General features: G+C 42.8%; 11 protein-coding genes across 30 annotated transcripts; 7 read left to right on the top strand and 4 right to left on the bottom strand.

Annotated features, from left to right (window-relative positions):
* The first annotated feature begins 11419 nt into the window (after positions 1–11419).
* Positions 11420–191030, top strand: SYT2 (synaptotagmin 2). Of its 4 annotated transcripts, none has more exons than XM_063144040.1 (10): positions 11420–11648; positions 91497–91533; positions 171081–171306; positions 171935–172095; positions 178926–179042; positions 181810–181977; positions 183602–183769; positions 184878–184995; positions 186547–186680; positions 188981–191030. In XM_063144040.1, the coding sequence occupies exons 3-10, from the start codon at positions 171102–171104 to the stop codon at positions 189185–189187; spliced, it is 1278 nt and encodes a 425-aa protein (XP_063000110.1). In that variant the 5' UTR covers positions 11420–11648; positions 91497–91533; positions 171081–171101; the 3' UTR covers positions 189188–191030. The 4 variants fall into 4 exon arrangements, with proteins under 4 accessions (XP_063000110.1, XP_063000084.1, XP_063000102.1 ...); XM_063144014.1 differs by having other exon boundaries at positions 178917–179042; XM_063144032.1 differs by lacking the exon at positions 91497–91533 and having other exon boundaries at positions 11613–11648; positions 178917–179042.
* Positions 191031–203288: 12258 nt separating this feature from the next.
* On the bottom strand, positions 203289–342979 carry PPP1R12B (protein phosphatase 1 regulatory subunit 12B). Of its 13 annotated transcripts, XM_063143930.1 has the most exons (26): positions 342651–342979; positions 320483–320613; positions 318129–318247; positions 309012–309171; positions 306282–306426; positions 302841–302915; positions 300828–300904; positions 299747–299892; positions 296289–296401; positions 293455–293655; positions 292464–292549; positions 290894–291019; positions 287348–287530; positions 285544–285729; positions 274483–274573; positions 273613–273810; positions 271164–271347; positions 270607–270719; positions 270014–270055; positions 224259–224275; positions 223640–223787; positions 222783–222887; positions 222471–222524; positions 220885–220935; positions 212647–212696; positions 209160–209245 (listed from the first exon to the last, which is right to left on the bottom strand). In XM_063143930.1, the coding sequence occupies exons 1-25, from the start codon at positions 342924–342926 to the stop codon at positions 212670–212672; spliced, it is 3054 nt and encodes a 1017-aa protein (XP_063000000.1). In that variant the 5' UTR covers positions 342927–342979; the 3' UTR covers positions 209160–209245; positions 212647–212669. The 13 variants fall into 13 exon arrangements, with proteins under 13 accessions (XP_062999984.1, XP_062999993.1, XP_063000042.1 ...); XM_063143914.1 differs by lacking the exon at positions 212647–212696 and having other exon boundaries at positions 203289–209245; XM_063143923.1 differs by lacking the exon at positions 212647–212696 and having other exon boundaries at positions 203289–209245; positions 292464–292546.
* TNNT2 (troponin T2, cardiac type) lies at positions 242477–554318 on the top strand. Of its 4 annotated transcripts, none has more exons than XM_063144052.1 (12): positions 531082–531108; positions 532149–532223; positions 533902–533934; positions 534558–534579; positions 539050–539110; positions 539230–539346; positions 540557–540634; positions 541428–541538; positions 542924–543033; positions 545377–545467; positions 550508–550548; positions 554000–554318. In XM_063144052.1, the coding sequence occupies exons 2-12, from the start codon at positions 532208–532210 to the stop codon at positions 554046–554048; spliced, it is 729 nt and encodes a 242-aa protein (XP_063000122.1). In that variant the 5' UTR covers positions 531082–531108; positions 532149–532207; the 3' UTR covers positions 554049–554318. The 4 variants fall into 4 exon arrangements, with proteins under 4 accessions (XP_063000148.1, XP_063000122.1, XP_063000130.1 ...); XM_063144060.1 differs by lacking the exon at positions 550508–550548 and adding an exon at positions 549181–549221; XM_063144069.1 differs by lacking the exon at positions 554000–554318 and adding an exon at positions 549181–549221 and having other exon boundaries at positions 550508–550553.
* Positions 350346–376873, top strand: CSRP1 (cysteine and glycine rich protein 1). Its single transcript, XM_063144090.1, has 6 exons — positions 350346–350567; positions 363805–363917; positions 371387–371555; positions 372602–372731; positions 374072–374165; positions 374900–376873. Exons 2-6 carry the CDS (start codon positions 363806–363808, stop codon positions 374974–374976), a joined length of 582 nt encoding a protein of 193 aa, XP_063000160.1. The 5' UTR covers positions 350346–350567; position 363805; the 3' UTR covers positions 374977–376873.
* PHLDA3 (pleckstrin homology like domain family A member 3) lies at positions 388527–394712 on the top strand. The gene is made up of 2 exons (XM_063119681.1): positions 388527–388898; positions 393556–394712. Exons 1-2 carry the CDS (start codon positions 388538–388540, stop codon positions 393702–393704), a joined length of 510 nt encoding a protein of 169 aa, XP_062975751.1. The 5' UTR covers positions 388527–388537; the 3' UTR covers positions 393705–394712.
* TNNI1 (troponin I1, slow skeletal type) lies at positions 431243–446140 on the top strand. Its single transcript, XM_063119667.1, has 8 exons — positions 431243–431312; positions 434555–434589; positions 438251–438292; positions 438595–438726; positions 440420–440509; positions 441214–441390; positions 442768–442878; positions 446048–446140. Exons 4-7 carry the CDS (start codon positions 438601–438603, stop codon positions 442873–442875), a joined length of 501 nt encoding a protein of 166 aa, XP_062975737.1. The 5' UTR covers positions 431243–431312; positions 434555–434589; positions 438251–438292; positions 438595–438600; the 3' UTR covers positions 442876–442878; positions 446048–446140.
* On the top strand, positions 471082–511516 carry LAD1 (ladinin 1). The gene is made up of 10 exons (XM_063143855.1): positions 471082–471315; positions 490662–490805; positions 494321–494921; positions 496242–496394; positions 498620–498663; positions 502271–502343; positions 504089–504220; positions 505517–505606; positions 507547–507621; positions 510235–511516. The coding sequence occupies exons 1-9, from the start codon at positions 471278–471280 to the stop codon at positions 507607–507609; spliced, it is 1338 nt and encodes a 445-aa protein (XP_062999925.1). The 5' UTR covers positions 471082–471277; the 3' UTR covers positions 507610–507621; positions 510235–511516.
* A 39350-nt stretch (positions 554319–593668) lies between the features above and the next one.
* On the bottom strand, positions 593669–651527 carry PKP1 (plakophilin 1). The gene is made up of 13 exons (XM_063144000.1): positions 651300–651527; positions 636080–636180; positions 621216–621649; positions 609144–609288; positions 607956–608163; positions 606298–606475; positions 602680–602794; positions 601019–601174; positions 598873–599049; positions 597825–597978; positions 596649–596835; positions 595163–595247; positions 593669–593800 (listed from the first exon to the last, which is right to left on the bottom strand). The coding sequence occupies exons 1-13, from the start codon at positions 651514–651516 to the stop codon at positions 593729–593731; spliced, it is 2229 nt and encodes a 742-aa protein (XP_063000070.1). The 5' UTR covers positions 651517–651527; the 3' UTR covers positions 593669–593728.
* Positions 651528–690337: 38810 nt separating this feature from the next.
* Positions 690338–747686, bottom strand: IGFN1 (immunoglobulin like and fibronectin type III domain containing 1). Its single transcript, XM_063140219.1, has 27 exons — positions 747595–747686; positions 731806–731875; positions 730744–730866; positions 730096–730235; positions 728416–728515; positions 724993–725040; positions 724786–724831; positions 723526–723703; positions 722932–723048; positions 722194–722365; positions 719412–719684; positions 718023–718539; positions 716167–717950; positions 714841–715947; positions 714019–714777; positions 713778–713902; positions 711566–711707; positions 710036–710332; positions 708842–709141; positions 707763–707936; positions 706179–706307; positions 705057–705359; positions 702030–702118; positions 701289–701484; positions 694000–694299; positions 691830–692156; positions 690338–690626 (listed from the first exon to the last, which is right to left on the bottom strand). The coding sequence occupies exons 2-27, from the start codon at positions 731822–731824 to the stop codon at positions 690613–690615; spliced, it is 7779 nt and encodes a 2592-aa protein (XP_062996289.1). The 5' UTR covers positions 731825–731875; positions 747595–747686; the 3' UTR covers positions 690338–690612.
* Positions 747687–752998: 5312 nt separating this feature from the next.
* Positions 752999–793583, bottom strand: LOC134394309 (uncharacterized). The gene is made up of 6 exons (XM_063119653.1): positions 793413–793583; positions 762722–762839; positions 758477–758536; positions 757664–757825; positions 756317–756401; positions 752999–754609 (listed from the first exon to the last, which is right to left on the bottom strand). The coding sequence occupies exons 1-6, from the start codon at positions 793571–793573 to the stop codon at positions 754353–754355; spliced, it is 843 nt and encodes a 280-aa protein (XP_062975723.1). The 5' UTR covers positions 793574–793583; the 3' UTR covers positions 752999–754352.
* A 1649-nt stretch (positions 793584–795232) lies between these two features.
* TMEM9 (transmembrane protein 9) lies at positions 795233–810204 on the top strand. 2 transcript variants are annotated; one of them, XM_063143835.1, is made up of 7 exons: positions 795233–795322; positions 797374–797452; positions 800756–800856; positions 802082–802173; positions 805131–805239; positions 806300–806431; positions 808157–810204. In XM_063143835.1, the coding sequence occupies exons 3-7, from the start codon at positions 800791–800793 to the stop codon at positions 808304–808306; spliced, it is 549 nt and encodes a 182-aa protein (XP_062999905.1). In that variant the 5' UTR covers positions 795233–795322; positions 797374–797452; positions 800756–800790; the 3' UTR covers positions 808307–810204. The 2 variants fall into 2 exon arrangements, with proteins under 2 accessions (XP_062999905.1, XP_062999911.1); XM_063143841.1 differs by lacking the exon at positions 797374–797452 and having other exon boundaries at positions 795285–795322.
* Positions 810205–831147: the final 20943 nt, after the last annotated feature.

Here is an 831147-nt window from a genome sequence, read left to right as displayed (position 1 = left end):
AACTATTATGCAACACAAATCATTATGTTATGTACCATAACACTGCTCAGTTATAGTGGTAGAGCTCTTGCATTGCATATAGAAGGTCCCAGATTCATAAGAACATAAGAAGGGCCATACTGGATCAGAACAAGACCCATCCTGTCCAGCCTTCTGTTCACGCAGAGGCCAACCCGCTGCCTCTGGGAAAACCACAAGCAGGATACGAGTGCAACAGCAGCACCCTCCTGCTCATGTTCCCCAGCAAGTGCTCATGTTCCTCAGCCTCTGGCACTGGAGGTAGCATATAGCCATCAGGACTAGTAGCCATTTATAGCCTTATCCACTATGAATTTGTCAACCCCCCCTTTTGAAGCCATCCAAGTTGATGGGCATAACCAATTTGTTCAATCCCCAGGCATCTCCAGGTAGGGCTAGGAAGGAATTCTGTGTGAAACCCTGCCAGTCAGTGTCAACAATACTGGGCTAGATGGACCAATGGCCTGACTCAGTTAAGGCAGCTTTCTATGAGCCATCCAAGCTCATTATAGCATAGCTCACTTCCTCTTACAAAATAACTGCTGGCCATTAGATTACTATGGAGTCCTTCTCTGTGACTCAGGCTGGTGGGGGGAATGACCCTGATTGTGATTAGAAGACATGGCCATCCCAGCTGACCTTCCTCAGAGACATCCCCCATCGATCACAGTTTTTGTTGTCCCAGTGACAGCAAAGAGCTGCCTCTGCACCCTTCCTTGACTGGAACCCCTGGAAGCTGGATGATGGATAGCCTTCTCCATCTCCATTTCTCCTTCTGGCCTCATGACTGACACCCTGAGATTGAGCAGCATTGCTCTCCAACTTCGCTTGCCCTCCCTCCACCTGGAATAATCAATAACAAGCTGCTTCAAAATTAAGGATCAGGGTGATGGCTGCTTCTTCCAGGCTCAGGGGCTCAGGATGACACCCTGAGCAGAGAAGAGGCAGATGCTCCTGGACCACTTTCTCCAAACCATGCATAATTTTATACACCACCACCATGTACCCCCTCACCGTTTCTCTAACCCTAAATGTTCCAAACATTGTAATCAATCAAATTTTATATCAATGTGGTTGCAACCCTAGTAGCAAACTCATTGACAGAGTGGGCATGATCCAAAGCCCCACATGTGCACAGGCTTCCCAGTCTCTTCCACAAAGAGGGAGGTATTTTGTATGCCCAGCTTGTCTCGTTTTATGCATGAAGTCTTGCTCATTGGAGCAAACAAAGAAGCCCACATAGTGAGGGCGCAGTTCCTTATATAAGTCTCTAAACTTGGGATGCTTCTCTAGTGAAAAATTGGGCAGAATGCTCATTGTGAAAGACATTTGAGCCCCTGGAAATGTTTTCCTATTGCCAGTGTGTTCATGGTTTCTCAGATCAGTCACTGTACCTAAGAAGAATTACATTTTCATTCTAGTCATTGTCTTCTTCAACTAGAATTAACAATTCCACTAGCAGCCAGGAATGTAAGCTGTCCATTCCTTTACTTCAATTGTCACAAACCAACCCCTTTCTCACTTATTTAAGTATAATGGTGGTGAAACTCAACCACTCTGAACAATAAGCTGATTGCTATGGGCTACTCTAGCCCTGTTTCAGTTTAATCTTACCAAGCAGTGAATTCAAAATATTTAGAATTTAGTCCAGAAATATTTAGAATCCATTGAATTAAGGCATTCAGGGTTGGATCCAGATTTATGCTGGATCAACTGTGATGGTAGAAGTAAACTTTCTCCTCATTCCTTGGCAGCCCTTCCAGACCCTGAAAATGCTACACAAAGCCCAGATTTGCATGATCATTGTGGGTTGCCGAATGTGCTGACCACTCTTTGGAATATTCAAGATATGGCAGGCAGTTGCTGTAGCATATAGTGTTGTGCAAACCCAGCAAGGGTGGCTTGTGTGAGGGTTAAACAACCCTCGCAAAACCCTAAAATTGCATAATCCTATAACCCTTGCATAAGCCACAAGTTTGTACAACACGATAAGCCATGGCAATTACCTCCTGCAGCCTGAATATTCAAAATGGCCACCGGCATGTGCTTCAACTATCATGAGAATTGGCCCAGAGAGTCATGAGATCCTGTTGAATGGGCTGGGCTGGCCTGGCCTATGATGTGGGAGGGAGGGGGATACCCAAAATTGGGTGGAGGGTTCTCTTGAGGAAGGCAGTTCCTGGATCCAACCTCACAACATTTGCTAGTTCACCTCATTTCTAGAACTACACAATACTTCTGTGACAAAACATGAAAGACATTTGTTAAGAACTGCAAGAGATTACCAGGGGAAGGGGAGAACAGAAAGCAAAATACAAAATGTTAAATTACAAAATGCTGTATTCACTGATAATTCATATCAGGGGAAGGCAACCTGGTGTCCTCCAGATGTTTTGGACACCACTTCCATAAACTCTGGCCCTTGGCTATGCTGCCTGGTTATGATGAGAACTGTAGTCCAAAACATTGGGAGGGTTCCAGGTTGTCTATCCCTGATTCAGACCTTAAATTTCTTACCACCACATTATCCCTTGCTGGTGCATGCACAAGGATGTGACTCTCTATTCCATAGTAGAAGCCAGGACTGTAGACTCAGAGCCCTTTAGGAGGGAAAAGCTGAAATCATGGTGATCTTCACTTTGTGAACTATGCAGAGTTGCACTGGATTGCCATGGATCACCATGCAATATCAATATCAAGACTCCCGCCATGTCAATTGCCATCTTATATTGGAATATGGCAGTGTAAGGCTTTTACTCGAGTTCTACCAGACTGATTTTGCTCAAGATCTACCAGATTGATTTTGTTTTAAACCAAATCTTGAGCAGTGTAAACATGCAGAAACAGTATGTTTCTGTGCCCTGGCCAGGAGCCTAAGGCAGTTGGGGAACTACAGTTCCCATGTAGCTTCACACCACACAGGCAGGCAGGGAGAACAACACAAAGATGGGGATGGAGGGAGAGCCTTCGGCCTTGCAAATCAAGCCTGTTCTTGGAGTGGTCATATTGGCCGCAGGGATGGGGGTGAAGGTGGTGGCAAATGCTCTGAGGTTGTGGCCCTAGGAAAAACTGGTTTTGAACATGTGGGGAAAGAGAGAGGGAGGTGGGCTTGTGTCCTGTGAAGAAGAAGTGAATGTCGTTCAGGGGCAACAAGGGTGAAGCAGCAAGGGCCAAAAGTCCTCAGCTGCGTTGAAGGAAAGTAACTCACACACAGCTTCTGGACTGACATAGCGGGAGTCAAGGAACAATATGATTCGCCCTCAGACTATTAGCGCCCATGGCGACATTGGCCTTATGCTAGCATAAGTAGAACCAAGCTTTTCTTTTCTTCATACTACAATGTCAAGACAACACAGGGAGCAACAAACATACTGGGGGAGAATGGTTGTACCTCCCAAACAGATGCCGTTGCCATTATGACTGCCAGATTGCATCAGATCAAGTTGTGCTTTGCTGGCTTTGTTTGTTTGTTCCATGCTAACACTCTCTGTGCAGCAAGGAGCCCCTTCTGTTCAGCCTGAAGGATGTTCCTCTGCAGCCCCTCACCCAAGCCCTTCCCCCAACCTGGTGTCCTCCAGAGGTGTTGGACTGCAACTCCTACAATTCCCCAGCCTAGCTGTCTGGGTGATTACAGGGCCTGGCTGGCGGGGTATTATAGGTTTTGTAGTCCAACACCTCTGGAGAATACCAAATTGGGGGAGGCTGCCCTGGCCCAAGAAGCTGCAATCTTAATCCACAGAATTTCCCCAATGAGACATTGACCACATAGTCAGTGGCTGTCCTGGTTCCCATTCCTCTCTATTTAATTATTGTCCTTGATTCCTTGGAAAAGTAGTGGGCCTTCTCCTCCCCTTTCTAATTACAAACCTCCTGTTCCTCCTCCATGTTTCACTGGAAACCCTTCCATGCTTCAGTTTGGAAATGCCTCGGCATTGCAACAAATCACCAAATACCCAAATGGATGGAATAGGAGCTATAAGGAGGCAGACTGCTGGTTTGTAAGGCTCCAGTCCTAAGCTCCCCTTGATATCAATGAGACTTCTAAGTAGACATGCATAGGATTCCACAATTAGTTTCCAGATGAAGTATAAAGTGTTGGTTATTACCTTTAAAGCCCTACATGGTTTGGGTCCAGGTTACCTGCGGGATCGCCTTCTCCTGTACAATCCACCCCGCACACTCAGGTTAGGGTGACCATATGACAAGGAGCACAGGGCTCCTGTATCTTTAACAGTTGCATAGAAAAGGGAATCTCAGCAGGTGTCATTTGTATATATGGAGAACCTGGTGAAATTCCCTCTTCATCACCACAGTTAAAGCTGCAGGATCTATACTAGAGTGACCAGATTTAAAGGAGGGCAGGGCACCTGCAGCTTTAACTGTTGTGATGTAAAGGGAATTTCACCAGGTGCTGCATGCATACAAATGATACCTGCTGAAATTCCCTTTTCAATACAACTGTAAGATACAGTAGCCCTGTCCTCCTTTTCATATGGTCACCCTAACTCAGAAGAAGTTACTCCAGTCAACAAAAACAAGGATGACAACCATTACCCAGAGGACCTTTTCTTCTGCTGCTCCCAGATTGTGGAATGGCCTGCCGGGAGAGATTTGTCAACTTAACAGGCTTCCGGAATTTAAGAAAGCCATAAAGACTGATCTTTTCTGGCAGGCCTAAGCCAGTTGAATTTTAAGATGCCTTTTAATAATGTGCTGCTTTTAATAATATATTAGTTTTATATGCTTTAATCAATTACATGTATTTTATGGTGTTTGCATTTGTGTTGTACCCCGCCTCGATCCAGAGGGAGAGGCAGGTAACAAATTGTTGTTGTTGTTGTTGTTGTTATTGGCCTTAGTTATGGGGAATTTCCGATCTCATCATGATCTTATTCTCTGTTGAATCCTAATAGTTAGAGGGTGACAGAGAGATGGCACTAGAACAGATTGGTTTCTAACCAGCAGGAAGGAGTAGGAGACGAGCGTGCAGTTGATCATTAATTGCTGGTTTGTTTCTTTGCTTACTTCACTCACTTCCCCCTCAACTCTCCCTCTCTCTTCATCTTTTCCTTTATTCTTTCTCTCTTTTGTTCTCCCCCCTTTCCCCCCCCTAAATTGAGTTTTTCTACTTATTTTGATTATATATTTTTGTCGTGTGCTTGAAGATATGAATGATGAATGGAAGGGTCTACTTAAAAACAACAACATAGTTTTTAATTGGTTGGATTTTTTCATAGTGAATTTGAAACGGCTGTATTTAAGGGAAGGAGGAAGGCAAAAGCGGGGAATTAAACAGGGATTAAAATGTATACATATGATAAGTTGTTAAACACATTATTTTATTGATTGACAAGTATATACTAATATTAATAAAATGTACATTTAAAGAAGTAGATAACCATAGAAGGAACGTCTCTGCTTTCAACAGAGCAGTAATGTTTGTGTGCACACAGCAGAAACAGTATTTCCCTTGCACATTCAGCAGCCTGGTTCACACAGAGCCGGGATATCAGCAATTCACACAGAAGGAGCACAACTCTCAGCCTTGTGCCTCTTTCCCCACTCCACATTTAGCCTTTAATGAGAGCTGAGGCATAGGCACATAATTTATGTATCCATCATATTTTTATCCCATCCTTCTTCCAAGGAGTTCAAGGCAAAACTCCCTCTCCCCTGTGTCATCATCACAACAACCCTGTGAAGCAGGTTAGGCCGAGAGATAATGACTGGCTCAAGCTGACCCAGTGAGCTTCATGGTGGTGTGGAGTTTTAAATCTCCTTAGTCCTAGGCATGCCACAACCCAGCCTTCCCCAAACCTGGTCCCTCCAGATGTTTTGCTCTATGATTTCCATCAGCCCCAGTCAGTATGACCCATAATCAGAGGCGATAGGGGTTGTAATCTATAAACCTGATGGTAAGGCCTGTCTCTCTCTTTTTGATTGATGTAAGCCCCTTTGGAAGACAATAATTGTCTGAAAAGCAGGACAAACATGCAGCAAATATATAAAGTAAATAAAAATAAATAGTCCAATGCATCCGGAGGGCACCAGCTTGGGGAAGGCTGACAAACCATCACACAGCACTGACTCACCTGGCTTATGCATGGGTCTGTATCTTGTTGCCCTCTGTTTGTTTTGGACCACAACTCTCATGATTTCTGAATTGGAGCTGATGGGAGTTCTAGTCCGAAATATCTGGAAGGCACCAGTTTGTGATTACGCCCTGCCTGTTAGATTTATTTATTTGTTTTATTTACAATATTTGTATGTTATGAAGAATACGGAAAGAATAAAAGAATAGCACCATGTTAAAATAATTACTCTTTTTTAAAAAACAACAACACAGAGTTCTGATAAAACCAATAAAACCGCAGCTTCCTGAAATAACAATGTTTTCAGGACATGCCAGAAGCAACACAATGTTAGCACCTGGCTGATTTCCAAAGGCAGGGAATTCCATAGGAAGGGGGCCACCCCACCGAAGGATTCCAGCCAGGCTACAGGTCCATGTGGAACCCCCCGGAGCATGCCCTCTGATGACCTCAGTGACTGAACAGATTGGTAAAGGAGAAGGTGCTCTCTTACCAAGCGTTTACATCCAACCTTTCCTCACAAAAAGCCCAGGTCAGCAAATAACCTACATAAAACACAACACAGCACACAAACACCATTAAAATCATAATTCTAAATCGCAAATATGTTTAGTTTTTTTAATGGTTTTTAATGCTTTATGTGTGTATGTTCTGTGTTTTAGAATTTTAAATTTTGTATACTCGTTTTTATCTCAATTTTAGAATTTCTGTAAACCGCCCAGAGAGCCCTGGCTATGGGGGCGGTATATAAGTGTAATAAATAAATAAATAAATAAATAAATAAAATAATACACTGAAACTATCAGCACAATTATCACCATCATCAACAACAAAATACAGCAATTTGCCTATACCCCCAAAACTTGCACAAATAAATGCATTTTTATCTAGTGCCTAAAAGATAGTGGTGGCCACAGTCCTTAAGGGCACCACTAGCAGAGCCCCTGAAGCCAATTTTAAATCCCAGGTCATTCAGTACTGAGTAAGATGGTTCTTCAAGTACTTGGACCCTGAGGCACTTTGGGCTTTATACACCAGTACTAACAACTTGAATTGCACTCAATACTTCACTGGCAACCTGTACAGAGATTTCAAAACTGGTGTGATATATATCCATTCTTTTTTTTACAGTTGACATTGCACAACTAGGGGGCCTACTCATTTATATTTTATTTATTTATTTATCTATTTATTGTATTTATTTCCTGCCTTTTTTCTTCCAAGGAATCCAAGGCAGCATATATAAACCTCCTCCTCTCCATTTTATCCTCACAACAACAACCCTGTGAGGGAGGTTGGGATGAGCATCTGTGACTGGTTCAAAGTCACCCAGTGAACTTCCATGGCTGAGTGGAGAGTAAAACTCAGATCTCCCAGCCCAACACTCCAACCACTATACCACACTGGCTTATTTGGGAAGGCCTACATGTATGCTCCAGTTTTCAGTAAGGCTATATACATGGTAGGGAAGTTCTCACATGCCTGGGGCTCACTCCCGTCCAGTGGATAATCTACACAACAAGACTCATTGTGAACTTGCCTTGAGTGACCACAAATGGAATGGGAACCAGCTTGTGTTGTTGTGAATGAGATGTAAGGTTTTTTTTAGGGGTCGGTGTGAATTGACATCAAAATGTGTTACATGTTGTACAACAATTTAAAACCACTGACAAAATGTTGATGAAATAATTTATAACTGAAAACTGATTTCTTAGAGTTTGGGCCAAATCCTAGAGCATGTAAGAGCAGCACTCACAGTGTAAATAGGTGTGAGGTAGAGGAATACAAGTTCATTCGCAGGTACTTCTTCTGACAAAGCATTTCAGCCTGCTGAAAGCTTAAATGAAAGAATCCAAAAAGGATCAGTAATAACAGCAGCCTAGTAAGAGGAAACACTGCTGAACTTTGAAATTCTAATTATTGTCCCTTAGTAAAGAACATAGACCTTTTAATTTATTCCATCAAACAATCTCACAGCATCATCAATCCCATTCTTTTCTTTCTTCTGTCCTCCCAATTTCTAGATGTTCAAGGGCTTATTAGAAATAAGACTCAGAAAAATGGCAGTGTGAGAATCTGTACAGAAATCTGTGTTGTACATCAAATTTGAGGGTTCAGTTATATTAGTTTTCCTAGTAAGTACATGCAAGGGAGTTCACTGTCAAGATGACTGTAGTAACACTTGCCACTGATTAGTTGAGCAAAAACAGAGTGGCCTGTTCCTCTCCCCAGTATAGAAAAAAGAACTTTTGGCTTAAACGACACTGGGGAATTTGCTGAGATAACAAGTAATATATTTCACATCTTGATAATTCCCCCAAACACTCCAGTTTGATTCCATCATTTGTATTTAACGGCTTCTTGCTATATGGGACAATGCTTATGCTGCCTGGAGATTTCTGCAGGGTAATGTGGCAAGGTACCTCTACACAAGATGCTGGCCCTCAAGAGCCATGTTCTGGAGCAATGTCTGCCTTGATATATATGTGTGTGTGTGTGTGTGTGTGTTTCCTTTTACTAAGCCTTTTAGCCAGATTGCTTCTGAGGTTTACTCAAACTCACCCAGCCCTTCCCTGCAGAAGGGTGAAACACTAATATCATTAAGCATACAACACTTATGCTTTGTTCTAGTTGGAGATTAGAACTAAATGTTTAAAGCAAGAACATTATGGAAAGGGTAGATTTCATCAGAAGCTGCTGCAGCTAGAACCAGGAACTCCATTTCTGGTTGCTGCTGCCCCATGGGGGATAGTCACAAAGCCACGGGACTATTCCCTGGACAGTAGTATTATATGGAAAGGAGGATGAGGGCTCCTGTATCTTTAACAGTAGCATAGTAAAAGGAATTTTAGCAGGTGTCATTTGTATGCATGTAGCACCTGGTGAAATCCTCTCTTCCTCACAACAGTTAAAGCAGCAGGAATCTTGTCCTCTTTTGTACCTGGTCAAGAGGGCAGGGATCCTGTATCTTTAATTGTTGTGATGAAGAGGGAATTTCATCAGGTGCTGCATGTATACAAATGACACCTGCTGAAATCCCCCTTTCTATGCAACTGTTAAAGATACAGGAGCCTTGTCCTCCTTTCCATATGGTCACCCTAGTGCAATAGGTACTTCCTAGGTTCTGGGATGTCTCCAGTCCTAGCTGCCCATTGGATATGCCTGATCTGCAAAGACTATAGTGACTTCCAAGGTCAGATTGGAACTTGCCTGGATAACAGCAGTATTCACTGCATGTAGTGCCTGGCAGTGCAATCCTATACATGTCTACTCAAAAGTAATCCCCATTGAGTTCACTGAGACCTATTCCCAAGTAAGTGTGTATAGGATTGCTGTCTTCACCTTCTAGTTCTTGGTTCCTGTCTGTGACTGCCTATGTCCCAGGGACACCTTTTGAGGAGACCTTTGAGATATTTGGTACCATGATGGTGTTCTGAGGAGTTCCTATCAGAAGTCATAGAAATGGAAAATAGGTAAAGTTGATAAGAGAGCAGGAGACCTTTGATGTCCCAGGGTGGTAGAATTAAAACACCCCCTACCATAGTTCAGGCTAGCATTTCCCAGGTATTTCATCAAGGAGAGTCATAAACAGAATTTTGTCCTAGATTAGGACCCACCTATCAGGTCTCAAAACAAAAGTTATGGCCATCAATCACTCTCACCAGACTGCCAAAACAGTCATTGCCAATTGCTTGGCAACAAAAATCCCATCACCTGTGGGGGAATCTCAATCTCACATGTGGGAATTGCTTGACTTAGGTGACCACAGGCAATTCACAAAATGCAAATCTTATTGCCCACTTCTACAGACTGCCTAAAACTTGTTCTCTGCCCATTGCCAAAACCAATTCAGCAAAATAACCATGGAAGGGCTTCATATAAAAAATGGGCTCATTTTCAGGTGTTGAGATTTTATAGGTAGTGGTTCTCAGAAAGATGTATTATTATTATTATTTATTTATTTATTTATTTATTTATTTATATAGCACCATCAATGTACATGGTGCTGTACAGAGTAGGGACAAGTGATCAATAACTGTTGATATTGAGCTATGTCAGAAGATGAGTCCTCTGGCAGCATAGAATATTCTCTTTTATCCTCAGATAAAACTCCTTTCACTGCCCTGAGCCCTTGGTATAAAGTGGGCAATAAAACAAAAGAAATACTCCAGGATTAACTCACAAAGGGTGATCCTCCTGGGGGGTGGGGAGGAAGCTGTAGTACATAGGAACAGATACAAAATACTCTCATGCCAATCTGTGTCACCATCCAGTTACCAAGCCCATGGATCAGGGCCTTACTGAGTAGCTTCATAGGGATTTCAACCAGTGAGAAGTTTTCTCTGGATAAGATTCAAAAATTCTTGAGTGATGGACAATTTTAGCACAGAATATGGTAGGCTCTCTCTCTCTCTCTCTCTCTCTCTCTCTCTCTCTCTCTCTCTCTCTCTCTTTCAGTAACCCATCCCTTGCATTTTATCCATGTGGATGGCTAGTTTTGGAGTGAAAAAGTTGTGAACCACTGGCATGCTCCACAAATGACATCGTCAGCACAATGCAGAAATTAAGAAAGACCCGGGTGCTATTTGCTGGTGCTTGGGAGAGGAATGTTACGGATGCATTATCTGCTCTGAGCTAAAGACTTACCAAGAGCTTGGCGCTGTATTATTATGCCAAGAGAAATGAGAGTCCTACCTATGTGCAATGCAATGGAATATTTCAATGGGAAATATGACGGGCCTATTCCTAATCGCAGCCCCCTCTCTGACCTTGAGTGGAGCTTAGACGATACCCTTGTTATGTTTCCTTCCCCTTAATTTACAGGTGTCGGTGCATAGGAGACTTCCGTCTGCTACCGCTGTCTGTGTTTTCTGAACAGCACTGCAAAGCCTCCCTTGCGTATCCATGCACGATCACTGTAAATCCCGTTTCCCCTCCTTGGGGGTATTGATATCTTCACTGCCTGCAATAAAGCAGTCACTAACACGCACACACCTCACGCAGGGCTCACACACAGTTTTCCCTCCGACCACGCTCGCCCTCCCGCGCCCCTCCTTCCCGCTGCCACTGCCACTGCAGCTGACTTAGCAGGCTTTTCCATTGATCCGGCAGGCTTCCCCCTTCTCGCTCGCCTGACTCAGACTGCAAAGCTCAGCAAGTCTCGATGCGGGCTCTTGGAAAGGAGTTGGGATGGAGGGGCGGGGCTGAAACCGCCCTCTGGGGTTGGCTAGTGAACTGCACCACCGAGGAGCCGAAGCAGGGCGGGGTGGGAGCGCGGGAGGGGGGGGGACCGCGAGCCCCCTTCTCAATTAATGCAGGCGCTTTATTCTGGTGAGCAGCCTCTCCGCCAATGAGGTGGGAGCTCTGCAGAAGACAGCGACGCACGGGAGCCCTGGAGGGGCGAGTGGGAAAAGCAACTGCAGCATTTGCAAGGACTGACCCGCCGGCTCCGAGTCTTCAGCCCTCCTCGGACAGTCCGTGCGCGCGTGCGCGGGTGTGAGTGTGCGCGCGCGCGTGTCTCCCCGCACCAGCAAGCGAGTAAGTTTCACTTTCCTCCTTGTTCTTTGCTTGCTTCTGTTTGCCCAGATGCCACTTTAGGGGTGGATCACAAACTAGGTTTCCCTTTCTCTCCGTCGGGGGGTCCCCTAAGCCTCAGCGGGGCTTTGAGACCAAAGGCTGGGACGGGGAGAGTGAGACATCACGCGAACCCAAAAGCAAGCGCCTCGCCTGGCTTCTCGTTCTCTGCAGCGGGTTAGTTAGCGGAAGAAGTGCCGGGGTCACGCCGACCCGAGCGGGGCTTTCACGGGAAGGAATCTGTCCTCAAGCAGCGAAGTAGAGCGTTCGCTGTCCGTGGTGCTGACTGGACGGTCTCCCGGTCTCGGTTTGCCGAGAGTGCTGAATGGACAGCTCCCGAGGTGTTGGGGGCTGCTGGGGCAGGATCGCGGAAGGGACACCCACCTTGGTGCATTCGGAATGAGAACACTGATCAGCGGTTCACTTCTGATTGGTGCAGAGCACAAGAAAGCGGGTTGTACTGTAGGAAGCAAGCCTCGGAGATGAGGAGGGGGCGCGGGGAGACTCCATCCGTCCGAGGTTGTTACAATCTGTTCAAGGCAGAGTGTCCCCAGCGCCTGACCTAGTGGGCAGACTGAAGATGTGGTCGAAGCTGCCAGCTCCCCTCTGTCCCATCAAGGTTAAAATCAAGACAGTTGCAGATCAGGCAAGCAAAGATACCAAAAGGGGATATTTTGCACATATAGCCACACACCTACGACCTGTCCTGTTTCAGGGTCGTGACAATACTGCAGTTTGGGTGTCAGGCATGCAATGGGTCTCTGTCACCTGGCTCTGCAGCACTTTGGCTTTAGATCCCACTAGTGTGCTCAGATATTGGTGCAATGTGTCCCCTGTGAATATATAGCATGCTTCTCTGGAGGGAGCACTTTACTAACTTTCCTGGCATAGGAAATGCATGGATCCAAAATTTAGATTTCAAATCCAATAGATGTGAGGTTTCAGGAAGGGCAAGAAACCCCTTTTGAAGTGGATTGGATCCATTAAATGGTGATTCAGTCTAAGAACATTTGGCGCCTTTGCATTTTTCTGATCTACACCTGTTTGCAATAGTTGAGGGAAGGAATCACACTCCCTAACATTGCTCAAAAGATATGCTGACTCAGCCCTCCCTGCCACTGTTTGGCAGGGTATGATGGCCCCCCAAAGGGAAGAATGGATTGTATTGGACACAGAACAATCCACTGCACCAAAAGCCAGATGCGTCAGTGTTCAAATATCTCCAATCATAGAGGAATCCAGGAAGGGAAAGGGGGAATTTGTGAAAAAGGAAACGGGTCACTGCATGTGACACAGTCTGAGGCAAGTAAACTAGGATGGGTTCTCTACCCAGGTGGAACTTGTCGAAAGTAACTTCTCAAGCAACCACTACCTCCGTTGTTACCTTCGGCAGGTTCAACCCAGTGTTGCACAGAAATATACGTATGGACCATGGTACTGAATTTCTCCATGTGCTTGTGTACACAGGTACACAACCACATGGAGAAAGGTTCACATGAAATGGGCAGTACACACAGTGAGACAGCACCCATCTCCATAACTGCATCTGTCTGGGACAGCACACCGAGGAATTGTGGGGATGGCTGCCAGCTCTCTGCATATACCACTCAGTTAATACAAATGGTTCTTCACACAGTCATTTACCTGTGCCCATGACTGCATAGAGAAATCCAGTAATGTGACATTCAGTGCAATTGGATCTTTGGATAAATGGACAGGGGAAGCTTGGAGTCACGTCTATAGCTTCTGTTTTGAAAAAAAATGCAACCCTTGGACTGCAGGATGAGAACTCTGGGGATGAATCTGCTGATTGTTTGCTGGATGGCTGGCACAGGGCAAGTCACTTTCCAAGCTCCCAGTCTATTATAGCTCTGGAGTGCTTACAAGATGAGATGGGAGATAACGATTTTCCAGCTCCTGAGTCATTAGCTCCGTCTGTTCCTGATAAGGCCTAGCTCACCCTTCTTACTGCAGTCTCCTCTTGGAACACACATACAGTCTCAGCCAGCTTGCTGTCATTGGCTCCAGACCTAGATGGCCTCATTAGATGGGTGTCTGGCTGCTTTGAACTCCAGAAGTACAGATCTGAGCAGCATTAGGCTCTTGCCAAGGCTCCTGGGAAACTTTCCTGATGCTGCCATTGGTTGTATCTTCATCTCTCTCTCTTTCCCCATACACTTTACTGCTATCTATAATGGGAGTGCAATGAATCAATGTGCCCTCTCTGGATGCTGTGATGCTCAGAGATTCTCAGTTATTAGGGAGTTCTGGCACCAGAAAAGCCCAGAGTAGATAAAACAAGAAAGAAAGCATTTTATGGAGCTGTCCTTGAAAGGACCTATACAACCATTTAGGTGTATAGTCCTATAGTCTTCTCCTAGACAATTTTTCATCCATTGCCTCTATAAGCAGTTCCTTATCCAAACATGAGTTTTTACCTAGGGGTGGGGGTGGGGTGAGCATTTTAGTATTGTTGTGTGCATGTGTGTGGAGGGGAGAGAAATCCTGAAGTATGGTATGATTGGTTATTTTCCTGTGAACATTGGAAAGCGGTCATGTGTGAAGCACCCTAAGTTTTATATGAGCATCAAGTCTGGTACAGATACTGAGGGTGGGGGAATACATGAGGATGGGAGGGGGTTTGATATGCATGCCCTTAATCCTCAGTGCTGGGTTTAGCTCCAGTTAATTTGTAGATGCATGAACCTGTATAGAATGATGAACACCATGAACTCTGTATACTGCAGGTGGTTCAGACACTTTGCAAGGAGTGTGTTTATCCTTGAGCCAGAGGTGCATATGTTTATAGCTGAGGAGATTTTGTAGTGTGGTGTGCATGTGCTTAGCTATATTTATGCTGGTCTCAGGAAATGCGCATGGGAGATTGTGAAATCGGTGCTTGGATTGCACTGTAGTACGTGCCAATGCACCCAGGATTTTCTGTATCCCATTGTCATTATATTCTTTATGTATCTGGAAAGGACCAATGCACAGGGGTATGCATTTGTGTATGCTATGCTAGGCTCAGTGCATGTTTGAGGACAGAGGAAATCATTGAAGAATGCCAATATTGGGGATGCATGAATGTAAAAGCATGTAAGGAAGAGGCAGCATCCTTGCGGTACGAATGTCGCACTGAGATTTTGAATATCAGGAGAGCTTCAATTCAGGTTCCAGACTAACCTTTCCTATAGAAGATGCCATGGCATCACAGTCCAGATGAAATATCCCTAGTATGGATGACTGTTGTGAGAAAAATTCTATCAACTTTCAGTAATCTCTGAAAGTAACTGGGAATTAATGACCAGTTTTGTGCTGCCTGCGTTGTTTCACTATATCCATCTCATTATATAGCAAGGGGATTAAGTTACCCAGATTTTGCTCCATTCCTTGACACCCCATTCCATCCCATCATCTTTGTAGAGCACCCAGAAAGCTGAAAGCAGTTGAAGGTCTTATGTTTTCTATAAGTAAGTACAGTATGTGTTAGTCAGTGTCCAGTGTGGCACCTGAACTGTGGCATTCCGGAAATTGGCAATATTTGAACAGGGCAAGGGAATTACCTCTGAAGATGAGATCCAATGACATCTAGGATAGGTATGTGGCTATTTTGAGCTTCTTTCCTCCAGCTGCCTCAGCTGGTCCTTTTCCCTCTGATGTTCTTTCTGCAGCAGTGTCCCATGTATGTCAGGCTGAATAAATCAGTGTTTACCAAGTCTATCACCTGTTGATAGCAAATATGTAACACCTGGCAGTGTGAATGACTTTCTTTGGAAGCTCAAAGCCTTCTGCAATATGGTCTTCCTCTTACTATTTCAGTGATCAACAGGGAAAATGAGGCATGGGAGCCAATAGTTATTTCCCAAAGGCTGCCTAACAAAGCAGTCCCTGGGAGAATCCTTCTTCCAATTTGTTCAGGCCACATCCTTGCAAGGGACAAAAGCAAATCAAATGGTCAAGGGTTGCCTCAGAGTGGGTAAATATCCCTGTCAGGAGTGCAAGGTGGTGTTATGCCACTGGAGAGGGCTGAAGTAGTCCCACAAGGAATGAGGCAAAACATTCCATTCCCTTCAGACCAAAATGCTGTAACACATTTTCTTGAAATATGTCTGCATGGCCCATGATATTAACAGCAACAGTCAGGGGATCAATAAGCATGCTATTACTCTAGGATGGAGAAAACCTACACTGAGCTACTTCCATTCAGTGAGCAGGCTCAATGCAGGAACTGGGCTGAGCACACTGGGAATCAAAAGGAACCTGGTTGGTTCCTCTGGGGGCACCTCTTTGCAACACACATACACATCTTTCACAGTTCAATGGTGTTAAACTCAAGCTCATTTATTTCAATGGGTTTAAGGTCAATTAACTCTGGGTTAGACTATGGTCATAGAGCTTCAAAGCAAAGCCAGGTCCTGATGTTGCAGCAGAAGCACAGCATGGGTCCTTGGTCCACTATAAGGCACCTGTCAACCTGGAGACATTAACTTTTAGCTTAGCCTTCCCCCACCTGATGCCCTCAAGAGGTTTTAGACTTCAACTCCCATCAGCCTTGGCCAACATGGCCAATCATTAGGAACCCAGGAGGTGCAGTCCAAAGCACCTGGAGAGCACCAGGTCACTGTTGGAAGAAAATGGGAAGAAAGAAGGAAGACTTTACATCTGTGTGAGTGATAAACATGTGGTAACATTCTGGCTTCAAAGTGTGAAAGTTCCAGGCTCAGTCAAGAGAACTGGGCTCAATGACTTTTGTCAAGCAGAAGGATCCAACTATTCAAGCTCATGGAGATGATAGTTTGGAGATGAGGCTTCATGTGTTTGTCTCCAAACAATCATCACAGTCCATGACAGACCTCTGCTAATGATTTGGTGTCTTTCACATTTCAAGAGCTGTAGTGGCAGGAGAAATGGAACAGAGTAGACAGATGACTATAGGCATAGAACTGGAGCAGTCTTGAGAGCACATGACAAATTTGGAACATAGGAAACTGGTCCATCTAGCCCTGTATCGTTGACATGGATTGCCAGTAGCTCTCCAGGGTTTCAGGGAGGGTTTCCCCCTTGGCCCTATCTGGAGAAGCCAGGGATTGAACCTAGGATGTTCTGCATGCAAAGCATGTGATCTAGCACTGAGCTCCCACCCTGCCTGCTTTGCATTGCTATGGGTGCCAATTTGAATCCCAATACAACCTCTGCCAAAGGGTCTAGGTGCACTGTACCTTTAGAGGGTTGGGCTATCAACATCATTAGCTAAATGGAGCATCCATGTTAGGTAGAGGCAGTATACCTCTGAATGCCAGACTTGGGATAAACAACTGTGTGTGTGTGTGTGTGTGTGTGTGTGTGTGTGTGTGTGTTTTACCTTTGTATCTTATTTGTGAATATCCCAGAGGCATCTGCGGCTGGATACTGTGGAGAAGAGGATGCTGCATTAGGCAAACTCTTGGTCTGATCCAGCAGAGCAATTCTTATGCTCTGGTTCACCTGCTGCACAAACCTTGCCTGTACATCTTATGTATTTCTCCTGCCAGGTGTTTTGATCCACAGGAATGCCTAATATCAAGGTGTAGCAGTGGGTGGGGGAACCTCAGGCCCAGGGGTGAAACCTAGCCCTCTTGAGATCCAAATGGAGCCCCTAAGTTCCCCCAGTGGCTCCACCCCTTTTCTCCACCCATCAAATTTGGTAGTTTCCTTGCTTTTATGCAGTTCTTTTCCCATTCGTAAAGGTTGAAATGCTTCCCCAAAGCCTTAGTTGGCAGTAAGAACTTTAAGCTAAAATACGCTGGTATTTTTGTTTTTGGCCCCACCCCTTTGCCTTTGGCCCACTCGCCACTGGAATCTGGCCCCTGAGAACTTCTCTGAAATTGAATTCAGTTTTTGGGCTGGAGGAGGTTTCCCAACCTTCATGTATCATGTAGCTTTGGGTGATGACAGTACACCTCCTGATTCCTGCTTTTGTACAGCTTCTTGGGACTGTATGAACCAGGGACCTGCATTCATCTTGAGAGACCCCAAAATCTTTGAATTCTAGACAGCAACCCCCCAACCTCCACAAAATCTTTCCATCACTGTCCAAACATTCCTATGAATGACATTCCTCATGAGTCCTGATCTGTGCCAGCTTACAAAAGCTCCTGAAGAACCATACTGTTTCCATAGTGGTCTGAGTATCTTCAAAATGTTAAAAGGGTGGGTCTCATGTAGCCTATTAAATGATGTTCTATTAGACATAGGCACCTATTCTGTTCCCCAAAACTTCTGGGAAATATTAGACATAGGCACCACCACATTCCTTGCTGCAATTTTTCTTCCTCTACCTGCACTGGAAATGGTGTGTATGGCAGGGGGTCAGCTGCCATCTGCTGCATCACGTCTCACCAGTCTACCTCATTTGCTGAGGTTGCTGCAGTCTTCATACTGCAATAAGAACCAGTGTCGCTTTTCACAATTCCTATGTGCAGTGTATTTTAATGTCAAATTCTCAAGCCTCGGAATGGCTAAGGTACAGAATGTCACTTCCCCAAGGTCACACAGTAAAGAAGTGGGGCAGCTTGGGAGGTGAGCTCCTGTTGCCTTGATCTTCTCATTGATTAGGAACAGCAAGAACAGCTCTCCATCAAAGCATTTTGTCTAACGCTCACTTAAGTGGCCTTCACAAATTGTGCTCAAAGCTTCCCTGGGTATCACCTAGGAGCAGCATTGTTCCCATAAATGGAAATCATTACTGGCAAAACATCGTAGTACTGTCGTCAGCTCAAAAGCTGCTTTACTTACTCAGGTTTGGAGACCACATAATATGAATCATTTAATCCAACCCTTTCATTGTAGAGAGCCAGGGCCGGTGCTACCATAGAGGCCACTCAGGCGGCCGCCTAGAGCGCCAAGGTAAGGGGGGATGCCAAACGCCACACCAGGAAGCTGCTCTTCCACAGCGGCTTCTGGCCGGGCACACTGTTCCAAAGCCCCCCCCCCCAGCTTCGTTTCGGCTGGGCAGGCGAGATGGTGCCCCGCGCCCAAGTACACTGGGGTGGGGGTGGGTGGGTGAAAGCAGCTCACCTGCCTAGGGCGCAAAATAGTCTGGCACCGGCCGTGTAGAGAGCCACCTAATTTGCCTGCATCAAGAGCAGTGAGGGTTCCAGTTGAAGTAGGGTGAAGCTGAGCAGAGATTATTAGCATTCACCCAATTCCATAGAATAGCCAAAGTAGCTACACCAGTACTCTGCAGTTCAAGGCAAGAAAGCCATTTTATTTATTTATTTATTTATTTATTTATTTATTTATTTATTTATTTCATTTATATCCCACCTTTTTTCCTCCAAGGAACCCAAGGCAGCATACATAATCCTCCTCCTCTCCATTTTATCCTCACAACAACAACCCTGTGAAGTAGGTTGGGCTGAGAGTCTGTGACTGGCCCAAAGTCACCCAGTGAGTTTCCATGGCCGAGTGGGGACTATTACCTGGATCTCCTGACTCCCAGACCAACACCTTAGCCACTACGCCACGCTGGCTCGCAACCTGTCAAGGGAATTCAACCTGCCTAGGGAAGAGCTGTGTCATAGCACCTGCTTTCCATGCAGAAGGTACCTGGTTCAATCCCCAGCATCTCCAGGTAGGGTAGGAAAAAATCTCCTGCATGAAACCCTGGAGAGGTGCTGCCAGTCAATGTCAACAATATTGAGCTAGATGGAACAAGGGCCTGATGCTATATAAGGCTGTTTCATATGTTCCTATCCTATCAGATAGATTGGTTTGTTTTCTCTCATTTATAAGGATACTACAATATATCATGACCATAATTATTGTTAGTGATGAGTGAGCGCCACACAGCTTGATTCAGGTCTGGCTTGGCAATTATAAGTTTGATCTGAGAACATTAAGGCTAGAGCAAAACACATGAATCAGCACCTTGGATAGCTCCTGTAGTGTTCAAACTGGTTATGACTAAAACCCAGAGAGGTTCACAACCCCACTGACCAAAGCCAACAGCCTCCATTGGTAATACCCCCTGGGAATGGTAGTTCCCACAACTAGCCATGTGACACAGAGCTGTATGGAAATTCAAACACTGCCCACTCCCAAAACAATCAGAACTGAACACATGAGAGGATTTTAGATCTGGATGGGGGTACAGTAACCATATGTTGGCAAAAAATGATCAAAAAGATTCCATTTACTCAAAGAGGGAACTTACTTGGTTGGGTGATTTGGTCACATGGTCTGCAGCCACCTGTGAGAGTTTCATTAAGTGGAAGAGGTTAGCATGAAAGGATGTCTGCATATGAGCCTGCACAGCAGCTGGCTTTGTAGTTCAGATAGGTTTTGCAGTGATCAACAAGAGTTTCAGTGAGAGCTGAGCATTGGTAAGAAACCACTTGGAGTCATGATAACAGACTTCTGTGCATGCATCTACAAAACAGCCCAGTCACCTTGAACACTGAGCATGCATGTGCAGAATCTCATTTTCCATTCCAAGCCAGCTGTCAACTCATAATACATTTGAGCATTCTGATTGGGGCAAATTAATATTCTGAACTTTGGCAGCAACTTTAATTTGCACCAATATCACTGGCTCCATGATGGCTGAAATACCAATCAGATGGTAAGTTATTGCTAAGCTGTTCCACCACGCCTCAGTCCACCTGTTCATCATCTGTATACACAGGTGCTCACAATGCTGCTATACCGGAGATGCTGATGGTGGGACTTGATGCCAGCATAGTACCAGTAAACCACAGTGTGCCAGGCTGACTCACTACACTGGCATACAAAGTCCTATTTTGCAGATGCAATGGTCGCTGTGCTTCAAACTACTACTTCGCTGGCATTGTAACATATAGGCTCAGGTTGGAAGGGATTCGGAGACAAAATGAGTTGTGTTAGAAGTCCCTGCTGCCTCTCAGTTTAGGGTGAGATCAGTTCAGCCCATTCCACTATGAGTTTTTCCAGAAATGAAATGGAAATAGATCCCAGATAACCCAAACATAGCTATCCTAGACCACTGATCCAAATAATATCAACCAGATGCAGGCAATCTTTGTGGGCCATGGGCACATTTGGCAATTTGAGAAATTTCCCTGGGCACCACCACAAAATGGCTGTTATGGGAGATGCCAGGAAAGGTGTCTAGGGGTGCAGTGCTGCCCATGAGCAACCTGTTGCCTACCCCTGTTTAGCACATTGTGCTTCCTAAAGTAATAATAATAATAATAATAATAATAATAATAATAATAATAATAATGCAAAGCATTTATATAATGTTTAAAGCCAGTTTCATACATTGTTTCAGTTACCAATACAACATCCTTACCAGGCAGACCAATATTATTATCCCCACATTATGGCTGCCCATAACAGAGAAGCTTACTTTATGATCAATACGCTAATCCTTCTCTTTATCCCTTTATGGATTGGTTTTGCCATACACTTACTTGTGTGACTCTCTTCTTGACTATGTTTAGCCACAGGTTCTCTAGTGAATTTGTGGCTAAGTTGAGATTGGAACCTGGAAAGGAAAATCCACCTTAACACCTCACACTCTTAGCTGCTACCATTACATCAGGCTCACTCTCAGCATGGCATTTGATGATGAATCCTAATAACTGAGTTATCACCATGACTAACTGCTGTGTCTCAGATGCAGTGGTTAATTTGTCTTCATGGCTTCTTTAATCTATAATGGGATTTTGATAACATCAAATGTCCTCAAGTAATGGACAAACTAAACTTGGTACAATTACCAGTTTATTAATAAAATCTTGGACGATAATCTAGATCACACACAGCTTGAATCGCCAGGGTACCTGTACCTCAACAGTAAAAACATTTGTCTCCAGAATACTTTGTCTCCCACCTATAATGCTTTGTAGCAGAAGTAGTTTTTCCTTTCAACTAACCAACATGTTTGCATGCCAAAGTACAGCTGGCCTGGATCCAGGGCTTTTGAACTGCAAGCCAACTTGGCCAACCTTCAATTCATTCAATTATGACTCAGCATTAAAAACACATACAATGTGGCCGGTAGACCCTTCATCTCCCACAGAGCAAGGAGACCAGATGTAGCTTCACTTTACTTACTTAGGCACACACACTGTATATGATGGCTGTAATTCTCCCTATGACACTGTTGTAAATTTCTTTTCAGATGTTTCTATTTCTATAATGTTTTGAGCCTTCACGACTCACAGAAAATAAAGTCTGAAGTATAGAGCAGCCTTCCCTAGCCTGGTGCACTCCAGCTGTGTTGGACTATGGGCATTTCTACATGATGCTCCAATCCCACACTTTTATCAAGGCTTTTTCTTCCAGATTTCTTGCAAGATTAAGATTGGCTTCTTTTCATGTGGTTTTACCCAGGGATTTTCTTTCTGGACAAATTCTATATGTTTCATTATGCCACCATTAGATGGAGCTGTGGTTTAGTCACAAATTATAGCAGGATTTCGGAAATATACTGGAAATTTATTGTGTTTCAAAGTGTGATGAAATCTCTTAATGCATTTTACCTGTTGAGAATAAAGCTGCTAAAATGGGCAGAAAGCATGGGAGGGGCCTAAATGTTGACAATGTTGTGGGTCATTTATGCAAAAAAATGTAAATAAGCCACAATAAAAGCCTTGTGTGGAGACACTCTACAACTTCCAGCACTGGACTAAACTGATCTCGCCTCAAACTGAGGGCGCCAGGTTGGCGGATGCTGCTCTAGAGTAGAATGCTTATTGTGGATTTGCTGATGGTGGGGACAGAAAAGAGGGAAAGCAGGGTTTCCCCCAAACTTCTCACCTTACACTCCAGTTGCCCTGCCTCCCAGAGTTCCTAAACTTATAAAAATGTCAATAAGAGCTGAAAGCACTTCTTTAAATTGCTATAAATTATCTATAAAAGGGCCTATATATGTTATACAAATATTATTTAAAATATTATATATTCAACTGCATTGATAGCACAACCATAGCATTAGCGTGAGTTGGCAGAGAAAAGAATGAAGCCACAGTGCAGCAATTTAAAAGAAAATCAAGTTTCCTTTAAAACAAACCAGAAACAGCACAGCATTTAAACAGAAAACAAAGAAAATGCTTCTAAATGGCAAAAAAGCATTTCAAGTAGAAAAATACAAGAATCTTTAGATGAATCCTTTCACTTTCTGACTTAGCTCTCTCTTTATAAATGATTGTACATAATGGTTATAATTTCTCTTTTCTGACATCGTTGTAAGTTTCTGCCTAGCAGGGTCACCAACACTTATATCAGGGGAGGTTGAACCTCAGGCCCATGGGCCAAATGTGGCCTGCCTGCCTGCAGTACCAATCTGGCCCCTGGGGATCCCCAGATGGCCACACCCTCTTCCCATGGCCACACCTTCTTTCCCCTGACTGCTAAATGTTTGTTGGTTTCCCAGCTTTTGAGCAGATTTCCCCCCATTCTAAAGGTGAAATCCTTTGCATGTTTAGATGGGGAAAAAGACCTACAATTCCCAACATGCCCCAGCCAGCATGGTTGGCTGAGGCATGCTGGGATTGTAAGCTTTTTTGTCTGTCTAAATTTGCATAGTATTGCACCCTAAAACGTTAAAATGCCTCTCCTGAGGTTTTACCTTTAAGCTAAAATGTGCTGGTAATTCGGGGGATTTGGCCTTTCGCATTCAGCCCCACCCACCATGGGAATGCAGCCACCAAGAGCGTTATTGAAATAGAATTTGGACCTTGGGCTGAAAGGTGTCCAATACCCTTAATTTACATGTTTCCAAGAATCTTTTTCAAAAAGTCTCAGGGGCTCTTCACATGAGTGAAATAAGGCACACTTGTGACTAGCTACTCATGGAGGTTTGTGGGTCTTTTGACAATGACGTCAACCTCTTGCATGTCTCCTGTGCCTTCCCCAGGTTATTCCATTCTAAAAAATATCCTGGATATCCTGGTTCTTCTGAAATATCATGGGATTTACTACCATGTACAGCTGAAATTGCACTGCAAAGCACCCACTAGAGGGTGCTTCCCATTCAAGGCTATGAAGACCAAATAGGGGGAATTTCCCTATTTGAGGGGGAATTTCCAGTTATAGGCCATGTGGTCACCCCTCTGTGCCCATGTAATGCAGCCTATTACAACTGCACAAGAAAAGCAGGAAGCAAAGCCCTGGTAAGACAACACAATTTTGCCTTAATCTAAAGAAGCCCTCCATGTTTGAGGACAGGGGCTATAGGGACATGTTAGTCCCAAAACAAAGAAACTGGAAGCTTACTCCATAGTCAGTCAGTCAGGGCCAACTGTACTCTCTCGAATTTTCCAGATCCTTCCCTTAATAGTCAAAGAGAGACGAGACGGCCAACCCCTTTTAGAACTGGACTGATCTAAACTGGATCTGGCTATGCCACACCAGGCTTATAATTGCTACTCAGAGATGCTGATGCCACTTTGAGGTCTCACCTCTTCATGCAAAGGAAGGCACATTTGAACCAACTGTTGAACAATTAATTAGACTGAGAAGAGATACAGGGGTGCTTCTCACCCTGGTATTTCTCTGGCAGAAATTAGGAAATTCCTGTAAAGCAAGGATGTTCAAAACCAAGCTGGCAGCACTTAACTAACAGAATGGAGAGTGATGTGGTGGAGGGTGGAAAGCTTCTGTTACTGATCCATAAAGGCAATTAAAACAGCCATACTGGCCAAAAGGCTGCTCATGAATGGGTTTGGGGGCAGGGCCAATGGTGTAGTGGAGCCAGGGCTTGCAGGAATGCAGTGCCGACACTTCTTTATTAGCAGGGATGCTGATGTCATCTGCCACCCCTCCCTTCCCCCAGACATCCTTCTGAGCTTAGCTGCAATCCTCCTAAAAACTGCTAGAAGTTGTTTATTGATATGGATCAAACATCACTGCCTGCATTTTTGAACTCTCCTTGGCAGCATGGCTAAGGGGGCTGCCATAAAGTGTGCCTGTAGTTCAACATTTACCACTCCACCACAGGGTGGCTGGCTTAAGAAACCTGGTGCTGGTCAGGTTGACTAGGGATGCTTCCAGATGGAAGACTCCTTGCATTACCAATCAAAATGCATTGTTGTTGTTATGTTTATATGTATCCCACCTTTTGTCCAATGCTTTCCCCACTCTTCTTCCTTAACAGATTTTTTTTCTGACAAGAAAAAAAAAAAAGTCAGGAGAAGTGATGGGAAACCACATGAGCACCATCAGATGAGTGTTTTATAGCATGCTCATTATTCAGCACTCACAGATTTTCACGGGTCCTTTTCACGAGCTCCTCCTCCTTCCACTCCTTCTGGTCCTTTTCCCATTAAAAGAAAAAAAAACCTGCAGAAAGTCTGATCTTTTCTCCTACAGCAAAATGAGCCACCACTTCCTGCTGTGTGCAGGAACATCAGCTGGATAAAAGTGCCCACTTCAATTGGCCATATGTTTTTTGTTTACTTCCTCTTTCTTCAGCATGTGAAGAAAGAGGAAGCTGTTCTTCCCTATTGTGAGACAATGGCATGAGGCAAAGTGATTGGAGGGAAACTCAATTCCTCCGCACCCCCGTCTGAAGAAGCTCAATGACATCTGGACCCCCTTTAAGATTCCATGAACAAGGCAGTGGAATTTCACACTAAAAGCCTCTGGAACTACTGTAAATTTCACAAATCTAGCCAGTCTGAAGCCATTTTCAGCACAACATTTTAAAGCTGTAACACACAAAAGCCAGTTTTGGGCTGTCCCAACACAATTTCCTTGGTCTTGCCTGAATGGCTTGAGAACTACAGTTTGGGCCTTAATTTTGCCATCTCTAAAAGGGAATTTACCATGATGTGATTTGGCCGGCTTACTTCCATGCTCAGAGCCTGAAGCAAGGTCAAGTGAAGGAAACATGTACAGATTTATTATTGCTTTTAAACTTGCATGGTATTCTCTTAGTTGCTGTTCTTCCCCCCAGTTCCTTATACTTGTCTGCTCTTATAAAGCTTTGTGTAGGCAGATCCTTTTCCACTCACCCAGATATGTAGGGTGACCATATGAAAAGGAGGACAGGGCTCCTGTATCTTTAACAGTTGCATAGAAAAGGGCATTTCAGCAGGTGTTGTTTATAAGCCTGCAGCACCTGTGAAATTACTTCTTCATCACAATAATTAAAGCTGCAGGAGCCCTGCCCTCTTAGCCAGATACAAAAGAAGTCAGGGCTCATGTAGCTTTAACTGTTATGATGAAGAGGGAAATTCACCAGGTGCTGCATGCCTACAAAAGACAGCTGCTGAAAAGCCCTTTTCTATGCAGCTGCTAAAGATACAGGAGCACTGTCCTCCTTTCCATGTGGTCACCCTAAGATATGTAGCCTGGCCACCCTAAAACTTGGGTTAAGGTCTGGACTCTTTAAAAAAAACACTGAAGAAAACTCTACCTGCATGAGCAAGTCAAAACAAAATGTGGCCCTTTCTACAGATGATGGAACGGAGAGCACAAATCGCCAGCTCCCCCATTTAAATCACTCTTGAAACCTGCAGTCTGACATTGCTCAGCCTTTTGCTGCAATGGATGCTGCAGTACTGAGCATGCCAGACGGACTACTCCCTGCTCATCTGTGCAGTTTACTGCTATGTTGGCACAAACACTTGAATCTGTCTGCTCCCATCTTCTTAGTTGAGCACTTCAGGGGAGTCATTCTCAGATGATGACTCAGTCCTTGCAAGAATAGTTTGGGCATGTTGAGAAAGCAACTGTGCTCCACAAGGAATGAGCCCTCATGGGATTGACAGAACTGTGAGCTAAGCTCCAAGGATTGTGTCACAATGGAAGAATTGTTTAATATGAAGACTGGCCACCCAGCAGATAGAAAGGGTTTCCCCAGCCCCTGCCTTCTATGGCTGGGTTCAGACAATCAATGTGGGTGTGATTACCCTAATTACCCATGCCTTATCGCAGGTTGACATATCATCCAAACCTAGGGTGACCACATGAAAAGGAGGACAGGGCTCCTGTATCTTTAACAGTTGCATAGAAAAGGGCATTTCAGCAGGTGTCATTTGTATATATGGAGAACCTGGTGAAATTACTTCTTCATCACAATAGTTAAAGCTGCAGGAGCCCTGCCCTCTTGGCCAGGTACAAAAGAAGTCAGGGCTCCTGTAGCTTTAACTGTTATGATGAAGAGGGAATTTCACCAGGTGCTACATGCCTACAAATGACAGCTGCTGAAAAGCCCTTTTCTATGCAACTGTTAAAGACACAGGAGCCCTGTTCTCTTTTCCATATGGTCATCCTATCCAAACCCAGTGCGTGGCATGGCTGTAGTGACTTTTCACCCATCCTGCAACTCCTAGTGCAAGCCATGGATTGTAGGGTGGGTTAAAAGTTACTATGCCTGCACAGCACCACGGGTTCAGATGCCAGGGCAACTTGTGACAGGGAATAGGTAATTAGGGTAATCTCAGACAAGCAACTGGCACATATAGGTGAGGGGGAAACAACCGACTCTGCATTGTTTTCCCTGCTGACCATCCAAACCCATTGTCTAAACTGGTTGTATTGTTACTTGCTTTGTTGAAGTAAAAAATCTTGATTTAGGTACCAAAGTAAAGACAACATTGACAAACATTTCACTTGATTTCAACTACCCTCTAAGAGATGGTAATCCAGTACCTGATTAAAACCTCCAGCTCTGTGTATCCATAGGGCTCACCCAGTTGCTAATCAAGAGTCATTGTATACTTTTCAAATGATAGGCCACAATCCTACACAGTGGTAAGTATGGTGGAGCCTCCTGGCTTCAGTGGGTTTAAGGATGTTTAACTGTGGCCCCGTTCAGACAACATGCTAAACCATGCTGCCTTTTGTGGTTAAGCAGCATGGTTTAGCATGTTGTCTGAACAGGGCCTATGTGTTGAATTGTGGGTAATATTGGTGTGGTGTAGTAATTAAGAGTATTGGTGTGGTGTAGTAATTAAGAGTAATTGAGTCTCTGATTCAAAACCCCACTCAGCCATCAAATTCACTGATTGATCTTGGACCAGTCACTGTTTCTGTCTCAGCCTAAGCTACCTCACAAAATTGTTGTGCGAGTAAAATGGGAGGGAAGGACCAATTATTCAGTGTGGAACCCCATATAAGAAAGGTGATGTATACTAAAACAAACAAACATTTTGAAGGTACTCTTCTGGTGGGCATACAGGTGTCAGGGTTGCAAGGTAACTGAATGTCTCCAATCTGGAAACATCTGTCTTTTCCTGAAGCACTGCGTGTGTGTGTGTGTGTGTGTGTGTGTGTGTGTGTGTATGTATGTGGTTATGCCTTCTAAGTGAGCACAGACTTTCCATTTCATAAATAGCCTTAGGACCATTTCATAAAACACAACCTCAACGCAAGGAAAGAATTCCACACGTATACCCTCTGCAATGGTTCACCTGGGGCTTCTTCATATAAGAAGATTATACATATTCATACACTCAATAAGCTTTTATACTTGGAATATATTCTATACATTATATAGAATAGCCAATGGAAAGATTCTGGGGGACAAAATCTACATCAGTTTACAGCAACAGGCTTACTTCAAATCCAGCTAATATGTATGCACACACATTGGGAAAGTTTCCACAGCTCTAGTTTTAGGCAGAAATGGGATCGGACTACCTCAGGGATTCTTTGCCATCCTTCCAGATGAACCTGCCTAGCTGTTAAGCATCGGAGGCTGGTGGCTCTGCTGTCAGTGGGGTGGTTGATCCACTCTGATTAGTCAGAACCAGTCAGAATTCTAAAAGAGCTGTCAGAAGCTATCTGAAGATGGAAGAATCTTCCTCGAAGGGCCGTTTTCAATTCCTCCCACCTTCGGAATTTAGGCTGGTGGGGACCCATGGGAGGGCCCTCGCTGGCAACACCATGGCCCTGGATCTTTCTGCCCTGGGAGGTTTCCCCCTTGACACCAAGCCTGGTGTACTTCCAGTACCAAGCGAAGACCTTCATATTACCTAGGGCTTTTAGTAGTTGTGTTTTTAATGGGTGTTTTAAGATGGCTTATATTGCTTCTCCTTTCCCATCCTGATGATTTGTTTTTAAATGTATTGTGCCTATTTTAAAATGATGACTTAACCACTTTAAGGTATTTATTTTTATATCTATTTCTTTTAAGTGTTTATTTTGATCTTGGCTTTTATTACTGTTAGCCACCTTGAGCACAATTTTCTTTTATGGAGGGAAAGGTGGGATGTAAATCAAATGAATAAACATTTCCCCAGCAGGCCAGGGTATACTTTTTTGTAATAAATAAGGGTGGAGCCCTATACCGAAGATTTGCCAGATGAGGGGCTGGTCTAGGGGTGGAGAACCTGTGGCCCTCCAAATGTTGTTAGATTACAACTCCCAGTATCCCTGGCCATTGGTCATGTTAGTTAGGGCTGATGGGAGTTGGCATCCAAGAACATCTGGAGGGCCTAAGGTCAGTTTGGTGACAGCACAGTGATGCTAGATGGAGAGAAATGAGGCATGATTCTGGTGTGCCTCTTTCACTACCAAAATATTATTGTATCTCACAGACATCAATGAACTGATGTTCACAGATCTTAACTTGCAGACAAGTTTTCAAATACACAGAAAAATAGTTTTAAAGCTTATTTAAAAGAGAGAGCACCAGAAACAACTAATATTTTTCTGTCCCACTTTAGAGTCTATATTCATCTCACAAATTGATTACAACAATAGAAATCTTGGAGTGTGCAGATACCAACAATAAAAGCCTTTTAGAAGCACCAAGACCGTGTGAAGACCTTTCCCTAGATGTAACCTGATTTAATGTATAGGGTATAGGATAATCATAGAAACCAGATGAATGCAATTGTGAGTTCAACCAATGACCTGGACCCCCTGAGCAACTCCTTAAGGATCTCCCACCACTTTAAGAGTCCCACCTTCTTTCCTTCATATTCCCTTCCTTCATATTCCCTTTCCCAATAACATGGGGTTTAGGCTGTAGACGTGGAGTGATTGATACACCAGAAACTTGGGGTTTAATACAATTGTTTATTTAGGGTGACCATATGAAAAGGAGGACAGGGCTCCTGTATCTTTAACAGTTGCATAGAAAAGGGAATTTCAGCAGGTGTCATTTGTGTATATGGGGAACCTGGGGAAATTTCCTCTTCATCACATCTTCCACAATTTATCTTTTCTGAAATAGGCCCAGGAAGCCTTGAAAGGAAAGAGGTTTGTATCAACCTTGTCCAACGCATTGGTCCAAGTTAGAATTTATAGCTATATATTCTTGAAGTTTGGATTAAGACTTCATATGCATGTTCAGATATTAACATTATTGTGCTCTTACAAATACTTTGGCCACTTTTAATTTTTTTAGTTGGAAAAAGTCATATCTTAACCGAAAGGCCTATTCCTTTTGAGTGTGTGTGTGTGTGGTGGTGGTGGTGGTGAGAAAGATGCAAATTGGCTACTAATAATATACAGGTTAGGTCCAGGATCTGCCTTCTGTGAGAGGAAAGGACCTTCTACTAGAGGAAGGGGTCTACTCATGAAAAGTCCGTCCACCCAAATATTGGGGATCCCCTCCACACCACAATTCACCTCCTTCAGCAGGGTCTCCTGTCTCCCTCTGTAGTATTTTCAGGGGCTGGAGGGACATGGGGTGGGGAAGTCCATTTTCACCAACACATTTGATCCATTGGAAATATGGATCCAACCCTACATCTTCAAGACCACATCTGTTCATAATATCAGTTTAATATGCATCCACAACATCACTGGCAGTAAAGTGCCCCATAACTCAGGGGAATGCCATTTGAATTAAAATGGGCTAATTTACCTGCTCCTTTTTTTCTGGGGGTGGGGGAATGGGGTAAGATGAACAACTGGTCATTGGTCCAATTCATACTAGTGCAGGGTGGGAGCTATTTCCTCATAGTCCTCCAGACCCACTTCAGTCCAGCAAGATCTGAAAGGACCCTTGTGGGTGGCTGAAGGACAAGGCTCCTTCCTATTGTCCTTTCCATATGAGCCAGGAAGGCTGCCATGGGAAACGATGGCATTATTTGCACAACTTGCACGGTTCCTCTCTACAGAATTATTGGGCCAGCATGGAACCAGGCTCTTTCAGGAACAGATGGGCTGTAGTGTCACTTATGAAGGCAGCCTAAGTTCAGCTGGGAGGAAAGGGAACCATGTTGACCAGAGGAAAATTGTTCTGATGCGCATTTTCACATGCATATCTGCCTTGATTAGTTTTCCGAGGGACTGTTGCACCTTTTCAACTTAGTGAATTGTGACCAGGGTAGATGTGCTTCCCAATTGTGCCATTATGAGTGGAACTGTGGGTTGAGAAATTGGAGGGGACAATTTCAGCAAACTTCTCCAGGGGGAGGAGAAATTCTCCAACCATTTCTCACAGATAGGCATCAGCATTGGCACCGGTTGTAAAACAGCTTCCCAACCCTCCAGGATTTTTGGGTTATTTTGCACTGCCACCACAAGAGGCAACAGCAACAGTTGTGTTGGCAGCCTGCCCCCCATCTTGCATTCTCCACAATGTCCCATATACCTAGCATCACTCCAGGCCATTGAGGGGAGGGAAAGCAGACACCCACCCCCCAAAAAAAAATTGTGAAGAAAATGCAGAGAAAATTTGGAAAAGTGTCCTTTTATTTCTAGGAAGTAAGAAAAGAAAAATCTCAGGAATTTCTTGGAAGTTTTCTTTCCCCATGAAAAGGGCTTCCTTTTTCTGCCTCATTCTCAGGGCAGTTAATGAAATATTTTAAATGTGTTTTGGTGGTGTTTTTGAACTTAACTAATCACTGTGAGGTGTCTGAGAGTACTGCCTATGTTTTTCTTTCTATTATACATCTCACCATTGCTCTACAGCCTCCCAGGCTGCCTGCACTTCCTGACCTGAAAAGGCCCTATGGAAGGAATACATAGAATCATAGAATAGCAGAGTTGGAAGGGGCCTACAAGGCCATCGAGTCCAACCCCCTGCTCAATGCAGGAATCCACCCTAAAGCATCCCTGACAGATGGTTGTCCAGCTGCCTCTTGAATGCCTCTAATGTGGGAGAGCCCACAACCTCTCTAGGTAACTGATTCCATTGTTGTACTGCTCTAACAGTCAGGAAGTTTTTCCTGATGTCCAGCTGGAATCTGGCTTCCTTTAACTTGAGCCCGTTATTCCGAGTCCTGCACTCTGGGAGGATTGAGAAGAGATCCTGGCCCTCCTCTGTGTGACAACCTTTTAAGTATTTGAAGAGTGCTATCATGTCTCCCCTCAATCTTCTCTTCTCCAGGTTAAACATGCCCAGTTCTTTCAGTCTCTCTTCATAGGGCTTTGTTTCCAGACCCCTGATCATCCTGGTTGCCCTCCTCTGAACACGCTCTAGCTTGTCTGCAACCTTCTTGAATTGTGGAGCCCAGAACTGGACGCAATAAGATGAGGCCTAACCAGGGCCGAATAGAGAGGAACCAGTACCTCACGTGATTTGGAAGCTATACTTCTATTAATGCAGCCCAAAAAGCATTTGCCTTTCTTGCAGCCATATTGCACTGTTGGCTCATATTCAGCTTGAGATCCTTCTCGTTTGTAATATTGCTGAGCCAAGTATCCCCCATCTTGTAACTGTGCATTTGGTTTATATTTCCTAAATGTAGAACTTTGCATTTATCCCTGTTAAATTTCATCCTGTTGTTTTCAGCCCAGCACTCCAGCCTATCAAGATCACTTTGAAGTTTGTTTCTGTCTTCCAGGGTATTAGCTATCCCACCCAATTTGGTGTCATCTGCAAATTTGATCAGCGTTCCCTGCACCTTCTCGTCCAAATCATTAATAAGAATGTTGAAGAACACTGGGCCCAGGACTGAGCCCTGCGGTACCCCACTCATTGCCTCTCCCCAGTTTGAGAAGGTTCCATTGATAAGTACTCTTTGAGTCCGATTCTGTAGCCAACTGTGAATCCACCTAATAGTTGTTCCATTTAGCCCACTTTTAGCTAGTTTGTTAATCAGAATATCATGGGGCACTTTGTCAAAAGCTTTGCTGAAGTCAAGATATATGACATCCACAGCATTCTCACAGTCCACAAGGGAGGTTACCCAATCAAAAAATGAGATCAAATTAGTCTGACAGGACTTGTTCCTGACAAATCCATGTTGGCTTCTAGTGATCACCGCATTGATTTCAAGGTGTTTACAGATTGACTTCTTTATAATCTGCTCCAGAATTTTCCCAGGGATGGATGTCAGACTGACTGGTCTGTAGTTCCCAGGTTCCTCCTTTTTGCCCTTTTTGAAGATAGGGACAACGTTAGCCCTCCTCCAGTCGTCCAGCACCTCACCCGTCTTCCATGATTTTGCAAAGACAAAGGTTCTGAGAGTTCTTCTGCTAGCTCCTTCATTACTCTAGGTTGCAGTTCATCGGGCCCTGGAGATTTGAACTCATTCAAGGAAATTAGGTGTTCTTTGACCATTTGTTTATCAATCTCAAACTGCAATCCTGCCCCCACACACATTAATGACTTCCCTGCTCAGAAAATGCGGGAAGCCAAGGGGGCTACAGACTGTCAGAGAGAGGATTGTACAATGAAAGACAGGACACTCACACACACGCCTCAGTCATCTCATAAGTAAAATAAGCCCAAGAACCCTGAATCGAACGCATGAGAATTTCTCTGAAATTTCTCCTCCTCTGAATTTCTTTTCAGAACCAATTTCTTTTCTATCAAGTTGAATGAGAATGGTTGAAATTTTCATGGGAGAAATTTTCGCCACGGCACTTGTGAAGAGCATGTGATGTGAACAGCTCTTAGGCCAGGACTCAGTGGTGGTCCCCACGTGTGCAAGCAGCACTCTTTCCTTGTAAGGGAAAGCAGCATGTGTGCTTGTGAGGCATCATCTGCCATAGGCCTCCTTTCTGTGGGTGGGAGATGCCTCTGGCTTCTAGCCTGTATGCTCATAGGTGTCCATTGTCTCCTCTTATATATCACATGAACGGGCCTGCGTGGAGCGCTGTTTTCTCCTGGCAAAACATCAGACACAAACTAGCCAGGATGTGAGAAATCCAAAGCTGTCTAAAGCAAAAGACCCCCCTGCGTTCCGACTAGCATTACAGGGCTAGGAGGAGCCAAACCCTCCGGGGAAACATCGGCTAGGATTGGACCGGAGCTTCTGATTTTAGGACGGCGAGGCCGCGGCTCCCAGCTGTGATCAGCCCTGGGGCTGGAATGGAACTGATGGCCAAACCCTGAGCAGTCCGCTTTTGCAGCAGCAGAGCAGCAGCAGGCTCCCGACAGAGCCGGGAGGGGAACGGAGCCCTGGCTGCTGAGCTGACTGCAGCTGCCGGCTCCGCAGCCCCTCGCTTTCTCCACTTGCTTCTGCAGTGCAGCTTGTCATTCACTCAGCAGGAAAGCCTCCCGTGGCACCGGAGAAGGGAGGGCGAGTTCAGGGAGAGGTGTGCGCGCGCGCGTGCGCGGGCCCGGGCAGTGGCGGGCGCGGGGCGGAGGATGACTCAGCGATGCGGAGTCCCAGGGAAATTGGCAACTGAACTGCCGCTCATTAAAACTGTGCCCAACCAATTCAGTGGACTGGATCGAGCGCGCGGCTCCGTGTCTCGTCTCCCTCTGTGAACGAGTGCAGGCGGGGAATGCCTCATACGCAATGCCCTATAAATGTTAATGGGAAAGCCCATTGCGTGGGAAGTGGGCACATTGTGAACATAATTCAGGAATTGCACTTGGCAGGATGGGAAGCGGGGGGATGGCTAAAGTCTTCCCTTATTAGCCTGGCTCGGAGAATGCTTTGTCCAACATTTTAGCCCACACGGGATGGTTAATGAAGTCTGAAGTGGAATGGATTTGAAGAGACAATTGTTCTCACTGGAACCAATCGTCTTCTTCCTCCTCCTCTCCTCTCCGCTCCCCAGGTAGTTTGGGCTTAGACTCCCCAGGGAATCATTTGTGCGTTGGAACCTAGCAGCAATATATTGCACCAATCTATCCCGGAGAAAAGCTTTTGCAGAGAAGATGTGAATAGAAACAAGCCTGCTTCTTATCAAAGAGTTGTGAAACCAATGGAAACTGCCTCCCGGTGGCATCCACGTCATGCAGTGAGCCATTTATGTGTACTGGGTAGCCATGTGGATTAGTCCACACTACGTGGTTTGTGGCCATGCTACCACAAGGTACCAGCTGGAATGTTCGGGGCTTGTGGCACCAGGATGGCAATAGCACCATGCAGTGGGGGGGGGGGGGACGGGACGGGGACATGAATGGCTCATTGCGTGGAAAGAAGCCATCATCTGGATGCAGTTTCAACTAACTAGCCTCACATGGCACATGCCTTGAAAAGCAATTTACATTTCTTTCGTCTTTCTGTATGGTACCAGGGAGATTCACATTTCTTCTATCTTTCTGTATGGTCTCGAATGGGAGATTCTAGCAGTGTTACCCCCTGTTTCAGCATAGAGGAAATAGACACTCTCTTTGTTTCAGTATAACTATTGCAGATGGCCAGAGGGTGGTATCACAGCTACTAGTTCACAAGGTGTCAGATGACACAAGGGCCCAATAGGATTTAACCTGGTTCAGTAACTCTGGACTGGCTCTTCAGTCTGGGCAGCTCATTGCTCAGGCTGAATTATCAAATTGCCCATTCATGCACGCCAACCTGCCCACTTCCTAACTCCTCTTTAGACTGACACTCTTATTCATCCTTGTCCAACCTGGATCATTGCAGAAATATTGGACTACAACACTCATTGGCCATGCTGCATGGAGCTGATGGGAGTTAAAGTCCAAAACCTTTGGGGGGTCAGCAGCTTGGGGTACACTGTTCTAATGAGCTAGTTCAGCCAGATAGCAGTGCAAGAAATACACTACAATGACATCTCTGATAGATGATGGCTATCTAATCTCTGCTTAAAAATCTCTAATGAAGGAGAGAGTCCACCACCTTCCAAGGCAGTCTGCTACTACTGAATAGCTTATATCGGGCCGATTCAAAGTGCTGGTATTAACATTTAAAGCCCTAAACAGCTTGGGGCCAGGCTATCTGAAGGAACACCTCCTCCCATAGTCATCCCCAGGGGTCCTTCTCTGTGAGCCCCTGCCAAAGGAAGTGAGGCAGGTGGCTACTAGGAGGAGGGCCTTCTCTGCTGTGGCACCCTGGCTGTGGAATGAGCTCCCTAAGGAGGTTCGCTTGGCACCTACATTATATGCTTTTAGACGCCAGGTGAAGACCTTCTTATTCTCCCAGCATTTTAACAGTCTATAAATAAATTTTAACTTGGTGTTTTAAATTAGTAATTTTGCATTGCTGCTGTTTTTATCTGGTTGAGCTTTTATATTGTATTTTATATTATGGTTTTATACTGTTGTTTTATACTTTGAATGTTTTTTTTTATTTTTGTGAACCACCCAGAGAGCTCTGGCTATTGGGTGGTATAGAAATATAATAAATAAATAAAGAAATAAATAAAATTATACAGACAGGAAGTTCTTCCTAATGTATGTCCGAAATCCTTTTTCTGGTCCTATACTCTGGAGTGTCTGAACACAATGGTGTCACACTATCTAAAGTAGGTTATTGTTCTTGGCATGGGAATAAGATGGAGGTTTCGCCCCTCTAATTGGGAGCAGGAGAATCTCATTATGAAAAGTGTCAAGTCAGTTTAGATTGAGCATCTTACTTTGTGTAACAACAACAACAACAACAACAACAACAACAATTAATTACATTTATATCCCACTTTTCTTCCCTCATGGAGCTCAAGGTGGTTACATCCGATTCCCAGGTCATCTCCCCTCCAAGAACTGACTAGAGCCAGTTCTGCTTCGCTTCCGAAAGTTGGCTGCCTCACATACCTTCAGACCATGCCCTGGGTTAGATGAGCTTGGCTTGGATAATGTTTTGTCTAAAACTTTAGCCCACATGAGTTCCTAATGTGGGCATTAACTGGACAATGTCTGAACTGTAATGGATTCACAGCCAAGTAGCGAGCCATTACCAAAGTAATGGGGAAAGAGTTGATCTTTCTCTTCTTAATCTCTGAACTCAGGCAGTAGCCCCAGAACTCAGTTCTCTTACTACCCTTCCCTTCTCTGTGCAAGTGCATTTGAAGTTCATTAGAAGGCAAAATGATGAGCAAAGGCAAAGAACACATTTGCCACATGGGATCCCATTGTTCTATAACCAGATGAGCTGATAACAAGAAATGATATTTTCTTGCTTTCTAGTTAAATTAGAAATGAGACTTTGTGACGGGTCTGTGAAATTTTTCAGAACATTGCAATAAGGCTTAATAAAAAATTTAAAGCAAAGAGATTTAGTGTAAAGGGGAGAGGAGAGAATGGTAGAACATCCATTTGCTGATTGCTTTGAAAATGCCTTTAAATGCTGTTTTCATTACAATGGAATGGAAATCTTCGCTTCATAGTATGTTTCAACTGCCAGGGAGAATCATTTCACCAGCATAAGCATAGATGTTTTTTGGATATCCTTCAAGCTTGTTGGTAGTTTTATTGTGCTCTGCAAAACTCATTGCAGTGAGTTGAGCAAAGCTGTTGAGAGGTATAAATCTCTGCATTCAATTTTGCCCAGAGAAGCGGTGTTTTGCAATAACTGAAAATCTAATCAAGTCCAGCAACAACTAAACATCACCTTGTTGGCTACTAGTATGAACGAAGGTAACTGAGCAAAAGCCCCAACTCTCAGAATAACGTGCAAGACCTGAACTGCTGAGGCTTCTTTTTTAAGGCCCAGAAAGTATTGAAGGTGACCATTTCTGTACAGAGGATGTGTGCACAGCTGCTGATTGTTTGGAGAGGAGCCTTATGGACTTAGGTGGGACACCAGCAGTCTGGGCTGCTTTAGGGACGCTGGGAAAGAAAGAGGGCTGCAGCAACCTTCCTGACCCAGTCTTCCCCAAGCAATCCCTGCTTATCCCTGCTCTCTCATTGTGGGAATTCAGAGATAAGCAAGGGATAGGAAGTGCCCCTATGCAGTGGAGGCTGGTGGCTCTGATTTAGGTGGAGTAGTAAATTCATTCTGGCTTTCATTCAAAACCAGCTGAAACTGTAATAGAACTGTTCAAGGTGCTGAACCCTATCCCCAAAATAGGTCAAGCCCCTTGGATAGCTCCTTTAGAGTTCTGGCTTGTTCTGACAGAAACCCAGATTGGATTTACAGGCTCACCAAAATCAGAGCCACCAGCCTTCACTGCAGCCATGGCAGCAGACACTTGGCAGGCTGCATGGAGCCCACGGGCAACACTTTTTGCACCTCTGTCTTACAGTGCGAATCATACATTGCGTTGCATGTGATCTGGATGTGGTCAGTTTCTGTCACTGGGCCTTTTCAGACAACACAATAAGCGATGGTTAGACCACTCACCCGTTTGCAGCAAATGGTTAGACAGCATGTTTAAACTGTGGTTATGTAGCCTCCATGGTTAGGAATGGTTCACATGACATGCTAAATCATGGTTCACGCAACACGTTAAGCCATAATATTTAGCTCAGAATGTTTAACCACCATGGCTTAACATGTCATCTGAACAGGGTCCTTGTAGCCCCATTTTAAAGGGAAATGTCACTATTGTTTCTAAAGACTGCATTTGCTTATTGTCAATTCACATAGCACGAGGCCTCCACAAACCCAGTAGGTGCACAAAGAGGTCTTATTAAAATGACGTTTTCTGTGAATATGTTGAAACTAATTGATGTTATTAATCAAAGAAAAGGTTGAGAGAAAATAAACACGTTACTGCAGCACTGGGAAGTATTTCATACTGAAAAGGAGAGAACCTCTTGTCTTTCCCCATTTTATGGAACTGTACTCGAATTTTATTTCATCATTATAGAACAGGATCAAATGATTTAAAACAACAACACACCCACACTTGCTAAAATGGAATAAAGCTGCTACTTCAAGAGGGATTGCTTTTATGATAAACACTGAAATGGAATCGCATGAGAGAAATCCAACCCTATAGCAAGGGCAGCTGGGCCAATGCAAAAACGGCATTTTCCCTAAAACGCCTCAGCTGGCTGAAACAGTACAGCCTGTAATTGCAATTGCCCTTTCCATCAGGGCTGTGAAGGCACATAAATAAACTTCGTGGTACGGAGATGTCCTTGAACGGCATGCCTCTCCGTGACTGTGGGGAGCACGTGAACCATGGAGGAAGCAGGAGAAGTTCCTGGGGAAAAACTGAGCAGCTGGCAGTAGTTACGATGATGGATGGCTGTGCAACCAAGATCCAGTTCTTATCTGCCCTATCAATCAGAGCCTATTGTTGGGTGCAATTAAGGTGATGGCGATACCTGGCCAGTGCTACTGCTGAAAGAGATACTCCCCATGCCACACTCTGCCTTCCAGATTGTTTGGATCCACTAAATGCATCATAAGGAAGGGACTATTTATGAAAAGCAAGCTTAAAATTATGAGTAGGCATTGGAAGAAGATGTGCAAATACTGTCACACCATAGCCTAGCTCTTAGCCTAGTACTCTGTGGGTACTAAAACACCAGAGTTAGGGTCACAGATGGGCTGGAGGTCAGGCACTGGATCAGGCAGGTGAGGAATAAAGGGCCAGAGGCAGAAGATTGGGTCAGCTGCCTCAGCTAGACCTAAGGTTTATCCCGGGATCATCCCCAAGGTCATCCTTGTTCATGTAAATGACACACAGGGAATCCTGGGAGCAGGCAGGGGGCCGAATCCAATTGCAGAAAAACTCTTAGGGGCAGCATTGCACTGGTGGGCGGGCCAAAAATCAAAGGGGAGGGGCTAAACATGCCAGGCATCTTGTAGTTTAAAGCTCTTGCTGGAACAAAGTATCAGAAGAAGCATTTCAACCTTTTGTGTGTGTGTGTGTGGGGGGGGGAATTGAATCGAAACTGAGAACCACCAAAGAATGGGTGGGGCCAGGGGAAGGGGGTGGGGCCATCTGCGGAAGCCTAGTTTGGCCAGATTAGAAATCCAGGAGGGCCAGATTTGGCCTCTGGGCCTGAGGTTGTGCACGCCTGCTTTACTAGCTATTCTAATGACCATATGGAAAGGAGGACCAGGCTCCTGTATCATTTAAGAGTTGCATAGAAAATGGAATTTCAGCAGGTGTCATTTGTATGCATGGAGCGCCTGGTGAAATTCCCTCTTCATCACAACAGGTAAAGCTGCAGGAGCCCTGTCCTCTTTTTCATATGGCCACCCTAAACGAGCGTTATGAGCCTGTGTACTGTGGGACCTGGCAACTGTGGGTAGAAATGGAAGAACAGAAGCAAATAATAGGGCAGGACAGTCCTGAGAATCCATTCAGAAGTTTGACCTTTCAGTCTCCTTTCTGCCAGGCTGTACCCCAAAAGAGCAAGTGTTGACTGGGGCCATAGCTAGACCTAAGGTTTATCCCTGGATCATCCAGGGGTCAAACCTGTTCATCTAGGTGACACACACGGGATCCAATGCTCAGGCAGGGGCGAACCCTGGATCATCCCAGGATAAACCTTAGGTCTAGTTGTGGCCTGGGATAGCATCCACAGCTGTGTACAAACCGAGAAGCCTATGATAATACTGTTGCCTCTTAGTCCTGCTCCCTCTTTTCAGGGGAGCCCCCTCTTCTCTAACAAACAACTGAATCCTGTTGGTTAATATTTACTCTCTAAATTGCCTGTATTATATTAGCCATTGTAAAATGTGGGATGGACGGATGGCATGTCTATGGTGCTGTCTGCCACTTCCCATGCGTTGTGGCTGATTACGATTTTGCAGACATCTGCTTCATTGAGCAACTGCTACAGGCACATTAATATCTCTGGCAGTATTGCTTGCTCCCCAGTCCACACATGGTGCCTAGTCAAGCAAGGTGGAGATGGAAATTTTTTAGACTTACTTATCCTCTGTTGGTTTTTTTTGCAGGGACTCTAGTCAAATAACATAATTCAAAATTGGCAGCAGGACCATGGCACAATGAGCAAGAGGGGTAAATATACAACCTCCAGCTTTTGTCAGATGGAAATTAGGGGCACAAAGAGTTTCTAGAAAGTTGGAGTAGTGAACTGGTTAGAGTGTTGAAGTAGGGCTGGGGGGACTTGGGCCATAGCTAGATCTAAGGTTTATCCCAGGATCATCCTGGGTTTGGCCCCGCCTGAGCGCTGGATGCCCTGTGTGGTACTTAGATGAACAGGTTTGACCCCAGGACAGTCCTGGGATAAACCTTAGGTCTACCTACAGCCTTGGTGTCAAATCTGCATGCTGCCGTGAAGTTCATGGGTTAGTCACCTTCTTTCAGCTTAACCTACCTCACAGGGTTGTTGTGTGCAAAAGAACCATGGATGCTTCCTTGAGCTCCTCAGAATAAAGGGATGATATAACTGTACTAAACAGAATATAAACAGTATGGTCCTCTGACTCATAGCATTGTCTACAAAATATATTTGATACATTAATTTCAGAATTCACATTTCTATACCGAGATGCTACTAATGTGTACATTTTTAATGGTGATGCAGCATCTTGCTTTCCAAACTTCCATGTTTTTAGAATCTGTTGCACAGAAGAAAAATTGCAAGATTCTTTTCTCAAGTAATACTTTTCTAATAGGGATAAGGCAAAACAGAGATAGTGCTTTGCTAGCCAAATAGGTACAGTTGTTAGCTACGTTTCAGTGCAGAAATTAATTTTGAATGGACAGTTCATATACACAGCAAGGTAACAAGTATTTTACCTTTGAAATCATCATATGGAAATGGTGTAGCATTCAGAAAACTGTCATTAGATGATAATGCTTTTACAGCTTTTAGGACTGCAAAATGAATTTCTAACCACCAGATGGAAGCAATGTGCATATACCAGATTTAATATAATTTTTCTTAGCAAGGTGTTTGTTTCAAACTGTGTTGGCCCCATAGGATGGTAGACATTCTGAAGAGTGAAATTAGGGCTGTCTACTGAAGCAGAAACTGACTTCCCTTCTGCCCATGCTATCTCCTGTCAGTGGTATACATGGATGTGACTGGTCTAGGAAACATGTCCACGTAAGAACATAATAAGAAGAGCCCTGCTGGATCAGACCAAAGGCTTATCTAGTGCAGCATCTGGTTCCCACAGGGGCAAACTAGGTTCCTGTGGGAAGCCCACTGAAGTCCCTTTGAAGTGCTCAAAATTGTACACATGGAAGGGAGACAGGAATATGTGCACCATGTCTTCCACCCCCACCCCCAATCTCATTATAATGAAGTAGAACGCTATGACCACGTTCAGCTATTCATGGTTAGAGTTTCTCTTCAGGCCTTCCCTGCCAACAGTGGGAGGTCAGGGGGGGAGGCGGCAGGGCCTGTGTCTGCAACCCCATCTCTCTTCCATGCTTGCTGTTTTTGAACCTCTGAACAGGGCTTTAGAGGCTTCATTCTATCCTCTGTATACTCCCTTATACCCTATGATCAGGTTGGCTTGTGCCATGTGAGGGTGGTTGGAAATTTGCTGCCTTTTAAATTGCTGTCAGATGTGGTGCAGCTTCCTCCTGACGAATGGTAGGTTCACCCTTGGGTGGAATACCACAGCTTATGGCGGGAAAGAGAAGAGTGGGAGAACAGGGCTGGGAGTGGGACAGCCGTCATGGGATGACTTTATTTTTATTTCTCTCCTCCCAGTTGCTCAGGAGCATGCGGGGGGTTATCATGGGATTGCTGGTTTTTTAAATACCAGCTTTACATACACTTCCACCAACTTTTCTGTTAATGTATGGAACCAATAGCTCAGGCAGATGCATCCATAGAATTTGCACAATTTATAAACTCTTATGAACCAGAGACGTCTGTCAGGTATCAGGCTCTACTCATGTCTCTCAGCCCCCAAGCAAAACAAGCATATTGTGACACATACTTGCATATATCAATAACATGGCCAGTCACTAACTGTGCTATGTGCGCATGGTGTGCTATGTATTTAATGCTGTCGTTCAGCTAAAGATCTGGCTGAATTGCCTTTGCTGGTGTCCCTGGAGAAGCAAAGTTTGCCATACATTTGTTCTTGACCAAGGAAATCGTAACTTTTCCCCCCAAATAAATTTCTGTTTATGGAATAATTCAGCAATTACATCTCGCAATGACATGTACAGCCAGCTGCAAGAGAGCTGCGTCTTGCCGAATTGCACTCAGTGACACCTTTGCTTTTGTTTCCCTCTGCAATAGATATACAATTCTCGTACAGCTCTAAACCCTGCAGGCCTTTGGTCTGATCCAACACAGCTCTTCTTATGTTCCAATGGAAATAGAATCCAAAGGTGTGACAGAAAAAGTGTGCCCAACTTCAGTCTTTCTCCCCTACTGGTTCACAGTCTAAGACAATAATACAGTATCCAAGACACAAAGAGATGGATGCAAAGGAACTGGGAAAAGGCTTGCTTTCACTAGAATATTGTCCGCCATGTGAAAAGGTATTCCTATAGGGCAGGGATGAACAAGTTGGAGCCCTTCAGATGTTTTGGCCTAGAACATCCCTCACCCCTCACTATTGGCTATGCTGGCCACCACTGTTATGGGGAAAGGAATCAAGCTTGCTGGTTTTTCCTCCTTCTTTATAGCAGATGACATGATGAAGGGCTAGTTGAACATTTCCATCCTGAAATGGTACAACTCTAAACTAGGGGTGTGTACGGACCCCCCCGCTCCGCCCCGCGGGCTGATCTGAAAATTTCAGATTGGCCCACTCCGCTCCACACCGCTCCGCCCATACTCCGCCCCTCTTTGTCATGGAGCTCCGGCTCCGAATCGGAGCTCCGCAGTGGAGGGGAGTGGTGCCAGGTAAGGCCGGGAGAGGAGGGGGGGTTACCGGGCCCTGCCGCCGTCGCCGCTCATGCGGCGACGGCGGCAGAGCCCGGTAAGGGACCAAGGGGGAGGGCTCCTTACCTGCCTCCGTCCGCGGTCCATCGGCATCTTCAATTGTGCCTGTGGTTCAGCCAGGAAGTCTGGGCCGCAAGTGCGGCCCAGACTTCCTGGTTGAACCGCGGGCTCAATTGAAGATCCCGACGGACTGTGGACGGAGGCAGGTAAGGGAGAGGAGGGGGGGCTACCACCGCATGGGCGACAGCGACAGCGGCAAGGCTTACCTTTCTGGCGGAGCTCCGGATCGAGGCGAAGGATCCGCCTTCACCTCGATCCTCTTCGCCATGCTCCGCCGGCCCCCCAATCCTCTTCACCTCCGCCTTAAGGGGAGGCGAAGCACCCCGCTCCGCTTCTAATTCGCCGGTCCGATTCGAAGCGGAGCACATCCCTACTCTAAACTATGCATATCTGTAAACATCAAACATTGCTGAGTCACAAAGTGGTATGGGGGATGGCGTTGCCTTGCTCATCCCTGCTCACTTCATAGGCAATTTCACAGGTAGGGTCCTATGGCAATAATCATCAGTCGGTTTGAATTGTTGGCAACATCTCTGGTAGGATTCCAAAATCTGTCAGACTAGTCGATGTATTATACAGACTGCTTGAACTTTCCTTTTTCTTTGGAACTGGTATAATAAGGCACCTATTTTTTAAAAGAACAGAACTAGTAAAAGGCTGGCTGGATTACTCTGTTCCAGATTGCCTTGTCTTTTGATCAGGATCCTGTTGAAATCCCTGTATTGGCTGGCTACATTTAGGGGATTCCCATGGTTTGCAGTCTAGAATGGTTTCAGTGATTTCCCGACGCAACTCCTGCTAATGTTTCCAATGCATGTGGGTTTTCCTAAAATGCCTGGAGCAGATGACTCAGTGAAGGGCAGTTCTCTTGAAGTGACGTCTTTGAAAAACAGCAATGAAGATGTTTAGATCTGTCCCTCTTGTATGCCTAGTTTGGTCTACCATAAATCTTCCCAACCTGGTGCCTTTCAGATGACGAGTTTGTCTACAAATTCCACCAGCACAGTCTTGGGTCATGGTGGGTGGGGATGGTGTGGGTTGTAGTCAAGCTGAGCGGTGATGATGTGGGATCTGGAGGGTGCCAGGGTGGAGAAGGCTGGTCTATCAACATCCAGCTTACTTGCTACAGACAGAGCAGTCTAATGGTAAAAAGAGAAGAAGTGGCAGAGAAATTACCACTTCCGATGCCTTGCCAGCTTTCTGCCAGCAGGGCAGAAAGGTGTATGGGGTGGGTGTGAAGCTGCATGCTTCCTTTGGTGCTGATAAGGAGGGGTGGGTTCAAATGGTTTTTTTCTTTCTTTTTAAACTTCCCCTTCCCATTGCTCTCAATGGGAGGGTAATAAACTATGCTAGCTCAAGAGCTGGCATTCCCCTTCTTTGGAATGGGGTGGGTGGAGAGGAAGGCTTTGAATACCAAGCAGTGGAGGCCAGGCTACGATTTTGGTGGGGCTGTGAATCCAAGTGTTTCAGTCAGAACCAGACAGAACTCTAAACGAACTAGTACCCAAGGTGCCAAACCAATTTGGGGCATAAGAGCATGACAGTGGAGAACCAGTTTATGGTGGATTTTCCTTCCCACCACTGCTCAGAGGAGGCTTGCATGAACGCACCTCCTTCTCTGTAGGTGGAGAGAGAATTCCTCTTTATCCTGTAGCCGTGATCAAGGGATGATAGGATTGCATCCTGAATTAAGGGATATTAATGAATGTAGATGTTCCTGTAGTGTCTGGCTCTTACTAATAGCACATAAATATGTGCATATCAGTTTGCACTGGCATCTTCGGGGGTGGGGGTGGGGAATTCAAACACAGTATTGGAATTCTGCCTTGACTGTGTGCTTTGTTGTTAATGGCAGTCATCTCCGAGAATGGGCTGCTACGCATACTGTGTTAGGAAATTGCTTAATAATTTTGCAGGGTCCCAGTAGACACCATATGCCTTGTAACATAGCAAGAAATCCTTTCCTAATGCCCTCTGCTGTGTGATATCCTATCATTGCTTCTGTGGCCATTAGGACTGTCATCAATTCTAGCAATATTAAGGCTTTCTATTCATGAGCTGTCATTGTGATTAGATCTATTATACAGGAAGACAAGTGTCATATTTCTCCTTGCCCCTACATTTAATATTCTAATTTTCCAGAGTACCAGCCAGGTGCCCTTCCATATTATAGAAATAGAAGCAATGTCAGAATTGTAGGCACAGACTTTCTGAACTTTTCATTAGGCACCTAGTCTACCTGTTACCCTGGGTGAGTCCTGAATTGCCTGGATTTTTATAAAGAACCCTGGACTAGGGATGAATTATACATTTTGCTGTTACTCACCCAATGGTAAACTCCAAGCATAAATATTATGCTGATGACAAAATAAAGTAATAGGACTAAAGAATTCAGTAACAATGTAACTATTTGATGAAAATGGTCCACATTTGATCCTTTACTGAACAAAGACATCTTTACTCATATAAATGTAAATTGTGCACCTATGACTTACTAGACATATTTTGGAAATGTTATAATACAATATATCGGCCCACAATATTTTTGTTGGCATTCCATCAGCTTTTCCACGTGTTCTGCACTTGCTGCCAACCCCCCATTTCATCCTTGACTTGGAGTGAATGCAGTCAACCAATTGTACCAAAATTGTAATGTACTGCTCTATGAATGAAACCACTTGCTAAGCTGTTTGTCTGTATTATCCTGCCATGTGTTGAGGAGGATCTTACCATTCCATTTCTGCTTCCTTGGATTTTTGATCTAGTTCAGAAATGTGGTAAGATTCTCCCTGCTGCAAGACAGGCCAAGTACAAATGAAAGACTTATCTGCAAGTACCTCTTCATATGGTTACCTGTGTTCACCCTTGGACTCACCTATGCCCTAGGGTTGGATACAGCCAACCTATTTGTGCTGGTGTCTCACCCTTTACTGAACCAGTGGAGAAAAAGTATCCTGCTCTGTCCCACTAGTAAAAAAGAGCCATGCAGGATTCTGTTGCTACTCTGACCTGTCTCTGCCGACATTCTGACTCCATCCCTCATTGACAGCCCTTTGCATGGTGCACAAAGGAGCACCCTAAGAAACACCCGGAGCAGGCAATTGCTGAGATGATTCCAGTTCTCTGGGCATCCTGGTTGCAAGAAAGAAGGAAGGCAGCAGGACCTTGGAGAGGACAGCAGGAGTCTGGTTGGAATGGATGAGGTCATCTAAAGATGATACACAAGGAAGTGGGAAACCAAGAGATGCAGGGACCATAAAAGCAGCTGGGGAAGCATGATAGTTCTGCTGTGGAGAGGAAAGGTGAGCCAAGCCAAGCCCCATGATCCACCCACATTGAAGAGGTTGATCTCACTGCTCTGGGGAGACATGTGCCTCACATATGGCCTATCTATGTCATATAAGGAAACTGGCACAGGAGAGAGCCAGTAGGAAGGGAGCACATCAGTGATTTTGCTCGAGTTGGGACACTTCATGCAATGCTGGGGCATGTGAACATGGCCCTATGAACAGTGGTGCAGTGGAGTCAGGTTCGTAGGGATGTTGTGGTAGCGTTTCTTTGTAACGGAGATGCTGATGTCATCCGCTGCCACCACCACTATCCCTCAGACCTCCCTCTGAGTTTAGCTGCAATCTTCACAGTAGCTGGGGGTGGGGGATAGATTTTCCAAGCAGCAATCTATTGCTCCATGTTGTAATGTGAAGTATTTTGGGCAGGAACGAAAAAGCTGCTTCTGGTGGAGATGAAAGTTTGGCTATGGGGACTGTCATGATGAGCACCTGTCACTAATCCACTTCCTATGAACTTCTTCCTCATCTGTCCTTGTCTTGGGCTATAAAATAGGTCAATGCCTTTCTAGTCCACCCTTCTAGTCTTCTGAAAGATTGCTCCATCAAATTTTCCAGCGGGTTTCCCTACATATAAACCCTGACAGTAATTTTCTAAATATACACATCCCCCCATCCTGTTGCAATTTGTCTGTGGCCTCTAGCTTTTTCATACAATGGTTGTCTTACATTTTAATACTCATGGCATTGCCCTATTTGAAGATTAAAGGGATAACAAATGTCCTTTTGGAGTTCCCCCCATTATAAACCACTCATACAGTACCAGCTGGATGCCTTGATGCAATTATTTCCTTGTAAACCTATTGCAGCCCATCTGTTGCTCCAGATGCTGTTTAGCCTGGCAGGTCTAGAAAAGGCCCTGAATAGCAAACTGGAACCATCAGCAACCACAAACATGAGCCACTAGCCATAGCATTTTTAAAACACACACACATGTGCCTCTTCTTTTCCATACCAGCATATTTTGAGAGGGGATAAGGCATCATATATAAAGGAAAAGGCCCAAACCCTATGCACTCTGTTCTTTAAGGCAAGGGTAAGGAACCCTTTTGGGGCTAAGGGCTCAATGGCCATTTGGGAAACCTGCATGTCTTCAGTGGCTGTGGCCATCCCACACTCTCACACACCATTCACACAGACATGTACACAGCATCCCCCCTCTTTCTTTCACACACACACACACACACAGAGCATATCTACACCAGGCGCTATCCCGGGGATCGGCCTGGGATCGTCCCTGTGCATCCACATGACGCACAGGGGATCCCAGGAGCAGGGAGGGATGATCCCTCCATTTCCCCAGGATATCACCATACCCTTTTTTCTCAGTTTTTCCTGCAGTCCCAGGACGATCCCGAGGACCACGGGTGGTGTGGCTGCCTGTCCTGACTTCTTCCCCGTGATTAGCAGAGGACATTGGAGGGAAGGAACCAGGCTCAGGAGAATCCAGGGCCATCGCTGGTTGGGTGGGGAGCGAGGTCGGGACTTTTTTCTTTTTTAAAAAGAACTTACTTTTGCACTGGAGTGAAAGTGTGCTCCAGGTCCTGTCTTTTTCAAAAAAAAAAAACAAAAAATGGTGGGCACGACATCCTCCTTCCTCCCTGGATATCGCATGCCTCATGTGAACACAGGGGGGGGATCTCGTGATCAGCATGTCGCAAGATCCTCCCCCCTCTCTCTTGGAACGCCGGGAGGTGTAGACATGCCCAGAGAGATCAGTTGAGGAGGGGGAGCATTTTCATCCTCATCATGTTATGTCAGGAAGGAAGATTTAAACCTCCCTACCCAGTGTCCCATGAAGAGTACGAAAATTGGGGGCCCTCCCCAGAAGGAAAGATCAGCTGCTGATTGGAGATAAGAGCTTTTCAGTGACAAAGGCTCCTTTTCTCAACACACAGCAGGGGGAAACTCTCATCTCCAATGAGCTGCTGATCAGAGGTAAGAGGTTTTCCCTGCCTGAGAGAAGGGGTGAGGAAAGAAGCTGGTGGGCTGGATGGAGAAGACCATAGACCGTATCTGCCCAAAGTCCTTGAGGTTTCCCATGCCAACTTAAAGGGACCAAAATCCATATAACATTGTGTTATCCTTTTTTCCTTTTTCCTTTTAAATAGCATTTGCAGAAAGACCCTAACCCTTAGCTACACAATTAGTGTAACATGTAGTTTGGTTCTGAGGAAGTAGTGATACTGGGTTACCTGCCTCTAAACCAAATATTCTACCCACCGAGCAAAACAGAACAGACTCATCATCAAGATTTAGAGTTGACACATTCCCCTAGGTTCAATTTAAACATGATGTCAGCATGTTAAAAAAAGCTCACCCCTGCAGCATTTCACAGAGCCAGCGTCTCATTTAAGAGTCCCCCCTCCCAACCTCTCTGTATTTAATAATGCAGCACCTGCCCAGGCCACAAATCCCTGGTGTGATCATGATGCACTCATATACTTGAGGTGACCCAGTTTAAAAGAAGAGACTGGTCATATAGAACTTTGCATGGGTCCATTTTCCTTACAATCCTATATTTAATACGAATACTAAGTATTTATATCGCATTAAGTACCTCTCACTACAGCCTTAATGTGGGAAACAAAAGCCTGCACCTCTAACCATGCAAGGTAGGACAGGCTGGAGGAAAGCCCTTGTTGTACCTTTCAGAAGTAGACAGATGCCACTGGCATATTAATAATATATCTTTTATATCCTGAATATGTGAGATTCCAGGCTTATGTCTCATATTTCCCAGAGCTTCCTTCAAACTCCTTAAAATTGCAGTAGAATGTATCCAATGTGGTGCAGCTTCCTGGGTATCTACTTCTAATCTCAGTCAGGGGCACATGGGATGATTTGAAACCCTCAGTGACCATACCAAGCCATATGGGACAGAAGGATCATAGCAGTTAGTTGGGTTGGGTGAGGAAGGAGCCGGTCAGACATGGGCTTCAGGACCTCAGAAAGCTCTAAGCCTGACACGTTGTTCTGGCTGGCTCCACACTAACCTCATACCAGCTGGTGCAGGCCCTGCTGTCCATGCCAGGCTCTTCCTTCCTTGGCTGAGGAATACTTCCTTAAAGAGCTCATATTTGTGGCTGGAGCCTGGCACTTCAGTGGTGCTCTCCTTGGCAGGCTGTCTCTGCACCTGAAGCTGGGTGTCTGCTGAGTGGATCTATAACAGGGTATAACAGTGAAAACAACCTTGTTCACCTAGGTTTTCCCTGGGCTGTAAGTAAGTTAATTATGCTGCTCCATTTTACTGCTCCTTAATTTTTTTTTACTGTAGTTGGAAGTGTTATTAATGCTGTGTTTTAATGTTGTGTATTTAATATTGTATTTTAATATTGTGAACCTCAGAGTTTTTATTAGATTCAGCAGTATATAAATGACACAAATAAATAAATAAATAAATAAATAAATAAGGCCCAGACTTTACCTCCTAGCTCAGCTTTTTCCAACCTGGTGCCTTCCAGATATGTTGAATTATAATTCCCAACATCCCTATCAATCATGGTAGCTATGATCCAACACATCTGGAGGGCACCAGATTGGGCAAGGCTGGGATAGGTTAACTTACCTCAAAGGGTTGTTGTGGTTATAAAATGGAATAACTTCATGTATGCCACCCTCAAATGGGAAACTATTCATTACGCTTATTGCATTAAAGTATTAATAATGTGATAGCTGAGAGTAAGAATGCACACCTTTTGAATGAGAACCTCATATCTATCTTTCTGCCATCACTAAGAATACGGAGCATGTCCCCAAGGACAAATTATTCTACTGGCTCTAGCAAGCTGCCAGTCAGATATATCTGTGTGAAATTCATCAGCTTCAATCTGATATCAGGGTCAAAGCCTGAATGTCTCCTAAGAGGTGCCTTTGGCAGTTGTACATTGCTGCCCCTAAAATTCAATCTACAAGTTTTACGGGTGTTCATGTTATTGATATATCTGCTCTAGATATTTAATAGTAAATGAGAGTTCATCTGTTAGTGATTATTAAATATTCAGGTTAGGCAGTGTGGAGATTAACGGTCAAAAATATTATACCAGGAGCCTGTAATGTGCAAATTAACCATTATAGAAGATAACAAAAATGTATATTTTATTATCCAAATGTCACTGGAGGTCTATGCAACCTTGCACAGAATTTTTATGAGTTAACCTCCTGCAATTAATAAAAAGGTCCCTTGAAGCCTTACACACTCTACATGGCTGATAAATTACTGTACACATGCAATTCCTAGTCCAGCATAAGGAAACACATGGTCAGTTTAGACCAAGTGTTTCTTGTATCTTAGAGGGTCTTCTAGGGTGACCTATTATGGATTACTAAAAGAGGGGAAATGAGGCACCAAAGAAAAATGAAAAGAAGACATGGAATTGGTTAAAAATTGCATATACTAATTTATATGCATAGATGCAACATTAGAAACAATTTAAACAGAAATACAGTATATCTCACCACTTTAATAGGGAAGACTGAACAGGTCACCTGTATTCCAGTTCAGTCTGCTGTTCTAGTGCTCACTGCTGATGGGCAACTTCAATGCACCTGTGCACCCTACTTAAGGCTTTTATCTTTAAACATGACTTGGATTGGGCAGCTCTTCAAATAGAGAATGTCTTCAAATATTTGGCATTGGTTAGACCTCATCTTGAGTACTGCATCCAGTTTGGGGCACTACACTTCAAGAAGGATGCAGACAAGCTGGAGGAGGTTCAGAGGAGGGCAATGAGGATGATCAGGAATCTGGAAACAAAGCCCTATGAGGAGAGGCTGAAAGAACTGGACATGTTTAGCCTTGAAAAGAGAAAACTGGGGGGAGGCATGATAGCACTCTTCAAGTACTTGAAAGGTTGTCAATGGCCTTAGCTAGACCTAAGGTTTATCCCGGGATTGTCCCAGGGTCACCCCTGCCTGCTCCCGGGATATCCTGTGTGTCATTTACATGAACAGGGATGACCCCAGGATGATCCCGGGATAAACCTTAGGTCTAGTTCTTTTCTCAGTCATCCCAGAGTGCAGGACATGGACTAGTGGGCTCAAGTTACAGGAAGCCAGATTCTGGCTTGACATCAGAAAACCTTCCTGACTGTTAGAGCAGTACAACAATGGAACCAATTACCTAGGAGCTGGTGGGCTCTCCCACACTAGAGGCATTGAAAAGGCAGCTGGACAGTCTCTGTCAGGTATGCTATAAGGTGGATTCCTGCATTGAGCAGGGGTTGGACTCAATGGCCTTATAGGCCCCTTCTAATTCTATGATTCTAGAGAACTAAAATCTGATGGTGGGATACACAGCTATCCTCCTCTCACCACTGAGTCACAAAAGGTAAATTGAGATCCACCAGTGAATAACAGTCCACTTCACACTAACTTTATGGGTGTTTCAAACATAGCAGCACAAACAGCTAAGGTGTTAGGGTCATGGATAGACACACAAAATATTTTAGGGATGTTTTGGATGACAGCTCCCAGGATTCCTGACCATTGGCCAAGGTGGCTGGGGCTGATGGGCACAGAAGTCCAAAACGTCTGGAGGTCACCAGTTTGGGAAAAGTTGATTTATGAGGTGGGGTTCATCAAGAAGTGAAATTTCCTATCACATCCCAGTGTATTAAGAGTGCATATCACCATGTCCTGAATGGTATTTTTGAGGACATTAAAAGAACTCTGCTGGATCAGACCAAAGACCTGTCTAGTCCAGCCTTCTGTTCCTAAAGTGGTCAACCTGAAGCTTCTGAGAATCCCACAAGCATGACATGAGCACAATAGCAACCTCTCACTCATGTTCCTGAGAAACTGATGTTCATAGGTACGCTACCTAATAATGGAGATAATCTTTAGACATCATGACTAGTAGACATTGATAGCCTTATCTTACATGAATATTTCTGACCCCCTAAAAAGCCAAGTATTGTAACCTTTCCCCATAGGGGAGTTGCTCTGCCCCTTGGTCATTTTGGTTGCCCTTTATGCCCTTTTCCTACTAAGGCAACAAATCTACAAATTTTGTCACGCAAACAATACTTTTATCACATAAATACTGAGGGCAAGATGCACCAATACCTCAGCAAAAATTGCCATATCAATTAACCCACAAAGCTGCTGTTTTAAAGTCAGGTAGCTGGTTTGTCTTCCTGTACTTTTGTGGGTATATAGCACAGAGATCATTTCCTTTTCAGCCTGTCTCTGAACACATACTCTGGACAGGAGCTCCAGATGATTTGCGTTCCATCCTGGATCAAGGAGCTGTCAAGAAAGCAGCCCTATGAGACAGGAGAGTGAGGCAAAGACAGCTTCACCTTGAGAATGTCGCAAGGAAGCAGCAGAGAGAACAGCTCCTGTCGGCCAGAGACAAAGCCACTGCGAAGAACTGCTGAGGCAAAAAGCGCTTTGCATGCATGTGTAGATCAGCTTTAAATATTCATCCAGGTAAATGGATTTACCTTAGCAACCTTAGATTTGAATTGAAAAGGTCTTTCAAATACAAGGTTTAAACGTTAGTGTATTTTTCATTTTTCAGGTGCAAAGATTGAGAAGTTTGAATTTGAATTCATGGGCTGTTCAGTGCAATATTACTTCTTTGTCCTTCTTTCAAATATCAGTTTGCATCTCTGTTTGGGGACCAATACGCCTGACACTGAGCAGCAATTCTGAAGGAAACTGACAATATCAAATAGTGTCTGGTGACCAAGACAGAAGGAAAGGAAAAGGGGGAGGCACCAAATACAAAGGAGGAGGAGGAGCCTAACACTAAAAATGGTTGCCTTAATAGGGAAATAGCAATCTTGGGTCCATGTGATAGAGGTTATTTCCAAAATGCAGCAAGCATTTTTAAAGACCATTTTTTTATCCAGTATCACTTTGAGGTTTTGTCTTCTTCTTTTTTTAAAGTCATATTTACTTTGGTGTAAATCACACTGAACTCAATGCATCTTACTTCTGAGTAGTTATGCTTAGGATTGTGCTGCTAGACAAGACTTTGGCTAGATCTACACTACTGCTTTATAGAGGTTTTTTTAAGTGCATTGATATCTGTTGGGACACAATCCACTTCCATTTACCTCCTTTTTATTCCACATTCATAATGATTTGACCCAAGGTGTAGATCATCCTTCATGCTAGAAGGAGTTGGATGCAGATTACATGAGGGCAGCGGTTCAGTCATTTCAGCAGGGCCAGACTTTGCACATCTTTTTAACACAGTACTAATTAGCACTATCGTTATGAACATCTGTAGATTCTTAAGGGTCGGTATGGTTAGGCACCCATTGAGCGCCCACCCCCAGCAGGGGCCCACTGTTCACTATTCCTCCTGTACGCCGTTGCAACTTGCTTGTTCACCTGTCTCTCACTCTTGAGTTGGAGTTGGTGAGAACGAAGAAAGGTAGATGCCACTGCTTACTTGCTAGTTGGCTCCCTGCCTGTCAAGCAAGCACGTGGTAGCCATGCTGAGGAGGAGGAGGAAGAGTAATAGCAGCTGGTGACAATGGCCTTGAGAAAGTGGACTTGCTGAGGGAGGGGACCCATTGAGAGTGCCTTGCCCAAGGGTCTGAAACTAAGTTCCCCTGTATCTGATCAGTGGGAGACTGCACTGGAACACTGGGTGGTGCTTTCACTTCCGTCATGGAAGAAAGGTAGGATTATAAATCAACAAAATGTTCTTAAAATGTACTCCTTTGTGCAATTTAATCTTGTATCTTGACATGATCCACACTCAAATCTTTTCCTTACCATCTATGGAACCTGAATAAGCACTTCTGCGGGATTAGCCACAATTGTCCCTTGGTGTGGAGCTCTTCACTAGTGCTAGATCTTTTAGAAATGGGGGTGTGTAGGATTAGAGTCATTTCTAGTTCTTCTTCTAGCTTGCAGAGGCTGCAGACAACTGAGGCCTAATGAAGGCTGGCAGGCTGAAGGACCTCAGAGGCTCCATCCCTTGAGATGCTAGCTGTAGCCTTTAAAGGGCCCATGGTTATTTCTGTAGCCTCATGCTCCTGCGTGCTACATGGCCTATGAGGGAGTGCTGAGGGTTCTCCCTGAAGTGGGGTGACCGGTGGCTCATCAGACTTTGAAGCCTCCTCAGGGTGCTGCTGGGGACATGACAGTTTTGCTGCAATAGCATTGTATGCCTATGAAGCTGCCGTATACTGAATCAAACCACTTTAGTGTGCCTCACGATTCCGGTTCTGTGTATGGCCAATGAAGCTGCTTTATATTGAATGGGACCATTGATCCATCTCACCCAGTATCATCTCCTCCCCATGTTCTCCAGCAGGTCTTGCTCAGCCATTTTAAGTAGTGATGCCAGGGATGGATCCTGGGACTTTGAGCCTGGGCCCTGCCACTGACCTACTGTCCCTCCCAAACAAACCATGGAACTGATCACCTCCAACCTGTAGTGGGAGCTGTAAAAGGAACTGGGTCTACATGATATAACTGATTCCAAGCAAAATGTAGGCCCTCATCCTGTGGTTGGCGCTGCAGGGTTTATCACTGAGCTACAAGTGCAGAATTGAGAAAATTTATTGGACGCCTAAGCACCTCCAACTAATTAGGTTTTTACTTAATTAGATTTGCTTCCTGATCGGTAGCAAAGCTGTGTACCTGTCTTGGAAATGAAGTGCTTATTAGTGCAAAGATCTGGAAATGCCAAGACCTGAATAATTTCCTTTTATTGATCTTAGATATGGGAATGGAATGTAAGGAAAGTGTTGTGAATGGAGCTGTCAATTAAGCTGGGACAGTGGTGATTGTGATTTAACATGTGGCTACTAGCTCTCACCTGGCTGGAAACAGCTCCCAGCATGATGTGCAGTAGGTAGGGTTGTACGGATTTGGTTAAATCTGTTCCGGCTGTGCTTTGCGGATGGTCAGGCATCTTTCGTTCTCTGGTCTGCTCATTGACAGAATCAGAATTTTTAAAAGTATATACAAGAATTTCGTTCCTGTTTTTAGGTATGCACAAAAAATGTCATTCCTGTTTTCAAATTTTTGCTAATGCGCACCCCCCAATTATTTTATTTTTTAAATAAAATAGTCCACAAGTCCATGGATCCATGCAACCCAGAAAAAGCTGGTTTACTACTCTGGACAACCATCTGTCAGGGATGCTTTAGGGTGGATTCCTGCATTAAGCAGGGGGTTGGACTCAATGGCCTTATAGGCCCCTTCCAACTCTACTGTGGAATGTCATATATCTTGACTTCAGCAAAGCTTTTGACAAAGTACCACATGACATTCTGATTAACAAACTAGCTAAAAGTGGGCTAGATGGAACAACTATTAGGTGGATCCACAGTTGGCTACAGAATCGGACTCAAAGAGTACTTATCAATGGAACCTTCTCAAACTGGGGAGAGGCAACGAGTGGGGTGCCGCAGGGCTCAGTCCTGGGCCCAGTGCTCTTCAACATTTTTATTAATGATTTGGACGAGGAGGTGCAGGGAACGCTGATCAAATTTGCAGATGACACAAAATTGGGTGGGATAGCTAATACCCTGGAAGACAGAAACAAACTTCAAAGTGATCTTGATAGGCTGGAGTGCTGGGCTGAAAACAACAGAATGAAATTTAATAGGGATAAATGCCAAGTTCTACATTTAGGGAATAGAAACCAAATGCACAATTACAAGATGGGGGACACTTGGCTCAGCAATACTACAAACGAGAAAGATCTTGGAATTGTTGTAGATCACAAGCTGAATATGAGCCAACAGTGCGATATGGCTGCAAAAAAGGCAAATGCTATTTTGGGCTGCATTAATAGAAGTATAGCTTCGAAATCACGTGAGGTACTGGTTCCTCTCTATTCGGCCCTGGTTAGGCCTCATCTAGAGTATTGTGTCCAGTTCTGGGCTCCACAATTCAAGAAGGACGCAGACAAGCTGGAGCGTGTTCAGAAGAGGGCAACCAGGATGATCAGAGGTCTAGAAACAAAGCCCTATGATGAGAGACTGAAAGAACTGGGCATGTTTAGCCTGGAGAAGAGAAGATTGAGGGGAGACATGATAGCACTCTTCAAATACTTAAAAGGTTGTCACACAAAGGAGGGCCAGGATCTCTTCTCGATCCTCCCAGAGTGCAGGACACGGAATAACGGGCTCAAGTTAAAGGAAGCCAGATTCCGGCTGGACATCAGGAAAAACTTCCTGACTGTTAGAGCAGTGCGACGGTGGAATCAGCTACCTAGAGAGGTTGTGGGCTCTCCCACACTAGAGGCATTCAAGAAGCAGCTGGACAACCATCTGTCAGGGATGCTTTAGGGTGGATTCCTGCATTGAGCAGGAGGTTGGACTCGATGGCCTTGTAGGCCCCTTCCAACTCTGCTATTCTATGATTCTATGATTCTACTATTCTATGATTCTACTCCAGAATCTGCAGGTCAATTTCATAGAAATCTGCACTCATTTGAATCCATAGCCAATTTTTCGAACATCCCTTCCAGTACAGATGGAGACACGGGCTCAACTATGCTGGAGTTCTCTTCCTGCCCTGCCCTCATCACAGCATAGCTGTTACAGGACTTTAGCAGGAATGGGGCAGAGTTTGAGTCATTTCTACCCCTTATATGTCACATGGGCCTCCTGCACTAAGAGGTCCTGTTTTTCAGAGTCCATCTACTCCACCTTACATGCCAGGATTTGAACTGGGTTTTAAATGCAGTGGGCTCAGCACCCACTGGACCTAATGTCAAGCTATGGCAAAGGATAGTGCTCAGGTATGGCCTTTTCCTTCTCACCTGCAGGGAGCTACATACAAGCTTTCAGCATTTTGTGAGGATATACTATCACTGACATAATGATATCACTTGTTTAGCAATCATACTAATTATCTTATTAGTATTCTCATCTGGTTTTGCTGATATTGCTTAAGTGATAGTTCAGGACTTCAGTGTGGAGGTGAATATGCTTTCTGCAGTGTATATAATTCAGCCTTTTGCATTTTTGGTGAATGCTTTTACGGTTATTGTCAGTGCTATTATTATTATTATTATTATTATTATTATTATTATTATTATTATTATTATCATCTCTTTCTCGCTCATGGCGGTTTTTCTAGACGGACATGACAGGCATTGCCAAGTCATGCTGACTTTTACAGATTCAGGAATCTCCTGACAATTGAGCATGTTTTAAGTATGACTGCTTTCTGGATGTTGGTGTGGATGTATTTTGGTAGGCCCAGTTTCTGAAGGTTTTCTGTATAGTTTTTTGTCTTGATGCCAGTGACTGATGTGATTAATGGAATAATTGTGACCTTTTTCTGTTGCCATAGTTCTTTGACTTCCATGGCCAGTGGTGTATATTTTTGTCTCTTTTCCTCTTCCTTTTCAACAACATTTTTGTCATTCGTATTGCTATATCGATGAGGTATGTGTGTTTTTCTTTTTTGTCTACGACTGTTGGTTGCAAGGTATTGTTTTGTCAGTATGAATTGTTCCGTCCCAGTATATGTTATGATCTGCATTTTCCATGTTTGTTGTTGTTGTTGTTGTTGTTGTTGTTGTTGTTGTTGTTGTTATTTACCCAGAAGATCAAATGGTTGACTTTCCTGACAGGCCATTTTAATGGTATCCTGAGAACTTGACTGATTCCTATCAGGACTTGAGCTTGTACTGGGTTTTGAACTGGTGGCCTTGGGAGTGAGGAATCCTGTGTTAGCACCCACACCCAGCTAATGAGCAAGTTTGACTTGGAATGTCACTGGACCTGCTTGCTGCTTTGTTTTGTGCAAGTCAGATCATTGGTCCATTTAGTATTGCTTGCCACATTGCCTGCTACTGCCAGCGACTCTCCAGGATTCAGACTGAAGTCTTTTTCAATCCTATCTGGAGTTGCTGAAGACTGGGACCGTTGACATACAAAGCTCTACCACTGAGCTATGGCCCAAAAATTATCTGTGCATGGTTATAAGAGGGTAGGAGGAAAATCCAGCATGCTAGTGTTGGGATTTCTACTGCAATGCACAAATCATTGATTACAGCAGGAGGCGGTATGCACAGAGCTGTGTGCAAGGATCTATAGACACTTACTTGTAGAACACATGGTTGATGCCATTTTGGGGGTGGGGGAGAAAGTGAACTAAATTTAGAAGGGGGAGCATTCAAAAAGTTTGAGAAACATTGCATTAAAATATGGATTAACCTAATTTCAGTTTGCCTCAAAAGCTCATCTACTGAGCCATTTCACCTAATATATTGAATTGCTTTGTATCCCTTGTTATTTTTCCTTGAATTGATATACTTAAGAGTACTGGAATATAATTCCAGTGGAACTTTCTACTAAGTAAGCATGCTTAGGATTTCCTCCCAGCAGAGCAATCCTACCTTCCTGGACTTTAGAGATTTGCAGCATGGCCACTGCTAGATCCAAAGCCATGCTGGACTTGAACTGAGCAGGAGAGAAGGCATCTATGTGTACAGAAGGGGGCTTTCCTTCTACCCCCTGTTCTTCTGTGTTTCTCCCCTACCAATTCTCCCTTCAATTGGTCTCAATGGGAGGGAAATTCAGTATGCCAGGGCTAGCATATTTTCCTCTGTTCCAGGGGCATCAGTGGAAGAAGAGTGCTTTGGATTCAGCAAATCTAAAGCCTTCCTCAAATCACTCCCACAGGGCTGTGTCTACTATGAGACAGGGTGTGACCCTTGCCTCAGGTGGTGGGATGGGAGGGGTGGCAGATTCCCCCATCTTCCTACTGAAGAGTCACCTATCACCACCACAATAAGTCACATTTTCTGGCTGTGTGACAGTGGCTGCCACCTGCCTGTCCACCACAGAGCACTGCCATTGCTTGGTGCATTGGCCACAGCAGGAAAGCAGAGGCCACGGATGTCTAGAGCATTCACCGGGCACAATGCCTTGTTCTGAGGGGACATTCTGCCACATGAAGCATTGTAGGTGCTCTATGATAGCACAGGTGGCCTCCATGACCACTTTGCCCACAATGCCTTACTCTGAAGAAGGACCACTCAGAGTGAGACATTCATGCTGCCACTGCCCCACCCCCCAACAATAAGCAGGAAGTAAGAGGATGCAGGTCCCCTCTCACCATGGGTAGTAGACCATATTGTGTTGGCTCTGCACCAACCCCCCCCCCCGCCCCAAACACCCTTCTCCACAATTGCTGCAACTAAGAAATGTTAGACTCTGGACTTGATGATCTTTTGGGTGGGCCCCCTTTATGGGTGTATTAATTCAAATTACTGTGCTTAGGGGCCCTCCTGCTCATTTCACTGTGTGGAGCCTTGGACTTCTGCCCCAAAGTCCTACCCTGACAGCACCACTGTTCTCTGTAGGCAGAGAGGGAGATGCACTCTGACCCATGGCCTCTGGAACACCCTTCCAGAGACCATAGAATTGCAGCCTAAATGCTGTATGATGATTCTTGCATTTTCCTATTGTGGGCAGGGCATTTTGGGGGCAGGGAGAGCATCTGTAAGAGTTAGATAAAGTGGATGTCTACTGTAAACAAATTTGGTTATTCATTTAGGCAAAGTCCTCTTCTTTTCACGAAGAACAATAGTACCAGGCAAACGTCACTGCTCCTGCCATAAATCTTCAGCTGGCGCCAAAAGTGCTGCAAGTTGAACAAAAAAGATGAATGAGCAGCTGTAAAATGCTGTTGAATAATAAACGTAGCGCAGGTCAAAAAATAATGCTTCCCTGGACCACAATAACGCCTGCGGGCAGAGTAGATAAAAACAAGTGGCCGGGGATTTTCTTTAGAGACCAACTTACACTAAGGTCTCATTCCACTAGTGATGCACTGAGATTCGACCATCGTCATTATTTGTTGCCTTTTACTGACTTTGTAATATGGCTGCATTCCATCCTGACCTTTTAGAGTTCCAACACTGGACAAAAATAAAAGAATGTTCATAACAAAATGAAACTTTTCCTTGGATCCAATTTTCAATTTTTTTTCCCCTGAATGAGCACCACTTGGTGAGATTTGGGGAAGGATTGACTCAAATGCTCACAGCTTGAGGTGGTACAGCCTTCTCCTAGGACTGTAACACTTCAGCATTCATGTGAGCTCTGCTGGACCAGAACAAAGGCTTGTTTTGAATGGTGGGCAGCTGGATACCTTTAGAAGCTCACAAGCTAGGAAATTTGTCCTCAGCATTTGGTGAGCAGAGGTATACTGGGTTTGTATATGGAGGTTCCATTTAGCTAGGATGACCATATGAAAAGGAGGACAGGGCTCCAGTATCTTTAACAGTTGCATAGAAAAGGGAATTTCAGCAGGAGTCATTTGTATATGAACCTGGTGAAATTCCCTCTTCATCACAGCAGTTAAAGCTGCAGGAGCTATACTAGAGTGAACGGATTTAAAAAGGGGCAGGGCATCTGCAGCTTTAACTGTTGTGATAAAGAGGAAATTTCACCAGGTTCTCCATATATACAAATGACACCTGCTGAACTTCCCTTTTCAATACAACTGTTAAAGATACAGGAGCCCTGTCCTCCTTTTCATATGGTCACCCTAATTTAGCTAACATAGCTAATGCCACTGATAGACCTATCTTTGCATTTACTTGATCCTTTTAAAAAGCAAGTGACCAGATACAAAAGAGTGCAGGGCTCCTGCAGCTTTACCTGTTGTGATGAAGGGGGAATTTCACCAGGTGCTGCATGCATTCAAATGACACCTGCTGAAATTCACTTTTCTGTACAACAATTAAAGATACAGCAGCCTGGTCCTCCTTTCCGTATGGTCACCCTACAGTTACACAGTTCCCAGCAGCATCCCACTAAATACAAGCCAAGCCCTCACAAATAGTTTTGGAGAAGGCAACGCAGCTCTTCCTGTCTCTACCAACTGGTTTGGTTACTAGTAGCTTACCAGTTTGACACTGACCTGAATGACATTGGGAAAGAAGGGGCAGCATTACCTTATTTTGCATGCCATCCAAACATGGTGGATGTGAAAATTATTAATGACTATGTGTATGCTACTGTAACTTCTTATCAAAGAGTGTAGTAATTAATTGCTATTTGAACTTCATTAATCTTGATCTATTACAGACAGTCTGTTTCCCACCCTTTCGTATTCAACAGCTTGAAGGAAGGCAGGAGGCAATCAGCCATTGCACTCAAGGATAATCCTTGTAAACTCTTGTGGGGCTTCATTTACCAAAGGGATCATACTTCTTCCTGAAAACAGGTGCCATGACCCTTTAGATGTGCACACATTGATCATGCTTTTCAGGTGCTCAAGCCCCTCACAGTATGAATCACAGGAGGGGGAGATTAGTACCACACTCATTGGCCCCATCCTTTCCATTGCTGGGGCTGGCCACCTTCCATGCATTGGGGGAGGAAGGATTAAAGCAGCATTCCAATTCGTGTGGAGAACCTATCCATGTAGTGCAGGCTCTGCTCTTCGGAACTTTGCCCTCCATGGGGGATGGCAGCAGGGATGTGATGGAGGGCATGGGACCAATGAACATGAGGCATGGACGCCTGAATAGGGCTATTGCAGAAATAGGCAACCTGGTGTCCTCCAGATGTTTTGGACTACAACCCAGGGGGGAGGGGGCTGTGAGGAGTCGACCTGGTTGGCCTTGCACCTGGCTTTCCTGGGTGCAAGCCACATGGCTGACACCTAGGAAAGTTGGGTGCACGGCCAACCCACTTGGGGGGGTTGTTGAATCTCACTTCAGCTTCAGTGCTGAGGCATGGTGGGCACCCCCACCCCAAAGCAAACCTAGTCAGAAAGGCCTCCTAGGTGAGTTGGGGGGAGATGTGCACAGCCCTAGTCTCATGTTGATGCTTTCTCTCTCACACACACTCCTCAATGGCACAGGGAAGGAAGTAGCTCCTACTACTGTGTCTTGGTCTTGTGAGACCCTATCTATCACGCTTGTAGGAGTGTGCTGATAGAGCTGCTTTTATAGCAGCCTTCCCCATCCCCAGACACTGTGGCCATGCTACCTGGGGATAGTGGGAGTTGTAGTCCAAGAGATTTTTAGGGCACCTGGTTTGGGAATGCAGTTCTAGAGTGACCAAGGGCTCAATTCTATGCATGTTTACACAGAAAAAATGCCCTAAAACTCCCAGCATGCCCATGCTGGCTTGCAATTATGGGAGTTGTAGTCCAATACTTCTGGAGGGCACCAGGTTTGGGAAGGCTGCAATACTTTGTTTGGAAGTGAAAATGGCAGATGGCTCTCTGGCCACACAGGGGCAGGGCAGACATAGCAGAACTGTCTATCTTTCTGGGGCATGATGGCCCCAGCAGCTACACAAGGATGCCATATTCTGACATGGTTCCTAGAGATGTGCCAGGGAAGCCATGTTGTGAATGTGTAGGGCCGACCAGGAGGACAATAAACAGGTTGATAATAACGATTTATTATGAAGCATTGCCATGACATGACACTCTGGTGGAGCGTATATTTTGCCCTTGTGAAACTATTACTACAGAAAAGCCTTGTTCATAGAACGGAAGCTTGACCTTGATTAAAGAGTCCTTGGAAAAGGAAAACAGGCCATTTCAAAGACAGATCTTGCCCGACTGCCCTTTGACATGGCTAATTTGGATTCTTGCATTTCTGGATAGGCATGTACATATGTGAAAAAGGATCAGAGTGGCTTTAAAAAAAAAAAAAAAAAGAGAGAGAGAGAGAGAGAGAGAGAGAGAGAGAGAGAGAGAGAGAGAGAGAGAGAGAGAGAGAGAGATTAGATTATTTCCTTAAAAGCAAACTTTCCAGCTCCTAGCCACAGCAGGCATCTATCAGATTCTTAAGTGATTTGAGTAAACAAAATACATCACAGCCTGTCAGGGAGTACACATTGCAGCCATTGGCTTGGTCTTTTAATTATCCAAACTGCAGGAACTACGGCAGAATCAATTCCAGGGCAAGGTAAAGAGGATCATGCTTATCTGTTTGGAATGTAATAATCAAACCAAAACATGAAGGACTAGATCCTTTGCTCCTACCAGTCTGAATAGCAACTTTGAAATCAATGCACTGATTTACAGTACTGAAGAATCTTATCCACACTGGGAGACTCGGAACAGAGGTGATGTGTGGGGAGAACACACCCACAGATAACATCATAGTGTGCCCTTTCCAAACCCACAACAAGGAACAGAATGTTTGATGGTGAATGATCCGTAGCAGTGCAAGTTAGTGCTATTGTTGCACAGATATATATATATTTTCCCAATGCAGAGAAAATACAAGAGAAGACATGGGAAAGGGGGTGGGGGTGGGACACGGGACCATGGTGATGTCATGTGGACAACTCCCCCCCACCCCCAGTAAAGTCCTACAAAAAAGCAAAGCTGAAGCACAAAAAGCCCTGTCTGGAAGAGCAGTAGTAAGGAAATGCTTGACCATTCAAGAATGGTCAATGTCATTGTTACAAGAATGGACCATGTCATTGGCCCCTCCCATGAGGTTACTGCACTCAGCAGCTTTCCAGAAGCAAGGTTGTAAAACTACAAGCTTATTGGCAACCCTTATTGGTCTACCCACCAATCTAGAGAAGCTAGATTGATGGGTAGACATGACAGGGCCTTTCCTGTAGCAGCACCCTGAATCTAGAACTTCCTCCTGTGGGATGGCTCCATCTCTACCAAATTTTAGATGAATAGTAAAAGTTGCACTGTTTCACCAGGACTTTAATGGATTGTCACATTGTTCTAACTTGTTTTAAATACTGTTTTGTCCTTGCTTTTATTCGGTTGTAATTTTATTGTATCACTGCATCATTGTTTTAAGTTGTACATCACTTTGAGAGCCCTGTAGGCAGGAAAGCCATTTATATATTTTCCCTGCTCCTTGTAAGGAACAATTCCTACTTTTCAGTGTGGAAAGCTCCAACATCTGAAGTATCCAGAGCCCTGTTGGCATGAGCCTGGTAGGGCAGCAGAGAACTGTTAGTTGAACTGTTTCTCTCTCATTGACATCAATGGGAGGGAAATGAATAATGCCAGTTACAGAGATTGTGTCATTCTCCCTCCATTCTAGGGACATGTCTGGAGACTGGGAGATCCAAAGCCTCTCCTGGCACTCCCAGGGAACACCTCCCTCAATTTGCCTATTCACCCCCACCCTCCCCAATGTAAGGGCTACGGAGGTTTACACAGGGGCTGGGAGGAGGGTTCCAAGATTGGACTTTCCCCTCCGAGGTTGGACCTCTCTCTCTCTGCCCTCAGAGGGGGAGATCCAATGGCCCCTGGGGAAACCATCCCAGGGCCAATAGGGTTGTACCACTAATATGTAATAATAAATATCTAATGAGAGTCTCGCCTGGCACCCACTTTGGGATCTTTTCAGCACAGGGCTATCTATACATGGGGAAAGTCCCGTGGTGGCTGCGGATCTGTGCTGCATCAGTTATACGATGCAGGTGGAGCTTCGCAGGGCTTTCCCGTGAAGCTGCGAATTGAAAAAGTTGAGGACTTACCCTGACATTTTCAATTGGAACAACATAAGTATTGCTCTTCCGCCATCTGATGTTGCTCCAGGGCCAATCCGGGGGCAGTGCCTGGTGGAAGGCGACTGGTGATTGGTCGCCTTCTGCCAGGAGGTGGGCAGGGGGCAGCTTTGGTATCCAGATGGCTGCCTGGAAACCCTGTGCTCTCTCCTCGGCATTGGGTTCACGCAACAACACCCCTGGAGAGGGAAAATGCAGGGTTTCAGAGGGGGCGGCCCTGCACTCTTTTGTATCTGGTCACTCTAGTATAGCTCCTGCAGTTTTATCTGTTGTGATGAAGAGGGAATTTCACCAGGTGCTGCATGCATACAAATGACACCTGCTGAAATTCCCCTTTCTATGCAACTGTTAAAGGTACAGGAGCCCTGACCTCCTTTTCATATGACCACCCTAGGCATATCATCATATACCTGTTGTCCATCTCTAGTTCATTCTCATCTGGAAATATCTTTTCAATTTTCAGATTCACATATCTGAAGTTGTGGTGCCTCTATGGGAAACTTTGTGTGTGTGTCTAAACGTGTGTGTGCGCATGCAAAAGATGCCCTATATTTCTGTCTATCTAAAGATATATGTGTAAAGTTCCTGACAGGAGGTGAAAGTAATGAGAAAAGTGGAAGACATTATACTTCGTGGAAACGTAATCCAGTTCCCTCTTTCACTTCATCTTGCTGAACTCTACCACCCACCTGCTTGGAAGTTTAATTTCTAATTGAGCCCAGCTTGGAATTCCATCATAGTCTCAAGATGGAGTTGATGAGAAAGCAACATCTCTCAACCATAATAATAAAATAATAAACTCATTGTTAATTGGAAATATCAGCGCTATCCAATGGCGGTGGTGGGATTCTCTTTGTTGGAGGGAGGGCAAAATAAGGAAGGGAAGAAATGCCAGGTGCCTTTTCAATCCCTCCCAAGGCGATTGACTGTTAATGAAAACCATTATTTTAAATGTGGTTTTGCACTAAGCACAGTCCCATTATGAAAGGCACCGTATGGATCCAGCAGGAGGCACAGAATCTCACAAGGTTGAAAAGTGATCCAGCAGTGGAAAGTTTGAGAGGGGGAAAAGACTCAAAATTAATATTAACATTTATTTTAATTTTTAATGCTCCCCTGTTACAAACAAAATAAAAAAATCTATCTCCAAACAGAAAAGCATCTTGTTAGGAGAAAAGGCCTAACTGCCTTCTTTGCTTGAGTTATATCCAGCAGGTCCTTTCCCATTTTCTCTGTAATATTTAGGCTGTGATTTGGACTGGTTTCTAAAATGGTAGTCAAGAAAAAGAAAAAAAACCTGGTTGATGGGACCTGCACCCCATCCCACCTGCACCCCCTCTAAATCTGCTCCAGAGGATCTCTCTGAAACAGTTTGGGATTTGGGAAGACTGTAGGAGTGAAGGGAAATCAATTCCACCAGCGATGTCCACTCTACTAGCAGAAAAACACCGTTGGATACAATCCCAAGGTTCTAGTTTGGCAGCCTTTCCAACATGCTACACTTCTACATGTAAGTAGGGCATTGTTGCTGTTTTTCCAGGGAGGTGGATGGGAGGGAACCTTATAAATATAATTATCTCTCCTGCACTAGGAAGGCTGCACCAGATCCAGGAGCTTTGACATCAGAACCATGTTTACCAGCATCAGGAGGTTTCCTAGTTAGTGAGCTATGAGATTAAGCTTTGATATGCTATCTCCCCTCCCCCCCCTCAAATTCCTGGTACTTAGAATAGTGGCCTTGACTGCCTGTCCTAGTGCTAAACAACTTGGGACCAGCATACCTAGCAGACTGTCTTCCCTTATAGACACCCGGATGACAACTACAATCCTCAGAGGAGGTCCTACTGGCCATTCCAAAATGAACGGACTGCCGCCATGAAAAACCTCGGCAGCAGCCCTTCTCGATAGTAACACCCACCCTCTGGAGGACCCTCCCTAATGTGGTTCGGGAGGCAGAAAACGTAACATCTTTTAAACGCCTCCTGAAAACATACTTTTTCACACAGGCTTTCCCTGGTTTTTAATTTAGCAGGGTTTTATATTGCCTTTTTAACTTTTAATGTTTAAAATTCATCTATTCTTGTTATATTTTATGGTTTTAATTGTGCACTGCCCAGAGAGCTTTGGATGATGGGCAGTATAAAAATGTAATAATAAATAAATAAATAAATTTTGCACCTGCCCTTCTAGCCCAGGAAGGGATGGGCAACTTGTAGTCCTCCAGGTATCTTGGCCAACAACCCTCAACATCCTTCACCATTGGCTATGCTGGCTAGGGCTGAGGTGAGTTGTAGGGCTAAACATCTGGAAGGCCACAAGTTGCCCACCCCTGCTCTGCCCTGCCAGAAAAGGGAAGGGTAAAAGTATTGGGGTTTGTGGGTACTGGGTGCCAGTGTTGGCGGCATTTGTGCAACATGCCATAGAGACTCAGTCTCCTGGGATGAAAACCAAACATGATATGAGATTATACAAATAGCAGCAAAAGGCCATTTATTTGTACCATCCCCAAGAGCTCAGCTACCATTATGACACTATAGTTGTCTGACTTTCCTCTCGGATTTATTTCATTTACTGCTTGTTGTGTTGCCTGTGTCTTTATATTAGATTCAGGACAATGAAGGCTCTAAGTGAGGTGGTAATTCAAGCAGCCCCTGTGAGCTACATAAAGCACATGGAGGTGAAGAGCACAGTTAATTCATAGCTGCTCTGGGAATCATTCATTTTCTCCATGGCAGCTGGAAAGCTACAGATAAGTTTGATTAACAAAAATACATGGGCTTGGTGTAGACATTTTCAGGTATTTCAGGAGAGGAGCTGTCCTGAGATTATAAAATGAGTCACATCTAAAGAAGAAAGATCACAGAAGTGGGCTGAGTATGTGTGTGTATCATTATGGATCGGACACCATTTCTCGGGTTGAATTTGATTTTGCAAAATTTGAAGCCTGAAATTATCTCCCTAGGCACAAGTGAAGTTGTTCCTGAAAGGTATTGCAAGATGGGTACAAAAGTTTACTTACTCTATGTTCTGTTCTAACTCCCAGCTTTGGGGAATCGAGATGGGAATTAGACCATCTTGATATATAGCACCTGCCTCTAATGAAGAATATGAAATGGTGACAATTTCCACAAGGGATATTTGTGCACTGTCTGCATGCAGAAGGCATACAGGTGTACTAAGAAAATACACTCCGGGAAAGAGGCTCTACCAGCGGTTATTCCGCACTTTCCCAACTAGAGGCCCTCCAGCTGTGCTGCAGTATAACTAGGGATGTGGAAGAAATCTTTTATTTATTTATTTATTTATTTATTACATTTTTATACCGCCCAATAGCCGAAGCTCTCTGGGCGGTTCACAAAAATTAAAACCACAATAAAACAACTAACAGGTTAAAAGCACAATTACAAAATACAGTATAAAAGCACAACCAGGATAAAACCACATAGCAAAATTGATATAAGATTAAAATACAGAGTTAAAACAGTAAGATTTAAATTTAGGTTAAAATTAAGTGTTAAAATATTGAGAGAATAAAAAGGTCTTCAGCTGGCGACGAAAGCAGTACAGTGTAGGTGCCAGGCAGACCTCTCTGGGGAGCTCATTCCACAACCGGGGTGCCACAGCAGAGAAAGCCCTCCTTTTAGTAGCCACCTGCCTCACTTCCTTTGGCAACTTCCTTTGGCAAATCTGCAACAGAATCAAATGTGTTCAGATGTCTATGTATCTGACCCGGATATTCCACAATGGACCACCTTTTCTCAAATTGCATGGATTTGGTGGACTTGCAGACCTTTTTTTTTTTTTCTTAGCAGAATTTTACACAAATTTAGTTGTAGAAAAATGAGTAAAATAAAAAATCATCAGCTGAAAATGCACATTTCCCCTATAGGCTGATGCAATAAAAAGCACATTTTGGGGGAAATTGCATATTTTGGGGGGATTTGTGCATTTCTGCAAGTCTGAATTTGCACAACTGTGTATTTGTGCAAATGCAAATTTGCACACATTTGGGAAATTTGGGGGGAGGGATCTGTTTCCACTAGTGAAAGGTACCTGACAGTCTGCAAAACACAGACAAAATTGATTTTACAAAATCTTTGCATTCCTAACTACAAACCCCTATTATCCCCAGCCACCACAGTGGCCATACTGGTTGGGTTTGATGGGAGTTGTAACACAACATATCTGGAGGGTGCTCAGTTGGAAAAACGTGTATGATTCTAACATTTGCTATCATGTAGCTTTTATTTATTTATTTATTTATTTATTACATTTTTATACCGCCCAATAGCCGAAGCTCTCTGGGCGGTTCACAAAAATTAAAACCATCATAAAACAACCAACAAGTTAAAAATACAAATACAAAATACAATATAAAAAGCACAACCAGGATAAAACAACGCAGCAAAATTAATATAAGGTTAAAATACAGAGTTAAAACAGTATAATTTAAATTTAAGTTAAAATTAAGTGTTAAAATACTGAGTGAATAAAAAGGTCTTCAGCTGGCGACGAAAGGAGTACAGTGTAGGCGCCAGGCGGACCTCTCTGGGGAGCTCATTCCACAACCGGGGTGCCACAGCGGAGAAAGCCCTCCTCCTAGTAGCCACCTGCCTCACTTCCTTTGGCAGGGGCTCACAGAGAAGGGCCCCTGTAGATGATCTTAAGGTCTGGGTAGGTACATATGGGAGGAGGCGTTCCTTCAAATAACCTGGCCCCAAACCGTTTAGGGCTTTAAATGTCAATACCAGCACTTTGAATCGGGCCCGGACCTGGACTGGCAGCCAATGAAGTTGTAAAAGGACTGGCGTAATGTGATCTCGCCAGCTTGGATCAAAAATCTTCATCTCTGTTTACATCACTTTCTCCATTTCTATGTTTTACTTTCTTCCAAGCTGCTCAGAGCTTGTGTAGGTTTTCACCATTTCTGAAGGTGAAAACCTACACAAAAAAATAGGTTCTCTGAGGGACTAAAGAACTTCGTGGAAGTCCTTGATAAACTGGCAGTTAGATCTACCACTGACAGGGTGGGGGGAACCACCTAGGAAACACACTGCCAAAGGAGCTGTTCCACCAACAAAGATACTGGCAGAATGTCTAAAATGGGACAGAATGATGAGCTCAAAATAGGAGAAGAGCACACTTGTGCCATATGCTATACCTCTTCAATCCTTGGGCACATGTCTATGACAACATAACTAGACACCAGCCCCAGACCTGCCACAAAGAATTTTCCTCCCACTGAATTTAATAGGAGGGGGGATTAAAATCCACCCCTACGTTGCTCACCATCCATCCCACATTGACAGAACAGAGCACAGGATACAGTGTAACTCAACACTCAATCATATCACACCAAGGCCACAGCTAGGCCTAAGGTTTATCCTGGGATCATCCAGGGTTCGCCCCTGCCTGAGCACTGGATCCCCTGTGTGTCACCTAGATGAACAGGTTTGACCCCTGGACGATCCAGGGATAAACCTTAGGTCTAGCTATGGCCCGACACGGATAAATAAAGCCCACATGGGGAGACCAGAATGCAATTGAAATGACGTATGCTATGGGGTGATAATCCTCTGGCCTCATGTTGTGCACTATAAGATCTCATCGGGGGGCGGGGTCACTTTGGTGATAGGAAACTATGGAGAAAGGGCACGTTGCACAAAAGGGAGCACTTTGCCCCAAACAGCCTGTGCCTAGAACCCTTATATAGACCTCATCTTGGGACTCCAGATGCAAATAACCAACAACTCCATTCTAACAACTGGGGGTGCCAGGGCAGATCACCTCACGCAGGTAATCAAGGGACTGATGCCAAGGATAACCCCTGTGACACTCCCCAAAGACTTGAGATGCGCACCAACACTGGAGACAAGATGAACTATTAAACAGGTTCATTTATTAAATAGATCGTTTTTACATAAAGAAATACCTGATATCTACTGTGGGGTTTTCAAAAGAATGCTTGCTGACACTTCTTACGACCCTGTTGCTAATATAAGCCTATTAGAGTGCAATCCTATGCATGGCTGGCTGGGGAATGCTGGGAGTTTTTTCTGTCTAAACATGCATAGCAATTCGCCCTTAATGACTTCTTTTACCTCAGGCCGAATTCCCTAAACCTCCAACCCAGCAAACACAGACACAATCGGATGGCCGATCCGTTGGGCTGTGGAGAATAGGGATGGGGATCCCCACAGCACTGTGGGCTGCACAGATTACCCCCATGTTTAACAGGCTGTCCAGATGTGTAATAGGGTAACATATTTGCTTTGGTGTTTTCAACAGCTGCCTGCTTCGGTTTTACTTGGCTGCTATAGGAAAAAACCCATTCAGTCCTCTTCATGAGTTCTTCCAAAACTGGAGACAGGGATGGCACTGCACATGAGTAGGGTGACCAACTGTCAGGATTTCCCCGGATTTGTCCTGGTTTTTGTTCTTTCCATGGTGTCAGGGGGGATTTTCTATAATTTTCAATAATGTCCTGGAATGACACACCTTCCCCTTTAAGGCTGCCATTAGCATAGCAGGAGAGAATGACATGCTTTCTTGAGGCACATCATTCCTCCACCCCGAGCTCCAATTGAGGTCTTAAAGGGGAAAGTGGGTCATTCGTGGACATTATAGAAAAGGCCCCAATTGGAGTGGATGGTGGTGGTGCAGAATGAAATCCTTTCCCCTCCTCCACTCCAATCGGGTTCTTTAAGGTGGTGGGGGAATAACATACTTTCTGCAGGACTCACAAAGCTGCTTCCCCACACACACACACTAGGTGTCCTCTTTTTTGGTTTCCCAAATATGGTCACCCTAGTACTATGACTGTTGTGGTTGTTTATTATGTTATAAAAAATAAAGAAATGGTTTTATATAAGTGTAAGTTCCTTTTTTAGTATTTAGTATATTATTATAGTAGTTGTGTGCCTTTGCTACTCATTGGTTGCTATCATTTACTTTTTGTGAACCGCCCAGAGAGCTTCGGCTGTTGGGCAGTATAAAAATGTAATAAATAAATAAATGTGACCGAGGCCACACCCCCTTGGGGGCCGGACATGTTGAGTTGGCACTGCCTTGGGGGTGGGCATGTTGGGGTGGCCACGCTTCCTAAGGGCGGCCATTTTGTCCTCCTTTTTGGTTTCCAAAATATGGTCACCCTACACATGAGGGACCCACCCCAATGGCCCTGGCCACTCAAATCCCTGACCTTGCTGTGCTGTGTAGCAAAGGCGTTTGACTTGTCTGTGCTTGAATGCGTACTGAACTCTCTATGCAATAAGGGCCCTGACCATGTGAAGAGGCCTACTCACATTCAAGGAAACACAAGTACTTAGAAGTCTACAGAATTATGCATGTTGTGGAGAGGGAGACATTTCCCCCTTGTCTCCCATAATCCTAGAACCCGGGGTTATCCCAGGAAGCTGATTGGTGGGAGATTCAGGACAGATAAAAGGAAGGACTTCTCCACGCAGTTCAACTGTGGAATTCATTACCACAAGATGCAGTGATGGCTACCAATTTGGGTGGCTATAAAAGGGGGTTAGATACATTTTTGGAGGAAAAGGTGATCAATGGCTACTACTTCTGATGGCTGTATGCTACCTTCAGTATTAGAGGCTGCATGCTTATATACACCAGCTACTGGGGAACATGGGCAGGAGGGTGCTCTTGCACACATGTCCTGCTTGTGGATTTCTCATGGGCAGCTGGTTTGCCACTGGGTGAACAGAATGCTAGATTTAATGGACCCTTGGTCTGATCCAGCTTGGTTGGTCTTATGTTTTTAAGTTCTTATGTTTAACTCCCCTGCAAACCTTGCTCAGGAGGGGACCTGGGGAGGGACCTGGGGACATTGGGGGCAGTACCAGTATGTGCAGCCCTGTCCCCAGTTTTAGTTCTCACTTATTCAGAAGAATGCATGAAGAGAGCTATGATCCCGTATTTATGGGAAAGGGGTGAGGGAGGGCTCACCACACTATTTCTTCTCCAGTTCTATTTACACTGACATAAAATATTTGGACAGTTTAATTTTAGGAGAAGACCATTGAGCTGTTCAAGAAATGACTAAACTGTTATTTGCCAGGAGAAGTACAGTCAGTGTAGAGAAGGCTGCTTCTTTTGCATTCAGGGTGGCCAAAGTATTTCAGAAATCCGAGACAGGCCATGCAATTAATTGTTGTTGTTGACCATATATGATGCTGCAGTTTATGGAACTGTCAATGTATTTATGAGTTACAATCTTGATAAATGAATGGTTTAAATACTAGGTACCAAGAACCTTCAGCCTGCTCCTGGATTGGCTGCAGGAGGCAGTGGCTATACTGACTACGAGTGATGGGAGTTGTGTTCCAACATATCTGGTGGGCACTGGCTTGGGGAAGGCTAAGATAGCATTACAAATATTTATTGACCCTGCTCTGATGACATGCTAAGCCATGGCGGTTAAGCATTTTGAGCTAAACTTATGGCTTAGTGTGTCATGTAAACCATTCCTCATCATGGTGACTACATAACCACGGTTTAAACACGCTCGCTAAACCTTTGCTGCAAAAGTGTTAGTAGCCTAACCATGGTTTAGTGTGAACAGGCCCAAAGTGTCATGTGCAAAGTCATGCCTGCCCTCATTGGATTTATTGTATAGTGGAAAACCCTTCTAGGGCTCCGTCAAAAGGAACTTGAAATTACAGCCTTGAAGCTGAAAGATAAGTTCTCAATCCCAAATGTTTGGTTATTCAGCAATGTTGAACTTGGTTATTTGTTCCAAGTTCCTTATTTGGACAAAATTTCAAGATAGAGCTTAATCATTTAACTAAATAAGAATCTAATGTTTAAGTGAACCTTCACTCGAACTAAACTTAGACTAAGAGCTACTCATATCATATGTCTCCATGAATGGGAGGAAGTCGCCTTCAAAACAAACAATTGCCACCAGTCAAGACAGTCATGTTTGTGTAATGACTCCTCAGATGACAATGACAAATAAGAAACCGGGGGTGGGGGTGTGCCCCACAATAAGCTTTGGGCCACTCCTCAAATCACCCACACCCAACAGTGCCCACTACAGGATTAAGTTGAGTGCTGTCTGCCCAAAGCTTTCTCTGTGTGCAGGGCACTATTCAAACACAGCAGACACCAATAATAATTGAACATTAGGTCCTGATGCAGTTTTACTGATTAAGCTCTCTTTTGACATTTCGCACAAATAAGTGTTAGAAACTGGGGACCAACTTCAGCATCATCTAGCCACTGTTGTTGAGTTCCACTGTTCCTCATTGGCTGAAGTCTGGCCTCCCTGCCTCTTTCTCTTCTTAATCTTACCTGGCTTCTCCACTGTATGGCTTCTCCTCATCATTTGCCTCCAGTGATCTTCTTCATTCCTTGACTTTCTTCACTTTTCTCCAACTCTACCAACTAAATCAGCTTTCCCTCCCTCTCCCTATTTCACAGCCCTTCATTCACCATGTCCTATGCTATGACTTTAAAGGAACAAGCAGTATTCATATACATACATGCCCAGAGGCACTCTGCTTCACCATTTCTATTGTTCCAAAACTGCCTTGGATGGCTCAAGAAGAACAGCAGTATTAGCAATTAATAATACAATAATAATTATGCCAGAAACAAATAGCCATAAGAAAAAAATCTTTTTTAAAACTCCAGCAACAATACCCTCCATGTTTTTAAAGAAACATACTCAATTTTTTTTTTAAAAAAAAAAGTCATTAAAGCAGCTTTAAACATAGTAAAGCCACAATCTCATGGAGTGCAGCAACTCCCATCCTTCTCTAGCAGCAGCCATTTGTCAATATTCCAGTCCAACTTATTGGCATGACCTTCAATACATCGTTCCTTCTGTGGTCAATACACTTGCTTCTGATATGAACGACCTCGCTTTGTCTGTCTTCCAGGCTTCCTTAGATGCCCATTCAGTGTTCAGATACTTATATAAGATAATCCTCCATGCATCTCAGAATGTGTGTATGAGGGGAGGGGGCGAGTTAGTGGCCTTTGGAAAAAAAAAAACCCATATCAAAATTTCTCTGTATGTGGAAAGCCAGTGCATCAGAGAGAAAAGGCCTTCCTATGACTATAACAGCACTCATGTTAATGCTGTTTCTAATGATGAATGCCCAGCCCTCTGCATTCCAGATATCCCTATGAAGGATCTTAATAATGCATATAGTTTAAAATTAAAGTGCCGAAACATATGCCTTTTGATTTAGTGTTGCAATTATGGAATGTTAGAAGTTATCCATAGTATATTTTAAATCTATCTATATATATTTGTTTAAGGAATTATGTTACTGGCAAAGTAAGCAAGAGGTGCAGAATATCAAACATGTATGTGCACAATATGGATGCAAGAGGAGCATGGGAGGGTTTTAAACCAGTATTGAGGACAACAGAGAGATATTGACTCACAGTTAAAGAAAGGTCTGATGCTTCGGCTCATTCCAGAGGTTCTAATAAATATGTGTAAGGAGAGAGGGTTACCACAGTCCTGTGCATGTTTGTTCAAACATCTGTGGAAGCAGCCCTGGCACAATCTGGACCCCTGATTTTCTAGGATTTCCCATCAGGAACACCTGAAGGACAGGAGTAAAATTCACTGCCTCCATCTTCTTCCCCTCCCCCTTGGACTGTATGAAAGGGGCTTCTCTTTCTCTGGATTCAAAACTAACTGCAAACTGTTCCTCTGCCTCCCCTTACTCCCACATTTTGAAGCCAGAATTTCATGGCTGTCAAGGAAAACATATCCAGTCGTTAAGGAATGGTAATGTTCTCTGGTCAAGTCCTTGACTTTCCATTGAGGAAATATCAACTGTTTTGATCCCATCTCTTAACAAAGGATGGTCACCCAGTAGCTGCAACAACATGTTTGGGCCCTCCAGGGATAGGCTGACCATATGGAAAGGAGGACAGGGCTTCTGTATCTTTAACAGTTGCATAGAAAAGGGAATTTCAGCAGGTGTCATTTGTATATATGGAGAACCTGGTGAAATTCCCTCTTCATCTCAACAGTTAAAGCTGCAGGTGCCCTGCCCTCTTTTAAATCTGTTCACTCTAGTATAGCTCCTGCACCTTTAGCTGTTGTGATGAAGAGGGAATTTCACCAGGTTCCCCATACATACAACTGACACCTGAGGGGGATCTACGCTACTGCTTTAAAGTGCTTTGAAAACATTTTGAAAACTGTATATGCGGTGTGTTCTGGGCCCCAACAGTTGTCAAAACTGTTATAAAGTGCTTTAAAGTGCTTTAAAGCAGTAGTGTAGATCCTGCCCTGCTGAAATTCTGTTTTCCTGATTATGCTCTATTTACGGTGAATTTAAAGTTTTCTTTATGGTCCAGAGCTTCCTGATCCCTGAGTTAGAGCAACTGACATAGGGCAAGAGAAGATTTCCCATCACTGAAATTAATTTCTTAATTGCAGTTAGATTGCTTCCTCACTCCAGTTTGGAAGAGTTAACACTGGCTTATTACTCTTACTGATGCCAGAATATTTGTGTTATCATCAACACTGGTCATTTGTGCTTATTTATAAATTGTCACTGTGCTTATTTTACATTTATTTAACCTTTAAGTAATTGTCACAGTCTGTACTATTTGCATTTCATTTCACTGCTTGTAAGTTCACAAACAATCAGTTGACTTAGGATAACTCTTCATACAGCTGATGAAGTGGTCTCTAGCCTGCAAATGTGCATGCCATAATAAACATTTTACACTTTAATCCTAGATGCACATATCTTGGAGTAAGTCTCATTCAGCTCCATGGGACTTAGTTCAGAGCAGGGTGACCATATGAAAAGGAGGACAGGGCTCCTGTATGCAGGGACAGTGCCAGACTATATTGCGCCCTAGGCAGGCGCGTTCTGAAGCCACCGCCCCGCTCGCTCGGGTTGAGGGGCGGGGCAGAAGCTTTGAAGCAGCGCACCTGGGTGCGCGTCGGGGCGAGAGCCAGGGCAAGGCAAGGCGCGACGACGACGATGCAGGGTGGGGCCGCCGCCGCCGCAGGCCGGCTCACCGACCCCCTCACAGCCACCGTCGGGAAGTGAGGAGCCGCAGCCGCTGCCGAGGCCGCCCCCCGCCCGACTGCCCCTGCTGTTACCCCCCACGGGCCGGTCAGCTGGGGAAAAAAATGAAGCCTCCGCCTCCAACCCCAGCATCCTGGCTTCGAAGGAGCCAGGACGCTGGGGTTGGGCGGACGCTGGGGCGGCGGCTTTGGAACAGCACACCTGGAAGCCGCTCTAGGAGAGCAGCTTCCGGGTACGCTGTTCGGTGCCCTTGTTTGCTTGGCGCTCTAGGCGGCCGCCTGAGTTGCCTCTATGGCAGCACTGGGCCTGCCTGTATGTTTAACAGTTGCACAGAAAAGCAAATTCCAGCAGGTGTCATCTGTATGCATGCAGCACCTGGTGAAATTTCATCACAACAGTTAAATTTGCAGGAGTCCTGCCCTCTTGGCCAGATACAAAAGAGGGCAGGACACCTGCTGAAATCCCCCTTTCTATGCAACTGTTAAAGATACAGGAGCCCTGTCCTCCATTTCATATGGTCACCTAGTTCTAAGTAGACATGCCTTGGATTGCACAATTAGTCTTTAAGGAACCACAAGAGTCTGTGGATCCACATACTAGAGCATATACCCAATTGAACTCTATGGGGCTTACTTCTGAGTAGACATGGATAGGATTGCATTATTTTTCTTTTTTAAGTTCAGAAAAGTTACTTGCAGTGAAGTCCTGTTGCATTTGATGTTTTCTCTCTTGCATTTCCTTCTTGACATTCTATTTGACTTTTTAGAATCTTTAGCTACTCATATGTTAATTATAGTGTACAGGCTTGAATTAAATCCTTTTAAAATAAATTCTTTAAGGCTGCAATCTCTTACCTTGGAATAATACAACTGGACCTGTATCTGAGTAAGCATGCTTAGGATTGTGCTGTTAGTCTCTCCAGCTAGTGTAAAGCATTGCCCTTCTTCCATTCTTTTGTCTCCTGCCTTCTAGAGTTTGAGAGTCTGCAGTCAGGAATGCATTCATTTTATTTTTTTACCCTAGTATATTTTAAGCACTTTATAAAATCAAATAATGGATTATGATGGCATATGGGAGACAACATGTCCCTGAAACTTTGAATTTTGTAATAAATTGGACCCTGGTGCTGGCAAAGTTATCTGTGGCTTTTTATTACCACTATAAACCCCACATAACTGCCTTTTGCAAGTGCATTCCCAGAAGAGTTGCCATCCATAAGTAGCCAAAGAAAGTAGGCTGAACAAGCACTAGCTCAGCAATTGCAGCCATCCCAGTGGACCCATTTGTTCTCTCAGTGACAGGTGTATCCATCAAACAGTGTGCTCTTCAGTGACCAGCACCCTGGGAAAAAGTAAGAGTTGGTGGAGAATAAGTGGGAAAGACAGGGGAAAGAATAAAGGAAAATCAGAGTGGAAGAAGAGCAATTGCAGAAGAATCCAAGGTTCTTCTCTTCTCTTTTCTCCATTTGTTAGTTCCCATTCTAACATTTGCCCAAAATATTTTCAGTTTAAGGAGAACTGTCAAGAGCTACAAGTCTCTCCTCTGTCTTGAACAGGCAATGTAACAAAATAAATCCTTCTGACAGAACATGAAAATCCTCAGCCGGTGGGTAAACACATCAGAAGACAAGTTACAAGCTTACAATTTGGACACACAAAGTAAGCCATTAATATCTGATTGTAACATCAAACAAACACACAGCAGCTATACAAGCATCAGAAGCAGCACATGTCAAGTATGCTTTAAGGTGGATTCCTGCTTTGAGCAGGGGGTTGGACTCGATGGCCTTATAGGCCCCTTCCAACTCTACTATTCTATGATTCAAGCAGTCTGGACTGCATCTTAAAACACTGGATTTCCTTCATGCCTAGATACTTGAAGGACTGCCTCCTCCCGCATGGATCTGTTCACCCGACGCATTCAACATCTGAGGCCCTGCTCTTTCTTTGGAAGTCCAGTTTTGGAAAACAAAAGCAGGGTCCTTTTGGTGACGGCACCCAAACTGTGGCATTCCATCTTCAGAGAGGCTCCGCCGGCACCCTGGTTCATGATTTCTAAACGCATTGTTAACACACACCATTTTATTTTGCCAGGAATTTAGTGTGTGCTGAATTATTCCATTTTATTTTATTTCCTCCATTGTGTTGTTTTGGTTTAATATGTTGACTCCTGTTTTAATGGGGCAATTAGTCTTTTTTATGCACTTAGACATTATTGCATTTGTTTGTTTTTAATTTTAAGTGCAAGCTTCTTTGGGAGTCCTTGTTAGGACCGAAAGGTGGGGTATAAATCTTTGAAAAATAAATAATAAATAGACATCTGGAATCTTAAACCGCAGTCCAAGAGCAAAAGTGACTTAAAATCTTATCTATCTATGTGCTACCCTAATACACCTTAAAATAAAAATGGTGTTATACAGAGAGCCCTTTCCATATAAACCTTGGTTCTCTGTTCTGTATAAGAACTAATGGTACAGCTGATAAGATTCAAGCAAGCATCATGCACGTTCTCTCCACTACATTGAAAATGCTTGTATTGTAATTTTTGGGGAAAGGAGGTGTGGGTGTTTGTTTATTTTTAACACTGCATTGCAGCACCTTGGAGTTTGCCCACCTTGGAGCTTACACACACACACACACACACACACACACACACACACACACACACACACCACATTTTGTAAACACAAAAGATGCCATGGGAGAATGAAAAATCCTTACAACAGGTGGCTTGAGACCCTCTTCCTATTGGTGTAGGTAAAATTATATAAAGTATACAATCTGATTAGTTCAACATCAACCCATCTCATTATACTTGGGGATATTATGCCCCAGCCCTCGAAGCCCTTTTGTTTGTTTCCTTCTTCTCCTGCCATGCACGCAGTCTACAGTTCTTCTTGCCCCTAGACTCGTTCCCTTTCTCTCTTCCCCCCACCTCCCTTCACAGCTGCCTGCCCAACTCAGCCCCGCCCTCCCATAGCAATTACATTTTTTAAAAAAGGTTCTATTGGTGCCAATTGAAGATTTTTTTCAAAAGACTAATTACCATGTAGAGGGGAATGGGGGGTGTCCCAGCATGCAGCAGGAGGGGCGGGAGGCCTTGGCAACAGACCAACCCTGACCTAGGTAGTTGTTTGTTCTAATGACTGACCATGCTGAAGTTTCTCTCCACGTGAAAATCAGGCGTCCCTATCATTTGGAGGGAGCCCTCCTTGTCTTTCATTGTGTGTGCAGAGGCTCTCTGAAAATTCTGTAAGGAACCCACGTAGGTCAGGGGTATAGTCTGCTGCCAACCCCACTTTTCCCACATTAAAAACCTGAAATGAGCTGAGGCAGAGAGGCAGAACACCTGAAATGGGATAGAGGCAGATGTCTGTCAGCTTAGCTAGCCTGGTATGGTTTGGGAGGGGAAGCAGTGAGGTCCAAGATCCCTTTCAAAATCTGAGACAGGAACAAAGGTTTTGCTGCCTGCTGCAAGAGTACTTGCTTCTACTATGCTCTGTTCATATATTTGCAAACGCAATCCCACACAAAGAAGTAATTCCTTTTGTTTGTCCTGGATCGTGTACCATTCCGCTTCATTACTGTCCCAAGCACTTTTCTCCCAGCTAGGCCCTGATCCAAGAGGGTTGGGAGAAAAGGGACAAAAGAAATGGAGGATGAAGAGGTGAGGCAGGGGAGGAAGGGTTCGTTTGTCAAAATAGGCCCCACTCCCTGTTTTATATGTAAACAGGGTAGACACATAAAGACCACATTCTGTTGTACTACTTTATTGCAGAGGAGGCTGGTGACTCTGATTTCAGTGGGACTGTGACTCCACTCTGATTTTCAGTCAGAACCAGCCAGAACTCTATGTACGGAACCAAACCAGCCCAGTAGTGGACAGAAACCTTTCCTAGCCCAGCTGCTATTGTTAGTTTAACTGGAGACACCAGGAAAGGAACTTGGGATCATCTGAATGCAAAATCTGTGCGGTTTCACTCTCTTGTGGCCTCTCCCTACATAAGAAATCACATGGTCTCTGTTGCTGTACACCATGGGTTCTCAACAAGGGGGGAATTCGCCCCCAGGGGGGAACTTTAAGGTTCCGGTGGGGGCGAATTGGGACCACTATTCAGCAAAGTATGATGTCCTGTAGATTATGTCTTCCTACACATGTTATTAAAAACATCCCAGAAAAGTGTCATGTTGTCTGCAAAAGCCAGGCCTTTGCTCTCTTTTCCCTCGAAATCCTAGAAGTTTCAATTTATTTATTTATTTATTTATTTATTTATTTATTTATTTATTACATTTTTATACTGCCCAATAGCCGAAGCTCTCTGGGCGGTTCACAAAAGCTTCCCATTTAAAGGGGCAACACAAAGCATGGGAGCTAAATAGTAAATTTATTTACTATAAATAGTTTTATAGTAAAACTCTACTATAAAAATAATCCAAATAAATGTATATGTACTAATATAGAAAATAAATAAAAAGATTTTCAATATTATATGCATATTATTTGGAATGCACCTTTTGAGTTAGACTATCTTGGGAAGGGGGGGATTATATTCTGAACAATGGTGAAAGGGGGGAATGGAGCAAAAAAGGTTGAGAACCACTGCTCTACACACACCCCATACATATTCTCTCAATTGCCCTTGACTTACAAATAGTATTATTTTATTTGCCTTCATCTCCACCTTGCTCTTCTTCTGATACAAAAGTGCCCGAAGGCTGCTTTGAAAAATGCAACTAAAGATCCTGACTTAGTCATGTCAGTACCTACTGCTACTGATGGATGAAAAGACTGAGATGCTGAGAAATCCTTTTTCTGGGCTAGAGGTAACTTTGATGTGCATAAAGCCCAGGTGTGCTTGAGGCTCCATAGCTGGATATGGCTTAATGATACTTCAATTGCATTTTCATCCCTGGATCCCAGACAGCTTTAGCTTTCATTCTGCCAAGCCATGAGCCCAACGTCAATGTGTGGGCTGCTGCTCTGACATTATGCAGGACAGGGAGGTTGTTCCATGAAGATGAAGAGGTGGAAGCACAAGCTTCTTACCTCAAGTGCTTCCATGAACCTCCAGCAGCAGCCATAGTTATCCATCTTCTCCCTATGATTAGCACATAAATTGCCTCCAGTGGCCTGAAACACTTCAATTATTCAGGGTTGTTTTAGCATCTGCTAAATAGTTAGTGCAGTTAAAAGAGAAGATGATCAAGGCAGCATAAACCTATCTATCAAAGGTCATGATGACCTCTCAGGCTTTGGTCTTGTTCTGTTCATGCCTCTGGCCAAATTCCTTTTGCCTTTGCCCTCTGCGGTCAACTCTGCATAGGGAATTGTGTGGCTCTCAGGTGCATCCCTTCATTGCACACTGCTGCAGTGCCGGCAAGCTGTACAGCACGTATGCATGGACTGCAGGGATCCCAGCCCTGCAGGGATAATATTATAATAATATTATGTATTATATTTTATTTGATGTTGTTCCCTGCCTTGATCCAGAGGGAGAGGTGGGTAATAAATAAATTATTATTACTATTATTATTATTATTATTATTATTATTATTATTATTATTATTAGAGACCTGTGGAGAATCTAATATTACTCAGTCCATGCATGGGTCAAAAGCACTGAATGGATGCAAAAAATGCCATGCAAGACCATACTTCGTGGCACTCATTAGTAATTCATAGTGTTGTTCTTCATGCATGTGGGCTGCCAACATGCATACAGTGGTGCCTGAATATATGAGGGAGGTAAGGAGGGAGAGTTTGTTCCTACTTGCCCTGCAAAGAAATGGCAGGTGGAGCATAGGTGTAGGCACAGCCTCCTAGAAAGCTGCACCTCCTCCAATAGTCCCAGGTTATTTCATAGATCTTACTTGTTTTCAACCCCATGTAATAATCAGGGGACATGTTATGACATGCAACTGAAAGCTTCACAGCCTGGTTCTCCTCATGTTTACACAGAGGTAAAATCCCTCTGTGTTCCGTCTGGCTTGCCTCTGCATAAGTGTGCATAGCATTGCAACCTTAGTCAATTAATTGCACTGATGAATCAATTAAATCTCGTTGCCCTGTTGAACAACAGCTCGCTAATGCATCATATTTTCTTCCCAGAGTACAGAGGTAGTCTGGAGCAGGAGTTTAGGGGGAAGGGGTGTTGTTTTTTGTTTTTGTTTGGTATCATTCATATTTTCTGTATTTATTAACAACACTGATTGATATCTCCAGAGCACTGCCTGAGCCACGGCTTTAATGTTTGTGCTACTACCTCTTAGATATTCTGGTGATGGATGGGATGGAATTGAGGTGGATGGGGGGGTTTATGCATTGAAATTAATAATAAATAAAGCAGAATGCTGTGCAGGAGGCCAGGGAGATTGTTGGTGTGTGTGCGCGCACACACACACACTGTACTGTATATGCTGAATGTGCTGTTCTTAGGCAAACTGGATACAGTAGAAGCTGCCAGGCTGATCAAGCATATTTCTAAAACCAAGGTGGCTGCTGACAGGGCAAGCCCAAGACGTTTTTCTACCTGAGGCAAAGGAGAAGATAATTCCTCCTCTCTCATTCTACATAGAGAAGCTAACTAGACTGAAAGTTCCGACACTGTTGACAGCACGGTGTCATCCACCCTACCTCAGCCTAGCGAGGGAGCTTTGGGGGCAAAGGGCACACCCTGTGGCACACCCAGCTCTGTCCTGCAACATCTTGCCATCGCTTGCTGCCCCCCACCTCAGCATTTGCCACCTGAGGTGACTGCCTCACTCTGCCTCAAGATAGGGCTGGCCCTGACCAAGCTGAGATCACATTGCAGTGAATGGTGGGAAGGAGAGTTCACAGATAAAATCTCTTGGATGAGCCAACTTAGATGCCATCGTTATAGCAGAAGCTGACAATGGAGTGTCCAGCAACTCTGCAAGTAGGGTTACACTAGATCAGTTTCAGTTGGTGAGTACCAAGGACGTGGACAAGCTGCTTGGATGAGTGAGGAAGACGACTTGCCCTCTTGAACCCTGTCCTTCATGGCTGGTCGTCCAGGGTGGAGATGCACTTAGAAAACAATTACAGCATATTATTAATGCATCTCTCAGAGAGGGGAGTTTTCCATCATACTTAAAAGAAGCTGTAGTATGGCCACTTTTTAAAAAGCCTGGACCCCCCTGGACCTTAATAATTACAGACCAGTATCAAATCTTCCATTTTTGGGCAAAGTGATCAAGAGTTGCCTTCCAACTCTAAGCAGTCTTGGATGATGCAGATTTTCTAGACCCATTTCAAACTGGGTTCAGAGCAGGATTCGGAGTTGAGACCACTATGGTTGCCTTAGCAGATGATCTATGCCTGAGCATTGACAGGGGGAGCGTGTCCCTGCTGGTACTTTTGGACCTCTCAGTGGCTTTCAATACCATCGACCATGGTATCCTTCTGGATAGCCTGAGGGGATTGGGAATCGGGGGCACTGTGCTTCAGTGGTTCCGGTCCTACCTCTCGGGCAGGTTCCAGATGGTGATGCTTGGGGATAGCTGCTCCTCAAAGAAGGAGCTGCCATGTGGTGTACCACAAGGTGCCATCCTTTCCCCAATGCTATTTAATATTTACATGAAACTGCTGGGAGAGATCATCCGGAGGCATGGGGTGGGGTGCTATCAGCATGCTGATGACACCCAAATATATTTCTCTATGCCTTCGACAACAGCGTCAGCTAAGGATAGTGTGTCTCCTCTGAATGAATGCTTAGAGGCAGTAATGGGCTGGATGAAGAAAAACAAACTGAAGCTGAATCCAGACAAGACGGAGGTGCTCGCTGTCAAAGGTCATAAACTGGGTTTAGAGGTGTGTCAACCAGTTCTGGATGGGTTTACACTCCCCCTGAAAGACTGTGGTCGCAGCTTGGGGGTGCTTCTGGATCCGTCACGCCAAATGACAGCCCAGATAGATGCAGGAGTGCCTATTATCAGCTTTGGCTGATACGCCAGCTGCGACCCTTCCTAGAGTTGGAAGACCTAAAGATGGTAGTGCACGCGCTGGTAACTTTGAGGCTCAACTTCTGCAATGCGCTCTACATAGGTTTCTGGACCTTTGTGCCTAGTCCAGAAACTTCAACTAGTTCAAAATATGGCAGCCAGGTTGGTCACCGGTACACCTAGGGGTGACCACATTATACCAGTCTTAAAATCTCTTCACTGGCTGCCAATTAGTTTCTGGGCGAAGTATAAAGTGTTGGTCATCACTTTTAAAGCCCTACATGGTTTGGGTCCAGGCTACCTGCGGGATTGCTTTCTCCCGTACAATCCGCCCCACACACTCAGGTCCCCTGGGAAGAAATTACTCCAGCCAACAAAAACAAGGCTGACAACTATTAACCCAGAGGACCTTTTCTTCTGCCTCTCCCAGTTTGTGGAATGGCTTGCCGGGATAGATTCGTCAACTTAACAGTCTTCCAGAATTTAAGAAAGCCATAAAGACTGATCTCTTCCACCAGGCCTACCCAGTTGAATTTTAAGATGCCTTTTTTAATGGTGTGCTGCTTTTAATGATGCACTGGTTTTAAATTAGTTGTATGTATGGTGTTTTTAATTGTGTTGTACCTCGCCTCGATCCAGAGGGAGAGGTGGGTAACAAATTATTATTATTATTATTATTATTATTATTATTATTATTATTATTATTATTATTTGGGGGAGTTAGCTTTGTCCCATGTGTAGGATTTCAGAAAGAGAAATAACAGTGTATTTTACATGAATCCTCCTATCCTAAAGATACTGTCTCGGAAGTTTGTGTTTATTTATTTATTTACGATATTTATGTACTGCTCCCCATCCAAAGATTTTAGAGCAGTGAACAACAAAAAGAATAAAAGCAAAATAAAAACCCACTATTAGTTTTGATGGAGTGTACATTCAAGGAAACATGCTTAGGAATACAGCCATATTTTAATTTCCTGTTTATGATTCAGTTTCAATTTGCTTAAAAAGTGCCTTACCTTCAAGTGACCACAGCGGTCCAGCAAGGTTGAACTACTTCTACAGGGGGCCCTTACCCCCCTAAAGTTACATAGAACAATTTCCTCTTGTTCTACATAAGATGGAAAGGTATTTGCAATTAAATTATAAGGAATTAACTAGAGGGTGCCAGTGTGAAGATGCAAAATTATTGGATATGGGCACCAAATTGCCATTCAGAGTCATGTTCATATGATCACAGTGTGGCCTTGGACAGCTTTTCTTTTCCTTTTCCTTTTATCCATTTTGCCTCTGGGTTGTCATCTTCTTTCTTTGTCCCTTTCCTTCCTAGAAGCTGTCTTATATGCCCAAATCACAGAAGCCACTAAGTCCTAGCTTCACCCATGATGGTAGCTTTGAATCAAATTCTTAGTTCTTTTTTTTAGTGCTTCTGACATGACTTGTCCCACCTTTCACAGGACAAATCCTGCAGACATTTCTTTCAAACGTTTCCCTAACCAGGTTGTGGAATTAGGCTTCAGTCACAACTAGGCATTCTGCTGCAAAAGTGTTCTGAAGCCAACAAAGAAGTTCATCAGACGAGCGTTTTATCACACGCTCGCTACTGCCCACTTACGGATGTGCGTGCGTCCTTTAGACAATGATGTCCACCTCTCACGCACCTCCCATTCCTTCCACTCGTTTTTCCATTGCAAAATAGACCCTTAAAAATCTGACTTTTTTTTTTAAAAAAAAGGTATGGTCTGCGATCTCCTGCTGTATGCAGGGAAAGCAGCACAATACAAACGGCCCCTGAAGGGGCCATGTGGTCTTTGTTTACTTCCTCTTTCCCATTGGGGAAGAAGAGGAAGAAAGGAGGGACAGAAGTGGGGGGCAGAGAAGCAACGGTAAGGAAACATGATTTCCCCCGTGTGATGATGCTGGGTGCAAAATATTTTAAATTATTTTCTAGATATCTTTTGCCTGTTTAGTTTGCATTTTGTTAAGTCTCTGAGATACATACTTGTGAGCATCCAGTTAGCCAGTCTGGTATAGTAGACAAAACACTGGATTTAGATTGAGGACATGTGGGTTCAAATTTCTGGTAAGTTATTGTGATCCTAGGCAAGTCATTATCTCTCAGTCTAATCTACCTTATAGGGTGTTTCTAAGGAGAAGTACATATATATATATATATATATATATATATATATATATATATATACACACACACACACACACACACACACAGATATATATATATATATATATATATATATATATATATATATGTTGTTTATTCGTTCAGTCGCTTCTGACTCTTCGTGACTTCATGGGCCAGCCCACGCCAGAGCTTTCTGTCGGCTGTCGCCACCCCTAGCTCCCCCAAGGTCAAGTCTGTCACCTCCAGAATATCATTCATCCATCTTGCCCTTGGTCGGCCCCTCTTGCTTTTGCCTTCCACTTTCCCTAGCATCAGCCTCTTCTCCAGGGTATCCTGTCTTCTCATTATGTGGCCAAAGTACTTCAGTTTTGCCTTTAATACCATTCCCTTAAGTGAGCAGTCTGGCTTTATTTCCTGGAGTATGGACTGGTTTGTTGTTCTTGCAGTCCAAGGCACTCTCAGAATTTTCCTCCATCACCACAGTTCAAAAGCATCTATCTTCCTTCGCTCAGCTTTCCTTATGGTCCAGCTCTCGCAGCCATAGGTTACTACGGGGAATACCATTGCTTTAACTATGCGGACCTTTGTTGTCAGTGTGGTGTCTCTGCTCTTAACTATTTTATCAAGATTTGTCATTGCTCTCCTCCCAAGAAGTAAACGTCTTCTGATTTCCTGGCTGCAGTCAGCGTCTGCAGTAATCTTTGTGCCAAGAAATACAAAGTCTGTCACTGCCTCCACGTTTTTCCCCTCTATTTGCCAGTTATCAGTCAAGCTGGTTGCCATAATCTTGGTTTTTTTGAGGTTTAACTGCAACCCAGCTTTTGCACTTTCTTCTTTCACCTTTGTCATAAGGCTCCTCAGCATCTCCTCGCTTTCAGCCATCAAAGTGGTGTCATCTGCATATCTGAGATTGTTAATGTTTCTTCCTGCGATTTTAACTCCAGCCATGTTTGTGTCTCTCCCAATTTAATTAGGTCATTTAATTAACATATTATCTGGTTGATTCCAATGTTATTGCATTAAACCTGAGTCCAGCTATCCAAAACCTTATGAACAGCGCAGTCCCACCCCCTTACTGTATTAGCTCATTTCTTTCTATATCTGACCCAGATTACTGCCTGCAGTTGGGGAATCAGGTTGCCTTTTATTGACCTGGAAACAAACTGAGTCAGCAGCTTTGTGTCTTCTTTCAGGCTCCTTAAAGCACTCTGAAACCTTGATCTCATACAGTACAACCCATTGTGCATTTTCCTCCAAATATTTTCAGCCCCCATTTCAGTTCTCTCTCTGTGTGTGACCCTTCCCATCCTACAGTAGCTTTTTGCGGCACTGCAAAATTCTATATGCCAATTTGCACACACTGGAGAGACGTGCCCTCATGCTTTCTAGTCAAGAATGAGCCCATTGGGACTTATATTGATAGTGTGTGCAGCAGGTGTAGATATTTTGCGTGCCTGTCACAGATACCTAGCTGGACATCAAACTTGTAGAGCCAATTACTGGAGCTGTACAGCAGTTCTGTCAGAAGCTGCAAGCCAAAGCAGTGTCCAAAGCCCACTTACTTGGTGTAATAAATAGGGAGTATTTACAAGTACAAGTGCAACTGTTTAAGCAGATTCATTAGAGGGCAATGCCCTCCCCTAAAATAATTGCCATACTGCTATGATGAAACAGTGTTCCACAATTTGAGTGGTTTCTAGATACCAGAGGGGCTGGCACTTAAAATATGGATCTACACATTAGAGCACCATAATTCATCTAAAATGGCAAAGAGTCATGTGGCATCTTAAAAACGAACAGATTTATTGTAGGTTATGTTTTGTGGACTCCAAACCTTCCTTGAACAAAGGAAGTTCAGAAGGAAGTTACAGTGTGGAAAAGCTGAACTGAAAGTTATTAAGAGGTTTTATTTTATCACATGTGGCTTAAATCAGGATAAAGGTATTAATTAGTTTACCAATGTCAGGGTGCCTGTGTTATCACTACCAACTGCTTTTGTGAATGGCCACTGTTAATAATGTAATTAAATTAAGAAATTAAAATAACAGAATCATCACTGCCTGTACTTTCTGCATTTCATTTCTCTCTTGTTTACAGTTCCCAGGGGTAGGGCTCAGGACAATACTTCACACATCCGATGAAAAGAACTGCAGTGCAATCTATTATGCATTTATAAATGTGTTAGTCTTTAAGGTGCCACAACACATTTTGTTGTTTTTCCAAACCACAGAAAAGAATTCACATTGATCTGTTGTCCATCTGTATGGTAGATGCCAGGGCCAAAGCAACACTGCTCAATATGATGAAGGATACAGTATAGGTGTAGTTTTCCCTGGCACATCTTTTTTTTGGGGGGGGGGAGCTTTTCCTCTGCCTCTGTTTTTGGGGCAAAAATAGGAGATATGCCCATGAAGATGGGACCATAAAGCTCTGCCTGTAATGGCATTTCTGTGAGATTTTGCACAATCAAAATAATGCTGCAGAAATGGTGGTTATTTAATCAAGACAGTAGCAAAACAATCAGCACATAGTTCAGAGGGAACCATGGGGGAGCAATCAGAAAAGCTCAGTCTGAACAAATGAGTACAAATCAACAACTGATTCATGCGGGGGAGGTAAAATTAAGTAAGAATGTGGCATGGCAATAGGTGAGAGTCTCATCCTTCAAGATACACCTTTTTTTAAAAGGATGCATTGTTCTTCTACACATGGGTTCTATTGTGGCTCAGTCTGCACTACAACAGATCACTTCACATGTGGTTCAGATCTACAACTCGGCTATTGTATTTGCTGATCCTATGTGTGAGTGTCCTGATATATGTTCACACCAAGAGAAACCTGCATATAGGAGCATTCATGGTATTATCTACACATAGACTTCCCTCAAATTCTTACACAGAAATGAGTGTCAAGAAGAAAACAAAAGTATTCCTTTGTTGCCAGCAAGAGTATGGTTCCGGGTTTGTTTACTGTAAATCTGAAATATGAAAAAGTGCATGGCATAGAGTTCATATGATATTTGGTGTATATTGTGCCAACACATTACAATAACACCAAAGCACATTTTAAAAGACTGGTCCAGGAAAATTGCCTTCATGGAGAATTACAAAGCCTGCATATAATAGATACTGTTGGACTTCAAAAATTCCTTGCCAATTGCACTGATCCAGCTGGATCACAGGTAAAGTCTATTTCTGCACCATTTCTATCTGTAGGTCCTGTTGATGCACTGCACTGCCTGTTGCAGTGAGGGCTGCACATAGCTGGGCATTGCTCTAGCTTGGGTTGCAGGATTCTACTAGGGTTCAGACCTTGAACTACGTCAGGGAAGCCAGACAAAAATAGATCAGCACCATGGAAAGTTCCAAGTGGTGCTGCTGGGTATGGAAGCCAGATAAAGTTTTCTGTGTATCACTTTAAAATGGAGCAGATCAAGACTGAGCCTTAAATAAGCGTTTGGCTTCCTTTAGGTTGTTTGGCTCCTCCTCCATTCTGACTGGGGCTTTGTTTCTTAAAGGGACATGGATGGTCCTAGCAGCCTCAATCTTCAACAATGTGAAAGTGGCTGTGGCATGCTAGTGCCCTCATGGCTAGAACTCAAAGTCTGAAGACAGCAAGGCCAGGTATCCTCCCTTAGATATAAAGGAGCCAGGAGCCAGAATCTTTCAGGAGAACTGGGTCCTGGGGAGGTGGAAGCCTTGTGATGTCTTTGCAAGACCGAATCCTCTTCCTGAACTGTTCACTCCAGAGCCTCTTCTTCAGCGGACAAGAGGTTTGGATCCTCTGCGAATGAGAGTTCAGGTCCTGGTTCATGACAATGTCCAGTGTCATATGTACACCATGCTATGATGGACCAATGTTACTGCTTCCATGGAAAGCACACTATTTTAAAAAGTGATTCATTTGGCTTCAGCTTTTACCAAACACTCTTTTAAATTGCATGTAGCTGTTTTGCTTGTGAACTTGGGAGCCGAAATAGACATTATTCTAATTCATTCATTAAAATTGTTGTTTACTTACAGCGCAAGTTGTGATCCAGGTCCTGAGAGCAGTCTGCTGGTGAGTACCTGCCCTTACCCAAGCATCTTGCTTTAAGTGTTAGTTGCTCCATTGCTGTGTGATTGCAGCAAATATGGTTGGAGAAATCTGTGGGGAGGCCACACTGATATGTCTACACTCCTTTATTGAACCTGTGGAAGAACCATATGAAAGAGGCCTTTTCTTCTGCCCCCAGCATAAGTATCTCATTATGAAAGTGAATACTCGTTAAAATACCATTCATAATTGAAAGCATATTTTCCTTAAACCTCGAGGCAGCACCGTTACCATATTCTGAAACTTCTTGGATTTAATTAGAAAGAAATCCTGCTTCCTTGAAAACTCATTAGGGCTAGAATGTGATGAGACAAGTTTCAAAACTAGTGACTTCATATTTTGTCCACTGAGGATTTATTGGGCTGGTTGGAGATGTCTGTGAGCAAGTGGACACTGGGGCTGGGAGTAGGAGAAGAATTAGGGGAAACTGTGTAAGTCAGTGTTTAAAAAAGGGAGGGTAACTGGTGGTCTATGACCTTTCAGTCTGGCCCATCCATCTCTCCTAAGCCCCGCCCCTCTCCTTGGCCCATCCCCACTCCATAGACCATTACTCTTGCTCTGCAGCAGTCCATAGTGCTTGCCTTTCCTGTGGGGGTTCCCCTGTTCCACATACCTCCTCTGGAGCCCCATTCCTCCTTCTAAAGCACCTGGGAAGCACTGGTGCCTTCCTGGCTGCTGCCTCTCTTCTTCCTCCTGCTTCCTTCCCAGGACATTAGCAGATGATTTAGGTAGCCTAGAGGCTTGCGGCTGGTGAGCTCACTAAACAGAGATGAACAGGAGCAGCAGTGACCTGGCCCCTGACTGCTTTCAATGCCGACAAGTGGCACAGAAGATGGAAAGAGATGAACATCAGGGACTCCTAACGTTGGGAGGATGTGGTGGTCCTGGGAGGCACAGGATACAGAAGGGGTTTTGTGCAGGGCGCACTGCTTTAAAGATTTAGAACATTTAAAATAGCTTTAGGAAATCCCAAAGGCTTCTTCTGTTTAACACATGTGATAAATTGGCCTTTCTGGTAGTAACATAGAGGCCCCTTGATTTTGGAGGATAGTGAGGATGAGTAGCAAACTGAGCTGCAGTGGTCGTAGAACGTGGCAGTAAAATCATTGCAGAAACAAATATTTATTTATTTATTGCATTTTTATACCGCCCAATAGCTGAACATGTATCAGTACCAGATCTCATCCTTGCTAATGTGACTCAGTCCAGTTCTGTGAATACCTTCAGGACTACACTGACTTCCTGATCCTAAACACATTTACAAGAAAGAAAGTTTCTGCCTTGTTGCCTCCTGCATGAAACTATCACAGAAGAAAAACCAGGAAGGGGCCTGTAGCAGATCAAGCCTCTTGACCTAGAAAAGTATGTTGTAGGCTGGTCTCATGCTGACACTGCCCCTGCGCCTGCCCTCATACAATGGAGCTGGGTTGTGCATGCATGCAATTGATCCCATAGCACAGTGCTGTGTGGACCTGCTTGTACTACCCTGGTATATGAGAACTCTGAGCCAAACTGCATATGTGTCACATTAAAATTCATGTAACTGTACCCTGCTACCCTGGAAGCCTGACAGCCTTTACTCACTCTCAGAGAGAGCTTCAGGTGGAAAGGACTGGAGGTGAAGAAGTGGCAAGAGGAAGTGGTGCTTAACCCTTTCCTTGCTTTGTGAGTTCCCATTTGAAATTGCCCCAAATGTCTCCCTCCTATCGAAGGCTTTTAAATGCATGTTTGCCAATCATCCTCTCCTAAAGTTCCTTCTCAAGAGAAAAGGGGCTGTTGTATTATTATTACGTTAATTAGTGTTTAACATGAAGTTTGGCCTTTAATCCCCTTAGTTAGCTCTGAACCCACCCTGCCCTGCCCTAGCTTACAAGTGCCCTGGAAAGGAAAGGTTTAATAGGAAAAAAGATTCCTAAAGAGGTAATAAGCAGAAGAAAGATGGAAAGAACAGCAGCAGGTGGGATGGGAAGAGAAAATTAAAAAAAGAAGATGAAGTTGTTGTGGTAGGAGCGGTTGAGAAGGGATGTGAGATACAAGTATTACTCAGAGTATTTCAAGGTTACGGTTGCCTGGCCACCTTTACTAGGTAAACCTGAGTCGGGAACAATACCAGTAGGGATAGAAACAACTTGGTGGAGGAATTTTCAGGTGAAAATCGTCTGGTTGGAAAGGCTCTTTCACCTGCAGCGTTCCTTCCTGAACACGCAGTGCGAAGAAGCAGAGGCCACTGAGCTAAACCTATATGCAGCATGGTAATGTACAATTTGGCCTTCAGCATGGGTGTGCTCCAGGAGAAAAAAGCAGCTGCCTTTCCAAGGAATACTTCTGACTTACCTAATTGTGCATTTTGGTGACAGTCAAGGAGCGCAGGAGGCTGCAAATCAGGGGGGATTCCACACGTCGTACTGAGGGCGCTTCCATGCGCCCCCAGTGCGCCCCCAAAGCGATCGTGTAGCTTGCCTGTTTGAAGAGACGAGGAAGAGGCTTCCTTGCCGCCACCGCCACCCACCCACCTCCTCGCCGGCCGGGTCGGAGAGCTCGGCGGAAGAAGGTGGGGTGGAGAGAAGGTGGGTGGGTGGCGGCGGCGGCAAGGACACCTCTTCCTCATATCTTCCAGGCAAGCTACACGATCGCTTTGGGGGCGCACTGGGGGCGCATGGAAGCGCCCTCAGTATGACGTGTAGAATCCCTCTAGATCTGCCCATTTTGTGGTTAGGGTCACAGTCTAAAAGGTTCAATAGAAAGGGAAAATACAGAGGCATATTGACAACAGCATGTCCACATTCACAGAGGAAAGCTGTAATCCTATGCACACTTTTGTGGGAATAAGCCCCATTGAACATAGTGGGACTTCCTTTCTAGGAAACATGCAAAAAGTTGAGTTGGAAACATGGGAAGAATTGGGAGTATTTGAACCCAAGTTTTGATAGTCAGCCCATAACTTTTATCCAAGAGCTCAACTTTCCAGTACAAGTAGAAACATTGCCATATACACCTTTCAAAGAGACTCTGGAAGTCACAGGTTAAGAACAGGATTTCTTCTTCTCCAAGTTACCTAGTCTGCTATATTCATAATTGTGATTTAGCTTCCCCCATTTCCCTGTTGAGGCAATTACACTAGACAAGATCATGCTTTTTCAATGAAGGATGCACACGCACACACACACGCACACACACACAGCAATCCAGTCATCTGCCTTTCTGCTTTCCCACCCGGATTCCAAGTTATATCCTAAATATTTCCTCTTCTCCTTTTTTATTGCCATCCTGTTGACTATTTGCAGATAGCTGTTTTATTCATCCTTTACTCATATTGTACAGGATGACATATCGCATATTTCTTTGTAACTTAATTATCTGAAATAAGACTGGATTCAGAGCCTGAGATTCCTCTCTGTTGCATTGCCTTTATCTAGACTTAGCACAATTTGGCTCATTAACTCTTGTTCCTTCTTAATGGCCATGTAGTGAAAATGGGATGAGCAAGCTGGCCTTCTCTGCTGGAGCCAGTGAGGGGAGCCATGATACTGGAGGGCAAGGGGAGGCTCATGAACACAATCTTGGGCACAGTTACTTGGGAGAAAAACTCTCTGAACACGTTTCAAAAGAGTTACATCTATGTAAAGATGCATAAAATCTGATTGCACAGGAGACAGGCCTTTTCTTTTCTTTTTTTGCTGGATGTAGCACTTCAATTCACGAGAAGAGACTATAGATATGGCTTACAGCAATAAACAGGAAAGGAGAGCAAACCTTTTCTGATAGTATAGATGGAAAGCATTTACACCATATATCAGGGGTCCCCAATCCTTTGGGACTGCTCGGCACATTTGAAATTCTGAGATTGTGTTATGAGTGCTCTTACAAAATGGCTGCCATGCAGGGATTGTCCATTCACAAAATGGCTGCCAATGGAGGGGATTGCCCCTTCACAAAATAGCTGCTATCGTGGGCCTGTCCCCAAACACCTGTTTTCCAGAAAGAAAATGAACTTGCCAAGGAACATAAGTACAAGGCAGAAGTGATGTCTGAGCTACAAAAAACAAAACCACAGTTTTGAACACAGAGTGTTCTGCTACAGCACAGCACCCATTTCCCAGAAGGCAAACAGATGAGCTGTGTAACAAGGCAAGGAAGGGTCTGGGACCCAAATGCCGAATCATATTCCCCCCCACACACAAAGTAGAACAAAATACCCATTTCACAAAAAGAAAACTACTGATGCTCAGAGAGACATTCACAGGGAAGACACCCACCCATACCACACAGCCACACCCAAAACCAAAACTCCAGACAACACACACAAAGACACAGACACCAGGCAAAATACACACCACTCAAAAAAAACCCAAAGCCATAATCTATATCTTGTGTCAAATTATTACCATCTCATCATTGTAGCGCTATATCCCTCTTGCACATTTATACCTTGTAGGACTCACAATGAGCATCATCAGATGAACATTTTATTACATGCTCGTTACTGGCCACTTACTGTTTTTCGCGGCACCTTTTGATGATACTATCCTCCTCCCGTGTGTCCACCACTCCTTCTGGCCTTCTTCCTGCAACAAATAAGACCCTAGTAAATCCGATTTGGGGGGGAAGTGAAACATTCTATCATTTCCTCCTGTGTGCAGGAAAAGCAACACAATAAAAAAACGCCCACTGAATGGGCCACATGGTCATTGTTTACTTCCTCTTTCTTCCCCCATGTGAAGAAAGAGAAAGTATTGTGGGACAGAAGTGGGGAGGAAAGTGACAGCAAGGAAACGTGATTCCCCCCTCCCCGGCTGATGATGTTCAATGACATTTGTTGTGGCATTTTGGATAATGTGGAATAAAAAGCAGGAAATAACACTATGAAAGTGGTACATGGAATGTGTAATGTGCCCCAAAACAGTTAACAGTGCACTTCAATACTGCTGTAAAGCAGTAGTGTAGATCTAGCTCAAGCAGATGTGCACACACCCCGGCAAAACAAACGTCAGCTGACACACCACATGCGCACATACACACTAGATAAGGAAAACACTCCCTTCTCTTCCCACCAACTCCATTTCTACACACACCCCACAAACACATCAGGATGCTTTTGACCACCCCATCTTTTCTGGTGGCTGCACAAACTTCAATACAAAACCGAACTGCAGCCAATCCCCCCATTTGCTATTTTCTAAGAATCCCTCTGGGGCCCATGTGGGTTCCAGAGGCATTCCTGGAACTAAAGGTGATGCATGTCAGCCCCCTAGTTAAAAACAACAACAACAGGTTTTCAATTTCACAAAATGTCTTTAAAAATCAATTTGATGGTTAGTGGGTTTAACCCTTTCCCCTCTGAATTAGGAGTTCCATGCCTGCAGTTTGCATTGGAAGGAAAGCTCCCATTGTTTCAGTGGGACCCTGCACTCAAAGGCAGAGCTACACAGTTAAGGTCTTGTGTCGCTTGTCCATCAGGCATGTAAAATGACCTCTAGGATTTTTTGAGTGAATGCACTGGTTGGCGCTCGATCCCTCCCTATTCAAAAATGTTGCCCTCCTCATAGTAGCCTTGTTTGTTTTCCTCTGCCTGTATTTGCACTTTTCAACACAAAGAGTCTGGGAAACCATTTGGCTTCCTGACAGTTCCAGCTTTTTGCTAGGCAGTGCTCTGATAAAACATGGTAGGCAGATGATCTTTCCCTACAGAAACAAACTCTAGATCATGACAAAGAAGGATTGTGTTCTCAGATTCTGCGGCAGCAACATATTAGTCCCTGGCACCATTTATTTATATTTATTAGCTCATCTATTTAAGACATAGCAAATGCAGGGAGGTTTGAAGTCTATCTCAGAAAAGGCACTCAGTCATTTTTAACAACCACACTCTAATTTCTCATGTAAATGCCATCAGTGTCTCACTGGGAACAGGGCAATGCAGAATATTATTAATTTCACATACCCTCTTGCATGAAGAGTCAGGACAATACGGAAAAGGAGGAAATGAATTAAGGCTGTATATATTTCTGGTACCCAAACACTAAGGTTGAACCTAATTAAAGATTTTTGATCAATGAATCATGAATTTTAGATGATCAATTGATTCATGTTTTGATTCCCTTTGCATAAATTTGCATGTGGGCAAAACCAATATTTCTGGAACAAGAAGCATTTTTTTAGATATGTCATTGCAGACATCATCACAGGAGCAGCAACAGTGCCTCTTTTAATAGTGTGCTTACCAGTTGCAACTTTTATAAGCACTGTTAAACATTATTTGGATATCTATACATCCAGTCTATATACACTTGCTGGCTGGTTAATTTGGGACACCTTTTTAATAAGTTAAAAGGTGTTTTTAAAAAAAACACCCCAAAACCCCACACAGATTAATCCAACGAATTGATTGTTTAAATGTTGCAGTCAGGATGTGCAGGAATGTCAAAGCAGCATCACCATTCAAAACTGTGATTTGTATAGCTTTGCTCTAGGAATTGGCTCATGTGTAGAGGTGAATGAGGCGACAGAATCTGGCTGCTTTGATCCAGAGCTTTTACGTTTCAGTCCCGAAAAGTAAATGTATCATGGATGGATTTGTTCCATTTCATGCACTAGATAAAGGTGGCTCTTATGTATATTTGTAAATTCCTTGGCTAAAATGTTGGGACCCTGTGGGTGGAAAAAATCTGCTTGAAAAATAGGATCAAGCTTATCCTACAGCCCTTTTTTGTCATATAAAGAAACATATGAAATAGATTTTAAATGGATTCATTCCTCCAGCGTTGTGTGTAATGACTAACAGGATTTGTTGCATGGAATGCAACACAAAAAAGGGAAGTTTCCATTTTAGTCTTTTATTCCTGTGCTTTGCATGATGCTCATTGCTGCAGTGGATTGCATTGGCTCCACCTGGGGGCTGTATATTGATTGAGGCTCTTGGGATGCAGGCAGGTTCCCTGGCTGGCTCTCTGGTTATCAACCTCTGTAACTGAAGGTGAGATTTCTCAGATGTGGTTCCGGGGGCTTTTGATGTAGCCGTTGAAGGCAGAAATTGGGGGAGAGGGAATAAAAGGAAGAAAAGAATCCGAGAAAAGGGGTAGGAAGAAGCTGGACATTAGGGCTGCAGTAGCAGAAAAAAAGAACAGCAGAACTATAGATGGGAAGGTTACACTTGTCCCAAGTTGCATTCTGAGGTCAACAGGAGCTGGGTTCTGCAGGGGCAAGCATGGCCCCTTGCATTCATTGGTGTGATCAAAAAGCCTTTGCCCGGCTCCACTGATTTCTTGTAGATAAAGAGAAGCAGACTCCAATTCGGAGGGAAATTGGTGGGTGGGTGGAACGCCTCTGTGGCCATCATGCATGTTATGTGGCCCAGCTAAAAACATCTAGCTTGAGCAGCCAATTTGAGGAAAGGAGCTTTTTAGCATTTGATCTTATTTTCCATTCACATAATGCAGGGGTGCAGAACCTTTTTCAACCTGAGGGCCGAATTCCGTTTCAGGGAAGCTCTCGGGGGCTGCTTTACAGGGGCAGGTGGATCCAAAGGCAAAGGGGTCGTGGTCAAAAGCAAAAGGGGTGGGGCCGGAATATAGATAGATAGGTAGATAGATAGATAAATACTAGCCTATTTTACTGTAAAGCTCTTACTACCAGTAACGAAGCTTTGGGAGAAGCATTCCAGCCTTTTAGAAACTGGAGTGGGGGACTACACAACAGCTAGGAAATCATCAAACAATTGGCAGTCAGGGGGCAAGGGGGTAGGATGGGGGGGGTAACAGTGTGTGGCTATATGCTTGAAATTCTGCCCTCCTGGCATAGCAGATGCTCAGGTGTCTGGGTTTGCGTGGATGTGGGAGGAGGAGGAGGCAGCCTTCTGGAATGGCTCTTTCTTTCCATGTGATGAAGCATCCTTCATTATTCCGGGATAACTTGGGAGGTGGCGGCAGCAGCAAGCACTTCTTTGATCACACAAAACCAGCCTGCCAGTACTCCATCCCAGGGTAACCGTATTATTCACCTGAACGCACTTTAGGGCTGTTTCTCACGCCTAGTCTGGACGTGGTTTGTATGAAAATTGAACTGACTGCAGCGTTGCTCGGAAAACCCCAGTGTCTGTGACAGATGGCAGTAATCCCAAGGATTCATAAATGGCAATAATTAGGGCTATTAATACTCCTCCATCTCATGGGGGGGGGGCTGCAAAGCTTTCCACATTAATTTTTGTACAGCAATATGACCTTTGAGGAGGAAATATGTCAGGAAAGGGCAAATGATTATTCATGCTGTTGCACATTTTGTCATAAATTTATCTCCAATGCTGGGCCTTGAAACGGTACCCATTGTGCGGCTTTTTAAACAACTAACTTTTATATGTATCACAAAGGCCTGGTTTATGTCCCACTGGGGCTACATCCACACTACTGCTTTATAGCAGCCTTGAAGCATACTGATAACTGTTGGGGCGCATTATTTCCTGGTTTTCATTCCACATTATCCAAAATACCACGACAAATGTCATTGTATGTCTTATGAGGTATAAATGTGCAAGAGGGATATAGCATTACCATGATGAGATTATAATGATTTGATACAAGGTACAGATCAGGCCCGGGTGGCTTGGAGTAGTGAGTGGCTTTGGACCATATTCTTTCCCTCTCCCCTTCTACTCCCCCCAACCCCCAGGGCTTGCCAGTGTCTAATTGCAGAATTCCACACAGGGGGGAGAGCTGTTGCTTTCACCTGCTGCTTTCTGGGATTGTGGAAGTGGAAGAGCTTGTGGCTCAGTTGAAGAACACCTGCTTTGCATGTAGAAGGCTGCAGGTTGAATCCTTGGCATCTCAGTGCTACGAGGCCTTGCCTGGAACCCTGGAGTGCCACTGTCAAACAGTGTTGACAATCCTGGGCTAGATGGATGAGAAGTCTTGAACTGGTGTAAGGCAGTTCTCTGTCCTTAGCTAGATGGGGCTTTATCCCAGGGCGATCCCCAGGACCATTCCTGTGCATCCACAAAACGCACAGGGGATCCTGGGATCAGGGAGGGATGATCCTTCCCTTGCCTCGGGATCTCGCCCTCCACTTTAGGCCTGGTTTGTCCATGGTCTCGGGCTGAGCCCGGGACTGCAGAAAGTGTGCCCAAGCATTGTGGTTTGTCCTGGCTCCTTGCAGTTCCTTGTGAGGAGCCAGGACCTGTGCATGGGGTGGGGATTTTTTTAAAAAGGACTTAACTTTTGTGCATGAGTGCTCTTGCGCTCCTATCTGTTTAAAAAAATGGTGGGCGCGACGCCTCTCCCTCTGAGGTCATCGCGTGCCATGTGTGAACAGAGGGGGAGATCTGGCAATAAAAATGTCACAGGATCTTCACCCCTCTGTCCCACTAGACCACTAGGTCTAGCTGAGGCCTCAGTGTTCCTATGCAACTGTCCGGTTGGCCAATGTCAGACCCACCGTACCCTTTGTCTGATCAGACAGGGCTCTTCTTACATATGCTTTTCTTTTACTATCCTTTTACGTTGACAAAAACAGAGCTAGGAATTGAAAATGCATGGGTTTATTCTTAAACCAGTATCAGAATGCAAGAGGTGCAATCAGCACCCTTGGGAAGCGCCTGGAGGGCCCCTAGCTTGGCTGACGACTGCCATCTGCCTGGGAGCGAGCCCTGCAGCATGGCAAAACAGGAGTTGGTGCTGGTATAATGGAAACAGTTAAAATTCAGACTAGTTAGCAAGGTGCAACATTTCCTGGAGGACAAAAGGAAAGCCAGCAACCATTTAGCAATCCATGCAGGATAGCAGGCGTGCTGGAAAGGATCAGAATTGTTTTGCTTTAGCAAAAACAGAAATATAAAGAAAGAAGCACCCTTAAGTGCAGCTTCCTGTCAAGTATCATCCCTGAGAGGCTCTTAGGACATCCGTGCGGTCCCTCCATAATCAGAGCAAGAAACGAGAAGTCATCTTCACAAGCAATTTAATCCATCTGTCAGTGGGGGAAATAAAAGACAATGCCAGTGTTTTCTAATTAGGAAGCTAACCACCTCCATAGTACAATAGGTCTAGGCTGGATGTGCCTTGCATATATCTGTTTCTATATCTTTATCCCTAAACAATCAGCTGGGTGATGAGACTGGAAGATCGTGTCACACAGCTCACTGCAGGCCTTGCACTCTGCTCACCACCTTGTCACCTCTCCTCTCGGAGCTATGTTGGCATTCCTCATTTACCTTCCTTGGAAAAACCCGTTACCATGCAGCAGCTGGTTTCCAATGTACGGTGTGATGTGCATAGCACAGCTCAGGTGGGGTGGGGGAATATCAATGAGAACAGGTGTGCTGTAATGGCATACTATAACTGTGTGAACCGTGCTCTGAGAAGTTCTTGGTTCAAACCTCCTTTCAGCTGACCTTAGGCAACTTCCCCTGCCATATGAGTATGATAACAATAACCTATCCCATAACCTATCCATGTAAGGAATACTGAAATAATGTATGTGAAGTGAACATTTGTAATGTGTTATATACATGTTGTTAATAGTCTTGCATGGCTCGGGACCACAATATCTGATGAAGCACCTCTCCTGGCATGAAACTACCCGTACACTACATTCATAATCTAAGGCTCTTCTCCAAGTGTCTCCTCCAAGGGAGGCTTGGAAGGCAGCAACAAGGGAGGGGGCCTTCTCAGTGGTGGCCCCCCAATTATGGAATGATCTCCCTCATGAGGCCCATCTGGTGCCAACATTATTACCTTTTCAGCAGCAGGTTAAGACTTTCTTCTGGTCCCAGGCATTTGGCAGAATAGGATGAGGTTTTAATCAGGTCTTGGACTTTTCTTGTTGTTGATAGTTTAAAATTGTTTTAGATATATGTGTGCCTCTGTGTGTGATGTCTGTTCATACGTTCATATGCCAATCATTTTTATAATTTTAAAGGTTTTAATCTTTGTAAACTTCCCAGAGGAGACCTTGGGCTATTGGGCAGTATAGAAATGTAATGAATGAATGAATATAACAGGAGCATCAGGTTTGACTCCAGGCCCCCTACTTAGGAAGAGGTGTGGAGCATGTTTTCGGTGGATTCAAATAGAACCCTATTACATTTCTGTGAAGAATATGTCGTTTGTTGATTCAACCAAGGAGCAGCATTACCTATGAGCAAACACAGATTCAGAAATTGGGCTGGGCTAACGTTTGATAGCCAAAATTCCTGTTCTTTCAAGGCTCATTTTTACAATGTCTTTCATGTCTCAATATGATTTAGGGGCCAGCTGTGATGAAGTTTATGAAATAGGTTTGTATGAACCCAAAGGTAAATTTCAGCATTGGCTAGCTGTTTACAACAAAAACAAAAACAACAATGGCTATAAACAGGGAGGCCAAAGAATTGTGATGCAGAAGGAATTTAGGACAGAAGAATATAATTGCCAAGGTTCCTGATTAATTTTGCTGGGAAACCTGGCCTATCATGGAAATATTATGAATACAATGTATTCATCTTACTGAATTGGACTCTTGATCCATTTTAGCAGGTGCTGTTTCCCCAGAATGCATTTACGCTCCAGGACTTTAGACACAGATCTTTCTTAATGCTTCCATTTAAGATCCCCCTTAACTGGAGGTGTTTGACGTTGTTCCTGTAATCTTCAGTGTTCAAAGCTTGTGCTCTGCTATGGAGCTACCTATGGCTCCTTATCTTATAGGGCTTAACATTCATTCATTTGCCTGAATGGGTAGAGAGTTGGGGCCATGCACCCTGGCCGTAACCCCTCAGTTCAGACCTTGCCATGTTGAATTGGCAAGGTCTGAGCAGAAGCTCTACTTGCGTTTGCTTGTATACAAGTAGAATGTATACAAGCCACACAACCAGGAATCCTGCCTTATCATGATTAAGAGGTATGGGGCCTACGAGCATGAAGATGTAGGGAGCCGTTTAAGCCCACATGTGTTCAAACTATTGAGTTTGGAAGATTGCAGCCAAGCTAATAGGCACCAAATATTCTGAGAGCTTTTCTACACTAGACATTTATTGTGTGCTCATCATTCCCCACTCATGGTTGTTTACAGATTCTTCAGATGATTTCATAACCCTCCAGTTTCACTTCTCTTTTTAAAGAGCACTTTCAGCAAGATTTATAAAAGTGAAAGACAGTTTTTTTTCCACTTGTGTATTTGTGCTATTCCACCATACCACAGTGACACCTAGAGGTTATGTATCAGGAAAGAAAACTGTCATGTAGTGCTCAAATATCAATTCTGCAACAAAACCAAAAGTAGATACAGCAGATTAACAGCATAGTGTAGGAAAGCCAGGAGGAAAAATTCTAATGCCACCCAGTCTCTGCAATAGTAGCCAAAGTCACATTTCACAGTTGCAACAACCATTTGTTTGCAATCAAGTTTGTTTCTGTAGGAAATATCCTTCAGTTGTGTCCAGACCACATTCTTGTTACATTTTACTTCCATCAACTCCCTTTCCTAATACTAATATTTGTACATTCCTCCATGCACACACGATTTCTTATTCTGGAAATAATGACATTAATAATAAATACTGAATTTGCACAGTGTCACTCATGCACACTAACATACCACAAACAAATTGATGCTGTATGGTGGGGAGGGCAGGAAGAGAATGAACTCGTACACATTTTTAAGTAGGAATTCCTAAGGCATGAATATTATGTTGTGCTAGTGGGGATCATGTGCCATTTTTCTATGCCTCATTTAGTACATAGAGTAAATAAAAATAGGCATAGAATTAAGGTTGCACCCACAAGTACAAGTGTAGATATTATTTTTCATTTTTACCCTATACAAGCAAAATAATATCATTCCTTTCCTTGGAGTTTTTTTTTACAGTAATATTAATGCAAGTGTGAACTTTCTCCCATTTTGCAAAAGACACAGAGAAGTTAACCTCAGAAGACTTATGAACTACAAGACTCTACTCCTGTAATTTGCTTCTTGTTAAATTTGTGGTATAGGTTCAAGAAAAAAAAAACTAATGCCAGGCTTGATAACAGAATCTGTGTCTCAGAGACGAAAGAGACCTTGGCTAGAATCAATTAGCGGGTTATGATCAAATCAATGGCAATTTGGAAGGGCCTCTCCTTCTGTAGTTGCACATCTCGAGCCAGGCGGTTTTATAGCATGCCGACCTTCCTTATAGCATTAGCTATATTTCTCCCCCTTATTGCATTATCAATTATTTTCAAAAATCAATTGAAATCAATTTTTCTGGTTGTGGGGGAGGATTAGAACAGGCTGTCCTATTTTCAGAATGCACTGATGACACGACTCCCAGGTATAACTCATTTGGATATTCCTGCCTGGTTGCTCACCATTTCCGGCATCTTCTCTAGTATTCTCAAACTGGATGGGAGTTATTGTTGCCCTGCACACAAAGTCTGTCGTTTTATTCTCATCTGGCCTCCTGTGTTCCTCTGCTGCAGTTGCAGCAAGCAAGAGAATCCAGGCAACCATGCTTTATGTTTACTCAGAAGAATTCCATTGTGTTCAATGATGCATAGTCTCAAATGTACATAGGATCACAGCCACGTAGTCCACGCCTATGCAAGTTTTCATGGAAATAAGAACACTGAGTTCAACAGGGGCTTACTCTCAAATGTATATAGGCTTGCAGCACACTTTCCACACTTCTTTGTGTTTGTGCATGTGTGTATGTGTGTGTGTGTGTGTTTGTTTGTTTGTTTGTCTGTGTGAAACCAACTATACCTTTCCTAGTCTACTTTTTATGAATTCTAAACCAAGGATTCTTGAAACAGGGTCTCTATAGGGAGTCACCACAAAGGAATTTACGCAAAAGCAAATGACATTTACTTAATACAATGGCTTTCCATTTAAGCACCATTACATATAGTACATAATAAATTAAAATGAATTCAGAACCAGATTTTAAGTCAGTCTTCCTTTTGCAGCTCTCTCTTTCCCTTGCAGTTTTGTCTGGTGCATTATTTTGCTGCTTTGTGAAGAGAGGTTGCATCTTTTCTTTACTCACTGCCTCTCCAGAATAACCTTTTTCACATGGAAAGGATAGTTTCAAGCCCTACTTCTAGGGGTTCAGGATGTAACAGAAAGAAATTTGTCATATACACTTTCTACTTTAGCCACCAACTCCTAATTGCATAGAGGATGGAATCTGCTTTCCTTTTTACTCCTCACTCCTTGACCATAATGGTGGGCACTCCACACTCTGATAAAATAGCTGCCATAGTAGGGGGTAAAATTGCCCAATCAAAAATGGTAACCATGACAGGCATGGCCAGTCACAAAACACACATTTCCTAGAAGGCAAATTGAAGAGACTAAGAGCATTTCTACATGAGGCTTCTATTGCATGCTCATAATTGATCACTCATGGAAATTTGTGGGTCCTTTACATGGCGTTGTCAACCTACAGAATGTTTCCCATGCTTTTTGAGCTTTATCCCACTTTTAAAAAGATCATAGATAAGCCAATAACAAATGTCAATGTGAGATATTGGTGGTGTGTAATGACGATGTTGTGCTATAATTCAGCCATTAGATGGCACTATATAATGAAACTAAATAGAACATTGCTGAGAAAGGAAGTTTTTAATTCAAATCACATGTCCACTCTGTAAAGAAGCCAATCATAATCTCACAAAGAAATTGGAAGTAGAAAGCTTTGGTAAGAATGCGAAATTTCAGCCAGGTGTGCTGAACTCCTAAAAGAGATGCGATTTATCCAAGAACCTAAGTACAAGGAAGTGGGGATGTCTCAGCTTCCAAACACAAAACCACTTTATTCAACCTAAATGCTGCAACACTTCACTTTGCAGCATATGAGCTTCCCTGGGGTGGGGTGGGGTGGGGAGGGAGAAATCGGGGGGGGGGGATCTTAAGAAATAAATAAAAACCAATGGGCATCACATTGGAGACTATATATATATATATATTACACACACACAAATTATATGACTAGAAGAGCCGTCCAATTGAAGCCAATGTTGGAAATCTATCCATGTCAGCAACTCTTAACAGAGTTCACATATTCATAATCCAATGCACTTCTGACCTGCAACTGCCCTCAATTGATTAGTTAAGGTGCTAATAATGAGTTGATAAAGTCATGGGAGACTTAGGTTCAAATTATCACTCAGCTGTGATGGTCACAGGATGACCTTGGCCAAGCCACAATCCCTCAGGGGACAACTGGAGTTATGATAAATTGGTGTATAGAAAAATGCTAGAAAATGGTAGGCAGCAACAGTCATGCCTTCTTCTAATGAAAGGCTGCGCCCAGATAAATATAATGGTTTCTCTTTTAGGATACCCATTACCTCTTTCTGATAAGCAGTTGTCCAACATGCATGTGCATGCATGCGCACCATGGACATGCCACTGCCCAGTCGTAGGGCATTATCACTCTGCTGAGATCTGCCATATAGAATTTTATACAGAAAAATGGGATATAAATATAATAAAATATTTAAAAAATAATGGTCTGCAGTTTTTAGTTTTGAAATATGAGCCATATTCCATGGCATGTGATGTAACATAGCTAAAGGTGCAATCCTATGCATATTTATACAGAAAAATCTTTTAATTACCAGCATGTCCAGGCTAGTATGGCTGCCTGATGAACACTGAGAGTTGTAGGACTTTTTCTGTCTAAACAGAAACCCTCCATCCCTCCCCCCTCCAATTAATTTTAAATAGTGTTCAACACAAGTCAACATCATGGGATGGTTTGAAATCCTAATATGTGCACTTACATGTGAGTAAGTGCCATTGAACATAGTCTGCCTTACTTCTGAGTAAATATGCTTAAAATTTCGCTGTAAAGGTCACAATTTCTGACCTGACAGCTGGCATCCTAACCCCAGATACGCAGACCATGATTATTATCCTTAAATTTTAATATATTTATATCCCACTTTTAAAAATAAAATGTAGTTATTTTAATAGCAAGAGAAAAGTGCTGTGTACATGCTCTGAAGCCTATTAGTCAATAGGAAGAACGCGCCAAAAAAACAAATCTGTTCCTGCCAGAAATCTCATATTACACTTGAAACCAGAGCTGCTGCTGCTGCTGTTGTTGTTATTATTATTATTGTGGTGGTGGATAATTTGAACCAATGAAATCTTAATAATAAAATAAGAACATTAAAAACACTAAAACCTTAAAACAACCACACAATTTAAAGGGTTAAATTAAAAAGAGGTGTCTTTGCACCCTTTCTAAGAACCAAGAGGGTGGAGGCCAATTTAAGGCACAGCCTTGGATTCTCTGGACCACAGCCTTTGCCCAACCGGGGGTGGGGTGGGAGGAAGGAAGTGCCAGCCCTACCATTAAGGTACACTGAGGGGCAGTGGAGGTTGGTGGCTCCGAGGTCAGTGGAGCGGTAAATCCGCTCTGGGTTTGAGTCAAAACTGGAAAGGATCCACCTAAGGTGCTGAAGGGTTAAGGGTTGGAGCAGATTCACAGCCCCACTGACCTCGGAGCTACCAGCCTCCGCTGCTGAGAGGCATCATGCAGCTCATCTTAGGGGTCATGAAAGGGCAGGGCAGCAAATGGTTAGTTAATTCAATTTATTTCTCTTGCATGCTTACTCGCACTTGTAGGGTGGTTTTCTGCCCCAGGTGCCAAAATAACTTGGCCCGTACTAGAGACCTTGACTGCGGGAGGGAAGGGGGCCTCTGAAGTCGCTCTTCAGGCCGCCAAAGGTCCGGAGCCGACCCTCCTGCCTCGCCCCCCACCCCTCATACCAACTTGGTTCTCTCCGACAGGGAGGGGCCGAGGAGAGGCCCGGAGGTGCGGCCCGCCGCGCCCTTGCTTTGCCCAGGAGGTCGCCTTTTGGATTCCTCCCCCCCCCCCGCGCGCTCCCCAGAGGTGCGGGCCGGGCCGGGTTGTATGCAGCCGGATGTGAGAAGCATGACAATTGCGAGCGGGGGAGAGCGAGCGAGGCGGAGCGCACGAGCGAGCGGGGCGCGCGGTGTGTTTGTACTACTGCAGAGAGGAGGAGGGAGGACCCGCCGCATCTGCTGCCTGGATGGGAGCTTTGCGAGGAGCCCAAGTTCTGCGGCGTCCAGGCTGGCGGTGAGAGCGAGAGGCAGCGCCCAGCGACTCCGTCCCCCTCGCCCGGTAAGGCGGCAGCGTCGGCTCCTCGTGGCTTGGGGTGGAGACCCCGCGAGGGGGACGGAGGGAGGCAGGCAGGCAGGGAGGGAATCCCCCAGCAGGAGTGCAGCAGACCGCAAGCGCGTGGCTCGCTCGCTCGCTCGCTCGCCCGCGCTCTCCGCGTCCGCCGCGCCTGCACCGGTCCCCGGCTCGGGGGAACTCCCGAGGGCGAGGCGAGGGGTTTAGCTACCCGGCGTGGCTAATGGGCGCGCGGTTGGCCCGCCGGCCCGCCCGGGAAATCCGGTGGGAGGGAAGGGGCCGGCCTGGGCCCGGCGTCCCTGGGTGTGCGGCAGGCTCTGCGGCGAAAGTTTGCAGAGGGCGGCCCGCGCTGCAGAAGCTGGAGGCGCCTCCCCGGCAGGGCGAAGCAGACCGCCCCCCTTCCGTATCCTAGACTAGCAAGACGTCATTGGAGAGCGAGCGAGCGAGCAGTTATGGCTGAGTTCCCAAAAGGGGTTGGCGTGGTGGGGGGAGGGCTCAGTCCTGGGACATAATGAAAACGAAGCATGTCTCTGAGTACGTGCAGAGTGCAGGTCCTTTCCACCGCCGTTCATCTGCATTAAGAGACTGGCGCTTTTTCAACGGCCCGAGCCACTCTGGCGCCTCGTCTCTCTTGAGAAATGAAGAGGTGTGGAGTTGAGGGTGGAAACTCTGCAGCGCAAACAGACGAGGTGGGGGCAGTGGAGGCTAGTGGCTCCAATTTCGGTGGCGTTATGATTCCATTCTCTAAGATCAGCATCTTGGAAGGCTCTTTTAGAGTTCTGGCTGGTTCTGCCAAAACCCGCTTAAATCGGAGCCACCAGCCTCCACTGGTGGAGGGACACAACAATTAGGCAAATTTCTGCCTTTAATTGCATTTGCCAACTTCAGTGGTTTATTTCTAAAGGAGAAATGCTTTGTCTTTATAACTTTCAAGCCTTTGCAATGGTTGCTTGGGAATGGTGGTGTTGCTCAAATGCATTTCACATGTTGGAGGATTTAGCCCCAAGGTCCTGACTGGACTAGTTGGGTTGTTATCCGAGGAAAGCTTGCTGCTGCTGAAGTGCTGACTAGGACCTTGAGGTGCTATTTTGATTCAGCAGAAGAATGCTGAGATCCCTGATGGCCAAATTCTTTGACAAAAAGAATGTTTGGGGGCTCTTACATAATGAGACTTTGGGTTTGTTTTAATGGGATGCATAGGATTCTTTCTGTGGGGAACTTTTTCCAGATGCCAGCCCTGACCCAGTACTAGCAGCACAGTTCTAGTTCTCTCTCTCTCTCTCTCCCCCCACCCCCAAGCAATGGATGGGCAAACAGCCTTGCTGCAGAGGAAAGGTAGCAGCCATGTTGCAATAGACCAGCTGTATAAGAGTGTGTTTAATACAGAAGGCATGTGAAGGGATGATGCACTCCAATACCTGGGAGAGGAATTCATAGCCTAGAACTATCTTTTTTAAAAAAGAAGGATGGGAAGAAAACTCACAAGAAAAACTGAATTTTAGCAGAGACAAGGATATCCTCTTGATGTTTTTATTGTCTCCTTTTTAAAAGCCTTTGTGAATGTCCCCACAGAGTGGGAACGCTACATTAGGAAGAACCCATCCTCTGAAGACCATCAGGGTGTGATAAAAGTAATCCATTTTGTAAAAGTTTACAAAATGTCATTGATGTGAGGTAGGAAAGGAGTTATATGCCACTAATGATGTTACAGACACTAGCCAATAGGTGCCCATGAGCAGTTGGGGGATCACATTCCTCACAGCGGTGTCATGGCACTTTTGTGGTAGAAAAGAAAGGTAAGAGAGAAACCTAGAGAGAGTTTTTTTTTCCTTCTTAGAAAATTAAAAGTGAATCCCTTAATAAAGGTGGGTCCTGGGTCTGGAAAAACTGAAGAGTGCTGCTCTACACTATAGGCAAGGCTGAGCCAGTATCTGCATTAAATCATCTTCCATTGGGCCTGTTAGTTATCCTTGTTTTCCCTAAATGCTCCATCTTGAGCAGTGGTGAGTTAAAGCTGAAGCTGCTAGCCTACTGCTGTTACTCCAAAGGGGATGAAGTACCCTGGAGATATTGCTGTTCATGGGAACATGCTCTGAGTTTATGGTGCACATCCTTTGCATAGATATGTTCCATCATAGCTTTCTGCACCAGTGGAAGCTGCCAATAGCATCTTCGCTCCAAGGTCTCAAAATGCTGTGTAAAGGTTAACCAGTTGAGGTTTGCCAGCATCTAATTCCCCATTGTCAAGAGAAAAGGCCAAGAAACACTGCCAAGTTCAGCAGTGTTTTGAAAATTTATGGGTTTTGTAGCTAAACTGTGATTTCACATTAGACCTAGAAATAATTCTTGATTTAAACTTTATTGAAATGATTATCGGCTTAGAACAGGGTTTAGGGCACCTGTTAGTCTGCAAGCTTTGCTGAGTGACTAATGTGAAAACTACAACTAGCTTTGATTGGCTTAGGGAACAAACGGGAAGCAATTTGACAGCAGGATTGGGTTACTTGCATCACATTATTATTATTATTACCGAGATAAGTGTGCCTAAGCCCCTTGACCTCAGATGGGACTTAATCTTGACTACAACTTTGTGAAAGAACCTAGTTTAGGATAGGGCAGCCTTTCCTAATCTGGGGTCTTCTAGGTGTGTTGGGACTGCAACTCCCATAACTCCCAGCCAACACATCTGAGGATGCCAAATTGAGGGAGGCTGGGGTAGGGTGCTGGATTGTTGAGGTAAATTTCAGGAGGTGAAATGATCAACAGTTCTGCCAAATATATGGAGAAATGAAAAGGTCTTCAGAAGAGGGTGGAAAACCATCAAGGGTTCCCCCTTTATAGAGTACTAAAGAGAAAGGCCTCTCTCACATCCCAACCAAGCACAACTCATATGTAAGAGGGATGTAGAGGAGAGCTTCTCTGGCAGATTTTTACATGTGGCCAGCTCATATGTAGGAAGATTCAAGCTACGCTTTCCTGGGAGTAAGCTTAATTGAACACAGTGGGGCTTGTTTTCAGTAAATATACAAATGTTATGAAACTGATCTATTGCACTGCTGCTGTTATTACCCAGTTTGGCTAACTTTACCAGTGTCTGTTCTGATTTCCTGAAACACCATTCCCTGAAATTCACCATCTGTCAGCATGAAAAACAGGGAAGCTTTTTCAAATTAGCAGTTTCAGCAAGCAGAATTGGGCCAATGTGGCTAAGATTCTCTCCAAAGTCATGCTTAATTATGGGAAATCCAAAGTTTTAGTCTATCCTCTTGACTCATGTACCCCTTAGTATTTCTCCTGCAACTTCTCTGGGTCCCTCTGCAATTTTATCCTAATGGGAAAACTAATACGTAGAGGTAATGAATTGTGAGCCTTAGCATCTTTGGAGGGTTTCTTGCTTTGAAAGCATGGTATAATTGTACTACATGCATAAAATGAAAAATATACCCATGGTTCCACGGCTCATTGGCTGAGTGACCATGGATGGGCAAATCATTTGTGTCTTGTGCACCTTCTGCAACATGGCAACCTTCCCCCAACCCGATGCCCACCAGATGGTTTGGACTGCGTCTGTCATCATCTCTGACCTTTGGCCATTCTGGCTGGGGCTCATAAGTATTGTAGCTTGGGGAAAGCTGGATAATACCTTTGTCCCAGGAGATTGAGAGCTGAATTAATTAGGAAGTGCTCTGGAGCAGGGACTACTAGCAATTAAAAAAAAACTTTTCTGAAGGTCAGGAATGCTGGACATGGCCTCTCTTTACATAAGTTATGTAAATGAAATGGAGGGTCTTAGAAAACTGCATTAATGCCAGCTGTGCCACTCACCAAAGCATCTGTGGCCTGTGCATTTATTCATGAAGGTGAAATGAACCTTCATGAAGTTGTCTTCTTTAACAGAAAGATTAACTCAGAACTGAGGGCACCTGCTTGTGCTTACTTTGACTTCTAGCCTTTTCTCCTCTGTCCCTTCCAGACCAGAAACAAATACATGACTTCAAAGTCAAATAATGATGATGCCGGTAATAAAACTCCCAATTTTTTTAGGAGGAAAGGGAGCAAGTAGCCTCATATGAAGATTCCAATTTTCTCATTCATCTTTGACGAAGGCAGAGCCCACTCACCCATCCAGCCCCTGCTCATGGCTTGAAATAATTTCTTTTTTCATGATAGCAAGCAGCTGTCTTTTTTCATGGTTGCATGGAGTAGCCCTGTCCCTTTCCTCTGCCTCTCTCTGCAGGAAGGGGATCCTAGGCCAATTAGGATATCTCTCCCCCACCACACACACACAACACACATGGAGGAGCTCTATGCAGAGACATAGGACCCTACACACAGCTTCTGAATGTTCTTCTGACAGGACTATGGGCCTGCACAATGTCCCCCTGTAGCCCTATCTCATGTTCTTGGCCTGCATGAGAGGGTTTGAGTGACCCCCGCTTACGTAGAAATGCCATTATGTTGCACTACATTAGGATCAGTGGTGTAGCAGTACGTTTTGAAGTGAAGGCGCTCATTGTGACAGTCTATATAGCTATGCCCCCCACCTGCCCAGGAGAGCCCAAAATGCAGGGACCTGTGTTGATCCATATCAACAAAGCATTTCTAGCAGTTTTCCTCTCCAGAAGGAGCAGGTCTTTTGTATAGCCAATGGGTCTTAACTGGCCATTCAAGACTAAGTTACTCCCAAAGACCTTACAGTAGGGGACAATGTATTGTGGCTTGGAAAATTCATTTCTCCTCAGCTTCTGTGAGGTTTGCAGCTAAGCTCAGAGGGAAAAGGGAAGATTGGGCCGCAGATGATGTCAGCATCCCTGCTATTAAAACAAGTGCAGGTGCTCTGTCCCCGTGAGACCTGGCTCCGCTATGCTGCTGATTAGCAAGCATGCTAACAAGAGTCACCAGGGGCTATATCAGCACCAGCCAAATGGACAGCTCCTCTATCCTAGGACACTGAACGAAGGGACCTCAAAAGTCAACAAGAAGCAATGCATTGAGGACCAAAGTGTTCTGAATCAGGCTTCTTCTTTGGGGGCAACTTCTAACACGTACACATTATTCACTTAACATATTGGTGTAAAAACAGCTCTGTGAGCATTCATGTATTTAACGCTGCAAAACATTTGTAAAAGTCAGCATAAAATAATATTAGCAAAGCCTATAAAATGGGTCAGAGTGAGTAGTACAGAAGTTGTCATAATGTGAAAGAAACATTAGGTAAGATGTAGTCTTATTTCATTTAAGGATCACCAGCACTATAATATAAACAAATTTATAGCAAACTATATAACATTAGTGTCAAACCCACACCATAATTTAAAACCAGGTGCTCATTTTCATGCAGATTGTTAGACACCGAAACCTCATTCCTTGAAAAACATTCCTTGAAAAACCTATGTGTCTTATTTTGAAAGATAAACTACAATACTGAGTTTGTTAGGGCCATTCATACCCTAGATTTAGGTCACATTTTAGCTAACAACATACATCTGGGATAGTTTTTAATGTCATCTAACGAAGTGGCTTATAAGACTGAACCCAAAGGAAACTTATGTAGGGTGAAGAGCCAAAAGGTACATTGCCCTATTGAGATGAATAACTGCTTCTCGCTCTATCCAACTCGCCTGTTTCTCAAACTTGAATAGGTGTATCTGAGATTCATCCAATCGAGAGAATATAAAGGCTTTAAAGGACAGACCCCACTCAATGATACCGGTGTAAATTTTCACCAAGTGTTTTGGGCTTCACGCATTAAAGTATATGGGTAGTGGTCACTGAAACCTCTCTCAAGTCAGACAATACAATTTGCTAACACATTGAGTGCATGGAGCATAACTAGAAGAACACATGGTTTATGGGATATAAATGTTCAGTTGTCAGCATAGCTCAATGGCAGAATGCCTCACTGACATGTGGAAGTGCCCATGTTCAACCCCAGCACCACCACCTAAAGCTGTAGTCCAGAACCTTTTTCAGCCCTAGGGCTGAATCCAGTTTTGGAGCACCTGGGGGTGAGGGCACATTCCAGTGGTGGGCTATGTGAAGGCAAAAGGGGTGTAGCAAAAATACAAAGGAATGCCAGCATATTTTAGCTTAAAGCTCTTACTGCCAGTAACAAAGCCCTAGGAGAGGCATTTAAATCTTTTAGAACTGGGGGTGGGGGGAAACTTCACCAAAGCCAGAAAACCACCAAATGATCAGTGGTTGGGGAAAAGGGGGTTGGGCCAGCAGAAGAGGGCATGGCCATTTGAGGAACTCTGGAGTGCTGGACTGGGACTCCAGGAGGGCCAGATTTGGCTCCGAGGCCTGTGGTGCTGCACCCTGACTAAAAGGGTCTTTCTCAACTAGCAGGCCTCGGAAAGACCACTGGCAGTTGGAGTAGTCTTCGAAGGACCAGTGATTTGACTCAGTGTAAGGCAACTTCACACATCCATTTCTGATTAAAGGTCCTTATGTCAAAGGGTTGACCTTGACCTTGACCCGGAGAACTGCTTTTTCCCATACTGATTGCCCCGATTGCCAGCAGCAGTTGGGTTCAACGGCATTTGATTTAATGTCCATTTTTTGCTTGACTGGTATAACACAGCTTAGAGCAGGATAGGGCAGACTTCAGGCTTACTAGATCTACTTTTTAGTAGAACCGCAAGGTTCACCAAGATTTCCATTTGGGCGAGACTTCCAGTTTCTGAAGGAAATGGCATTTTTTCCTAATAGCTTTCTTGACACTGCTTGTTAACAGTACTGGCGACCTCTTGGACCTGGTGCTACCCTTCCTGACCTGCAGTATACATTCTAGTTGAACTTCTATTATTGTCATGTTGAGTAAGCACCAAGCATTCTGGAGAGAGTTGATCCTACTGACTTTCTCATTCCACGTTTGTTTTTACCAGTTCCCTCATTTTAGAGCAGTTTCCTCTTTTGAAGTCAAATATGATTGTGTTGGACTTCCTTGGCAATTTTCCAGTTGCATATAAATTAAATTTGCTTGCACTGTGGTCACTGTTTCCAGTTGGTTCAACAACACTTGCATCTCACACTAGGACCTGGGACCACTTAGATTTACATCAATCATTGATTTCCTCCCCTCTGTTTGCTTCTGAGATAACTATTCTAGGGCACAGTTCTTTAGGGGGCACAGTCATTTAGGGTATTGAGAAATTTTACCTCTTTGTCATTATTGGAACGTGCATTTCCAGTGTATGTGAGGATAATTGCAACACTTCGTCTTTTGGAAGTTTTCTCCTTCCATAAAACTAGAACTCATGAAGCTGAATGGTGGGAGGTTCAAGAAAGATAAAAGGAAGTACTTCTTCAAACAGTGCATATTTAAACCATGGAATTCTCTGCCACCAGATGGCCACCAACTTGGATGTCTTTAAAAGGGATTTGATAAATACATAGAGGATAAGGTTATCAATGATTGCTAGTCATGGAGGCCATGTATAACCTCCAGTGTCAGAGGCAGTATGCCTGTATATCAGTTGCTGGAGAACATTAGCTTGTGGCGAGGGGTGTTTTTGTTGCATACATGTCCTGCTTATGGGCTTCCCACAGGCAACTGGTTGGCCACCATGTGAACAGATTGCTGCACTAGATGAGTCTGCTTCAACATGGCTCTTATTTTCTTATGGATGCAACGTTTTCCATCTCAACATCACCCTGAGTGTTCTATAGTCTGGAAGATGGTAGCATGACCTCAGTACTAAATTTCTTTTGGAGCCTGTTACTGTCACCCAGAATGATTCTGTGGAGGATTCTGCCCATATAAGGTTTATAGTTAGTTTGACCCTATGCTCTCTTTGACATGCAGAGTGACATCACTCCAAATGACCTTCCAAGTGCTTCAGATATATTTTGTATGGAGATGATGGGATTCAGTGGTTCTCTCAATTCCATCAGGTTTCCATTATGCCCAATATATCTATGATCTTCTTTAAAACTAAACGCTCCAGTTCTGTCATCTTGGCTCAGAGGCTTTCTGCATTAGCATAGAAACATCTATACATGTTATCCCTCTTCAGACGTCTCTGGCCTGTGCATTTCCCCCTGTAGTCTTTTGGCGTCTTTGACAGGCTATCATGCTTCACTGTATGCTCATGGCCTATTTCCACCCTGTCTCCATTTGGAGCCTGTCACTTTTGTACAGGCCATGCTTGTGCCGGAATGTCCCCCAGTGTCTAATGACTCTAAATCACTCCTCCTTACAGCATGCGTTGAGACATCTCAGTTCCATCTATCTAAGCTGGCCCTGCATGTAGAACAGGTAGCATTTCAAAGAAAGCTCTCTGGGAAGTGCTGGATTTCACCTTCCTAGTTAGCAACCTAAATTGGGCTTCCAGGAGCTCATGTTCCAGGGCATTTCCTCACTTCATTGGTGCCAATGTGCACCACAACAGCTGACTCCAGCCCAGCCTTATCTTCCAGGCTATCTAGAAGACGTGTAATATCTGCAACATTTGCACAAGACAAGCAATTCATCATGTGGTCTACGCAAGCCTCCCAGGCCATGGTGGCAAATCCCCAGTTTAAGAGATTATTTGTATCATTCCCCAAAGGATAGGCTCCTTTTAAAAGATCATTTCCCTGAGACCCCCATTCTCCATGACTGCAGAGGAGCTGTAACCCTGGGATTGGGCTGCTGCTATCACATTTCCAAAGGTCTCATCCATATCTTTCTCAGCTTCTCCATGTCAGAAATGTTGGCTTCAAGGGAATAAACATGTTGTTTGAGGGACAGGAGCTCATTGCACTGAGCATTCTTCCCTGTCTTCTGTTTAGGAGGTAGATAGTCATAAGTGTGACACTCAGTGCAATCACTTTCACACTCCAATTCATAACATTAGCGAAAGATTCAAAATTGGGAAGAACTGCATGCATCAGCCTCCCCAACCTGGAGCTCTCCAGATAGGTTTGACTGCAAGTCCCATCCTCAATCATGGTTGCACATCATCTGGAAGTGCAATGAGGAGTCACTTCTGCATCTGCTTTTTGTTGCTTCTTTCTTAGAACATACGAAACAGGTCTTAGTTATCACATAGGACTGTTTTGTCTCTATTTGTGTGTGAATGACTTACCCTCCTTCCAGATTGGATCACTTGTTTACAGATGGAAGTAATACAAGCTGAAAGATCTGTGACTTTCCCCCAGATAAATGATTTGCTGACTTGGGAGGAAAGGACCTTGTCTGGAGAGCTTCAAGGACTAACCATAAATTTATGACTTGGGAGTTACGTTATAGTTGTACAGTAATGCGGTTATTTTTATGGCAGATTCAACACTTGCTTTGTTTATAACTATCTGAATATAAAGTCAGATCATTTGCAAATTCAAGGACTTAAATTTTTCCTCCTGTGTACATTCAAAGAATGTAGTCTTACAGCTACAATCTGCTCTGGATTTAAGCTGAGTTTAGGCTGTTATCCTATACCTACTTACCTAGGAGTAAGCCACATTGAATTCAGTGGAACTTACTTCTGAGTAGATAACATGGTCCTGTATGAATGTGATGCTAACAATATTGTTCTCAAGGTAAGTTCTATTGAATCAACAGGGGGTGGTTCCAAGTAAATGTGTTCAGAGATGCTGTTGCCATTGACTGAACCGGCACACCAGAAAAAGGGAATATAATACATCATCTTGCTCCATGCCCTTTTCTCCCACCACAATGTAACTCAGACAAAACCTGCCTTTGCAGTCTGAGTCAGGTGTTGGAGAGGGTTTCTGGGCCTACTTCAGAATGCTGATCTTAACTAGGGATATATGAGAATTTTGTTTCTGTTTACAAATCATGTGAATATATCCTGCTCTTAGGGCACAGTTCTATGCATATTTAGACAGAAAAAGTATGGCTGGCTGGTGCATGCTGGGAATGGTAGGACTTTTTCCTGTCCAGATATATGTAGGATTGCATCCTTAATGGCTTAAGACCAGGTATTCTGATGGACTGCCTTCAACCATGCAATCTAGCCTATATGCTACAAACTACTTTAAGCTTCCTTGTTGAATGCTCACCGTTAAAAACAGTAAGGTTTGCATGCACTAGAGATTGGGCCTTTTTGGTGATTGCCCTGAGTCCTTGGAATTCCTTTTTGCTATAGTATTTAGGCTATCTTTGCTCTTCAAGTCTGCCATTGAATGATATCATAACTTATGTCGGAAGAGCAGCTTCATAAAGTAATTTGAGACAACTGTTCTGATATGATTACCTCTAAATTGTACCTTGTGTCTCGCTTCTTTTTGCATGTTACTGTGGGAGGGGTGGAGCCCTAAAAAGTAGCTTTAAAATGCAAGAAAGCTATAAATAAATGAATAAATAAATTAAATAAACGGAATTCATAGTGTAGTACCTTGTATGATTATATGGTTGTAGTTGAGATTATATCCCTTTTAGGAAATAATGATGCTGTTATTGTTTATCACTTGTAAAGCATCTAAAAAGTGCTGGACAGAGATTAAAAGATAAGACAGTTCCTGCCTGCAGGCTTAAAATGTAATAGAGATGATATAAAAAGAAAAGGGAATGGAAAGTGGAAGAGGAAAGAGATCAATGCAATTGGCGAATTCTGGCCTCCGCAGGCTCAACACCCTGACTGATCTTGAAAAAACAAAATAGTGTGCTCCCCCTGCACACCCACCCACCTTGTGCTTCTCATTGTTTACTATCAAAAGTGAACAAAAATGAACACTCCCTATGTGCTCAGGAGTTCTAATGAAAATTTATACACCTCTTGATCACAGCTTCTGTGTTTCAGCCAGATGGTCAAATGGAACACCAAGTTGAAACCAACATAAGATATATGTATTTTGGTCTGCTGGTTTTACTTGTAATTGCTATTTTTATTGATTCTTACTGTTTTATTGTTATTGTTTCTTTTATTATGTATAGGTTCCAGCCTTAAAGCTAGTCTAAAATATAATATTTTAATTAAATAAAGTCCTGTATTTAGTTACAGCATATCAAAGGTGGAAGTATAAGATGGGAGAAACATGGGTTGAAAAAGATCTAGGTTTCCTGGTTGAGCAGCTGCTAAAAAGTTTATGTAGTTTTAGGCTTCATTAACAGAAGCTTGGTGTCCAGAACATGAGAAGAAGTAGTTCCATTCTATTTCACATTGGTCAGACCACATCTGGAGTACTGTGGCCAGTTCTGCATGCCACATTGATAAACTGGAGCGTATCAAGAAGAGGGTGATCCAAAATGGTGAGTATCTAGAAATCAAAGCTTATGAGGAACAGTTGAAAGAGCTGGGTATGTTTGTTTAGCCAGAGAAGCCAGAAGAAGAGAAGATAAAGGGGAGATATCACTGCTGTCTTCCACTATCTGAAAGGTTGTCATGCAGAATATGGATTGGACCATTCTTCGTTGTTCCAGAGGGGAGAATTAGATCTAAAAGCAAAGGAATAGCAAGGAAGCAAAGATTAAGAGACACATCCTAACGATAATAGCACTTTGACAGTGGAACAGACCACCTCAGGAGGTAGTTGGCTGCCCTTCACTTGGGGTACTTAAGCAAAGGGTGGTATTCACGCAGCATCTGTCAGAAATGCTGTACTTGCAGGATTCTAGCACTGAGCAAGGGTTTGACTAGATGACCTCCAGGATCCCTTCCACCTTAAAAAATTGTATGATCTATAAGTAATAAATAGAGTCAGTGTGGTGTAGCGGCTAGAGTGCTGGACTGAGAGTTGGGAGATCTGTCTTCTAGTCCCCACTCCGCCATGGAAGCTCACTGGGTGACTTTGGGCCAGTCACAGTCTCTCAGCCCAACCTACCTCACAGGGTTGTTGTTGTGAAGATAAAATGGAGAGAAGGAGGATTATGTACAATGCCTTGGGTTCCCTGGAGGAATAAAGGTGGGATATAAATGCAACAAATAAATAAATAAAAATAAATAATATATAGTTTGGGAATATGGAGAATAAAACAAACAAATGAAGGAAGTGAAATATGACCTTTTATTTAATTACCTGGTGAAATTCACCATGCTCTATCAATATATTGCTGCTCACTATGGGGGACTGCAATCCTTAGCTGTGGTGTTGTGCCTTTCGTAAAATTGGGTACAGGTTTGACAAGTGTAAGTTAGTCTACAGTTACAGTATTGCATGCTTTTGAACTCCATGCCCCCTCACCAGGCAAAGATATCCAGAGCAAACAAACAAACAAACAGGTTGGTGTTATTTACCCAGGTTGATGAATACCTAATGGAATCTTCTGCTCAAGCTGTGGGAACATTTTAGATGGGTGAAGATAAAATTCAAATAAATGCAAAAAAGTGGCCAAGGGGTGAAAAATGGCCAGCCCTTCTGCTATTTCATTGTCAATCATATTCCAAAGAGTCCTATATTAATCTATCATTAAAGTAGAGGGGAGTCACCGCCCCATTCTTCCATCCATTCTTGGAAGAAACAGCATTCTTCTAATACTACTTGTGTAGACCAAGGCATTGATAAAGTATATAATGTGGGGAGTGGTAACTAATCTGTGTGTGGAAAAATGCCTCCCAAAGCCAAAAAGACACATGGGAAACAAAAGATTTGTTTGCTATGCTTTTAATGCCAGAACTTTCAAGATAGTCCATTGATTGCTTGACTTTTATTTTTATTTTGCTTTGAGGGTGGCGACTCTGTAGTTTATAAAAACAAGAATTAATCAGCGAAGCAGTAGGTGCATAGAAAACGTATGGCGCCAGGTTGTATCCTTTTCCTAGTGCATGTTATCTGGAGAGATGGAGTCTGTATGAAGGAAGTACATCTTGTGTGTGTGTGTGTGTGGGACAAGCAGTAGAGATTGACTCGCTGGAGAGACTGAAAGGTCATTTTTCCACCTGGAGTATTGCACTGCAGAGAACAGGCTGGAGCCTCTAAGCCGGCTATGGTTGCTGTTTTTGTATTTAGGTGTCTTCTTTAATGGCTACATTTAAATTGGCCTAAGTGTTAATCAGTGTATTCTAACAAACAGAACATCATGGTATGGAAAGAGAGCAAGCGGTGGGTTGCTGTCCCTGGAACATCAATCCAGTTCCAGGGACAGCAAGTCCAGGTCGATGGCAAACTTTGCAGGATTGTTTCTAGATGGGAGGCTGATCAGGATCAGAGTTACATTGGAGATGATCCAGGAGAAGGTTTGGCAGGAAAAATCTAGGAAAGTAAACGGAAACAGAAGCAGACCGCAAGACAAGACAGAAGAGAAAATCAGGAGCAGGTGCAAGTAGCATGTCAAGCAGATGAAAAGTTAGGGAATCTGTTAGGCAGGCTCAGATATAGGGGGAATATTTTTCTCTGGAAAAGTAAGATCAACAATGGCAGAGAACCACTGTTGACCGTCTGCCAGCTGCCCCTTCCCCTTTGTCATCTTTTGGGGCTGGAGCCTATCAGACTAGAGAATAGCTTGGATGGTGGAGAGCACATGCTTTGTATGCAGAAATACTCAGTTCAGTTCCTGGTACCGTGAGTTTAAAAGGGATCAAAGACCCCGGAGAACTGCTCTCAGTCAGAGTAGACAGAGTAGACACCATCATTCTGACTCATAAGGCACAGGGCCAGCCCAAGACATTTTGCCACCAGAGGCAAAGGACACTTCAGAATCCAATATAAACTTCTCCTGTTGACCTTCAAAGCTTTTCACGGTCTAGCTCCTTCCTATCTCTCCTCTCTCATCTCACACTATTGCCCCGCTCGTGCTCTTCGTATCGGGGTAATTGCTTACCCAAAAATATAGCAGAGTGCGAAATAGCAGCAGCGTAGAGTCTGGAAATGGTTTCAGCTTGAATTTAGGAATAAAAAGAAGCACTCACGGTCTTTGGTCAGTAAGAAGCTTTACTGACACTAAATAAATTACTTACAGAATAAATGGTCATATATACAGTCCTTTCACAGTACAGCAACAACGTAGCAGTATAACATCAGCAGTAAGTTCCAGCAGTAAGTTCCAGCAGTAAGTTCCAGCAGTAAGTTCCAGCAGTAAGTTCCAGCAGTAAGTTCCAGCAGTAAGTTCCAGCAGTAAGAAGCCATACAACATGGACTTCTTAAATACACTTTTCTCCTTGGCCCAATTAACCAATAGTCTCTTCATCTTGTACATCTCGTACCGCACGTAGGCCAGGGAAGAATCTGCTTCATACTGGACTTCTCCTGGCAGAGACAATCTGGCCAAGGACATCTTTTTAACTCTTTAGAGTCCTTTTCCTTCTGTGGGTAAAAACCTAACCACAACACCCTTTCATTTTTAACTACAGAAAAAATACAATTTACATTTCATTACATTTCACCTGTAAGAAATCAACTTTACATGTTTACAACAATCCCAACATTGTGTACATTTCTCTGTGTGTTACATTTCCCAGAGACTTATTTATATGTAAGTTTTTCTTTTCTTCTTCTTCCAAGCACTGTTGAAAAACTTTGTGCTTTGGGGCGTTGAACTACTTTGCAATCTTCCAATTTGCAAACTTTCAGCAATTTTAAAACTTTCTGCTTCTGGCTTTTTAGGTAATTTCCTTTGGAAACTTTTCTACCTCTACACCAAGGTAACACCTAACTTTTCCCAGAGACTTCAGTTTCAACCCTTCCTGCAGCTTTGGGCTGAGTTTTCTTGAATGTGGTCTTGGGAACTCCCTGCCACCAGTAGACGAACCACTAGCTCCACAATCATGTACTCTTTTGCTTGCCCCTTTGCATACAGACACGTGTGTTTGAAAACACCCCCTTTCAGTTTTCGCTGCCTGAAAACACTTTTCTTGCTCTTGTTCAGACAATTTCAACACATCACTGTAACTCTCAGGTTCAGACTTCACACAACAAACACTGAATTCATCTGAATACTTTAAAGGTGGAATTCCTTTGTTTTTTCTTTGTGAACGACGAGGTACACTGGAAATTTCTTCCTCCCTTTCATTTCCCTCCTCCCTTCCACTTTTGGGAGTGGAAACACTCTTCTCAGAGATGTGAGGGCTCTGAGAAGTTAACCCCTGAGTTACTGTTTTCTCCTGGTTGTTCACGGTTTCTAACAGAACTTGGGAACCTTGAATCCTGTCCCAACCTGCCTCCTGAAAAGTAGCAGACCTAGAAACAACCACCTTCCCATGACTTAGGGAAAAACGCCAAGATTTGGATTGCATGCCAGAATAACCCACAAAACGTAATTTCACAGACTTGGTTTCACCTTTAGATCTTTTGGACTTTGGGATATGCACGTATGCCCAAGACCCCCATGTTCTCAAGTGAGACAAATCTGGCTTTGAACCAAAAAGTAAACAGTAAGGCGAACTGCCTGTAACCCTGCTCCAGGTTCTATTACACAGATAGTTTGCGGTTAAAAATGCTTCTCCCCACAAATCTTGCTCAGCGTTTGCATCAGCCATGAGAGAATCTTTCTTCATTTGAAGTACTCCAATTCTTCTCTCAATTGACCCATTTTGAAAAGGAGTTTGGGGATCTATTAACCTGTGTGTGATTCCTGTTTTCCTAAACCACTCACAGAACCTTCCAGAAACAAACTCACCCCCACGGTCCGACTGCACAGAAATAATGGGCTTGTTAAAGAACTTTTCCGCCCAAGTTTTCCAATCCCTAAAAGTTTCAAAAGCTTCTGATTTTCGCTTCAGTAAATAACACCAACTAAAGCGTGTGTAATCATCCAGAATTACAAGCACGTAACTGGATCCCCCTTGTGTAGGCGTGAATGGCCCTACCAAGTCAATAAACACCAGTTCAAAAGGCTTTTGTGACACCCTGTCACTTTTCCTGCAGATGTTCTGCACCCGGGATTTGGTCTGATGACAGATTGAACAATCCAAGAAATTTTTACAGTTTCGCAAGCTTAACCCTGTACACACTTGAGGCATGTGACTTAACACTTTAAAACTTGCATGACCTAAACGCCTGTGCAACTCATGAACACAATTTTTATGGTCTGGCACGTTACCAGTTTGTGCCACCCTTTCTTTACCTGCACCCATGTAAAACAGTCCATTTTTAACATGTCCCAGTGCCACATTTTGTCCATCCTTAATCACTTGGCACTCATCCTTCTGAAACGTAACAACGTATCCTTCAGACGTTAGAGCACTAACAGAAAGGAGACAAAAATCTAAATCTGGAACATACAGAACCTGTTCACACTCCTTTTGCAGACATGGAACGTAGCAACAGCCAATTCCTTCCACCCTCGACGTTCGTCCATCTGCAAGCGTGATTGACTTCACCTTGCTTGGTTCCAACTTCCGAAACGCCTCTGGATTATTAGAAATTGTTCTGGACGACGCAGAATCAATCAGCCAAACCTCTTGGGCCTCGTTACACCTCACTGTGGCTGAAACAAATGCATTCGAGCATTCCTTCTCCTCTCCAGCCTGTGTAACTCCCTTCTTCCTCTTTTTACAGAAGCGTTTGATATGACCCGGCTGTTTGCAAAAATAACACTTTCTTACTGCAACTGCGGTTCTCTCCACATTGTTGTCTTGGAAACACTTATCTCTCTGCATTCTTTCTCTGCTGCCAAGGGCTGACTGCTTAACCCTTTCCTGGCAGTTTTCCTCCTTCCTGGAAAGACGCCGTTTCTCTTCTTGGAGCAAACGACCCGTCAAATAATGAAGAGTGAGTTCATCAGTCTTCATACTTTCCAGACTGGTTGTCAGAATGTCCCAGCTTTGAGGCAACGACCCCAAAATCAGGTAGCACTTATGCTCTTCCGTAAAAACGATTCCGACCTCCTGCAACTGGACAAATAGAGATCTCACCTGTTGGAGATGATTTGCCAAACTTCCAGCCTCCTCCAACTTTAACCGATACAGCTCTCTGGTGAGGCTCAGCCGTGTGCTTGCCGACGCACGCACATAAATCTGTCTCAGCGCATTCCAGCTGTCTCTTGCCGTCTCATCTCTGTTGATATGGACAATTTGCGAGTCCTCCATACTCAAGACAATGTTTGCTTTGGCCCTTTCATTCTGCTCTTCCCACACTTGTGCTTCTTGAGCAGTCTGACCAACCGGCCTCGGGACACTCACGACGTTCCAACATCTGTCCCGCTTCAAAAACATTTCCATCTTGAATGACCACGTTAAGTAATTTCTCTCATTCAGCCGTTCCACCGGAATACTGGATGCCATCTGAACCTGGGCCATCCTCACCGGCTGGGCTGGAGCGCGACTCACACTGGATACAGACCCGTCTGAGCTCGATGAACTGCCTGAGCTCGACTCCGTCTTTCCCTCCAGCGTTCCTTTGCTCTCAAGCTTTCCAGCAACCAAAAATTATGCCTTCCAGACTTTCTCTGGGCCCATAACCTATCGGGGTAATTGCTTACCCAAAAATATAGCAGAGTGCGAAATAGCAGCAGCGTAGAGTCTGGAAATGGTTTCAGCTTGAATTTAGGAATAAAAAGAAGCACTCACGGTCTTTGGTCAGTAAGAAGCTTTACTGACACTAAATAAATTACTTACAGAATAAATGGTCATATATACAGTCCTTTCACAGTACAGCAACAACGTAGCAGTATAACATCAGCAGTAAGTTCCAGCAGTAAGTTCCAGCAGTAAGTTCCAGCAGTAAGTTCCAGCAGTAAGTTCCAGCAGTAAGTTCCAGCAGTAAGAAGCCATACAACATGGACTTCTTAAATACACTTTTCTCCTTGGCCCAATTAACCAATAGTCTCTTCATCTTGTACATCTCGTACCGCACGTAGGCCAGGGAAGAATCTGCTTCATACTGGACTTCTCCTGGCAGAGACAATCTGGCCAAGGACATCTTTTTAACTCTTTAGAGTCCTTTTCCTTCTGTGGGTAAAAACCTAACCACAACACTTCGCTCATCTGATGCCATGTTTCTCGCCTGCCCAAGGGTCTCTACTTCCCTTGCTGGGCTTCGTCCATTTTCTTCTGCTGCCCCTTACGCATGGAACACTCTTCCAGAACATTTGAGATCTACAAGTTCAATTGCAGCTTTTAAAGCTCAGCTAAAAACCTTTCTCTTTCCTAAAGCTTTTAAAACTTGATGTTGCTTGGACTTTATACTGTTAGTTTTACCCTACCCTGTGCCTGTTTGCATTCTCTTCCCCTCCTTATTGTTTTACCATGATTTAATTAGAATGTAAGCCTATGTGGCAGTGTCTTGCTATTTACTGTTTTACTCTGTACAGCACCATGTACATTGATGGTGCTATATAAATAAATAATAAATAATAATAATGGAGCCCCCTCCCATTCCAAAAGCCAACTGGGTTGGCCATTGAATCTTACTTGCTTCAACACTAGCAATGGGACAGCATCTTCCTCCCCACCGGAAGATAGCAGGCTAGTTTGAGGAGTGCAGGTCAGGCTGCATAACACACAGCTCTCTCCTCCAATGCCTTGCTGCTGCCTACCAGCATCTGCCACCTGAGATGATAGCCTCACTCTGCCTAATGGTAGGGCTGGCTCTGATCAGGCAACTTCCTATGAACCTACAAGACCACTTTGAATACATGCTTTTAATCCAAGTGTGGCAGGGCAGGGTTGGAGTCCTGTCTCCAAAAGGCACTATGAAAGAATTCTAGCTGTATGCCTGAATAGAATGCTAGAAACATTGATTTTTCAGGTACTCTGTGTGTTAACACACAGCCATGTTGTGATGAGGAAAATCTGTTTGCTGCAGGGGGGATGTAAACAGCTCTTGATATTTTTCCCTTTTGACCTGTGTCTGTCAAGTAGAAATGGTTCCTCCTGCTTAGGATTGCTTGTCTGCCCCAAATTAATGGTTCATCAAGTTCAGAGTCCTTCTTTGACATGTAAACACCATTACCTGAATCTCCTGCTGGGCGCAACCTGCACTGTAGTTTCCTGCCTATCCTGGCATCAGTTCTCCCATACCTATGTGAATATCTGTGAGAAATTAGTTTTTTGTCTTTGGGTTTGAAATTGAAATTCTTAATTTACTCTAGGGGGGGGGCTTGGAGTTGTTTAGAAATGATGTCACCTGTCTTCCCTTGAGGGAGTTTTGTCATTCCTATAGAGGTGTTTCAGAACAAATTTGCATTTGACATCTTTGTGGCTGAGCTGGAATGTCACTGGCAGTTGCACTCTGTTCTTGGACTGTTCTTATTTCCTGAATCCTACTTAATTATGAGACTGTGACTGGCTTCAGATGACACGATAACCAATGGTGGGTTAAATAATCAATGGCGGTTTAAATAGTCAACGGTTGGTTATTGTGTTGTCTGTCAGGACTTTTTCACAACTCGGTTGGTTATTTGGCCAAAATAACAATGCAAAAAACCAACACTGTGCAGACTTGATTAACTGAACAACCATTGGTTGGCCACAGTGTGAACTGTGGTCTGATCCAGCGTGGCAGATCTTATGTTCTTATGTTCATTGGTTATCATGTCACGTGTCGGGCACCGTTGACTATTTTGTCATGCACAGTTGATTATTTTTGGCAACTACAGAGTCCCCTGGCAAGAGTGACCAAAGTGGCAGCTGCTGCTGTAGTCCAGCTTGCAGAACTCACAATGGCTGATGGGATATCAGCGGGAGGACTTGGGGGGGGGAAGACGGGGGGGAATGTGTCAATGAAGCACAGCATTGACTAATAGTCATCTCAACGCTTGCCTTAATCCACACCACGGTTGATTATAATCATGTCGTGTGGGGAGTGCCCCCTCAATAATCAACAGTGGATTTGACTATTAACACACCATTGCTTATTGTGTTGTCTGAACGCAGCCTGTGACTCCTCAGTGTGCATCATCTAGCCTTGACATTTTGTAAGCTGGTTAGTACTTTAGCTACATTGCATTTACTTTCTTTGACATATTTACTCTTAATACTGTGCCTATGTTTAGTAAAATATATAATTTGTTTGAAGTATTTCTGATGTTTTGCCTGGTGATTCCAGATATGTCCTGCACCTTCTACTTTGTTTATTTTGTTCATGGCATGTATTAATCTCCTTTCAGATACAAAGGCACCCAAGGCAATGTAGAATTTCTGAAAAATCAACTAGCTAAAAACAATAGAAGAGTTTTTTTAAAAAAATATCAAAACATCCAGCACCACACATATAAACACTTCAGTTTAAATTGCCTGAGCCTTTGCCTGAATGCTAACAACAGGGTGTTAGCATATAGGACATCCCAGGGCAGCTTGTTCTAAAACTGTGATGCCACCAGTGAGAAATCTGTGTCCTGAGTCTCATGGGATTTTAAAACAGGCAACAAAGGGACCTGAAGCAGGTCTTCCCCCATCACATCCCCCCAAAATTGGGTAGGCTCATATGGATGGCTTTAAAATAGTTAAGCCGTTCATACTGCTATTCATGTGTTACCAAGTTACAGGGTAAGCTGAGGAATTTGATAATCTCAAGGCCCAATAACGTAAAAGAGAAACCGATTGACGTATTTTTTCCCGTGTATAACGTAAGGTTGTGCCTCCCTTGTCTACTGAATATTAAGGGGATTGTCATGGAGAGATATGCAGAAGTTGAGATTGATTCATGCTTTGTTCACTTATTCCCATCGTGTAATCAACCTGAGGGCCTCAGTTTGGGAAGAGGGAGTTCATCCCCAAATGAGCCCTAGACACATCACAAACACATTCTCCTAGAAGTTTAGCACACAGCTGTCAGTGCAGGAAGAACAACCTCCATCAAAAAAAAGAAAAAAAAAAGATAATATGTGGCGTGGCAAGTTATGTGCTCACACTTCTCCTTCCATTTTGTGAGTTGCACAGCCCATAATTCCCCACATGTGTCATATGTGGGGGAGAGCTAGTGTGGTGTAGTGGTTAGAGCGTTGGACTGGGACTTGGGAAATCCAGGTTCTAGTCCCCGCTCGGCCATGAAGCTCACTGGGTGACTTTCGGCCAGTCACTGACTCTCAGCCTAATTTACTTCATAGAGTTGTTGTGAGGATAAAATGGAGAGGAGGATCATGTAAGCTGCCTTGGTTTCCATGTGAGAAGAAAAAAATGCAGAATATAAATTAAATAATAAATAAATAAATACGCAAAGGTGGAAGCTCCATTCAGGCTTGTAGGATTGAAGTGGACTGAGTAAGAGCTCTTGAGATTCCCTTCACACCCTCCCTGATCTGGAAATTCTGAAAGAGGAAGGAAAGATTTATCTGATTTTGAGAATATTTCAGGTTTGCGCATGGAATAATGTAACTAAAAAATGAACATGTGCTAGTCACACTTCAGAAGGCTGGTTGCCTAATTATGCAAAATGCTCGTCGATTTCTTTGGATGTCTCTTTCCCATTTTTGAAAATAAAAAGGGTGTTTGCTTTAATCTGGAGTTACAGACATGTCATTCAGTTCATTTGGCACCAAAATGGAACACTCCATCCTGGAGTTCTGGTAATGGGCTACCACATGTCCCTTTGGCATACGGATTTCTTCTTCTTTTTCTTTTTTTACCCATTTATCAGTGGAGGATGAAAGATGAAAGATCATCTCATTCACTGTACCAGCAAGTGGTACTGTCAGCAGGGGGAAGTAAAAAAATAAATGCATGCATAAAATTAGATATTAAAACCACTCTTAGAAGAAGGGGACTTTCTATAAAAGATGTGTAGTCCTTCTAATTTAACGATGCTTAGCGATTCAGTATGATTTATGCTCTAGACAATATACTGTGTATTCCCAAATGTATCTTTAGCATTGTTGGCACCTGACATTTATCTGTATTCTGGCTCCACAAACATCTTTCTGTTCTTCAATCTGATACAAAACCTTTTATTCAAATACTTATGCACAGGGTAAAGAGCTTGACCAATACACATTCGTAGTGAATGGGGTAATAATAATTTGCAAAAAGCAATGAAAGCTGTGTTGTTCCATATGAAAAATGCCAAAATCCACAGACAGGCAATCCTTTTATTACGAGCAATCAAAATGTCAGAAAATCGTGAGTAAGCCTTTGAGTTTTCCAGAATGTTAAGCAAAGCCTGTGGTATGAGGAAGAGAAAAAAGCTGGCTTGATGTTGTAGTCACAAAGTTTACATTCAGTTGCAGTCATGAAATGGAGTGTAAGAGATTGCAGATTTACAGAGCAATCCTATGGTCCCTGGGAGGATGTCCAAGGGACCATAGGATGGTGCAGATATCATTCTGCCCCCCAAACTGTGACCTTGGAGAGATGGGAGAATCTGAACATGGATTCCCTCCCCTCCCCTGCATCTGCTGCAGAAAGTTCTGTGGTGGCTCTCCAAGGTCACAGCAGTAATCTTGGAAAAGGATGGAAAGGGGGTGGGGGAAGAGTGGTGATGGTTGGGGTGGAGGAGGGGAGAAATGTGGGTTCACTGGATCAACAAGCCTTTTTGAAAGATAAAAACAGCTAGACATGCTCAGAGGCTTAATATTGGAGGAGTGGGAGGCTGTAAAAGCCTCCATCCTCCTGCCCTGTCTGGCTCTTGCTGCCAGGGCATTGGATAGGCGGACGTCTCTGAGATTGGAGTCCTTCCTTTACCAAAAGTACATGTTAAAATGATGTCTTTTCTAAAATCAAAATGAATGGGAGCTGATCATAACCCGAAGGAGAATGCATTTCAAGTGGGCTTCCACAAGCAAAGGTATCCTCAAAAGTGGTTCCTTAGACAGCCAAACCCTAAGCCATTTAGTGCCTTAAAAGTTAAAATCAACAGCTTGTATTGAACCCAGAAAACCAATTTTAACCAGTGCAGATCTTTCACTATTGGAGTATATATGATCGTGATATCATGCACCAGTTAGCAGCCTAGCTGCTACATTTTGCACCCATTGAAGCTTCTGGATGTTCTTCAAGAGTAGCCTTACACAGAGTGCATGGCAATAGTTTAAATGTGATGTGACCAAGGCATGGATAACTTGCCAAATCAGGCAAGTTATTGAGCCACCCTATCCCTATCTCCTCTTGCAATCTGCCATACCTTCACCCTAGGTTAGACACTGACAAAGGCCTCTCCTGATCATAGGGAGCAGGCAGGATAGTATGGGAGGAGGCAATCCCTCAGGTATCCTGGACTTAAGCCCTAGGTGGCAATCCTATGAGGATGGTCACCAGCCTCCCAAATCGGATCTTACGGAGTATCCAATGAAGGGCAGCTGGAAGGTGAAGGTAATCTTCATCTCTGCTCTCAAGCCAACCTGCATTTTTACTAGACAGGTGGTTTTGCCCGTCTGGCAGTGGTGCTTTGGAGGTGGAGGGAAGGAGGTTGGGGGTGGCCATAGGAAAAGTTGTATGGCTGCAGCTAAGAGACTCAGCACAGAGACTTAGCCAGAATGGTACTGGCTACGAGGGGGAGAGGAGAGTGTGGTTTCTGTGCTCTATGGTCAGAGCTCTGTTTCTAACCTTGGAGCCCAGAAACTGAATAATTCTTTATCTCCATCCACACCCTTGATGATGTCAGAAGAACATAGGATTGCTCTCTTAGGGCTTCAGACATAATCATCAACTCCTTGAATTGTGCCCAGAAGCAAATTGCCAACCAGTGCAGACATTGCAGGATTGGTATAACATGATTCTATAGTGGGAGTGCACCCATTAACATCCTTGATGCTGCATTCTGGTCCAAATGAAGCTTCCAAAGTCTCTCATATAGGGCACATTGCAGTAATTAAGGGTGGGTGATGTTCACTAGGATTCTTTGAATATGGTCTTCCCTCTTATCTTCATTCCTGATTCCCATTTGCATTTGTGATCGCTGCTCCCTTTATGCGAATGGGAAACTTGCACAAATCAAGCAGTGACTGAATGGGAGATTTGCACAAGTCTCCTGAAATTTGCACAAATTCCTTAAGTGGGTCTGAATCAGTCTACTGAGAAAATTTGTGCAAATCGAATTGGGAATCAGGAACAAGTTGAATGCGAGCACGTGTCTGACGATTTGCAAACATTTCCAGTGGGCACCGTCACATTCAGGGCTTCGAACAGGGTGTGCCTGCATGTTTTGTGAGCAAAACAAAATTCTCATACATCCCTAGCAGTAATACATATGATATAACTAAGGCAGGTGTTACCATAGCCAGGCCTGATGCCCCCAGAAATGGGTGCAACTGCCAAGTTGGGCAATGGCACTGCTGGCCACTGTTGCCATATTGTCATATAGATGTAAAGCCAAATCCACGAACACTCCCAAACTGCGGACCTGATTTCTCAAGAGGAGTATTGCCCTATCCGAAACAGGTTGAATCATTTATTGCAGAGTCTCCTTCCTAGCCAGGAGCACATCTTTCTTGAACTTCAGTTTGTTAGCCCTCATTGGCCTGGTTCAGACAACATGCTAAACCATGCTGCTTAACCACAAAATGGTTAACGGAATGCATTCCATTAACCATTTTGTGGTTAAGTAGCATGGTTTAGCGTGTTATCTGAATGGGGCCATTGTGGTTTAGCATTGTTTGAAATTTGTGCGATTTCCTGCTCCATGTTTTAATTGTAGCACTGTGGTGTTTAGTCTCCTGTCTATTTCAAAAAGATTTTTTTTTAAAAAATCATAGTTGTATGTTTTGCTGCATTCAGATTGTATTTCATTGAAATTGGTAATGTTGTTTTTTTTATCTTGCTTGCCACCCAGAGAACTATTGTTATAGAGCATCTTATAAATTGAATATATAAATTAGGAATTACTCCAGAGTTGGCATATAGTGTACTGGTTGATAATAACACTGAGACTGCTTTAGAGTGTCAAAAGTTCTGGTTACCGCACCTTAAAAAGGATGTGATCGAGTTGGAGAAGGACCAGAAAAGGGCAGCAAAATGATCCAGGGGCTGGAGCAATACCCTATGAGGAAATATCTTTTAGCTTAGAGTGTATAAAATTATGGACGATGTGAATAATACTAGATGCCAACTTCATTTCGTGAAGCTGAATGATGAGATATTCAGGGCAGATGAAAGGAAGTATTTCTCCATAACATATAGTTAAACTATGCTAGCCCAAGATATAATGATGGCATTCAGCCAACTAGGACAAGTTTAGAAGGGGATTAGACTGATTCATGGAGGAGGATGCTATTAATGAGATATGAGTCATGATGTCTGTATCTACCAGTATCAGAGGCAGTTGCTGGGGACCATGACCAGGAAGATGCTGTTATATTCAAGTCCTACTTGTGGTCTTTCCATAAGTGTCTTGTTGCCCACTGTGGGCAATGCTTGGAGACTTTTGGTCTCCAGCAGGGCTCTTCTTAAGTGGTTCATCTACATTTCTTCTCAACATCATTATAAGGTAGCTCTGTATTATTATCCCCATATTACTGCTGAGAATCTGAGGCTGAAAGGGAGTGGCCACTATACTACACTAGCTGTAAGATTCTGGCGGTCTCTGGTTTTGGTCTCGCCTCTTCCATGAACTCACTGGCCTGGTTCACATGATCGCAGGGTGGTTAACAAACCTGGCTTGTTAACTACCTTGCACATGCCAGTCATGTGCTGGCTGGATTTGCTTAATTACCCTTCCTGGCATGGCTTGTTGTGTCATCTGAACCTAGTGAGGGTGACTTGTTGGAGTGAGTAATAAACCACCCAAAACCTACACCAACAACTTACCTTGGCTGGGTTCGCACAATATGACCAGCTCTGGTGTCCCCCGCCGTAGCATGCCCCTACTGTGACACACTCCCTGCTATGGCTTGCTTTTTAAAAATGGTGTCTGGTACCTGATGACAAGCCCAGCAGGTAAATTAACCCATGTTGGTTTGCTGTTATATGCAAACCAGGTCATTATGGGGGCAATAACACTAACCTATCTTAGAGGGCTGTAATAAAGATTACTGAGATACATGTATTTTGAAACACTCAAACACAGCATGTCTTTAAGGCCTGAATTACCATTTCATAACATTGATGCCATAGATTCAAGCATTTCTTTCTCATTAATCCACCTAAGTTGAGGCATGAACACCCAGTGAAAAACTAATAGAGGCTTTCTCTTGGTTCTGCTTTGGAGACTAAGCTTGTCTTAATGACAAAAGATCACCATTGACTTCGATGTTTACATATGACTAAGCCCAACAGGCCTGCTCCTGATTAAGACTCCAGGTTGTCCTGCAATGTAAATCCGTGTTATTCATAACAATCAGTAACATTAATGGAAGTTCCTTGCTATTCACGACTATCATTTGGGGGAAGGAGGGGTGAAAGGAAAGGCACAAGGAATTCTGTGTCAACTCGTTTAAAAGCCAATGGGTATCAGGTCTGTTTGGGGCGATTGCAAATGAAACTTTTGTTTTTTTTAATTCAGTGTTTTTCTATTTCCTTTTTCTATCGAATGGAGCCCCCTACAGGCTGCCATAACAATTGTTCTTATTTATTTATTTATTTATTTATTGCATTTCTATACCGCCCAATAGCCGAAGCTCTTATAAGAGGTACATGCTGGTTCTCCTCCTGCCGCCCCCTCCATCCCTGCTTTTAATGAAGCCAACTTGGCATTATAACGGAACACGGTTGTGGTTTGGCATGGTGCCCCCTTGGCAACTGAAAGCTGTTTGGAAGAGGAAACTACCTTAACAGGTGCACACTGGCATAGACCTGCAGGGCCAGTCCAGCTGACTGCGCTGTAAGAGAGCTCTCCAAACAGATTGCTTTTGCCTTGTGCTGCATAGGATAATGCCTAGGATTATCATAGCTTGGTTGCCCTTGGCAGGCCTACTGTTAACTGAGGGTCTAGTTCTTGCAGGAGAACGGCAAGGTGAATATGGACACTGCAGTATAAAAGATAGAGCCATACACTTGCTTGGCTATGTCTCAATATGAAACCATACTATGGGGCTATGGGCATGAGCCTCAGGCACATGCACACACACACCCCCGCTCCCCTTTCCTCCTCCTTTGTGCATGGCATAATTCCTTCCTGTTTTGTGGGTCATTACATCTGAACAGGCAAACTGTGGTTTGTGCTTCGCCCTGCGAACGATGATTGTGTAAACGAGGCTGATCCTGGCTTGCTGGGCAAGCAGATGGTTATTATGATGTAACAGCAAACTTTGGTTTGCCACAAAGGAAGAAGAAAGAGAAGGAACCACTGTGCATGAGGGGAGAAGGGATAGGGAGAAACTCATTAATTTTTTCTTTGTAGTTTTGGTGTTAATGTCTGAACATTGTTTTGCTGCCTTGAAAAAAAATTGCTGCTACTCAGTAAGGATTTGGCAGCTTTCAGTTACCAGTATTTGGGACTTGGTTATGATTATTTAAAAAATGTTTCATAGGAAAATGTGCGTCGTCTTTGTTCATCACGCCAGTACTTGCACCATGTCCTCAGGGGTCCATCCCAAGGGTGAGATTTTGTAGTGCATTATGCTGTGTGTGCTCTTTTTGAGATTGGATTGTAGCCCTGCTCTCAAGTGGGAGATAGGAAAGGGTCTCAGTAGGCCAAAGGCAAAACAATGCATATTATGGAGGCTGGTTTTACTTAGATGCAGTGTTCATTGAATCCTTGGGAGCCGTACTTCCCCAAACATAAGGAAGCTTTTTTCCTTTGCATGGATAACTGGGCAGCAGCATTCTGTTACCATAGACTTGTAACCTGATTCTCAGTCCCCTTTCTTAAAGCAGATATTTGTGACCATAAATTTTGTGTCAACATCTAAATGAGTTGACCTTTTCAGTGGTCTTTGTAGAACTGTCTTGTGAATGTTTCAGCCATTGTCCATGCTGTTTATGACTTAACATGGCCTGGTACAACCCACTGTTGGGTTTATTTATTTTTTAAGGATATGTGAAATTATAATCTGGAGATCTGGTGAAATCATTGCACACACATCTCCCTGAGGAGTCAACTCACATTCACTTGAACATATAAACTTGGTTGTGAGAAACCACCCTCAATGAAGACTCCATTGTTTGCATTCTGACACACACTCTCTATGCACAGCAACTCAGTCTCTGTGCTGTGCTGGATTGTGCATCTAAGGCAGGAACAGTTGTCTTGTGTAGAAGTGGAAGGGTTGAACAGCCAATGTGTGCAGCTAATGCACTGTTAGGAGCTGTGCAATGAAAGGCAAATAACAGGGTGGGGTGGGGGAATCCACAGCGGAACTGAAATTCAGAAAGCGGTGACCTTGAACCTAGTGACTTAAAAGTAGCTATTTAAAGTTTACCAAGCGGACTACCTAAGCTATTTATAAGCATGCAAAACGAGTCTAATGAATTTGAATCCGAGATGCAAAAGCCAAAGCACAAAATGTTTCCACTCCCTAAAGTCAAAGAGTGCTCCTCCTGGAATGCTACTTGGTGTAGTGCTACAATTGTTTATATTTATTTAGTGCCAACACTGTGCTTAATGCTGGTTTAGCTTGACCACAGGCAGACCTCGCCTGCTGCTTCTGCCCTGCTGGTCATGCACACACATCTACTGTGTGTGTTTTGTAGTGGAAAGGGACCACCTGAAGTTCTCAAACACATCTTTGATTCTGAAATTGTAGCTCATCCCTTGGGCTCCATCCCCCTCTTCCTAAAGAAGCGAAGAGACAGACAAAGCTGCCCTCTAAGTATTAGAATCACGTGCAGTGAAAATGAAGGCTTTGGAAAGGGATCAGTTTATAAAGTAGGAAAGCTTTGAATAAAAGAACCTTCATGTCCACCGATGTCATTTTTCTGACCTTCTGTCATCCATTTCCATTCCTGACATAGTGAGAGCTTGTGCTGGGTTACAGGGTCAGGCAGTGCTTTTCCTATTCACTTGTCAATGCTTTTTTTGTGATTCTGGGTTATCTGAGGAAATACCATGTTTCATTGCCTTATACATGTTATTTAGGAAATTCTTTTTCTGCCTCTGTTCATTATTTTTGTGGGGTGGGTTGTACCTCTAGGGCATGTCCCCATGGTTGATGTCTCTGCTCCATGGGAAGGCAGGTCCCTGTTCTTGGACATCTCCACGCCAAAAATAGGAAGACTGCTGTGTGTTGGTCCTCCAAGTGTTCCCATCAAGCAGTGTGCATGGCTTGTGTAGGAGACACTGATCAGAGTCAACACATCACGACATCCAATGGCAAAGATCTGCTCTTGTTTGAGATCACCTCTAGCTTGTGGTCATCTGTTGGGTAGCTGGTAGAATGCAATAATGGCTTCATTGGGTTATTGTGTTTTGTTTGCCATTTCAAAAAATGGAACAAATTCTAGAAAATATCGACCAATCTTTGCCTTATTTCATTCTATGCTTTAAATACTACCAGCAGCATGTTCTTTTGAAGGCAGTGCTTCAAAAACCTGCAAGGCCTGTTTGTATCTGAGATGAGAGCACAACAAAATAAGTGGATGTTACCCTATGAGTGATGATGGACCTTTGGCACCATGTTCTACTGTCTCATAAAGAATTTTCTGCCTTGAAGCCTCATATATCATGTAGGGGTTTCATGTAATGGAAGTGCCCTCAATGGCAAATTATCCCATTACAACTAGATTAATATATTGCTCTGTAGCTAGAGCATATAAATAAAGGATATTAGTGTATTACTTTTCATCTTTCCACAAAAGACAACTGTAAACAAGCTCTTTTTGCACATTTCAGTACAGCATAGTCCAGAACATGAATAATTCTGTGCAGGGCTTTGGAGCAATCTAATTTATTGCTAGTTTAGATTGGGTCATATTGGTGTGTACCACTATGGGGCAAGCACTCCATGGATCTTTAACTGCTGATTGTTCCCCCATCTAAAGGAGACTTAAGGTATTGAATCACGCCAAGTAGCAATGGTATTTTTGAGTAGATTATATTTTCATTTGGAGTTAGTTTTTATGTGCGTGGAGAGTTTTGAGGTGGGGAGGAGTGTTTGTTGCGTTGCCTGAGTTGGCAGCAGAAGTTGGAAAATCTCTCCTGAATGTTGATAAGCAAAGAGCGTTGAAATTGAGTCCCTCAGCAGGTAAAGTATTAATAATGCGTCTGCACACTGCACTCCCATGTTTGAAACTACTTCTCGTCTTTAATCACCAAAAGCTTCTCATCTGTTAGAGCTGGTGTCTTGATTTCATTGTTATGTTGAATACACCAACTAAATCTGGGTCAAACCTTGCAGAACTAATTTATATGTCAGTGCTTAATTGCTGTCTAAGCAGGAAAAGGATTGCACTCTTAGGCCTGGTTCAGATGTAATGCTAAGCTATGATTTTGCAGTATGGGAATTAGTAGCTGTGAGCCTTTTTATGCAAGGAAAGACATTTTAATGATTCCATTTGTGGTTTGGAAAAGATGGTAGTTTCTTGTTACATCCACATACAGTAAACTGGAGTTTGTTCAAGCCAGTTTGTTCACAAACCAGGATGTTAAACCATGGATTGACTGAACTGACCATGATTTGAGCAAACCACAGTTCCCCATATGTAATGGGAAACTGTGATTTGTTTGAAGCTGTAAATGGAAGGTTCAGATTTCTTCCACTTCACATGTGAAGTGGGAGCAGAGACTTGCCTGTACTCTAATATTAAATCATGGATACTGCATTCCCAGTATGTCTGAACCAGACCTTAATTTTCAAACCAAAACTAACCACAAAAGTTTTACAAGCTCTAAAATCTCTGTCTTCAAACCCCATTTTGACAAACGTATTAAGAACCAGCATTGTATAGGCAGGTTAAAAAGACTTGTACATTGTTGACTCTGCTAAGACTAGAGACTTATTCACATACCCATTTTTAATGTAAAAAGGTAAAGCCACCACCAGTTGATATGGTGGCTCAGTCATATCTCCAAATGTACATTAAATGTGCAATTCTTCACTTCCTGGTTCTACCCATATTTCTAGTCTTTTGCAGAGTGTGGCAACCACTGTTGCAGCACTTTCAAGATTATTTGTGATGCCAGGAATCTGTCAGGTGTTCTCCACATCACAATCATTTGTTTCTATTTCAAGCTGGTACTGAATCTCAATTTGAAGTGATATTCGTAATGTTCATCCCCAATGTGAAAAGCCAGTCACTGTTTGCTATACTCATCTTGAGTATTGTGTCCAGTTCTGGGCACCACACCAAGAAGGATGCAGACAAGCTGGAAGTGGTTCAGAGGAGGGCAACAAGGATGATCTGGGAACAAAGCCCTATGAGAAGAGACTGAAAGAACTGGGCATGTTTAGCCTGGAGAAGAGAAGATTGAGGGGAGACATGATAGTACTCTTCAAATACTTGAAAGGTTGTCACATAGAAGAGAGCCAGGATTTCTTCTTGGTCATCCCAGAGTGCAGGACACGGAATAATGGGCTCAAGTTACAGGAAGCCAGATTCCAGCTGGACATCAGGAAAAACTTCCTGACTGTTAGAGCAGTACGGCAATGGAACCAATTACCTAGGGAGGTCGTGGGCTCTCCCACGCTAGAGGCATTCAAGAGGCAGCTGGACAGCCATCTGTCAGTTGTGCTTTTTAAGGTGGATTCCTGCATTGAGCAGAGGGTTGGACTAGATGGCCTTATAGGCCCCTTCCAATTCTACTATTCTATGTTTCTATATGTTACATCTTGAACATGTAGCCAGGACCCCACCTTTCCCCCCTCATTTGTAGCAGGGGCTGTCCTGGATTCTCCTATTTATTTATTTATTTATTTATTTTAAATATTAAATGGCAATAACAACAACAATCATATGAAGAGAAGGCCAAGGTAAAATAATATGTTTTCAAGGCCTTCTTAAAAGCCTGCAATGATGAAGCATGGTGGACCTCTGATGGGAGCTTTTTCCAAAGTGTGGGACCACTGCAGAGAAGGCCCTCTCAGGTGTGATCAGTTCTCTTGGGTGGGCAAATGAGAAGAGTTTCTCTTTCTGATCTTAAAGTATGGGCAGGCTGATATGGATGAAGGAAGTCCTTCAAGTAACTTGATCCCAAACAATTTAAGGCTTTAAAGCTCAAAATCAGCACTTTAAATTGGGCTCAGAAACACACTGGTAACCACTGCAGCTGGTGCAGTATAGGCATTAGATGATCGAATCGCCTCACCCCTACCAACATTTGGGTAGCTGCATTCTGCACCAGCTGAAATTTCTGAACCATCTTCAAAGGAAGCTCCACATACAGCACATCACAGTATTCCATCCTGGAAATCAGTAGTGCATGGATAACTGAGGCAAGGGCTGTCCTCTCCAGACAGGGCTATAGCTAGCATACCAGCCTAAGCTAGTAAAACACGCTCCTGGTTACCACAGCCCCTGGGCTTCCCCAGTTAGCTCAGAGTCCAGGAAGACTCCTGAACTGCATACTTAGCCCTTTAGGGGGAGTGCAACCCCATCTAAGACCAGTTGTATAGCTCTATCCAAAATAGTTGGTTTCCCAACCCACAGTTCCTCCGCCTTGTCTAGATTAAGTTTCAACTTGTTCACCATCATCCATCCCAAAACAGCTCCAGGCTCTGGTTCAAGAGTTCCACAGCCTCCCTGGGATGTGTAGATGGAAACGAGAGGTAGAGCTGAGTATCATTTGCATACTGATGACACTTCAGCCCAAACTCCTGATGACCCCCCCCAACAGTTTCATGTAGATGTTATTAAGCATGGGGGGTCAAGACAGCACCTTGTGGCATCCCTCAGGCTACTGTCTGAACATCCCCAAACTGTATAGCTTTTGGACAAGGATCCTAAAATGTTCATGGCAGTGGTATCTCTTGCATTGGGTGCAGCAAAATATATAAGCAACAACCACCACTTATCTGAAAGTAAGCTTCATTAAACTCCATGGGACTTACTTTTGGGTAAGGATTGCACTGCAAGGGTATCTCAAATAGAACATAAATTGTCTCCTGCTCTCTCTGCTTCATCATGGCCTTTTCCTTCCACAAAGCCACCTTGTTTGGTCTACAAGTTGCCTGCCATAGGAGGGCCCTTGAATGAAATGGAAGTATGTTACTAGGAGGCACAATATAAATCTGGACGAAAAGGGTACAAATAAGTGAAAATGCATTTAACTTCAATTATTTTTATCTGTAGTTATTGCTCCATATCTATTTTTTCTAATATTTGTAAATGGTTGTTTGCCTCGCCAACTTTTTAAAAATGCTTTTGTATTGTTTAGGGCATTAGCTAATTTTCTTTGTCCTATAGTTAATTTATCCTCTGCTCCTCCTTTCTGATATTATGGGGTTCAGTAATAGATTTGGCAAATGTATGACTCTTCCAAAAGGTTGCTTCCTAGATTATTGGTGTCAGTTACAGGAGTGCTTCTACAAATCATCCCTCTGGCTAAAATGGAACATTTTAGGCCAGGGCTGTGTCCTGAAGGTAACTGATACAGCAACTTTCTGAAGCTAAGTAGGCCTAGATTTGGTCAGTGCCTGGATGGGTGACTCCCTGAGAAGCCATTGTATACTTCCTTGAGCTCTATTGACAAGCACTACATACATGAATATAATTAAATAAATCAACTTATTCTGTGATACAGCTTGTGTAATGCAGCATTAAATGGCCTGGTTAGATGTGAATTGTCTGGTGCTTTGTGATGTGCCCATCATCTGTTTCTCTTAATCATCTCAATGATTCCACAGTGCAAGTGGTTGTGGTAAGTCCTGTGCATTTGATTCTGTTCTTTTTGCATTCAAATCATTCTGCTGTTTAACTCCACTGAGTTCTGTAGCTAATATTGCAAACTTAAGACTCAGATCCTAGTATTGAGCTAAGTTGTTAAAAGGCTGCTTGAAGTGGCAAGTTATCTCAACAATCTTTTCATATGCATCAGGCATTATACACCCAACAGAAGATTTCTAACGTATCTTTGTTGAAGATGATGATAAAACAAAATGTGAAATCCCTGAGAAGTACCAGGTACCTGGGCATTATGGTCAGTAACAAGACACTTGGGTTAAGATACTGACATTTGTTAGATAAATTCAACCTCAGGACCAGCAGTAGACCAAGTGATTATGACTCATAGTGAGGAAGAGAAGAATGTGTGAAGAAACACATTGATTTATGTTCAGTTACCTCTGTGGGTGCTGTGACGATGTTTTAGCTAGTATGTCTTGATATATATCTATCCAAGTGAGCTTTTAGCCTTTAAGAAACACACAGACTGATAGCGTATTGGATCTTGCAAATATAGGGGCAGAAAAGGTCTATGATGCCTGCCTCTAAGAGCAGCAGTTTACATGATGGATAGGTTACTTGGTGAACAGAGCTACTTTTCTTGTGCACAGAATCCCTTTGGGTGAATTGGCCCAGCCTAATTTCTCATATTTGTGCTTCTGTCAATCCACACTCCATTCTTTAGTTCCATTGTTTTGTATCCTAACCAATAGATTTTTACCCTAATGATTCCCCTTTGGGGGAGGCATGCCAAATCCAAACTTAGATGAGGTGTTTGTAGTTCCATGATCTCAAGCAGCTGCCTGAGAGATTTAGGAACATAAGAAGAGCCCTGCTGGATCAGACCAAGGGTTCATCTAGTCCAGCATTCTGTTCATACAGTAGCCAATCAACTGTCCACCAGCACCCTCCCACCCATTCTCCCTAGCAACCAATGTATATAGGCTTACTGCCTCTGATACTGGAGGTAGCACAGAGCCATCAGGACTAGCAGCCATTAACAGCGTTCCTCTCCAGGAATTTTATGCAACCCCCGTTTTAAAGCCATCCAAACTGTTGGCCATCACTTACATCTTTTGGTAGAGAATTCCACAATTAAACTATGTGCTGTGCGAAGAAGCACTTTGGTTATTGGGCAGTATTAAAATGTAGTAAATAAAATAAATAATTATAAATGTGTGTTCGTTCCCAAGAAACACACCTGTTTGTTTTAAATGCTGTCTAAAGTTTTCAGCCAACCTCTTAAAATAAACACCCCAGAGTCTCATTATAGAACACATTCAAAATAACTATAACTTTTAAACATCAAACATACCAAGATTGAATCAGGGGTACTTATCTTGTTTAATAATATAATTCTAAGCATCAAGATTCTAATGCCTAGGATTCTACTCAGAAGTAAGTCCCATTGAGTTCTATAGGACATACACCTAAGTAAATTTGTATAGGATTACAGCTAATTGTGTTTTACTGCAAACTGCATTTTAAATCAGCAGTTAATGAATTAATAGCAGCAATTAATCAATGCTTGCTGTCCTAGTTCCCAGTTACTTTTGCATTTCTGTGCAACATGAGGTGTGATAATCGTGATGGATCAGAACTTTCTCCAGTGCTTAGAGACAAGAATCTGATTCAATCCCCTCTTAAATTTTAGACATGTGGAAAGAAGGATAGAATTTTTTAAAAAAGCAAAACAAAACACAGGAGTCTTTCCAGAAGGCGTCCCTTTGGGCTGCAGGGCGAAGACATAAATAAAAAGAACTCTGTTGACCTTTAGTGGAAGAAGATACGCAATTTTAGAGGAATGCATCTGTTTCACTTTTTAATTATGGGACCAGATTGAGTATCTTTTAGAACTAATGAGAATTAATGTGATCAAAATAGAGTTTTTTAGCAACTTATTGTTGCATATTATAGCTTTAGATCTTCTCTCTCACACACACACATGCATTCATCCCTAAATGTAGTGCTATTGATTCCCCTTCTCAATATTTCCCTGCCTGGTATGGGTTATCTCTCAGGGTGCTGTAAGGATAGGAAAGAATGTACTGCAGAATTAGTAATGTGCAGCTGCTTGGAGCATCTTAAAAGGAACAGAATCTTGTCTGGATCTCACAATGTGAAATTAGCTTCTTTTTTAGCAGCCTTCCATGCGGTATGAGCTTTTGGGCTTACTAGGATTACTAGGGTTAGATTTTATGCTGAGGACTTGCATACTAAAGAGCCAGGGACCTGGATAACAGAACAGATATTTCAATATTCTGAGCTTTAGGAAGGATATTCAAGCTGCTTGCGCATGGTAGGAAGGAAAGGCTCGATTGCTATATGGTCTTACAGGTGACCCTCGGTCTTCTTGGTTCATGGTATCAGAAAATCAGGATGCATTAAGAAAAAATGGTTTAGAGAGGATAGCTTAGCAGCTGACTCTCCTACAATCCTGATATAACTTATGCCCAGGGTGCCTAATTCTTTTCTTTTTTCCGCAAGAATTTTTATTTTATTTTGAAATAAAGTTAACAAAATAAAAGCAACAAAAAGAAGAACGTACCTAATAACTAATCACACCCATGAAAGAAGCAAAGGAATTCACAAATTATTAATCTTAGTCTATAACTGACATTTTGGGGGGAACTTTTACAATTTAATGGCCTAAGTGGGAGTACCTAATTCTAGGGGATAGTTGAAAGTCCATGTCCAATGTAGAGATTCCGAGATACTTGCTTGGCTCACTTAGGCCTTAGCTAGACCTAAGGTTTATCCTGGGATCATCCCAGGGTCATCCCTGCCTGCTCCCGGGATAACCTGTGTGTCATTTACATGAACAGGGATGACCCCGGGATAAACCTTAGGTCTAGCTAAGGCCTTAGCTTTTGAAATTGGGCAGAATTAAGCATGTTTGGACTGTGATGGCTGTACCATAGTCTAAACATGCCTCATGTATGTATTTAAACTTATTGGCCACTTACCCTTTAGAAAGCTCAGAGCAGCATGGACAGGGCTTCCCAGTGGTCTCCCATTTATGTCCTCGTCCATGACCATGCTTGCTTAGCTTTAGCATTGGGGGTTCTCAGACTTCTGGGCTTATACACTACAAGGAAGAGTGAGGATCCCCTTTGAGAGAGTTAATAAAGCTATTTTTCAAGCCCAATAAGCAAGAATCCTATATCTGAGCTGTTGTACAAGCAACAACAACAACAATGTACTTGCTGAAGTGTCACCTGCATGGCAGTTGCACTCTTCTTCCCACACAGCACAACCAGGGTTAGAAATGTTGTGAAATGAGCTCACTCATTTCCCTGACATCTGGCGCCTGGTTTGATACCAGTGTAGCCTCCAGGTTTCCAGTGTCGTAGCGTGCTTGCTGTGGGACCGAGGGAATTACGACTGCTTATTGCTGCATTTCAGTTCCTCCTGTTACTGCAAATTCTGTGGGCCCCTCCAGCGCAATGAATGATCTTTTTCATGGATGGCAAGCCAGTTAAGATCCTTTTGGTGTCATTAAACCTTGAACAAGCAAACATCAGCCCTGACTGCAGGAGAAAATTCAGAAATAATCTTTTGGTGTGTGACCTCCTTGGCAATGATAAATCACACTTGAGTAGGGTTTAGATATAATGGTTTTGTGTCCTCAAAAACAAAGGTTTCTGAATCCTGCAGAAGTAGGATGAACCTGGGTTCATAGTGCACTACAGGGCAAACCTTCAGGAGTCAACTTAAAGTGACTAATTCCCACTTCAACTTTGATAAAGTGATTGAGACTCATTAGGTGCCTTAGTTCAGCTCACTGCCTGTCAGTCAGGGGTGGAATAGATAACTTTTCCTTCTCTGCCTCTTCTTCACATTTCAGTGCATAGCAGATGTATCTTACTAGGCTGCCCACCTGGGGCCTGCTTTTGGTTGGGGCTGTCTTTGGATGTGGATTAAGAAATTATGAACAGATGGGTCACCACTTTCCCCAGTTCTTCCAACTAGATATGTCAAATAAGTGGTTAGATGAGAATTCATAAATGGTATGGGGAGTCTGTTTGCTGATGAGACTCAGCAGCTTTGTGTGAAACCCAAATGCTGTCTTGGAGCTCCTAAAAAACTGTTGCTATGTCTCGTCCTCCTCCATTGATGTTACTATTCAGAAGCATTCTCTACCCTGAGTAGGACAGCTTGTGGGGCTGAGCAGGCACTTCCCTAAGCATGGTCACCTACCCTTTTGAAATTAAAAGCATTCTCCAACTGTAACATGCAGACTGAACAATGCTGTGGTCTCTGCATGCACTTGATGGTGTTATCAAGATTCCTCCATGCAAAGCTGCAATTATGTTGTGCTTTAGCTGACTCCTGAAAACTTGGGGTGTCTTTCTGTGCTCTAAATGGCTGGACATTCTGCTGGTCAAGACACTGGTCTTGTTGAGAGCACTGATAATACATTGATCCTGAACTCATCTATCTGGAATCCTGGCTTTTGGTTAACCCCATCTTTGGCCCTGTGGGGCATTTTGTGACACCAAGGCAGGATCTATAATACTGCCTTAAAATGGTTTATAACAGTTTTGACAACTGTTGGGGACCATGACACACTCCAAACACTTTCCAAAGTGTTTTATCCTGCTTGGTGTAGATCTGGCCAATGCATGCACAGCGGTTGGATCTTAAGTAGGGTTGTCCATCACGGGGGTTTCCTGTTTGTTTTTGGCTCAACGGATCCCTGTAGCACCCCCAACTTCATGCACATTTGTGAGCTAACCAATGGGTCAGTTCCTGAAACATGGGAACTTTGCCATTATTATTTATATCCACGAGTCATGATTTGTGCAAAATTGCAGGTACAAATGTTTTAAAAGCGGAAAACCATGAGCTGGCCTGACTCAATCACGCCAGCTCAGGGATGTGTGAGCCAGAGTCTGGCGGGGTGGTGGTGGTGGTGGTGAAGCCGGCAAATGCTTGTTAATCTCTACCCTGCAGATGGTTTCTTAAGTGAACTACCCAGAGAGTTTCAGCTATGGGGTGGTATACAAATGCAATAAATAAATAAAAAAAATAAAATTCCTCTGACATCCCTATTTCAAGGTCTACAAATAACCTCTGCATCATATTTCGCTTGGATTTTTTTCTGCAGTATCAGTTCCTGCCCTTCTTTTCCAGTATTTGTTAATCAACCAGGGGACTGGATAGGGAGCAGGGGACTGGATAGCAGCTGCTGCTGGTCCTTCTTTAACTACCACTTGCCTGTGGTGAGGATGAGGGAGAAATAAGAAGATTGGTCTCCACTTTCCCTACCTCCCCACCAGTTAATGGCAAAGATCTGCTACGGTTCTTGCAGATGCTCAATGCCACTGCCCTGTGTATTGCTTTCATATTTTGGACTTTAAAAGTGCACCAGCCCTGAGTTGACCCCTTGTGGAATTCAAGCTGAATTTCAGGGTTAATCCAGTAAGACAGCCAGATTGCCTAAAATAAAAACACAAACCCTGTGAAATTCTTTTAAGTTCTATTCCCCATCCATTCTGGGCATCAATTCCCTGACTATCAAGTGGGGATAAAAATAGCACTGTCCTCCTTTGTAACTCCCCCCCCCACCTCTCTCTGTGTATGTGAAGGTTCACATTAGGAAAAGGAAACTTTCTCTGTGCAGCAAGTTCACTGAACTCCTTATAATCATGTTGGTGTGGGTATTGTTACTGATTCAATTGTCTGTGGTGGGGTCAGACATTTAAGAACATTAAGAACATTTTAGCTCCTAGCTAGGTCTCCTCAAAACATGCCCAAAGGTAGCTTATTACAAAGCCTAAGAGAAAGTAATTTAATTTATGTGACCAAATCAGAGCAACAGAGACGAGCTCTGTTGTAAGGCATGAAGCTTAAATGTACCTTTGCGTTATTTGTATCATGTGTGAATGTTGTTAATGTAGGGCAAAGAGCTGGTGTGGCATAATGGTGCACAGGGCAGTGTTTACTCAGAAGGAAGTCCTATTGACTTCAATGGAACTTCCTCCCAATATCAGATTATTGCCTAAGAAACTGAGCTGCAAATCAGGAAGTGCCAATTTAAATTTCACCCCTGCCAAGAACTCACTAGGTAGCCTTAGGCAAGTCCTTAGCTTCAGCACTCATTTACAGGATGATGGTGATGATGATACTGACCTGCCTTTCAAGGTTGTTATAACATTATGGTAAGGTAATATATGTGCAGCACTGTGGACAGTATCCAATAGCTGAGCTCCGCTGAACCTTTCCGTTGCGCAAGCAGTTGCTTTCGTAACCAGTTGCGCAAGCAGAAAGCACAACGTGTTGCGCAATGCGCAAATGTAAATTTAGTTTGATTTTTCTCTTGTGCATAGTTCAAAACCTAGTTTCCTCCAGGATATTGCCCTTTAAATTTTCAAAGCTACTATATACAATAATAATAATAATAATAATAATAATATAGGAAGCAGAGAAGTCAAAAATGTGCTGTAGACAATGCAAACTTTACATTCACGTTTCAGGCTGATTTAACTGATTTGCAAACTTCCACATGTGAAAACACCTTGTTTGTGAAACTTCACAGAAAGTGTCCTGCCATGTGCAAGTGTTCTTTCACATGGCACTATTCCTGAGGAGCAATTCACAAATAAGCTGAGAACAAGAATGGTGTCTTCAAAGGAGGGGGTGGTTCAAAAGAGTGAAGTGTTGCTTGAGGCTCCTCAAGGGAGTGGGAGAACAGTCAGAGGGGCTACTCTGGGATTCTCCATGAATTCCAGAAGATGGAGTGAGCTTGTAATTTCCCCGAGGGCAGTGGCTATGCCTGTGCCTGCAGCTGGACCTTCAGCATGGGAAAGCATGAAACGGGAATTGCTGAAGCACAGCCTCTGCAGTTAGGTAGCTGCAATAACTGCAGGGAGCTAAGTGTGTTTCTACATTTTCTTCCCCACCCTGCACTATGTAGCAGTGGCGTCCTGGGAGAGTCACAGCAGCTCCTATGACCTAAGTCAAAGAGGATTGGCTCCGCTGCTCCTGCTCTGGGATTGTTCTAAGCATCTGGTGGAATGAAAGTGCTGCAGTGAAAGGTGGCTTAGTGACTCAGCACTTTCTCTCTCTGCTTCTTCTCTGCTGCAGTATTAACTCTCTCTTTGCATGGTATGCAAGATAGCTGCTTCCTCTCTTCTCGGATGACAGCTGGTATGGGCCTGGCATAAACCATAAGAGGGCAGGACTGAGTAGTGTTAAACGTCCAGTTTGAATTGAACTAGCGCTAGTCGTAATGTCCTTAGAGAAGAGATGCTCGCTTTGCATTCATAGTTCCCATCTCCATTGTCTTTCACAGGACTATTGTACAAAGAATGTGCAGGTGTTACTAGGTCATCACGCACAGAGTGTGCAAATACCTTTCATCCAGTGAAGCACATCGGTTGTGGGGAAATTGCATTCTTCAACACTATAATCAAAATGTGCAGAAGTGTGAAAAAAATTGTTTTGTATTTTTTTGTGGGGAGAAGGAGAGATATGTTTGTATCATTATATTATTTTAGGCTTTTAACAACCTACCAGAGCAAATATTGCCTCTTACTGTGGAATGTGGTCCTTTGCCAACATATGGTATAAATCAGGATGAAATGTGGGCGTTAGCCAAAAGTGTTTGGTTGGTTTTGGGATTTACATATCACCAGAATTCTCTGACATTGACCAGAGATTTCCTTCAGATGTTAAGATCTGAATGGCTGGTTAATGTAAAGAGTTTCTGATGTTTACTATAACAATTTAGTATTGTAGTATAGTATGGTATTTACTATATCACTCCATGTGAGCATTGTAGGTAGATTTTTCTTCCTGTTTGTTTCAAAAACCTTTAAGAACAAAACCCTCTCCTATTGTATCACCCAAACATGGGAGTGCTTTAAAAGAAAACAGCACCAAATGGTAAACACAAGGAAAGCAAGACAATGGCAGCAATACTTTCCCAATCTGTGTGGCTTTGCTTTGAAGTAATTATTAATTTCAATTTCTGTTTTTCAAAGAATATTTCCTTTCTTAGAAATGGAAGGACCATAGCACAGTTGGAGCTAGAGTGACCAGATACAAAAGAGGCCAGGGCTACTGCAGCTTTAACTCTTGTGATGAGGGATTTTCACCAGGTGCTGCATGCATACAAATGACACCTGATGAAATTCCCTTTTCTATGCAACTTTTAAAGATACAGGATCCCTGTCCTCCTTTTCATATGGTCACCCTATGACCATGCCAGAAGGTGGTCTAATGGTCCAGCTGCATACAAGGCAGCTTTATGTGTCCTCCTGATTAGAGAGAGAGAAAACCACACACAGCTGCAAAAAGCTGCATGGCCATTTCACCATTTCCCTCATTCAAGCCTTCTAGCCCATCTGCCTTCACCCAGCCCACCCACCCAGCCCCATGGTAGCTGCTGCACTGCTCTTACTCTCAGCCACGTCATGTCCTTACACTGTGCACCTGTACACTGCTCTTACATGCTGGGATACATGCACATGCCTCTGATCATGGTAACCAGCTCTCAGCTTTCACTCTCCGCCTCAGGCTGAGGTGCACAAAGCTGGTTGGAGGCCCCTCTGACCAGCTCCTCTGACCAGTGTTTTCAACACACACATACACACACACCAGCTCTGGAATAACCTTTGGGAAACAGCGTCCTTGTTGGGTGCATATGGGATTCCTCACAATTCATTTTCAGAGGTGCAAATTCCTTCCCACCCTTATGAAAGTCAGAGGGGCTGGGGGTGCCTCCAACCAGCTTTGTGCAACTGGCCATCACTATACTGTGATGTATTGCAAACATGCCAAGCCGTGGTTCGGCTGCTAACCCTTTTGCAGCAAATGGTTAGTGAGCATGTTTAAACCGTGTTTATGTAGCCACCATGCTACGTCATGGTTCACACGTCACGCTAAGCCATAATGTTTAGCTGAAAATGCTTAACTGCCATGGCTTAGCATGTCATCTGAACAAGTCACTGATTTGCATAGTGCACCTCTGAAAACGGCCGGTGGTGAGGTGATAGCCCACCTGCCCCAGCTGTTTGGCAGGAGTGCAGTGTTTTCTCCTTATGCAAGACAATGGAGCAATGTTGGGCCTGTTCAGAAGACACCTTAAACCATGGCTTTAACCATGGTGGTTAAGCCAGAAAGCTGCTTTCTGGCTTAACCACTGTGGTTAAAGCCATGGTTTAAGGTGTCTTCTGAATGGGGCCATAGATAGGCAGGGGGGAGAGGGAGAGCCTGTTGGGTGCTGCGACATGGCCTCTTGGGTGCTCTAGCACCTGTGGGCACCGTGTTGGGGACACTAGATAATATATCATTCCCATGACTAGAACTGGAACATAAGTTGATGTCTTCCTTCACATAAAATCCCTCCTTGGCTACTATTTTTATTACAGGAATGATTTAGGGAAACACTTGAGTAAAAAAACACCAATGCACTAGGAAGCAACACTGTGAAGAGCTGAGAGCTTGTTCCGCCCTAGGGATCATAGCAGGTCAGAAGTTAAACAAGGTGAAATGTGTTATGCTACACTGATGTTCTCTTTGAGTGGAATTCAAGGTTTATGTTCTGGCAAGAGTACCTGCTGCTTTGGTTCTCATCAAGTACTCTAGGTCTGAGAGCAAATCAAGGCAGTGTGAAAATTTAAATCAGATTTACCACCCACCCCCTCTCTAATCGTCTAGGTCTTTTGGAAAGTTTAGGATATCTCTGCACTTTTGCGTATTGCAAACTCATGCTGTAAGTAGCTCCAAAGGTGCCTCCACATGACATCTTTGAGGACTGCAAAAGGCTTGGTATTTGCATACTGGGAACTGAGTGCTCGAGAAGCAGATAACACTGGTACGGTATGGTTGGGAAGGGCAGCAGGCATCTTGCTTATAGCATCGTTAGTCCTATGCACATTATACAGGTGATGTTGATCTTGCCATCTCTGCTGACTGTAGTATGGGGCTGGTGGTAGGAGGGCCCCCAGCGTGGAACAGATGCAGTCACTGGAACAGGAAGAGAGTGGGCTGGACTTGCACTGGAGGCACGTTCACCTCCTTTCCAAGCAAACATGCAGATGTACCTTAAGGAACTCCACTCTCCCAGTCTGAACTTCACCACTGTTAGAGACTACTTCGTTCACAGGGAAAACCCAGCTCAATGTCTTGTGCTCTTCCACAGGTCTTCATTCTGAATGTGGGTCCCATTGTTGCGGTTGTTAAAATACTCCATTAAACAGATAGGTGATGCCAACATGATTCTATCCTATCGCCTGAGAATTTGAATATGAGTAGAGTGTATGTATTCCAGCAACAAGTGCTATGCTGGAAATTTTATTTTTCCTAAATAAAACTGGGTTTGTAGGTGCTGAGACCCCACTACGGGCACTGGAAAGAACTGGTGAATTCCTGGATTGCTTACCAGCCCTGTTAACTGAACTTTAACACTTAGCGTATTGTCCGAACATCCACAGGGTGGCTTGTTAACCATGCAATGTGGCTTATTTTCTCGAACAAGCCAACTCGAGAACCTACGATTTGTTCCTGGAGTGTTCGGAGTGGCTAGCAAGCCACCCTACATGACTAACAAGCCACCTTGTGGACGTTCAGATAACAAGCTAACTGACGGTTCCACAAGCAGCACATGGTCCAGTCAATACTTTTTGTTTACTTTTCTTCCCATGATTTATTTTGTTTTCCTTACACATTGCTGTATATGGATTATGAACTCAGCGCAGAATGTATGTCCATCAGAAAAAAATAAAATAAAAAATAAAAGTAAAGTTGTTGAGAAGGTTTGTCTTAAAAGGAGAATAAATCTATTTTAAAATAGAGTGTTGTCAATTTCTGTGCCTCCCTCTGCTCTTCCCTCCCTTTCTCTCACATGCATTGGATGAACAAAAAGGACCATTAACAAAAGGACACATTTTTAAGAGGTAACCGTGGTAACGCACAACTAGGTGAAGTGTGGGAGATCTGTGATCAGAATCTCCTGCAATTAAAAATGAAAGAAACTTAATAGCCTTGGGAGGGGGACAGATGCAGATCAGGGATTCAGCACCAGGGAGGGGGAATATTAACTCTTTCCTCCATGTCATCTTAATTTAAATCACCCCTTTTCCTGCTGGTTATATAGGTAACCACTTGGCACTGGGATGTTTTCCTCTACGTGACAATTTAAATCAGGAAAATGGTTCAGGGAAAAAGACTAACCCCACTCTACCTTCCCAATCTGAACCCTCTCCCCCATTGTAACATTTTTTAAAAACTCAAGAGATTGTGATCACAGATCTCTAGCCGCATCGCTAGTTTGGCCTGTGGTCTATTACAATGCACACCTTGCCAGCACACATGGTTTTTCTTGGCCTGATCCAGACGTAATGCTCCCAGTCCAACAAACTATGGTGTGTTGCAGCAGAATGAGCAATGAGTTTGGGAAATCCCTGCTCTCCCCATTTCCCTCCCCTCCTCGTGCACGCCTGCCTTCAGAAGAGACTTCCTCAGATTCTCCGACATCCAAACCAGGAAACTCTGGTTTAAGTGGGCTCTACAAACCACAACCTGAAGGTGGGTGCATGAGTGGGGGGAAGGCACACTAAATCTCATCACTTGTTCCCACTCCATATTTTGTTGGATCACAACCGTTACTTCTCAATCAGCCAAAGAATCCCATGACATCTTAAAGACAAACAGATTTATTGCGGCATCAGCCTTCAGGGACTAGAGCCCACTTCATCAGAAGCATAAAGTGTTATCAGCACAAAGATTGTGCGTGTGTACATGCAAACACACATCTTTATGCATCTGACAAAGAGGGCAGTACTTCATGATGGGCTATAAATCTGTTAGCCTAAGATGCTAAATGACTATTGATAAATGGTCTGTACTCAACTATTGTCTCTCTGTTCCTTTTTACCTCTCTCTCTCTCTCTCTCTCTCTCTCTCTCTCTCTCTCTCTCTCTCTCTCTCTCTCTCGTGCATGCATGCATGCATGCATGCACACACAAACATGCACTCCTGTGTGCTATAACTCATTATTAAGGGTTTATCTGATAATTCTAACCCTAGGCTATGCTTATAGTTTCTTTCTTCTTGCAGAACTTGTGCTATATGTTTTTCACAAATGAGGGATGGATGAGTCACTATATTTGCGAGGGGATTTAAACACAAAGAAAAGGTTTACTCCAGGACTATAGATAGAAGTTGCATAGTCTTCATATAAAGTTTAGAAAATAAATTTGCATTGTAAAGGTCTCCTATGTAATCCCTGTTTAAAAAGAATGCATGAAAGCACATGCACCTTTTCAGAGGTACTCTTCATTTCAATGGTACTCACTCAGAATTCATTCACAATGAATTCCACCAGTGTTGTGTATGGCAGGACCACTTTCTATCAGCCTTGTTAAGTGTGCATTGATAAAACAATGAACAGATAAAACAATTTAGAATAAGAAATCACACCATTTTAGAAGAAGAAAAGATTTGTGCATGAATGACACTGTGAAAGAATTCATTTTTGAGGACAATGCTATTCGTAAAAATAAGCAGTCACAATAAGAAAGAGAATTGTGCAATTTTATTTTCATGCACTGAATTAGCACTGTGTCTAATTGACAATGTTGTTTGTAGTATGACTGCCAATTAAGTTTCTAGCTTTGTCCAGATATGCCGATTTCTATGTCAACATAAATTACTGTGTGTAATTCAAGTGTGATCTCGTGAGACACTGCAATAGATACTCTACAAAAACCCCACAAAGAATGCCTCTCATTCTGTAATTTATCAACGAAGGGAATGAGTATGTCAAACATAATTTGATTGTATCTTTGCCACAGGCTGTGTAGTCCTTGGCTGTGTTCACACAACATGCTAAAACACCCAGTATGGATTGCTGTTGAACTGTGGGTTATCCTTTTGTCTGAACACAGTGCGTTTTTCTTAGGGTGAGTTATCGTGTTGTCTGAATGCAGTGCTTTTTCCGCAGGGTGAGTTATTGTATTGTCAGAATGCCACATGCTTGGTTGTTAACCATGCAGAGTGGTTTGTTAACCACCCTGAGCAACCCAACAACAAGCCATGGATTCTTAAGCTGGCTTATTTGAGAAAAAGAAGCTACACTGCATGATTAACAAGCCACCCTGTGGAAAACATGGTGAGTTAGCATGTTGTGTGAACCCAGCACTTGTGGGTACTTTGATTTTCTCCTAGTGATTCAGTTCTGCTCAGTCAGTAATAAGTATTCTTCCACTTGTTAACTGAGCTGATCATTCTGCTCCTTTTTTTGAAGGCCTCTTGGTACTCCCTGGCATGGTATTAATCCTTATGGCAATTTATGAAGAGGAATTGGGTTAGATGTGTTTCCGATTCACATCCACACACACCAACACCACCATCCTGTACTGACTCCAGCTCTTGTTGCCTGTTGAAGCCAGAAGTGATAGCAAATTCATGATCAGGACAAGCAGCTCTGGTAGTACTGTGAAAATGTACCCAAATTTTGAAGGCTGCCCTGCCTTACAAGCTTTCCTGTGCTTGTACTAGCACACAAAACACAGGAAATCGTCATCCCTTAAAGGCATGAACTAGTTCTCTTAAAGCCATACCTTGGATGACTGGTAGGACATTCAAGACAGATGAAAGGAAGTATTCACACAGCACATAATAAACTATGGAATTTGTAACCACAAAATTTGGTGATGGCTGCCAATTTGGAACACTTTAAAAGGGGGTTAGATAAATTCCCAGAGGAGAAGGTTATCAATGGCTACTAGTCCTGTACTACCACTTGTAGCAGAGGCAGTGTGTCCTTTGTACAGTAGTTGCTGGGGAACATGCGTAAGAGGGTACTGTTGCACTCGTGTCCTGCTTGTGGGTTCCTGGTCGACAGCTGGTTGGCCACTGTGTGAACCGAGTGCTGGACTAGATGGATGGGCCCTTGGTCTGATCCAGCATGGCTCCTGTTACGTTCTTAATTTGCCTATATTAATTTTTCCTTTGTTTGAGGTTGGAAAATCTACATGTGAAACCAACCCCATGTTGAGATTGTGAACAACTTAATTGAAACTTGTTTGTAAGCCATCTTTTTACTATGTAAATAGCTTTGTTAGCTTTTTGTTGAGAAGTGGTATACACATATTCCAAATCAATAAAGAAAGAAATAATACTGGGTTCTCAAACATGGTGCCCATGGGCATCAGTGTGTCTGCAGATGCCTCTCTTGGTGCCCACCGGGCTCCCTGCCCCTCCTGATTTTTATTTAAGTTTTTAACATTAAAAAAATAATAATACTGGGAAGCTGCCATGCTGTAAAGCAATGCTGCCATCCAGCACCATTTTGATTTTGGTTCAAAAGATTGGCTTTGTGTTTTGCCACTGATACCCCACCTCTGCCTTGTACTCAGGTTCTTGTACAAGTTACTTTCTTTTAATCTCACCACCTTGCCTTCTGGGAAATGAGTGTTTTGTGATTGGACATGCCCACCACGGCAGGCATTTTATAAATGGGCAAGCCCACCCCCATGGCAGTCATTTTGTGAGAGTGCCCATAATATTCTCTGAAAACTCCAAATGTGGCTACTGATCCAAAAAGAAAAGTTTACTTCTCCTAGCTGAGAAGAGAACTTGACATTTGCTTTTTAAATGATCGCAACAGAAATGCTGATATGATTAACATGTCCCCAAAAGTTTGTGTGCAGCAAAAAGGCTATAGTCATTCCAATTGTCAAAGGCACCTATAAACCCAATTTGTACAATTAACTAACCCACAGTTTGTTAAACTGTGGCTTATTTGGGAATGTGCAGGAGTGAGTGAGTGTGCTGGCTCCTGACTGTTCACCTGTTTCCACTCCCCTTAACAACCTGGGAAAGCTTTGTGATGTTCAGACCTGGAACTTCGGGTTGCTGATTGAGAAACAACTCAAGAGTTTTAATGAAGGACAAACCCTGGGTCTGGGTTGTTTTCCCCTCAGCAATCCAGAACTCTGTGGACATCACAAAGCACAAACCTGGGTTCTTGAGCAAACTGGAAGTAAGCAAGTGGGAGACAGCACACTTGCTCACTCCTGAGCACGGCCCAACAATTATGCACTGCTTAATTGTGCGATCTGGGTCATACTGCTCTGCTCCTGCTCACTTTTTTTCTTGTCCAAGACTATTTGGGGAGAAGCAGTTCAATATCTTAGCAATTTTTAAATGGCACATTTTATTTCCTTCCGATGTTATTAATCACCCTGCTTTCTCTTTCTTCTCCAAAGAATATCTAAAAGCCCTTTCCAGTTCTCCAGTTAACCCCAGTGGCAGGCACTGTTAATTCATTTACCACGCTTGCCGTCCTTATCTTTCTCTTACAATTCTCTTAACTGACTTGACAGTTTCCTCTTGAGTGCCCTACATTTTTTGCCTTTTGGAGCTCAGTTATTTGGAGGCCACTTGCAAAAATTTTGACGGAGTTGCTGTTTCTAGGCAGAGATACTGAGAAAGTCTTGTTCAGCTACTGGATTGTAGTTTCTAATTCCTTGGTGAGTGAAAAAGAAAAGATATCTGTGTCCTGCCATGGTGTATGTGTGAGAGAAAGAAATCCAAAATCTACAGTAGGACGATATGTTTATCAGGACCAACCAAAATATCACAAAAGAGTAAGAAAGCTTTCCAAGGGTGGGGGGAGAGGAAGCCGAGAAAGCCTTCATGGCGTTAAAGTTATAAAGTTTGCCCTTATAATAGTCCAGCTGGAAGCAGGTAGCTAGTCACTGTCTATATGCAGGGAAAGCCCCGCGGTGGCTGCAGATCTGCGCTGTGTCAGTTATATGATGCAGCCGCAGCTTCACACCCACCACAGGGCTTTTCTGCGAAGCTGTGCATTGAAAAAGTCAGGGACTTACCCTGTCTTTTCTGGTGGGAGCGAGGTCATCTCGGGTCTTCCACCATCTGACGTCGCTCTGGGGCCAATCACCGGATTCTATGTTAATCCTAGCTCCCTCCATAAATGCGCAGAGATGGATTAATGCAAAGTCAGAGATGTGTGTGTGTCTTTATTGGGTAAATAGTTTGAGGGGGGAAATTTTAAAAAAATCATAACAAATCAATGGATGAAAGGATCTCATTCAAAGTTGGCATGCCTAAAGCCCTATCTAAAAGCTACCATGGTGCCAAGTTTCATCCTTTTATCTTTAAAAATGAAGGAGCTGTAAGCATATGTCCATTGCATTGGCTGATGGGTCTGAGATTTTCCACAGTTGCCTACAAAGTTGATGATTGTTTCATTGGGACTTTGGCTGGGAAGAACGGGTGCAGTGATCCTATGTTGTTAAGTGTTATTAATTGGGATTGGGAGAGGGGGGATAAAATAACTGGGGTGTGGAGCATGAAAACAGGTGATGCGCCGAGATCTTTAAACACCAAAGAAGGGGTAGAGGGGGCAGACCTGGCGATGCTTTTCAAACAAGGCATGGGGGAAAGAGTGTGTGAAAGTTGGGAAGCTGGCTTGACGTTAAACAAAGAGGTGGTGAAGAAAGTTATCCCTGTGCTGTCAGGAGGACTCCATGCCTGGCTTAAAGTCCTCCTTGCTCCACCTTCCAGCACTTCCCAAACACTTTTGGGGACTTCTGCACTATAAGGAAGTCCTGCCTGTGACTCCCCAAACTTTAACCATTGTGATCACTCCAATGTTGGGAATGCTCTGTATGAATAAATAAATCAGGTCCCGAGTGGAGGCACCCATGTCCATCACCCGACAAAAACAATGAACTGGAGGGGGAAGGAGAAGGGGTGAGATGGGACGGGAGCAATAGTGGGAGAGCAAACAAGTGAAAAGAGAGTCCCCCTGGTATAGTGATGATTGTGAAAGTGACCAGCGCTTGCCGCGCTAATGAAACGGAGGTCAAAATCACGGGTGCACTCCAGGGGGGAAAGAAGTAGGTGTAATGGAGCTCCTGACCTCTGTCTGATTATGCAGCAGTGTGAAAGTACTCTGGGCATGTTCTTTCAATACTCTTCACCAAACAGCAAGTACGAGAGTTTTTGTTGAAGTGCTCAGATAGTTTCCCATTGTAGTCCTACCCTCTTAAACAGAAGATTAATCCAATTTGTGAAAGAGCAATTGACTCTGGGTTGGGGAAATGGTTCTTGCAGTTTTCAGCCTACAGTGTTGAGCAAAGGGGGCTAGTTTGGATCTACTGCTTCATATAAACGTTTTGTTGTTCTGAAAACCAGAGCAGCGCAGTGTGGCTCCTCTAGAGTCAGTGGCCTTGGAATTGCACCCAGGTCTTTCCATGCTGCACTTTGCCCTGTGTTGTACTCTTTTGCAACAGGAACGGGCTGGGGCAACCTCCAGTTCTTTAGTCACTACAGTGGAAAAGGCAGGAAAATTGTATAGGATCTAGTCCTTTTTTTATTCCCAAAGGAGGACATAGGATGGTTTTACTTTAATAGTATAGTTTTAAACCTTAAAATGCTACTTGCCCAACTTAAATCAGCCATACACACCACCTATGGGGGTTTGCCTCGCAACGTCGTCTTTGCCTGCACTCAAGACTGCCATTGCCGCCGCCGCCGCCACGTTCAGGCATCGTCGACTCTGTACTTGGGTGTTTTACAGTTGTGTAATTTAAGCAGTCAAAATGGTGATTTGCCTATTGGCGTCGCTTCCCCAACTTGAGTCCAATAGCGGCTGAAGAGCGTCTGGTAGCATGTGATGCTGTTCTGTTTTGCATCAACAGATTGGGCCTGATGGATAGGTGCTCACCTCCCTCCCTCCTCCCCCCTGCACTTCTTTTATAGCCCTAAGAAGCTGTCATTTAGGTTGAAGCATGGATGTTAAATAGCCCCCCCCCCGATTGATGGAGGCTTGTATTTTATTGTGTTGCAATGGGGAAGAAACAGAAAGCGAGAGATTGACTGAGTCATTAGCCATGCAATCGCCAGATTGGCTTTTGCAGAGATCTGCCTCTCCTTCTCCACCCCTCCCATCTCCCCAACCTCCTCTGCTCTCAAATGTTAAATGATTACAGAGGGGGGAAAGAATCCATTACACTTGGTCTATTGAGGCATTTGCACACCAGTTGCTGGCTGGCGTCTACTGGCATTAATCAGTTAGAGATGTCAGAGAGCAACAGCAAGACGCTGCCCACCAGCGCTCTCATTGTTTACCAGTCAGCCATAAATATTGACTCATAAATATGCAGGACTCCTCTTATGTGGAAGAGAGAAATGACAAGTCCCGGAGATGGGGGGATTTGAGAATGGGGCGGAATCTGAATTTTGCAGACTGCAAGGAATGCCACGAAGGCAGGGTCCAGTTCTTATCAAATGGGGGTGCAACGGGAGTGGGTGAAATTTGAAGCTCAGCATGAACAGGCAGGTGGGAGACACTGAATCCTTTCAATCCTCCCAGAGTGCAGGACACGGAATAACGGGCTCAAGTTACAGGAAGCCAGATTCCGGCTGGACATCAGGAAAAACTTCCTGACTGTTAGAGCAGTATGACAATGGAACCAGTTACCTAGGGAGGTTGTGGGCTCTCCCACACTAAAGGCACAGATGGACAACCATCTGTCAGGTATGCTTTAAGGTGGATTCCTACATTGAGCAGGGAGGGTTAGACTCGATGGCCTTATAGGCCCCTTCCAACTCTACTATTCTATGATTCCTCCACTCCCCCCAAATGCAGCACATAAACTTTTTCATAGATGGGGGGATCCTAGTTGGTAGGAGGGCACAGCTCACTTGTGCCCCCCCCCCCATGCTGCACTTTACGTTGCGCCTCACCTTGCTCAAGCAATAAATTGCATTGCAGGAAATACTTCCCCAGTTCGAAATATGATGGTCTGTTATGCCCCAAGCATCAAAGCTAAAAACATTTTCTAAAACATTTTTTAAAAAACAAGCTTTCTAATTTAGTAAAGTGTGCCCTGCATTTTCAATTTGTTCTGAATTCTTCAGCGGTAGCTGATCCCTTCCAGTATCTAATCCAACTGTTGCCTTCTCTGATGCTTGAGAGGAAAGGAAGAAAAGAGAAGTCTCAGAACCTTAAAGGAAGAATCCGCCTTGACTTCTCCTAAGCAACACATTAGCAGTTGCCATGAAATACACTTTGAAATGCATCCACTTCATTTTAATGACCAATTAGGTTTTTTGGAGGGAAGTGGCAAGCTTTGGGGTGTCTATACAGTCTATTAACCCCGTATTGGCTGTGTAGTGGTGTTGCGTTGTTTAAATGATACAGCTGCCAACTCGCAGCCACATCAGGATCCCCCCCCTCCAAAAAACTGTGGGTTTCCAGCATGCCAATTTACAGCAACTTTTACCTTTGCCCCGGGTTATCCATGGGCGTTGTGAAAAAGCTCCAATCTGAGAGAAAGGCTGTCTTTTGTTGGGGTGGGAAAGCATGGGAACACAGGGCAGAGGGCAGAGACAGCCTTTTCCGATGGGATAGCCCAGGCTCCCACCTGCCCCTGCCTAGCTATATCGGTTTAGGCTTGCAGCAGCAATGCTTAGGGCTTTTTTCTTTTTTCGTTTGGTTTTTAACAATTTTATTATTTTCTACAAAGAGCAAAGAAAAAAAAGGAGGAAAAGAAAAAAGAGAAAAAAACATTACAAAACATCACATACTTAACTAATAATATGATACACTGCGTCTAGTAAAAACACATATACAAAACATATAAAACCATATTCCATTTGAGGCAATCTTCATGTCAGACACATAGGCTGTCAATTACTTCCCTTTAGCCAGTCCAGTGTTATGTAAAGACCACAGATTATATATAGAAACCTCAAACAAACACATCATTCTTTTGCAACTCTTGTATGTACTCTATCCGAGGTTTCCAGTCCAAAACAAATGAGGTTGTTGATTTTTCTCTTACATTGTGGGCTTTTGATTTGATGCCCTTCCAAGGAATCCCATAAGGTGAGTTAGAGCTGCCATGTTGCCAGTTTTTTAACCTGGTCTGTGGTTGCACCAATGCATTTGTGGGCAATGTGACATTCATACATCTTAAATGAAGGAATATGTACAACTGAAAAACAGTCCCTGTTTTAGGCTGCAGTACTAAATCACTGAATCCTAGAACTGTCAATTTGGAAGGGACCACAAGGATCATCTAGTCCAACCCTCTGCAATGTGCAGAGTAAGCCCCATTGAACTTAGTGGGACTTTCCTCTGAGTAACCATGCATAGGATTGGACTATTAAAACCCCACTCTGCTGACAGGCTTGGAGGCGCGCTGGTCCGAATCAAGCACAGAAGCTTTGATTGTCAAGCTACGCACTCTTAGTGGGGCAGCTATGAGTAGCCTGGAGAAAGGCAGCTGCAACATTGCCAGGAAAAGGAATGGCACAGAAGGTGAGGAAAATAAATTAGCAAAGGAATACGGTCCAGAACGAAAGATCCATTTGGCAGCCCAGCGCACAGAGAACATGTAGCATTTCTAGAACTGAATTGCCAGGCTTCTGGGTTGCCTACGTTTTTATAGGCAGGAGCTGGAAATACAATACCTTGGATTTCAGTCCTTGAATGACTCCAGCAGAGCCTGCAATATTCTTTCAGTTGGGTAACAGAACAAGGTGTGGATATAGACTCCTGCTGGGAGTGGTGTGTGTGTGTGTGTGTGTGTGTGTGTGTGTGTGTGTGTGTGTGTGTATATGAAGGTGAAGGGAGGGGTTCCTCCTGCTGCAGTGCAGTGGGTAGGGAAAGAGGAAAGCAAGATTTTTGCTTGCCTACTGCCTGCGGGGAGACTTGATGCATGCTTGACGAAGAGTCTTGTATAGAGTTACCATATCTCCACACTCCATCTCCCGCCCACATACACAAACAAATTGAGGGTCTAATTTGTATATTATTCAGCTCTTGGTATGTTTTCTACCAATTGCTTTGCATTTTCCCTGGCACGTTAGCACAGAGGTGTGGAAAAGGAGCAACTGGAAGGATCACAGAATCATAGAATAGCAAAGTTGAAAGGGGCCTACAAGGCCATCTAGTCCAATCCCCTGCTCCATGCAGGAAACCACCTTAAAGCATCCCTGACAGGTGGTTGTCCAGCTGCCTCTAGAAGGCCTCTAATGTGGGAGAGTCCACCACCTCCCTAGGTTATTGGTTCCATTGTCGTACTGCTCTAACAGTCAGGAAGTTTTTTCTGATGTCCAGCCAGAAACTGGCTTCCTGTAACTTGAGCCCATTCGTCTGTTTCCTGCACTTGCTCATGTCCCTTCCCTCCATTCTACCTGCCTTTCTTCTCCAAGAGCACAGCAGAGCATGTTAAGGAGAGTTGTGGCAAGCTGCTGTTCCAGACCATACCTACTTCTGCTGCTCCGGCAGTGCATGCCTTGGCATCTGCTCTTCAACAAGGTGGAAGGAGAAATTCCATGGATGAGGAGGAACACCTTATTTTTCTTCCAGATCTCAAACTCTTGACAGCTGTAAAGTAAAAACAAAGTGCCCCCTCCAGAGAAGTAACAGGATGATGCAGCTACAAAAGAAGTTGGTTGTAGCCAAGCTCACTAGCACCCTCTTTGCCTCAGTTGCTAAAATCTCAGGTGACTACCCCTAAATGCTACTTCCAATACTGCAGTACAAAAATGCTGCACTCCAGCTTTCCCCAAACTGATGCCGTCCAGGCAGTCTGAACTACAACCCCAATCATCAGGTTAGGGAAGGCTCTGTAGACTTGTCCCAATGTCCATGTACATCCTTGTATACAACTGGGGATAAGCCCCAAATGCTGAGAGGGGGCAAGAAAGGGACGTGGTGCAAGTGTTTGCACATTTGGGGAGCTGTGCCACCCCACCCACCCCAGTGTGCCTCTACCAGGATCCTGGCATGGTGGTGACACTCCACAGCAGGCTTTGTTGCAGGTCCATTCAACTGGTCTTTGGTGCAATTTTTCTTCAAATATGTCCCCTTCCTAATCAAGAGTGACAATGCCACTATTGCAAGGCAGAAAGGGGTGGGGTGAAGAGACACCAAAGCAGCAGCTGATAGTGGCTGGTAACATCAGCCAACAGACATGGAAATGGTTAGTCCCCTTTCACACCAAAAATTTTCACTGGAGAATGTTCGGCTGAGCCCTACACGCAGGTGAAGGTGGTGCATCTCTCAAGCAATATCCTGCCAGCAATTCCAAGAGGAAAGGTGAGGAAATCCTTTGTAAAGGCTTCAAAGCCCCTCAAGCAAATTTCTTCTGCAGGGACCTCAGTTTAAGGGGCCTGCACATGTTAATGGGGACCAGAATACATATTGCATTTCTCTGATAAATGAAACACTTGGAGGTGCAACAGTTCCCATGAAGACATGGTATTAAGAAGCTTTGCCCTTTGGATCAACTCCCTGCAGCCAATAATGCCCCACAGCAAATTTGCCAAGTTCATCACATCTGTCGAATTGCCTTGCCTCATTTCCTGGGTCACAGTCCATATCTTTATAGCAGGGCTAGGCAACTTGCTCTTATATTTATTTATTTATTTAGCACCAACAATGTACTTGGTGCTGTACAAGATATACAAATAAAACAGCAATACCCTGCCTAGAGGCTTACAATCTAAAATCACATTAAAACATATGAAGGGGGGGAAGAGGTTCACAAAGCAGAAATAAGAGAAAAATCATAGTAATAAGAACAGTAAATCAAGCTAAAATACCAAAAGCTATTGAAAACAAATGAGTTTTCAAATGCGTTTTAAAATCTACAATGGAACTTGTGGTACTTAGTTGCTCTGGAAGATTATTCCAAGCAAACGGGGCAGCCAGAGAGGATGGGAGAAGCCGGGCAAGAGAGATAGAGACTCTTGGGTGGGAGAGTAACATAACATTTGAAGAACGGAGGGTACGAGGGGGATGGTAGAGTGAAATGAGAGAGGAAAGATAAGAAGGTGCAAGACCATGACACGCTTTGAATGTCAGCAAAAGAAGCTTATACTGAATTCTATATGGGATTGGAAGCCAATGAAAAGATTTCATCAAAGGAGAAACTTGGTCAAAACGACGAGCCAAGAAAATAATTTTGGCTGCAGAATAGTGAAGAGAGACCAAAGAGGACAGATGAGCATAAGGAAGACCAGTCAAAAGAAGATTACAAAAGTCTGATGGGAGTTGCCCTGCTGCAACTCCCATCAGCCCCAGCCAATTGTCAGGAATTATGGGAACTGCCAGGAATTATGTGAAATTGTAGTCCAAAACACCTGGAGGGCATCTCCAGTATACCAACTTGGGCTCATAGCACTAGCAGTTTCCTTTTAGCTGGGCTGTTGTGCCTTTAAAAACTGCCTGCTGGGTTTTCAGCTGCTATACGGACAAATAAGGGCCAACCTACATATTATGCTAATCCTGTACCTCAGTCTGATAGTTTTACTTACTCTGCATGGCCCTGAATGAGATTGAGACCACCACACTCCAGAAGGGCAAGTTTAAACCTTTCTCCCTCGCCCATTTCCCCCATCGCCAAATCCTCCATGAACTCAATTGAGACTTTTTCTTTTTTAAAATCTCCCCATGGGGATGTATGTGAAGCTTTGAGGAATATAGGGGGGGGGAGTTTCCCAGAATGCAATGATACTCATATCAATCATATCTTACCTAAGAGTAAAAGGAAAAATAACCCTCAGCTACATGCTTTACAAACATGCAGTTTGGCTCTCTCCTAGCCCTGAGTAGGACCTGAGTTGCTGTCTGCCATCTCCTCCCAAGCCACACCACAGCTACCCTAGGCAGGCTGGCTATGGTGGAAGTCACCAGGTACCACAGCATGCCGAGATGGGTGAGGAAGCATTCCCTTCCCAAAAGAAAGGCATTCCAAACAAGCTCAGATACAGTGAACCCTCAGTGCAAGATTTTTTTAATATAGAAAAGATGCTAGTCCTGTCCTCATTTCAGAATGTGCCCATGTCCATAACACTTTATGGGCCAGTCTGCACGTCACAACCCAGAAGTTGTTGGGCACAAATGAAAGCAAGCGAGCATGCTGTCTCTGCTGCATCATTATTTCTTCTTTCAATTAACAACCTATGCTCATCCCATTCATAACTTATTAGTGTGACGTTCAAACTGGACACATTTAAACCATGATTTCTTGTTGAGTTAACTCTGGGTTGTTTGACCCAACCAACCTAGTGTGTCTGGGTTCAGAAGCGGAAGTGAGAAGTACATCAGAGCCAGTGTGATCCTTTACTCTGACTAGATTTCAGCATTACGTGCAAACCAAATCTATAGTTCGGAAAGATCCTTAGTGTATTTGACATTTTGGTCTGCAAATAGTAAAAGTTACTTTGATAACCTTGTGGCTATATGGAGAAATGTTATGCATTCACCTTTGTATTACCAGTTGCAGAGTTTGATGTTAAAGATCAGGATTTCATATACATCATGTTCAGACTGTCAGAAATCAGTGTGCTTTACAGTTCATATTAACTGAAGTCAATATTTAGTTAGTATTCAATTAAAGCTAAATTTGAAAGGAGTAAAGCTGAGAAGGTCTCAAGTTAAGATTGAGGCAAGCAGTTGAACAAATTTTATCTGTAGGTGAGTGGTGACTGACCTGGAATAGATGAGAGAAGCAGAAAGTGATGTAGATATAAACTTCAGGAATATGGTATGTCCTTCTCCCACACTGACAGCTCAGGAAAATGAGGATCTTGGGGGAAGAGGGAAACCATCCCTTAGACCAGTGTCGGAGAATGAGTGCCATCCAGTCATTGTTGAACTCCAACTTCCATCAACACCATCCAACATGGTCAATGCCATGCTGTCTTAGAATCTTCTCAGTTGAATTAATACCTGTTCATGTTGGCCATGCAAACTTAACTTGTTAGAAGTTAAAATTTAAGTTGTTAGAAATAACTAATGTTCAAAATCTTTTAAATGGGAATAGAGTTGAAGAAGTTGGCAATGCCGTTACAGAAACAATTGAATTCAATTTCAAGACACCAAAGACCAGGATGAAAAATTGCATATGAACAAGACATTTGAAGAAAGATGCAACACACACACACACACACACACATATAATATTATATCTTTATTATTATTAATAATAATAACATTTATATACTGCCCCATAGCCGAAGTTCTCTGGGTGGTTTACAACAATTAAAACGAACATTTAAGAAAACAGAAATACAAAATTTTAAACCTGTAAAAACATAAAAACAGATAACATACAATTTTAGGTATAAGTCAGAAGCCTCAAAACCAAAATGGGAAAATTAGAACAATTGGTACTAAAAGAGAACATAGTTTAAAAAAGGCATATGAGAAACCTGGTAGAACAATGAGTGTTACATGCTGCACATTGAATAAAAACAAATCCCAAGGTCACTTGTATACTGCCATAAACTGAACTGGCGGCAACTACCCAGGAAAGACATGTTGGGGTAGTACATAGATAGCTCAGAGAAAGCTACCCATGTGTAGTGGCTGTGAAAAAAGCAAACTCCATACTAAGGAGTATTCTAAAAGGGACTGAAACTAAAATAAACAAGCAATATCATAAATCTATGGTGTGGATCCTTTTGAATCATTGAGTAGAGATTGTATTGCCATATATATAATGTTATTGCAGAACTTGAAAAGATACAGAATTCCACATATTTATGCCTGGTGAATCTGGTTCCAGTTCCAATTTGGTCAATAAACTCTTTGTTCCAAGCCTGCATCTCTCACGTCTCCTCTGTCATTGTCTTCATTAGTAATGAAAGTATTATGGGCTGACACTCTGATGTTCAGGATACTTAGCCTCCACTTGCAAGGCAGCCTTCCTATTTCGTGACTAGAACAAATTCTTCATAGCACTTTTCTGTTTGGCATCCAATCCAAGAACTCCCAGCGCGGGTATCTGACCCTGCTTGACTGCCTAGCTCTCATATTTCACTGCACTGATCTGCCATGAGTGCCTCTTTTTAAAAGCAAGCTCACATTCTTAACTTAGGGCTTTTTGTGACTGAGATTAGAATCCTGGGTCCTGGGTATGTGGGAGATATCATGATTTTATATCTTAATACAGCCATATGACAAGTTCTTGTAATATAGACAAACACAATTGATTCTCTTCCCTCTCATTGAAATCTTTGAGTTGTGTTGTTTCTGTTTTATTTTGAGGAGACACTGAGATAGGCTTAGTTTAGGCGATTTACACTGAATGATTTGAACAACGTGAAGCAGAGGGAAGACTGAATGTAGCAGTCAAGTCTCTCAGGGCAAAACAAGGCAAGCAAGTCCTTTTGCTTTTATGATTGATTTTCTCTTCTTGCCAGTTCCTAGCCTCTCCCAAGGTCTGAAAGTGGGTCTCTTCATTTCATAGAAAATCATTGGGCTGACAGATTGCGATTTTGCCTAATGCTGAGAACAGAAATTCACAGCCAAGTGGAGAATTTGAGCCTAGCCCTCCCATGTTCAAAACCAGAATACTGCCTACTGCGCCATTATATGGAGGCCTCCAGGTATGAGAGAGATTAGAGCAGATGGTAGTCATACTTTGGCATACATCCTGTCCTTACATCTCTCTCTCTCTCCTTATATTCTTGCCAAGGTTACTGCAGGCAGGGCAACATTCATCCCCAACTTTTTTATTTTCTGACAGCCTAACGTGCTGTGTTATGCAATACCATCCCAATACCACCACCACCGCCACCCTTCTTGTGGTGACAAGTTGGCAGTGGTAAGAAGAAATCATATGCATAATGCAAGAACTCATCTGGTATGCCTAGTTGTGTGTGTTCTTTCTTAAAGGATGGTTTCTGGGGTTTTGGAACATTTTGTCTCAAAGAAAGCAGGCTTTAATTGAACTATCACAATCACTGGAATCACTTTTCCCTTAAGGAAGGATTAGACATTGTGTTAGCTTTATTTATTTATTGTCATACATTTATATACCGTTTAATGATTTATTTATTTTTTACCAAAACAACGTACAATACATTTTTCACACTTTCTCAAAATACGAAAACCTTGGGTCATCCCATGAAGCTGATTGGTGGGAGATTCAAGGCAGATAAAAGGAAGGACTTCTTCACACAGTGCATAGTTAAACTATGGAATTTGCTACCACAAGATGTAGTGATGGCCACCAATTTGGATGGTTTTAAAGGCTCCTGGAGGAGAAGATTACTACTCTTGATGGCTATTAGTCTTGATGGCTATGTGCTACCTAAGAGGCAGTAAGCCTAAGTACACCAGTTGCTGGGGAACATAGGCAGGATGGTACTGTTGCACTCATGTCCTGCTTGACATGATCCTGGTCAGCAGCTGATTGGCAACTGTGTGAACAGAACACTAGACTAGATAGACCCTTGGTCTGATCCAGCATGGCTCCTCTTATGTTCTTCTAATAAAAATCTTCCATTTATGAGCATTATTTTGGGATTTTGACTCTTCTTTTTAGCTTCCTATTTTTAGTGCTGCCCTGTCTTTATTCTGCTCCCATCTGGAAGATTTCTTCAGTTCTGCTAAAGGCCAATTTACACCTCCCATATTTTACATGTTGGTAGGTGGCAAATCTACCACATGTCCACTTTTTGGGGTGTGTGGTGACTTTGATATATCTGACATTTGTGGGGACAATGACTCGGTGCCTTCTTGTTTGGCAACTTTTTCAAGGTTTTCCACAAGATGGTGAACTAGGATTTCACTACATAAAATGGATTATATTAATCAGCTTTGTTTGGGGGAATTTGACCATGTAGTACTCGTTCTCCATATTTCCACATTTGAGCTAATCGCTCATAGGGGAATCATAGAGTCTGAATGGTAAATATCTTTGCATGGGATGTACCAGTCACATGGTAAAGCAAAAAATGCCCACAAGTGGGTGCCTTCTTTCTTACAAGAGATAATATATGAAATTATGGATTATGCACTAAAGACCAGAGTGTTCTTTGCCAGGTCTACACTTGATCACTGGCACAGAAGGGAATTTAAGATTAACAGCCTGTGTGAAAATTCAATATCTGGCTCTTTTATCTCCTAGTAGCAAAGATGGAGGACCAGACTGAAACAGTGGGGGGAAATATATCAGTTGGTCAATTCATGCTCTATGGCTTGAAATTTCATAACTTGAAAACCCATCTCAATCAGTCTCTCCACATAGGAATTTCATAACTCCTCATTTGGGTTTCTCTGAATTTTACATCTCAAACAATATTATTCCTCATTTACAGAAAACCAGATTATCCCATTTGGGCCTAAACTAGCTCTGAGAGTGGCATAGTTGTGGCTTTGGGGCAGATCTACATTAATGTTCTTACTTCTAATCAAAGCCATGTATTACACAGGGTATGAGTGGCTTTGATTAAAAGAATGGAAAGGTATACAGGTGAGAGGTACCAAGCCCTTGTTTGCCCCACTGCTTATGTCCCCAGCTCCCCTCCCTCAGAATTTTTGTTTTGTTTTTGTTCCAGTGGGCTCACGTTCTGTATTAGAGCCCAGCTGAAAGATAAACGACATTGCAGGACAGACTTCTGGATGATTAGCCATGGCTGTGCACCACCTTTGCTCTTTAACCTGGACTCCCACCTCCTGTTTCATACTTAATTAGGCCAAACCCACATATAAAGACACAGATCGGCCACCATTACATGTAGCTTAAGACTTGATGACATTTTCTATGATGAATTGGAGGTAGAAATACAAAAGGGTAGTATCCAATGTTAGTCCAACATAAAGTATACCCATTGAAATGGATGGGACTTCGGTTAGTCATGACTAATTAAAGTCTCATTCATTTCAATAGCTTTACCCTACAAAGGGCTAACATTAAGATTTCTCAACCAGTCCATGGCCTGCCTGATTCTACACCACCACCACCACCTATCGAGTTTTCATCATTAGACACTCTGCATCAAGAAAGAAGCAGAACATTCCTTTAGAGAGTGTTGTGAGATAGCAGTAGGGCTATGATTGGCGTTGTCACCTGTTTTTAAAAATGAACTGGAAAAGCAAATGTCCTCAGTATTAAGTGAATTAGAGTAGTTCTATGCTGTTACTATCAATGTTCCTACATTTTCAGAGAACCTGAAGAGCAGTCAAGATGGGGTTTAGCTTCTTCAAGAAACATCCCAAGCCGGAAGCTATAATAGCTGCTACCACGAGTAATCCACTGCCCCCTACCACAACGGTAGCCCCAGTAGTGTCAACGGACAATGGAACAGAGTCTTCAGGTCCAATGGAGAACAAGGAAGATATTTTTGCCAAGTTTAAAGAAAAGTTCATGAATGAAGTGAAGAAGATTCCCTGTAAGTAGCTCACATCTGCTATCCTATCTTGGAAATATCAGGAAATGATATAGTACTCTGGTCTGCTTCTCCCATCACTACCATTTCTAAACCTGCTCATATCTGTAAAATGCAAAGGGTTGGCCTAGGACTAAGTCTGTGTGGGCTGCCTTCATTGTTCCATATCCATCAGCCATAAGGATACTAATTACTTATGGGCTTTTAATTACTTGCTGGGGACCACAAAAAGGAGGATGCTGTGGCACTCGTGGGTTTGGCCATCATGGATTAAAAAAACAACTTCCAACCGATGGTTTATTGTGACATCCAAAGCCAGTCAGAATGGAAATATTCCCTAAAGCAAGAGTAGACAACCTTCCAAATGCTTTGAATTATAACTTTTGTAAGACGCAGCCAGTATGGCCAGTGGTCAGGGGATTATGGAAATTGTCCAAAATACCTAGAGGATACCAGGTTGCATACCAGTGTTTTAAATAAATGCATAAATCTCCTAGGAGGTGTGTAATTTTACCTGTGGCTTCATTCCCACCACCACCTCCACCACCACCAGTGCAGTAACTTCCTTATTATTGTCAGCATATAGTGATCACTGTGTCATGGATGTGTTTTGGATTCATTTCTGTTTCAGTGCCTCCCTGGGCCCTGATCGCCATTGCTGTAGTAGCTGGGCTGCTCATTCTCACCTGCTGCTTTTGCATCTGCAAGAAATGCTGCTGCAAGAAGAAGAAGAACAAGAAGGACAAAAAGGGAATGAAAAATGCTATGAACATGAAAGACATGAAAGGCCAGGTGAAAATATGCCCCTTGGGAAAGATCAAGTGTGATGCTGCAGTTGGCATGATTCGAAGAGTATTTGCTTTAACACCAGCTGAAGATTGGTTATTTAAGAATGCATGAGAAAGAGTTCAGTTCTTCATATGCAGAAACTACATGTCAGTCCCACTCAAGTAGGACCAGGAGTGAGATTTGACCTAGGTCCTCCAATGCTTGCAGCATCAACCCTATTAGTCAAGGCAGTATGTATGTCAGCCTCATCCTAAACCTGTTTATTTTGAAGCAAATCTTATTTAAGTTTCGCCTTAGTAAGTATGCTTACAATTGGAGTTTTAGCTTGAAACAGGCAGTAGTCTTTAAGGGGAAAAAAAGTTCTGCAACTTTCAGCATTCCCCAACCAGCATGGCTGGCTGGAAAATGCTGGGAATTGTAGGACTTCTTATGTCTAAGCATGCATAGAATTGTGTCTTAAGATTTAGATGTGGTATGATAGAGATGTAATCTCCTGTGGCTCCACATTCTTTTCTTTGGGCCACCATATTCTCTGGCCAAATGGCTTTTGCTATTTTTAAAGCACAACAAAAGCACATAAAGAGAGACAGCAGGGATATAAGCATGCACAGCTCATACAATAACGTCCCCAGCATGCCACCTTTAAATTCTGAAAATACATTTCGTTGGATCCATATTTAAGCTGGATCAACTGATCTGGAGAAAGCGGACTTCCCTTCCTTATCATGAGAATTCTACACAGAGAGTCAGGATACCTTGCTGAATGGGCTGAGCTGCAGTGTGTGGGAGGGGGCTTCCCCAAAAATCAGTCAGAGGGACCTTCCACAAGTGAAACCCTTCCTCCCATGGAAGGTTCCTTCCTCTCACAAAAGTTCTGTTCCTCTCGCAAGTGGTCCCTCCCTCTTGTGTAAGTCACACCGTGGATCCGAGCCAACATATATCTTCAGCCTGATTTCCACTCAGGCCAATGTAATTAATTCCAGGCCTTAACCAATTAGGTAGGGCATCATTTCACATCCAGGTGATTAAACATCAGCCCCAACCAGCATGGGCAATGGTCAGGAATGCTAAGAATTGCCATCCAAAACATCCGGAGGGCACCTGATTGAGGTAGAATATATCATATTGTAATACTGTGATAGGACTTATGCACATCTAATATATTTAGAAAGCTGACAGCTTTCAGAAAGCACACCAGACCAGCTATCCAGTCTTTCTGCTCACACAAACAATACACGCATGGTCATGTGGGTGGGTATGTCTGTGATGGACAGAGTCTCTGTTGTATCTTCCAGCTTTTTTATAACAAAACCACAACAAAGCATTAAAGGAAATTAAAAGCCACAAAAAGCACTAGAGAATCTGTATGGGAGGTGCTCCCAGGAAGCAATATGCAGAAGACAGTTTGTAAATCCCAACTCATAAAAATGTCTCGTTCAGCATCCTACATGATGCCACCATCTCACCAATTGCATGGTGTGTGTTGTTTTTTGCTCCTCTGGGCTTCATAGTTTCTTGTGCTGGCAGCTATCAAACTACCTTAGCAGCAGATCCCATTAGCAATTAAGCCAGTCATGCTCTGGATGGTTTGATGAACTTTAAATTCTTCTCATATCAGGACCTTTTGATTTGGTAACTTGGGCAGCAGGCTGAGGAAAGGGAGATTTATAGCCCACTTTGCTAGAAGTAAACCGCCCAGAGAGCTCCGGCTATTGGGCGGTATAGAAATGTAATAAATAAATAAATAAATAAGCATTTCTTGGTGTATGTGCTAATGAAGCTGTTTGCATGAAGTGCTCTAAGGAAGCACAGCCCAGGGCTGTCTAGTCATCCAGAACCCTCAGTTGTGTGCAGAGATACCACAGGGAATTCTGGTAGAGCACCTCCCCCTTTTCCCTTTTCACAAAGTTTTCCCTGTGATGCTCAGCTTTTGCAGTAGAAATTGGACAAGTTAATTTAGAAGTAGAGAATTGGAATTCTGCTTGGTGCGCAATCTGAAATGCAAGATGTAGCTGTAACATCCCTGACAGATGGAAAGCCTCTGTTGAAATATCCCTAGCGAAAAAGAACCCATCACCACCCCCACCCCAGGCAGCGTCTCCCACTGTTGAACAGCTCTAATCACTAGAGTGTTTCTTCTAACGCTTAGACAAAATCTGCTTCCTTGCAATTTCTACCTATTGGTTCTAGTCATGTCCTCTAGAGTGAACCACAGCTCTTTGGATATTTGAAGACCACTATCATATCTCCCCTTCGTCTTCTCTTCTCTAGGCTAAACATACCCTGGATGTATCTTTTTAGAAACATTGAAAAATGTCAACTTTTGGTGCAGAGTGTTAAGTTCCATGAAGAACAGCACCAACATTGGTAGTGAGACCCAGAAGCTGTATAAAAAGTCAAGATCAGGAATCAGTAAGACAACATTCCTTCCCTTTCCTAATTAACTAATTAACATTCCTAATTAACTAATCAGGAATAGGGGTGCAATCCTATGCATGTTTAGACAGAAAAAAGTCCTAAAACTCACAGTATGCCCCAGCCAGCATAATTTCATCACTTCATCCAAAGGGTTCAAGATAATATACATAGGGGTTATCCCATTTTATTCCTATGACCATCATGTTAGAAAATTAAGGTTGAGCAACTCCACTTGAAAGACAGGTTACAATGTTTGGATCTTTTTTTGTTTAGAAAAAGGGTGAGTAAGGAGGGACAGGATACAGGTGTATAAAAGTAGACACAGTGTGGAGAAAGTGGAAAGGGAGAAGATTTTATCCCTTTCTCATAACTCTAGAACCCAGAGTCATTTAGGGCACATCCTAGCATATTTAGACAGAAAGAAGTCCTACAAAGCTGGGAGTTTATTTATTTATTTATTACATTTTTATACCGCCCAATAACCGAAGCTCTCTGGGCGGTTCACAAAAATTAAACCATAATAAAACAACCAACAGTCTAAAAACACAAATACATAATACAGTAGAAAAAGCGCAACCAGGATAAAACCACGCAGCAGAAATTGATATAAGATTAAAATACAGAATTAGAACAGTAAAATTTAAATTTAAGTTAAAATTGTTAAAATACTGAGTGAATAAAAAAGTCTTCAGCTGGCGACGAAAGCAGTACAGTGTAGGCGCCAGGCGGACCTCTCTGGGGAGCTCATTCCACAACTGGGGTGCCACAGCGGAGAAAGCCCTCCTCCTAGTAGACACCTGCCTCACTTCCTTTGGCAGGGGCTCACGGAGAAGCGCTCCTGTAGATGATCTTAAGGTCTGGGCAGGTACATATGGGAGGAGGTGTTCCTTCAAATAACCTGGTCCCAAACCGTTTAGGGCTTTGAATGTCAATACCAGCACTTTGAGTTGTAGGACTTTTTTCTGTTTAAGCATGCATAGGGTTACGCCCTAAAAGAAGGACCGCAGTCAGTGACAGTGCACTTGCTATGCATGCCAAGGTCCCTGGTTCAACCTTTGGCATCTCCCCCTTTTTTTAAAAAAAGGTTAAGGATAAGGAGAACTACAGCTGTGCCAGATAGACAAAGAGTTTGCCTTCATGGAGCTTCCTGTGTTCCTAACCATTGAGACCATCCAGTGGTATCGCATGCCATGTAGAGTCCCCATTCCAAACATAAGCATTCATTGAAAGAATGACATCCTTGCTACTAGCCTGGTTCCTGGCCCACTTAAGACATTTTGAAGGGGTCTTAGGAAGTTTGAGTGACTCCTGGTGCTTTGGGGCATCATGAGAAGAGGGGAGTTGTGAGTTCTTCTGATTTGGGGGCAGAATATGCATCTACCCACACCTTTCACTTCACACAAGACCAGGAAATGCTTCCTTAGCTTAGCCACCAGTCCACAAATCCAACACTCTTCCTTACTCACGGCAAGGCAACTGTGTCCTTCCCGCTTGCTTCTTTATTGTGTAGCTTCCCTATTACTTTATATCACTTTGCACAGTTGAAAGCCAAGTAGCCAGATGCCTTTATGGGGGAGGGGGCTGAGATTTACATGGCCCTTTCCATATTACTAATACATACTCCAATTTGAGACTGTATTCAGTGTTTAGGGAAGCTATAGCCTGTGAAGAGGCCTTCGGATTGCATTAAATCAGGGTTTCCCATTACCTTGCAATCAAATGTTTGTGCAAACATTAATTGCAATATTCAGGGTCTTCAACTCAAGCAAATGTTTGTGCAAACATCAATTGCAATATTCAGGATCTTCAGACAGAAAACATATTACTAGATGCATCAGTAATTAACACGTACGAACCTCTGAGACTTGCTTTCTCAGCAAACAGAAGAACCAGTCTAAGGCTAGCATCTAAAAGGCACAGTGTTATGGAATGAACACGATCGTGAAATCTACATTGAGTCTCCAGGCATGATGAGACCTATTCACGGACTAGATGATACAAGCATATGATTTCCCTACACGTGATAGCCCATTGCCAGGCTAGACCTTGCACAAATGGACAGATGTTGTCCCCTGTCATTGTGTAGAGCCCTGTCTATGTTGACCTCAGGGGCTGTGCATTGGCCAATTTAGCCAAAGAAAGAGTGCCAATATGGGAAGAGGCAGTATTAGGAATTGTGCCCTCCCTGTAGATCACATCCTCTTAACCAGGCCATAACAACAGCCATGTGTCTCTTCTTTGCACTTCAGTTGTTGGGTTTGTTTTTTCTTGTCCTTTCTAAAAGGCCCTTTCTGGTAGCAAACACCCATATGCTCTCCACTAGTTAGTGATTTGTACAGAAAGTCACGTTTCCTTTTTCTTTCCCTCTCTCCCCCTATGTATTTCCGTGCTTTTTGGCATCCAGAGAAACACAGGTCTAGTAATTCCCTTCTGTTATTTTTGTGAGACAATTTACTTTTAAATGGGAAGATGAAATTGGCTGGTTTAAATAGACAGTGTGGCTAGCTGCCTATTTTTGCACCTTCTAAGCAAAATGAAAATTGGAGCAAGACATAGTGGTGTCTCAGGCCAAACTATACATGATGTTAAATGCACTTTTTTTTAAAGCATGTTTAAGCTTACTTGAAAGGAAAAGCAGTGTGAGAACTCTGTTCATACTGTGCTACCTGTCCAGTTCAGGGCCCCATACAAACAGCACCTGTAGGGGCAAATTGCATCCAGGAGCGCGGTTTTTGGCAAGGCCCCAATCTGGATCAGTAGCGTGATCTGGACTGGGCCCCCACACAGCTGCTTTTCCTTCAGAAAGCATACTCTTTCTGCAACATGTCATTGGGCATTCAACATCTATTTCTTGTAACTGGCATCTTTCTAAATCAGCCCTTCCCATGTATAATGTGCCTTTGAAGGTGTGGAATCTGCAGTTTCTCAGGAGCACTGAGTGTTGTTGATGATTTGTGCAGTTTTTTGTCTCTATAATGCCCTTCTCTTCCTTCTCTGTGCTCTCGTTGTCCCCCTTCTGTGTTGTTCTGTCTCCACCTTTTCTGACTAACCCGGATATCAACTCACGGTAGGTCCTAACGCAAACACCACAAGGGAAGAGGGTTTAATCTAATATACTCCCAGAGGTTCTGTACTGAGACTTTGTTTAGATGATGGTATTAAACCTGACATTGGACTTGAATTGGGGAAGGCAAACAAAATTTTCTTTGAATTCTGATTTAAGGGAGATTAAATTTTAAGTTAATTTCTCCCAAAAGTATCCAGTTAGAAATGAGGTCGAGTCCAAACTCAGTTTTATGCTAATTTAAGTGGATAAAGTCTTTGCTGGCTAACCAATATCGCATCTAAAAACAAGCACAAGTGAGTTTGTTAGTGGATGAGTTTCTTCAGTCAAGTTGACATGGGCTAACATATGGCAAATGAAACCTTGAATTCCCATGTATTCATGGCCTGCCCGTGTTTGTCAGACATCGCTGGGAAAGGAGCCAATTTTGAGAACTTGTGCTTATAGCTCTTTAACCAAATTTGATAACATTTAATTTTAAAAACTTGAGTAACAACTATGAATGTTCACCATTGGGCCGGTGGGAGGGATGCATGAATGAGTGTTCAGATCTCGGTTGTTTTAAGCAAGGTGAGAAAAAGAACATTGGATCTAGCTGAGGTCTGTGTTTCTTTTAATAGCCACCAATCCCTTTCGTGAATAGTATTTGCTACCTCCTTATAGCCACTGAACATCCAGAGTGCTCACCCTGCTGTGTGGCTACCCCATCTCCCATAGCCCTCCTTGCCAGAGATTGGTGTCCTTCATTAACAAATCCATTAGACCAGTCCCATGGCTATACTGGTCCCTATGGACATTCTCAGGTTCACAGTTTCCAGTTCGATTAAAAGTCCAATCTTTGTATTCCCAAAGCTTAGGCATTAAGCCTTTGTGCTGAACAGATTGTTCTTTCCTTAGTCATAGAATCATAGAATAGCAGAGTTGGAAGGGGCCTACAAGGCCATCAAGTCCAACCCCCTGCTCAGTGCAGGAATCGTAGCACTGTGTTCCACCTATACCTTTCACAAAGTCTTCCATCCAGTAAACAGAGGGGAAGATAGTTGTTCCTCTGCACTGGTGTTGTGCATATGGGAGGAAAAACTGGCCACACGTCTTAGAGACCACTATACAATTAGGAGTAAAATCCTAAAGAGGACCCCCAGGCTCTCTTCCCTTTTTCATCTGCCCCCTGGAGACCTGTTTTCCCACTCTTGAAGTCACATTTTCTGAATGTTATGCACATGCAATTGTGTGCTAAGGTAAGACTATGGAAGAAAGTGTGTGTGTGTATGTGTGAAGGGAAAGTAGGCTCTCAGTATGTGGTGTCACTTTGGAGAATGTCGTGGTCCTGCTTCTCTTTCAGGACAAACAGGATGATGATGATGATGAAGAGGGTGGAGAAGAGGGTGGAGAGGAGGAAGAGGAGAAAGAGCCAGAAAACCTGGGCAAGCTGCAGTTCTCCCTGGACTATGATTTCCAAGCTAACCAGGTAATGTGCACGTCTGAATAGGCAAGACGAGAGTTCTGGGAGAAACGTCATCTTAAACCCTTACTACCACAGGACTCAACCTGATGACAGAAGCTCATTCCTGCCCATTCTGGGAAACTACAAAAGCTTTGGAGGTGGACGCTCAGCACTTAGAGCAATGGCCTTGCTCTAAAAACACTACATTTTCAAGAAAGAGGCCCTGGTGTTACCATCAGGCCTTGGCTAGATGCAGGAGAGAAGTGCTGAAAAGGGCGACTAAGATGATCAAGAGGATGGAGCATGTTCCCTATGAGGAAAGGTTGCAACAGCTGGGATTGTTTAGGTTGGGGTGAAAAGGAAGTAAAAAAATAGCCAAAGGCGAGGGTGGAACTAGCAGCTTCTGCAGACAACTGCACTAACGTTATAAAGCCCTGAGGAAGAACGCAACCGCGTTCGAAATGCGTAGGCACCTGGCACTTTAATAAAACTTTTACTAATCATATTATTGTAGAAGATTACTTGGTTCCACCCTTGCCTTTGGCTATTTTTACTCCCCTATGAGGTTTTCCTTGCTTTTGCACTTGGGGTGAAAAGGAGCCTAAAGGGAGACATGATAGAGGTGTACAAAATTCCTGAATTGAGTAGGGGGTTAGACTCGATGGCCTTATAGGCCCCTTCCAACTCTACCGTTGTGTAATTCTATGAATTATGCATGGTGTCAAGAACATAGATAGGGAGACATTTTTCTCCTTCTCCTATAATACTTGAACCCGGGGTGATCCCATGAAGCTGATTGGTGGGAGATCCAGGACAAATGAAAGGAAGGACTTCTTCACACAGCACATAGTTAAACTATGGGATTCACTACCACAAGATGTGGTGATGGCCACCCATTTGGATGGTTTTAAAAGAGGATAAGTTCCTGGAGGAGAAGGCTATCAATGGCTACTAGTCCTGATGTCTATGAGCTACCTCCAGTAGCAGAGGCAGTAAGCCTATGTACACCAGTCACTCGTGTCATGCCTGTGGGTTCCTGGTCAACAGCTGGTTGGCCACTCTGAACAGAATGCTGATCCAGCATGGCTCTTCTTGCATTCTTATGCCAGGCCTCAGATGGTCTTAGACAGGCCTCAGACCAAAGTCCAAATGGTTTGAGACAGAAGAATTGGCAGAGACAGTGGGACAAGGTGATCGGACTGAGGAACTAAGTCTAGAGTAACCATTATATAGAGCTAGCCAGGCCCCCGTTGGATGCTCAGGCCACATGGTCTGACCACATAGATGAGTTGCTGTACCCTCGCTGGCCATTATAAGAATGGTGCTGCAGCACAGGAAAGATCAGTGCCAGTAACTCCTTTAGCCCTGCAAGCTGTCTCAGAAGTATGGGGTGATAGGTGCCTGATCCCTTCTTGAGTCCCTGGTTCAAGTCCCCAAGTTTTTCTGGGGTTAGCATATCCAGTTTGTTCAGTCACTGTGTACAAATTGCTATCCACGCCCAGCAATTTTTAGTATAACTTAACAGCTGTACACAATTATAAGGAAAGGAAAAGGATGTAAATTTAAGCTAAATCCAATCAAATTGTCATGATTGCCAAACATTTTCCATTCGTTTTCCATTATGCCCAAATTGACAAGCCATGGTTTTATTTATTTATTTATTTATTACATTTCTATACCGCCCAATAGCCGGAGCTCTCTGGGCGGTTCACAAAAATTAAAACCATTCAAAATATAAAACAACAGTTTAAAACCATAATATAAAATACAATGTAAAAGCTCAACCAGATAAAAACAGCAGCAATGCAAAATTACAAATTTAAAACCATGTTATTTAAAATTTATAGATTGTTAAAATGTTGGGAGAATAAAAAGGTCTTCACCTGGCGTCTAAAAGCATATAATGTAGGTGCCAAGCGAACCTCCTTAGGGAGCTCATTCCACAGCCGGGGTGCCACAGCAGAGAAGGCCCTCCTCCTGGTGGCCACCTGCCTCACTTCCTTTGGCCATCACTCTGCCTCTGGAGCTGCCATGCCATAGAGATGAAAGTGCTGAGCATCAGGAAAATAGAATCACACAATGGTCTGGTTCACACTTCATAAGAAGCCACTGTGAGTGAATTTCCCTGGGCCACTCCAGAGTAGGCCAGTGAGTGAAATGATCATGTAAACCATGGCTTGTCTGTGGCCAGGTTCAGAAGACACCTTAAACCATGGCCTTAAGCACAGTGAATAAGGCAAAAAAAAAAAGGCTTATTCACCGTCCTTAAAGCTATAGTTTAAGGTGTCTTCTGAACAGGGCCTGTAAACTGAGCTTCATACAAACCTTTGTTTTGCATATACTCTGAACTAAGCCACTGTCTATGCAATTACTTATAATTATGTTTATATCCCACCTTTCCTCCAAGGAGCTCAAGGCAACATGCTGGTTCACACGCACACACAGACACACACACCATGTATCCTCACAACAGTCTTGTGAGGTAGGTTAGGCTGAGAGGTGGTGGCTAGGTCACTGAGTAAGTGTCACAGCTGAGTACAGATTTGGGTCTCTCTACTCCCAGTCTAAGCACTACACCACAGAGTTAATGATACATGTAGAGATGGCGTGGCTGGGTATGTGAGGAATAAGAAACAGGCCCTGTAGCAGAAGAGGAAGAAGCAGAGAGTGTCTAGCAGCAGCAGAAAGAAGATGGAAAGTGGACCTGACCAGACTTCTGTCCCCACCCACCTAACTGATTGGCATGTTGCATTTCAAAGCTTCCTGATAGCTGTCTTCCCCTCCTTGACAGCTCACAGTAGGAATCCTCCAAGCGGCTGAGCTCCCAGCCCTGGACATGGGTGGCACTTCAGACCCTTACGTCAAAGTCTTCATACTTCCAGACAAGAAGAAGAAGTATGAGACCAAAGTGCAAAAGAAGACCCTCAACCCAACCTACAATGAGACTTTTGTCTTCAAGGTAAGACTTCTCTTGGCCTAGGTGTTCTCTGCAGCTGATAGGTCACGGTGGTAAGTCTCTGAAAATGTCAGCTCTCTTGTTGTGCTTCCACAGTAGCAGTGTCTATACTTCATTCTGCCAGAATACAATTGATGATGCACATATTACATTATCAGCCACCAACTCCCATCAGCTCTAGCCAGCATGGCCAATGGTCAGAGTTAAGAACATCTGGTAGTTGAAGAACATCTGCAGGGCCACAGGTTCACCACCCCTGCTCAGGGGTAATAAACAACTCCAAGTTCATTTCCAGTATGGAGAGAGTAGCTGTTAAAAATAAATATCCAGATATTCAGTAGTCTAGAATTCTGACCACACTCTGTGTTTGTCTCCTGCATTGTAAACTTTTATATCCTATTATTAAGCCAATTCTCAATGCACTTATTCATTATATTAGAGCAGTAATTTGATTTGGAGTGTGCTGCTGGGTTTTTAAAGTATAGTTTCTGTTTTATTCAAAGTATTTTTATTCCATCTTTCCATTAAAAAATGCCCAAGGCACTTCACAGTCTAAACATATTACATATGTAATATGTTACATATGTAACTTATTAAAGCCAATAATAAAATACAAAACAAGCAATAAAAGAGAAAAGAGTCAGCAGATGAAGCCACAATGGAGACAGCCATCCTTCTGCCACCGCCTCCCCCAAGGATGCCCCTGAGTAGGACACCTCAACGTCACATAGTATTGTGCATTCTGTGCCAGGAATGTGGCTGGGCTGTTCAACGCAGCCAAGCTGCTCCTAGAAGAAGTCGCAAGGCTTTTTTCCATAGGGAAAGAAACCAACCCACCCTCAACCACTTCATCTTTAAAGGTAAGACAGCACCCCTGAAAATCCTTAGAATTTCACCTGCTCTGCCAAGGTTAATCCAAACTTTAGCAGGCATGTTCAGCCTCCGCAAACAAATGAAAATTCTTGGGCCAAAGATGCCAGGTCAGCACTTGTATCAGGATGGGTCTGTTCAGATGACACTTCAGGCTCTGTGGTTAGCGAAACTATGGTTCTCTGGAGTTCGCACTAACCACAGGCCGTGCGTGTCACACAAAAGACCACTAACCCTGCTGCAGACGGTCCGACTGGTTAGTGAGAGAGCAGGATTTAGAAAAATGCATTGCACAAGACACCTTAAACTTAGCTGCTTGACCAAAACCCTTAACCAGCAGGACTTCAGGTGTCTTCTGAACAGGCCCAATGGCTAAATTGGCTAAATTTACAGAAATGCTTTAAAGAAGAAATAGTCCTAATTCTAGATTTTTATCTCTATTGGTGGAAAAGTGGCGCTCTGTTTTTTGTTTCAAGCTAATGAAACCAGAATGTCCATTTAGAAACACTGGCTTTGTCAGCATTGAATCGTTTGTTTTGTGGCTCTCTTGGTTTGTTTTTATACTGTTTTCAATTTTTCTCCTCTGCATTTAATTTTTGTTTGTTTTTAGGTTTTTGTTGTTACTAAATAAAAAAAGTTTCACCTTACCTAATTTTCATAAAAATCTCACAAGACTGTTCCAACAGCATTTTAGGTAGTTCCTTTGAATTTGCCAGTGCTGCAGAAGTTGTTGAACAATTATCCTACTCTGTAACAGATTCCCTATCAGGAGCTTGGTGGAAAGACCTTGGTGATGGCCATCTACGACTTTGACCGCTTCTCCAAGCATGACATCATTGGGGAAGTCAAAGTGCCCATGAACACTGTGGACTTGGGGCAGCCCATTGAAGAATGGAGGGACCTTGAGAGTGCAGAAAAAGAGGAGGTAAGAAGGGGAGGCAGGTGTTTCTGTCTTCTTTTTTTGGTCTCGGCTGTACAAATATGATACTGATACCAAGAGCTTCTCTACACATAGGAAAGATCCTGCATCCTTACTGGGTTTTTTTTGTCTTCCGCAGTCTTTCCACCTTGAAAACTTGCCTTCTCAGAAAGGCTCCATTGTGTTTAATGAGACAGTGCCATCTAGTGGCGGAATTATAGTGTAATGCCGACTTTACACACTGGGGAGATACCACAATATCCTAGATAACACAAAATTGCCTCTGATCTTTTTAAAAGCAAGATTAATGGGGGATAGTGCAGAGACATCCTGGACGTTGACATTGTGTAATTGACCTGCAAAATTCCTTCAGTGGCCACTGAGTGTCCTATGGCCTTTGGCAACAGCTGGCATTGCAAACATACAATGTTGAAGGCAAAGATCCTTGTGGGCTGAGCTGCCTTCTATGAAGAATAGGGAAATATTTCATCTAACCAGACTGTCCCCTGACCCTTTTGATGCGAGAGAATTTGCCACTGTCACCACCAAAAAGTCAGAATTCTAGTCTAAAACCCAGTTCCCTTCTGCCTCATTCGCAGGATGAGCCCTTGGATTTAAAATCCAGCGTTGATAAATCTGTGGTGACTTGATGAATGCCCATTTCTAAATTAGTGCTTCCTTTTCAGAAAATAGATTATTAAGTTTCCTCACTTTAGTGGTTTTCTCCATCCTGCCTTAAGCTATTGATACACATAATGTCTAAAGAGACTTCAATGTACAGTGAACTCACTGTCAGCAGTCTCTGGCAGTACTTGATTTGTGGGCATGCTAGACCAGTCTTCCCCAACTGGGCACCCTCCAGATGTGTTGGACTACAACTGCCATCACCCAATTTCTGACTGGGGATGATGGGTATTGTAGTCCAACACATGTGGAGGGTGCCCAGTTGGGAAAGGCTGTGCTAGATACTCATATGAAAAGAAAGACAATGGCATGTTCACAGAATGTTATGAAGAGTGTGGTTATGTTATGCATGTCTTCATCTTAGATTCAGAACATTTAAGACGCAGAGTAGAATTCCTGAGTTTATTGCTCTCCCTGTTTCCTTCAACAGCCAGAGAAATTGGGTGACATCTGTATTTCATTACGATATGTGCCCACGGCTGGAAAACTCACTGTCTGTATCTTGGAGGCCAAGAACTTGAAAAAGATGGATGTCGGGGGACTTTCAGGTGAGTGCAGGACAGCTGCATATCCACCAGATGGCACCTCTGAGCCAGTACAGAAGTCAGAAGCATTCACAGGGTCTTCTTTCTCATACACACTGAGACATAAAGCAGTTCTTGCTTTAGTTGCTTTGTAATGAAGGAAGTATAGCCTAGTATGGCTGGGATGTTCATTCTCATTACAAATGTTCCTCCTCTGCATTCTAAGATTGAGTCAGGTTCAGTTATGAAAATGTTCTCAATCGTCGATGCACAGTCTGTGCTTCAGAGCCCTCAGGGATTCTGTCCCCCGAGTCATTATTGGTGTCTCCTTGGATTTTAGTTGCTGCCCTGAGCATGAGCATTTCCTCTGTTTTCCACTTTCTTGTCTCAGAGAGGTGATGGAAATCCTGAACAGTGTCTGTAGGAGATTTCGGGATGGGTAAACAAGCTGAAGCTTCATCTAGATAAAGCCGAAGTACTGTTGACGGGGGAGGTAGTTGATCAGGATAGTGGTTTGCAATAGGGCTCTGCACCCACCCCGATACACTTCGGAGGCCGGTTTGGAGCCCTGAAGCAGCCCTGATTCTGTTCGGGGGTGCTTTGGGGGTTGTCCGACCCACCGAGGGATGCTCCGAACTGCAGAGGTGCCCCGAAGCTTCAGAGCCAATTGGCTTCGGCTTCAGGGCGCCTTGGGCTTTGCCTGAACTGCCTTGGAACTGAGCCAAGGTGAGCCGAATCAGCCCGCCTCAGCTTGGATTTGGGGCCTCAGCCCGAGGCGCTGCACAGCCCTAGTTTGCAACCAGTTTGGGGTAGGGCTGTGGTTCCACCTGGATAGTCAGGTATGCAGCCTGGGGGTTCTCGTGGACTATCTATGGAGATGCAGGTGGCATCGTTAGCTAGGTGGTGCGTTATCTAGGGAAAGCAGAGCTTTACTCAGTTACACAAATTCTGGTTTGATTCAGACTAGATTTCTGTAACACGGTTTCTGAAGGGTTGCCTTTGAAGACAGTTCAGAAACTTGAACTGGTACAGAGTGCAGTTTGCTTGCAGAGGCCAAGCATTCTGAAACCGTGTGTGAGCAACACTGCACTGGGAAGTGGTTAGTGTGAGGCAGCTGCTCCCAGGATTGTGGCAGTTTAATCTAGGGCACCATCATAACCCATCCACCAAAAAAGGGAGGGGTTGTACTGACATAGCTGAAACCTCTGCAGCTGGGTGGAAAGTTGCTTCAAGCTACTGCCTGTACAGTACTGACCATTGTAGCTTCTGTCTCAGTGGCAGCCACATCACTGGGGAAGTATGGATCCTGTGCTGCTTGTGGCTTGCAGTTGCACCCCCTTTAAAACAAAGGCACATGGCCTGAAGGTAGCCATGTTAGTCTGTGCAGCAAAAACAAGAAAGAGGCTGCTCTGAACTATTATTTGGGACCACAGAGCAAACATTAATGGCGCCTTTGTCCGTTCTTTCCTTCTGCGCATCCTAGCTGTTCTTCCTTGAGGTCTCTCTTCCCTGTATCCTTGTCTTTGAATATGTGTTGGTGCCTGCAAAATCTGAACTGCTTGGTCTTCATTTCAGATCCCTATGTGAAGATTCACCTCCTGCAGAATGGCAAGAGACTCAAGAAGAAGAAGACCACTGTCAAGAAGAAGACCCTGAACCCCTACTTCAACGAATCCTTCAGCTTTGAGATTCCCTTTGAGCAGATACAGGTTCACATGCTTCTCACTTAGGGAAATTTGTGGGAGGGTGATGCAAAGGGTTCCCAGGTCACATGGCTCATCAGTGGGGTGATGAAGTTCTCTGCCTGCCTGGACCAATCATTCTTTGAGACAGAGAAGTCCTCAAGGGAATGCATGACAGAAGAAGAGCAAGCTTTGCATTGCATTCTAAAGAGCACATGCAGTATTTTATTTATTTCATTTCAATTCCACCTTTCTACAAGGAGCTCAAAGCATCATACATGTTTCTCCTCCCCAACTCTCCATTTTATCCTTACAACAGCCCTGTGAGATTCAGTAGGCTGAGAGGTGTTGACTTGCCCAAGGTCATAGACTGAGCATAATGGTTTTAAAATAGGGATGTGAACCTGGGATTCTGGTGACCCAGTTGAGGAAAGATCCAGGAAAATCTTTACCAATGGATTTTGCTGAATGATACACTGGCTTGTTGTTGTTGTTGTTGTTGTTGTTGTTGTTGTTGTTGTTGTTACTACCCCATAGCTGAAGCTCTCTAGGCAGTTTACAAAGATTAAAAACATAGTATATATAGTTTAAAATCCATTTACATAAAACACACAGACAATACATACAGAGACAACATATATCTAAAATAACTTTGAGCAATCAACCATAACCAAAAGACAAATCCAGGACCTCATTAAACTCATCATATGCTGACAAATGCTTGAGAAAAGAGCAAGGTCTTAACCTGGTGCTGAAAACATAATGTTGGCACCAGGCGGGCTTCATCAGGGAGATCATTCCATAATTGGGGGGCCACCATCGAGAAGGTCCTCTTCCTTGCTGCTGCCTCCTGATCCTTCCTTGGAGGAGGACCTTATATGCTGAGCAGAGGCTCTGTGGATGCTGCTAAATGTGTACTAGCAAGTCACTACATATAATTTATGCAAGTTGTTATACGGTAATAGGAGACTATATCATTAGTAATAGTTGAAAAGTAAGAAGCATCCTTTTTTTAGATAATATACACATGTGTTGGAGAAGCAGGGCCGGCCCTAGCATGAACAGTAAGTGGCAGAATATGGGAAGAGCAGTGAATTGTGCCGTTCCGCCCCCCCCCCCCCCAAAGGGTCTGCCGCAGCCAGCAGGACCAAAAAGCAGCCACGCACTCACCCACTCGCCTCCCATGTCACTCGCCTGCTCATGCCCACCCCACCCACTTAGCTTACTTCTTCTTGGGCACGTATGTATGCACGGCTTGCCAGTGCACCACCTGACAGGGAGCTGCCTAACACCTGCAAGGTCACCGAAGACTGAGCCTACACAGAAGCAGCCTTCCCCAAGTCTGACTGGGAATTATAGGAATTGCAGTCAGACACATCTCAAGGGCCCCAGGTTGGGGAAGTCTGTTTTAGATAATGCACATGTGTGTGATAGAAGGCATCATAACGGAGTTGCCTTCCTATGTGAGCATTTTTATGATTACCTCTATTAAAAATAATACTTTAAAAGAAAGAAAGAAATCAGTTGCTCAGTGGATTAGGGGGCACCCTTTTAGTTGATTACAACTAAATTAATCTAACCAGTTAATTGATGTGAACATTCCAGCCCTTGTCATCATACATCATCTTTGTATTCATTCATATTCTTGTAAATGATTTTTGTATGTGAATAGGCCTCTCTGTAATTTAGTCTCACCTTGGCAAGCATCCCTTGTTGGACTCAAAATGAAGTACATCACCCATCAGGATTGTATGATGAATTACAGGAAGTAGATTTTCAATCAATTCCTCCCCCGCCCCCCTGGCAATGACTGTCTGTTCTTTGCCCAGGATTTGCCCAAGGACAATCCTGTTGCCCTTAAAACCAGAGATGTGGAAGCAAGGAACTAACATATTCCTCCTTTCACAGCAGAAATCTATTTAAGCCCAAATGAGTCAGTGGTGTCAAAAAATAAAGAATTGGCTTCTCTAAGTAGTTTTACACTGAAAAATTAAACTATGTATGTATTTAATTATTTAATTTATTATATTTTTAATCTGCCCAATAACAAGCGTTTTCTGGGCAGAATACAAACAGTTAAAAGAATAAAATTCAATACGAATGAATATTTAAAAGAACAAAACAGTACAAAATGGCAACCATCAGAGGAAGAGATAGATATAAAGATATATAAGAAGAGCCGTAAAAATCAACTGAGATCCACTTTCCTGCAATAGGACCTAATAGGCATTGCAATAGATCTTTAGTAATAATAATAATAATAATAATAATAATAATAATAATAATAAATCTCTCTCTCTTTCTCTCGCTTCTTGCTTCCCCTCCAGAAAGTGCAAGTTGTGATTACTGTGCTGGATTATGATAAGCTGGGAAAGAATGAAGCCATTGGCAAAGTATTTGTCGGCAACAACTCCAGTGGCACAGAGCTCAGGCACTGGTCCGACATGTTGGCTAACCCACGCCGCCCCATTGCCCAGTGGCATTCCCTGAAGCCTGAAGAAGAGGTGGACGCAGCTCTTGGGAAAAACAAATAGGCATCCCCATTCCCCAGCATCACCTACTGAACATTCAAAGTGATCCAGAGCTATCAATACCTCAGTTAGGCAACGTTTGGTTTCTGTTCCGTTCCATTTTCTAAGCTGCAATACCCTCCCTTTGATGGCGGTAGAGAGATTCCGGATGAACTCAAGAGCATCCCGGGGGGAAAAGGTGTAAAGACGCAGTTGTTCCTTTCGCATTCCTCAGAGTAGTTTGTCGGCTGCATGTTCCATCATCTCTCCATGTTGTTCTCTTCAAGCGCAAAGCAAGCTTTTCTCTCGGGTTTCCCCCGAGACCACCATGAATAGCAGCACAAAACAGCTTTGCTTTTACTCGCTTTGGGATTTTCTTCCTCAAAATTGGACCTTTGAATATTGTGCTAGGATCATACCAGAGCCTGACAATGTGAGTTGACCAGATACACTGTGCTTGCTTTGAAAAATAGCAAGGTGCGTGAAGTGGTGCTCTTGTGAACCATTGCAGCAGCGTCACACTTTGGATTTGGCGGCCTTTGGCGGCCTTTGGCCATTAGCCATCTAGCAGAGAGGACAAGGAGCAACTCTGGCACTGGGACATCTCCGATTATGTGGATAACTGGTGGATTAATCCTCTGGGGTGAGAGGAGTGCAGTTTGGGGCATAGGTATTGCCTAATGCTAATTGCCGTGTAACATCTAGGTAATGCAGTGGGTCTTCTGCTTCCTGTAGTTTTCCGTTTTTGATTAGAACAATGGAGTGGTACTAGAAGATAATTGGGAGCATCATAGCTGCACTTCTAGCTGTAAGCTTCCACTCTTCTGTCCAGGTGCAGGTCAGAGTCCTAAATATTATTTGGTTTTCGTTTATTTAAAGAACAGCATCATGGGTTATTTATGCAAATAGCCAAGCTGAGCAGGCTGACCTTTCATGTGAACGTTTATAAAAAGCTGCGGCAAGAACCTTCATGCAGCCTTGCAACCCTGAAACAAAACCCAGCAGCCTGAGGCTGATTTGCATACACTTCCCATCATGCCTTGCACTGCCATTTTTCTTTCGAGGACACAACAACGTAAGCTCGTTCTAGTTGGATTTTGTATGGCACTCGGAACTGAAAGTGTATGGGAGGAACTGACTGCGAGGGAGGTTCACATGTTTCTCTAACCCTCTGAGGGTCAAGATCTGCTGGATAGGAGGAGGGGAAAGAAGAAACAGGCCGGTTTGCCCAGTGGGCCACAGGGTGCTTTGTTAATCTCAGATTAAGCATCTAGTTTCTTGGTTAGCAGAGCTGGAGAATTCAGAGAAAATGGAAGCTTCCAGTTGGGGTCTCCTCCCCGCACTTCAATGCCACGCTTAACTAAGACTTAGGGCAAGAGGTTCGAGAGCGAGGGAATCCATTCCAATCAAAGGACCAAAGATGCAGCCGCAGCTCCTGCTCTGTATACAGCCACTGTCTAGCTGCCAAACACATGTATGGTTTCTTTGCTGATCCCAGAGGGATAAGCCATATTTCCTACCTAGCGTTTGCACTGATCACTGAAGGGCCTGTCTGCTTCATACGTTGGTCCAGCTATCAATGTCGTGGACATCCTGGCTCCCTGTTCAGATGGTTATTGGCAGAAGGAGGCAAATGGGGTAGGTGGGGAAAGGATGTAGCTGCTGGCAGCATCCTTCTGCCTCTGTTTTCCTGATTGACCATCTGTTCCCTTCGATTCGAATCCATCATTTCAAGTATACAGCAGTAAATTTGGGTCTGATGCTTTTGGGTTTAGTTCTTTTTTATTCCATTTAGTCACCGTGGTGGATTGGAACACTGGGCCAGCTTACGTACAGGGGCTTCTTTTCTGCTTCTGCATTTAGTATGGATTTAGTTGGGAATTATGGCTAACAGTCCAGGGTGGGGGCTTCTTCCCAGGAGACCGAGAAAGGTCCAGGTAGTGATAGAGCAGTTTCATAGCGTGTCAGCAGCCTTTTGCTGTCACTGCCTTGGGTTAGGCTGGCAGGACAGGCACTGGGCTACAGAAATTCTCCAGATGGTAGTCAGGTCTGCAAAACACATTTCTTTGGTTGGAGGGAGAGAAACTGTTTCCAGTCATGAGGATGGAGGAACTCCAGCCGTACTCAAGTTGCAAATTCAAAGAGTGACTAAAAAGCCTCAAACAATTGTGCTGTTGGGGAAAACTTCTTCCTTGGGCAACAAAATTTCTTGTGGGACCTCCTTTGTTGGCTTATCTTGGACCTGATCAGGGCAGATCTTTCTTTGACCATTTTTTTTTTTCATATTTTGGCTGCCCAGCCAAATAGTGCCCTATATTTTTGTTTTTATAGGAACAGAATTAGATAAAACAGACATTTAAAGCAGAGAGGGAGAGAAAGAATCCAGCATGCAAGACAAATTCAGCCTTGTGCTTCGCACCTTGTCTGGCAATAACATCTGCCCTCTGGCCATCTCTGGCCAAAACCCTTTAAAAGGATGTCAGCTGCTCGGATTGTATGCTGGCCCTTTGCCCCCTGAAAGGTATGTTGACCTAGAAAACAGCTTGGCTAGGCACCACACTGTTGGGTGTTGCATGCTGCCTACTCACGGAGTGGAACTATACATTCAGAGAGCTGCTCCTTTCTTGCCTGGCCTAGGGCTGAAAGTAAGAAAACTCCGGAGCCATGCTCTCTGAGGTCACTCTGTGTTTGGGGCTGTACCATCCAGATTGCAGGTGACTGAAAGCCCCTCCAAACCAAACGAAGATCCTGCCATGTAGAGAACTCACGTGTCATCCTTCTTGACATCTACTTTTCTATGTGGACAATTTCGCTCTCTCACCCGGAGCATCATTCCACTGGGCAAATTTCCACCTGCATAGCCCAGAATGCAACCCTCAGAAATGGGTCATTTCTGCCCGAACAGGCCACTGCAAGCAGAGTCATCCCAGGATCGTTCACGTATGGAATTATACTGGTTTTGTCCTAGTTGTTAAATGTAGCACTTCAGGCTAATGCTGCCCTGGCTTTGGCCTCTGCTCCTTTCTCCTCCTCCCATCAAATCACTGTAGAGCTAGAGAGAGAGAGCCATTGCCAGCTGCTTAAATGCTTTTCAGGTGGTAAAATAATCTCTCGATAGGATCCAAAAAGAAGGGGAGGGACTCTTTAAAGGCCTTCTACATGTCCCTTTCCTGGATTAATCAAATCTCAGCAGCTGTAATTGCCTATGCACTCTGCACATAGTTGGTGAAATGCTATCTGTGGGTTGTGGTCGTAGTCCCATGAGGGAGTCCTGGAACTCCAGAGACCTGGACTGATTTCTTAATGAAACCTACAGGGGCTTAGGCATAAGTGTCTATGCTTCAACGGGAAAATCAGATTCACTGCAACATCTCTGTAAAGATAGCTTTGGTGCTGGGTTCCTCTTAAGGGTAGATTAAATTTATTCCCAATTCCTTTATTGTGCCTCTCTTAGCTTTTAATGCTGCCACTGGCAAGGATATAAGGTCTTAAGGTGTAATTACAGAAGGGTGTCCTTGTGGAGTTATGAAACTGTGCATGAGGTTGTTTTTTTAAAAGCTAGACCTGGCACCATCACCAATCACATGCCATCAGAACATCATTGCTGTAGTGTCAGGGAGTTCCAATGACAGAGGGGAGAATCACAGGTCTTTCCGCATAGAGCAAAACATTGCACCAGCATATCTGGTGCCTTTGCTGGTTGTGAAGGCATGGTGGCGTCATGGGTTCTTCAACCCTCAAAGAGTCTCATATGGTTCTTAACAAAATCTGCAGTGCCTCATTTTCTTAGACAATGAAGAGCACTTGAATGCATGCAAGGGGGTGCGTTAGTGCCTGTGTGGATGCGCGCGTGTAGAATTCCTAGTCTTTGAGGGCATCTATAATTTGGATAACGGTTGACAGACAGATTCGTTTTGTTTTGTTTTGTTTTTGCTATGGTGAATTTACAGTGCTGATTTTATCTTCACAGGTTATGCTCCTATTGCTCCTTCTGCCTTCAATTCTGGCTGCAGAGTCCTTTATCAGCAGCTATAGAACCTGGAATCAATTCTCTTTTAGACCCAACACTATTTGGGTGGAATGCTTCTCTTTGAGCTGTAAAATTTTTTCCAGAGGGATAGCCATAATAGTCTCTTGCAGCAAATACAAGAGTATCTTGTGGCACCTTCAATTTATTTATTTATTTATTTATTTATTTATTTATTTATTTATTGCGTTTCTTAGCTGCCATTAAAGACTGGAAGACTTAAAGAGTAATTAATGTGTAACTGTGTGATGTGATCTAAATCACACCCTTCTTAAACTTCACAAATTTCACTGCCTTCCTTGGATTGGTAATTTGTATTAAAAAGCAGTGGGTTAAACACTTCTTAATTCACACACAACCCCACCCCCCAAAATAAAACCCAGAATCTCAATTGACAAATACGCATTGACTCCAAAATCCATAAACTAATTGTATTAGTACACACTTTGGGTTAGTGTTCCTGCTCATATTGTTATTTCACATTTGCCTGTAAGGTGAGATCTACAGGACTAGTGGACATTAGAAAGAAATCCTGAAATCAGTGTCCACGATCCACCAGTAGTCAGGTGTAGCAGCTGGTAGTTCTAGATGTGGATGCACAATGAAATTAGCATCAAAGGATGCATCAATCCAGCTCGAGAACGCTCAAATGAGCATTGCAATGTAGATGGGGATATGCCTCTATACTAGTGGTGAGTGGAAGGCTTCTTAAGTGCACGGATGACTCTACCTGGATTGGAACAAATATATTGGGGGATTCTGGATTTTTAATGGATCACACTGCAAAACAGTGACATCACCACACAAAACGGGATTCTGTTTCTGTTCCTGCTGCTGACAACCCAGGGTGTCCTCTTCAAAACCAATGATGTGAAAGTATTAGCACTAAGAACCAAGTCAGAACACACAGTCATTTAACGAATGGTGTCTCCAACTTGTGCGACGTAAAATGGGGAGCTGTAACTTGAATACAAAATATTAATGTATTTTGGTTTAGCTTCTTTTTCTTAGAAAGGGGGAGAAAAAAGTCAACCAACTCAAGCCATCTGAGCCTCATCCAAATCCCATCATTTGTGTGTACTTATATATAAAATGATATAGAAATCTATTAACATAAATAAAACCCTCTTGTAAACAATGCATGATGACTAGCCAGTATGTAAGTAGCAGCATGCAAAAAAAAAGCAGAACCCATGTGCCACGTGTGTCATTGCCCCATTTTCTAGAATACAGTCAGGCTACAGAGTTATTTTTAAAATGTGGTGTGAATGAATTTATTTTACCTAATGAGATAGAGAGGGTGGGTGGGTGGGACGTAAAAAAATTGAGAGAGAGTGAGAGTGGTCGTAACACTGTAAGATTATTTTAAATAAAAAAGTAATAATTTTTTAAATAAAAAGGCAATGAAGCATGACTGATCCATTAAAATGAAAATAGGGGTGGGGGAGGGCAAGGGGAATACAACACCAACAATATGGCAGTGGATGTCATCAATGTCTTGTAATCTATATTTGCAAAACTGTAACTCGTTGCATTTTTACCACATCCAGGTAGCAGCAACATTGCAGCTTCAATGTTCCGTGTCGTGTTGAAGCATTTCACTGTTGAAGCAAATTTAGAAGCCATATTAGATCACAGGCTGCCAGGATCCTGAAATTGGGATTGGCTGACAGGTGATCTTCAGTCTCTCTCCTCCCCCCTCGCTAACATCTTCCCGCCCCTTGTCTTCGTCTATCTTGCTGTCCATGTCTTATGTTATTCCCGGGGATGTTTGTGGGTGACAGAGCTAGTTTGCCTCAGAGGCCTTGCTTTGGTCTTGACCTCTGAAGGGAGAGCCTTCAGGGACCTCGCAAATCTGGCTGTGAACAGCATTGCTCTGAAGCCTTTTTTTTAAAAAAAAAAAACCTGCCCTCAGGGCTGGTGTCAATCTATGGCATGCTCAGGGAGATGCCAGGACCAAAGTGCCCAGGCAGGATCTACCTGTGCTGATAGTGCTTCTGGCTCTTCCCTCCCCCCCTCCCCTGCTTGGCTATGGGCTTATCTGGTGCCCAACAGAGCCTTGCTCATGGGCATTTGGGGAAACTTAAATGGCAAGTGACTTTTCCAAGCTGAGCAGCTGCCCTCGCCATGTAAGTGTGTGTGTGTGTGTGTGTAGAGAACTGCTGAGGGGGGCGATACCCCACAGCAGATGCAAGCCAAGGAAAGGTTTGAGGTTTGCTGGCTTGCGGCTGATGGGAGGAGAGGGCGGTAGCTGGATTAAAAGGAGGGTTGGGGCGGAGTGTGCATGTCACACTTTTAGCTCCTGATTGGAAGGCTCCAGCATGAGCACAACTGCATTCCAGAAGGAGCAGCTGCAGAGGACGTAGCCTCACGGTATGGTGGCCGAGGTGATGCAAACAAGCTAGATTACAAAAAGCCACAGAAAGGCTTCAGAGGTTTGATATTCAGGGGCAGGGTGGGGTCTCCGCTCCCTATGCCCCCAATTTTTATCTGTCACTCACAAACTCCCCAAATCATCCGAGTTTGCTCTCAAGTCCGGGTCCCTCTGCACCTTCCCCACTTCCGTTGCAGCCTGAGCCCTGCAAGGCTGACCTTCAACCCCCACCCTGCAGGAAGCTGCTTTTAATGCCCCCTCCCCTCCCCTCGTGTGGACTCTGTTTCTGTCTTTATTGTTAAATGGTTTTTTTTGTAACAATATGCGTCTCCTTATTAAAGAAACTCGCTGAAAGACCCGGCTGTTCTTTGCATTCCCATTATTTACCAAGATGCAGGCTCCTTGCTACACACTCTTCTTGGACCTTGGAATGTAGATCAAGGGACTAGATGCAAAGGGATACAAGCCTCCTTTAATCGTTTCAAAGAAGAAGTTTGGGGAGGTGCAGCTGAGCCCACATGGGTAAGAAAATATGCAGTGGTGGAGATTGCCCTCCAAACACATCTTTTAAAAGACACACGAACCTGCAAAGAGCCATGCTGAATCAGGCCAAGGGTCCATCTAGTCCAGCATTCTGTTCACACAGTGGCCAACCAGCTGTCAGCCAGAGAACCGCAAGCATGACACAGGTGCAACAGCACCCTACTGTCCATGTTCCCCAGCAACTGGTGTACTGCCTCTGCTAGTGCAGGTAGCACATACCGTAGCTATCAGGACTAGTAGCCATTGATAGCCTTCTCCTCTGGGAATATATCCAATCCCCTTTTAGAACCATCCAAATTGGTGGCCATCACTCCATCTTGTAGTGAATTCCATAGTTTAACAATGCACTGTGTGAAGAAGAAGGAAAGGATCCCAGCCCCCCTTTGTGTCTAGTCATACTAGAGGAGATCTCATGGATTTCCTGATCTAATTCCTACCATTTAGACCAGAATCCTGTTTCAGAAACTACACAGTCAGCTGCCTACCCAACCCTTTTCCTGAAAACACCCACAAAGGGGGATCCCACAAGCCTCTGCTCATGGCTACCCTATTACATTTCTAAAGTGCTTGATTTAAAGTTAAGACTAATCCAGCTGTTGCAGCAAAATGGGGGGGGGGGAAGGCAGGAGGGAAAGCACTTTGGCTGTGTGCACTGGTGCACTGTAGTGGCCAGGAAGTCCCAGTTAGGAAATCCCAGTTCAAATCTACCCACAGCCATTAATCCATTTGGCCTCTCATGCAATATGTTGATAAGAATATGGGCCTACCTTACAGGGCAGTTGTAAGGATTATTGAGTTGATATAAAGTACTTTGAATATTCTGAAGAACTATCTAAATACAAAGTACTAGTTTTAGAGACAGGCATAAATGCCTCAGTAAGGCTGTAAACTTGCCACATCTGACCTACAGGTCTATCAATGTCACTCTTTCTTTCTTTTGTACACAGTTACAGCTAGGGATGCTGGATTTCTAAGAATCCAACCTGTGGAATCCACGGTGAACTGGCCTTACTTAGGTTGTGCAGAGTCCGTGGACTTTTGGAACCTTTTTTAAAAAAAATTGCCTGAAGTTTTTGCAATTCGTAGGAAAATACACAAGTTTCTGCTGACACATATGCCATCCTGGAAAATATACACAGAGGTTGAATGGAATGGGGGACAGTATGCTAAATGTTATTTACTAACGCATTACGTAAATTGTTGCGAACACTTTTATGGAAGTTTTTGCATATTTTTCCACATAACAATCCATCTGTGAACAGATGCCAGAACAAGTGACACCACGCAATCCAGAAAACACACATGGGCAAATGTCACAAAATCCAGACATCTTTAGTTATGGCGCCTTGAAAGTACAAATCCACAAAAAGCACACAGTAGCTGTGAAGGGCACGTTAATGGATTGAGCACATCTTCCAACTATTCAGGAGGGGTAGTGAGGAAAGGATCAGACAATTGCTTTCCATTATTTTAAAATACATGTACAAATGTATCTTTCCCAATGACAATGACCCTTAAAAATTTGGCACTGACGTACAAAACTCAGGCAGATTGCCGCAGATCTGAATCAAACTCAGGAAGGAGCTTCTACTGAGGTCAAAGCCACAGGAACTATCTGCTGTACCTTGAGTACAAGGGAGAATGATGCTCATTGGTTGTGAGAGACCCAGATTCATGGTAGCACTCAGCAATGAAGATCACTGCAAAACCTTGGCCAAATCACTGTATCTCAGGTTAACCTTTATAGGGTTGCAGTAAAAGTAACCTCTTTCACTATTGGGATCTTTGTGGGAGGGGAATGTATGCTTAGGTTATTTATGCTGCAATCATATAAACCCACATGTTACTTCTGAGTAGACATGCATAGGATTACACTAGAAGTGGATGTTCCCTGATGGCAACATCAGAGGACTAGTGTCTTATTTATATAAACAAGTCTGTCTAAAGACACAACAAAGCCATACGATACTATCTTTATACACACACACACACACACACACACACACACACACACACACACACACACACACAGGATTTGTCTTCATAAATTCACATGCAAGTACATTTTTGAAGAATTATTTGAAGATGTTTTTTTCTCATGTTCAGAGGCTAATTTCCATTTGTTCTCTACTTAGCAGTGGAAGCTTGTGGCTCCAACGTCAGTGGAGCAGAGAATCTGGTCCGGGTTTTAATCAGAACTCTAAAGGAGGTATCCAACCTTTGGATAACTCCTTTAGACTTTGACTGGTTCTGATTGAAACCTGGAGCACATTCACCACCCCACTGATGGAGCCACAAGCCCCCACTGCTATTTGGTGCCCTGCCTCCTGACGCACAGCTCAGTACTTTTGTCAGACTACAGTATATGCATGTTGGAGCCATTTGGCCTTTGGACTTCTGTGGTCCCTCACCATACTTGAGGGAGCCCAGAAACTGGACTTTACCCAAGGTCAAGAGCTGGGTGTGCTTTGCGCACAGAAACCTGGATGCTGAGAGCAAATATTCTTTCGTGTTTAGGTCCCAAAAGGGAATACTGAAACAAGGTTTAAAACTCACAAGTCAACAACAGACATTCCTTTATTTTGAAGCTCATGTTCACTACAGCCATCAGTTCAACAGTTATCTTCCCAGTGTCAGTGAACATATATCCCAAGCTTCCATTTCACCCATGAGTGTTTCTGGGCACAGTGAGCTTTGTCTAAAGTCAGAGGATTTTAGATCCAGCTATGATGAAGGAGATGCTGTTGTTAGGCATGAGCTGATAGTGATTGCTGAAATGTTTCTAAAAGGAGTGAGCCACTCATCATATAGGACCTGATGGGCCTGCCTTTTCTCTAATTATCCATAATTCGCTCTTTCATCCAAACTGGGAAACTATGGTTAACTGTTTCATGGCAAGCCAGGATCATAAACCAACATAAATCATGATTTAAGATTCTGGCTTGTTCCAAAGCTGGTAATCATCATTTCCCAGATCAGAGACTGTGGTTATTCATGGCAGGAGTGAAGGAGCTGTATATGTCACAAATTGAGTGTGTTTACAAGCAACAGAAAAACATGGTCAACTCACAGAACTCCTATAACAATAAGGCTCAGCTGGTTCATAAGGTAATACAGGACCAGGACAAGGAAGGGTTTCTTTGCTGGTCCCAGGCACTCCGTCCTCCCCATCTGGATTTGGGCCTGAAAGTCCCAGGAAAAAGGTGGATGTATGGAGGGTATGCTGGAAGCAAGAAGAATTTGTGACGCTGCACAACACCATCACTGATCACAAGTCATGTGTATTAAGGCATCAATTTCTATTGTGACGTGGGGCGGCAGCATAGGATTGTTTGGTTTACGGACTCCAAGGTCGGAGGCTGGGATGAGTAGAAGCTGTGTAAGGCAGCTTCCCCAGTCTCCTCCCCTCCCCCTGCCACTCTCTCCCCCTCACAGTGCGGAGAGAATTGCACTGGCTACCTCTTCACACTTGTAAACCTGAGCATGGAGACGGGGAAAAGGGGGTAGGGAGGGGAGGAGACTAGAAAGCTACTTTATCCCGCTTCCTATACTGGTCCCAACCTTTTCCCCTCCTGTTCCAAGCTGCTCTGGCTAGACAGGTAAAATTGCCCATCTAGCAAAAACATAGAGCAGCTGGAGCATAGAAGTGAGGATTGTCTCCATGCTCTGGATGCCCTGCATTAGGATACTCTGCAGCCTCCAACTTCGGAGGCTTCTGACTATCGCCCCAGGATTGTTGTGCCCTCAGTATTTCTTTAGCTTCATTGCCAATAATGTCATATTCCACCCTCAACTATGGGAGGCACAGTGAGAGAGTTTCTAGCAGTTATAACAGCTTGTAGAGATTTGCTGGAGATTTCCCAATAGATATTCCTCCTCCTCCTCCAGCTTGTTCTAAATGAAAACAGTTCAGGGAGTTCTCACCTTTGTTATTTTGATTTCCTTAGTCAGTGGAGAATAATTCCCCCAAACCAGGTTTAATCAAAAAACAAATCATTTCTTTTCAAAACACAGAATTTATTTAGACCATTACTTTCTTCAGGGCACTACTCTTAACCCAAGTGCAACTTAGAGCTTCTAAACTCCCCCCACTGACCACACAGTAAATACAAAGGTCCAATTCAAAGGCTCTGTGTTTGGCTTCATTGAGCTGGAAACTCCATCAAATTCATCCAAAATATTCTCTTGGCTCCAAACAGATATCAACCAGGTAGGTGAACAAATACTTTGTCTAGCAAAAATACTAGACAAAGCAACTCTTCAGCTTCTCTTAACAAGGCTCTCTTCATCTCCCATCTCTTCTCCCACACAAAGTCCAAGACTTTCTGGAGGAGGCTTTTGTCCAGTTATTTTAAAAAGTTGTTGCTGAGCTTAGAATGGGAGAATACACAATTCACAGAAAGTAGATGAGAAAAACCCTTATTTGCACCTTCAGGAGTCTTTAAGAAGATAAAAAACCTGGGAAAAGAGAAAATGCCCCCCCCCGTGTGTGTGTGTGTGTGCGCGCGCATGTTTAGCAACATACATCATACAAAATGCTTGTGATTTATAGCTAAAGGTCATACAAGTTATGTCCCTCTTTGGCACAGTCCAGGTGTCCAAAAATCCATCCCAAACTCTTTCACATTTTCCAAATTTACTTCCCTCAGCTCTGAGACTACTTGTGTTAAAATTTCTTCAATTCAGTTCTCATGGTTTTGTAGGTACCTCCATTTCCAGTGTCTGAGGATGCTTAGCAACTTAAAATGCTCTTGTCAATCCTGTTGTCTGGTTCTGTGTATGGATCTATGTCCTGAAATTTGTATGAGGTGTGAAGATTCCTGTTCACCCTGATGCAAACCCCAAAGAGAACCACTGTTGGGCAGGACCATATCAGGTGAGTCCCATGAGCCTCTGACTGAGGATCCACTACTCCAGCAGTTATCAGTTGTGGTTATACTAAGTAAGGGTCCAATACCCTGAAGTAACCACTTTTGCTGCATAAGGCTCAGCCTTATATCCATTGGCAAACTCTATTGTGGCTAATGCAGAGTTCCACTGAACTCTTCTAATATTCATGTTTTGCTCCAAGTTCCATTTGGATCTGACTAAATTTGGAAGGGCCCCAGTGCAACTGTTCCGAGAGAAGTTGCTAAACAATTCTTCCACTGGAAATGCTGCCATGCAGCTGTGAGTGGAAGCCTAAATTCTTCTTGTAGTGTCTGGAAGGATGAAAATGGGATGTTATCAGCTGACTGGAGTATTCCCCACCAGGCTACTTCACAGTGTAAGCTCAGCATGAACCATGGGTCAAATTTGAGTTTGTTGGCCAATGAGAACCAGGAGCTCTTTCACATCCATCGCTGTGGGAGTAGATTTTATTCAAGGACTGAGATGTTTTGATTCAAGAGAAGCCCATCCATCTAAGGGTTCCAGCAGGGCCAAAGTGCTGTAAAAAGTGCTCCAAAAAGTATAAAAAGAACACACAACACAAGGAGCTATCCTTTTGGATTAGCTATTCCCAGCGTGTTCCTTGTAAATCAGCTTGGTAAGGCTAATATTAACTTCTTATTGATACTAATATTGTTTTTGCTATATTTTGAAGCCTTGACTTAAGATAAATTTCAATGTATCATGTGTATGAATTCTAACAATCCTATGATCCCAGAGATGCTCACCAAGGACCATAGGATTGCTCTTAGTGGATCATTCCTGAGGTAGAATATCAGAGGGGAATTTTTGTAGAGTTTATACTTCAGAGGAGTCTTGAAAACAGGGCTCAGTCTAATTTTGATAAATCCAGGTAACCTGCTAATAAATCTAAATTGTATTTCAAATCCTTTAACATTGCACTAGCTATATAGACCACCCACCAAGCCACGATGGGCTAGGGTGATCATGGAAACCAGGTCAGCATTTCTCATTAAAAGCTTAATCCCTGTGTGTTTTATGAAGCTTAGCTGCCTTCCACCACAGGATATGCTTGCTTGCCTGCCTGCAGGGAATTGCTAATTAGGCAAAGAAGAAAGTCAACCATAATGAAAATGAAGCTGTGATCTGCACTTTTATTAGTCTAAGAGTGGGTATTTGTTCGGCATCCAAGCTTAAGATCTGTCCCCTAAGCTTTGGCAGCTTGGTGTATAGAAACACACACTGCACTGGGATGAGGTCAGTGAAGGAAGTGCTTGGCCTGTACTTACAGGCAGCATTGATTCAAGTTTAGATATAGGCTGAGATCCAATAGACTGAGTAGGAGCACCTTGCCCACACTCTTCTGAAAGCAGTTCCTGCTCTGACAAGCCATCCTTTAGGATGCTTCAGGGATGGCCTCCAATGCACCACCCTGTTAAGGAGTAGCTGCTTTACAGCATTTCACTTAGTGGGCAAGCCTATTTATTATTACATTTATAGTCCACCTTATTTCCTCTTTCAAGGAACTCAAAGTGGCTTACGTGGCCTTCTTCCTCCCCATTTGTATCCTCACAAAAGCCTGTGAGGTAGATTAGGTTGAGAGTCAAGTGATCTTCACGGTCGAGTCGGGACTAGAACTTGGATCTTTCAAGTCCATTCCTGCACTCTACCACTACACCATACTGGCTCATTTCTTTCCCTTCTTGCAGACAAATGCCTTGATAAAGTCAACAGGGAAGTCCAGAAAGTAGGTGTAGTATATGCATGCTCATTAGAGATTCCATGTTCACAAGAAATTGGGGGATTGGACTTGAGGCAATTGTGTACAGATATCCAAGAACTAGGAGCAGAAATTCCGGTATTCACATCTTAAAAGCAAGTTACAGATAGATACATTTGTCTATTATTTGCCCTTCATAAGGAAGCCATGTCTCCTTACCACAATTTAAAAGCCAATTTAAAAGCTGAACTTCCCAATGACACGTACATCAGGTAAATGTTAAGTTAAGAAAAGCCACAGGTTCTACTGTGGCTTCACTCCTCACGTAATTTTATCCAGACTCTCATGTGTTTCTCTTATTTCCAACCAATGCTTAAGGTTTCCCATTTGACTAAGATCATGGAACCTGAAATCAAAGGGCTCTGCAGGGAGCAAACATTCAGATGAAGAGGTGGGGAAAATGTTTAATTCCCTAAAATACCCACCAGAAGCGGTTTCTTCACTAAAAAAAAAGAAATCACCTGTTAAAGCATGGTGAGAATATGCCTCTGCTATTTACAACAGACTCAGACAGACTTAAAGCACTTATTTTATTCATTTATAAATACTGTTGTGTTTACAAGCATCATAGATGTGAATATTATTCCCAAACTTTCAAACATATAATACTTAGAATACTATATAACAATCAGGAAAACAAAAATCATTCATCTCAGAGTTTGAAAGGCCACTCAAAAAGTTGCATAAAAATACATTCTTTTCCATCACTCACAGGCTAGTCTTTTATCCAAGTACTGTATTTACAAAGATCTGTAAAACTCTCCTTAAAACAGGTAAGTACAGAATACTTGCACATGGGAAGTTAGCGAGCCAACAGCAGAACACCACCATCGCTTTTCCAGGAGTTAGCATTTGCAGAGAGGACCTGTTATATTAGACTCCTCAACAGCACAAGCTAAAGAGGGGTAGGGTGGGGGAAGCACAACAGATCTCGTGGCAAGGGCTTTGGCCCTGCTGTTGCTCAAGAGGTTTTAGCGAGAACACCCTGAAAGTTACATTCACCAAGGGTCCAAGTTGCCCCAGGAAAGGACAGGATATTTGTCAGGGGAAAGACACTGGCCCTGGGAGCTGGGTTGATTTCACCTGCGAGCTGCTATGGAGTGATCTTGGTAGAAAAACCCACAAAAAGCCACAACCCCCTTTCTTGGAACATGCTGCCTCTAGCCGAATCACGCAAAAAGATTTCAAACATGAAGGTGATCCAAACACAAATAATTCAATAAAAAGTCTCTAGGGTGGGTGGGTTTGAAAACTTGAAATTAATGTGTAGTCGCCTTTTGAAAGAGGCCCCTACTTTGCATTCTTAATATCTCTAAAGGGAGGTCTACATCCACCAAGTGCTGGGCTTCAAATTCAGGAGCTGCCCTGCTCATCAGGTGGGCTAATAAGGCAGTGGACCAAGTAGAATGGCGAAAACAAAGATAAAAGCATGCTGAAAAGGAACCTACACCAAAACCAGTAGCAAAAATACAGAAGGGCAATATAAAAGCTGCAGCAATGTGAGTGCAAAGTGAGGAATGGAGATGCCTGTCAACTGACTCACTTGCGGGAAGTCCTACAAAAATATCACTTTCAAGTACTAATAAACACCCAACTACAGGATTCAGACAATCTTCCAGACATGTACTGACATCTTTCCAATTCTGAAAAAATACCATAAGCCCCTGACATCTGGAGGGCAATCTGGCCCCAGATCCGAAATGACTCACCACCCCTGGGTTATGGTGTTAAGCAAACATGATACAACAGAAATCTTTTCAAGTGTATTTTTATTTCAGCACTGATTTCTTTTCATAGGGTTGGATCCAGACAATCATTCTTAGTCAATGGGGCTTAAGCTGATCACAACTAACTTAAATCACATCAATTTCAATGATCTATACTAAGTATGTCAAAGTCTGGACACAACCTATTGACAGCAAGTCCCAGGCCTTAGCTACCTTTCATCTACTGAATAGGTGGGAGCTGGGAGAGAAAGAGACTGAAGTCATAATGTATCAGGTATAAGTGGGGAAAAGGTCTACATTTTGCTCTCTGCCATTTACACTCACACATTAAGCTGACTAACCTGGGAATTCATTAGAGACCACTGTGGCACAATACATTTTAAGCTAAATGTTTCGCATTGTCTCATCAGTTCAGCCAGGAACAGACCTTCCCTTCCCTCAATGAAAAGCAAATGTTAAGTCTCTTCACTACTCAAGCACAGCCAGGGGGTTGCATATAACTTATTTCCAGTGATTTGATTTATTGGCAAATAGAATTTCACCTTACTCCATGGGAAAAAGAGTTTTAACTGAACATCCAAGACTGGGTTACATCTACAGGCCTTAAAAGAAAGGAAGTGCTATGGTATCAATAACTATGTTATCAGATTACAATAGGCTGGCTTCCAATAATCAAAATTAAGTCCATGTGGAGTGAAAAACATTAACCAATCTGAAATTAGCTTATTTGACAGAATGCAGTGCATTCATAAACTCTGCATTCCTGGAGGTAAGCTGCTCCCTGACTGGTTGAAACACACCTGGTCAGGTCTCTTGCTTCATCAGTTAATTCCCTCTGTTAAACAGTAAATCAATATGGATATGGAGAGCATATACTACCATACTGTACAACATCAATTGTCACTAAATACCGATGAAGTCAAGTCCACTTGCTCTTGCAGCTATATCTCTGCACCCCATCTGAAATGGTTTTCCATTCACTGTTAAGTTTTTTCTCATATAATAACAGTGGCTCATCCATCTTACTAAAATGCATCAGAGTCCCTCTTAACACAAGCCAAGCAACCACAAAACAATCTCACCAGACTTCACACTTATTTGCACTTGTTTCCTCAACTTAGTCCTTTTTGCACACCTCTAGTTTCATCAGAAACCTTGCTTTGACCAACAAGTTGTCCACCGAAAACCTTACCTTCATCATTGGCAAGTAATGAAACCCATGTCCTGTTTCTTTCCTACTCTAAGCTATGCTTCTTAAGTCAAAGAAGTTACATAGGAACTTCGACACAGATGTGGAAGAAGTTAAGACCATAGGCATGTAAGTACATCTTGTGATGTACATTTAGCTGTGAAAGCTTTTGCGAGTTAGAAAGTAGTAAGGCAGAACGGTCCATTTCCTATTTTAAAGGAAAACCTACCTGGGCCCACAAGCTTGAAAGCCCTGTTTCACATTGCAGAATAAACTTTCAATGTTTCATCCACATAATTTGAAATTTATGCAGAGAATGTCCTAGCAAACTGCACAATTATAACGTTATATAAAAGCCTTCCGAACTCTAAAATCTACCAATACGAAACAATCACCATTCATTAGTAGTAATATTTTCTCTCCAGATTTGCTTAAAAACAGGCATGAATCTGCTTATGAGCAGGTACTCATGAATTCTTCAGGAAAGTTTGCTCCATCTGTTAAAAATCATATCGATTAAGTCATTCACCAAGATATAAACAGGACTTTTGCCTATATATTCAACCCATTTGCTTAAGCCATGATTAAACCAAGAAGTTTCTAGTTAAGCATAGTTTCCTGATCAACGTGAATCAGTTTTGGAACAAGGCAGAAACTTAAACCAACTTCAATCTGTGACTTAAGATTATGTCTTGTTCTGAAGTTGATAACCATAGTTTTTCAGTTGAGTCGAAATTGGAAACTATAGTTAGCAATTTCCTAGTTTGATCATGCCATGTACGAAGGGGAGGTTTGAAAGGGCTACATACGTGGACAAAATGTTTATTGATATCTCAGCTTATTAAGCCAAGGTCTGACCACCTGAATCAGGCCAGTGTTTACTACAGTGCTGGGATAAAAATGGGGTTCAAGTGATTGATTCGGAGGCCTTGAGGTCTTCTTAAAGAAGACAAACTTAAATATTAAAATAAGAAAGTACTATCAGAATGCATACCTTGCTGCCCAGAATATCAAGATGCTGAACACCTTGCTGCTGCATTCATCTCAATGACCTTCATGAAATAATCTGATTTACCTTTTTTCCATAGTGCTACATTTTAGCCAGTGTTTTGCCTTGTCAACAATATTAATTTGTTCACACAATTTTCAGCTTAAACAGAATTCAAGTTTATGTATCAAATTCCAATGTTAAAAGTCTTGACTTTCTATGGCACCATTCTTCATGCTATATCAGCTATCATAATCTTTTGTCATTAAGGTTGTGTACATTAAAACTGTGAGTTTTGTTTAACCTGCTAGACTCCAGGGAAGAAGTGGCAATAGCAGAATGCAGGAATTACTACAAAGTGGATTATAAGCACTAGAGAGATCAGCACATACATTAGCCCCCTCTCTGAACAGTAGGAGATGCTTTATGATTCCACAGTAGGGAAAGCAATCCTCACCCACCCTACCCTGGTCCAGCCTAGGTCTGAAACAAATTGGACAGTAAGAGAAGTGTCAAAAGATACCAAACATATATATAAAAATGTGGATTTCAAAAAGCAATGAACAACAGTAAAGAATGTGGAATTGTATCAAATAATATTTTGATCCATCCTGAATCCTGACTATCTGATGTTCCAAAGAGGATACAGAATATCAGCAGCCCCCCTTCGGAAAAAAGGGGGAAAGGCAATGGTATGTGAAGAACTCAGGATCTACTTCCCTTTGCTCAAGGTTGGCAAGTAAAAATCTGTTCACCCTTCTATAATTTGAAACCTTTGTACAGAAGCAAGCACCTTAATTGGTTAACTCAGAAGTCATAATCATTGGTTCTTAACAGAATTCCATTTAGTTCTTCACAGCTGGTGGGAATGAAGGGAATACATACACATGGAAAGGGAAAAGCTAAAATATGAAGGAAAGCCACCCATGGAGTCAAACTTGGATCATGCATTTTGCCACACTAAGCAATGCTGAGAGAAATACCTGTATTGCTCATTTTACCTATTAATCTCATACCCCAAAGGTCCCTTTCTAACCAGTCAGGACTAACTAAAGCTAGAGCAAAGCTGCAGCTTCACAAAATTGTTACCATGCTTTGGAAGAAAAAGAACACAATGAAAACAGAGACCAAGCCCATTGGCAAGGTGTCATAATATTGGCAAGAAACCTTCTTAATAGGTTCCGCAGATGAAATCTGGTTCTTTGTAGAGGAACACAGTGTCTGAAGCAGTTACATTCTGAGAATCCATAAAAGTTAATTCATTCGTTTCCAGTATGCACATAGCAGATTCTGTTGTTGATGTCCTCATTAGATGCTGACTCATCCATATTTTGCTACTGTATTAAGCATTATGCAGTACTTTTGTCAAGGCTTCCCACAAGATCAAGGGTCATCATCTTCCACTGGGATAAGCACATCTATTCATCAACCTTCCTTTGCTTTACAAATTGAGAATACTCTCATCTTCAATTGATTTTGCATCCATTTGAAAATGATCAGAAATATGACTTGTTTGCCCAGGTAGTTTGCAGGGCCTTTCATGCAATTTTGTCATTTCACAGAAAATTGAGTCGCCTTGCTAATAAAAAGTTATGTTCGTCTCTTGTGCAGAGAGATACCTGCATGAATATTTTATACAACTGGAAATTCAATAAGCAATCTTTGCTGGTTAGCTGTCTTGCCCCTAGACTTCTTGAAAGGTCAAGAGGAAAAAGTGATAGCCAAGAATGCAGAGGTTATAAGACCACATTATTACTAAACAGTACCAGAGAAGGCAACCATGGAAGGGAACAGCAGGAAGCATCTTGGTGTGAGTGTGCAAAAGTGAAGCAAAACAGAATGGGAAACCACTGATTGGCCCCCAAAATTAAATTAGATTTAAAATTTTACATTAAATAACCAGTCAACTACTGAGACATGTGGAGAACATGACTCTCCAAGCTAAGTAACCGTTGTCAGACTCCCAGAGAAATAAGTTACTGTGGTTTCCACAGGCTGCAGACTTCCAAATTCCAGAAGGGAGATTGACAAATCCTCAATGATAATTCCCAGTTTCACTCCCTATTCCTACTTCAAGACAGTATCTTAAGACACGTTGGGTCAATGTCATACAGTCACTTCTATATCATTTAGTACAGTAGATGCTTCTTTATGTCAGATTATGATGGACGGATATGGGACTTACAGCAGATAGGTTGGGCACCTATGACGGTGCCAACTCAGTCTTTGTCCCTCTGAATGAGTTATTTCAACATTCCAAAAATAATAACATGTGGTGGGGTATGCTGTGTTTGGGGCAGGATAAGCACTGTGCAATATGGGAATAGCCAGCAAGGTGCAAAGAGCTGTGTGTGTGGCCAACTGATCCATGTCTGAAATGCCAGCAGTTCTTTCAACTGGAAGATCAGAAGTAGGTGGCAAGGTTGGCAGTTTGTGCACAGGAATCTCCTCTTTATGCCCAGCCTATGCTCAATATACTACTTCGACAGTTTACTGATGACCCGGATAAGTGCTCCATTTTCATCTTTCAGCCGCTGATTGTCTGACTTCAGCTCTGTCAAAACCTGTTTAAAGACAAGATAATGCATCAAAACACATCAGTATTGATTGTCCCCAAATTCCTTTGCAGTCATGTTGGGGGGAGAAACACATTGCCACCCACATAGCAGCAATCTGGTATTCATACAAAATTATTTTCGCTTTGAAGCAGCCAAGCCATGCCAATAAGGAAACATATGCTGTATATTTGCCATACTCAGCCCACATGGAATTAACCTTTCAATGCTCACATATACAGAGTAGCACCTACTCAATTGAGTAAGGTAGGTTACACTTTACACTCATTAACATGTAAATATACCTGCGAGTACTATTAGGCATGAGTAAATTTTGGAGAACAATTGTAATCTAGTACAACATGAAAAGCTTACTACCCTGGACAATAGTACTTGCACTCTTTTGCTTTCCTTCAATTTAGGAAATGCACTTTGTTACATTCTGCTTTAAAACACATGAATAAATCCCATGCAAGAGAGATTGTTCACTTCTAAAACTTGAAGGCAAATTGTATAGTGCTAGAAAACTTATGGTAGATGTACACACCACACTTATCATATGTAGTGTCACGATTATGAACCAATAGTCAGGTTAGATAGGATTTCTGTTATGTCTTATGTGTATTTATTAGTATAACTTTCAACACATGACATTTTGTTCAAGAACCTGATATTGCTGTGTAAATTATTCAAATCCATCCTTAAAATGCACCAAAGAAACATCTATGTGCCCCACGCCCCGAAGTCTAAAAAGTGGGAGTTTATGTGGATGGATTTGCTTTTGAAAGTGTTGTTTGATAATATCTTGCCAATAGTTTCTCCCATCGATAGCAGGTTCCCAATGCATTGTGTGTTCAGCAAAGAGAGATTAAAGTGGTAGTGGGTTATTCAAGCAACACTCAAATTTGCATATTCGGTTTCCACAAAGAGAAGACAAGGCTCTGTCAAGGTGGATGCAGTGATATCAGAGATTCATGGTTTCACCATGAGTTGCACACCAATGTGTGACCAGAAACAGGCACAGGATGAGTCCTGCAACAATAGTCAGAAACTTTCTAAATGCTTCAATTAACACTGAAAAAGAGTACAGCCATTCTTTTAGTTTTAAAATAGTTAAGTGGGATAGAGAGGTGAGATTATTAAGGAAATGTAAGATTGTAAAATCAAGCTGTTTTATGAGTCCAATGGCATTCTTTAGTAATTTCTTGGAAACACATGGGTCCAAACAGAAGAGCTGACTGGTCAAATTAACACAGCTCCTGTAATTCTAAGCAGTGGACAAGAAAAGGAAAGATGGTTTAAGAATGGCACACAATACATCTGGAGCTTGTTTCCCCAAAACATTTATGCAAATTCACTAGTTGATTTCCCTTTCAATGAATTCTCATTAAACAAAAACAATGAAAACATATTTATTGGGGGATGAATTATCCATAATAGTGCTTCCATTAATACCTAGAGGTGCACTGTTCTTCACAGTGCAAAGATATATGCCAGGGAAATGTAGTTAACACCATTGCGAGCTAGAAGACAAGGCATTTGAATGATGTATCTCTGCAAAGCTACTAAAGTCATTTGTTTAGCATCAGCAAAGAAATGTGGTCCCTTAGTGTCCTCTTAGCCAAATTAACTGCAACATAAGGCAGGGAGTGAGGGAAACAAATCAAAGGAACTACACCTTCACTGGAGTGTTGCTTCAGTGAATCAAGTCCTTAAAAATATGATACTTTGGAGCATTGGATTACAACTGTTAAATTTACTAAGCATAACATACCTCGGTAAAAGGCACCAACCACATAAAGCAAACACTATGTGTTAACTAACAACCTTTGGGAAGGGTCAAAACATCAGAAAATAGGTTAATGCTTCATTAAAATTGTCCATGCATCTTCAAATCTTTCATCATGTGAGGAAGTACTCCTGGTTCCTTAAATGTTCATTAGGGAGACCAAAAACATCTAATGCAACCTTAAGCACAGGCACATTAGGAAGCTGCCATATACTGAGTCAGACCATTGGTCCATCTAGCCCAGTACTGTCAACACTGACTGGCAGCAGCTCTCCAGGTTTTCAGGCAGGATTCATTCCTAGTCCTACCTGGAGATGCCAGGAATTAAATCTGGGAGCTTTTGCATGCAGAGCATGTACTCTACCACACTGAACTATGCCACTCTCGGCTACTATATCCCTTAAATATTTATATATTAATATTTATTTATGATATTCTTTGGAAGATATTGAGTAGACCTTTATCTAATTTAGTGTGCAGGAAGTTATCACCAACTGCTAGCCCAAAGAATGCTAACTGGAGCCTGCTGCAATAATATGTAAAATCATCATTAAGATAATGCACAAATTTATCCAGTTTTAGACCAATCTACAACAGGGTATCCTCAGCTCTTGACACTCATATCCTCGAGGAAGCTGTCTAGTCCTTTTACTTAAAAAACAAAATGAAACAGCTGTACTAATGCTTATAATTAAGTTTGCTGATGCAGGTCATAGGCTAATGATAAATTTTAAGAAAAAGATGGCATTCATTTGGTTTGAATTATCTGTGGAATCTTTAATTTGTTACCATCAAAATTTAGTATTGGGGCTAAATAGTTAAAAAAAACACCACATTTCATGCATTTTATAGATATCTATAAAACTAAGTCGCTTAGTTGAGACTTCCCTAACCTATCAATGCAAATAGCTAGTCTCTTAATATTTCCATGAATTTGCTTAGCAATGCAATTGAGCTTGATTGATGATTAGGTCAGGAGCTTGGATGGCATATTTTATGATATAAACACTGGCGTGAAAAAGAGTATACTATATTATAGCGGTATAAGAATTTCATATTTTAAGATTTTACAACACTTGATTGAGAAAGCCATCATGATAACCTCTTACTGTTTTGTATAACCAATTTGCTCCTATATATCAAATTTGCATCTATCTATGAAAACAATTCAGCTATTGCCCCTCACACACATACATGATGGCTTGGATCTTTATAGTTAGTTTCTCTCAGCAGCTCACAAAACACAGCTAGAATACAATCAACCTCTGCACTGAATTCAGCAACAAGACTGTGGTTTTTTAAGACAGTTGAACTGCATCACTAGTAACTCATACCAGATATGCCATAAAATCAATCAATAAGTACTCATCCCATATGACTCAATTCTGGTCACTTACATACTTTTAGGTAATAGTAATGATATCCTCTGATGTTCAGAACTGCATTATTCTTGTAATCCCTTTTTAACACTTACAACGACAAGAGAGCTGAATTTCTGCATATTTGTTCTACCTCTTTCATTCACCCCTTTTCCAATAAAATCTTAAAAAACTCTGAATAAAGTCATCATTAGGCTGGAGATCATTCTCTGATACAGAACCCATATGGGGAAAATGCATACCTGAAGAGAAGTGACTGCATAAATCAAGAACTGTACCTCCAAGACTGTACCTTGTAGGAATTAGAAACGTAAAGTTTATAACCGATAGCATGTGAATAGGAAGCTACTTGCTTACTGCTACTTGAGTGTCACACGTCTTATCTGACAGTGTTAGGAAGGACGTAGAAAGGGTAGTGGACAGCTTGGACAGACAATAAGAGCAAAGACCTGCCTGAAAGAGTGGAAGGAGAGGTGAGATCAACTGGAGGGGGAGATGCTATAGCTCTTCTGATTCTGGGGGCTCAGCGGACTGCGAAAGCCTGGCTACAACCCGGGTCAAAGCCCTGTTTTCGGCCAGCAGCTGCTCATTCATCTGCCTCAAAGTGTGAATCTGTTTGAGCTGGTGAAGGTTCTGCAAAGTGAGACATGGAGGAGACAGACAAAAGACAAAACAGAGAATATAAAACAGCACAGAAACGTGAATTCAATCAGCAAGCAAGAAAAAGAGAGAGCAGCAATGAGAGGTGGAGAGCAGTGGAAGCACGGAAGAAGCTGGACAACACAGGAAGCATTAGAAAGACTGGAAGGAAACCAGAGGCGCCGTTCGTTCTCTTAAGGCTGGAACCTACTCAAATTTCAAATGTAATGATGAAAACTATCATTATGAAGTGAAACATTATTGTTCTCTTGTGGAATGTGTTAAAACTTCATTATGCCTAAACTTCAGTGGCCCTGTTCAGAAGGCACCTTAAACCTTGTCTTTAACCATGGTGGTTAAGCCAGAAAGCTGGGTCATGTTCAGAAGACACCTTAAACCATGGCTTTAATGATGGTGAATAAGGCAAAAAGCCTTATTCACTGTGGTTAAAGTCGTGGTTTAAGGTGTCTTCTGAACATGGCTCGGCTTTCTGGCTTAACCACCATGGTTAAAGACATGGTTTAAGGTGTTTTCTGAACAGGGCCATTACGTGTTAAACTTTATTATGTGGTGCTATGTACAGGATTGGCACATCAGGGCAATCCTGTACATAGCACCACATCCCTTTCCAATTTGACAGATGACTAACGCTGGGCTGAAGAAAACAGACAGAGTGGTTAGATATCCATGTAAATCTCTTCATATGTCTGACATCTTGGCGAAAGCGACATTTGTATATATAGTAAATGGGGATATTGTAGCAGCTGAAGTAGACTGCTTTAAAAGGTGCACACCTAATAACCTCACTGTTCTGCATTCTACAACACGCAGTAGCATTTGCAGTGGAAAGGTAAATTATGTCTGCCGAGGAGGTTAGCGATGATCTGAAGTCTTCCATAGTTACACAGCCTCTTTCAGCATGAGGGCTGAATTCCATTCTAGAGCATTCGGGGGCTGGATTACAGTGGTGGGCAGGACCAAAGGCAAAAGGGGTGGGATCAAAACATAAAACCAGCATATTTTAGCTTAAAGCTCTTACTGCCATTAACTAAAGCTTCGGAGAGGGGAAAGAACTGCACAAAAGTCAGGAACCCACCAAACAATCGGTGCCTGGGGGAAAGGGGTGGAGCCTGGGGAGGTGGGCGTAGCCATCTGGGAAACCCCAAGGGACCCCACTGGGAACTCGGGTGGATCAGATGTGGCCCCCAGCCTGAGGTTCAGCACCCCTGCTGTAAACGTACTAGTGCTTTATGCTGCTTTTAGCTCAGTCAGCAGTTCACACATGAAACCCCATTTATATTCTAACTTTAAAAGCACAAAACATCCCTCTAAATATAAACACATACTGATTCATGTATGTGCATATGGATATAATACACAACCAGAAAATGGTTGGCATGCCTTGTTTTAAGTGGTTCAAACCATTTTAGGACATGTAAGAGTACCAGGGCACTTTTAGCAAATAAGTATACAGACACTTAATGCAACACAATGGGCAAGATATAACTGAGGATAAACTTTCTAGGGAATATTTAGCTGGAATAATCTAAATAATGGAAGAATAATCTTGGAAGCACTGACTGTAGTTATAATCTATTAGAAATTCTATCACTGAACAATTGAGCCTTTAGCCCTAAAATACAAAACATTATGTTCTTGTGATAACAACTTGCAAGAAAGACAAATATGAATCCAACAGAAGAGGTGTTGCTTCCTGGGGTGATGGTGGTCAGAACAACCTATAATTTCTTACAGAAGCAACTGACTTCCAAAACAGAAAAAAAAATATTTGTAAAATTGTGTTCTGTTCAAGCCTTCTCTTCTTCATTGTTTTTGCAGATTCAAACGTATTGACTAAATCCAGGCTCCAGATAAAAAAACCACAACCCTCTATAATATTCTAGCTAAACCTATTTATGGATACAGCTTACTTAGTTGTGAGCTATGAGCTTGCTTTTTTTTAAAAAAAAAAAAAAAGCAGAGAATACTAAGCCCATGTAACTGATAAACAAATCTAGTAAAAGTGCACAACACGAATAAGAGAGGGTAGTGAATTTCAGGCTATTTGTGAACACTTTGGGGCCAATATCCCTGTTCCTTCTCCTTATCCTATCTATGTATGCTTGATTGTGAAGAGGAACTAATAAGCTGATATGCCTGGCTTGCGCTGCATTAATTTAGGTGTTCAGTAGCTCATGATAATTATGCTCCATAAGAGTGGGCATCCAAAAGGCCAGCAGATCCAGACAAGAATACTGGGTGCTCCATCACAGGTTTAACTACGGAAAATAACCGATAACATCCCACTTGTCAATAATTTAAAAGGCTTAATTGCTGAACATTCCAGCTGATTCAGTTTATATAGCTGAGCGGTGTCTCTGCTAAGCCAAGAGGCACCATGATCAAGCAGTCCTGGGAGCCTAGCAGCACGGCCTGAGTTAAGTGTCAAGCTCAGCTTTCCCTGCCTTCTTAAAAGTGAGCCGCTGACAGCAACCGGGGCGGGGGCGGCGGGGAGTTGCTGCACAGAAGGACAAAAATGTGCATTCAGAAGGAAGTTTCTGGAGAAGAAATAAGTCAAAATGCAACAAAAGCACAGGAAAGATTGAGGTTGGGGGCATGCATATTTGCTTTGCTAACTCAAGGTGCCTTTGCCTATAAAAAGAAGCTACAGACAGATAAGGTATATGATGCATGAAATGGAGGTCATTCAAGAGAAGCAGACATGCGGAAAATGGCCTGCATTATTCTCACTCACTCTCTCTTTCACACACTCACTTACTTGACAGACAACTAAAGGATACTGTATTTATTTTAAAAAATCTATTTCAACAGGGAAATGATAAATAATATCTACCAAGGATTTTCATGATTTCACCACCTTGCATATATTAGTACTGGTGATTTAAAAATACTGCCATAGAAATGGTTTCCAAAGCTATATACTTTATGTTCGTAGTTACTGTATATTAGTTACACATATTACAGCAGCACTGCTCTTCTTCCACTCCGATACAAGTGATGTTTTAAAAGCAATTTTTGCTAGTCACACTATTCTTCACAACAAAGAAGAGCTGTAGGTATCTTGTGTAGCTGAATTCTGTGTTCTCCTCATTCTAATGCTGCAGCTTTCAACAAGATAGTGCTGAGTTTGTTCCTTTGCATTCCTATTTTAATTCTTTAGCAGGTCACATATAAATAATTACATTTTAACATGAGAGACAATGGTGCATTGCTGGTCCAGATGATGCAGCTCCTCCTCCCCTGCAACTGGACTATAATTTCAGCTATTGGAATTTCTTTCTTTCTTTTAAAGAGATAAACTGAGATCTAAATGGAGCTTGACTTCAAAGAATGATCATACTCAGTAAAACATCTGAAACTTTTTAAAAGGGCACTAGGAAATTAGAACCATCCCCAGCGAGACGGGAAACGGCTTTCATCACTACCATGGTTGCAGGGGCTTCAACAGCTCCTGTCCTTGAAGCAGAAACAGTTCTTGGTTTTGAGAGCAATAAGCACCAGGGGGCGAACAAAAAGAAGAACAAAGACACATTCTGGGAACAGGAACATTTGCGTTATCGGATAAACCAAAACAGTACTGCAAAGTCAGCTTAATATTTTCAGTTCACAAGGGCAGTACAATATTTTGCCTCTGCATTAACCTGAAATTGTAATAGCGGGAAAATAGTTCATCAAAGCAGTTGTGCAGAAAGAGAAACAGCAAACCAAAGGGCAAATTATTGCTCCAATCAAATATGAAGCAGTATTTCTAGAGATTTCAAAAGGACTGAAAGTCCAATGGGGTAGCAAGAAAACCAGCAGCTTGACAATTGCCTCATATACTTACTGTTCCATCAATGGACCCCACTAACTTCAAACAATATTCTGGAGTCAGGAAGTATAGATAGTTTCCCCCAAAGCTGTCATGAGATGGAAAAATCACACCTCATAACTTAAGCTCTGCACAGAAAATAATGTTCACCTCAGAACCTGCTGTGTTGGCTCAGATCGAGGGTTGCCTTCAGCTCAGTGGCTTGGGTTAAGTTCACCCCTCACCTTGAATACAAGGCAGAAGGTTGCCTTACCTCATTTTCCCAAGCCTTGAATGTCTTCCCCACTGATTACAATGGGAAAATCAACACATGCTTTCCCCTCACAGGACTAAATGAAACCTGAAGGCATAGTACATTGATGGTGCTATATAAATAAATAAATAAATAAATAAATAAATAAATAAATAAATAAATAAATAAATAATAATAATAATAGTATCCCTTTGGAGGGTGGGAAGCCTGCCAAATGTCAGACAAATTGGCGTTGGGGTTTTCTGCTAAGCACATTTAATATTGGAAGGGTTTTTTAAGGGTATGATGCCCTTCCCTGTAGTTTTGTTGGCAATTTGCATGTCCATAGAGGTGCTCCTATATAGGTTTCCTGCAAAATTTCAGAAGAACAGGTGCCATTGTTAGGGCATATACTCAGTTTTGTCATCTCTTTCAATCTCTCTCTCCCTCCATTTCTTCTATCTTTTTTGTTTTCTCACACACATGTTGTCAGCGCCCAAGTGGAGTCTGCCTATCCAAGAGGTGGGGAAAAGTGGTTAGGGGACCAAGGGGGAGGTCCTGCATTCCCTGGATGCTGACACATGGGACACCTCAGCCCATTCCCAAAACTAACTGGCTTCCTTGCACTCAAGAACAGAGGAATGAATATATATATATCTGCTCAATTTGCATCAATGTCACACAAACTGCGAAACTGATCAGGATGGAAGTGGGCAGAGGCAGGCCTTGCATGCTCAGCATTCCAAGCAAGCCCTGATCTACCCATCAGTCCTGGCCTAAGAGGAGGGTTGGCAGAGAAAGGATAATGAATACACCTTTACAAGCAGGCACTAGCACCTGATCAGAGAAGCAAACAGAGAGGTGGGTGGGCATTTCCGGAACAGAGGGAGAAGTGAAGACAGGAGCAAGGCATGTACCTCTATCAGGCAAAGCTCCAGATCAGTGCAAGGGCGCTGTGCTGGGAGAGAGTGCTTTCTCCAAGTTAAAGGTTGATATTCTGCACTGACAGAACAGCAGCAGAAGCAGGAAGAGGTGGAACTGTGTGTAATCTGTAGGCCTGGCATGAGGCAGATAGCAGACCAGGTGTCAGTATATGACATGCTGGGGCATTTGCTGGACTCCTTACACAGCTCATGAGGGTGGGTGCCTTCCCTTCCCTGCATAGCACCCACTGCCACTTGTGCCTCCTGATAGTAAGCCTGCTTGCAGGATTACCTGGTGCTGATGGCCCTGTAAGAAGCGCGTGGCCCACGTGTGAGTGCAGGTGTCCCACTCCTTGCCTGGCGGCAGCATTTAACATGGCTGGGGGGGGGAAGGCTAAGCACTTGCCCAATTACAGTGCTGTTGCTACTGGCTAAGCTCACTCACTCATTAGCATGAGGGAGAAGGAGAGGCTGGCGGCTGCTGCTGGGGGACACTGGTGCAGCAGAGGAAGCACTACAGGCAATCGTCCCAGGGTCCTCCAAAATCTGGAGCCAGGTTTAGCAGAGAAAGATGCAGCAACAAACTGAAGCAGCAGCTTTGCCAGACACAGCTGCCCACTCAGCATTGAGGCACGGTGCTGGAGCAGCAAAGAGTTCCAAGGTAAGAGTTGAGATGTTGCAATGAAGAAATGTAGATACTGAAAATTGAAATAGTAATAAAAAACTGAATGAGAGGAGGGAGATGGGGGGGGGGCGCTGGACGCATCAGGAATGCAAGGGTAGCACGCACTCAGTTGGGGTTGGGAATTCTTTCTAATACTTATTATTATTATTATTTATTTATTTATTTATTTATTTATATAGCACCATCAATGTGCATGGTGCTGTACAGAGTAAAACAGTAAATAGCAAGGCCCTGCCGCATAGGCTTACAATCTAATAAAATCATAGTAAAACAATAAGGAGGGGAAGAGAATGCCAACAGGCACAGGGTAGGGTAAGCAGGCACAGGGTAGGGTAAAACTAACAGTGTAAAGTCCACACAACATCAAGTTTTAAAAGCTTTAGGAAAAAGAAAAGTTTTTAGTTGAGCTTTAAAAGCTGCGATTGAACTTGTAGTTCTCAAATGTTCTGGAAGAGCGTTCCAGGCGTAAGGGGCAGCAGAAGAGAATGGAGAACCCTGATACAGTTATTTCTTGATTGGAAGATAGAGCTGTCAGTCACAGAACAAGCCAACTGTCCCCTCCTCTGAGCTTGTCATTTTCTATGTACGGAGAGATTGGGGGAGCTTACAAAATGTTTCAAACTAGTAACACACACATACACACACACACACACACACACACACACACACACACACACACACACAAAGCTTTCTCAAGGCTCCAAAGCTGCAGAGCCAGCCTGCTTCACCTCAGATCTGAGCCACCACGGATTCTGAGGTGAACACACAGCCCTATTCATGACTTCCTTGCACAACTGTCAGCTGTAAATATTTAGTTGTACAGTGCTTCAGAGTAAAGAGAAACTGTGCACCAAAAGTAAATTCAATGTAACATTTGACAGGAATAATTCTGGGAGTAATTCTATTACTGACAGATTGGTAACAAAGCAAGTGAGCCTAAGCTATATTCACAGTATATTATTCCCATAAGTACATTTTAATATGTACCAATCCTACAAATGCATAAATGCTGTGTACAGACACCTGAAAAAACCTTGATTGTCTGCAGCTTCCTAGCAAATGTACAGGCAATTGATAAAACATTTATTAGCAACTTTTCTATCTAAAAGATACCCACAATCATAAGCGCAGGAATCTGTTAATATGAAGTTGACCTAAGCTATGCTGCAATCCAATATCCATTTACAAGTGAGGAAGCCCTGGTAAATCAATGGGACTTACTTCTGAGTAGACATGTATAGAATTGCACTGTCTGGGTTTACATTCACTTTACACCTTGTCCTTATGGCTGGTACACCAAGAAATAACTGCTGTTTACAACTGTACAAGTATCTAAGTAGTGGCTGAAGTGAAGTCACTAAGGGTGCAATATTAAACACGTTTAGACAGAAAAAAATGTCCTACAATTCCCAACATTCCCCAGCAATCCATGCTGGTTGGAGAATGCTGGGAGTTGCAGGACTTATTTCAGTCTAAACATGCATAGGATTGTGCTCTAAAGCCGAAACGAAGTTCTGCATTCTCAGAGGCCACTCTATATTGCAATCAGCAGGCTAGATAAACTGATCCTACTCCTCAGGCCACATAGATGAATTCTTCCCCAAGGGCTTCATAATAAAAGAAGCACCAGCTAAGAGTGAGGGCTTCACAGTTATGGAGCATGTGCATTTAGGTACATCAAAGGCACTGTACACAAAATCCAAAAGAGAAATGCAACATGGAAGAGAGGAATGTTTTTCTTACAAGTGGGAGAACCTTTCCTTACAGGCAAAGTTTCGGGCAAGCTTTTTTAGAATACCAATTCAAATTTTATAGGGCCAACAGCCCAACAGCCCTGTACTAAGTTATAGCAAGCATCTACTGGAGTCCAGAGCAGCCGACCTTAAGTGTAACACAGGCACAGATAACAACTATATTCTTGTAAAAATAAATGTTGAAGAACAAGAGAGCACAAAGTTCTGAGAAGAAGTTTTAGAAAATGCTTCCCTAAAGTAGGGCATGCGTGAACAGCAGTGGCGTGCGTGAACAAGCTATGTTAAAATATTCATCCAACAACAAGGTGCTCATTATGATTGACTCTGTTTTTACATGACAATTTGGAAAGATACCACTATGCACTGGGGATGGGGACGGGGGGACGGGACAGGGGAAGTTAGGAGGTTTTCATACCTTCATCTCTTCCTCCATTTCGGAGAGCTTCCGTTCAAGGGCTCGTTTCTCCTGTTGAGAGAACAGTATTTTCACAATGATAGTCTTTGTGCAATATGGGAAAATTCAGTCATCGTAGCCATTTTAATGAGGAAAACTGTATCACAGATAGTATTAATAGGACAGGGGGTTCTCAAATACAACATAGACTTACACTAAAAACAAAGAATGGCAAACCTCTCTTCCTTTTGTGCATGCACAACTTTCTTTCACACATGCACCCACCTATCCCACTGTCCAGTCTTATTTCCACCCCCCTCTCTTGCTTCTCACAGCCCAGACTTCTACATGGACCCTGTGGCAGCCTCCTCCCAGCTCTCCTGCTTGTTACTCCCTCCACCCCCAGCTGCCTAGTGAGACCCCGTCAGCTCTCCTCACTTCACTGACAGTCCGTTTTCTCACTGACCATCAGAAGCCAGCAGCATCACTGCAAAGGACCCAATTGTTGACCCCAGGTGAAGAGATCGACTGGAGCTCAATTTATGGAGGACAGGTATAGCAATGGATTTTAGTCATGATGGCTAATGGAACCTCCATATACAGAGACAGTGTGTCACTGAATACCAGTTGCTGGGGAAACAACAGTGAGGGCGGGAGGAATTGCCTTCGAGGCTTGCTTGTGGGCTTCTTGGAAGTTTCTGGTTGGCCACTGTGGGGTTCAGAAGGCTGGATTAGATGGACCTGTGGTTTTATCCAGCAGGGCTGCTCTTAGGTTCTCATTCATGCCACACTCTTTGACTGGGCATTGTGAAGGCTCCAAGTGTCCCATTAACAATGATAACTCCAGACTCTGTTGTACCTCTCACCACATTTCTTACAAACATCTGTTGTCTCTATTTTATAAAATACATTGTAAGAGGTGTGTATACATATGCAACGCTTTCAGCAAAAACAAGTGAATGATAAAATCAAAAGGGAAACAAGACAACAGGATTGAAAATACAACTGTACTAATTCAAAGAACAGTAGTTTGAGGACACTATGATCTTATACACTGATAAATCCTAGAAGAAACAGCTTTGTTATTGGATAAAGAGGATTCAGTAGGACAAATGTAACCTCTTTACATATTAAACTTGTTACTTGTTTCACATTTAGATCGAAAGTATGCTGGAGTATTATTTTTTTAGCTGTCACCTTCAAAAGAAACTCTTTCAAACTAAGCCATTGGAATATAATGAATCAGTGTTGTGTTGCAGAGTATTTTAATAATTTATAGCCTTGATGGCAGGGAATATGGGAGATTTAGTCCAACACATCTGGAGAGTGCCAGGTTGGGGAAGGCATTAACTGCTATAAGACTGCTATAGAAATTACTAGGACAGTAATTTCTAGCCCACATGTATAGTGAGTTATCAAATTGTAGAACTTCTGTAATATGCTGATAAACAAGTCAGAGAAGCCAGACAGATCAGGAATCGGGTGTTACCCAAGCATACATAAAGTAGGAACAGAATAAGTTTTCTGTCATGGTATTCTTCTTTCAAAATTAGTATGAGCGCTAAAGCAATATAAGCAAGTAGGCACTGAAAAGCAGAAACACATACCCTTTTTTCCATCTCAAGCATACTCGAACGGTCAGAGGTTTTTTCTTGCTTCTGCTATTGAAATAATAATAAAAACATTGTTAGAACAGTAGGGAATAATACAAAGACATTATTTTCAAAGGCAAATATTTATTAAGAAACAATGTGGCATATCATGACTGTCCAAAATGCTTCTATTTCTTTTTTATCATTGTTGGTCTGAGAATCACCGAAGCTCCTCAGATGCTATCAACTCCCTACTGCCAGGCCCATTAGTCATTTTATGCTTCCTGGCAGCATTTTCACTACAGCCGTTGCTTTCGGGGTCTTCACCTGTGCTATTTTGTCCATTTTTGACTTGATATCGGAGAGCTCCACCTGGGCATCTTGCAGTTTTGATTTCAACTTCTGATTCTCAGTCAGGGCACCCTCATAGAGCTGAACAGAGAAAGACAAATGGAGTTAGCCTTCAGAATCAGATAAGATTTCATATACTGAAACATCAACAGTCATGTAATGGAGAATGATAGCTGTCCAATCTCCTACTGTCAGACTCTGGAGACTGGCAGATTTTATTGCAGCTATATTAACTACCAAATCTGTATCATCGGGTAACTTCTACTTCCAATTTTAGAAGAGAAGGCTAAAAACAACAACACTACATAAAAATCCACATGCAAACCCCTGTACCTTATATACCTGTCGAATTCTGAAACAAAGGAAGGTTATGAGGTATTCTCAATGAAGAGGTGAGTAATGGTAGACAGGCTGCCCTAAAAGCAGCTTAACCACCACTACTGATATCCCCCCTATTTGGCAGAGATTCATGGAAGACCTGCAGCATTCCCAGACACATCCTTTCAGTTCATTTGCACGGAATTGTGTTAAAGATAGTGATCTGCCGAAGGCAACTCAGGAAGAGAGAAATGCACCAATTTAAGGTCCTGATGAATACATCCACTTCTCATTTAACAGGTTTATTTGGACTGCAATGATTGACAGATGCCTAGTTGTCCTTGAACAGGCTCTTTGGTTGGGATTATGCTGCCTTGGTTTTTAATGTATCTATTTAATTTTTTATCATCTGCTTCTTCTCCAATCAGCTACACCTGAAATTGCTGCTTATTAATTTACTGAGAGAGAAGGGAGGGATAAAGAAAGAAGGGCTCAGGTCTTTGTCAGTGACCCACTCTTTTATAATCTTTGCTACTGTCATCCTCGGTTCTGCTGCTAAGGGCAGCCAGACGATTCTCTCTTCTGGTGTAGGCGCTGCTGCGGCCTGTCGGTCGATCACCGTAGGTGTCGCTGGTGCCAGTGCTTGAACTTGCTGCATCTAACCTGGAGTCAAAACACAGCACAAAACAGCAGTTTCACTCACTCTTAGACCACTGATAAACTTAAGTTGTAATGTTTGTGTGACCTCAGGGGGAAAAAATAGAAGCAGATTATTATTTGTAACAATTCCACCATTGTGACCCCATCCGCACCCCTCCCCTCCCCACCGCAAAGTACTGTTCTTTATGCAGGAAGATGGGAAGGAAAGAAATTCTCCATTCAAACTTACAGAAAACAAGCATTTATCTCCTTCCGCTACTCACTATTCATACAATTTGTTCCTGGGATGGGAAAAGGAGTTCAGATTATAGGACGATGATTTATTATATCACTTACAGTCTCGAAACAGGTTATCAGGAGTCTGGGTCCTAAATTCATAAGCACTTAAGAGAAAAGTGCTATTCATTCAAGCTGCGGGGAAGAAACATATAGAAATGCATGCTTTAACAAAAACATGAATTCTGAAGATCTTACCTGGAAAGTCTTTCATGCTATAAAAGGGAAACAAAAGAAGACAAGGTTAGCAACAAAAAATACCAGTCTTAACATTCTATTAAACTGCAGCCACTGAAGTCTGACAATTGTTAAAATTAATGACAAGTTATTGTACCATGACACCAGCAGGGTAGCATGACTGTACCTTGTCTGTACGCTCATTGACCCATTTTAAATATATGGCAAAATTTTAAAGAGTAAGAGTCAAATACCCGTTATAGGCATACCTACGCAATCATCATAAGTCTTTTCTGCATATTTATACTGTGAATTGATGTTTACAATTGATTTATATCAGTTTGGTTGAAAAATTTCATTAGAACATAGGTTTCAAAGAAAGTTTACCAGGATTTTTCTTATTTGATTTACACCCATAGCCATAATGAATGTTTTAATGTGAGCCACTCTGAGATTTTTTTTTTTTAAAAAAAGTAAACGATACAAAAATCTTTAAAATAAATACATAAGTAATATTGTGAGCTGTGCTAGAACTGGGAAAATTGACTGATTTAGACATGTCCTTAACATGCAACTTAACATGCAACAAAAGTCTGAATTAAAAAGGCAACAATCTCTTTAGGAAGGCTTCAAATTAAATCAATAAACTTAATATTAATCTTAAATTATCTATCACATTTTGAAGTGGAAATGTAGCTAGTTCTTATGTATTCATACTCATCTTTGAGGCAGGCTATATATATTTTTTCTGATTTGCATCTGAGAAAATTGATGCTGAGATACAACTTGTCCAAATTTTTCTCATGAGTGTGACTTAAAAAGAAATTTGAACCAGATATCCCAAGATCAGAATCAACACATTATTCAAGGTAACACTGGCTTTTAGGATCATAATTTAGAAGCAAAATCTAGTTCTACAGGAATTTCTAAAGATTAGACGTATTTTGGCTAGCAAATTGTTTCCCAGATCTCAAATGATGTTCTTATTTGAACGGTTCCAACAAGTTCTGCTTCCTAGAATTCCTTGTTGCAGTACAGAAACCTGACTCCTATTATATATCTTTTGGTCCAAAGATTCATTTTTCTCCATTTCCTTTGACAGAAAACTGTAGAACAAATTATCAATGCAAGCTTATGTCAAAATTCGTTTGAGCACATTACATACTCCTGTGCTAAATTTATGGAGATAATCCACTTAATTTTAAGATTAGCAAGTATTACAGCCTAAATATTTATATTCTAGAACATTGAGAAAGTACTCAAACAGGAAACCTCTTCAAAGAAGAGCCGCAGAAGAAACAGGGAAGTGAACACTGGAAATACAAATATACTAATTAAGTTCCCTTGCCAATTTATGGAAAAGAAAAAAAAAACTGCAGGTTTTGTTGAGGCAAGTTTCACTCAAGCGTACCACCTATTCAAAATTCAAAGGTGGGAAAGATGAACCACTTCTAGCAAAATAATAATGGAACCTGAAGTCTCCACGACAGGATCTACCACAGACAAGATAGGGAGTCTTATGTCCAGTTTGACATCACTGAAAACACCGTGCGCATTAAATGGCCGTACACTGTACCAGTTTAGGCATGCTGGATGTAGAGGAAAGAGGCATAACCCCAGCAAAAAGAATGTAATCATTTTTTTAAGTCAAAAGGTGTAATTCTAACCACACTTTCTTCGACGTGCGTTCCACTAAAGCAGTGGGACTTGATGCATTGTTGAGTTACCCAACTGAATAAAAACTTAACAAGTTACAGGAAGTAATTTGACATTTCAGATGTTGCTCATTGGAAAGTTTAGACCTTTTCCAGTACTTGGAATCCTTGGATATGCTTGGATTGCTTGTATCCCACATAAACCAAGATTGCATGATTAAGTTTATTTAAACCGTGGCTGAAACAAGAATGAACTTTCTGTGTGCAGCTGTGTTATGAATTGATTTAGAAAGAAAATCCAGCCCTTGACATTACTGCAGCTGTTGGTAATGGCTGCATTTTAATTAAAGTTCCAAAGCAGTTTGCATCATAAGCCCAGCACAACTGGCTACAATCTTCCTTTGGAAGAACAGAGAGAGAAATGATTGGCAAATACTTTTCCCTTAAGATGAAAAAGAAAAGAAAAGAACTCCTTTCCTACTCCTTGAAGAAACTTACAGTTAATAAATCCTAACAAGAACAACTGGATGAATATCACCTTATAAAAGCAAAAAGTATGAAAAGCAACAACTGAACACAGAGTACGTAGAAAGTGCTGCAGAAATACTCGATTCACCAGGTACACTTAAAGTGAATTTTAGAAATCAGGATCAGATTTTTCTGAGTCCAGTGATCAGTGTGAAGCTGCTGTCACTTAGGCTGTGCAATCTCAAGTATCAAAACAGGATCAAGATAAAAAAACTATTAAGGCTACAACTGCAATGATCCATCAACCCACTAAAATATTTGATCAACTGAAAAGGTACCTCTGAATTATTCAGATTAAATTACTGTTAATACATGTACTTAAGCCCTGGCGTACACATAGGTTGTGCCTGGTGTGCCCAGGCACACTCTAATGTCTGGGGCTGCCTCTGCTTTCTTGCACCCCTCACCCCATGATCGAATTGGGGCTTTTAAGGATGGGAAGAGTGATTTCCACTACATTCCCCACCCCGCCCTTCCCAGGAAGGTCAATAATTCTATTTGTAGGACAGGGCTGGAGCCACAGCCACCAGCCCGCTCGCTCGCTCAGTCAACCAGCCACTCTCTCCCTTGCTGCCCCCATGCTCTTTCCTTCCAGACAGCTCTTGCTTTATGTCCCAGCCACACGCGAAGCTCACAAGAGCTAGCTGGACCTCTCGTGTTAGTGAGAGCAACAGTGGCTGTGCAAGCAGTGGCAAACCTGAGAGAGAGAGAGAGAGAGAGAGAGAGAGAGAGAGAGATGCTGTGTGTCTTCTCTTCTCCCTCCTTCCTCTGCCGCAGGCCAGAAGGACTGGGAGAAAAAAAATGGAAAAAGTTTGCAAGAATTGCAGTGCCCTCAGGCCTTTCCTGGATGAAGAGGATTCTTCAAGGTCTTTCTGCATCCAGCTTCAGGTTTGCAGGAGTGCTAAAACAATGCCCCAGCTTATTTTAGGTAAATATGATGCCCCCTTTTTCAAGTAAATATGATTTTCCTAGATATGGTGTGTGTGTATCTTGTTGTTTATTCGTTCAGTCATTTCCGACTCTTCGTGACTTCATGGACCAGCCCACGCCAGAGCTTTCTGTCGGCTGTCGCCACCCCTAGCTCCCCCAAGGTCAAGTCTGTCACCTCCAGAACATTCATCCATCTTGCCCTTGGTCGGCCCCTCTTCCTTTTGCCTTCCACTTTCCCTAGCATCAGCCTCTTCTCCAGGGTATCCTGTCTTCTCATTATGTGGCCAAAGTACTTCAGTTTTGCCTTTAATACCATTCCCTCAAATGAGCAGTCTGGCTTTATTTCCTGGAGTATGGACTGGTTTGATCTTCGTGCAGTCCAAGGCACTCTCAGAATTTTCCTCCAACACCACAGTTCAAAAGCATCTATCTTCCTTTGCTCAGCTTTCCTTATGGTCCAGCTCTCGCAGCCATAGGTTACTACGGGGAATACCATTGCTTTAACTATGCGGACCTTTGTTGTCAGTGTGGTGTCTCTGCTCTTAACTATTTTATCAAGATTTGTCATTGCTCTCCTCCCAAGAAGTAAACGTCTTCTGATTTCCTGGCTGCAGTCAGCGTCTGCAGTAATCTTTGCGCCCAGAAATACAAAGTCTGTCACTGCCTCCACGTTTTCTCCCTCTATTTGCCAGTTATCAATGAAGCTGGTTGCCATAATCTTGGTTTTTTTTTTGAGATTTAACTGCAACCCAGCTTTTGCACTTTCTTCTTTCACCCACCTTAAAAACAGAGTTGCAGCACAATCCTAAGTATGTCTACTCAGAAGTAAGCCCCACTGAGAACAATAGGACTTACTCTGAGGTAAATGTGCATAGACAGGAGGAGGGGATAAAGATGAAGCCATTGCAGAAATAGAATAGACAACTGTGGGCTTTTTAACTCACAGTTAAACACTATATTAAGTACAGCAATGATTAGTGTCCCTAAACATACATAGAGTGCCTCTCCTTCAGTGATGCATAACTGCATTTCAGTTCCAATCAAATAATCACAACAGTAAAGTAGCTAGGTTTTCCATGGGAAAGCTTTGTACATGGTGACAGATACTTATTTTAAATTTTAATTAATACGTACATTATCCTTTCCTATAACAAAATGGTGCATACTCCTAAGTAAGTGTGTTCAGCATCACTTACTTAGCAGAGGGAAATCCTATTTTATTCCTTTAGTTATGCTAGTGTGACATGAGTTAAAGACACAATCTTATGCATGTTTAGACAGAAAAGAATCCTACAACTCCAAGAATCCCCTAGCCAGTGTGGCTGGTTGGAGCATGCAGAAAGCTGCATGACTTTTAACACCAAAACATGCATAGGATTGCACCTTAAGTGGGTTTAAAATGTGAAACTTGGCACATGTGTGGAATCCTTAAAAAAAAACCCACTATTACTCTAGTATCAGGAATGTAGCAGTTGTGCAGTGTGGAAAGTATACTGTGCTTTTCTCTCCTCCGCTCCAATCAGGGCCTTAGGTGCACATCCTAATGAAATGAGCAGTGCTCGCCTTTGTTAATAAGAACTGCAGATGTCAAAGGGCAATCTTATTCCCTCTTGTATGTGTGAGAGAAAAGGAAACACCTCTTTTAAGATGATGCCTGCTATAAAGTATACATCCATCATCTATAAAGCAAAGAAAGTATGTTTTTCTTTTTAGAGTGCAATCCTTTGCATGTTTAGACAGAAAAAAAGTCCTATAACTCCCAGCATTCCCCAGCCAGCCATGGGGAATGCTGGGAGTTGTAAGTCTCTTTCTGTCTAAATAGGATTACACCCTTAATCAATCAATTAACATTTATATGATTAACCAACTTTTTTTTAAGAGGTAAGAGCTCTCAAATTAAAGAGGCATTAGAGAATCACAGGAGCACATTTCAAAGACTCCAGTAGATAGGAGCATTGAAAACATGGGTTGCTCGGCTGTTGGAAACTACTCAACAACAATAAAGGAAGGTAACTTAAGAATCAGGATTTAAGAATGGCAAGCATGCACCACCAATACAAAATTACATGTGTGTGTGTCCTGAAACTTCTTTGAGAACAATTGGCATTTGAAGACAATAAGGGGGACCCAATTTGTGAGAGTAAAAAAGAGGAGCAAAGAACTATTTACAGATATTAGTCACCCTTACTTTTTCATGCAATGAATTCATTACTGGAAGGGGAGGGGAATGGGTTCCAAGAAGAAGAAGAAACACCTCTGAGTCCCAAATGATTGATTTATGGAGAGAGGGGAAGTGGACTTTCATGAAGCTCCCTCAAAGACCAATTCCCATAAAGCTGTCCCAGGGATAAGAAAGGCCAACCATTCCAGTTTACCTCCAAGATGCCCATTGGAGTGAGGAGGAAAATGGGATCCAAAACAATATACCAAAGGGGTGCACTTTTCTAAGCCTAGTCCCACCCACCCCTCTTACAGACCCTATGATCATTTTGGAGCCAGGGAAGGGCTAGCCTGCCCTTGCTTGCCAATTTGGGTAGGAAGGAGATGGGGAAAGAAAGAAATTTAATGGCTCCTTGTACTGGCTAAGAAGGAAGTGAAGAATGTTCACTTCCTCTCTGCCATGAGCTCAGGAGCAGCATCTGAATGCTACCTTCTGGCACTAGGGATATTCCCCATAGGTGTAAGGAAAGCATATAGGTATAGCTCTTGTATGGGGTTGTTTTTGGGCTGGTGGTGGCACATGTAGTTCCACTGACTCCTGAGATATCTGAATATAGGCATCCTATGTAACAAATATTGAGAGCATCTCTTTACTGTTGGAGGGGCAACCTTTTAAAAGATGCTAAATTAGAGCATAGGGAAGTGGCAACACACATATTTCTTTGTGCATCCTTCTACAACGAAACCTCCGAGGCCAGATGCATGAAAAAGAAGAGCCCCAGCTCCCGAACACTGGAAGATGTTGATTGTATGTTTATATTTTGTCTCCTGCAGGGAAAGCAGCAGTATGACCCAAAGAGAGGAAACAGTTTAAATAGCAACAACTACAGCCAACCCACAAAGGGGTATTTAAAAGCCCCAGAGAGAATTTCAACAAAGTGGGCTTGGCTGATCCAACTTTGAGCCTGTGGCAGCAAAAGTTGCAATGAAAAGAGGCAAATAAAACCAAGTTGCTACATATTTTTTTCTTTAACAGTGCTCACTCCATTTCTGTTTTTAATAAAGACAAACAGGGCTACGTATCGAAAATTATTCTCTGAAGTTGGACAACAAAAGGATTGTAAAGAGCCAGGAAAAACATACAGTTTTGATTGTAGATATGTGTAAGATTATGGAACATTAGATTCTTATTTTTAAAACTCAAAAGCTTCTGCAGATGGCATAAGTGTAATTAAAACCATGTTCCTTAAAGAACGTTTTTACGACAATGCAATTTTGAAAGGCGGAGCCAGAGCATGAACAGCCGAAGTCTCTCTTGCCAAAAAAGAAACGGGCTTAATTGGCTTCAATTACTTTCTTCTGTGGCCAACACTTGACCCCAAAAAGGAAGGAAAGGGGGGGGGATGTTTCCTAATATTTATGGCTTTTGTTAAAAAAAAGAAGAAGTTTCACAAACATTTCTGCTCCCCTGCAACAGGCTGAGTTAAAAGAAGAGAGGGTTAGTTTACATTGTGTAGCAAAATATTTGGCACTGTTATGTACCAAATAGTGTCACCAATATTAGTAGGGCTGTACTGAATTTTCAGAGATGGATGTTTAGGGCACAAAATATGTCTAGGATGGTGCTGGTGACATATTTACTGAACCCTTTTCCAATAGTTTTTAAAGAAGTGCCCCCCCCCCACTGGGTGCGTAATTCAAACCAATTGAGGATTGCGGAAGCCATGTGATGACATTATAGTCCCCCGCAGCCAGAATAAGTTGTGCAGTGAAATGAAGTCCTTGCAGTGCACTCACACTGAATGGACAGGGAAAGACAGAACTCACTGGCCCACTACTGAAGCTATTGACTGGGTTTGCACGACATGACAACCCACCACAGTCAGACAGCCGTGGTGGGTTCTCATGTTGTCTGAATCTGGTGGCACTTTCCGTAGGGCAGCTTAATTTTGGTAAACAAGCCACACTGAGGAACCATGGTTTGTTGTAGAGTTGTTCATACCCATGTTTGGTTGTCTGAACCTGGAAGACTGGTTTTATCAGGGATTATTTATTTATTTATAAAGCACCATCAATGTTCATGGTGCTGTACAGGATAAAACACAAGAAGACAATCTGCCATATAGCTTACAATCTAAAATCACAGTAACAGACAGGGGAAGGAGGGGAAAAACCGATCGTCCAGAGAGCTGCTTGGCAAGAGTGACAAAGAACACTGATGCTCTTTGCCTCTTCACCTGTGCCACCTCCAGCCTCCTCTGCCAGTAACTGCCCCTCCACTGATGTCCAAACAGCACTTCGGAGGGACTATCACTTCCCATTCTTTCTCAAGTGCACAAGAGCACAGATTTGCCTGACAGATATGTGTAGCCTTACCTTGTCAATTTCCTTGTATGTTACAGCTGTCAAAGGGAACACCCAAGTGGAGTAGTAGGCAACATACAAGGAAACTGACAAGGTCAGGCTGCATATAGGCTAATTTCTGCACAGTTGAGAAAGACTGGGGACTCCCCCCACTTTTTGTAGTTCTTTTTTCAGAGCAGTTGTTGCTTCAGTTACTGCGATTCAGTAGACTTGCACAAATCTTCCCAACAGTTTAAAGAAAACCTTTAGAAGATGGCTGCATGCACCACAGAGAATGGAGCCACATGGAGATGTGTTTGTGTGTGTAATTGCTCCTGGTGTAGTTGCTCCGTTAGCTCCAACCTGTTCGGGCACCCTCAAAGTTTCTTTCTTTTTCAAATATTTGCACAAATAAAACAGCTTGTAAGTAAATAGAAGGGAAATTAGCACAAATTTAGAGGCTTGGCAATAAATGGAGGGGGAATGTGGGCAACTGCAGTAAAGGCTCCAAAAAGCAGCCAAGAAAAGCAGGGTTTCTGGACTTGCTGGAGACTTGGGGAAGTGTTGAATGCTAAGTGTGAGATACTACCCCTGTTTTGGTGCACCTACTTTGCCCGCCTTTCCCTTTTACGGTGCTTTCTTATTGCGCAAATAGGCTTCTCCTTTCTCTAAGTAATATTTCCACCAGGTCCTTTTCAACTGTTGTGAACTGTTTAAATGTTGTGAACCGCCCAGAGAGCTTCGGCTGTGGGGCGGTATATAAATGTAATTAAATAAATAAATAATAAATAAACTGTCTGCAAATTAGCCTATAAACAGTCTCATCTTGTCGATTTCCTTGTATGTTGCCTACCCTTATGATAGCTGAACATACAAGGAAATTGACATGGCAAGACTGCACATATTGATCAGGTGAAAGTGGATTCTTGTACAATTGTACACTGATGGTGCTATATAAATAAATGAATAAATTAATTAATAATAATAATAATAATAATAATAATAATAATAATAATTGTGAAAGGACATAACCCACGCCACCAAACATGTCAATACTCCCAAAGCACTGTCAAAAAAGGGGGGAAAGGATGGTGAATGAAAAGGGGCAGTGATCAAAGCAGGGATGGGCCTGGTTGAGACAAAACAGGTTCTGTAACGAAGGTGCATGGGAATATGCCACAGCTGGCTAGAGGAAGGAGGGGGAGAACAAACCATAGCAACCCGATAGCCTGTTTGGTGTACCGTGGGTTGTTCAGCAACCAATCAACTGACCATGGCTTATTTGCAGGGTGGCTTAGCATGATGTGTGAACTCGCCCATAGAGTCAATGCTTCTTCATTGGCCTAAATGGCCCTTTCCAATTTTATGATTCCTTGTCTTGTCCTGCTCGCTGATGTATAAAGAAAATGCCAGCAGAATGCAGCGAGACAAGAAATCTCATCCAATTAAAGAGAATTGATGCACGGAAGAAGGCTTCAGTGTACTTATCACTTATTGGATGAAGAGCAGCAGCTTAAGGTGGATACACATACAGGTGAGATACCATCAGTCCTCGCTGCACTACTTTCAATGGGATGTACATCCACAGCTGCAGAAAATGGATGTGGATCCTAAGGATGTATAGATTTTGTAAAATCTGTTCTCTCGCTGTTTCGTGGATTGTCAGGTGTCTTTTGCTCCATTGTCCACTCACTGACGGAATTGGATTTTTTCCAATTTCCCAAATTTATACAAGTTCGCACGTGTGCACATTCACACTTCCAAAATGCACAAATCCCCCAAATGTGCAAATCCTAGCAAAATATGCATTTTTTTACACTTCAACCTATGAGAGAAATGCACATTTTTGACTGGCGTTTTTTTTTATTCTACTTATTTTTCTATTTATTTATTTAGAATATTTATATACCGCTCCCCATTGAAAAATTTCGGAGTGGTGTAAATGAAAATAAAAACAGAATAAAACACTTAAAACAAATTTTAAAAGAGACTCAAGGCTGCATATTAAGGAAAGGCTTCTTGGAATAAAGATGTTTTCAGGAGGCGCCGAAAGGAGTACAAGGTTGGAGCCTGCCTGACTTCCAGGGGCAGGGAATTCCATAGGAGGGGAGCCATCACATTGAAGGCTTTTCCCCTGGTGGAATCCAATCGGAGGATGGATCTATGTGGAACCACCAGGAGCAGACCCTCGGATGACCAGTTGGTAGGGGAGAAGGAGCTCTCTCAGGTATCCTGGTCCCAAGTTGTTTAGGGCTTTGTACACAAGTACAAGAACCTTAAACCTGGCCCAGTAGTGAATAGGCAGCCAGTGCAGTTCCCTCAGCAGAGGAGTTACATGCTGGAAAGAGGCAGCTCCAGACAACAGCCGAGCTGCAGTATTCTGCACTAGCTCCAGCTTCCGGAGCAGCTTCAAGGGCATCCCCACATACAGCGTGTTGCAGTAATCCAATCTTGAGGTTACCAATGCCTGTACCACCGTGGCCAGGCTACCCTGTCCAAGAGAGGCCATAGTTGGCGAACCAATCGAAGATGGGCTCTCCCACACTAGAGGCACTCAAAAGGCAGCTGGACAACCATCTGTCAGGGATGCTTTAGGGTGGATTCCTGCATTGAGCAGGGGGCTGGACTCGATGGCCTTGTAGGCCCCTTCCAACTCTGCTAGTCTATGATTCTATGATGGTATCTATGATGGTAAAACTCCGAACCATGGTGGCTACTTGAGCCTCCAACAACAGAAATGGGTTCTATGACTAAATTCTATGACTAAATTTGCATAAAATTCTGGACAGTAAAATAAAATAAAATGCAAGTCCACAGAATTCACGTCACCCAGAAAAAAGCTGGTCCACTGTGGAATCCGCAGATTAGATTTATACAAATCCAAACTTATTTGATTCTGTTGTGGATTTCTCCCAACATCCCTAGCAGGTGTACACATCCTCTAGAAAGGAAACCATGATGAGGATAGACAGCATCTTGTTTTAATGCGTAACTAATGTAAGGTGCTATTCCTCTCCCAAAAAGTGACAGATGCACTTAGGAGGATCAACTAACTTTCTGAGGTTTCATTGCCCGCCTGTGAAATATGACAACACAGGGAGCACTAGCCCAGCTAATTCTGTAATTCCAAACAATTTTATGCCCTTTTGCCTTACTGAAAAGTCACCCAAAGTGCTGGTGTGTGTTCCTTTGAGGATGCAAAAATGTTTGTCAGGCTTGACCCACACTTTCAGCTCAACTCTACACCTAAAAGTAGTAATTTAAAAGATTCTACATGCATATTTGCAGCTGTTTTTTCCCTGTTCTAATGCAAAAGATTCATGTGTATCTCAAATTTAATTTAATGTTGGAAAGTAAACTTAATGGGTCTTTTCAGGCAACCATTTTAGAAAAGCTTTCTTAAGTTTTAAAAACAAAAACAAAGCTGTTTTTAGAGCCCATCCCCCCCCTCAGTTGTACGCAACACTCACTGAGGTCAGCAAGTTATTTGCCAAAACAACACATGCCTTAAACTAACAAGCTTGTTCCGGACTGAGCAACTGATTCAAAACCTCTTGTAAAATGCCATGTTACAAATGGATTGAAATCTATAGCAGCTTTTCTACAATAGGCTGTCATCATGGGGCAAAGGTGAACCAGTGGCAGCAAAGACGGGATGGGAAACATAAGGGAAGGGGTGTGTGTGTCATGCACTTATTTATTTATTGCATTTTTATACCGCCCAATAGCTGAAGCTCCCTGGGCAGTTCACAAACTATATAATTTAAAGATATATAATTATAATTGCCTCTCAGACCATGAATTGTGTTGTCTCAGACAAGAATGACATTTTACCCGAACTGATTTACAGGCCATGGATTTTAGTTACTCAGGAGCTGAAAAGCAGAGTTTAAGTATTCATGAATGGACAGGAAGATATTTTTTATGAGTTGTTAAGAAGCTGGTGGCATAACTTATCATTATATCTCCATGAAACCTTATTGTCTCTCTGCTGGGGAAGGGGTTGTTGGCTACAGCTTATGCTGTGCTCTACAAGCAGTAAAATACAGAGCATACCCTGCCCTGTAATTACAGACAATAATAGACAGAACACTTCATTTCATATACAGCCAACTGATACTACTTGTTATTTTTCTCTTTTAAACCCAATGCTTGAAAAACTAGTAAATGCTGGTTAAACCACAATAATGCCCATTCAGATAATGATTACTGGGAATCACAACAGCTATTTTGGGTTAGAATTACTGCTAAGGGTTGGAGATCTGACAGAGGGCTGGGAAATTAAGGAGTTAGAGAGCGACAGCAACACAATTCAGTTTATTTGTCTTAATACAAGCAATTCCAGTCCTATTTTTGTGATTAATACCTGAATAACTCCAGTAAATCTAATATGAAGTATAGTTTTCAGGAGCTATAAATCAAGGGATTAAACAGGAAAATCCCTGTTTTTTGTTGGAATATAATATTAAAGGATCAGTCATTATGAATGGTGTTTTATGGTATGCACAGTAAAAACCATGCACATTTAATCAGAAAGATGTTCTGAAATTTGAACTGGTATCTACATCTGATTAACAGGTGGTTCCAATCTTAAATAGGTCTGAAGCTTTGTAGTATTGCTAGACTTTATTACTTTGGGCCTATGCCTCAGTTTCCCAGTTGCATCTGTGCAGCTGCACTTCATTGCCACAAACCTAAGGACATAAAGGTCTGCATAATGCATTTAACTCAATAAAGGCCAAAACTCAGAAACTTAGTTTTCTTGAATACTTTAAAGATGTTATTGGTCAAACATTCCACCTAGCAATAAAAGGTAAAAAACCATGAGAAATGTAATTTCAAGAGGATATTAAAAGCAGGCACCCTTCACCCTAGAAGGTGGAGGGCTTCTCTTCAGAATGTTGTGAGAGGGTGTTATGGGGCTGCATTTTCTTTTCTTCCACTTACTTCAGATATACCTTTTTCAAATATAGGAATGCAAGGTATTTATGGAAAATTACTGAGGAGGATGAACTATTGTTGTAGTTCAGTGGTTTAACTGAGGTAATTTCTCTTAGATCGTTCCTTTAAGGCCATGAGTTCAAATCTCACCCTTTGCCATGCTAGAGGCCATATTTCACAACTTTACAAGAAACTGCTCATAGAGCCATGCACATCATGAAAATCGGGCCTCTACTTTTGAAGGTATGCAGTGTTGGCAGATGGAAACTGCAGCACCCACTGTACCCAGGTTCCTTCAAGTCTGGATCAACACACACTGAGGCCTTTGCTAGACCTAAGGTTTATCCTGGGATTGTCTCTGCCTGCTCCCTGGATCCCCTGTGTGTCATTTACATGAACAGGGATGACCCCGGGACAATCCTGGGATAAACCTTAGGTCTAGCTAAGGCCTAAGATGAAAAGGAAGAGAAGTCTCAGTTAATGAAGTCCAGTTTTTCCATGCATTTCGTTCTTGTACAATTGGGTGTTATCCTCCTTCTATAGAGTTGGTTTTTTATCCTCCTTCTACGACTCAAACATACAAAATGATAACTTACACGTAATTTTACTGAAAAATAAGAGCCAATTAAGACTCAGTGTTAACAGTTTGCAATCCAAAAATTTAGCTACTCATTAACAGTGCTTTATGGTGCTTTGGCCCTCCAGTAAACAGCTGTGCAGCATGCTGGAAATGACTGTCAGATATATCTAGTGGATGACTTGAAGGTTAATAGTTGTTCTTTGGCTCAGTGTAGAAAGTCAATGCTTTGATGTCTCTGAAGGTCTAGGCCTGGCTTCTATCAAGCACTACTATAGTTGTTGGTGGCGGGAATTGTTCTCTTAAAATGACTGAAGGATGAAAGCCACAAGGAAAAGGCCATCTGTATCATATATTCGTAAGAACTGTGTGGACAGACCAGATTTCTAGAGTAAACTATTATCTTACAGTAAAGGTGTATCCATGCTAGCACCCAAAGAGATAGTGAGCTGTATGATTGAAGTGCCAGAGCAGGGGTGTTGAACCTCAGGCTGTGGGCCAAATCCAGCTATAACCCCGTTTTCCAGGCCCCACCCCCTTTCCTCTGACTTCCCATCTTTGGTACTTTTCCAGGTTTTGCAGATTTTTTTCCATTCTCCTAAAGCTTAGTTACTGGCAGTAAGAACTTTAAACTACAATCTGCTGGTATTGTTGGTATTTTGACCCTGCCACGTTTGGCATTGGCCCCACCCACTACTGGAATAAGGTCCCTGAGGGCTTCATCAAAATTGACTTTGGCCATCGGGCTCCTGTTCTAGAGGGTTTCATGTAAAAAAAAAAGTCACAGTTCTGGAGGATTTAGGCAGCTGTTGATCAGGATATCGCTTCATTTCCCCTTTATTATTCCAGTGGCAGCTTACATATCCAAGAAGAAGGCAGAATGGCATGACCAGGAGCAATACAAGTACTCCTCACTGGTGACCTGAGAATCTTGTTACTTTCCTGGTTTTTGCAGTCAGCCATCTAAGAAATGGATTGTTAGACATTGCATTCAGCACATACGCCTCTGAATACCAGTTGCTGGGAAACAATGGACTGTTGAACTCATGTCTTGCTTACGGACTTCACATGGGCATCTGGTTGACTACTGTGGAAAACAAAATGCTGCACTAGATAGGTTTTTGGTCTGGTCCAGCAGGGTTGTTCTTATGTACATATCATGGTAAGTTTAATATGGTCTTTATTACATTGTAGAGTGAGTAAAATGACTTTTTTAACAACAACAATAATAAATCAGGTCACAGGACAGAAACAAGGCATATAATCTCACTGGTTACACAAAGGGGTTCCAGGAAGGTCAGAGGTAACTGATCTTAATATAATGTAAAATACTAGCATTATTGCATTATTTGAAAGAGTGGCATTTGCTGTAAGAGACATTTCAATATATGGCATCAAGACAATATTGGGGGGGAAAATCAATTAGTAATTCAGAAACCTAGAAGAGACAACTTCCTTTAACTTTATCCCAATGGGGACAGCATAAATGTCACTGTGTATGGTTAGTGTTCTATAGCAATTTTCAGGATATGCAGCATCTTTGAATTCTTACAGTGCAATCCTATGCACATCTACTCAGAAGTAAGTCCCATGAAGTTGAATAGAAATTACTTCCAGATAAGCATGTATAGGATTGTAGCCTTAATCTGTTTAATATAAAGGAAGCTATTAGGTAATTACAGATTTAAAAGGTCTACATTAAAATGAACTTAAATAAAATGACAAGAAAACATATTAAGTATAAACAATTATTTCAATTTTTTGTTAATACAACATATAAAATTATACAGAAACAGCATGTTGCAAACACATATAGTGACGATTCTGGTTTCCCAATACGTTTTTCTAATACAGTTGTAATGCACTAGGTTATACAGATACATATTTTATTGTAGCTGTTTTTAATCTCTAAGTTACCTTAAATCTATTTTGCTTCTTTGTTGACTTTGGTTTATAGAATCATAGAATAGTAGAGTTGGAAGGGACCTGCAAGGCCATCGAGTCCAACCCCCTGCTCAATGCAGGAATCCACCTTAAAGCATACCTAACAGATGATCGTCCAGCTGCCTCTTGAATGCCTCTAGTGTGGGAGAGTCCACCACCTCCCTAGGTAATTGGTTCCATTGTTGTACTGTTCTAACAGTCAAGAAGTTTTTTCTGATGTTCAGCCAGAATCTGGCTTCTTGTAACTTGGGCCCATTATTCCATGTTCTGCACTCTGTGATGATCGAGAAGAGTTCCTGGCCCTCCTCTGTGTACAACCTTTAAAGTATTTGCAAATTGCTATCATGTCTCCCCTCAATCTTCTCTTCTCCAGGCTAAACATGCCCAGTTCTTTCAGTCTCTCCTCATAGGGCTTTGTTTCCGGACCCCTGAGCATCCTCGTTGCCCTCTTCTGAACATGCTCCTGCTTGTCTGCATCTTTCTTGAAGTGTGGTGCCCAGAATTGGACGCAACACTCAAGATGAGGCCTAACCACTGCCGAATAGAGGGGAACCAGTACCTCGTGGGATTTGGAAGCCATATTTCTATTAATGCAGCCCAAAATAGCATTTGCTTTTTTTTTTTTGCAGCCACATCACACTGTTGGCTCATATTCAGCTTGTGATCTACAACTATTCCAAGATCCTTCTCGCTTGCAGTATTGCTGAGCCAAATATCTTGTAACTGTGCAGTTGGTTTCTTTTTCCTAGGTGTAGAACTTGGCATTTATCCCTATTAAATTTCATTCTGTTGTTTTCAGCCTAGTGCTCCAGCCTATCAAGATCACTTTAAAGTTTGTTTCTGTCTCTCAGGGTATTAGCTATCCCAACCAATTTTGTGTCATTTGCAAATTTGATAAGCAATCCCTGCACCTCCTTGTCCAAATCATTAATAAAAATGTTGAACAGCAATAGGCCCAGGACTGAGCCCTGCAATACCCTGCTGGTTACCTCCCCCAACGCCGTTTGAGAAGGTACCATCGATAAGCACTCTTTGAGCCAACTGTAGATTCACCTAATAGTTGTTTCATCTAGCCCACTTTTGGCTAGTTTGTTAATCATAATGTCATGGGGCAAGCATAATGTTTGCTGAAGTCAAGATATATTGTGTCCACAGCATTCCCACAGTCCACAAGGGAGGTTACCCAATAAAAAAATAGATCAGATTAGTCTGACAGGATTTGTTCTTGACAAATCTGTGCTGGCTTCTAGTAATCACTGCATTGTTTTCAAGGTGATTACAGATTGACTTCTTTATAATGTGCTCCAAAATTTTCCCAGGGATGGATGTCAGACTGACTGGTCTGTAGTCCCCAGGTTCCTCCTTTTTCCCCTTTTTGAAGATAGGGACAATGTTAGCCCTCCTACATGGAAGACGGCACCTCACCGGTCTTCCATGATTTTGCAAAGATAATAGACAGGATAGGACTTTCATTGTTAATTGTTGTTTTTAATATAAAGATAAGCCACCTAGTAGAAACGTTTTCTAAATCTTGAGGGCAAAATAGAAAAATAATTATCCAGGATCTAGAGGGATCTGCCTGCAAGTTTTATACATGTATCTGATTTCTGTCCCCACCATGACCCCAATCCCTCAGTTGCTGGAATTTCAAAGTTTAAAAAGCAGGTTTGGGATTCACAGCTGTTCAGAGTTCTAGGGAGGGAGAATCATGTGCATGCATTGACATTATTTTCCCTTTAAAACATTTTTGAATTATGGGAAATTCAAAGAGCCATTTGTGCTCTTGCCCATGGGGGCACTTTCTGGAAAGGAAACTGGAAAAACAGAATGTGCATATAACTCACCGGATTCCAACCATTACGTTTCAAGGTTTAAAAAGTACACTAAACAGTACTTTTACTGGGCAGCAACTAATATCTAGTCTGACATCTTGGTGCTGGCTACTAACAGATACTTAACTAAGTTATTTATCTGTGTGATCCAGTCTGGCCTGCCACTGCTGACTGGCAATGTGCAAACGATTTGAATCCTATTCATGAAATTTACTTTCAGGGTTTTATTGTCCTCTTAATACTGTATTACACACAATGAATTGGGATTGCTAGATCTATTTACTTCCTAAGGTTTTAATGGCTGTAGTCCAATCAAATGCACATAACTGCTTGCACCTTTAGCCCTGCTAGACTGTAAGTAGCCAAAATCAAGATCTAAATTTTCTTCCACAAAACTGGTGTTCTGCGGCTGTCAAGACAGATGGTGGGCCCCATGTTGGAACCCCCAACCATACATGCTTTGGAGGCATAATATAAGGATGCCTCACCTTGTATCTCTTCTTGGATCTGGTGATATTCTCAGTCCTACTCACCTGGCCTTGAGAGGTGTTAAAATGGAATAAGGCTTCCTACAAACATAAGTCCCAGAGGCAGAGAATTTGGCTTGCTCTCTTCCCTCGGTGCCTATCAGCATATTTTGGGTACTGGTTCTTGATAGGTTACTGCTCCTTCTCAAGCATCCACTCCCAATCTGTGCCCTTTTCTCTCCTTTGCCTACCCTACTTTCCCTTGAAGATGATTGGTGGGAGATTCAGGATAGATAAAAGGAAGTATTTCTTCACACAGTACATAGCTAAACTATGGAAATTGCTATCACAACATGTAATCATGGCCACTAATTTGGATGGCTTTAAAAGAGTAATAGACAGATTCATGGAGGATAAGACTATTAATGGCTATAAGCTACCTCGAGTATCAGAAGCAGCGTGCCTACATAACCAGTTGCTGGGGATCACACCCAAGAGGGTGTTATTGCACTCATGTCCTACTTGTTGGCCACTGTGTGAACTGAATCCTGGACTAGATTTACCTAGGTCTGAGCCAACATGGCTCTTCTTATGTTCTTACCATCCCAAAGCTTAGATCTGCAAGACTCAGACCCTATGTAGCCTTCTATTCATGTAATCACTTGTAGAAGAAATAAAGTGGCCACTAGTCTAACATACCATTGAAAGAACAGACTATCCATCCACCATCCCCATACAGTCACAGAGAGCAGATGCACAGCAAAGATATGCCATACAGCGTATGATTCCAGCAAACAAAACGTTACACACCCACCCACCCACACCCACACCCTATATCAGAGCAACTGCCTAATCTGAACTGGAAGAAATTTCCTACCCAACTCCAAACATAGTAGTCAGAACACGAACAAAACCCATTCTGCACAAGCAATAACTTCATGCAAACATTGTCTAACAGAGACCGACTCCCTCTTATGTGAAAACCCAAACTGCATGCTGGAAAATATATGGAAGCTGAACCAGCTTCAGAATGCGCACAATTAACTTCTATCACAGGTTTATTTTGTGGTGCTGCAAAGTGATTTCAGTTGAGAATTGGAGCACCCAAGTGGATGAACCTTGGTCCTATATACATTGGCCTTCTATGCACATACAAAGAACATGCGTGGAGACAGAGGCATACTTTCTGAAATGAAATTGTGCTTGTACACGACAGGAAATGGAAAGCTATCAAACTAGAGAGAGAAAGGTGTGTATTGCTGAAGGAAGCCCGATTAACTTGTTTACTGTTTCAGTATAACAAGAGCTCTCCAGAGTGTGTGAGAGTGATTTAATTGCTTAACAATGGAGCCTAATAAGCAGCTTAATTGACAGGCAAAGAAAATTGCCTCATTAAGCAATCAACTGCACAGAAAGTAGTCTACATATATGGTTCCTTTACATAGTTGTAACTCAGTGTTCTTCAAACTGGTAGGTTTCTCAGTACTATTAAAATGGATGAGTGAGGTTACAAATCCCTGACAGCTACAGGCGTAAATACCTCAAAAAGAAAGTGAGAAGGGATGGGGCCTGCAGAAGCCAGGAGGGAGAACTATTGTGAGGGCTGGGGGAGCTGGATGGAGGAGGTGAAGGAGGACAGGAGTGTGTTGCAGTGCAGAGGATGAATAAGCTAAGAAGGTGTCCCCAATGATGGTAATTTAAAGGAGAAGATACTAGCTGGGTATATGAGCGTCTTAGTTAATTAGTGGTGTTACTAAGGTGCAGTATGACAACTTAAAAAATCCCCTTAAAATTATCTGCCTCCAACCCCAACATTTTCTTCAGAATGGAAGTTCTCAACCAAGTGTAGCTAAAACTGTTCTTCATGACTCCAAATGAAAGAAAATGCTCTGTAATTACTGATAGTCTCCCTCAAAATAACCCAGTCTCTAAATACTAAGTAATAAGTACATGCATGTTGCAGCACGGTAAAATAAGTACTGGGTATTATGCTTAGTTACCTCTGGGATGCATTGCAGAGCTGTTACTAAATTATGAGACATGGCTACACCTCAATTGTCTTGACTTGAAGGAACTAAAACTACACAGGAAGTTGCTATCACAGGAATACCTGCTAAGAGTTTTTCAAGTAGTGAAGAAACATTAAGTTCACAGGCAGAGCAGTCCTGAGGTTCTGGAGGAGGGATTCATGGAGGAGGAACTGCCACTTCCTATGTCTTGCCAACTTGCGCAGTCCAACCAGAATGAACAGCTTTTACCTCTCCCCCTTTTATTGTTATCTATTTTTTGTAAAAAAAAAATCTTCCTCCCATTGACTCCAGTGGGAGGAAAATTCACCATGCCACCTACTTGGCTTGAGTAGTTTTTCCTCTTTTCAGGATCCTGCTGGGGGAACGAGGGGGCCTTGGATCCAGTGGATCCAAAAACACTCTTGATCCACCCCTGACACATCCCTTTTTTCTGTCTACCATGATGGGAACAGAGGCAGAGATTTGTGTGGCCAAAAAAGGAGGCTTTCAGTAGCAGACCTTCCTCTCCATTGGCCAAGAGGGAGGTCCACAATATTGCAATGTCCCTGGGATGGCTTCCCAGAAACCACGGCACTACAGTCATAGTGTTTTGTACTAAAAATTAATTTCCTGCACTTAAGTCTGCAGACAAACTAAAACTATTCTGCTTTAAAAAGGAAGTGAAATCTAAATAAGAAGTGCACACGATAGGAAATTCACCAGTTTCTCTAGTTCATCATTCACTGTTGGACGATGGCAAGTGGAATCCCATAGCTGGTTCTTTATACTTTTGCTGAGTGCATATATGCCAAGAAATGTAGTAAAACTTGACTAAATTGATCAGAATACATTCATTACAGCTGCTTCAGCCTACTATACCCATTTCCTATACCTTCTCACACATAATAATATAATATTAATATCAGAGGTAAGTTTGTGTGTGATTTCTAATGGTCACAGCTACATAGCAAAGTCTGAATCATTTCAGTGTGCCCAATGTGATCAAAAATGGAAAGAGAAGTAATGTTTAGATTGACTCATAACTGCTTTTCTAGTGCTCGAGACAGAAATAGCAGTGATTCAGGAAAACTCCTTTATAATGCATGCTTGCAAATTGGAATTCTTGACATTTAGAAAAATAATGTGAGATAAAACAACGGCCATCTTAACATCATAAGTATTTCTCACAAAGAGGCTATTTTCTGGACCTTTAAAGTAGTATAGTAGTACATTCCATCAGTATTTTACAGCCAAGACAGATGTCAAACTTCAAAAAGCTAGCAATATTTAAGTACATGACATGTGAGAAACATACAGCAGCTTAACAAGCTGTTCAGGTTTTGCCTCATTTCCATTTCAAAGCCTATGCTCTACTAAGAGTATCCAGCAAATGTGGTTCCTAATCATTGTGAAGAAACAGGAAGCAAACACAAGTGATTTGCTTTCAATCCTTCAAACAGTAACTACAGCCAAGATTAGAAGAGTTTGCATTTCTATACTGTTGAAGTTTCCTTCTACAAGAGAGCTTTGTCAGGGCTTTATTTTACATTGACACCTTCAGAAGAGAAATGAGCGGTACACCAAGACTAAAGTGGGTAAAGGCACATGTAATCTGCAGTCATAATCAGCCCTCAGCAAGTTGCAATATAACACAGAAATTAAAAGGCTGCTTACTCTGAGTGTCTTTGCAATCGGGGAAGGAGACGATGGGGGAGAATCAGACTGAGACTTTCTGTTTCGAGTAAACTCCTTACTCCTGGTATACAAGGACGACATGGCCCATTCAGGGTGGTGGCAAGGCAACAGGTCACCTCTCAGTAGCAACAAGATCCAACTCTTCACTTCTGTCTCACTATGTGCAGCTGGGTGGTGCCTTCTAAAGTAAGAAGAAACTAGTTTGACAATTATAGTATTTCAACCGATGTTCAAAGTTATAAGTTTCTAGGCACCCGGCTGACAACTGCAGAAAGAAATGTCACAGGGGTCTGTACTCCATAATGCTTTAATCATGACCAGAAAGAGACCAAGGAGTTTCTGTTAGCACTGCAGAGAGCTAGAGAGGGCCACCTTCAAATCAGAAACCTGTCCTTAGGTCTTCCAAAAGATGTCCTGACATTCAGAGATTTCATACAGCGAAGAGTATTTCCAGACAACGAAGAGGGTGAGAAATGAGATCACAAATAAAAATAAAAATAAAAAAATGGCAAAGCCAAAGATTACTTGTTTGTCCAACTAAGAAGAGATTTTAGTCAAGAGCATTTTTAATCCACAGCCTTGCTGAGGCAGATCTTCGTTGCTGCAGCTGAGCTGCATCATTAGTGAGAAAGTACTAATAAGGAACAAATGTTGCTTCAGAAATGGGCAGTCCAGATGAAGCTGTGTTTTGTTCCATCCTCCAAGTTAGGAACGCCTTCACACACTTCTATCTTCCCTCCCCTCTTGCTATTTTGTGACATTCCAAATCCTTACTTGCTCAGTAAGGAATGCTGGAGAGAGGCCAAAGGCATAGATTCGCTTTCAACTTGGGATTTGGGCTGCTACTTGAAGGAGAAAGAAAGCTTGACAGTTCCAAAAGCCTAGAGGCTTCAAGGTGGAGGTCAAAGTAGAAATCAGTACGCTTGCGAGGTCTATGTTCCAGTCATTTTGTAGGTGGTTATAACAAGGGCTGCTCCTTTTACAAGGCTTTTTGATATTGTAGAGCACCATTAAGCAGCCCAAATCCATGGAATGAAAAGTGAAAATCCCTTAAAAGTAGAAGCAATTAAAGCTTATTAAAACTGAACATGTTGCAAAACAGATACACATGACCAAGGGCCAAAGGCAAACTCCCCTTTAAAACTTTCACCAGTGGCGGCTTACTTGTGCTGCATCTAACAAGTATCCTAAAAACATAAATAGTACAAATTGTAATGCTAATTCACTTTTGTATAAACATTTACTCATTTGGTTTGGGTGTCATATATTTTACTAAAGTCATGCGCACACAAGCTGTGCACTGACTTTAAATGACATCACTTGAAGGAGAATCCAACAGAATTGAAAAGGGGTCCAGAAACCCCTAAATAAGTAAAAATGAAGTACAAAATTAAAATAAAGGAGAACAAACTAATTGGTTTTGCTTTTTTAAATCCTAAAGGACCTCTGAGTCTAACAGCTGAGAAAGAGCAAACCTCAAAATGTTAACATTGTAATTACTGTGTATATAGCAAATTCCAACTACATAATTCCTCTGACAGTGGTTGGAGGCAGAGCTGCTCTCAGTCTCTATGAGACTTTCAGGCAATTATTGTGTATAAGGGATATTAATAAAGATGCTTGATGGAAAGATTTGAAAGACAGATGTTGATCAACAATAAAAACATACTAATTACTGTGTCTTTTTTGGTACAAATGTTTGGCTCTGCATTCCAACAATTTATTAGAATTTAGTTTGTGTGACTCAAAGAAAGGTGTACTATCACCAATTTGAGTTTTAAACATTGTTTAGATTCAAATTTCAAATCAGTGGGTTGGATCTTTATTCATACTTAGGATAAATTGACTAACTTCAGTCCCATTGATTTCAATTGGTCTACTCTAAATTTGAATCCGAATCTAGTAAGTTTCAAAGTGGGAACAATTTTTTTTAAGGCAAAGGATGTGTGTGAATAAAGCTAAAGACGTGTGTGCGAATAAAGTGAAGCAGACAACTACTAAGATTTCATTTTGCCAAATCTGATTAAGAAACTAGAAAAGCAACTACTATCATATATACTCAGAATTTCTGCCAATGAATGTCGAGTCAGTTGAAAGAAGAGGAAGCAACGGTAGGTATGTTAAAATCCTACTTTTGGGGGGAAAGCTGCTTGCAATCAGTTGGAATCTGGGAGAAAGAAAAGTTATGCTTGCACTTTCACCATCTGCTACTTCAGTGGATCAATTTGCACAATAGTTCCCATATCTCAGGACAATGCATATTTCCAGGTCTATTGCATTTCTGCTTTTCCCTCTGTTATTGTTTGTGTTTTCTGAACAATAAAGAGCAAATCAAAGTAGCCTACCATGTATCATGACAAATGTAGTATCAAAACAGAAAAGAACTTCAAGGTAGACCACCTTAATGTCAAGGTGGAGTTAATGATCTCCAAATTACATGCACACACTTCTTTTTCCTAACAGTATGTCAATATACCAAGAACAATGGAGTGATTCATAATCAGCAGTGGCAAGAAGGAGCTGGGGTGCGGTAGCGGGGAGAAAAGTTCTGCATTTAAAGACGAAGTACAGCTAATGGATGCAAAACATAGGACATATTGAGCCTTGGAGCCTATGTTCAGTTTTAGGTAACTGCATTTGTTAATTAAAGACCAAACATTCTAATAGTTAAAGATTTGGACAGGAAGGAACTATAAAGTATAATTTGTCTATCAATCCAGAATTTCACCAGCTTTGTGATGTCCACCCTTGTAAAACTTCATAAACCCTCCCTTTCACTGAATATATCCATTCAACCACTACAGCTATAAACTTTCCCCCAACCAATTTATGAACCAACCCCCAGTTTTATAGTTCTGTGCCATTTTTTTTCTACTCTTCCAGTCTCAATGGACCAGTTCTCATGGTATGACAGTGTATTGTGAGTTAATTTACCTGTTGAGGAGCTGCGGTGTGTGCCAATTGCCGTTATGAATATGCAGCCCCCAACTAAGACTTATCGGGGTTGTTGTGTTATGCGAACCAGGCTAGTAAGGGTTATTTGGGGATTAAACAAACCTTGCATTAACTCATGATGGGTTGTTGTATCATGCAAACCAAGTCAATGCCACTTTACCACAACATGAAGTAACTAGTTCTACAACATCCCAGCACTCGCAATCCTCCTCCTTCCTTTCTGTGATCCTCAGTGGGGAATGTCACAATGACTTTGAGAAACGTGAATGCTGGGACTATGAATAAGGCTATTTACAAATAAGGCATAATAATAAGCCCCCAAGCCCTCAGGAGATTATTCCCTCCCAACTTGAGGAATCATAAATTAAGCCAATGAGAACATAAGCAGGAGGGGAAGAAGTAAGTTATAAGGAAGATATATAGCTATTTAAAGGAACATTCTTCTTATTATTATTATTTATTTATATAGCACCATCAATGTACATGGTGCTGTACAGAGTAAAACAGTAAATAGCAAGACCCTGCTGCATAGGCTTACATTCTAATAAAATCATAATAAAACAATAAGGAGGGGAAGAGGGGAAGAGAATGCACCAAACAGGCACAGGGTAGGGTAAAACTAGCAGTATAGATTCTCACCAGAAACTATTGTTAATTTGTTATATTTATATCCCATTTTTTGACTGGAGCCTCCAAAGCAGCTGACAACTAGAGATGGGCGATCTATCTGAAGCTTGCCTCAGATTAACTCAGAAATAATCCAAGGTCCAATCTGAGGGGTTTTTTTTTGGGGGGGGGAATACACCCCATTAGGAGATTCACATCTCTCAGTGTATCAGAGCACAGAGAGGAGGGAGGGAAGCAAAAATCCTTCCTCTTTCCCCCTCATAGTTCACCTCTGGCACTGATTAATGTTAAGAAGATCACAGAGGGAGTGGTTTTGAGGAGCAAGATATTGGTAGGAAAGGCAGCCAAATTGGGTGTTGGGAGCTGGAGATTCTTCACTGGCTTGGATTGCATTCCAAACCAGAAAAAAAACCCAATCAGGAATGTAAGAGCCCCCCTCCACAAAAAACTTAGAGATGACCTGAAAACAAAAATGGATACATATAGGAAATGGAAGGAAGGCCATGCTACAAAAAAAGAGTACAGACAGGTAGCACAGAAGTGCCAAAATGGCGTCAGGAAGGCTAAAGCTCAGAATGAGCTGAGACTAGTGAGGGATAAAGCAATAAAAAGTCTTTCTTCAGATATGTGAACAGTAAAAGACTTCAAATCTTCAGAGGCTGATGAACTGCATCCTAGAGTAATGAAGTAGCTAGCAGAAGAACTCTCAGAACCACTGTCTATTATCTTTGCAAAATTATGGAAGACGGGTGAGGTGCTGGACGACTGGAGGCGGGCTAACGTTGTCCCTATCTTCAAAAAGGGGAAAAAGGAGGAACCTAGGAACTACAGACCAGTCAGTCTGACATCCATCCCTGAGAAATTTTTGGAGCAGATTATAAAGAAGTCAATCTGTAAGCACCTTGAAAACAATGCAGTGATTACTAGAAGCTAGCATGGAATTGTCAAGAACAAATCCTGTCAGACTAATCTGACCTCATTTTTTGATCAGGTCACCTCCCTTGTGGACTGTGCTGTGGACATAATAGATCTTGACTTCAGCAAAGCTTTTGACAAAGTGCCCCATGTTATTCTGATTAATAAACTAGCTAAAAGTGGGCTAGATGGAACAACTATTAGGTGGATCCACAGTTGGATACAGAATCAGATTCAAAGAGTGCTTATCAATGGTACCTTCTCAAATTGTGGGGGAGGTAACGAGTGGGGTACCACAGGGCTCAGTCCTGAGCCCAATACATTCCTGCATTGAGCAGGGGGTTGGACTTGATGGCCTTATAGGCCCCTTCCAACTCTACTATTCTATGATTCTACCTCCCAATAAAGATGGGCTTTTAAGAATTCCTGAAGTTAGTTTCTGAGTGTTTCTTCAGACATCTGAGTCAGCATTACTATGCACAACAGTTACAGAGCACAACAGGAGAAGGCATATGATAGTGTCTTCACATGCCTCTTCCTCTCCTGGTTCTCTCCACCATGGAACTTGGGTCATTCATGGCCAGCGTGTGTGGCAATGGTGTTGGGTCAAGGTAAGCCAGTCTACCTGAAATAGGGCAGACTTGTAATTCTGCCCATACCAGTCTTCTATGTCAAGAAATCCATAGCATATGGTTAAGATGTGCAATTCAGGTTAGTTCACCTGCCAATCTTAATCATTTCCCCCTCTATGTCCGAACAGTCATTCCAGTTATCTCTGGGAGTTGAGCTACTTAACCCTCTCATATTATTTCCTTTTCCATAGTTTTAAAACACATAATTACCCCTTAAAATGACTCCCACTTCCCAGCTATTGTCTTATCTCCTGTGCATGAACAACTTTTTATCTCCTTCATTTTAGCACCCATCTTTACTCCACTAAAAATTACCAGGGAAGAATCTTATAACCAAATCCATTCTGTTTTCATTCTACTATACAGTGTACAATACTTTATATTTCAAGGACTCAAGACATTCCCCTACCCTTACTTCACCAATCTACACACAGCATCATATTGTGCCTATGATGAGTCATTAGATACCATATGCAACTAGAATGCTTCCATGCAAGCGAGTGAGTGGGCTGGTGAAGGGACCCTTCTTTGCAGGTCCATTTGGTTTCTGCGGTAGCTCTGGAAAAAAGGAAGCCCCTTCTTCTGTGATCAACACAGAAAACAAGCACACTGGTAGAGGATTGCCCTGCCCTTCTTCCATCAGTCTACTCGATAGAAGGCATTTTTTAAAACTAGCCTGCTAAGAGGCATTTCCACACAGGCTCTAGATCAGGGGGCTTCCCTTCCTCTAAAGTCAGCACAGAAGCACAGACTTCTAGCTTCTTAGCAGGCTAATAATTTTTTTTTTGGGGGGGGAGATACTGATGACTTTTGTGGGCTTATTTAGAGAGCTCTTTTAATATTCAACTTTGTACTCCCTTTCTCCAGTTTCTGTCATTCTTCTCTGAACAGTTTAGATCTGTCACTGAGAGAGCTACTTGAAATTATAATAGCATACATGCTATAGCTCAAGAAGGCACTTCAATAAACTTTGGTGCTAACTGCCAGAGAGCAATCCCACAGGCACATGATGATTCCTGTTGGCATATGGATGGTTAAGTGCTATTTTATTTATTTATTTATTTATTTATTTATTTATTACATTTCTATACCGCCCAATAGCCGGAGCTCTCTGGGCAGTTCACAAAAAATAAAACCATTCAAAGTATAAAACAACAGTATAAAACCATAATATAAAATACAGTATAAAAGCTCAACCAGATAAAAACAGCAGCAATGCAAAATTACAAATTTAAAACACCATGTTAAAATGTATTTATAGATTGTTAAAATGTTGGGAGAATAAAAAGTGCTAGATATTCCATTATACAAATACCATCAATTCTCAAACATGGCAAAATCCTTAAGGTAAAAATCTTTGCATGATCTGAATTAATTTGTGGTTGCCGTCCAATTTACCCAGAACAACGGTAAATGAAATACATTTGGCTGCAAATGCAATCTCAATACTGAAAAAAAACTTTGGTAGTAAAAATAAAGTTAAATGTTTAGCTCCCATCATATTATTATGCCTGGCTTGCTATTTAATTTTGGAAATGCCGTGGTGAAATGTAGGGGGAAATGGTCTAATATTCAGAGTAAGATCCCATGGCACTGCTATTTGCTGACAATATAAATTGTAATTCCTTTGAGGGGCTCTGATATTACCTTTTCATCATATTATTGGAAACTGGCAGAAGAACCATTATAAAGTTTTGAATCCCAAACATGCTTATTGTGCTCCTTTAAATTTTTCACAACCTTTTATACATGGAGGATGCCCTCCCTGCCCTGCTTCTAGGTTATATGCTGGCAGCTGCCATGCTGATGCCACAGAATGGGACAGTCTCAGTCTGACACAGACCATCTTAACGCATGTGCAAGTTGAGATGTGCACATGTAGTTTAAGCATGTGCAAAGGTTTTCATCTGTGGGTTAGCTGCCTGACTTTGAAATCTCTGGGAGAATCACACCAGTATACTTCACTGGACAAGGAGAAGGAGGATTTAATGCAGACTCCAAGGCCATCAATCAGACAGAATGGAAAGACAGCTCGTTTCCCGCTTCACAGATCAATATAAAAAGCAATTTTTAAAACAAGTCATATTAGACGCAGCCCAACATCAAGTGATTCAGCATTTCAACTGGAGGATCATTCCCTCGATTTCTGAAGTTCAGGGATGAGGATGGATTCTTACGTAGCCAAAATGACATCGGTCACATACAAGAGAGAGGTACTAGTAGGGTCTGAGGAAGCAATGTTTCGCAGAAGTACAAAACCCTAAGGAAAGGAAGAGCCAAAAACAAAACAAAACAGCCCAACAAGGACTGAGCATGCTCAGAGTGCTAAGAAATACTAGTTGACTGATGGAGGAAGGAAAAGTAGAATACCAGGAAGGAAGGGGGATGGAATGGAGCATCTTAGAAGAGGGCTGGCTGGAATCCTGAACAAGAGCACTCCACACTGCAATACTTTGTTGCAGGTTCTGCTTTTAATCTATTGTTCAACTTTTACTGTTATAAGCAGGATCCTGTTATGATTACAGGAATGATGCCTTTGAAACGGCTTATTTCTTATGTATGATAGCCAAGATCATGCCCTTTAAATGAAGGACTGTAAAAACATTTCTGGGGAGGTGGGGAGAGACGGCTTGGCACTAGACTGTGTTTAACATGATGTAAAAACATTGCAGCAATTTCCCATAAAAGGAAGACAAGACAAGCCTTTTGCCTACTATGTACTGAGTGCTGATCCCATCACCAAGCAGCAGGTTTTCAAGTCCTGGAAAAAACAGACTGGAGTAAAAGATTCCTTGCAGCAATGCAACCCTTAGGAATTCACCTGTCAGTTCAAAGGTCCTCCTTGCTCAACCGCCGTACAATGGATTTTAAATTAAAGGCAATCATCTTTAATAATAGCCTTGTGGCATAAAATATGGAGCCTATGAATTCATATGTGTTACTACAAAATTAGTGTACCATATATTTCTCAAAAACAGACTAAGACCATAGCTCTCTCTCTCAGTGTATCCATAACACTGGTAAGAAAAACAAAAGATGGTAACTTAGAGGAACAACATGCTTTCATTCATCCTCCATAAGTCACGCACTTGGCACATGCAGGAGTTTAATCACATTTAAAGACGGTAACTTTTAGAAACAGCCAGTTTCATTTAAATATGAGTTGCTGAAGAGGAACAGAATGTACATGAACTAAAAACAGTGATCACTTTAGAGGACTAAGAAAGTGGATACATTCCTCAGCTTCCTAGGCTTGAAGCCAAGAAATGGACTCCAGAGGACCCATACACCATCCAAACGCTATCACATGCAGAGTCTGGAGAAAAATATGTAAATTATTTCAAAGTTTGATCACTTTATCAAAGTGATAGCCAAAGACCATGAATGCAGTTTACTGAAAATATCCCTAATGAGCAGAGCAATCCTATAATCCTTAGAGAGCGTCCCAGAGACCATAGGACTTCTGGATTCCCCTTGCTGAAGCCATAGAAACAGACCCGCCGCAGAAATAACCACAGTGCCTGCTTTCCAAGGTCACAAAAGCAGCCTCGGAGGATTTCAGAGAGGAAAAAAGGGGGCCTTCTAGTGGGTGGGAAGAGGAGAGGCCTGGTTATGAATATTTCTATGGCCTCTCTGTCCTATGGTCTCCTCTCAAAGGCCCATCCAGAGATAAAAAATTAAAAAGGACAGAGAGGTGAAAATTGCTTCCTTTGCTCCTCCTGCCCTGTCAGCAGCAGACTGGCAGGGCATAAGATATTCGGAAGCCTCTGAGATTGGAAGCTTCTGTTTAGCAGGTGTCAACCTTATAGCGCTGCGCCCAAAGAGAACATTTTACAGTATTCATGACATTAGACAAAACAAGATCTGGAACCAAAGTAGGTGCTCCTGAAAGTCAAAAATTAGAAAACGCTCTCCCAAACTGCATTTTTACCACTCTTCAGTTCATGAGTGGTACATATATCTGTAGGTGTCAGAATTGCTTTTTTAAAAAGCAGTTTCACTTAGCTGAAGGCATGTTATCCATGCAGAGAAAGTATCCAGCTCTTTCTATTTTTTCATGTTAAGTACAGCTCACGCAAATAAGGCAGGTTAAAAACAATTAATACAATAAAATGTTAAAAACACACACCACCCAACACACTTTGAAAAATAAAGTCACAATAATAAAAATCTAAAATCTAGAATGACTGGGAGAAGAGAAATGCCTATAAACAGGGGGTTTCTCTTTTGCAGACACCCACCTAACTTCATTTGGCAGGTGGCCTCCAAAGAGGATCTAAGGTTCCGGGCTGTAATTAACACTATAGAATCATAGAATCGCAGAGTTGGAAGGGGCCTACAAGGCCATCGAGTCCAACCCCCTGCTCAATGCAGGAATCCACCCTAAAGCATACCTGACAGGTGGTTGTCCTGCTGCCTCTTGAATGCCTCAAGTGTGGGAGAGCCCACAACCTCCCTAGGTAACTGATTCCATTGTCGTACTGCTCTAACAGTCAGGAAGTTTTTCCTGATGTCCATCTGGAATCTGGCTTCCTTTAACTTGAGCCTGTTATTCCATGTCCTGCACTCTGGGAGGATTGAGAAGAGATCCTGGCCCTCCTCTGTGTGACAACCGTTTAAGTATTTGAAGAGTGCTATCATGTCTCCCCTCAATCTTCTCTTCTCCAGGCTAAACATGCCCACTAATCCAACCAAGACAAATGGGAGCAAGGCTAACCTTCACTAACATCAATCGAGTTAACCATACTTCCACGTAGTTGCTTGTGGTACACCTGTGGAAGGCAACTGCATTCTCAGCAGCTGAGATGACCTTCTCTTGTAGATTATATTTGCCTTGATTAAGTAATGGGCTTGGCGAGCTGAACTGCACTAAGACCCCTTGAATACATGTGAGGTGACTGCATCACCACACTGGCCCTGTTCAGAAGACACCTTAAATTACGGTGGTTAAGGCTTTTTATTATGCTGGAGGGTTCAAGGTGTTGTGTGCGGTGCGTTTTGCTAAACCCTGGTCACGTTCTAACCCCAGTAGGACCATCTGCAGCAAGGTTAGTGTCTCTAACCGTGGCTTAAAGTGTTGTGTGCGACAGCACGGCTTGTGGTTAGTGCTAACTCCAGAGAACCACAATTTCGCTAACTGCAGTCCCTGAAGTGTTGTCTAGACAGGCCCACTGTGTCCCTGGGGCCTGAAAGAAGCCAAGAAGGGCTTGGCCAGAGTGAGTGCATGGTAGTCTAAATCCAGTAATCATAATGTGGTTACTAGATCCATGACAGCTCTGCAGAACTACTGTACACAATCCTCTTCTAATTTCTTTGAAGCACAAAGGTACCAGTACTGCAGTGGGGTGTGTGTGTGGAGGGAGTATTCATGTACATTCTTGGATGCGTTGAAGACTGGAATGTGCCTAATATTAATTTCTATTAAAATCTGGAATTGTGGCTGAATCTCAATCTTCTTCCAAATTATTAACTGATTCATATTAACTTTATAAACAGCAGATGTTGTTTTTCCATCCTCAGTAGGGCAGCCCATGTCCTACCTGAGTTTTCCATGCTATTTTACAAAGCTTCACTCATTTCCCCTTCATTTCTGTGCTAATGACAAAAGTTATTTTGTACCATTCAACAGAACTGATTCATTACATAACACCTCCTTACTGGTATCTGCTCAACAATCACCCAATTAACTGCATCTTCCTACTCTAGGACCACAAAGCCAAGTGAAGAAATGCAAACAAGGAGACAAAATTACAGAGAAGAGTAAGAAAGACTTAATAGGGTAATACACCTAATAGCCAGGTGCTAACTTCATCTTTAGTGTCTTTCAATAGTATTATTAGAGCATAAACATACATTTACAAATGCTTTTTTGCACTTGCATTTACAAATAGAATGGCTGTATCACAAAAGGTTTTTCAGAATTAATATAAGAACATAAGAAGAGCCATGCTGGATCAGAGCAAGGGTCCATCTAGTCCAGCATTCTGTTCACACAGTAGACCAGGAACCTACAAGCAGGACACAAATGTAACAGCACCCTCCTACCCATGTTCCCCAGTGACTGCTATACATAGGCATATTGCCTCTGCTATTGCAGGTAGCACAGAGCTCTCAGGGGTAAGTAGCCATTGATAGCCTTCTCCTCCAGGAATTTGTCTACCCCCCTTTTAAAGCCATCCAAATTGGTGGTCATCACTAAATCTTGCGGTAGCTAATTCCATGGTTTAACTATCCACTGGGTGAAGAAGTACTTCGTTTAATCTGTCCTGAATCTCCCACCAATCACCTTCATGGGATGATCCTATCCACATTCTCCCTATCCACATTCTCCACACCACGTATCATTTTGTACACCTCTAACAGGTCTCCCCTTATCCTCCTTTTTTCCAAGTTAAACAATTCTAGCTTTTGTAGGGAGATGCTCCAGCCCCTTGATCACTTTAGATGGTCCTTGTTTTTGCACTTTTTCCAGCTCTATAATATCTTTCGCGTGCCGTGTGGTGACCAGAACTGTACGAAGTATTCTAAGTATGGTCGCATCATAATTTTGTACAAAGGCAGTATGATACTGGCAGTTTTATTCTCAGTTCCTTTTCCAATAATGCCTAACATGTCTGCCTTTCTATCTCTCCTTTTTTTTACAGGAGCCACACAGCAGGTAGACATTTTCATTGAACTGTCCACTGGAACACCAAGATCTCTTTCTTGGTTGGTCACCACTAACTCAGATTCCATCAGGTTATACCTGAAGGTTGTTGTTGTTTATTCGTTCAGTCGTTTCCGACTCTTCGTGACTTCATGGACCAGCCCACGCCAGAGCTTTCTGTCGGCCGTCGCCACCCCCAGCTTCCCCAAGGTCAAGTCTGTCACCTCCAGAATATCATCCATCCATCTTGCCCTTGGTCGGCCCCTCTTCCTTTTGCCTTCCACTTTCCCTAGCATCAGCCTCTTCTCCAGGGTATCCTGTCTTCTCATTATGTGGCCATAGTACTTCAGTTTTGCCTTTAATACCATTCCCTCAAGTGAGCAGTCTGGCTTTATTTCCTGGAGTATGGACTGGTTTGATCTTCTTGCAGTCCACGGCACTCTCAGAATTTTCCTCCAACACCACAGTTCAAAAGCATCTATCTTCCTTCGCTCAGCTTTCCTTATGGTCCAGCTCTCGCAGCCATAGGTTACTACGGGGAATACCATTGCTTTAACTATGTGGACCTTTGTTGTCAGTGTGGTGTCTCTGCTCTTAACTATTTTATCAAGATTAAATATGACTCTTCTTCCACACTTGAAAAATTTATTTGGAACTTCAAAAAGTCTAAGTGAGCGCAGGAAGGACTTATCCCCTGAGTCAAAGCAAGACACACACAAACCATCCCTGCGAGGTGGGCAGGGGAGGAGGGAGGGAAAGCAGGCAGGCAGCAGACATTTCTGGGGGCACAAGGAAGTGCGGCAAGGATGGCTTGTTTCTTTCTAAGCCAGCAGTAACGCATTGCAAACCAACCCTGCGAGGCGGGCGCAAGGAGTGAGCAAAGGATGGGTTGTTTCTTTCTAAGCCAGCAATAACACATTGCAAACCAACCCTGCAAGGCGGGCGCAAGGAGTGAGCCAAGGATGGCTTGTTTCTTTCTAAGCCAGCAGTAACACATTGCAAACCAACCCTGCGAGGGGGGCGCAAGGAGTGAGCCAAGGATGGCTTGTTTCTTCCTAAGCCAGCAGTAACACATTGCAAACCAACCCTGCGAGGCGGGCGCAAGGAGTAATCCAAGGATGGCTTGTTTCTTTCTAAGCCAGCAGTAACGCATTGCAAACCATCCCTGCGAGGCGGTCACAGAGGAGGAGGACAGGCGGGCAGAGAGCCAGGCAGAGATACACCATAGATCTAGTATGGGGGAGTCAGTTCCGGCAGATGCCCCACCACAGCAGCACCCCGGGGGGAAGACAGGCAAGCAGGCAGGCAGGCAGGCAGGCAGGCAGGCAGGCAGGCAGGCAGCAGACATTTCTGGGGGCACAAGGAAGTGAGCCAAGGATAGTTTCAAAGCCAGTAATGCAAACCATCCCTGTGAGGCGGGAGCAGCACAGAGAGATGCCTTTTCTTTTGCATCCCATAACTAGGAGGCTAGGAGGATAAGAGTAAAGCTTTGTGATCCTTGCTTCAGAGTTGATTGACTGCACTGTGATCACAGCCATTATTAAACAACAACAACAACAATAGTAATGTTAATAATAGCAGTACTAATTAATATTAATAGCAATAATAACAACAACAACAACAATAAGGAGTTGAACCACAATGAAAGCCTGCCTGACTTCAATGAAGAGGAAAAGCCAGGAGAGCTTGGGCTATGGGGTGTAAATATAAAATGGAATAAATAAATAAATAAATAAATAAACAAAGGAGGGGTGGAATTAAAAGCAGCAGTGTTGCTGAATAAACAAGAAGAATTTTTTTAAAAAAAGGCTATGTCTGTCTTTTACCAGTAAGAGGAAAGTGGACGTGCCCAGGGGGAGGGGGATATGCCAATTTTTGACTGGCCCTAAGTAAGTACCAGTCTTTAAGAAGCTACCTGTCACTTCAACTCATGAGAGGCATTAGCTTCTCCAGTCTCTCCACTGGGTTACTTTTTGGAGGGCTCTGATGACCCTCCAAGGGCAGGAGTGCACTGGGCACGTCCACATGCCCTAGGGGACCTCATCCCCTTGCACCACATCTATTCAGTTGTTCACCAAAGTTAGGGTGGGTAGCAGTGCTGTGTTTCCTATCTGTTATTTATTTGCTTAGTATATGATTTCAGGTTGTGTTTGTGCATTTGGTGGGGCTACTGTTTTAAAAAACACTGGGAAAAGTCCGTTCACAGACTAAGAGAAGTTTCCCAGTATCCCAAGTCCCGTTTTGCCTATCCCCTCCTCCAACTTTGGGATTGGAGGATGCTTCATCAGGTGATCATGACTGGGAGTTGAATCTGCCTCTCAGCACTTTTTTACCCTATTTTTTAAAAAATTATAGCAAGCGAACCGCACCACACAGAGTGCTGAGAGTAGGCTCAAAATGACCCCCAGCCACGACTCTCTTAAGCACACGAAATTTCAGAAAGATAGCTTTAAAAACAACACAGTTATCCCCTAATGTTTTCCGCAATGCAATCCTATGGGCGAAATTATTCAAAATGGCGGGCGGATCGCTCCGCGAAAAGAGAAGCGCTTCGCCTATGGCCGCTTCTCTTCGCCATGCTTCTCCAGGACCCCGGTTCGCTTCTACTCCGCCTCTGTGCAAGGCGGAGCAGGCCAATTCGCTCCTGATTCTTCGCTCCGAGGAGAAGCGGAGCACATCCCTAATAGATAGAGCACAGAAATATTCACTGAAATATTGGTGGATGCCAATCTACGAATCAAAATAAACTTGTCTTTGTAGTAGCAAGAAAAATATTATTTAAATGTTACATTGTGTTGTTTCTCTTCTCTTCTTGGAACACTACGTAAATATGGTCAGGGCAAATTAGTGGGTTCATAGAGACCTAGCCAATAGTACACTATCAACCCAGGAATTTATTTATACATTATGAAGTACAGGTATGACAGACCCATGGTTTTGCTGCCTCAGCCACAGAGGCCTAGGTCTCTCTTTCTTTCTCTCTCAAAAATATATAGTTTATAGAGCTGAAGCAGCATAGGGCCTGATTCAAAGTGCTGGTATTAATATTTAAAGCCCTAAACGGCTTGGGGCGAAGTTATCTGAAGGAACGCCTCCTCCCATATGTACCTGCCCAGACCCTAAGGTCATCCTCAGGGGTCCTTCTCCATGAGTCCCTGCCAAAGGAAGTGAGGCAGATGGCTACCAGGAGGAGGGCTTTCTCTGCTATGGCACCCCGGCTGTAGAATGAGCTCCCTAAGGAAGTTCGCCTGGCACCTACACTATATTCTTTCAGATGCCTTTTTATTCTCTCAGTATTTTAACAGTCTATAAATTAATTTTAACTTTGCTGTTTAAAATTTGTATTTAAAATTTGTATTTCTGCACTGCTGCTGATTTTATCCTGGTTGTGCTTTTATATTGATATTTTGAAAGGTTTAAATTTTTGTGAACTGCCCAAAGAGCTTCGGCTATTGGGTGGTATAAAAATGCAATAAATAAATAAATAAATAGCAGAATTCCATATATGACATGGAATTCACACACTTCAAATCTAAGCTTTGCTGCAACAGAAGACCAGAGGGTCTTCCCACTCCCACATAGCAATCTTAAGTGTTTTCCATGCATTGTGTCAACCCATGCCATGACTCTACAAGATAGGACAGTATTATTACCCCCAGAATACAGATGGGAGCCAAGAAAAAGTAGCTTCTCTATAGCCAATTAGTGAGTTCATGGCTGAACTCAGATTCGAACTGGGGATTTCTTTACTCAGACCATCTGCTATTTGGCTGTGTGAAAGGGAACATTTTCAGTGGGCCAAGTCTAATAAGCTGCAATGCAAGGTACTAGCATTTGCACCTACACATTATTTCATTAGCTTTTGCCACTCCCAGCCAAGATACTGTATCCTTGTTCCCAGTTTCCACCCTCTATTCTTGGCTGTGGTACAACCAGCAGACTCTGCATACCTTCTCCAGTCTGCCCACTCTGCAGCTCTGGGGCACTCCCTCTCTTTCTTCTTCCTACTCAATTTTTTTCCTGCAGCAACTCCTCCTTCTCCAGTTCCAGCGCTTTCTTCTGTATATTCAGTAGCTACTGATTCCACCCCTGAACTCTAGCCTAATTAACTTTTTCTTAGCTTCTCTTACACTGGTCTTTAAATGCCTACTGCTGTTTCTGGACCTTGACTCCTCCTCTCTCAAGTCTCAGTGTGTTGCCACGGGGGGGGGGGGTTCCTTTGCTTCTGGCAACCCTTCCTCCACCTACTGACAATGACTCAAGTCCTTAATGGACTTACTAGTTTTAAAAGATCCTTTCCAGGGTAGCCATATGCAAAAGGTCACCGGGCTCCTGCACTTTTAGTAGCTTTGTAGAAGTGGCAATTTCAGCAGGTGCAGCTTGTCATGCAAGCTAGACAGGCTGAAATTCCCTTCTGTACCCACCTAGTAAAGGTACGGGAGCCCGTCCTCTTTGCCATTTGACCACCCTAATCCTTTCAGAACTTGTTATCTAGAAACATACCTCAGAGACTTAAAAATAACCAAATCTGATAGAAATAATTAACTCTTCAAATTAAATGTACATGCAGGTTACCACTAAATAGGTAACTTACTAATTTACTGAAATAACACAAAGGGTTCTTGCCTCTCAAGTAGGCTTCACAACTGCACCTTCAGGAAGAAATAAGTTTGTGGCACAGAGCTCTCTTTTTATCTCTCTGTCTGCCACCGATTACAAGTGGTTAACTCCAAACAGCTGACTCTTTAAAACAAACCCAAGGAAACCTACACCAACCTCTCTCCCTCTCTCTCCCCCCCCCCGTTTTCCTCATCTGTCTTCCTATTATTCTTTGTCTCTTGTCCAACCTCGTTTTTTCCCACCGCACCCCAATCACTCTCAGATCAGATAACTTCCAACCATATTGCCTCCCTTTTGCTCTGTTCCCAAAGCTCCTCACTTTCTTGGCTGTTTATGACATCTGGCAAGCTGACCTGTCTTTCAGTATTTTGTTCTACGGGTAAGCTACTCTCTTACCATTTATCTTGCCCAGAACAGCATTCCCTAACCATGTACCCTCCAGTTGTGTTGGACTGCAACTCCCATCATCCCCCAGCCAGCATGTATATGATGCTGCTGCCTCCACTTCTTAAAGAAAGCATCCACCATGCTGACTGTAGCTGCTTCTCTTACTAAAAGGAGTTGTGCTTTTCTTAATGTCTGCAACCAAACCAGTAACTTGATAATCAGCAATCCTTAAATAGTATTCAAAAGCAGCCCTACCTCCCCCAATTCTCTGTGTATTTGCCCTATGCCAACTGTGCCTATCCACTCCTGAATATGGCTTTGTTCACATTAAAAATATTACAAAGTATAATCATGTAGTCTTTGAAGGGATGTGACTAATCAAAGAGCAAACATGTGCCAAACTTCTGCAGATCACCTGAACAGTAATACAAACAAGTTGTAATGTTATTCATTGCTTGACAAAAATTGGGCAGTGAAGCAAAAAAAGGTTCTTTCAACTCTGTTGGGTGGATATTTACAACCTACTGGTAAACTATTATTTCCATCTACTCTGGATTCCTTGGGAAAAGTTGAGGTTCTGCATTTTATTTAAATTGCTTTGTGAAGTTTTTACTTTAAAAAAAATCTGATAAAAATAATAATAATGTACATTTTGAACTGAGAGATCAAGTTGAGTTTTCACTTTTACATCATGTGCATTTGAGAAAGTTCTCAATAACGCAATTATAGGAAGCAATTTTACCATATTCATGTACGAATTTGTAGCATATACATGTCAAATGTCCTAAATAATTCAGAGTAGAGTGAAATAAGCTTGCTCAAATTCCTTAAAATAGCTTATCACAGAATACTAGAGTTGGAAGGGGCCTATAAGGCCATTGAGTCCAACCTCCCGTTGAATGCGGGAATCCACCTTAAAGCATCCTTGACAGATGGCTGTCCGGCTGCCTCTTCAAGGTCTCTACTGTGGGAGAACCCATGACCTCCCTAGGTAATTGGTTCCATTGTCATAGAATCACAGAATAGTAGAGTTGGAAGGAGCCTATAAGGCCAATGAGTCCAACCCTTATTAAGTCCAACAACTTATTAGATTGTAAGCCTATGCGGCAGGGTCTTGCTATTTACTGTGTTATCTGTACAGCACCATGTACATTGATGGTGCTATATAAATAAATAATAATAATAATAATAATAATAATAATAATAATAATAATAATAACCCCCTGCTCAATGCAGGAATCCACCTTAAAGCATACCTGACAGGTGGTTGACCAGCTGCCTCTTCAAGGTCTTTACTGTGGGAGAACCCATGACCTCTCTAGATAACGGGTTCCATTGTCGTACTGCTCTAATAGTCAGGAAGTTTTTCTTGATGTTCAGTCGGAATCTAGCTTCCTGTAACTTGAGCCCAATATTCTGAGTCCTGCACTCTGGGATGATCGAGAAGAGATCCTGGCCCTCCTCTGTGTGACAACCTTTCAAGTATTTGAAGAGTGCTATCATGTCTCTCCTCAATCTTCTTTTCTCCAGGCTAAATATGCCCAGTTGTTTCAGTCTCTCTTCATAGGGCTTTGTTTCCAGACCCCTGATCATCCTTGTTGCCATCCTCTGAACACACTCCTGCTTGTCTGCATCCTTCTTGAAGTGTGGTGTCTAGAACTGGACGCAATACTCAAGATGAGGCCTAACCAGGGCCGAATAGAGGGGAATCAGTACCTCGCGTGATTTGGAATCTGCAGTACTGCTCTTACAGTCAGGAAGTTTTTCCTGATGCCCAGCCGGAATCTGACTTCCTGTAACTTGAGCCCATTATTCCGTGTCTTGCACATCAGGTTTGTAAATAACTGCTTATGGTAAGAATTGCTTCCAGGAGGCAAAACAGGGAAGCTGGTACAGTTGAAGAAAGTTGGTTTTCCCCCTCTCTCTGGGCTGTTGACACCTCACAAAAAACTAGAATGGGTATGTCAGCACAGATTAGTTTTTTAAAAAAGAACTAATAGTTTATTTGCAAGGTTCCTTATCAGGAAACATAATCCTTGATCAAGTTGACTCAAAATTCTATGTAAGTTAATTCAGTGATTGGTAATGAAACTCATATTCTTCATAAAAATCAGCTGCCATATGCAGAACCACTATAGGAGTCTCAGGATATTAGTCTTACAGATTACAAAATCCACAACATAAAACCATGGCTTGAAGTGTTTTTTTCTTAATTAGGGTTAATCTAATTAAATAGTTTTAATTAGGGTATTAAAAAATAAATTGATGAAAACCATAGTTAAAGGATTTTCCACACCTTTTTCTTTGGAAGTTAACAAGCAGGTCTTGTTAGCATCTCCTGGGGAAGGAATTAGCTCAGCAAATTAAGCCACAGGTTTACTGAATATTTAGGATCATAACCAGGGTTAAGACAAACCATAGCCCTCTTCAGGCATTCAGCCTCAATGTCTGAAGGTACAATGTGTGTAGAGGGCTGGGGGTGCATGTGCCCCCCCTAATGTCCCCACAAGCACACACCCCGTTCCATTCCTGACCCTTACCCGTTGAGCTGAAGATCTGAAGGGAGATTCTGTGCTCCCTGATCATGCAGAGGCTTCTAAGGACGTTCAGCTGCACATGCTTAGATTCAGCCTTCAGATCTTCAGTAGGGACTTCAAGATCCTTCAGACTCACAGGAGTTGGTGTGTGTGCCACACATTGTGCTCTCCCACATTGTCTGAATGCCTGAATATGGCTCATGTTTAGTGCTAAGCTATGATTAAACTTTATGTCTACACCAGTCTGAGGAATGACTCTACAGAGCAAAGCAACATTCCCCTCTGAAATACTATACTCATTTAGAAAACATAGGTTTCTTAACCTGTGATTTCCCCTTTTCAAATGAAAAGAAAAACAAGCATATCATCTGAAGGTCATATATAATTTCATTATTCCCCTTAAAGTAATTTTTTTAAAAGGATAAACAATTTCCCCCTCAAACATAATTGCAGTTTATTTTCCGAAGACATAAAAAAAGCAAATACTCAGAATGGTCTGAAACCCCTCATTTCTAGAAGACAGACCATTCTGTCTTCACCATAGGTTTGTGAATACTGAATGCTTTGAAGTACTCAGAATTGCCTACTGCCCAAGAACATAAACAGTGATACAGAGGTTATTAGAACTGGGTCAGACATTGGCTTGAATGTTTTAGGTAGAGAAGGTTAGTCTGACTTCCAAGAATATTTCTGGAAATATTAACTGGACTGTCTTTCTGTCCTGCCCCCTGGCCACACACCCACATTTGTTTGGGCTTTCATCCATATCCAACAATCAAAAAACCAGGATAGGATTACTGTCATTGAACCCTTTCATGACTTTAGCTTATAAATTTATGCATAGACAGCAATAAACACAAACATAATCCTATTTTACATGTCATACTTGTGAACCCACACAGATGCTTTAAACAGAATTAGCCAGATGTCACTTTGCTTTATATTTGGCTTTAAACATTTATCAATTTTAGGCTCAGTATCAGGATGATGTTAAAATAGCATGATAGACATCTTTTTTCTTTTCTTTTTCTTTTTACACACATGGCTTTGGTTCCAGATTTCCTCATGCTCAGAGTAGACCCACAGAAATAAATCTTAATTTAAATCATGACTAAAGTAAGTGCCATTGATTTCAAGAGACTCCTCTAAGTATGACTAAACCTGGATCCAATCCATTCAGCTTAAGCTTTGTTGAGCTATGAAATATATTCATGTATAGCAACATGAAATAAAGCTGGAAAACAATCTGTACCAAAATTCTAACTCAGAGTATCCCTAGCATTCTGGCCAATTATGAGATAAAAAACTATGGTACATTTAAATATACAAATACTGTTCAGGACTGCTATAAATCAACAACTTAAAAGAATTTTCTGTCATTTATGCCCTCACTTCTTATTAGTCTGATACCCTGCCAACTGTGTGTACTACAGCGAAACAGACCTGCACTCTGCTTGTAAGTGCTCTTTGATTACCAAAGGGTTCTTGATTATGAAGCCAATATTTCAAAGGCATGTCCCCACGTTTATTCATAATTGAGGGCCTTATCTAAAAAATGCCTTCCCTCCCACACTGCTATGGACATATGCCAAGATGCAAGCTTTCCCAGTGTTATACTGTGCTAGAAAACAAGACAAAATGGAAAATGTTACTTCTAGGCAATGCTCTGTATTCCCAAAAAAGGAATTGTCCATCACAAGCCAGGCTATTTACAGAAATAATTAAAAGCATAATATGTTACTGCTTACTATAAACAGCCTTTCTTCTACATTAGCCTGCTAGAAGCTCACCTACATGCAAGCTCCACTGCCTCAAAGCAACATGCAACAGCCTCCAATTGGAGCATACCTCACCATATTAGGTAGTTATGATCCCAGAAAACTAAAAGCTCTCCAAGGCAAACTAAAACCTAATAAAGACATTGCTCTTATAGAGCAATGAACTTTCTGATGGCAATGCAGAGAAATGAGAAGAAGGGATCATGATAGATTGGCAGGAGCAGAAAACTAGGGTTGGGTGGGGAGAGTTAGTTCTGCCAGGCCGTTAAATGTGCAAAGCGAACAAAAGGTACAACCTTTTCACCACAAAGGAAGTGTTAATACAAACAAAATCAGTACTGCAGAAAAGTTAGCATTGTGATTTCACTGGGCTCCTAAAAAGAACTACACGAACATTAACATGCTGAAGACCATAAACTTGTCAAAGAACGGCTGATGCAGGAATCCACCCTAAAGCATCCCATGTGTCAAGGATGCTTTAGGGTGGATTCCTGCATTGAGCAGGGGGTTGGACTCGATGGCCTTGTAGGCCCCTTCCAACTCTGCTATTCTATGATTCTATGATCAGCATCCTGATTGAGTGTCGCAGGCCAGGTGAATTTCAACTCCAGAGGGTCTCCAAATGCTTCTGGTTTTTGTTTAAATTTCTAACTCACCATTTAGTCCTACATTTTTAATTTTGCCTATCCTCATATCAGAACTACTGCTTAAATTATCTAATTTTGAACATCTTTAGCAATTGAAATAATACACTAATAAGGATCAAAAATATTTCCACTCCATTTTGCAGGAATTCTCCATCATCAAAATAGAGGGGGCAGGAGTGAAGAGGATTTTGCAGTGGGAGACATTTTTTCAGCTCCCAGTTCAGCTCAGGTCTAGATGGATTGAATTGATCATGCAGGGATTTACTACAGGATATTTCAAAGTCATTTATAGCCCTAGAATTCTACATTATTACCAACCATCATGAATGAGAATACTATAACACCCTCCCCCACTTCAGAACATATCCACTCTTCATTCCCAATGAAAAGCTATCACAATCACTTGTACTTCTAGGACCCATCTTTACATGGGAATGTATTTCTAGCACAATTACAATTCACACTTAAAATGATACCGGAACAAATAAACTCATTTAACTACTACAGTATTCTAAGCATCTACTTCCCTGACAGTGCAATCTTATACATAGCTACTCAGAAGGAAGTCTCAATGAATTCAGTGGGAGCTACTTCCAGATCCTATTGTCTTGCGAGAACCTCATAGCTTAGGTTAGCAGCGCTATGACCTCAGAAGTCCCTCCCCTTGTCCCCTCGCAGCTGCCACAGAAAGATCAGCACCAGCTGCTTTCCCAGGTCGCAAAAGTGGGTTGGAGAGGTCAGAAAGGGGTGTTCCACTGGGTGGGCAGGGGACAAGAGAAGCCAGGACATGATATTTCCTATGGTCCTTCCAGCCCGACACACCCCTGCCAGAACACCTCCTTTAGACAGGCTCAGAGGCCCATCTAGAGAAAACAAAACAAAACAGCAGGAGTACAGAGCAGCAAAAATTGCCTGGCAGGGCACTAGACACATGAAAGCCTTCTGTTCAGAAGCTTCTGTTTAACAAGGGCACAACACATGGGATTGCACCCTAAATCATGTATTCATTGCCTTTAAAGAAGTAAATGTAAACTGTGTAGAAATTAAGTTGAGATGAAGAACATTTTCCACATTTCTAGGAATTAGGGCTGTCAGATTTAAATGATCTTTAGTGAATCTAGCTTTTAACTGATTAAATTTTATGAAAATCTCAATGTAATACTTGTATCACAAAAGAAACCGAGGTAGCTTGTGCTAATGCCTTCTATTTGTATGTTTCTGCTAGTATATACAATTCCGTGTAAAGTTAACACAACCTCAGCCTATGGCAAAAATATTACCACTACTGGGGATGGGTAGTGGGGTGGGAATGAAACCCAACACAAATTAGTCTACCATTTTTGTCTTCTTTATCTTAGTAGTAAAACTGAACAACTTCAGGAAACTTATTTGAAAGATGAAAAGCTAAATTATTATGATTTGTTTCACAAGAAGCATTTTCCAGTCTAAATTAAGGATCCCAAAATACTCTTAAGAGGTAGGTTTCATATGAAAACATTAGATGTCACTTCAGACTTGGACCGCTGCGGAACATGCTCCCTCTAGTGGCAACTCTGCTATATGACTTGACCATTCAAATCATGTCCCTCCTATGGAATTCCCTAGCTCTGGAGGTCAGGCAGGCGCCAACCTTGCGCCTCCTGAAAAAGTCATTATTCCAGGAAGGCTTTCCTTAATGACCAGCCACAGCTCACTGTACATTTTGCTTCTTTTAAAATCTATTTTAAAGTGTTTTATTCTGTTTTTATTTTATTTTATCCTGTACACCGCTCCGAAATTTTGAATGGGGAGCAGTATATAAATATTGTCAATAAAATAAATAAATAAAATTCATGCCGTAAAATATAATATCGTATCAAGGTCATATTTGGCTGAGCAAAAACCACTTATCTGATTTCACATGTGTTTTCGTAAGTGTCTACACTCACACACACATGAAAAAAAAAATACCCTTCTGTGTTTGGCATTTGTTATAAATCCAATTATTTTTATGCTGTTCATAGCAATATCTGCCACCTCTCTTGCCAGTGATGTTATGATGCTAAGTCTGATGCAATGCCATCATGGATGCTCATGAACAAAATCATGCCTAGGACCACAGCCAATTGGATTAAGGTCCGTGTATTCAAAAGACAGCAAGAGCTGTGAGGGCAAGGGAAAAGGGAAAGTGATGCCAAGCGCCAGCAGCCAAGGAAACAAACGGCTGCAGGCAGCAGCATTCCACAATGCGAATGTTTGACAAAATGTGTGGCTTTCTTTTTGAAAGTATTTCTTTTTGTTTCATCGCAACACATGTCAAAAGTAGATAATAACAATCCTAATCAAAATTGAAGTGAGATTTGTGTTTACTCTTTGATATTTTCATGATCTAAGAAAAGGTAGAATTATCTACTTGATAACAAGTGAAAAAAGCTAAATCTTTTAAATGTCAATCAGACCAGATCTTTCACAGTTGAAGGTATAAACAAGAGGTAAATTGTCCACTCAAATCTAACAACTAAGCAATGAACAAGTCCATCTGGAACTTTTAGCTGCCGTTAAGGTGTTACCATGATACGAATGATTTGGGCAAAAAATCCCAAGCTTGTTACACATGATATTCTGATACAAATACCTGGGTACAGTAAACTAGTCTTTTCTATAGCTGTTGTCCAAGAAAACATTACATTAAATAATAAAAAAAATGAAACACATTGATCACATGCCAAGTTCAGACTGCTACAGTCCAATAAACAATAAAGAAAGCTACTGAATTTCTAATTGAGCATTGTCATTTCTAGGTATGTAGCCTGATTCAGGCAGAAGAGGAAAAAAAATTCTAAGGTGCATTTGGCGTGACAATCACTCAAATATACAGCATTCAAAAATGCAAGTGAATTGAGAACAATCCTACAACCAAAGGTTCATTTGAAAAAACAGGTGAATGTATAAACTTTGGATCCTCTACTTACCCTATCCTCCTTTGCTTCTTCAGTACCATCCATTTCCTCATCCTAGGAAATAAAAAAAAAGATACAAAATTAAATGATACCATGAAGATTTCAAATAAACTCTGGTTCCCCATTATACTGATAGTAAGAAAAGTTTAGTTAACTGGAGGAAGAACTTTGCAGAAGATCCCTGTAAGGATCCTATTATATATTTAAGAATTGGTCCCAGCAAAGCAACCTAAATCACTGCAAGGAACAGACTGGTTTTTGAAAAAGTGGTTTTTGAAATACTTTCCAGGCTCTTGTAAACTGATTAGTTATTGATATATAATTAAGTGTGCTGTTTGCTATCATGCTATTTTTTTAATGGGTGTTGTACATTATGCGTGATAGTTGAATTTTTGAAATTTATTCATGAATTTTGAATTCTCAGACATTATAAATAGTATAGGGATTTTATTCTCAATTTTACACAAATAAGGTGTTTGGTTTTCGCTTTAGGGTTATGTCATGCCACACACCCTATCAACTGGCAGCTGCAATTTTCTTGTTCCAATAGACCAGGCCTTAATCTTTAGTCCTCATCCCCAGTCTCCAGAAATAGCATTACTTACTTCCTGTGTAAAGAAAGAAATTCCTGTGCCTCTTCTTCTCTCTTTCGGTCGTCGCCTCTCCCTAATTGACTGCTTGTTTGAAGTTTTGTCATCCAGATCCTGATCTCCATATTCTGTATAAAAAAAATATAGCTTTAGCTAAAAAGAGCCAGGGGAATTAGTTTATCAAAACCATGGAAGCAAGATGGCTGTATATTGTTCAGCCCTAAACACCTAATGATCTATATTTAACATTTTAATTCCAAACGATCAAATCAGTGGGACTTCCAAGTAGTTGATTTACTCTAAAATATGATGTAGAGTTATTAGCTCAAAGAAAAATTCAGCAGAGATTACCATAAGTTTTCCAGAAGGGTCTCTGATTCCTAGGGATGTTCTTTCACTCCTTTACTGATTCACACTTAGAAGTTTCAAGATTCAATGTTCCAAATATATTGCAATAAAGCAATGTATCTCTTGCATGAGAGACAGGGGTATGAAGTAATAAATCTGCTACTTGTAATGGGACACTGACTCAAGAGATTTGTACAATATAGTCTGTTTACAACAGTAAATACCATTTTTCTCCATGTCGTTGGTAGATGTACTTTGAAAGTCTGCTGGGCTCACTGCATCAGAAGATACACATCTACTTGTCCTGGGCAGTTGAGAACTTGAATAAAGGTAAGGAGCTAATGAAGGAGAGACGGGACTTGTGGGTTTGTCTTCATGTGCTGAGCACCTCAATCGACGACCAACAGACTAGAAGACAAACATGAGGATAATCTTGGTTAGTAAGATCATTGTTAGCAAGAGCATATAAATTACAACTAGCAAGGAATTAGAGACAGTGCATCTCGAACCTATTCCATCAACATAGTAAACCAGATATACAAATTAAGTTTATTATATCCATCCTAATCAGAATGGAAAAGGCAAGAATCAGCACATGGATTAGTAGTGAGAGGCTACTCGTGCTATAATAATGAAAATGTGAAAACCGGACTAAAATCTAGCTCACTTTAAAATAATGATTTCAGAGAGAGAGGAAGCTAGAGAGAAAATGTAGATCTGTGACCCAGGGTGATCCCATTTCCCCACACTGCAACATGTTTGTTTGTTTTTACAATCACCTCACAGTGAAAATCTAAATGCCTGTGAGCATTTCGACTGCAGAAAATTCAGCAAACCCAATCTGACCCATGTCTAACTAGCATTAGGACTGCAGTCTGAATACGATTCAAACCATTTAAAAGCCTAGAATCCATGCACATCTCCAAAGTGGCCATTAAAATTACCTTGTGGTTAAAACCAAGAGAAAGACTCTGGTCAAAGAATGGATAGTAGGAAATATCTTCTCAGATGTGTGGACAGAGATGAAAATCAAATATCTAGATCCAAATCTAAATAAATTTAGGGGCAAAAACATCCTAATGTCACATATACACTGTTGGGAACACAGCTGAAGGTGACTGACCAGGAAGGGGAGCTTGGGGGTTGTGGTGGATAGCTCAATAAAAACATCGACTGAGTGTGTTCATCGACTGTGAAAAATGTGAGGTTCCATATTGGGGATCATTAAGAAACAATATAAAATAGTTTTATACAAATATATGGTACAACCACACATGGAATAGTGTGTACAGTTCGATTCACTGTACCTAAAAAAAAGGGGGTATTAGAGAGCAGAAAAGGGGAAATTAGTGTCATCCAATGAGTCTGAATTGTGGGAGATTCAGGACAGATAAAAGGAAGTACTTCTTCATACACAGATAAAAGGAAGTACTTCTGCCTACAATGCATATTTAAACTGTGGATTTTTTACCATAAGATGCAGTGATGGCTGCCAAGCTGGATGGTTTTAAAGGGAGGGTTAGACAAATTCATGGAGGATAAGGTTATAAATGGCTATTAGTCAGGATATCTATGTATTACCTCCATTGTCAGAGGCAGTATGCCCCTCAACACCAGAGGGGTATCCATGATAGTCTTTAAAGTGGCACAAGACCCTTGGTTATTTCTGCTGTAACAGACTAAGGGCACATTCCTATGGGTTGTGCCCTTGTTAGATAGAAGCCTCTGATCTCAGAGACTTCTGTGTATCCAACGCCCTGCCAGGCTACTGTCGTCCAGGGCAGGAGGAGCAAATGAGGCGATTTTTGCCTCTCCATCCTCCTTCTCTCCCCACCTTTTCTTCTAGATGGGCCTCTGCGGGGGATGGAGCTGGAGAGGCCATAGGAAACATTGTATCTTGAACTCTCCTCCTCACAGAACGCCCCCTTAAAGATCTCTCTGAAATCCTCTGAGGCCACTTTTGTGACCTTGTAAAGAAACCAGGAACATTTTTCCCCATGGTGGCTGTGAAGGGGAGCAAGAATCAGATTCCGGATTCCCCCTTCTGAGGTTGAAGCAATGTCTACAGCCTCACAGGGGCTCCAAAGCCTTGGAGGAACTCTGAAGAATCATACAGACCCTGGGATGCTCTTCCAGGACCATAGGATTGCTCTCTAACACATTTATTATGGCATAACCTTTCTTTCTCAGTACCAGTGGCTGAAGAACACTTTGGTCTGATCCAGCAAAGCTCTTCTTAGGTTCTTACATAATTACCATCCCTCATACCCTGTGCAGAAGGCATTTAAATGGCATTTACCAAGGTCTGACATCCTCACATGCCCTTCAGATTTTAAATGAAATGATAACACAGGTAATTCAGGATTCCTCTGACTATTTACATTCAGAATATTTGAAAAGAACATATATCCATTCTGAACAGCACTGCAGTTCTCTCATTAGGCTTCGTTTTCCTAAAAGGTTTTTGCAACTGGGGCAATCATCTAAACAGTGAAGTGGGAATCAAAGCATTATCTAAAAATGAAGATGTTCATGTAGATCCAAAGTGAATCCAATACTATTTCTCCTAATAACATAGGACAACAGGTGGGAAATTCATAACATAAAAAACTACACCTTCTTAAGCTATAACTAATGTTGAAAGAAGTTGTTACTACAAACGGTTTTGTTCACCTCTTCATCCACGTTTCTACTCCATCGTGAACGGCTCTCTCTGGGTTCCCTTGTTGTAGTGTCTTCCTGTCTTTCACTGTCCTCCTCAGTTGCTTCAATTCTTTCTGATTTTTCACTTGGCTGTTCCTGAGTCTGCCGCTCTGTCCGAGATCGGCTGAAGGTTCTCTCTGCCTCCTGAAGATCTGTAAGTGTTACACCCTAAGAAATGGAAGAAAGCTCTATCTATTATACCTGTGTTTCTTATCATTACACCTCCACTAAATCCATGGTCCACCACAGATTAGGTTACCCTTTCCACAATAATCAAGCATGACAATGTCCAATTTTTAAGTAAAGGTCAGACCCTGTAAACTTAAAGTTAGCAATTATGGCTTTAATATATCATTCAGCTAGTAAGGCTTAAACAAAGAATTTCTTTAAAAGAAGAAAGAAGTGTTAAATACAAATTCACAGCAATCAATATTTGGTGATGTTATTTTACAGCTGATTCCAGTTTTTCCTTCCAAAGCACATTATAGTGCAATATCCATGTAGATTTTGCTTCTCAAGGACACACATTTCTTGTTTATTTATCCATGAAGAAAAAATGATTTATTATAGTTAGTTCTTAACAGCTATAATTTAAACTCCCATATGAACAACATGTAATTAATTCCTCCTCCCCCCTTTTCTGGAGATTTACAGAGATTGAATGTGGACATCTTTCGAAGTAATACTTTATCCAAAATGGACATTCAATGATCAAGAATAAGTGCGAATTTCTTCAGCCAAAAATGAGTAGAGATGTCCCCACAAGGCAGATGAAATAATTTGAGTTAAAGAAGGTACAACCACCATTTCAACAGGTTTTCAAGGGTTATTGTTCCTCACCTGAGTAGACCTGCGAGTTTGGCGAGCTTGCCTGGAGCGTGCCTTTCTTAGAGACTCTGCTTCTTCATCCCGTACAGGAGTCAGATATGACCTAAATGAAAGAGACAAAATATATATTTTAAAATCAGGCAAGTACAAGCTTATGGCTTTTGCTCAGTAATAAAAATATTTGATCACCAACTTTTATTCCTCACATATGGGGAGGAAACCTGGTAGCTTTAGTACTAATATAGTAACTCATGTAACATTGCCTTAGAGTGATTTCAAGATGGCTACCATTTTATGTCAGCTCTTTTGATAACTATGTATCTTTGTCTGCTTTTAATGCAGAAAACAGAACAAAAAAGGAACGAAAGTGTTGAATTCCTACCTACAGCTGGAAGGAATTACTGAGCATACTAAAATTTTAAGGAGGAATAATCGACATGTAGTTCTACCCCTACAAGGGTAGCACTGGTATAATTAAGTGACTTAGCAGAGGTTCAATGCCTTTCAAGTTGCTTCTTTTGAAAGGGACAGATCAGACAAAAATAATCTCTCTCTTAATACAGGTGTACATTAACCTGTTTGAAGCTGAAAATGCACTTAGAAATCAGTTGACAAAAGCTTCAAGCCTGCTAAAATACCGTTTTAGGACTATAGTTTTTGGAATCTAGGAAATATTTGAGTCATTGGTGTTATCTTGCAAGCATGAGAGAGGGACAGCAATTTGCCATTGGCTTGCAAGCTGCCCACAAGCTTTAGGAAGACAACACAAGCAGTACTGACTAGAGCTTCCAAATTCCATCCACTGGACAGATGCATCTTTTAAGCAAGAGAAGACAAAACACTATTCATGTGAGTAAAGAATAACATTTCTAGCTACACATAAAAGGGATATACAAGGTCCTTCTCTCTGAATTAATCAGTTCACATTTATCTGTCACCTTAAATATATATTTAAGCATAAATTAGGATTAAATCACTGAACATAGTTTAACTGACAGTATTTCTACATCTGGCAAGCAGACACAACAGGAAAAGTGTCAGATCCTACAAGTACTTTAGATGAGAAATAGGGAAAAATATTATCCAAAAATGCTGAAACACTCTAAAACTGTAGACACTAAAACTGCAGACACTAAGAAATTTAAGGGACTATGTGTACTGTAAATTCCTTAAAACGGCTGGTTTTAACAGATCATCTGCAAATATTCTTACAAATAGTTCTGGCAGTCCTGAAAAGTATTATTTATTTATTTATTTATTTATTTAAAATATTTATATCCTGCCCTATATCACTAAGATCTCAGGGCAGCGTACAGATAAAAACATACAGTATAAAACAGTAAATATACACAGTTAAAAACAAATTAAACCATAACGTGTTCATCTTGAACACCTTTTGTTTCAAGATGTGTTTCATACGTGGGTTATGATGTTGTTACAAGTCATGAATGGAAAAAGCTTATTAAGAAATTCTAGTATGGAACTTATCTGAATACTCAACAATTACATCCATAGGAACCTTCTTCAGATTGGTATTTATAATAGCATCTTCTTCTATCTGTGCTTAGCTCCCTCGTCTTCTGAAATGGCCCAGTAGTACAGCCATAGATTTTTTGGACATTCTGATGAATACTATTCGTGATTGCATATAAATTCTCATGTATCTTCTAATTATTCAGATTTATTTTGTATTTGCATTTTACAAGAGAATTAGATCAAACATGTATTTGGATTTAAAATGTATTTGAATCAGAAATGCATCAAATGGTCACTATAAAAAAAAACACAAACCCTTATACGTGCGGGGTATATTAGAGCAAATCACAACCGGAAATCAAGCCAAATCTATTATTCTCAAAGTTAACGCCACAATGACATTCTGATGTTTGCCATCCTTAGATCCTACTCCTGTGTATCTTGAATTGCAAAGAGATAAAAAATAAGCAAGCCCATGTGCTTGAATCTCTGCATCTGAACCCCCTTTGCTTAAGTCCTCGCTCCTGCTTCTTAACTCAAACCTCAAGAGCCATTGCTTGTCTGCACCTAACAGAGAACCGTGGGTCTACTCACCATAATACTACTGGCCTACTGATTCTCCCTTAACAGGTTAAGAAAGCAAAGGAAAGATTTTATTCTGTTTCAGTTGTAGCCAACTGTGTTAATCAAGATCCCCCTGCCCCAATGATCAGGGACAACCACAATAACCATAGTTATTACCATAACTAGACACATAGTGCTGGTAATACAGAGTTGACCTAACAGAGTTTTCTTTCAGATGACCCAGCCTAGGTGTAAGTGCTATATCTGGTTTCTCTTAGGTGAAATGGGCTACAGTTCTTGGATTATTTGTGTGTGTGTGTGTGTTACCTTTACAGCACAACTTTTACCTCACTTGCCTAAGGAATCTAAATATATTTGATCTGCACCCACATTTCTGGAGTGCATCTGCTCTTTGTTGGACATGCTGTGGTCTGGATTCCATAAGCACATATAGGAGGGGCTAGTAGGTGAGTGCCCCTCCAATGACTACATTTTTTTAACCCTTCCTATATAACTTGGGAGGGGTTAATAAAGGAGTATAGATCAGAACATTAACAACAAGTAATTAAAGCTGAGTAAACATCTTGAAGCTAAAGGAATGTCTGATTAAAGACTTAATCTCCATAATATGTTGCGACATTGTATGACACAAGCTTAAGATTTGAAATCTCTTCCTACCCACAATAGCACTGTGGCCATATCCAATTTTGGAGGCATCCACTGCCTTTTTTTTCTCTGCATCAACTGAGTTCAGTTATGAATGAGTCCTATTATTTGTTAAGCACCTGTAAGATTTAGGTACTTCACAATGGTGACTCAAAGCAGCCTGGAAAACAAATGGTTTTGTATACTGGGAACATCTACCAAGTATACATTCCAGACAAAGTTGGTGTTAATGAAGGCCTAAACAGAAGTAAAACTACTCTGCAGCTACATAAAATTCAGATGACGACAATAAACAATTACATTTAAGAAAGAATATTAGGCCTGAAGCATTACACAAATGATGCAGCAACAACATAAGAAGAACCCTGCTGGATCAAGTCAAAGGCCTCTATAATCCAGCATTCTGTTCACACATTGGCCAACCGGCTGCCTGTGAGAAACCCACAAGTATAACATGATTGCAATAGCACTCGTATCCTCAGCAACCGATATTGAGTGGCATACTGCTTCTGATAAAGGAGGAAATATATATCCATCAGGACAATAGCCACCATGAATCTATCTAACCCCCCTTTAAAGCCATCCAAGAAGGTGGCAATCAGTACATCTTGAGGCAGCAAATTCCATAGTTCAACTATGCAATATATGAAAAAGTACTTTGTTTCATCTGTCTGGAATTCTTCACAAATCAGCTTCATTAAACGATGCAGATTCTGCATTAGGACACAGGCTATCCACAACATGCATAAATTGTACAGTATATATCACTTACTCGCCTTTTATCTAAGCTAAAGAGACCCAAACACTGTAAACTTTCCTCATAGGGGAGTTGCTCTAGGCCCATGATAATTTTGGTCGCTGTTTTCTGTAATACAGACTAATGGCACTTAGAGGATTTTCAGAGTGTCAGGCGCAACTGGCGTGCACAAACTACAGAGGGGCAGTGCTGGTCTTCACAAAACAGACCAGGGACTAGAAGGAGCAGCGTGGATGACATAAACTGCAACAGCAAAATCCTGACACTAGTAGTGGTACTTTTGCCCAACTCTTGTTTAGCACTTCTGAAGGCAATAAATGGCTCAGATCCAATTAGCCAGGCTGCATTATAGTAGTACTGGATGAGTGGATATATGCAAGACTTGAGAACATTCTCTCTCAAATTCAAAAGCATGTATGCTAGCTTAGAGTGCAACAACACAACCCATACCAACTGCATATTACATACATTTTTAAAAATTCTGGTTTTTTTTATTGCAACCCATCATGGGAGTGCTTCCTGTTGAAGACATGGCATATACATTCATTACTGAATATATTTTATCATCATTATCATCTAAGAAGTCAGTAAGGTATTTCTGCTATTTTCAGGGCAAATATAAACATTTTGGAATATGCAAACACATTTGTGTTAGGTGAAATCTCAGTTTATATTATAGCTGACAATGGGACACTCTTCCAAAGTGAAGAGAAGTAACAGCATGCAACCCATGAAGTAGCAGTCATATCCATACGTCAGAAGGGTAAAGTATTTCCTCCATATCCTCACTTTCATAAGAGAGTTATTGTAATTTGAAAAAGATTTGCTGATTCATTGCTTAGAGAGCAAGAAATCTGGTCCTCTACAGAGAAGTGATCATACAGACAACATCACTGCCCTCCCCCCATGTACCCCCCAAAAAGTTAGGAAGTACTCCAACCCCTTAGAAATTAAAAGCAGGACAGCAAGCGATCTGCCGCCACCTTGTGGAGTGAAAAGATGTGGAACTTCCATATTTTTTCAAAGGACAAAGGCTAGCCACAATAAGCTTCAATTGTTAGACACCTATTTGTTTTATATTTCACTCAACTTTTAATACATTTACTACATGTATTGTGCATTAAACAATTTAAATGAAAAATCTACAGAGTTTTACTAAAATTACAACTGAAAGAATAGAAGAAAGTTAGAGATGAAAGCCCACCCAGACTACTTTATTCCCAACTCAATCCATCAAGAGACATGAAGGATAAGACAGTTTATTTGGATTATCTATTCATTTACTATAAAAATCTTCTTAAGGCACAGAATACTGCTAAGAATACACAGTTAAAGATTGTCAAGTACCTATCCTAAACCAAAGTTAGCAAGCACACAAATTCAATTCATTCAGTTAGTATTGAGAGGAAAGAGCAGAATCAAATGTAAACACTAAAAAACAAAACAAAAAAACAGGCAATTTAACTAGATGTTTCAGTCATTTTGCTGCATGCAAACTGTAACTGTAAGACATTCCCAACATATTAACTTGTTGTCTTTGGTATTTCTCTTAATTTCCTACATAAGCCAAGCGTCTACAAGTGCTTATCACGTCTAGTTAGCTGCCAATCTACTTCAATCTGCCCACCTTCCAGTTTTTTCACTTAGCAAAAATTGTAGCACTGAACTCCCACCTTGAACTTCTTCAGAACGTCTGCCCAGGAGGTGAAACTTTTGCTAGTACACCTGCTCAGTTGCTGCACAGGAAGCCAGGTTTTCAACAATAACACACAACTCCTCACCCTGACCTCTTGCACATAAAAATGCAGCCTGATGTCTGATAAAGCCACCGCAACGCTTCCTCTTCCGAACATGGAAAATCAAATAGCAGGCAGAATTCCTGCCCCTCCTACATCATCACACCAGCATTGGCAGCTCTTTTAATAAAAGGACAACTTTATCGTAAAGAGATTAACTACAAACGCATGGCTGATAAGCGCGTTCAGTAGCAGGTGTTGGATGACTGCTTGCTTCTTTAAGTGTGTGAAGGCCCTTGCTGTCTTCTCCCAACACAGCACCAAGTATGTAGCAGGGAGGGGGACACTGACCCCTTGTTCCAGGAAGACAATACCTTAAGTACTCTATTCATGCAGGAATAAAAATATTCATGCTCCAGGAAATGAAACGCTTCAATCTGAAATAAATCCAAACTTGTTGATCGAAGGCAGGGCTAGAAATACATCCATCCATACAAAGAGATCTGGGAGTTTTGATTTTACTGTTCCGTTGGCCTTTTTTTTTTTCTCACTTAAAGCAGGAGTAGGCAACCTTTTGGGGCCTGTGAGCACAACTGGAAATTTAAGAAATTGTCATAGGCACCACCACAAAATGGGTGCGCTGCCGATGAAAGCATTAGTCTGCAGCTACCTGACATCTTCATTTCCTAAGAAGGTGTTTGAACCCCACATGTAGTTCAGAGGCATTCATGGAAATAAAAGATGGGAAAAGCTAGAGCCCCTCACTTTACTTTGAAGCAATCCCAGCTGCCAGTAGGGTTTTGGTATTTTTTCTAAGTAGGGGAGGTAGAGCTCCAAGGAAGGTGCCTGAAGGCACAATGGTGCCAATGGGTACCATACTGCCTGCCCTTAACTTACAGGGTGCTATGGCATGCTTTAGGATGCTTTTAGGATGTTTTTTAGGATGCTTTAACAATCTATGTTTTTAATCAGTATTTTATGTATTTCATACTTATTGAGGGCAAGAAATTTATTCTTACGGCGGGTTGTTGTTGTTGTTGTTGTTATTATGGTATAAACTCATAACTGTACCAAGCAACAGGCTTTTCAAATATGTCTAAGAATAAAAGCATGCACACACTTCTAAGAGCAATAACTGAATCCGGCAGCCTTGACATAGAGCCTACACAGTATTTTAACAAAGCTCAGGTTATGGTTTATTTGAAGGGAGTTCACCATTCTCTTCAGCCAAAAGAGTAGATTACAAAGATCCATAATAATCTCTGTCCTCAACCTTACAGCCTAAAAGACATGACGAAAAAGGAAAACAGAAGAGGAAAAAAGCAAGACCAGGCACTAGTTCATAGTTCCAGTTTAAAAATGGGAAATTTGCTCTAGAATTGGCTACATTAAGAATTATAAATAAAGTGTCTCAGAAGACATTTTCTTAATGCTTTCGGGACATTTTTTTGCCATATTTATCTACTGCAATCAAACATTAATAGCACCATAAACTATGTACGGCACTCTTCAAAAGTCAAAGATTTGATTCTTATCCCAAAGATTGTATGAACTGGAGAAATGAACAAGATTGTGACAGTCAGGCAGCAAAATAAAGAGTTCAAAGTAAAGATAAAGGAACAGCACTGAAAGACCAGAAGTTGTTTGTGCCGCATGTTAGCTTCCTGACTAGGCTGGACAAGGGAAAAAGCCAAGTTCTAGGAAGATAAGCTATTTAATTCAAATAACTAGATGCAGTAAGTCTGAAGGTTAAATCCCATATGTGACTTTTCTCCATCCAAAATGATTTTATTTCATACTAACTTTCTTTTTTCTTTTCTTTTTTCCTAGTGGGGAGAAGCCATGGCTAAAAGCAGCCTACTTAATGGAATAATTCAGGGAAGTCTAGACTCCAGAAAATAGTTACTCATTGAAGAGCTACTAGTAAAACCCAGATAAGCTGGGCAGTCAGTAAGAATTTGTACAAGATTGTCCAGCCTCAAACATGAGTCATATTCCTAAGATACTACTGTTTGGTCACCATGGGCCTGATTTAACCCTTCATCAGGTTATGCTGAAAGGGAAAAAATACAGCTCTCTAAAAGAGCATAAAAAATCCCAGCCCCCATCTCCACACACATTAAGACTAGAGGCCCAACACCAATGTTTGGCTGGTGAATTCCAGTGTACATATTCCTCTGCACAACTCCTAATCAATAAAGTGGAGAATTTATCTTCCCTCCCACTCCCTCCCACTCCAAATCTCATCAATTTCTTTCCCACAGTCCTTATCTCTCCCATACATGCTATCTGTCTTGTGCCAGTTCCATCGCTTTCCCATGCCTACGGCCTGTCTATCTCCACCCCCAGGCTCTCATACTTTTTCTATGGCTCTCTTCCTCCTATCATCCCAAGCTGCCACATGTGCTACTCATGGGGAGGTATCACCACCATATTATCATGCTACTTGTCCTCTAGATGTGGAAAAAGGCATTTCTTTTTACAATTAAAAAAGTAAATGGTCAAATATGTAAGTAAGGGTATCTAAGACATATGTATGTGTGACCTTTTAAACCAAGGCTCTAATGGCTGTGTTCGGACATCACAATAGTCAACCCTTTGGGAATAGTCCACTCCATGGTTGAGCATTAGCATGTTGCGCTGAACGCAACATGCGAATGCTCAACCATGGTGCACATGGAGCCCACAGAGTTGACTATTCGTCTCTCCCTACCCACTGAATGGTGACGCTGGTTCCCGTTTACCATATTGGGGATGCTGCCATTCTGTGGGGAGGGGAGAGAGGAGAGACACTGCTTGTTGCTGCGGCAATGACTACGGCACGTCTTTTGCTGCTGCTATCACAGCAAGGAAGCAGGGGAGCGATATCCTCTCCTTGATATGGTAGCGGCCACTGTAGCAAGAAGCAGCGGACGTGTCTCTTCCAATAATAGGAAAGGAGATCGGTCCGCTACCTCCTTTCCTGGTGGGGCCATAGCAACAAGGGAGGTGGTAGCTACAGCAAAAAGGCCGAACCCTCGTTGCTATAGCCACCCCCTCCCTAATTGCTATGGCCACACCGAGGAAGGAGGTATCCCCTGTCAGGGGATGGTATCCCTCTGCAATTTCTCCTTCCCCATTTGTTGCTATGCTGAGGCAGATGTTGTCAGGAGAGTCTTTTCTGATAACTTCCCCCTGCCCTTGGCATAGTAACAAATTGTGTTCACCACGAAGTGGTGGCAGCCAGCGACAGGGGACATTAGGAGCCACTGCTGCTCTCAAGCAGTAGCAGGTGTTCCTAGCGTCCCCCGTACCCAGCACTTTCCCTCTGTAGCAGAGGAAAAGGACATATATGTCCGTGGGAACACATGGGGTGCTGTGCAGCGCCCCACCCAGGGACAGCACAATTGGTATTTCCCCTCCCTATAGAGCCACGCTGGGCAAGAGTGGCAAGGGTTTCTGCTGCTCTTGCCTCGTGATTCTGTAAGCATGGGAAATAATCAATGGAGTCTGCCACACAACGCAATAATCAATGGTTGTGCAGATAATCAACTCTGCACACTGTTGATTATTTGCGTTGGTTATTTCTTGAAAATAACCAACTGTGGCATGGTTTTCTCCTGACAAACAACAGAATAGTCAACGGTGGACTATTTAGTGTACCGTGGACTATTTAATCAACTGTTGACAAAGATTTATGACCTTATCCCATTAGGCAACTTAATCATTTCTGCAATTTGCAAAACAAGTAATATTTTAAACCATATGACTACAAATCTGGAAATCATGTCTCAAATGTTTTTAGTTACTGTTTTTAATACAAAGAGTGAATAAACAGTGGCAAGGTCAAGACAGAGTGCTTCTGCATAGGATGGAAATGAACGTATTTCACTCACTAAGACAGCAAAGAATGCAAAGAAAGTTTTAAGACAGCTGACTCAGCACAACACTGAAATAATGCTGCAGAATAATTCAGGGTAAAGGAACATGCATTAGTAATCAACTAAGCCTACAGTTAATCCCCAAACTTCCATGGTTCAGCAGAAGATGATGGCAGTCTCCATTCAAAAACTATTCTGAAATTAGACACTTAGAATCATGGTGTAAGTCAAGTGTTATCTGAGGCCCACTTTGTACATTACCAGAACTACAAAGGAGTCATTTCCTGCTGGTATAGTCCTAAACTGCTTCACTAATGCCTGCATGAGAAGCCACACTGGATGAGCAAATGGCATCCTTTTGGGAGGGACCACTCATGTGGTTCCTCCATTCAGATGTTACTGGATGCAGTGAAGGACTGGATCACACTGAAGCAGCTCCCACACATTGTCGGAAAGAATGAATCAGGACTGAATAGGAGCTTGTCCATAGGAGCTTTAGATGTTTGTATAAAGGTATCACACATGTAAGGTACTTGTTCAAAGGCTGCATCTCCCAGATTTCCTTCAACAAGACTAAGAAGAGAGAATAAATCAGTCAGTTATAGCCTCTACGTCAGTGAAGCAGCAGCCTTTTGAAGAGAAGGACATTCCAGCTGGCTTACTCCCTCCTCCCTAAATCTAGCAATGCATTTCAGTTTTAATCTAGTAGCTTCAAATAGGCAAGTTGAGGCTGCCTGTTATGGAGGCATCTTAATGATCTAATATTAGTCTGGGAGTTTATGTTGTTGTTGCTAAGAGCAACTTGAAGGTTTGGGAACACTGAATTAGATGAATGTGCTATTGTGACAGCTGCCATTAAGTGCTGAAAGCCCATATTGTGATATCTGGCAGTTGCCTGCCATTTTCCATTTTAAACTATCTGGCTCCCTTTCAAAAAATCAGTAGTTTCCCAACTAGGTTATATACATTTCTCAGAATCCAGTTTAAATCCAAAAATTGGTCACCATTTAAATAGCATCTGCTTTAATCTCATTTGAAAGTGAGATGATCTCAACAGAGCTTAATCACCAGGTTGGGGTGGGGGAGAAAAAAGCCTGTGTTCATTATTTTGAAGCCCACTGCAATTCCCATTGCCCTCACTGCCCCACAGAATACCAGGCATCTATCATACACCATATTACTGAGGAGATTATTAATCCATAAAGCACGTCCTTTTACGTAGTCGTGGTAATTTCAAAACATGTGGGCAAAAATAATGTATACTTCAATAGTTGTAAACCGCCCAGAGAGCTTCAGCTATGGGGTGGTATATAAATGTAATAAATAAAATAAATAAATAAATAAATAAATAGTAACAGATAAGCATAGTACTGTAGAAAATTTCAGCAACTGCTTGCGATGGCATTTTCATGGAATCTATCATTCTAAAACATTCTAACACAACCAGACTGAGCAGAATCCCAAGGCTTTGTTATACAAATGAAGATGGCTAATATCCTAGAGAAGGTATGTGTTCAAAAGAAGACAACTGATAGCGGAAGCATAAAAACATTCCTACACTTTCCCCCAAGTTTTTGCATGAAATACACAGAGATAAGAAAAAAGGCACACACACACACACGGAAAGCTTATCCAAGCTACAAACAGTGGTTGGGACCCATTTTCCACAAACAAAAGTCATATTTTGACTGCAAATGCCAAATCTACAAAATCTTCCATACAGTAATGGATGAATACGCCCATCTCAAGTATTTTCAAATGAATAGTATGAGTTCCACTAAAAGTAAATTCGCTGAAATATATTTGTAACATGTCTTTGCCCACAGATAGTGCTCTGGCTCTACAGAACTGTCTGATCAGGTTCTAGGAGAAAATGAAGTAGTAAACGGGGGAAAGTTTTTTTATCTATTGTTAAAGCAATGTGAAGGTAAATGGAAAGATTTGCTGGTCAGCAGACTGGGCCACAGGCATATACACAGGTATACACAGAATAACTACCAAGAGGCTTCCTAACCTTCTGCGATCCTTGGCATCACCAGCAGAGGTCTCTGTTCCAGTCAATGAATTGGAGTTGGCAGTTGTAACACCGTTGGCACTACTGGGAACAGTGAGATTTGTTATGGCACTTAACGGAATGCTAGAAGAGTTGCCCTCTGTGCTCTTCTCTACAGTAGAGTCAGTTGGTTGCCGGTAAGGGGATCTGAAAAATATAAAACAGGCTTGTGCATAATTGTAATGCATCCGAGGGTGGAGGGCAGGGAGAATGTGAAACAAATAAGTTAAATCATTAAAGAAGTTATTGCATAAAATTTAAGTCTGATCCCCTACCAGCCTGTGTGGCTGCTGTGCTCATTAGGTCCTGGTAGAGGTTCAATTCATTGTGGTTCAGAAAAGGGCCTTTAGTGTTGCAGCGCCCACTCTCTGGAATGCCCTACCACTACAAAATTGGCAGGCGTCATACTTTTCCCAGCTGGTGATCCCAGGAAGATAAAGGCTCAGTTCAGACAACACATTTCTCAATGGTGGTTTTAGAACTCCATGGTGGGGGTTTTACAACATCATTGAGAAATGTGTTGTTTGGCAGGGAAACTTCATGCAACGGTGGAATTTTTAGGGAAAACACTCCACGCAGAATATCCATGCTGCGCAGAGGAGAGTTCCTGTACAACTGTTGTGTTGCGTGTTGTGTGGCGGGCTCCATGAAGTTTTCGGTTGCGTTGAATTGACTTTTTCCACTGGCTACAGAGTTCCATGGCAAGAGTGGCGAAAGGAGCAAGGAGTGCCGCTCTCAGAGAACAGCTAGGATTGTTTTGCAGCAATGGCTGATGGGATACCATCAGGAGGACCAGGGGAGGAGAGAGGGCAGAGGAACTGTCAATCAAACATCGCAATGGATTTTACTCAACTCCATGGTAGTTCACTGTCACACAACGGTGGAGTTAGAACATGTTGTGTGGGGAGTACCTCCTAAAAACTCAACCATTGAGTGGAGTTTTCATACTGCATTGACTAATGTGTTGTCTGAACTGAGCCAAAGACTTGTTTTTGTACATCGCTTAGAAATTTCTTGCATATAAGCAATTTATAAATATTGTTAAAATAATTAAGTCTGCAACAATTATTCGTTTTCTGTACATAAAGCAACACTGACAAAGTATGCAATGAAGCTGGGTTAGAACAGGGGTGGGGAAACTGTGGCCTTCCAGATAGTGTTGATTCCCATCAGCAACAGCCAGCATGGTCAAGATTGATGTTCAACATCTTCTGGAGGACCAGAGGTTCTCCACCCCTGGGTTAGTATTATAGAGGTATCAGTAAAGATTAAAATGTAGTCTCTATGAAACAGCTGGCTGTTCTGAAAGTTACTGGCATGTTTAAGGGAGTTTACAAATAAGCAAGAGTGAGGGGGTTAAATATTTATGTAATATACAAATTCAGAGCCCAAAGAATCAGATGTAATTGGTTTGTGTGCTTTGCACTTATCTCTATCATGGCCAAGAAATTACCTAAAAAAAAAAAGACACACACATGGTTCAGCACTCTAATCAGATAAACTAGCACCATATGGCATTTAAAAATGACATGGCCCTTCTTTCTAGCCAGAATATTTTACGAATTCTCTTTTAAACTGCCCAAAGAGCTTCAGCTAATAGGCAGTTTTGTTGTTTAATGTAATAAATAAATAATAGCAGTACCTGTTGGGAAGAACTTTCAGACCAATTTATCACATAATAAAGAATCACTGCCTAGACACCAAACTTAATGGGCTCTTTTATGAACCCTCTTCAGTGGTATCTAGACATATTATAAACCCTTACCTGGTATAATGTCGGACTGGTGCTGTAGTGTTAGAACTGACAGATGAGGGGCGAGAGGCAAGCTGCCACTCTGTGCCCAATGAGGTAGATGAACCAAGGGAAGTGAGTGAGGTAGTAGAAGATGCATTGCGATTGGCTGAAATATAGGGACTGCTGAGGTCACTACTTCTACCAAATGAAGCACTGTAAGACAGCAGAAAATCACTTTCTTCAGAGAAGCTCTAAAGTATTGTTGCAAACCAGCACAGGGCCCTGGTTAGATGCTGAGAGAATATTTATGTATCAGCAAAATGAAAGCAGTCTTGTCAAGAAATGCAGTCTGGACTGTCAAAATTCCCTAGGCTAAGTCAAATGAGCAAGGTCAAAGAAACATCAGAGATAAAGAAATAGGATCAAAGAACAGAAAAATGGAAATAGGAACTTGGTTGTGCGTACTATATTCATGCCAAGGTATTCTATTAGGACACAGAACAGAATGAAAGAGTCCAGACTGAGAAGGAAAAGCCAGAAATATCCAAGTGAAGAGAAAGCTAGCTAAAGTCAAGCTTGAGGAAGAATGAAAAAGTGTACAGGCACAGGCAAAAGAGTCATCACTAACTTCTGTTACGCCTGGGGGCGGGGGGAAACTAATTTTAAACAAAAACATGTATGTAGTCTTTTCAAAGAGATTATGGGCCATAAACCCCACTACCTTGCAATAAGTCTTTTACATACAGATAAGATAGATCACTGAATCCAACATAGATGACTATTTTTTTAAATTCTAATTTATTACATTCAGAATTGCCAGATTCACTATTCAGGTTCATAATGAACCATAATTTATAATGGAATGAAAGGAATTCATAATAAACCATAATTGTCCACCTGACATTTTATACTGTATACAGTATAATGATATTTAATGTTTGATGAAAGAGGCTTTTAACCATTTGCATTAACCAATAAATTATACATTTTAAAAATTCACATCCGTGTTGTTCTACCATCTTGCTTAAAAAGAATAAGGATTCCAGGATTTCAGAAGAGTGCTGAAGGAAAAACTGAAAGCCTGTTCCCAGAGTCAAGCAAATGGCACTTTGATTAACCATAAACCAAGTCTGTATCAATCCAAGAACGTGGAGCGAAGCAATGCATTTCCTAGAAGCTAACTATTGCAGGAATACTCCCTCACTAAGAGGCAGCCTATGTGACATGTTCCTATAGTGCTTCTGAAAAATGCTCTGACATGGGAAGCTTTTCAAGCAATAGAACTGAAAAGATTAAATCAAATTTGTAGTCAGATTTTGAAGTGTTTTGTGGACAGGTGTGGATGAACTGATTTGTTAATGGATTTTAAATATGTTAGAACTACAAGGATAATGTAACTAGAAAGTATCTGAAGATCCTCTAGACCAACACACTCCATTAATTTAAAGCATGACACACAGGGATAGGAAACTCCTTACAGATTACCGGACAGAGATGGGACAAAGAAGAAAGGTCAGGTCTAGAGGTGTATGCCAATCTTGGAGCCAAAGGTGTGTCAATGTTTTGGCTATAAGTGGGATGAGACTGTCAGTGGAATAACCTGGGCTCAACCTATTTACTAGACATAGACCCTGTTCAGACAACATGCTATGCTATGGAGGTTAAGCATTTTGAGCTAAACATTCTGGCTAAGTATGTCCTAAGCATGACTCAGAGTGTCATGTGAATCACTCTTAACCATGGTGGTTGTGTGCTATCTCCCACATTCGAGGCAGTAAGCCTGTGTGCACCAGCTGCTGGGGCACCATGTCCTGCTTGTTCATCCCTGGCCGATGGCTGGTTGGCCACTGTGCAAACAGAGTGCTGGACTAGATGGACCCTTGGTCTGATCCAGCAGGGCTCTTCTTATGTTCTTATGGTGGCTACATAACTGTGGTTTAAACACGCTCGGTAACCATTTGCTGAAAAAGGGTTGGCAGCCTAACCATGGCTTATCATGTTGTCCGAACAGGCCCATACAATATGAGGTAGATTACACCAGTAGCATAACAAGAAGTAGGTGACAACAGGCTATCATCATCTATGGTCAGAGAACTTCTACATGGTGTCAAAAATGGCAAACCGTTAAGTTCAATTTTGCTAGTTTTTGCTGGCATATCAGGCAAAAATCTATTTACTAATCCTATAGACAGTCCTTCAGACATTAACTGAAAGCTCTACTCAAATTCATGGGATCTAATTTAGCATAATAGAAATGCAGTTGTTCAAAGACGACCTCAAGTTCCAGTCCCTTTGGAATGCAGAACTAGCCTTGTGTAACTTTGGATCCCTATTGTATTGTTTGCACAGAGTATTCAAAAACTAGTCACACTGCTCACTACATACATTGCACCTCATAATTTGGGCAAACAATGGATGTTCTGGGTCATCAATTGCACAAAAGACATAAAGCTCAGGATGAGATTAGCAGCAGCAACAACAGCACATGCTTCTAGTCACAATATCTGAATAGGCCAACCATAGTAACTGTGGCAATTCGTTAATACCAAAAGAGAGAGAAACAATTCCTATTGGAAACAATATAAAGGTCAGAAAAAGAAGGAAAACATATAATCATTTTCTACTGAAAGAGGTATAAACTTTCTGCTGAAATAAATAAAAAATATGATTGTATATGAACATGGTTTGCATATTCTCTTTCTTGATCTTTACAATATTTCAAAGCAATTCCTATAAGCACATGGTGCAAATTTGGAAATCATACCCACACAGGATTTTCAATAACCTAAATAGTAAATGTTATCTTAAGTATCCAGATATATCATGGTTTCTACAACAGGACCGCCAACCTCCACTAAGTCTCTATGTATAACAGGGATGGGGAACCTACAACCACCCGATGTGATCCCCAGGGATTCCCTAGCCAGCCTGCAAGCTTCTTCTGCTCTTATCTCTGATCGGTGATTGGAAATAACGGGGTACTTAAAGCTATTAAACTTTAAATACTCTGCATAGTGTTGAGCCTTGCATTGCAGGCATGAAAGTTGTTACAGTGGAGCTCACTCCTGGGTCACTTGTTTAGAATTGAGCTGTGCTTTTCAGCCCTGAAAGCAGTTGCATTGAAGCTTATTCCTGAGTAGACATCCATAGAACTGATCTGTGTTGTCTATACGTGATGGGAAAATGTCGAAATTGTTAAGAATTACATCTGTCCCTGGTCTCTCCCCATGTCCTTAGCCTGCCACTGCTGGAATGCACCCCTCTAAGACTCTTCCCTAATTGGAATTCAGGCCCTGAGTCACCATCCTTGAAATAAAGTGACACTTTCTGCTGCTTCGCACAAAATACCTTTCCTACACAGGATATAATTTCTCCACATGGGAAAGAAAGCAGTGAATATACTGACATATGCAATTTCATCTCTTTCAGCACATGCACACAGAAGCAAGACTTACCAAATCACATCCTTCTGTCCTCCCTGATTTTCATGGTAGTCACATCAGTCACAGGTTTCAGTTTTAGGTGTTGGCTGTTCTGTCATCCCCCCGCAAGAGCAGAGTCTTTGATATGACTCACCTTTTCATGTAGGTAGATACATAGGTGGAAGGTGCACCGCTTGCAGGGGCTTCATTTCCCTTTGGTTCATCCCTCCACGGTTGCCGGCTGTAAGGACCGCTCCGTACCAAATTAACAGCAGACTCTCTATAAAGACAAGTTTGGAGGGTGGAGAAAGGATCTAAACTGAAATCTGTTCAGACATGTTTCTTATATATTGATAAACTTTCACAGCCAAGTCACATCCTATTACTAGTCACACTGAATATTAAGGAATGTGTCAGTCAATAGCAAAATAGAGTTCAGACTGAAATACAGTTCTACGTTCTGAACTAGTTCTATGCCCAAATACATGTGAAATACCAAGGTTATCAACAAGCTACCGCTGGGAGACAACATGGCAGAATGCAAAGGTCCGTACAGCCTTTCTATGGCAAAGAATATATGCTTACATTAATTTCAAAATGTACAGAAAATATCATCTTGCTCAGGAACTGGATCTATGCGCTCTAGATCAGAAAACAAAATGTCTATTACATTTAAGGATTGAAGTATGAATAAAAAGAATGGTGGTAATAGGAGATTCAATCAAATTTGAAGAACAGGGCTATTTGTAACAGATCGTGTGTGTGTGTGTGTATGTGTGTGAGAGAGAGAGAGAGAGAGAGAGAGAGAGAGAGAGAGAGAGAGAGAGACTGTATATTCCTGCTACATCACCAACCTTTCCTGCAAAGACTCCCGGGATAGAGTTATGCCACAAAGGTCCTTGGGCTATGTGCCAGGAGGGGGCTAGAAGATTAAGCCACGGCAAGCCTGCTCAGCTGTCGGGAGTAACATGGGCGAACAACCAGCCTACCATGCTTATTTTCAGCATGGCTTATTGTGACATCCAAAATGGCTCTCTATCTATCTATCTATCTCTTTAAATCTTCTCCCTCCCCCTCCCACTGGAGTACTCTCTCTCTCTCTCTCTCTCTCTCGAGCGCGAGAGCACAAGTTGGGGAAGAGGATTAAAAGATTGTTAGATAACAGTGAACTTTAATAATGTATGAATATAGCTGCACATTATACTAACCCTTTCAACTAGTGCAAGACAGTTCCTATTCTCCATATTTAAAATTTACTGTTATTCATCTTTCTCTACAATCAAGATGTTGTGTTATTCCTACAACTAAGATTGATTCCCAAGAAACATGTGGAAGGGGAAAAACACACAGTGATACTAAGGAAAAATCAAATAGCTTCACCTCTTCTGATTACTGTTTTTAAGGAGGAAAAAAAGGCAGCCAAGCCTTACAAGTAATGGAACTGTGTTGCTAAATAATTTGCTGCTTAGTTTAAACAGGTGTTTGGGAGGAGAGCTGAGGATACATTCAGCATACAATTCTTCTTTAATTCAAATATCTCTAACTGGATTGATGAGCAAATTTATTGGGTGTAAGAGAGAGAGAGACTTTTCCAAAGATTCAATTCATGAATATTCACATCTATAAAAGCTAATCTTTGTAAACTGCCCAGAGAGCTTTGGCTATGGGGCAGTATATAAATGTAATAAATAATAGCAACAAGCCCCAAATTCAGAGGGTCTTACCGGTTTTCCTTTTCTTCTATGTCACCTGTACTGTTTAACCTTCGAGGGGCTATTGAAGCGAAATAGATTTTGTTGTCCTTGTCCTGCTAAAATAAAAACAAATTCCTTAATGATAGTGATTTTGTCAGTCAAAAATGCTAGTGGTACCTACACATATTCTGTTTTCAAGTACTTTGTAAATAGTAAATTTTGAGGAAACAGATAAGGATTATCCCTTCATCGTAACTCTTTCATTAGAAATTTTGTTCTCCTTGCTCCCTATAGGCCAGGACAAATGTGATGCTGCCAATCCATTAACCATGATTAAGGGAAACAGGCACCGTTTGAAATTGTGCACTCCGTTTCTCTAGACCCTCCACACTCACTCAAATCTCCCCAGTTCCTCTCCATGCCTTGCAGGATCTAAAGCTAGTTTCAAAATCATAACTAAGAGTGAACCTTGATTAGCACTGACTAAGGTCAAGGTCAACCCTGATGTAATCCTAGGCTGGAAATGTGCTTGCAAGAGAGGAGAGGGGAAGGAATGTGCAGCCATGGAATCCATTCCCTTAACCATAGTTGGAATCAGGATGCCAGACCTGATCAACCCTCAGTGTGATCCAGCAGCACTCTTGTTATGTTCTCTTTTTAATGTCAGGATATAAATGGAGGATAAGGTTATCGATGGCTACTAGTCACAATGGCTATATGTTACCTCCAATAGCGAAGGCAGTATGCCTCTGTATACCAGTTGCTGGGGAACACAGATGGGAGGGTGCTGTTGCACTCATGTCCTACTTGTAGACTTCCCAGAGGCAGCTGGCCGGCCACTGGACTAGACAGACCTTTGGTCTGATTCAGTATGGCCATTCTGATGTACTTGTTTTGCCTCAAAGCTACTGAGTACAGCACCAGAAATAAAAACCTGCTTTAACATAAATGAGCTAGAAAGGGCGTTAACACAATAGGAAGCCATGCATTTCGAAGTGAGGGAAGCCTGACTATTCTGCACCTTCTCTTTGTTGTCTAATAGTGCAGAAATCCGAGGGGTTGAGGAGGAGCGATAGATGGAGTCACCCTTTTCTCTCAGCGTGTCACGAGGAACACTGCCTTCACTAAGCGTGTTTTGGCTGCTGGTTTTTCGCAGGCTCAGCCTCCACGAGGAGGGAGATTCATCCTTTTGCTCTTCAGACTTGTTGAGCAATGGGGCAAACTGTGAAAGAGTAATGAAGAAGGGTTGGAGCTATTTCAAGAGAACTGAACACCCAAATAATTTTACTACTCTGAGAATAACATACAATCCAAAATAACTGCAACTGTAAAACATTTTAAAAATCACACATTAAAGATAATAGCACTAAAATATATGGTATCGCTTTTACCAATATTATCAAAAGTGCATTACTCAAAGAGCTAGGTCTACATATTACAAATGACAGAAAAACATTATAGCCTTCTAAAACACATCTCTGAACACATGAATTATTTTATAGTTATGCAATTACAAAATTTCTTCAGATGCAACCCTGATAATTTATGAAAATTCAACCCATTTTGTTTCAGGACTGAGATCCCCCACCCCTCAGACATTCAAAGCAGCTATAATACAAAAACAAATGTTAAAACACGTGCAGAGAAAAACTCTCATGAATGGCTAGCATCTCACAAAAGCAAATGTTTAAATATTCAGCCACCAAAACTATCCAAACAGATTGGTCAGAGATACCAGATTAACCCCACATACTGGCCACTGTTTAACTATTGGCATGATGAAATCCACAGGCAGTATCCAATATTTCTGCTATTGCACCTGTGGGACCCTTCTGCAAGTTCCATCCACTTCCAGAAATGAATGTTTCTGCTTATTTCCAGTTTAAGAATCACCAGCTCCCCATTGCACTAGCAGTGAATCCCACTGGTGGGCAGATGTAGGATACTGCCCCATTAATCCACTGGAATTTCTGACTTAGGGGTCATTTTTTGTTTAATAGCTTCTTAGGCTGCAAACCTAAGAGCAAGGCCCAATTCATTCAATGGAACTTACTGTTGTGTACACATGTAATGGATTGCACTAATAGTGCTTTAATTTCTGACCCGAAACTCAGTGAGCTGGTAAAATGCCAAATCTGAAGTTACATAACCTGTGATGGCCTTTGTAGTACATACAGCGCTGCCAATTGCATTGCTGTTACATCATGCAGAGGATTATTAACCATCTTCTATACAAAGACTTGACTACAAAAACTCATCCACATCCTTGAGCTGCAGGTGGGCCTCATCCTTCCCCCAGCACATAAGCTGTTTTGTTCCAGGCCGTACAGAAGGAGATGAGAGAGAGAGCTGGGCCATTCCACTGGCCCTGCTGAAAATTTCCCTCATGAAGGTTCCTCCTTCCTCAACTGTTATCACCAGAGCCACAAGCCCTTCAAGAAGTGTTAATTCTCCCCCTCTTCCATTTGCACCCCTTTTTCCTGGTGTCCTCTTTTTAGATTGTAAGCTTTTCATATAATTGAATATTTGTAAGTCATTTCGGGAACCTTTTTAGCTGAGGAACGGCATAAAAATATGTCAAATAAAGAAATAAACAATGCAATCACTTCTTTTGAACAGAAAATATGAACAAAACAAAACAACAAAAACCGCTCCTCCTGGATTCATAATTCAAAACAGGCAAAAATATTTTCAGTGCAGAAATTCAGGATTTTTGCTAAGCAATATATATTATATTACTATGATGTTTCTAACATTAATTGAAGTGTGCATTTCATTTCTTAGTATGAAACAAGGGGAATATACATATTGTCCTAAATTATTCTCCAACCTAAAGAGGTAAAATTCTGCAGATTCATTGCACAGCAAAATACCGATCTCAAATCAATTTTGGATACATCCCCCTTTAAACAAAAACCTATTCTTTTTTTAAAAAAAAATAATTTAAAATGGTGTTTCATTCTTCATATGTTTTAATATTGTATTTTTATTCTTTTTAATTTTATTGTTCACCACTCTGGAATCTGTTTAGGCATGGGATGGTGTATAAATGTTGTAAATAAATAAATAGTGTGTTGGATTCAGACTTAAACATAGAGTATGACTACTGAAATCAGTGGGACTTTCTCATGACTAACTTAACTCCCATTGATTTCAATGAGTGTAGTCTAAGTATGATTAGTCTGAATTCAACCCACACTGAGGTATGATAACAGCCATGGGGTAAATTAAGATTCCTACCATTGCATTGTTTAGTAAATTAAATCTTAACATCCAAAAATCTTTTACCCCCTGAAGAGATATCCTCAGCTGGCAGAGTATGTGCATGTCTACGCGCGCACACACACACACACACACACACACACACACACACACGGGGAAAATACAAACAATGGGGCAAAACAGCCATGAAATGCAAGATATACAGTCTGACAATTCTGCAGAAAGCTAAATATACACACTAGTATACAAGATAAGCATATATAATAGACAATTCTCCTAGCTTTGCATTGTTAAATAACATCAGTAGGATGACAGGAAACCATTGTCTCAATTCAAGCCTAAATAAACAGAATCAAACTTCTTCATGAGCTCCAATTCAGCCTTTCATGCTGGACTCTCCCGTTGAAGTTCCATTGTTGAAGAATGGCAACTTTCAGATCAACTTGAAGATCTTAACATCTATGCATTTTAAATATGCTGCTCAATATTAAGAGATACCTAGTCGAATCCTTTGAAAATCAATTTGGAAGTAATATACAGTGAATTTAATAGTATTTACTCCCAAGAACGTTTGTAGAGAATTGCATCCTTAAATTCAAAGCGTGTTATTACTTTAGGTCAATCTCAACTTACTTTCCTGGCAGGAGCCGTAGTGAAAGAGTTATGCTCTGGTGGCGGCACTTGTTCTGTGATGAGAATTCTGGGTTCATGGTTGGAATGGTTGGCAATGGGCTCTTCCTCTCTCTCTAGAAAGACAGAAAAAAAAGAAGGGGACAAAATAGTTGTGAATATTCTACTACAGTCTTAGATTTACCAGGACAATGTGCTCCTGTCATTAAAGCCTTAGTTTATTTGATCTGCTAAAATTAAAAGCCACTGCACATTTGGTTTAAGCACAAAAGAACATTAAGTAAATGCATAAAAAGTCACTTTACCAAAGCCTGATCGAAGGTCACCAGCTAGAATGGAATATTTGTAGAAGACCTACTGATTAGCAATATTTCCCCTAACATTATTTCAGTACAGGCTGTAAAAGTTAACCTGTGGCAGTCTTTCACTGAAAAGGTTAGAGCTGTTAATCAGTTTTAATACATCCCTGCAAACCTCTCTCAATTTAGGCAATGAGTGATTTTCACAAATAATTGTTTTTCCTATGTCTAAATCAAGAGAGCCTCATTTTTACTTTAGAAGTATAATTTTCAGGTGGTTGTGAGAGTTACTCCAAATTCTGAACTGAATGGAAAATGGAATTTAGCTTCCCTTCAATCCATTTTGGATTAGACCTTTATCGCTGCAAACAAGTGATCTACCTACATTGATTTACTGGCTTGCCATATACCGTTAGATGAAACATAGCAATTAAGGGGAAGAAATAGAACTATTGTATTTTGTATTTGTGTTTTTAAATTGTTGGTTGTTTTTATGCTCTGCATGGTTTTAATTTTTGTGAACCGCCCAGAGAGCTTCGGCCATTGGGAGGTATAAAAATGTAATAAATAAATAAATAAATAAATTTGGATAGTCTCCACGCTTAAGGAACAAGTGAAACACAGATTTCTCTAACAAGAATAATCACATCTGGACAATTCTGCCTACTTGCCTACACTGCATAATACCTAAGATGGTTGACAGCAATAAAAACCCCATGGCTTGAGGCTCCTTGTTTTATCCCAGTTCATGACAGTAGACGATATTTTATTTTAAGCTAGATAAGGCAACACTACTGTATCTGCTTTGATGAGTAATTTCTGCTTCAGAGGGAGCTATTAATAGCACAAAGTACTGGTCTAATTCTGTATTGCAGCAATAAACGCTGGGAAATACATTCTGTTTTTAGAGAGTAATATCTCCCAGTTTGTAACCATGCCTGCAATGCAGAAAAATATGCAAGGCAGATCCATACATAAAGCCTTTTCATTTTCTGGACAGCAGTCACTCACTCTTATATGACAAGCTACTTTGGAAGTTTAGAAACAGCCTATGAATGGACTGGTTTTGGAGTAAATTAAAACACACTGCTGCACACAATCCCTTACACTTCTGTAAAGGGATATGCTAGATAATGGCACTGAGAGAAAGGTGAGGAGTAACTAATAACCCCTTCCAATTGCCTTTCCATTTCAATACATTTGGGACTACAATGTACCACACCCTTTAGTGTTAAAGCATAAACACATTGTCAAGATACAGTTAGCTAACAGCTGGGTTTTAAAGTTTCCCCTATTAATGTTTTTGTCTGTTCTATAATCTTCAGTGCACTTATCTGTAAGTAACCCTATGAAGCAGCAGAAGATCGTCCTGTTGTCAATCATCACTTGTGGTACATGTCCTGTGGTACACGCACTTTTCCTATGAAATGTCAAGTTCTCCATTTGATCCCTACCTCTACTTATCTTAGAAATATAGCTAAAGCATTTCCAAAACACAGTTTTAAAAAAACAGGAGTATCAACATAATCTTGATTAATTGTTGATTACTTTGCCTTGATTTGTTATTTTCATTTCCTGTTTGTGGCTGAGAGTTGGAGTTATGGTTACACCATAGCAAAAGAGGGAAAAGGTGGAGGTGGTTGTGTTGCTTGTCAGCAAACCAATAAGTGCTCACTGCACGTTTACAGCCCTTCTAGGCAACACTCACAAATTGTAATCATGCTGCTACGGTATGACACCAAGAAAGTGCACAATCACTGAGATGCTTGGATCCCCTTTAAATAATGAACAACAACTGAACATCTGTAGCAGTATAAAGTGATCATCTGGAAAGCACCTAAGACAAATGGCAGAACAACCCTTTGGGAGGTCCACAGTAAAGCCAGGAAATCCACATTTTAAAAACATCACTTCCTAACAAGCTGAAGCACTCTCACACCCTCCTCTTTCCAATAATTTTTTGTTACCTTATAAAAATTAGACCTCAAGAGGCTGTATGTGTGGAACAAATATTTCCTCTAGCATACTTCAATGGCATATGCCTTCAAAATTCCGTATAATTTAGGGGGTTGTCTCAGATTTCGCTCCTCCAAAGCAGAATCTGAACCCACCAGAAACTTCATTAGCAATTCAGTTTGGGAGGGACACAGAGTTCCAGACAGTGAGTCTTCAAACACTGATGCATTTCTCCCCAAGCACTCCAGACAAGGAAAACACCAGGGAAGCAGGGTGGGGGGAGAAAGAGTTTGGGTTGTGGTTTTGTGATTGACAGCTCTAGCTTCTAATCATAGTGGTTTTATCATGGCTCTTCATTCCCAGTGCTTTGGGGCAGGACACTGAAGTAATATATTGCAGGACTGCTTCCGTTTAGGTGCTGTTTGCTTCTTGTGTGGAGTCTGTAGGACCAGGGACGGTGTAGCCTTTGGCTGCCCCTGTCTATGATGTATGTCATTTTCATACAATTTGTTTTTTTCATACAAGAGGGGGGAGAAACAAATCACTCCCTTCCTGCCCCCCTCAATTTGAAGACTCTCCTTCCACAAAGAAGCTGCATCTTCCAAAATTTTGCCAATTTCTTAGCTACAGCTGCCTCTATGTTGCATGTCATTTTAATAACAATTGCCCACAAAGAATATGGTGAGAGAAGCACATCCTTTTTTAGAAATGCATAAACTGTTATTGCTTAAAAAAACCCTGAGCTGATTCATCTGATAGTTTGATTTGATCCCCTCAGAAGGGGCAACGATGGCAGAAATTTTCATCCAATTGTGCCACAATACAAAGGCATCAAACGCAAAAAATCGGTACCTATTTGTCTGTAATGGCACGGTTTGTATAAGTAAAGAACACTTTCAGAATAAAAACTCTGAAGACACCCCCACCCAATAGCGCAAAGACAACGGGACATGCTCAGTAGCAATAAAATGCTGAATGACAGAGATTGGGGGGCGGGGGAGAGACGGATAACCAGGGGATGCTGCAACATTGCGTTGCCAGTCCCACCTGCGTTATTGGCCATCAATTTTCAATATCTCTATGGACTGTCATATACTTTGAGCCTGAATAAAGCTTTTAAAGATACTCAGGAGGAATATTGTGACCTCATAAATTTCCTAGCCCTTTACGATTCAACAAAGCAAAAATCTCAATTCTATATATTACCTGCCTCTTTTTCAGTATCTGACTCTGAAGCTTCGTCTTCCTCAGCTTCTTCCTCTTCCTCAGAGCTGGAGCTACTGGACTCTTTGTTTTCCTCTTCTCTTTGTAGGGATTTCAGAGTATCTGTCTCATAAAGAATCTTCTCTTTGCTGAGTCAAAAATATTTGAGAGGTACTCAACATAATGGTACAGCAAGTTAACTAAACAGTGTGCTTAAGAGTCTGACAATAACCCAGTTCACACAATTGTGAACTGTTGCACATGATGGCAAGTGCCAGGCGTGATTTGCATAATCACCACCCATCTGCAGCTTGTCATGTTGTCTGAACCCAGGCAGCATGATTTGTGGGACAGTCAAATAACTCATAGGCTGTTGCATGGTTATTTGAGAGTTCTTTAACCATCCAAGCCATGTCACCTGGGTTCAGATGACATGATAAGCTGCAGCCAGGCAGTGAATTGTGTCACAGTGGTTGTTTTGATCATGTGAACCAACCTTTAGTAAAGATGCTACTTCTTAAGAGTAATGTGAGGAACTCAACCCTTTATTATTATAATACACTAGCCCTGATCCAGTATCAGAAGCTTATAACTGTACAAATGTAATAGGGTAGGAAGGGGGGAAGCCTTGTTTTTTTCTTAGTTTTCTAATTCCAGTCATTTTTCTTGGACATGTCAGTGGAGTAGTGAAATGGACTAGACCACATTAAAAACAGCTCCTGAAGGACGAGCACATACTCTTCAATAAAAGAGGAATTTAAAAAATACAACATAACTGTCCCACAGCTGCAAAACTTATTGATAACCTATCCTGTTTCATGTCATGCCCATTACTTCTCCTTTAGAAGCTCAAGGTAAGTCACATTTCCTTTCTCCCCTTCAATGCGCAAACCAAATCCTGTAAGACAGCACTTCCCCCAACATGGTGCCCTCCAGATGTTTTAGACAACAACTCTGAGCATTCCTGACCATTGGCCATGATAGTTGGGGCTGATGTTAAAGTCCAAAACATATGGAGGACACTGGGTAGAGGAAGACTACTGCAAGACAACCACACCATGTCCCTGTGGACTGAGAATCTTACTTTTTGAAGAGTCCGCTTTGAAGTTTCCCATTCATATCAGAATCAATTAGCTTGTTTCTTGTCTCCTCACTACGCAGCTGTCAAAAACATAAGTGGAAAGCCATTTTAAAGAACTACTAATAGCTCTAGGTAGATAATTTTCATCACCAGCTATGTTAAAATAAGATTCACACAAATGGCAGAACTGCATCTTGTTTGACTACTTAGCTCTTCCTTAAGGTAATGGGAGTCTATGACCAGGAACCCATAAGACATTTGTTCACAAACCAAAGAGCCACATGTGGTTGACATCCATCCACTTACCCGGAAACTATTGGCAATGACTAGAAGAGCTATCTTGACTGTGAACCAGGCAGATAAAGGGCACTTTCTAGAAACAAATGTGGTGCCCCATTTCCACCAATATAGAAATGGTAGAGTTGGAAAGCTTCAGTTACAAAACTGTGACATTATTTGGTAAAGTCACTCAGGAATACTGAAAGGGGAGAGGAGGGAGGGCATATGCTAAAAAAGCCAAGCAATAAAAAATAAACTATTAATATATACCCAGACTGGTCCCAGGTTTTTTTTTTCCTTCAAGCTGATGCATTGCCAATTTCCCAATTCAAAATCTGTGTTCCCAATTCAGACAACTAAATAATAAGCAAGGCTGAATATTTTAAAAATGACAACACGTTGTTGCAAAACAAGGCTAGCTGGTTACACAGACCTACTCTGCAGACCTGTCAAATTTTATTCAAAATTTGATCAACTTTATTGGAGGTTATTAACTTTTTCTGACAATTAATAAACTCAGAGGACAGTAAGTAAGGAGAACCTGGAGTGAGAGCTAAGATTTACTCAAATGTCTTTTCCCCTAAGACTTCTTCTGACTAATTTTCCTCTACCTCCCCACTTTACGATTGCCTGCCATCCTTGAATGTTAAGCCTATGGGCACGATCTATCGAAATATCAATCATTTAAAGAAATAACCATTTTTATAGAGTTAGTGTAGACAGATGTTGGATCAACCTCTGTGATAACTTAGAGCTGAATGACATTCAGTTAATTATTGAGATATATAATCTGTCTTTGCCCTTCAATATATAAGTACTACCCAATACACAGGGCAGTTGCAAGATAGTTAAATAGGAAGATAACAAGGGAAAGAGATTGAAACCTCTCTATTCCTCATATTGGTTACTAACAAGGCACTCATGAAGATTTATAGGTAGATTGCCATTCTGTTAGAACAAACTGCACTGGTTCTTGCATGTCAAAGTTCGTTCAGTAGTTAGTTCATTAATTACAATAGTCTGAATATGAGACAAACATGGAGAGAGAAAATTGGTCCAACACATGATACCCTATCAAAGCAAGAATTTTTTTTTTTAAGAAAAAGGTACAGAATAAGTGCAGGCTTCCTGTAACCATTGGTGTAAAGGATACTTAACACATATATTTAAGCCTATACACACTTACCCAGGAGTAAATCCAAATGAACTCAGTTGGCTTTCTTTTGAACAGACATGCATAGGATTGCACTATTAGCAGCTCTAAAAGGCATCTTTAGTTCATTATTTTAAAATAGCATACCTTATTATAAAGCCTTACAATTCTACATTAAGTATGTACTGTCTTTCACTGCACAGCATGCCTACCTTTGCTGAACTGTAATACAGCTCATCGCTACAACTTATTTTTTAAGCATCTATTATTTAGCAACAACTTCATTGGTGAGTTTGGACAGCTTAGCACAATGGCCTGGATCGTATACGTCCTTCTGTGAACAGAAGTGACTTTCCATTCCTCCCCCTTCCTAAATTCCACTTCCAGGACATTTTCAGTAGTTATGGAGTTATTGCATTTCTACATTATGTATTATTTAGGAATTCTACTTGTGAGATATTTAATTAAACACCTCAGAAGGAACTATCAGAAGACTGGCATTTAGTTTCATTCCACTAATTGAGGAAGCGTAACAAGGATGTCCATGAGTATCGGCTAGTTAAAAGGAACAGCAAGGAACTCACCATATTCTGTTTCTTCTGCAGCATCTCTAAATGTTCCACCAGACCCTCATCAGCAACATCAAATGGTGTCTGACCCTGATGGCACATGCAATGAGAAAAGAAAGGAGCTATACAGGATGGGATCTCATTAGCATGAAAAGAACATTCTTTATGTGTATATATACTAAACTTGCAACACTTTCTGTTCCAGTATTTGGCAAAACTGAAAAGCAGCCTCATTGTTTGCCCACAATTTTCCCTAGAAAACTGTAGGCAAACATTCTTCCCTTGTCTATTTCATTTTTATTAGCTGCCAAGTTTACACGTGTTTTGCTATATGAATTAATTATTTTCATAAGATGGGTCAACTAAAAATATGGAGCTGGAGAAAAAATATGGGATTTATCACATCAGTAGAAAAATATCTGAAAGTAACTTGCAACGTTAATTTTTACACCAAGAATTTTGGTACCAAAGCTTTCTTGTATCTGGGTGAGCCACAGCAGATGCAATACTAATCCCCCTTTTCAGTTGCCAATCCCTCTTTGCCATTTACGAATAGACTTAACCATGATTAAGGATTATGCCTGTACTAACCTTAAACATAGTTAAGATAATGCTAACCAGACTTAATTAGGGTTTGCAAGTCCACTTAAAAAACACCTGTTAGCAATAACCATGGTTAAGGCTGGTGAAGACAAAATCCTTAACTGTGGTTTTAAGTCCATTGGGGGACAGGCAGAGAAAGTTTGCTTAAGATACGAAAGGGGTTGGGGGAGAGAATGCATGACCTTGTGGTCTTCTCTTGATCTCTCAAATACAGTCAAAACTTCATGAGCAGCTCTATCAAAAATTACAGCAAGATCAAACAGGATCAATAGCATATAACTACCTCTACCAATCTCTATGTGAAGTGTCTATCAGCAAAAATTACAAGCGTAGCCTTAGAGCGATGGCCAAGTCAAAAGCCAGTATAGTATAAATGTAAGAAACGTCAACATTCAAGCACATGTGAATCTTCTGGACAAGTGCTCCCAGAAATGAGAAGATAGGAAAAAAGTAGTGACTTGCTGGGGAGGAAGCTGTGACACAGTCTGCCCTGTTATAAACGGCTTTCTCCGCTGTAGCACCCCGGTTGTGGAATGAGCTCCCCAGAGAGGTCCGCCTGGCGCCTACACTGTACTCCTTTCGTCACCAGCTGAAGACCTTTTTATTCTCTCAGTATTTTAACACTTAATTTTAACCTAAATTTAAATTTTACTGTTTTAACTCTGTATTTTAATTTTATATCAATTTTGCTGCATGGTTTTTATCCTGGTTGTGCTTTTTATACTGTATTTTGTATTTGTGCTTTTAACCTGTTGGTTGTTTTATTATGGTTTTCATTTTTGTGAACCGCCCAGAGAGCTTCGGCCATTGGGCGGTATAAAAATGTAACAAATAAATAAATAAATAAAATGTCAGTAGTAAGCCAGTTAAGGACCCAGTTTCTCTCAGCAAACTTGGTGAGCCAAAATGAACTGTGTAGTTGATGGCTTACGTATTTTCCAAGCAAGCCTTTTCACAGTAATGGAAAATACTGACTGAAATACAAGACAGCTCAGACACCCTGAAGTCAAACTGAATATGAGCAATTTTATCTGCAAATTAAAGAGGTCCATAGCAACATGCTGGACTGTAAACCTCATTGCGCCATCCCCAAAACTAAAACACTAAGCTGCTTCCTATACATAATAAGTAATCAGTGGGACCATAAAGTACCAGGGCTAGTTCAAAGGATAAGTACACATTTTTAATAATGTATTAGTTTATATGTGTTTAATCAGTTTTATGTATTTTATAGTATTTTTGTATTCAATGTTGTTTCCTGCCTCGATCCAGAGGGAGAGGCAGTTAATAAATAAATTATTATCATCATCATCATCATCATCGGTAACTATACTGTTTGTGTACCCTCAATCTCTATTAGTATACTACCTACTATGCTGTAATAGATTTTCTATTTTGGATGCATCAGGTAATAGAAACAACTGACAACCTAAATATGTCCCTACAGATCACCACTATTCACACAGAATTGATGCCACATTAAACATTCAGACTGAATCATCAGGGCAAGTATAAGCCCAAATGCCTTGTCCCATCAGATCTTCAAAATACAAGGCTCTTTGCAAATGAAGCCATACATTTATTTGTTACAGTGGTTAAATTCCTCATAAAATAGATTTTTCTAGGCATTGTATAGTTCAACGTAAACTTATAAAATAATATAAAAATGAATAGATGATGTTTCATGAACCATTCCTCAAAAGCCAAGATAAGAACTACTGTTTGGCCTAAACTCATCCCCATTCCTACATATCTCATGGCAGGCATTTGCCTGGGCTGATGTCCCCAAGGATTTTCTATTTCTTTCTTGCCACATTTCTCCACGCCCACAATGGTTTCTTATCTCAGTCTCCATCCCCACCCCAACCAAAAAACAATGCCCCTGAGAAATATTCTTCAAGAGACCTGTAAATCCCTGGAGGTATTATTGAAAGCTAAAAAAAAATCCTTTCAAACAGCTCAGATGTGATTTCAGCCTACATGTAGCTATATAAAAATGATGCCACTGCCTCTCATGCAGAAGAATCCTTTTACTATTCCAAAACCTTGCACTAAAGCCATAAAAGTCCATAACCTTTCTACTCTGTAACCCCAGTGCCTGCATGTAAATAAGTACTAGGCATCAACACTGAAGGAGAACACTGAAAAGGCCCCCAGGTCCACCTTCAGGAAGTCTATCCTCTTTTACCCACCCTTGAGAACTGCCGAATGAATTCAAAACAGCAGTGGAGTTTCCTAGAGATCTGCAATGAGACCCATGTCTTCTTTTCCCCACTTGGTGATTCCTAGAAGAGGCTGCAAATCTAGATGTCATATATTAGGAGAAATAGAGCGGTGATGGTATGTTCATGTCGTTACATAGAAGCTCAGCCATAGCAGTTTTCTGTACATGTGTAGTTTGTATCTTGTATTTTCATTGGCATCGCCCTGGCACCTTGGCTAAATAATTCATTTTGTTCAGAGAAAGGCAGAAAGAGTACGAGACTTGCAAGCTACCAGGAACAAAGAACCAGAGAACAAGGGACCAGAGAACCATGCCAACCAGGATGTGAAATCCTTCATATCACCCTTACTCAGAACCAAGATAATATAACTATTTTCTTCTCTTCCTCCTTTTATTACTCTGAACGTTATCATTTCTATCCCCTTGAGCTTGTACAGCCTTCCAAACTCTGTCTTGCCATTTCCAAAGCACCATCCCCATGACTAAAGGTAAGCCACAGGGAACAAATACACATTTGCAATTTAACAGCATGTTTGGCTTGCCAAAGGACATGACTGAGATTTCTAAGAGAAAGCTGTCCTCATCTCTGGGATTTCTTGTGTTATTTTACTTGTCTAAGGCTCACTAACCAGCTTGTTCCTGATGTCCATATCACAGAGTGCTTCAGCCAAAATAGAGCAAGCTTCCTTCACTCCCCAGTGTGCAGCAGCATGGAGTGGAGTCCAGCCATCATTGTCTTGGATGTTCACATCAAAGCCAGCTTGGATCAAGAGCCTAAAGAAAAACAAAGCAAGCAAAAATGGCAGCATTCAGCCTTGCAGGTTTCCAGCCATTGCAAGCAAGTGTGCAGTGGCTTTGTGAAAAAAGCTTACCCTGTGACAGAGACTAGCGTGGTAAAGCAGATAGCTCAAGGTGGTGAAAAAGAGTCAAATTTAAGATAAAAGTTTGAAACAGCTTCTACATGATGCAAGTGGTAATTGTGACTAGATCCTAAGAAAGTCCAGGAACTAGATGAATCTGAGTCAACAGAGAGCACAGATAATATTCTAGAGAACTGCTTTAGATAGGTAGAAGCAAACCTATGGATAAAAAGCAGTGTCTGCAGCAATGACATTCTCCAGTGCATTAATTTCTGAGCATATAAATTAAAAACCATCATTGCACAACGTACAATTTAGCCTTATACTATAGGTCCATCTAGACTAGTACTCTAACTGCAATTCAGCCCTTAGCCTTGAGACCTAAGGTTCTTTTGACTGAAAAGGCAAGGAATCAAACCCTTTCTGCATGTGCTTTACATCTGAGTTCATTCCTCTTGAAAAGTGAATCCCTTCTTAGCATAACAGCTAGAATATTATCTGCATATTGTTTACTTTTCAAAATTTCCCCTTACTTCATCTGATAAAATATGAAACAATGGCATCCATTTATTTATTTTTTCCTACAATGTTTTCCACGTGTTGAAATGGGATGGTGGCGGCGGCGTGTGTGTGTGTGTGTGTGTGTGTGTGACTTAAGGCTATACAACATTCCTGACAGAAGAGAAGGGCTAGAGAAGTGAACACAATGCTGAACTCTAAATGCCAGTTAAGGCTGCTTTCCTACTGCTATCCAGCCCGGGGCTATCATTCCTACCTATGGCTTTTGCACCCGCATACGACTGTGGTTATGAAGATAGCACAATATGTTGACTCTTGTATCATAACAGCTGATCAGTTCCAAAATGCTCAGCTCATAGGAGAAATTAATGTTCTGTGAATGCTTTGGATAGATTTCAAAGCAGGAAAGTGATAAACAAAGAATTGTTCAAAATAATAGTCTAAAATTATACAGCAGGTCTGTGCTTTGCCTGAGAAGTGCCACTTCTCTGCTTTCAACTCCTTAGGTTGGATCCAGATTTAAGCTGTAATCCAATACACACTTACCTGGGAGGACATCCCACTGGATTCAACATATAGGACATGTAATTGCACTGTATGTTAGTTGAACTCAATTCCTATTGATGTCAATGGGAACTAAGTCAAGTCATTCTTAACTTGCTGCAATTATTTCAATAGAATTTAAGTTTAGCTAAGTTACTCTGGATCCAATTCATTGTTTTAAATAATTAGAGCTTGGCTTTAACAATTGACACTTTCATACATTAGTGCAGTTTCTCTTAATAAGAAACATATCAGGCCAGATTCCAAAGATAGTTTGATTTTTTTTTGTACCAACGTTGTCACTGTAAATTTGATGGGACCATAAAGGCACAGGATCCCACCCGAGTCTAAAACATGTGACTACACCTGACAAATAGAAAACATAAATAATACAATCGTTAAGATTTCTACAGGGAGCTCCCCAAGCACAGAAAGCAAGCATACAAATTCTTATTAAAAAGAGTCTGCTAGCAATGTTCTGCTGGCCAAAGAAGAGCACTTAACTAAAAACAGGAGTGTAATGTTAATTAAAGCTGTACAAACATGGGTTCTTTCTGCTGTTCTGGTCAACAGTAAGTGAAGGCCTGCCCTGGAAGAGTAGCATAAAGCAGGCAAATGGTACAATCAAATGCACTCATATTTTCTCACTGGTTGATAAACTAGGCAAACCCCATACTCACACACTCAAAAGCAATGCTGATATAGCGGCTAAGCCTCTACCCTGCAATTATGGCCCTACCCTGCAATTACTATGCTTGGAGCATCTAGCTTAGCCATTAGGCTTCTGCCAAAAAATAAATTAGGAGAAAAGCTATTCATTATCCCAGCACTGCTATTAGATTGCATGTTCCTTACTTTAGCTGCAGGCAATAAATCGTAACAAAAAGAAAAAGGTGCCAAACTTTTAGAAAATCCTGGAGGCCTTCTTTTAATAAACAGGTATAGAAATCAATGTTTGAAATAATAGTATCTGCTCCATCTTTACAGCGCTGGCCACAGAAGGTGGAGTGGTCAGGGATTTGCAAGGGCCCAAGGATAGTCAAAGACTCACTACCCAACAGCATCATTATCCCTCTTTCCTTGGAGAAACCAACACATCATGTGAATTTTCCGTGCACACAGGCTGCCTCTTGCAGGTAATGGGGGCTCACCAAAGATGGTAGGCCTGTATCTTGCAACTGGCACCTCATCCTAACCTGGTGGTAATAAGGATATGCTATAGAATAGATAGCTTCAGCTATTGGGCAGTACAGAAATAAATGAAGAATAGAATAGAATACCATTTTACAGTGGGATTTAACATAAATGTTGCAAGGCCACCACCCCTGAACTCCAGTCCTTGAAAACCCCAGTCAGAAACCTGTAGGAATGCTGTAGTTTTCTCTCTCCAACATGAAGGTCGAAGAGGCATAGCAAATAATGAAAATGGATCAGTACCTCATCACCTCAGAGTAACCCTTGGCTGCAGCTACATGGAGAGCAGTAGCACCAGTTCGGGGCTGCTTTCTATCTTCAATTTTCCTCCTGTTTAGCCATTGCCGTGCATCCTGCAGCATCTGTTGCTCTTCTGCTTTCCTTGCCTGATCAATATCCAGTCCTGGAGAAACAGACTACAAGTGTAAAAAAGCACCAAAGAACAGAAATGATACTGAAAAGTGGATGCAATGCAAGTGGTCAAAAAAAGAAGCATAAATGACTAGTAGGCCTCCCCCATTGTTTATAATTCCCCTGAATTCCCCTAAGACAAGTAGTGAACCGATCTGTACACTTGGGCTGTTTGTGTCCAGAAGCTAAGCTATATATTCTCCCAAGGTGGCTATATTTTTGAGAGATAAAGCTACTCATGCAGACATGTCCTATTCGTGCCTAATGACACATCCAACTTAATTCCATCGGGCATACTCCAATGATTACAAAATCAAAGGAGGTGAGCTAGGGAAGAATAACATTAATTGGATTATTCTTCAATGCTGAGAGGGTGCTGTGGGGGTGGGAGGTGCCCATAGATTGTATGCAACCAATTAAATCAACGCTAGTAAAGCCTGAATTTCAAGAACTAATATGGGGTGAGATAAGCCTATTAGAATTCCCACTAGACCAGAACTCACAGGTTTCCTTAACCAGGAAATTAGACTTACTTTTTTCCAACATGACAAGAATGTAATGCAAGAACCCTTCTAGCTAAACCAAGGGTCTGTCTACTTCAACAGTTTTCCACAGTGGCAAGCAGTATGTTTCCAATAAGCCCACAAGCAGAACATGAAAGCATCAGGTCTCCCCCATTGTTTGATCTCAGAAACTGTTATTCAGAGGAAATCCCCTTTTAAAACCACTTAAATCAATTTCATGTTAAGGATGCACTGTATGAAGAATTAATTTCATAGAATCATAGAATTGCAGAGTTGGAAGGGGCCTACAAGGCCATCGAGTCCAACCCCTGCTCAATGCAGGAATCCACCCTAAAGCATCCCTGACAGATGGTTGTCCAGCTGCCTCTTGAATGCCTCTAATGTGGGAGAGCCCACAACCTCCCTAGGTAACTGATTCCACCGTCGCACTGCTCTAACAGTCAGGAGGTTTTTCCTGATGTTCAGCTGGAATATGCAGGTTGCTTACCTGTAACTGTAGTTCTTCGAGTGGTCATCTATGCATTCACACATATGGGCTTTGCGCCTGCGCAGAGACCAGACCGGAACCTACTATAGCTGAGTGGAACGTTTTTGGCGGGAACCCCTCCCCCCACGCTACCGCGCATGTCCATGGGGTTCCCGCCCTTACCTCAGTTTACAGGAGTCCGACGTTGTGCCCCCATAAACATGAGTGTAAATAAGTAAAGTACATTCCACAATAAAACAGTGTCATTTATAAGTCTCACACCACCAAGTGGGGATGGTGGGTGGGTTGTGTGAATGCATAGATGACCACTCGAAGAACTACAGTTACAGGTAAGCAACCTGCATTTCTTCTTCGTGGTCTCTATGCATCACACATATGGGCGAGTAGCAAGCTGACATACCTTTGGAGGTGGGTTGGTGCATCATCTGAAGATCTCTGAAAGCACTGTCCTCCCAAATGAGCAGTCCTGCCTCGCACGGGTGTCCAAACTGTAGTGCTTGACAAACGTGGATGGAGTGGACCACGTTGCGGCTCTACAGACGTCTGCCAAGGGAACACCTCTGGTGAAGGCCACCGATGTTGAAACAGCTCTGGTGGAATGAGCCGTCACAGGTTTCACTAACTCTAATTTAGAAATAGAGTAGGCCAATTCTATTGTCTCCACTATCCAGCGTGATAGTCGTTGGCAGGAGACAGGGAGTCCCTTAGAAGGCTCACCATAACAAATAAACAGTTGCTTTGTTTTTCTAAATGTCTCTGTCCTGTCTTTATAAAAAGCAAGAGCCCTTCTCACATCGAGAGTATGCAAGGAAGACTCAAGAGGTGAAGTTGGATTAGGAAAGAAAGCAGGCAAAGTAATATGCTGAGACAGATGAAAAGTTGACACTACCTTAGGTAGGAAGGCTGGGTCTGTGCGTAGCACAACCTTGTCCTTATGAAAGATAGTGTATGGAACATCTATCCTAAGAGCTTTAAGCTCACTTGCCCGTCTTGCCGATGTAATGGCTACTAGAAAGACAGTCTTTAAAGTAAGTAGCCTAAGGTCTGTCGACGCCATGGGCTCAAAGGGCTTGCGTGTCAGTGCTTGCAGCACAACTGACAGGCTCCATGGCGGCACGATACTTTTCACAGTCGGTATCGTGTTCTTCAGACCTCTTAGAAATTTCTTCGTTGTTGGATGGGTAAAAGGTGTAAAACCATCCACACCCCGGTGAAAAGATGTAATCGCAGCAAGGTGAACCCTGATGGATGCGAGCTTAAGTCCCTGCTGGAAAAGTGTCAATAAATAATTGAGGATGAAAGATAAGTGGCAAGATTCTGGTGTTTGATCTTGTACTGAAGCAAAGTTCCGAAATCTTTGCCACTTTGCTGCATAAGTTTTCCTAGTGGAAGGCTTTAGTGCTGCCAATATAATGTGATCCACAGTCAAAGTTCTAGTTGCAGAGGAGGAGTTGTTGTTATCCTCCATGCAGTCATCTTGAGGGTCGACAGATCTGCGTGTCGAACCCTGCCCTGGTGTCGAGACAGTAGCTTCGGTGTCGACGGGAGCCTGATGTAATCCCCTCTCGATAACCGAAGAGCGTGTGAGAACCACGTCTGTCGAGGCCACCACGGCGTGATCAGGATGCAATCGGAGTTGTCCATCTGGATCTTGGCTATCACTCTTGTCAACAGTGGAAAGGGAGGAAACATGTACAGGAGATTTCCTCTCCAAGTTCTGGTGAAAGCGTCTCCTAGAGAGCGCTTTCCTCTTCCTGCCCTGCTGCAAAACTTGGCGCAGACTGCGTTGTCCTCGGTAGCGAAGACATCGACAACAGGGCGGCCCCAGTACCGAAAAAGGCTTTCCCGCACTTCGACGTCGAGCTCCCACTCGTGGTCGACATGGAAGGATCTGCTGAGAGAGTCCGCAAAGACGTTCTCCTTGCCGGCTACATGGATCGCCGTCAGGTAAGTCCTTCTCTTTATGCACCAGTTCCATATCCTGAGTGCAGACCGGTTCAGAGGGTGTGATCTTGTTCCACCCTGCCTGTTGATGTATGCCACCACGGTAGTATTGTCCGTCGCGATCAAGACATTCTTGCCCTCGATCAACTGTGCAAATGCTCTTATTGCATTTTCTACAGCCATGAGTTCGAGATGATTGATGTGCTGTTCTCTCTGGGCTCGAGGCCAACGACCTTGAGCAGTAAGGGAGTTGCAATGAGCTCCCCATCCTTCTAAAGATGCATCCGTCGTGATCGTTACCGAAGGCGCCTGTTGTTGGAATGGAACGCCTTCGAGAAGAGTCGACATCGAGAACCACCATTTCAGCGATGCCCTGACTTGCTTCGGTAACGAAAGGTAAGTTCGTCGAGCATTGAGCCTGAGATCGAAAGTCCTTAAGAACCAGGCCTGCAATACCCTCATTCTGAGTCTTGCAAACCTGATGACTGCCGTAGTGGCTGCCATCAGGCCTAATAGTCTCTGGACTGTCCAAGCCGATACCTTCCGGCGGCTCTCGGTGTCGATGGCTAACTGCTGCAAAGTGTTCGCCCTGGTTGAAGGTAAGTATGCTCTTCCGTCTCGAGAGGATAGGGTTACTCCTATGAAGTCCAACCTCTGCTGTGGGGTCAAAATGGACTTTTCGTGATTCACCCAAAGCCCCAACGAGTCCAATAGGTTGAGGGTGGTTAGTATGTCCGTTTGAAGCGTCTCGCTGTTGTCTGCTACTAGGAGCCAATCGTCCAGGTATGGATAAACGTAAATGCCTTTCTGCCTTAGGTGGGCGCACACCACCGCCATGACTTTGGTGAAGACCCTCGGCGCCGTGGCCAACCCGAACGGAAGAACGGTGAATTGGTACTGGGATGTACCGATCGAAAACCGAAGGTAAGCTTGATGCGACTTCCTGATGGAGATATGGAAGTACGCATCCTTCAGATCCACCACTGCGAACCAAACTCCTTTTTGTAGAAGCTGTAGAATTGAAGCAACCGTTGTCATACGGAACTTCCTCGGGGTGATGAACTTGTTCAGTTGTCTTAAGTCCATGATCGGTCGAAGACCTCCATCTTTCTTCGGGACCGTGAAGTAACGAGAGAAAAATCCCTGATTGAGTTCCTCTGCGGGTACGGGAGAGATGGCTCCCTTCGATAGCAAGGTCTGTACCTCGAGCAGCAGAGGAGGGGATGGAGCCGTTACTTCCACGCCGGAAAAAGGAGGAAGGGCATCGAACTCGATGGCATAGCCCGAGTTGATGATAGTGAGCACCCAGGAGTCTGTTGTTATTGACTCCCATAGATGGTAATGGGGTGCTAGGCGGTTCGCAAAAGGGGGTGGATCTGGGGCCGAAGAGTCAAACACGCTGCTTTTTAGAAAAGTCAGGTTGCCTCTTATCTTGTTGATATCGGCCCTGGTATGGCCTCTTCCTTTGCGACTGCTGCTGTTGCTGCCGAAGTTGAGGCTGGTACTGAGGCCGGTATTGCTGGTGCTGTTGCATTGGCGGTCTCATCCATCTCTTTGGCCTGTACTGCGGTGGAGGAGCAGTGAATCCCATCTTTTTAGCCGTTGTTCTGGCTTTGTAGATGGAATCCAGTGTTTCATCGGTGTTAGAGTGAAAAAGTCCCTCGCCATCGAATGGCATACTTTCTATCCTCCACTTGGTCTCATGGCTCAAATTAGCCGATCTGAGCCACGCGTGTCTCCTTAAAGATATTGCGCCCATCATGGACTTCGAGTGGCAGTCCACTTGGTGTCGAGCCGTGGATAACTGCTGCCTGGCGATGGCTGAAGCCTCATTTTGAAATACCCTCGCCAGTTCCTTCTTGTCCTCCGGGAGGTGTTCGCATAATGAACCCATCTTTTCCCATAGGAAAAGCTGGTACCTCGCCATCGTCGCTTCGTATGATGACGCTCTAATGCCTAAGGAAGAAGAGGAGTAAATCCTTCTGCCAGTCTGGTCTAATTTCCTCCCTTCCCTATCCACCGGTGCCGAATGTGCCTTTTGAGATTGTCCTTGGGCTGACTCAACCACTATGGAGTTAGGCTTTGGATGTTGAACCAAAAATTTTGCGCCTTCCTCCTGGACTCGATAAAGAGTCTCTAATCTTTTAGATGTAGCCTGAGTCACAGCAGGTGTCTTCCAAGACTCTTGAGCAGTTTGCTTCAATGCATGTGGAATGGGGATAGCCAGTCTTTGATTGGTAGTAGTTTGGAACACATCATAAATGGGATCCACAACCGATTCATCCGTTTGTTGGATATCTAGTCCCAATGCCTGTGACATCCTAAGCATATGGTCAGAGAACCTGACCATATCGTCCGACGGAGAGGAAGGGTCGTTATCGTGGACCTCATCCTCCGGCGAGGGCATCGTTGGAGTTGCAGACACCCTCGATTCCGAGTCTGACGGGTAGTCTTGCTCAGGAGAAGACATCGTAACCACTTGCAACTGAAGTTGGTCTGTTGGTACCGTGGGAACTGCCTCGGTCGATGCCGAAGGTTGCATACGGTGTCGAGGAGTAGACACCCTCGATGCCTGATGGTCAGGCGATGCAGGTGGTAATCGGCACATCCTTGTTACAGGTGGCGGTTGGGCGTAGTAGCCTTCCCGGGGACTCTCTCGATCCGGAAGGTAGTGTTGGGGACGGTATCGCTCCCATTCGTAGTCTTCGTATCCCAAGTGAGGATCGGAGTATCTGGAAGCTCCATCCCATTCACGGCGAGATGTAAGTCTTGGCGACGGTTGTATTGGGATTAATCCCTGCAACGTCTGAGGTCTTGTAGGCTGTTGGAAAGAGGCCGCTGACGCAGAATCTCTTATTTCGCCCTCCGAAAGGCTGAGCGAGCGCGTCGGTACCGTGGCCATCGGTACCGACTGAGATCTCGATGCCGAGGGAGGCCTCGACATCGAAGCGATCGGAGCAATGGGAGGAGTAGAATGACTCCTAACCGCCTCAGGCGCTCGAGGAGACGCTAGGGTGGATCTCTCAGCGTCCCTCTTTTTCTTCTTCTTCTTCTTCTTCTCCAGCTCAGAAGAAGGCTTAGGAGTTCTGGCTTTCTTTGAAATCTTCTTTGCCATAGAACTCGTCAAAGACCGGCCAGGTGTGAGGGGTATCTGTGCCCTATGAACTCTGGCTTGCACCTCAGTGCTGCGGTCTGCTGGTTTGTCGGTAACGGACTTACGAATTGCCGTTTTTTCAGTAACGGACTTACCAACTGCCGTTTTTTCCATACTGGGAGCCTCAGTAGCCTTGAGAGCTTTTTCCCACAATATAGAGCGAAGTCTGTCGGCTCTATGCTTCCTAGTTTGTTTTGTAAACGACATACAGTGGTGGCAGGCTTCCACCACGTGTCCTTCTCCCAAACAAACGAGACAAAGGGAGTGCCCGTCCGTCGGAGGAAGTTTCGCTCCACACCGTACACACTTCCTAAACGGGGCTTTCGCTGCCATACGGGCCTCAGGCGACCGAAGTCGCTGAGAGAAAACTATCTACAATTAAAATTTTTTTTTTTTTTTTTTTTTATAGATAAGAAAGAAGTAAGAAGAATTAGGAAAGATTGAAGAATGAACAGGTTTAAAGAAAGATTAAGTAAGTTAACTAGAAGAACGCTAGAGGTTCGGTTAGCTGGTCTATGCACAACGGCGGACGACGAAGAACTGAGGTAAGGGCGGGAACCCCATGGACATGCGCGGTAGCGTGGGGGGAGGGGTTCCCGCCAAAAACGTTCCACTCAGCTATAGTAGGTTCCGGTCTGGTCTCTGCGCAGGCGCAAAGCCCATATGTGTGATGCATAGAGACCACGAAGAAGAACTGGCTTCCTTTAACTTGAGCCCGCTATTCCATGTCCTGCACTCTGGGATGATCGAGAAGAGATCCTGGCCCTCCTCTGTGTGACAACCTTTTAAGTATTTAAAGAGTGCTATCATGTCTCCCCTCAATCTTCTCTTCTCCAGTCCAGAGGCCAATTTGGCCAGCCAGGCCAGCTCATCCAGTCTCTGAGGCCTTAGGCAAAGCCTCGCCCCTGAAGCTTAGTGAGAAGGGAAATCCCAGCTGCTATCTCTTCCCCATTAGCTTTGCCCAATCTGCATCCCACCCCCCAAATCAGAGAAAGCATGAGGTGGGCAAAGCCACCCTGACTGAAGGGTGGCTTCCCTTCAGCTGCAGCAAAGCCAGATCTCCCACCAAGGCCCTGGCTAGAGGAGCCTCCAGCCAGCTCCTCAGTCAAGGAAGCGTTGCCCGCGCCCCATAGCCTCCCCAAAAGGAGAAAGTGCAGGGTGGGCAAAATGGTCTGTGACCAAAATGCCAGCTGGGGAAGCTGCAGCCTGGCCTGAGAAGGGGGTCAGCCCCCCCCTCAAAATATGTGTCCTACCCCTCCCCTACAGAATTTTAATTGGGCTTGGTTGCTGTTGGAAAGGGATGAGTAGATATTAGACTGTTGAAGCTTGGAATATTATACACTGTGTATCATATCTATCTATCTATCTATCTACCTATTTATCTATCAAAATATAGGTGAACAACACTCCTTCCTTAAGACTAAGATTGCTTTTTGAGGCTAGAGAGAAGCCATCTAGCACTTTGGTTAAGTCTGTCATAGTCACACTGTTAATCGGGCTCATTTTGTCTAAGGCCTGAAAGAGCTCCACAGAAAAGTAAGCAAGCTTATAAATGAGCTGGATGAAAGCTCAACCTTGTATTTTTCACACCCAAGTTTTCTTGAGTCATTTGGAATTACAAACAAGGTTTGCTAGAACATTTCAAAGCACACGAGTGTATTGTAGAAATCCACTCACTGCCGCTGAGAGGTACAAGCACTCTAAAATTAACCCTGGACTAACTTCTATATGCAGTCTTCTACAATACCAGCACCAGCAATCAAGCTTTACAAGTAGGCAGAGCTGAATTGGCTTTGTTTCCAAGGGAACACACTAACACATTCAGAAAGGACTGCACTTTCCACAGCAGCTCCCTGTGTGGCTTCTAGGCAACCTTCCACATTCCCTATATTGTAAGTGGCCAATCACTATATTGTCAAAATCAAATAAAGAAAACACCCTAGATACAGTGTCCATGGACCAGCCAGTCTCACAAAATTAACCTTGCAGTTACAAAGAGTACCGGAATCAACACATCAGTCCTTCTATATAACAAACTTAGCTTGTCCTCTTCATAGGATATTCAGAACGCCTTTACAGAAAGATTGAGCTGGTAAAGTTGCAACAGTGCCAAAAATAAGCAGTAACAGCAGAGAGGGAGGGGTGATAATAATATGACAATTTAAAGCCTTGTAAGTACTCAAAAGAGGAGGTACTGTTGTGTCAGTGCAAAAGCTCTGTTAGGCTAATTTCATACATAAAGGGCCACTATACAAGTAATTCTACATAGATCATGTGCATGTTTATACACACACACAAGGTTGCTCTGCTGGTGAGGCCCATTGGCAATTGCCAGCCAAAAAAATGTAGTGACTAGTACTGCAACCATGTTTTACATTTAGCACAGACTAAAACCCAAGACAAAGACAAAAGCAAAGGCAACAGAAGCAGGGAATGCAACCAATGTACAATGGGATGGATGATAATTTTAATGTTTTTAGAACTTTTGTCTTTCTTTGTTTATGTTACATTTATAAAATGAGTTAACTGTACGTCATGCCATACATTGCTATTCCTAAGATCTCACTACAGAAGTGAAATTCCATTCTCTTTTTCTTAGTATATATTTTTCTTTAAAACACCAAAAAGACCAAAGGGTATATACACACATATTTGCCCTGCCTTGTACTCTAAGACAGCCTGTCAATAACAAGATGCCTGGTCACCACTGGCAACTAGAAACTGCCCCCAGGTGAATAAGTAGTTCACCTGAGACCCTAATTCACAGCCCATTCCCAAGCATCAGTGTGACCATCTAAAAGTAAAAATCGATTCAACATGAAAAAAAAAATCTGGCCTACCTTGTTTCTTTACTTGTTCCAAGAGCAAATCCTTCATGGCTGCTTCCTCTGCAAGGTCAGATGGGACTTCACCTTCACTGTTCACAGCAGCTACGTTGGCCCCATGACCTATCAAGTACCTACGTGAATGAGAGCCAAATGATACTAGGCTTTAGCACAAGGACAGGATATCTGGCTTTGTGCCATCAAATAGTCACTCTTCCATCACTGAGGTTAGAATTTGTGCAGCTTCTGATAGTGATCTGTCTGATCACAAAATTGGCCCAGGCATATAGTTGCAACAGTTAGTTTACTCAGCCAATTAATACATCATTCTTTAAGAAACTTTAATATTTCTATAATCTTTTGGAAATAACCAGATTCTGTTTTCTCCATTTTAATATATTTTTGATTGTTTACTTTCTTGCTCTGTATGCATGTTTCATGTAGCCTTTCTGTGCAGAAACATTCAAACAGCTAAACTAATATTCCTAGTTTGGCTACTTCTCATACATTCTCTTTCAAAACAACTCATAGAACAGCAGAGTTGGAAGGGGCCTACAAGGACATCGAGTCCAAACCCCTGCTCAATGCAGGAATCCACCCTAAAGCATACCTGACAGATGGTTGTCCATTCTGTTCTAGTGTAGGGCAAATTGTTATCTAACAGTGCAATGCAATCTTAGGCATGTCTACTCAGAAGTAATTCCCATAGTGTTCAATGGGACTTACTTGCAGGTAAGTGTGTACGGGATTTCAGCATAAGTTAATTTCCTAGTTAATTACCCTAAATCTCTGAAATGTGCATTCTTCACTTTGAATACGAAAGTAATAACAAACTGCACAAAATCTTTGAGACTACAGAGTCCAATTTTGCCCTAAAAGAAACTAAGAAGAGAGAAATGATACACAAACCACTTGTTTTCTTAGGGTAGCGTCAAAATGCAGACAAAGCCTTTATTAATTATCACTAGATATGGACCTGATGCAGTCCTATTTTCAGAAACATAGCTCATCCAGAACACTGAAGTGCCCACAGTTCTGCAACTCCATCTATTCTACTTTTTCTTGTGTTGAATATCTGAACAGATCGACACAGCAGGTATCATTGCACTGCATCGCAACACAGCCAAAATGATCAGCCTTCAACTATGGAGCTATTAATTTCCATAAACTTGCTTCCAAAGGGGCATTACTTTGGAATGTGCTCCTCTTACTAACATGTTCCTCTTACTAAAAGTTTGGAACAATCAGGACTTATAGAAACAGACTTGCATCAAGAAGCCTCTTCACTGCCCACTACTTTATGCAATAACACTCTTCAAGTCCATATGGTAGCTTTTGGTCTAAATACACCAAAAGATACCACTTACAGGGTTGCTCCAAGGACCGGCCTGTGCGCTAATAAGGGCAGTATCCAGGGGAGTGCATTCTGGTGTGACCTGCTGATTCTGTTGTGCAAGTGATACCCACCACTTGCATAATGGAGATTTAACACTTCCTAGAGGAAGACCTGAAATGAACGGAAATGCTCATTTATGGATCAGGACAGGCTGGTGGAGCTCCGTTATGCAAGCTCCGCTGACCTGCCTCGTTACAGAAAAGAGCGCCAAATCTCCATTCCACAAGCAACACAAGCATTCCACAAGCAACACTTGCAAAAGAGAATTGGCAGGGAGTAAGCATCCCGGGGGATACAATGTCAAAACCTAAAAAAAAATACTGATCCATCCTAGGTTCAGATTACTACTCTAGAGTAAATCCTCCATACTTGTGTCAGAGTGACTGAAAATATGTCAAAATCCAAAGATGTAAAGACCACAATATTAAAGTCATGTTCCTTTAGTATTAGCAATACTGGGTAGTATTCAATTGTGCTCCAGTGCTAGCACTAATGAAGTGCTAGTGTAAACCAATGTTTGTGCAATGTAACTAGCACTTGCCAGGACTTTTGGAAAAAGTGGCTATTTGCTGCCAGAATCTGACAGCAAATCACTGCTTTTTCCCATTGCCCTAGCAAGCACTAGTTACATTGTACAGGCATTGTTTTACACTAATGCTTCATTAATGAATCATTGATTAATTCACTGCAGCACAATTGGATACTATTCACTGTAACAGGTTTAGACTTCTTTTCTTTTACAACAGAGACTCAGAGGGGCTCAGCCATTAGTTCCATTGCTGCTAGCTAACATTTCATAGGGTTTATACAAAAGGAAATATGCACACATTTCAGCCACTGTGGCTACAGTTCACTTAGGCACTTGATTGGGTATGTCATTTTAAATTAATAGTTACCAAATGGCACCCCTCTCTGTAAAGGAGATAAGTGATATATTATTTCCAGTATCCACATCACACTGAAACTCACTCACTCTGCTATGTTCAGATAGCCACAAGATGCAACCGCATGAAGTGGGGTCCAGCCCTCGTTATCTTGCTGATTTACATTGGCTCCATATTCTACCAGAAACTTTACCATGTCCAGGTTCTCATCTATACAGGCCTTGGGGGAAAGAAGGGAAGCAGGGAAGGAAGAGAGAGACCAGGGTGTTAAAATTAGCACACTATTATCATTTTCAGTTTTAACAGCTGTAAATGATACCGGGGGCTTCACTCCCATACTGAGCCTGCCTGTGTTTCAGCTCCCTCTGACATCTTCATAAAATTTTACCTTACCTTCCTCACCAATCCCCCAAGAGCTGGGGGGCTGAACACAACGTAAAGTGATCTTTTGGTATTCGTGTTAGGAATGGCATCAAATTCCATGGAGCAGGGCAAGGTTTGGAACATGCTGTTCCAGGAAAGCTTCAATGAAAGAGATTGTGTCAAGGCACTCAATGGAATGGCATGTGGTGAGAATGAAAGCAGTGAATCCCAATGATGATTTCAAAGAAATTGTGAGTCAAACATTTTTTTAAAAAAAATGCACACATGAGATTTATTCTTGTATATGAAGCCACAGAAAAAGTTGAAATTCGAACTGAGAATTTACCATGAGACTCATCCATATTTATTATTGTCTAAAGAGTATCTTCTTACTTAACTGACTAAGCTCAACTTATTTTTATCAGTTGTCTGAGCTTTGCAGTGCTGAATGTGCAGAAATCTGTTTGTCCTGGGCACATCACCATTATTTTGAATCTAAGTCTATACCAAATTCCTTATTAAAGGCATATTTTACTCCACAAATATATATATATATATATATATATATATATATATATATATATATATGCATGCTGCATGACTGACAGATTTCTAACAAAAGCCAAAATAACGTGATTCTCAGGTACCATGATTATATAGTGTGATTGATGGCATTTCAACTGAAACTTATCCTGAAACTGAATTCAGACAAAATATTACACTTCTAATGCCTATGGGCTGAAAAGAAAAAAAAGTGGGTTGGATCCAAAAGTACCCTTCTGTGAGTAGAAAAGCAGTAAATTGTTGCATAAGAGAAGTAAACTAAAATCTAGAGATGTTCTTTCACAAGTCCTTGTGCAGCCGTTTATGCAATATTGTTACCTTAACCCCCTCTATTTCCATACCTTTAACTGTTTATTATTTAACTCTCTAACTAAGGCTTACTCTTTTTCAAAGCAAACCCCAAGGCCAAAGTTCCTTATTGTAAACCAAACCCAACCCTGAAGCATGCCTAATTTCTCCAACCATTAGGGTTTGCATCAAAATCGGAAAATTTCTAAAACATGTGCCTCCCTTCACTCCTCACAACACACCTAATATCTAAAGGCATCACATGTACATGCTTCTACCTGGATCATGCTTCACATTTTGCATACTGTGACAGATATTTTGTTGTGTGCAGCTTTATGCTGGTGCTTGCACAATGGTTGACAGGGCAGAATCAATTAGGAAGACTCCATGCTTCCACTTATTTGTATTTGTTTTTGTTTGTTTATTGTATTTATATGGCTGCCCATCAACATGTGTTATATCCAACCTAAACAACGAAGAGTCTTGTAGTACCTTAAAGAGTAACAAATTTATTCTGGGATAAACTTTCATGGATTAAAGTCCACTTCATCAGTCACTCATGCTAATCTCCCTTTGAAGTTGACAGTGACTTTAAGGTCAGTGAAAGTGTATCCTGGGAGGCTGAAGGATGCTCCCACTATTTTTTAAATATTCCCATTTCTGATGTCCATGTGTTCTTTTCTGAAGAGGCTGACTTATTTGCCCTATGTAGAATGCAGAAGCGCTCTGCTGACATAAAATGGCATATATCATAAAGGAAGATGAGCAAGTGAATGAACACTTCATGATGTGGGTGACATGATTAGGCCCTGTAATAGTGTTGCCAAAGTAGGTATAGGGACAGAACAGGTATCTGTGTTTGTTGCAGGGTTAGGTCCTCATGTTTGCATTCTTTTGTGGCTTGTTGTAGCTGTTTTAGGTTGGGGAGGGCATCTGTAAGCAAGTACAGACCTACCACCCAAGGTCGGAGAGAGAGAAGAGTCATGATCTAGGTTGGGCTGTAGATCACTGATGATACATTTGAGCCATTTCAGCTGGAATCTACAGGTTTCCTTTTCTAGGTCTGTCCTGGAGTAAATTAATCCTGGTTACCAATCTGGCCTTCTCCAGCTATTCCACCCCCCCCCCCCACATACAAACACACTTCACTGAGTGTGTATTATAGTTTAAGAAATGCTTACTGTACTTCCTTAAGTTGTGAATCTCAATCCAAAGAGTTGTATCATAGGACTTGGCTGAAGACAATGGATTTTGTACTGGGCGGATGCTGGAAGCATATGGGTAGTAGTCAGTAGGTTTCTGATACAAGGCTGTGTACAAGCAGTGCTTATAGGTACATTATATAGTTCCACGGTAGTGTTGAGAAAGTGAATCTGTTGCATATATTGGTCTAGCGTGAGATTGATGCCGGGGTGAAAGTTATTAAATCCTGGTGGAACTCCTCAAGTACCTCCTGTCCATGAGTCTCTTATTTATGACATCACACAATTTCACATTACACAACCCATATTTTTATTGGTAGCAGAACTAACCAGGAATGAAGTATTAACTAAAAATGCAAAACTGAATCAAATCTGAAATCCTCCTCTTATTAACAATTGTGGTGCCAAGTGAATTAGTGTCAATGTAAGCATTGGATATGCAGACAGGGTACTATGCCATGTCCAGCAATCATTAACAAACTTAAAAAAGTGTTTTGGACAATGCTGGCCAATATTTTCCACAAAAAAAGATAATAGGAGATATAAAGCTATTTAGAAGCCCACTGTTCTAATCAGTTATAATCAGTTACAGACAGATCAATATTTGACCTAAATTGGTGATTCTTAAATGGTAGTTCGGCTTGTTCTATAGGGACCACCCACATGTTACCAACTTACATCCACCATAAGGGTGGATGCTTAAAAAGTTTCTGATCTAGTGAACATAGCAGCAGTATTTATTTTTTTGCAAGAAAGCTACCAAGGAGGTGACCCATCTACACACATAACTGGCAGTTTTTAAAGACTCAAGCACATCAGCGAGCACTTAACAGATAAGGCTTTTTTCAGATTAAGTGTTCACACCTAAACTAAAAGATTTTCTAAAAAATGGCTTGCCTCTTTAACCTCAATTTCTTTTATCTTTTTCATTTCAGGGACCACAAATGGTTTCCAGACCATAGTTTATAAACCACTGAACTAAAAATGTGTATGTTTTTAGTGTTTAATTAATGTTTATACATGTTGACTTCAACAAAGTACTGTTAGAGGAATGCATGAAAGTTAAGCTACTTATGAAATATGGAACTATGAGATAATAAGATAGAGTAAGCCTTACATTTCAAAATAAAATCCTGAGATACTCAACTTTATCATTTGTGGTTTATTACACTTGTGTCAACATCTAGTTGCTGAAAAATATAAAAGTATTCAGCAAAGCAATCAAACCCATGAAGGAACTGAAACCTAAAACCCCAAAATTATTATGGAAATTGGTTTCAAGCACCCTTCAGAAAGCCTGGGGGAACACTTCAAAAGGGATCTGTAAAGCTAGCTAAACACCCTTATCATTCCTTACCATTATTATTCTGTACATCCATAGAATATGTAGTTTCATTTACACCCCAAATCAAATTTGGGCAACCTGAGAACCAACATCATCAACTCCCAAGTTCTATGTGGACTTCACATTTATACCAAACCCTTTCCCCAAGCAGCTCACAACGGAATACATGGAAAGGGTTACCCCATTTTATCTTCAGATCAATGCTTGAGGTCAGTTAGAGGGAGAAACTTGATTTTCCCTTCCCCCTCCCAGTCTTTCCAAATTCTAGTTTATCCATGGAACTTCATGGCCTGAACGGGGATTCAAACTCCATGGTCCATGCCCAAGGTTCGCGCTTTCATGCTAGCTCTTTAAATGGCATAAGAGGTCAATGTTTGTAAAATTCCAGTTTCAGCACTAAATTTCAAAAACGCACTATATCCAACTTTCTGAAAGAGTGTAACACAGAGGGTGCTGTGGGAGCTGTTTCTCTGTGGTGTGAAATATATATGCAGGGCTGAACACATGGGTCACCTTCTAATGTCTAGAGGTGGGATGATGATCATGTGGGAAGACTGACATGACTGGATCCACACCTGCATTTCCAATATTCACACACACACCATTAGTAGCATAGGATCATGCCATAGGGAAGTGGCTCTCAAGCCACTCTGGACCAGATAAGAATGAGGCCAACATTTAATTCTGTTTCATTCAAGAAGGTAGCAGTTTTATTTTGTCAGTATGAATGTAACGTGGGCAAAGATCCCCATCACATAAAGGCAAGCCTCCAGACAGCTGAACAGTGTCAGGGTTAATAGTGTCTGGGAGCAGACACATGAGTTCAAAGAACGAGAGAATAAAATGCCCAAAATAGCCTTGCAACTGTCACCACTAGCAATTGTCAGCATCGGAAGGTATGCCCTTGCCTTCATACCCCATGATCAGAGCTTACCACTCAGAACATTCATCAGAAGTGACACTGCCAGAAAACGTTCAGGTAAATCTCCAAACACCAATGGGGGGGGGGGTTCAGTTGCCAGCAATTCTGTCAATCTAGGCAACTCCCCCTGTTTTTTCAGGAGATAGTCAGGACTTGCCTCAAACATTTCCCAGATTTCCTTGTTGAACACCAGCACAGTCAAAGGTTATATCACTATTGACACATCAGTCTTAGCCATCTTGCACCCATTCTTTCAAAAGCTTCCCATTAGTCATTCTCCATATTGCCTCCCTCTGCCAATGACTGGTCATTTATTACACCACTCAAACTGAAGATTTCTCCCACCTTAAAATGATAATCACATACTACAGAGACATACAGATAGATTATGGCTCTATCATTGGTCTTATAACCTTGGATTAAAATGCTACGGGCAACGATACTACCATTCGATGTCATGGTACTGCTCCCAACACAACATTTACTTTGCACTCAAACCTCATCATTTTCAGCTTTATCAGTACAGTGAGGGCAGCCTGTTCAATATTGCAGACATTTCCCCCCAATCTAAATGTTTGCTTTTGCATGTTCAAACTTCACCCAAACTATATACCTTATAAAAGTAAAAGCTAGAATTCTCACAAGACCTTGCATTCTGGTCAAAGATTTGGGATCTACCTACCGGTAAATCTACTTTAGTAAGTTAGAATTACATGGTATAATTTATAGCCAGTTCTATGCAACCTACTCCAGTGAGTTTGCCTGACTAAACTTATAAGGAAACTGAAGGAATCTATTGTCAGGCAGAGGTGGACACCAACGGGGTGTTGCCTGCCCCAATGAGTCCAGCCACTAGTGTGCAGGTCACGTTCTCCCCTCCACTCAACTGTGTCCCGAGACTGCACAGAGTTTACTTTTGTTGATAGAACTCTATGGGAGCCATTTAGAATTGAACACCAGCCCCTACTCCTACTTTGTGCTTTCTTTAAAACATTTTTTTTAAAAAAATCATCGCAACAAAACTTAGAAACTGACATCTATCTGCGAGATATGGAAACTAGTTTACTAGGGCCTGGTTTGAGCAATCATTGTCATCCAAACACAACATTTACTTTGCGCTCAAACATTATCATGGCTTATTGAGGGAGAAACAACCCTCAAATCCTCAAAACTAGGGGGGTGCTCCGCTCCGTTATGGATCCCCAGATCCAAAGCGGAGTGAGCCGATCCAGACCTCCAAAGCCCGGTTCTGGATCAGATTGGGGGAGGTTTGAATCGGCTTGAAGCGATTTGGAATGGTCCAAAGTGATTCAGACCATTCTGAAGCTTCGGAGCTTACCTGGCTCCCCTGTTCGCTGCCATCGCGGTCCGTGCAGCGACGGCGACAGAGCCAGGTAAGTGGGGAAGGGGGGCTTACCTGGGTCCATTGAGGTCCGGGCGGTGCCCGGACCGCAACAGATGCAGGTAAGCCCCCCTCCCCCCCACTTACCAGGCTCCGTTGTGGTCTGGGCGGCGGCTTCAACTGTGGCCCAGGCCGCAGTTGAAGCTGCCGCCTGGACCGCGATGGACGCAGGTAAGCCCCCTCCCCCGCCCCCTTACCTGGCTCCGCTGCTGTCGCTGGAAAGACTATAGCGCTGCTGGTGCCAGGTAAGCCCCCTACCCCTACTTATCTGGCTCGGTCGCAGTCCAGTGGGAGGCTTCAACTGCAGCCCAGGCCTCAGGATGGAAACAGGCTCCTGCGCCGCAGTCTATGTGGTGGCGGATGGAGGAGCCAGGTAAGGGGAGAGGGGGGCTTATTCGGCCCCCATTTTGTCCCCCCCTTCCCCACTTACCTGCCTCTTCCGTCCACCGCGGAGGCAAGTAAGTGGGGAAGGGGGGGCAAAATGGGGGCCGAATATCGATTCGGACCTCCAGATCTCATTCTGGATCTGGTTCTGATCGGGGGAGGTTCGGATCGACCCAAACTGGTTTGGGCCCGATCCGGAAGGTCCAGATCGGGTTCCAAAGCGGTTCAGGTAGGGGGTGCACAGCCCTACTCAAAACAGACCATCAGTTATTTGAGGGTTGTTTCCCCCTCCAACAAGCCATTCCCTCTGGATATGGATGACATGACAAGCCAGGCGGATAATTAGGCAAAAGGCTACTGGCATGCACTTTGGCGTATACAAACCACCATGGGTTGTTTAGGCCACAATAATCCTGTGAATCAGGTCTGTGTGACATGTAAAGTACACATTGGAACTTAGGTGATGCAGCACATTGCTATACTCTTCCAATTAAGAATTATCTCTGTAAGGTCCCTATCACTGGAAGCCAGACAACCTATTTCCAGAGTGTTTTCAGTCAATTCATTGGCTGGAAATTTCTAGTATATATTGACGGCTGTAAAATGTAATAATAATACAGATTAATAATAAAATTCCCTCTGATGGAAATTACTATAGACTTCACTTGTTATCCAAAGCAAACAAAGCCTTCCAGAAAATATCTAGGTGCACATGAGGATGAACAGATTTCCCTAAGCAAAACTATAATATCTTTAAACTGTGAGTACCTGGTAATAAAACAAGATCATAGTGTTTTCTCTAGGTTAATTGGAAAAACAGAATGGAAGTGAAGTATGAATATTGTCTTATTAGTTTTAGTGATGTCAGAAATATTGTCAGAGGTCAGTCAGAAATATTGTGCAGAACTGTTTATTAGCATCCAGTTTAACAGTAATTTCACATTCCAACAAAAAATCAGTATTTCACATTGATTGTAAAGACAGAAAAATTTAACTCGCCCATCTTACTAGCAGTTTATGTAAATGCCTCCTTCCTGCAGTGAACTTCTCATTAAATATTTTCCCAGGTATTGTGGGATCATTTCTACTATTTGCCACTTCCGTATCCTTTAATCTTCTGTCTCTGCTGCTGAGCCAATATAACTGCTACATAACATTCTCCCCAACTGACAACAGGCCCTGCAGTTGTTGGCATCATGCGGTGCAAGAATACTGCAGAATACAAAAGGTTTTATCATGAGATTCTTTCTAGGTACAACATAAACTTAGAAGTAGACTTTTTATGTGCAGGAAGCTGCTTCAATCTTAATGCATAGAACAAGTGTTCAGCTGAAAACTGGTGGAGGTGGAAAAAAACAAGCTATAATGCAAGTCTGGAGGACAAAGACAGTGCAGATGATAACAATGGGAGGCTGGGAAACCACACTGTAAAGTTATCAGAAGCGAGGGAATAACCCATAAAGTAGTAGAGATTTTAAGTTGCTAATACTTTTATTGTTGGTAGTTTTATTTACTGCATTAATTTGTTTAGTTTTATTGTTGTTTTAATGTTTCTTTTTGTTTTATTGTGAGAGCCAGTCTGGTAATATTTATATTGAGAGGCAGCTTTAAAAATATACGCTCCAACCTTCCCCTCTGGTAGAAGCTTAGTAGCCTTCTCCATAACCAAATATATGCATGCATTTTACTTCACATATTTCACAAGGTTTAGACAGATAGTAGACTACAGTCCACCACAGGCCAATTTCTAATGGACCACTTATGCCTGCTGGATTCTGGAAATCATGTAAAGAATGTGGGGCTACACAGACTGCTGTTTCATCCAGAAAAATGATTCTTATGTTTTTAAGCAAGGCTGTAAACTCAGGATCTTTCACAGGTTACTTAAGCTTTAACTTTGCCTTCCTCAATCTGGTATTCCCCAGGTGTTCTGGACTATAACTTCCATCATTCCTGACCATTGGCCATGCTGGCTGGGGATGATGGGAGTTGGAAGTAAAAAAGCATCTGGAGGGCACCAGGTTGGGGGTGGCTGTCTTAATTGTTGAGATCCCCTCTCCCAATTTAACACATTAATGGACCACAACAGTTCCACTAAAATGGAAAGAGTCTTGACAACTGAAGTCACACTATTATAACATACTAGACTTGAAAGTAGACAGGAATAAACACTTCTATGCACCATTATGTTTGACAGATTAGTACCTGACAACCAGTACAATCCTCTCTATGTTTACTCAGAAATGAGTCCCACTGGGTTCAAAGGGGATTACACCCGTGTTAAGACTGGTAAAACTGTCACAGATCTAGAATTGTAAAGGGATGAGAACAACATGGCCGGGTGTGTGCCTGTTTGTGTTTTGTTAGGCCCACTGCCAAAACTAGCAAGGGAAAGCCAGTCCCCCCCCCACACACACACACTTTTTTTCTTTTAAACAAACCAACAACTCTTTACCAAACCTGAATACAGATTTTGAACTGGGCTCTGCCCTGGATTCACTTTCTCCCCTGGATTCACTATAGGCTCCATTAATGAGTTTTACTCATTTGTTAGGAGAAAGCACACACACATGATAAAGATTCAAGACTTAGGACATGCACTGAAAACGACTTCCATAATATGCAGTCATCTCCCCATTCCCACCCAACTATTCAACAGAAATAAGAGTCTTCAGCTATTGATTTAGTGATTTCTCTTCATTTACTGGGAAGAGATAAGTCAGTACCATTATGTGCTCCCTGCCATCTGTTCGTTCCTTTGCGTTTCATATCTCTAGTAATTTCGAAGCCTACATGTTTGATTTCTCCTCCTGCCTATCTCCTTAAAAGAGCAATGAGACAATTTTGAAATTGTGTCACTAGTGAACTTTAGAACTGACATTCAAGTAAGATTGACAGTGGAGTCCACATAGGTTATTGTGAGGCACTGTGCTGACTCATGCCTACTCACTGCACCTGTTACCTCTCATATGTGGGAGGTACTCTCTGCAGCCACAAAAGACTAGGGTTTATGTTTAGACAAGGATTAAGTCAAATTATGCTCAATCTAGAAGCACCACAAAAAGTAGCACACAGTGTTTCTAACACATGTCTACATGGCTCTTCAGTTTCTTGGGTGTGGGGTGTGGGTAGAATATCCCTTTTCAGGGATACTGGGGATATGTATGCCAAGCAAGATATTGCACTATGAAAGTATATGGTATATATGGTATGTGTCAATGGGCCCCAACAGTTGTCAGTGCACTTCAATACCGCTATAAAGCAGTAGTGTGGCTCCTGCCTTTTATATACCACTTACATATCGCTTTCATAGTGCTGTGTCCTGTTTGGTGTAGATTAGGCCTGGGAGTACCTTAAGAACTCTCCAGATATCAGAATGCAGACAGCAGCCTTTCAGAATGTTAGTAGCTTTTCTGTGTCACCACAAAAGTTTTTGAAAGAAAAGCTCAAAAGATACATCAACGTTGTATCACAAAATAATAACAACATTATACTGTCATTACAGCAATGCATTGCTAGCATCAGCCACATCTAGCCACATAGGCAAGCCATAAGAAGTTAGTTCTTTCCTCTAGGAAACTAGAACACATATTGCCTCGAAAAGATAGGTCTACAACTCTGATCCCAAACACATTTAAGCTGAATATCAATATTTCAGTGGAACACACTCACAAGTGGACCTAATGTCATCTTCCAAGCTTCCAAATACTTAACAAGCCTAATATAGGTAAAGTCCTGTTGAATTCAGTGTGACTTTTAAGAAAACATGTTTAGATAACTCTGTTAAGGGCACTGACTCAAAATACAATAGGATTCTACCAAACAACATTAACATTAATTTATATATAATCCATACAAGAAAATTATATGCATGAAGGTGATATAATAAAGAACTAGGGCTACTCAATGCAGAAAATAAAAGATCAAATGTAAAACAAAAAACATGGATTCTTACTAAGATTCAGTAACTTGAATAGCTCTTTAGGAAGCCATATGACCAGCTTTTTAAATATATATATAATCCAATCCACTGCTCCACATTTCATGACCCACTTCATATACCCAACTCCCTAAATCCAGGGTCAGTGGTAAAGCAGCTGCTTTGCATGCAGAAGCCCCCAAGTTCTTGAGATAGTGCTGGAAAAACTCCTTCCTGAAACCCTGGAGTACTGCTGCGAGTCAGTGTTGATAGTATGAGTGAGACCATTTGGCGAGATAGGTCAAATGGTCTCTCAATATAAGGCAGCTTCCTATGGTTATTCTGCCCTAGTCAAGGCAAATTCAATCAGCATGCCATTGGACATAGGAGCCAGTGTGGTGTAGTGGCTAGAGTGTCAGACTGGGAGTCGGGAGATCCGGGTTCTAGTCCCCACTCAGCCATGGAAACCCACTGGGTGACTTTGCGCCAGTCACAGACTCTCAGCCCAACCTACCTCACAGGGTTGTTGTTGTGAGGATAAAGTGGAGAGGAAGATTATGTATGCCGCCTTGGGTTCCTTGCAGGAAAAAAGGTGGGATATAAATGCAATAATAAATTTTATATATGCTTAATGGATCACAGGTTAGCAGGAGCTCTCGCTTGCTGAGAAAAAATATGTACTTTCTAAATCTTATTAACTAACCATGTATTTATTGGTTACTTTAAATCTGTTTTAAATAGAAGAAATGTAAGCAGCATTATAGCATTGCATGCCATGGCACTCTGCATTCACAAGGGGGGAGAGGTGAGGTATTTCAGAACACAGGAGTTGAGAGACATGTTCTTTACCTCTGCACAACTGAGTACACTGCGTACCATGTCTGCACTTCTCAGGGAACTTGGAGGGGGTTGTTTTCACTTTGTGACAGGTGTGAAGGACAGACCAACCATGCCCATTTCCAAGGACCCTTGCATGGGCAAAGCATATTGGGGGAGGTCTTTTACCTCCCTTTGCAGGAGGCTTTGAAGAAAGCCAGAAGTAATGTGACTCTCATTTGTTGCTAACTTATGTATTTAGCACCAGCACTGTGTGTGGTACTTTATAAGTCACAAGAGGATTGATTCCAACCTCAAATTGGTGGAGGGAAAGGGAGTAGAAGAAGAGAAAGGAAACGAAGGCTGGTGCTCACTTCTTGACTTCAGATCTCTGTTTTGTCAGGGGATGTTAAGTAAAACAGATACTTAGAACAAAAAGATTACAATTTGTACTTGCTGACCTCTGACATTAATCAGTAGGTGGGCTTCTTGCCAGTTATGCATAGCAGCATGAGAACTCTGGATATATGCAAATACCTTCCTCCTGCCCAGACCTAAACGCATCACGTCTTCCAAAGAACACCCTGAATTGGCCTGGTGAGGGAAAACTCCACTACCAGTAAACACATTAGCTCCCATTAAAGGTTGCAACCTCCACTCAAAACATGCAAACAGAACACATTTTTGCCTTACACTCATCATCCATAGAGGGGGGAAAGACAATCCCACTAGCATTATGGTACCCTTCTCCTCTTTGATCTTGGGAAAACCCTCCTTCAGATAACTGACCCTTCAAAACCAACCTACAATTAGAATGCAGAGTTGTCCCCAAGGAGCCCAATACCAAATATGGAAAGGGGAGAGTAGTGTGCACGAGACATGTACATGCAAAAAAGGAACACAGATATTGCCTCTTCTAGAGTAGAGGAAAATGGTTACTCCGTCTGTGATTTTGAAAAGGCCAATTTTGAGGACAACTCAGGCTGTTCCAGCCCTTCTCTGGTTAGGTCTACTCCTCTTCTTATCCTTCTTAATTTTACTGTTTTAGTTTCGGTTTAGTTAGGGATCCACAGGGAATGCATGGCTTGGTAGTACTTGTGATCCCCCTTCAAGCCTTTCCCAGAGAAAGTGCTGGTAAAGAGACTTCAGAGGGCTCCACTTGTTCCCTGGCCTGAACCAGTTGTGACTAGTACCTACTATCCTCCTATGTCGACATTTGGCACTAGGCTGTAAGTGTAACATCTCCAAGGCATGCTGCAACTCTTAAAGACCTCCCAAAAATATATGTTTCTTCTGCACATGTGAACATTACACATATGGATGTGGACATGTGGTAACACAGAAGAAACAGGAAATAATAGATTGTTATTTCAGTTATATGTACTTCGGCTTAGGGAATGAGAACTAGGGAGCTGTGCCAAATGCTTCAGGAAATGCCTCAGGGCTCTCGCTTTGCATCATATGATATGGAAGGTCACGAGACATGCACTCCTCTGGACGTCCTCCAAAGCGCGACACAATTTGAGAGACAGATCCCACCATTCTCCCCACACTGAGCATTCAGGGAAGGGGTCATCAGAGGCCAAAATTAATGGCTGGCTACCAAATCAACTACTGCCTCCACATAAAATTAAACTGTTAATTGGAAGAGAAAATGTGCACTTGCTCACCTGTAGAACAAGAAGTGTAGAAAGTACCTAACTGCCTTCCTATTCACAAAAAGATTTAATCTCGTAAGTGACCAGAAAGATTAAAATGTTGTCACCTGGGACTGCTCCAACTTTATAGTTAGGACCTATTAGTCTTTACCTGACATGGCAAAACATCCTTTACTTTGTTAAGGGACAATAGAGATTGATTTTGAAATCATTCAATAAGTCACTTGTGATATCTTTGTAGATCAAATTAAAGTTCAAAGGCAATGCAAAGAAACAACAGTATCTGCTTGGAAGACTAAAGTGAACAAGTTATTAATAGAAGCCTGTTTTTCATATGGTCCGGAAATGGATTGTGAGCAGTTGCTGTGTCAGATCAATTCAGTAGTTCAGAGTATCTATGAGCCAAGTTTAGTCTGGACCTGAAACAACAATGACACATAAAAGACTAATAGCAGGTGATCATTCTTCATTCAGAAGATTTCACAAATTCTGATGACGAATGCTAGAAAAGCAAAAGGTAGAGGTTACCCATAAATGGCCCACTGCAAGGTTATTTCACTGTTTTTAAGCAATGATTTCATACATTAAGATTGCCTATCAGTTACTAAAAATTAAATCCTTTACAAGTGGGGAAAAGTGATTATGTCCAAGATGTCACATTTTACCACTAAGCAGAACAATTACATTTATTTAGTAACAGTCTGCAATCATTTCTCTTCAAAGTAACAATTCTTGGTTCACATGTCATCATTCTAAAGAGGTACGCTATGGGTAGATCAGATCCAGCTGCGCCCCTTCTTAGAGTCGGAAGACCTAAAGACAGTAGTGCACACGCTGGTAACGTCGAGGCTCGAGTTCTGCAATGTGCTCTACATAGGGCTACCTTTGTGCCTAGTCCAGAAACTTCAATTAGTCCAAAATATGGCAGCCAGGTTGGTCACCGGTACACCTAGGGGTGACCACATTACACCAGTTTTAAAATCTCTTCACTGGCTGCCAATTAGTTTCTGGGTGAAATATAAAGTGTTGATTATTACCTTTAAAGGCCTACATGGTTTGGGTCCAGGTTACCTGTGGGATCACCTTCTCCCATACAATCTGCCCCACACACTCAGGTCCTGTGGGAAGAATCTACTTCAGTCAACCAAAACTAGGCTGACAGGTATTACCCAGAGGATCATTCCCAGACTGTGGAATGGCCTGCCGGAGGAGATTCGTCAACTTGACAGTCTTTTAGCATTTAAAAAAGCAATAAAGACTGATCTATTCTGGCAAGGCCTATCCAGTGAAATTTTAGAATGTTTTTAGAATGTTTTAAGGATGTTTTAATCATGTATACTATGTTTTTAATCAGTTTTGTGTTTTATATTCACTGTTGTTCCCTGCCTTGATCCAAGTGGAGAGGCAAGTAAGAAATAAATTATTATTATTATTATTATTATTATTATTATTATTATTATTATTCCCCTTTTTTAGAATAGTGAGGAATGGTAGGGGCTAACTTCAGCAGTCAGAACAGGCAACAGCAACCAGCAGCAGACATCTTTTTAAAAGCCATAGTTCCTCATTTCCACAGGCACCTGTTGCCTAGTCAAGGGAGATTAGCTATTACCAGAGCAATGAAGGAACTACTATTTTAAAATACAGCTACAATTTTTAAGGACGAACTGTTGAAATAGCCCAGTAGGGATACCATCTTCTGTTACTCTCCCCTTTCAAAAGTGCAACATAAGGCAACTGTATGCAAGTCAATAAGAACATAAAAAGAACTGTGCTGGATCAAACCAAACGCCTATCTAGTCCAGCATTCTGTTTGCACAGTGGCCAACCAAATGCCAATGGGAAGCCCACAAGCAGGACACGAGAGCAATAGCATTTGTGTTCCCAGCAATTGACATACAAAGATATACTGCCCCTGATACTGGAATTAAGATATAGCCATCGTTACTAAGTAAACCACTGATAGACTTATTCTTCAAGAATTTGTCTAATAATGCTCTTTAAAGTTGTCCAAACTTAAGCCATTAATACCCTTTCTGACAGAAAATTCCATAGTTTAATTATGTGCTGTATGAAAGAGTACTTCCTTTTATCTGTCCTGAATGTCCCCCATTCCACTTCATTGGATGCCCACAAGTTCTAGTATCATGAGATAGAGAAAAATGTCTCCCTATCCACTTTCTCCAGACCATGCATAATTTTATACACCTCTATCAGGTCCCTCCTTACTCACCTTTTTTCTAATTTAAAAAGCCCTCAATGTTGTAATGATCCCTCATACAGGAATTGCTTCAGCCCTTGGATCATTTTGGTTGCCCTTTTCTGCACCTTTTAACAACTCTACAATAACATTTTTGAGGTGGGTAAACAGAACTGTACATAGTATTCCAAGTATGGTCACACTATAGATTTATTTTATTGATATTGCCAGTTTTGATTCCTTTTCTAATTATGCTCAATATCAAATGACACACTGGACTGACATTTTCATCCAGCTATCCAGCACAACCCCAAAATCTCAGTGAAGCCTCCCCTGCTTCCTGATATGATTATGGATAAGAAGTTGATCCCTCCCTTTCTCAGAATTCCCAAAAGACAGAGTCAAACCCATTTCTACTGCAAACTTGCATACAGAAGTTAAACACTGGAAGTGGCCCTTTCTGGCCAGAGTAGCTGAATGTTTTATCAAATCACTGCCATCCACTGCCTAAGCACAGTTTAGAGCAGTGGTTCCCAAAGTGGGAGGTACTGCCCCCTTGGGGGCAGTGGGATTGCATAGGGGGGCGATAAGAGGCAAGGGGGCAGCAGGGAGCGCTAAGAGGCAAAGGGGCGGCAGAGGGCGCTCAGGGTGGTCTTTTCCATACCAGGAGTTTTGATTACAGAAGGAAATTTCTGTTTGCTATCCTGCACTATGGAGAGTGGTTCAGAAGCTCCTGGTTGCATTTCCAACATCATATTTGGTGGAATGTGGTTTTAGTGTGGTCTGCCTACTTCTCTCCAAGCAAAGACATTGACTCCAGATTACTAAACGTGGTGATTTAAGTCTCATGTTAAGTGACTTTAAACCAGACATTGGGAAACTGGTATCACTTCATCAAGCCCATCCATCACATTAAGAATTTACAGAATAGTGAGTTACTAAACGTGATATCTAATATTCTTGCTAAATGACTATCAGACTTTGAAAAGATGATATCATTGGATCAAGTTCATCAATAATGTTTAATTGAATAAACTAAAAGAATGTGATTGGATTTTGAATAAATATTCAATTAATTGTTACTATTTTGAATTTTATTGTTATTATCTTCCTTAGTGGGTCGTTGAAAACGATATTCTGAATAATGATTTTCACAGTGTAGGGTAGGGGGCAGTGGGCATGAGTTTGTGGAACCAAGGTGGCGGTTACCTGAAAAAGTTTGGGAACCACTGGTTTAGAGAAATCACAATAGCAGAATAGTTATTCCAAACCTGTGATGCAAAGCCGCCTAATTTCTATCTTACAACTCTCAATAGGCGCAGAGCAGTAGCAACATGAAAAACACAGTCCTATGGTTGTTTCTTGAGAAATAACTCCCACTAAATACTCTAGTAATTTTGTCTATAATTTTAGCCTTAGGGCACAATTCTATGCATGTTTAGAGGGGAAATGCATACTGGTTGGGGAATGCTGGAAGTTGTAGGACTTCTCTCTCTCTCTCTAAACATGCACAGGATTGTGCCCTAAAAGATGTCACCTTAAAGGAAAAGCCAGAGAGAACAAATCCAATATTTAACTGGACAAACTGTAGAACAGTTGAGAATTCCTAAATCAACTAGGAAAACAATAGTGAAGTATTAAGGTGAGGAGGGGAAAAAGGTAAATGACAATACATACAACCAAGCTCTGATAAAGTGACAACTGAGACTGAGAGATGGACAAAAATGCATCTTCAGTGGTAATAGCTTCTAGATTGTTGTAAAGTGTCAGAATTTTTTTAATTGTTTTGTTAAGCTGGAAAGGGCATCCCATATCAAGTATTCAATAGAAGGCAGAATAGTGAAGATTTCTTGCAGCCTGATACTATGCATATTTACTGGAAAGCAAAGCCCACTAAATTCAATGAGACTTACTTCCAAGTAAGCATGCCTATGACTGCAGCTTTAGTATATCTTGACTAGTACAAGCCATGTCAAAGCAAGAGGCTATCATATACCTTTAAGAGAGAAAAGAGGTAACCTACATCACAGAAGTGAGAGGGACTATGGAAGGGACCATAGCTCAATGGCAGACAATGCTTTCCATGCAGAAGGACCCAAATTCAATTCCAGTCTTCTCCAGGTACAGCTAGTAAGGAATCCTTCCTGAAACTCTGGAGAGCCACTACCTGTCTACTACATAATTAGATGGACCAATTATCTGACTTAGTATAAGGCTGCCTAATAGGTACCATAAATAATGCCATAAGGTCTTTACAAGAAGTTAAAACAATTATTTAACTCTTAGAACAAAAACACTTGGAAACAATTTTGATAAGATTTAAAAAACAAAAATTCATGTTCGCATGTAAAATGAACAGCAACGTTCATTGAACAACATGCTGATGCATGATCACTGTAAAACAGGTAACCTGAAGGTTCATAAGGCATGTTTGTATGCTGTTTGCTCCAACTGAGTTTACCATGAGTCAAGCTTAGGTTTCACCTGATATATTAACATGTTTGTGCATAAACATCAGTTAATCAGACAAGCAACAATGAAATTAGTGAATAATCTAACTTTCGCAGTTTGTTTATCATTGCTAAAATTTTAACTTGTCCAAACTAAGCTTCACCTGAGTATGATATTGACTTAACTTGCACATCTTGATGAAAGGAGAAAATCCTTCCTGCTCATGCTTTGACCCCAGTGACTAATTCTTTACACAAAATACTTATTTGCAACAGCAACAACCCATTAGGTCAACTATAGTTTGTTGTACACTGTTAATCTAACCCCCCACCCCTACTAGCTTGATTTTGACTGCTATTTCAAATCAAACACCACCACAATTCAGGAAGTCATTAGGGTGAAGTTTTCCCATCTGTTAACTAATCTTTAAAGCGTTTCTCATTAAATGAAACAAATCTTCCAACTAAAATACCAGAAAGCACTGTAACTGGAAGGTTAAAGAAGACTTTGTATTTATATAGCATAATTTAAGTGTTCAACATGTTTTACATAATAATCTTTAATCATAATAATCTTTATCATAATAATCTCAATAATATTTACAGCTACCCTGTAAGGTGGGCCAGTATTAAATAAACTAAAGATTAAAGTGTTTAATTTCTTAAGTGGTATTTTCAACTGAGATGTTGGAGCAGAGAACAAAACTCAAGGACTAACATTTTAAACCCTAAACTCTTAAGTCATTGACCAGGAAAAGCATTATAAGCTATCAGTAGAATTGAACACCAAGCAGTATAAAAGCAAGTGCAGAGCCTAGGAAAATAAAAAGTGCAGAGCCTAGGAAAATAAAAATGATGCAGTTTTGTCTGGCACCAAAACTGCATCAAGGTAGGCATCAGGTGAGTTCCCTGGGGAGAGCATTACACAGTTAGGGTACCACCAGCATGTAGGCCCATTCCCCATAACCACTCACTACATCTCAGAGGTGCCCATAAAGAGCTTCTATGAATGATCTTGGTGTACAGGCAGGCACATGTGGAGACAAGTATCCTTTAGGTAACACTGGTCTAAGCCAAGAAGGCTTTTAAAGGTCAAAACCATTACTTTGAGCATGGAAACAAACTAGGAGCTCTTAGATCCTCAAAACATTTTCTTTAATCTTATAAGAATTTTCTGCTTGTTTTAGAAAGTCTTCAGAAGTGGCACTGAATAATTTACATCTAATTGTAGCATAAACATTTCGGGACACATCATTCACCATATAGCATTTAAGATTGGGCCTGCCAAGTATCAATACCAGTAACAGAGAGCACCTAGCAGTAGAGCTGGTAGTATGAACGTCTTGTACTCGGCCTGTTGTGGAGATCATCCCAGTGAGAATGAGGAGAACAAAGAGCACCATGATTTTGGGGGTTTGTGCAAATGATTTCCATCTGATTTTGACTTCAGAGAGGGATCAACAATAAAACCACTCAGTGCAACCATTAGGACCATGGAACAGAGCATGTTCTATGCTACCAAGCCAAGTAGAATGGAATAGATAGTCCAGGTTTTTTTTACTGAAATGGAATGGAGTGATTTCCAGTGTGCTCAAGATTGCACTGGCTTGGCGTCTACCTCAGTGGGATCACACTGCAAGAATGAAGCTGCGGAGATGGACATCATCATTCCAACAGTTACTTTGACCAACTGGTGCAACATTTTATCGGCAGCCCACTGGAATTATTAAAGGCTGAAAATCACATCTTGAGCTTTCTGATATTATGGAGGTGATCTGTGACAAGATGTGACAGTTGTTCATGTGCAACAACACACAAACTTTGTTTACATGTCCCATTCTCTTCCAAACCTGGTGTGTCAGGGAGCAAAATCAGTCGTTTTCCCAACAGCATGCATCACCCCCTTGTTTTCAATTGCGCTGTGTTTAACTCATTTGGAGACCGTAGTTTTAGTCCCAGGATTACCAAGGTGCTACCAAATGTGATGTCCAGAGAGAATGTCACATGCACACAAGGCCTTAAACAGATCAGATGCTTTATGAGGCAAACTGCATCATTCTTAAATGAAGAATTCACCGCTTGAATTCTATAATTATTGGCAAGCACAACACTTAGCATTGGGTTAGAAGTCAGGTCTCTCATTAATTATTATTATTATTATTATGGCTGCAAATATATGCTTCAAGGGGTGTGGGCAATGACTTAGAAGCTATAGTGGATAGTAAGTGAGTAAGATTTTCATTCCCTGCATGATTCCTTGTGTTTCCCCATGTCTAAGACTATGCACAAATATTTGCAGATATGCTTATCCTGCATAATGTATGTCTACATTACTGAAAGATCATTTATGCTCTTTAACATTTATTAAGCTTACATTAAAAAAACACCACAAATTAATGTCAGCTTGTCACCTGTCTTCTTTCAACATTCAATAAACTTTCCCCCCACCATTTCAGAGAAATTCTAGCTTCATAAGAAAATATCAAGACATTGTGTTCAATTTGCATACAATAGCAAACAAATGAACACAGTTACTTTGAGATACCTGGTTCACATATAACAAAACCCACCATGGGTGAATTTCCCCACTATGTTTTTTGTTGCGGCCTCCACTGCCATTTTGAATATCCAAGCCGTGGCAGGGGTGTGCGGTAGCTTGTCGTTACATGTGAACCTGGCAAGGGTGGGTTGTTGGGGTGGTTGATAAGCCACCAAGAACCCATGGCAATTTTAGGTTGTGGGTGGCTTGTCAACCACACCAATAACCCACCCAAAATGGCATCTGCCACTGCAACAAGAAGCCCACGGTGAAATTCACCCACAGTGGCTTCTCATTACATACAAACCGGGCCAATATCAGTTTAAATGACAACAGATTCAAATATGTGTTATCAGATGTTTTCCAGTCTAAAGTGTCTTCTCTGCTCTATTACAAAGAACAACATGACAAAGGAACCATAAAAGAGATGACTGCATTTGGATGCTTTTGTCATGTTAGGAGGAGCCTCTTGAGGATGCTTTTGGTGCACACTATGAATTCTATTAATAGAAATCTGTGTTGCTCATCTTAGACCCTGGCACCTTGTGCTCTCTGTAAAGGTTGCCAAGAGAAAGAGTTTTGAAAGTCAAAAGTATCACAGCAACTCCTATACAGGACACATTAAGGCAGTAGATAAGACAATATTGAGCTTTCCACTATTGGAGAAGCCTCATAAATGAACAAAGAACAATCATAACTTCATAAGACTTCAATACTTTAGAAGCACATCAGTATGTCAAGCTGAAACCATTTCTGAATATTCAGCTTTTTTAGAAGTTTCTTATTTTGCAATATTAACTTCCAAACCAGTGTTTTATTTAAGAATTCCAAAGAGTCGTGTAAGTGAAGGAACAGAAAAAACTAAAAACCCTCTATAAATAGCTCTGACAGATTTTTTTTTTTAATGAAGCGTATTTCATTAGAAGTGATGGCTCCTCCTATAGGTCCAGACCGATCAAGTTACTTAAAATCAAAGAAAATGTACCATTTAAAGTGTACCATTTAAAGTGTAAAGTTTAAACTTCAGACCACACTTAACAAACTAGTCTGACTTTGGCCTGGTCTGCAAAAAAACAAACAAAAACGAACAAAAAACCCCACTAATCTGTTTTCTCCATATTTTCCATCCTTTGGGGGGATGAAAGAGGAGGCAGGGTAGGTTTAAATTAGAATAACTAAATTTACTTCTATGGGCTTATCTTCCCTCTGGGAATTCATAGTGAGAGAACACATAAATGTTATTTGTTAGTAACAAATGACAAAAAGCATGTGGTTTGTACGACAGTGCGGGGAGAAGTATGAATACTCAATTTGGGTGGAAACTGCTATCTGGATAAGAAAACTCCTACTGACATAAATAAATGGCAAGGGCATGGTCATGATAGGATGCAAGCCGTTAGAGTTGCAGTGGAAAGAAGGACAATGCTCATAATGTAGCCACAGGAACATTATATATGTTCACTGAGACAAGGTTTTGGAGACTCAGCTCAAGGAGAGTAAGGGAAAAACAAGCTGATTTCAAGTTCCACTGACGATGTCCAAAATCTGATGCATTACCCTCACTGTGCATCTGATCATCCATAGGTCAAGCAAGACATTACTTGTTCACAATCCCACAGGGTACAGCAACTGCCAGGGATGTGTCTGTATGGTGCTGTCAGTTCACCTAGGTTACTTCTCAGGGATAGGCAGAGGGGGGAAACCTCTTCAAAATGGGGTGGGGGAGAAAAGAAAGATCCTGCAGAATATGAGTCATGCCATGGATCCTTGGTGCAATCCTGTGCACACTGCTGACTAGGAGAGTCAGCATCAATCCCCACAGGGAATATTACTCCATCTGTGCGTGGGTCGATCATTGGGAGTAGGGGGACACACACACAAGAGAAACAGAGTAGGAGGAAGAGGGGCGAGAGAGTGAGGGAGAGAGAAATGCAAAAGCTGAAAGAGAACTATAATCTATCTACAAGCCGTCTTTACCCTAAGCAAAAGAAAACGCCTGGGCGATTTTGTCATCAATCCTTCTGCAAGGATCAGTGCCGAGAAGGTTCGGGGGCGGAAGCTAGGAAGGAGAGGGGAGGAAAACAGGGTTGCCTATTCTCACGACCTCTCTCCCATTCTCTGCCGCTCAACCCAATGGGGCAGGGGGCGTTAGGGATCCTGGGGGAGAGTGTGGGGCAGGCGGGCAGGTGCTCCTTCCCGGGGTACCTGGTGCAGCGCCGTCAGCCCGTCCACGTTGGCCGTGTTGAGGCGGGCTCCGCGGGCCAGCAGGCGCTTCACCTCGTCGGTGTCGCCGCTGGAGCAGGCGGCCAGGAAGACGGCGCCGTCCTCGAAGCGAACGCGGGCCCCGCCACGGTGCCGGCTCCGGGCGGGAGTCACCGGCTCCAGCTCGGTCAAGGAGCCCTTCCAGCGCTTCAGCTGCTCCGCCCGCCGGAGCCTCGCCGACTCGGCCCGCTTCACCCCCAAGTGCCCCGGCTCCGACATGGTGGCAGCGGCGGCTCTGGAGGACGACGACACCCGTCCGAGCCCCTCAGTAGCAGGAGCCGCACCGACCACCACAGCCCGGAGGAGAGCGCAATGGCCCTGCCGCCATCTTTACAACTCCCCGCGTCCCCCCTCCCTCTCCTGAGGAACTGCGGCGCGGGCGCAGACAGGCAGCTTAAAGCATCATGGGAAAGGTAGTTCGAAGGGGCTGCCAGGAGGCACCCTTGGGGCGGGTCCACAGCTGCCAGCTTACATTTTCTGGCTAGGGATAGAATAGGAAAGACTCATGAAGGAAGGGAGCGGCGCGTTACCGTTAGCCCTGGAACTCTTGAAACACGTTGTTGTTGTTAACATCAGTATGTCCAGACAATACTTTCCTCGGCCCTATGTAATCACAGCCTATCCACCCACCCATACATTTGGAGAAGGCGGCTACCCAAGAAAATGGTATGACTTCTACTTGTCACAACTAGATTGGGACCAGAAGTCCATCTCTGCCATCTCAGTGCACAGCATTAACCAAATCACATCTTGTTCAGCCCAATTCTCCATTTTTAAAATGGGAATAGCAGCTGTTCAATGTGGTGCCCTTGAGCACCACTGTATAAATTATAAGCAAGCAGCACTAAAAAAATAACCAGTGCAGAAGGAGGGGGTAATAGAGAGAGCTTCAGCTATGGGGTGGTATATAAATGCAATAAATAAATAAATCTTCTTTTAAGGGTTAAGAGAAGAATGCATGTTTCTGCAATATGGTTTTCAGTATACTGGGATGTCCAGAGCTGGTTAAAATGTTGTTTCCATGCTGATCTTACCTCATCAGCTCCATCTTGTGGGCGTTTTAGTTCTTAGCATTTCAGGTATTCATTTGAGATTTTAATAATTTGTCAGATCAATAAGTGTCACACAATACAGTTCTAACTGTGCTTTACTTAAATTACCTGTTACCATTCATAGGAGGAAAATATTTTAGAATCACTGTAAATATATTGCAGCCATTAGAAAGGCAAACAAATGTTACAATGGCATAGCTACCTACAATTGTATTGTCCTTGTGGCAGAGCAGTCTCTAGTCTGAGTTGATTTTGATGTTATGGAATAGTCTGTGAAGGAAAGGGAAAGTGGCCAGTTTGACTGGGATGAAAACATTTCCCACAGGCTCTGTGGACTATGTGGACGGGCTGAGGACTGGAACGCTCAGAGAGCTTCGGCTATTGGGCGGTATAAAAATGTAATAAATAAATAAATAAAATCAATAAACGCTAAGGAAGTGGAACAGAGTTGCAGCAGAGTGAGATAAAGGACCCTGATGGAAGGGTACGTGGAGGAGATGGAGGCCTGAAGAAAAGGTGAACAAGGAAGATAGAGAGTTGAAGAAAGGAAAAATAATAAAAAGAGAGGGTGCAGGAAGTACTTCTATAGGGCCCAGAGAGATGAGAGACTGTATGCCTGGGGTCTCTGTGTGGTACCCATGAGCACTACTGTAGCTGTAGACAAGTCCCACCAGTCCCAAGGGATATTGTTTTTAAATAAAAATAAAAATTACAAAACCTTTTAAGAAAATTACTCTTGGTGACTGGGTGCAATGTAGAGTGAAGTGCAGGCCTCCATCCACCATCTTTTTTCCCCAGAATGCCTCTGAGCCCACAGAGGAAATTATTTATGAAATCAATATGGCAGGTGGCCACTCTTCTCTCTGCAGTGTGCCCAACCACCCAAAGTTAAAAGAAAGAGGGGAAAGAATGAGGAAACATGGTAAGTGGTACTGAAGAGTTTTAGGAGCAGTGGAGGAACTGTTTATACAATTTGTTTCTGATGATGATTGGATAGCTGAGTAAAGAGCCCAGGTGAATTCCAAACTCATGGCTCCAAGTGACTGCATAAGTCACCTATCTCCAATATCCTTGAACTCATCAAGACATAGATCAAATTTATGATAGGAACAGATAACATGATTTTCATAGTTTTACTAATAAGAGCTACACTATAAAGCTTTCTCTCTGATATAAGTTTTAACGGAGTTTTCATGAACCAGCCCTTGAATAGTGACCGTAAGGGAGAGGAGTCTGGCCCAGCGGCCCTACAATCTCCAAGCCCACCAAAAATGAATCCAAGGTGAAAGAACTCACAGATATCCTCAAGGAAAGGAATGTATTTCCAGATTCTGAATAAAGATGAATACAAATTGGAGATATAGATCTTTCTAGTAAGGAATCTGATATCATACACAGGATAAGCCCTGAGCACCTTAGCTTGCCGGGGGGTGGGGGGTTTTTGCAGTGGGGGGGGTGTTGGTTGAGCAATTGTTAGGTGTCCAACAGGATGTAATGGCTCACTTCAGCATTGCCCATTGTTGGAACAACATTTGGTGCTGTCCCTGGTGCTGCTGATCCTACTTCTCAGTTTTGCCAACTGCTATCCAGCTACCTAATTCCATCTCTTTGACACCTGAACTCACTATGTATTGCCAACTGCTCACTGTTCATAGTCTGTCCTTGTGGGGCTTTGTCTGGCGTTATGCATGCTTAAAGCTGTTTAAGCTTTAGATTTTTTTAGTTTTAAATTGTCATTGCAATACTGCTGCTTCACATTTGTATTTTATTGTATTGTTTAAATGTTGTATTTATATACCTTTGTGAGCTGCTTTGGAGGCCTTAAACTATAATATAGAGACATCAACACGTGGCTGGGGTATGCTGGGAGTTGTATGACTGTTTTCTGTCTAAACATGCATAGGATTGCACCCTAAATAATAATATACTTCAAGTACTGGGTATAATAGCGCATTTTAAACACCAGGGGGCAGCTGCACCCTTGAGACTTGTCCAAACGTAGAAGCCAAAAAAACAACAGCTGTATCACCATGCATTCTCCCTTCTCTGAATTAATCTTTTGGAGGAAAATGCAACATGTTACTTTCTTCAACTAAATAACACTTGAGAATTGAAATAAATGTTTCTTTATTTCTATACCTATTTTTGTATCACTCTTTTCTTTTACTCAAGTCTGTTAACAAAATAAACAGCATCAGTAAATATAAACAACTTTAAAACTCATAAAAATCCATAAACCAAAAGTTAACTCATTAGCTGCAGCACTTAAAAAACTCAGTCTCTTTTAAAACATCAAGAAAATGTAAGAGATCAATATACACAATACTTCCCAGGTGGAAGAATAATGCCCTTCCTACAGTGTAACTTTATACATGTTTATTCAGCAGTATCCCCCAGTGAGTTCAATGAGGCTTATTCCAAAGTAAGTAAGTATGGGATTGCAGTCTCAGAGGCTTAACCTTTTGGCCAACTTTCCTGACAGTCCATCCTTCATATCAGAAGTATACACACTACCAGACACAAACACAGGGAGAAGGAGTGTGTGCTCAGATCTGGATTTTTCATTTGTTTATTTGAAAAATGAAGAATCACCTCATATTCCATTGTCATTGAGTGTGGCTTTCACCAAGAGCAACAGTAAGTATAAATAACTTTAAAACCCATAGCAGCAAGGCTTCACATAAAAAGAGGGAACATAATCAATGGAAATGCCATAAGTCCTGCCGGAGGCTACAATGAACGCGGGTGTGTGTGTTTATGTGTGTGTGTTTAGAATCAGAAAATTAGGCTTCCTCTCCTTGCCACTATATTAAAATCTTCCCTGATACAACTCTGTGGCTATACAGGTAATTCTCTCCTCAGCCTTGCAGAACCTCTGAGGCTGACAGTTACTAGAAACATTTGTAAGAAGCTGTCATCTGTGATCTTTAATCATATGGTGGTTTGTTTAATAAACAAGCAATTTATTAAACACGTGACTCACAAATTTCCTGTTGGCATTTGGGGACAATGTTCAGTGGGAGAATATATAATCTCAGTGGAACTTGTGCATCTCCATCTGGGAGAGGTAGACAAAGTCCTTCACTGGAAGTTGCAAAGAAAGCTGAAACTGAGAATGTAACACATTACTCAAGCAAACTGCCAGCACTTTTCCCAAAAGGATATCAGCCCTGCTGGCAGTTCTCAAGAACACCTCATGTCAAGCGGATTATCATAAAGCTGGATGAGGTTCAGAAAAGAGCAAGCAAATGGTTTATAAAATGAAGTCACACACAGAGGGCAGGAGGGAGCTGCTTACTTGATTTACAACACCACAGTCAACTGCCACCTATGAGAATTAATGAATACCAGTTTAAATAAAAGTTGGTTCATATCTGCTTCTCATATATTGCTTTTGTCATTGTTTGACGTTGCAGCTAGTCACACTTCCATCATGTGACTGATCCCTTTGAGCTCAAACCAGTTTCTACAAATCTGTATTAAATCTGTGATTGCACTGGATCTTGACACTTGATCATTTTAATTATTTTCTTTACACAAATAATTTATCTGTAAAATATCTCAGCAAAACAGAATAGTAAGCTCATCACTTAAGGGTGTCATGGTTGAATGTGGCTATTGAACTTAGGTCATTTTAGCATTCCTGAGCAAAATAGTATTCTATACTTTACCACTAGCCTAAAGTGGGGGAAAATTGAGACCTAATTATTTTATGGAGTGGTGAATTTGTGGATAATTCAGGATTTCCCCAGGGAAAGGGATGATGGTAGGGCAAACTAGACTATTTCAGCTGAAGATAGTTTGATCAGACTTGGAAGTGGAGTAGGAATCATTTTTCAGTGTTTCACACTGAGACTGCTAACCACAGCAAGACACTTAAAAATGCACCCTAGAAACCATACCTAATTTATATCTGTACACACACATTGATGTTCAACAAGCCAATATTGCTAATTCACAACAGAATCCTATGCATTCATACCCAAAAGTCCAACTGAATTCCATGGGACTTACTCTCAAGTAAGTGTGCATAAGATTGCAGCATTAATCATTTTTAACAAAACATTATTTGTATATTCCTTATCACCTCTTGCCTGTTATATGTTACTGTCAATGTGTCTGAGATGTTCTTTAATCAACAACATGCCACCCATCACTATCAGTATCAATCTAGGAAACATTTCCAGACTGAATATTTTCACCTAAAGTTCTACATTTTGTTCAAAGTATTTTTTTTTCATTGTAAGATTATTTTATTTGAAATTTTACTACATATGTGTAAGATTGGGGTTATAAAAGTTTGTTGACACAGCACAGAGAAGGAAGCTTTTGGGGGGTATAGAATGGGTTTAAATGGCTCTACAAGTGATAGGGTAATGCTTTAACATTAAGGGGGTAAGTAGGCATACACACATAGAACACTGTATCAAGGTTTAGATAACACCTAATGGAAAAGATTTGGAAATAAGATTTGAGGTTGCTCAAAGACGTTACTCATTGTTTTAATAAATGTTTTAAAGCTATAACAGTTTCATTAAAGTTTGTGAGTCTGAGTGAAGTAAGTCATTCTGGGTGTCTATCGCCAGAACTTCCTTACACCTACTATAGTGGGGAATTTAAGGACTACTGATGCAAGGTACTGCAGGAACCTCACTCTTCCAAGCAGCCTATGTTCAGTGCCCCTTAAAAGACACCTGAAAAATCCCCTTACATCATGCACTTTCAGATTGGTAAGGGAAACAGGAAAGCACAATTCATACTTAACTGAGACTAAGTCCCACAGTGGGACTTTCTTAGGTGTAAATATGCATAGAAATGCACTGTAAGACTCTCCTTCATACCTTCACATGTATCAGTGTTCCAAAGGGGTGTGTGTGTGTGCGTGTGTGTTGAGACAAAAAGACAACTGTTTGTGACACAGATGTCAGTGCCTTCAACAGCTGAGTGGCAAAACAAAATTAATGTAGTGAAGTATTTTCCAGCATGGGAATGCAGTGAGCAATAGATATAGATATAAAGTCACTTCCAGTTGAATTTCTGACTGTCATGGAGCTGCTAAAAACAAAATAGCTTTGTCGGGGTCCAAAATTGGCAATCCTACCACTGAATCAGCAAACAACCTTATGGCATTACTATGGCCAAATGATAGCACAAACTCCAGAGTATGCCTAACAGAATTGCATCCTCTAGCCAAGACAGATGACTTCCACTCTGAAGTCCTCCATAGACATGAGACCCTGAGTACATTGAGTTTCCAGATGGTTATTGAAATGCATCAAAGTAAGGGAGATTTCTTGTTAACTTCCAGATGGGTGTAATGTGTTCAGTTGGACAGTTCAGTAATTTTAGATTTTGGATTTAAGGAGCATTTCCTATGCATGTGGAATTGTTGTAGATCACAAGCTGAATATGAGCCAACAGTGCGATATGGCTGCAAGAAAGGCCAATGCTATTTTGGGCTGCATTAATAGAAGTATAGCTTCCAAATCACGTGAGGAACTGGTTCCTCTCTATTCGGCCCTGGTTAGGCCTCATCTAGAGTATTGCGTCCAGTTCTGGGCTCCACAATTCAAGAAGGACGCAGACAAGCTGGAGCGTGTTCAGAAGAGGGCAACCAGGATGATCAGAGGTCTAGAAACAAAGCCCTATGAAGAGAGACTGAAAGAACTGGGCATGTTTAGCCTGGAGAAGAGAAGATTGAGGGGAGACATGATAGCACTCTTCAAATACTTAAAAGGTTGTCACACACAGGAGGGCCAGGATCTCTTCTCGATCCTCCCAGAGTGCAGGACACGGAATAACGGGCTCAAGTTAAAGGAAGCCAGATTCCAGCTGGACATCAGGAAAAACTTCCTGACTGTTAGAGCAGTGCGACGGTGGAATCAGCTACCTAGGGAGGTTGTGGGCTCTCCCACACTAGAGGCCTTCAAGAGGCAGCTGGACAACCATCTGTCAGGGATGCTTTAGGGTGGATTCCTGCATTGAGCACGGGGTTGGACTCGATGGCCTTGTAGGCCCCTTCCAACTCTGCTATTCTATGATTCTATGTTTAGACAAAAAACAAAACAAAAAATAGTCATACAACTCCCAGCATTCTCCAGCGTTGGGAGTTGTATGACTGTTGTTGTTTTTGTCTAAACAAGCCTAAGATTTCGCCCTTAATGGTCTTATAGTCCCTTGCCTCTTTAGGTGACCATGTGTGTTACTTCTCTTACTTCAACATGGGTTAAGCCAGCCCTGCTGCCTTGTGAGGAGGGACCTTGGATCTCTGCCCCAAAGTCCACCCTGCCCTGTAAAGTCTACAACAGCAAAAACCCGCGAAGAGTTTCGTAGACACCAGACCGCCCAACAGAGCCGTTTAAAGCGCCCAAAAGAGCCTGGCTTGTGTGGCGGGAGGCAACTTCTGCCCAGCCCGGAGATGCTCTTTGGGTGGACAGCGCGGCCTCATGACCGGCCGGCCTGCTTGCGCGCCCGCCCCGGTTGTTTTTTTCCTCAGGAAACATGACATCAGCCCTTTTGTGGTGCTGAGTGCAAAAATAAAAAAAAAATAAAAAGGGGGAAGAAAAGCGAGCGAGGGCGAGCCAAACCCGCCCTCACTTACTGTTCTCTTTGAGCTGGCTGGCTGTAGTTCAGGAACACGCCTTCTGCCGAAGTGAACACAATAACAGGCGCCCTCGAGAGACTTGGGCCAGGCCAGCTCTGGTGGGAGCGAGCGAGAGAGAGGACGCCGCAGCTAGCAGAAGCAGAGGGGAGGGGCAGCAGCAGCGGCAGCAGCAGCAGCAGCGGCAGGAGCGGCAGCAGGAGCCAGGTAAGCGCCGCACCTTTCGCGCCTTTCCTCCTTTTCCATCAAGCTCTTTCCTGGCCAGCTGGAACTCCTTGGGAACGCAGGGTTGGGAACATCCCTCTGCCGCCGCTGCTGTAATGCAGCGTGACCCAGGAAAGTTCCTGTTTGGAGGGGCGCCATGACTTGTCCGTTTTCCATGGCTGGCCCTTGTTAAGTTTTAAAAGAATAATGCCTCTGAAGCAGTTAGTTCTGTGACACGAGTATACAGTTCCCGATGCAGGTATAATCTCTTGTAGCACGCTTGTTCCTCCAGAACACTCAGGCAAGCCTGATGCTGTGCCTGATCTAGTAGGTTTTTATCGAAAACTTGCTGGTTTAGCCATTGGGCAAACATCTCACAGCGCCGGTCGGTAACTTATGACTCTCCAAATGTTGTTGGACTCCAACTCCTATCAGACCCAACCAGCATGGGCAATGGTAAGGGGAACTGCAGTCCAACAGCCATCCAGAGATTCCGCACTCCTGTCTTAAAGTTTTTAGTGTCACTACTTTTTTGGAGTAAGGAGGCATAGGAGAAAGCTTTGCTTGGGCACCTCTAACTTTTCTTTTCCCTAAAGCTTTTAAAACTTGATGTTACTCGGACTTTAGACTGTTAGTTATACTGTTAGTTTTTCCCTACCCTGTGCCTGTTTGCCCTACCCAGTGCCTGTTTGCATTCTCTCCCCCTCCTTATTGCTTTACTATGACTTTATAAGAATGTAAGCCTATGCGGCAGGGTCTTGCTATTTACTGTTTTACCCTGTACAGCACCATGTACATTGATGGTGCTATATAAATAAATTAATAATAATAATAAGAAGTCTTCTTGATACTGCTGGATAATAATCCAACAATCTCAGTGGGAGTGGCTGTCCTAAAGACCTGTGGAGGTGTTTCTTTCTTGGCTGATAAACCTTTTGTGGCCCACTTTTTCCATGCTTAGAAAATTTAGTGCGTTCTGGGTGTGTGGGTGTGCTTCTAATCTGCTGTTTGATGTAGGAAATCCAGAGCTCCCCAGCTGATAGCTGTCTAGCCTCTGTTTGAGGAGCCTTCCCCCCACTCCATCCCACCCTGGGCGATTGGTTCCACTGTCAAATTGTTCTCACCTTTAAGACATTTCTCTTAACATTCAACCAAAATCTACCCTCCTGAAACTTAAACATATCTTAAAAGTACAGTGGCCAGAACAGGATACAGTATTCCATCAGAGTTCTACTAGTTGGTGTTATTCTAACAGAGTGGCAGGATGCAATATTTAGTGTGGAACACTAGCTGTGCTAATTTGCTATACATATAGAAACAGTCTGATGAAATCTTGTTGGCATGAAGTGTTCATCTCTAGAGTAGTATATTAATTAAGTGCCCGATTTGCATAACAGAATGAATGTTTGTGTTCTTTTATAAATGCCCTAAGGTTATTGCCTTTTCAGCTGTAATTATAAACTTTATTCAATTATAGTTGCCTCCTGAGTGACTAGAATTTTCAAACCTAGTTGAAGGTGGAGTGGAACATTTCTCATTGAAGTGCTTGGTAAAACCCCTTTACTTTAATGGAGTTAAATTATATATTTTATGTGGGAAAGGAGCATGGATTCGGGGGGGGGGGGGGAGGACACAAACATGTGGGGGTGTATTATTATTTTTTGCAATATACACTGTTTTGTTTTTATTTTAAATAAAAGGATCTATTTTAATAAGAACAACCCCCTAGCATAAATTGTATTTTGCACTTGATTGCAGCAAATATGCAGATCCTATTTCCAATATAACTTGAGTTTTATAGTTTATCCTAACCCTCAACTTCAGTTTTGGTGATATTTATATTTATTCATTTCATTACATATCTTAAGGCAAATGTTCCCATTTTAACAAGGAGCTGAGGCTAAGTGATAGTTGCCAATGATTGGAAGTTGGAACTAGCTCAGTACACCTAGAAGGGTGTTGATCCTTGCTATAATGGCAGTAAATGCATGGAATTCCAAAGCGGGTGTTGGAAATCCTCTTATCTGCCCCCACCAAGGAAAAGTCAACTAGCATTGAAGCCTGTTGTGGAAAGGGTTTAGACAAACCATAGAATGAGGTGTGCCACTGCTGAATGGAATTATCATCTTGCTTTATCTAGTTGCAATACCTCTTTACTTAAGAATTTGACTGCTGTTTAGTACTAAAGAATGTCCATTTATGGTAAAGTATGCTATTACTCAACAGCCCGATAATTACATCACTGTCTGTGTTCCTTCCCTAGTAGACCAAGCTTAGAACCTTTCTGGCCACAATTGACTATAATCACTAAGGTTGTCATAACAACCACAGAAAATCTTTTTGAGCTTGCTTTAAAGCTTTTTCTTTTTGTCCACTGAGTGATTTGGTTCTCAGTCCCTTTGTCTGGAACAGTTGGACAGTGTAGAGAGGCTGCTCCAAGCCACATTGAAAGACTATATAAACCCAGTTAAAATGCCTCTCTGGTCATTGGGTCACCCATTTGCTCTCTTTCAGCATCAGTTTCCCATCTGTAACCAGAAAAGGTGTTTACTTCTCTGGAGCTGCTAATTCTGGGTCCTCAAAAGGATACTTTGGGCCCACTTCCAACCTTTTTCTCCCTTTGTCATGAATGTGAATGAGCTTTGCAGTGTTGTCAGTTTTGTTGTAATTTACATACAAGGAGGTTTGAGCAATTTTCTTACAGAAGCCCACTGTGACACACTAGGAGGTTATTTCCCCTACATTGGCCTATATTATCTGGTCTTCGTTTTCCCAGTTCTAACTTAACTTTTGCATAAGCCACACTGAATCCCATTAATGCTAATGGGACTAAACTGGGGTAAATCCAATTACTTTAGCTTGGTTATGGATAGGGATGTTTAATCCCTTGTTTTATGTAGATGGTATTTACTGGGCCATCCTCTCCTTCTGTTAAGCTTAAATGTTTGTAATTTACTGCTTCATCAAGTATTTCCCTTCTATATTAATGCTGCTAGCTTAACATGGGGCTGTGCTGATTTCACCTGCAGCTGACCTGAGGATTTTGCTCTTTCAATATATAATGTCAGCCCCACATCTGACATTAAATTGTAGCTGTGGTTTGATGATGTTGCCTGAATGAAAATGAGCAAATTCACCTGCTTTACTTTCTAGAAAGGGAAACAAAGGAAGAAAGAATGTGTGTGTGTGTGAATGCAAAAGAAAGCAGGGCCTTTTTTGTGTCCTACTCAGATTCAATACTACTGATTTTCAGTGAATGAACTGAACAGGAAACTGACACACAATGGGCAGCTATGTAAATACTGTTCTGCATTATGATAACAAGTGGGCAAGCAGTTTCAGGGGAACGGGTGGAACTAAAATAGATGTCAATCCATGTATTCTGACTTAAGTGGGATTTGCAGATGAATAATCATCAAGCCTCCATCCTGATGTGCAAAATACAAGACAGCAATGCCTTCGAGTGGTTCTCCAGTAACTTAAGCAAGGACACAGGGTCCACCTTGTTAATATGTTACTGCAATTTGCCTTCACTCTTTTTCCTTCCATGCTTGCAGTAATATACTGTAGTAGCTGAAGTGCTCTGGGTATATGCTGTAGAGGCAAGGGTATTACTAAGTAGAGGACAGAGATCTGCTGGGAGACAACCTGTTGATCTGCAGAATACTTAAGGAATGGAGGGAGGATCTAACAACACTAGTAGTGTCTCATACATCTGATACACAAGGTCACATCCTTGTACTTCGGTTTAAATAATCCAGAACTTATACACATAGGAATATAGCCTTATACGGAGTCAGACTGTCAGTCCATCTAGCCCAGTATTGTCTAGGCAATGACTCTCCAAGGTTTCAAGGAGTTTATCCTCCCTTACAGGGAGATGCCAGGAATTGAACCTGGAGCCTTCTGAATGCAAAACGTGTATCTACCTCTGAGCTATGCTTCCTCCCATCTTCAGATTTGTACTGGTACTATTAAAGTCTTCATGTTGCCTATACAGCTACATTGAAGTAATAGATGAAAGGCTTGCTCTATTATCACCCTAGCATGTTAGGGAGCACCTGTAAACTCAGTATGAACAAATAAACATCTTTTTTTGCATACAGAAGGCCCCAGGTTCAAATCCTAGCACAACCAGGTAAAGCATCTCTGATAGCTGGACAAGAAAAGGAAAAGTGAGCTTTTATTTATTTTATAAATAAATAAAATAAATAATTGATGGGTAAACAAGTGAACCAATAGGCCCTCCATCATCCTGATTTGCAAAATACAAGACTGCAAGGTTTTTGGATGTTTCTCCAATACTCTTAGATCTTGGAAAGTCATGGTTAGTCAGAACTGACAATACTGAACCAGATGGATGGATCAGCTACTGATTACTTAAGGTGGCTTCATATGATCAACAGGATAATTGATTGCATTAACCCAGTGGTTCTCAACCTGGGGCACTCCAGATGTGTTGGACTGCATCTCCCAGAATGCCCCAGCCAGCAGAGCTGGCTGGGGCATTCTGGGAGTTGTAGTCCAACACATCTGGAGCGCCCCAGGTTGAGAAAGGCTGCATTAACCGATCTTGAACATGCTCCCTTAGTAGCACTGGTAAATTCCCAGTGGTCTCAGCCACTGAATGTTCTATCCTATCGTGCTTTCACAAGTCCTTTTTTCATAGATCAGAATGAATTGCTTCCAAATGGCAATAAAATATACAGAAAGCTGCTGCTGTCCACTTTTTAATTATGTGTTCTGGTTATTTTTGCATGCATTTAATATAGCTATGGGAAACAGAAACGCTGATATTGAAATAATAGTCATATAATATAATTAATTTTGTCACATGTAAAGACAGTCTAAGCCTATTCCTTATATAGTGTGGGAAAACAGAAGTATTCATAATCTTACATAGCGTGGACAGATCAAATTTCCGGTTTGTAGACAATATCGATTCAACAACTGTTCATTGTCTAACAATTTTATTTCCCTACCATTCTACCACTTTTGATGCCTTGAGCTTTACTCACAGATGGAATTTTAAAGGAAACAGTTTGACCATCAGATTAAACTCTAGAAAAATGAACCGAGTTGTTTGTTTGCTTAAGCTGATTCCTTTTCAGAGCAAAATATTTGATCTTCATGTTTGATTAATGAATGGAAAGTTCTTGCTGCTATTGTTTCCCTTGCGTGGTTATACTTTCTTATTGCACTGAGACATTGAAAATATCTTCAGGTGTTTTCCATTTGTCAGTTACTGGAAAATTGTAATTACATCCATAGACGGTATTCAATACTGCAGCTGCTCCCCTGATATTTTTGTTGCACCAGTGGGACCCACTGTTAGCGCTTCCTAAAGCAGCCCCAGAAATCAGTGGAAATACTTATTTCTGGAATGGGATAGGTGACTCACCCTTCTGCAAGCTCCGCTGATCTGCTCTGGGCCAGAAATAAGGGTTTCTGCTCATTTTCGTTTGCTTCAGGATCTACTAGCTTCCCATTGTATTAGCAGAGGCTCTGCTAGCATGTGGGGAGCATTGGATACTGCCCTAAATATTGAGTGTCTTGTAGACTTTCTCTCTTTATAAAGTGCTGAGAATTACATACAAGCCTCAGTACCACATGGAACTATGTCAATGAAAACATTTTGAAAAATACAATATGTACCTGCCTAAAGCTCTTTATGTAAATACTAGCAAATATTTTTCACCAAACAAATATTTGGTCCTTTCAAAGCCGAGAGTATCAATTATCTACTTAGAAGAGGGATAATCTATCCACCCCTTCCCCTTCAGGAAGCAGGGTTGTGTAGATTTAGCTCATACATCTCTCTTAATTAGGTGATTAGTGCTTTTAAGAAGAGGATAGCTATTGAACAGTGAAGTGTGTGCAGCTGCCCATACACTGATACAGACATATATATTTCGGGGTTATGGCTTAGGGCTTTAGGTCAAAAAATTTGATTGAATCCTCAGTGATTAAATGAGTTGGTCTAAGTGTCTCCGTTGTTTCATTTGAAGGTGTGCTTACACAAGAGTTGTTCTCCCCCACCCCTTACATCTTCCAGTCTTTCACTTGTTTGGAAGGGTTCAGTCAACAATTTCTGTTAAACGGAGAATTGCTGGAAGCCTGGAATTCTTGAACAATAATGTGCTTTGAGTATTTAATATCAATGCCTGCTGAAAATGTTTCACATACAGGGTCATCAAACTAATTTATCTCCCACTTCAACAGACAAGAGTTTCATTTATGTTCATATCCCTTTCTTGGGGAGCCTGAAGCAAATAAAGCCATAGCTTGATCACAGCTAAGTAAGCAGAACAAAATCACATGGCAGCTTCCTCCCCAGGCCCTCTCCCAGCAGCTGATGGTAGATGAACACTTTCCCCTGCTGCACCATGAGAAAGGGAGCCTTTGCCAGTAAACAGACAGAAGAAAGCTCTTCTCTCCAATCAGCTGCTGATCTGAAAGAAAAGCTTTTCCTTGCTGGGAAAACAGGTAGGGTCTTGGGAAGAAGCTGGTGGGTTGGATGAAGAAACCTCATGGGCCATATCCAGCCCACAACCTGGAGATTCTCCATCCCTGATTTAAAAGGTTTTGGTTAGCAGAACTGGGCTAGACTTCCGCTTGAAAGCCTGCAAAGCAGCTGCCAGCCAAAATAGGCAAAATGGACTAAATAGTCTAACTGTGTAATGTGGTCACATGAGTCATTCTAGTTAATAACTTGTTTAAGTATATACAACTTTTAAGAATAATTAGGCTCTGATCCCCAGATTGTGCTACTGGGTTAACTTGATTTCAGCATCTCTCTGGCAGAGTGTTTAGCAAATCAGACCATTTTTAAGACACTTCAATTATTAGCTTATTTCATCTCCGCTCCCCCTATGAAGATACTCTGATTCAGTAGTAATCAGAACCATAGTTGTTATCCAGTGATGAAGTACCTACAAATAAATTCAAAGCAACATGAAGATCAGGAAATGAGGTTGGACAGATCCAAATAAAGTTACATTATTAGACATCCTGTCTAGTTCAAGGTGATTCCAAAAGAGTCTTGTCACTAGGAATCCTTCAATTTACATGTCACAATTCCAACTCCACACATTCAATTTGTCTTCATATTCATTTATAACATTAGTCCACAGACTACTGGTATCTTTGTATATCAAGGTTTCTGTAGATAATCAAGCTAGATTTGGTATGTGCAGCTTCAACTTGGGATAATTAAGGCCTTTGAGCCTTGCATCAGCTTGGAGTATACTGTATTTTGTGCATGCAAATCACAGATTCATACATTCTCCTCTCCATAATTAGTGGTGGTGAGTAGGCGAAGCAAATGTTCTTGGATTCTACATCAGGAATTTCTGATACATAACAAGTATCTTACTTGGCTCATCATGGTCTGTCATAACCCAGGCATCTTGTCCAAGTGTAATCCTGCCAAAACAGGCTAACACAGGTCACAAATTACATAGTTCCAAGACTTTACCTTTTATTCTAGAACCATGAAGTTGCTTCTAAAAGTAAAAATAAAATAAAATCAGATGAAATACTCAATCAAATTGTGAAAGGAACTTGTAATATTTATCCAGCCAGCAGTAAATTTCCAATTTCTTGGGTACCCTTCCAAGAGGGCACACTTGTCCACTTGCAATACACACACACACACACACACACACACACACTCAAGAGGGTGCAGGGAAATACAAGAGAAACAAAACTGAACATGTTATTGAAATCCTCAGCCACGTATAGGTTCTCTTCTCCCTCTGGGATGCTGAAGAGAGCTCCTGTTGCTGCTAATGCCATCTTACTAATACCAGGCCTCAGGCTCTCCGCATGATGGCTGGGCTGACTTAGAAATTCTGCCCTTCCCCCACCACCACCACAACTGATGACATGAAAGCAGCTTCAGTAGGGTTCCACAAACATAATTTTTTAATAGACACCTTAAAGTTGCCAGGAAATGCTCCAGGTTTTTAATCAGCTGCAAGACCAGTCTTGAATCCAGCTTGTCAGGAGAGAAGATGCACATGCTGAAATTTCCTCTTCCATACTGCTGTTAAGGGCTATGCCCTTTCTTGTATATCTTATCTTCCTGAGTCTGGAACAAACAGAGATTATGTCCTGTCTGTGCTACCTGCAGCAGTTGGACTAATTTCACCTATGCTTTAGTTACCATTGTATATGTGAAATATAATCTTCTTTAGGCACACTCCCTTCTATTGAAAGCCAGAGTTGGCCTCCTTCCTGTTGGGCTCCTGCCCCAGCAGAAAGAAATGAGAGACTCCAATCCACATCTCCTTTTAAGGCAATCCAAGGTTCCCAGCTGGAATGACTTGGCTGAGAGGGAGGGGTGCAGAACACAGAAAGCTAGTACCCAACATACGTTGAACTGAGGCGGGAAGCCTGTGGTGAGATAGACAACTGAGGTAAATATTTAAACAGAGGTGGGGCCATTCTGACCACAAAACTGCTGCTTTTTCTAAGTTGTCACAAAATCTCCCATCCAGTCCATGCTGTTCATTTTAATGTGAAATTTTCTCACATGAATGAACTGCTCAAGCAAACCTGAAGTTTCCAACAGTAACAACAGCAGCATGTAGTTCAGCCGGTTTGCAGCTCTGTACTCAGTGGGCAGGCCTATGAGCCAGTACAGGCAATTCTGCTTGTCTGTGATCTGAAAATAACTTCAAAATTAGGCTGATAGAATGCCAAGGAGGATGGGGCTCCTATACTTTGAATCCTCCTTCTTGTGTAGGAATAGGGAACACTGCATGGAATCCCCTTGTTTACACAACTATTTGCACTACAGGAGCCCTGTCCTCTTGTGCACCTGGTCACTTACTCAAAATCTGCCTTGCTTGTACACAGTGCTGCCCATGATTATTTATTTATTTATTACATTTCTATACCGCCCAATAGCCGAAGCTCTCTGGGCGGTTCACAAAAATTAAAACCATAATAAAACAACCAACAGGTTAAAAACACAAATACAAAATACAGTAAAAAAAAGCACAACCAGGATAAAACAATGCAGCAAAATTGATATAAGATTAAAATACAGAGTTAGAACAGTAAAATTTAAATTTAAGTTAAAATTAAGTGTTAAAATACTGAGAGAATAAAAAGGTCTTCAGCTGGCGACGAAAGCAGTACAGTGTAGGCACCAGGCGGACCTCTCTGGGGAGCTCATTCCACAGCCAGGGTGCCACAGTGGAGAAAGCCCTCCTTCTAGTAGCCACCTGCCTCACTTCCTTCAGCAGGGGCTCACGGAGAAGGACCCATGTAGATGATCTTAAGGTCTGGGCAGGTACATATGGGAGGAGGCGTTCCTTCAAATAACCTGGCCCCAAACCGTTTAGGGCTTTGAATGTCAATACCCGCACTTTGAATCCCGCCCGGACCTGGACTGGCAGCAAATGAAGTTGTAAAAGGACTGGCGTAATGTGATCTTGCTGGCCAGTCCCTGTTAGTAGGCGGGCTGCCCTGTTTTGTACCAGCTGAAGTTTCTGGACCATTTTCAAAGGCAGCCCCACTCTTTTGTTTGTTTTGGAATAATGTCACCTTGAACAATTTCACAATATGTCCACCTTTTCCTAGTAGGGCAGAACAGTGAATTTTCTGTCTTATGCAGTTGCTAAGGGTCTATGGATTGATCACTTAGCATTCTTTTTTTTCCCCTTCACAATTTTATCTGCAACTCCCATGTGGACCCCAACCCTCCTACAAAGTCACTGTTTGACTGTGACATTTCATCTCCCTCTCTGCTTTGCCTGGCATCCTGTGACACAATTTATGCAAGGAAATTTGAAAGCAAGTTACATAGTCTGGAGCTTGATCAAATTGGAAAGGCATTTCATTTTTGTCAAGTCCAAAGTATTGTACCTGATAGGCAAATTGCTCAAGTTGATCTGTAACTTTTTTCTTGTGTTCTGATGTCCCTGCTGCAAATTTTAATTTCTGAAAAAGTCAAGCATTTTCTAAAACTATACAATAAATGGGCAGAAAGGGGAGGAATTGGGCCCAGTCATATTAACTAGACATGACATAAGAGCCCCATGCTCAGTGTCTTCCATATTTTTAGCCCAGGGTAGAATAGACTAACAGTCCAGGACTCAGAGCCCTCAGAGACTGATAGCATCATCAAACAAGCATTTTATCACATGCTCATTACTGCCCACTCACACAATTTTTCGCAGGTCCTTTTGACAACGCTGTCCACCTCCCATGTGTCTCCCATTCCTTCTGGCCTTCTTTCCATCACAAAATAGACCCCAGTAAATCTGAGTGGGAAGGGGGGAGAAATGGGCCACTATTTCTTGTGCAGGAAAAGTGGCACAATAAAAACGTTCACTGAATGGGCCACATGGTCATTGTTTACTTCCTCTTTCTTCCCCTGTGTAAAGAAAGAGGAAGTATTGTGGGACAGAAGTGGGGGTGAGGAAGGAAGCAATGGTAAGGAAACATGATTCCCCCCATCTGATGATGCTCTGAGACTTCCAGTGGCAGCAGCTCTGAGGAATCAGAACCACTTCCTGACCCTTGCAAGTGGGGCCCTCTACTGCAAATCAGTCACGCTACCCACTTGATACCCTGGAGGTGGTGCTGCCCTCTTACTTCAAGGAGGGAACCTCAGATAAATCCTCACTCCACAAACCCTCACCACCCAAAGAAACTAGTAATCATACAGAAGGGAACCAGCTCTTAATCAAACACACAGAGAGAGAGAGAGAGAGAGAGAGAGATGCAACACTTCAAAGAGGTGGAGATACCAGAAGATCTTACCTGGGCTGGCTATAAAACCCTGACAGTTGTTCTAAGTCAGTGCTGGGGAAAATGTCTTTACCTTTGCTGCAGGGTTCTCTGTACGAGGCTGAGCCCACAGTCACTGAGTGTCAAAACAGACATTACTTTAAATCCATATCTAGCAGCTATGTTCCCCCCTCCATTTGTATTCTAGAGTAGATGTAGGTGGCCTGATCCGAATCTTAAAGACCCCCCTTCCTTCCATGTTAGAGTCCCAATCTGTATTGGGAAATAGTGCAGTGGTGGAGACAGCTTTGTTTGAATTTTCTGTCTTATGCAGCTGTTAAGTGTCCAAGAGCTCTGCCAGGAAAAACACAATGCTGCTTGACACATCTAACTCTAAATATTGTGATTCAGATTAAGCTACTTCATTTTCCCAATAGGTAGAAAGAAAGAAAGAAATGATTACTTATGATTTTCCAAACAAAACACAACATACTAAAGCTATGGTAAAATAAGCTCTCTCAAAATGTGTGAGCTGGAGGTTAAGTTTATGAGATCTCCTGCACTCTCTCTAGAGGAATGAATCATACCAATTGGGCCTCTGGCTGGAACTTGCTCTCGTTTACCTTGCTTGTTTAGGTATATGTCAAGAGTGGGTTGCACACTGTTCCACCAAGTGTAGAGGATCATTGGCGTGACATGAGTCAGAGCTGCAGTTCTGAATTTTCGATGTCCAGTTAGAGAGGCTGAGGAAATATTATGCATCTGATGAGTATGTCAACTTCACTTTTAGCCTGTTCAAGAGAAAAGGCCTGTGCTCTCAAACTATGCATGGCCTTGCTATATTCCTTGTTTGTTCCCCCACCCTCCCCTTTGGCTCCATGTATTCTAGCACACCCTTCTGTTTCATTACTTCTGCCCCTTTTATGAATTGGTAGATTATGTGTATGTTGAATACCGATGTATTCATTTCAGCAGTATTGGATTCTTGAATTTGTGGCCCAGGGATCTCCAAAATAATGCCCATGAACCCCTCTCTTGGTGCCTGCCAAACTCCCTGCCCCTCCTGATTTATCTTTTTTTTTGGGGGGGGGGATAATTGATAGACTGGCATGCTGCAAAGCAAAGGGCTGCCCACCAATGCCATCTTTATTTGGGCTCAAAACAATGGTTTTGAATTTTGCAGCTCAGTTTCCACGTCTGTCTTGTACTTCAGTCCTTGGGCAAATTACTTTTCTTCTTGTGTCACCAGTTTGCCATCTGAAAAATCAGTATTTTATGACTGACCATGGCAGCCATTTTATGAATGGGCAAGCCATCCCCATGGCAGCCATTTTTTAAGAGTACCAATGATACTCTTCTGAAAATTCCAAACATGCTCACCCGACTCGGGGACATACTAAAAGGAACACTGCATAGATTCATTACTCGTGTTGCGAACGTGTTGAATTCAATCTAGCCTCATAAATTTCGGGGCACTTGGCTTTGATGAAGATGATCCTTGCGACATCCAAAGCTAAGAAAGAAGCCAGTTTATTCTGCAGAAAGCTTATTCACATGAAATGCTTTACCTTAGACACCTACTGCATAACATGAACCCCAGGTAATTGTTATATGCCCACGGAGCATCTGTATTGGGCAGTAAATAATTAAATAAATTTCTGATATGCCACATGAATATGGTTGCCAGGTTGCAACTCTGAGTTTTGCATTTTAAATCCCTGATGACGCAGCAAGAGGCAACTGCAGCTTCTCTCACCCTGTCCCTGACCCTGTTCCATTTGTTTGCCCTCCTTTACTTGTTGTGCAGTACCTGGAGTCCTGCTTGGAAGGACTGGATGCCTTGCATGTGGCATTTCTTATATCTAACCATTCATTTCCTCTCTCCTCCATATCTTGGAATAGAAATGGATGAAGTGTGATGCTAATGTGACCCCAAATCGCCTCAATGCATACCTGCAGCCTACTAAAGTCAACAGTTCTATAATACACATATCTCTCCCTATCATAGATAAGGGATATTGATATGTTGCCAGCTCAAAGAAGGGCCACCCAAATGAAACGTGTGTTGCAAGCTAATATTTGATCTTCTTACTCCTGTGCTTATCTTTGCAAATGGGTACTGCTAATGTGCACAGATCAGTGCAGGAACAAAGATGGACATGCAGTGCAGGAACAAAGATGGACATCGAGCAAACCAAAGCAGAAGAAAATGTGAGCCAGTGGGTGCAAACAGCATGAGCTGTTGTTGGTCTCCAGACACCTGGCCTACACTTAAGGATACAAGCAGGGATTTGAGCCTTGTTTTGTTTTGTTTTTCAAACTAGATTGTATCTAGATAATAAAACGTACACACTATTATCTTTTCCCAGATTCTTGTAGGATGATTTATATGCTTGCCAATTGGTGCTAAAGTTCAATGTACGTCCTCTGCCCTCTCCACACTTCTTAAAATCTGTCTTCAGGCAGTTACATTGTTTCTTTATCTCCCCTTTTACAGGATGCCAAACTGGGGTGGAGGAAAAAAGTGTGGCGTATGCCAGAAAACGGTGTACTTTGCAGAGGAAGTGCAGTGTGAAGGCAACAGTTTCCACAAATCCTGCTTCTTGTGCAGTGAGTATAGCAGCCCAAGCAAGGGTGCCCCAGCTTTCCTGTTCACAGGGATCTGCCCCAGCTTACTTACTCTTGTCACTATGGTAAATAAACTCTGATATTCCATCTGCTGCTTGTGGAGAACAAATTGAAATTTGGCTTTCCTGCCGCAGAACTAACGAGCAACCTAGCTCTTGCTTCTCTCTCCTTCCAGTAAGAGAGAAGAGAGGAAGTAAAACAGGTGAAAGCTTTGCAGAGGTTTTTGTTGAGCACACTCTCCTAAAGATTTTGGGAAATGTTTGCAGTTTTACATTTCTTCTTGGGAGAAAGACACCCCAACACAAAGTCCAAAGCACCTTACAAATCCTTAAAATATCTAACTTCTGAATTCCAGGATTCATCATTTCTTAAGACATCTGGGCTATAGCAGAAGGAATAGGATTATCCACACTGATAAATATAATTTGAATCTTCTGTAGGCAACAACTCATGTTCATAGTCTTTCACCATGCAGTGAGTTGAAAAATATTTGCACCAGTTTCCAGAGGGGTAGCCATGTTAGCCTGTTGCAGCAACAACAATACTGTCTTATGTCACCTTAAAATTAAGGCATAGGCTTTCGTGGACTACTGACCACTTTATCAGATGCATGAAATATTTCCTAAGTTAACAGATACGTACACATAAACGGATACCATAATAAGTGTATTAGCGTTTAAGATGCTAAAAGACCCTTAGATACATTTGTACCTAATTAAGTTAACACTTGTCATTAAGACCTATCTGTTGACTGTGTGTTTGTATAATATGCCTAACTAAAAGGCACACTTGTAAACAGCATTAGTTTATGCCCATGTTCACTTGAGTTATAAAGTATTTATTTATTTATTTATTTATTTCATTTCTATACCTCCCAATAGCCAAACTTCTCTGGGTGGTTTAGAAAATTAAGACAATTCAAAGTATAAAACAACAGTATAAAACCATAATATAAAAATAATATAATATACTTCACTTGTTAAAGTGGTCATGTAAAGAACATGCAAGGATTAACTACTGATGTTTCTTGTTTACTTTCTACCCATGCTGAGAAGAACAATATTGCCTATCTCATATTCCCTTGCATTGAGTGAGAGAGTACGGAGGCTGTACCATATTGAAAGGGTTTTCCACTCAAGCATTTCTCCCCAGCAGTATAATAGAGAGCTAGTGTGGTGTAGTGGCAAAAGCTACAATCATAAACACCCTTAGTAGGGAGTAACTCCCACTGAACTCAGCGGCCCTAATTTCTGAGTAAATATGCTTAGGATTAGGCTGTTAAGTGACTGAGCTATAAATCAGGATGTCCCTGGTTTAAATCTTGCCTCTGCCATGAACTCACTGACCTGGTTCAGATGTAACGAGAAGCCACTGTGGATGAATTTCCCCATGGGGCTTTTCATTGCAGTGGCTGCCACCGTTTTGAAGATTTGGGGCGCAGTGGGAGCGAACCACACCTTCAAGTTACGTGTGAACCCAGCAAGAGTGGGTTGTTGGGATGGTTGACAAGCCACTGCAAACTCAGCCCATGTTTTAGTGTTGCTACCGGGCCACTTGGGCAAACCATTCTCTCTGAGCTTCAATCCCTGCATCTGTAGTACAGGGGATAATAATAGTTACCACAAAGGGCTGTTGTAAGGATTACAACTAGGTAATGCATGTGAAGCACTTTGAACACTTGAAAACACTTTACAAATGTTAGTTGTATTGTTTGTGCTGTATTGCTTGTGCTGTTTTTTAAACATCACAGGAGGAACAGCAGTGTAGCATAAATGCATCCCAAGCTAAGTAGATAAGCATATGAAATCTGTGTAGATCTGATTCTGTAAACCACCCAGAGAGCCCTGGCTATGGGAGCCGTATATAAGTGTAATAAATAAATAAATATAAATTTGTGTCCTCTATCTAGTGTACCTTACTTGTTTTAAATACATGTTTTGCATTGCCTATGTGATAAGAGAATCACTGAGTAAAATAGCTGAAAACCCTGAGTCACAAATTAGACAGTTGCACTTTACAAATTTCACATCCAAAGTATGCAAATAGCAAATTCATTTCAATCCTGATCATAGCTAAATCCAGATTCCCACTAATTATCCTGCAGTCAGACTCATAAAAAGAACAATAATGGCAAGACATATCAATAAATATTTTCTATTCCATCACATCATATAAGAAGGATCAAATGCTTAGGACTGCAACCCTACTGTAAGTATTTTTACTCAGATGTATGTCTGAGTTCAATGGGATTTACTCCCCTGCGTGGTTAGGATTGCTCCCTAAATAATTTTAGAACCTATGTATTGATCTTTGAAAACAAATACATTTGTAGTTCTAAATATTTTCCCCATATATATGTGCATATGTCATGTGCTTTAGAAGATTCTTATGATAGCTTCATATTGGCTTGTTCTCTTTAGATATTATTGTGACTCCACTCCAGTCTAATTAACAGTGAATCCATAGCCAGACTTTTAAATTTGATATGTTCAGAGGCCCTGACTGTTGAAGCTGAGAATCAAGCATACAGTCTTTTTAGCCAACTGGTATTTAGTTTAGTGTTTTGTTTTAAAATGAAAAGCTTTTTGTTCTTGTGCCATTTCATACTTCACCCAGCATTTGTTTATATTCATACTAATGCTGATTTTGTCTTTGTTTATACAGTAGGGGTCTGCTGACCTCTTGTCTCTGTGTTCTGCCTCTGAGAATCACATATATACTAAGGCTTGCTTTGGTTTTGAATAAGCTAAACAATAGCTAGTGAGAGGAAATACATCTAATGGTTTATGTTGACCTGCTAATCTCTCAAAGCATTGAAGGAACTGCCCTCCTTATTGGGGGAACTATGCTAGAGTAACAGCTGTTCTGTACCTTCACAGCTGGAAGCCCTGTTTTTTTACTGCAGACATGGACATCTGAAACAAAATTGCATTGCTGTCTTAATGCATTTGAAGTGTTTAATCTGTACCAGCTTCTGGTACCTGGGTCTACATTAACCCATTTAGATATTCACTAAGGAACAAAGTAGACATGCCCAGGGCAACATCATCTATTGTTCATCTGCCTGGTCTAATTTTTACAACAAAATGGACCAGGCTGGAGGGAAAAGTGCCTGAGCAGCAAAGCATGGTGCAGTAACTGGAGCATGGTGCAAGCACTGATGTGCATGCTTTTAAAGTCATTTATACTACAGAGGTACATATTGCTCCTAAGAGTAATTTCATTTCATTTACTTCATTTCTAAAACACCCCAAGCCAAAGCTCTTTGGATGTTTCACAAAAATTAAAAACCATTAAAATACATCATACAAATTACAAAACCATTTATATAAATGCATATAAACAGACAGCACACACCTGTTTCCAGGCTGAATGGGTCTGTGAGTGCATAATAATTTGATTGTTCCTAGGCTCAGGTAACCACAAGGCCCAAGATCACACCATATACATCAGCGAGCCAAGGACTGTATTGAAGGGCTGCTAACCCACAAAGAATGAGCAGTATTATTAACCATGCTACAAGTGTGAAGCAAGATGGGATGGAATACATTTCTTGTGTCATTTATTTATGGAACCTTTACACCACTTTTCTATTAAAAATATACAAAGTGATGTGAAGTAATCCTAATTAAACAAACAATAAAGAATATCAAAATGCAGCAGATCAACATTTTTTTAAAAAAAAATCCACCCCGTTCATCAAGAGAACTTGGCAAAACAAGAAGGTCTTAACTAAACCCCTAAACAGAAAGGGATATAGCTCCTTGCTCCCAATTAACCTTGAACTGCTCAGAATGAGATTCAGGCTCTGACCTCTGTGTGGACAGATAAATTTCCTAAACGTATCAACTTCCCTGGGCAGTTATGGGAACACACCAGTAATGAATTGGTTCATGTTTCACTGATTACAACAGAGAGCAACATAGTTAATCAGTGACTCAACTGTAGGAAATAGAAGTGTAAATAAGTGGTGGGTTTGGAGTATGTCAAAACAAACATCAAATTAATCTTGAAATATGTGGATACGCTAAACAGCTGTCCTTGCCAAACAAAACAAAAATCTAGACCTTTAAAGATTTCCTCAGCTCGTAGATATGGATTCTTTGCTTTATAAAATTAAGGCTGAAGACCTGGTTTCATAGTAATAGATTAGCATTTTAGCAAAGAATGTGGCAATGGCCTCTGAAAGATGAGGGCAATACTGGAATGAAAGGAAGACACATTAGCAGGAAGATATCCAGAAATATCAAACAAAATATTTTTGATAAACGAGCCTCCTTGCGATGGCTATGAAGGCCTAGCTCTTTGAAATGGCACTGCTGAAATGGTAGTGCTTTACAGAACATCTGTGCCATGCAAGCAGAAAACTCCATTCCATCCCAGGCTACAGTTACAGGAGGCGTCAGCTATTTCTGCTGGAAGTGTTTTCTAGCAATCCTCCTTTCATGGCTGCACATCTAGTTGCTCCACCTTCTGTTAATTCTCTGGATAGAGGGCTAAGCCTGACAGGGAAGAAAAGCACCATATTTGGTAATGAGGTTGGGAAATTCAGTCTGGGAGTCCCATATTTAGTTGCAAGGTATATAGAGGCTGCTGCTACTGTTGCTACTGTGGCATTCCTAGGGGAGTACTTGGTTTTGTTTTTGCATTCTTTAAGAGTAAGATAACTTACTTTGGGCAAAGAGACAAGCTCTTGCCTCCTGAGGCTGTATTACTTGACTACTGTTGGCAGTCACAGCAGTGTCTATCTTTTAAAGACACTACGGGACTCAAGGTTCTAATTTCTTCGTGGCTAGAAGGCACTTAAGATTAGACCACTCCTCTTGGCTCCTTAAATAATTGACCTCAACTCTGACCTCACTCCATCCTTGCCACCATCTGTCTTTCTCCCTTCCTCGTGCTTTGCAGTTCTGACTCTAGAATCCAAAGCAAGGGTTAAGAGAAGACACTAGGATGAATAAAGTTTGATTAGAATCGTATTTACAAAACAAATGTGCTTGTGTATAACAGTGATGCTTCCAGTTATGGATAACCCAGGCTCTTGTCTGGCAGAAACATCCTTTTTAGTCATGAGGTTAATAAGGTAGCATTCCTTCTTCTTCGTGGTCTCTGTGCATCACACAAGTATGGGCTCTGCGCCTATACTTGTGTGAATGCACAGATGACCACTCGAAGAACTACGGTTACAGGTAAGCAACCTGCATTTCTTCTTCGTGGTCTCTGTGCATCACACAAGTATAGGCGCAGAGCCCATACTTGTGTGAATGCACAGATGACCACTCGAAGAACTACGGTTACAGGTAAGCAACCTGCATTTTTTCTGTCACAACTCTATCTACAATTTCCATGTGGACCCTAACCTCCTACAAAGTCCATGTTTGACTGTGATCACTATCCTTTATCCCAGTTATTGTGACATTTCACCACCTTCCCTGCTTTACCTAGCATCCTGTGACACAGATTTATTTATGCATGGAAGTTTGTAAGCAAGATGCCTAGTCTGCAGCTTAATCAAATTGGAAAGACATTCCATTTTTATCGAGTCCAAAGTCTTTCACCTTGCTGGGCATTTGCTCAAGATGATCGGTAACATGTTTCTTTTTGTGTTCTGATTTCTGAAAAAAGTCAGTCATTGTCTAAAACTATACCATATATAGGAGGAACTTGGCCCAGTCATAATAAACTAGACATGACAAAGGAGATAGTTGTTCATTATTTTCTTTCACTAATTATTATGATGTTGTAATGTTGTATAATGTTTTAAAGTCGTAGTTTGTAAAAAAAGTTTCTGTGTTGAATTGTTGTGAACTGCCCAGAGAGCTTCGGCTATTGGGCAATATAGAAGTAAATAATAATAACAATAATAACAATTAATAGTAACAACAACAATAAATAAATAAGCCTCATATAGCTCCTTTTGAAGATTGGGTTTTGGTGACCTTAGCTTCCTTTACCATTTTCCCAGTCAAATTCCTCCCCACTCAAAAAACCTGCTATTAGTCCTAAGGGGGATGTCATGGCCCAAGACCAAGAGCCTCGGCAACTACTTCAAGGAGTCAGAAATAGATCCTGGATCCTCACAGATGGGGCCCTCCACGTATGATCACAACCCTGTCCAATCAATCTCTAGGAGGTGCTACTGCCTTTTGACTCTGCGAAGTAGACCCTGGACTCTTACATTGAGCAGGGAGGTCTGGGGGAGCATTCCCTAACCAGCTTCTCATTCCTCAGGACCTCACTACTCAGAAGAAGTCAACAACGATGGGAAAGGACACTGTCCCTTAAAAATAAATAAATCAGATGCAGAACTTGTGGAGGTGGAGCTCCCAGAAGGACGCTCCTTTGCTGGCTATAAGACCCTGTTAGTTGCTTTAGGCCAGCAGTGGGGTAACCTATCTTTACCTTAGCTGCAGGAGTGGTCCTGAACTCGCAGTCCCTGAAGGCTAAAACAGACATTAATTTAAAAATATACCTAGTAGCTATGTCTCCCCCCAATTTACTCAAGAGTAGGTGCAGTGAGACCAATCTGGATCACAAAGGCCTCTCTACCCCATTCACATTATACTCCCAATCTGGATCAGGTGCCCCACACCGACTTTAGAGGGAAAATGAAAAAAAGAAGAAAAAGTCAGAACGGCTAGATATGGATTTAAAGTAATGGCTGCTTTGGCCCTTAGTCAGCACCTGCAGTTCTGTCCAAGGTATTGAGCCTGCTCTATTCCCGTCCCAGTTCAGCTGCCATCACCTAATCCTGTGCCCCCTCAATTGAGCTCTTGCCTAGTAGCGATGACAGAATCTGCAGTGTAACAGAACAGAAACATTAGAGAAACGTAAGACCTGTAGCTCCAAAGCAGCTATGTGGAGCTGCTGGAAGAACATAAAGAACATGAGATCTCCCATGTCCTATCCAATCTGACCCTAATCTCTCTAGCTGGGTAGGCTACTTCCCTTGGGTTGAGGGCTGCGTTATGACTGTGGCTCGAACACTTGTACATACAGCCCATGCACTCACACACACAGTTGCACCCCTACACACAACCCACATGCACTTATACATGCTCTGCATAATCCTACTGCAAATCACTGTGGGCATTACTGCACTTTCAGTGGCAGTGGCGGGGTGACGGTGGTGGAGGGAACGCATGGGGACCACAGAAATAGCCCTGGAGGGTCACATCTGGCCTATGGCCCATGTGTTGCCCAGGCTTGCTCTAGTATTTAATGGTTACCCAGAAATCTTCTCCAGGTTGCCTGTTTTAAAAATAATTTCAAATGCTCTAAATCAAAAACAACAGTAAAGTCATCAAGCAAAAAAAAGATGTGTTATCTAGAGGACATCCAATTTTAAAGAAAGCAGATTGCAAATCCCTGCTTGTATCCATATTAATCCTAGATATTTACACTTGCAAATGACTTCTGATTTGTGTCTCTTCCCTCTCCCATTCTTGCAGTGGTTTGTAAAAAGAACTTGGACAGCACTACAGTAGCCGTGCATGGAGAAGAGATCTATTGCAAGTCATGCTATGGGAAGAAATATGGACCAAAAGGCTATGGATTTGGACAGGGAGCCGGGACCTTGAGCATGGACAAAGGGGAAGGACTGGGGATCAAACATGAAGAGTGAGTTGTAATTCTTTTTGCATGTTTGTAGCCAATGGGACCGTTTTCCTTGAAACAAATAGACAAGGATTTTATTTCCCACTTGCCCACAAAAGGGAACTGTCATTGGTGAAGTCTCTTGATAGAGAACAATAACAACAACAACAACGGCATGTATAGATAAAATCAAATTCAAACCAGAACAGGCTTCAAATCTCCCCTAGATTCCAAATGCAAGTTTGAGTAAAGCCCTAACTAGATATAGCTTTAGCAAATCTGTAAATATTAGAATGCAGGTCTTCAACACCACTGTGGAGTGGGGTTAATTTTTTTACACAGTTGAGTGATTGGTGGAAGATGGGTGCTGAATTCACATCCCTGGATGCTTTTGAACCTAATAACCCATTCCTTACAGTTGCATATTTTCCACTAGACGAGATCAGAGATGGGAAGTAAGTCTGGCTAGAAGACATGTGGCTGGGCGGAAGCATTTGGGGAGGCAAAAGTGTCAGGAGTTGGGCTACCATTCCATCTACTTAAGATCTTCTGTAATGCTGACAGAAGTTTAAGCTTAGATCTCTGCATAGTGTTCAACAGACCAACATAATCTCCAACCTATCCTGGGCCTCTAACACAAACAACAACTACTGAATAGCATGTGAATTTGGTGCAGGGCACCTTCTAAGGGCCAAGTTATCTTAACATAAAATGGCCAGTCATATCTTCCTCCAAAGTTCTAATCCTTGGCTGTTGTTGCGTTGAGTGTATGGCTGACATTTCATGGTGATATTTCATGCCTCAGCCAGCCAGGTTTCTATGATGCAAACAAGTTTAATGGTCTTGTACCATAATGCTCAGAATTGCTACTTCCAAATCACTGAGCTTGCATTCAACAGCCAAAACTGAAAGATCAGGAGCTTTCCTAGCCTATAACTTACCTGTCTCCCATGCCTTCCATAGTCACAACCTGAACTGGCTGTCCCAAATATTTTCCTCCTTTGCAGAGACTCTGTACATACACACATGTAGACATAGAATGACTTTTTTTCCCTGTATGGACTCCACAGAGCCCAGCCCCATCAGCCTACCAACAACCCCAATCCATCCAGGATGGCACAGAAGGTGGGCGGTGCTGATGGCTGTCCCCGCTGTGGACAGGCTGTGTATGCTGCTGAAAAGGTGGTTGGAGCTGGGAAGGTAAGAACCTGCTGTCGATGGATAGCAAGAGCTGAATGATGACACGCCAGCTTAGTTTCAGTCACACATTAATTTGGAAGCCAACTAAAAACTAGAATGTGATGGGAACCCACAGCTAATTGAGGCTTCCTGTTTTTGAATAAAACATTCACTTGACATGCATTATAATGTCCAAAGTGTGACAAATGCTTAAGCCCCAATCCTATGCATGTTTGGACTGAAAATAGTCCAACGCCTCCTAGCAATCCCCAGCCAGCCAATTGTAGGACTTTTTCTGTCTAAAAATGTGTAGGCTTGTACCCTTAGAGTAAATTTGCTACATTGATACTATAACCATGTAAGAAATCCATTGGATGTAAGGCGGCTCTGCTGGCTGTTCTACAATTGGTGTTTTAAAACAGCTTTCACTACTTAGCCTCTGTCAGATTAGAATAATATTAACACTAACTGATTGCAGCAAGAAGAGTGGCACAATTTTTCATATGCAAGAACCTAAATCATCAGATATATGTATTGAGAAGGTACTGTTTATGTGTGTGCCTGCACCCGCTCCCCAATGAACATTAAAATGTCAGAATCTCATGTGACTGGTGTATATTTACTGCAGATGTTCTCTGCACAGAATAAATTCTGCCAATTCAGTAAATCCATTCATGCTCACTTTTCTTTTATTCTGTTGTTAGAGTAGAATAATGCTATTTTGTTTTTCAAAGCATTTGGAATATTTCAGACCAAGCCAGTATTAGAAATGCTAATCTGAATGAATGGCCTACTGGTATTGCCATTGAGGACTGCCGCCCTTGACAATACGTAATGTAGGCTCAGTTCAGACAACATGTTAGTCAGCGCAGTGTGAAAACTTCACTCAATGGTTGAGTTTTTAGGAGGTACTCCCCACACAACATGTTCTAACTCCACCGTTGTGTGACTGTGGGATACTGTGGAGTTGTTTGAGTGACAGCTCCTCCACCCTCTCACCTTCCCCAGTCCTCCCGATGGTATCCCATCAGCCATTGCTGCAAAAAATAAATAAATCCTGGCAGCTTCCCTAGAGCGCAATGGAAAACTTCACGGAGCCTACCACACAACATGCAACATAGTGGTTTGCAGGAGCTCTCCTCTGCACAGCATGGATATTCTGCGTGGAGTGTTTTCCAAAAAATGCCACCGTTGTGTGGAGTTTTCCTGCTAGACAAGACATTTCTAAATGGTGGTATAAAAAACTCCACTGTGGAGTTCTAAAACCACCATTAAGACACATGTTGTCTGAACTGAGCCAAAGTGTTGCTGTGAATCCTCTTATATGCACTTCAATAACTTCCCTTTTGTGTTGTCCTCAGTCATGGCACAAAGCCTGTTTTCGATGTGCAAAATGTGGCAAAAGCTTAGAGTCCACTACTTTGGCTGATAAGGATGGTGAAATCTACTGCAAAGGTAAGAATTGCTATTTCAGGATTTCTTACTTCTGTTGGGTAACCAGTGACCTGGATTAGTTGCTCGTCAGTTGTTAGATGGATGCTAAGGCCTCTGCAAACACTATTGTCCTTCTTGGAGGGCTAAGATGCAAAATTGTTGCAAAAGGTGTAAGATGTTATTTATGTAATGGACAGTCACATAGGCATTCAGTAGAATATCAAGTAGGGAGCCTAGATCCCTCTTCTATTTTTGTAAATGTCTCTTGATTTGTAATGTGACTGTGGACTCAATTTGCCTACCTGTAGATAATTTCTAACAATAATTCTGCGTTTGGCACATCAAGGGTCAAGTTACATATGAAGCTGTCTCAGGTAGCATTTCCCTGCTGTTGCTGCTGCTGTTGTTTTTTACAAAATGCAGCCATGGAAAATGGGTACTGGTAGAGATGGGAAGAGCCTTTAGCCCTCTTGCTTCCAGTGGATTTTCTACTAAAATTATTTCTGTCACATTGCTGCAGATTGAAGGCTCTGCTACTGAATGTTGTAAAAAGAAAATGGTGGTGGGGCAGGGCAGGTTGGGTTGGGTTAGTACAATTACACACGATTGAGTATGTAGCCCTGTAGCAGGAAGTCTGACTTGGGTATAACTTTACTACTTTCTTAGCCTGTATAATTTGCTCAGTAAAGCCCTTAACTGACAGACTTATCTGTTTTAATTGCTGATTCTTTCTCCCTACCTCTCTTCTCTTGCAGGCTGCTATGCCAAGAATTTTGGACCCAAAGGCTTTGGCTTTGGGCAAGGAGCTGGAGCACTTGTCCATTCCCAGTGAAGAGCTAAACTGCTAGTGCTTTAAAGTCTCCTTTCCAGCACTAAATGCTTTGCCAATGCTGAGCTCATCCAAGCCAACTCTCACAAAGAACAATGCCATTTCACCAATTCTTGCAAATGTGTTAATCATACAGTAACAGAATCTGCTGCTTTCCAGTGTATCACTGGTTCACCTGCTAACTGGGCAGCCAACCATGGTCCTTTTCCATAGGTCCTTGAAATCCTTTGGAAACCCACTGTGGCTCACATTAGCAAAATGACCTCCTTTAATAAACATTAGTGCTTTCAGCTATAGTTAAAACTGTAGACAGCAGAGAGCATAGGTATCTCTGAATATAAAACAGTGTAATAATTTCCTCTAACACCTCTCTCCCGACAGGGTTAGAATAGAGATTTTTGAGGGAACAGGTCACATATTTTGTAAGATATCAAGTCTTAACAATTCATGTGCAAAATATCAAGGCTGATTGCAAAAGGCAAGGATGAAGAGTTAAAAACTAGGAAACAACTCAGATGCACAAATGGTATAGCAAAAGAAAGGGAAAGAGTGTGTAAACATGTATAATGTGTAAATAAACACATTCCTCGAGTTTTTAAGAGTAAATATGGACAGAAGTCTTAACACTAATAATTTCAAGCAGTTGTTACAATGTCAGTAGATTTATTACTAGTCAATATATTCAGCAGTGACCACTAGGGATGAGCAAATCTGCCAACTTTGGTTTCATTCTCTTTCTCATTTTCCCAACCTTGAGTTCATTTCAGCCCACAGTTACATTTTCTAATTTGATCACAAAATAGCCCATTATCATGTGCACTTCTAATACACACATTTTCTTCAGACTTTTCCTAATATGCACAATTTTTGCAGTTGATAGTTTCCTAATATTCATTATTGTGCATATTTGGCATAATATACACATTTTTGTTCCTTCTTGCTAGTTGTATCACAAGTGCAGATTTCAGCATACAACTGTATTCTGTTTTGCTTATAGGCTCAAGAGGTGAAAATCGGGCAAGCTCATATAAAAAATTTGGACTGAACAAATTTTCCTCCCATCCCTAGTGACCACTGATTTTTCATATATTTGGGGAAATTTGGTTCATATAAAAGAAATCATTCAGAGGTGATAATCATTCCAGGTGATATTGCTCAGCATTTCTGTCATTCCTAAAAGGTAAATGAATTTGAGACAACCAGAATATATAGCTTTCCTTGATTCTATCTTTCATTAGTTCTGTTACTTGCAGCAACTGGGAATATTGTAAACAGAGGGTCTAAAAATCCAATTTGCTGTTGCTTTATGTTGTCATCATTCCACTGTGTTGCTTGCCCCTTAAAGAAAGGAATTGCTTAATGAGATTGGTTTCAGTTCACTTTCTCTCTCTAGTGGCCCCGGTCATACCACAGAGAAATGTACAGGGGGAATTCCAACCACCAACGACATCAAAGAAGTGGTAGTTTTTATAAAATCCAGATATGGGACCCAAGGTTGACAGTCTCACTTCTTTCTTTTATGAAGCTCAGGAGAAGAATCTTGGTCCAAAATCTCAGCAGGCTTAGAACTTTTTAATAGAGAATCTAGTCTATATGTTTCCCAATTTAATATGGACCCGTCTTAAGCTAAATAGCCGTAGTGTGAGCTCAGTGCCCACATCCCTTCCTTTAGGATGCAACCTGAGTAATGTTTTTTCCTCTTTAGGTGATTAGCATGGAATTAGATTAAAATTCTGTGGTTCTTTACACATCTGTTGCAAGTATGCCTGAGAAACTAGAGCAGCACACATCTGTTATGAGAATGCCTCAAAACTAGAGCAGTAATGTTTTTACAATGTTTGTTACAAACAAGAGCTGTATTCAAAGAAGCTTGTGTATTCAATAAAGCGGTAAAAAAGAATCAGTGTCTTGTGACCAGCCATGAATCTGTTGACGTGGGAAAGACTATGCATCTGTACTATCTAGAGCAGGGGTGGAGAACCTTTTTCCTGTTAAGACCCACCTTCTCTAGGGGGTGATCTGACAGGGCCTGCATGCTGGTGGTAGGTGGGGCTGAAGATATTGGTGGGAAGGACAAGAGCAAAGAGTGGCTGGGCCCATGGCTGGGCTTGTTTGCTTGCTTTCTCCTTCCCTCTTCCTTCCCACCCAGCAGGCTGCTAGGAGAGGAACTGATAGCTCTTGCCAGTGAACTGAAGTGATTGCTTGCAGAGGGTTTTTGACAGTAGGCTGAGGGCTGCACCTCTGCTACAGGGAACCAGAATAGAAGTAATGCAGATCAAGAGAGATGTTTATCCTGCCACTGCTGGGAATCATGTGGGTCTACATTTTGAGCTCAGGAAGCAAGTTCTAACTGGCAAATCCAGTAAAATCAGTTTGGCCGACCCAGGAATTTTAGGCATGAATGATTTCAGAGGAGAGTTCATGGCTGTCAACAGGAGGAGCAAACCAACCTAAATGCAGGAGCCCTGTGTTTATGGAGCCCCTTTGCCTAAAACAATTCAAAGCTAAAAGGTGGACTTGTGCTTTCTTTAGGGTTTGGGTATGCTTCACGCACTGTCTCTGTTCCCAGTATGCATGGCAGGTGGAGCCAATGTGGGTTGGGTTTCGCCATCCACATCACACTTTGGGTTGTCATATGTCACATTCGCTTACACTTTAGATGTACTGCTTTCTTTGTTCTGAAGTCTCAAGGTGGATAACAACTTAAGCATAAGAATGGTTCATGCCACAGAGGAATCCAATGATTTCCTTTGTCTCACCACAGTCTATCCCTTTCAGCCTCTCACCCAGTGTAACCCCTTCTCCAGTTAACTTTTTCGCAAGCAGATACTCCTTCTGTAAAGGGTCTGTGGTTCCATTCCTTCAGTTATCACTTGATGGAGGTAATTCTAACCAATTTGGTTTTGGCGGGTGGGTGGGCTCCCTGGATTTGGAGTTCCAGATTTGTCTTGATTTGATGCTAAAGTGCTGAAGCAAGAAACAGAAGCTTCATGCAGGTTCACTGCAAGCAACAGGCTCCTACCCTGAGCGTGCTTTCTCTTGGTCTGTCTTACAAGCTGTGTACTTAAGATATCTGCTGACCTCTACTGGCAGTGCTCTGAATATTTTAGCATCAGAAAGTTTCCCACTGCAGGTATACAGGACTCCCTAGAATTCACAAATGTCAAGTCATAAAGCTTATGTGCCATATCTGCTATCAATATTTCCATATCAGGGAGAGAACTTTACAAATGTTGGCCTTAATGCTACTTTCTAGATAATTCTATGAACCCCATGCTGGCAGAGGTAGCAACCCACTGGTATGTGTGAAGTATGATAGTTATTTCAAGCCCCAGATGCACTTACATGCAGAACTCTTTGAAGCAGACCAATGAGATGGATCACTTCTCTAGGCAAGGTCTGTGCAACATGAGGCCAGTTGCAACCACATCCTTGGGGAAATTCCAAATACTGTTTTCAGTCCCAACACCCTAGGGAAGTGGCTAAGATCAAGTGTGTGCTATGGGGTGCAGAGAAAAAAGGAGGAACCCTATGTGAAGTGGACTGAGAAACGGAGGATTAACAGAAAGGGGAGTTCAGACACACCGGTAATGGTGCAGTGGTGTAGAGAGAAAACATAATGCGTGCCACAGAGAGAAAAAGGAGGTGAGCAAAGAATGCATTAAAAATAACACATTATTTGATGTGATCAACCTAGCAATGAGGCCCTCTTGGGTTAATAAAAATATAAAACCTTCTCAGGGTGATGGGGGTTGTTGACTCCAGCTGTAGGCTGCAGTATTATAAACAAAAGAATATTAGAAGAAAACCAACACTAGGAGTGAAATGCAAGTAGGGGTGGCAAGATGATTTAAATGGGATTACAGATCTAATTGCACTGACTGATTGAAAATTATTATTTATATTCCTTGATTTGTCATCTTTCTATAGAAAAAAATAGAATGGTCAAAGCAACCTCTACTTATACAAAATCACAGTAAAGACAAGCAAAAATGCAGGCTTTAAAAGTTATCTAGTCAGCAAATGACAGCCATAGTTAAAATCTGGTTATTGGTATCGTCTGGGATTTTCCTGCAGATTAATTCAACTTTTCTTGTGTAGAAAGTAGATCAAGTTTTATCCAGCAAAGTTCTTGAGCTAGTACTAACAGCCAATTATTATGGTGGTGGTAGTTTGGGAACCAAGTGAGTCAACACAGAACATGTGTTTGTTCCAGATCTTCCACTTGGTCCAATCACAATCCCCTCACTGTATCAAGCATTATTCATGGCATCCCTAGTTGACCATTCTCCTACAACCCACTGACAGACCCCAAGTCAGACCTCACTCAACTGGTTTAAAGGCTGGTTTCTTTCTCCTGGAGTAATTCTATTTATGTTTAAATGACTTTCACCTAATTCACCAAAGGAATCCACAAGTGAAATGAAAGGGGTTTCAACAGCAAGGCACTGAGGACCTAGATGTATGGCAGGGATGGTTAACATATGGCCCTCCAGATGTGAAGCCCACGTTCCCCACCACTGGTAAGATTCTAGTTTATAGTAGCAAATAAAATCCTGGGAATTAATACATATGTTTAAAATCATTCTCTTCAGAGCCAAAGCTTCCAAACCTTTGGTATTAAATACCTGTGAAGGGCCGTTTTAGGTTCCTCTGTTTTTTAATTCTCAGTTTTGTTCAGTGGTTTCACTTTGTCTTCAGGTACAATCCTATGTTTAGACAGACTAAAAGGATGGTTGACTGGGGAATGCTGGGAATTGTAGGACTTTTTGCTGTCTAAACATGCATAGGATGGTGCCCTTAAAGAGGCTGCTACTCCCAGAAGCCTTCAGCTACAGCTAATACTAGTAATGTAGAAAAATGAAAGACTTGAGCTTTTATTACTTTAGGGCAATTCCACACCATCCTCACCAGGTGGCTCTGTACAGCCATTCATTTTGGGCAAATTCCCTTCAGATTCTTCTAATGCCTTCAGTCCTAGACCGCTTGGAGTGACTTGGTTTGCTACTCTTCCATAACTAGTGATCTGTTCAAATCAATTTGTGACATTGATCTTTTGGCCTCTCAAGCATCACAACCCTTTAGAGTTCCCAGGCCCAGATTCTGACACGACCCTTAAAACTCTCAAGTTCTGTACAAGGTAGAATTTAATCAGGAGCATTTCCCAACATCATGGTGTTGCAATGCATTTAGTGGGCTTTTGACATCCCAAGTCCACAATTCAAGGCCTCTTCAAATTGCAAAAACTATATAATGATAATTGATGTCAATGCAGCAACCCCAACCACAGCTAATTGACCATCTAGATTCTACCCCAACTGCAAAGATGGGTCCCAGATGACCTGGCCATTAACTTTACTATAACTTCAGACTATAGGACAAACTAAGAAGTTGAAATTACCATTTGCAGCACTCTATTCTGTTAGATTTTATCTAGCTTTTTAAAAACGGAACTCAGCTGGTTTCTGGGCTAGCATCATTATGGCAACATTAACATTCACAGCTCTCTTATTACTATGGAAAATTCACATGCTCTGACTCACTCTCCAGCTTGCCCTGTAGCCTCAAGTGGTTCTTCTGGGTAGTTGCAGGATGTGCCTGTTTCTCAGGTTCTGTAGCTATGGCCCTTCTTCCAAGCTTCTTAAGTTAAGAATTAAAATACCTTCTCAAAGATATGTGACTCCTTCAGGAGTGCACAGACAGCAATGAATGAAGTAAAATCATAAGAATTTCTACCTTGAAAATTATGGCTTTAAAAAAAGAAGGGGGCAGAAACAGACTAAATCAGAAGAGGAGGCCTAAAGTGAAAGTAGGATAATCATGTGACATGTTTGTGAGTTATGGCTACAAATTTGTTACCAGCACCTAGGGCACAGGTGTGGTGGGGGACCTTTCATGGAAATGGTTTATAAAGCACAAGTTCCTTCAGCAATTCTCTTTTCCCTCCAGACATTATAGCTCTGAAGGCCTAGGGGGGAAAAACAAGAACAATTAAGGGGAAAACATATTTTCCAGGTTTTTCTGAGGGCCATTTTTGTCCCCCACCCCCAAATTGAACAGATTTGGATTATGAAATATTTTCTTTTAGAATTTAACACAAAGTATTTATATATGGTTACAAAGCTTTTACCCCCCTCCCGAAATGTTTTCTAAAAGCTATGTAATAACACTTTTATAGAAAAACTAGAGATGCAAAATGTCTGGAAATAATTAAACTATAGGGGGAAATGGGTTTGTGTTGTTGTTTTTAAAAAAATCTTCTCTGCAAGATATCCAGCACAGTTATTTCTGGACATTTTACACCTCTTCCAGACACCCAGGAATATTAATTCACAGGATAACTTAATCTTATGCATGTATAGTCATACACAATTCCCACTGAGTGTTTTGGATTGCATTGTCAGAATGAACTGGAGTTCCAGTTCCTCAACATATGATCAGTGGAGGCTCTGATTTCGGTGGGGTTGTGAATCCATTCTGGGTTTAGTCAGAACAAGACAGAACTCTAAAGGAGTTATCCGAGGTGCTAACTCCTAACCCCAAAATAGGTGCAGCACCTTAGATATGGGGTTCATCTATATAAGAATATGTTAGTGTAATGTTTATTACTAGAGAGCTACCAGAGAGATTTTGCTCATTTTTGTTTTTAACTGAAGCTTGAGCAGTGCAGACTTGCAGAAAATGCTGAAACTTTAAAAAAGTTCAAAGCTTGAGCTTTAACAGCCAAACAGTATATACCCTGGCCAGGAACCTGAGACAGTCAGGAACTACAGCTCCCACGTAGCTTCGCACCATGCAGGCTCATCGGGAGAAAACCACAAGGGCAGGGACAGAGGGAGCCCTTAGGGTATTTTTAACACTGGTGTACTGGTCCCGATAAAGGCAAATTAGCCAATCTGCTCTCAGTGGCCATATTGGTGGCAGGGATTTCGGTGGAGGAAGAGGCAGCAAATACTTGGAGGCGGTGGAGGAAAAGAAGCGGCCCTAGGAAAAGTCAGGTTTTGAAATGTGGGGAAGGACGTGGGCTTGAGGCCTGAGGAGAAGACAAGAATGTTGTTCTGTTGCACTGAAGGCAAGTAACTGTGATACAGCTTCTGTAGGATTGACATAGCAGGAGTTAAGGAACAGTATGATTCACCCTCAGACTACCAGTACCCATGGCAACATGGACTTTACACTAGTTTTTAAAGAATATACAAGGGAGATTCAGCTCCATGTCGTGGGGATTTACACGAGAACAACTTTCTTGGGTCAGATCAATAATCATTCTAACCCAATAACCTGGGTGTATCTCTGTTTCGACAAGTTGAGGTTTTCCTCAGATACTCCTACAGATATCACGAGGTAAATATTTTACAATAACTGATAAGGTTGCAAAAAAACACTTCCTAAATAGGACAATAGCTAATAACATTACAGAAAATAATACTGGCAATTTTTAACACTGGTGTACTGGTCCTGATAAAGGAAAATTAGTCTTTATTAGTTGGTTGAGGGTGAGAAAACAAACCCATTCATAACATTGGGTCTTAATCTAGTTTTTGCTGGAGTTCTGTAGACATAACTGCTCTGGTTGTTGCTAAAGAGATTAGACATCACTGTCAAAGTTGTTGTTAGATAGACCAGCATAACTGATACAGTTGCTTTGAAACTCTGATGGATTGTGTACATCTGTAAACTAATTGGCACAATTGTACTTGTGAGTATTTCTATTATAAATTTGGCAACTACTTGGCTCAGTGTTATTTTGTAGGTCTCTTACACTAGGAGTGTTTATATTAATATGATTATTGGGGACTTTGTCCTTTTTGTTTTGATTGGACTATAACTCACACCATCCCCAGCCAGCATGACTATGGATAGTGGGTATTGTAGTCCAACACATCTGGAGGGCACCAGGTTGGGGAAGGCTAATCTACACCTTCATCCATGAGAAAAAGCATGCATTTGTTATTTTAAAAACTCTAGGTTAATTTTGCTGCTGCATGACATACTTAAATTCGTTGATGATTTCAAATTTTATGTTTATGTTAAAAGCCTATACTGGCCAAATCTGGAATGTCCCGCTTTTTAAATCTGAGGGGCAGAGAGGATGCTCCAGCTCTGAGTTGCTTCAGGGTGGTGGTGGTTCATCCAGGTATTCTGGGTAGCACCCAGAAGGTATGAGTCATTTCCCTTGAAGCTTCTAGAACTTGGGGGGATTTGAGAAGAAATGGCTTATCCAATATGGTGCCACCACAGTGCTTCACACAGCCTCCACACATCCCATGGGCCTGTGTTCTTCAACCGGTGGGTCGCAACCTAAAAGTGGGTCTTGAGATCAGTCCAGATGAGTTGCAGCAAAGTTGTTGCTACCACATTGGGCAATTGTGAAAGTGGGTCCCACGTTGCAGGTTGGGAATTTGAGGTGGGTCTCAGGTCTAGACCAGTTGAAGACCACTGCCATAGGCCACCAGTTGAACTTCCCTGGGCTTGTGTATATATTTAATTTCTCTCCCGTGGTCTATCCAGCATTCACTCGCGTCACCAACAAGAGGTCAAAAAAGTGATTTTCAGGGTAGTGTGTCACTCTAATCTGTGATTCCTAAATTCTATTCCTCTCTTAGGAGGATTCACATTCCAGGTTTCTAGGAAAGTATTTTGCATACCATGCCTCTATAAACTTAGAAACAAAACCTTACTGCAGCTACTATTTAGATAAGCTATCAGCAGAGACTCATCTTTGTTTTGTTCCTGTGTTACAAAACTGCATTGCAAAGATGGGATTAAATGCTAGTACTGTATCAGGCAGAGAAAGAGCTCCATCACACCAGCGATTCATCACACTCTCGCCATGCCTGGTATGTGTTTTTGCAGTGGGGTACTCACATGACATCATCCCTGTCCTGTACTCATTTTGCTTCTTCCTCTCCCTTTTCCATGTTGTTTTGGGGTGGGGAAAGTCTGTTTTCCCCCTCCATGCGCAATAAACCCATCCTCCCTCCCATGTATTGCTGTCCTATATAGTCCTAATTGCATGGTGGGGGCAGGAGGAGAGATTTATATGGAACTTCACAGAATTATTCCCCCCCTGGACAATTGAAAGAAGCGTCTACAACCAGAAGTTGAAAAGGGATGGTTGGGGGACATAACTCTTTACCCTCCAGCTTTCTTTCCAATAAAACACACACCATAATGCTACCTCCTCCCCGCCCCCCACCCAAACACACACACACACACACACACACACACACACAGGGAAAACAGCTCCCCCGCAAAGAGAAAAGCAGCAGAGTGAAAAGCAATCAGGTGATTTTGAGAGGGAATTGACTGGTGCAGAAAGGTTTATGCATCCTGTCCCCACCCACCTTTCCCTTGTTCTCAAGAGCAGCCTCCAGCTACTGCAAGTCATTAACAAATAAAACAGGGTGGTTACAGGGAATGGAACTGTATGATATATCCAGGTAAGCCCAGAGAGTCAGTGTGGATTGATGTCCATATGGGTACAAATAGAGTTCTTGGACATGCAGAAGTCAGTATTCACAGATCCAAGATTTGCTACTTCAGCCTTTTGGAGCGAGGAATACTGTCAATCTGCCCTTAGCTCCCACTCATATGTGTGTCTGGATGGGTGAGTAGGGCACTGCAGGATTTAGAAGAAGCCAAGCAAGCCATGCCTTAGGGCTTCATATTATAAGGGGGCTCTAAATATGTTGGAGATAACTATTATTATTATGTTATTATATTATTATTAATTATATTTATATACAGTCCCATAGCCAAAGCTCTCTGGGCGGTTTACAAAGATTAGAAACATTGAACAATTTAAAACCAATATACAAAATTTAAAACCATAAAAGCATAAAAACTGACTACATACCAACTATCCAGGGGTCAGTTAAAAAACTCAACATATGGTGTTAAATGCCTAGATGTAAGATAACTAAGGTGAAATCGCTTTGGCTTAACAATGTTGGAAAGTCTGGTGTGACTTACTGCAAAGTTGCCATATATAGAGAAAGCGTGGCAATGTAGCATTGAGTATTGGAGGCAATAAATGCAAACTAGAGCCAGTTTAGAAGTTAAAGTCAATGTACCTTATTAATGCTTTTGTACCCATCTTCAGAGAAGGCTGACTAATACTGTTTAACTATAAGCACCCCCTAATGCAGTTGGCACCCTTTCATTACCCTTTCTATTATAATGCAATATATGTTTTTCTCTTTATTTTTATGGCTAGGGGCTTCTGAATGTTAATATGGCTTAGAGCTTACCCTTTGCCCCATCTCCGCTCTGATGTTCTTAGTGTTTGTGTTAAACCCCACATGGGCTATGCAACCCCTCCCCCCAAGTTTTGCTGCAAAACCTTCCTAGTTGAAGTAGCTTTATGTGGAACAGCAGGTGGGGAACACATGGCCCTCCAGATGTTGTTGGACTACAACTCCCATCAGCCCTAGCCTGAATAGCCAAAGGAGTGGGGTGATGGGAATCCAATCACATCTAGAGAAACACAGGTTCCCCATCTCTGGCAAGACTCTGTAAAAGTCAGATCCATGAAATCAAAAACGGATCCACATGATTTCATATCATTTTTGAAGGAGACACCATTCAAACCACAGTCATATTACAGAGCACATCTGTCTCCAAATCACGGATTTGCTTCTTATTGGCATCACCATGGTACAAAAGCGTGATTCTGAGACACGGATCCTCATGGCTCTTCATAATTTTTACAAGCAAACCACAATCAAATCACCTGCCTCCATGGACTCCATAAAAATCACAGATTTGGCATTTGTAAGTGCTGCCACAGCACAAAAACAAGGATCTGAGACCCGGATCCTCATGATTTTATGATTTTAAAGGAAATACCCCCCCCCAAACCACAATTACATCACAGAGCACATCTGCCTTCACAGACTGAACCATGGAAATCATGAACCCACCACTCATTGGAGCCACCACAGTGCAAAATATGGATGCAAGGCATGGCTCCTCATGATTTTATATGGATTTTTTTTTAAAAAAAGGAACACCCCCTAAATCACAATCAAATCACAGAGCACCACTGCCTCCATGGAATGAACCATGAAAACCACATATCCGCCACTCATTGGTTCCATCATAGCTCAAAAACTTGGATCTAAGGCCCAGATCATCATAATTGTTACAGGCTAAATCCTCCAATACCCCATCCAATCTCAGACCACATCTTGCCTTCATGGACTCATCACAAATTTCACGGATTTGGCACTCATTGGTGCTGTGGCAGCACAAAAGCCTGGAACCAAGGCGAGGATTGACAAGGGTCCTCTGCATTTTGCCAGAAAAAAAAAATCCCCAAACCTCTATCCAAACACAGAACATATGCTTCCACAGACTGAACCATAAAAATCACAGATGTGCTGCTTTTTGGTGCTGAGACACAAGGCAAACATGGATCTGATGGAAAGAACCTCATTATTTATACAGGTACCTCGCCCACCTACCACGAGTGGCGAATCCATAATTTTCTTGTTTCAGCCCCCGGAGGCAGATGTGCTGTGAGATTTGATTGTGGTTTGGCTGATTTTCCATGGAAAACTAATGAGAACCCATGAGGATCTGTGCATCTGATCCAATTTTTTCTTTTGTGGCTGTGCCCACGAGTGGTGGATCTGTGACTTTTCTGATTCCGTGTGTGGAGGAAGATGTGCACTGTGATTGGATGATGTTTTGGACGATTTTCTGTGTAAAAAATCCTATGAAATTAGGGCTGTGCATGGACCCCCCCCCCAACCGCTTCATGGCCCGATCCGGAACTTCCGGATCGAGCCTGAACTGCTTTGGGTTGATCCGCGGAGCAAGATCCGGAGGGGTGGATCAAGATTTTGTCCCCCCTTCCCTACATACTTGCCTCTGTGGTGGACGGCAGAGGCAGGTAAGTGGGGAAGGGGGGACAAAATGGGGGCTGATGAGCTAAACTCCCCCTGCCCCCTTACCAGGCTCTGGCGTGGGCTTCAACTGAGGGCCAGGCCTCAATTGAAGCCCGCGACAGAGGCAGGTAAGCCCCCTCCCCCTTACCAGGCTCCGCCGCCACGGCCGCATGGACGGCGGTGGCAGCGGAGTCAGGTAAGCCAAACTCCCCCCCACCCCCTTACCTGTGTCCGTCATGGGCTTCAATTGAGGCCCCAGCTTGAAGCTGGAAGAAGAGGCCGCGCCCTCTTCCAGCTTGAAGCCGGGGCCTCAATTGAAGCCCATTACAGACACAGGTAAGCCCCCCTCCCCCTTACCTGGCTCCATCGCTATTGGTGCACTGCGCCATCGACAGCGGTGCCAGGTGTGTCCCCCCCCCACTTACCTGCGTCTGGAGCTCTGGATCGAGGCGAACCGCTTTGCCTCAATCTGCAGTTCCCCCAACCCGTCTCCGCATTTGGTGGAGGCAAAACAGGCCGCTCCTCTATTGCTTCTACGATCTGAAGTGCAGCCCTATATGAAATTATGAGGATCAGTGCCTTGTGTCCATGTTTTTGGGCTCTGACTGCACCAAGTGGTTGGTCCATTATTTTTGTGGTTCTAGTCCATGGAGGCAAATGAGCTCTCTGATTGGTGGCTGGCTTGGGGTATTTTGCTTGTACAGATGATGAGGAACCATATTCTTGCACCCAGGCGACTCTTACAAGTGCTTGGTCTTCATTTGTTAGGGTTCAGTCAGTCTGCGGAGGCAGATCATGCTCTGTGATGTGATGGTGCTTGGGGTATGTGTGTCCCTTTTTATATGGTATTTTATACCATGCTTTTATACTGTTTGTTTTATACTTTGAATGGTTTTAATTTTTGTGAACTGCCCAGAGAGCTACTGCTATTGGGCCATATAAAAATGCAATAAATAATTTTTCTTCCATCTCTGGCCTAGAAGATGCAGCAGTCTTGGCTTTTACACAGCTGCATCTGGCACATGGCTCGGTCCGCGGTGAAGTCCACCCTCCAGGGGGTCCCTCACACCCAAGGCGTTCAGGGAAAGCGCTTCCGTGGTGGGTTTCCCCCTTCTTCATCCCGTCCAAAACGTGGCTTTCAGCCCCCGCTTTGTGGGGAACACCCAAGCAGCCGAGCCCCTACCCGTTGCAGCTGCCTCAGCAGTGCACTGTGCCCGACGGCATGGGCTGCGTTCGTACGAGCGGGTCTTCCCCGCTGCTGCCTCCCCAGCAGCAGCTCCAGCCACTCAGCGAAGGAGCGACTCGCCTTGGTTGGGCCCGGCGGCCCCTCAGGCTCCCAACAGAGCCGGCCCGCGCCTGGGCGTGAGCGGTGTCTGGCAGGCAACGCTGGGGCGAGGCTCTGGCTGAGCAGGAAAGGAATGCGAGTGGGAAGAGGAAAGCGCGAGGCAGCGGCAGCGGCGGCGGGCATGTAGCGACATATCCCGCCAGCGGAGAGGCGAGGGCAGCCAGCCATCGCCGGGGCTCACGCGGCAGAGGGCGGGCCCTCGCTTTCGCCCTGGGAAGCCGGAGAAGGAAAGCACTGGCGGCAAAGCACGCGGCGGCGGCGGCGGCGGCTCCCACGGCCAGCGCATCCCTGGTGGTGGCCAGCCCGCGCGCCGCTCCTGGGCCCCATGGCGTCCGAGAAGGTGCTGCGGGAAGGGGTGCTGGAGAAGCGCAGCGGGGGCCTGCTGCAGCTCTGGAAGAAGAAGCGCTGCCTGCTGAGCGAGCGGGGGCTGCGCCTCTTCGAGGCCAGCAGCCGGGGCTCGACGCGCTGCAAGGAGATCGCCTTCGCGCACGTCAAGGCCGTCGAGTGCGTGGAGTGGAAGCAGCGGCACATCTACTTCACCGTGGTGACGGACGGCGGCGCCGAGATCGACTTCCGCTGCCCCCAGGAGGAGTCCGGCTGGAACGCCGACATCACCATGGCGCTGGTGCGCTTCAAGAACCAGCAGGCGGTGCAGATCGTGCGCGCCAGGCACAGCTGCAGGGCGGGTGAGCGCATGGGCATGGATGGAGGGGGCGGGCGGGCCGGTAGCACGCTGCATGGCACTAGGGAGCTTGATGGTCGTCGAGGGGGCGCACGCGCGGGAAGAGCCCACCCCTCTGTGCAGTCCCAACGAATCTGGGCTAGCTGTGGGAATACTGTTGGGGTGGGCCCACAGCAGAAGGATGCTTCACATGCACCGGGGCCCGAAATAGACATTATTTTAAATCTATGTCTAGCAGTTGCATCTCCCTCCCTCCATATTTACAGTACAGTAGGTGTAGCAGGCCCAATTTGGATATTAAGCCCCCCACCTGCCATGCTAGGGTCCTGATCCAGTTTGGCCGCATGCCCCTGCTGCACCTGCTCTAGAGTAATGGGGGTGGGGAGGGAGCTGCCAGGGACAGATTCAAAGTACTGTCCGGCTGTCTGCGTTTCAGTGCCTGTTTCTCCAATTGAGCAGATCTCAGGTAGCAGACCTGGGAAAGACGTCTGCCTGAAACAGGGCTGAGCTGGAGCTGCCAGCCGGCGCAGACAGCTTTGGGCTAGATGGGCTGATAGTCTGACTCAGCATAAGGTAGCTTCATGCGTTTATATAATATATGTCATTTCTCTGATTTCATGTTTGCGGTCATTAACCCATTAGCAGGCGTCAGCGGAGTGAAGGTATTAATCCTTCTTCCACTCCAGATATGGGACAGGGGAGCTAGAGAGCGTCAGGGGGTCACTAGCCATGAGTGCTCTTGAGAATGTGCTTTTGTTGTTCCTGAGAGAGTTTAGGCCAAACAGAGATTTGTGGCTGCAGGAAGAGTCTCCGCTAGTCATACTCTTCGTAGGAGAGAAGGCTCAAGATTTGTTGGTGCCTTAGGCAGAGAATCCAAATGGCACCATAACGTTAAGATAAGATTAGGTGAGGTGGCTGCCTGAGGCAGCAGATGCTGGGAGGTGGCAGCAAGGTGTTGCAGGAGAGAACTGTGTGCTGTACAGCCTGTCCTGTGCCCCCTAGGCTAGCCTGCTGCCTTCAGGTGTAGTGGAGGATGCTGTCCCATCATCTGTGTAGGAAGAAAATTTCAGGGGCCAATCCATCCAGCTCGTGTACATGGAGTGGGAAGAGGCACCACCTTATTCCTTGCCTCGGACAGCAAAATATTTTGGGTCAGGCCTGGGCACCCTTTGGCGATAAAAACATAATTATTGACTGCCCCCTAATGGACCCCAAAATCTACTATCTGAGACAACAAGGTAAGGCAGTCTAACAGTAGGACACACTGAATGTAGCTTAGCCCTGATCCTTCTGCTGACCCTTGCAGCGTGCAGATGAAATAGCTGCAGCATACATAGAAGTTGCCTCTTTTTGAGAGTGTCATCAGATGAGCGTTTTAACGCACGCTTGTTACTGGCCCGTCACGGTTTTTACACAGGTCCTTTTGATAACACCATCTGCCTCCCATGCGTCTCCTGCTCCTTCTGCTCTTATTTATTTATTTATTTATTACATTTTTATACCGCCCAATAGCCGAAGCTCTCTGGGCGGTTCACAAAAATTAAAACCATCATAAAATAACCAACAAGTTAAAAAACACAAATACAAAATACAATATAAAAAGCACAACCAGGATAAAACCATGCAGCAAAATTGATATAAAGTTAAAATACAGAGTTAAAACAGTATAATTTAAGTTAAAAATTAAGTGTTAAAATACTGAGTGAATAAAAAGGTCTTCAGCTGGCGATGAAAGGAGTACAGTGTAGGCACCAGGCGGACCTCTCTGGGGAGCTCATTCCACAACCGGGGTGCCACAGCGGAGAAAGCCCTCCTTCTAGTAGCCACCTGCCTCACTTCCTTTGGCAGGGGCTCATGGAGAAGGGCCCCTGTAGATGATCTTAAGGTCCGGGTAGGTACATATGGGAGGAGGCGTTCCTTCAAATAACCTGGCCCCAAACCGTTTAGGGCTTTAAATGTCAATACCAGCACTTTGAATTGGGCCCGGACCTGGACTGGCAGCCAATGAAGTTGTAAAAGGACTGGCGTAATGTGATCTCGCCAGCCAGTCCCTGTTAGTAAACGGGCTGCCCTGTTTTGTACCAGCTGAAGCTTCTGGACCGTTTTCAAAGGCAGCCCCACGTATAACGCATTGCAGTAATCCAAACGAGAGGTTATCAGAGCATGGATAACTGTAGCTAGGCTATCACTGTCCAGATAAGGGCACAGTTGGTATATCAGCCTAAGCTGATAAAAGGTGCTCTTTGCCACTGAGTTCACCTGTGCCTCCAGTGACAGTTCTGGATCGAAGAGCACCCCCAAACTATGGACCCGATCCTTTAGAGAGAGTGCAACCCCGTCCAGGACAGGGCAAACATCACCTCGCCGGACAAATGAACCACCCGCTAACAGTACCTCCGTCTTGTCTGGATTGAGTCTCAGTTTGCTCTATTTTCCACAACAAATAGTGCTCTATTTTCCACAACAAAATAAGACCCAGTAAATCTGATTTTTTTTGAGGCTGCCATTTCCTGCTGTGTGCAGGAAAAACAGCATGATAAAAACACCCACTGAATGGGCCACGTGGTCATTGCGGCTTTCTCTTTCTTTCCCATGTGAAGAAAGAGAAAGGTGCTCGTCCCTTTCGTGGGACGGAAAAACGATGGTAGGGAGACACAATTCCTTCCCTTTCTGAATGTCTCCATGCAGGAATACAAAATGTCTGAATGCTCTGAATGCCTGCTCTGAATGTCTCCATGCAGGAATACAAAATGATAAAGTGCTTTGCAACTTCTTCACTGCTGAGGTATCACGCTCTTTTTTATGACGTGGACCAAAGTTTTTTTTAAAAGTATTTTTTAAGTACCTGAATAGCATAGGGTATAATAAGTAATGGTAAAGGGAAAAACCCATCAATCAGTCTTCCCCAATCTGATGCCTTCCGGAAGTGTTGGACTATAATTCCCACCATCCCCCAGTCAGCTTAACCTTTGACCTTATTGGCTGAGGATGATGGGAGTTGCAGACAAACACATCTGGAGGGCAACAGATTGGGTGAAACTGCCATAGAATATTAGCCCTTAACTTGAACTGATGCCTCATGGTCCACAGACTGTGACTCATATTTCTCTTGCCACTTTATTGGCTGCTGCAGTATTTAAAATGATGGATTAAAAACTGCTGAAGAGAGATAGTTGAAGGGATAGTTACTGCATCTCTTTTTGCTTTGATGGCATTGCCTTTAAATAGGCATAGGAAGTGTTCCTCAAACACAGGGCTTTTCCCCTCACTCCTCAGCGCATTTAATTCCACCCACTTTTGTTCAAATTTAGTTTGCTGGCCTGACGGATCACTGAGGGCCAACTAGATATGATGGCACAGTTCCGTGTGTTTAAATATGGAATTGCCCCAATCAAGAAGAAAAGGGAACTCAACTGAAGGTCTGACTGCTCCCCTTCACTTCTCTTCCTGAGCCCCCTTTTTGTGTGTGTATGGGAGGGGGGAAGAGCCTGTATTCTTCACCTACACACCCCTTTAAACATCCCTCACCCCCCTCTTTCTTCGTGATTGGCACAATTCTGTGTTTAAACACCGGGATCTACCTCTGTCAGCCCTGAGCATTGTAAATATGGCATTCTCCGGTACTGTCCATCTCCCATAGGAAGAAATTGTTACTGCAGTCAAAGCTGTGGGTGACCCCCTCACCCCATCCCATCCACTGCAAATATCCTTGCCCGATTTCTGTTTTTATTTCCCTGGTCTAACTTCTCATGCTACAAATCCTCATCAGTCAGTGAGTGACTATGAGGTTATTGTTCAATACATGACCACACCAGTGAGTTGGGGATAGCTTGCGCCATCGATCAAGACTGATGGAATGATGGCTTTTTGCAGAACATATCTAGGGTGCCAGTGGACTTGTACAGCTGAAGGCGGCCCATAGTCCTATACAGTGGAGCTCCAATGTCAGTGAGCCGCTGAATCTGCTTCTGGTTTCAGCCAAAACTCTAAAGGAGCTGTCCAAGGTGCCTTGCACTTTAGACAGCTCTTTTAGAGTTTTGACTGGTTCTGACTAAAACCTGGAGCAGATTCACCTCCCCACTGATATCGGAGCCACCAGCCTCCACTGGTTCTATGGAAAAAACAACAGGGTACCATACCACCCATGTGGCTTGATCCACTAGCCCGACTTTGCTCTTGGGTAGCATTTAGCAGAGGTGCTTCCTTGTAGAGGGGCAGGGGCAGCACCCAACAGTAGCTCTTCCTTCCTTTCTGACTCACATATGGTCTTCTGCCAGGATGAGTTGAGAAGAGTTTAACAAAGGTGTATTTGTAATTAAAACTCCCATTGTAAGCTGCCGAACGGGCAGGAAACTCTCAAGAGAAATCTTTTTCCCCAACAACAAACCATAATCAATTAAGCATTGTTTTTTGTTTTATTTTTAAAAAAATAGTTTCTCAGTGTTGCAACAACTCTGTGAGAATTGGGTTGTATCCAGTGTTAGTCTAACTTAAGTCCCATTAATTTCAATAGGTCTGCTCTAAGTTGGACTAATATTGGATACAGCCCAGTATGAATTCTTTCTAGCATCACTGTCGGGTACCTGCAATAGCTTAGTCTCCTGTTCAGTTTGTCTTCAGTCTAACTCATGAGTTTTTCTTTCTCTCTTTTTCCTTTCTAGCATTTCAACAAGAGGCAGCTCCTGCCAGCCAGATTCTGGTGAATGGGTCAAAGGAACCAGGCCCTCAGCTCAACATAGAGAGAGTAGAAGAGTTGATGACTGTGAATTCAGCTGCCAATGGACAGAAGGCAATTTCCAGCTGCAACTGAATGTGGACCTCTTAGTTCTTTTCTGTGGCATCCTTGAAGGAAAATGAAGTCACGTCCAAAACACCAGCAAACATGGATCGCAAGTATAGCTAGAATGGGCTTCTGTTTTCCTACGGTGTCTTTGCTGTGATGCTCACCAGCTTTGGCCTCTTGGCAAGGTCTCCTACTAAAATGCTGTGGACAGATAGATTGCTTTTCTACCGTCAGTAGCCTTATCTATGGTGATGCACATGTATGGACCTTGTAGGATAGAGTCAAGACTTAGTAGCAGCAAATCTGACAAAAGAAAATAATTCTGTCATTTGGTATCCCACCAGCCTGGAGCTGGATAGGCATTGCTGGAATTAACTGAACCACAGGGATTGGGGAGGAGAAACTCCTTACTCAAGCTGAACATGCCAGCCACCATCTGATGACTTAGAAGCTGAAAGAGAGCATATCTCCTTGGTGAACTGAGTAGATGACCCGGAAGGAGCAACGGTGAGCCTTCCATAGTGATTTGAGAAGTCACATGTTACCAGGAAGGTGCCTGGAGGACTGAATGCAGAAACTGAATACAAATCTAAGCACCTTAAGAAGGAGCACATGTAGGATTTGCTGGGGGGAGGGGTGCAGTTCTGAGATGCCTTTAAATGAGCTGCCTCCTTGAGGCCCTTCTGCTCCGAACTACAGAACAAGGGGAGTACTGATTGAGCCACTGTCCTATCCTGACAGCCCATAGGTCCAGCTCAGTGAATCACACCTTTGCAACCTTCTGGATCCATTGCATTTGAAGCATTAGTTTGCAACATTGCAACCTTGTTCATCTATTGCATTAGATGCATTAGATACTGTTAGCAGGAGTGGGGATGTTGCAAGGATTCAAACAGGAGTGCTCAGAAAAGTGAGCACTCCTGTTTGAATGCACGCAAGCAAGAACAAAGTGAGCAGGGACCTGCTCATCTGTGAATGCCACTGCCACCTTCCTTGTCCCCTGCTCCAAAGCCTATTAATTGAGTTTAGGGCATAAGAAGGCAGCCACAGGAAGATGGACATTTCCTGTGCCCTGGCAAAGCATTGTTATCCATCAGGAATGAGATTGGGACCACCAGTCTCAGAATACCCACCAAGATGATGCTCCAGCTATTGGGCGGTATAGAAATGTAATAAATAAATAAATAAATAAATAATTTTTTGCTAGGGTACCCTTTGGAGGGTAGAGCAATGTGTGTACAGAGTACACTGCCCCCACTCCCAATATCTCTGCCCTCTTTGTTCCTGACCTTCTCATGTTGAGCAGAAAAGTATGAAGGAGTCTTCTATGCACATTCACTAGAATGCAAGTAGAAACCCAAGAACAGGGTTCCTGGTCACATGAAGGGCTCTGCTCACATTCAAGTGGATGCATTAGATGCTGTTAGCAGGATCACAGGTAGGGATGTTGCAAGGATTCGAACAGGAGTGCTCATCTGACCTTCCCACTCAACACAGGAAGGTGGGGAACAGAGATAGTGGGGCCGGCCCATGGGAATGTTGGAGTTGAGCCAGCACACAAAGCTGCATGCTCCCTACATGGATTGATGGTTCCTATTCAGACAAAACACCTGAATAGGGCTGATGTATCATAGAGTCTGAAGGTACCTCATCTAATCCAACCCCTTGTTGATGCATGAAATGCACTGCTATAATCGTTTATTAATAACATTTCAAGAAAACCAACAATGCACTCATTTGTCTTCCTTTAGAAAACTGCCTTTATCATTATTTCCTAGTTAGGCTCATTACACTGTAGCTTATAGGCTTGTGCCTGACTTTTTTTGATAGTATGTTCCCATTGCTATCAGAACTACATGATGAGTCAAGGTACATAAGATCACAAAGGGAATATTTGTCAAGACTGCCTATGGTAAAAGGATTGGCCAATAATAAAAACATGAGGGTGTTCTACACATTTAGATGTATATTGGTCAAAATAACCCACATCCCTATGCTGTGGGCAAGGAAGAACCTTAACATGGTAATAAATGAGTGGTATGTCCCTCTAATGCATCTTGCAATGCATCTCATTCAAGTATTCCATGAGGTTATGTGGGAGGAGAAGAGGGAATAATAAGAAGGGAATCTTATATAAATAGCTTTCTCTGTTCTGTTGTACCTTGTTGCAGTGTGGATCAGTGCAGTCCCATTCCTTAGACTATGGCTGGAGGACTTGTGACCTTCCAGATGTTGATGAACTACTACTCCCATCATGCCTTATTGTAGCCCACACTGGCTGGGGCTTATAAGAGTAGTAGTTCATCAACATGTGGAGGTCTGAAGGGTCTCTAAGCCTGCCTTAGATGATTGGCCTTCAGCTGGAGGATTGAGACCAGCAATGTGGTCATGCAATGACTTAAGATGGGTTCTACCATTTTAAAAAAAATAATGTTGACTCACAGAGAGATTAAATGCCAATATTAATAGTTGTGAACTCCTGCCTGACAAGCTCCACCTGCCAAAATGCCCTCTTTTACAAAACAGTTTTGTACAACTTTCCATCATAAAATAAGGAGCAAGATGGGGATATACAGTGAAAAATTAAAGGTGGGTCCCATGTTAACCTTATGTTGGGGTAAGGGTAAGTCCTGGATCTGAATATGTAGAAGACTATTGCAGTAAACAATTGGGTTCAGTTTATTGTTCACCACATGAAACTGAATTTGTTATAAAGGGACTGTAATGAAAAACACACTGGAATGTGGACATAATGAGGCCATGTGTTAAGAACCACGGTGGCCACAACATTTTTTGGTATTTTAGCAAAATGGGCTATAGTGGTCCATGAAAGCTGAAGCTTTTGAAATAAATTTAATTAGGCTTTAAGGTGCCATAATGGCCAAATATTTTTCTTTTTAAATAAACAACTGCAACAAACATGGCTCTGGACTTGAATTTTATAAATGGCCCAAGGTAGTGGTTTTAGAAATGTCTACCTGCAGAGAACTCTTTCGAGATTGCCAAGGAATCTTTGTGTGTCTGGAACACAGTCCATGTGCATTGACAAATATAGGGGTGGGTGGATTTCTAGAGTACACAATGTCTTTTACATGGTGATAGGACCAGGCCTATCAGGTTTTATAGTGTGGGAACTCAGGGTGTATGCTGGAACATGGCAAACATTCCCCTAAGGTTGAGTGCTATAGGGAGGACTCAGTGTGGGTGGCCATGCTGTCTTTCAGGAATGCTTGGTCATCATTCCTGATCTCATTGAGGAGCCACTGATGTGTTTTCAAATTGCCCAAGGGTTCCCAGAACCTGGTCTCAGTTTCTATCCCAAGCTGAATCCAAATAGTATGAAATAGCCTTCCTTGACCTAGTGCCCTGTTGGATTATAACTCTCATTCCCAACCAGGGCTAAACTGGCTGCTGGTGGTTGTTGATGAGACTTGTAATCCAACTCATCTGGAGAGTGCCAGGTTTGAAAAGGCTGGTATTAAAGGGTTGAGAAGGACAACTTGGAGATGTTCAAAGATCAAAGTGCTCAATAGTGTGATGATTCTCTTACACAAAACCAGAGTGGATTGAAAGATCTTAACATTTCATCCCTGCATAAAATAAAAAAGAGGGCTATGGCCACAGAAGCCATCTGCCTAGCAAGAGCTAGCATAGAAACCATGTAGGTTCTGTTTTAAGGGTTTATACAGTGCCTGTTCGGGAATAGCCCTCACAAGGTGGCATATTACAACAAGAGGAGATCCATTAAGGTCCATTTGAACGGTAAAACTGTAAGTATACTGTATTGTAAGGAAGAATGTAGTCTCAGGAATCAGCTGCATGAAAATGCCATTACAGAAAGGCAGTCTGAAAGAAACAAATTTTCTTGTCTTTTTTTTCACTGATTTATTTATTTATTTTAAAAATCACATAATACAATTACCACATAAGAAAAAAGAAACAAACAAGCATACATTGCTTATAATTCCAAGTTATACTTCTCTAGTTTTCCATAATCACATAACATATCATAAATGCTCCCCACCACCTTTTGGGATCTATTCTTGCTTCCAAAATCTCATTGTTTCTTCTGGTGGTGATTTTCCACCCCCCTTAGAGAATACATATTCTAGGAACTGTTTCCAAATTCCCTCAAATTCATTTACATTTGTTATACCTTTTCTTAACCTTATATTACATGTCAATTTGTCATTAATAGCTATATCCCATATTTCCTTATACCACTCTTCTATACAATAATTTCCCTGCACCTTCCAGTTCCTAGCTATAATTAACCTTGCTGCTGTCAACAAATTGGTTATCAATTCTTTAATCTCTTTATTACACTTTAAAGAAACAAATTTTCAAGGCACATTTAAAAGCTTGCACTGAATGATGGGGCGATGTGTTGTTCTGTAAAAGTTTGAATGTACCCCCTGGATTTCATGGCAGAAAGCTGACTAAACCAGAACCCAAAAAGTCCACCTATTTCCTGAAATCCCTAGAGGCTAGTTTTCTTTGTTGGGATCTGCGTGGTGGTTGTTATGCTACCAAAAGAAAGCTATTGGGGCTTGCCCTAATATAAAAAATTGTACTGAGGTCTGGATGCTTTTTTGTTGTTGTTCCTACATAATCAGTGGGGCTTAAGGTGTCTCTGTTCATGGAGATTTAATCAGGCAAATACTATCCTTCAGATAGCAGTGGAGGTACACTGCGAACAAAGCCTGGATATTGTGTCCAGTTTTTCATATGCGATACCTGGATTGGATAAAATGCCACACCCACTGGTGAGGGCTGGTGCAGAGAAGAACAAGAATAAAAGGGAATTCAATTGGAGTCCCCATCCAGTTGTAAGGATTGAATTTATTCTTATAATATGTTTGAATCCCAGTTAGCAAGGCCAGCTTCTCTATGTTCAGAGCACTGGGTCTGCCAAATAGCCCTCAATCTGATCCTACGCCTTGTGCTATTTTGGCCCTGAGCTTAACACATTCTGCTCTTTCAGCGTTCTTCATTCTCTGGGCTGTTGCCTGGGTTAATTTAAGACCAGAGAAAATGTAACTTACTAAGGTTAGCAAATGCATACGTTTCTGGGAGACAAAAAGATGCTTGGGCCCTGGATCAGGGAAGAGTCTCAGCCCCCTTCTGGCCGGCCTTTGTGTGTGTGAAGGGATCTAGCTCCTCTACTCCCATCTTCTGGGATCCCTGAGGCCTGCATAGATTCATCCCAAGTCTTCTGAAACCCAGTGGCCATTTCTACACCTACCTCCCCCCTGGAGATCATCCTGGGATCATCCTTGTGCATCCAAATGCCACACAGGGGATCCCGGGAGCAGGCAGGGACAATCCCTCCATTTGCCTGGGATAATCCTTAGGTGTAGAAAGGGCCAGCGTCACAGATTGTTTCTTTCTGCTGTGTTCCTATCTAGGGTATAGGAGATTAATATTTCCAACATACTATATGAACTACAAGGCTGTGGGGGTGGATGGTTCACACCACTTTTCTCTCTGCCTTCAGGGGCTTGCTTTTTTTTTTTTAATTAGAGCAATAAAGGGTAAAGTCATGGAGTCTCTTGCTAAAGTAAATAAACAGGAAATTAGTTTCTGGGTACATGGCTTTGCCTTCAAGCCAGCGCAAAGGGGATCTTCTATCCCTGTAACAGCTATGCTCTTAAATTATGGGTTTCCTCAACAAATGGAGTAGCACCTAGAAGCCTCAGATCTGAGATCTTGTGTGTGTGTGTGTGTGTGTGTGTGTTTGTGTAGAAAGCAGTTTCTGCCCTAAACAAAACCTAAAAATATAAATATGGAGATAAAAAATACTTGGAGTAATATCTTTTATAGGACATTTTAAAAGAAAGCAGACTGTTGATTAACACAGACCTTTTTTTTCCATCCAGTAGAAAACTGCCCTATTATGGAAAGTTTTATTTAATTTCAAGGAATGCATACTCCCACCTACATACTCCCAACAGGTATCTTATAGGACATCAATCATAATATTTTCCTTTGTTTGTCAATTTACTAATCCTGGTTCTTAAGGCTCTCTCAACAACCCGACCTCCCTGTTCTTCGTAGCTTAATTGCTTGTGTTATTTGTTGTGGCATTGTGCTTTTATGGGCCAGATCTGGCTTGATCGGATGTATGTAATAAATAATGCAAATTCTAGCTCATTAAAATCTAGATTGGTTCGTTTTTCAGGTGCCACAAAGCTCTTTGTTGTAATGTATGATGTGTGTGCTTGGGTTAATAACTCATTAGGTTGAATGGAAGCCACTGCCTTTGTCTTGGAACCAAAATATTCCAGTTTTATTTATCATTTGCTGCAGGGCTTCTGGGATTCTGCCCAAGGAAAACAAGGATAAACTTTTGCCTTCCTGAAGGAATCTCTCCCTCCACGCTCCCTCCCTCTTCTTCTTCCTCCTCATTGGAGCAATCAAGTGACTCAGCTGTCAGTCTGTAAATCTCTCACCCACGCAGACAGATGAACCTCTTCTCTTGCTGCCAGGCTCTTGGTTTTGTACCAAGTGCTGTTCCAGAAGCAAAAATTGACCATGTCCTCGCCCGTGTTGGAATGGGATCTTGTTCTCATTGAATGTAAGTTATATAAGGGCTTTGTGGTAGCAGAGAAAAGATGTCCCTGTGCACTGGAGGCACTCCAGTGGTGAGATTTAAACTGATGGCAGCCTTCTGTAGGAGAAATGGGTATCTTTGGCCCAGGAATGTGCCATAGTGATGTGTATGCAACTGGAAAGCAGCATAATCTTGCAGCCATTAGGAGCTGTAGTGGCTGGCACATGGAGTTGTTTGGGAAAGAAAAGCTGTTCTGTTTTGCCAAGAAAAAACACACCTCTGTCATTTTGCTCTTGAACTGTGAAGGATAAATCCTACTCACAGACCTTTATAGCTCTTGCACCAACTGCCTAAAAAAAAAGGGGGGGGAATGGTTGTGCAGTGGTTGTGTATGATCACCAGCTGGAGGAAATTGTGTTCAGATAAAGCAACGTTTTGGGGGATCTGAGCTGAGGCTGACTTTTTTCTAAACTGAACAGTGAACACACACTTGACACACAAAGCCGAAAAGGCTTAGCTATAGGCCTTGTTCAGGTGAAATGGGAAATTATGCTTTCTCACTGTGAGAACAAGCCATGGCATGCACTGGCCTCTTGAACTCTCCTCTCCTTCTCTTCGGAGGAGGAGTAATAAAGCCTCCACTTCCAACTTTAAAGAAACCAGAATTCCAGTGGCATCTATATTTGGGAAACTGCAGTTTGTTTAAGGCAGGGGTGGGCAACACGTAGCCCCCAGGCCACATGCACCCACTTTTTTTTTATTGTATGGCTCCCACTCACCACTCTTTTGCGGCCACATTTCCCACTAAAATTTGGTGGTACAGCAGCTAAAATGATGTCAATTTTGCTTGGAAACAAGGAGGGTGCTCCCCACATACCTCATTGTACAGCAAAATGGCAGGAGGTTTTGATGCCACCACTGCTGCATCATCCTAGCACTTGATTTTGCAAATCAAGACGTAAGGTGAGAAAGTTGTACAGACTATTCCTCCTGCACTACTCTGCCAGATACAGTGCAGATGAGTGGAGTGGAACCAGCAGAGATACGAAGAGGCGCAAGGCCCTGACGAGCCGGGTGGACCTTAAGACAGAAGCTTGCTTCAAGTGAAATTTGGGCCTGCAATTACAAAGTCATTGTCAGGTGAATCCCTGGCTTCACTAGGATGCCCAGCTGTTTTGGACAATGCTTCCATGAAGATCTTTCTTTGAACCAGGAGAAGATCTCACTCAGCCAGGCATTTGGTTTCCAATGGAACAAGTTATGAAGGTGATAGCCCTCCCCCCGTTCTATTTTTGTATTAAATATATCTTGCCCTTCCCAGTCCATCAAGGAGCATTCAAAGCATCTAGCAAGAATTCAATTCAAAATAACCATTTAAAGAAAACAGCAGCGAATAAAATAGTCATCACAATGCAGCACAGAAATCAGGTAGGAGGGAGCACTTGATCACTGCCCCAGTGTTGGTGGGGGTGGAGGAGATGTTCTCAGTGGGCCTCTTTCCCGACCATTGTCACCACTTACCAGTTGTTTGCCCTCACCCACCCAATCCATAAAGCCATAAGTAGATGAGGAGGCAAGTGGAGGTTGTTTCTTCTGCAACAGCAAAGTGCAGGAAAAGTAGCAGGGTCAGGAAGCTTTGAGGGCCAGCAGTGGGTCCACCTGCTGGAATGTAGACTGTCCCCTGACTTGACCAATGATACTGACCCTTCTGAAGCTGCCCCTGCAGACCAAAGGCCCTATGGAACAGTGCCATTTTGATCAATTTATTTAACATTTATATCCCACCTATTTTCCTCCAAGGAACCCAAGGCAGTGTACATAATCCTCTCTGTTATATCCTCCCACCAACAACCCTGTGTGGTAGACTGGGCTGAGCATCTGTGACTGTCTCAAAGTCACCCAGTGAGGTTCCATGGCCAAGTGGGGACTAGAACCCGAATCTCCTGACTTCCAGTCCAACATTGTAACCACTACATCACATTGGCTAATGAAGAAGAGGGCAATATGAAATTCTTGAGACAGCGAGTTCCAGAGCAGAGGTGCTACAACTGAGAAGGTCCTGACCCATGTCCCCAACTATTGTGCTTCAGTCATTGGTGGGACACAGAGCAGGGCCTCCCCAAAGTTCTGAATGCCCAGCCTGTCTGTACAAACTTATTTTGTCAGGATATGGCCACTGATAAATTTGTCTAATCTTTTAAAAAGCTAGTCTGATCTCAGCTAGTAGCTATTATTATCACATCCTGTTGTAATAAATTCCACGAGTTTACTTGTAGGTTGTGAGGGCTCAGAGCATGGGAACCATACAGGGCTGGCCCTACCATAAGCAGAGTGAAGCAGTCATCTCAAGCAGCAGATGCTGGGAGGTGGCAGCAAGGCATTGTTAGCATAGGTGCCTCCATTTTCTACAGGAAGCTGTGAAGTAGCCATTATACAGCAGGCAAAATGTCATGTATGCGAGAATGTCTCCTTGGATGTCTCCTTGTGTCTGTCTTATCTAATGAAAACATAGCCTCGGCTCCAGTGCTCCTGTGTCAAAGTTAACTTACTGTAACTTACTGTAAGGCAAAGGGATTGTTTAGCAAAAGATAAGAAGGCTCTAGTGTTACGTTCTGATTGGTTTATGCTGCAACTGGGCCCTGCCCCTTGCAGGCTTGAAATGCTGTGCTGAATTCCCAATGTCTTTGTCTGACTGCTCCCTTTGAAGAGACCAGACCTTGATTACTAATCAATAAAGCGCTTTTGAACCCTCTGTCGCTGGAAGTGTGGAGTCGTGCTTAGGGGCTGTTTGGATCTCGTCCCTGGGTGAAGAACATTGATCTAACAGCATTGGGGGACAGACCTGGGGGGCATCTATATGGTGCCACTTTACCTCCTGGTTCTTCCCAAAACCTGCAGCATCGCTGCTGCAAAGCAGCATCAATAGGGTTACATGGCAGGAGTGAATGAGGGTTATCCAGCCAGGAAAATTTGCAGTCTGTAATGGGCAGCAAATGTCGACTGACTGAAAATCACCAAAACCATTTTTTATTTGTTTTCTAGCATCTTTGCACAACATTGTAGCTCTGAAAGCCTGTAGCTGTGCATCTGTGCTGCTACAGTTCATCAAATTCTGTATTATACATAATAACTGTCCTTATTTTCATTCCAGAATGAGACTTTAAAGTTGCCGTGGCAGCCATTACTAAACCCCCACCTGGAGCCCACCCCCTGCCCTGTATTCTCGTGCCTACCCTTCACTGGGATCTGCCCCCTAAGTACGCCCACTCTCTTAATCTGAACTGAAGCCACCACTGACACACACACACAAAGAGCCATGGTGACATCAGAGCAATGTGAAAACTCACAGTAAAACAACATATTGAAAATGCACAGCTTTGCAGGGAATAGCACAATGTGGCTGCAAGTTGGTGGCTGCATCATATAAACAATGGGTGTATACATTGTTTATATGATGTAAACAATGTATACATCAGCCACGATGGTGTATACAGAGCTTATAGACAAGCCCCTAAGGGCTATCTACCCTGTTCCATGCCCCCTAAGTAAGCCTGCTGCCTTCAGGTGCAGTGAAGGATGCTGTCCCATCATCAGTGTTGAAGACAAGTTCATCTGCCAGTGTTTGATGAGATGGAAAGGAGCACCTTCTTGTTCTTCACCTCAGGCAGGTAAATGTCTTGGGCTGGACCTGGAAGCTTAACATTAGAACATCTGCAAGTCAATGTGAGAGAACCAGTGTGGTGTAGTGGCTAGAGTGTTGGACTGGAAGTCAGGAGATCCGGGTTCCAGTTCCCACTCGGCCATGAAAGCTCACTTGGTGACTTTGGGCCAGTCACAGGCTCTCAGCCCAACTTACCTCACGGGGTTGTTGTTGTTGTGAGGAGGATTATATATGCCACCTTGAGTTCCTTGGAGGAAAAAAGGTGGGATATAAATGCAATATAATCGGTAAATAAATAAATACATGCTGAGTTATAAAACCATCAGGGAAATGTTAGAACTTGCTGGTGATGATGAAACCATCAATAAATTATCCAAAGACTTGCTGTTTTTAGAACACATGGAACCAGGGAAAACTTCCAAAACAAAGGACATAATGTTATTATAGGAACACCAAAGTGGGGAGAGGAGCAACTGCAATAGTTGGCAAAATATTCCACATCTTAAATCGTTCTTCATTGTCATGACAGACTAGAGGAAGCAGTTAATCCAAAAGGAAGGATAGAAAGAAAGCTTTATTTACTTTTGAAAGACCATATAAACCTTGATTGTCATCTTTGGAACACCCATCTTCAAGGAGATTGCTGACTTCCAAAAACCACTCCTTATACATTTTACAGATTGTAAAAAAAGCATTTAACCTTCACCATGGTGAAACATTTGAGGGGTTTTCAGCTTAGTGCTTTGCATGCAGAAAGCCTCAGGTTCAATCGTTAATCTCCAGGCAGGGCTAGGAAAGAATTTTGCCTGAAACCCTGGAGAGCCGCTGCCAGTCAGGGTGGGCAATTCTAGGCCTGATGGACCAATGGTCTGACTTAGTGTAAGGCAGCTTCCTTGCTAACATCATTTGTATGTGGACTAATGAAAAAAGCAGCCTTAAAGTTTGCAACCTGTGCAGTTCAAGAAGCCTTAGAAATGAGAAACTATAGTAAGGGAGGCAGTGGTGGTGAAAATGTGAACAAAAGGAACCCAAAAGGCGACCACCGTAGAAACAAAATAAACCCAATGAATTAAATTGTCATTCAAAAAATTATACACACTTGTTTTTACTAAAATAACTATTTACAATCCAATGCTAATACAAGTCTACAAAAACTAATTACCACATCAGTGTAGCATTTCATTACATATCAATAGCATTCAGTTGTACTTAACAATCATTTCAAACCAAATTTTAAACAATCATTGCAGAAAATCTGACCCATGGACATCAAACACTTTAATCTAATCACAACAGTATATTAAGACCAAATTTAGTCAACAAGGTTCATGTTATTCCTTGTTTCAAAGTATCTTCTTCAAAAACGTTGGTCTTTGTACTCTGTAAAAAATAACAATTCCAAGTAAATACATTTGATTAGAGTTACTCCACAGCAACAACTCTAATTTAATTCTTATTCTTTTGGCTGGTTCACAAGATAAGAACACCGCGAATTGCTTTATTGAGATAACTTACCGCCAACAGGCAGTGGAAAGCTCACTGAGGCCACAGCTAGACCTAAGGTTTATCCTGGGATCATCCAGGGTTCGCCCCTGCCTGAGCACTTGATCCCCTGTGTGTCACCTAGATGAACAGGTTTGACCCCTGGACGATCCAGGGATAAACCTTAGGTCTAGCTATGGCCACAATCTCTCTTTATTAAGTTTTTCAAGGTGAGACCATCTTCCGGAATTATATCTACACGGTATACAAAAAGCTAATTAGCTATATTTTTCCTAAACAGGCAAAGGTCTGAAGAACGTTTTTGAAGAAGATACTTCGAAACAAGGAATAACATGAACCTTGTTGACTAAATTTGGTCTTAATATACTGTTGTGATTAGATTAAAGTGTTTGATGTCTATGGGTCGGATTTTCTGCAATGATTGTTTAAAATTTGGTTTGAAATGATTGTTAAGTACAATTGAATGCTATTGATATGTAATGAAATGCTACACTGATGTGGTAGTTAATTGTTGTAGACTTGTATTAGCATTGGATTGTAAATAGTTATTTTAGTAAAAACAAGTGTGTATAATTTTCTGAATGACAATTTAATTCATTGGGTTTATTTTGTTCCTACGGTGGTTGCCTTTTGGGTTCCTTTTGTTCACAAGAAGCCTTAGAAACTGTATTCTCACTTCCTCTGTATAGCCCTAAATGGCCTGAGCTGAAACAATGTATATTGAACTACATATCTCAAAAATGGTTTTCAGCTATATAGTTAGCATGTACCAACAGCGCAGTCACTTCTGCTCAAAAGGGAAGGAAAATCCTTATGATGCTTCCTCCTTTTAGGACACTTCCAGAGGGATGGCTGCTAGTGTTACTGTTCAAAAGGCATTGTGCAGCTATCCTGTCCTTCCCTCTTTAGTGGGTCTTTTTTGTGGCAAGCAAAAAGATGAAAGAAACATTGGGAAAACATAGGAAGGTTAGAAATTGAAGCTGTCATTTGAAACTCTGTAAAGTTCTGTGAATAACGCAGGGCGATTGTATGATAGCAGCCTCGTCTGCAAGCACCCTTTGTGCTGACAACGCATTACTCATGTGCTATGGATCTCCCTTACTTCCCCATTTTCAGTTGGTAGCCCTGATGCATTTGTACACACCTGTGCCAATATAACAACAATAGACATTTGATCAGATAGGGAGTGTCATATGATTCATCACAAGTGTACAATGCCATGGTTATACATTGTTTCCATTTTCCTGTATTATCCTTCCTGTGTAACAACAGAACAGCAAACAAGCACTCCCCTATTCAAACAACAGAAAAAAATACAATATCTCCATAAAGTATATTAAAAGAGTATACAAATAAAACCAGATGTCCAAAAATACTACAAGGATAAATGACATATACATTATTCAATATCCAAAGTACTTTAATGCTGTAGTTGTGGAAACAAGCAAGGTTACCCATGCTTGACTCTTTACATATGGTGAGCAGCTCTGGAACTGAAGTAAGGGGAAAAGAGTAGTAAAAACTCTGGGTGTTTGGCACGACTTTTTGGGATAGAAATTGGAGGAAATCTCACTTGACTAGAAAGCTGATTTTGCTTTGATATTTGAGACTTGCTGCAGCAAAGAAATTGGCAAAACTAGTACAAAAACCTTTGGCATAGATTCAGAGGCAATATGAGAATGTGGATTTTTTTGGCACTCACCAAGGGGATGTCATTTTCACACTTTTGGTGGTGGTAGAAAACTTGGGATTGTGGCACAAAAGAGCACAAAATTAGAACAAAACTTTGGCACAAGTTCAGAGGTGATATGAGAATGTGGATGTTTTGGCAGTCGCCATGCCCCACCAAGGATACGCCATTTTCAGAATTTTGGTGGTGGCACAAAACTGGCATGAGATACTAGTGTGTGTGGGGGGAATCCATAGTTAACTGAGCTGTGTTTCTACAAATCTCAAAACGTTGTTATCTAATTATGACAACTTACTTTGTTGGGTTATCCATGGCCAGATCTACACCAAGCCGGATATAACACTTTGAAAACGTTTTGAAAACTGTATATGGAGTTTGTCCTGGGCCTAAACAGTTGACACTACAGTTATAAACCATTACAAAGCAGTAGCGTAGCTCCTGCCCATGACAATACAGTGATGCTCTTTGTCAATCTGCTTCCATATGTCTGAGATGAATGCCAACGGTGACCCCTTGTGGTCAATTTGAATCCTACAGATTTACTAAGCAAAAATATATATACAATTATTACTGTCATAATTTTCAGTAGATACTGTGGACTGATAAGACATGGCAGGAAGGAATACATTTCGAAAACCATGACAACGTTCTTTTTGTCTTCTTTTTCTTTTCAGCACAATGAACTTTATGCCATTAGGCAAAATAATAATATTATGAATATAAGAATGCTGTTGCTGCTGCTGTTATTAGAATCAGTATTATTACTGCACTGTGAATGGCATTTTACAGAATAATATAAGCCAAAAGGATGATGGGATTTGTAGTCCAACACATCTGGAGGGCACCATGTTGGGGATGTGGTGTAGACAATATGGATGGACAAATGATCTGACTTGGTATAAGGGATCTTCCTATATTTCTAAGACTTTGGGCAGGATCCAGTGCTGGCAATCAGTCAAAGTCTAAATATTTTATTCATTATTGCAATTATATCCACCAACGAACCCAAGGCAGTGTACGTAATCCTCCTCCTCCTCTCCATTTTATCCTCACAACAACCACCCTGTGAAGTAGGTTGGGCTGAGAGTCTGTGACTGGCCCAAAGTCACCCAGTGGGTTTCCATGGCCGGGTGGGGACTAGAACCCAGATCTCCCAACTCCCAGTCCAACACCCTAGCCACTATACCACACCACACCTCATGCAGGAACAGCTGCTAGGGTGACAGGAAAGTAGCGCATGCTAGTGCAACCTGAGAAATTAGTTGAAATGACTGCTTCTGGGATAGAGGACAATTCAGCAGAGCTCCTTTCTGCGACTTCCACTGACTTGTCCCATTCGGAAAATGGTACTTTTGGTAGTTCCCCATTGCACAAGCTTCCCATTGTGCCAACAGTCATTCCTGCTTGTGAAGCGGCAGCATTGGATACTGCCCTTCGGTTTCTGATGGCCCTGAAAACTAAAGTCTTTCACCAAAGACTTCACAGAAGACTTTGCTTTGAGGAGGGCTTTGATGAATTGGCATGAACTACCTTTTGGTTGTTCTTTGGACAGTGGGCTGCTGAACACAAAGCAGCTGCCCTGCCACGGTCATGTGAACTGCCCAGACCTGCTGCCCTGACGGTCAGGCAATTTTACCTCCCTATTGCAAGTCATTTCCCCCCCCTTTTTTACTCCCTCCCCATGGGGGCGATGTTAGAAGTTCATGAATAAAAATGAGTTCGGGGGAATTTAAATCCTCCTCTCCCAGAGTGCCACAGTCCCAGTCCGAATGGTGGCCCATTCACGCTTACAGAAGAGTAGAAGCTATCTGTATGCTGCCCTGAGATCCCTGTGATATAAGGTGGGATATAAATGTTTTAATAAAATAAATAAATAAATAAATAAATAAATAAATAAATAAATAAATAAATAGCTCTACTATGCTTGTTTGGCCCTTAGTCACAGTCTTAGGATGGAATGTGGAAGAAGGTGACAGGCATTCAGATTACCCTCCACTAAGTGCTAGGATGGTTTCAGGTTGAGCATCGGACTGACCCTAACACTGCTGGGATGAAAAAGCATACATTTTTGTTATTTTATTACCTTTATATCCACTTTCCTTTCACACAACTGTGTAGTCTCTCATCCACACACTGATCAGACCCAAACCTGCTCTGCTTCAGCGATGTGGCTGACTCGTGTGCTACCAGACCAAGGCTGAGTCAACCTGGAGACAAATCCCAGGAATGAGCTTTTGTTTCTACAGTTCGTGGCTTTTTAAAGGCTCAATGGATGACTTACTCTGTGTGGAGAGGGAGAAATTCGGAGAAACTGATGGTGCTACTTATGCAAGAAGCAGTTGAACAGCATAGGCGTGAGCTTTCTAATACAGAAATTTGAAATTAATTCATCATTAATTAATCTTGTATTGAAAAACATATTTTTTTTTGGTGGGGTAGAAATATGTTCAAGAGGTTGCTGCCTGTCCCCTCCCCCCCAAAAAAATGCCACCTTAGGCAGAGCCTCAGCCTAACACATGGCAAGGCCACCCAGCCTAGCCTTTCAATGATCTACACAGCCATTAGTCTATAAATGCTAAACAGAGGCAGTCAGAGTGAACTAGGAGAACATCGGTATTCACTTGAGAGAGAGCCAGAGAGTTGTAACCCCTTGTGCCAGAGAAGGGCTGGGGACAGCCAAGTTCAAATCTCTGCTTGGCCATGAACCTCCTTTGGTGATTTTGGGCCAGTCTCGATCTCTCAAGCTAACCTACTTCATAAAAGGGAAGAGGAGCTCCTTGGAGAAAAGATGGGGTATATATGTAAATAAATAAATAACTGATCCAGGTCACCAAGTGGCCCAAGTGATTCTTGTGGGTCAGTTGCGCTCATAGGCTGACCAGCAGAGGTGCTGCTGACATTTCCTGTGGCTCAGCTCCCCATAACAGGAGTGGTTGCGAGGGGAAGGGAGCAGCAGTGGTGCTGTGGCTGGACCTTGGAGCTGAAGCCCAGGCCTCCCAAAGCTCCCCTAGGGAGTTGCAGGTGATGGGGGCAGTGACAGGCAGGCCTGGTGTCAGAATCAATTCAGGCTTGGGCATGCGGGGAACACCAGGTCTGGCACCGATCATCACAGCATCCTTTTGTTATTCTTATTCTTAAAAAACAAAAACAAAACATTTTATAGCTGTGGGTGGAAGGCCAAGTCTGTACATGGTTACAGAGGCTCATTTTATTATTTTCATTTTAAAAGATATTATCTTTTTCTTCAACAAAACAGGTCTCATTCCCAAGTAATTTTCCCCCCCTTTTAGCATCAGGACAGCAGAAGCAATCATCATTTTATTCTTGTAGTCATGATGGTGCCATGATCTAAGTGAGTTTAAAATGCAAACCTGCACAGGCTCAGAGTATTTCATTTTGTTTTAAATAGCATTGGCAGACTATGCGTTGTTTGCTCCTTTGCTCTAATATATCATGAGTGTAAAAGCAGTTTTAAAGCAGGAGATGAGAAGATAAATGTTAGTTGCGCAGTTCACAACTAAAGTAATGCACTGTCTAAGCCCCCACCCCTACAAAAGACTATTTGGTCCAGGGTCTAAAATTCAGGGACGGCCCTCCCATGAGACGGGGTGAAGCCCCTTCCTCAGGCGGTGGAGTGGGGTGTGTGTGTGGGGGCAAATTATGTTTCACTCCCCCATCCCTGCCAGGGGAACCCATCCCTGCCGCTTCCAATGGGGCCCCAGAGAGCCAAGCCAGTCACCCTCCTGCTATGGCATTTGCCACAGTGGAAGAGAGGGGCCAGCGGGGCTCTTTCTGGAGCAGCTGCTGTCTAGGCGATGCCAGTGGGGGCTTCAGAGAGCACGGTGGCAAATGCCGCAGCAAGAGAATGGCTGGCGGGGCTCTCTGGAGCAAGACCAAGGACAGATGGCTGCTCTCAGTCACCCACCCTCTGGCTTGTGCTGGGGATCCTATCAGTGAGAGCTGGAGCGTGAGTGGGCAGGCTCTCACAAGTGCCACACCGGCTGCATCCTCCAGCCGTGGGGCTCTCCAGATGTGGTAGTGGTAAAGAGAAGGGGGCATGATGGAGCAAGGGGGATGGGTGGGGGAGCATGTGATGAGGCAAGGGGAAGGAGGCATGATGAGGAAAAGGGGGGAAGGGAGTGGGGGCAGGATACAGTTAAGAGAAGGGGTGGGGGTGCAAGGAAGAGTTGTGTGGCAGTGATAGCAGCACAGTGTCCCCCTGCCTCAGGCAGCAGGAGAGCTTGCACCAGGGCTGCTAAAATGACCTAGTTGCACCAATGAAAGGGAGTGATAACCTACCCGGAAATTAGCATGCCAATTCAAGTCAGAGGGCAGGGAATCTGCTATAGATTGGAAGGCAATCTAATACCCAGAACTATCCATTATGGGCATGGATGAAGCTGGGGGAACTGCAATATAAGAAACAAAGCCTATTTACTCTTTTTGGCTGCCGGTCAAGAACAGTGCAGCTGTCTCTGTTGCTCGTGGATCAGAACACGATGTGCTCTAAAGAGGGACATTCCCTGGGCAGCGTCCCAACCGGCTCACTGTACAGATGCTCCATTAGCTGTTCTGCGCTGCCCTCTGGAGGCAGCCTGGGACTCCATTTCATTGCACCAATGTCACAAAGTGCAAGCAGAAGCCCTGGGTTGGTTTCTTGGTTTCTTAATTTGGCATGGCTAGTGCTTTGGCAAAAAGGATATGGCCAGCTGTGGCCATGGTCCCACGAGTGGCAGAGGGGGAAATTTAGGGGATTCAACTTTTTTAATTGTATCGTTTCAGGAAGGCTCCATCAGGGTTGATATTTGGCGAGGCAAAGATAACAAAAATGCAAGGGAGGATGGAAGAGGAAACGCAGGAACTAGGCCATTCATCTGTCTAGCTCAGTATTGTTTACTCTATATGAGGGATGGCAAAGAAAATTGCAACAGATTCAAATGATTGTGGACTTCTACGAATCTGACCTGCAGACGTGGGGCAGGATCCAACCGTGCTCTTACACAGGTGGCCAGGCCTGCTGTTCTCAGTGCATACGCGGCTGGCCATCCTTACTCTACACTGTTGGCAGCAGTTATCCAGGGTTTCAGGCAGGAGTACTTGCCAGCCTTATGTGGAAACATTGGGGATTAAAACAGGGGGACCTTTTGCATGCAAAGCATGGGCATGACCACTGACCTATAATCTGCTTCCTCTGAGTTTAGCAGAAATCCTGCAGTACCTGGGGAATGGCGGGGAGAATGAATTCTCTCAGCAACAATATTTAGTTGTGAGGCATCCCTGTTCTAATTCTAAGTATTTGGGGGTGTCTTGGCCTTTAATGGGCAATTAAGACTAAGGCTGTGCAGGGACACAAACACACCCCAACCCACTTCGGAGGCCGATTCAGAGCTTTTGCATTGGCCCTGATCCACCATCACCCCAATTCATGCCTGTTCTGACCCATTCGGTTGTGGATTTGAAGCATGATATGGACATCAGAAGTGAGATGGATGTTGTGGTTTCCTGAGCACCTGCCAAGCACCTGTGAGGCTGCCCCCACCCACCAGAGGGACTTACCTGACCCACCCATCTGCACCCGGCAGCTGTCCATCCTCTGTGAGAGCTACCATTTTAAAGGAAGATGGGGGCTCCGCTTTTCCCCATATCTAAAGTTGCAACTACAGTGCCATAAAGGGCCATTTTGGGAATCTGGACCCGAAGCAGTGCACAACCCTAATTAAGACCCATTAGCTTTACAAAAGACCTGCATCTGGTAGAGATGAGAACTGCTAGAATTGGTTTGTTGATATGGGTCAACACCTCTGCTGGTAGTTTTGGCCTCCCTTTGGAGGCCTGGCTAATGGTGACTGTCATGGTGAGCACCAGCACTACATCACTGCAGGTCTACAAGGAGAAGTGCGGGTGTTTTGGCAGCAGGCCGAGAACAATAGGTAGTATTAAACTGTGCCCCAGTACTAGTGCTAATGATGTTTCATTAGCATGAACAAACATTCACACAATGGGCAGTATCCAATTGGACAACAGTGCTAATGTAAATTGCATTGCACTAGTATAAGCGGCCTCTAGCAGAATGCCAACAGTGTTAGCTGGCAAAATAGGTTTTCTGGGGATCCTGTCATGCCAACTAACACTATTGGCATTGTGCCAGAGGTCCCTTCCCTTATGCTAGTGCAATAGAATTTACATTAGCACTCATGCCCAGTTGGATACGGCTCAATGTAACTAATGCTTGCTTGGGCAACGGGGGAAAGCTGTCATTTGCTGAAATTCAGCTGCAATTTGCCACTTTCCCCCATTGTCCTAGTAAGCGCGACTTAAATTGAGAGCATCCGTTAACGCTGCTGCTGTGTCATTAGCACTAGTGCTGGGCACAGTTGGATGCTACCCAAAACAGTGTTTCAAGTCAAGTAGAAGGATGGCACGGCTCTGCAGAGGTGTCTTAAAAGAGAAATGCATAGAGGATACATCTGTCAAAGGCTATGAGCCATGAAGGCCAAGTGGGGTCTCCGTGATTGAGACAGCATGTCACTGAACAAGATGTAGGGCCTACAGTGTGGGGAGGGTTTTACCTTTGTCCCCAATTTGTAAGCTTCCCAGAAGCATCTGGATGATCACTGATGCTGGACCAAACAGATGGCTGATCTGATTTCAGAGGATTCTTATTCCTTTCTAATGGATGGGAGCCAAGCCTAACTTGATAATTTCCTAATAGGAAAGGTAGAGTTAAGGTGAGTGGCCAAAACAGAAAAGGGGAAAAAAAAAGGGGGGGGAAGATTCCACCTTTAAAAGCCTCAAAATTCTAATGCTTATTAAAGTGACACCTGTTCAGGTAATAAAGTGAAACGTGGAATTCTTAATCTACATATTGAGTTCTACAAATATGGGAAATTTCAAACACATCTGACACAAATTGTCACAGATACAGCAAATTGAGACATTTGTACTATTTACTCCTAGCTGTGGCTCGGCAAATCATCTATTTCTTTCCAGTTCTGGGGATAATTACGGATGTACTTTATTTGGGCTTGTCAAGGAGGTGTGAAAATGGGTGAAATTCTGAGCAGCGGTTTAAAAGTTGCCGTGTTCCAATTGCTGGCAAAGTTGTATTAGGCATGCTCAGATTCACTCTGAAGCTGTAGTGCTACCAGTACTCCAGTCCCACTGCTCCTGTCAGCATTTTGACAGTGGGGGAGGGAGATGAGCAGAAAACTGTCGACTGAGGTAAGAGTGAAGTAATTTCAAAGGCTGAGGAAATCACACTTCTGTCACCTTCTGAAAACAGTCTTATTCCAGAAGCATTCCTTGACTGACAGCCACATTTTCTATTGGCATTCTGTGTTCTTTCATATAATAATGGTGTTTTCATTTTTGTATCTTTTGCTATTTTAATTCTAATGTTCACTGCTCGGAAATCCATTTCAGATATGGAGCAGTATTCAAATTTTGTAAATAAATAAATAAATAAATAAATAAATAATAAAAAGTAAAAACCTATGCTGGAATACTGTGCAGGCTTACTCAGAAGCAAGATATTCTGAACATATAGGGACATATCTATTCATTTGTACACGTCTGTTCATTTAATGAAATTCCTTTTTAGAATCCAAGGAAATTCAGTGATAAAAAAAAAGGCCAGGTTAAGATTAGAGTTAAAGCTATCTCATTTTGGCTCAAGCTCCACAATGCCAAGAAATCAGAAGAGGAGGCAATGTGACAAATTGTGCTTGCTTACAAGCAACAAACAGGGATGGGTCAACTCACAGGAGGATTCCTCTAGCAATACATTAAGGTTTAGATGCCTCATAAAGCTATACAGGACTAGGATAATGTGGTGCATCTTTGCTGATGCCAGGCACTCCATCATCCCTATCTGGATTTGGGCCTGAAAGCCCAAACGAAAGTATGCATGCCTGGAGGGTAAATTGTAAGCAAGCACAATTTGTGACATTGTAAAGATCATCCCTTTTCTCTCTCTTTCTGTCTGCCACCCCTTCTCTCTCCCCCCTCTCCTCTATCCTGCCCAGAATGCTGCCAGGGGAGGAACAGATCCCTCCTACCATCTTTGTCATCTTGCCAGATTTCATAACCAATCACTTGCATAGAGGTTTTGAAATTAGGATGGGGGCTGCAGGTTGCCCACCCCTGCTATATATTGATTTATTAAGTAGGGCTGTGTTCAGCTTCGTTTCGGGTCGTAGAAGCAGGAGCAGAGCGGCCCGATTCGCCTCCGTCAAAGGCGGATCCGAATCAGGTCAGGGGAGCTGTGGATCGAGGTGAAGTGGTTTGCCTCCATCCATGCTCCAAACACAGATAAGTGGGGGGAGGGGGCTCACCTGGTACCGCCGCTGTCCATGCAGCGATGGCGGCGGAGCCAGGTAAAGGGGCAGGGGAGAGGGGCGCTTACCTGTGTCTGTTGCGGTCCGGCGCAGGCTTCAACTGAGGCCCAGGCCTCAAAGCGGAAACAGGCGGCCTGCTTCCGCTTTGAGGCCTGGGCCTCAGTTGAAGCCTGGGCCTCAGTTGAAGCCTGCGCTGGAACGCGACGGAGGCAGGTAAGTGTGGGTGGGAGGGGGGCTTACCTGGCTCTGCCGCTGTTGCAGTCCATGCGGTGACAGCGGCAGAGTCAGGTAACGGGCAGGGGGAGGGGGACTTATTCGGACCCCATTTTGTCCCACCTTCCCCACTTACCTGCCTCTGCTGCCCGCTGCAGCAAAATCTCGATCCCCCCTCTAGATCTCGCTCCACAGAGCGGAGCGGGGGAGGGTCAGATTGACCTGAAGCGGTTCGGGACTGATCCGGAAGTTGTGGATCAGGCCACAAAGTGGTTCAGGGGGGTCTGTGCACAGCCCTATTATTAAGAAATGTTATAGTCCCAGGTATTTTTCGGCTGCAATTCTCCTTCTGACCACTGTATGTATGTGACAGCGCATGCCTGGGTGACGTGTCAGTTGATGCAGACCAATAGGGTGTGGGATAATGATGTGTAAGACCTGGATGTATATACGCTATTGTTTCGCTCCGGCACGGTGTGACCCTGATTTAGCAGCAATAGCGGCAGGAGGTCACCTTATTCTCGAGAATAAACTCTTTCAGCCCAACACTTCGCCTGTGATCTTTCTCAAGGGTACCAAAATTGGACTCTGTTGCACTTGGAACTGACATAATTTATGCAACACCCCCACCACACTCCCAATGGCTGCAGTGCTCCTGAGGAACTCTGTGCCCCATGCGCAGGTCCCGGCTCCTCGCAAGGAACTGTAAGGAACCGGGACAAACCACAATGCCTGGCCACACATTCCGCGGTCTCAGGTTCAGCCTAAACAACTGGGCCTAAAGGTGAGGGCGAGATCCCAGGGCAAGGGAGGCATCATCCCTCCTTGATCCCGGGATCTCCTGTGCATCATGTGAACACACAGGGATGATCCCGGAGATTGCCTCGGGATTTTGCCCTGTCTAGCTATGGCCCCTGTCTGTTTGTGGGCATGGAATGTGACATTTGATCCAGATAAAGACCAGGTCCAGGCAATATCCTCTCCTTGTTTAGAGTCTTACCTTGGAAATTTCTCTTCCTTCGACACAATGGAGTTTTCTGGCAGCAGCTGCTGTTGTCTGGGCTGCATTCCAGTCTCTCTTGACATTTGGAGCTGGCTGTGTAGCAGCAGCCTTTTTTGGCAGGAGCGAGGTGGGGGGGGGGGGAACGGACATATTCAAGGAATTATCTACAGAAAGCTATCTTTAAAGGCAACAATAGCTCAGCTGTTGTTTCTAAAGATGTCCCACACCGTACTCACTTTGGTAGCTATTACCTTTAGAAAGGTCAATGGGGCGGGATGGCGAAATGATCCCTTTGTTCAGGGAGGGCTGGGAATGGAGAGGACACAAGCATCTTCCTGGGCATAGGGGTGCTTCTGACATAGCTTTTTAAAGTCAGGCATCTTAAGATCTGACAGTGTGACCCCCTACGTTGACATGGATGCATTATTATTATTATTATTATTATTATTATTATTATTATTATTTATTGCATTTGTATACCGCCCCATAGCTGATGCTTTCTGGGTGGTTCACATAAGATAAAAACACTTAAAAACAATATAAAAAGGTTAAAAAACACAAAAAAGAAGCAAAATACACATACATTTAAAACCGCTATAACAACTTTAAAAACAATGAGCCAAAAAACAGACCCACAGCCGTTACATATTGCTAAATGCCTGGGAGAAGAGAAAACGTCTTGACCTGGCGCCGAAAAGATGACAATGTCAGCTGGGTTACACATGTCTCCTGTTCAAACCAAGGGCAGACATGCAGCAACATTCCAAAAACTGACGAAAAGAATGCAGCTCTTCTTCATAAAAGACTGTTTCATGCCCAATCCTTTACAAAGTTTTTAAGATGCAGAATTGATGATGATGATGATGATGATGATGATGATGATGATGAAATAAACACTTTCAGTTCCATGTTGTTTAAAGGACCTCAAAGGGTCATGCCTTGCTCTAGTATCTTTACAGTGTGGATTGTTGGCATGGAGTTTTGGTGCCTCCACCACGGTGTGTAAATGACAAAAGCCATTCTTGTCTCTGTTAAACTCTGGCTTCATGGCCTCATAATCTGGGCATACTCTGAGATGTTCCTGGTAATGGGTGCAAGCTAATATAGAGTGGGCAAAAGCAGCCCTGGATCAACCTTTAAGCAATATAAACACGTGCTTAGGGCACCAAGGGAAGGGGGCACCACAGAGTACTGGTACCATAGCTGTGGTCATCTAATTTTAAGGAATTCCAGATTCATAGAAAGGGCCTAGCAGCATATTCTAAGAGCGGCAAATTTTTATTGTTTGTGCTTTATTTTATTACACCCAATCATCCAGCTTTAGACTCTATGTGTCCCATGACCACATCTGACATCTGAGATAACTTTCTGACAAAATTTGTCTCAACATATACCTAGAGTTCAGTATGTTTCTGCATGAATTTCAGTGTTTTTATAAACATTATACATATATATGATCCATATTCTTTTGTGTGTGTGTGTTTTTATTTTTGTTTCTGTACTTTTCAGACCCCAAGATGAAATGTGTTCAATTAAGTCGTGCACAAAAGAGAAAAATTCAGCACTTATTGAGTCTTGCCGGCTAAGCAATGGAAGGGCCAAGGGGGCACCATTATTGGGCTGTGCTGAGGGCATTAGCTGGCCTTAATCTGGCCCTGGGCAGAAGTTACAGAGCTAGTTGCCAGTGGAAGGAAATGTCAGAACTCTATCTATAGTTTTCACTGTAGCTCAACTGCAGGGAAAGTATAACAGATCCAGAGCGGCTGTATGTCATGATTATTTCTAGTGGGTGGGTGTACTTGTGAATTGCTACTGCAAGATCTTATATTTCAGACTAATCACACCAGGAAATCTGACCACTGTATGTTGGGGAAACTTTTGTATGCCTTTTGCCTTCATGTGTGTTTTAAACAGCTGTAAGAGCTGGACCATAAGGAAAGCTGAGCGAAGGAAGATAGATGCTTTTGAACTGTGGTGTTGGAGGAAAATTCTGAGAGTGCCTTGGACTGCAAGAAGATCAAACCAGTCCATACTCCAGGAAATAAAGCCAGACTGCTCACTTGAGGGAATGGTATTAAAGGCAAAACTGAAGTACTTTGGCCAAATAATGAGAAGACAGGATACCCTGGAGAAGAGGCTGATGCTAGGGAAAGTGGAAGGCAAAAGGAAGAGGGGCTGACCAAGGGCAAGATGGATGGATGATATTCTGGAGGTGACAGACTTGACCTTGGGGGAGTTAGGGGTGGCGACAGCCGACAGAAAGCTCTGGCGTGGGCTGGTCCATGAAGTCACGAAGAGTCGGAAACGACTGAACGAATAAACAACAAAAAAGACTAGTATTATTTTGTCAGTTCAAACACATGAAGATTTCCATGGGACATTTTCTTTACTTGCCTACTCATCTGGAATTGGGATTTTTCTGACAATTAAAACTTTGTATCTTGGATAATTAAAAGAGAATATTTAACATTTTTCATTAAACGGAGATGCATCTATTTTTGGACGGTGGGGTCATCCATTTACTGAAAACAATGTGATATTATTATACAATTCTAGATAGAAGCAGAAAAAGGCTCTGTGATAACTGTGACATCAAGTTCTGAGCAAATACGAGCAACTTTCTCCGTGAAGTGCCTAGCAAATTTATTACATCAGAGGACCAAGAGTTCCAATTCTGGTTTCTCTGAGCCCGAGCCTGTTCCCAACAGGCTCTTCACCACTTGGAATAGTTCTGCTGGGCGGCATTTTGAAGATGAAATTGAGAAGGCATAATAAGATTTTTTTTTCCCATCCTCACTGCCGCATAATATGCACACTCTAGCTGTCATCTAGTCTGTTTCATTTCCCATAGATCTTCTGTAAACCAAGATGAGTTATGAGCTCCTTAGCACCAGAGTGGGTTCTTGGGAGAGATTGTATCGATGGCCTTTTCCATCTCACCATTCCATAGTGAGACCAAGGGCTCGACCAAATCACCAGCCCTCTCAGCCAGAAAATCCCCCAGAACATTCAGGAATCCTTCAGATTCCATAAATTTCCAGGAGTAGACCATCTTAATTGGTCCCCCACCCATGCAGGGTGGTTCTGCTACCGGCAATCAAATTTCACAAAGAAATAATCTGTCCGTGATAATGGGGTTGTTGAAAGCACCCTCAAAACCAGATCACCCCACCCCTCTGACCAACAGTAAAAAACAGATCTAGGGTATGTCATGCCACATGTATCAGGCCAATGATGTACAGCCCCATAGTTGTCATGGTAGCCATGAAGTCCTGGGCAGGTCCTGTCAGGACATCCTAAGCATGGATATTGAAGTCCCCCAAAACCATAGTCCTAGGGTTCTCCAACACCACCTCTGAAACCACCCTGGCCAGCTTGGGCAGGGAGATGTTGGACAGCAGTGGGTGGTACACCAGCAACATACCTGTTCTGTCTCTTTGGCCCAGCACAAGGTACAAGCCCTTAAAACTGGTACAAGGATGGATGGGCTTCTTTTTGAGAAAGATGGAATCCTTGTGAATGATGGCAACTCCACCCCCAGCTGTCTAATCTAGGTTAGTGCTGCACCGAGTACCCAGGTGGACAGAGCTGAGACAGATCCACTCCCCCCACCTCATCCACCCAGGTCTCAGTAATGCACACCAGGTCAGCCCTTTCATCCACAATCAAGTCATGGATAGTGATTGTTTTATTATGGACTGACCTGGCATTCAGATCAGAGGGTGGGCTGCTAGGGCAACCTGGATCTTGAGATATGGGGGAAAGACCAAAAGTTGGGATGGATTTCAAATATCTGTCCTGCCTTTCCCTTACCTGATGTGCCCAACCCCCAATGCCATATCTCCCTCTGCCAGAGATTACACCAATAGGGGCAACTCTTTCCTCCCCCCCTCCCCTGGGATTCACCAGGGCACATATACAAACAATAAAAATGAAAACAAAAGCCAGTACAATCAGACAGGTAAACCAGGCCAGTACAGCCTGGAACATCAAAAATAACAGTGACTGTACTGTTCTGTTAATGCTGGGGTAGTTTGTTGTGTATTCCATTTTAATAATATGTTTAGGTTTCTTGGTGTCTAATATCCTGAAATCCCACTGACTCTCAGACCTTTAGTTGAACATTGAAGGATCTCTTTCTCAAGAATCTATTACCTCTTTCATGGGAGTTTAGACTCATCTTTAATGTCCGTTTTATTGTTCTGTGAGGACACTAGGACTAATCTGAGATATGTCAGTGCTTGACTAGGAATGTTTTTTTGTAATAAATAATCTGGAAGATCTGGGGGGAAGTGGGAGCAGGGCGGGGACAACTAGTGGAAAGGTGCAATCACAAATGTCCAAAAACTAAGCTTGTTTTTCAGCTCAGCTCACTTCTGAGTCCTTGAGCTGATAAATCAATATTGGGTACTACTGAAAAATATATTAAGGCACAACACTTTTGCTCGCTGATGGGCAGTGGTTGTCGAGAAATCATATTTGTTAGGGATCACAAATCATATTAGTACATATAACAAGCATTGGTACAATGGCCTTCCCATACTTATGAAGTTGGAAGCAGGAGCAGGAATAGAACCGAGACCAAGCTATTTCATTGGAGAAACAGGAAGAGGGAGGGGGGAGAAGATGAAGCAGAGAGAAAATAGAGAGGGGATAAAAGGAGAGGCAGCAGTCACTAAATGAGGGTAGAATTTTAGTATACATCAATGAGGGCGATTTGTGGTCCTTCCAGTGTTGTTGGACTGCATCTTCCATTAGCACAGCCAGTGATGAGGAGTGATGGGAGTTGCAGTCCAACAACATCTGTAAGACAATACGTTGCCAATCCTTGGTCTACGTCAACCATCTTGTAAGGCAAGTGTTTTGATGCTTAATATTGTTTTGGAGTTGGGGGAGGGTGACTTTAAATTAAGATAGTGTCAACGACTTCCTGTCATTATGATAAGCTTCCATGGCAGCATTGTCATAGCATGCTGGATTTTTTCTTACAGGTCAACAGTTACATTTCTTTTTTGAAGGCAAGGGATGAGTGTGTGTGTGATGCTACACTCTGTTTCTTGTGAGAAATAGATTTCCATGTTAGAACCAGGAAGAAGAGTTAATGATTGATCAGGGAAAGTTTTTATCACCCAAGTGGGCATGTTTCAGTTAGCATTAATGGGCGTGTTCGGACAACATGCTAAGCCATGGTCAGGTTGCTAACTCTTTTGCAGCAAATGGTTAGTGAATGTGTTTAAACTGTGGTTATGTAGCCACCGTGGTTAGGAACATTTCACATGACACAATAAGTCATGGTTCACACGACATGCTAAGCCATAATGTTTAGCTCAAAATGTTTAGAATGTCATTTGAACAGAGTCAATGTTTGTTTAACCACAATTGAAGATTTGAACAGAATCGAGGCCTTCTCTAGAACAAGTTGAAGATATGAATCGTTCCATTGAGAGGGAGTTTTCTAGTCTCCCTGTTTGAGAAAACAAATGCACCCCATCATACAAGCACCTCTAAGCCATTATCTGATCTGGTTGACAGTGGCTCATCAGGCAACCTGATGCCTTTCAGATGTTTTGGACCCCCAGCTTAGAGTGTCAGACTAGGTGCAGGGAATGTCAGGTTCAAATCCTCATTCAGATAAACAAGGCTCACGGGCTGACATTGGGCCTGTCGCCATCTCTCAGCCTAACCTACAGGGTTATTATGAGGATAAAACAAGTAGGGAAGCGAATCACGTACACATCCCTGAGCTCCATGAAGGGTTAAAAATATATTAGCCATTGCAATGCTACATGAATATACTTGAGAGTAAGTCCCCTTACACTCTGTAGGGCTTACTTTTGAGTGGACATGTACAGCATTGCAATGTTAAATAAAGAAGAGATTCCTGTCAGCCCTGGACTTGCCTCATGGACACCATTCTGCTTGTTTTTATCATGTTCAGCCTGCATTTGCTCCCCTGAGCTTTGGGACAAATGCTCATGGCCTTGGCTGTTTTCCCAGGATGGATCCTGGCTAGAGCCACAAGGGACTGGAAACTTTAGCAAATATCAGTTCCCATATGTTTATGGACACAATTTGGTTCAAGCAGTACAGAAAGCTGGAATGTTTCCACATAAAGCGGCCTTCAGTGAACATATATTGTAACTGTTTCAAAGAATTGGTGCCTTTTGATATGTTAACTATACACCCTTTGAAGCATTTATTGTATAAAATATGCAAACCTGGGGCTGATGGCACACAACTCCCATCAACCCCAGGCAGAATGGTCAGGCCAATGGTCAGGAATGCCAAGAGTTGTAGTCAAAAACATCTGAAGCGCACCAGGCTGGGGAAAGTTGATGAGTCTTTTCTCTGTCCTGTCCCCCCCCCCCCCGAGCAATTCGTGGACCCTTCTTAATATCTGGACAAACAGGAATAGCTTTTCCCAGAGTAGGAAAGCCACCCATTGGATTTCTACAATCCTCATGCAACTGTTAAAGACACAGGCAAACCAGGCTGAATGTTTCAGTCCAAGCCTTGCCCATTTCTGCCTCTTCCATAAAAGGAGGAAACTTTTTAAAGTACACCTTTATGACCTTAAGTAGACTTTAAATCCCTCATTTGTTTTTGTTTTTCCATTTAGCTTTCATCCATAGATTTTTACAGGGAGCTGGTGGGCTTGGCATGAGGTGGTGGGCTCCAAAGATGGAGGGTTTCTTTCTAAACTTCCTCTAAGTACAAACGTTTGAGGAAATACTGCTCTCATTGCTCAGTGATAGTTCTGCTCCTGTACCTCCATTGCCTCTTTTCTCTACAAGGCCTTTCCCTCATTCCAGCCCACCTCCAAACTTCGAAGCTCAACAAAAGAGGGACCCTGACACTGGACCCTGATGTGTCAATGAGATGAGGATGAGCAATGCCTTTGTTTGCCTGTGTCCTTCTTCAGTGATCGATGGGTCCAACAGAACAGCAACTTAATCTTTGCTAACCCTGGCTCTTCCAAGCCTTGAAACCAATTTCTGGACAGGCACCAACAGCCCCACTAGCTGACATCAGGCCAAAAGCTAAGTGCAGAGAATCAACCAAGTGCTTGCCTTATAAAGGTTCCAGCAGAACTAATTACAGCTTAATAGCCCTGTGCAAGAATCGGGCTGGGAATTCACTTAAGAAACTAGTTCTTCTGCTCGCCCTGGCATGTTAATATAAAGAAGAAGAAGCTACGAAACTATAAATGCTTTGCACTTGAACAAACTGGTTGTAGGATTCTTACAGAATTAGGTACTTACACAGAGAGAGAGAGAGAGAGAAAGAGAGAGAGATTTTTTTAAAAAAAAAAGTATTTTAATTAAAGAGTGCCCATTAACACTTTGGGTTAGCATTTCATTTGCTTACTAATTGTTGGCTTCTCTTACATAGGCTTATATTTCATGGGACTGCAATTATGCTATCACCAAAAAAGAGGGCAAAAAGGGAATGCCAATTTGCATAAAACATGCATAGATGCAAATTTCAAAATAATAACTCTAATTTAAATAGAAATACAATTCATCTCACCATTGTGGGGAAGACTGCAACTAGGGCAGGATCTACACTACTGCTTATAATGGTTTATAATGGTTATTACAACTGTTCAGGCCCAGGACACATTACATATACCGTTTTCATAACGTTTTTACAGTGTTATATCCTGCTTGGTGTAGATCGGGCCTAGGTGACCTGCATGCCTGTGCAATCTCTGTCTCTCCCTTCTGATGGTTTTTAATCTTTAAACCAGATATGGACTGGACAGCCCTTCAAACAGAGGATACCATGAAACAGAGGATCGTCCTATGTAAAGTATGTTACATGGCCACCTTACTCTGCTCCTCTGCTTCTTGCAGCAGCCTGATAGAAGTTAAGCAGAAACCTTTCCCTCCTGGCATCAAGATAACGAGACGGTGAGAGCTGTATTGCTACATCTGTATGGCTCAAATCACATGTGACACTAGACCATCGCTAGACTATACAAGTGAGCTCAGGCTTCCTCCTCCTCTCATATGTTCCAATTCCTCTCCCCTTTTCACAGCAAACCATAATTTCCCATTACATGCAGTCCAACAAATTTGGGTTTATTCTTTCCTTCAAATCAGAACTGGAGACTACAGCTTGTTCATAGCTACATTTCTGGTTTGGAAGGCATATACAAACTGCAGTTTGTCGGTTCTGATGTAATGGCAAACTGTGGTTTGCCCCAAATGAAGAAGTGAAGGAGGGTGTGAAGGAAGGAGGGGAGGGCACAAGGGAGAGGAGGGAGTGTGTGAGCCCATCTTTCAGTCATGTAATGCCAAGCTGTGGTTTGGCATGCTGTCTGAACAGGTAGCTCTTAAAAATCTAGTAGCACCCTTTTGAGCCAGACACAGTATTGGGACAAACAGCTGGGACCTAATAGAGAGAGCTCACAGCCCTTTGTTCATCCTGGGCATGTGAGCGGGTTGCTGCTTAAAGGCCCTGGTTGGAGTGGATGAGGGGAAAGCATGTCATTCCCACCCCCCACCCCTACTGCTCCAATCGGGGCCTTTTCTACAATGTCCAGGGATGACACACTTTTGCCTTTAAGGCTCTGATTGGAGCTGGGTGGGTGGGGAAGAGCACACTTTCCCAGATGTTATAGAAAATTATAGAAAATGCCCCCTTACACCTGGGATAGAACAAAATCCCTGACAAATCTGGGGTATTTCTGATGGTTGGTCACCCTACTTTTATGTACTGCTGCCAAATTACAAAGAGTCTCCTAAGTGAACTCCTGCCCTGGGATAGTTTGATAACATCTGGGAAATCCCAGTAATGGACCAGATCTCATTTCAAATCAACGGAACCTCCGGTCCTACACATTTAGATAATTTCTCAGAAAAATGATTTCCATTCCTAAATTAGTTGACTCTGCTAAACTCTTGCAGTAAACCATCAACAAACTTTATATTTTTCCTATAAAATAGATCTCGATTGTATCATGTTGTGAGTAATCTAATGGTAGAGGAGGTTCAAATAATCCTTTCTTTGTAACTGATTCCTTCTCTTTGCACAGATGCCAAGACTCATCTGCGTAGGCAGCTCTTTTCTCTTTTCTCCCAGCATTTCTTCTTGCCCCTACCTGTTGTAAACGTACAGGTTTTTTTTCTTTGTATTCTTAACTACATAAAACTTTGGAAAACACTTTTTTAAAAACCAAGGAATTCTGTTGCTCTCCTACCTTGACTCTAGAATCTCCATTTTGTCCTGAGATGTAATCATAAAACCCTTCTGTCAAAATATTAGATTTTTCCCCTCAGGTGCAGTTGCTATTATGGTCTTTTCTAAGTAGAAAAGGGTTGTGCTCTTTGAAGCCACACCCTCAATGGGGTGGGGTTTAGAGCATCTTATGCAGAATCCCCAATCTGATGCCCTCTGGATGTGAGAGAGGATTATGGGAGTTGCAATCCAACACATCTGGTGGGCACTAGGTTTGGGAACGTTGGTCTAAGGTATCAAATGAGAAGAGGTGGGCACAAGCCAGCCGAACACCCATGCCTTCTTCTGAGGAAGCCCTCACCCACAACCTTAGGCTGACTGGTGCAATCCTAAGCAAACCTTCCTTGAAGTAAGACCCATTAAACACAGTGGACCTGTTCAAAAGACATCTTAAACCCCGCTGGTTAAGACTTTTGGTTAAGCAGCAGGGTTTAAGGTGTCTTGTGCAATGCATTTTGCTAAACTCTGCTCACTCACTAGCCACAGTTGGACTGTCTTCAGCAGCATTAGTGGTTCTAACCATGGCTTAAAGAGTTGTGTGTAACAGCATGGCTTATGGTTAGTGCTAACCCCCCAAAACCACAGTTTCGCTAATCAAAAAGCCTGAAGTGTCATCTGAACTGGCCCAGTGGGACTTACTTCCAAGTAAATGTACATAGGATTGCACTGCACATTAGTCGTAGTCAGGTCCCATTGAAATCAATTGGGGCAAATGAATTATGACCAAAGCCCCATTGATTTAAATGGAAACTAAATGCAGCTAACGTGGTTTGGAACCAATCCATTATGAGGTTGTGGTTTTTCAGTGGTAAGCAAAATGCTCATGCTTTAGAGGCACTGGAAGTAGCATTGCCATCTCTTGAAATAAAATAAAATGGTACCTGGGCAGAACTTCAGTGGTTTTTATTGGGGCTAGGGGTGAGGCCCAGCACTTTTTGGCAGGTCCAGGTCAGAGTCTAATGCAAAAGTTATTTATTTCCTAAGAGGTACCATTTGAAGCAAAGCAGAACAACAACAACAACAACAACAACAACAACAACATGCAAATGAAGAGGTGACTAGAGCCAGATGGCAGAACTGGAAACCAAACCATTGCTAAAATCCAACCATGCCAGATTTCATCTCTTTTCTGGTGGGCTAGCAAATGAACTTAGGGGTATGTATCACAGATAAAAACTGAGCTAGAAGATGAGTGTTAGGTGAAAGACATGAAGGGATCTTAATGCACCATATTCACTGCTGCTAGAGGAAAGTATTCCCAATAAGACAAGATTAGAGAAGTTCTACACAGTGTACCTTCCTGCAGAATTATGCTTTGGTGCCAAGTAGGATAAGGATTTGTCTAAGGACCTTTTGACATTGGTCATACCATGTTGTCATGGATCCCAAATCCTCAGAGGATCCCAAATTTCTGGGTTCTAAGAAAGTTGCAAGAGTTGGGGTAGGCAAATTAGAGCTCTAAGCCTAAGTGGGAATGATGGATGCTATGATTTGTAGGGAAATGGCTTGCAGAAAATAGAGCAGAGCTTAAAAATATCTCTCCTGAGAGATCATTCCTAAAGATGGCACTGGGAATGGGGAAATTCCTGAAATTGAAGCAAAAGGAAGCCCTGGGCAAGATTGTAGTAGGGCTACCACTTCTGCTAGTGTGGCTACCTAGGCAGCCAGAGCTGGGTAGTGAGGCTGTGGCAAAACCGTAGTGTTCTGTGGCTCAGAGTGATTTCAGAGAAGAGCTAGTGCCAATTAATGCAACCAGGGCAGCTGGGTTTATCATGCAAGTAGAGAGCAAGGTAATGGGTCATCAGAAGGCCACAGAACTATGGAGCACCAGGTTTACAGTATGGTGTCTTCCTTTGTGGGGGAGTCCAGGAACAACATGGTTTCAGCAAGTTATTTCAGCACAGTAGGAGCAGCTGGAATCACTGGAATACTGAGGCTTGAAGCCCAAGAGTTTTTATAGGTTTTGACAAAAGGATCAAAGGAAATAGTTCTAGGTCCACCTAAGACACAACAAACCAAAGAGGGGGAAATGGCTTTGAGCACTGTAGATGGATTCAACAGGACTAATATAAGGATGGACCCAAATCCAATTACAATCGTATTTCTCAGTGATTGCAATGCTCAAAGATGAGAATCCTCTGTCAGTCCCCAAGACTTAATGTCAGGTCACACGCTGGAGTTTGCAGGTCTGTGTCTGAGTGTGTTCAGATCTATTTCCTGAATATGATCCTTAAGCTAATTGTGAGGCATTTAGTTTGGTGCTGTTTGAAGAATTCATGTTTTTAAATCTCTTCCTGCTTATATGACCAGATGCACAAGATCCCATGACAACATCATTTGCTAAATGCATTCAGCACAAGATGCAAGTGCCATAAGCTCATCTTGATATCAGACACCGAGAAGAATGTCTTAAAGTGGGAACATCATGTCATACCAAACACAGGGATGAAACGGCTTCTCTGCTCCGGGCCAAGTAGATTGCCAAGAGTCTGGCTGAGCCAGTGAATCACTCTGTCTCTTCCTAACCTATGTCACAGGGTTGTTGCAAGGATAAATAGGGTAGACCATGACCACAGACATCACCCAGAGCTCTTTGGAGGAAGAATTGTATAAAAATGTAAGAAATGGCTTAGAATGAGCCATTCAGTTCATTGCACTCCTAGTTGCTGCTCATCCCATTGCTGGTGTTGTGGGACCCTGCTACGCCCATCACTCCTGTCACTCACTGCAATTGAACCTCCTGCCTGTATTCTCTGCCTGCACCATAATAGCAGCATGGATTAAAATGCCAGGCATTGTGATCGCTGGACTATAGTATTGTGTTCTCATAATGTCTGCTCTAAAAATACACAGGGAAACAGGTGCAAAGACAGCTCACTGGGTGTCCTCCATCCTCCCACCCCATTCAACCTCTTCAGAGAGAAAAGAGCGAGATCCCACAGAAGGGGCTGAGATTATGCTTAACAAAGGCTGCCTCCATCCATCAATATCGAGATCACTCTTAGCCACGGGTTTTCAATAGACTGAAGGTAAAGAAAGCTGTGGGACAGTTGACTTCTGAGCTCTCCTCTTCTCCATCTCAGCTCATCAACTGCTCTCATCAACCATGACCTATAGAATCATAGAATCATAGAATCATAGAATAGCAGAGTTGGAAGGGGCCTACAAGGCCATCGAGTCCAACCCCCTGCTCAATGCAGGAATCCACCCTAAAGCATCCCTGACAGATGCTTGTCCAGCTGCCTCTTGAAGGCCTCTAGTGTGGGAGAGCCCACAACTTCCCTAGGTAACTGATTCCACCGTCGCACTGCTCTAACAGTCAGGAAGTTTTTCCTGATGTCCAGCCGGAATCTGGCTTCCTTTAACTTGAGCCCGTTATTCCATGTCCTGCACTCTGGGAGGATCGAGCAGAGATCCTGGCCCTCCTCTGTGTGACAACCTTTTAAGTATTTGAAGAGTGCTATCATGTCTCCCCTCAATCTTCTCTTCTCCAGGCTAAACATGCCCAGTTCTTTCAGTCTCTCTTCATAGGGCTTTGTTTCTAGACCTCTGATCATCCTGGTTGCCCTCTTCTGAACACGCTCCTGCTATTAGTGTCCAGAGTTTTTATGCCTGCACCCTTCCTAATATTATCAGCCCAGATCTCTGCCCTGCCTATGAAGTTCTGCTTAAATGGAAGCAGGAGGGTTACCCTTTCAGCTGAGAAATGTTGCCGCATTAAAAATAAAATAAAATCTATGCATGCCATATTCTCAGTTGGCAAGGTCCTCTACACTAGTGTGGCCATTTGTCCTACTTTACTGGCAACAGTCCTCTGTTTGAAGGCATTCTTCATTTGAAGGGCTGCCCAATCTTGATGGGTCATCTCCCCCTTCCATGGAAGTAGCAGGGTAGGATTTTTGTGGTCTCCTTGTGGGCATCCTATGGGCCCACAAGGAGCAATGAGGATCCTTGTGGGCCCATCCTACACCATGAGTAGGATGATGAGGATGCAAATATGTGCCAACAAAATGTAGGAGTAAGTGTATCTTTTGTCATTTCACTGAAGCTGATCCATTTTGACCAGTACTTCTTGTTTTGAGATCTAGGTTTCTCTTTGATTATGTACATGAAAGTTGGCAACCTCTTTCAGCCACAGAACCAAATTCAGTTTCAGAAAAACTCTTCCAGTGGTGGGCAGGGGGCAAAGTCAAAGTGTGCAGGGCCAGAGGTAAAGGGGCGTAGGGGTGGGGGCCAAAAATATAAAACACAATGATTAGCATATTGTAGCTTAAAGCTCTTGCTTCCAGTTACTAAGCTCTAGGAAAGCCATTTCAACCTTGAAGATTGGGAGGAACAACTGCACAAAAGTTGCAAAAACAGCAAATGGTTGGTGGTTAGGGGGAAGGGAGTGGGGCCATCTGAGAAACCCAGGAGGGCTGGACTGAAACCCCAGGAGAGATGGAATTGACTCACAGGCCTGAGGTTCCCAACTTCTAGTGTATGTCTATAGCAGCCTTCCCCAACTTGGTGTTCTCCAGATGTTTTGGACTACAACTCCCAGCATTTCTTACTCTTGGCCATGCTGTGTTGGGCTGATGGGTGTTGAAGTTAAAATGGCCACTTATGAATCACCAAAAAAGAGGATAAATGAGGACAGTGATTTGCAACATTTACGTATGTTAACATATTTCTGGACGCCAATTTAGAAATAATTATTACAATTTAAATAAAAATACAGTAGATCTCACTGGACTGTGGAAGCCTGTGACCAGTTGACTGTGTGCACTCCTGTTCAGTCTGCTGTCCAGGTGATGGGCAACAGTTCTATAGCTTTAAACTGGACTTGGACTGGACAGCCCTTCCGAGAAGAGATGCTTCCAGAGGAGAGCTTCTGACAGCCCTTGAATGAGAGGACTGTCCTCTGTAAATGAGGCCACCTGGCCACCCTAGCTAGAGTCCAAAGTATCTGGAAGACACCAGGGCAGGATCTACACTACTGCTTTATAACAGTTTATAATAGTATTGACAACTGTTGCGGCCCGTGACACATTCCATATACCATTTTCAAAATGTTTTCAAAGGGTTATACCCTGCTTGGTGTAGATCTTGCTCAGTTGGGGAAGGTTGGTCTATAGAATCTATGTATGCTTTGCCCATCAGTAGGCATGTACTCAGAGTACAATGCACAAAGTACACAACATATGAGCAGTGTAATGTGTGAGTGCATAATATATACAAAGTGTGCACAATGCGGGTGTGTCATCTGCATGTGGACGTCGTCTCTTGCACTGTGAATGCGGGCATAGCCGAAGGGTGTCTCTATCTGTTCTATTTTTACTGACCAGTTGCAGTCTGGCTTCAATTTAATACTCCCATTCTTTCCTCATCCCCTCACAGTCTGAAAACTTCCATCCTCCAGCCATCACCTCTCTCCTGCCTGGACTGCACTAGGTAAGGTGCTTCATCAAAGAGTTAGCTTGGGACAATCCTGTACCAATGAACTGTGATGATTTATGACTTGGAGCAGGGAGAAAGGAATGATTGCTTTATTTTGCTCAAGGAAGATGAAGAGATCAGCTGGCTAAGTAGGGGCTGGATGGGGGCTGGATCCTGGCAACGGTCATTTACACTTGCAATGCCAGTGCCATGTAAGCACTAATGCGATGGTCGGCAAGCTGAGATGATTTTTTCGTTATATTATTATCCTGCACACCTTACTAGACAAATAGATTAGCAAGAAGCTTACGGGCAGGTTTTGGTTGTGAATCATTAGATCTGAAGAAAAATGTTCATCGAAATTCCATGGAGCAGATGGCCATAAACGGATCTGTAATGGAAAAGCCAACGTACAAGGTGGCTGAGTATATAACAGTAGGCAACAGGCTCTTGGGAAAATGGCATGTCTAAGAAATAAATAAATTGATTTTCTCCTGCATCAAATTCCAGGCCTACACTAGCTTTAGTGGTGCTATAATGATGTTAGTTCTTTTTGTATATCCATTTAATGTGAACACACACATCTATACTCGACAGTGAATTTATCTTCTCTGTGTTTTTGAGGATACTGACATTTTCTTAACTTTACAACATGGTGAAGCCAAACTAGTTTGGTGTTTCAGCACAGACCTTGAAGGGAATTTTGCTTTTGTCATGGGAATTTACCAGAAACTGAACTGAAGGAATTATTCCTTTCTGAATGCTGTCCACAGTGATACCCGGGGCATTAAGAGAATTCTTTTGAAAGAGCAAAAAGACCCAGTCCAGAATATTTCTTTTACAAATTCTATATCCTCTTTCGAATGGCATTCATGGGACTGGTATATTATTTGTGGAAAACATTAGTGCAATGAAGGACATAAAGATGAAGTGATTGAGGGAAAAACCAGGTACATATAAGCCCCCAAAGTGATATTCTTTCAGGCATTTAGAGACTTTTGCATTTGCACAAAACAAGTTTCACCTATAATTATTGTTGCAAAATCCTAATGTTGCCAACGCCTGCAACTATTTTGGAAATACTACAAGATCTGAAATTAATTTAAGCTCCAGTAATCAAAGGAATGCAGGAAAAGAATGAATTAAAATGAATTAACATTCACATTCCACTTGATTTAGTGTTTATTTAGGATGATTTCAATGAGACAACAACTTTACCCAAAGCCAATAAACCTATAGCTCAGCTTCAGGTCTTTTAGGACAAGTTCTTATATGGTACTTAACAAATTTCTTTGATTTCTACCTTGCCTGAATATATATACCCTATTTCTTCAATTCTAAGATGCACTTTTTCCCCCATATAAACATCTCTAAAAATGTGGTGCGTCTTAGAATTACTTTGATATAAATTTCACTTCTGAAATGCAAAGTTAACACTTGTCTGTTTATCACTTTGATTTTGCAGTATTTGATTCCTCCCAGGGAAGTTCCTAATGCCAAAAATATCAGCCAAAAGAAATATTTTTAAACTGTCAAACTGAGGGGCTGAAGGGGGTTGTAGACTTTGTATTTGGGAAGCAATTGAATTTTTGAGGTAAAGCAACTGTGAATTATTGACATGCATGGAATTATTCACCCTGTGGTCCACATTCTGTTCCTGCTCTTGTTTCTTAAATTGGGGCTGCCCTTCTATACATCTCATCTTTGCTTGCATATCTCTCTCTCTCTCTCTCTCTCCCTCCCTCTCTCTCTCTCTCTGGTAGCAGCAGTTCATAAAGTAAACAATAGAAGTGTGTTTGGCCATAAGAGACAGGCTTGGAGAGAGTAATGCTCCATCTTGATCTGAAGTCTGTATTTCCAGCAGATGCTATGCTGCCTTCTGCCTATGGCTTCTCCCCATCTTCCATGCATTTGGATAATTCAGCAAGGACCAGCACAGCAAATGTACTCTGAACAGACTTAGGAAAAGCCATCAGGGCTTATTAGATTTAGAGCTCAATCAGATGAGCATTTTGCTGGGCACTCCCAGATTTCTGTGGGTCCCTCTCACGACGTTGTCTGCCTCCCGCACGCCTCCTCCCCCTTCTAGCCTTCTTTGCACCACAACTCCACCCCCCAGTAAGTCTGACATATTTTTAAAGATGGAAGTTGCCACTATCTCCTGCTGTGTGCAGGAGAAGCAGCGCGATAAAAACGGCCCACTGAATGGGCCACGCGCACGTTGTTTACTTCCTTTTTCAAAAGAGGCAGTAACGGGGGACAGACGCAGGGGCAGAAAAGTGATGGTAAGCAAATGTGATTTTTCCCATGTGATGATGCTCCTAGTCTGTTTAAGCACCTTATGTGGGACAATTACAATTTCTTGGTATCTTTAGATAATGAACTTTTACTAGTAAGGAGGACTGGTAGAGCTACTAGGTCAAGAGTTGAGTCAAGCCATCTATGCAGTAGAAATGCTGTTCCATGGGTCACTATTTACAGAGAATGCAAAATCTGCTATTTAAAAGGCAGGAGTACCATCATATGTGCCATGAAATCATAAAACCTACAAAAAGTAATCTAAAAGGTGACCTCCACATATAATAGCATGAGGCAGATCAAGCTAGACAGATAGTTGACTTGCAACAGCCATGCTGTCCAATCCTATACATGTTTGTTCAGAAGTAAATTCCTTTGCAGATATAGGGTCACAGCCTTAGTGATATAAATCAGAGCAGGACATTCAGAGTGTATCTTTCATAAGCAAAGTTTGGTATAGATTAATTTCGGAAGGCTCCTGCACTGTATATGCATAGCTAGAATGCTTTACATCATGCAGTTAGATAATGGATCATTATTTATTTCTTTGGGACATACACACAGGCAGGATCTAGACTGCTGCTTTAAAATGGTTTATAACAATAGTGACAACTGTTGGGGCCCAGGACACACTTCCGATACAGTCTTCAAACCATTTTCAAAGTGTCATATCCTGCTTGGTGTAGATCTCTCCCCCCCACTTCCCCTTAGGCTTGGGGAGAAGAACAGCCATAATAAATGTTTGCTGTCATGACAATATTTTTTTAGTAGCTTGAGAGCTCCACTTTCACTAGTACTTGAAACTTCATTGCTGGGTTAATAGACACTGTTATTCCAGTCCTGCCTTTTCTAAATGTGGGGAGGCTGTTCATGTTATGCAGCAATGGTTTGCGTCAGTTTCTAAAAGTTGGGTTTGAGTTTCATTCCTTGATGCTGATTATCTTTCTTTCAATTTGTAGGCACCCCATTTGTTTGCGCAATGCCTGAACCGTAAGTAGGAGATCCGTCCCCCATCCCCACTTTTCTTTTTCTGAATTGCACTCCATTCAGTTCCAGTTCAGATGTCATCATCCTGTTTCTTGGATCCAGTGACTGAGCTTGGTCCCAGTGACCCCATGCATGGCATCTGGCACTTAAAGCAGAACTTGACGTGAGATGTGTCGATGGGGTTGCTGCTGAAAACGACAACTCCATGCTGATTCTGCCACCTCTGCCACCATAGCACACAATGGTTAGGTCAGGGAAAACCAAAATGGGGTAGGGGGGGTTAACCCCCCCATCAAACCCTCTGTGGGCCAAATGACGTCAAGAGGCATGGCCCATCCACTGACATTATTTGATCCAGTGGGGGCTGGTGCCCATTTGGGCTGGTGAGCAGACGACAGGCAGATGCTCAATATTCTACTGAGTTTGCCGGAGGACTACAGGAGAAGACCTCATATAGCACTTGGAATCAGTGGAACAAATGTACCTGGCTGTGGGGGGATCTCTCTGCCACGAGTGGGTGGTGGACAGGCAGGGGGTCACTGCCCCATTTGCCTCAAATATAGAGACACCTCTGATTTGGTCTCTGGTGAACACATGGGGTGGTAGCCCATATCTGTGGAATTCACCCCTAAGGAGGTACATATGGCCCCAACTTCAATGGCTCTCAAGCAGACCTTGAAGTCTTTTTTAAAAAATTGTTTAAAATTAATATGTATGGTGCTCTGTATCTTTTTAAACATCTGCATTTTTAATGTTCTAATGTTTTTAATTTGGATTGTAGTTTTTACTGATATATAATGATAAATAGTGTAGTATTTTTAATGTTTTTCATGTGAACCACCTTGGGAGGGTTTTGCCCTGAAAGGCAGCATACAACTCCAGAAATAAATAAATAAATAAATAAATAAATAAATAAAGCAGTAATGATAGACCAACTTTACTGAGAGCTTCTCTACACAAGCAATTTATTGCACACTCATGATTGGTCACTTACGGAAATTTGCAAGTGCTTTTCATGATGTTGCCAACCTCTGATGCCTCTCCCTCCATTTTCAAGTGGGAATCTGCCATTTTATAAAACCCCGTAAATACTATAATAAATCAAAATCTTGCAATAAAGCAGCGCTATCTGCTGGTGGTATAAATGAAACACATAGGAAGGAACCCTCAAATATAAGGAGTGGGAGTGTGTGCAGTGTGCTAATTGTTAAACCCACAAAGACTCTGGAACACAAAGCCCCGGTAAGGCTATGGGATTTTTGCTAATTGTGGACAAGCCCTGAAAAAGAAAATTTGCCCACTGGCACTGGTCTTCCTCTGCAATGGCTAGCCATTGAGGTTTACAATGGGCAATGCTGAGACCAAATAGTGTCCAGTGTGAACTGAACATTCCTCTGAATTCTCTGCAGTGTTCAGAGGTGGAAAGTATTCTCTGAAGATAGAAATGTCCAAAAAACAGCAACAACCACCCTTTGACACAACACTGTGTATCAGCTATCAATAACATGAAATTCAAAATACCATTGCATGTCAGATGCTGTCATATATCAATTGTCAGATATGAAATGTTGAATTCTGTTATCATTGGGTAAATACCAAATATCAAGAGACTGTATGAAGAATATTCAACAATGTTCACCAAAGGGAATTTTGAGGAAATTTTTGAGAGCAAATCTGTTTCAACTTCATAGAGCAGTTCCCAAAACCAGCCACTAGATGGCAAAGGAGAATATAGGCTTTCCATGTTTAGAGGCAGAGTTCTTCAACATGGGGATTTGGCAAAAGAATGTTTTCTTTTTCCTGCCCCACTGGGCTGGGGATAGCCAGTCCATCCCACCCTTTTGTTTCAGCGATGGCATCACCCACTCCTGGAAAACTGGGAACTCACCCATCAACAACCCACCCCTGATCCCACTTACAGATGTGGTGATGAAGTGGGAATTGCCTGGTTTGAGATCAGTTGTGAAAACGTTAACATTCAGGTCTGGGATTCAGTATCCAAAATACTCCTATTAGGGAAAGCCCAGTGAGTGTGTGATGTTTTCAATCACAGAGCAGCACAATTGCAGAGAAATCACTTTAACACTTTAAATCACATATTGGCCCCATTCAAACAACACGCACAACGCTGCTGCTTAACCACAAAATGGTTAATGTAATACATTGACCTTAATGCATTAACCGTTTTGTGGTCAAGCAGCATGGTTTAGAGTGTTGTCTAAACCAGGCCATCATCTAAATCGTCTAAATGTAAGCAAAATATACATTTCCCCAGATAGGGTTATAACACAGAGGTCTTGTGGTGTTGCATTTTCCCCTCTTGCTTCCCCAGAACTGATATGTACATATTTCTAGTACATATTAGCTTCCTCCTTCTGGAATTGTGGGCTCTATTATTATTGATAAATGGAGAATCCATGGAATCACACTCATCCATCATGCAGTAGATTAGATGAAGCATCTCACCATCCCCTTGGCACTTCTGCTAATCCAGGGGTGCAGAACCTCAGGCCTGTAGGCCAAATCCAGCCTGCCTCTCTGGTGGTTCCCAAATGTCCCCCTCCCCCCCAACCACTGATCAATTGGTGGCATCTGGGCTTCTGTGAAGTCCCCCCCACACACACATTCTAAAAGATTGGGATGATTCTCCTAAGACTTAGTTACTGGCAGTCAGAGCTTTAAGCTAAAATAGATCATGATGATGATGATGATGATGATGATTACTGGATTTTGCCCCTGCCCCTTTTGAGTATCCAAAATACTCCTATTAGGGAAAGCCCAGTGAGTGTGTGATGTTTTCGATCACAGAGCAGCACAATTGTAGAGAAATCCCAAATAACACTTTAAATCACATATTGACCCCATTCAAACAACATGCAAAACACCCCTGTGCTAATGAGACACAGAACGGTGTCCAGCGATGGGCAGCTGACAGGTCATGGTGCTGCAACTTCTCACTCTTGGTGGTAAGCTAACTAGGAGGGGACCATATGTGGTGGATGTCATTTTGCCAGGGGTGGCCTCACATCTGGAGCTAGCTCTGAGGTTGAAAAAGAAAGGTTGAGGGCCCAGATGCCTGGACAAGCCAGGAGACAAAGGAGAGCCTGCATCCTACAGGAGAAGCAACAGAAGCAGGGAAAAGGCCAGGAATATTCCATGAAATCTGGGCCAGGTTTGAGGTATGTGTGGATGAGCAGTTGCAGCCCAGCAAATCCAGTTAGCTAGCAGTAAGAATTCACGGAGGGGTTAAGAGTAGATGACAGGAATGGGATTTAGTGATCACAGTGTCTGGAAGTGACTAGTTGTAGTTTTTGTGGAGTGGGTCTTGTTGGTGCACAGCAAAACACAGTGTCATCTAAGGAGGCTAAGAAGGAGCTACCACAGATGTCCTCCCTGGGAGCAGTGGGTAGTACAGGTGGGGTGGAATGTCTTCATTTTTTCATAGTATATCAATTAATACATGTTACCATAATTAAATTTTGTTTTCCATACTCACTCTGTTCATTCTGTTTTCTCCAATCTTTATTCCTTCTTCAAAATGACCTTCTTCAGGGAGGTGAGCAATTTCTGGATTCGTTTTTCTTAAGAATTTTGCAATATGGCTCAGCAGTTGATTTTGTTTGTTTTTAAAATGGCTTTCTTGATTTTTTTTAATTTTTGCTCCATAGAGGAAATCCAAGATCACAGCCTCGCGCAAACTCCTTCTGAAGGTGAGTCAGGGTGTAATTCCAGCTCCTCTTGGACTTGTCTAAACAGAGACAATTGTGCGTTAGTTAAAATGAGTGACCTAGAATGTAGCTGTACAGAAAAAGCTCTTCCACGCAAATTTTGGGGATTATGTAGGATTTCTGCCTCATGCATTGTAGGAGATGCCTGTGAATTCTTTCCATAAAACTCTGGTGTAGCTGGCATCTTGGAAAATATGATGATGATAATGATGATTATGAAGATGACGATATTGTATCTCCTGTTGATGGATCCCATGCCTTTGAAATCCTTTGAACTCTTTCAGAGTTTGATGCTGGCTAAAGCCAAAGAACAATGGGAACAAGAGCAAGTGGACAAACAAGGAGAGAAGGAGAGATATTTAGCAGAGAGGGTCACACCTCTGCGGACCAGTGGACTTTCATTCGCCCAACTCCAGGTAGATTCATGTTTTGAGAAACAGAGCAAGAGTTTAGATGGCTTATGAAGATTTTGTTTAAGGATTATAAAGGTCTAATGAGCCATATTAGGAGGTTCAGTTCAATTCTCCAGCCAGTCTAATCCACAGACGCAGGAAAGAAGTCTAATCATACTTTTGAGAGGTTCTTGTCTAAACTTCTTGCTTCAAGGAGCCACCTGGATGGAAAAATACCAACACCCCTGCCACCACTTTGAGGGTTATATAAGAAAGGGGTGGCACACTGATGGCCTTAAGGTGGCCATTTAAATATTGCCACAAGAAATGCACCACCAAAAAAAGAGAGGATAAAAGTGGACACAATGTCACATAAAATTTGCATATACTAATTTATATCTATAGATGCAAATGTATAAATAAATAATACAATACTTATCGACATAGTGGGGAGACTGTGTCCAGGTGACCTGTGTACTTGCCTACTGAGTCTACTGTCAAAGTGCTACCTCTGAATGGGCAACTCCAAGGCCCCCCCGCCTTCTTTCCCTTCTTATGTTTTTGTGTTTGTTTATCATTAAACCAGACTTCTTCTTCTTCTTCTTCTTCTTCTTCTTCTTCTTCTTCTTCTTATTATTATTATTATTATTATTATTATTATTATTAATATAGCACCATCAGTGTACATGGTGCTGTACAGAGTAAAACAATAAAATAGCAAAACCCTGCCGCATAGGCGTACATTCTAATAGAATCATAATAAAACAATAAGAAGGGGAAGACTTGTACTGAACAGCCCTTCAAATTTAGGACTGTCTATTTAAAGTAGGACATATGGCCATTCTTGGTGGCCTGCAGGTTGGATCCAGCCCTGAGACCTGTCCATCTGACCATGGAAGGCCTTATCAAATCTCATGCAAGACTTGCAAACCATTTCATTTATGAACGAAAAAGCTATATTTCCAAGTTGTAAGAAACAGAGATACTCTATTACTACGTCTCTCTTATTGATTCTGTATGTAACTTATATGTAATATGTAAATACTGCATGTATTTGTAATGCCATGCCTGCGTGCTAGATGGAGCCAACTTGATTTGGGGGCCTGACCACTCACAAAGGGGTGCTGGTGGTTTGAATGGCAGCAATTCTGGGCTCCTGACCTCTGATTGAAGAGAAGAGTGGCTCCTAAGAGTACAAATGCCGGCTATTGCTGATGTAAGCTGTCAAGGTGTCTTCCTATTGCTCAGTTACCATATGTCAAGAAAAGGTCTGACAGACAGAATACCAGAAATAACCAGGGAAGGCTGGTGGCTCTGATGTCAGTGGGGCAGTGAATCCACTCTGGGTTTCACTCAGAACCAGTCAGAACTCTAAAGGAGCTATCCAAGGGGTTTCATACCTTGGATAGCTCCTTTAAAGTTCCGAATGAAACCCTGAGCAGATTCACTGCCCCACTGACATCAGAGCCACCAGCCTCCACTGGGAATAACACCTTGCCAATGCTTTTAGTGGGAAGCATTAACATTACTTTGTCATTAGCACAAGGGTATAGATCCCCCAACTCCCCCAAACTGATAAAAAGAAAGTTTCTCCATATTTTCTACAGAAAAAGGAAAATTAATAGGATTTATGATGAGACATAATCTAGCAAAACAGAGGGCCTAGATCACAATAATAGAAAACAGCCATTGACCACTTTCCTTTTGCACTGTATAGGATCTGTGCAGGGAGTTACATGAGAAGGTAGACGTTGTGGATGAGGAGAGATATGACATTGAAGCAAAATGCACCCATAACACACGGGAGGTAAGAAGAAGGCAAAATGATTCCTCCTTAAATTCTCAGATATTCACAGTAAATTTGTATTAATTGTTCTGTTCTCTGTTTGGGTTTGGGAACAGGTTCTTATGACAGTCAGGCCTGAGGTAACCGGGGTGGAGCAGACTCTTGTTTTAAGTTGTAAATAGGAGATTTCAGGACCTCTTGGAACTTCCATAAGAATTCTGGGACACTATTTCAAAAAGAAGGTTGAGGCTCCTCATGTGTTCTAGTTTCTAACTATGAGTTTTTCATCATACAGAAGACTGCTCCTGGTGTTCTCAAGTTTGACATGCCTATCAATTCTCTTGCTACAGCCCAGGAGCTGCTTATTCCTTTATTTATTTATTTATTTAACTTATTTATTTCATTTTATACCGCCCAATAACCGAAGCTCTCTGGGCAGTTCACAAATCAAGTGTGTGCAAATGGAAAAAAGGAGACTCCCTGTCAATTTTGAATTTTGTTTGAGTATGGCAAGAGGCAGCGACCGATCCAGGTGTAAAATTGCTCTCTGTACCCAGAATATCTTTGAGCACAAGGGCATTCCCAAGGCATTCCTTCCTGTGCTAGAGCAGGTTGGCTGCATTCATGTTAACTGCTTCTTGCTTAGAAATAACAAGAGCTCCCTCTTAACTTTGGCCCTTGTATGGCTTATTATATGATCTCATGTGGCGTATTATCTATTATAGATTAAAGATCTGAAGCTGAAGGTGCTTGACCTTCGGGGGAAATTCAAACGTCCTCCCTTGCGGCGTGTCCGTGTCTCCGCTGACGCCATGCTTCGAGCTCTGCTTGGCTCAAAGCACAAAGTTTCCATGGACCTGAGAGCTAACCTCAAGTCTGTGAAGAAGGAGGACACGGAAAAGGTCAGTCAGTGGAAGCCCCACACATCCTTCCTTTGCTCGGGGTCACATGTGATGTTCCTTTTTGCAGGAAAGTTTCTCTCTGTGTTGCACAGGGCAGCATGATGGATACCTTCCTATGGATTTTCCCTACCTTTTCTAATCTCAAGAGGGGCAAGTCATATTGCCAATACTTGCAGAAGTCACTACTAGAACAAAGATCATTCATCATGGGGAAATCATTTTTAACTGCATCCCATAAATAACATAATGAATCTAAAGAAACCCTAGTGCAGTTGATTTTCTTAGGAGGTAACGTCAATGCTTAGACCTCTATATGAAGATCTGTCCCTGGAATCTGTTTTGAATATCAGCTTTTCCAATATCATGATAAGGAAAGGAACCCACAACACCCATAGCCAGTTTTGCAAGGCTGCATAGGGAGGAAGCAGGCGGCTTAATGTTCTGGCTCTTTTTTTTTATTACTCATAAAGTCACTCAGACCTGAAAAATGTTAGCAGGGGGTAAATTCCTGAGAGGGAGCCGATCCAAAGACTTACCATGTATTCCTGTGCTTAAACAATGTCATTTAGATTTAGAAGATGCGTTGAATCTGACCCTCAAAGTATGGTATGGTTAGTACAGTGTGCTCTGCTCCCTGAGCACCAGTGAGGGCCTCTTTCTACAACCACCTAAACACGTGGCAGCTGTTGTTTTGCCAAGAGGCAAAGTTATTTTAAGGATTCAGAGGCAATAAACCCACAGGTGGATAGAATCTGAGATTTTATTCCATAGCAGGCAAAAAGATACAAGGAAATGCATAATACTGAGTAAGATAGCTTACTTCCCTGTTCAGTTGATGGCAACTCTAGGCAAACGGCAGTGGAAAGACCCCAGTCAAACGGCCAGCATGCAGCACTTCCTCGGTCCAGATCTGCAGCCAAGCTCCCTGTGAGCATATTTCTGGAGCTGCCTGGATTATTTGCTGGCTGGCCATGCCAGAGACCTTTGGCACATCTGGGGCATGTCTACACCATACGGTGTAGAGGGAGGGAAGTGGGATGATCCTGGACTTACATGCTTCTGGGATCATCACAGGGTGTCTAGATGCAGCGCACAACGTCTAGACAATTTTATTCACTGTTTTCTTTCTGGATTTTCAGATTTCACAAAGCAGTGCCCACCCACTTTCATTTTCACAGCAGCCATAAAGGCTAGAACTTTAGAATGAAAGCATACTTTTCACGATGCTGAAATCTGTGCACATACTGTCCTTTGGTGTTGATTGGAAGGGGTCACACAATACACACAGTCCCATCTCTGGTTGCAGGAGATGATCCTAAGTATATACTGTCCTCATGGTTTTAATGCAAGGTTTAACTTCCTGGTCTCCCTTCACAGGAGCGTCCCGTAGAAGTGGGTGATTGGCGTAAAAACGTAGAGGCCATGTCAGGAATGGAGGGCAGGAAGAAGATGTTTGATGCTGCCAAAACTCCGACAGGACAGTGAAAAGTACTGCATTTTCTTAATTTCTTCTGATCTTTTTAATCTCCTGTCCATATCAGTTTTGTTTATCACTGGAAATTGCCAAGTCCCATTGCAGTCATAATTCCTGAATGACACTTCCAGTATTAAGCTGAATGTATTCACATTGCCAATCCCAAGTAATTAGGACTTGCCCCACAGAGATGTGGGCATTCAGCAGCACCCTTTTCTACATCTATACGGTTTCAAGACCAATTATAACTTTCAGTGAAATACCAGAAATTTAGGCTATGTCTTTTTGTCTTAGCTTTGTCATTTGTACTGCCTACTTATATGAAACAGATTCAAAGCTATTTGGGGACACACTCTAGGGGCTCATCTACACCTGCAGCCCTTTGGGGAGTGGGGAGGGACGGACATGGAGTTTCCCACTTCCGGGATTGTCCCTCAGGGGCCACAAGCCAGCGAATTGTCCTGGAAGTAAAGGAGGATGTTCTGGAGTGCCATTTTTTTTTAAAGAGGAGACATTTGTGCAATTGTGCAGTTGCGCAGGCACGATCCTGCGCGAAGGTGAGATTTTTTAAAACACACACAACAAACTCGGTGCTGGAAAATGCCAAGTGCCATCCCAAAGATGGCAAAAATGCTCTCCCCCTCACCCCGATGCCCATGGGCTCCCCCTGCACAGTTCTGTGCCTGTTTCCTGAGCCCTGCTACTCGTGGGGAAGAGGGAGGACCCCAAGAGGGAGAGCCATGCCACCCACGGAGCTCGGGATGGTCCCAAGACACTGGGGAAAAAGCAGTCCTAGCTATCCCGGGAGAACTGAATGCTAGTCTCAGGTTCACCCAGGGATCATCTGTGCATCATTTGATGCATCATTTGGATGCACAGGGACAACCTCGTGACTACCCCAGGATAAATGGCAGGTGTAGATTAGGCCTAGGTTATCTACAGGGTGCATTGTGGCTTTGCATTTCATGCTAATTAAAAAGAAAATGAAGAAAACATCATAGCTTGGAAATAGGATTTATAACACCATGCCATTAGATATACAAGCCTGAGCATGTGAGTGCCCCATTAATCTGGCATCCAGGTGGCTGACTTGCTGGTACAGTTATGAACATACCAGTCAGGGCATTGCACCATAATCTCAGAGATAATGATGTGAAACAACATTTATTCGCTGAACATATATACTTGGGCTCAAATGTTTAATCCTTTCATGGGTTCTGCATGCCATTCAGAGGCAGAAACAGGGAGCCGAATCTCACCCAGCTGTGAGTAACAGCCAAAGTCTGCTTGATTTCTAATCGATTTTCTCCTGACTTCTGCAAAATTAGATTGCTACTGGTTATGGGCAGGGCTGCCCCTACCACTAGGAAGCATAAAGCAGTCACCTCAGGCAGCAGATGCTGGGAGGTGGCAGCAGGGTGTGTTGGAGGTGAAATGTGTGCCATGAGGCCTGCTCTACACTGTCTAAGTTGGTTAGCTTGATGCCTCCACATGCAATGGAGGCTGCTGTTCCAACATCAGTGTTGAAGACAGTCAGTCCGGTTGACTTCTATACATGGAATGGGAGGGGGCATCATCGTATTCTTTGGCCCAGACAGCAAAATGTCTTGGGCTGGTCCTGGTTATGGACTCTTACCTTAGAGACCCTACTAAAGGTTGTTGTTCAATTCAGGAACAGCAAACCCTGAAAAATCTTGTCATCAGTCCAACAGTATCTTCTCTTTATGCCAAATGGAGAATAATAACTGGATGGGATGCTTAGACTGTAGTTCTAGATTTGAAACCCAAGCATAGGGTTTGGGCAAGGGAAACCTAATGGGGCCCTGCAAAAGCACACCTGAATGCCATCATTCTCCTTATGTCTCATTGCCTCCCAAAGCCTTATTGTGAATGTGTGTCTTGCCTTTTGTAGAAAGGGATATGTAGATAGCCAACTTTTAGTTGAAAGGAAATAGTTCTTTCTCATGCAACGAAAACATAGTGACCCAGTCTGCATGATCACTGCTGCCTACAAGCCATGCTGAGCTGCAGTGCATGCTGGGTAAGGATGGTTTAACTCCTCTGCATCCTTTTCATGCTCTGCTCGCTGGACTCCCACCGGTCGCATGACCCAGTGGGTGTGTAAGGCATGCTGCCAGACGGCCCACGACCGCCAAGTGACATCTTGCATCTTTTTGTTTTTGTTCACGAGCCATAAGTTCTACAAAATCACGGCTGGGAATATTTAGAGAAATCAGGATTTGTGGGAAATTGCAAAACCATCCTAGAACAAGTCATGGGTTATGTGAGGATTGTTTAACCCTCGCACAACCCCCACTGCCTGGGGGTTGTGCGAACGACAAGCCATGGTTTGAATATTCAAAATGACCACCCACACACTTGGCACATGCTGAAGCCCACCATGGCTTAAATAAGGTGGGCTGTTTGATTGTGCAAACTGAGTGAGTGAATAAGGCTGCTGGTAGCTCAGCTGGGGAGTGAGAATTACTGTAATTCTGAACCAGCAGAAAACTGGTGGACAGAGAACTCTCCATAGCCACTGCTTTCTGCACTGCGGTACCACCTGGTTTCAGACCAGGGCAGGATCTACACTACTGTTTTATAATGGTTTATAAATGGTATTGACAACTATTGGGGCTTGTGGCACATTCCACACATCATTTTCAAGCCATTTTCAAAGTGTTACATCCTGCTTGGTGTAGATCTGGCCTAGATCATGCATTTGCCTACTCTGACAGCAGAATTTCTCTTCCTGCTGTGCCAAATTTGAAATGCTTGGGCTGAGTGCATGTATTCAGGCGATGTGTCCCTTGACCCCATCACTTGGCAATATGTTACATGTGCATCTTCACTGCACGGGCCTTTTTTTATATATAAACTCACAAGGCTACTGTTCTCTCCAGAAAAACCATGCATGAGCCTATTCTGGGGACATTTGCTCAAGCATCCGATCCTCTCATTCCAACCATGATAGGCTTTTTTTCTTTCTGTTTTTGCTTCTTGGATTATTTTCTTCTGCTGACCTAGTTGGATATTTTGTTATCCAATAACAACTCCTCCCAAATAAGGACTCCTTATTCTTGTCCAAGTCAGTGTCTGTTTTTATCAGTGCAGAACACTTCTAACAGACTAACTCCAATGCAATTAAACCATTTCTTTTTATTCTCTGATCATTTGTTTCAGGTTCTGCATGAAAAGGTGAAGACCCACAGTGCCTGCGTATATCTCTTTCCTTTCTTTTGCCCCTTGGAGCTCCCTCATCTTGCCACATCTCCCTGCATTAGCTGTAGAGTCACTGCATTTATGGAAACATTCACCCTCCTGCTAGCATGAGCCCATAGAATGACCACTGCAATTATCTTGCAAGGCAGCATTACCTCCCAGACCATGTCAGCTGTCCTGGAGGCATGCCAGTTCTGAAATGATGGGTGTATTAAGTACAAAGGGAAGATGCTTTACCATAGATGACCATCCTTCGTGAGTCCTTTGCTATACAGAAGGCCCGTACTGATGCTATAACTGACTGGCTGAATGCAGACCAGGACATTGCTAAGGAAGCGTTGGTGGCCTCCTCTTCTCAGCCAGGAAGTCCGTCAGCCCTCTCCATGCCACTTCTTCTGATCTGTACAGTTTGGGAGATGCAACCACTGTTTCTCTCTGTTCATTAAAAAAACAAAACACAAACAAACAAAAAACCAGCAGCATTGAGAACAAATATAGAGAATCTGTGTTTCTTTCTGATTTTCTTGAAGGCTCTGCGTCAGGGGCTTGGAACCTTTTTGAACCCAAGGGTGGAATTCCATTTTGGAGAAGCTCTTGGAGGCTGAATTCCAGATGGCAAAGGGGGTAGGGCCAAAATACTAGCAATACCAGCACACTTTAGGTTGAAGTTCTTACTGCCAGTAACTAAGTCATAATCACAACTTTAGTTGCAGCATTTTCAAGTTTTTAGAAGGGATTTCTACAAAAACTGAGAAACCACCCAATGACTGGTACTAGGGGGGAAAGGGGTAGGGCTAGAGGAAGGGGCATCACCTTCAGGGGAACCCAAAAGGCCAGATATGGCTGGATTTGACCCCCGGCACTGAGGTTCTGCATCCCTGCTCTACAAGATGGTGGGTGGATTGTGCTGCTGTTTGTGATAACATGAGATTTAATAGTGGTGGATAGTACATGAGCCATTACCTGCTCTTCCACCATTTCCATATTGCCTGTTCCAGTTCTCTTCACAACTCTATTAATTTGACACCAGCTTGCTTCTGTTTTGGCTTCAGCCTTATCTTCGCAGTGAGATGAATTCATGCCGAAAGTGGCATTTTGCAAGGACATATAAGAATCTGTGTTATACCAAATCATACCAATGGACGTTCTATCCCTACACAAGTAAGGGGTCTTTCCCAGACCTCTTATTTAGGAAACTTTAATTTGAGATATGTGGATTACATCTAGAACCTTATCCATGCATGCAAAGCATGTGCTTGTCAACTGAGCTGCGGCCCCTCCACAAGACTAAGAGTGGGGTGGGGTGGGAGACATAATTCAAGAGAGTTTCACTGGGAAGAGGGGAGCATGGCAGCAGAGGCACCTTTAAGTAGCTGCTGAGTTCACTTCTAGGAAGGGTTCCCCATACAATCATTGGAAGGGCACACGCTTTGTATCCAGAAGGTCCCAGGTTCAATCCGCAGCATACTCCAGGTAGAAAAGACCTCTACTGGAAACTCGAGAGAGCTGCTGCCATCAATGGAGACAATACTCCATTAGACCGGGGGAGTGGGGTCTACACTACTGCTTTAAAGCGCTTTAAAGCCCTTTATAACAGTTTTGACAACTGTTGGGGCCCAGGACACACTGCATATACAGTTTTCAAAACGTTTTCAAAGTGCTTTAAAGCGCTTTAAAAGCAGTAGTGTAGATCCCCCCCAGTGGTCTCACTTGGATTAAGGCATCTTCTTATGTTTAGACCACCTGGTCAGCCTCAGGTGAGGGAAGAAAGTGACTTAGCAGAAGAGAAACCAGTGTCATGCTCTTTCTATAGAAGGTGAAAAATACCAACAGAAATAACTAGGTGCAATGATATTCAAAACTGGGCATTTGTATCTTTTAAGGCCTCTGAGGAAGGCAGAGGTTCCACAGGTGCAGCTTCTCCCACTATAGAATTCTCCCACCTGGTCCTTTTGGAATATGGTCAGCATCCCATCATTATTTTCCATAACAGCTTTCTCCTGGGAGTTGTTCAGAAGAGCTCCCCACCACGCTACTGCTGTGAGAAAGGGAATCTTTGGGCTATATTTGTGAGGTGGAAGAAGGAGTGTGTGCGCATGTGCATGTGTGTGCATATGTTTAAGTGGTTATTGTGTAGTATGGCCATTCACATATCACCCAAAAAAGAGGTTGGAAGTTGACCATGTTGCATAAAATTTGTCTATGCTAATTTATATGTATAGATGCAAACCTGGAAAGAATTAGTATAATTTAAACAGAAATACAAATCTCACCAAAGTGGGGAGGACAGTGACCTGTGTGCCTGCTCAGTCTGCTGCCCAGATGTTAACTGTTTGGGGGCAACTTCAAGTCCCCAGCTGCTCTCCTTTCTTAGGGTTCTTTATTATTAAGCTGGGCTTGGACTCAGCAGCACTTCAAACAGAGGACTGTGCTCTGTAAATTAGCACAAGTGGCCACCCTATTGTTGCTTGACACATTAGCCAAAACAGGCAAGGTAACCACCAATTGAAAAAGATGTCCCTTGCCAATTATCTTTATCATCTGTGAATCGTACACTAAAATGTTCCCAGGTGGGCAGACAAGAAGACAGAAGATCAACTATCAAATTGTGTGCAACAGAATCCTCAAAGTAATGCCTAGTTTTCACTGAGGGGGAAAGCGCTTCAGACTGTGGGAAGGAGAGGTGCTTAAGCAGTTGAATACTCCTCCATACATGATGGATGGATGAATAAAAGATCAGTTTTCTTTGTGGAAGGATTTCTTTGAATGGGGAAGCTTTCAGTCATGTGGACCCCGCCCCCACTTACAGTCTGAAATAGTAAAGCCCAGACATATGGTTGTAAGCTGCCTTAGGAGGGCTTCTGCCCTGAAAGAAATGTTATAAATAAATAAATAAATAAATGAAGGTTAGTGAGAATGGTGCTATATAAATAAATAATAATAATAATAATAATAATAATAATAATAATAGTAGAATCAGGCCTGTATTAGGGATGATCCACGTAATTTTGCTGCCTGAGGTAAAGGACAGGACAGTGCCCCTCCCCCATTTCACATAGGCCATTGCTAGACCAGGCCTATATCCCAGGATTGTCCAAGGGTCATCCTTGTGCATCTAAATGACACACAGGGGGTCCCGGGAGCAGACAGGGACGACCCCTCCATTTGCCTTAGGTCTAGCTAAGGCCATAGAGAAGCCAGCTGGACTGGCAGATGAATCGTACATCAACATTAGTGATGGAACAGTGTCTTCCACCACTACACTGAATGGCAGCAGGCTAGTTTAGGGGTCACATGGCAAGCCTTGTGACACACACAGCTCTGTCCTCCAGCACCTCACCACCATTTCCCAGCTGCCAACGTCTACCTGAGATGGCCACCTCACACACACTCTTTTATTTAATCTCAGAATTTGGAAATAAATTAATTTACATCACTCTGACCACTTTATCTTTTATAAGCACCATAATTCAATCCATCTCCCTTCTGGGAGGGGACAATTTGCCCCCTCCTATTCATTGGCTTCGTCTCTGGCAGATACATTAGAGTTCTGGGCTTTGGCACCATTTGTCTGATGGTGTGTCATTCTAAAAAAATCATTTTAAATGGAAATACAATGGACAAAAAGGGGCAACTGTAATTTCAGTCATTATCAGCAGATGGCATCATTGTCTACATCACATGGGGAAGAAGGGTTCTATAATGTCTTTTTCTCATTGACTTAACACAGCACTTTTCAATCTGGTACCATCCTCCAGATGTTTTAGACAACCCCCAGCATTCCTGACCATTGGTGATGCTGTTTGGAGTTGATGGGATCTGTAATCCAAAACATCTGGAGGGCACCTGATTGGGAAAGGCTGACTTAAGATAAGCAATTTCCCAAGTGATGGCTTTATTATTATTATTATTTATTTATATAGCACCATCAATGTACATGGTGCTGTACAGAGTAAAACAGTAAATAGCAAGACTCTGCCGCATAGGCTTACAATCTAATAATGATTCACTGCTTTATGATCCACTGTCAAAATGTCTTGAACAATGCTGACAATCAAAAGAAGCTGTAGGGTCTTCTTTTGAGGGTCAGTGTCAGGGTTACTAAATTGTGATTTGTGCTGTAAATCTTATGGTTGGGGTAGGGGGCTTCTAGCTGAGAATTTCTGCACCTATGAAAAAGTGGAAGATATTTGTTTACCCAACCACTTCCACATGCATTACACACTGGACCCTTTTCTGATTTCAGGTTCTCATGCTATTCAGAGGCTGCTCAGGATGTTCTCCAGATCTTCCAAACCCGGAGTGGCCTTTCAGGGGTCATGAGAGGTTGCCATCAGAAGGGAAGCCTTCAAAAGACTTGAATTCATGGACAGTTCTGTACATGCCTGGAAACTCTGCCTGTACCTTTTTTTTATCCTATATACCGTGCAGAATTGTAGCCAGAGACGGTTCAAAGAAAACCCATTCCCCCCATGTTGGTAGCAGAAAGAGAAGCAAAATGCTTGACATAGGAAATCAGCAGTCAGATCTCCCTGTATAATTTTTAAACCAGCTGCCTGTGTTTGTGTGTGCACGTGCAGGGCAGCAATTGATTCTGGACAACAGGCAGTGTCAGAAGAAGGATTGCTTAACCCCTCCCCCATGCTGTTTTCCCAATCAACACCCCCACTTCATCTGCAATCAGTCCTATTGGGGAGAAAACACACTCTTGCCATGCCTGGGACTCACATGATGTCATCCTTGTCCTGCACCCATTTCAAACTTGGCATGGCTAAAGAGATGAAACTTGGGACCTTGAGAACTCTTAAGTAGAACTTTCAGCATGCCAAGTTTGAATAAGATAGGTTCATCCCTTGATTTTTTAGGAACCATTTCCCTGATACTCCACCAATGAGAAATTCTATCTGTTTGCATTTGTGGTTCCCTTACTCAAGAGTAAATCCCATTGATTTCAACTGTATTTACATCCAAGTCATACTAAAATCTGATGCATGCTTACCTTTGAGTTACCCATTGAACAGAGAAACTTACTTCTGAGTAAACACATATAGAATTGACTTTTCTGTGGTCACTCAGAAGTGTTTTCTTTAAGGGCCTTGCTAGACAGAGCTTTAGCCCGGTGCTTGCCCCTGTGCGTCCAGATGATGCACAGGAGATCCCGGGGTCAGGCAGGGGTGAAAACTCCCTGGGCGCCGGGTAAATGAAACCCCATTTAGCCCGGTTTTTCCCGCAGTCCCGGCCTCAGGTTGGTCTGAGGCCAGGACCGTGGGAGTGTAGACCGTTCTGCCGCTTTTCCCGGCTACTGCACCGACGTGCAAGTAGCCAGGAAAAGCAGTGGGTGGGCCACAGCGCTCCCGTCCCTTCCCCCTGATTCCCCCCCACAACCTCCCCTGGCCTCCGATCCCCCCCGTCCCCATGTCCATGTCTCAACCCCCCCCCCCCCGTCCCCACCTCCTGTGTTCTGCTGCTGTTCCCAGCCGGCGTTTCCAGTTGTTGCCACGTCCGGCCTGCAGGACATGGCGACAGCAGGCATCACAGGCCGGACATGGTGACAACAGGAAACGCTGGCTGGGGACAGTCGCAGTGGCAGCGGGACAGAGCAGCTGGGGACATCGGCGGCACGGTAGCGGCAGGACACAGGAGGTGGGGACGGGGGCATCGCAGGCCAGGGGAGGTTGGGGGGGGAAATCGGGGGATGGGGATGGGGGGACCCTTTTTTTAAAAAACAAAACAAAACACTTTACCTTTACTCTGTACAGCACCATGTACATTGATGGTGCTATATAAATAATAATAATAATAATAATAATAATAATAATAATAATAATAATAATAATAATAATGGTGGTGCGCTCCTGTGCACACCGGCCCCTTTAACAAAATAAATAAATAAAATAAAATATGGCGGACGCGACAGGGCTTCGTCGCGTCTGACATGTAGATAGGCACGACAGCCCGTGCTAATTGTAGCGCGGCCTCGCTGCACCTGAAGCACCGATTTTCAGGTAGGTCTAGCAAGGTCCGAAGTCTAAACCAGCAAACTGGAAAGAAATGCTCTGCAACCTATGCTTACTTCTGAGCTCTTACTTCAGTTTACTTAGATCGTGAAAGGGAGGAGTGCTTGCAGCACTTATGAAGCAGAGGTAAAAAATGTGAGGCAAACCAGGGGGGGAAAATAGCATAAACACAGTAAAATAGCAATAAAAACTACAACAAAACCAGCAACAACAAAAACAGCAATATCAGCGACAACAGTAGTCATATGAAGAGAAGGTCACGATAAAATAATAGGTTTTCAAGACCTTCTTAAATGTCTGCAATGACGTAGCGTGGCAGAGCATGTAAAGGTGCAAATTTAGAAATAACTATAGTTTAGCTAGAAATACAACGCATCTCACCATAGTAGAGAAGACTGACTAGGTGAACTGTGTGCATTGCTTAGTCTGCTGTTCAGGTGCTCACTGTGGATGGGAAACTTCAAGCCACCCTCTCCTTGTTCGCCCTTTTTATGGTTTTTTGACTTTACACCAGATTTGGACTGGGCACCTCTGCAAATAGTTGGAAACCCCCCTCCCCTGGGCTAACTGTCATCTTCACCCTGTGGGGAAGAAGAAGAAGCTGTTGATCTGCCCCTCCATTGGGAGATGAGGGGATGGAACAGGGCTTTCCCACCAGCCTGAACAGTCTCCTTAATTTCTTTTTATTTTCTCCCTCTTCCCTCCCCATCCCCTTTTCCTTATGTGTCATGTCTTTTTTAGAATGTAAGCCTGAGGGCAGGGACTGTCTTCTTTACTGATCAATTGTAGGCTGCTCCGAGAGCTTTTTTGGTTGAGGTGCAGGATAAAAATATTCTAAATAAATAAATAAATATAGGGGGCACCTTCAAAAGAGCACTGTCCTCTCTAAATCAGGACACCATTTCATATATGGTATTGACAACTATTCAGGCCCAGAACACATTTCATATACCGTTTTCAAACTTTCGTAGGTCTAAGGGTGGAGGAAACAGTAACTCCCCCCCATTATTGCTTCCCTAGTGCCCTGCCCTGAATTTAAGTTTTTTTTTTTAAAGAAAGGTATTGGGACATTGCTTATATCAAGTGTAGTTGGCCTCAATAGGTTTAAGTGTACAAGAACACAGTGTGTGATGAAGTAACACCTTTGCCTATGAAATCTCCAGTAAAAAAGAAAGTCCCGTCAAAAATAAATTGGCACAGCAGTTTCTAAAGTGTCATAGCAGTTTCTGTATCTTTGGGTGGGCCAGTAAAGCCATTCATTGTGACTCATCAGTTTTCCTGCTTCGCAGTTGTACTATGTCCTGGGGAAGGGAGGGAGCACTTACGTTCTGTTTAATCCTTCTGCTTCCACTATTATAATTCCTTTTAGTGAGAAAAGCTTCTTTTACCAAAGTGCATCATCTGTGCCTACAATGGGCCTTCCTTGGGAGAATGTTTGCTCTGATTTGATCCCAAGCAGTTTGTACCTCAAATGGATGCATTATTACCCAGCTGGGCATATTGCCACAAACCACAGCAGATCAGCACATTGCCTGCTGGGCTGCAGTTTACCAGTAACTTAAGTTCACTGAGTTCTTTGTGCATCATTGAAAAATGTGGTCATCTCATACAACAAGAATGCAGTTATAAGATGAGCCAATCACCATTGTAGTTACTACAGTTAGAGGGAAAGCTAGCTTGTTCCTCAGTCCTGTTTGAATCCACAACCCTAATTAACCATACTTGACAGTTTACTATTTATTATTACTACTACTAGTAGTAGTGCTGCTGTTATTCCATCAATTGCAGAGTGCTTTACAAAGTACAAGAGAATAGGTACCTGTCCTGAGGTTTTCAGAGAGTCAACTGAAGGGTCACAAGAAGTGAGAAGGAAATGGAGGTACAAGGAAACTTGAGAGAATATGCATTTATTATAAACAGTGATGTATCAGGGTATAATAGCAAAGAGGTGATTGTGGAGAACAAGACCAAGGAAGTCCTTGAAGGTTAATAAATAAATAATAAATAAATAAATACTATTCTATGATTTATTTATTGCATTTTTATACCGCTTAATAGCCGAAGCTCTCTGGGCGGTTCACAAAAATTAAAACTATTCAAAGTGTAAAGCAACAATATAAAAACATGATATAAAATACAATATAAAAACACAACCAGGATAAAATCAGCAGGATAAAATTTGTATTTAAAATACAAATTTTAAACAGCAAAGTTAAAATTAATTTATAGACTGTTAAAATACTGAGAGAATGTGTCATGGGCCCCAACAGCTGTCAATACCATTATAAACTGTTATAACGCATATAACACCAGTCTTAAAAGAATTGCACTGGCTGCCTATATGCTTCCAATTGGAATTCAAAGTGTTGGCAAGGTCATTCAATACCCTAAACGGCTTGGGACCCCGATACTTGAGGGAGTGCCTCTCCCTATATATGCCTTCCCAAGATTTGAGATCTGTTGGAGGAGCCCTTCTCCGCATCCCACCAATGTGAGACATCCACTTTGATGGGCTTTCTCTGTTGTGGCAGCCCGGCTGGCCCAACTGGTGCCAAGTTAAAACATGGCTTTTTATTAAAGCCCTCAAGGGCTAAATTCTCCATGGTTACACATAGTTTTAATTGATTTTAATTGATTTATTGCTTTTAAAAATTTTCTATTGGTTTTAATTTGTTAACAATTTAAAACATTTTTAGCTGTGTAAATTATCTATGTTTATATTGTTCTGATTTTATCTGTACGCTGCCCTGAGATCCCAGTGGTAATAGGGCGGGATACAAATGTTTTAATAAATAAAATAAATAATAAATAAAGCAGCAGTGTAGATCCTGCCTGTGCCTATCAGAGAAGTGTATAAGCGTTGTTTGGCCAGGTAGATGGCAGAAGGGAAGGAGAAACTCCCAGTGCTTTTGTTCTCCTCCAGAGGTCTCCAGCTGCACGAGAGCATGGATGGAAATAACAAATGAGCCAGGGCTGGAAATCAGAAAGGCGAATAGTTTGTGCTTGGGAGAGAAAGCAAGTGTACCTAGAGTGGAGGACAGAAATGAATTGGGGGGGGGGGAAACAATTCAGTCTAAGGAGCAGGCAGAAATGACAGAGGACCATGCTTCAGAGAAAGTCAGTGGATCAATGGACTGCAGGGGCTTGTCTTGATGAAAGGTTTGCCCCGGGGTGGTTTCATAGTGGTGGAAGGTCATCTACATGATGGCTCCTGAAGTCATCCAGGGGCAACTCCCCAAAACTCCGCAGCCCGGAGACCGCGGTCGTGTAGACCGGTCTGCCACTTCTCCCAGCTACCGCAATTACTTGCAAGTAGCTGGGAAAAGTGGTGGACGGGGCGCAGCGCTCCACAGGAGCACTGGGCCCATCGGAGCAGGGGGAGAGATTGGGGGAGGAGATCGCGGGGGGAAGCAGAGATTGCGGGGGGAAAGCGGAGGTCGCGGGGAGAAATCGAAGATCGTGTGTGTGGGGGAAATCGGAGATCGGGGGGGAAATCGGAGATTGGGTTGGGGAAATCGGGGGCAGGGGGGAGCGGGGAACCCTTTTTAAAAAACAACAACACTTACCTTTGTCGCTGGTGCGCTCCTGTGCACCCAGCCCTTTAAGACAAAAATAAAAAAATAAAAAATGGCAGATGTGACAGGGCTTCCCTGTAGCCTGTCGCGTCTGACGTGTAGACTGGGGCAATGGCCCGTGCTACTTGTAGCACAGGCTCGCCCCTCCTCCCACACGGATCACCAGGTAGGTCTAGCAACGGCCTAAGGTGCAAAGCCCTTGTTTTCCCATCCTGAGGTGTTAGTACTGTATGAATATGTTTGTTTGTTTTTTTAAAAAATGAGAACCTCCATGTCTCTGACAGTTTATCAGTAAACAGTCAAAGGGATAGGAAATTTGTGATATAGCCTGCAGGTTCCAAGTACTCCTCTTTAACCCACATGTGCAAATAAAAGAGCCAGTTTCCTTCACTATCGTGTTAGTATAGCCTGTAAAATTTACAAGTTGCCATAAAGCTCTAGTACCTCAGGGCAAAGTGTGGAGGGGCCTTTTCCCGAGTCATGTGATCTACCAGTTGTTAAGTAGTGACATGAATTTAATTTCACCCTTTCCTATGTGATACTCCTGGGCATTCTAATGTACCATGGATGTAGTTTCTATTGCTGATTTTTGATTGTGACAATTCTAGCTCAGAATTTCCTCTTAGTTATACATCCCAATACATTTGAGATGGCATGCAGAAAAAAAAATGTATGGAGGTGGGGTGTGGAAAAGGAGCTTTGAGATGGGATTTTGAAAAAAGCCATTTGTGCAAAGAACAAATGTAGAGGGAGGGTGCACAGGTGTAAAAATAATCCAGGGATTCAAACATACATATAAAAATAAAGAAATTTCTGATAAAGACAGTGGACTTGTTGGATAATGGCTGAGAAGTTCATCACATGTGTCCTGAACTATATGGTAGCATTTGTGCATTTTAATGAGGCGCAACAAGCTTTTGCACAAAGAAAAATGGAATGTATTTATTTAAGACATTTATAGACCATCCTTTGGTAAAACTACCAGGCCAGCATACATTAATAAATAAATCACAAACAAAACAAGATGTGGAACAAATCAAGAGGGCAATAAAAATTGTTTAAAAAACCAGCAGAGGACAAAAAAAAAAAGATATTAAAATTAGCTTACACTATGTGGTGGAATGCTTGGGTGAATCCTAAAAATGGTTGGTACTACAATGAAATCACAGAGGCAAAGTTCCTTGTGCAGAACATACCATGAGTAGGGCCCATGACCAAAAAGACCCTCTTTCTGGACACTATCCACTTAATTTCAGGTGGTGCTGGGACTCAGAGGAAGGTCTCAGTCCTCAGATGATGAACACAGAGTTTGGGCAAGTTCACAGAGTAGGACGTCATCGTTTAGATGGAATGCTGTGCTTGAAAACTACACTGGTTTCAGTTCAAAGTGATGGTGTTGGCTTTTAAAGCCCCAAATGACCTGGGGCTAGGATATCTCAAGGAGAACTTCCTCCTATATCCCCGCCATCATGTCTTCAGGTATGCTGAGAATTCATTATTATCTGTTCTCTCCACAAGAGTCGGTAGCAGCCCGTACGACTTTGGGCAATGAACAAATTGCAAAGATAGGAGTCAAGTTTATGTGACCTCCAGTTTTGCTTAGGTCAGAAGTACAACTTGTCTCAGCAAAAACAAAAAACCACCAAAAAACCACCAAAAAACCAAGTACGGCTCTTTTACATTGCTTTTTGCCAAGCTAAAGTACCAGAAACAGAGCAGAGATAAAGTTAAATATTACCTCCCTTCTGCCCCCCCAGGGAGCCAGCGGACGCCCTCATTGGAGCAGGTAAGTGGCTTGCTGATTAAACCTTGCCGCACATGCACAAACAAGGCAGTACCCAGAGAGCTCGATAAAAAGATCTGAGGGCAGATTCTGGCCTCACTTATTAAACACAGACACGCCACAGACTGATGCAACCTCTGCAGATTTACTCTGTATTTGCAGAGTTGCAGGTGGACTGTGTCCTCACCCAGAAAATCTTCCATAAAATTGAATTTCAGTGTTACGTCAGCTGTCCCACGCTAAAAGAGGTCATTGTCCTTGACACCAGCCATCAAGAGTCACCTATCTTCATCTCGCCATCAACACCCCTTAAAGAAACATTGTTTTGTCTGTTTTCCATATATTTATACATATATGGAAGTGCACTTCATATATGTATCATAAAGACTGATCTCTTCCGGCAGGCCTACCCAGTTGAATTTTAAGATGCTTTTTAATAATTTGCTGCTTTAAATAATGTATTAGTTTTAAATGTTTTAATTAGTTATATGTATTTTATTGTGTTTATATTTGTGTTGTACCCTGCCTCGATCCAGAGGGAGAGGCGTGTAACAAAAAAATAAATTTATTATTATTATTATTAATAATAATTTATTTAATTTTATTGCTAAAACAACACTAAATGTTATGTAGTTGCATCTGAGCATTTATGTACATTGAGTGTAGAATGCTGAAAAATGTTTGTGTGTTGTGGGGTGAGTAATCTTGAGATGAAGTCATGAAATATCTGGGTTCCTTGATCAAGAAGTAGCCAAGTTTAGCTTCTGCTAAAAAAACACCAGAGAGCAAAGAATACACATTTGGTGAGCGAGAAGCTAACAATCAAAGTCATTAAAAAAACCAAAAATTACTAAATCTTGTATAAGAATATGGTAGTGTAAGGCTTATTACTAGAGATCTACCAGATTGATTTTGGTCATGTTTGTTTTAAAATGCAGCTTGACCAGAGTACATGTGCAGAAAATTTTGTAACATAGAATCACAGAATAGTAGAGTTGGAAGGGGCCTATAAGGCCATCGAGTCCAACCCCCTGCTCAATGCAGGAATCCACCTTAAAGCATACCTGACAGAATAGAATCATAGAAGTTCAAAAAAGTTCAAAGCTCAAGCTTGAATAGCAATTAGTTTCTTCTGTGCTATACAGGCAGGCCAGGCCCTCTGCCAGTGGACAATCTTGCTCGGCCAGTCAGTGTACTGCAAAGGCAGGCCACGGACAAGCTGTGTGGTTAGGCTCTCAACAACACCAGCAGGCAGGGGGAAGGGGATGGAGGTGACAAATGGGGGGGGGGGGAGTTGAGAGAGGGGGAAGGGCCACACTGCATGCAAATTTTGGAGGGGGGATTCACTCTGCATGAGCCTCAATTGCATAATTCATGAGGCCCTCTGTGGTGAGGGGACTGAGGGGCAAAAAAGAGGGAAAGGAGCAGGACCACTAGCACCCATGGCGACCTGGGCTTCGCAATGAGGGAAAGGAGCAGGACCACTAGCACCCATGGCGACCTGGGCTTGTATAAAAAGCTGCAATGATTTTTGAGTACAGCAATCAAAAAGGTACAGCAATCATCGCCCCACACTCCACCACTTCCCTAAGTGGTAGGAAAATTCAGAGGCAACCTTTTACAGGGTGAGTTCCCATGTAAGTAGAGAATAATGGAAAAGTATGGCTTTTTGAAATATTTGTATATTTACAGATATAAAAGTTGAACAATGGTGGAGGGAAGCAGTCAGCTGTCCATCTGGACAAGGCTAGTTTCTAAGGCAACCTCCTACAATCTGGTGTTCTCCATATGTGGTGGACTGCAATTCCCATCAGCCCCAGGCAGCATGGCCAATGCTTATTGGAACTATGGGGATTGTAGTACAAAACATCTAGAGGGCACCAGGTTGGGGAAGGCTGCTTGAAAGCAACGGCATAAGCTTGGAGCCTCAAAGGCTGCTCCTTACCAAACGGTTGCAAACTTCAGACTTCTGTCTCCTCTGTTGGTTATATTCCAACTGACTAACAGTTTCTCTTTAGCCCTGAGCTATGTGTAGTGAACAGTGGGGTAGTAGACACCAGCCATCAAGAGTCACCTATCTTCATCGCGCCATCAACACCCCTTAAAGAAACATCTTTTGCAATTAGCACTTTGCACACCCATATAACAAGAACGTGTAAACATTGCACTTGCTCCAACCACAGCCTGTATAGGTAGGAAATAAAACCAGTGAGGAAGTCCTCGGATAGACCTTTCTGTTGATGTTACTAGCTGCAATTCTTTTGATGAGCAGGACTGTTTATTTATTTACTACATTTCTATATCAGCCAATAGTTGAAGCTCTCTGTGCCATTTCTTTCCCTGTAGTAGGCCATGAACCATTCAGAAAAGCTCCGCTGGACAACAGTGAGAAGATGCAATGGTGGTGGAAAAGAAGTCCCTTTTTGCCACCATCACCGCCACAGAGTAGGCTTAATAATGAGCTCTAACTTGTGTTTGGTCAGACTAAGCATGAGTTTCCCTCTTGCTTCATTGCCTTCAGCTCAGGTGTATACCAAGGAGCTGGCTGGGCTCTGCTCAGAGGGAAGAGGGTGCTTGGGCGTGATCAGGGCAACTACCAGGGTTATTTCTGCATTCCACAGAGTAACCTGGACTTCTACAGGAGTATCAGCCAAAATCTCTCATATGCATTGCTACTATGCTATTAGATTGTAAGCCTACGCGGCAGAGTCTTGCTATTTACTGTTTTACTCTGTACAGCACCATGTACATTGATGGTGCTATATAAATAATAATAATAATAATAATAATAATAATAATAATAATAATAATAATAATACTATGTTATTTTAGCAGATTTCTTAAAAGGTCTTCTTTCCACTAGATTCAACGTCTTCACTTCTCAACAATGCTCCAATATCTGAAAATGGTTGGTATGCATTTATCCATCCATGGAAAGTGTAAGTTTGATGCTTTTATTACCAAATGCTCACTAGGTTTTCAATGCTGCTGGACTAGGAGCACCTTAGCTCCGATTGTCTACCACGAAGGGAAAGGGAAAGTGTCGTAGATAATGTGTGCTATCTCACAAACCAAGCCATAAACCTTCACCTGCAACTGATTAACCTGAGGTTAGAGTAATTGCTGGTTGGGAAATATTGGGTGCTGATTGCTTTTTGGAAGGCAAGATTGGAAAATAAATCTGTCAAGGCAGCAGAATAAATGTAACTTGCTGGTGGGATATAAGGAGTATATTGTCTCCCTGAAGTGTGAGGCCATTAAAACTTTACTGCTCAGGTAAGTCGAGATGAGAGGCAGATGTTGGTACAGTCAGATCTACACTAAGCAGGATACAACACTTTAAAAATGGTTTGAAAACGGTATATGTAATGTGTCCTGGGCCTGAACAGTTGTCAAAACCATTATAAGCCATTATAAGCAGTAGTGCAGTTAACTATGGCCTTAGCTAGACCTAAGGTTTATCCCAGGATCGTCCTGGGGTCCTCCCTGTTCATGTAAATGACACATAGGGGATCCCAGGAGCAGGCAGGGACGACCCCAGGATGATCCCGGGATAAACCTTAGGTCTAGCTAAGGCCTAAATCTAGGATGATAGGGAAGCACCATGCCAGCTTGTAACCTTATGCTCACTGGGAAAATGAAAGTGAATGGGTGGGATTTGGACAACTGGTCAAAACTGGAGAAGGCTTTCTGAAGCTGATCTTATTGGTGGGAATTTACTTGAGTGTAAATTCCCACCAATATCAAACTACCAAAACACCAGGAATAACTGTAAAGCAGTCTCTGGGTAAGAGAGGCAGCTTGTCTCAGTATTCGGTGTCCATGCTAAGAAAAAATAGTAATGTCTCAATTTCTGCCTGATAACACAAACTGCTGTGAAAAACACAAAACACGTGTTGGCTTGGTGCAGGGAAGGCAATCATATCACGAAGAAACACAATGGATATGGAGACTTTCAGATCAACCTTGAATTCTTCCAGTTGTAAAGTGGGATTCCCAGTCTTATTGTAAGGATGCATTTTTAAAAAATGATGGTATAGCACTGTGTGTATGTGTGTGGGGGGGAAGCCCTTTGCTCTTTAATTGCATTCATTAAAAATATCGGCATGAAAATTTTGTTTGCCTTTGCTTCCTGCAGATTGACAGTGAACCTTCCATATTGCATACATATATTATGCATATATGCACTGTATATTTGTGTATTAGATTTGTATCCCACCCTTTCTCCAAAGTGCTCAGGAGACGAGCAGCATGCCCCCCTGCCCCCGCATCCTTTTATCCTTACAATAACCCTATGAAGTAGCTTAGGGTGAGAAATAGTGATGACTTCATGGCTGAGCAGCGATCTAGGCCTCAGTCTTCACACTCTCATAGCCAAGCTAGAGGAGATGCCATTCATGCAATTAACAATTGCATGAATGGTTGTTTTTTTAAAAAAAATCCTGCAAGTAGCAGGTATAGGAACAGCCTGATCCAAAATAGGACCATGGGCAGGGGGATTAACACCCCCTGTTCGTATAACCAGGGGGCTGTCTTCACAATTCTGAGTTGGCGCCACCTCCCTCCAGAATCTCACATTTTTCCTCTCCCACGGTGGAGTCAGGTAATCCCGATGCCGAGGAGAGAGCACAGGGGTTCAGGTGGCCATCTTGGTATCGGAGCCTCCCTCCCTCTTCCTGGTGGAAGGTGACCAATAGCTGACATTTAATACTTACATTGCTCCTATTTAAAAAGTTGGGGTAAGTCCCCAACTTTTACAAAACGCAACTTTGCTGGAAAGCCCCACGATGGCTGAGAAGCTGTGTCTGCATCGTATAGCTGATGCAGCACAGATCAGCAGTCACTGCAGGTCTTTCCCCGCATATAGACAGCCCCAAGGTCTTGATCCAGATTGCCCCTCTTCTCACACCTCTAATTAACTTTTTAAAAGCCATTTACACAAAACTAACTCTGTGAATGGCTTTGATTCAGCACTAATTGATCTCTACCACTAATGCAGCTGCCCCAGTGTAATATAATACAGATTTAGATGATGATGGTGACTATGACCAGTGCCACCTCCAAGTTTTGGGGGACACTTGGGCAAGACACCCACAGTGAATCTACCTTCTTGCCACCATTGTGCTAGCTGCTGTTGCTTGTCATCCTTTTTCTCATCATGGCTGCCACTTGGAAGCTTGGCCATTCTCTGAGCCAGAGCGAGAGGCAGGTGCAATAGCGAAGCAGAGGAGCAACTCCAAGGGGCTGTTGTTAATGGGCCCCCGCTACGGTGTGGGCCCTTGACAGGTGCCCATCCATGCCTAGCTTTGACACCAGCCCTGACACATTTATATTGCTCTTTAAAGTCTTCTTTATACACTATTATTGGTAATACACCATGAGCGAAAGCAAAGCTGACTGATACAACTTTCCTTATTTAATTGTTTAAATTTTGTATTACAGTTAATCTCTGAAGTGTAAAGCTTTTCATCCTTTACAAATGACAATGCTAACTATGGGTGTTCCTATAGTCCATATCAAATGCTTAATCCTTTTGAAAGATCAACTAAGCTCTTAACCTCAACAATGTCCTATTACAATGACTTCTTAAGATTAATGCTGCACTGGGTGTATAACCCAATGGTCTATTGTTTCACCACTTCAAATGGGGAGGCATGGGGCTTCTTCTTCTTCTTCTTCTTCCTCTTCCTCTTCCTCTTCCTCCTCCTTCTTCCTCCTCCTACTATTACTACTACTATTACTACTACCATGTCCTTTGTAAGTAGTAGGGTGACCACTCTGAAGGATTGTTTCGAATATCCTGCATTTTCTGTGCACATGAAAACTTGCTTAAGATGAGCAGATTACAGAGAAAAGGTGGTTAAAAATGGAAGAGAAGGACTCCTGACAGATTTATCATTTCAAAGGATAATTGCAGTCGGGAACCATTCATTAAAATAATGCTATGTTAACAGTCTGCATTCAACTGTCAAAAACAAGAAAATCTCCCTCCCTTTCCGCCTGCGGGACGGGAGATTGCTCGCAAACCAACCAGTCACTCAGGTTTATTGGATAAGAAAATTAAATGCAGGGAATAAAAACAAGGGAGGTGACAATGAGGATGGCGTCGCAAAAGGCAAATCTGCCTGGTTCACAGGAGCACCTGAGCCGGACCCCTTCAGTTGCACCTTTGTTGAGTGAGCACTTTGTGGAATGCTTGGCTATAGTGGATACTGCATACAGCTGAACGGAACATTTGGAAAAAGCCATATGACCAGGAAAGCCATGGTTCCCAGGAGATAAGGCAGTTCTCTGCTATGGGAAGTGCACCTGTGCACCTGCTGTTTGGGGAGCACTTGAGAAAATCCACAAACTCTGCCTCTGACTCCTCATAATTTTAGCCATATCATACTTCTCCCAGTAGTAATTTGAGCACTGAGGTGGACATTTCTCCCTTAACACCATCTAAAACGTGTATGGGCCAGCTCACAAGCAAGTCCCACTAGTCCATGCAAGATGAAGATGATGATGATGATGATGATGATGATGATAATGATGAAGATGTTGATGCATTTTTACCTTGCTCTGAGAAGAGCTTACAAAGATAAATTAAAATCTATGGGCCCTGCCTTTAGGCGTACAGTATAAAAGTCACTGCACTGGCTCAATTGGGCACTACTTTATTATTATTATTATTATTATTATTATTATTATTATTATTATTCTTCATCTTTTTTGTTTTTGTGGTAAATCTAACAAAACTAAACAAAAATGTGATAAGAAAAAAGAATGAGAAACCACAGGCACAGAAATATTGATATTCCATCATATACAACATTTTTTGGGGAAAAGAGGAGATTATATGTAACCTTCAAGAAAAGCAGAACCAATATCCATATCCATTCACAAGTGCTGTCCAATAGGACACTACTTTAATTTTGTATGCATCAAAATTGTGTACACCTCCCTCAAAGACCTTAGTGGAAAGCATAGCATGGACAATTCTGCTTCCTTGATCTCTTCTCCAGCATGTCTTTCAACTTTCCATCACCTACTAATCATAAGGATGAGAAAAACACATAGTTTTTTTAAAAAAAATTATGCTGTGATTCTCATACTGAGAACATTACAGGATTTTGTTGTAGTTAAATTTACAGATGTGTAGAATACCAATAGACTTACATTCTCAAAAAACTAACATTCTCTAAAAATATGGCATATGAAACTAGGCATCTCAATTGAGAGTTTATTGGGCTCATTTCCTTTCATTTAGAAGCATTTTATTTTGTGAAGTTTTAAAAAATTAGCTTGAATTGCAATTTAAATGTAAAAAAAAAATAAAAAATCCTGCAGAAGCATAAAGTAAATATTCGATTGACATCATAATTATAATTTAATGATAAACTTTTATTCAAACATGTACACATTCCAGCTCTGCTCATTAATATTATTTTTAAACATAACATTACTTCATTCATTTATTTATTGCATACCACCTAATAGCTGAAGCTCTTCCATTAATAATGGAAAGGAAATTAACAGAAATTTCATTTTAGAAGTACACTTTCCTTGCCATTGGTCTTTATCAAAATATTCTGCATGATGTATCCAAAAAACCTTTCAGAATCAAATGTGCAATTTCACCTTGTGCATTCAAAATGTAGTACACATTTATTCTATGCTGAAAATCTGAGTTGCCTTGCCTCACTGTGCATTCAGAATATGATTTCCCTAACCAGACTTGGACCTTCATCACAGGTGTTTGAAACATGGAGCATCATCACACAGGGGAAAATCGTGCTTGCTTACCATCGCTTCTCCACTCAGGTGTTTGTCCCACATTACTTCCTCTTTTGAAAGAGGAAGTAAACAACTTGCATGTGGCCCATTCAGTAGGCCGTTTTGATCATGATGCTTCTCCTGCACACTGCAGGAGATAGCGACAAATTACATCTTTCAAAATAAATAAATAAAAGTGCTTTTTTGTTGTGCAAAGGTGGCTAGAAGGGGCAGTAGGCATGAGGAAGACAGACAATATCATGAGAGGGACCCGCAAAATCCATGAGTGCCCAGTAATGAGCATGCAATAAAACACTTATCTGATGGAGCTCATGGATTGTCTGGAAGTCATCACAAGGTAAAGCCCACTGTCCATGGTACCATCCATAGCAGTGGTTTCCTAAATAAGAATTGAGACATTAGGACAGCCTTCCCCACTCTGGCAACCTCAAGATGTTTTGGACTGCAAGTCCCATCATTCCCAGCTAGCATAATTCCAAACCAGTCATCCCTGGTTAATCACTGTTCCTATTTTTGCCAAGGTGGGTGGCTTGTTAGATTATTGTTAGTGTGAGTTGCTACAGCTACCATCTCCTTAGAGACTCTACTAGTGCTCCTACTGAAAGATGTGAGATGGGAAACCACGAGGGAGAGGCCTTTTTTGGTAATGGCATGATGGTTATGGGATGGTGTTCCAAAAGCTGTTCACCTGGCATCTCTATGGTCTTTTTGGTGCCAGGTGAAGATGATTCTCTTCACCTCTCAGTTTTAAAACCTGTGTTTTGTTTCTTGTATTTTATGTTGCTTTTAATTTTATGGTATTTCATTTTATTTTGTATCTAAATTGTTTTTATGTTTAGTTATTATGAGCTGCCCAGGGAATGTTATGTTAGGGGTCGGCATATAAAAATTGTACATAAGCAAGCAAGCAAAGAAGCAAACAAACACATAAATAAACATTTTTTCAGGGTTCAATTCCCACCTCTGTGTATTGCCAAGGAAATGAAGAATGCATGTTAGTTGGTTGTTTAAATATTTAGAAACCACCTTTCTGTACCAAGTCCATCTAAAGTGGTGAACAAAATACAAGTATAACAATACACACACACTAATATATGCTAAGGTGATGCATGGCAACATGTAGCATGAAGGTTCTGAGATATGACAGGTTGGAGCTTCTATGCTATGGGAAGAACTTTGTATGAGGAAGGTTCTGAGCTATGAGAAGAACTTTGCGTGGCTAAGCAACCAGATATATACACACAGCTGGGAGGGGGGAGTGGCTGAGAGGGAGGGGAAGCAGTTGAGAGGGGAAAGCCTAGAAAGGAGGCTGGGCAGCTCACTGACATGCACGGGTTGGCAGGTAGGTGAGCGGGGGGAGCGGCTGGGGGGGAATGGAGTCCAATGGACTCCCAGTCAGCCTTGCAACTGGCTTTTCTGGGTGTCCATGGAAAAGCTGGAAAAGTATGATACTGAGCAATAAAGTACTAGCGTGCAGATGGTCTGTGCGAGTCAAGCTAGTATTATAATAAAACTTTAAAATAAAAAAATCCCAAATCCCACCAAACAATATATTAAAATATAAATTGATCCAGTATTCAAAAACAAAAGAAAAACAACATTATCTGAAACACCACAACATAAGGTAACAATAAAATGGCAGGATGACCAATAAAACACATCAGTTAAAGGCCACTTAAAGGAACGGGAGGGTTTTCAAAGCCTTTGAAAAATCCGCAACTGAACAGTGGCCCACCTCATGTTCCTTGGGAGAGAGTTCCATAAGCATACAATATGAAGAGCAGAATTTCAGCAATGGTTGGGAGCGTGGGGGCTCAGTCAGCGATCCTTGGCAATGAGCACAGTAGGCCTGTTACAAGCACTTCTCTGTCTTCAACTGAAAATGCTGGAGAGAGAGAATGTGGCACATTTGGTGGTGGGCACGTTCTGGATTCTCAGAGAGCTAAAACAAAACAAAAACCAGGAACGTGCCTTCCCCTTGGTGAGCTGCTCAGTAATGGCATTTAGGAATAATAATAATAATAATAATAATAATAATAATAATAATAATAATAATAATAATAATAAAATATTTCTTCCCTGCCTCTCCGTTTTGATCGAGAGAGCAGTACACACCACCCAAGAGCTACTTTTGCAGGGATGTAGAGGAAATGAGAGAGCACTTCAAGATAGTTTATTGCCTAAGCCCATTGTGATGCATTTCCTGGTGGAAAGAGCCTGTGGGAGGCAGGCGTGGCAATTGTACCTCCATTAGACCCATTGAAACCTAAATCCAAGTAAACTGATGCACTTAAACCTTTGGGGTGATGTCCAATGTCAGTGCTACTTAGATTAGATCTACCTAAATGAATTGGCGTTAAGTTTGACTAATATTGGATACAACCCTTTCCTTTTATTAAATCATTGCACTAACATGGAATTAGATTTCACATTCATTGTCAGTAATTCAGTTGCTTTTGAACTCATTGGCCAGAATACTGGGCAGGCTCCGTTTGATGTCTTGATGAGCAATTGGGCACAACTGTTCATACACTTCCCTTATAGCTCTGTGAATAAATGGGCAGGGATGAGGAGCTTCTGACCCATAGGCCAAATATGGTCAACCAGGCTGGTCCATCCAGTCTGTGGAGCATCGGGTGAGACCCCTCCCCATCCCTGAAGCCCTGCCCCTTCCTTAAACCCTATGCCCTCAGAAGAGAGAAGGGGCAGGTGAGCCCCTGAGCCATGGTTTTGAGGCTGCCTCTTCCCTTCCCTTCTCCACATAAGGATCCGATCACATGAGGGGCAGGACCTGGGTCCTGGCATCATTGAGAATCTGAGGAATCTGGCCTCCACACCCTAAAAAGTTTCCCAGACCTGGGCCAAGGACTAAAGGCACAATCCAATAACCTGCATTATCTGCACCACACTTCCTCCTAGATAAGTAGTTCAGTGTACAGAATAGATTGGCAACAAGGCAGAGGGCCTTTTCAGTGGTGCCCCCCCCAAATTATGGAATGATCTCCCTGATGAGGCTCGCCTGGCACCAACACTGTTATCTTTCAGGCACCAGGTCAAGACTTTTCTCTTCTCCCAGGCATTTAACAGCATTTAACAACACTAAGTTTGTTTGCTTTTAACGGACCCCAGAACTGTTGTTTTTAAATGGATACCATTTTTTTTAATACTGTTGTTTTTATGTTTCTGATGGTTTTAAATTTTGTATACTTTTTAATGTTCACTGTTTTTAACTTTTGTAAACCACCCAGAGAGCTTCGGCTATGGGGTAGTATATAAATTTAATAAATAAATAAATAAATAAATAAATAACCCCACAAGTAGAGAACTGTGTGCCTAAGAGAAGGACTACTTGCTTCGTGGTGTGCATAGGGGACTGACTTGATCAGCTTTATGCAGCCCAAGCCTATGCGTGTTTACTGAGAGGTATTTTTCAGATTTGTAGCCCACCTTTCCATTTTGTAATTAGGCATTCCAGGCAGCTGACACAGTGAAATAGAAACAAAAGCACAACTTAATAATAGCTAGTAACAATTTACTGAATTAATAAATACAACTTTTTTTTTTTAAAGTAAGCAACACAATGGGGCAGAAAATCATGAAAACTACAATGCAATTTCTGGAAGGAACAGAAACAAACAAAAACTATGCTGAAGGCAGGTGAAGGGGCCCTTGGAATACAGATGCCTGCAGAAAGTGCTGCAATATTAACAAAGAAGGGGGGCAAGCCAGAGTTCTTGGTGCAGGGAGTTCCACAAGTTTCTGCATTCTTCCACTGAGTTCAGATGAATTTACTGCTTAGCAAGTGTGTATAGGTTTGTTGCCTTGTTTGTTTGGTTAATGTTTCTTTAAGCTGAACACTGAAAGGAAGGATCTGTGCTGATCCTATGAAGAAAGCTCTGTGTTTGATCTTGGATGACTGTTTCACACATGCAAGCCATCACTGGGTATTGAAGTCACGGGGTGATGAATATGCATGTATAAATGCCCTTGAATTCTGTGCCTTTGAAGATAACCGCCCCGGTACAAATCCAGGGATTCAGCCCATGCTACAGAAGAGTAGTTGCTCTTCCTGACTTGGCTGAAGTCTTTGGCTTCATGTGCCATGTGGCACCTCCTGCCACACAAAGTGACTTGACCCCATTGAGAAGAGCAGTCAACACAAAGCTATTCTGCTGGTGCTGGGAAGAGTGGCTGTTCTTCCTGCTGCCAGCAGAATTCCTGCTGACAACATCCCCACTGTTATCTCCAATCTGAGACTGGAGATAACAGCTGAGATTCCCTCACTGGCCCACAAGGATTGTCAATGGGGATTCCCCTGTTGGGGATGCCCTCAGGGGAAGGGCTCTCCCAGGACTCCATCTCCTTGTGGAACCCCAGGAGGTTTTTCAGCTTGGATTGAAAAGCCCAGAAGGCTTGATTAGGTTCTGCATGTAGTTATATTTGACCAGTATTTATTTACTTTGCTCCTAAACCTGTCCTACAAGCAGCTTCAGTTCAGTGCACAATGTTCCGCCTTGTTTTCTTGCTTGTAACATGGGCTCAGGTGTTTGATGGGTGTTGAACAAGGAAGCTCTTGGTTTGCGTGGTGCAGCTAAGAAATATATTACCCCAGATTTACCCTTGGGGTGGGGGTGGGGGGCTTTAGATGGCTCCGTTTATTATTTTGGTTGTGAAGCATGCAACTAACATTTCTCTTCTTCCCCCATCTCCCTCATTCCATGCCTTTGCAGTCCTGATATCTCAGAGCTATAGCGACAGTGTTTGCCAATCTTGATTAAATAAATAAATAAATAAATCTGTGCACATGAGCAGATTTGCATTTTAAACTCACTTAAATCACCATACCTTCCTGACTATAGCAATTCAATGGATTTTGCTTCTGCTGCCCTGATACCCACATCTCTCGCTGCTCTTTAGGTGAGTGTGGTGGTGGGGGAGGAGGAAGGGGGCAGGACTGCAGGGCTCTGGACTTTGGCCCCAATATCCAGCCCTAACTGCTCCTCCTCTGGCCTTTTGAGTTCCCAAGTATTGCAGCTCCAGTAATTCGCTCCTTGGGAACCAGTCATTGCCCTAAATCACAGACGGTAGCGGTGATGGGAAAAAAAAAAAGGCATTGCCCAATTCCTTCGGAGCAGCAGCAACTCTAAGAGAAGCCCCCTCTCCAACCCGGAGCCCTCCAGATGTGTTGGACTAGAAATCCCATCCCCATTCCTTGGGATGATGGGAGTCACAGTCCAACACATCTGGAGGGCGCCAGCTTGGGGAGAGCTGTTTTAGATGGAGGGGCTTCATGCAGAAGCAAAAATACCCCCCTCTCCCTGCTGTTTTCGTCGTTGTTGAAATGGACATGAAAGTGACTAGGTTGCAAGTGGGCGCCTCTGATCAAGCGGGACACGGATGGCTTGACGGAGGGGGCCTCCTCCTCCTCCCTTCCTCCCCTCGCGCCGCCGCCGCCGCCTTCCTCTTGCTGCGCCTGCACAGCCGTGGAGAAACCAGAGGCAGAGACGGCGAGGCAGGAAAAACTGGTTCTGAGCAGGGAGTTGCCCCCGAAAATCCAGGGCGCCTTGGCCCGAGCGTGGAGCTGAATCCAAACCCTTCCCCAGGCCCGGGCAACCAAAGAATGGCTGTCTTTGTGCGCAGGCTGGGTCACGTCCCACCCTCGCAGGGTGCCTTTTGCAAGGTGCTGCTAATAGACAAATTACAGCTCGCAGCCTGTCAAGGTAGATAAGAGGCCATGTGATGCAGGCAGCCCGGCAGTAGACGGGTGGCACCGCAGGGTAAAGGTGCGCAGCGCAAGGGCAGAGGAGGAGGAAGAGGAGGAGGCAGGCGGGCAGGCAGGCGGGCGGGCCCAAGGAGCCGCGCGCTCGCAACGGGACTCGACGTTTCGCGGCGGGGCTGCTTCGCGCCGGATCGAACTTCTACCTTGATGCCCCGCGAAGTTTTCCAAGCGCCCTGAAGGAAAATAACACCACAACAATAATTAACCGTAGTACGAGAAACCGCCCGCCACCGCCGCAGCCAGGGAGCGGAGATCAGCATGTCTTTTAACCGAAAGAACTGGTCGGCGCTGTCCAGGTGGGTGCTGCTTTTCCCCTCCCGCTGGCGACCCCCTTCCACCCCAGCTCTCACCCCTGGGGCAGGAAAGAGGCGTCTTCTTGGACATCGCGTGCAGAAAAGCCTCCCCGCTAACGCGCGGGCCCCACCAGCGGTTTCGACGGCGATCCCTGATCACCGGTCATGCTGGCTGGAGCTAATGGGAGTTGTAGTCCAAAACATCCGGAGGGCACTAGGATGGGTCGCGCGTCCAGGGGTGGGATGGAGGGGGGGGGAGAACAGGCAATGCAAACGGGGGAGCGCTTCCCACCAGCCTGTGCGATCATGCCAGTGAGTGCGCGCCGGGGAGGGTGGGGGGTCGAGCCCTCTTTGCTCCCGGAGGGCAGCCGCACGTGTGGATGTCCGCAGAGGATGGTGTCTTGGTTCCTGGCGTGATTAGTGCACAGCGCGGTCCTTTTCACGCACCAAAGAGCGTCGGTGAGTGTTGTCTTCTCAACAGTCCTGGGAGGCTCAGTGCAACCTCCAGTATCCGAGGCAGTAAGCCTGTATGCATCAGTTGCTGGGGAGCATGGGTGAGGGGGTGCTGTTGCACCGGGTCCTGCTTATAGTTCCCTGATCAACAGCTGGTTGGCCACTGTGTGAACAGTGCTGGCCTAGATGGGCCCTTGGTCTGATCCAGCATGGCTCTTCTTACATTCCTATGAGGGAGAAGTTTGCCCTTCTTGGCAGGCTGAATCACAAAAGCAAGCATAAGAACATAAGACGAGCCATGCTGGATCAGGCCAAGGGCCCATCTAGTCTAGAATTCTGTTCACACAGGGGCCAGCCAGCTATCAATGGGAAACTGACAAGCAAGACATGAGTGCAAGGGCACCCTCCAGCCCCTGTTCCCCAGCAGCTGGCACCTAGGCATACTGCTTATGATTCTTGGGGGCGGCACATAGCCATCAGGACTAGTAGCCATTCATTTATCTGTGTACGGTGTGAAGAAGATGTACTTCCCCTTATTACACTTATCACTTGTTGATCACTCTCCACTGGATGATGGGGTTGTGAGAAGGGGTACCGTGGGAAAGCCTTGAGCTTGAAGTAGGGCTGCAATGTGGCATCGACTGGAAAGGTGATCCTATTATCTGGGACCAGAATGGTGGTTTGAAAAACTAGAACTTTATGAGGGATGGACAAGTCCTCTCCTAGGATGATACCTACTGAGAAAGTGTGTTCTCCCCCCCACACGCACATACATATCACATTGTAGAATGACTTTCCCACCTCATATGCAAGTTGATGATGCAGTTTTAAATGACTAGTCAATTCGTTAACCAACAGCACAATCCTATGCACATTCTATGCAGAGGTAAGCCCCATTGATTTCAATGGGTTTTTGCTTCCAGATAAGTGTGTATAGCAGCGTTCTCCAAGATGTGTGTTGTATTACAACTCCCATCACCCCGGCCATGCTGGGGAGGTTGCAGCTGATAACTCATGCAATGAATGAATGAAGCTTTCTCTATTTTTGTGACAGCCCTAGTTTGAAATGATTTGAGGAGATACAAAAGCTTTCTGTGTGATGGGATATCTCTGTCATGGCTCATTTGCCCATACAAGTCATCCAGTCAATGTTACAGGGGTGAGGTAATGCACATGCATGCTTGTCAAACAGTCCTTAATGTGAGAATTGATTCAACCGGGGTTTGAGGTGATAGCGGCAGTGTTCACATGTTCAACCCACCGCCTGATGCTAGAGCCAACAAGTGAACATCATTCTCATATGAACCAGGCTTTTTCTGGGGCTACACAGCAATTCCAAGTGGCCACAAATTTTTAGACGGTAGCAATTCTACTCTCATCCCCAGGAGGCCAAGGAATGCAACCAAAGCAATTCATCCAAGGACCACTTGCACCAGAACAGAGGATGCTGCTGGGGTGGGGCACACTCCTTAGGTCCCCTGTGACTGTTGCTCAGAGTGGCAAAATAGCCTTGCTGTTATTCCCATTTACAAATGGAGAACTGAATCAGAGAGATCACAACTTGCTCAGGGCCACCTAAGGCATATCTTCAAGGAAGGTTCTTCTGTCTTCAGCATTTTAGCAACGGGCTAGTTTCATGGGAGGACATCCCATCCCTAAGAAAATAACACATGGCATGATGGGACAACTCTTAGCCAATACCGCACTGTGGATTGTGCAGACAACATAAATTGTTCTGGCTCAGTCTTTGCCCTCTATGAGCGACATCACACAAAGGAAAATCGGGTTTGCTTACTGTCGCTTCTGTGCCCACGCGTTTGTCCCTCATTACTTCCTGTTTTGAAAGAGGAAATAAACAACAGGCACGTGGCCCATTCAGTGGGCTGTTTTGATCCCGCTGCTTCTCCTGCCGGGGTGTTTTTACTGGGGTGTTTTTTGTTGTGCAAAGAAGGCTAGAAGGAGCGGGAAACGCACGGGAGGCAGACGTCGTTAGAGGGACTTGCGAAAATCCATGAGTGCCCAGTAATGAACATGCAATAAAACACTCACCTGATGGAGCTTTTTGTTACAGAAATCAAATTCATGGAATGAGCAGATTTGATTCCTAAGGAAAGCACCTTACAGGCACACTCCTAGTTAGCTGATAAGTCAAATCAGAACGCGATTCTAGACTTTCTTGGGTTCAGTCCAGCAGTTGTATTCATTGGCCTTTGCGCTGGGCACGGCAGCACTCAGGAACCACTGTGGGAAGAAAATGCAACACAGGATCAACAAACAAACACCTTTTGTAGAAATCAGCAATTTTAAAGTAGTATTGAGTCCATTGATTGCAAGTCAGTTAATAATCTTGTTTTTAACTCTTCGGTTATTATAATGAACATGACATCATCTCATTGTATGTGGCAGGTTGGGATTATTTGAGGATGATTAGTCATTGATCTTGATTGACTACTACAAGGTGTCATCATGTATTTTTTAAGAAAATATCTTGTAATCTAAAGCAACCAATATACCTTGGGCTCCATCTATTCTGTTTTTCAAGCAGAATTTGGAAAAACAACAACAACATTTATTTCGAGCAGCTTTTAGTTGAGATGCTAGGTGGAGTTTCTACAGATTAAATTGTAGTTTTAAATCCCCCCACAACCCCCCTCCTCCTGTTTGGATTAATTTTATATTCCTGCAATGCTGGATTGTGAGCTGTTTTCAACTGCTTTTTTTTAGATGATTGTACTTTTATTGGAAGGAGATGTGGTAGTACTAGATACTTTAAATAAATAGATAAAATCGTTAAAATAAAAATAGGCAAGCAAAGGGTAACAATTAGACCAGTGGTGGGGAACCTCAGGCCCAGGGTCCAGATCCGGTCCTCCTGCGGTCTCCATTTGCCCTTTAAGGCTTTCACAGAGGGTCAGGCCCTGTTTTCCACAACAACAAATTATTTGGTGGTTTCCTGGTTTTGGCAGAGTTTTTTCCCCATTCTAAAAGGTTGAAATGCATCTCCTTAGGCTTAGTAACTGGCAAGAGCAGCTTTAAGCTAAAATAAGATGGTAGTTTTGGTCCTGCCTCCTTTTGTCCACCCACCACTGGAATGCAGCTCCTGAGAGCTTCTCCAAAATGGAATTTGGCTCTCAGGCTGAAAAAGGTTCCACATCCCTTGGATTAGACCACAGCCCATCTTTCAGCCCACCAGCTGCTCTTTTGTAGGATCAGCCCTGCTGGATCAGGGCAAAGGTCCATCTTGTCAGCTTTCTCCAACGTGATGCCCTCTGGATGTGTTAGACAACAACTCCCCTCAACATTGGCTGTGTTGGCTGGGGGATGAGGGGAGTTGTTGTCTAACACATCCAGAGGGCCCCAAGTTGGGGAAAGTCTATCTAGTTTAACATTTAACATCCTGTTTCCTCTATGAAGCTGCCTCCAGGGCACAAAGGCAAGAGACCCAGTAGTGTAATGGTAATTTTGGAAGTGCACAAGCTCATCATGATAGTCCCACTATACATGGCTCCAAGGAGAGTCCAAAAATTCAGGTAGCTGTGTTGTTCCATCTCAACAAAGCATTTCTGGGAATTTTCATCTGCAAGGAGCAGTCCTTTGTAAAGCTAGGGCATGTCTAGACCAGTGTTTATCCTGGGGATCATCCCGGGATCATCCTTGTGTATCCACATGTCACACAGGGGATCCCAGCAGCAGGGAGGGATGATCCCTCCATTTCCCCGGGATAACTGGGACCACTTTTAGCCCAGTTTTTCCCGTGGTCTTGGGATCATCCCGAGACTGTGGCAGGTGTGTGGGCTTCATCCTGCCTTCTCATGAGTAAACATGAAGAGGTGGGAAACAGGCACAGAGCTCTTCAGGTGCTCCATGTCCATCGGGGGGGGGGGAGTGGGATAGTTTTTACTTTTTAAACTTACTTTTTCATTGCAGCACACATGCATTCATCTTCTGTAAAAAGAAAAAGAAAAAGGCGGGCACGGCATCCCTCCTTCCTCCTGGGATGTCACACTTGCATGTGGACGAAGGGGAGGATCTCGCGAGCAGAATATCACAAGATCCTCCCCCCTCCCTCCCCTAATTGCCCATTCAAGACCAAACTGTCCCAACCAAGACATATTTAGCCTGGAAACATAATTTCTTTCAAGCTTCTTTGAGGATTGCAGCTAAGCTCAGAGGGAACAGCAAAGTCTGGTAGGGATGGACGGATTGTGCAAAATCCATGCTGGCTGTTTTGCAGATTGTCAGGTACTTTTGATCCACCTATCAACAGCATTGGATTTTTTTTCCAGTTTCTGAATTTGTGCAAATGCAAATTTGTGCAAATTTGCATGTGTGCAACCACGCAAATTCCTCCCATATAATGAAATTCACCCCAAATATGTATTTTCACTCTTTTGCCTATGGGGGAAAATGCATATCTTCAGCCTTTTAAATTTTTTTGCTTGTTTTCTTTGACAAAATTTGTGCAAAATTCTCAAAGGTTAGGAAAACAGTCTGTAAGTTTGCGGACTCCACCTGACAGAGGAAAAGCTGGTCCACTGAGGAATCCATGGGTCAGATTAATCAAATTCCAAACTCATTTGGTTCCATTGTGGATTTCTTCGACATCCCTAGTGGCAGATGATGTCAGCATCCCTGCTAATCAAAAAGTGCTGGCACTGCATCCCTGTGAGCCCTGGATGCACTATGGAACTGAACAGCCTTCACCCATTGTTGCTCCCCAACTGAACCCCTTACAGTTTCATATGTACTAGAAGACAATTTTCAGAGCCTTCCATCAATTCTATTATAACTCTGTTGGACCATGAAGTGATGGGGGATGCTCATCTCAGATACAAACTGTTCACAGCAATGTCAATGGCACCAAACACCCTGACAGCTATGATTAAAATCTAATTAAAAATCCATGTTTTTACATCAGTTGCTAAGGAAGTCATTACATGTTCCTAACAATTACAGTGATTAAGGCTTTCAGTCCTATTGAGATTGTATTAATTGTGTCATGAAAATGGATGGCACAAATCGCAGCCATATGGATCATAGTTTCCCACCCCCTGCTCTGTTTGTATTGTATTATTTCCCTCTCCCTGACTACAGTTCTTATTCCAGTTACAGGGGTAACTTAGGGCAGGATGTGAAATGAACCACATTACATATTTGATATGGGATTTCAGGTGTGATACCAGCTTATGAATACAGAAGAACCTGTTTTGCTTTAATATCCTGGGGAGTAAGGAATTTGCACATAGCAAAGGTGTGTCTTGCATAATAGTGTGGAATAAAGCTGATACAAACGGAGCATTGGAAAACATAAAGCTGGAGATCACACATACCCATGCCACAGCCCCATGCCACTGCTAAAATGTTCAGTGTTGGCAGAGGGAAAAAAGGCAATTTGCTTACAAAAATTGGTGGCAGACAGTTATGGAACACTACCATCACCGCATTTAGCTTGGTTGCAGGCTAAATTTGGCCACTGCAGCATTCTGTAGTGGTTCACCACTGAAAATCAGTAGCAAAAGACCCATTTTCTTTTTACAGCTGACCCAAAGAATTCCACTGGCACCCTATGGAGTGTGGCCCATGGGCATGGCCTCCGGACCTCCCAAAGTTGCCCACCCCTGTTATAGAGGTATCTTGGAGGGTGGAATAAGAGTAGCAACCAACCTGGCCATTAATAACCATTTAGACCTCTAAAGCCTGATGTAGATAATGGACAGAAAATTCCTGGTTCTGAATAGGTCAAGATGGGGAGAAATCGTCAGCTTTCAGTCATCTTCAGGAGAAACAGTTCTTCTCATGTTGTGCTTCTCACCTCTTTGGTCTAGTACATGGTGGCTTATTTGTTAAAGGTGTGGGAGAGAGGTCAACAGTGTCGTAGTGGAGCCAGGTCTCACAGGGATGCAGCACCAGCACTTTTTTGTTAGCAGGGATACTGACATCATCTGCCGCCCCCTTCAGAATTCCTGATTTCCTCTGAGGTTAGCTGCAATGCTCATGGTAGATGGGGAAAAAGAATTTCCCCTGCAACATTATATTGTTGTGAACTATTCCAGTTGTAATGCAAAGTATTTTGGGGTCTTGACTGGGCAATTAAGACTCCTAAATCTGGTTTGTTGATAGGGATCAACATAGCTGTCTGTAATTGTGGACTCTCTTTGGGGCATGGCTATGGGGACTTTCATGATGAGCACCTGAATTTCAAAAGTTCCACTACACTACTGGAGGTCAAGTGTAATTTGTTGTGGTTTTGACACAAGAATCACATGTGGCCAATCATACATAGTTATTACAATCCCACGAGAAATTGAGAGTAATGAATTGGACATTCCTCATTGGCCGTAAGTGAGGTATGAACAGACTTCCTCTGGATTTGTGACTTTTCACACTGCATTTGGTTTTTGAGCTTCAGTGAATACATTTACATCCTGAAAAGTGCTTTATAAGACCAATGGAATCATGCCATTCACAGAACCCATCTCCTGTAACTGAAAGATTGGTTTCATATGAATTATCAGGGCCACAAGCACAGAAAATGAAATTGCATGCAAAATCCAGTTATGTCTCAAATGTCAACTAGAATAATAATAATAATAATAATAATAATAATAATAATAATAATAATAATAATATAGTTAATAAGAATTGGCATAATCCATCCATGATTAAGTATTTTTAGGTTTTATTCAATGGCAGGGTGTTTAACTTGCCAGTCTTCAAAGGAGCTGAAATGTTTATATTTGGCTATATTGTAGCAAAGATATTAAAATATAATCTTTTTAATTCTTTTTGCCATATTTAGTCCTGTGTGCATGTTGTTCTTCCTGTAGGCCAAGAATGAGGGGAACGTGCCGCCTTTCAAATATTGCTGGACAACTTCCACCATCCCTGACCATTAACCATATTGTCTAGGGCCAATGGGAATTGGAGTCCAACATCATTTGGAAGGCTGCAGATTGTAGATACTCACAGAGGTCCAGTGTTCCCAGTTATGAATGGGTGAGAACATGAGTTGGAGGGTGGTCCAGTTTTGATTTCTACAGTCTTGAGACTGTGAAAGCATTTACCTTCTTCTTGCTACTCATCTCTTCTTGCTGCTCATCTATCACACCTGTTTTATGACATACTGAGAGTCATGATTGATGTGACAATATTAAGGTTGTTATCTGCTCATCTGTCCCAGAATTTCAGCTTCCCTGGAGTTCCACGCCTTCCTGTTGTTCCTTGATGTTGATGAAATGCCAAGCTGTGATGTAATGTGATGTTTCAATTAAGGGATGGCCTAGACCAGCCTTCCCCAATCTTGTGCCCTCCGGATGTGTTAGACTGGCTGGGGCATGCTGGGAGTTGTATTCTGGAGGGGATTCAGAAACTTGGGGAAAGCTGGCTTAGAACACAACACTTTCTGGAATTTTATAGTTACAGAGTATGTATTATGTGCATATCTGGTAGGGCAATAAATGTGGGGGTAAGTTAGAACCTTAGATGTAGCGCTGTAGTGAGTCGATATCAACAATCACTGGAGATTCTTCTGTCATAGAAAAAATATTTTCCAATTTTCTGATGCAACACCCAAGGGATATTTATTATTTATACTTTTACAAAGTGTTTTTATTTTAAACAAAATATGACAGGCTCAGGGGGTGGGGAATTAAGTTACAAGGAGAAGAGCTTACAGTCCACAAGGAAAGAATTGATTGATGGGAAGAGAAGGAGAATGTAGGTATAGACAAACTAACCGGTGTTTAAGGGGAGCAGCTGATCAGATGGCCTAGCTAGGTAAATGTCTGTTAAACTATCAGGATTGAGATTCTGTAAAATGATCACAGAGGGTGGTGGTTCTGGAACAAACTCCCCAATTGAGCAACAATGGAACTTACAGCACAAAAGTTACCTTGCCATCAGTGGGACATACATATCTATCTTCTCTGAATAGTGGGTTGGATCCAGATTGGCCATTCCATGAGCAGAAGCCCTCCTTCCATTTATGCAGAGCACCAGATCCAATGAAGGTGATCTTTGCCCATTTACCCTACAGCCCCTTCCATTGCTTCTCATGCTGCCGTGGAAGATCCCCCAGTCCTCCAGAACAGCTTTTCAGAGGCAGAGCGGATCTTCAGGGGGAAGGAAGAATCATGGAGATCGCCTTCCTGAGCACTACTTTGGATCCAACTCAGCATCCTTAAGAATAACCAGGAGACAGGGAGTTAGAGACTACAGAATTCACACAAATGAAATCTCAAATATTGCAGAGATTTGACCAGTCCTGAATAAAGCCTTCATTCTGTGATGAAGCCCCCCTCAAAATAGGCTCCCCAACCACAGCTGTAACATATAAAGGGCATCTCAGTCACTATGTGGTCTACTTAACAGAGGGGACTATTTCATCTCGGCTTCCTTCCTTTTTACATTTATCGTAAAGGAAAGAAGGAGCTGTGCATTGTCTGTTTTCAAAACAGGAAAGAGAGGAGATATTTTGGAAGACCAAGCCCTGTGTCTATTAACAAGAGCATCTTGTTTTCTTGCAAAATCTTGTTTTGACAAAAGGCGAAAACCAAGTTTTTCAACAGGAAAGCCCTTCCTTCAGTTCTTGCAAACCAATTCCAACTGCTGAAATGAAATCAGCAAATTGTTGGTTTCCGGTCCATTCATTTCCCATGTCAGTTACATCAGACTGGTAATATTCTGGTTTATTTCAGTTGGTGCACAAATGAGATGCTTAACACAAACTTGGAGTTGGGTCCTTACCAAGGGTCTCCCAGTCACCCTTGAGCCAAACCTTTCTGCTTAAAATGGTCTGGACATTTTTTAAAAGGTATAACTCTATGAAGCAATAGTACAACATTTTCAGACATTCAGTGAATTCAGTTATTCATGGAATCAGGATAGTGGGTTGTATCCCAGGTTAGTCTAACTTAAGTCCCACTCATTTCAATGAGTTTAAGTAGACATAACATTGAAATCCACCTAGTGTTTGCTGTCCCCATTCCCCACATAGGCATGAAGGTCTGAACAGAGACACTGCATGTTTATACATAAACTGTGCATACGCAGTCAAGAACTCTAGTTTTTGATTGAACTGAGATTTTACACATGTCCAAGTGTATAAGTGTGTAAGCTTTCTTCAGATGTTAGCAGGATGGAATATACTATAGATTCCATGTTAGTATGACAGTCCGTGACCTCGTTGCATGATCACCACAGCCCAACCTTGCTTATTTAAGCATGTTCATCTTGTGGCACCTGTGGATGCCAAGTTACTGATTTAAGCCATCCACCATGGCTTCTCATGTCATCCAAACCTGGCGAGGATGGCTTGTTGGGGTGGTTAATAAAGCTTCCTACAACAGGTGATGGCTTTTGGGTGGTTTATTAATCACTCCAACAAGCCAGTCTTGCTGGGTTCGGATGACACAAGAAGATGCGCCTAGTGAAGGGAATTAAGGAAATGAATCTGCGTGCACCTGGCACCCGCAGGGGTGGTTAACCAGTCACCGTGGCTTATTAACCACCCTCGTGTCATGCGAACCAGCCCTGTGTGTCAGGAAATGCTAGCCACTGCCCAATATGGAAAGCAGTGTCACTGCAGCTTCTCAGAGAAGAGGACACATCCCATCCTATGCTCCTTTGCAAAGCAGGAATAATTCTCTTGCACTGATTCCCTGGGTCCAGTCTGTACAGATGTCCAAAGGAAAAGGGCAAGATGAAGAGAATCTCTTGTGCCATCTCCTGTCACTGCTTGTTCAGTCATTAAGGGCTAGTAACAAGCAGTGGCCCAAGGAGGAGCTAAGGGTTTTCAGGGGTTGGTAGTGGAACCCCTGCTAAAGTGTGTGTCCCACTCTAAACTAAGTCCTGGAACTTTGCTAGTCAATACAGGGGCATAAACAACAGAGTGGTCAATTAAGCAGGCAAATGGTCAAACACAGGCAAGCAGTTAGATATGCGGGGTCAGACTTGTGATATGTGGATGTATGTACCTTTAAGAGGGGATACTACAAGACTAAAGCAGCAGTGATCAGAAGAGCAGGCAAAGGTCACAACACAGTGAGGCAATCAGATACATTGAACAGTCCAGAAGTGGAGTCAAGAAGGAGTCCAAGGATCAGTATCATGGAGCATCAACCACAGGGTAAGGTACAAGGCACTGGAGCTGCTGGAACAGTGATGTTTCCAACAGTGGCTAGGCAGATACTGGGGCCAGCTGCAGTATGTTAGAGTTCTCTGGTCAGAGCCCTTCTCATGAGGAGCCCCTTTCCTCTGAATAGACTTCTGCTGCAGCATGGCAGTTTCTCTGAGTTGACCCTGCCTCCTCTGGCGCTGACATTCCCTTGGTCTTGTAGGGTGCTCAGCCTCCTCTGAGGCAGCATTCCTGCCTTTCTGAGTGACTGGGAGCTCAACAGGCACCTCCATGGGCTCAAGGCCCTGCTGTGGTACAGGCCGTGGCAGGAATTGGGCGTCTTCTTCTAACTCTTCCCCCACAAAGAAGGATCCCAATGACAGCATGGGCCTTGGCAGCGGAAAGATTGTTTCCAAAGATATGGAAACTCCTCTTGTCATTCCCTGAGCTGTTGAGCAGCAAAGGGCAGGTTTTTGTTTTTGTTTTTTAAAAAATATATCTTCATGGCCCAGTTTTTCAGCAAAGCCACTTCTATTTAGTGGGCATCTGTCTTTCCCTCATTCCTGCCAACCATCGCTTATCACATATAAGATTAAATAACACTCAGAAGATCAAGTACTGTCTTAAAGCCAGTGGTGCATTTAGGGCCCTGCAACCCTGAGGGTTCCCGAAGAGAGTGGTGCCCTCACCACTCAGAGAGTGGTGGGTGATGAGGGCATCGAAGCAGCAGAAGCAATCTCCATTGAGTTCCTGTAGACATGCTGCTGCTATTATTTAAGTGAGTTTAAAATGCAAAACTGCACATGCTCAGAGTATTATTATTTTTTTAAAAAAATTAAGGTTGGCAAATAGTGTTGTTTGTTGTTCTAAGATTTCAGGAATGTAAAAGCAGTTTCAAAGGATGGAATGGTTGCTGGGGAAAAAGAATGCTTCACAACTGAAATAATACTCATGGCCATTTATAGGGCCTTCCCATAAAAACACAAAGTCCAGGGTCAAAAATTACCTAGCTGTACCACTGCGAGGCGAGATCTTCTTGGTTCAACACCCATTAAACACCTGAACCCCAGCAAGAAAACCCAGTGGAACAATGTGCACTGATCTGAAGCTGCTTGTAGTACAGGTTTATGAGCAAAGTAAATAAATACAGACCTGAAATGTAGTCCAGTCAAAGAACAATACATAAATACATAAATAAACTACATTGTTTAGCACAGGGTTGCTGAACTTAATCCAGCCTGCTGGGTTTTTCAATCCAAGCTGCAGAGCCTCCTGGGGTTCCTCCGAGGGCATCGCCAAATTTGGGCCAGTCAGGAAGCCAGGCTGTAATCTCCAGTCTCAGATCGGAGGTAACTGAGGATGTAGTTGGCAGAAATCCTGCTGGCAGCAGGAAGAAGAGCCGCTCTTCCCAGCACCAGCAGAGTAGCTTTGCTTTGCGCCCAAGAGAGTACCATGTGAAGCCAGGGATTTGGCCCACACCGTTGGCCTAATCTGGCCCACTCCTCTTCCCAATTTGGCCCACAGCCCCTCCCGGAGTTCCTCCATGATTAAAGTTGGGAGAAATTATTTTTTATTTTCTCCTTGTCTTGTCTCTTCTCACAGTTCCTACAGAACCATAGGCTGGGAATTGAGAATGAGAGATGGTAATTTGCCCAAGGCCAACAATGAGTCCCTTGAGCTTTTTGATCTTTGGACCACACAGGCTTATAGTATATTTGTTTATTGTGCAACTGTTTGCTTCTGATATTATAGATTTGCCAGTTTGTGTAGCTGACAGAAAGGGCTCATGTTTTTATTTCAATGCTACTTTTCTTTTGCAAGTAAAAAAAAATTGTAACAAAATTGGGAGAACTATCAAGCATTAACTCTCTGTGAGTAAATTAAAGCACCAAGATCATAAACCATCAAGAACTTGTCCTGCACAAACCCCACTGAAATGAATTGTGGATTGGGTCCTGCTTCTGCAAAGACACGCATCTCTGAGGTCACGTATAGAACTATGGTGGGAAACCTGTGGCCCTATGGCATTGTTGTTGTTGCTGCTATTGTTGTTTATTACATTTCTATACTGATTTCTATACATTTCTGTTCTATTACATTTCTAAAACAATTAAAAACAATATACAAAATTGAAAATAATGAAAACACAGTTTACATAAAAACATACATTTAAAACAACTATAGTCAACTATAAGCTGTCAACTGAACCTAAAAACAGATCTGGAACCAGTTAAGCTCAATTGACCTGTCGCCGAAAAGATAGCAATGTGGGCACTAGGCAGGCCTCTTCGGGAAGATCATTCCATAGTTGGGGGGGAGGCACTACAGAGAAGGCCCTCTCCCTTGTTGCTGTCTCCTGAGCCTTCCTCAGAATAGGCACCCAGAGAATGACCCAGAGAACCTACCTGTATACACTATGGTGTACGGGGTAGGTTCATGCTGGGAGAGGCGTTCCATCAGGTATTGCAGTCCCGAGCCATGTAAGGCTTTATCTATACAGCCTTCAGCATAACTTCATGCAACCCCCAGCCTGATTGCACTAGTCATCTGCAAGTTATCAGCCCTCTGGCAAGAGTGACTGTTGAGTGGGAATGAAAAGGGAAGGGGGGATGAGAGAGAGAGAGAGAGAGAGAGAGAGAGAGAGAGAGAGAGAGAAGGGGTGTCAGAAAGAGAGAGGTGGGAGAAGGGTATGACAGAAAAAGATGGTGGGTCTGTCCTGCCCACTTTGGGCTCTGGCCCTGCCCAGCACTGCTTTCAGCCTAACCCACCACTACTATGTGGTCTCTAAGAGATTACCTCTAAGGAATGTGGCCCTTGACAGAAAGGAAAGGTTTCCCACCCTGACATATATCAGATATACTTTGGATATTATTATTATTATTATTATTATTATTATTATTATTATTATTATTATTATTATTATTATTATTATTGGATCTAACAGAAATGGCCAAGTTCAAAAACTTGGCCACTTGCCCGGTGATTGATTTGTCTGAGTTCTGAAGTAATAGGGACATTAGAAAATCAGTTGGGTGAGCAGGAAAAGATTGTAAAATGGGGTTCAGAAGATCATTTCTAGCCCCTTGATAAAATCTACAGAACAGTGACACATGTGATATGGTTTCCACCTCGGTATTTTTACATGGACAGCATCTGTTGAGCAGTGGGATCTTTATTGTATGTGCCATCTAAAAGTTTAGAGGGATTAAGTACCCAAAGGGATTACCCTAATTACCCTTTGGGTAATTAATGTATTGCAGATCTTTGTGATATGCAACGCCTTTAAAATAATATCCTAGCCACCAGGTGATCACGTAACGAGAGGAATAGAAACATCTATTGGAGTACTCTCTCCAGCTAATTATTTTGAAATGGATGGAACAGAATTTAATGTTCATTTCCCATAGATGCTTTGCACCTATATTATACACACCATTTAGTTTCATTGTGAAAGGACAATTATTATTATTATTATTATTATTATTATTATTATTATTATTATTATTATTTATTTATTTATCATTCTTGTGCATGGAGTTAAAAAGCCCTCAATGAAAGATGCTGATGAATTGCATTCTTAGCGAGATATGTCAGCTAGCCAATTGTCAGAGTTGCCTATGGCTGCAGACTAACCTGACTATGGCTGGGTTCCCCCTTGAGCTAGTGTGCTTCAGTGGTGTCTTAGAGCTGACATTGCACATAGCAGAATGGCAAGTAGGGAGTATGAATCTCCTGGACTGAGGATTTGGCACACAAGTGGGCAGGGAGGAAGCAAAGCAAGTACTCCTATGCGTCAAATCTATCCAGGTCTAATAGCCAGGAAGACATAGTTAAGGCTGACCTTTTGGTGGTTTGGATCCTGGGGAATGGGGGTCAGGACATCATAGCCTGGGGATCCTTTCGGTCTGAAGCCCTGAGTAGCACCTTAAACGGGGCATCTGAGCACAGATTCAGACAACTTGTCTCTAATCCTGGCAGTTCCTGATTCTCTGCTGACATGGCCTACTGATGTCATTCTGGCATTTCAGCTTTTGTGTATCCACAATGTGACCTTGATGAACCCCCACCCTCAAGCTATCAGAACCCACCAGATTTAATGTAAGAATGCGGGGAGGGGAGATTTAAACCCTACAGAGTCGGCCCTACCACTGGGCAAAGTGAAGCCGTTGCTTCAGGTGGCAGATGCTGTGAGGTGTTGGAAAGGAGACCTGAGTGCCATGCAGCCTGCTCTGCACCTTCTGTGTGAGCCTGCTAGCTTAAGGTGCCGTGGAGAATGCTGTCCCATTGTCACTATTGAAGACAGCTTCATCTGCCAGTCTAATCGACTTTTGTACATGAGATGAGAGGACATCCCTTCTTGTTCTTTGCCTCAGTGTCTTCGACTGATCCTGAAGCCTTCCCACCCCCACCTTCCCACCCCCACCCTGAAGCTGCTTTCACTCCAGGAGGGAAGCTGCCATTGGCGCTCACATGACTTTACCAAGGCTACAAGATAGGTTTTGAATGGAGGTGCAATCCAATCTAGCTCCCTTTCCAATGGGTCACACTGACCGATTATTTAAACAAACTGGATTTGGGAGGAACTTAAAACATGTTGGGTCAGTGCCAAGGATGAAGATCATAATAATATTCTGCAAATACCAGGTATGTGGCCTGTGCATTATGTATAGGAAGTACCTCTGTGATCTGGATATATAGGCAGATGGCGGGGTGGGTGCATGGGAATCAGGCATACACTGAGGCTGTGACTTAGTAGGCACAGGGACAGGGACATTTGGTCTTTAGATGTGGACTCATGCCTGAATACATTTAGCATATTACTGCGTTTGCCTTTCCTACACCACCTTGGCGAGCCGCAAAACCCGGAGGCAGGAATTGCCTTTCTCCTCCCCATTCCCTCCTCCGGGAGCTGGGAGTGCACCATGTGGATCCAGGTCCGTACCATCGACGGTGCCCAGACCCAGACCCACCAAACCTGCATTTGACATGCAGGTTCAGCTGTATGGAGGGTGATAACAATGGAGTTTTAGAAGCTGCCTTATACTGCGACAGATCTTTGGTCTGTCTGCATTGACCGACAGCAGCTCTCTAGGATTTAAAATAGCCGTCTTTTTCAGCCTTGAGTAGAGATGCGAGGGTCTGGACCTGGAATCTTCTGCATGCAAGGTGTATGCCAGGGGTGCAGGAAGTCTACCCCACCAAGCCATTTCTAGCACCCAACCAGCACCACCCTCCATCTGCTATGGTGGTGGCACTCCTTGGGGCATGGCAGAGCTTGGAGATAAGGGAGGGAATTATTTTTTAATACCAACAAGAGAAACCTCAGGGATTTCCTTGTTGGAGCTAGCACTAATGCTAGCAAGGGAATCTCGTGGCGTGTGTGTTTGTTAGTGTCTATGGTGGTGCCTGGGCAGGATCTACGCTACTGCTTTAAAACAGTTTATAACAGGAGTGACAACTGTTGGGGCCAAGGATTTGGGAGGAACTTAAAACTGTTCAAACCATTTTCAAAGTGTCATTTCCTGCTTGGTGTAGAAATCCCATGTGCCCCTGGTGTATGCGCTACCAATAAATTGCAGCTCTTCTTCTTCTTCTTCTTCTTCTTCTTCTTCTTCTTCTTCTTCTTCTTCTTCTTCTTCTTCTTCTTCGAGGCCAGGTCACTTGAAATCTGGAATAAATGAGTTTTAGGCCATAGCTAGACGGGGCTTTATCCCGGGCTGATCCCTGGGATCATCCCTGTGTGTCCACATGATGCACAGGGGATCCCCGGATCAAGGAGGGATGATCCCTCCCTTGCCCTGGGATCTCGCCCTCCCCTTTGGCCCCATTTTTTTCGCCATCCCGGGCTGAGCTCAAGACCGCGGAACATGTGGCCGGGTGCCATGGGTTCACCTGGCTCTGCGCGATTCCTCATGAGGAGCTGGGAGCTGTGCATGGGGTACAGCGCTCCTCAGGAGCGCTGCGCCCATGGGGGTAGAGTAGGGTAGGGGGAGCGGGGAAAGTAATTTAAATTTCAAAAAGTACTTACCTTTTGCGCATGAGCGTTCATGCACTGCTGGCCCTTTAATCCCCCTCCCCAAAAATGGCAGGTGCGACACCTCTCCTTTTGAGGTTGTCACGCATTGCGTGTAAACAGAGGAAGGATTGTGCGTTAAACACAACGCGAGATCTTCCCTCCTCTGTCACGGGCTAACAGGTAGCTAAGGCCCCAGTTAACTGAAGTTCAGTGTGACATTTGGGCTCCACAGTGGCCAACCAGATGCCAATAGGAAGCCCACAGGAGGCCACGAGCACAATAGCAACTGTATGCCACAGCAACTGGCACACAGAGGCATACTCCCTCCCTCTGATACGAGAGGTGATATACAGCTATTGTGACAAGCAGCCAATCTGCAGGGCAGGATCTCCACTACTGCTTTAAAACGGTTTATAACAGTAGTGACAACTGTTAGGGCCCAGGACAGACTCCATATACAGTCTTCAAAACATTTTCAAGGTGTTATATTATATCCTGCTTGGTGTAGATCTGGCCCAGGAATTCGCCTAATCCCATTTAAAGCCATCCAAGCTGGCGGCCATCACAACATCTTGTGGTAATGAATTCCATAGCTTGACTACGTGCTAATACTGGTCTGTTACCTGCTGAATTTTGATTACTCATTCAGACTCCACACAGGTGTTGGCAACATAACAGGTTTATTACACACAGCTTGCTGGTGGGGCTTTGAAATACGCGCCTGTGGCAGGGTTTCTGTTTGTATCTGGTAACTTGGGCAGGGCTCTTGCAGCTTTAACTGTAGTGATGAAGAGGGGATTTCACCAGGTGCTGCATGCATACAAATGGCAACACCTGCTGAAATTAAGCTGAAAGTTAAAGATTCAGGAGCCCTGTCCTCCTTCCCATATGGTCACCCTGCAAAAGAAGTGCAGGCAATGAAGGCACAGGAGGGACAAACGAAGAATAAAGATTGCTGGAGCAGATGCTAGTAGGTTGGATCTAAAGCCCTAAGCCCTGTGGTCCAATCACAGTGTCACTGGCACAGCAGCAATTCAGTGGCGTGTGTGTTTTTAAACCAGGTCATTGTAGATGAGGGTGGGGCTGTCTTATTGTGATTTAAAAAACACCCAAGGGAAGGGTCTGTGTGAGTCATGAATGGCCCAAGCAGGTTGGTGCCGTTCCTCTGTTCACCGCTGGCTGTGGGCAAGGTGCTTGCTGCTCCAATAGGATTTAAAAGTTCAGTGCCAAAAGCTTCTACATGCTTTACTTCTTTATTTCTCTCGTCCCTCCAATCTTTTGTTATGCTTTCTCTCTCGTTCTCTCTCTCCCTGATTTGCATAGCGCTCTCTCTCTCTCTCTCTCTCTCTCTCTCTCTCTTAGTGGAAAACAACATGGCTTAACTTGTTTTTGGAAGTAAAAGTGCCGTGGTAATGATTAACCAGCACCCTGGGATAGCTACACACGCGAGTGGCAATGTTCATGCATGCCAGGAGGCTGGGCACCCCCCGTGCCACGGTCTAGAACTGGAGCCCTGTCAGTCAATGAGGGCCGTGTAGCTACTGAAATGTATTAACATCGGGGGGGGGGGGCTTTCACTCAGAGCATTTCATGGGTTTCAGTTGTGCTTCTTGGGGCAAATGGTGCCCACAGGCAACCTCCTCGGATCCCCCTGCCTCTCAGCAGCTGTCTGGAGAGCAGGGCTCCACCCACAACTGCTGCAGAATGTAGGAGGTGCGATGTTGCTCTGAGAAACGCTGTGCCACATCATATTGCTGAGTCTGTAGGACGGGCTTCCTACACCACTGTTTGTGTGTGAATGCACAAACAAGGAGATCAGGAAATGTTCACAGGCACACCTGTAGTATGTGGGATAGTAACACCTCAACATCCAGAAAACAGCCCAATGGGAGTGCACCCATCCACTAGAATCTGGCTTGGTTGCTTTGAGTAAGCAATTACTATCGTTAGGTTGTCCAGCAGGAATCGGGAGGCAAGAATTCAAGGTAAGGTGTTGATACATGAAGGAGAAGTGTCAGGTGGGCAGAACTGATCCTAAATCTGCTTTCCATCCTTACTTGGTTCTTTGGCGGCGATTGTTCCTTCAGCCGGTTTTGCAAGATTCCCACCATCCAAATGCAGGTCTTAGAATATATCCAAATATTCAGTCTTTCATGTAACTGCCCCACCTCAGAATGCAGAAAAGGTACATAGTAGATGAAACTACATATTTTTCACCTATGGGGGTCAGGTGAAATTCTTAAACCAAACTGGAGTAAGGTTACAATATTTTAAATATAGTTATTACTGTAACATACCCTCCAACATTGTGTACTTGTATTGGTCCTATTTTCACACCAAGGCTTTTAAGATATTTTAAAATAACAACAACAACAAAAACACAACAATCTGAGGGGAACATACAGGAGAATAAAAACATACACAAATTAAAACAGCTGCAACAATTATCCATTAAAATAAAGCCCTGTAAAACAACTAAACTGATGCATTAAACTGCCCATCATATGCCAGGGAATTGATTGGGATATTGGGAGAGGGGCACCACCACTGAAAAGGCCCTGTCTTGGGTCCCCAACCATCTTAACCTCAGATACTTGTGCAACCCAACGAAGTGCCTCAGAAGATGATGTCCATGTCACGCAGGCTCCGCACTGCAGTGGTCACCATAGTGTAATGAAAGAAATCTGTACTTATGGTTCCCTTTATTCCCGAGCCAGCATTTTAGTAAAACACATGTTTGTCTTTCTACCCTGCTTTCTCGGCTAGCCTGGCCCAGCAATGGAGTGCTGAGGATGAGGAAGAACAGGAGAGAGAGCGCAGGAGAAGACACAGACAGCTGAGTTCCTCGTCTGAAGTAAAGGTGGAAACCCCCAGCGCCGTACAGAATGCGACCAGTCGAGCACCCAATAGGTATATGTATGTGTGTTGGGGTGGGGTACATGTAAGGTTCTGCATGGCAGATTGAAGCTGTTTCTGGCTGTCATGGTGCTTGAACTCAATTCCATTGATTTTTGAAGACAGCTGAAGTATTTGTGTTTACTTTAATGGGCATTAGATCCATTCTTAGGAAGGTGGGTGTGGATTGCCTGGAATGAGAAAGTCTAGCTTGAATGCAAACTTTTCTTCCATGAACAGAGCATGAGCACATAACAGGGCTTTCCCTATCCCTATCATCTGCAGCCCCATTGGGCTTCCCCCACAACCTCCTGGGGGTTGGGGGACACTTCTTGGGAATGATGTGGGGTATAGTACAGAGGGCTGTAGATGGAGGGGGGGTATTGGAATGAAGGAGCAACTCACATTTGTGAGTAATTTGCAGATTTGGATGTATGAGAATTCCATTTCCTTTAGTAAATCACTCAGAAATGCCCCATTTGAAACCCTGAATAAAAGTGCATGTTTTCTAGAATTCCCAAACTTGTGTTTGCATTTGCAAAACTGACACTTTAAAAAATGCACAATTCTTAAAAAATTTAAAATGTGAGCGTTTTTTTTTAAATGTACACTTTAACAGTTCTCCTTTTCATGCTTTCAGCAATGGGAGAAAAGTGCACACTTTTGGAAAATGTATTTCTCCGTTTGAATGAACCCCCCCAAAATAGGTTGCAGATGAGAATGGGAGTGAGACAAACCGTGATCTGAAGTGAGGTTTAGGGAATTTTGACAAGTTTGTGGCTCCCTGCTTCTCCCATCCCTACTTGAAGAAGGGATCAGAAGTCATTGGGAGAGCACATGCTTTGCATGCACAAGGTTATTATTATTATTTATTTATTTATTTATTTATTTATTTATTTATTTATATAGCAGTAGTCACTGTCTGGTATCTCCAATAGAAAAGGATCAGGTAGCAGATACTGAGAAAAAGACCTGTGTCTGAGATCCTGGGCAATGGCTGCCAGGCAGAGTGAAGACAAATTGTCTGACTTAAGGGAAGGCAGCTTTCTATGTTGCATTCAGTTTTCACAACTAAGGGAGCAAACCTATGACCCATAGAAGTTGCCTGAGAAGTTGTCAGAGGGGGGATCTACACTACTGCTTTTAAAGCGCTTTAAAGCACTTTGAAAATGTTTTTAAAACTGTATATGCAGTGTGTCCTGGGCCCAAACAGTTGTCAAAACTTTTATAAAGCGCTTTAAAGCAGTAGTGTAGATTCCCCCCAGAGACAGCAGTTCAACCTTGGAAGGAGGAATCAGAGATCCACCATCCCACCCCCTGTCCCCTCAAAGCTGATGCAGAAAGGACCTTATCAGCTGGCCCCTGAGGTTAGAAAATTGACCTCAGAGAGGGGAAAAGGGGGCATTCTGGTAGATGGGGATGGGAGGAGACCCGAGAGGCCAGGATACAAGCTATCCTGAGGCTTCTCCAGCTTCCTCCCTTCCCCATCTGAAACACCATTGCTAGATGGGCGAAAAAGCCCACATAGCAAAAAATACAGGGTGGGAGGATGGGGAGGTGAAGTTTGCCTCTGCTTTTTTGCCACCCTGCACTGGATGATAGGATGCCTCTGAGTTCAGGGGCTTCTGATCATTGAGGGTGCGATCAATAGGACTGAACCCTAATTGCAGTATAGACTTTAGAGGATTTGGAACAAAGGCTGCTGAGCTGTTCTGGAATCTGGCTTCTACTATTTTAGATTGTGGGTGGATGAGTGAAAGAAAGAGGGAGAGAAAGGAAATGTGTCTGTTAATACAAGGCGGGACTATTATCAGGATTGTTTGTGATATGTGATTTCAGACAAAGAAAGGATTGTATATTGGGTGCTGAATTCACTATCTGAAAATCTTCATGGTTTAATTATTATTTTTAAAAGCTGATTTCTAGCCCTTATGCCTGTCAAGACAGATTTGAAACATAGGAAACTGCTCTACCAGGCCAGACTACTGGTTTATTTCATACACCTAGCCCCATATAACTAACTCTGGCTGTCAGTGGCTCTCCTGGGTTTGGGGGCAAAGAGACATTTTTCTCCCTCTCTCAAAATACTAGAACCAGGGGTCATCCCAAGAAGCTGATTGGTGGGAGATTCAGGACAAATAAAAGGAAGTACTTCTTCACACAGCGCATAGTTAAACTATGGAACTCACTACCATAAGATGTAGTGATGGCCACCAATTGGGATGGCTTTAAAAGGGGGGTGAATAAATTCCTGGAGGCAAAGGCTTTCAATAGCTACTAGCCTTGATGGTTGTGTGCTATCTCCAGTAATCAAGGCAGTAAATCTGTATGCAACAGTTGCTGGGGAGCATGGGCGGGAGGGTGCTGTTGCTCCTTGTCCTGTTTGTTCATCCCTGGCCAATGGCTGGTTGGCCTCTTGGTCTGATCCAGCATCAGGGCACTTCTTATGTTCTTCCCATTGCCAGATCCTTCATTAACTGCAGTTTCCAGGATAGAATCTAGGAGCTTCTGGATACAAAGCACGTACTATACCACTGAGTGGTGGTTCCTTCCCAGAATATGTGGATATTGCCTGGCAAAATCTTAGAAGCCAGATTCTCAGCAGTCAGGGTTACTTCTTTGACGTGCCCCACCCCTCCCCAGCAACTTAATGATCTTTTATCTCCATCAGAGTCCCACTTTCTTTCTTTTACCTCCCCCTTCCCAATAACATGGGGTTTAGGTTGTAGACACAGAGTGGGTGACACTCCAGACACTTTTATTTACAAGAAAATAAAAGTTGCAAAAATGCAAGTCCTTTATCCTAGCTGTATTCAGGCTTTTCCAGCTGCTGCTTCCTCGTGCACTCAACTTTTTCTGTTCTAGTCCTTTCTGTCTCTCTCTGGCCGGCTCTCTCTTCTCTCTCAACCACCCAGAGAGCTTTTTGTGAACCCCCCAGAGAGCTTCGGCTATTGAGCAGTATAAAAATGTAATCACTCAATCAATCAATCAATCCTCTTCCCCCCAAACAAAGGCCATAGCTAGACGGGTCGATATCCCAGGGCGATCCCCAGGATCATCCCTGTGTGTCCACATGATGCACAGGGGATCCCAGGAGCAGGGAGGGATGATCCCTCCCTTCCCCCAGGATCTTGCCCTACTCTTTGAGCCCACTTTTTCTATGGTTTCAGGCTGATCCCGAGACCATGGAACGTGTGTGCGGGCATCGCGGTTTGTCCTGGCTCCTCATGAAATTTATCTTAACCTGGTTTGGAAGTTCCATTATCTCTAAACGGGTATACAACTTGTGGTCCTTCAGATGTTTTGGCCTACTAACTTCCATCTGCCCTAGCCAGCACAGCCAATGATAAGGGTCCTTGGGAATTCTGCGCCAAATCATCTGGAGGGCCACAGGTTGTGTACAAGTTAATTTTAATCTGGTTGGCATATTCTGGCAGTCATACATTCCCTTGCTGTACAAAACCTAACACCGTAGTGCCCCCCAGTGACATTTCTAAGGTTCTAAAAGCTTTACTTCTCTTTCATTATAGGTTCAGGAGTCCTACAGAGGCCAAGCCATCAAAGCTGGTGACCTCAAAGCTGGAAAATGAGAGGAAACAAGTAGACATATTAAATAAGCAGGAAGACAGAAGGGTCAGGAAGCGAGTGGAGATGTTCAATAATGTGAAACAGGATAAGAAGGAGACATTGGATGCCAGAAAGTTGAAAAAGGAAGCTGTTGAAGAGAAAGTAAAGTCCCCTTCAGAGCCACCCCAGGAACAGAAGGATCCAATAGTGGAAAAATGTGAAGTGCTGGTTCAGCAAAAAGACCCTGCAAAAGAAAAGCATCAAAAGCTGGATCAGGAAAAGAAAGAGACGGCAGTGGAGAAACGTGAAAACTTGGATCAGGAAGTGAAGGACCCCAACACAGACAAAGATCAGGTCTTCATTGAGGAGCAGAAGTCCATGAATACTCATGAGTCTCAGAGGCTGTCTGCAGTCCAGAATGAGGTGGCTACGCAACAGCCTCAGCGCACGTCTTGGGAACGGAAAAGCATCAGCCGGCTCGAGGTGAAGATTCAGCCAAGAGCAAGGAACATCAGCTTCCATGAAGTTCCTCGTTCTGCAGCTACACCTGCCTCTGTGCCGCAGGTACTCAACCATGGTGTTTTAGTGGGAAGCAGCCCAGGGAGGTGATGATGATGATGTTGACGATTGATGATGATGATTTATTTCATTTTTATACTGCCCCATAGGCAAAGCTCTCTGGGTGGTTTACAATAATTTATACTAAAAATAGTCTAACAAATTTAACATAGGAAAATTAAAACAATGTAAAGCTAAAAACAATTTAAATAAATAATATTTTCCCGAATATAAGCTGTGCTTTGGGAATCAAGTTTAAACACAAGTTAAAGGCGGGATGAACTGAAGAGATGGGGTTATGTTGCACTCCAGTCTTCAAAGTTGGCAGCTTGCTTCACTCCGCAATGGAATCAGAGTAGGATATGGCAGGGACTGGCTGTGATGCTCGAGGATGGCTGAAGGGAGACTGACGGCGTAAGGAGAGCAACTAAAGGACTAAATGAGTCCAGTATTAGTAGACGTTCATCTGATTTGTTTATTTTATTTATTTGTGATATTTATATAAAGCCAACAAATAACATTATTCTTGGGGTGGCATATAGCATAGGTAGAATCCAACTAAAGTCCTACTTAGAGTAAACCCATTGAAATGAATGGGATTTAAGTTAGTCATGATGAAGTTAAGTCTCATTCATTTCAACCCTAAAGTAGGACTTTAGTTGGATCCTACCCAATATAATCAAATAACCATGGGGTGGTGGTGGTGGTGGTATGAACATTTCCAGAGAGGATCAAAGCAGGTAACTAACAAATAAACTGTGCATAGGGAGGTTCAGAACACTAAAAATGCAGGTTTTTAATTGAAAGTGGTTTGAAAACGGTATATGGAATGTGTCATGGGCCCCAATAGTTATCAATACCCTTATAAACCGTTATAAAGCAGTTGTGTAGATCCTGCCCAAGTTGCTGACCAATGACTTGCTTTGTTTTTTATTTTATTTTTTGCTTCTGCAATTGTGCCCAGAAGAGTTAAATAATGAGCGATATAATGAAACCTTTGGCAATATCATTTGTACTTTTACTCAGAAATTTCAGAAGTTATAACCCAACAAGGTCTGCCACATGTGCAGTGCAATCCTATACATCTCTACTCAGATGTATGTGCCACTGAGCTCAATGGGTTTTACTCCCAGATAAATTTGTATAGGATAATCTGTCAGACCTCTCAACGCTATTAAAAAAAAATCCATTTTACATTACTGGATCAGCCCAAGGCTCTTACCTCTCAATCCCTATCGTTCCTTGATTCATATTTGTCAATAATAATAATAATAATAATAATAATAATAATAATAATAATATATTTCTTACCCGCCTCTCCACTAGGCCACGGAAAGGAGCATTCCTAAAACAGAAGGTGAAGCTGTAAGCTGTCCCTCGCACCAAGACGGATCTGAGGCTCCCTTACTAATCTCTCACCCTGTGATTACCTACAGTAGCTCATTCAAACGGACCACTCCAAGGACAATCTCATTCCGGGTAAGCATTAAAGGTCAAGGGAGGAAAAGAACCCTGACTGAAAAAAGGCCAAGACCCTGTTTCACACTTTGCTCCCAGGGAGGAAGCTCAACATGAAAGGACTGTGGGACTAGCACTGTCCTTAATGTCCAAGGGTTGAACGTGGACATCTGCACAGGGGAAGGTTATAGGTTTATAGTTTTATGTGTGCACACTTCCACACAAGTGGAAATCCTGCACAGTCAGGGTTTGTGTTTCATGAAAGACTATGCACAGATAGCTCTAAGTGCATAGGCTTCCTCTATGGGCATGTCTATACCTACGGGTGTAGAGGGCTGGAGAGGGGGGCAATCCTGGACTTACCTACTTCCAGGATTGTCGCCCTGTGTCTACATGCGGCGCACAACATTCTGGCAGGAAGAGCTCCTCACGTGCCCTGTCTAGATCAGGCCTATGTAGATGTGGATGTTGTGTGTGTGTGTGTGTGTGTGTGTGTGTGTGTGAGTGTGAGGGGCCAGGATGACCATGGAGCCACATGGCATTGGAGGTGGCGGGACCAGTGTCCCATAAGTACAGGGCTCTCTTCATATGAGTAATGCATGAAGCAGGGCTGAGATCTTTCAGGTTAGGGAAATGGGAGCTTCTTCCTCAATCCATTTTCGGCCTCTGTGGGTTCAGCTCCTACTTTTCCGCACCTTTCAAATGAGCTAGCAAAGAGTCCATTTCAGATGAGCACTGAATTCCAGCCCAGATCTTCTCTTTAAAATTCATTCTAAGTGAGCCTTGTGATCGCACTGTGACGGCTTCCCTATATCCTGCCCACCTGCCTTCTGTGGCAGGCCCAGATAATGCTGGCTCTTTTGAAGCTTTGGTATCTCTGGAATCAACATTCTCATTCTCAGCACTTAGGCTGGGGGATTGCAACTGTTTTTCTGCGTGGGAGTTGCCAAATTTGATGCGGCAGTTGTTACTGCTAACTGTTATGCAAAAGGACATGTAGCTGGTCATGGAATTACCTCCCAGGACAGATCCAAACTGAGTAATGAGTTGGCATTCAAATGTACAGAGTTCTTTATAGAATTCTGCTGATGGCTTAGATTAAATACTACAAACATTCTTCCATAGGTTAGATCCATTTGTTTATTTTATTCAACTTATATATTCCTTTTGCCTCTACAGTATTAATCTCAAACAAAATATTAAACAAGTCATTTGGTTCACTTTACAAGAGATTTTCATTGCTTTTATTTCTGGATCAAAAATATATGCAGTGGCCATGAAAGTGTTGAGTTCCAGCTTGAAAATGCTTTGTTAGGAAACATAATGGTAAAAGAGCCATGCTGGATCAGGCCAAGGGTCCATCTAGTCCAGCACTCTGCTCACATAATGGCCAATGAGCTGCCCACAGGAAACCCACAAGCAGGACATGAGTGCAACAACACCTTCCCACCCATGCTCCCCAGCAATTGGTGCACATAAGCATACTGCCTCTGATACTGGAGGCAGCAGATAGCCATTAGGACTATCAGCCAGGAATTCCTTCAAGAATTTGTCTAACCGCCTTTTAAAACCATTCAAATTGGTGGTCATCACTATATCTTGTGGTAGTGAATTGCAACTGCGCACTGTGTGAAGAAATTCTTCTTTTTATCTGTACCAGGTCTAAAATGATCAAGGGGCTGGAGCATCTCCCGTATGAGGGAAGGTTACAACAGCTGGGATTTTTAGTTTGGAAAAAAAGGAGGAGAAGAGGAGACATGATAGAGGTGTACAAAATTATGCATGGTGTGGAGAATGTGGATACGGAGGCGTTTTCTCCCTGTGTCATCATGCTAAAATCCAGTGTGGTCATCCCATGAAGCTGATTGGTGGGAGATTCTGGTCAGCACATAATTAAACTATGGAATTCACTACCACAAGATGTGGTGATGGCCACCAATTTGGATGGCTTAAAAAGGGGGTTGGATAAATTCCTGGAGGCGAAGGCTATCAGTGGCCACTAGTCGTGATGGCTATGTGCTACATCCAGTATCAGAGGCAATAAGCCTATATACACCTGTTACTGGGGAACATGGGTGGGAGGGTCGACAGCTGGTTGGCCACTGTGTGCTGGACTAGATGTACCCTTGGTCTGATCCAGCATGGCTCTTCTTCTGTTCTTATAAAAGGTGCTGCTTTGACAGAGCTCAGCCCAATATTCAAAGTTCTTCCTTTCTGACAGAGAGCTCTGCTTTTCGTGTTTCTAGGTGGTCTCCAAGAAAGACAAAGAAGAAGATACATTAAGCAGAAGGTAAATGGCTATTAGAGAATATTTTCAGTGTATTGTTGCTCAGGGCATTTAACAGTTGTGCATATTTGGTTAGGTTTTTTTCCTTATGGATATTTCAAATATATTAGCAAGATTGTCGGCATTCTATGTAGGAAGCACTAGACCGGGGTGGGGAAAAGTAAGAACCTTTTCTGGCTCTACAGATTCCTGGGTGACTCAACTCGAAGGAAGCCCACTTCCCTCTCGTATCTTCACTAGCTTCTTGCTAACTAAGGGGACAATTGCAGTGACCTATGACTGCAAATTTGATTGGCAACAGAAAGTGAAAGTGTAGCATGGTTTTACTTTAGGAGGAGGTACAAATATCTCAAAACTATCTGCAAATAACTTCTGGATTTGTGGAAGTGGATTTGTTCTACTTGTTTCAGTGCCATAAATGAATTTTAGGGGCAGGAAAGTCTGTTTATAAAAGCTGCAATTCTCAAATTGGCCACTGGAGGCAGAATCTGCCAAAAATTGTGTCCCAAAGATGGTCTTTGTCTCTACCTTTAACACTACAGGACAAGAAATAGAAAGCAAACGAAGCCCTTGATTCGGTTAATTGGTGTTTAAAATTCAGGATGCAAATGTTTAAATTACCTAAAAAATTCTTACTTTCGCTTGCATGTTCAAAAACAGAGGCAGGAAAGGGGAACAATGCTTGTTTTCTGTTTCTACAACAGCAAGCTTCTGTAGAGGTGCCCTCCTTCTCCAAACCAACTTTATCAGTGCAAACAGATTGTAGATAATCTGCAAGTAGTATGAAAACAGTGTGTTGGAATCCAATTCAAATGGGGGATCCTGGGAAGGAAGACACTTTGTGGAATTGATTACTCAGAATCTAATCATGGTTTCAGAATGGGAATAACCAAAGTTGAATAACTTTGGTTTCAGTGTGAGAGTTAAGCATGTGCTTAAGTTCTCCAGTTGAATCCAATGCAGTTGAAATGAGTTTAAGTATGACGGGATTGTTGTTTCTGTCAATAAAATGTGATCGACCTTACATGGTAGTTTTGTGAATATAAACCATTTAAATATTAAGCAAGCTTAAACAGTTTAGACAGTATGATACAGAACTTGAAATCCTTGGGCACAGTACATCTCGGTTGCTTATTCATGGTATTTTCAAAGTGCTAAGCGAGTGAAAGGGAGTTCTTTTTAGAGATAGGGAAACAAAGAACATTATGGCAGCTTGCCAAAGTCATACATACAGTGAGCAATGATCAGAACATACATGGTCCACGGTCGTGAAAAGACTAGAGGTCAAACAAAAGGGAGATAGAAATGTCAAATTTCTTTTACTTTGCATTTCCTTGCAAAAATTGGACTTTAAAAAGTGCTTTCCTCAGCAATCCCAATTATAGATATACTTGAAGAAAAAAATAAAGATATGAAAGTCTGAAATTGGAAAGTTGATAACTTGATTGCCTTAAATCTCACTATCAAGATATTATTTGTTTGTTTATAAGTCTTAGAATCTGCTTAATTTAATAAAATCTCTAAGTGGTTTATGCAGCATTTTTAAAATGTTAAACTTCTCTCAGACTCAAATTTGGAGAGCAAAATGTGACACAGTTCAAAAATTTATATTCTGAAATTGTAAATTTGTGCAAAATTTTGTTTCAGTTTTACCACAGACTCCCCTGCAGCTCTGATTAAAACCCACTGAGCTTTCATGCAGTGGATGTTGTTAGCATCACTTGCTACTGAACCAAATCTTGGGAGGGATTCTTTTGTTTGGTTCATAGTCTTTCTTATTTGCACACGCTGGTAACTTCAAGGCTCGACTTCTGCAATCCTCTCTACATAGGGCTACCTTTGAGCCTAGTCTCGAAACTTCAACTAGTTCAAAATATGGCAGCCGGGCTGGTCACCGGTACACCTAGGCATGACCATATTACACCAGTTTTAAAATCTCTTCACTGGGTGCCAATTAGGGGTGTGCACGGACCCCCCGCTCCGCTTCACTTCCAGATCCGCGATTTGCGGATCAGGCCACTCCGCCCTGCCCCTGCTCCGCCTATGTCCACTCCGCTCCGCTTGGAGCTCCGGCTCCGGATCGGAGCGCCGTTTTCCCCCCCCCATAGGCTTGCATTAAGCTAAAAAAGTATACAACTTTTTTTCTGTTAAAGTTAGAAACCTCAAGTTTGGCACCATGACACCTCATGGAGGTATACACACGCACACCAAGACTCAAGGCAATCCCATCATCCTCTGATTTTTGGGGAATTTATGAAAACCGGGCACCCCATTCACACCCCTTTCCATAGCTCCATCAATTTGCACGTTAAAAATCTCAAACTCGCCACCATGATAGCTTGTCCAGGGATACATACACACGCCGAGACTCAAGGCAGTCCCATCATCCCCTGATTTTTGGGGAATTTATGAAAACCGGGCACCCCATTCACACCCCTTTCCATAGCTCCATCAATTTGCACGTTAAAAATCTCAAACTCGCCACCATGAAAGCTTATCCAGGGGTGCACATGCACGCCGAGACTCAAGGCAGTCCCATCATCCCCTGATTTTTGGGGAATTTATGAAAACCGGGCACCCCATTCACACCCCTTTCCATAGCTCCATCAATTTGCACTTTAGAAACCTCAAACTCGCCACCATGATAGCTTGTCCAGGGATACATACACACACCAAGACTCAAGGCAGTCCCAGCGGCAGAGCCCGGTAAAGGACCAAGGGAGAGGGGGACCTTACCTGCCTCCGTCCGTGGTCCGTCGCCGTCTTCAATTGAGCCCGCGGTTCCGCAAGTGGCCCAGACTTCCTGGTGGAACCGTGGGCTCAATTGAAGACGGCGACGGACCACGGACGGAGGCAGATAAGGGAGAGGAGGGCGGGGAGGGGGGTTACCGGGCCCTGCCGCCGTCACCGCATGGGCGACAGCGACAGCGGCAGGGCCCGGTAAACCCCACTTACCTTTCCGGCGGTGCTCCGGATCGAGGCAAAGGATCCACCTTCACCTCGATCCTCTTCGCCATGCTCCACCGGCCCCCCAAACCTCTTCGCCTCCGCCTTAAGGGCAGGCGAAGCCCCCCGCTCCGCTCCTGCTTCTCCGGTCCGATTAGAAGTGGAGCACATCCCTAGTGCCAATTAATTTCTCAGTGAAGTATAAAGTGTTGGTTATCACCTTTAAAGCCCTACATGGTTTGGGTCCAGGCTACCTGCAGGATCACCTTCTCCCATACAATCCGCCCTGCACACTCAGGTCCTCTGAGAAAAATCTACTGTACTTCATCTAGCAAAAACTAGATTAACAACTGTTACCCAGACTGTGGAATGGCCTGCCGGAGGAGACTCATCAACTTAACAGTCTACTAGCATTCAAGAAAGCTATCAAGACTGATCTCTTCTGGCAGGCCTATCCAGTGGAATTTTAAGATGTTTTTAGAATGTTTTAGGATGATTTTTAGGATGTTTTTAACAATGTATATTATGTTTTAATTCAGTTTTATGTGTTTTATCGCTTATTGTTGTTCCCTGCCTCGATAAAAATGGAGAGGCAGGTAAGAAATATTATTATTATTATTATTATTATTATTATTATTATTATTATTTGCATCTATTTCACTAGTACCAGCATGAGACTCCCAGTAAATGCTGCTAAACTTGAGGAGAGGCGGGAGAAATATGCATCCGCGGTGCAGGTAAATACGGTGACTAGTGGGGATGGTCCATGACATCATTAGCCAATGCCTTTAGATCGGAAGTGGGGAATTCTTTCAGTCTGAGGGCTGAATGAGCTCTGAGCAATCATGTCAGGAGATGCACACCGGAAGTGTGTGTGTGTATGTGTATATGTGTCTGTGTGCATGTGCTTACCCAAACCCCATTCACCCATGCGTGTGCACACACACCTCATTCATTGCCACGCCCTGAGCTGGCCTTGGTTTCCCCTTTAAGAACATAAGAAGAGCTGTGCTGGATCAAACCAAGGGTCCATCTAGTCCAGCACTCTGTTCACACAGTGGCCAACCAGCTGTCGACCAGGGACCCACAAGCGGGACACGGGTGAAACAGCATCTTCACACCCATGTTCCCCAGCAACATAGGCTTACCGCCTCTGAGGCCTTTGCTAGACCAGCGTTTATCCCAGGGCGAACCCTGGGATCGTCTCTGTACGTCCAGATGATGCACAGGGGATCCTGGGCTCAGGGAGGGATCAACCCTCCCTTGCCCTGGAAAAACGGGCACCAGTTTTAGTTCAATATTTTTCGTGGTCTCGGGCTGAGCCCGAGACCGTGAGCATGTGGTGCCTCTAACAAGCAGTTTTCCCGGCAATAGTGAGAAGCTGGGAGTCGTGGACGGGTGCAGTGCTCCCCAGGAGCACTACGCCCATCAGGGCCAGGGAAGGAGATCATGGATGGAGGGGAGATTGCGGACGGGGGGAGATCGCAGACAGGGGTGTTGGGAACATATATATATATATATATATATATATATATATATATATATATATATATATATATATAAACTTACCTTTGCACAGGAGCGCTCCTGCGCATCCGACCCATCCTGGAAAACAAATGGCGGGCGCGTGTAGACTAGGGCGAGACCCCATGATATTTGCATCGCAGGATCTCCCCTGGTCAGGCCTGGATTTACAGGTAGGTCTAGCAAAGGCCTGATACTGGAGGTTTCACTTAGCCTTCAGGACTAGTAGCCCTTGATAGCCTTCTCCTCCAGGAATTTATCCAACCCCCTTTTAAAGCCATTCAAATTGGTGGTCATCAACACTACATCTTGCCATAGCAAATTCCATAGTTTAACTCTGCGCTGTGTGAAGAAGTTTCTGCACTTCTCTGATAGGAAATATGACGGGCAAGTGCAGGGAACTGAGCTGCTTTCTAGAAGAGAACTGCTCAAAGTGGTGGCTTAGCTGGGAGCTGCTCTACCATCCCATTTCCCTTCTCTGAGGGAGAGGGGCTTCAGGCCAGGGCCTCACTGGAGGCCATCATGGGCCAGATGGGGAGGACAAGTGGGCCAGATTCAGCCTGCAGGCCAGAGGCTCCCCATCCCTGTCCTAGGTATTCAAAATACTTTTAGTTCCAAGTGAGTAATTACCAATCTCTTGAATGGTGTGAGAGGGTCTCTAGAACAGATACTCCCAGAAAGCTTTGGCTTGACATTTGGATCAAAAGACCAAGGAGTGAGGAATATGTGCATCCAAAATATAGCCTTAGGTAAGGGAGGAAGAAGGCATTCTATTTATAATGGGATCAGTATGTGAATATAAGCTAACCAAACATTTTGGGGAAAGGAAAGAGGAATACCCATTAAAAGGGAAGGGAGAAGCTTCTCTACCAGGGATTTTTAAAGAAGATAAAGCTCCTTCCCTCCCAGCTATGGAATTTAAGCTTCTCCTGTTGCCTGACTCTTTTCTCACCCCTAGAGAGCTGGGTCGATTAAATTGCCTCCATCTGCTCGGAGAAATTTCCAACTGGCCTCCGAGGGTGTGGCCAGCAAGCGCAGCATCTTCGAAACCAATATCAGGGCTGAGCCGACTACCACTCTTATCCGGAAGGTAAGGACTGAGCATAGGCAGAATCATAGAGTTGAAAGGGATGCTCAGCAGCTGAAATCCACAAAAGATCATGGGGAAAGTTTGGGCGGAGGAAGGTGGCACCTCCAGGCTGCAAGCCATCACATCACATTACAGACCTATTTAAGTGACCAGAGCCTGCCCTGCTGCAGTATGGTCACCAGACTCAAAACAAGGTCTTAGGGTGGCCATGTGTCCTGTTTTATAGAGGACAGTTGTCCATTTGAAGGGGTGTCAAAGGACAATTGCATTTGGAGACATCCTCTATTTGAAAGGCTGTACTGGCCAAGTCCAGCTAAATGATAAAGAACTATAAGAAGAGAAAGCAAGGACTTTAAAGTTGTCCATCTACAGTTAGTCCCTGGACAACAGACTGAGCACACAAGTCACCTGTTCACAGTCTTTGCTGTTATGGGGAGGTGTATTACATTTTGTTTTAAATCACATGCAGAACCTTCGGCTCGAGGTCCAAATCAGGCCCTCCAAAGGTCCCAATTTGACCTTCGTGAAGAACCCCAGATGATGATGCTTGCTTTCTCTGGCCTCATCCCATTTCCTGGATTTTATATGTCCCACCTCCCCCCAACCCATTCTAAAAGGTTGAAGTGCCTCTCCTAAGGTTCAGTTACTGGCAGTAAGAACTCTAAGCTAAAACAGGCTGGTAGTTTTGTTCCAAAAGAAGCATACTATGCTAATTACTATTATAGTAAAAAAAAAAAATTAAAAATTAAATTTTTAAGATATGCAAAATGTACGAAATACATCTTTTTGGTGATGCATTTCCTCTTTTCTTTTCAATGTGTCACTGGGAGCCTTCATATATCTTGAAATCTCTTGATGCAGCAGGAAACCAGGCAGGTGTGGGGTTTTCCGGCGCATTCCCTCCCTGGGCCTCTCACCCAGCCCTTCAAAGCTACATACCTATAATTCATCATGGCTCTAGGTCACAGGCTCTAGAATGAAGCCAGGAAGAGCCAAAGTGGACAGTTTTCTGGAAACAGAAAGTCCAAATGTATTCGAGATGTTCTGAAGTCATGTGGTTCTTTTGCCAAAAAGTTATCTGCTATTCTTGCCTCACCGTCCTGCAATGCCAGTAACTGAGTTTGCAGGAATTTTGCATTCTTTTTTGTCTGTTCCCTTTGAAAAGTTTCATATTTGCTAAAACAAAAAACATCGACCTGCCACACTGGTGTTAGAATGTTCCAACATAGAAGACAGTAATAGGGACTTGTTCGTTCCTCTCGCCAATGCTTTGCTCTCTTTCCCCTTGTGGTTTAGGAGAGTTTGAAGATCCCAGGGGGAGTCACGTCTCGCATCAATCTCTGGATCAGTCGAACGCAGGAGTCCAGCAAGGATGAAGGAGTCAAGGTATGATCCATCACTCTAAAACACTTTGTGTTTGACAACCTAGAGGCCTCAAATTGTTTGCACACCGCTGCTCTTATTGTTTCCTGCTTAGCTTAAGCCAGTAAACTATAGGGGTGTGACTATGGGCTTGTCTTCACAGTGCCACAGCGCCACTCCTTCCCCCTGAAACCCGCAGTATTGCTGCTGCTGGGTGGGGGTGGGAGATCTGCACGCCAGCAGGGAGCATGGGGTTCTCCAGCCATCTGGGTACTGGAGCAACCAACCCCACCCCGACTGCACCTGGCTTGACGCCAAAGCAAGGTCACACAGTAGGAGGGGAGTGGTGACCTTGCTCTGAAGAAAAAAGTTGGGGATAATTCCCTGACTTTTTTGTGGCTCAGCTTTAGGGAAAAGCCTGTGAATCAAAGCTGTATCATATAGCTAACACTGCGCTGATTTGCAGCCACCATGGGGCAAATCGTCTCTCTGATAGTGCTCATTTGGTTCATGAACTTGAGGGGCTTCTTCATTCTCACTTTTATTTATATTTATTTTATTTATTTATTAAACTTATATACCGCTCCCATAGCCAGGGCTCTCTGGGCGGTTTACAGAAATTCTGAAATTGAGGTAAAAACAAGTATACAAAATTTAAAACTCTAAAACACAGAACATACACTCACAAAGCATTAAAAACCGATTAAAAACTAAACATGTGGGTAATTAGGATGTGCCGCCATATGCCTGGGCAAAGAGGAAAGTCTTAACCTGGTGCCGGAAGGATAGCAGCGTTGGCGCCAGGCGAGCCTCATTTGGTATCGCCAAGAGGGCAGTTTACCACACTCAACCACACCTTGGAAGAGGGTGAGGGGTCACAGGACTGCACGGGCTAGCTCCACCCCCACTGCTGATGCATGCCACACCCACAAGCCACTCTCCTGATGCCTGTGATTGAAACACTTCCTTGCCACCCCATGCATTCATCTGACATAGGGAAGGCTCCTTGAGTGTGCTGGTGATAATGTCTTCACATGGGGATGGAGAAGATCGCTAAACACTTACTGATATACATGTGAAAAGTTCTTTTCCATTTCAGCTGAATGCGTGGACAGCAGGGAAGCATTTCTTCCATGGGCACAGTTGGGTACAGGGCCAAGGCATGCATCAGCAGCAAAGGCACAACTATCCCGTGACACCTGCAACACCCCCCTACTGCATTCTTTCAACATGTGGGTGGGATGGGTCACATTACCTCCCTAAGGATTCCTGCCTTAGGACAGATTAGTCCAAAGCTCTATTACCATTAGTCTCTTGTTTGTCTGTCATGGCCATTCCTGTCCATTCAAACCCTACCCTGCTCTTTGCTGTCTCCCACTGGAGGTGGAAAGTTGTTCAGAGGATCATCCTGGACACATCGCTCTGGAAACTGCACAACTGCCTCCTAGAGACAGTTTTACTCATGATGACATCAAAGGTTTCTCTGGAATGGAAAAAAGATCTATATGGTGATCTTACTGGAACGCTGTGGGTCTACATCAAGAATGGGGAACCTCTGGTGCTGGGGAGGTCCACATCAGGTCCACCAGATTCTCTCCCAGGTGCCCCCCTCCCACAGCAACTGTCTGGAATTCCCCATCTGAAAATCTCTTCTCTCTGATCAGAGATAAGACATTTTCCCTGTCCCTCCCCACTATCATATATTAAGGTATTTTAGAAGTCTGATTCCAGCATGGGGGCGGGGGAAAGGCATTTTCAGGACTTTGTGTTTGTGTTTGGGCAATCACTTTGGGATGTGGCCCCACCCTCTAGGCCCCCAATGTACTTACCCAAAGCCCATTCAGCCCTCAGGCCAAAAAAGGTGGCCCACCCTCACATCTTCCCAAGTCCTATCTCTAGCTCAGGTCAGCCGTGGTTCTCTAGGGGGACTTGTTTTTAAGAGCCTGTGGTTTGTCTTCCTCCAGGACATTCGGAGAATTGAGAACACACAGCAGAGTCAGTGGGGGAAACGGTCCAATGATTCCTGAAGGAAAACCAGGGTAAGGGCAAAAGGAGGTCAGTGAAGTCATGAAACGACTCTCCCCGTTTGCAATGATCAGAAAGCAAGCTCAGTTGAACTGGGTAGACTTCGGCATGTGTGCAAGCAATAATGCAATTGTTTCCAGCATGCTGGAACACAACTCAACTCCTGTTCAAAGTGCTACTACAATACTGCTTATAATGGATTGAGCAGCAGTAAGATACATATCTTACTGGGTTGGATATTTTAGGGAGCTATCCACTCAACCCATCTTCCCAACCTGAACGTTAATATTGGGGGTACAATGTTAGAGGGGCAAAACATGGATGCAGTGCAGTGAGCTGTAGTAGGTGCTGGTCGATGGAAGTAGGCATAGATTCCTCACATTTATCATTAACGTGAACTCATAACCACGTAAAATTGAAGAGATAGCTGGTACAGAAGAATTAATAATTGCACAATCAATATATCTTTGTGCAGCCAGTGTGGTGTTGTGGTTAGAGTGTCTGGGTAGGACCTTGGCGGCTCAGGTTTAAATCCCACTTTGGCAAATCACTTACCAGTTTCACATGTAATGCTAAGTTATGGTCTGTTTAACCTGCTTTGCATCAGCCGTTATAAACAACTTAGGAATTCCCTGTTCCTGGAATGTTTGATGTGACATGTAAACCCAGAACTCTGGGTTGTTGAGGGACAAACAGCCCAGAGTGTTAATCCAACAACAAGCCATGAGCTCAAACTCTGAGTTGTTTGTCCCTTAACAAGGTCCTAGCCAGACTTCCAGGTTTGCATGTTGCATCAAACAACCCAGGAATGGGGCATTTCTGGGCAATTGAGGAAAGTGGATGAAAAGTGGAAGTGTGCAGAAGGCTTGCTGCCATGTTGCCCTGACTAACTATAGGTTGTTTAACCTGGAGTTAGTCATTAAGCTGATCTGGTTCATACTAAGGCCTTTTCTACACCATACGGTGTGGGGCAGTCCCAGACATACCTGCCTCCAGGATTGTCCCAGGGTGTCTAAATGAAAGTGTGACATCCTGGATGGGAGGAGGGACGTCGCACGTGTCGCGCCCACCATTTTTTTTAAAGGAAAAGGAGCCAGAGCGCACCTGTGCTCCAGCAAAAGGTAGGTTTTTTTAAAAAAAGAAAAAAGGCCTTACCCTGCTCCCCACCCCACCCCCGATGGCCCTGGACTGCCCCTGGCCCGGCTCCTTTTCTCTGCTGACCCCCGCTACTTGCGGGGAGGAGGGAAGAAACTGGGACGGGCGCCCACACCTCCCGCAGTCTTGGGACGATCCCGAGACTGCAGGAAGTATTGGATTTTCCCAGGGGTTTTGTTTTTACCCGTGCCCATTTCCCCCTGCTCCTGGGAGTCCCTGTGCGTCATTTAGACACAAAGGGCTCAGCTGTGACCAGTCCAGACTATTGGGCTAGCATAGACACGGCCTAACTTACATCAGAGGACTGTTGTGAGTAGTGCTGTGCCAAATATTTCTCTCCTTTACTTTCAGCAATTCAATGAGGATGGAGGTGAAATAAAGAGTCATCCAAAAGAGTGGAAAGGGAGATAAATTTCAAAGAAATTTGTTACAAGGGACTGGGAGTTCAAGGCTTGCATTTACTTTATTAAGTGTCTGAGGAGACTTCAATCTATTTTTATTTTTATTTTTTACTTTTAAAAAGGCCCTCATGTGCTGGGATCATAGCAGGGCTCTTTTCAGAGAGATTTTTAGCCTCCAGCAGTCCCTGGAATATCCATGTGTTCATGTGACATCGCATATTCTCATGATTGTTCTAGGAACTGCTGCCAGGCTGAAAGCCTCTATGAAAAGAGCACAAACGGGGTTTAAGAGAGAAGAGCCCCATGATGTTGTGAGCGTGCAAAGGGTGTTTTAAAAGTAAAAAAAAAAAACAAATAGGTAGATAATCCCTCAGTCACCACATAAGGTCAATGAAACACCTTGCCCCACCCCCACTCTCGACCTAGAAATTTCTTCGAAATTTTCCTTCTCCCTGCAAAAGCAGAAGAAAAATTATGCCCCTCCCCCATTTTTTTGTGTGTGGGGGTTGCAGGGTGGGAAGAGTTTCTCAACAGTAGGGTGAAAGGTTTCCATACAGCACTAGGGCTGGATCTACACTATTGCTTTAAAGCGCTTTATAACAGTTTTACAGCACTTTAAAACAGTAGTGTAGATCCGGCCTAGGTTGTAAGGATCAAATGGGCTGGTGAGAGACGTATAATTTATGCTCCTTAAGGAACCCAAGGCGGCATACTCCTCCTCTCCGTTTTATCCTCACAACAACAACCCTGTGAGGTAGGTTGGGCTGAGAGTCTATGACTAGTCCAAGGTCACTCTGTGAGCTTCCATGGCCGAGTGAGGACTAGAAGCCACACCTCCCAACTCCCAGTCTAACCATGCTTTAAGGTGGATTCCTGCACTGAGCAGGGGGTTGGACCCTTCCAACTCTACTATTCTATGATAAGGCAGCCTGTTTGTGAGCTGTTGCTTAGGTAGGCCTAAGGCTCAGGCAGACCTTGAGTTTTCTACATTGAAATCCAGTGTCCGGTCCGGTCTTCTTTCCATCTTGGGGCAAACTCTCGAGTAGCCTAATGCTTCCTTGTATCTTTCAGATGTAACTGTACAAGCTGCTCTGAGGATGACCTCTCTCCATTTAAATCAAAGGACTGGACCACTTGAACTCCTTCTGCTTCCCTTGGTTTCAGACTATTCCCTGCACAAGCCATTTGCCTGGAAAACAGTATCTATCAGTCAAGCTGCCTATAGTGCCTTTTCATGGATGGGGTTTCTTGGTGACATAAAACAAAAAAATGAAAACAAAAAAATGGTTTCTGATTGGTGGATGGGAAAGATGACACTTATGACATAGAACCTGTATTTCCACAATTCACTTATGTCTCTTCCCCACTTTTTTAGCCCTCAAATACCAAAGCCTTAAGTTCTGCCATCAAGCCGAAGGCATGTAAAACATGTAGCCCGTCCACTGGATTGTGCTCCACCTATGCCTCTGTCATAATGGATATGCTAATAGGGTCCACCGTGTTGTACTTGCACTTAGCAGGACCAGCTACTGCAGAAAGCAAAGCAGGTGGGTTTGTCTGTCCTCAGTGATGTCATCAGATAGCCAGATCTTATTGGCTGCATGATGAGGTCACTGTGATGAAGAAGGTTGATTTAGAGGGGGGAAATTGTGCCAAACCTGCAACTGATCAGAACTATGAAGAGGATAACCAAGGAGAGCTGCCACTACCTGAAGCCCAGGAGTGGGGTGATGGGTGACCTGTGTGTGTGGGGAAAGGGTACAGGATGCTTGAATATGGGGGGGGGAGTGTCTCTCTGCAGCAACCCCCATGGGAAAAAAAGCTGCTAAAAAGTCCTCCTGAGACACTAACAAACTGTGTAACATGTGATGAGAATATTTTCTTTAAATATACCTTTCTGTTTCATCTCCGCCCTATTTATAACTAAGGCCACTGAAACCAATGGAACAATTGTATCATAAGTCCCATTGAGCTCATTAGGATTTATGCTGTGGACCTATGCATGTTCTAGTTAGAAGCAAGGCCCATTATTTATTATTGGGCCTTGCTTCTAACTAGACATTCATAAGTTTGCAGTGTAAATGCTATTGAGCTCAATGGGACTCACACCTAGGTAGATGTGTACAGGATCCCAGCCTAAGTCATGACTAATTTTAGCTGGGACAGGTCCATAGGTCCATGTGTGAATCCTACCTATAAGGTCATAATTCCTTGACTTAGAAGTCAAGCCAGTTTGAGCATAATATATTTTTAGTTTATTTGGCTAAAAACACCTAACTCTAGATTCAGTGGGTGGGTGTTTGGGTGGATTTGGTTCTCACTGTATTCCATAATAAATATCACTTTGGTTCAAGTACTTCTTGTTTCTGACTATTTTTTAGTTTATTCACTTTGGACATAACCAGAAACTTGCTAAATTAGATTGAAGATCCATCTAGCTGTTTTCCACCTATGGCTAGCCAGATGTTTCCAGGAAACTCATGAATACTAGGACAGGGAGGCAACTGCCCCATCCTGTTGTTCTTTAAGGGGCCTGTAATGGAACAAGCTGTTTCCCCCTATGCTATTTACCTGACATGGTTTAGTCCCACGGGTGTGGCACAGAAGCTTCCTTCAAAGCCGCCAAGCCTACCGTAAGGCTGCTCCATGGCAGTGTTGGGTGTGTTCACATTGGGTAACAGTGAGGCTCAAGAGATCTGTCCTGTCAGTCTGAACTGACTCTGCCCCTTAGAATAGCCTATCCCAACCTGGTACCCTCCAGCTGAGTTAGAGCTATACATCTCCCATCATACAAGTATGACACGACTTGCTGTCCAACAAATCTGGAGGGCTCCAAGTTGGGGAAGGCTGCCTTATAATGTGGTTCAGAAGGCTTGACCTGACAATATTCAGGGGCTTCTCAACAGATGACTCAATGTCAAAAATGTCCCCTGGAGGTTGAACATCTGGCAAACACTAGTAGAAGTTGAACAACTACTCAAGATGGTGGCTAGTGGGAAAATCTAAGTCAGAATTCCACTAACTAGTGGAAGAGCTGCACTCTCAGCAAATGCCCCATCTACATTTTAAAGATCAGCCGAGCTGATACAGAATACCAATGCTTTTCCTTCATGCGTAGGCATGCGCAGCACATTTCTTTAGGGTGTGCACCCAGGGATTTTTTGTTTTGTTTTAAAAGATGAACATTTATTGAATACTCAGTCATAAAGGACATTATTTTTATTCAGTTATTTATTGCCCTACTCTGCATTCAGCTTGCCTGACTGTGGGAAAGCCATTGCAGGTGGGGTGGGAACGAAGAGACATTCTTCAAGCTCCAGCAATGATGCTCTCTCAGAGTCAGCGGTTCTTTGGCACAGTGTCGGAGCAGCTGGAGGGCAGCCAGAGGGCCATTCCCACCTCTGGATCCCCCTCTAGATCCCTACTCAATGCCCTCTCAATTTGGCCCTTTTTGCTTGAGACATTAGGGTGTGCCTGGGCACACCTGGCACACCCCTTGCACATGCCTATGCCTCCAAGTTTCCTTCTAACTAATTTAATCCTAAAAATAGGGAATTAAGTTCTGGGCTCTAAGTACCAACAGCTGCCATGGTTCAATGTGCTAGAGCACCTGCTTTGCATGCAGAAGGTCCCAAGTTCAATCCCTGACAGCTCCAGGTAGGGATACTAGGAAAGAATCCTGCCTGAAATCCTGGAGAGCTGCTGCTGCCAACCAGTGTCAACAATAATGGGCTAGATGGGCCAATGGTCTGACTCAGTATAAGGCACTTCCTGCATACCACAAATTGGGGAAGACTGAGCAAACTCTACTTTTTCACTGCCAGCCCAATCGGATTGTTTTAAGCCTCCAATTTTATGATGGCTTCTCTATTATTATTATTATTATTATTATTATTATTATTATTATTATTATTATTATTATTATTATTATAATGTACCTTATCATTTAGCTCCGCCCTGTTGTCACGAGCCATCTGTCAAAGCAGCTGTGCAGACAGTAGGGGGCTCAGGGGCACTCCAATTAAAGGGACGGGGGCAGAGAGAACAAAGCTATGTGTCGAGGAGGCTCATTTGTTCGCCTTCTAGATTTCAACCCTGAGCTCTCTTAGGGCAAAAAACATTCCATATCAGAGTTCCAGGACACTTGAGAGTGACAGCTGGCTGGCTTGTGTCAGACTCTTAGGCACTTGTGTATCTCGGTTTTAAAATAGCCATTCTCTGAGGCCATACAATAGCAAGAGCTTATAAGGGCTCAGGGGTGGGGAAGCAAAGAGTTGCACAGGAGGCTTCGGTTGCCTGCTGCCAAAATAGCCGCAAAGCTTCGCATTCCAAGCTGTCCCTGCTGGCATCCCTCCAATCAGGCCTCTAGCCCCGGGGGTGGTGGGCTGGGGTGGAGTGCCCTTGTTAAAGCCTCTCTCTTTTAAGTTGCATTTCTCAGACACCACACTCATTTCCACGGAAAGGACTTTCCACCTGTTCTCTCTCTGCTCAAGAGGTAAGGCTCCAACCTTGGGTGACGTTCCTCATTCTTAAACTACCTTGATGAATATGTTATTCCCGAGAATAACCTCACAAATGAGATTATTTATAATCTTATTATTTATTGGAAATAAATATACCTGGAAACCCTGGAGGGAGAAGAGGGCATTGTTTGATATTAGCCAAAACATTCCCCCTCAAATTCTAAAGGGCTCCCTTTCTTCCAGTAGGGAAAATTCAGAGTCTTTCATTACTTCTTTCAAGCCACTGTTAGTTGGTTTGAATTACAATCTGATCTACATCCAGATTACTTTTTTAAGAAAAAAAAATCAGACTTGCATGCAAAATGTGCCATTGAAAGTTGGGATGTGGTGGGATGTTATGGAATGCAAAACAATACATTCATTAGTTCATGCATACAACACGTATGGGAATCAGAGGCTTAACTCAGGATAGAGCACTAGAACGGTGAAAACTGTTTTTGTCTAATGGCACATTTACAAATAATAGTCCTAAACTATGGTGGGTATTAGCTGTGGTAATTACTAGATCAGTGGGTTTTGTTTGTCTTATTTGCAGAACAGACAGCAGAAAGCAACTGTAATGGGATTCTTTAGAATCTTCAGAATATGTAGTACATATTATTCAGCGCACATGAGCTGAATATGAGCAGAATTGTAGCAGAAATGAATATCCACCCTCAGTTTTCCCTAAAGTCCTTTGCATAGAGCAAAAACATGCCAGATATGCTTTTTTAAACACTAAATTAAATGTTGTTTCTACAAAGAACTTTGGTAAACTCAATGGGAGTTCAGTTTAATTCCTGTTGAGGTCAATGAAATGTTACTTTTTTTCTGAGTAAATCTTGCAGTTGTTGTTTTCGGGGCAAATTCCATATTTCACTTGACTAAAATTGGCATGTTTAAATGCTTGTGAATTCAGAAGTTGTGTACTTAGGTTTTTAATTATTAAAATAGCTGGGTCCACAGTGAAACCTAAATTTTATGAAAACATTTCACAATAAGGATCCACCTAGTGCTCTTGTCTAGGAAATCTTCTTCCTAATCAACTTCTTTTTTATTTTATGTTGATGTTATATTTTTATATTTTGGAGTTTTAAACAAATTCTCTAGACTGCTCAAAGAAATTATTGTTAACGGGGTATAAAATGTTGATAATAATAATAATAATAATTCCTCATTGGTGGGAGAAAAAGCGCTTACACATATTCAAAGACACTGTCTTATATAATTACTTCATATGCTCCAATGAGCCATGGCAGTGATAGCAGAATACCTCAGAATGAGCCATGGAGATCCCTGTTTAATGTCAATCTGTGCTACAGGCTCCTTTTATAATCTTGTCTAAATAACTCCCTTGAATTCATGCTGACCTCTCTAGTCAATGTGGGGTATACAATGTTTTCTTTACATCCTGCTTCTATATTGTTCAACTTATCCTAGTCTTGGGGCTGGGAGTAATCCCTAACCATGTTTAAACAACCCAGCCTTCCAAACCATAATGTATGTGCTGTAAAGCCACAGTGGACTCCATTTTGTGGTGGAATGAAGTTCTCTATTTGGAATAGTCTCTCAAGTCATATACTGAAATCCAGTGGGTGTGTCCAATGTTTGCCCCTACTTAGAGTAGACCCATTGAAATTAATGGGACTTGTAATCATGCATCTACTCTGAGTAGGACTAACATTGGATACAGTCCCAGATATGCACAATACTCTTTCATTGGATGTTATTGTTAGCCCCCACTCCTCACACTCCTTATACCTCTCTAGTAGATTAGGTAGTGATAGGAAGGAATCAGCCTGAAGCCCTGGAGAGCTACTGCCAGTCAGTGTTGACAATACTAGGCTCGATGGACCAATGGTCTGACTCAATATAAGGCAGCTTCCTATGTTTCTATAGTAATTCTGTGAACTGAGGCAGTGGCATTCTTGATTCTTTTATCATACAGCTGTCATATGTGACTCAAATAATTAATGCTTTATGATACTCGGTCCAAAGCAGAGGAGAAATGGGGAGGTAGGGCAGAGAACAGAGGGCCTGACATGTGGCAGTCATTTGTAGAGCTGTGCAGAACCTTCTCACCAAACACCTCCCATTTCACTTAGTTTGGGGATTTGTTCCAAACTTGACATGAGCAGGCAGGCTTTGCTGAATGCTGCCTACTGAGACATAGGGATGTTTTTCAAGCAGCCAAAGGTGCCAGGCAAGGTCTGGGCAAGGCTCATGGTGATGGGTGGCACCTATAGCCTGGTAGGTGGTGGTGGTGGGGACGACGACTAGCTTTAAACATGAAACTCCTAGGGAGAATTAATAGTCTTTTCAAATTCAAGAAGGCTATAAAGACTGATCTCTTCCAGCAACCCTACCCAGATGAATTTTAAGATATTTGGCTGTTTTTTTAAAATATTGTATCAGTTTTTATGTTTTTAATCAGTTTTATGTATTTTATGGTATTTGTATCTAATGTTGTTCCCTGGCTCGATCCAGAGGGAGAGGCGGGTAATAAATTATTATTATTATTATTATTATTATTATTATTATTATTATTATTATTATTATTATTGCTCAGGGAGCAGCTACAGATTACACAGGCCTCTGGCTCCTATTTTAGAAAGCTGGAAATTAGGTTTGGGACCCAGGCTTAGTGAATTGTTCTTGGAAAGGAAGAGAAACAAGAGACTTCTTAATGACATGCTCTCATACCCATCACTCTCTGAGTCTTTTGTACACATAAGAATCCTTAGAGAGAAGCCTGAGTTTGTGTCAAGCAAAAGAAACAAAAATTGTGAAGGCAGAAAAGTGCATTTCTGGGAAGGCAAGGATCAAACCATCTTTAGTCTCAATCAAACATAAATGCACAAGAATGGTAAACTGTAAAGACGTCCTTAAACTTACAAGACACCCCACTGCAAGGTGAAATTCTTTGGTTATGATTCACAAACCCTTTGTTCCGTATTGCCACTGAAACATGCATTTAGTACCCAGAACATACTTAGAGGCACCCTTATGCCATAAGTTCCATGATGTCGTAGCAGAGCTCTCACTTTATAGCACACACACCATAATTTATTGATTTAAACTTTTTTCTCCATATTGATTGATAAGGAAGAAAAGCACTTGGAGTAAAGCCCCTTTCCTTGAAGTAGCCACAGGAGTCCAGGAATGGGGATGGGGGGGGGGATGTGACTTTTCTTGGGAAGGTGCACCTGCCAGCCTTGCTCCCCTCTGGCACTATGTTCAGCTATAACATGGATGTTCCCATATTTACATCTCAGCTCAATTGTAAACTCACTTTATGACAAGTGAAATGCACAAATGCACATGTATCACATTGGATTATGCATCATTCATAGCTAAAAGTGTGAATTGATTCCATTGAAAAGCATTGGGGATATTCTACCTGTGGTGTTTGAACCGTAACAGTGCACCCCCATGGGTGTGTTACCATTTGATGCTGCAGTGATCAGCTAATCGACTTGCATGTGTGAACAAGCACTTGTAGGCATGTCACTGTCTGTCAGGCCTTTGCAGATGTTGATGACCTTAAACGGAGGTGGCTTTTGTCAAGCAGCTGCTTTATCTCATTCATGGAATTTTATGTAGAGTCCAGACATCATCATCTTCAACTTGTGGCTCTCCCGTGTTTCCCCACTTCCACCCTTTTTCTTTCCCCACAAAAAATCTGTTGAAGAAGAAAAGAAGGAATAGGTACACTATTGATTGGTAGTGCTGGGAGACCTTCATCTGGAAGCACCCCGGAGCTGTATGCATGGATGGGGATCAGGACTGCATCTCCTGGTTCCATCCCAGATGCCACATGTCTCCAGCCTCTGAACATAGAGATGCAATGTCTGCCAAGGGGAAACCTACTACCTACATATACACGTGAAGCTGAATGTGTGTAGATTTGGATGCGATGAGGATCTCTGGATGATCAGGGTTCCTGATCACATGAAAACCTCTGCATGCTCAGCTGCTCATATGTTGGATTCTCTTTTATAGATGTTGTCCTCAACATGTGGATGTCTAGGAGGCTTGGTGCACAAAGTCAGGGTTTGGGCCAGGAGATGTCCGTACATTTAAACTATGCATAAACAGCAAGGTCTGTAAGGGCTTCAGCTTCATTGTAATGCGGTCTGCTTCACAGGGTTGTTGTGAGGATTGGTGAGATAATGCATGTAAAGCAAGCATCAAGTGTGTAGGGCTAAGGGGGAGGGAATGCAAGGACTATATTATTTCCCAACCTTTCTCTGCATTCATGAGTGCTAGAAAACACACACACACACACACACACACACACACACACACACACACACACACAGAGGCTACATTCAACCTTCTAGAAAATGAAGGGTAGAGCAAGTTCTCTACCCTAGTTATGACCTTGTTTCTCATGGCTTTAGCACAATGGCTGAACCACGAGTAAGTTCAAAGGATATGTCCCAGCCAAAGTTATGCACTCTTTGGTCCTCTTGATTGCAATGTGAGAGTTAAGCATGAGCTTAAATATCTCCCACAGAAACTAAAGGGACTGAAGAGTGCTTAACTTTGGCTGGACCATAGCTGATGCAATTTGTGTCTCTATTATCCCTCCCTGGGCTGGTTTTACATTCTGAAGTCCTCCCTCCTCACCTCCCGCTTGCTGTAGTTGCTATTTTCTAAAAACAAGGCTCCTGCTGGCATATTTATTTGGAAACCTTAGTAGTACCCCTGGAATACCTTAAGCAGGGGTAGGCAAACCGGTGCCCTCCAAGAGTTTTGGAATGCAGCCCCCATCAGCCCTCAACCAGCATGGGTGTTACAGTCCGAAACATCTGAAGGGCACCAGGTTGCCTATCCCTGACCTAAAGAATAGCCCTGAAGTTAGTTATTGAGTTCATTGTTTTTAGGAGATGGATCTTAAAAATAAACAATAATTTGTAACTCGACTGGTGATCACAATATGGAGAAAAATAGGATAGAAAAGACACACAAACACAAATCAAACTAACGATAAACTGCATTCTGCTAGGATATAGTAATGAAATCATGACTCTTGTTTTCCTTTTTAAAGATGGTGAAGGAAGAGAAGAGCAAAGGGTTTTATCCTTTAGAAAGGAGACATTGAAGAGAAGCAACAACAAACCCTTTTCTCCAGATTAATTAATTATTTATTTCCCTACTTCCATGACACCCTCAGAACATCTCTTCTCTTCCTTTAAAACAATCCTTTCTCATCGCTGTGTGTCCCCCCTGCCCTACTACACAACAGACAGCACTGCTTGCTCATAGTTATCAGGGCCGGCTAATCTGCCACCTATTTTAGGAGAAGTATGCTGCTAAGCCTCGGCTCCACTGCCATTATGTCAGCAAGTCAACGTGTTTAAAATCCAAGCCAAAATCAACAGCTCCCAGCTAGAAGTTCTGTCAGATAGGCATAGATGGTGCTGCTGTTTTCCTAAAAGCTTTGCCGTCCTGCTCCTCATCAATGTCTTTTCTGTCTCCAAAGATAGGATATGCAGCTCACTTGACTGATGATGGACAGGGTATTCTAGCAGTCGGGAACATAACACTTATGTGAACCAAAACTTTGAGAAATCCAGAAACCTTTTCAACCTCCAACCTCAATCCTTCCCTCCCTCACTCTGCCTCATGGTTGTTTGATCATGCACCAGTAGAGGCACTTTAGAAATGGCCATCAAAGCCAAAATGATGGTATTGTAGTAGATTCCTTATATGGCCATCACATCAGTAGCTAGGCAAAAGGTGTTACATGCTCAGAAAGGATGGATGGGGACCTGAAATTCTTTTAAGCTGCCATCATTTCAAGGAATCCAAAGCAGTGGGGCAGGACCTCTTGCAGTCCAAGAGTTGAATTCCATTTTGGAGATGCTCTCAGGGGCCACAAGCAAAAGGGACGGGCCAAACAGAAACAAAATACCACCACAATTTAGCTGAAACCTCTATTAAGCATTAGGAGAGGCATTTCACCCTTTTAAAATCAGGGGGAAACTGCTGGGCAGCCACCAAATAATGGGGGGAAGCAGGTGAGGCAAAGAGAAGGGGGAATCCTAGAGGGCCAGCTGTGACACACCCACACCCCAGGAAGGCCAGTTTTGAACCCTGGGCCTGAAGTTCTGCTCCCCTAATCCAGAGCAATTAAGGACCACAGTTCAAAATGTCATTAGTAGTACTTTATACTAAGGTTCTTTGGGAGAAACTCGGAGCAGTGAATGGTTTTATTCTCTTCAGGATTATTGCTACACATGGACAGGAGAGTCCAAGGAACATAGACACAAAGACCAAGACAGTCAAAACGGGACCAAGATGAAGCCATTTGCTTTTGCTTTTCCATCTTTGAGCAATTAGTTTGGATCACTGAGTATCTGCATATTTGACAAAGCAAAAGTGGGCACTAATTTGGGATGCCTTGTGTATCAATTGCCTAGCTTGAAACATACTTGGAACTTGATTTTCAAAAGTCTCAGTGTCTCTAGTTCTGGATCCACATGTCCATAGTGCACATTAACTCACTTATTTCCTTTTGGTGCACTGTTTGGCCTGCAAGGCAATTCCATCTGGTCATCTTGAGGCTTGACAGTCTGTTGTATTCAGATAAACATCCTGTGCTATTGAGCGTTATCAGATGGGGGGGGGGATCGTGGTTCTCTACCATCGCTTCTCCACCCCTGCTCTTATGCCATGATACTTCCTCTTTCTACGTGGAGAAGAAAGTAAACAACGACCACGCGGCCCATTCAGGGGCTGTTTTTATTGTGCTGCTTTTTCTGCACACAGCAGGAAATGGCAGCACACTTTGATTATTTTTTTTAAAAAAGTCAGCTTAAAAGGGGTCCATTTTGTGATGCAAAACAGACAAGAAGGAGTGGGAGGCATGCAGGAGGTGGACATCATTGTCTCAGGGATGCGCAAACATCTGTAAGTGAGCAGCAATGAGTGTGTGATAAAATGCTTGTCTGATGACGCTCTCTATTCAGTTGGATTCATTTGGAGACATCTAGGCAGGTGTAGTTTGATTTCTGATGTCCTGCTAAGCCCTCTCACATTTAAAAATATCTTTGGTAAACCTGTGGCTCAGGGGCTGTAGATCAATGGTAAAGCATCTGCTGTGCATGCAGAAGGTCCCAGGTTCAATCCCCGGCTTCCCCAGGTAGGGCTAGGAAAGAATCCTGCCTGAAACCTTGGAGAGCTGCTGCCAGTCAGTGTTGACAGTGATGGACCAATGGTCTGTCTCAGTGTAAGGCAGCTTCCTATGTTGCTATGTGCATGTAGCTGCAGCAATTATGGCTCCATCTTTTATTTTCTCCACATGAGAGATGCTGGGGATGGCAGAGCAGGTGTACAAAGAACAGTCACGAGAATTTTCCTTCCTCGCACAAGCCTCACCTTTGAACTAGGGAAGCAAGAACAACATCCTAAACGCACCTGATTCCTGAGATACCCAAATGTACAAGCAATTATTAATTCCTATGTTTATGTACAGAAGCAGTTGATTTAACATGCCTCTTGCTCAACCCTTCTTTCTTTGCATGAACAAGCACATGCAGTTTTGCTGAATGTTTGAGACGCATCAATTCTTGCTCATAAAAACATTTGGGATGAAAAGGGAGAGGAGCTTTCACATCTGCCTCTGCAGCACAGAGCAAAATGGGTAAAACCGCCAGATCTACACCAAACAGGATATGACACTTTGAAAACAGTTTGAAAACTGTGTATAGCATGAATCCTGGGCCCCAACAGTTGTCACTACTGTTATAAACCACTTTAAAACAATACTGTAGATCCTGCCCCAAGCTGAAATCTCATATGATGTGGCTGGGAAAGCTCCAGTGGAGGCTGGTGGCTCCACTGCCAGTGGGGTGGTGAATCTGCTCTGGGTTTCAGTCCAGACCAGTCATTTTTGTGAACTGCCCAGAGAGCTTTGGCTATTGGGTGGTATAAAAATGTAATAAATAAAATAATAAAAATAAACACTAAAGGAGCTGGAGGAGCAAGGCTGGATAGATCCTTTTGAGTTCTGACTAAAACTTGGAACGCATTCACCACCTCATTGACATCGGAGCCACCAGCCTCCACTGGAAAGCTCCTCCCATACAACTTTACCATTTAGCGTACAATGACCATCTCATGCAGGCCCTTCAGCTTTATTTGAAATGACTGAGCAAAAATGGCCTCTTCCATTATCCCTGTTATTTGCAGCCAGTGAAGTGTGAGGAAAGGATTTTTATTTTATGTTTTGCTAAATATTCATTGTGTGGGGGGAGGGGGAGGCATTTACAAGTCTTTGGAAAAGAAAATTCTCAGAAAAACTGAGCTTCAGCTGGCCTGATACTGAATGAAACTATATATTTTTGGTTCATAAGGGTGGCTGAGCAAAGTAATGATGTGATGAGAGAGGTGTTATGGAAGGCATGGTGGCCAAGCCCATCGCTTAAAAATTATTGGGTTGGTCCACAGTTGCACGCCAAATTCTCCATCCTAGAAACTGCATGCTGAATATTCTCTGGACATGTCCCCACCCCCACCCCAATTCTTCAGGTTTTTCAGAGAAAAGATTTTAGAAAAGTCTTTTCTGAGAAATGTGGCTCAATTCTATTTTCTTACATTGGACACAAGTTGTTGTATACATACAATATTTGCACTGAATCCTGGGCTATATTTCCCAAATGTTTTGGCTAGCAGAATACCAGCTTTTTTCACTGAAACATGGCTGAAATGACTTGTTTCATCTTTATGAAATATTTGAAATACTGAAAAAGAAATAGTTTTGGGGAGTTAGCATGCTTCAAAAGTCAAAACCACCTCTATGCAACACATCCCAATCTTTCCCCCTGGACATAATGGTTCTAGGTTTTGGGGGCCTCTAGGTAAGATGCTGTTAGTGGACCCCCCCTCCTCCTCACTACTGTCACTGTCCATTTCCTTGTCTCTCACTCTGGGAACAATCCACACCACCTCCCAGAGGAAGCAGACAGAAAATGCAAGTTATAGCTTCTGCTCTTCTTTCCTCTTACTGCTCACTTGTTCAGAGAGGGCAGGTGAAGAAGAAGTACCAACAAGTAGGAGAAGCAGCTGGGCCAGAAGACTCCAGGAATTGGCTGTGGGCCCTGTATTGGGGCATGAGCCTTGGCAGGTGCCTGATGATGCCTACCCCGAACTAGTTTGGCTCTATGTTCTAATGGAGGATTAGCATGTGACGCAGCCCATCCATGGACACAGCCGCAGTATTCTGGTAGGAATTGATGCGGTCATGTTGGCACTCTTCCAAGTTTTTGAGACTGCATGAATCACTGCCAGATCATTGGGTTTGTATCCATGGATGGGCTGGTCAAACATTACATCTTCTATAGCATGTCCGGCATGCATATGATGGATGACATGGATGTCAGCCCCTCAACACGTTGAAAATGTACATGTTTGCCATAGCTAAATATTCAAGTGCGTCCCTTTGAAACATATGCAGTAATCTCAAATTGCTTTATGGGGTGTTTTTGTAGACCCCACAGGAGCTGTTTGCATATACCTTTGCTATCATGAGCTATTTTACCATTTAATGTAAAGCATGCACAGCTATTTTGCTCTGACAAATATTGCAGGGCATGTATTACCATGATGCAGTGGAGTTTGGTGGGTCCGTGGGTCTGTAAATCCAACAGCGCACTTGCGCCGGAATAACAGAAAGACCAAAACAAAAACAAAAAATGGAAAAGCATTGGTTCCTGCCCAACAATCTTTCATTTGCTCCGCATTCTGTTCATGTAACACAGGATGCTTCACGTCCCCCCTCAGATAAGCTGCAGTGGCTGTGGTTGTGTGTAAACCTATCACGGCCAACTGGAAGCGGCAATGCTCTGATTTTTTCAGCGATTGCGATGCCAACGTGAATTCCAATCAGAACCAGTCAGAATTCTAAGGCAGCAGTCCAAGGTGCTGAACCCATTTTGGGGGTTGGTTTCAGCACCTGGGATAGCTCCTTTGGAGTTCTGACTGAAACCCAGAGTGGATTCATAGCCCCACTGACATTGAAGCCACCAAACTCCACTGCCATGATGCATTTCCTTCTGATTGCTGGATCTGTACTAAATCTGTGATGTGACTCACTTTGATCTGCTCGACATCTCTGATTTGAAAAAAAGAAAGAAAACACCAGCAACTTTAGGTGGCACTAAAAGCATGTCATGGCTATTTCATATAGGTGCCTGTGATGCCTAATTAAGCCTCAGTTTTTGGTGGATGTACTGCAACTTTTAAAGTCTCCCCTGTTTGTTTTTGTTTTGTTTTGATGGCAGGTAACTGAAAATGTCAGACACCGAAGAGATCATTGAGGAATATGAAGAGTAAGTATTGGGGACTGCTGAAATAGCTTTCGTTCTCTTCCAAATCCAGCAGCGTGGCAGGTGGGAACTCAGTGGCTTTTCTGTCACTCACAATGATAGGCGTGGCTGTACGGCTGCTCAGATATGCCATCCATGTGTTTCATCGGTCAGCTCCAACGATGAGAGGAATCACTCTGATCAACCTGGGCATTCATTAATAGGAAATCTTGCGCGAATGTGTCGATATCTAGGGAAGACGTTGTTTATAGTTGCTGTCCGAGCAAGAGCTTCAGCAAACCACCTTGATTTTCCATGTCCTTATTTTGAAACATGTATATAGGGCAAATAACGCTGTTTCCAGGGCTTATTTTTTGCAGCAGGGATTTGTTCTCAGTGGACCCCCACACTCTAAGGTTTCCTACCTTCTCCTCCTCCTAATCACTGGTTTCCTACCTCCTCCTCCTCCTCCTAATCACTACCGCCACTGTCCATTTGCTTGCCTTTCACACTGGGGCCAACCTGCACCACCAAAGAGGAATGGGGCTTGCAGGTTATAGCTTCTTCTCCTCATTCCTCTTGCTGCTTAGTTGCTCAGAGAGGGCAGGTGAAGAAGCAGCCACAACAAGGAGCAGGAGGAGCGGGAGCAGGAGCTCCAGGGATTGGCTGTGGGCCCCTTACTGGAGCATGGGTATTGGCAGATGCCTGATGATGCTGACCCCGAATTAGGGTGGCAATGTATCCTGATTTACAGTCTTCTCTCTGAAGGGCTGTCAGGAAAAAGCCCTCCATTTAAGGGGTCCTTTATTTGAAGGGCCAAACTGTCTAGTTCCAGTTTAATGGTAAAGAACCATCAGAAGAGAGAGAGAGAGAGACAGAGAGAGAGAGAGGAGCAGCCTTGAAATTGCTGATCAACAGTGAGCCCCTGGACAGCAGCCTGAGCAGGCACACAGTTCACCTGGTCACAGTCTCCCTGTGTACTGGGGAATATGGGTGAGGGTGGGAGGGTGCTGTTGCACCGTGTCCTGCTTGTGGGTTCCTGGTTGACAATTGGTTGGTCACTGTGTGAACAGAGTACTGGACTAGATGGACCCTTGGTCTGATCCAGCATGGCTCTTCTTATGTTCCCTCTCCCCACCTCCACCACTATAGTGAGATATACGGTATTTCTATTTAAATCATAGTTGTTATTTTTTAAACATGCACCTGTCCATATAAATCAGCATACACAAATTTGATGCAAATCTGTGTTCCCTTTGGTGATGGGTAAGTGGCCATCCTTCACCTGACTTTGGCCCTGGTAGCACATGCAGAAGGATTACCTGGCTGCTGGATCAGCGCAAAGGTCCATTTAGTTCAGCACACTGTCTCCAAGAGAGACCAGCCAAGTGCTCATGATGAATTCACAAGCTAGGCTTGATGGCTAAGGTGTTTGTGCCCAGAATCTGAATGAGGAATGCATTAATAACTATATTAACTACAGCAATCAAGGCTGGCATCAAGGGTAGGCATGGTCAGGCACCTGCTGGGGAACCAAACCTCAGCAGGGGCCCACTGACAAGAATCTCCTCGTCACCATTGCAACCTGCTTGTTCATTGACCTCTTGCTCTGCCCAGACAATGGTGAGAAGGTGGAGCAGTAGACGCCACTGCCTGCTCACTCAATGGCTCCCTGCCTGTCAAGCAAGCAAATGGTAGCAATGATGAGAAAGAGGATGAGAGTAGCACTGGTGGACAGCAATGGGACAAATTGTGGGTGCAGAGGGACTTGTCCCTTTGGCATGCATGCCTAGTATATATGTCCATTTAATGGTTCATAAAATAGTCACTCACTATATGGAACAAGTGAGTTAGCCAGAAATAATGGTACTTCTGAGGAATAATCATGTATAGTCTGAAGAATGGGGGCAGAGACTCTCTTGTGGTCTTTCTGAATAATGCCCCTTCTCTGAATATAAAGATTCAATTTTATTTATTATAGCTAATAGCCTAACATTTATGCATTTGTATAATATTGCTTTTTTGAAAAAGCCATTTGTGCTGGGGTCCACTCTATTAGCGTGGGCATCACTGTGGCTTGAAGACTTTGGATAGAGGAAGAATTAAATTAGGAACTGCACAGGAACCATAGAGCTATAAATGTCTTGGAGGGCATTGGCTGCTTGTGACTTGGCTATGTTTGCAACTCTAGGAATCCTTCATACCTTTTTGACACCCTGTTACTCCCCATCCCTCACACTTTCTCAGTTTCCCACACACCCACTACTCACTCATCAGCTTCTCACATAGTCTCATTTTTATCTCCAAAGGCTCACCCTACGGAGACTACTGAAAAATATTCTTTCAGAGCCTGCCTCATTCCTTCTGCTCAGGCAGTAGCCCTGCATTTTTATCAGCACCTGTTCCAGTTACTTGAGCTGCATCTCCAGCTGATGCAGAACATGAAGTCAGACATTAACTTGTCCAATAAGCCACATGCTACTCTTAAAGTGTTTCTTCAACCTCTCTCCCCACCCCCAAATAAAGTGGCCCTAAATTTACATGTCAGTTCATGTAAATATAGTCAGATTTCCAACTGCCACAAGCTTAGAGTTGAATCTTTTTTAAAAAAAGTCTAGCCAAAATCAGAAACAACCCTATCTGCTAGTGAACAGGAGCATTGCTGGGTATATCCTTAGAATGCCAGGCCCACAATGAAGGCCCACACTGATAGTGAACCACCCAGAGAGCTTCAGCTATGGGGCATTATATAAATGGAATAAATAAAATAAAATAAATAAATTTACTGAAAGGAGGTCCAAGTAGAAAATCAATCCATCGTTGTGACTGGCTCAGTTCACACAAGACTTTTCTTAAGAGTGGTGTAGCAACTCCACAGTGGAGTTGTTACACCACCATTGAGAAAAGTCTTGTGTGAACTGAGCCACTGACTCCAAATTATACAGAAATAATAGACTGAGGGCAAGGGAACATTGATGGTCTAATGAATCATGGAGGTCTAATACACATTCAGATGGTCTAATGCACCATAGAAGAAATTGTTCCGGCTTGGATTAGGGAAATATGAGGACAAAGATAGGAATGAGGAGAGTCATGGTGCACAACTGAAGAGCAAGTCTACATCCTACTATGTGGAAGGCTGTGAAAGCTTTCAGGTTGATATTGATCCCCTCTGCAGATCTGACATTCGAGATGCTCACTATCTGTGTGGTTCCACCAGGAGCATGGAGAGCTTCCACACCACCACTTCTACTTCCTGATAGTGATTTGTATTCTCTAAACTAATAGTGGGATCCATGTGAGATTTAGTACCCTCCAAACATTACAGTCATGTTAGGGTTCTGCAGACTCAGAGGCTGTTCCTAGCATCCTACTCATGATAACTATTACTTGTAGGAAAAGCCCTATGTACAAGGAGCAATGGAGTATAGAAAAAACATAGAAGCAAGAAGACTAGTTCAGGGAAAACCAACAAGAAGTTGTTCAGGCTTGTTCCTAGTTTTATCCTGGAATTGTTGGAGGAATGTTTGGGTAGTTAAGAGGAAAGGCACAGATGATCAAACAAAGCATTGGTACATGGATGGAGGATCTTGTGGACTAGGAGTTGCAATTACAGCTTTAAACCACAGTGAATGTTTGACTGTATAGGGAGCTATTTTGATAGCCCTAAAGGAGTGGTTGCCATCCTTGGGGATATTGTTGGACTACAATCCTCATGCTGGCTGGGGGAATGGAATCATAGAATAGTAGAGTTGGAAGGGGCCTATAAGGCCATGAAGTCCAACCCCCTGCTCAATGCAGGAATCCACCTTAAAGTATCCCTGACAAATGGTCATCCAGCTGCCTCTTGAATACCTCTAGTATGGAAGAGCCCACAACCTCTCTAGATCATTGGTGCCATTGTTTGTATTACTCTAGCAGTCAGGAAGTTTTTCCTGATGTCCAGCCAGAGTCTGGCTTCCTGTAACTCGAGCCCATTGCTCCATGTCCTGCGTTCTGGGAAGTTCGAGAAGAGATGAGCACGAGACCACGGAACGTGTGGCTGGGCGCTGTGGTTTGTCCCAGTTCCTCATGGGGTGGGGGGAGTGGGGAAATTAATTTTTTTTAAAAAATACTTACCTTCTGCACACGAGCACTCATGTGCTCCTTTCTCTTTTTTTAAAAAAGTGGCAGGTGCGACACCTCTCCCTCTGAGGTTGTTGGGCGCCGTGTGTGAACAGAGGGGGGATCTCACAATAAAAACATTGTGAGATCTTCACCCGTCTATCACGCAATAACAGGTAGGTCTAGCTAAGGCCAACATGGGAGATGGAGTCTGACTACTGCCTGTTCAGTGGGTGAGTGGTGGTGGGCAAAGTTCAGGCCCTTCCCAGCACCACCTTGACCAGCCAGAGAGTGACAGGTGATGAGGGCATTGAGGCAGCAGAATAAAATTCCATTTTATTCCTGTACTCATGACAGTGCTATGATTTAAGTGAGCTTAAAATGAAGAACTGTTTATGCTCAACAGTATTACTATTATTATTTTAGCTGGTATGGCAAACATTCTAACATATGGGGAATGTAGAAGCAGTTGTAAAGTGGGGAGGAGAAATGCTAGTTGTGTGCTTCACAACTGAAGTAATATGCAAGTCCTTCTAAAGGCCTCCTCCCCACCCATAAGACCATTAAGTCCAAGATCTAAAATTGCCTAGGCACTGAAGGCATACAAACAGACAGGCTTTTATAATGTGTGGCAAGCACTATTATTTATTTATTACTTTTCTACTGTCCAACAGCTGAAGCTCTCATGAATATGGCCTCTCTCTCTCTTTTTGTGTGTTTATCAATATCACAGTCACACAACAAAGAACACAGCGAATTCCCCACAAAACCACGGGGGGGGGGGGGAGAAGGGTAGCCCTTGGGGGATAAAAACCCACTATGTACAAAACCCCCTGCAAGGGGTGTCTGAAATTTGGTAGGCTTTATCCCCTCAGAAGAAATGGCCATGCCTGCACATTCCATCCAATTCTTCCCCATTTTTAAAGGCTATTAGAGACTTATGTAAACCGCCTAGAGAGCTTCGGCTATGGGGCGGTATATAAATTTGATAAATAAATATTGTCAATATTCTCTTTATTGTCAATGGAGAAGACACCAGAAGATGAAGTGAATCAAAGCTGAAGTATGATGTCATGCTGAGGCTCTGAGCTGAGAAGCACACACACCCCTTCACTCCATCAGAGGCAACAAGGCTGGTTTCCCAGGAACAGCCCTAACTAGCATCTTGTGCTGCCCACGAAGTGGGGCATTCTCCCTTGATAAAACAGGCCGTTCATTAGTGGTAGCATGAGGTGGTTTGTGAGGTACTAAGTAACCCAGGTGTTATATGAACTGCTGCCACCTGCTGGATAGAATCAGTTCAGCAAAAAAAAAAAAGAAAAAAACTGATTCCAGAACAAAGAAAGAATCTTGTGGCACCTTTAATAGGTTTATAAGCTTTTATTTTACAAGACTCTTCGTTGTTTCTGTGATAACAGATCAATATGGCCACTTATCTGGATGTTGATTCTAGTACTATACACACACACACACACACACACACACACATACATAGGCCATGAACCATGTTTTTTCTGTCTTAAATCATGTTGTTGTTTTGAAAGGTCTGATATTATTCTAACCTAGCTGTTTTCCGTTCTGCTTTATAGGGAACAGGAAGGTAAGAGAACAACAATGATCAAATTCAAGAGGTTTCCCAAATAATCATTGCAGCTCTGATTATACTCTCTCTTTCTCTCTCTTCCGGCATATTGCAGAAGACTGTGTCGAAGAAGGTAGGCTTCCATCATTACTACAAGAGTCAGAGTTGGGGATGGTGGTGTGTCTTACTGATTCATAATGCCACATGCTTTTGACAATTACCTCCCATGTCAATAACTATAGGTTACAGTATAGCTAGAGATAAGCTCATCATTTGATGAGGTGCATTCATTCATGCCACTGCCTTCTGAGCTGTGGTTGGTGGTGATGCGAGGGAGGGCCTTTTCTGTTGTAGCCTCCTACGTGTGGAACGCATGGCCACATGAGGTTAGGTTATCTCCTTCTTTGCCAGTGTTAACATTTCAAAACTCTTCTTTTCAAACAAGGGTTTGCTTTCTCTGCTATTCTCCTTCTCTTCTGTTACCCTGGCTCTCCTGTTATGTAATAGTGCCTGATATTATATTAGTGATTCTATTAGTGTTGCTGACATCTTAATGATTGCCAATTCTTGTTTTATTTTATTTTAACACAGCTGTGAAATAGCTTGATAAATAAAAATAAATTTCCTGAGGATGCCATTTTATGATAACAAAACCTAGATCTACACTACTGCTTTATAGCGGTATTGAAGTGCACTGATAACTGTTGGGGCACAATCCACATTCCATACTGCTTTCATAGTGTTATTTTCTGCTTTTTATTCCACATTCTTATGATTTGACAGAAAGTGAAGATATGTCCCAAAAGCTAACGGAACTCAAGATTGAATAAGTCGGTATTTACTTGTCATAACTTGTAAACCTTCAGATGTTGTTGGACTGCAACTCCCATCAATCCTAGCCAGCATAGCCAAGGATGAAGAAAATGGGACCAACAACATCTGGAGGGCAGAATATGCCCAAACGTGACAGAAACCATTATTTTCGAAACCAGAGTGGATTATTTCTATGCAAACCAGATTGAAACGGCTACATGAGGAAACCAGCCTTCCCATAGAATAAACTTTCTGCTGCTTGCATAGATTCACTAGAAGCTGTTCAATATGTCTTGCATTTTTTTTATCTGCATGCTTCCTCTTCTATATATTTGAATGAAGGCATAATTACTGATGTCTGATTGTATATGAATATGTGGATATTCTGGATATTCCAGGCTTGAATATCCAATTGTCTTTACTAATGCCTTGCTTCTTAAGTGCTTAGCACCTGAACACAGCTATATGCACAACTATGAAGCAAAGAATGAGAAACCCATGCTGTGTGTAGATGTTCTAGCTTGATACCACAGCTTACTGTGATCCCTTGCTAACCTTCTTTACTTATTCCCTTGCACCACCCCTGTTTGCCCTGGTTAAGAAGAGGAAGAATGGATAGAGGTGGAAGACGGTAGTAGAACATTTCTTTTTATTTACTTGTTGCTCTTTCATGCACTGGAAACATGTGCCTGTATGTACTGTGCATCAGTCACAGGGCAAAAACATACCCCCAAAACATCACCTGAATTGAGAGTGATTTTCTCTTCCTAGGGAATTCTGGGAATTGTAGTCCTGGGACTAGTTGTCAAGCATGGAATGGTTGTGGGGAGGAAAAAAATGTTAGTCGTGTCATTCACAACTGAAGTACCGTATTTCTTCGACTGTAAGATGCCATTGATTGTAACACACATACTAATTTCAGTACCACCACCATCAAAAAAGCTTTGATTCTAAGAATAATAATTGCACCTGCAATTCTAATACGCACCCCATTTTTAGAGATGTTTATATGGGGGGGAAGTGCATCTTAGAATCGAAGAAATACAGTAATACAAAAGGCAATCTAAAGGAGGCCCCCATAAAACCATTAGGTCCAACATCTAAAAATACTAATTTCACTGGTGACCCTGAGTTCCAGTTTTAATGGAGAGGGAGGAATATCTCCTGCTGTCCAACCATGCATAATATATATATTTTTTAAAAAAAACCTTACCATGGTTCCTTCTCCCTCAATTACCTTTTTTTACCTACAAAAAACCCTCAAATGCACTAGCTATGCCCTGTAGGGAAGGTGCTCTAACCCTCTGTACATTTTGTTTGCCCCTTTTGTCTTTGCTGCTCTTAACTCTTAGATTTTAACACTATTGAGTTTGGGAAGCTTCCACTTGGATGCACCCTGAGTAACCTGCCTCTATATTGAAGATGTGTCATGCTGAGGGCTGATGATGCTCATCTCAGATCCCTGCCAAGAATGTCATTAAATGCTATTAAATTGAACCAGAAAGCATTCCATTTAAGTCCTGAGTGATCCCTATTGTCATTTCACTGTATTCTAGGATTATGCTTCTTCTCTCTGTTGACCAACACCCCAATGGCTGAGGTTCATTGCCTTATATAGAACTTTTGTCAGCCTCAGAGGTCTTAATGCCTTCTCGCTGTTTTATTCCATAGAACAAGAAGACCAAGCAGAGGAAGAGAAAGAAAATGCAGAGGAAACCATAGCTGAAGACATGTATAGACATCCTGGTGAGCCAGATCAGTTTGATAGACACCTGGTAATGTTGTGCACTTTTGGGTGTGTGTGTGCAGAGATGGGTTAAAGTCTTAACCCTATATAATATATATGATTGTAAAATTCAACAACATTGTTCTGTACCAACTGCAATGGGGGAAAGTTGTATTTTTTTGGCGGGGGGGGGGGAAGGAATGAGTATAAAAAAGTAGAAATGAAAAAATATTGCTTTGTCACTGGTATGGTACCTAGGTTTCTTAGGCATGTAACAAATCTTATACCATGATGTCTTATACCTCTATGAGTCTATTTTCCTGCATTCTCCATCTTATTGTTCAATGTTTGTAAACCTCCCTCGGCTATGGGGCAGTATAAAAAATGCAATGCGTTATACATGGGGCTGCCTTTGAAAACGGTCCGGAAACTTCAGCTGGTACAAAACAGGGCAGCCCGCCTACTAACAGGGACTGGCTGGCGAGATCATATCATGCCAGTCCTTCTACAACTTCATTGGCTGTCAGTCCAGGTCCAGGCCCGATTCAAAGTGCTGGTATTAACATTCAAAGCCCTAAACGGTTTGGGGCTAGGTTATTTGAAGGAATGCCTCCTCCCATATGTGCCTGCCCAGACCTTAAGATCATCTACATGGGTCCTTCTCCGTGAGCCCCTGCTGATGGAAGTGAGGCAGGTGGCTACTAGGAGGAACGCTTTCTCTGCTATGGCACCCCGGTTGTGGAACGAGCTCCCCAGAGAGGTTCGCTTGGCACCTACATTGTTTTCTTTCCATCACCAGCTGAAGACCTTTTATTTTCTCAGTATTTTAACACCTAATTTAACTGAAATTTAAACTTTGCTGTTTTGATCTCATATTTTAACTTATATTAATTTTTGCTGTATGGTTTTATTCTGGTTGTGCTTTTTATATTGTATTTTGTATATGTGTTTTACATTTGTTGGTTGATTTTATGCTCTTCATGGTTTTAATTTTTGTGAACCACCCAGAGAGCTTCGGCTATTGGGTGGTATAAAAATGTAATAAAATAAATAAATAAATAAATAAATAATGACATTAAATCAGCATGGGCAGTAGAGGAACCATAAGAAAGCTATGGGAAGCTTTGCTGAATGAACAACCAACCTTTCACTTGGCAAAGAGTTCCCCAAATATCCCTTCCTCACTTGGTGCTGTATGGGAGAATATCACTGCTTTTGAGAACTGTCAGTACCTTGCCAATGTCAGCAGTCATCATTACACCCAAAGCAAATATGATTTTTCCAGTGGGAAAGGGGAAACAAGACATAATGTTTTCAAAAGAAATAAGAAGTATTAGGAAATGTTGTCAAAACCTGTGATGGTGCTGGTGGATTTTATCGGCTAAAGTTTCCTCCTTTGGTGCAGCTAAGTGCCCTGGTGTCTATAACATTGACATTGCATCATAATCTGTCTTGTAGATTCTGGTGTTATAAAAATTTAGGACAAGGGAGGCTGCTGACTCTGATCACTAAGCACCAGAATGACAGCAATGAGAACCTTCCCAGCAATGAGTGAGTGAACTATGAAGCATGCTAGGAATGATGTCAGGCACAGCTTAGAGGAAATAAAATGTATCAGCAGGGAGTGGGGATTCTTGATGCAACTTTGTCTGGGTGGTAGAACTCTAATCAAAATTCTTCACTCCTATTTCAAAATAGAACAAGAAGAGCAAGCTAAAGAACCAGAAGAAGGTAAGTGAAAAGGGGACTCTATGTGCAGCATGGCCACTGTAGAAGGAAACCACATTCCTTTTGGACTGAACCCCAGATCACATTCAGTGAAGTCTCTTGCATGAAAAGGTACAGAGGAAGATGAAAGGGAGACAGGGCCAGCACTACCGTTATGCAGAGTAAGGCAGATGCTGGAGGACAGCAGCTGTTCCTCTTTAGTCTCCCAGACTTTCCCCCTCAGCTGGAGGACAGAGCTGCCACACTATCAGTCCTGCACCCCATAAACTAGCCTGCAGTGCTCAGGTGCAGTGGAGGATGCTATCCCCTCACAAGTGTTGAAGTAAGGACTCATCTTGTCCTTTGCCTAGACAGCAAAATGTCTTGGGGCAGCTCTGGACATGAACATGGAAAAGGAAGCACAAACTATTTGATTGTCTCCAGAGATTAACAAAGAAAGATTTTTATTTTTAAAAAAAACCAACAACCTTGTACTTTAACTTGGCAACGCTACCCATAAAAAGTAGCATAGGGCTTAAGGGTGTCAGGGGGAATACAGAAAGTCCTATCTCTACCATTTATCTTAAAGGGGAACAGAGAACTATTTTTGTTTTATCTTCTTAAATGTTTCTTTTGGTTTCTTGCAGGAGAATCAAAACCCAGGCCAAAGTGAGTCTCTCTCTCTCTCTCTGTGTGTATATACACCTTAATTTTAATTTCTGGCAAATGATGCACTTACTGAGGTGGGAACTGAGGTGGGAACTGTCATAGAGAAGAGAAAAAATGGTAAGTGATTATAAAAAAGTGAAGAAAAATAAAGAGAGAAGTGCCCACACTCAACAATGGAATTGGCTTCTCCCTATTTGATTTTCAGCATAGTAATCCTATCACATTCTGATGGGTGCTATTTGAACCTGTGCAGTATTATGTGTGTGTGTTTTAAATAAAACTTTCTCTATTTATATCTCACCTTCCCCCTGAAGAACAGCACTTAGGGCAGCCTTTCTCAACCTGGGGCGCTCCAGATGTGTTGGACTACAACTCCCAGAATGCCCCAGCCAGCTCTGCTGGCTGGGGCATTCTGGGAGATGCAGTCCAACACATCTGGAGTGCCCCAGGTTGAGAACCTCTGACTTAGGGTGACTGACAATAATAAGATCAAGATTAAAACAATAATTTCATTAAAACATCACAATGCTAAATAAATTAAAAACACAGTTAAAAACACAAAAATAAAAATAAATGATGTGTCAGTGTGGTGTAGTGATTAGAGCAGCCCTTCCTTGACTTGGTGCCCTTCAGATAAAACAATAATTATTGCATGTTTTCTCAGAAAAACTCTGTGGGCTACATTTGGCTGTGAGTTATGATGATTTGCCCAAGGTCATCAAACGGTTGTTAAAGCAGAGGTGAAGAAGAGGGGTAGGATTTGATACATAATTTTTAGTTATTTTTAGAAAACTATACCCTCTTTTTCTTTATAAAATAAATCTTAAGGAGCTAGGAATCAAAGTCCCAGGTTCAAATGTGAGCTTAGCGGTGAAATCCCAAGATGGATGGTCCTAAATTCACTACGTCTTAGCCTCAGTGCATGACTTCTGTAATGTGAGGTGCAATATGGTCAAACAGTCCAGTTCCAGCCTTCTGTTCCCACTCTTGTTTTTCAGATCCCACTATCACTTAGGAACCAGCTGACCACAGGAAGTTCTCTTTGACCACTTCCTATTGCAAACACATCAGTAGGATGAGACCCACCCAAAGGTTCAGGGAAGAGCAGAGTGATGAGGTTCAGACATGGGGGGCTGGACTGGGGAGACATATATATCTGTCTCTGCAGTCCTGCTCTTCATATATGGCATGTTTGGACAGGGCTTTTCTACACGAGCCATTTATCATGCACACCTCGTTCTCTATCATGGCTGTTTACAGATTCTTTAGACAATGGCCTCCGCTAGTCCTATGGGTCTACTGCAATGGAGGGGTGAGGATCTCGTGATATTAAGATCGCTAGTTTGTCCCCCTCTGTTTACACATGGCGCGTGACATCCAGGAAGAAAGAGGACGTCACTCCTGCCATTTTGTTTTTTTAACGAAGGAGCGCATGAGCACTCGAGCGCCGAACTCTGAGGTGTGTTTTTTTTAAAAAAATCCCCATTCCCCCCCACCCCACCCCCAATGGCCACAGAGCTCCTGAGGAGCTCTGTGCCCCGTGCATGGTTCCCGGCTCCTTGCGGTTACTCACAAGGAGCCAGGACAAACTGTGACACGTGCCCACACATTCTGCGGTCTCAGGATCATCCTGAGACAGCAGAAAAAGTGTGCTTAAAGGGCAGGACAAGATCCCAGGGAAAGAGAGGGATCATCCCTCCCTGTTCCTGGGATCCCCTGTGTGTCATGTGGATGCACAGGGACGATCCCGTCTAGCTATGGCCAATGTCATGACACTCCAGTTCTGTGTTAAATGAGCACTTTCTGCAATTTTTAGAGTAGAGAAAATATGGCATTTAATTATGAAACTGCTTTTTTCACTGGTGCATGTGTGCTGTTCCTCTATACCACAGTGCCACCTAGATGTTATGTGGTGGAAAAGCAGGAAAGGAAACATAGTGTAGTGCTTGGATCTCAGTTCTGCAATGAAACTGAAAGTAGATACAGTGGATTAACAGCCAGTTAACAGCCTCCTGAAGAAAAGGTCTCAGAACTGCCTTTGGTGGCCACAATAATGGCTCTGATCTTACTTAAGCTTCTAAATTTTCAAAAGTGCTCAGTATAAAAAATATTACAGATATAACTAAAATGCAACAACCTGACAAAACACTCTAAATTTTGTAATTGTCTAAAATTGCAGTATAAAACCAAAGTAATAGTAAAAACCAGCAGGTGTCATTTGTATGCATGTAGCACCTGATGAAATTCCCTCTTCATCATAAGTTAAAGCTACAGGTGCCCTGCCCTCTTTTGTATCTGGTCACTCTAGTATAGCTCCTGCAGCTTTAAATGTTGTGATGAAGAGGGAATTTCACCAGGTGCTGCACGCATACAAATGACACCTGCTGAAATTCCCTTTCCATTACAACTGTTAAAGATACAGGAGCCTTGTCCTCCTTTCCATATGGTCACCCTAGTAATAGCACTCATACTGACCTGTCCCTGTTAACAATCTCGCAGCCCTGTTTTGGACCAGCATAAGTTTCCAGACTGTTTTATTAGGGCCCCGTCTACACACACTCTTCCGCCGAGCTCTCCAACCCAGGTGGCTCTTTTGCTGGCAGCAGGAGGAGGCCGGTGGGGAGTTGGGCTTGGCGGCAAGGACTCACCAGAGAAGCCGCCAAGCCCTGGGAACTTTTCGCCACCGCCGCCACCTCTTCCTCCGTCTCTTCTGACCAGGTAGCTACACTAGGAGTTTCGGGGCGCCTTGAAGCGCTTTCGGGGCGCCCCGAAGACTGTGTGTAGACGGGGCCTAGGTTTGTATTCCCCCTTCATGGAACAGCTCGGATTGGTCTCAACATATCTGTGAAGTAAACTAGGCTTAGAAAGAGTAAATCCCCCAAAGTCACCCAGAAAGCTGAGCAGTGAATCTCTCATAGCCACACACTGCCCAATAACCATGCAAATATCTCTAGCCTTGAACACTAGAAAGTAAAATGCAGAGATATTTTAGGATTCCTAAAGGAGATTCAGGAAAGATTTGTAGCATAGCTTACACTTCATCTACATTCACACTGCAGTTTCGACCTGGGAGTAAGCCCCATTGAACTCAATGGGAGTTACGTTGACTGGACATGTGTTGTTAGGCTCTAAACCTATGTGCACTTTCCTGGGTGTAGGTTCTATTGGTCATAATAGTATTGCTCTGTTCATAAACGTTTTTTAAAAAATTGAAATTCAGAGGAGTAAATGCATGATCCCTTTGTGTAGCACTAAATTATTTTAAAAACATTTCATTTAGTGCGCTTGCAAATGCAGAGACACTGCAAAGTGACATGGTGTACAAGCTCACAAACAGACATGGTGCTTTCTCAAGGATAATGTTCCTACTCTAGCATACCCAGATATGAAGTTATTACAGCTGCTCAGTGGCTCATATAAGGAAAATAAGACCACAGTGACAGGTGTGGCCATTGTAAAAGACTATGATGACATTCCATGTGGCGCCCTCAAACAAGCTATAAATTGTTCCTCTGGCTTGGAATTATATCCTCATTGACAACCAGTTTAAATCAAATGTGCACAGTGAGTTTTGAAATGAGCTAGCGTTGTTTTAGCTCCTTGCCAGGTTTTCATTATTACACATTTATCATTCCTCAGTATGAGCTCTTTTCTGTTTCACAGAAAGATCTCACTCACAGATGCTACAACTTCTTTTCTTTTTTCATTTAAAGCAATAGATAATAACCTTTTGATGACACTGTCTAGTTATTAGACCACTGGACACAGGGATAAATATAAGATGTTTTTTGTGTGTGTGTGCGTGTGTGTTTAAATCACCTTTAACAACCCCAGGCATTTATGAATTCATGATATTAGTATTACCGTCTCAGATTTATTTTTAAAGAATCCTTCCATTTATACCAACCTTGTTTACAAATAATAGCTGTTCCTGCCACAAAAAACAGGGGGTTTCATATGGCCTGGTCTAGACAAACATCTCGTGGTAAAACTGTTCCTGGACTATTCCATCTGGACTGTATGCTGGGGGATTGCATAACTAAATGCTTCCCCAAATTAAATAAATAAATAAATAAAACATCCCTGCACATAGAAGACTAGATGTTGGAGAAATAAGTTGTAGCCTAGCCTTCGTCTTGACACGCTGGTTTTCTGGGTGTATCTACCCCCCTTTCCCCCTCCGCAGGTGAGCATCCAATCAAAGCAATTCCCCACCTGTAGACTGAAGTGATAGCAGAAAGGAGACATTTTACAAGTGAAGCGTTTTCTGAATTGTCTTGGTCACAAACACAGATACAGACTCTCATTGAAAAAGTGGTGTTAAAGTGTGGATTCATTCAGGGGCTGCAGTGAGAAGAAAAATTATTTCAATAAACATTTAGGTTTATACAAAGATATGGGCTGAAACAGAAATCAAGTGTTGCAGTACCAATGAGTGATCCCTTTATTTATTTTCTCCTCTAATTTCAGGCTCTTCATGCCAAATCTGGTGCCACCAAAGATCCCTGATGGGGAGAGAGTAGATTTTGATGTAAGTATAACCACTGCCACTTCAACAAAACATTTTTTTTCTCCACCAGTACGTGTCTTTGTTTTTGACAGAAGGGTGTCAAATTTTGGGCGTGTCTTTTTTTTTTTTTTGCTTTGTAGGACATTCATCGAAAGAGAATGGAGAAAGATCTGAATGAGCTGCAAACCCTGATTGAGGCTCATTTTGAGAACAGGAAGAAGGAGGAGGAAGAGCTGATATTCCTCAAGGACAGAATTGTACGTCAAGGAATTCCGCACTTCTTATCTAAGCACGTTTAATGGATCCCTAGATAAGCTCCACTAACAGGGCTCAGTTCCCGTCCCCTAATCAGCTGGTATGCTGCTATTAGTAGTAATAGTTTTATTATTCTAAGACCAAGGGTCAAGGTCATGGCCAGTTTTACAACCATTAATGTTTATGGCCCAAAGACAATTGTCATGGCAGTTGTCCATAGACACCATGGAAAACTATTCAAAGAACCTTATGATTATGGTATTTAAATTTAGACTCCTAAGGCTGTAAACCTCCACTTAACTAGGGAGGAAAGGTTACTGGACATATGTCTGACTTAATGTGTATCTCAAAGTCATCGTTTATTTAGACATTGAGTTTTAGAAGAATGCCATCTGCTCCTTTCTTTGGCCTTGTGGCTCTACATGTTCCTCCCTACACAAGCAAATGCCCCCAAAATACTCTTTATTTTCAGTAAGAGTTTGGGAAATGGGAACTGAGAAACTATGGATGACCAGAGCTGGCTCTACCATTGGGCAAAATAAACAAAGTGCTGTAGGAAGCAAAATGTGTGCATCGTTAAAGAGGAAGCATATTGTCAAATACCTATGCCAGTTTATTCAGCAGTAGGTATCATTGTGTTCAGTAGGACTTATTCCCTGGTAAGTGTATGTAGAATTGTAGCCATAATACTCTATTTTTTACTGGGAGGCACCATTTGTAGGGTGACCATATGAAAAGGACGGCAGGGCTCCTGTAACTTTAACAGTTCCACAGAAAAGGGAGCTTCAGCAGGTGTCATTTGTATGCATGTAGCACCTGGTGAAATTCCCTCTTCATCACACCAGTTAAAGCTGCAGGAGCTCTGCCCTCTTTTGTATCTGGTCACTCTAGCACAGTTCCTGCAGCTTCATAGGGATGAAGAGGGAATTTCACCAGGCGCTGTGTGCATACAAATGACACCTGCTGAAATTCCCTTTTCAATACAACTGTTAAAGATACAGGAACCCTGTCCTCCTTTCCATATGGTCACCCTACCATTTGGATTTCCCTGCTCAGATGTCAAAATGTCTTAGTTCATCACTGTTGACAGCACAGGCATTTTAGCATCAACTCTGACTGCCTCAGGCCACGTTGTTTGTGTTTAGAGCAATGGGGACGTCCATCAGAGTATATCAGGCCTCCCCTGAACAGCGCTGGGCTTTCTTCCGACAGGAGCAGCGGCGAGCAGAACGAGCTGAGCAACAACGGATCCGTAGTGAGCGAGAGAAGGAACGCCAGGCCCGCTTGGCTGTGAGTATACCCCAAACCCCTTAAAGCGAATGTCCACTTCAAGACCTTTGAGAGTTCGAAAAGAAATGGTTCTGGCTGCCCCGGCCCCTCCATCTATATGGGGAACAAATTGTTCACTGACTTGCCTATGGAACAAACAAAACATTCCGCCAATCATGCACAGTGTAGGAATGTGTGATAGCTTTCCTTACTCTTATGTAACCATGTGTGGCCCAGATTCAAATCAGGAACACAGCACCTGGCGACGGTGAGAGAGAATGTTCTTCCCCACCCATTTTCCCTCCCCTGCGTAGGGGGTTAATAAAAAAGACAAAAGTTGCCGTTGCGATTAGCAAAGCACTAAGTTTGGTCTTAAGAATTATGCTCATGCAGTAAAAGCCCATAATCCTTGATCTGGGTGCTATTCCAGTCAACAGGAAGTCTTGGAAATGAGTGACATCAGTTGCATAGGCTTTATGTGCACAAGACCAAACCAGATTACAATTCGTCTGTTTATAGTGCAAACACAGCCGAACTGTACCATATTTTCTTATGTGTCCCCTGCCTCCAGGTGCAGAAAAAACCAAACCAAAGCAGGAAGAACTAATTTAGAACTGGCTAATCTTCCCTGCATACCGAATAGCATTGATGGATCCACCATAAATGCTGGAGTTCATAGCACCTGTATGCCATCCTTTCTGAATTGTGTTCATCCAGTCTCCTAAACAATGCAAAGTTTGGATTTGACCTTCCTGTAAATTGTTTTTATCTCTATGTCCATTCTGAAACACCTCGGTGGTTCTGTCCTTGGCAGGAAGAGAAAGCTCGGAAAGAGGAGGAGGAAGCTAGGAAGAGGGCTGAAGAGGATGCCAGGAAAAAGAAGGCATTCTCCAACATGCTTCATTTTGGAGGCTACCTACAGAAGGTATGTATTCATCCAATATACTAGGGTGGCCACTTAACACATCACAAAAAAAGAGGAAATGCATCACCAAAAAAGGATACAGAAATTTGCTTAAAGTTTCCATAGGCTTAACATGCATGTATAAATGCATGCTGAGAAAGAATTAATCTAATTTAAATAGAAATTTAATACATCTCACCTGAGATGACCTGTCTGCTCTGCTGCTCAGTCTTCTGTCCAGGCGCATCTCTCCTTTCTTAACACATTTTTTTTCATCTAAAAACCAGACTTGGACTGGACAAACCTTCAAATAAAGTACTATCTTCTGACAGCCTTTCAAATAGTAGACTGTCCTCTGTAAAGCAGGACACAATGATCCTATTCAGACAACATGTTAAGCTACGGTGGTTAAGCATTATAGCTTAGCATGTTATGCGAACAATGACTTAGCGTGTTGGGTGAACCATTCCTAAGCATGGTGGCTACATAACAATGTTTTAACCATGCTCACTAACCATTTGCTGCAAAAGGGTTAGCAGCCTAACCATGGCTTAGCGTGTTGTCTGAACAGGCCCATTGGGTAAAACCCAACAGAAAGCCTACTTAGAGTAGAACCATTGAAATGAATGGGAGTTAAGTTAGTCATGACTAAATTAAATCTCATTTATTTCAGTGGGTCTACTCTAAGTAGGACTAATGTTAGGTTTTACCCATGGTCACCTTAGTACATGCTGAAGCCCATGTCTGGGGGCAGAATTCCCCCTGTGTGGTTGTGTGGCAACTTTTCCTCTTGGAACGGCTGACTGATACGCTGAGAGCATATCAACACTTGAATAGCTCTTGGGAGCAATTTTAACCTTCATAGTTCATATGTACTACTTTCACCTTCCATATTCAGAGTTCATGCACCTGATGAAGTAGGCTTTTGTGTAGGAACATTCCTGCCCTGTTCAAGCTCCCATCAGTCTCTGAAGTGCCACAGCATACTTTGAACCAAACTACGTGTTTTGCAAATCACGTAGCATATAGCTGAGACCTGTCTTATTTTTTTTACTCTAGTTTGAATGTGTGCAGTCCTGATCTTGATTGGGACTGCCATGTTCCAGGTGGGTTGGGTTAACACTCCCCCCATGGGAGAGGTCAAAAAGGGGAGGAGTCTTTAAAAATGGTTGGGCTTCCCCTCCCAGACCATAATGGTCCTGATCTGAATCAAGGCCATGCATGCTTATACTGAAGTCAAAAATAGGACAAGCCTCAGTTACACACTACACAATTAGTGTAATATGTAATTTGGCCCTTTGTCATTTTGATTTGTGCATGAGTTCTTAAGCTCACCGTAGGCTGGAGGAGGAGGGATTTGGCTAAACTCGGACATAGTGATGCCACTCATGAACTGCTACCTTTAGACAGAGAAGAAAAGTGGGAAAAAACAAACGGAGCGGGAAAAGAAGAAAAAGATCCTCACCGAGCGTCGGAAACCTCTGAATATTGATCACTTGAATGAAGACAAATTGAGGTGAGAAGGGAGGCTAATAACTTGGTCAGCAGAAAGAGGCTCAAATGCCAGTAGGGAACCCTTTTCTTCATCACACCCAAGAAGTGGTAAAGAAAGAACAGGAGAAAAACACAGCCTTTTACTTACCATTTTGAAAGTTAGGTGTGATTTGTGGTCCCTCAGGGTGATGTTAAGTGCTGCTCTTTCCATTTAACACGCAAGGGGGTTGCTTTGTTTTCAAAATGCAAATAGCACCAGTTTGGGAGAATGGTGTTAATTAATGCAGTTCTGAAGAAATCCCCTCCTCTGCAGCTGGCGTATGCATTGGTGGTGGAATCCCCTGTTGGTGCCAGTGCCACCCTGTCTGACGATGCCATGGCACATCTTGTTCCCACTCTCCCACACACACATACAGTCAAAGGGAGGGGATTTGCAACAGATAGCCACTAGTAAGGTCCAGGGACTGATTGCAACAACCCACCAGAAATGCCCAAATGATGCAGAAATGAACAAGGGGAGCAGGTACAGGGCCTCACTCGAGAGCATTATTGGTAGTGCCTATGCCTTCATGTTCCTCAAACTAGAGGATGCACCTCTGCTGCACCTCCTGATCCATTCTGCTACAAATCCCATGATCTTTAAACCCCCTCTATATATGGTTGGATAACAGTAGGCTCCTGCTGCCCACAGCTGGATGCAGGAAGACCAGATAGAGGGAGATGAGATGGAAGGGGTCTGGATGCACAACAACAGCACCTTCCCTTGGTGCTTTTCTATAGACCAGCATTCTTCATTCTGGCATCCTCCAGGTGTTTTGGACTTCAGTGCGCATCAGCCCCAACCAGTCATCCAAAACATCTGGAGGGCACCAGGTTGGGGAAAGCTACCTATAGGCAGAGGCTTGGCAATCCTAGGTTATTGTAATCCTGTTCAAGCACATCTCCCATATTTTTATGACTGGAGTAATAGGGGGCAGAGATAGTAAGGAAGAAATGCACTGGAGGCATGATGGCCTGAACATACATACACAGAGCACCTAAAGCATTATAAGATTACCACAATTCCATGGTATCATAATGAAAATATGCATTGTATGGAATCTAATCCCCACATTCAAAGCTCTGTCTGCAAAGCTAGAAGAATAAGGCCTTCTCTACATGGTATAAGTTTGGGTTATATATCACATGGTAATATGTGGACACAGTGAGATGCCAAGTGTTTATTGCCATGATAACATCGGCCCAGGTTAGCTTGTAGTAATGTTCCCAATACTGCTTAGTTTATCAGTACTTAAACATGTAAGAACTGCTTCAAATATGTGCATGTGTACCCACCCACCACCCACCTTAAGCGATAGCAGAGGGTTTTATTTCCTAAATGGTTACATGTCAAGAAGGGTGATCATTGCTATATAATTGTAATAACAGCTCTTCATGCCATTATCATGCACCAGTCCCAAGAATGTACAGTATTACTAGCATTCAAGCTTTGGGAGACAGTCAGTTACACCACTAGAGGGTGCAATGAGAACACATAAACACACTGAGTTGGAGGCAGCAGGCAGGCAAACCTCAAGTAAATTTAAAAGATGGATTTATATTCCCTCAGTTTTATCTGGGTTGTTCCACACCTGCTGGAGAACCTAGTTCTGGCAAAGTGGCCAGCATTAGTATTTATGAGGTAGGTATATGCCAAAAAGTTTATTTAACAATACATAAAAGATAAATGACAAAGGGTTGAAGGCTGAGTTATTGGCAGTTGGGACTTTCAAGAACTTGAAGGATACTCTGGTTACTCTTCATAAAATCTATAAACAATCTATCTATCTATATACATATCCATATTCACAGGCTGAAACACACCCACAATACACCCACAACCAAAACCCAATATGCATACAAAAACATTTCCCCCCAAGGACTCAGGGCTTCTTTAGGTGAGCATTTTATCACACGCTCACAACTGGGCACTCATGGTTCTTCGCAGGACATTTTGAGGACAGAGCGATCCCTGCTGCACATCTCCCGCTCCATTTGCCAGTTTTCCCATTTTAAATAAGCCTAAGAAAATCCAAGTTTTAAAAAATAAGTCAGGATTTGTCAGGATTTGCTGCCATGTGCAGGGAAGTTGCGCTATAAAAGATGCTGTTCCCATTATTCAATTGGAGCCACATTGTCTCTTCACACTTCCCCATGTAATTTGAGCTCATCCTCAATGTGGAAGTGAAGCAGGAAGCAGAGCAATGGTACATGACGGTAGGGTACCACGATCCCCCTTCCCCGGTCTGAAGGAGCTCTAATAATAAACACTGTGCATGTAAACATTGGCTATCACCTTGACTGATTCTGCATGTTCTCACATCAGGGAAAAAGCCAAGGAACTGTGGCAGAGTATCCATGACCTGGAAGCTGAGAAATTTGACTTACAGGAAAAGTTCAAGAAGCAGAAATATGAGGTGAGTCCGAATGTCTGTTGGAATATCTGGTTCTCTTCATTGTTTGAGAGGGAGAGCAATGGTTCCTGAAGGCCGCTTCATTTGTCCTCAGTGACATTACAACAGGGACAAATCTGATTGGCTAATATTGTCATGTCATCATATATGAACCCTGATTGGCTGGGATCAGCCATGTGACTGATACGGGAAGCATGACACTCACAATCAATTAGTTTAATTTGACCTGAGAGACATCATCATGCCATTATGTCATGATGTCCCATTCGCTCCACAATCCCTGATTGGCTGGGATCACCCACACTACTGTTCTGTGGAAGAAGACCCAGTAATTATAAGCAGGGGTGGGAGTAGGAAGAGAAATAGCACTGAAGCAGAAGCACATTGAGGAGATCATGGTGATGAACAGGTATGGGTGGGGGGCTTTCTCATCATTAGGGATTTCCCAGGGGCAAAAACTCCTTCTGTGAAAGCACTGCTTCTACCCTGAAAACTGAACATTCAACACAACCCAAGTTGCATTCATGCATCATCTTCTTCTTTATTTTTATTACAAGGTAACTCCCTTCTTCCTCCCTGCTCAGAACAAGTACAGGCAGACAAGCATGGTTAATCTGACCTGTCTCACTTGAACCTGACTTTATCTCCATTTGGAACTGTCTTTATATGAGTGGAACCAGATACTTCTCTGCTTCAAACTGATGTAGTTTATGGGTGAAAAATCACCAGTCTAGGCTTGTGAAGGTTCAGGACCCCACAAATCATGCCTTAAACTACAACAGACGCTGTCAAAGCTGCCTCGGCCTGGTTCACTCTTCCACAAATATCTATACTATATTGTGGAGTCCATGTTTGTAGGACTCATTTGCTTTGTGATCACCTACCTGTGCAGTCATGGTTGCATCTAGTGAAATATTGCCACCGCCGCTTAATTAATCTGCACTAAACCGGGCATGAAATATAGCATCATCTACCTATTCCAATTTCTTATCCACTAACTAATCATAACATAAGCTAGGGCCAAGCTGGAAGTGAGAATTTTCAAATATTTGGCTTAAAATTTGTGAGGTGGGGGAAAGGGAGGCTGAAATTGGAGGGCACTTGGGGGGAAGGCAATTGCTTGGTAGTAGCAGCAGTATTTTTCTTTCTTGGATTGGTGTGTGTGTGTGTGTGTGTGTGTGTCTTTTCTTTAGTGGTAGTGGGACTCCTATTGGCAACTTTCAGATTTTTTAATTTATTTTTTAACCAGAATGCCCTTGACCTAGCATTGTTCTGGGGCAGTGCTAGAGAAATTGTGCTCCCCCATTTATTTTGTGACGGCCACCATTTTCTCCCAGAATGCCATACATTCTCCATCTCCCCCCCCCCAAAAAAAAAACTTGCAAAAATGCCCCCTCTTTGTTCTGCCTTTGAATTGGGGAGTAAAATGGCAGGTGGGTTGGGTTGGGGGACATTTGGCATGGCTCCAATATAAACCTCTAGATTTCATCAGCACATCTTAACCCTCCTCTGAGGGGCTCAAGCCCCTTCCAGACTAAGTGCTCAACTCTCAAAGGCAAGAAGAGACATTGCAAGAGGAAGCAGAGTTGTTCAGCCTGCTCTGTTAGAGAAGCCATTAGTCATGATGGCTGGGAATGATGGGAGTTCCAGTCCAACACATCAAGAAGGTGCCAGAATTGGGAGGGATGTTTTAGAGCTTGCAGCCAAAGCCTTTGGCTAGAACTCTCCCCTCCTCCACTAGTGTATCCTGCAAATAGCCTTTACAGGTAATGTTAGGGTGCTTCCTCCCACCCGCACTGCAGTCAGGTGACAATTCAAGCTTTCCTGAGTTCTAGTCTGCCCCCTATTTGCTATCTCTTGTGAGGTAGGCATTAGGTGTGTGCATAGTGGGTCTGCTGCACTCCAATGAGGTGATTCTCCACTCTGATTTCCAGAGCAACTTTGTCTCTTTATCTCATCAGATTACCCACCGAAGAACCATTCATTTTCGGATAACTGCCCTATTATAACCTATGAGAAACCAAAATGCTTACAACTCTGTCATTTTTAAAGGTAAAGAGATGAAACTTGGGGATGTAGCCATGCTAAGTTTGAAGCTGATCCCTTCATCCCTTGATTTTTAGGAAGTTTTTTTTAAAAAAAAAACAAATTCCCCCCTCAAACCATTCCTCCCACACACACACACATACTGTACATCCAAAACTATGCAGGACCTTTCATCCCTTACTTTGCTGATGCACAGCTGTGCATCTTTAGTTTATAAAAATAGAGATCTTCTGCGTTTCCTGACCGTTTGCACTAATGGGATAAAATGGGGGGATGCTCTCCCTATGATTGGTCAGACAAGAACAAACATAAATATAATACCTTTATTTTATTTTTAATTTTTTTCCAAAGCATATAAACTTTAGTCCTGTCTTCAATTGGCTTATGAGACTGTATGGATCTACACGGCCTGCCAGTCATCATCACTTCCTGGGACATTTACATGGAATGGTTTTCATTTCATTCTAGTTCAGACACAGCTCCCATAATTTAAACATATGGTATAAGTAGACACACATCGGGGACTTCGATTTTTGTAGGAGGTTAGTTTCTGAAAGTTCTGCAAGCTCTCTTGAGAGAAGATAAAGTGCATATGGGGAGTGGAACTTGGACACTTTCTTGCTCCACGAGCAAGCAAACGAATGAGTTCCAGGGCAGGGGGGAATGGGTTATATCATTTGCAATCCCTCCCCCTAAGAACTGTGATTGGAAGAGGGAGACAGGGAGGAGACTGTGGCTATTGATTAGCCACAGATGACAATCTCAAAACTACCCTCCCTCACCCCTCAGCGACAGTGTCTGCCTGATATGGAAGTGTTCAGTTAGTTGTCCATCAACATGAAGTGAGCCTTCATGTCGCCTAAAAAACCTTTGGGTACCTATGGATCTGTTCGGGGCTATGAACGATCTTCTAACTGCACCGTGGGTTTCTGACGGTTTTGAAGCCGCCCCCTACCACATTGCGATTTCGGAGATCTGTCAGACCCCTGGATTTTTGGTGTGGAGTGCACACTCCAGGAGGCATAGGATTCCAGTTGGCTCACTGCGCCATACCTTCCAATCCCCTTCTATATTAGATAAAGAACTAATTCCATACCTTAAAATGACCAAGGGCTTCTGTCTGAGATGCTGTTATCACTGATCAAATATATGGCCACAATACGGCTTTTATGCAGCTGGTAAATGTCATGTGCATTTTGTGATTTGCTCCCCTGCTTACTTTCAGGCCTTTCCATAACATACACCTATAACAAAATGTTGCTGTATGGAGCACTCATGTTCAGTATTCAAGCCAGCAGTGTCCTTTTCCAGGGGCTTCCCCCTTCTTAGAATTTTTATTTTCTAAATTTGAGTGGGGGCAGGGCTTCTGCAAACCTTGAGGTTCCTCCAAGTCTACTAATAACTCCCTCTCATGTATAGATGGTACCACTTTGGTTACATGAGGATCGGCACTCTAAGCATGAGTTTGCTACGAGTATATAGGATACACTCTATGATAACCTACAGTTCTGCTTCTCAATGTGCCTAATGATCCTTATTCAGCAAGGTGCTAAGTGTCTTTAGCTGCATATTGAAGTCTGATTTCTCAGGATCACCACTTCTTTCTGTTGACATTCCCTTTGCCAGGGCTTTGAGGTCTGTAATATTCTCCTTTCTCTAACCCTGACCAGATTTCCATACTCACTACACGCTGCGATGAATTAAGCAAGTAGTAAGTATGGCCTGTTCCCTGCAAACAGCAAAGTACAGTAATGAATGATCTACGGTGTGTGCAAAGGCCTGCTCTGAATATGGCCCAGTAAAGTTTGGATGCTCTCAGTATCTTCTCGAGGTGGCCTTTTGTTGTCTTGCATGCTTGTCCTGCTTGGCTTGCAATGCTTTCTAGAATCAAGATTCAGTTCACTGAGATCAACCAGTGACTACTCTTATCAGCCAGTCCTTGGAAAGGGGTAAGTATATTGGCAGTTCCTCTGGAATCTGGCTTCTGTACTTTGGATCTTTACACCAGAGAAGCAACAGTGAGTTGGCATCTTAAGCAAACAAAATTTAATTCCTAGCTACCCACATGGATTTGTGCTTTGGCTTCATACCTTTGTCGTACTCCTTTCCACATTTGTGGGAACTTTATGAGCAAGGCAAGCTTGAACAGAGAACAACACACAATGCTCAGGCTGCAGAATACTGCAGAAATGCTTCAAAAGGAGCATCAGGTCCAGGAACTGTGGATCTTTTATTTATTTATTGCATTTATAGCCCACCTTTTTTTTCCCTTCAAGAAACCCAAGGTGGCATGAATAATCCTCTCCATTTTTATCCTCACAACAACAACAACCCTCTGAGATAGGTTGGGCTGAGAGTTTATGACTGGCCCAAAGTCACCCAGTGAGCTTTCATGGCCATGTGGGGACTAGAAACTGGATCTTCCGACTCTCAGTCCTGCACTCTAGCCACTGCATCACAATGGGGTTTTTTTTTGCCACAGATGGCTCAGCTTTGCTTCCAAGTGCCTACTACTGCTATAGAAAAGAAGATATTTACAGAAGATTCTCTACTGGCCAAGATCACCATGGGATCACACTGGAGAAGCACCCTGAAAGATATACCCAAAGTCTTTCAGGGATGTGGGAAAGCAGGCTTAGCCTCAGTGCCTCCACCAACCAAGCCAGCTAGATGTAGAACTCTTCCACATGGAAAGAGTAGTTCATGACATGAAGAGCTACTCAAGAGTTAGGGTAGGGACTGAAGTAGGTGAATACAAACTGTTCTTTCTGGTTCCCAGTTCTGCAAATGGAAATTCCAACAATCCACCAGACACATTATTTACATCTACAATTGTGCTCCGCAGCCCTACTGGCTACAGTACTATGCATGGTTGATGTAGTCCATGCTCCATCTTCTTTCCTTGCACTACATGCTGTCGTGACAAAGTAGTTCTCCTCCATCCTACACAATGAAGTATTGCCATAAAGCTTCACCTCTTGTCTATTTCTCTTGCAGATTAATGTTCTACGGAACCGCATTAGTGATCATCAAAAGGTGTAAGTACTCAGGCCACGTAGTATCCCCTCCTGTTTCATGGCACCGAGCACTTCCAGTAGATCTTACACAATCACCTGTTTCTGTTATATGCACACCTCTTTTCCTCTTCCCTTCTGTGAAATGCCTGCCCATGGTGGAGTTTTCCAGATTCTTTTTGTGCTCTGCTTCCCTGCTTATATTTTTCTCTTTCTCCTTTCTCTTCTTCTTTGTTAGTGTCTGCCAGCTTTTTGCTCTTCATTTTTTCCCTTCGCTTTCTGCTCTAGCAATCCATGGCTAGCAAATGATGACCACACCCTATGCTTTGGAATTAAAGAGTCTTGGATCAAGCACATCTGACTATCCATGGAACTGATATGATTCGATCACTTACACACACACACACACACACACACACACACACCATCATCACTACTCTTCCTTCCTAATTTCAATTGGTCTTTGCTTTTTTGATGTCTTCTGACTATAATTTTTACACCCTTTATTTCCCCCTTCCTCTTCCCTAGGGTGGATCCACAATGGCTGTTCCATGAACAGAAGGGCTCCTTCCATTTATGGAATAAACTCAGCTCAGGGTCCTTGCTGGAGGAAGGTGGGTGGGGGTGGAAAGACAGTTTTCACTGAATCCCCACTGTGGTCCCTCATGTGGCCCTGGAACTGCCTCTCATGTGGCTCTGGAGAGTCCCTTGGTCCCCCAAAGAAATCTTTCAGGGGGCAGAGGTGGCTGCAGGGGGAAGGAGGGATCATCTCCCCACTCTCTCCACAATTAGCAGATTGATTTGGATCCTACCCAATTTTGTTCTCTCCCTTCGCAATTCATCTTTTAGAGTTTGCTTCTGCTCCCATGGATTTTTCACACGTGCTTCTTTCCTAGTTTTCCTTTTCCAGCCACACCTCACCAAGTTTGTTCTCAGTTCCTTTCTTCCTTTGCACACCTTTTGCATCCCCTTAGCAATAATCCTCTGAACTCTGTTGCCTCCTTATGGCCTTCAGCCTTCACCTTACTCACTCCTTCACAGCACTTCCCCTTCTAAGAATGCGTCTATAAACATTATGTTGGAAATGGCTTGCCACAGTAGAATTTTGCTGTGTAGCTGAGCTGTCTGGGTATCAACAAAGAGGCCTCCATTTCTCTCCTATGAACCTTGTAATCCAAGAACTGAGACTTTATAGAGCATCCAGCCTCTTTCTCCATGTGTCAGCACCTCTTCTATGAATCTGACTTCTCTGTTTGTATAAATTACTGGGTAACTGTCATGGATTTTCCATCATGTTTGCCCATTCTCCTCTATTCCTCTTGGCCACAACCTCCAGTTCAGAGATGGAAAACAAAGGCCCAGAGAAGTTAAAGAACTTGCACAGTGTCAAATATGTAGTTTGTGGCAGAGTAGGGCATGGACCATTGCCTGAACTGTTCTGATCACTATGTGGAGCATGCGTCGGCCCACTGATGTGACCAAGTGATGTAGCTATCTTGCCGAGTGGCTATGCGGCCGGTAGAATGGTTGCAAGGCACATCTCTTTAATCCAACAAGCCAGAAACAAATGGCAGCTTGCATTAGGAATGCCTCCTTTCCTAGAAACCTTTTAGGTACATCAAACCAAACCTGTTGGTTAGCCAGGAACTGTATGTGCTACTTATATCCTATTTCTTCTCTTGTTCCCACCTTATCTGCTTCAGGAAAGGGTGAGTAGCATGTTGTGCCCATTGGGATGTGGCGGTGTGCTGTGATGGCTTGGTGTTCAAGTAACTAGAGGAACTGGCTTTACATACCCACCCCAAATTAGGTCTTGAGTTTCTATATCAGGGTTGATTCAGGTGGATACCCTGCTACTTAAGTCACTAGATATGGCTGGATAGGGAGGGGCACTTTCTTTAACATTTGGGAGTTCAGGAAAGATTATATATTAAAAGCAATAATGCAAGATCTTGTCAATCATGTCTCAGACTATCAGCCTCTTCACATCTTACTTTTCGAAGTGTGCACATAGTATTAGGTGTACTAAAATCTAAGGTGTAAACATGGCAAACAGGTGTTTCAAAAATTTGTATCATACAGGCATGCTCACCAGTGAGCTGGGACTGTTTCGTATTGGGTTTATTATGGGGTGGCGAACTCACGTTTGCTGCTGTGCATCCTGTCTCTTAAGTTCCATGTCAGGGTTTCATGAACTAAGATTTTAAACAGCAAACGTCCCAAATCCTGGATGATCAGTAGGAAATAAAGCCAAACAGGACATGGAGGGAAGGACAGTTTGTTGAGGACAATAGATGAGGGAACAAAGGAAAGCAAAATTGAATACCAAAGGCCAAGGGTGATATGGGAAATCACTGCGTGCCTTTTCAGAACAGTAAATAAATAACATTCTTAAGCTGACAATGTGAGGTCCCAGATTTAGAAACAGCTGCTTTCCTTTCTGAGAAGCAACCAGACGCACTGCCAGTCACAGAGAGCTGGGAATTAGGCAAATATTTAGACATTGCCTGGCTGGCTCATCAATGATTTCAGCTGACACGGGAGCCTCAGTCAATATAAATCTGAGTGACATCACTGGCTTCACTGTCACTGTGTTCTTTCTCTGCAAAATGCTTTCCGACTAGCTCATTGGTGGCCAGCTTCCAAGGCAACCTCTCACTTTGTTTATGTAGCAGCCCAGGCCCCTTGAGGACTTGCTTGAATGAACGGTAATCCTGGGCCAGTGAAATGCTCACAGTTTAAAACTGCACGGACGGAAGCAAGGCTATAAGGAAGATCCAGAATTAGGAGGCTGAGGGTGGGTGACATGGTTGATTAGGGTACCAGATTCATGCATCTAACTTCAGCAGGTTGTGTTTTGGATGGAAATATCCAATGACTGAGAAAAGATGATCAATTTTTTAAAGAATGAAGTTGAGTTCCCCAACTCAACTGACAATTGGTTGTGGCCATCCCTTTACTCTCTGGCTAGTGAAGGATGATGTAGATCTACTGTACATACTTATACTGGCTTTATACTGATTTAACTCTCATGTCCTCCTCCAAAAACTGCAGCCCTTGGGGTTCCCTGGGGAGAAAGAATCACTTTTACATCAGTTTAAGTCTCTGGGATGGAGATGTTTAGGGTTCCATATCCTGGGCTTCTAGCTCATTATTTAATGTGTCAAAAGAAACATGACAATGTTTCATGATTTGCACCTTACACTCTTGCACTGCTGTTTACTCATTTGGACTGGACATCCCACACACTGCTGGCCACAGAAGCAAAGGAATCAGGTTGGGCTGTGACTGGACTCTGTGTGGGCGCTGTTGAATGGGTTCATCCAAGACCTAAAAGAATCCCTGATCAGAAGCACCCACGCAACCTTTGTTCAAAGCAAAAGCAGACCCTCTCATGCTCCTTCCCATCTGTCTTTTGCTTCGACCTCACCATCACCTGAAAAAAATGTATCTTCCTTCTTTGCTGCCCCAACAGTTCAAAGGCTGCCCGTGGAAAGCCTGTGGTTGGTGGACGATGGAAGTGAGAAGTCTTTCATGCCTAGCCTGTGGAGAAGGCAGAAGAGCATCTCCGTGCTTGGGCCAGCTCTTGATTCAACAACCTGGTCCACGTGGTCCAAAGGAAAACACTGACTGTTCTAGATTATTCAGATCAAGCCACCTTTCAAAGGCCTCACTTCATAGAATGACTGTGTGCAGCACTGTCACACATGGAGCAAACACACTGCTGTGTGGAGTTTACTGTGTCACCAAAGTTAAGAATACTGTGTCTGTAAATAAAGCAAATCATGCAGCAACACCTTCCTTCCTTCCTTCCTTCCTTCCTTCCTTCCTTCCTTCCTCCCCCCTCCCTTTCCTGTCCTTTTCCTTTTCCTTTCTGCCAGATCACATATTATGAATCGTTACTGGATAATTTTGCAATCCAGAGTAGAAAGGACAAAGGCTTTCCTTAAGCATCTGGCCCCTCACATATTGCTAAGGGTGAAATCCTATGCATGTGTGGACAGAAAAATGTCCTACAAGTCCCAGCATTCCCCAGCTAGCATGGATTTCTTTCTAGATTGCACCCTAAATGAACATAAGATGAAAAAGACATCCAAGCTTTGATGATGATGATTGAAAAAGCCTCTTAATTCTGCCAATGGGTCATGCCAGATGTACCAAATTTGAAGGGACACCCCAGATTTGAAAGCCACCTTTATTATGCCATCTATGGCACTTTACAGATGTGGCAAGTTTTAAAATTTATTTTTATTTAGTATTACATTTGTATTCCACCTTTTTTCCTCTTGCAAGGAGCCCAAGGTAGCTTACATGGTCCCTCCATTTTCCCCCTCACAACAAACCTGTGAGGTACATTAGACTGAGATTCAATGACTGGCCCAAGTCGCCCAGTGAGCTTCCATGGCCAAGTGGGGACCAGAACCCAGACCTCCAAAGTCCCAGTCCATCTGCCCCGCACTGACTCTCAGTTCCTGCCCCAAGAGGCTTACAGTCTAAAATAAAAAGGGGAAAGGAGGGAAATAGAGGCATTGGTAGGCAGGGGAAGGATATCTGATTATTTCAATTGCGCATACTTCAGCCTAGTTACAATAGGGTATAGGATAATGTGTTAGGTTTCAGTGAGGACAAGTAGCTTGAGGGACCAGGAAAGGGAAACATTGGCCCTTTCTACACCACCTGGCCTTCCGGGAGGGAGCAGGGAGGATCTCATGATATTCTGCTCACAAGATCCTCCCCCTGGATCCAAACGCACATGTGACATCCCAGGAGGAAGGAGGGATGTCGCGCCCGCCTTTTTAAAATAAATAAATAGGGGAGAAGAGTGCAATTGCGCTCCAAACAAAAATGTAAGTTTAAAACAAAACAAAACCTGACCCTGCTTTCCCCTGATGGGCACAGAATGCCCAAAGAGCTCCATGCCCCATGCCTGTTTCCCGCCTCCTTGTGTTTACTTGTGAGGAGGTGGGAAAAAGCAGGGGCAGGCACCTACACATCTCCCGCGGGCCCTGGATGGTCCTGAGACCGCAGAAAAAGCAGAAAACCTCCATTTCCCATTTTCCTGGGGTTTCTCTGGGGTTGTCTGTGGTTGACCCCAGGATCCCTGTGTGTCATTTGGATGCACAGGGATGACCCCGGGACAACCCCGGGGGAAAACAATGGTGTAGAAAGGGCCATCATGGACTCTAACTTGGCGCTGTGCCGAAAATTTCTCTTATGAAAATTTGGAGTAGCCTTTTTGGCTTCCCGCACTTCCTGTGCAGGGGAAGTCATCATTAATGTAGTCCTCCCATAGGGCCTTTTCAAATCAGGAAATGCAGGCAGTCTGGGAGATTATAGAGCAATTGTGAGATGTATAATAGGAAGAAAAATATAGGTAGTACATCCTTGTCTGATAGATGTATTATTATCTCTATATAAGTATTAAAGATTGGTTTTCCCAAAGTCCTCTAGAGAGCATAATTCATCCTCTTAACCATTTCGCTATGCCATATCATCAGTTCTTTACTATGTCAGTCTAGTAGTAGACAGACTATCAAAGTGCACAGGTTGTTCAACCCTAGAGCAGGAGAGACAGAGAGAGAGTTATCTCTTCCAGACCATACTCTGGAGAGAGGATATGCCTGTAAAGAATACAGACAGCAAGGGGAATGGCCAAAGATTCATGAATGAAACATCAAGATAATTTTTAGAAAATGGATTTGTCAGCCAGAGAACGTACTGCTCAGCCCTGATCATTCAATATGAAGAAAGGAAAAACCAGCAGACCAGTGCTATCCTCTACTGTTGCCTTCCTAACTGAACCAAAAACTTGGGGATGCAGAGGGAAAACTCCAGTGCTGTACATTTCTCTGACCTTGACACAGGGTGGCACCATGACATCCCTCTCTCTCTCATTCTCTCTCATGCCCTCACCCTGCTTTCCACTGTGCATGCTGGCAGCCACGCCAAGCTCATGGCATTGTCACCTGTCCGTTTTCTTTCTGCATCTCAACCCACTGGTGTAGCTGAATCAGCCCAGTCAGCGAGTGGAGAAGCGGGGAGCACCAGGCCTCAAAACGGCACTCTGCAGAACTTGTCGAACACTTCCTCCCCGTTTTCTACCGAGGCCTTCCTTTCTACTGTCCCCTCAAAGGGCCAAACCAAAGCCTTAGCTAGATCAGACTATATCCCGGGCTGATACCCGGGATAGCCCCTGTGCATCCAGATGCCTCACAGGGGATCCCGGGCTCAGGTAGGGATCAACCCTCCCTGGCCCCGGGATATAGCCTACCCCTTTAAGCCCTATTTTTCCCATGGTCTCGGGCTGAGCCAGAGACCGCGAGCGTGTAGCCCATTCCGCGGCCTTTCCTGGCTCCATGCAATTACTCATGCATAGCCGGGAGAAGCCGAGCCCATCGGGGACAGGGTGGGGGGAACAGGGAAATCAAATTAATTTAAAAAAAAAACCTTTACCTGAACGCACGAAGGGTCGTGTGCCTCGCCCCTTTAAAATTGAAAAAAAAAATGGCGGACATGACGGGTCTTTCCTTCAGCTCATCGCGTCTGACATCTAGACTAGGGTGACAGCTCATGATAGTTGCATCACAGGCTCTCCCCTCCTCCATCGTGGATTTTAAGGTAGGTCTAGCAAAGGCCCAAGATGTTAAAAGTGACATAAATGGGTTGAGTACAAGTTCTTTTCATTCACAACTGGAATGGTCTGGATCTGGAGGGCAGGGGCCTGCAAAAGGTTGTAAAAACAATATAAGGCATCCCGCTAAATCCACGTTAGGCTCATTGCTTAATGAGAGCAAACAGTTTCCTTGGAGAGCAACTATGCTTTCACTACAACCTTAAAAGAGCATCTGGCAGCTATACCATTTATTGGGGGTGATCATTCTAACATTCATAAAATTGAAAATGTTTCACCAATCTTCCTGAACTTTACATGTGCCAGAAAGAAATGTTGGTTTTACATACCCTGAACATTTCAAGAAGATTGGTGAAAGATTGAGGGAAGGAGGGGAGTTTAAAGTACAAAAGGAAAAAACCCTCTCTGAATCAAAATGGTTCTGATAATTTAGGCTGGCAATTTTTTTATCCACAAAATTTGGAGTATTCAGCCCCTTACCCATTAATCCAGTGATGGTCGCTTCCTCCTCCTTCATTGTAGTTGGTGGAATGGCTTTTCTTTTTTATTTAAATTCCCTTCAATTGATTTTTAATTAATATTTATTCATCCTATTAGAGTGAATACAGAGGCCTTCTTCAGGGATAGAGTGACATATGCTCAGTAGCATCGCTCTCCCCCCTCCCTTCTGCCTCAGATAGCTTAGAATGTTGAAAATAAAATGGCCGCCTGCTTCCTCTAGCACAGACATTTCCTTAGTGGAATCATCAGTGCCTTCTCAGAAGTTCCATTGAGTGTAATGGTCTTACTCCCAGGTAAGTGTGTAGGGGATTGTAGCCTTTTTAAAACTGCCTGGAACTTTGGAAGGGGGAGAGTGAGAAAAGTTACGGAGAATTTCATCTCCTTTCCAGCACAATAATGCTACAATCAACATGAAAGAAAAGCATTACCAATTTTTTTTTTTAAAAAAAAACAAAAACCTCTAAAAGATGGGAAAGCACTTGAGCCCCAAACAGTGCTCTTCTATTTTGTCATGGCTAGGACATGTAATTTTGTCAAGATTTAAGAGGTTGCCACTTGTTTTTTGACTGCCTGGGGTTGGTTGTAGTTAAGTAAGATCCCCCCCCCCATCCCCAGTGCTGAAAGCAAAGGGAAAGCTAATCTATCCTTTGCATCACTTCCATCCCATAGAAATAAAGCTTCCACCCACACTCTTCCTTTTGTAAAAGTCTGTAATCTAATGCTTGGGTGCAGGGTCCTCCTAGTTAAGAATGGGACACTTCTCTTGGTTTAGAATGCAATGCTAAGTTTTTAGTGTTGGTAGGGTGACCATATGAAAAGGAGGACCGGGCTCCTGTATCTTTAACAGTAATGTAGAAAAGGGAATTTCAGCAGGTGTCAATTGAAGAGGGTGAAATTCCCTCTTCATCACAACAGTTAAAGCTGCAGAAGCCCTGCCCTCTTTTGTGTCTATTTATTTATTTATTTATTTATTTATTTATTTATTTTATTACATTTATATACCGCCCCCCAGCCGAAGCTCTCTGGGCGGTTTACAACAATTAAAAATAGTAAACATTAAAAGTATACAAAAATTTAAAAAAACATAAAAACAGTATAAAAACAACAACAGTATCCATTTAAAACAACAATTCTGGGATCCATTAAAAACAAACTTAACGTTGTTAAATGCTGTTAAAATGCCTGGGAGAAGAGAAAGGTCTTGACCTGGCGCTGAAAAGATAACAATGTTGACGCCAGGCGAGCCTCATCGGGGAGATCATTCCACAGTCGGGGGGGGGGGGGCAACCACCGAGAAGGCCCTCTCCCTTGTTGCCATCCTCCGAGCTTCCCTTGGAGTAGGCACTCGGAGGAGGACCTTAGATGTTGAGCGCAGTGTACGGGTAGGTTCATGTCGGGAGAGGCGTTCCATCAGGTATTGTCGTCCCAAGCCATGTAGGGCTTTATAGGTTAAAACCAGCACCTTGAATTGGGCTCGGAAACATATAGGCAGCCAATGCAAGCGGGCCAGAATCGGTGTTATATGCTCAAATCTCCCTGTTCCAGCTATCAATCTGGTCGCCGCATTTTGCACAAGCTGCAGTTTCCGGACCGTCTTCAAAGGCTGCCCCATGTAGAGGGCGTTGCAGTAATCTAATTTGGAAGTTACCAAAGTATGGACAACTGAAGCTAGGTTTATCCCTGTCCAGATAGGGGCGTAGCTGGGCCACCAACCGAAGTTGGTAGAAAGCACTCTGTGCCACCGAGGCCACCTGTGCCTCAAGTGACAAAGATGGTTCTAGGAGAACCCCCAAGCTATGAACCTGCTCCTTCAGGGGGAGTGCAACCCCATCCAGAACCGGTTGAACACCCCCCATCCGATCAGAGGAACCACCCACCAGCAGCATCTCAGTCTTGTCTGGATTGAGTTTCAGTTTATTAGCCCTCATCCAGTCCACTGTCGCAGCCAAGCACCGGTTCAGCACATCCACAGCCACACCTGATGAGGATGAAAAGGAGCAGTAGAGCTGCATGTCATCAGCGTACTGATGACAGCACACTCCAAAACTCCGGATGACCGCACCCAACGGTTTCATGTACATGTTAAACAGCATGGGGGACAAGACCGACCCCTGTGGAACCCCATACCGAAGAGTCCACGGGGCCGAGCAATGTCCCCCAAGCACCACCTTCTGGAGCCGTCCTGCTAAGTACGAGCGGAACCACTGCAATGCAGTGCCCCCCCACTCCCAGCTCAGCCAGACGTTCCAGAAGGATACCATGGTCGATGATATCGAAAGCCGCTGAGAGATCAAGGAGAATCAACAGCGTTACACTCCCCCTGTCTTTCTCCCGACATAGGTCATCATACAGGGCGACCAAGGCAGTTTCTGTGCCAAAACCAGGCCTGAAACCCAACTGAAATGGATCCAGATAATCAGTCTCATCCAAGAGTGTCTGGAGCTGTCCCGCCACCACTCGCTCAAGGACCTTGTCCAGGAATGGAACATTTGCTACCGGCCTGTAATTACTAAGATTTTCCGGGTCCAAGGAAGTTTTCTTCAGGAGTGGTCTCACTACCGCCTCTTTCAGACGGTCTGGGACCACTCCCTCTCGTAGAGAGGCATTAATCACCTCCTTGGCCCAGCCGGCTGTTCCATCCCTACTAGCTTTTATTAGCCAAGAGGGGCAAGGATCCAGAGCAGAGGTGGTTGCACGGACCTGTCCAAGCACCTTGTCTAGTCATTCTACTATAGCTAGTGTAGCTTTAACTGTAGTGATGAAGAGGGAATTTCACCCTCTTCAATTGACACCTGCTGAAATTCCCTTTTCTATGCAACTGTTAAAGATACAGGAGCCCTGTCCTCCTTTTCATATGGTCACCCTAAGTGTTGGGCTAATCATGCATGCTTACTCAGAAGCAAGTCCTACCAATTTCAAAAGCACAAATAAAAAGGTGCTAACCTTAACCAGAAACAAACAATTTAAAGGGAAAAAGTTAAGGAGGAGAGGAGAAATGGAGGAGTGAGCAGGGGTCACCATCATAATAGCTGGAGGAGGAGACAAATTGTTACGGCCAGTGGGGAGAGAGGAGACAGCAGTGACAGGGTGTGGGGAGGGAGACAAGGAGAATGGGCACCATCATCACTGCCATCATCATCATTGGGGACGGGGAGGTAGGGGCAGGTGGGTGTCGCCACTCTCATTGCAGCCAGGATTGGGGAGAGAAAAGAGGGTGGCATGGGGAGGTCTTCTGCCACCCTGACCATTGCCATGATTACTGGAAAGGTTGGGGAATTTGAATCAGGTAAAGGAACCATACTGCACCTTTTAATGGTGACCCAAGACCCTCTTGTACAGGGAGGAGAGGTTAACATGTGAAAAAGCATTTCTCAAAAATGTGCCACTTTCTGGAGGAAGTGATGGGTAGAGAGCTGAAAAGGCACAGTTGCAACTGCTTTCATGCTAGCACACCAATACTAGAGAGGAGCCGAAAACTGCTTTACGTAGCAGTAATAAAGTCAGTCTAAGCAAGATAAAGATATATGACCATGGTGTACATAGGTGCCAAGAAACTGTTCCTTCCCCTAGAATTCATGAGAATTGCTGGGTCTTTGCATCCTCTCAGGATCAGGCCTGAACTTGAAGAGGCTGGGTGTGTGAGTTTTGATTGGCACAGTCCCATGGCTGACTATAAAGACAATGAGATGAAAATTCAGGAGGAGATTCCTAGAGGAGAGATAAGTACATATAAGGCTGCCTTATACTGAGTCAGACCATTGGTCCATCTAGCTCAATATTGTTGACTCTGACTGGCAGAGGCTCCCCAGGATTTCAGGCAGGATTCTTTCCTTGCCCTACCTGGAGAAGCGAGGGATTGAATATTAGACCTTCTGTATGCAGAGCATGTGCTCTGTCATACTGAGCTATGGCCCTTCTCTAGGATATCTGACTCCACTTGTACACACTGTTTATTTTGTTTACATTTTAAATTTTATTTATACCCTGCCTTTCCACCAAGGGAATAGCACTCAAGGCAGCTAACAATCATAAGAACCAATGTTTAAAATAATAAAAAAAAACATGGTTAAAACAATTATAAAACAAATTCATTAAAATTGGGTGACCATATGACAAGGAGGACAGGGCTCCTGTATCTTTAACAGTTTCATAGAAAAGGGAATTTCAGCAGGTGTCATTTGTATATATGGAGAACCTGGTGAAATTTCCTCTTCATCACAACAGTTAAAGCTGCAGGAGCTATACTAGAGTGACCAGATTTAAAAGAGGGCAGGGCACCTGCAGCTTTAACTGTTGTGATGAAGAGGGAATTTCACCAGGTTCCTCATATATACAAATGACTCCTGTTGAAATTCCCTTTTCAATACCACTGTTAAAGATACAGGAACCCTGTCCTCCTTTTCATATGGTCACCCTAATTAAAAACTCAATTAAAAAGCACAATAAAAGAATAAAAACACCACCCAAGCAACAGACCAGCTTACATGCCAAAGGCCTGCTTGATTAAAAACAAATTCATCTGCTGGTGAAAGACAGCAGAGAGGGATGAGACAGTGTGGTGGAGTGGTTAGAGTGTTCAACTGGGACATGAAGCTCACTGGATGACTTTGGGCCAGTCACTGATTCTCCGCCTAATCTACCTCACAGGGAAGTTGTGAGGATAAAATGGAGAGGAAGAGGATCATGTAAGCTGCCTTGGGTTCCTTGGAGGAAAGGGAAAAAGATGGGCTATAAATATAATAATTTTAAAAATCTGGCCTCCCTTGACAACAACTTCTAAAGCGTGGCAGCAGCCACTAAGGTATGGCAACAGCCTGCCAAATGCACTTCTGGTGGTGGTGGTAGTACTGAGAGAAGGGCTCCCAAAGATCTAAAACAGAAGACAGGCTTATATGGGAGAAGACAATCCTTCAGGTGGTCTGGTCCCACGCCATATAGGGCTTTACAAACCAGTGCTTTGAATTGTGCCAGAATCAATTTGGCAGCCAGGGAAGCTGTTGCAACATGGGAGTTATGTGCTCCCAGTAACTGGTTCCAGTTAACAGTCTGTCTGCAGTATTCTCGACCACCTTTCAAAGGCAGCCCCACATAGAATAGTCCAAACAGGATGTAACTAAGGCATGTGTGACACTGACAAAGATGCACCTTCAGCTCAATAGCAATGTGCAGGGGAAAGGGGGGGGGGAATCCCCCCAAACCAGAACAAGGCACCTCCCCTTGCCCCACACTTCAGGCCACCCCATTCATCAGGGTTCCCTAACCCTCTGTGTAGCATTTTTGAGAGGCTGCCATGAGGAGGAGGGGCAGGAAGTCCACTTCAGCCGGCCCAGTCAACTGTGCCTAAATCTGGATCCCATCCCAAATGAAATCACCAAGGTTAGTGGTTCCTTTATAATGAACGGGAGGCATGTTTTGTCTGCTCCTGAGCTGCCCAAATCAAATAAAACTACTCCTTCAGAGGAGGAGCCTTGAGAGCGCAGCTTGTTTCTCCAGGCTCCATCTGAGTCACATCTGCCTTTCCGTAAGGCTCTGCGGCCGATGACAAGAGATATCAGGAGATTGGTCTGTGTTGATCCTTTGTTTCAGTAGAAGGTGTGGTGTGAACTCCAGGCACAGACTTGAGGAGAGCCTGGGAATAGGTGTGGCGCCAGCCCAGTGCAGACTCCTCCTCCGAATGATGCATTCACAACTACAATTCTTTGAACTCATTAAAAAAGAAAACCTTTTAAATGGAAACTTCAGCCAGCAAAGGTCCCCCGGTATTGTGCTGCCCAGTATTCAAATTCTCAGGAAACGTTCTGTGCATGAATAAGGATGCACAGTGTATTCCTAGCAAGCCAAAGACATACACTTGTTCAAATCCAGATGCAACCAAAACACAGAGGCAGGGGGCAAATGCAGCATGTGCCCCTAAGCATAGGGAAAGGGTTACACACAGAGACATTCTGAATTAGTGCTGGGCCGAAACCTGCCCCCTATTTTTGTGAATTTTCTCTCCTCCTGCTAAAGAGGCTTTATTTGTTCTGCCTCTTTCGCATGGAGGGGGGGGGGAATTTGGAGAATTTTTCTCCTTCGGGACAGGTTTTCCACAAACCTTTTTAAAGTGTAGCTGGTTGCTGAGGACCCTTCTAACTATTTTAATTTAGGTTTTTTTTTTTAAAAAAAACAGCAACACCCCCTTCTTCCAGCATTTGGATGAGCCCAACAATTCTAAGTGAATGCCTATTAGAGACCAAGTGACCCCCCCCCCTCCAATAGGCATCCAATAAGCAATCCTGGTCTCCTGAAAATGCAGGGGTGTTTAAAAAAAAATAAAAAGAAAGAAAGAAGACCCCCTCAACAACTGACTATATTTAAAAAGGTATGTGGGAAACCTGTTCCCTTCCCCAAGGAGAAAATTCTCTGAAATTCTCACGTCTCCCAGCCCCTTTTGCCTGAGTTTTCATCCCATTCTCCCCCCCATGCCAAAAATGGAATGGTTGAAAATTTTGGCACAGCAGTATTCTGAATAAAATGAAACTAATACATCACAGGAGAAAAGTAGCCTTGCTCAGATTAATTTCTTTTCTTTGAGCAGGCATGGCTCTGTGGGCTGTTAATGTGCTGTATCTACTTTCAGTTTCATCGTAGAATTGAGATTGGAGCGCTATGCAAAAGTGTTTCCTTTCCTGCTTTTCTGCTACATAACCTCTAGGTGGCACTGTGGTATAGCAGAATAGCACAAATGCAGAAGTGAAAAAAGCATTTTCTTTGACTTTCAGAAGTACCATATTTTTCCTGCACTAAAAAATTCGGCAAAAGTGTTCTTTAAAAACAGACGAGAAACTGGAGAGTGATGTTTATGGGTTCTTTAGACAACTGTGACAAGTTCACAACAAATGCCTCATGTTGAAAAGTTCTGTATATTTTCATTGGAGATATCAATAGCACTATCCAATATAACCAGAGTGCATATGGGATTAGTGAAGGGAGGCGGGGAGGAGAAGAATTGCATTTAACAGCAAATTCCAATTGCAATGTAAGGCTTCCCTAAAATTTAAACAGTGACTTTTCATGCTTAAAACAGTACTCAGCACCATGCAGGCAAGACTGGCTTTGTATGTCAGGAACATACACACAGTCAAAGATAAAAATCAAAGAACTACACCATTACTCGCTCTTATTTCATTTAAACTGCATTTCAACACAGACAGATTGAGTAACATACATCATAGGCTGGATTACACTACAATGCAGAAAAGTCTTTTTAAAAGTTGTTTATTTCTTGTTATTAATTCCTTCTCTTTTGTAACTTCAGCACGCTCAATGGGCTCCTTCAGGCTGATTCATGCAACCACAAATCAGACTTGTTTTTCAGCCCATGCTGAATTTGTGAATTACTTTGCCAAGCGCACACATGGTTTGGTACTCCGGCGGCAATCTGTTTCAGACAACCCAGACAGCTCATTTGTGGGAATGCTGCTGTGCCTATCTGTGCTTCTACTGTGCATATGTCATGTAACAGAGTGCTCATGTGCTCTGTGCATATGTCATGTAACAGAGTGCTCACGTGCTCTTCCAATCCGTATGAACTTTCAGATATTCCTACAACCTGGGAACATAGTAGGCAGCAATAGGAGTGTGTCTGGTAATGGTTATCCATAATCCAGAGATTAAGAGTTGTCGACAGTCCATCTAACCTCACATCCTGTATCTGAGGGTGCTTCCAGGTGAGGCTTTTATCCTGTAATCATATTGCCTCTTTCACCAAATTTTAAAGGGAAGTCCAGACATTGGGCTCCTCTTAATAAGCAATTTATTGCACACTTGTGATTGTCCACTCATGGAAGTTTGCGGGTCCATTACATGGCATTGTGAATTACCAGGATGTCTCCCATGCTAGCCCCTGGAAATGCTCCTATTAAAAGAAGCACTTTTAATGTGGTAATATTTGGAAAAAAGCAAGATTTTCCACCACTAGATGGCACTGTCTCAATGGAAGTGAACAGAGGGGCAGTATTCAATTCAAACCATGTGGTTGCCCCTCTCTGTCCATGTAATTTAGCCCATAACTATTGCGCAAAAGAAGCAGGAAACCCTGGGTAAGTAATGCGATTTCCCCTCATTGTAGAAGCCTTAATTATTGCCTTCCACTTGTAACCCTCCCATGGTTTTCCATTGCTTCTTCCATCATTTTTCTTTCCATCACAAAATGCATTAAGGAGGAAAGGACCTCACAGCTGTGCAATGCCTTTTGATTGGTATAATTACTAGCTCTCCTCCTGGAAGCACCCAGAGTGACTGCTGTGTGTGACACACACAGAGATGCCTTCTTGAGTGTATAGTAGAGGAACCTGGTACCTATACAAGGAAAACCTTTCCTACAGATCATGAGGCTTGGATTTAATTTTGCTTTGTTTAAAGACTTTTCTGCCAGAGATTACAGATACGATTACGAGGCAATCATCCTTCTCACTCAGCTAGCACTTTTCATCTTCAAAGAACTTCAAAAACTCAAACCCATTGAAGCTGTCCCAGCATAAGTAGATGACTAAGAGTTGAGCTGAGTGGCACACCGGTTAAGTCTGCCTGCAATGTGCCCTTTGAAGTTTCTAATAAAAACTGTAGGGAAGGCATGGCCACCACTTGGACTGGTATGATGCTAAAACTCAGACTTTTCTTAGCTTCAGAACAGCTACCAGGCCAAAACCAATTAGCTGGCATACTTGATTAACATTGCAGCGGGGGGAAGTGGTGTGTTCAGGCAATGAATTCATGGCCCTGGAGAAAACTCATTCCATTGAAAATCCAATTCAGCCCTTGAGAAAGTCACATTTTCTTCAGGCTTAATGTAACAAACTGATGTTATAGCTTAACTTTGCCAAAGGGCTCTTCTTTGGAGGCAGCACACTGTTTGTAGACCCCATAAGGCGAAGCGTCATGTCCATCCCACAGATTGCTGTGGACCCACATGGCAGCAGTTCAACTTTCCTGGGTTTTAAAGATACCTGTTTGTTTCTAGCTTTGACGCATGTTCTATTCAAGGCAGATTTAGAGGATTCTACATCCAGTACTGATAAGCTGATTCATCACACTGCAGGTGTTAATTAATTTATCAATGCCAGGATGTTTACCAACAGTACTTTGTGAATGGTCACTTATTTACATATATCTAAGCTTACTACATGCTAACTTTTGTAAACCGCCCAGAAAGCTTCAGCCATGGGGCAGTATATAAATGTAATAAATCATCATCATCATCATTATCATCCTCATCCACTATGGGTTAACATGTTGTCTAAACACAGTGCCTTTTTCACTGAATGCATCAGAATGCAATGCATCTCCCACAGGTTGGCTAGTTAACTATGCAGTATGGTTTTTTGAACAAACCACCTTGAGAACTTGCTACTGCCAGTACTAAGTTGCTTAATGCTAAGTTAATCACAGTGCAGGTGTTAATTAACTTATCAATGCCAAGATGTTCATCAATGCTACTTTGTGAACAGTCAGTTATTTTCATATATCTAAGCTTTAATGTAATTATCACTGTTTGTATGTCTTGCATTTCATCAGTTGAGGCTGGTGGCTCCAATGTTAGTAGGGTGGTGAATCCACTCCGGGTTTCAGTCATAACTCTAAAGGCTCTAACCAAGGTGCAGAGCACTGCACTGTAGATCCACAGAATTTCATTCTCCCTTTAGCCTTGCAACTAGCATCCCCCCTTTCTTCCTATACCTATGTGTAGATACACCTGCCAACTCAGGATGATACTCCATATATCTGGTGAAGTGGGCTCTTGTCCACAAACACTTATGCTATCATCATGTGTTAGTCTTTTAAGGTTCCACAAGTCACAGTGTGTGGGGGTATCAAATGCTACCCATGCAGGACTCACCACTAGCACATTGGGAAGCTAGCACTTCATAAGGAAACCAGAAAGAGCAGAAGGGGGCAGGACAATGTTGCTCACAGAAGGGTGCTCTTCTAACCTGTCCCATTCCAGGAATAAGTGTTCCTACTAGGGGTGTGCACGGACCCCCCGCTCCGCTTCACTTGCAGATCCGCCATTTTCCGGATTGGGCCGCTCCGCCCCGCCCCCGCTCCACCCACTTCTGCTCTGCTCCGCCCGGAGCTCCAGATCCGGATCCGGAGCTCTGTTTCCCCCCCCCCCATAGGCTTGCATTGAAAGCTAAAAAATTATACAACTTTTTTTCTGTTCAAGTTAGAAACCTCATGTTTGGCACCATGACACCTCATGGGGATATACACATGCACGCCAAGTTTCAAAGCAATCCCATCATCCCCTGATTTTTGGGGAATTTTTGAAAATCGGGCACCCCACACACAACATCCCTGCGAGGTGGGCAGGGGAGGAGGGAGGGAAGGCAGGCAGGCATGCAGCTGGCATTTCTGGGGGCATAAGGAAGTGAGCCAAGGATAAGCCAGTAATGCATATAAAATGGAATAAATCAATCAATAAACAAAGGAGGGGTGGAATTAAAAGCAGCAGTGTTGCTCAATAAACAGCAAGAAGATTTTTTTAAAAAAGGCTATATCTGTCTTTTACCAGCAATAGGGGGACGTGCCCGGGGGAGGGGGAAGTAGCTGCCAGTTCAAGACAGCCACCAACAGCTCTGAGAAGAAGTAAAATGCTCACTTCAACTCATAACAGGCATTGCTCCACCACTGAAAAGTGAGCATTCACTTCAACTCATGATAGGCATTGCTCCACCGTTTTACTCTCTTTGGAAGGCTCTAATGGCCTTCCAGTGCAGGAGAGAGTGGGGGCACGTCCACGATGAGATGCCCTAGGGGAGCTCATCCCCTTGCACCACATCTATTCAGTTGTTCACCAAGGTTAGGGTGGGGAGCAGTGCTGTGTTTCTATCTCTTATTCTTGGCTTAGTATATGATTTCAGGTTGTGTTTGTGCATTTGGTGGGGCTACTGTGTTAAAAAACACGGGGAAAAGCCCGTTCAGATGAAGAAAGAGAAGTTTCCCAGAATCCCAAGTTACCCGTTTTGCCTATGCCCTCCTCCAACTTTGGGATCATCATGACCGGGAGCTGACTCTGCCCCTCAGCCCTTTGAAAAAGGTATTTTTCCCGCCGATTTTTTAAAAACTTCTAGCGCGCGACCCGTACGATGCAGAAAGTTGAGAGTAGTCTCAAAATGACCCCCATCCACGACTCTCTGTGCACAAGAATTTTCAGAATGATAGCTTAAACCCCCCCCCAGTTATCCCCGATTCTTTCCCTCAATGCAATCCTATGGGCGAAAAGCCGAAAACGCCGTTTGAGCCGTGCGGTTGACCCGATTTTCACAAAAATATAGCACGCGACCCAGACAACGCAGAGAGGTGAGAGTGGTCTCAAAATGACCCCCATCCACGACTCTCTGAGCACAAGAATTTCTAGAACGATAGCTTCAAAAACAACCTAGTTATGCGCGATTATTTGCCGCAATGCAATCCTATGGCGAAATGTTTTCAAGATGGCGACCGGAGCGCTCCGCCTGAACTAGGAGCTCCGAAAAATGGCCGCTTCTCTTCGCCTTGCTTCTAGGGGGTCCGCGGTCCGCTCCTACTCCGCCTCTGGGTAAGGCGGAGCAGGCCAATCCGCTACTGCTTCTACGCTCCTAATCGGAGCGGATCACACCCCTAGACTCATTTCCCAGTTGCTTTTGCATCACTGGCTCCTATTGCGCTAGTGGTAGGTCCCACGGGCACAACAGAACTAGCAGAGGCACAGTGACAGTATGGGATACTGCCCTTTGTTTTCTCCCCTGGGTCAATTTTTGTTTGAAAAACCCCATGGGGCCTTCTCCTTCTCCTTTCTGCAATGCTCTCCATTGGCTAGGAGAATAGAGCACCCCAAATGCAAAATTCAGTTGATTTCTTGCAATATTTACTGTCCCAGGCACTTTTTGTTTAAAGAAAGAAAACTAGAAACAGTAAGTGGCTGAAATTTGGGGACATTGTTTGAAATTGTGCAGGTGATAATATCCTAGAACAGTGGTTCCCAATTGGGGGTCCGCGGACTCCCCGGGGTCTGTGGAACCCACCCAGGGGGTCCGTGGCACCAGTCACATCTTACCTCTGCAAGGTCCACATTTTAATAAAAGAAAATACTTCTCCCATGCTCCATTTGCTTCTGCGGTGACGTCATACGCGAAAGCAGTAAACACAGTAAACGGAGGGGCTACTGCACATCCTAGGCGAGCTCCCCCACCCCCACCCCCCACCTTCAGCTAAATATGGCTTTGCTATGCCTCCAGGCCTGCCAACAGTACCTAATCTCTCAGTAGCGCTCTCCCGCTTTTTCTATGTAAATTTTCCTGCCCTTTTCCGCTCTCTCTAGGAGCTTTATCACACGTACCTGCTTCCCTTGGATTATCCCCATAGTGCTAAGGTTTCGCCGCTGTTGTTGTTTTGCTACCCCGCAACAGCAATCCTTTGCATACCAGAAAGTGAGTTGAAGGGGGCAAATGTAAAAAAAATCATAAAAAATCAACGGATGACCCAGTTCAATTCAAATTTGGTATGCTTAAAGTTCTCCCTAATATCTATTTATGTCCCAATTTTGGTGTCTTTATCTTTAAAGCTTACACATATGTAAGCATTTCTTTAAAATCCTCCTCCTGTGCCCGGCAGCGGCTCGGAAGATATGGCTTGGAAGTAGGGGCTAAATATGGCGAATCGTTTGGCTTAGTAAAATTAAATTCATCTTTATATTCCTAACTAAATCATTGTCATTTTTGCGTGGTAATATCACAAATATCAAAAAATTTATGGTCTGTTTTTTAGTATACCTAAAATCCTTTGCTTATTAGGGGCTACCCCTTATTTTCTCCAAAAAATTCCTTCGCACAGGTAACTACCATAGAGATAACAAAATTTTCAAAAGTAGGGGGTCCATGGCTTGGCATTTGAAAAACAAGGGGTCCACAGTACTTAGCTAATTGGGAACCACTGTCCTAGAAGGGCTATCTTAAAGGTCTGTCTAAATTCTCCAATGAAAAATGTAGGATTTTGTCTCATATTTGTTAAAAAAGGTTTAGCCTGCAATCGTATACACACTTATTTGGAAGTAAGTCCCATTAAACTCAGTGAACTCTTACTTCTTTATAGACATGTATAAGATTGAACTGTTCATTTTTTTTTTCTGACACTACATACATGGATTTCTTTTGGGACATTTTACTACCTGAGATACATTAGACTTTATCTTAGAGCAGTACAATATTCCCCCAAAGGCTATATAAGTTTCTTTGTCCCTGCATAATTAAATAAACTGCCATATTACCAGAACCTCAGTTTTGGGCAAACCTTTGCATGATACTAAAAGAAGTGAGTAATAACTTCCAATTTAATAAATGCGACCTACTGCTCATTGTTAGAAAGAACATCCATTTTTAAATATTTTCTTTTTCATTCTTTATTGTGATAATGCACCAGACTCAAAAGAGCCTCCAAAAATAAATGTGTCATTCTTTGTTCTCAGTTTCACCCATTAAAATTTGCCCTTACTCAATCAAAATGACTCCACACCAGTGTATCACTTAAGGCTACAACTCTATGCACACTTTCCCTGGAAGCAACTCTCATTGAACCCAGTGGGACTTACTTCAGAATAAACCTGTGTAGGATAGTGCTGTGAAACTTGTGACTTAGGGCTGAGTACTGTGTTCTAGACACTAACCTGTCTGGCTTCTAAAGCCTTTTGTATACATCACCGTTTCTCTGGGCAAACACAGCCCTGTCCATTCTCAGCCTATACTCACCCCTCCATTCATGAGTTACTCACTGTGAAAAATCTTGATAGACTGCTTGAGTAGTGGTTTCTCATAGTATACAGCTTCATCCACCCAGCTGGTAGAAGGAGCTATCTGCACAGTTATGTCCTATGTGGTTGAATTGAGGATTGTTTTTGTAAGCTTTTTTTTAAAAAAAACAGGGTTTAATTGAAATTGATTCCTATTTTGTTTTATTTATTTTACTCGACATATGAAGTCAAGAGGATGCTTTTAGGATGTTTTAAGGATGTTTTTAACAGTGTATGCTACACTTTTAATCAGTATTTTATGTATTTTATACTTGCTGTTGTTCCCCGCCTCGATCCAATCGGAGAGGCGGGTAAGAAATAAATTATGATGATGATGTTGTAAAGGAAACCACACTCAGCCCAACTGGCTGGTCACTGGATTTTGCACAGATCTAGGAATAATGCACACAGCTCTCAATTTTGAAAGGGTTAAGCCAACCTTTTATTGATACAGGCAGGTTACGAGGCAAGCATTACATCAGATTAACTACTAAAAATTGATACATAAACCCTGAACCCCAAGCTAGCAACTAAAACATGGTTACAGAATATACCTCACCACAGCCAGGTGCCCCTCAGCTCAGCCCACCGTCTGACTTTTAGAAGATACTTTTAAGGCCTCTGACTAGCTCACTCCCACCCCCTCCCTCCAGAAGGCCAGTTCCTCTTTCAAAGTTGCAAATTGCCCCAAGGTCACTGCTCTTGCCTCCACGGAGCCAGATGATGGCTTTCCTTCTACAAACAGGTGGGGAGATAAGCGGCCGATCTGCAATTCTATAACAGACAATGGACAAGAATACATTTTAAAAACAGTAATTCTGAGTATGCTTTAACCCCTTCCTTACAGATGTGTCCCTCCACCTGGTGTGTGCTCAAGGCAATATACAAATTAGATAAAATAACAATAGTAAAACACAATAAAATAGTAAGGCATTAAAGGTGAAGTCCTACAAGTCCCAGCATTCCCCACCAGTGGACGTTTTTTCTTTATAAACATGCTTAGGATTGCACCCTAAAACAATGAATTTAAAAAAAAGAGTAGAGATCTTCTTTATGATAAAATGGAGTGTGAACATTAAAACCCATTAAAAGTGCATTGGAACAATACCGTCTCCATACCCATCTGAAACATGGTAAAGGGAGGGGTTAAACCAATTGGGCTACTGCTACAGAAAAGACCCTGTCTCATGTACCTACCAACCTAATGTCTCTGAGAAGTGGGGCATAGAACAGAACTTCTGATGATGATTGTAACTTATGGGCAAGTTCATACAGGTGGAGGTGGCTTGTCAGATGCCCTGCCCCGAAGTTATTTAGGCCTTTCTAGGTAAATTCTAACATCTTGAATGGGGCTCAGAAAAAGATAAGAAGCCATTGAAGTTGATTCAAGACAGGTGTTATATGGTCTGTAAAATACATACTAGACAACAGTCTGGCTGTCACATTTTCCAGTAGATGTAGTTTCCGGACATTTTTCAAGGGCAACCACATGTAGAGCACATTACAATAATCTAGATAAGACATGATTAAGGCATGGATCAATGTAACCAGATCTGCCAACTCTAGGAGGGATGTTGCTGGTTGGTGTACCAGTTGAAACTGGGCAAAGGCACTCCTGGTCATTGCTGCCACTTGACCTTCCAGAAGCAGCAGTAGATCTAAGAACACCCCCAAGCAGTGAACCCAATCTTTCAGAGCGAGCACTACCCCTTCCAGAACAGGTTGTGCTCCCTCTTCCAGGTTGGTTTGTCTACTGACTAGCAAGACCTTTGAGTTGTCTGGATGGAGCTTGAGTTTACTCACCCACATCCAATCCCTCATTGTATCCAGGCAACAGTTCACTGCCTCCAGGCAACAGATGGACAACATCGGGAAATGGCCAAACATATTTTCATCCAATCATTCTCAGACTACTAGCACCCATGGCGACATGAACTTTACACTATTATTAATCAGGACAAGCCCATGGTTGCTATGGAAGCCAGGAATTCTTGAGTTGCTCCATGTCATGATCCATGTCATGAGGGGGGCTCGGAATGGTTGCTGAAATCCCCAACACAAGTTTTGGAGTAATCAACACTGCCCTCCCCAAGACCATCTCTACTAGCGCTGGCAGAGACACAATTGGACAATAGAATCCCAGTCCAGTCTTGCTTGGAGATTACCAGACACGGTACCTCAATATGGGGATGAATTTGCAATAGATCATTGAGACTCCACTTCTCTATCCATCAGATCTTGCCTGCTGCTAAAAGCTGATGGGCACAGTGGGCTCCAATCGACTCCTCCATCTTCACCAGGTTTCAGTCATACATGCCAGGTCAGCTTGTTCATCCAGGATCGTATTGTGGATCACACAGTTCCTCACAGTTATTGAACTGCAGCTTTTTATGGCCCAATGGGTTGGCACTAATAGCCAACAAACTGTCAGTTAAATGGAGAACCAAAAGGGGAACATACAGAAATAGAGAGCATCTGCATTGCATGTTTCCAATGAGAGGATGCATCCTCCAACCAAGTTTAAGAATTGCTGATCTTGAAGGTTAAGAATCATAGAATCATAGAATAGCAGAGTTGGAAGGGGCCTACAAGGCCATCGAGTCCAACCCCCTGCTCAATGCAGGAATCCACCCTAAAGCATCCCTGACAGATGGTTGTCCAGCTGCCTCTTGAATGCCTCTAGTGTGGGAGAGCCCACAACCTCCCTAGGTAGCTGATTCCACTGTCGCACTGCTCTAACAGTCAGGAAGTTTTTCCTGATGTCCAGCCGGAATCTGGCTTCCTTTAACTTGAGCCCGTTATTCCGTGTCCTGCACTCTGGGAGGATCGAGCAGAGATCCTGGCCCTCCTCTGTGTGACAACCTTTTAAGTATTTGAAGAGTGCTATCATGTCTCCCCTCAATCTTCTCTTCTCCAGGCTAAACATGCCCAGTTCTTTCAGTCTCTCTTCATAGGGCTTTGTTTCTAGACCTCTGATCATCCTGGTTGCCCTCTTCTGAACACGCTCCAGCTTGTCTGCGTCCTTCTTGAATTGTGGAGCCCAGAACTGGACGCAATACTCTAGATGAGGCCTAACCAGGGCCGAATAGAGAGGAACCAGTACCTCACGTGATTTGGAAGCTATACTTCTATTAATGCAGCCCAAAATAGCATTTGCCTTTCTTGCAGCCATATCGCACTGTTGGCTCATATTCAGCTTGTGATCTACAACAATTCCAAGATCTTTCTCATTTGTAGTATTGCTGAGCCAAGTGTCCCCCATCTTGTAACTGTGCATTTGGTTTCTATTCCCTAAATGTAGAACTTGGCATTTATCCCTATTAAATTTCATTCTGTTGTTTTCAGCCCAGCACTCCAGCCTATCAAGATCACTTTGAAGTTTGTTTCTGTCTTCCAGGGTATTAGCTATCCCACCCAATTTGGTGTCATCTGCAAATTTGATCAGCGTTCCCTGCACCTCCTCGTCCAAATCATTAATAAAAATGTTGAAGAGCACTGGGCCCAGGACTGAGCCCTGCGGCACCCCACTCGTTGCCTCTCCCCAGTTTGAGAAGGTTCCATTGATAAGTACTCTTTGAGTCCGATTCTGTAGCCAACTGTGGATCCACCTAATAGTTGTTCCATCTAGCCCACTTTTAGCTAGTTTGTTAATCAGAATGTCATGTGGTACTTTGTCAAAAGCTTTGCTGAAGTCAAGATATATGACATCCACAGCATTCCCACAGTCCACAAGGGAGGTTATCCTATCAAAAAATGAGATCAAATTAGTCTGACAGGATTTGTTCCTGACAAATCCATGTTGGCTTCTAGTAATCACTGCATTGATTTCAAGGTGTTTACAGATTGACTTCTTTATAATCTGCTCCAGAATTTTCCCAGGGATGGATGTCAGGCTGACTGGTCTGTAGTTCCCAGGTTCCTCCTTTTTGCCCTTTTTGAAGATAGGGACAACGTTAGCCCTCCTCCAGTCGTCCGGCACCTCACCCGTCTTCCATGATTTTGCAAAGATAATAGACAAAGGTTCTGAGAGTTCTTCCGCTAGCTCCTTCATTACTCTTGGATGCAGTTCATCGGGCCCTGGGGATTTGAACTCATTCAAGGAAATTAGGTGTTCTTTGACCATTTGTTTATCAATCTCAAACTGCAATCCTGCCCCCTCAACTTCTGCTTCACTTTTTCCAGGGGGGTCATAGATCCGCTTTTGGGAGAAGACCGAGGCAAAGTAGGAATTGAGCACTTCAGCCTTTTGTTTGTCGTCTGTTATCAATTTGCCATCCTCATTAAGCAGTTGAACCACCATTTCTTTCCTCTGTCTTTTACTACTCACGTATCTGAAGAAAGCCTTTTTATTGCTTTTAGCATCCCTCGCTAATCTCAGCTCATTCACAGCTTTAGCCTTCCTGACGCCATTTCGGCACTTCTGCGCCACTTGTCTGTACTCTTCTTTTGTAGCCTGGCCTTCCTTCCACTTCCTATATGTATCCCTTTTTGTTTTCAGTTCATCAATAAGCTTTTTGTGGAGCCACATTGGTTTCCTCTGTTGTCTTCTATCTTTTCTCCTTGTTGGAATTGTTTGTAACTGTGCCTTTAAAATTTCATTTTTTAGATACTCCCACCCATCCTGCACTCCTTTTCTTTTTAGGCTCCCTTGCCACGGGACCTTACTTATTATAGTTCTGAGTTTATTAAAATCAGCTTTCCTAAAATCCAGAGTACGTGTATGGCTACGCTCGACTTTTGTCTCCTTCATAATCAAGAATTCAAGTATGACGTGGTCACTTTCCCCCAGAGTTCCCGTAACTGCCACTTTATCCACTAAGTCATCCCTATTGGTCAATAACAAGTCAAGGATTGCTGACCCTCTAGTTCCTTCCACCACTTTCTGTAGGAGAAAGTTATCACCCATACATGTCAGGAATTTCTTGGAAGGGCTGCTTTTTTTTTTTTTTTTTTTTTTAATTTTTATTCATTTTCAACACTATATAAACATAGATAAACATTACCAAAATATAACTGAAACAAAACACAATAAGAAAAAAAAAACATCAAATATCTGCTGCATACATATTGAATGATTGTTGAGTACAAATATCAAAAACTATTACATATACCTTATCATACTACAACATCTTCGTTCTTAACATAAAAGTGCACCCCCCACCTCGGGATCATTCTTGAGTCCAAAATCTAATCGTTTCTTCTGCTGGTGGTTTCCCACTTCCCTTAGTAAACACAAACACTAGGAACTGTTTCCAAATTCCTTCGAACTCATTTATTTTAGTTACGCCTTTTCTCCACTTAATATTACATGTCAGTTTATCATTAATGGCTATATCCCATACTTCTTTGTACCATTCCTCAATAGAATATTCCCCTTGGACCTTCCAGTTCCTAGCTACCATCAGTCGTGCTGCAACCAACAAATTCGATATCAGCTCTATAGTTCCTTTTCCACACTTTATATCTTCAAATAGTGACAGCAATGCTATTTTTGGTGTTTGTTCTATTTTCATTCCCACTATTTCTTCAATTTCTGAGAACACCATCTTCCATAATCTTTGTACATATTTGCATTGCCACCACATATGTAAATACGTTCCTTTTTCCCCACAACCTCTCCAACAATTTGCTGAATGTTGATCACTTATCTTATTCAATCTAACCGGGGTTAGGTACCACCTCCATAGGATTTTAAAATAATTCTCCTTTATTCTTACTGATAAACTTCTCAACACTCTTTGTTTCCATAGTCCCTCCCAGCTCTGTCGCCCTATTTGTATCTTCAAATCTGATTCCCAAACCATTTTCTCTGTATTCTCTCTAAACTCCTTCTCTAACAATATTTTATATATTTCACTCATTAATCCTTTTGAAACTATACTCCCTCCTTTCCCTTCCTCCTTACTTACTACTAATTCTTCAAACCTCGTCATCTTTCTGCACATTCTATTATCTTTAATCCACTTTTTATTCCATTGCTCTAATTGACCATATTCTAACCAAGATAGCTTCTTCTCCTTTAACAAATTTTCCATATCCTCTCTTGTTTTAATATCTCTTACCCAATCCTTTAATCTTATTTTATTTTTCTCTTTTAATATTTTACATAATCTACCCTTTAGATCCTCTGGGAAATTCTTTAACATTATTATCGGTGCTAAGGGAGAGTTGCTCGGAAGCAGCTTCCCTTTAAATTTACTCCAAATTTCCCATTGAGTCCTCAGGAGTGGATTATCTATACTTCCAACCCACTTTCTTCCTCCGTCTTTAAAAAAAACATTCTCCAAATTCATCTCTACCTTATTTATGGTTTTTTCTTCCATCCAATATAAATCTCCTACTCCCATAATTGCTTCTACAACATGTCTTAATCTATTTGCTACGTAGTATAATTTTATGTTTGGGAGACCCATTCCCCCCTTTTTTTGGCTTAGGTACCAATTATTTTTATTCACTCTTGCTCTCTTTTCTCCATTACAATATTTATTAATAATATTTTGCCAACTTTTTATCTCGGTTTCTGATATTTTTATAGGTAACATTCTAAATACAAAATTAATTTTAGCTAATATCTTCATTTTTATTAAGGCTATTCTTCCGAACCAAGATAAATTTAATCTTTTATATTTCTCCAATTTCTCTAATACCTCTTTCTTTAACCTCGTTAAATTTTCCTTTTCAAGATTCTCTACATTTTTTGTAATTTTAATTCCCAAATATTTAATCTCATTCTTAACTTTCAATTCCATTCCCTTAAATTCCCCATCCTTTTCTTCCTTCTTGGTATAGTTAAACAACATCATCTCTGATTTAGACCAATTTATTTTTAACCCTGTAATTTCCTCAAATTCCCTCAACTGATATTTAATTCTTTCTAATTTTCTTAATGGATTCTTAATGGTCAATAAAGTGTCATCCGCAAACATGTTTAACTTTATTTCCCTTACCTCTCCAATTCCTTCTAACTCTTCATCCTCCCTTAGTGCCTTCGCCAAAACTTCCATAACCATTACAAAAAGGACCGGCGAGAGCGGACATCCTTGTCTTGTTCCTCTGGCTAGTCGTATCTTTTCAGTAAGTCCGTCATTTACCACCACTACCGCCGTATTTTGGGAATATAGCTGTTCTATTACATTTTTAAATTTATTTCCAAATCCCAATTTATCTATAATACTCTTTAGTGCCTGCCAGCTCACACAATCAAAAGCTTTAAAAATATCTAATGCCATAATACCTGCCTTAATATTTGCTTTTTTTATTACATTTATTACATTTAAAACTCTACCCACTAAATTATGCATATGCCTTCCTACCACAAACGGAAGGGCTGCTTTTGGCAGTAATGGTCTCCCACAGATATCAGGGTAATTGAAGTCCCCCATCACTACTACATCACACTTCCTTGAAACACTGGCAATTTGTTTCTCAAAAGTTTCGTCCTCGTCTTCTCCTTGATTGGGTGGTCGGTAGTAGACTCCTATTATCATATTCTTTTTATTCCTAGCCCCATTTATTTTAATCCAGACGCTCTCGACGGGGCTCCCAATCTCATCCGCCTGTATTTCTGTGCAGGGATAGGTATTTTTAACATATAGTGCAACTCCACCTCCCTTTCTATTTCTTCTGTTCTTTTTGAACAAGTTATATCCTTCAATTGCTATATTCCAGTCATGGGAGTCATCCCACCAAGTTTCAGTTATACCTATCAAGTCGTATTTGCCTTCATGTAATAAGAGTTCAAGTTCATTCTGTTTGTTTCCCATGCTCTGGGCATTAGTATATAGACATCGAAGAAATTGCTGAGGACAAGGGAAAGAGGCTTCAGAAAACTCTTGGCATTTCAGTGCTGGGGGTCAGGGGAGAGAAAGTGTCAGGGGGGGAGAGAGGGAGAGAGAGAGAGAGAGAGAGAGAAAGATGTGCTGAAGTATTTGTGCCATAGCAGTTTTGGTGCTTGTGCCATCTGACCATGTTTGGGTGAGCAGTGTCCCAATATAAGGGGTTGGAAGACAGGGCTTCATTATGCTGTGTCACTATGCTGACACAAGAACCTTATATTACCAGCTTTTTAAAGGTCTAATCCTGCATAAACAAACCCAGTCCAAGTGAAATGAAATAACGCTGACTTGGCAAATGCAAAAGCTCTCAGCCTGTCTTTGTGCCTTGCTTTCCCACATTCTGTTTGATTGAAGTGTAGCTGTGATTCACTCTGTATCTGTGCCAAGACCTGAGCTGAGTCCTCTTTATCCCTCCTTTTCCCATGCCAGGTAACCACAGTAAGAACATGAAAGTTTCTTCCACCAAGAGCTCCTACAGGACTGGTTTCTGGGACATAAACCCCACACGGGTGTGTCTTTTGTTCTGCAACACCCCACCCCATGATGTCATAGCTTTAGGGAGTAAAATAACAATCATCTGTTCCACCCAAGACAGTTTTTAACCCTTCTTTTGCTGCTAGTTCCTCCTTGTGTTAAGAGTTATTTCTCATAATTTTGAACCATTGAACCATCAGGATGAGAAGGAACATTAGTAGAACTGACTGCCTCAAAATAAAAATAAAAATAAAATAAAATGCAACTGAGAGCTCTCAGATGTTACATGGCAATTTTGGCTCAATCTGTAGGAATAACTCATCCTTGTGCAGCTTCTGTTTATTTCCACTTCTGCTTTCCCAGAACATCCCAATGGATTGCATCCATTGTTAGGGCATATAGTATCCTAGTCAGTTTGGCTAAAGAGATATGACTTCTCGGTTGTCAAAGGCTGAAATGATCTTGTTTATCTTATTAATAACACAAACCCCGAAGTTCTGCCATAGTAATTCCTACATATTATGCTGTATAAGATAAGCATGATTATAAACATAACTGTGATGTGCTTGTGTGAGCCAACTAACTCTCTACGGCCATGTACAGATATGAATCAATGCTCATTAAATGAATGTACTATATACCTCCAATGATAATGCATAACACATTTCTTCTTAGCATTAAGAATTCATTCATGGAAATTCACGAAGGTTAAAGCCCATGGAAACGTCAGGCTATCAGCAGTTAGGGGCTGTGTGGCCCATTTGCAGCTGACCAGGGCACCAGGGCCAGCATCAAGGTATGGCCGGGCACCTGCTGAGGGTCCACCATCCAGCAGGGGCCTACTAACAACAACCAGCTGGACTTGTTCCTCCACTTCACCATTGCATCCTGGTTGTTCACCTGCCTCTGCTCAGACAATGGAGGTGGTAAGAGGACACTGCTTACATGCTCATTGACTCTCTGCCTGAAAAGAACGCAAGTGGTAGCACTCATGACAAAGAGGATTGGGAACAACAGCAGCTGGTGACAATGGTGGTGAGAAGGTAGATTCACTGAAGGAGGGAGCCCATTGAGGGTGTCTTGCCCAAGGGTCCTTCAAGACCTTGAGTCAGCACTTCAGGGAAGCGTACTCCCTTGCCTTGGATCCACCTTCCCTTTAGAGTAAACTCTGTGGATTGAATCCAGATTTAAGCTGAATCAACAGTGCTGCTGGAAGTGGAGTTCCTCATCCCCACCCCCTGCTTTCCATGGCAGCTCCTCCAGCCCCCTGAAAATTCTAGACAGGGAGTCAGCAGATCTGCTGAATGGGGTGAGCTGTGGCATCGGGGTAGGGGGATCCCCCCAAAGTGGGTGGAGGAACCTTCCATAAGTAGAGCCCTTCCTCTCGCAGAAGGTCCATTCCTCTCATGGAAGACAGGTTCTGCATCCAACCGTGGGAGTGTATTTGCTGGGAATTCTATGGTGTGACCGTTCTGGTCACCAGACCTAAAAAAATGATATTATGGAGCTGGAAAAGGTCCAAAACAGGCAACTAAAATGATTAAGGGGCTGGAGCATCCCCCCTATGAGGAAAGGTTACATCAACTGGGATTGTTTAGCTTGGAAAAAAGGAGGCTAAGGGGACATGATAGAAGTGTACAAAATTATGCATGGTATGGAGAATGTGGATCGGGAGACATTTTTTTCCCTCTCTCAAAATACTAGAACCAGGGGACATCCCATGAAGCTGATTGGTGGGAGATCCAGGACAAATAAAAGGAAGTACTTCTTCACAGTGCATAGTTAAATTATGGAACTCACTACCACAAGATGTAGTGATGGCCACCAATTTGGATGGCTTTAAAAGGGGGTTGGATGATTTCCTGGAGATGAAAGCTATCAATGGCTACTAGCTCTGATGGCTATGTGCTATCTCTAGTTTCCAAGGCAATAAGCCTGTGTGCACCAGTTGCTGGGAAACATGGGTGGGAGGGTCCTGTTGCACCATGTCTTGCTTGTTGGTCCCTGGCCAAAGTCTGATTGGCCTCTGTGTCAACAGAGTGCTGGGCTAGATAGACCCTTGGTCTGATCCAGCAGGGCACTTCATATGTTCTTAATTGCTCTGTCATGTATGCTTGAGGGGTGAGAACATCAGCCTGCTCACTAAGCTGTCCGGGTAGGATATGATAATCACACCGTGGGGCATTTAATATCTCCCACAATACCAACATTATCTGCTAACATGTTTTCCAGCCCAAGTTTGGCAGTCTTAATCGACATGTCAGCAGTTCACAAAAATCCCAGCGCCGCCTTATTTACATAGCTGCCTCTAGGTTTTACTTTTTATATGGTAAACTGTTCCATATAGTTGTCCTGTTTGGTATTATGATACCTCAACCTAGGAGCATGCCTTAACCCCTAACAGTGCCTCAGCTCTAATGAAAGGGTTAGGGAAAGCCTCTCATAAACCAGCTACAAGTTACTTATGATTTATGGATAAAGAACACATCGAGCAGGACTGAGAAAGGAAGGGTGTTAGAAGTGATTCTCCATAGATGTCTCCTCTTACGACATTGCTAGAAGGAAAAAAAATGCATGTTTATCTCTATCTAATGTGTGCATTTTGCACTCAGATTATTTATTCCAGCTTTATAATATAATTTTTGAAGTTTTGCAACAATTTTGATTAAAGGAGCAATTTCTCCATTCTAAAATATCAGAATGTCAGTGTACTGCTACTTTGCTGAGAACCCACACTGAGCTATAAAATGTTTGCCTTTGGCTGTGTTGACAGTATTTAAAATTATGAAGTCACTTCATTTCAAATGTACAATAGCAGAATTTTGTAACTTCCCTTTGTAACTGATCTCTTACAATGCGACCGTAACACTGAATGACATACATAAACATAAATTAAAGGATTAAGTGTCTTTACTGCTGTTTCTGACAGTGCTTGACTAATGAATAAGATGGACAGCATTATCATTGCTGCACATGAAAGATCATTAGTATTTTGCTATTCATAAGAGAAAGGGGCGGGACAAGTTAATTATTAAACCCTCATGTTGAATTCCTTTTGGACAGAGCTTAGAATGAACAGATTACAAATTTAGGTGGTAAAAAATGTAATAAATAAATAAAATTATAATATGATTATCAAAGGGGTAGCCAATTTGAAATGAAAATACACTGGTCATGGCCATACTCCTTCCTCCAAGCATACATCATGGAGATGAATTTATGAAGAGGGCTTACGACTCCCTGTATCAACCCCCAAACCAACCCTGCTCTTCAAATCAGGGCTTGCTTCTTGCATTCCAACCATGCAGGATGTTCAAACTGTAGCTGCCAGAAGCCAGACCTTTCCAGTGATGGCCCAGAGGCTTTAGGAATGATCTCCCATCCATGGTCCGGGGCTATGTCTCCCTACCTGTCTTGTGAAAGAACTGAAGCATTTACTGACCGATCTTATAGGGATGCTGTGAAGATTAGCAGCAAGATCATGTAAGTGGAATGCTTTGAACACTTAAAAAAAAGGTCCTCCATTGGCTCTGCTAAGACGCCAGCTGCCTTTAGCTCTCCCTCAACTGGCACCTAGTGGAAGCCATTCCATTTCAGTACATCAGAGGAAGAGAAGGGAAGCAGGGCTTTTCCATCAGCTCTGCTGAGAAGCCAGTTGCCTTTGGCTCTTCTTGTCCCTCAGTTGTCACCTAGCAGCAGCCATTCCATCGGGTTACAAATGGTTTCCTGTTCCAGCCGTTTTTTGTAAGAACTTTGTAACTTTAAGAACTAGTGACATAGTTTGCTTCCCCACCCCCTCCTCCACCATTCCTAGCCCCCTTTTGTGTCATGTCTTTTGGACTGTAAGACTGAAGGAAGAGAGTGTATTGTTTTTAACTGATCTGTAAGATGTTTTGGGAGCTTTTCTGATGAAGAGCAGAATTAAAATAGGGTGACCATATGAAAAGGAGGACAGGGCTCCTGTATCTTTAATAGTTGCATAGGAAAGGGAATTTCAGCAGGTATCATTTGTATATATGCAGAACCTGGTGAAATTCCCTCTTCACCACAGCAGTTAAAGCTGCAGGAGCTATACTAGAGTGACCAGATTTAAAAGAGGGCAGGGCACCTGCAGCTTTAACTGTTGTGATGGAAATTTCACCAGGTTCCCCATATATACAAATGACATCTGCTGAAATTTCCTTTTCAATACAACTGTTAAGGATGCGGGAGCCCTGTCCTCCTTTTCGTATGGTCACCCAAATGAAAACATACTTTAGACAACAGATTCATGACTGATAACGTTTTTAAAAATATAAAGCTCACATATTCATTGATATAAAATGTGCCCTATGTTGAAAACAGGGTTACTCCTCAAGGAGTGATTATTGACCATCTTACTTCATATAACAACCCAAGACTTGCATACTTACTGTGTCCACATGCTGGGAAGTGATTTAAAACCTCTTTGTTCTGGAGCTAAAACTGACCAGCAATATCTGGTTAAGAGCTAAGCTCAAACTGTCATGGAAGAGAAGATCTGACTCTCTCTCTCCCCATCTTTTGCAGTCATGCCTTTTTATTTGGTACTACTTGCCACTGTTTATGAAAGAAGAAGAAGTGAGGGTTGGGGAGGGTGAACTAACTAGGTAATTTCTGTCTTCTGGTGTAGGATTTAAGTGACAGACTACTGTGGACTAGATAATAAGCAAATAAATCCCATAGGATTTGCAAATGTAATCCAGATATCAGCATGCTTCAATCTCAGCATTTGACTTTTACAGCCTGCCTTTGGTTTTTTGAGACTTCAATTTTGATCATGTGGCAATGATTGATGAATACAAATTCTAGAGCTTTCAAAGCAATTCTGTAAACAAAAACTAGACAAGTTGGAAAGCCAACAAAATAACCAACTTCCATCTCAGCCTTCAAAACAAAAAGTAAATAGTTTTAGTTGAGGAGGGGTATCACAGGAGTTCAGGTGAGTCAACTACACCATATTAGCAAACATTGTAATTTCTTCTCGCTTGCTATAGTGAGAAGCCTCAAAAAGCAGGAGATAGAAAAAAGATGCAATGCAGACTGATTATTTTGTACTAATCAACTGAACAGCTGGTTGAGCCAGTTCAATCAAGGTCTCTCAGCCCCTGGTCCAACACCTCTCTGCTTGATTAGAGTTGCCTCTGATTTGAAAAAATAATATCTGACACACTTTGCAGCATGCTCACACACTCACACCGCCCTCTGAAATTGTGACATCCTCATGGTATCTGCCTTGCCGCAACAGACGTGCAGCTGCAGGTTCCAAGCTTTGGTGTAGCGTCAGCTCAATTATCCCCTCCTGTCCTTGGAGTGAAACCAGATGCAATCTGGAGCAGAAGTGGGGCAGCCAATAAGAACAGAGGACTCTTCACGTCTACCTTTAATTTATGTTTTCATATGCAGTTGTTTCATCTGGTCATGTCTCCACAAGCAACTGGTGTCTGTAAGCCAGTTTGGTAAGAAGGAGAAGGAGAAAGAGATGGGGGGGGGGCGTTTCCAAAAGATGCCGATGCTACAGTTTCTTATCACAATGTATCTCAATCCCTTCCACCACTCCCTACTCAAATGAATATGCAAGGCTAACATTGACAAGTCTCTCTGTTCAAAACCTTTCCATTTTTGGAGTGGCTGCTGTCCCTTGCAGGAAAGAGAGTTTTAAAGGATGCTATTGATAGCAGCCATGGGTCTGGCAAAGCTGTGCTTAAAGTGTTGGCCTGGGGGAAATGAACGATCTCCTGTAATCAGCAGATCCAGCGTGTAACAGGACTGGGTTCCTGAAATGGGAGGCAGGTTCCTACAGTGCAACCCACAGAACAAGGTTTTATCTTTAAGTGCACTTATTCTGTGTGAGATGAGATTATCAGTGGCTGCTCCTGCCATTCCTCCCCTAGTTATTGTCTCTCCTCCCTTCCACTTGCAGTTGTGGGTGTTTGCTCTACTGCTGGGGGTGGACGAGGGCGGACAAAACGACAGGAGTAGGAATGGGCAGGAGCTACCTCATCTCTCACCTGATTCAGGAGTATTTAAAGATCTGGGCTCATTCTCTGGATAGCAACCCTTGGGCAAAAATCTTTAACAAGATAAAAGAAATTGCTAGCTTAGGTAAAAGGTGCTCAGGACCTGCCCATGATAGAGTGTTGCCTGAGGTACATGGACAGAAGACAACCAGACTAGCAGCTGAATCTGACTTCCAACTCTGATCATGGGGCAGCATCCTTCAACAGAACTGACCCGAGGGCTACAGCATAGCTTAAGAGGTGCATGGCAGGCCACATGGTGCACAGAACTCTGTCTTCTGACACCTCCTTGCCACTCCCTGCCTCCCAGCATCTGCTGCCTGAGGTATAGGCTACACTCTGCCTTGTGACAGGGCTGGCCCTGAAGAAACTTGCTATTCTCCATGAGCCCATAATTTAGTCCTCTCTTGACAGGTCCAAGAGAATACAGATCAGTTCCTTCATCTCTTTGAGAACACCCAATCTTAGCCAAAAGATTCACTTCATATCTTTTTTTTTTTCCCCATTCAAGGAACATCTGCCACTTTTTAGAAGATGGTCTTTTTTTGAGCTGCTTCACAAGGCTGGGAACTGAAGAATTAGAAGCTTTCCTTAAAAGTGTGTATTTTTGTTTGATGGGGCCCTTTCCTTGGAGACCTGAAAGTAAACCTCGCTTGGTTAATACTCCATCCTTATTTTGCCCTGTGTATCATCGGACCATGGGTCACTGCAGCCTGCTTGAGCTGTTTTGTCTTAGGCCTGGTTTACATTAGTTGCTGAACGAGGCAACTTCCCTTCTTTTTGTCCTATTTGTCATAGGAACAGGCTGTAAGTTGTATAGGAATCATAGAATCCCTGTGGGGTTTTCCTCTATGCTTACTTGAAAAGTGTTCTGTATTATGAGATACAAACACATTCATTCTGCCTTTCCTCATGGACTTAGCATGTGTACTATATACCTTTATGTGGGGCGTGGGTTGGGCTTTTGCTAAACACTGGATGCTATTTATATTAAAAAGGACTGTTGAAGGAGAATTATTCAAGCAAGTTGTATTACTTACCAATATATTCAGTGGCAGGCAGAAATAAAGAAACCACAAATAGCCAAAGTTAAAAGACCTTCCAGCACTTTATTGATTTCAGCTTTTCCAATGAAGCAAATGCACATACAGTACAGAAAAAACAATGGTGACATGGGATTCTTGTACATATATTTTACAGAATATTTTGTATAGCTCGGCATAGATGGATTAGTGGCATAGGTAGTACTAAAAAGGTAAGTAATCCAACAGAGGAATAAAGCTAGCAAAAGTTCATTTCTCGTTGTGCTCATGAGTCTTCTGAAATGATCCATTGGACATTCAGGACATCCTTTGGCTAGCATTTTACAAGGCATAAAACAAAGCAAATCCTGATTTAAAAAGCACCATGTACTTTTGCTAAGTTGAAGTCATAACTAGCTGTAGCATTTATTTACACGAGTCATATCCTAGGCAAACATCAGCCCCATATATCTTGCTTTTCATGTGGCAGGGCCAAAAGAAATGTGCAGCCCATTCTCCCAAATAATATTCCAGAACCACCCAATACACACTGGCAACTGATATGTACACTAGGTCTAGTATTCTTATCTGGATAATACGAGGTGAGAAGGTTGCACCAATGACATGGTCAGGGAACGTGAAGCATCACAGAACCTTTGACATAATCATTTCTCATGTATGTCTCTTCAAAACCAGTGGCTTCCTAAATAGTACAGCTCTACTGGTGTGGATGATGCCCTTACCATAGGCCCAACATTCATGGAACTGGTTTACCAAGGGGAAGCACAGATGATTGGTAGTTCTTGATTATTTGATCATTGACTAGTTGCACTAAAGCCTGCTATTAACTCAGTGAGTTAGAAGTAACTTTGGCATCACTACTGTTATGCCTAATACTTCTGACAACGTGACCAATCCAATCTATATATAGACACTCAATATTTATATGTAACAGTATGCCAACAGGACTAGTATTAGCTTATTAGTATAAAGCATCTAAAGCTAAATACTACCAGGGCCAACATGACCAGCAGCTCTTGTGGCTCCGGTGCCCTGGCATGGACACCTGCCCCAGGTCTAGGCCCCATTGAAAAAAACATTTTTCCACCATCTGGTGCACTGAATCAGCTCCAGGCACCACCTTTTAAAATTCCCACAATGCCATGGAGCGCTCACTGGGGACGTTGTGGGAAATGGAAAGGGCAGTGCTTAGATCCTATTCAGAGTGCTGCTGTTGCTGCTGTCTGTGGCTCTCACAGCCATGGACAACGGCCACTGAGGTGGGAGGGGGGCCAACAAAGGGGGAGTTTGCCTCATTTATTCTAGTAGCAATTTTGAGTGAGTAATCTCATTAAGAGCTAAGACAAACAAAAACTAGAAACCAGCTGCCATAAGATTTGGTTGGTTATTTCAAACCAATCTGTATATTTCGGCATTCTCCCCTTTTGCAGTCCCCGGCCATGTCCACCTCTCCTCTCCACCCCAGTCTCCATTTCCCTCTCAGACACTTTCCTCTCAACCTCTTCTCTCTTTATTCTGCATCATTATATCTTGCCATCTTTCTTTTCGCGGCCCCATTGCTTCCCAAAGTCTGTGCTTTCTCAGGCTCCTTCCAGTTGTTCCTAGGGAGGTTGTGGCCTCTCCCGCACTAGAGGCCTTCAAGAGGCAGCTGGACAAGCATCTGTCGCGGATGCTTTAGGGTGGATTCCTGCATTGAGCAGGGGGTTGGACTCCATGGCCTTGTAGGCCCCTTCCAACTCTGCTATTCTATGATTCTATGATTCTATGATTCCCTAGTTCCATGCCTTGTCTTTCACCATTTGCTCAGGATCTGTTTACTTAGGTCCACCGAAGAGGGGCAATTCTCACCACCCCAAGGAGCACCCTCCCAATCACCCTTCTACATTGATCAGGAAAGCCCCCCAACCTTCCAGAAAGGCTTTTCCAGGAGGCCCAAGAGGCCATGGTGGGGAAGAGGGGTGGGAGGGAAATGTTCCTTTTCTGAATCTTTATCCCTAAGCTTGAGTTAACTCTGGCCTAAAACAAACATTTCTTTAAACCTGTGTCTAGCCATTATGTATTCTCCTTCTTTTTTCTTTTTCTTTTTTACTCTATAGAGTAGGTGCAGGGGCCTGATCTGGATCTTAAAAACCATTAGGGACAAGCTTTCTGCACCTACTCTAGAGTAAAATAGGAGGAAAAGGTGTAGCTTCTGGACACAGATTTAAACTAACAACTGTTTGGGTCCTTAGTTTTCAAGATCTGGTCTTTTATTTTAAATTCCAACTAAACACCTGCCTAATATATTTCTAAGCAGCTTGCTTTCACAAAACCTACTTTCATCCCTGAATCAATTCTCATAATTTACCTGAACTATAGCTCCTCTAAAAATGACACATCAACCACAGGAAAATTACCATTGGAAAAAAATGTACAAAATGGGATGTCTATGAGGAGAGAAGAACAAAATGGTATTTGGAAAGCAAAGAGCAGGACTATTTTAATGGCTCAAGAAGAAACTGGTTGGTTTAGAAAAGAATAATAACCACTCCTTTTCTCCCAGGCCTCAGGTCAAAATGAAGTAAAGTAAATCTTATTACATAGCAAGCCTTTGAAATCGTCCAAAAATAAACAGCTCCATTTCATTGGTTTCTTGTTCAAAGTACTATAATTTCACAATGGTTCCTACTGACAACTTCTTATGAAAAGACTCTGGTTCTGCATTATGGAAAAGTAGATTATGTCCATTTATCTACTTTCTAAGTATATGAAGTTGACAGACTGGTTCAACTGACAGACTTATTAAAATCTGTCAGTTGAAAAAAATATTTAAAAAAAGCAAAGATAGCAACTTTGCTGAAGTAAGTTTTTCTTTTTTCTTTTCTTTTCTTTTCTAAGAGCCACACATAGCCTTGTGTAAAGCAACCTCGGTAAAGTATGACTTTGGGAGTTCCTGCCTTTCACACAATCTGTTACTAATATATAGTATAAAAATAAAGTTTTTTTAAAAAAAAAATTATCAAGAACTTATTAGGAGAAATTTCTCTGACATGATTTGCTTCTTGGCATTTAGAAACTAAGTGCCCTATAAGGAAAAAAATGCTTGGCGGTAATGTGGAATATGAAAGCAGAATTGATAAAGCAATGAGTGCAGAAGGAAACCCCTGATGTCAGCAAAGTTGAGACAAAAAAGCAAATAACCCCCCTTCAGCAATCTAAAACAAGAGCACTATGCTAAATATCTATGTATAATGACCACTGACAATGAAATAAACACATAGGGTGTTAGTAATGTTACACAATTTGTTGAAAATGAAAAGTAGTAAGCATACCACTGTGGATGTTTATTCAGAAGTAAGCCCAACTGTTTTCAAACGGGCTATCTCCCAGGTAACTGTGTTTAGGATTGCAGCCTTAGGCTGCCAGTTCTATGCACATCTGCATGGGAATAAACCCTACTGAACTCAGTGGGACTTCTTTTTAAGTAAACATACATTGGATTGCATTGTATATGTATAGTGCGATACATTTCTCTCTTGCTCTCATTCTCTTCCAGCCTTGTGTCCCCAGATGTTGTTGGACTGCAAGTCTCATCAGCCCAAACCAGCATGGCCAATGGTCTGGGCTGATGGGAGATGTAGTCTGACAGCATCTGGGGGACACAAGGTGGGAGAAGGATGCTCTGTACATTTGATGACTTAATATAGACACAAAAAGAGAAATAATGATTTGTGAAGCATTAAGTGGTTGTTAGGCACAACCTCCCTAAAAGACTTCTTAATACAGCAACTTGACATTGCCTGGGGGAGGTAGGTACCTAATTTATTCTTTATACCTTTCAAAATTATAAATCCTATTTTTTTTTACAGGAATAATAATTGAAGCCAACTGCCATTAACCTTCAACCTCACTCCCCTCCCCTACACAAAAGGAAAAAAAACCCTAAAATACCCATTAAAACAAGATACTTATAATCAGCCAATACAGTTTTCATACCTAGTATTACAACTGAGTTGAATTCTCAAAACACTGTATGTCTTTTAATGTCTTAACGAATTCCTTGACGATTGAAGTCTCCAGACAGGAACCAGTTACAAACTCTGAAAGAAAAGGAAAATCTCTGCAAAATTAATCGTTTCAAAGTGTCAGTCACTTATGCATTGAGAAATGTCACCATGGAGCTTTGCATGAGCAGTTGTGCACGTGGGAGCTGATCAGCGGCAGAGGACTCAATGGAAGTTGTCTTCTCTCCCCCAGTCCTCAGCAACTAGTGCATAGTTGCACATGGATCACAGTGTGCTGGCCATTATTCAGAATGGGAGGATGCTACAATGGCCCTCCAAGAGTCATCCACTTGTCCCTCTCCTTCCCGGTCCTGTGATAGGCAACTTACTCCTGTTGCCAACCCTGCATATGTACAACCAAGAAAAGGGGATTCCATTGAGTCCTATGGCAATCAGCTCTACAGTTGCACCCACATCTCTGTTTGCTGCATGTATTACACTCGGTGTTGTCAGGATGTGTTGCTGCAGGCAACTAGAGATGAATGAGAATTTCATTTCGCTTCATTTTTGACTCAAATTTGCCCGGTTTGTACATCTGAACGTGAACTTGAATGTGAGTGCATTTGGAGTGGGGAAAGCTCATAGATTCCCGAACTTGCATTTTGGATTTTAAAAATGCACTTTTTAAAAAGATGTGCACTTTTAAAATGTGGATATGCATGCTTCAGTCTATGGGGGAAGTGCACATTTCATTGCGCACTTTAAAAAATGCATTACAAAATGTGCATTTTCCGTTTGAAAAGGAACGTAGATTGCAAGTGAAAACGAGAGCAAGATGAACTGAAATTTGAGCTGGAACTCAGAATATTGGTGACCTTGAGCCCCTCTGATTCTCCCATCCCAAGTAAAGCAACTTCCTAAAATATTATCAGTACATTGTAGGAACTGTTGTATACAACAATATATACCCATATTGTTGTATAGCCTGCACCCATATTCTTTAGCTAGAATTTACAGATAACTGCACTTCTTATCCATCTGATGGGGCACAGTTGCTGTGCGTAGCTTTTGTTTGCAAATGGAGTCCCAAGACCCTTCTTATTGTGGCTCATGGTTTTAAGAGAAAAGTCAGAAGTTACACATATGTGCACCTTATACAAATGTGCAATATCTAAGTATTTCAATTTTGTACACAGGTATTACAATCCAAGCCCATAATCTATCCTAAGAAACGAGCCTTTTACAATCTTTGGAAAACATGATATACTACAGTCAATGTTTACAATGATGTTATATTATTGAAGAAAGGTTTGAGAGAAAAAAATGGGCAAGTTCAAGCCAAAGTTAAGCTCTTTTAAGGCCCACTGGTTTTACTGGGAAAATAAAGCATGTGCTTAAATTGCAGCCACAGAATTCAATGGGATTTAGAAAGTCTTTAAATTTGTCAGGATGGTATCACAATGCAGAGTGAGCTCTCTACATCCAGACGCTCCATTGGGACATTAAACTGAATCATAGTCATTTCTGTTCTGACTTCCAAAATGGACCTTCGTTTATTTATCATTCTACAATCTGCAGCAAAACAACATGATTAGTACAAGGTACTAATTAGTAAATTAGTACATCTGCACCATTTGAAAATAAGCACAGCAATATTTTCACCAAAGCATATTCCTGGTTTTGATTTCTTCTGAAATCATCATCAACACCATCCTCTCCCCTTTGGACTACCAAAACATATAACATAATGTAAAACATGCCATTTTTAACATGGAATCATATTTTGAAATATGTACACGCACTCTCTCTCTCACACCCACCCACATGTATGAATGCATATAAAACATCTAGTAAAAACTAATTAGTAGCTACGTTAATCAGAGCAGCAGAAACAGAAAAAAAGTAATCTGGGCAAGAAAAGCCTCCAGGAAGAGAAGTATCTTGTCCTGGTCAACTTCCCTAGAGAGAACATTTCAGAGCTTCAGTGCCACTGCAGAGAAGCCTCTGCCCTGGATTTTCTGCCGCCATACTTCTGATGGTGAGTACACACAAAGCAGGGCCTTCAAGAAAGACCTCAACACATAGGTAAGTTCACACGGGAGGGGGTTGTGCAAAAATGGCAGTTTGGGCTTTTCTGGGAAGATAATGTTATGTAAATGGAGCCATAAAGGAGCCATTTATCCAACATTACAGGCATAAATGGAGCATTCACGCCTGTAATGTTGCATAAATAGCCCCTTTATGTCCACTATTTACATATCATTACCTTCTCAGAAAAGCTAAAGCTGCCATTTTTGTGCAAAATGATGGCTAGCCAAGGGAGCGGGTGACTGCCACGCACACCCATGGACTCTCGCGACAATCCCATATGATCCATGCACCAATCACCAATCAAGAAGAGGATCTCTTCTTGATCCTCCCAGAGTGCAGGACACGGAATAATGGGCTCAAGTTAAAGGAAGCCAGATTCCGGCTGGACATCAGGAAAAACTTCCTGACTGTTAGAGCAGTGCGACAATGGAATCAGCTACCTAGGGAGGTTGTGGGCTCTCCCACACTAGAGGCCTTCAAGAGGCAGCTGGACAAGCATCTGTCAGGGATGCTTTAGGGTGGATTCCTGCATTGAGCAGGGGGTTGGACTCCATGGCCTTGTAGGCCCCTTCCAACTCTGCTATTCTATGATTCTATGATTCTAGTCACCACGTTTTAAACCAGTTACAGTTTCTGAACACTTTTCAAAAGCAGCACCACATATTGCACATCACACTAGTCTAATCTGGATGTGACTAAAGTATGAATCATAGCTAACAGACTTGTGACTATGGCTTTTCTCAAAAGTTCAAAATTTTGCAACATTATTTACCTGCTATCCAAACATGCAATCAAGGTTTCGTCTTAGAATCTGGAAGACAGGGTCCTTAAAGTGCTTCCTGTTAAGGATCCCATCATATTCTTATCATATCCTTGCTGCAGAAGGAGCCGGGGTAAGAAGGCAGGTAGTAGATCAGATAAGGAGAAACCAAATAAAGAACAACTTAATATTAATAAGACCAATCAAATGTTTCCCCAGAAGGTGTATATCTGGATGCTCTCATAAACTATACATGGTATGTGTTTATATAAATCACTTTAAAGCTACTTGCTGTGGTTTGAAATGAAGAGTTTCCAGCCACTGCCCTGCATATCTCATCTATTTATTACATTTATATTCCGCCACATTGCTGAAGCTATCTGAGCAGTTTACAAAAGTTAAAAACAGTGAAGATTAAAAAGTATACAAAATCTATAAATGCACAAGCATTTGGTGAAGCTTCTGAATGCATAAAGCAATCCGACCTTTGCAATTATTGTTTTTATTTACTTGCTACATTTTATTTTGCTTTTCCCCATGGAGCTCAGAGCAGACTTTTATTTATGTACCAGCTCGGCCCAGACTTCCAGAACCCAGTATTAATGGAACTCTATTGGGGAGGGGCCATAGCTCAGTGTGATAGAGCACATGCTTTGCATGCAGAAGGTCCCAGTTCGATCCCTGGCTTCTCCAGGAGGGACGAGTAAAGGAATCCCGCCTGAAACCCTGGAGAGCTGCTCCCAGTCAGGGTTGACATCACTGGGCTAGATGGACCAATGGTCTGACTCAGTATAAAGCATCTTCCTATGTTCTTTTCTTTCTGCTTTGCCTTCCATCTGCAAACAAAAGGAGCTCAACCCACAAGGCACTAGAAAAAGTGTTGCCCTGCACACATTGCTGTACTGAAAAATGCTTTAAATCACACAGTATATACAAACATGATAGAGATATGCACTATAAGAGACGTATATAACAGTAATCCATAGGAGGTATTCGCATTTGACATCTAAAAGAAATGCCTTGTTTCTAAAGGATGGGTGAGCAACTTTGGGCAATCCGGGGTGCCAATTTACAGTCCACCCCCTCCCCCTGGTCTTCCCTGCAAACTGCAAACAATCAGCAAACAAAAAGAAAAGAAAAAGGTTGTTTGCAGCTGAAATTCAGTGGAAAACTGCTATGCAGGCTTATTAAGGACAAATTTAGCTTCAAGCTAAATCTTCTAGGGTTGCAGCATCGGCCACAGTAGGAGGGCTGTGTGTGCCTGTGTGTGCCCACCTGTGCTCCAAAGCAAGCAACTCTTGCTTTTGAAAATGCTCTTACAATCGCTCCCCCTCCACTTTTCTATACTGTTTTTCCTATTATTTTAGGAGGCATTCACCACAGGTTTAGCAAAACCTGGTATTTAACTGGATGTTGTTGTCCAATGGGTCAGATTGCTTTATTAGAAATAGGGAAAATGCAATACTTTGTTGTCTTACCTGTTTCAGTATAGTTTGGAGCTCCCTGTTTGACCATAGGTCAGACAGCAGCATACGAGCTGCTTCAGCTGCTTTTGGATAGGATCTGGAAAGAAGAAAGAAGGCAAATGAGCATCACCAGAAAGGACAGATGGCATCAACACTGCATACCTTATAAACCAGAATTGATTTTAAGCACGTCAGTATAGTTCTTGTAAGGCCCCTCCTTTGCTAACACTACCAAGTTCAACTTGTATGTCTCATTATTTGTTTGTGGTTCAGATAAGTGGCCTCCTTCTGCTCTATATTGCCACTTCACTGAACATTAAAGTTCAATAGTTGGAATGGTTACCTCATTTTCCAGGTTAAATAGGGTAATGCCAGGCTTCATCACTGCAAGTATTGTTGTGGCAAGAAGCACGCGATTAGAATAATTATACACTTGGCGTGTTCTACTATACAGGATCAGTGGCTCCAGTATATTCAGAGAATATACTCAAGGATTGTCAGTGACTTTGTCCATTACATTTCTTCAGGAGTCAAAATCCCTATTCAGGCGTTCTGAGTCTGAATAGGGCAAACATGTGAGGAGAGGAAGTACTCCAGTTCTTTCCCCCTCCATTGTTGCGTTTGTTGCCCTCAACTCAAGGAGGGAAAATGCCTGAAGAGGAGAACTCCTCTATCCGTGGAGGCTCTCCATGTAAGACAAAACATGGATTATACAGTGTTCTTACTCTCATGGAAAGCCTTCATGGATAGAGAAGCCTTCAAACAGTTGCCCTCAATATGTTGAGGGTGACAAGTGTGACGATGGAAGTAGATTTCTATGGTGGAAGTAGATTTCTCTGCCCTCCAGCCTCTCTAGCCACAGGTATTTGGGGGACCATTCTGAATGGGATGTGCTGTGGGGGGGGGGGAGGGGGGATCTCCCCAAATCAGATAGAGGCACCTTCCATGAGTGGGGCTCCACTTACGAAAGGTACCTCCACCCAATTTTTGAAGATCTCCCTCCCCCTTCTGCCCCCTATGACCCCCAACTCCCTGCGCAGCATTTTCTGAGAGCTAGAGGGGGCTGCTGTGGGGAGGAGGGGGCAGGGAAGTTGACCTTCACCAATCCTGTAACTACTAAGTCATCATTAATCACAATCTGATACCATCCTATGGTATTAATGAGCTTCGAGTTATTTGCAGTTCAGACTTTAGGGACATAACTTCAATATGTAAGACTGCACTGTGGCTGCAAATTTTGAAATGTGTATTATGCATTTACAATATGCCTTTAAATAATGCTTATTATGAGGCATCACTGTTTATTTATTTATTTATTTATTACACTTATATACCGCTCCCATAGCCAGGGCTCTCTGGGCGGTTTACAGAAATATGTAAATATGTTCTGCAGCATATCTGAAATAAAAAGGTAGTAAGCTAAGAATATTATCTAAAGATATGCTCCAAAGATGGTTGCAAGCCTTTCATATGTCCACACCTCCTCACCATTACTCACCCATTTCGGCACAGGCCTACTACGTTATTTATCAAGCTGCCTGTCAAGTAGGGCTTGGCCATCTGTGGGTTGGACATCATTAGGTTCCTCAGGGTGTAGCAGGCAGATGTCATAATCTCTCCATAGTTGCTGGAACCTGGAGCCTGGAGGGCTAGAAGGCGAGTCACATCTGGGAGCACCTGATGAGCTAAAAAGGGGAAACCAGACTACCATGAAATAAAAATTTGCATAAAACTATTGTGACTAAATATGGCCTAGAATCAGGCTCTAAGGGAGATATTAGTCATCCTCAGAGCCCACTTTGGCTGCAAGCAAAGGGATTGTGTAGGAAGAGCCACAGCAATACAAAAATGCATTAAAATGCACATATTAGTTCATATAGCTTTTCCGGTAGAACTCAAACCCGACCTAAATATTGGACATGCTCCACATCTGGCCCAAATTGACCAGGGAACATCATTTTATGTGTGTGAGAGAGAGCAAGATCTAGAGATAGGTAAGTAACTCAGCTTCAGTGGTGTTTTATGTAGGGGTGGAAGGATCTGACAATTTCAATTTTTCTCAAGTTACGCATTTTTCCAATCCAAAGATTGATTCAACTTTTTAAAAAAAGTTCTCATGAAAACCCATAAGCATATTTGTGCAGATTTCTCCCAATACATGTGTTTTTGTATGAATTGTTGCCTAATATGCACTTTTTTGCAAGCAGTTTTCCTAATATGCATTTTTGAACATCATTTTCCCCAATATATGCATTTTGGGGTGTAGTTTTTGACTGGAGAAATAATTTGAAATTGCAAAATTAGGTAAATTTGCATTAAAAAGTGAACTAAACAAATGTCTCCCTCATCCCTAGGCAACACAGCTAATCTTGAACAAGTATGAACAAACATAGGGCTGGTAAAAATGAAAACTAGAAATTTGAAGGGATATTCAAACAGCAAAATGGATAGGTAGAACAGGGAAGATGATAACTATGGAACTTAGCTTTCCACCTTTTTTTCATAAAATGAATTCTCTGATTGAAGAGATACTAAAGGCATTTTTAAAAAAAGAATTATCACACATAACGCTTTTACACTTCTAAAACTAGTATGAAAGAAAAGTGTGTGTGTGTGTGTGTTTAAAGAAAGGAAAGAAACTAGATGTGCCTGTGGAATACAAAATGGTACCTACCCATGGTTTTGTGGAGAATAGGATGCCGAGACATATTGCTCAGTAAAGATGTCCCAGATCGGACAACTTCAGCATTACTGGACTGCAGGAGTCGTGCTACACGGGGCAACCCTTTTTCCTTTAAAGCAATCAATTGGCTCATTCCATTTGACATCTAGAAAACAAAATAAGCTGGTATTTATAACAACTTTTGGCGTTTGGGTTTCTTTCTCACATAAAATACCAAACTAGCAAAATCCTACATCATCCCAAATTAGGAGAAAAAGTCGAACATTCAGAATGTCCTTATGAATGAAGAAATCAGATATCTTTTGTAAACTCCCAGTGGTGTTGTGAGCTTGGACTCATAAAGATATAGCACCAACATTTTCTGATGAGCAGGAATGCTGATACTATCTGTCCCACGACCCCATCCCAGAACATCCCTCTGAGCTTAGTTGCAAGAAGGCGAGGGGAAATTAATTTTCCCAGCAACAATATATTGTTTTCTCTTGTAATACAAAGTATTTTGTGGCTGGCTTGGTCACGAATGGGCAATTATGAACATTAGCTTTACAAAAAACATACTCCTGGTGGAGATGCCAACTGCTAGAACTGGTTTGTTGAATCAACACAGCTGCCTGCAGTTTTGGATTCTCTTTGAGGGTGTAGCTAGGGGGACAGTCATGATGAGAGCCTGCTTTGCCGCTGGAAACTCCTAATCACCTTTGGTATATTATACAGCTCTTCCACCATGGGAAACACTGTCTACACAGCCAAGGCATTATAAGGAAGTTTCTCTCTTTAACGACACAGACAAAGAAAATTGAAAAACATAATCCAAAGGATTATATTACCAATAAAAATTTTATTTGTGTGTGTGTGTGATAAAATCTCTTAATTTCTATCAGCATGTTGACTGAATAAACAAGGCCAATACATGTTACTTATTTTGTTAAAAATTTTATCATTTGATATTGGACGTACATTCTTTTCCTCTTTTTTTCCTTTGCAATAAACAAAGCAAATTTATTCTTCCAGATGTGGAGGGGAAAAATACTTTGCTTACCAGTCCTCTGCTTGCTGTCAGGTTTTGCAGGGCTCCAGCACAAGCCTCCAAGGTGGCATCTTTCTTGCTCTGATCCATTAGAGACAGGTACGTGCGGATGGCATCAGAATGGTACAACCAACTGGACCCTCTAGGTTTATAGTCCTCTTCAGGAAGAGGCGTATTATATTCATCATACTAAGGATTTAAAAAAGGAAAAATCTATGAAGCTGAAGTTTTATAAAAAGAACCAGTGTAATAGAAGAATGAGAGGAGGAAGGACTGGCAGTAGGGGCCAGAATTAAATGGTGGGTGGACAGAATAGCAGCTGGAAAAGGCAGTGAGTCAGTAGGATCAGCAACAAAGGCATGGATTGGAGATAGAGGGGGGAACTTATTGAAAGCATAGATGTGGGGTTATATCATTTATTGCTATTCATCAGAAGGCTGTTTGTTCTGGGTGTTGGCCTGTTACATTATATAAATATATTTAAAATCATTTAAATACCTGCATTCTGGACTTACTGGCATATTTCACCCCATGGAGTGGCTTTGAAGGACACAGCTAAGGATATAAAGTGGAGAATCCTACTGCTCTACAGATCTGTAGCCAGTGGCAGTTGGTGTTTTGGGGAGTCCTAGAGAAAGGTTGGACTCAATGACCTCTAGGAGGACCCATAGATACATAAAATTTGATATGCCAGGCTTCAAGTTTTAATATTCCATGTTGATTAAGAATGGCTGAAAGCATCATATGTGCCTGCATTGTGCAAACTTATAAAGTGTAGGTAGGGATATATGGATTTTATAAAATCTGTTCTGTGTTTCAGATTGTCAGGTGCCTTTTGTTCCACCGTCTGCTCATTGTCAGAATCAGAATTTCCTAATTTCCTGAATTTGCGCAAATTTACATTTGAGCAAATTCACACATGCGAAAATGCACTAATCCCACTGACAATGCACAAATCTCCCCCACTGCAAAAAAAATATGTACACCCCCACCCACCCTCCAAAAGCCCTCATTTTTTGCTTTAACTTATGGGAGAAATGTGCATTTTCAGCTTTTTTTCTTTTCTTTTCAATTTTACATATTTTTCTGTGACTGATTTTGGAAAATAAAAAAAACCCTGGTCCATAAGCTTGGGAAATCCATGCAACTGGGGGAAATCTGCAGTTGGATTCATAGAAATCCAAAGTCATTTGTTTCTACTGTGGATTTCTCCGACATCCTTAAGTATAGGGATAGCTGAGAATTTTGTTTCAGTGCTTTTTTGGTAAGAATTTACCAAAATTAGGAAATTTCTTCAGATTTGGAATAGAAAGAATTTGAGAACAACAACAACATGAATATAGGAGAAATCAAAAAGAAACCAAAACCATTTATGCCCAGGGCTTTGAGTGCTTAGCTGTTAAAAGTCTGGTTTTCAATTCTTGTTTATTAAATAGTGCTGTATTAGGGTTGTCACCTCTTTTTCTGATGATGGGCCTTTTCAGATGACATGGTAAGCCATGGTTAGGCCACTAACCCTTTTGCAGCAAATGGTTAGTGAGCACGTTTAAACCGTGGTAAGGTAGCCACCATGGTTGGGAATAGTTCACATGACGTGTTAAGTCATGGTTCGCACAATGTAATGTTTAGCTCAGAATGCTTACCCATGTCATCTTAGCATGTAATCTGAACTGGGTCAATATATGGCAGATAGCTAAACAATGAAGCTCTCAATGCGGGAACGTTCATACCTATTGAATTTGGCTGGTGAAGATGGACAATTATTTTGTTCAGCACATTTTTTTAATAAGAATTTACTAACATTCACGGATGTCTTCATATTTGGATGGAAACAATGTTTAAAACATTCAAACGCAGGAGAAACAAAACTAACAGATTCATCCATCCTGAATAAAGTGCAGATGCATTAAAAGGGCATATATAAAGTGTTTGGGAGACATAGTAATGTTTTCCTGAGAACCTTGCTATTTTCATCAGATATCTAACAGTGAATGCCTAGACATTCCTATAGTTTTAACAGGTCATTTTAACACTTTTTCATGAAAGTCCATGTTATAATGAGACTTGATAAAGTAACAAGAAGTAGGGAAGTGAATTTCCACACAAATACAATATCCTGCAAGCTGTAAATGAAGCTGCTCTCTAGACCAGTTCTTACCTCCATCTTCCCACCTCTGTTGTTGAAGCAGCCTGTCAAAGTTTTATCTATATAAGTGCTCCTAGACATGTGGTTAAGCTGTGTGTATTTATTGGGCACCTCGGAATCCAGACGGTAGGACAGATTGTGCAGGATACAGATGCAGTTCTCCACAGACTAAAATAATGAGAATAACCAAAAATGTCTGAGTTATATCAGCACACATGCTATCATTATCTTAACTGACTACTAGCATGTAGATTCCTGCAATGAGTAGGGGGTTGGACTCAGTGGCCTTATAGTCCCGTTCCAACTCTACTATTCTATGATTCTATATACATTACACATGTCAGATACATTTCAATGTTTCAGAGCATATCTTGGCTTAAAGACTAATCGTTGCAGAATTAAATTATATTATCTCAAGAATAGGTCACCCTGTAAATAATTGCTGTAAGCTTTCCACTAGGAAGTCGTTTAGTATAGGACCCATTTGTGTTCCTGGAGATGCCCCAAACAGTAGGAATTCATCATGAATGGTCAACTGTGCATCTTTTGTGGATCCTCAATGTGGGAGGAAGAGGCTAAGTGACTCATCTTTCCTCAATCTTCTGTACCCCAGATGTTTTAGACTATGACTCTCAGCAGGCCCAGCCAGCCTGCCCAATGATCATAAGTGATCCTAAGCTTCAGAAAGGCACCAGATTGGGGATGGCTGGTCATAGATCACAAAGAGATTAGAACTGAAAAGCACCCCACCCACCCCCACACACACAAAAGCCCAGTTCCAGTTTAAGAACTTCATAGAGTCAGGTTTTAGATGAGCTCAGTACCACAGGTAAATGCTTAGAGTTACACCTATTTTGATTTTATGTTATGCTTTCATCATAATACAATGGAAGATGGTAATGCTTAGTAAACGGACATTAGTCTTAATAGTCCTTCCTTCCTTCCTTCCTTCCTCCCAATATATGTCTTTATTTTCACACACCTTGAATTTAATGTTTTCCAGACTGCTACTTCTCTACCATGAGAAATTCAGTCCCTCCTAAGGAATAAACACTCTCAATTTTTCCACAATGCATTGCAGTCCCTATTTACATTGCACAAGAAAGGCTATAGTATGTGAACATATGTCTAAATTGTGCATAAGATGCTTGCTCATCATCTAGCCTGAAGAATTCTTGAGAACGTTAAAACTCACTCAATATTTCATGACCCTGAATTCTAGATAAGGGGATTGTTGATCCATACTTACATAAGAATTTAGTAACTGTTAAAAACTTTGGAAGACAGTGGGTTGTATCAAATGGTTGCAAAACTGGAAGACAGATTATGCAACCCAACATAACCTTCTCTTCTTCCTTCTTGCAATGCCCTTTGCCCCCACTTCAGTTACTCCATAGAGTCAAGGGAACCTATTGAACATTGTTGGCTTTGTTGTAGAAATCTGCACTGGGACATGGGCAAAATTTTGTGGGACCAGGGCTTCCACTGGAGCAAGATCCCTCCACCCAATCTGGGACCTTTAACGCATGCAGTCTTTGGATCCAACCCACTGCTGGAAAAATGAATATGTAATAAAAATGTGAAATGGAACTGGGTTTATTACTAGCAATATTAGCAAGAGCTATATCAGCTGCTAAGGTATACACAAAGATAGTTCTAAGTCCATTTGGTACCTTATCATCTGGCCGGTTGGCTGCCACACAGTTCTGGGAATAAGCCATTACAGAGTCAATTAGTCCAGGATAGTTTCTCATGGTTTGGCGTCCAGCATCTGCTGAACTCAGGTTCCTACAAGGAAGAGGCATTTGAAAACTTCAAAGGGAGGAAAAATCAATGCAGCTCACATAGTTATTCCTTGCCTGCACTCAAAATCCAAATATGGTTCTCTTTGATTCAGTATGGGAATCAAATTCATCTACAGAAAGTGCATGGCAAAGGCTACCCCAACAAAATCTATCCACTGTTGGGGGAATCTGTTTGTGAGTGGAGCTCAATGCTTTTTCACTGACTCGGGCCCCCTGGACTTCAATCTCTTTTGTGCTAACTGGCCCATCTCAGTCTCCAGAAAATTAGGCTAGTTCGTGGGTTTTCTGTGTTTTTCTACTTATGAACATTATACAATTTTGTGCAAAACTTGACTTCATTTTGTACAAATTTCTATTTGTGCAAATTGTGGCCGACACCCAAAAATGCAGAAAAAGGCCATGGAGTTCATGGAAAACTCACAGCTTAGCTTGCAAATGCAAGCTGAGTTGAGCAGGCAGTAGAAATCTCTCAAGCCCCCAAAGGACCAGATGTCCAAGTGATGGACATCTCTACATCAAATGAGTGACTATCTGTCAGTATGATTTTTTTTAAAAAAAAAAGGCCCAAGAGGAAGACAAAGAACATATTCTACAGCTATGTTGAGAACAATAGCTGAGAAATGCTTGAGTTCAATGAACTGGTTATCTCTCGGTTGGACTACTGCAACCTCCTTCTCTCTGGCCTCCCCTCATCTCACATCAGTCCGCTGGTCTCTGTCCACCACTCTGCCGCTAAGATCATCTTCCTGGCCCGCCGCTCTGACCATGTCACTCCGCTTCTGAAATCTCTTCATTGGCTTCCAATTCACTCCAGAATCCAATATAAACTTCTCCTGTTGACCTTCAAAGCTTTTCACGGTCTAGCTCCTGCCTATCTCTCCTCTCTCATCTCACACTATTGCCCCGCTCGTGCTCTTCGCTCCTCTGATGCCATGCTTCTCGCCTGCCCAAGGACCTCCACTTCCCTTACTCGGCTTCGTCCTTTCTCCTCGGCTGCCCCTCATGCCTGGAACGCTCTTCCAGAACACTTGAGAACTACCAACTCAATCACAGCTTTTAAAACTCAGCTAAAAACTTTTCTTTTCCCTATAGCTTTTAAACATTGAGTTTGTTCTGACTCTATACTGTTAGCTTCACCCTACCCGGTGCCTGTTTACACTTCCCTGTGCCTGTTTGCATTCTCTTTCCCTCCTTATTGTTTACTACAACTTTATTAGATTGTAAGCCTATGCGGCAGGGTCTTGCTGTGTGGTCTGTGCAGCACCATGTACATCGATGGTGCTATATAAATAAATAAATAAATAATAATAATAATAATAATAATAATAATAATAATAATTTTGATTTCAAAGCAATACAGCTTTATCCTACAGCCTTATCCTACAGCTTCTGAGAGAGGGTAGAGGTGGTGAGGCAGTGTGCCCCACCTTGGGGAGAGGCAAGGTGCTATCATGGACCAGCAACCGGCACCTGAACATCTGCATGCATCCTGGATAGCTTTATTTTGCTAAGGCAGCATCTCAAGGTGCTGAGATTTATTTATTTTTAATTTTACCTTTATGAAGACCATTTTTGATACATAAACTGGTCCTGACTTGCTTTATGATCACTGGGGAATTATTTTTTTTTACTGTTTCCCACAATCACACTCCTGCAGGTTCAGAGACATGGAGCTTGGAATACTGCCATTTGCTAATTTAGTGCACTGAGTCATTTCATTAGGGAGCTGTCTCTTCCTGCTCCATCTAGGAAAGAATGGAAGTATTGAGTAAAATCCAACATAAATCCTACTTAGAGTAGACCCATTGAAATGGATGAATTTGACTATAGGACTTACATTGGATTTTACCCATTAGCTTCTATTTAAAAATGATATTAGACCCCTAGTCTGGTAGAGCTCATTGCTGCAGTTCATCTATTTCCTTTCACTAAACAATGACCTTTAGCTAATTTGTATGGTTAAGCTGCTACTGCTGAATCCTGTAAGGCTGGCTCAATTCATTAAACTTCCTTGTCCTCCTTAATTAAAATAAAAAAAACCCATAAACATTTAAAATACAAAATTTGTATTTTAATTGTATAGCTCTTTCGTCTGCTCATCCAGTAGTTCCCAATTGCTGGCAAGCAGTCATTGCTGGAAACTGATAGTAGAAACTGCAAGTGAGGGCTAATATCAGTATGCCAAGGAGTTTGGCAGATTTTCCTAAGCAGGAATAAACCTATTCCATGCCCGTAAATTGGATTCTTGCAACATAGGTCGGGATGTTTCTATGGGACCAAGAAAATCCGATGAAGGAATCCATGCAAAGGGCCATTCAAAAATAATTCTGTAGCCAGAAGCAGCCATCAGAATCCTATGAAGAGAGGGGAGAAGGTCTGTGTTTTTAATATATCGTTCAGAGTTCAGCATACACCTGCACTTGCATTTCAAGCCATGTTTAAATAGGGAGGTCTGTCATTGGAAAAGCCACTTCTTTTTTGGCTGGACAGAATTTTGTGGCATAGATGAGTCATTTTGCACCTATGAGCTAAGTTGTGGGATGTTTCCTGAACTCTGGGAACTTTTTGGCATTTTGTGGGAGGGTTCTGCCATTTCAGCGAAGTACAGCCGAATTTGGCTGTAATTTGTGCAAATTTGACTGCAGTTTGCGCAAATCCAACTGTAATTTGCAGAAATTGCCTGGAAATTTGCACAAATTATAGAACCTTCCCCCACTCCCTCCAAATGTGCAAAATTCCTGGAAAATATGCAAACTGGCTCAACTCACTGCAGATCAAGTCAAGTGCTGCAACAGAACCCAAAATGAAATCTTGGGGTGGGGGTGAGCCCAGGAAAACTTGTGAAATTGGATTTGTCTGACATCCCCATGTTTAAAATACACGCAGTAAGGTACATCTGGATTAATGGTATATGAAAATGATTTGAAAGTTTTCGTTTGTGCAGTATCCAGCAACCAGAATTTTGACTAGCATTGCTTGCTTCCATCCTATTTCACACTTTGGTGGCTGCCTATTTGCTTCTGCACCCAAGTCAAAGTGCTGGTGTTTGCCGTTAAAGCCCTAAATGGGTTGAGGCCTAAATACTTGAAGGACGCCTTCCTCCCATGCCAACCTGTTTGCCTACTAAGATCATCAGCTAATTCCCTTCTCCAAATACCACCTCTATAAGAGGAAGGACTCACATGTACCAGGCAAAGGGATTTTTTCAGTAGTGGCGCCGAAGCTCTGGGATGCCCTACCCAGATTGATATGCCTGGCTCCAACACTGCTACCTTTCAGGTGCCAAGTCAAAACGTCTGTATTCACCCAAACATTTAAAAATCTTTACAGAGCAATCCTATTACTGATAGGATATTACTGGTTCCCTGCACCCCTGAGGCTGTAGCCACAGCTATGAAAGGGAAAATCTGAGTGGGGACTTGCCCCCACCCCAATGCTCCAGTGTTTTTGTTTTAAAATGCTCAATTCGTATGTCTGCCAACCTACCTCAAACATCCAGTGGCATTGAAGAATACCTCCGGGTCAACAATTTCTCTTGATCTAATACAAACACCATCAGACCAGCCAGAGAAAGGAACAATAACACGATCAGTCAGAACAGGAAGAGCATCATGGATCAAATCTTCTTTCAGTTCATCCGTGGACGACAGGTTCCAGAGCAACCCTGGAATGCAAATGCAAGAAACACAGTGCTATAGCTTCCCAATACTTTCATCTGGATCCTACCCAGTTGAATTTTAAGATGCCTTCTTAATAATGTGCTGCTTTTAATAATGTATTAGTTTTAAATGTTTTAATTAGTTATATGTATTTTATGGTGTTTGCATTTGTGTTGTACCCCACCTCGATCCAGAGGGAGAGGCGGATAACAAATAAAATTATTATTATTATTATTATTATTATTATTATTATTATTATTAATAATAATAATAATAGTAAAACTAGCATGCATTATGAAAGTCAGTCTCTAAGAGGACCATCTATAGCAGCCTTCCTCAACCTGGGGCGCTCCAGATGTGTTGGACTACAACTCCCAGAATGCCCCAGCCAGCTGGCTGGGGCATTCTGGGAGATGCAGTCCAACACATCTGGAGCGCCCCAGGTTGAGGAAGGCTGATCTATAGACATTGTCTGAAGGGGTTTAGATGCAGCAGATTTACCCCCCAACCCCAAGGCTGTAGACAGAGCTATCACCTGTGGGGAGAGAAATCCCCACTCGGATTTCCCTCGCCCCCTTCTGCCAAGCTCTGCAGTGGCCCCCTTTCACGACTTTGGGAGGAGAAGAAATTGATGTTTTGGTGTGGAACTCTGGCCCAAGAAGAGTGATCTTCTAGATCCAAAAGCCTCTCAATTCCCATCGCCACTTACAACCAAGTAGGTGAGCTATATGGGCTCAGTTCAAAACACTTGAACAGAGGATGCAGAGGCTGTAAAGGACACTGCAACTCCTCATACCCTACCTCAGCTCTTGCTGGTAGGGTATAGGATAGATGGAGGGCTTCGAGAACAGAGCCCTCTGTTTAGCAGGCATCAGTCCTGTAGGATTGCATCCTAAATGTTCCATGAAGGCATTCAAGCTTCTGGCATATTAAAAGAAGGTTTTAACCTGCTTGCTTATCAATTAGGCTGATATTGGGAGTCTCTGTCCCTTACTAGGCCCGAATCTCCAGATCACGTATAGCTACATTAGTTCTGGTGTGCTACTGGAATAGGGAAAGCAAAAGAAATTATGAAAAACTGCCTTTCCTTCTAACAGAGTGACAGCTTTTCTTTATTGAACTGTAACTTATCTCCAGCTTGCTCCAATACGTCAAAAAGCACTGACATGGAAGTTTTCTAATATGCAAATACTTCTAAATCTGGTCAATTTGTTGACTTATTTTTTAGATGGAACATTATTAATCAACTCAAAGTCCTTTAAACTGCTGGCGACCCAAAGAATGAGCTTTTCTGACTTTCAGCGCCTGAATTTCAGATGCCAAACATGTTATTGCAATTAACAGTGCAATCCTATAAGTGTCTATGCAGAAGGAAGTCCCACTGAGTTCAATGAGGCTTACTCCTAAGTAAGTGGCATCAGATTGCAGCCTCAGTGATTCTTTTCTCCCACTGTTATTACATTGTTCTAAAAGACGGAAAGTTACCTGTCAGCTGCTTCTGTATTTCTGTGCTCCCAGTTCTCCTCAGGAGGCTGACAGACTCTCGAATGCCATTCTGTCGCCGGGTTTCTAACTTGTTGGTTGGATTTCTGAAGACAAGGTTTCGAAGGGCCCCAGCTGAAGCCTGCTGCACATTCTCATCTGGGCTATGGAGAAGTTCAACAAGCTTGGAAATGCCACCCAGTCGGTAGACCTAAAAAAGAAAGAATGGAAATACCCACTGATCAAACATGTTTCCATATAAACCTCTTGCTTTTTTCTACAAATGAAAAAACAACAACAACAAAGTTAAACCGGAAATGTGAGACATACTCACTGGGAGTTTTAACAGTGTTGAACTACTCTAAGCTGTTATGAGCTGCTGTGCCCCCCTTTGCAGTTGAATGAGCTTCTAGAGAGGGTATTCAGTGTGGTCTAGTGGCTAGAGTGTTGGACTGGGAGTCGGGTGATCTAGGTTCTAGTCCCCACTCAGTCATGGAAGCTCACTGGGTGACTTTGGGCCAGTCACAGATTCTCAGTCCAACCTACTGCACAGGGTTATTGTTGTGAGGATAAAAATGGAGAGGAGGAAGATTATGTATGCTCTCTTGGGTTCCTTGGAGGAAAAAAGACAGGATAAAAATGTAATAAATAAATAAAATAAATAAATAAATTCAGTAGGATCAGAAGAAAGCTTCAAAGTGGTCATAGCTTAAAAGCGTGTAGCATCTTGGACTGGCCCTGGGGGAGGGAAATTAGGAAACAAAACATTTAATGTTGAATTTTGACACATTTATAGAATTTGAATGATGCTTTGCTACTTTTGCCAATAAAATTCCCCAAAATGTAATTCCCAACATCCATGTTAAATGCATTTGTCTTCATTCAAATAATCACATCTGAGATTCTCTAAGATGTTGATGATCACAGCAATTGTAAGTAAAACCTTGGGCCTAAAAACCTAGCACTGCCACAACTCCAAGTTTATTTGTCCATCGAATGCACTCATGGCCATACCCCTAGTATTATATTACCTCTTGGTGTTGGATGGACAAGAGTCTTCTTCCCAATCTGACCCCCCTCTTCTTTCTGTTGGAGCTACAAGAAACACGAGTTCTGACATAATTCCATATATTTAAGCATCTACCACAAATCCACACAAAACTGAAGCATTGCGGCAAGGAATAACTTTACCTCTTGCTTGGCAGATTCATCTTGGAAACAGGTGTGCTGAAGGTAGTAAGCACCCATGGCCTGGTACTTCTCATCTGATGAACACAGGAACTGAATGGCTTTCTGGATGGTCATTGCTCCATAATCCATCTCATCATGGCATACTCTAAATACAAAAAGAAAAAGAAAAAAAGACATCACCAATTTTAAAACAATGTTGGTCGCCCTGCGGGTTGACTTTTCTCAAGAAAAAGACAAGGGGAGTGTATAACTTGCTGCCCTCCAAATGTTTTGTTTTATAACTCCCATAATCCCTGACCACTAGCCATACTGGCTGGTGTTGATGGGAATTGTAGTACAAAACAATAGCAAGGTAGCATTAGATCTGCAAGGGGGGCATAGAAACCATCAGGGAGGTGCAGGAACTATGCCCAGGGCAAAATTGCATTCTGCGACCCAAGTAAACTCTACCCCCAAACTTCCCATCCCAGTTTGCTTTCTGTAACACCTAATAATGACGCACTCTGTGACTCCTGCTCTTTGCTGATATAATATCATAGGCTGGGTTATGTGGCTTGAACTGTGGTATTCTGGTACTTTCCAACTCTTCTATTCTTATTTTTCATGAACTAGTGTAAAGCACATGTCATCATGGGCACTAGTAGTCCTGCTCCTTTCCCGCTTCCCCCCCCAGTCCCCTCACTACAGAGGGGTTCATGAATAATGAAAACGTGGCTCGTGCATAGTGAATCCCTTCTCTGAAACTGGCATGTGGCATGACCCCTCCCCCTTCCTCATGCACCTCCCCACTGGCAGTGACAGCCTAACCACATGGCAACTGCACCCGGGATCCACCTCTGCACTACACTGCTTGGCCATCACGCTGGCAGAGGGGTTGCCCTGCCTGTTTGGCAAGGAGGAAATTAATTGCTATACTAAAGCTCAAGCTTTGAACTTTCTACATGTCTACGCTGCTCAAGCTTCAGTTTAAAACAAAAATGACCCAAATCGGTCTAGTAGAACTCAAGTAATAAGCCTTACACGACTGTATTCTTAAATAGATTCTATTCTATTCTGCTGGCAAAGAAGGGTTCGTATTTGTATCAAAAAACCAACAAAAATAAGTTCTAAATATATAACATGTGAAATATTAAGATTAAAACCATATAAATTACACCAAAGTTAAAATTCCAACTACCTCCCTGCCCCCCAAAATAATCTCACCCTTCTGTATCATATCTAGAGAACACCACTCCCCATAACAAAAATGATTCACCCAACTTGTTCCTTCAGTTGTAGGACGATAGTAATCCTTTAACCCAGCTGCACCCTTCTTAAACCCAGTGTCTTCTTCAGTTCCTTTTTTAGCATAAAATCTAAATGCCTCTCTTGCCCTAACATTCACATCCATCCACCTAACTAGGGCACAATTATCTAACCAGACTGAAACTTAAGGCAGGAAACACACCAGCTCAATGAACTTCTCAGACCATCCACTTTTCATGGCAGCCATCTCATTTTCTATAGCAGGAATGGGTAACTTGTGGCCATCCAGATGTTTTGGCCTACAACTCCCATCATCCCTAGCCAGTATAGACAATGGTGAAGGATCATGGGAATTGTAGGAGGGGCACAAGTTGCCTACCCATGTTCTATAACTTCAGTAAACAAAGGAAAGGAGTGATCTGTTGAGTATTTTGATTAGCTGCCATTTACATCCTTGATATCATGGAATACGCACCTGTTTGTAGTTGGATGGAGTAGAATTAGCTATCTAATGTGGGGCAAGTGAAATTTTAAGTCCTGCCTTCTTCCAAATGGTTACAAGGTATTAATTACCAGTGCCAGCCCGTCAAGGGTAGGCATGGCTGGGCACCTGCCCAGCACCCAAACACCAGCAGTGGCCCAATGACAAGAGCCCCCTGGAGTTGCTTCTCTTCTTCACCACTGCTTGCTTGTTCACCTGCCTCTCACTCTGGCCCAGACAACAATGGTGGTGAGGAGGAGGAGAAGTAAAAGCCATTGCCTACTTGCTCTCCGCCTGTCAAGCAAGAGGCAGCAATGATAGGGATAAGGAGCAGCTAATAGTGATGAGAAGATAGATTCACTGAGGGAGGGGGGGCATTGAGGGGATGCAAGGACCCTCAAAGATCTGGAGCCAGCACTGCTTATTACCAAAATAATCAGGAGCTGTGTGACATAGGCCAACTGGGTACCAACATAATCCTTGTAAGCATAAAGATGTAGAATTTGCAGGAGTGGGTGAACCCAAGAAATACTGTAAGTTGGCGGTTGACTATTAAATAGCAGGACAGCCTAATTCTTCTTGGCTATGCTGGGCCTCTTAAGACACAATCCTGTGCATGTTTAGACAGAAAAAAGTCCAACAATTCCATGGCTGAGGAATGCTGGGAGCTGTAGAACTCCCCCCCCGGTCTAAACAGGTGTGAGATTGTGCCCTAAATAAACTTAACATCCATCACCTCTATTCCTATCCAGTCTCATTGTTAAACTTTATAAATTCTCTTCACCAACTTTTTGTTTTACTATCAATATAAAAGGGATCTATGACTCACAAAGTACCACCTTTACATATTTTGATCAATCCAACAAAGTATTTTAAGTTTTTGATGAAACTTTGGCATTATGGAGTGCTATCCACATGGAGCTTTTCACGTTCTGGGTGCCACTCTCAGGGAAACGAATACCAATGTATGATTTCCTAGAAAGTGGGAGTCAAAAGTGCCAAACCATGACATAGTTTGGTATGACCATAGCCACCTTGGATGTAATTTTTTGGTAGGAAGGTGGAGTACAAATCAAATCAAAGATAAATGTTGTTATGCATCTGTTTTTCTGGAGAAAAGTAAATGTGCTTTAGGTGAAACACAACTCATTGTTTCATCAGAACTAGAGATGGGCCAGCTGTACAAAGCTCTCCATGGACTGGCTTGCAAAAGGCAGGAACTCCAATTGGCCAACAATTTGGATGGTTTTAAAAAGCAGTTGGATAAATTCCTGGAGAGCGCTATCCATGGCTACTAGTCGTGGGCTATGCGTGGTACCTCCATTATAAGAGGCAGTGTGCCTATACACACCAGTTGTGCCTATATACACTGCGGCCTTGGCATCGCTAGAATTGGCTTCCATTAGGGGTTCTTTGTAGGTCTTCAGGAAGGCCATCTAGTCACCATCACGAGACAATTTGTTGTTAGTACTTTCTGCAGGCATTATAATTATCCCCCGATGAAGGCCTAAAAAACAAGAGGCCAAAACACGTCGGGCTTTTGTATAATAAACCTTTCTATAGCAACCTCAGACTTCTCTCCCTTTTTGTGCACATCTTGGATGCTCACCTGCTTTGAACTCAGCTAGCTAGACAGCCACCACAGTGCTTTGCATGGCCAACCTACTCCAATAACAAAGCAAAACAAAAACAGAGTGGAGGGAAGAGGATGGGCTGGCAGGGTGGGGCTTCAATGGCGAGGCGGCAGGGGCCCATGGCAGCACTACCCTAATGTCACAATGGAGTCTGGCGCTGTATGACTCCACATGAAAATTATTAGGAAATTCTAGTTGTAATAATAACAAAATTACTTCAAAGGTGGAGCTAGACCTCTACGACAGAGATGACACCTACCTATCCAGACAAACAGTTGCTTAAGAAATGACACTCGAATCTGATCAAGAGTAAAGATAGTCCTTACCAAGACAATTCCATTAACACCTTTAATTTATTAACAGTGGTACAATTTTATACATGCTTACCTGGGAGTAGGTCCCAATGAACTCAATGGGGCTTACATAAACAGGATTGTGCTATGAAGTCTATCAACTCTTGACAATATACAAGGGGTATACAAAAATCCAAGAATCCAGTTTCCATTAGTGCCTTTTAAAAAAATGTGCTTAACCGCTTGCTTGCAGAAGAGGGCAGGAACTCCCTTTTTCCTCTTCTAGGCCTCTCCTTTCCTGTTTTCCACTCAATACATTCTTCCCTATTTGGTCTCATTTTCCACTTTTTTCTTTTCCTGGCCCCTTTTCACCCTTTTTATCCACCCCCTTTATGTTGCCCCTCCCCAAGCCTTCTTTGAAAGTAGGACTTTCTGAAGGCACCATTTCAGCTTCAAGGTCAGGGCTCAGCTCTGAAAGCTGTGCAGCAGCAGTGATAAAACAAGTGGCTGTGAGCATTCCCTCTTGATGCCTTTCAGATGTTTTGGATTTCAACTCCCATCAGCATCAGCCACCATGGCCAATGGTCAGGAATCCTGGGAGTTGTAGTCCAAATCATCTGGAGAGCACCAGCTGGGGGAAGCCAGGCCTACACAATTCCTTTCTCTCATTCATGAAAATCACAACCACACACTGGAGAATGAACTCCCAAAACAGAAGCTATAATTTCCAAGTAAGATTAAACCTGACAATTAAGCACTGCCTGGTGGTGTCAGCAGGCAGCAGTGCTGCTGGTAGCTATGGAGAGAGAGAGAGAGAGAGAGGTCACACCAACAAGAACAGGAGACATCTTCTCATTGGTGCAGTCAAGTTTCCATGTTGTCTCCGAGGAAATCTGGCTGTTCCGAAGTAGTAGTAGAAATTGTTCTTTTTGTTTTTAAGAGCCCAATAAACTCAATTTTATGGCTCCCCTCTAAAGGCTTGTCCACACTGCCCTATGTTTGTGGCTATGTTCAGTGCTGTAACATGGAAGGGAAAGCGCTCCATGCAAGGAAGGGCCGCTAACCGGTATGCTACTTTTGTGCCGTTCTACTAGTTCCTGGCCTAGCAGAGATTGTCACAAAGCTCACGTGGGGGCTGTAGGTCAATGGCAGAGCAGAGGCTTTGCATGCAGAACTTCCCAGGGTGTTGAAACCTGAAACCCTGGGGAGCTGCTGCCAGTCAATGTCGACAATACTGGCCTAGAATAATTCACTTAGAATAATGCACTTTCCTGGGTTCATGTCATTTGTTGGTGTCAGTCAACTGAACCAGTGTACCTGTATCTGGGTGGACACCATCTGGGACAGCTATAAAAAGCCACATGTGGAAGCTTTTCTCCTTTCGTTCATCATATTTCCACTATTCTTCTTTTGCCCACCATTCTGTTTTAGAATGGCCAATGAGAACAGGCTGAAAGTCTAAAGATATGAAACCTCCTAAGCAGAGACAATTCTACCAGCATTGGTAGAATTTATCTAGAGAAATCTGTTCTCAAGTATCTACTGGTAATCATTCTCCACAAAAGATAACCTCAGCTGGTCTCAGTTCTACTGGTGCATGTCTATTATAACATACACCAACTGGAACATGTATAGATTTTCAGGGAAACAGGAATAATTACAAAACTCCATCAGAACACTGTGCAAAAAAGAAGAAGCTAGAACATTTATCTAGTGATCATTGTCCCAGGTCTTTGTTTTAGGTTTAATCGTAGTGTTTCAGCAGAAAACACAATCCCCTTCTGCAGCTTGGACAAATGTATATCATCTCTTTAAAAGTGTAAACTAACATTCTTTTTCCAAGTAAGAGAGACACTTTCTGAAAAGGGGATTATGGCATGTGATGATGACTCCAGACCCAGCGGCAGTGGGTGGCATGGACGGGCAGTTGCTGGGCCCCCAGAAGTTTAGAAGGGCCCCTCCCTGTCCTGATCCTATTGCAGCTGCCACCATCCTCTTTTCTGCAAGCCTTTACACATTCATATCCCAAAACTAGTTAAGCACTTGGCTCCTTTTATTCTAAATATAACAAACATATGGTAAATATAACAAAGGGAGAACTTTTCAGCATAGACAAGTTCTTTCATAGTCATTACATCATGCCTAGATTTCTTCTTCCACCACAGTAATAAAAAGATGGTGGTTGCAGGACAGCTGGGGGCTCATCTACACCTAGAGCCCTTTCGAGAGGGGGGAGGGATGATCACAAAGTTTTCTGCTTCAGCAGTCGTCCCCCATGGGACACATGCCAGCAAGTTTGCTTGCAATGTAAGGAGAGCTGTTCCGGGGTGATTTTTTATTTTATTTTTACAACTCCTGACTCTTGCGCAAGAGCAGAGTTGCGATCCTGCACTAAGATGAGTTTTTTTTTTTGAAAACACACACACACACACACACACACACCTGGTACTGAAAGACCCTGAGACCCATCCAGAACACGTTGACAATACTCTCCCTCTCAACCCCGATACCCACGGGCTCGCTCCGCAAAGCTGGTTGCCTATTCGCTGAGCCCTGCTACTCATGAGGATCTTCAACAGTTTCATGAGGGGAGAGCACACCAGCTACGCACCTCAGGATTTTTGCGAGAGTGTGTGTGGGGGAAATGGGACAAAAGCTGTCATTGATATCCCAGGAAAAATGAGGAGTCATCCCTGGATCACCGGGGTATCAGCTGTGCATCATGTGGTGCAGTAGGGGTGATCTCGATACTATTCTGGAATAAATGGCTGGTGTGGATTAGGCCCAAGTATGGACAGAGAGCAATGACAAATCTTGATAAAATAGTTAAGAGCAGAGACACCACACTGACAACAAAGGTCTGCATAGTTAAAGCAATGGTATTCCCCATAGTAACCTCTGGCTGCGAGAGCTGGACCATAAGGAAAGCTGAGCGAAGGAAGATAGATGCTTTTGAACTGTGGTGTTGGAGGAAAATTCTGAGAGTGCCTTGGACTGCAAGAAGATCAAACCAGTCCATACTCCAGGAAATAAAGCCAGACTGCTCACTTGAGGGAATGGTATTAAAGGCAACACTGAAGTACTTTGGCCACATAATGAAAAGACAGGATACCCCGGAGAAGAGGCTGATGCTAGGGAAAGTGCAAGATGGATGGATGATATTCTGGAGGTGACAGACTTGACCTTGGGGGAGCTGGGGGTGGTGACAGCCGACAGAAAGCTCTGGCGTGGGCTGGTCCATGAAGTCACGAAGAGTCGGAAGCGACTGAACGAATAAACAACAACATGGACATTACCTCTACTGTTAGGCAGGGGAGTGTGATTTTACCTGTGACTGGATTGCCTGGCTCCAGCTTTGTGCTTGGCCTGGCACAAATCCCACCGAGAGATTGCACAATAGGCATATGGAGCAAAGCCAGTGCCCAACTATTCCATACAAAGCACTGGTGATGACATGCCCTCAGTCAGGTCTTGTTTACCAAGACAAGTCCTATAACAATGGCAACTCTCTGCACATAGTAAGATCAACAAATGACAAAACTATGGAAGGCAAAGACTTGCTCCCCAAGGAGGGCTGGGACCAAAACTTTTGCTTTGCTGAAGCTCCTTAGTCTTTAAGGCACAAATTATCTGGCCAGAATTAGGTGTTTCTAGGAATAGGTGAAAGAAAAGGAAAAGGCTGGGAGATATCCACAGAAAAACCATGCACTTGTATCTGGGCTCCAGATTCCCATGGAATGTCTCATTCTTCAGTTGGATTTCGATGTGGGCCTGTTTAGCATTGTGTAAACCATAGCCTGTACCAATGATCTCAGTGCTTCAACACTTGCAAGGCACATCATGGGGCCTGACTCATGAAATAGATGCTTCCATGGACCAGCTGATGGAAGAAACGAAGAGGGCTTGATCCATGCAGGTCAGAGAAGGCCAAGAGATCATGGATTGCTCAGTGATAGACCACATGCTTTGCATGCAGAAAGTCTCCAGTTCAATCTCTGGCATTTCTAGGAAGGGCATGGGAAGACCCCTATCTGAAACCCTGAAGAGCTGCTTCCAGTCAGTGTAGACAATACTGAGCTAGATGAAACAATGTTTTGACTCAGTATAAGACAGTTTTCTATGTTCTTCTTATGATCTGCCAGAATACTCTGTGGCAGTGGAGGCTGGTGGCTCTGAAGCCAGTGGAGTGGTTAATCTACTCCGAGTTTCAGTCAGAACCAGTCAGAACTTTGAAAGAGCTCTCCAAGGTGTGGACAGCTCTGATGGAAACTAGTAATTCCTCCCCAGTATGCTGCCCAAGCCACAGCTTGAACATTCTGACCCCATTCAGACAACACACAAAACCATGCTGCTTAACCATAAAATAGTAAACGGAATGCTTAAGCAAGGTTTACGGTTTCGTCTGACACACGTTTTCCCTAACCATCTGCCCCATTAACCACTAGGTTAGGCTCACTAAGGAAAACTTAACCACCAAAAGGTTTAAAGTGTTGTCTGCAAGCATTCTGCATGTGGTTAGCATTAACCACAGCTGAACATGGTTAAGCTAACCACAAAGCCCAGAGTGTCATCTGAACCAGGCCTCAGTCTGATTTCTGCTTTGGATGGAATTTGTGCCACTGGCAACTCCAGTTCATTGTCCAAGGGAAACGGTTTTTGTATCTTAGGCAGACCTATGAAAATAGAATCTCCAAAGTGAAAAATATTTTAACTGATCTAGTAAATAGAACAAATGAAAAGAGAGAGAGAGCTCCCACTACTTTTGGCTCTTCAGGGTTCAACGAGCAATTAGAGTTCAATCCCTGGGGAGGAAACATAACTCCAAGCACTTTTTCATTTCAGTGAAAAAGAATATTTGTAATGCATGACCATGTAAAAAAGAAAAGAAAAGAAGAAAAAGTACATTCCACCATCCATGTAAACTGGCCTAACTCATACGTAAAGAACCATTAGCTAGAACCATTTTTTAAAGTCAAGTGCTAACTGGTAGTGTAGAACCATGCAAATAGTCTTAATCCTAGAAATGAGGCAACTCCCCAACCAGAACCAGTTCTACTAGAAGGAAGAGTCACCAACCAGGCCTAGTGCTTCAAGAGAGACAACACCCAAATCTGAACCAGTTCTACAAGGTGAACCACACCCTAACAGGAAGGGTGCTAAAAGGGACCACTCCTGTGAGAGATGTTCAGCAGAGGCGATTGTTTCCCACATAACAGTTGTTCTGGAAATGAAGTTGAAGCTGTTCTTTAAAATAATACTTTATAATAAATATCCTTTCCTGCTATAATTTGGCTTTTCTTAGGGAGAAGTTTAGGGGAAGGGCTAATTTTACTCCAAAGGGCGTAGCTGTATTAGTATGTTTCAGCTAAAACGACAAAGAATCTTGTGGCATGTTAAAGAAGAACAAATTGATGATGGCGTAAGTTTTCATGGACTAGAGTCCATTCATCAGATGTATAAAGTGTTGGCAGGTATATAAACAATTTGGTTGTATACCTGCTGACATAGGATAACACTTCATTTGGGGGTGCTCTTGGATCCAGAACTGTCACTTGAGGCACAGGTGAACTCAGTGGCAAAGAGCACCTTTTATCAGCTTAGGCTGATATACCAACTGCGCCCTTATCTGGACAGTGATAGCCTAGCTACAGTTATCCATGCTCTGATAACCTCTCGTTTGGATTACTGCAATGTGTTATACGTGGGGCTGCCTTTGAAAACGGTCCGGAAGCTTCAGCTGGTACAAAACAGGGCAGCCCGTTTACTAACAGGGACTGGCTGGCGAGATCACATTACGCCAGTCCTTTTACAACTTCATTGGCTGTCAGTCCAGGTCCGGGCCCGATTCAAAGTGCTGGTATTGACATTTAAAGCCCTAAACGGTTTGGGGCCAGGTTATTTGAAGGAACGCCTCCTCCCATATGTACCTACCCGGACCTTAAGATCATCTACAGGGGCCCTTCTCCGTGAGCTCCTGCCAAAGGAAGTGAGGCAGGTGGCTACTAGGAGGAGCGCTTTCTCCGCTGTGGCACCCCGGTTGTGGAATGAGCTCCCCAGAGAGGTCCGCCTGGCGCCTACACTGTACTGCTTTCGTCGCCAGCTGAAGACCTTTTTATTCACTCAGTATTTTAACACTTAATTTTTAACTTAAATTATACTGTTTTAACTCTGTATTTTAACTTTATATCAATTTTGCTGCGTGGTTTTATCCTGGTTGTGCTTTTTATATTGTATTTTGTATTTGTGTTTTTTAACTTGTTGGTTGTTTTATGATGGTTTTAATTTTTGTGAACTGCCCAGAGAGCTTCGGCTATTGGGCGGTATAAAAATGTAATAAATAAATAAATAATAATAATAAAAAAATCATGCATCTGATGAAGTAGACTCTAGTCCATGAAAGGTTATGCCATAATCAATTTGCTAGTCTTTAAGGTGCCACAAGATTCTTAGTAATTTTAAGCCGGTGCACCACTGAGTAAGACATCTTCATTGATCCCATGGTACATGGCTCAAATTCCACTATTTACAACTGACTGGAATCATGTAGAAATACACCAATTTTCACTGGATTTTTAAAAAAGTCTTCTGCTTTGGACCTTTTAAAATTACCGCTATTTACATAAAAGTAATTTTAAAATTACCACTACTTACATAGAATAAAAACAACACTTCCCATTTGAACCTTCAGAGGAGCCCTTCTCCGCATCCCACCAATGCAACATATACGTTATGATGGGACAAGGGAGAGGGCTTCCTCTGTGGTGGCACCCCGACTGTGGAATGCCCTCCCCTTGGAGGCCCGATTGGTGCCAACATTGATTGCATTTCGACGCCAAGTAAAAACTTGGCTTATTAACAAAGCGTTTGATGGTTAAACTTACTGGCACATTGTTTTAACTGTTTTAACTGTATCTATTGCTTTTAAATTATATATTGTTTTAACTTGGATCATGGTGTAAATTTGTTTTTAACTGTGTATATTTATTGTTTTATACTGTATGTTTTTATCTGTACGCTGCCCTGTGATTTTAGTGATATAGGATGGGATATAAATATTTTAAATAAATAAATAAATAAACTTTATATATAATCTTTAATCAGAAAGAACAGAATCAGTGAACAGATCCTGTGTTAAAGCATATATACTCCATGCTGAATATTTGATGGTCAGCACTGCAACAAACAAATGATCAAAGACACCCTGATCTGCTGTTAAATATGGATGCCAAGTTCTATAGCAGGGGTGGACAACTTGTGGCCCTCCAGATGTTTTGGCTTACAACCCCTATCAGCTCTAGCCAGCACAGCATGATGGGGGTTGTAAGCCCAAACACCTGGAGGGCCATCAGTTGGTCACCTCTGTTCTATAGGGTTCTTCCCACCTAACTGACAGCTCAAGCATGCAATGCTATGCATATTTACTTGGACGTTCCACTGTAACTAATTTGGCTCACTCCATAGTATGTATATTTAGGATTGCAGACTAAATGGCTGAAGACTTCACTCAGGCAAGCCCTGGCAAAAATCTGGGGGAAGAATGTCACAATAAGGTTCTGGTGGAATTAAGAGCAAACGGAACTGGTTTTTGCAGGGTGATGACAGCAACCTACAGTGCCTTAGATACACTACTGCTTTATAGTGGTATTGAAGTGCACTGATAACTGTTGGGGCACAGTACACATCTCATATACCGCTTTCATAGACCTCAGCTAGACCTACCTGGTCTAGCATGATGGAGGGGTGGAGATCTCGCGATATTTTTATCATGAGATCTCCCCCTCTGTTTACACGCGGCGCGCGACGACCTCGGAGGGAGAGGACATCGCGCCCAGCATTTTTTTCTTAAAGGAGCAGAGAACACAAACACTCATGCACAAAAGGTAAGAGTTCTTATTTTTTACAATTTCCCCCGCTCACCCCACCCCCGATGGGCACAGAGCTCCTGAGGAACTCTGTGCCCCATGTGCGGGTCCTGGCTCCTTGCGAGTGACTGCAAGGACAAACTGCGACACCTGCACACACGTTTCATGATCTCAGGATCATCCAGAGACTGCGGAAAAAGCAGGCTCAAAGGCTAGGGTGAGATCCCGGGGCAAGGGAGGGATCAGCCCTCCCTGCTCCAGGGATTCCCTGTGCATCATGAGAATGCACAGGGACGATCCCGGGGATCGCCCCGGGATATCGCCCCATCTAGCTATGGCCACAGGGTTATTTCCTGATTTTTATTCCACAGTATCCAAAAATCATTGTGGGTCCTAAGAGGTATAAATGTGTAAGAGGGATATAGCATTACCATGATGGGATCGCAAGGATTTGACACAAGGTGTATTGTTCTCAGATCATTATGCTTACCTGGCTCTAGTTTCCTATAGTAAAAATAATCATGGGCTAAGTAGAGAACACCTGCATGGGAACTTACTTTGAGTTGGAGTGAGCCTGTCCGTAGACCACATCCTGCTTGCTAGCTACAGGCCGGGCATAGAGCACGTCTTGCTTGTTAGCAGAGGTGCAGGAGGGGCTGCGGACCGGAACTCTCTTGCTTGTCCTCGTTAGGGTTGTATTTCCATGCTGGTTGTTGCATGTGCTGTTGTAGACGCTGTGCCGATTCAGACTGGCCTTGTGACTCATGCGGCTCCCACTCTGGTTTCTCCTTAGGGTGCCCCGTGGAGGGTCACAGTAGAGGTCTGGCTCACTCCGACTGCTCTTCATAGTCTGCAGAAAGCAGTAGTCACTGCCAGGGCTGGTCGGACCACAGATCTTGTTGTAGTTCCTGTTGCCCCAGCCGTCCATTTGGCTGTAGGAGCTGTAGCGTCTGTTCTCTGCCGTCTCTCTTTTGAGGGTCCCATTGTACATCTGATGAAAGTGGAGGACAGGGAGAAGAGGAAGCATAAGAAAGACAATGATGGTTAACAAAACGGATTCTTGCCTGCTTAAAAAAGGCAAGCTACATCCTGAGAGATGCTGGTCCAATGAAAGTAACATTCAGCTCATTTACTTTTATAGGAGAAGTGGCAACCCCAGAGGACTTGCTGAGCACTTAAAAGATTCATGTTACCAGGCCCATAGGATACAAAAAAGAACATAAGAGGAGCCATGCTGCATCAGAACAAGGACCCATCTAGTCCAGCAGTCTGTTCACACAGCAGCCAACTAGCTGCCCATGGGAACACACAAGAAGGACATGAGTGCAACAGCACCCTCCCACCCATGTTTCTCTTCAATGGCCATTCATTTGCAATCTCTCACTGTCCCTTTCCCACTTTTTCTCTGTTGCCTGCCACTTTTCTCTTTCTTTCTCTCCTATAGGAAAATTGTCCCCATGCAATTAAGTGTAAAAGAAAATATTCCATTGGTATCAATGGACCCTCAGGTCTGTGCGGAACAGATCCAGGGCCCAAGGAAATAGATCTGGAGTTGAAGTCCCATGGGCATAAGAACATGAGAAGTGCCATGCTGGATCAGACCAAGGGTCCATCTAGTCCAGCGCTCTGTTCACACAGTGGCCAACCAGCCATCTGCCAGGGGCCAACAAGGCAGGACATGGTGCAACAGCACCCTCCCACACATGTTCCCCAACAATTTGTGCACAGAGGCTTACTGCCTGGAATACTGGAGATAGCACACAGCCATCAGGGCTAGTAGCCATTGATAGCTTTCGCCTCCAGGAATTTATCCAACCCCCTTTTAAAGCCATCCAAATTGGTGGCCATCACTACATCTTGTGGTAGTGAGTTCCATAATTTAACTATGCACTGTGTGAAGAAGTACTTCCTTTTATTTGTCCTAGATCTCCCACCAATCAGCTTCACAGGATGACCCTGGGTTCTAGTATTTTGAGAGAGGGAGAAAAATGTCTCCCTGTCCACATTCTCTACATCATTTTGGGCCTGGCAATGCCCCTGCCCAGCCCAAGACATTTTGTTGCCTGCAGCGAAGACCAAACGGCACTCCTCTTCGAGGGCCAGCACTTTTAACAGCTTAACTCTACGCACGTCTACTCAGAAGTAAGTCTCATTGCTTGGGGCTTACTCCCAGGCGAGTGTGTATAGGACAGCAGCCTAAAAGTGTTGCTGCACCATTCAGACATGAATTCCTGCCTCCATCTATTTTCCCCACCCACCCCAACCCCCTTCACACTCTCTGAAGCAAGTCCTTTCACCTTGCTGCATCGCAGGACCAGCCCTGACTTGCAGCAAGTAATATCACTCAGCATCTCTCAGGAGTTGTAGTTGTTACTCTCGGGATTTGTCATTGTCATTACACATTATTATGCATGTGATTTGCTTTGGTTATCCCCCACCCAGCCTCATGTCATCCCAATCACAAGGCAGAGGAGGAGCAACACAAATTGCAATTAAAATAGAGACTTGCAACTACTTGTCACAGTTTGTCTGCGAAGGAGAAGAATATAGTGGCAGATGGGAGAAAAGAATGAATGTTCTTAAATATCTCGTTTATGGCTTTTCAATCCATCTAAAGAAGTGAGAACTCCCCGTCCTCACTGTAAATGACACAAATTAAAGCCTCAGCTAACATTTGTACACAGCACAGTTCTCAGTTCTAAGACTTTACTGTCCCATCAGACAGGTATTCACTGAAGTTCAGTGCAACATTTTAAGAACTTACTAATAAAAATTCAAATTATTTTTTCCCAAGTCATGGTGACTTTCTGTATCTACTTAATAGAAGTCACATGTTCAGAAACTGATGGTAACTGTACATAAGATTGCAGCCTTACAGCACAATCCTATGCATGTTTACTGAGCAGTAAGTCCCAGTGAACTCAATGGGGCTCATTCTCTGGTAAGTGTGTATAAGAACTGCAGCAATAGTGTTAATGTGATAACTGTTGTTGTATTATACATACACAGACACACACATTTTGCTCTATCATCATTTAACATCATTGAGATTCATAGTTTCCCTTAGATCTACCCCTATGAGGAATATTTTTTTCAGTTAAAATGCACCTTAATTCAGACTTTAGCCTTCCAAATGCAGACACGCATTTTGCAGACCCTTGCTGAGAGAGAGGGAGAGAGAGAGATTTTTTTCATTCCTGTTAACCTTGAGAAGATATGGTCACCTCCCAGCTATTTTATGTTTCATGATAAAATAACAAACTGCAATGCTTAGAATCTGGGGAAAGAATGAGATTCAGAACTTTGAAAGTCAGAGAACGTTGTGATACCAAGGTCACAACTTCTAGCAAAAGACAGGCACTGGTTTTTAATCATGAGGTTCTTTTTGCACAAAAGAAGCAGTTTTCCAATATCTTGCAGGAGACGTCTTGTGTATCTCACCCCACCCAAGCTGTACTTGCACTGACTTGCTTCTAAGGACTCATTTAACAGAAAGGTGCCTTCCCAAAGCTAATAACTTGGCATTCACAATTCCCAAGCTTCACTGGCAAGAACAAGGTGTTAGTATAACTCAAAAGCGGTGAAATGCAGTCCGGCTTTCCAAAATGCAGGGCAAAAAAAGAAACTGATATTTCCTTCTCATAAACACATCAAAACAAACAGAGTACACCCACATGCATGTTGTACACACACATATTTTGTTTATTTTCCTTCCAGATGTGACATGGGATAAATGCAAAAGATAACAGATGCCTCACATAAATAACATGTAATGATTTAATGGAAAAAGATGAGCTAGCTTGGGTTTGCAGCAAATGCCCCAGGGCCCCGGCCTCTCTATCAAGTTGTTGTTTCTATTATTCCCTTTTGCTGGAATAAAAGCTTCTGTTGATTCATCAGAGAAAACATAGCCAAGGTAAGCTTATATGATCAGGCAGACTAAACTGGAGATTTGAGGAACAGAACTGGGTGAGAGAATATAAAGAATTGAGTGGAATTGAGCACTTATTTATTTATTTATTACAGTTTTATACCACCCAATAGCTGAAGCTCTCTGGGCGGTTCACAAAAATTACACCAACTTCTGGGCATCACTCATTTAGACTTCGGCCAACAAGTCTGGTCCTGGTAGTTCCCTAATCAGCAGGTTGATCTGGGGCAGGGGATCAACTATTGAATTAGAATATCCAGGTCATTCTGGGTACCAGGGACACTGAATCAACTCACCTGATACCCAAAATAATATAGAAGCAAAGTGAATGTGTTGAACCCTTTCCGCTTGGTGTGAAACAAATATAGGCAAACCTACATTACAGATTAATTTAATAGTGATCTACTCTTCCTAGGAAACTTCTTGGTGTGTGGTTGTTTTTTTTTTTTTTTTTTTTTAGGGATTCGTTGTAAGATCAGGTTCTATTCTGTTGTTGAGTGCCCAGGTCACAAAAACTATGGACTGACAATGATGCTATTAAGGGCCTGCCTGCTCTGTTTTACCTAGTAGATTTGTATCCATTTCCAATAGAAGATGGCTGCTTTTAGCAAATCTGTTTCTACTTGCACCTTTGAGCAATGATGGATGAATCAGCTAATGACAATAAGTGCAACGGACATGTTAAGCTGGGGGATAATCATTGTCACCACTTCCTTATTCATTCAAAACTGATATTAAGTTTGTGAAATTAAACTACTACTTCTTGACCCAGTGAGAAGGATCCAGGCAAAGCAATCCAATGGTCTTGCTACACTGGCATTTCACTAAAACCAGCATAACATCTGCATATCTTGTTAGGATCCAAAAGGACTCAAACCAGGGGAGATGTAACACAGGGCATGTCTACAACAAGAGAGCGGAGGGGGAGGATCTTGCAATATGCTGATCGCAAGATCCTCCCCCTCAGTCCACATGGGCCGCGCGGCATCATGCTTGTTGTGGTGGTCATTTTTTTTACAGACAGAAGAGCTGGAGTGCACTTGTGCTCCAAGGAAAATTAAAAGGCAAAAAAGAAGCCCCAACTCTACTCCCCTCCCCACCCCTGAAGGGCACAGAGTGCCTGAAGAGCTCTGTGCCCCATGCCTGATTCCCGCTCCTCAAGGAGCCGGGACAAAACCAGGATGGCTGTCCAAACCTCCCGCAGTTTTGGGACAATCCCGAGACTGCAGGAAAAATGGGCTAAAAGCCATCCCGATTATCCTGAGGAAATGGGGGGATCTTCCCTCCCTGCCCCAGGGATCCCCTGTGTGTCATGTGGACACACAGGGATGATCCCGGGACGATCCCTGGGATAAGGCATGGTGTAGATATGCCCATAAATTTCCACAATAATAATAATCATAATGATTAAAATAATTAATACTAATTAACAATAATATCAATATAGTTCTTTTGTGCTGCAAGTGCTTCATAGATAATATCTTGGTAATCCAGGCCTGCACACTTTGTCGCTCACCAGACCAAATATACTCCACCTCCTCCTTTTTCTCCCTTTTCTTTTCTTTTTTTACATCCGTTGGTCTCTTTCAACACCCTCATGAGTTGACTAAGTAATTATTATTGCAATTTATCACATGGCAAAATGATTCACAAAGCAGTCAAGGCACATAATAATATAGTTAGAATTTTGATGGCTTCAGATATGTGGTCACCAAGGACTTCTTAGAAGCGGTTCACTATCATACTCCACCTTGTGTGGCTGAAGAAAGTGAGGCGCAGAAACACCTTGGATGGAAACTGAATGTAGCTGCAGTGTTTCTAATTTCTACAGCTAGCAAAGATGTCCTTTTTCTTTTTCTTATTTACAAATGATATGATTAATTAAAACGCACACAAAAAACCCCTTGGTGGTTTGTTTCCAGAGCAGCAGATGGCGTGGAGGTGAAATTTTTTGCACAAACACGTTGAGAAGGAGTGTCTCTTGGGCCGGAGGGGAAAACCAAAGCAATAAAATATGATGGTGTACCACCCTGCCTGATGTGCGGAGCACACCCTTGATCTTTCTTGCAAAATGAATTCACTTCAGTCTATTACACTCAACTAGAAGAGGAAAACTTGCAAAACCTGCAAAAATAATAATAATAAATCCTCCACATCTGAAATGTTCCTTCCTTTTTCTGTTCTACATTTTTCTTTGATAACTTTCAATTTCTATTCTTCTAACCTTCCTGAAGACAAAGTAGATCTAGTATTTATTAGATTTGTATACTGTTCTTCATCATTTGATCCAAAAATGGTTTTCTCATAGTCTGATGAGGACCTGTGGCAGATTTGGTTGGACAACATTTTTCTCACCTCTAATTTATCCAGTGGTCTTGTAGTCAGATTCATGTGTAAACTGCATCATGGGAATTACTTGGCCCAAGTCCCAATCATGGACAAGCTTCAAAAAATAATGTTTTTATTCAGCTATTCCTGGGCCAGATCTACACCAAGCAGGTTATAAGACTTTGAAAATAGTTTGAAAATGGTATATGGAATGTGTCACAGGCCCCAACAGTTGTCAATACTAAACTGTTATAAAGCAGTAGTGTAGACCCTGCCCTGGGTGGCAATCAGAGCATGCATTTGCCTCTTCGAATGTTCCAATTCCATAAAGAATCTCACTGCAGGTTGACTAGGAAAAGATGCGTCATGCTAAATACATCTGCTCTCATCTCTAGGTCAAAGACTGGCAACTTGTGGACTTCCAGATGTTTTGGCCCACAACTCCCATCAGGATTATCTAGCATAGCAAATGCTTAGGGATGATGGGAGCTGTTATCGGCCAAAACATCTGAAGTTGTCCACTCCTGTTGTAATTGATATCCATGGCTTGTATGTCCTCTACTTTTATTAAGAGGATTTGCCCTCATGCAGTATGCAAACTTTGAAAAATCTGGATAAATGCAAATTCCTTCCTGAATGCCAGGTAACTACCCTGGTCAAGCAACCCATGAAATTGGCCAATCTAAAGCCCTGGGAGAAAAACATGATTTACTGTGTTTTACTGTGGTTTTAATTTTTGTGAACCGCCCAGAGAGCTTCGGCTATTGGGCAGTATAAAAATGTAATAAATAATAATAAATAAAATAATAATAATCCAATCCTAAAGTATCCTCATCTCAAGATAGATAACTGCAGGTTAAAGCACCAGCAGGCACCCTTTATTCTAAGTAATTTTCTCTTGGAACTCTAAAGAAGCTTTCCAAGTTGCTTCACACTGGAAAGCTCCTTTAGAGGTTGACTAAAAACCAGTGCAGATTCACCACAGTGACCACACCACTGACCTAGAATCATAGAATAGTGGAGTTGGAAGGGGTCTATAAGGCCATCAAGTCCAACCCCTGCTCAATGCACCATCAGAGCCACCAGTCTCCACTGCCACATTTCCTTGCCTCTTTCACCATCATTTCCTTTGAGTGAGTTAAGATTTAAGGCAAAACTGTGTTCCATTGCTCTCTCCATTCAAAATTCTATTTTTCTAACTGTGTTCTGCATTTGTGTGTGGTTCCAAGATCCCTAATCATTGCTTACTTGGCTGTCAGTCTGCCATCGGTGCCTATATCCAAGTGGCTTATATCCTTCACATATGGGGAGCACATTGTGGTCCTGAGTCCCATCCAGATCAAGGCCCAAAGGCTGATAAACTGCTGGGTAGCCTGTGCTCACCTACACATGCATGCACACACACACACACACACACACACACACACACACACACACACACACGGATGTGTGGTTTTCCATGTAATGTATTTAGGAGAAGGGCATTTGAAAATGTTTCCATGCTATTTTTTCAAAGAGCCATTGTAAACAGCAACTTTATACCCTGACCCAGGTCATGGGAAAATCATACAGAAATGGATTTAACCAACACCCAACAGATATTGTTATTCTTTTTGTCCCTGCCCCCTTTATTACTTGCACAGCATGTTTGTTCTCTCATTTTTGCCTGAATCTGTCTGAGTGTTGCACCTCCTACTTTGAGTTTATATAGCACATTGTTAGGCGTGTACTCTGCAAGGAGTCGACTTCTACCCAGCCTGTAAAATTCCCTCACTTACAGAAGTTTTAACAAGCTTCAGCAGTAGTCACTTTATGACTAATCAATGAAATATTTGTAATGAAAAGAAAACCTTGGACATCCCTCTTTCTCTGTGAATGTGCGTCTATATATGTGGCAGACCTCCCCTGTAGCGGCACCCACCCTCTGGGAAACCCTCCCTCGTGTGGTTTGGGAGGCGGAAAATGTAATATCCTTTAAACGCCTCATGAAAACATACCTTTTCATGGAGGCTTTCACTGGACTTATCTGATTTTGTATAGCATTTTTAAATTTTTAACATTTAAAATTTATTCCGATGCTTGTATTTTAATTGTGCCTTGGCTATTGGGCAGAATAAAAAATAATAATAAATAAACAAATACATAAAATCTCTCTCTCTGTTGGTGTTCTCCTGATAGCTGCAAAACACTCCCCATGTTTTGGAATGTAATACCCATTAGATGATAGGACTGGGCAACCAAGTTTTTAAGGAGTCTGGGAGGTGGAGCTCCCCAGCTTTTAGACATTATGTCAGGCCTGGTGAGGCGATGAAGGTCTAAAGTTGCTTGTGGATGGAAGGAGATGATGATAGCCATTCCACTAGCTTAACAGTAGACAGAGTAGCAGTTTGAAGACAGTTCAATTTGGGACAATAGTTTAGATGGAACTAGATGGTGATGGCAGGTCTGCAATAGCTGGTTTCTAGGAATGTTATATGGGATTAGTGGCTATACTGCCTGCTGAAGAAGTGTATAAGCATATACTACACTCTGCTTGTATCAATGGCTACTAGTTCTCATGGCTATGTGCTCCTTTCAGTATCAGAGGCATTAAGCCTATCTATACCAGTTGCTGGGGAACATGGGCAGGAGGGTGATATTGAACCCATCCTGTTTGTGGGTTCCTGATCGACAACTGGTTGGCCACTGTGTGAACAGAATGCTGGATTAGATTGGCCCTTGGTCTGATCTAGCATGGCTCTTCTTATGTTGTTATTTGGGTGTATATTACTCTATAAATGAAGGAAGAATATTTTGGTCACATGTGACTCATGTCTGTATAAGGGATCAGCAGAAGAAGATATACAAAACTGAATCCAGAACAGAGCAGAAACTCCCCTATATAGAAATCTTTAAGCCCAATGTCTGATGGTCTTGTAGCATCTTGAAGACTAATAGATTTATTGTGACCTCAGATGTTGTAGACTACAAACCACTTCATCAGGCTGACAACTTTGATAGCCAAACTCCACGTTAGGTATAATATAACTTTACTTTTCCATGCAGGATAGATATACAGCCTGTTCGGGAATTATTTCTGTTCACATTCAATGCTATGAAGGGTAAACTAAAAGAAAGTAGGATCTTTATTTATTAACAGTTACATTGGTGAGTAAGGTGTTTCTAAGACCACAGAGTAACCAAGGCACACAACCTACACACAAACCATTGGTTTGCTGTCTGTGGAGTTTACCTCACAATCTTTCCATATTATGTTGGCTGTGGTGGCAGGATTGGGCAACCAAGCTTTTAAGGAGGATGGGAGGTAGAGCTCCCCAGCCTTTAGACGTTATGTCAGTCCTGGTGAGGCGCTGAAGGTCTAAAGTTGTTTGTGGATGGATTGCTACTGGAGCAAACCATCAAGAGGGCACTGCATAGCAATTCCATCTTTTCATCCTTGATGGATTTTCTGTGGCAAAGAAAAAGATGGAAGAAGCAGTGGGTGCATGGGAGTCCTAGGGGTGGAAGACAACAATGTCTGGGCACCTCATAAAATTCCACAAATGAGGCAAGGTGATGACACCATCAAAGCCTCATCTGGAAACACTCCTAGTGCTTTCAATGGGATGTGCAGTCACTTCCTGGACCCGGCTAGGCTCTTTCTCTCAGAGATTCCCTCCGCTTGACTGTGTGTGGGGCCGAAGTAGACATGGCGTTAAATGTAGCTTTTTTTTTAATGTGCTAGGTGTGTTTTTTAAAAGTGAATCACAGCAGCTGGGGGTTGACAGAGTCATAGTTATTGGAACCATAGTAAGCACGGAGTGGGAATGTAACTGGTTCTCCCCCTGGTACAATCCTGAGGAAAATCTTTCCTCTGAAGGTGCTATTTGCATTATGTGGAAATCTTCCACTGGGGCCAGGGGGGGTGGGGGTCATTTCTTCCTAAAGCCAACATGGGGCCTGTTCAGAAGTGCCCTGTTAAGGTGCCCAGACACCTTAAACCATGGCTTTAACCACAGCCGGATCTACACTATTGCTTTAAAGCACTTTACAACAGTTTTATAGCGCTTTAAAGCAGTTAAAGCGCTTTAAAACTGTTATAAAGCGCTTTAAAGCAGTAGTGTAGATCCGGCCCACAGCAAATAAGGCTTTTTGCTTTATTCACCATGGTTAAAGCTGTGGTTTTAAGTGTCTCTGAACACAGCCTGGCTTTCTGGTTTAACCACTGTGGTTAAAGCCATGGTTTAAAGTGTCTTCTGAATGGGGTCAGTATCTTCCAAAGAGTGACTTTTTCCTCAAGCCTGCACCAGTGAGAATGTGTTAAATCTCTCCCCGTTCACCACAACACATTCAAATGTTGAAATTCTGGTTTTCTAAGCAATTTTGCCTAGTATACACATTTTAGCAAGCAATTTTCCTAATATAATGGATTTTAATATTATTTTCATGAATAAATGCATTATCCACATGCATTTTCCAGCAGTATATGAATTTTTGTATGTATTTCGTGACTGGAGAAGGTCACTGTAAAATTTGGAAAAGTGCAGATTTCAAAGGATAACTGTTTCAGTTCTCATGTTGGTACAAAATTGTGAAATTAGGTAAGTTTGTATTAAAATGTGAACTGAACAAATTTCTTCCCCATCGCTAGCCTGGGCTTCATCTGACTGATCCTAATTAGTTTAAGGGGATTGCAGTTTTTGTTTTGAAGTTAGAGCGAGTGGGACGGCAGCTATAATAAGCCAGTTTACTCCATTGACAGGAAAACCATTATAATGAAGAGAAGCTCTTTTCTTAGGAAAGTAGTGGAAAGTGCCCTTAAATGCATTAGTTCTGCAATGACCTCTTAATTAGGCTGCCCATGCCCTCTGGAAAATTCCAGAAACCTCCTGGGAGAGCTGGGGGTCCGGAGGAACCAGACTTAGGGCCCAAAATACTGGGGTTGTGGTTACTGGGCCCGCAACAACCCCAACCCCAACTTACCAGGCCTAAATTTCCCTGGCCAGTGGCGGCAGCCCGAACTCATGCGAGATCTCGGCAGCTGGCTGGGAACTCTGCGAGACCCAGCCAACAGCCGAGATCTCACGTGACTTCGGGCAAGATTCAAGATGGCCACTGCGAGGGGTGGGCGGTGAGAGCGAGGTGAGTGGTTGGGGGCTGCGTGCAGGAACTTCCAGCAATGCAGCCTCCAGCACCCCACCCCCCCAGCACTGAAGAAGAAGAAGCAGAAGAAGTAGAAGAAGTAGAAGAAGCAGCAGCAGCAAGAAGAAGAAGCAGAAGCAACAAGAAGAAGCAAAAAAAAAGCAAGGAGGAGGAGGAGAAGATAGAGGAGGAGGTAAGACTGAGGTTTGTTTGTGTGTGAGAGAGAATGTGTGGGTGCATGGGGTGCATGGGGTCTTTGAGTGAATGCATGTGTGCATGCATGTGTGCATGTGTGCTTTTGGAGTGAGTGATGCCGAGTCTGTGTGTGTGTGTGCGCGTGCACGCACACATATTCTGGCAGTGTGAGTGTATTGATGTCTGAATGGGATGCCTGGTTGTTTGACTGAATGAATGCATGTGCATGTTTGTAGTGGGGGTGGCTGTAGTTTTCTGTGAGTTGGGGGGATGATTTGGAGGTGATGTTCCTATTAAATAATGCATTTTAGACCCATAGACCTTCCTTTCCAATTTGTTTACAATAATTGGCATGATGTATATTTTGTAACAGTGGCTGACAATTGTTCATCCTTCTTAAAGAAACTTTTTAAAAATTAACAGGGTTGCTATCATCATCATCATCATCATCATCATCATCATCATCTATCTCTCTTTTCTTGCTTGTGGTGGTTTTTCTAGATGAACATGATGGGCTTTGCCAAGTCATGTTGTCTTTTACTGATTCAGAAATGTCCTGACTATTGAACATGTTTTAAGTATGACTGCTTTCTGGATGTTGGCATGCATGTATTTTGGTAGGCCTAATTTTTGAAGGTTTTCTGTAAAAACAACCACGATGTCATGCTGGTGACTGATGTGACTAACAAATAATTGTAAGTTTTTCCTGTTGCCATAGTTCTTTAACTTCCATATCCAGTGGTGTATATTTTTCTTTTCTGCAACATTTTTGTCATTAGGTATTGCAATTTCAATGTAGGTGTGTTTTTCTCAGTTGTTTTTGACTGTTCTGTCTGGTTGAAATTGAAACAAGCTAAGACAAGCTTTAATCCATTTTGTTCCATGGCTAACGTTTGCAAGCTAATAGTTTATACTCTTTCTGAATGTTTGGTTGCTTGGTTGTTGTATACTTGTCAACTGCTTCATTTGTTCAGTGGTAGCAGTATGCAGTAAGGTGATGGGGAAACAGTGTTAAATGTTAGGAAAGGTTAGACTATGGTCATCCAGTGAAGGATTTGCAGTCAGAAAAGATATTTGAGGGAAGAGAAGACTGTATCACACACAGGGCTCATCTACACCAAGCAGGATATTCCACTTTGAAAGCGGTATAGAAAAGCCAGGAGCCACACTACTGCTTTATAGCAGTATTGAAGTGTACTGACAACTGTTGGGGCCCATGACACATACCATATACCACTTTCATAACACTTTCATAGTGTTATATCCTGCTTGGTGTAGATGTGTCATGGGCCCCAACAGTTGTCAGTGCACCTCAGTACCACTATAAAGTAGTAGTGTAGCTCCTGCAGTGCAGTTGAATACCTCTATAAAGAAATAGTGCGGCTCCTGCCTTTCTATACCACTTTCATAGTGGAATACCCTGCTTGGTGTAGCTGAGCACACTGTGTAGCAAAAGCTTCAACGTACAGCAAAAGCTACAGAAGTAGGAATGACTGAAGTTAATTTCAGATACATTGAATGTCTCACTTATACTTTATTCCAGTGATTTTAACATTAAGATGTTATGTAGAACAGGTTTGTCTTAATTGTGTGCTGTGAAATCAGACCTGTGACCAAGGGCATGTTTGGGTGGGCACGCCCCTTTTGGGGGGCTGGACATGCTGGTGAGCATTCCCCTTGGGGGCTGGACATGTTGGTGGGCATACCCCCATGGGGCAGCCATGTTGTCCTCCTTTTTGGTTTCCAAAATATGGTCACCCTATCTTAATAGGATGGGAATGGTAGACTCCTCACAGCAGTGCTGGGAGGCTGCTGGGTGGGGAATACTCTGCACATTTCTAAGGGCTAGGGCAGGGTTGCAGAAAGGGATTGGCTCAGGATTGAGCCAGGAGGATGCCCAGTGATGAGTAAAGCAAGAAAACCAGGCCAGTTCCTTTGGGCATGGGTTAGGTATTAAGCAGCTGTCCTCCACAGTGCTCCTACTGGTAGAGCCAGTGTGGTGTAGTGGCTAGAGTGTTGGACTGGGAGTCCAGGAGATCCAGGTTCTAGTCCCCACTCAGCCATGGAAACCCACTGGGTGACTTTGGGCCAGTCACAGACTCTCAGCCCAGCCTACCTCACAGGGTTGTTGTGAGGATAAAATGGAGAGGAGGAGGGGAATTATGTATGCTGCCTTGGGTTCCTTGAAGGAAAAAATGCAGGATATAAATGCAATAATAAATAAATAAATATTGCAGTTGCCATCTTTAAAAGAGTTATGAGGTTACTAGCTGTACCTGGCGTAACATACGCTGTTGTAGCATATCTTAAAGTTTATTAATTAAATATTGCGGGGGCAGGGGCTGCTTGGAGGCCACCGATACAGTGCCATCTGGCAGACCTGGGGGTGCAGGGAGGTCGGGGAAAGGGGAGCAAGTGTCCCCCTCTCCCCGGGGTTCCTGTCAGCCTTGGGCCACCCGCCCAGCTCGCATGAGATTAGGCCAGTAATGAGATTACTACTCAATCATATTACTTGTTCTGTTCAAACACTGCTTCTGATTGGCTCCAGCAAACCTCACAAGATTTGTGAGGCTTAAAAGGTTGTCACACAGAGGAGGGCCAGGATCTGTTCTCGATCATCCCAGAGTTCAGGACATGGAATAATGGGCTCAAGTTGCAGGAAGCCAGATTCTGGCTGGACATCAGGAAAAACTTCCTGACTGTTAGAGCAGTATGACAATGGAAACAATTACCTAGAGAGATAGTGTGCTCTCCCACACTAGAGGCATTCAAGATGCAGCTGGACAGCCATCTGCCAGGTATGCTTTATGGTGGATTCCTTCATTGAGCAGGGAGTTGGACTTGATGGCCTTAAAGGCCCCTTCCAACTCTACTATTCTATGATTCTATAGCATTTTGACATGCTGTATAGATATATAGATTCAGAGGAATATGTTGGCATAAGCATCCTCAAGCATGTACTACAATTTAGCCTCATTTTTTTCTGGCCATGGCAATGGTATTGCAGGCTGGACCTGATCCTGTTAAAGAGGACCTTTTTCCAATGACCTCACTGAATTTAAGCATTTCTGAGTAGATAATTGGAATCTAGATTACTTGATTGAGCAACATATCAAATAGCATCACAGCAATGTGTCATTCTTGTTTTGAAGGAGCTACGATTCCAAGACAGAAAATTGTTCTCTTAAATTTTTCCTTGATGGCAGGTATTGATTCATGCTTAATTATTGTATTACAGGGAGGTCAAAGCTTTTTCAGCCCAAGGGCTGAAAGCTCTTGAGGACCGCATTCCAGCAGTGGGAAGGGGCCGAAGGCAAAAGTGGCTTTGGCCAAAAATACTAAGAGTACCAAACATACCAGCATATATTGACCCTTTTCAGATGACACACTAAGCCATGGGGTTTAAGCATTCTGAGCTAAACATTATGGCTTAGTGTATCATGTGAACCATTCTTATCCATGGTGGCTACATAACCACAGTTTAAACATGCTCACTAACTGTTTGCAGCAAAAGGGTTAGCAGCCTAACCATGGCTTAGTGTGTTGTCTGAACAGGCCCTTTGTCTTAAAGCTGTTACTGCCAGGAAACAGTAACAGCTACACTTCCTACACTTAGGAAAGGCAACTTGACCTTTCAGAATGTCAAGGAGCCAGGAAAACATCAAAGGATGGAGGAACAGGCTTTGGGCCAAGGATAGGAGGCATGGCCAGCTAAGGAACCCCAGAGGACTGGATTTGGCCCATGGACCTGAGGTTCAACATTCCTGCTTTAAGGGGTGCTTTATAACAGAAGACCCCACCATTGGCTCCCAACATCACAAAAAAGGGTCTAAGAGAAAACCTTACCGAATGGCCCCAGTTGTTGTTTCCTATGTGGGTTTTGGCATAGTAGCTACCACGGGCTGTTCCATAGTTGTAACCATCAGCCAGGCCATCATACATGGAACCTGCAAGCAGAGCAAGAGTATTAGGTGTGAAAAAGTTGAGCTCCAGACACTGATTCAAGTGGAGCACTTTGCTCTCAGGGAGATAAATCTCTCTCCCCCTTCTTCGGAAATTAAAAAGCAATAGGGTCAGTGGACATGAAAGAGAAGAAAGCTGCTTTCCTAATGGATATGGCTGCATTACACACAAATCTAAGCAGCAATTGGCAAGTGAAAGCCATAAGAACACAAGGAGACCCTGTTCAGACAACATGCTAAGCCAGGGTGATTAAGCATTTCAAACTAAACATTATGGCTTAGCATGTTATGTGAATCATTCCTATCCATGGCGGCTACATGACCATGGTTTAAACATGTTCACTAACCATTTGCTGCAAAAGGGTTAGTGGCCTAACAGTGGCTTAATGTGTTGTCTGAACAGGCCCAAGAACATAAGAAGAGCCATGCTGGATCAGACCAAGGGTTCATCCAGTACAGCATTCTGTTCACCCAGTGGCCAAACAGCTGTTGGACAGGAACTCATAAGCAGGACTCTCCCATCCATGTTCCCCAGCAACTGGTGTACATGGACTTACTGTCTCTGATACTAGGTGTAGCACATAGCCATCAGGACTAGTAGCCATTGATACCCTTCTCTTCTAGGAATGTATCCAGCCCCTTTTAAAGCCATCCAAATTGGTGGCCATCACTCTACATCTTGTGGTACTGAATTCCATAGTTTAATTATACTCTGTGTGAAGAAGTACCTCCTTTTATCTGTCCCGAACCTCTCACCAACCAGCTTCATGGGATGGCCTCATTTCTAGTAATATGAGAGAGGGAGAAAAATGTCTCCCTATTCAGTTCACTTGACTCCTCTTGTGTTAAGACAATTTTTTTAAAATGCATGTAATCCAGAAAATTGAATTTTAATCTGCAATCTTACCAAATTTTGATTTGTGTACAACATCATTTCAGCTGAAAAGCTGGCCTGATGACAAAAATGTCAAATTAACGGGCAAACGTCATAATATAATGCCAAGGGAGATTTCTCATATCACCTCTAATATATAAATTCCAACTTTACAAGCAGGGCTGTCAAGAGGATATTCTGCAATCCATATACTATTTGTATTTTTGCTGGGAGATACGATTTCTGGCCATTTTACAGCTCCCCCAAATCCCCCATAACAGGTTAAACAGTACTCCTAACTGTTGTTCCACTAACATAAATATTCAGTATGAGCAAGGATAATATGACTGTTCCCTTAATTTGCAACATAGATCAGCATGATAGTATACATTGAGAATCATCAGACAGGGTGGGGGGAGGATCGCATTTCCTTACCGTTGCTTTCCCCCACGCTTCTGTCCCACAATACTTCCTCTTTCTTCACACAGGGGAAGAAAGAGGAAGTAAACAGTGACCACGTGACCCATTCAATGGCCATTTTTATCGCACCACTTTCCCTGCATACAGCAGGAAATGGCAGCACATTTTTTTTAAAAAAAAAGCATTTAAAAGGGTCTATTTTGTGATGGAAAGAAGGCAAGAAGGAGTGGGAGATACATGAGAGATGGACGTCATCATCAAAACGACCTAGGGACATCCATAAGTGGGGAGTAATGAGCAGACAATAACACACTCATCTGATGATGCTCATTGTTCTCTCACAAACGGAACCATTCCTTTCATGGAAACTTTTCCAACTGCCCTCGTTTATAAAGCCCTATGAGGAAACCCTCACTTGACTTCCCTTTGAATGTTTACATAGTGTACAAATAGTGACAAAAGCCTTGTTTACCATCTTCAACAACAAAGATCAGTTCTAAGCTGTCAAATCTTTAAAATCAAATTGAGAAGGCAACAGAATATAAACAGATGTCTAAAATGATGAGAAATCTTTTGTCCTCCAAAACATTCACTGACATTGGATGCATCAGCAGTAAACACTCAGGTCTGATTTAAGGGAGGGAAAAGCACTTTAGATTAGAGGTGATTTACACCAAAGTTATAGGTGCCTGCCCTTCCTGAGTAATAAGGATCAAACACAAGATTTGGTGAGTGAAGCCTGGGATCAGTTGTCACATCTCACTGTTTGTAAGTGAGTGTGCAGGATGTTCCCCACGGAGGGGGGAGGGATCTATAAAAATGGGTAAGGCAATTATATTTTATAGGACCAAATTCTATTGGTGTAAGAATTAGTCAGCTTTTTGAATTCTCAAGCATCTCCATGAACAGATGGTCTCAGCCGTATGTGACAAATTACAGAGGGATGGCCATGTAAAAAAAAGAAAAGTATTGTGGCACCTTAAAGACTAACTGCGCTGTGATGGCAGTGACACAAACATCTTTGTTGTTTTCAGCAATACACACTAGAAGTTCACCACTGGTTTTGATTTGTGCATTTACAATGAATTGATGTATTACGAAATCAGACTGCCCAATAACCAAAGTTCTCTGGCTGGTATACAAAAAGAAAAGGGGGGAAAAGGGGGGGGGAAATAAAACCACAATAAAACAATAATTAAAGGCCTTTTCTGTTGTGGCCCCTCAGCTGTACAATGAGCGCCCCAGAGAGATTTGCCTGGCTCCTATGTTGTACTCCTTTTGGTACCAGGTGAAGCCCTTTTTATTTTCCCAGTGTTTTAGAATTTTAGCATCCTAGTCTTTTCGTTCTGCTGTTTTAAATCTGTATTTTAAATCTCAGCATTGCTGTTAGGTTTTATTCTGGTTGTACTTTTATATTGTGGTTCCAAGCCTCCATATTTTATATTTTCTGTTATACCTTGTGGTTTAAATTTTGTGAACCACCCAGAGAGCTTTGGCTATTGAGGGTGAGGGATATAGAAATGAAATAAACAAACAAATAGCACAGAATAAAATAACACAAAGTAAAATAGCAAAAAGCACTAAAACTCAATATACACAAGATATTCTGTCACATTTCACAAAATTGATAAGATTTCTCATAATATGTTATGCCAATGCCCCAACTAGCCTAGAACTTTGCAATAATGGTGTGCAACAAATACATCAAAGGAAGTATGCATGAAACCAAAAGTTGGCCATACCCTCTGAGTTTCAATTATTAATAATCAAATGAGGCATGGAGACACCCTGAATATGAGGTGGAGGCAGCAATACTATACCCACTTACCTGGGAGTAAGCATTGAACTCCATGGGAGTCACTTTTGTGAAGACATGTAGAAGATTGCACTGTTAATCTCTGTTTAATACCACTAGTTGCCATTTCATATACAAAAAGCATTCTTCTAGAAGAGAAAGATATATTCCTGGCTGCTGTAAGGTCAAACTATCCACACAACAATGAAAGTTTACTTTATATACATATGAGACAGTCCTAAGGAAGTTGCAAATAACCCATTTTACACCCCTGATGCAAAAAATAGCATATTTTTACTGTGGCGGATAAGTGTCCTGAACAGGGAGCAAGTGTGAGAAATTTCTCACTGGGTCCAGGGAAAAATTGATGACTGGATGCACAAACTTTTGTGCAATTAAGCTAATTGTGGATGTGATGCACAGCAATTATTCAAATTTCTGTGAATAATCTTTTTATAGAGGTGCCTATGTTTTTGAATGAGGAACATGATGCGCAATTAAGCCAATTACGGTTGGTAATGCCCATCCAATGTGGAACAATGGTTCAAACATGCATTGTGAAAAACACACATCTTTTTTTATGGCTACATCCCAAACATATGACAAAAGTTTGTGGGGAGTTAAGAAGCCATCCATAAAAAGCTTATTAGTGGTGTCATATTTTGGTGCTGTGGTGTGAGCGCCCTTGTGTACAAGCTCTTGATGCAAGCTAAGTGTCCAGAGAACCATCTCCCATACATCACCCAGAGTCTCCAGCTACACCCTTGTAGGTGGGAGAGTGGGCTGGATGGTTGACAGTGTTTTCCTGTCAGTTATCTTTGGGCACGTCTACACCTCCTGGCGTGCCGAGAGGGAGGGGGAGGATCTCGCAATATGCTGATTGCGAGATCCTCCCCCTGCGTCCACATGCGGCGCGCGATGTCCAGGGAGGAAGGAGGATGTTGCGCCCGCCATTTTTCTTTTTAAGAATACAGGAGCTGGAGCGCCCTTGCGCTCCAGCGAAAAAGTAAGTAAAAAAGAAGAAGCCCCAACCCCGCTCCCCACCACCCCCGCGATGGCCCTGGACTCTTCCTGTCCTGGCTCTTTCCCTCAGATGACCCCTGCTACTCCCAGGGAAGAAGCTGGGCCGGCGGGCCACACTACCCGTGGTCCTTGGGATCATCCCGGGACCGCGGGAAAAGCCGCAAATAAAGGGTATGGCAATATCTCAGGGAAATGCACGGATCTTCCCTCCCTACTCCTGGGATCCCCTGTGTGTCATGTGGACACACAGGGACAACCCTGGGACGATCTCCAGGATATTGCCCAGTGTAAACATGCCCTTTGTTTCTTGGGAGTTGTGTGCTTGTATTCCAGATAAATCATAATTATTATTAAAAAAAACTAATTAAACCTCTAGCCACTTTTTGTTCTATGAGGTTGTTCCCTGGCTTAGAGCACTCTCCTGACTTGGAGCAGATCGGCCTAATGCGGGGAAGGAGAGGTTGGGTTTCATTACAGGCTTAGCAAGTTTCCCCAGCCTTAAGCACTTTTGTATCAGTTTTTGCAAGTGTATTATTTAGCTCCATGAGATTAAGGAAAGCCCCTTTTGAAACTGGAAGTGCTACAAGGAGAAAAGAAGTCTGGGTGCTTGGACTGTGTTGGGATAATGGCTACATAGAGCAGACATCCCCAACTTGGTGCCCTCCAGATGTGTTGGACTACAATCCCCATCCTCCCTAGCTGCTTGGGTGAGGATGATGGAAGTTGCAGTCAAAGATATCTGGAGAGCGGCATGGTCTGAGAGCACATAATGCCACAACCTTGCTCAAGCTTAGCAGGTCTGTCTTTGGGCATGTAAGCTGCCTTGAGAAGATGGATGAAAGGTGGGATAGAAACATAATAAAATAAACAAAAGGTCCAAATTGGGCCAGCTTCACAATTTATGTGGCAACTGTGTTTATCTAGGACGCACTGAGGTTAGCATCGTGTTTGCTACAGTAAACACATGAAGTGTGAAGGTGAAATGTATGCCTACAGCTACACAATGCACACATGATGAGGACCCATATCCCCTTGCAGCTCCCTGAAACATGTCCCCAAGGGCTTAGAGGAATGTACCTCCATCACACTTTAGCTATTTACATAGCAAACACTGGTAGAGCTATATTGAACACAATTGTGACATAAAACATGAAATGGTGCTAAGCCAGCAAGCTAACTTAGTCCTTCAGCTAATTGCCATCTCTTACCGGTACCCTGGCCTATCTCACACAATGGTTGTGAGGTCAAAATGCTGTTCTGAGCTCTCTTCTCCAGCTTGCTGCTACACAAATGGGCAACATTACACTCGTAGGGGAATGACAAGTCATGGCGCTCTCTTGGGTTCCCAGTGTTACAGTTTTGATACTTAGTGGCTCGGTGCATTATCTGAATGTGATCCCCACTCGCCAATTTCTCTAATATAAATTCAATACTGCAGTGCATTGCTTCTGTGGGAAGTGAGGAGGACTGGAGGGGCAGTGTTCAAAATGGCATTTTTCCTCACGTGAGTCTCTTAAGTGACAGATATTAGATAAATAGGCTGACTTGACAAACTACACTTACACATTTCTTTGCTTTAGTCCACTGGGAATAATTTTACAAGGTAGCGTAAATGCTTCCTTTACAAGCATACTGTAATTATTCACTGGTCTTCCTGTTCATTTCATCAGGTCCCCACATGTAATCCAACAGGTCTCACACATACCTGAAGGTTTCCGAGCGCTCACAGGCGAAACTATGCTGTCACTCTACCTGCAATAGTTCTGTGACAATAATCTACTTCCAAGGTAGCAACAAGGTAGGCCCTTTTTCCCCACAGAAGCCAGATCTACACCAAGCAGGATATTCCACTATGAAAGCAGTATATATGAGGCAGGAGCCACACTACTGCTTTATAGCAGTATTGAAGTGCACTAATAACTGTTGAGGCCTATTGACACATTCCATATACCGCTTTCATAGTGCTATATCCTGCTTGGTGTAGATCTGGCCTCAGATACTGCTAAACAGAATTACATGAATAGATTTATAAAGTTGAAATCACTTTTCTTATGTTCATTTTTGGTGCAACTAGCAGCCCAAGACAATTATTCAAAATCTGTTAACCCAGATCCTATAATCACTTTTGAAACAGGAGCTGTGATATACACACAGATGTTCCAGAAGATTCTTCACTCTTCAATGGAACAGTGCAACTCTATAAGTGGAAAGAGATTAATGGACAGAGCAGCCCCCTCCACTAAAATGAATAAAGCACCCTAAGATTGCTGAACACCCGGATTTTACAGGGCCTGCCAGAAGGAAGTACTTTGCACAGCGCATAAACTGAAATTCATTTCCACAACACATTGATGGCCACCAATTTGAATGGCTTTAAAAGGACATATTCGTGGAGGATAAGGCTATCAATGCCATGGCTAGTCCTGATGGCTATAAGCTACCTCCAACATCAGGGTCAATATACCTATGTAAATCAGTTGCTGGGAAATATGGATAGGAGGGTCCTGCTGCACTCTTTGGACACAATGTAAACAGAATGCTGTACTAGATGGCCCCTTGGGTTTTCTTATGTTCTTAACTGAAAAATGCCAAAACTGGAAGGGGGAATCATGCAGAGCCATTTGTGCTAAATGTTCCTCCAACACACGTGTGCAACAAAAGAATGCACTGTGAATGAGAATACATGCCAGTTTTGAAGCATCCTGTAGGGCAGCCATCCTCAACTTGGTGCCCTCCAGATGTGTTGGACTTCAATTCCCATCAGCCCCAGCCAACATAGTTAATGGGCAGGAATGCTGGGAGATGTAGTCCAAAACATCTGGAGGGCACCTGGTTTGGGAAAACTGATGCAGGGATTTGACCCTTAATAACAAGTGCATGGAGATGACAGTTGCCATTTGGAAGGGTGCCTATGCTCAGCCTGTACGGTTTGTCACCACCACTCAGCTGAGAAAGCCAGCCCAGAGAAGAGCTCAAGGCCTTTCCACTAACTTGATCAACTGCTTCCTGGTTGTTGTTGTTTTCTCACCCCACCTCTCAGCCAGTGTAGTATTGCACGCAGGGCAAGATGCCCAGGGCCCCATGCAGCAGAATGAGAAGGATGACCTTCAAATTTAGCAGCTTTACCACACTTTGATCCCTTTAATTGGGGGAAAAATCATTATTGGGAGAAAGTAACTCTCCACTCCCAGAGGCAATTAGCCCAAGGTGCCGGAATTTTTGAAAACCAAAATTGGCAGAACCTCTGCGTGTATATGCTTTGCAGCAATCTTACTGCTTTGGACTGGCTAACCAGCAAGCTAGTCTAATCTTTGAAATGGAAAGCAAAACCATACAGATAAGATTATGGCAGAAGTTCTGGTGTCCAGGAATCGTAGAGTACTGGGAGAAAGGAAAGGGCATGTATCTGGAAGTTCACTCATTGCCACACTTCACCTTTCTACGCATTACTGGAGTTCATTTTTGTTATTAGCTGATCATGATTGGGTTTTGTAAGGCCCAAGTGTTCTGAATTATTTAATTCCAGTTTGTTGACTGCCTGAAGTTCTTACAACATAACCTAGCTAGTTATCCATGCTCTCATAACCCCTCGTTTGGATGAATGCAATGTGTTGTATGTAGGGCTGCCTTTGAAAATGGTCCAGAAACTTCAACTGGTACAAAACAGGGCAGCATGTTTACTAACAGGGACTGGCCAATGAGACCACATCTCGCCAGTCCTTTTCCAACTTCACAGGCTGCCAGTCCAGGTCCGGGCCCGATTCAAAGTGCTGGTATTAACATTTAAAGCCCTAAACGGCTTGGGGCCGGGCTATCTGAAGGAACACCTCCTCCTATATGTACCTGCCCAAACCCTAAGGTCGTCCTCAGGGGTCCTTCTCTGTGAGCCCCTGCCAAAGGAGGTAAGGCAGGTGGCTACCAGGAGGAGGGCCTTCTCTGCTGTGGCACCCCGGCTGTGGAATGAGCTCCCTAAGGAGGTTCACCTGGCACCTACACTATATTCTTTCAGACGCCAGGTGAAGACCTTTTTTATTCTCTCAGCATTTTAACAGTTTATCAATTTAATTTTAACTTTGCTGTTTTAAGTTTGTATTTTAAATTTGTATTCCTGCACCGCTGCTGATTTTTATCCTGGTTGTGCTTTTATATTGTATTTTATATCATGTTTTTATACTGTTTGTTTTACACTTTGAATGGTTTTAATTTTTGTGAACCGCCCAAGGAGCTTCGGCTATTGGGCAGTATAAAAAGGCAATAAATAAATAAATAAATATCCCCAGCATCTTGCTTTTCATCTTGCTGGGGTAAAAGATCCTGCTCACATTTTCGCTTATAAGGAAAAGCTATTAATTTGTGAAAATTGTGTGACACAGAGCTAATCTGCACTTTAATGCTACATCTTCCTTTGGGTTTTGGATATAATGGCCCAGCCATTTCATACTCCATAACTCTGAATAGTTTATGGCTAGAGCATAGCAACTGGTACCACAGAATATGGCAACATATACAACAATGCAACTGTATGGTTTGATGTGTTTATGCTTTCTCAGTTGCACTGGCTTCTGGTTCATTTCTAGGTCCAATTTAAAGTGCTGGTTTTCACTTTTAACATCCTAAATGGGTTCTCCCATATTTATCTACCTGAACCATAAGATCTTCTTCAGATGCCCTACTCTGAGGCTGGTGTAGAGGGAGGGAGGGGGGGCAATCCCGGACTTACCTGCTTCCAGGATCGTCCCTGTGTGTCTAAACAGAAGCACGACATCCCGGATGGGAGGAGGGATGTTGTACCGACTATTTTTAAAAAATCCAAAAAACAGGAGCTGGAACACACTTGCGCTTCAGCACAAAGTACAAAAAAGTAAAAAAAAATCACCGATCTCACTCCCCACCCCACCCCTGATGGCCCTGGACTCCTCCCATCCAAGCTACTTCACTCTGCTGACCCCCGCTACTTGCGGGGAGGAGGGAAGAAGACGGGACAGGCGCCAACACTGCCTGCAGTCCTTGGGATCGTCCCAGGACCACGGGTAAAACCGGGATAACAGAGGTCTCAGTTATCCTGGGGAAATGGAGGGATCATCACTCCCTGCTCCTGGGATCCCCTATGCGTCATTTGGATGCAAAGGGATGATCCAGGGATGATCCCGGGGGAAAAGGCCGGTGTAGGAAGGGCCTGAGTGTGTCTTCTGAGTGTGTCTGAGTGAAGTGAGGTGAATATCCACCAGGAAGAGGGTCCTTTTGGTGGTTCCACCTGAGCATGTAGTAACCTTCCTAGACAGATTCACCTGGTGCTATTCTTACGATCTTTTTGGCACCAGGTGAAGACGTTCCTATTCATCCAGACCTTTTAAATAACAGATTTGAGTTGGGCATCTCAACGTTAAAGTCTATGTTTTAAATTTGGGGGTTGCTGCACATTTTGGATCATGTTGTATTTTATGCTGCATTTAATTTTATGGTTTTACATTTTATTTTGCACCTAAGGTATTTTTTTATTTACTGTAATGCAAAGAAAGAAAGAAAGAAAGAAAGAAAGAAAGAAAGGCAGACAGACAGACAGAAAGAGGTTATGTCATGAATTTGTCTAAATTAGTGGTGGGAAACTGATAGTCCTCCAGATATTGTTGGACTCCAAGTCCCATGTGTCCCAGTCTGCATGGCAAATTCTCATCAGGAATGATGAGAATGGTAGTCCAGCAAAATCTGGAGGGTCCCATGTTCCCCATCTAAATGCACATATTGACCTATATACAGAGGGCTAATTCATACTTTATCCAAAGAGCATACAACTATCTTACTTTGTTCCACAAACTATACACAAAAATTAAACCTAATTTAAAACCAATCATGATGATATATTTTAGATCTTTCCTCATACCATGTACTTAGTACATTGCAGTTATCTTGCCTGCTATTGTACTGTCAGCCAGCTGGCAATTTGTGAGCCCTTCGTTAAAAGTATCATAATTGGTGCTGTGTTTCATGAATAGTTTTATTTCGTGGACTTTCCTCCTCCCCCTCATTTTCCCAACCTTTCTTGTTTTCAGAATGTGTTGAACGAGACAGATATTATTGAGTATCTTGAGGCATTCCTCAATTTCTGATTCTTGTTTGTAATGACTAAGGGTGCTTCCAGATGAGGTTATTGTGAAATCGCAAAATTCATGGAATTTTATATGGTCTCCATACAGCGTCATCTTCTACTTGTAACCTTCCTATGTTTCCCCAGTACTTCTATCTTTTTCCACACCAGAGAAAACATCTTAAGGAGAGAAAGATGGATTAGTTCTACAAAGCCTTTTGATTGGCATTGCTCGGAGCCATCCATCTGGAAGCATTCTAGGTGATAGATGATGCACAAATGTCTCCGTTGTCCAGGCACTACTAAAATGTCCTTAAAAGTCTGTTGAGCTTATGATAACTTTCTGAAAACACAAGTATGATGGAATGACTTTATTACCCTCTATTAATCTGTCCATTGAAGAGGAACATTTATAGACTGCATTATGTCCTTTTATAAAACCGTCAGCCACCTATGTTTATTCTGTTTCTTGCTATAATTTTTACCATGATGATAGATGCTCAATTTAGGCTTATTTGATTGTACCTCTTTTACATACTGGCATTATATAAGCAACTTTTCATTCAGGCAGGCTGCCCAAAATGGCTGTTTCTCTGCAATTACATATCTAAGTTCCATCAGAACTCTAAAGAGATTACCATCTGGTTTCAGTTACTTATTGCTGCTCAGACAGCAGAGTTTTTTTTTTTTGAGAATCCCTTTAGTTGTGCAACAGCTTTATGAAGCTTACATACATGCTATCCTGCCATAAATCACACATTTGTAATGCACAATTAATTTGAAAAGGACTTGTAGGCTTAGTATCTTGATGTTTTAAAAAGACATATATTCGGGTGTTTCCTGAGCTATTTCCATAACTAAAGATCAACTCACAGGTTTCACTTTTTCTCTCTGGAACAGAAAATCCACGATGTTATTCTACAACTGCAGAAGGAGCTTTAATATGAGGTAGAAAGTAGATGGCTGTCTTTTAAAAAGAATGATATTTTAGTGCTTCCAAATGGAAATACTGATCTTGTGATTGATCAACTATTTCATTCATTTTAATGAAAATGATAGAAATTAAGGATGCTGAAGAATTTCATTCAGCCTACATTTTAAACTGAACTGACCTAGGCCAGATCTATACCAAGCAGGATAGGACACCTTGAAAACGGTTTGCAAACTACATGGAGGGTGTCCTGGGCCACAACAGTTGTCACTACTGTTATAAACTGTTTTAAAGCAGTAGTGGAGATCCTGCCTTAAATTGCACTTCCTGGATTAATACACACATCAGAATGCAGTTAAGGTTTAGATTGCGCAGTGCTTCAAATTTTGTGATGGAGTTCTTGGCTGACAAAGATGTGTAGTTAAGGAGGGGCAGGAAATGCACGTGTGTGTGTGTGTGTGTGTATTTTAATTCACAGAAAACACAACAGAATGGACCTATGATGAACACATGTGAAACTGACAGGACTGGAAATAGAATTTATCTGTCCACCCATAATAGAAATAAAAGGTTTGGGGTCACTGCTCAAAATAAATTTGTAAGTAATGCACTTGTTGAGACATATTTAAAAATGAAATGTCAACATTTTGACATTTCAAAGTGATACATTTGATACCATCTTGGGAAGGTACATCTACTTTTGGTAGATATTGTCAGCCTTGTGAGTCCTAGGAATCTTGCATTCTCCACAGCCTTCATTAATAGAAGGGTGGTGGACCTAGTTTACAGAACAGTAAATCATAGACTTGGTTTATTTTTATTTTATTTTTTAAAAAAACCCAGTTGTGGCTATATTGATATCTTGGAAGATTCTTCTAAACACATATTCTAAACATGGTACACAGTTCTGTTTCTTTGGTGTTTCTCTTAGAAAAAGTGCCAACCGCTTCCTCACCACTGCCATACCACTGCCCACTCACTTGTCCTCTCCCTCTGCCCCCAATCTCCACTGCTGCCCAAAGGCAGAAAGAGCCAGGGTTCAGCTCCTTATTCTTGTCATTGCTTGCATGTTTGGTTGGAGAGGGAAACTGTACAGGCAGTGACATTAAGGAGGAGCAGAAGCAGAACTGGAGGTTCCAGGGATCTGAGGCCCACCCCTCAATTGGGGTGGGCCTCAGCAGGTGCCCAAGAACCTGATGATCCCTGATGATGGCCCTGCTTAGAAATGAAAAGCCATCATGGAAAGCTATGTCTGGAAGCAGAAGAAAAAAGATACAGGTGTTCTCTATATTTTCCAGTGTAGTGGTTTTAGGATATCCTTTCCCTTATATTTTTTTTCTCATTGGGTTGGAAAGCATCTTTGAGAGCAATTTTTAGCATCTTATTTCAATTTATACCCCTCCTATCTACAGTACAATCTAAGCAGACTTATGATGGTGTGTTAAGCAGCACCTTTCTCTGACACTCTTCTGCTCCTAGCTGTAGCCTTTCAAGCCCGTGTTTCATTTCAAAAAAGGTGGGGCAAGAGACACAAAACTAAGTGCCATGCCCAGCTTTGATCTAAGATGAGCATGACCTCAAAAGCTAGGCTTTTCGGGGGCCTCCCTGCCACCCAAAGCCAATGCTGAGAGAGTCTGATCTTTGATCCAGTCTGCTGCCACCCACTATGGCATCTCACAGACTAATCAGACTCATACAAGCCTTTCAGAGACAATCAAATACCTCAAGCTTCTGAAGGATAGTTATTGCATCTCCAATCTGGGGATCAATATATTTGTTGGGAAAATGTTGTAGTATAAATGACCATGTTTGATTCTATTTCACTGTAGGTAAACGTGCAGGTCTCGTCTCCTTGGTGCTTACATCAAGAAAGGCACACTTTTTTTTTTTACCCAATTTCTCCAATGTGAGAAAGTCAAATGCAAAATGGCACCTAAGAGGCAGAAAAATCCAAATCTTTATTTCCCTCTTTAGTATCAATTTATTTATTGTTATATCATCACTTTCCAGAATCCTCTCTCGGAAGGGGTCTTCCCTTAAAAGCAGCCTAGAAATCATTGTAAATAAAATAAATAAATCTTATCGTTCAAGAAAAACAAAACACTCGGCGGTCTTCATCACTATTCCAACAATGAAAGCCAGACCACAAAATGACATAATTAGCTCTTGAATAAAAAACCCCCGCTTTCCTGAAAATTGGCTAAGCCACTTTCTAACAACACTTAACCAGCCACAAAATTCTTGATCCATGGCAGATCTTGCTTAAAGAGGAGCAAGAACATTTGATGTGGAAGTTTTGGGTCACAGGGAACACACTGTTGTATCATATCCAACAATGAAGAAAAAACATTCAACTTATTTTATCCAGGAAGGATTCTTTGGGGTTACAACTACAAGACATGAGCAGGCTTATTGTACTCAGTTCTGGATAGCTCTCCTGAGTGACCATAAGCAAATGTTTTTGCCTTTCTAAGAAGGGTTTCCCAATTTGCCGATCGGCTTACATAGAAGCTAACCTGTGCTGTTTCATTCATGCAAGTCTTGGATTTTAAGTATCATATAGAAAACAATGCTAAAAAGAGGTTCATCTACATCCCTTAAAAGCTAACGCGTTGACTCTTATTCTTTTGTTTCGAAATGAATTTAAATTTACAAGGCCCTAGGTCTGATATACAGCAGATTCTCAAGTTTGAGATACAGAGGACAGACTAACCACATTTAGGGAAGAGTTACAAATCTTCAGCATTTTCCCACCAACAGTCCTGCCTTACTGAAAAAAGTAGCACGCCTTACTATCTATTTCTAAGGGTCACCAGGGATGTTACATACAACTGTCTAACATGCTGCTTCATGTTAGTGTTCTTAATTCATATCGTTGCTTCTCATAATCTGTTGTGAGTAGTTGGAAGCATAAATTCTTAAAGACCTGAGTCATGAAAATCTAAAGAAGATTTATAAATTTGGTTTCAGCAGACAAATTCACTGCATCATCATCATCTGCTTGCAATCACAAAACTTCACAGCTTCAAATAATAGGAGGCAGTGCTCCAAAATTAGATTTTAAAGATCCCATTTTTCTGTAACAGTCAATAATTGGGGACATAGAAGCCAGATTTTCATGTTTGGTTAATAATCCTAAGGTACAGTCACACACAAAGCACAAAGCTGCAGACGTTGACTAATTGTGCGTCTGTGGGATAATACGCTTTCCCCCACCCCAAGATCAAAAGTTGACACAAGACTGTAAAATAAAAACTTGTGAAGTTACAGAACATGTAGACTGACAGCAGAAATAAGTAATAACACAGTTTGACAGTCACAATAGCACTTCAATGGGCATGCATTAATTTCAACTGTTCAACTTTCCCAGGCTTAGAAAATCCAGTTGAAAATCCAGATAAGACCAAACACTTGGATTTCAGTGAACTTGTACTTTATAAATCCACTGATTTTAATGAGAAGTGCTTGACTAATGGGAATACTTCACACTGTCATTAAAGTCAGGGGGATTTAAAAGTGCTTAACTCTGGCTGGGCTGGGCCTGTCATTTACACCAATTAACAGAACCACAATAGAATCACAGAACCTTAAGAATGAATTGGGCCAGAACCCGCCTGGCTCCAGCCTTCTGTCTCAAGCCAAAAACATATACGCTTTTGCCCGCTCCACCTCCACCATTCCAAATCAACCCACATACTCCAAATCAAAGTCCTTTGATTTTTTTCAGAATTATCACGGCTAAACTGCAGAAGTATCAAGACTGGGATCCCCAAATCCCACATTGCAAAGTTTCCGTGATACAACAGAACCCTGCAGATAGAACCAAATACAGACACTTAAAGTAGACAATGTCCAATCGATGCCACCTATTCTTAAGCTCGCAGAGGCACCTGATGGAGCCACTGACCACAGTAGTGGCAAATTGAGCATGTGCAGAGAGCACCCCTTGCCATTCAGAGCAGTGGTAGGAACTCACCTCGGTTGGAGAGGCCCGCTGCATTGGACGCTGATGAAAGGGAGGACTTTTGCTTCTGCCGTTTCACCGTCATCATCACCTGCTCCTCGACCCTCTGCTTCCCTGTCCCCCTCGTTTTCAGCTTGTGATCCGAGGGCAATGCTAGAGTAGAGTTGGCCTGATCCTGGAAGCACTCATACGCCAGGGCTGTTTTCAGCGGAGCTGGAGAGTGAAGCATGATTGCAGAGATGGGGATATCACCTGTCTCTCCTTGGGAACTTCAAAAACAGAAACTGCAGCAGCAAAAATGCTTGATGTGATGTCGGGTGTCAGGGAGCCCTCCTTGCCATACGTCCCTCTGCCGACAGCTGCTCTTTCCCCACACTCGGCTCTCCTGTGTGTGAGTGAGCCGACACGCCCTTGGCTAGACTGGATATACAGCCTTCTGTCTAGGTCTGTGCACACACCCACTGCTGTGCTCTGGCTGCAGATCCCGAGACAGCACGACACACTCACCCAGGTGCTGTAGGGCTTGTGGCTGCGTTATTGCTTCTGTCAAGGGGAGCAGTGTTTTGAAAAGTCAACTTTTGGATAGCAAGGAATAAAGTGGCCATGGGAGGTGAATAGAGTGGAGGACAAAGTAACAGCTGGAACAAGGCCGGCTAAATACATTTTGCTACCTGAGGGTACCCTCCACACCCTCATCCACACTACTATTATACCTGCCTCTTCTTCCCACGAGTCCAAAGATATGGACCCCCAAACCCCAAAGAATTCAGGGGGGCAGAATTCAGGAGGGCCAGAGATAGCATGAGCTGTAAGATCCAGTATATGCCCTCTTTCCCCTTTGGTGCATTTACCCATGAAGAATTACTTGCATGGCCTGATCCTATCCATGTTGTAGGGGCTCAACAGGAATGGATCAGCTGCCCACCCCCTGATCAACATCTGCTGCTTGTGGTGGCTGCCTCACTTTGCCTAATGGTAGGGCCGGCCCTGAGCTGGAGAGGGAATTGCATCCTATGTAATAATTTTATCTTTGACTTTGCATTGCTGATTTTTTAAAGAACAGTCTGAATAAGGTTTGGGCCCTTTTACCAGGTGTCTCTTGTTGCAACCGGTTAGTACACCCTGCTCTGAATGCACTATTTCCCTCTTTTCCCTGTGCTGAATTAGGTCAGTAGTTAAGAATCAATTGTTCATTTGTTAATCCACAAAATAATTTCAGCCATATTGTTTGCAGGGAGAAATGGTGACCTTGAAGGAGTTTGACGCAGTTGGAATTCCACTTGGGCTGTGCCATGCATTCTCTGGAATGGTTGATTTTAGAGGAACTCAAAACAAGTTGATATCTGTGCAGCTCAGTTCCCCAACTACGAAATAGAATGAATCACATGCCTCCTAGGCCAGATGTTGTGGGGACAAGATTCTATCAAGGTCATATAACAGCCCCCTTTAAGGTATCACGGCTTCCACTGAATCTCTCTTTCCCCACTATGGAGCCATCTGGCTAGGCAAAATCTCCCTCCTACAGACCTGTAGGCCGAAACATCACAACCATATTCATGTTTAGAAGAAGAATGTCCTACAACTCCCAGCATGCCACAGCCGGCGCTGCGGCATGCTGGGAGTTGTAGGGCTTTTCTCTGTCTAAACCAGTGGTTCCCAAACTTTTTCAGGTTACCGCCCCCTTGGTTCCACAAACTCATGCCCAGCGCCCCCTACCCTACACTATAAAAATCATTATTCAGAACAGCGGTTTTCAACGACCCACTAAGGAAGATAATAACAATAAAATTCAAAACAGTAACAATTAATTGAATACTTTATTCAAAATCCAATTGGTGTGCCCTGCCATGCTGGCTGCAAACAGAGGCATTCGCTCTCTTTTCCCTCCCTCCCTCGGTAAGCCTGGGGTGGGTGCTTCCCATTTAGAGGGGATTCTAGGAGTTGAAGGACTTTCTTCTGTCTAAATATGCATAAAATTGTGCCTTTAACTTATCATGTCACACTAGCATGAATACAGGAATCAAATAGGATTTCCTTCTTCAGTGGAACACACTTACTTAGGAGTAAGCACCATTTTGTTATAGGAAAGGATAATGTATTTTAATTAAAATTTTAAAATAATTATCTGTCACCTGGTACAGAGTTTTCCTATGGAAAACCTAGCTGGGACTGAAGTAGAGGGGCACTAATTTTATTGTAGTTATTGTCTTTAAATATGGTTAAATATCCTACAGTTACCTTGCTATTCTATTTCTACAATTCATTTTCTCCTGTCTTTTCTTCACCCTCTCTTCATTTTCAGGCTGAATCCTATGCACATTTACCTCAGAGTAAGTTCTGTTGATCTCAGTGTGGTAAGTTCTATTGATCTGAGTAGACATACTTAGGATTGTGCTGCAGCTCTGCTTTTTATGGTGACACCATGTTTACCAAAAGAATGCTTGAAAAAAGGGGGTTGGACACCCTGAAATAAGCAAGGGCAGATAGGAATTGTTTCAGCAAGCATTCTGAAAAAAGTTGCTGCTGAAACTTTTTTAGTCAGGAAGGACCTGGGAAATTGCAATTCTCTCTCCCTCACGCTTTTCTTTTGTCTCCCAATCCTGTTGTAGTCCAGATTTTTTGGGGGGCGGGAGCACACACACAGACACACAGCATCTCTCTCTCTCTCTCCAACGCCCCCTCCCCACAAGCCTCACAATAGCTGCCGGGCTGATTAGGACAGGAGGGCAGCAGCTCAGAGGGGAGATGGCCCCAACCTGCAACTCCTGACTGGGGAAGGGAGCCTGGTGATACCTTGCAGCAGCACAAGCAGTCCTGCTCCTTACCCAGCTGGCCGCCGGCCTCCACGTGCTCCTTCCTCTCCGCTGCAAGGCTGCTGCTCCCGCCTTGTGCAGCAACTATCGCGAGAGGTCTGCCAGGGCAGCTTGTAGGAGAGAGCAGCTCTGGCTGAGGGAGGGAGCAGCGATGGTTCCAGCAGGAAAGAAGCCCCAGGCCCTCCTTGGCAGGAGAGGAGTGGGCAGAGCAGCTAAATTTGCCACTGTTTCATGCTCTGCTGCCTCCCTGTGGGCGCTTCACCCACCCCCTACTTCTGCTGGGGCTGCTGTAGGCTTGAGATAGGAAGAGAGAGTGGCTGCGTGAGTGAGAAAGTCCTTCCTGAGCAGGAGCGGTGTGGAGAGAGCAGCTGAATTTGCCGCTCTTTCCTGCTTGGTCCCTGGGTTTTAGGACCTTCTGGAGAGACCACCTCGAGCGCCCCCTGCCGTCCCTTTGCCTCTTAACGCCCCCTATGCAATCCCACCACCCCAAAGGACGCAATACCGCCCACTTTGGGAACCACTGATCTAAACACACATAGGATTGTGTCTTAAGAGGCTCAGCGTGGCCAAGAAAAATTAGGCTGTGATCTGCCAGGGGGATATGCAATGCGTGAGCAAGAGGACACAGTCTTCTACCCTTCTCAGCTGAAGCAACATTCCAATCCCGCCATAGCTGGAGAAGCAAGAATTGGTTGCAACAGCTTTTCTAGAGGGCTGTGAAATCTAATTCGCAGTTTGGGCAAAAAGAAGTAGAAGACTTCAATTGCTGCTACTGAGCATACTCAGTAGTATTAGAGGAAGAAAATGGAGATTTTTCTGTTCTGCATGGAATTAACTGCTACATGTTGAAGGGGATAGGAGCAGGGATGTGAGGTAAGGAGTTGTGATCCTGTGGTTAGGGAGCATGGAAGGAGTGTGCAACTTGTAGCCCTCTGTTTTGGACTACAACTCCCATCTGCTCTAACCAGCATAGCCAATGGGGAGGGATTATGGGACTTGTAGGCCAAAATATCTGGAAAGCCACAAGTTGCCCACCCATGAAGTAAAGGATGTAACTCTATTTTTCCTCACTGACCAGGGAGTTATCTAGTAATACATCATGTTAATCATTGTCTGAACTCTCTTTTAAACCAGAACATAACAGCTCTTCAGAATTCATCGGGTGCTCCTAAGTTCAGAACATTCAAATTCCACAGCTTCCTCTAGAACAGACCCCAGAACTCCAGTATTTTTAACATTGTGGTTGTCAACCTTAGCTATGTGTATTTTGGCAATAAACATCTCTAAGTATTTTCTAAAAAGACACAGTCACACACACACACACACACACACACACACACACACCTGTCTCCAGTGGCAAAGCTAATTTTATTTCTGTCTTTTATCTCTTTCCTTTTAATGAATAAAAATAAGCTCCCTACTGCTAAGGAGTGGAACTTCGTTTTTTCAGTAAATAGACTCAGCAAAAAGAAAGATGTGTATCCGGAAAAAAGGTCATAAAAGAAAAAAATAGATCAGGGATCATGAGTAGGTGAGGAAACAGATATTAATATGTGAGCATCAAAGTGCATTACGTCCCAATATTCAAAAACGCAAAAGAGGTTCTCAGAGCAAAACAATAAAATAAGTGAGCTTCTCCTGAAGGTAAATGAGAAATGGTATATTACAGTGAATTCAGATTCATATATGCACTTAACAAGAAAAGTTCTTGCACTAGTTACTAGTTTTTGCATCTGAGATCTTGTCAAGTCTACCTTGTTCGTCTGGACTACCATACTATAGAAATGAGGTCTTGCAAGGAAGACTGATTTGATAATGATCGGGCAGCACTATTTTTAACCCTTGTAAAACAGGTGGCCTAAAGTGGTACCCCAAATTCACCATTCATTGCAGAATTTCACAGAAATAGACCTACAACATAGTCTTCACCCATAACGTTTTCTGTCACCTGCATACTGTCACCAAATTAGAACTTCTTACTACTTAGCATTTTCTTCCTGGAAAAAAAAAGTCCAGTGTGGGACATAAACTATCCCCAGATTCTATTAATTTTACCACTGGGGTGTCATTATGTTTCCAAAACCAGGCGATATACAAGGGGTATAAAAATGTCCCATGGATTTTCCAAAGAAAACTGGTCTTAAGAATACCCTACTTAACACTTGCCCCCAAGAGCCCATTTTCACAAAGCATTGAAAAAGCTGAACACCATTAAACCAAGTACTTTTCAGATTAGAAAGCTCACTCAAAGAGCAGCCACTGATCATATTTAAACAGGAGCTTTCCACTAAACTCCTATCCCACGACCTTGCTTATACATTCTGTCACTGTCAGACTCATTTTGAGCAACCCACCAAGTTGGTGGACTTCAGAAGATAAGCAGATAGATTGTAGATTATGTTATCTGGGCACTTTACATCAGGGGTAGACAGCTTGTGGCTCTCCAGATGTTTTGGCCTCCCATGATCCCTTGCCATTGGCTATGATGCACCTCTCCAAGGCCATGGCTAGACCAGGCCTACTGTATCCCGGGATCATCCCTGTGCGTCCACATGATGCACAGGGGATCCCGGGAGCAGGGAGGGATGCTCCCTCCCTTGGCCCGGGATTTCACCCTACCCTTTAATCCCGCGTTTTTCCACGATCTCAGGATGATCCTGAGACTGGGGAACATGTGGCCAGGTGTTACGGGTTCTCCCAGCTCCTCGCAAGCTCAGGAGCTCTGTGCCCATCAGGGGTGGGGTGGGGGGAGGGCGAGGTTTGTGTTTTTTTTTAAACTTATCTTGTGTTCGAGCACACCTGTGCTCATTTCCCTTTAAAAACAAAACAAAATGGTGGCCGCAATGTCGAGCACCACATGTAGACCAGGGCTACAATCTCGTGATCATAAAATCGCAAGATCATTGCCCTACTAACCCCTCATCTAGCTATGGCCCAAGTCTTCAAGCCATAGCAGTCACAAGCTCATCTTCATTGGCAGGCACTCAGTTCATTCTAGTCCTATATGCTTCAACAGTAAGAACTCCCTCAAGAAACAAATGGAAGGGGTGCCTGACCCGAAAAAGATAAATTAGTTGAAGATCTAAAGAGAAAGATGTGATGGCCTTTTCATTATACATACCTAATAAATAGGCAAAGAGCAAATTCATACTTACAAGAGCAAACTTGGACAAACTTCATGTGCCACATACCAGGAATCCTACAACTTCAACTTCTTCTCCTTCTCCTTCTCCTTCTCCTCCTCCTCCTCCTCCTCCTCGTATGTATTTATTTTGGCTAATTTGTATTTTATTTATTTATTTTTTAAAAACATTTGTATCCCGCCCTATATCACTAGGATCTCAGATAAAATCATAAAATATAAAATAATAAATATACACAGCTAAAAACAAATTAAACTATTAATCAATTTAAAAGTAGTATATAATTTAAAAGCAGTAAAAACAATTAAAACAATTAAAAACAATTATTCCATCTTTCCATCCAGATGTGCCCAAGGTGTCTAACAAAATAAAATAACAGTATACATCACACAAAAATATGATTTCAATAAAACAAGGAAGGCGGAATATGGCAGATAAAACCCAACCAGCCAGATAGACATCTAGCAAGAGTTTTTAAGCCAGCCAGATAGATTTAAAAGCTCTTGCTAGATGTCTTCAAGAGGCAATGGAAAGCCATTAAACAGGGTACCAAATGGATCATCTGGGGCAGAGAGTTCCACAGTTTGGATGCTGCCATACAGAAGGCTTTCTCCAACATTTCTGCCAACCCCATGCCTCGTGTGCAGGTGGGATACACAAGGGAGCCTCCTTTGCCAATCTCAAGGGACACATGTTCATAATATTAACTCCCCCCACCCCGCCCCTGAATTTCTTGATTCAGCTCTTGATTCCACCTTGTGTGGGGCTTAAGCATTGGATTCTGTCAATGTACGTTGAAAATATTTTGTTCCATCTCTTCTGAAAGTATCATTACAGTGTATAAAGTTCTTGGGTGAAATAATATGGCAGCAAGGATGTTTGGGTGGTGGAAGTTAGCAGCTGGAGGAATTTGAAGAAGCCACAGCTCAGGTGCCCAGATTCACATATGCAGCATGTTGTGCACTCGATATGACATGATAATGCCATGAGTCATCCGGCACACCCTAAAATCTAGAGACACACCCTGAGCACTAGGCTTGATCAAAGCATTTTTCTTCTGCAGCCCTGCCAAGGCATTGATTGCAATCACAGGTCTTGCTGGCCCTATTTTCCTGCCAAAGAGCTTGAGATCTTTAGTTGGAACTTGTCAAAAGCTCTCTGATTGGGGAAATCTATAAATCCTTGTTTACAGTGTCTTCCTGGAAAGGAATAATTTATGTTAGGCCAAACAGCAGGCTATTTTAAGGAAGGCTCCTGTGCTGCACTTCTATCCCAAGCTAATACAACTCTCCCTATCTGATAGAAATGGGTTGGCTAGTCAGTGGGAGAGATATTGGGCAAAGGTGTGTTCCACCTGTAAAGAAATATCCAGAAGGAGTTGTAGGGCACTTTTCTGTCTCAACATGCATAGCATTGCACCCCTAATGAATACAGTATGGTGAGGGATAGATTTGCTGTAAGGGATATAGCTTTACAACAAGACAGAAGTAAGACTGCTGTTTGCAACTGAGGCCGCAGTCATACTAGCACTATGAGTAAGTCCAATAAACAAACAGATTATCTTATTTCTGAGTTAGGAAAGAACTCCGGATTGCATTGCAGTTTGGGGGAAGGCACTGGATGAATGCTGCAACATTTTGCATAAGGGTGAAGGCACATTAAACACAGATTTTCAAAACTATAGTGGAAGCTCTTGAAATAGCAGTGTGGTTTAGTAACGGGTGAGCAAGTACACCTGGGAAATGTAGTTTTATCAAGGTCTACTTGCACCTGGTGCAAGCAGACCGCACACAAGGCAAAGCTTACCTAATTAAAAGAAAAATAAAATCAGAGAATACAAAGGATGAGACCCAAGACAGGTTTGGCCTTGATACAGGAACAGCTGGCTGATTATGTGCCTTGGTAGATGGGATGACTTAGGTACACCAGAAAGTCAGAGCTGTGGAAAGGACCAGTCCATCTCCATTCATGAATTAGATGCACCACCTCATCTGCCATGCTATCCAGGTCCACATATGCTAGGCAGTCTGCCAGGCACCCAGAATAGGGAGTGGTTTTCTTTCACCCGTCCTGTTTACTGCTTCTAAGACAGCAGCAGCCAGATTAAAAGCACAGGAGAGAAAGTGGGGTGGTGGTGGAATAAGGCTTGTGTGTGGGTAGGAGGAAGGGGATAGAGAATCCATCTGTGGCTATGATACTTTGTAGGATGCCAAAGTCTATGCAATATTTAAACAGCACTATCTAGACAACTAACTTTTCCCTGCAGTTAAGAACGTTGGAAATAGCCAAAGCCACCAACCATACACACGAGAAGAAGGTATCAGCAGGTTTTGGGGGAACCCCAGGATTTCAGAAATATAACAAATATTTAAGTGAACCCCCCACCCCAAAGGATGGGAATCCAAAGCAGCCCAATAAAGGCTGGGCATGCTCCCTGGGCTGCAGTGCTGGCTGATTTTTAGAGAGAGAGCAACTGAAAATCAGGGGGAATGAAATTGAGTATTTTGGAAGAGGGCACGGCTATCTGGAACCCTGAGCAGGAATTCCCCACACTGCAACACTGTGTTGCAGGTCCCACTTGATAGATGTATTAGAAAACAGCAGCTGTACTCAGTGGAGGCTAGGGGCTCTGATTTCAGTGGATCTCAGAACTCTAAAGGAGCTATTCAAGGGGCAGAACCTTGGACAGCAACTTTAGAGTTCTGACTGAGCGGATTCACTGCCACACTGACATTGGAGCCACCAGCCTCCACTGGCTGTATTTATAAGAAGGCCCAGAAACAAATTAACAGAGAAGCAGGAAGTTTAGGATGAAAGAATGACTAAACCAGAGTTGTCTGTACAGAACTGCAAGAGCAGACAGGTGCGCTTGGAAATAAGGCCAGAAAGAACAGCCTAATTATTCTCATGTGGAGTCCCTGAGGGAGTGGAGGGGAAGCAGCTTCCTTACTTGTCTTCATCGAGTACTGAATAGGTTTAATTAGCAACATGTACTTCAGGAATAAGGGAAAATGGAACCCAACTTTTCAGGCATTTAAAAAATACGATGACATTTTTTACTAGATATGCATTGGTTTGGCAGTGCTCCACAAATGTTATGTCCCATTTGCCTCAGAAAACCCTCTGCAGTGTGATGGCACTTGGGAAGGAAGGAAACATTTTATTGTAATGTTAAAGCAAAATAAAATGTATCAGATGAGAAAGCGGGGAGATCAAAGCACTGAAAAAAACAAGCTTGTTTATGATAGGTTACCATCATATAATGTAAGGAGCTTAGTAATACACATACTGTCTCATCCCCTGAACCATGAGTTGGTCAAATGCTTATTCATTCAGTAGAACATCCTGAGCAAAACTGTAACATATCATCTTTCTATGTACAATCCCATTTGTTTTAATCTTTTGCAAAAGGTATATGGATGCAGGTGGCTACGTTTTGGCTATTGAAGTGATGCTTGAAGACACACATTACTCGATTTTGAGGATCATGCACTGCCATATTTGCTCTTGCCAGTTTCTGGCTATGCACTAGAATCTACAAATTGTTCTGCTGTAATGCAAGAGAATCTAAAGACTAAGAAATGCATCGTGGCAGAAGCTTTTGGGGTGAGGGAGGGGGCAGAACCCAGTTTATCAGTTGGCAGGTTTTACACACACACAAACAGGTATAGAAAGAGAGGGGACTGTTGCTATAAAGTGAGGCCAGAGGCTCAGGAATGCTAGAGGTGGGTGTGTTACATTACTATGCAGATTAATGTACTAGTATGTGCTCTTCACAGTAATGTGACACTCCTATCTCTTGCTTTGCTAGGCCTTCTGCCCTTACTTTGTAATAAGATCCTTCTGCCGTCTTTAATTAATTGTCTGTACCTGTTTGTGTGTGTTTCTGCCAACTGACAACAATATTTCACGCACCTGACTAAGTGAGTTCTTAGTTCTGGCCTATGAAAGTTTATGCCGCAATAAATTTGTTAGTCTTGAAGGAGCCGCAAGACTCTTTATAGTGTTTTTTTTAAAAATTATTATGGTCTACGCTGTGTGGGTAAATTTGGGCTTGCAGAGCCATGGGAGGAAGCTAATTCATGAATGGATATTGGCTGGTCCCTTCCAATGTTCTGAGGCTAATGCTTATTTAGGCTAAACATGTTTCTGAAGGTTTAAGCCCCATGGAACACAATGGGACTTGCTTTCAAGTAAATATACTTAGGATTGTGCAGTTAGTCATCCAAGGCATATAAGCAGCCAGCTCATCCTAGTATCTGTATTGAAACTCAATTTTATTTTTATTTTAGCTAGACAAGGCCTGGAGTGGGTAGAGTGACCATATAAACAGGAGGACAGGGCTCCTGTATCTTTAACAGTTGTCTAGAAAAGGGAATTTCAGCAGGTGTCATTGGTATATATGGAGAACCTGGTGAAATTCCATCTTCATCACAACAGTTAAACCTGCAGGAGCTATATTAGAGTGACCAGACACAAAAGAGGGCAGGGCTCCTGCAGCTTTAACTGTTGAGATTATTTTATCTCCACAATGACTCAGTGAGCTAGATTAAACTGAAAGATAGATGTCTATAGTTACCCATCTTTGTCCATGTCACTGGCCCCGTTCAGAAGACACCTTAAACCATGGCTTTAACCACAGTGGTTAAGCCAGAAATCTGGGCTGTGTTCAGAAGACACCTTAAACCATGGCTTTAACCACAGTGACCATGGTTTAAGGTGCCTTCTGAACAAGGCCTCTGTCTATATGCAGCCTAATTAGTATAATATCTATCCCGATCTTTGTATATATTTGATGATACAGTCCTTGAATTCTGTCATGCTTTAATAATGAGTAGAAAATCTAGCTGTTGTTTCCTCAGTCTTCCATTGTTCATGTGGGGAACAGAAAGGCAGAAATAACATCACCTAACTATGATATTACAACTCAATATCGTGGTATATTCTCCCTCTTTGTGCCCTTATGGCTCTTGTCCATATGGGTATGGGAAAGATATCTATGGGCAGAATCCAACAGGGCACTTACCCCCGCTGATTCTCTTCTGTCCTGTCAATTGTACTGCACAAGCAACCCCCATCGCCTGTGCAGTGGCACTATTGCACTTTCAGGGCAACCTGAAACTTTTCCGCTCATTTCTGGAAGGGGGCAGGGCAGCAGAGAGTGCATAAAGAAGCTCTGCTCACCTGCCTCCTTCCACAAACAAGCATTTCTGCCCGTTTTTGGGCTTCCCCTAGGAAGCACTACATCTCCTTTCAGTAAGTGGTGGGTCCCACTTGTGCAGTGCAATTGTCAGGACCCCACCACTTGTGGAAGGGAATTGGAGGGGCTGAAAAGCATCAGCAGGGTGTAAGTGCCCTCCTGGATTCTTTTCCAGCATATACAACAACCGAGTTTAGAGTGATTTCAGAGAAGTTCTCCCTCCCTCTGTTTGTTGTTGTACGCTTCTAGTTTTCTGGAGATGTAGGCTAACTAGAGACTGGAGGCTTAAATCCAGCCTTCCTGACCTGGTGTCCTCCAGGAAGTTCATTGCCCCAATTTACTCAATTATTTGATAGGAAACATTCTTTCCAGCAGTAAGGGTGGACTCTCAGGAAAAGCGACTATATTACAGTTTTGGAAAGGCAATGCAGGTTGGGAATTGTGGAAGTTAGCGGTCCAACGTAACAGGAGGTTACCAGGTTGCGAAAGCCTGGTTTCAATGAACCTGAAAGCACACACATGCAGTTTCACTGGAGCTGCAGAGGTTGTTCAGTTCTCCAATGTACTCCGTGATTTGGTTTGGTTTGGTTTTATGAAACTTTCCTTCCAGCAGTGAGGCTGGGATATCAGGGCAGGCCAATATGTTAGTGTTTGGCAATAGATGATTGTATGACACAACTTGGCAGAAGGGTACTGCAGGAGGTGTGAGAGAGTTATGCAACAGCACATCTAAGGAGGTGGTGTGTGCAGCTTGTGGGGAAGCTTACAGCAACCTCAAATGTAAGTTGTGCTTACGTAAGCAATTCAAAATAAGAACGTAGGTGGCTGGGCGGTACCCCAGTCCAATAGATGGATCTGTTTGTGGCTCAGGGAAGGGCGCCTGCTAGTTTCTCTCTGGTTAATACTAAGCCTGTTGATAGCAAAGCTCTGCATGGAGTCTATCTTCCATACTATATCTTTGCTGTTCTTTCTTAAGTATTATGCCCCTGATGTGGAAATGCTGAATCTTCCCAGGACCCAAACCACATTATTTTATCGCAGGAAAAATGCTGTTTTCCCTACAGATAGTGGGGACTTTCAGACAAGGGGAAATGTTTCCTTACTGTCGCTCTGCTTCCTGCTTCTCTTTCGCATTTAAAAAGAGCTGAAATTACACGGGGAAGAGAACAGCGACTACATAGCCCATACAGTTCAATGGGACAATGCCCTCTAGTGAGCAATTTATAGCACAACTTTGCCTGCATACGGCAGGAAAGCCTGACAAATCCCAACCTATTATCTTTTTTAAATTGTAAACTTTTGTAAATTGTCCAAGAGAGATTTGGCTATTGGTCAGTATATAAATAATAACAGTGTAACAACAGATTCATGTAGAAAATATCATCAGTTCCAAAAAACAATAGACCATGTAACAGGAGGATGTAAAATTCTGGCAGGAATGGACTATAAGGACAGACATAATGCAGCTGCAAAAACAATTCACCAAAAACTAGCCATCAAATTCAACCTCATCAAACAACCTACACCATTTTATTCATAACCCAAAAAATCTTGGAAAATGCAGGCCATAAAATATACTGGGACAGAACAATTCATATGGATAAGACAACACCTTGCAACCAACGAGACATAACAGTCATAGACAAAAATGAAAAACATGCTCATCTCATTGACATAGCAATACGTAAAGAAAAAATGTTGTGGAAAAGAGAATGAATGAATAAGTTTATTACGGTATAACAACCAGCACTCCAATCAAACAACATATAATTTAACACATTACATGATGTTACAGATGTAAAAACGTGCATATGTTATTGACGTCTCGCCTCTTTATGGCGTGAGATGGCTGCAGCACAAAATCTGGCCACTTTCACACTAACTTGGGCATTCACGCCTAACAAAAGGTAATCTAAACAAAATTTGTCCATTCTGCCCGGGATTTTTTTTTATGAGTGGTGTTATTAAGGAAACTCTGAGGTCTTTATACAAGTGGCAGTAAAGTAAAACATGGACTACTATCTCAACATCCCCCGACCCACATGGACACTGCCGTTCGCTGTAAGGAATTTTTAAAATCTGCCCTCAAGCAATGCTGAAGGTAAAACCTTAAACCTGGCTAACGTAAAAGCTCTTCTGAGCCTCGGAATGGTCAAGTTTATCAGGTACGTGGCAAGTGCTGGAGGATGTGGAAAAGAGAGTAAAATATACACCACTTAGGCATGGAAGTTAAAGAACTATGGCAACAGGATAAGTTCACAATTATTCCATTCGTCACATCAGTCACCGGCATCACATCAAAAAATCTATAAAGAAAATTTTCATGACTAGGCGTGTTTCCTTTAGGCTGGGGAAAGGAGTTTCAGGCAATCAATCAAAATCAGATTCTGAAGCAGAAGAGACGGTGTCAGAAACATACCAGCCTATATGGGGAGTGGGGGAGGTGACTCTCATGTGCTCTTTACCAACTGGAGATGAACCTTATCTCTGAAAATGTTAACAACACACAGTCTGTGTGAAATCAGTTTTCTTCTGAGGGGGGAGGGCACTTCAATGCTAGCTGATCCTAGAGTACGCCACAGACTAAAATGGGCGGAGCTAAAGGAATCTGAGAGAAGGTCGGCCTGGCTATCTTCTCGCCAAAGGCTTCTTTCAGCCTCCCTGAAGTTAAAGCATTCTGGGAAAAGGCTTTCCGTTCTTCTTGAAAGGACAATTGTCTCATTTAGTTTGCATAGTTTTGCCTAGAGGAAAGTTCTCAGAAGTTGGACTCTCTTCAGGTGGGAAGAGATGTTTATTGCCTGAATAAAGCTTTGTGAATTACATGGCAGACCTCTTTATTGTCTCCCAATAAAGAGGGAGATTTTGGGAAACATGACAAAGACCTTTGTCTACCAAAATACATTCACACCAACATCCAGAAAGCAGTGATACTTAAAACATGTTCAACAGTCAGGAAATTTCTGAATCAATAAAAGACAGCATGACTTGGCAAAGCCTGTCATGTCCATCTAGAGAAACCACCATGAATGAGAAAAGAGAGATAACAACAACACTTTGTAACTGACCAGACAAAATAGTTATAGACAAATAAGAAAAACACACTTACCTCAATATCTAATGACAAAAATGTTGTAGAAAAGGAAGAGAAAAAGAGAGAGAAAAATATACCCCACTGGCCATGGAAGTAAAAGAACTATGGCAACAGGAAAAGGTCACAATTATTCCATTCGTCACATCAGTCACCGGCATCACATCAGAAAACCTTCAGAAACTGGGCCTACCAAAATACATCCACAACAACATCCAGAAAGCAGTGATACTTAAAACAGTCCTGAATCAGTGAAGGACAGCATGACCTGGCAAAGTCTGGTTGTTTTTATGCTCTTCATGGTTTTAATTTTTGTGAACCGCCCAGAGAGCTTTGGCTATTGGGCGGTATAAAAATGTAATAAATAAATAAATGTCCATCTAGAAAAATCACCACGAGTAAGTAAAGAGATGATGATGATGATGATGATGACAACAACAACAACAATAATAATAAATAAATAAATTTCTTCAACCTTTTAGAATGAAAAAGGAACTGTGCAAAGGCCGGAAATAACTAAATGATTGGCAGCCAGGGGAAAGGGGGTGTAGACATCTGGGGAACCCTGAAGGGCTGGGCTGGGACTCCAGAGGCTCAACATCCCTGACCTAAATAGTAAAGATTTACTATTTTGTTTACAAAACAAAAGGCTACTGGGTGGTCTGGCCATGTAATTCACAACAATCAACAAGAGTTTAATTGAGAATGAGCACTTAATGGTAAAGAACATTTGTTAAGAAATGTACCGCTCCTCACTTCCCTGTATTTCTGACTGAGTATATGGACCTGCAGAACAATAACTTCCCATGTGAATATATGATTGCTGCAATAAGCTCCCACTTGGGACACTTCCAGAGGGGTAGCCATGTTATTCTGCTACAGCAAAAACAACACAGAGTCTTGTGCACCTTAAAATTGAACACATTTATTCTGACATAAGCTTTTGTGGACACTGTCCACTTCATCAGATGCATCTACCAATTTCAGGTTAACACTTCATGCATCCATGAAAGCTTATGCCAGAATAAGTGTGCCACAAGACTCTTGGTTGCACCTGAGGAATGAAGTTATTAGTCTATTTTTACCTTAACCTCCAATCTTGAAGCAAGTGTTCAACCAAGTGTAGATAAGCAATATTACATCAAAGTCAACCTGCATCCACTATATATCCCGCAGAGTCAATATACATCCACTATACATCCCACAGGCACCATCCTTCTGGATCTAAATCCAGCCCTGGTTGTTAAGTGAACTCTTTTATTGTTAACTTCTCTTGTAACACAAATATTAAAAGCATGGGAAAAAATAACCACACATCCCTATCAACCCAAGAATAAATTACTACTTTGCCTAGAATTCTGAAACTATTCCCTATGAGTGGACTAAGGGTGGAATCCCGTCACGGGGATCATAAGCCTCCAAACGTGAAGGTCTGCAGTCATCAAGTGCAGAAGAGGAGGACTGGCAGAGGTGATCTTTGTGTCATGTCTAACCCTACTGCCCCTGTTTTGGGAGAAGATGTTTCGGGTAATCAATCAGAATCAGATTCAGAACTTGAAGACAGCACCAGACACCAGCCAGCCTGTACCAGTGGGGGAGGAAGCTCTCACAGGCGATTCACCTGGGAGTCAGCCCTCTCCAGAGCTTATATCCTCAAGGCCAAATCCTACGCACTCAGTGGGAAGTGAGGTTTCTTCTGGAGGTGAATGTCCCAACAAGCTAGTTGATGCTAAGATCCGCCGGAAGCTCAAACGCACGGTGCAGAAAGAAGGTGTGAGAAAGTCGGTTCGATTATGCCAGAACCTGCCTCCGTACCAAGCTCTCTGAAGTTACGGGCGTTTGGGAATTGTTTTCCTATTCTTCTTGAGCGGACAGTTGTCTTGCTTAGTTTGCATATGTAGTTTTGCCTAGAGGGACGTTTCCAAGAAGTTAGAGTCTCTTCAGGTAGAAGAGACGTTTGTTGCTTAATAAAAGCTTCGTAGATTACTTAGGAAGCCTCGACATTTGCCGCCCATCGAAAGCGGGAGTTTTCTGAGAAACACAGTACTTTGCCCCCTGCTCTGCCTCGTCTGCATTTTTGCTAGACGGGCTTTATGGCCTGTCTAGCTGGGGCATTTTGGAGGGAGGGGGAAAGGAGGCTGGAGAGGCCTCAGGATAGTTTGAATCCTGGCCTCCTCAGACTCCTCCCCTTCCCACCCACCAAAAAGTCCTCTTTGCTCATACTCCAATGTCCAGTTCCTGACTTTGGAGAGAAGCTGGTGCATTTCTTTCTGCACTGGCTATGTGTGCTGTGGGGGTCATAGCTCCAATTCCCAGCTCTGAGATCAGAGTGTTGCCTCTGACCTCAGACTGGGGAATCCAAAATGTCATAGAACCGCTCAGATGCTATCTAAAGGCCATAGGATTGCTCCCTGAATAACAATCAGAGTTAATAATTATTATGGACTGTTATAATGATGATTATCTTTAAGAAGAATATATATATATATATATATATATATATATATATATATATATATATATCCTGCTGCATTATCTGAAATGTGAAATATGAAAAACTTCCTTTAAGGCAGCAATTGTCTAACTGTACACATGATAGTTACCGTTGCTTTCACATGTTTCTGTTTTGTCAAGAGTTTTGGTCAGGCTTTCTGTGACTGTAAGAACTTGACAGGGGCCCATTCTCACCACCACCACCACCCCAACACACACACGTCATATCCATCTCCTCATACAGATCTGCAGTGACTCCTGTTTTTTTTCTGATAATGAGAAAATTGAAAAATTAACAAGCATCTTGTTGCATTATGTAAGTTTCCATAATGAAACACAGCATGGCTAATACGTCTAAAATCCTTTACTTTGAAATATATCTTCTTACAGCAAATATATACATCATGGATAGTTATTGTATACATATTGAGATACATGTATTTTAATGTGAATGAATGGGAACAGATGAGTTATATGTTGAATGAATTTAACAGTATGAAGCTAAATTAAAACTATTTGCTTCACATTTGTCAATTATATGGACTTAATTTTAATTTCCATCAACATGTTAACACATGAGCCTTTGAGACATCAGAAAAAGCAATGCTATGAATCATGAAAACTGTCTTGAAGAAATACCTTATGTAATGAAATAGAACTGATTTTCTTTGCAGCGCAATCCTATACTTGAGTTACACCCACTAGAAGAGAAAAAGATCAAATTTTCTTGCACGGATAGAGCCGAAGTATGCCTGTGTAAGTATGGTATAAAATTGGGCTACATTTATTCAAATTAGATCTGCAAAGGACTAACTGGGCGGGCAGCTAAACTCAGCCAGCAACTAGCTGGGCTGTTATTGGGCGAAAACATTTCAATCCTATCGTGGACTGCCCCTTTTGGGGAAGGGAGGCCTTCCTGTGTCACCCCCTCCTGGGGCATAAAACACCAGGTGGATGAGGTAAGTTGGCCTCACAAGTAACCCTTATCCCCCACATTGGGGCATAAAACCCTCAGCAGGGGAACCTCAGAGATTACCTGTCACCGTCATAGTGCCACAGAATGCACACCAACTTGGAATTCCCTCATCGTGCCCAACCCCAGCCTAGTTAACTCATGACCAAATTGATCTAACCATAAAATCAACAAGCAGATTAACCTAAAACACTCCTGCCCCACTTACAGTGTGAAGAAGGCGAAAAGTCTCCCAGTCAGCCAAATCCACTGAAGGTCAAAAATTCCTACTCGGCCCCCAAAAGGACGACCAGCTAAGCCCACACTGCATCCAGGGAGGGAGGGAGTTAGCTGCGATCTGATGAGGCTGAGGGAAGGAATCAATGGGCAAATACACCCCGAAGACTCATCCCCCTGTCTGTGGCACCACTTTGCCTCCACCAATGGAGGTAAGTGCGATGTCCCACTCTTCCCCCCACCATTGCAATGCCCCTCCCCATGGCTAGGCAATCCAGACACGGGGTATGGCACTTAGTGATATAATGATGGCATAAGGCGCAAAAATGGGCATAGTTGGTATGACTTGGGAGAAGCAAAGCTTATTCAGAATCCTGTAGGTTAACTCCATCCAGGGTAGGTATGGTTGGGCACGTGCCAAGGGCCCACTCCCCAGCAGAGATCCACTGACAAGAGCATCTGGAGTTGCTCCTCACCTCTGCAGCCCGATCATTCACCTGCCTCTCACTCTGGCCTAGACAATGGTGAAGCCTACTTGTTCTCTGCTTGTCAAGCAAGCAAGATGTAGCAATTGTGAGAAACAGGATGAGGAGCAATAGCAGCTGGTAGCAATGGTGGTGAGAAGGTAGAGTCATTGAGGGAGGAGGCCCATTCATGGCCACAGGTCTTCCAAAACTTAGAGCCAGCACTGGCCCAACCCTGAAGTTATTCCTGCAGAAGAGGTAGCATAAGATTTCAACTCTTATTGAAATTAAACAACAGCTCTTCTCATTTGTTCTCATTCTTCCCTTGCCCTAGCCATAATGGAGGATGGGAGTCCATGTAACTGTGCAGCCAGTTATGGTACTCCTCAGTGATATACATTCCAGCCAACTAACACACATCTTGTACCTGATGGCCTATATTGCTCTGTCATGTCTAGAGAACTGAAGAGCATACAGTTGGGGTCTCTGGTGATGGGAACAGTGGTGAAAGGACACTTTGCCCCAGAAAAGAGCATTTGAACCAACAGCTGGGTCTAATGACAAACTAGGAAGGACATGTTGCTTAGGGTGACCATATGAAAAGGAGGACAGGGCTCCTGTATCTTTAACAGTTACATTGAAAAGGGAATTTCAGCAGGTGTAATTTGTATATATGGAGAACCTGGTGAAATTCCCTCTTAATCACAACAGTGAAAGCTGCAGGAGCTACACTAGAATGACCAGTTTTAAAAGAGGGCAGGGCACCTGCAGTTTTAACTGCTGTGATGAAGAGGAAATTTCACCAGGTTCTCCATATATACAAATGACACCTGCTGAAATTCCCTTTTCAATACAACTGTTAAAGATACAGGAGTCCTGTCCTCCTTTTCATATGGTCACCCTAATGTTGCTAACTAAAACTTATCATCCTTGAACCACTACAAGTACTCTGGCTCAGGATTCCAGATACAAAAGCTCAAGTGGAATCTCCCTGCAGGCCTCTTGTCCATTGTATTATTGGGAAAGGGTGTTATAACTCTAATATCAATGCCTCCATTGCTGCCTAGCCCTGGCTGTTTGCCTGGCAAAACGATAGTGTTTGCAGACAGCCAGTCTGTGGGCTGTGACTGACTGAGGTTCCCAAATCCTGGCTAAGCGTCTCTTGCCGCCCTCCTCCCTACTGGATCTTGTGCAAAAGGAAGCACCTCACAGGGTATTCCAATTGATTGTGTCTTCTATGGATGGGTAATATAGGGTGTCATCTAGGTGCAACATGGTGATTGGTACATGATGAATGGGTTGCCGTGGGTGCTGTGGGGACTGTCTGTCAATGTTGTTGCTCTATGTCTCATTTCGATTGGTATTGTTTTACTTTATACTCCACTGGAGGTGGTGCAGGATTGCACCAACGTATCAATTAAATGACATCTAAATGTTTATTAAGTGTTACTTAATTTTATTTTGGCTCTAGCCCTAGTATGTTTATTTGATTATTTATTTGTTACATTTATATCCTGCCTTTTCCTTGCAGGAGCTCAAGGTGGTGGACATGATGCTTCTCCTCTCCATTTTATCCTCATAACAACCCTGTAAAGTAGGTTAGGCTGAGACTTAGTGATTGGCCCAAAGTCACCCAGTGAGCATCATGGTCAGATGCAATTAGAACCCAGGTCTCCCGAGGCCCAGTCCAACACTCTAATTACTATACTACACTAGCTAATATATCCTTACTCTTATCCATTCCCCATTTCTTTTGCTCAGGCTCCCTGTCTATTGGAATACCCAAGTCTTGCATGTGCTGTGTCTGCCTGCTGCTGCTATCTAGGGGGAGTACATCTCTGATCTGCCTTTATTTTTCTTCTCAGAACTTGGAGAGAAACTAATAAAACAATTTCAACAAGGATTTGCTTCTTGCCAACCAAAACAACACTGCAAAGGACATGAGGGGGAAAATGCACTGCTTTTAATGGCTAACTTGCCCTGCCTCTTTGAGAACAAATACGTTCCTTGCTTTACACCGTGGAAACATGCACCCCTTTGTCATTTTCAAGGTTGGGAAACCTAAAGTGAAAATTATTATTGTGTCACAAGCCCTTCCGTGAAAGACACACCAATCTTACAGTGCCGTTCACCTTCCAATCATATATCCATGGATGCGCATAGACACTTTCATTCACACCGGAATGCTTCCATCACATCCCTAGCCTTTCCAGCTTGAGTGCGCTATGTATGGGGAAGATTCTCCCACCCAACCTTGCATAAAACATTGTCCCACACTATACAGCCCCCAACTTTGACCATGCTCACTCTTCCCATGCTCACTCAATGAGGACTTGAATGAGGATAAACAAGTATCGATAACTTTTTTGTTTTTGCTTCTCTTCAGACACCGCTTGCTTCCCTACGGATGTCCAAGCAAAACAAACATTTGAACTACAGATGGGGGAGAAACTTATTCAGTTCTCTTCTACCTTCTGCTTTCCCTAGCATTAGTGTTTTGTTTTTGTTTTCTAATGAGTAATTTCTTCTCATTCTATGTCCAAAGTAGGATAGTCTCAATTTCAGCATTTTCACTTCTAGGAAGAGTTCTGGCTTAATTTGTTCTAGAACCCACTTGTCTTTTTTGTGGTGCATGGTATCTTCAAAACTCTCTTCCAACACCACATTTCAAAGGAGCTGATCTTCCTCCTATTTGCTTTATTCATTGTCCAACATTCATATCCATACATGGAGATCAGAAATACCATGGGGTTTGGTTTCCAATATTATATCTCTACTTTTAAGAATCCCCACCACAAATCTCTCATAGCTGCCCTTCCCAAACCTAACTTTTTTCTGATTTCTTGGCTATTGTCTCCATTTTGTTTAATAACTATGCCAAGATATTGATAAATCTTGACTAGTTCAATTTCTTCATTTTCAACTTTAAAATTATTTCAGTCCTCTGTTGTCATCACTTTAGTCGTCTTGATGTTCAACTGTAGTCCTGTTTTTGTGCTTTCTTCCTTGCCCTTCCTCAGCATACGTTTCAAATCATTGCTAGTTTCTGCTAATAATATGGTGTTATCAGCATAGCTTAAATTGTTAATGTTTCTCCCTCCAACATTAACCCTTCCTTCATCTTGATCCAAACCTGCTTACCATATGTTATGATCTGCATATAGATTAAACAAAATTCTTCCCATTTTAGGAGGAAGTGCACACAAAAAGGTATATATTAGTAAAAATAACATTAAAATGCATTCTACTAGAAAAATGCTTGCAAAAATATGTAGAAAAGCAACACTGCATATAAAAATGCATTATTAGGAGCAATGCACAAAAATGCATTCAGATTTTCATGCAATCTTTTTTTTTTTAATCTCGAAGTTCCATATGAATTGAATTTAAGACTGGAAAGATTAGAAACTGAGAGTAACCAACACTGACAGATTCATTTGCCCCTAATTTGGACATCTCAGAAATCAAATTTCTGTTCCCACACTAATCAAGAGGGGATGCTGCAACCCCACCAAGAGATAAAGAGGCAGACAGCAAATGTTGGGGAAAATAGTGCAACAACATCATCGATTTGCAGGGGGAAAAGAGCTCCACAAAGACAGGTTGTGCAGGTACAGTGATGCTAATTGATAAGGGTGAGCCTTCTGGGCCTTGAGTGCAGAGGCAGTACACTGGCTGTCTCTATTCTCAGGTTACATCTTTCATGTGGAGGGGTTCCCTTCTGAGTCACAGCTCAACTCTAAGTGTGTGGCCCATTCAGGCCACTTTCCCTGCCTGGTTCCCACTGCCTTATCTGAAAGGTCACAGGCATCCCCTTTTACCTCCTTGGCCCCTCCAGGTGATCGCTGAACACTCACCTCTATTTACTTACCACTTCAATTGTGACCAACCTGCCTGTTTAAACAACCGAACCCTCTACAAGCCAACTTCACCCTACAGAACAAGACAGCATAGGCAAAGAAACCACCTGTCCATGGCCAATCTAAGAATTTTTTTTGTGGGGGGGGGAACCCTATGCAGCCCAAAATACAGCCAGCAATTGCCCATGTTTTAAGGATGTTTTAATTGTGTATACTATGTTTTAAATCAGTTTTTATGTGTTTTATATTCACTGTTGTTCCCCTCCTCGATCCAAGTGGAGAGGCAGGTAAGAAATAAATGATGATGATGATGATGATGATGATGATGATGCATTCAACCAAGGGCAGGATGGTGGTGCTGGCTAAATCGCAAGAGTGCTCTGAGTAATGTGAGTCAGGATTACATAGACTCTGAAGCCCCACCCTCAGTGTCAACATGAGTACACTGCATGTGTCTGCACAGTAACCCCAACTTGCCTGCCTTCTTCTCCAGGGCTCCAAAAAATGATCCCTCGCCCTGACTGCATGGGTGTGTGCATCGACTGAGTTTCCATGGTACCAGCAATTGCAACAAAAATATCAGCATTTTATTTGGGGAATAAGAGTCCAACAAATCTCTTTGGTGGGATGGGTAACTTCTTCAGTGTCATTCAGCTGCTACTAATTTGTACATTTTAGTCACACATTATTTATGTGCCATTTTCATGCTCCGGCTCCAGGCAACAGATGATGGACAAATGGCACTGAGCCATGAAGTGGGGCTTACTCATGGAAAGAGTTGGTGTTCTTAATGGTGGTAGAGTAGGAGACAGACAGATCTGCCCCATTAGCCTAAGCTGCAGGAACCTTCTTCTAAGCAACCCTCCTTGGAATGAATGGCCCCTTGCACACATTCCATTCATCCTGGTGAAGCTTGCTCAGGAGAACCTCTTGGTGGTTTGTTGTTAACCATGTTATTACAGGGGCAGCCATTTGTTATTTCTTCTTTAAGCATATGTTCCTTAGAGGACTGTTCCTTATGGGATTTGTTTTCTAGTCCCCTCACCATTCTGGTCACTGTTCTCTGGATGTGCTTCAGTTTGTCCATGTCTTTCTTAAAGTACGGTGTCCAGAACTGGACACAATACTCCAAACACAGGGACTATTACTTCTGGTGACTTGGACATTATGTTTCTGTTAGTACAGCCTATGATTGCATTTGCTTTTTGAGCAACTGCATCACACTGCTGGCTCATATTGAGTTTGTGCTCCACTAAGACACCCAGGCCCTCTTCACTTGTACTGCTGCCAAGTCAGGCCTCCCACTTCCTATACCCATGCCTTTGATATATATTTTTTGTACCAAAGTGTAAGGCTTTACATTTATCTCTGTTTAATTTCGTCTTGCTAGTTTCAGCCTAGTGTTCCAACCTGTCAAGATTCTATGGTGTTGGCCACCCCTCCTAGCTTTGTGTGAACTGCAAATTTGATAAGCATCCCCTCTACACCCTCATGCAGGTTTTTATAAAAATGTTGAACAACAAAGGGCCGAGGACAGAGCCATGCAAGACCTCCCTCCACGTTTGATGCAAAGCTGTTAATGAGCACTTGTTGTGTACAGTTGCTCAACCAGATGTTGATCCACCTAATACTAGTACCATCCATCTTGTCAACAAGCATATCATGGGAGAACCTGTCAAATGCTTTGCTAAATCAAGATATACTATGTCAACTTTTCCCCCATGATCTACCAGACTAGTAACTCTATAAAAGAGAGGGGGGTGGATTGGTCCAGCGTGACTTATTCCTAACAAACCAGATACAGTTCAAAATCAACTTTTGCCATTGATTAAGAATCCTGGAGATGTTTCACCCACTTCTAGGGGTCCCTGTACCTGGAAGTTGTAATGTGGATATTCTAAGCCTACACTACCCCTCACTTGCAGACATTACCCCCATTACTATGTGACTGGTTTCCCTTTGATTAGAACTCCATTTCTCTGCTACTGTGAAAGTGCCTGCATGTCTGCTTGTGTCTTGCAAAGCTACGTAATCCAGCAGAATGATGAGCATCAGTAGTCATGTGACACACTCCATGGTGGAACTCCTGCAGTTGGGCTACTTCATTAGTTCCCCTGGGAATCCAAGATCTTACTTTCAATCAATCAATATGTTTATTGTTCAATCCACAGATCATTGCAACACATACAAACTTGACATTTTGCTATATGATAAAAATTACATATGGTTAAAAATTACAGAGCTATCAAAAACGTAACATGCATTACTAAAAGGATAGTAAGATAGGAGCACAGCGGACACACAGAAACCTTTAATTGATTCTCAATGACATTTCATTTATATCTCTGAATCTTTATAACAACACACACCAATAGTATCTAAAAACTTTGCTCTACATCTATTAGCTTTCACTGCAAATAGTGCAACCCTTTGTATCACATATGGGTTGGTTGAATATAATAAATAACTCAGTTTTTCCTTAGCACCCCAGTATTTCACTTTCTTTAAAAAAGGCTCTAAATAACTTTTCCTTATATCTCTATATAAGGGGCAGTCAAATACATAGTGTGTTATGTCCTCTGGAACTGGCTCTCCACAAACACATAACCTGTCTTCTACTGGTATGCTGTGGAATCTCCCCCATTTCATCACAGTATCCATTAGTTCAAACCTTAAACGTGTAAGGGCTTTCCAGTATTCAATTTTCATGGGTACTGATAGGTATTTCTCAAGTTGGTGTAGGTATTTTGTGCTAGCTAGCCATTTTGCTGTTCTTAAAGATGTGAGCGCTGTTATATCAGTTTGCGCTCCTACGTCCAACACTCTTTGTTTAAAAATATTTCTGCTAGCTGTCAGTGTTGGATTGAGTGCCTGGTGAGAAAATCCAAAGTTTGGAAGGAGTTTGAAAAGTTTCTGCAGCCAAAAGTTCCCTTGCACAGTGGACCTTTGTTCCTCCAGACAAATCTTTGGGAGTCTCTCTCCAGTTAAGTTACTTACTCTACACCAGTAGTTTACCAACCTTGCATATATCAACCCAGAGATCTTTTCTGTAGCCTATTCTGCTCTGGTTAAGTATGCTGGGGTGAACTTAGAGACCCCCAGGATCAGACGCAAGAAGCGACTTTGAACTCCTTCAATTTTTGAAAGTTTTGCAAAGCCCCATATTTCTGCACCAAAAATTAGCGAAGGTATCACTTTTGCTTTGTAAATTTTTAAAATTGGGCATAATGTGCCTGGGTAACTGTAATTTAACAGTCTATTTAGAGATTGTAAAGAGGCCACTGTTTTTAGTTCATTTTTCTTGATTTGTGACGCCCAGGATCCAGATGCAGAGAAGTTAAGACCAAGGTAACAGTAATGTTTTACCTGCTCTAAAACCTTGGAATTAATAGACCATCTGTAGGACTTTCTCTTTTTGCCAAATACTACTACTTTGGACTTGTTATTGTTAATAAGTAGGTCATTTTCTTTACAGTATGCACTAAGCTGTCTCAAGAGTCTTCTCAAACCCACTTGAGATGTTGAAAGCAAAATCATGTCGTCAGCATACAATAAAATGTTTACCGCTCTTTTTGAGATTTTGGGCATATGATAGCTCTGGTTATGAACAAATGCCACTATGTCATTAATATAAAAATTAAAAAGAAATGGTGCTAGGATGCATCCTTGTCGCACACCCTTGTGTGAAAGGATATGATCAGTAAGGACAAAATTTGAGCCTGCTCTAACCTTCAGATAGGTTTCGGAATAGAGGGCTTTTATTAATAATAGGAGCCTCCGATCTATCTTTGTATTTGCCAGTTTTTCCCAAAGGCGGCACCTGTTTATAGAATCAAAGGCAACACTTAAGTCTATAAAGGCAGCGAAGAGCTGTCCGCCCTTAGCTGTGTACTTAGTTATAAGATGTTGTAATGTGAAGCAATTATCCAAAGTAGATCGTTGTTTCCTGAAACCACACTGTTCTTCTGCAAAAATGGCATTTTCCTCTGCCCAGTCCTCTAACTTTTGTAAGAGGTGCTTAGCATAAATTTTTGCAGGAATATCGATCAGACTGATTGGCCTGTAATTGTTGGGATCCTGCTGGTTGCCTTTTTAAAATATGGGAATAATTATACTGAGATTCCAGCCCTTTGGAATACAGCCTGTGCAATTTATATGCGTGACTAGTCCAGCCAGTAGTGAGGGCCACCAATCCAAGTCATTCTTGAATAATTCGGGAGGTAAAAAATCTTCACCTGGTGCCTTGTTGTTTTTCAAGGTCTGGATGAGTGATTTGATCTCAAGAGAAGATACAGGTGGCCATGAAGGTAAGAGATTAGGGTCCTGGGCCAGGAGCAATTTACTTTCAGACCTTCGGTCTTTACCATTTTTGAATAACTCTGAGTAGAATTTTTCCCACTGGTATGGGGATGTCAAAAGAATATTTTACTTCTTTTAGTCTACCTCCAACTAAATGCCAAAAATAGGCCAAGTTTGTCCATGTTGTGGCTACTTCAACCTCAGCCCAGATGTATTTCTGGAACTGCGATTTTTTGGCTGAAATTAGTTTTTTGTAGTCGTGTCTGAGTTTTAACATTGTGTCTTGTGCTTCCTGATCAGCTACAGCATGCACTCTCCGCAACTGGCTCCTCAGTTTCTTTCTTAGTATGTTGCACTCTTTGTCAAACCATAATGACTTCATGGGCTTTAGCTGGTTTAAACTTTCCGTTTTTAAGTGAGGCCTCATGCTATCACATAAGGACTGATATGCTTCCAATACTAGTTTTATATTGGAGTCAGGAGCTAAGATTATATTTTGCAAAGATATGCCTAGTGCTGAGTTTTGGAAGTCTTTGAACTTATTTACTTTAACTTTTTGCCATTTCAGTCTCCTTGTTCACTTCCTTTATTCCATTGGAATCAAGGTGCTCAGGTCTGTTTACTTGCCCAGATTTATTAGGAATCTCCTCACTTCCTTGCCTTCAGCAATTTGTTCTTGAATTAAAGGCGCCTTGTCCTCTGCTGCTGTGATTAAGCAATGCAGCCCTGCTGGGAGGTCACTGTGACATCTAGGTATTATTAGATAAGTCGGGTGAAAATAGCTTCGTAGGCATTGTCACAGCTGTGCTAGCATGTTTTATTTTGACCCATATTCTGCGCTCTGCCGTTTATAAATTACTAGCTGATATGCTTGCTGTTGCTCAGGTCCATGAATAATGTTTATAATATTTATTTGATAAATAATAAATTTCTATGCAACTTATTCATCTTTAAGTTGGTTGGGTTTTTTTTAGTTTGGTTGAGTTAGTAAATAGCTTTGTTAGAAATGTCAGCAAAAGCCACTGACTTGCCTTACCAAGAGAACATTAGTCAGATACAGGACTGGCTGCTGTGACATAGCTCCACAGTCTCCATTCACCCACCCAATTCGACATGAATTTTCAGGGCTCGCCCTACCATTAGGTAGAGTGAAGCCTAATCTACACCAAGCAAGACCCTTCACACATCCTATCATATCAGAACAGAGGAGGCATAGTCCCAGCCATGAGGGTTCATAATGTAAACTAGATCAGTATAATGCAGTAACAGAAAATATGTGGCTGTCCACATTTTGTTGAATTGTAGGGCTGATGGGAGCTGAAGTCCATCAACATCTCGAGCACTATATGTTCCCCACCAGTGATATAATGGAAGCAGGGAAGAGGAGGAAATGATATAGGGAAAGGGAGAGATGGAATCGCAAAACTGAAGATCGTTGTGAAGTGAAAATGGCTATAAAAAGGAATAGAAAAGAGAATTGGGTTTTGCAGAGCTTGTTGTTTGATCCTGCTTTTGGCTTAGAGTGCCTAAAGGCTCAACTAAATTATTTATTTAATTTTCCAATAAAGTATAAATTGAGAAAAGGTATACTCCTTTCTCCAAGTTCATGGAAGACAACAAGCCACCACACATTGCTACTATGGATGTGCTCCACTTCTCTTCTGTTCAGAGAAGCAGGAGCGAGGTGGCATAATTCACCTCCGGAAAAGGCGGAGGCGAAGAGAGTCAGGGGGGCTGCGGATCGAGGCGAAGAGGATCGCCTCAATCCAGAACTTCGCCTGCAAGTAAGGGGGGGGGGGAAGGGGGACTCATCTGGCACTGCCGGCGCCGCCATCCATGCGGCGGTGGTGCCAGGTAAGGGAGCAAGGAGGGAGGACACTTACCTGCCTCCATCGCAGGCTTCAATTGAGGCCCCGGTTGAAGGCGGAAGTGAAGGCCGAGGCCTTTTCTGGCTTCAAACGGGGCCTCAACTGAAGCCCGTGATGGATGCAGGTAAGGGGGTGGGGGGCTGGCCTACCTGGTGCCGCCGGCGTTGCCATCCATGCGGCGGCGGCGGCACCAGGTAAGGGAGCAGGGAGGAGGGACGCTTACCCGCCTCCGTCGCGGGCTTCAATTGAGGCCCCGGTTGAAGGCGGAAGTGAAGGCCAAGGCCTCTTCCGGCTTCAACTGGGGCCTCAATTGAAGCCCGTGATGGATGCAGGTAAGGGGGCGGGGGGGGGTTGGCTTATTTTGCGCCGCTGCTGCTGCCGCCGTCCATGTAGCAACGGTGGCGAAGCCAGATCTCGCTCCACAGAGCGGAGCAGGAGACGGGCGGAGCGGTGTGAAGAGGATTGGGCCTGATCCAGATTTTCTGGATTGGGCCACGAAGCGGATTGGGGGGTCCCTGCACACCCCTAATTGCTACTTCCTTCGAGCAAGACCTTTTAATAATAATAATAATTAAAAATGGGGTCATATTTTGCCCTTTGGCTTCCCAAATTTGGGGATAGCACAGTAATCCTGCTTACATTTGATACTTGGTGCCTGTTCCAAACACGATCCTTGAAATATTGAACTTAGACAAGCTAGTATTTCAATAAATACTTCATTTTATAGCTGGGAACCTCGGTCCTCTCAAGTACTCCCCATACCATGCTTAAGGTACAACTAATAGAACGTTGCTCTTAGGTTACCATCCTACACATGTTATTGAGGTTCACATTCCTCTTTAAGCAGATACTGTGAGGTATGTTCTCTCTTAGGATGTTGCACCATGTCGGGAACAAATCCTCTTTCTTGGAACTCACACCCCTTTCCCAGGAACAATAGAACAAGAATGCCATGGGAAGGATTGTTTTGGACCTTTGGGCTAACCTGCAATTAAGAGCAGCACTCCTTTGACATAAATCAAAGCCAGAGGCACTGAACGGCAGCTTCTAATGTGGGCATATATCAGTGTCACACAGGAGAAGTACCAACTTAGATCCCTTGGTTGAGAGTGGGCATCTGAAAGTGATAGGCACTCACTGTAGAAGGCAACAAAACTACAGTTTCGGCTTTCACCCCCTAGAACATGACAGGTTTGTTCAACTAAAAACTCTCAGTGCAAAGCAACAAGGAATGTCTGAGATGGGCTCCCCACCGCATTCTTCTAGCACCACCACCATATCATCACTTCCACCACACAAGCAGAGATGCCAGCAAAGAATGAATTGCTCACTTTAAAAAATATACTAGTTTAATAAATATTAATTATTATTATTATTATTATTATTACAATATAATATCAACAGTAGTCTTATAAGCATATGGTAATACTTGAAGCATTTCCTAAGTCAACCAATTTCAAATAATCCAATTTCTCTTTTATTTATTTATTTATTTATTACATTTCTATACCGCCCAATAGCCGGAGCTCTCTGGGCGGTTCACAAAAATTAAAACCATTCAAAGTATAAAACAACAGTATAAAACCATAATATAAAATACAATATAAAAGCTCAACCAGATAAAAACAGCAGCAATGCAAAATTACAAATTTAAAACCATGTTATTTAAAATTTATAGATTGTTAAAATGTTGGGAGAATAAAAAGGTCTTCACCTGGCATCTAAAAGCATATAATGTAGGTGCCAAGCGAACCTCCTTAGGGAGCTCATTCCACAGCTGGGGTGCCACAGCAGAGAAGGCCCTCCTCCTGGTAGCCACCTGCCTCACTTCCTTTGGCAGGGGCTCACGGAGAAGGACCCCTGAAGATGACCTTAGGGTCCGGGCAGGTACATATGGGAGGAGGCGTTCCTTCAGATAACCTGGCCCCAAGCCGTTTAGGGCTTTAAATGTTAATACCAGCACTTTGAATTGGGCCCGGACCTGGACTGGCAGCCAATGAAGTTGTAAAAGAACTGGCGTAATGTGATCTCACCAGGCAGTCCCTGTTAGTAAACGGGCTGCCCTGTTTTGTACTAGCTGAAGCTTCCGGACCGTTTTCAAAGGCAGCCCCACGTATAACGCATTGCAGTAATCCAAACGAGAGGTTATCAGAGCATGGATAACTGTAGCTAAGCTATCTCTGTCCAGATAAGGGCGCAGCTGGTATATCAGCCTGAGCTGATAAAAGGTGCTCTTTGCCACTGAGTTCACCTGTGCTTCAAGTGACAGTTCTGGATCCAAGAGCACCCCCAAACTACGGACCCGATCCTTTAGGGGGAGTGCAACCCCGTCCAGGACAGGGCAAACATCACCTCGCCGGACTGAAGAACCACCCGCTAACAGTACCTCCGTCTTGTCTGGATTGAGTTTCAGTTTATTAGCCCTCATCCAGTCCATTACCATGCCCAGGCACTGGTTCAGAACAGCCACTGCCTCACCTGGTTTTGATGAAAAGGAAATGTAGAGCTGGATATCATCTGCATATTGATGACACCTCAGTCCACATCTCCGGATAACCTCCCCCAGCGGCTTCATGTATATGTTAAACAGCATAGGGGATAAGATAGAGCCCTGTGGAACCCCATGGCTTAGGTGCCACGGCACAGAGCAATAATCCCCCAGCACCACCCTCTGGAATTGGCCATCCAAGTAGGAGCGGAATACTGCAACGCAGTACCTCCAACTCCCAGCTCAGACAACCTATCCAGAAGGATACCATGGTCGATGGTATCGAAGGCCGCTGAGAGGTCTAGGAAAACAAACAGGGTCGCACTCCCCTTGTCTCTCTCCCTACAGAGGTCATCCCACAGGGCAACCAAGGCAGTTTCCGTTCCGAAACCAGGCCTGAAACCCGATTGAAATGGATCTAGATAATCCGTTTCATTCAAGACTGCCTGGGGTTGTCCTGCAACCACCCGCTCAAGCACCTTGCCCAGGAAAGGGATATTAGCCACCGGCCTGTAGTTGTTAACATCCTCCGGGTCCAGGTTAGGCTTCTTCAGGAGTGGTCTAATTGCCGCCTCTTTTAAAGAGGCTGGCACCACTCCCTCTCTCAAGGAGGCGTTTACAACCTCCTGGACCCAGCCGGCAATCCCCTCCTTATTTGATGTAATGAGCCAAGAGGGTCAAGGGTCAAGCACACAGGTGGTCGACCGGACTTGGCCAAGCACCTTGTCCACATCCTTGGGCCTCACTAACTGAAACTCATCCAATAAAACTGAACCGGACGGCGCTCTGAACACCTCTACTAGTGGAGCTGCATTAAGTGTGGTGTCCAATTCATGATGAATCTGAGCGACTTTATCTTCAAAGTGCCGTGCAAACTTGTCACAGCGTGCTACCGAGGGTTCCACCATCTCTCGCCCTGGCCCAGAGTGTAACAGGCCACAAACCACACGGAAAAGCTCTGCCGGACGACACTGAGAAGACACAATGCTGGTGGAAAAGAACTGTCTCTTTGCCACCCTCACCGCCACAGAATAGGCTCAATAGTGAGCTCTAGCCCGTGTTCGATCAGACTCAGCACGAGTTTTCCTCCACCTGTGTTCTAGCCGTCTCCCCTCTTGCTTCATTGCCCTCAGCTCAGGTGTATACCAAGGAGCTGACAGGGCTCTGCTCAGAGGGAGAGGGCGCTTGGGCGCGATCGTGTCAACCGCCCGAGTCATCTCTGCATTCCACAGAGCGACCTAGGCTTCGACAGGAGCACCAGCCATACCAGCAGGAAAATTCCCCAGAGCCCTCTGGAATCCATCGGAGTCCATTAGCCTCCGGGGGCGGACCATTTTAATAGGCCCCCCACCCTTGCAGAGGGGAAAGGCTGCCGAAAGTCTAAACCTCAATAGGAAGTGATCTGACCATGACAAGGGGTAGATGTTAATTCCCCCACTTTCAGATCTCCATCCTCCTGCCCAGTTGAGAAAACCAAGTCAAGTGTGTGTCCCTTTGCATGTGTTGGGCCGATGACATGTTGAGACAGCCCCATGGTTGTCATGGTTGCCATGAAGTCCTGAGCTGCCCCGGATACAGGAGCCTCAACATGGAAGTTGAGATCCCCCAGAACCATCATCCTGGGGGTCCTCAACACCAGATCTGAGACAACCTCCGTCAGCTCAGGCAGGGAGACTGTTGGGCAGCGGGGTGGACGGTACACCAGCAGAATCCCTAATCTGTCTCGAGTACCCAACACACAGTACAAACACTCCAGACCAGCACTCGACTGAACAGGAAGCCTAGAGAGGGAGATTGTATTTCTATAGACCATGGCAACCCCCCCCTCCCCGGCCCTCAAGTCAGTGCTGGTGCTGCACCGAATACCCAAGAGGGCAAAGCTGGGTGAGAGTAACCCCTCCCAGTTCACCCACCCAGGTTTCCGTGATACATGCCAGGTCAGCCCCTCATCCAAAATCAAATCATGGATGAGGGAGGTTTTATTTTGGACCGACCTGGCGTTCAGCAGAAGCACAACCAAACCCGAGGGCAAGCTGGTAAGGCTGCCAGGAACCATTTGGTTGGGGGGGGAAACTAGAAAAGGGGATAGCTGTAAGAAATCTAGCCCCTTTCATCTCTCCTCCTTTTGCTTGATGGTGCTCTGTTAACTGGCTACATTTTTATGCCTTGTATAAGAAAGCGTTGAGATTGTTCCTATATTCCATCCTTCCTCACTGCACTCCTGCCTCTGCATAGCAAGTAACATGGGGCCCAATGCAATGACAAGCTCGTTTTTACCCTGACCCCCTTAAATCTGGTATCCACACTCTCCTCAGTCCAAGCAGAAATAGCAGGTTGATGGAGATCCTTGGTACCAATGTAAACTGCCCAGAGAGCCCTGGCTATGGGAGCGGTATATAAGTGTAATAAATAAATAATATAAATAAATAAATAATAAACCTAGTGTTGCACTGGGTCAATCACAGGGAGAGAGGTCACACAGGATGTTAGAATTAGAGAAGGTGCTTTAAAATTTGATAAAATAGTTGAGGCTTCTTAGCTAAAAAAGTGACCATTTTTTGTTTGTCTCTCTCTCAGATATAAAATCTCAAGAGACATCCACTGAAATAGGTAAGCAGGGTATGTGCAGTTATTGAACCAAATGGGCATTATATTATTATTATTATTATTATTATTATTATTATTATTATTTCATCATCATCATCATCATCATCTTACTATGCTTTGTTGCTGCAACAGTCTTCTGCTCTCGCTCTTTTCTTTACTTTAGTTTACTGCTGCAAAATCTCACATTTTGTGCCAACGGAGGCTTAACTTGAAATACAATAGCATATTTGGAGAGACAACAGGATGGTGGCAGGGAAATAAAGAATTAACATTCCTCTCTCCCCCGGTCCTTTGGCTGCTATGATGTTTAATTCATGCAATTCATATAGTTTGGCCCTTAGTATTCTAAGCAGCATCTTGAGTCTCAGACCAGGCAAGTCAGGGCCCACTTGCATGTGCAGAAGATGCAAATGGAAGTCATCCCCACTTTTGAATCTTGCAGAACCAGACAAGGGGTGGTGGTCAATGGGTGAGTTGGATCCTCCAATCAGGCATGGCCAGGTAGGACTAGAAACCAACAACAAAAGGAGGTGAGCATCCAAAACAGCTCAGAAGGAAGAGAAACTAGTTCTCAGGATGCAAAATATGTATTTTCAAGAAGCCCGACTAGACAAACATCGTGGGGAATTTAGACACTAGGGACATGACAGGTTCAACACAGTGTGGTATAGTTGTTGGAGTGGGTGTCAGGAGACCCATGTTCTAGGACTAAGGTTAGGGTTAGTAGTACAATCTACTTCACAGGGTTGTTGTTGTGAGGATAAAATGGAGTGGAGAAGGATTATGTACACTGCCTTAGGTTCCTTGGAGGAATAAAGGCAGGATATGAATAAAATAAATAAATAAATAAATAAATAAAGGAGCACTTGGGGAGATAGGCCATTGATACTTTGCAGCAATCCAGGAAAGTGTAAGTGAAACATGAGAATAAGAAGATATTTATTTCTGCTGATAGATAGAACCTTGAAGTTGAGGGTGGGGTGATTCCTGCCTGTGTGCATAGAAAATGCTTGACATGTGATAGGTAGATTGCTAGGAAATGGAGAAACAACTGTGTGTGTTTAAAGAGACAGGCACTTTTTGTCAGGCGTTTCTCCTGAGACAAGATAGTGACAGGCTGAGTGGTGTGGGGAAGGGCAGCCGAACAAGGCTGGGTTCGCAACCATGAAAGCCAACGCCCAGCTTCTGAGCTGGAATGCTGGCATGGATGCCAAGAGAGCAATAACTTCTTTTTTCCCAACAGGAATAGTACATTGGTCTTGCTCTGGGGCTGTTCAACTTAAAAGGAACTGGGGAAACTCCCAGATAATATTCATCTTATTTCTGGGACAGGCCTAGAGACACAACAGCTATCAAACCCGGTTGGGTGGAAGCTAAGTGAGACAATGGCCCAGAGAATTGCGGTGAGGATTTCCCCATCACCACCCAAACCCCAAGTCACAATAGGGATGTGTTAGGCTTCTTCTCCCGATCGGGCTTCCTATGCCTAGCTGTACGTGTCCTGATTCAGGGTGAAAGAACTCACGTGGCTGCCATTGGGGAGGCTTAGGATGATGATGATGCAACCTCTTCCCTGTTGGCATTAGGTGTAATTAGCTGTTTGCGCAGTGTTTGGGAATGGCCAGATGAAAAGGTTGCCGAGCGGAACATTTTTGGTCTATGAGATCAAAGATGGGAAACAGAGTGGAATCAGAAGGGAGGTGCACTTGAAGCAGGCTTTGCCTAGTCCAATGGCAGTGTTGCATAGACAGAAGCACTCATATACACATGCTTAATTCGGAACAACAAGATTAATTCGGAACAACAAGGAGATGATTTAAATAGTATGATTGGACTGTAGTGGAACACCACCCAGCAGTTCCCTCACTCTGTTTGTTTGTTTGTTTACAATGATTTTTAGTTCACCTTCAGTATACAACCCTCTTCTATGATATTCTTGAAAACTGTCTCCTAAATCAAATAAGTGAACTAACAATGTTTTGTCCTGTGAATAAGAGATGCAGAATAGAACAGAAAGCAAGTAAAATGAGCCACCCACTTGTCAGAGATCATATTTACATCCCTTTGGAAATATTTAAGATGCAACTTAATATGGCATTGTACCTAACATGGATACTTTACCAATTCCACAATGGCAAACCTGTCCTTGCTACTAAATGCTCCTTTGTTGAGGATCTGTGGCCAGTCTTAACTCCATGGTGAGCAACTTGCATAGGACACAATTTTGCAAAATATGTTTGCAGTTCTTTTCAACCAGTATATTTTTGCATGTACGTGTCAAATATTTTACAGGCACCACCCTAAAATTGTGGCATGTCAAATGCTCCTGGATGAGTAATGGGCACATATATTAGTGGAATAAAAAATGAGCTAGATCTTCTTTAAAAACACATACCAACAACCAAGAATCTAGCCAAGATACAGGGAGGATGTGATCCACCAAGCCGTTTTGTAGGTTTGGATCTTATTTTTTAGTTGTCCTTCTTACAAGGGTTAGATGCATTTGCAGAACAGAACTCCTGCTTCCTGTAATCATTATGAAACAAATGGGTAAATATAGGCGAAGGTGCTGTACTTGTGTTAAATGCCCTTTTTGATTAAGCATGACCTTGGCTACTGTGGGGACCAGCTGGGTAGTTCACTTTATTATGTGCCTTTTTCTGTCAGTGTCACTGGTCTTTGAAGTGGTTGCCAGAATAAATACTAAACATGCTATTCTTCTCACTCCAACTAGCAGATGCAATGTATCCAGCTCCTTCATTCTCCTTTAATATCTAGGATTTTTCATTTCCTTTTTAGTTGGTCCTTAGCAGAGAGGATCTTAGCTTATTGTTTTGTTTATATCACTCTTCCTGAAAATGACCAGCTTCTCTTAGAAAGGGGGGAGAAATTCGTGCTGAATGTGAACCTATGTGAACCTCCCTAATTTGCACCTCTGAGACCAAGATGCAAACCAAGGTGCAGTACTGGCACTTCTCCACATTTCGAAGTACATTTCTCCAGGGTGTACACAAATGTATATATTAGGAGAGCCAGTGTGGTGTAGTGGCTTGAGTGTCGAACTGAGAGTCAGGAGATCTGGGTTCTAATCCCTGCTCAGCCATGGAAGCTCACTGGGCAACTTTGGGCCAGTCACAGACTCTCAGCCCAGCCTACCTCAAAGGGTTGTTGTTGGGAGGATAAAATGGAGAGAAGGAGGTTTATGTGTGCCGCCTTGGGTTCCTTAGAGAAAAAAAAGGCAGATATTAATGTAATAAATAAATTAATTATGACATTGGTGTTGAACCTCTTTCAATCCAAGGGCTGAATTCAATTTCCGAAGCCCTCAGCATCTACCTTCCAGTGGAAGGCAGGGCTAATGGCAAAGGGGGTGGGGCCAAAGGGGTAGGGCCCAAATACCGTCTCTATTTCATCTTAAAGCTCTTAGTGCCCGTAGCATGCAATCCCATACGTTGCCCTCAAAAAGCACATCTGCAGCTATTTCTGAAGCATGATACTGCTTTGTTCGTTATCCATAATGGCCAGAAATGTGCCTGTGTTATGTGGAAGGAGCACCAGACCCCAGAGCTACAGGTTTTGATACAGGAGAGGTACATGTAGAGCTGCTCCCTCTCCTGCCGCCGCCCTTTGTTCTTTCTCATCCGTGCCCACTTGTTAAAGCTGCATAATGTTTAAAGACAAGAAAGGCTCAATGTAGACATAGAGAAAGACGTTTGCTGAGGATTGGAAACATAAAGGTTGGGTGGTTGCTTTTTCCACATCAAGTTTATTGAAGCCAGATTTGACATACCAAATGTTGACACCGGACTTACAAAAAATTTATAGGATCATCTCAAGTGGATTACAAAACTCATCCAAATTCTTTACATTTTCCCTCTTTTTAAGTATCTAATGACAGCCTTTCCTACTTGAAAAAGAAAAGAAAAAAGAAAAAGAATTCCAGCAGCAAATAGTTCTTCTGTCTTATTCATGTTTTCCGTGACCATGAGAGAAACAAATCCATCAGAATACAATATTTACTGCTGTACTTCGGAAAGGTCCCCCTAGTGGAGAAATAGGGATATTTTCCCCTTTCTGGTCTCTTCCCAACATCCTTCTGCAACTTGTAGAAGTTCCGCAGATGTGTTGGGCTAGGGGTGATAGTAGTTGTATTCCAACACAGATGGAGGGTGCCCGGTTATTCTTCTAAATATAAATTCTGGGGATTCTCCAAGCCATTGGTCTGCCAGTGACCCTCAGGTGGAACAATGACATATACATAAACTGACACATAGAGGATTGTGGGAGAGAAATGTTGTTCTAACGAAGTTTTTTTAAAATCTTACCTGGTTTGTTTTGCTGTACACTTGTATTTAGTATATTTTTGAATATTATTGTGATATTGTTGTAGTTTTATATTGTTAAATATTGTATACTGTTAAATATAGTTGTAGTTTTAATTTTTGTAAACCGCCCAGAGAGCTTCGGCTATTGGGTGGAAAAAAATGCAATAAATGAAATGAAATGAAAATGAAAAACTGAACAGGTTTGGTGAACACAGTGAAGAAGTCTTGATTCACACACACACACACACACACACACACACACACACACACACACACGGCTTCTGCGCTTTGAGTGCAGACAAACTTTTAATAGCATTGCCTAAAGATGGATCGAGAAATGTTGATTAGATTTGTCACAATGACATTTTTGCTCTATAATCCATCACATTTGGACTTGCAGCTGATATAAGATTTGATACAAGAGGCATTTTGATATAAGATGCATTTGATGCAAGTCACAATGCATAACTATATTGCTTTGCTATACATCTTTGGCTATTCTGGATTACAATATCTAGAGATGATACAGAAAAAACATAGCTAACCATGTTTTTTCATCGCTTAGGTGGAAAATGCACAGAGTGGTGAACTTCTCTTGGTGGCAGGTTGTGCGTGTGCCTGATTTCATTGGGACATTTGGGAAACCATCTGGATGCACCTCACTGTTCAGTAACCACCCACCACCCCAAAATAGTCTTGATTTGATTCTTGTTGGTGGAGCAAATGCTGTCAGTTCAGAAAACACACTCCTTTAAAAAAAAAAAACCCAACTATTTCTGCTTTATGGTTCATCTCATTTAAGAATCTTCCTTTAATATCAAAGATATTGTATGGGTGGCATTCTCTCACTTCTCTCATTTCTTAAACTTTCAAATTAAATGTGTAGTAAGGTATAAACAAAGTGATGGTTGAACGCAGTGAGACATTTCCTATAAGCTTTGGTATTCTTCAAGATGGAGGGATCCCAAATATTTAAACTCTACTCCCAGAACATCCATAAAGCACTTCCAGTAGAACCATTGTGGGAAGAATCCAGAGTACTGAAAGTGAAATCCCACAGGATTAGCAACAAAACCCTTTTCACTCAATATCTTCCCACTACCCATACACCCGCTGCTGAGTTACAGCCCTAATGCTACACGTAAGTAGTCCATTATAGTTCCAAGGCTGCCTTTCCTTCCTGTGACCCACCGCACAGTGTTAATCCTCCAGTTGTAGCTCTCTCTTTCCATTCAAGTTATGATGTTTCCATTCAGGTCTACGATAAGAATACTGGGATTCTGATCTTTGAAGGACTATAGGGGGAAATTGCATGCATGTTTTCAAAAGGCTTTCCTATTACGGAAAATTGTAGAAAAAGAATAGCTGCTGTTTTGATCGTGGTTGATGCACTGGACAGATCCTGTTGACATCTGAAGAAAAAGCTTCAGTTCTACAGGAAAACATCACACTTGGAGACTGTGCAAAGCGGGTACAGTGCAGAGCACGCTAAAAAGTAGGTTCTTCCACAGAAAAGAGAGAAGAAAGAGAAATAAGATGTGGAAATGTCAAGTTTTATGTGAATAAGAAGAAAATATGCACAGAGGGGGGGATTACATATCTAGTTAAATCTACATGAAAATGTGTACACATTTTTAAATGTACATATTTCTGGATACATGCACCCATTGACTAAAGTGTACATTTTTAAAATGTGCACATCATTCAAATATGCACATTTTGTAGAACTTTTTTTTTCTTTTTTTTTACTTTGCAGAACACATTGCAAGTTCAGGAATATATGAATTTCTGATGGCAAATTTCATTCAAGTCCATATTTAGGAGGCACAAATTGGGTAAATCCATGCAAAAATCTAGATGGAGCAAATTTCTCACGCATCTCTACTAATTCTAAAAACTTTAGGGATGTCTCTCCAAAGCAAATCCTGGTTGCAGAAGAGAGATTTTCCACAGGACTGCAGCAGGGGAGGAAAGAGTTCGTTCCCCTCTCACCACATGCTCTGATCCCAATAACAATCAGCCCCCTACTCCTTAGATGATGCCATTTGCAATTTTTAAAAATTCTGCACGTTAGATGCAAAGACACATTTAACATCAGGTGTAGCTTGGCCCTGAGTCTTTACTGAAATTAGGTTTCATTCTGAGTATAAATTGCATTGGAAACTTTTTGTATGCATTCACTCCAAAAATCCTATCCAGAGTTAAACACTTCTAATGTTTCCATTGATTTTAGTGGAAGGGAGTGCTTTTCACTATTTTCTAAAGGTTTTTTCCTACCAGGAGAAAAATCCTGCAATCACTTCCCACTTATTCCTAGCCTCAGAAGGAACTCTGCTTTCTACCTCCTTTGCTGGCAGGACCGCTGTATGGTTGTGAACACATTGTGATAAGGGAAAGCCATGGGCCCTTGTCAAGTGTTGTTTTGTCTAATACCAGATTACACTGTGGGATGACTGACTCAGCAAGGAGAAATCAGCAATTTAACAAAATAATTTCTGGAGCTGAGTAGAGTTTTGATGTTCACTGGGCCAAGATTTCCTTTGCCATGCTTTTTTAAAACATCCTGTCCATACCTTTTAAAGTGTCATCCTACCATAAATTTACAACTGAACTCAGGGAAAGACTCAAGTTTGGAGCAACTAAGGGACACCAATATTAATTTGCTTCACACAAGTGTCAGACCTCAGCCACTCTTTAGTCTTTACCTTTTACGGTGACTTCAGCTTTGCTGATGGCTTTGCCCAGTTCATTGATGGCCACCACCTTGTACTGGCCTCCATCTGATGGTGTGACTCCTGGGATCACAAGTGAGCAGACCCCAAAGTCATTTTTGCTGAAGAAGCTGTAATCCATAGAGAGATTCTTACCATCCTTGTACCAGGTTACCTGAGGTGCCGGATATCCAGTCACGGCACAACTCATGTGACAATCAAATCCTAAAGTCACTACATGTGGTTTAAGTTGGACAAGAAATCTTGGAGGCTGAGCTTGGTTGATCCCCTTGTATCGTGGAAGTCTGACCTCAAATTTACCTGTAGGAAGCACAGAAATAAAATCAGGGCACAAAGGGAGAAATTAAGAGTTAGGGGAATGGGCTTCACATGTTACAATTAACATTTATTTCTCATATGCAACTGACAATATTGCTTAATAGGGTGAGGCCACAGTTTCTTTGATTTTTCTTGCTCTATTAAGCAAAATACTGAGGTTCCATCAATAAACAGACAACATGGTACAGACAGATCAGTCTTTTTCTATTCTGTGTCACTTCCACACATGTTCACTCATGAACCTATTCCAACATTTAAGAAGTATGAAAATTTGAGTTTTAACACAGATTTGAACATGTTCCCATTTAAAAAAAACATGTTTCTAAAATTATTTTATTTCATAGTATACATTTCTAAATGTATTTTATCTTAAAATGTGCTTTTTCTAAAATACATAAAAATATTTTTTGTGCTGAAGACTGTGTTTCAGTAATATGGAGAACTATGAAGTCTGATGGGAAATTGCATTTTAGTCAGCACATTTGTCTGGGAGGTGTAGGTCAGATCTATTCATATTGGAATTCTCAAAGGTCAGCATTTCTGTTGAGCAAACACATTTGTACAGACGTGCCCTTTATAAATGAGCTATGATGCACCAGTTGGATATGCTCCCAGGCCAGTTGATAAGAGAGTTTCTCTCTCATCACGGGTCATCCAATGAAAGCAAGTAGCACGAGATCTAGGACAGGCAAAAGTCTTCTTCACCCAACACATAATTTGTTCATTGAGTTCAGTTCCACTAGCTCAGGTAGCTTTAAAAGGAGATTGGACAAATTCATGGAGGATCAGGTCACCAGTGGAACCTCTAGGTACAGAGTCAGTATGGCACTGAATATACCAGTTGCTTGGGGACAACAATTGGGAGTGAGGACTGTTGCCTTCATTCCTGCCTATGGGTGTTCCAGAAGCATCTGGTTGGCCACTGTGCAAAACAGGATGCTAGACCGAGCAGGACTTTGGTCTGATCCAGCTGGGCTCCCCTTATGTTCCTAGCTCTGCAGATTCTAACTATTCAGGTTGTTTTTATGGGATTCTATACAGCAGCCTTCCCCAACCTGGTGTTCTCTTAGACCTCAACTCCCATCAAGCCCAACCAGCATGGCCGATGATTAGGAATGCTGAGAGTTGCAGGCCAAAATATCTGGAGGGCATCAGGCTGGAAAAAGCTGCTGTATATTTTATAACATGAGGGATATCTATTTTAATCTGATTTCTCCCATCAGTATTAACTGGCATAGCAAGTGTGGAGAAACCCTCACTTCCATCAGCCCCATTTTGCAGATATACAACTTTTCTACATGAGGCTTTTATTGTGCGCTTGTGCTCACGGTAGTTTGTGGGTCCTTTACATGGCAGCATCAGCAGCATCCAGGGCCTCTCTCCAGGGCTTTGCAACCATTCTCACTTTCCCCCCTGCCCCTAACAGGGGAAGTGTACTATTTTTTTCTTAATGGTGTTATAGAAACCTTGTGTAATTGCAGAATTCCACTGTTCCATAGTGCCACCTAGTGGTTGTTTAATGGAACATATAGAAAGGCAGAGAAAGAAGAAGAAAAAAACCCTGGAAAAACACACATGTAAGGGAGCCTATTTTAATCCTGCAAAGAATCCGGAAGCAAAAGCCTCGGTAAAGATGCAGGTTAAAAGCCTCACGTAGAAAAGCCCATACTTGTCTATCTACAGACAATTTCCTTTACATCCCCAAAACTCCCTAGGGATATCCCGAAGGAAATCTCAGGGCAAGTTGCATACGATTTCATTTGCAAGACAGTGAATACGCAGTCAACAGACAGATACTGGTGTTTTGTTTTGTTTCCCTATTTACCCCTTTCCTTTTGAATGCTCCAGGGCTGCACAGTTTCAGAAGGCTCGCTGATTCCCATGTAGTTTTTTGCCAGCACTCTGAAGAAATATTCCCGGCCTGGGACAAAATTTGCAACAGTGCACTTGTTGGTGTAGATCAGGTCAGCCACCATTTGCCACGATCCTTTGCTGGAGTCACGCCTCATGACCATATAGTTTAGGGTATTCTCCCTCTTCTCTGATGGGGATGGTTCCCATACCAGAGTCACTGTTTCAGGGACCTTCTCAACAAGCTGTATAGGACCAGGAGCTTCTGGGACATCTGCACAGTGAAAACAAGTAAAATCAGAAGGCATCACCAGAATATAAGATGGAACAAGGTGTATATAGACTGCAAAAGGTGCATGTACATTGAAAAGTGAATGTCATGCCCATAGAATTCAGAGCTTAAGGCTCTACTTGATGCAGTTAATTGTGTACTAATCTGAGCATGCAATCCTATGGGTTGCACCCTCATGAAGTGGAAGCCCCTGAATATGGAGGCTTCCATGAATCCAATGTCCTTCTGAGCTGCAGCTGGCAGGGCAGCAGGAGCAATGGAGACAATTTTTGCTTCTCCGTCTTCAGCAGGACATTTTGCATTTTTTATCTAGATAGGCCTCTGAGCCTGTCTAGAGAGGGCACACTAGTAGGGCTGAGGCTGGAGAGGCCATAGGATTCCTACTTTACCAATCTCGGGAAGCAGCCAGCGTGGTTCTTTCCATGGTAGCTGCTGGGGGGCGGGGCAGGCGCAGCAGGAGGGACCAGATATCTGAGTCCCCCTTCTGAAGTTGTAGCAGCATCTATGGCTTTAGAGGGGGGACTTTGAAGAACCCTATGGTCCCTGGGACACTTTCCTGGGACCATGGGATTGCTCTCTAAACCATCCTCCCAACTTGTGGAAGGTGAAGAAGCCACTGATAAGTGACACACCAGAGGGCAGGGCTGTCCCAAAGCATTTTGTAGCTTGAGGTAATGGATATGATGGTGCCTCCCCACCACAGCTATTCCATGTGCAAAAGCCAACTGGACCAGCACTTGCATCTTTCTTCAGCACTGCCAGTGGAGCAGCTTCTGTTGGGTTATTGTGCCAGAACTTTTCTCTCTCTGGAACTCTGTTTGTGCTCAGAAACAAACACACATCACGCAGGTCTTACACAGCAGAGCTGGTTTATTTCCTTCAGGCTTCTGTGCAGTTCAATTCAGATCAGTTCAGATCAGCACACTGAGGCATACACAGACAGCAGTGATCGTAGAGCAGTGAGCAGTAAGCAGTGATCAGTAAGCAGTGATCATAGAGCAGTGATCAGTTCCATTTTACACAAGTGAGAAACTATATACACATCTTACACAATTCTTATCTACATTACATACAGCTGTGATGAGGCTAACTTAGAATCTTGGCAAGGTTCCCAGAACAGCCTCTATCTCAAGGTAATTGCCCACAGATAGACTTTCTCTGTTTAACCCTGAGATAGCCATACACACACAATTTTAATGACTAAGCAAGTATTTCTTTTCATATACTTAACAGTCTTCTTCTTGCGCATGTTGTTTAAATTGTGTTACAATCTGAGACCCAGTTTTAAAAGCATCTCTTTGTGTTTTATTATTGATATTGGTTTTGTGAATAAATCAGCTAACATCATTTCAGATGGACAATATTCAAGCTTAATTTAGCTCTTCTGAATTATATTTTTCACATGAGAATAACGAACATCTACATGTTTAGTTCTTGGTTTACACTTTTCAGATGTAGCCATACTAATACATGCCTGATTATCTTCAAATATGGTTACTGGTGTCTCAATTTCCAACTTTAGATCAGCAAATAATTGTTTATATTATTCAATCTCATTACAAGCCAGAGATAAGCTGATATATTCTGCTTCTGCACTAGAGGTTGCTACACAATTTTGTTTTCTTGTATACCAATCAATCAAGGATTGATTGTAAAAGAATGCTGCTCCACTGGTAGACTTTCTATCAATTGCGTTAGCCCAGTCAGCATCTGCATAAACACAGAAATTTCTATCTTTGTGTGTAGATATTTCTAATTTGTGATTGATTGTACTTTTTAGATATCTCAATACACGTTTTACAGCTGTCTAATCAGTTACAGAAGGTTTTGTCATTTTTCTGCTTAAAAGATTTACAGCAAATGTAATATCTGGTCTACTTAGGTTTGCTAGATAAAGTAAACTTCTAATCACACTCTGATATTTCTGTATGTCTTCTATTTCAGTACTGTCTGTCTGATTTTGAAAATCAGTGACCATAGGAGTGGCAACAATTTTACAATTCTCTATGCTGTGTTCTTCTAGCAATTTTTTAATTTTGCCACTTTGTTCAATCAGAAATGACCTTGTGTTAGAATCTTTTGAAATTTGCATTCCTAAATAACTTTTCACTGAACCAAGGTCTTTTAACTCAAAATGTCTTTGCAGCTGGTTTACAAATGTGTTTTTCTGTTCTTCTTCATTAAAAACCAGTAACAAATCATCTACATAAATCAGCAAATACACTACATTTGAACCATCTTGTTTTGTGTACAAACAATGATCAGCTTTGCTTTGTTTAAAACCCATTTTGATCAATACATTGTCCAGTTTCTTATTCTAACACCTTGCTGCTTGCCTCAAACTATATATGGATTTTTTCAATTTACAAACTAACCCTGGATTTTTAACAAAACCTTTTGGTTGAGTCATGTAAATTTCTTCTGTTAAATCTCTATATAAGAAAGCTGTTTTGATGTCAAAATGAAATACATTCAATTGTTTTTCTGCTGCAATTTTTAACAAAAGTTTTACACTTGAGTATTTTGTTGTAGGTGCATAAACTTCTTTAAAATCTATTAGATATTTTTGAGCAAATCCTCTTGCTATCAATCTTGCTCTGTAACGTTCTACCTGTCCTTTCTCATTTTGTTTTACTTTGAATACCCATTTACAGGTAATGGCTTTACGACCTTCAGGTAATGGTACTAGCTCTTACGTTTCATTTTTTTCTATTGCTCTGATTTCTTCTGACATTGCTTCATGCCAGCCCTGAGCTTCTGTAGGTTCTATTTCCTGAATTTCTTCAAATGAAGTAGGTTCATAGGCTATTAGTAAAGCTCTATGAGAAACCTGTTTGCTTTGGTATTCATCTGAGTAACGAATTGGAGCTTTGCGTTCTCTTTCTGATCGTCTTGGCATAGTTACAGGCATAGTTTCGTCTTCTACAGTTTCTTCTCTCTCCTTCTCTTGTTGAGATTGTTCAGGAATTTCTTCTGTTTCTACAGCTTTCTGTTCTACAGGCAAACTTACATACTGTTTTGTTTCTTGCATTTGTTCATGAAAAACTACATCTCTGCTTACAATTACACTTTTGTGATATGGAGACCACAAACGATAGCCTTTTGTTTGTGTATCATATCCCAACAGTTTATATTCCAAACCTCTTTGAGCTAGCTTTCCTGGTCTGTTTTCTTTCTGAACATGAGCAAAACATTTACTTCTAAAAACCCGTATATGTGACACTCTAGGTTTTCTTTTGTAAAACATTTCATATGGGGTTTTTTCATGTACAGAGTGGTAAAGCATGTTTAACAAATAATTTGAGGTGGACAAAGCTTCTGCCCAGAACAGATTAGACAATCCTGACTCTTTCAATAGAGCTCTTAATATGTTCTGCAAGGTTCTGTTTTTCCTTTCTGCAACTCCATTTTGAAATGGTGAATATGGAGCAGTAAGGTCATGTTGTATACCCTCATCACTGAGGAATTTTTTAAATTGGTTGCTAAGAAATTCACCTCCCCGGTCCGTTCTTAGATTAGCTATAGGTTCTTTAAATCTATTTTTATTCTACTTAACAAACGCTTTGAACTTTCCAAAAGTTTCACTCTTCTGTTTTAACACATACACAAATCCAAATCTACTGTAATCATCAACAATAGACAAGAAAAATCTGTTTTTTCCTTGACTTGTCTTAAAAGGACCTGCAAGATCTGCATGAATTAATTCAAAAATTCTTTTTGTTGTTCTCTCACTATGTTTTGGAATGTTTGACTTATGATACTTGGTTTCACTGCATACATTACATTCTACATAGTTAGAACATGGTTTGATTTTCACTCCTTTACACAATTCTGGAATCTTAGAAATTGTTTTATAGTTAGCATGACCAAACCTTTTATGAGTTAAATGGATACACTCTTGGTGTGGTTTGCAATTGGCTATTGTTTTTGTTGTGACTTTGCTGGCTACAACTTCATTTTCTGTACAAGTATTAATCACATACAAAGATTCTTTCATTATTCTCTGCACACACACCTTGTTTTCTTGTTTTATAGTACAATTTTCTTCAGTAAAACAAACCTCATACCCCATTTCTGTTAACTGAAACACACTTAGAAGGTTTGTTTCTAATTCTGGTACATATAAAACACTTTGTAGTTTAACTCTCAGACAATTAAAATATACATTACTCACACCACAAATCTGGATTTTTGTTATATTTGCAAGGGTAACACACTTTTGCTTTGAAGTAGAAGTTTCTAAGGTTACAAATGAAAGTTTGTCTTTTGCCATACTTATTGAAGCCCCAGAGTCTAAAAACTAAGGATTCATTGTCTCTTTGACTCTTGCTAGAAGACACTTCTTTGTTGATTCAGCTTCATTCATGTTGTTTTCTTCTCTCCACTTTGCTGTCAACAGCTTTTTCTTCTTGTTGTTGCAATCCCGCCTTAAGTGTCTTGTGGAACTACAATTAAAGCATTTCCTTGCCTTTAATGCAGCCACCACGTCAGAAGATTTATGGCTTTGTTGAAATTCAGCCACAGGATGTTTAAGGCTCTGTTGTTTTGAAGCTTGTCTTCTTTCATAGGTTTCCAGTAGTTTTCCAGCTACATACTCGAGGGTTAAATTTTTCTCTTCTTGACTTTCCATCATGGTGACAACCGCGTCGTATGATGAATCAAGACTTGACAAAATCACATAGACTTGGTGTATAGTTGTAAACTCTATCCCTCGTGCTCTGAGTTGATTGAAGATTTCTCTCATGCTTTTCAAATGGTTTGACATAGACTCCCCTGGTTTCAGCTTCATTCCATACAGTTTCCGGGTTAGAATTACTTTACTGCCCGCTGTTTCTCTTTGATATACAGCTTGTAGCGCATTCCAGCACTCTTTTGATGTATTCAAAAACTGAATGAAGGAAATTTGAGAGTCTTCCACAGCTAATGCAATAACTGCCATTGCTTTTGCATCGTCCTTAAACCATTTAGCATTCTGTGGATCTGCTCTATCTGGTGGATCCTCTGTGACTACATACCACAGTTCAGCCTGAATCAGATACATTTGCATTTTGTAAGACCATAATGCATAGTTAGAGTCATTCAGCTTTTCTAACAATTGATGCAAACCAGACATATTAGCTCCTGCCATTTCCTCTGCTTTAGGAATTGGTATCTCACCGTCCTCCTGCTCAGAGTCCTCCTCAGAGTCAGCCGACTGAGATTTTTCTTCACTTTGCAGCATTGGCTTTAGCTTGATATCTTCTTCCATCAACAGTCTTCTTTTTTTAGCAGACTCCTGGTTCTAGTTCTGATATTGCACTGTTCCCACCAAGTTCTGGTTCTTCTGCCTGGGTTAGGCTGGCGTAGACTTGCCTGGACTGGACTGGGCCCATAACCTTTGTTGGGTTATTGTGCCAGAACTTTTCTCTCTCTGGAACTCTGTTTGTGCTCAGAAACAAACACACATCACGCAGGTCTTACACAGCAGAGCTGGTTTATTTCCTTCAGGCTTCTGTGCAGTTCAATTCAGATCAGTTCAGATCAGCACACTGAGGCATACACAGAACAGCCTCTATCTCAAGGTAATTGCCCACAAATAGACTTTCTCTGTTTAACCCTAAGATAGCCATACACACACAATTTTAATAACTAAACAAGTATTTCTTTTCATATACTTAACAGCTTCTTCCACCTTAGCTGGAAGCAGCTGCCTAGCTGTGGGGTGCAGGGCTGGTGGCATGTCCCACAGCAGTCTCCTCCACCACGTTGCTTCTGCCTCCCAGTGTCTACCACCTCAGGCAACTGCCTCACTCTGTCTAATGGTAGGGCCGGCCCTGACAGAGGGGATGGGGCAATGGGCTCAACCCTATTCTCCCTCTCACGGAATGGCAATCTGTGAGGGAAGAAAACCCAAACAGGGCTAAAGTGTATTGTTGATCTAATGTTAAGACTAGGTATCTGCTGCTATCAGAATGGTAGTTGAGGTTGCTAGGTCCTTTACAACACTGTTGTGTACATCTCTTGAACTAATTCAATTTTCTTTCTTTTTAGGAAGTGTTTTCCATACAAAACTTTCAGATGGCCTCAGACATACGGTGAGTTGATTAAGGCCAGATCTAAACCAAGCAGGATACGACACTTTGAAAACTGTATATGGAATGTGTCCTAGGCCCCAACAGTTGTCACTACTGTTATAAACCATTTTAAAGCAGTAGTGGAGATTCTGCCAAAACTTTAATTTTAACTAGTTAATTACTTACATTGTTAACTAGTTAATTACTCACAAAGCAGTTTAAAAGACTTAAAATCGAAGTGTCGTTTTTCTGTTCTAACCAACCCTGAGCTGTAGAGATGAGCAGGGCTCAACCTTTAATTTTAAAAGAATAAAGGGCGGTCAACATTTGCTTAGCGCTTGCCGATGGAAAGAAGCCAGTCTTCACCCTCTTTGTCTCCCAGACAGAAATGCCTGTTGACAGTTGGCACAACTGTTTTTGTAAACGGTAAACCAAGGGGCGGACAGAACATGAGACTTGCAGCTGGGTGTCTTATTCCATTTGCTGACACTTCCCCAAAAGGATCTGCCAGGGCATGCGCTCCATGATCCTTTTTGGCACTGCTAAATATGCTGACTTGTGACCTCTAAATATCACACAGGCTATATCCTCTCACGGACAATCGGAGTAGAGGCTGGAGGCTCCAACATCAGTGGGGCAGTGAATCCACTCCAGGTTTCAGTCAGAATTCTAAAGGAGCTATTCAAGGTTGGATTGCTCCTTTAGAGTTCTGACTGAAACCTGGAGTGGATTCACTGTCCCACTGATGACGGAGCCACCAGCCTCTACTGGACAATAGACAAGCCTGCATCACTGACATCTGCCTAGCCGAGGGATTGTTCTTTAAGCAAGAATATGATACCAAGCTAACTTTCCAGATGAGGGGTTGTGATCACAGATGGTACGAGTGCACTTGCAAACTCTCTGTATGGTCTTTACCTAGTACTTGGACTAGGAAGCTGAACGTCTCTTTATGCCCATGCTCAGTTCGGAGGACGATGGCATAATGCCCGCTGTCAGAAAAATCAGCCCCTGGTATGATGAGTTGGCTCAGGCCTTCTCTGGTAGCAACTGTAGCCTTTGCAGGCAGAGCTAGCCCATTTTTTAGCCAAAGCACCTCAGGAGGTGGGGAAGCCTATAAAATAGGAAAGAGACATTAAGACCCAGGTTCTTTTTAATTTTCATTTCATTTCATTTCATTTATTACATTCTATACCACCCAATAGCCAAAGACCTTTGGGTGTTTTATAAAGATTAAAACCTTAAAAATACATTATACATAGTATAAAAACCATTTACATAGAAATATATAATGGGGAGGGGGCACCACTGATAAAGCCCCCTCCTTTGTTGCTGCTATGCCAGCCTCCCTTGGAAGATGCAACTGAAGGACAGCCTTAGATGAATATTTGAAAATTTAATATATATAACAACCTTGTTCAAATTATATGCTAAGCTACTGCGGTTAAGCGTTTTGAGCTAAACATTATGGCTTAGGATGTCATGTGAACCATTACTTAGCGTGTCATGTGAAGCATTCCTAACCATGGTGATGACATGACCATGGTTTAAACATGCCTACCATGGCTTAGCATGTTGTCTGAACAGGCCCATTATATCTCTAATATAGGAATGGATGGATATCTTGAAAGATACATTTCTCACAGGGACTACACTTACTTCAAAGGGAATGCACACTCGCATGGTATTCCCTGCTTTCACAATCATAAAGCTTTTGACAGTGTCCTTTACTAAGAGCCTGGGATGAACTGAAAGAAAAGAATGTGTAGACAAATTACAGATTTCATCTCATATTAGATAACACCCTTAGCACTTTGCAAATATATTGAAGACAGCTTAGAAAACAGCATCCACTGCAAATACTTCAAGGACACAAATTACCCAACCTGAGATGTTTTCACAACTTCTGCAAATAATCTAACAATAAACTAACTACTGCTCTTCTGGGGATGCTAGGAATTTAGTCCAACACATCTGGAGGGCACCAGGTTAGGGAAGGCTGATTTAAGCACCTGAAATTATTTTAGGATATGATTCATTATTTGGGGCAGGGAGTGGCTAAATAGATGGCACTACCATATTTGCTGAACATTAGGAAAAACAATCTTGTGTCTTTTCTCCAAAATCTGATGCAGTAATCTGTAATAATTAGGGCTGTGCACTTCGTGGGCCGATCCGAAACTTTCGGATTGGGCCCAAACCGCTTCGGCTCGATCTGACCCACCCCTGACCCGCTCCGGAACCAGGGCAAGATCCGAAGGGTCGGATTGAGATTTGCCCACCATTTTGCCTCTTCCCCACTTATTTGCCTCCACAGTGGGCGGCGGAGGCAGGTAAGTGGGGAAGGGGAGACAAAATGGGGGCGAATAAGCCCCCTCCCCCTTACCTGGCTCTGCTGCCGTTGCCGCATGGACTGCAGCAGCAGCGGTGGTGCCAGGTAAGCTCCCCTCCCCCCCACTTACCTGCGTTTTGAGCTCGAGATCGAGGCAAAGCAATCCACAGTGGAGCGATCCGCAGTGGAGCAATCTGCAACTCCCCCGACCCGATTTGGATCTGCCCTTAGCAGATGCGGATTGGGTTGCTCCGCTTCCAATTCGGGGATCCGAATCAGAGCAGAGCACAGCCCTAGTAATAACCTCTGCAGCCTCAAGAATAAAGGTTGATTAAAATTGTTCAAAGTAAAGTATCCTTCAGTCTTTCATTCAGTGTAGCTGTGGTCTATCACTACTCAATTCTGACCATACTGAATTGAAAGCAGTAACATCTTCTGGTGCTTGGCTTTCCTTCATCATTCTCTTCTTGTCCTTAAGGTCTTCAGTATTCATGCTGCTGGTCCCTCTGATTTCTCACAGTGCCTCCCTCTTTCCCTCCCATTATTGCTTTCCATTTTTTGTCTTTTGTATACCTTCTCAAGTTTCTGTTGTGGTCATTTCCCCAAACTCATACACCCTGAGCATGTACAAAAACAAACCGAAGCTACCTGAAAGCCTTTTGGTGGCACTCACTCCACAGCCATTCAGTGAGTGACCATTATGCACTGCCCACTTCCCTGGATTTCTGAATGGTCAAAAGAGATTATAATGCTGGTCTAATTGCATGCCTAAGGCAAAAAGTCTTATTCATCATGGTGAAAGCCATGGTTTAAGGTGTCTTCTGAACACTGCCCAGCTTTCTGGCTTAACCACTGTGGTTAAAGCCGTGGTTTAAGGTGTCTTCTGAATGGGCCTTGAACAGCCTCCATATCTGTATTCATGAGGCTGCCTCCCTTTTCTCCTTTACATTCTTTAATCAAACCCATTTCCTTAACAAACCATTTCAACAACTATCTTAGCCTTGACTTACCTGCCCTTCCATTGGAACTGACCCCTCTTCCCCCCCTTATCGTCATTACTTACGATCAATTCCCTTATCTGTCCCCAACACCAAGCCATCCCTAGGCAGTGGGGACCATGTCATATTTGTACTGTGTGCAACTAGGGGTGTGCTCTCTGCCCCAAAATTGGTAACCATAAACATCCGCGGAACATTCAATCTTCCAGAGCAGAGATTGTCCACTTCCAAACCCATTGATTAATAACAGAGTGGAGACGTGCCCAATCAGAGCTTCTAATGTCTCCAAAATTATCCGACTACTTTTCAAGTGGGAAAAGTAGGGGTGTGGGAAACACTCACTGGCTGCTGGTTCTGGCCCTGGTGAGGGGAGAGAGGGAGCATGTTTCTGCTTGGACTGGTAGAAGTCTATCATCCACAGTGAAAGTACTGCTGGGCTGGGCTGGCTGGCATCATGAGTGAGTAAGCTTCTATACCCGAGTTAGGCAGGCTCTTTATTTCAGTTAAACTATTACTCTTATTGACTGGCTGGGCTTCCAGTGCAGGGGGTGGGGGTGTTCATTCACTAGATCTGGAGGGCACCAGGTTGGAGAAGGCTGTAGAAACTTCCACTAGCAGCAGTGCAGCTCTGCATCAGCAAAGTAAAGGATAAAAGCTCCTTCCATAAATGCGCAGGGGGGAATTAACGTGTGTGTGTGTGTGTGTTTAAGGGGGATAATGGTTTGAGAGGGGGAAATTTAAAAATTCCTAAAAAATCAAGGCATGAATGGATCTGTTACAAACTCGGTGTGCCTAAAGCCCTACTTAAGAGCTATCATTGTGCCAAGTTTAATCTCTTTATCTTTAGAAATTACACAGATGTAAGCTTCTTTGTTAATTTCCATTAAAAATAATCCTAAAACTCAAAGCACGAAAGGGTCTGATTCAAACTTGGTATGGCTAAAGCCCTCCTTAAGAGCTATCACCGTGCCAAGTTCCATCTCTTTATCTTTAAAATTGAGAGATCTGTAAGCATTTGATTAATTTCCATTGACTAGGGCAGTTTTCCAAAAATGGGCAGTTCTCCGACGGGTAATCTGACGGGCAGAGTAAGGGGAGCTGCTCTGAAATCGGGGCAGAGAATCGCCTCTACGGAGCTCTGGCTCGAATTTCAAAGTGGAGAAGATCCACTTTGCACACCCCTATGTGCAACACCTAACTCTAAATACATGCATAGTTATACTGCTGCTTCTTTCACTACTGTAGCACAAGCAGCTGCAACAGTAATAGTATGAGATTTCACATAAATATATTTCTGAATGGATTGCCTCTGTAGACTTTTAATTCCTAAAGCAGAAGCTGCACATTTTAACTCACCAGTAGGAGGTACAGCTTGGACACAAGTGTCTAGTTCGACAGGCTCACCAAACCCCCCTTCATTAATTGCTCTCACGCGTAGGAAGTACATCTCTCTGGATTTGAGCCCTCTTACTATATATGTAGTCATTGGTATTGGGAGGGCATTGCATTGGGTCCACTTCAGGATGTCAGAGTGGCGCATCTCCACCACATAACCCTTGGTATGATTCTCTTCCTCTACCTCTGGTTTCATCCATGATAATGAGACGCTGCAGTAGTCAGTGTTGACCACTTTAAGATCCCTCACTGGACCTGGGGGTTCTAAAAAGAGGAAGGTTAATTGATGTTACTAAACTCCAAGGAGTGTTTTCTTTAAAAAAGAAGAAGAAGAAGAAGAAGAAGAAGAAGAAGAAGAAGAAGAAGAAGAAGAAGAAGAAGAAGAAGAAGAAGAAGAAGAAGAAGAAGAAGAAGCTTCCTTCCATTGCTTTGCTCCATTACACTTGAAGTGCCTTAGTTTAAACAGCATGGGAAATCCTCCCTATAACTCTGACAATAATTCCCTACCCCTTTGCCCCACTGCCATACATTTTCCTCATCATAATTAACTAGAAATCCTATATCATCTACTTTACAATTCTTATATGAATGTATCTATCTGTTTATTTATCAATATATTGGCATCTGTAACTCATAGAAATGCCATTATACTTTATTTCTCCCTGATTTATTTTCTAGTGGTGCAACTAGTGGGAGCAACTAGAGGCTATTCTATCATTTGAGCTTTCCTTAATCAAAGGTTCTTGTTGAACAGTACTGAGAGGTGCATAGGAACATAAGGACATAGGAAGCTGCCATATTCTGAGTTAGACCATTGATCCATCTAGCCCAGTATTGTTAACACTGATGGCAGCTGCTCTCCAGGGTTTCCATACAAGAGTCTTTCCTTGCCTTACCTGGAGATGGAATCCAACCTATATACCAATTTAAATGTGAATGACAGCGCTCATCAAGTAATCAGTTGAGTTCGTGAGCATATGGAAATATTTTGTGTGAAACTTCTCTCTTTCTCTTCATTCTTTCTACTATCCATGTAGTTATTCTGTGCCATGCCCAATAGGATAGATGGACTAAACCACTTACTCATGGGATCTCGAGCAAAAACAGCATCTGAAGGTGCACTAGCTTCACCCGCGCCTGCAGCATTGACTGCAGCCACACGGAATTCATACTGCATCCCCTCCTTCAGATCAGTCACTGTGTACTTCTTGTCTGCAGGATGAAATACGGCAATGTGAAATAATTACGCTGTAAACAAGGTGGGGTTCTCTTTGGGATGCAATCTGTTGTCTTAAAGATGTCCTACAGTGGGTTCTATGGTCAAGAGATGCAGGAGATAAACTGTAAAATAATGGCCTGGTTCACACCTAACAGGAAGCCACCATGGGTGAATTCCCCTGTGGGGCTTCTTGTTGCAGCGGCAGCTGCCATTTTGAATATTTGAGCCATGGTAGGGGTTTACCATGTGAATCCGGTGAAAGTGGTTGACAAGCCACCCAGAACCCATGGGCTGTTTTTAGGGCTGCAGGTGGCTTGTTAACCACCCCAACAACCCACCCTTGCTGGGTTCACACGTAACGACAAGCTACAGCATGTCCCTGCTGCGGCTTGAATATTCAAAATGGCCATCACTGCCACAATGAGAAGCCCCATGGAAAATTCACCCATGGGGGCTTATCGTTGCATGCAAACCAGGTCAATGTCTCCTTTGTCATACATAGTTGCAGGTTTCCTGACAATAAGATAACAAAAATACTCTCTGCTCTTTGTGTTAGATTCTTATAGGCTATTCTATCCATATGCTCATCAAGATAAAAGTTGGGGAATAACAAATAACACCTCAAGAATGTAACATGGGTGTCAGTGTAACCGCAAGAGCGGCATTAGTACTACTATGGAAAAGATGGAATCGGGCCAGTATATTTCTAATGAATATTCAATAAGGAGTTTCACAAGAGTCTCTGTGATGTGGAGACCTGCCCAATGGCTCTAACATACAGTGACTTCTTCTCTTTCTCATTTGTGAGTTCTGAGCATGAAGTTGAAGTTGTTAGATAGAGTAGGGAAAGAGAAATGAAAGGCTGGCTGGGGAACGTGTCAAGACTGAGGAAGAGAAATATATGTTGGGAGTAGAGACTGGGTCTAAGCTCACCTCATTGACTGGGGACGCCCTTGGATAAAGGAAGGCTTTGAAGGAAGCCCCAGTTTAAGCTTAAGGGAGGAGTTTCACACTGAAATTTTTCAAGTAAGCTTTTGAAATGGTAAAAAGCCCCAGAAACACCTCCAATCTGTTTTTTTAATGGATATATTCACAGGCCCAATATAATGCCACTTCATACCATTTCATTATTATTCTCTGCATGATCCCGGCCAATTAGAGATCATATTGTGAACTTGGTTATGTCACAACACCATATAGATATACAGATTTGGTTTTGTGATGACAACAACACTAATTGCAAAACCTTACCGAGCAAGATCTTCTAGGTGAAGAGGTTTGTGATATTTCTTTAGGGCCCTATTTTCCATAACAGAATGTAATAGAGGTCAATTCACTATTACAGTTTCCCAAAACTAAACTGTTCTAGTTATATAACTGGGTACCCCAGTGCCCATCGTTAACCCCTTTCACGCACTTGCTCTACCAGATATTTATGAACTGCTTACCTGTTATGGGTAAGTCAGTCACAGGTGTCCAGGTGTTACTGCCCTTCTTGCATTTCTCAATTGTGTAGCCCAAGATCCGGGAGTTGCCTGTTTTATGCGGTGCTACCCATGACAGTGTCACAGTACCCAGCTTGGCACTGACTATTTTAGGGGGAGCAGGAGGACCAGGAAAAGCTAAGAAAAATTTAATCCATCATTATTAAACATTTCTGTTGCCTCTCTACTAAATGAAGAATAATTTCTTTTCATCAAACTATTTTATTTATTTATTTATTTACAATATTTATATTCCACTCCCCATTCAAGAATCTCAGAGTGGTGGACAAATCAAATGAAAGAATAAAACAGATTAAAAACATGTTAAAAGTACATTTTTCAAAGAAATAGTATTCAGATAGAGCACCTTTTCAAACATTAGGGTCAGTTAGGAAAGTTAGGAAGGAATGTCACTTTGAGAGGTGTGCAATAATTAGTAATTATTCAAATACAGTCAAATATCTGGTCTTCCTTTAGTGACAAGTCCTTGGAAATTTGATTTTATGTATTTATTATGTATTTATTCTACTACTATACTGCTTACTATCCTAAGCAGTTCACGTTAAAAATATACATATAATACAATATAAACATCAATATAAAAACAATATAAAATAAGAAAATACATTAAAATATTACTGCAGGAACAATACTAGAGCAGAGCTGCAGCATAGTCGATTACAAGCCAGGCAAAGCCTGAATAAACAAATACACCTTCAAGAAACCTTTAATGATCACCAGTTTCCATCTCTCAAACCACATGTAGGAGAGCATTCCAGAGGGTGGATGATCTGCTAAGAGGGCCTGCTTACATGCTATTACCTAGCAACACACTATTGCTCATGGAACAACCAAGAAGACCTTCCTGGAAGATCTCAACTAGGTGTATTTAGGGGAAAGTGGCGAGCTAGGTATCCTGGTCCTGAGTTATTTAGGGCTTTGAATGTCAGCAATAAAACCTTGAACATGGCTCAGTAATTAATTTGATGGGATGGTAGATGTTGTTATGATCATTTGACAAACATACAGAAGGGTCCCATTACCTTTGGTAGCAGCCATCACCTCATCAGACTCAAGTACTTCACTGGTACCCTCAGCATTCACTGCTTTCACCCTGAAGTAGTAGCTTTTGTCATGTTCTACTTTGTTGGTTGTGAAAATAGTGCAGCTTCCTCTGGTTTCTCCCAATGTCAGCCATGTCTTTCTGCCAACCTGCTGCCTCTCGATAATATAACGCTGGACCGGCTTACCGCCATCATCTTTGGGAGGCTTCCACTGAATAGTTATGCCACTTGTGGAGCAGTCTACAACTTCTATGGGTCCCACTGGTGGCTGTGGCTTATCTGAATGGAAAAGCAAAAGAGAAAAGTCGTTGCCTGTGCTTAGTATTAGAATTGTTGTCATTTCTCTTGAGTAGAGCTGGCAAGATGAATGAAAGGATTTCCATCATGTGGGCAGAAGACTTACGCTGAAGACAGACGTAACATAAAAATGGACTTTTAGCTCTACTTGTTTTATTCGTTTCTGTCTATAGCAACCCAGTAAATTGAATGTTAATATGTCATTCTTGCCCCTCTCCACTCCCTCACCTCTCTGATTCCTACTGCTGCTAGTTCTTTTTCCACCTGGGATACAAGGTATCTTGCAGTCAGGTGCCTGAGATGATAGAAGATTTGGCTGCTTCGATCTCAGGCACCCAGCAGTGAGGGTCTATGTTTTCCAAGAGGAGAAGATAGTGAGGAAGCAGGTGAGCAAGCAGGGAGGGACAAAAATGTTCAGTTTGTTAGCATGCTAGAGAGCACCCTGCACTCACAGTGCTGCGAACAACTGCCTTATATTCTGTCTGTCTGCAGCCATAGTGAAGTGTTGCATACTCTGCTTTGAAATTATAAGCAGTTTCCCAAAAAGTGCCAATAATACTGGGCCTGTTCAGACAACATGGGTTTAGTTCACTAACCTTTTTGCAGCAAATGGTCAGTGAGCATGTTTAAACCATGGTTATGTAGCTATCATGGTTAGGAATGGTTCATACGACATGCTAATTCATAGTTCACACAACACGCTAAGCCATAAGGTTCAGCTCAAAATACTTAACCACTGTGGCTTAGCATGTCATCTGAACAGGGTCAATGCTTCCCTCTCCAAATATGCTACATATGGAATGAAGCCCTCCATAAAGTTGCTTCATTCTTTTAGGCAACATCAAAATGTTTGCTTGAACACCAGGGGTTTCTCACCTATCACTACCAGTTTGAGAGTAGCTTCAAGGTTCCCACTCTCATTTCTCAGTTTCACTTTATAATCCCCACAATCTTTCCGGTTGGTGCTGGATATGGAGAGGCGGGTAAAGTTGTCGGAATAGTCAGTGTTGATCCTGGCATCATCCAGAAGTTCACCCTCATCCTTTAGCCAAGTTGCTCTGATTGGCTTCCGGCCTTCAAATGGGATCTTGATCATGGCATTCTTCCCTGCCTTTACCACTATAGGCTCCTTCCTCAGTTTTTCCAGAAGAGCTGGGTCAACATTTGGAGGGTCTGAACATAGAAACAAATGGTACGTTGATTTAGCCCCAATTTGTGAAAAAGATGCCCACAATTACATCAAGAACTATTCAGCGGGTGGTCACCAGAACCACAGAATCCACAGAGTTCTTAAACTCTTTCAAGACAACGAAGCCTACTGAAAACCCAATGAAAACAAAACTGAATCCCACTGCCACAGAACCGACCATTTGATATTGCTTTACTGTGAAAGTGCGCTAAGAGTTATTTACAACCAAGAAGTGACACAGCTCTTCACTGAGAGGACATACATGATGAACAATCTGTGTGAGATAGACAAGATCTGAATGGGCAAAAAGGGCAGGGTTGACTAATACATTTCAGGGATAGGGTGGGTGGGAGTCAATTGGCAGGTTATGTGCCTAAGATAACTTTTGAAAAAGGGGGTTGCTTTCAAAAGTCAATTCTCAGGATGGATCTGAAACAGAGGTGTGAATCAGCCTTATAAAAAAGTGAGGGATGGGGCCGTTCCAAGACAGAGATGGAAGAGCAAGAGAGGAATGAAAGGGGGCACCAACTTTTGTGCAGTACATGGTGTGGGGCGGGATGCCCAGGGCAAAGATGGGAAAGTCACAGGCAGAGGAAGGGATCCTTAAAAACAAGTATCAGTGGAGGCTGGTGGCTCTGATGTCAGTGGGGCAGTGACTCTGCTCCGGGTTTCAATCAGAACCAGTCAAAACTCTAAAGGAGCTCCTTTAGAGTTCTGACTGGTTCTGACTGAAACCTGGAGCAGAGTCACTGCCCAACTAATGTTGGAGCCACCAGCCTCCACTGGCAAGAATTAGACTCTAGAGATTTAAGTTTCTAGAGGCTTGAAGTTGAATGCAAATATGATAGAAAGGATGGGAAGTAAGAAAGAGGGGTGATACATAATCCCAGCAACTGAAGAGACAAATGAGTTTAGCAGAATCTTTCTGAACCCACCACATCACAGTTAGTTAGCCTCTGTTCTAGAATTTCCATTCTAGTCTTATACCTGTTGAATTCATCGATGTATAAATATCGCAGAAATTAATACCTAACAATGAATTATCTCCCAGGTGACCCTTGCTCACTGCTTGTGGAATGCTGAGATCTGTTTTATGTGCATTATTGATTCAATTACTTTCTCATCCCTCCCATAAGCATGATATTAAAGGCATGATTCAACCGGCAGCATTTTAGCACCCCCTTTCCTGCCAAATGACAGGTCTTGCCTAGACTTGCCTTCAACAAATATGGATGCCTCTGTTCGGACACCTTCGGCTTCAAATTTGTATTTTCCAGCATGACTATCTTGTACTTCATCTATTATCAGATTGTGGACTGGGCCGTCCTTCTCAACGGAGACTCCATCCAGGCCAGTGATCTGGCAGGGAGGTGGAAAGAAAGCAGAGCAATATTCTCTTTCAGAGTGTACATGTAAGATTGAAACTGCTATAGAGCACAGCCTAATTCACAGCTGACTTCACTGCAAGTACAGAGGGTCCCACAGTCAGCTATTTTTCTCATCCTGGTTTCAAACACTGTTGCTGCGGAAGCTCTGCCTCCGCTCAGGGATTTGAATACTTCTATGGGTCCCTGGAAGGGGAGAGGAGAAAAAAAAGGAGGAGGAGCCCAAAGAGAAGAACGGCTGCATGTCACCACCTGTTCCTGGGAAGGCTCTCAGTGGCACATGTTCTTGGTACAGCTTCAAGCATTCTTACTAGAGCTGGTTTACTGCAGCTCTATCCTGTAAATAAACTCCCAGGACTAAGGAGACATTTTGTGGAGGTGAGAATCAGACCTATAGGGAATGGGGTCTTGCTCAATGGATTTCACCTTCAGGCAGAGCATGACCTATTGAAGTATGAGGATAATGCTGTGAGTCAAGCATATATATATATATATATATATATATATATATATATATACTTACTATGGATACTAACACAAATCAGCCATGTTTATTTATTCTGATTTGTTTAAAAGATATATACACCATCTTTTAGGGAAAATCTAAACTACGCTAAACATTTAAACCAAGAGAGCAGAGTCTTAGGCCTAGTGCCGAAATTCAGCTGTCTGGGATTCAGCAGATGGAACTTTTAAAAATTGAAATACCAGGGCAAGAATAAACTACCTGGAAAGTAGGGCTGTTCAAGAACCCCCCGAACCACTCCGGATCGATCCGGACCTCTTCCGAACCAATCTGGAGCTGAATCCGGAGCGAGATCCGGAGGTCCGGATTTTCCTCCATAGACTTACATTGGAAAAGAAAAATGCCTATAACTTTTTTAGTTTTCTAGGTATACATATAAAAATGGGCACCATGGTAGCTTCTAAATAGATACTTAGTTATACCAATTTTGAAGCAAATCGGATTATCCCCTGATTTTGGGGAAATTTTTAAAGATTTCCCCCATTTACAAAACGGCATTCATCTCTGTCATTTTTCAAGATACACACATGTAAATGGGCACCATGATAGGTTCCACATTGTATCTTATGCATGGGCACTTTGAATCAAATGGGATCATCCCCTGATTTTTTAGCAAATTTTTAAATATTTCAGCATTCCCCCATTTACAAAACTGCATTCATCTCTGTCATTTTTACAGTTAAAGACATGTAATTGGGCACCATGATAGCTTCCACGTAGGACCTCATGCCTGCCAGCTTTGAAGCAAATCAGATCATGCCCTGATTTTTCATGATTATTTTAAAGTTAAACCTCAACCACAATCTCCATCAGAAATAAATGTGTACTGGAAGGAGCGAAAGTGCATCTGAGGACAATATTAGCACTTCAAAGGGAACACAGCTCAACAACATCCATAGGAGATCTAGGTTTGTTCCTGAAATATATCAAATGGAAATGTGTCCGTCCGCACCCCACACCATCCTCTCCTCACAGGTGTTAGTGCTCAGGTAGTTGCAACTCCTTAATTTAAATCTTGGGTGTGGAACCTCTTTTAGCCCGAGGGCTAGATTCCATTCTGGAGAAGCTTTCAATGGCCGCATTCCAGTGGTGGGTGGGACCAGAGGTAAAAGGGGGCAGGGGGGGAAATCCCAGCATGCTTTGGCTTAAAGCTTTTATTGCTAGTAACTAAGACTTAGGAGAGGCATTTCAACCTTTTACAATAGTGGGGTGAGGGGTGGTTGCACAAAACTCAGGAAACCACCAAAGAAATGGTGGCCGGGGAAAGGGGACATGGCCATTTGGAGAAGCCCGAAAGGTCGGATTGGGACCCAAGGCAGTCTGGAATTGGATCCTGAGCCTGATATTCAACACTCCTGTTGTATTGTTGTTGTTTTGTGTGTGTGTTTCTTTTTGTTGGCTGCACTGCCAACTTTATCTCAAAATACAATTTCATATGGAAAAAAAAATGAGTGTAAACTTCAAAAGACACCCTCGTGATGTTTACGGTCTTCAAGGGAAACTTCTCACAAGACATACCTTGAAGCCATCTTTAAACCAGGTTCCCTCAAGCTGGTCATTGTTGAGGATGCATGATAACACAGCTGATCTTCCCTTCTGAGCATGGATGTCAAATAAACCTTGGTTAAAATGGCAATGTGGTTCTGTATGGGCAAGAAAGACAGAAAGACCACTTTTAAAAGGGCTCCTTTCCCCCCTAGATATTTCATAACAGATGTTAAAAATGTAAATGAAAAGAAGAAATACCATAAATAAATACCTCTCATGTCATCTTCAAGCAGACTCCCTTCTCTTCCTTTCCTGCCCCTGTTCCTTGAGATATCAGCTGAAGTAAGTCCACTGGCATCTAGGCCAGTCAGCTGTCTTTTTCTGTCACCAGAAAGGGATCCAGAATCATACAGGCCAGAAGACTGACCGGAGCCAAGAAACTCTTCTCCAGGAATATCAGACATTTTCTCATACAGTGATCCATCAAAACCTCTAGCTCCTCTACCAATACCAACTCTACCTAGCTTACCATCCCTGTCATAGAGATAACCCAGTCCTCCTTCATCACCAAGTCCAGTTCCACCAGCATCAATTTCACCTGGCCTACTACCTTTCCCATAGAGTCCACCAATGTCCCCAGCACCACCAAGTCTCCCAGAGCCTGCTCCACCTAGCATGCCATCCTTGCCATAGAGTCCATGAATGCCCCCAGCACCACCATGACCACCAGAGCTTGCTCCACCTGGCATGCAATCCTTGCCATAGAGTCCATTAATGCCCCCAGCACCACCAGGTCCACCAGCAGTGGATCCACCTAGTACATCATCTTTGCCATACAGTCCACCTACTCCCCCAATACCACCTTGACCACCAGTGCCTGCTCCACCTGGCATTCCATCTTTTCCATAGATTCCACCAATGCCCCTAGCAACACCAGGTCCACCAGTGCCTGCTTCACCTGCCATGCCTTCCTTGCCATAGCGTCCACCAAGGCCCCTGACACCACCAGAACCACCAGTGCCTGCTCCACCTGGCATGCCATCCTTCACATCAGTGCCCCCAGCACCACCAGCTCCAACTGTGACTGCTCCACATGCCATACCTTCCTTGCCATAGAGTCCACCAATGCCCCCAGCACCACTAGGTCCATCAGCATCCCCTAGAACACCATCCTTACTATAGAATCCACCTTCTCCCCTAACATTACCAGGTCTAACAATGCCTGTGCCAGCTGGCATTCCATCCTTGCTATAGAGTCCAGCAATGCCTCCAGCACTCCCAGGACCACCAGCATCAGCTCCACCTAGTGTCCCAGCCTTGCCATAGAGACCTCCTTCTACCCTAACACCACCAAGTCCAGCAGCACCACCTCCACCTACCACACCATCCTTGTCATGGAATCCACCTACTCTTCCAATACCACCATGTTCACCAATGTCTCCTCCAATGCCATTCTTTCCACAGAGACCAGTTTCTCCCCCAGCACCACCAGCTCCACTTAGCATACCATCCTTTCCATAAAGTCCTCCTTCTCCTGTAACACCACCAGCCCTAGCAGTACTAGCTCCACTTGGCATGCCATCCTTGGCATAGAGTCCACCAATACCCCCAGCACCACCAGAGTCTGCTCCACTTGGGATGCTATCCTTGCTATAGAGTCCACCAGTGCCCCCAGCATGACCAGCTCCACCAGCAGCAAGTCCAGGTAATACACAATTTTTGCTATACAGTCCACCTACTCCTCCAGTATCACCAGGTCCTCCAACACTACCAGGCATGCCGTCCTTGCTATAAAATCCACCTATGCCCTGTGCAACACCAGATCCACCAGCCCCACCTCCACCTAGCAAACTATCCGTGCCACTGAGATAATTGACTCCACCAGCACCACCAGGTCCACCAGTGTCTGCTCCACCTGGCATTCCATATTTTCCGCAGTGTTCCTCAATGCCTTCACCACTACCAGGTCCACCAGCCCCACCTAGCATACCATCCTTACCATAGATTCCACCTACACCCCCAACACCATGTCTGCCAGTGCCTGGTCCACCTGGCATTCCATCTTTTCCACAAATTCCACCAATGCCTCCAGCACCACCAGGTCCACCAGTGCCTGCTCCACCTTGCATTCCATAAAGTCCACCCATGCCCCCGGCACCACCAGGTCCACCAGTGCCTGCTCCACCTTGCATTCCATAAAGTCCACCCATGCCCCCGGCACCACCAGGTACCCCAATGCCTGCTCCACCTTGCATTCCATAAAGTCCACCAATGCTCCCAGCACCACCAGGGCCTCCAGCAGCGCCTAGCACACCATCCTTACCATAGAGTCCACCTACTCCCTCAACACCACCTTGACCTCCAGTCCCTGCTCCACCAGGCATTCCATTTTTCCCATAGCTTCCACCAATTCCCCCAGCACCACCAGTGCCTGCTCCACCAGGCATGCCATCCTTACCATAGAGTCCACCAATGCCCCCATCACCACCAGTGCCTGCTCCACCAGGCATGCCATCCTTACCATAGAGTCCAGCAATGCCCCCATCACCACCAGGTCCACCAGTGCCTGCTCTACCTTGCATGCCATAAAGTCCATCCATGCCCCCAGCACCACCAGGCCCACTAGTGCCTGCTCCTCCTTGCATGCCATAAAGACCACCCATGCCCCCGGCACCACCAGGTCCACTAGTGCCTGCTCCTCCTTGCATGCCATAAAGTCCACTCATGCCCCCGGCACTACCAGGTCCACTACTGCCTGCTCCACCTTGCATGCCATAAACTCCACCCATGCCCCCGGCACCACCAGGTCCACCAGTGCCTGCTCCACCTTGCATGCCATAAAGTCCACCCATGCCCCCGGCACCACCAGGTCCACCAATGCCTGCTCCACCGGGCATGCTGTCCTTGCCATAGAATCCACCAGTGCCTGCTCCACCTGGCATGCCATAAAGTCCACCAGTGCCCCCGGTTCCACTCGGTCCACCAGTGCCTGCTCCACCAAGCATGCCATCCTTGCCATAGAATCCACCAGTGCCTGCTGCACCTACCATGCCATGAAGTCCACCCATGCCCCCAGCACCACCATGACCACCAGGGCCTGTTCCACCTGGCATGCCATCCTTACCATAGAGTCCATTAATGCCCCCAGTACCACCAGGTCCACCAGTGCCTGCTCCACCTGACATGCCTGCTCCACCTGGCATGCCATCTTTGCCATAGTGTCCACCAGTGCCTGCATGACCTGGCATGCCATAAAGTCCACCAATGCCCCCAGCACCACCAGGTCCACCAATGCCTGCTCCACCTGGCATGCCATAAAGTCCACCAGTACCCCCAGCACCACCAGTTCCACCAGTGCCTGCTCCACCTTGCATGCCATAAAGTCCACCAATGCCCCCAGCACCACCAGGTCCACCAGTGCCTGCTCCACCTGGCATGCTATCCTTGCCATAGAGTCCACCAGAGCCTGCGCCACCTTGCATGCCATAGAGTCCACCAATGTCCCCGGCATCACCAGGTCCGCCAGTGCCTGCTCCACCAGGCATGCCATCCTTGCCATAGAGTCCACTAGTGCCTCCAGCACCACCAGGTCCATCAGCACCATGTAATACACCATCCTTGCCATAGAGCCCACCTACTCCAGCAGCAGCACCAAATCCACTAGTGCCTATTCCACCTGTCATTCCATCTTTGCTGTAAAGATATCCTGTAGTAGATGCATCAGCACCAGCTATCTTTCCACCCTTGGCATAAATGTCATCTACTCTCCCAACCCCACCAGATCCACCAGTGCTTGCTCCTAGTGGCAAACCATCTCTGCCATAGAGACTTCCTACATCATCAAACCCAGCCCCATGCCTACCAGCAATAGAACCATTGACAGTACCATCTCTGCCATAAATTCCCCCTTCAAGCCCTGCACCACCTCCAGTGATACCAACTCCACTGGGCTTACCATCTTCATCATAGAGTCCACCTCTTCCCCTTGCACCACTAGTACCAACTACAACTAGTTTACCATCCCTGCCATAAAGAGCTCCTGTACTGCCAAATCCAACTCTAGTCCCACTTGCACCACCTTGACCACCATCCTTACTATAAAGACCTTCATCAAGACTGGCTCCAGGCCCACTTAGGACACCCCTATTGCCATAATGTCCTTCTGTCCCTCCTGGTATACCAATTCCAACTCCAGCACCACCAATACCTCCCATACCATGTTGGCTGCTGTCTACATCTGCACTGCCTAACATGGAACTTTGGGCTCCCATGCCATGTGCTCTGCTGAATCTGTCACCAGGACCTGCCACATTAAGTGTGGATCCTTGCCCCTCTGAAGTTTGCAGTCCGCCTGCACCTCCAGATCCGGTGCCAGTACCAATGGCACCTAACAAAGTATCTTTATCATAGAGTGCATCTTTACTAGCCAAACCACCTGTTTCTCCACAAACAGCATTTCCACCTAGCATAGAATTCTGACCTCGTCCCATACCTCTACTGTTACCTTCAGCAAACTGATCCCCCTCTGCCATGTCTACCCCAGCTCCTGAAAACTGTTTCATCTTACTATCTCTTCCCAAAGAACCATCTTTTCCCAAGGAGTCATAAAATTCTCCACTGCCATCTTGGCCATTTCTGTACTGGTCATCTTTGCCCATGCCAAAATGTTTTTGATCTTCAGGGCCAACTCCCTGACGAAATTTCTTAGCACCATCTTCATCTAACAGTTTGCTCTGCTGTCCAGCTTTATCATCATGATCTCCTTCAGTCTGTTTCCGCTTTCCTTTACCAGCTGTATTATAAACATATTGGTGGTTAACTGAAAATGCAAGGCCGCGTACAAGAAATAACAATGGGAAAATAAAATGGGGGACTCTTTTGTAAAACAAATTGTAATGAAGAGAATTACATTAATCAAATAAGTATTACTCCACCCAAATTTACATTATGATATAGGGTGGTCAATTCCCCCCCCCCCGCTTAATATTGTATAGAAATTGAGTTTTGTTTGCTTTTAAGCAAAAGAAACAGAACCCTTTTTCTCATTCTAAAATGTAACTGATCTTAACAAAACAAAACAAAAGCAAAATGGCTATTATTGTAACACAAGGGCCCACAAATCACAAGATGTGATGGCCACTAGATCAAAGGTGCATCCCTGGGAATTGTAGGATTTAGGTCTGTCTAAACATGCATAGGATTGCACCCCAAATTTAACAATTGATTGGACAAATCAATGAAAAGTCAATGGCCATTAGCTATGAGAATTAAAATAGAAACTCCATATTTAGTTAGAAGCAATAATTCTATGTCCAGTACTGTTGACAACAATGTGCTAGAGTAGATGATTTTTAAAAATGCTTTTACAACGCAATTAAATCCCCCATAGAACTCATTTTCTTTAATGCGTTAAACATGCTAAAAAGCATTTCAAAAGGAAAATTAAAGTGTTAAAATTTCAAGTAAAAGGAGTAAACCACAATTACAGGAAATATGGTTCCTTCCAATATCTCTCCCATTTAAATCAGCTTTCACTCCATAGTTAGGCACTTAGCAGTGAGTTCTGGGATTAAGTGCTGTTAGCTGCTATTAGGAGGCAAAGGGGGTACACTCCACTTTGCATTGGATTGGACTGTGAGAAACCAAGATTAGATCACCACTCACGTTCAACCTCAAGCCAGGCACTCGAAGAACGGCTTCCAATGTCAATGGTGTAAGTCCCTTTGTCAGAGGGCTGGGCGTTTTTGATGACTAGACGGTGAGTTAGACCATCTTTCGAGACTGCGATTTCATACTTGTCATTTGGCTCTAGACGACCTTTTTTGTGAAACCACACAGCATTGAAGCAGGCCTCAAAGAGGGTGCACTGAAAGACAGCATTTCCTTGCTCGTGGCATCTCAGATCACCAAGTGGATAGCGAAAACTTACTGGAATGGCTGCAACACCAAATTGATGGTAAGTAGACATGCAACAGATTCTAACCGCAGGGCAGCTGTGGGAGAATAAATCGAGATGGAAGGAGGAACATGGGAAAAGCCAGTTCCATTCACTGGTGGTGAGTGAGGCCTGACAACCTGCCTTCCAAAATGATGCACACAAATGCTAACATGTACCCAGAATATTCCATTAAAAGTTATGCTCAAATATTAGCTGAGGACCATATAAGAAAGCTAGACTGGTGGGTAGCCAGGTGCAATTATGATTTTTGAAAAACAAAGTCCCAAAGCCACGTGCTAATTACTTGGGGAAGGAGGAAATATACATGGCTACCCAACTAGCAGCTGTCTGAAACCAGTCTCTTCTAACTTTCTAAATCAAGAACCTAATCTACACAATATCTGCGTTAATGCTGCGCTCAATTATGAGAGTGAGGGCTATTTCACATGTGATGAGAGGTTTGTCACACTGCAGGTGTACATGGTCAGTTACGCTCCCTGGCGTGTATGCCTATTTTGTGCACTGAAGATACTTGTTTTATTTATTTATTTATTTATTTATTTATTTATTTATTACATTTCTATACCGCCCAATAGCTGGAGCTCTCTGGGCGGTTCACAGGTTTGTTGCAGGTATTGTTTGTTTTAAGTGTACATCTAATTTACTTTACTGGTATACCTGAAAAAGATCATGTTTGAAGGAACCCTAAGGACTTATTTGGAAGGCAAGCTTTCATTGTTCATTTTTAACACTTGAGGCAAAATCCTATGTAAGTTTAGACAGAAAAAAGGCTTACAACTCCCAACATGGCTGGCTGGGGCATGCTGGGAGTTGTAGGCCTTTTTTTCTGTCTAAACTTGCATAGGACTGTGCTCTTTGTCAAAACCCCACCACCACCAATTAATCCTATGCATCTTGCAATCCTTGGAACAAGCCCCATTAAAAATAGTGAGACTTTTTAACCTTGGAATAAACATACACAGGAGTGCTGTAAATTTGAGATTTCATTATTGCTGAGACTAGAGGTGTGCAAGACATTTCCCTCTGTTTAGTTATTCCAGTTATTTTTGCTAGTAAATCCTCATTCATTTGGTTATTCGTTTCCTAAAATCATGTTTATTTTTGTTATTATTTCATTCATTTTCATCATTCTTATTTGCTTTTGTTTCCCTCCTACCTTCAAAGGGATGCCCAGCTGCACTTCTATTACCCCTCTAAAAGACCAGACCTGCCAAATTTAAGAGAAATAGGGAAAATGTCTCTTTCAAATAATTTTTTTATTGGGGGTTCGATTGCCCCAGGTGGCCCACTTTGCTTTCAGAGCAGCAATTCTAAGGAGGAAATTCTGTGACAAGTTGAACTGTCTTGATGAGTAATCTTTGACTGTTAGGTTTTATTATTGTTACACTGCTACACTGCTCTCTGGCACTCTGCTGCCTCCCTGGCCAGGGCACTTCCTTGAATGCACAGAGAAGGATATTACAGCATGATGTCATCCCATGGCCATTCCAGGAAGTGTGGGCAGCCGAGAAGACGGCATGTGGAGTGCTGGAAAGCAGCACAAAGAAGGTTTTTTTGTAAAGTAAATTTTTCACTTTTTTTTTTAAAAAAAGTTTCCTTTAACTTTTAAAACAACAACAACAACAACATTCGCTCCAGTGTGCTGTAAGCAGCTTTCCCAGCTGCCTGTGTTTCCATGCATGCCCTCGGGAGGACGTCATTATTATTATTATTATTATTATTATTATTATTTATTTATTTATTTATATAGCACCATCAATGTACATGGTGCTGTACAGAGTAAAACAGTAAATAGCGAGACCCTGCCGCATAGGCTTACATTCTAATAAAACCATAATAAAACAATAAGGAGGGGAAGAGAAAGCAAACAGGCACAGGGTAGGGTAAACAGGCACTGGGTAGGGTAAAACTAACAGTATAAAAAAACAGTACAAAATCAAGTTTTAAAAGCTTTAGGAAAAAGAAAAGTTTTTAGCTGAGCTTTAAAAGCTGCGGTTGCACTTGTAGTTCTCAAATGTTCTGGAAGAGCGTTCCAGGCGTAAGGGGCAGCAGAAGAAAATGGACGAAGCTGAGCAAGGGAAGTAGGGACCCTTGGGCAGGCGAGAAACATGGCATCAGAGGAGCGAAGAGCATGAGTGGGGCGATAGTGTGGTGTAATAGCCTCCTATGGGCATTCCAGGAAGTGTGCCGACTGCTTGCCCTTCCAATCTCCCTTTCCCAACTCTCTCTCTCTCTCTCTCTCTCTGTCCACTTTCTACGTAACCTCCCATCTGATCTATTTTGGCTGCTTGGTGAAAACAAATGGCTATAAATAAGTGACAAATGAACATATGCCATTCAAAACTCATCCATGACTCTAGCATTTATTTCTTTATTAGTAACAAATGAAATGTATGGACCCCATTGGTTTCCATTTTTCATTCGTTACAAAACAAATGCACACCACTGTTGGATTCTGCGCACAGCTCTGTGGTCGTGAAGCCTTACATTCCGCTTCCAGCTCAGTTGAGAAGATATCTACATCTTCTACTTTGATCTGGTATACGCCAGCATCTTCAAGCTGTACATCGTTGATGATAAAATTATATTTTCTGCCAACCTGCCGCAGGCAATGCTTTATGTTGTCACTGTCAAATCCAAAATTGATCATCTGGCCATCCTGAAGAGGTAGGAGAGGAGAAATTCACAGGAAGGACAATGTAAAGAAACAGTCTGAATCATCTTCTTTAAGTGAAATGTGCTGTGAAAAAGCCCCAAAATGTCAAACAATGGCCATGTTTGGATGATCATATCTCAGCTTAATAAGTAGAGATAAGAATGAGACTTGTGGCCCTGGACACAGCTGCTTTCCCTTCATCTGAGAGAACAAGTCAGTAAGTATTCATTTTCTTGTTACATCCAAACTTGGAAACTATGCATAATGGCTTCCAAACAAGCCAAGATATAAAGCCATAGTTTAAAGCTGTCTTAATATCCTGGCTTGTTCAGAAGGTGTTAACCATAGTTTCCAGGTCTGGATGTAACAGGAAACTATAGTTAGCTGAAAACATCCTGGCTTGTTCATTTGATTCCACAAAGAGAAGAATAAAGCAGCTGTACACGGTTCCGAATGTAGCCAATGTAAAACAAAGTAAGGCCAAAATCTTTTTGAATGTCCCCCGATGCAACTTTGATCTACTAAGGTATAGTGACTTGACCCTAGCCAGCCACTTTATCCTTTCTTACCTTGTACAGATAAATTCTGCTCTCAGGATTTTTCAGGTCCAGCTCTAGATCAAACGAAGCATTTCTTTGCTCCTGATTGACTCTGACGTGCCTCAGGTTTGTGATACTGGTCACATACTGTAAGGAACAAGGAAGAAGTGCAAGCATATATTATAGGATTTCCAAGGCCGTTACACTGCCAAATGGTTTATAAGCTGTTCTGAGAACAAGCAAATGTGTTATAAGCTGTTCTGAGGGTTTTATGCTTTTCAGACAAATCTCAACACCTTTCTTTCTAAGTAGAATGAATGGGATCCAGATTTAAATATGCTTAGAGTGGACCTGCTAAGATCTGTGGGAAGAGTTAGTCATTACAAACTTGCCCATCAATTTCATCACTAAGTCTGGATCCAATCCAATGCGATGTGGAAAATGAGCTCAAGCCTTGAGAATGATCCCCCTTTTAGGGAGAATTAGAATCTTGACAATGTGGTTTCATATTCTACTATTAGATCATTTAACCAACAACAGAATCTTAGGAAAATCTGTGACACAACTATGGAAGAAGATCAGAATTTGCCTATGTAGACTACAGTGTTGCAGAGGAGGCCTTACCTGTGCCTGTTTGTCTTCACGTTCCTTCTTCATCTCCTGAAGCTTCCTCAGCATCCCACGGAAGTCAACGATGCCGTACTTCAAGCAGATCTTCTCATAATCTTTTCTATCTGCATTCAGAAGTAACTGCCAGACCTGTTCCATACTGATTTCCTTCTTTTGAGCAGCTGAAGGTGCTCTGAGGGTTAGCCCCAAGAAGAGAAACCAGATTGTATGTGAATGCAGCAGACAGTTTGGTGGCGGAGTGTGTGTGTGTCGGTTGCTTTTCATTCTGACCCTTCTTTGAAATCTCCTATAGATCCACTGGAAACATACTAGGAGAACTGCATTTATTTTAAAAATGATACCATGTAATCTTTTAATTGCCAAGAGCACACACACATGCAAATGCATTTCAATTGGGGCTATTGTTCTTGCAGCCAAAGATATGATTGCATTCTATGGGTTGGTGTCACTCTGCTGATGGAACTGCTTTCATCAGCAGAACTCTGAAGTGGGTGGTTCCCTCCCCACACACACACTTTAGGTTTCGACATGCCCTCAAAATGTGCTCTGCAGGGCTTAGAATCCCTCCGGAGCAACTTTTCAGGCCGTGTGGAGGGCTGCAAGGGAGAGCAGAGATGGAGAAAGTCCCACTGTACTAGTGGATGTCCTCTAGTGTGACTTTGGTTTCAACACAGTAGTGGGTTACATGTTTACCAAAATGATAATTTAATTCTGACTCCACAGAAAATATTTAAACTGGAGGATCTACACTACTGCTTCAAAGCGTTTTAAAGCACTTTATAACAGTTTTGAGAACTGTTTGGGCCCAGGACACACTGCATATACAGTTTTCAAAACATTTTCAAAGCGCTTTAAAAGCAGTAGTGTAGATCCCCCCATGTGGTAAATCATATTGGCTTCTTGTGTGTACAGAATCTACTTAAGCAAAGGAGCATAAAATTAAAGAGGAAAAGTTACTACTAAGTAGCTGCAAAACAAAGCCCTTTTGTGAAAGGAATCGTACTACTGATCACAACCTCCATTAGAGGCAGATCACCATGAGGATCAAAAACAAGAACGCTTCTCCTTGCTCTTTTTTTAACTGAGCTCCCTTTCAATTTTCTGTGGAACCTCATTCCACGTAATACCCTCTGCAAGTGGAAACTGGAACATTTGGATGGTAGATCTATGTTTATTGCCAGCACACAAGGAAGGAAACACGCAACCTTAAAAAAAAAACCCACAAAAAAACAGATCATTGCTGGTAACACTCACCGTTTCTTTAATGTTTTTCTGAAGTCTTGAATCTCCTTCTTGAGGTCTGTAAGGAATTTTTTTTAAAAAAAAAATTGGCATGCTGTGAAAATAGGGCTTACATAATTCAGAGCTTAAGAAGAACTTTAACATGGTCAATGTATTGCCAAGGGGCAGCTGACTAATGTAGTTGTGGCTCAGTTTTGACTGCCTAGTTGGAAAACATACCTGCCTGTGATACAGAAGAGACCTCCTTCGTTTTCTTCTTGAAGCCAACTGATCGGTTATGATGAGAGGAGAAAGAAAAGGAGGGAGAGAAAGTGTGTGTAAGAGAGAATTCCTTAATTAGCAACATCATTGTAGGAATGCCTTCTCTAAGCACTAACAGTTGGTACCATTTAGAAGTTAAGCATCCTGAAGCCCTGCAGAATTTGAATAGATTAAGTGTACAGTTCATGCTTATGCAGATTTCGCTGAGTCAAGTGGATTTCACTTTGTACTAGGCCAACTATATATCATCTATTAAGTACCATTTAAAACAGGACATTAAAAATGTATCGATGGGTACTTATATTTATTAGGAAATGCCTTATTTTCACCAACTAATAAAGGTTTTAATGGGTAACTTCAGTGGGTAGGAAACTGCCTTACATGTTTAGACTATTTGTCCATCAAGCCCAGTTTGATTCGCTCTGTCTAGCAGTGAGTGTCTAGGGTCCTTTTCTCAAACAGTTCATTCACACCAGCCATCTCATCCTTTAAACTGGAGATGCCTGGGACTGAACCTGGGATATTCTGCGTACAAAGCACGTACTCTGCCAATAAGCTATGGTCCCTCCCCTAGTTATTATTTGTATCTCCATGGTGGCACCCACCATATCAAATTCTCTCCTACTGGTATTTGGGAGGCACAGCTGTGGCAGACTTTGGGCGCCACTTAAAGACCCATGTTTTACTCAGGCCTTCCTGATTGTGCTGCCTATTTCATTTGTCTATTATGGTGTTGTGTGAACATTTTGTTTGCATGCTTTTATAAATGCTTTATATAAATGTTTTGGCACTTATTTTAATGTGTGTTTTTAAAAATATGTAGACTGCTTAAGGCACAATGCTATGCATGTTTAGACAGAAGAATGTCCTACTACCATGGTGGCTGGGGCATGCTGCGAGTTGTAGGACTTTTTTTCTGTCTAAACATGCGTAGGATTGCGCCCCCAAATCTGTAGGAGGAAGATTTTGCCTAGCCAGATGGCTACATAATGGGAAGGAGAGATTTAGTGGAAGGTTTTACACCTTAAAGGGACTGCCATGTGCAGACCTGACTCAGGAGGCTTATTATTCATTCCATTTCATAGTTGGGGAACTTGTTTTGAGCTCCCCTGAAATCAACCATTCCATATAGAGAATGCATGGCACAGCCCAAGTGGAATTCCAGCTGAGCCAAACTCTTTCAAGGCTATCATTTCTCCCTCCAAACAATATGTCTGAAATTATTTTGTGGATTGGTGGATGAACAACGGATTCCTAACTAATTCAGAGCAGGAGAAAAAAAGATGCTAGCTGGGGAATGCTGGGAGTTGTAGGTCTAGGATTGAGCCGTTAGAGATATTTTTTAAAAAATATGGTAGTTGATAAATAAAACAATTCAATGAAATAATAATATATTTATTTATTTATTACCCACCTCTCCCTTTGGATCGAGGTGGGGAACAACATTAATACAACAATACAATACAAATCAAATGCATAAAACTAATTAAAAGAGCATAGAAAACCAATACAATATTAAAATAACAATCAGGGCATCTTAAAATTCTTAAGTTTAAAATTCATCTGGGTAGGGTTGCTTGAAGAGACTAGTCTTTATAGCTATCTTAAACTCAGAGAGAGTGTTAAGTTGACGAATCTCCTCCAGCACGCCATTCCACAGTCTGGGGATGACATGTCCTCCGGGTAACAGTTGCCAGCCTAGTTTTGGCTGACTGAAGTAAATTCTCCCCAGAGGACCTGAGTGTGCAGGGCAGATAGTACAGGAGAAGGTGTTCCTACAGGTAACCAGGACCCAAACCATGTAGGGTTTTAAAGGTACTGACCAACACTTTGTACTTTGCCTGGAAACTAATTGGCAGCCAGTGGAGTGATTTTAATATTGGTGTAATATGGTCACCCCTAGATGTACCAGTGACCAACCTGGCTGCCATATTTTGAAAGAGTTGAAGTTTCCGAACTAGGTACAATGGTAGCCCTATGTACTGTGCATTGCAGAAGTTGAACCTCATGGTTACCAGCACGTGCACTACCATCTTTAGGTCTTCCAACTCTAGGAAAGGGCACAGCTGGCATAACATCTGAAGCTGATAGTAGGCACTCCTGGCCATGGCATCTAACTGTGCTGTCATTTGGAGCGATGGAACCAGGAGCACCCCCAAGCTGCAACTGCAGTCTTTCAGGGGGAGTGTAACCCCATCCAAAACCAGTTGACATAGTTCCAAACTGAGGTTAGGGCCCTTGACAGTAAGCACCTTTGTCTTGTCTGGATTCAGCTTCAGTTTGTTTTTCCTCATCCAGCCCATTACCGCCTCCAAGCATTCATTCAGAGGAGACACAGTATCCTTAGCTGACACTGTTATTGAAGGCATAGAGAAATACATTTGGGTGTCATCAGCATATTTTTAGCACCCCGCCCCATGCTTCCGGATGATCTCTCCCAGCGGTTTCATGTAGATGCTAAAACAGCATTGGGGATAGGATGGTGCCTTGTGGTATGTCATACAACAGCTCCTTTTTCCAGGAGCAACTATCCCCAAGCATCACCATCTGGAACCTGCCGAGAGGTAGGACCAGAACCACTGAAGCACAGTGCTGTCAATTCCCAATCCCCTCAGGTGTTCCAGAAGGATACCATTGTTGATGGTATCGAAAGCCGCTGAGAGGTCCAAAAGCACCAGCAGGGACATACTCCCCCTGTCAATACTCTTGTGAAGATCATCCACTAAGGCGAACATAGCGGTTTCAACTCTGTATCCTGCTCTGAAGCCAGTTTGAAATGAGATAATAATAATAATAATAATAATAATAATAATAATAATAATAATAATAATAGTTACCCGCCTTTCCCTCTAGATCAAGGTGGGGTACAAAAAATCTGTATCATCCAAGACAGCTTGGAGTTGGAAGGCAACCACCCTCTCTATCACCCAAAAACAGAAGATTTAATACTGGTCTGTAATTATTAAAGTCCAGGGAGGGCTTTTTTAGAAGCAGCCGTACCACCATTTCTTTTAAAGATGATGGAAACCTCCCCTCCAAATATGTTGTAATCATATTTTAATGTGACCAAAATATTACCATAGTATCCAACTAGGGCAGGGATGGAGAACATGTGGCACTCCAAATGTTGTTGGACTACAGCTCCTATCAACCCTAGCCAGCACAACCAGTGGTGAGGGATGATGGGAATTGCAATGTCTAGAGGGCCACACATTCTCCATCCCTGAACTAATATATATATATATTTCAGATGCATGCAAGTGATTACTCAGATATAAGTCTCTTTGTGTTCAATCGTAAATGTTTTTAGGCTTGCAGTCTAGGCAACCTATGGCAAAAATAAAAAATAAAAATGACAGCATGCTAGATTGGCTAGCCCACCCTGTATGATCTTGAGACCAGCAGTACATGTGGCTTCTCCATACTCATTCACAGCAGTGCAACGGTAAATATCAGCATCATCTGCTGTGATTTTGTTTACCTGTAAAAAGAAAAGAAAATAGGGATCAAGGCAGTGATATAAAAGGGTTATAAAAAAGGGTTGAAACCCTGATTTCACTGGATTTGCTTTAATTTTGTGTAAGGTTCGCCCAATGGGCTTTACTCCAACCTTGAGTTGTCTTAATGGCTGCTGTTCTCCTTTGAGGTGATACATTCAGAAAAACTCATGGGAAGAAATTCCACTTAACTATATCCAAGGCAGTTCAGCCTCCTGCACTCCATTCTAGACTTCCTGGGCGCTACAACCCTGACTTGCAGCAGTGACCCAGACATAGATACAGAGGGCAAAGGGCCAGTGGCACAGAGTGGATCAACTGGGCTCAAGGCTGATACTGAGCTCCGGCTGAATAAGTAGCCCCCTCCACAAGCTTGAGATCCTTGAGCCTGCAACCCCAGAAACTGCAGCCTTCTGAGGCCCAATTCCATTGAATGGATAGTATCCTGTCCATCAGTGCAGCCAAGCTACTCTGTGAGAGATCATGGAGAGGCAACATAATGCTAGGTTCTGGGCAAGCAGGCTGCCACTTTATGGCTCTCCACTCCTCAGCAGAGAGGCAGAACCCAGGGGAGGGAAAAGGCCAAAATTGAGAATTTGGTGGTGGCAACATGGGTGCATATGAGGGGGGGGGGGGGAGTTCTTGAATGCAAAAGAGGGGACAAAACTGCCTCCCAACTTTCACACTTTGGGGCTGTGGGTCATATTTGGACTCACTGGAAGTCCCCCTGGCTTCTCTCTGCTCCTAGCCACCATTTTTGTTCCCTCAGAATGGCCTGGAACAGACTTTGCTACATCATGATGTATCAGAACATCATGTTTGGGTTGATGAAAATGTTTTATTGTTACTTTTTAAATTATAAATAATACAATCTCATGTCAGATTGTATACATATTTCCAGTGTACGGTCCTCCTCCTCCTCCTCCACCACCCTTCCTCCTCCTCCTCCTTCTTCTTCTTCCAATCAATTAATATTTTTGTATTGCCTTATAGGCTTTCCTCCTTACAAGGTTCCCAATAAATCGTAACGCTGTATTTTATGCTGCACTTTATTTACTTATTTATTTATTACATTTTTATACCGCCCAATAGCCGAAGCTCTCTGGGCATTTCACAAAACCGCCCAGAGAGCAGTTAGGTTTTTTATTCTTCCAAAACCTAATAAAAATAGGCAATATTTCAACAAAATCTTTGGTTTCCTACCTACCCACTCTAATTCTAATGTTTTCGGGTTTCAGCATAGAAATCAGTTCCCAGATCTTCTCCATCCTTTGACATATTGATAGGATGTTTGTAATTGGTTAATGGCTAAATATCACAGTTCTGATATGCAATGAGGTCTTTTATGATCTCACACTTCACAGTTAATAATCTGAAAGAGGCATTTGCTAAGAAACTGGCAAAGCAATCCTTATAATTACAGTATAAACAAGCAACAACTGGATCAAATAGACCCATGCCTTTTTTAAGATACAGGATTTGTCTATTCTATTATTTTACTTTACTGAAGATTAAACAGTTGGAATATATTTATGTGAACAGTTATACAGTGATTAATCCTCACTTGCAAGACGAATTCATTTTTGCCAGGAGTGAAGGACATCTGGTATTTCTGTGGATCATCCATTTCCTTATTATTGCGTTTCCACAACACCTCTGGCTTTGGTTCACCCTTGACCACAGCTCTGAAAATGGCATTTTTACCTTGCAAAATACAAACAAAAAAGTCACTTGTTTTTTCAATAGGAAGCTGAAACCTGTATTGAAAAAAGAGACCAAGTAACAGAAATATTCTTTGGAATATTTGCCCTGTGTTATCAAATTCCTCCTATATATTAATAAGAAACAAAATCTTCATAGTGCAGCCTTTGAAAAAGCACAGCACAAAGCACAAGAGAAGGGCAACCATTGATCCTGCTTTCATTTCTAACTCTTGAGGTGACCCACACAGTTCCCTAAATCAGCTGCTACAGAAGGCCCACAACAAGGGGATGAGCACCTTGTTGGGGGCAGACAGATGCAATTCTGACATGGTTATGTTCATGCTATTTCCCAAGGATTGATGGCTCTTATTTATTTGTTGGGAGAGTATATCTTCAGATTGGACCATTAGTGGCTTTCTAAAATAAATTGCTTAAAATACGTGCTGTTTTCCAAATACCTCGGGGATCAGAGACAAACTAGAGATAGTGGGTCTTTAGGGAAGTCTCACCTTCCTGTAGCGTTAAGGTAATTGGTTTCCGTTCAAAGTCAGGAGTGTCGCACCCTTTAGGAATATCTTCCACAAACTGTGTGATGGTCACCCCGGGGACGGAAGATCTCTTCAACGTTTTACCTAGAAAGTAAGAAATATTGATCCAGAATAAAGAAAATGCATTAATTAAAACATAATTGACAGCTCAAATTCCATTGTGTCCATTTGCCTGGGGAAAAAGTCTGCTCTGAACTCTCACAGAATCCAGTACAGTGTTGTTGTTGTTATTGTTGTTGTTGTTATACAAGCCCGTTTGGCAAATACATTATCTGGTTGCAATCTCAAAACAGAGATAACAGCAGCAACTCCCTCCAAAGAGGTTTCCTCCAGGACTTGGAGGCCAAGCCTCATCTCCATGAGGAACCCCAGGAAGCTTCATGGCCTGGAGTGCCAGTGGGAGAGAGGAGCTGATGGGGCTCTCTGAAGTTGCTGCCTGAACCTCTCTGAAGTTGCTACAGCAGAAGCTCCAGAGAGTCTGGCCAGCCCGCTCTTCCTCTGTGGCAAATGCCACAGTAGGAGAGTGGCTAGTGGGGCTCTCCAGAACAGCCACTGCCCACCCACTGGCTCACTCTGAGGATTCTGTTAGAGCGAGCCAGTGGGTGAGCAGACTTTTTGGAAAGCCTATTCAGCTGTAAAAAGTGGCCAGCGCCATTGTCCAGAGAGCTGGCTGGGGCAAATGCCTGACTTTGAGGGATCCTCCCTTCAATGGATATCCAGGTATCCTTCTCCTACAAGGCCTGCCTTTGTGGAAGGACCCCCTTAAAAGCAGGCATTTGTGCCTGGCTAGCCGGCTCTCTGGACAACCATGCTAGCCACTTTTTACAGCTGACGCAAGTCTTCAGAAAGCACCAGTGGTGGCAATGGAGAGGTAGGTGGAAGATGCAGTAGAGGATGGGGGAGCCATGGGAGTTAGGGAGATTGGTAGGGGTGGGAGATGATGCAGGGGGCTAGGTGACTTGGTGGGTGCTGGCTGGGAGATGTGAGGGCATACAGGGGCAGGAGAACTGGCAGGAGGCTCACCTCCCCTCCGGCCTGCCATTGTTCTTCCGTCAACAACTGGAGTTCAGCAGTGCAATTTGATGAAATCCTCCTGCAAATAAAGGACAATTCCCATTAGTGTCAATGGGGAGGAAATCCTAATTATTAGAATTAAGGACATATTGCTTTAAAAATATCTGGTGGCTTGTGTGTCTGACAGGCATGCCAAATTCCAGGCCAGAGAATGAGAGAACTGCTTATGCTTTTAGAAGTTTTTTCCCATCCTGCACAAACTAGAAAATGCTTAGAAAATTCAAAGGCTCTAAGACTGCAATCCTGGGGCTCTTCCACACGTCGTACTGAAAGTGCTTCCATCCGCCCCCAATGCACCCAGAAAACGATCGTGCAGCTTGCCTGTAAAAGAGATGAGGAAGGGGCGTCCTTGCTGGCGCCGGTGCCCCCCCTCCCTCCTCGCCCGCCGGGACGTTGAGCTCAGCGGAAGAAGGCAGGGTGGAGAAGCTCTCCACCCCGCCTTCTTCCGCCGAGCTCTCCGAGCCGGCCGGCGAGGAGGGAGGTGGGAGGGGCACCGGCGCCAGCAAGGACGCCCCTTCCTCATCTCTTTTACAGGCAAGCTGCACGATCGTTTTCTGGGTGCACTGGGGGCGGATGGAAGCGCTTTCAGTACGACGTGTGGAAGAGCCCCTGAAGTCATTAACACAGAAGTGAGCTCCAGTGAAAGCAGTTTTAAAGTCAGCCACTTGGTCAGTTGATTTTAGAGATGATGGTGGTGGTAGCATTTATACGGTACCTTTGAGTGTTCAGTGGAATTTTTTTTATATGTATCATCTTGTTGTGATCCTTACAAAAATGCATTATTATTATTATTATTATTATTATTATTATTATTATTCCCAAATTGTAGATGTGGGCTTAGGCAAAAGCAGGGGTGCAGAACCTCTTTCAGTCCAGGGACCGCATTTCATTTCAGAGAAGCTACCGGGGGCTGCATTGCAGTAATGGGTGGGGCTGAAGTAAAAAGGGATGGGGCTAAAATATAAGAAACACCAGCATATTGGATACTAAAAATATCAGTATACTAACAGTAACTAAGCCTTAAGAGAGAGATTTCAACCTTTTATTGGGGGTAAAAAACTAGACGAAAGCTGGGAAACCACCCCAGGTTTGGGTGCTTCAGGAAAAGGGGGTACAGCCCCCTGAGGAACTCCAGAGGGCCAGTTCAGCACCCCTGGGTAGAGAGCCTTGCTAAGACCACCAAGTTAGTTTACGGTATAGAGAAGATTCAAAGTAGCCTTCCTGGTTTGTAGCTCAGTCTGTCCATCTTCCCACTGTACTACATCAGCTCTCATGCTGCTCTGACTCAATCCTAACTATTCAGGCCCTGCTACTGGCATTGCAGCACCCCACTTACCCACTCCTGCCACCTTGTGTACAGAGACTAGTGAGCTGGTCGCACACAAACTCCATTCTCGAATGGAGAAGCTGGACTCATATCCCTCCTTGAAAAGAAGTACAATCAAATAAGGCAGAAACTAAGGGAGATAATAGTTGAATGTTTTGCTTTTGCCTTGGGTGGGGCAACTTCCTAATTCCAGCCAGATTTTTAATTAGAGAAATGGCGGCTGTAGTCAGGGAATAAAGACACTAGATGGTGCTCGAGAGACAGCTCAGAAACAACTTCCACCGATGTTGTAGCCTTGCTGCTCACTCCAAAATTCCAGATCATTTATGAACAAATTAAAATGTGCATAATACAGACTCTTGGGGAGTCCACTGTTTACATCCCTCCATTGGGAGAACTCAGCACGTATTCCTTCTCTGTGTTTTCTGTTCTTAACCAGTTTCCAATCCATAAGAGGGGCTCTCCTCTTATCACATGACTGCTGTTTGCTCAGGAGTTTTTGGTGAGGGACTTTGTCAGACGCCTTTTGGAAATCCAAATAAACAAGGCCTACTGGATCACCTCTGTTCACATATTTATTCATATCCTTAAAGAACTCTAAATGCTTAGTGAGACAGGGCTTACCTTTGTAAATTATTGACTCGTCTCCAGTAAGGGTAGGCAATGGATTACGGGCTTAGCATGGCACCCACTGTATCAGAGGGTTGACAACATATGGATTGAGGTTTAGCTTGGCACCCACTATATCAGGGGGTTGGCAACACATGGATTGAGGTTTAGCATTGTACCCACTGTTCCACTACCACCAAATTTGCTGTCAAAGCAGCAATTTTACTTTAAAACAAGGCATGTAAAGAATGCACATTTTGGTAGTTGAACTGTGCTCTTTGGTTTTAAAGAAAAATTGCCATTTTTTACTGCCACCAAATTTTGGCAACAGCAGGGTCAGGGATTCCCAGGCCCCCAAAAGTTGCCCAACTTTCTTCTATAAGCTTAATAGATTGGTCTTTTACAATGTTACTCTACTAATTTACCTGGAACAAATATTAAGTTAATTGGCTATAATTTCCTGCATCTCCCCTGGATCCCTTTTTAAAATTGGTGTTGCTTTGGCTACTTTCCAGTCCATTGATATGGAAGCCAACCTTAGGGACAAGTTACATATTTATTAGAAGATAATCAATTTCACATTTCGATTCTTTAAGAACTCTCAGATGGAAACCACCCAGACCCGGGGATTTGTTAAGTCCTAAAACCTCATCTCATTGCAAGTATTTGCTTGAGTTCTTCTGACTCCCTTCCTGAAAATCTCAGTTCAGGCACTATATCTTCTACCATGAAGACAGGCACAAAGAAAGACATTTGTTTTTGTGACCTGATCACACACATATCCAGGATTTATGAGGGTAGCTGATGTCACCCATCACTATAACCCTCTGAAAGTATGTAACTATAGGACTGCATGACAGATGTTTGTGTAGCCTTCTGATGTCCGTAATAGAACTTGCCCTACAAATCAAATATCATTGAAATGGATTTGCAAATTATATCTTAAAACAGAAAGATGCTGACATCATCCCAACGTAAACTATTTAAATTGATAGGAGAATAGTAAGGACTAGATATAATTGGTGACCAAACTTATATCTGAGATGAAAATTAAAAGAATTTTATTAAAAGAAAATTAAAAGAATCTCCTATTGATTGCATCATTGATGACTGGAAGCCCCGAACTTGGGCCAGTTCTACACCAAGCAGGATAAAACACTTTGAAAACATTTTGAGTGCTGTATATGGAGCATGTCCTGGGCCCCAACAGTTTTCAAAACTGTTATAAACCATTTTAAAGCAGTTGTGTAGATCCTGCCTTGGAGGCTTCTGATCATCCAGTGGAGGATGCTTCTCAGGGGGAGGGGAAGAGACTGGAAGAGGCTCAGGACAACTCATATCCTGGCCTCTCCAGTCTCCTCCCCTCCCCACCCACTGCAATGCCCTCATTTTCCCCTCCCCAAGGTCAATTTTCTGACCTCAGAGGGCAGCCAGCACAGTTCTTTTTGTTCCTGCTGCAAGGAGGTGGGGAGTGGACAGGTCTCCGGCACTCCCTTCTGAGGTTGGAGAGCACTATCTTCAAGCTCAGAGGGGGGATTCCCCAGTATCCAATGGCCCTTCAGACAATATCTAGGGGAGATGGGATTGTGCTTTTAATTGATTAATTCTATGAGATTTAGGCTTGACTACACTTACCTAGCAGTAAATCTCAGTGAACTACTACTGGGTAGACATGTATACAATTCTGTTGTTAGTCCACTGATTGGTTTATTAATTGCCTAAATCTACATAATTTTCATTTGAATAAAAATACTAAAAGAACTTGCCCTATAAATCAGGGTCTGTGCTCTCCTTGGTCATTGGGTTTGCCTGACCCAAACTTTAAAAATGTGATGGCCTATTTAAACTAGTTATCTATCCCCAAATATAGGACAGCATTTTTTTCTGGCTCAGTGCAAAATTATACTCTCTAAACTTCTAGTTGATATAAAATTCCATTTAATAATATATATTGCTCTAGGTACTAACGTAAGTTTTGAACTTAATCTGGAATCTGCTGCTTTTAATTGCTGGACATTTTGTGTTTGTTGATATCTGGTGGACATGGAAGGGGCTGCAGGGGCGGGAAAGGGAAGTCCATTCTGCCAGCAGATCCCATTCCTTTGGCAGACAGCTAGCATTAGATAATCCTTTATTTTTTATTATTGTATTTTGCTAGAAACCACCCTGAGTATTATTAAACTGAAGGTTGTATATAAATGAATGAAAGAAAGAAAGTGTTATGAGAAAATGCACACAGCTTATTAAAACCAACCCCCTCCCCAAACCCCTAAGCCTTCATTAAATTAAACAATAATGCCCATTTCATCCATGGTAGCGCCACACAGGGAACACCTCCTGCCTTCATTCCAGCACCAGGATGTGATCCTGCCCCTACACCAGGGCAGAATTTTCATAGGCATAGCTGGGTAAAAATCAGCTTCACATCTGCCCCAGGCCACCCAGAAGGTTTAAGAGGCCTGGGGCAGATGTTGGGGCCCTGCTGCTGCCCCCTACAAGGACCGATGGCTGTGGTTCTGGTAGAGCAGCTGCTTTGCATGCAGAAGGTCCCAAATTCAATCTCCAAAATCTCCAGGTGGGGCTGGAAAAAGATCCTGTCTGGAACCCTGTCTAGGGCCCTGTCTACACGCCATACTGAAGGTGCATGCATGCGCCCCCAGTACGACCCCAAAACCATGGTGTAGACGGCAGCCCAGAAGAGACGGAAGAGGCAGCAGCTGGGGAACCTGCCACGTCCTTGCCGCCGCCGCCTCCCCGCCGGCCTCCTGCTGCCGGGGTAAGAGCGACCCGGGTCTGAGAGCTCGGCTTCTGCTTCCGCTGAGCTCTCCAACCCGGGTTGCTCTTACCCCGGTTCCCCAGCTGCCGCCTCCTCCGTCTCTTCTGGGCTGCCGTCTATACCATCGTTTTGGGGTCGTACTGGGGGAGCATGCATGCGCCTTCAGTATGGTGTGTAGACAGGGCCCTAGTCAGTGTTGACAATACTGATCAATGGGTTGATTCAGTATGAGGCAGCTTCCTATCTTCCGATGTTCCTATGACCCAGGTATATGGGGAACTCTGGTCTGGTGAGCAATGTGGCTGGGCAGGGGCAGAAGTCCCTGGTATCCACATGCACTGAGGCAAAGTGCCCCTTGTTTTGCAGAGGGCTAAGAAAAGTTGCCTCTCCTGTTCCCCACGCAGCCCTGATTCATGCCTGCACCATGTCAAAGTATTTGTGGAACTGAGGAAAGAGAAAAGACAGAATCTAAGGACTACAAAGACCTTTACGAAGGCTGATTGGCTTAAAACAAAATAGTTTTCTACCGAGATCTTGATATTAAGCATGACTACTGCCAATTTTAAATCAATCACCGAGCAAGTGGCCAAGTTTTTGAACTTGGCCATTTCTATTAGATCCTCTATGATAACTTTTTAATAGCTAACTGTACGCTAAGTGTTTCTGTATGGAACTTTTGTTGGAATGGTCTATTGACTGCAATAAATTGTTGCTGTTGTTTGTAGATCAGGCATAAGCTTCTTGTCAGTATAGATTTAGGGCCTGTCCATATGCACCAAAAACCCTGGGATGGCTGCACCGATTAGATGATGCAACAGCCACCTCACAACCATTGCGAGGCTTTCCCATGATGCTGCAAAGCAAACAGGTCAGGATCTTACCCTGACTTTTTTTTCTCTGGAGCGAGGTAAGTACAGTGCCATCTATTCTCACTCTGGAGTTGTGGCAGAAGTGTGGCCAGGTATATGGTGACCCGATTGGTCACCATCCACCCAGGCAGAGGGGAGGGGCAGGCCCAGTTGCCAGAAATCCCACACTTTCACTGCTGCATTGGGTTTAGCAGCTGCCACCCCAACACAGCAAAAGCTCAGGGTTTTGCTTATCATGGTGGCAACCCACTGCTATATAGGCAGCCCCATGAACACACTAGCAGAAACTTGAGAACAGGTGAATAGAGCTGACCAACATACCAAGTAGTAAATGTGGAGAAACCTTACCATTGCAAAAGGCACCCGACATTTATTGCACATTAGAATGCATGGTGGCAGAGGGGAGGCAATCATTATCACACCATCTTTTCATGAAGACAGACCACAAAGGAAAAATTATAAAAAATAAAACAGAAACATTCACCACTTCATAAGTTGGGCATCTGTATTGGGTCATTGTGTTAATCAAAACCCTGATGAGAAACCCATTCTTATTCAAGTTCATCTAAAAAGCAAGATTGTAGGCCTGATTAAGTAGGGATGCTTATTTTCCAGCAACATTTTTATACCTATAAGGCCAGCTGTAAACACCTGGCACTCTAGGGTCCAGGAGCGCTTGGCAGGGTCCCTAGCTGCAGATTTATCTGGTGATGCAGTGCTAGGTGGCTGTTACAACTTCCCACAGTGCCCCCAACATTGCATCACTCTGGGGCACTGTGGGAAATTAAAATGAAGAAGTGGGTTTACCAGAGGGTACTTAACTGAAGGCTTCCTTTCAAACCTGGAACTGGTCCTGTTAGCCATCCTCCAAGAAAATAGTTTTCCCTTTGTTGGGTGGTTGAAGACCGTTGCAGTGGTCCCAAGCCCATCCCTACAGTGAACTTTCTGACAGAATAATGCAGTGCTAGGGCCAGCTCATAATTGACTTCTTCTAGTGGCTGATAGGATTTGACTTCCAAATTCCTGTTTGCTTAAATTCCTTTATCTTCATATAGAGCAGCCTCCCCCAATCTGGTGCCCTCCAGATGTGTTGGACCGCAACTCCAAGTATTCTGGCTGCAAGACAATGGGAGTTGTAGTCCAACACAGCTGAAAAGCACCAGGCTGGGGAAGACTGCTCTACAGTATATTATAGATAACGTTTTTAGTTTCCCTTCGCCTGTGCAAGTTAGTTTAGTTTCCAGCTTCTCTGTGCAAGTTGGTAATAAAACATTGGGTGAAATACAGCTAAAAACTTACTTAAAGTAGATCCATTGAAATGAATGGGACTTTAGTACTTAATCCCATTCCTTTCAATGGGTCTATTCTAAGTAGGACTTTAGTTTGATTCTACCCATTGAATCCTCTTTCTCTTAGTTGACTGGCTCAAATAACGTCTTAGTTAAAGGAGGGAGGGGGAAAAGAAAATGTCTGGTTTCATTGTGATGTTTGAGAAAATCACAGCTACTGCTAAAATCACTGTTACTCCCCTAATCCAGGACCCCCCCTCCCCCGGTCAACAGAAGTGACGTGGGTCGTTACTAAGAAGCAGGACTTTTGTGGAAAGAGCTTCTCAGAGAGGCTTGCCTGAGGTCTACGTTGTGCTCTTTCGGGCAGCGGGTGAAAGCCTTCTTCTTTTTCCTGGCATTTTAACCTTTGGGTTTCTGTTTTAAATCCAGTACTGTATTGTAAATCTTTGCACTGCTGCAAGTTTCTATTTGGTTATTATTTTTGATTTTCTATACTGTAGTTTTAACATTATATATTGTATTGTATTGTCTTGCATTTTATGGTTTTAATTGTTGTGAACCGCCCAGAGAACAATTGGGTGGTCTAGAGATGAAATAAATGACCAAACAGCCTGAACAAAACTATCAGTCTAGAATTGTCTGTCTCTTTGAGATAGGAGTTCAAGCATGTGAGAGTCACGGAAGAGCAACAATGTAATTTGACAGAATTAACAGATCTACAACTAAGGATTGACTAACTCAAGAAAGCCCAGTAAGCAGAGGTGTTGTGGTTCTACGTGCACTAGAACAGGAAACAGCATGACCTTGTTTGTCTGGCTAAAGCACACTTGCCCCCTGAGTGTCCTCCACTGTCTTGCCACTCCCAAGCAAGTACCACTAAGTCATGTGTCCCACTGAAAAGCAATGAAATATCAGAATGATGCCATGCACATTTATCAGTGGTCATGGAGTGCACTTCTTTCATGTGGCAAAGCACATTTTCTCCACAGTCAGCGAAAAAAGATTAGAGAAAACAAGTGCCTTAGAGAAATCCCTTCCTTCTCCATGGTTTCAGAATGACATTTAATAGTACACTGGGATGAAGGCAAGATGTCCTATATTGAAACTACTGTGTTTACAGCCTCTCTGATGGGCAAGAAATACGCAGATCCTTTGCAAGCTGTTTAGACAGTACTCAGCTGAATTATCATCTATGGCCTAGCTTTTATTTAAAATATTTGTACACCACATTTCTATTTTAATAGCTGTCACAGTTTCCAACTGCAACCAGGAGCAATAATAAAACACCATCAAACTATTTAAAAAAAAAAGCAGTGGCATGATGCAGTCTAACATCATATAAATTAAAAACAGAAAGGCAATAAACAGTGCAGTCTTAAACATGTCTATTCAGAAGGAAGTCTCACTAAGTTCAATGAGGCTTACCCCTAGGTAAATGGGTATGATACTGCAGCCAAAAGCAGTTATATTCAGTTCCTACTCACCCAGATGGACTCAAGAAAAAGTGAAGTAGACACAAGACCTGAGGTCAGGAAAGCCGGTTAGATCACACTCTATTATTTATTTATTTTTATTATTATTATTATTATTATTATTATTATTATTATTATTATTCACATTTTTATACCTCCCAACAGCCGAAGCTCCCTGGGGTGACCAACTGTCAGGATTTCCCCAGAATTGTCCTTTTTTTTTTGTTCTATCCTGGGTGTCAGGGGGGTGGGTTTCTGTAATTTTCTATGATGTCCTGGAATGACACGGTTTCCGCTTTAAGGCTACCATTAGTGTGTCGGTGTGGGTGTGTGTATGATGTGCTTTTTTGACATGTATCATTCCCCATCCCCACTGCTACAACGTAGGCCTTAAAGGGGAAAGCATGTCATTCCTGGACATTATAGAAAAGGCCCCAATTTGAGCAGGGTGGGTGACTCTTTCCAGAGGGCCTGGAAATCGGCTCTCCCGCCCCCGCCCCAGGTGTCTTCTTTTATGGTTTTCCAAATATGGTCACCCTACACTATCCCAATCCAACCTGTACTAGCCCTTTTATTTTCATGGTGTGTTTAAGAATGCAAAGAGTGCCTATTGGTTCACCATATCTTCCAATATTCAGTACCAACCATTTTAAATAGTGGAGAGAGAAAATCCAGGTATCATGATCTCTTTGTTCACATCCCCAAATAAGCCTCCAGGTATGACCAAAACCCAAGAGACTTATAGCTCCTTAAAAAAAAATTATAATGGCATTATCTTTTGTGCATCTTCTTGTTTATAAGACAGGAAAAAACCATGGAAATTATACAAAAAGGATTACTGAAACAGTTCCCAAAGAGAAACTCATTTATGATAATTTTCTTGATGGTGAGAAGATTGGCAGCCTGATTATTTTCAGTGTTGCTCATATACTTGTTTAGATTATGCTAATGATGATTGTCATCATAATCAATGTTATTGTCATCACTATTATTTCATCATCATAATCACCACTTCAACTATAGCTAAGAAAGGGGGTAGGGGAAAACCTCTAGGACAATATACATAAAATACAAAATTAAAGGCAGCAAAAACACGGCTTCCCACAGCAAAAACTAAAGCATCAATTACTAAAAAGATCTAAAATATTCAGAGAATTCGAAGAAGTTAAAACATATTTCCATATGTCTCAACCAGATACAGATATTCAACTGAAGCCATGACTGGTTTACACAAGCAAGAGAACTTATATTAGGGTGACCATATGAAAAGGAGGACAGGGCTCCTGTATCTTTAACAGTTGTATTCCAAAGGGAATTTCACCAGGTGTCATTGGTATGCATGTGGCACCTGGTGAAATTCTCTCTTCATCCCAGCAGTTAAAGCTGCAGGAGCCCTCCCCCTTTTGTATCTAGTTAAGAGACCAGGGCTCCTGCAGCTTTACCTGTTGGGACAAAGAGGGAATTTCACTAGCTTCTGCATGCATGCAAATGACACCTGCTGAAATTTCTCTTTCAATACAACTGTTAAAGATACAGAAGCCCTGCCCTCCTTTCCATATGGTCACCCTGACTTATATAGGATCGGCAGGAGGAGCCCTTCTGAAGATAGTGCCACTTGCAGAGGCCCACTTGATGGGCACAGAATCATAGAATAGTAGAGTTGGAAGGGGCCTATAAGGCCATCGAGTCCAACACCCTGCTCAATGCAGGAATCCACCCTAAAGCATACCTGACAGATGCGTGAGCAGGCTTTCTCCTGCATTGTTCCCAAACTGTGGGATGCTCTCCCCTCCAAGTTACAGTCAGTCCCCCCTCTCTCTGTGTTTTTAGAAAAGATGTCAGAACACACCTTGTTAATGTGGCCTTTTAAAACATATTTGGTGGTTTAAATTGCTTTATTAAATGTTATCAATGATGTTTTTTAGTGTTGCTTTTAATGTTATGATACTGGGGGTTTCTTACATTGTTTTTGCTATGTTGTATTGTTTTTAGTGTGTTGGTAGGCTTTGCAGAAAGGTGGTAAACATACCGTATACTACAAACAAATTCCCAAAGCCAAATTTCATGTGATGTGGGAGATCTGACCAGATGGTTTTAATTTTTGTGAACCGCCCAGAGAGCTTCGGCTATTGGGTGGTATAAAAATGTAATAAATAAATAAATAAATAAATAAATAAATAAATAAACTTATTCATGTTTACTTTAAGTCCGCCAGAGAGAGAGGGCAGAAGTTCCAGTTTTGATCAGAACAGTGGTGCTGGAGGAGGGAGGATGAACCTTTTCTTCCTACACTGTTCTCTCAATCTAAGTCGCACAAACACACAAAGCTATCAGGGTGGGGAAACAACAGGGGTGGGGGTGGGGGAAGACAGGTACCTGTGGGTTAACCAGTAGTAAAACCTGACAGAAATTTCTGGAAAAATCCTCCCTGTCATCTGTCCTGGTGCTGTGGCAAGTCATGCACAATGCCACTAGCCTCTCATCTTGTCTCTTTTAATTTCCTATTCCCCCTGTCTTTTTGTTCTCCTCTTGCTTGCTTGTCCCAGTTTCCTCCCGTAGAAGCGACGTACTCACCCACTGCAGTGATGGGCAGTATCACCTTGTAGAATGTTGGTTTGTTTTTAGAGAAATCTTTCCCACCCTAACAATGCTATCCTCACACAAACAGCAAGGGTAGTCCCACCTCTTTCATGAAGGCGAGATGGGGTATCACTGCAGGTGGCACTGGGATCATGGAAGACTTTAACCATCTGGAAAAGTCCCGAGAATATACATTTTCCTTTTTATAGGGCTTCACGTAAGGCCCTAGAAACCAGGGCCTTCTACTGTGTCATTCAATTTCAGCCCTGAGGCACAAAATGCATCTCCTACAGAAGGTCCGATAACTTAAAACCATCTGTGAGAAAGCCAAAGGAGGCTGATCTTCTTCCATTTCACAGGGCGGCTTGCTCCTCCCAACACAGTGCTGTTGACTCTAGTGGGACCACCAAAAAGCAATGCAATACGCACGCAATTCACAGCGGTCATGAATTTCAGCCCGTTTCTTCCATGTGACCAAACTCACTTTGCCAGCGTCAGTGAAAAAGGATCGCAGGGGAAAGGGGAACTGGTGCATAGAGCGTGGTCCTATCATCGTGCATCATCTCAAGATTAAATTTAACAGGGCTCATGGGGCGGAGATATGATTCACTCCGTCCTCCATGTTCTCTAATGGCCAGACTTTGAGAGCCATATATCGTGTACTTGGTTGTGATCAAGATATCTGTATTGCAAGAAATAAGTCGGAATCTACCTAGGTGGTTCAAGCAGCACTGTGTCAAAGCAATGTATGATGATTTACTGAGGCCACTGGTTTATCTCAAAGGGGTTTTGCCCTTCTTAGTTGAAGGAATATGAAGTCAGGATCAATGTCTGGACTTTGATCAGCCAGCTTTTGACTCAACTGGCTTATAGGCCTGTGCTTTGCTTGCAATAATAGACATGACCATGATCCATGCTCAGTAGAGTCTTCTGGGAAATGACAGCCAGGAAGCTTTCAGCATGAACGATTTGGATTTTAAACAGATCTTTATTTTTTTTTACAAGAGGCCATTAATGGAACTTAAGCTTTTCAATCTCCATAAAGTCTCCCTACAGAATCTATATACTACTTTTATACAGTAGTGATTAGCACCCCATAAATGCCATGAGCAGCTGGTTAAATTCAAATATGCAGGATTTATACTAGAAAAATTCATGGCCCGATGGACATTTTCCTGAAGCTTATACATTCATGTTCAGGGATTGATCCTCATAACCATCCTCTTCTTCCCCCATTGGTTTGATGGCTATGGTGTGCTATTATTTTTAACTGCTACTGCTGTGAGTGGGGCAGTCACAACGTGTGTGGGCTAAGATGCTCAGAGTTCTGCACATACTAATTTTTAGCATGCTCCTAAAAGTTAACAAACTCAGAATTCTGTATCTGCCATTGGCTTGGATGTGGCCATCTGCATGGCACCTAGAGGTCAGTGCAAATAGCCCCTACTCTCCTGGGGCCTTTGGTGAGAATCAACCAGCCCTAAGAAATTGAGAGGGGGGAGATCATTTAGAGGGCCCGTTAGACTGTAGAATGAGGGCTGTTTCCCCATTAACTTTTAAAAGACAGAGGAGTGCTCTCAGGAGTTATTATCATATCTTAAGATGCAGAGATTGAGGGTGTCAGAAAGCTAGTATGTGTTATTGATTTCAGGTAGAAGATACCTGTATTCAAGCTTACAAAATAGAACTGGAGTTGGCACTTCTTTTTCTGCAATGGACTGAACATGCTAGCCTTCCAACATTACATGCATAATTGAAAAGCATGTTTTCTCTTTTAAAAGTAGTGTCTAAGAAAGGGATAGCTACTTACTGTTCTTTTGGTCATACTGCAGCCACTGCTTGATTAAAGACATCTCACAGCATGATCCTATGCATGTTTAGTTGCAAGTCAGCCCCACTTATATTGAGCACAGCTCATTCCCCGATGCATAGGATTGCAGCCTTAGTCAATTCACTGCATTATTTAATTGATTAAACAACCAATCAATTATATCTGAGTAGGAACTAAAGCAATCATTTGGAAGATGATTGATGAAATATTTTAACTGATTAAGGTAATTGATTGATCAACAAAACAGTGCAGCTCTTAGGTTGACCATATGAAAAGGAAGACAGGGCTCCTGCATCTTCAACAGTTGTAGATAAAAGGGAATTTCAGCAGGTGTCATTTGTATGCCTGCAGCACGCGATGAAACTTTTATCTGTACACCACCCTGAGATCTTAATGATATAGGGCGAGATAAAAATGTTTTAAATAAATAAATAAATAAATAATAAACTCCCTCTTTATCACAACAGTTAAATCTGCAGGAGCCCTGCCCTCTTGACCAGATGCAAAAGATGGTGAAACTTGTTTTCCTTTTCATTTAAGTATTTAGTTAATGGTTGCTGTGAGGGTGAGGGGAGAGCAATCCACCGACTTTGAAACAGCTGTTGTTTCATTACTGACAGAGCAATGACCATGTTGGACTTTATCATAACTGAAATGTACATGTGAATCAGCTCTTTGTTGCAGCTTAGTGCCAAAACGGACATTACTTTAAATGTATGTCTTCCAGGTATGACTTTTCTCATTTTTACTCTATAGTAGGAGCAGAGCTCCAATCTGGATTGGGACCCTAGCATACTGTGTGGAGGTTTTAAGATTCATATCAGTGTGGCGTGTGGGGAGGGTATGCAACTACTGCAGAGTAAAAATGAAAAGAAGACATAGCTATGAGACACACATTTAAAATAATATCTATTTTGTTCCTTAGGCACAGAAAGGTAAGTATTAAGTGAAAAAAACCCATCTCCCTTCATGAACACACTTTGATTGATGTTAGAATAGGAGGTGGGGTTTGCTCCAATTCCACTTTGGTGATAAAGGAAACAACCATGCCTTGTACACCTCATCTTGAAAGTGTGGGCTTTCAAGATGAAACACTCCCATAGATCTGGACTTTATTCCAAGCCCATTGGCTGAAATGCTGCAGATAACAAACTATCATTCATTCTATATGTTGGCCATACTTGAAGAAAATAAGTTTGCAGATGGAAGGGTCCAGGAGACAACTGACCAATGTAAATGCTTTAAATTAGGCCTTCACATGCAGCTTTTAAATAACTGTGGGGATGCTTTGACGTTGACTGCAAGGGGAGTTTGGAAGCGCTCCTAAAAACAGGTGGCCAACTTGCAGTGTATCAGTCAGACATAGGAGTTGCATATTTAAAGAGTTCCAGAATTTTCGCATGCCTCTTACATGATGGGTCCTTTCTCCCAGAGAGCAATGGCTGTCATTCCGATATCCTTGCACTGCTCAAGTAATCTCTCCGTGTGTCTGCCTGCCGGTGATCAGGGGCAGGGATCAAAAATCAACCTCACAAATGTAGAACGCAGCAACATGTAGCTTCCAGGCTATAAATTAGCTCCTTCCTTCCCCATGACGCACAGTATCTCTGCTATTCCCTCATTTAAACTTGATTTAAATGACAGACCAGTGTGGTTTGTCATCTTGAAGCATGATTTAGATGGAGTGCTTTTAGGTTTCACACTGATATGTCTTCCCTGACTACCTTGCTCTTGTGACTCCCACTCTCCCTCTGCTCTTACATGAGCAAGCCGTGCTGTGGAGCACTGAGATCTGCTATCCTTTCCCACTCTCAAGAAACAACACAAGTAGAAATATTGCTCTGCCCCACAATCTAGGCAGGAGGTTAGAAGGCCAGCTAGATGCATCCTCATCTCCTCCTTCACTTGAATAATACCAGAGAAAAATGTTTTAATCCACCCTGAATGCTCACAAGCACAGAAAGACGAAAAATGTGCTGCGACGCTGCTCTGTATATCCTTATATGGTCACCGCGTCTCATCAGATGGCTTCTCGCGCCAGCTAAAATTAACAGTGCATGGTCCAGATCTTGAGTGTGTGGTGCCATGTGGAACCCACGGGTTAACAAAATAATCACATCTTTAAAAAATGTAAATATCGCAGAAAATCTCTGGGTTTGACCATACAGCATGCATTCTCTAAAATCGAGACGTGGGGAGGGGGTGCCGGGATGGTGGGAATGGTCTTATCAATACCGTTGCCTAACTTGGCTGCAAATCTGCTGATAGTTTCATATGCTTCAGTGCCATTGAGTTCAATATAACTTCAGCGTGCATAACTGTACATATTAAGATTATGACCACAGATATTATGAAACTCAGTATTTGGACAAATCTTCAATTTACAGCTTCTCATCTTTACAGCTGGATTCCAAATAAAGAAGGAACAATCCTATAATTTATCTTGCATTTTTGGTTTAAATGATGTTTTTGACGCTAGTGTTGGATGTGGTGCCTGATCATATGTTCCTTTTAATTTATTTCAAGGAGTTATGTTGGCCAATTTTGTAGCCTCCACTTCAAAGACCCAATATTTGATGAGGGCAATGAAGTCGCATTCTAATATTTCAGTGGTTTGCACTTACCCAAGGAACCCCCTCTTGATTCAGCACTCCCCAAGGAAGAAATAAAGGACCTTGATATGAACGCACAGAACTATGAGCTTGAACGGTTCTCAGAAACACATTAGAAATAATACCAAGTAACCAGCCAGAAAGGACCTCCCACATCCCCCAGGCTACTCCAGAACCCCAATGTCAATTCAGAAGCTTTACAGAGGCTATTTTGGAACCCAGGCACTTTCCCCCGACTAGTGTTCTGAGAAGTATCACTGCTTGTTGGTGGTTACCCAGCTGTCAAATGAAGCCGAGCAGCTCAAAGATACCTCCGTCATGCAAAGACAATCTAAAACAAGTTGCTTGGGAGCTTCAGGGCTTTGTGACTCACCTGTTCGCGTTGTTATGCTTGCCTTCTGGGTCCTTAAATGTCTCCCTCTTTGCTGCTTCCGACAAGGGTCCCTGTTGGTAGTCAATATTCAGCCACTGAAGAGCTAACTTGGAACTAGGTCAGTGAGAAACTTCTGACTGTTCCTCTCTTGTCCGTCTCACTTTCTCTCTCACTCTTGCCCTCTCCCTTTCATAGGTGAAAGCTTGTCAGAGAGCCGTTAGCCTGAAATAAAGCCAAATGATTTTTTTAAAAAATTGGAAACTTACGGCATCTGTCTTCTAGCCGTTATTATTCCAGTACATGCCAGAGACCGTGGCTGCACAAATGTGAGATTAACTTAATTCTTTGGCATTTCATAAATCAATCTGAAGTGTTAATTTTCTGCTGATCTGATTTCCTCCTTGGACTGTAGCCTTCAAAGTGTTCCTCTCATAAAACCTTGTAAATATTTCGTCTAAACTCAAACTGTGAGGTGCAACACTTTGGGTTTAGAGGAAAAAACTTCCAGATTTTCAGAACTGCTGAGCAATCACAATTTTCACCTGAATTGACAATGAAGAACTTCCTGGGATAAAAATTAATAAAAAACAAAATCTGAACAGTTTTTAAATTGTGGTTGTAAATCTATTTAGACAAGTGTTTAGAATAATTAATGTTCTTATTTATTACATATTTTCAAAAATGTTTAAAAACCTATATATTAAGGTTTTTTAAATTTATGTTGGGGACTGCAAAGGAAATTGGATTAGGAAGGACAAACATGCATGGGTTAAATGTTTGTTCATGCCTTTGTCATGAGTTGTGGTGGTGTGTGTGTGTGTGTCTGGCTGGAGTAGTTTCTACTCAGAGACGCAGGGGAGTGACATTCTTTGTACAGAAAGAGATTATTTGCAGGATTTGCAGTTATTTCAGTATAATTTTGCTGAGTGTTATTCTTACTGTTTTGTGTGCTATTTCATTTTGCCTCGATCCTTCTATGGCATAGAATTATGCCATTGGTTATGACATAAAACGGGTGGAGAACTGTTTTTCCGCCGAGGGTTGCATTCTCTCAGGGGTAATCTGTTGGCGGATGCCTAATTGCAGTGGGAAGGGCTTACACTAGCGGTGGGCGTGGCCAGAACCAAAAGTAGATGGATCCACCGCCTGTTTTTCTTTCTCTCTGCCACCCCCTTTTCCTTCTCTCCCTCCCTGCCCAGCGGTCTGCAGGAGGAGGGACACATTGCTCTGACCAGAGGTCTGAACCAATCGCTTGCAGAGCGCTTTTGAAATTAAACTGAAATGAACAACTGTGCGTTGTCCACCTCTAGCACAGAAGAGCCAGCGTATACATGGCTCTGCTACGGCATTTCCACAAAGTGGAGAGGGACCAGATGTGCATATACAAAATGCAACACATGTGGGTCCTTCTGTTGAAATTAACGGGGCAGCCTGCATGTGCAGTAGATCTGTGTGCACACGTAAACACATTGTGCACCAGGCTTCGTTTTTAGTTCTTTCAGATATCATTGCAATCTGCTCTGGATCTTTAGGATAAGCGTGTGATCTAAACTGCAAAAAGGGATGTCGGTGAAATCCACCACAGAAGTACAAATGAGTTTGTACTTCTGTGGATCTGACCTGCAGATTCCACAGCAGAGTTTCATGGATTCTAAAAGCTTCTGGGAAACTTTTTAAAATGTTTGCTGGGAGATTTGCACAAATTTGCACTTTTGCTAATGTCCATTGGTGTAATTGCATATTAGCACTAATGTGCAAGTGGAATGAAATTCTTGTACATTTCTAAAAGAAGAAGAATCCCATTCTATCCATGACAAGATGATGGAACAAAAGATGCCCGACAATCAGTGAAACACAGATGGGAGGGATTTAACAAAATCTGTACGCCCCTAATTGAAAATGAAATGCCTTTGCTTCAACACAATGCTTTCTGCAGTTATCCTGTATGATATGCTGTGTGTCAAACATCTGAATACTGACATTCACATGTGAATGCCTAAACATAGTTTACCTGATTCCTTGCTTTTCAGCCATACACATGTAAATGCTGACAATCGTAGCTACGTGACTGCCAACATGGATCAGTGTATTCACAAAACTTGTTATCATTCATTTATTGCATTTATATCCCACCTTTCTTCCACTGTGGAACTCAAGGTGGCTACATGAGGTTCCCAGGTGGTCTCCCCTCCATGCACTGACCAGACCCATACCTGCTTGGTTTCAGTGCCTTCAGATCATGTTCATGAATGCTATCACAGAATTTCAAACTTTCCCTGTAACAAATATACACCAATTCCTGGGGGAAAGATAATGCACAGCAGGCCAGTGCACATGCATGCACTCCATCTTGGTTCATACCAGTCAGGTTGGGTTAGAGAGCACACTCAATTTTATGAACATCTAGTTAGCAACCTATCCTTAAAATTTCAGTTATCTAAACATGTCACTAGGCAGGGGGATAGGCAGTGGGAGAAGTGACCATCAACAATACTGTGATGAGAGTCACAGCATAGGCCCTGCCTTTATTCCTCCTTGGAATGAGTAATTAGTATATCTGTGACAGAGCCACCAAAACTCTTAACAGGTCATGGCCAATTGAGGTAGCTACTATGTGAAATGTGGAACCATGTTCTCTGCATTTTTCTGCAAAGTCTACTATTCAGATTCTAGGAGTCCCTTGGGACAGAACATCTCCACGTGGCACTATATATGTGTCTGGGTACCAACGGGCATGAGACCATCTTAATGTGGGTCTGCAGGACAGGAATGAGCAGACTTCAGACTTGTTGGATCTACTTTGGGATTTTTGTTAGGACCCCAAGATTCAACAGCTGGAGACAGGTGCAAAAGACATACACTCAGAAGGAAAGAACAGGATGGCTCTGAGAATTTTCTGAGCCTAGGATTTCGTCTTCAGTGAACTGAGTCAAGTGAACATGATTGCACAATCCTGTTATGCAAAATCAGCACACTCAAAGCTAGGAGATGTATGTATGATCTTGAATAAAAATGTTGGGTGGTTCATTCTGGGTTCCATTAAAAGGGGTTACATTTGGACAGAGCTTCCATGCAGTGGTTTAACATCATATCTTCAGTTTAACCACTGCAGGTCTACTGCCTCTGCTTGTATAGTGCAACTTAAAAAGCTGATTGTTTCTCCACAGTAACTGCCCCATAGTTAAGTTTTGGGAACTAATAGCACTGTTGATACTATTCAAGGGATGGCACATGATAACATCAGAGTATCAGTGGAAGTAATATGCTTCGGGATAAATTTAAATCATGTGTTTAAATTGCTTTAACTTTTCTTTGCTTTTGCCTTATTGGTATAATACAAACTAAAAATGTTTCCATCCGGAGCTGGCATTTCTCAGGAGGACAGAGTAAAGGAAAAACAAGGAAATTAATAAAGGAACACTCTACAGGATTCTTTATTGCAGAAGCCAATCATTACATATAATAACACACATACAATAAAATACATATAAAATATATTACAACATAAGCCAAACCTGTTTCAACATAAAAGTCATAAACAGTGGCTGAATATAGCACAAGACTTGAGATAACAAACCTTAAAATAAAATAAAAGCAATTTAAAGTCAGCACTATATATATATATATATATATATATATATATAAAAACAAAAACACCAATAGGCTTTGACACAAGTATGCAAAACTTTAAAAGAAGAAAGACTAAAAAAATTAAGGGAAGCAAGACTAAACACAAACAACCATCCTAACTAAACTGACCATTTAAAAAAAATGGCAAAATTCTTTGCATAGTCCTATCTTGTCAGTGATAGATTCAGTAAAATAAAATCAACAGTAGGATAATACCCTTAAAATAGAATTTCATCTACAAATGAGAAGAAAGAACGCATCTGGTCTTTGAATGCAAAACTTTCTAACAACTAGCCTAATTTGGTCACCTTCTGTGATCAGCTATAAATAGTTGAGCCAAAGCTGTAAGGGATCACTCTTGCTCGCCCCAGCATCCTTTGGGGCTGCTGACCTGCCAAGGCCTCCACGCCTCTCATACAGACAAATCCAGATCTTGTCCAAAGGCTCTTACAGAATTTAGTCCAGAAGCTTTTCATACAATCTAGTACAGAGCCAGTGCAGCTCAGCGCATTGTGTGATCTGCCACCACATAGCACTCAACATCCATGTTCACCTGTGGGGAAATCGGTACCTCATTAGAGAGATACAAACCTTTCAACAACTAGCCTGTTCAGTTATTTTGCAACAACTCCCTTCCTAGCCTTGCCTTGTTCCTCTTCCATCCCCTTTTTATGTTCATATTTCAGCAGTGAATTCAAATGTTTATTAAGGGCTGCGGGGAAATTAAGTCCTAGCCTGTTAGTTCTAGGGGGCATCACAATCTGTCATATGGGAAACCTAAAGAGATTGACACTGGGACTGAACTGAAATGTCACAGGGGAGCTGCTTGAAGAGTACACTCAAAACCAACTTGGCAGGTCAGACGCTCAGTCCTGCTTTCCACCTCCACTTCTCACAGCTTCTTTTCCGAGGTCTGTCATTCCTTTAGCTGATCTTTCCTGTGTGTATCAGCTTCCCTGTGTCCTCCAGGGGTTGATGCTGTAGCCAAAAGGACTGTCTGTAGAAATAGAATTTCGTCCAAGGAACAAAGCAACCATAGATTTCCCATAAACTGCAGCATTTCTTCAAAGTCTCAGGAAAAACAAACACATCCCCCACCTCTCACATTGAAAAAAGGAAAAAGAACAGCGTCACCACCAAATTATTGTTTTATTTATTTATTAAAGTATTTTATATCCCACCTTTTTGACCCAAAGGATCTACAAGGAGGCTGAAAGCATTTTAAAACAAACAAATAAACAAACAAACAAACTGATATACAAGTAAAACATCAACAATTAAATGAATCGGCAGAAGTAAATATAAAGTCAAACACAACCAGAAAGATAATCCCCCGCCCCCGCAGATTAGCCAAAGGAGAGAGTCCTTTCTAAGCCAAAGAGCCCTGGATGCTCTGTGGAACAGTGAAGACTTTGCCTGCAGCAAACTCTGGCCTCAGCTAGACTACCGGTCTAGCGGGACAGAGGGGTGAAGATCTTGCGATATTTTTATCTCAAGATCTCCCCCTCTGTTTACACACGGTGTGCGATGACCTCGAAGAGCAGGGACATCGCAGTAGCCATTTTTAATTTTTTTCTTAAAGAGGAAGTGTGCACGAATGCTGGTGCGCAGAAAGGTAGGCTTTTTTTAAATTTAAATTTAATTTTCCCCCTCCCCCCACCCCACCCCCGATGGGTGCAGAGCTCCTGAGGAGCTCTGCGCCCCAAGTGCGGGTCCTGGCTCCTCGCGAGGAATCGGGACAACCCACGATGCCTGCCCACACATTCCACAGTCTCAGGATCATCCTGAGACCATAGAAAAACCAGGCTCAAAGGCGAGGGCACGATCCTGGGGCAAGGAAGGGATCATCCCTCCCTGATCCAGGGATCTCCTGTGCATCGTGTGGATGCACAGGGACGATCCCGGTGATCGCACCGGGATTTCGCCCAGTCTAGCTAAGGCCTACATGTACTATTTCACATTGGCTCAGCAGACATTGTTTGGATACATTACTTCCTGGTTCATACTGAGTAGCTATTTTAAGATGTCCCCAGGGATGGAACTCAGACCTGCCCATAGAGATCAATGGAGAAGACCAAGATTTTAATGTTGCTGTGATTGGGCACAAGTGTGTCCATTCCACCACACCCAAGAAAACAAACCCAATATAGAGAATGCCCCACAAAGACCAATGAGGACTGAACATGCTCAGTGGACAAGGGACACTGATTGACTGCTGTAGGTGGGAGAAGGTAAACAGATTGGGGAATGGAATGGAACCATGAACAGAAGCAGCCCAAACTGCTACAATTTTGGTTCAGGGCATCATCATCATCATCGAGTTTGCTTCTTATTTCTATTTTGACTATTTGGAACTGTTTTTATGTTGCCAGTTTTATCTTAATAGTAATATGATTTCATAGATTCATTGGCTAATTCTTTAATGGTTGTTCAGGGCCATCCCATGGGCCTCTCAAGGTTTGGCAGAGAGTTGCATAGCACTAGGCAGACAGGAAGTAATGTGAACGAAAGGACAGTATGCATGATGAAACTCTGTGGCTGCAGTGATTCTTTCTGGCAGTGTATGCATCAGGCCGGGGTGGTGAGAGGAAAGAAAAACATATCTGGATATGGGACAATGGGACAGCAAAGCCTCAACATTTCTAAGTCTGCTGCAGCCAGAGCGGTCATGCTGATTTCAATTGCAAACCATTCAAGGACTGAGGCTGTTGACATCTGAAATGAGTTCTCAATATTTTGCTTTAGTATTTTCTGAGGAGGAGGATTGCAAAAAGAACGAACCGAAAAATGCCCTTCTTTATAAATATTTATCACCTGTCTACCTTTTGTTTATTAAGCCAGCATTGAAAAGACTGTTCCTAGTTCCAGGAGGCTACCTGAAAGTCTGCTATGTGCCATGTAGCTTTATTATATACCTCTTCAGAAGAAGGTCAGCATGAGTTCTGGGTTCTCTGCCGCCACCCAGTTCAATCCTAAAATATTAACAGTGGATCCTAAATTTAGTTTAAGGTATCTGGAATTGATTGTGACAGTCAAGTGTAAATTACAGAACAGATTCTGCTGTCCAAATGGTACTGCCTCGGTGAAACCCTTCTTCTGCCTAGTTCAAGGCTCTTGCCGAGAAGTCGTCACCTTTCAAAGAAGGAAATCTTTGTGCCTTCGCCGCCATTCATCTCCCCAGTCAGACAAGCCCTTTCGGCTGCTTCACTGTCCAGTTTGCAGATCAGAACTGGAATGGCTCCACGGCTCTGAGAAACTATTTTTACAGCCGTCTGTAACTTCAAGGACACACCGCCAGTAGTGTCATGCGGCAGCACCGATGTGAGCACAGGTGGCTCCATATTCTCATCAGGGCCAATGACAATGGAATCCACAAGCTGAGCACCTGTTGCAGAATAATCAGAAGACTCAGAATTGGCACCACAAGGAAATACATCTCAGAGCACAACATGCAGTCGCTAATCTTAAAGAATAAAAACACTGCAGCATGAAAACAACTAGTTTAGTCTCGAACCCTTCCTAGTGTTTGTCATTCCCCAATGACAAGCCTAGGAGGAAGCCTGGATGACAGCACAATTAAGATGATGGCCCAGGCATTTGGAGATCCAAAATTTTCCTCCAGCCTTCCTTGCACATCTCTCAGGGCACCTTACTCCAGTCACACACGTGCCTGGAGACATGTGCAAATATGGTGTAAGAGGTACAAGACTCATTTCTCAGAGCCAATGTCTATGTTCTCCAGCTGTTTCTGGAGCCTCATCTTTCATAGGACTTTTTTTTCTTTTCTTTTTTCTTTCCCTCATCTGTTTTTTTAACAGCACTTACACAGACATCACATATAATACATACAAACAAAGGTATACATAAAACAACTACAATTACACTAAAAACATTTAAGGGTAAGGTTAAAGTACATTGGGTTTTTTTTAGGCCTCATCATGCCCAAAATGTCCACTAATTTCTTAATTACGAATTATATATCAATCAAATTCAGTTCTTTCTTATAATTTATCTGAGTCTCATACATTGGATTCACAGAGCGTTACTTACTTTCTCTCCAATTTCTCCTTCTTTCCTCCTTTCCCCATCTTAATACTAAAATCCACAAACATATACATCATTTTTCTCTATCACTTTCAGATGTTCTATCAAAGGTTTCCATTCCAGCATAAACATAGTTGTTGACCTTTCTCTCATTATCGCTGTAAGTTTTGCCATCTCTGCAAGTTCCAACATCTTCAACATCCATTTGCCATAGGACTTCTTGAGTAGCACCATGTGTTTCTCGCATTGTGCAGGCATAATACTGGATGATTTTGCCAATTACAAAGAATGAGCCAAAAGGTGAGAAGACATCCTGAACATTTTTGTGAGTGCGGAAAGGGGTCCCTCTCTTGGGTGATTTTTCAGGGGTTGTTACAAAACTGTTTGATTGCTAGAGTGATGTTTCCTTGGCTAGGATTGCCCATGTGACTACTATAGGAAGCACGGCTTTACTCTACATGGACTTGCCCGTCGAGTTATCAGCACCTAGTTAAATATGTTTGGCAACATAGTGTCATATCCAGTATGTGATCCCTGTTTAGCTGGAAGAAAACCTGGGTTTTGGGGGAAAGGTGAAAGCTGTAGCAGCAAAAAGCCACAAAGTAGACAGAGTTAAGGTCACTTTTAGGGGGGTTGCCACCACCCCATTGCTACTTCCAAGGCAAAAAACAAACTGGGATTTGGGGTGGGGTCATTGTTACCAATTCTTGGGAGCTATCTGCACCATCTAGTTTACAAGCTAATGATTTAATGACAATAGGGGTCAGGGTGGGCGTTGTTATACAAAACTGCCTGTTCTATTCAGTTATGTTTTAGTATTCCCATCACTCTTTTGAAATACCACAGAAAACCCCATTCCCCCCCCCCACCAAATCCTTTTTAACATCTATGTTCAGGATGGGCATAAGCGGGCTCACCTAAAATATTAACCTCAAACATTAATACTTCAAAACTGGACTGCATGAATAAGTATTGCTGTGTAATAGTTAGGGGTTTGTGCTTGTTTGAATACTGGCTAGTATCCGCCCTGGCGTGACTTGTTCTGTACCTGGAGTGTCAGGTGGGCAGCTATAAATTCCGCTGACATCTGTGAGAAACACAACTCGCCTAGGAAAGAACTTCATAGCCAGAACCTGAAAAAGGAAGGGGGGAAGGGGCGGAGACATGAAACACATGAAACTGCCCTCTACTAAATCACGGGTTCATTGAACCCACCTACATGGCAGCTCTTCAATATCTCAACCAATGTTCTTTCATAGCCCCAGGATATTTTCACTGGAGATGCCAGGGTCTTGGGCCTTTTGCATGCAATGCATGTATTCCACCATAAGCTATGGTGCTTCTCTGAGTAGGAAACATAAAATTTGAGGGTCACATCTTAGTGTGAGAATCGTCTTGAGTCTGGGAACGCAGGGAAATTTATGTGAGAATAGCTACATATTTGTCTGCCTCAGAGAAGGAAGCACAACAGTGAGAACTCCCTGCAGCTTGGGCAGTAATGTTTTAAACCTACTTGAGTATGCTGCCATTCACAGAAAAGACTTACACCTTTTGTTATGAGGGTGACATGCAAGCATATACTCATGCTTAACATAAACACGTGTTGAGTCTAGGACTGCTTATCAATGAAGTTAATACATGAATTTCCTTTGCATGTCATTGTTTTTCTTACAAGCCATACAGCTGCAGAACTTGAAATAATCTCTTTAGATCTTGGCTGCTTCCTAGGTTGATGCACATTTGGCCCGGTTAAGAAACTGGGGTACACATATGTTTGTTTACACATGGAGAGGCTGTTCACGACTGGATTTACAAACTAGCATCTATCCCAGAAGTTAAAAAATTTCATTCTGAAGTGCTTATCAAGCATAAATGCTGCATATATGTTTGAAGGCAAGAGAAGAAATCAGCCTAAGAAATCCACATTTCTTGGAAGTACAATTGGTGTGCATGGACACCAAGACATTCTCTACTATATCCACAAGAAGATGTATTTGCAAAGTTTTTGGCACGTTTGTTAGAACTGAGGAGAGTGTGGGAGAGACAAGCGAAGAAGACCTCAGGCTCCCTATTCCCTCTCCCCACCAGGGCTGCCTAGCATCAACTAGGCCTGTGGGAAGGAACCTAACAATTCACTGATTGGTTTTTATTGATTTTTTTTTTAAAGGTAATATTCTGTATTGTGATTGTATTATTTTTATGTTACTTGTAAGCCATTCTGGGAGAATCTGTATCCTGAAAGGCGGCATAACAATAATTTCAACTAACAAACAAAGCAGAAATGGTTTCACATCTAGTGGAAATGGAGAAAGATGGAAATGATGCATTAAGGCTAAATACCAAATGCTACTTTTGTTATGCGTGAATAAGAAGCGTCCCATTCCCCACCTCTCACCTCAATGATTGTATCGCCAGATAAGATGCAGCAGTGCTGTTCCAAGTCCAAAGCACAGTCGCCGTGTAAAACTGGGACGTAACCTGCATCTAAAACATCCTTCACTGCCTCAATACCAGCCTGGCTGACATTCTTGCATGCCGTCTTCCAGGATCCAAAAGGCTGTGAAAAAGACAACAAAGACAAACATTCTTGTTTCTATTGTGAATTCAAGTCAGTCATGCCTCAAAACATCAATTAGAATGTGCCAGTCAAAGCCAACTCCAAATGTGGAAATAAATAAAACCAGTTTACAAGATGTAATGCCAAAATTGAAAGAATTACTAGTTATAAATTATGGGGACTGGCAACTTGAAAATTAAAACTACAAGTTAGTTACTTTGCTTTTGAGGCTGGGGGATCCCTTGGTTCCGGTGTGTTAATGTAATAGGAATGAAAAGGAAAATATATTCTTGTCTTCTAATACTTTCCTTCAACCTTTCCTTCTGTAAATTATCTTAATATAGTCGAATCTCAAAAGGCAACTTATACAGAGATGCTGGCAATATGCATATGTCCTTACACTGAATTGATTAATAGTTAAAAGGCTGATGATCAATTAACTAAAATTATCAAAATAGATGATATTGTATTATGAAAAACCAGGAACAAGATGCTGCAGCAGTTTATTTGGAGCAGATCTAAGACTTGTACATGACTTGTACAAGTCCCAATTCCTCCCCTCCACCCAAATATGCCTCCCATGGTATTTTCTTCCCAAGAAAGACATCATCCCCTAAAAAGGAGACAAATAAAAACAACTGGTGCCCTTACTGAAATGCCCACTGCTGGAACTCCACAGCTTACCAATTGTTCCGTCACCAGATGGTTCAACTGTGAGAAGAAAAAGAGTAAGTTTGAAACCCGAAAAGCTTTTCTATCTCAGTTTCCTGTACTCAAATTGCAATATTAGTTCAGTAATACTCTTAGATAATAAAAGCAGGACCAGGGTGGGGTGGGGGTGCGGAAAGAGTGGGAAAGCAACAAGATCAGCTATGTGCTTTCCTTAGATCTGTTTCAGATATTTCATACGGAACATCTGGAGGCACCAGATCATTTTACTTTGAATGCAGTGTTGTTCTTAAGCCGTTCTCACACCTGGACATACAACAGACCATACTGATAACCAGACAGAACCGGTATTGTGGATACTGCGATGTTTGAAGTCCAACTGGTTAAGTTTTAGCCATCTCTTTTTTCAGTAGTTATGACGTTTTTTGGCTCAAAGAGCTGAACACCGGTGGCCAAGCTTTCTTAGGCAAGTCCAAAATATGAGGTACTGTTGCTCCACTATGTATTATAGCATACATATTATAGTATACTCACCCACCCACGTATCAACTATGCTTTAGGGTGGTTTTGGCTCTAGTTTTCCAAGACAGGGAATCAAGCAGAAGTATCAATCAGACTCTATGCCAGATCTATGGGCCTTCCTGTCCAGATGTGCTACAAACTACCTCTGTCTGTGCCACAGGTAGGACCTGTGCTTCAAGTTCTCTTATATTGCAGGGAATACACAGCAGTGACAAAAGAAACCCACCAATGTCTGAATGAAAATTAGCCACAATTTTCTAATTCATCAAGTTTTACAAAATAGATGCACAAACTTTAGATGCCATTCTGTATAAACAACATCATTCCAAAGGTTCTAGTTTAGCACATACTTTTTTAAAACAATTTATTATTTTTGTTCATTTTCCAATATAATCATTCCCCTCCTGCCACCCCCACCCCCACATTCCCTCCCCTCTAGGTGACTCCTTCCATTCTTCATATCATCCTTTTTATTCTTTATTTTAAAGAATAAAGGTGTCATCTATATAAGTAGTCTGCTTCTAAGGTATGCTTGATCATGGTGTGACAAACAACCCAGTGTGCAGTAGGTAATGGTACATGTGGAAGGGGCCTTGGAATTGTAATCCATCACAAACTGAACATGAGACAGCAGTATGATGCAGCTGTAAAAAAAAGAAAGAAAGGAAAAACAGCTAATGCAATTACAGGCTGCATTGCATTCCCAACTTGCAGGAAGCAATAGTTTTATCATTGGGAGTAGACTTGTCAGACCTCATCTGGAGTATTGCGTCCAGCTCTGGGTGCCATACTTTAAAAAGGGTGCAGATACTTTGGAACTTTTTCAGAAGAGGGCAACCAAGTTGGTATGAAAAATGCATTCTATGACAAGAGGAAAGGTTAAAGGAACTGGATATGTTGTCAACCACCTAGAGAATTTCAGCTTTTGGGCAGTATATAGAGATGTTGGAGAAATCCACAATGGAATCAAATGAGTTCAAATTTCTATGAATCTGACCCGTAGATTTTGCAGTGGACTACCTTTTCCTGATTTGCATGGATTCTGTGGACTCATTGACCAGTTTTTTGTTGTTTTCTGGAATTTTAGGCAAATTTAATTGTAGAAAAGGATATAAAATAAAATAAAAAACACTGGCTGAAAATACATATTTTCCCCTATAGGCCAAAGCATGAAGATGTATATTTTGTGGGGATATGCACATTTTGGGTTAGATCTGTGCATTTTGGATGGATTTGCACATTTTGCAAGTGTGAATTTGTGCAAATTTGGGAACTTGGAAAAATCAGATTCTGCCAATGAATGGACAACAGAATAAAAGGCATTAGCAAACCCACAAAATGTAGGCAGAACCTGATTTTACAAAATCTATACATCCCTAGTGGCAAAGAAATGTGATTAATTAATAAAATTAAAATATGGAGAAAAGAAGACTAGAGGGGGATATGATATGATAGCCCTTCAAAAACCTGGAGGGTTATCACATGAGAGGGCAAAGACCTGTTCTAAGGGCAGGACTAGATCAAATGACCTTTATATTAGGAAAGGGTTGCTTTTGGTTGAACATCAGGAGAAATGTCTTAAGGAAAGGGTAGTTTAAAACTGGAACCAATTGCCTAGAGGCCTGGTGGACTATCCCTTCACTGGAGATCTTCAAGCAGAGGTTGGGTGGCCACCTGTTGAAAATAGTCCAGCTCTGGATTTCCTACATCAAGCAGGAAGTTGGACCTGATCAACTACAAGGTCACCTTCAACTCTATTAGGCTTGCTTGGCTCAGATATCTGCCCTTCTTCAGCATTTCATAGAGACAATGTCAACGTCCACCTGTCTGAAACTTAATTCTATTTTCATTTTATCACTGAAGCACTCCAATACTTCATTGAAGAAATCACAGAAGCACTGTGGGCAAGTATCAGGGGGAAAAGGCTGTTCATTAGCACCTTGTGTTGAAGTAAATAGATTTCAAGATGATCTCTGATATCCTGCACAGATGCTAAGCCAATTTGGGGCCAAGATGGATGAAGTTTCAACCCTGCTCTTTAATGCCAGCTTGAATGTAATGTAACCATTTATGACATGGGAAGAGTCCTGCTAGGTACCGGCATTAGATTCCCCTGGAGACATCACGTGTTTGTCTGAGGCTGGGCAGTGAGCTATTGCTCCAGGCTGCCAATGGATGCCTTGGACTTTAGTCAAGGTAGCATCACTGCTATGATATGATGCAATGATTTCCAATGGAGTTATCAGTCGGCACTGTCCCTAACATCTGACCCTGCTCGTTGGAGCTGGAAGCATGGATGTTACTTGCAGCCCCAAAATATTTTTTTTAAAAATCACATCATTGAGTTTTGGTGCCTTTCGAACTTTAATGTCTCTTGAAACAACTACCATTCCTCTTCTGTTATTTCCCCCCTCCCACAAGGGTAAGGGATGAAGTGTTTTACAAATATTATTGAACTTACCTTTGTAATTCCTGGACATTGATCTGTGAAGTATTCCCATTGGTTAGAAACCACCAATAATAAAATCACACAAATGGTTTGGTACCATTACTTTTCACGTTTTTGGAGGACAGATATGGTGGAAGTGATGGCTCTGCATAACATTGGCATGGTAGAGTAGGGACTGGTTCTGAATGGAAGGCTGGCTTGAAGCTGCAATCCACATGATATCCAGTAGGGGGTGCCCTTCGCACCGAAAATCTGAGGGTCTGATGGTGCTCCGATGGAGCTCCAAAGTTTCGGTGCAGTTAGGGGACATTTTTAAAATCATCAGATACCCACAGTGCAGAGCAAAGGTTATTCAGAGCTCCATCCTGTTTTCAGATAACCACTTCATCATAGGCTATGACAATTAACCAAAATCCTTACAGCTCTGTCATTTTTAAAGCTAAAGAGATGAAACTTGGCACCATGATAGCTCTTATAGAGGGATATAGCCATGCAAGTTTGAATCAGATCCCTTCAACTCTTGTTTTCCTAGGAATTTTTTAAAGTTTGACAGCTCAGCTGTTCCATTAGCCTATGGCAATTAACAAAATGTTTACATGTGTCATTTTTAAAGATAAAGAGATGAAACCTAGCAGCATGGTAGCTCTTAAGTAGGGCTTTAGGCATACCAAGTTTGAAGCAGTTCCCCTCAAACCCACCCACCTACACATGATTCTGCATTAATTCACCCCTGTACATTTATGCAGGGAGTTTTTGATACATAAAGGGGGGGGGGGGTTGAGTGAAAAAAATTAAAACAATCCTTAAAAAATACAAGGAATGAAGGGAACTGCTTCAAACTTGGCATGATTGATGAGACAGTGAGAGAACACACAGTCCTCTTTCTTTCCCTCCCTTATTGTTACTGGGATTGGTGAAAAAGCCGGGGAGAAGATCTATTTATCTCTGCACAACCTTTTGGAATTAGAAAAATTCTTCTGTATTAAAGCAAATCGCTATCCACATGCCTACATTATAATGAAACATACTTCAAGCAGTACATTTTGCAGCCCTTGTTTCCACAGATTTGTGAAATCATATCTCATTAAAACATGCGCCTAACACATGGCCTTGTGCTGCTATCCACCTGCCAGACTTTTATGAACTTGACATAAGGGCTCCAGCGGGAGCTGTGGCATAGCACAGGGTTGGACAGGCTATCCGAGAACATTTACAGAGCTGCTGAATGAAGTTGTTGCATACTGGCTGCTGAGTACCTTGGTGACAGAAAGCCTGGTCAAGCACAGTCCTCGTCTCAAATTGTCACTTGCAGCTGATCCTGCCGGTGCCCCAGAGGCAACATCATTTTCTTTTGCTTGGAAATGCCCAAAGGAGCTGGAATGGCAAAAGGCAGTTGGTTATATCGGCAAAAGATGTTTCATTCTCCATCTCCATCATCATCATCATCATCATCATCATCATCATCATCATCATCATCATCTTCTCACTCATGGTGGCCATGATGGGCTTTGCCAGGCCATTCTGTCTTTTACTGATTCAGGAATTTCCTTACAATTGAGAAATTATTATCATCATCATCATCATCATTTCTATACCACCCAATAGCCAAAGCTCTCTGGATGGTTTACAACAATTCTTAGGATCTAGAATCATAGAATAGTAGAGTTGGAAGGGATCTATAAGGCCATCGAGTCCAACTCCCTGCTCAATGCAGGAATCCACCTCAAAGCATCCCTGACAGATGGCTGTCCAGCTGCCTCTTGAACACCTCTAGGGTGGGAGAGCCCACAACCTCCCTTTATTATAATGCATTATCAAGACATGCAATGACAAACCTTGCTCACTGCAAAAGATTAAGAGCCATTGAAAATGTAGCTTGAAAATCTTTTGGGTGCCTCCTTTTGTGTGACTCTATGACTAGCTGCTTGCCACAGACTGTATGTTACATGGCTAAGCTGTTTGGTGCCTTTTGAGGGTCAGCAGTGGTGTTCAAGAAATGTAATCCTGTTGTGCTAATATTTTACTTGCATGGATTTTGTTTTTGTTTTTAATCTTAGGCGGGCATTCATAAACGGCACCTTCACCTACCTACAGTTAAGAACTGTACAACCCAATGTACCACCTCAGAATGTTACGACCTTCATTCTCCTACATATGTAGACCAGGCATGAGCTGAGGTTGTCAGAACATCACAATCATTCAGGCATTCATTCATTAGATTTATATCCCACCTTTCTTCCAAAGAGCCCAAGGCAGAGTGCTGTCTTCCTCCTCACGCATTTTATCCTCACAACAACCCTGTGTGTTAGGTTAGGCTGAGAGTCAGCAGCTGGCCCAAAGTCACCCAGTGAACTTTATGGCACAGCAGGCACTAGAACCCATGTGACCCCTGCCTCAGTCCAATACTCTAATCACTACCCCACCCCACACTGGCTCTCAGATTCAGGCAACACAGTAGCCTTGTTCACTTTTTGCCTCTGACAGTATTAAAAGTGGGACGAGGCCTACTATTCTACTCAACCACTGCTGCATCCTTGCCACCACCAGAGCTCCGCTATTCAGGCATTGGGGGGAAAACTCTGAGATATTCATCCTGCTCTATTCTGCCTATGGGCATCCAGCACAATATAGAACGTTGCACAATTGTTAAGCATATGACAGTCAATGAGTGAATAGGGTTAGTACTAAATTTTTATTCATTTCATATTTTTGCTCCACTTTCCTTCTCGAAAGAAAGAAAGAAAGAAAGAAAGAAGAGGAAAAGTGAAGTCTCAACTGCTCCAATTGTCAGCTTGCCTTAAAGAAATGTTCTTGGCCTTGTACAGCTGGAAGAAGGGAAAATGCAACAGAGGCTGTAAATGACTATATAGTAGGGCCTCTCCAAGGAAACTTTTTATCCTAATCCAGCCCAATCTGGGAAAGGAGGGAGGAGTGTGGATACACACACATCACATGTAAAGAGAACAACACTCTTTCTCTACCCCTGTGGGGGAGGCACGAAGAAAGACTGAAAGGAAGAGAAGCTGCTTCACTTCTTCTTTTGAAGCTTGCCAGGAAAGAGCAATTCGGGATAAAGGGTATCTGCTATTGACATGCACCTTGGCCCTTTGCCAATGGAGGTACTTGACACAGGTTATACACAACCTGGATGGATTTACTCGTAATCCAGACTGTTGGCTTGAACAACATCCAGACAGCAAGATTAATTCCAAGGGACACAAAAATGAACAAGGCGGACAAATAAATAGTGCAAATGGATCTAAGATCAATATAGATAATGATGAGCAGAAATTATGAGAAGACAGGTACTGGAAAAGAAATGATTTCTCTATTGAGGAGGAAAGTACAGATGGGAGGCTGTAGTATATTCTTAGTTGATTCATAGTCCAGGAGGTGTAAATCTAGCCATGAGAAAGACAGAACAAGGGAATAATGTTCCCCTTTTGTTGTCCAATTTCTACTGGTGCAAATCCAAGTCTTTGAAGTGAAGATAATGGCAAGCAAACAGTTTTCCGCCTTAGACATTAATGAAGCCCAGCAGGCTCCTGTCAGTCTTTTTTATTGGTAGATCAGGTATCCCCAGATGGTGCAAGAGGCCGTCTGTGAAACGTTTAGCTTCATGACAGTGAATGGATAATCTCCCATTGCCTTAGGCCAGTCATGTGCTTTTTAGATTCATTCAGCATATTTTTCTAGGCATATCTCAATTTACATTCTACATCCTTGGACTTCTCTCTTTTCTTCTACGAACTGTTTTCTATTTTGGGGAGAACATACCAGATTTGTGGCCCAAATGGGCTTGTTCCCCATCGGATCAAGAAAGAAAAGGGAGGGGGGACCAGTGCAACTCTTGTGGCAGGAGCCTGGCTGATGACATATTTATGTTGAAGGAGGACCTATCCTATTTCCAACGATTCCACAAAGTTCTTGATCAGTGCCCCTCACTCCCTTAAGGAGCAGAGAGGTCTCAAGGAACAGCTTAGTTCAATTTTCATGAAATGAATGCTCTGCACCACTAAAGGTAACCCTACTTGGATGAAGTCATTAGCCACAGCCAATCCAGTATCACTGTAACAGAAGCACCGTGGAAGGAAACATCAATTGCTATGGATGGGATCCAACACACAATTAGTTACATACCTGCAAGGGGGCTTTGGGCTTATGTGTCATAAACAAAAGCATTCACACCCAAGTAGCTTGTTATAAACCATAGAGAGGGGGGTCCTATTCAAACACACACACACACACACCAGGCCTGATCAAGCCCTGGGCATATCGAAAATAGCTCTTTGGATCCCAACCTAGGAGTCAAAACATCCCATATTTATGCCATAAACAATTGCATGGATTTAGCTGACACTAAATTTGAGTTCACTATTAGAAGATCTAGTGTCAAACACCATTGATAGAACAGGATACGGATGCTTCTTTTGATTGGGTCTTGAAAACGTTAAACCCACTGATCTTCTATTTTGAATACAATTATATGGCTTCTCAACAAAAGCCCTCACAGTTGTGCTCTTTCAGCAATAGCTCTTCCTAATTTTAAACTTTGGATTTCCCCAAAGATAATTAAGTATCACATTTTTCATAAGGCTATACAGATCCTTTAGGACAGCAACTTATTATTTTCCCAGAATTGGTTAATCTGTAGTTTGTGTTGTTGTTGTTTTAAACTACAGTACTAATAACTTGTCCACACTTTTCTCATTATCAAAGTGCTAGAACTTCAGGGTTTCTTATATTCGTGCTTAGTACAACCAATATAAATAGGGTTTTAATTCTGAGCTGATATCTCTCCTCCCACCACACTTATAATCCAATGGAAGGAACTTCACAGGGATATTGGCCCATTTACTCAGTAACCATAGCTTATCATCTTTTAATGTTGACCTTTGACAGAATCAGAGTAGGTGGCAATATTTGGGCGTGACAAGACAGTTCTGACATCCGGGATCAGTATGACTGGGCACTTGCCAAGACTCCTGGATTAGTGAAAAAATCTTGGCCATAATGCCCTTCTTCACTGCAGCAAACCATTTAGTCACCTACCATTTCCTCTTGGCCCAAAGGGGATGTGCAAAAGAGAGATGGCAGCAGCAGCAGCAGTAGTAGTAGCAGCCGCCAGTCACTTGCTTTCTGGCTTTCCCAGTGTCAAGTGAGTAGATGGAAACAATGGCAAGGAGGAGCAATAGCAGCAGCTGGTAACAACTGGTTGTGAGGAGGAGGAAGGTTCATTAGGTGGCACCCTAACAAAGGGGACATTGAAGATGTCTTGTGCAGGGGGTTCCCCCCAACCTGGTGCTGATATTGAGGGTAGACTTCCCTTCCCGTATTATTTCTGAAGGGTTTAACTTATCTCATTGGTGACTTATGGCAGGGCTGTGCAAGATTCAGATTTGGAATTCCATGGCATCCATTTTGTGGGCAATCTGCCATTTTATGCACAGGCCTAGTGTGACGAGAGAAAAATGTCCTGAAGCTCCCAGGATGCATTGCAGGCAATCGGAGGGCAGCGTTGTCTTCTCCATGGAAATAATGGGCTAAACCTGTGAGAGATGCGGTGTTATTTACTGAGTGATGGACTAATCCTTTGTTCTAATTTAAGAATACTTCATTGTCATTTAAGAATAGAAAGGGAAACTTAAGGCAGCACTTACATTGCTTTTTAGATTTATAGCACCTGGACAACTTCCACATTATGCAAACTACACATGAACACAACCCACTTTTCATAGAATGTCATGAATTTAGGGAATTCTGAAGAAAGGGAGGGGTGTGGGAGGGAGGTGCCTCTCCTCCTTTCTCTCTCTCATTCTCATCTGGAAGTATTCTTAAATGAGAAGAAAGGATTAGTCGATTACTCATTAAATGACACAGCATCTCTCACAGGTGTAGGCCATTATTGCCATCTGCCTTCTGATTGGCTGCAATGCATGTTGGGAGCTGTAGGACCTTTTTCTCTCTTCACACTAGGGCTGTGCAGAAAATGGCAGATTGCACACAAAATGGCTGCCATGCTTTGGAATCTCGAATCTGAATCTTGCACAGCCCTAGTTTATGGTTCTATATGAAATCCTCCTTTGAATGATGACTGGTATATCATAGAATAAAAACATACCCGAGGAAAAGCATTTGATTTTCAAGCACCCATTTTACCCATCCAAGAAGTGGGCAGTGACGACCCCACAAATATACTGGACTGGATAGGCAAATAGTCTCTCTTGGTATAAGGTAGCTATGCATGTCTCTCTACACATGGCTGCTGTTTTCCTGATGGCCATGATTTTTTTGTAATAAAAAAAGCCTACTTGGATTCTACACAGCTATCCACACATCTTGTAAAGTCTGATTTTTATGTGCAAGATTAGACAGATACAGATTCTAAACCTCACTCCTGTGGAAAGACAGAAGAAGCCAAACCCTTTAAAAGGAAGTCTATAAACCAGATCTTAAACATTCTCAAACTTTACACTAACAATCAGACTTCGTGATAACTTGGAGCTTAACAGATGCGGGTATTTCTATATTGTAAAAGTAGCTCAGAGAACCAGACCAGGGAAAAGGGGAGGCACTGAAGCAACCCGTCAGCAAAATGCCCAGTGCCTGACTCCTGCTGGGTAAAGTTAATCAAAACAACATTCCTGAGGGAGCAATGCCACAGAGACTGCCCTTTCACACTGCCAGCGGTAGTATTTGTTTACAGTCAACTCCCATACCCTCTCCATGGTGCCAGCTCTAGTAAAAATTCTTTTCACCATAGGCCTTAGGTACATGCGTGGATTTTATTGGGAACTTGTATATATCATTGAGACCAGGCCACTGACTCCTCCAACATAAACAGAAGTTGAGGAGCCAATGCTGTGTGTGCCTGGCATTGCCATCATTTGACGTTTCTGGGCTGAATTGGGTGAACAGTGTAAATTACCCCTGAGAATGTTTATCACCTCTTTATGAAGTTATTTATAAAACAGTCCTCAAGCCCGGTAGCTTCTGCGTTTTAACAACCTGGTATATAATGTTGGAATGTTGCCTTCCAAGAAAGGTGTCAACAACCTAGGTGACTGACTGACCCTATACATAAAGTTGACCCCTGAGATTTTCCAAGGAGGCCTTATTAGTCATTCCGCAATCTACAGTTTGTCATCAGGTTGTGGCACGTAAGATGGCCTTCTCGGGGGTGGCACCCACCCTCTCATCTGTGGTTTGAGAGGTAGAAACTGTGTCGGGCTTCAAATGCCTCTTGAAAACAGATTTGTTGAATCAGGCTTTCTCTGACTTGTAATCAATCTTGACATTGCTCTGTTTTATTGCTTTTGTTGTAATATTTTTATGGCATCTATTGTTTTATATTGATTTTTATTGTATTGCATTGTGTGTGTTTTATGTAAAGCACTTGGAACTCTTGGGATGTCAAGTGGCATAGGAGAAGCTAAAATAAATAAACAACATCAGTATTCATATCTGTTGAATTAGCAGTTCAAAATCAGCTGTGCACTCGTTTTTAGAGAGAAAGCAACAAAATGTGTTGCAGGAGGTCACTTACCGCCCTCCTTTATATCAAAGAGAACTTATCAGGTAAGTCCCACTGAAAATAAATAAATAAGCAAGACTTCTGTTAACACCACCCGTGCAATTATTTCTATATTGGTGCATGAGTGTTTCACTACCAGTCTTACTGAGCTGGCTCTCATAATGTCTTGTTATTCGACAATTTTTAAAAACTGATAAAAATGGAAGACTGTAGATGTTACAACCTAGGAGTGACAATCAGGAGGGAAGGCCCCTGCATATATGGCGTTAGGCCTTTAAACATTACAGTAGCATCATGGACGAAACCATGGGAAAATGGCTCCCATGTTACTGCTCTAGTAATTGGCTCTAAAATGCCAATGTGATAGTCAATATGAGTTAACAATCCCTTTCAGGGAAGTATCTTGACAGACCTACAATTCAAGAAACACTGTAAGGCATTGCAAAAGAACATAAACAGGGTAGAAAATATAGAGGGGGGTTGACATCTTGTAGTAATCCAAAGGGTTACATAAGAGAGCTCTCTTTGGATTTAAAAATGCCAAGATGTACGTCATTTAAAAAGACTCACTTTGTTAATTAATGTGCCTTTGAATAAGATGAAGCTGTTGATATGTGTGGCCCACCAAAGCCTAGAAAAGATTGCTTAGGGCTTAAACAATAAGTAGGAAATTATGAAAACTAATTCTGATAAGCTTTGGTGCTCAAGTGAAGTTTTTAACTGATCCTGTGAGGGCATACATTTGGGGAAATTATGAGTGAATATCCAAATAAAATATTTCTGGAATCAAACCCACATGCAGGACATAATGAGATCCTTGGAACTTGTTCAGAAAGTTATCCCCTAAAATGTATGTAAGCAACTAATATGAATGTAGCCTTTCCATATGCACGCACTTACAGTACAATCATCACTGATCCTATAAGCACCAACATTACATAAGAAGAAACTGAAAATGCAGCAATTTAAAGGAGGGAATAGCGGATCCTGTCCATGCACATTCCAAGGCATTAAAAAATGCACATGCACACTCAGTGCTTCTGTGTATGTAAGTTTCTGTATGAACCAACAGATGTAACTAATCCACGAATGCATGCAAAGCTCCCCTTCCACAGAAATTAATCGGGTTCTGTGCAAGTTAGCGGTGGCATCTGTCTTTACATTTGAATTCCTGCCCTTACATGGAATCACTGGAAAGAACGAATATGTCCAATAGAAGATAAGGAGACTGGAGTCTCAAATCTTGTGACTTATGTGCTAGTTTGTTTGTTTTGGGTGTTTGTTTTTTACCTGAATGAATTAAAAAAAAAACACCCTACAGATTCCACTCATTGAAACAAAGCAACATCCATTTGAATATCTGCTTTGTAAGTTACAGTACAAATTATTGCTTGATCCTGCAAGTAACAAAGATTACATATTAGTTGCTAATCTCCATACCCCTCTTATTCCATTGGTTGCAGCCAACCAAAGACCACATCTGTGCTAGAGATGTCAGGGGAATCCATTTGGGGGGTGGGATTTAATAGGTTTTTCTGGGTTCAGCCCCCTAGTCTTCATTCTGGTTTCTGCTGCAGCATTCTGTAATGCATCGGGTCAGTTTGCAGTTTTTTCCAGGCAATTTGCACATTTTTTCGCAGCTTCTGCAATGTGTGCAAATTCCTGAGCAACTTGCACAAATTCAGCCATGAAAACAGCTCAAAAATTACGCAAATTGCTCAAAGATTTGTTCACAATGCCCAGAAATGGGGGGGGGGATGTGCAAAAACAGTTCGGGGGGAAAACCTGCAGTTCGGTTCACAAACACAAATTGAGTTATACACGTCGCAGAACTCTGTTGAGTCAGAAAAGAACAGGATTTCCCAGCAAGTCATCCCTAATCAGTGTCAACCCTTTCCCTTGAGAAGCCTTGACAAAGAAGCCTTTAGACTGTTGCAGACAACCCATACATTACTTTCATATAGCCAGCTATGTTAACATAGCAACATAATCCATTACCAAGACAATGTAGAGATTTAAACACAGATTTGATTTTCCTTCCAGCGACCACACAATTCTGTCATCAAAAGGTTCAACTGTAACACTGATTTATGCCCCAGCAGAAGAGAGATCCCACGCTGACAAGTGCTACGGGAAGCTAAGCCTGCAAATGCACCAGCACTGGCAGTTTTTCAGCTTCAGTCCCTAAGGGTAGTTAGTTTCCCCTTAATCATGGGAAGGAAAAAGGAGACAATGAGATGGAGGAACAAAATCTACGCGAAGACAGACTTCCTTTCCTCGAAAGTTGTCTTTACTCCTGGCAATGCATTATGTGTCATAATGATGAAATCGGGACAGACCATAGCCTGAAGGTAGGGCACAGGCTTTGTCTCAGGTTCAAGGGTCTCAGGTTTGAGCCTTGGCATCTCCACTCAAAAGGACCTCAGATAACAGGTGATGAGAATATTCTTTTTTTGAGATGCTGAAGAGCTGCTGCCAATCAGAGGAGAGAATACTGGGCTAGATGGACAAATGGTCCAACTGGGTAAAAGGCAGCTTCCTATGTTCCTAAGGGTGGTTGTGTATATAGAGCTAATAGTACGCACATGAGCATTGTTACTGTGCATTGATCCACAGGTCCATCTTTGCTAAGTTGCTGCCCCAACATCAGCAACACAGTGACTGGGTTCATACAACATGTTAACCCACACCCTGCGGATGAGCATAAGTTGTCTGTTGTACCATGGGTTACTATGCTGTCTGAACCCAGGACATTTCCCACGGGGTGGCTTGTTAACCATGCAGTGTGGCTTATTATTCTTAAACAAGCAACCGTGAGAACTTAGTTGTTGGGTTGTTCAGGGTGGTTAATAAGCTACACTGCATGGTTAACACACTGTCCGGTGGAAAATGTCCTGGGTTCAGACAACGCGCCAACCCATGGTTCGACAAACAACCCACAGCTCAACAACAACCCACACTCAACCACGAAGTGTGGGTTAGCGTGCTTTCTAAATATGCATAAGGGCACAATCCTATGCACGTTTAGATAGAAAAAAGTCTTACAATTCCCAGCATGCCCCAGATAGCAGTTCAGAAAGGCCCGATTCAGAAACATCCTTCGCAGCGTGCTCAGGGGATTAGAACTGCATGGTGCTGCTTTGTTCGTCAAGGTTTTCAAGATGCCCACATATTCATTTCCTGGAGGCCCCAGAGGAGAGATCTCAGAATCCGAGAAGCACCTACCACCAATCCAATTCAAGTGGGGATAGTATACAGGAGCCTTCCCCAACCTGGTGCCCTCCAGATATTTTAGACAACAACTCCCAGCATTTCCAACTATTGCCCATGATAGCTGGGGTTGATGGCAGCTGAAGTCCAAAACATCTGGACGGCACCAGACCGGGGGGATGCTTGTGGGTCCCTGAGCTACTCACAGAACCAGCAATGGAGCAGAGTAGTATTAAAGGACTATGTTAAACAGAACTGGTGGTGCTGGCTATCTTGTGCTCGTGCCCATAGTATTTCAACCCATTTTTCTGATCCCAGCTATGGCAAGAGTCACACAAATCAGCCCAAGCCTGCAGTAAGAGGGTGGGGGTGCACTGAAGACCCTGCTTGTCAAGGAAGGGCTAAAAACATGCACCTGTTGCGAGCAAACAGCCAAGGCTTATGTCAGAGTGCTGCAAATATTCTCCCTCCACGAGGGCCCCGACCTTTCCAAGCGTGTTTTCTGACAGCCTGTGCCCATTAAGTGCTACTTGATCCTCTGCTAATGCAGTAATTACAAAAGGACCACAGGGGCTTGCTTGACTGCTTGTCAATGGGATAAACACCTTGGCCAGGGGAGGAGGTTGCTGAAAAGGTGCACGTTTCCCCATTTGCTCCCTTGGCCTAGTTGGCCTTTCTAAGCAATCAAATAAACTGAATTTTTCCTTCTTGCTAGCCACAATGGCCGAACGCCAGCAGTATGATATCCTGTCTCCTAGCTGCTGAAAGAGAAGCCAAACTGTTGTTCACAACATTTTTGTTGTTGTTGGGGGGAAAAAAAGCATTGCTCTTGCAGGGGAGTGTACAATCCACAAGGAAATGTTTTTTTTTAAATTAAATAGATTCCTAGAATGACGGGGCAGTGTTGGGGCAGGAGATAATATTGACGCTTTGCATGAATACTAATACTAATAATGTGCTTTTGAATGTTGAAAGCTCTTCACAGATCCATCTGGTAATTCTTACAACAGCCCTATAAGGTAGGCCAGTATTATTATTTTTTAAAAGAAAACCAGAAAGGCATCAAATATGGTGTGAGAGTGGGGAGGAAGCTATACCTGCACAGAAGTAACTGTAATGAGCTCGATGTGTTTCAAGAATCTTTTTCAGGGGCACTCTTTGGCACAGGCAACTTGTGTCTTTGGCATCCAGCTATGGGATGTTTTGCAAAAGAGTTGAAGACACAAGAAGATGGATAATCCGTGTCTCCAACCTGTCAATTTTTACCAATCGTTGTTCTCTGTAGTCATAGAGGAGAATTAATTTCCTAGGTGTACCTTAGTTGCTGACCTTATGCCTATGTAACAGAGCCATCCCATAAAGCTGATTGGTGGGAGATTCAGGACAGATAAAATAAAGCACTTCTTTACACAAAGAAGGGTCCATCTAGCCCAGCACTCTGTTCACAACAGCTGTCGACCAGGGACCAACAAAGCAGGTCATGGTGCAACAGCATCCTCCCACCCATGTTCCCCGATAACTAGTGTATACAGGCTTACTGCCTCTGATACTGGAGGTTGCACTTAGCCATCAGGACTAGTAGCCATTGATAGCCTTCTCCTCCAGGGATTTATCCAACCCCGTTTTAAAGCCATCCAAACTGGTGGCCATCACTACATATTGTGGCAGTGAATTCCATAGTTTAACTATGCGCTGTGTGAAGAAATATTTCCTTTTATTTGACCCAAATCTCCCACCAATCAGCTTCATGGGATGACCATAGGTTCTAGTATTATGGGAGAGGGGGAAAATATCTCCTTATCCATATTCTCCACACCATGCATAATTTTGTACACCTCTATCATGTCTTCCCTCAGCTTCCTGTTTTCCACGGCGAACAATCGAAGCTGTTGTAACCTTCCCTCATAGGGGAGATGCTCCAGTCCCTTAATCGTTTTAGTTGCCCTTTCCCCAGCTCTACAGAGAGTGTGTGTGTGTGTGTGTGTGTGTGTGACAAAACTGTACACAGTATTCTAAGTGTGGTTGCACCATAGATTTGTATAGAGGCAGTATTATACTGGCAGTTTTATTCTCAATGCCTTTTCTAATAATGCCTAACATGGAGTTTGCCTTCTTTACAATGGCTGCACGCTGAGTTGAGATTTTCATCAAGCTGTCCACCACAACCCCAAGATCTCTTTCTTGGTTGGTCACCGCCAGCTCAGATTCCATCAGGTTATACTTGAAGATGTTGGGTTTTTTTGCCCCAACATGCATCACTTTACACTTACATTGAACCGCATCTGCCATTTGGATGCCCACTCTCTCAGCTTGGAGAGATCCTTTAGGAGCTCCTCACAATCCCTTTTTTGTTTTAACCACCGTAAATAACTTGGTGTCATCAGCAAACTTGGCCACTGCACTGCTCCCTCCTAATTCCAGATATGAACAAGTTGAAAAGAAGAGGCTGGGCTTGGGGCGGTGGGGAGGAGGAAGCAGTGATTTCACACCCAGGGCTTGGTGATCATTTTTAAAAGGAAGGGGGTGTTTGTTTCAAACTATTTTTAATGTAACATAGACATGGGATGAGATCGCCACACACCCCAAAAGGACCGGCAGCACGGCTGTCGGGCTCCCAAAGGTTAGCTGTTAGCATGAGAAAGGCACAAAGACATGAAACCAAGAAGAGGAGATATTTGTAGCTGGCTCCATAGGGGAGTGCAACCATATACAGACAAGCCCAGCGACAGCATTGCAACCCTGTCACCAAGTCTATAGAGCTTCCACTGCATTTATAACTAGCATATATCTATATCATCTCTCAGAGTGCATACCATTCTAGCCATTCCTAAGCACAACACTCCACTGGGAAATTCTGCCCAGTTTACAATACAGGAGCCAGGTGTGGGGGGACTACGAGCAGAGGTGACGTCAGGGGTAGGCAAAGTTGGGCACCTGCCGAGGCCCCAGGCCCCAGCAGGGGGCCACTGACAAAAGCCCCATGGAGTCGCTCCTCTTCACCATGGCAACCTGCTTATTCACCTGCCTCTTGCTCTCGCCCCAAAAATGGTGGTGGTGAGAAGGAAGAGTAGATTATTATTATTATTATTATTATTATTATTATTATTATTATTATTATTTATTTATATAGCACCATCAGTGTACATGGTGCTGTACAGAGTAAAGCAGTAAATAGCAAGACCCTGCCGCATAGGCTTACAATCTGCCTACTTGCTCATTGGCTCTCCGCTTGACAAGCAGGCAAGTGGTAGCAATGATGAGAAAGAGGAAGAGCAATAGCAGCTGCTGACAATGGCGGTGTGTGAAGGTAGGTTCACTGAGGGAGGGGGGCCTTGGATGTGTCTTGCCCAATGGTCTTCAAAACCCCGGAGCAGGTGCTGCGCATGAGAATGAAAAAACTACTTCCACGATGTCACTCAGCAAGTGAGCGGCAACACTTGGGATAGGCTCATACCCACCAGGTAGGTTTGGGTTAACAAATATTTGACTATGGTCAAATGTTTAACTATGGTCAAATATTCCATGAAGTGAGAAACACTGAATGGTAATCTACTTTTTGTTTAAAATTAAATCATGGAGTCAATTATTGCACCACGAATATCAAGGGCAGGAGACCTTGGGCAATATCCTATTTGACACTAACACTAACATAAATGATGTTGCTAGTGTAAGCGATCTTTAGCACAACACCAATAGTGTTTGCTGGTGTGATGGGTTTTCCAGCAATCTGTCCATTCCTCCCCAGTATAGAGACCACCCATCCCATAACAACTTGGGAGCGGGCATCCCCTGCCTTGTAACTCTTTCCCAGGGAGCGTCTTTCTTTTCGATTAAGCCATGTGATCTAGCATCCCTTACCAGCCATGTGACCAAGCCAACCCTGAGGTTGGGATGGGGGTGACTCCTGGTTAGAAATTTTTGACTGAATTTAGCCCTACACACTTCAGTCTTGTCTCCTTGAGCTCACTGTGTACTAGCATCGCTGGGTAGCAAAACATGTTGGGGGAAGAGATTCAAAGCACATGGAATAATCCAGATGGCATCCCCACCAGCAACAAGATACACTAGCAACCAGAGTGGTGAGGACACACATTTGCCAATGACAGAGACCGATGTGTGATTCCAGACTCGGAAACCTTCTCTGGCATCCCCAGCAGGCATTCAAGTACAGGTGCTTGTCATAGAAAGATGCTTCTCGGTTGGGACATCATACTGAGAAGCTTTACAGAGCGGCTCTACAAAGATGCAAACCAATGGACAGACTCTCGCATTCAGGGGGATTTACTGAATAACAGGCTCATATTTCTTATGGATCAGGAAGATGAATGGAAATCAACGTCTGCCTCAATATGAAAAAAAAAAAGTTTCCATACTTGTTATTCCCAAGTGATAAGGTGATACCCCATCTTGTTGAGATACTTGCAATTGGACCAGGAAACAATACAGCACACAATGGGAATAGAGTGTGCCTATGCCACTTACTTGCAGACAATAAGAATCTACTAAGACAAAAAAATTAAAATTTTTAAAAATAAAGTGGATTAAAAATTGATGATGGGAGGAAATAATAATAATAATGAATTAAAAACTCAGATTTTCATTATCAATTATATAAATGTCTTTTAAAATCAACTGGCCTAAAAGTAATAAATTGTTTGTGTTACATTCAGAATATAAAGCCTCTAAATTCTGAAGCCATGACACACACGCACACACCCCAATCAAACACATTGGGTGCAGTCAGATTTTGAGTATCTGCAACAAGCAACGGCCTCAAGCACTCCCTTCTCTCCACTTGCTCACAAGTTAACAGAAGAATTCCTCGTTTCTTCCAGCCACAGTTTGCTGTGACATCCAAACCAGGAAACTGGGGGCATTTCTACACCTGCCTTTCCCCCGGGATCGTCCTAGGATCATCCCTGTGCGTACAAATGACACACAGGGGATCCTGGGAGCAAGCAGGGATGATTCCTCCATTTTCCTGGGATAATCCTTAGGTGTAGAAAGGGCCTGGAATTGCAAATCCTGGTTTAGTATTCTAGTTTGGAAGGATATCTCAAACCACAGTTTGCTGGTTTTGACATTAAGGCAAACTGTGGTTTGAGTAAATGAGAAAGTGGAGGATCAGGAGTGTGATATATGAACAGAGCCATTCTGGCATCCCCAGCAGGCCCTCATCACAGAAGGATGCTATGATGCCAAAACCCTGCTTTTACATGCACAAGAACAAACCAGAGGCAAAAATATTGACTTTTGAGGTCAACTATTATGGATAAACATTATGACACAAAACATTAGGTACTGTGTTTATATACATAGTAGAAATGTTTTGACTTTTTTCAACAAAATTGGATGGATGTTTATTTTCTACATGATGAGGAAATATTGTTCTGACTAGTACCTACAAGAAGTTGCTTGCTTCTAGGAAGTTCTGGGCACTTAGTCTAGAAGTGATCTTGCTTACGTGTATATAGAGAAACTCTGATTTCACAATTGCTCCTCTAAGGAAAATATAGGTTGTGTAGTACAAAAGACATGCCTTCTGCACAACCAGGGGTTTGGGATTATTCTCTCAGGAAAATAAAGGCTCAGCTGAGTTGCAAACCACCAATCCATTTTCATTGTTAGAGCAATGAAGAAGCATATTCATCAGGAAAACTTGATTTAATTAAGTGATTCAAGTCATCTTCATTTAAATCAATCCACATTAAACACACACAGAGACACACAGGTTTGAAAGTGGTCCATTGTTTTCTGGGAGTCTGTTTGGGGCCCTAGTTGGGGGTAAAAGCAAGTTGTTTATCCTCTGTAGATTAGCCATAACAAGGAAATTAAACAGCAGGCAGAGGGGATCTCAAAGTTTTTTGTTGCTAAACACCATTTTAAAGCATCACACCTGGCGGCATGGAAACCCATACTTTGGTTTGCCATCTAATCATATCTAATCATCTAATCCAGGAGCTATGTGGATTCCTAGTCTTCTGCCTGAACGTTGTAACTGGCAGTCAGCCATCCTTTCAAACAAAGTTTATGGTGCTATGGGACAACCTGGCAGCTGCATTTTCCTCCCATCTGTCTCTATGCCAGCAGAGTGCTTGTGACTCTACCAACTGTTGGGGTTGGCCTTTCCATTCTGGAAAGCTCTACTTCAAATCTGAATATTGTATCAAAGGGGTCCTGCAAAGAATGTAACATTTCCACAGCTATCTTGAACAATCCCTCTTAATTTTATCTCAGGTACACCATGAACCATGGTAAATAACCATCAGACAGGGGTGGAGGGAAGAATAAACACCCTCCAAGTATTCCTGGACTGCTCTCATATCTCCCTGTCTCATCACTTAAACAAGCTGTAAATGTGTAGCTCTTTTAACCTTTCATCATGGATAAAGCACTCCCTGGATTAAGTCCTGTTGTTTGGGTGAAGTGACGCCCAACTCAAGGATGCCCTTTTTAAGTGGGGGGAAAAAGCAGAATGCCCAGCTGAGCTTCTCAGAAACTCATGTTTTTGTTATTTTGTCTGACTATTTGCAAAGAGGCAGTTTTATAGCTGTGCTGTAGATCTGTAAGAAAACATTTTTGAGGGTTGATGAAAATGTCCACCCAGTGTGTGGCTGTTGTAAAAAAAGGCAAACTCCATGTTAGGCATTATAAGAAAAGGAATTGAGAATAAAATGGCCAGTATCATACTGCCCTTATACAAATCTATGGTGCGACCACATTTAGAATACTGTGTACAGTTCTAGTCACCACACCTAAAAAAGGATATTGTAGAGCTGGAAAAAGTGCAGAAAAGGGAAACTACAATGATTAAGGGGCTGGAGCATCTCCCCTATGAGGGAAGGTTACATCAACTGGGATAGTTTAGCTTGGAAAAAAGGAGGCTAAGGGGAGAAACAATAGAGGTGTACAAAATTATCCATGGTGTGGAGAATGTGGATAGGGATTTCTCCCTCTCTCAAAATACTAGAATCTGGGATCATCCCATGAAGCTGATTGGTGGGAGATCCAGGACAAATAAAAGGAAGCACTTCTTCACACAGCACATAGTTAAATTATGGAACTCACTACCACAAGATGTAGTGATGACCACCAATTTGGACAGCTTTAAAAGGGGGTTGGATAAATTCCTGGAGGCAAAGGCTATCAATGGCTACTAGCCCTGATGGTTGTGTGCTATCTCCCACATTCGAGGCAGTAATATGGGTGGGAGTGTGCTGTTGCACCATGTCCTGCTTGTTGGTCCCTGGCTGGTTGGCCACTGTGTGAACAGAGTGCTGGACTTGATGGACCCTTGGTCTGATCCAGCAGGGCACTTCTTATGTTCATACTGTGAATTGACAAGTTCTTCTTCTTATTATTATTATTATTGATGATCAGTTTTAACATCCAGTTTTAAACTTCAAATGGTCCCTTTTTAAAAATTATTTTAATGGATATTATTTGAGTAAGGACACATTTCACCATTTCATCTAATCTGAAATGTGATTTTGTGAACCGGCCAGAGAGCTTCGGCTATTGAGCGATATAAAAATGCAATAAATAATAATAAATAATAAATGTTTTATAAAGCTGTTTAATTTCATGCTTTCATGGCCTATGACCACTTAATAAAATTATACTACTAAAGTAAGAGAGTCAGTTTACACACATTACTGAAGTGCAAATGCCTCTCGCTTCAGCTTCACTGCAATAAGTTAGCATTTGAAGTAGGATGTACGTATCTCACTGGCAAGGTCACAGGTCTTACTATGCGCGAGATTTACGAGGCCCACTTCAAATGTTACGTTAGTTGCAAGGAATCAGAGACATGAGACATGTTTGCTTTTTAAAGCTCCAGAAGTAACTTACACATTTAATCTGTAGCTTTCCTTCAAGATTTCCTAAGTCTAAGTCTAAACTTAACATACAGCACACTCTTATGCATGCATACTCAGATTTTAAGTCCTACTGTGTTCAGCGAGGCTTACTCAGAGTTGATCGCTTTATAATTACGTTTACTCCTCTCTAGAAACTACTATGTCATCCATTCTTTGACTACTGCAGTCTGGTCCTCATAATTTTGACAAATGAATGAATACCTGATCCAATGGTGTAATCATACAAGGCTCCCAGCCAACAAATTTAAAGTACAAGAGACAGGGTGGATAAAAATCAATGAATATCATTTTTTTTATTTAAATTGGATTTTTTTATTAAATCAGATTTTTTAAATTTAATTGGATTTTTTTTAATAAAAAGCTTTCTGGAGGAAAAATCTATCTAAAGATAGTTTTCTATTTAAGATACATTATAGTCCAAAGGTTATTCATCATGAAATAAGGATTAGTTTTTAATTATGTAGCATGAGGCTGTTTAAATTTTTTGGTAAATGAATTCCATTAATCCATTCACAATGTCATGCTCTTCCAGAGGTTTCTGTAAGATTATTTTTCTCCTTCCAATAAAGGACAGCAGAAAAGTTGTCCAAATATGAATGATAAACCTATTAAACTGGAGATTGTTCACCTTGCAATAATTTCATAATTATCTATCTATGATGTGTTTCTAATAGTATAACCAAATCAGTTTTTTGATATAACTGTAAAACTAATCTGAAAAGTTGCTCTTCTAAAAATGAAAGCTTCATCTGGTTGTAAATATTAAGATTATACCAGCAAGAATGCGTCTTTGGAAAAACTGGGTTGTGTAAAATATAGCGAGGAAGAGTGCACTTTGCCTGGGGGGGGGGGGAGAGTCACATGATTAAATCAAGTCTTTCTGAGTAGTGATTTAAATTAAATCCAGCCTGACAATAGACCTGTGCATTCCAGTTTTTATAAAAGAATATATGATGAAGTGTGAAACTCAAGTAGAGAGGACATTATATGTGGCAAACACACGTGTTCATTTTGGTTTGTACACATGCATTGGGAAGTTGTGTTTGCTTCTCCATGAAGCGCTTTTTGCATAGGCAACTTGTAAGGTTCAAGGTGACCCACCCATTTTAGCAGTTAAATTGTCATAAAAGTAAAAAATGCAAACCAGCTGGAACTGTAAATGAATAAGAGGAAATGGTGGCAAAATTATTATTATTAATAATATTAATAATAATAATAATAATAATAATAATAATAAACCTCCTCAGCTATAGTTTGTCCTGAATGGGAAACACAATGAACCCTTTAAAACAAAGATGAAGTTATGCCTCTGAAACAAAATTTGTTGTTTAAAAAATATGAGGAAGTAAAATGAATTCATTGAAGTCATTGGATTGTATATTTTAAAGCAATCCCTAACCATCTTTGGATAGTTGATCTTATGGCCAGACAGTACCAAATACTTATGGAAATGGCTGACAGTAATTTCACCGTGGTATTGGCTGGAAAACAAATGATTGTGATTTATAGTGTGAACAGCTGCCAGTGTGTACTTGTATTTTCTACCAAAAAGCATCACTGATCATCCAATCCTTAGCATGCCTTATGAAAGCAGCCTTAGAACAGTTTTCACCACTAATAACATATCCCCTCCACCCACAATATAACTAAGATGATATATAACACAGAACTTGGGGAGGACCTATAGCTCAGTGATAGAGCACATGCTTTGCATGAAGAAGGTCTCAGGTTTAAATCCCTGGCGTCTCCAAATACCCCTGTCAGAAACCCTGTTGAACCACTACCGAAATATTTGAGGCTAGATGAACCAATGGTCTAATTTGATATGAGCCAGCTTCCGACGGGCCTATGAATCTGGGTTACATGGCAAAACTGACAAATATGGCTATTCAGTTCAAGAGATTTGGTGGACATGGGGTATCCTGTTCGTGCAAGCAGTTGATTCCAGAAATGTGTGCAATATGATGTCTTTCCACATGTTTACTGTGGAAAGACATGGAACTACAGCTCTCCAGCAGGGACTGTGGTTTCTCCTACGCTAGAAAGTGGCTGGTGTAGCTTACTTTTGTGGCAGAAAAGCATTATTATCATTGAACATGCATAATCTGGGCTCACACAGATAGGACATTCAGAAATGCATTTTAGCACTACTTGCAAAAACAGCCTTGGAGCGGAATATGTTCTCAAGGAGTTTTCATAGGAGATGCTTGCCCCACACTCTGGCTGCTCTCCAATAGCCATTCCACTTCATATTCAGCATGGACTAGATCATATAAATGAGCAATCCATCATTCTTTTCTCCCCCCCCCCCCCGCCCGAAGCAACTTACTCCAAATATTTTTGGCAAAGGGTAGCATCTCCCTTGGGAAACTATGTCTGCTTAAATGGGAGAATAAATTAATTTATTGCTAGCCTCACACCATCCCTAATCCTGGGGGTTTATCAGTGGGCTAAACGGGAACATTTTTTGGCTGAAAACTTGCTGTTTAAACCCTGCCAACATTGACTTCCCATAATGCACAGTAGGGGATTTACAGAATTTACTTCCCCTCCCAACTGAAAAGAGACAGCTGTTTTGCCATGCATGCCAGCTCTGTATATATGCGGCAGGAGGAGAGGTAGAAGAATCTTATAACCCACTAAAGTGCAAAGGGGCATTTCAGAGATGCCAAATACAACTGCCCAGGTTGGAATTCAGCCATATCACAGCTAATTCCCCTTCTCAGGTAAAAAGTCTTCAATAGCCACAAGAACTCAGAGCAACATCTTATCTAGAAGGCAGTGCTGACAACCAGTAGGTGTTTCGGCAATGCCATGATCCAGAACAAAGTCCTCTACTGATCAGTGCGTGAGCCAGCCATATTTTACTCACAGTACAATACCTCAATGTGCTATTGATTAGTCAGGTTTTGCTCTTCTGCTTCCTATAGAATTTATGGTTTCTGTTTTCAACTTTTTTCTTCTTCTTACATCCCAGATTTTTTGGGGGGTGGGGGGAGGGATGAAAATACATGTGCATAGATAGCTGCAGCAGCTTTTCTGGTAATGCGCATGTTCACAATTTTGCTCATACAAAATGTATGCATCTAAAATTTTCAAGGATGGAATCTGATACCTGGGAGAAAGCTCCATTAAACAGTGTGGGACTTACTTCTGAGTAAACATGAATGCACTTCTCTAATGTAAGCTGACTTGGGAGGGAGTTCACTCTTAATTGGCAGCCTAAAAATATTTAAATAAAATTGCAATGTAAATTAGATGAATATGTTACATCATACAACTTTACGTGGTAATTTATAAATTATGCATTTTATTTTGGTAAATCAGTAAGCGTGCAATCTTAATACTTCTGCACCCGATGTTCATACGCCTCCAAACTCTGAGGCTTACGAGCATCCAGTGCAGACCAGGAGGCACAGCGGAGACAATGATCACTTCCGCTGCTCCTCCCGCTCTTCATATTAGCTAGACAGGCTTTTTTGCCCATCTAGCTGGGGTGCACTGGACGGGGAGGAAAGGAGGCTGCAGAGGTCTCAGGATAGCTCATATTCTAGCCCCTCCAGTCCCCTTCCTTTCCCGCCCACCGGAACGTCCCTTCTATCTCCTCTCTGAGGTTGGAGAGGCAGCCAATGCGGTTCTTTCCGTGCCGGCTGCAAAGGAAAGGGGCAGGGAGCACAGATTCCCAGCTCTGAGGTTGGAGGAATCTGAAGTATCCTGTGCCCCCACCCACCTACCCACCCAGATGCTGCCTAGAAGCCATGGGACTGCTCTCTAAATTAAGTCTGGATTCAATAAGAAAGTAAATATTACGCATATTTCCATTTCCCCATACTGGGGAGAATTTCTGCATGGATCTGTCTGCTGTTAAGAGCACATAGGAGAAGAACCACCATGCCCGTACCCAGTCTAATATTTCTGGGGGGAGCACCAAAAAAGTAGGGGGGCAGGTCATCAGGCCTTTTAAAGACAAATTTGTAAGGTTTTTTAAATTATTTGTTTATAAAAAAAAATTAGGGGGAGGGAATATTTAGGTGGGGCAAGCCCCCCCCCTGTGCCCCCCCTTGGGCTACAGGCCCAGGAAGCAGGGGCAAAGGTGGCAAGTCTATTCCACCTCTCCTCCCTTATGGGGTGATACCTGGCAAGCAGCTTCTCACATGAAACTAAGGGCATCTCTAGATATTATGAGACACATGGCCTAAAAGAATCACATGCGGTGATGCCGGTGATGCCTTGCCCTCTGCAAGTGGCAGCAAACGAATGGGAGCAGGAGCAAGAATATGCTGAGCATTTCTTTTATCAGACGTCACCAGGGAAGTGCAGATCAGGAGTAGCCACAGGTCCCCCATAATGGCTAGTTGGGTCTAGAGGTCGTAAAGTGAGCACAAGGGGAGGATCCCCCACCTCCAGGAAAGTTTTGTCCCTGATTCTTCTCTCCAGCCCTGAAAACATTATGCATGTGTCCCACCTCTACATCTCCCCTCCCCTCCGAAAGATTCAGGAGGCTTTCAAGAACTGGCAAGTGTCACAGCTGCTATTTCTGAGAGTTGCTGGTCAGCTCCACTGTTTAGATTGATTCGGTCATGGCAATTAAGTTAATGGCCGTTCGCAGCCTGGTTCTGCTCCCAGAGGAGTTGTCTCCTGACACCGAGCCATTTGCATCGCCTGTCTGTCTGCATGTAACCAAAGGCAAGTCACTGATACTATGTCTGCCCTCTCCACTGCATACTGGGAAATCCACATTTCTCTCCCACTTCATGAGCAAGCCCACCTGCTCCTGGTTGTGATTAATGGCAATTTTGTGTTAAGAGATTCTGGGCAGCCACTGGCAGAATAATGGACTTTGAATATCTCCAGGGCCTTGTAGATGAGGAATGCAAAAGGCCTTGACAAATGGGTATTCATTAAGTCTCCTGGTGGTCCTGAAAATAATTTACCAACAGGAAAACCAAGGCATAGGATAATTCGAATGGCTTGGCCATGGCTCTACAGTGGGAGTCAATTTTTCTGTGGCAAAGACGGTGGCTCTAAGGACTCTCATCTTTGCTCAGGACTTAGCTGTTGATTCCATCCATTGACAATTGGGGGAGGGGGTTCAAATCCAGTGTCAGAGTTGATCTGGTAACACACCCAATGAGATTCCAGAGAACCACTGGTGTGCCTTGCCATACTATATGAAAAGCAATGTAAAGAATTGATTGCTACCATCCTAAGGACTAAACAAGAGTGAAAGGATCCCCCAGTAACTCACATACTCCACTAAGAGTGAGGGGGATTCACCAGCCTTTGCACAGAATCCTAATGCAACCCTGAGAAAGCCATAAGGAAAATGTTCACAGGGAAATGTTCAAAGACAAGACATGGTGCTTCTCTACCATTGGGGGAAGTTTTTGAAAAGCACTGCCCCCAAATACTGCTGCCTCTAGGGCATTTCCTTCCTTCCTCCAAAGTCCAGAGAAGTGGCTGCATTTTCAGTCATTTGTTCTGGGCCGAGAAAAAACCCTCCTGGAGCATGACATCTGTGGACATGTTTACCCCCAACATCATGCCATTTTTAACACATCCCACGAGACATCAAATGTTTGACATCCAGAGCTGAATGAAAGATGTGCCTATATTTGTTGTTTATTCTTTCAGTCGTTTCCGACCCTTCGTGACTTCATGGACCAGCCCACGCCAGAGCTTTCTGTCGGCTGTCGCCACCCCCAGCTTCCCCAAGGTCAAGTCTGTCACCTCCAGAATATCATCCATCCATCTTGCCCTTGGTCGGCCCCTCTTCCTTTTGCTTTCCACTTTCCCTAGCATCAGCCTCTTCTCCAGGGTATCCTGTCTTCTCATTACGTGGCCAAAGTACTTCAGTTTTGCCTTTAATGCCATTCCCTCAAGTGAGCAGTCTGGCTTTATTTCCTGGAGTATGGACTGGTTTGATCTTCTTGCAGTCCACGGCACTCTCAGAATTTTCCTCCAACACCACAGTTTAAAAGCATCTATCTTCCTTCACTCAGCCTTCCTTATGGTCCAGCTCTCGCAGCCATAGGTTACTACGGGGAATACCATTGCCTTAACTATGCGGACCTTTGTTGTCATATAGATGGTTATATAGATGGTTCTAAATACATAGTTATATTCTCTTCTATAGTGTAATCAAGGCACGCCTCCAGTTACTACCTAGAGACTAGATTTCAGGATAAGATCAAACAAGTAGTAGTATCCAATGTTAGTCCTACTTAGAGTAGATCCACTCAAATGAATGAGACTTATCATAACTATTCATTAATTTCAATGGCTCTACTGTATGTAGATCTAATACCGGAAGCTACCCACTGCATTTATCTTCTACCACTTAAGATCTGGCAGATTTTAATGGAGCGATAATACTGCTGCACATATGTGCATGAGACAGTAATCTAACGATATACATGTACATGGGGCCTGATTTTGTGTTTAATTCCTGTGACATTCTCATTAGTTATTACAGATGTTTCGCTACAGGAAGAGGCTGGGGCATAAGCAGATCAGTGGGCATATGCACCACATAGACGAAACAGCTGGAACAGAACAAGTTTGAACAAGCCTTAGTAGAGCCCACAGACCTTCAAGTATTGGAGCACCGCATAAGCCATGGCTTCACCAAGATCCTGTGTGTGTGTGAGGAAATTGCAAACTGCAGGATCCTATCCACTTTCTAGTTCCACAATCATCAGATTCTCTCAAGAAACACCAGCATTTTTATTGTGTGGCTTAACATTACAATGCATTGTCAGTTAACTGAGTTAGCAATGACAATATCTTGGTTCAATGCTCCAGCCACTCATACTTTGTTGCACACTTGAAATAAGTCCAACCAGCCATTGATGCCTTTCACTGGCCATATTCTGCATTGTTCCACTTAAGGTCAGCAGTTACCATGGTGTAAACCTACTCTTCGAAGAGGATAGGAGAAAGAGAAAATCATTCCACGCACTATATAGAATAAATAAGCTTACTATAGCTTAAGGACGGAGGTGTACCTCAATGGTAAAGGACATACTTTGTAGAAGTCAATCCCAGGTTTGATTGCCAGCATCTCCAGGCAGGACTGTTGCCTGAAACCCTGGAGAGCTGCTGCCAATCAGTGTCGACAATATTAGGCTTCAATGGACCAATGGTATAAGGCAGCTTCCTATATTCTTACCTAGCTTGAGAGGTTTTCCTGCCACTGGATCATGACGTGCTGCTGCTGGAGATGCATCACATGCCCCAAATGGACGTCTAGTCTCATTTGCACCAGCTGCACCCAACAGTCACTTGAGCCTCAGTTAGAGAAAGCAGCGCCATTTGGCTCGCAAAACCTTTGAAAAGTTTTGCAGAGTGGGTGGTAATTGAAAGAGCTTCACACCTGTTCAGGAGACATGTTCAGAGAGTTGGGCTAAGCCCTTGCGCACCAAAGCACATTTCTTTCAAGCACTGCATGTGACAAATCCCCAGCACGTGCCAGAGATGCTTCTGTTCCTCTGCAGATCCACCCTCTGAATACTAAACCCCAGTGTAACCCAACCACAGCAGGCAAGGCCCCACTGGTCCCCATACCAACAGCATGCCCGTCATTGCAGGCCTTGGAGGCTGGCCTGGCTCTTTCCAGAGCTAATCCAGGCTTATCAGCAGCAAATGAGAAATGGCAGGCTAAGGATGGAAAGAGGGTGAAAAAATAACGTTGGCATGGGAAAGAGACAGGCAGAATGCTACATCAGAAGCATAGGAGGTGAATAAAAGAGGCGGTTCTTGCAAAATCAGTAACTCACTGTTGTGGTGGTTTTGTTTGTTTCTTTTGGTAAGCTCACACATAATTCCTCTCTAGCTGGTCCTTCCATTGCCACTCTCTACATTATAGATTTATGGAGACTGGATCTGCATTGGATGCCCATGCATCAACCCCCTTCAAATCTACCATCTGATCACACCACAAAGGTAATTTCTTAAGATAAAGGGTACATTTTGTACTCTGGTTCCAACATCCAAGTTCAAAATATTGTTTATTCCTTTTGCACATTTATATACTTCCCTACAGGCAGATAGTTATAGCATTCATTATGAAGACAGCATTCATATATAATTTCCCTTCTCAACCTACAAGGTACTGACAAGTTGGGACCTGATACTTTCTCAGTTAGTGCTTGTGACTATTTTGAAGGCAAAGGGTAGAAGCTCTGCCTTTTAAAAAACTCAAATGGAAAGGCAGGGGACCCAAAATGGATTAGAATCTGGGGGGGGGGGGTAGGGACCTTCCCCCCCCCCTTTGTGGTCCTAATCTGAACCCAGCCCCCGGGCCAATAAAATACATTACAACAGAAAAGGGCAACTAAAATGATTAAGGGGCTGGAGTGTCTCCTCTATGAAGGAAGGTTACATCAACTGGAAAAAAGCTTGGAAAAAAGGAGGCTAAGGGGAGACATGATAGAGGTGTACAAAATTATGCATGGTATGGAGAATGTGTAAAGGGAGACATTTTTCTCCCTCTCTCAAAATACTAGAACCCAGGGTCATCCCATGAAACTGATTGGTGGGAGATCCAGGACAAATAAAAGGAAGTACTTCTTCACAGTGCATAGTTAAATTATGGAACTCACTACCACAAGATGTAGTGATGGCCACCAATCCTCCAGGTTGGATAAATTCCTGGAGGCAAAGGCTACCATTGACTACTAGCCCTGATGATTGTGTGCTATCTCCAGTATTCGAGGCAATAAGCCTGTGTGCACCAGTTACTGGGGAACATGGGTGGGAGGGTGCTGTTGCACCATGTCCTGCTTGTTGGTCCCTGGCCGATGGCTGGTTGGCTCCTGTGTGAACAGAGTGCTGGACTAGATGGACCCTTGGTCTGATCCAGCATGGCACTTCTCATGTTCTTATGGATCACTTTTTGGCAATGTAAGCTGAAGGTGAGAAGCCCTCAGTCTAGATCAAGACCACAGTAGGCAAAGAGGGTTCCCTCCCCCTTTTTTTGAATATTAACAAAACAAAACAGAAAATCGTGAAAAAGAAAAGAAATATTACATATATAGGAATATCATCCTTTTCCCTATCAAGTGTACCATTAGTTTTTTTTTAAAAAAAATGGGGAGTTATGCATAGATTTCAAGAAAAGCAGACCGAAGAGTAAAAGGCAAAATGTCGGATACAAATAATAATAATAATAATAATAATAATAATAATAATAATAGAAGAAGAAGAAGAAGAAGAAGAAGAAGAAGAAGAAGAAGAGCTCCCCATACCTATCCAACCCATTCAAGCGTGCCAGTCCATGTCATAAAGTATAATTTAACCCTGAAAGGTAACATTTCCTAACAGACATTGCACACAGAATCCACAAGATTCTTTCTGAAACACAGAATAGTCCCTTTGTAGACATTGGAGTCCTGGGCAGGATCTACACTACTGCTTTAAAGCACTTTATAACAGTTTTGACAACTGTTGGGGCCCAGGATACACTCCATATACAGTTGTCAAAACTGTTATAAAGCGCTTTAAAGCAGTAGTGTAGATCCGGCCCTGGCAGTATTCTAGCTTCCGAATGAAACTGAGCAAGCACCATATAACTTTGCCAGCAGTTCCTGCCATAAGCTTTAATGAGGCAGGAAAACCTTAATAATCTTTAAACCGTTGTTCAGCACTCCATCAAACCAATAAATGATTGTGTTCCTCAGCAAGCCTAAATAAAGTACATTAGTAGTTTTCACCAAAATTTGAAAGGAATATATGATATCCCTTTTTGAAAATTGGAGTAAAAAAGTTAAATATTTCAGTTTTCAGAGCAATTGAACTTGCACTATCAGTGGCAATTTTTGTTGAATCAGTTTGAGATTTTACACTTTGGTAGAGGTCATCGAGTAGATCACGGATGCTAAGTTTCAAGTTATTAGCTCAACTCAGTTTCATTTTTATGGGCAATAACTTGTTGCTGACACTACATTTATACTCCTGTAATGTATTTTAGAGAAGATGAGAACTACTGCCACCTGCTGCAGACAAAATGCAGATTTCTTATAGTAGTAGCAGGCAGAAGACAAAATCAGCACAACAAATTTCAGACTTTTTAACCAGGAATTTTCAAATTTTGCCCTCCTAAACTTTGTCATTTCCCCTAAGTTAAGGAAAGACTTTAAGTGATCCCCAGGGATGAGTCAAACTAGTTCACTGGCAAGTTCAGAGCAAAACATTCCTGTATCCCAGGCCAGATAATGGGCAGATTAAAAGGAAAAAAAGAAGAAAAAGAGCAGACAATTCACCCACACGGTATGTAATTTCATACTCCTGAGTTGGGGACCCCAGGAAGCAAAGGTGGAAAGGCGATTTCACAGGATTTGTTCCATGGTCCCCACCCCCACACCACTTAAGCATAGTTCACATCATACTTAGAGAGCCAGTTTTAGACTATTCTTTAGCCCTGTATGAGAAGGTCGGAATATCATTGTTAAGACACCACTGGATTCAAAGCCTGCAGATTACAACTTCTGCTGCTACTGCCACCACCAGAATAACTTTGTATTCTCCATGGATCTGGAGGTTACAGAGTAGTTTACAGTCTGTCTTTTTGTTTCAGGATCTCTGTTGCCCCATCAACTCTGCATCACACCGCAAAACACCAAGTACTGGACAAAATCCATCAGATTCTCCCGACTTCACCCATATTGCACATTATGTATAAGAAGTAATTGCCAACGGAAGGAAACCCAAGAAGCACTAAACTTACCACACCTGAAATGTCTGAAGTGTCAGGATTTCATCCTAGAAGCAATTAACACAGGCAGAACAGGCTGTACCATTAAGGAGGGGTAGGTGGGAGAAGATCAGAGGTTTTGGGGTTGAGCCTCTTTCAGGCCAAAGGCAAAATTCCACTTTGAAGAGACTCTCAGGGGCTGTAATGCAGAGGTGGGGAGGGCCGAATGCAAAACGAACAGGGCCAAAGGCATGGGCAAAAATACAAGCATATTTTAGGTTAAAGCTCTTCTTGCCAGTTGAAGCCTTAGGGGAGGCATTTCAAGCTTTCAGAATGCACAAAAGTGGGAAACCATGGAACGATCCATGGTTGGGGGAAAGGGGAAGGGCCGTGGCCTCATGGGAAACCCCAGAGGGCCAGATTGGAGGGCCAGGTTTGGACTCTGGGTCTGTGGTTCTGCACCTATGCATTAAAGGGCAGTAAATTATCAATCCATTAGGGTTTCATATTTACCACCATGGGGAGGGTGTGTGTGAGAGAAGACCATTTTGGATTTTCTTCCTCCAGCATCCAAATGTCTTGGAACATCTCTAACGGCAAACTATTCAGTTAAAAGGTGTTTTTTTTTCCTGAGCAAGCTGTCAAAAGTTTGTAGCTGAGCATATGGAAGGAGGCATTGCCAAATATTGGCTACATTCAGACAATCATATCTCAGCTTGTTATGTCAATACACATGAGTCTTTTGCTCGTTCAAACAGCTACTTTTCTCATCCCTTCTTTATGTGAGCTGCAATTATACCAGGGAGCCAAACATCCAAAGTTGGAAACTATCTTTACAAGCTTCAGAACAATTCAAGATTCTGAACAAGAAGTTTGAAGTTGGTTTAATACTTTGGCTTGTTCCAAATCTAGTAACCCTAGTTTCACTGTTTGGACAAAACAGAGCCTATGGTTAAGTACAGGCTTCCTGGTTTATTATAGCTGCTGTGAGCAAAAGGCTTATGCATACCTTGGTTTAATAAGCTGAGATAAAGTCATCAAACTGGCTCACTCAGGACACTTATTTTTAAAACAGGACATTTAAAAGTTCCTTTATCAATATCATTGTTAAATTATCAGATATTTTGTCTTTTCTTTTGATGTTTCATAATAAATCAACTGCACTTTTGTATCAGATTTTGAAAGGAATCTGAAACAAGAAGCACACATTCAACTATATCTTTTCTCAGAATACAACATTCTAGCCATTCTCATCTGGGCTGGAAGGAGCAGAACTACTTGGGCAATTGATGTGATACTCATGTCTGGAAGAAATGGAAAGAGAACAGGCACAAAGGAGACATAGGAAATGTCCTATGGATGTCCATAGGAAAAGTCCTATGGACAACCATCTGTCAGGGATGCTTTAGGGTGGATTCCTGCATTGAGCAGGGGGTTGGACTCGATGGCCTTGTAGGCCCCTTCCAACTCTGCTATTCTATGATTCTATGATTCTATGAAATCAGGGCCTCTGCTAAGCACCTAAGATCCACTTATAAACACCAGAAACTGCTGCAGTGCAGAGGAAAAAGCACTGCATCCAGACATGGCAGCCATGATTTGGGAGTGGGGAGGTTCTATAGACACCATCTCCTTTCACACAATTTGATTGTGAAAATAGGCGGTGGTATGTGGATTATATTCCACCTTGAGAAAGGACAAAGGAAATACATAAACATCAGAGCCTCCCAAATCTAGGCAGGGTAGTATTTAGGCTGCCCAGTTTCTTTCCTTGTCTAAGCGTGTTTAGGACTTAGACAGGGAAAGAAATTGCCTCCAGTAAAGTCAGTTCAGAGACACGGACTACAGTCCTATGCATATTTCCTTCTTACTTCTAAGAAAACTTGCATAGGATTGTGATGACAGTTTCACACACTTGGATTTGATTTACTCTCCCTATCAATAGGTCACTTCACTTTAGGTTTATATCTTTTTCTCTCTCCTTTCCACTGGCTAAAGATCTGATGCTCATCAGTTAGGAAACATAGCACACTATAAAGAGGGAGACAAGTGTTAAGAGGGCAGAAGAAAAGGAAATAAAATTAAACTCTCTCTGCTTTGCTGTTGTGATAAATTTACTTGTTCCCAAGCATCAAAATAGTACACAGGACATGCAGTCCGATGTGATTCTTTTTATATGAAGAAATCTCTCGTAACTGAACAGGATTTACTTAACAGGTAAATGTGTTTACTGTATGCCAACATGTAGCACCTGTAGGCTATAACCCTTTGCACACTTCCCTAGGAGTAAGCTTCATCGGACACAGTGGAGCTTGCTTCCGAGCGAACAGGTCATAGGATTGCAGAATGCCTTCTGTGATGGTGGTGCATATCTAAACTTCACAGTGCAATCCTATAAATGTCTAGTCAGAAGTAAGCCCATTGAGTTCAATGGGGCTTACTTCCGACTAGTCTGCGCCCCACTGACGTCAATGAGGCTTGCTCCAAGGTAAGCACGTCTAGGACTGTAGCCTCCATTACTTTTGGAGACAGCAGCCGTACCCGCCCAGGTGTTGGACTACAACCCCCAGCATTCCCCAGCCAGCTCCGCTGGACAGGCCCCGCCCAACCCCGCTGTCTTGGATCCCTACCCTGCACCGTGCACGACAATGCACCGCCTCTCTCCAGCCCCGCGGAGCTTGGATACAATAGCCGCCGCCCTCTGCAGGGAGTCTGCTTTCAGCGTCTCCAGCTGGTTTTTCTGCGTCAACGCACTGCCTCCTAGCTTAAGGATACAGTCCACTGCAGCCATCGCACCGGCCCCAACACGGCAAACTACATTTCCCCACGCTTTAGCCCGCCCCTCTTCGATGACATCATTTCCGGCCCAGCCTATTAACGCTTAAAACAGCCTCAAGTTGACTTGACACTATTAAAAGGCATCCCAGGCAAGCGTAGGTAGTGGTTACAGACTGCTTAACAACAGAGCAATTCTGTGCATAGTTACTTAGACATCTCACTGTATTCAACAGAGTGTATTCTCAGGGAACTGCAGGCTATGGGAAGTAATCCTATGCGTGTTTAGACAACAAAAGTCCTACAACTCCCAGCATGCCCCAGCCACCCGTGCTGTCTAGGGTATACTGGGAGTTGTAGGCCTTCCCCCCCCCCCCCCCGTCTAAACACGCATAGCATTGCGCTTTTAGTGTGCTGTGTTTGTTGCAACAGTTCTAATACGTGCAGGGTCCTTGTCGGATTGAAGTTGCGTACAAGAGAGGGACCAGTAAACCAGAAGCAGTTTGAACAGCCGCAGTAGTAGCAGCGTGGGTGTTAAGAGAAAATTCCTGTGAAGAAATTCTTGCGGGGGAGGAAGGTTCCTGCAACTTTTAAAAGTAGCATTAGCATCGACAGAAGTATCAACCTTTTTTGGATAGCGAGTATTTTGATTTGTAGATGATCCCTAAACTCCTCCAATGATTTCCTATGGCCATTCGGAATGAACCAATGTATTTCAATGGCCATTCGGTGTCCTTCGGTTTAGTATGTCCCCACAACCAGTATTTTTCTACCTCCTCTTGGTGTTTTAAGTGTTGCAACGATCCCCTTATATCTTTCAAAGCAAAGCAGAAGTTGGTTCCTTTTACTAGGGCAATCACTGTGCGTAGGCCCAGAGGCCCTGTTTTCTTAGGTTCATTTTCAAAAGAAAAGCTGGCTTCAGCGAACACCTCCGCAACCTTACAACTCCTTTTTTCCTTCCTCTCCGCTTGTCTCCTCTTCCGTCAAAATCGAGACGGTAAATTGCATGGGGGTAGAGAACTGATGTGCGTGTGCTCAAATTTGCAATCCTATGCAAATTCCCCTAGAAGTAAATTCAATTGGACTTCTGAGTACAGAACGTGCATAGGATTACGCAGTAAATTATTCTGTAAAGCGCCATCCATGCACATTGACGCTGGCTACACCGGAAAGGTATTCTGCACATGCTCAATAGTACTCTAGCTAGAATGCCACCGTTTAATATAAAAGGTTAGTAGTAGTAGTGTGTGTATTCAGTGTCATTACGCAAACACACCGAACCAAACAATCAAAGAGATTTTCTCCTCCACTGAAAACCGGATGTCCTTGATCCGTAAAGATTTCATTTCACTTTATATTTACGAACCAATCTGAGACAGCCCTTACAGATGACGTGACTTCCCAAAACTGGGCAAGGATAAATTAGCAGACTTCAAACAGAAATCCATGCTAGTTCTGGGCTTGGCGCTTGTGCCTGCCCTGATAAAATATAATTGGGAAAGTAGTGTAAACTTTATATCGTCTGACCTGCATTAAACGTTTAGCCGTCGAATCTTTCATTGAGACGAACACGCCCCCTTTTCCTCAATTCTTCTTCTTCTTCTTCTTAAACAAAGGTTCGGAAATTATTGATGATCCCTCACTACCAGTTCCTGGACAAAGACTATTGGTTGTTGGAAGCTGTGTCTGTGTTGATGATGTCAGCAGAAAATACCAACGAAGGTTTCCGTGGATTCTACTGTTTCTAGGAGCTGGTGCTGTTGGGGTGGGTATTTTATTATATACTGAATAATCCTAGTTCCTGATTTGGGGAGCAACGGGGGATGTGGGGGAGTTCGTAGTTGAGTTTGCATCCTCTAGTGCCGACTGCTTGGGATACCCCAATTTCTGCAAACTGCCCAGTTTTCTCTTTTGTGATGACTGAATGTGCGAAAATGGATTCAGGCAGAGTTTAAATTGCCAGGCAGAATATTATGTGCATGTTAAGGTGGTAGAAATGGCTGCCTTTTCATTGCATTCCTTCAGGAGAACTATAGAAATGCACCCGTGCTTAGTGGTACCTTTTCTTTTGTTTGTTCTCGGCATCAGAGGTATACTACCTCCATAAGTGTTTAGCTGTCAAATGAATTAGCCTAATCCTTTTTCCAAGCTATTTGAGCCAATGGCCATAATCTTATATCGTAGTAGTGAATTCTGTATGGGAATTAAAGCGATCCTCCTGCGCGTCTCCTACTTCTTCTGGCGTTTTTTGGGATACAAAATAAGACTTGGAGAATCCATTTCTTCTTGGCTTTGTTGTTATTTCTTGTTGTGTTCAGGAGAAGCTGCGCTATAAAAACACCCACTGAATGGGCAACGTGGTCGCTACTTGCTTCCTCTTTCTTCCTAGTGTGAAGAAAGAGAAAGCTGTTCATCCCTACTGAGGGACAGAAGCAAGTGGCAAAGGACAGTAAGGAGATGCGATTCCCATCCCCATCTGAAAACGCTCTAAGACTTACCTTTTTCCTTCTCCCCTCCCACCTCTCGTGGTTTGTTGTAAACCAGTTTCCCATTGCATCCTAACCAGCGATCTGTGGTTTACGCTTGCCCTGCATACCAGGGTTGAGGAAATACAGGACTTATGCAAACCGTGGTTTGGTATTACATGTGGATCGACTCCACTGTACAAAGTACTTCCTTTTGTCAGCTCTGAAACTTCTTTCAGCCCATTTGCCTGGGTGACTTTTTTCTGCTTTAATGAATAGCATAGAAATCCTTATCTTCTACCTCAGCCTTCCCCAACCTAGTGCTCTCCAGATGTGTTTGACTACAACTCCCACAGTCCTCAGCCAGCTTGGTCAGTAGCCCTGCTGGAGGGGCACCAGGTTGGGGAAGGCCATTCTACTACATTTGTCATTTCATATATCTCTAATGTCCTCCTTTAAATGTATCCCCCCCCCAAATGAATAGATCTAAATGCATGGGCCTCTCCTTAAAGGAAATATGTTCCAACCTTTCTATTGTTTTAGTTGCCTCTTTTGTATCTTGTCCAGTTCTGCAATATTCTGACCAGAATGAGTTGACCAGAACTGTATTAAAAGTGGCTGCACCATAGATTTATAGAGATGGAGCCTTGGAAGTAAGAGCTTCAGCTATTGGCCGGTATAGAAATGCAATAAATAAATAAAATAAATTATAATGCTTGCCTTAATTGCAAGATGAACATTGCAAGTCTGAGTTCTTCTCCAGCTGGGTTTTTAATCCAGTCCAGTCCATTCAGCCCCCAACCTCTTATCATGTTTAAAGACCTGGCGGTGCTTGTCATTCTAGGTTTGCAGCATCAGCCTTGCCCATGTCGAACAGCGGCATGTCGTTGATTCAGCTGGCAGAGCAGTGGTCCATGAGATGGTCAGAAATGTAGCTGGTGACTTGCTTGCCCTGAGTTCCCTGGTTGCTCTGCCACCATTGCCTGCCCTGTTAAAATTCTGCAGATCTGGTGTTTAGGATATGAAGCTGAGGGCTACATTCAGACCTGCCCCATATCCCTCTTTCCCACCAAACAGCTGGTTGGTGTGACTTTTACCTGCATTTTACCTGTTAGTACTTTTGTGTCCTGTGAACCGATCCTCCCCCCATTCACAACTAGCATTAGCCCTTTTCTTTCTTTTTCATCACTTTTGTTTTATTTTTGCTCTGCACCACAGGTCAAACAAGTCAAAGAAAATCACAAGCTGCTTCCACTTCTGCTATTGCATGTGCTGTAATGGTATCCTCCCCCCTGCATTGTTTTACATGTCGTGTAACAATATCATTTATCTCGCCACCATTGTTTTACAGCACCTGGTGTTTGCCGCCACCTCCTTCTTCTTTTTGCAGCTGTGCTGAAAAGGCCAACCCAAAATTAATGAGTAAACAGGTACACACCTTTGGCTTGGGATTGCTATGACTGGGGCAGTGATGTACTGCCCATGCTTGCCCTTTCTGTGTGGCAGGCACTGTGGGACTGTAATGAGGGATGGAGCATTATATGAAGTATTGTGTACAGTTCAGTTATAGGACCTGTTTCCAGGTGATTGTGGAAAAGCAGTGCTCAAGGGGCCCTCCTGGAAAGGGTCTGGGACTTGCTCCCTAGCCATCCAGCACATTTCCCCACTTTCATTCTTGCTTGACACTTGCTGGTCATGCTACAGTGCAGCTGCAGCCTGGCACTGAGCAACTCTGAATCACACACACACACACACACACACACACACCAATCATTGCATTTATATTCCACCTCTTTTTTCTCTTGTACGAAACTTATAGCAGACTACATGGTCCTCCTCATCTTCATTTTATCCTCATGACAACCCTGGCCAGATCTATGCCAAGCAGGATATCACGCTATGAAAGTGGTTTGAAAACGGTATATGGAGAGTGCCATGAGCCCCAACAGTTGTCAGTGCACTTCAATACTGTTATAAAGCAGCAGTATAGATCCTGCCCCTGTAAGGCACGTTAGGCTTAGGCAAAATCTACACAACTGCTTTAAAATAGTTAATAGTAGTAACAACTGTTGGGGCCCAGGACACACTCCATGTAAAGTTTTCAAACCGTTTTCAAAGTGTCATATCCTGCTTGGTGTAAATCTGGCCCTAGAGTCAATGACTGGCTCACCCAATGAACTTCACAGCTAAATAGGGACTAGAACTCAGATCTTCTGAGTCCCAGTCTAACACTCTAACCATACACCACACTGAGAACACAAACAGACTTGTTCCCCTATACAGACACTTTTGATTCTTGAACCTGCTGCTTAAAGCTTGCTTTTGATTTCTTCTCTAAACAAACTGGGTAGTATCCAATGCTGCCCATGCACCTCTGATCATTCTCTTGTACCTGTAAGACTGACCTGAAGCTGCTGCTGCTGTTGTTGTTGTTATTATTATTATTATTATTATTATTATTTTCATTTCTATACCGCCCTATAGTCAAAGCTCTTTCAGCAGTTTACAACAATCCATAAAAATACAAAATGCAGCATAATAAAAATACTCTAAAATTTTGAACACAGAAAAATTAAAATAATGTAAACAGCTAAAAACAATTTAAATAAACAATGTTTTTTCCTAATAGACCTGTTCTAAAACAGCAGACATAGATGCCTCATCTAAAGCAATCCCAGAAATGAGCTGAAATGTTCATATGGATAGGTCAGCGGATCTTGCTTCTTTGTCCAGAAATGAGTATTTGAACTTGTTTCTGGTTGCTTTAGGAACCTCTCGCTGCCCGCTGTGCTCGCGATGAGTCTCTGGTGTGTGGGCAGCATTGGATCCTGTTCATTTCCTCCCCTTCCCTCCCACTCTGAACTCCCATGGATTGGCCACAATAATTGGCTATTGCAGAATGAGAGTGCCGAGCCAATCCAGCTCCGAAATGCACAGAGCCAGATGGTGAACTGAGGAGCAGAGTGCCAGCCATAGAGCAAGTGTGGGGAACTTTTGTTCCATTAGGGCTGCATTCCCTTGGGGATAATCTCTTAGGGGCTGAAGCCCATGATGGGAGGGGCCAGAGCCAAAAGTGAGCTAGGCCACCCCTTTCATCTCCCTCCCTCCTTCATCCTTCCTGTCTAGTGGGCTGCTAGGGGAGGGCAGACTACTCTTACCAGAAGTCAGACATGACTGCAGACGTCTTAGGAAATTAGGTCAAGAGGCCACTGCATGTAGCCCTAAGGCGACTGGTTGCCCTACCTCTGTGTCTAGCGCCTTAAAACATTCAGTGAAGAAATGAATATAGCACTGAGAGGTTTGTAGACTTGCCTGGAAGCCATTATTAATTGCCATGGGCAGGGTCAGTAGCAGTATTTTGTCTGGATGCTCTGGAGAATTTCTCCCTGTCACTCAGACAGAAAAAAGCCTATAAGGATAACAACGGAGGGAGTTGTGTCTTTATTCCAAGGTAGGTAGATCATCATGTGATTTCTTCCACATTCCATGTGAGATGACTGTAAGGCTTCAGTATTCCAGGAGTCTTATCTAGTCTGGCATGACATCTGGCATGGGAAGGCCATGAGCAGGTCTTCAGCACCACAGTATCCCACCCCTCTGCGCTCACATTCCCCAGCAACTGATATTGAGAGGCACAGTGTCTCCGATACCGGAGATAGCATATAGGCTTCAGGGCTAGTAGCCATCCTCTGTGAACTAGTCTAATCCCCTTTTGAAGCTAGCAGCCATCACTACATCTTGTGCTAGCGTATTCCATAACTGAACTGTGCATTGTGTGAATGACGTTTGGATTGGTTCACATCACCAAATCTGATCCCCTGCTTCATGACGAAGCTATGCACTTTCTGGTTTTATGAACATGTTGTGCAAGGCATACAGGTGTCAATTGTCTAAATATAGGCCGGCCTACAAACTAACAAGACCATAACCTATTTTGACATAAAGTAGTTGGAAAAGGTCATCCCATATGGGCCGGAAGGGTTGGGAATATGCTTTAGTCTGTACACGCAAATTAAAACAGGAAAAAGTCCAGGTTTTCTCTGTAAAGCTTGACTGGCAATAGGTTGTATCCAGTTAACCCCTCCCACTGACAGTATGGCTTCCATCAATGGAACGGGGAGAGTTCTGATTGCTCCTCCCCCACACTGCACAACCTCAAAATCTGCTCTGGATAGTTGGGAGACGCAATATTAGATTTTGACCCATTTTATTGAATGCCTGGTGGTGTTGGGCCCAAAAGGAAGGAGGTAGGTTTCTCCATGTTCAACCATATATTGTGAATTAAGTTGGAAAGTATATTTTGCTGCAATTCGGGAACAGATAACGACATTTTACATCAGTCATTAATCCATTTCGCAAGTAATGGTGGCAAACTGTGGGTTAATTTATGAAACCATGATTTGCTGGGTCAACTGCCATTGCTGCTTTGAATATGCAACCTTCAATGGACCTAATCATAAGTTACTTTGTGCCATGTGAATTTGGACACTGTGGATTGTTTGTGGGTTAAACAATCCAAAGTGAATCTTTCATTAGTTCTTTGGTTAACTTTGGGTTGCTTAACTCATGAATAACCCCTTGTGTCTGGGTTTGCACATCATGATGTAACCTGCGATTGGGCCAATTGGAGATTGCATATTCAAATTGGAAGTGGCCCATGCGTGGCACACAACGTGTGAACAGTTCCACAGTGATAAATAGTTTGCTGATTTCCCTTCTTGCTTTTCTCCAAGGTCCTGTGATACTCATGCAGCACATCTGAAAAAACATGAAATTCGTGTTACTTGCAGCCATTGTTTGGTGTATCCTAATACCACCGTCTGAGGCCAGCAAGGTGAGAAAGCAAGTGTGATTGCAGAAGGAGAAAATGCATTCAGTGGGAAGGTTTGCTTGTAACACCAACCAACCTTCCCCAGCTTGGTGCCCTCCATATATTTTGGACTACAACTTCCAGGATTCCTGACCATTGGCCAAAACATCAAGAGGGCACCAAGTTGGAGAAGGCTGTCCAAGCAAAGATGTAATGCGCCTGAACAAAGTCTCAGTCTTGCGCATTCTCTCCCACCCCTGCCCACCCAGCCAGGAGAAGGACTTCACTAGTTTCATTTTCAAATAATCCTGGTTTGTATCATACAACCTAGGGTCCATGGTTAAATACAAACTCTGGTTAGTTAAAACAAGCCATGTTCAGAAACCACATTTGGAAGTTGGTTTGTTTCAAAACTGACCAGAGTTGTTTTAAACCATAATCTCTGGTTTGTACATGACGAGTCATGGTTCTTGAAACGAAAAGCTAGGAAGTCCTTCTCCCAGCGGGGAGTGGGGAGCATGTGAGTCCGAAGCTTTGCTTGGGCTCATTCCAGCTTGTGTACATCATCTAAAGCAGAATTTAGTACTTACACGTGAACCAGCTCAGTAGAAAGGACACAATCATTGTATGCAGAAATAACTGTGATGCTTTTCAGTCCCATTGATTTACTGTGCATGCATTTGACTCTTCCACTGACATATGGGATATAAACATACATAACCATTTGAGCTGGCTTGCCCCCTTGTTGTTTTATTATGGTTTGTGATAGGCATATAGTTCTCTTCTGCCTGTTCTAAGAACTCTCTATTACTTGAAAGCTTGCAGCCCTTTGCAGCCATTAAGTAAATCTAATAAAAGATACCTGTTTGATGATTTCATGGTAGAGTTAGCTAGGTTGTTGCTAAAACATGAGTAAGGATGCACTCCTATGCACGCTTATTTGGGAGTAAGACCTATTGAGCTCATTGGCACTTCCTTCTGAGAAAACATGCATAGAATCAGGCACTAAGTCAGATGGCTACTTTATATTTGTGTTCTATGTAACAGCAAACAGAGTGTCTTTCTATCAGAATGTTTGGAACATGGATTACAAATGTGCTACAACTGGCTATTAGCTTTTTAAACTATATTGTTGTCTGTATATAGTGATTAGGCAGGGAGAAAGATCACTAGTGATTTCAAGTGTGAACCTGCTACAGGTATGTGATAGGTCAGGATGTTTTGCCTAGTGCCTATTTTTCTTTGGTAGGCCTTTGAGGACATCCGCTGCAAGTGTGTCTGCCCACCATACAGGAATATTAGTGGACAGATTTACAAGAAGAATGTGTCCCAGAAGGACTGGTGAGTCACCCTTCGACTGTGGTTTACAATGTCCAAGTTCACAGCGTATGACCTTTTCAAGCTGTAAAACAGAGTTCTTCGTGTGACCATATCAGAAAGTTATCTGGCTTGAAAACAGATTTGGACCTCTACCAGTGTGAAAGGCCAGGATTTGTAACTACTACTTACTGATTCCGGAGCCGAAATGGATGGATATTTGTTTTTAAGGAATTTAAAATATGAAATGTCAATAGCACCATGCAACACATCATGACAAAACTCATGAAAATAGAGAGTTGTCATTTAAATGTTGACTGAGACTATGGGAGTTCTTCATGTTGAGTTCTAAGTCTTGGGTTGATGGGAAAATAAACTGAAGTTTCACAATTTTTGGCTGGTCAAGATTGGTGCTTTAAACATATGTTTAGGTGGTTCGAACATATAAGACCGATTCTGGCCCACCTGCATTGGCTGCCTGTATGTTTCTGAACCCAATTCAAGATGCTGGTTCTAACCTATAAAGCCTTACATGACTCGGGACCACAATACCTGATGAAACACCTCTCCCAACATGAACCTACCCATACACATCTAAGCTGCTCCAGGTGCCTACTCCGAGGGAGGCTCGGAGACGGCAACAAGGGAAATACCCTTCTTGGTGGTGGCCCCCAAGTTATGGAATGATCTCCCCAATGAGGCCCACCTGGTGCCAACTTTGCTATCTTAGCAGTGCCAGGTCAAGACTTTTCTCTTTTCCCAGGCATTTAGCAGCATATGTTGAGTTTGTAATCGATCCCAGATCTGTTTTTAGGTTTGGCTGACAGCTCAAAGTCATTTTTAGATGTGTGTTGTCTTTCAAGATAATTTACTAACAAGTGCCAGCCATGTCAACAAAATGTCAGTTGTCATAAAGAACACTTTTTGAGGCCCAAGCAATTCATATTAATAGAAGTCAAGATTAAACAATCCGTTAATTATATATAAAGCTGAACATAGGTGTGTGGGTTTGTTTGTCTGGAAGTGTTTGCCCACGTCTAGATGAAGTACAAACTCGAGATTTGGGGTGCTAATAGGTCTTCCTGTAAAATGCACCCCCAAAATCCAAAACCCTGAATTTTTGCGGTTTAACTATTTTTAAACAATTTTAAACAAATCCTGCGATGATGCCTACAACTCCAAGCAACTGTCGAAGAAGCACCTCTCAGGAGATGGGGATGACTGCAGACTGCCAAAGGCATGCTGGGATGTGTAGGTATTTCAGGGATAATTGGGGGGTCGCATAAGAACATAAGATGTACCATGCTGGATAAGACCAAGAGTCCATCTAGTCCAGCACTCTGTTCATACAGCGACCAACAAGCCATCGGTCAGGGATGAACAAGCAGGATGTGGGTGGTCACCCGAAGGAGCAAGGGGAAATGAATTAAAGTTATTCGGGGACCTGAGCAACGCCCAGAATATCTGCTAGCTCAATACTGAAGTTTAGCAAAAAGAAACATAAAAACAAAATCTGAAATAGCAGCCAAAATGGTATCACTTCCCCCAAAGTAAACATTGCCCTTAGCAGCAACCCTTATTTAAGAGTACTCCCTCCCCTCCACCAGATGGAACAGAAGCAGGGAGTAAGGTCATGCAGATGGTCTCAAGACATAAGGCTTACATTTTAAACTGTTCTTTTATGTCTCCCCCCCTCCTTTCATTTTACGTAATTTCTGTGTACAGCCATATTCAAGAAATGGCCAGGTAGCTGGTGCCATCTAGTACTTTGGAAAGGTAACTGCAGCAATTCTACCGAAGGCTGGTGAGCTTTGGCTGGAAGTGATTGAGGATGCAGCTGCTGAAGTTATCATAGGTCTGCCAAATCTCACTCAGCCGCAGGCATTTGCTCGACCAAATCCCTGCATATGAATTTTCTTGAAACTGTTTCTTTCGTTCAAAAGTCTCTTCCAGGGTTATTTTTCTCACTGCACAGGCAGTGAATTTTGCTGGATGTTTTCTAGCCGAACGAACAGGAAACAAGGAAGGGAAAGTATGAATGAACAGAGAAAAGAAGAGAATGAAAGGAAGGGGAACTGAAAGAGAAAACGAGAAGAAGAAAAATGGATGTGCCATGCAAAGAATGGAGGAGTAAGGAAAGGCTGTAATATACTTCTAGTATGCGGTTGAGAAGATTGTCATCTTTATTATTTTTTATCTTGTTTTTTCTCGTCCATTTCTTTTCAAGAAGCAGCCTATCTCCTCGTTAAATTCCACATACCAACAACACTAAAACTTAGTTGCAGCTGCACAGATCTTTGTTTTCCTGCTGTGTAAAATGGCTCAGTTTGGATTATCATATGTCAGTTTAGTAAACTGAAATATTCATGAGACTTTACACACAGCCCATTTCTCTTCCTCCTTCATTCATGGCATGCAGCAATTAAACCTGTGAATCGCCAATTAATGTAATTTCCTTTTGGGGGGCTGAACCAGGAAACTATGGTTACCATCTTTGGAATAAACCAGGATCTTAACCCAACTTCAAACCATGGTTTAAGATCCTAGCTTGATCTGGACCTGGTAACCATAGTTTCCTGGTTTGGATGAAATATAAACTATGGTTAATTTGAGACTTCCGATTTTAATTCCCGTGTACTGTGAAGAGTGGAGAAGTGGTTGTGTGCCCAAGCAAAAGGCTTTTGTATATCTTGGCTTATTTAGATAATTGTCTAAACGCAGTCATTGTGTCCAGCTGAATGTTAAAATAAGCTCTGCGTCCTCTATAACAGGCACCTTGTACCAGCCTTGCCCACCCTGGTGTGCTCTTGGACTACAACTCCCATAATCTTCAGCCAGCATGGCCATTGGTTGTGGATGGTGAGAGTTGTAGTCCAACACACCTGTAGGGGACCAGATTGGGGAAGCCAGCCTTATACTCTACTCCACAGCATAGGAGATCTTTGATGCCCACTGTTGACTCTTGTTTCTTGCCGTTATAGTAACTGCCTGCATGTGGTGGAGCCTATGCCAGTGCCAGGCCATGACGTCGAGGCATATTGCCTGCTGTGTGAGTGCAAGTATGAAGAGCGAAGCACCACCACCATCAAGGTATACAACAAGCCCATCCTTTCTACCAGACTTCTCTGTGCCCTCTTTCCTCGCCCCCCCCTTGCTGTATTCAACTGAGAATGTTGACTGTTGGTAATTTCCAAGGTAGAGGTGAAAAGGAAGGAAAAAAGCATAACTCTGAATCCAATGTATGAGACTTAGATAAATTATAAGAAAAAATGAATTGGATGAACATATAAATGGTAATTAAGAAATTAATGGGCATTTTTGACATGAAGAGGGCAAAAGAAAAATTTACCTTAACCTCACCCTTAAATGTTTTTAGTGTAATTGTAGTTGTTATATGTATACCTTTGTTTGTATGTACTATGTGTGATGTTTGTCTTGATGTTGTTGGGAAAAAATAAAAAAATTAAAAGAAGAAGAAAAGGACTGAGGATATACCTACGAGGGGAGTAGCACAAAGAGTTTCTGCATCTCTGAGGGCCTAATATGGTAGTTCTCATATAGGTCTCCAGTTGTAGCTATAGGTGTTGCCATAGAACATGTATAGGAGTCATGTCTCATACATGTCAATGGAACATGCCCATGTCTCAATGGCCTCATCAAAAGTCTGTGATACTAACAGGCAGCCACTGTGGATATCTTTGAGAATCATGGCCTATGTCAGGTGTAGGCAACCTGGTGCCTTCCAGATGTTTTGGACTATAAGACCCAGCCAACATGGCCAATGATCAGGTATTATGGGAGTTGTTGTCCAAATCATCTGGAAGGCATCAGGTTGCTTGCTTCTGGCCTAGATTAATTGGCTAATTCATTTCCTCAAGGAAATGAATTAGCCAATTTTTGAGTTAGTTGTATGGGGATTAGCATCTGGATCGCTTACTTCTGAGGTGATTGCTGTCTTGGGTCAGTCATGCCGCCCAGTGGAGATACAGATTATGGTCTTATCTCCGTGCCACTGAATCGCTAAGAGCCTGAGCCATTTCCTTATTTCAATGTTGGTTTTGTGACCATGCTATTGGTTGGAAGCGATGGTTTAAGAATACTCTTTTGACCAGGAACCTTGATGTCCTCTTTTCCTGTTGACTTCTTGCAGATCATCATCATCATATACCTGTCTGTGATTGGAGCCCTTCTACTCTACATGGTCTTTCTGATGGTAGTGGACCCCCTCATCCGCAAGCCTGATGCCTTCACTCAGCGCCTGCACAACGAAGAAGAGACTGAGGTGAGTGTGAGGCTCTCTAAACAGGATCCTTCTTGACGATGAACAGACTGTGGGACAGAGAATGAAAATTGCATCAAAGCTTATTCTCAGGGCCAAACTGTACTTCATGCTAATCATGTAGCGTGTGGCTATGTGTGATAATTTTCTTTACTCTTGTGTAAGCACGTATGGCCCTGGTTTGAATCGGGACCACAGTGTTTCAGTAGGGGAGGGTTAAACCTTCCCCTCAACACTCTTTCCCTCTCCCCCCGAAAAATATTCACACATATGTGCACGCACACACATGGGAGGGGGACTAAAAGAGAAAAGTAAAAATAGTCTGCGTTAGAATCAATTGAGGCTTTCTTCTTCCTTTTTTTAGCATTGCCTCCCGCCCCCCAGCATGACTTTTTTTAATGTTCTTACATTATGTGCGTTCACATGCACATACACCTTGTGGAACGTGCACCTTGTGGAGCGTATTTTCAATCATATTTGGTATCCATTCTTCAGTGGCTTTGTAATATAGTCAGCATCCTAACCAGCCCTTTTGGGAACACTAAATATACAAGTTATCTGGTCCCTGACAATTAGAAACCATTTCCATCTTCGTTGTACCATTTTTCAATCTTAGGATGTGCCACACACCCTGCCTGATTTCAGAACTGCAGATACACACAATCTCTATGACCTTGACTAACCAAAACTATTTCATTGACCTGGTTTGCATGTTATGACAATTCCTCTATTGTTTACCCAAGGAATTGTCAGGGTCGAGCAGCCGCCAGTGAGCACGCTGCCTCTACGTGCTTGTCTCTTCCGCTTTCAGTCATCCTGGGTTGCTATTGTGAAATCTGATCCTGGAACTCTGGGTTATTTAAGGGTTAAACAACCCAGAATTAACTCAACAATTGCCCATGGTTTGTTGTTGGGTTAACTGAGTTGTTTAACGCCTTAAAAACTCACAATTCCATTTACAAATGTAACAATAAAAACCCAAGAACTGGGCGTTCCTGGGGTTTTGATTGAAAGCGGAAGCCCAACGCCCTGACAACCCTTGGGTTTAAAAAGCCCATGGCTTGTCGTCATGTATGAACTGGACATTCATTTAAATTTTATATGCTGCTCTTCCCGTCCAATAAGCCCTGAGAGTGATTTGCTCTGAGTGATTTGCTCTGAGACAAGATGCCTAAAGGTCAATGCCTAAAAGCAGGCCAGTCCCTTTAGAGTGGCCTTCCCCAACCTGGTGCTCTCCAAATGTTGTGGATTACAATTCCCAGGATTCCTTGCCATTAGCCATCCTGGCTGATGCTGATGGGAGCTGAAATTCAAAACACGTTATTGGCAGAAGGCAGGCCACACTTTGGTAGTTTGAAAAACACTAAGGAAATAATGGCACATGGAGATGTCATCAACAGTAGGGGAACAATTTTTTAATTACTATTTTTATACATTTTTATACCACCCAATAGCCAAAGCTCTCTGGGCGGTTCACAAAAATTAAAACCGTAATAAAACAACCAACAGTCTAGAAACACAAATGCAAAATACAGCATGAAAAGCAGACGCTGTATAATAAAAAGTCATTGACTTTTATTATGCAGCGTGTGTATGTGTGCATTCTGCTTCAGAAATCCTTTCATATGTCCCAATGTCCCAATATAGAACCTTCCCATTGTGCATTCTCAAATGCTTTTATCCAGCCCGGATACTTCAGCTAGCTGCTTCTCCTTTTCGGTATTGCAGGATACCCACTCGTTGGCAGCTATACGCCCTTCTGCTGGCACCAGGGCGAACACAGTGTTGGAGAGAGTGGAAGGAGCCCAGGAGCGGTGGAAGCGTCAGGTGCAAGAGCAGCGGAAGACGGTGTTTGATCGGCACAAGATGCTGAGCTAGAGCTCACTGGGAGTTGACAACACAGGAGTGGGCAGCGGCTGCTGGTTAGCTAGGCAGATGATTTCTGTTAGCCAATACAAACCCCAAGGCCTGTAGTTGAAATCTGTTGCACCTGCCCTTTCGAGTTTGTTTTTGCTTGTTTCCTCTTCTCCACCCCCCACCCCCTTCAGTCCCGCCCCACATCCAAGAACAAGCTACATGGAAGCAAGCCACCAGCTGCATATCCCCAAATCTTCCACCCTTAAGGCAGGAGTGTCCCCTACATCTGCCCCCTTGTCTAAAACTATGCTTCGCTCACCAAGCAGTGAGTATTGCCGCTTGATTTCTGTGTGATCTGTGGAAGAGGGAAAGACCAACTTTTAGCTGCAGTATGTATCTGTTTGCCTTCCGAAGTTATAAATAACGGCAAATTTTCCTCTGGGTCCAGTAACCTGCCCGGCACCAATCTCATTTACCGATGAAAAATGTGGCACTAGGGTTTGTTGGTTTGTTCATTTCTTGTTTTATAAACCGGTGGCTTGGTTTTCAGCTTGAAATGGGTGTATTATTAATGGAGCTGGAGTGGCAACAGCCTTGTTTGCTCCCCTGGCGTTAAGCTAATGTATGAATCTTCATTACAGCAAAAAGCTTACAGAGAAGTGGTCTGGTCTTACATAGAGAAGATTGGTTTGGGGATCTGTCACTGTTTATTGAAAGATGAAATGTTGGAAATTAGTTTAGGAAAGGGAGCGGTTATGTTTGCATCGTGTGCCCTCATAGGCAATTCCTTCAGGGACTCTTTTCAGGCAAGGTTAAACTTGCACCATAGAAACACAAAGAAGCAAGTTAGCAGATTCAGATGTAATGCTTAGCACTTTGTGAATGAGGCTGGGTGAGGTTTGGCTCCCCCCCCCCACACACACACACACTCCAGAGAGACCAAAGGCCAATAGATTTGTGCATGCCTCTTTCACATACAAATTGATGGCTGTTTGTTGCATTCCCTTTGCAGACAACAAGAGTTAACTGCTCCTTAGGTTAGACCAGAGGTGGGCCAAATGCAGCCCCCACCTCCCTGCTTCCAAGTTCTGGGAAATAATTTGAAAACAAGTTAAATTTGTCCCTTTCAGTACTCCATAGTGCTACAAAAATGCTCCATCCCATGGAAGGGTTGCACCTGCAGAAAGTTTTGCACATGTTAACTATCCAGTTTGTACTGTATGTAAAGTCTTCGAGACTTGTTCCTATGTATACAAAATGGGCTCTTTAGATTTGTTGGCTCTCCCACCCCCTTTATGGAACCTGTTTGCATGAGCATCTTAGGCAAGGAGACCCCTCAATCTTCTTGTGGAAGTCTGTTCAGTGGGTTGTATCCATTGGTAATCTCACCTAAGTCCTATTCATTTCAATGGGTCTACTCTAAGAAGGACTAATAGTGGATACAACCCAGCATACAGAAACTGATCTTTGGATCCCAGTATAAAAAGTCACCTGGAAAGAAAAAGGATTAACGTGTTGGATTTTAATTTGGCTTCACAGGGTGCCAGTTCAAATCTGGGTATTTGTTCACAGTGATATTCAAGTCTGCAGAAGCTGTTTTGTTTTAGTTTGGCTTGAGAACAGATTGTTTGTTCTTATGGTACCCACAGCAGTTTCTCCAGGCAGCGTTATGTCACTGGTGGAGGGGAGGCAGCGTTAACCCTAGTGCACCTCTGTAACATAATGTATTAATGGTTTCTCAAATGGAAAAAGTCAACAGCAAGCGCTCTTTAAGGATGGCCTGTATTCCTTCTGCATGAGAAAGTGTTGATGTACTAAATAATCGGTTTTGTTTATTTCCCTTGAGGGATCTCTGGCAGATTGAGCCAATCCTTGTTACTATGCAGTATCTTTTCATTAAACAAAGAAACTGGTGTGTATCATTGGTGTTTTCATGACCTGGATATTTTTGTTCAGAAGGTGCTATGAAAAATCACACAATTCAGCGAATGGGTGGAAGCACATGGCAAAGGAAAGACAGGAAGGAATATGAATGCATCCTAAAATATATGCAGGCTTCTAGCCAGGATGCCACTAAACTTTAATCTCTAAAGAAGCTGTTAAAACTTCTAGATGAAAGTTTAAAACCTTTACAAGCCTCTTGGCTATTAAAATATTCAGAGGGCTATATGCAAAAGAATAAGACAGGAATCAAACAGTAATAGATGGGCCATAGGACATGGCAGAATTCACAGAGCTTTGACCTTGGTCAAAGAGAGGATTTCCCCCTATCCCTCTCAGTTGTTGTGGAAAGCTCCATAGTAGCTCCTGGTCACCATACCCCCCCCCCTCCAAAAATGGGGAGCTGGAAAAAATGCAGTAAAGGATAACTAAAATGATCAAGGGGCTGGAGCGACTCCCCTATGTGAGAAGGTTACAACAGGTGGGATTGTGTAGCATGGGGAAAAGGTGAGTAAGGGGAAACATGGTAGAGGTGTACAAAATTATGCATGGTGTGGAGAAAGTGGATAAGGAGACAGTTTTCTCCCTCATAATACTAGAACCCAGGGTCGTCTCATGAAGCTGACAGGTGGGAGAATCAGAACATGAAAAGGAAGTATCTCACACCATTTATGGAATTCACTTCCACAAGATGTAGTGATGGCTTCAGAAAGCGGTTAAACAAATTCCTCGAGAAGGCTGTCAATGGCTACATGTTCTGATGGCTTTATGCTACAACCGGTATTAGAAGCAATAAGTATGTACACCAGTGGCTGGGGAACATGGGCAGGAGGGTGCTGTTGCACTCATGTCCAGCTTGTGGGTTCCTGATCGATAGATGGATGGCCACTGTGTGAAAAGAGTGCTGGACCAGATGAACCCTTGGTCTGAGCCAGCATGGCTTTTTTATGTTGTTCAGTTCTTCCTGTTTGAGGTTGCAATAGAGTAGGGTGGAAGTGGGGCTTGATGATGGAAGAGGAGAGCAGAGGATGTAGATTCACGAGTCTCTGCTCCTGTCCCTGCCCACAGCCAAGTAAGTAAGTCAGATGACATCAGAGGCCAATAACAACATGGAGGAATGGAAGGCTGTAAAAGCTTCCATTACTCCTCCCAGCCTGGCTGGGTTTGGCCAGCAGGCCTTGGGACAGATGGAGAGCTCTTGTGATCGGAGCCCTTCTTCTACCAAGTGTCAATCAGCTAGGATTGTCCTCTGCTAAAAAGCTGGCCGACTAATTTGGCTGCACCGAGAGGCACAGAATAGACTCATCACATTGTGTGCAGTCATGATCAGCCTTCCCCAACCAGGTGTCCTCCAAATGTAATGGGCTACATAGCTGGCTGGGGTGGTAGTCCAACATATTTGGAGGGCACCTAGTTGGGGAAGGCTGGTCTAGATCCTTTAAAACCAAAGGGCCCTTCGCTCTTAACTTCAGTGAGGTGTGCAACTCACCCCCAATTTATTTACTGTTCTGCTTGCCTAGGAAACCTCTGACATTTGTGAAGTCTCCTTTTTAAACATTCTTTTATTCCAACTTTTTCTAGGTTTTTATTCTGGACTTGAGCCAGTCATGTTTCAGTCTTACAGTGGGCAGCATGGAGTCGAAGAAGGCAGATCATTTCCCCTCCCACCATCCTTCAAACCAGTGGAAGGTTGAGAATTTGAATTCCCTGTTTTTCTGAACACAGCTGGAGCGTGTCAAGATTCCACTCATAAATTAATCTTGGTTTTCACGTCTAGTTCCATTAAAATAAAAGTAAATTCAAAGTTCTGATTATGAATCAACTATGGTTCTGACCTTTAAAAATTGCCTTCTTAATACTTTAATTCATGCATTTATTTTTGTTCTTTTCAGTAAGAGAGCAGGGCCCAAATGATGGCGTAGCAAAAAGATTCCTCTCCAATAAAAGTAATTAGTAATGGCATTTAGATATTTGGGTCTGTGCATTTCCACCACATTTCAGCTGGCATTTGTTTCAAACGATCTCCCCAAGGAAATTATGTGGGAGGATCCAAGCTCCCATTATACTTACGGTGAGCAACAGTATCTGCCTATAGATTGTATTTTCTTGTGTTTTATTATGACGGCTCTCTGACACGGTGTGTTTCCGCAGCCATCTTCACTGATCTGACTCAATCGCTCCCCCGTGTGGATTCTTTTGGGATCTGTGGAAATCATTGTTTCCCATCATGAAGGCATTTCATTGTTAAGATGCTCCTTTTTGTGGGGGTCAAATCAAATCTCTGTTGAATCAAAGTAATATTTAGTGACTGTCCCTTTATTGATTGCATTTGAAAATGCAACACTTTCCTGTTGGAAAATGAGGCTGTGCAAGGCAAAGTTGTTTATTTTAGCTGTTTTGTTTGATCAATTGAAACAAAGAAACACTGCATTCAGAAAAGGTTAGGTTTGTACATTTGCTTTAGGCAGATCCCAGTTTATAAATTGGCAGATGCCAATTTATTTTTATTTTACTTAATTTATTGCATTTATGTTCCGCCTTTTTTCCTCCAAGGAACCCAAGATGGCGTATGTAATCCTCCTCTCCATTCACAACAGTCGCTCCTATAGCACTTCCTTTCTGACTGCCAGTACAGAGTCTGGAGGAGCCCTGCCTTTGTGCTAGAGGTGGTGCCTGCCTGCATCTTATAATAGGGGATGTGCTAGCTCTAGGCATCCAGGGAGCGTAACTGTGTAGTGGGTGGGGAAAGAACTGGTCTTGTCACCACTGTTCTCTCCTCTCATGAGTGCATAGGAAAAGAAGCCATGAACAGTGAAGTTGGTGTTAAAGTTTTGGCTAGGTCAGATGCATTTAGAGAGGTCCTTTGCTGGGAAATCCAGTCCTTTTTTTGGCTCAGCTGAGTTCCACAGCATGTATGACTTGATCTGCATCTGCAAGCTGAGCTGGAGGCTGTTCCTCTGAACCAAGGAACTTCTTTTGCACATTTTCAGGGGAAGGTTCTACAATTTGTGCAAATTATGCAAATCCAAGTGTAATTCGGGCTAATTTGGTCCTAATTTGCACAAATCCCAGAACCTTAAAAAATGTGCAAAATTACCAAAATACCCACAAACTGGCCATACACACTGCAGATCAAATTGGGCACTGCAGCAGGAACCAAAATGAAGTCTGGTGCTGAGTCTAGGAAAACTTGTCAAATTCAAACCCCCAAATGGATTTCTCTGACATCCTTAGTTGCATTCACGGGTTTCAGCAGGAAGGAGTAAGGGGATACAGTTGCCTTCCTGCACCTGCCTGGGTGGGTCTTAATCTAGGGTGACCATATTTTGGAAACTAAAAAGGACAACATGGCTGCCCCCTAAGAGGCTGTGCCTACCAACATGTTCAGCCCCCAAGGGGACGTGCCCAACCAAACATGGCCTTGGATGTCTGATTTCACAGCACACAATTAAGACAAACCTATTCTACATGACATCTTAATGTTAAAATCACTGGAATAAAGAACAAGTGAGACATTCAATGTATCTGAATTTAACTTCACTCACTGTGGATGCTCATGGTTGCATTAGATGGTGAACGGTGAGGGAGAAAGAGAAGGTGATGGAGAAAAAGAACTGCAAAATTACAAGCCAGTTCTCTGTTGAAGGTTGTAATTAAATGTGAGTTCTGGGTTCAAATAGTGGAAGAAAAGGTTAGAAAATGATGTATGCATGCATGGATGGCACTGCATTCTTTCAAAATGTATTTATGGCTGATACAGAGATGGAGTATAGTAAAGAAAAAAGCAACATGTAAGGCCCACAACCCCATCTGTGCTCCCTGCCTCCCATCCATGTAGCTCGATCTGGGTGAGTTTGTATAACACATGAGGGCTGTGCACAAACACTGCCACCCCCACCCCAACTCACCTCAGAGGCTGTTTCTGAGCCTCCGAAATGGCCCTGTTTCAACTCAGAGTGCTTCTGGTCCTCGATGCCTTGCTTTAGAAATGAAGCAGATCAGCTTTTGAGGGTTCCTGGGCACCTGCCACGCGGCCGTACAGCAGGCACCCAGGCAAGCTAGGCCCAAGCAAGGCTTCGGCCCTAGGCAGTGCACAGCCCTATAATGCGTATACACAAACCCACCTTCTTGCATGACAAAGCAGGACGTATGTAAATATTTATTTATTTATTTATTTATTTATTTATTTAATTTTATTTATATACTGTCCCATAGCTGAAGCTCTCTAGGCAGTTTACAAAAGTTAAAAACAGTGAAGATTAAAAAAAGTATACAAAATTTAAAACCATCAAAAATATAAAAACAACAGTATAAAACAACAGTATCCATTTAAATAGGAAGCTTTGAAAGAAGGCGGTCACTTCAGACAATAGAGTCCAAATTTCTTTCACTTTCCAATATTTCTGGTTCACTTACTGGTGTTTGGGAAAACTTTCTCTCAAGAGCTCACCAGGGACAAAAGAGAAACCAGGCCTCAGCTGACACCCTCACATTCTGCTAATGGCTATTGGAAGGTGTGGATGTGATGCTAAGGAACCAAAACTGCTTCAGGCACAAGATGCTTTGAATCTGCCTAATTGTGTTTTATGTAAAGGAAACCACGCATTTATTATTGCAGCTGTCAAGCAATCCTGCCAAGAGAGAGGGGTTTTCCAAGAGTTCAAGATTATTTCCTGAAATGTTGTTTATAATTTATTGTGTTTCCCCCCCCCCTTTGTCATCATCTAGAATTACCTGTTAAATGTTTAAATGGACTTTTAAAAGAAATGTACAGTAATAAATTTAAACTAGGAACAGAGTTCAGTGTTGGAGTGACAGATTTATATGTGAGGGCTGAGGGGGATTTAGATGTTTTTCTACGTTTCTGGAACAGACACAATGTGAGAGCAGTCGCTGTAGCATCCATCTACTATTTTAAATAGTAGATGGTAAATATTGGTCAATAGATATTGTGCTGTTTACATTACTTAGGATCAACCTTACAACATTGTGAAAATTAGAAACAATGAAACAACAATCCAAATATAAACTCAGGAAACTATATATTTCAATGATCAGTTTGTTCAGCCAAACATTGAGGTTTTATTGTAACTTACAGGAGCACCCACCAATCACTAATAACCCAGCACTGTGGTAAACACCTCTGTTAGGTTTCTGTATCTTAATACCGCTGTGCTTTTTTGTTGTGCGTAATAAAGAAATTATTGTTTGCCTAGGTTTTGTTTAGCTTTATAGCTAAATAATGCTTCCTTAATGGACATTGGCGGTCCTAGAACCTGAAATGTAGGTCCTGCTTTCCTTAGTCAAGTATTATTACTTGGACTCATGGAAGGGAAGAGTGGGGTTATGCATGCTAGCCCCACCTTGAGTGTCTGGTCATGACCTTCTGTTCAAACAGGGATTATTCACACACATTCAACTGAACTTCGAATGCCCCCACCCCCGTAATCAGGAACCCAGAAATGGTACACCCAGAGGGGCTGGATGGGGCTAATGTGCGCAACTTCATCCCTACCTCCACAGGTTCAAGCAATAACTCCTGAATAGGGCTACTGTCCTGAAAACATGGGATCTAAAACCAATATGCCAGGGAAGGAACGATAGCTTTCTGGATAGCTCTAAAGGAGTTTTGTGTCTTGGATAGCTCCTTGTTTTGACTGATTCTGACTGAAACCCAAAACGGATTCACCGCCCCACTGACATTGGAGCCATCATCCTCCACTGACTGCAATTTCCATAATTCCCAGCCTGTATGGCCACTTTTGATGGTCACTATTAGGGAAATATAGGCTCAAATAATTACCCAGCCTAACATCTGGTCTGGACAGGGCTATAAACCTATAAAACAAATTAAAGCCAACAATGAATAAGTCAGTGTTGGGAACAGACCAACTAAATTACCAAAATTGTAAGATGTATTTGACTATTGCTTCAATTTAATGTAAAAATAATATGACTTTTTATCAGGGATTAGTATTTGCAATGCAGGGATATAAATGTACCGAGACGGCATCTTCGGCTTGTGGCGATTTAAGGTTTGAAAATCAGCCACTGAAAAGCAGTTTTTTCACTTCCAAACTCCCTGAAGATGTGACGAACAACAACAAAACCACCAACCAAGACTGTTGTTGATTAAAACTTTGGTATCTTGTGCATCAAAATAAAGCTGCTTTTGAGTTGTATAATTTCTCATCTTGTTTGATTCATTAAGGGCTGCCCAACTATTCCCAACTTTGCAATGTTTCTTTTCTTCTTTTTTTTGTATTCACTGTAACTGCATTCTAAATTACCTCCTACCTTTTTGTGTGTGTGTGTGAAATTCTCAAATATTTATATTCATGTATGATTTGTAGGGAGGGTTGCTGTAAAACAACTAGGAGATTGGGTCTAATTGGGTCATTCCATGTGCAGCCAGCCCCACTGGTACTGGTCTGCACACGGATGGCCTTGCTAGCCCTGATCCGCAAGTGGCCCCTTACCACTTGCATAATGCAATATCGCAGTTCCTGGAAAAGCCCTGAAACGAGCAGAAACTCTCATTTCTGGAAGCGGGGAGGTTGCCAGAACCCTGTCCATTCCAGAAATGAGAATTTCCACTTTTTTCAGACTTTGCCCCGAGAACCATGATATTGACATCATGTGTAGAAGACCCAAGCGAATATTGCCCAAGATCTCCTGTTGAGCTTGTGTAATTTGGTCCCCATCATCCTCTTAGTTGCACTCAATCTTTTTTATTTCATTTAAAGAATTGCATTTTAATGGCATATTAAATGGTGTTCATATGTTATCTATGCTGATAATATAGGCCAAACCAATTTCAAGAGTAGTCCCTATTAGAATGGTGTTTCTGCAGTTGGATCCAATCTCATTTTCTCTCTAAATGATGCCCTGGTAATTATCACATATTTCATGGAAACACAGTCTAAAAAAAATACTCTAGAGTACCATATTCCTTCTCCATAATGGGAAATTTCAGATGAGGAAGTAGTGATTAAGTATGAACAAAAAATACATTCTCCCTTACAAGTAAACATGTTTATGTGCAAAAAGTGGAAGCCAGTGGCTGCTGTCCAGACCACAAGTTATGCATGAGGCCCAACTTGAAACAGCGGGAATTAAAGATGGCGCAACTATGGCCTGGAGTGCCGCCATTGTCCTTTTCACTTCTACCCTTTGCAAAAACATGCTGCATTATTTTTATGCAAAGGATAGTTTTCTGTAGGGCTGTGCTCCGCTTTGGTTTGGTTCGGAGAAGCGATAGCAGAGCAGCCTGATTCGCCTCCGATAAAGGTGGAGACGAATCGGGTCGGGGGGCTGTGGATCGAGGCAAAGCAGTTCGCCTTGATCCGGACGTAGGTAAGGGGGGGAGGGGGACTCACCTGGCAACGCTGCAGTCCGTGCGGTGACGGTGATGGAGCCAGGTAAGGGGGGAGGGGGGCTTACCTGCCTCTGTCACGGGCTTCCACTGAGGCCCTGGCTTGAAGCCGGAAGAGGCCGCGGCCTTCTCTTCCGGCTTCAACCAGGGCCTCAATTGAAGCCTTTGACGGTCCACGATGGAGGCAGGTAAGGGAGCGGGGGGGGGGGGGGGTTGGCTTACATGGCGGCAGCGTCGGATCTCGCTCTGCAGAGCGGGGGACGGGTGGATCAGCCCAAACTGGTTCGGGCCCGATCCGGAAGTTCCAGATTGGGCCACGAATTGGTTCGGGGGGTCTGTGCACAGCCCTAGTTTTCTGTCTTACAAAACTCTATGGGGAGGCTTGTAATCAGCAGTAATTAAGTCTGAAATTAGGGTGAGCATTTGTCCTTTTTTACAGAGAATCCTCTATTTGAAGGGCTGCCAAATTCTTTATTTGAAGGCATCCTCTGTTTGAAGAGCAAAGAACCATAAGATCAAATTAGTACCTGAACAAGCAGGCACACATGCCACCTGATCACAGTCTTCCACACCATGGTGAGATGTACTGTATTTCTATTTAAATTATAATGTATTTCTAAATTTCCATCTATACATATAATTTTTGCATATGCAAAGTTCATGCAAATCACTATCCTCTTTTGTCCTCTTTTTTGGTGAAGTGTTTCCTCTCTCCCCCCGCCCCCCAATTCATAAGTAGCTACCCTAGTTTACATTATTTAAAGGCAAAGGCCAGCATGTGTGATTATACCTGTAGCTTTGAGCTTCATGAAGGAAATATGTTTCTTCTTTCCTCCTTGGTGATGTCCTCTGTGACCCAGGTTCAAACAGCCAAAGCACATGGAGAGGCATTCTTGGTAGCTATTTTCTAATAAGCATGTTGGAAACATATTTATGGGCAGTAAGTCATCGCAGCCAGTGGTTGCAACCCAACTCATAATCTGCAGGATCTCTAGAGGTTTGTGAAAGCAGGACACTAGATATATTCTTTGGGAAGCAATGCAAGCCCTTTTCATCTCCCTGACTGTAGTCAGTGGGAGGTTTTTGAGGGTGGGGGCAGGAAGGATTAAATCTCTTCCTGCACACTTCAGTCCCTGATCTGGATTGGGGCCCATAAGCTTACTTTTGAGTAAACGCACACACACATAAGAAACTGCATACATGTAGCTTGAACCTTAGTCATGATCGTTATATGTAACCCCCAGATTCAAAGGCAGTGTGCTTCCTGAATACCATTTTGTGAAGAGCAAAAGTGTGGAACGAATGTTGCCTTCACATCCTGGTTAACCTCCGTAGAATTGTGCCCTAAGTCTTGATCCAACACATGGTCAATTATGTTGATCAAGGATAGCAATCCCTTGGCTGACCCTAGCTTCTGATTTGTTTACTTTTTCAAGAGCTGAAAAAGATTTAAGAGAGTTGACAAAAAGCCATGCACAATCAGAAATTCTTGATTCAATCAGGCTTTTTCATCTTGGAATAAGTGTGAATCAGGCTATCACTTACTGCATCCATGCGAAAATCAGGCTGTCTATTCTGGGTATGTGGGGGTACATTACCAAACACTAGTAACCTCCAGACATTTTAAAATCTGTGGAAGTTGGGTGGGTGGGTAGGAATGGTAATACTGATTCACTGCATAATCTGACCCTACAGATGTGCACTTCTTCCTATATTGAAACCAACTACGTACAAACCTTTTAAGTCAGACTGCATGGAAAGCCAATTTCTATAGTCATTGCAAAAATAGCATGTTCAAAATCAACACAGCTGAATTATTTTCCAGTTGTTGTTGTTGTTGTTTGGCAACTTTTTTTATTACCCAGTTGCTTCAATTTCTCATTCTCTATTTCCATCTTTGCCTTTGTAATAGTTGTCTAGTGCCTCTTGCCCACATTGTCTTCTAATCTAACCCTATTGGCTGTGACAACTCATGTGACATCAGTCAACATTGACAAAAATCACAAGAGGTGCCACGCTCAATAGGGATTCAATAGCACTTTGGGCGAATGAAGCTGAAGATAGTGAGGGCAAGGAAGAAGGAAAATGGCACTGAGAAGAATATGAAACAATATGAGTGTGTTTGCGATAAGTGATGAAAATTGTTAAAACGATGGCATTTTTAGACGCTTGGAATACAAATTAGGGAAATTCAGCTCAGTTTTAGCTTTATGCAGCCACGTCATGGTAAATTGGCCATCTTATTCCACCCTAAACCATCATATCACCAATAGCTGAGTTTGCTGATGGTCCTATTGCAATGACGTCCTGCTTGTGGCTTCCCATGGGCATCTAAATGGCCACTGTTGGAACAAAATGCTGGACTCAATAGGTCCTTGGTCTGTTTCAGCATATCTCTTCTCACGTTTGCAATTTATTTATTTTAAAAGATTTGTAGGCCATCATTAAGGATAGAATAATCCCACTGAGGTGCGCAGTGATCTGGGAGTAATCCAAGAGAGCCAGCAAGCTGATATAGCTGCAGAATTCCTTGAGGTTCATCAGACGAGTGTTTTATTGCATGCTTGCTACTGCCCACTTACGGATATGCGCACATCCTTTAGATGACGATGTCCACCTCCCGCTCCCACTCATTTTTCATTTGCAAAATAGACCCCTTTTAGTCTGACTTTTTTTAAAAAAAATTGAATGTGCTACGATCTCCTGTTGTGTGCAGGAAAAGTGGTGTGATAAAAATGGCCCCTGAATGGGCCACGTGGTCTTTGTTTACTTCCTCTTTCTCCTCCGGGCAGAAAAAGGAAGTAATCAGGGACAAAAGTGGGGGCGGAGAAGCAACGGTAAGGAAACGTGATTTCCCCTGTGACTCAGGGTAATACACAGCCTTTTCTCCTGAAAGCATAATGGTGTGAGTATATTCTCTCTGAGTTTGTTGTATATACATATCTTCACATTTTTAAAGCTGCTTATTGACTTGCAGAAATGTAAATTTGCCTTTAGCTGTGGGCCTTTTGTTGTAGGGGGAAGGTTGTGTTTTTAGGACCTTTCATAAAGAAATGAAAAGTGATAATGAACAAGTAGCAGGGAAAGAAGTGTTTCCATTTAGGAGAGCAAAATTAATAATGCTAATATCTGTAATTGCCATATGGAGATCTGATTTTGGTCTGTCTGTACTGTCTCTGTATTCTTTGGACTGACTTTATCCTGGATATGCCAAATAAATTTATTTGACCTACATGGAATCTAAGGCATTTGAGGATGTGATTGAATGCATTCAATGACAATGAGAGCTTATGTGCAGTGGGTGGAATACTACATATTAATTCAGTGTAAAGTCTTGCCAACTTCCTCGCTACAGTGAACAGCTGCTGAAACTTGTTACATATTCAGTCACAAGTCCTCAACCGGGTGGGCACATTTGGAATCTTGAGAAATGTATTGCGAGTGCTCTCACAAAATGGCTGACATGGCATGGGCTTGCCCATTCACAAAATGGCTGCAGTGATGGGTGTGGGACTGTCACAAAACACCCATTTCTCAGGAGGAAAACCAGTGAAGCTAAAAGAAAAATAATTTGCCTGAGGACATAACTACAAGGCAGAGATGGGTTGTGAGTTCCAAAACACAACCACTCTTTTGAACCCACTGTTTTCTGCCCCAACACTCATTTCACAGAAGGCAAACCGATCAGACTCATAAGTTGTTTATTTGATAAAATGCCTGCGACAGGCATGATACAGCACTCTAAAAACAGTACACAGGGCCACTGCTAGCACATCCAGTTTATAAAATTTGATAGATTAATTTTTAAAAAATCTTTTTAAAAAACTTAAATCTATAAAAAACATATAAACTGGATGCGCTACTAGTGATCAAGTGTTTTGGTTTTTGTGTTTGATAAAATGCACAATTCAAGGTGACATTTCATAACTATTATATCAAAAAGCAAGCGTATAGCTCTAAAACTATCATCCCTCCTCCCTCCCATCTCTCCAGTAACTAACTTGCTTTCTTTTAAAGATTTTTTTCCTCCTAAAGATACAATAACACTCACAACTTAGAGACAAGTAACTTGAGCAAGAAACAGAGTAGAAGGCAGCAGTGAGATTTGAGCCACAAATCACAATCCCAGATTTGCCCCCACAAAGTACAATACAGAAAGCAAACTGATGATGCTCAGAGAAACACCCACCCAGACAAACAACAACCAAGCACACCACACACACAACACCATCACTGCCACAAATAATAATAATAATAATAATAATAATAATAGGCAAAATATGCAAGCAAGTAAACAAACCACCTAATACACTGACTAGGTTCGCACGATCACCACAGGTGGGTTGCGGCATGCGATAGCACATGCCAGACAGCTTTTGAATATTCAAGCCATGCTTGTGGATTGTCATGTCAAAGGCTGTTTTAGGATTGTGTGTGGTTTGTTAACCACACCAACAATCTACCCTCACCAGTTTTGTCATTAAAATGAGAACGAATGTGCTTAATTTGATTTAGGTTTCACTAATCCTTTATATTATAATGTGCCAATATCAGGGTGGGAACATCCACAAATCAGCAGATGAATGCTGATCAGACTAGGGGCTCATCTTCACCAAGCAGGATATTCCACAATGAAAGTGGTATGAAAGCGGTACATAAAAAGTAGGGGTGTGCACGGACCCCCCACTCCGCTTCACTTTAAGATCCGCCATTTTCGGATCGGCCCGCTCCGCCCCGCCCCCACTCCGCCTGTGCCCACTCCGCTCCGCTCGGAGCTCCAGATCCGGATCGGAGCTCTGGTCCCCCCCATAGGGGGGGTTACCGGGCCCTGCTGCCATCGCCGCCCATGCGGCGACGGCGGCAGAGCCCGGTAAGAAGGAGGGGGGCCTTACCTGCCTCCGTCCGTGGTCCGTCGCCGTCTTCAATTGAGCCCGTAGTTCCACCAGGAAGTCTGGGCCGCAAGTGCGGCCCAGACTTCCTGCTGGAACCACAGGCTCAATTGGAGACGCTGACGGACCGCGGACGGAGGCAGGTAAGGGAGAGGAGGGCGGGGGGGTTACCGGGCCCTGTTGGGGCCCATGACACATCTACACAAAGCAGGATATAACACTCTGAAAGTGGTATGAAAGCGGTATATGGTATGTGTCAATGGGCCCCAACAGGGTCAGTGCACTTCAATACCACTATAAAGCAGTAGTGTGGTACCTGCCTTTTATATACCACTTTCATACCACTTTCATAGTGGAATATCCTGCTTGGTGTAGATGAGCCCTAGCAGATGTTTGTATGCGCCTTATTTCCCATGAGCCAATGTGCAGTGATTAGGACACATGATACAGCAGCATCCCCCTCCACAACAAGTGTATTCACACAGTGGTCTTTATGGATGGGCGTCCTTCAATTGTTTTGCTCAAGAATAGATTGCAAGTCAAAGCACTAAGAGACATGTTGGCTCCCCAGAAGAATTAAGGATCTCCAAGTTCATCTTCCTAATTTGATATTACTTTGTGTTAGGCTGAAATCATGCAGCAGTGTATGCTGGTGAACACAATGTGACCCCAGCAAAATAATGGATTACCGAAGTATCTTTAACAACCACAAAAATTAATAGGGAAACCTTGGCCCTATATTTTTTTATCTCCAGCTTTACTGACGGCACAAAAAGGACATTGTGATAGAAGTGAAAATAAAAAAACCAAATTATGACTGGATAATATGTTTAATGAAAGACAAAGAATAAAGAGAGAACCAGTAATTTTCTAAAGGATTTCCCCCCCCCCCAAAATACAATTACTTCATTTTTCATCAAGTCCTGACATCACTCCTTAATAGCAGGACTTGACAAGCAGTTTTCTGCCTGTCGGGGCTCTTTGGGGGTTACTTTATGGTTGCTGATAAAGCTCGTAGTGTTAGGAGATTAATGCTTACTGTTCGATCCATGCCGTGCAATTTCATCTCGACCAATTAGTTCCAACGATTAGAAGACAATGGGCAGAATGATATCATTCAGCAGTTTCTATCCGAAGCAGAATCAAAGCTCCCATTGCAGCTTTTAGGATTGTCTATACTTTGCCACGAAGGGCTGTTTCACACATGGCACATCCACAAAGCCGGCTTTGCCACTGATTGTACACCCGAAAAGGAGTTGCTGCCAATCTGGGCTCTCTGACTAGTACTTCTGTATGACGCACATTTTTTTAATTATCTGTCTATCACATATTTAGTGTACATTTGGTGGGAGGAATCCCAAAGGCATACAGCTAAGCTATGCAATGTATGAAGGTTGCCCCAGGCGTTTTCAGGGCCCAGCAAGGTCAGCCAACTCATGGTCAGATTTCAGGTCTATAGTGGAACTGCTTGTCAGTCAGAGGAGCCAGAGGCACGTAGTGCAGTCTGGGGCAGGCCAGAGTTTAAATCCCAAAGGCAGCAACTGTAGGTCCAAACGTTTTGAGACAGATGGCGACATTGTACAGCATAAGTGGCTGAATCAGTACGGTGCAGCTTCAGGGATCTGTAGCCCAACTACTCTGGCTGATGAATTCCTTAAACTAGGGAACCAAGCCTAAAACAGCAGTTATATAAGACCAGCAGGGGCCTTATTGGCTGTGCAGATCACCTGATCTGTCACATGCAACAAGCTGAATTATACCCTCCACACATTATGAGGGTGTCACTGAAGCACAGCAAGGATCTGGCCAGCAGTCCCCTCTGCATGAGATGTGGCATAGAGTCAGGCAGCCTTTCCCAGCCTCATACCCGTCAGATGGTTTGGACATCAACTCCCATCAGCCAAATGGTTTGGACATCAACCCTGCCAGCATAGTCAATGGTCAAGGATGCTGGGAGATTTGTCCAAAACATCTGGAGAGCACCAGGTTGGGGAAGGCTGGAGTACGGTATCAGGATCCTGGGGCTCATCTACACAGGCACTTTACCCCAGGGTAGCTTTGGAGTGGTGGTAGGTGACCTACATGATGCAGCCGTCACTCCGAAGGGATCCAGGGGCAAAGCCCTAGAGCTCCGTGCTGCAAAAGTCGGGTACTTACTTACCCTGACTTTTTTATCTTGAAGCCAGGCTCCGTGCCTCTGCGGAGCCTTTTTAAGGGGGGAATTAAAGGGGGTGTTGGAAGGGGGCAGACAGGGAGCTCCGGGCTCCACATTGCAAATAAATATTTTTTTATTAAAAAAAAACACACGTGGGGTGGATGGGAGGAGAGGAATGGAGCAGCAGGGAGGCTGCCGCCGTTGCCAGGACAAGCACCAGGGAGGGGGTAGGAATGGGGCAGCCAGCTCTCGACCCTCTGAGCTTGCTCTGGCTGCCCCATTCCTCTCCACCACCACCAGTGTTGTTGTTGTTGTTGTTGTTTTAAAATTAATCTTTAGATGTGAACCTGGTTGTTTGCTTTAGTAGTGAGCCTGCTCCTGTGATCTGAGCTACCAGAGAAAGCCTCAGGGATGGAGAGTTAGGAGACCCACCACTCTTCAGTGGCAAGTGGCTGGGGCAATCAGTGGCAAGTGGCTGGGGCAATCAGAAGAACGCAGTGGCAATCAGCTAGTTAGCTGTTGGGGGGGGGGAGCCCAAGAATCAAAGAGCAACATGATTGGCTAGCTGCGTTGTGCTTCACCTATTCCCCTTCTGAGCTGGCTTGTCATTTGCTGGCCTGTTCCTCTTTACTTTTGACTCTTCTGTTGTTCTTCTTCTGCTTTCTGTCATGAGTTCAAGCTTAATCTTAATTTCTGTGAACTGTCCAGAGAGCTTCGGCTCTTGGGCAGTATAAAAATGCAACAAATAATTAAATAATCAGCTACTGCTGCTGCTTTCGCTGCCTCAGGGCAACGTGGTTCCCAGAAACCCTTCTGGTGGCAGTAGGGGGAGAGGAGCAACTACAGGCAGCTGCATGGTTGGTTGAAGCTGTTTCTGCTGCTTCTCTCATCCCCTGAGGACACAGTTAAATGTAAATGCAGGCCAGTGAACCTGAGGAGAAGAGGGAATCCTTTGTTGCTGTTCAAAAGGATGCATGATGGTGGAAGTAAGAGAAGAGGGGCATTCAAAAGAAGGGAATATCCTAGGATTCCAGCCAGCCAGGACCAGATTTTCCTTGTATGACAATACCATAATATGGATGAATCCGTATTGTGGATTGGATAAATTCCTGATGGCTACATATCAGAGGCATAAGCCTGTATACACCAGTTGCTGGGGAAGAAGGGTAGGAGGGTGCTGTTGCATCGTGTCCTGTTTGTGGGTCCCTGGTCAACAGCTGGTTGGTCACTGCAGGAACAGAGTGCTGGACTAGATGGGCCCTCGGGTCTTCTTATGTTCTTAATCTGTCTGTATGAATCAAAATGTGCACATTTATTCAGTTTTGGGATGGGGAGAAAATTGAGTTGTGTGTTGTTGTTTATAAAAAAATGAATTTCCCCTGAATTGGGATGATTAAAATCTCAAATTCTTTCCATCCAATTATGAAGAAATCGGTAAATGGTACTAAATTCTTACCAAAATTATTGCCCATCTGCACCTACCAAATTCAATAGGTGCAAATGTCCCTAACATGGACAGCACCATGTTGTCTCTGAGAGGAGCCTTGTCAGAAAAAAGAGGGGGCTACCCTAATTCAGCACTAACATGGTTGAAGTCACAGGAATTCAAGCCCAGAGCTCTCTAAGCTTGGGCCTGGATGGACAAATTTGTCAATATTGGTTTCTCCCACATCATCATCATCATCATCATCATCATCATTATCTCAATTGTTCCCATCCCAAATCTGAATAAATGTGCACATTTCATGAAACTCTTATTTTTTTAAAAAAATGAACTGAAATGAAATTCTCACCCATCCCCATACCATAATACTTTGACCATTTTAAACCCCTTACGTTACACCTTTCCCAAACCTTAACTGGTTGTGGGTTATTTTTGCATTGAAAATTCTTAGATATTTCATCTTTCATACAGAAGTCAAAAGTGAGCAAGTACTGACACAATCCAAAGGTAGAGAAAATTCCTATGTGGGTCTTAATCTTTCCATGGGATTTAAGCTTGCGTGGATAGAGAGTGTGACCCCCTACCATTGCATCTTCTGTCAGCCACATCCCCACATCGTTTACACACTGGGGCTTTTCTTTAGGGGGAAAGTCTGCTGATCACATGTATGCCTTCTCCATGATTGGTAACCCTGGTTGTATGGAAAGAATAACATCTGATTAAAACTAAAGCTAGATTGATATCACCTAGGGCTAAGTTAGGAACACCTAGGCCTGCTGAAACTGCTGAAGATTGGCATTAGTAAAGTTCAGATTGGCAGATAGCAGGGACAGGGCCTTCTTGGTGGTGGAACCATATTTCTGGAATTCTCTCCCCAGGGAATTCCCCCAGACTTCCTCTTTTGCTGCTTTTAAATGGATGTTGAAAACCTTTTAATTCCATTTAGCATTTTATGATTAAATCCTACTGTTCTTATGCAGTCTCCTTTAGCTTAATGCTGCTGTATTTTGTATTACTTTCATTTAATATATTTTTGATTGCATTCTATTGTTGTTATGCTATATGACAGAGTAATATAGCATAACTTTAGGAAAAAATATTCTTAAAATTGAGGAACAAATGATTGAAATGAATGAAATGAAATCAACTGTTATTAACTGAGCATGTTAAATGTGAACCTTAAATTGAGATCCAATGATTTTTTTTAAAAAAGCACCTTATTTCATATTTTGTACTTTCTCTCTTCCTCAAATTCAAAGCATATGAGACTGCTAGGAGAGCAAGAAGGAAATTAAGCATCAGAGGGCCTGAACGTTCAGGTTTGGAAATGCTCAGCATAGAAACTTGTTGAACTGGATTTATGAGCAATTTTTAATGCCACCTGCTGGTTTCTAACTAACAATGCAGGACCTGTTCAAACTATTGTACTCTGATGGTGAAATGTGTTAAATAAGCAAATATTTCATTAAAGTCCAGAAAGTGCCTACTTTCAACACTTCTTTTGCTCTCTCTACCAAAAATATTCAATAGTGTTGAACTGTCTTCAAAGAGATGACATCATTTCACCACCGTAATATTGTGACGTAATATAACAATGTGCGGAATGAGAATGATCCTTATAGAGAACATGTTGAATATTTTACAACAAATGTATCATTTATTTTTATATTCTTGAACCTATTCCCCCTTTCTCTCACCACCTTTCATTTTGTTTCTCTTTTATTTCTTAGATTCTCTGACAGTGACCTCTTTGCTGTTCTTTTATAGAAATATACAATAACTCTTATGTGCTATACAAACATTCCTCTGATTCCATGGATTCTACAGCAACCTTTTATAGTTTTGTTCAACAACTTCTTCTTCTTTATCTGTAAAGGCATTCGGGCTCCTTGCTTCCTTATTCTTTAATAAAATTCCTTCTTTTATTAAATAGCCTATTTTTTTCTGCCAAATAACACATTTGGAAAACTACATCTTTGCCTTGGAGACACGAGGTCTTCAAAAGCACTGCCTTTTCTCTCTCTCCCCTCCCCTTCTTTCCAGGTTTTTGATTTGTATTAAGACAGTGGTGGAGAAGGTATACCACCCCCAGTCCTGATGCACTAATGCCAGCAGCATGCCCAGTGTGAGTTCTTGGAGTGGTGGAGGAGTGCTAGGCTCCAGGCCAGAGGCCTGCCCCATTATGACTTCCACTTCGTAGGATGGGATGGAGTCTGCAAGGAGGGACTCTTGACTGAAGCATTACAGGCTCCAGTCTGGTCTCAGACCTTGTTAGGGCAAGTTGCTCACTAGGAACTCTCCTGGGTGATGCTTGCTTTGAGTCCTGTCCGCTCCTGCTCAGTCCAAAACACAACAACCCTTAGGTTTCATACCCTTTTCAGAGAAATTGAGTCTAATTGTGGTGCATTAGCCAAAGCTGATAAAAAAATATCACTCCAGGGTCCAAAGCTACGTGGGATTTCAGGGGTAAGGAGAATGTAATCCCATCCAGAATATGCATTCTGCCAACTAACCAGTCTGCTCTGTAGACATAATTAATTCAGTTTTGTATCTATTGAGATTATGTTTATTTGCTCTCATTCACATCCAGTCCATACTGGTTCCTGACAGTATCGAGGATGCCACCAACTCTCCTGGGTTTTATGAAAAGGACAAATTGAGCTGGAAGTCATCGGCATAAGGATGGTGCTGAACCTCATACCCCTGGATGTTCTTCTCCAGCAGTTTAATGTAGATGTTAAAAGCATGGGAGAAAAAAATTGATCCTTGAGGAATATGGCAGGACAGCTCCCAGTGAGAAGAACCACAGTCTCCCAGCACCTCCAGAAAGGAGCTGAAGGATTTCAAAGTGAGGCTTCCAACCCCCATTCTAGAAATTCAATCCAGAAGGTTTCTGTAGTTGATGGTACTGGAAGCCCATCAGAGGTCCAACGGACATGGTGGTATCAGCGTAGTGTTATTGCTGGTCTCTGTCCCAGTGTAATTCATCTGACAAGGTGGTTTCAATCTTGAAACCAAACTGAAATAGCTGTGGACAATCAAGTTCATCCAAAATTGCCTGGAATTGCCTGGCCACCACCCTCAAGTTTTATTTTATTACTTTGCTCAAAAAAAGCAAATGTAATCAAAACTGTTCTATAGTTGACCAGAACAGTGGGGTCATGAGATGGTTTCTTAAAGAAGGGCTACATTTCTGCTGCTACCCATTACAGGCAAGGAAAGCAAGGACTGAAAAGGCACATTATGGCTTGCGAGTTGCTAAAACATCTAGTCTGCATCCTCAGGTGAAATCAACTGAAACTTATCAAAGCAGCTGCAATTGAAAGTAGTTAAAAGGGCTTCCGGTACTGCCTCTGCAACTGATATGGTGTCCTATTGAAGTGGTGACTTTATATATCTTCCAAATGCTTCACATCCAAGCCACAGTGGGACACAGCTGGTTCCAAGTATTCCAGCCACCTAACAGATGTTTCCAGCTGTGCCAGCCTCCTAACAAGCCTGAATACTTCTGGCGGATGACAAATGAGCATGTCCTTTCTCTAAGTGGCATCATTTTCAGCGGGATGCACATTTGTATACACTTTCTAATATTGGAGGTGGGGGAGGGTCAGCCTCGTTGCTGTCCCTCTTCTTCCAAATGTTTGCTCCACTATGGGCAGTTTTGTACCTTTTTACCAACCAGTGAAAAAAAGGGTGGGGAGCTCATTTAGGAGGGGATAAAAAGGTTAATTGAAAAGAGTTCCTTGCTTTAGCTCAGTGCTAGTTTTTACAAAAGGCCAAAGTATACTACTCTGAATGCATAGTACGCAGTTGTGCCTTCAGTTCTTAAAACAAACAAACAACAGACAAACAAACACAGGCATACAGGGGGTTATTTTGGGGCCATGTTGCATGAGGAAGGAATGTTTAACCCCCCTCCTCCGTGGTTATGATCAAGATGAACATTGCATCCCCTTGCCCCACTGCCCACATGAGGCTTCGGAATAAAGTTCCCATCAGTGCCAATCAGCTATTCCATCAGGCTGGAGGAGTGGCAGAAAAGGAAAGCCAGGCCACTATCAGCTCTGGTGAGAAGCCAGCTCCACCAGGCTTTGACTCTCTTCCCAACTCTCATCCAGCAACCAATCCAACAGGCTGTTACAGAGGGAGAGACAGGAAGCAGGCCCACTTCCTTTGGCTCCTCCTCTCTTTGAATTTGTTTCCATTCCATGCATGATAAGACCAACAACATCTGGCTGCATTATACCTAGTACACCATAATCTGCATCACTGCTGGTTGTGATAAGATCTGTAAAACATTAAGAATCGGTGCCTGAGTATTCTGGTTTTCCTTTGCCCTCCTCATCCCTTTTTCCTTTTGCTGCCTGTCTTTTTAGATTGTAAGCCTGAGGTCAGAGACTAATGTGCTTTTAATGATCTGTAAGCTGCTCTGGGAGCCTTTCCAGCTGAACAGCTGGGTATAAATGCTATAAATAAATACAAAAATAAGCAAATATTTTCCATCAGCCTCACAGCCACATGCATGAATGTGTGCGTGCAATTTTTGACCTGATCGTGGCTACTAGGGAGGGAAGGAATAATGCACACACCCTCCTCACATGCTGTAGTCCCAATAACAGTCACTCTCCCCTCCCCCTCTCCTGATGCCTGTAATGAATTAAAGAAAAAACAAAGATGCAGCTGCACGTTACACATTCAGCGTAATATGTAGTTTGGCCGTAAGCCACACAAGAAATCTGAGGCAGAGCTGAGAAGGCTTTTGCTTACAGCCTTGCTCTCCATCAGTTCCTTGACTACAGGATAGTGTGTGTGTGTGTGTGTGTGTGTGTGTGTGTGTGTGTATGTTCCTTTCCCCAGATGTAAGGTGTTGGTGTGTTGCTTATTTTATCAAGGCATGGGTGACTTCAAGTCTAGCCCTTGCCTCAGCAGATCCAGGAACCAAGGATGTTAATGCACTTCTGGCTCAAAGCAAAAGAGACATTATCTAAGTGCTAAAGAAATAAAATGTGATTTTTTAAAAAATGGGAATTATTTGTTACATCTATTGCTGCAAGGGGG

This window comes from Elgaria multicarinata, chromosome 1 (genome assembly GCF_023053635.1).
Source record: "Elgaria multicarinata webbii isolate HBS135686 ecotype San Diego chromosome 1, rElgMul1.1.pri, whole genome shotgun sequence".
In the NCBI taxonomy this organism is placed as follows: Eukaryota; Metazoa; Chordata; class Lepidosauria; order Squamata; family Anguidae; genus Elgaria; species Elgaria multicarinata.
This window is presented reverse-complemented; position numbering and strand designations above follow the sequence as displayed.

Bases quoted from the DNA above. Each gene is read 5' to 3' on its own strand.
- TNNI1 (XM_063119667.1), top strand. From the start codon at position 438,601: ATGCTGGCTAAAGCCAAAGAACAATGGGAACAAGAGCAAGTGGACAAA. The intron at 440,510-441,213 runs GTAAGAAGAAGG...TATCTATTATAG, and splicing joins GCACCCATAACACACGGGAG to ATTAAAGATCTGAAGCTGAA. The intron at 441,391-442,767 runs GTCAGTCAGTGG...CTCCCTTCACAG, and splicing joins AGAAGGAGGACACGGAAAAG to GAGCGTCCCGTAGAAGTGGG.
- IGFN1 (XM_063140219.1), bottom strand. The intron at 728,516-730,095 runs GTGAGGATTAAT...TTCTTTTTACAG, and splicing joins AAAATGAATTCGTCTTGCAA to GTAAACAAAATCACAGCAGA. The intron at 723,049-723,525 runs GTAAGGCCTCCT...TGTTCCTTACAG, and splicing joins GTGAAGACAAACAGGCACAG to TATGTGACCAGTATCACAAA.
- LOC134394309 (XM_063119653.1), bottom strand. From the start codon at position 793,573: ATGGCTGCAGTGGACTGTATCCTTAAGCTAGGAGGCAGTGCGTTGACG. The intron at 762,840-793,412 runs GTAGGGATCCAA...TTGCCATTCCAG, and splicing joins ATTGTCGTGCACGGTGCAGG to CTCCTTTGGGCATTTCCAAG. The intron at 758,537-762,721 runs GTACTCAGCAGC...TTCTTCTCACAG, and splicing joins CCAGGCTTTCTGTCACCAAG to TTGAACCATCTGGTGACGGA.
- PPP1R12B (XM_063143888.1), bottom strand. From the start codon at position 342,926: ATGTCGGAGCCGGGGCACTTGGGGGTGAAGCGGGCCGAGTCGGCGAGG. The intron at 274,574-285,543 runs GTTAGGAAGCCT...TCTTTCATTTAG, and splicing joins GATGCCAAGGATCGCAGAAG to GTCATATCTGACTCCTGTAC. The intron at 270,720-271,163 runs GTATTTACTGTT...TTTTTTATACAG, and splicing joins CAACGACATGGAGAAAAATG to AATATGGAGATCAGGATCTG.
- PKP1 (XM_063144000.1), bottom strand. From the start codon at position 651,516: ATGCTTCACTCTCCAGCTCCGCTGAAAACAGCCCTGGCGTATGAGTGC. The intron at 597,979-598,872 runs GTAAGCAAAGTA...TTTGTTTTCTAG, and splicing joins TGACAGCAAGCAGAGGACTG to ATGTCAAATGGAATGAGCCA. The intron at 595,248-596,648 runs GTGAGTAATGGT...TCTTCTTTCCAG, and splicing joins GTAGGCCTGTGCCGAAATGG to ATCCTATCCAAAAGCAGCTG.
- CSRP1 (XM_063144090.1), top strand. From the start codon at position 363,806: ATGCCAAACTGGGGTGGAGGAAAAAAGTGTGGCGTATGCCAGAAAACG. The intron at 363,918-371,386 runs GTGAGTATAGCA...CCATTCTTGCAG, and splicing joins CAAATCCTGCTTCTTGTGCA to TGGTTTGTAAAAAGAACTTG. The intron at 371,556-372,601 runs GTGAGTTGTAAT...TGGACTCCACAG, and splicing joins CTGGGGATCAAACATGAAGA to AGCCCAGCCCCATCAGCCTA.
- TNNT2 (XM_063144052.1), top strand. The intron at 533,935-534,557 runs GTAAGTGAAAAG...GGTTTCTTGCAG, and splicing joins AGCTAAAGAACCAGAAGAAG to GAGAATCAAAACCCAGGCCA. The intron at 545,468-550,507 runs GTGAGTCCGAAT...TTTCTCTTGCAG, and splicing joins TCAAGAAGCAGAAATATGAG to ATTAATGTTCTACGGAACCG.
- SYT2 (XM_063144014.1), top strand. From the start codon at position 171,102: ATGGGGTTTAGCTTCTTCAAGAAACATCCCAAGCCGGAAGCTATAATA. The intron at 179,043-181,809 runs GTAATGTGCACG...CCTCCTTGACAG, and splicing joins ATGATTTCCAAGCTAACCAG to CTCACAGTAGGAATCCTCCA. The intron at 184,996-186,546 runs GTGAGTGCAGGA...TCTTCATTTCAG, and splicing joins GGATGTCGGGGGACTTTCAG to ATCCCTATGTGAAGATTCAC.
- LAD1 (XM_063143855.1), top strand. From the start codon at position 471,278: ATGTCTTTTAACCGAAAGAACTGGTCGGCGCTGTCCAG. The intron at 498,664-502,270 runs GTAAATGGCTAT...CTATTTCACTAG, and splicing joins GAAGATACATTAAGCAGAAG to TACCAGCATGAGACTCCCAG. The intron at 502,344-504,088 runs GTAAATACGGTG...TCTCACCCCTAG, and splicing joins AATATGCATCCGCGGTGCAG to AGAGCTGGGTCGATTAAATT.
- TMEM9 (XM_063143835.1), top strand. From the start codon at position 800,791: ATGAAATTCGTGTTACTTGCAGCCATTGTTTGGTGTATCCTAATACCA. The intron at 800,857-802,081 runs GTGAGAAAGCAA...TTTCTTTGGTAG, and splicing joins CACCGTCTGAGGCCAGCAAG to GCCTTTGAGGACATCCGCTG. The intron at 806,432-808,156 runs GTGAGTGTGAGG...TCGGTATTGCAG, and splicing joins ACAACGAAGAAGAGACTGAG to GATACCCACTCGTTGGCAGC.
- PHLDA3 (XM_063119681.1), top strand. From the start codon at position 388,538: ATGGCGTCCGAGAAGGTGCTGCGGGAAGGGGTGCTGGAGAAGCGCAGC. The intron at 388,899-393,555 runs GTGAGCGCATGG...TTTCCTTTCTAG, and splicing joins CAGGCACAGCTGCAGGGCGG to CATTTCAACAAGAGGCAGCT.